General features: G+C 39.4%; 4 protein-coding genes and 2 long non-coding RNA genes across 13 annotated transcripts; 4 read left to right on the top strand and 2 right to left on the bottom strand.

The window, feature by feature from the left end:
- The first annotated feature begins 11457 nt into the window (after positions 1 to 11457).
- Positions 11458 to 68983, top strand: STON1 (stonin 1). Of its 4 annotated transcripts, none has more exons than XM_082358129.1 (5): positions 11474 to 11576; positions 48585 to 48752; positions 54004 to 55965; positions 63223 to 63425; positions 65942 to 68983. In XM_082358129.1, exons 3-5 carry the CDS (start codon positions 54051 to 54053, stop codon positions 66014 to 66016), a joined length of 2193 nt encoding a protein of 730 aa, XP_082214255.1. In that variant the 5' UTR covers positions 11474 to 11576; positions 48585 to 48752; positions 54004 to 54050; the 3' UTR covers positions 66017 to 68983. The 4 variants fall into 4 exon arrangements, with proteins under 4 accessions (XP_082214252.1, XP_082214255.1, XP_082214254.1 ...); XM_082358128.1 differs by lacking the exon at positions 48585 to 48752 and adding an exon at positions 40915 to 41029 and having other exon boundaries at positions 11528 to 11576; XM_082358126.1 differs by lacking the exon at positions 48585 to 48752 and having other exon boundaries at positions 11458 to 11576.
- A 2506-nt stretch (positions 68984 to 71489) lies between these two features.
- On the top strand, positions 71490 to 143357 carry GTF2A1L (general transcription factor IIA subunit 1 like). Its single transcript, XM_082358253.1, has 11 exons — positions 71490 to 79492; positions 79830 to 84725; positions 84891 to 85112; positions 87643 to 87744; positions 87945 to 88068; positions 108895 to 108950; positions 117559 to 117643; positions 118689 to 119278; positions 134604 to 134861; positions 135545 to 135634; positions 143222 to 143357. The coding sequence occupies exons 3-11, from the start codon at positions 85092 to 85094 to the stop codon at positions 143327 to 143329; spliced, it is 1434 nt and encodes a 477-aa protein (XP_082214379.1). The 5' UTR covers positions 71490 to 79492; positions 79830 to 84725; positions 84891 to 85091; the 3' UTR covers positions 143330 to 143357.
- A 6762-nt stretch (positions 143358 to 150119) lies between these two features.
- LOC309612373 (lutropin-choriogonadotropic hormone receptor) lies at positions 150120 to 211820 on the bottom strand. Of its 3 annotated transcripts, none has more exons than XM_082358163.1 (11): positions 211624 to 211820; positions 193103 to 193174; positions 191030 to 191104; positions 187942 to 188016; positions 185831 to 185905; positions 185665 to 185742; positions 175277 to 175345; positions 170055 to 170129; positions 168075 to 168260; positions 164702 to 164782; positions 150120 to 151278 (listed from the first exon to the last, which is right to left on the bottom strand). In XM_082358163.1, exons 1-11 carry the CDS (start codon positions 211779 to 211781, stop codon positions 150126 to 150128), a joined length of 2097 nt encoding a protein of 698 aa, XP_082214289.1. In that variant the 5' UTR covers positions 211782 to 211820; the 3' UTR covers positions 150120 to 150125. The 3 variants fall into 3 exon arrangements, with proteins under 3 accessions (XP_082214289.1, XP_082214290.1, XP_082214291.1); XM_082358165.1 differs by having other exon boundaries at positions 150484 to 150850; XM_082358164.1 differs by lacking the exon at positions 185665 to 185742.
- Positions 211821 to 220529: 8709 nt separating this feature from the next.
- LOC309612471 lies at positions 220530 to 979360 on the top strand. Of its 2 annotated transcripts, XR_014235138.1 has the most exons (8): positions 220530 to 226900; positions 227204 to 230655; positions 429035 to 432353; positions 638920 to 638987; positions 733942 to 734025; positions 925874 to 926008; positions 961194 to 961230; positions 975066 to 979360. It is a non-coding gene; the product is annotated as an uncharacterized lncRNA (long non-coding RNA). The 2 variants fall into 2 exon arrangements; XR_014235139.1 differs by lacking the exons at positions 220530 to 226900; positions 227204 to 230655; positions 429035 to 432353 and having other exon boundaries at positions 636982 to 638987.
- On the bottom strand, positions 383648 to 423246 carry LOC309612408 (follicle-stimulating hormone receptor). 2 transcript variants are annotated; one of them, XM_082358286.1, is made up of 2 exons: positions 417752 to 423246; positions 383648 to 403454 (listed from the first exon to the last, which is right to left on the bottom strand). In XM_082358286.1, exon 2 carries the CDS (start codon positions 387065 to 387067, stop codon positions 385961 to 385963), a length of 1107 nt encoding a protein of 368 aa, XP_082214412.1. In that variant the 5' UTR covers positions 387068 to 403454; positions 417752 to 423246; the 3' UTR covers positions 383648 to 385960. The 2 variants fall into 2 exon arrangements, with proteins under 2 accessions (XP_082214412.1, XP_082214413.1); XM_082358287.1 differs by lacking the exon at positions 417752 to 423246 and having other exon boundaries at positions 383648 to 391636; positions 403202 to 409817.
- LOC309612518 lies at positions 933481 to 948126 on the top strand. Its single transcript, XR_014235240.1, has 2 exons — positions 933481 to 937782; positions 938187 to 948126. It is a non-coding gene; the product is annotated as an uncharacterized lncRNA (long non-coding RNA).
- Positions 979361 to 1130385: the final 151025 nt, after the last annotated feature.

The following is a 1130385-nucleotide window of genomic DNA, read 5'->3' as shown; positions in this document are numbered from 1 at the left end:
CTAAATATATTGCTCCTTTCTGCTGAGTTTCCTGCACATGCCCATTTCACTCCGGGTCCAAGTCCCCAGACTAGGTCCGCAGACCTGAAACCCCTTGTTCCTCACCTCCTTGCCTGCAGCTCCATCTCCTTTGAGCCTCTTCTCTAGGCAGTTGCTAGTCACCTTCCAAAACGCTTTATTCTGTTTCACCTGAGAGCTCATCACCAGCTTCCCTCCGTGCTCAACATAAAGGCCAACTCCTTGGCCTCTGTGCCACTGTAGAGGCGGACTCTGGTGGTCGTGCCCAGTCCTCACAGTATGAAAGTGTTTGAATCCTGTCTCGGGGATCTCTGGGTCAGTCAACTCAGTCCCATCCTCCCGGCCCTTTGAGTCCCTAGCCCCTTTGCCCTTTCCGTTTTCTGTGACCTGCTCATTTTAATTCTCCATCAACTGAACCAGCTGTTTTCACTGCAGCTGCACCTAAGCCCCCAAGCACCATGCTGATTAGCTCCACCGTAAACCTAGAGTTTCCCGCCCCTGCTAGACCTTCAGTGTTCTGTGACGCTGCATTTGGAATTTCTGGTCCATTTCTATACCTCCTTTGGAGAGTTTGGGATGAAGGAGTGACCTCATCTGGCTTATGTTTTAGTGGAATTTGTGGGCTGCTATGCTGAGAATAGATTGTAGGGGAGCAACGGTGGAAGCAGACAGACGAGTTGGGAAGCTATTGCAGTAGCAGGAGGCTGTTGAGAGGTGATGGTAGCCTGGACCATGCTGGTGGCAGTGGAAGTTGTGTGAAGTCTATTTCTGGATTTATTTTTTTATTTTTTAAAATAAATTTATTTATTTTATTTATTTATTTTTGGCTGCGTTGGGTCTTCGTTGCTGCGCACGGGCCTTCTCTAGTTGTGGCGAGCGGGGGCCACTCTCCGTTGCGGTGCGCGGGCCTCTCACTGCGGTGGCCTCTCTTGGTGCAGAGCACGAGCTCTAGGCACACGGGCTTCAGTAGTTGTGGCACACGGGCTCAGTAGTTGTGGCTCACGGGCTCTAGAGCGCAGGCTCAGCAGCTGTGGCACATGGGCCCAGTTGCTCCGCGGCATGTGGGATCTTCCCGGATCAGGGCTCGAACCCATGTCCCCTGCATTGGCAGGCAGACTCTCAACCACTGCGCCACCAGGGAAGCCCTCTGGATTTATTTTGAAGAGAGTGGATAGGAATTGCTGAAATTGCAACTCTTTCCCCTGTACACTTTCTATTACTCTTCTCTGCTTTGTTTTACTCCTAATATTGGTTTGGCCAAAAAGTTCATTTGGGTCTTTCCATAATATCTTATGGAAAGACCCGAACGAACTTTTTGGCCAACCCAATACTTATCAGAATCTAACATACCATATGCTTTGCTTATTTATCTTATTTATTGCCTGTTTTCCACCTCTAGAAGATACAGCTCCACGAAGGCAGGTTTTTGGTCTAGTTTGTTCACTGCCGTCTTCCCCTGTACCTGGAACACTGCCTGGCATTCAGTGAGCATTTATTTGTTGAATGAATGTTGACTGGGCGGAATGTGGAGTATGAGAGAAAGAGGAGTCAAAGGTGAAGCCAGGGATTTTGACCTGAACAAACCTGACTGAGAGGGAGGGTCGAGCTAGCTTCCACCTGGTTGTGACTTAGCTGAACACCTGGGAATCACCTTGGATTGCTCCTCGCCTGGCACATCTCATTTGCTTATCTTGTCCTACTGAATCTTCCTGCCTTTGCATATCTCTCCGTTCTAACCTCTCCTTATTCGATACCTTAAATCAAGTCCTGGCTCCCTACCGTCTGGATGACTCGTCTTCCTGTTCTCCAGACCTCCCGCCCCTTTTACCAGACTCTTTCTGAAACATATCTCTGCAGAGCTGTTTCCCTGTTGGAAAGAAGGCCTTCACCGTGGCCCCTCATTGCCCACTGGGCGCGATCTGGCTGTAGTGTGTACAAATGAGACATGTACGCTGACCGTCGCTCACTTTCTCCTCATTCTCCTCCAAGCACCCAGTGTACTCTCCCTCTGCCTTTCTGAAACTCCTCAGACCTCTGGGTCAGGAGGAGTTTCACTCCTCCTGAGACATGGGCCTGTTTTTCTAAGTTCACTTCTCCCGAGACGTGGACCTGTCCTGTTTTCACATTTACAGAGAAAATGTGAATCTTGGGTTGTGTCCCTCTTGGCTTTGGTGGCTGACGCTTGTATCTCCCACCAGCCGTGAGCTGCCAGAGCTCCCAGACCAGCCACCCTTGTCGCCCTGCTTGGTGGCTGGTCCCACAGACCTGCAGGCCGTACTTGTGGACTGCTCGGCCACTCTGTAAGGGTCAGTGCCTCTGGGAGGTTTCCTAGGCCTGAGGGACAGGGCAGTTGGTTTCCTGGCAAAATTGTCCCCTTTTAACTTAACTGCTAAGATCTTCACTCTCTTGGCAGAATCCCTTGCCCAAGCATATAGTGACCACCATTTGTTAGCCATTTACTTAAGTCAGGCATGGGTAAGACTTGACAGGACTTACTTCATTGGAACCTCCAATAATTGTATCTCATTGGTGCTATTACTGTCCCCATTGTATAGACAGAAAACTACGGCTTAGAGAGGCTCAGCAGTTTGCCCACAGTCACGCAGCTAGTACGTGTAGGGTTGGGACTCAGATCCAGGATAGTCTGATTCCAGAGCATGGGTTATTCACTGCTGTGGTGTGAGCCTTTTACATCGGGGGCATTCAGTTCTATTCCTACAGGTACTGTTGGTATATATTTGGAGGATAAAATATTAAAGTTCTCAGTAACTCCTATACTTCATTCAACTTTCCCTTCCCATGTCTTCATTAAGTATCCCTACCCCTTCTTTCAGCATTTATTTAGCTTCGTGGGCTAATGGCCCAGGTACAAGGTTTGCTTTTGACATGATTTTTTTCTTCTCTGACACTTATTTTTTTATTTTCTTGAATTTTATTTTAGTTATTTTTTTATACAGCAGGTTCTTAATAGTCATCAATTTCATACACATCAGTGTATACATGTCAATACCAATCTCCCAATTCATCCCATCACCACCCCCTACCCCCCTGCCGCTTTTCCCCCTTGGTGTCCATATGTTGGTTCTCTACATCTGTGTCTCAATTTCTGCCCTGCAAACTGGTTCATCTGTACCATTTTCCTAGGTTCCACATATATGCATTAATATACGATATTTGTTTTTCTGTCTTACTTCACTCTATATGACAGTCTCTAGGTCCATCCACATCTCAACAAATGACCCAATTTTGTTCCTTTTTATGGCTGAGTAATATTCCATTGTATATACGTACCACATCTTCTTTATCCATTCGTCTGTCGATGGGCATTTAGGTTGCTTCCATGACCTGGCTATTGTAAATAGTGCTGCAGTGAACATTGGGGTGCATGTGTCTTTTTGAATTATGGTTTTCTCTGTCTGATCCTTATTTTTATTTATGTATTCCCCATTACACAAACCTTCCCAACTACCAAATTCTGAATTTAATAAATTTATGCCATGATGCTGCCCCTTCCTTATAATCCTCTTTCTGTACAACCTTCATTGTTATTTCTCTTTTCTTAAGGGAATTTTCTATAGCCTACACAAAACTCGAGACTAGTATGAACCTGTATGTCCCCATCACTTCTTATGAACATTTTGTTAATCTTGTTTCATTTTTTTTCCCACAATTCTTCCTGGAGTATTTTAAGGCAGGTCCCAGACATTGGATCGCTTCCCCTGTAAACACTTCGGTTATGTATACTTTTGTAAAGATGGTGAGCACTAACTTCTAGATCTGCCTTACCCATTTCATCATTCACTCAACCAGTATGTGTTGAGTGCCTGCTGAGTGCTCAGTGCTGATGAGACTGTGATAAGCAAAACAGACATGCTGGCTGCCCTTGAGAGCGTATAGTTTGCTAGTGAGGCAACAAAGTGATCGTGAAAATGCATAATTACAAACTGCCATATGTCATCCATCCTGCCCTGGGCTTGTCTCAGACAAGGCAGCAAGTGAGAGATAATACATAGAGGCTGTAACATCTTTTATTAAATGTCTGTATTTTTACCAAAGTTACACACTCAGTTTGAGTCAAGCTGTTCTAAAATACTTATTACTAAAAATACTTATTACAAAGAAAAAACAAGGCAAAACAAAAAGTCTACTGCTCCTCCCCCTCATTTCATGCTCCCCAGAGAAAAGCACTTTCACTCACTGTTTTGGTATCTGTTTCCGTATTTCCAAATGGCATGCTACTTTTGCTTTTCCAGTTAGGCATTATGAATTGACTTCTCAGTTGGAAGATGAGGATTTGTCTCTGTTTCATCTCCCTCCCTCTCCCTGCTACTCACGTACATGTACATGCGTTCTGTTTTCCTGTCTTCTCTTCAAACTAGTTACATCAACATTTTGATTAGGCCGATATTGCATATATACTTTAGTATGATTATTTAAATGCTGTTGGTAGCTGGGTCATGTAATGTACTGTGATGACTTTTCCTTTCTTGTACAACTCTTTGTTTTCCCTGGAGTTAATAATTGTCTGCCTATCTGTCTGTCTGTCTGTCTCTCTCTCTCTCTCTATCTATCATCTATCTATGTCTTCCATGGTGCTTATCACTAATTTATTCCTAAATTCTCTCCCAGGTGTATAACTCTTGTCTCAGTGTGGTCAGATTCATTTGGGTGTTTAGCTAAATTTATCTTCTTCAAGAAGTCTCTCCTAGGGAGTTCCCTGGTGGCCCAGTGGTTAGGACTCAGTGCTCTCAATGCCGGGGCCCTGGGTTCGATCCCTGGTCGGGGAACTAAGATCCCACAAGCCGTGTGGTGTGGCCAAAGAAAAAAAAAAAAAAGAAGTCTCTCCTAGAGTCCTTCAATCTGCTCCAGGCTATCCTGTTTGGTCTCTAGGCCATCAGCACTGCTGCTGTCTTGGGATCTCCCTGCCTCATCATCCCAGGCATCAAGTGTCTCCTGCTCTTAAAATAACTCTCTCTCACTCCACGAGCCTTTCCAGTGGGTGTCCTTTGCCTCTACGTGCCATTGCAGTGCCCTCTCAAGGAATCGTCTATTCTGTCTAGGCCTCTTAAAGCATGGAAAGTGAAAAATGAGAGATAATTCTCAGTCTAGGCACAGAGTAGGAATTCAGTTGGCTGAAGTCCACGTAGAAGCAAAAGAAATAGAAAAAAAAAAGAAAAGGGCTTTTAATTAATCATTCATTGCTTCCTGGAGAAGACGGAATTCTCAGAACTTACTGAAACGACATTTCCGACTTTTTCTTCATTACATACTGCATGCTTCTTGTTGAAAATTTGGAAAATGAGGAAAAGTGTCAAGAGCACACATCTCTTTTTGTAGAGATTCAGCTATTAATATCTTTGTTTATTCCTTTTCTTTTTCATGCATATATATGTTTTTAATCAAAATTGGGATTATGTTATAAGAAATTCCAAATGAAAAAAAAAGGCTCTTTAATGAGATGTGATGGGGTGGGCATGTAGGCTTGCTGGCTGCACAACTCCAGGGGGCACTGTTCACGTTCTGTTCTGCAGCAGACCTAGGTCAAGGGATAAGATGCTCCAGGCACAGCTTGAGAAACTATGATAAATAGCATGTGTCTTGTTATGTCATTTTTAAACACCCCCCCCCATTATGCTGTTATAAGCAGTACTGCTCACTTCCAAATTGATAAGACTGGATTCTCCACTGCTTTTGGTAAGAAACTATATCAGTTATACTAACAGATACTTTTTAACAACGTGACAACTTTCCAAGTTCATTGTCCACTAAAAACAAAACAAAAACTTGGCTGCACTATATCCAAACAAAAATGTGAGAAAAAAATAAGTAAGGAACCAATTAGCTAGGAAAGCCACCAAAAATTTGGAGCAAAAAGCTCTCTCCAAATGACCATGAATTAAAGCTTTCTTCATAATAAAAATCCTCAGACAGAAAAATGTGCAGTTTTGTTCTATGCAGCGTTGACCTTGGCAGTTGTTCCCAGCTCTTAAAAGGCTTCTAACTCCTCTATAACTTTCACGTATGAAGATAGCACCTTGGTTGATGATGGCTGAGAAACCATCTGGCAGAGCCACACTGACAAGGAATGGTCTGTTCTGGGAAAGAAGAGGAAGCTCTGTTCTCGGCTAAGGGCCAGTCCTCAGACACCATGATGATAAATGGAAAGCTTGTCAGTAAGCTTTGCCTGGGCCTTACATTTTTAAGCTGTTTGGTAATTAGCTCCAAATTAGGAAATTAACTGGCAATCAGAGAATTAGAGCAGGAAAACCCATTACAGTTCTTCTAATTCTTTGGAAGAAAAGGTTATAGAGCAGGATTAGAATAACTGGTTTGGGAAAGGGAGGATCAGAAGAATTGACTCCTGGGTGGAAACATGCTAGAGGCTATTGTCTGGCTTGTGGGTGTAGGAGCCTTAAAAGGCACCTCCCCTACTTAGAACCTTTGTATTGTTTTTAATGATCTCTGCTCCCTAAATAGCCCCACTGCTCCCTAAACACCAGTGGGATAGCTCAGTGGTGACACCCCATAGGTCCAAGAATAGAAACAACACAGTTCAGTTAACTAAGAAAAAAAATGTCACTATCTCGCTTAGATGCTGAAGAATATTCTCCCTTTCTCCAGCTTTCCTGTATTTCCTTAGGGCATCTCTTCTGTTATGTTAAATTGTCAACACACCTCACGTCATTTTCATATATGCCGGCTCCCTGAACAACTTCCAGGTGCTGTGTGGCAGGAACCATGCCCTTATGTTTACTCCCCCACAGTGCCTAGCAGAATGTCTTGTACATAGTAGGTGTTCACTTAATGCTAATTGGATACATTCTAGGAAGCAGGCCAAGGGACTGTACAGCTGTAGCTCAAGCCACACCTAAGAGTGTCCCATCTCTAGGACAAAGGATAGCCAATCTCCGGCCATTCCATTTTTTTTTTTTTAATTGGAGTATAGTTGATTTACAATGTTGTATTAGTTTCAGGTGTACAGCAAAGTAAATCAGTTATACATATATCCACTCTTTTGTTTTTAAGATTCTTTTCCCATATAGGCCATCATAGAGTATTGAGTAGAGTTCCCTGTGCTATACAGCAGGTTCTTATTAGTTATCTATTTTATATCTATATAGTAGTGTGTATATGTCAGTCCCAATCTCCCAATTTATCCCTCCCCCTGCTTATTGCCTGGTAACCATAAGTTTGTTTTCTACATCCATGACTCTACTTCTGTTTTGTAAATAAGTTCATTTGTACCCCCCCTTTTTTTTTAAGATTCCACATATAAGTGATATCATATTTGTCTTTCTGTGTCTTTCTTCACTCAGTATGACAATCTCTAGGTCCAACCATGTTGCTGCAAATGGCATTATTTTGTTCTTTTTATGGCTGAGTAATATTCCATTGTGCATATGTACAACATCTTCTTTATCCATTCCTCTGTTGATGGACACTTAGGTTGCTTCCATGTCCTGGCTGTTGTAAATAGTGCTGTGATGAACACTGGGGTGTGTTTATCTTTTTGAATTATGGTTTTCTTCAGGTATATGCCCAGTAGTGGGATTGCTGGGTCATATGGTAATTCTATTTTTAGTTTTTTAAGGAAGCTCCATACTGGTCTCCATAGTGGCTGTAGCAATTTACATTCCCACCAACAGTGTAGGAGGGTTCCTTTTCTCCACACCCTTTCCAGAATTTATTGTTTGTAGATTTTTTGATGATGGCCATTCTGACCGGTGTGAGGTGATACCTCATTGTAGTTTTGATTTTCATTTATCTAATAATTAGTGATGTTGAGCATCTTTTCATGTGCTTTTTGGAATCTCGGGCCATTCAGAAATAAGTGATCCTCCTCCTAAGTATCATTGATTTCAGCTGGCATTCTCCAGCTGGCATTCTCAGTGAAGATGTAGGTGTTTTATTTATCTCTGGAAATTTCCTTTGAAAGAATATTGAAGTTTCCTCATGGATAAAGTTGTTTAAAAACATCAGGCCAGGGACTTCCCTGGCGGTCCAGTGGTTAAGATTCCGCCCTTCCAATGCAGGGAATGTGGGTTCGATCCCTGGAACTAAGATCCCACATGCCGTGCGGTGCGGCAAAATAAATAAATAAATAAATAAATAAATAAATAAATAAATAAATAAATCAGGCCAATATGCATCATGTACTTAAAATGGTGATTTTTTTTTTTCCTGTTTCATTTTCACTGTAGTTGAAGCCATCACTGATTAATGTTTTTTTGAATACGGTTTTCCACAAGTCTTTATTTTGAATGAATGTTGTAATATAAATAGAGACTTACTGTTGTAAAGTTTTTAGAGAGGAAGGTTCTTATCAAGCATTTAGGGCTAAGCTTGTCCTAGATCTGAAATCCTCACTTTCCAACCAAGTCCCCTTTCAAATCGGGCATTTCTGAAAGCCGGTTTGAATTTATATTAATTGATCCTGACAGCTTCAGCTGATTTGAGTTTTGAGGTTCCAAGTTAATCTACTAGATCATATTTACAGACAACTTGGGGACCCCTTGTTAACCAGTGTGGAAATTCTAAATGGTTTCTGTGAATAGGGACAGGAACTGGAGTAAAATGAGGTCACAGCTGGCCATGAACAGCTGCGGTGGCATAGCTATTGAGGCCAGGCTGAGCTGTTTACCACCAGATTTTGATACAAAGGGACACTGCCAGAAAGGGTCCTTTGAAAGTACGTGGAAGAGTTACAAGAAATAAATCTGCATTCATGGAAGTGGTAACCTTCGGAGTCACGTTGAGTCACACAGAAGAGGAGGGACTGTCCCTTGCAAAAGATAAATGGTTTTCAACGAACTGTATTTGGTCTTTAGAAAATTATGGGCCTATTTGCTTTGCAGAAGTGTCAAAGTTTCCAAAAAAGCTTTCTTTCACTGGGTGGGCTACCTACTAATCAAGGCCATACTGCTTGGAATTAAAAAGATGATGGAATTTAAAAGATGCACTTAGGACTCTATTTAAATGCAGTGATAATTACTGGTTTGTCCAATGTGGTGTTGTTTCCTGTATGAGTCTTTTCTCCAGTTGTTACCTGTGGCATTTTCTGAGGTGGGCTGGCCTCTTAGATGGCCCAATGGCTGGACACAGGACACAGGACACAGGAGTTTCAGTTTGGGGCTTCAGCCAGACTGCCTGGGTTCAGGGCATCTCTTTTCTTCCCTTTTTCTGCCTCCCTCTTCCTTTGTCCTTCTTCTGCACCTCGCCCACCTCCTTACCAGAAGGCTGGCTCCGGCCCAGTACCTGACTGATTCCATAGAAGAGTCTCTGAAAAGTTACCAGTCAGTTGACTTTCTATTCTCTAGACTCCCTCTTGCTCTCCCTCAACCCTTGATCATCACAGGGATGGTAGCTGGAGGAAAGGGAGAAGTGAGGAGGACCTGATGCCATTTTCTATTTGCTTAGGGTGTCTTAAGCTTAAACACAATTAGAAATTTTATCTGAAACTAAAAGTATCCTAAATAGATCCCAGCTGTGTGACTTGAGGCACTCTTGTGCCCTTTCTGAATGTTTTCTTCCTTCCTCAAAGCCCTCAGCACAGGTTCCAACCACTGGGTAGCGGTTGGATAGGATACTGATTATCTTTTCCATTTCACCAAGGAACTCCAAGATCAAAAACAAGACTACACCTGAAAGAGCGTTAAAAAGAAAATCACATTGCTGTGCAAACACAAAGGAAGTGTTTAATCAGAATTCCCTCATTTCCTTTCTATCATCCAGGCATTGCACTTCAAGTTGAGATGCTCGCTAGGGCCTCCTAACTCCTCTCCTTGGGCCCAAGCCTTCTCTTCCCAGGTAGTCCATCTTTCAGACCATTAAATCAATATTCCTCAATCACCACTTTGAGTCCACAGAGATTTACTGAGTGCCAACTGTATGCCAGGCTCTGGGAATACAAAAGTGAATAGGATACCACTTGCATCAAAATATTCTTTTGCTTAAAAACTTTCATGGATTTCCCATTTCCTGCTTTATGTCTAGTTCCACCTTCTCATCCAAACATTTCCCACCTCTCCTAAGCCTTCCAGTCTTGCCAGCCTCCAAAGCTCTGTGTGCCAGGGCCTGGAATACCCTCTTTTCTCTCCTCTGAGTCTGTTCAAACTCTACTCAAGCCTCCCATCCTGGGGTTGGGTATCCCTCCAGTGAATCTTCTCCTTTCATTCTGACTCCCAGTGAGGCAGCCCTGCTTGTGGAAGAGGCTCAAATGTCAAGGGACTTGCCCAGAGTTACCTGCTAGCAAGTGATGGATTAGGGACTAGATGTCACCCTCTAACCTCTCCTCAGAGGACAGCTCCCCTTCTCTTCTACATCCTTTCATCTTACCCTGTGACCAGGGCTGGTCTCACCTTAGGGGAAAAGAGGAGGCACTCAACAGAGGCTTCAAAAATAATTCTTAGCCAAGATATAGAAGCAACACAAGTGTCCATCAACAGACAAATGGATGAGATATGAGGGTGTGTGTGTGTGTGTGTGTGTGTGCATGTGTTTGTATATACACACAGTGGAATATTACTCATCCATAAAATAGAATGAAATTCTGCCATTTGCAGCAACGTGGATGGACCTACAGAATATTGTTTAGTGAAATAAGGCAGAGAGAAAGAAAAATACTGTATGATATCACTTATATGTGGAATCTAAAAAATAATGCAAATGAATGTATATAGCAAAACAGAAACAGACTCATGAAAACAAACTAGTGGTTACCAGAGGGGAGGGGGCGGGGGAGGGGGGAGGGGAAAATTAAAGGTGTGGGATTAAGAGATACAAACTACTATGTAAAAAATAGATAAGCAACAAGGTTATACTGTATAGCACAGGGACTTACAGCCATTATCTTGTAATAACTTTTAATGGGGTATAATCTGTAAAAATACTGAATCACTATGCTGTACACCTGAAACTAATATAAGATTGTAAATCAGCTATACTGTACTTCAATTTTTTAAAAAGGCAAAAAAAAAAATTCTTTCGTTCTAATCACGAGAGAAAGCCAAGCCCAAAAGCTCAATGAAGCAACGTGGAAACATGACCGCAAGTCGCCTCAGCCTCCCGCCGCCCCCTCAGCGTCCCGCCCCAATCATCCCACCACCCAGAAAAGACAAGGTCCTAGAGGGGGAGGGTGGTTTCAGACCTGCCAAAGGCCCCAGCCGTCTGCTTCCAGGGGCATCTAAACGTAACTCCCATACCTGCCCCCACCCCGCCCCACTTCTGCTGAAGGGAGCACCCTCTCCCCCCACTTGGGGGCCGGAGACTCCGAAGGGAGATACGAGGAGAGAAGAGAATGGAGAATCAGACACCAGAAAAACTTTGGGGGATCCAGGGCGGGAAAAAGTGAGGAGAGAAGCGGGGACGAAGCAGGGGGTGGGGTGGGGCAGGGGCGGGAGAGCCTCTGCGGAGTGGCCACGCCCTCCCCGCCCCTCCGCTCGCGTCGCTCGGGGCCCTCCCTCTCCTCCCCCTCTCCTACCCCTCTGTCTCTTCTCCTCCTGCTTCTCCTCCCCGGGTGGATGGCGGCGGCCAGAGTCGGAGCCCCAGCCGCGCTGCCCGTGAGTGACCGCCCCCAGGGGACAGACGGGGAGGCATGGGGAGCCCCCTCTCCGGGGTGGGTTACCCGCGGTTTGCTGGGAAAGTTTGAGAAGGGGGGGTTGCGCAGCCGACGTCGCGGGACGCGGGCATCTCCCGGGCAGGCTGGGTGCCCTGCGCGGTGCCCCTTCTCCCCCTCGCCGCCCTCGCAGCCCCCAGAGGGCAGGGCCCGCACGGGGTGAGCCCCACCGGCTTCCCCTCTACACCACAGCTCTGGGGCTGCTGCTGTGACCTGGGTCCCGCTCTCAAGAGAAAGAAAACTCAAGCAGGAAAGAAAAGAATCTAGACTCAGCTCCAAGGGGGGGGTGGGGGGCGGGGACTCGTTCCAACCCGTGCGGCCCTGGCCTCCCGGACCAGGGTCACCAGCCCCGGTCCTCCATCCCTCCCCCGGGGGGCTCAGCATCCCCCCACCCCCAGGACTCTCACTCTCTCACTTTCCTTGTTTTTTCCTGGCTCCTGTTACTCATGCTGCTACCTTCTCTCCCCCGTCCCCCCCACCTTTCTCCGGGAGGCTCCTGTCCCACTGGCTGATATCTCCAGCCTGGTGCCCCCTCCAGCCCTAGAAGGCGATGACCCAGGCCAGGGAGCCATAGCCACCGGGGTCTGCACACTTGCCCAAAGATTTCCTGCAGGAAGGACTTTAACTAGGAGTTGATGTTCGATCCCCTGGCCGCACAAATCATGCCTTGTGTGTCCAAAGGGAAATTAAAATATATTCCTCCTTGGGATTTTACTATTTCTGTTGGACATCTTTTTTTTTTTTTCAACCTCTCTGACTGTGCTTTCTTCCAATAATAATGATACATCATTTAATTAGCCTTTCTAATTCTGAAAGAAACAGGAAAAAATAATAAAGAAAAAGAAAATAGAGAAAAAGAGTACTTGCTAAAAATACTGTGCAGAACCTGATCTTTGGAAAGTAAAGACTTCATTCCATTCTTAACTGTTTTAGTGGGAGATGAGAGTTCACGGTAGCTTATTTTCGGACTACCCCAAACAGATTATTACAGCCTCCCCCAGGCTAGAAGTTTTCATCTGCCTGACATAAACCGCAGTGTTTGTTGGCATTCCCCAGACTGACTACTCACCCTGAATTTCTCTTCCCTCCTACTAGCCCTCCTCTCCATCCCTCTCCCAACGCCCCAACTCCCACTTTCTCATAAACAGGAGGTGTGAAAACAAGGCAATGGAAGAGGCAAAACTGAGCAGGATCGAAAAGAAAAAAACAGCCTCACTTATTTTAATCCTGAGGCTGTTGCTTCAACTTGACTCCATTTGGGTAGAGGAATGTTTAGTTCACTTGTGTGGTTTTTATGTCTGTTCTCATTAGGGTTGAATCAGTGTTTCCATGACAGGCTTAGTTCTCTGGGTGCTTAGAAGGAGTTTGTTAATTCTCAGATGGGTCTGGTCAAGCCTGGAATCTGGAGGTTTTTGGATTTTTTTTTTTAAGGGGTTGATATTACAAACTTCTGCCCACTCACTCAGAACCGGAGCAGCCGGGGGCAGCCTGAACTGGGGTTTGCTTCCACGTGACCAAGGAAGAAAAAACTTTCCTAAGGAATGAGCTGTATGAACAGGATTGTGGGGAGTGTTGAACTTTTATTGTTTTTATGGAGAATGCCCTTCTCAAGAACTTAAGCCATTCCTGTTTCTATATAAACAATAAATGTGGTTGTAACATATGTCTTAGATCAGCTTCAGAACAACCCATCAATACAGGTCAAGGTATTGAACTATTCAGAAATAAAGATTTTTTAAAAAATGAATTTCATTGGAAAGAAACTTCTTCATTTTAAAAAGGATGTAATTCATTTTTCTCTGCTGATTGAGTGTGGTAGTTCCCCATTAGTATGAATTAGTAAGGTTTTACTGTGGTTTCAAAATGTCATTGGTAAGAAAGTGTTGTGACTTCCATTCGAAAAGAAAGCCCTTAAAAGTTTTGAACTTGTTTGGCCCTGGTGCTTAGAAAAACAATGCACTCAGATAAAAATCTTCAGTCTCTTCCTGAGAATTTTTAATAGTGTATTTAATGTCCCAGAAGTCAGCCTTATACTATTTGCAAAGAAATTGCCTTTCTGCCGTGTTCAGCTTTTGTACCACCTCGTGGAATCTTGTTAAACTGGGTGGTTTGCCATCATGCACGAGGGTTTGCTGTGCAGCCCCAAATGGCTGCTCTGGATTCTGGGGATGTAATGAAGGCTGGCTGACGGAACAGGTGGTCTGGATGGTGAGCTGAAGGCTGCATCCCCAGTTAGCCAGTAGAAAGTAGCCAACTATCATCTGACGGGTCAGATGAGTTGGAAACAGACGAACAGTGGAACCTGCAGAGGAGAAAGGAGGAAAGGGGTTATTTTTACTTCTTATTTACTTTAAGAAGTAAAATAACCTAAAGGAATATGATGTGGCCTTTTAAAATCATGTTGTACAAGGATACCAAATTATATAGACATGGTTAGGGTATTTTGTTAAATTTTAAAAGCAGGTTATGAAATAGAAAGCATTGTGTCTCACTCTTTGAAAATACACCCCCAAAATACTGGAATTGTATGCATGAAAATGGATGGTGGGATTACAGGTGCTTTTGATTTTCTTTGTGCTTGCCTGTATTTCTCAATGTTTTTACAATAGTAATAGCTAACATTTATTGAGTATAAAGCACATACATATAGTATTTCATTTTAAAACTCTCTGAGGTAAGTACCAGTATTATTCTCATGATATAAGATTCAGAAAGTAAAATCAGAGGGTTGCATAGCCACTATGTGCTAGAATCAAGTCTTGAAATCAGGTCAGTGACCAAAGTCTATTCATATCAATCACTGCTGTCTACCATCTCCCTGCACATGTATTATTATTGTTATTTTAATTATAAGAAAAAATACAAAAGGAAGGGAAAGTAATTTGTGGTTCAGTAAGAACTGATATTTTGATTAATTGTAAAATGCCTCTGTCTCCCATCTCTTCCATCTCCCACTGTCACTTCTCTTTGGAAGTCCTTGGGAATTGCTCCAGACTTAGCCAGAGGTAGCCCACCTTCCCTTGGGAGCCAGCTATACCCATGAGAAATAATCCAGAATTCCTCAGACGCTTCCTGGACAGCCTGGAATTCCAGGAACCCCATGGGATTCTGGAACAGTCCTGGTAAAAGGCAGGATTTTTAAAGATCAGCAAATTATGTCTTCAGAGCCCTACCAGTATGGGTGTTCATTTTTCTTGGCATTGTCAGGGGAGTGAGATGGGTAGGAAGGCCCAGGGAAAGCTGCCAGGCTCCCATTTATCTTATCTACGTGTTATATGGAATGTCAGGATAGGCAGGTCAAGGATTTACCATGGAACAGGAAAGGAAGAGAAAAGTGTATTGCTTCTCGATGTTTATTACCGTGAAAACACAATAATAAACTATTTTTTGGAAGCCTGGCTATGTGGGTGATCCCATGCATTGGCAAGATGAACCAGAGATGGAGATATTCTGGGGATAGCTCTGGGGAAGAGGCCCACATCCTGTACCACCATGTGTCCTCACGGGCAACCAGGCCCCTAGAGGTCACCTTATCCATCCTCTTCCTGGAATATACCTAAAGATGGGCTTTTCTAAAACACTTGGTCATTCAAATAACACACCTTAAGTAGGAGGCTTTATCTCTTTTATTCTTCAAGGAAAAGTTTTCTGAAAGGCTGATGCTTCTAAATCACCTTCTTGTTGAAAAAAAATTGTAAGAGTCAAGGATCTCTTTCCCAAATCATCACACTTGGAACAAAATCCCAGATCTTGTATCCGTTTGACCATATGAGAAATGTCTTTGTGGTCTCAGTGCCAGGAAGAGTTCTTGTGAACAACTTGTCTGTTTTGTTTTGTGGGTGCTGTGAATCCTTTAATTGACGTTTCCCATTTCTTATTTGGCCAAAAGGAAGCACAGAGCCAACTTAGTGGCCTACTTCTAGCATATGCATAGGACTTTATGGCCTCTACTTTGAATAACTAATAACATTATTATCTACCTTCTATTTCCTATGTATACTTGGTTCCACCTTTCTCACCTACTTTATACCTTGTTTTGTTTTATTTATCCAATGCATTTTGGAGGCTGCTACTTCTGATACCCTACTCTTTCCTTCTGAGTTCATGTCAATGGAAATTTAGAAGTTCTTTCATAGAAGGCCTTTGGTAAACTTTAAAATATTTATATTGCTGAAAATGTCTTTATTTTGCTCTTACAAATGAGAGTTAGACTGAGTGTGAAATTCTGGACTCATAATTATTTTCCTTCAGTGTTTGGAACATATTACATAATTGTCCTCTTTCGTCTATTGCTACTCCTAAGAATACCAAGTAACCTTGGGTAAGTTTCCTAATTTCTCTCAGTCTCCTTGTCTATAAAATAGATAATAGTATCCACTTCAAGGATAATGTATGCAGAATGTTAGAATAGTGCCTGCCATATAAGGAAGCACACAATAATTGTTAGCTATTACAATTACTTTTATATTTTTTCAGAATTTCTTTTTTTAAAAAATTAATTAATTAATTTATTTATTCTTGGCTGCGTTGGGTCTTCGTTGCTACATGCAGGCTTTCTCTAGTTGCAGCGAGCGGGGGCTACTCTTTGTTGCGGTGCGTGGGCTTCCCATTGCGGTAGCTTTTTCTTGTTGTGGAGCACGGGCTCTAGGTGTGCAGGCTTCAGTATTTGTGGCACGCGGGCTCAGTAGTTGTGGCTCACGGGCTCTAGAGCGCAGGCTTAGTAGTTGTGGCGCATGGGCTTAGTTGTTCCGCGGTGTGTGGGATCTTCCTAGACCAGGGCTTGAAAACGTGTCCCCTCCGTTGGCAGGCGGATTCTTAACCACTGCGCCACCAGGGAAGCCCCTTAATATTGTTTATTTGGGCCATCTCTTTTTAAAAATTAATATAGAAGTCTACTTAATTAGTCTTCTGATATAACCAGCTTCTTTCTTATCTATACTTTTTGCTTTTCATTTCTTTTTTTTCTCTCTTATTTTTATTATTTTTTCTTTCCATTTCTAGCTACTTGAATTGACTCCTAGCTCATTTATTTTTCGTTTTTCAATAAATGCAGTTTAGAGAATTCACTGGTGGGCCAGTGGTTAGGACTTGGCACTTTCACTGCCGTGGCCCGGGTTCAATCCCTGGTGAGGGAACTAAGATCCCGCAAGACGTGTGGCACGGCCAAAAAATAAAAGCATTTTAAAGCTACAAAGTTAGCTCTACATATTGCTTTAGCCACATCATACAAGTTTTGGTATGTGTACTTTCATTACCACTGGCTCTAGATTTTTTTTTCTATTATAACTTTTTTTTTAAATTGCAGTATAGTTGTTTTGCAATCTTGTGTTAGTTTCTACTGTACAGTGAAGTGGAGTTTCCTGTGCTATACAGCAGGTTCTCATTAGTTATCTATTTTATACCTATTAGTGTATATATGTCAATCCCATTTTCATATTTCTTTTATTTTCTTTTTAACCCATGGATTTAATTTTCCATTTTCAACTTTTAAAAAAACCTTTTTCTTAACTTTGTTTAAATTATTGTTGATTTCTAATTTAGTAGCATTATGAAAAGACAGCATGGTTTGTATAATAACAATCCTCTGTGTTCAATTACATAAACAATTTTTCCAAATATTTCATGTGTGGTTTAAAAGAAAAATATATTCCCTGCTTGGTGGCTGCAGCATTCTGTATCAATCTGACAGGTCAAACTTATTAACTGTGTTTTTCAAATTTCTCATGTTCTTCCTGATTTTCTTTTGCCTGCTTTCTGAGTTCTCTTCAGTTTCTTGAGAAAGAAATGTTAAAATCTTCCATTCTGTGGATTTGTCAATTTCTCCTTGTAATCCATCAATGTTTACGCAAGTTCATGATTGTTATTTCTCTGGGGTGAATTTATTATGTTATGTACTGTCCTCTGTTATTTCTGTTGATGCTTTCGGCATAAATTCTATTTTGTCTGATATTAATGTTGCTATACCTACTTCCTCTTGGCTGTTATTTTTTGTATGTCTTTGTATATCCTTTTATATTAACTTCTCTCTATAATTTTGCCTTAATTGTTAATCTTAGAAACAGTTTTTATGTGTAGCTTCATTTTCATTTTTATTATAACCTGAAAATCTGTCTTTTTAATAATTGAGTTTAAACTTTTACATTCTTTGTAATTTATATGCATTTGACCTCTTTCTGCCATCTTAAGTTTTTGTTTTTCCTATTTAGCATTTTTTGTTTGCTTCTTTTATACTTCTTTGCATAGTTTTCTTTGGATTGATCAAGTTTTATATATTCCTACTTCTGTCCACTGTTTTGAAAGACAAAATTCTATTTGTATTACCTTTTAGTATTCTTAAATTTTTAACATGTGCATCCATTTAATCTAAAGTTAATCAATTTCTCTATTTCCTCTCAACAATGCAGTGGCCTTAGATGGCTTTAAATCTAATCTGCCCCTCTTCCCATCTTCCTGGTTATTGTGGTCTAGTGGTTTAATCCCACAGTGTGTATAGTCCTCTCCCCACCCCTGCAATTAGTCATCATTGTTATTTCCACTTTTTTTTTCTTTTTTACAGTCAAAATTTATTTAACTTTACCAATTTCTTATCTCAACGTTGCCTCTTGCATATCATTCTATACTTCTGTGTTCATTTTCTTTGTACTGATAATTTTTTCACGGAAGGTCTAGAGTTGTAATACTCCAATCTTGTGGGTAGTTTTGGTTTTGTTTCGAAAGTGTCTTTATTCATGTCCCACTTGAGAGATAATCTATCAAGGTATAGAATTCTAAGTCGATATTTTCCCCTCAGCGTTTTGTAAATTATTACTCCACTGTTTTTTCATCTCAATTGTTCCTTATGGGAAATCTCTTTTCAGTCTGCCATTCGTTTGCAGGTAATTTATTTTCTCTCTTGGAGACTTTCAGTCTGATCTTTTTGTCTTTCATGTTGTGCCTTTTCATTATCATGTGTCCAGGGATAGTCTGTTTTATATATCCTACTTGGAATTCAGTGTGCTCGTTAATCTGAAGACTCATCTCTATTTTCATATCTAAAGGTTTCTCAGTTGTTTTCTCCACAAATCTATTTTAAAGTAATTATTGAGCACTTATTGTGTATCAGGAATGCTTCCAGGTGCTAGAGATATAGAAATGAGCATAAGAGACAAAATCCCCTACCCTGATTATTGAGTCCCTCATACTCTGTGTTCTCTCCTTTTGAAATACCCATTAGGCAAATGTTGAACCTTCTCATTTTATCTTCTATGTCTTCTTCGTCTGAGATTTCTCTTTCATACTACAGTTGACGCTTGAACAATGTGCGAGTTAGGAGTGATGACCCTCTGTGCAACTGAAAATCTGTGTATAACTTATAGTTGGCCCTTCATATATGCAGTTCTTTTGTATCTGCAGTTCCTCCAAGTCCGTGGTTCCACATCTCCCAGATTCAACCAACTGAGGACCGTGTAGTACTGTAGTATTTACTGTTGAAAAAAATCTGCGTATAAGTGGACCCTCATGGTTCAAACCCATATTGTTCAAGGGTCAACTATATATATCTCTTTATCTCTCAGTTATATTCTGAGTGATTTTTTAATTCTATTTTCCAGTTTATTAATTTTTTTCAACTGCATTTGGTCTACTATTCAACCCATCCATTGTTTTTTTTTAAAATTTAATGTCTATATATTTTTATTTATTTAATTATTTTTGCTGTGTTGGGTCTTCGTTTCTGTGCGAGGGCTTTCTCTTGTTGCGACGAGTGGGGGCCACTCTTCATCGCGGTTCGTGGGCCTCTCACTATCGCGGCCTCTCTCGTTGTGGAGCATAGGCTCCAGACGCGCAGGCTCAGTAGTTGTGGCTCACGAGCCTAGTTGCTCCGTGGCATGTGAGATCTTCCCAGACCAGGGCTCGAACCCATGTCGCCTGCACTGGCAGGCAGACTCTCAACCACTGTGCCACCAGGGAAGCCCTAATGTCTATATATTTTTATTTCTAGAATTTCTATTTGGTACTTGATATCTACCTGTTCTTTTTCTTTTTTTAATATTATCTCTTTGCCTTTTAATTTCTAGTCCTTTTTATGTCTTTCAGTATTTTAAACATATTGTAGTTTTAGATTATTTGTTATTTCTGCTTTTGAATTTTTAAATTACGATTCATTTTCTCTTGTGTCTTGCATCTTCATTAGGAGTTGTTTTCTATAGAAATCCTATCTACCTCAGGATTGCTAGCATATCACTATAAAGTGAGTTCACATTTGCTCCTGCTGATCCTCTCTGGGTTTTACCCATTCCAAATTAGCCTTTTTGTTAATGTCTTGGCATATAGGCCCTGTATAACCTGAAAGTATGCATTTAAACCTTGTTCCTGTATTGTGGTGTAAGCCTGGATTTCAGATTTTTTTAGGTCACTCATTTTCTACTCTTTGCTCAAGCAGATGACAAGCTTTCTTAGGGTTTCCTCAGACTGGCAAGAGATGTTCCTCTAGAACTCTTTCACTTATGAAGTAGGCCTTTATGACCTCCAGCTTTATGTAATTGCTTTACTGACAGCTCCTGGCATCAGGTGGCCATTACTGGACTCCCCTCACTGCATGCATGTCATTAAAGTCTCAGCCGCCAGCCATTTAGGCCTCTAACTGGTCTGGATGGTTCCATGAGGCCCTTAGCTTCAGCTTCCACTGATTGATCTGCTTTGACTTCCCTCTTTATTTCTGGTATCTGGAGATTTCTGTTTTATCTATGTTTTTTGTGGTAATATTTGTTGTTATAGATTTGTTCAGTGTTTTGAAGTGTTTGGGTTGGAAGGGGTAATTTCTCATGTCAACTCAACCTGTCGTATTGACTGAAGTTTTTAACTACTGATTTTAAAGTTTATATGTAAAGTAGAATACAAGTAAGTAAATGCATCTACATTAGCCCCTGGATGTGAAATCCGCTGCTACTGAATGAATGCAGCAGAGAAGAGGGCCTAACAGTACAGTGGGCTAACACCAGCATCACAGGGGGACTCTGCACTGTGGTATGGTGTCTCGCTCAACATCTGGCCACATGTTCTTAGTCCAGAAGAGATCTGAATTTCCTAAACACCATTCCAGTCCCCAAATGCTGTCCTTTAGATTCTTTATAGTAGATTAAAACCTTCTCACAATCAACCAGCATCCTAACTCATACCGATGTTGAGAAGAAAAGCCTTTATGGAGAGGTTCCTGTTCCCTTTGGTCATGGAGATGATGTTCTCTCTCCCCTGGCATGTGTGTTTACTTGTGTCTCTAACAGTGCAGAGAGGTTTACATTGAACAATTGATTCTTTACTTGTGGCTGATAGCATCTCTGGGAATGTTGATCGAGATCAGCAGAGCCTGTTTATAATGTTTAAAGAAATCTATATAGACATATCTTTCCCGTTTCCTCCCAACAAATTCTGTTAATTTAAGGAAACCAAACCAGCAGTCATCTTTGGCCGTCGTCTCTGGCCCTCACATCTATGTGATAATGGAAAAGAAATGGACTTAGGAGTCAAGCAGATCTGGGGTTGAATCCAAGCTTTGCCACTAACTTAGATGTGTGGCTCACTGTGTTCAGGCTGCTATAACAAAATACCGCAGACCAGGTGGCTTATTAACAATGGAGATTTATTTCTCACAGTTCTAGAGACTGAAGTCCAAGATCAGGGTGCTGGCATGGTTCTGGTGAGAACCCTCTTCCAGGTTGCAGATGGCCAACTTCTGTCTGTGTGATTGCATGGTAGAAGGGGTGAGCTAGCTCTCTGAGGCTTCTTTTATAAGAATCCCTATCATGAGGGCTCCACTTTCATGACCTAATCACCTCCCAAAGGCCCCACCTCCTAATACCATCACCTTGGAGGTTAGGATTTTGACATATGAATTTTGGGGAGACACAAACATTCAGACCATAGCAGTGGCTTTGGGCAAGTTACTTAACATCTCTGGGGCCAAGTTTCCTTTTCCATAAAACAGTGATAATAAAACCTACCTCAAAAGGTTGTTCTGAAGATTAAGTGAGATAACAGGGAATGACATGGGCCACGTGCTTGGCATATGTTAATGCTCACAAATGTTAGTTTCCTCCCATCATCTCCCTTCCTTTGCATTGGTTCTTCTGAACCAGGATTGTGCTTCAGAAGTTCTAATCAGAGAGACCTCTGGGGAGAGGCCATGGGTACGTCTCCCAATATATTATGTTTTCTTGGTAATCAGTTTAGGTTTCTCTTGGATGAATTTCCACCATTTTTATTTTGCATCTGTACCACTTCTTCATAGCCCTCCCAGCCTACAGATCAATCTTTCTATCAAATAACTATGTTATTACTTAAGAACCATGCCTCTCTTAACCAGAAATATCTCTTTGCTTTATTTGTTGGTGCTTCTGTTCTTTAAGGAGATAAAAACCTTTCATTTCATTTTTGAATATAACCTTTTAAATGCAAAGACCTCAGAGAGTGTACATAAATAACAGAACTACTTCTGGGACTAGGTTTTCCCAAGAGGGATCATGAAGGTCCTGAGTGATTGAGGGGTAGGTGGGGTTAGGGAATTGACAAAGAAGATGCAGCCATAGTGGATAGAAAAACTGAAGGTATTTCTTAAGGATTTCACAAGACGTAAAATCTGCCTATTTTAGAACAATCATTTATCCAGGCCTGTGGAATCTGTACTTGGCCCAGAGCTTTTTTATGTGTCTTATCAGAAATAATAATAATGATAGTTATGACTGTTCTTAAGTAGAGGAAAAGGACATCATGAAAACAGAACATAATTGGAATTATGGATATGCTTCCATATAAATGTCTGTGGCTCAGAGCACAAAAATAACTTTTCCTGCAGAGCTAAGCCAAGAGTTTCATGGAAGCGGCATTGAGAATCTAATTTAAAACAGCCGTGGCCCAGAAATTCAGAGTTGGGGCTGACACATTGGCCTCTGTTCATCCCTTTGAATGTTTTTTGTTTTTTTTTTCCCCTAGCTCATGATAACTCATATTCAGGCCAATTTGGAGGCCCTAGAAAATGGTAATTGATGCCATCAACCTTGCTTTTGTTGGCCTCAGTTTACTGTTAATACAAACATAGAGAGATGTTTTAATCTCAGATCTTTACAACTGAGAACCCTGCCCCTCTCCTCCCGCTGTGCAGCTCCAGGCCTGTTGCTAGTTTGTGGCTTGAAGCAGAACCTTGTAAACTTTGTGAAAGTCCCTGGTGTTGCTGCTAGTCGTGGCTGCAGTGGAAGAGGCCTAGTTGGGGTCATTCTAGGTAGCACACGGGTGGTCAGGTGTTCCTGATTCTCAGAAAAATTATCGCGGGGGAGGGTGGGGAATAGCAGTCAGGCTTTCCTAGGAACTGGGTGATAATCTGAGAATCTTCCAATTCCAAGAAGGCTCAGACCTGCCTAGATGAACATTTTTCCCTCATAAGGAAGGAAATTATTTTAGGTTTCCACCTCATCCTCCCTTCATTCGTCTTTGACTCTAAACTCCCAGTGAGAATGGCCCTATACCGCACCTGATGGGGTACCCGGCTTGCGACAGCCCCCTGCTTGTCGAGATGTGCCTCATCCCCACCCACACGTTCCCCTCTCCAGCCAGATGCTCCTACTTATCCACTCACACGTGCCCATCCGCATGCACACATAGGCTCTCACCAACTCTGGGTGGAACCCGGCTGCAAAGTCCCCCGCTTGTGGCCTGCTTGCTGTTGGTCTGGCCGGAGGGGACACCTTTCCCAGATCCTCACAAGGGCACTGTGTGGGCCCCCAAACTGCATCGTGCCTACAGAGACCCGCAGAATCTCACCACCTGAGACAGGTGCTGGCTCTTTCACTGGTTTCCTAGTCTGTCTGTGCTCTTCATCCTCTGTTCCTGTGGAGAGCTGGTTCCTTTAATCCTATCCCTCCTGGAACTTTTCTGTTTGTCCTATTTCTGACTTGTTGCCTTGCTCCGACCTGACTTATTCATGCTTCTGGGACCTGACCTTACTTTGTGTAGGGCTTGTCCATCCCCATCCCCTTTTGGTAGATGTGTCTCATGCAAGCAGCCATCACTTATGGAGCAGCTGCTCTGTTTGAGGCTCCTGCACACCACGACTGGTGGTGATGCGACGGCCAACATCACTTTTCTGGTGCCACCACGTCACTGTGGAGAATGACGAAGGTGATGTGGTTCTGCACAGTTTTGCGGAAATTGCCCCAGGCCACGAGAGATGTACGGGAAAACAATCTCTTCTCTCTTCTAATATTTCAGCCTTTAAAACTATGTGTGTATAGGCAGGAACCATCAGGTTCAACCCTGGTTTCTTTCTTGGATTCCTGCCAGAGCTTCCTGTCTGGTTTCCCTGCCTCTGGCCTCACCCCTTCCACTCCATCCTCCCCTGTCAGAACTTTCTAAAATTCGTATCTGATCCTGTTTATTCTTTCTCTAAAATTCTTTCACTGCATCCTGTTGCCTTTAGGATAAAATCAAACTCCTCAGCATGCTACAGCAGGACTTCTGCACCTTACTCACCTATCTGCCTCTTTTGCTGTGTCACCCGCACGAACTCCTGGCCGCAGCCACGCCCACCTACCTGCAGCATCAGCTTCTCTGCTGCCTCCCTGGGTTTACACACACACTCGCCTCTCTCCACTCTGTTCTGCCTGATCAACTTATATCATCCTTCAAGATTCATCTCAGAAGCCCACTCTTCCTGAGGCCTTTTCAAACCACCAGTACCAGCAGCTTTATTCCTATCAAAATTATGGACATTACCACCATCTCTGGCACCGATCTTAATGAAGCATCTGGCTTAATTAAGTACTGCAATACCCTGCATTGGGCTTTATCACATTAACATAACATTTGAGAATTGTCCCTGCTAGACAGAGACTGCCCTGGGGTAACAGACTGTGACTTTTTCACTTGCACCAGTGCACAGCATAGTGTTAAGGGTGCTCAGTTATCATATTGTTGAGTGAATGTGAGCATGCATGAAAGAATTAACTAATTCACACACACACACACACACACACTGCGTGTGCACACACACAGCAGGATGTAGAGCCATATGGAAACTTACTTCAACTCTTACTGGGATATTTACAAAGCACATAGTAGGTGCTCAGTGAATATCTGTTGAGTCAAAGAAAGAGTGAATGCACATACACACAGACTATGGAAAATTTACTCCAAAATGTACCCTGAGCTGCAGTGTAGCCTCGCTTCCTCTCAACTGCAGTAGAGAGAATGTGGGACTGGAAAACCAGAGATTAGAGTTCATGTTCATCTTCTTGACTACGTTAGCTGTGTGCATCACTTTACCTAGTTGGACCTCTGTTTCCTCATCTGTCAAATGAGTTGTTAGAAAAGATATTTAATGCTTATTGAACATTCTAGATTCAATATTTATCAGAAGGCTTAAAGTCAAATGACCAGCTGCTTTCCATTAAGTGTCATGAATTTGGGACTTATATCTTTTTGGCCTCATCATGGAGCACATGTTCATGATAAGCCCTGGGAACCGGGCAGAGCAGCAAAACCGAGACCACGAGATGGACCAGAGTTTGCCCTAACTATGGCAGAAGGCCAAGACCTAGTTATAAAGCAAACACAGAGCTAGGGGTTGTGGCCAGGATGGGATGCCTGAGCAAGGCAGGGGCAGCCGTCAGCGTCTGATGGCAGTCTGAGGTCCGAGCTGGCTGGAGATAACCAGGAAAGAAGCACTGACAGGGAATGGATAGCGTGCTTTCAGGGGTGTGCTGAAAACGTGCCCCTCGCTGGAGAGTCAGGAAAACCCAGTGTAAGTCACCAAGACCAGCTGTCTTAAGTTGTCTGAAGAATGAGTTGGTGAAAAAGTGTTTAGACTTAGCCTGTGTCCCTGCCAGAGCATGGATGGAAGCCAGGAGGAGGTTAATTTGGGGTTAATAGGAGGGAGAAAAGTTTCATTCTGTCCAAGTGGTAATGAGATGAACTCACTTATAAAGTAATGAGGTCTCCATTACTGCAAGAGTTTCCACAGCAGCTACATAATTCCTCAGCCGAGATGTGGTATTAAAGATTCCCCGTTTGTGAAGATCGGACTGGAGGATGTTTAAAGTTTTTCTTTTTCTGATTCTAAGAGAGGCTTTGCTTCTCATGTCTTCCCCAAATCTTGTTCAGGGAAACACTTCCGGATTTCATAGCCCTTCCTTTTGTGACATGATCTCAGCACACCCCACTGTGATCAGCTTGTGACCAGCCTTTTTTGGGAACTCTTTGGTGTTTGAATGTCCTACTTAAAGTGGGGCACCCTGAATGGGACCTCCTGTGCCAGGACATGGCTTGGCCAGGGCCTCTCCAGGGACATCCCGCAATTATGACAGGTAGTGGACCTCTCAATTTCTCATCTACCTTCTCGCTCTGTGCTGAGCTGTAAGAGTGAACAGCAGTGAGCCTCGGCTTCTGGTGTGTCCTGCGCCACCTCAGGTGATGCACAGACTTCATTTCCTTCTGCCTCAGAGGTGGATTTCAGAGGTCTCTGTGGTAAATCTGCTCATCTTGACACTGACTCTTAGGCTGGGGGGAAACTTTCTGTACTGGGATCTTCCATGGCATTCCATTCCTACATTCTCAAGAGCCTCACATTTCACCCCAAATGCTTTCTCTCTCTGGTGTTTGTTTCTTTTCCCCTTTCTTTTTTTTTTTTTTTTTTTTTTAAATTTATTTATTTTATTGATTTATTTTTGGCTGTGCTGGGTCTTTGTTGCTGTGTGCGGGTTTTCTCTACTTGCAGTGAGTGGAGACTGCTCTGTTGCGGTGTGTGGGGTTCTCATCCCGGTGGCTTCTCTTGTTGCAGGGCACAGGCTCTAGGCACGCAGGCTTCAGTAGTTGCAGCAGACAGGCTCAGTAGTTGTGGCTCACGGGCTTAGTTGCTCTGCGACATGTGGGATATTCCCGGACCAGGGCTCAAACCCGTGTCCCCTGCATTGGCAGGCGAATTCTAAACCACGGCGCCACCAGGGAAGTCCCTTCCCCTTTCTTTTTTCTTCTTCATTTCTTCTTTCCCGCTGAGGACTGTGACATTTCTACTTGCGCAATGTTTTTGTTTTCAAATTCTTTGCCCTCCTTGTATCCTGGTGAATAAGAATGTGGGTGGCTTGTCAGCTCCATTGTGCATGTGAAGAAAAATGCCCAGACAAGTTAAGTGATGTGCTTAATTTACTGGCAGAGGCAAAGAGGCTGGAACGGGTTTCCTGACTTCCGTCCCAGCCGCTGTCCTGTCCCAGAGATCACACTGCATGTGCTAATAACACTGTAGTCACAAAGAGCATCAAGTATTTCTCTGTGTGTGTGCTCACTGTACCAAAAGAATTCACCCAGGGACCAATCCCAGGCTTTAGAGACTCAGTCTGTGAGCACACTGAAATAAACTAACAAGAATGACAAGAGCTAAAGAACTTACGGAGTGCTTCATATTTTTCAAAGAAACTTTCAGGTCTGTCACCTTATGTGATGCTCCCCAAAGCCCCTTGAGGTGGAAGACCCCAGGTGAGCCACATTTTGCAGGCCAAGGTCACAGGTAGAGTCCAGGTGTGAGCTGTGGGGAGGAGCCCCTGAGCAGACACCCTGGCTCCTGGTCCACAAATCTTCCATGTGTTTGTGCTTCTGGAAAATCAGGGCAAGGGGATGAGTTGTTTCCATCTGGTACCAAAGGCAGTGGAGACGCTGGGGGCAACCTAGGGTTCTGGGCTTGGCAGTTGGCCCAAGAAGTGGCCTCATGCTATGTTTGGAGGTGGGATCTGGGCCAGGGGGCTAGGGCAGGGGCAGAGGGTCAGGCCGTGGCCCTGGAGGTCAGGCCAACTCTATCTGAGTGGGAGGAAGTGTGCAGGTTGGGGTGTCGGTTGTTAAGATGTGGGGAAAGGGGTGGCTTTCTAGGATCTGGTAGATATGCTAGCTGGGGGTTCCAAAGTGTGAAGAGCGACCCGCTTGCACCAAATGTGAGTCTTGTTGCAATCTTGTGTTATTCGGCCATTTATTCAGCAGTATCAGCAGGCACCTACTGAACATAAGTAAATCTCTTACATAGTTAGGGCTTTTCTTATGAAGACCTCATATATGTGTGCGTTTGTATCTGTATCTGTATCTATAGCTATCTACATATCTCTCTAGATCTCATATATATTTATTCTTATTAATGCACATAAACAAACCATGGGGATACATAGTATTTTCCTCCATTCATGGATTAGGAAACTAAGGCCCAAACAGGGTAAATGGTTTGTCCAAATTCCTATAGTGACTTAGAAACTGAGCCAAGTCCCAAATCCATGTTTTCTGAGTTCTTTTACTGGTACTTATAACTGCTTTCCACATGGTAAGCAGTTCCTAACCTTCAAGATGTAAGTATGCTTTGAAGAGAAATAGAGAAAAACACCTTCGTGGTTATTACCCAGGGTTTCACTTTATCTTTAGAGGCTGGAAAACCTAAATGCAGAGTTGAAATGCAATCTGAGCCCTTCTTATTAAACCCTCAAATGGGCATTTGTAGAGGTGGCATTCACTCTTTAAGTCAACCAGGTACAAGTCCTCTTCTTCGATTTGGAGTTAATGTCTGTGCTCTGGCGCATCCTGACCTGTGTCGGGCTCCCTAGTTGAATGGCCAAATGGAGCAGTGCAGCAGGAAGAATGGACTGGTTTCCTTGGTGAAGTGGTTACGGGTGAGAGGGCTGGGGTCATCGTGCCACCAATCTGGGTCCTCCTGCAGTGAAGGAAGTTCGCTATCCCAAAGCTCCCAGGGCTGGAATATGCAACTCAGCTCACAGCTCAGGTCTCCTTCCCTACCCCCATGGCCTGCTCCATGACCATGGGCTGAGCCCCTCTAAGCCCTGCCTGCGCCTGCCCCTGTAAAGGGCACATGAAGTTCTACTGCCCTGAGCCCTGGGATTTGGGCCCAACAAGCTGAGCAAGGCTGACTCCAGATGGTGAAGCCCCTGCTAAGGCCGCCTAGGTCAGGTGGGTGCTTCGCTGGAGACTGAGCTTCCTGGGAAGCCTGGGCCTGGCCATGAATTTTCTTTCCCCTGTCAGAATGTTCTTCTGCCCCACCTCCCCACCCCTTTTCCTTTCCAGCCAGAAGCAGCTGTTCTCCTGTGCTTTCATTGGCACAGATCTTGCCCTACGGGTAGCCTATAAGAAACTCTGGGATGACTCAGAACCTGGCTTCAGCATCAGGTACATTCTTCACTCATTCACTGAACATTTATTGGACCTATCAGTCTGTGCCAGGGCAAGGCACCCAGCCCTGAATGAGATCCTGCCGGTCCCTGCCCTGGGCTTGCTCCAGCCTAGAATGGAGACCCCGGGAGATACCCAGCCCGCTGTGACAAGTGCTGTTGCGAGCTCCTGGCCAGTCACCTACTCTGGGGGGTTAGTGTCCTGGTGCTCTGTGTTTCCGTCACACTCTCCGGACCCCGACATCTACCTCGGGAGCCTTGCTCTGCTGCCCTAGAGCCGCATCGTCCTTGCTCCAATTGTCTACAGCTGCAGAAAATCACTCCAAAGCATAGAGGTTTTCATCGATGGATGAATGGATAAACAGAATTTGGTATACACATACAATGGAATAATTTTCAGCCCGAAAAAGGAAGGAAGTTCTGGCACATGCGTCAGCATGGATAAACCTTGAAGGCATAATGCTAAGTGAAATAAGCCTTTTGTGACAAGAGGACAAATGTATGATTCCACTTATATGAGGTACTTAGAGTCATCAGATCCATAGAAGCAGAAAGTAGAATGGTGGTTGCCAGGGGCTGGGGTGGGGGGCATGGGAAATTAGTGTTTAATGGGTACAGAGTTTCAGTTTGGGAAGATGAAAACATTCTGGAGATGGATGGTGGTTGCACAACAATGTCAGTGTACTTAATGTCACAGAACTGTACACTTAGAAATGGTTAAAAGGGTAAATTTTATGTTTATGTATATTTTACCACAAAAAAGTGTAGAGACTTAAAACCACAATTTAGTATTCTCTCTCCTGGTTTGTGGGTTGCCTGGGCTCAGCTGGGTGGTTTTTGGTTAGGGTCTGTCATGTTGTTGTGGTCAGACGGTGATGGGGGCTGGAATCACTGAAAGCCCAGGGGGCTGGATGTCCAAGATGGCACCTCAGTGTGCCTCCTCCATGGCCTGGGCTTCTTATGTGGTGGCTCAGGGCTCCAACAAGCAGGAAATGGCAGCTTCTGGGTCAGCTCAGGCCCAGCGTTGTCACAATGTCACTTCTGCCACGTTGTATTGGTTAGAGGAGCAAAAGGCCCACCCTGATTCAAGGGGAGGGGAAAGAGAGCCCTCTCTCAGTGGGGGAGGGACAAGGTGACCTTTCAGAAGGGCATTAGATGGGCGATCTTGCTGTGGCCATCTCTGGAAAACTTCCAGCCTGGGCATGGTTGCAGGAGTCCTAAGGTATTTAGGTAGGAAGGGGTCTTCAGGGAGGCACATACTTCTCTGCAGACTCCTTTTTAGGAGAATTCATCTTCATAAATTGCTAGAGTCTGAAGGGCCCTTGAAACCGCTTGCTAGCAGGGACTTGTTTTAAATTACAGAGCAGGGAGAAGCAGAGCTGGAACCAAACCTGCCAAACACTGGCCCCCTGGCTCCCAGGCTGGGCAAGCAGCTGTGGGGACCGTGAGCAGTAGTACAGAGATCTGGTGGAGCGATGGGTGTGGTGGGAGAGCGGAGCCCTGGATGGCGTCCATTGGAGACCCAACGTCTTAGAGGCCGGGTGAGCCCCTTGCTGTGCTGGCTGGTTCTCGCTGGAGCACATGGGCCTCGCCGGGCAGGGCTATGCAGAGGCACCTGGGGCGCTTTGTGAGGATGCTGGAAGTTACTCATTTACATGAAGACTCTGAGTCAGGATGAAGGATGTCACTCTACCATAGGCTCAAGTGCTCAGGTTGAGACTTAGAGACCCCTAAGTTTAAATATAAGCCAACACCCATGGCTGAGAGCGTCATGTGACAATTCCATTCATTCATATCCACCTACACATTTCTGATCAGACTTTGCTTTCAGTGCAAAATTGTTTGTAAAGCCTATAATGGCCTTCGAACTGTGATAAAATTAAAAAATATTTTGCACACACTCCCTTTGGACTTAGAGACACAAGTATTAGTTTTGTGTGTGATATCTGCATTTGAGACTAAGAGCCCAAGTAAATGTTGATCTATACTTGGTTTGTAAATAGGACCTTACTAAATGATTTTTTAAAATCTTTCCCTATTCTTGGAATTGCTCAAGTTTTGCATATTTGTACACACATACATTCATGGAATTCCCGACAGTGGTGAGAATCGAAACAAACATGCTGTGCCCTCTGTACGTCAGTGCTTCCTGCCTCTGTATTCCCACTGATGTGGACATTGCCAGGTGAGCTTGGTGGTCAGCAGTAGCCTCGGACTAGCCATGGATAAACCAAAATGCATTTGATTTGGAGAACGCAAACAGCCCTGATCACCTCTGAGGTCATCTCCGTGGCTTGTGGCCCAGTTTGGGCAGCCAGAGAGGAGACCTGCCACAGCGATGTTCAGGGTGTGTGTGACTGGATTTTGTGTCTGCGTAGTGGAGTGAATGCAATCAGACTGGAGAAATTTCCTTATGCTGGTGTCAACTGGCATGTGATGCAAATGCACAGACATATGGGCGGAGGGTATGATCACTGTTGCCTGATCTGCTGCCCTTTGTCTCTGCCCAAGCAGATGCCCCCTCCCCAGGAAGCCTCTTGCCCTTGAGCCGGGACTTTCCTCTCCAAACCTCCCGTTGCACATTAGTGCAGGAGAGTGGGCACATTCTGCCTGTCATTTGTGGCTTTCTCTGGTCTTTCCTTCTAGGTTATAAGTACCTTAGTGTTGTTGAACACAAGTTCATGTGCCCAACACACAGTGAAGCCAAACAAACCAAAACATTGGAGTTTGGAGGGGAGAAAGGTTTATTGCAAGGGCCATACAAGGAGAACGGGGCAGCTCATGCTCAAAAGACCTGAACTCCCCGATGGGTTTCAGGAAAACATTTTTAAAGGCGAGGTGAGGGAAGGGAATCACAGGGTGTGTGATCAGCTCCTAAACAGTTCTCTCTTTGGTTGTTGGTGAAGTAACAGGACAGTGTCATAGGGGTTAACATTATCAATCCTCAAGCCCTAGTAGGTCTGGGGACTATGTGCTCATGGTCATTAAGTAGTTAACTTCTTCCATTTGGTGGGGGTTTTAGGAACTGTAAAACAACTCAGGAAATGTGCATTAGATACAGTTATCTAGGTACTTCAGGGAGGAACTAGAGATTCTGTGACTGCCATATGACTGATTTACTGTTTAAATTGTTACCAGTTCTTCTGGCCCAACTGCAACTTTTGTCACTACCTGTTCACATCCTTTCAATCATTAATTATTGAACCAGGCTTCTGTGACTCTAGGGAGGCCTGGGATACTACAGCTTTTATACAAACAAGAGGCAGGCAGAGGACATGGCAGGAGGGGTCGGTTGCAGGAAGGCCCCATAGGTTACATTAGGAGCAGGAACCCATAGTAATAACAGCCTCTACTTATGATCTCTCCCACGCACCTACCATTTTATAGATGCACATACTTAGTTTGTTCTGGCTGCCATAACAGGACAGTACACTACACACTGGGTGGCTTCAACAACAGAAGTTTATTTCTTACAGTTCTGGAGGCTGGAAGTCCAAGATCAAGGTGTCGGTAGGTTGGGTTTCCTCTGAGCCCTTTCACCTTGGCTTGTGGACAGCTGCCTTCTCTCTGTGTCCTCATATGGCTTTTTCTTTGTGTGTTCGAGTCCCTGATGTCTGTGTGTCCTGATCACTTCCTGTAAGGACACCATTCACATTGCCTCAGGGCTTACCCCAATGGCCTCACTTTAACTTAATTACCTCTGTAAAAACCGTGTCTCCAAATACAGTCACATTGGGAGGTACTGGGGGTTAGGGATGACTTTGGGGGGGGGGATATAGTTCAGCCCCGAACAAATCCTAAAAGTTAACTATTATCATCCTTGTTTCAAGCCTGGGGAAACTGAGGCTCAGGGAGTTAAAGTAACTTGCCCCAGGTCACACAGGTAGTCAGTGGCAGGACTGGGATTCACAGTCTAAACCCTTCTTTCCCCACCAGACGACCAGTGACTCAGGTCTTAATCTGTGGTCTGCAGTGTGCTCCACCCAGGACCCAGCACTCAGAAGGCATAGTAACTTATTCACTGAATGAATGAGCAGGGTGTGTGGGACAAGAATTTGTACCAGAATGTTTGGCAGACGTTCCCCAAAGTCCAGCATCCAAGGGTCGAGATCCTGCATCTCTTTTGGCATATGATGGTCCTTAACTTCTCATACGTGCTATTCCAATCTGAACTCAATGTGATTAGTGTGTGGGAAGGAATCACATTTTAAAGCGTTAAATAACCTTTCTGGGCCATTTAGCTACTGCCTCCTCTCAAAACACTAAAAGCAATTACATGGTAATTAAGAAAAATTACTTGACCAATTTTCATAGCAAAGTGGTTGACTTTGGTTTTCCCCCCACTAAATATTGAAGTCCAGAGAGAGACTCTCTTTATAGTTCTTTAAACTACCAGGACTTTCTGCTTATCTTCAGGAGGTCCCGTGGGCCTGGGGTGGAGGGGGAGGGGGAGAGAAAAAGGAGGAGATTTGTATATTTAAGATGTGGGATCTGAGCCAACCCCCCTGCAGCTACAGCTAACTATATCCCACATCTTTTTCATGGTTTCCTTTGAGAACTCAGAATCCAAATCCAGGAGCTGCCATCTAATAACCACAGGGCCCCCCACCCAGCCCTGCCCTGGGGGCCCCTATGGAGATCATGCCCTCGCTCGGGAGCCTTGCTCTTCCCACTGAGGAACCCACGGGATAGAAATACCAGAAGGCAGCCCTGAAAGTGGGCTTTATTTGCGCAGGCCCTTGCCTGCGCGCTGTCCCTGGCCCCGGGTGGGCTGGATTTTTCAGAGAGTGGGAGGCCCTGGGGCCCTTTTGTGCTCCAGAGACCAGGAGGTAGGTAAGGTATGAAGAGGCGGGCAGTTATAAGGCTGCCAGAAATCAGTCCATCCAGGAAACAACACAGCCCCAGAGCTGCAGAAACCCAGGAACTGGAGGGGCGGGGCGGGGGAGGTGGCCAAGATATAGCCCAGACTCTGCCCATGGACCCCCAGGATCCGTGCTCCCTTTGCTTCCAGACTGGCCTCACTCCCACCCCTGTCACCGTTGACCTAATCACCAAACCTGAAGGTCATCTGTCCCGTCTCTATTTTCCTGCCCCTTGCAGCTCTTCAAGGTCCCATGAGGACATGCTTTCTGCCTTTTGGGTCCCTGCACCTCCTGCTTTTACCTTGGCCTCTTGGGCGTGTCTTCCTTTCTCCTTTTCTTTTCCTCCTCCTGTAAAGCGACCCAGTCCTCAGCTTTGGGCACCCTGTGGCCTCTCCCTTTCTCTCCTGCGTTCAACTCTCACTTACCCAAAAAAGACCCCCAATTCTACATGTACTGCCGCCTGTTTTCTCTCCAGGTACCATCCCGTGCTTCAAGCTCCTTGCTGGGTGTTTCTACTTGGATGTACTTCAGACTTGACCGACGTGTGTAAACGCGGCTCCTTTTCCTGCCTCTCCTATGTCTCTACTTTTCTAAGTGCCAGACTTCCCCTTTCCCGTGTTTTCTAGATCACATTCGGTGTCCGAGTCCTGTCAAGTCTTTTAAAATATTCCTTTATTGCCCTCTCTCCTATTCTTTTTTTGTTTTTTTTTTTGAGTTAGATCTATATTTATCAAACTGGAGGGATATCCATAATATATTATTAAGCAGATATTTTAAAAAGCAAGCATCATGTATAGTATGATCCTAAAGCAAAACTTCCATGTGTGTACATATATTTGTTTGTATTTATATGAACATGGAAACAGTGTGGAAAAACACATACTGTGCTTTTAACAGAATTACCATAGTGGGATGAAAATAAACGGAAAGGATTAACTTTTCTTTATGCATTTTTGGATTGTTTCATTTGTTGAAATGAAACAAATGTATAACTTCTGTTTATATTTTTTCTTTTCCATTATAGTTTATTACAAGGTATTGAATGTAGTTCCCTGTGCTATACAGTACAACCTTGTTGTTTATCTATTTTATAATAGTAGTTTGTATCTGCTAATCCCAAACTCCAAATTTATCCCTTTCCCTCCCCCCTTTCCCCTTTGGTAAACATAAGTTTGTTTTCTATGTACGTCTATTTCTGTTTTGTAAATAAGTTCATTTGTATCATTTTTTTAGATTCCACATACAAGTGATAACATTGGATATTTGTCTGACTTACTTCACTTAGTATGATAATCTCTAGGTCCATCCATGTTGCCGCAAATGGCATTATTTCATTCTTTTTTATGGCTGAGTAGTATTCCATTGTGTATGTATACCACACCTTCTTTATCCATTCATCTGTTGATGGACACTTAGGTTGCTTCCATGTCTTGGCTATTGTGAATCCCTCTCTCCTATTCTGATTCCTGCTCTGGTAGACAGTGTGATGTAGTGGAAAGAGCGGGAGATTTGCGCACCGACACAGGGTTTGATTCTGACCATTTTCTGGTTGTGCAACTTCAGGCAAATCGCCAAATTAAAGCTTCCTATTCACCGTGCACAAAGTAGACACATGCAGGGGGGTGGACACCCGCTCACCACACTCAGCTCACTGATCTCAGTATAGGGCAGGATTTCTCAGCCTGGGCACTACTGATAACGTTGGGCTGGATAATTCTTTGCTGTGGGGCCATCCTGTGCAATATAGGATCCATTCAGCAGCATCTACTCACTAGATGACAGTAGCACCTGCCCACCGCTAGTTGTAATGACCAAAAATGTCTCCAGACTCTGCCACACGTGCGCTGGGAAATTAAATCGCTCGAGAACCACTCGTATGGAGTGATGTTGGGTCTTGGGTTGTGGGTCCCAGGTTTTCAGGTTTTAAGTTTACAGCCACCAGCCACATGTAGGAAGGGAACCAGCAAGGATAATATTGGAAGGCACGGATAGGTTTTGCTGTGGTTTAATATTTTACACATGGTATTTCCTGTCACAGAGGTGAACTAAATGCCACATGTGTTTGCGATGAAATATTATGGGCTGCAGAACGTATGTATTAATAATACATGCAGTACATGCAGTGGGCACCTCTCCTACGACTTAGGTTGAGAGTGTGCTCTGCAAGGGTTTTCCCTCCACTTAGGGTTTTGTGTTGTCTGTTTCAAATTTTCAGTTTCCCCTTTAAAGGGAAAAATTCTAGGGGAATATTTTAAATACTTTCATAGCAAACCTTTAAGAAAATTCTTCAAGGATGCATTTTGCACACTGGGCTATCCCTGACTTTGGCTTTGTTTCTGGGATATCTCAATATATCCCGGAATGCAAAGAGGGTATTACAGACTCCCAACCACACAAAATGAGAGGGAGGTTGTTTTTTTCAAACGCAGCTCCAGCCTGGTTCCAGTATTGCAGTTGAGGAGTCAGGCATTGGGGAGAGTCAGAGAATTCCTTCTTTGGGGGGCAGTCAATGAAACCACACAGAAACTGACATGAAGACATTCTTTCTCTAGATTATGCAGCGTTGCTGTAGAGCAATAAAGTCACAGGCATAAAGGACTAAATTCAGCCCTCTGGAGAGGCGAGGGCGTTGCTCAGGGTCCAGATGTGTTCATGGAGCTTGAGTAGGAGTCAGCCCGACAGTGACAGTTCGGGCGGGGCTGAGAGCAAGAAGCTGCTGCTAGGTGTCGGTGGTGCTTCCCTGAGCTCTGCTGGATACCTCTTCAGCATCAGTCCTCCCCCAGCGCCTGGCAGAGACAGAGAAGCAAGAGCCTAGAGGTCATCCTAGAGGGTGGGGGTCTCCACAGATGACTCACTGAAGTGGGGACAGAGTCTGCAGCTGCAGACCACCTGGAATGCTGATTTAACAACCAAATGCCTCTAATCTGATTTTGTTTGACGATCTACGGGGAAAGGTAGAACTTCACATCTACACTTTGTTTGCATGGTTTCTCCAGAAAAGCAAAGGAAAACTGCCAAGAACAGCAGAAGTAGACACTGGAGAATAGAGACGGGAGGGGGATGGCATGGGAGGAAGGACGGATGCAGGGGGTTACGCAGAGTTTGGGGACTCAGACAGTATACCAAGATGGTCACCAGAATGGAGGGTGGACCTAAATGTATGTGTTGGGCAGCAAGTCTGAATAATTGTTCATCACTAAGGGTGGGATGGCCAGTTGATGCAGTCGAAAAGGGATGGGAAGTAGGGCAGGCTGAGATGTGAAAGCTACTCTCGGAATTGACCCAAATTGCTCCTGAGTTGTTGTTCTTGAGAACAACTGTCTCAGAGTTTGTCTTACCCACAGCCTGATGTCCCAAGGCAGACACTTGGGCTGGGCTTTGTGGAGAAACAGGCTTTTCTCAGATGAGAACAGCATCCTTCAGTTTAGAGAGTTCCTGGCTCCAGGAAGTGGTGGCTCTTGCCCTGGAGCTTTCCCCTTAGTGGAAGGTGGCATGGTGACACCGGCAAGTCCTTGGATCTGTCGGCATCTCTGGGGTGGTGGATGCTGTCAGTCATAGACTTTGGGATCAGACAGACCAGGTCATAGTCCAGGTCTGCCTCTTACTGGCTGGGTGACTTTAGGCAAGTAGATAAACCTCTCTGAGCCTTATTTTCCTTTTCTAAAAAAATGATAATAATATATAAATTTATATTATATCATATTATTATATCAACCCCTCATAGGGTTGTAAGGATTAAATGAGATTATGCACATACAGTCCTTAGCAGACCGGGAGCACCTAGTACTTGATAAATGTTTGTTGTTGTGTTAGGTTAACACAACAACAAACTCTAAATTCAGTGATTCTTTGAACTGGGGAGGGCAGTACAGAGATTTACTTTATGGAAAACTGAAAAGACCGTTTAAAATTATTCAATCAAAAATTTATTGAGGTGCATATTTATGTCAGACATTTGCAGGCAATGTGGAAAATGCCCTAATGGATGAGACATGACCCCTCCTTCTGACTCTCAAAGAATATATGAATTTTTCCTACAATAACTTGAAAACTTGTATCCCAAAATTCTTTTTGGTGAGGTCATTTTTCCATACCAGTGCTCCTTATTCATAAGGCTTATTGTAAATAATTTGCAATATTATTAATAATATTTAAGGTATTTCTATTGGTGAAAGGTTTACTTTTTAAAATAATTTGAATAAATTTATGACAATCTCCATAATACTTTTATAAGAATTCCAGTATGATTTATTTTTTTAATTGAAGTGTAGTTGATTTACAATATTGTGGTAGTTTCAGGTATATAGCAAAGTAATTCATTTATACATATGTATGTATATATCTATATATATTTTGTCAATTCTTTTCCATTATGGTTTATTACAAAATATTGAATATAGTTCCCTGTGCTATACAGTAAATCCTTGTTGTTCATCTGTTTTATATGTGTTAGTGTCCATCTGTTAATCCCATACTCCCAATGTATCCTTCCCCCACCCCTCCCCTTTGGTAACCATAAGTTTGTTTTCTATATCTGTGAGTCTGTTTCTGTTTTGCAAATAAGTTCATTTGTACTACTTTTTTAGATATGTGGTATCATATAATATTTGTCTTTCTCCTGGTGTGATTTCTTCAGTGGAAGAAGGGGGTCAGGTGCAGGAATTGTGTGTAAGTACAGCCTTTCTCACGTTTGTCGTGACCTGGGGCACTCCTTTGCTGACCCAACACCTAGAATGGTGGTGGTAATTAATTATTTTAGGGCTTCCCTAAATATTTTGAGAGGTTGTTAAATGCTTCTGAATGCCACTGTCACAGGTGTTGAGGTGAAAGGTTGAAAAACCACTGTCTACCTACAACCTTGTTATTCCCAGTGTAAGCATGTGCATTGACTTTTAATTTGTTCTTAAGTTTACTGGACCCTGATGCTGCTTTGAAAATAGGCAGCTGAAAAGAATGTCTGATAGTCTTAAGGGGAAGCAAACACACTCCCCTAGAAACCTTCAAACCTCAGAGATTGACTTCTAGAAATTTCCACCATAATACATTTTACTTTTCTCTCTGTGCCTCATTTGGAGTCTTGGTGTCTTGCCCTGTCTGTGAAGTTTGTCTGGAATTGTCTTCTAGGAGTTTCAGGATAATCCAGATTGACTGAAAACAGACCTCTGAAAGGATTGGGGTATGTAAGGTAGGATGGAATCCACAGCTGAGGAGAAAGCCAGGGAGTTGAACCAGGGGAATCTTTGCTTCAGAGGAAGGCAGCTGGGGACTTGGTCCCAGGAGTCCTGGGTTCCCAGCTCTCCACTAACCGGATCCAGACTTTGGAGATGGCATTCCAAGGCTCTCGTCGCATCTGGATTGTTGTAAAGTTTAAATGAGATGTTGCCTTGAAAGGGCTCTGGAATGGTAGAATTCAGGGCCCTCTGGGAGGCATAGATTTAAATCCTATTCCATTTGCAATGCAGAATAAAAAAATACTGAGGTTAAATAGGTGTTATTGCTTGAATACTTTTGGATTCCAGTGTCCTGAAGTAGATGGCGTGAAGTTGCAGATGATTAAAAGAAGACACATTCTAGATCCCTTGACTCTGAGCTTTCTCATCCCTCCCTGAGACCCAGTGGGCCTTGGACAGACCAGTGCTCTGGACAGGATGTGGCCCCCCCTTTCCCTGCTTGGGGTGGGGATGGGTCAGGAGGGAAGGAAAGTGCTGGTTGGAATTGATTCTAGTTGTTGACTTTGGGAGAACGGCTTGGGGTTGTGGGTTCTTTGAGACTAAAAGAGAAAGATGAGGTCATATAGAGAGGGAAGGGGCAAAAGAGGTAACAGAGAAATGGAAATACGTGTATAAAGATTGATAAGGAAGGGCACAAGAGGGGTACAGAAGAGGAGAAAGAGGAGCACAGTGGGAAGCAAACCTGTCCCTGACCACAGAGAGCTGGAGTCTTAGCCGCTCACCTCAGAGCAACATCTAAGTGCTGCCTTTTCAACAAGGACAAAGGTTTGGGTTCCTATTGGGCACAATTCTGTTTGGTTGAATTAAACTTACGTTATATTTGCTGAGTGCCTCCCTGTGGAAGAGTCTTACACAGGGCAAAGAGTGCGCTTTGCATAGATTTTGCCTTCAAGGTAGGAGATTTTTTTGCAAGGTGTGCTTTTAAAAAGTTCAAAGGTCACTTAAAAAGTAGTGAGATTGATTTCTTTATTTGGCTTATGGAAGTCACTTTTTTTCTCATAATAAGCAAAAACTCTGAAGAAACCAGTATCACTTCCAAATTTTGAAGCTCCCAATGGAAAATGGATGAAGTGAAATGTTTGGTGTCGATCAGAATAGAATTCAGTCTGAAGCTGAATTATTTCTTCTCTTGGTCTTCTCTTTTTCTTTCTTTTTTATAAACCCAACTAAAGCAAATATTTACACAATCTCTCACCCTATACGAAGAATTATTTTGGCTGGATTCCTTCTGAAGATGGTGGGATGGGATGGATCAAGAATATTGTTCCTGATTTCCTGCCTCTGCACCTCCTGGCTGTGTCCCATGGAAACACTGCCCTTCCTGCTTCGAAGGGAAAGTGCTTTATGGCAACTCTAGCCCAAGGGCAGTGACAGTGAAATGCCCTCCAGAGAGAGCCAGCTGGCCTGGGCTACTGCTCCACTGTGTGCTTTTGTGCCCTCAGGAATGTGTGGATTTAGCAAATGACAGCACTGAGCGTGCCCGTCCCCAGTGGAGCCCCAGGCCCTCTCTCTCTTTGTGTTGGCTCTTTTCCAAGCTTGAATGACTGCATTGGTTGAGCCTTCATTATCCACAAGGGGAGGTGAGCAAGCGGGTCAGAGGGAGAAAAATATGCCTTTCTCATGGGCTTTATTCCAACAGATTTTGAATTTTCACATCAGTAGATCTCATGGAGTTTTACTTTCTGTCAGTTTGGTTAAAAATCCCAGTGGTAACACAATTTCTGCTTTGGAAAAAAAATTCAGTTGGATGTCAACCACAATAGAATTATTTTAGAGTTGGAAATGACCTCAGAGATTATTCTACTCTAATCAGTGAATGTCCGGAGGGGCTTAGCACGCAGCTTGTAAGTGGCAGAGCAGTGACCAGCATTCGGGTACCCAGCCCCTAGGTCAGTGCTGGGGCCTGTACAGCTCATTGCCTCTGATATCATTAGAATACTTCCAATAATATATGTTGTACTAGATCAGGATGAAGTGACCTGTGTTCAAAATCTGGTTCTTTCCTAGCCTAGGTATATACCCAAGAGAAATGATCACACTGAGACTTCTACACAAATGCTCATAGCAGGAATATTCATAATGGCCAAAAAACAGAAGCAAACCAAATGTCCCTCAACCGATGAGTGGGTAAGCAAAACGTGAGATACTCTCATGATGAAATATTACTCAGCCACAAAGAGGAATGAAGTTCTGATACATGCCACAACATGGATGAACTTTGAAAACATTATGCTAAGTGAAAGAAGCCAGGCACAAAAGGCCATATGTTGTAGATTCTATTTAAATGAAATGTCCAGACTAGGCAAATTCATACGAAAAGAAAGGAGATTGTCAGGGCCTGGGGGAGGAGGAAAATGGGAAGTGACTGCTAATAGGTACAAAGTTTATTTTTAAATTGATAAGAATGTTCTGGAATTAGATAGTAGTGATGGTTGCACAACTCTGAATATCACTGAATGAAACATCAGTGAATTGTCATTTTATGTATGTGAATTTTTCAAATTATTTATTTATTTATTTATTTTGGCTGCACTGGGTCTTAGTTGCAGCACTCGGGATCTTCATTGTGGCATGCAGGATCTTTAGTTGTGGCATGCGAACTCTTAGTTGCGGCATGCATGCAGGATCTAGTTCCCCGACCAGGAATTGAACCCGAGCCCGCTGCATTGGGAGCGTGGAGTCTTACACACTGGACCACCAGGGAAGTCCCTATATATGTGAATTATATATCAATAAACCTATTATAAAAAAAAAATCCTAGTTCTGCCTCTTACCAGTTGGGTGACTTTAGGTAATGACTCTAAATCCAAGTAATCTCAGCTATGAAATGGGAATAATGATATATACGTCCCAGGGTTGTTTTGATAAGTGAGATCATGAATTTGAAAATGCTTCTAAACTGTAAACCTTTGGGGCTGTCAATGGGTTATAAGTTCATTATAAATTGGGTTTTTATCTTCTCCTCCTGTATTTTTCTATAGCACTAACAAGGTCTAACTACATAATAGTCATTCAAATAAAGACTTTTTGAATTGATTCAAAAACACTGCAATTAAAAAAAAAATTTTATAAATTGGGACATAGTTGTTTTACAATGTTGTGTTAGTTTCTACTGTACAGAGAAGTGGAGTTCCCTGTGCTATACAGCAGGCTCTCATTAGTTATCTATTTTATACATATTAGTGTATATATATCAATCCCAATCTCCCAATTCATCCCACTCTTCCTTCCCTCCTTGGTGTCCCTACATTTGTTCTCTACATCTGTCTATTTCTGCCTTGCAAACCGGTTCATCTGTACCATTTTTCTAGATTCCACATATATGTGTTAATATACGATATTTGTTTTTCTCTTTCTGACTTATTTCACTCTGTATGACAGTCTCTAGGTCCATCCACGTCTCTACAAATGACCCAGTTTCGTTCCTTTTTATGGCTGAGTAATATTCCATTGTATATATGTACCACATCTTCTTTATCCATTCGTCTGTCGATGGGCATTTAGGTTGCTTCCATGACCTGGCTATTGTAAGTAGTGTTGCAATGAACATTGGGGTGCATGTGTCTTTTTTGAATTATGGTTTTCTCTGGGTATATGCCCAGTAGTGGGATTGATGTGTCATATGGTAATTCTATTTTTAGTTTTCTAAGGAACCTCCATATTGTTCTCCATAGTGAGAACAATAGTATCAATTTACATAACCACCAACAGTGCAAGAGGGTTCCCTTTTCTCCACACCCTCTCCAGCATTTGTTTTTTGTAGATTTTCTGATGATGCCCATTCTAACCGGTGTGAGGTGATACCTCATTGTAGTTTTGATTTGCATTTCTCTAATAATTAGTTATGTTGAGCAGCTTTTCATGTGCTTCTTGGCTGTCTGTATGTCTTCATTGGAGAAATGTCTATTTAGGTCTTCTGCCCATTTTTTGATTGCGTTGTTTCTGTAATATTGAGTTGCATGAGCTGTTTATATATTTTGTAGAGTAATCCTTTGTCCATTGATTCGTTTGCAAATATTTTCTCCCATTCTGAGGGTTGTCTTTTCGTCTTGTTTATAGTTTCCTTTGCTGTGCAAAAGCTTTGAAGTTTCATTAGGTCCCATTTGTTTATTTTTGTTTTTATTTCCATTACTCTAGGAGGTGAATCAAAAAAGATCTTGCTGTGATTTATGTCAAAGAGTGTTCTTCCTATGTTTTCCTCTAAGAGTTTTATAGTGTCTGGTCTTACATTTAGGTCTCTAATCCATTTTGAGTTTATTTTTGTTTATGGTGTTCAGGAGTGTTCTAATTTCATTTTTTCTCATGTAGCTGTCCAGTTTTCCCAGCACCACTTATTGAAGAGACTGTCTTTTCTTCATTGTATATCCTTGCCTCCTTTGTCATAGATTAGTTGACCATAGGTGTGTGGATTGATCTCTGGGTTTTCTATCCTGTTCCATTGATCTATATTTCTGTTTTTGTGCCAGTACCATATTGTCTTGATTACTGTAGCTTTGTAGTATGGTCTGAAGTCAGGGAGTCTGATTCCTCCAGCTCCGTTTTTTTCCCACAAGACTGCTTTGGCTATTTGGGGTCTTTCGTGTCTCCATACAAATTTTAAGATTTTTTCTTCTAGTTCTGTAAAAAATGCCATTGGTAGTTTGATAAGGATTGCATTGCATCTGTAGATTGCTTTGGGGTAGTATAGTCATTTTCACAATATTGAGTCTTCCAATCCAAGAACATGGTATATCTCTCCATCTGTTGGTATCATCTTTAATTCCTTCCAACAGTGTTTTATAGTTTTCTGCATAGAGGTCTTTTGTCTCCCTAGGTAGGTTTATTCCTAGGTATTTTATTCTTTTTGTTGCAATGGTAAATGGGAGTGTTTCCTTAATTTCTCTTTCAGATTTTTCATCACTAGTGTATAGGAATGCAAGAGATTTCTGTGCATTAATTTTGTATCCTGCAACTTTACCAAATTCATTGATTAGCACTAGTAGTTTTCTGGTTGCATCTTTAGGATTCTCGATGTATAGTATCATATCATCTGCAAACAGTGACAGCTTTACTTCTTCTTTTCTGATTTGGATTCTTTTTATTTCTTTTTCTTCTTTGATTGCTGTGGCTAAAACTTCCAAAACTATGTTGAATAATAGTGGTGAGAGTGGGCAATCTTGTCATGTTCTTGATCTTATTGGAAATGGTTTCAGTTTTTCACCATTGAGAACGATGTTGGTTGTGGGTTTGTCATACATGGCCTTTATTATGTTGAGGTAAGTTCCCTCTACGCCTACTTTCTGGAGGGTTTTTATCATAAATAGGTGTTGAACTTCGTCGAAAGCTTTTTCTGCATCTATTGAGATGATCATATGGTTTTTCTCCTTCAGTTTGTTAATATGGTGTATCACATTGATTGATTTGCGTATATTGAAGAATCCTTGCATTCCTGGGATAAACCCCACTTGATCATGGTGTATGATCCTTTTAATATGCTGTTGGATTCTGTTTGCTAGTATTTTGTTGAGGATTTTTGCATCTATGTTCATCAGTGATATTGGCCTGTTGTTTTCTTTGTTTGTGACATCTTTGTCTGGTTTTGATATCAGGGTGATGGTGGCCTTGTAGAATGAGTTTGGGAGTGTTCCTCCCTCTGCTATATTTTGGAAGAGTTTGAGAAGGATAGGTGTTAGCTCTTCTCTAAATGTTTGATGGAATTCGCCTGTGAAGCCATTTGGTTCTGGGCTTTTGTTTGTTGGAAGATTTTTAATCACAGTCTCAATTGCAGTTCTTGTGATTGGTCTGTTTACACTTTCTATTTCTTTCTGGTTCAGTCTCGGAAGGTTGTGCTTTTCTAAGAATTTGTCCATTTCTTCCAGGTTGTCCATTTTATTGACATATAGTTGCTTGTAGTAATCTCTCAGATCCTTTGTGTTTCTGCAGTGTCAGTTGTTACTTCTCCTTTTTCATTTCTAATTCTATTGATTTGAGTCTTCTCCCTTTTTCTCTTGATGAGTCTGGCTAATGGTTTATCAATTTTGTTTATCTTCTCAAAGAACCAGCTTTTAGTTTTATTGATCTTTGCTATTCTTTCCTTCAGTTTTTTCCCTTTATTTCTGATCTTATCTTTATGATTTCTTTCCTTCTGCTAACTTTGGGGTTGTTTTGTTCTTCTTTCTCTAATTGCTTTAGGTGTAATGTTAGGTTGTTTATTTGAGATGTTTCTTGTTTCTTCAGGTAGGATTGTATTGCTCTAAACTGCCCTCTTAGAACTGCTTTTTCCTCATCCTATAGGTTTTGGGCTGTCGTGTTTTCATTGCCATTTGTTTCTAGGTATTTTTTGATTTCCTCTTTGATTTCTTCAGTGATCTCTTGGTTATTTAGTAGTGTATTGTTTAGCCTCCATGTGTTTGTATTTTTAACAGATTTTTCTTGTAATTGATATCTAGTCTCATAGTGTTGTGGTCGGAAAGGATACTTGATATGATTTCAATTTTCTTAAATTTACCAAGGCTTGATTTATGACCCAGGATATGATCTATCCTGGAGAATGTTCCATGAGCACTTGAGAAGAAAGTGTATTCTGTTGTTTTTGGATGGAATGTCCTATTAATATCAATTAAGTCCATCTTGTATAATGTATCATTTAAAGCTTGTGTTTCCTTATTTATTTTCATTTTGGATGATCTGTCCATTGGTGAAAGTGGGGTGTTAAAGTCCCCTACTATGATTGTGTTACTGTCGATTTCCCCTTTTATGGCTGTTAGCATTTGCCTTATGTATTGAAGTGCTCCTATGTTGAGTGCAGAAATATTTACAATTGTTACATCTTCTTCTTGGGTTGATGCCTTGATCATTATGTAGTGTCCTTCTTTGTCCCTTGTAATAGTCTTTATTTTAAAGTCCATTTTTTCTTATATGAGAATTGCTACTCCAGCTTTCTTTTGATTTCCATTTGCATGGAATATCTTTTTCCATCCCCTCGCTCTCAGTCTGTATGTGTCCCTAGGCCTGAAGTGGGTCTCTTGTAGACAGCATATATACGGGTCTTGTTTTGTATCCATTCAGCCAGTCTATATCTTTTGGTGGGAGCATTTAATCCATTTACATTTAAGGTAATTATTGGTATGTATGTTCCTATTACCATTTTCTTAACTGTTTTGGGTTTGTTATTGTAAGTCTTTTGCTTCTCTCGTGTTTTCTGCCTAGAGAAGTTCCTTTAGCATTTGTTGTAAAGCTGGCTTGGTGGAGCTGAATTCTGTTAGCTTTTGCTTGTCTCTAAAGGTTTTAATTTCTCCGTCGAATCTGAATGAGATCCTTGCTGGGTAGAATGATCTTCGTTGTAGCTTTTACCCTTTCATCACTTTAAATATGTCCTGCCACTCCCTTCTGGCTTGCAGAGTTTCTGCTGAAAGATCTGCTGTTAACCTTATGGAGATTCCCTTGAATGTTATTTGTTGCTTTTCCCTTGCTGCTTTTAATATTTTTTCTTTGTATTTACTTTTTCATAGTTTGAGTAATATGTGTCTTGGCGTGTTTCTCCATGGATTTATCCTGTATGGGACTCTCTGTGCTTCCTGGACTTGATTGACTATTTCCTTTCCCATATTAGGGAAGTTTTCAACTATAATCTCTTCAAATATTTTCTCAGTCCCTTTCTTTTTCTCTTTTTCTTCTAGGACCTCTGTAATTCGCATGTTGGTGTGTTTAATGTTGTCCCAGAGGTCTCTGAGACTGTCGTCAATCCTTTTCTTTCTTTTTTCTTTATTCTGCTCTGTGGTAGTTATTTCCACTATTTTATCTTCCCGGTCACTTATCTATTCTTCTGCCTCAGTCATTCTGCTATTGATTCCTTCTAGAGAATTTTTAATTTCATTTATTGTCTTGTTCATCGTTGTTTGTTCGCTCTTTAGTTCTTCTAGGTCCTTGTTAAACGATTCTTGTATTTTCTCCATTCTATTTCCAAGATTTTGGATCATCTTTACTATCATTATTCTGAATTCTTTTTCAGGTAGACTGCCTGTTTCCTCTTCATTTGTTTGGTCTGGTGGGTTTTTACCTTGCTCCTTCATCTGCTATGTGTTTCTCTGTCTTCTCATTTTGCTTAACTTACTGTGTTTCGCAGGCTGCCAGTTTGTAGTTCCCGTTGTTTTTGGTGTCTGCCCCCAGTGCCTAAGGTTGGTTCAATGGGTTGTGGAGGCTTCCTGGTGGGGGGGACTGGTACCTGTGTTCTGGTGGATGGGGCTGGATCTTGTCTTCCTGGTGGGCAGGACCACATCTGGTGGTGTGTTTTGGGGTGTCTGTGACCTTATTATGATTTTAGGCAGTCTCTCTTCTAATGAGTGGGATTGTGTTCCTCTCTTGCTAGTTGTTTGGCATAAGGTGTGCAGCACTGTAGCTTGCTGGTCATTGAGTGGAGCTGGGTCTTAACGTTAAGATGGAGATCTCTGGGAGAACTTTGGCCATTTCATATTACGTGGAGCCGGGAGATCTCTGATGGACCAATGTCCTGAACTCGGCTCTCCCACCTCAGAGGCACAGGCCTGACACCTGGCCGGAGCCCCAAGACCCTGTCAGCCACATGGCTGAGAAGAAAAGAGAGAAAAAAAAGAAAGGAAGAGAGAAAAAAATAATAAATAAAATAAAATAAAGTTATTAAAATAAAAAATAAAAGAATTATTAAAAATAAAAAAATTAAAAAGTAATAAAAAGAAAGAAAGAAAGAAGAGAGCAACCAAACCAAAAAACAAGTCCACCAATGATAACAAGCGCTAAAAACTATACAAAAAAACAAAAAGAAACAAAAAAAAACCCGGACAGACAGAACCCTATGACAAATGGTAAAAGCAAAGCTATACAGACAAAATCACACAAAGAAGCAGACACATACACACTCACAAAAAGAGAAAAAGGAAAAAAATATATATCTATTTATAAAAAAAAAAGGAAGAGAGCAACCAAATCCATAAACAAATCTACCAATGATAAACTCTAAATACTAAACTACAATAAACATAAAACCAAAAACAAATTAGATGCAGATAGCAAACTCCAAGTCTACAGTTGCTCCCGAAGTCCACCGCCTCAATTTTGGGATGATTCGTTGTCTATACAGGTATTCCAGAGATGCAGGTTACATCAAGTTGATTGTGGAGATTTAATCTGCTGCTCCTGCTGCTCCTGGGGAAAATTTCCCTTTCTCTTCTTTGTTCGCACAGCTCCTGGGGTTCAGCTTTGGAATTGGCCCCGCCTCTGCATTTGGGTTGCCTGAGGGCATCTGTTCTTCCCTCAGACAGGACGGGGTTAAAATACCAGCTGATTAGGGGGCTCTGGCTCACTCAGGCCAGGGGGAGGGAGGGGTGCAGAATGCAGGGCAAGCCTGCAGTGGCAGAAGCCTGCGTAACATTACAACAGCCTGAGACACGCTGTGTGTTCTCTTGGGGCAGTTGTCCCTGGATCATGAGACCCTGGCGGTGGCGGGCTGCACAGGTTCCTGGGAGGGGAGGAGTGGGTAGTGACCTGTGCTCACACACAGGCTTCTTGGTGGCTGCAGCAGCAGCCTTAGCGTTTCATTCCCGTCTCTGGTGTCCGCACTGATAGCCGCTGCTTGCACCCATCTCTAGAGCTCGATTAGGTGGTGCTCTGAATCCCCTCTCCTCGCACACCCCAAAACAATGGTCTCTTGCCTCTTATGCACTTCCAGACTTTTTCCCGGACTCCCTCCTGGCTAGCTGTGGCACACCAGCTCCCTTCAGGCTGTGTTCATGCAGCCAACCCCAGTCCTCTCCCTGGGATCTGACCTCCGAAGCCAGAGCCTCAGCTCCCAGCCCCCACCCGCCCCGACGAGTGAGCAGACAAGCGTCTCAGGCTGGTGAGTGCTGGTCGGCATCAATCCTCTGTGCGGGAATCTCTCTGCTTTGCCCCCTGCACCCCTGTTGCTGTGCTCTCCTCTGTGGCTCCGAAGCTTCCGCCCCACCATCCCCCACCTCCACTAGTGAAAGGGCTTCCTAGTGTGTGGAAACTTTTCCTCCTTCACAGCTCCCTCCCAGAGGTGCAGGTCCTGTCCCTATTCTTTTGTCTTTGTTTTTCCTTTTTTCTTTTGCCCTACCCAGGTACGTGGGGAATTTCTTGCCTTTTGGGAAGTCTGAGGTCTTCTGCCAGTGTTCAGTAGGTGTTCTGTAGGAGTTGTTCCACATGTAGATGTATTTCTGATGTATTTGTGGGGAGGAAGGTGATCTCCACGTCTTACTCCTCCACCATCTTGAAGGCCTCCCATCAAAAGCTTTTTCTTCATCTATTGAGATGATCATATGGTTTTTATTCTTCAGTTTGTTAATATGGTGTATCACATTGATTGATTTGCATATATTGAAGAATCCTTGCATCCCTGGGATAAATCCCACTTGATCATGGTGTATGATCCTTTTAATGTGTTGTTGGGTTCTGTTTGCTAGTATTTTGTTGAGGATTTTTGCATCTATATTCATCAGTGACATTGGTCTGTAATTTTCTTTTTTTGTAGAATTGGTCTGTAATTTTCCTTTTTTCTTTTTTTTTTGTAGTATCTTTGTCTGGTTTTGGTATCAGGGTGATGGTGGCCTCATAGAATGAGTTTTGGAGTGTTCCTTTCTTTGCAATTTTTTGGAAGAGTTTGAGAAGGATGGGTGTTAGCTCTTCTCTAAATGTTTGATAAAATTCACCTGTGAAGCCATCTGGTCGTGGACTTTTGTTTGTTGGAAGATTTTTACTCACACTTTCAATTTCATTACTTGTGATTGGTCTGTTCATATTTTCTATTTCTTCCTGGTTCAGTCTTGGAAGGTTATACCTTTCTAAGAATTTGTCCATTTCTTCCACGTTGTCCATTTGATTGGCATAGAGTTGCTTGTAGTAGTCTCTTAGGATGCTTTGTATTTCTGCAGTGTCTGTTGTAACTTCTCCTTTTTCATTTCTAATTTTATTGATTTGAATCCTCCCCCTCTTTTTCTTAAGGAGTCTGGCTAAAGGTTTATCAACTTTGTTTATCTACTCAAAGAACCAGCTTTTAGTTTTATTGATCTTTGCTACTGTTTTCTCTGTTTCTATTTCATTTATTTCTGCTCTGATCTTTATGATTTCTTTCCTTCTACTAACTTTGGGTTTTGTTTGTTCTTCTTTCTCTAGTTCCTTTAGGTGTAAGGTTAGATTGTTTACTTGAGATTTTTCTTGTTTCTTTAGGTAGGCTTGTATAGCTATAAACTTCCCTCTTAGAACTGCTTTTGCTGCATCCCATAGGTTTTGGGTCGTCGTGTTTTCATTGTCATTTGTCTCTAGGTATTTTTTTATTTCCTCTTTGATTTCTTCAGTGATCTCTTGGTTATTTAGTAATGTATTGTTTAGCCTCCATGTGTTTGTATTTTTTACGTTTTTTTCCCTGTAATTCATTTCTAATCTCATAACGTTGTGGTCAGAAAAGATGCTTGATATGATTTCAATTTTCTTAAATTTACTGAGGCTCGATTTGTGACCCAAGATGTGATCTATCCTGGAGAATGTTCCGTGCGCACTTGAGAAGAACATGTAATCTGCTGTTTTTGGATGGAATGTCCTATATATATCAATTAAATCTATCTGGTCTATTGTGTCATTTAAAGCTTCTGTTTCCTTATTTATTTTCATTTTGGATGATCTGTCCATTGGTGTAAGTGAGGTGTTAAAGTCCCCCACTATGATTGTGTTACTGTCAATTTCCTCTTTTATAGCTGTTAGCAGTTGCCTTATGTATTGAGGTGCTCCTATGTTGGGTGCATATATATTTATAATTGTTATATCTTCTTCTTGGATTGATCCCTTGATCATTATGTAGTGTCCTTCCTTGTCTCTTGTAACATTCTTTATTTTAAAGTCTATTTTATCTGATATGAGTATAGCTACTCCAGCTTTCTTTTGATTTCCATTTGCATGGAATATCTTTTTCCATCCCCTCACTTTCAGTCTGTATGTGTCCCTAGGTCTAAAGTGGGTCTCTTGTAGACAGCATATATATGGGTCTTGTTTTTGTATCCATTCAGCCAGTCTATGTCTTTTGGTTGGAGCATTTAATCCATTCACGTTTAAGGAAATTATCGATATGTATGTTCCTATGACCATTTTCTTAATTGTTTTGGGTTTGTTTTTGTAGGTCCTTTTCTTCTCTTGTGTTTCCCACTTAGAGAAGTTCCTTTAGCATTTGTTGTAGAGCTGGTTTGGTGGTGCTGAATTCTCTTAGCTTTTGCTTGTCTGTAAAGCTTTTGATTTCTCCATCAAATCTAAATGAGATCCTTGCCGGGTAGAGTAATCTTGGTTGTAGGTTCTTCCCTTTCATCACTTTAAGTATATCATGCCACTCCCTTCTGGCTTGCAGAGTTTCTGCTGAGAAATCAGCTGTTAACCTTATGGGAGTTCCCTTGTATGTTATTTGTCGTTTTTCCCTTGCTGCTTTCAATAATTTTTCTTTGTCTTTAATTTTTGCCACTTTGATTACTATGTGTCTCGGCATGTTTCTCCTTGGGTTTATCCTGTATGGGACTCTCTGCGCTTCCTGGACTTGGGTGGCTATTTCCTTTCCCATGTTAGGGAAGTTTTCGACTATAATCTCTTCAAATATTTTCTCTGGTCCTTTCTCTCTCTCTTCTCCTTCTGGGACCCCTATAATGCGAATGTTGTTGCGTTTAATGTTGTCCCAGAGGTCTCTTAGGCTGTCTTCATTTCTTTTCATTCTTTTTTCTTTATTCTGTTCCGCAGCAGTGAATTCCACCATTCTGTCTTCCAGGTCACTTATCCGTTCTTCTGCCTCAGTTATTCTGCTATTGATTCCTTCTAGTGTAGTTTTCATTTCAGTTATTGTATTGGTCATCTCTGTTTGTTTGTTCTTTAATTCTTCTAGGTCTTTGTTAATCATTTCTTGCATCTTCTCAATCTTTGCCTCCATTCTTATTCCGAGGTCCTGGATCATCTTCACTATCATTATTCTGAATTCTTTTTCTGGAAGGTTGCCTATCTCCACTTCATTTAGTTGTTTTTCTGGGGTTTTTTCTTGTTCCTTCATCTGGTACATAGCCCTCTGCCTTTTCATCTTGTCTATCTTTCTGTAACTGTGGTTTTTGGTCCACAGGCTGCAGGATTGTAGTTTTTCTTGCTTCTGCTGTCTGCCCTCTGGTGGTTGAGGCTATCTCTGTAGGTCCTTTTCTTCTCTTGTGTTTCCCACTTAGAGAAGTTCCTTTAGCATTTGCTGTAGAGCTGGTTTGGTGGTGCTGAATTCTCTTAGCTTTTGCTTGTCTGTAAAACTTTTGATTTCTCCATCAAGTCTGAATGAGATCCTTGCTGGGTAGAGTAATCTTGGTTGTAAGTTCTTCCCTTTCATCACTTTGAATATATCGTGCCACTCCATTCTGGCTTGTAGAGTTTCTGCTGAGAAATCAGCTGTTAACCTTTTGGGAGTTCCCTTTTATGTTATTTGTCAGTTTTCCCTTGTGGCTTTTAATAATTTTTCTTTGTCTTTAGTTTTTGTCACTTTGATTACTGTCTGTCTCAGCATGTTTCTCCTTGGGTTTATCCTGTATGGGACTCTCTGCGCTTCCTGGACTTGGGTGACTATTTCCTTTCTCATGTTAGGGAAGTTTTTGACTATAATCTCTTCAGATATTTTCTTGGGTCCTTTCTCTCTCTCTTCACCTTCTGGGACCCCCTATAATGTGAATGTTGGTACGTTTACTGTTGTCCCAGAGGTCTCTTAGGCTGTCTTCATTTCTTTTCATTCTTTTTTCTTTATTCTGTTCCGCAGCAGTGAATTCCACCATTCTGTCTTCCAGGTCACTTATCTGTTCTTTTGCCTCAGTTATTCTGCTAGTGATTGCTTCTAGTGTATTTTTCATTTTAGTTATTGTATTGTTCATCTCTGTTTGTTCTTTAATTCTTCTAGATGTTTGTTCTTTAATTCTTCTAGGTCTTTGTTAAACATTTCTTGCATCTTCTTGATCTTTGCCTCCATTCTTTTTCTGAGGTCCTGGATCATCTCCACTATCATTATTCTGAATTCTTTTTCTGGAAGGTTGCCTATCTCCACTTCATTTAATTGCTTTTCTGGGGTTTTATCTTGTTCCTTCATTTGGTACATAGCCCTCTGCCTTTTCATTTTGTCTGTCTTTCTGTGAATGTGGTTTTTGTTCCACAGGCTGCAGGATTGTGGTTATTCTTGCTTCTGCTGTCTGCCCTCTCTGTCTTAAGATATTTTCTAATTTCCTTTTTGGTTTCTTCTTTGACGCATTGGTTGTTGAAGAGTGTATTGCTTAATTTCCACATGCTTGTGAATTTTCCAGTTTTTTTCTGCTCTTGATTTCCAGTTTCATTCTATTGTAGTTGGAAAAGATACTTGATATGATTTCAGTCTTCTTAAATTTTTGATACTTTTTTTGTAAACTAACATGTGATTTATCCTGAAGAATGTTATGCATGTGCTTGAGAAGAATGTATTCTGATGCTGTTGTGTGGAATATTTTGTATATGTCTGGTAGGTTCATTTGATCTATAGCGTTGTTCAAGTCCTCTGTTTCCTTATTGATCTTCTATCTGGATGTCCTATCCATTATTGAAATTGGGGTATTGAAATCTCCTACTAGTATTGTGTTGCTATCTTTTTCTCCCTTCAGTTTTTTAATGTTTGCTTCATATATTTGGGTGCTCTGATACTCATAATTGTTATATCTTCCTGGTGAATTGACCCTTTTTTCATTATATAATGCCCTTTTTTGTCTCTTGTGACAGTTTTTGACTTAAAGTCTATTTTGTCCTTTATTAGCATGGCTACCCCTGCTGTCTTTTGGTTTCTATTTGTATAGAATATCTTTTTCCATCTTTTCACATTCAGTCTATGTGTGTCCTTAAATCTAAAATGGGTCTCTTATAAACAGCATACGGTTAGATCTTGTTTTTGTAATCCATTCAGCCATCAAAAGTGTTACAGTTTTTAAGCATTTCTTTAAACTCAGTTAATTTATAAATCTGGATACTTTTAAATCCAAGTGTTTCTCAGAACAAATGGCCTCTAGTAACTTGAATTTTTCCCCCTCATTTTATATTCTTATTTTCTCTTTCTCCTTTAACAGAGACAACATATCTGATTCATTGGCAAGACCACAATCTGATCCCAAAGATGTGCTCCACAAACCCAGGCAATTGGGTCACATTTGATGATGACCCTGCTTTTCAGTCTTCTCAAAAGTCAAAGAATTTCCCTCTGGAGAATCAAGGCATTTGTAGGCCAAATGGACTTAAACTGAACCTTTCTGTTACTAAGGAATTTCCCAGTGGATATTCCTCCACCAGCAGTACCCCTCTCTCCTCTCCAATCATAGACTTTTATTTCAGTCCAGGACCTCCAAGTAACTCTCCTCTTTCTACACCTACCAAAGACTTCCCAGGTTTTCCTGGCATCCCCAAAGCAGGGACTCATGTGCTTTATCCTATTCCAGAATCAGCTTCAAACAGTCCACTTATACCTGGAGCAGGATCTTCCTTATTGCCTACTAAACCAACCTGTTTATCCCATGCTTCCTTACTCAGTGACCACTCATGTATACATCCAGCTCCCAAAGTGGGTCTTCCAGATGAAATGAGCCCTCACCAGGCTGAAAGCCTAGGGTTCCAAAGTGATACTCCCCAGTTTCAGTATTTTCAGGAGGACTGTGCCTTTTCAAGTCCATTTTGGAAAGATGAAGGCAGTGCTTCCCAGCTCACCTTTGACCCTCCAGGAAGCAGAAAGATGGTCCCATCAAGAGACAAAGAGATGCCTATTGATCAAAAAGGCTTAAATCAATGTTCACTCAACTACATCTGTGAGAAACTTGAACATCTCCAATCAGCTGAGAACCAAGACTCATTTGGAAATTTGTCTACGCAGTATCTGTATGCTGAAGATGCTGCCTCTTCCTTTGTCCCCCACATGCTCTTCAGGAGTCAGCCAAAAGCCGGATGGGCTTTCATGTTGAGAATTCCTGAGAAGAAGAACATGATGTCTTCCCGTCAGTGGGGGCCAATTTTTCTAAAAGTCTTACCTGGAGGAATTTTGCAAATGTATTATGAGAAGGGGTTAGAAAAACCATTTAAAGAGTTACAGCTCAATCCATACTGCAGGCTTTCTGAACCCAAAGTTGAGAACTTTAGTGTGACAGGAAAAATCCATACTGTGAAGATTGAACATGTGTCTTACACAGAAAAAAGGAAATACCATTCTAAGACAGAAGTGGTTCACGAACCAGACATAGAACAAATGCTGAAGTTGGGATCCACAGAGTACCATGACTTCCTTGACTTTCTGACCAGTGTGGAGGAGGAGCTGATGAAGCTGCCAGCTGTTTCAAAACCAAAGAAGAACTATGAGGAACAAGAAATTTTCCTTGAAATTGTGGACAACTTTTGGGGTAAAATCACTAAAGAAGAAGGAAAATTGGTTGAAAGTGCTGTGATAACTCAAATCTGTTGCCTCTGCTTTGTGAATGGGAACACAGAATGCTTTTTAACCTTGAATGACCTTGAGCTGCAGAAACGAAATGAATGCTATTTTGAAAAAGACCCAGAAAAGAAGGGGATTGATATTCTTGACTATCATTTTCATAAGTGTGTGAAAGCACAAGAATTTGAGCAATCAAGAATCATTAAGTTTGTACCTCTGGATGCCTGCCGGTTTGAGCTGATGCGTTTCAAGACCTTGTATAGCGGGGAAGATCTTCCCTTTTCCCTGAAGTCTGTAGTGGTTGTCCAGGGGGCGTATGTGGAGCTTCAGGCCTTCGTCAACATGGCCCCGTTGGTCCAGAGACCATCCTTAAGGTCCTGTGACAACATAATGATACACTTTCCTGTTCCATCGCAGTGGATCAAGGCCCTCTGGACCATGAACCTCCAGAGGCAGAAGTCCCTGAAAGCCAAAATGAACCGCCGGGCGTGTCTGGGGAGTTTACATGAACCTGAATCTGAACCTGTCATACAGGTCACTGTGGGGTCAGCAAAATATGAGAGTGCCTACCGGGCCGTCGTATGGAAGATAGACCGGCTTCCTGATAAAAATTCAAGTAAATATTCAACACGCCAAGCTGATTTTCATGTGAAGTCACTTAAATGTTTTCACCCTCCTCCTTGGGTTGAAACCAGGCTGAGGCAGTTGGGGTAACGTCAGTCAGCTGAGGCCATGCTTACATCGCTGGGTGGGAGATGGAACATTTAGTCAAACAGCTGGTTTATTGTGTTCCCTTATGCCTATTTCTACCAGATAAGTTTAGCCTAAAATTTTTTTAAGATAGCATAAGAAATACCATCTGAGGCTAGGATTTTATTATGGATGGCGGTACCAAGGGAAAATTTCTAGTTGGACCTCTTGACATCAACCGTCAGCCTCAAATATTAAAATTATTGTTCATATAGCTTAGATTCCCTAACTGACCTTAAATTTAAGATCTGTCATCCTTGAATATACCTGAACTTTTTTGTATTCTCAGCCAGTACCACTTCCTCCTTAGGTTTTGTTCCGTGCTTCTTGAAATAAGACTACCTTTCATTTTTACCCAAGTTAATTTCTTTTGCTGAATTGACCAATTTGACCATCTTGACAAGTTGTTTTAATTTTAATTAAGCATTAAAATTCGGTTACTTTTTTTTATTTTGCAAAGCAAACAATGAATCTAGAAGTTTAGAACTTTGAAGAGACAGCCCTAGCACTGCATTTATTTTAAAGTAGTAAGTTAGTAGTGGGTGTAACATAATAAAGCAAAAAAGCAAAATTTGAAATTAGGGCTGCTGCCTGTTTTAGTTCAGTTATTGCTGGCAGAACACTGGGCTATGGAGCTAAGTTGGGGGCAGATTTGGGGCATCTGAGTTGATGCATTCATCATTTAGGCAAACCTTTATTGAGCACTTACTGTATTCCAAGTGCCACATCAGATGCTGGGGCTAAAGAGAAGTAAGATTGATCCCTGTTTCCAAATAGCTCACAGCTGGTCTAATCCTTCAGGAGAATTTAATTACATCCTAGGGCCCTCCATGCTGTGGACTGCAGAGGAAGCATTTTTATTCAGGGTGGACCTACAGCAGTGTTTCTCAAAACTGGCCGTCAGAATAGCCTGAGAGCTTTTAAATAACCTTGATGTTCCAAGCTCTACTCTATGCCAATTAAATCAGAATCTCTGGGGGAGGGCCCCAGGCACCCATATGTTTTGAGAGCTCCCCAGGTGAACCTAATGTATGACCCAGGTTGAGGGAAACTGCTCTGCAGGTCTCGTGATGTTTTGGGGCAGGAAGAGCTAGCCCCAGACTACAGTGGACCTAAGGGGCAGCATGCCACCTTGTCTGTGCCCTGCAATTTTCTGGCTTAACATCTGTCGACTGATTGTATCTTGAGCTACAGACAGGGCCCAGCAGGTGAGAGACACAGCTGGCAGCTGAGGAGTCCTAGGCCCCTGTGCTGAAGGGAAGCCCCCATTCAGTAGCCTTTCCTGACACTCCCTGCTTTTCTCCATTCATGCCAAATTCCCCTCCACAGTGTTCTCCTGACTCACGGTAGTTGGTGGTTACCTTCTAGTTCCAAGGAACAGCCAGGAGAGCCCAGGCCCAGGGCGGGGAGAGGCAGTGATAGGATAGCGTGGTCACAGGCGTGACCTCTGATGGCACCTCCTGGTCAACTCCAGCATGATGGGAATATCTTCCAGGATATCATCCACAGCGGTAATGCTTCCTGCCTTCTTGATAACGTTGCTGGAGGAGCAAGTTCAAACCATTCTCAGATTATCTCCCCCCAGGGAAACAGATTTTGAGGTTTTGAGTGTGTGGTTCCAAGGGATCTATTCTCAAAGTTATTTGTGCTACTTTTAGGTGAGAGACGTTATAAAAATCAGAATATCGTTGCCTTTTATTTTGCTGAACACAAAGGGAAAGGGGGAGGCAGGCTGGAAGGTGAACTGTAACCTCCTTGGTCCCCAGATGTCCTCTGAGGTCTGGGTGATAACCTGACTCCTGTTGTTCTGGGCCCAGAACAAAAGGTCAGGTGCACCTTTTGCATGGATTTGCAGCAATGCTTATGCCTCTGAGAGAGGAGCACAGAGGGCTCAGCCTGCTGGCTTGTCCAACTGGGGTCAGAGGGCCAGGGGGACAGGTTTGCAAGGAGCCCACTCCAGCTGCTCTACCTCGGAGCAGGCACTCCAGCTAGACCCTCGGGGGCAACCACACTTTTTTTATTTTCAAACTGAGAACCCATACCAATCATTCTTTTCTAATTTTGGAAGGAGAACAGCATACAAAGCTTCTTGTGAAAATGATCCTGTTCATAACAGTGCATTTTCTCAGAATTAATGGTAGAGTTAATTGATTCAGTCAACAAGAATTTAGTAAGAGGGCTCACTCATTCACACGTCCATTCCACAAACACCCACTGAATTTCCTCTAGGTACAGGCTCCGTGCTGGGTGCTTGGAGGATACAGATGCAAACATGATCCCTGCTGTCTGGAAACAAATCTAGTAGGCGAGGCAGACGCGGAAGCAACTATCCAAATGAGCTGTGGAAATCTGCTCTCTCCTATTCTGGAACGTGTACAGACGTTATCTAATAGGGGTCCCAGAGAAAGGAGTCCTCAACTGCAGGGGGCAGTAGGGAAGGCTCTGCTGGAAAGGCGATGCTTCAGCTTGGCCTTTGAGAATCAGTGGGACTCCATGAAGGATAGAAACAGCAGAAACACAGGCGTGTCAATGGGGGATCTTACCTGAGTTATGGGACCGAGGGGATAGTTGGAGAAGAAACCAGCCTGCCAAGAGGGTCGTGAGCCATGCTGTGGGGTGTGGAGCTTGTCAGCAGGGCCTCCGGAATGTTTTCAGGCATGACTGTGACGGAATCCTACCTTGTTTTAGAAAGTCAGGCGTACGTTGCAGAGGAAAGATTCAGGAGTAGATTATAGTACAGGGAGGCTGGTAGGAGGGGAGAGAGGCTGAGCAAGGTGGAGGGCAGTGGGAGCACTGAGACAGAGGTGAGCGGTGGGTGAGCGAATTCAGAAGAGGTGACCCCGAGACAGTGACAGATGGTCTGTGGGCCTGGGGGAAAGGGAGAGGCTGGGAGCAGGTCCGGTTGGGCAATGGTGCCATTAGCTGAGATAGCCTGTCCTCACTCCTTTTAAAATCTGTTTCCCAGTCCTGGCTGCATGTTAGAGTCATTAAAATCGTTAGAGCTTTAATATTTAAAATACCCATATTTAGGCCTCATCCCTACCAATCAGACTCCGGGGGTGAGGCCCAGCTATTGGTGCTTGTAAGAGGCTCTCCCATGCAGCTGGCCTCGTACTTCTCCTGGGAGGCCTGTCATGCCCTCCTAGGCATCATTCCTCCCTGCTCCGTGTATCCCTGTGTCTTCTAGAGCCCTGTTATTGCCCTCCCATCCATATTTACCAATAGTTGAACTCACTGAGAACAATTCGAAGAGTGTGCATTCCCAGAGAGGCTGGCTGGACTTGGTCTTGGCCTCTGGGAATTCTTGTGGAAGACTGTCATAGCACCAGGCTCACACAGAATGACATTTTACAAGCATTCCAGACAATTACATGGTGAGAATTCACTGACCAAATTCTTTGGGATCAAAGCTGCTTTGTTCAAATCAGGTCTGTGCACCAAGAGGAGGCCCGGGAAAAGGCAGTGAGGCTGTGTCTGGAGTCGGGGGTGGGCAGGGGGAAGCTCTGAGCCAGGCTGGGGCCCAGACACTTCTGGGATCACGTGGTCCCGTCACCAAGGCTTCTCCACGATAGGGGTGGGGGGAGGATAATGCAAAGAGTAAGAGGCTGCCTGGCATTTTGCTTCTTGAGAAGAAGCACAGAAAGAGTAAGGTTGGGGCAGAGCGGAAATCTTTATCCTAAGGCAGTGCTTCTCAAACTTCTGTGTGCGTATGAATCACCTTGTTAAAATGTGGACTCTGAATCAGCAGGTGGGGCTCCCCCGTACTGTGTCACCCACACGTGCTCCGGTGATGCCAGCGTGGCTGGCCACGGACCTCACGTAGAGGAGCAAGGATTTAGAGTATCTCGATGTTTCTATATGATTTTAAAATCACTTGGGTATTTAGAGAACAGAGGATTTTAAAAGAGCATCTCTAAAATGTTACCCTTTCAAGCTAGTTTCTGAAAAACCTGTTAGAAAAAAATATTTTTTAAAAAGGAAACTAAAAAAATATATGAAGTATATGTACTAACTTAAAAAAAAAATTTATGCCCCTTTCCTGGGGATTTGTGAGATTGGAATTGAATTTTCCTATTGGTGAAATAACTTATATGTGATTTCAGGGGAGGTGGGAAGGGATGCTGGCTCCTTAAATGTCTCTTCTACCAGCACGTCAATGCTTAATATTCCTTTAACAGTGGGTGAGCCTTTCGTTTTACAACAAAGGTTGTCCCCAGATAGTTCATTCAGGCTAAGGTGTGAATGACGACAGAGGACAGTTTCTTGTGCACAGATTTTGCTGGGGGTGGGAAAGAGGAGGAGGAGGAGGAGGGGAGGGAGGAGGAGGAAGATGAGGAGGGGGGAGGAGGAGGAAGAGAAGGTGGTGGAAAAGGAAGGGGAGGGAGAGAGGAAAAGGGAGGAAGGAGAGGGAGAAGAGAATGAGGCCGTTTGAAAACACCGATTAGCCATAGAGGGTACATATGGTAGCGTAGAATTAGAAAGAGAAGTGAGCATGGTGGAGGGTCAATTAACAAATGTATCTATCTCCATTTTCCCAATTTTACCAATTTTTAAATATGACTCGCCTTTACTTTTTTCTTTGCTCTCTCTTCAGCACATTGGTTGTTCTCTCCTCCTCCACTACTTGTGTCATCCTTCTACCATTCATTCCCTCCAGCTCTCACCAATTCAGTTTCAGATGTGAAATACTTTGGTGCAAGAGGGACCCTAGACCTAAGTAGATTTCGTGATTGCATTCCTGGTCCTTAGAAAGTGATGAGGGACTAATTACCGAAGCCCGAGAGTGCCCCCTGGTGGTCAGTACTGAGATAAAGAACATGATTTTCCTCTATCTTTTATTCATTCACTTGTAAATTCCACAAATATCCTTTGAGCCCCAAATGTGCCAGGCTTGTGCTAAGGACGGACATGATACTTCTCTTCATGGATATCAAAGTCCAAAGGGAGTGTGAGTTATTGAACATTGTAGAGTATTTAGAGTTTTAAAAGCCAGGAAAAATATGCCAGAAAACTTGAAAGGAAAAACGTTCTTCTTTTACCAGTTTTTTAGAAAAGTGGGTAGAAAGGTTTTGTTTCTAAACCTATTTTTGGAGTACTAGATCTTCAGCTTGGGTGATTTTCATTGCAAAAGTTCCAAAAGAGTTTTTCTTTAAAATGTGAATATCAATATTCACATCTAATATCAATTAGATCATCTGCAATATCATTTTCAGCTCTAAAAGTGTAGAATCATGGTGCTTTCATTAGCAAAATTATGGTAATTAAATAACAATACTGAATTTATAATTGAATAGCACTGTGCACTTCTATCTATACCACTATAGTATACCATGTCCCTAGAGCTCTTACGTGTGCCAACTAGCTTGTTTAATCCTCACAGCAATCCCGTAAGGTTTGTGTTGTCACCATCATCATCACCCCCGTTTTCAGATGGGGAAACTGAGGCTCAGAGAGATCAAATAACTTGCCAAGTGTCACCCACCTTTTAAGTAGCAGAGCTGGGATCTGACCCCGGGCCATCTGAGTCCAGTGTTTATGTGCTTAACCACTATGCCATAAAGGACTGAAGAGTGCCTGAATTAAGTTTAAATAAACTTAGGTATCCTGCAGACAGAAGGCCAGAAAGGCTAATGGATTGTGGAATCTCCCCTGGCTTTGTGTGTGTGTGAATAAAGTTATCACTTGCCTGCAGTGATCTGGGTATCTTAGAGCACCTCTGAGGCCGCTGTTGTCCTCCCCTACAAGTGAGAGGAAACGCTAATGAGCATCTGTTGGTAAATTGATGGATGAGTTCTCAAGTCCTTTTACAGCCTTAGAATTCTATTAGTCTCTCTACAAGAAACAGGTTGTAAGGAATGAAAGGCAATTTATCTTTTAAGAATTAAGTGAAATCCTTTAAACTCTTGTTTTTGTGCCTAAAGCTATATTCTGATGGAAATGTTCTTTCTTGAGTCGTGTCAGTGGTGTAGTAATTTAACCTGGCTTTTGAAATTATTGTCATCTCATACATTTAATTTAAGTAAAGATAGCTGCATGGGATATGTAGATGCTGTGGACTAAGGCAACAGAATCATGGAACATTTATAGAGTTACTACAGTGATTACATTGAAAATATTTTTTACTCCATTGTAACACACACACATAAACACACACACACAGTACCTGACCCCTCTTAAAGCTTTTGTGTGTATCTGATATCCCTAGGTCTGGCACAGAGCCTGGCTTGGCATAGAGTAGATGCTCAATATATGGCAAAGTGAAGTGAAAACAGATATTTCATTGAAACATTGAAAGTCAGTATGCCCATATTTACACGGTACGTTTGTTCCAGTCAGAGCTTTAAGGAGGGTGAGTGGCAATCAGTGTACTAAAAGATAATCCATTCTACTAAAAAAAGAATACTTGGCCTAGAATATTTTCTGAAATGTAAAAAAATTCATTAAGTTTAACTTTTTAAAAAAATCATAATTCTTTATAATGTGACCTAATTTAGGCTGAAATTTACCTTTGCGTAATCTATCAATAAATAGAGTGGTAAGAAAATGAATAAATTAAGAAATATTGTAAGATCTTATTCAGTCTACTTAAGAGAAAGTTTTCTTTCTCTACAGATCTTACGCACATTATAGCCAAATAATGATGCTTAATATAAATATTACTCACCTTTTAATTTAAAAAACTTAGCATACTTTTATTATTCTGAATTAGAATCACCCAATAGAAGGCACTCACATATGAACTTGATGTAATTCTAAATTTTTCTGATCGCTGTATTGTTGGTCATTGTTTTATTTGAATAATTAAATGAAATATTAAACTTTCTTTTTAAAAAAAGAAACAGCATACTTCTCATTGAAAACATTTTGGGAGTTAACATATATAACTATATAATGATAAAGTTGTACTTTATTTTAAAGCCAGTACTTAAAAAATGCAGGTAGACTTCCCTCCTGTTAGTGCAAAATTGTGAATTTTTATGGTATGTCGTTTAATGGAATTCACACAACCATAGTGCTAATGGAAATGCTTATTAAAGAGAGGGATGCATGCCTCTTATGCTCAAGAGAAATGTTCAGTGGCCATTGAAATACTTTGACTGACCATTTGATTTTTTTCTTCAAGGTCCTGATCAGCCCCATTGTTTGTCATACAAACTAGAACTTGGATCAGACCAAGAAATTCCCTCTGATTGGTATCCATTTGCTACTGTTCAGTTTGGGATTCTTGACACCTGTGCCTCAAGGACAGAGGTCAGGTCTCTGGGGGTGGAGAGTGATGTCCAGCCACAGAAACATGTTCATCAGCGAGCCTGCTACAACATCCAGGTACATCCCGAAGCCCTGGAGTTCAAGTTGGGGCTTCCGAAGCTTTGACCTGATTTGGCTTTAGATATTTGCTTTGCCCTCATTAAGTGACTGTGTGTGTGTATGTGTGTATTTGACCTAGAAAAGAGTGATGGTCACCAGTGAGCCTAATTCTTCCCCTCAGTTCTAGAGAACATTGGGAGCCTGAGGACATAGTGCTGTGTACTTAGCGCTCAATGAAAAACGGGGCATTAAAAATAAGTTCACATTTCAGAAGCATATTTATAATAAAGATTTTGTTAGAACAGCATTTCCCAAGATGTGTTCTATGGAACATATGTCCCATATAATGATCCAAGAAAAAAATAAGTTGGGGAACGTCTTACACTAAATTAATGTTGAACAAAGGCTCTGAGAAGTTCTGCAATAAAGAAACTTGTTAACCTTAACTCAGTTTCTCACAACTCATCAATTATGGAATCTTGTCTCCTGTAAAACACCTATCAATATCTTCTGGAATAGTATTCTGTGGAGCACTCTTTGGGAAATACTGAGTTACTCTATCACCACAATTTTAAACTTTCACCATCAGCTCATCTACATTCTTGGGCCAGATGAATTAAAGAGTGACATACACTTGCACAAGTTTGTTCCTAAACTTGCTTTTCCTTCTCATCTTCAGACTCAGATATAGAGATAACCTCTGCCACACATTTCCAATAGTATCTTTTTTTTTTTAATGAATTAATTTATTTTTGGCTGCGTTGGGTCTTCGTTGCTGTGCGCTGGCTTTCTCGAGTTGCGGCGAGCGGGGGCTACTCTTCGTTGCAGTGCGCAGGCTTCTCACTGCGGTGGCTTCTCTTGTTGCGGAGCACGGCCTCTAGGCCCACAGGCTCAGTAGTTGTGGCTCGCGGGCTCTAGAGTGCACGCTCAGTAGTTGTGGCGCACGGGCTTAGTTGCTCCGTGGCATGTGGGATCTTTCCCGGACCAGGGCTCGAACCCATGTCCCCTGCATGAGCAGGCAGATTCTTAACCACTGCGCCACAAGGGAAGTCCCCCATAGTATCTTGAAATGGTGTGATTATATAAGACATCATTAGCACCAACTGGTGGTTCTATAATATGGTAACCAAGTCTGGATTTTTCTTTATTTTGGACTATCTGTTCAGAAGCCTGTATGTTTGGGTCCAGTGATTTTTATTCTGTTGGTAAAATGAATGATGAATGGGTGCTGTTCCTGTGGAGCCCCTTCAGGACTGAAGGACTTATTCCCTCGGCAGCTGGGAATTGCCCTGGATGAAGAAGGATGCCATGCTCCAGGTCACGCCCCCTTCCTGGGGCAGCCTGTGTCCAGTAACTGGTGGTCTAAAGACCCTTTTACCTCAAGTTGGAATAACCCTGCAGGGCCTTGCTAGCTTCAGCCCTCCCTGGGGATGGGCTGAAGCCTTTACTGTGACTGCTTTGCGGCCCGACCTCTCCCTCTTCCTGTTCTGCCCCCTCCCCTCCTCTCCTCGTCAGGTGTCCACCCCAGCAGCCCTCCCCAGTAAACTTCCTGCACACCAGTCTCCATCTCAGCATCTGCTTCTTGGGGACCCTGACCTGTAACACTAGGCATCTAAGTATTATGTGTGACCGCAATGTGTGTCAGGTGCACATGGAGATGTCATTTATACTGTTTGCTGTTCAGGGGATGTGCCAGTTTCACATAGTTGTAGAGGACCGCTCAAAATTATATACCAAAGTCTCTTTAGCTTTAATAGCACTGGTGGCAGTCAGTTTCAAAATGTTATCTTCCATTTAATAAGTATTTATTGAGCAATTTCAAAGTGCCAGCTGCTGCTGTAGATGCTGGGAACACAAAGGTGAACAAAAGACAACTCCCTGTCCTCATAAAGCCTACCTTCTAGTGGTGGAACAAAAAATAATTAGTAAACAAGCAAATAACATAATTTTAAGTAATGACAAATTCTAAGAAGAGAGTAAAAGAGGGTCACAGGATAGAGAGGGATGGAGGGCTTCCTTATCTAGTGTGGTCCTGGAGGGCCTCTGTGAGGAGGTACCGTTTGAGGTGAGATGAAAAAGATGAGGGGCAGGCAGATGGTTCGGCCCAACTGTTTACTGTTGTAAACTAGTTTTAGTTAGAGAGATGATTTTGGGTGTGCTCTAAATCTCAGGTGGGCCAGAGGCTGGATATATGATACTCAGGGGCATCTTTGATCACATGTCTAGCCAGATTTGTAAATGTCTTATCAGTATATGTAGTCTGTATACATTTTATAAAACCTGTGTCTGACTTAGAAGAAAGTTTGTCCTCTTCAAGATGTGACCCTAGAAGGGAAGGATTTGGGAGACTCTGTTGTCCCAAAGGAGAGCAGTGTGCTTCACTTGGGAACGGGCATGACAGGGTAGATGGGCTGTGTTTGTGTCCAGAGGATGTGGTGGCTGCAGTCCTTGCCTCATTTGCAAACGAGGACTGAAGCGATGTTACGCTGTGTTGCATTTGTTAACGCTGCCCCTGTTTTGCTTTTGCGTGACAGGTTGAAATAGAAAAGAAGTGGATTAAAATCGATGGAGAAGACCCAGATAAAGCTGGTGACTGCGTAACTCAGTAGGAGTAGCAAGAGTCAGTGATGACGACCCACTTTCCAAATACGGAATTCACAGAAACCACGCCAAGTTCTGCTACTGTAGAGTGGAAATGACAGGTCCAGTGGTTACGTTTAGAGAAGTTTAGACCTGCAACCGAACCGTCTGTACTTTATGCTTTTGATATGTTTGTGCCCTGGGGGTGTGATCTAAACTGTGTCTATAATTTTCATGATGTTTTTGTTTCCTAGTGAAACTCAAAGGCGCTGTTATTGTGACCTGACAGCCACTTGGCCAAAGCATTTTTGATTTTTGATTACTTGGTGGCTGATTGTTTTGCCCTCTGGGTTACCTGGGGCCATATTTATTATCCTCCAGCCCCTACCTCTTCTTATTGAGCTAGCACTAGTACTAGAGGACGAGGCAATCAAAGGAGACATAAACCAAATTACTTAATTTTCCCTCTTGCTCTTCTCTGAAACATGGCTAGTTGTAGGATGATGTTGAAACCACAGGCTAACATGGAGATGTGGGACTGTCTCTGACTCTGAATTATTTATCTTCCTGTCCTATTACCACACTGGTGAGTAACCATCAGCTGTATTTGGTACCTGTCTTTCACCCACGGTATCATTATTTTCAAAATACATTTGTATTCTGGTGTGTGCTGCAAAGAAGCTAGTTCTGTTGATACACATATTTTAGTACAAGTCACTAAGACATATTGCCCTTTGCTTGGAGAGATTCCTTTCAAAATGGAATCCCAGTATTATTGGACACTAGTTAAAATATTTATGTATGTTAAAAATGAATTTTTAAAGTTCATGAATATTGTTTCCCAGAAGTGCAGACTCTAAGAATGTATTTTGATAAAGTATTTTTTTTTTTTTGTAATTAACACAAGCTTCTCTTGAGTAGAAGTCTAAATCATATTATGATTATTTTATTAGTTCTGCTATCATGCTATTTATGCTAATTCTGCTTAATTTAGAGTAATTTTCTTTAAAAGATGAGCGAAGTGAAAGACACTAGATTATTTTATCTACGTTTCTAAGAAGTGATATTTCTATTCTTCAAAGTCAGGTAAATGTTTGTTTTTTAATGAAAAGCCAATTGCATTAGCAGTTATAATTCTGTTTATAATTTCCTTTCAGTGTTTACAGTGAAAGGTCAGACTTTTAAATTTAGGAAATCTATATTCTAGGTATTTTTTTAGTCAGAAAAACATGTGGAAAAAACATGTGGTATTAATGTACCTTCAATTTATGTTGATCCTTAAATATGATTAGGAGGTATTTTTCTTTATTTACTAGATTTGTTTTGAGTCAAAACTGATGTAATAGTGTTCTTCCAAACAACATTATTTGTTGGCCCACAGAGTTTGTCTCATACATTTTATTTAATGTTACATCACATTCATTTTAATCTGTTAAAAATGCAGATTAAAACAAACATTTATGATCTGCATCAATCAGCAGATTTAATGCTTTTCATTATTTTACTGTAAAGGCAAAGAATGCAAAAGTTGACTGTTAAAATGAATTGGTATTGCTCTTTTTAACTTCAGCTGATGTATTGCTCATAATATCATATGCTTGAGACTCACTGTTGATGTACAGGAGGGCAAATCTATGTGCGTGTCATTTAAAAAAAATTCCACCATCCTGCCTCATCGTCTGGTGTGGCACATTCTGGAGTGACTTCAATCTGCTCAGAACAAATATGGAGGCGGGCCGAACCTGATGCAGCTCCATGATACCGGGGACGGTAGCTGGGTTAATTACTGCTGGTCCTTTCAGATCTGTCTTATGGCATCCTGCCCATAAAGAACTCAGAGTCTGATTCAGATGAACTTGATGAATATTTACACCTCAAAGTAATTTCAGCCCAGGGTTCAATTAATCACCCCTTAGGCTTCACAGGTTGCCAGTATGTGTGGGTACCTCACTGCTGGGGTCATTTATTCACCGGCCCTCCAGCCTTCAGGAACATCTCAAGATTCAGTGCTGGAAATGTAACAAAAGGCTGACTGAAGCCCAAGTGAGTTTCTGCAGCAATGCAAAGGTTGCTGGCAGGAACAGCGGGGTGCTGCAGCATAATTGTTCATTTGCACATCTATTAGGATCCTTAAATATTCATTACTTAACGTTAAATTAACATTCTGTGTCAGGTGGAGAGGCGTTTTAATACAATTCTTCTGACCTCAGAAATGGCAGAAGGTCAAATGTGATCCTGATGCTCTAAGTGAAAAATCAGGTAGGGTCCACTTAGACTTACAAATTAAGAAGTAGAATATCCTTTGCCAGAAAGTAAATGATGATCTTCAAAACAACAACAATAAAAACTCCTGCTTTTAAGGTAGGGAATGGAGGAAGGAAGTGAATGAAGGAGGAACTACTCCTTTCTAGCATTTTAATTTAGGTAATTTAGATCAATGCTTAATGAGTTTGACCCCCTTGGGGGTCGTTTGTTTAATTGACACAATGGCAGACTTCCAAGGGGTTGGCCAGTTTGGGATGAATTGTTCTGCTCTAATTGGTTTGGTCTGGCTGCCTTACCAGTCAAAGGATCCTATTAACCGCCTAAATGAATTCATGGCTTGATGGTTACCTGATCAATTTACAGATCTGAATTTAAGGACATTTTCTTTTCTTATGGGGAGAGAAATAGTGTATCCATTAAAAAAAGTATGGAAAAAAACCCTTCCTAGCATGAATAAAGGCTGGCATTTTTGGACCTGATTTATATATTAAACAGTTCTAGGGTTTTAGTTCCCTTCATTCTGGGTCTGTGCTTTTGATATAGCCCTTTTTCTCTTATAAATTAGGTCAGAAGGCCTTCCTTAATAATGACTAAGTATTATTATATCTTATTCAAAATATGATTTTATGTCATCAATACAAATATAAAACAGATTGAGCCTTAATAATCATGTAACGAAGTATTTTGTAGATTGCATATTGATTTTTTAAAATTAAAGATGTATTTCAAATTTTTCTTGCTGTGCAATGGACTTATATCTTCTTTTGCAAGGTCTGGGGCAATTTTTTTTAAGGTATGAAATCAATTTCAATAACCTTAACCAATTGACTCTGTCAGGCAAATGTATACCTGCTTCACTATTAAGGACTCAGTGTACATGGTGTCTTGGCACATCCTGGAAAAATAACACAATCAAACTACAATTTGTGATGTTAAAGGAAGATTTTTAAAAGAGGATGTAATCATTACTCTCATAAAGAAATGATATGAGTATGTGCCCAAGATCTTACTTAACTCATTAACTAACGAGGGAACTGGTGAGATGTTACAAGTGGTTCTAAGGAGAATTCAAAGAGCAGAGACACATACAGGAAATAAGGAATTCTGAAAAGAATTTACAAATAGATGCAAAATGGATCTATCCATAGACCAATGTCAATAATCAGTTTCCCCTAATTAATTTGCATTTGTATGGACAAAGATCATGTATGTTATTATCAGTTTTCTAAAATTTACAGAGTTGTAAAATAACTCAAAGACAATGAAGGTGTTGATAACCTGGACAAATGAACTAGTTAGTCTTTCGCAATTCTTCCCAACGGGATGAACTTTATCACCAGGAGAATTCTAAGGAACTTGCAAACTTTGGCAACTAGAAATGATGTGCATGTAAAGAAATTTTTTTAAGTTTAGAAAATTATTTGTATGCAATTTTACAGAATCTATTTCAGATAAAGTGTGTGTGTTTTGGGGGGGCATTAAAGATATGAAGATAAATCAGCTCTAATAAAAACCAACCTAACAACCTCTCCACCCGCCCTTTGCATGAGGAAGCTGCCATGTGTTGAAATTCAATTCTTATCTAGCTATATTAAAGTTAAATTTCAAAACTGCATCAGGAAATGAAACTTCATAGAGGCCAGATCACTTGGAACTGTTTTAGCCACTACTGAAATTAACAGGGCTTGATTCTCATTGGGCAGGAACAACAAAAAGATTAAGTAACATAAACCAATCCTATTTATAACAAAATTTCTCAAATTCTGTCAATCATTTCTTTCCTGTTTTGTCTCAACTTCACCTAGACTCGCCTGCCCTCTTTGTATAGACACAAGGTGATTTCACTACATTTTGTTGGGTCTCTTCCAGCTCCTCCCCATTCTCAGTAGCTACTCTACTCCCAGGACCTTTTGTGCTGTTACCCAGGGTCCTAACGGACAAGGCTAGGTGTATTTAATTGAACCATGTGAAATTGACAATATTTAACCATTCTTGATGGTAATTTCGTGGCGCTCAACCTGATTGCCTGCATATTTCCCCAGTTTATACTGAAACAAAAGATTTTTGCTATAATTGTTAATAAAATCCTGCTTAGACCTGGCATCTAAATACGAATTTGTCAATTTTTAAAGCAAGACAGAATTGCTAGCCAGAGAGCAAATAGTTGAGTTACAAAAACTACCTTAGATAAAAGCTCCAGGTGATTTTATGCCTTAAAATCATGTCCTGTCTGTAAGGAGAACAGATTAGACGAGTTGCCCCATGTTTTAAAAGATTAAAGTTCATTTCTATGAGACTGCCTAGGGAAGAAATGCAAATCACCACTATACTTCGGGGACTGCAACGTTTCCCTCATCTTCGCCTCATCTATCTGCTCCAGAAGAGCCGTACAGACCTCAGGTGGGAGGATAGCATATTTAAATAATATGATTGTGTGTATTGACATTTTCCTGAAAAGCCCATTTTTGTACTATCCAGAATTGCTGTGAATTCCCTGTAATACAATTTGCGGTATTATCTTGAAACAGAAGAGGGCGCTCGCAGGCAAGCTGCTGCTACCCAGAATGAGAAACAGCATTTGAATTTGATGGTGCTTGTATTATGATTAATAAAAGATCTTGGGGGCGTTTTGTAAAGCATTTTCAAAGCATTGTGAATCCAGTGGAGTATAATTAAAATTAATGCAATAGACAAACACTTTAAAGTATTCCTAATGCCTTGTCTAAAAAGGCTGTTGAATACAATTTTACACATCCCGAAGATTTAAATACCATACTTATCTCTAAACATTTGTAAGTACTAAAGAGATAGAAAAATAGTGCCTTCCTTCTCAACACATGTCAAACAAACTTTTTCTAATGAGAATTAATGAACTAAATCTGCTTACTTTGAAAGATGTATAACATATTACAATGAATCCATCATGTTCACCTTCTGAGCTTTCAGGTACATATATCAAGATCGATGTGGTCTCTAAAGAGCTCCAGCCCAGGATTGTACTTTCAGGTTCTGAGGTAAGAACAAGCAAATATGTGCTTTCAGGAGAATATTCCATGCCACCTTGTCTCAGGGATAAGACTTTACCCTGTTTAGTTCTCTGAAATCAGTAATGAGCATTGTCTTTTCAAGATGGGCTCTATCTTTCTGTCAGAAATCTTTCTGGGTAGATGATGTCATTCCCTTATAAAGCCTGTTAGAACAATGTGTTTCCAAAAGTGTGGCTAAACATTTAAAAAGCAACAGAGTGGCAGAGAATGCCCTTTTAGATAGGTTGGTCAGGAAGGTCCTGTCTGATGAGATGACATTCTTTTCAGGTCTGAAAGAAGTGAGAAGAGTGTGTCCAGCAGAGGGAACTCCTAGTGCAAAGGCACTGCAGTCAAGGTGTGCTTAGCCATCAGAGGAACACCAAGGAGGCAGGTGGCTATAAGGTGGCCAGGGCAGAGTGAGCAAGGAGGATGGTTGGGGGAGGAATCAGAGAGGTTGTGGGTAGGTGAGGGAAGCAGATCAGTAGGCCTCCATGGGCTATGGGAAGGACTTTGTGTGAAATGCAAACCACTAGAAGGGTTTGTGCGGAGGAGTGACATAAACTGAATTACATGTTAAGATGGTTCCATGGACATAGAAGCGGGGCAATGAGAGAAGCAGAGAGAGCACTTAGGAGGCTACTGCGATAACCCAGGTGAGAGGTGATGGTGACTAGTATGGGAGATGAAAAATGGTTGGACTTAGAACACGTTTGAAATACAGAGCTAATAGTGTGTGCTGATGGATTGGATTGGATTCCCAGAGTGGGGGAAAGAAGGGAACCAAAAATGACTCCCAGAGTTTTGACTGAGCAGCTACAAATGGAGCTGTCGTTTATGGAGAAGGGGAAGACTGTTAGGAGAAAGTTTGAAGAGAAAGGTCAGAAATTCAGGTTTGGATGTGTTAATTCTGGGATGCCTATTAGATATCCAGTTGGAGACAGTAAGTAACAACTGGCTATATAAGGAAGGACAGAGGTCTGGGCTAGGGATGTGACTTTTAGAGATATCAGTACTTAAATATGTGAAACTGGATGAGATCACCTAGGAGTGAATATAAAGAGTAGAAGTGGTCTGAGAACTGACCCTTTGGATTCTCTAAAGTTCAGAGGTCAGGAAAGTGAAGATGATCCCATAAAGGAGACTTGGGAAGAGTAGCTCACTAGAGTAAGTGTAATCAGCTGCCTCAAATGCTGCTTATAGGATAAGATGAGGACTAAGAGTTGACCATTGAATTTAGCAACATGGAGAACATCGGTGAACTTGACAGACAACTCAAGTGCATGTGGAGACCGTGAGTAGATGGTGTTTGGGGGGGAGCTTTGCTGCAAATATGAACTTTGGGACAGTAGCTGGTGAGGATGAGATCTTTTTTAACATCCCTTCCACCCTTGAGACCTAAGTCTTGGCTTTGGTCTTTACTAGTGTCTCTCCTTCATTATTATTATTTTTTAACCTTACTGATGTTGACTCTTGCTAAAAATTTCCTCCTCTTTCTCACTGTCAGCACTTACAGAAAATGATTCCTTGTCATCTTTCAAACCCATGTCATCTGAATCTTGTGTCATTTATATCTTCAGATGTGCCTATTTCTTCAGTTTTCATTAACTGTATGTGTGGTGTTGAAGGTATTATATACTTCAATATAAATTCAGCCATTGCTTCAATTGTCTCTTGTTTTGCTTTTAAATATTTTCTTGATTGAACTCTACTGGTCAATGTCATTTCATGTTGATGTGGTGAACACCTGCAAATTCCTCCAAGTTCCTAGAGGACAAAATATACATAACTATTTTTCGTTTGTTTGTTTTTGGCTGAGTTGGGCCTTTGTTGCGGCATGTGGGTTCTTAGGTTGCGACGTGCTGGCGTCTCTCTAGTTGTGCTGCGTGGGCTCTGTAGTTTGCGGCATGCAGGCTCTCTAGTTGAGGAGCACGGGCTCAGTAGTTGTGGCGCACGGGCTTAGTTGCCCCGTGGCATGTAGGATCTTAGTTCCCCGACGAGAGATCGAATCTGTGTCCCCTGCATTGGAAGGTGGTTTCTTTACCACTGGACCACCAGGGAAGTCCCATACACAACTATTTATTTAGTAGTTTTTACATTTACCTAAGAGTTTGTACTTTGATTCTTTGTTATAGTCTGGTATAATAATACTCTATGTCAATAGTTTTCTAGTAACTAATAAGTGAACTTTAATAAAATTAAAACATTTGGAAAAAGTACAATTTAAGTAGCTGCTGATGTAATGTTTTATTTTCTTGATTCCTTCTTTAGTGTTAAAACAATTAATGATTAAAATAGAGAATAAATGTCAATTTTAAATATATTATTATTCAAATACAGTATTTCATGTGTAAAGTAACCAAACAAAACTTACCAAACAAAACTATTACATCTTGCATTCATACTCTGCTACACTCTTTTAAAGACATAAATAGCAACTCCAAGTGGTCACATAGAATGACAAAACTGAAGTAACTCAAGTTCTATTTCTTCATATTTACGATCATTGTTTATTTTGAATTTATGGTTCAAACCCAGGAATACGCAGTACCAAACGGGATGGAGACAAGAATTGTGCCTGAAGCAAGTTTGAACAATTCTGGACCATTATGAATTCCCAAAACAAATATGTGTATCTAAGTCCACATGTGTCCTGGTCCAACTGTGTAACTGGGAGTTTTCCAAATTAACTTCTATGTAGAACACAGTGTTTATTAAATGTTAAGTTTATTAAATGTGTTTATTAAATGTTAAGAAATTAAAATGCGCCAATGGAAAAAAAATGTGCCAATTTGAAGCTTACATATGCATTATTAAAACAACAGTAATTGTAGCAACTGTTTAGAACACTATGCCAATAAAAAAGTTGGGGAGGGGGGCATTTTAGCTCAGACGTTGCTTAGAACTGTCAGCACATGGTGATAATAGAAAGCAGATTTTTATGGGAATTCCCTGGCAGTCCAGTGGTCAGGGCTCTGCGCTTCCACTTCAGGGAGCATGGGTTCAATCCCTGGTTGGGGAACTGAGATCCTGCAAGTGGCATGGTCAAAAAAAAAAAAAAAAAAAGAGAGAGTGAGAGAGAGAGACTTTTAGTCAATTTCCTTATGTATTTAAATTCTCTACAGACAGTGTGTACCATTATTGCCTGTGCCCAGGACTGACTGCCCTCTCCCTGTCCTTGGTATACCTCAGGTGGTGGATATCTCTGCAGGCTAGCAGTGATCCAGCTGTGAAAGGAAAACTGATGATGCAGAAGACAGAGAGGGAGAAAACTGCTAGGGCCGTATCTCTGAGTAGATCAGAGGGGATGAGATCAGCCAGCAGAGGGCTGACTTAGAGAAGGGCGTAAACAGTTCACACACTGCAGTTGGAGGCAAGGCAGAGTTTATGGGTACAGATGCAGGCAGGCCTATATATCCAAGGTATTATTTCTTAGTTTCTTTTACAGAAATGGAATTGGATTCAGAGACCTTCCACCCTCCCACAGAGGGTGGGCGTCTATGAATTCCCTTTAAGGACCCTTTTTGACCAACTTTGATTTTATTTTCTTGAGTACTTTGGTCATGTCCTTCAATTTATTTGCTCTTTACCGGTATTAATGCTTGAATATCAACTATGCTGACCCAACGGGCACATTTTTGTGATTTTTGGAACTGAGGCTATGAATTCCCTCTACCAGAGAATAAATGTTCTGATTGGGGAAACCCAATTGTGATCACTGTAGAATTTAGTCTCTTTCTGCTTCTCATCTCTGAGAAAGATGCTGCAGATCTGAGAGTGTCTGCGTGGGGGTGGGAGATGGCACCCAGTTGCAGCGCTTGTCCTTTTCTGTAGGGCTTTGTTTTGATATTTTCACACTGCTCAGAGAGAATTCCACCCAAAGGTCCTCAAGTGCCATGAAAAGGACAAGGAAAGAGCATCTTTGAACGGTGGCATTGTTAAATGCCAAGAGCCTGCCTCTCCAGTGGATTATTTTGAGACATTGAAATACTTTTCAAAGGCTTTGCTAAGTACTCGTTGTGGAAAAGGACAAATTCTATATTAAACTTACACTGGAACCAGAAGTGGCCTTGGATAAAATTGTGAACTAGATGATGTTTGTCACCTTTTTATTACCTTTCCCCCCCATCAGTGGATGCTCCATCCCTTCCCCTAAAGTCTCTTGGAGTCTTCCCCCTCTCTTCCTCTTTGCCTTATATGATTGACTGCCAGGAAAGGCTATACATTGGTAACTTAGATCTTGTTGTTCTTGTCCGGGGAAATTGCTTCTGCTGCAGGCTTTTCAAACAGAGCTGCTCATTTTTCCTTACCCCACAGACTTCTAACTGCTTGTCTGCTTCCTGTGTGGTCATCCGCCAATCTACCTCCATGCTGTAGTCGGTGGAGAACATGTGATCTGGCCCTTACTTACCAGCCAGCCTTAGCTTTGCCAAGATTTCCCTGTTCTCTATCCTCTGGCCAAACCAAACTGCTGTCATTTCCTCAAACCCACTGCGTTCCCTAGAGGTGTAGACACCACAAGCTTTGGCTTGTACAGTGCCCTCTCCCTGGAACACCCTTCCTTGCCCCCTTCCTTTGTCCCTTACTCATTCCACAGATCGAAGTTTAGGCATCCTACTCCAGGAAGCCTTCCCTGACTACCCCCATTCAGGTTAGTTGCTCCTCATAAATAATTTTTAGTACGAATCCCATTATATTGTAGATGCTTGTGTATATCTCTTCTCCCTCCTCCCCAACTAGGATTTCGATTGGGGTGGCTCTGTCCACAGTGATTTCCCATTTTTGGGGAAGAGGCCCAAATACAGGGGTGGTGGTAGGTGATGGTGGCATCAATGTCAATTAATCATAAGCTTAGCCAGAGCTTATGATCGATACGTTGGATAAAAAATTTTGAATGAATGAATGATAGGATGAATTTAGATCTATGCACCACTTCTCCTAAAGATAGTTGCAATTTAGTCCCTAATTTTTCCCAACAAACAGGCTAGAAATTCCATTTTACAGTAGTTTAACAGTATATTCAAATCAATAACATTTTTTTAACATCTTTATTGGAATAGAATTGCTTTACAATGGTGTTAGTTTCTGCTTTATAACAAAGTGAATCAGCTATACATATACATATATCCCCATATCTCCTCCCTCTTGCCTCTCCCTCCCACCCTCCCTATCCCACCCCTCTAGGTGGTCACAAAGCACTGAGCTGATCTCCCTGTGCTATGCGGCTGCTTCCCACTAGCTATCTATTTTACATTTGGTAGTATATATAAGTCCATGCCACTCTCTCTCTTCGTCCTAGCTTACCCTTCCAAATCAGTAACATTTAATGAATGCTTTCCATATTGGAGGTACTATGCTAGGAACTCAGGGGGCATATAATGATGAGTAATAGCCTCAGTCCTCAAGAAATTTAAAACCTATCACACTTATAATTACAAATACACTTTTTCTTAATAAACACACATATCTTCAAGGGGTTGAAAAGATTAAAATGTCTATTTTAAAATTTGCTTTAAATTTGTTTGTGAAAGCTTCTGAAAGTGAAGAAGAACCTTTAGCCTTTTAGCTCCTACGGTGTGCTACGGATCGAGTTTTTTCATTTAATACTCAAAATCCAGTAAAGTGTTATTTCTGGTTGTGAAATGAGAGTATCTGTCTTTTGTTAAAAGTATTCTGGAACCATTCTGTAGCTGCAGAAGGTTTTTTCCTGCACTTGAAACGAGACCAGATACTTAATTTCCTTGACCTGTCCACATAAGGATAAAACGTAACCTTAAATTAAAATGGGGAGTTATTGTTTTATGGGTACAGAGTTTCACTTTGGCAAGATGAAAACAGTTATGGAGATGGATGGTGGTGATGGCTGCACAACAATGTGAATGTACTTAATGCCACTGACCTGTATACCTAAAAATGTTAAGATGGCAAATTTTATGTTATGTGTATTTTACCACAATTAAAAAGAAATTAGTTCCAACCTAAAGAAGAGAGCCTCCCCTGATACCTTTCAACAGCTTTGTTGAGGATTAATTTATATATCATAAAATTCACCTGTTTTAAGTGTACGATTTAATGGTTTTTGGTATAGTCACAGAATTGTACCGCCATCACCACAATCAATTTTAGAACATTTCCGTCTCCCCCAAAAGCTCCTGCTAGCCCATTTTCAGTCACTCCTTGTTCTCATCCCAGCCCCAGGAAACCACTAATCTAATTTCTATGTATATTTGCCTTTTCTGGATATTTCATAAAAATAGAATTTTATAATATAGGCATTTTGTCTCTGGCTTCTTTCACTTAGTATGTTTTTGAGGTTCATCCATGTTGTTCATCCAGGTTCATGCATGTATCAATACTTCATTCCTTTTTATTGTCAAATAGTATTCCATTGTATGGCTATATCACATTTAAAAAAAATAAATTTATTTATTATTTATTTTTGGCTGCGTTGGGTCTTCGTTTCTGCATGTGGGCTTTCTCTAGTTGCGGTGAGCAGGGGCTACTCTTCGTTGCGGTGTGTGGGCTTCTCATTGCGGTGGCTTCTCTTGTTGCAGACCACAGCCTCTAGGCGCGTGGGCTTCAGTAGCTGTGGCGCACGGGCTTAGTTGCTCTGCGGCATGTGGGATTTTCCCAGACCGGGGCTCGAACCCGTGTCCGCTGCATTGGCAGGCAGATTCTTAACCACTCTGCCACCAGGGAAGTCCCTATACCTCATTTTATTTACCCATTCATCCCTTGGTGGACATTTGGGTTTTCCCCACTTTTTCACTATCATCAATAGCTCTGCTACAAACATTCATGTTCAGGTATTTGTGTCAACATATATTTTCATTTCTCTTGGGTATGAGTGGAATAGCTGGGTCATACGGTAAATTTATACTTAACTTTTCAAGAAACTGCCAAACTGTTTTCCAAGTAGCTGCACCATTTTACACTTTCTTCACATTCTTGGCAACACTGGTTTGTGCCTTTTTGTTTTCTGTTTGTCCCCTCTGTTCTTTATTTCTCTTTTCTTTTTCTTTTTTTCTGCCTTCCTGTTGGTTACTTATACATTTTTTTAGAATGCCATTTTGATTTATCTATAGTATTTTTGAATGTATTTCTTTGTGTAGCTTTTTTTTTAGTGGTTGCTCTAGGTATTACATTATACATGCAGAACTTATCATAGTCAACATTTTTACCAGTTCCAGTGAATTGAAGAAACCGTGTTTTCCTTTATCCTCCCCCACTGATAATAGAATTTGAGAACCACATGAGGCAATATTACAATTTTTGCTTCAACTGTCAAACACACTAGCAAACTCAAAAGAAGAAAAGTCTACTATATTTACATATATTTTTACTTTTCATTCTTCTTTCTTCCTGATATTCCTCCTTTTTATCATTTCCTTTCTATTTCAAAACTTCCTTTAGCCATCCTTTTAGGGTAGTTTTGCTGGTGATAAGTTATCTTAGTTTTTTTTCATTTGAGAATGTTTTGATTTTCCCTTTATTTCCTGAAGAATATTATCACTGGGTATGGGATTCTGAGCTGATGGTTCTTTTCTTTTAGCACTTTTCTTTCAGGCCTCTTCCTTCTGGCCTCCATGGTTTCTGACAAGAAATCCACTTACATTTGAATTGACTGTTTTCTCTCTGTTGTTCAAATTGGGTTATTTCTATTGTTCTATCTTCAAGTTCACTGATTCTTTCCTTTCTCATTTCCATTCTACTGTTGAGCCCTGCACTAGTGTCCTAGGGCTGCCATAACAAACTACCATAAACTGGGTAGTTTAAAATAACAGAAATTTATTGTCCTAAGTTTGAAGTTGGGCTAGAAGTTTGAAATCAAGGTGTTGATAGAGCCATACTACCTCTGAAACTTGTAGGGGAGAATTTCTTCCTTGTCTCTTCTAGCTTCTGGTGTTTGCCAATAATCCTTGGTGTTCCTTGGCTTGTAGATGCATCACTCCAATCTCTGCCTCTGTTCTCACATGGCTGTCTTTCTGTCTATCTTTGTCCTTTTCTTATAAGTACATCAGTCATATTCGATTAGGGGCCCATCCTACTACAGTATGATCTCATCTTAACTAATTATATCTGCAATGACTCTATTTCCAAATAAGGTCACATTCTGAAGTGCTGGGAGTTAGGACTTCAAAATTTTAGGGGGGACATAATTCAATTCATAACAAGCCTATCCATTGAACTTTTTACTTTTTTTTTTTTTTTTAAATAGTATATTAATTTGTGACCTATATTATTTTATTTATTTATTTTTGGCTGTGTTGGGTCTTCGTTTCTGTGCAAGGGCTTTCTCTAGTTGCGGCAAGCGGGGGCCACTCTTCATCGCGGTGCGCGGGCCTCTCACTATCGTGGCCTCTCTTGTTGCGGAGCCCAGGCTCCAGACGCGCAGGCTCAGTAGTTGTGGCTCACGGGCCTAGTTGCTCCGGGGCATGTGGGATCTTCCCAGACCAGGGCTCGAACCCGTGTCCCCTGCATTGGCAGGCAGATTCCCAACCACTGCGCCACCAGGGAAGCCCTGAACTTTTTACTTTGGTTATTGTATTTTCAGTTATAAAATATCCATTTGGTTCTTCTTTATATCTTCTATTTCTTTGCTGAGACTTTCTATTTTTTCATTTATTTAAAGCGCCTGTTAAATTGCTTGCTTAATTGCTCATTAAAGCAGTTTTATGAAGGCTAGATTCTTGTCAGATAATTCCAGATAATTCCAACCTCTTAGTCATCTCTGTGTTGGTGTCAATTGTCTTTTCTCATTCAAGTAGAGATTTTCCTGGTTCTTGGTATAACAAATGATTTTCAATTGCATCCTGGACATTTTGGTTATTATGAGACTCTGGATCTTGTTTAAATCTTCTATTTTAGTAGGTCTCCTCTGACACAGGGCCAGTAGGGGAAAGTGAAAGTACCCACTTGCTATTGCCAAGGTTTCCAGGCCTTATTTCTGGCTCAGCCTCTGTTGACAGCCCAGGGAAGGAGGGTATCCTCGTGACAGTTGGGTAGGGTAGGGGTTCAGGCCCCCCACCCGGCTTCCACTGACATCGCGCTGGTTGACGCAGGGAAGGGGACCTTGTAACTCCTTCTCACGTGGCCCCCACGGACACTGCAGGGGGAGGTCTCAATATCACCCAGCAGGAATGAAGGTCTTGGTCTTCTCTGACACAACCCTAGTGGCTGGTGGGGATGCCTCATCATAGCTGGGCTGGGGGGACGAGTCCAGGCATCCCAGGTGGCCTCCAGTGACATTGTGGGGATGGCTGCACCTCGTTACAGCTGGGCAAGAGTGGAAGTTTAAACTCCCTACTCTGCCATTGCTGACGGCTCTGGGTGGGGCTGCTTTTTTCCTGTGGCGTTTGAAGTAGAGCAGTTATTGTCTAAAAGTTTTCTGTCTTGCTGCCCCTTTTCTGGTCCTTAGCTAGAGAAAAAAGGCTTTTGTTCTTTTTGGTTTGTGACCTTTGATGTTTCTGGGTTGCAAGCTTCACCAGTACCCAGGCTGGTATAGGCAAGGCAAAAAGAAAACAAGGGGATTTACTGCTGTGTCATTCTTTGGGTTGTGAGGTCCCTAACTGTCTATGCTCTTCTCTCCACCTTTCAGAGTCTTCTTATCTTTGTTTTATGTGTAATATCCAGAGTCTTTTTTAGCTGTACTTAGCAGAAGGAATAGGAAGGAGCATGTCTACTCCATGTCGTCCCTGCCTCTCCTGATATTTGAAGCACCTAGGATAGTATAGAATATTCAAGATGCTACCTTTACATCTTACAAAATGAGACCAATTAGGAAAGAAGATAAGTACAGTTACTGTGGCAACAAAGCTGGTTGGTTCTTTCCAGGTCATAGCCTTAAGTTCAATTTATTGGTCTTTACCTCCATCTTCTCTAAGTAGAAATTTAGGTTGGAAAATTCACTGGAGACAACAGACATTATTCTTGCTAATATTTCATGTTCACATTTGATTATACACATTGTGATTAAAGAAATGAAAATGGAATAATTTGTTAGCTTGGAAATTACTGAATTCTCATCAAGACCCTGATGAGAATGTTGAAAAGTAGCCACAGGGAAAACTGTGTTTGAAGTCATCCTTCACACTTTCCTTGAGTTAATTATAGTCACTAATTTTCATACATCTCTTTAATATTAATATTAAAACATTTAAAAATAGGTAGTAATGTGAACATTAACAGTGTTCCACTGTGTGATAAGGTCACCAGTTGGCCATCGCACTGTGTCACATGATCATTTTAACTGAAATCCTTTTGGGGTAGGAGGGAGGGATTCATCGTGGTGGAATTGTATCTGATGTTCAAATAATATAAGTTGATTTTAGAGTTGTATTAGAAAATGGAAAATGTTATAAAAGTGCAGAGTATAAACAAATCAGAACTACTAACATTGCAGGCATTTCAAAGTTACAAGGTGAGGCAGAGATTATGTGATTTTCATTTCCTGAATGATGTGAAGGATGAAACAGAGGCAGAGAAACACAATACTGCTGGGTTTAGTGCATTGGGTGAAAAATGTTCAGAAACTAATTGTGAATATTTGCTGCCTTAAGGCATATGCTCATAGCCTAACTTGTATTTTTCATTACTGATAAATATATTATTTAGCGTCTAGAGTTACTGAAATGCCCTGCATTTGACTGGTAAAATTTAATATGTAAAAGATAATGGGCTGTCTCTAAAATACATTTTTAAAAACATTCTTATTCAGAGAAAGGACTTCATAGATATGGTATTTTCTCACAATAAACAAAGAAGTTTTTTCTTTACTTTTATAATAATATCACTGAAACCTCTAGGCAAAAGTAATATGAACTTACAGAATGCAGAGAAATTAATCTGATTATTAAGATTTGCTTAAATGTTACAAAACTAGTGTTGATTACAAATGATATGTTAAATAGATATTATAGCCTCTAAACAAAGCAGGAGAAAATGAAAATCTGATGCTCTGAACTGTGATGGGCAATTGGGGAAGAGCTTTATTCTTTGCCACAGGTGTAATTTCAAAAATTGTATACTCAGAGACCAAAGCTCAGCATTCCTTTTTTATTCTCTAATTACTAACGTAAAAAAAAAAAAAAAAAAAGTTACTGTAAAATTGCCTCACTGAGCCTTTGGGATCTTGAAATTTCAATTTTAGCATCAAAAGTCTTTTGTGTATGCAACACACTTCCGCTCTGAGTTTGAAAACTTGACAAAAGAAATGTGATCATTACATGACTAAAACAGTCTGCTTGTTTGATGATAACCTGGGGTCAACACTATCAAATATCAGCCTATAAAGATTCCTTTATATACTTTTCAAATGCTGTTGTGACTGATGAGGGTACTCAAGAAACTTTAAATGCTGCAATTACAATGAGGAAAAACCAAGCCTTCACTAGGCACAGTCCAATCAGAGAATGGGTCCTGTATTAGTTATCCCATTTTGTGTAACAAATTATCCCCAAACTTAACTGCTTAAAATGACAAATATTTATTATCTCACACAGTTTCTGAGGTTTGGGAATCTGGGAGATGCCTAGAGGGTGGTTCTGGTTCAAAGTCTCTCAAAGGGATGCAGACAAGTCAGGGCTGCAATCATCTGACAGCCCAAATGGGGAGGGATCAATTTCCAACAGGGATCCCTGTTGGCTATGGGCTGGAGTCTTGGTTTCTTGCCAGATGGGCCTCTCCATAGGCGGAGTGCTTGACTGTCCTCACAACATGACAGCTATCTTCTCCCAAGTGAGTGATCTGAAGGAATCCCAAGGAAGGAAGCCACAGTCGTTTATAACCTAATCTTAGAAGTGATACATCATTACTTCTGCTTTATTCTGTTGGTCACCCAGACAAACCATGGTACAATGTGGGAGGGGAGAACACAAGGTCGCAAATACCAGGAGGTAAGGATCTTTGGGGGCCATCTTGGAAGCTGGCTATCTCAGGTCCAGAGCAGGTTTGCAACTTGGATTCACCTGGAATGTAGGTTAAAGTATACCTCCTCTAAAAGCCATTGTCTATTATTGGGAAGAAACTACATCTTAGTCTACTAGTGACCATGCAGACAGACCACCAGGGGCAAATGGAAAGTTACTGACATTTCTCTGCCAGTTACATAACCTCTTGGCAACCTGAGTCTACTAAGTATACTAAGAAACAACAGTTCAACTTAGTCACACTTTTTATGGGTACCAAGGTCCAAGTTTAATTTCAAAAGTATGTATGATCTATAGTGTAGCCCTGAGAAGGGTAAAATATGTAATGAAGTAATATAAAACAGTATGCTATCACAAAAAGTTAGGTGATTACCAATCCTATGCATTTAGGAATAAAGTTTTAAAACTTGGCTATGAAAAAGATGAAAAATGAGATTTTTCGGCAATAAGCTGAATAATTGAATAATTTAATTGAATTTTTATAATATCAGTAGGAATCAATGACTGCTTTTAGCTTTCTGTTTTGGGTATAAGTTAAGTCACTTTGAATACTTATGGTAGTAAATTGCCAGGTAGAGATACAATCATTAAAAATCAGTATGTAACATTCTTGGCTTTTTGTAAAAGATATTTCAGATAGTTTTCAATTTAGGAAAGTCTTCTAAAGGGCTTCGTATAAATTAGCTTCTTGAAACTCACAAACTATAAGGTACCTGACCCAGGCAAAGCAAATACAGAATGGTTGGACATAAATAGCTCTACTGAACTTACATGCACAAATAAATAAATAAACAGCCAATTTTAAACCTGATAGGATTTTTAATCATTCAGTAACTTAGCCATCTGGTTAGGTCAGGATCTATCTGCAGGCTAGAAAGGCTGTTTTAAAAGGCAGAGTAGTGGCAATAAATGACTTGTTCCCTTATCTAACCCTCCAGGTTATCTGTGCTTACATCTACCGTCAGCCCTAGGCAAGGTATGCCCCTATATGCTCTACCCTTCACGGGAAGGAGGGAGTTATTACAGGTCAAGAGTGTGATTTCTGCCTGAGGAGGAAAAGGAGCCTGGGTGGTATTGGGGTGCTGGCTTTATTTTAGCAGTGGTTCTCCAACTTGGCTGCATAATAGAATCAGATTCTGTGGAGTGAGACTCAGGTGCCAAACCTTTATTAAGCTCCCCAGGTGATTTCAGTGTGCAGCCAAAGCTGAAAATCTTTGCTTTGGGACAAAGAGTCTCATTTAAGTGCGCATCAGAATCACCTGGAGAGCATGTTAAAGTTACAGAAGCCTAGGTCCCAGCCTCAGAGTTTCTGATTCAGTAGGTCTGGGGAGGGACCCAATAATTTGCATTTTTAAAGGGTTTCCAGATGAAGCTGATGTTGCTGTCTTACACTTTGAGAACCAATCTTAGAAGAGTTTGACTCTTATTATATACTGGAGTTCAGCTGTGACTGGGGCGTAAGAGGAGGAATGAAAATTGGCAGAAGGAGAAGACAGATACCACTAGCTCCCCTCTTCTCAAAGGTAAAGTGAACTGGGATCTACCGCTGCATTGCTCATCCCCTATTTTCTTAGCCTTTATTTTATAGATTGAGAAAATAAAGGCTCTTCAAGGGTCATGTGAACGGCCCAAAGTTGGTTACACCGGACTTAACCACCCCGTTTTATCTGGTCTCTTTGCACGTGCAGGTCAACCGCTTCCCTGCCTCTGCAGCGCGACTCCACTTAACCCTCGTCATTAACCTTTCTCTCCTCCCCTGCCCCGCCCCCAGCGTCCTGACGTAGTTGCGCGGACAACGTGCACCTACGTTCAAAGCGTGCAAGGAGTGGTCCTCGGAGGCGCACCGCGTGCTGCGCAGGCGCAAGGGGCGAGGCGCCGGAGCGGCGGTCATGGACGGCGTCAACCCGGTGGTAAGGACCGGCAGCCTGGCCTCTCGGCCTGCGCTCCGTGCAGAGGGAGCGCGGTCCTGGGCTCATGGCAGCGGAGTTGCGCACACCCTTTTTTTTTTCCCTCCTGGCTCTTTACAGACTTTCAGGAGCCCTCTCCCTTAGGGGCTCCTCTGTTCTTCTCCTCCGTGTTGGAGGAAGTGGATGAGGGCCAGTAGCTCAGCCGGAAGTTGGACCTGGCCCCCCGCCAGAAGAACAAGTGCCCCTCTTCTTCTCCTTCTCACTCTTCATCGAACTGAGGTCCTCTAGAGTGAGGATTTGAGAAGGTGGTTAGAGATGGAACGCACCTTAAGCCTCCCAGTTTAGTGTGTTTAGAATTACTGAGTTCAGTTGTACTCTAATTGTAGTTCTTAATTTTAGTATGACGACTGTTGATTCTAAGCTATATTATTTACCCGAAATAATAGGTAATGTGATACTTTACGTTACCCCACCACATATTTTTAGAGTTCTCCCCCACCCCTCCATTTCCCCATCCTTAAGCATCTTAATGTTTAAGTGTACAGTTGGAATTGATAAACCCAGACGTTGCTTTGTTACCGTTAAGGAGTACGTAAACCTCACATGAGAACTGACAGGCTAAATGGTCTTGTGAGACCCTCTATCAATCTTAAAAATTGATTTAAAGAAAAAAAGTCAAGAAATCACGTTTATTTTCAGTTCATTTCAACAGACTTCACATTTGGTGAAAGGCAGTGTGCTTGTCCAGATCTCTGTTGTTTTATGGGTTCCATCTATACATACGCGGGATAAAATGGTTCATTTCTGAAGACAAGTTATTATTTTAATGTGTATCCTTTTTCTGATGATGTGTTTTAATATATGTGAAGTTATTATGCTTGAATGTAAGCTTACCGTGTATACCATTTTATTTGATGGTGAAACTCCAAGGAGTGTGTATGTGTGTTTTCTTTTAAATAGGGAAGAGGTTAAGATGGATTTCCTGGGCTATGCATAGTGGACTATACATATACTAATGAAGATAACAGGGAGAGAATATAAAATCTAACTGTAGTCCTAGAAGAGAAAGTATGTTCAATTCCTACTTGGCTTTTGAAAAATTGTGTTCTAATGGGTTACTTTTGATGGCTGCTGTTACATTCTGAGGGTAGATCTTAAAAGATGTTTTTATCCCTGGGAGTTTTTACCTCTAGCTTTAAGTGTGATCACACTAGCTGGGACTAACACTGAAACATCAATTAAGCACGGCTTTATCAGGGTAAACTGTTTTAGAAGAAGGAACTAATCTAGGGCACTTAATCTTAGTGACTATGCTTGTGAATAATATATTATTAAAATATTACTGATTGGCTTTTTCATAGGCTCACTCTGGGTCTTTAGAAGGAATAAGTTTAATACCTAACTACTCTTTGCATGAACAGGAGTACTTAGAATATTTACTGAGTAGTATGAAAAAGCAGTCCTAGAAGGACAAAATTTTCAATTTGGCCTGATTAAGCAATTTGAAATAAGAGCAATTCAACTAAATTCCTATTTTATTATTTCTTATCAGTAGAACTTCCACTAGGTCAGTATTGTCAGTACACTTAGCATTGCCATTCTTTTTTTGCATTTTTTAATTTTTAATTTTATTTATTTTTATTTGATCTTTTTTGGCGGTGCCGCGTGGCTTGCGGGATCTTAGTTCCCACACCAGGGATTGAACCAAGGAAGTGAAAGCGCCGAGTCCTAACCACTGGACTGCCAGGGAATTTCCCAGCATTGCCATTTTGGACTAGGGTGGGAGTGGCGCCCAGTTTACATAGATTTGAAGGACTGAGTTTATTTCACAGGGCTATTTTTCTTTTGATATTGACCAGTTTTTAATCTGGTAAAGGTCTGCTTTTAGGATGTTACTTAGTCTCTGCAGTATGCAGATTGTGGAAGGGTAAGGTTTGTTTATGTCCTACTTAGTTTCTCTTAGGAAATCCTTTTTGGTGCAGTTGTACTTTTACTTGACCATGGTTCAGAATATCTTTTTGGACTCTGTATTTTGGAAGCGGGACAGACTTTGGTGACCCTATTGTAGATGCTCGCCCCAAATTTATGGCTTGGAATTTATTTACATTTATGGAGTAATATAGTAAACTCTAAAAAAGCTCTCTGGGTCCCTCTGAGAAAAAGGTAAATTGAAAACAAAAGGTTCATTTCCACCTGTCTTAAATTAATTTCCTTTTTAAAAAGGAGTGTGGAGGTTAAATACTGACACAAAAGCCAAGGATCCTAAAAGTAACCATACATCTTGATGAGATTATTATCTCATATTTTTTTGTAGTATTGTGATTCGGCCTTATAGATAGGCTGAGACTATGGGTCTGAAGTTAACCAATTTATGGAAAGCTAAGACTGTATTGGGAATAGGATGCACAGAGGGAAATTCCTTATGGTGGCTTTTCTTCAAATATAAGATTAGAAAGTGTACACTGCATGTTTTTTAAGGCTGGATACACTCAAACTTGAGAATGTAAAACTTTTAACAATTGCTTTTATGTAGCCTAAACTCTACAGATCTGTAATTGAAGATGTAATTGAAGGAGTGCGGGATCTATTTGCTGAAGAAGGTATAGAGGAACAAGTCTTAAAAGACTTGAAGCAGGTTTGTAGACAGTAGAAGTTTCTCTCTTTTGTTTTTTCAGCTTAAAAAAATGGATAAATTAAATTCAAACCCCTTAATTATAGTTTAATACTTACCCATTTATTGTGCCTTCAGCTGACAATTTAAAAGTAAAAAATATAGGAGTAAATATCCTAATTTTTTTTTTTTTTTTAGAGCAAACATTTTGTTTTTCTCTGCAGCTCTGGGAAACAAAGGTTTTGCAGTCTAAAGCAACAGAAGACTTCTTCAGAAATAGTGTCCATTCGCCTCTGTTCACCCTTCAGTTGCCGCACAGCTTGCACCAAACATTGCAATCATCAACAGGTTGGATATAGTTAGTAAATTAGTACTATATGCAGAACAGATTCTCATTTGGTGGCGGTTTGGAATTAGGGTAATGTTCTTAAGGGGAGAGGGCTTGGACTTCAAAATCATTGCTATTAAAAGAACACAGGATAAGTCATCACTGCCATGTAATTATTGACAAAAAAATTAGGTTATTTAAACTATTTTTAAAACTATTATAGTCCACAAAGGTGACAAAGCCTTACTTCATAGGAACAAATTATATAGTTTGTGGGCTATTGGAAGTACCCTTTGTTTATCTCAGAGGATTTGATTGACTCTGGTAAAGGCGTAATCCAGCCACTTGGTGAAGAAGCAGAGGGAAAGATGGGTGCTTGCAAGCTTGTGCATTCTTTCTCTTTCTCTAGCTATCTGTATGGTATTGTAAATCTGTCATTGAATTGGAAGCAAAATGGAGTATAAACAGGAATATGGAGGTTGTTCAGGCTACTTCACAGTTTTGGATATAAAATGATGGCTAGAAATGGGCCATATGCGTATTGTCTTTAATCTTGGACTTAAATCTAGACCTATGCTTTTAAGGGAAATATTTGTTCATACTATGTCTATCAATTTAAACTGGAAAAGACTAACTGCTAAAAGATAAAACAATACTATTATATCTTTCTAGCCTTTATTTCTATTATATCTTTCTAGCCTTTATTTCTTTTTTTCTCCTCTGATTCTTATAATCCTTATGGTATCCTGATGTGTGTGTGTATATACATCAACATGTTGACGCACAGAGACGCAGGCACATAGGGATGCACTGACAGACACAGAGGCACACACCAACAGACATATCCAGACTCAGGGAGACACACACAGATACAGACGTGCGCAGACACAGACAGACACACACAAGTAGGTTTTATTGGATTTAGCCGAAATTCAATAGATGAATGTCTGCAAGAGGTAAGGGTAGATTTTGGATTAGATTGTCAGTAAAAACTAGATTGTTCATGGCATACTTGGGAAAATTCACATGAAAATCTTGTGGGTCAAGGTGAGGGGAAAATATCGATAGTAAGGAGGCTAGTACCTCCTCTGTTACAAAATGAGAGAATTTAAGTGTGACAGCAATTATAACGTATAAAATGAAATTAACAATGAGTGTTGAGTTACCAAACACAACTTTTATCTAAAGCTGTACTTAAAATGTGTAACATTGCTCTTTAAGAATTAGCCATGGCTGTTTTAATTATTAAGTTGACACATTGAATTACATTAATTGTTCGGTTTTTGGCTATGCTTTCATTTTTAACTTGACTGTTTTTTTAGGGCATCCCTTTTATTTCTCTATTTAAATAACATTCTTTTAATTTTTTTCTTCATTAAAGAACTTTAAAGATTTTTTTCTTAGGAGTGACTTGGAGGGTGGTGAATGTGGAGTAGTAAAATACTTGATTGTCTTTTATGAAAAGCATGGTTTTTAAGAAAAGACTAGCTGGAACACTTCTCAGGTTCTTTGTCATTGAAAATTGTAATACTTGATTTTGCCTCAAGATGGTAATATTACCAGTGATTTAAATCACAAAATAGTCTTGCAACTAATATATCTAGCTGACTTTCACTCAGCACTTCTTTCTTTCTAATTCTGTCTTAGAGGTTAGAATAATAGAAATAATTACATTTGAACAAGACAGTTTTTCTTCTTATTCTTTTCTGCATCATTCATAATGAAGTGAAGAGGAAGCACATGTATCCTGTAAAGCTGCATTATAGGCCTTTTTCCTATCCCTCTTCATTTCTAGGTACTCTGCAATAAGATTCTTGAAGTAAACAGCCTCATAAAATTGAAGTACTTTTTAATTATATCATCTCATTGTATGCTTCTAAAAGCCTGATTAAGATAGCCTAAACACACTCTACAACCTTTTTATCTCTTGATAACAAGTTCAAATTAAATCTACAATGGAATAAGTCCTTTGCCTTTGTCTTTTCCGCTGTTAAAATTTGTTTGCCCTGTTGTATTTTCTTTGACTCTATTATCCATTTGTTTAATAATTTGCTGTATCTTCAGTTGTCAACTTTTTTTTTTTTTGGTCTCAGGACCCCTTTACACTTAAAAATTGAGAACCTCAAAGTGCTTCCTTTTATGTGGGTTGTAAGTATCTATTTACCATATTAGAAATTAAAGCTGAGAAATTTTTTAAATGTTGATTTATTAATTTAAAAACTGATTGTATGTTAATATATATTTGTTAAAAATAACTCTTTTCCAGAACGAAAAAATATTTAGTGAGAGGACTGGTATTGTTGTACTATTCTGCAATTCTTGTTAATGTCTGGCTTAATATAAGACAGCTGGATTCTCATATCTATTTCTAAATTTAATCTGTTGTGATATGTAGTTTTGGCAGGAGAAAATCTAATCTTCCACAGATAGATAATTGGAAAAGGAGGAGTGTTTTAATAGCTTTTTTAGGTAATTTGGTACTACGCTAAAACTCAACACGTGGTAGTTTCTGAGAGGTTAGCTGCAAAGTGGAATCTGAAACCATATCAATGGACTTTTTGTGATGTTAAAGTTCACTGGTATATCTTGCACTTTGAATGACTGTCTAACCCCTATGTAATTTTGTAACATACGTTGGTGACATGGAAAATATTGGTTCACCGAGTTATATATTTGACACATTGTTCATTATACAGGATAAAAAATCATATTAATATCTCCACATATCTCACAGAAAAGTGTTTAAGTATTGGAAAGCGATGAAGCTCACTGTAGTGGATATAATTTTCAAAATTCTAATTTTTGCTTGAAAGCTTGAATTTTATCATTGCCAAACAAATACTGTCAGTTTGTTTTCCTTGAAGTGACGGGCACACTTAGTTCATTTTCAAAAAACTGCCAGATACCCAAGTCTGATGAACCATAGTTTCTGTTAGTTTTTATTTCAGGTAAAATAGTGTTTCTTGAAAAAAGAAATTAGCTAGGTCAGCTCCCAACTTAAACAATAGCACCATTGCATTTCCTCATACTTCCTTGTACTTCTGTATGCTACAGAAATGCTTTATATGTTCTTCCTATTTCCTCACACAGAATATTAAAAGCAAGTATACTTGAGGGTTGAAATTTAGTAAAAATAATTCTTTATGGTTACATTAAGGAATTTCTTAAGTGAAACAGTTTTGTTCTTGCTGGTTTTATTTGTTTATTTTTAAACTGTGAGTAAATAGCAATGGAGAATAAATACAGTGAGCACTAGTAAGGTTTGGTGCTTACAGGCTTAATTCATGTGAAGGTGCCTTCAGTTTTATTTATCACGGCTTTGTGCTATCAGTGCAAATGTCAGCACCACCCCCCCGCCTTAAAATATCTAGTGAGAAATGAAAAAGGCATATATTGTTTTGATATTATAAAAATAGTTTTGACCTTGTGAACACCCTGATAGTATCTTAGGGACTCCCCAGGGGTTTGTACACTAAACTTTGAGAACTGCTGTTCTATTCTTATATTCTATTATATATAATTTATAATCCACTTTTAAAAAATTCTTAATTTTTTAGAACATCTTTAGGTTCACAGCAAATTTGAGAGAGGGTACAGAGATTTCCCATATACTCCTTGCTCCCACTCATGCATAGCCTTTCCAGTTGTCAGCATACCCCACCAGAGTGGTACATTTGTTAACAGTTGATGAACCTGCATTGACACATCGTAAACACCCAAAGTCCATAGTTTACATTGTCACTTTTGGTATTGTACATTCTGTGGGGTTGGGCAAGTTTATAATGACTTGAATCCATTGTAACAGTTTCATACAGAGTATTTCCATTGCCCGAAATACCTTCTGTGCTCCTCTGCATCCGTTCCCCTCACACCAATCCCTGGCAACCACTGATCTTTTTACTGTCTCCATAGTTTTGCCTTTTCTAGAATGTCATGTAGTTGGAACGCTATAGTATACAGCCTTTTCAGATTGGCTTCTTTCAGTTAGTAATATGATTTTTTTAAAAAATAAATTTATTTATTTATTTATATTTGGCTGCGTTGGGTCTTTGTTGCTGCACCCGGGTTTTCTCTAGTTGCGGTGAGCGGGGGTACTCTTCGTTGGCGGTGCACGGGCTTCTCATTGCGGTGGCTTCTCCCACTGCAGAGCACAGGCTCTAGGCACACGGGCTTCAGCAGTTGTGGCATGCGGGCTCAGCACTTGTGGCTTGTGGGCTCCAGAGCGCACACTCAGTAGTTGTGGCGCACGGGCGCAGTTGCTCCGCGGCATGTGGGATCCTCCCAGACCAAGGCTTGAACTCGTGTCCCCTGCATTGGCAGGCGGATTCTTAACCACTGCGCCACCAGGGAAGTCCAATAATATGATTTTAAGGTTCTTCCATGTCTTTTCATGGCTTGATAGCTCCTTTCTTTTCAGTACTGAGTAATATTCCATTGTCCGGAGGTACCACAGTTTATATATCCATTCACCTACTGAAGGATGACATCTTGGTTGCTGCCAGGTTTTGGCAATCATGAATAAAAGTGCTGTAAACATTTGTGTGCAGGTTTTTGTGAAGAAATAAGTTTTCAACTCCTTTGGGCAAATACCAAGAAGTGTGATTGCTGGATCATACGGTAAGAGTATGATTAGTTTGGTAAGAAACTGTCAAACTGTCTTCCAAAGTGGCCGAACCATTTTACATTCCCCAGCAATGAATGAGAGTTTGTTGCTCCGCATACTTGCCAGCATATTGCTATTATCAATGTTTTGGATTTTGTCCATTCCAATAGGGGTGTAGTGGTATCTCGTTGTTTTAATTTATATTTCCCCGAAGACATATGATATGGAGCATCTTTTATATCCTTCACATGCTTATTTGCCATTTATATATCTTTGGTGAAGTGTCTATTTAGGTCTTTGGCCCATTTTTTAATTGCTTTGTTTTCTTATTGTTAAGTTTTGAGAGTTCTTTGTGTATTTTTTTTTTTTTTAGTAAATTTGCCTTTTATTTTTTTATTTATCCTTTTTTTTTTTTTACTATTTTTTTAAACATCTTTATTGGAGTATAATTGCTTTACAATGGTGTGTTAGTTTCTGCTGTAGAACAAAGTGAATCAGCTATATGTATACATATATCCCCATATCCCCTCCCTCTTGCATCTCCCTCCCACCCTCCCTATCCCACCCCTCTAGGTGGACACAAAGCACTGAGCTGATCCCCCTGTGCTATGCGGCTTCTTCCCAGTAGCTATCTGTTTTACATTTGGTACTGTATATATGTCCATGCCACTCTCTCACTTTGTCCCAGCTTACCCTTTCCCCTCCCCGTGTCCTCAAGTCCATTCTCTACATCTGCATCTTTATTCCTATCCTGCCCCTAGGTTCTTCAGAACCATTTTTTTTTAGATTCCATATGTATGTGTTAGTATACGGTATTTGTTTTTCTCTTTCTGACTTACTTCACTCAGTATGACAGACTCTGGGTCCATCCACCTCGCTACAAATAACTGTTTCATTTCTTTTCATGGCTGAGTAATATTCCATTGTATATTTGTGCCACATATTCTTTGTCCATTCATCTATCGATGGACACGTAGGTTGCTTCCATGTGCTGGCTATTGTAAACAGTGCTGCAGTGAACATTGTGGTACATGACTCTTTTTGAATTATGGTTTTCTCAGGGTATATGCCCAGTAGTGGGATTGCTGGGTCGTATGGTAGTCCTATTTTTAGGTTTTAAGGAACCTCCATACTGTTCTCCATAGTGGCTATATCAATTTACATTCCTACCAACAGTGCAAGAGGGTTCCCTTTTCTCCACACCCTCTCCAGCATTTATTGTTGCTAGATTTTTTGATGATGGCCATTCTGACCAGTGTGAGATGATATCTCATTGTAGTTTTGATTTGCATTTCTCTAGTGATTAATGATGTTGAGCATTCTTTCATGTGTTTGTTGGCAATCTGTATATCTTCTTTGGAGAAATGTCTATTTAGGTCTTCTGCCCATTTTTGGATTGGGTTGTTTGTTTTTTTGATATTGAGCTGCATGAGCTGCTTGTAAGTTTTGGAGATTAATCCTTTGTCAGTTGCTTCATTTGCAAATATTTTCTCCCATTCTGAGGGTTGTCTTTTGGTCTTGTTTATGGTTTCCTTTGCTGTGCAAAAGCTTTGAAGTTTCATTAGGTCCCATTTGTTTATTTTTGTTTTTCCATTTCTCTACGAGGTGGGTCAAAAAGGATCTTGCTGTGATTTATGTCATAGAGTGTTCTGCCTATGTTTTCCTCTAAGAGTTTGATAGTGTCTGGCCTTACATTTAGGTCTTTAATCCATTTTGAGTTTATTTTTGTGTATGGTGTTAGAGAGTGTTCTAATTTCATTCTTTTACATGTAGCTGTCCAGTTTTCCCAGCACCACTTATTGAAGAGGCTGTCTTTTCTCCGCTGTATATTCTTGCCTCCTTTATCAAAGATAAGGTGACCATATGTGCTTGGGTTCATCTCTGGGCTTTCTATCCTGTTCCATTGATCTATATTTCTGTTTTTGTGCCAGTACCATACTGTCTTGATTACTGTAGCTTTGTAGTATAGTCTGAAGTCAGGGAGCCTGATTCCTCCAGCTCCATTTTTCGTTCTCAAGATTGTTTTTGCTATTCGGGGTCTTTTGTGTTTCCATACAAATTGTGAAATTTTTTGTTCTAGTTCTGTGAAAACTGCCAGTGGTACTTTGATAGGGATTGCGTTGCATCTGTAGATTGCTTTGGGTAGTATAGTTATTTTCACAGTGTTGATTCTTCCAATCCAAGAACATGGTATATCTCTCCATCTATTTGTATCATCTTTAATTTCTTTCATCAGTGTCTTATAATTTTCTGCATACAGGTCTTTTGTCTCCTTAGGTAGGTTTATTCCTAGGTATTTTATTCTTTTTGTTGCAGTGGTAAATGGGAGTGTTTCCTTAATTTCTCTTTCAGATTTTTCATCATTAGTGCATAGGAATGCAAGAGATTTCTGTGCATTAATTTTGTATCCTGCTACTTTCACAAATTCATTGATTAGCTCTAATAGTTTTCTGGTAGCATCTTTAGGATTCTCTATGTATAGTATCATGTCATCTGCAAACAGTGACAGTTTAACTTCTTTTCTATTTGGATTCCTTTTATTTCTTTTTCTTCTCTGACTGGTGTGGCTAAAACCTCCAAAACTATGTTGAATGATAGTGGTGAGAGTGGACAACCTTGTCTTGTTCCTGATCTTAGTGGAAATGGTTTCAGTTTTTCACCATTGAGAACCATGTTGGTTGCGGGTTTGTCATATATGCCCTTTATTATGTTGAGGTAAGTTCCCTCTAAGCCAACTTTCTGGAGAGGTTTTATCATAAATCAGTGTTGAATTTTGTAGAAAGCTTTTTCTGCATCTATTGAGATGATCATATGGTTTTTCTCCTTCAGTTTGTTAATATGGTGTATCACATTGATTGATTTGTGTATATTGAAGAATCCTTGCATTCCTGGGATAAACCCCACCTGATCATGGTGTATGATCCTTTTAATATGCTGTTGGATTCTGTTTGCTAGTATTTTGTTGAGGATTTTTGCATCTATGTTCATCAGTGATATTGGCCTGTTGTTTTCTTTGTTTGTGACATCTTTGTCTGGTTTTGATATCAGGGTGATGGTGGCCTTGTAGAATGAGTTTGGGAGTGTTCCTCCCTCTGCTATATTTTGGAAGAGTTTGAGAAGGATAGGTGTTAGCTCTTCTCTAAATGTTTGATGGAATTCGCCTGTGAAGCCATTTGGTCCTGGGCTTTTGTTTGTTGGAAGATTTTTAATCACAGTCTCAATTGCAGTTCTTGTGATTGGTTTGTTTACACTTTCTATTTCTTTCTGGTTCAGTCTCGGAAGGTTGTGCTTTTCTAAGAATTTGTCCATTTCTTCCAGGTTGTCCATTTTATTGACATATAGTTGCTTGTAGTAATCTCTCAGATCCTTTGTGTTTCTGCAGTGTCAGTTGTTACTTCTCCTTTTTCATTTCTAATTCTATTGATTTGAGTCTTCTCCCTTTTTTTCTTGATGAGTCTGGCTAATGGTTTATCAATTTTGTTTATCTTCTCAAAGAACCAGCTTTTAGTTTTATTGATCTTTGCTATTCTTTCCTTCAGTTTTTTCCCTTTATTTCTGATCTTATCTTAATGATTTCTTTCCTTCTGCTAACTTTGGGGTTGTTTTGTTCTTCTTTCTCTAATTGCTTTAGGTGTAATGTTAGGTTGTTTATTTGAGATGTTTCTTGTTTCTTCAGGTAGGATTGTATTGCTCTAAACTGCCCTCTTAGAACTGCTTTTTCCTCATCCCATAGGTTTTGGGCTGTCGTGTTTTCATTGCCATTTGTTTCTAGGTATTTTTTGATTTCCTCTTTGCTTTCTTCAGTGATCTCTCGGTTATTTAGTAGTGTATTATTTAGCCTCCATGTGTTTGTATTTTTTACAGATTTTTTTCCTGTAATTGATATCTAGTCTCATAGTGTTGTGGTTGGAAAAGATACTTGATATGATTTCGGGTTTTTAAAATTTACCGAGGCTTGATTATGACCCAAGAAATGATCTATCCTGGAGACTGTTCCGTGAACACTTGAGAAGAAAGTGTATTCTGTTGTTTTTGGATGGAATGTCCTATAATTATCAATTAAGTCCATCTTGTTTAATGTATCATTTAAAGCTTGTGTTTCCTTATTTATTTTCATTTTGGATGATCTGTCCATTGGTGAAAGTGGGGTGTTAAAGTCCCCTACTACAGTTGTGTTACTGTTGACTTCCCGTTTTATGGCTGTTAGCATTTGTCTTATGTATTGAGGTGCTCCTATGTTGGGTGCATAAATATTTACAATTGTTATATCTTCTTCTTGGATTGATGCCTTGATCATTATGTAGTGTCCTTCTTTGTCTCTTGTAATATTCTTTATTTTAAAGTCTACTTTGTCTGATATGAGAATTGCTACTCCAGCTTTCTTTTGATTTCCATTAGCCTGGACTATCTTTTTCCATCCCCTCACTTTCAGTCTGTATGTGTCCCTAGGTCTGAAGTGGGTATCTTGTAGACAGCATAAATACGGGTCTTGTTTTTGTATCCATTCAGCCAGTCTGTGTCGTTTGGTTGGAACATTTAATCCATTTACATTTAAGGTAGTTATCAATATGTATGTTCCTATGACCATTTTCTTAATTGTTTTGGGTTTGTTATTGTAGGTCTTTTCCTTCTCTTGTGTTTCCTGCCTAGAGAAGTTCCTTTAGCATTTGCTGTAAAGCTGGCTTGGTGGTGCTGAATTCTCTTAACTTTTGCTTTTCTCTAAAGGTTTTAATTTCTCTGTCGAATCTGAATGCGATCCTTGCTGGGTGGAGTAATCTTCGTTGTAGGTTTTTTCCCTTTCATCACTTTAAATATGTCCTGCCACTCCCTTCTGGCTTGCAGTGTTTCTGCTGAAAGATCAGCTGTTAACCTTATGGGGATTCCCTTGTATGTTATTTGTTGCTTTTCCCTTGCTGCTTTTAATATTTTTTCTTTGTATTTAACTTTTGATAGTTTGATTAATATGTGTCTTGGCGTGTTTCTCCTTGGATTTATCCTTCTTGGGACTCTGTGCTTCCTGGACTTGACTAACTATTTCCTTTCCCATATTAGGGAAGTTTTCAACTATATTCTCTTCAGATATTTTCTCAGTCTCTTTCTTTTTCTCTTCTTCCTCTGGGACCCCTATAATTTAAATGTTGGTGTGTTTAATGTTGTCCTAGAGGTCTCTGAGACTGTCCTCAATTCTTTTCATTCTTTTTTCTTTATTCTCCTCTGTGGTAGTTATTTCCACTATTTTATCTTCCAGGTCACTTATCCATTCTTCTGCCTCAGTTATTCTGCTATTGATTCCTTCTAGAGAATTTTTAATTGCATTTATTGTGTTGTTCATTCTTTGTTTGTTTGCTCTTTAGTTCTTCTAGGTCCTTGTTAAACGTTTCTTATATTTTCTCCATTCTATTTCCAAGATTTTGGATCATCTTTACTATCATTACTCTGAATTCTTTTTCAGGTAGGCTGCCTGTTTCCTCTTCATTTGTTTGGTCTGGTAGGTTTTTACCTTGCTCCTTCATCTGCTGTATATTTCTCTGTCTTCCCATTTTGCTTAACTTACTGTGTTCGGGGTCTCCTTTTCGCAGGCTGCAGGTTCGTAATTCCCATTGCTTTTGGTGTCTGCCCTCAGTGGGTAAGGTTGGTTTAGTGGGTTGTATTGGCTTCCTGGTGGAGGGGACTGGTGCCTGTGTTCTGGTGGATGAGGTTGGATCTTGCCTTTCTGGTGGGCAGGACCATGTCTGGTTTGTGTTTTCGGGATGTCTGTGAGCTCAGTATGATTTTAGGCAGCCTCTGTGCTAATGGGTGGGGTTGTGTTCCTGTCTTGCTAGTTGTTTGGCATGGCATGTCTAGTACTGGAGCTTGCTGGTCGTTAAGTGGAGCTGGGTGTAAGCATTGAGACAGAGGTCTGTGGGAGAGCTCTCACTGACTGATATTATGTGGGGCTGGGATGTCTCTGATGGTCCAATGTCCTGAACTCGGCTCTCTCACGTCAGAGACTCAGGCCTGACACCTGGCCAGAGCACCAAGACCCTGTGAGACACATGGCTCTTTTGGGAAGTCTGAGGTCTTCTTCCAGCTTTCAGTAGGTGTTCTGTAGGAGTTGTTCCACATGTAGATGTATTTTTGATGTATTTGTGGGGAGGAAAGTGATCTCCATGTCTTACTCCTCCACCACCTTGAAGGTCCTCTGTCTCTTTGTTTATTTTGGATAATAGTCCCTTGTCAGATATGTCTTTTGCAAATATTTTCTCCCAAACTGTGGCTTGTCTTCTCATTCTCCTGACATTGTCATTTTCAAAGCAGTTTTTAATTTTAATGAACTCCAGCTTATCAGTTATTTCTTTCATGGATTGTTCCTTCAGTGTTGTATCAAAAAAGTCTTTGCTATACTCAAGTCATCTAGATTTTCTCATATGTTATTTTCCAGGAGTTTTATAGTTTTGCATTTTACATTTAGGTCTGTGATCCATTTTGAGTTAACTTATGTGAAGCATGTAAGGTCTGTATGTCTGTATCTAGGTTCATTTTTTTTTTTTTTTTTTTGCATTGGATGTTCAGTTGTTCCAGCACTATTTGTTGAAGAGACTGTCTTTGCTCCATTGTATTGCTTATGCTCCTTTGTCAAAGATGAGTTGATTATATTTATGGGGGTCTATTTCTGGGCTGTCTATTCTGTTCCACTGATTTTTGTGTCTATTTTTTTGCCATGTATTTGTCTACACTGTCTTGATTACTGTAGCTTTACAGTAAGTCTTGAAGTTAGGTAGTGTTAGTAGTTCAGCATTTTCTCCTTGAATATCATATTGGCTATTCTGGCTCTTTTGCTTATAATCCACTTTTGAGAGAGAAATGGGATTCTGTTAATAATAACTTCAGGATTTCCCTGATGGTGCAGTGGTTAAGAATCCTTCTGCCAATGCATGGGACACGGGTTCGATCCCTGGTCTGGGAAGATCCCACGTGCCGTGCAGCAACTAAGCCCGTGCGCCACAACTACTGAGCCTGCACTCTAGAGCCCACATGCCACAACTACCAAAGCCCATGGGCCTAGAGCCCAAGCTCCACAACAAGAGAAGCCACCGCAGTGATTAGCCCGCACACTGCAACGAAGAGTAGCCCCTGCTTGCCGCAACTAGAGGAAGCCCACACGCAACAATGAAGACCCAATGCAGTCATTAAAAATAATAATAATAATAATAATAATAACCTCAGAATAACAGGTGTAAACTAGGACTGTCGTGAGCGCACTGGGACATGTAGTCACTTTGTCTATAATTGCCTTATTTCTAGGGCAATTCAAATCATCTGTTATTTGGTCTTCATGTCACGTAGTCTTTTTGATGAAACCATCAGTCATTGTGGGAGGAAGACAGGGAAGAACCAGGAACATTGAGAGGTTTGTTAGCTTTCATCTTTGAGTATTAAAACTCCTAAACTTCAGGTACAAACTGTATGTCCTGTTCTTGAACTTGGATCTGTTAAAAATTTCAGCAATGTTGTTGTTTCTTGGGGTGATTTGAGTTAGAATATTCAGTTTGGTCATCAGGAGACAGCCATATACTAAAGAGTAGTCACAGAAAAGAAATTTAACAGTTTTTGCACCTCTTGAATAATGTGACTTGGATATTAAAATTTGGTATGGTTCAAAGTGGGACCAAAAATTGTTAAATGATTAACTGCCTTAATGTATCAAAGACTTTTTCGTGTGTAGGGAAAAATACACTTGTGAATGTTGTGCTATATTATCTTTTTGCAAAACTCCTTAAATTATATTTGTCGGATTAAATTCTTCCTTTATTCTAAAGCTTATCGTTTGTGAAATTTACTGTTTCTAGAATATATACATGAAGACCAAAATTCTGACACTTTAAGTAAAAACATGTATTCAGTTAAAACTTAATTGCTTATTGACACTATCTTGAGTATTGTAAAAAGTATGTTTCAGGCACATATAATGGTGTACATAATTTGTGAATATATATGAATGATGAATATAACTTGTGAATTTAGTATCAAAATTAAGTAGAAGCTACGTGAAACTTTACTCTAAAATTTTGTTAGTTCAATTTTTTGATGGCTCTAAAGAAACTCTTAAAACTCTGTTAGCTCTGTTTGATTGATATGAGTAGAGAGAATTATCCTTTGGGATTTATTGCAGAGTATTTAAAAGGGGAGAATTGTTGCTATTTTTCCTCAAGAAATTCATTTAATTGCTTCAGACAGTATGTTAACAGATTTTTGTTTCCTCTCAGGCTATGGCTTATGCTGTACCAGCCTCAGCTTTTCTCACTTCAGCTAATTAAGACTAATACCATTGTGTTCCTGCCACTCCAGTTCTAATTTAGCCTTTCCAAAAAGAATGCCTGTTAAGAAGCAAAGCTATAGATGACAGAGGATAAAAATAATTTTTGTACTTCATTAACCATCAATCTTTGTAGCTTCACTTCTTTGTCTTAATGTGAGAAGAATGGTTAGTTAAAAAAAATTTGCTCTCCTGAGCTGTTCGTTGTATATGATGGAGCCATTCTAGTGTCAGAAATGGATCTGCAGGACAGTTTTCCTTAATACAGTATGTGAAAAAATACCATAAAAAACATGACATTCAGTATATACGTGCTGCATAAACATGCTGAAATGTTTTTGTTTTTATTAAAGAAAAGGCAAAATGGTCATCTAACAGTCAGGTTCAAGTAGGTAAAATGAACCTTGAGGTAAGGTTTAAGGTTACATTGGTCAACTGAGATCCTTTAGTAACTATTTGTTCTTTAGACTTATTTTTTAAAAAAAATTTTATTGGTGTATAGTTGATTTAAAATATTGTGTTAGTTTTAGCTGTACAGCAAAGTGAATCAGTTATACATATACATCTATCCACTCTTTTTTTAGATTCTTTTCCCATATAGGTCATTACAGAGTATTGAGAAGAGTTCCCTGTGCTATACAGTAGGTCCCTATTAGTTACCTATTTTATGTATAGTAGTGTGTATATATCAATCCCAGTCTCCCAATTTATCCCTCCCCCTTTCCCCACCTGGTAACCATAAGTTTGTTTTGTACATCTGTGACTCTGTTTCTGTTTTCTAAATAAGTTCATTTGTACCATTTTTTTTGGATTCCACAAATAAGTGATATCATATGATGTTTGTCTTTCTCTGTCTGACTTACTTCACTCGGTATGACAATCTCTAGGTTCATCCATGTTGCTGCAAATGACATTTGTTCTTTTTATGGCTGAGTAGTATTAAGACTTATTTTTAAATGATTACATTTACAACCATTTGGCCAACCTTATATTTTTTTTTATTTTTGAATTTTATTTTATTTTTTTATACAGCAGGTTCTTATTAGTCATCAATTTTATACACATCAGTGTATACATGTCAATCCCAATCACCCAGTTCAGCACACCACGATCAGCACACCCCTGCGGCTTTCCCCCCTTGGTGTCCATACGTTTGTTCTCTACATCTGTGTCTCCACTTCTGCCCTGCAAACTGGTTCATCTGTACCATTTTTCTAGGTTGCACATACATGCATTAATATACGATATTTGTTTTTCTCTTTCTGATGTACTTCACTCTGTACGACAGTCTCTAGGTCCATCCACGTCTCAACAAATGACCCAATTTCGTTCCTTTTTATGGCTGAGTAATATTCCATTGTATATATGTACCACAACTTCTTCATCCATTTGTCTGTCGATGGGCCTTTAGGTTGCTTCCATGACCTGGCTATTGTAAATAGTGCTGCAATGAACATTGAGGTGCATGTGTCTTTTTGAATTATGGTTTTCTCTGGGTATATGCCCAGTAGTGGGATTGCTGGGTCATATGGTGATTCTATTTTTAGTTTTTTAAGAAACCTCCATACTGTTCTCCATAGTGGCTGTATCACTTTACATTCCCACCAACAGTGCAAGAGGGTTCCCTTTTCTCTACACCCTCTCCAGCATTTGTTGTTTGTAGGTTTTCTGATGATGCCCATTCTAACTGGTGTGAGAAGATACCTCATTGTAGTTTTGATTTGCATTTCTCTAATAATTAGTGATGTTAAGCAGCTTTTCATGTGCTTCTTGGCCATCTGTATGTCTTCTTTGGAGAAATGTCTATTTAGGTCTTCTGCCCGTTTTTGGATTGGGTTGTTTGTTTCTTTAATATTGAGCTGCATAAGCTGTTTATATATTTTGGAGATTAATCCTTTGTCCATTGATTCGTTTGCAAATATTTTCTCCCATTCTGAGGGTTGTCTTTTCGTCTTGTTTATGGTTTCCTTTGCTGTGCAAAAGCTTTGAAGTTTCATTAGGTCCCATTTGTTTATTTTTGTTTTTATTTCCATTACTCTAGGAGGTGAATCAAAAAAGATCTTGCTGTGATTTATATCAAAGAGTGTTCTTCCTATGTTTTCCTCTAAGAGTTTTATAGTGTCTGGTCTTACATTTAGGTCTCGAATCCATTTTGAGTTTATTTTTGTGTATGGTGTTAGGGAGTGTTCTAATTTCATTCTTTTACATGTAGCTGTCCAGTTTTCCCAGCACCACTTTTTGAAGGAGACTGTCTTTTCTCCATTGTATATCTTTGCCTCCTTTGTCATAGATTAGTTGACCATAGGTGCGTGGGTTTATCTCTGAGCTTTCTATCCTGTTCCATTGGTCTATATTTCTGTTTTTGTGCCAGTACCATATTGTCTTCATTACTGTAGCTTTGTAGTATAGTCTGAAGTCAGGGAGTCTGATTCCTCCAGCTCTGTTTTTTTCCCTCAAGACTGCTTTTGCTGTTTGGGGGCTTTTGTGTCTTCATACAAATTTTAAGATTATTTGTTCTAATTCTGTAAAAAATGCCATTGGTAATTTGATAGGGATTGCATTGAATCTGTAGATTGCTTTGGGTAGTATCGTCATTTTCACAATATTGACTCTTCCAATCCAAGAACATGGTATATCTCTCCATCTGTTGGTATCATCTTTACTTTCTTTCATTAGTGTCTTATAGTTTTCTGCATAGAGGTCTTTTGTCTCCCTAGGTAGGTTTATTCCTAGGTATTTTATTCTTTTTGTTGCAATGGTAAATGGGAGTGTTTCCTTAATTTCTCTTTCAGATTTTTCATCTTTAGTGTTTAGGAATGCAAGAGATTTCTGTGCATTAATTTTGTATCCTGCTACTTTACCAAATTCATTGATTAGCTCTAGTTGTTTCCTGGTGGCATTTTTAGGATTCTCTATGTATAGTATCATGTCATCTGCAAACAGTGACAGTTTTACTTCTTCTTTTCCAATTTGTATTCCTTTTATTTCTTTTTCTTCTCTGAATGCCATGGCTAGGACTTCCAAAACTATGTTGAATAATAGTGGTGAGAGTGGACATCCTTGTCTTGTTCCTGATCTTAGAGGAAATGCTTTCAGGTTTTCACCATTGAGAATGATATTTGCTGTGGGTTTGTCATATATGGCCTTTATTATGTCCACTTTTTGGAGAGTTTTTATCATAAATGGGTGTTGAATTCTTTGAAAAGCTTTTTCTGTATCTATTGAGATGATCATATGGTTTTTATTCTTCAGTTTGTTAGTATGGTGTATCACATTGATTGATTTGCGTATATTGAAGAATCCTTGCATCCCTGGGATAAATCCCACTTGATCATGGTGTATGATCCTTTTAATGTGTTGTTGGATTCTGTTGGCTAGTGTTTTGTTGAGGATTTTTGCATCTATATTCATCAGTGATATTGGTCTGTAATTTTCTTCTTTTGTAGTATCTTTGTCTGGTTTTGGTATCAGGGTGATGGTGGCCTCATAGAATGAGTTTGGGAGTGTTCCTTCCTCTGCAAGTTTTTGGAAGAGTTTGAGAAGGATGGGTGTTAGCTCTTCTCTAAATGTTTGATAGAATTCACCTGTGAAGCCATCTGGTCCTGGACTTTTGTTTGTTGGAAGATTTTTAATCACAGTTTCAATTTCATTACTTGTGATTAGTCTGTTCGTATTTTCTATTTCTTCCTGGTTCAGTCTTGGAAGGTTATACCTTTCTAAGAATTTGTCCATTTCTTTCAGGTTGTCCATTTTATTGGCATAGAGTTGCTCGTAGTTGTCTCTTAGGATGCTTTGTATTTCTGCGGTGTCTGTTGTAAATTCTCCTTGTTCATTTCTAATTTTAGTGATTTGAGTCCTCTCCCTCTTTTTCTTGATGAGTCTGGCTAATAGTTTATCAATTTTGTTTATCTACTCAAAGAACCAGCTTTTAGTTTTATTGATCTTTGCTATTGTTTTCTTTGTTTCTATTTCATTTGTTTCTGCTCTGATCTTGATGATTTCTTTCCTTCTGCTACCATTGGGTTTTGTTTTTTCTTCTTTCTCTAGTTCCTTTAGGCATAAGGTTAGATTGTTTATTTGAGATTTTTCTTGTTTCTTGAGGTAGGCTTGTATAGCTATAAGCTTCCCTCTTAGAACTGCTTTTGCTGCATCCCATAGGTTTTGGATCATCCTGTTTTCATTGTCATTTGTCTGTAGGTATTGTTTGATTTCCTCTTTGATTTCTTCAGTGATATCTTGGTTGTTTAGTAGCATATTGTTTAGCCTCCATGTGTTTGTGTTTTTATGTTTTTTTCCCTGTAATTGATTTCTAATCTCATAGTGTTGTGGTCAGAAAAGATGTTTGATATGATTTCAATTTTCTTAAATTTGCTGAGGCTTGATTTGTTACCCAGGATGTGATATATCCTGGAGAATGTTCCATGCACACTTTAGAAGAAAGTGTAATCTGCTGTTTTTGGATGGAATGTCCTATAAATATCAATTAAATCTCTAAGGTCTATTGTGTCATTTAAAGCTTGTGTTTCCTTATTTTCTGTTTGAATGATCTGTCCATTGGTGTAAGTGAGGTGTTAAAGTCCCCCACTATTATTGTGTTACTGTCAATTTCCTCTTTTAGAGCTGTTAGCAGTTGCCGTATGTGTTGAGGTGCTCCTATGTTGGGTGCATATATATTTAGAATTGTTATATCTTCTCCTTGGATTGATCCCTTGATCATTATGTAGTGTCCTTTCTTGTCTCTTGTAACATTCTCTATTTTAAAGTCTTATTTTATTTGATATGAGTATTGCTACTCCAGCTTTCTTTTGACTTCCATTTGCATGGAATATATTTTTCCATCCCCTCACTTTCAGTCTGTATGTGTCCCTAGGTCTGAAGTGGGTCTGTTGTAGACAGCATATGTATGGGTCTTGTTTTTGTATCCATGCAGCAAACCTGTGTCTTTTGGTTGGAGCATTTAATCCATTCACGTTTAAGGTAATTATCGATATGTATGTTCCTATGACCATTTTCTTAATTGTTTTGGGTTTGTTTTTGTAGGTCCTTTTCTTCTCTTGTGTTTCCCACTTAGAGAAGTTCCTTTAGCATTTGTTGTAGGGCTGGTTTGGTGGTGCTGAATTCTCTTAGCTTTTGCTTGTCTGTAAAGCTTTTGATTTCTCCATCGAATCTGAATGAGATCCTTGCGGGGCAGAGTAATCTTGGTTGAAGGTTCTTCCCTTTCATCACTTTAAGTGTATCGTGCCATTCTCTTCTGGCTTGTAGAGTTTCTGCTGAGAAATCAGCTGTTAACTTTATGGGAGTTCCCTTGTATGTTATTTGTTGTTTTTCCCTTGCTGCTTTCAATAATTTTTCTTTGTCTTTAAGTTTTGCCAGTTTGATTACTGTGTGTCTCAGCATGTTTCTCCTTGTGTTTATCCTGTATGGGACTTGCTGTGCTTCTTGGACTTGGGTGGCTATTTCCTTTCCCATGTTAGGGAAGTTTTCGACTGTAATCTCTTCAAATATTTTCTCAGGTCCTTTCTCTCTCTCTTCTCCTTCTGGGACCCCTATAACGCGAATGTTGTTGCATTTAATGTTGTCCCAGAGGTCTCTTAGGCTGTCTTCATTTCTTTTCATTCTTTTTTCTTTATTCTGTTCCGAGGCAGTGAATTCCACCATTCTGTCTTCCAGGTCACTTATCTGTTCTTCTGCCTCAGTTATTCTGCTGTTGATTCCTTCTAGTGTAGTTTTCATTTCAGTTATTGTATTGTTCATCTCTGTGTGTTTGTTATTTAATTCTTCTAGGTCTTTGTTAAACATTTCTTGCATCTTCTCAATCTTTGCCTCCATTCTTTCTTCGAGGTCCTGGATCATCTTCACTATCATTGTTCTAAATTCTTTTTCTGGAAGGTTGCCTATCTCCACTTCCTTTAGTTGTTTTTCTGGGGTTTTATCTTGTTCCTTCATCTGGTACATAGCCCTCTGCCTTTTCATCTTGTCTATCTTTCTGTGAATGTGGTTTTTGTTCCATGGGCTGCAGGATTGTGGTTCTTCTTGCTTCTGCTGTCTGCCCTCTGATGGATGAGGCTATCTAAGAAGCTTGTGTAAGTTTCCTGATGGGAGGGACTGGTGGTGGGTAGAGCTGACTGTTGCTCTGGTGGGCAGAGCTCAGTAAAGTTTAATCTGCTTGACTGTTGATGGGTGGGGCTGGCTTCCCTCCCTGTTGGTTGTTTGGCCTGAGGCAACCCACCACTGGAGCCTACCCGGGCTCTTTGGTGGGGCTAATGGCAGACTCTGGGAGGGCTCACGCCAAGGAGTACTTCCCAGAACATCTGTTGCCAGTGTCCTTGTCCCCACGGTGAGCCACAACCACCCCCCGCTTCTGCAGGAGACCCTCCAACATTAGCAGGTAGGTCTGGTTCAGTCTCCCCTGGGGTCACTACTCCTTCCTCTGGGTCCCGATGCACACACTACTCTGTGTGTGCCCTCCAAGAGTTGGGTCTCTGTTTTCCCCAGTCCTGTCGAAGTCCTGCAATCAATTCCCACTAGGCTTCAAAGTCTGATTCTCTAGGAATTCGGCCTCCCATTGCCAGACCCCCAGGTTGGGAAGCCTGACGTTGGGCTCAGAACCTTCACTCCAGTGGGTGGACTTCTGTGGTATAAGTGTTCTCCAGTCTGTGAGTCATCCACCCACCAGTTACGGGATTTGTTTTTACTGTGATTGCACCCCTCTTACCATCTCACTGTGGCTTCTCCTTTGTCTTTGGATGTGGGGTATCTTTTTTGGTGAGTTCCAGTCTCTTCTTGTCGATGATTGTCCAGCAGCTAGTTGTGATTCTGGTGTTCTCACAAGAGGGAGTGAGAGCACGTCCTTCTACTCCGCCATCTTGGTTCCTCTCAGGTCAACCTTTTATAAATTTTTTTTCTTTTAATTAATTAATTAATTAATTAATTTTTGGCTGTGTTGGGTCTTTGTTTCTGTGCGAGGCCTTTCTCTAGTTGCGATGAGCAGGGGCCACTCTTCATTGCGGTGCACGGGCCTCTCAGTGTCGCGGCCTCTCTTGTTGCGGAGCACAAGCTCCAGACGCGCAGGCTCGGTAGCTGTGGCTCACGGGCTTAGTTGTTCCGTGGCATGTGGGATCTTCCCAGACCAGGGCTCGAACCCGTGTCCGCTGCATTGGCAGGCAGATTCTCAACCACTGCGCCACCAGGGAAGCCCAGGTCAACCTTTTAGATGTACGATAAATGAAGGGATAGTTTGCATAGAAAATTGGTGATAATAAAGGAAAGATAAATGAAATTGTAGGTTTAATGCAGGTTGAATTGGTGTTCTTCTAAGAATTTATTGTCTTGTATTTTTCTCTTCAGTTTACTGAAGTCCTGCAAAGACTTCAGGAGACATGTACTTATTCATTTATTCCTAAAACTGTGTAGCTGTGCTTGCTTACTTGGTCAAAGTAGTATAAATAACTTTTCATGAAATGAATGAATTGAAATTTCTTTTGTACCTATACGATTTAGAATGGTTTATGTTGGGTTACATTTTTTTGCTCAAAGTATAGTTGGTTGGAAACATGCCACTTTAACAAATACTACTTTTTCTCCCCTGTAAAAATTTGTAATGGAGGTTTAGTGCTACATTGGCTTCCTAAAGACAGCCTAGGTATTTTGTTATGGATTTCTATAGTACAGTATACTTGATTACAATGAGATTTCCTTTTGGAAATCTATACTATAATCTGCAACCTCTACTTAAAGACTTACAACTAACCTATACTTTATCTAAAATTGTTGGGAAAAGATGTAATTAAATACTTTTACCTCACTTGGAATCAGAAAGTTTAGAATTTGTCATGCTTGAATATGTTAGTGATGAAAAACATTTTTAAAAAATAATGTATACTTAGCAGTTTTATTCAGTTGGAAAATTCTAACGAATGTATAATGTTTATTTTGTTTTCTATACAGCATCGTTAGTTATTCCTGCTGGTAAAACTCTTCCCACTTTTATCACAGCAGAACTGGTATGTATCTTATTTAAGAGATATATATATCTATATTTTAAAAAAATTTTTCTTTTCAGCTTTAAAACAGTTTGTCATTCTTTAATGCAAAGACTGAATAAGGACAAAATATAATCTGAGAGTATATAGTATTAAATAGCATTTTCAGTATGGTATGGCATTAATTGTGTTAGGTCATTTCTGTCCCTACCAACTTTGTGATATTATGTACATTTTAAAATCTATTCTTTTTCTTTTTTTTCAATTTTATTTTATTTATTTTTTTATACAGCAGGTTCTTATTAGTCATCCATTTTATGCACATCAGTGTATACATGTCAATCCCAATCGCCCAATTCATCCCCCCACCCCCCCACCCCCCACCACTTTACCCCATTGGTGTCCATACGTTTGTTCTCTACATCTGTGTCTCAACTTCTGCCCTGAAAACCAGTTCATCTGTACCATTTTTTTAGGTTCCATATATATGCGTTTATATACGATATTAGTCTTTCTCTTTCTGACGTACTTCACTCTGTATGACAGTCTCTAGATTCATCCACATCTCTACAAATGACCCAGTTTCGTTCCTTTTTATGGCTGAGTAATATTCCATTGTATATATGTACCACAACTTCTTCATCCATTTGTCTGTCGATGGGCATTTAGGTTGCTTCCATGACCTGGCTATTGGAAATAGTGCTGCAATGAGCATTGAGGTGCATGTGTCTTTTTGAATTATGGTTTTCTCTGGGTATATGCCCAGTAGTGGGATTGCTGGGTCATATGGTGATTCTGTTTTTAGTTTTTTAAGGAACCTCCATACTGTTCTCCATAGTGGCTGTATCACTTTACATTCCCACCAACAGTGCAAGAGGGTTCCCTTTTCTCCACACCCTCTCCAGCATTTGTTGTTTGTAGGTTTTCTGATGATGCCCATTCTAACTGGTGTGAGAAGATACCTCATTGTAGTTTTGATTTGCATTTCTCTAATAATTAGTGATGTTAAGCAGCTTTTCATGGGCTTCGTGGCCATCTGTATGTCCTCTTTGGAGAAATGTCTATTCAGGTCTTCTGCACATTTTTTTTTTTTTTAAAGAGCTAAGGGTCTGGCTTTTTATTTATTTTTTTATCTATGGCTGTGCTGGGTCCTCGCCTCTGTGAGAGGCCTCCCTCCAGTTGTGGCAAGTGGGGGCCACTCTTCATTGCGGTGCGCGGACCTCTCACCATCGCGTCCTCTCTTGTTGCGGAGCACAGGCTCCAGACACGCAGGCTCAGCAATTGTGGCTCACGGGCCCAGTCGCTCCGCGGCATGTGGGATCTTCCCAAACCAGGGCTCGAACCCGTGTCCCCTGCAGTGGCAGGCAGATTCTCAACCACTGTGCCACCAGGGAAGCCCCTGCCCAGTTTTTGATTGGGTTGTTAGTTTTTTTAATGTTGAGCTGCATGAGCTGTTTATATATTTTGGAGATTAATCTTTTGTCCGTTGATTCATTTGCAAATATTTTTTCGCATTCTGAGGGTTGTCTTTTTGTCTTGTTTGTAGTTTTCTTTGGTTTGCAAAAGCTTTGAAGTTTCATTAGGTTCCATTTGTTTATTTTTGTTTTTATTTCCATTACTCTAGGAGGTGAATCAAAAAAGATCTTGCTGTGATTTTTGTCAAAGAGTGTTCTTCCTATGTTTTCCTCTAAGAGTTTTATAGTGTCTGGTCTTACATTTGGGTCTCAAATCCAGTTTGAGTTTATTTTTGTGTATGGTGTTAGGGAGTGTTCTAATTTCATTCTTTTACATGTAGCTGTCTAGTTTTCCCAGGACCACTTATTGAAGAGACTGTCTTTTCTCCATTGTATATCCTTGCCTCCTTTGTCACAGAGTAGTTGGCCATAGGTGCGTGGGTTTATCTCTGGGCTTTCTATCCTGTTCCGTTGATCTATATTTCTGTTTTTGTGCCAGTACCATATTGTCTTCATTACTGTAGCTTTGTAGTATAGTCTGAAGTCAGGGAGTCTGATTCCTCCAGCTCTGTTTTTTTCCCACAAGACTGCTTTGGCTGTTTGGCGTCTTTCGTGTCTCCATACAAATTTTAAGATTTTTTCTTCTAGTTCTGTAAAAAATGCCATTGGTAGTTTGATAAGGATTGCATTGCATCTGTAGATTGCTTTGGGGTAGTATAGTCATTTTCACAATATTGAGTCTTCCAATCCAAGAACATGGTATATCTCTCCATCTGTTGGTATCATCTTTAATTCCTTCTAACAGTGTTTTATAGTTTTCTGCATAGAGGTCTTTTGTCTCCCTAGGTAGGTTTATTCCTAGGTATTTTATTCTTTTTGTTGCAATGGTAAATGGGAGTGTTTCCTTAATTTCTCTTTCAGATTTTTCATTAGTGTATAGGAATGCAGGAGATTTCTGTGCATTAATTCTGTATCCTGCTACTTTACCAAATTCGTTGATTAGCTCTAGTAGTTTTCTGGTAGCATCTTTAGGGTTCTCTATGTATAGTATCATGTCATCTGCAAATAGTGACAGTTTTACTTCTTCTTTTCCAACTTGTATTCCTTTTATTTCTTTTTCTTCTCTGATTGCCGTGGCTAGGACTTCCAAAACTATGTTGAATAATAGTGGTGAGAGTGGACATCCTTGTGTCGTTCCTGATCTTAGAGGAAATGCTTTCAGTTTTTCACCATTGAGAATGATATTTCCTGTGGGTTTGTCGTATATGGCCTTTATTATGTTGAGGTAGGTTCCCTCTATGCCCACTTTCTGGAGAGTTTTTATCATAAATGGCTGTTGAATTCTGTCAAAAGCTTTTTCTGCATCTGTTGAGATGATCATATGGTTTTTATTCCTCAGTTTGTTCATATGGTGTATCACATTGTTTGATTTGCGTATATTGAAGAATCCTTGCATCCCTGGGATAAATCCCACTTGATCATGGTGTATGATCCTTTTAATGTGTTGTTAGATTCTGTTGGCTAGTATTTTGTTGAGGATTTTTGCATCTATATTCATCAGTGATATTGGTCTGTAATTTTCTTCTTTTGTAGTATCTTTGTCTGGTTTTGGTATCAGGGTGATGGTGGCCTCATAGAATGAGTTTGGGAGTGTTCCTTCCTCTGCAAGTTTTTGGAAGAGTTTGAGAAGGATGGGTGTTAGCTCTTCTCTAAATGTTTGATAGAATTCACCTGTGAAGCCATCTGGTCCTGGACTTTTGTTTGTTGGAAGATCTTTAATCACAGTTTCAATTTCATCACTTGTGATTAGTCTGTTCATATTTTCTATTTCTTCCTGGTTCAGTCTTGTAAGGTTATACTTTTCTAAGAATTTGTCCATTTTTTCCAGGTTGTCCATTTTATTGACATAGAGTTGCTTGTAGTAGTCTCTTAGAATGCTTTGTATTTCTGCGGTGTCTGTTGTATCTTCTCCTTTTTCATTTCTAAATTTAGTGATTTGAGTCCTTTACCTCTTTTTCTTGATGAGTCTGGCTAATGGTTTATCAATTTTGTTTATCTTCTCAAAGAACCAGCTTTTAGTTTTGTTGATCTTTGCAATTGTTTTGTTTCTATTTCATTTATTTCTGCTCTGATCTTTATGATTTCTTTCCTTTTGCTAACTTTGAGTTTTGTTTTTTTTCTTTCTCTAGTTCCTTTAGGTGTAAGGTTAGATTGTTTATTTGAGATTTTTCTTGTTTCTTGAGGTAGGCTTGTATAGTATAAACTTCCCTCTCAGAACTGCTTTTGCTGCATCCCATAGGTTTTTTTAAAAAATTAATTAATTAATTAATTAATTTATTTATTTTTGGCTGTGTTGGGCCTTCGTTTCCGTGCAAGGGCTTTCTCTAGTTGCGGCGAGCGGGGGCCACTCTTTATCGCGGTGCGCGGGCCTCTCACTGTCGCGGCCTCTCTTGTTGCAGAGCACAAGTTCCAGACGCGCAGGCTCAGTAGTTGGGGCTCGCGGGCCTAGTTGCTCTGCGGCATGTGGGATCTTCCCAGACCAGGGCTCGAACCCATGTCCCATGTATCGGCAGGCAGATTCTCAACCACTGCGCCACCAGGGAAGCCCCATCCCATAGGTTTTGGATCATCGTGTTTTCATTATCATTTGTCTCTAGTTATTTTTTTATTTCCTCTTTGATTTCTTCAGTGTTCTCTTGGTTATTTAGTAATGTATTGTTTAGCCTCCATGTGTTTGTGTTTTTATGTTTTTTTTCCCTGTAATTGATTTCTAATCTCATAGCGTTGTGGTCAGAAAAGATGCTTGGTGTGATTTCAATTTTCTTATATTTACTGAGGCTTGATTTGTGAACCAAGATGTGATCTATCCTGGAGAATGTTCCATGCGCACTTTAGAAGAAAGTGTAATCTGCTATTTTTGGATGGAATGTCCTATAAATATCAATTAAATCTATTTGGTCTATTGTGTCATTTAAAGCTCTTGTTTCCTTATTAATTTTCTGCTTGGATGATCTGTCCTTTGGTGTAAGTGAGGTGTTTAAGTCCCCCACTATTATTGTGTTAACTCTCGATTTCCTCTTTTATAGCTGTTAGCAGTTGCCTTATGTATTGAGGTGCTCCTATGTTGGGTGCATATATATTTATAATTGTTGTATCTTCTCCTTGGATTGATCCCTTCATCATTATGTAGTGTCCTTCCTTGTCTCATGTAACATTCTTTATTTTAAAGTCTATTTTATCTGCTGTGAGTATTGCTACTCCAGCTTTCTTTTGATTTCCATTTGCATGGAATATATTTTTCCATCCCCTCACTTTCAGTCTGTATGTGTCCCTAGGTCTGAAGTGGGTCTGTTGTAGACAGCATATATATGGGTCTTGTTTTTGTATCCATTCAGCAAGCCTGTGTCTTTTGGTTGGAGCAATTAATCCTTTTATGTTTAATTATCGATATGTATGTTCCTATGATCATTTTCTTAATTGTTCTGGGTTTGTTTTTGTAGGTCCTTTTCTTCTCTTGTGTTTCCCACTTAGAGAAGTTCCTTTAGCTTTTGTTGTAGAGCTGGTTTGGTGGTGCTGAATACTCTTAGCTTTTGCTTGTCTGTAAAGCTTTTTGTTTCTCCATCGAATGTGAACGAGATCCTTGCCGGGTAGAGTAATCTTGGTTGTAGGTTCTTCCCTTTCATCCCTTCTGGCTTGAAGAGTTTCTACTGAGAAATCAGCTGTTAACCTTATGGGAGTTCCCTTGTATGTTATTTGTCGTTTTTCCCTTGTTGCTTTCAATAATTTTTCTTTGTCTTCAATTTTTGCCAGTTTGATTAGTGTGTCTTGGCGTGTTTCTCCTTGCATTTATCCTGTATGGGACTCTCTGCACTTACTGGACTTGGGTGGCTGTTTCCTTTCCCATGTTAGGGAAGTTTTCGACTGTAATCTCTTCAAATATTTTCTCAGGTCGTTTCTCTCTCTCTTCTCCTTCTGGGACCCCTGTAATGAGAATGTTTTTGCGTTTAATGTTGTCCCAGAGGTCTCTTAGGCTGTCTTCATTTCTTTTCATTCTTTTTTCTTTATTCTGTTCCGAGGCAGTGAATTCCACCATTCTGTCTTCCCGGTCCCTTACCCTGTCTTCTGCCTCAGTTTTTCTGCTATTGATTCCTCTTAGTGTATTTTTCATTTCAGTTATTGCGTTGTTCATCTCTGTTTGTTTGTTTATTCTTTAATTTTTCGAGATCTTTGTTAAACATTTTGCATCTTTTTGATCTTTGCCTCCATTCTTTTCCTGAGGTGTTGGATCATCTTCACTATCATTATTCTGAATTCTTTTTCTGGAGGGTTGCCTGTCTCCACTTCCTTTAGTTGTTTTTCTGGGGTTTTATCTTGTTCCTTCATCTGGTACCTATCCCTCTGCCTTTTTATCTTGTCTGTGTTTCTGTCAATATGGTTTTTGTTCCATAGGCTGTAGGATTATAGTTCTTCTTGCTTCTGCTGCCTGCCCTCTGGTGGATGAGGCTATCTAAGAGGCTTGTGCAAGCTTCCTGATGGGAGGGACTGGTGGTGGGTAGAGCTGGGTGTTGCTCTGGTGGGCAGAGCTCAGTAAAACTTTAATTTGCTTGTCTGCTGATGGGTGGGGCTGGCTTCCCTCCCTGTTGGTTGTTTGGCCTGAGGCGACCCAACACTGGGGACTACCCGGGCTCTTTGGTGGGGCTAATGGCAGACTCTGGGAGGGCTCACGCCAAGGAGTCCTTCCCAAAACTTCTGCTGCCAGTGTCCTTGTCCCCATGGTGAGCCACAGCCACCCCCCACCTCTGCAGGAGACCCTCCAACACTAGCGGGTAGGTTTGGTTCTGTCTCCTATGGGGTCACTGCTCCTTCCCCTGCGTCCCGACAGACACACTACTTTGTGTGTGCCCTCCAAGTGTGGAGTCTCTGTTTCCCCCAGTCCTGTCGAAGTCCTGCAATCAAATACCGCTAGCCTTCAAAGTGTCATTATCTAGGAATTCCTCCTCCCGTTGTCGGACCCCCAGATTGGGAAGCCTGACGTGGGACCCAGAACCTTCACTCCAGTGGGTGGACTTGTGTGATCTAATTGTTCTCCAGTGTGTGAGTCACCCACCCAGCAGTTATGGGATTTGATTTTATTGTGATTGCGCCCCTCCTACCATCTCATTGTGGCTTCTCCTTTGTCTTTGGATGTGGGGTATCTTTTTTGGTGAGTTCCAGTGTCTTCCTGTCGATGATTATTCAGCAGTTAGTTGTGTTTCTGGTGTTCTTGCAAGAGGGACTGAGAGCACGTCCTTCTACTCCGCCATCTTGAAGCAATATCTAAGATATATTTTAACAGAGATGCCCCAGTTTTAGTGAATAGTGGCAGAAGGCTGGGCAGAGATGTAATTTGTAATCCTCCAGTTGAATGAGAAAAGATGTAGTAAGGGATGAGGAGATAGAAATAGCTTCTGTAACATAGGTGTTGCAAAAATTCAGGAGTTCCAGAATTAATATTTTCTTACCAACTTTTCCTGTCTTCCAGAGCAGTTCTTAGCATCTGCCAAGACTGTACCTACAAGGTTAGGAAATTTCTTAACTTACATTGTACGGAGTTTTAATACACTGTATAATGTTACATACTTGGTGGATCCTAAATAGATGATTCTGATATGAATGTTTTTCTGATTTATTTTCCCCTAGAGTTGAGGCACATCATAATTTTTCCTTTTATTTAAGTGGAATATTTTGGTTATTTTTTACCATTGTATAATAGAGGTTAGATTCCCCCCCGCAGGAGTTGGGGGCAGAAGATAAAATTAAAACTTATATATAGAAAATTGAGTAGTTTTTAGGTGGGGAAAAATAGAACTTTTTCTCTTTTACCTTTCTTTGAAGGTAAAACATGATATATAAAGTTTTTCGTTTTCTTTCAGCCCATGAGCTTCCTTCCTAGGGTACACGATTTTAGTAGGCCATTTATTTCTATTTCTTCATTAAAAACAAACAAAAAGCATAGCCCTTACCAGGATTTTTGGGAAGAATGGTGCTGGTTTTGATATGAAACCAGTGAAGAAGTATCTCTGCCTTTGAAATTCTTGGAAATACCTTTTCTCCTCATTAAAGAAATAATATACTTCTAAAGAGTAAAAGCAAACAAATTTATAAAGTAAAAAGTGATAGAGCCCTATAGGATTATAACCCAAAGATAACTGTTTTAACTGTATGATGTATATCCATTTAGACTTCTTTCATTAAAGAAAGTTACATTAATTTTCAGGGTAAAAGCAGAATCATTCTCTGTACTGTTTCCGTAATTTTTTTTTTAAACTTAGTAATATAGATGGACCGTTTTCAATGCCAGTTAAATATTGATTAGCCTTAGTGGATGTATCAAGTTTAAGTAACCAGTCTTTTGTTTATGGACATTTAAATTCTTGCTAGTGTTTTTCTAATATAGCATTCCAGTGATTACACTTGTAGATATGTCTTGGTGTATTTGTGTGATAATCAGGTAATCAGGATAAATTCCTAGAAGTAGAATTTCTAGGTCAAAGATTATGCATGTTTTCAATTTTGGTATATGTTACAAAATTGGCCTCTGAAAGGATTGTACCATATACACTCATAAGCAGTGGTCTGAGAGAACTGATTTTTATCACATCCTTACCAACATTGGCTATTATTAATCAATCTTTTAAATTTTTTCAGGTCTAGTAGGCAAAAACTTTTTTGTCTTTTCATTTAGTATTAAAAATGTAAAACCTTAAGGTTTAATTATTCCAAAATAAAAATTATACACTGTTGTTTTATCTGCTTTAAAATAACATTAGTGATCAACTTACAGACTAGAGGACTCCTATAAACAACTGTGGTTCTTATATTTGACATCTGGGTATCAGTGGCCCAGGCAAAGCTGTGTTGTGGGCAAGTTTTATGAGTCAGTGTTCATGTTATTTATGAAGTCTTACTGACTTCATTGCTAATAGCCATAGAACAGAATTCCTTTTATTTTTAATGAGACGATCTAAATCAAATATTAAAAAGCTGTTTTATTCAGAGAACTCAGCCCTAATGTTAAGTGCTACTATTGTCCTGTTGACCTTAATCAGATTTTTTTTAATCCTCTGTAAGATCAGGAAAAAAAGGTTCAAGTAAAGCCTTTCTCTAACTTTCTAATATGAAATTTTCATATCTAGGGCACCTCAAACTCCAGTGCAAACTTTACTTATCCTGGTTATCCTGTTCATGTACCAGCAGGTGTGACACTACAGACGGCATCTGGTAAGAGTATAGTTTTAAAATATTTTGTTTTTAGCTTTGGTACTGACTTCTGGGTATTAACTTTCATGATTTTAAATAAACTGTATACCACAAGTTATTGAAGTTATAGGAGCTTTTAATAAAACTTATTTAAAAGTAGTAATAAATGGTGGTTTTTATTGTTATGGAAGCAATCTACCACGAAATACACTAAGCCTGTCTACTAAGGCAGGTACTAAGCTTGTCCTATATTTCACTTCCAATTCTCATCCCAACATTGTGTAAGATGCTTTATATAGGTTTTCTCTAATTCAAGTCAGTTACCTGAATTCTGACACACATGTGTCCCGGCTAGCTTTAATCAAGAAAAACTAAAGATTAGATTTATCAACCTTTGCCTCCTTTCTTATTGGAGATTGTATAAGAATATTTGAAAAATTTGGAGATTAACCTCTGCTTTTCAAAGAACTGTTTCTTGATTTGAAAGAGAATCATACCTATTTTTGGGGTTGTTACAGAGTTTAAGCAAGCACCTGATTCAATGCTCAAAAAATAAATTTCTTCTTTCTTCTTGTTAGTATTATTTTAAAGGAAAGAGGGGGGAAATTTGATAACTTTTGAAATTATTAAACCCTTTTTGGGTAGCCTTGTCTTATAGTTGTTATATGGTATCTTATATCTTAACTATATGAAATACATTCTCCATGATGAGGTTTCTTAAAATCCCAATTTGGGTTGTTAACACTGTAATTTATTAAACAATGGGAGAGGTTCATGGAATAAATATTGGTGGCCTATATGTGTCTCAAAATGTGCCATATAAGCAATAATGGGAAAAGGCTAGAGTTAAAGCAAGATATATTTAATTTTTAAAAATAAGAGTAATACATATTTATTATAGAAAACACAAAAAATCTGAAAAATAAAAGAAAAACTCCTAGAGGTAACCACTATTAACATATTGATGTATTTCCTCCCAGCCTCCTGTGCATGAGATTTTTTTTTAGGAAATTTAAAGGAAATTAGGATTCTGTTTTACTTACAGTTTTGTTTTCTTCTTTTTAAGGTCACCTTTATAAAGTTAATGTACCAATTATGGTGACACAGACTTCTGGAAGAGCAAGTATTCTTCAGCATCCATTTCAGCAAGTATTTCAGCAGCTTGGGCAGCCTTCAATAATACAGACCAGTATTCCACAATTAAACCCATACTGTCTTGAAGCAACTACTGAAAAATCACAGAGAATGGAAACTGTGCTCCAACAACCTGTAGTTCTTCGTTCTGGGACAGTGGATAGGAAACATTTAGAAAATGCTACTGGTGATACTCTTACACATCCTGGAAATGAGCATAAAATCATGTCTGAAGCTTTATTGAGTCATCCGGAAAACTCTCAGTATATCAGCCTTTCAGGTGTTGTATTTCCTCCACAGGTCTCTCAAATGGATTCTGATGTGGAGCCAGTGCTCAGTGTTTCAGCTAGCCTGACTCAAAATCTGCATGGTGGGCCCCTGTCCACAGGCCCTCAGGGGGCTCAGCACCAGCACATGCCTGATGTTCAGCTTCGTGTTCTTAAAAATAGGATGTGTGGATGTGATTCTGTAAAGCAGCCAAGAAATACAGAGGAGCCCAGCAGCCTACCTGTCTCAGAGAAGGTAGTTCTATGTTCAATTTAGTGGAATTAGGAGATAAACAGTAACAAGTGATTAGATGTCCTGAGTGTTGTTTTTTTTTTAAACTGTAAGGTTACTCAACAGTATGTTTTGTTTTTTCCTTTAGAAGATTGTTTCTTTATTATTTTTAGTATAACTATCAGTTTTTAAAAGTATTCATGCTCAGCATTTCTAAACTTTTAGTTTCGATTAATGAATTAGAATATTTCTTTAAAGAAAATGCATTTGTTTTAAGGTAATTCATTTACCTCTCCCTTACATTGTGGGAATTGTTTTTTGTCTGCAGATAAAATTTAAGATTCAGAAATGCATCCTAGTAATTAAATGAGTGTTTTGAGGTAATTCATTGTCATACTTAATATACAAAAGAGGTTCAAAGTATTTTTTTTCTTGCTCTACCTGATTTTTCTAAATTCCCATATGGAAGTTTTCTCTACATGAGGAATTATCTTGCTAGTAGATACTTTGTTTCTCCGTTTGCTAAAATACTAGTTAACTTAATTTCTTTTGGAATTCAAACCACTAAAAAATAGCTCCTAATTAGCTTTCCATATTAAAACTAGGTTTACATTATTAATTTCCAAGGAATTCATAGTGATGGCATAAAGATTCATGGAGAATTTCACATGGTAAAATTAAAAAATCTTGCGTTATCTTTTTACAAATGTAAAATTATGTCTTACAGCTAACTCCATTTATACAATTTAGTGACATATGACAAATAAAGGTTTGTGTCTCTAGCTAATGCTTTAGCGGTCCTTTAGAACCGCTGCACAAATCTGTATCAATGTAGTAGTTAAGTGTCACCTTAACATTTTTCTAGATAGAAGGGGAAGGTATAGGGTACGGTGAAGGATAATGAACAAAGAATATGTCTATCAGAAACCATTTGACTTGTTTTAGAATATTTCAGATGTTTGATGAAGCCTGTTCAAAATCTTTTAGCAAGTCTGTTTTTGGTTTAGTTTGGTATAACGTATTAAGGTTAAAATGTTTTTTGAGTGTTTTTTCATTATATTTTTCACATAATATATAAAATTAAGAAATGGAGGATAAACTCATAATTATGAAACATTTGGTTTTGAGGGAAAATAACTGTAAAATAAGTGTTTGTTTTTATCACTAGTAATATAACTTTTAGAGGCATTTTTCTCCTGGACTGTGTATGAACTTTGAAGATTTCTGGTGTGATGATTCAGGATTTATTCTACTGTTACTTATTAGACGTCACATTGTACTTTGTTCTGATATGGGAAAGTAGATTAGTTAAGGGAGATTAAGGATTGTTTAGGGGGTAGTGGTTAAGAGCTTAAGCTTTTGGGGCTTCCCTGGTGGCGCAGTGGTTGAGAGTCTGCCTGCCGATGCAGGGGACATGGGTTCAAGCCCTGGTCTGGGAAGATCCCACATGCCACGGAGTAACTAAGCCCGTGAGCCACAATTGCTGAGCCTGCGCGTCTGGAGCCTGTGCTCCGCAACAAGAGGGGCCACGATAGTGAGAGGCCCACGCACCGCGATGTAGAGTGGCCCCCACTTGCCGCGACTGGAGAGAGCCCTCGCGCAGAAGCGAAGACCCAACACAGCCGTAAATAAATAAATAAATAAATAAAAATTAAAAAAAAAAAAAAAAGAGCTTAAGCTTTTAAGCCACAATAGGTTCAAATTCTAGATTTACCACTTACAAGCAAGCTAGGTAATGTTGCTCTCTGAAATTCAGTCATAAGTCTGTAAACTGGGCATAAAACCAAGCTCATAATTTTAAGAATTATCAGAGGTGTATATAGAGTTTTTAATAGCTTCTGTCACCATAATAAGCTTTAGATTAGTGCTATTATGCTTTATGGGCATGTGATATATTGGATAACTTTTCATATAACTTGTGTCTTGGTTTTAAAATCTATATTTAAACACAAACATCCAAACATTCAAAAGAATTTAATTTATAACATTTTAAAAAACTTACTGTAGGTTATCTTAAAATAGTGATCTGGTAAAGTTAATGCTGATTTAATTTTCAGAAAATTTTATAAATAGCTCTCTATAAATAGCTTTTCAGAAATTCTTATTGCTTAAAGCAAGTTACAATTAGCCCTACTTATTTACTTTTCCTGTGTAGACTGCCAGAGATCTTAAGTTTTTATGTAGGTTTAGCATTATTACTGTTTCATAAAATGTATTCCTGACAATTTTTGATGTGTTCCTATTTTAAACTGCATATTACTATGTTAAGTTTTTCCTCAGTGTAGGAATTTTGTTTGCTAATCTTATAATGCTATAGAAAATTAGAAACTCAGGTCTTCATTGGAACTCCAAAAAGTAGGAGTAGAAGGAGAGAAATGGGTATGGTGGTATATCTTCTCCAGCTCCTTTTTATTTCTTGCCGGCTCTCCCCACCATCTTCATTGCCCTCTCTCCCAAATATTATCATTTCTGCTACCTTCTCTTTTAATTATATACCTTTCTGGCTGCTTCCTCTTATCTCCTTTGTGAGCTCCTCTTTATCTGCCTTTCCTGTTTCCTAAGGTTCTATCCTCAGCCCATTTCTCTTCCTACTTCATGTTTTCCCTGAGCAATTTCATGCATTATCATGGTTTTTAACTATGACCTGCTTGTTGATGACTGCATTTTCAGCCCAGTTATTCCCTTGAGCTTCATTCTCGTGTCTGTTTCCTTTCTAGACAGCTCTCCCTGAATGTTATAATAAGTCGTTGTTTCCTCATCAGAGATACTGCATAGTACCACTGCCCACCTGGTCTCCCAAGCTAAGGACTGCAGTGACTTTTTGGCCCCCTTTCCCCCTTATCCTCCTTATATCATGTGCTTTTTTGGAATTATTTTTATTTATTTATTTTAGGCCACGCCATGTGGCATGTGGGATCCCAGTTCCCCAACAAGGGATCGAACCTGTGCCCCCTACACTGGGAGTGCAGAGTCTTAACCACTGGACTGCCAGGGAAGTCCTTTAAAAATTATTTTAAAAATTGTAAAAAAAAAAAAAAAATTTATAAAGTATATACAGTGGACCCTTGAACAGTGCAAGGGTTAGGGACACTGAGCTCCGTGCAGTCAAAAATCTGCGTCTAACTTTATAGTTAACCCTCTGTATCCGTGATTCCGCATCCACGGATTCAACCAATCACATACCTTGTAGTATGTATTTATTGAAAACAATCCACGTATAAGTGGACCTGCGCATTTCAAACCCATGTTGTTCAAGGGTCCTCTGTATAACATAAAATTTACCATTTTAACCATTTTTAGGTGTACAGTTCAGTGGCGTTAAGCATGTTCACATTATTGTGCAACCATCACTACTATCCATCTCTAGAACTTTCTAATCATCCCAAACTGAAATTCTGTACCCATTAAACAATAACTCCCCATTATCCCCTCCATTCAGCTCCTGGTAACTTCTACTTTCTGTTTCTATGAATTTGACTACTACTAGGTACCTCATGAATCGTATCATATAATATTTGTACTTTTGTGACTGGCTTATTTTGCTTAGCACGTTTTCAAGGGTCATTCATGTAGCATATATGGGAATTTCATTCCTTTTAAAGGCTGAATCATGTAATTTTTGACAACTTTTAAAACCAAATATTTCTGGAATCTGTTCCCTCTTCTCCATCCCCACTGCCATTGCCCTAATTGTCTCTCAGTTGGGATAATCTAGTTTCTAACTGATTTATTAGCCTGTAGCCTCTGCTGGTTCTTACTCTACTCTTTCCAGTCCATCCATCCTAGAGGTTAAAGGCTTCAGGGGTCAGAAATGTTTTGAATTCCTTCTCTATCCCTTAATAACTACGTGACTTGGGCAAGCTACTATTTCCTCATTTGTAAAATAAAGATAATAGTAGCTACCATAGAATTGTGATGGTGGGAGGATTATGTGAGATAATCAATGTGAAGTGCTCAGCAGCATACTGCCTAGCATATGGTAAGAGCTCAGTGAACATTAGCTATGATCTCTGCTCCTCACGGCTACCATAGATTTACTCAGCATGCAGCCTGCTTAACATGTCACTGACTGCCCAGTGGATAAAATATAAGCTTGTAAAAAAAAAATTAATAAACAGAAATCTCAATTAAATAGAGTTGGGTGACCTGAGGGGGGCGCTCTCATGCCCTGTGACAATAGCAGAGCCCAACTAGAAGACCCCGCTTCTATCCTGGCAACAACTTAGCCAATGAAGAGCTGTGGACTCTTTGTTTACGATAGCCCTCCCGACTTCCTTTTCTTCTCTATATAAGCTTTCTTCCTTCGAGGGGACTTGCATGCGGCTCTCCATGGTTGCACACCCCAAATTTCTGCTGATCCTGAATAAACCTGTCTTTGCCTGAGAAATATCTGGCAGTCTGTTTTTTTTTAGGTCAACATTCTTAATGTGGCATACGAGGACCTCCATGTTCTTTTTCGGCTGGAGTTTCTTATTTACTCTTCCTTTATTTCATGCCTACTACTTTATTGGTAACAACAGACTGTGAGCAATTATCTGTGTTAACCAGAAGAAAGGATGGCGGGAGAAAAGCCAGGCACAAAGCAGAAGGGATAACAAAAGCAAAGAGAGGCAGGAAACAACAAAGTTAATTCCTACTTACCCATTTATTACTTCCTCCAGAAATCTTACTTAATACCTTTCTATCTACCCTCTCCCCTTTCATTATTAGGTTGGATGTATCTCTTCTGTGTTATCATAGCACCTTACATATGTATCTGTCATAGTGTAGTTAAAAGATGCATTAAAATGTCCTGTGTGCATTGAGAGGTACATTTTATAAATCTTTGTATACCCAACACCTAAGAATACACACACACACACACACATATATATTCATGTGTACTAGAATATAAGCTTTAAAAGAAGAGGATCTATGACTAGTTTATTTGGCTCAACAGTTCTCAACTCTGGCTAAATATTAGAATTATTGGGGCATTAAAAAAATGTTCAGGTCTGCCCCAAGGGATATGGATCTAATTGGTCTGGAGTGGGGTCCACTCATTATTATTGGAGTTCTCTGAGGTGATTGTAATACATAGTTAAGATTAAGAACCACTGATCTAGCTCAATATCAATTTATAAATGAAAAATGGATGGAGTGAGGGGATTAGAGAATATATAACTTTAAGAGCTTTTATTTTTCTTCCAATCCATTCTGATACTCTAAAAGATAAAATATCATACCAATAGTTATTTGAATTCATGATTCAGTTAATTGAGCACATATTTTTTTGAGTCATTATATGCTACTTCTAAATGAGTATCTCTAAATCAGATTTTTAAACCAGGTATGTGACATTTTTATTTCTTTAGAGGAAAAAAGCCAATTTAACAAGATACTTTCTTTTCGTATTTGTCAAAATATGTTGAGGTATATTTCATCCCAAATAAGAGTAGAGTGGCATGGGATGCCCCTGTACATGCTTAGGTAATATATAATCATTATCGCCATTATGTTGTGGGAGATAGCTGGATTAAATTTCTGTTAAGAATTAAAGATGTACCCTGCCATTATGATTATAGACAACTGAATTTCACATAGTTTAGTTTGAAAATGTGAAAAGAAAGTATGTCATAGCTTAGGCTTCTCCTGTTTTATCTTTATTCCCACATATGCGTATGAGGTTGTGTCAGTCCTTACCAGCCATTAGAAAAATATGGTCCTTTCATTAGGGGAAAGCTTAAGTTGAAAAGGTTGGAAGCTGTATTTGGCAAATAAAGCTTTATCTTGAAGCGTCCTATGCATTTGCTCATTGTACTGCCCAGCCACAGAAGCTGTATGCAATTGAAAAGACCTTGGTGAAGCTGAGAATCTTGGAAATCATTGAGCTGGTTTGTTTAGAGCAGAGAAAGAAAACTAAAGCAGTGCTTCTGTCGGATGATGTCATCTGCACTAGAACTGTTGACATTTCTTCACGTTCAGCCAGAACTCATAGAAGAATCAGCAGTGACTTTTCTTTAACATTCAGCAGGATAAAAATACTAGTACTTCTCAGGGCAGCCAACATCTGATTTTAATCATATTTGCACATTGGCACAATAAAAAATTCCTATGTTGTGAGACGTTTTTTTGAAACTGGAAACTGACATCTTTGTAATAATGAAGTTTTTATAGATTAACAGAATTTGGTACTCTCTATACTGATGGAGCCCCTGAGATGCTTGGCAACACATGGTTTTGCTGCTTCAGTGGAGAGAGCATTTCAATGTCTATTTCAGCACATGGCATACCTTAGTGCTGAGACCCAGCCAATAATTCTAAAAGAAGTTTTGTCGTCTGCCGTGACAGTCAAATGCATTAGAATTTAATTGAATTATTAAATTTTCCAATTTAATGATTTAAATTGATTTAATGATTTCCAATTTAATTTCCAATCATCTTTTCCAAGACATTTGTCAAAAAGTGTGGGGAAAATGTTATATTCTTCTTTATGCAAATTTTTTATGGCGTTTCAAAGGACAGTACTTGAAGCCCTTGATTGATCCTTGGGGAGACATTAACTATTTTTGAGAGACAGTGGAAACCTCCTAATAACAATTTGACTTGGAGGAGTTCCTTGATCTATGTAGTGGATGTTTGCCATATGAAAGGCTTAAATCTTTCTATTCATGGGCCTGCGGTATCAATTACGGATGTTGCTGCAAAACTGCCTGCTATTTTGGTTAAACTACCACCTTGGAAAAGGAGATTGGAGTCAGACAATCATATGAACTTTCTCATGCTTGGTGGAAGTGCTTCTGAAGAAAGAAGTTGAGAATGACGAAACTCTTTTGCAGTTATTGATATTAAATTTGGATTTGTAATCTTACTCCTTTCCCAGAATAAAGAGGACCTCACTGATATAAGTAAAATAAGATGATGCTACGTGAAGTCAATTACAAGAGTCCTGGAATCTTTAATATTCCTTAATAAGCTCATACTAATCTGGTAAAGTGCCATGGGAGCGCTGATTCATTTTGTAACAAAAGACCTTGCAGTTTAAGGTTTTCAGTACTTGTTGCTATTAACATGAAAAGCCAATTCCAACATGTGATTTAGGCCCAGGACTAACCTTACCATAATTTACTTTTCACACAATCAGATTTATTGGGGTAGTATCTACATACAATAAAGTTCACCTTTATTTAGGTATACAGTTTTTAGATGTACATATGAATTTTGACAAAACACTTGGAGTTATATAACCAGTATCACAGTTGAGATACAGAACGTTTCCATCACCCCAAAGAGGTCCCTCAGGCCCCTGTGTAGCCAATACCCTCCCTCCACATCTGGTCCCTGGCACTCACTGATCTGTTTTCTTTTGGTATAGGCTTGGCTTTTTCAGAATGTCAAACAAATGGAATCATGCAATATGTAACTTTAACATGATGTATTTGCAATTCATTCATGTTTTTGCATATATTAGTATGTTCCATTGTGCCACAGTTTGTTTAGCCATTCACCATTTGGACATTTGGATGTTTCCAGTTTGGGCATTTGTGAATGAATCCCCTAAAAACATTCATGTGTGGGTTTGTGGGTTTCCTCCCTTCCTTTCTCTCTCCCTCCCTCCCTTCCTTCCTTTTTGGTGTGGACTTAGGTTTTCTTTACTTTTGAGTAAATACCTAGGAGTGGGATTTCTAGGTCATGTGATACCTGTATGCTTATAAGAAACTGCCAAACTCATTTCCAAAGTGGCTGCATTCCCACCAGCAATGTGTGGTGGAATGCAAATTTCTGCTACCAATGGGTAAGAGTTGTAGTTGCTTCATGTCCTTGGTATTTAACGCTCTCTTTAGGAGAGGAGAAGTTTGTGATTTTGATGAAGTCAAATTTATTCTTTTTTCCTTTTGATTTCTGCTAATGTGTCTTATCTAACCAAAGGTTGTGAAGATCATCGAATGCTTCTAAAAATTTTATGGATTTTACGTTTAGGACTGTGATCCGTTTTTGAGTTAATTTTTGTGTATAGTGCAAGGTTAGGGTTTAGGTTCTTTTTTTTTGCATATGGTTGTTCAGTTGTTTTAGCATTATTTGTTAAAAAGACTACCCTGTCTCCATTGAGTTGCCTAAATCACATTGAGTGTTTAAAGCACGTTCACCTTTAATGAAAATCAGTTATCATATGTGTGTTGGTTTATTTCTGGACTTCCACTCTGTTTCATTAATTCATGTGTCTTATGTTTTCACTAGCACCACACTGTCTTGATTATGTCAGCTTTGTAGTAAGTCTGGACATCAGAGAGTATGAGTTTCTTAACTTTATTCTTTTTCAAAGTTATTTTGGTTATTCTAATTCTTTGCTTTTCCATATAAATGTTAGAATGAGCTTGTCATTTTTTACAAAAAAAGCTTCTGGGATTCTGATATGGGTTTTGTTGGATCTATAGATCAACAAGGGGAGAATTGACATCTTCACAATGAGTGTTCCAATTTATTGCTACATTTTTTATTTAGGTCTTTGACTTTTATTAAAGTTTTATAGTTCTCAACATACATATATTGCACATATTCTATTTTTATCTAAGTGTTTCATGGTTTTGGGTGCTGTCATAAATAATAATACACATCATAAAGCACAACGTTATTTATATTTTAAGCTTCATTTGCATTAATTTAAAAAATATTTTCAAAGATAGGATTACTGAGGAAAAAAACTAAAAATTTCCGTGGTTCTTCAAGTACATTGCCACAGTAGTTTCAAGAGGTTGTGCAATTTTTCCTGCCACCAGCACTCTGTATCAGTTTTACCACATACTTGACAGTTTACTAGCACCATTGATTTTGTCTATTGTAAAAATTTACCTTTTAACCATTTTTTACTGTACAGTTCAGTGGCATTAAGTGCAGTCACATTCTTGTGCAACTGTCCTCACCATCCATCTCTGGAACATTTTTTATTTTCCCAAATTGAAATTCTATACCCATTGAACACTAACTCCCCATTCGTCTCTTCCCCCAACCCCTGGCACATACCGTTCTACTTTCTGTCTCTATGAATTTGACTATAGGTATCTCAGAGCAGGAGGTCAGATAGTATTTGTCCTTTTGTGTCCCTTTTCACTTAGCATAATGTCTTGTGTTCATCCATGTTGTAGCATATATTAGAATTTTCTTCCTTTTTATTCTTAAATAACATTCCATTGTATATATATACCATATTTTGTTAATTCATTCATCCATCCATGAACACTTGGATTGCTTATACCTTTTGACAGTTGTGTCTAATGCTACTATAAACTTGGGTATACAAATGTCTCCTTGATTCCCTGCTTTCAATTATATAGCCAGATATGGTGCTGGGTCATATGACAATTCTGTTTATAATTTTTTAAGGAACTACCGTAGTGTTCCGTAGCAGCTGCACCATTTTACGTTCCCACCAGCAGTGCACAATTTCTCCACTTTCTCACCAGCACTTATTTTCTGTTTTTTTTTTTTTTTCCTTTGATAATAACCATCCTAATGGGTATGAGGTGGTATCTTATTGTGGTTTGGATTTGCATTTCCCTAATGATTAGTGATACTGAACATCTTTTCATGTGCTTATTGCCATTTGTATATTTTCTTTGGAGAAATGTCTAAGTTCTTTGCGCATTTTTAAATCAAGTTTTTCGTTTTGTTGTTGAGTGTAGGTGTTTTAAAATATATTCTGGATATTAACTCATCAGATATATGATTTGCAAATATTTTCTCCCATTTTGTGGGTTGCCTTTTCACTTTGTTGATAGTGTCCTTTGATGCACAAAGGTTTTAATTTTGATGAAGTCCACTTTATCTATTTTTTTTTTTTTTGCCTATGCTTTTGGTATCATATCTAAGAAATCATTCCCAAATTCAGTGTCATGAAGATTCTCCTCTATGATTTTTTTCCTAAGAGTTTTGTAGTTTTAGCTCTTACGTTTAACTTTTTAATCCATTTTGAGTTAATTTTTCTATATGGTGTAAGGTAGGGGACCAACTTCATTCTTTTGCATGTGGATATCTAGTTTTCTTAGCATTTGTTGAAAAGATTATCCTTTCCCTGTTGAATGGTCTTGTCACTTTTGTAGAAGATCATTTGACCATATATGTGAGAATTTATTTCTGGTCTCTCTGTTCCATTGGTCTTTTGTCTGTCTTTATGCAAATACACTGTTTTGACTACTGTAGTTTTGTAGCAAGCTTTGAAATCAGGATGAATGGGACCTCCAACTTGTATTTTCTTTTTCAAGATTGTTTTGGTTATTCAGGGTCCCTTGAGATTCCATATGAATTTCAAGATGCATTACTATTCCATTCGCACCAAAAATGTCATTTGGATTTTGATAGGGATTGCATTGAATCTTAGTTGTCTTTGGGTAGTATCAACATTTTAATAATATTAACTCTTCTAATCCATAAACATGGAATGTCTTCCCATTTATTTGTATCATTTTAAACTCCTTTTGGCAATGTTTTGTAGTTTTTAGTGAACAAGTCTTTTTCCTCCTTGATTATGTTTACTCCTAAATATTCTATTTGGTGGTTTTGTAAATGGAATTGCTTTCTTAACTTTGTTTTCAGGTTGTTAATTGTTAGTGTATAGAAATGCAACTGATTTTTGTAAGTTGTATTTTGTACCTTTTGCTGAATTCATTAGTTCTAACATTTTTTTGTGTGTGTGGAATTTTGGGGGTTTTGTACATAGAACATTATGTCATCTGCAAACAGAGCCAGTTTTACTTCTTCCTTTTTAATTTGGATGCCTTTTATTTCTTTATCTTGCTTAATTGCCCTAGCTAGGACATCTAGTACTATGTTGAATAGAAGTGGCAAGAGTGGGCATCCATGCCTTGTTCCTGATTTTAGAGGAAAAGCTTTCAGTTTTCACCATTGAATATGCTGTTAGCTGAGAGTTTCTCATAGGTCAATTTTATTATGTTGAGGTAATTTCTTTCTATTCCTAGTTTGAGTGTTTTTTTTTAATTTTTATTTTTAAATCATGAAAGGGTGTTAAATTTTGTCAAATGCTTTTTTTGCATTAGTTTAGGTGATTGTGTCATTTTTTTTCCCCACTTCAATCTGTTAATGTGTTGTATTACATTGATTTTTCATATGTTGAACCACTTTTGTATTTCAGGAATAAATCTCATTTGGTCATGGTGTATGATCCTTTTAATGTGCTGTTGAATTCTGTTAGTATTTTGTTGAGGATTTTTTTTTTGGCCATGTTGTGTGATCTTAGTTCCCTGACCAGGGATTGAACCTGGGCCCTCACAGTGAGAGTGTGAAGTCCTAGCCACTGGACTGCCAGAGAATTCCCTTGTTGAGGATTTTTGAGGATTGGTGTTAATTCTTCTTTGAATGCTTGGTAGAATTCTTTAGTGAAGCCATCTGGTCCTGGGCATTTCTTAGTTGAGAGGTTTTTGATGACTAATTGAACCTCATTGCTGGTTATAAGTCTATTAATATTTTCTCTTTCTTCATGATTCAGTCTTGGTAGGTTTTGTGTTTTTAGGAATTAGTTCATTTCATCTAGGTTATCCAATTTTTTGGCATACAGTTAGTCTTATAATTCTTTTTATTTCTGTAAAATCACTAGTAAAGTTTCTTTACTTCTGATTTTAGTTATTTGAGTCTTCTCCCTTTTTTTCTTCATCATTCTAGCCAGAGGTTTATAAATTTTATTGATCTTTTTGAAGAACCAGTTCTTGGTTTTGTTTAGTTTCTCTATTGTTTTCTATCTTTACTTTATCTCTGCCCTAATTGCTATTATTTCCTTCCTTCTACTAGCTTTGGCTTTATTTGTTCTTCTAGTTCCTTAAGGTTGTTAATTTGAGATCTTTCTCCTTTTTTAATATGAGCATTTACAGCTATAAATTTCTCTCTTAGCATTTCTTTTGCAGAATCCCATATGTTTTGGTATGCTGTGTTTTCCTTTTCATTTGTCTCGAGATATTTTTTTATCTTTTGACAAAAGATTTTGGTTTTTTTTTATTTCTTCTTTGACCCATTGATTTTTTTTTTTTTTTTTTTGAGACTGTAGTTTAACTTCTACATCTTGTGGATTTTCCAGTTTTCCTTCTGCTGTTAACTTCTGGTTTCATTCCATTGTGATCAGAAAAGATACTTTGTATGATTTCAGTCTTTTTAAATACTAAGATTTGTTTTGTGGCCTAATTTATGGCCTATCCTGGAGAACATTATGTGTGTACTTGAGAAAAATGTGTATCCTGCTATTTTGCATGTTTTGTATATGTTTGTTAGGTACAGTTAGTCTGTCATGCTCAAGTTCTTTATTTCCTTATTGATATTGTGTCTGGTGGTTCTATTCATTATTGAAAGTGGAGTATTAAAGTTCCCTACTATTACTGCAGAGCTGTTTCTCCCTTTTTGTTGCATATATTTAGGAGGTCTGATGTTTGGTGCATATATATTTGTAATTGTTATATCTTCTTAGTGAATTGATTCTTTTATCATTATGTAATGTTTTTTTTTTTTGTTTCTTGTAAAAGTGTTTGACTTAAAGTCTATTTTGTCTTATTAGCATAGTTTCCCCAACTCTTGTGGTTACTATTTGCATGGAATATCTTTTTCCATCATTTTACTTTCAACCTTGTGTGTCCTTAGACCTAAGGTGAGTCTCTGGTAGACAGCATGTAACTGGATACTGTTCATCCATTTTGCCAATCGGTCTCTTTTGGTTGGGGAGTTTAATCCATTTACATTTAAAATAATTACTAATACGGGAGAGGTTACTCTTGCTGTTTTGTTTTCTGTGTGTCTTTTAGCTTTTTTGTCCCTTATTTCCTCCCTTATTACATTCTTTTGTGTGTAGTTTTTTTGTAATGACACATTTTGATTGTTTTCTCATTTCCTTTTGTGTGTTCTCTATACATATTTTCTTTGTGGTTCATGGAGATTACTTATAGCATCTTAAAGTTGTAACAATCTATTTTGAACTGATACCAACTCACCTTTAATTTCATATAAAAACTCTGCTTCTTTTCAGCTCTATCCTCCACCACTTTATATTACTGATATCCCAAATTATGTCTTTATATATTGTGTACTCCTTGATATAGATTTATAATTATAATTTTTTAATGCTTTTATCTCTTAAATCTCATAGAGGAATAAAAAGTAGAGTTAACAAACCAAAATTATGATAATACTGGTTTTTATATTTGTCATTGTATTTATCTTTATCAGAGAACTTTATATTTTTGTGTGGCTTCAGATTACTGTCTAGCTTCCTTTCATGCCGATTTAAAGGACTCCCTTTAGTATTTATTGTAGGGTAGACCTAGTAGTAATAAACTCCTTCAGTTTTTATCTGGAAATGCCTTATTTGCAGGACAGTTTCCCAGATATAGAATTGCCAGTTCAGTCTTTTCTTTCAGCACTATTATTTTTTCTTTTTCTTTGGCCACACCACATGGCACGTGAGATCCTAGTTCCCTGACCAGGGATTGAACCCATGCCCCTGCATTGGAAGCGTGGAATCTTAACCACTGGACCACCAGGGAAGTCCCTCAGTGCTTTAAATGTATGTCATACCACTGCCTTTTTGTTTTCAAAGTTTCTGGTGAGAAATCTGCTTGTTATCTTACCAAGGATCCCTTGTATGTGATGAGTTGCTTTTCTCTTGCTGCTTTAAATAGTGCTGTTATTAAATTTCAGTTTCCAATTGTTTATTGCTACTATACAGCCATACAATTTTTGTAAATTACCTTACATCAGTCTGAATGTTTATGTAACCCCCAAATTAATATGTTGAAATCCTAACCCCCAAAAGGTGGTGGTAATTAGGAGGTGGGGCCTTTGGGAGGCGATTAGGTCATGAGGATGGAGTCTTCAATTAATGGGATTAGTTACCTTATAAGAGACCCCACAGGGCTCCCTAGCCCCTCTGCCATATGAGGACACAGTAAGAAGCCATCATCTGTGAACCAGAAAGTGGGCTCTACCAGATACCAAATCTGCTGGTGCCTTGATCTTGGATTTCTCAGCCTCCAGAATTGTGAAAAATAAATTTCCATTGTTAATAAGCTACCTAGTTTATGGTATTTTGTTATAGCAGCCCAAATGATCTAAAACAGTTTCCTTATCCTTTTAATGTTTTTGGGATCTATGGTGGCACCCTATCCTCAATTAGTAATGTCGTTTACCTGTTTCCTTTCTCTTTTTGTCAGTCTGGCTACGTTTTTTCATTTTTATTCATCTTTTCAAGGAATGAACTTTTGGTCTAATTGACTTTTTCTGTTGTCAGTTTCATGTATTTTTCTTTTTATTATTTCCTTATTTGCTATGAGCTTAATGTGGTCTTCTCTTTTTTAATTTCTTAAGGTGGAATTTTAGGCCACTGATTTGAGAATTGCTTCTTTTCTTATATAGTCATGTAATGCTATAAATTCCCTCTAGGCACTGCTTTAGCTACATCTCAGGTTTTGAAATGTAATGTTTTTGTTTGCATTCAATTAAAATTATGTTTTAATTTCCCTTGTGACTTCTTCTTTGACCCATGGGTATTTAAAAATGTGTTGTTTAATTTGTAAATATTTGAGGATTTTCCAGATTTTTCTGTTACTGATTTCTGGTTTAATTCCTTTGTGCTAAGAGAACGTACTTTGTGTGTGTTAAATTTGCCGAGATTTGTTTTATGATCCAGAATATGGTCCATCTTGGTGAACATTCTGTGTGCTCTTGAAAAGAATGTGCATTTGGCTATTTGGGGGTGGAGTATTCTATAAATGCCAATTAGGTTATGTTGGTTGATTGTGTTGTTCAGTTCTTCTACATTCTTACTGAATTTCAGTCTGCTTTTTTTATTGATTAGTAAGAAGAAGAATGTTGAATTCTCCAACTATATTTGTGGATTTGTCTTTTAATCTTTTCAGTTCTGTCAGTTTTGATTTATATTTGTCCTTTTGTATTTGGCTTATTCTAGTTAGTACAATCCTTTATATTTTTTATTTATCCATTGAGCACGATGTCACTTGTCCTTTCTACTTCATTGAATTATTGTTTAAAATAAAATAGTTAAAACCTAAGGTATATAAATTTAAGATAGTGTGTACAAAAACTGGTAAATATTATCTGAAAACAGTCAACTGATTTGCTGTCTATGTATGACTGTAAGTGGGTTTACTTTATTTACAATTTAAAAGTTATTCCCATCTTATATAGAAATGCTAGGGGTGTTCTAAAATTCAAAATTAGGGAATATCATCTGACAGGGAAGAAATATGTTTTCAGAGGCCACTTGTGAACTGTTTAAGTAATTTTATATTTTGTGTGATCCAATGTTTTATACACCTTGTTTGACAGGAAAAAACTTTATTGCATTTATTTCTCTTTTTAGGATTCTAATTCTCAGATGGATTTAAGCATTCATGTAACTGATGATGATATTAATGAGATAATTCAAATAGACGGAACTGGAGATACATCTTACAGTGATGAAATAGGAAGTACAAGAGATGTAGATGAGAACAAATTTCTAGGGATTATTGATGCAGGAGACCTGAAGGTACTTGAAGAAGCCAGCAGTATATCAAATGAAGATTCAACGGCCAACAGTAGTGATAATGAAGACCCTCAGGTAGACCTTGTGGAAGAGGTAAGGATTATTTTTGAGCTGAAACTTTAAAAAATTTATAGCATTTGTACTTTAATATACTTTGGAACCAAGAGGGATAACAATTAAGGTTAATCCTGTCTTTTGTCTTTAAAATGAGACTTATTTGTATCTAGTATTTAAACTTTTAATCTTAAACTGTAATTTAAATCAGTATTAAGTATTTAGGAATCAGCTACTATATTTGTTGGTCTTAACTAGAGGTAGTGAGAGGTTTAAGGGATGGGAGTGGAGGTAAAGAAGGCAGCCAGGGTAGAAGCATATCATATCTGCTCTAATCCTAATAAATGCCATGAAATCTTTGTGGAATGTGATAATTAAGAAGCATGTAAGTGGTATTAACTATCGTTTATGGTGCCGTACATATATGTCAGGTGCCATACTAAATCTTACTGCCTTTTGTTATTTAACATTACCGCTGCCTTATGGGTCTTATTACTGTCCTCATTTTGCAAATGAGAAAACTGAGATACAAGGAGTTTTAGTAACTTGCCAAAGGTCCGTCTTGTGGTTATTGAGTGACTAAGCTGGGATTCAAACTCAGGCTGTTTGACTTTTAAATACAATACTATTCTGTGTCCTTGGAGGGACAGAATATGTCCTTCTGTCTTTAAAAAATTCAGAGCATCATGAAATTCATTAATGTGAGTATATTTCATCTTTAGGACCCTTTAAATTCTGGAGATGATGTTAGTGAGCAGGATGTGCCGGACCTGTTTGACACAGATAATGTAATTGTCTGTCAGTATGAAAAGGTACTGTATTCACCTTTTAGACTTCGGGTTTATTAATTGCATTTATAGTAGAAAATAAGCAAAATGATGGGAAATATGATGATCAGTTACTGTTCAGTTAAATTAATCTCAAAATAGCTAAATAATTCTATAAATTTGGGAGGGTATTTTGGATCTAAGTACCCAAAATGTGCTGTGTGGTCTTGGTGATACCAAAAAAGTGATAGTCGTCTTACGGAGGTGACAGTCTTATTGAAGCAAGATGTTTCTGTATGGAATAATAGAATGGCATACAATAAGATAGTAGGTAAATCAAAAGCTAAAATACGTGACAGGTAAATCAAATACTAAAATACATGGCATATAAATCAAATGCTAAGATGAGTGGCATGTAAATCAAATGCTACCATAAGTGGCACAGACAGTAAGTCCTAAAAGGGGCTAGGAAATGCAAGAAATCATTTGTAGTTGGAGTTCTCCACAAATCCTTCATGGGTGATGTGGGGCTTTGAAATAGGTCTTGAATGATTTGTAGGATATAGATATGTGTGGAGAGTAGGCATTCAGAGTAGAATAGCCTGATAAAAGGCAGAGAAATGAATGCATGTAGAATTTATAAGGGACAGTGAAGAGACAGCTCTGCCTTGCATGAGGTGTTTTCCTTTTGAATGTGTTAGGAAATGAGGCTGGATGGTGGACAGAGGTGGGAGCAGATTGGAAAATCCAGAATCCTGGTAGGGTAAGTTCAAACTTGATTTGATGGACATTAACCTTATGAGGATGATATTGAGAAAATTGTAATTGGGTTTAAAAACTGGCATTGTTTGCTAATTTGGAAGAGACAAATAGTAAGAAGAACAGGGATAGTACATAAAGTAACAGAGCCCAGACTAAGGATGGCAGTGTAGAACATGGAAGAGTTAGAGATTATGATGGAAGAATCATTGGACTTCCAATACTATGTTGAAGAGAAGTGGTGAGAGCGGGCATTCTTGTCTTGTTCCAGATTTTAGTGGGAAGGCTTTTAGCTTTTCGCCTTTGAGTATTATATTGGCTGTGGGTTTGTCATAAATTGCTTTTATTATGTTGAGATATGTTCCCTCTATACCACTTTCCTAAGGGTTTTTATCATGAATGGGTGTTGAATTTTACCAGATGCTTTTTCTGCATCTATTGAGGTGATCATGTGGTTTTTGTCCTTTTTTTGTTGATGGGGTGTATCACATTGATTGATTTGTGAATGTTGAACCAGCCTTGTGACCCTGGCATGAATCCAGCTTGGTCATGGTATATGACCTTTTTTATGTGTTGTTGGATTCAGTTTGCTAATATTTTGCTGAGAATTTTTGCATCTATATTCATCAAAGATATTGGCCTGTAATTTTCTTTTTTGGTAGTTGTCTTTGTCTGGTTTTGGTATCAGGGTGATGGTGGCTTCATGAAATGTTTTTGGGAGAGTTCCTTCCTCTTTAATCTTCTGGAAGAGTTTGAGAAGGATTGGTATAAGTTCTTCTTTGTATGTTTGGTAGAATATACACTGAGGAAAAGACAGTCTCTTCAGCAGGTGGTGTTGGGAAAGTTGGACAGCCACATGTAAGTCAATGAAATTAGAACACACCCTCACACCATACACAAAAATAAACTCAAAATGGCTCAAAGGCCTAAATATAAGACAAGACACCATAAAACTCCTAGAAGAGAACATAGGCAAAACATTCTCTGACATAAATCATACCAATGTTTTCTTAGGTCAGTCTCCCAAGGCAATAGAAATAAAAGCAAAAATAAACAGGTGGGACCTAATCAAACGTACAAGCTTTTGCACAGCAAAGGAAACCATAAATAAAACGAAAAGATAAACAAAAAGGTCCTACTGTATAGCACAGGGAACTATATTCAATATCCTGTGATAAACCATAATGGAAAAGAATTTAAAAAAAAGAATGTCTATATGTGTATAACTGAGTCACTTTGCTGTACAGCAGAGATTGGCACAAAATCGTAAGTCAACTATACTTCAATTAAAAAAAATAAAATTAAGTAAAAAAAAATAAACGAAAAGACAACATACAGACTGGGAGAAGATATTTGCAAATGATGTGACTGATGAGGGCTTAATTTCCAAAATATACAAACAGTTCATACAACTCAACAACAAAAAAACAAGCCAATCCAAAAGTGGGCAGAAGACCTAAATAGACACTTCTCCAAAGAAGATATACAGATGGCCGACAGACATGTGAAAAGATGCTCAACATTGCTAATTATTAGAGAAATGCAAATCAAAACTACATTGGGGTAACCACCTCACACCGATCAGAATGGCCATCATTAAAAAGTCTACAAATAACAAATGCTGGAGAAGGTGTGGAGAAAAGGGAACCCTCCTACACTGTTGGTGGGAATGTAAATTGGTGCAGCCACTATGGAAAACAGTATGGAAGTTCCTCAAAAAACTACAAATAAAGTTGCCATATGATCCAGCAATGCCACTCCTGGGCATGTACCCAAGCAAAACTATAATTCAAAAAGATACATGCACCCCCCCTATGTTCATAGCAGCACTATTACCATTGCCAAGACATGGAAACAACCTAAATGTCCATCGACAGATGAATGAATAAAGAAGATGTGGTATATATATATATACAGTGGAATATTACTCAGCCATAAAAAAGAATGAAATAATGCCATTTGCAGCAACATGGATGGACCTAGAGATTATCATACTAAGTGAAGTAAGTCAGAAAGAGAAAGAAATACCATATGATATCACTTATATGTGGAATCTAAAATATAACACAAATCAATATATCTATGAAACGAAAATAGACTCACAGTTATAGAGAACAGACTTGTGGTTGACAAGGGGGAGGGGGAGTAGGGGAGGGAAGGATTGGGAGTTTGTGGTTATATATATATAATATAATATATATATTATAATAATATAATATTATACAACAACATCCTATTGTATAGCACAGGGAACCATATTCAATATCCTGTGACAAACCATAATGGAAAAGAATATGAAAAAGAATATATATATATATGTGTGTGTGTGTGTGTGTGTATAACTGAGTCACTTTGCTGTACAGAAGAAATGAACACAACATTGTAAATCAACTATACTTCAATAAAATTAAAAAAGTATCATTGGTACTTGGTGATTAGTTGGTCATGAGAGAATGATTGACAAGGGAGAGTTAAAGGTGTCTATCAGGTTTCAAGCCTAAAAATTAGGTTAATAGCAATTGAACTTTAGCAACTAAAATATAATACAGCTTAAATTTGTTTTTAAACACTATAACTGTGATTATGTAGTAGAATGGTCAGTTTTGAGTTCTTAACTTATTCATATTTACATTTTTTAGCAGCTTTGAGATATAATTCACATACTATACATTTCACCTATTTAAAGTGTACAATTCAATGGTTTTAGTATATTTATGGATATGTGTAACCATTAACACAGTCAATTTTAGAAAATTTTTATCACCTCAGAAAGAAAGCCCATACCCTTTAGTTCTTACTCCCATATTGCCCCCTTTCTCCCATCCCCAGTAGTAAGGAACTACTAATGTACTTTCCATCATTGTAGATTTCCGTATTCCGGAGTTTCATATGAAAGGAATCATATAATATGTGGTCTTTTATGACTGGTTTCATTTATTTCACACAGTGTTTCAAGATTCATCCATATCATAGCTTGTAACAGTTCTTCATTCCTTTTTATTGATGAATACTAGTCCATTGAATGGATATACCACATTTTGTTTATCCATTCATCTGTTGAGTGATATTTGAGTTGTTTCCACCTTTTGGCTATTATGAAGAATTCTGCTATAAATATTCATGTACAAGTTTTTTGTGAATATATATTTTCACTTCTCTTGGTAAATACCTAGGAGTGGAATTCCTGGGTCATACGGTAATAATTTGAGGCACTACCAGACTGTTTTCCAAGGTGGCTGTACCATTTTTCATTCCCATCAGCAGTGTATGATGGTTTAGATTCTCACTAACACTTGTTATCTGACTTTTTGATTCTAGCCATCCCAGTGGGTGTGAAGTGGTATCTCGTAGTTTTGATTCGCATTTCCCTGATGACTAATGCATATTTACATCTTTGACTTTTTTTTCAGTAACAATTTCAGTATACTCAGGGGAGATGGAGGATGGTACTTTGAATTGCTGTAAAAAATGAATCCTTTTCTCTAAAAATAAGATAATTTTCTCTTCTGTAACATTTTGTATAGATAGAAAATGGCAATTTAGATGCTGGTAAACATAAACATAAGAAGGAAAAGGTAATAGAAAAGGGACTGGTCTTGGTTTGAAAGTTCTTTTAGATTCTTATAAACAGTGTATTGTGTTCTATAAACAGTGTATTGCACTGTATAGATACTAGATTATATATGATTTCATAGAGTCGCAAATAATTTTCTAGACTATTATAGATATAGTATTCTTTGTGGTACTGCATTGTGGGAAATAGCTTGTAATTAATTAACATTGAATTAATAGAATTTAGTATTTTAGTGATGTTAAGGAGTAGGTTGCAGTTTTGGATGTGATGTCCAGGGGAGGCCTTACTGAGAACGTGATTGGGTAAAGATCAAAAGGAGGTAAGAGAGGGGACTTCCTTGGTGACGCAGTGGTTAAGACTCCGTGCTCCCAGTGCAGGGGGCCCGGGTTTGATCCCTGGTCAGGGAACTAGATCCCACATGCATGCTGCAACTAAGAGTTCGCATGCCACAACTAAGGAGCTGGCAAGCTGCAACTAATGAGCCCGCCTGCCACAACTAAGACCTGGTGCAACCAAATAAATAAATTTTAAAAAATTAAAAAAAAAAAGGAGGTAAGAGAATGAACCATGAGGATATTTGGATGTAATCATTTCAGACAGAGGGAACAGTAAATAATACATAAGTCCTGAGGTAGAAGAATACCTGTGTGTTCAGGGAACAATGAGGAGAGCAGAGCAGTAAGTGAGGGGAAGAGCGGGATCTTATAGTCCATTTTAAGGACTTTATTTTTTGGATGAGAAGTCATTGGAGAGTGTTGAGCATAGAAATGATATCTGGTTTATGTTTTTAATAGGGCCATAGTAAAAGTAGACTGGCTACCATGTTTAGAGTAGACTAAGAGGAGGACAAGGGTGAAAATAGGGAAACTAGTCATGGGACATATTAATCCAGGTGAGAGAGGATGGTGGCTTAGACAAGAGTAATAGTAGTGGAGGTGGTAGAAGTGGTTGGAATATGCTTTGTAGGAAGAACTAACATTTACTGATGGATCTGGATATGAGATATGAGTAGGAGGTGTAAGGATTGTGTCCAAGATTTCTGGCCTGAATGAGAAGAATGAGTGGCCATTCCTCACTGAGATGGGGACGACTGTGAGGTTTGGGGGAGAGTATATTAGTGTCCTTGTTTTAAACTTGCTTGAGATGTTTATTGGACATTTATGAAGAGGTGCTGAAGCAGTTGAATGAGAATCTGGAGTTTAAGGGAGAGGTGTGAGCTAGAGATATAATTTTGGGGAGTCATCAGCATATAGATGATGTTTAAAGCCATGAGATTAGATAAGATAACCAAGAGAGTGAATATAAACAGAAAGAAGAGTCCTGGTACACTCTAAAATTGAGAGGTAAGAGAGAGAAGGAGGAATCAAAGGAGTGGCCAAAGAGTCATGAGGAAAGCCAGGCATATTCTAGAAGCCGAGTAAGGAAAATATTTTAAAGAGGATATATTGAATGGTGCCAGTAGATCAAGTATTTTTAAAATTTTTTCCTTATTATGTTATCTCTTTTGTTGCTGTGGTAAACGGACTCTTCCTTTATATCTTCTAACTGTTGCTTATATATCAGTATTTGAAGGCAATGACTTTCTGTTTATTAATTTTGTATCAATACTGAATTCTTATTTAGTCATTTTAAATTGATTATCTTAGGTTTTTCAGACATCCAGTCATTGCATCTGCAAATTTATTTCATCTTTTCCGATTTTTATCTCTCTAGTTCTTTCTTCTTGTCTAATTGTGTTGGCTAGTACCAGTTGTGCTTTCCTTTTGTCTAATTGTATTGGCTAGTACCTCTAGAGTGCAAAGTTGGGTAAGAGTGGGTATTCTTGTCTATGTCCTGACTTGAGCGGGAGTACTTTTAGGGTTTCCGCACTAAGCACTGAGTCACGGCTTTTGGGTTGAGGTAGGGGTGTGTGTGTGTGTGTGTGTATGTTTGTAGGACATAGTCTTTCTTATTTTAGTTAAAAAAAAAATCTGTAATGCATGAGTTTTATCAAAAGCTTTTTCAACATCATTGAAGATGATTATATTATTTGTCTCCTTAGGTCTAGTAATATAGTTTTTATACTAGTAAATTCCTAATGTTGAACCATTGTTGCATTTCTAGAATAACGTAGTCACTAGATAAAGCTACTGGGATGAGTTGTTGCTGCTGCTTCTACCACTGTTCTTTTCCTAATTCTGGCCAGATTTTGTCATCTGTGTTAAGGATTCTGTTGTCACTGTTGTGTTCCCCGAGACTTAAGATAAAGTGCAAGTGAAAATTTGGAAGTCAAACTCAGAAAAGAAGTTTTCCGTCGCCAGGCCATTTCCCCCACACAGAAATAGAGAGTTTATCCTGTGTATTTTCTTATGCTTCACAAAATGCATCCAAATACTAGTCACAGGCTTTTCTTCCTTGATTTGACTATTTGCAATCAACAACTAGGTTTAATTTTTACCCTTGATTTCAGATCATATATTTCTAAATTTTTAAAATAGTCACTTGTGGTTTACCCAGAAGTAACAATGATTGTATGATTTCTTACCTCTTAAGGTAGTAGGATTTTCTAGTTTTAATTTTGTATCAGGCTGATTTACTGAATCCAAAGAATAGCTAATAGAATCTGATAGATTATAGCTGTATTTTCAGACCTTGCTCAGTGCGTTATTGTGACTTTCTTCTTCGAAATGAAACACCACTATTTTTTCATTCCGGATGATATTAACTACATCCTCTCTTGTTTATTCCTTTGCAGACATAGTGAACTTTTTGCTGTTCTTGAGCAATCCAGGCATGCCCCTCCTCAGGACTTCTGTTCCCTTTGTCTGGAATGCTCTCTAGTCAATATCTTCTTTTTAAGTCTTCGCTCAAATGTTACTTCACAAGTCAGGCCCACCCTGACTCTTCTATTTAAAATTGTAACCCCACCTCTTTGTGATATTCCTTTTCTAGATCTATTTTTCATAACACTTACCACCTTTTAATATTCTATATAGTTTACGTGTTTATTAGGTTTGTTTCTCCCATCCTTACTAAAATGTAACCTCTTCAAAGACAGGAATTTTTTTCCTGTTCTAAAAAAATTATATCTATATTTTCCTTTTTAAAAAACTAATAGATCTCCAGTGCCTAAAACAATACCTGACACATAGGAACTCAACAAATATTTGCTGAATGAATGAATAAACTATCTTGAGGAGGGTCTTATTTATAAAGAACTCCCATTTAGGATCAGAATAATCCCATGGGATATGCAAAGAAATGTAAATGGTCCTTTAACTTCTAAATTTAATTAATTTAGGCTGTTTTTCTCCCTCCAGATTCATCGAAGCAAGAACAAATGGAAATTCTATTTGAAAGATGGTGTTATGTGTTTTGGAGGGAGAGACTATGTATTTGCAAAAGCCATTGGTGATGCAGAGTGGTAAAATTGATGAGCTCAGTACATCATTAACCTCAGTGGGACTATATCACATGTTGTTCACTGTATGGAATTTAATAAAATTATAATTCAGATGCAGGTACAAATATACAGTTTTACATTTCTTTCATTTTACATTTCAAACTGTTTTAACAGGTTTTTATTTTTTAACCCCCATTGTCTATACCATTACAAAGCATAGATGTATCAGGTGTGATGTAGCATGAAAAAATGTCATATTACTTTAATTTTGAAGTAATATTTAAATTAGACTCCAGTTCCCCTTCATGGTGAAGTCAGTATCAATTATTAGATTGGGGCTGGTGTTCTTCCCACCTCTCACTAAACCATGTTACAAAAGACCCTGGAGACTAACACAATATTGTAAAGCAGCTATACTCCAATAAAAAAAAAAAATCATATTTGAAAAAAAAAAAAAAGGATCCTGGAGAGTCTTATAAGTAGCAGGATATTTAAGAAGGCTTCTCTGGACCTTCAGTCTACGTTTATCACCAGCAGTATGCTGATTGTACAAGCCCAGATGGTTCCTTGGAGGCAGATGCGTCAGTTGAGCCCATACTATACTTAACATGAAAATCTTTGCTGAGGCCAGGATCCCTAGAGCCAAGGATCAGCCTTTCTGGGTTTATCATGTGGCCAGGCCACTCTTCTTTGTACCTGCTATTTCCCTGGGGAACTGTAGGGAGTGGGTTAGGTTCCCATTCTAATTCTTGATACTTCATACTTCTGTCCTCTTCCCTCTTGCCCTATTTTTTTTTTTTTCTATTTTTTCTTACCGTGGAAGACCCCTTTGCAGAGTCTTTACCCCTCAAAGATACTGTCTCTCTTCTTTTTTCCTAACAGGGAATTCCCTCATTGAGTTTAGGTTTTCTAAAACAAAAGTCAAGAAGAGATGTTCTCTTTAGGAAACTTCTGCTTTGGTGAGACAATCTCATTTGAAAAGAGAAGACCTGGATAACTCTTAAAACCAGGGAGAGAAAACAAAATGTAAAATGCAAATAGCACCGTTTTCCTACACCAATGAAAACAAAGCAAATTAATGTATCAGTAAACTATTCTGTAATATTCTTTTCCTTAGTAGACTCAAATTCCCCAAAGGAACGTTTTCCCCATCATTCTGCTTCTTTTGGTGGGTGGTGTACACATGGTATCCAAGTCTAGGATCCCTGTTTTGGCCCTGAATGGTGTTCGCCAGGATAGTAATTCTCTCACAAAAAGCAGTTCTGGGATTGAGTGGGTTATGGTCTGTGAAAGCTCCTTGAGGATTAGATACCTGAATCTGGCTGGTCACAGGGTGAATTCCCCATTTCTTTTTCAGAGGCAACCCCACTTGGAGGGTTTAATTTATTCCAACACTTGTTCTGTTCTACCCAAGGGACTCAGCTACTGTTAGGTCTTTTCAAAATCTGGATAAATCTTAATCTGGGTCATGGACAACATGAGTGGGACACTGTCTTTGGCCTAAAGTTGGCAGCTGCATGAGGATTCAGTTAGTACTAGTGAGTGAGCTGGTCCCCACTCCAGGTTCTCCAGCTATGCCTTCTTCATCCTCAGAGTGATTGCCCACCACCACCACTGCTATTCCAAATCCTTTTCTGGCTCTTGAGAACTTCCAGGAACTATGGGTTCCCTTCGTGGATGTTGCCTACCATGAAATGTTCATCTTTTCTACATGGGAGGCAAAAGAGGACACTTATTCTTTGTGTCATTCCTGAAATGTACCCCCTCCAGTGTTGAGGAGGGGGTACACTTTCTATTCTTCTTCCTGCTTTTTTTTCCCCAGGCTCACCCGGTCACCCTGTATTAACTGCTGAATTTGTCGACAAGGTGCATTCACTTGGAAATTGGGGTTTAATGTGTTGGTTTAAGTGTTTGGGAGAGGCAATAATAGTTGTTTCTAAAATTCCTTTCCTCTCCTCCACTGTGAATTTTAAATTCTCACTTTGCTTCAGTGATTTAGAAAAAAATTATATCACAAATACTACTGTATTGCCCTCTTTACTTATGTGGTACATTTATTTTATCAGAGAAAAAAAGTCACTGTCCCATTTGTGTGTCCCTCCTATATTTGTTTCTATTCTGTTACATTACAGAAAACTTTTTGATGGTATTGGCCCACTAAGTTGATTTCACTACCTACTGATGGGTCATGACTCACAGTTAAAAATATTTTTAGCCCATGTGCCGAAGATAAAGTGAGACAACTCTTAATCCATTTTGAAAGAGTAAATTGTACTTTAAGTCCTGCAAGTTGGTGGAGTTTACCTGAGACTTGGCTTTAATATGATATTACTTTAACTTTCAGGAACCTCTTTATCATGTCCAAACTTAACATTTCTTGTTGCATATTTTAACAAAATAAAGTAAGTTATATGTTCTTATAAATACAATAACTTGGCAAATGTCATCCTACACCCTATTATAGGTGGTGAATGTCTCTGTGAAAGAAGTTAGTTTGTTGTGTTAAATGAAATTTATGTAAGTATCGTGTATAGTAATTCCTAACGCAAACTTTTTCTCATGCGTGCATCCTACAGTGCTTTTTTAACATACTTTCCACCTCTCCCTGTAGGCTAAGAAGATCTTGAGTTTGCACAGTCTCTTAGGGACGACCAACTGACCTTGCCTGGATTACCTTCTTTACCTATTTTATTCAGTGTGCTATAATATGTGTAAAAAGTCATCTGTTACAGCTCAGACTTCATAGGGCAATGAGACTCCAGTTCTGGCTGAGGCACTAGTTGAAGTCATTTAAGTTGTGTAGCAAAACTAATAACTTCAGAATGAATAGCAAAGGTTAATTGGGTGGTGAGCAGGGGAATTTAGTGGGGGAATTTCTTTTCACTCTTGTTAGTAGGTTAATGCTGTGCTACTTTTCATGTAAATATACTCTGAGCTAGGTGGAAATTTTACTATTTGTAACTAGAAAGCTAAATTATAAATAAGTAGCTCATGGTAATAACTCTTAGGAAGTGACTTGATATTAATAAAAATATTGCACATTTTGAAGAAAAGATTCTTTCCAATTGTGAACACATTTATTGAAATCTTTGTGACCTAAAGATTCTTAATTTACACGTGGGCTTAATACATTTTTGAGGAAGCTAAAACCAGGTCCTTTATAGCAAATGTTATAACATTTGGACAAAATGCCTTTTAAAAATATTTTATAAGTTTAGATGAGCTACTCCAAATTAACTCTTTTTAGTCATTTTGCAACCTACAAGTGATAACGTCAAACGTGGTAAAAAAAAAAAAAACATGATAGAAGTATAAATTTCTTGAGCATTTGATGTTTTTATGATTTATGTATGAGAGATTATACAGATTAGGAACATACACACTTTCTATGAGACCATCTCATAAGGAAAATGCTTCTTAACACGGATTGTTTTATATTTCAGTTATAAAAGTGAATCAGCTAAAAATATTAATCACCTCATGTGCAAGACTAGGATAGATATAGTGGGAGAGACGAAGAAGTAGGAGATGAGTATATCACTGTAGGAATTTATAAGGTAGGTGAAATAAGAGATCTACATGTAAAGATAATAATACCAGCAGTGTAGAACAAAAAATACGTGATACAGATGACAGGTACTAAGGAAGTCTAAAGAGAGAAACCATCATGGGTTACATATTTATTATTTATGCCCTGCTTTATTTGAAGTAAAGGCAGTGTCTTGACTATAGTGTATTAGGGAGGGAGTGGATTAAGAAGAATTTGATAAGATAAACCTGTAGCTGGGGTCAACACAGGAGGAGGACAGGTAAGGAAGAAGGTGCGCCAGGTGGTAAGAGTGGCACAGGCACCAGCATGGAGATGCATAGCTAGGGAAAAGTAATTGGAGCAACTTGTTTCATGTAGAAACACAGGAGATAAAGTGAGCAAACTTGAGGGTGGATTCTGGAGCTCTTTGAATGTTAGGCTAGGAGCTAAAATTTATAGGTAATGATGAGCCGCTCAGAAGTTTTGGCAGGTGTGTAATAAGATGAGATCGGACTTCAGGGTGATTAATCAGTGGTGGTGGGTATGAGAGTGTGGACATGGGAAAGGTTGGATATGAATAAAAATGAGGGAGGTATAGTAATACTCCAGAGGTAAGGGGAAAGACTTGAGATGTGGGCGTGGTGGTAGGGAAGCAAAATAAAGAACTGATGTGGAAGACAATTGAAAGGAATAATTAGTGAATGAAAGGATGTGAGAATGAGGAAGACAGTACACTATGACTCTATATGTTAAAACTTAAATTATAATGTAGAAAATAAAGATCAGTATTTGTGGAAAAGGCTGTAAAAGTTGTTTTCAGAGTATGGGTACAAGTACCTTAGGCTCAAACAATAATTAAGAGTTCGTAATTAAAAGTTTCTCCACAAGGTTATATTTTATTTTTTCTTTTGTTTTACATTCTGCTGTTTTCCTTGCTTAGTTGTTTTGGTTCTGTGATTGTGAATCAAAAAGTTTATTGTGTGTGTATACAGCAACATGACTAATTAGCATTCTCTCATATCATTGAGACAAATTCTAGAACGCTTGCTTACAAGAGAGAGGACTGCATCTGAGTAAAGACAAGTAACTAGTTGTGGAGTAGAAAAGTCAAATATAAAAAACACATTACAGAGAAGAGAATATTTTATAAAGTTTATACTTTTTTATAGTCTATTTTGAATTATTTTGCAAAATGGCATAATGATTGAAAGCAGACTAAATGTGTAGAGTCTAGTTATGACTATACATTTATTTAATAAATGCCAAAGAAGAGCTAAAAACTGGAAATAGGCCAGATATCCATTGGTAAGAAAATGGAAAACAGTGTTATATTCATACAGTGGGATACTATTCATCAATGAAAAAGGAATGAACTACTAATTCAAGCAGCAGCAGTGATAAATAGCAATAACATTGTACTGAGTCAAAGAGCCTTACAAAAAAGAGTATAAACTGTATGATTCTATTTATATGAAGTTCTAGAGCAGACAAGAATTAATCTATGGGGAAAAAAATCATAACCATTATTACCCCTATAGGGTAGGGGTGAGGGGTTAATTAAGAAGGGGCATGAGGAAACTTTCTGGGGTGAGTGTTCTATATCTTCATGGAGGTTTTGGGTGTCTCCATTTCTCAAAATGCATTAAATGATATGCTTAGGATTTGTCCATTTCACCATATGTAAATTTTACCTTAAAAATGTAGACAAATACTAAACTTTGGTTAATGATAAGCATGCTGAAGTGTTTAAGGGCTGACAATTACTGAGGTCTGCAACTTAAAATGCATCAGAAATGATGGATGGATAAATACTGGTAGATAATTATATAGGTATGTTATGAAACCAGTATAGTAAAATGTTGAATCTAAGTGTATGGATGTGCACATACAACTATTTCAACTTTTCATATGTTTGAAAATGTTGGGGGCCTTTGGATGGCTATGATTTACCAGTATGGGAGGCAGTAGAACACAGTGGTTAAGAGGCTGGGGTCCTGAATCAGAACTTTGAGTTTGAATCCCATTAGTTGAATCTTTTATTAGTTTTGAGAACTTGGAAAAATTGTAATAGGTTTTCCTCTATTATAAAATGTGAATAATATCTTTATCATAAAGTTTTATGAAGATTAAATGGGTTAAATTATATAAGATACTTAACATGTTTGGCATATAATAAACTTTCAGTAAGTTACTTTAAAGTGTCAAAGGAACTTAAAAAAACACTGCAATTAAAACCATAATTTCATTGTCCTATAAGAGTCAATTCTGATAAATAAAAATACCTCTAGCAAATATTGGATGTATTTTTCTATACCCTCAAAGATAGAAATGATGAAAGTTAAGCATTTTAAAATATTTAAATATTTTCTTTTACTTACATAAAAGATAGGGCCCTAGAAAGAAAAAAAAATTTTTTTTTCCTTATAGATTTCATAACTTCAGTGTAATTCAGCACATTTGTTGGATACTGTTGCCGAGATCCTGAGCTCGGAGACAGGGAAACAAAATTGAGACAGGGTTCCTACCCACAAGGAGTTTACAGTATACTGTTTAATGCTTCATTGCTCTTTAGAGACTAAACACCAAACCAACAGGCTGAAATGTGCCTTTAGATGCTTACTTTACTTTAAATAGTAGAACCTAGATGGGATAGATAAACCTCTTTAGGACAGCACTACCCAGTAGAACTTTCTGTGATGATGAAACTGTTCTGTGTATGTGCCGTCTAATAGGGTAACCACTGATCATGTGTGGCTATTGAGCATTTGAAATGTGGCTAGTGCAACTGAGAAACTACATTTTTAATTTCATTTTAATTTAGCTACATGTGTCTGGTGGGTACCAGATTGAACAGTGCATCTCTAGAGTGTATTTCTCAAGCTATCTGATGAAAAGGACAAGTTATTTTAAACTTCAAATGTTATGGGCTAACGTTTTTATAAAATGCAATAAAAATTATTGCAAGGACAAAATGAGAAAAAATTAAAGACATGCAAAATACCACCTCATTTTTAAAATATTTGATTCAACAGACATAAAATTACTTTGCCAAAATTGCTGTAAAAGTTTCTAAACACTGTCAACTTCTGTATTGTTATCATGTGCCAGTGACACATAGTTTTTAGACTGGCAATGGTCATAGACCACACTTTGAGCTAGGACGAGGTCTTTTTTTGCCTAATGTGCCTAACACATAATTACCTGAAATCAGCTCTTTGTTAAAATTACTGGTACAGATAATTTTTTTTACATATTTAAGTATAATTCAGTAATGTGGTTACTGATATAACAGTTAACACTCCTTACAGCAAGTCTTGTCCAGGACAGCTGAATATTGACATTGTAATGTGGTCACCTTCAAGGTAGACTGGGAAGGCTTATTTGATCCAGTGAAGCCATTTTTGCAGTTGGAGGTATAAGCTGAAAAATCCTTCCTCCTATAAAGTTCAGCTCGATATTTACAGCAGCCAAATTTGCTCAGCAACAGAAAGAAATCCCTTCGGAATGCCTTTGTGAAAATTGCATACAGAAACGGATTGGCACACGAATTGACAGGATAAAAAAGAACCAGTAAAACCTTAGAGTTGGTTACTGTAATAAGGGGCACTTTGAAGGCAGCTGAGATGGCAAAGAAAGAGATTGGTGCCATGCAGGTGAAATCGGTGAAGATGAGGACTGCCATTTTCTTAGCAATCTTTGTATCTTTGTTAGTAGCCATCAGCTCTGGATTTTGAACTGCAAAATAAATTTTAATGTAGCAAGCACAAATGATGATGAAGGCCACCACATTGAGCATCAGGATGGTTAATATGTAGACCTGTGAGAGAGTGGTTTCCACATCCATGGGGAGGCAAATGCTGACCTTCATGTAATTGCTGACACCCACAAGAGGCAACATGGCGATTAGAGTAGAAAAGAGCCATCCTCCAAGCATAATCGGAATGGCATGTTTTAATCGCAGCTTTTGGTCCAGCTGAATAGCATAGGTGATGGTGTGCCATCTTTCTAGTGTGATGACTGTGAGGGTGTAGACAGAAAGTTCACTTGCAAATACAGTGAAGAAGCCAGCAGCGCTACATCCACTCCCTGTCTGCCAATCTATGGCATGGTTATAATACTGGCCTTTGGTTTGGGCATCAACTGAGGCAATGAGTAGCAGGTAGAGCCCCATGCAGAAGTCTGCGAAGGAGAGGTTGCACATGAGAAAGCGGGGCACTGTCAGTTTATAACGACTGGTCAGGAGAACCAAGAGGACCGTCACGTTTCCCGTGATGGCTAAAATATTAATCAGCCAAATCAGTACTCTAAGGAAGTCATAGCCCATAATATCTTCACAGGGATTAAAAGCATCTGGTTCAGGAGCACATTGGAGTGTCTTGGGTAAGCAGAAACCATAGTCATAATCCCAGCCACTCAGTTCACTCTCAGCAAAGATGGCAGAATAACTGTAAGAAGAATAGTTTGGCTCAATGTAAACTTAGAATTTTTATGATTCTGGGTATTGAAAATATTCAGAAAGCATCTGTAGTGTTTTTTTAAGGAAAACAAACAAAAGGAAACAAAGTCACAGCAGCCTTAGTCTTACATTTATTTATCTGAGAACTCTGAACTGATGTAGGATTTCCTTAAGAAGGGAATGAAAAGCCATTTAGACTTTTTTTTTAATATGTAGATTTTACACAATGATGCAAAGACTTAATGAAGCTGTGTATAGAGGATGATTTTCTTTGGAAAACAAATTTAGAGACATAATCTTGCTTGCTCAATGTAAAAGAACCCTTTCTTGACAGTTTCTTAGCTATTTATCTCCTTTAGTTGTCAACCAAACTGTTATCAAGCTGTCTGTCTGTAGTAGAACGCAAATGGGATTGGAAGGCTCACATTGTTAAAGATCATCAGCTACTGAAGGACATGCTTGCACTTAAGCCTCTGGCTAATCAGATAGCCCAGTTGAGAAATAGAAACCAAGGATAGGTTACTCGATAGAAATTTAGGAGCAGAGGAAGAATAGAGTCATGAACAATAGGAAGAAATAGTTTTAAATAGATATTTCTTACAGAATGAGTCAAATTCAGAGAGTGGATTGAAGAGGGGCTCTGTCCCTAGAGAAGGAATAGTCCCACCTCCGCCTCTCCCTTACTCCCAGCCACACTGCTACTGCTTGAGTTCAGATTTTCATTTTCTCTTAAGGGACAATTACATTAGTTTTCTTCCTGGCATCCTTCCTCTAGTTTTAGCCCTCTTCTAGTCCATCTGTATATTCCTTCTGTATGGCCTTTCTTACGCACAAATATATTAATTCAAACATTTCCTAGTTTCTCATTGGCTAGGGGATAAACTCCAGACTCCTTGTGATGACCTCTGAGTCTCTCCTTGATCTTCGTTCTGTCTCCTTCTCCAGTCTCTAAGAAGCAGTCGCGCTGCACAGTGCAGAACGTGGGCTCTAAAGCAAGACTGCCTGGGTTCCAGCTTTTACTGGCTGTGTAAACCTGGGAGAGTTATTTAACATCTCTGTACCTCAGATTCTTCATTTGCCAAATAGGGATAATAATCATACCTCCCTCATTAGGGTTGTGCTAAGGATTAAATGTATTAACACATGTAGATTGTTCAGGATAATGCCTGACACCTATTAAGTGCTCAGTGAATGTTAGAGATTCTCATAACTATCTCTTGCAAATCCCCTGTGCAACCCTTTGGTCACATGAAATGACATGTAGCTCTCAGAGTAAGTTCTACTGTTTCATCCCTTTGCATTTGAATGTGCTGTTTCTTCTTCCCTTTCTTTCCTCATTTCTCTGGAGAATTCCTCCTGATCTTTAAAGATAAGCATCTCTATGAAGCCTTTCCTGATTCTACACCTCTAAGGAGTTTATCACCCCTTCTCTCAGCCATGGCTGCACTTAAGTACTGTTGTAATTCTCAAACTATATTGCCATTATGTGATAATGCATGTCTTCTTTCATAGTCTGTGAGGCTATTCTTTAATAGCCTTGAAGTCAGGGGATTAGATCTTATTTATATCTAAAATCTCAGTGCCTCACATAGTTTTAGCTCAGAGTATCCATTCAGTAAATGTTTGTGGAATGAATAAACCAGGGTGATGCTGGCTTGGAAAGGAATTGAGAGGATACAGAGACAATGAATGATACAGTATGATGCATGTAGGCTTAACAAATTTTCTCTTTGCCCACAGTTGGCTAATACAATCTTGGGAGGTGGAGAAAGGGGCATAATTTTTCTGTCTGGGCCATTACAAATATGTATTTCACCTTAGAGTTCCTCACACATTAAAAGCATTTTTCTCTAGTCTTAAAACTTAGCTTCTCATTTTCTGTAGAAGGAAGTGTGTACCTAATACAGTGAGTAGATAAAATGATATATTTGAGCAATACAATTACCTAAGGGAAAAAACACAGATTTAGAAAAAAAAATGGAAAAGAAATCTATGACTAGGGACTCCAAAAACGTGCTAGCATATCATAGAAACCACACTGGAACTGGAGAAGTACTGCTGCCACACACAGGAGACTGCATAGGAACCTCACTTGTTTTATTATTAAATATAAGCATATTTGCTTGTCCTCATGCACATCAGTATAATTACCTAATTTTTAAAAAATATTTTAATTAATTAATTAATTAATTTATGTATTTTGGGCTGTGTTGGGTCTTCGTTTCTGTGTGAGGGCTTTCTCCAGTTGTGACAAGCGGGGGCCACTCTTCATCGCGGTGCGCGGGCCTCTCATTATCGCGGCCTCTCTTGTTGCGGAGCACAGGCTCCAGACGCGCAGGCTCAGTAGTTGTGGCTCACGGGCCTAGTTGCTCCGCGGCATGTGGGATCTTCCCAGACCAGGGCTCGAATCTGTGTCCCCTGCATTGGCAGGCAGATTCTCAACCACTGCGCCACCAGGGAAGCCCTAATTACCTAATTTTTAAATCTTTAAAGATATATGGTGGTTATAAGAATGATGAGAGAAAATAGGTTTTTTCTTACCATTGGCAAGGTCCTTAAAGACCAGCTCATTGAACCCTTCATTTTATTGGTAAGGAGACCAAGATTAAAGGAGGTAAGTGACTTGCCTCAGGTCCCTCAGCACTAGGCACTAGTGGCAATGCTAGGTCTTCATATGCATGGTCCAGGGACCTTTCTTCTACTTCACTATCTCTCAGTCACTATTTTTCCAGGTGTGGTCCTTGGACCACTTGCATCACAATCACCAGAGTCTTTGTTACAATGAAGATTCCTGGCTTTACTTCAGACCCTGAATCTAACTCTCTAGGGACAGAGCCCAGGAATCTGCACTTTAAGCAAGTTCCCTGGATGAGTCCTACAAAATAATAGCCTTTATTTAATCAGATGAAAACTTTCCAACTATTGCCACTTTAGTTTCCCTTACTGCTTTCCCCTATTAAAACTACTTCAGCTGCTATTAGAAGCACTAATTTAAAACCACTAAAAATTCTGCCATGATTTCTGAATAAACTTATATCACTAAGAGGTCAAACATGTTCCCTTGGATTTCCCTGGTGGTGCAGTGGTTAAGAATCCGCCTGCCAATGCAGGGGACACGGGTTTGAGCCCTGGTCCGGGAAGATCCCACATGCTGCAGAGCAGCCAAGCCTGTGGGCCACAACTACCGAGCCTGCGCTCTAGAGCCTAAGAGCCACAACTACTGAGCCCGCGTGCCACAACTACTGAAGCCTGCGCACCTAGAGCCTGCGCTCCACGACAAGAGAAGCCACCACAATGAGAAGCCCGCGCACCGCAATGAAGAGTAGCCCCTGCTTGCCGCAACTAGAGAAAGCCTGCGTGCAGCAACGAAGACCCAACACAGCCAAAAATAGATAAATAAAATAAATTTTAAAAAAGTTCCCTTTCCCATTCCCCTGGTCCCTTGCTCTTTCTTTTTTTGCCCTACTGGGCACATGTCTAGCAATTCTTCTCCTTGGTGATTCGTCTTCAGACCAAAAACCTACCTGCTGCTACTTACATGTGTCCTGGGATGGCTCCTGAGGGCAACAACGTGACTGTTGACAAAACCCAGCATGGAGCTGTCTTTAGTACTGAAGGCTGTGCAGGGAGTGTGAATGGACTTGGATGGGCTTAGCAATATTGAGTCAGAGGAAGGAGAAGCAGTAGCACGATTGCTCCAGTTACAATCAACAGGCAGGAGAAAAGACAGGGATTTTAGGAGGACAGTGGGGCCAACCATAGCAGTAAGGGCACCGTAATATCTTGGGGAGAGCAGATAAGACTTAGTGGCTGGCTCTAGAATTTCTAAACTCCAGGGACTCAGGCATAGCAATCTGGTGGGAAGGGAAGGAAGGGGACTTACCACACAAGATGCTTTCACAGGGAACACACTCTTTTTACTTAGATTATGTGTTAATTTCAGGTAGTTTTGGGGATGCTGAAGATTAGAGGACTTGTTTTAAAACAGTGTTAGCATAGTAAACTCAAGATTGGATGCTCATTTTGAAAGGCGTGGAGTGGTAGGGGCTGATGGTTACTGAGACTGAAGTAAGTCTCCTCTTCCCCCATAACACCCCTTGATGGTACCATTGACTCTACCCAGAAGTGGTTTCCTACTAATGAGAAAAAATATGCCATATGGTTGCAAAAGAGTTATGTGGAAGGTGATGATGGAGAGAGTACTGAGAGAGAAGAGTGGGAATGGTAAGGAAAAGGAATGCTGGAGGATAGTTGGTGTCAGACCTAAATGAAGAAAAAAGAAAAGAAGAATACAGGCTATAATATAAGGTACCCTCGATGCTGTCACAATCTTTAAAAACTCCCTTCACTCTCATGGTTCTGAAAGCCAAATGATATTTCTGCTGTCCCTTACAATTAAGGAAAAAAGTCTCAAATCATATCCATGGGACTTCCCTGGCGGTCCAATGGTTAAGACTTTGCCTTCCAATGCAGGGGGTGTGGGGTTGATCCCTGGTCGAGGAGCTAAGATCCCACATGCCTCGTGGCCAAAAACCAAAACATAAAACAGAAGCAATATTGTAACAAATTCAATAAAGACTTTAAAAATGGTCCACATCAAAAAAAAAAAAAAATCTTGAAAAAGAATTCATATCCAACTCTGAGGAGCTCCAAAGCCCAGGATCCTTCTATCGTATTACCCTGCTGACTCTATATATCTTGCAGATTGATAGGAAAAAAGAGAAAAGAAAAGAAAAAAAAAGGTGTAGAAGAGGGAATGGAGATTGACAAAGTATCTTAGAAGGGCATCTGGTTTTGTAGCCTGAAGGACATGGGGGAGGGGATGGGAGTGGAAGGGAAATAATAAAACTTCTAAATCACAGTAAATGTGGCATAGGGACACTGGGATTATCTTTTGAGGCATGCTCTTTTACATTTGAAGGTATGTGAAGTGCCAAAGCAGCTGAAAAATGTTAAAATCAGTAGAATAGAAATGGAGCTCCCGTCTAGTGTGTGTCAGTGATAGTGTTAAGTATGAATAATTTAAGCTCCAGAGCATAATGGTCAAGGTGGCCTAAGTCTCTTTGAAGGGAAGTGGCTACTTGTAGAGGCTGTGCCTGCAATCAGTTAATCTTTGTGGAATGCTGACCACATGACTATTGAAAATCCTTACAAGTGAGGCTATCATTAAACAAGCCCTTAGTGACATCAGAATACCTGCAAATAAAATTTTAATTCCTGAAGAGAATTTAATATAACTGTAGAATGAATATATAGGTATGTTTTTTAAAAGTATTTATTTTTAACCAGTTGAAAGAGATAATTGATCAACTGGATGCCACTTGCAAAAAAAACCACAAAAGAATCCCCATTTTAAAACTATAAAAAATGCTTTGCAAACATGCCCCCAACCAAGATTTTTATCAAAAGAAAATCCTTGGGAGACCTTCAAGATGGCGGAGGAGTAAGACATGGAGGTCACCTTCCTCCCCACAAATACATCAAAAATACATCTACATGTGGAAAGACTCCTACTGAACGCTGGCAGAAGACCTCAGGCTTCCCAAAAGGCAAGAAACTCCCCACGTACATGGGTAGGGCAAAAGAAAAAAGAAAAAACAGAGACAAAGAATAGGGATGGGACCTGCACCTCTGGGAGGGTGCTGTGAAGGAGGAAAAGTTTCCACACACTAGGAAGCCCCTTCACTGGCGGAGATGGGGGGTGGGTGGGAGGGAAGCTTCAGAGCCACAGAGGAATGCATAGCAACAGGGGTGCAGAGGGCAAAGCAGAGAGATTCCTGCACAGAGGATCGGTGCTGACCAGCACTCGCCAGCCCGAGAGGCTTGTCTGCTCACCCGCCGGGGCGGGCGGGGGCTGGGAGCTGAGGCTCGGGCTTCGGAGGTCAGATCCCAGGGAGAGGACTGGGGTTGGCTGCGTGAACACAGTCTGAAGGGGCTAGTGTGCCACAGCTAGCCGGGAGGGAGTCCAGGAAAAAGTCTGGACCTGCCTAAGAGGCAAGAGACCATTGTTTCGGGGTGCGCAAGGAGAGGGGGTTCAGAGCATCGCCTAAAGGAGCTCCAGAGACGGGCGCGAGCTGCGGCTATCAGCGTAGACACCAGAGATGGGCATAAAATGCTAAGGCCGCTTCTGCAGCCACCAAGAAGCCTGTGTGCAAACACAGGTCACTGTCCACACCTCTGCTCCTGGGAGCCTGTGCAGCCTGCCCCTGCCAGGGTCCCGTGATCCAGGGACAACTTCCCTGGGAGAACACATGGCGTGCCTCATGTTGTTGCAACATCACGTAGGCCTCTGCCACCACAGGCTCACCCCGCATTCCATACCCATCCCTCCTCCCAGACTGAGTGAGCCAGAGCCCCCTAATCAGCTGCTCCTTTAACCCCCTCCTGTCTGGGCGAAGAACAGACACCAGAGGGTGACCTACATGCAGAGGCGGGGCAAAATCCAAAGCTGAACCCCAGGAGCTGTGCGAACCAAGAAGAGAAAGGGAAAGTTCTCTGGGCAGCCTCAGGAGCAGCAGATTAAATCTCCACAATCAACTTGATGTACCCTGCATCTCTGGAATACCTGAATGGACAACGAATCATCCCAAAATTGAGGCGGTGGACTTTGGGAGCAACTGAAGATTTGGGGTTTGCTTTCTGCCTCTAATTTGTTTCTGGTTTTATGTTTATCTTAGTCTGGTATTCAGAGCTTATTATCATTGGTAGATTTGTTTATGGATTTGGTTGCTCTCTTCCTTTATTTTTTTATATATATTTGTATATATATTTTTCTTTCCTCTTTCTCTTTTTGTGAGTGTGTATATGTATGCTTCTTTGTGTGATTTTGTCTGTATAGGTTTCCTTTTACCATTTGTCCTAGTGTTCTGTCTGTCTTTTTTTTTTTTTTTAAGTATAGTTTTTAGTGCTTGTTATCATTGGTGGATTTGTTTACTGGTTTGGTTGCTCTCGTCTTTCTTTTCTTTTTTTTATTACTTTTTTATTTTAATAATATTTTTTAATTTTTTATTTTAATAACTATTTTATTTCTTTTTTTTTTTTTTCCTCCCTTTTCTTCTGAGTCGTGTGGCTGACAGGGTCTTGGGGCTCCAGCTGGGTGTCAGGCCTGAGCCTCTGAGGTGGGAGAGCCAAGTTCAGGACATTGGTCCACCAGAGACCTCCTAGCCCCACGTAATATCAATTGGCGAGAGCTCTCCCAGAGATCTCCGTCTCAATGCTTACACCCAGCTCCACTCAACGACCAGCAAGCTCCAGTGCTGGACATCCTATGCGAAACAACTAGCAAGACAGGGACACAACCCCACCCATTAGCAGAGAGGCTGCCTAAAATCATACTGAGTTCACAGACATCCCGAAAACACACACCAGACATGGTCCTGCCCACCAGAAAGACAAGATCCAGCCTCATCCCCCAGAACACAGGCACCAGTCCCCTCCACCAGGAAGCCTACACAACCTACAGAACCAAACTAACCCACTGGGGGCAGACACCAAAAACAACGGGAACTGCAAACCTGCAGCCTGCGAAAAGGAGACCCCAAACACAGTAAGTTAAGCAAAATGGGAAGACAGAGAAATATAGCAGACAGCAGTTGAAGAAGCAAGGTAAAAACCCACCAGACCAAACAAATGAAGAGGAAATAGGCAGTCTACCTGAAAAATAATTCAGAGTAATGATAGTAAAGATGATGGAAAATCTTGGAAATAGAATGGAGAAAATATAAGAAACGTTTAACAAGGACCTAGAAGAACTAAAGAGCAAACAAAGAATGATGAACAACACAATAAATGAAATTAAAAATTCTCTAGAAGGAATCAATAGCAGAATGACTGAGGCAGAAGAACGGATAAGTGACCGGGAAGATAAAATAGTGGAAATAACTACCACAGAGGAGAATAAAGAAAAAAAGAAAAGAATTGAGGACAGTCTCAGACACCTCTGGGACAACATTAAAGGCACCAACATTCAAATTATAGGGGTCCCAGAAGAAGAAGAGAAAAAGAAAGGGACAGAGAAAATATTTGAAGAGATTATAATTGCAAACTTCCCTAATATGGGAAAGGAAACAGTCAATGAAGTCCAGGAAGTGCAGAGAGTCACAGGCAGGATATATCCAAGGAGAAACACACCAAGACACATATTAATCAAACTATCAAAAATTAAATACAAAGAAACAATATTAAAAGCAGCAAGGGAAAAACAACAAATAATATACAAGGGAATCCCCGTAAGGTTAACAGCTCATCTTGCAGCAGAAACACTGCAAGCCAGAAGGGTGTGGCAGGACATATTTAAGTGATGAAAGGGAAAAACCTTCAACCAAGATTACTCTACCCAGCAAGGATCTCATTCAGATTCGACAGAGAAATTAAACCTTTACAGACAAGCAAAAGCTAAGAGAATTCAGCACCACCAAGCCAGCTTTACAGCAAATGCTAAAGGAACTTCTCTAGGCAGGAAACACAAGAGAAGGAAAAGACCTACAATAACAAACCCAAAACAATTAAGAAAATGGTCATAGGAACATACATATTGATAACTACCTTAAATGTAAAAGGATTAAATGTTCCAACCAAATGACATAGACTGGCTGAATGGATACAAAAACAGGACCCGTATTTATGCTGTCTACAAGATACCCACTTCAGACCTAGGGACACATACAGACTGAAAGTGAGGGGATGGAAAAAGATAGTCCATGCAAATGGAAATCAAAAGAAAGCTGGAGTAGCAATTCTCATATCAGACAAAGTAGACTTTAAAACAAAGACTATTACAAGAGACAAAGAAGGACACTACATCATGATCAAGGGATCAATCCAAGAAGATATAACAATTGTAAATATTTATGCACCCAACATAGGAGCACCTCAATACAAAAGGCAAATGCTAACAGCCATAAAAGGGGAAATTGACAGTAACACAATCATAGTAGGGGACTTTAACACCCCACTATCACCAATGGACAGATCATCCAAAATGAAAATAAATAAGGAAACACAAGCTTTAAATGACACATTAAACAAGATGGACTTAATTGATATTTATAGGACATTCCATACAAAACAACAGAATAGAGTCCCTTCTCAAGTGCTCATGGAACATTCTCCAGGATAGATCATATCCTGGGTCACAAATCAAGCTTCGGTAAATTTAAGAAAATTGAAATCGTATCAAGTATCTTTTCCAACCACGACGGTATGAGACTAGATATCAGTTACAGGAAAAAATATGTAAAAAATACAAACACATAAAGGCTAAACAATACTAAATAACCAAGAGATCACTGAAGAAATCAAAGAGGAAATAAAAAAATACCTAGAAACAAATGACAATGAAAACATGATGACCCAAAGCCTATGGGATGCAGCAAAAGCAGTGCTAAGAGGGAAGTTTATAGCAATACAATCCTACCTCAAGAAACAAGAAACATCTCAAATAAACAACCTAACCTTACACCTAAAGCAATTAGAGAAAGAAGAACAAAAATACCCCCAAAGTTAGCAGAAGGAAAGTAATCATAAAGATCAGATCAGAAATAAATGAAAAAGAAATGAAGGAAATGATAGCAAAGATCAATAAAAGTAAAATCTGGTTCCTTGAGAAGATAAACAAAATTGATAAACCAGTAGCCAGACTCATGAAGAAAAAAAGGGAGAAGACTCAGATCAATAGAATTAGAAGTGAAAAAGGAGAAATAGCACCTGACAGTGCAGAAATACAAAGGATCATGAGCGATTAGTACAAGCAACTATATGCCAATAAAACGGACAGCCTGGAAGAAATGGACAAATTCTTAGAAAAGCACAACCTTCCGAGACCAAACCAGGAAGAAATAGAAAATATAAACAGACCAATCACAAGCAGTGGAATTCATACTGTGATTAATAATTTTCAAACAAAGAAAAGCCCAGGACCAGATGGCTTCACAGGCAAATTCTATCAAACATTTAGAGAATAGCTAACACCTATCCTTCTCAAACTCTTCCAAAATATAGCAGAGGGAGGAACACTCCCAAACTCATTCTATGAGGCCACCATCACCCTGATACCAAAACCAAAGATGTCACAAAGAAAACTACAGGCCAATATCACTGATGAACATATATGCAAAAATCCTCAACAAAATACTAGCACACAGAATCCAACAGCATTAAAAGCATCATACACCATGATCAAATGGGGTTTATCCCAGGAATGCAGGGATTCTTCAATATACGCAAATCAATCAATGTGATCAACCATATTAACAAATTGAAGGAGAAAAACCATATGATCATCTCAATAGATGCAGAAAAAGCTTTTGACAAAATTAACACCCATTTATGATAAAAACTCTCTGGAAGGTAGGCATAGAGGGAACTTACCTCAACATAATAAAGGCCATACGTGACAAACCCACAGCCAACATCATTCTCAATGGTGAAAAACTGAAACCATTTCCACTAAGATCAGGAACAAGATAAGGTCGCCCACTCTCACTACTAGTATTCAACATAGTTTTGGAAGTTTCAGCCACAGCAATCAGAGAAGAAAAATAAATAAAAGGAATACAAATAGGAAAAGTAGAAGTAAAACTGTCACTGTTTGCAGATGACATGATACTATACATAGAGAATCCTAAAGATGCTACCAGAAAACTACTAGAGCTAATCAATGAATTTGGTAATGTAGCAGGATACAAAATTAATGCACAGAAATCTCTTGTATTCCTATACACTAATGATGAAAAGTGTGAAAGGGAAATTAAGGAAACACTCCCATTTACCATTGCAACAAAAAGAATAAAATACCTAAGAATAAACCTACCTAGGGAGACAAAAGACCTGTATGCAGAAAACTATAAGACACTGTTGAAAGAAATTAAAGATGATACAAAGAGATGGAGAGATATACCACGTTCTTGGATTGGAAGAATCAGCATTGTGAAAATGACTATACTACCCAAAGCAATCTGCAGGTTCAATGCAATCCCTATCAAACTACCAATGGCATTTTTCACTGAACTAGAACAAAAAATTTTACAATTTGTATGGAAACCCTAAAGACCCCGAATAGCCAAAGCAATCTTTTTTTTTTTTTTTTGAAATTCACGTTCTTTTATTTATTTATTTATTTATTTATATATGACTGTGTTGAGTCTTCGTTTCTGTGCGAGGGCTTTCTCTAGTTGCGGCAAGTGCGGACCACTCTTCATCGCGGTGCGCGGGCCTCTCACCATCGCGGCCTCTCTTGTTGTGGAGCACAGGCTCCAGACGCGCAGGCTCAGCAATTGTGGCTCACGGGCCCAGTTGCTCCGTGGCATGTGGGATCTTCCCAGACCAGGGCTCGAACCCGTGTCCCCTGCATTGGCAGGCAGATTCTCAACCACTGCGCCACCAGGGAAGCCCCAAAGCAATCTTGAGAAAGAAAAATGGAGCTGGAGGAATCAGGCTCCCTGACTTCAGGCTATACTACAAAGCTACAGTAATCAAGACAGTATAGTACTGGCACAAAAACAGAAATATAGATCAATGGAACAGGATAGAAAGCCCAGAGAAACTCACACACATGTGGTCACCTTATCTTTGATAAAGGAGGCAAGAATATACAATGGAGAAAAGACAGCCTCTTTGATCAGTGGTGCTGGGAAAACTGGACAGCTACATTTAAAAGAATGAAATTAGGGCTTCCCTGGTGGCGCAGTGGTTGAGAGTCTGCCTGCCAATGCAGGGGACATGGGTTCGAGACCTGGTCTGGGAAGATCCCACATGCTGCGGAGCAATAGGCCCGTGAGCCACAACTACTGAGCCTGCGCGTCTGGAGCCTGTGCTCCGCAACAAGAGAGGCCACGATAGTGAGAGGCCCGCGCACCGCGATGAAGAGTGGCCCCCGCTTGCCGCAGCTAGAGGAAGCCCTCGCACAGAAACGAAGAACCCAACACAGCCAAATAAATAAATAAATAAATAAATAAATTAAAAAAAAAAAAAAAAAAAATAAAAGAATGAAATTAGAACACTTCCTAACACCATACACAAAAATAAACTCAAAATGGATTAAAGACCTAAATGTAAGGCCAGACACTATAAAACTCTTAGAGGAAAACATAGGCAGAACACTCTATGACATAAATCACAGCAAGATCCTTTTTGACCCACCTCCTAGAGAAATGGAAATAAAAACACAAATAAACAAATGGGACCTAATGAAACTTCAAAGCTTTTGCACAGCAAAGGAAACCATAAACAAGACGAAAAGACAACCCTCAGAATGGGAGAAAATATTTGCAAACGAAGCAACTGACAAAGGATTAATCTCCAAGATATACAAGCAGCTCATGCAGCTCAATATCAAAAAAATAAACTACCCAATCCAAAAATGAGCAGGAGACCTAAATAGACATTTCTCCCAAGAAGATATACAGATTGCCAACAAACACATGAAAGGATGCTCAACATCACTAAGCATTAGAGAAATGAAAATCAAAACTACAATGAGGAATCACCTCACACCAGTCAGAATGGCCATCATCAAAAAATCTACAAACAATAAATGCTGAAGAGGGTGTGGAGAAAAGGGAACCCTCTTGCACTGTTGGTGGGAATGTAAATTGATACAGCCACTATGGAGAACAGTATGGAGGTTCCTTAAAAAACTAAAAATAGGAGTATCATATGACCTTGCAATCCCACTACTGGGCATATACCCTGAGGAAACCATAATTCAAAACAGTCATGTACCACAATGTTCATTGCAGCCCTATTTACAATAGCCAGGACATGGAAGCAACCTAAGTGTGCATCGACAGATGAATGGATAAAGAAGATGTGGCCCTTATGTACAATGGAATATTACTCAGCCATAAAAGGAAACGAAATTGAGTTATTTGTAGTGAGGTGGATGGACCTAGAGACTGTCATACAGAGTGAAGTAAGTCAGAAAGAGAAAAACAAATACCGTATGCTAACGCATATATATGGAATGTAAAAAAAAAAAGGTTCTGATGTACATATGGGCAGGACAGGAATAGAGACACAGAGTTAGAGAATGGACTTGAGGACATGGGGAGGGGGAAGGGTAAGCTGGGACGAAGTGAGAGAGTGGCATGGACTTATATACACTACCAAATGTAAAATAGATAGCTAGTGGGAAGCAGCCACATAGCACGGGGAGATCAGCTCGATGCTTTGTTTCCACCTAGAGGGGTGGGGTAGGGAGGGTGGGAGGGAGATGCAAGAGGGAGAGGATATGAAGATATATGTGTACGTATAGCTGATTCACTTTGTTATACAGCAGAAACTAACACACTATTGTAAAGCAATTATACTCCAATAAAGATGTTAAAAAAAAAAAAGAAATCGTTGGCACTGATAATAAGATGCACGCACAATGAGACATGGCTTCCCGAGTTTCTTTGCATGCAAATACTTACAGTGTTTCATTATTTGGTCTCCTTGCTGTGCTTTCACATTGTTTGGAAAAGTTTTTAAAAATGGAAAATGAAAAATTCTGCCTGAAAGAGGTAAAAACAAACAAACAACCACAGTTGAGCTTTTGGTCTTTAAACTAAACCTGATCATGTCTATTTATGCTTTGTTCATCCAAATCCTCTACCTATTACACCAGCCTCGTGTTCTGCACCATTGTCCTATCTGAAACGCTTCCTGGGAGAGAGTAAAGGCTTCTGAATTATCATTAGCGTGCTTCCAGCTTAGATAAAATGCTTCTGAATGCTAAGTCTTTTGTGTGGGCTCTAGAGATGAAAAAAACTTAAATGTATCACATTGAATCATGGATTTTTCAATGCTCATTAAAAGCTGTCTTTGTGGTGTATTAAGGTTTGCTCCTCACCACACCGGCCTTGATGAACAAATAACCATTCAGAGTTCAAGGCTTTGAATTATAACTGGGAATCTCTTTTGTAAAGATTTGAAGATTCTGGACCTGACATTATGATGTGAATTTTCTGCTTTTTTGGATTATGTGCAGAAATATAATGTGGTTGCTCCCTATTCCTTCATGTTTCCCTCTAAGAAATTTAGCCTATGGAAAGGGGAAAATGTCAAGAAATTAAAAGAAGGCTCTACTTATATTTTTCCTAAGATGAAACCAAAGGGAGGCACAAAGGAAAACTGGGTGAAGAAATAGCGGAAAGGAAAGCAGGCTGTGCGAACCTCAACCTTTCCTGAGGAGGAAGGAGAAATGAAGCAATCCAGAATGCATATTTCTATGTATTATTCTTCTCCAGTATTAACAAGACAGTTCCTTGTAGGAATGACTTTGTATAAAAGCAGGAAGGTGGAGAATATATAAGAACTCTCTGACCTACTGGACTCACTTTCAAAAATTAATCAGCTTGTTATTTTGCATGAGAGATAGACAGAGGGAGTGAGAGAGAGAGATTGTGTGTGTGTTTGATGCTGGCTCTGTATCTGATACTTAGAGATACTCCGTGTGAACCAATCTACAGTTAACAGGAAATGTGGTTGTTCTTGGCCTTCAGATAATAGCACTGGGTTCTGTCTCCTGTATCTTTTTTGAAATTTTAATCATAGATACCAAGGAGAGTTTGGGGGCCATCTGCTGAGGCAGCTGTGTGCATTATCCACACAGCAGCTGCAGGACAGAGGGGTGACCCAGAGTTTGCACAAACAGTCCACTGACCCAGCTTCAGGCTCTCCATCCTCACTAACATCCAAGGTTTCTAGCTTTAGAGATAGAGAGGGAGTCAGTTGAAGCTTGTAATTCCAATCAAGACAACCTCTGTGTGACTGCATTCCCATCTCACTTTGATACTGGCCCACAATTGTGTAATGCCGTTTTTTTTTTTTTTTTTTTTTTTTTAACCCGGAGGTTGTAGTCTCTTTCATCTACTGAAATAAAAAACCCCTGAACTAAAGTTTTAACATGTCAGTAATTTCAGAAGTGATGTGACCTCTTTGCCACAAAAGTGGAGGTGTCCAGAATCAGCTTTATCATAAACCGGCATCTGTATCCTCTGTTTTAGTTGTTCTCTCACCAGCTTTGCTCACTTCCAGCCCATCCTCCACCTTGCTGCCAGAGTGATACCTTACAAAAGCAAATCTGAGTAATTCTGTTTTGAATTCTTCAGTGGTTCCCCATCCTCTAAACAACTTGGCCTGGTACTCAGAGCCCATCACAGCCCACTTCTCCCTGGTCTCCTCTCCTCACTCATCCTCCTCCATGTAACCATAAGTCTTCTTGTTTTAGTTTTTCTGAATGACTTTCATCCCACTGTCTCTTGCCTTTGTGCCTTCACACAAGCTATTCCATCTTCTTGGTGTGCTTTTCCCCACACGTGTCTAGCTGACTCCTATCTGTTCTTCAAGGCTCAGCAGAAGTCACTTCCTCAGGAAGCCTTCCATAAGCCCTGCTGCCATTTAGAAATTCTCCCTCTGTTCTCCCACAGTACTCTGTTCTGTTCTCAGCTCTATCATAACATTTGCTGTATTGGACTTAAATATTGGCTGTCATGTGTGTTGTCCCCAAACAGCTGCCTGTGACTCTGATGGTTGGGATGAGCTCTTACTCATCTTTGTATCTTCAGACTTTTGCATAGTGTTTGGAACACGGTGAGTGCTCAGTTAATATTCTTTGAAGCTCAGTTAATAGTGCATAGCTCTCTGAGTACAGTGAGTGGTCTGTCTTCTTGGTTACCTCAAAAGCTTCAGGTAGAACTGCACCTACCTATGCAAGGCACAAAGTAGGTGTACGATGATAACACGTGCTGGTTGATTAATTATAAATAGGTTGATTCTAAGACAGTGGCATTCTAGTGTCACTCTCTTAGTGCCTCATCTGATTAATTGATAGAGAATATCTGCTTAGGCTGTATAATATCCTTTTAGGGTGACATTTTTCCAACTGTGAGTGAGTTGTGACCCACTAGTGGGTCATGAAAACAATAAGTGAATCAAGACTAGCATTAAAAGCAAAAAACATGAAATAAAATAGACAAGAGAATATCAGTGTTATCACATGTAAAACAGTTAAGTAGTGCTTTGTTTTATTTCAGTTACATGTGTCGTGTTTACTGGGTTGCAATGTAAAAAAAGTATTTCTTAGTATGCATTTCAGTGAGAAAGAAAAAAAGTCTGGAGAACAGTGCTTTCAGGAAAGAATGAAATACTTCATACCCTGCCATTCCATTCTGGATTGAAGTGAATTAGTTGAATCAGTAAGATGTCCCCCACTGATCGCAAACCAGCCAGGAGCTTGTGCCTTTTCTGTTCCCACACTAAGCTAATCCTTAGGGGGCTAGGAATCTGTTCTGTAATAGAAGATAGTCTTATGTTGGGAGAGAAATAGCTTGGGAAAAAAAAACAAACCAAACACTGGAAACCTTCTGTAGTGTTTTGTTTTCTTTTCTTTAACTAAAGATTAAGACATTAGGTAAAATTCACCCTACTGAGCCTACTTCCCCCACTTCTTTAGAAATGATGCTCTCTGATAAGGATTAGGGCTAGTTGATCTTTGAGATACCAGTTTTGTACTCCATTTTGCAACTGCAGTTATAGTCTGATTTAAGGCTATAGTTTTGAATTAGCTAAGAATAAGCTGTGAAGGTCTTCTAGCTGCAGGGTGAATCGACTATTTGGAGTCAGTTTTCAGGAGGAAATAAGACAGTTCATTTTCTTCTGGTCTATCTGAAAGTGACCCCATGACTATGGAGCTGGTCTAGAAGGCAGGGAGTGAAGGGGCAGGGAGCCATCGACCAGTTGACTATTTTCAAATCTGAGTTTCTGCCACAGCCTGGCAGGCTTTACCTTTTGTTTTTTACTCACTCTTTTGTTGGCAAGTTTCTAAAAGCACAGCAGTGGCTGGGGTAAGTCAGTGTGGCATCCAGGAGATTGGTAAATTTTTCTCTTGATGGCAGTTTTTTCAGAGAATAGGATGATGTGGCAATTAGTGTCTGAATGGACTCCAGCCCATAGCTAGGCAGGGCCTGCAGTTTAGTGGAAGAAATATCCCTGAAAAGTAAAAGGGAGAAAGGTTTATTTATTTATTTACTTAACATGTGTGATTCATAGAATGAAACTTCCTCTCAACAATAGTATCCTTCTAGGTTCTGAGGAATCTTTTCTCCATCTTGCTTTCTCCCTAATTCTCCATTTCAGTTAGTTTCATTAAGATCTGAATTCAAAAAAGCTACGTGGTCTTTTTTCTGATATGTACCCCATTATTCTTTTCAAGGCTGAGTATAACTCCTTGTACCTGTCATACATTCATTAGCATTCTCTCTCTTCCCTCTGCTGCTTCCTTTCTCCCTCTCTCTCCCTCCCTCTACCCCTCTCCACTTAGCAGAAGTGAAATAACTACTTGCTTTAAGAGAGAGCAGGCACATGCAGTGACATCAGCTTCTGTGCTCTACTCCAGGGGGAAATATTTAGGGCTTCAGATGCCTCGGTCTTTGATTGATCAAGCTCTGCAGGGTAGGTTTTCGTGAAGCACAGGCTAGTTACGCTATTCAGAGCCGCTGTGTGGCATTAGCCACCCTCTGACTTCACTAAAGGCAAGCTGGATTCATCAGTCCAAAGCAAGCAAACATTGGGCCATGCAAGCAAAACTGTGTGGAAAGCTCAGGTTTTTCACACAAGGTCCTGAATGCCTCAGCTTTTCTAGACTTGAGGCAATGCCCAAGAAAACTGCAAACAAATTAAATGTGAGGAGGAAGAGTCAGTGGGAATTTAAAAATTCTGCCCATCTTCTAAGTGGCTGCTGCAGATACCCCATGAAAGTTTTCCAGGAGCATAGCCCCCTGCAGCAAACTGACCCAGTACTTAGTGCCCATCTCGTGGGAGGGGCTCAGTAGGGGATTGATGGACAGATGAACTTGACAACATGGCATGATGACTAGTGTAGGCTCTTGGTGGAATAGTCAAGGTGGCAGAATTTGCCTTGGGGGCTGCAGACTCATTGCTTTTGTGTCCTTATTGATTTAGGTAACCAGTGTTCTCATTCTGCTTTCCAGAGTTATTATCTTAGATGTATTAGGGATTGACCACATGATTCTTTGCCGGCCTGGTGATTTTTTTTTTTTTTTTTGGTGGGGGTAAAATATTTTAAATTAAGATTCTAGAAATGACAAGGTCTCATTACAAAGGAGTGAATCTCTGTTGATTGATTTTCAGTTTCAGTGAGAGACTCATGGGGGAAATATTTTGGGGGTGTGGAAGGAAGGACCACTTCTAGATATCACTTAAACCCTAAGGGTATAATGAGAATAGTTATTTGGAGAGTAAGAGACCTAGGTCTGGTCCCACTGTTCCGGAAAAGTCAGCGTAGATGCCTGCCGGGCTCATAGTCATTTCTAAGCAGGCAGACCAAGCAGGTTTTCAAGCAAAAACTGTCATGCAGGGTGTCTTATGATCATACTCACTCATTCTTGTGCCTGACCAAAGGCAACTCTCCTTAGCTATTCAATGCCCAAGTAGGTGACCAGTTTGCTGTAAGAACTCTGCCTATAGTGTGTGCTAGACTGGAGAGTATTCAAGCAATATGTAAGATTCTGAGTCTGGTGTACTTTGAATATGAGACATAACAGACAGGGACCCCTAGGGTAGGATGGCAGAAGCTGAGAGATAGCAGAAAAAACAGTGGGCAGGAAGCACGAGGAGGTGGTGCTTTGTTACAGTAACCCTTGCACGTGCAGAGACTGCAGAGACTTCCCCACAAAGCAGCCTGGGGACCATGTGGCTGGACGCCCTGAGCAGGCCTGCTGGGCTGCAGCGGGTGGGGAGGGAGGGCAGCAGCGCTGTACTCACAAGATGCTAGGCCCTGTGGCCCCCCGGAAGGCGCCATTGTGTATCTTCTCCAGGTGCGCGTTTTCCTTTAGCTCCCTGTGGGGAAGGACAGTGTCCTTAAGTCACATTGGCCTCCTCTCAATTCTTGGAGTGGAGTTTGCAGCTCATGTGTGAACAGTCATAGCTGTGCGCATGCGCGGTGAGAGCAGCCTGTGGGCATGGCGCTCAGGGGTCGAGGGGACAAGGCGGGGCTGTAGGTAAAATGAGAAAAAGACGTTCTTGTCCTCGGAGAAACTGTGAAATCGCTGGTGTGCTTGGCTCCGCCTTTCCTCTGCGATCTTCCCCTCACTCAGTGGAACCCTTTGTCCTACAACTTAAAGTATTCCCTACTTCTGTCCTGGAGCTGTGCACATTTACCACCAGGCAGCTGGGCAGGGAAGAAAATGCTGCTCCAGTGTTCAAGGCTGAAGGGAAGTGCAGCCCACTCTGCATCAGGCCGTCATGACCTTGGAGGGCTCAGTGTTTGTTCATAGTAATAATACTGAAGTTTGCAAATTCTTTACTTAAAAGAAAAGCAGGGTCCATTCAAAGCTACACCCTTTCATCACGTTAATTGGACTCTTTTTCTTTCAGCTGTGCATTTCTCAGTGGGTTAGAAAGGGGAGGAAGGACAGCCTGTATAGGAAATGCCCCCTACCCCGGGTGCCCCACGGGTCTGTGCCCTGTGCCTGATCATTGCCAGGTGTGTGTATCGTAGAAACAAATGGGTTGAAGGCCACTGCTCTTCAGGAAGCCAAAAGCTGCAGTGGGAGTAACTACCGGAGGGCTTCTGTTCCCTAAGCTCAAGACAGCTCAGGGTGAACTGCTCAGGACCAGCTCAGCCTAGCCCCGCTGAGCAGCTCCCGTCTGGGCCCTGACGCTGGTGTCTCCAAGGACAGGCCCCTCTCTGCGCGGACAAGGAAGCCGGGAGAGGAGTCCCTGGGCTCAGACTTGTCAGCTTACTTTTGATTGCTTTCTTCCTACAAGAGAAGGGGTGGCGTCTCAAAGAACATTCTGGAAAACCCTGGACAGTGGGCACAGTGTACATCCATTGCTGGCGTGATGATTTTGAGCATAGGACATGATTCTTCTGCACCACTGTTACAGTGGCAAAACAAATACACCAACACCCACTGCCCCCTCCCTCGCAGGATCCTCAGTAATTACCTGGTTCATCTCATAGCTTTACGTCTTCTTCATCGTCTTTCTGCAAGTCTCCACATCACCCCTGCCATTTAAAAACTGTAAAAGCCCCTGCATCTCACTCCCTCGGTGGCTGTCTTCCACATGCTTCTACTAAGCGTTTTCCTCGGAAAGCCTCGGCCCTTTCATCACAATGCACCCATCAGTCTCACATCGTCCCATCCCCTGGGTGTATTTCCGCTTTCAAAGAGGTGAGGTTGTCAGAGTCAATTTGCTGTTTAAAATCTAAATCAAAAGAAAAATTCCTTCCCAAGCCTCCATGGCTCTTCTTCCTGATTTGATTTGTTTTAATTATGTTCAGTTATGGTCATAAATCATTGAAACCGGGCTTTGTGAGCAAATAATCCTCGTGTCAGCCAGGTCAAATTAATTGTTCAAATTTCAGGACAGCATTTCTCATGTTTTATTAAAACTCGGATCTTTTTGTATAATGATAACTCTGTATTATGTAACTTGGTCAAAAATAAATCCAAAATTCATCTACCACAGTTTCCTGGAGGTCGCTTTTGGGAGCTCTCCCAAGTAGCATGGCCTTCTGGGTATGAGAAGGATAGGAAGGATGACCTTTTGAAGTGCAGTGGGAGAACTCCCAAACTCCAGCCAAGGCTTCCCTAATGGGGGTGCTCTGGGAATGGTAGGGATGGGCTCTCGGACCCCTGGAGGTGTCTGAGGGTAACCTTCTGAAGCTGCTCCTCTCCACCCTGTCTGTCTTAGTACGTAACGTATTTGAGAACTTTGTAGGGCTATGGTGTCATTGTTCTGAACAACTTTGGACAGGCCTTTATATGAGGAAGGTGTCAGAAATGGGGCCGGACACGCCCATCATTTGAAAATTTTGCTTGACGGTTTTGAAAACTACTCCCTCTGCCCTGCTCAACCCTTCGATGGGTCTGCTCGCTCTTAGAAGAGAATTCAGACTCCTTCTCATGGCCCCTCGGTCCTGATGACTTGCTCCATCTCCAGGTTAATCTCATCCAATGTTCCCTTTGCCGATGACCCTTAAGTCACACTGGCCTCCTCTCAATTCTTGGAGTTTATCAACTTCTTTTCTTGCCCAACTCAGGACCTTTGCACATGCTGCTCCCTCTTTCTGTAATGCGCTGCCTCTGATGATTGCCAGTGCGGACTCCTCGTCATCCTTTAGGCTCAGCCTAAATATCATACCCTTGGTGAGGCTGTCGCTGAGCACCTAACCTAGAGTCAGTCTGCCCCCGGTACTCTCTCAGATCTCAGGGATAGGTTATTCCCTTCACAGTATGTATCACTACCTGCAATAATTTCATTTATTTACTTGCCTTTTTCCTGTCTCTTCTGCTAGTACAGAAACTTCATTAGGGCAGGGACTGTTTCCACGGTACCATTGTAGACACAGCACTTAACATGGTGCCTAATATATTGGTGATGCTTAATAAGTGTGTGTTGAATGAATAAATGAATGGAATTGACTTGTGTTCTTGGCAAACTGATTTGTGTTCTTGGCTTCCTCTTTCTGGCGACAGTGAGGTATGGGGAATACGTACTAATGGGACGTCAGGACTTTTCTAAGTCCATGCCCATTCTGGCGTCTCTAAAGCGTTTGAGACACTGCTGACCAAGGACCTCCCACCTTACGCTCTGCTTTCCCTGACCTCCCAAAGATGTACTCTGCTGATTAGCCTCTCACCTCTGCTTTTGCTCTGGCTTCTTTTCCTTATCTCTCGTTTCCCCCCAATTTTATATTCAGTCCTCTTATTTTTCCTCCTTGTGCAGGTGACCTCAGCCATAAAGAACTTCACCCATCCTCTCTCTTCAGGTAATTCTGACTTCTGTGTCCCTAGCCCTGGCCTGCCCCTTCCAGCCCTCTGTCCTCCCTGCTAACCCATGAGCCAACCTTCTTTAAGCGCCCCTCTCACATTTCCTATCCCAGGACTTTCAACAGCTTATTTTCTACAGAAGAGAGTCCAAATTGTTTACTCTAGCACGTAAGGCCCTTCCTGCTTTGTCTCTAACCCACATCTAGGACTTTCTAAAAGGTACTGTTTTCTGGTCTTTGAGCACGTCCCATACATCCTCCTCTGGGCTGTTCTTGTTCTCTGACCGGAGTGCATTTTCCTTCCATCTTTGCCTGTCCAAGTTAGGCTCAGCTCAAAATCTACGTCTCTCATGAGGCTTTCTCTAATTTCCTTCTCTTCTGCCTTTGAAATCCCAGAGGACTTTACCTCTCTCAGGCCAGGCACCATATTTTGCCTTCTGTTTTAGTAACTACTTAGTGTACAGTTTATATACCATTTGGAGATGTTTCTTCCTAGGCTGTAAGCTCCTGCAGGGCAAACACCAGGGCTTCTTCATCTTCATTTCCCCTCAAAATATAGCATGTTCCTTCAAACACAGCTGATGCTTGGCAAACGCTTGTTGAGTGAATAACAGAATGAGGCATCTGAGAGTACTGTGCCAGGAGAGGATAAGCCTCTGATTTTAATTTGGCAGAAACAGATTCGATTGGCCAGAGTGCACCCTGCGTTGAATTCAAGTCAACAAGAAAATGAGGGAAAATCCACTCCATGGTAGGAAGGACAACTGTTTAAAAAGCTACCATTCCTTGAGCACTTAGTATGTGCCAGACCTGTGCTACCTGCATAAAAATACAATCTTATTTAATTATCATTCATTCATAATTAACTATATAATGTAACAAATAATTAATAAATGAGCACGTACTCTGTGCCAGGCACTGTGCTAAGTACTGAGGATGCAAAACAGACCTTTTCATTTTGGTGGCGGTATCCTCAAAACAAGCCTATTAGCAGCTCCATTTTATGGATGGAAACACTATGGTTTAGATTGGTTGAGTAACTTGCTCAAGGTCAAGGTGGTAAATAATGGGATTGGAGTTTGAGTCCCAGTTAGTGACTGTTAGAGCCATTCTCTTCTCCACCAAGCTGTATAACATGGTATCCATATAATAGGGTCTTTGGTTAATATTTGTAGTTAAAATAAATAGTATATTGTATAGACTTATGCTGCTTAACTTCAGACCGGCAGCATCAGCATCTCCTGGGAGTTTGTTAAAATTTCAAGTTCTCGGGCCCTACCCTAGACCCACTGAATTAAAATGTCTGGGGGTGGGGCTCAGGAACCTGTGTTTTAGCAGTCTCCATCTGAGTCTTACGTGTGTTAAAGTTTGAGAAGCACTGGTGTAGACCATGGTTTATACATATGGCTTATTTATTATTAAAAGCCTTTTCATTTGTTTGTTTTCCTTAACTTTGGCTTTAGTTGAGCCTTTCATGTGCTATTAGGTTTTACTGTACACAAGTGTATGGTGATTGTCACCTTACCCGGTACCTGTCATGGTTCAAGCAGCCTCCATCCTGGCCCTGCGAGCTTTGTGAATGAGCCCCTTTTTTAGAAAAGGAGCCATAGAAAGAAAGACAGGTTGAGAACAGTGAAGGAAGCAGTAGGGATGCTTCTCTAAAGTTGAAGGTTATTAACACTGGGGACTGGGGTAGGATGTGGTGAAAACGCAGGGCTCCCTCACCTCGTGGAACATGAGCTCCTTACGCCCCCTCACGTCCCCCCGCCAGCCTGCAGCGGTAGGGAGATGGGCTTCCGTGTGGGCCTGTTGTGGCTGATTAGGCTGGTAAATGGCATTATCCGATTTCTCTGCAGTGGGGCCGGGAGGAAGAATTTCTTCACTGAAATCACGCTGCCTCTAACACACCATCGACCCGAGCGAGGGGACTAGAGAGGGAGGCTGTGAGATGGAGGAGCCTAAAGTAGGGTGTTGAATATTTCAGCAAACTGTCAACTTCAATGTATCCAGGCTGCATCTATCTTCGACATCAGGGTGCTCTGCGGTTTCCAGCCAGCCAGTTGCCTAGTAACATGCGTGCCACACTGAGGACCAGCCACTTGAAAGTTTATTTTTGTCCTGAGTTAGTTGCTGAAGATTGAATGTGATCTGGTAGCCAGAGTAATATTTCATTTTTATTCATGAGCTGGGGAAATAAGCACATACTTACAGGGAAATCAGCGTTGTCCCATTGAATGCATGACTTTGTATTTCTTCAAATCCATTTCCATATAGTTTTCTAAGGAGGGAGGAGAGAGGTTTTAGGAGCAAAAGAAACACAGTTGGGAATCACACATTCTTCCTTCTGTGACATGTATTACTAAGATAATTACTGGCATTTACAATATCTAGCTCTGTTTCTCTAACATTTTAGATCCTCGGGGCCTGCTGAGATAAGACTGTTTTCTTGCTCTAGTTGGCTTCCACCTCTACCACCAGCACCACCACTAATTTGTTACGTGTTTATTAAGTGCCAGATATTGATCAACCATTCTACATATTTATGATTTAATCCTCATCGTCACTTCCATTGCTCTGGTCAGAAACCTAAGCCTTCATGTTGCTGTGTAGCTTGCTTAAGGTCAGAGAAAACAGCGGCAGAACTGGAATGTGAGGCTACAGCTGTCTAACACTCAAGTCTTGTCTCTGGTTCTACAGGCCTGTCTGGGCATATGGGCTTTCTGGGTCGCTGAAAGCTGAGGGCAGAAGAAGGTTCCAGTACTGAGTGAGTGTTTCTTTTTCTTGGATGAGTCTGTGGTTTTGCTGATGCCACATTTTGTTCCACAACCAAGATTTCAATGTCTGTAAACAGTTTTTAAGACCCATTAGTGGATAGTGAAATCAATTTAGTTGGGTACAATCAGCCTTAAAAAAAATGAAATAGAACAGATGGAAAATGGAAATGGAAAATGTTAGAGTATGTTGCATGTAATCGGGGTAGTACTCTTTCTGAAGTTTTGTTCCACCATTTTTGAATGTTATGTACATGTGAGTATATGTATACATATATACGTATAAGTATACATATATACGTATAAGTCTGCCCAGAACAAGACATAGGAGACTCCTTAGAACACAGATGCTGGGAAACGTTAGAGGCAGAAAAGAGCTTGGAGAGGAGCAAGCAGCAACCCTTCATTTGACACAGAAGGAAAGAAGCTCAGAGAAGAAAGTGACTTGTCTAAAGTTCACAATAGGTGGAAATGAGACCAGAACACACTGTGACTGGGGCTACATCCAGCACATCAGTTTTGCTGGGTGATTTGACTCTTCTTCCCTGAGATAGCCACACGGCCCCTCTTCCTCCTCCTGTAGAGCTATGTTTGAGGTCATGTTCTCGGTGTGGGCTTTCCTGGCCACCCTATTTAAACTGCGCCCCCAGCATTCCAGCATTCTCTGTCTCCCTTCTCTGATTTGCTTTATTAGCATCTGACGCGTGATTATATTATTGTCTGCCTCCCCAGTAGAATGTAACCTTTATGAGAGCAAGGATTCAAACTGTTCTGTTCATTGCAGAATCCGCTGCATGTAGAACAGTGCCTGGCGCCTGGGAGGATTACAGTAAATATATGTTAAATGAATTGGATGAACAAATGGTTATATATAAGATGAATTTCTCACTGTAAATCATGGCCAAGCAAGTTTGAAAGCCACAGTCTCAAATAGAAATATTTGTGTAAGTTCTTTATGAACAATGCTATGAGACTCAAGTGAGAAAGGGCTGTGGTATGATATAAAATTAAGCCGCCGCATGTGGCCCAGTGCTAGCTTCCCTTTACCGGGTTGCTGGCAGCTGCACGCCCATGTCAGGGGCAGGTTGCGGGTGACGTGAGAAACAGTTTAGACACAGTCTCCACCTACTCCTCCAGGTGGCTGCCGTCCACGAGGTTTCTCTAGCCTTTGTTAAATAAAACAAGCGTGGGATTTAATTTCATTGTATGTGTATGTGTGTAGTGTGGATGTGTGTAATATGTATGTATATAGTGTGTGTTTGTGTTTGGGGGGGGGGTCTCTTTCCATCAACACACCTGAGACAAACCAGCATATAAATAAGTATAGTTGGGACTCAGTGTTGAAGCTTGACACTTGAACACTGAAATTCAGAAAATACAGAGATTATAAAATAACTGAGTTCAAAGAGAGCAGGGGAGCATATTTAATTCGTTTTGTTAAACCCCCAGATCTCTCATAATGCTTGCTACCTAACACGAGTTCAGTCAACAGGCTGGGTGGAGCGGTGGCCTTGCCCTTCCACAGGAGGAAGAGCCTTGTCTGGCTTCCCCTGCTCTCGTGGGCTTTCTTCTGGAATTCTTCTGAGTTTACAGCTTCACACATGAGCTCTTAACTATATTCTGTAATGGATTATTGGATGCCGTTTTTCAATAGTTTTCCGTCCGCATTTATATTGTAGAATCCGAGGGGATTGGTATTTGGTTTATCTCTGTTGTCTTGTGGAATTACACACAACTTTCACACAATCCCACTAGAATTCTCTTTTTATTTTACACTTAGAATATTGTTCTTTGGCAGTCTCTTGTCATTTTGGGGATTGAATTCCTTTACAGTAATCTCTTTTAGATGAAGAAATCATACCTGTCTTTTCTCTGGACTTCTTTGAAACTGTATTTCTTAGAGTCTAGGCCAGTGTTTGTCAAATCATTCTCCTCCATCCACTGAATAGGAATCGTCTGGAGCTGCTGGCCACAAATGCAGATGCAGACCTACTGACCACGTGCACTGCAGACCTACGGAATCAGAACCTGGCCGTGGTATCCAGGAAAATGCACTTTTATAACAAGCTCTCCCAGTGAGCTTTGGGCATGCCACTTTGGGACCTTGCCCTAGGGTATAGCATAGGATGGTGCAGCTCTCATTATTTCCATAGTGCACATCAGATGGTCTGCTGGACAGAATTGAGTCCAGAGTCTGGTCCCCTTACTGCTTGCTCTACCTTCTTAGTGGTGGAACTACATGTGTAGAAAAAGTAGCCCCTACCGTGCTTTTAGCAAAGCAGAGCTGCCAGCACTTGTCTGGATGCCCATTCCTCATCACTGGTGTGTGATACCCTGATCCTGCTTTTGATACATATTAGGATTTTATACTTGGCTTTTTTGGTCGGGCTTACAATGCCATTGCTCTAAGTGCAGCCTCGCAGTTAAGTCTGCAAGCCCTGAACCCAACTGCCTGGGCTTGGATCCCGGCTCTACTGCCTATGAACTGAGTTACTTTGGGCAATTTACTTAACTTATCTGTGTCTCAATTTGGTAATCTGAAAACAAAGATGATAATAATAGTCTTGACCTCAAAAGGCTGTTGTAAGGATTAAAACAGTAAACATACACTGAGTACTTAGAAATAGGTTCTGGAACAAAGTAAATGCTTAATGTGTTGCTCCTATGATTCTTCTTCTTCTTATACTTAACAGTGGCTTCCAGCTCTCTGGCCAGAACAGAGAGAAAGATCTCCCTTTCCATGCTCTGGACAGCATGTCATGAAATGCAGTGACCTGTTTAATTGAACTGTCATTCTCCTCTATTGAGGTAGGGGCCTTTCTTCTCCTGGGTAGAGCAGGTCAATTCAGTGGCCTGGGCTGCCCCGAATGTACTCATTCAATGGGGGCCCTCAACCACCTTTGGTCTATGTTGGCACCATTGACATTTTTGTATTTGGACATTTTTTATGTCTTAAAAAAAATTTTTTTTTATAGCCTGGGTTCTGCTTCTTCCAACTTTCCAAAGAAAATGGCTCACCATTTCCTTTTCAGCTACTGCTCTTTGGCTCTGTTCTTAACATTTGCAGACAATAGAATGTGCTGCCTTGTTTTGATTAAAAGAGTGGCTTCCTTACTTTGGAGAAATTACAGATGTGAGTGGGAAACCTCATGCTGTCAGGGCTGCACAATGCTTTAAATGCCCTTTAAAACATCTGGAGAGTCACTTCAGATAGCTTTTTTCTAAAACATCGTGGTGTCAGAATTAAATGAGGAGGGCTTCCTTTGCTTTGAGGATGCTGTCACAGGCATAGAAATGAATTTTTCTCTCTCCTCTATTACAATAGCTGTACCTTACTTTAAAGCATTGTCTACATTCTCTATTCAAATGTCAGAAATTTTGACTCAAACAGAGAGAATGGCACCTTTTTATTCAAAATAAGATTCGGGCTTTAGAACTTAATCACAGATGACACTCTAATTCTGAATACTGCCTTATAGCAAACTCCAAATATTCCTGGGGCTTTAAAAGCGTTTCTGGGGTTATATTAGCAGTCTTAGACATTCTGCCATAGTTCCCACTTGATCATGTAGCCACCTAGTTTTTGGATGATTTCAAAGAAGAAAGCCTAATTTAGGTTTACAGATCCTTGGGGTCTCAAAAAGTGACCCCATTGAATGGGGAGGTACCTCACGCCTTAGGATCTGGGGTCTTCCCATGTCTTTACAGAAGACATATAAGATCCATGTCTTTGAGAGGCTCATAATCTCAATGGGTGAAAACATGAAGTAATGAAAGAATAATACAAGCCAGTAGACATTCCTTGTGAGCATGTGTGGTACACAGAAATGAGAAGTCTTGGAGAAGTCCTCTTGGGTTGGAGAAGTCAGAGAGGCTGCATGGTGGAGCTGAGACTTGAGTCAGACCTTGCAGAATTAGGAATATTTGTTACTGAAGGGGAAAGCATACTATTTTAGAAAATATGCCCTGGTAGTATATCTATAAGCAAATTTTTATCGAATGACTATATAAGCACCATCCTAAAGAAGAGGGATCCTATCCTATCCATCACCTGAGGGATCCTATCCTATCCATCACCACTTTCTACATGAAGTACTTTGCTGAAGTCCTTTTATATCTGAATGATTCCTCATGTATGAAGACACTTCTTTAGTGGATGCCCTGGAAGTCATTGTATGGATAACTGTCTCTGGTCACTACTATATGCTGCCATGACCCTACTTTTGGATGTTCATCAGAATTCCCCCATTTCTGTGGGGCTCACAGTCTCTATATCAGGGGATTCCTTTCTCTGATATGAGCATGCCTCTTGCTTTTCAGCAGTACTGAGTTTTTATGTTTCCCTCCACCACAGCCAAGTTCATGTCAACTTACCACATGCAACGATAAAACGGTGACAGGTATCTAAAATAATGATGACAGCAATGCAGTATAATATATTGAATAAAATTTTTGAAAAATCCATGTTTCATAGTGATGCTTAAAAAGAGAGCAAGACCCTATGGAGAATAGTATGGAGGTTCCTTAAAAAACTAAAAATAGAACTACCATATAACCCAGCAATCCCACTACTGGGCATATACCCTGAGAAAACCATAATTCAAAAAGAGTCACGTACCACAATGATCATTGCAGCACTATTTACAATAGCCAAGACATGGAAGCAACCTAAGTGTCCATCAACAGATGAATGGATAAAGAAGATGTGGCACATATATACAATGGAATATTACTCGGCCATAAAAAGAAACAAAATTGAGTTATTTGTAGTGAGGTGGATGGACCTCAAGTCTGTCATACAGAGTGAAGTAAGTCAGAAAGAGAAAAACAAACACCATATGCTAACACATCTATATGGAGTCTAAAAAAAAAAAAAAGGTTCTGAAGAACCTAGGGCCAGGACAGGAATAAAGACGCAGACGTAGAGAATGGATTTGAGGACATGGGGAGGGGGAAGGGTAAGCTGGGACGAAGTGAGAGAGTGGCATGGACTTATATATACTACCAAATATAAAATAGATAGCTAGTGGGAAGCAGCCGCATAGCACAGGGAGATCAGCTCAGTGCTTTGTGACCACCTAGAGGGGTGGGATAGGGAGGGTGGGAGGGAGACGCAAGAGGGAAGAGATACGGGGATATATGTATATGTATAGCTGATTCACTTTGTTATAAAGCAGAAACTAACACACCATTGTAAAGCAATTATACGCCAAAAAAGATGTTAAAAAAAAAGAGAGAGCAAGAGAGAAAGAGAGGAAAAGGAAAAAGAAGGAAACCTCTTTTATACAGAAGAGGGCTGGCTAATAAATGTAGAGGAGTGATAAGTTTAAAACTATCATTTTGTAGCTCTCTATATAATAACTGAATAATGAACAGATGCTGAAACCATTGGGTGGAAGGTTGTTGGCCAACTGGATAGTCACATGAACTCAGAGTATCCCACAATGGTTTACTTATTTATGACAAAGGGAAAAATGTGCCCTTACAATGAAGAGGTCTGGCAGTCACCACCTTAGCCAGGTGGCCAAGGAGTGGCACAACATGACACAATGGGCCTCCTGGTTTGATGCAGTGGGAGACGTATAACCTCCCCTTTGCAGTATTCTTGCAGAAATGTTGACCTGAATCTAATCAGGACAATGCAGTCAGATGAGTCCAGACAACTGTCCTGGGCCCTCAAAGGAATTAGTGTCATATAGAACAGAGGAAGGCAGGGGGGCAGTTCTCAGGATGGGGGGATGGGAGGTAAGGTTGGGAGGACTAAGGGGCATAACAGTAAAAATGCAATGTATAAACTTTGAATTCTGACTTTAAAAAAATCTATAAAAGACATTTTCATTTGAATATAGACTGTAGGTTGGATGATGTCATTAAATCCATGTTGATTTTCTTAGGTGTAACGGTGTTGTAATGTAGAATGTTTCTATTTAAGGAGATACATGCTGAAGAATTTAGGTAGGAAGTGTCATGATGTCTATAAACTTCTTTTGGATGGTTTGGCAAGAGGGAAATGTGTTATATACACTTAGCTATCTAGAGATGGAGTGGGTGTGGTAAGCTGTTAATAGTAGGTGAAACTAGGTAAGGTGTACAGGGCTGCTCAAAGTGCAGTTCTTTCCACTTGTTAGTGGAAAGACAAATGGATTCCATTTGTCAGTTAAAATTTTCAAAATAAAAAATGTTTAAAAAGAGATGATGACACACGATGTTTTCATGATGGTCTGAAATAACTGGCTTGCTGAATATGAGCTTTTAAGTGGTGGTACGGTGTAGTTGACACAATGTAACTGAATTTACACAGGGAGGTATTAATAATCCCACTGGAGAGACAGAGACAGAGGCATGTTGCCGTGGTGTGACTTGACTAAGGCTGGTTAGACTCAGAGCCAGGACTGGAAGCCAGGCTTTCTACTTCACTGGCCAATAGCGGCTTGTCCACTGTTCTCCACTTGTCCTTAATTCTCCACTGCGGCTTGTCACAGGTGTAGCTTGGAGTCTTGTCATCCTTTGCCAGGTCACCCTTCTCCGAAGGGTCTTAGAGAATTAATTGCTGTGATCTTTCCTTCTGTGTGTGGAGTTCAGACGTGAATCAGGGTTGACTCCTTTTTGAGACTGGTGTGATAAGTCATCTAGAATATTTGAAAGGTGGTGCAGCCAAACCCTGCTCATTCAGGGGGGAACATTTCAAGGTAGCCTCTTGAGGGGATTTAATGGAAAGCCACATTGGCTATAAAGGGACATAAAAGCATAATGCATAGCTTTAGCATTAGCCCCACTGAGCTTCTCCAGCATCAAGTGAAGTGTTTTGTTTTCATTAAATGAGCTCACAGTTGCTAAACATCTGGGTGGGGGGAGGACAGGAAAGGTTCCATGAAAACCAAAATCTCAAATACTACTAATAATGAAAAGAGAAGGTTTGCTTTCATTATTTTCTAATTAGAGAGTTGAACTTTATAGCTGAGGAAATAAGGCTTTCCTCTTTGAATGTAATACCCTTTTCCAATGGGGTACTCCACATGATCCTTCACTTACAGAAGGGCCTGTTCAGCTGAGAACAAGTGCCAAGCAAATGACTAATCACTTCCTTCCAGATGAAGGGCCGAGAGTGAGGAGGGGGTGGAAGCACAATGCCCCCGCGGGCTCTCTGGGAGAGATGGAGCTGCAATCCTCATTAACTTCAGAGGTGGGGCAGTTATGCTGCTGGTAGGCACTGTTCTTCTTAAAATTATAACTAAAGTAAGTTAATGGCCCCTAATAAAACCACTGTGCAGCTCTTGTGTACCGATGCTGAAATGTGATGTGTGAGAAGAAATCTTTAGTTGTCCCTTGGCTTCGGTGGGGTGGCCCCATCTTGTGAGCTCATAGACCCCTATGGGTTATCTCAACATTCATTTTCTTATTGGTCTTCTTCCACATCTTCTGCTCTTTCATTCTTATTCCGCTCCACCCCCATTGCTGTGCATGTATCTGGGAGGAGTACCTATTGGTTCCTGCTTATTTTTAGATTTAGGTGAAAATCAAAGGGAGTATTGGATATTTGTTATCTTTGAATTAAAGTCTACTCTACTGAGTGGTTTCTTCTTAATACTTTTTTCAGGGTTATTTCTAAGCCTTTAGCCCCTTACCCCTGCATGTAAAACCCTCTGCAATCCAGTGTCTCCTCCACCCCTGCCATTTATCTAAATGTATTTTCCATTTCTTAAGCAGGATGTTTACTCCCAATAAGTATGCCTCATCCCATTTTCCTCCTTCCCACAGCCATGCTTTTGCTCATGTTCACTTGGAATATTCATTCCCCTTTTCTCGGTGTATGGTATCACAAAATGGGTAAGACCATGACTGGAGCCAAGACTGTCTGAGTCTAAAGCTTGACCTTGGCCAAATTACTTAAATTCTCAGTGCCTTGGTTTCCTCATCTAAAAGCGGGCCTGATAGTTCCTACCTCATAGGGTTGCTGCGAGACTAAAATGAGTTTAAAAAAGTACTTTAAAACAGTGTCAGTGCTATATAAATATTAGCTGCTTTTATCACTTTTACTCATACAAATGTTACTGATTCTACAAGGTCTAACTCAAGTCTGCAGCCTCTCTGATTCTCCAGACCAAGAGGACTTCTCCAATACTTCTCATTTCTGTGTACCACACACTCACAGTGAATGTCTAGTGGCTTGTATTATTCTTTCCTTCTTTCATGTTTTCCCCCATTGAGATTATGTGCTTCTCAAAGACATGGATCTTATATGTCTTTTGTGTCCTCAATAAAGACGTGGAAAGACCCCAAATCCTAAGGCGTGAGGTACCTCCCCACTCAGTGTTTGCTCTGTAAATGCCCTGTTTCTGACAGGGGACATGATGAATGAGTAGTTCCAGATCCGTATACAATGGTGAGTCAGAAACACTTTCTAAACAGCTGGAAGAGCTACAGTACATGAGGGAAGTGGAGGAGTAGAAAGACTGTAGAGAAGTTTTTCTAGGGTCTAGTCTCGTTTCTGGTGTTCAAGAGTTTCCAGTTAAGAATTTGAGTTATTTTGAACCTGTTTTTGGTTGCTGCTCTGTATTCTTTTGACTGCAACACTCTGAGTCAATGCTGTATTGGCCACAGCTTTGTAACATGACACTTGTGTGTGTTGAATTACACCTACACAAAGTAAAAGTACTATTCAAATGCAGTGTACCGTTGATACCAATTTCTAGAATCCACTGTATAGAAGAGAGTCCTCTGAGATGGTCACTCCTTTTGTTTCACGACTACCTCCTCCTCTCAGGGTCACCCAATGCACGCTCTCTCTTTCTTTAAGGACATTTAAGCTCAGTTATGGCCTCATCACAGATCCTGCCACAGACGGTAACCTAAGCAGAATGAGTGAGAGGAAGTGGATGTGGGGAGCGGGTCGAACACTTGTCGCTGGGCTTTGGACATAAATGAGACATGGTGCCCAGGATGCTGCTTCTGAATGGTGGGGCAAAGGAAGGTGCCCCATGTAAAGATGGCAGGGATCCCAGGGGAAGGAAGTCAGGCAGGTGTCCAGTGAAGAGAATGAGTTGGGTTATCTTAGTATGATGCCCCTTGAACTTTAACGTGCATGTGAATCACTTGGAATCTTATGAAAATGCAGATTCTGTGTCAGTAGGTCTGGGATGGGCCTGAGAGTCTGCATTTCTAACCAGCTCTCAGAAGATGCTGTAGAAGCTTGTCCATGGACCATACTTTTAGTAGCAAGGCCTTAGGAAAGAGCGTGAAAGGGATAGGCCTGTGGGCCTGATAACCTGATAAGTGACTGCCAGATAAAAAGACATTATTTTCAAGTATTAAAGGATTTAGGGAATGGGCATCGATGGTGTTCCTTCAGAAGCAAAGTGAGCAGGTTCTAAGGGGAAGGTGAAAAATGAGAGAGAGATAGAGCAGGGTCCATTGATCAACTACTCTACCTACTTGGAGAATATCCTTTCAAACTCTTCTCAGTTGAAACTTGAAATTCCTGTGCTCTCTTTTAACCAGGGCAGCGACTCCCCTCCGGGCTGTCTCTTCTTAGCTTCAAAGCAGTCCACTGATGTAGTGAACAATTTCATCAGTTGGAAATTTGGTCACTGTAAATCCTCAGGGCCCATTTGATTAATTTTGAACTTAATGGGTTGGTTGGTTGTCATGTGAACATGTGACCTAGCTGCCATCCCACACAACTCCTCTCACCCTTGGCATTTTAGGTCAGAAAGAATGTCACCAGAGAGTTAGGAACATGGTAAAAGATGAGAAAGAGCCCACCTCAAGCTAGAAGTGGGAATGGCAGGAGCTGTATGGCAGAGCGTGAATCTGCGAGTTTACTCACAGTGTTATGGATTCATTATTCATCCCTTGAAAAGCATTTCCTGGTACGGTGGTTATGTGTAAGTTATCACAAATTTCCCTTGAGGAATGAAATGAGAAATATTTACTTTCCAAATTTCAGATGCAAATAGGAAACTGTTATGCATAGCAATCAGCCTGGTACTTACAGAATGAAATTAAATTCAGAGGAGAAGATCTTCGTAACATCTGGAAGCTTTCGGATGCCTGTGTTACAGATGCTCCTGTGGTTTGGGGCAGGGTGGGAATGTAGGCAGAGTGAGTAAAAGTGATTGTTATTAAGGAATAAAGATAAAAACAGTAGAAAGGCACTTTGTAGTACTATTTTTACATTAAATTTAAAAATATGGAGTTTGGCTTTATCAGTAACACTTCTAGCTGCTGAAGATCATCAGAATTTAAAAGGCCCTAACACTGTGGGAGTAGTTACTCTAATGACTCCTATTTAGAGATCTAGGGGATGGGACTAAACTTTTAAGTCTTTTTCATTTACGTCTGTAAATATTTCCAGCCTGTCTTTTTCCTATTGCATCAATTGCATTTTCGTATTGTATTTCATTCCATTTCCTTTTGCTAACTAGTTTTCTCCGTGCTCTTGATGGTTCCAGAAAGCATCTCACTACTTTAGAACAGGTTTTAACTCAAACACTTCAGGAGGATTAATCTCCATGTGAGAAATCCATTTCCTTATTATTAAAAATCTCCCTTTATTTAGCTACCTTGCGATTCAGGGAGTTCTTCCTTGTATCTCACTGAGATCATTAAACATTCTTTGGGTTATTGGAGCTACTCAGGACTCCTCTTCTTTTCCTCCCACCTTTTATTTAGCCTTCAAAGAGGAGAGAGGCTTCAGTGATAGGTTAAATTGAAGGATATTTTGTTACACAAGAATGGGAAAGGAATCCAGGCATCTGGATCTCCCCCAATCCCATTTTAAATTCACCAGCCATGGTCACTGGACAACTGAAATGAACTGCCCGGCACTCTGGTGACAATGAAAGGTAGCCATCTTTCTCTTTTGGCTCACTCTGGTTCTCTTCCTTACCCGTTGCCCCAGATCACACAGAATCCTTGCCCTGTCTGTGGCTGGTGAAGGCAGTGTGGGCTTGGACTGCAATGTGTACCGGGGTTGGGAGAATATTGCTTTTTAGGGGTGAAATGCTATTTAATAAAGACAACGATTCTTAGATAACAAGGGGCTGCAGTGGTCAAATTTGGTTCTGGGATTTTCTTATGTTTTTCCAAAGTAGTTGATGCTGCGGATACTTATGTGTCCCATAGACCCCTCGGAGGTCTGGAAAAGCAGAACACTTTAGGAATTAGGAATTCCTAATTGGGTTAGGAATCATCATCCACCGTTAGAGCTGCCGAAGGAGCTACACGCGTGCCCATCCCTGAGGGCAGGACTGCTTGGATGTTGTGGAACACTAGAGAGATGTCTGCCCCTCCTCCTCTTTTTTTTTTTTTCAGCTGGTAGGGGTTGTGGACTTTGCATCCTCTAGAGATTTTATGAAATTTAATTCATCAGGAAGAAGAGAGAATGGACATCTGTGTTAGAGGGTTAAAGGTTCATTTTTTTCTGTGTGAATAAGTGATTACTTGATATATGAGAAGATCCATGGTGATTAATTTATAGATTTGTATCAAGTTTCAGGAATTCCGGTTTTGCTGGCAAGGCAATGAATCTGCTGGGCTACGGTGGTACTTATAGTTCTAACTAGTGGACTTAATAAGTTTTAATGGGAAATAGAAAATAATGATTTCGTTTATATGGCACAGTGCCTACCTCAAAGTAATGCTTTAAAAGTTTTCACTTAACGAATGAATGAACACATGAGAGAAAGGAGATCAATAATTTTCAACCAGGGATGGGGATCAAATCAGAATTGCCTCTTCCACTTTGACCTATGCTCTCTCTACCTCGCCACCTCACCTTAGAGATTCCGATTTACCCTTTTAAAGTGTCCTGACCTCCCTGTTCCATGCCCACCAGCACTTTGAAAATCATTGCAAAGGGGTGATAGTCTTCATGGATGTTTGGGATGGAGAAAATGTTGGGAACCACTTACGTGTATTTGAAAGCACCCAGCGTGGTAGCTGATAAGAAATGCTGATTAAATTTTAATCAGAGGGCTGAAGACAGACATGCAGATAATGCTAAGTATGTGGTTTAAAAATTCTCTCCAACCTTTTAATTGTTTAGGTTTTCATCAGATGCCCATGTTCCCCTCCCAATTGCTTAAAAAGGAAAATTCCTCACAGGTATTTTAACCGGGGGAGATTTGTAAATGCTCCAGGCTCAATGTACACCAGATTTTTAGTGTTCTGGATCAGTCTGTAAAGAGAAATGGAAAAACAGGCAGCAGTTTAATAGATGTGTTTCGTTTGGAATGCACAAGGTCATGGTCACCAGAGGATGCTGGCTGAAAGTAGCATCAACAAAATCAAGTGACTTTCCTGTGCTTGAGGGGAGCTCCAGGGACCCTGGGGATAGAAACGGAATGGTGAGAGCTAGTTGGCTATTGCCAGGAAGTTCTGCTTTCAACCTCTTGCTGAGGTAGGTGTAAGCATCATAGCTGGCAGTCTGTTCCATTCCCCCTTGCACCCCCTGAGGAAGCACCAACATCCAGGGCCCCTGGCCAGCTAGGTCGTGCCCCACCATGGAACCAGCACACTGGGAGTGATGGGAGATTCCATTCCCAGGAGAAATGAACCAATTGTCTACTTGTCCTTGTAGGCAAACTGGTCTTCTTTGTAGTGTGCTGGCAGTCACACTGACCAGTTATCCAGATGGGCACTCAGTCTTTGTAAAAGCCCAGGGCGGAGCCCGGGGGCTTGGGTTTGGGGGATTTTTTTGTCCATTCTATGGATAATTGGTTGTGTGATGATGCCAAGCCTCCTAACTTCCCGGAGCTAATGCTCCCTTCTGTGAAATTAGAATGATAATAGCGCTCTTCCCAACTCACAGGTTGGCAGGTAGTGAGTAACATAATAGGTAGAGATAACGTACAAGGCAGGGCTTTGCAAAATATAAAAGTACAGCCATAATACCACAGTGGCGTTATTGCTCTTCTCCCTAGTTCCCCAGTGACTTTGAGAAGCAGCCACATTTACTGGGTTCTGTCTACTTTGGATTCAATAAAAGGTAGTACATGCCTTTGGCTTTTTTAACCCATGCAGCAACCACCTAAGGAAATGATAATTACTCTTGTTCTGTAGAGAAAATCTAGTATATTGGTTAGGTGGACGGACTCTGGAGTCAGCTTGGTTTTACATGCTGGTTTTACTAATTGTACGACCTTGGATACATCACTTAAAGCTTGGTTTCCTCATAGTGTAGTTTTCGAGCAGTAAATGTGTGTGTCTCGATCGCAGTAAGGCCTCCACCAGTGTTAACAATGCCTATTCTAGTTGATGAAATCAGGAAGTTGAATGATTTGTCTCTAGTCACAGAGCTGAGAAGTTGCAGCACTTGGAGGTGAACTCGGGTTTTCTGACTCTGAGTCTAGTGCGCATTCTGCCTTCTAAAGTTACCCACTATTGGTGCCTATTTCCGTCCTTTCTGTCCCTTTGATTCTTAAGAGGTGAGTGACATTTTGTTGTAATTATTTTTACAACAACTGAGTCAAGCAATCACGGGCCACATAAGACATTATGTGGGTAGGATGGAAAGAACTTTTATTTCTTAAGACTCTTTTGGGGTCTGACCCCTCATCCATACATTCATTCAGTCAACAAACATTTATTGAGCACCTACACGTGCCAGGCATTGTTCTAGGTGCTGGAGATACAGCTGTGAACAAGACAAAGAGGGCTTGTGGGGAGCTAACATTCTAGTCTTAGGGCCTTCTTTGGGAAAAGTCCATAAACTTTCCCTTAGAGCACTTTATTTTTCTTTCTGTATTGATAAATTGATACTTTATCTATTAATAAATGTTGCTGTGCATCACGAACAACTTTATTTATCTCAAGCTGCTCTGCTTCAACATTGCTTGGGAAGTCTGTTAAAACTGCAGTTTTTCAGATTTCCAGGTCTGGGATAGGACTGTCACCTGTAATGGAAATGACCTTCCCCCTCCCCACTCCCCTCTTGAAATTCTACTTCACAGCGAAGTCCATACTATACCTTTTGCACTTAAACACCCATTATTTCAGATTTCCCCATAACTGTTTGGTGAGTTAGTCTTACCTCTCTGGTTACACCATCATTTCCTGGGGGAGATTTATATTTTACCTCCTCTGTATTCCAGTAGCATTTGACCTTTGGTTGGACATGTGTACCCACATACTTATTAATTAACTATTCTCTTTAGATAATTGCTATTTGGACCATTCATAGGGAGGTCTTGTGGTATAGTGGAGAATACACAAGCTTTGAAGATAGGCTGGGGTTGAATTCCAGCCCTGCCATTGTCTAAGGTGCCACATTGGTCAAGTTACTGACCATTCTGAGCCCCCATTCCTTCCCATGAACAAAAGAGATAATTACCCCACTTTGCAGGGCAGCTGTGAGAATTAAATGACACAACCTAGAGGAAATAAAGGCCAAGCACAAGTGCTCAAAATATGTTTGTTGCTAACATCTTTCTCGCTTCCTTAACTTTTGAAACTCTTCTGCAGATGCGGTTTGTAGAAGGTCAGGTTTGGGCCAAACAAGGAAGTAGTAAGAAGTCTGGTTTAGGAGTCACATGACCTGATTTCTAGTCCCAACTCTGGCACTAACTTGCTGTGTGACATCAGGCAAGTCAGTTAACCTCTTTGGGCCGCAGGTTTATCATCTGAAAACTGAATAGAGCCAGTCTTCTCCCATCCCCTCTTTTTTGTAAATTGGAGGAAAATGATAATTTGGAAAGGATTATTTTTAGGACTCAGTTCAAAAACATCACAATAATAACAACAAATCCAACATACACATGCCAAACACTTTTACATGGTAGGTTTCCAAGAACCATTTACTAAACAGACGAATATGCCCAAACAGTCCCCAGTGAACTAATTCATGATCTCGAAGCTCCTTTCCAAATTTTCCCACCACCCCAAGAACTCCATACCCTCCCTTCCATAAGGTAAGAGCTCCTTGGCAGGACTCCACAATGTCAATTTTAATTTCCAACTTCGTGTTGTGATGTTTCAGAGTTTATAGAGCTCCCAGGGAGAAGCAGTTGTCACCATGGCAACCTTCAGGCCACTGCAGTGAGAGAAATTAGTGCCTGCACAGACCTAGTAATTGCTGTGGTCTTTTCCTCTTGGATTCCTAGCATTGGATGCTTGAATACAAATACTGAGTGGGCTCCAGCAAGCGAGGGTAATAGTGTACAGCAATAAACTATCTGTTAGCTGATGCTTACATTTCAGACAAATTGAGGAGATTGTCAAAGGCATTAGCTTCTATCTTTTCCAGGGAATCACTCTGAGAGATTTCACTAGGGGAGAGAGAAAAAAAAAAAAGAAGAAGAAGAAACATGAAAGAAATGACTGTGTCTGCATAATAATAAGCTGTGTGTACAACCCAACAACTGGGGGCTCCAGTGTGTCCTTTTAAAAAAGAACAGGGAAGCCTTAAGTTGTCCTCACATCATAAAGTGCTAACACGCCCATCCCCCCTGCCCCCCCACCCCCTGCCTTTAGGAACACTAATTGGCACCTGCAACCCAGATGCAGTTGAAATGCAAGTTTCAGTATTCCCTGTTGATGTGACAGGTTCTTTTTCTTATTTATCTATGACTCAGAGTCACAGATTGTTAGAAGTGGACACGTCCTTTGGGAAAATCCAGTCAGATTCCCTTGTTTTACAGCTTTTGGAATTAAAGCTCTGAGAGGAGAGGCAAATAATGCTCATGGGAAGATTCAGGGCCAGGATCAGAATGTCTGGGTTCTCAACTCCATCACTCTAGTGAGGTTTTAATTTGGGTTAGGATTCATTGTTTCTTAACTCTTTACCCCTTTCCCCAAATCCTGTTCTGATGCAATTGCAAAGTGGTCAACTCCTACACGAAGTGTCCTTCTTGTGTTGTAACTGTCTGTTTATTTGACCATTTCCTTCACTTCATTAGCACACTGAGGACAAGGAGTATGTCCTATTCACTTCTAAATCGCTGGTGGCTTCATGTAGCCTGGCACATAGGGTATAAATGAATGAATAGATAAGTGAATGAACTGATTTTTTTTAAAAAAAGACACAAAAGTAAAGGAACCAACTTTGCCATATATTTACCACCGCCAAGCATGTAGGTAATTTCAATGTTACCCTAAAATCCCAGCATAAGCTACCATTTGCTGCCAGCTGAGAAAGAAGTCGCAAAATCTAATGTTTACATTCACTGAAGGCTTCAGACTTGATGAGAGCTTTAGCCCACAGGAAGGCTGAGCCTAAGGCAGTTAAGGTCTTTTATGAACAACACAGTGATGGATAGTTCCTAGGCTGATTCATCTTATTCCTACCTAATGGTTCACTTATTTAACTGTGGCTGCTTTTCTCACTAGGAGGTCTTAACATATTAGAAGCTATCAAAACTCAACATTTAGACTTGAGAGCAGAAGAGTAAGGGTTAGCCTCAAGCAAACTGACATTTACGTAACCTGCAGTGTATTTCCTATAATATGCACTAATTCTTAATGAATTATTTTTAATATCCTCATTGCTTGCTTATACCCTAAAGAGCAATCAGAGGTTCCCCAAGGAACTAGGACTGATGATGCAGCATCTTCTTTAGAGATGCAAATCTGCTTGCAAAGCCCAGAGGATTGTTAAGATGCTCTCTGGGAACTAAATGGCCTCTGAGGTCCTTTGACTCAGACTAACATTAAGGAGGATGCTAGAATACTGGACTCCTTTGAAAGTTCTCTTTCCATGTATGGGATCTTGTGTCCTAGGAGCTGACACAGGGATATAGGATTGAAGTTACATTTTACACAAATACGAGATCACATTGCATTATCAGGCTGCTTTACAATTTTGATAAATGCCTTTTATCAATATGGCTATAGATACTGTGTTTTTGTGATACACTTATATTTTAGATACAAAGATAATCTTCTGAGGCACAGTAAACTTTCAACACATTTTCTTCTATGTAGGTGTTATCTAAAAATGTGACAAGAGGGAATAGCTGCTCTAGCAAAGGGAGAGTTTTTATGACTGAAATCTATCTTCTTTTCTACTTGAGTAATTTATCATCATTTATCAAAAGACATTCAGTTCACTGAAGCAAGGTTAATTATCTGCATTTTAATAACCCTTGAAAATCATACCTTTTCTTCAAAGGTCCCTGGGTATTATTTGTACTTTAAAGATAAAAATACTAGGGTTTCCTAAACACAGTTTCTCTCCTAGAAAAATTATCCCCTTTCAACTATGTGTTCTCTGAGGGAGAAATTTATTCCAATTATAAATGTCTTTTGATATGCAGTATCTTACTTACATTTTTATGACCTCATTAAGTCCTCTGAAAGCTTGAGATGGGATTACTTTGATAGGGAGATAGGTGAGTGATCTAGAAAAGAAAAAAGGAGAGCCAAGAGCTTAAGATTTAAGATTGGGTGCCTTTTAAATTCATGAATAAAATGTGTGTGTGTGACTACAGAGTTCCAAATAGCTAGATTCAGGTTGAAAGTTCTAACTTATATCAATAAAGAGAGGTGCCATGACTCATTCTTGGTCTTTATCAAAGAGTGTGCAATTTTGTTTTTAAGATAGTGAACTTTGGGATCAGACCCAACCAGGTTCAAATCCCCACTCTCCTACTACCTGGCTATAGGACCCTGAGCATATTATTTAAGTCCTCTGTTTCAATTTCTTCATCTATAAAATTGAAATAATAATTTCTATTTCACAGGGTTGTTATGATGATTAATCAAGATAACCTGTATAAAGGATAGGGCTTGGCACCAAGTAAATAGTTAACACACAGTTTTAGAGTGGACTTATAGGCTTGTTGGGAGCATGGAAAAGAAGCTATCTTGGGTAGAGTGGAGAAATAGATGGTGAAAATACAATTGAAAACCAGGCAGGCAAGAGAAGGGAAGATTGACTAAGAACATGTTCCTATTTTGATCTTTACCACCTTCCCCAGGCAGCCTATTTTAATATTATCCCAACCAGACCACTTTGCTCCTGTGGTTAAATCAAACGGGCATCTCATGCCATTTGCGGGGAGTATCTATAGAGATTCCTTCAGGCACTTACTTATATCCAGAAGAACAATCTGAGTGTTCTTGAACTGAGATAAAAGTTATGCATTACATAAAAGTTGAGCAAAGAGTGACTACTCAGCAAGAGCAAAACCAGAATAGGATGATAAAGGAAACTGGGGTTAAGATAACTCAGGAGAAAGCATCTGCAAGGCGTAGATGAATGTTCAACCAGTATTTATCAAGCATGTACAATGATTCAAGGATTTGGCTCAAGGACTGGAAGAGAAGAGGGGAGTGGACCAGGACATTTCAGGAGGGACATGAATATCAAGAATATGGAGAATAGAAGTGGGAGATGCTGCCTTGTTTTTCGTGTGTCTATGCAGCAGAGACTGGCTTAGCTGCTGGGGGAGAGCACCTCCGCCATGATGAGCATATTCACATCAGTGAGATGTCTTACAGTCCCAGGAGGGACTTGTAACATGCTTGTAACGTGCTGTGTGAACTATGCCCACCCACCTGTAACCTTATTTTATCCACTCAACAATGGTGTGAGGTGGGTATTTCCCTTCGATAGCAGAAGAAACTTGATCACAAGAGATTAAGTAACCTGGACAAGGTAACATGACCAAGCAGACAGTCTCCAAATGTTCTTTACTGTGCAATACTGGCCTGAAGTATATGATTCCTAACCCACTCTCCCTCTTTTTAAATTTTTTCCCCAACTTTATTGAGGGATAATTGACAAATATAATTGTATATATTTAAAGTGTACAACATGATGATTAGATGTATACCTACATTGTGGAATGATTATCAATAGCAAGATAATTGACACATCTGTCACCTCAAGTAGTTAACTTCTTTTTTTTGTGGTAAGCGTGCTCAAGATCTACTCAGCAACTTTCAAATATACAATGCAAAATTCTTAACTATAGCCACCATGTTGTACATTAGATCCTCAGAACCTATTCTTCTTATAAGTGAAGGTTTGTACCCTTTGACCTGTATCTCCCCATTTTCCCTTACCCCCAGCCACTGGCAACCGCCATTCTATACTCTATTTCTGAGAAATTGGCTTTTTCCGAGGTTCCACAGAGAAATGATACCATATAGTATTTGTCTTTCTCTGGCTTATTTCACTTAGCATAATGCCCTCCACTTTCATCCAGGTTGTTGCAAATGGCAAATTTTCTTCTTTTTACGTCTGAAAAATATTCTGTCGTGTGTATATATATATATATACCAAATTTTCTCCATCCGTTCATCTGTCAAGTGACTTTAGGCTGTTTCCTTATCTTGGCTATTATGAGTAATGCTGCAATGAACATGGGATGCAGATGTCTCTTAGAGATAGTGCTTTCGTTTCCTTCGGGAATATACCAGGTCACTCACTCTATCTCAGTGAGCAAGGTGAAGGGACATGAATTGGAACCTTGTTTCTCTTGAGAAGAGGCATGTCACACTCTTGCTATTCCTCCTGCAAAGCAGCTTACCAGCAGTTTCTCTCTAGGGCTAATGCAAAGAAATTTCATTGAAGAAAAATGCTTTCACTCAACTATCTCTTAGAGATGCTATAACCTAGAACAAGTAATCCAAACTTGCTCCTCTGATTTTATTCCTGAAGACAGTCCCACCAAGTACATCCTTCAGTACCGAAACTTATTTAACAGGGCATCCGAGAAGAACAGGGACTGTAGGGGGAGAAATCTTCTTATGATGGCATGTTTCCTTCCTATATTTCTTCTGGAATCATGTCTTCTTGGCTTACTGATTAAAAACACAGTTTTATTGCTCTCTGCACTGCCAAGTCAATAAATTTCCAGAAGAGAAAGCTGTATTCTACTGTACCCCATGCAACATCAATAAAACTGACAGCCAAATTCTGATTCCAGAATCTTTATTGCTGGGGATAATGCAGTGCAGAACATATTTTGGAGAGTGTTTACATAAAAGCTTCAACTGAACCTTTCAGAGCTGTTTATTCATGTAAATGGAGCCCAGAAGCTGGAGCCTCTCATCAGGCACCCTCCTCCTCCAAAAAAGGAACACAGTGTGGCTCCCCGGAGAACAGCGTGGCTCAGATTTGACCAGGGAGGGTGCCTGAGTTTTTGATCGATGTAGGGATGAGGGATGAGGAGCAAAGGTTGGACAGAAGTGAGAGAAGCTGTAGATCATGCACTGGCTGTCCCTGGTGACTACAGAACAGCCCTGGTGCAAGATGAAATTTTGTAGAGTTGATGTTGATGCTTCAGAGCAGGAAAGGCAGCAGTGATGAGAGTGGAAATAGAGTTCCTACCATAAAAGAGGCACTGAGCGAACAGGAGGTAGCTTTATGGGTGTGGCTGGGACAAGAAAGAGGCCTGGGGGTCAGAGAATGGGGAGAGAGGTGGGGTGAGACAGGTGCACCAAGCTTTTCACAACAGAAGTATTCTCATGAAGTGATGTGGAGAACGTGCTTCTATGAATCCCAAACTGTTTTCCCCACTGACTTATATTTTTATTTTAGAGATATTGTGTGTTCCTTTCTGATTCATCACAGTGGGCAGCAGTTACTAAGCATTCAAGTGCCTGTCTCCTGTATTTAAATGTTCACGTGGCCCATGATTTGTTAATAACCATTTGAATGTACTCCCTTTGAAGGTGATCCCTTCTCTGATGGATGCTTCTGTGATTCTTTCCATGAAGCCAGAAGCTCTTAGCAATGTGAACAATTGTCTCAATAAGCCTGCAGTTCTACTCCTGTATATATCCCAGAGAAATTTGCACACTGATACTTAAGGAAACTTGCACAAGGATTTTCTTCACAGCCTTGTGGCATCAAGGGGTATTGAAGGCAACCTGAGTGTCCACTACTGAGTGAGGGAGTGCTAAAATGTACACCTACCTAATGGGTCAGCAGTTAGGAGCAAGAGTGTAAAGGTACACAGAGCAGCATGTGTGGATCTTAGAATCATGGTGTTAAGAGAAACAACTAAGAAATTAATGATATGTATACACAATACTACTTGCAGAATTAAAATACATACACACCAAACATTAGCCATTAGAAAACATATAAACATACGTCAGCATGGTTGCCTATGGTGAGTTGAGAGAAAGTGGGAGGAGGGGATAAAATGAATAACTAAAATGAGGGGACTTTGAATGACCCAATGATTATGTTATTTGAAGGAAAAAGTATGGTCAACTTAACCCTCTGTACCTGAGAGACAAATGGAGAAGATAAAATTTTCATTTTGATGTATTGAGTTCCTTCTCTTCCCTTCTTTCTTTCTTTTTTTTTTGAAAGTTAGGTCTACATGTATTCTAAGAATTTTGTGAATTTTAGGAACTCTTATGGAAAGGTCTAGTTAATATCATTTGATAAAGAGCAGAAGCCCAGGAGAACTGAGGGAAAAGGGGCCAAAAGCAAGGACAGTCCAGCAGCTCTGTTGTCCAGTGTCAACAAAGGGAATGAAAGCTATGCATGGAGCAAAGAAACATAAGAGAGTGACACTCCCAGACTATGCATCTCAGATGGGTGGTAGAGAACCAAGGTTACTGGGCAAATGTGAAGTTGAACTTGCAGAGTGGAGAGTTCTCTCTGCCTCTTGAATAGTGAGTGAGATGGCTGTGGCAGTATATGGTGTGGAATCATGCAGTTACTTATATTTATTACATTTCATAGTCCTTTTATAGTTTTAAACTTTGATTTTTAAATTAATTGCTGATGTAACACAGGTGATACCTGAATTATGGCCAAATTCTACCTTGCTCAAGAGCCTTTACCAGAGATGTTGAAGCAAATACTTAGATTGGATGACAAAGGCTGCCTTAGTTTCATCAGTTCTGGAAACTCCATCAACTCATGAATCCCACATGCAAGACCCCCAGACCTTCCAGTTATGTGTTAAAGTTGACGTAGAAGCAGTCTCTACTCCTTAGGATTGGAAGTAAGGACTCACCCTAGTTCTGGGATCTTGTGATTGGTCATGACCCTGGTGAAGTCCTGTGTCTTTCTGCATTGTCTACACTAAACCCAACACTATTTGGAGGGCAGGAGTGTGCCTGCAGTACCTTGAATTACACGGCCCCCGCCCCATATTGGTACTTGTTTTGGCCTTGATTGCTTATCCTGTAGCCTGCTTGGTCTCCCCAGAGTCCATCCAGGAGTGTAGCCTTTGCCTTCTCTTCTTGTCAATCACCAGATCCTGAATCCTGTATTTTTCCCTCTTAGAAGACACTGCTGACCCAGAACAGGTCCTAGTTGCTATCTGGTTAGGATCAATGTAATATCTCTCACTACTTGGTTTTGACTTTCAAACTGGGCCCCCTGGAACAGATGGGGACCCTGTGCTGGGGCTACCCAGTGCAGCTGGGTTAGTTCCTCTAGTGGATGCTGGTGGGCTGCCAAAATCACCATTTAGGACTGAGGTACTCATTCCCCCAGCTATTGGGAGAGTGGGCAACTGAAGCTCTCGGCGGAGTTGCTCTCCTGGAATTACCTTCAGCCTAAGATTGCCACCTCACCCAGTATCAGGTCTTCTCTCCTCTGCAGCCCGCATCCGGTGACTGGTCAATGCGTAGAATAAAGGCCCAGCCCTTTTGCTTTGCCTCATGGTGGGACTGCTCAGGAGGGCCATCCCACTTTCAGAGCTCTTTTCCATCAACTCTTTCTCCTGGGCCCTGACTCAATCCCCTTCCTAGCCAGCCCCAATTGTCAAGGCACCAGCTCACCTTCTGTCAGAGCCCAGCACCAGATAAACAAATAGCATTCAGATAAACCTAATCTCCTTGAAGAAGATGATGCCGCATTATCAGGTCCTCCTTAATTGTTCCTAATGTCTCTTGAGTACTCAAGGGTGGGGCTTGGGCCTCTCTTATTTTTTTTTCTTCTAAGTTTAATAACACAGATGACCTTGGACAAAGCCAGTTTGTCCAGTTCACTGGCTTGTTAATTAACCCTCAAAATAATGTTAGCTGGAGAGTTTCAGGGTCAGGAGTTTCTTTGTCCCCCTTCAAGGGAACCCGAGATTTAGAAATCCTTGCTTGTAAAAACCTATCCACTGGGAGATATTTGCATTATCAAAGAGTTCTTTGCGCTACAGGAGGATTGATGAAAGGTTCCTTAAATAGCAAACTCCTTAGGTAAATGGAAAATATGGTTCAGTTGACATTTTTAAACACAGGTGTTGCCTAAAGCCAATTACAACTGTAGGTTCCCCCACCTCACTTTGGTTTTCAAGAGCTTGGATTTCCAGGGCAGGACCACCTTCTGAAGCCCACAGGCTGAGCAGGGGCCAAGGAAGACAACAGCCAGGGAAGAAATCCGAGCACTAATCTGGAGTCCTCAAAGCCTGGGCGGGGTCTTTGCTCGCCTTGCAGGAACCTTTACCTCTTCTGCCCAGAGTGGCAGAAATGAATTATTTTTTTCACTTCCCTCTAATGGTTTAGAAAAGCCATCTATATTATTGATTTAAGAAAGCTACAAACATCCATCCATCTTTCACAGATGATTAGTTTATTGCTAGAGCTACACACCCTGAATTTTAAAACACTACAAAATCAGGGGAGACAAAAAGACAGAAACCAGGGATGGTCAAAGATTTTTTGCCTAATGAACTCATAGAAATGGGGGGGGGGGGGAGGGAAACATTACCTTATTTAAATTCAAAAGAATGTTAATGTTTTTGTATTTATTACATAAGACCTTGTTCTGCATTGAACAGAGGCTTAAGAATTCCTGTGTTCTTTTCAAAGTTGCTCAGTAATTATGATAAACTTGCTTTCATCTTGGAGTGAAATAAAAATGGCTTTCCCCTTTACAAACGATTTTAAATCTTTGCGCTTTCAAATGCATTGATCTATTTGGTAAATTCATTATTGGGTATGTCTTCATTTATTGGTCTCTTGTCTTCAGCATTTACCTAGAGGGAGCTCAGACGTCAATGTTAACTGAAATATGAAGTCAGTATAGACGGACATCCAAGATGTTAAGTTTTACATCAGAAAATTTTAGAACACTCCTTTAAGCATTTATTGTATTAGACTCAGGGATTCAGACTAAAAGGGCTGCTTGCAAGTGGTTTGGTCCAACCCCTCACTTTCGATGAAGAATCTTAAGTGTGGAAAAGTAAAATAACTTCCCTGAAACCACATGGCAATTCAGCAGCAGATCTGGACTTGAACTTAGGTCACTTCATTCCTGGTCCAATGCTGTGTCCTACATTAGTCAAATCACATCAGTAGTGTTCCTTTGGGGGTTTGTTGATACACCTCACTATGCAATCCTCTGGTTCTTCTGCGAAAACCTCACTTTCTGATAGAGCCACCAGCTTCTTGAGGGCATGTGCTCACGGTCTTTAACTTCAAAGGTGCAGCTCAAATTCCTGTTCTCCCATGAAGCTTCAGAGCCTACCAGAGTGTTTTTCTTCCTCTCCTGTCCTCCTCAGCACTAATGACTACCCAGTTTTTTTTTCTTTTTCCTGCGCTATTTTTTGAGAATTTATCAGGTGCCTTGTATGAATGTTTCCTCTGTTCCACCATTGAACTCCCAGTCTCTGGTAGATTCTGCCTTCAGACTGTCTCTTGCTTACAGCCCCTTTATTCCTTTTCCACTGCCACTCTCCTTGGTCATTCTTTTCTTCACCTCGACTGCTCTATAGTCCTCAAACTGGTTTCCCTGTACTCCATCCCGGGTTTCCTCTGCCCAGTCTAGATTAGTCTTCCTGATAACTCCCACCATGTCACTCTTATACTCAGATTCTTCTGTGCCACCCCTTGGCCAGTCTACTTATCTACAAATATCTCAGCTTTGCATTCAAGGCCCCAGAAATAAAGGCTTGAACTTTATTTGACAGTCCTATCACCCACTCTTCCCCTCATATAACCAATACACTAAACTTGCACTGTCCAAAAAAGGCAGCCACTAGCCACATATGGCCATTGAGCACTTGAAATATGTCCAGTCCAAATTGAAATGCACTGTAAGTTTAAAATACATTCCACATGTCAAAGACTTGGCAAGAAAAAATAATGTAAATGATCTCATTAACAATTATTATATTGATTACATGTTGAGATGGGTGTGGCTAAACCACACTGACTATTTTTTTCAGCTCTGTCTTAGGCCCACAGTCCTACTCTCTCCCCTTTCTGCATGACTGAGCTTTAGCCTACTTGCGAGGAATGCACCCAAACCAGATGAGTTCCCTATCAACTTTTACCCTTGTCTTCATCTGAAATGAAAACTAGAAGAATGCCTTTTGCTGATGCAGATGGTTAATGGTCATGAGACCCCCAGAGGAAGGAAAAACCCCTGGTTTCCATCCAGTGTGGGTGTGCTTCTCTCTAGCAGTCAGGTTTTATTTTTAGCTCTGGCCCCTTTAAAGCCCCCTATACCCTTTTCCATACCCTGTGGTATGGAGTACAACTGCGAATGTGGAATGTCCCGTCAGCCTGATCCCACCTGTGTGTAAGTTGCCCTCAATAAGCTTCATAATTGCCCTTCATGGAGTTGCCTGCTTTGTTTTTCGGTCTCAAGTTTGGAGGATGTTATTCAATATTTCTGCCTTCCAACAAAATGATAATATTTTGTACATTTGGATTACATAAAATATTTTATTAAACTTAATTTCACCTTTTAAAACCTTTTAAAATGTGGCTATTAAAAATTAAAATTATACTTGTGACTAACATTATATTTCTACTGGACAGTGCCTCCCTAGACAAATCAGACTACTGTATCTCCTGAATTTACCTCACATTTTCCTGCCTTCATTCACACTGTTTCTACCATCTGGCACATCCACCCTTCTCTGCAGGTCAGATTCTATTCTACCCTTGGTTAAAGGTCTGTCTCAGGCGCTATATACTTTATGGAATGTGTCTCCATCACCAATTGCATGTGCTTTCTCTCTGGAAGCAGCATAGTGGGATAGTGAAGAGTATATACTCTGGAGCCAGATTGCCTGGGTTCATTTCACATGTATAAAGTGATGATGATACTAACCACTGCAGAAATTTTTTAGATTAAATAAGAAAATGTTTATGTAATATTAATACAGCATCTAGTACAAGATTAGAGCTCAATAAGCACTTTAAATTCGTAGCTGCTTACTATGAAGGAGTCAAGCTACCCCAGCTATGCCTAATGACAACTCTACTTCCTTGCTGGGGATGGGGTGGGGTGGATTCAGTACTTTGGAATGGACTCTTCTATTTGTCACACCCTTACGTCTACAAAATGCCTGTGGCTTGTCTCAAACTCTTTATTGTCTGCTGATTATACACGGGACAACTGAGAGAGAGGGTAGATATTCCCCCTTGGTACCTTTCTGTTGGGCTCAAGTATCTCTTATAGACCTTGTCTGAAATGATAAGAAATGATAAGGAAGTGATAAAGAAATTTAAAGAAATGATAAGGAAGTGATAAAGAACAACCTTCCATTAAATATTTCAACTCTAGGGAGCCACTCTGCAGAATTCTCATTTGCTCATTGATTTAAAAAAGTTCAGTCAATTGGAACTCTCCCATTGGAAAGTGCAATTTGCGTGACTCTTCTCCAAGACAGCCTTTCTAGAGCACCCAAGAAGCTTGGGGAGTTAACGAATTATTGATATAATGTAAACCAAGATTTTTCAGGAAGATTCCCTGGATGATGGATTTTTCCAAGTCATTTGTGCAACAACTAAATTAAAAATATAAAGCCTCAGAGGAAAATGGTAAACACATCTTAGCACTTACTCAAAACCCATTTAAAGTTTTCTAAAGACACAAAGCAAAGTAACCCAATCTTTACCCCCAAACTAGAATTCTTCTAGCAATAATATAACATGACAAGAATAACTCTGGTAAATAAAACTACATGTTGAATTCTCCCCAGGGAAGGTCTGCATTTTGTGTAATGATTTCTCAAAAATATTTTTTAGAGCAGAGAATATTATGTTGTCAGGGCAGTGACATTGCAGATATGCTCCAGGAAACTCTTTCATTACAAGCTTCTGTTTGCAGACACATTTTTTTTCGTGAGCCTGTAAAAGCTGGTTGCAACTGATATACTACATACTTTTAATTAATTTGATGGAATGGGTTTGAATTGCCTGAAGTTACTGGCATGTGTACCTTCACTTTTCACTAAGTCCTCAGCTCTGGTAGACACTGATTTGTGTGGTTGCCTGGTTCAAAAATGCCCCTTCTCTGGAAGCATCTCACTGCTGGTTGCAATAGGGTGGAAGCATCTCATTGACTGTGCTTCTGTCTCAGGAGTAGGGTGTGGAGCCATCAGATTCTCTCTCTCAGGAATTTAAACTTGTAATAGATAGGAGGAATCTTTGGAGCTGATTCATTGTAAAGGTGGAATCTACAGAAAAGTTGTCTGACCTCTTGCTGCTAAAACGCCATATTCTCTCTGGATCTTGCTCACATCCTTCTACCTCTTTATTCTTCTGTTAAGCTAATCTCTTATGATTAAATTTGTCAGAGATGATTTCTGGTGCTTGCAAATGAGAAAAGCCTTAATCAGAGACCCACCCAAGGTTTCCAGGGGGAAGTCATCCACTCTTCCATTGATGATCCGTAACACAGACAGGGCACGTGCCTGGTGGTCAGTGAGAGAGCAGAAGGCTTTGAATAGTGCTTCCCTGGTGGCCTCTCTAAGCTGGTGTCAAAGGCCAGGATGGAGCTTATGGGATAACTGTGTTAGCCCAGTTGCCCCTGTAGAGAGTGAGGCTTAAAGAACTACAGCTCAAATAATACCTCCACCAAGGTATCTTTGTTACTCTGGCTAGAAGGGATAGCTCCCTTCTCTAAACTCTCACCAGCCTTTGTTTATACCCACCATCTGGCTTTTATCACCTTCTGCATTTCCCCGCAGTCATCTGAGAACTAGTCCTCTCTCTCCTGTGGCTGGAGGACTGTAAACTCTCGGTGGGCACGGGTGGTGTCTGTGGATCCTGCACATTGTCCTATACATTTCGGTATGTAGTTCCTGAGCGGTCAGCAAGTCTGACCTGAAGGTTTTCTGTGTGTCCAGCCGGAGGTTTAGGGATGGGGAATGGCGAAAGGACCCAGAATAGGCTTGGATGCTCTAGCTGGACAGATAGGACTGACCCAATTGAATGATAGAAAACAGGGTATAATCAGGTATTAGGTGGCATGTTTGAGAGGCAGCTCAGCCTGGGCTGAAAAAACTAGCATATCAGACTCCAGGCAGTAATGAGCTCTGCTATTTCGGGATTCTAACTTATTCACCTTCCAGGTTGAGAAGACCTAGTGGGTCATTTTCTCTAATTAACACCCCACAGGAACAAAACTATTCCATCAGGCTTCCCCCTTGGATGATAGATATTTACTGTTCAACCTCATATATGGGCTGCGGGTTTTTCAGGTCTTCTCTGCGTCATCAGATTGTTACAATAATACTTTGTAGTTATGGGAAACCTTTATTTCCGAGTATTTTTGGCCCTGCTGTCTCGTTTATCTTCACCACAGTCAGCCCCACTCAGGGGCAAGAGTCATCACGCCCCTTTTACAGACAGCACAGAGGTTTTAGCACTGTCCTGAGCCCACAGTGCAAATTGGGGAAAGAGGGACCTGGTGCTAGAACTCGCGTCTGCTGGTCTTTGTCCTGTTGATCAATGCAGATAATCTGGGGACTGTGTTGGACCCTGCCCTGTCATACCAGGGCATCCCCACCCCTGTGGGCTCAGAAATGCTGTCCGCTGATGCTCATGAGGTAGAATTATGAACCTAGGAGTCACCTCATTTTATCAGCGTCAAGGACAAATTTAACAGCAGCAAAGGATAAAGCCTTCATTCTGAAAGTTGAGTTTTACTTGTAAATTGGACTTTTCTGAATTTGGCTCGGGTGGCATTAAAGAGCTGTGGTTCAGGGCCACACAGAGAGCAGCTGTGAGTGGTTTGCTGGCTGGGACGGGGTGGCCTCTCCCTGGGAGGCAGAAGCTGAGAGTAAATGAGGACCATGTGGAGAAGCTGCTAGAAGCTGCCCACTGAGTTAGGAAGCCCACCTGACTGGTGGGTGGGATTATTTTAATTGCCTTCTTAAAAAAAGAGCTGGTGCAAAATTTGCTAAAATCTGCATTAAATGTGATTTTTTTCACACACCAAGGGGAGCTGCCAGAACAGAACACATATGCTCCCGTGGAGCCAGCCGTCTTGGGTCTGGAAGTGAGCAGCAGGGCCTCTCTCCACCACCATGACTCAACTGGCTTTAAAATTCCATGTGTATGATCAAAATTACACAAGGCCACGACACCGTCTGGTGCAGCCAACCTGGGAGATTGTATTTTGGAAAGAAAGCTTTTGTGCCTCATTTCAAGACATGAAAAGAAGCCAAACTGAGGAGCTTGGGAAGAAGATAGAGGTGGGTAAAGGAGCAGAACTGGAGCCCTGAATTGATCTGACATACTGCCTTTTTTTTTTTTTTTGCTGTATTGTCTTCATTGCTGCGTGCGGGCCTTCTCTAGTTGCGGCTAGCAGGGGCTACTCTTCATTGCGGTGCACGTGCTTCTCATTGTGGTGGCCTCTCTTGCTGCGGAGCACAGGCTGTAGACGTGCGGGCTTCAGCAGTTGTGGCGCACGGGCCCAGAAGTTGTGGCTTGTGGCCTCTAGAGCACAGGCTCAGTAGTTGTGGGTGCATGGGCTTAGCTGCTCCACGGCATGTGGGATCTTCCCGGACCAGGGCTCGAACCTGTGTCCCCTGCACTGGCAGGTGGATTCTTAACCACTGCACCACCAGGGAAGTCCCTGACATACTGCTTTTGAAATAAAAAAAAAAAGAATAATGTAGAAAAAAATCCAAGGAATTATTGCTCTCCAAAGGGAGAGCTGGGTCCAATGACAAAGGGATCCGTGTGTGAAGATTTTTGGCTCTACACTTCCATTGAGATTTTGGGAACTCTGTTGCTTGCTTTTTAGTGTCCTGCTAGGGGGCATCATTCACTTTCTCCAAAAGGATGATTTTTAAACTAATAAAATCTGGCCCTTGCAAAGCTTCCCCCAGGGAGTCTATTTATAGGCACAGCCAGGTTTAAGAATTGTCTTGAAGGTAATAGCTGGGAGAGCTGAGTCAGAACTGAGGTTCAAGATCAACCTCTACCTTGGGTCTTTGTTTTTTTTGTTTGTTTGTTTTTTGCTGTTGTTGGTTATTTTTGGTTTGTTTTTGTGGGAGTAGGGTAGGAAGGTGGGACATGAGCTTTCAGAATTCCAAGGGTTTTTTTTGTTTTTGTTTTGTCTGGTTCAGCTGCAGGGAAGCTGTAGGTAGGGCCAGGCTGTCCTACTTGTAAGAGTTTGGTAGGCTTCCCTCTATCCTGTGGACTCTTACCTGGTGTCCTGGACGGGAACCCATAGATCTCAATTCAGGCTGCCTTGGTGGTTGTTTTGTTTTGTTTTAATGGACCCTGGGCTGAGGATTGATTTTTCTCTAATAAGTAAGTTAAAACAAATTAACAACAAACAGTAGAACAATCTATGGAATTGTTGGGCTGTACTAATGTAGGTAAGCTTCTGGTCTTGCTTCTCTGGGTGGCCCTTTCAAAGGAGAGATTGGGAGGTCTGCAAAATCTGGGACCTGGATGTTGACTCCCTCTGCTACTCATAGCACCTCATCACCTTCCCATTTTCTAGGATGGAGATTTTTAAGTGACGTTTAGGTGTGGTACATGCTAACTAACATACATGCTTCCTTTTTGCATTGGTTCATTGTTCCTATTCAGCTCTCTACTCAGTTTGATCATCATGTAGTTCAATAGACACTTTAATCATACTACCTGTGAAATTTTGGGAATCCCGAGTTGAATAAGACCTCTTCAGGTGCTTCTCACTTTAGCACAATGATTCAAAACCATGGTGGGGTGAGGTGGGGACTCCCCCATCCCTTGCCCCAACACACACGCGCGCCAGGGGCGTTTGGCAAATGTCTAAAGACATTTTTGGTTGTCATCATTTGGGGGGGCAGTGCTACTGGCATACATTGGGAGGCCAGGGATGCTGCTAAACACCGTACAGTGTATGAAACAGCCCCAACAGCAAATGATTATCTGCCCCCAAATGACAACTGTGCTGAGGTTGAGAAACCCTGCTGTTGCAGGGGAGGTACACATGGAATAAATAGTTACGTTATGTGGGGTGTATGCGAAAGTAGATGTAAGTACAAGGTATCAAAGCAAGTATGTGTGTGTGGGAGAGAGGGGACATTGGGGAAAGCTTGTTGGGAAGTGACTCCAAATCATGATTTTTACTTAATGCCTTTGTAATCAACTGTCCAAGAATGACTTTGAAAGTTTATTAGTTAAGAACTACATATTAGGAATTTTTCTTTTCTTTTTGCACAACTCTCTGGGTAATTTAATCAAATATTTCCGATGACTTTATATCTTCCCTTACCAAAAAATTTCCCCAAAGAACCAGGGAGAGGTATAAAAAGGGAAGGATCCATTCAACCTTATTCTTTGCTTCTCAGTAGGGAAATGTCTAGCCTACTCTCATCTGTGTTTTTCTTCCACCTGGACTCTCCTTCCCTTCTCTCCTTCAAGGTTTAGCCTCATAACCCTTGGTCCACGACACCTTCGCTTGGAGATTTCAGTCCATAGTGACTGATCTATTCCCTGAATTCCTAAGAGCCTCTTTGCCTCTCTCTTCCTACCTACACGTCTCTTGGATGTGGGTATGTTTCCACGTAGATTGTGGGCTCCTCAAGGACAGGGCCCATGCCCTCCATTGGTACATCCTTCTACAGCATAGAACACCATTCTGGATCCTGATTTATACTCAAGGTAGGAGAAGGAGAAAGACATTCAGGAAAGATGTCAGAAAATTAACATCTTCCTGTGACACTGGACTGACGGATACAGCACATTTTATCCTTCCAAAGTCTCTGGATTGTGTCTTATAATAAAGTCTAAAAGTTTAATCTCTGTTTAGTAGGCACAGCATGCAAAAAATAAATTGCTATTATTATTATTAGCATTTTCTTACTAACAGATTTTTCAGAAGTTGTTTCCATATCAAGCAGATCAACCTTTCTGTTGTCATAGAGACAAAGATCTTTATATAACCATGGGCAAGGTGAGATTTTTTTTTTTTCTCTCTCCCTCCTTCGACTTGTCTGGAACTAATAACAAAAGGAAAAGGACATTTTTAAAATTAATTCTTTTCTTTTACTTTTTTTTTCTCCAATTAAAATGAGTGAATACATGGGAGGCTTTTTTTTTTTTTGTATCACATTTTAGATTTTAAATAACTAAGTTTTTAATAAAATATTATTGGGCTGGAAAGATCTGAACAATTGAACAAAGCCATTTTCAAAATTTGCAAGCAGTGGGCTTATCAATTATAAGCAATTATTATCCATTTTCCTTTTTTTTTTTTTTTTAACCAAATAGTGGACTTCAGATGGAAGTCTTATAAGGCAGGACTACCAAGGCCTGAAATGATTAAAACATGAACTAGCATCTACTGAGGGGCCAGTGGTGAATTTTAAGGTGCTCTGTGGTACTCGCCTCCTCCAACCCCCAGAATTGAGAAAGCTACCCTTCTCTCTGCAGAATCAGACCCTGTGGATAACAGTGCAAGACCACATCCCTCTTATCCCTTATCTCATAATTTCAGCTTTCTTCTTTTTATGAACTCCCAATAACTTGTTATTCATGGCATTTTCTATCTTGTAATTACTGTTTACCACTTCATTCATTCATCGTCAAGAAAAGAGGATTTAAGCAGAACCCATTCACTTTTTCTTTCCTTTGCCTCTATGTTAAGTTATACCTTCATCCATCTGTCTTCTTCTGCCAGAGCTCAGAAGTATCCCTCTCTTTTAAGATTAACCCTTCCCCTCTGATCTGACACTGATGCCTTCCTCCCACTCCCATGGGCATCTTATACCATCATCCCTTGTGTCTTCAGTCTGTCCTTCTCCATGGATTCCTTCCTCTACTCCTTTTTTGAAGACAAAACAAAACAAACAAAACAAAAAATTTTTTCTTAATCTTGTTTATTTTTCCGTATCTCAGACTTTGAAGTTTTAATCTGATCACAGCTGCCTTTTGCAATAAATAGGTACTGTCTGTGTGTGTGTGTGTGTGTGTCAGGGGTGTTGGAGGGGATGGAGAAGAGAAGTGTATGGCACAAAGAAGTTTAAAACATGCTTCCTGCTTTCCAGAAGATTATATCCTCCATGGAGGAATACCTTGATTCTCAAACTTTAACATGCATCAGAATCACCTGGGGAGCTTGTTAAAATACAGATTGCTGGACTACACCTTCAGAGTTTCTGATGCAGAAACTGGGGCCTGAGAGTATGCATTTCTAACATTTCCTGGGTGATGCTTATGCTGCTGGTATGAGGAACATGGCCTTAAAGAAACTACCCTCCTATTTGTTCTATGCATCTCTCTTGTCATATGGATGTTGAAGTCACCTTATCATGCTGAAAAACTTATCCCCTTTTGGCTTTTATAGGCTCCACCTCCATAGGGTTCTCCTTGAAGGATGAGGTCATCTCTCTTATCTGATCCTTGGGAAGCCTGACTTTGTGCGGGTCAGAGTGCGTGCTGACCTAAGTGGTTTAAATGTCTAGGAGGAGATGATGCTGGTGTGCATGCCAAGATAATGCATGTGAAGGGAGGGATTCAAGGATTTTCTAGAATCCCACAGGCATGTTCAGAGCCTGGACAACTGGCTCCTTTTGGGGAGCGGGACTAGCCAGCCTCAGCATGCCAGCAGTACTTATATTGTACCTGTTTCCCACCTCCATCCCCAAACCTAGTCAACCCTATAAAATCTTTCTGAGGTGTTCGAGGCTTCTTTAAACTGTGCTGTGGGGCAGTGGGAGAATTTGTTTAGTTTTAGTCTTTTCACTTCAGCCTACTCCAGGGAAAAGGTACTGCTCTCCTGAGGCCAGTGTGGGTGTGGCAGCACGAATTGTTGAGAGACCTCAGTGAAAAGCTCAATCTGAAAGGAGCTGGGACTTGCCTCACCCATGCCTGCCTCACCCATGCCTGCCTCACCCATGCCTGCCTCACCCATGCCTGTCTCCTGGTAGAAACCAGGAGGTTTTCTAACTCAGTGCCAATTTGGAGAACCTGAGAATTTTTTTTCTTTTTTTTTTTTTAAGGAAGGGGTACTTTTCTTACAAAAACTAGCAAATATAAAAAGATAGCAGGTGAAGTCCTGTCTTTGTGACTCAATAGCTGTGGGACCTTGGGCAGATTTTTCCAACTCTTTGGATCTCAGGTTCTTATAACCTGTATGATAAGTACCAGGTGAGTGAGAAAGGCACAGTGTTAGTGGCACAATCATCCATTAGAGCAAGATGGGAGGCTTGTCAGGGAAGGACAAGGGCTGGGACTTGGAAGGCAGCTTCTATGGATTTATTTATTGATTGAAACAAATTCTATTAGCATGGTCCTCACCGTCAGGGAATTGAGCTGACAAGATAATTAATGCAAACCAATTAATATAAGCCCCTCAACCTTTAAACCTTATCTCTCAACCACAAATATTCCCCAAAGGCCACTAACTCTCCCAGAGGAGAATCTCAGCCCTTCAGGAGGGTGGAGGAACTCCCTCCATGAAGCAGGCTCCTGACAGACTGCTGGGAGCCCAAGGAAATGGGGCGGGGGGATCTCTTTCCTCCCCCAGCATGGAATTCCATCACTTCTAACGGTTAGAACATAATCAACACCTCTACCAGTCTGGTGCCTTTTGGATACTTTTATAGTCTTCTTTTTTTTCTTTCCTTTTCTCTTTTTAACAACTTTATCAAGATGTAATTTATATACCGTAAAAGTCACCCATTTCAATTGTACATTGCGATGGTTTTTAGTATGTTCATGGAGTTGTGCAACCATCACCACCATCTAGTTTTAGATAATTTTCATCACCACAAAAAGCAACAGCCATGAGCAGTCACTGGGCCTTCACTGCAACCTGATGGCTACTAATCTCCTTTCTGTCGATCTGGACATTTCATATACATGGAACCATGTAATATGTGGTACCTTTTTCCGAAAAAGTGTCTGGTGACACTCTGATACACTAGTACCGAAGGCCGCACTCTCCTCTTCACCCCATCACTACAGCAGCCCGCTTCCTCCACCTGCCTGCCAATGTCTACAGCTCCCTAAGGGGTGGTGGTGTGCCAGAGCTGGAACTCAAGGCCTCACATCGATTCGGCAACCAGACTGAAATGCAAGTACATCTGATCAGACAACCAGGCTGAAATGCAAGTACATCTGGGGCTGGGGTGGAGCAATGGCTTATATGCTCACTAAGGTGTGTAGGTGAGCACTGGTTGGGGGATGCGCCAGCCAGCAGTCCCCACTGGGTGACCAGGTTCCCCCTGGACCCTGGGCCCGAGCACCGCATTCCTAGAGGAACATAGGGTACCAGAGCGCACAGTAACCGTCGCCATCCTGGCTGGCCCAAGGCTCAAAGAACACGCAAGACTTCTCCGGGCAGACAGCTGCCGACTGAGGAGCATGACACCCCGTCCGCTTCCAGCAGCTGCAGGGAGCGAGGCCACCCCGTGTGGCTTCCAGGCAGTTCCACGCCCCTGGCCGTGGCCCCAGCCAGGGTGAAAGCGCGGGCCTGGGGCCATCTGGGGCTGGAGGGTGCGCGGGACCCCGACCCCAGGTGTGACGGGGCGTGGCAAAGACGCCAAGCTTGGGCTTATCACCCTGGGAGGTGGTGCAGTTCGGCAGGGCGAAGCGTCTTTCTCTTAGCATCCGGGTGAAGGGGACCAAAGAGCAGGGAGGCAAGGCGGCCGGAGCGAGCGAGGGTGCCGGGGCGGGGGCGCCGCGTACTCACAGTCGGCTGAGGCCGGCCCGCGGGCCGGGGCAGCGCAGGGCGCCGTCGGGCGGGCAGCTGCAGGGCTCGGGGCAGGGCTCCCCGCGCAGCGCCCGGGGCAGCAGCGGCGGCAGCAGCAGCAGCAGCAGCGGCCGGAGCGCGGGGGACCGCCGCCCCATGGCCGGGAGCCTGAGCGCGGGCTCCTGCGGCTGGGTCAGTGCCCCGGGACAGCCCGGGAGCGCGGCCCGCGCCCCTCTCCCCGCCCACTGGCCTGCCCTCCGGCTCCTCCCGCGCCGGCCCGCCCCTGCCCCCCGCCCCCCTCATCCCCGACGGCGCCCCCGCTGCAGAGTCTCCGCTCTGCCTCGACCTAGGACAGTGGCCTGAGGGACCTCATCACCTCCTTTCTGCTGCGTTCCCCAGCCTGGCCTCTGCATCTCCAAATGGCCCTAGTTACAGGAGGTAGCGTGTGGAAGTGGTGAATGCTTTGGATACGGGAAGAGGTGGGGAGCTCTGAATTCTCGTCCCGGCTCTGCTGTAACTATGAGTGTGAAGTTGAGCGAGTCGTGTTCCTTTCCCGAATCTCTCTTATTTCATCTGTGAGAGGGACGGACTGATGATACTCGATACCAGCCCTGTCCGCTTCAGAAGAGGTGAAAGTGCCCAGCTCAGACGCTCCTCCTCCTCTCTTTCATTCTCAGCCCCCAAATCCTTTCCCGTTCTCTCCCAGCAACTCCTTCACGCTATGGGTAATCTCTGTGCTCCCAACATCCCCGGTAATTTTTCTCTTGATAGTAACCACTTTCCTCCTAACAGTAGTGATTTGAGCGCGCTCTCTACCTTCACTGTAGACTGTGAGGTCCTAGAAAGCAAAGTCCAGTTCAGATTTATTTTTATATTTCTGGCTTCTACATGGTAAGTCCTCAATAAAGATGTGTTGAATGAATGAAACTGCTGTAATAATGTACAGCGGCCGCTGCAATGGGAGGCCCAGTGTAGGCTAGACCCTGTGACAGGTTCTCTCCCTCACATCATGTCTAAGTTTCACCATAAACTAGAAGGGTGTTTGCAACGAGAAAAATGATGTCCTGAGAGGTTACGTGACTTCTGCGAAATCACAGAGCTCTTAAGTCACTAGTGGAAACCTGTTTGAACTCATGTCTCTCACCCACTTTGTCTTACCTATGAAAAAAATTAATGTATGATTTGCATACCAAGGACTTGAAAAGGAGACAAATTTTATGGTTAACCACGGGGATGCAAAATTTCCCCTATTTAATTTCATCATTAAAACACTTTTCCTTTCCTCCTTCCAAGGACTCTGTTTGGATTCTGGAAAGAGGTGGGCTTTGAGAGCTGGGAAGGTGTCTAAGACTCTACAGACAGGAAGTAAAAGAACAGAGTTCCTTCTTTCTGTTTTGAAGCTAACTCTCAAGGTCAGACCAGCTAAGTCACCAGTCTGTAGTCTCTTGCCTGAGGAAGGTAGATTTTTTTTTTTTTAGTTAAAAAAAAACCAAAAACGTTTGGCTTTGGCCACATTGTGCTAGATGGCATAAAAAAACAACAACAAAGCTTTTGTCTATAATATTGTCTTTCTCCTCTGGATCCCTCTCTTCTACTGTTTACCTGATCTCCTCACTCTTTCATACTGCTGTATATGCTATTCACTCACCTGGAATGATTTTTTCTTCCTTTCCCATATTCCATTAAGTAAACTCCTGGTTGTCCTTCAAAACTCAGCCCAAAGTCACTTCCACTGTAATGCCTTCTGGGACCCAACCTAGCTGAGTAACTGTGCCCATAGCACTTGATTTTATGGCCTGTAATATAACACTCTGTGATTATTGCTTTAGTTTTGCTTCCCCCTGACTATTCATCTTAGTATTGCTAGGAAATGTTTCTAGCTCCTAGTAGGTGCTCAGTATATCTGTTGAATAACAAGATGAATAAATGAAACCCAAGCACAGATCTATATATAGATGCTTGGTAAATCATCTGAGATGAGCTTAACAGACTTGCTTGATTAATTCTCAACCACTATGGATCTATCTGGATAAGTATCAAGTAATTACTCATGACTACTTTGAAGTCACATTTTCTTTCCCCTTTTAATTTGTCAGATTTTGGTAAGGGAGTTGGGATAGCACTGGCTTTTCAAACGTTTCCACCATGTAGCATGAAGTGCAGGAGGGAAGGAATGAATAACTCAAGGTGGCCGAGTGGCATTTATTCCAAGTCTTATGTTTTATGTGGCTTTTTCTTTTTACTTCATAGCATTTCTGTTATATAAAATGAACCATTGTTCTCACTCATCCCTGAAGAACCATTTGATTCTGTGCTTGGATATCCTTGGGGGCTATTTACACTCCAGTAGGAGAAGTTTTGGGCAGTCAGGATATCTTGACCATCATCAATAGTGTGACTTGGTCTTCAGTTTCCTCATCTGTAGGAGGAGGGGTTGGAGTCCACAATCCCTAAGGCTCTTCTAGCTCTAAAATGCAAGGACTTTGTGGCCAGCACTTATTGTATTGGAAGTAGAAGGAGTTGGATTGTGTACATTGACTTCTTACTGCTTGTCTTGGATTGGAAATCAAATCCTGTTTCTGAAGAGGTGAAGTTGTTTATTTGGAAGAAAACTCACAACTGTAATGAGTTTTCATAAAATTTTTCTATCTATGATTAATTTCAGTTGGATCTTAATCATCACGTCAGTTCTTGCAATGTACCTATTATAACAAAATCACATGGAATTGTTTGCTGTAATCACAAAAGTTTGTTACAATGGAATTTACCTATCCTACTCATTAATATGTGACCTATTTAGAGTGAATATTTTTAAATCTGAAGGACTTCTGAGTCATATAACTATGCTCTTAGTTACTTTTGTCACAGAACTGCAAAAGAGCATGACCCACAAAGATTGCTAATTATATTTTGCTGACAAACTAAAGTTCATGGAATTCATAAGAAGTTTATTCTACCTTAGAGATATAAAAATATCTGACACCACAACTCAGAAATCCTAATAAAGCTCTCCAGAATTCTAGAACAGAGCTTCTCATATTGTAGGGTACAGAAGTATCATTTAGGAAGCTTTAAAAACAAAGATTCCTGGGACACTCTCTCTAAAGAGATTCTGAATTAATTGGTATGGAGTGGGGTCCAGGAGTCTGCATTTTAACAAGCGCCCCATGGAATTTTGATGCACGGGGTTGCCAGAGCACAATTGGCGAAACACTAAAATGGAAATTCTAGAGTTAATTTTGCCTTGGGAAGACAAAGTTCAAGAATCTTTACGAAGGACTCTGAGTGAAGCCTAAGAATTGTGATGCACTGTCAAAGAAACCTGGTGTATACAAGCACATGCATACAAATAGCATTGTGTGTGTGTGTGTGTGTGAGTATGTGTACAAAATTGCTCAATTGGTTGTAATGCTGAAGCTTTTCCTTTTAAGTAGCAATCAGTTTACTTATTTTAAGTTTTTTCTTTTTTGGCGGGAGTGAGCAATTTTACAAGATCATGGATCCTATTTTTCTTCATGTCTTACTAGATCAAAACTCAACAGCACTTGATGTCACACTAAGACATTGGAGTTGGAAGAAGTCAGCAAAGTAATAAAAAAAAAAACCCTCAAGTACAATAGGCAAGATTCTGTGATTCTGAACACATACCCTATTAGTACCATAACTGATACATCTTCCTCTTAAAAGCAGTGGTTTTACCTTTTCCTCAGAAGAAAGGTGAATGTAAGTGCAGAGGAAGAAAAAATGTGTAAGAAAAGAAAAAAAAAATAGAGTTGTGCCTGTCAGTTGTCCACTTCTGCCACTTGGAACAAAAAACAAAACAAAGAAAATAAAAAAAGATGATCCCTGAAAGTTACATTCTGATATTTCATGCAACCTCTCTGTTGCTTGCTTGGAAATTTCATCCATGGTGTGGAAACAGAGATGTGGTCAGCTGTGTGCCACCTCCAATGTGGCCCTGGGGTTCCTGTGGGCCTTGAGAGGAACTCAACGCTACAGGCTGATGGGCACCTGGGCCCTGGTCCTAGGAGTGGGTCTGGAAATGGAGGGTGAAGGCTGGTCTGGGGCATGAGATTCCTTCTGCAACGCTGACAGAGAGAGAGAGAGCTAGAGAAGGGGGCTTGCCTTTTTGGTTATGTTGCCGGAAGGCTGTGAATGAATTGGGGGCTGCTGTCCTCCTTGTCTCCTGGAAAAAGCCTGTCTGTTCTGGCAGTGACTAAAGCTACTGAGAGAAAAACAGAGATGAGAGACACATGGGGAGACAGACCAGAGGCCAGCACCTCCCTTGGACTTGCCAATGTAATGAGCCAATACATCACCTCTTTTGCTTAAAAGCAAATTGAAATTGAATCTCGCTCATTTGCAACCAGAATTCCTAATCTCCACTATCAGCCTTGCCGTGACCTTTATTCTGTCTACTTCCTTCACCCCTTCTCAGCTGGGAAAGAAATAGGACTTTTCTATTCTTATATCTGTCATAGGACTCATCACAAACACAGTGAATTTTTCCCCTTTGCATTGGCAGCGTTTATCACAGTGCTTCTGGGAATAAAGGAGTGGAGTGAGTGAATGAACAAATGAATGAATGATAAATGAGTGAACAAAGAGGTAGTGACGTAGAACCATATTATTCTTTCTAGAGAAGCTGCATTTTGCTAAAGAATTCACAAAATATTCTTTGCATTTGAGGCAAGGCCTCCTAGCAAACTGTGACCTTGGTTTAGAAATAAAATCTCAAGCTAAAATATCAGCTAGAGCCAATACAAGGAAAGAGAGAAGACTTTCTGAAATGGTGAAATAAATCCACAAGGAAACAGGATTTGATTTTTTTTAAAAACATCTTTATTGGAGTATAATTGCTTTACAGTGGTGTGTTAGTTTCTGCTTTATAACAAAATGAATCAGCTATACATATACATATATCCCCATATCTCCTCCCTCTTGCAGGATTTTATTTTTTAAAAGCAGGTATAGCATTAATCAAAGTGTGCACCACAGGATACTGGTTGCCTGCCATGCTCATTGGCAATATTTAGGGAAAATGTGTCAAAGTTCAAGAAATTTGGGAAAAATTGGGTTAAAAAAGTTAAATAAGGTTCTTTACTAGACGATTTCTCAGAACTTTTAACATGCATTCTGAATCTCCGAGAGGGCCATAGCATATGGTCCTGTGACTTTGGGACATGTTTTGAGAATACGGATTTGGGAAAACAGGTTGAGAAAACTGAGTTATTCACAAATGTTCAGGCACTTGATTTTTATGGCAAAGAACCCTTTCACTGAACTAGAAGCCAGAGCTGACCTTAGCATGGATATAGCCCACTAATGTGTGGCTTTGGTGGTGAAAGGCAAGGTTGCCTGGATTCCTCTTCTCCCTCCATCCTCTAAGTATTTTTAGATACTCAAGCTCTAGAAATCCCAATGTTATCAATATGTTATTTTAGGTTAAGCATTGCTTTCCCACGTTCCTTTTTAAAAATGAAAATACAGCACAGGGTGAGAGCACATTGATTTGATTGTATCTTCACCTGAATTATTAATTTTTAGAATACTTTTTGAAGTCCATGTGTATGTCAAGTTTAGGAGGTAGATGCACTTTGCCAGCACAGAGGGAAGAGTTCGCAGAAAACTTCCTCCCGTGAGAGCTGTGTCAGGATCCCGGTCTGTGATCTGCTTTCAGATGCATTTAAAACACAGAGATCAGGGCCTGGAGAGTGAAGAAAACCTGTGTTTTCCTCCCGGCTGCTTTGTGTGGAGGCAGCGGCCCTCTCCCCTCACCCTTTTGTTCTCATCCTGTCCTGGGCGGGCATGGTGACAGGCTGTCAGGCCTGCTGAGAGAGCCGCTTGCTGGGGTGCGGCTCTATTAGAGATGCACGGAGAGCCGTACCATCTGTCTGCCTGCTGTTGATCATATCTGTCACATTGAGTTATGCTTTCCGGACATGATGTGGCATGCAGACAAACAGAAAGGCCAGTCATTACCCTAGGGTCTGCAAGGCCTTTATCAAAAGGCGAATCTCCTTCAAAGATTAGTTTGGAAATAGCCATCAGTACTGAACGGTGCACGTGGGGCCCACGGACTGGACGAATGGTGGTCCTGTTTTCATCACAAGGGAGTGTAGCGGGGGCTGATTTGCAGCAGTGCTGAGGGGGCCTGCGAGAGAGGGGCCATGCTGGAAGGTGAGGAGTGCTATTAGGATGTGTGGAGTTTGAGGTGACATCAGGCTGGAGAGACCCAGGAGGTGGCAGAACCTCACTGGTGAAGAGCAAGGGAAACAGTGAAATGGGAGAGACAAATTTGGGGATCCTACATCAGCGGTTGTCAAATTCTTAGAATCACTTCTGGGAAGTTGCTTAAGAGGCAGATTCAGGGAGATTCTGCTTCTGTACATTTGGCGTCAGGATAGGAAATGTGCGTTTTAAAAGTATCTCAAGTGACTTTTTTTGGAGAAGGGACCCCATTCTACCCTCTGAGAAACACTGCTCCAGAGTGATTAATGAAACCCCGGGAGAGATTGCTGGAAGAGAAAAGCCGTGGGCTCAGGACGGCATGGCAGGATACCTACCAGGAAGGAGGAGGAATCAAAGGAGCTATCAGAGCCGGCTGTGCAGCAGAGAATAGACTATCCATGCAGGAAACGAGACAAATGATAGACAAACACAAAGGAAATTTTTTTCTTCCTTGAATTTAAAGATACAAAAATTAAAGAAAATCCTGTGTATGACTTTACTTCTACTAACTAGCCAAGAGAAAGGTCAGTTAAAGGAAACACCAAACGGTAGAGAAATAACTGTAAAACAGATACACTCATGTGTTTAAAATGGTTTAAGCCTTTTGGAAAGCAATATGGTAATTCCCATCTAGATCTAGGCATATGTGTATGCTCCTCAATCCAGTTATCCTAGAACTGAGGACTTTCCAAAGAAAATAATTGAACAGACTAAAAATGCCATGAGAATGAAGACGTTCATTATGGTCGATTCCACATGACAGATTTGAAATAACCTGAATATTCAGCAATATTACAGTGATTTAAAGAAATTGTGATTCATTTAATCCATGTAGTATGCAGTAACTTAAAATAATTTGAGAGACATAGGAAAGTTGACTGTGTTAAAAAAGTCAGAATACAGGGCTTCCCTGGTGGCGCAGTGGTTGAGAATCTGCCTGCTAATGCAAGGGACACGGGTTCGAGCCCTGGTCTGGGAAGATCCCACATGCCGCGGAGCAACTAGGCCCGTGAGCCACAACTACTGAGCCTGCGCGTCTGGAGCCTGTGCTCCGCAAAAAGAGAGGCCGCGATAGTGAGAGGCCCGCACACTGCGATGAAGAGTGGCTCCCGCTTGCCACAACTAGAGAAAGCCCTCGCGCAGAAACGAAGACCCAACACAGCCAAAAATAAATAAGTAAATTAAAAATAAAATAAAATAACAAATGTTCAAGTACAATTGGTGTCTAAAAAAAAAAAAAAAGAATTCCCCCACCTTTGGTATCTAATCAAGTTCCTTTCTAAAAAAAAAATAAAAATAAAAATAAAAAAGTCAGAATACAAAGTAATATTTACACTGTAAATCCAATAAGGTAAACATGTTCCTCTGAGGAGAAAAACAACAGAGTTATTTTCTGTCCTAATCCTACACCTCCAAGTCAGCTCAATACATCATGTACTGTATACCTGGTAATCCATAAACCAAAACACAGATACCAGTTGGTGTTATATGTTTCTCACATGGCCAAGATAGCTCTGCAAACACCCTACCCCTCCCCTCTCGCTAGCTTCATTATTGGTTTGGTTTCCAACTCTTCCTTCCAACTCTTGCCTCTTTATCAAGCTTAGGATGCCATGTCTGACTCTCCTCACTTTATATTAGCATCTGGCTTCCTCCACTCCTGGCTTTCATCTTCCCCTCAGACCCCGCTGTGACTGGCTGTCCCAGTGTCAGACCACCTCAGGTACTAACACCCATCTCAACAGTCCTTTAATGTGTTTAAGTTTTTACTTTACAAAAATTACATCAAAGTAATGTTCTTGCTAAAACTATCCAAATGGCTTTAAACAGCTAATATGGAAATATATAATACTTTCTCATATTCCTCCCCCATCCACAGCCCTGGCATTTGCTTCCTTTCTAAATAACTGCTGTGTATTTTATTTTATTTATTTTTGCTGTGCGATTTAATCGTCTATTGCGTAACAAATTACCACAAACTAAGCAGCCTAAAACGACACATATTTGTTATTGCACAGTTGCTGAGGGTCAGGAGTTTGGGCACGGCTTAGTTTGTAGAGAGTGGGCAGGGTCCGGGAGAGGAAATGCTGGCCTAATTTCTCTGGATACAGACTCTCAATGGATAGAGCTGTTTTTAGCCCCACATTTTACCCCCTTCACCTTCTGCAATAAGCTGCATCTCCAAGTCCTGAGTCTTTCTGGATCTGCTGCTGGAATTGGCTCAATGCTTATCAGCTTTCCGTTCCGCTGAGTTTGGGGTCACACTGCTTACATTAGCTCCTCCATCTGCTTGTTATCTTCCAAATATTTGTTGAAATCTTTCACCTGCAGTTACGCATTAGTCTGGGTCCTCCAAGAGGCAGATTTCAAGGTAATATTAAATGTGCAAAGATTTTATTAGAGAACTGCCTTTGTGAGAGAATATGGGGAGGGAGCCAGAAAAGGCTGAGAGATCATGAGACTGAGATGAGAATGAAGGAGAGGAGGGAAGAAGGCTGGGTGGAGCATCCCAGACCACAGTGCAATGTAAGGCTGTTCAGCAAGGCTGGTAGGAGTCCTCGAGCCAAAGTTGGCTGTTGGAAGAGTCTTGAGTCTCCTGGGAATGGGCTTGCCTTAGTTCCCTGCCATGCTCAGTCACTGGTAGGGAGCAATCTCAGGGAAGCATGTCTTGGATTATAGGTGAGCTTCAGAGTGCAGCAGCAGAGGGCCCTTAGTCAATTACACTCCAATAGATGGAGGCCTGAGGAGTCTCATGGCTGCCACAAATTATTTCTTCTCTCATTCCCTTTATCCTTTGGATGATTCCTTTTTTGAGGGGAGTAGGGTGGCTGTGTTTAAAAAAAAAATCCTTACTATATTTTAGTGGCATCTAAGGAAGGAAAGGAAATAGATGGTATAGTTCTATGTTCATTTTATCAATCAGTTGGACTAATTTTCTCTAAAACTTATTTAATATATTTGTACTTTAAAAAAAAGTTTAAAAGAAGGAGGAAAAGGTGGTCAGAAGTGTCATAGGCAGAAAGCTGGAGGAGGATGGAGACAGAGAAAAGGCTGTGTGACGTATGCTAACTAGGAGGTCGCTGGTGGGTGAACTTATGGCTGGTTCCACAGCTCGGGGGGCGGTGAAAATCAGCTTGAAAGAGACTGAGGAGTGAGTAGGTGTAGACAAGTCTGTCAAGAAGTCTGGTGGTGAAGGGAAGGAGAAGAAGAGAGAGTTAACCTAGGAGTGAGCTGGGTAGAGGAAACGGAGCTCCTAACAGGTTCATTAGTAGATATAAAGAGCCAGAATGCGGGGGAGAGATAGAGGATGCAAATAAGAAAGGACATTATGAACAGGGTCTAAGAGGAGGCAGGGGAGGGGATGGGATCAAGAATGCACGTGGAGGGCTAGTTCAGAAAGCAGGAGGGATACTTCTCCCAGAGAGATAGGAGCAAAGGAGGGAGGGAGGTGCAGACATAAAGAAACGTTTCAGTGGTATATCAGTTAGGATTGCTTGTAGTTGCAAGAAGCAGAAACTTGACTACTGTGGTTATGTAAGTAGGGATTTATGTGATAGGCAGTTCAGAGCAAGTATGGCAGCAATAAGATGCTGCCAAGGACTCAAGATCCTTCCATCTTTCTGCTCCATCTTGCTCTGTGAATGAATGAATGAATGAATGAGCAAGATATTGGGAGATAACTATAATATTCCCATTAAGACTTTTCTCATTTAATGTTTAACCCATTAACTGAATCACGGAAAACGTTTTCCAAGTAATAAATATTACTTATACAGAGCCCTAAGAAAAAACCACTTTTCTCTTTCAGTGAAAACAGTGTGAATGATCAACCTGTGATTTGTTTAGATAATCTGATATGTTAACAAACTGAATATCACATTACTTTTAAAAAATATGTAAATGAGGTAGGGACATGAAAAAAATCTAGATTCTGTGATGTTAACTATTGAAAATAAAACCTTAAAATAATATGTGTACATTGATAGCAATTATGAAAAATTGTATCTGTACAGTATTAAAGCAAGGAGAGACCATTATATCTTGATACTAGTTTAGGTTATATGGTAAAGAGGGCTGGGATTTTTCTTTTCTCTTTTTTCCCCCCCCAGTTTTGTTGACATACATCATTGTATAAAGTTAAGGTGTACAGCTAAGTGGTTTGACTTACATACATAATGAAATGATGACCACAGTAAGTTTGGTTAGCATCTATTGTCTCATATAGATACAATAAAAAGAAAAAGCAAAAAAAAAAAGAGAAAAAAAAATTTTTATTACAATGAGAGCTCTTAGGATTTGCTCTCTTACCCACTTTCCTGTATGTCATGCAGCAGTGTTAGCTATAGTCATCACGTTGTACATTACATCCTTAGTACTTATTTATCTCATAACTGGAAGTTTGTACCTTTTGACCACCTTCCTCCAATCTGCCCTCCACCACCCCCGCTGCCCCTCTGGTAACCATAAATCTGATCTCTTTTTCTGAGTTTTTTTTTTTTTTTTTTAAGATTTCACATATAAATGTGATCATACAGTATTTGTCTTTCTCTGTCTGACTTATTTCACTTAGTATAATGCCCTCAAGTTTCATCCATGTTATGGAAATGGCAGGATTTCCTTGTTTTCCTATGGCTGAATAATTTTCTATTTTATACATACATATAATAAATATAAATATATAAATGTGATTATATATGACATTTTCTTTATCCATTCATCCATCAACGGACACTTAGGTTACTTCCATGTCTTGGCTATTGTAAATAATGCCACTGTGAACATGGGGGTGCAGGTATCTTTTTAGGTTAGTGTTTTCATTTCATTTGGCTATACTCCCAGAAGTGGAATTGCTGGGTCATATGGTAGTTCTATTTTTAATTTTTTGAGACTCCTCCGTACTCTTTTCCACAGTGGCTGTACCAGTTTACAATCCCACCAAGAGTGCACAAGATTTCTCTTTTCTCTACATGTTTGCCAGCATTAGTTATCTCTTGTCTTTTTGATGATGCCAATTCCAACAGGCATGAGGTGATACCTCATTATGGTTTTGATTTGCATTTCCTTAATGATGTGCTGTTGAGTATCTTTTTATATACCAGTGGCCATTTGTATATCTTCTTTGGAAAAATAATCTGTTTAAGTTGTTTGCCCATTTTAAATTGTGTTATTTGTTTTTTGCTATTGAGCTGTATGAGTTCTTCATATATTTTGAATATTAACCCCATATCAGATATATGGTTTACAAATATTTTTTTCCCCATTCTGTAAGTTGTCTTTTCCCTTTGTTGATTGTTTCTTTTGCTGTGTGGATTTTTCTTTTTTGATGATTCTGTTTATATTTCACTATTAAGTTGGTAATTTATAATTAAAAAGTTAAAAAGCCCATATGGAACATTCCTTGAGATCCCCTAGAAGAAAGGCACTCAAAAAATACAAACATGGTCATCAAATTATTATCACATCATAAATGCACATGCAAGGATGGTCATTAAATTCTGGTAGCTAGCTAGGTTCCAATTGGAATGTTGGTGTGATTGAGTCTCTGTGGATCTTCTTGCAATGGTCAGCCTGCAGTGAGGTTTCTTGGGGCTGGGGGAGGGTGGACCAGGTGGTGTCACCTATGTGATGTCTGAAGGCCTCTTCCCCAAATATTTCTCTACCTCCCATACAGGTCTGCAATTCTTTTTTTTGGTGGCAGCGTGTGTGTGTGTGTGTGTGTGTGTGTGTGTGTGTGTGTGTGTGTGTGTGTGGAAGTGTTTTCCATTGTTGCAGTAGAGGCATTGAGACCTTTACAGTAATGTAAATGATTATGCTTTTCTAAAGGAAGCGTTTCAATATCTGTGAAGGGAAAAGTATGTGAAAGGAGAGACTGGGTTCTCTGAAATCTAGCCCATTCCTAAATGTGCTGAGGATGAATCTAGATTCCACTTTAAATGACTTTTGGTCTCTCACGCCTAAGTTCTCTCCCCTCCTCTAACTGCTTCAGAGAACCACAGGGCTGGAAGCAGCTGGGCATAGCCCTCTAATTTATCCTCCTGCCCTGTATCAGCAACTTGAAATCATTCCAGTGAAGTAAGTTTCTCTATTTTTAAACACCAGAATAGGATGTTCTTCAACATCCCTCAATCATACATTCTTTGTCTGGCAAGACTCACCCCAGAAATTCTTCCTTAAGCTAAACTTCCTAAACTGAACTCCTCACCTGCAATTTTACAGCCTGTTTCTTGTTGGACTGCCATCAGAGATTAAGAACCCTTAATCATAGCCCTTCAGAATTCTTACCTGGAAGCTCTAATTGGGTGAGGGGTTATCTAACCCTCCTTTACTAAGGCTGTGCTCAGAGATCTAGGAACTCAGAGGCTGATGGATACTCTTTCTAGGTCTTAGTTTCTGCCTCTGAAAAACAAGGAGAGCAATATTTGCCCTTTTCCTCCTTGCATGGACCTTGTAAGGACCCAGTAAGATGAATAAAAGTACTCTGGGAAACATTAACAAATTCAGGGTATTATATAAATACTTCTCACTTTCCCCTTGAGTCTTACTTTGCCACTGTTTAAGCCTTCTCTGTTCCTATAGCACTGGCTTTGGCATTTCGTGGCATTTCTGTCAGGAGGCTCACAGCCCTCCAGCCACCGTCCTGCTCCTGCCACTAGCTTGCAGCTCTGTTCAATCCGCAGCACTGATTGTTAGGTCTGAATAGAGTCCCTGGTCCACACAGACTCAGGTTAGTCTCTTCCTTTACTTCCTTTGTAACCTGCTAAATCCCTATAGACATGTGGTTCTCAATTGTGGGTGATTCTCTTCCCTTCCCCCCTTCCCACGAGGAGACATTTGGCAATGTCTGGAGTCATTTTTGGTTATCATTATTGGTGGGGTGGTTAATGATGCTGGTCACCAATTCCAATGTGTGTGTTGTTTTCTCCCACATCAATCTGTTCTCTGACAGCAGCTGAGTGTCCTACCATTCAACTCAATTCTGACGCTATCTACCCAGAGGTGGTATCAGATTCCAAAGGTTAAGGGCTCAGTCCCACAAGACTCCCCTCCACTTCAGATGACAATTTCAGGCCTAGGTTGTTACTCATGCTTCTGACCCACTGGCTATAAATCAGAGGTTCCCACAACCCCTTCTGTGGGTTTAATTTGCTAGAGTGGCTCACAGAACTCAGGAAACCTGTATAATCACTAGATTACCAGTTTATTACAAAGGATATTGAAGGATATGAATCAACAGTCAGATGAAGAGATATGTAGGGTGAGGTCCCAAACAAAGGAGCTTCTGTCATGGAGTTTAGGGCCTGGCAAGGTGGTGGGTGGAAGTGTTTGGGTTCTCCAACCCGGAAGCTCTCCAAACCCATCCTTTGGGTTTTTATGGAGGCTTCATTACATAAGCGTGATTGGTTACATCATTGGCCCTTGGTGATTGATTCAACCTCCAGCTTCTCTTCTCTCCCCAGAGGTGAGGGTGGGGACTGAAAGTTCCAACCCTCCGATCACATGGTTGGATCCCCTGGCAACCAGCCCCCATCCTTCGGTTACCTAGGTGCTTTCCAAAGGTCACTTTATTAACCTAACAATAGATACTTTGGCCACTCTCATCGCTTAGGAAATTCTAAGCATTTTAGGAGCTGTGAGACAGGAAGAGTGGATGAAGACCAAATATATATTTCTTATTATAAATCACAGTATCACACGGTGCTACTGATATGTAGTGGACAAAGGCCAGGGATGCCGCCGAACATCCTACAATGCAAAGGACAGCCCTTCCAACAAAGAATTAGCTGGCCCCAAATGTCATTAATGCTGAGACTGAGAAATTATGCTATAGATTATGCTCCATGAATGACATATTCTTTTATTTTAAAAAGCCTTGTCAAGGTATAATTGATACACAATAACATGTACATATTTAAAGTGTACAATCTGATGAGTTTTGACATCACCACATGCAAAACCCTAACAACAGAATGAACATATTCATCAGCCCTGAAAGTTTCCCCTGTCCTTTTGTAATTCAGCCCTCCTCTTGTCACCCATCCCACCACCCCCTTCCTCAGTCAACCACTAATTTACTTTCCATTACTGCAGATTAGTTTACATATTCTAGAATTTTGTATGAATGGAATCATACAGCTTATACTCTTTTTTGTCTGGTTTCTTTCATTCAGCATGATTATTTTCAGATTTATCCATGTTGTTGCTGAACTACTTATTCCTGAAAAAGAGAGATAAGCTCATGGTTGAAAACAAAGGGGTGTGACCTCTAGGCCCTTGGGTCACTATTAGATACTTCTTTGATGATTTTACTTCCTAAATGGGATACATCACTTAGCTGTTCTATACTTTATTGGTTTTGTTCTGCTTTCACAGCCACTTTACTCATCACGGTCCTCAATATGTAACCAGTGAACTACCTCCTGTTTCTGGTCTCTGGTCTAGTCTCTGCTTCCTTTAATTCATGGAACCCTATTCTTCCTTTTTCTCCTCAAGAAAATCTTAAAGAGCTAAGTTATAGGACACCAATTTGAGAAATGCTGCCCTGACATTGCTTTTTTTTAAAAAAAAAAATCTACATTTCAGGCTTTATGCCCACGCAGTGCACACACAGATAAGTAGATCTTGAGATGCCATCTCTGTGTGGCACTGCTTACCCAGTTTTGCCCACTTTGTGCTCAGAATCTTCCCCTGAAGTAATATCCAGTCAAGATATCAATATTTAATAATTACAGGATGAATTCTTTAAGTAGGAACTTTGTGAAGACCATTTTATTACATAGTTAAGCTTAAACATACTTTTATATAGCACTGACACGTGGTTTTGGAGTAAGATTCTTGAATAAATCTCAAGTTGCTTCTTTTAAGACAGTTAATAAAATCGTTATCCCTAAGAAAGTGGTCCTCTTTTTGGTCTGTTTTGTGCTTTTCTTCTCCAGGTGTTTTCAAATATCCTGATCCTATAGGATGTGGCCTATTCTTTTCTCTTCCCACACAGTCTGCTCTGCAGTTGATCATTTTCTTATATTAATGCATATATTCTTTTTATTCAGTCAGCTCTTGGTTTTTTTTTTTTTTTTTTAATTTATTTTTGGCTGTGTTGGGTCTTCGTTTCTGTGCGAGGGCTTTCTCCAGTTGCGGCGAGCGGGGGCCACTCTTCATTGCGGTGCGCAGGCCTCTCACTGTCGGCGGCCTCTCATTGCGGACGGAGCACAGGCTCCAGACGCGCAGGCTCAGTAGTTGTGGCTCACGGGCCCAGTTGCTCCGCGGCATGTGGGATCTTCCCAGCCCAGGGCTCGAACCCGTGTCCCCTGCATTGGCAGGCAGGTTCTCAACCACTGCGCCACCAGGGAAGCCCGGCTCTTGGTTTTTACATCTGCAAATATTCCAAGATCCTGTAAGTATTGTGTCATTAATATTGATGAACATGCTTTGCTCTCCTGCACACACAGTGCTTGGTCCCTGGCAGCTTGTTACGTGAAAGGGCTCTCTTCTGTCTGGGACGGGCACTAGTCATTTTGCCTACCTAGTCTCCCTTCATTTGGTCGCAGCACTCTGCTTTTCTTTTAGGGGAATTCTCTGTCCCCTCTTCACTGTGTTTGGTTAACCTGTTGATCTAAGTGCTCCTTGGCCTTCAACTCTCTTACCCAAGAAGTGGCAAGCGCATGACCTGGGTTAGGCCCATCAGACTCTCTCCTGGGAGTTTAGTCTGCAGTGGAATGACTCATCAACAGAGGCGGCCAGAGCTGAGTCATTCTTCTTTCATCTGTGAGATTCTGACAGAAGTTCTTGGAACTGCTCTTTTCCTGTCCTTCTTGAGGACTGCTTGGTCAGGTCTTCCTTCAGTTCTCAGACATTACCCAATAAATTATTATTATTATTTTGTCTGTATTTTTTCAAAGTCAGTTTCAGTTGCTTACAAGCGAAGAACCCATTCATGTACAAAGTTCCTCTTCTTTCCACAGGTGGTCTTTTCTCCTCTTTGCTCCATTGCCTCAAAGTGGAAAGGACCACTTCTTCCTCCTTTCAGCAAGCAGGCTGGCTTCCTAATTGTGGTCTGAGTAAGAGTCTGCCCTGACTGGCCTTGGTGACCTCATTGAGGAGGCCCTAATGAATAGCATCAAGAGCAACGAGAGGAACAGGAGAGTGATTTCCCTCAGACTTTAGTAAGCACCAGGACTGGGGTGAGAAAGCCTGGCAAGGGCTTGGGCCCAGCAATGTGAGAACTCTTGGCAAGATTTTGGGAGGGGCGAATGATGAATCTGGGGAGGCTGACCTTAGGCTTCTTTGCTCACAATGGCAAAAAATTCCTTTTCTTCTGGCTGGGCATGGAAGCAGAGAGATACCAGACTTCAAGAGTTCCCTGTAGGGCGCAATGAGGATGTTAGCAGTGACTATGAGGGACAGGATGATTGAGGCCCTTACCTTGATCTTCTGAGCACTGTGGAAGCCTACTGGATTCTGGGGAGACCCTGAGGGTGAAGGAGACTCCAGCAGTGCCTGAGACTGAAATTTTTGCAAATTTAGGAAGATGAGAACTCAAAATGGAAATTAATTCGATTTAATGAAAATGAAGATATTGATTTTTTTTTTTTGCATGTCTCAGTCTGTAGACTGAGATTCATAATGGCTCTAATCCTTAAAAATTTCTTATCTGGGGCTTCCCTGGTGGCGCAGTGGTTGAGAATCTGCCTGCTAATGCAGGGGACACGGGTTCAAGCCCTGGTCTGGGAAGATCCCACATGCCGCGGAGCAACTAGGCCCGTGAGCCACAACTACTGAGCCTGCGCGTCTGGAGCCTGTGCTCCGCAACAAGAGAGGCCACGATAGTGAGAGGCCTGCGCACCGCGATGAAGAGTGGCCCCCGCTTGCCACAACTAGAGAAAGCCCTCGCACGGAAACGAAGACCCACCACAGCCAAAAATAAATAAATAAATAAATTAATTAATTAATTAAAGTTAATAAAAAAAAATTCTTATCCATAGATTTATGAATGTAGTGAGTGCCGAGCCTATCCTAAACATTAGCAAGACTCTGCAGGTAAAGCAAAGACATATAGGGCTCTGCCTCAGTTGGAGAGAGAAGACTCAAATAGTTAGGAGGAAGTTATATACCCTTACAAGAGATAGTAATCAGCTCCTGACAACAATTTAGGAGCTACCACTTGTGCTTAATTGGCAAATGAGTGGCCTGGTCAAGAAGCAGTATGCGTTCACTGACTGTAACATTAAAGAAAACTGGGAGGAAAGAAAAAACAAAGAATGCTTTTTGTTCCAGTAAGGGTGAATTGCAGAATTGCTAGTTCTAAGAAAAGGAATAGTTTGTTCCTGTAGCTCACCCCTTCCCAGAGAGCCCATGCTTTGCCAGACTGTGTTCTCAAGGGTCCCTCCTCTGGAGATGTGTGTTAGGCAGACTAGAGCAGCCTGCAGAAATCAAGCAGGCTGATAATGCACTTAAAGATGTTTCCTGTTGTCCTTTTCCCCTGTCTTCCCAAATACATAGCACTTGTCCAGGTCGGTGTCAGAGGAGCTTATGTTCCTTTTAAGCAATAAGACCCGGCAGGCAGGGAATTGCTTGGGGATTAGGGAAACTCAAAGTGGCTTTGTGTGTCAGGGAGATGGGCCTTTTCTTCCATGCCAGTATCCAGCACAAGGTTGTTTGAAAGCCTTGCTTAAAAAACCTCAAGTTGTGGCCAGCTTAGAGCTCTGGGCTCTGATGTAGGCAAGATGAAGAGATCAGATGAAGCTCCTTAGAGACCCAGGCCATGAGATTGGGTGGATGGGGAAGGGATTTGAGAGTCATGATTGTGCTGGATTTGTCCCAGGGTATTCTTGGATGAGACATGCCTACCTTTTGGAGCTTGGTTTTACTATCTATAAAATGATCACAAGATACAGGTAAAGCTATAATCAAAACCAATCACAAACATCTAAATATTCTACATTAACACATTAAGGAGTAGTCATTCACTTTACAAAAAAGATTGTCCCCTTTATAAGAATTCACAGTAAAATCCATTTACAGGGCAGTTGCTTTTCATTTAGAAGTGGAATTTAATGTGCAAAATGTGATTGCATCTTTAGCTTCTAATGAAAATATCAGTTGCATAAACGGAGTTCCAAGTGTCTTCTTACTTTATTCCTTCTTCAGCCCTCCACCTGTATTCTCCTCTCCCCATGAAAATTATGAAGACGTTTATATACTTAACAGATGTTTAAGATTTGAGCTGAAAAATCCAAATTGATAGTGGACTCATCAGCAAAGAGAAACTGGAATTCATTCTCCAGTAATTTCTGGATTGGCAGTGGACAGACCTGGGTTCTTGTCCAGGCTTTGCCTCTAAATAACTGGGTTCCTTTCGACAAGTCGTAGAATTGTAGAGCCTTTGTGTTGGAATGGAATTAGGGGTCATTTATTCCAACCTTCTTTTGACAAAGGCATTTCATCTACAATAATCCTGCCTAATGAGTATCTAGTCTCTCTATTTTTAGGCCTCACTGTGTTCATCGTTATGATTAGGGGAGTTGATCTTCAGTTTGAATCAGGGCCCAGGGTGAGAGTTGAGAAAGAAGAGGCCAGGACTCTGAAGTCTAAATGTACTAACATTACATCTAGCAGAGGCCAAGCTCTAGATATATGGTATGAATAAGAACCCTTGGGGAATTAAACTCCATACATTCCCTCCTTCTTTACAGGTCTGGCCAGTAGTGAGGGAAAGTTCTGAGACCTTGAGACACTTGAAGTTTGATCTGGAGCTGCGAGCAGGTACCTCAGTGTTTTTAAAGGAAGATGAAGTCAGCATGTCAAGTGACTTCTCTTCATACTTGAGCTGAGTATTATTCCATGGTTGAACAGCCTTCTTCCTTGCTTCAGGCTTTCTCTTCTTCCTCTCCCTCCCTTCCCCGCCCCACTACCTTTTTTTTTTTTTTTTTAATAGCATGCAAATTTCAAGGGTATGCAGTTGGGTCTGGCTGAAATTAGCTGAGTGTTTACAGGGTTTATCCAAGGAAGAGCCCTTGGGTCATTGTCATGGCAATTTTAATAATCCTGGCTGTCCAGGGCAATCTAAGAGTGCCTCCCACTCTCCAGCCTCAGTCACTGCTTGGGACAAATGGGGGGGCTTGCTTACCCCTTTTGGGGTCATATATGTGCAAAAAAAAAAAAAAAAAAAAGAGTTCTCAAAATTTCAGTTAGAAAAACCCTGGACAAAAAATTCTATCAAAAACTTCATCTGGAGTGAGAAAAAGACTGCAAACCCTGGGTGAGTCACTAATGCAACTAGACAAATAGGCCATTTCTGCGTAGCTACATTGCTTCTTCATTCTCTGTCAACATGTCTATATACCCTCTCCAATCCAACCTCTCACTGCTGTACTCAGATCTGGAATATGAACTCCTTAAGGCCAGGGATCTTTTCCAATTCATCGTGAAGTCTCCAGTGCCTAGCACTATGCCGGGGCACTTAATAGGAATTTAATAATGTTTGCTGGATGAATGAAGAAGTGAGCATAAGATGACAGAGGGGTGTGTAAGGCAACTCCTGCTAGACAGATATTGGATGAAGGTAGGAATGAGTGGTATGTAGAGGCAGGGGCTTTCAGTCCAGTTGCCAGGACAAAATATAGAAGGGTGTGAAGCTGGTAGGGTATAATGAGGATGCCACACCTGAGTGGCAAGGCCTTAGCCAAGGCTCTTGAGCATGGAATGGAAACCATGAAGATCAATGCCAAGAAAAGTAAACCTGGTGTCAAAATGTGTGGAGAACTGGAGTTGGAAAGAACTTGGAGGCAGAGAGACCAGCTAGGAGTGAATGTGAGCCTGTCTCTTTGAAAAAGTACAGAGTGGAGAAAGCAGTGCTGGGGGAGCCTGGGAGACCTGTTATTCCAGGTCCATTCGTCTGGCCAGGAGCACAGCCAGGAGAGAAATTCAAATGCCTGAAGAGTTGGGCACCAACTTAAACATGAATGTTCATAGCAGCATTATTCATTATAGCTAAAAAGTGGAAACAACCCAAATATCCATCAACTGATGAGTAGATGAACAGCATATGGTATATCTATATAATGGAATATCATTTGGCAGTAAAAAGGAATGAAGTACCAGAACATGCTACAGTGTGAACCTTGAACACATTGTGCTAAGTGAGAGAACCCAGTCGCAAAAGGTCACATGTTGAATAATTCTGTTTATATAAAACGTTCAGAATAGGCAAATCGATAGAGACAGAAAATAGGTTAGTAGTTGCCAGGGCCTGAGGGAGGGAGGAGTGGGGAATGATTGCCAATGTATACGAGGTTTCTTTTTTTTTTTTTTTTTTTTTAAATTATTATTTATTTATTTATTTATGGCTGTGTTGGGTCTTCGTTTCTGTGCAAGGGCTTTCCTTTGTTGCGGCAAGCGGGGGCCACTCCTCATCGCGGTGCGTGGGCCTCTCACTATCGCAGCCTCTCTTGTTGCAGAGCACAGGCTCCAGATGCGCAGGCTCAGTTGTTGTGGCTCACGGGCCCAGTCGCTCCGGGGCATGTGGGATCCTCCCAGACCAGGGCTCGAACCCGTGTCCCCTGCATTGGCAGGCAGACTCTCAACCAGTGCGCCACCAAGGAGGCCCACGAGGTTTCTTTTTGAAGTGATGAAAATGTTCTAAAATTAAATATTGGTGATGGTTGTATTTGTGAATATACTAAAGCCCATCAAATTATATACTTTAAAAGGCTGAATTGTATGGTATGTGAATTATGTCCCAATAGAGCTGTTATTAAGAGTCAACCACCTGACCTAAAGGTTTAAGGGTCTCCCGGGCTCTGGAGGAGAGGATGCAGAGAATAAGAATTAGCAATAGACCTTAAAGCAGGTTTTTCATGTTAGTGATTAATTGTGTGTGTGCAAACCAATTCACAAGTCTGCAAACGGCCGTCTCCTTTTTCTTCCCATTTATTCCAAATGTGGGCTGGAACAGATGCAGCTTAGGTGGGGTTCACCTGTGCGGAGTGCTCAAGTCCCCCCAGCTCCTGCTAGCTGCCCCCAAGTGAAGGAGCCCCAGGGCTCCCCTGGGCTCTTGCCTCATGTGGCTCAGAGATCTTATAAAGCATCTCCTTCAGGTTTCACCTGCTCTTATTATAGCCCCTCTTTCTCTAGGACTCAGTTTCTGCTGGAGGACAATTTTAAGTGATAGACACTGTTTTGTTTTCAAGATGGCCCCTTTGACCCATGGTTCTTAAATCAAGTTGTGAGCCATTATACCATTAGAATGAGAGGCTTCCCTGGAAGCTGCTAGGACTGTGCCCATAAACCAGCTCTCCCAGGTGTTCCCTGGTGGCCTGGTGGTTAGGGTTCTGGGCTTTCCCTGCCGGGGCCCAGGTTCAATCCCTGGTCGGGGGGAACTGAGATCCTGCAAGCCATGCGGTGGGATAGATTGAGAGTTTGGGATTGACATATACACACTACTATATTTAAAATAGATAACCTACAAGGACTTACCATATAGCACAGGGAACTTTGCTCAATATTCTGTAATAACCTAAACTGGAAAAGAATTTGAAAAAAGAATAGATACATGTATATGTATAACTGAATCACTTTGCTGTACACCTGAAACTAACACAACATTGTTAATCAACTATGCTCCAACGTAAAATTAAAAAAAAAACGAAACAAAACCACAGCTCTCCAGAAAAGAGGTTAAGTAGCAAATGGCAGAGCCAGGACTAGAGCCTCTGTCACTTGGATTCCAAAGCAGGTGCTTTTAATCACTGCACTGCCCCACTCACTCCTAAAACCCTCACATGAACTCACAAGATCCCCAGCTGTAAGGTCTTCAGAAAGGAAATGGCCCAAGCAAAGAGGCGTCTTGGACTAAGTAAGACAAGAAAATGGGTATCATTCTAACCTCCACTATGGTTGATTTCAAACTACCAATGTGATGTGATTGAACATAGAGTAGGGAAGGGAGGAACAGGATTGGCTCTTTTTTGGGTTTTTTTTTGGCAGCCGCACAAGGTGGCATGCGGGATCTTGGTTCCCTGACCAGGGATCAAACCCATGCCCCCTGCATTGGGAGCACAGAGTCTTAACCACTGAACTGCCAGGGAAGTCCGCAGGATTGGCTCTTGAGAGGCGGAATGAGCCTGCTCCAGCACACCACTGCACTCAGGTCTTTTGGGCAAGTACAGCCTGGTGGCTCTTTCACCAGCTCTTCAGACACATTTAGATGGGTTTATCCTAGGGTATTCAGAACACATGAAAGGTTTCCACATTTTTCCCCATATCCACTTATTTGATACTTGTGCAGGCACAGAGGACAGGGATGAAATATTAGTGAGGAAGTGATATACAGGTTTGATGAGAAAAAATTCCATAGCAAACTACTGATAGAGGTGAGATTAAGTTCCAGATTTCTGATGGAGCCACGTTGGTTTGCTATCCTGTCGGTTTTGGAAAACCTATGATTATGTAGGATGGATCCATATACCTTTATATGGGGCTTAAATGTAAAATGGTAGACTTCTTTTTGCATATTTTATCTAGTTCCTAGTCTTCAATCTGGTGGAGAAACCTATACTTTAGCATGCTATCCTCAATCACTTTTCTTAGGTTTCCATCCTCAGTTTTGCATTTTTCTTAAATTAAAACCATCATCACAATCTAATTTTAGAACATTTTCAACAAGCCCCCAGAAGAAACTCCATACGCACTAATAGTCGCTCTTTATTCTTGCTCCCTCGCCACACTGTTCTGACCCATTTCCAGGCACTGATCTACTTTCTGTTTCTGTGGATTTGCTTATTCTGGACATTGCAGGTAAATGGAATCATACAGTATGTGGTTTCAGTGTGTCTGGCTTCTTTCATTTAGCATAATGTTTTCAAGTTTCCTCTGGGTCATAGCATCTATCAGCACTTTATTCTCTTTAATTGCCAAATCATATTATGTTGTATGGGTATACCACATTTTGTTTATCTGTTTATAATTTGATGGACATTTGGCTTGTTTCCACTTTTTGACTATTATGAATAATGCTGCTATGAACATTTGTATACAAGTTTTTGTGTGGACGTCAGTATTTCTCTTGTGTATGTATCTTGTAGTGGATTTGCTGGGTTATATGGTAATTATATGCTTTAACCTTTTGAAGAATTGCCAACCTTTTTTCCATCATCGTTGCACCATTTTACAGTCCCAATTTTACCAATACTGTATAAGGGCTCCAGTTTCTCCATATCTTCACCAACACCTGTTATTATCTCTCTTTTTGATCATAGCCATCCTAGTGCATGTGAAGTGGCATCTCATTGTGGTTTTGGTTTACGTTTCACTAACGATTGATGAAGTTGAGCTCCTTTTTATGTGATTATTGATATCTTTTTTGGAGAAGTATCTGTTCACATTCTTTACCCATTTAAAATCTGGATTGTCTTTTTATTGGTGAGTTGTAAGGGTTCTGGATATATCATATATATATTGTCAGATATATTTCTTGCAAATATTTTCTCCCATTTTCTGGGATATCATTTCACTTTCTTGATTGTATCATTTGATGCACAAACGTTCTTAATTTTGATGAAGTCCAATTTATTTGTATATTTTTCATTGCTTTTGTTTTTGGTGCCTTATTTAAGATATTTAAGTATAACCCAAGGTCATGAAGGTTTATTCCTATATTTTCTCCTGGGAGTTTTGCATTTTTAGCTCCTACATATAGGTTTATGATCCATTTTGAGTCAATTTTTGTTGATGGTGTGAAGTAGGGATCCAAGTTGGATATCCAGTTGTCCTAGCACTATTTCTTGAAAGACTATTCTTTCTCCATTGAATTGTCTTGGCATGCTTGTCTAAAATCATTTGACCATAAATGTGATACTTTATTTTTGGATTCCCAGTTCTGTTCCATTGATCTATATATCTATCCTTATGCCAGTACCACCCTGTCTTGATTACTTTGTAATAAGTTTTGTAATTATTTTTATCATAAAAAGGCATTGGATTTTGTCAAATACTTTTCTGCATCTGTTGAAATGATCATGTGGTTTTTAATACTTTATTATATTAATAAGGAGGTTAAACCAACCCTGCAATTCCCTTTTGCTTTTAACTAAGACCATGAAAAAGTTGGAAAAGCCTGGCTGCTGTCTTCTGTTGCTGTGGGAGATTTTGCTTTTGAACTAGGCTCAGCCTAAAGGTGACTGTGTATAATTATCTTGCTAAGCCTAGCCCTGGGATTCATTCCCAGGAGAAACAGATCTGTTAGCTATGTATCCTTTGGGGATGTTATGGAATGAATGTTTGTGTCCCCCCCCCATCAATATGTTGAAATCCTAACCCCAATGTGATGGTACTGGGGAGGTGACCATGTCTTGAAGGTGGAGCTCTCATTATTGGAATTAGTGCCCTTATAAAAGAAACTCCAGAGAGCTCTCTTGCCTTTTTTTCATCATTTGAGGACATAAACAGAAGATGGCCATGTATAAACCAGGAAGTGGGCCCTCACCAAACGCTGAATCTGCAGTGTCTTGATCTTGAACTTCCCAGCTTTCAGAACTGTGAGAAATAAATGTTTGTTGTTTAAGCCATCCAGTCTATAGTATTTTTTGTTATAGCAGCCCAAAGGGACTAAGACAGGGGGCAATGAGATGGATAGTTGTCTTATCCAAAGGGTAAGAAGTGGGGCTAACAGGGCCAGATTCAGGGCATGGTCAAAGGTGTTAGAACTGGGAAATCTTAAATGGCCTGAGGCTCATGGTTGGACGTGAGTGGGATTCACAGGCAGGTGCACAGAGATGCGTCTTGGGCAGGGACCAGAGCGGAAAGGAGAACAGGAAGACTGGAGTGGGGGACAGTTGATGAGGTAAGAAAAGATAGAATCTGAGGCAATGTTGCTTTACAGCTTGCATACCATCTCACCTGGGACTGACCATCTCTCTAGGCCGTCAGCATATTGTGGTCCCAGCCTCTCATCTAGAGTGATCCTGGACTTCTCTCAATACCATGCTTCCAGCCACTGGGGCTTTCTCAATCCATGAACACTCCCTGCTGCTTTCTTCTGGCCTCTGGACTGGTTTGTGGCTCCGTCAAGGACTGGGCGGGTAGAGGCTACTTTTTCTAAGGCCTCAGGTTGTTGATGGTCAAAGCCCTCTGGGTCCCAGGAGCTGGTCCTGCTACCTGGTGCTCAGCACGACTGTGGATAGATTTAGGGTGGCATCCACTTTATTGTATTAATTTAGTCCAAGGTGGCTCTTGGTCTGGGACATTTCCTTTCTGAAGGTCTTATGCCAGGGATCTTGTGACCTAATGTGAATGTTTTATGAGAGAGTAAGGCAGTCCAGTGATTAAGAGCACTGTCTTTGGAGTCAGAGAGACAAGAGCTCTGCCATTTGCTGCTTACTTAATCTCTCTAAGTCTCAGTTTCCTTATCTGCCAAATTGCAATACTGTGAGTACCTACTTCTTAAGTTTTATCTGAGATGTATACGTAGTTTGTAAACATGAGTGTTCAGCAACAAATGTTGCTGTAATTAATGATAATTATGATGGCACGAATGCTCTGGCTTCTTCACTCTCCCCTAATGATTATCTGACATAGGATCTAGTACATTTTGGAGGGTATAGTTAGTGGCTTTTGAACCTGGAGATAAAAGTAGAAAAACAAAAAAAGAATAGAAAAATTTTTTGACAAGTTTGTGTGGACATGCATGGAAAAATGAGCTCCTGCATTTGCATTTGATTTAGTTTCTCCAGTGGAAAAAATGCTAATGAGTATCATTAAATGACTGTGCTTAATACTGTTAACTTAAGAGAGAAAAGAAGTCATTAGCAAGTTGATTATTATTATTAATACTCAAGGTAATCAGGCTCATTTGTAGAGGCTGATTAAAAGTGAATGTCCAAAGTGTAAGACCAGACACTATCAAACTCTTAGAGGAAAACATAGGCAGAACACTCTATGACATACATCATAGCAAGATTCTTTTTGACCCAGCTCCCAGAGAAATGGAAATAAGAACACAAATAAACAATTGGGACCTAATGAAACTTAAAAGCTTTTGCACAGCAAAGGAAACCATAAACAAGACCAAAAGACAACCATCAGAATGGGAGAAAATATTTGCAAATGAAGCAACTGACAAAGGATTAATCTCCAAGATTTACAAGCAGCTCATGCAGCTCAATAACAAAAAAACGAACAACCCAATCCAAAAATGGGCAGAAGACCTAAATAGACATTTCTCCAAAGAAGATATACAGATGGCCTACAGACACATGAAAGAATGCTCAACATCATTAATCATTAGAGAAATGCAAATCAAAACTACAATGAGATATCATCTCACACCGGTCAGAATGGCCATCATCAAAAAATCTAGAAACAATAAATGCTGGAGAGGGTGTGGAGGAAAGGGAACTCTCTTGCACTGTTGGTGGGAATGTAAATTGATACAGCCACTATGGAGAACAGTATGGAGGTTCCTTAAAAAACTACAAATAGAACTACCATACGATCCAGCAATCCCACTACTGGGCATATACCCTGAGAAAACCATAGTTCAAAAAGAGTCATGTACCAAAATGTTCATTGCAGCTCTATTCACAATAGCCAGGACATGGAAGCAACCTAAATGTCCATCGACAGATGAATGGATAAAGAAGATGTGGCACATATATACAATGGAATATTACTCAGCCATAAAAAGAAATGAAATGGAGGTATTTGTAATGAGGTGGATGGAGTTAGAGTCTGTCATACAGAGTGAAGTAAGTCAGAAAGAGAAAAACAAATACAGTATGCTAACACATATATACGGAATCTAAGGGAAAAAAAAGCCATGAAGAACCTAGTGGCAAGACGGGAATAAAGACACAGACCTACTAGAGAATGGACTTGAGGATATGGGGAGGGGGTGGGGTGAGATGTGACAGGGTGAGAGAGTGTCATGGACATATATACACTACCAAATGTAAAATAGATAGCTAGTGGGAAGCAGCCGCATAGCACAGGGAGATCAGCTCAGTGCTTTGTGACCACCTAGAGGGGTGGGACGGGGAGGGTGGGAGGGAGGGAGATGCAAGAGGGAAGAGATATGGGAACATATTGTATATGTATAACTGATTAACTTTGTTATAAAGCAGAAGCTAACACACCATTGTAAGGCAATTATACTTCAATAAAGATGTTTAAAAAAAAAAAAGTGAATGTCCAAATGAACACACTGGGTTTAAATTAATGAAAGTTGGAGCCCCAAATATTTAAGACAGTAATCTGTGGTACCACAGTAAGATTAAAGCGACTAAGTTATTGGCAATATTTGCACAGGAACACGTGTATTTTTTCTTTGTCTCTCTAAATAAAAATGAGGAGTAGATATTTCCAAGTCTGATCCTTTAATTAAACCTTTTCATTTTTCCCATTCAGATATTAATAGTTTCATTCAACAACTTCTGTTCCTTCTCTGACAGTCACATGGACTTTTACAAATTCTGACAAGACCTGATAGGAAGTGCCTCAGTGGAGACTTTTTTGAACCAGCTCACCATCAGTCATTCTTTATCGACTTACACATTTACATGAGATTAAACACTCAGCACCAACTTACACATTAGATGACAGATCCTGGCAGGATACTGGGGCTCTTGACACGAGAATATTGCCTAATTTTTGGTCATGCTGTCCTTCAGTCACCTGCTAAGACATCGAACCATTTAGTGCTGGCATATGTTGCTTTAGGAAAGATGTGTTTTCCAGAAAATGAAATGTTTGCAAGTTAAATTCTATTTTAAGTGTTATAAGGTAGCTCTCCCCTTAAATTATTTGGTGCATCTTTTAGAAAGAGCTGTCAGGTGTCCTCTACTTCTTATGCCTTCAGTTGTTCCCTTTCTCCTACTTCTTTTCTGCCTGGGAAGGTGCTCAGATGACTCCAGTATCCCCAAATCCTTCCTCTCAGCCCCTGGCAACCACCAATCAACCCTCTGTTTCTATGAGTTCAGTTTTTCTTAAATTCCATATACGTATAAGTGCTATCATATAGTATTTATCTTTCTCTGTCTGACTTATTTCACTTAGCAGAAAGCCCTCAGGGTCCAACCATATTGTCACAATGGCAGAATTTCCTTCTTTTTATGGCTGAAAAATATTCCATATATATATGCATATATATATGTTTCCATGTCTTGTTTCCATGTCTTGCCTGTTGTAAATGATGCTGCAGTGAACGTGGGGATGCAGATATCTCTCTGAGATAGTGATTTCATTTCCTTTGGATATATTCAGAAGTGGAACTGCTGGATCAAATGTAGTTCTCTTTTTAATTTTTTGAGGAACCTCCATGCTGTTTTCCATAATGGCTGTATCAATTTACATTCCCACCAACAGTGCACAAGGGTTCCCTTTTTTTCACATCCTTGCCAGCATTTGTTATCTCTTGTCTTTTTGATAATAGCCATTTTAATAGGTATGAAATGATATCTCATGTGGTTTTGATTTGCATTTCCCTGGTGATTAGTGATGTTGAGCACCTTTTCATGTACCTGTTGGCCTTTTGTATGTCTTCTTGGGAAAAATGTCTACTCAGTTCCTCTGCCCATATTTTATTTGGATTATTTGGTTTTTTTGCTGTAAGTTATGTGAGTTCCTTGTATATTTTGGATATTAACCCCATATCAGATATATGATTTGCATATGTTTTCTCCCATTCAGTAGGTTGCCTTTGCATTTTGTTGATTGTTCCTTTTGCTGTGCAGAAACTTTGTACTTTGATGTTGTCCCACTTGTTTATTTTTGCTTTTGTTGCTTGTGCTTTTGGTGTCATATCCAAATATTGCCAAGACCAATATCAAGGAGCCTTTTCCCTATGTTATCTTCTAGGAGTTTTATGGTTTCAGCTCTTAGATTTAAGTTTTTAATTTATTTGGAGTTAATTTTTGTGAATGCTGTAAGTAGGGCTCCAGGCCATTATCCTTCTCAGTGTTTCCTTGCTATACTTTACTCCAAGCATCTAATACCCTCTTTCTTTTCTCATTTCTACCAACTTTGTGACTCTAGGCAAGTCATGTAAACATTCTCAGCCTCATCTCAACTGTATAATGAACATTATATTAATGTTCTCCTGGATAATTGTGAGGATTAAATATATTAGTCCTACATAAGTATATGTATAACATGTCTAGCGTAGCACCAGACATATAGTATGCACTCAATAATTGTTATTTCCTTCCCATTTTTCTCCCTTCAAAAACTTGCTTTCAAAACAAGGCACTAAAGACTAATAAGACTGTTTAATGAGTTACCATTCTTTGTGGTATTTGCATTTTATTCTAGATAATTAGCTTAATCATTTACTCCTTTATTCCATATCAATGGATATCTTTTTTGGGGGGGGTGCTGTATGTATTCCAGAAACTATGTTAACGTTAGCAGTTAAAAATTAAGCAACAAAATATTAGGGGTCTGTTCTTGAAATTTTACCTAGTTGGTTTGAACCTAAACACACAGACCTGGTAAGATACTTGAGTTATCTTAGTAGTATGTTAAAGCTCACATTATCAGGGTATCTTTCCTCTCTGAAAATTTCACTATCAGTGGGATGCCTAGAAATGGTCACCAGAGTTGAGCACTTTATCACCTCTGAAGGCAAGGGCAGAAAGAAAGAGACACAGGAATGGCAGCACACCAAACACCAGTCTTCCCAAATGTTGCTGTTTTGTCTTAACAAGCCTCTGTTTTTGTAGCAGACCTGTCTGACAGAGGTGCATTTGGCATCATTCTCTAAGGATCCTAGACCTCATGATAAAATGATGTAGAATATCCTGTAGTGAGAGGCGCTGTGATGAGTCAGAGATTTCCTTGGGGCTACTTTAGCCATAACAGAGATAGGACCGTATGCAGAACTAGGGGAATTTGGGAGACAAGACATTGAAGGGCTGGGGCTGTGTGAAGGGTACGGATGATTAGAGCAGGGCCACAGTCCTTCTGTATTTCTTAGTACTTTTTAATCCAGCGAGCTAAAGCAGCCTCTCAACTTGCCTGTGAAGAGAAGAACTGGCATAATTTCTACCCACTTTACAGGTGAGGAACTGAGAAGCACAGAGAGATTCAAGGCATCTCTTACCTGGCTGCAGCTTACCTATTCCTTTTTATCTTCAATACCTTAGTATCATCTTCTGCAGCCATCACACCACTTTTTAAAAATAATCATTCCCCAATTATACCAGGTTCCCCTCCCAACTCTGGTGTAGGAGAGAGCGGTGTACTGATCCCATTTTACAGGTGAGAAAACAGAAGCTCAGAAAGCGTAAATGACTTGCCTGAGCTCACCTGGTTAGTCATGGCACAGTTGGGACAAATTTAGGCCTCCTGACTGACAGTCCATTTCCTTGACCTCCCTGCCCTTCAAAACGTAGGGAAGCAGAGGTTCTAGGCAACCTCCTCAGGGCATGCTGAATCTCTACTCCCGGGACCACAGAGCAGGTGGAAGAAGAAAGGAAGCACTACATAACCGTCCAGCTCCATTTATTCCTTTTCCGTGGATTCTCCTTCTGGCAACTTAATCACTTTCCAGAGTCAGCCTTTAGTGATGGCTGTAAAAACACAGTTTAGCACACAACACTCTGAACTGTAAACTCTGGTGAATAGGATCAGGGGAAGATTTAAGTGGAAGGGACAACTGCTATAAAGACTTAACAGGAATTCATTCGGCTCCGCAGATAAAACAGATAAAAGATCCATAACCACACGCAGGAAGTGAAAGGAAAATTCCTAAATCATTAAGAGGCAATGAGGTCTTGCCACGAGTCATTAATCAGATCATCCTCAGGGGCGCTGGCTCAAGTATCCAAAGGACCCCGGAGCAGGAAAGCTCCTATGCCCACCATTTTAGATGGGAGCAGGGTCCTACTGGCAGGCATGGTTGTGCCAGACATTTAATGTCACCTGCGGGATACTACCATTTCTCTTTGGATCATTTCTTTCTGTCTCTATATTCCTATTATCTGCTTCTTGCTCCTCCATCCTTTGTTGCTTTGATTTCTCCTGCTTTCCCCCCAGCATCCCTGTTCGTTTTCTTCTTTCTCCACCCACCTCTGCCTTTACCAGCTCTTCTGCACCTTCTCTCCCTGTTTTTATATTTCCCACCCTCCTCAGACTGTGTCAGTGTACTTGCCTCTCTCCTCTTCCTCATCCTCCTCTCCCACTGCATACTCTCCCTGGAGGGTTCAGCAGTCTTCCCTGTCTGCTGTGTGCAGGCTAGGGGCGGAGGTGGATTCACCAGACACTCTTCTCTGTCTTCCTCATTTACATTTCTTTCAGCACTTTTGTGTGACTGGGAGGTCCAGGGGGCTAGAGTAGAACATAACCAGTTAATTTGGTCCTAAATTGTTTGCTTTTATCACCAGATCAGATGTCCTCGGATTTCTCTGTAAAAACCAAACAAAAGTAGGCTGAACAATATCTCACCGTTTCTTTGGAAATTTAAAGGGACACAATTGAAAAGAATAGTAACTGTTATGAATGTGCGGTGCCTCTTTCTCACCTCATGCTAATTAGACAGATTTTTCTGAAGAGAATGTTGGTATGGCTTTCCATCCTCCTATTCTCCGACCTTCCCTCAGTAGAGATATAACAGATTCTCAAGAACTGAGCAGTATTTTATTGCAATTTTTTTTACAGTTTTTGAAGTAATTGCTTGTAAGTGGAAACGCAGAACTAAAGAACTTTGGAGCAACACTGTGTCACTTTCAATCAATCAAAAAGGAGGGAGAGTAGGTGGTGTTAAGTGACAGGGGGAACTGCTCAGAGAACAAACTGTGTGTGTGTGTGTGTGTGTGTGTGTGTGTGTGTGTGTGTGTGTGTGTGTTTCTGCAGCATCTTGAAGACCCATTCCAGTCTCATAAGTTTTCTAAACTTGCTGGTGAGCTTGTGGGATGACCGATATCTGTGCTCCCTTTCATACTAAGGCTCTGGATGCACCCTCACACATTCAGTCACAGTAAAAAGCAATTTTCCATACTACAGGGGGCTGTGATTTGAGTACTGTAATGATTAGTGATTTCATCCAGTTATACTTGACCCCCCTGCTCATTTTTATATATTAAATGTTAAAAAGGAAAGGGAGAAAACTTGAGAGTGCTCCTTGATTGAAATTCCAAGAACTTTCCTGTAGATAAAATATATTGAGAAAAGCCAGGGTGCTCGGAAATTCAGGGTAAAAAAAGAGAGAAATAGAGAAAGAAAAAGAAAATAATTATAATAGAAATGTTCCCCAAAGTCTTTCTGGTTGTGAATAATGTTCATATACTTTTAAAGCTGTTTGGTGTGTTGGTTCTGTATTTAATGGGTTTTCACCTCCTCCCCAGCGCTACATGCCCTCTCCTTGCTTCTCCTCCCCCTTACTTTCCCCACCTGCTTCTCTTTCTCCTTCTCCCTTCTTCTCTCCTTGCCCTCTTTTCTTTTCCTCCAGAAAGTAGTTGTAAAATGCCTTCCAAAGAGGCAGACTCTGTAATGTTGGCTGTTTGTCATGGAAACACACAGACATCAAGACCGTGAGTCCTGGCAGCGTGATCTGGGGTCAGACCCTGCTTGGGTCAGAGGCCAAGGCTGTCCTTGAGATTTCTGGATAAGGAAAACCAGGAGACACAAGGTCATTTGAGGTGTAGGTCAGTGTCCACAGAGAAAGGCATCTAAATAGTTATTTCTTCTGTTTCACACTATCCATAATCACATTTGCTGTTAACAATATAGGTGAATGTAGCTGTGAGTGTAAGAGGCTGAAAAAATAAAGAATAATTGCAGTATTTTTCTGATGATTCCTTATTTATAAAAGGATATGGGTCATGTCTCTGAGGACAGTTTGAAGAAATTTTTGCCTATTCTCTCATATCAAACCTGGGCACAAAGAGTTGCTATTTCAGTAGAATAAAAAAGTTTGGTTTTCTAGATGCCAAAGTTGCCTTTGTTTCCCCAAATCAGTAACGTCACATTTTACAAAGCATATCAAATTGTTTGAGATTGTCTCATTTTGATCCACTATTTTAACTTAGGTAACTGGAGTATCATCCCTGTCTCAGACCAGTTTTCCAGAATACTCAGTTTTCCTCCCTCTTCAATGTAAACACAAATACGGGGGTTTCCTGTCCACTGTCCTGTACAGTGATGAGGGTCACACCTTTCTTGGAGGTTATGTACCATTCTAGTTGGGGGCAGAAGTAATGCGCTAATTAAATGGTGAAGAGTGAACAAAATTCACTAAATTGTGATCGCTATTAGTTTGGGGAAAATCATCTTTCTTTTTTTTTTTTTTTTAGATATGTGAGGTACATCCTTAACTATTTTTTTTTAATTAATTTATTTATTTTTTATTATGGCTGTGTTGGGTCTTCGTTTCTCTGCGAGGGCTTTCTCTAGTTGTGGCAAGCGGGGGCCACTCTTCATCGCGGTGCACGGGCCTCTCACTATTGTGGCCTCTCCTGTTGCGGAGCACAGGCTCCAGACGCGCAGGCTCAGTAATTGTGGCTCACGGGCCCAGTTGCTCTGCGGCATGTGGGATCTTCCCAGACCAGGGCTCGAACCCGTGTCCCCTGCATTGGCAAGCAGATTCTCAACCACTGTGCCACCAGGGAAGCCCCCATCTTTCTTTCGATCTTTCTGAGAGACACTTCTCTTTCCTCTTCTTGTTCTACCTCCAAAACCTGCAAACCAGTTCTCCTGCCATTCATTCACAATAGACTCTGATGACCCTGGAAGCCCAGAGTCCAAATCATTCAAAACTGGCTGTTTTTCTGTGATGTCAAGAGAATTTGCTCTTCAAACCATCTTAGAAGATGAAGGAAGTATTTATATTCCAGCCTTTAGAAAAACAGCAACAACAAATGCAGTCAACTTTGCAATTAAAACAGATTACCAATATTTTGACTATATAGTCTACTTAAAGGTACTCTTTCCTCCAGCTCATTCACTAGTTGATAAATGCATAAAGGCAAAGCGATTGGTGAACGCTCTTGTCAGTTGACATACATTACTCGGTAGGAATTTTTAAATTTATTTTTTATTTATTTTTTATTTTTTAATGTAAAGCTATAGTTTGTTTTTTTAAAAAAATATTTATTTATTTATTTTTGGCTGTGTTGGGTCCCCGTTTCTGTGCGAGGGCTTTCTCTAGTGGCGGCAAGCGGGGGCCACTCTTCATCGCGGTGCGCGGGCCTCTCACTATCGCGGCCTCTCTTGTTGCGGAGCACAGGCTCCAGACGCGCAGGCTCAGTAGTTGTGGCTCACGGGCCCAGTTGCTCCGCGGCATGTGGGATCTTCCCAGACCAGGGCTTGAACCCGTGTCCCCTGCATTAGCAGGCAGACTCTAAACCACTGTGCCACCAGGGAAGCCCGGTAGGAATTTTTGAGGCAGGTACGATTTTGTAAGGAAGGGAGTCACCCATTCTAGTCTGTGTCATCTCCACAAGGGCTTACCCAGCTGTCTTAAACACATCCTTAACTGCCTGCTTCAGATACCTCCCTCTTTAGCAGACTCGGCTCTCTGCCAGTTATCTTCCTCTCAGCTTTGTCAAACTCCAAATCTACACAGATTCTTTTCATTCAGCTTATAAATATGCTCAAATCTTCCCTAGTCTTAGAAAAAGGAAAGAAAAAAAGAAAGAAGTAAGGAAATCAACCAAACATCGTCTTCCTTTATCAACCATTCAATATCTTTCCTTCCCTCCCTAGCCAAACTTTTTTCCAACAGTATTTATTTATTGTGGTAAAATATACTTAACATAAAATTTACCATTTTAGCCATTTTTAAGTGCACAGTTAGTGGCATTCAGTACATTTCCATTGTTGTGCAACTATCACCATGATCCATCTCTAGAACTTTTTTGTCTTCCCAAACTGAAACTCTGTACTCATTAAACAGTAACTCACCGTTCTCCCCCCTACCCCAGCTCCTGGTAACTGTTATTCTACTTTTTGTCTCTAGGTACCTCCTAAGTAGAATCACGTAATATTTTTCTTTTTATATCTAGCTATTTTACTTAGCATAATGTCTTCAAAGTTAACGCATGTTGTAGCATGTGTCAGAATTTCATTCCTTTTTTAAGGTTGAGTAATATTCCATTGGATGCACGTGTCATATTTTCTTTATCCACTCATCTGTTGATGGACATTTGAGTTGTTTCCACCTTTGGATATTGTGAATAATGCTGTTCTGAACATTGCCGTATCTGTTTGAGACCCTGTTCTCAATTCTTTTGGTATATATCTAGACGTGGAATTGCTGGTATAGCCAAACTTTTTACTTTTGTTTGCTTTTTAAGTAGTCACATATACACAGTTTTAAAAGTCAAACACTATAGCTTATAACAAGAAGAGCAGTTGCCTGTCCTGCCTTTCTCTATCCCTGATCCCTTCTTCAAAACCAACCCCTTTAAACTCTTCAGCTGTTTGTTCTGTTTACCATATTTCTAAATCACATGCTGATTTGCTGATTTTTCCACAGTAGACATTATATTGTTTTCCCACTACAGAAGATAAAGACTTAATTCTTATATGCCATTGTAGAAAAGTGTTTGAAAACACTGCTGCAACAAATTCTCTCATCTTGTATGCATACCTCTTTGCAATGTGCCTTTGAAGCTCTTCCTATCAAGAGATAGGATCTGTTTCCCAACCCTTTGAATCTGGGATGGCCATGTGAATTGCTTTGACCAATAGTTGTACTGGCAGTAATGCTGTGGGACTTTTAGACCTAGGCCTCAAGAGGAGGCACCTTTGCTCTCACCCTCTGAGAACACTGCCCTGAGGCTCTTAAGTACATGAGTCTGATCTGACCTACTGGATAGTGATAGGCCACAAGAAACACAGACAGATGTCCTAGCTGAGGCCCCTAGACCTACCATCAGAAGAGAGCCTGTACCAGTCCCCAAACATGATTGTGAGGCCATCCTAGACATTGTCTTAGTTGAGTCTCCAGATAACAGCAGTCATATGAGTGAGGAACTGACCTTTGAGCCCGGTCCAAATTGCTAATCTACAAACTCATAAGCAAATAAAATTGCAGTTGTTTTAACTCACTAAGTGTTGGGGTGGTTTGCTACACAGAAATAGATGTCTGATATAATCATCCATCACTCATACATATTTCATTTCCCTGAATCTTTCTGATATAATTTTACCATAATTTGATACCATCCATATTCATTATTTTCATAATTAATAATTATGTTACATTGTTCACTTTTTGAGCCAAGAATTATCTTATGAAGACCTTTCCTTTCTTGTTCAACTTTTGGTTTTCCTACAGTCCTTTTTCTCTTAAATTTTTTTAAACTTAGGTTTCACTGAATCTTTTGCTGTCTTCCTATATCCTCCAATAGTTTTTTCAAGTGACTCTCAATCCAATTTTCCCCACCATAAACCTGTCAGGAGATCTGTCAGTTTTATTTTCTTCTTGAAACCTCCCTCTCAGCAGCTTTTACCCTTCTGCTTTAATCTGGACTAGTTGCCCTCTAAAATGGCTGCTCAGCTGCTGTCATGGGACTTTCCCATCATACTGGGGATTCTGTTTGCCTCTCTTGCCCTGAGACCCCAGTTACATGGCTCCCACATCTTCCTCTTTCTTGTTTTGTAGTAACTTTTTTGGTTTTCAGGGACTTATCCTCTAGAAGTTTTTTGAGAAAGCAAGCTTAGGAGGTATATTTTTAAGACCTTGCATGTAAGGGAACATCTCCTATCTTTATTTTCGATTCCTAGGTTGGCTGGGTATAGAACTATAAGTTCAACATTATTTTTAATGATTATTTTGAAGACATACCTCCCTATCTTCTAATTTACAACGTTGCTGTTGAGAAGTCTGATGCCATTTCCAATTCTTCATGTCATTTGTTCTTTTCTTCTTAGAATGTTTTCTTTATCCTTTGGATTCTGAAGTTTCACAGTTATGTCCTTGACGTGAATCTTTTTCAACATTATATTGGGCCTTTGTGCTTTTCAATCTGGAAACTCATTTCCTTATATAATGTATATTATATATTCTTGTATTTTTTTCTTTGCCTATTTCCTCCCTTGTATTTTCTCTGTTTACTCTATTTGGAGCTCCTTGTTTGGGATGTTGGACCTCTTAGATCTCTTAGTTTTCATTTATTTGTCTTTTTGATTTACTTTCTATGAATTATACTATGGGCTGAATATTTTCTCCTAAATTCATATGTTTAAATCCTACCCCCCAATATGATGGCATTTAGACGTGGGGATTTGGGGAGGTAATTAGGGTTAAATTAGGTCAGAAAGTGGGCCCTCGTGCTGGGATTAATGCCCTTTTAAGAGGAGGAAGAGACATGAGAGCTCTCTCTCTTTACATGGGTGCACCAAGGAAAGGCCATGTCAGGACATAACAAGAAGACAGCCATCTCTAAACCAATAAGTGGGCCCTCATCAGACACTGAATCTGCTGGAACCTTGATCTTGGAAATCCAGAACTGTGAGAAATAAATATTTGTTGTTTAAACCACTTAGTCTATTAGAACAGCCCAAACTGACTAAGACAAGGTATTCTCAACTTTCTTTTCCAGCTCTGTTCTTGATTTGAACTCTAGACCCACATATCCAGCTGCTTGATTGATGTCTGCACGTGGTTGTTTTTTATATCTACTCTCAAATTCAGCCAGTTCAGGACTGAATTCATCTTCAGCAAAACTACTTGCTATCTATTCTCTGTCTTGGGGAATGCTGCTACCAAATTTCAAGGAAACCCAGCTCTCATTGACACTCTTTTTCCTCATCCACCAGTCCAAGTCCTATTTATTCTACTTCCTTGATGAATATTAAATTTATCCACTACTCTTTTTCCCCACCACTTCTGCCCTAGCTCTGACTATTGCCGTATCTTTCCTGCACTGTGGCAATGCCCTCTCCACTTATATCTCTGATTTCTGGGTGATCACAATCTAAGATTTTCCATTCCTCAACCAAACCATGAGATTAAACCCAAATGTTGCTGCCCCTACCCTCCACTCCTCAGGCTTTCATCCTACATTTTTCTTATCTCTATCATACAACTTTTCACTCCGGGTATTATAGCTGCCTATTCCCTTGCTTGGCTTCCACTCTAGATCTTGAATGACTTAAGGGCAGGGTAATGGCTTTTATACAACAGGTTCACAATAAATTTTTAATACAAAAGTCTCTTCTTCCTGAGGTATTTAGAATATTTGGTCTTTAGATAACTCTTTCTGTTAAAATATTGGGGTTGACTATGGAGAACAATATGGAGGTTCCTTAAAAAACTAAAAATAGAATTACCATATGACCCAGCAATCCCACTACTGGGCATATACCCAGAGAAAACCATAATTCAAAAAGACACATGCACCCCAATGTTCACTGCAGCACTATTTACAATAGCCAGGTCATGGAAGCAACCTAAATGCCCATCGACAGATGAATGGATAAAGAAGAAGTGGTACATATATACAATGGAATATTACTCAGCCATAAAAAGGAACGAAATTGAGTCATTTGTTGAGACGTGGATGGATCTAGAGACTGTCATACAGAGTGAAGTAAGTCAGAAAGAGAAAAACAAGTATTGTATATTAACGCATGTATGTGGAACCTAGAAAAATGGTACAGATGAACCGGTTTGCAGGGCAGAAGTTGAGACACAGATGTAGAGAACAAACGTATGGACACCAAGGGGGGAAAACTGCAGTGGGGTGGGGATGGTGGTGTGCTGAATTGGGCGATTGAGATGGACATGTATACAGTGATGTGTATACAATTAATGACTGATTAAAAAAAAAAAAACAAAATTGGGGTTGGCCAAAAAGTTCGTTCGGGTTTTTCCGTAACATCTTTTCGCTTGTACTGAGCTAGAATTTATCATCCGACAATTTGGACTCATTCACTGTAATTCTATTATGTAATCAAAAGCCCCAGATTTTCTAGAACACAATATCTGACTCCAAATATTTACTGCCTTTATAAAACATCTCAAGGTCCTAGAAATTTTCAACTTTCGGTATTCAAACCACATGCCCTAGGTTGTTTCTCACACTTGAAAGTGACACAAAGACTCTTCGTCATGGAATGTGTCCTGGTTTTTGGTTTGGAAAGTTTGGGAACTGCACAATCTAATGCCTTTGCTTGGTGCAACCCTTCAGATCTCTGAAGTCAACAATTACGTCCCTCTTTTCCCTAGGCTGATACTTTTCAGGCTGAGTTTCATGGATTGTTCTTAGACTCACCCCTGGATCTCTATACCCCCATTTAAAGTGTGTGGTGACGCTGGAAAATGCTACCTGTGTAGACTGGATCGGACGCTCCCCTCCCAGCCTCTAGACACTGACTTGCTGTTAACATAGCCTGAGCTTGCTTTTGCTCTCTTTGGGGGTAGCCGCATTGTATTTGTGACTCCTAGTTTTTACCTTTAGTTATTAAGCCATATCTTCTACATCTTATACTTAAAATTTGGGTTTATTCCTACTGAAATATATATGGTTATGTTGAGGTCATCATATAATTTTATATTTTACTATGGATTCCAGTCCTGCCACCTGTGTATTCTGTGGCCATCTCAGACTTGTGGCATCAAAACAATTTTAGTTTGAGTTGTTGGTCTGTACCCAGCGTGACCGGAACTTTGAAGGACATTTGTTAAATTAGAATTCTCCTTGTAAGTGGTTTTTCCTGTGATGCCATTTGTCTTGTGAATACCTGTTTATGTGTTGGAATTTCACCCAGTATTGTATTTCACAGCAGGATCTTGGGGTCAGAAAAGTATCTTCTGAGCTAACACATAATTAAGGAATATAGTTTCTCTAAGAAGTAATTTTCCTTCATGATAGAATGACAGGATATAGTCCTATTCAAATACCTATCAAATATTTGCTCATTCTTTTTCTGCCACATAAGCACTTGCAGGTCCATTTAAGTAATAAGACAACTAGTTAGAAATCCTTTTTCTCTATCTCTAATCTGAATATTAAAAAAAAAAAAAGACTTTGATGTCTCCAAGGGCAGGGACAATGCTTTATACTTCTCTAACACCCCAAAAAAACCTTCCCAAATAATCAAACAATTTCCTCTTTCCTATGTCTACACCGTCCCTTGTCCTAGCTGTCTTTCTAGACTGTCTCCCCACAACACACCCTCATGGGCTGAGATTTCTATCGTTTTTCAAAGCCTAACTTGAATTTTACATCCTTTCAGAAGCCTTTCTCTAGATTCAATTGAGCACCAACATTTCTGCATCTTGGATTCCTAAGATATTCATTATGTCATCTACTTTTTTGATACAGGATTTATATATGTTAGTATTATTTCTTTGAACTGGATTAGAAACTCCTTGAGGGTGGGGACCATATTTTCTCTTCCTATAGGTTTCCCTATTCACCTTTGCAGAGTGCTAGGGACATCATATACCTCTAGTTGAACTGAAATTTTGCAAAATCCAAGGAAGGGAATTGTGTCTAGGACAGCAGGGCTGGGGATCATTACTTTTCTTTAAAAACACACAAATAAGAAAGAATATGCTCTTTGAAATTTCTGGAGCAATGCTCCTCAGTGCTGCTGTGGTTGCTCACAAAAACATTCTAAGTCTAATTTGAGCATCTGTCATGACAAGAATTTTCATATCCTTCTGTGAGATCATCAGACAGGGAAAGGACAGTGGAGGAGAGGTTGTGATGGATGGCCCTGGCACAGGGCAAGGCTGGGAACTTGCAGTTTCCAAGTCCTGGCAGAGCACATTTTGAATCTCTCCTTAGTATCAACTCAAGGGCACATGATTTGATTTTTTTATATTTTACTACTTTTTTTTTTTTGGCCAGAAAAAAGGAGAAAATCCTTGAATATTTTAGGAGAGATTTATCAGTTTTTAGCTGAGACCAACTATGTGGTTTCAAGGTAACAGCACATGCTTCTACCACTCTCATCCCTCCCAACTAATCTAGGAGGTCAATGCTGAAGGGTTAGGTTTGGCTCTCTTTAAAAAAAGATAGGCCAGTGTACAGTCAGCTAAAGCAGATCATTTCCCCTCCCAAAGCACTACTTAAGCAATCCAACCATCCACTTTTCAATGGATGTTTGACTTTATCAAAATCCTAAACTGTGCTATGTGTTCAACTGTTGAACTTCCCATCTGCTATCAGTGACTTGTACGTTTTTAACACATGCCAGATACTTTTTTTTTTTTGTAATTATATAGTGAAGAATTAAACTTACCCAGAGAGAAGTCTGGTGTTTGTCCCTGCTCCTGGGAGGTAACCTCTAAACCCTTGGACTCTCCAGAATGATAGGGGAGTCTTTGCTATTCACGGGGCCCCCTCAGGGCACACCTGACCATAGTTTACGCTAATGAGGTGACTCATGGTGGGCCACCAGGTAGTTTGTGCTAACAAGGTGACTCAGGGTAGTCTTTTGGCCACACCAAAAGACCAAACATGTGATTAGAGGGTTGGAGTTTGAGGCAGGTAGTTTCAGCTTGACCTCCAGGGAGGGGAGGGTGGCTGGAAATTGAGTTCAATCAAGAGGGCAATGATTCAATCAATTGTGTCTACATAATGAAACCTTAGTTAAAAACTCTGGACACTGAAGCTTGGGTGAGCTTCCCTGGTTGGCATTACTCTGTGTGAATTGCCACATATCAATGCTGGGAGGGAGGGTAACCCATCCGAGGGTGACAGAAGCTTTGTGTTTGGAACCTTCCCAGACCTCACAATTCTCTTCCTTTAGCTGGTTCTAATTTATATCCATTTGATATAATAATAAAACCATAATCATAAGTATAGCACCTTCTTGAGTTCTGTGAGTCATTCTAGCAGGTTATCAAACCTGAGAGTGGTTGTGGAAATCCTTGAATTCTTAGTCAGCTGGTGTGAAGTGAGAGTGGCCTTGGGGCTCCAAACTTGTGACTGGTGTCTGAAATGAGAGCAGTCTTATAAGGAATGTATCCTCAGACCGTGCAGTTTGTCTCACTCATTGTAGTAGTCTATCGAGAAACAGAAAAATGAAAGGATAACCGGAAGAAGAAAAAGGAAGGCAAAAATATTTATGTCAAACAATGAAGTCCAAGTGACTGAAAAAAAAGTTTTTTTATAAATCCTATTTCTCCTAAAACAAAGCTGGGGGAAGACAGGAAGGTATTTTTCTTCTGTGTTTCCTCTGTTGCATCTTAAAGCTTAGAATTTTTGAAAGAGTGCCCTTATTTTTCTAGGAGAGGGAAGTAGCCCACACCCTTTAGGTATTTAGGGTCAGAGATGTGGGTGTCCTGAGTGGGTGAAGGTGGGGGTGATTGTGAAATAATTCCTCCTTGGAGCTAATTGGGCTTCTCTTTTATGCAAACGGAGATGCCATGGGCACCACAGGATCAGCCTCTTCAAGGTAGCTGTGAACAACCAAGGAGAGAGGGCAAACTGCTCATTAAAAGAGATACGGGGGGTGGTGAGGGATGAGTAGGGCAAACTTCTTTCCTGGGGTTCCCTGCTTTGTCTTCTGCCCCGTCAGCTTTTGGAGAAAGTCCTCTGCCCCTTTTATTCTTCTCATCCTTACCTTCCCCAAAACAGGCCTCTTAGCTCTTCGCTCTCCCTTCCCTCCCCACCACCCATACACTCTGATTCTCCATTTGTTGACGTCTTGATGGCACAGTTGACAGGGATATTTGCATTTTCACAGGGACAAAAGTCTTAAACCTTCAGATCAAACATGGAGGGTCGGAGTTCATACCTCATTCGAGGTCAAGCTGTAGATTCAGAGACCTGAGAACTATCTCTGTGGATGTCTCCTCCCCAGGCAGACTTCCACGACACTCATCCAAATGCTGCCTTTCAGTGATGACCTCAGGCTGTGGGAGAAGGAGCAGTTATTCCCCTTTGAGCTAACCTTTAAAAGGAGAACTAATTTTGCTAGTTGTGTAAGAGGATGTTACTTGAGAGCCCCTTAGCAACCTTGAATTAAGGAAGTTAGTAAGTGATTCATGAATCACCCTGGCCCTCAGCAGCAGAATTTTGAGGTGGTCCTGTAGAGTGTGACCTTGAGAAAGTTCTTCAGACAAGGTAGCTGGAGGCCACAGCTAACTAAATTGAGACTGAGTGAAATCAGGCTAAGGACAGGTGGAAACCAGGCTTTAGGCAGCAGTTACTCTTGTAAGTTGACTACACAGAACTTGTCTGTGTTTTGCTGCAAATAGCTGTGGAATCTCGGACAAATCACTGCTCCTTTTTAGACTTGACTTTTTTATGTATAAAAAGATGAAGGTGAGTTAGATGTTCTTTAAAGATCCTTTAAGCTCTAATGATGGTATAATTTCTAGCCTAGGGATAAGGTTAGGATTAGGAGAGATGGCCACCAAAGAATGAAAAATTTGTATGGGCTCAGGCTACTTTGGAAGCTCAAGTACACTGTTGTGTCCTGGGAATCTTATTTGGGGACTGTCTATGTTGGGGACAAAAGGAGAAGAGCTCTCTGGGAGTCTCAGATCTGGTGCCTTTTGATGGTAGGGCCAGCAGAGGAAGCAGAAAGTGGAAGTGCAATCAATGCATTTGGTGAGGGAAAGCAGACACCGTGAGCCAGTCTTTAGCTTTCCTCCTGCTTGTATTGCTGCTACAGAGATAAACTCACCTGTTAAGAGGAGAGAAGACTAGCTGGAATATTAGACTTTTATTATTTTTAATAATTCTTTAAAAAAATTTTTTTATTGAGGTATAGTTGATTTACAATGTTGTGTTAGTTTCAGGTGTACAGCAAAGTGATTCAGTTATACATATATTGTATACATATGTACAATACATAGCTAGAATATTAGACTTTTTTTTTTAAAGGGCAATAACATTCTTTTTTTAAATTTTTAATTTTTTTATCTTTTATTTTTGGCTGCATTGGGTCTTTGTTGCTGCACGGGCTTTCTCTAGTTGCGGTGAGCGGGGGCCACTCTTTGTTGCAGTGCGCGGGCTTCTCATTGCGGTGGCTTCTCTTGTTGTGGAGCACGGGCTCTAGGCACGCGGGCTTCAGTAGTTGTGACTCGTGGGCTCTAGAGTGCAGGCTCAGTAGTTGTGGCGCGTGGGCTTAGCCACTCTGCGGCATGTGGGATCTTCCTGGACCAGGGCTCGAACCCGTGTCCCCTGCATTGGCAGGTGAACTCCCAACCACTGCGCCACCAGGGAAGCCCAGAATATTAGACTTTTATTATTTTTAAGAATTCTTGTTATGACAGCACTTTCTAACCAGTAAGTCCATGTCCAGGCAGGTCCTCTGAAAATCTGGGAACAAGATGATCTTTATTTTCAAAGGTCTCTCTCTTCTCTTGTGACTTCTCTCATCAGGGATGGCCAGTTCTCCCCACAAGGAAATAATACCTTTCAATTACTAGCAAACAGACAAACTCCAGTTCTTCAGAGATTGGCCGTAAGTAGAGGAGAATCTCCTGGGGGAGGGAGGAAGCGACGAGAGTGTTGGCCTGCACATAGATTCATCTTCCTTTTGAGGTTTCTTAAATGAGACCAACACAACTGGCCCCAGGAGAATGCTGCCCCTTAGCCCTCTGTCCCAAGTGAGTTACAAGTATCCTTTCCCTTGTTTCTCAGTGGTCAAGCCAAGAGTAGACATTCAAGTAGGTCTTCTCATGAGTAGAACTAGAGTAGACCTAACCCCACAAGAAGGATAGTAGCACTGTGCTCCTTTAATCTGATATCCTTTTGTGTTTGGGAAGCAGAAAGACTTCCGATAGTAGAGTTTAGCCTTACACTGATGATCCCTGAATAATTTAACCACTAACTCAAATTTTCATATCCCATCTAGCAAACCAAAAGCTTAACAATTGACTGGTTTCATCATGCATGAAAGAACTGACCCTCAGGGATCTCTCCCCATCCTCCCTCCCAAGTGATTTGTTAATCAGTATGCTTTTTCCTTGAGAAGAGCTTCAGTAAATACAGTCTCCTCTTTGCTGCATTTCCAGTGGTGGTGTAGCCCCTTCTAGAGGGGCACTCCAGGCAGTTGCCCAACTGACTTGATCTCAACCACAAGTTGAGCGTCAAGCTGAGAGTCTTTCTACCATAGAGAGAACACTGTCAATCTAGACAATATATTTCTCTTGAGTTCAGGCTGTTCCTATCCCATTCTTGGAGACCCAGCCTGATATCTTTTATTCCCAGCTCCTGGTCTCCCCTCACAGGGAGGAAACCATCTTTATACATATTACCTAGTGATGCCAATCCAGGCATCTGGACCCTGATGTCTAGACCTTTCAGCTCTTGGTTTTTCTTCTTCAAGGACTAGCCTGTACTCCTAGAATTGGACACTAACAATGACCCTTCATGAGACCCTATCTGGTTCTAGGAGTGGCCTTCATCCTTTCTGGTCTTCATAGAATAACCATAATAGTACATATTGTTGTAACCCCAGTAGTCATGTCACATTTACAGTAAAGGGAGGCATTTTTCTATTCCTTTCTCTCTCACTGGCTGCCTTGAGCTTTACATTCAAGATGCCTTCACTGCTGCCGTTCAAAATCTCTTTCTTCTTATTCTTTCACTCACATATGAACCCAAACACTTTTTTTCAATAAGCTGCCTATTAGAAAAGAACTGATAAGCTAAATTGTCAGAAGGTGCTCCTGGCTAAAAACAGGTCAATGGGTAATTCAACTTTGGAGTAACAATGCTTTCAACCCAATTCAGTCACTGTTGCAGAACCCTCAGAAGATATTTTGAGTCAATAAAGATCTCCTTGGTTCCACTGAAATCATACACAGAAGTAACAAGCTTATTTCAGTTATGCCTGCATGATGCCTGTCTCATGGCTGGTTGCTTGGGCTGTTCTGTAACAGGGTGAGGAGAGAGTTAGGAAAAAGTCAGTTCCTACTAGAAAACATCATGTTTCCCCATTATTGAGCTTCTTTATAGCGGGCTGTGTGTGGGTAGCAGGGAGGGAGCAGTAGGTGGTGGTTTGCTACAGTTTACTATAAGGTATTCAGAGCCCTAGGGTAAGCATGGCAATCCGTCTTGGGGTATGAATGTTTTCTTAAATATTTGGGGGAAAATCGTAGTAGAATTATTTATTGAAGCATTAATTTATATTTTGTTTTTGAGGCAGTTGAAGCATTAGAAGGAACAAGAACTATTTGTATATTTTTCTGAATTTGGAGAAGGCCATTGTGTTTCCTTTTTGTAGTAGTTTCTCGAAGATAATCTATTTTCCGGGTTTTTTTTCAAAACCTGAAACTCTGAAATTATGCTAAGAGTATGTGTGTGTGTCTGTTTGGGTGTGGAGGGCTGTGGAGAGGATAGTGGAAGTGGCAAGAGAAGGGAGAATCCCAGAAGCCTGGGAAGTGATGGAGGTGTGTGAGGGCCCGACTGGGAGCTTACCAGACTGCAGAAGGGAAGCTGGGTCCAGGGTGCTGGATGTTGGGCTCCAGCCTCAGCAAAAGTCCCAGTGAGGGCCAAGCTGAGGCTTAGCAGAGAAAGTGTGGAACTTCCTGACCCCTAACTCCAAGGGCCAAGTGTAGTTGGCAATGAGTCTATTAGTGGTGACCATTACACACTAAGAACCAGAGGCCTTTTCCCAAATATTCTGTCCTAAATGCCCTGGGACTTTGATAAGACCCTAGAGGAGTAGATGTGGGTAGAGACTTATAGGACTGAATAAGATAATTTCCTGCCAGTCTGGAATTTCCTGCCACATTAGATTTAACTTGTTTTATAGAAAAAACTTCTGGTAAATGTTGAAAAATTGTGTATTAGTTATCTATGGCTATGTAACAAATTACTCCAAATTTTAGCACTTTAGTGCAATAAACCCAATGCTTAGCTGGGCGCTTCTGGCTCAGGGTCTCTCACAAGGCTGCAATCCAGGCATCGGCTGGGATGGAAGTCATCTCAGGGCCTGAGAGGGGAGGATTTGCTTCTAAGTGCATTCACACGGCCGCAGGCAGGCCTCCGGTCTCCTGTGGATGTTGGCCGGGGTTGCCATTTTTTCTTGCCCTGTGGTCCCTTCCATAGGGCTGCTGTTTACAACAGGGCACCTGATTGCCTCAGAGCAAAGGGGGAGAAAGAGAGAGAGAGAGAGAGGGACTGAGAAAAGGAAAAGACAAGATAAGGTGGAGGAGAGGGAAAGAAAGAGAGCCTAGACAGAAGCACAGTCTTTTCATAACCTAATCTCAGAAGTGACATTCCATGGCTGTGTCACATTTTACTAATTAGAAGTGAGTCCATAGGTCTAGCCCGCACACAGGCGGAGAGGATTACGCAGTGGCGTCGCTGGGAGCCATCTCAGAGACCGCCTACCATGCCTGAATTGGGGACTGCAATTTTATTCCCTCTGCTCATAACCAAACATAGTTATGCTCTGGCACAGGACATGCAGTTCTGGGATTGTTCATTCGTGGATTTTTACCAGAAAAGTTTGGGAAGCTTTGTGTTCATATGGCTCCTAAGTTTAAGGAATTGGCCCAAGTTAGGCTTCCACTTGTTGGACCCCGGGTACCATTTGAAGGGCTTTGAAAAGACTGTAGGTAGATGAGAAGGAAAAGAAAACATGTTTTGCTGAACACTGTGGGAGAGATAAAGGAAGAATAAGGCATGTGGCATAGACGTGACATGGTTAAGTTGGAGTGACCCTAGGAGAGAGAAAATAGAATTGAAGCCATTGCGCACAACAAATGCTCTTTATACCAAATGCTCTTGGTAGACACAGGGGTGGGCAGGGCACAATGTTGGAAAGACCTACCTAGTATTGGGGAAAGACACTGAAGAAGAGGGGAGACCTCGCTGCACCTGAAGCTGTCGGAGTGGAGGTGGGCAAACAACGCCCGTAGAGGCTCTGAAAGGGGAAGGGGAGTGCTGCATTTGGAGTCTTACTTGGTTGAAGGGCGGGTGTCTGTGGAGTTTGGGCCCTGGTTTTTTCATCATTGCCTTGTTCCTCATCTTCAGTGTGTTTTTTGGGGGGTGTCTCCTGCCTGCATAGCTCTGTAATGGGTGGCAGTGGAGAAGCCAAGAGCCAGGAGTGACCTCAAAGAACACAGGGCTCCTGCAAGGGGCTCCTGTAGGGCCCAGGATGCCTGGGGCACCCATTCAGCCTTCCTTACCCACTTCTTTTTTTTTTAAAAAATAAATTTATTTATTTATTTATTTATTTATTTATTTATTTATGGCTGTATTGGGTCTTCGTTTCTGTGTGTGGGCTTTCTCTAGTTGCGGCGAGCGGGTACCACTCTTCATCGCGGTGCGTGGGCTTCTCATTGTCGTGGCTTCTCTTGTTGGGGAGCACGGGCTCTAGGAGCGCGGACTTCAGTAGTTGTGGCACGCGGGCTCAATAGTTGTGGCTTGCGGGCTCTACATGCGCAGGCTCAGTAGTTGTGGCTCACGGGCTTAGTTGCTCCGCGGCATTTGGGATCTTCCCAGACCAGGGCTCGGACCCGTGTCCTCTGCATTGGCAGGCAGATTCTTAACCACTGTGCCACCAGGGAAGCCCCTTACCCACTTTTGAACAAGGAAGCCCTTTTCCTGGAAGGGATCATCTCTGGGGGCAAACAGGCTAATTGTCTAGTTACGAAACAAATAGATTCTTCTTTGGAAAAATGATGTTTAATCAAGGATCTCAAGGAAATAACCAGCTGTTTTAAACTAATGAAATGTAATTGGCTATCTGTTGTAAAGAGTTAATGCACCTCAAGGAACAATTATTTTTAGGGTCCCAAGGAAGCAGGAGTTTGAAGCTTCAGATTGAAGGTAGATCTAGGGTTCTCTGAGGTGATGGGCAAAGAGACCAAATTAAAGGCTTTCTGAACTTTGAATTTGTGTGACTGGCAGGGGGAGAGGGACTGTCTTATTTCATTCATTTTATTCCCAGGCTGGCTTGTCAGACCTTAGATGTCACAGTTTGGGGATTAAATGAGGTGGCATTTTCAGGCTAACTTTTAAATTAATCTTTGCTCTTACTTGGGATGGTGTGGGCTTGTCTTGTCCTTTCTTCCTGATCCAGAGCCAGGAGAGTGAGGTCTGAGTCCTGGTTGTCTAACCTTCCTGGGACCAGCCCTGGGCTTTGAAATGGGTGCCCATAGGCTGGAGCACCAAGGTAGTGATTGGGTGAGGGGTGAGTTTAGCAGAGCTAGGTTGGCCTCATCAAACTTAAGACATTGTAATCTTGTGTCTTTGTTTGCCCAAACAAACCTTATAGTTACTTCATTCTTTTCTTGCCTCACAGTAAAAAGTCGGTTAAATTAGAGAATTATAAAAAAAAAAAGATGAAAATATACATTAATATTTACTTATCTATCTACTTATTTACTTACTTACTCACTCACTTACTTAAAATAGTTGTTCTTATTTTAACCTCAACTTTTAGGAGAGTACCAGTCGGTGGATGTAGGGCCAAGACTCCTCTTAGAGGACGTGTTGCTGATTAGAATTCTGTGTTGCCTTTCTTGTATAAACCAGTCCCCCAAGTGCCTCAGCTCTGATTTCTAATTTTAGGTTTTTTTAAAAAATGGAGTGAAAAGTTATATTCACTTACAAAGTAGAATCTTAAAATTTTACAATACCTACCCACCCCCAATCTTTTGTAGTTGTCTCACTCCCATCTAACTCAGTAACAGTTTTTATTAGTGTGTGATGATTAAGATTTTTTTTAAGCATCCCACTTCAGTTTTTATAGAAACAACTCTTCCTTTCCAGATTCGTATTTTATCCGTATATACAATATTTCATTAAATTAGATACTTACAATTAACACATAAATGTTACATTTAAAAGTTACATGTTAAAAACTTACATTAACAAATGCCTAAACACATTTGGGAACAATTTACTCTTGGAAAGTATAAAACTCAACTGGTGGGAGGAAATAGTGTATTACTTATTACTTCCTAGCTTTGAGCTCAGAGTGTTGTATATTTTAAAGGGAATAGAAGGTTTTCTGTAAAGGGCCACATGGTAAATGTTTTTGGCTTTGCAGATCACATAGTTTCTATCTCTGTGAACTCAACTCTGCCATTGTAGCATAAAAGCAGCCACAGACAATGTGTAAATGAAATGGTGTAGTAATGTTTTAATAAAACTTTATCTACAAAACAGGCAGGGGGTGGGATTTGGCCTGAGGGCCATAGTTTGCCAACGCCTTGTCTAGAATATTGGTAAATTGGTATAAATTAAGAGAGTTCCTCCTCATCATGATTCAATCCACCAGGTATTTATTGAGTGCCAACTATGTGCCCAGCCTTTCATATATCTGTGATAGTCAAGATAAGAATGTGGCTTATTTTTCCAAGCTGAAATATGATCCATGCCTTGGTACTCACTCATCTGTGGGCTAGATTACTTTCCATGCCTCTTTCTTCACCTGGCAAATTTCTGCCTATCTTTCAAACCACATCTCAAAAATCACCTCTATAGGAGAGTGTCCCTGGGCTGAGACGGCCCTGCTTTGGGTTGCTGAGGTTATCACCCAGTGCATTCCCCCATCATAGGGCTTATCATTTCGTATTGTAAAAAATGGTTTCCATCTCTCTCTTTCCTTCTAAGCTGTGACCTTTTGAAGGCCAAGACTCAGTCATGTCCACAGTCCTTTTGTACACAGCAGGTATTTTCAATAAATGTTGAATGAATGACAAAAGTCAATCTGGCAAAGAATGAAATAGACTATTTGAGTAGCCTTTGCTACCGTTTATGTGTATGTATTTTGACCTTGTAACTTTTTCCCTCTTTGTGTTTATTGACTAAGAAGGTGGAGGGTGGTGGCAGCTGTTCTTAATAACTTTTCCCATAATCTTCTCATAGAAACTTAAATGTATTTATATATTATTTATATACATTAAAAATAAGAGTAATATGTGTTTGTAGCTTTTTAAGGTCAAATTGTACTACAAGATTTAGGAGACTCTGTTAGTTGGTTATACCCCTTTCTCCTTTGCTCACTTCCCATCACAGAACATGAAAACCCAGACCTTCCCTTTACTAGCCTCTCTCAGCTGAGGGTGGCCATGTGACCCAGTTCTGGCCAATGAGATGTAAGAGGGACTCTGCCAGGGCTCTTTCAGGAAAGATTTTTCCTTTTTAATTGTGGTAGAAACTGTGAGGCATTTGCTCTTTTCTTCTTCCCTTTTTAGAACCTCTAATTTTTTTTTTCTGTGCATGTGGCTACCAAGAATAAATACTACATTCTCCAGCCTCCCTGGTAGCTACTTGTGACTTTGGGACTAAATTCTGGCCAACAGGCTAAAGCAGAAGTGTTTTGTAGCAGCTTTCAGGAAATTTCCCTAAAAGAAAGCTCTCCTGTGCTGCCCTTTTATTCCTCCTTCCTGCTGGCTGAAATGTCGACATGATGGCTGAGAGTAACATCTGGAACCATGACGTGGCCTTGGGAATGGAGGCCGTGTCTAGTGGAGCAACAAGAGGGAAGGAGCCTTGTTCTCTGAGGAGATAATGAGCAGACCCTCCATTAGCAGCCCTGGACTACCTACCTGTAAACTCTTACATGTATCAATGTTCTGTCTGTTCTAGTCACTCTTTCTTTGAATCTCTGTTCTCATTACCCAGTTCATCCTAACTGTTACATGAGGACAACTCTCCCTCGGTCATTGGCTGCTCACTTCTCCATGTCCTATCTGTGAAAACATGATGTTTGGAGCTGTGGCAGCCATTTTGTGATTCTGAGTGGACAAAGATGAGGATTGTGCAACAGAAGGTTGGAAAGAAATGAGCCCTCAGTGATGTCACTGAGCTTCCAGATCAACCCTGGGGCCATCTACTTCTGCATATATATTTTAAAGTAAACAACAAATGTCCTTATGTGATAAGCCACTGTTAGTTTAGTTTCCTGCTACTGGTAGCCCAAAGTATGTTCATTAATTTAGCTTAAACAAAAGCAATAGTTCTTTGCCTCTTGCCTGCTCATCCTTATTCTGCCTCTTACTGGGAACCACTTTCACCTCTTAGCTCTTTTCCTTTGCCATTCAACTAAATACCTAAAATAAAAAGATGAGGATTTTGCTTTCTTAAATCACTCCTTTTACACACTTCCCTAATGTCTCTTCTTCCATCTCAATTTAGCTATCTCACTATTTTTGTTCATCACGACTTTGTCAGTATCACTCACAGCTGTCATATAGTGCTCTATAATTTCATTTCTTTTGCAACTTCTTTTCTTGTCATTGTTAATTGACTTGCTTTTTCATTTGCTTAGCTTTCTATGTGTCTATCAATAATTCATTCCTATACATTCCACTGGAGCTGTAAAGCTCTTTTTGTTCCATTTAAACACATGAAGTAATCCAATAATTAATTCCTTTTTCCTCTAGAAGCCATCTCTCCTGGAGCCTTCCATACAACTCCCCCATGTGGACTGGTTGTTATCTCTGATTGCTTCACACTTTGCTGTCTCCAATGCTATCCTGGGATTCTTTTGGCCTCCTTCCTGTGCTGGAGTCTCTGTTCCTGGATCCCTTGTTGTCTGGCTGCAACACATCTTCCTGAAGCTTTCTAAGAAAGAATACATTTTGGGGTTTTTTAATTTTAAGATCCTCCATGTCTGGAAATACCTTTATTTGACCTCCCCACTTGATTCATAGTTTGGCTGGCCTAGAATTCTTGGCTAGAGATGATTTTTCCTCAGAATTTTGTAGTCATTGCTTTATCGTCTTCTAATTTCTTCTGTTTTTGAGAAATCGGATACGATTCTTCTTACCTGTTTTTTGTTTTGTTTGCTTTTTTAAAATAAATTTATTTATTTATTTTTATTTTTGGCTGCCTTGGGTCTTTGTTGCTGCGTGCAGGCTTTTCTCTAGTTGCGGTGAGCGGGGGCTACTCTTCCTTGCGGTGCGCGGGCTTCTCATTGGGTGGCTTCTCTTGTTGCGGAGCACGGGCTCTAGGTGCGTGGGCTTCAGTAGTTGTGGCACTCGGGCTCAGTAGTTGTGGCTCGCGGGCTCTAGAGCGCAGGCTCAGTAGTTGTGACTCACGGGCTTAGTTGCTCCGCGGCATGTGGGATCTTCCTGGAGTAGGGCTCGAACCCCTGTCCCCTGCATTGGCAGGCGGATTCTTAACCACTGCACCACCAGGGAAGCCCTTGTTTTGCTTTTTGTTTTCCTTCCTGGGTGCTTTTAGGATCTTCCCTAATTCCCACTGTTCTGAAATTTCATGAGGATGGTTTATGTATTTTTGTTTGTTTGTTTATTGCATGGAATACTTGCTAGATTCTTTTAATATGGAAAAATTTTAAATCTAGGTATTTTTAGTTCCAGGAAATTCTATGTATTATATCTTTGATCATTTCTCTCTACTGAACTTCCTGTGCTCGATTTCTGGAACTTCCATAAGTCTGATGTTGTATCTTCTTGACTGGTTCTCTGTTTTCTCATTTCTCTCCTGTTTTCCATCTCTTTGTCTTTTTGTTTTACTGTAAGATGTTTTCCCAACTTTGTTTCCTAATCAATTGAATTTTTAAAATTCTGTCTTTACATTATATGGCATTTTGTTCTTTATTCACGGATACCTTATTTGGATCCTTATTTTAGCTTTAATTATCTTCCTTATTAGTTAACAGTTAAGTACAGGGTAAAAAAAACCATATATAAAGACAACATAAAACACATAATCTTAACACTTGCATGCATTAGCACACACACAAACATGAAGAAAATAAAGGATAAGTCTCTCTTTTGATTCTACTTTTCCACTGAGTGTTTGAATTTTTCTTTTGTTCCCTGTTTTGTCTGTTTTCTTTTGAGTTCTTTTTCTTTTGTTTTGCTCTCTCTCCTTTATGTTCAAAGATTCTCTCAAATGGCTTTCCATTTTATTTCAGAGGGAAGTGCTAAAAAGATGATTGAAAGATGTACATGAGGGAACAGGGATTGTACTAAGTGATGGCTAATCACATAGGGACTCAGCTATTTTATTGGAGGACCCCTAAGTACCACCATCTGTAGTTGTTTGTTCTTGGGCCTGTCAGTTTCTGTAGAGCAATTCTCTGTATTTTCTGCCTGGAGGTATAAGCTTGGCTGCCAGAGTTCCCGGAATTGGGAGTGGGGTGGTGTCTTACCATTTAGGATGCTAGTTTCTACTTAATCTCCCCTTTTTGGTAGGGTTGTGAGTGTGCTGTGTATTGTCGTTGTTGTTTGCTTTTTCCTTTTGTTAAATTTTTCAGTAAATTTAACAGATTTATTGACGTATAATGGACATGACCCCTTGCATTTCGTGCAGTGACTCACCCCCTCCTCTGTTGGGCAGTCCCTTCCTTTCTTCTGCCCTGTCTCCAGAGGTTCCTAGTGACTCCAAGTCAGTTTTTCTGGGGTCTGCAGCACAAACCACTTGCCTTTTAGTTTAGGTTTCAGCCTTCCTGGTCTGTTAAGTCACTTACCACTGTCCGTCTACTTTCTAGCATCCACAATTTAAGCATTGCCCTCCATTCTCATGGGATTTGAGGAGAAATGGAGAAAAATGCACATGTTCAATCTGTCAAGTTTAACTGGAAGCCCTATCAGTTGTATTTTACTAACATTATCAATTCCTACTACTCAGATGTGGGTCCCTTGAACTGTTTGGAGGGGTTAGGGGTCAAGTGTAAAGGATATATGTACATGTGTGCATGTTTGTGTCTCTTTGTGTATGTGTGAGGCTATGTATGAGATTCTGTGTGTGTTTATTATAATGAGAATAAGCGAGTTAGCCGAGGAACTATAAGTAGGCCTGGAGTAGTGAGTGTGAGGAATTAGAAACATGGGGAGAAAAACAGGGAGAAGGAGGGACCTGCAAGTTTTGGAGTAATATTCTGCCTCGATGGAATATTTCCTTCCTTTTCTTAACCTGGCCCTTCAGCTCATCTCTTTAAACCAGAAACCATGAGAGCAGGTGGAACACAGGCAAAAGTGTGACATTCAACTTCATTCCACTCCCCAGTGCCTTTTAAGCTCTCTCTGCCCTTCACTGGGTTACTCTGGACTTTCTTGGAGTTCTCTGGTTGCCCAAACTTCTACTTCATTCTTACCTTCCATGCTGTGCTCTCTACTTCTGCCTCCTCCTTGCACAGAATCTGAAAGTACAAAATGTCTTCTTTTTTACCTGCATTTGATATCTCACCTAATTTCTATATTACCTTATGAGGCAGGTCTAGTTTTTTCCATGTGATAGATGAAGAAATCAATGCTTGGAGAGATGTGGTCTCTTTCCTAGAGTCATACAGATAACAAGGAGCAGAACTATGGTTTGAATTTAGCTGCTCTGGTTTTAAAGTCCATGCTTTTACCAATACACTGCATTGTGTCAGTGTATTTAATTGTACAACTATTCACTCATAATTCTACATGAAATTTTTTACATATAATGAGGATGCATTAAAATCAATTTGATAAACACATTGGCATTTAATTGTATGAGATACAGTATAGATCCTTGCTGAGGTAGGAGTGCAGCTCTTAAGAAGAAAGGCATAGTCCCTGCCTTCAAAGAATTTACCCTCTGAAATAATGTTATTTCTCAATGTCAATGTCCTGGTTATCGGGGAAGGCAAGACTTTGGGACTCCAGGCATGGTGTAAAGCTGGGTGACCATCAGCCAAATGTTTTCTGGCTTCACAGGTGTGAGGATCAAGATACATAATGGAAAAAAGGGTTTACTACAACCTTACGACAAGTAATGCAGGTATCGTTATTTATATGTTAAGCGTAAGAAAAATGAGGACCTTGATGTTGAGAGGCTTGCCCAAGGTCACATGACTAGAATCCAGTCTTCTGAAGGTCAGCCCAGAGCTTTCCCTTTTCTCACTAACATTCTTTTCAGTCCTATGTATTTTTCAAAGATGCCACAGCACTCTTAGGGTAGGTAATATTTCCATTTTATAGTTGGAGAAACTGATGTGAAGAGCCATGTTCAAGGATGCTTTTAATAAATGCTATTTTAGGGTGTACATGAATAGAGTCCCTAAATTCTGAGCAATTTGGGCCCATAGGATGGGAGGAGGGTATGCATCTCTAAGAAGGAAAAACCAACATTTATTGAGCTCCTACTGTATGCCAGACAGCCGGAGACTGTACCAGGGATTACATATGATCTTGTCTAATCCTCAAATCAGTACTGTGGGGTTGGTATTTTTGTCTTCCTTGTACAGATGAAGCTCAGATAGGCTGTGAAACCTTCCAGTAGTCACGCAGACCATCCAGCTATCATTAAATGCATCCATTTCATATAACACCAGACAAAGTTGATATTCGACTCCAGGACTATATAATTTTAGAGCCCACAGGCATATGTATTATTAAGCTTTCCCTCAGTGTCTGCAACTAATCATTGAAATGTCCATGGCTTCCTAGAGCTGAAACCAAAGATAAGTGTCTCTGCAACCATTTCACAGAGATTCCTCTGATTTAAAGATCCCATTCATGTCTTTTAGGCTCTGTTCTGGGAAAAGGGCAAATCACGTGTTTGAGGAGATGTTCATTCAGTGGCTGCTTGAATAAAGGCTTTTCTTTTTTCCTTCATTCTGAGTCCACAGATAATATTTTTAATTACGCTGGTTATTTCCCTGAGTTATAAAAGCCAATGTATGAAAGTTATAAATGTTAAAAATTTTATTCATCTGCTAAAATCTCTGCCTCAGAGTATATTCTCTTGGTTTGGATTTACACAAAAGTATTATAAATAAATGATTTGAATAGAATATGTGTTTGATATGGAAATTCAGTAGTTAAGAGGCCCACAAAACTTGCCAGATGTTTGTGTGAGAAGCTAGCAGGTCAGGTGGGTGAGTATTTATTGCTTCCTGTGCTAATATGAGCTGCTGGAGAGCCATGAAGTAAAAAAAAAAGACCCTCATCTGTGTCGGGGAAAGAGTGTAGTGGCACTGACTTCATAATTAGGAAAAAACCTGAATGTGAGGGTACACCAACACACAGCTCTCTTGTTTTAGAATATCTTTTTAGTCTAAGGATAATGACTTTTTTCTTTTGCTTATGATGCTATTTTTTTCCGGAGAGTTCAAACTTTGTGTTTAGAAGGTGACCTCAGGGAAAGTTCACTGGACACGAGTTTTAGAGTTTGTGAATTCCAGGCCCATTTCTGGAAGCACATATTGGCTGTTATCATAGATGAAGTGAACAAGTTGCTGCTCACATCCAAGGGCAGCCTGAGACACGCGACCTCACCCTCCCACCAGTAACTCTTGGTGAGATTCAAACGGAGATTAGTTCTGCTCCCTTCTTGTGCTTCACAAAGCCACCCAAACACATTCCCCAGCTTACTGTATTAGAAACACTTTCCAATGGGCTCATTTTCTTGTTCTTTCTTCTTCAGAAAAAAAAAAAAAATATATATATATATACATATGTATGTATGTGTATATATGTACATATATATGTATATATACATACATATGTATATGTTATTCTGAATTTTCTTTCTAATTGTGCTGAAATGACAGGTAGTTCTGGATTGGCCTAAGTGTTTTTGTTTCTTAATTTTTTCTTTAGCACACACCAGGCACATTTTGACATACAGGCATTAATTGATACTTTGCCTAGGAATCGGCTTGGCACTTAGAGAAATAGAGAAGTGAATATCTCCTGTATTAGAGTGACAGTGAATAGCCTCCAATAATCAGAGGGGAAAACAAGGAGTAAGTACAATGGGCACTCATACCTGCAGTTAGTAGGTGCTCAAAAGTGTTTGTCGCTTGGGTGGTTGAGAGAAGACAGTGATCCACGGGCATGAAGTAAACAGAAAGGGGTTCAGGGAGGAGGCAGGATTTAAGTTGGATATTGAAAGATCAGCTGCATTTAGGTGGGTAAGAGGGAAGTCCTACCTACCAGGGAGGAACATTGTACACAACAAAGAGGTGAGCAGTGGCTTGATTCCTGAGGGGGCAAGTGAGAAGATCTATCTGAATCAATTAGAGTGTCATATTGGGGAGAAATGAGGAAAGATTCTGTAAAATCCGTACATTCCTGCTTCTCTCCCTCTAAATCACCCTGTCTCACTGTTACCTTCTGTCTTTCTGCACTCCTAGGCTGTGGGGCTTCATCTATTCTATATGTGGCAGGGTCAGAGACATGCTTGTTTAGAAAAGTAATAATGTGTAAGTAGAAGAGGTGACTTTGGGTCCTGTAGGGTATGTGGGTGCTAATGGAGAGAGGAAGTATTGAGTCTCTAAACCCCAGCACCAAACACTGGATAGCTTGTGTCAGCATTTCCTTGGTGTGAACTTCCTCCTTGCAGTCTTGCACTGTATATCAAACTTATGCAAAGAGGTTTTTAGCAGCATAACAGGAATGCTTAGCTATCCCTTTATTGGGGAGTAAATTAGATGGTTATAAAGTTAAATAAAACCCAGAAAGTTCTTACTGCGTTTTCTTAAAATCCTTTGTCAAAACAAATAGCCTTGAAATGAACATAAAAATTTAAATGGCATTGACTCTAATGAAACAACAACGAGCCTAATGAAGTTGAAGTACTGTGAGAGTACTGGAAAAGCAGGGCTGCTTTTATCTTATTGGAATGTTTATGTCCTTGCAAGTCTCCTAATCACACTGTGGTAACATCATTCCGTGGTAACATCATTCCGAGAAAGTGCTTTAGGGAAGATTGCTAATAAGAAACAAAAATGATACAGCTTCGAGTTAACAGTCCCACCAAATAGTCAGACAATCAGTTTTCTAAGATAGAGGGCACTAGGCTGGAAGAATATGATTGGAGACGCTCCTATCTTATTTTGGGTTTGTGGATATTTGGCACCATCGATAAAGGGGGTCTCAACTATTACTGGGACAGCACCTCAAACTCTGCATGTTGGAAATTAAAGTCTCTGCCATACTCTTGGAAACCAGCTTTCCATCCACTGTTCCTTATTTCTACAGATGGGTCTGCATTCTTCCAGACATCCAGGCTTGGGGCTTTGGGTCATCCTTGGTTCTTTCTCTCTCCTCCCATATCTCAAAGTTACTAAATGTTCTCTCTCAAATGCTCCAGGATCGCTCTCATTCATTCCATGGCTACAGCCACCAGCTCAACTCATTTTCTTGATTCTCATCACCGGTCTAGGTGTCTCTCTGATTTCAGGCTTACCAGCTTCCACTTTCATCCTGCCCTCAGTGGCCAGATTAATCATCTTAAATTCCACGTCACTGTGTCATTCATCTGAGCACTACCCACAGCATAATCCTGATAGTTAAGGCCCTTTACCAACCAGTTCTAATCTGCTTTCCCAGCTCCATCTCTTGACATTGCCTCCGATGAGCATGGGACCACTGCTACCACAAGATGGGCAGTGATCATTTTCTGCTTAAATGTGGTTTGTTCATATCCTCATCATTTTTTCATTTACTTGTCCCCCTGTTTAGGATGCTGCTTTTCTTCCTCACTACTTATGCAATTTCTTGCAAGGTAATGGCTTGTAACTTTTTCAGTCACCCCTTTGAGAATCTGATGAAAGCTATCTTTTATCCCAGGAAAATGCATATCCAAAGGGTTCATTGACTCCTGAAGCTCGATTCATGTACCCATTAAGAGAACACTGACCTTAAATTAAGAATTGTTGCTCAAGGTAAAGTTAAAATCCTCAGTCCTCCATAAAGCCTTCCTAAATCACTCTGGCTGGTGACGAGAACTTCCCTACCCCTTCCTTTCTCACCTGAACTCCACTGAAACTGTCTTTTCTATTCATTTGGTACTTCCTGAAGACCACTGTGTATTATTTGTTTTCTTTCTATGCACAAGCTCTATTTCCCCAAATAAACTAAAAGCTCCTTGAAGGCAAGGCCCTGCCACGTACCTCTTGGAATTGTATATAAATCAGTGTATGTTGCTTTGATTGGTCAAAGAATATAATCAGGCATATACAGGAGTCCAAATGGACAGTTTTTTCTTCTTCCATTTTGGTTGGTTGCTGTAGAACATGTTCTGGAAGGGCCTGTGTTATACTGTGAGTCATCCAGAACCTGATGACTCTGAAGGTCTCTTGATCTGTAAATATATTGGAGTGCTTACCAGGGTAGCCGCTGGCTCTGAGATCTCTGACATAGAAGGAGTGAAGGAAAGTGGCCGTGTTAGATATTTAAAGGCATTCTGGGATGCAGTAAAGGTATTGGCACTTGGCATGAGATCCTGGCAAAATTGTGGTGATGATGACTACATCCTTGGTGTACTTTCAAGGCTCCCTCTTCCCTGACATCACATGTCTCAGGTATCCCCTCTCCCAACCTGAATCTGTACTCAGGAAAATATTTGCTATAAATTATTTAGACCTTAGTCTGAATGGCAGCCTTTCTATTCTTTATTCCAGGATTATTTACAAAGTCTTACTTCTAATTATGGCATGAAAAACTTAGTTTTCTAGTAAAGATAATCCAGAGATCTGATAATATGAAAGGAATTTAGGGGGCCAGTGACTCATACTTAAATCACACCATGTAATTTAACATCTATACCATCCTTTTCACCCCTCCCCCAACACACACACACACACACACACACACACACACATGCACGGCTGGAACTGGCTTCTGTATAATGGATTATACAGTCTTAATAACACTAATCATTCATTGAGGAATCTTCATTTTCCAAGTTCCCCAAATAATCTGAGCCATAAATGCTTTACCACACCTCATTATGTTTTCCAGTAGAGGAAGAGTATGCAATAATAGGGAAAAGGTGATAAGAAGTTGGATGAGCAACATGTTATAGGTTCAAAATTAAGAGTAGGTGTAAGAGTGGAGTAACAGCAGTTACAAAGCTCAACAGCAGCACAGGCCATGTATATATTACAGAGAGCCAAGAGCAGTGCCCCTCAGACTTGTCTAGGTGACAGAGTCCCTGGACAAGTTGGTGCTCTATACTTACATCATGTTCTTTGTGGAGCACCATAAAATGTTGATATGTTTTACCCCAGCAGGCAAACAAGGAAACCTTGCCTATATTATATGTATGCAATAAAATCTGAGTATCAAAAGCACGTTTCCACCAATACAAAACAAAGCACAGTACCTCAGTGGTGGTGGAGGTTGACAGCTCAGCCTGCTGATACAGAGACCACAGGTCTTCAGATAACAGGCATGATGGCTGCAACCCTCCCAGAACAGTGAACCTGAGTAGAAGGGCTGATGGCAAAGTCAGTGGTCATGGCCAACTGAAGACAAAGGGCCCTGTCCTGATTTTTGTAAAAATACATAAGCCTTCTGGTTCTGATTCAACCAAGGGAAGGTTGAGTAACTGCAATTAGATTTCCTGCCCACCAGGTGGGACTGAAAAAGATTTAGTTTGATTTAGAACAATAAAGAAATGTTATGGGACTTCCCATGTGGTCCAGTGGTAAAGAATCCGCCTTCCAACGCAGGGGACGCGGGTTCGATCCCTGGTCGGGGAACTAAGATCCCACATGCCACAGGGCAGCTAAGCCTGCACGCCACAACTACTGAGCTGGCGCACCTCAATGAGAGAGCCGCGTTCCGCAAACTACAGAGCCCCCGTGCCACAACTAGAGAGAGAAGCTGGCACTCCACAACGAAAGATCCCGCCTGCCTCAACGAAGATCCCTCGTGCCGCAACTAGGAGCCAACGCAGCCATAAATAAATAAATAAACAAACAAATAAATAAAATAAGTAAATATTTAAAAAAAAAGAAAAAAATAAACGTGATATTTCTTGCACCCAAGTGCCATGGAGCAATTCGTATCACTATAGGTTTTGGTTCTTATTTCACAGTTGGGACTACTCATTCTCAACAATGCCTTTATAAAGTCGAGTTTAAGAATTCCTCCCATCATTGTCTTGGAATCTGGCTTAAGTGCACACCCTGCTGTTAAGCTTCTCATGACCACATAAGCTGCCCTCTGTCTGGGCGTATTAACTAGCACATGGAAATAGATCCCAGAGGCTAGAAAATGATGAAGAAACAGTTATGCCAATTTTTTCCCCCTGTGAACTGAGGAAAAACCATCATAGATCAAGTTCAGGCAAGGAATACCTAGGTTCAGTTATCATTGGGTGATTCAAGGTTGAGATCTGTAAAGATAGAGCAGTGATTCTCAAACGTTGCTATACATGTGAATTACTCAGACAACTTGTTAAAATGCAGATTCTGACTCACTAGGTCTGGGGTGGTGTCTGCGAGTCTGCATTTCTCAGGGGATGAGGTGCTGTGGGTCCACAGACCACACTTTGAGTAGCAGCTGTCTTAATTTCTGTTCCATATCTACCTCAAACTTGCTCTTTGACCCTTCAAATTTATTTTACCCTTCTGGATCTCAGCTTCCTTAACTGTAAAAGAAGAGAATTGGCTTTAACATTCCTGAGAAGGACATTTTATATATTTTTCTACCCAGCATGCATTGACCCTTCCTAATAGCACTTTGATTTTCTTCTGGGGAATTTACTTCCCTCCTTTGTATGCAGTTGTGGTAGGTAGGTAAGTCTCAAGACTTTCCATTTCATTATGCCAGCTGATGGAGACTTTCCTATCTCAGTTCCCATGACCTTCCTCTTATAGCCCAGGTACAGCAAGAGGCAGGGTAGGACCTAAGCTTGCTTGGTTGGCTTCTCTCTCTCCTAGGACTTTGAATCTTTTTTTTTTAATAAATTTATTTACTTAATTATTTTATTTTTGACTGCATTGGGTCTTCGTTGCTGTGTGCGGGCTTTCTCTAGTTGCGGCGAGCTGGGGCTACTCTTCGTTGCGGTGCACGGGCTTCTCATTGCAGTGGCTTCTCTTGTTGTGGAGCACGGGCTCTAGGCGCGCAGGCCTCAGTAGTTGTGGCACACGGGCTTAGTTGCTCTGTGGCATGTGGGATCTTCCCGGACCAGGGATCGAACCCGTGTGCCCTGCATTAGCAGTCAGATTCTTAACCACTGCGCCATCAGGGAAGCCCAGGACTTTGAATCTTGAGTAGAATGAACCAAGTAGAGAGAAGCTGTTGAAATTCATCGTCACAGCTGTGGGACCAGGGTTCAAGCAGCAAAACCTTCTGGAGCCTCCTCATATCTGTCTGTTCCAAGCTTGGTTCTCTAGTCCTCCCTTCAATCTTGTGAGCAGCCCCATAGCTTTTCAGAATGTTCTCTTTTTACTTAAGTTACCTCAAGTCCATTTCTGTTGCTTGCAACCAGAGATGAATATATTCTCTAAGCTCCTTCTGACTCAAGCATTGTAGGGTTCAGGTCCTGAGCAGCTTGTTGATGAGTCTGATCACTGTTTTCTATAAGGAAAGGAAAAGGCACAAGAATATTTTCCCTAAGGAAGAGCAATTCCTCTGAAGTCTTTGGTGTGGATTTGTGTATAGGTTACTGGTGCCAGTGAGGGATATAAATTACTTTCCAGCAAACTGGTAGGTGTAGGTAATCAGGTTGTTTTCCTTTATCATCAAGTGGAGACTGAGATACCTCCTGTGCTTCAGAAGCAAGCAGTGAGGCTCTTTATGAGGCTTTTTGGATCTACTTATATTTGGAAATGGCAGGAAAGGTTTATATTTTGCTTGCTTTGACCCTACTCATCAGTGTATGGAGTTTTCTGAGGGGCTTCAGAGTTTCTGGTCCGAAATTGAGACTAGCAGCCAAAAGCATGCAGAGAAGATTCTGGAGAGAAAGACCATTGCTAAACAGTACCAAGGTTTATAGCTCAGTCACCTTAAATTGTAGTTTGAAGAACAGAGACACCCAACACCTCGCTCTCATTACAAGATTGTAACAAGAATAGGAAATGCCATATGCATACGTCCCTCCTTCCTAACCTCCACCAGAGCAGCCAGAAGCTCATTAGCTCATTTACTCTCTTCCTGGTCTAGGGCTTCAGCTGCTGTGACCATTTCCTGTTGTCTGTTAGAGACTACTAGGAATGAACTTGCAGTTCATAAGTTCATTCTTCACCTTTCTTATCCCCATCCTACATTGGGGTTTTCAGAGGCCAGTAAAGAACCACGCTTCTATTCTCATCCAGTTCTGAGGAGTCAGAAAGATGAAGATTACATGCCTGCTTTGTTGATAAAACCGTATTGAAGGTATACAGCTTAGACCACTGGTCAATAATCTTTACAGAGCTGGACTTTGGAGTGAATCAGTGAGGATGCTATAAGGAGAAGTCATATGAAAGTTGCTTGTTGTACTTCTTGAAGGAGTTTCAGCTATATTATATCATGCCCCTTTATGAGGACCAATAGGAGACTTTTTTTTCAGATCTAACTACGAGGAATATCTACCTTTTCCCTAAACAAATTGAGAAATTTTTTGTTCATTGTGACTCTTGTAATTAATAACTTTTCCGTTTTAAGTTTGGCTGCTGTGACACTTAGGAGTAAACTTGGGACATTTAACCTTTGTATATGACATTCTAACATCCATGTTTTTGTATATTCAATTTGCTTATAGTTTCTAATACTATTTTACCCTTGTTTCATCTTTGTGCTGCTCTCTTTATCTACTTTCTTTCTTTACCAAATTGTTTTATATTTTGTGAACTGCTTCAAACTCTCTTAGTGAGAATGAGTTAGAATATCAGTAAATTAGTTAATTAAAAAATAAATATGGAGTTATATTTCCTTCACAGAGGAGAATATTCTTACCACTTGTCCACATAGTAATTTTTTTGCCTTGTTATCTGTCACCTCTGGCCTGATTTGAAACTTGTTTGGTTCACTCTCCTACTTAGGCCACCCTCATCTCCACCCTAGGCCATCTCATGGTGTCCATTTCTATGGGTGACTCACAAATTCACACCTCTAGATATGACTTCAATTCTGTACCACAAACCCATAGGTAATATCTTTCAAGAGCTCCAATTCTGAATCTGTGTTTTCCCCTCAAACCTGTACCTCCTCATGTATCCCTGATGCAGTGAATGCGGTCACCATCCCTGAAGGTACCCATCAAAGAAATGGAAGACACCCTCAACTTGTCCCTGTCTCTGTTCGTCTGCATCCAATTCATCCACTAATCTGACTGATTCTTCCTCTTGGATGTATTGTTAATTCTTCTACTCTTCTCCACCTCCGCCACTAGTTCAGGTCTTGTCATTTCTAGCCTAGGCTATAGCTCTGCACAGAACCACTCCCAGCCCATCCTCTACACAGCTTCCAAAGTAATATTTCTGAAATACAAATCTGACTATACCAGCTACTAAAAAACCTTCAACAGAACCCTGTTCTAAGGGGATAAAGTTCAAACCTCTGTATATTGCATAAAAATGCTACCAGAGGTTGTGAGGAGAATGATTGTCTACCACGCCAATCTTATTTCCTGCCACATTTCTCTTCACCATCTTTATATCTGATTATTTTGGATTATTCCCTTGGCTTTCTTTTTAAGGGTTAGCTTCCTAGTGCTAGCTCTAAATAAAAGCCAGCTTGGTTTCTCACTCATGATGGGATTGAGGGGCAAGTAGCCCCCCTTCCTATCAGGGTGCTTATGATTGCCTGGAAGAGTAATAGCTTAATTCTTCATTAGCCATGACTATTTTGTGCTAAGGTGAATCAGTTAGATCAAACCAGGTACTTACCTAAAGGAGCGGGACATAAAAACTGAAAGAAACAGGCAACAGATTGGTGGTTGCCAGAGGTGGGAGGTGGGGTGGAGGAAATGGGTGAAGGTGGTCAAAAGGTACAACAAAAGAAAAAGAAGTGAGACAAAAAGTAGGTTCGTTTGGATGAGAGAAGAGGGGAAGGGAAAGTTCTGGCCACGGGGTTCTGGACAACTCTGTCATGTCTCTGAAGTGGGGTTGCCTAGGGGGCAGGATGAGGGCACAGAATGAAAGAAGGAGGGTCCCCTACAGGGCGTGAAGATGAACATGTGTTCATCTGGCAACCACCAATCTGTTGTCTCTTTCTTCAGTTTTTATGTCCCACTCATTTAGGTAAGCGCCTGTTTGATCCAACTGATTCACCTTAGCACAAAATAGTCATGACTATCACAACTTTTCCAAAGATTAGAATGGATTCTGACACTTTTACTACATCCTGGAAGGTCAGTTATTTGATGGAATAATTCTGTTTGTGAGCTGCGAGGCGTAGGTTGTGTGAGGTTGGGGTGGGGAAGCATGTGATGAAGAGAGCGTAGATCAGTCATCATCAGCCTTACATCAGGGATAACAGGATGATGGGAAGCCACACCTCTGTGCAGAATACTTGCAATTTAATGTGGCTCAACAAGCATTTGTGGGATATCTTATTAGGCCTTGGAGGGGTGTTTATTGTCAAGGTGGTAGAAAGTCATCTCTAAGAAAGGTAGGGTATATCAACATAATGTGCTAAATTAAAAAAAATCATTTTGAATTCATGAGCTCAAAAATGAATATCTTTTCCAGTTCTATCACCTCCAAAAGTGGTCCAGCAGCAAAAGCAGCCCTTTTGGCCGCTACGGACTCTTATATACACTCCTAGCTTCCCACATATTGGCTTCCTAGTAGGAGCCAAAGCTTCCTGGAGGGGAAATGATTCCATGTCTTGGCACAGGAAAGTTCAAGAATATTCTGTGCTTGCTGGAAAAAAAGGTACTTTCGAGGATGTCAGCTGGCTCTAAAAGGACAAAGGAACCAGATTACAGAACCAAGTTGTAACAATTTGAGCATCAGAGAATCAAGGGGGTTAATATGTGTGAGTATTTTGTTTCTTCTATTAAGTGTATATCTGTCCTTATGGCATCTTAGAGATATTGTTAAAAATGAATTCCCAAATAGTCCAGGGAAAAATAGTAGAAACTATTAAGAACAGGACAAACTGGTCAGTATCCATTGTCTCACATAAAAATGACACAGAGGGCCCAAGATTTAATTGGTGCAATGATAACCCACAGTAACTAAGTTGAGAGAGAGGTTAACATTGTGTGGGCAAGGTTTTCAATTGTCCAGATGTCCTAAGGAGGAGAAGTAATTGCACAGACTCGATCTCTCGTCTCCTAGGAAACAGGGCACTTGGATGGCCTTACTAATCATAATTATATAGTATTTAGGAATATAAGCTTTTCTAATAACGTTAACAAGCCAGGGCAATGATAGGACAAAGGTTCATGCTGACCAGGTGCAACTTTAAAGAGTGCTGCACATAATTTCAATGGGAGATATTAAAACCTGTGTGAAAAGTGTGATCTTAGAGTCTTATTGACATAAGAAAGGAAGTTTAATTCCTAAAATAGCTTAACCAGATCCCATGTCAGACAAAAACTCCAAACCAAAATGAAACCAAACAAACAAAAAAATCAAAACAGACACCCACACTATCCCCCACCTCAAAATCTCAAAGGCTCAATAACACAAAACTTGCAAACTCAATTGACTGGTCTGAGATTTTTTTGAGAGGGAGGGGGAGTGGATTTGATATCATTGCTTACGCAGCCCCAGGAAGGTACAGCATTTAAACTAATGTTATTAACACTTAAAGTAGTTTTAGTTTAAATTTAATAACAAGTTTATAATATCTATGGTATTTTGTGATCGTTTTGTCTACTTCTACTATGATTAAACCATTTATGAGAACATGACATACCAGATTTGTGATTGTAATTAAATGTTTAGGAGAGTTTGTACAAAAATGTTTGTATTCAATGTTTGAATGTTTAGGAAAATCTAATTGTTATGTCATAGGCATTGATTTATTATTTGTATAACTGAACTGTAAATTTTGAGGACTGTTGACTCCTTTATATTTAAAGGAATGTTAATTATTTTATAGATTTATAAATGTTATATATTGGGCATGAAACAATAGTTGAAGTGGAAGTTCCTCTCCATGAGCAAAACCCAGGAAAGAATCTTTTGTCATGGTGCTGTAAGGCGTGGTTACTCTTCTCAAGTTTCTCTCAAATTTATCATGGGCTGTAAAAGTAGCCCGCAAGTAATTATTTAGAGTTTAGCTGTGGTGACAAAATAGTTCAAGGCTTGAGGCAGGTGTGATAGACATGGATATGAGGCAAAATTGTGCTGGATGCTTTTCTTAGGCAACAGGACCTATGGTTGTAGAAACTTATATTTGTACAAAGTGGATGCATCCAACTCTGGGGGTTGGTTGAGAGAACTAAGTGAGGACACTGACACTAGAGAGATTACAAGGTATGTCCAGCTTGTTGGGGCAGAGGCTCTGTTCACTCTGCCAGCACTGCCTACATGGGACTGTATATGACATGTACATAGTAAGCGGCCAGTAAATGAGATTAGCAACGCTAAACGTAGAGATAACATAGCAGCAGTAATATAGTCACTCATGAGAAGTTTATAATTCAGTTGGGCAGATGAAACAAACTTATCAAGAAGAAAAAAGTCACTGTGAAAACAAAGTTCTAACGTGTATGGGGAAGGTAGAAGAAAGAGCATTTCTACTCTTTCAAATTACTCAGAAAAAAAAGACAAACAACCTAACCAAAAAGTGCACAAAGAATAGCAGCAGGCAATTCATAAAACAAGATATCCTAATGGGCAATAAACATATGAAAAGATGTTCAGCCCTACTAGTAATCATGGGAATAAAAAGAAAACAAGTTATAATTTCTCATCTGTGAGACTGATAAATATTTAAAAGATTATGATAGTCATTGCGGGCAAGGATGGGAGGAAACAGGTCTCTTATGCAGTGTCGGTTTTGATTCATTGTCCTTGGCTTTCCTTCATCTTCCCTGGCTCTCTGCTCCCATGGTCGGGCACCCTTCCTCCTGATGGTGATTGTTCCAGGACCAACTTGCTCTGCAAGACTGCCTAGACACAATTGGCTTGCCCTTACTCACAGCTCTCCCTGGATTATGATTTGCCTTTGGTTCTTTGGCTTTGTCTTGGCCCATAGCCACGAAACAGGCTTGGCTCACCCTTTAGGATTTTCTAGGCAGGGGAGGGGACCAGACGACTCCGTGGCCAGGCATTGTGCTGGGGACTATGCTGTGGGCGGGAGGAGTTAGGGCTCTAAAGATTCATTCATTTATTCATTCATTCAAGACGGGAGATTTAAACAATATGTAAAATATGTAGTCTGTCAGATTTTGAGAATTGCTTTAAAAAAACATGTAAAGGGGAGAAAGGGCATTGGGGTAGGAATAGGGGTAGCAATTTAATAGGGAATTCAGAGTAAGGCCTCACTCACCAGGAAGTCAGGCTTGTGAATGGCTTGGGGAGAAAGATATTCTAGACCAAGGGAAGAGCAAGAACAATGGCTCTGAGGTGAGAGCTTGCCTGGAAGGTTGGAGAAGAACGAGAAGGGCCGGGTGAGCAGTGAGGGGGGACGAGAGGAGGGTCCTGAAGCTCAGTGCTGTAATACATGGCCAGAGTGGGCAGTGCTCTGTGGTCCTATGTCACGGCTTCAGCTCTCACTTTCCGTGAGCCGAGGAGACGGTCGCTGCTAGTGGGGGAGTCTCGCGGATAGAGGTGGACACCCACTCAGTGCCCTACATTTGCACCATCTCATTCGAGGTGATGGCAAGGCTGAGTGGGAACAGCCAACTCTGCCGGGGGGAGTTGGGAAGTCTGGAAGTGGGAGGAGTTTTCCAGGCAGAGGGACTAGCGTAGGCAAGGGCTAGGACGTGCGACATCATGACATTTTGGAGAAAGGAGAATGGTTTGCTGTGGCTTGAGACGGCCGTGCACGAGTGCAGAGGCGGGAGGGGAGCAGAGAGGAGACTGGTGAGGCAGGGGGGATGCCAGCTCGGAAAGACCTTATTTGATTCAATAGTGTGGTTAGGTTTAACTCTACAGTCATGGAAAATCACGGGAGGTTTTCAAATAGGGCAGTGTGACATAATCGTTGTGAAAATGAAAATAATTTTCACTCTTATGTCTCAAATTGTCGTGTCGTCTAACAGTAGGAAGGCTTAGGATCTAGGGAAAGAGTTCTCACTTCTCATATAATCTGAACTTTCCTGATCTGTAAAGTGGAGGTTTTAATCTGTTTTATCTACCAGGCTTCTGTGAGGAATAAATGAGATAACATACATTAAAGAGCATTGCAGTCTGCCGAGCACCCATTATTTCCATGACCCAAAATGGGATGGGTGGAGTCAGCAAAATGTGTGGACAGTGTGCTCCAGCGGAAAATGCATGGCTCTGGAGTTGTTCATCATTTGGAGTCTTGACTCCACTATGCACTGGCTGTGTGATCTTGGACTATGTGCTGGACCATTCAGAGCCTCAGTTTCCCCATCGGCAAAATGGGTTCATTTTACTACCCAGGATTGGTATGTAGACTGGAAACAACGTGTATGAAATACCTAGCCCTGTGCATGGTCCAGAGAAGCAGCTTGGTAACTGACAGCTGTTCTTTTTCTGAGAGTGAGCCTGGTGAGCGCGTGATCAGATGGATACTTACAATAGCCCTATCGTGGGCAAGTTACTATGCCTAGTGGTGTTAGGATAGTACTGCTGCTGCAGGTAGGATGTGTCATCTGAATCTGAGCTGTTTCTTTCATAGTGAGGATGGGTTTGTGCTGATCCTTTACCTCACCTGGACCTGTTTGTACCCGTGGCATGCTGTCCATCTGTGGTTGAGGGCGTGATATGAATGTGTAAAGGAAGTGTAGCTAATGGGCCCCTAGGAACACCAGGCTCAGGGCTGGCATGGTGTAAACTCTAGGCTCTGTCCAACTAAGCTAACTGGCTGCAGCCTGACTTATGGCCATTGATTTAGACAGGACAAAGGGAAATGGGGGCTGGAACATGGGTTCATAGAATGAGTTCATAATTTTCTGCTACTGAGGGGGGAAAAGACTTATTTTGTCTGAATTTAGGAGAACAATTGTCCACGTTGATTGAATGCTTCAAATAATTTCTCATTTCCTTGCCCTGTTTTGTTTCAGAGCACACAGCTTCACATTTAAAAGAGAGAAAAAGAGGAAAATTACTGTCCAGCTGCAATTTCTCATCCCACAGGTGCCCAGCCATAGGATTTGACAGAATATGATCTCTCATTTAACTTGCTTCCTAATACAGCCCCTGGGCAAGACTGAGTTGAATCAGACCCCGGTGCAATCATTATCTTGGCTGAAGATTCGCACCTACAGTTCTTCCTATAGATTGTTCAGTGCAACCACAGTGGACTCTGAAAAAAACAATCAGAGAACAATGTCCTTGCCGAACCAAAACTGGGCTCACTGCTGTTTCCAACAGGGCTGCCTCGCTTCTGCCTTTTAATAATTCTCCCCAGTCATTAGTCATTCATTCGTTCAATAAATAATTAAGCACCTGCCGTGGTGCAAATGCAAATAGTATAATCTATGATCTCGTTGCTCAGGGAACTTACAGTTTAGTAGAGAAGATAAGATGTGCACAAATAACTAGGCTCTAATATAGGAGCACATAAGTGGATGACAAATAGCAAGAGTCGGACTTGAGAGTGGGGGAAGATCATTTATCGCCAGGAATTATTTCGTGGAGCAGGTGGAATTGTTTGGATGGTGAGTTGAAGGAGTGGGGTATGCAGAGATTGAAATGAGGACAAGTAGGTGAGTATTCCAAGCTTGAGTGGTGGGAGAAATAAGAATGTTATGTTCTGTAATGGTTTTTTGAATTGAACTGAAATAGGCATCATTTGGAGCAATGCAATAGCAATCCAACAGCTTGAAACTTTTCAAGAGGCTGCATAGAGGGAGACCAGTTAGGAAGCTAGTGCAATAATCAAGGTGAGAGAAAAGGTGATTTAGATGAAATTGGTAGTGATGAAGACGGTGAGAAAGGGTGGGATTCTAATTTTAGACTTTCTGGTCTCAGCTTCCACATGTGCTGCCCCTTCCTAGAAGATCGGTGTCTCTCAGTTTTGAAAAAAAGGTACTATTGAAGGCAATAGCTCTCTTTGTATGACCAGAATACATTTCCTCACCTCAGTCATGGCATGGCTGCCCTTTGAGTTATGGCTCTGCCCCATTTGCAGCTGTGATACTTAGGATCACAGATCCATAGAAGGAGAGAACTGGGTCTTAGGATCCTGTAGTCCCCTGGTTTACAGATGGGGAAACCAAGGCTTAGGGAGCGGTGAACTGGCTTGCCTAAGACCTGACAGGTGGTCAGTAGTGGGACTGAAATCGGGTGGCCTGATTCTGAGTCCAGTGGTCTTCCTAGATCACCACTCCCTTGTGGCAGAGTCTGGCTAGCTGCACACCAAACTCCTTTCCTCTTGCTAGTCTACATTTCCCAATTTCTCCTGCAATTGGGTGTGACCATGTGACTGAGTTCTGGCCAGTGGAATGTGGGGGGAAGTAGGAATCCTTATTCTCAGGCCTGGCCCATGTAAACCTCCCTGCTCAAGCCTCAATCTCTTCTCTCATTTCCTAACAAGATATTGATATCCCCAGCAAACTTGAAAACAATTTTGAAGATGGCAGAGCCTCCATTACCCTGGAGCCTCGAATGACTTCATAGAGCAGACACGCCGCCCACCCATGATTATAAATTCTATTGTGTTAAGCCACTGAGATTTGTGAATTTATTTGTTAAGGGAACTAATATTAACATAAGTAATTATATCTTGCCACCCTGAATCGAGAGAGAGGGACTTCAGTAAGACCACCTGAAGAGGTTAATATATGTTCCCTGCAGTTGGTTGGCACCATGGACTTGGGTTTGACTCCTGTCCTAGAAATTTAGAGGATACAACTGTTTGGCAGCAGAACAAGGATGGATGGCTCGAGATTAACCTGCACTCGCAGAATTTGTCAGGGCAAAAGGAATATGGACTAGATATTGGTCATGAAGTAGAGAAAACCTGCCTGGAGGTTTTTTTCTTTTCCTTTTTTTTTTTTAGTTTCATACTTTTTAATTGAGGTAAAATTGACTTACAATATTATATTAGTTTCAGGTGTACAACATAGTGATTCAAAATTTTTATAGATTGTATTCCATTTAAGTTATTATAAATTATTGGCTATATTTCCTGTGCTGTACAATATATCCTTGTAGCTTATTTATTTTGTACATAGTAGTTTGTACCTCTTAATTCCCTACCCCTATTTTGCCCCTCCCCATTCTTTCTCCCACTAGTTTGTTCTCCATACTTGTGAGTCTGTTTCTTTTTTGTTACATTCATTTGTTTGTTTGTTTCATTTTTTAGATTCCACATATAAGTGATAACGTACAATATTTGTCTTTCTCCATCTTTCTCTGTCTGACTTATTTCACCAAGTGTAATGCCCTCCAGGTCCATCCATGTTGTTGCAAATGGAGGAATTTTATTCTTTTTTTTATGGCTGAGTAGTATTCCATTGCATATATACACCACATCTTCTTTATCCATTCATCTGTTGATGGACACTTAAGTTGCTTCCACATCTTGGCAATTATAAATGATGCTTCTATGAACATTGAGGTTTTTGATGACAGCCATTGTGACAGGTGTGAGGTGATATCTCAATGTAGTTTTGATTTGCATTTCTCTGATGATTAGTGATGTTGCACATCTTTTCATATACCTTTTGGCCATCTGTGTATCTTCTTTAGAAAAATGCCTATTCAGGTCTTCTGCCCATTTTTTTTTTTTTAATTAATTTATTTATTTTTGGCTGTGTTGGGTCTTCGTTTCTGTGCGAGGGCTTTCTCTAGTTGCGGCAAGCGGGGGCCACTCTTCATCACGGTGCGCGGGCCTCTCAAGCGGGGGCCACTCTTCATCGCGGTGCGCGGGCCTCTCAAGCGGGGGCCACTCTTCATCGCGGTGCGTGGGCCTCTCACTATCGCGGCCTCTCTTGTTGCGGAGCATAGGCTCCAGACGCGCAGGCTCAGTAATTGTGACTCACGGGGCCAGTTGCTCCGTGGCATATGGGATCTTCCCAGACCAGGGCTCGAACCCGTGTCCCCTGCATTAGCAGGCAGATTCTCAACCACTGCGCCACCAGGGAAGCCCCACTTCTGCCCATTTTTTAATGTGGTTGGTTTTTTTTTTGATATTGAGTTGTATGAGCTGTTTATATATTTGGGAAATTAACCTATTATCAATCATATCATTTGCAATATCTTCTCCCGTTCAGTAGGTTATCTATTTGTTTTTTCGATGGTTTCCTTTGCTGTGCAAAAACTTTTAGTTTTAATTAGGCCCCATTTGTTTATTTTTGCTTTTGTTTCATTTGCTTTAGGAGACAGATCCAAAAAATATTGCTATGATATATGTCAAAGAGTGTTCTGCCAATGTTCTCTTCTAGTAGTTTTATGGCTTCCGGTCTTTCATTTAGGTCTTTAATCCATTTTGAGTTTATTTTTGTGTATGGTGTGAGAAAATGTTCTAATTTCATTCTTTTACATGTAGCTGTTCAGTTTTCCCAGCACCACTTATTGAAGAGACTGTATTTTCTCCACTGTATATTCTTGCCTCCTTTGTCAGAGATTAATTGATCATAAGTGCATGGGTTTGTTTTGGGGCTCTCTATTCTGTTGCATTGATCTATGTATCTGTTTTTGTGCCAGAACCATACTGTTTTGATTACTGTAGCTTTGTTGTATAGTCTGATGTCACAGCGCATGATACCTCCAGCTCTGTTCTTCTTTCTCAAGATTGCTTTGGCTATTCAGGGTCTCTTATGTTTCCATACAAATTTCAGGATTATTTGTTCTAGTTCTGTGGAAAATGCCTTTGGTATTTTGAAAGGGGTTGCATTGAATCTGTAGATTGCCTTGGGTAGTGTGGTCATTTTAACAATATTAATTCTTCCAATTCATGAACATGATACATCTTTCCATCTGTTTGTGTTTTCTTCAGTTTCTTTTAGTGTCTTATAGTTTTCTGAGTACAGGTCTTTCATCTCCTTGTTAGATTTATTCCTAGGTATTTTATTCTTTTTGATGTACTGGTAAATGGGATTCTTTCCTTAATTTCTCTTTCTGATAGTTTGTTGCTAGTCTATAGAAATGCAACAGATCTCTGTATATTAATTTTGTATCCTACATCTTTACTGAATTTATTGATGAGCTCTAGTAGTTTTTTGGTGGCATCTTTAGGATTTTCTGTGTATAGTATCATGTCATCTGCAAACAGTGACAGTTTTATTTCTTCTTTTCCAATTTGGATTCCTTTTATTTCTTTTTTTTCTGTGATTGCCTGACTAGGGCTTCCAAAACTATGTTGAATAAAAGGGGCAAGAATGGACATCCTTGTCTTGTTCCTGATCTTAGAGGAAATGCTTTCAGCTTTACACTGTTGAGTGTGATTTTAGCTGTGGACTTACATATGGCCTTTATTATTTTTCACTGAGGTATTTTCCACTTTGCGGAGAGGCTTTTTTATTTTTTATCACAAATCGATTCAAAATCGAATTTTGTCAAAAGCTTTTTCTGCATCTATGGAGATGATCGTATGGTTCTTATTCTTCAATTTGTTAACGTGGTGTATCACGTTGATTGAGTTGAAGATATTGAACCATCCTTGCACAGCTGGGATAAATCCCATTTGATCATGGCGTATGATCCTTTTAATGTATTGTTGAATTCGGTTTGCTAATACTTTATATAGGATTTTTGCATCTATGTTCATCAGTGATACCGTCCTGTAATTTTTGTGTGTATTTGTGTGTGTGTGTGTGTGTGTGTGTGTGTGTGTGTGTGAGTGTGTGTGTGTGTGTGCGATATCTTTGTCTGGTTTTGCTATCAGGGTGATACTGGCCTCATAGAGTGAGTCTGTAATATTCCTTCCTCTGCAATTTTTTCGAATAGTTTGAGAAGGATAGGTGTTAAGTCTTCTCTAAATGTTTGGTAGTATTCACCTGTGTAGCCATCTGGTCTGGCACTTTTGTTTGCTGGGATTTTTTTTTTTTAATTACTGATTTAATTTCATTACTGGTAATTGGTCTGTTCATATTTTCTATTTTTTCCTGGTTCAGTCTGGGGAGATTGTACATATCTAGGAATTTGTCCATTTCTTCTAGGTTGTCCATTTTATTGGTGTGTTGTTGTTTGTGGTAATCTTTTACGATCCTTTGTATTTCTGTGGTGTTGGTTGTAACCTCTCCTTTTTCATTTCCGATTTTATTGATTTGGGACCTCTCATTTTTTTCTTGATGAGTCTGGCTAAAGGTTTATCAATTTTGTTTATCTTTTCAAAGAACTAGCTTGTAGTTTCAGTGACCTTTTCTATTTTTTTAATTTATTTCATTTATTTCTGCTCTGATCTTTATGCTTTCTCTCTTTCTACTAACTTTGGGTTTTGTTTGTTCTTTTTCTAGTTCCTTTAGATGTAAGGTTAGGTTTATTATTTGAGATTTTTCTTGTTTCTTGACATAGACTTGTATTGCTATAAACTTCCCTCTTAGAACTACTTTTGCTGCATCCCATAGATTTTAGATCCTTGTATTTTCATTTTCATTTGTCTCCAGGTATTTTTTTTATTTCTTTTAAAATTTTTTTTGGTGATCCATACCTGGAGCTATTTTGACTCCTGTGCAAGGAGACATTGATGATGGAGCGAGTGTCTGGGTGGTAGAGGCAACCAGAAAGCCTGAGGTATAGGGAGAAGAAGCATCAACAGAAGAACCAATGGCACTGCCCACATTATCAGAGCTGCAAGTCAGGGGATCCAGCTGGGGAACCAAAGAGGTTGGAACCTCCAAAGAACCTGGAAGTCACTCACAAAGAAAGAACCAGATTTAAATATTAGCTTGGTGAGAGTTTAAGATTATACCAGTCAGGTAAGAACCTTCTGAGTCCTTTCCCATTCTCTCTCCTTAATGTTCCTACCCCAGAGAGGGAACAGGAGATGAAGTCAACCATATGCCCTTTCTCTAAGCCAGGAGGTCTACCTACCATAGGTTTCTAGCTGGTGAAGAAGTGGAAAGGAGTCTTAATTATGAATGAAGAGAGAAATATGGATTAATAGATTGGAGTGTAAATTCTACTTTCTCAATTGAGACTATACTTTACCACTTGAAGTGACCAAATTACATCTTGTTTCTAAAAGGGATGAAAAAAATCAGAGGGCCTGCCAGAGTTTTCATCCAGTGGAAGGGAAAAATACTCTCTGATGATAAATATCTTAGGAGCAGAGGGAATCAAAGAATAAAGGTGATTCATTCATCAAACGGTGTTTGTTCAAGGTAATATCAGTGGTTCTAAACACTATGATAAACTCTTGGATGATAGTAAGGGCTCGGATGCTAAGGAAGCACATGGGAGGGGCACTGAACCCAGACTTGCTGGAAATGACACCAAAGGTGAAAGCTAAGGGAGAGAGGAAGCAGACTGTGAAGTGTAGAAGGAGCAGATAGAACAGTGAACAAGCTGGAAAAAGAAAAAAAGACACTGAAAACTGAAAAGTGACTGGAACACAAGAAGTGGGGCAGTGCAGAAGCCAGGTTACGAAGCACATGGTGGTAAACATGTTGAGAAATTTGGATCAACCTGAGGCACTCTGGGAACTCTTGGAAGGTTTTTTAAACAGAAGAGTGACATGATCAGATTTGCGTTTTAGAAAAATCACTCTGCCCTATGTGTCCAGGGGCAGGATCTTACCGCAACCTTCTAAAATTTATTGTATGGAACTTTCCCCCTCAGTCTCTGAACTTTAGCTACATAGGTCTACTTTCAGTTCTGTAAACACACTAGGCTCTATCCTACTTCAAGGCTTTTGCACATGCTCTTCCCTCTGCCTGGAATACTTTTCCTTCATCTCATGACCTTTACTCATTTGGGGGGTCTATTTTAAGTGTCATTTCCTTCGTAAAAAGCCTTTACTATCCACTCTATCTGAATTAGTTTTCTGTTGCCAACATAACAAATCAACACAAAATTAGAGTTTAAGCAGTGCAGACTTATTATCTTACTGATCTCGAGGTCAGAAATCCCACGTCAAGATTTTGGCAGGGCTGAGTTTCTTCTGGAGAATGTGCTTCTTTTCCTTTCCCAACTTCTATAGGTCATCTGAAGTCCTTGGCTCATGACCTCTTCCTCCATCTTCAAAGCTGGAAACAGTGAATTACACCCTTCTCACACTGCCATCTTTTTGGTTATCTAATGCTCTCTTCCACCTTTAAAGACAGGTTAATCTCCCCATTTTAAGATAATCTGATTAGCAATATTAATTCCATCTGCAGTCTTAATGCCCCTTTGGCCTGTAGCCTAACACTTTCACAGGTTCTAGGTATTAAGACATAGACATTTGCAGGAGCAGGTGTGTGTGCATATTTGGTCTACTACATATTTAAAGTAGATCTCCTTGATAGTCTCTTGTTTAGCTCTTGTTTGCTTTCATGGCATTAGTCACAAATTTGAATTTACTTATTTTTGCTTGTTTTTTTTTTTTCTTTCTCTCATCAGAATGTATTCTCTATTAGGGCAGGAACTATTTGTCTCTCTTGCCTTTGTGTGCCTGACAAATAGATGCTCAGTAAATATTGATTGAATGAATTGACGAATGAGTGAAGAGTTGTTGAAAGGATGGATCATGGAATTTAAATTGGAAGGGGATTAAAGTGAAACATTGAAGAGGAGATGGATACTCAGACATCAGTGGAATAGCTAAGGGAAGAAGAGGGAAAGATGGGAGGCTGTGGACAGGTGAAAATACTAAGAGCAGTTTTAATGTCTAGGAAAGTTTTTCTTAACTATCTTTGGGGGAAGTTATGGTGTACCTTGAAAATAAAAAGCATAGGCTCCCTCTCAAGGAAAATACATAACTAACAAACACAAAATTTTGCATCTATTTCAGGAGACCCACAACTATCCAAATCTTTAGTGACCGAGGGGGTGACTAGGAGGTCAGAAAATTACAGTATAAAGAGGATAGAGAGTTATAGAGGTTAATGGCATTGAGCCTTAAAGGATAGTTCCTTTCAATACTCCTTTACGACACCTTAACTGATGCCAAAATTAGAGGGTTGCAAGCAGAAGACACATGGGTCACTCGGAATTGGTTATTGGGCCAAGATGGGGCAAAAGGGAATGAGACTTCCTCCTTCTCTTTATTTTAGGATGGCAACTATAACTCATGCTATTAAATAATAAAAGAGCTACTCAAGTTGTCAGCATTGTTCTCTTGGGACCACACTGTCTTTGAGGATGAATCTGGGGGGAATGGATAAGATAGTTGCTGTTGTGGATTCATGCAAGGGGGATGGTAAATGTTGAGTCTGGGGCCAGGGTGGTTTTTCTGACAGCTCTTCTGACAAGTTCATATCTCACAATTCTCACCACAAAGCAGAGAATGAAATCTGCAGCTTTTATGCAATCACGATGAAAGAATCTTTTATTGTTGTTAACTCTGCAGGGTTGGGAATGTTGAAAATGAAACACAGAGATAGGCAGTTGCCGGATTACAGTATCAGTTGGATTAACATCTTTGGCACCACTCTGGCTAGTTAGAACATTGTTTGGGAAGGATTGGAACCTAGACAACTGACAGGGGGACCTCCAAGAGGATCTTGGGCATTTGGAGAATCTGGATCTCCACAGTGCTCTAGGATGCACCCCATTACCCCTTTCCTATGGGAGAAAAATCGCAATTCCCACTCACTCTCAGTGGCAGAGACCACTGGTTATCCCTGAATATCCCTTTTCCCTTTCCTCTAGATAAATAGAACTCCTGATTATTTTGCAGTGCCCATGGCTGTCCAGAATAAAGATTCCATTTTCCAGTTCCCTTGTAGCTCAGTGGGACTGGGTGACTAAATCCTGGCAAATGGGATGTGAGCAACTAGTGCAGCTTTCAGGAGGGAATTTTCTCTTCTCCTTCCCCTTTCTAGTTAGTAGAATTCAGACATATTGGCTTGGACCACATCAATCTATTGGACCATCAGGAGCCTATTGGACATGATGGAGCATCATGAAATCCATGATAGCAGCCATGGAATGCCATGCTAACCCTGTGCTACCTACCTGGACTTATACACGAGACAAGTATACTTCTGTCTTGCTTAAGACATTGTTATTTGAAGTTTTGTTACTCTCATCTGCCTAGTTCTCTCTCACCCTTCATTGCTGTTCACCCAGTAAGTCGGGAGGATCTAATAATTTTATATAGCAACCTGCTTTCTGAATTTTGGTCTTTGTTCCTGGGAATCTGGCTTCTGCTGGTTTAGAGGTCTTGGTAACCAAATGTAAGATTCTTTCATTGGGGCAGGAGTGGGTCCACTGAATTGGAAGTTGAGACAGGCCATGTTAGGCTCCTCATACCATTTGGGAAGGGGGAAAGGTGGTGATGGAGTTGACTGGAGTGATTCACCTTGATTATCAAGAAGTCAGGTGGGGCTTCCCTGGTGGCGCAGTGGTTGAGAATCTGCCTGCAAATGCAGGGGACACGGGTTCGAGCCCTGGTCTGGGAAGATCCCACATGCCGCGGAGCGACTGGGCCCGTGAGCTACAACTACTGAGCCTGCGCGTCTGGAGCCTCTGCTCCGCAACAAGAGAGGCCGCGATAGTGAGAGGCCCGCGCATCGCGATGAAGAGTGGCCCCCGCTTGCCGCAACTAGAGAAAGCCCTCGCACAGAAACGAAGACCCAACACAGCCAAAAATAAATAATAAATAAATAATAAATTAAAAAAAAAAAAAAAAAAAGAAGTCAGGTGCCTGCTACATAAAGAAAATGTGTGCAATCTAAGGAAGCCATTATTGTGCCACGCCACGTGGTCAAATTCAATGTGTATTTGTTCTATCCCTCTACGGGAAAGACTGTCAAGGGCCAAGGTCCCTTAGAAGAGTCACTTCTCCTGTCATTACAGAACCTCAGCTGGTTCTATCAGAAGTTCTGGTCAAAGATCAGAGAAACATGAAGCAGATATTAGAGGTGGTGGTGAGTCATAAACACCGGCTATAGTTTTATGGCCAGCTGGGGAGGTGAAGCTATAGATAGCCTCTACTTGAATCTTCTTGCTTACTGTATTATATGTATATATGAAGACTTTCTTTTATTTTCTCTCCCTGAGGTTATTTGGGATTGTTTATCATTTAATCTATAAGTGTAGACAAAGAGATATGATCATTATGGAATTTTCCAGGAGCGCTGAACCTAGAGAAATATGTGTGCATGTGTATGTATTTGTGCCCTGGGCAGCTACCAAGCTGTGGACCAAGGTAGCAATTTATTTTTACCTGCCTATTGTGTTTTCTGGACGCCCTTCCCATCCCTTCTTCTGCTAACAGTTGCTGTATCCCTGACACTGTCCCAGTCTGGGCCTCCAAATAGTATCCCACATCCTGGTTCCAGGAATAAGTTGGGCCAATTGCATTCTCTCTACTGGAACTTCTAAACCTGAGCCAAGGTACAGGAGGATGGAAGGCTGTCAGTGCAGAACCACCCCATGGTAATACCCTTGAGTGAAGGTCTGCAAGTTCTATGCTTGGGATTTCCAACACTTCTTTGGTTTGTGTCTTCCCTAAGCCTAAGAGTTCAGCTCTTTCGGCAGTTTTGTAAGTGATCTCAGGCTCCTTCCAATTTTTTATTTACATTAACCAGAGTAATATTCTGTTGCTTGCAACCAAAGAACATTAACACAGGATCCATAAATTCCAAAGTAAACATGGGCTTCACACCTATCCTGTGAAGTTCAGTTGTACCCACTTCACAGAAAAGAGAAGACACGTGACTGTCTAAGGCAATCCAGAAAATTGGAGAAGCCAGCACTAGAATCAGATTATTTGACTCTTTGTTGAGTATTCTTTGGACTTGTCTATATTATCCTCAATCTGCTTCCTATAATAAAAATACAAACAGTTAATCTTTTTCTTCAAAGTACAGTGAGTGTAAACATGATGGTGCAGGTTATGAAACAAGGGAAAATGTGAAGCATTTTCGTCCATATTGGGCTTAGAAAGCAACAAGCAAAAAATTTTTAAAAAAGAAAAAAGAAAACAAAATCTTTAAGTGTTGATTAAAGACAGAACAAATTGTCCCCAAAGTTTACAACGTAAAACAAGACAAATCCTGAAGATTAAGTTGACAAGCATATACAGCAGTGTAATTTTTTCTTAATTAAACTGATAAAGATCCCCAGTTCCACATAAATCAATGAAAAACAACAAACCTACAGTGCCTAAAGGAAGGAAATTAAGAGTTGCTGAAAGGAGAATGCAAGAAAAAAACGTAATGAAATAATCCATGCTTTGCTGACCTCCTTTCCTTGGGGCAGGTGATTGGTTGGGGGTGGGGAAGGGAAGCCAGGAGGAAGAGAGATAGCAGGTTCTACAAGTTAATTTCTAGGGTTGTCCCTAGTGGAAGGTACATCAGGCAGGAACAGTGAGTACCTTCTTCCACCTTGAGAATAAAAGGAGCACAAAATTAAAATAAAGATTAAAAGAAGCATTGATTCTTGATTCTTGGGAGACCCTCTCGATGGATTCTCTTCATGGCCCTGTTGATACATTGCACAAGATAGATGTGGTCCTGTAATTTTGCGTAAAGTTAATTTTTACAAATTCAAACCATTTAAAAATTTTTATTTCATTATATATAAGAAATGGCTTAATTTCTAGTAGATGGATGCAAACTACGCATGCCTCCTGTTCTCACAGAGTCACTGGCAATCGATAATGGCACTGTTTCCCAGTGAGCTAGTCATGACATCAGAATCCTTCCCCGCACAGATTCCAGGGAGCCATACCAGCCAGTCAGAGTGGGCGCATGAGGTAAAATCTGTTTGCCATCTCTGGACTCGTTATGAGGGTAGGTTTTAGAGGCAGGTGGATGAGGACGTACAGCATCCTTGCCTGCTGTGTAGCCTTGGGCAAATAATTGAACTGCTCGGAGCCCCACTGGTAAGAACTGAGGCATATGTTGTCTTAAAGTTTAAAGAAATATATGTGCAGCTGGATCATATTTTGAGCTATTGATTTATGTCTTTTTTCTGCCTAGATTTCTCCATCTACCTCCCTGTCTACTACCCACTGAAAGAACAGTGCAATGTCTAAGAGGAGCTGGGTGGTGGGAAAGGAAGGAGAAGTAGGCTTCAGAGACACGCCAGCTTTTGTTTTTAAAAATGGAAGCGTATCAGAGAATATAGAGGTTCCAGAGGAAGTAGAAGGGAGAAGAGGAATTGTGGAAGAAACAAAGTTGTTAGAAAAGGTAATAGGAAGGGACGCTTTCTTCAGACTAAAAGGAGATTCTCCAGATTTCTTGAGAGATTCTGCATGTCTTTGGGCAGTGGGGACCCAGGTCCTACTTCCTGGCAGGACCCCAGAAAATAGTGGCCACAGGTGCATGAGACTTGTTGGGGTTCTGTGTCTCAGTAGAAGGGCTCGGGCCTCAGCTGGTGTGCCTCAAAGGAGCCACTGGATCTGAAAGACTGTGCCAGCTAGGACAGTGTATATTCTCGAGGGAGGAGCCTGTGTGCGTAGGTGACTCAGGCTAGAGGGCCCTTGTACCATGTGCCATGGTACCTTGGCACCTAGTACCATGGCCTCTTGGATTGGCAAAGCCCAAAAGATGACTGAGGTGAAGTTTCCTGTCATCCTGGTAGGATAAGAGCTCAAAATAAAAATTAGCTTATAGAAAATAAAAAGGTGCAATATTTCTTGCACCCTTGAATCTGAACTGAGATTCGTACCTACTACTTCTGCATAGCACTTAGAACAGTGCCAGGCCCACAGTGAACACCTTAAACCACAGTTATTGTTACTAAGAAAGGTATTAAAGAAATCCTTTTGGAGAAGTGAAGCATTCATTTACACTGTGCATATCCATCCCAGTAAAACCACATTTTTCTCTTCTTGTGGATTATTCTCTACTTCCCTATGCCCCCAGTCCAGACCCATGCACTCCCTCCCCTGCTCTATTCCATGCCCCAGGAGGCTGACCTTTATGGGCTGCCTGATCCAGGCTCTCTTGCTGGCAGGCTTCTAGTTGGGTCTGAGCAGACAGAGGCACCAGCAGGAGCTGGGAAGGTGGGAGAGTTAGAGTTTTCTTACCAGCTCCCTCCCTGCTAGGTACCAAGGGTCTGGACGTGGCTGCATCCCTGGGTGATCACAGCTCCTGCTTGTGGCCCCTCTTTCACCAGGCTACAATCACACTCCTTTTCCCTTGCCCCTTTAGGCCTCAGGGTGGGAATGGCTTCCTCCTGTTGTTAATTTCTGGGAGCTCCACACCCCTTGTTGTTTGTTTCTCTAGCCCTTCCCATTCCTCTGAGGGCAGTTCTTTCTTTATCTTCATTTGAGGCATGTGAGTAGAATTGTTTCCCGCTAGGACCTTGACTGATAACATAAGCAAGATTATTCTTTGGGTTGTTTCCCCAGTGATGGGAATGGTTATAGTGATCTGGTCACTTTGTCCAACTCAGATTCTCTTAGGGCCCACAGTTCCTATCAGTCAGCGTGAGGGCTGATTGGGACTACAGGTCAGTCAGTGGCTGGCACCATGGGGTAGTACTAGCTCGGTTAAAGATTAGGAAGATGTGGTCAGGGCCTTAAAAGGTGTTGGCATCACTCTGACCTGAGTTCAAATTCATTTCTACTTAGGATTTACTTGCACTTGGGTAATTTAAATACCCTCTCTAAGTATTCATCTCTTCATGTGTAATGTATGCTCAATATGAGCATTCACCTCCTAGGGTTGAGGGGAGAGTAAATGAGAGGATGGAAGTGCTTAGCACACACGTATCAGCTCTGAGTATGTGGATGTGGTCAGAAGTGTTGCTCTTTGGCATCAGCAATTAGTTTCTGTAAAGTCAAGCCATTGTTTTAGCTGTGCAGGGTTCTGCTCAGTTCCAATAACATATCTTCTCTGGCAAAGTCTTTACTGTGCAGGAATAGGAATCTAGGTAGTGATTGTTAACCCTGGCTGCCCATTGGAATCATCTGGGGAGCTATAAAAAATACTTATTATGCCTGGGGCCCACCTCTAAAGAGTCTAGTTTAATTCACTTGGAGTGAGATCTGGGCATCTAGATTTTTCAAAGCTTCCCAAATGATTCCAACTGCAACCAGAATGAAGAACCACTGGTCAGGACATTATACTGTCTTTCTAAGTTTGGTAGTGAAGGTCTTAGGTGTGGGCATCTAGGGACCCATCAATGGGGAGAGACCAACATTGAGTACCAGCAATGCAACAGGTATTTTACATACTTTGTCCTTTAATCCCCTCAACAATCTCATGGCCTTTCCATTCCCACAGTGAAGATGAGGAAACAAACTCAGAGGTTAACATTCCCAAGGTCACACTCCTGGGTAAATGGCAGAGCTGGGATTAGAACCCATGTCTTTCTGACCCCATGGCCACATACTTCCAGGACCTTTGGATGTTTCTTATACATTCCTTTAGAGTTAATTCATTCTTTGTAGGCAGGTCAGGTATCTCAGGATTTGTCATTATTTTTTAATTTTTTGGTAAACCAGATGGCCAGAAAAAAAATTAATTACATACGCAAGATTCTCCTGTGACAGGCTCATAATTTTAAAATGGTCCAACTTCATTTAAAATAAATCACCGTGTCTTTCTTCTTTTCATCTGGGATTTTATCAAAGGCCTCCCCTTTGATCATATGGCACTTATGCACTGTGTAGTGTGGATGTTTGAAAGTAAGTTTCTCACATTGAAAAACATGTTGTGAGACTTGCCCCATCATTCTGATGTAGCCAGGGACTTCCAAACGGACTCGGGAAGGTTTTGATTTGAGAAACTGCAGCCTCATCTCATGCTTGTGTGTATGTGTGTATGTGTGGCTGTGTACACATGTGCACACGTGCCTTTACATGCACTGGTGTCCATTGTGGCGGGAAGTGGGGAAGGTGTGCTTGGTGCTTGAGATGATGAGTAGCCGGAAGGCAGAAATGAGGCAGCCCCCCCAAACCCATACATCCCATCATAGTACCAAGAACAACTCAGTTCACTGGAATATTCCATAAGTGGAAGTCTGGATAACTGAATTTTTGAGGAAACTTAAAGTTTATAAACTGGAACACATGGGTTAGAATTCTTGCTCTGATACAACTGCATGACCATAAACAACATCTTTCATTGTCCATATTTCAGCTGTCTTATATGTATAGCAGTGATTTAAAAACAAAGAACAACTGCAAAACCTGGTCTCATAGGACTGTAGGCAAATATAGCTAGCATGGTACCTGGCATGTGATAGGAGCTTGACATATGCTAAGCAATCTTAAAAATCTTGATTGTTAGAAATCTTGAAGGCTTGTTTTAGTTGACTGAGAATATGGCAAGGTGTGGGAGGCAATGGTTCTGAGTAATAACCCTCTTTGCAGTTACTGGGGAGATGCTTTCAGGGGAGGAGGAACTGGAATGGCCTGGGAGGATGAAGAGGATTCGGGTAGAGCCTGCTTTTGAACCTTAGCTCCACCGTTCACATATGCACCACTGGCACGTTCTTCAGCCTTCCTGTGCCTCAGTTTCTTGAGGTAAAACAGAGTAGAGTGAGCTCTCTAGCCCACACACAGGGCTTTTGTGAAGGTCCGATGAGATGCTGCTCATACTGGTAAACTGTAAAGTGCCATAGATATGTGAATAGTCATGCATGTAAGATGCGTGTAAGTGGAGATGGGAAAGTGTTCTGAGTGTTGGGGAGAGCTGAGCTGGGGAGGAACTGAGCCAGCACAAAGGGCTCTCTTCTTAGCAGAATGCCTTTAACCCACTGGCCCGCGCTGTTCACTGGCCATCCAGCGCCCTTTCCTTCATTTCTGGCTTTGTTCAGGTCCCTGTCTTATAATCCCCCCTCCCCCCAACTCACCCACACAGTGGACTCTAAACTCTTAGAGGGCAGTGACTACCTTCTATTATTAAATAATATTTACCCCTGATTAGGGTCGTAAAATATCTGTTTGCATTTCAAGTCTGCTTCTGTCCCCTTCACAGGAGGAATAGGTGTTGTTTTGGGGTTTCTTAACTCCAGATTAGACCGAACCCTCAGCATGGGCTAAGGGAACAACTGTTGCCTTGCTGGGGGCTTGCCGGAAACCTTTCAGGCTCCTCTTTGGGCTTCAGGACAGGCAAGCCAGTTGGGGAAGATGGGGAGAAGAAAGCACTTTATGATCTGCGGAGCATTAGTTACTTCGTTATCCCTTCCTGCTTGGTGGGAATCTCCAAGCACAGAGGCAAGCTGAGCTGGTGGTCTCTGCACCGCGGCACTCCTGCCTCTGGGCTACTCCTTGATTTGAACTGGTTTCTGGGTGGTAGCTAGAATAACTCCCCTCCCATTTCCTCCTGCCCAGCTCCTTCCTTGGACTTAGCAGTCCTCACCACAGTCTCTGGTACTCAGCAGTGAGTGAGTGAGTGAATAAGTGAATGAATGAATGAATGTATACCTACCTTCTTTGCTGGGGGGCTTTCGGGGGCTGGACTCCCATGAGCAACTGCCCTCGTGTGCAGGGCTCTTCATCACCGGCATATAGATTCTCAGCAGGAGCTCAGTCCCCAGAAAGCGCTTCCTCCTTTGGAACTCCTTGTCACCCGCTCCTCTCTGCTCTGGTCAACAGTCCCTGTCCCCCACTGCCACAGTTGGTCCCTGTGGCCAGCCTGTCAAGCCCTGCAGTGTTGAGGCCCTCGGTCTCAAACTGGCCATCCAGTGGTCCTTTGCTAGGACACGGAGGGTGTTTTCATTTAAAATGACAATTTGGGACCAAAGTAGGAAGTGAAACCAAGCCTGGCAGTCAAGCTGGGATTCTGAGCGATACGGGTGGGAAATCTCAGCTCTAGGCAAAACTCTGTCTCAGACCTTAACTAGCTTGTGTAACCTTGAGTGAATTGCTGATCATCTCTGGGCCTCAGTTTCCCATTCAGCAAGTTTAGGGGAATGAAGTAAATGATTTCTAGGGTCTCTCCTGGTAGTCATTCTCTACACTGCTCTCCGGCTATACCTCTGAGACAGAAGTGGCCTCGCTGGCTGCTTACCACCAGCTGTTCTGTCTGGAGCCCAGGAGCCTACGGTGGGGAAAAATGCCCACAGTGCCCTGGTAGGAAGCCATTTCCAGCCTGAGTACAACCTCTGTCCATGATTGAGGTTGTGGATACCGCGAATTGCTATGCCATTCTCACCTCTCAGCATTAGCCCCCTCTTTAAGGGTTAAAGGTTCTTGAAAAGGGATCATTTCAGGGACAGGGGCTGAGCTGGGCTGGGAGGGTGACTGGGTTTCTGGAACAGAGTTGGACTTGGAGGAGAGCTAGGGCTTCTCTCACCTGTGCAGAACCTCAGTTCCTTCATCCATCCGTATCTTTCCTACAACACAGGTGGGCCAGTGGAGACCAAAATCCAGGCTTCACGTATCTTTTTTTCTCCCTAGATACCCTGGCAAAGACCAGGTTACAACCCAAGCATCCTTTTGCATTGAGATAGCATTTGGCAACAAATCTTTTATAAATGACGGCATTGACATTATATCTCTGTTTGAGCAATGTACTCCCCACAGTAATTTTGACTTTGTTCTATACAGAGGGTTATTTTAATCATCCTTTCAGTTGTTATTGATGAGGGCTCTTGGAAAAATGATTACAAGATTAGTTTAAAATTATCCCCAGCGAATTTAAAACAATAACAGGGATGTGAATACAGGCTAAAACAAATCAAGGGCTGTCATAGATATATGAAAAGTCTATTGTTTGATAAATTGCGGACCTCATGTCAGCACTAATGGCGAGGCTTGGATCCACCCTCTCTTAGCCGACTTGCCCTTGTTGACCCTCCCTCGCCCCCTCTCCTGCCCATTAGTGGGTGCTCATCTCTGCATCTGTGCCTCTGCTCTTCCCCTTTTGTGCCATGCTTGGCCCCTCCAGATCTCTCCACTTCAAAGAATCCTTTTCATTCCCACCTGTCCCTGGAAGCTTTCATTAGAATCAACATTGTCACCTTCAAGGGACAGGTCGGTATTATCTGTAAAAGTGCCGATTATTTTAGGAAGGATTTCTATTAGTTTCCCAAGATACTAATAGTTATTCTGAGAAAGAAAGTCAGGGTGGGGTGTGAACAATTTCTTCGGGGAATGTTGAGTTAAAGGTAAAAAGGTTTGTTTGTTGGTTTTTTGCAAGACTTATCAGAGCCTTTAGTATACTATTGAGCTTTGTGAATCCCCCAATAGAAAGCCATAGTGTGCAGCTTTCTCCAAAAATCCCTTGGTTTACCTCTAGTAATGGGGGTGTGTAGTATAAGGGTACATGGGAGAGTAAGGAAAATAGGAACCTCTCTAAAAATCGGGGCAGTCACACTGCTGGGCCTTATGGAGATGGTGATGTGTTCCACTGGGAACACATGAGGATCCAATGAGGATCCGAGTTGCTCAAATCCAGAGCTCATGGACTCTGGCGTCTTCTCATACAAAGGACCCACATATTTGCTGGAGTATGCCCCTCGCTACTATAATGACCAATTCTCTATGTACTTCCAAGTCAAATTCGTGAGAAAGTTCCTTCTATCTGAACCAGCTAATGACTACTGTCCCTGGTTGGGCAGAGTCTTGTGCCAGGCCCTACCGTAGGCCACTAAAAAGAATGTGAATGTGCTGCCCCGTAGGCTCTAATGCAGTCAGTGGTCGCCTCTGTGCCAAGTCAGCTTTAGCACCACTTCCCCGGAGCAGAGGCTGTGGGCAGCTGGAGAGGCAGTCTCGTGAGTGACATATCTAAGACAGTTCACCTCTTGAACACTGTGCATATACCTCCCGCCCCTGCCCTTTCCTCTATATTCATTTCCAGAGCCACCACACCTCACGTGATCTATCAAGTCTACAACTGCGAAGCCCTCTCACCCACACGTGGAAGGCAGCACAAGTCATGGCAAATAGCGCATGGAGGGTCTGGGTTGTTCTGGAGCCTCATGTGACCATTGGGTGCACCGTCTCTGGATAATTTGCTAAAAGCAAAGGATCTCAGCCTGGGGAGAGTCTGTGCATTTTGGCCTCCGTGTTGAAACACGTCTCTTGTCTCCCACCTAGTGAGGGTATTGATTGCTGCTAAGCATATGGATTCGTGGGTATCTGGATGGTTTTTGCAAATGTGCAGCAAAGTGGCATGGTCAAACACACCTTTTTCCGCCAAAGCAAGAAGTCGCTCTCCAGGTTTGAAGGAAAGAAAAGTGAGTTATATTGTAGATTCTCTGGTAGATGAGTGCTTCACTTTGTAGTGTACTGTCAGGAGTTCAGCTAAGTCGAATGCATCTCTGCTTCTTTATTTCCACGTGGTCTCAGCTGACTCTCTAGGAAAGCGTGCTGCCAGAGAAAACCCAGCTGCACGTGGTGGTTCTCTTTTTAAAAACATAGTCAACCAACCCAGCATTTAAAGATTTGTAACAGCAAATTTTCTGTTAGTCATGGTTTTAGAAAGGTTGGAGAATGTGGTCATATATGTGGGTTTGAATTTATGGAGGAACTTCAAGCTCTGTTATAGGTGAAACCATCTTATGTGTCATAAACTACCTATTCCTGGTTTCTTAGCGTGATGGTATGTTCAGTGGGGAAGGTGGGTGAATTAGCATCAGGTGCCAACAAACACAGGTGGGACCAGGAAAGCTGACCAAGGCAGCGGTAGTCAGCACTGCAGGCCAGGGGATCCAAGGCATTCTAACCATTGCCTATCCAGTCTGGCTGCTGTCGGTGTCCAAATAGTCTGATTTACAGGCTCAGGGGTGGTATCAGTACTGCTGGGCAGCAGTGATTCTGGCTGATTCTCTGGGTTAAGTATGTGCCTTTTAGAGGCCATATGACAGAGCTGAAGGTAAACATTTGAGAAACAAACAGACCTGTGGTTGAATTTTGATTTTGCCACTTACTAGATGTTTGCCCTTAGGCTTATTTTGGCTTAAATTTCTGTGAGGCTCAACATTCTTGTCTATGAGTCAACATAATAATACCTACTTCCCAGAGTTTTTTGTGTATATTACAAGAGATGATGTATGCAAAGGTTTGGAAAAATACCTGATACCTTATTAGCTCTCAGTAAATGCTCTCTCTCTTTTTGAATCAGAGGATAAGGGGATCTTCCTCTTTTACTTAACAAAACCAGCAGACTTACTCTGGCACACACATCTCCCCACATGCTGCCTCATTTCTCATTCTCTTTTATTAAGCGGGGAAAAAACCCCCAGTTTTCTGAAGGTGATGGAGAGGAATTTGAATCAAAAAGCCCAAATCCTACCTGGTGTGTTTCACCCTTCCTTCTGGGTTCTTATAATTGTTATTGCTGGTACCACCCTGCCAGCCTCAGGAGTATATCCTCCTCTCCATCCTCTGACTTTAAATTACTTATAAGCATGGATATACTCATAACTCAGCTCTGAAGTTTGAGTTAGATATGACCTAAGCAGACAGTCTATGGGAAGGCATCTTTCCCAAGAGAATAAAAATCCTGACTCTTGCTTCTCTTAGTACAGCTGAAGCAGCTGACCTTTTCAAGCACTACTAAATATTAGGGAACAACGAGTAGGAATAGTTTACATGCTTCACGCATGATTCTGCCCCAAGTCGTTTGTACTCAAGGCTCTCAGGCCCTGTCCTGTGATCCTTCCTGACACCCTACACTCTAGGAGTGTGTGTGTGTGTGTGTGTGTTGGGGGGTCGTGGGTACAGGGAGCTGGGGGATAGAAAGGGAGGGGAAGACGGGCACAACTTTGCAGGCATGAGGCTCCTCATTCTCAGATCCTTGTTTCTCTTCACTAGGAGGTGACAGCTGATGCCTTCCTCCAGCGTAGATTGCAGCCACCTCACCACTTTGTAGTTCCCCTGAGGGTTCAGGCTTCCAGTTTAAGAGCCAGTCTGTCACACCCCCAACTAGTTAAAGTCAAGAATGACTTAACCTGTAGGTGACTCCCACCCCTTTCGCACAGGGAGGGCTCTTTCTTTGTTAAGCTCTGACCACAGAATGGTCATAGCATCCACGTAATGACAATACCCACACACAGCAACTGATCTCTCCCATGAGCTCTCAAGCAGCTGAGAAAGGATGATAGAGAGGAAACCCAATGTGGAGTCCAGTCAGAGGAGAGGCTGGCAGGGGTTACGGCAGAAGGTCTAGGGCTTCCGTGTGGGAAAGCTGAGGTCGAAAGCCCACCCCCAAGTCATTTTTACTCAAGGCTCTCAGGGCACCCCCAAGAGTGCAGGTGGGGATGTTTGCAGCCCGATGCTCATATAGGTGTGCAGAGACTAAAAATTGTCACTCCCAAGTTAGAGGCCAGCTGTGGAGGAGCCAGACCATGCCTGGGCCCCCCCTGATGTTTGGGGAGGGGCTTATATAGGATCGACAGTTCTGGCTCTTGTGGGCACAAGCCTTGGCAGGACTGACCTTGAACCTGCAGGAGCAGAGCTTGTTAAGGGCAGCTGGGGGAGGTGTGCTGGGGTAATGACTGGCACCCCTCTCTTGGTCTTGCCTTCAGCTCTGTGTGTCTCCTTGTCTCTCACCCCGGTTTTAGCCTTTTCTTTCTTTTCCCAGCTCTTCCTTAGATGCATAAGAATCCCCTGGGTGCCTGTTAAAATTGCTGTTTCCTGGGACTCATCCCCAGTGATTCCGATTCAGTAGTTCTGGGTGGACGGGGGCCCCATAACCTGAAAATTTAACAGCCACACAGGCTTATTCTGAAACAGGGGGCTATGGACCCCCACTTGACAAGTGTTATGTTCGATGACTACAGAAAACCTAGAACTGGAGTTTATTTACCCTTATCTGAAGTGGTATGAAGACACTCTGTTCTGAATGTCCACACACCATTGATAACTGTTGACTCAGCTTGAACTTGCTGTTGACTTTCTGACTACATCCTGGTTATTAGCCAGGAGATAAAACTAATGTAACGAAAAGCTATCATTTTAATTCACCAGAAACATACACGTATAGGCATATACTTCACAGCTCTGTGCTTATCTGCGTGCACCCACAGAGTTCATTTATCTTGACTCTAAGTGGCAGGATTGCCATTCGGGAATTTCTATGAATTGATAGTAGCTGCTGCTGCTTCTGACTCTGGACTGAATGAACAAACAGAGATGCTAATGTTCCTCTGTGTCATTATTGCTGCAATGTGATGTTTTCCCCCCCAAACCCTAAAAGCCTTAGCAATGTTTGTATCTAATGAGGATGTGAATCACAAATGTTTCCAAAGTAGTAAGATAATGTCTATGCAGGGCCTCAGAGTTTAACCATTTTTTCTCTCACGTGTGGAGCAGAACAAACGTTTGAGGAGGCTCACGCTCCAAGTGTGTGGTGGGCAGCATCTAGTCTCCTTCCTGGGGACACTTGCTGAGGATGGTTCTAGAAGGTCAGCACTCTTCTGGTGGAGCGCCGTGTTGCTGCTGCAGCCAGAGACTTCTGGCTAGTCGTGCTGATCCTAGGTTAGCCTCAGGCTGTAGTTCCTGTATTACTATTATTTTTGAGGTCTCTGTCATCAGGTTTGGAGATAATTTGTTATGTGGTTGGAGGAGGCCAGCGCCACGTACTTATTCAGTGGGAGCCCTGATATCTGGGATCTTGTTTCTATCTGTCACTAGCCAGCTGAGTGACTCTGGATAAGACACTGACTCTCTTAGTCGTTGGTTTTCTCAGCTGTGAATGGGGGATGGTACTTGTGTTGTTTTCAAAGTCTTTGCGAGGGTCAAAGGGAACTGGGTAGGGGACTTCTGTGGGAAACATACACCTATCCAAGTCCAAACAGTACTATCATTTTAGGCCTGATCTTTAGACAAAGCCATGGTGGGAAAATGCATCACAGTCTTTATATCGATGCCCACCTTTCAGAAACCCAGTTCAAAGTCAACACTATTTTTAAAAAGTTTGAAAAAGAAAAGCCAGCAGCATATGGGATCTTCTCTCTTTTTCTTGACAATGATTTATTTTTTATTTTTCAAAATTATGTGATGACCAGGAATCTTTCATCTGGGGAACTCAACGTATGCACGACCCCATTTACCTGTGCGACAGGTAGTCAATCACATCTAAAGCACATTGCAGAATCATAGCTCCTGGGAGACCAGTGGTTCCAGGACCACTCGTGGATGACAGAAGTTAGGAATTTACTGTGGCACCGCCAAAGTTGTCGTTGGTCATCTGAGATGTCCAGTATCAGGCGATACTTGTAGCAGGAACCATGAAGCCATGAATCAGCTTGGTGAGAGAGGTGGTTCCGCACACAGCCCTGAGGCAGCTTACAAATGTCTGCGATTCAGCATTTACTAAGAGTCGCCATTTTTCTGTTCTACAAACAAGTTTCACATCGGCGACTCAACCAAATTCAAGATTTGTTAGCACACTGAATGTGAAATCGTCTAGGAAAGTTTAAAATGGGAGACAGATATAAGGTATTATTTTGATATTTCTAAAAGTTCTACATCTCTGAATTCATTCTTTTTTAAAACAATTTGTTTATTGATATACGACATGCATTCCGTAAGCAGCACATCTTAAGTTGCATGCAAACTCGTTGCATGCAAACTCGTTAATTCTTAAAATTGTAAACTCTTAAAGAAGTCTTCAGTGCTTTATGTGCTTGACCAAGAAGGTCAGAAGGTTGTTGCAATGGGTTATGTGTTAAGATTGGATTCATCTAGGCACTAAAGCTGATCTAATAATATTACTGGAACGGGAACTGGCTCCTTGCACACATCTCACAAGTTAGGAGTGTGTATATGGGTTTCAATGCATTTACATATGCATGTGTAATATGAGCACATGGAGAGAAGAACAGAATATGAGTTATACAAAAGTGTGTGTGTAGGGGGAGGCGTGTGTGGGTATGGGTGTGTGTCTTATAAGGCTCTTCTGGCTACAAGGAGCAGAGCCCCAGCGAAGAGGAAAAGGGATAAGGCCACAGGAACCTGGACCTCACCTGGAATGGAAAACATCCCAGGGTCGAGGTACCGGGATCCTCACCATTACGGGCTGCGTTGTTTCTCCTCCTCTATGTGACACCTTCACCTCCCTCTGTGTGACTGCTGTACCTCATCCTTGTCACCAGGTCCTCTAGTTCTTACTCGTAGCTTCTCCTTCCTCATAACTATGTGGTTGGCACGTGGCTTCAGCATGCCCTGGCTCCACTCTACCTTAAGGCATTTTTAAAGTTTTGGCTCCTGCTAATGACGGAGCAGTCTTTTCCATGTTTCTTAGCTTAAATTTCAGAGATAGAAAGTGTTTTGTATAGGCTGCTGACCAGCCTGCTGTTTGGTTGTCTTTGGTTCAAGAGTTCACCTCTGGCCCCATAAGCTATGGCCAGGGGACAGGTGGGGAAGGCACTCGTGGGACAAAACATGGCTCCCTACGCCTTTCCCTTGAGCAGAGACTATATCGGTTGGGCAGTAGTACTTAGAATGCCTAGGAATGGACAACTTTAATGTAGTGAAACAGGAGACTGTGGAGAGGTGGACGCCTTGGTGGTTGCAGCGGATATTGGGACTTTGACAAGAGAAGGGAAGAACGGAGAAAAGAGAGCACGCTCCCGTGAAGGGGGTTAAATTTCTCCCACCCAGTCTGCAGCGGCCGGATTTGTCCTATGATGAAAAGTCATGAACCAAGATAGGCAGCTAAATAGGTCACCGTGGGGGCACGACTCTTAGATTTGCCAGAAGGTGCTAGCTACGGCAGAGAGGAGGCCACGTAGTGAGGGCTGTGTCGGGCCGGGCAGACGTCACGTCTGCAGAGAAGCCCTGGCTCACAGAGCAGCACGCTTCTGCCTGTTTCAGAGGCGGGTGAGGGCAGTGGCTTTTCCAGGCCGATGGATCCCGGGAATTCCCATGTGTCTCTGCAGCAGCATCCTCAGTGTTGGAAATACGTGCAATGTTGTATTTTCCACTGATCGTCTTAGTGTACTTCTGTGGAACGAAGGTTTGTCCGGTATTTTAGGTGTACCCAGCGGGAAAAGGAAAGAGAGTAAGCTGGAGAGAGGGTATTCCCCTGGCATCATTCCAAGACACCGAACGCCTGGAGCGCCTAGCATGTTCACCTGCCCCAAGGTTAACGTGCAGGGAGTGCTGCCAGGAAGGCGTCCAGATTTGACCTTGAGGAAGTTAGCGGCAGGCTGTAGCAAGTGACAGATACTCTGGATGTCTGTGCAGCCTCAGGCAGAGAGGTACCTCAGGAGTCTTTGGTCTCCGGCATCCGTTTTGTGTGCCAGGAAGAGGAAACCCCTCCCGTCCTGTCGTAGAGTTCTGGGGACGGGGGCTGTACTAAGCAGTCTGATCTTCAGCTCACAAAACTTCCGGCTCCTTGTTTCCAGCCGTGGGGCTCGGGTGCCCTCTTCTTCCATCTCAGCTTGCCTGAAACCAGTGCCCATTCTTGCTCAGAAGAAACGGCCTGATTATCGCCTTGGTCTCCACGTCTGTGCTAGAAGCCGCTCTGGATATCTCACGGCTGTGTCCCTGGTGGCATGTTTCAGGAGGATGACCCACCTCGAAGTCCTTCAGTTGCCCAGAGCCCTGGAAGACTCCCTCTGCAGGAGCATCGAGGGTGTCAGGGGACGGGGTGAAAGAAGTGGTTAATAACATGACCTGTGATCAGAGACATTTCCCACCTGTGTATGTGAGTGCTTTCAGATCCACGAAGCCATGTGGGGTGCCGTGGTTACATGAGATGCCCATCCGTTTCCTGAGCTCAAAGTCCGCAGCGGGCTAGACGCTCACAAGCAACTAGACCACCGTCCGAGTGATGGCTCCTGCAAGCCAGGAGACGTGGGTGGCAGAGCCGGCTCGTCATTTTGCAGATCTGGCCAAGCCTTTGTTTTTCTCTGCAAACCCCAGGGAGCTCAGTGGGGAAGGCTTCTCGTGGCAGCCCTCCACCTGGACCTCCCCGCTCAGGGAGAGGAGGGTGGGCTACTTTGCAGGCACTTTCCTTAGCAATCACAGGATGGTTTTTAGACTTTATTAAATATGAGCTGAGGAGGCTGGCTTAGTGAGGAGGCCCTGTGATTTTAAACTGTGGGCCGAGGAGAATTTGGAGACAGGGCAAAGACTCTGAAGGGAGCAAGGACTCTTTCAACCTGAGACCTGCAGTGAGCAATAAGCAATGATGAGCGACAGTCCTCAATTTTGAAAAAATGCTGTGTAATCTGTACCAATATCTTGTCTACATCCCCCCTTTTCCTGCTTTGTGCTGCACTTGTTCCCTTTTTCACAGACCATGTTGCCCACGCAACCCTCACCTGTGTCTTTTTTTTTTTAATTAATTAATTATTTATTTATTTTTGGCTGCATTGGGTCTTCGTTGCTGCATGCGACTTTCTCTAGTTGCGGAGAGCAGGGGCTACTCTTTGTTGCAGTGCACGGGCTTCTCATTGCAGTGGCTTCTCTTGTTGTGGAACACGGGCTCTAGGTGCGTGGGCTTCAGTAGTTGTGGCACACGGGCTCAGTAGTTGTGGCACACGGGCTTAGTTGCTCTGTGGCGTGTGGGATCTTCCCGGACCAGGGCTCGAACCCGTGTCCCCCTGCATTGGCAGGCAGATTCTTAACCACTGCACCGCCAGGAAAGCCCTCACCTGTGTCTTATAGCTGCGCTGGCTCGGTACCAAATTCAGCATAAATTATCTTGCAACTGGGTCACTTAGTCAATATGTGTAACTGGCTATTTATTCACAATCACTTTTGAATGAGTTGAGTGGTTGGCTCATCCAGGCCCCTCCAGAGTCACCCTTGTTCCAGAACCCACCATGACCTACCCATGACTGTGCCTTGAAGTCCACTCTCCTCCAATCTCTCAGTGTCTCCTCCGATCTACCCACCCCATGCCTCTCCAATCGCCTTTCCCCTTCTCCCCAAATGGCTCTATCCTTTTCGGTCATGCCATCCTCACATCTGTTCTTGGTAGGGGCTCACCCCTCTGCCTGCATCAGGCCGCCTAGTTAAGTCTCATCCAGCCTGCAAAGTCTGCCTCAGTTCTTACCTTTTTGTGAAGCCCCCTAACCACCTTCTTTCTCCTATACCGTTTCTTCTTGCCCTGAGTTTTTTTTTTTTTAATTTTAAGATATATATATATTTTTTAGCAGTTTTAGTTTTTATTTTTTTTATTTTTTTAAATTTAATTAATTTATTTATTTTTGGCTGTGTTGGGTCTTCGTTTCTGTGCGAGGGCTTTCTCTAGTTGCGGCAAGTGGGGGCCACTCTTCATCGCGGTGCGCGGGCCTCTCACTATCGTGGCCTCTCTTGTTGGGAGCACAGGCTCCAGACGCGCAGGCTCAGTAATTTGTGGCTCACGGGCTTAGTTATTCCGTGGCATGTGGGATCTTCCCAGACCAGGGCTTGAACCCGTGTCTGCTGCATTGGCAGGCAGATTCTCAACCACTGCGCCACCAGGGAAGCCCCATTGCCCTGAGTTTTTAAAGAGCCAGATGCTTGAGGAGAAAGTTATTACTGTTTTTAAGTTCCCAAAGCTTTGAGTATGAAGGGAAGTATGTGAATGACTTAAAGAGTCTTTATGAGTCATAGAGTAGGAGAGAATGCATGTGATGACTGAGTAGTTTTTGGACATAAGAATCCTTTCTGGGCTGCTGGTGAGTGTTTTGGGGAGGGGATTGGGAGAGGAGAGCAAAAAGAGTTTGGAGCTACTGTTGGGCCCTGTTCCATCTCTGGGTTTGGAGGGTAGATGTAGATGCTCCTGGATGGGTTTGGGGTCCGAGGCCACAGTGGCCACACACCTCGCTTCCTGAGGGAAACTTTGTACGGAGGAAGCTTAGCATGTGCTTTGCCCAACATGGCAGCTTCTGAAGCGTAGAAATGGCCACACAGTAATTTTAGGCAGAAAGAGGGCCTCGTTAGATGTCCTCCCTGCCTTTACAGACAGGCCTCATTTGGCTCCTAGGAGGCATGGAGAAGCTCTAAAAAGTCTCCTAGGTAACTGGTAGTTTAAAACCTATGGGTTTGACAGAGATTCACCCTGGTTTAGGTCAGGGAGCCCAAAGCAGAGGCTGTTGGGTGGACATTTCGAGTCTGAGAATGAATGGAGAGAGGAGTGGCCAAGCCTGAGAGGTTAGTGGAGCCAGAGAAGTCCATAGGGCAGGCCAAGCTGAGTGGGGGGATCCGAGTCTTTCCAGAAGCCATCCCAAGCTTTGCTTGTGCTGAGGGGACCAGTGGCAAGTTACTTCTGAGGAAAGGGAACCTGGACACTCAGTGGTTAATCATGATGAAGGAAATGAATCAGGTGTGGCGCTAGCGGATTCCAGGTGTGATGGGCAGCAGAGGAGGCGTTTGAGTTGGATGCAGGAGGAGAAGGAGGTGGTCACGTGGGAGGAAGGGTTCTAGGCGGGGGGACAGCGTGCAAAGGCTCTGGGAGCAGAGAGCAGGTTGGGTTTGGGAGACTGAAAGGAGGTCAGAGCACTGGCTCTGGCGCTGCAGGAAGACGGTGGTATGGGACAAAGTCTGGAAGGTCACACAAGCCTTGTGGCTCTGGAACTGAGTTTGGACTTTTGTCTTCAGTACAATGGAAGCTATCAAAGGGATTGAACAAAGGAGTGACACCATCTGATTGCCTTTTGAAAGATTATTATGGCTGTTCTGTGGAGTCCAGATTGGGAGGGCTCAGGGGTCCAGAATGGCAGCCCAGGGACGAGATCCTCCCACCCACACAGGAAAGCCCAGCATATTCAATCTCATTCTCCACCTGGTTCCTTTGCCCTAAGCATCCTTTATGTCCTGGGGTTTGACATGGGACTGAAGTGCCCTAAAAGCCTCTCAATTCAATGCAATATATATTATTGACTATCTGCACGTGCTCACCCTTGAGCAAGGCACTCTAGGGGATTCAAGAGACAGGACCTGATTTCTGTCCCCCAGGAGCTTTAAAATTACACAAAGAGGAAAGACATTTGTTTATTGATCAAATAGACAACCATCCTCTACCATCCAGGCACAGGACTTAGGGGAAGACTAAGACATGATCTTTGCCCTTTCTTCTGGGGAGACAGAAGTTTAAAGAAAAGTTTGCACAATTTTATGTAATAGTGGTACATGCTGAATGTTAAGGAAAGGAGAGAGGGAGGGAGGGAGGTACTATGTCAGGAAAGCTTCTCACAGGGAGTGATATTGGTAGTGGATCTTAACCAGGAATCAGGAATAGGGATGGGCTGGCGGTGAAGGTGAGAAAGGACATTTTAGGCTTAAGACTAGTCTTATTCAAAAGTAGGCTTGCTGGACACTACACTCAATATGAGTCAACAGTGTGAAGTGGCTGCTGAGAAAGCGAGTGCCATTTAGGTTGTATTAATGAAAGCATAGTTCCTAGAATGAAGAAGGAGATGATTGTGTGGTGCTGTTCTGATTATAGAGCTGTTGTGTATAGATGAAGGATGTACATGTAGAATTGGATGGATGTTCTAATCTGGGACCTCTGAGAACTAGATGCCAGAATGAGGTTAAACATGTATTGATTTTATTAAGGGAAATTCCTTGGGAGAATAATAGGGAGAGAGCCAGGGAAGGCTGGGAGAGCCATCAGACCACAATATAAGTCTTACCCCAGTTGCAGGGGAGAGGGGAGAAAGGTTGGATGGAAGCATTCTAGACTGTCATGCAGGCTAAGGAAGGGTTGGAAAGGGCCTCAGGGAGTCCTCCAGCTGAAGTCAGCTGTCTGAGCATCCTGTGTTTTTCCAGGATTTAATATTCCTAACGCACTTGGTCATTGGCTGGGAGCAGCCTGGTCGGTGTGTGGTCTTAGTGCAAACATGGGAGTGGATTTCTGAGACAGCAGCTGGGGCCCTTGACTGATCAAACTCCCTATAGCTGGGGGACTGGGAGATTCACATGGCTGCCTGTAGAGGGTGCCTGGGGCAGTGGGAAAATTCAACACCATACACGGGAAAGAAGAAGCCTGAAGGAGTCTCAGAGGTGACCCTCATTAGTCATTTCTTAAAAAGTTATTTATTTGACATTATTTATTCATATGGCTGTATGCTGGGGATATCTATAGTAACGGACCCATCCCTCAAGGAGCTCATAGTCTAGTGGGGCTAGACTAGAAATCGGGGGCCTGCAGCCCGATATGTACTGTGATGACGGTATGAACACAGAACCCTGGGAGCACAGCCTGGTGATGATGCTGGTGGTGACAGCGTCACTAGATTCCTGGAGGAGCTCGAGCTGGGTTGTAAGGACAAACTGCAAGTCTTTAGGTAGAGGTGGGGGAAAGGATTCCACTAATATTCAAAGACACACGGTATAGGGGATGAGACTTAATTTTCATGTGAAAAACATAATTGGATTGTTTTGACCCCAATGTGTGAAAACTGCGGGGAGACAAATTTGGAATCAAAACAAACAAGAACTTTCTGATGGATGGAGCTTTGCAAAGGTGGGAACGGGTGCATTTCCAGTGCTCTTCAGATCTAGCTGGGCAAGCTGTCAGTAGGGGTGGAGTCAAGTCAGGGAAGGTTGGTTGTAATTCTCAAGGTGATTGTTAGAGTTCGTCTTATCCTTGAGATTCTGTGATTCAAAGGACCCCTTTCTGCCCTACAATACCTGGAAGGCAGCCACTGGGGTAACCCTCTGCACCCTCTCAGCCTCAGGCTGGGAACTGGTCTGCAATTGCCTCTTGGCCAGGGATGGGAACAGGGGACCCTATTTCTTTTAAGAACATACAACATAGGCCAGGAGTCCCAGGCAGTGACTTTCTCTGGCTGATCAGGGGAGAGATTTCCATCAGCACTCTTCTGATTGGCCTCTCCAAAGAAGGAAGCCAGGCCATGAATATGCACGATGCACCGTAATTACTACAAAGACTTCTCAAAAACTCTATCCTTCCTGGAGAAGCCCTCCCTAGAGGCTTGACAAGTGTCTGAGAGAAAACAGGCTGCTAATTAGCAAAGAAGTTAGATTACATATATTCCTGACAATATCAATTTTTAATAGGATTGGATATTAGTTGTTTAAATCTGATAGCAGGACCTACAATCAAAAAGGTGTTCGTTTTCAGAAGAAAAGTCAGAGCAGTGACAGCTGCACAGACTGTTCATAAGACATTACTTACTGGTAATTCTGAAAACTGAGTGTCATGGATAAAGCATTAGTGTTAATCCCTGCCTAGCCACATGCTAGCTGTAGGGTCCTGGGAAAATGTCAGTCTTCCTGGATCTAATTTTCCTTCTAATCTGTAAAAGGGGGATTCAAAACCTATCTGTACCTGTTAGAGTTCTCTGCTGAAAACAACAGACACAGACTTTGGCTGATGGATGCAGAAAAGCAGTGTATTAGAGGTTGTAGGGAGCTCCTAGAATCAATGGGGAAAGTGGCAGAAACCAGGAAGGGCTACGAAGCAGAGATCCCAGCCAAGGTCATAGCCAGGAGCACTCTGGTGAGGATGCCCGTGCTGGAACTGCCTTCTCCTGAGGCTCTTTGCTCGTTGCTGCCCCTGAATGGCTGTTAACTGTCTCTTGTGTCTGTGAGTCACTCCTCACAGATTCAAAGGCCCAGGAAGGAGCATGTGATCGCTGCATCTGGACCCTATGCTAGGCCCAAGCTGGTGAAAGCAGGAAGAAAGAATGCCTGCTCTTTTGGCTTCTATGGGGTCTCCCAAAAGTCCCAGAGAAGGGAATTCCCCTCAACAGGAAGGTTTTTGGACACTGGGTGGTCAAATACAAGACAAAACAAATGGGCAGTGGCCACGATATTATCTCTCCATAATTTGTGAAGCTGATGACTGTATATTAAACTATCTCACGCACACGAAAGTGCACTGCAGTTGCCGGGAGTTACTGACGTTAGGATTATCATCCTTCCATATATGGTTTTTCCTCCCAGGTACAGCTTGTTATTTCTTGCGCCTCCATTTCTTTGCTCTAATTCACCTTTCCCAGGAAGTCCTCCCAGATTGGCCATCTCAGCTTCTAGCTCTCCCTGCACTTCTTCAGCGCTCCGGCTTTCCCCTGTTAGATTTGTAGCACTGTTGCATTTGAACTTTTGGAGGAATCAGCGAAATGGTTTTCACACTGGGTTCCACGGAGCACTAGGGTTTAGCTTAGGCAGGAGCTGTTGCGGGTGGGTAGAGGGGGAGACTGAAGGACAGTCTGCTGACCTCTTTGTAGCCGGTTGGGTTTCCCAGGAAGCCAACCCAGAGAGCTAGAGTTTAAAGTGGAGGACGTTTATTAAGGAGCAGCCTTGGGATGGATCCCTATGTCGGGGTGTGGGAAAGCAGGCGTGGGCAGAGGGAGAAGTCGAGCTGTGATGCAGCCCAACAGTGGTGCCAGTCAACTGCTCAGGAGTCTGGAGCTAGAATGGTCCTTCACAGTTGTCCTGAGTTGGGCCAAGATGTCTGGGCCATCATTGAATGTGGGCTGCCCGGGGAAGGGAGTGTGATCTTGGCTGAGGGGCCTCTCTGCAGCTGAGGCCATCCCTGAGGCTGCAGCTGAAGGCTGTCTGTTATCCTCAGCCCCAGCAGCTGTGGCATCAGGTTCTTCCTTAAAGGGATTCTGGGTGGCACATGGCAATGTCCACCACAGGCCGCCTCCTTGCTTCCTCATCCAGCTTCACCAAGAGAGAAGCAGCTTTGCTTTGACCTGTTTTATAGTTAGGGTTTCTACACAAGAGCCCCTTTGAAAGATAGATTCTATTGCTAAAACACCTTAGGCATCACTGTTCTTGTCCAGCCCTCTTATTTTTTAGGGGAAGAGATGGAGGCCCAGCTTCCCTGATTTCTAACATAGTATCCTTTCTATTATACCAGGATTGGCATCTCTTTATCTTTGTTTCCTTTCTTTATATATAACAGCTGTAAGGACAGACTGACTGAATGCGGCACTGTTGGTTTCCTAGTGATATTTATACTCTCTTTCTTTCTTCCTATAGAACCTCGGTTTGGTTTGTGCTCAGTGGCATGTGCTCAGTTAAAGAACCTCATTTCCCAGTCTAGTTTGCAGTGAGTGGTATCCATACAACAAAGTTCTGGCTCATGAGAAGTAAGCTGAAGCCTTCTGGGAAAACTCTACTTCCTTAATATTGCTTATATGAAGTGCTTCCACCACTTCTTGCTGCTACCCCTTTGACTTTCTCCTGCTGCCTGGAATACAGGCATGATGGATGGAGATTCAGCAGCTATTCTGAGAGAATAAGGACAAGGTTCATATCCTAAGAATGGCAGAGCAGAAAGCTAGAAGTGCCTGAGTCTAGATAGGCTTTGTGGAGCTCTCATCTATTTCACCTGGACTTACGTTACTTGAGGAAAATAAAAATCCCTATCTATTTAAGGTGCTGCTATTTGGAATTTGGGTTGTCAAATGTAGTCTCAGATGGATAACACTGAGTTAAACAGAGAAAGCAGGATCTTGGACACGATGTGTTCAGATTAATATCTTCACTTGCCCTGGTTTCAGAGACATCAAAATCTCAGACCGGAAGAATCTGAGGCTTCCTGCCTGAAGACTTAGTGAAGGAAAAGGACATTGAACTGAGAACTTAGAAAACTGGATTCCAAGAAAACTGGGTTCCAAGTCCATTTCTGCCATTCACTAGTTGTGTAATTTGGACAAGTTGGGTAGCTTCACAGGGGCTCAACTTCCCCTAATTATAAAGACAGAGAGTAGAAGTAGATCTCAAAGTTTCTTTCTCTTGTTCTAAATCACTGCTTCTCTCAACCCATGACTGAGTCTACACTGGAAGTGGATCTGTGTAGAGTCACATTTTGGGGCAGTAGTTACAGGTTGGGATGTTGTGGGTGGCACAAGTGTGAGAAATAGCTTTGCTTTTAAAGGCTATTTCTTGCTATGTATAATCCAGTTTGCTAAGGATTTTCTTCATACAAAAGTCTTTGTATTTTTTTGTGGGTTGATTTTTGGCTTAATTAGTGTAATTAAGCAGAGTTACAAAATTAGTGCAGATCTCTGTAATTAGGTACCAATAATGTGTAATTAAGTAACTACATCTTGTAATTATAGACTTGAAAATGCAGTGCCACTTTAGAGTCTTTGTTATATTTTGTCAAAAAGTTGTCCTAAATCTACACACAGAACATTTAAGACATTCACTTTACCCCATAGTTGAATGGGTGTTTTTTTATTCCGGTAAATTATTAACAACACTGTTTTTACCTATTAGATAATAATACCATTGTATTTTATTTTCCAATCAAACATCTTTTTTTGTGTGGGGGGGTCACAGAGTTAAAATAAATTTCCTTCACACTTTAAGAAAAAGTAGTTGTGACTCAAAAATCAAGTAGAGGGTTTGAGAAATGAAAGGAGAGGAATGCTGGTTTCAATTTAGAGCATATAAAGTAGAAGCTGGCAGGCTTGAGAAGAGTGATTTGAATTCTAGAAAAGGAAATCCAGAATAGTGCTACATGAATCACACTGAAGTCACATCATTAGTTGTTGGAAGTAGAGTTTGGCTAATTTTCCAGGTATTTTATATACATTTTATTTGCATCCAAATTTTTAGATGCATAATATTTTAATCATTTGACAAGTTTATTTATTACAGGGGTTCCACGATGATGGAAATGCTCCAGATTTGTGACATCCCTAGTTTTTTCAAATAGATTTGCAAGAATGCTCCTCCAGAGAGCACGCAGAAAGCTTCAAAGGGAATCTTCTGCTCCTTTCCCATTCTAAAGAATAGCATGTCCTATTGCTGTGGGAATGGGTTAGGAGCTGGGTGTAGTCACCGTATTGGTGGAGTAGAAAACCATAAATAGTGACTCACATTTGAGGCGTATCGAAGCAAAATGATATGGCCTCTAATGCTTCCCTTCCTTAGAACTTGAGGGTTGTGACTTCCTTAGAACTTCGAACCCCTAAGAGGTAGATGAAATGCCCTAGGCTGGGAGTTAGTGTATACTTAATTTTGGTGCAAGCTCTGCCTTTGACTAATCTTGTGATTTTTCTGTTTCCTCACCTGGGTTATGTACCTAAAAAGTGGTTCTTTTAGTTTATCTAGTTTTCAGGGTCAAATGGACAAAGGGTATGGAAAAGAGCAAAGACAGTTGTAAAGTATATCTTTGTGTTAGGTTTTGTTTCCTATTATTATTTGGGGATATGGGAGATTTGGGGGATGCCCTTCCATTTTCTTCGTGTAGGTCACTACTCACTCCTCTTATTTATACAGATGTAGCTTTTTAATGAAACACCCTCATTTTGCAGATGAAACTGAGGCCCAGAGAAGTCAAGTGGTTTGTGTAAAGTTCAAAGTTGTCTAGCAACAGAACCATTTTTAGAATGCAATGTTTTTTGACTTCCCATCAAGTGCCCTTTCCAATCACTCTTATTACTTATGGCTAGTGTTGTCCTTGGGGACTGATGGGAGTTGGGGAACCATCTACCCTCATGGATATATCTCTAGGAGTAAAGCAGACCCTTCTTATGTTGATATTTTCCTGGAGGAGATCTGGATGTTGATGCTTCTCAGTAGCCCTTTTCCTGAAAGATAGGAGGAGGCAAGAATTGCATTTGGTGAACTAAGATGACGCTTTCTCGGGTGAATTATGAAAACTTGGGATGAAGAGGAAAAGCATAGGGTGAACTGGCTCTGCCTTATGCAGGTGTGTGGGGCGGTAGTCTGGGGACTTGAGATGAGAATAGAGGGGGTGAAGTTGTTACGGCAGTGGAGGAGATACTGGGTGTCAAGTAGCTTTTTATTGTATAACGGAAGTAGTTTCGTGGCTTTGGGTAGAGCAGGTTGGTGGTAGATCCAGAACTATGGTGTATAAATACTCTAGTTATTATGTTCTTATAACACAAGTTGAAATATGCTTTTTTATGTCTCCAGTGGTTACCATTTGCTAACTCTTAACTGAGATGTTTGAGTTTGTCGATCTGCTTCAGGACTTTCTCTTACAATTGGTGGGAAGAGTGCTTTTCCCTTAGGATTTGATAAAAGGATTCATTTTGGACGACTGAACCCACTCTGTGGAATGGATATATAATTTACAGAGGACTTAACTTAAATATAGCTTATAGGCAGAGCTATAACCAAGATATAGTATGATTTTTATTACCTTATCTCTCCTTACTAAGAAATGGAAAAAATTTGAGACATTTCTAGTTTCTATTCAGCTTCTCTTCTTTCAACAGTTTAATTTTTAATTTCTTGTCTATGTTTCCCTGCAGTTTGCATTCCATACTAAACTGCCTTAGAAAGTTTTTTTTTAATTGAATGGTGAACTGTAATATCAATTAAGGAGACTATTCAGTGTCTTTACATACAGTTATTCAAGTTCAGACTGGATTTCTAAATGGACCACTTCTCTGAAGCTCTAATTACCTTAATTCCCATTCCTAATGTCACGCTAAAACTTCTAATTCACACTTTAAACAATGCCTGCCACTTCTCTGGTATTGGGAAAGCCTATTGGGTTTTATATCTCTGCACGGGGCTGAACTACTCAGAATTGTTCTGTGGCAACAAGAAGTTTACCAACCCTAAATTTTGTTGACCAGATGAGAACAATGGCTAGGAAGTTTAATCACTGTCTGTAGAAGTACATCAAATTATATGAAATTATTTTATCATCTGGTTTTGATGAACAGGACATCATATATTTTGTCTACCCTGGATCAATGGCATTGTGTTTTCCATTTAATTATTTTAAGCCCACTATGTTAGGTCAGAAACAGTGAAGGGTCTGAGATTTTATTCTACATGCAAGCTAACAAGTCATCCTGCCATCGTGTGTCCTCTGTGTGTATGTGTGTGTACTAACAGAAAACAGAAGACCTCTGGGTCAGACACAAAGTCAGTTCATTATGTACAGAAAAACCTGCAACTTCTTAGCTCTAGTTCTCCAAGCCCCAATCTGCACGTGGTGATACAGTGAGGGCCAGATAGTAACTGCGCATATGGTAGGGTGCATTACAGGAGAGGAACTCCACAATAAGGAAGCTCTGATCTTACATAGGGCCTCTGGCAACTTGCCCATCCTTCACTTCCGAAAGAAAGAGACCTCTCTTTAGTCTCTTTAGATCTTTCTTTAGTAAACCAGTCTTTTCCAGGTTGGGAAGAAGTCTTTACCTTTACTACCCTGGAATGTCTCTGGAGAGGGGTCTTTAAGCTTTACTATATTGGTCAGGAAACAGATCCTTCCTCTGACGTGGAGGGATACACTGTCTCTAGTTTCCAAAGTTGTTTGCTAGTCAGACATTCTGGAAGAGATAGTTTGAGATGTGCATAAACATCAGACTCATGAAGGATTATCTCTCAACATATATGTAGACAACATCTTTCCCATAAACAAATTAATAAAAAAGCAAAAACACATAAACGTTTGAGGCTCCTCGTGAACTATGGATAAAATCTGAACTTCTTAGCCTGGCATTCAAGGCCCTTCTCTCTCTGTCTGCCTTCTACAATTCCCCATCTCTAATCCTCTGCTTGGACATAACTGTCTTCTCAGTGCTGTCTTTTCCTTTCTGCATAGTCTTTCTCATGGCCTTCATTCTCGCTTTCCCCTGCTTTTGGAGTGCCTTCCCTCATCTCCTTTCTATTTTATTAATTCCTTCCCATATTTCAAGAACTAGTTCATCAAGGGTGCATCACCCATCAGGCACCCATTCTTTCCAGTTGTAGGGTAGGTACATCTTCCTATCTGAGCTAATGCGAAAACCTGACATTCATTGTATGCAAAAGGATACATACAGTGTGACCTGATTTCCTTGCAAGGAGACTATCACCCCCAGGGCTCAGCTATTTTAAGGTCAGAATGCAGTTGGGAGTAGAGTGGATCACACTGGTCTGTGGCCTGGTTAGCTTGGTACCTCAGTCCTTCAAAGGCCCCTTAGATTAAAAGCAGGTTGCTGAGAAAGCCAAGGTTGCGGACTGTATTCTGATACCTTAAATTCAGGATTATAATGTGCCCCCAGCCTCTTCAGCTATGTCTCACTTCCAGCTCCAATCAGCCTTCTAGAGAAGGGCTTCTCAAAGCTTAACATGCATGAGAAATACCTGAGGAACCTTATTTAGTAGGTCTGGGGAAGGACTTGAGAATTTGTAATTCTAAAAAGCTCCTGAGTTATACTGATGCTGCTGGGCCATGGATCACACTTTAAGAGGAAAGGTTCTAGATAATTTTTAGTGATCAGGGTATGTGTGTACATACATGTGAATCTCTGCAAATGCTGTTTACCTAGAAAAAGAATCCAGAAAAGGGACTGATATTTCTGAGAATATTATATCAGAGGCAGGATTTTTTTTCTTTTCCATTTTACAGCTGAGAAAACTGAGATTAGAAAGGATAAATCTTTCTGATAATAAGCAAAAGAGCTAGAATTCACACTCATTCCTTCTCATTCCAAATCCTCCGTCTGTCCACCACACTAAGGTCAAGGTGTTTCAGGCCTGTTGACTGAGAAGTGGAAATAATACCCTAGGCAGCCCGCAGGTCCTGAATAACTATGCAGTGCTTTCAGTTGAGGTGTCTTGCGGAGCAGGCAGGCGGGTTATGTGGTCAGCTTGGATCCAGTTGACGAGAGCCCCTTGGAAGACAAGGTACCTTGTATACAGAAGCATGTTGGAAAGTTCACAGAGTTCTTTTCTTGCTCTGTAACTTTCTCTGAATTTTCCAGACCATGTAATACTCTGTAATTTCCAAAACCTAATAGCTTTTATTTTATTATTTATTTATTGAAGTATAGTTGATTTATGATGTTGTGTTAATTACTGCTGTACAGCAAAATGATTCGGTTATACAAATATATACATTCCTTTTTAATATATATTTTTTTCCATTATGGTTTATCATAGGATATTGAATATAGCTCCCTGTGCTATACAGTAGGACCTTGTTGTTTATCCATTCTATATATAATAGCTTACATCTGCTAACCCCAAACTCCCACTCCATCTCTCCCCCAGCCCCCTCCCCCTGGCAACCACCAGTCTGTTCTCTATGTCCGTGATTCTGTTTCTGTTTCATAGATAGGTTCATTTGTATCATATTTTAGATTCCACATATAAGCGATATCATATGGTATTTGTCCTTTTCTGACTGACTTCACTTAGTATGATAATCTCCAGTTGCATCCATGTTGCTGCAAATGGCATTATTTTGTTCTTTTTTATGACTGGGTAGTATTCCATCGTATATACATACCACATCTTCTTTCTGCATTCATCTGTCGATGGACATTTAGGTTGTTTCCACGTCTTGGCTATTTGTGAATAGTGCTGCTATGAACATAGGGGTGCATGTATCTTTTTGAATTATAGTTTTGTCCAAATATATGCCCAGGAGCAGATTTGCTGGAGAACCTAATAGCTTTTAATGTCTTTTTCCAATGTTTATTCATTGCTCTCCTGATGAAGGTGTTTAGCTTTTTACCACATGGCATATACAGTGGGAAGTCAATACCAGGAAATAGCCTCATGGGGCTGGGCAGAGGTGCTGCCCCTCCCCTGGCCTCCTTATCCTCCCCTCCCTGCCCCAGCCCTACCTTCTCCTGACCACACCTGTGGTCTCTGTGTGGTCTTGGGGGCAGAGTCTGGCCAGTGAGCCATGGGCAGGGTTGTTTCAACCCTCATCTTCTGGTACTCCCTTCACTATCAGGGGCTCCCTGAAAGTGCAGGACTCCTGGACCATCAGTCCCAGGAAGGCCCAGCAAAAGCAAGTGAGCTCAGTGACTCTCAGACTTAGCAACGTGTCACAGCCACTTGGGGAACTTAAAAAAATACTGATTCCCAGCCTCACTCGGCTCTAGTGATTCTGAATCTCTGTAGATGGGTATCCCATACTCTGTCTTCTTAGAAGAGCTTCCTGGGTGGTACTGATACAGCTGGTTCTTTGACCAGCCTTCAGGACCCTTGTGTGTAGAAGGGAAAAGACCCTCACACCAGGTTGGCAGTCAAGGTTGATCCCTATCACCACTTATTCCTGGGCCCTCAGGCAGGATCATTTTCCCCTGTCCTAGGTCTCTGTTTTCACATGTATAAAATGAGGAATCAGGTTAGGTAATTTATTTGGCTCCTTATGGTTTTAAGTTCCAAAGACTCCATTGGGGTTGCTGTGGCCCTAGAGAAAGCTCAGAGTGGCCTCAGGATCGCAGTCACCAAAGGTCCTCCGAAGTGTGGCTCCTTGTTTAGCCTTGCTTGTTCCCCTCTTCAGGCATGAGACAGAGTTCTTCCCCTCCAGGGCGCTGTAGGACGAGCCACTGCCGGTGTTTGTACCACTTCCAGGGCTCACCTCCTTCCCCACTAGTCATGTGGAGACACTAGATATTATCATTTGGGGGTTAGTAATATTTTAACTGGTTTAATTCGATTTTGCCTAAACTTACTCAGCATTATGACATGTCTAGCACTCTGCAAGAGTTTATGAGCTACAATTCCTATAGATGAGTGGCTTTCCATCTGGCTGCGGCAACATGATGTCAATATGCTGAACTCAATAGGGATTCCAGGTGGGATAGTAGGTGTTCAGGGATGGGAAGATGGGAATGGGCTGGGAAGTTGGGAAGGCTTCATGGAGAAGCTGGTGCAGTTTTAACTGAGATTCTAGGCACAGGCAGAAGTCCCAGATGGGCAGAGATAGAAGGAGGCTAATATAGGAAGACAGATCATCCTGGACACACATCCTGGGCTATTTCTAGCACAGGCAGGAAACTAACTGGAAGACACATACTGGGGAGTGTAAGATGAGGCCAGGGTGATAAACTGACACACTGACAGGTTCAGACACTGTCCTGTGGCAACAGGGAGTCATGGTAGACACTTGAATGAGGTAGGGATGTGATAAAAGCATTGTTCTGGGAAGACAGTTTGGGTAAGAGTATACCGAATAGTCTAGAGAAGAGACAAAGCTATTGCAGTATTAGTCAAGGAGTTAAGCCGTGGCTGTGGCTGCCGTCCTGAGAGCCCAGTTCTGGGGCTGCCTTGGCTCTTCGGCCTGATGAAAACCCTTCACCTCGGGTTGGATTCCTCTGGTGCAATATGACCTCAGTCACTTCAGTACACATCTACCCAAACACTTCTCTGTCTGCAGCATTCTGTTAGGTTCTGTAGAGGATATGATGATCATCAGGACAGCGACCCTCCTTTCAAGATTGTAATCTAGTAAATAGCTGTGTTCCTGACTTCTAGGTCCTGGCCCCGTGCCAGTAAGGTTCAGGAACTGTCTGTCATGCATCTGTTCCCGTATCCATTCTCTGAGCACGTTATTGGGCACTAGGAACTATCAAAGGCAATAATGAGAATGCAACTCACTAAAAAATTCTCTCCCTGCTCTCATGAACCGCGGAGTTTATGTGGAGAAACCTGTGGACTTGGGATGACAAAATTAACAGTCGCCTGCTGAATGATGAAATCTCCACTCTTAATGAAATAGAAGCCAAAGAAGGAAGAGAAGGTGGTGATGAGAGAGGCCGGAGAAGCCTTTGTTACTGAGCAAAAGGGCTCGTGTGCCCATGGGACAGAAAGCCAAACTCTGACGGCAGGTGTTTGCAGCAAAGCAAGGGTTTATTGCTGGGTGCCAAGCAAGGGAGTGGGAGACAAGTCTTGGATCCACTCCAAATTGGTCTTTGAGTGACGGGTTTTTATAAAGGGGAAGAACTAAGAAGTTGGGATTAATCATCTTCTTGTAACATTTCTTAATCATAGTTTTGGGAGTCCGAATGCCTACGGTTTACAAGTCTCTGGTCTGGTGGCCCATGATCTAGGGGGTCTGTTAGCTCACCTCGCCCTGGAGAAACAACCTGAGTCTGTATGTTAACATACAGACATAATGTTATTGACAACAGCAATTTTAGTCCTCTGACTCTGTTTGATTATTGTTCAGTTAGCACAGGATTGAGATCAGAGGCAACAAGAAAGGGGATAACATTTTGGATAGAGAGGTTAATCATAAAGTCGGTTTAAGGGGGACTCGGTTTCACCGTCTTGGAGGGGGTGAGACTTCATCTAGCAAGGAGAGCGGGTGTGCTCAGAACAGCACAGTTCAACTGCAATATGATGCAAGCCACAAATGTCATTTTAAGTTTTAGAGTAGCCACATTAAAAAAGTAAAAAGAAATAGGCGAAATTCATTTTGATATGTTTTATTTAACCTAATACAACCAAAGTATCAATATTATTATTTCAACATGTAAGCAATATAGAAATTTTTAATGAGGTATTTTACCGTCTTTTTTTTTTTTTGTACTGAATCTTTGATGATTTTAGAGGTGTATTTTACACATACAGCTTACCTCGCTTTGGACTAGCCACGTTTCAAGTGCTCAATAGCAACATGTAATGGACATCACAGGAGGGTGGGTAGACAAGCGATTCCACATAGCTGTATTAACCCTAAATATATGGGTCTCAGCGCAGCTGTCACAGGAGGGAAAAGCCCTGGGCCCAAGGAAGCAGACACACCATGGGAAAATGAGGAATAAAAATAAGTTAAGTTCCAGGGACTTAAAAGACTTGGCACAGGGAAGTACCCACGTTTTCTGACACAACAAATTGTAAATGGCTCTGGGAGAAAAGAGGCCCTGAATAGGAGCTGCATTTCCAGAGAAAAGAGAGTCCTTAAAGTTGTCTGAATAGAAAATAAGGTTATCATTATTCCTTATCATTAGAAGAGAGAAGAATATTCAAAGGACTCAGTTCAGCTTGAATAAAAAAGATAAATTTCAAGGAAACTGGCATACAGTTTATCCATGACTGGATTTGCTGTAATAAAGTCAGCCAGGGAATAAGCCCAGTGATTTACAGGGAGCTTGCTTCTGTAAAATTTACAAACTGCTGTGATAAAATGTCACCTTTTATGATGCATTCCACCCGGGCTGCATATATAAAGGGCACTGCAATGGAAAGAGTTGCAAAAACAAAGCAGTGGCCTGGCTCCTGAGCTGCCTTTGTCTGCTTTTGCAGCAGAACTGGGGATTTATGGAAAGATGACCCAACCACTCGCCTTTTACGGTCGTGGTTTGCAAACTGCCAGTGAAATGGCATCATTTCCTTTGGTTTTATTTTGCCTCCTCAGGGACTGCTTTCAATAATTTCGACTAGGAAAGCTTGGGGTGGGGTGCGAAAGGCTGGGATGAGGGAGACAAGACCCCTGATTCCGAGGGTTTTCAATCCAGTGGGGAAAGCAAGCATGCCCCCGAGTGATTTAACACACATGTGGCAGGTAGGAACGTTTAATACAATCCATGTCATAATCCTTTACTTTTCTAGATCAAAATTTATCTGCTCTGAGTCTCCATCTGCCTGTTTGGTGGGAAATTAAATCCCAGTCATTACTGGGGTTCCTTCCCTACTCTATGAGATCATAGATGAATCCTGGGCTTTCACGGTACCCCAAGCCCAGGAGAGCCAGGTCCTCGGGCCACGATTTGTCCATCTTCACATTTGTCCTTTTGCCTTCACAGTGGCCCTGTTGAGAATGATCCTGCCCCTCTGCCTCTCAGTCCTCGTGTTCTGGGAGAGTCACAGGGATAGCCCTCTGGTACCTCCCCCAGTGACCGCAGCCATCCACCCAACAGCCCCAAACAGATCTCCTATCCCCACCCACCCAGGGCACTGCCTCTCAGTGAGGCCACTGACATCTCGCCTTAACACCAGTCTCAAAGGAAACTTCACTCTCCTCAAGTCGGTGGCTTCTCTCTCCCCTTTCAGCACCCAAATCCATGTCCCCTTTTCAGCAACCCCAGCTCTGTGTTCCTCAGTGGATCTGAAATATAAATTCTGTGTGTGTGTGTGTGTGTCTGTGCACATATGTGCATGTATGTGTATAAAGATAAAATTGGATCTTTAAAAAAAAAGCAATGTTGGCGCCTTTGTCCAGAGGTGGTTGTAGGGAAATCAGTGTTCACACCAGTTACTTAGTTTCTCTTCTGATAATTTTTTTGGCTATACTAGGTAGACAAGGATCTGTGCTATAATGAGGCTAGAAGCAAAGTGCCTGGGGATGACAAGAGTGAGAGAGATGACGTTGAACATGGAGGAGCCAGGGGAGGCTCCAGGGAAGAGGTGAGGTCTGAGCAGGCTGTGAAGGACAAGAGAGGTTTGCTCCCTAGGCGAGGTCAGTTCAGGCCTGAGCTGGGCCTGCAGTGGGGGGATGGGCCAGGAAGGAACATTCCCTTTGTGTGTGGGTGAGATGGGAGGCTGTGGAGGAGGAGGAAGTGGGGCTGTAGGGTTTGGATGCGAGGAAGAGAGGGGTAGTGGCTGCTGTGTGGGCTCTAAGCAGTGTGAAATGTAACGTCACGTGGCTACATCAAGTACTTAAGCTCATCCTTGGCGGTCCTCAAGCAGTGGATGTAATTTAGCTGATGAAACTGGATATGTGGTATGTGGGTGGCACTGAAAACAAGAATACATTCCTGAGACGCTGCCACAAAAATGTTTGTCCATCAGATACCAGGAAAAAATCCAGGCTGTCATAGCCAGACAGGTACTTGGATAACTTTATCCAAAGTGTGCTCCTTGACATTAACTTACCCAATACCTAACTCTCCATTGCACCGAGGGCCTGGGGCAGCGTGCAGCACTGAGATCCCTCCCAATACCCTAATCCCTACCCACTCCCCTTGCCCCCCCTTTGTCTGTTGTGCGGGTACTGATGTCCGGCTCCTGCCCGTTTGACCTGGCACTCTTGGGAGGAGGAGGACCAGTCTCTCAGGAGGCAGAGTCCAACAGAGGCTCCTGGGGTTGCATTGGCCAGGGAGGCTGGCAGCGGGAGACAGGCTTTCAGGAAGGAGAACCCCAGGATATGGTAGTGGGAAAACCACTATCATAGTCAGTAGCAAGTTGGGAACAGACAACAAAACAAGCAAGCGATCCATTTAGAGGCAAGGAGAATTGAGAGTAAATCAATTCAGGAATGGGATCAGGTCGGTGGTTCGGAACCCAGGCTTAATCAGCAGCAGCATACTGAATTCCCTGGTTACGTACTGCTTGGTATGTATGATGTTGGGTGGCCAGGGGGATTTGCAGGGACGGTAGACCTAGTTTGCTAAAGAGGGAATGAAGCTGGTTGCTTTGAACTTCGACTTCCCCTGAGATCTGAACCCTCGTAGCTGGAGAAGGGAAACATCAGCTTCCTTGTTCCACTCTTCCTTGGTTAGAAGGTGCCAGGGGGTCTGGTAAGAGAGTAGCCTGGACGGCTGGATAAGGTCCCAAATCCAAACTGTTGGGCAGCCCTTCCGTGTCTTGGTTCTCTGAATCCTCAGTCATCAGGCTTCGGGAACTGTCCATTAAGGATCTGTCACTTGCAAAAGATGTATCTCCCAAATTAAGAGTTTAACTAGATTTTATTCTGGGAATTGAGCAAGAATTGGCAATAATTTAGCTTATAAAACTGTAGTTTAATGAAAGTATAGGACAATAGGCCTGGAAGAGGCTTTCTGCTATCATAAGATGAGAGTTTCTATGGGTGTTCTGACAGATTTACTGTTGTTTTAACTTAATAAACGATTTCTGTTTTAGCGTTGTTATTGTTCCCGTGGTTATAGGACACTCTATATTGTTTTATTATATTATCCCTCCCCCTCGGTTTTTATGGTGGCATTTTTCTCTTTGCTTAGCTTGTAAATAGACACATTTCCTCTGATCCTCCCAACTCTTCCAGGCACATGTAGAAATAGCAGTCTGTCAGTACATGGGGTGGAATTTGCCCCAACCCATCCTTCCGTTCTTCCTTCTGCCTCATAAGGGCAGATTCCTCTTGAAGTCAGTAGCCTCCTCCCAAATTGTTTTCATTTCTTCCCTCAAGCCATCCCAATAAAAAGAACAGTTATAAGGTCTTATGCTTATGAAGCATTTTTAGCTTTAAAATATGTTGTCTGGTGTGACCTTTATGACTGTCTGTGTGGTGGGCCATATGGAGGATGGGGATGTATTACTGTCTCCATTTTGCATTGGGAAATGCAGTTCTCAGAGGATAAATAGGATGCTGAGGATTGCTTAGCAAGTCAGTGGTGGAGGCTGGACCAGAACTCAGGTTTCCTGGCCGGTGGTCAAGGCACTTCCCAGGTTGGAAGGGCTGGGTGGAGGCAGAAGGACCAATCATCAAAGTGGTAGCCTGTTGGCCTTGGACTACTCCATCAGTGTTCCATTACCCACTCAACAGATAATACAGAGCCTTAGCCTCTCTTTTCTTCTCTTCTTATTCCCCAAGAGAGAAATCGCTGCCAGGAAGGAAAAGCAAATTTAAATCTATGTCCTTCACTGTCACTGGACAGAGCCCATCAACATTAGATGGACAACAAGGTGGTCAACATTATGCAGGGGAGTTAGGACCGGCTGGAAGGAAAACCAGATCAAGTAGGAAAGGAATGGAAGACAACCAACACCTGTGCCTGGTACCTCATCTCAGTTAATTCTTTTAACAATCCTGCAAGGTAGGTGAGTCCCAACCTCAAAAGAGAAATCTGGACAAAAAGAGCCAGGGACAAAAATGGGGGTCAAGCACCCAAGCATGTGACAGCACTAGATTCAAATTTTCCTCTAAAACCCAGAGTCTTGGGCCCCTGTCCACTCGTCCACCTTTTAACCTTTTTTCCTACTCAGTACCCAGGAGCCCATATCTCTCATGAGAGTCCCCATTCTCTCCCAGGACTAGGGGTTTAAAATTTAGTAACATCTGATCAGAGTAAAAATATCGTTAAGAGATAAAGGGCTAAAAAAAAAAAAAAAAAAAAAAAAAAAGAGATAAAGGGCTAACAAACCTAAACCTTTTGTCTATATTTGAATTTTAAAGAAGATTAAGTAAACTATTGTTTTAGATTAATCTTTTTTTGGAGGATGATTAGGGATGGGAAAAGGTGAAATGACTGTTCCTGGAGCCTCTGGCAGCCAATCAGGATGAAGATGCAGTCCTCATCCATCAACATCCATTAGCTGCCGGCTCCTATAATGGAAAGATCTTTTCTAGTTCTAACACTCTATGTTTCTATGACTGAATTCACCTAAGTTGGCCTCTGTCTGGGCCTGGGCCCTGTGCTCTGTTCAGGAAGGACATGCACCAAGCCTGTGCTTCTCATCTAGCTTTTTATTTGTTGCAGCTGGTCCCTTACCCAGTTCACCTCCTCCTTCCTGTGGATAGCCTCAATTACAGCCCTCGGGGAATTTCCTGCCCAAAGTCCTTAACCCAGCTGAAGATCCAGAGTCTGGGGGAGAAGGGGGCTTCGGCTTATCAGGGTTCACACTCTCTACTATGTCTCTTTTTGTTTTCCCTCCCTCTTAAGTCTTAAGTCTTAAGATTTCTGGGATTTGAGTTTCAGAATGATAGGGAGAGGGCTTTTCCTAGAGACTGGGCATTCTCCTTGACCTGAAAAGATCCCATTTACCTCTCTAGTTTACTGAGGCTTCGTACAGTGTAACTTTCTTTTCTCTCTTCTTTTCCTTTCCTTCCCTCCCGTTCTTCTTTTATTAAATTCGTTCATAAGGTTTTTGCTGAACCGTATCAGAGGGAATGCTAAGCAGGACGGGTCACGGGGGTCACCCTAGGAAACACTGTGATATTCTTAGGGTCTGTGCCCTGCCTGGTTCAGAAGTGCCAGAACTGCTAACTTGGGGTTGAGCTTCTGGATTTCTTATATTCCAGGAGAGTATTTTTCCTATTATTATTAGTATTCTTTTTTCTGCTCTATCCGCATGAGCCTTCCTAGCTCCAGGTGACTATCTGATTCACCACCAATATTTTAATTTCAGCCACTTCTGCTATTTCTCTGAGCTCCAAGTCAGCATCCCAAATCTCAGCATCATAATTCTGAGAGAAGGTGTAGGGCATGGGCCCAGGCTCCGATATGGCTGGTTACAACTCACAGTAATTATTCTGTAAGCACAGAATTGAATTTGTACTAAAAACCAACTGCCGGGCCAAGACAGCTTTTGGGCAATGATTATGGATCCCTGACAATAAAGTGCTGCCAAAAATTTTTTGAGGAGGTGACAGACATAGTCAATGTATTACTTTATGAAGTATTTACTGAGATATTAAGATACTTCAGGTCAGTGACTGTGTTTTACTCATCTTTAATTCCCAGTGCAGAGCTCAGCACTGAGAATATAGAGGCATGAATACTTTGAGTAGGATTAATGAATAAATGAATGGATAAATATGTGCATGGCACTGATTGTAGAGAGGCGAAATCAGAGGCTGGGAACATTTTCAAAAGGCCTTGGTAATCGTAAGATAAAATGACATGGTGATTGATCACATATGGAGGGAAGGAAATAATAAAAATTGATTTTAAGTTTATTATTAAAACTTTGGAGAATGGAGACATTATGTCTTTAGAAATAGAAGAGGTAGATAAGACAGCTGGATTGAGGTGGGGGGAGGAGATGTCAACATTAGTATAGGCATGTAGAGATTGAAGTGATACTGGGACATCCAGATGAACACACAGAACAGGCAGCTAGAGGAAGAATGGGAGATCAAGACAGAGGTCTGGGCTTGGGGTGGGGATGCTGAAGTTCTTTTCTAGTAGGTGGTATTTTCTGTGGAAGAAAATTAGATATCTAAGGGAGGGAGTGCAGAGAGAATAAAAGAATGTCTGAAGAATGTGACTCGATGGGAAACTATTAAGTCTTTATATGGGGCTGATGGGTCAGTCTGAATATACTTCAGTGACATAGAAAACTAAATTAGTTATGGTACCATTTCCAATGCTATACACCAATTCCTGATGACCACTGTTTAAGAGTACTTCTGTCTGCAAGTCAAGAATGAATCTTTATATGTGGTGTAGAGATCCACCCATTCATCTACCCACCCATCCATGTCTGTTTACCTCCACATCCATCCATCTATCCATCCTTGCATCAACCTACCCTCCCACTCACCCATCCATAATCTCTCCAACATTTATGGAATGGCTTTTCTAGGATAGGCTAAGGAACAGAGACTTTTTAGCACTACTGATAAATCTTACCACGCAGCCACGTTTGCACTGAGTCTGCCCACATGTGTGTCCCGGTAGTACCAACTCCTCACCGTGTCTACCTCCTTTTCCTTCTGCTCCAGGTCATATGAAAATGTGACACCCCACAACCTGCTGTGTCCTTGTGGTACATTTCCCTTCTGTAACCACTTCTCCCTCTTGAGCCTTCTTGTTACCAGCTCAGTGTAGCTCCTGCCCAAGCCCGCTCTTCCCAGGTGGTACCTCGGTTTTCAGTCCACCTCCCAAACAAAACAAAACTTACGACAAAATCAGTAACCCTAGAATTCCATTCTCTGGTAATCCTTTTGCAGCTATCCATCTGTTGTGGGGGCGGGGCAGTTCCTATTTATAGAAGGAACTTAGAGTGAGATAGCTTACCTTGAAGGGCTAATAGCAACTGTGGTTGACTCATGGGGAGATATTTGGGTAGGGGGTCTTCCCAGAGCTCCTCCAGCCACTCTGTGATGCCTATTCTGGCAAGGCTGGTCTTTGAACAAGTCACAGTGGTTAACACCATGGACTTTGGAATTGAATAGGCTTGATTTGAATCTGGCTTTGCCAGTTCCCGTCTGTGTGACCTTAGATACTTTCTGTTACTTCTCTGAGCCCCCTTCTCTGCATTACCAAAGTGCTGATGGTATCTACCTCACAGGGCTGAATGAGAGTTAAATGGAACAGTAACAATATAGCTGTTTATCTGTGGTGCTTAGTGTGTACCAGGAACCAGTCTAAGTGATCACTATGGGAATTACATAATTTAATCCCTTATAATAACTGTATTATCCCCATTTGGTAGCTGAGGCTCTGAGGGGCTAAGTAACTTGCCAAGGTCACATAGTTAGTGAGTGGCAGAGTTGAGCATGACTCTGACAGTAAGATTTTGTAGCCATGCTCTTAACCAGTTCACCATATTGCCTCCTAGATCGTGAGGGTTCAGCCCTTGACGTGTGGTTAACACTCAGTAACTGTCAACCATTACCATACAAATATCCTCCCTAAGGCCTAAATTTATTCAGTGCTTTTACTCATTTACTTATTCACTCACTCAATTTCTAGAATATAAGCTCCATGTGGGCAGGAATGGGATTTTTGTCTGTTTTACTTACTTTTGCATTCTTGGTGTCTAGAACAGAGGTTGGTATAGAATAAGCACTCAATAAATTGGTAAATGAATGCATCTACTCACTCACCCATTTGTCAGAAAAGGTGTATTAAGCACCTTCTAAGTGCCAGACTCTGTGCCAGGTGCTGTGATGGGTTAGAGTCTCTGATGATCTGACAAGGGAAACAAACTTGTGAGCCAGTAACGCAATTTCAATATGATGTATCCAAGTGTTACCGAGTGCTGGGGTGAATGGATGAGACCCCTATCTATTCCTTTGGGATGCTGCCTGATGTTCATTTAGTGTTGCTGCCTGCTGTCTCTCAAGTCAGCAAATTCCTATCTGTTAGAGTGAGTTTACATTCAGCGGGATGAGGTACAAGTTCCTGCAAAGAGGAGAAGGAGGAGGAGGAGGAGGAGGAGGAGGAGGAGGAGGAGGAGGCGGCGGCTGCAGGGGCGAGGCTGGAAGTGTTTTGTTGTGCAGGCTGTGCACTGCACAACTCTAGGGGGTGCCATTAATGTAGACTCTGATGGGAATGGTGCCATCATAGTTGTGCAACATGGCAGCCCTGTGACAGCAGCCTTTAAGGCCACCTCTGAATCACTTCTTTCACTAGGGACCTTGGGGATTGCAGATGACTTAGACAAAACCTCTGAGGGCACTTCCCAATGCATTTTCTTGGTCCCAGTGACCTGTGTGAAGAGCCAGGCACATAAGCAGTATGAACAGCTTGCACTGCTAAAGGGAATGAACTCCACTGGGGTCCAATTGCCGTTTAAGCCTTAGTTGGGTGTGGGCCACAGTGACATCACTGACATCATCAGGGACATGACTATGACCTCCAGGTTTCTCCTTATGACATCCTTGGGCCCCTTTTATTTGCCACATACTCTCTACTCAGTACCATATTGTCGCCTAATAGGGTGGGGAGCAAGTTCAGTCCTTGGCAACCTTGTGGAATTGAAATGAGCAGTTTTGGGTTTTTTTAGAACAAGTTTTCTCATGCTTTCTCAGCTCTTCCTACTGGGAACTGGGGGGAAGCTTCTGAAACTCATTACCCTGGGATGGCAGGGACTCAATGCCAAGGGGACCCTAGGGTTGCAGCAGAAGACCTTGGAAAACAGTGGTACTTGTCCCCAAAGGGAGGACAATGCTCCAGTGATGGGATTTTTGTCTTGCCGAGTAGGCTGTGTCCCTTACGTTAGAGCTTAGGAACTTGCCCCGTGTCTGGGTGTGGGGCTCCTGGTAAGCTGTGTGCCTGATCCTTCTTTCCAGGACCCAATGCCGCCGCATAGGGTTTTGAGGCAACCCCAAAGTTTGGCCCTCTCCGTGGCAAATTACTTCCTGTCTTCTGACCTGGAACTCCAAAGAATGGGTCAGCGTTTCAGAGTTTGGTGGAAAAGTTAGAAAACTGAGCTCTAGACTTGGCTCTGTCACTCTCTGGCCATGTAAGTTTGGGGTAAGTCAATTTCCTGTTCTGGGTCACAATTTCTCCATCTGTAAATGGTATCATCACATCACTTAGGTCTTCCTCCTTGAGCTTTTATGAGGCTAGAACAAGATAATGAATGAGAAGGTATTGGAAGCAATATTTGTGCTATAGGAATGAGTCATGTTGCATGTTTGCTGTTTCAGCATAGTTTGGCTTGATCACATGGGCCTCTGGACACAGAGAGGTGCTTTTTAGTTTCCAGATATCAGGGATTGAGCCCCATGGTAGGTAGGACCAGTGAGAAGCATCTTAAGCTTCCTTTGGAATAAAGAGTAAAGTCTGGATTTTTAATGGGCTACATTAGTTAGAGTAATACTGGTGGCTGTAAGAAATAAAACCCCAAAGTATCAGTAGCTTAAAACACACTAGAAGTTTTTCTCGCTCATTAACAATCAAAAGCATGTCAAATGCATGTGTTTATTGTCAGTGGGTGGGTTTTCTCCTTGCAGTGTTTAGAGACCCAGGTTTCTTCCATCTTGTGGCTTCACCATCCCCTTAGGGCAGTGGTTCTCAAGCTTGGTTTCCCTTGCAGCTTTAAAAAGGATTCTTGGTTCCCACCCCAGAGATTCTGATTTAATTGGTTTCTGGTGTGGCCCACACGTTGGTTGGTGTTTTTTTTTTTTTTTTTAAAGCCTCAGGTGATTCTAATGTGTAGCTAAGGTTGGGCACGCCCGCACTTCGTGGTGTCCTCGCACTTCGTGGCGTTCTCTCCTTTCGACCATGAGAAGGAGAAAGAAACAGAGAAGAGGGTGCATTTACTTCTTAAAAACGTCAGCCCATGTTTGGTGGACATCGCTTCTGCTCACATTCTGTTAGCAAGAGTGGCCGTCTCGCCACCCTGGGTGCAAGGTAGGCTGTGAGATATGGTCCCAGGTCCGGCGCTGTTTCCCCATTTCCCGGCAATGGCTGTATACTTTGGAAGGGGAGCCTTTTGGTCGGTTATTGATCTGTGTCCCTGGGGCCAACAAATTGACTTACCCAGATGCTAAGAGACCTAACCTGTGGCACAGAAGCTTTGAGCTGTAGTCAGTTCAAAGAGGCTTTCCTGAGGGTTGGCAGAGGAAAGGGTATCACCTAATTGTCTCAGGTTTGGCAGCTGTGGCCACCCACATTCTTGTTTATATCCTGGGATTAGAGGATAGTTTCTTGTTGTAAAGAGCACAGACTTTTGCAGGCAGGCAAACTTGGTTAAAATCCTCACTGACTGTTATTAAACTTGTGGTTTGGGGCATGTTAATCAACATCTGTAAACTTCGCTCTTCCCACATGTAAAGTATATATAATTACGCCTAAGTTGAAAGGTTTTATAATAATCACACACAAATGCCTACCTTGCCTTAAATAAGATAATGTCTGTTGTGGTGCTGAAAATGACAGGCATAGGGCAGGGGTGGGATCCTTGTAGGATCTTCTCTCCTCGCGGAAGGGAGGGATGGCGGGGCTCCCTGCCGTGGCGGAGAGCCAGGGAGTGAGGAGAGGGGCTGAGTTTCACTGCTAGGCTGGGAAGCAGCCTCAGGACCACACTTGCCCGGTGAGGTTGGAATCATGGGACTGGCTTCCCCCAACAGATGGGACCCCCCTGGATCAGGCGCCTCTGCTCAGTCCAGGGGCATCAGCCCCCCCCTCTTCCCTTTACATCTCCCCAGTCCCAGCTCCCCACCCCCCGCAAGGAGGAGACTTAACTTCTAGAGTCCTAAGCAGCTTGGGAGAAAGACTCCTACCCAGGAGCAAGCCTGTTGCAGCAGGGCTTGGGCTCCTCAGAGGCTTGGCTGGAGGCTTCCCGCTGGGGCTGCTGCAGCTGCTGCCTGGGGCTGTTGATGAGGAAGATGGGGAGATAGCGGGACGCCTTCCTGTTAGTGCCTGCGAAGAGCCGGCCTGTGCAGATAACAGCCTGTCAGCTCATAGCCTGGAGTGTGACAAGACTGCCTTTGTGTGGCTCTAATTAGGTCTGAATGTGTCTGGTTGGCAGTGGCGGTGGGGAGGACAGTGGCTGCGGGAGGAGAGAGGCCTGGGCAGGACTGTGGAAACTGACAAAGATGCTTTTGGGGGGCTTTCCCATCTCCCATCTTCACGACTCTTTCCTTCTCAGCTACTCAGCCCCTTTGGTTTCTACCACAACCCCTTTCTCCACGGGTTGACTTGGATGAGGTGGGACTGAGGTTACTCCAGGTTATGTGAGGTGATTATCTCCTAGGATCCCAAGACAGGAAAGGTGAAGCAGCTTCTGCTGGGGGGTAGGGGGGTGCACTGCCTGACCTCTCATGCTGATGGGTCTGCCACGCTCCAGGAAGCTGGCAGCAGGACTACAACATCATCAGTACCCCTGGGGAACCCCGCCCCCGCTCACCTTATATTTTCTCTTTTGGGGTCCTTTAAGACCTTATCTCTTTGTTTCTCCTGGTATGCAAGTCTGCAGATAAAGCTTCTGTGGTCCTTCGTACAAATTGCTGAAAATGACATCAAGCACCTAGTGTGTGCAACGCACTGTGCTTGACACAGTTTCTAGTGATGGTTCAAGCTTCACAGCAGACATTCAGGGTGTCTATTTTTATCCCATTTTTACTGATGAGAAGAGGGTCCCGGAGAAGCTAAGGAATGTGCCCGGTGTCATACATCTTGTTAAGAGGTGCTGGACTGTCTGTTTTCAAAGCTACCTCCTCTGTGCTCTGATCCCCAGCTGGTTTTCTAAAGCACCTTTGTAGATGAACAATGAATTATATAATAAGAGAAGGCATGCTGTTTTATGAGGCAGAATTTTATAATCCCGAATCCAAACATATCATTCTCTATCCTCTTAAAAAAAATTATTAGCAGGAGTTAGAAAATTAAACCCTAAGTTCCCAACATGCCTCCTTCATCTCCTTGGCCTAAGATCGCTTTTCCCAGATGACACCCCATTATTTTGGTACAATCTTCAGCAAGCCCGCTCCTATTTCCTCTTATACTCTGACCAACCAGTACTAAGCAGTTTCAGTTTGTTTCTTAAACTATGTTCTCAGCCAGTGTCTAAGATGGGACTCAACCAATATGATGGGATATGGTGGATGTGTGAGCCGTCTGAGACAGAAGGATCAGAAGTTCTGGAGGGTGTGTGTATATTTTAAAAAGCATATTCAATGTTGTAATTACTTTGATTTGTTTTAGTCATGATACTTGTGATAATGTTAAATAATAGTCATAAGTTAATCCTGAGAAATATAAAAATTTACAGTAATGTGTGAATGTTGAACATAAAATGACCTTCCTCCAAATATTTTAATTCTGACATTAATTCTAATGTGGCTATGACAAAGGAATGATGACATTTCTACAATGAGGCAGGCCAATGAGAGAGATGAGGGGAGAAGTTTTAGAGGCAGGAGAGTTTCTGGGACGCACCCCCAAGTCATCCCCCACGAGCCCAAGGACGGGTTTGAGGGTAGGTTGGGGAGATTAGAGTTCTCAGTCCCCCTCTTGACCCTCCAGGTGGTAACTGTCTCCATGAATGCTCTTTAGAAAACTGCCATCAGGTGGTGTGTTTGTGGTGGGGATGCGGGGATAATGAAGGGCAGGAGAACTTGTTTGGAATGCAGAGCGAACCCATTGGAATGGAGAGAAAACCCACTGGACCATTTTGTTCTAATCGTCAGGGAGGAGATGGTTGCAGGTATACTCACAGTGTGTTGATTTGTGACCAGTGTGTAGAGGAAGCAGGACTTGTGTGGGAAAGAGAACACCACACCACCTACATTCAGATGTGACTCATTGAGGAGCTCTTTCTTGGCCCCTGGAGGACTATTCTGGAAAGCTCCGTGGTTTTTTGCTCATCCTCAGGAAATACAGTCCAATAGGCTCTATCAGTTACACTACTCAATCCAGGAATCAGAATATCCGGTCCAAAATACGTATTAAGTCTTGAACTTGAACATAGGAGCTCTTCTCCTGCATCACCCCCGTAATTGCACCTGTCTCACTCTGGAAGTCCTCACATAGGACTTGCCTTGTGCTTCTCCTGCCCACCCCTGAGCCTCTGTTTGTTGCTGTTTTGATCTCCTAGGGACTGGTGTGAGAAGAGGGGAGGGGGTAGCTAGTTTTCATTCGCTGGGTGACTGCATTCTTTCCGGGACTGGAAAGTAGTTAAAGAAGCCTTTCAGTGTTGACTACTGTTGGTAAGGTCTTTGGGGTTTCCCTGCTGGGTCTCCTTCCCTGCCCTGCTATTCCAGGTGTTCCCTTGGGGTTCCTTCCTCAGCTCCTGGACATTGTGTGCACTTTCAGCCTCTTTCAGCTGAGGTCTTCCCATCCTTCCAGGCCACCTCTCAGGGCCCACGATGACCCCATGCCGGTTTTCATCCATGGGTGGCGCATGTGTGGCTCACAGCGAGATCTTCCAACATTCCTTGGGAGTACAGGTGCATCCTAAAGCAGTGACCTCTCTCAGCTCCCACCAAGCAGTTGCTCTTTCTTGACTTCTACATTTCCTGGGCAGGAATAAGACCTCAGTCTACAGTCCCTGTGATCTTCCTGGAAGTGAGTCAGGCACCTGTCTTCAGCATCTCCCAGTTGCAGAAATCACACTTCAGAGCATCCTGAGTGGTTGCCTTGGGGCCCTTCTCTAGGTGAATTGTTAGAGGCAACACATCCCTATCCCTGAACAGAGAAGCGCGGGGTGGGGAATCACAGCTCACAACCCCTCTCTCCAAGGAAATCTCAACCAACTTCTCTTAAAATCCTTCTCTAACCCAGTTTTGTATCCTTGATCTTGTTGTGGGGTCCACACATCATGGACTAGGTTCTCCTTCATTTTCTGTAAATTCTTACCCTATGTGTGTCTGCTTGGGAGGTCTGTTTACCACTGCCTTTGATATCCTGATATCAGTGGCATCTCTGTCAAAACTGCAGCAGAAAGAATGCCGTTCTAATGTCCTTTGCGTGGTCCATCTGAATCTGGCTGTCATTCTTCAAGTAGACTGCTTTGCTGAGTGGAGATACAGGAGACTTGACAGCAGTTGATCTGAGGGTTCCCACTATACCAGTCACAAAGCAGTGGGGATTGGGGGTGGCATAGTACAGAAGGGCACAGGTGATCAGGGGAAATAAATGGATGGAGGAAAGGGCACCTGATGTCCCCTGTGGTGATAGAATCCCTTGGCTGAGGCTTTGACCCCATGTGAGAACTGCAGTCTCCCAGGGATGGGACTATAGCCCTTTGATCAGCATTGGCCCATGTCCCTAAGCCACAGGCACCTTGGCAAGGGCACAGGGCCCACCTAGGAGCAGGAGGGGGCTTACTGGGATGCTAATGCTTTGATTCACTGCAGAACCTCCAAAGCACATCCTCCATCATGGTCCTGACTTGGCCTTTTCTCAGCCCCTTGTGCATTTTATCACTGTGTCCTATTGAAGTCAGGTATAAAAATGGGCCGAATTTATGCAGCTCTTGAGGGCAGGGCCCAGGGATGAGTGCAGGTTGCCTGACTCCTGGGGCTGGCAAATCCAAGGGGATGTTCCCATTGCCAAGAAATGCCTCTTGCATTGCAAGCAGTCCGCCTAGCAGAGAGCTCCACTCTGAGTGAGGACCTCAGTACAGAGCTCTGGGGAAGCTCAAACTCCTTCAGAATCTCCATGCTTCGGTCTGTTGGCTCCTTGCAGTGGAAAGCAGCACCATGGAGGGTTTAGGAACCCTATTCCTGGGGTGAGGTGACCTTGGTTTGAATCTCTACCATTTAAATGTCAAATTGTATAATGTTGAGCAGGTCGTTTTTTTCTGGGCCTTAGTTTTCCCATCTGGGAAATGGGGGAGTAATAGCAACATGATTGAGAAAAATCCTTGTAAATCACATGGCACATAACTCTCTCTCTAACCATTACTCTTGTGAAATTACATTGTGGAAGCCCCGGAAAGATACTAGTTGGTACTCAGAAACAACTCCTTCTGAACTCGTTATGTTATTGGCCTCTTGTCTGTCCTCCCTTTTGCCCCCCTACATCTCCTTTCACTTTGGCACATAGAACTATTGCCAAATGAATTATTTGAAATGAAAACATTTTAAATTATTTGAACTCTCAAAAAATTTGAATGCCCTATGTTTTATTCACCAAAACAAACCAACAAAAGCACAAAACAGCAACAGTGCTTCTCGTCACTGCCTCCCTACCCTCACCCAATATACACACACAACACTCCACAGGCAACCCAGGTAGTGGGAGAATCTTTCTCGGGGATAGACCCTTAAGTTGTCAATCAACCACAGAATTAATAATATCCACGCCCCCATGGTTTTAGCACAATGGCATGCTGTCTCATTCCATCGGAGTGCAGGTTTCCTGGAATTGCATTTCCCTAAAAGCAACCTGGATTAGTGAGCAAGGGGCAGTGAGAAGGAACCCCATTAAACTGGGCAATCCTGTTTAGGAACCATGTTTGATTCCCAGTTTTCTCTGCCCGCACACCCCCAGCCCCATCTACCATCTTAATATTTGTAGTTGCAGTTTGCTGCTCCAGTAGAAAAAGCCAGAGTGTTCACAAATTGCCTCATAAAAGAAACTCCATTTAGAAAGTCTTATTCACTAAGGATTTATTAGCTCTTTACACTCTGGAAGCCTGGAGTTTTAATTATTCCAGAAATCCCTAAGTTTTAATTACTTAAATAGATGGTGGGGGTGGGGATAGGGCCGACATCTCTACAAATTCATTGTCCAAGAAGATTAACAGTAAAATGTGCAGGTAATGTAAGCTCTGTATGTGGCCAGAGACAGGGTGGAACAATAAAGAAAGGTCCCACTTGAAGAGTTAAGTGTCAGTAGGAGGCAACCTTGTCAAGGTGGTGTCAAGGGTCCAGATGAGTAACTGTGAGCTGAATGGCATAATGGTAAGAGCCAGGTGTTGAGAGGAGGATTGGTCAGGGTACAATGGGCTGGTCAGGGAAGACTCCATGGAAAGCAGAATTTTAACTGGGCCTACAAGCATGAGTTTTATTTGGACAAGCAAAGATGAAGGGGAAATGCTTCAGTGAGGACAACTAAAAAGACCTCTCTTTGCTTTGGATTTCAGCCAGGACTTGTCTGCCATTGAAAGGGAGAACTGAGTATGATTTCAGAATCATACTCAGTTTCAGCTGTATGTGCCTACACCAAATATTTGGGAACATAAGGGAAAAGGGTAATTATCAGAAAGCTGTCTCTTTCTTCCACTTTCTATCTCCCTCCACCCTGCTGCCAAGGCTTAAGAACTGAGTAACTAATGCAGGTCTAAGGGAAAATAAAAGTTGGAAGTTATTTAGTACTGGAAGTACAATCCAGAGCATTTAGGCAAGAAAAAGCAATAAAAGGAATCACAAATTGGAAAGGAAGAAGTAAAATTGTCACTGTTTGCAAATCATATATGTAGAAAACCCTAAAGACTCCATGAAAAACCTGTTAGAAGTAACAAACAAATTTAGTAAAGTTTCAGGATATAGAATTGATGCACAAAAATCTGTTGCATTTCTATGCACTAATAATGAACTGTCAGAGAAATTAAAACAATCCCATTTACAATTGCATCAGAAAGAATAAGATACCTGGGAATAGATTTAACCAAGGAAGTGAAAGACTTGTATGTTGAAAACTACAAGACATTAATTAAAGAAATTGAAGACACAAATAAATGGAAAAATATTCCATGTCCCCGGATTGGAAGAATTAATAGTTAAAATGCCCATACCATCCAAAGCAATCTACAGATTCAATGCAATCCCTATCAAAATTCCAATGGCATTTTTCACAGAAATAGAACAAACCTAAAATTTGTATGGAACCATAAAAGACCACGAATAGCCAAAGCAATCTTGAGAAAGAAGAACAAAGCTGGAGGCATCACAATCCCTAATTTTAAAGTATGTTACAAAGCTATAGTAATTAACACAGTAGGTATTGGCATGAAAACAGACACATAGATCAATGGAATAGAAGAGAGAGCCCAGAAATAAACCCACTCATATATGGGCAATTTCTGACAAAGGATATACAGTGGGGAAATATACAATGGGGAAAAGGACAGTCTCTTCAGTAAATGGTGTTGGGAAAATTGGACAGCCACATGTGAATGAAACCAGACCATTATATTAGACCATGAACAAAAATTAACTCAAAATGGATTAAAGACTTGAATGTAATACTGAAACCATTAAACTCCCAGAAGAAAACATAGTTGGTAAGCTCCTTGGCATAGGTACTGGTGATGATTTTTTGAATTTGACACCTAAACCAAAAGCAACAAAAGTAAAAATAAACAAGTGGGACTATGTGAAACTAAAAAGTTTCTGCACAGCAAAGGAGGCCATCAACAAAAGGAAAAGGCAACCTTCTGAATTGGGGGAAATATTTGTAAATCACATATCTTTATAAGCCCCAAACCTAATTTTGTCCATTTACTTTGTCTACTTTATATTGTCTATTTTATCAGAAGATATTATATCACACTCTTTACTCAGAGGCTCTTGACTGAATACTGGAAATGAAAAAGAAGTTTATCAATCCTTCCCACCATCCTAGTGCTGAAGCTAGGAGAAATGTCCCACAGTCAGCCATGGTCACCACGAAGTGACAAATTAAGTCCACATAGACCATCCCTATGTTTTCAGGAAGAGCTGAGGTAAAGGAATTCTGAAATAGTTATGTACAGTACAGTTTTGGAGAATCTGTTTTTAAAAAAGTTGTAAGTTATGTATGTATTTTTTGTACTTAGTAGCAACTATGGCAGGTGTCTCCTGAACTTTTTTTGGTGGGGGGATATTTCAACAACCTGAAAAACATCCACAAATATGGAAGTGGGATCCAAAGACCTCTGAGGACAAAGGAGAGGAGCTGGAACAAAGCCTGTGAATATCACTCTGTAGGAGAGGCTGCAGGGGCACCTCCTGGCCAGAGTCTATTTTGAGTTATATGAAAATTAAGGTTTGCTGAGGCAAAGCAGGGAAGGGGAAGAATGGAGATGGAGGGAGGGAGTGCTGCTTGAAGCTGACGCTCTGAGAAGTTCCTGAAAAGAGGAAGAAGATGGAACAGTTGGAAGCCGCTCAGTGTAGAAGCAAAGTCTTCCATCTACCATAGAATAATCCATATCAAGATTAGGCTGAAATCAATGAAATCAATATCAAGATTAGGGATATTAAGAAAAGCTTAAAAGATGTACTTTTTTTTTTCCATTTAGGTCGAGGAAGAATTTTAGATTTCTCTAAAAGTTGGTCTCAATGGGATGAGAGAAATAGGTGAGGGAGATTAAGAGGTACTAACTTCCAGTTACAAAATGAGTCTTGGGTATGCACAGTGTGGGGAATATAGTCAATAATAATGTAATATCTTTCTGTGGCAAAAAAAAAAAAAAGTTGGTCAGCAATGTATTGGCATGTAAAGGGGGAGTGTGAATGTCTGCTTCGGAAGGAGGGACCCCTCTCCTGGGGGCTTAACTGTGTTAGGTGCCCTCAGCCATTGTATCCTTTGATCATCACAGCTCTGGTGAGATATTCCATTTTATCTTTGTGGAAACTGAGGCTCAGAGAGATCAGGTAACTTGCTTGTAGTCATACAGCTGCTGAGTAGTTGAGGAAGGATTCAAACCCACTCCTTAGGCCGTTATAAATTCTACCACCATTTATGTAGAAACCTTGTTTTTCAATAATGCTCATGTCAGAGGTTTTGTTTTTCTACTTTCTGTGGGTCCTCTGCTGGGGACCTGAAATAAAACCATCTGAGGACAGGCACTAGCTTGGTTTAATGTGAAGAATCAGTGTCTGTGCCATCCAGTATTTAATAAAGGTTTTCCAAGGACAGGAGGATGAGATGAGATGATTCATACACAGTGCCTTGCGCGTAAGAATTCGGTAACTGTTATCTATCATGGCGATATGATGATGGTAATGAAGGTGATTAAACAGTCTCTGCCCAAAAGGGTTTCCTCTGACAGACTATTGATTTCTGCAAAAGAATCGGCCTAATAGGATAGAGATTGTCATCTCCACATCATTAATTATGAAGCATTTATCAAGTGGAGATGAGCAAACAGGCTCTGGAGCCCAGAGCTTAACCTCTTGTTCTACTGCCTCCTTGTGGTGCTCCAGGGCTGGACAGGGTACATTTTGTTTTGGTTTCTTGAGTCAGTGAGAAACATTAGAGGCTTCTCTCCTCTCAGAGCTAACTTGCTGAATGATCTTGCAGAGATTTTCCTTTAGGAATATTCCCAGCCGCTTCTGCTGAGTGACAAGTGTCCTCTTAGCCAGAAATCCTCTAGCTCTTCTTTTGCATATCTGGCCCATCTTCCCTTGACCTTTATCCCCTCCATCCCCTTTGTGATGACAGAATACTCTGCATGGGGAAGACCCTCATCTTGGCCTGAGGGAAGGAGAGGGGACACCATCTTTTGGCCTTGACTGCCATACGAGAACACCAGATGGGGAATTAATTGCCAAATGAATTGTACTAAAAATAATTGCTAGAGGACTTCAGAGGAGGAGCAGGATTTATATCTGGGCTGGGGTGGTCAGGTAGACTTCTTGGAGAACATGGGTCCTGAACTGGTGGGGCCTGAACTGGTCCTTCAGGATTGACTGGTCCTTAAATCTAGACTCCTTAGCATTGAATCTCAGCTCCATGACTTACTACCTATGTGACCTTGGTAGGTTTTTTTTTTTTTAATCTTTCTGTGCCTCAGTTTCCTCATTTGTAAAATAGGGATAATAATGGTACCTGCCCCGTAAGATTGTTGTGAGGATTAAATGGGTTGGTAGATCTCAAGTGCTGAGAACAGTGCCTAGCGTCTAGGAAGAGTTCAATAAATGTTAGCTATTTTTTACTGAAGACTGGGGGATTTGGATAGTCAGAGTGATGCCAGATCTCAGAGGCAGGAGAGAGAATTCAGGTCAAATTTATGTTCCCTCCCAGCCAAGGCAGGAGGCCTGTCTCATCCTGCTTCACTAGTGACACAGCTGAGGACAAAATGTTTATTGTTTGTCTTCCCCAAAGGCATAAGTGGCTCCTTGGGTGGTTGCAATGTGGAAAACAGTTTTCTGAAGAGCTTGATTTGCTCTTTGGGAATATATTTGGGCCTGGGAAAATGCGGGCCCTGAGGGGGGACATTTTTATTTCTTTTAGAAAATGTGGCCTGTTGGGAATCCAGAAGACTTGCCTGCTCAGCTTCACTAAAAGCCATGCCTGTGCCCAGCTGTTGGTTTACATATGGTTTATAGGGAAGACCTGGGACTAACCTGATCTTGCATCTGTTCTGAGTCAACATCTGGATTCTTTTCACTACTCAATAGGCATTTATTGATTATCTTCAGTGTGCCACTGAAGTTTCTGCCTTTACAGAGCTGACAATTTTACTAGGTGACAGACAAGTAAAGAGGCAATTACATTGAAGTGTGACAAATGCTCTCATGAGGGAAGTGTAGGGTACCTTGGGAGCAAGTGGGAGGGGACAACCAATCTAGTCCAGGACAATGGAAGAAGGGACTTGTAAATTAAGCCCCAAAAGAGGAGGAGGAATTAGCCTAGAGCAGCAGGGTTGGCAGTGAGGGACAGCTGGTGTACTGGCCTGCTGACGTGGGCCAAGGTTAATGCTGTGTGTGTATGTGAGCCCAGGTGTGTGTGTGTGAAGGGGAAGAAAGATGGGAGAGGGGCAGTCTGGGGGAGTGAAGAGAGACCTGATCTGGATTAAGGAGAGGAATCCAGTTTTTGCAATATTTTACTGGCCGACTTTGGGCAAGTCACTTCACCGGTATGGAACTTAATTTCTTCATCTGTGAAATGGAGATGAGAATATAAATTTGGCCTATTTCCTAAGGCTATTTCATAATAATAGATATGAAAGGGCTTAAAACATACATTATTATATTCTTTTAAGGAATTATCATTGTCATCATATGATTTCATTTTGTAAGGCTGACAGTACTTCTTTCATAAATCCACGGTATGGTGGGTATGTGAAAGTGAGTGATTAAGAATCACGTGACGTCATGAGCACTATCTATAATGCTTCCCATGCCATTATCAGAAGCAGAGAAGTAGAGCTTCTGGTTATGGTGGTTGACAGTGTTAGTCTATTCGCAGACAGAGTAAGTGGTCACCTATGCTGTCCCTTCCTCCTGTCCTACAGCCATCCTCCACCTACTCATGCCCCAGAGGTGGTGACTGACAGGATATGCAGAAAAGATGGAGACTCTTTCTTTCTAAATCCTAGTTACCGCACATCAGTCCTTGCTATTTTCCATTATTTGTTTACAGAGATTACTTGGTCAGATGGCTCAGCTGATGGTGGGAATATTGTGGACAGTGGAACAATATGATATAGTAGGGGAACTTCTCCCTCAGCAGAGAGGTGATGGGAGGGCTTCAGAGACAAGCTCTAGGCATGAGAGGATGTTAATCTTGTGATCTGGTAAGACAAGGAGTCTTCCATCCCAATCCTAGTTTCAAGGTCACTGTGTGACCTTGGCGGGTTACTTTCCTTCTTTTTTATTTCATTTTATTTTTTAAAACATCTTTATTGGAGTATAATTGCTTTACAATGGTGTGTTAGTTTCTGCTGTATAACAAAGTGAATCAGCTATACACATACATATATCCCCATATCTCCTCCCTCTTGTTTCTCCCTCCCATCCTCCCTATCCCACCCCTCTAGGTGGTCACAAAGCACCGAGCTGATCTCCCTGTGCTATGCAGCTGCTTCCCACTAGCTATCTATTTTACATATGGTAGTGTATATATGTCCATGCCACTCTCTCACTTTGTCTCAGCTTACCCTTCCCCCTCCCCGTGTTCTCAAGTCCATTCTCTACATCTGCGTCTTTATTCCTGTCCTGCCCTTAGGTTCTTCAGAACCATTTTTTCGTTTTTGTTTTTTAGATTCCATATATATGTGTCAGCATATGGTATTTGTTTTTCTCTCTCTGACTTACTTCACTCTGTATGACAGACTCTAGGTCCATCCACCTCACTACAAATAACTCAATTTTGTTTCTTTTTATGGCTGAGTAATATTCCATTGTATATATGTGCCACATCTTCTTTATCCATTCATCTGTCGATGGACACTTAGGTTGCTTCCATGTCCTATCTATTGTAAATAGAGCTGCAATGAACATTGTGGTACATGACTCTTTTTGAATTATGGTTTTCTCAGGGTATATGCCCAGTAGTGGGATTGCTGGGTCAAATGGTAGTTCTATTTTTAGTTTTTTAAGGAACCTCCATACTGTTCTCCATAGTGGCTGTATCAATGTACTACTTTCCTTCTTGAAGCCTCGGTTTCTTTATAAGCTGGTGATAATAATATACCAATTTTATAGAGTTGTTGTAAGAATTATTAAAAAGTAAAATCATGACATACAAATATAAAATGAACGCCTGTCAAAGACTGTATATAACTCATTAATTTAAAAGGAAAGCAGTAAGATGATACCAATGGCTTAAAGGAGAATTCAAAGAACCACACATGATATAGGCAATAAGGAATGCCGAAATGAATTTAAAAATAGGTGCAAACTGAGTTTATGCACAAGGCAGTTATCAATTGCATTCCACTGGGCACATTTCATTTGCATTTCAACTGACAAATTTATTTGCGTTGTTATCAGTTTCCTACATCTCACAGAGTTGTAGAATAGCTAAAAAAAAAAAAAAAAAATCATAACCCAGCTCATGCCCAGTTTTCTATTGAAAAAATCCAGTAATCTTTTTGGTCCATTTCAAAGTCTTTCTCACACTTAATTAAATAGAGGTAATGCATATAGAGTGCTTGGCAAAGAGTAAGTGCTCAATAAAAGCTAGCTATTATAAAAGTCAGTGAAATTAATAGTAATAATAAAAATCTTTTGCACTGCTGGCAGAGTTATCACCCTGAAGTGAAGCTTTGGTCATGATACCTCCTTCTCAAAAACTTTCAGTGACTCATCATTGTCTCTGAAATAAATTCTACACTTCTTAGCTGGACATTTAAGGTTCTCTGGTCTGTCCCCATCCAGACTTTACAGTTCATTTCCTACACCTAACTCCCTGCAAGATCTGTCATGGTGCCTGGAATTTCACCCTCAGGGATCAAGCTTTGTGGATATTGAAGACTTTTGGGTCTCTAAGCACTCCCTCTGAAAATGTAAATGCCACCAAAGGAGGATTTTGCCTGGACGTGATCTGGCAGCACCACAGTTGTCCAACTAGTAAGTGTATTAGTCTGCTCAGGCTGCTACAACAAAATACCATAGGCTGGTGACTTAAACAGCAGACATTTACTTTCTCACAGTTCGGGAGACTAGAAGTCCATGATCAAGGTGCCAGCTGATTTGATTTCTGATGAGCGCTCCCTTCGAGGTTTGCAGACAGCTGTCCTCACATGGCCTTTCCTCTGTGCATGAGGAGGGAGAGAAAGACCTCTGTTGGCTCTTGCTCCTCTTATAAGGGCACTAGTCCTATTGGATCAGGGCACCACCCGTATGACATTTTTTAACCTTAATTACCTCCCTAGAGGCCCTATCTCCAAATATAGTTATATTGGGGGTTAGGGCTTCAACCTTTGGATTTTAGGGGGATACAATTCAGTCCGTAACAGCAAGGTACAAGAAAACAGAAGGTGACCAAAAATGGAGATGGGGAAGTCTGGCCTCATCATTATACCACAAACCAGTTCTGCTGAGCTTTCCTTGTGGTAAGGCCAGCTCTCACCTGGCTGACTCTGCACATGGCTCCCATATCTCAGAACACCAACCCCAGCTGGGGAAGACGGTGGGTGGCTGGACTGGGTTCTTTCTTGCCATCTCTCAGCCTCCAGTGGGTGTCTCACTTAATTTAAAAACCTCGGACAGCTGCCTAGGTCTGGCTGAGATTTTCACTGGGAGAGAAATACCCAGCAATGCTACCAGGCTCTCTTTACAGGTTCTTAAGATTATATGGTTTACATTTCTTGGCAGCTGAAACATGATTTTCTTTGTTCACACATTTGATTTTTTTTTTTTTTTTTGGTCCAGACATGTTTGTTTCAAAGAGGTCTTTCTTTTATACCACTTTTTTAGAGACATTATAGGGAATAATTTGGCTTAATCACAATAATCTAGCCCATCTTCATGCTCATAGGTGAAAAAAATTTACAAAATAAACATATAGCTTTTGGGTAGTCAAGCACCCGGGATTAGCGAATGAAGTTTTTGATCTTGGGAAAAATATTATTTTTCAAAGTGTGTTATATGCCAAACTTAATGACCAAGGTTTGCAGGAAGACATTTGGGTACTTTCAGGAGCAAATTTAGGGTAGGCACTATCATATGAAATTGTTTGCCAAGTGAGTGCATATCACTTCCTACTATTGTGGTTTATTAATTGGAAGCCCAGTGGGGTGAGAGTGTTAACTGGTACTTACATTAACTGAGGCAGCGAGACATAGTGAAAAAGGAGAAAAGAAATTACATACTATCTTTGTAGTCTAACAGATCCGAGTTTGTCACTTACTAGCTCTGACATTGGGTAAGTCCCTTAATTTTCTAGGCCACCGTTCCCTTATCTATCAAATGAATGTTGATGACCTCTAAGGTTCTGTATTAGCATAGTTTTAGTTGCTATAACAAGCTCCACAATTCTAGTGGCATAACACAATAAAGATACTTAAAATAATTTTGATTGAATTTTTATACTAATTGAATTGTAACAAGCATGTTGGAAAATGTACACATCAAAGATTGTAGCTCAATTAAGTTATTAAAAGTGAACACTCATGCAACCAGTACTCCAGGAACACCTTTTATTTGCCCCTGACCACTCCCATCTCCAAATTCCTCAAAGCAACCACTATTCTGATTTCTAATACCTTAAATTAGTTTTGCTTGTTTTTATATAAATGGAATCATATAGTAAGTATAGTTTTGTGTTTGGCTACCCTAAGGAAGATTCAAGTATGAGATTCATATATATTGTTGCATGTAGCTATAATTCACTAATTTTGATATTGTGTGAATACATCAAAATTTATCCATCATTTGATGGTTATTATGAATAATACTGCTATGAACATTCTTAAAAAATTTTTATTGAAGTATAATTGATTTACAATATTATATTAGTTTCAGGTGTACAACAGTGATTCAATATTTTTATAGATTAGACTCCATTTAAAGTTATTACAAAATAATGTAATATATTTCCCTGTCTTGTACAATATATCCTCACTGCTAATTTACTTTATGCCTACTAGTATGTATCTCATAATTCCCTATCCCTATCTTGCCCCTACCCCCTTCCCTCTCCCCACTGGTTGCCACTAGCTTATTCTCTATATGCGTGAGTCTGCTTCTTTTTTGTTACACACACTCATTTGTTTTATTTTTTTATATTCCACATATAAATGATAAAAGAGTATTTGTCTTTTTCTGACTTATTTCACTTAGCATAATACCCTATAGGTCCATCCACATTGTTGCAAATAGCAGAATTTCATTCTTTTTCATGGCTGAGTAATATTCCATTGTATATATTTATACACCATATCTTCTTTATCTGTTCATCTTTTGATAGACACAGGTTGCTTCCATATCTTGGCTATTGTAAATAACGCTGCGCTGAACATTGGGGTGTATCTATCTGTCGTATCAGTGTTTTCGTTTTCAATGGATATATACCTGGGAGTAGAATTGCTGAATCATATGGTAGTTCTATTTTTAGTTTTTTGAGGAACCTCCATACTGTTTTTCATTGTGGCTGCACCAATTTACATTCCCACCAACAGTGTACTGGAGTTCCCCTTTCTTCATGTCCTTACCAACATTTGTTATTTGTAGACTTTTTGATAATAGCCTTTTTAAGAGGTGTGAGTGGACATCTCATTGTGGTTTTGATTTGCGTTTCTCTAATAATTTTCAATGTTGAGCATTTTTCCATATGCCTGTTGGCCATCTGTATGTCTTCTTTGGAAAAATGTCTATTCAGGTCTCCCACCCATTTTTTAATTGGGTTGTTTGTTTTTTTTGATATTGAGGTGTATAAGCCGTTTATATATTTTGGATATTAACCCCTTATTTGTCATATCATTTGCAAATATTTTCTCCAGTTCAGTAAGTTGTCTTTTTGTTTTGTCGATGGTTTCCTTTGATGTGCAAAAGCATTTAAGTTTAATTAGGTCCTATTTGTTTATTTTTGCTTTTCTTTCTTTTGCCTTAGGAGACAGATCAAAAAAAATATTGCTGCAATTTATGTCAGAGTGTTCTGCCTATGTTCTCTTCTAGGAGTTTTATGGTTTCAGGTCTTACATATAGGTCTTTAATCCATTTTGAGTTTACTCTTGTGTGTGGTGTGAGAAAATGTTCTAATTTCATTCTTTTACATGTACAATAGCTGTCCAGTTTTCCCAGCACCACTTATTGAAGAGACTGTCTTTTCTCCATTGTATATTCTTGCCTCTTGTCGAAGACTACTTTACTGTTAAGTGCGTGGGTTTACTTCTGGGCTCTTTATTCTGTACCATTGATATTTGTGTCTGTTTTTTTGCCAGTACCATGCTGTTTTGATTACGTTGTAGTATAGTCTGAAGTCAGGGAGTGTGATACCTTCAGCTTTGTTCTTTTTTTCTCAAGATTGCTTTGGCAATTCGGGGTCTTTTGTGGTTCCATATAGATTTTAGGATTATTTGTTCTACTCCTGTGAAAAATGTCATGGGTATTTTGATAGAGATTGCATTAAATCGGTAGATTGCTTTGGGTAGTATGGCCATTTTAACAATATTAATTCTTCCAATCCAAGAACATGGATATCTTTCCATTCCTTTGTATCATCCTCAATTTCTTTCTTACCATATAATCAGTCATATTTACTTTATTTATTATGTTGTTTTTTATAACCTTGTTTTTTATTTCCTTATTTGTCATGGACTGAGATTAGAGTATCCTAAGGCTGATGTGTTTTTTCTCTACTTCTCTTTGAATCACCTAGACATTTTGTTTTATGAGTATTACTCTAGAGTTCATAGATGTTCATACTCTTTTATCTTCTTTGAGATTTGCACCCTTTGGCAATATAAAATATCCTTCTTTGCCTCGTTAAATACTTTTTGGCCTGAATCCAACTTTTGTATAACATTCAGCTTGTGATTTTTAAAAAAAATTTTTTATATGCTATTGGGGAGGAAGAAATTTTCCTCTACCCTTCTAGGTTCTTCTGGCTGCTCTAAGAATTAAATTTACATGAGACAGATTAGCAGGAGAAAATCAAACAAAAGTTTAATAACATATACATGGGAGGGACCCAGAAAAACTGAGTAACTTGCCAAAATGACCAAACCCCCCACCTTAAATACCATCATCAGCTAAAGACAAAAATGAATGTTGAGGGTGGGGAGAGTCAGTTTTGGAGGTTACAGGAAAACACAGTAAACAAAGGACGGGATGTGATGCAGGTTTAAGTCATTGCCTTCTCCACTGATAAGAGTTTCTAGAGATTTGGTCATCCTCTTCTTAGTATGGCCAAGGAGACACCCCTACAAATGGAGATTTCCCTTATAAATGTAAGTGTTTCTTACAAAAGGGCAACTCCTGCTTGGTTTTCAGAGTTTCTCCCATGTCTGCTGTTTCTTAGAAAATAACCAGCTTTAAATATTATGCCAATGACACATGTTGGGGTGGCAAAGTTTGCTCTCCTGCAATGCGTTTTCCTAGTGTATTTTTGTCTATTCTATTATTTTCATCTTTTCTGAGACTCTGTATTCAATATAGACTTGAACTATATGTTGTGATCCAATCTGAATGTATTTTTCTCTAAAGAGATAACTTTAACCCAATTACATTTATTGATATGATAAATATAAAATACCTCAATCCTCTATTTCTTTATATAGGATCTATTAATTTTCTGATGGCCAATGGATAGAATTAATGTATTATCTTTTCCTCTTTTCTCCTGCTCCACCTCCTGATACTCCATTTATATTATCTTTCTTACTGTCTGACTTTGTACTGTTCTGTATAATTTGGTCTTTGTCACTTGATTTTTTTTTTTACACTTAAATAATATCCTTTATTCTCAGCAGAATCATTGTATCTACCTACTTCTCATCTTCTTTCTTCCTTCTGTCAGTTTTTGTTACAATTCCACATTGTCAGGACATATAAAATTTACCTTTTGTTCTGTTACCTTATACTCACATTTGTTTTAGTCTTAGCAATGCATTTAATCAGAGGAAACTACTCTCCACAAGTCCTTTTGCCATCATTTTTTCAGTAATGTCTTAGTTGGATGAAGTTTGGCTTCTACTAATTTCCTTAAGAAGGGCTTATGCCAATGATCCTATCTGTTTTATTTAATGTAAATCACAATTTTATTTAAACTTAAAAATCTTTGAGTCTCACTTTCTTTTTTTTGCAGATCTCATAGGTGTTATGACACTCTTTTTTCCACTACTGAATTTGCTGTGAAGAGGTCCAAGGCCAAGCTTGTTTTTCCCTTTGAATTTTGTGACTCTTTTTTCTAGCCACCCAAAACGTTCCTTCTTCATCTTTGATACTGATGCAGAAAACTTGGCCTCTGTGCAGCAGTGCCTAATCAAATCTCAGAGACAGAGTTTTGGGTGAAGTAGAAAAGAATCGCTTTATTGCTTTGCCAGGCAAAGGGGGACACAGCGGGCTGTTGCCCTTGAAACTGTGTGTCCCAACCCAGGAGGATTTGGTAAAGAGTTTTATAGCAATGGTTCAAGGGTGGGGTTGCTAATAAAATTAGGATATGTGCAGGGCCTGCACTCCTTTAATCTGGTCTCAGGTAATCTCTTGATGAGCTTCTCTGGTTCCTTTAATCAGGTGGTCTTTTCTGGAATGAAGAATGCTAACTCCATTTGTTGGGGGTTTTGGTTCTGTAAAGAGCTCAAAGATACTGTTATATGTATCCCTTGAGGCAGAACCAGGACCCTGCCCCAAGGCTGCACTAGTGTTTCTTGGCTGCTCCTCCCTTGTCTCTGCATCCCCTCCCTTCTCTGATTAGCAACTGTTTGAACCTGCCCTTTGGAACTCAGGGAAAGTCATGGAGGCCGGACAGAAAGGCTTCTGTACCCAGGAGCCCCACAGGGTCCTGCTCGGTTTTAATATCTGGAATATTTATTAGGATATGTCTTGGTACTGGCCATTCAACGTCACTTATCTCTAGTATATGGTGTGCCCTTTCAATAGGTAGGTTCAAGTTTTTAAAAATTATATCTTACAGTATTGTGGAAATAAACTCAGAACACCCAAACAACAACGAACCAAGGCTATTTATTCAGAGCTTACTATACAAGGAAGTCAGTAAATATCATTTGTGTGTGACAGAAACTCAAAGTAGGCAGAGGAGTGGGAAAGCTTTATGGTGGCCAAAAGGGTAGACTTCCAGTGTGCCCTGATTGGAGGAAGGTTTGGGCATGGGGAAACTTTAGGTGGTCTAGCTATAAGCGGAGTGTCCTATGTGACTGGTTTGGGGAGCGTATTTGGCTTTCTCTGATTATTTCTAAATGGAAGTGTGGGCAAAATTAAGGAGGCTGGCAGTATTGATCAGGTCCTGGCCATTTTGGGCCACTTGCTACTAGGAAAATTGTTTGGTTTCCTGGGCTGCAGAGAGTGAATCATAATTGTATTCTTATATGAGGTCTGAATATTGTCCAATTGTATATTCAGTCTCAATTTTTATTTTTTCCATTATTTACACTTTCTTCCTTGGCATTCTAATTATCCTTACTTTGGCTACCCTTTATCTTCATATCAATCATCTCTCAAGTCCTTTTAAACTTCCACTTTTCCTGTCCCTTTTTTATGTCTCATACAGTGTTCACTGGTGCTTATTTTTCCTTTTGCTCCTTCTGATTTTGCCTTTCTTTTTGTGATTGCTTTATTTCTATTTGTTCTACTCCATTCCTGAATGCTGCCAGTCTATATTTAATCTCCTTTTCTTGTGCTATGCATTCCCTGAGCTCTTGCATCTGTGCTTTATACTCCCGTTTAATAGAAGGAATTGTTTTATTAGGTATTTTAAATTTCCATCACAGTTTCATTTTCTCCATGACAACACTGTTCTGTGTTCTTCATAGCCATTTGCTTTTCTTGATTTTTTTTCCTTCATTTTAAAATTCTTATATTATCTTTGTGTAAATCCTATGCTTTTAAAAAAATTATTCAACTTTAAAGGAGGCAAATTTTTCTTGGTCTACTAAATGTTATATAAGGGAGGAACCAAGGCTATTTAGATTAAATTTTTTTGTTTGTTTTTTGTCTTTGTTTTTTTTTGGTGATCCAGGGTTTTGTGTGTGAGTTTATTTAAACTTTACGTCTCTTCATCTAGTGAACACAGTCAGCTTTGTTGCTCTTTATTCATTATTTATTTACTATTACTATTATATGTATGACTGTCTTCTCCTCTGATGCCACAGACACAGACTGAAGACATGCCATTTATCCCAGCCTCCTCTGTTTCTGGTATCTCACTAATGCACCCCAGTTTGTATATTCCTGTCCTTCCTATTACAAACTAACATTTACATCATGGTGTGTACCCCTCACGGTGTACCCCTCACCTTCAAGAAGTATATGTTGTCTCATACTTTAGGGTAGCTGTGGCTGAGTCTTCCTTTGCAGAATCTTTTTTTTTTTTTTTCCCTGATTCTTCCTACATGGCCCCTTCTCACTTACAATGGTTGTTTAAAGCTCTTGCATTTTTGGGCGTGGGGGTGAAGGTGGGGAACTGAGGTTTTAACTGTCTACCAGTTGTTGAAAATGGACTTTGTCTTTGTTTCTTTTTGTTCTTTCCACTTTTGGATTATTTTATATATTTTTTTAGGAAAATATTGATTCTTTGCCATCATGTTGAAACCATTTCAGAGTTGCCCTGTAAGGGACACAGGGAAAGATGGCATCTGGCAGTGACTGGGAATGTCCCATGGCATGGCTGACTCAAAAGAAGGGATCCCAACTTTTCTGTGGCCAGATCAGCCTCTTACTCTGATCTGTTCCCCCACTTCAGCTGTCATTTAAATTGTTGCACAGTAGTCCTCATTTTAAAAAAAAAAATCTTAATTATAAGGTATAACAATCAGGCCTCTGGTGTCTGCCTTTAGAAAAAAATACATCTTCTTTATCTTTTTATTGTCAAATGGTGGAAGACAGACTGTAGATAAGTGTTTGAATTCGTATTTTGGGGAGAAATTGGGAAATAAAGTTTAGACTTTGGTCTTACTTGGTGACACATGATAGAGAAAATATTAAAAAATTTTTTTCTCCTTGAATCAACCTTTCTTATAGGATCATCCTAGATCTGGTCTTAGAAGAAGATGAAAAGACAGTAATCTCTGGAATGTGATTTTGAGAGGAAAGCCCCCTGGACACCGCCCCCTCCCCCCACCGAGTGTGTCATCCAGGGACTCTTTTTCCTGCTTGAGTTTGCAAGGACAGCCATGAATCCCTTCAAGCCTGCCCCTTCAGTCCTCTTCCAGATTTCCATGGGCAAGGCAAAGCACTAAGGATGCGTTCTAATCAGTACTGAACTATTAGCCATTCTTCTTCTCATTTGATTCTGTTAAAAAACAAAATTGAACAAAGTTAATTTAAATATCTAAATGGTTTTATTCAGTGATTCATGAATCAGGCAGCATTCCGTCTAGCAACTAGAAGGGTGCTCTGAGGGGTTGTACAAAATGGGAGGTTTTTATAGGAAGAAAGGTGGAACAGAGAAGCTATTAGCAAAAGAAAAGAGAGGATTATTTTTAGGCCAGGACATCTTTTTTGGGGGGGGAAGAGAATGGTACAGGTTTTATCATGCAGATTGCCTCCTCTTCCTCTGGGGGATGGAGAGGGCTCACGTGGCAGATTACTCCCAAACTGGCTGATTAAGTTTATATTTCTGGAGAAGGTTGAAACCACAGTGAGGTTGAGCATTAAATCTCGGTTTGGTATCATAGGCTTTTAGCATAACTGATACCATTTTGAGCCTGTGGTTTTTCTATTTAACAATTCTCACATTAGTCCTTTGAACAAAACCTCCCGGACAGTTTTCTGACTCTTCCCCCTAGGGTGACAGCTGTTGGAGCTGAGGGCAGGCTGACCCCAAATATGCCTCAAGGTTATATTGATTATTCTGAATTAAAGTTTCTTAAGAAATGGCCAATGCAAGGGAGACACTTTGACCCTCCTCTCTCTCCCTGAAAATAGGAACTCTCCCATGTGAAAGGTGACTTCGCTGTGCCAGGAGATAGAAGGACACCCTTATCACCAGAGGTAGGGAATTAGGGGATGAGAAACCTGTATTTAAAAACAAAACAAAACAAAAACCAAACAAACAAAAAAACCCTTCTTACTTCTTTAATTTACTATCCCAAGCCCAAACTTCACTTAAATTCCTTACTAATTAAGCACCCAAAGCCTAAGTTTCTTTGTCCTATCAATTCCTCACAATTTTGTTTCTCTGTGTGGGGGAGCAAAACTTGCCACCCTAAAATGTATCTCTCTAGCATGCAGATTCTTTTGAGCTGAAAACAACAAGGCCCAAAAGACTCAGGAAGAAACTGTGACCTTAACTGCCTAAAAGAATTTAGATAGAGGGCCTGTTCCTGGAATAGAGCTATCATCAGTGATGTCTGCAAAGAATATGGGCTAAGTGTGGTGGTGTGGTAAACTCAGCAGAGCCTAGAGATCAGAGTCCATTCTGTGTCCCAATCTCTGCAAGGCCCAGCAAATATTTGTTTATCAAACATTTGATTTTCCATCTCCATGTGAATTACCTTCCTCCCCATTGAGGTTCCAAACCACTATCCCCAACATCCTCTTTTGTCCTTAGCTGAACATGGTATTTGAGGTGAGGGTTTCGGTCATTTTGGTGAGTCTTTCCCATGTATACATGCCATTAAACTCTTGTCCACCAGAGGGTAGACAGCAGAAGCAAGAAGAGCTACAATTCTGCACGCTGTGGAAGGAAAGCCACATTCACAGAAATACAGACAAAATGAAAAGGCAGAGGACTTTGTACCAGATGAAGTAACAAGATAAAACCCCAGAAAAACAATTAAATGAAGTGGAGATAGGCAACCTTCCAGAAAAAGAATTCAGAATAATGATAGTGAAGATGATCCAGGACCTCGGAAACAGAATGGAGGCAAAGATCGAGAAGTTGCAAGAAATGTTTAACAAAGACCTAGAAGAATTAAAGAACAAACAGAGATGAACAATACAATAACTGAAATGAAAAATACACTAGAAGGAATCAATAGCAGAATAACTGAGGCAGAAGAACGGATGAGTGACCTGGAAAACAGAATGGTGGAATTCACTGCTGCAGAACAGAATAAAGAAAAAAGAATGAAAAGAAATGAAGACAGCCTAAGAGACCTCTGGGAAAACATTAAATGCAACAACATTCGCATTATAGGGGTCCCAGAAGGAGAAGAGAGAGAGAAAGGACCAGAGAAAATATTTGAAGAGATTATAGTAGAAAACTTCCCTGACATTGGAAAGGAAATAGCCACCCAAGTCCAGGAAGCACAGAGAGTCCCAGGCAGGATAAACCCAAGGAGAAACACGCCAAGACACATAGTAATCAAACTGACAAAAATTAAAGACAAAGAAAAATTATTGAAAGCAGCAAGGGAAAAATGACAAATAACATACAAGGGAACTCCCATAAGGTTAACAGCTGATTTCTCAGCAGAAACTCTACAAGCCAGAAGGGAGTGACACGATATATTTAAAGTGATGAAAGGGAAGAAACTACAACCAAGATTACTCTACCCGGCAAGGATTTCATTCAGATTCGATGGAGAAATCAAAAGCTTTACAGACAAGCAAAAGCTAAGAGAATTCAGCACCACTAAACCATCTCTACAACAAATGCTAAAGGAACTTCTCTAAGTGGGAAACAAAAGAGAAGAAAAGGACCTACAAAAACAAACCCATAACAATTAAGAAAATGGTAGTACGAATATACATATTGATAATTACCTTAAACGTGAATGGATTAAATGCTCCCACCAAAAGACACAGGCTTGCTGAATGGATACAAAAACAAGACCCATATATATGCTGTCTACAAGAGACCCACTTTAGACCTAGGGACACATACAGACTGAAAATGAGGGGATGGAAAAAGATATTCCATGCAAATGGAAATCAAAAGAAAGCTGGAGTAGCAATACTCAGATCAGATAAAATAGACTTTAAAATAAAGAATGTTACAAGAGACAGGGAAGGACACAACCAAATGATCAAGGGATCAATCCAAGAAGAAGATATAACACTTATAAATATATATGTACCCAACATAGGAGCATCTCAATACATAAGGCAACTGCTAACAGCTATAAAAGAGGAAATCAACAGTAACACAATAATAGTGGGGAACTTTAACACCTCACTTACACCAATGGACAGATCATCCAGACAGAAAATTAATAAGGAAACACAAGCTTTAAATCACACCATAGACCAGATAGATTTAATTGATATTTATAGGACATTCCATCCCAAAATAGCAGATTGCACTTTCTTCTCAAGTGCACACAGAACATTCTCCAGGATAGATCACATCTTGGGTCACAAATCATGCCTTGGTAAATTTAAGAAAATTGAACTTATATCAAGCACCTTTTCCGACCACAATGCTATGAGATTAGAAATCAATTACAGGGAAAAAAACGTAAAAAACACAAACACATGGAGGCTAAATAATACATTACTAAATAACCAAGAGATCACTGAAGAAATCAAAGAGGAAGTCAAAAAATACCTAGAGACAAATTACAATGAAAACATGACGATCCAAAACCTATGGGGTGCAGCAAAAGCAGTTCTAAGAGGGAAGTTGATAGCAATACAAGCCTACCTCAAGAAACAAGAAAAATCTCAAATAAACAATCTAACCTTACACCTAAAGGAACTAGAGAAAGAAGAACAAACAAAATCCAAAATTAGTAGGAGGAAAGAAATCATAAAGATCAGAGCAGAAATAAATGAAATAGAAACAAAGAAAACAGTAGCAAAGATCAATAAAGCTAAAAGCTGGTTCTTTGAGAAGATAAACAAAATTGATAAACCTTTAGCCAGCCTCATCAAGAAAAAGAGGGAGAGGATTCAAATCAATAAAATTAGAAATGAAAAAGGAGAAGTTACAACGGACACTGCAGAAATACAGAGCATCCTAAGAGACTACTACAGGCAACTCTACGCCAATAAAATGGACAGCCTGGAAGAAATGGACAAATTCTTAGAAACGTATAACCTTCCAAGACTGAACCAGGAAGAAATAGAAAATATGAACAGACCAATCACAGGTAATGAAATTTAACCTGTGATTAAAAATCTTCCAACAAACAAAAGTCCAGGACCAGATGGCTTCACAGGTGAATTCTATCAAACATTTAGAGAAGAGCTAACACCCATCCTTCTCAAACTCTTCCAAAAAATTGCAGAGGAAGGAACACTCCCAAATTCATTCTACAAGGCCACCATCACCCTGATAACAAAACCAGCCAGAGATACTACAAAAAAAGAACATTACCGACCAATATCACTGATGAATATAGATGCAAAAGTCCTCAGCAAAATACTAGCCAACAGAATCCAACAACATATTAAAAGGATCATACACCATGATCAAGTGGGATTTATCCCAGGGATGCAAGGATCCTTCAATATATGCAAATCAATGTGATACACCATATTAACAAATTGAAGAATAAAAACCATATGATCATCTCAATAGATGCAGAAAAAGCTTTTGACAAAATTCAACACCCATTTATGATAAAAACTCTCCAGAAAGTAGGCATAGAGGGAACCTACCTCAACATAATAGAGGCCAGATACGACAAACCCACAGCAAACATCATTCTCAATGGTGAAAAATTGAAAGCATTTCCTCTAAGATCAGGAAAAAGACAAGGATGTCCACTCTCACCACTGTTATTCAACATAGTTTTGGAAGTCCTAGCCATGGCAGTCAGAGAAGAAAAAGAAATAAAAGTAATACAAATTGGAAAAGAAGAAGTAAAACTGTCACTGTTTGCAGATGACATGATACTATACATAGAGAATCCTAAAGATGCTACCAGAAAACTACTAGAGCTAATCAATGAATTTGGTAAAGTAGCAGGATACAAAATCAATGCACAGAAATCTCTTGCATTCCTATGCATTAATGATGAAAAATCTGAAAGAGAAATTAAGGAAACACTCCCATTTACCATTGTAAAAAAAGAATAAAATACCTAGGAATAAACCTACCTACGGAGACAAAAGACCTGTATACAGAAAACAAAAAGACACTGATGAAAGAAATTAAAGTTGATACAAACAGATGGAGAGATATACCATGTTCTTGGATTGGAAGAATCAACATTGTGAAAATGGCTATACTACCCAATGCAATCTACAGATTCAATGCAATCCCTGTCAAACTACCAATGGCATTTTTCACAGAACTGGAACAAAAAATTTCACAATTTATATGGAAACACAAAAGACCCTGAATAGCCAAAGCAATCTTGAAAAAGGAAAATGGAGCTGGAGGAATCAGGCTCCCGGACTTCAGACTATACTACAAAGCTACAGTAATCAAGACAGTATAGTACTGGCACAAAAACAGAAATGTAGATGAATGGAACAGGATAGAAAGCCCAGGGATCAACCCACACACCTATGGTCAACTAATCTATGACATAGGAGGCAAGGATATACAGTGGAGAAAAGACAGCCTCTTCAGTAAGTGGTGCTGGGAAAACTGGACAGCTACATGTAAAAGAATGAAATTAGAACACTCCCTAACACCATACACAAAAATAAACTCAAAATGGATTAAAGACCTAAATGTAAGGCCAAACAGTATAAAACTCTTAGAGAAAAACATAGGCAGAACACTATGACATAAATCACAGCAAGATCCTTTTTGACCCACCTCGTAGAGAAATGGAAATAAAAACAAAAATAAACAAATGGGACCTAATGAAACTTAAAAGCGTTTGCACAGCAAAGGAAAACATAAACAAGATGAAAAGACAAGCCTCAGAATGGGAGAAAATATTTGCAAATGAAGCAACTGACAAAGCATTAATTTCCAAAATTTACAAGCAGCTCATGCAGCTCAATATCAAGAAAACAAACAACCCAATCCAAAAATGGGCAGAAGACCTAAGTAGACATTTCTCCAAAGAAGATACACAGATTGCCAACAAACACATGAAAGGGTGCTCAACGTCACTAACCATTAGAGAAATGCAAATCAAAACTACAATGAGGTATCACCTCACACTGGTCAGAATGGCCATCATCAAAAAATCTACAAACAATAAATGCTGGAGAGGATGTGGAGAAAAGGGAACCCTCTTGCACTGTTGGTGGGAATGTAAATTGATACAGCCACTATGGAGAACAGTATGGAGGTTCCTTAAAAAACTAAAAATAGAGTGACCATTTGACCCAGCAATCCCACTACTGGGCATATACCCTGAGAAAACCATAATTCAAAAAGAGTCATGTACCACAATGTTCATTGCAGCTCTATTTACAATAGCTAGGACATGGAAGCAAGCTAAGTGTCCATTGACAGACGAATGGATAAAGAAGATGTGGCACATATATACAATGGAATATTACTCAGCCATAAAAGGAAATGAAATTGAGATATTTGTAGTGAAGTGGATGGACCTAGAGTCTGTCATACAGAGTGAAGTAAGTCAGAAAGAGAAAAACAAATACCATATGCTAACACATATATATGGAATCATAAAAAAAAAAAAAAGTTGTGAAGAACCTAGGGGCAGGGCAGGAATAAAGACAGGGAGATCAGCTTCGTGCTTTGTGACCACCTAGAGGGGTGAGATAGGGAGGGTGGGAGGGAGACGCAAGAGGGAGGAGCTATGGGGATATATGTGTATGTAAAGCTGATTCACTTTGTTATACAGCAGAAACTAACACAGCATTGTAAAGTAATTATACTCCAGTAAAGATGTTAAAAAATAAATATGCTAAAAAAAAAAAACAAAACACTGCCACAGAGAGGAGGCTTGTGCCAAATTGCCACTGTTTCTGTCCCCTGTCCGAGTTCCATTCACTTGGGACCTCTCTAGATTTTGACTATTAACTGGTTCCCGGCTAAGGCAGTGCCTGGTGACTACTGATGCTATTACCTCTCTCAGAAAAAATTGTGTTACAATAGCAGAGGCTTGGACAAAAACACACTGCCCTGATGCTAAGGAATCAGTGGGGCCTTTCACAGGCTCTTTCTTTCCTACTGGCTCAAACCAAGCTCTGTGAATGGAAAACCTACACCCTCTCTCCCCCACATACACATACAGATACTGCTGTACTGACAGAAGCTCCTTGCAACTGTATGATAAGCTTCCTAATAAATGCTCTTAATAAATGCACGCCCACCCACTCCATTCCCCAGTCACACTTAAACTTCAGCCCAAGTGGCTCCCTCTTTCTCTGGACTTCCATTTCATCAGAGAATGAATTAGTCACTCCACTAGCAAACCTGATGAGTGAGCTATCCCTAGAATCCAACACTGTTAAAACATTGAGCAGGTTATGTCACTTCTCTGCCTAAAACCCTTCAAAGCCTTCCCATTTCCAATGGAATAAAAGCTCCTTAACCTGTGCTCGGGGCCTTGCCTGCTGTGCGCTGCCCACTTCTCCATTCTCCTCTCCTATAGGCTCCTGTTTGCAATGGCACCTTTCAATTCCAGGAACTGAAAGCTGGTCCCGTCTCAGGGATTTTACACACAGTATTCCTCTGCCGGGAGCACTGCTCCCTTTTCAATTGACTAGTCTCTTACATTGCAGCTCAAATGTCACTTCCTCAGAATAGCTGTCTATAGCAGATTCTAAATTAAGATGCTTTTGTTAGGCTACATAACACAGTCTTGTTTGTGTTTTTGCTGATTTAATATTTTTCTCTCCACGTAGACAGTCAGCTCCATGAAGAGAAGGACCACAATTCATTACTAAATACCTAAGCCTACCGTCATGATCATACCTGGCACATGAAGTGCACCCAATAAATATTGGCTAAATATGTTTTCCTAATTGTTTCCTATCTATCTATCTATCTATCTATCTATCTATCTATCTATCTCTAATTTTTCCTCTCTCCCCATCATGCAAACTCTTGAGGACCAAGATTTCTTCTTCTCCTGTTTCTATCACAGCACCTAGTACAGGGTCCAGTCAATAACTGTTCACCTGAAGCACTGTTTTCAATATATAGAGAAGGGACCTTGGGGAATCATGGCTTCATGAGAGGCTATTTCTTTAATTTTATAGTTTTCTTATATAGGATATAATGTAGTTTTTAAAAATAGACTTTATTTTTTAGGGCAGTTTTTTAGAGCAGCTACATCACAGCAAAACTGAGCAGAAAGTACAGAGAGTTTCCCCATATACCCCCTGACTCTGCACATACATAGCCTTTCATACCATCAACACCTGCCATCAGAGAGGTACACTTGTTACAATGGATGAACCTGCACTGACACATCATTATCACTCAAAGTCTGTAGTTTGTGTTAGAGTTCATTCTTGGTGTTATAATTCCATGGGTTTGGACTAATGTATAATGACGCGTATCCACCATTACAGTATCATACAAGATAGTTTCGCCACCCTAAAAATCCTCTGTGCTCTGCCTATTCATTGCTCCCTACCCCGTAGGCCCCTGAAAACCACTGATCTTTACGGTCCCCGTAGTTTTGCCTTCTCCAGAGCATCATGTAATTGGAATCAAATAGTATGTGGCCTTATCAGATCGGCTTCTTTCACTTAGTTGCATTTAAGCTTCTTAATATAGGTTTTTTTTTTTTTAAGCTATAATAGTATTTAACTCGATGTATGTTTCATGGTCCCTGCACCTCTAGATGAAAAAGTGGTCCGTGGTCAGTTAGGTTGGAAAGCCTGAGTACCCTCTCCTTCTTAGGGAGGGTCAAGTTCACATTGCATTATTAGCATTGCTAACCCACTGTTTGCCTCAGAGACTTTTCCAGTGAGAGCTATTAATTCTTTGCCACGGGATGTGGTCCGTGAAACCTTTTTGGAACCCAGTCCCTTGTCTTACTCCCTCTTCTTCTGTTTTGGTTCCTCCTCAGAGACAGTGGCTCATTATATTCTCTTTAACTCTTCTGGTGGAAATAATACCAGAAAGTACTTCATAAAGCAATATTTTAGCAGTACCACATGTTCTGTGTCCACCTGTTGCTGTGGTAACAACAAAAACAGCCAAACACTAGATAACACAAACCAGCAGGCAGAACTAAATTTTCTTTTAATAAATTCATGGTTGCCTTGGGAAACCTGGGCACGTTGATGATATGTTAATTTAAGTTCTTGGAAGAATTGTGATATGACTAAAGGCAGAGTCAGTGACTGAAAGTTTCTATCCATATAGCATGGTCAAGGTCGTTTGAGTACATGTCAAGCAAGCTAATGTCAGAAACTGGCTAACACCTGCCAATTTTGTGCAAGTATGACAATGCATTGACATTTCTGTTCAGGTTTGATAACTGGTTTATTCCCCCTCTGTTATCTAAAGTTGGGACTCTTATGTCAGGTATTGGCAGTTGCCCCAGTGGATGTTCTATTGTGTCACACCCCTGAGTACATCTTTTTCCTTCTCTCTGCAATACCCTTCCCCATCTCAGCTGAAAAACTCTCATCTCTCAAGACCCAGCCTAAGTTGTCTTTTTGTGGTGAGGCTTTGCTTGACTCCTAACCATCCTCTTCCCACAGAACTTTGAGTTTTGTTATAACTCTCACCTCTCTCACTGTTTCACAAAAATTCTTGTCATGCTAGATTGTGAATTTCTTGAGGATAGTCAAAATGTCATATTTCTCTACCCCAGAAACCAGTCCCATGTCTGGCACATAATAAGCATTCTAAAGCATTCTGTAATAAATGTTTGTTAAATGAAAGAAAGAATAAATGAATAAATCAATCACTCAAGTATATAAGGCCTTAAAAATCAGAAGTTAATACTGAGGATATGAACAAACGCAAATCTTGTTGGTTGCTTTTTAGGCTCAATTAGCATCGGTTGATGGGATAATACCTTTTAGTAAGGACAATAAACATAATTTAGACTTTCAGGTTTCCAACTAAATGATCAAAACAGGCACACAATACTAACTTTGCCTCCAAGTAACAAAAGTTGTTCGTTTCACACTTTTTGCTATGGCAAAGCACATGTACAATTTTTTGCCTAATTAACTCTCAAAAGTTTAGAAGTTGTTTCTTAATTTATGAAAATGATTTTAAAGTTAAGCAAGAGTTTAACATTTAGGGAAACAATTGGCTTTTGCTTTTCCGCTTTTTGCCATCAACTATGCAAAAATTGGAATTTCTCTGAGTTTCATTACAGGTCACCTATAAAAGGTAGAGCAGAATAACTAAGAAACTAAAGGTTCAAGATGATGATGGAGATTTTGTTCTTTTGAATCAAGGAGACAAGGATGAGAATGTTGAAGTTTTTCTTTGTGCCTTTCCTCATTTCTTATATTTGTTTGTTTTCTCTTTCTCGACAGTAACAAATAAAACCCATCAGAGCAAGTGTCCTATCTCATTTGGTCCCTGCTCTATTCCCAGTGCCTGGTAAATGCCTGGTATGTGATAGGTTCTCAGCAAATATACATAGAACAAATAAGAGTTGAAAAATTGTGGTCAGAGTGGAAGGGAATGAGAGCCTGAATCAGAGTAGTGGCCTTGGGGAGAGAAGGGAGAAAGGGATGGTGAGAGATCAATGCAGATACAGACCTGACTGCCCCTGGAGATGGTTAGATGAGAGTGCATTGGGAAAAGAAGGAGTTAAAGGAGCAGCAAAGTATGGAGACTGATGGATTGAAATGGTGAATAAAGGGAAGTGGAGTTGGAGGGGAAGTTGCTGCTCTCTGATTTAGGCATGTTGAGTTTGAAATTCCAGTGGGGAGATATCCAGTAGGCAGTTAAAAATGTGACACTAGAGCTTAAAAGAAAAGTCAGGAATGGAGATATCGACATGATAGTTGAAGTCGCACATGTGATGGATTGTCAGGATAAAGTGAAAAGAATAAAAGGAGTCCCAAGCTAGATCTTTGGGGGATAGATCCATAGCTTCAGAGGCATGGTAGGGGGGGTTACTAAAACTAGAGGCGTGATCCGAGAGGTGTGCATATCATCAAGAGAGTATATAGGTCAAGGAATTAAAGATAGAGAGTTTGAGGAAGAGCCCTTGGTCAAGGGTGCTAAAAGCTGCAGAGAAGCTCATGTTTAGGACCGAAAAAAGATGACAGAATTTAGCACTTAAAAATATTTGTTTAATAGGAAGACAGCGGATTCTATGGAATAGTGAATGGTGTGCAAAAGCAGGCTTGCTAGAGGACTGTTCAATACTTACCTAACATATTCATGTTATTTTTTTAAGCCTATAGCATGTGTTCAAAAAATACTTGATGTTTGAGCGTAGAATCAGAATTCATGTTATTTTTAGAAGTAGCTTGTTTTGCTTGAGTAGTGCTTGCTCAATTTTCAGGAAGTTGCTAAGATGGTTTGAGGTCCTTTAGTGAAGTAGAGCACTTATCCTGAGCTTACCCCGAGTTGTGGTCATCTATAATGATCTGCCATGTGGTTCGTATCTAGTCTTCTCTTGATGCTTCTTTGCATGTAAAGCTCTAGGCTAAGAACAGTCCACTGGCAGGGTAGATCATTACCTATACATGAGTCTGAGTGTATTGACTTAGTAAATGCCTAAATCTTAAAATAATTGAAAAATTACTCTGTTTTATATAGTTAAAAATTCCTTATTTCCTCTGTAAATTATTTCTGTATGTTTGATGGAAATAATGGCGGGGTGAGAGGTGGGCGTGGGAAGAGGGCAAAAGGGGTGCAAAGATCTGCTAAGATGTGCTGTGTAGCCTGTAGTTAGTAGCTCTTACCACTAGATGGTGACCTTGCATTGGCCTGGAGATTGCCTGTTAACAAAGGGTGGCAGAAAGTCAACTGCAGGGGGTTGAAACCCACCACGGTGAAATAGAGAAGCTTTTTTGAGGTTGTGAAATAAAATGGTTGATGAGATTTGAAGTAATAAAAGTCGAGAAATACCATTGTCCTCCCAACTCTGCACAGGCTATGATGCATTGAGAATACTTGAGCATCTGGTTAAAAACCTACAGTGTTGGGCGATGGGGAGAAGACTGTTTTAAGAAGTACAAAAGCTGCATTCTAGTTCACCCGTTGCCACTTGCTTGTGGTATATTTGGCAAGTTGTTTTAATTCTAGGAGCCTCAGTTGCTTCATCTGTAAAATGGGAGATGATGATACCTAACTTGTCAGAGGCTGGGCCAGTTTTCCCCAAGACCTTCTCCTGCTTTATCAGTGAAGGGAAAAAGAGGTTGAGGTTCAGTGTCTCTTTGAAAGGAGAAGGAAGGGACTAAAGAATCTTGGTTGGTCATTATCTACTTTTCTCAATTTTTAACTTTCTATTTTTGGTCAGGTGGATGGAGTCTTAGTAGATATTTCTGTCATTGGGAGAACCATATGTATGAGTTCTGGCTACAGGTTGGGAACAGAGAAGGAAATAAAGGCAAAGGCTGAGAGGGGAAAACATTCTGTAATGGTGTTGTGGGTGTGTGTGTGTGTGTGTGTGTGTCTGTGTCTGTGTCTGTGTCTGTGTCTGCCTGCGTGTGGGTCTACTTGGGTCTTGAACCAGAGGAGGAGAAATCAGAAATGCTCATTATCGCTGGGAACTGTATTGTTATTGACCTGTAATGATGGTCTCGTGTCCCTGTTTTACAGTAGAGGGACTTGGGGGAAGTCTTGTAACGTTCAATGTGTTAAAGATTTACTTTCAATCTCACCATTAATATAATTCATAATGACAGCATTTTTATTTCATGCTTATTCAAAGGGCTTTGTATGAGGAACACTTTAACTGTTTATCCAGAAGTGATTTGGCTTTTAAATTGATATTATTTCATTAGGTGAAAATAATGTCTCCAGCAGGGCAAATTCCCAGGAGTCTCAAGTCATGGCCGCCTTTCTCAGTTTTCCATGGGATACTGTGCAGATACTGAGTTGACTTTGGCAGAATAAGGGAGCTTGATTCTGTCCTCTGTAATCCAGAATTTCTGTAATTGAGCCATGGGAGTGTCTTGCTCAATCTCAGAGTAATTAGTGTTTACCCAGAACTCATTGAAGGAACCAGATTGTAGCCTTTCTGATATGAGAACCCATGAAACCCTGAAGGACTCTTTGTCCCAGCCATTGTTCATATTTTTTCATTGGAACAGAATAAATAAAATTAGAATAGATGAGTATTTGATATCAGAGAGGGAAAGGAACAGAGAGCTATGAAAATTTGAAAAGATATGTTAAAAGTAAAGGTGAATTAAATGAGGTCACAGACTATGCCCTATAGGATATATTTCTGTGAGTGTGTATTCATTCCTCTCAGGAGTTATTGCCTTTGGGCAATCGTTGAAAGTAGTCAAATGTTCTCTCTCTAGTGCCCTTGGTGAGCTTTGATTAAATTAAATTGATTCTAAAGTTCTCTCTTTGGTTTGAGGATGGTCAGGAAAGCTGTGCAGCCTGAGCTGGGAGCTGGCATGTAATCTAGCTCTGTACTCAGTCACCAATACCTTTGTCTTAGTGTATTTTTAAAAAATTTCTCTTGACAAAGTTTTTATTGTATAGCCTAAATAAACCTGGGGTCCCTTATCACTCAGTATTTGCATGGTGTTGGCTTTCTTCTCTGAACCCAACAATGGAGATGTCACAGGAAAAAAAGATGAGTGGATCTCAGCCATTTTCATTAACTAATGCAAAAACTGTGAGAACCCCAGGGAGATGAATGTTTTGTTGCCAGACTGGAGAGGAAGAAGGCCAGGGACATCTGAGGGATTGGCTGGCAGAGACTATGAGTGTGTCCTTTCTCTTCCCCACATTACTCTGCTGATGCATTTCCTGCCTTCTTTGTGGATGGGAAAGCAGTGGCACTAGGCAGAAGTGGCAGGGTAGTGCCAGGGCAACGCCAGAGCCAAAGTGAGAAGCCAGTAGCCACAATACCTGTGTGCCCCCTGAGCACTCCCTTATCGTGCCTTCTCCTTCCATCCTGTGGGCTAGGCAGTGATACGAGAGACTATCTGTGCTTATAAGAACATGCCTGGTGATGAGATGTCCCCTAGGCCGGGTTGTTGGTGGTGGTCAGAAAATGACTGAATTCAGATTGCAAACTTTGAGATATTTTTCCTTGAAGATCATCTTCCTTTAACTCACTTGGAAAACAAGCCAAACCTAAGCTTTTACATCTCTCTCGGGTATTAGCAAAACAGTTGATAGTCCTAAAGGAATAAAAGATGAGCTTACAAGGAAAAATGGTGAGATATGTGAGGAGTAAATGTTCTATGAAGAAATTTAACAAAGAAGATAAACCAGAGGAAATAGAATGAACAATAATTTAAAAATTAAGCATAGTAATTATCCTTAGACATAAAGGAGAATATTGAATAAAATAAAGAAAGGAGAAGCAAATAGGAAGAGAAACCAGTTGCAAATATTGGGTACCTAAATATAATTGTTGAAACAAAGAACTCAGTGGATGGGCTGCATATGGGAATGGATACAGCCAAAGAACACTTTAGTAGGCGGAAAGACTGGAATGAGGAGTTTTCTCAGAATGCATTGGAAAAGGATGAAGAGATGGCAGTTTGATAGAGATGAAGGATTGAAGTAGAAGTGGAAATTTGCATCAACAGAATCACAGAAGATCCTGAACTGACAGGACACAGTGTGTGGAAGAGGAGAGGTGACCTCACACAGAAACATTCCACAGTGACAGTAAAGAATATAAAGAAAAAGAGAAAATACTGCAAGATTTCAAAAATAGAAAAGCACATTACCCAAAAGGAGCAAGAAAATCAGATTATGATCAGACTTTGTATGATTATACTTATATACCTTGTATGACCATATGTATAATCAGCAGCTACACCAGATATGGGAAAGCAGTGAATTAATATCTTCAAAATGTTGAAGAAAAGACAATAAAACTAGAGTTTTATAGTGAGCAAAATTATTATTTAAATGTGAGGTTGGAATACAGATATTTGGGGCATATATTGTCTCATAGTAATTACTACCAAGGGTTTACTTTGAAAGAAGTGAAGGATGTATTCCAGCTAGAAATGAAGTGAATCTGGGAGGAAGCAGTTAAATCCAGGAAGAAAGGTAAATAAGTAATGAACAAACACAGAATGCACATCAGTTTGAGTAAAAAAGATTACTTAAAAAAATTGGCCATGAAACTAAGCCACAAAGGATTTATCATTAAATTCTAAAGAATCAACTTCATTCAGACCAGTTCTCCAATATGAAGAAACAGTTCAGCAGTAATTAAAAGCAACTTATGTGTTTATTGGTGTTTTTAAAAGAATGGTGCAGTGATCATTTTTGTACATGTCTTTTTGTGCATAAAGATAAGACTTTTCCTTGGAACATATTCTAGAAGTCAAAATTCTAAGTTTCATGATATGTGCATCTTTACTTGATACAGCCAAGTTGATTTCTAAAGTTCCGTGAATCTCTACCTGTGAACTAAAGCTGGGAATTTCATTGGAATTGCATTGAATTTATACAGTCATTTGGGGGGAGGGGATAATATCTTTACAATATTAAAAGTTCACATTGGTGAACATTATTGTATCTTCACTTAGGTCTATTCTCAATAAGTTCTATAATTTTCTTTGTGAAAGTCTTACACTTCTTTTCTTATATTTACTCCTATGCTTTATAGGTTTCATTGCTATCATGAGGGGGTTTTTTTCCCCCCTCCTCTGCTATATTTTCTAATTGCTACTAAAGGAACACTATCAGACTTCTTTTGTGGATTGTCAAAAAACTGAGGTATAATTTACACACAATAAAATGCACAGATCTTAAGTGTTCAGTTTGGTAGGTTTGATAATTGTTTACATCTGTGTAACCACCACACAAACAGTAGACTCTGTCCATCACCATAGAATGTTCCCCTTTCTAGTCAAGGCCTCATCCCAAGACAGTCACTTTGGACTTCTGTCACCACAGGTTAGTCTTGCCTGTTCTTGAACTCTATAAAAACGGAATCATACAGTATTTACTCCTTTGTGCCTGGCTTCATTCATTTCACGTAATGTTTTTGAGATTTACCAGTGTGCCGTATGTATCAGTAGTTTATTCATTTTTATTGCTGAATAATATTCCATTGTTTAAGTATACCAAAGTTTATATATCCATTCACCTTTCGATGGACATTTGGGTTTGGAAACGTTTTTGGTTTTACGAATAAGGGTGCTATGTACATATCTTTTTTTGAAGTATTTTAAACGAATTTGTGTAAATATCTAAGAATGGAGTTGTTGGGGCAGATGGTAGATGTGTTTGTCATCCTCTTATTTCTTAGATTATCTTTTTATTGTTCATTTGTAGTTTTTAATGTACAATCCTTTGTCAGATATATATTTTGAGAGTATTTTTTTCTCAGCCTTTGATTGCGTTTTAATTTTCTTAATGTGTCTTAATTTTGATCAAATCCAAATGATCATTTTTTTTTAATAATTAGCACTTTTAGGGTTCTAAGAAATCTTGGCTGACTTTAAGGTCATGAAGATAATTTTCTATGTTTTATTTAAAAGCTTTATAGTTTTAGCTTTTACAAGCTAAAAGTTATATTGCCATTTTTATTTTGTTGTGTTTCCATTAAGTGATTATCCTTTTATTTTAAGCATACATTTTTTTTCTTTTTGGTGGTAAAATATTTTATTGCTGCCATCCCCACGGTGGACCACTGGGGGTTATGAGGATTGAAGTTGGTAAGCATACATTGTTTACTAAATTTTTTTCTCCATCTGAAGTTATTTTCTTTCTTTCCTTATCCAAGACATAAGGAGTTAATAATCTATACAGTTTGAACTTCTTGATATTGATTTTTAAGCAATGAAAAAACAGTTGTTCTTAAAAGACTCAATAGTGGATGACATTGACTCATATATGTTGTTTCTGTGCTTACCACTACTTCTTATACCCCCTATTTCCCTGTGGATTTACTTCTTCTCACGGGTTTAAGGTGGTCAACTCTCACAGTCATTGTAGTCTGGAAAGTCTGCTTTGCCCTCATACTTGAGCAATGTTGGCAGAAAGAGTACAGAGTTGTGCATTTTGAAGCTATAGCCGAGTTTTACTAAGTATTGATTTCTGTTGATAATCCTGCCTTCCTGGTTGGTCCTCTGTGACTGACTCTCCCACTAGGGCCCATGCTGGGCTCTCGCTGTCTTCTGGGCTGTGCCCTGGCAATGGAGGAGTCTGAGTCATGTGACATGGACTGGGTTGTTCTTCAACACTCCTTCATTTCCTTCTAGCTGTTTCTTCTCAAGGATGTCTTGAGTTTGCATAACTCACTGAGGACGTATGAAGGCCTTGAGTTTGGTTAATTCACTCTCTCCAAAGTTCTCATGCTGCCCAACTGGCTGCCCAATAAGCTCTCATTTTACATGCATCTACCCTGTCTCCCCAGCACCCTGACTCTCCTTCCTCTATCAGACAAGCCCCTGTGTGCCCTGTTCTCTAAGAGTAAAGCAGTAAGAGGCAGCAGGAGCTCAGTTAATTAAATCGCTCTGAGTGAGACACTTTTCCCAAGAAACTTTTACATTTCAACTGGGCCAATATTCATGATGTTTGGGTGGTTTTCAACGTTCTTTCATGCATTCTAAATCATACATTCTTTCCAGAAATAGGATATTTCCCATTATTTATAGTTGCAGAAACTGAGACTCCTAGACAGAAATTGAGAATCCTAGTGACTTCCTTAAGGTCACAAAACCAGTGAAAGGTTTAAACTTCAAACTAGGTCTTTGGGCATGTTGTTCCTTGCTCTTTCCACCATAATGCATCTGATTGATAGGGTGGGGATTTCAGGTATTGCAGAACACTGGTAGGGATGGGACTCTGGATTTGGTGGGGGAGAGGGTGGTGGTGATGAGGGAAAGAGGCGAGTAAGCTTTACTTTCCTTCAAATCACATCATGTGGGGGACACTCCCACCACACATGCAGCCTGCAGATCATAGTGTCCTAACTAATTATCCATAATCAGCAAAGCATACACTAATAATTTTCTTATGATCCTTCATCTTTGGTCATGCATGGATACAGGCACAGATCTCCTTTTTATTCTGTTGAGGGTGAGAAGCATTTTATGAATTCTGCAACATCTTAGGAAAAGACTCCGAGAGTCATTGGCAATGGTAAGGTTTGCAAATATTTGCTAGACCTAGAGTTAGTTGTTGAACATGTGGAATGAAAGTGGGCTGTCACATAAACTGCAGAGGCACACTGGAGGGATGGAAGGGGTCATGGAAAGAGCTGTGCTTTGCAACTGGACAGATCCTTTATCATCCTGTCTCAGCATACATCCCCTTCCCAGATCCTCCTGATTATATCCCTCTGTTCATTTATTTATAGCACTGTACCTATCTGTCTTTGTGTTGCTTCTTTCTTGACTTAGTTGTTCATTATCTGCCTTCCCTGGCAGAAGGCGATCTTCATCTGGGCAGTGGCCACCTTGGCTATTGTGTTTATGTCTGTATCCAGGGAGTCTGGCATAATACCCATCACATACTAGGAGCTCAATAACCATTGAAGGAACGGAAAGAGGGAGGGAGGAAGGGAGGGACGAATCAATCCTGGCTCTGCCACTTGCCAGCCATGTAATGTTGGATAACTTTTTTCCCTTTTCCTCCCAGCTTTATTGAGATAAAATTGACATTATAAATTTAAGGTATACAATGTAATGATTTGGTATATGTATTTATTGAGAAATGATTACCATACTGTTTTAATTACTATAGCTTTGTAATATAGTTTGAAATCAGGAAGTGTGATGCCTCCACCTTTGTTCTTTCTCAGGATTGCTTTGACTATTCATGGTTTTTTGTGGTTCCATATGAATTTTAAGATTTTTTTTTTCTATTTCTGTAAAAAAATGCTATTGGAATCTTGATAGAGATTGCATTGAATCTATAGATGGCTTTGGGTAGTATGGAAATTTTAACAATGTTAATTCTAATCCATGAACAATCTTTGTTTGTGTCTTCAGTTTTTTTCATACCTGTCTTACAGTTTTCTTTGTACAGATCATTCACCTCCTTGGTTAAATTTATTCCTAAGTATTCTATTGTTTCTGATGCTATTGTAGATGGGATTGTTTTCTTTTTCAGATAATATATTGTTAGTATATAGAAGTGCACCTGATTTTTGTATGTTGATTTTTGTATCTTGTAGTTTCACTGAATTCACTGATTAGATCTAACAGGCTTTTGGTGGAGTCTTTAGGATTTTCTATATACAAAATCATGTCATCTGCACACAGAGATAATTTTACTTCCTGTTTTCCAGTTCTGAATCCTTTTATTTCTTTTTCTTGCCTGATTTCTCTGGCTTAAGACTTCCAGTACATGTTGAATAGAAGTGTTGAGAGTAGGCACTCTTGTCTTGTTCCTTATCTTAGAGGAAAAGCTTTCAACCTTTCACCATTGAGTATGATGTTAGCTGTGGGCTTGTCATATATAACCTTTATTATGTTGACGTATGTTCCTTCTATACTCAATTTGTTGAGCATTTTTATCATTAATGGATGTTCAGTTCTGTTAAATGCATCTATTGAGATGATCATGAGTTTTATTCTTCAATCTATTCATATTATGTACTACATTTATTGATTTATGTATGTTGAACCATCCTTGCATCCCAGGGATGAGTACCACTTGATCATGGTATATGATCCTTTTAATATGCTGTTGAATTCAGTTTGTTAGAATTTTACTAAGAATTTTTGCATCTACATTCATAAAGGATATTGGTCTTTAGCTTTTGTTTCTTGTAGTGTCATTATCTGGCTCTGTATCAGACTAATGCTGGCCTCATAAGATGAGTTTGGGAGTGTTCAGCTTTTTGGAAGAGTTTGAGAAGTATGGTAATGATTCTTCTTTAAACGTTTGGTATAATTCACCAGTAAAACCATCTGGTTCTGGGCTTCTCTTTGTTAAGATGTTTTTGATTACTGATTCAATCTTCTTATTGGTCTGTTCAGATTTTTTATTTCATCATGATTCAGTCTGGTGGTTGTATGTTTTTAGTAATTTAATCTATTTCTTCTGGGTTGTCCTATTTGTTGATGTATAATTGTTCATAATAGTCTCATTATCCTTTGTCTTTCTGTGGTATCAATTGTAATGTCTCCTCTTTCAGTTGTAATTTTATTTATTTGGGTCCTCTTTTTTTTTGTTGTTGCTTAGTCTAGCTAAAGGTTTGTCAATTTTCAAAGAGCCAACTTTTAGTTTTGTTTATCTTTTCTATTATTTTCCTGTTCTGTCTTTCACTTATCTGCTCTGGTCTTTAGTTCCTTCCTTCTGCTAACTTTGGGTTAGTTCTTCCTTTTTCAGTTCCTTGAGGTATAAAGTTAGGTTGTTTGAGAGCTTTCTTTTTTCATAATGTAGGCATTTATCACTATAAACTTTCCTCTTGTAACTGCTTTTGCTGCATCTCATAAGTGTTGGTATGTTGAATTTCCATTTTCATTTGCCTCAAGATATTTCTTTATTTCCCTTTTGATTTCTTCTTTAATCCATTGGATGTTCAGGAGCATTTTTGTTTAACTTCAATGTATTTGTGAACTTTCTAGCTTTTCTCCTGTTACTGATTTCTGGTTTCATACAATTGTGGTCAGCAAATATATTTGATAAAATTTCTATCTTGAATTTGTTGCAACTTTTTTTGTGGATTGATTATACGCTTGATCTGCCCTCACAGATGTGAGACCTCAGGCTCTCACAGGCCACAGAGTGATTGTAGGCAAAGGAAGTAGTAGGGATGCTGAAAAACTTCCTTCCCTTTGCCGAGATTCCCATTACACCCCATCCCTCCATTACTACGTGGAAGCTGTTGTGATTGTAGTTTGTATATTAAAGAATTTTTGTATTAAAATGCTTGTCTAAAAGTAAAAAATATTTTATCTAGGGGGAAAAAAAGCCTTGAAAACCTTCAGTAGTTTTCTCAGTAGTAGGGATGGGGGGGCATCAGTCCATCTCCATTTCTTCATGCAGACCCATCATTAACATCTGCAGTATTCAGGTAAGGGTGCCAGTGGAGGTATTGGCCCCTAGCTCCTCCCTTCTCCTCCCATCCTGATTCCATCCAGCCTGGGGTCACCCCAGCCTGTGCCTCTGAGCTCCATCAACACCCTGTGAACTGTGATCCTCAGGCCTTGTGGTATGCACACTGGGGGTGTGGTTCACCAATTTGGGCAGGAGGTTTGGGGGCCCTAAGTATCAGCACATTCAGTGTAGGCTTGGGTGGTCATGTTCCCTTGGCCTTGTGGACTCCTAGACTCCTTGGCTGTGGGTGGGGCATGACTGCAGGAGGCCAGAGTGGTGTCCAGGGCAGGGACCTAGTTGCCCAGATCTAAGGGCACTTCTGTCCTCATATTGCTTTGTTGTGAAATGACTGACTGTGGCAAAGAAAAGGGCCCAGGCCATGGAATGGTCTTATTCTCTTTAAACAATGGCTCTTTTAGGGATGAACAAAAATACACTTAAAGTAAAGATTATTCCCTTCTTGAGGAAATAATTTAGTTTTCAAATTCCTTCTTAACTACCGCGGCCCACAGCCAAGTTTGGCCCATGAGTTAGGGCTCTCCTGGGTTAGAGTACACTTCATGGACTTCATTCTTTTTCCTTCTGGCTTTTGCTGAGCTCAGCTGCCTGCCAGTCAGGGGGGTCCTGTGCTTGGGGTCAGGAGGAGAAATGTTGTACAGGGAATTACTAAAAATCCTACTTGAGTGCTGGGCTTTGCTTTGTGATTCTATTTTTCTTGTTCATTGGATTAAATTCATACCATCAAGGCTTCACTGTGACCTGTGAACACCAGCTGTTAGCTGTTGGTCCGGTCCTGCTGCAGGAAGTTGTCTGATTTAGGCTACTGCCCTTCATTTCATGCTGAGACTGGTGTTTCCAATATCTCTACTTTTAAGTAATTCTAGGAAGGGGAGAGCAGGAGACTGGAATTCTAGTCTTACTCTGCCTTCCCTTAGTATGTCCAAACCTCTGAATGGTGATTTCTTCTTTTTATAACAAAAGAATACTTCCTACCTCACAGAAATGTTTTGAGGATCTAATGAGCCAATGAAAGTCAATGTCTTCTAGAATGTGTAAAACTTACTGAAATTTAAGAGAGTATTATCACTGTGATGTGAACCATTTATCATCTCCTTTACAAAATGACAGCTCTGCAGGAGAGCAGCTTTGTAGCAGGGAGGATGGAGAGACAGTAGTGGAGGATGTAAAGTGTGGGCTCGGGAAACCAGAAGGATGGGGGCCCAAGGAGGATGAGGTGGAGCAAGCTGTTAAAGGAAATGAAAGTGGCTGAATTCAAGATCTCCTAGTGTTCAAGGAAGGCTAGGCCAGGCCATCCACGCACAACAGCTCAATAAATACTTACTACAACCTTTCCAGTACTTTTCTGCCACTTCACCTTCACCTTTTCAGGAGTAAATCTATCACAATGACCTGGCTCCCTGTATTTTTTGTCCTTGTCCCTCACTACTCTCTCCCACCCCCTTTTCTCTGCTCCAGCCACACTGACCTTATTTTTCTAGAACTCAACGAGCTTATCCTAGCTGGAGGGCTTTTGTGCTTGCTCTTCCCTCTGCCTGGACTAACCTTCCCTCAATATTCACATGTCTCACTTTCCACTTCCTTCCTGTTTTTAGTCAAAAGTCACCTTTTCAGGGAGGCCTTTAATTATTCCCTGACAGTTTATATCATATCCTGCTTCCTTGATTGGTGCTTTGTCCTGGGCACTTACCACTGTCCAGCATTCAGTACATTTTACTTATTTAGCTTGTATGCCCTCTGTTCCCTCTCCTAGAATGTAAACTCCATGAGGGCAGAATTTTTGTTTGATTATTTACCACTGTTCTTCCAGTGACTGGAAAATTCTGGCTTACACTAGGCACTCAGTAAATATTCTTTGAATGAATGAATGAATGAATGAATGGAAAACAACTGTGTGGGCTTCTTCAGAGTTTTTGACTTCTGGAGGTAGCCACCAGTGATGTAATTTATCCCAACAGCAAATATTTACACAATTCCAAATGCTAACCATTATGTCTTTTGATTAGATTCCCTCCCACAAGTAAATTGGCTCTTGAATTTTGATCTAAAGCTGTTCACTGAAATACATAGCAAACTAAGCTGCCTTAAGCACTCCAGATGTCCTAGGAAAGAGGGATTAACACACCAGCCTGACTGATCCACAGCCAATGTTCTGTTAGCTTAAGGTGGATGGGGCTCTTCCAGGGCTGTTTCCTGGAAGCAGTACCTTGGACTGTGGCACTGGGGAGCCTGGGCTGGAAGCAGCTCATGCTATATTTGGTATAAATGGAGAGGAGAATTTTGTCAGGAATTCTGCAGGGATGTGGCCTATGAAGGATTCCCATTACTTTATAGACAGAGACAGTGTATTCTTATCGGTATTTTTCAAGTTTTCTTCCTTCCTCTCCTTCCTTCTCTTCCTCCTCCTCTCCCCCACCTAAAGGAAAACAGAAACATATAACCCCATTTGGTAGATTGATTTTTGGGAGACAGGAACCCTGTGGTACAGCTTATGCTGTTTATGAAACAATTTAAAACCTTCTTTACCCAAGCCTCATCTTTATGCACCTCATTAATACATGGAAGTTTAAATGACCCTAGCTAATGACACATGGGGGAAAAATTGCCTGAAAGTTCTCTAAATGCAGAGCCAAAAATGCTCTTTGCATCTTATTATGTGGAAAATATCACTAAAAAGAAGATGATTTTTATGATATTCTCTTTTTGTATTTGTTTATGAAGAATGTGTCAAGATTCAAGGAACCCTGTGTTGTAAAGAAAATAGAAGAAAAGGAAGCAAGAGCACACAAATAGTGCTCTTACAGACTTTGGGATTTAGTGCATTTTTGAGACTTTTCTATCCCAGAACAGAACACTCAGAGGCTGTGGGTAATGCTATTACCCACAGAGAGAATAGAATATTATGAAGACCTGGGGTCCTGAAGAAGATCAAGCTGTCCTTATACTGATGTCTGAAGTGAGGAGGCCTTGAAGACCTTCAGCAATATTTTTCCATTACTAATCCTTTAAACCAGATCTTGGGGATCCAGATCATGTTACATAGGGCCCTGGGAAGTCTAAACACCATGGCATGACTAGTGGGCCTTTCTACTGGGATCTAAGACTGAGGCCATTCAGTGTTTTGAGTTGAACCCTTTGCAACAAGTTGAAAGCGTTTTAAGCCTGAGATGGGCAAGTTCTAGCCCAAAGAGACACAGTCTGGGCCTGGCTCCCTTCCACAGTGCTCCTTTGTTTAACTTGTCCTGCCCTTTTCTCTCTCCTCCTCCTCATGTCTTCCTTCTTCCTACCCTAGTGTGTTTCTTTTCTTTTCTTTTCTTTTTTTTTTTAAAGGGATGTCTTTCTTTTTTCTTCTTTATTTATTTTTATTTATGGCTGTGCTGGGTCTTAATTTCTGTGCGAGGGCTTTCTCCAGTTGCGGCAAGTGGGGGCCACTCTTCATCGCGGTGCGCGGGCCTCTCACTATCGCGGCCTCTCTTGTTGCGGAGCACAGGCTCCAGATGCGCAGGCTCAGTAGTTGTGGCTCATGGGCGTAGGTGCTCTGCGGCATGTGGGATCTTCCCAGACCAGGGCTCGAACCCGTGTTCCCCGCATTGGCAGGCAGACTCTCAACCACTGCACCACCAGGGAAGCCCTAGTGCGTTTCTTTTGTTACTTTTTTTTCTTTAATCTATTCTCCTTTTTCTTTTCTACATCTTGCCTCAAACAGGGCATCTCTTGGGCAATGTCTGACTCTAGTGGTTGCTTTCAGATCTGAGAAACTTTTAAAGTTTGTTCCAGGGAGGAGTAGAAGAGACTAACGTGGGGAGGAGGAGCGGGACTAGGGGGAGGGAGAGAGGAGAGAGGGACGAGGACACAGAATGTGAGGGGTCAATGTGCCATACGCGTCTGACCTTGAGCCTCACAGTCTTCATCCCACGGGAGGGGATCTGAATTGACTCAGGGTGGAGGATAAGATTGCTATCATTCCTCCCACTGTAGCTCCTCCTCTGCCACCCTGGCTGGCAGAGCCATCCTGCTGCCCTAGAGGCTAAATATGGCAGAGCTTCCTTGTCCCACCTCCCTTACAGCCAGGCTAGTAATCTTCAGGAATGGGTAAGAAGGAATGTTTGCTGAGGGTCTTTGGGGAGAAATTTTCTCTCCTTGAAAAGAAAGGTGCATGGAGGAAAGACCTCTCTTCTTTGTTTCTGGATTTGTTCATGCCTACCTGTGGTGTCTGGAACTGCTACAGCAACCTTGCTACCATGAGGGAAGCATGGCTGAACACTCCAAGGATGGCGGGGCAAAAACATGGATAGGTCCTAGGTCCTTGAGACCATTAAGCTGCCCATCCAAGTCTGGAGCATCTTACATAATTGGCCTCATTACTTAAGGTATTTTTAGTTGGAATTTCTGCTGCTTGCAGCTGAATGAATACATTTTGATGAGAACCAGAAAGCATGACCTCATGGTTGGGCTTTATTTTGTGCTGACTTTTAGTTAGTTTCTTTAATGTTATATATTAAACAGACACAACTTTCTATGTATTTGTCCTCTTTATCTAATGCTCTCTTCCCTCTCTATCTGGATTGCTATCCAGAATCGGAAACTTCATTCTTTGCTTGTCTCTATAAATTTTCCTAATAAAATGAAATACTTCATAAACCCAAAGCTTGCAGCTATCACATTAGAATAAAAAAATCAGTTTCAGTGATGTTTTTTTGATTTTCTCATGAATGCTAAATGATGCTGGCCTAAATAAGGCAGAGTATCACTTCTGGTATGATCTGTTATATCTTGCTGATGCAAGTGCAAGAAGGGCTTTTCCTCTTGTTTTATTCCGCCCTCCATGTATCCCTTCCAGAAACAGGGTCTGAAGAGTACCTTATATTTAACACATGGAGCCCTGTGGTGAAATACAGTCTCCAGTGCCATTACCCCTCCTCCCATTATTGCTTCTGAATGTGGCAAGATAAAAATTGTTTATTAATCTGTATACCCAGTTCATCATTTCACTCTGTTCCCTAAGAGCTTCTGGATTTACTCATTCAGTTTCTTTGCTCTGACCCCTCCAAGGAGGATCCTATACTGTCTGACAGCTTCTTGGGATTCAGTGAAGGAGAATCGGGAGGAAGGGGGCGTTGAGGAGGAAGGTGATATGAGAGGCTGGCCAGGATGGGACTGAAGGAGTTTATGGTGGGTTAAAGTTTGAGGAAAGATACGTGGGAGCAGGTCCAGGTTGAGGTTGGGGGGCGGGAGGTAAACATGCAGGGCTGGCTTTCACCTAGTTTGTATCAGGATGGCCCAATGGATTGCTCACAGCCAGGGTTCATTCTGAGATCAGTACCTGGGTTGTGCCAGTTGTTAATACTTTGAATATCACCTCTGGAGACATGTGTACTTTAAGAAATCTCTGGGAGATACTGACCCTCTTTATGGTGTTCAGGATTATAAATAAGAGTTTTAGAAAAAGAACAATTTGGGATAACATTTTGACATTTCTTTTGGTTGTGTTTCTTCTCTTTTTTTTTTTTTTTCTTTTTCTGTTCCTTTTCCTTTCCCTTTCCCCCTTTCCCATCCCGCTTTCTCCATTTTCCCTTCCCTCTTTTCCCTTTCCCCCTTCCTTTTTCTTTTATTTTCCTGGGTCACCACTTACACTGAAGCATCACTCTGGGAGGTGCAGACTAGAGGTGTTACCTGTATAGTTACTGTTTAGGGGGAAGAGTAACTGATACACTGGACTCCAGTTGTTTTTCATTCAAATACAGGAAACAGAGAAAGTGTTTTTCCCTTAGGACTTGTCTGAAGGGTTTAGAAACACTGAATTTAGCTACCTATAAATATATTTGCTTACTTGAGAAAAGTCTTCTCTCTTACCAGGAAGTGTAGTGACAGAGTAATGCAACAAAAGTCTTCTGAGCTTCTCTTGGTGTAAGTTTATCTTTGAACATATTCTTGACTCTCAGAACCACTGTCTGTTAAACCACTGGCTCATCAACAGCTATGTTGTGAAATAATTAACACTGTATCCTGTTTTTCATTTAACTGCTACTTGCTTTTGAGTCCAAGTTCAGAAATACATTCCCTCTGGCCACAAACAAGGAAGAAAAATGATTGCACACGGAGTTGGGAGAGCCCAACAGTGCGGCAGTGTGGCCTGGGGACCTGGGGAGGAAAAAGCTAAATGAAAATGCTTCATTTTCACATAGCTCTAGACCTGTGCTCTCCAATAGACATATAACATGAGCCACAAACATGATCCACTTAGGTAATTTTATTTTATTTATTTATTTATTTATTTTTATTGGAGTATAATTGCTTTACAATGGTGTGTTAGTTTCTGCTTTATAACAAAGTGAGTCAGCTATACATATACATATATCCCCATATCTCCTCTCTCTTGCCTCTCCCTCCCACCCCCCCATCCCACCCCTCTAGGTGGTCACAGAACACCAAGCTGATCTCCCTGTGCTATGCGGCTGCTTCCCACTAGCTATGTATTTTACATTTGGTAGTATATATAAGTCCATGCCACTCTCTCACTTCATCCCAGCGTACCTTTCCCCATCCCCATGTCCTCAAGTCCATTCTCTAGGTCTGCGTCTTTATTCCTGTCCTGCCCGTAGGTTCTTCATAACCTTTTTTTTTTTTTTTTAGATTCCATATATATGTGTTAGCATACGGTATTTGTTTTTCTCTTTCTGGCTTACTTCACTCTGTATGACAGACTCTAGGTCCATCCACCTCACTACAAATAACTCAATTTCGTTTCTTTTTATGGCTGAGTAATATTCCATTGTATATATGTGCCACATCTTCTTTATCCATTCAGTATGGAGGTTCCTTAAAAAACTAAAAATAGAACTACCCTACGACCCAGCAATCCCACTACTGGGCACTTAGGTAATTTTAAATATTCTAGTAGCCTCATTAAAAGATATTAAAAAAATAGATGAAATTAATTTTTAAATATATTTGTCTCAGTATGTCCAAAATAATGTTGTTCCAAGATGTAATCAATATCAAAATTTTTGAGATACTGTAATTCTTTTTTCTTTGCACTAAGTATTTGAAAGCCAGTGTGTCTTTTACGTATAGCGTGTCTCAGTTCAGCCTTGCCAGATTTCAAGTGCTCAATAGCCACATGTGGCTAATGGCTACTGTACTGACCAGCTCAGCTCTGTACTATTTCTACGATACTTATTCCATTTTTCACTAATGCTCATAATAGATCAAGATGGTGCCAGGTCACATCAGCAGAGATGATTGCTTTTTCTTCAGCCCTCTAAGGACTCCCCTGTTAATGCATTTGGGACCAACTTTTGAAATGGGGCAAGAGAAGGAAGGATTGGCTTTGACATGGAAAGAGGATACTCTCCGAGGAGACTTGGAGCTTTGTGGGCTAGTCATGGTACAGTGCTTGATGGGGATTTGTGGTTGGTATCTATGATCCAGATTATCCAGATGGAGTCAAAAGTGAAAATAGATAGGGGAAGTATAGTTATTTATCAGGAGTAATATGATGTGATGGAATGAGTTCTAGATCATGGTCGGGAGAACTAGTCACTAGTCCAGGCATTGATCTGGGAGGAGAGAAGTAAACTGACATTCAACAAGCCTATTACAGCATCAGGCACTTTACACCCATTTTCTTTTCCAATTCTTATAGTAAGCCCAATAGTTAGATATTATATTCAACTCCCATTTACAGAGGAAGACACTGAGCCTAGGGAGGAGGAGTCCTGGCTTATCATGGGGTAAGAATAAAATCTCAGCTCCGATTCCAAAGCTGCTATGTTTTTAACATAATCCATGTGCACTCCATATAGGTTGTATCTTCTATCAGGGTTTGACTGAAGAAGTAAAAGCAGTCATGCATGCATGTAGGTATATATGGGGTAAATATTTGTTACAGGGAATTAGCTTACATGATTGTGGGGATTGGTTAAGTGGTCTCTGTGAGGATGTTGTCTCTACATCTGATGCTAGAGCTTGAAGTCCATAGGGCAGACAGTCATAAAGGGAAGATCATGAGCATGATTGAAGCCAAGCCACGAGCATGAGACGGAACCCCACAAGGTCAAATTGAGCTCCATTTCTGTTATTGTGGCTTCTGACCTTGGTGATAAAAGTGTTCTGCAGAAGTTGGTGTTCTTCATCATGGAGCTAAACACATATACTTGGCTTAGGAGGCAGAGAACCTGAAGAAGATTTCAGGGGATGGTGGAGCCATTGCAGGCCCAGCTGTTGCATCACAGCAGTGAGCTGAACCAGCAGATGAGCAGCAAAGCGTGAGTGAAAAAATGGCTGCAGCTTCCCTTCCACCCTCCTATTTTCCTGAATCATCCCTGTGGCCCACCCTAATGGGAAACATATAAGAAAGGGAATTCTGGCAAGTGTAGTTCAGCCTACTCAAGTTGACACATTACAAAGCCATCACATTGGTGCTTAATAGATATTCATTGAGTGAGTGAATGAATGAATAAATATTGTGCTGCCTCTCTTGGAAGTTCCCTGGGAGTCAGAACACTTAATTTTGGCTCTGCCTCTTGTAAGCCAAGCAATTTTGAACAAGTCACTTAACCCTTTGAGTCTTGGTTTCCTCATCTATAAAACTCCAAGAATAATTCCTGTTCTACCTGTTTAATAGGACTTTTATAGGGATCGGCTGAGATGACCTGAACAAAAGCACTTTGAACATAAAACAAATGTGATGTAGCATTACATTATTTTAATTATTAATGTTGTTATTAATACTTCAGCTTCCTAATGAATCACATGGAGTTAATAGTTTCTGACTAATTTACCTTATGGATGTGCCAGGAAGATTAAATTAGATGAAGTGCGTAGAAGTGCTCTATCAGCTATGCCATGGCATATTCTTCAAAGGCAAGACTTAATTGTCATTCAACACTTAGAAACATCTGCACAGTGTGTTTTAGTTCTGGGCTAAATGGCTTAGGGGGATAAGTGTGTAATTGGAACCATTGGTAACCCTGGGAGCTGGAGGGCAGTGGCCATTCCTTGGATGAAAGTTGTGGGCAGTGGATGAGGTTTCTGTCCTATAGGTCTGGGCTTGCATTTCATAGCAGCCAAACTTGCTCAGCAGAATGAAGAAATCCCTGCGGAAGTTCTTGGTGAAGACGGCATAGAGGAAGGGGTTGGCACAGGAGTTGATGGGGTAGAACAGGACCAGGAGGATCTTTGACTTGGACACAGTGATGAGGGGCACCTTGAGGGAGGCAGAGATGGCAAAGAAGGAGATGGGCGCCATGCAGAGGAAGTCGGTGAAGATGAGCATGGCCATGCGCTTGGCGATCTTGGTGTCACTAGAGGAGGACGTAATGTTGGGGTTTCTCACCGTGAGGTAGATGTGAGTGTAGCAGCCACAGATGACCACAAAGGCCAGGACATTGAGCACAAGGAGGGACATAACATACAGTTGTGACAAGGGGCTGTCAATATCCATAGGCAGGCAGATGCTCACCTTCATGTAGCTGCTGATGCCAAAGATGGGAAAGAGGGCGACTGCAAAAGCAAAGATCCAGCCCACCAGCATGACGCTGGTAGCATGGCGGAGCTGTACTTTGCGTTCTAGCTGCATGGCATGGGTGATGGTGTGCCATCTTTCCAGCGTGATGGCTGTCAGAGTGTAGACGGAGAGCTCACTGGCAAAGACAGTGAAAAAGCCGGCAGCATCACAGCCTGCTCCAGTTTGCCAGTCAATGGCGTAGTTGTGGTACTGGCTCTTGGTGTGGATATCAACTGATGCTATGAGCAGCAGGTAGATTCCAATGCAGAGGTCGGCAAAGGCCAAATTGCACATAAGGAACCGGGGGACTGTGAGTTTGTATTGGCTGGTGATCAGGACCACGAGCACTAGGGTGTTCCCAGTGATGGCCAGGATGCTGATAAACCATATCAAGACTCTGAGGATATCGCACCCCATGATGTCTTCACATGGACTGAATGCATCTGGCTCGGGGGAGCAAGTCACGTCCACCACTTCATTGCATAAGTCATAGTCAAATTCACTGTACATCATGTCAAATCCTTTGGCGTAGCTGGACTCGTCATCTTCTGCCAAAGAGACTCTCTGACCCCTAGCCTGAGTCGTATCATCAACTTCTTGCCTTAAGATAGATTTGTTGCAAATTGGATGAAGGTCAGAGCTAGAAAAATACAAAAAGGAATAGAGTCAGTATGTTGGATACAGAATGGCAAATATATCACTGTCTTTACACGGGGTAGAGAGTGGGGTTTCTTCCTGAGAGTTTTTTTTTTTTTTTTTCTTCTAACAGTTTGTCCACCCTTGAGGCTAAACTCAAGGGTTAATGCTACTTGCTGTAAATGAACGGAACAACTCGTGCATATATTCGTAGAGTTGGATGGCCCACTGGGGAAACCATCTGGCCACAACCTCAATGTGGGGAGGAAGGCGCCTGGGACTAGCTAAGCTTTGCTGTTAAGTGCAAATAATTTACAGACCTGATATCAACTCCAGCCTCACCCTTCCCCATCTCCATTCAGCTCTCTCTTCATATGCTGAGTAGGGTATACCCCCTTTCCTCTACTCTAAACTCCAGTCCTGGAAGCTCTGGACTGTTCTCTGACTCAAATAAGAGTTTCTTTTATCTACATCAATTAGGAGATCAGAGTTTGTAGTTGGTTCCCAGCCAGCCCTGTCCCTGGCTCTTTGGTACTCAGGCTACCAGGAGGTCTGCTAATATGCCTGAAATGTTACTGAGGGGCCTATTCTTTATTATTTCACTCCCCAGGGGCCACAACAAGCCTCAGGCATGTATTCGTCTGCAGGGTAATCCTGGCTCTCTCACATTAAGTAGTTCGCTAGTGAGTGCCCAGAAGGGCAAATGCAGGTGCAAGGGGGCCTAATTTATTCCAAGATTGTAGCTCATTCCCTGAGGAACTGGCTTTTCTCGGGCTCACATTTCTGTCTTAGCTTTCCATTTAAACCCCAAAGTACAAGAGGCCTCATCAACACGATAGAGGCACTTCCAGAAGGGATTTGAATGAAAGCCAGATGATAAATATTCTATCCAGACAAGCGGATAGTGCCTGTAGAGCCAAAGGGTAATAATTCTGTTTTGAAGCAAAAGCTTAAGGAATGGGAATGTTTCACATTGGGTCTTCTTTTGGATGGAAATGCATGTGTACACACACACACACAGTCCATTCCTTTCCTCCCTCCCTGAGGGGCAAGCTCACAGCAATGGTAAGTTACTGCGTTTCTCTTGGGCCTTAACATAATCTCTTGAGTGAGCGGGCAGGTGAGTGTTAAAGCTCTTCAAAGACCCCCCTCCCCAATAAGACGGAGAGAGTGACTGGGGCGTGGAGGAGGTAAAGATTCCATTAGGTACTAAAGGATGAGGGCTGGCCAAGTGTGCCAGCAGACACGGACTGAACTTTTCCGCATCAACCTTTAGGAGAAGGGGCTGTTAGTGAGAACCCTCTCCTTTATTTCGCCTCCAGAAAGTGAACTGAATTGCCAGGAAGTCATTTTCCCTTGGATCAAGGGACTCTTTTTTTTTTTTTCTCCTGGATGATGTGTCATTTGTTGTTTTAGAGACTGATAGAGCTTCTCACATCAGTCACAGTTTACACTAAGGAGGTTAAACAGTTAACATACGTGTAATTGAAAATGTGCAGAAAATCTTTTGGTTTAGTCAGAGATCTTACAAGAAAGGTGAGGCAAGTTCAGAGATGGGCAAAGAGGGGACAAGAGAATCACTTTGTTTCTTATTCTAACTCCCAACTCCTAAACCCTGTCATTGGTTTAGCGGCAGCCCAGTTCTAGGAACAGGAAGTAAGTAACCTGGTGCCAACAGACTGTGATTCGGTTCACTGAAACGGATCCGACTAACCATCTAGACGGACACAGCCTTCACTTCCCGGGGCTTATGTTGGCTTCGGTGAAGGTGCTTATTTTTGATACTGCTACGAACATATTTTAAATATCGATGCTTCCCTTTCCTGAAACAGAAGTGACCCAATGACATGAGTGGGGGAAAGGTAAACAATGTATGTCTCTTAGAGAAGAATAGAAAGAAAAATGGAAGCAGGGAAAATAAAGTCATGCCTCTGCAGTACCTCGGCAAAGTATTATAAAGAGTTGGGAATTCAGTTTGGGGTGAGGTTAAAAAGTAGTACTCTTGGATGCCAATAAATCAATGAACAGATACTTGGGAAATGCATGGCAGAGTGGCCGAGAGCCTGAGCTTTGGAGACAGACAGACAGACCAGAGAGTTTGGATCTGAGTTTGTTTGGTGTTTGTCAAGTTACTTACTGTCTCTGAGCCTCAGTTTCTGCCTTTGTGAGAAGGGAATAAAAATGGTGTTTTTACCTTTGTGAAAATTAAATGAGATAAAGCTGCAAAGTATTACAGTGCCTGGCAGTGAGTACTTGACAGGTATCAGCAATATGAAGAGAGAGTATGTGGTTACTTACTGAGTTCATGTCGAGGTCTAGGCCCTATGTGAGTACTTAATGAATATGCCACAGTGCATCAGTTTAAAATCTAGCCGGGAAGAAAAGGCCTAAATACAATACATAACAAAACTAGGGCAAAATATCAATGCAAGCTGAGTATGGACGTAACTGGTTAAATGACAGATGAGGGGCATGGTTCATAAGGTCTTTCCATGAAAGTCCACGAGGTCCATTGGCCAAAATGTCACAGTCACGAGGGCCTAACCTTTACACTTAGGCATTATTTCCAAACGGGGATTGGAGGAACAATTTCATCACACAACTTTAAACTCAATTTCATTACCTAACCACACCTACAGTTATCTTCTGAATAGCAGAACCATATTGTTTTGGGTTTGTGAATTTGTTAAACATAAAGACTAAACAGCATTGCTATTTTTGTCACCCCGTTTTGGCATGTCTTCCTAGAAGAGGCGTGGGCCTCTCCTTTGCCGCACCTGACAAGCCCTGTTGTAAGTTACAATAGGGACCTAGAGAGGGTGAGAGCCCGGTGGTCTGGAGGGATCAGGGAAGCCTTCACATCATGGTACAATGTAAGGCAGATGCGGAGATTTCTAGTCGGGAGGAGAGCCCTGAGGCCACATCTACACTAAGAAGGGGAGTCTAAGCAACAGAGAAAGAGGATATGTTTCTCCGGTGTGCGGGCGCTGAGGCCGACAGCGCATGATGGACAGCTCCTTCAGTGGTCTTAACGTCCTCTGAGAGTTCTCCTGCGGGGTATTTAGTTCCAGGGTTTTGGCAGTGAAATGGGTATCTTTCTTGCCCTGGCTGGAGTATCTCTTCCTGGAATATAAAAGAGGCGGGCCTTGCTGCCTTAGCCCAAGCCCTTAAGAATTCTACTCATTAGGAAGAAATCCCCTGGCCCTTGAGCTAATCTGTGAGGAGTGTCTGATTCTGGAGAGTTCCCCAATGATGCATGCTAATTCTGAAGAGCAGCCCCTTTTCTGCAGATCCTTTAAATGGGTCTGAGTGTGGACTGCTAGTTAATTTAGGGTGTGTACTGTTTGGTTGTTTCACTTTGCTTTAGAGTGGGGGACACGTCTGCGTGTTAAGGTTGAATAATAGAGACTGCGTTAAGCAGTGAAAGAGTATCCCAGAAGCTGTATTCGTGCTGGGCTACTGTACAAGAGTGGGAATGAGGCGTCATCCGATTGAGTGCCACTGTGTGGTGTGAATTTTATCAGTGAGTTTACGAGAGGTAGAAAGCTTTGAGAACTCCTGATACCCAATAAACTATATCTCCAGTGGATCCTTTAAATACCTGAACATGTAATCTCTAAAGTACTCCCTCTCCACTCTCTCCAGAACCTCGACTTTTTAACCAGTTACCCACTAGGACTTGGCTCTGTTTGGATTACCCTCTGTAATCTGGGGTTCCTGGAACCTGAGCAGCCTGGAAAGCCAGAGTGAACAGATGTCACAATGTTAGTCCTGCCTCTGAGGTGCCAAGCTCCGAAGATGGGTTAAGGAGGTTTCCAGTTGCTGGGATGTGTTGCGGGCGTGTGCGTCAGTCTCTGCTATGGCATTTATGCTTCTCCCTTCCAAGGCTGACTTTGATGGTCCCTGGCACACTTATGGGGTGCAGAGTTTGGAACTCGAAGGATAAATCCATGTCGGGACAAAGGGAAGAGGGAACAAATATTTTTTAAGCATCAGCTGCGAGTCAGGCTTGCTTGGTGTTTTTCACGTTAGCTCATTTAATATTTGGTAGGTAGCCTACCATGTGGGTAGCCCTCTCCTGTGAGCCCATTTTCAGAGAGAACACTAAAGCTTTGATCTAGACTATGCCTAAGGGATTTCATCGTGGACGCCTCTGCCAGGGGATCTTCTTCATGCCACACAGGTGTAGAAGTTGTGGACCAAGGTCTGCGTTGGAGAAATGCCCGAGTGGGGCTCAGGGGCGGACACGAGAAGACTCACATCTGCCACCTCCAGTTGGCAAAGATGCAGCAGTGGCTGGGGTAGGTGAGGCTGGCCTCCACGATTGTGACAAAAGCTTCCAGACTGGGGAGCTTTTTTAGGTTGTAAGTTGACTTGGCCCGCAGCTTCTTAAGATTTCCTAAGCCATAGCTAGGCAGGGAATGGATCCTGGTTCTTGAAATATCTCTGTAAGGAGAAAAGGTAAACATAACCTGATTACTGTGGGCCTAACATTTTCTGCTCTGTTAGCCATCAACATAGCAGCCACAGTAGTGATATTTTTACATGGGTGAGGAGGGAGACTCCAATTCATCCAGCACGCCTTGGTCAGATCAATATTTGGCTAAAGGGACGTTTGGCCCTTATATTTGTGGTAGGAGGACATAGATAACATGCCACTCTGTGTCCTGGATGTACTTGCGTCCTGGCTGATCTGGGGCTTAAATGTATCTCTTTCCCCTTCCACAGTCTATCTATAGAATAGGTACCCACGAATTTACATAGGACCGAGGAAGCGAGATCATTTCCTCCTCACCATAAAACTAGATGTAAAAATATATCCAGTGAGCTGGGGTGGCATTTGTGGCCATATTTCAGAAAAGGATGCAAAGAGAACACACCATAAGGGGAAAAGGTATCGGTGGGCAACACAGGTACCCTCAGCACAAAGTCAAAGTGGCAATAGAGAGTGGTGGTGGTGAGCGTGGCATCCACAGCCAGACTTGCCTGCTCGTGTACCCTGCCCCTCTGTCTATTAGACTGGTGACCTTGGTCAAGTTATCTCACTTCTCCATGTGTCAGTTTCCTCGGCTATAAAACAGGAATAATAATCATACCTACCTCAGAGGGTTGTTGTGAGAATTAAATGAGCTAAAGTACATAGAGAACTTCCTGACCAACAGACAGCACTTGATGACTGGCAGCTGTTATCAGAAAACATCACACACACACACACACACACACACACACACACACATACACTTGTTCTTGCTTTGTCAGAGAATCTCTGCCTTGGTGAACCAGAAGGTCTATATGGAAACCAGTGTAAATGGTCATTTTAACGAGGTCTCTGTCACTGGAGGGTTCCAGAGTCCCATCCTTCCTGGCAGCAACACCAGTAACATGGGCCATTTTCTGGCAGCACCGTTGGCAGCTGAACCCCTCAAAACAACCTGACCAGTGGGGTGGGAGTGAAGAGATTTAAATGGCATCGGCTTAGACCTGTTGGGGCCAGAAGGTTGGCCGTAAATGAGTGCTTCTGATGGGAGTGGTAGCAAGTGATGACCAGGATGGATTCATTTCAAGCATCCTTGGATATACTTGGTGAAGGAGAATCTTCTAATGTCTGCATTTCCTGTAAGTCAAAGCATTGGGCACTAGGAGCAATGAAACTTGGGGGTGTGAATATATATCTGCTACCCCATATGTTCTCCCAGTCTGGCGAAAATTACTTTCTGAAAGCCTTGTTTTCATTGTGTCATTCATTCTCTTGCTCAAAAGTTTATAATGCTTCCTGTTGTTCAGTGAAACCTACTCGTAGCTGCTGCCCTTTCCCAATCAAACTTCTTATATTAGTTGTCCATACTTGAGGTCACCATTTCCTCATTTCCCAATCCTACTCAGTTTCTTCTCAGTCCCTAGAGAAACAGTACACCCTAAGGTAACTATGATGACCAGCACATCATATCGAGCGCTTCGTACTTCATTAGAAGTTCTAACCTTAGTTCTTCATTGGAAGTTCCTCTTAGTTCTAACCTTCTTGATTTCTCAATTACATTTCACCCGTAAAACACTCCTCCTTCCTGAGACAGTCTTTTTCTTGGCATCACATTCTTCTCAATTTCTTCTGACATCTACTTTGACTTATTTCTGATTTTTTTCTTTCTCCTTTATCTATTGGAGTCCCTCTAAACTCAGGCCCCTTTCTGACTGTACATAATCTTCCCAGGTGATCTTACCCACTTCCTTGGTTTCAGATACCAGGTATATGCCGATGGCTTCCCAATGTACATCCCAGCTCAGATACTACTTCTGAACTCCAAGCCCAGATAATCCATTGTCCATCAGATCCCACCCTTTTGATAACTTGCAAATATCAAAACTGAATTTACCATCTTCCTTGTAAATAGGTTCGTCCTTTTGCTTTTCTTATCTTAGCAAATGACTCCTCCTTCTCCCCGTGTTGTTCAGGATGGAAGCCTGGGAGTCATCCTTGACCCCTCCCCCTCCCTCCCTCGGACTCAGTTTTCTTCTTCTCACAAGCCTAACTTTTACATTTGTTTCAAATCGGTCCACTTTTTTTGCCACAGCTTTAGTCTAAGTCACCATAATCTCTGCCTAGAGAGAAAGGCAACAGTCTCATAACTGTTCTTCTCATGACCATTGTATTAAGGTTCTTCAGAGAAACAGAACCAATAGGATATACAGAGGTATATAAGAGGAGATTTATTATGGAATTTGGCTCATGTGATTTTGGAGGCCGAGAAGTCTCATGATATGCCATCTACAAACTGGAGAACCGGGAAAGTTTGTGGTATAATTCAGTCAGAGACAAAGGCCTGAGAACCAGGACAGCCACTGGTTTAAGTCTCAGAGTCTGAAGGCCCAAGAACCAGGACCCCTGATGCACAAGGCCAGGAGAAGATGGATGTTCCAGCTCAGGAAGAAAAGAAGCACATTTGCCCTTCCTCTGCCTTTTTGTTCTTTTAGGGCCCTCAACTGGTAGATGATGCCCACCCACACGGGGAGGATGAATCTTCTTTACTCAGTCTATTGATTCCAATGCTGATCTCTTCTGAAAACACTCTCATAGGCACACTCAGAAATACTATTTTACCAGCTATCTGGGCATCCCATGGCCCAGTCAACTTGACACATAAAATTAATCATCGTGGCCATCTAGCTCTCTCTCTAACGCAATCTTTACACTGCAGATTGGGTGATATTTTAAAAATGCCAATTAATTGTGACTTCCTGCTTATAACTAGTCAATTGTTCCCCATTACACTTCCAATGAAGTACAAAGCACTGGACATGATGTGCTGGTCTTGCCTCACTTCTCTCACATCCGTTCTGTGCCTTTTTCTGTGTTCTGCTCTGTATTGCAGGAGAGGTGGCCTCCAAGGGTTCCATTTCCCAGGTACCACCTTGTCAATCAGCTTTCAGTTGGGTTCAGCAAATGGCACTGGTGGGACGGGAGTGGGGGCGGAAGGGTGAACTTAGGCATTTCTCATCCCTTCTTTACCTCAGGCAGCAGCTCCTCTGTGATTCCAGCTGTCATCAAACAGATCTGCTGAGGATCCAGCAGCTACCAGTCGTCCCAGTTCCCACATCCTCACTGGGCGCTCAAGCCCTAGGACTAGTAGCAATAATCTCAGGACTGCTAAAGCCCTGCTTGATATTTAGACAAATTTACGTTATCAGAGTTAAGGATTACCATTTATGTAAAACCTATGTATATTTTACTTCGTTCCCCTCCTTGTTAGATGCCAAATAGATCAAATTTGTCAATGCTATTGTTCCAATACTTCGGTGTGCTTGCTGATTTTTTCGCTTGCTTGTTCTATCACTCCTGAGAAAAGTACACTAAAATCTCCGACTATGATTTTGGATTGGTATACTACTACTTTAAGTTTTGTCAATTTTTGCTTTACATATTTTTGAGGATAATTTTTTAGGTACGTATAAATATAGAATTTTTGCATCTTCCTGGTGACTTTCTTTATATCTAGTTATATTTGTCTCCTGACTCTTTGGACATTTCTTCTTTGCTGGTTCCTTCCTGAACTCCAACTTTTAGACCCATGGGCTCAGAGCCTAGCCTTCTTTTCTCCATTTTCACTTACCCTGTAGGTGAACTCCTCTAGTCTTACGACTTAAACACCATTTATATGCTGATGTTCTCCCCCGCTCCCAATTTTTATCTTGAGGCTGCTTTTCTCTCCTAAACTCCAGACTCATATTTCAGCTACCTTCTTATAATCTCTACTTGGATGTCGAATAAGAAGGTGAAGCTTTAGATATTAAAAATTGAGCTCCTGATATTTCCCCAAAACCTGCTCTACTTACAGCCTTTCCAGTTGTTCATCCAAAAACTTGGAAGTCATCCTTGACTCTTCTTTCTCTCACACTCCACATGCAAACCCTCAGCAAAATAACTTGGCTTTACCTTCCACATAGATTTGGAATTTAACTACTTCTTGCAACATTCATTGCTATCACCATGAGGTAAAAGTTCTTGGTGTTCCAAGGTCTCTTTTCTAGTTCTTGCTTACGTATTCTAATTCTTCAGAGCTGGGGTCCCTGGAGATAAGTGCCTGATCCATGAACCTTTGTCCTTGTGATGAGTCTTCGCTCTCTGCTGCTGAAAGATCCAGCTGTCCTGGCCTGTTCTCCACTTAGCCTTTCCATTGATCCAGAGCTTCTCAACTTTATTCTCTGCCCTAAAAAAATCTTTCTAGTTTCTCTCTTCAGGCAATTGCTCCTCTGACCAGTTCTGCTGTTGATACTCTGGTCCCGGTGACCAAGTTCTTGTTTTGCCTGGTCTATGGGGTCTTCTTTTTTCCCTCCAATATGGAAGGGAGCAAAGATTGCCTGTTTTGTCTAAAACAGTTCAAGGCTTCCTCCAAGGAATGAGGTGAAGGTATAAACAAAGTGCTTCAGGAATAATTTAAACCAGGGCAATCATTTATTACCTGCCATCAACATTTTTCATATTTCTAAAATCAAGTGATACAAAACAGAAGACTATTTTTTCTTAGTTATGCCTTCCCCCCTTGATTTTAAAATATACAAAAATCACAGTAATTGAATATTTCCAAAAATAAACAGATTTTTGTATTCTGTGCAATGCCATGGTATTCTCTCATTGACTCTGTAGTCGATTAAAGATGACTGTAAATTCTTTATACTCTTCCATAGAGGGTTTGTTTGCCCTTCCGTTGAATCCAGGCTGAACTGTGAGGTCTTTGGCCTATAGTAGAGTATGATGAAAGTGTTGCTGTACAAGTTCTGGACCTTGCCTTTCAGAGCACAGATAGCTTCTAAATTGGTCTTATAGAGCCCTAAGCTGTAGTGAAAGAACTCTGATGCCCTGAGAATGCCATGCTGGAAAAAGTCTAAGCCATGCACAGAGGGTTCTGGAGGACGAGATGCCGTGTGTGTGTGTGTGTGTGTGTGTCTGTGTGTCTGTGTGTCTGTAGAGAGGTACCAAGGAGCACAGATGCACCAGATATATGAGTGAAGGGGACAGCTTGGAGTAGACCCCCCGGACCCAGCCACCTGAGCCGACATCACATGGATCAGAGACAAGCCACCCAAACTTCTAAAACATAAAACTGTGGGGAAAATGGAATGACTGTTTTAAGCCACTGAGTTTAAGGATAGCTTTTATGCAGAAATAGAGTACCCAAACAGACTCGCATTGAAGTCTCTGAGATTCTATCATCCCCATCATTTTTAACAGCTGTAGATGTATTTTTCCTTGAATGCCATTAAGAGTGCAGTAGCACTATAGTCTGTATACTTTCTGCCTCTCTCACTTACCATCTTTTGCTTTATACACTAGCTCTTTGTATTTGCATTTTCTCTCTCCTGGAGGGCAGAGGGCTCCTTGCATTCTCAGCAGTGCCTTTCACATAGTAAGCACCCAGAAAATTGTTGCTTTGTTCAAAGATAGGCTGGGGAGTGGCACTGATGGAGGATTGGGAAAGGAACTAGATAGATCACCCCAGCCAGCTGTGATGTCTTCTGACCTCTAGCACTTACAGAGACTCTAGTACCTTGTATTATCTCTTTTGTTGTTTCATACTATTCAGCTTTTCATGTATATTTGTTTTGTCTCCTCAGCCAGGTTTCAGATGCTCTGAGAGCAGGGATTACTAAGATACTTTTGTGTTCTACATGGTATTAATATTTGGCGCAGAGCTGGGTTCATGAAATCTCAGTGGATACTTGTCTGATTGGCAGAGATGCCTCAGCATCATAAAAAAAATGAGAAGTTGAAGCAAGTCTTACAGAAGAGCAAGTCTAAAGGGAGAAAGATGCAAGGCAGACTGAGAGGAAATCTGGATTTAAAGGGGGCTCAGCAAAACGGTGCTTCTGCAGCAGGCAATTATATGTGACTGAGAGTATCAAAGGAATCAAGGAAGAGAGCATCCTTGTGCAAAGTTTACAAGGAGATAGACACAGATTGAAGAATAAATAGACTAATGCGTGTGTGGGTTGACCTGCCTGCAATCCAGTGACTAGGTATTGGATGGGGAAGCCTGCTCGGGAAGCGATGGTGCCTTTTTGTCTGCTGAGTGTTCTGGAGTTAGCTTGTATTTCGGGTTCCTCCTCATCGCAGCTGCAAAATATGTGAGCTGCTGTCATTTTCACTAGGTGGCTTTGCTTCTGGGGGACTATGGCATCTTGTCAGTGTCCTGGGATCCCGAGCTTCCGCTGGTGGATATTGAAAGGAGGGAGTGGTTGGTAGGAGAGAGATGCAGAGTCATTTAGAGTTTGGTAAAGCAAAAGTCTTTAGCAGAAGTGGTTCCTGGGTGATAGGGAAATAAAAGTGTTTGTAGAAGTGTTTACTTCAAGCTTACTGCATACTTGCTGGGGTGAGCAAACATGGAAACTATCATAAGACTTCCATATTTTGGACTGGCAGAAAAATGTTTCTCTGGTATCTCCACGGATTAAGAAAAGTCCATAGACATTTATATCAGCAGGGGAAGGGGTAATCATGGGCTGGTGTTTTTAATCCTTGTCTTTCAGGCTGGTCTCATGCCGACAGCCTTTCTTTTTAAGGTGCCACTTTGGTTAACATTTCAGCACATGCTACATTCTGGCTGGTTTTGAGAATTTAAATCCTGAAACGTAGTACCAACAGGAGACTCATAAGACAATGGCTGAAGAGATTTAGTAATCCTGAACTGTTTCAACCTTGTTAGGATTCTTGATTTTGAGATACAAAGTAGAAAGGGAAACAGCCGTCAGTAATAAGACACTGAGTCAGGAGAGTTAAACTGTGCTCTGTGCCCCATTTAATAAAGTGTGTTATAGCCAGTGCCACAAATTTGATTTGAACAATTTCTATTTTTCCCAGCAAAAATATTGTTACAAAGATATTGTAACATCTTTGTTACAAAGATATTGTTACAAAGGTCAATCATTTCCGTAAGTGAGAGCACATTTCTGGTGTATACTACACTGACAGATGGCTAGAAGACCTCTCTTTCATGATCCCAGGCAGAATAAAAAGGCAATTTGCTATCTATAGGACTGTGGGTACACTGGTAGTGGAAGAGAATCATTCTTATACAAACACCTCAGTGTTTGAATCTGAACTATCAAATGAATCTGAGCTATAGCCAAATCAATTTGATAAACCATCAGAATATGATTGTACCGGCTCCAGCCTGCAAAGGCAATGCATTAAATTTTCCCCACAGGAAATGTTTTCCCAAGGAAACAGCAATTGCTTGATTGCTTAAAAAAAAAAAAAAGAAAAGAAAGAAAGAAGGAAAGGAAGGAAGGAAGAAAGGAAGGAAGGAAGGAAAAGAAAACTTGAGCGAGTTCAGAATATCAGGTGAAAACTCAGATGGCTACTGATGTTCAAGGTCAAGACTCATGAGGGGGAAGTCAGGATGCTAGACTGCTCCTCGGAAACTCAGTGGAGCTTGTCTGTGTGCCCCTAGCTTTCTCTGCATCTATTTCTCTTTGCAGTGGAACATCTTATTCTTGTACCCTCAGGTGTTCAGAGGCTCCCTGTTTTGCACTCAACTAAAATTTTTGCCTTCAGGAAAGGAGTTATGTTTGGTTTGGGTGCCCTCCCCTTAACTCTTTTAGAATTCCTTGCATATATCTACTGGGGATAAAACACTGAGCCTGTTGGGGAGGGAGATTCACCACAGTTAGCTCTTGGAGGAGATATTCTGGAGACCCGGCCAGGCTTCCCCGTTCCCAGCACTGGTTCTAGAGCAGTGATTCTCAGTGTGCTTTCTGTACCAGCAACGTCAGCTTCACCTGCAAAGTTGTTAGAGGTGCAGGTTCTCAGGCCCACCCCTGACCTGCTGAATCAAAAATTCTGGGGGTGGAGATCAGCCATCTAGGGTTTTACAAGCATGCCGGGTGATTCTGATGCAAGGTCAAATTTAGAACCATGGCTTGAGGGCAGCTGAGGACCACTTACCGCTGAGGTGGCCCATAGCCGAGTTCTGCTCTGGGATTTGTCCTCGCCTGACTCACCCAAGACTTGGCTCCTCCTCAGGGCCAGTCTGCACCCAGTGACTGTTGATGAAAAGGCCCGGCCCCTTGCCTTAATTCAGTCAATTTTGAAGGGCCGTCTTAACGCCAGAGCTCCCCATAGGATTAGCAGAAGCTTCTGTGGCAAATGCATTGTAGTTCAACTTCACTGTTAGCCTGATTCTGCGTCCATCAAGCACCCCGCCCCAGACTCCAAGAGCACTCTCCAGTAAACCTTTTGCATGCAAATATCCGCATCACAGTCTGATTTTCTGGGAGGGGAATCTGACCCAAGCCACGGTCACAACCCTAACCTGAGCCGCATCTACTGTGGGCTGAGTGGTCTACACACACTCCTTCTCCAACCCATGAACCCACAGCACCAGCGTGGGCTGGTCCTCTGCACACACTAAACAGGCAGCTCTCAGGCCAGGGTTTAGCGGGGGCTGGAGCATCAGGTTGCAGAAGTAGGCGATGGGATAGGCCCTAGAGTCCCAGGTTAGCAGCCAGAGAGGCTGGTAAGACATCTGCGGACTAACCTGAAAGCCCCAAAAAAGGAGGCTTGTTGTTAAGCTGATCAACCCTCTTGCCCCTAAGGGGAGGAGAAGGAGACCAGCAGTTACAGGCTGGGCTTTCGGCCAGGATATTGCACGTATATCCTCATGCATTGAAATGAAAAGATGTAGGAATGTATTATCACTCTCTGCCTTTTTAAGTCATGGCAAGTACTTCATAATTCCTTTGAATTTCCTATAAATTTTATTCACCGTTTCTGTGGTAAAAGGGTGGAAAATGGGCCTGTGACTCGAGGACCCTGCAGAACTGCTGGTGATGACGGCATCCCTTCTTGCTGGCATTCGTGGCAGGGCTGGCTGTGGGTTCATGTTTGTGTTTTCCACTGAACACTGATCAGACACACTGCACAGTGCCTCAGCCTGGGACCTGCTTGTCAACTGCAGGGGACATTCTTCTGTGCTGTGTGTTTGTGTGTGTGTGTCACTTACTGGTGTTCTTGGGCTCAGGGGTCTGGCGTTTATAGTTATCTTCCCCCCTATTTTAGTTCACAGTTAATTTTAGGGGCCCTTTTAGATGTTTGATTGGACATGTTTATGTACTTTTGGTGACATGGTATGTTGGGACTACGTGGCATGTAAGGCAAGAGACCTAGTTTCTGGTTTAAGCTCTGCCACTTAACGGCGGCGGTGTGATCGTTAGCAGGTCACTTCGCATTTCTGTCTCTGGCTTCCTCAGCTGGGTAATGAGCTAGTTGGGGATCCTGTCCAACTTGAGTGTTCTCAGTAGCAGACCGTGGTTAAGGTTCTGTGATTTTATAGTGTACCTGGTACAGGTCACGCACGTATGAAAGCCTACCCCATCACAGGTATGTTCTTACGTAACAGATAGAGGTGCCTATTTAGGCACATTCAAAACCCTCAGGACTGTTAGCTAAGTGAAATTGACACACTGCTATTCTGCTGGTCAAAGGCATCAAAAGCACTTTCTCTAAGTCTGTTTGTCTCCCAGGTACTCTAAGAATAAGAAACATTGACTAAGCATTACAAGTTCTGAAGACTCTGTATATTGGAACGCAGGGACTCTATGCCTGGCGCTTCCCGTTTGTTACACCCATGTCCTACTTGGTGCCTCATAGGGCACATCATGACCTGATATAGTAAGTTGCATATTTAGTTCTATTGTCTGACTCCCCCTTAGAAGAATGTAAGCTTTCTGTGAGGAAAAACTTTTGTTCCTTGCACTATATACAGTGCATAGCACATGGCTGGTGCCTAAAATCTATCTGTGAGTGAATCAATGAGTGAATATATAAATATAAATATATATATACACACACACATATATAATGTTATTAAGCTTCAAACAGTATTAGGAAATAGGTATTATTGTTTCTGCCATTTTTTAGGTGATGAAACCGAGATTTAGAGAGGTGAAAGAACTGGTTTTAAACCTAGGTAGTCTGCTCTGGCATCTGTGCTTTAATCACGTGGACACTCCCTTTGTTTGTATATATTGCCTATCTGAAACCAGGCATTCTGGAATGATCTTTGAACTTCTTCAAAGAGACAGAGTCCCATATAAGGTCACAACATATCCTTTTTCATCAGTCATAACCATTTATGGAGTTTCTGCTCTACCATACAGGATCTCATTCCAGAGATGCATGGGTTCCAGCCTGAAGGAGAATACAGTCGCCCCTTGGTGTCTGTTGGGGATTGGTTCCAGGACCCACCGCAGATACCAAAATCCATGGATGCCCAAGTTTCATAGCCCTGTCCTCCTTATCCATGATTCCACATCGAGGATTCAACCAACCACAGATAGTATATATTTATTGAAAAATATCCACATGTAAGTGGACTCACGCAGTTCAAACCTGTGTTGTTCAAGGGTCAACTGGATAAGCTCTTTGGTGAAAATGAAGTGATGTTGATAGATGGTATGTAGATAGGTAGATAATATATATATTGACTGCCAAGTAAGAGGTGGTGGCTAGTGGCTCCCAAATGCCCCAAATGGCCTTAGGCAGGCTGTATGAGGATCATCTAGCAAACCTTTACATCTAGTCACATATTTATCTATTTCTTTGCTTACTATGTCTTCTTGCATCTGACTCTTTCCTTCCAGATTCCTTTCTTATTCCTACAGTACATTTGTCAATAGATGTAGTGGGTCTTGCTTGGAGCCTAGGAAAACACATTTTTAAAAAGCTCTTGCAGATTTGGGCCCCTGCAACCATGAAGACTATGGGAATCACAGGAGGAGGCATTCACTGTTGGCTGAGATTGTCAGGGAAGAGGTGGGTGACCCTTGTGGAAGGGCAAGGGCTGATGAGAAGAGAATAGGGGAAAGTCACTCTTGGGGGGAGAAATGGAGATGAGGAAGCAATAATAGGAGGAGAGGTGCTGATGCAAGGCTGTGAGGCACTGGATGCATCCCAAGAGATCTGGAATCGAGACAGAGAGGATCCAAAAATAAATGTGTGTGTATATCTCACTGGTTTGAGGGAAACTCCTGGACATTGAGAGTGAGGAAGGAGAACTGTGCTTTCCCTTTCAGGGAAGAGATGTACAGCAGAGTGGTTAAGAGTGTACTATGAGTTAGACCAGTTTGGTATGGAATCTGTGCTCTAAAATTTCTGTGACGTTGGATGAATTGACCCCTCCAGGGAAGCCCGTTTTTTCTTCTCTAAAATGGAACTAATAGCTCCTACCACAGAGGTTATTATAAGGATTAAATTAGAAAATTCATCTTAAGTTTTTAAAGCACTGGCTGGGACTTGGTAAGTGCTCATTAAACGTTAGTTGTTGTTGTTATTGTTGCGACTTTACTGAAATTTAGAATGTGGATCAGCCCTAAATTGTCCGATAAATCTTTGCAGATGACACAAATCAGATTTGATCTTAATTGCCAGCCCAGCGTTATAAGTTTCCCTGAATTGGAGAAAGTTGACTTCTAACATAAGATGCTGATCTCTTGCACACGGAAGTGGGGGAAGCTACTCACAGAATGACTGGTCCAGAGGCTCCCTGGAAAACATCCTTAGGCAATTCTTCCAAATTATTGTTATCACTTAGATTCCTGGGGATGGAGTTGAGGAAAGAAGAAGGGAAACACAAAGCCGTGTAAACATTACTGTTGTAAGAGCCATTCCTCTAAATGGCCTGGAAGAATAGTCAGGGCTACTTACAGCTCATCTAGTTGGGTTCCATTGAATGCACCGTTGTGTATTTGTTGAATCCCATTCTTACTCAGCCATCTGAAATAAAAGACCCATTAAAAAACCAATACTGTCGGGTGCAAACAATACATGGGTTTCATAATTGGAAGCACTGGGGCAGGGTCAGACAGCGCAGGTCAGTGGCATAAATAAAGTACCACGCTTAAAGCTTGGGGATGGGGTGGAAGGGAGACTGATTTATCACTGTATAACCTTTTGTAACATTGGAAGTTTGCATTATGTGCATGTATTACTTATTCAGAGAAATAAATGAAATTTAATTTTGAGAAGGCACACTTAGGCATAGCAGCCTGGATCCCATAAGGTCTTTGCACACATCAGTTGTGTGCAAAGGCAATGCCATGGGGAGAGCAGACCAAGATCTGTCCCGTCCTGAAGGACAGAAATCATACAGTTATCGAACAAGTGTTTATAAGACGGAGAAAGAACATATTGTATCACCTTTCTCTAGGGCCTTAAGCCTCTCACTCATGCTCATTCACAGCAGCAGGCCTGGCTGTCATCAGAAAGTGATCTAATTAAGCTGTCAGACAACCTGCACATCTCCCGTGACCTACAGGGACTTGGTTATTGGAGGTTTGTGGAGGTGACTCTGGGTTAAGCCAGAAAGGAAGAGAAATCAGTGATAGAGACTGTGGGCCGTGGCGGGGTGAGGTGGTGTGAGTGGGCACGGGGGGAGGCTCTGGGGGAGGGGTGCTGGATGTGGAACAGTCATCCTGATTGTGCCAAGAAGATCAGTGAGCAGGTTTGCCTGGACAGGGGAGCCCAAAGACACCTTGGGCTGACAGCTCTGCATTGCTGTGCCCCTACATGGATCTGAAAACAAAAGCAGAAATCCAAGGTCGGGAGAGCTTAGCCTGAAGAGCCTCTGATCCGTTGCTCTTGATTTGCTGTCAGGTCCTTTCCCTTGTCGGGCTCAGTAGGTGTACAAATCACACTGTTCCAAAAGCTGACCCAGAGAAGTTTCCGTGTGTTCAGGACATCGATGGTTTCCGGTGCTGCAGTGGGTAGCTCAACACGCTTAAAACCACAGGAGGACAACTGCGTGTGTTTTTCTTCCTCCTGAAAGCCAGTTAGCTGAAAATCCACACAGGAGCAATGCAAGTCTTTCAAAACATTAGCAACCAATTGGTGGCTTCCGATGGCCAAGAAGTGTCTGTGCATTCCAAGTCCTGCCTGCCCCACGCCTACCCAAGTGTCCCCAGCACATCCAGCCTCCTGACTGATTTGTCAGCCTATTCCCGGGGTGGGGGGGGGGGTGTGACAGTCGCTGGAGCAGCTGCCCCTAACCTGTGGGAGGTGGATCCTGGGGGTTTTGGATCAAACAAAGCGGTCAGCAAACTTTTTCTATAGGAGGCCCAATAATAAATTTTAGGTTCTGTGTGGCTAAGAGGCAAAATGAGAATATTATTGTTACATAGGTACTTTATATAGGTACTTATAAAACAATTGCCACAAAATTTGTATTGACCACACTTAAAGTATAATAGTAATAATTGAGCACAATATTTTTTTGTAGTATAGGTCTACTATTGAAAAGAATGAATTTTTTTCTTTTGTTGGGGGTAACATTTTGCTTCATTTAGGTTTAGTGTTCGTGTTCCCTACCATCAAAATCTTCACTTATAAAAGCTAGTCCTAGATCAGGGACCAGATTTGCCCCATTGGGTGTAGTTGGCTGACCCTTAATCCAACAAAAGCAGTGTGCAAGTCCATATGAGCTCTACCTATCTTTTTTTCTATAGACTAGATAATTAACATTTTCTGCATGTATATGTCATGCAAATAGATGTTGCTATGATTAAATAAAGTGCAGACTAATTTAAAAGAATTACTGTATTTAAAGTAGCCCTTTGTCTTTATGGATTTTCTTAATTAATAGATGCCATCACATGGGGAGCGAGTGGCATTTTTTGACGTCAACAACAGATCAGCACACAAAAAACATATTATGTACAGAATTCTTGCCCTGGGTTTACATTAGGCTGTAAGACTCTCAAACTACTACCAGAGAAGCTGATATTTATCACCTATATACCTAGTTTCTTAAGAGAGGTAGTGCTGGTTTTAAAACCCACCTCATGATGATGGTGACGACAAACAGGGCAGAGCGTCAGCTAAGGAATAACTGAATCATGCTTTCCTCAGTCTTTTTGTTTTGTCCCTTCCCTAGTGTGTTCACTCAGTGCAGGCTCAGGAGGCTCCAGAAGCAGAGTCTGCCCTCATCCTAAAGAATGACGGTGCTGGGGGACCTGGCCCATGAAATCTCCTTGAGGGGCAGGCAAGTGAGATGGAAGCCAGTTGAGGAAGGGAGGAAACGCACAGGAAGTGAGCAGTTCCTGTGGCCGGGCTGTGCCGGGAGATGGCACACATGTAACCTCATTTTATCTCTTCTGAATTAGTCCATTCTGCTGGTCGGCCATAGCTAGGTACTTCCCTGTTCAGACTTTCTGGTTGCAGGGCAGAGTAGGGGTGACTGCTAGCCAAGTGTCTGATAATCCTTCATTGTTGGGCTGTTTTTAAAATAACATATATTTATATATATAGAACAGGGCTTCATGATTTTGAAAGATGCCAATGTATAGAAAGCTTTTCCAGTCATCAGAGCCGTTTTGCCAGGCTTTTTAAATTTTTCCTGAGTACCCTTGGATGTCCCTAGGAGGAGAAAGTGCCCCTGCATTCAGACATAGCGCCAGGACTAGGAACAACTGGAGACTTAAATTGTGATGAGTGTGGATCTTCTGATTCTGTTGTCTATGGATTAAGGGCCATCTGAGGTTAAAAAAAAAAGAAAAGAAAAGAAAAGAAAAAGATGCTTTTCTCACAAATGTGAATTTATCCTTTAGAGACATGTCTGAGAAATGCTGACTCTTAAGAAAGCTGTCCTCGCTAGGAGAGTATGCTCCCAATTCTGGGGAACCACACGGTATTCGTGGACAGGAGTCAGTGAAGAGTGGCTATGATCTCTATGCTTCGTTTGTAGTTTTGGGCTTGCGGGACTCTCTCCAAAGTTCTTATTTCCTCAAATTCTTTTCCTCCACTTGGGAAAAGTTAAGACTAGGTAGATCAGGACAGATTGCCTTCTGTCTTATGTTCTGGACAAAAAGGATGTGTGTCCGTATGCAAAACTGTGAGAACGTTATTAGTACAAACGGACTTTTTTAAAAAATTGAGATAATTGACATCTAACATTATATTAATTTCAGGTTACCACTTATATATTTTCTATAAAAATACTCTGGGAGTTCCCTGGTGGTCTAGTGTCAGGACTCTGTGCTTTCACTGCCGAGGCCTGGGTTCAATCCCAGGTCAGGGAACTAAGATCTCACAAGCCGTGTGCCATGGCCAAAAAAAAAACTCTGTTAATAAACTTGCCACATTAACTAATTTTGAATCACTATATTTAAAAATGACACATATGTTTAGAGCAACATTTAAAGAAGCACAAGCATCCAGGTACAACTGATTACATTTATCACTAATCTCCTCCCTCCATTATGTAACCAAGGAGTCCTTTTGCTGCAACACACCAGGCCAGTATTACTCAGGTACTCACTATTTTCCAAAAGTTCCTTTTTAGCTTTTTTTTTTTTTTTTTTTTTAACCTCCTTGGCCTTGAAGATTCTGTTTCCTCTGCTCGTCCTTTGCCAATGCTGTGGCTAAATCCCACTTGTCTTTTTTTTTTTTTTTTTTTTAAATTTATTTATGTATTTTTGGCTGTGTTTGGTCTTTGTTTCTGGCGAGGGCTTTCTCTAGTTGCGGCGAGCGGCGCCACTCTTCATCACGGTGCGCGGGCCTGTCACTACCGCAGCCTCTCTTGTTGTGGAGCACAGGCTCCAGACGCGCAGGCTCAGTAATTGTGGCTCACGGGCCCAGTTGCTCCGCGGCATGTGGGATCTTCCCAGACCAGGGCTCGAACCCGTGTCCCCTGCATTGGCAGGCAGATTCTCAACCACTGCGCCACCAGGGAAGCCCCCCCACTCGTCTTTTAAGGGCCATCTTCGACCCAACATCCTTTCTCAGCCACCTTCCTTCCCTCATTGAACTCTTCCTTTAAACCTCGCATCAAATCACATTATACCTTCTTTATGCTTAGAACAATTGCTTTTATTTTGAACATACTTCATGCTGCTTTTTTCTTTTGCTTTCCCTTTCTTTCATACTTCTCACACCCCATCAACTCTTTCCAACACACACACACACACACACACAGAGATTCCAAATATCATGAGCGTATTAAGTGAAAGGATTAGGTATTACCTACAGTTTTGTGCTACTACTATGTACTCTGAATACAGGCCTTTGATTTTATTTTTTCCTTCATACATCCTATTTCTCTGCTAATCTCTTTCAAACATTTTCTGTTGTTCTCTATAATAAATTTACATCAAATACTGTGCTTAGCTTTATTCTTCAATATGTTCTCATTTCTGCCTACTATTTCTCTCTGGCCCCCTCCGCCACCTTGCTCCTTTTTTTTGCTTTTTTTGTTTTTTTGGTATAGATGGGTCTCTAAATTGTATTATTGTTTTGAAAAAGACTAAAATTCTTTCTGGACTAGAACTTACCTTTTGTACATATCAGCATATTGAAACACATGTATATTTTTAAAAGAACACAACAATTTGTGAAATATAAAGAGAAAATACTTTTCTTACAGATGTAATTGCAATTACCAGTTCCCCAAATGTCATTCTATGCATCTAACTTCCATGGATCCCACAAACACTTGGGTAACCCCTAGTGCCCTATTTCCTGGCCATCTCGGGAAGTGGGTAAACTGCCACACAGGCTACTGGCACAAACAATTAGAAGGTAGTCCATTAACAATGCAGAGTGCATTTAAAAACTTTCCCAAAAGTCAGGGAGATTAACTCAAGCTCATTAAAAAACGTGATTGTTCCAAGAAAATGAGAAGTCATCTTATATGCTCAGCGTGGGGCTGAACAGAAGCTGCTTGGCATGGTTATGAGGGAATATCCATGTCTTCTTGATTCAGACTCCTTCTTGGTCTTTTTCTTTGGGCAACAAAAGCCTTGCCAGGCAATAACTAGCTTTATTGATGTGTGAGTTATTCTGGCCCTCAGAACAGATGTTGCATCACAGGAGACCATCATTCAAAGAGCAATTTTAAATACTTGAATTGCACCACAGAATCATAAATTATTAACATGTCTCCATGTTGTGATTTGGAAATGTAAAAATGGGAAATGAGAGAAAAACACAGAACCAGAGAGAAACTGGAATGGTGAAATGCCAAAGTTACCCAAACAAAAAAAAGAGCATACCATTATGAGAAAGAAATCATTACATGAAAAACCAAATGTTCCTCCATTGGAGTTTTTTCCTTTACTTACAGAATCATACTTTCAAAACTTAGCCCCACGAAAGAATTTCTTTCAACTGTGTGGATGTTTATATTATCTTGAATGTCTCTAGAAGAAAGTACAGACAAATCAGGTATTTATGTCAGCTCCACTCCATGTCACCTCCCCACAAGTAGTCTACTTGGCATGGTGTAGTCTTTAGCTGAGGTAATGTTTGAATAGCTATTGTTCTGAAGGATGATGAGTTCAGTGTTTGGGAAGTGAATGGCATCTCATTTACCTTTAGTATATCAGTTCTTCTTAACAATGGAATTGCAGATATGCAGTCTCTTCCCTCTCTGAAAGTTTTCTTAGCTGATTCAACTGTGCTGAGGTTCTAACAGACTCATTTATTATCCTTGCCTCCACAGTTGGTACCTGATCAGTAGGACAAAGTCACTTAAGCTGACCTTTCATCTCCATATCAAACTTCTCCATTCACCTTACTTGGGCCTTCATCTTCCTCCATCTCAATCCCCTTCTCAAAGCTAGTTTCCTTCCTCTGTTCTCCTTGGGTCACAGAAGTGTTTATCATTGGTTTTTCTCCTCCTGACTGAAAGGATGAAGAAAGTCTCAGTTTTCTGTTTGTACCCCTCATCCTCTGAAACTTCCCTGTTGGGTCTGATCTAACATGTAAATGTAAAAGGAGTAAATTGCTTGGAACAATTTGAGAAATGGGAGATATTCTCTAGTTTTCCCTCTCCCTCCCTCTCTCCTTCCTTCCTTAGCTCATTGCATCTCTTCCCTACCTCTTCCTTTTGGGTCTGTCCAGATTCTTACAATTTCACTATTGAAAATAAACTTGCTATTATACATTGCCTTTTCTCTTGCTCTTTCAAAATACAGATACATTTCTCTTGCTCTTTCAAAATACATCATCATTAACACTTCAGTGTGAGTTTGTCAGGTGGTTTCTTTATGCTTAGGGTAGCATGGGAATTCTGGAGGGAAGAGGAGAGGATGGTGGAAGACAAAGGGGAGTTACAGGAGGGAGGTACGTAAGGTACTAAATAATGAAGAAAGGGGAGACTTCCTGATTTGCTACAAGCTGGCTCTGTTGACAACTGTCTTACCAAGGAGCCTGCTGATGTTCTCCAAACTGAGATTAGCTGGTCTTAAGGTAAAACCGAGGACACTTGCTGTTTGCCTTCCTACCTCTGCTTACCCAGAGCAACATGTTTGGAGGATGGAGACTACACAATGCATATTACAGGCCCAGAGGCTGTTGGGCAGGACAGCTATCGAGTAAAGAGTTGGTAACCGCTCTTCAAACTTACAGTAAAACCTTTTGGAGAGATTGAATCTTGTGAACAGCTGGCAAGTGCTTAATACCTGTGTTGGATATTAACCTAGAAAGAGACAAACTGAGAGTGAGTGAAAAATGAAGCTGGCTATTTTAACAATTGCTAGAGTCTGAGCTTTCCAAATTCAAAATATCAGTTTTGAGCTTTCAGAAAAACCTACCAGAAAATCCCATAATACACCTGAATCATGCTAATGTTTTCTATTTTAAGGCTCTAACCAGGGTCTAGGAAGCTACTGATACCTTAGAGAAAGGAAACTTACACTTTAGGCACAAAGATGTGCTAGTATGCCACAAGGCACACCTTTTTTTTAGAAAGATAAATTAACATGATCCAAAAGCAACTTGCAACTAGACAACAGAATTTTCCTAAATCATCCCCTGTTTCCAATCTCCACATACTCTTTGAAGAACTGCCTCTTCTCCAAGTGATTCTGTTGAGATTAGGGCATGAGGTCCATATCCTTTGACCCCAGAGTATGTATGTGACCTAAGCTGAGCCCATCAGACTCGCTCCTGGGAAGAAGTTGAAGGTTGGTTACAGCTGAGTCCACTGATACCATCACTCTCAAGAGATAGTCCACATATTTCTACAGCTGAGATTTCCAGAGCTATATTGGATCATTCCCAAGGCCTGTGTGTCTTGGCCTGGGTTCCCCAGGAAGCAGAGCCTGAGATAAAGGCTGGCTTGCAGTTAGTATATTTGATAATATGAGTTCAGAGAGTTTGGGACCGGTGGAATGAAACAGAGATGGAAGAAAATAATCAGTACAAGAATGAGTTATTGTACTGTATTGAGTTGTCCACCACTACTAGTGACTGGTCTTTAATGCCAAGGAATTGACTTAGGAGATTTTCAAAATGGGTATCAGAACTATTGCTCTGAATGGGGGAAAAGGGGAGGCATTTATCCACAGACTACTATTTCCTGTTGGTGGAAGGTATCCCCATGGTGTTAACTCCACTCTGACTTGCACACTTGTGGGTACCCAGCGAGTTCCTACTGGGCATCACTCACAGTGGTGTAGAAGAAGCCCCAGGACTAGAAATGAGAGGTACACAAGGCCAGAGTAGCTGCTATACAGTTGAAATTAAGCTGCATTAAGCTGGTTGAAATTTGGGTGGAACTGGCTTCCACAGCAGTGGTGGAAAAGATTTTCAAGTTGCCCCATGAGAGTTGTCTGACACACTGTTCTTCAGCATTTCCCGGGCTCCTGTGGGTTACTCAGAATCCTTCCAGTTCCTTCCCACTCCCATTTCCCTTTTCTCTGTGTGCCTTACCTAAGACAAAGTTGGTCTTGGTTGCCTGCAAGCTAAGGAACCTTCACTGGTGCACTCATCATTGTGAAAGGTCGTGTGTGTTTTGGGTTTATGATTCTAGAGTAGACTTTAGTGTCTTGTTCTCTGCTTCTGTCTTCAGAAAGCCAGTGCATTCTCCTTACAGGTTCCCTGTAATGGTTCTCAGATGTTTTGCTCCTTCTTGGTTCCCACTGATCCACACAGAACCCATCTTGGTCAATTCTTCCTTTGAGTATTTCAACAGCCCTTGAGATGGTCTCCCTTTGTTTTTCATTTGTGGGAAAGAGCTGTTAACATGCTTTTGTTAAGAATTTGTTGTGTTATTTACTTTAAAAATTTTCACACTGAAAAATAAATTGTTTTGTGTAGAGACCTGAGTGAACACAAGCATATACAGCTGTTTAAATACTGACACACTCAAGATACAGCCAAGTTCCAGAACCCTCCAAGTTATGTTGTGTTGCCCTTTGTAGTTACCTCTCCTTCTACTTCCTATTCCTACCAACCAATGATCAGTTTCTATTTCTATAATTTTGCCTTTTCCAAAATGTCATATCAGTGCAACCATATGTTATGGAACTTCTTTCATACAGTATAATGCATTTGAGATTCTTCCATGTTATTGTATGCATCAGTAGTTCACTGTTGTTGTTTTTATTAATATTTATTTATTTAATTTATTTTGGCTGCTCTGGGTCTTAGTTGCGGCATGCGTGTGGGATATAGTTCCCCAACCAGGGATCGAACCTGGGCCCCCTGCATTGGAAGCGTGGTATCTTACCCGGTGGACCACCAGGGAAGTCCCAGTAGTTCGCTGTTTTTTATTGCAGATTAGTCTTCCATTGTATGGATATACCACAGTTTGTTTATTCATTCGTAGGTTGAAGGACACATAGGTTGTTTCCAGTTTTTGTGATTATAAAAAAGCTGCTTTAAACATTTGTGTATAGTGTGTGTGTGAGTGTGTGTGTCTGTGTGAGAGAGAGAGAGAGACAGAGAGACAGAGACAGAGACTGAGACTGACAGAGGGAGGGAGGGAGGGAATATTTCTACTTTTCTTGGGTAAATCCCTATGAGTGGGATTACTAGGTCGATGGTAAGTGTATGTTTAACTTTATTAGAAACTGCCAAACTGTTTTCCAAAGTGGCTGTACCATTTTGCACTCTCACTAGCAATGTATGAGAGTTCTAGTGGCTCAACATCCTTTGGTTATTTTAAAAAGTATATTCTTTGAATATAAAAGTAATACATATGTATTGTGAAACTTATGGAAAATATGGAAACATCTACAGCAGACAGTAAAAATCACTTCTAGTTTCACTACCCAGAGATAGCTTCTGTTAACATTTCAAGTTTGAAGTTTCTAACCAAAACAAATAACTTTCATGATTGCTCTCCATCACCTCTGAGATTCTACTCAGAGAAGTTCCAACAGAAACATTGCCATAACTAAATATCTGCTAGCTTGACACAAGCTTATTCTACATTTGTTATATAATCATATCCAGCCTTCTACTATTTTTAGATCTCTTCTCATGGGTCTATGCAGTATTCTTTTAATGAGACATCAAAGCAAGGACCATACTTAATATTCTTTGACAATCTATACTACTGGTGCAGATTGGGAATACAGTATGTGCTCATAAAATATTAGGTTAATTGGTTGTTGGTTCTAAAACATTTCTTGCTTCTGTCACCAAGAATGTATTAAAACCCTTATTCAGTTAATTTACTTGTCAGGTATCACGGCTACTTGGAGTAATTAATCTTAAACAGAGGCAAGGAGGTCTGGAGGCCAGGAATCAGGAGAATGTACATGCCAGCTCTGGTATGAACTAGACGCAAGCCATTTCATCTTTCCAGACTGGAAAGGATGTGGAGTGTGTGAATATCAAGGTAGATATTATATCAGACACCACTGAGCCCTGCTTCACATCCTGTTGCTCCATCTTTTACTCTAGTGGTTACCATAGCAACGAGCTACATACGGATTTAACTTAGCAGACACTGACCCTCAGTTGTACTGGGTATCTCTCATTCTGTATCCTCGGCTCCTCTACCACCTCTGAGTGGGACGCTTATAGGAATCTGCTCAACTATTTTGAGGCATGGGGCAGATTGGGAGGTACAAGGGAGTTAGCACCCCATAGGGCAACTCTTCTAGTGGCGAACTCTTCCACTCCTTGGGTGAACAACTCTTAATGTATTCTAAATGACAGCTTAGATGGGCTCTAGCATAATTGGGCCTTGATTTCCTGGTGGCAGTCAGCCGATAATACATTCTTGAGTTGCCTTTCCCTCATTCCTTCTTTTCTTCTTAGTCATCTTATCTCTTTTCTCCAGTTTGAATGTAAAATAAAATACTCACTTGTTAAGTCCTTGCTCAGACATATTTTGGATCACCTAGACTAAGACAGATACTAACTTGTACTGAATTTCACAATTACATAGACTCATTGACGGTTGCCATTTGCCTTTGCTCCAAATCTGTCTCCACTTGCAGCCCAGCCTTGTTTCTCTTCCTTCTTTTACAGTAAAGTCTCTAAAAGAGTTGTCTGTGTACGCTATCTTCATTTTCTCATGTTCTGTTCCTCTTCAATTTGTTGAGGATGCTCCAATTTGTTTTCATTCTATACCTCTCCACTGAAACTACTTTTGTCATGCCCCAAATCTACCAACCCATAAACAATGAATGTAATGAACAATTTAAATTCTCATTTTTTAGACCTTTCAGGAGAATTCAGTACTCTCTGCCAGTCTCTCTCTTCTAATAGTTTCTGTCCAATCACACTTTTCTATTATTCCACCTCTTTCTTTGCTACTCCTTTTAAGTTTTTAAGCCCCCTCCTCTAGACGTACTCAGAGCCTTCTGCCTTTTTTTCTCTATAGTCTTGCTGGGAAGGTCTCATTTCCCATGGCTTCAAGTAGTATCAATATGATGATGACTCCTAGATTTATACTTGACTTCTGACCTCTCTAGTTTATCCTAATTAAAGTTTACTTCACATATTCTCTTCTGAATGTCTCATTGACATAGCAAACTAAACTAGTTCCCCCCATCACTTTCACAAAACTGCTCCTTCTCAATTCTTCCTCATAAACAGCACTCCCATTTATCAATTATTTGTTAGAAATGTGACATTAAACTTGGCTTCGTCACCCTCATTCCCCAACATCCAGTCCATCTCAACATCCTCTTAGATTCCATTTCCATACAATTTCTTCCATCTCGACTGACACCATTCTAGAACAAGCCACCATCACCTTTCCTCTAGATTTCTGCAATAGTCTCCTCCTTTCCACACATTTAATCTTGTCCTTTTCAAACCCATTCTCCATACAGCACACAGAGCATTCTTTTAAAAAACGTAAATAAGATGGCATTAGTCCTCTGCTTTTCTTTAGTTGTTTCCTATAGTAAAATTTATACTCCTTCCTACTTACACTTGAACCCTCAACTCATGCCATTCACCCAATTCACTTCAGCACCAGTGGCTTTCCTTCAATTCTTCAGATGCGCTAAGTTCTTCCCTGTTTCCAGGCATTTGCACATGCTCTATCTGGAGGGCTCACCACCCACACTTCACCTGGCCAACCTCAACTCATCCTTCAGGGTTCAGTTACAAATGTCATTTCTTCAGAGAAGAGCTCCCTGACTGCCCATCTAAATTAAGGTTCCGATTTATTCCCAGTATAATCATATTCCTTTTTAGCACTTTTCCCTTATTAGCACTCATCAAGATTCTCAACTGTATATTATCTTGTGTTCTTGTGTCTGTTCAACGTCTGTCTCTTCAACCAGATTGTGAACGACATGATGATGGAAATCACGTTTCTTCTGAAAACTCAACGCTTTCACAGCGGTTGGTGCATGTAAAGTGCTTGATGTGTATCAGGCCAGGCAGTGTGTTATGTGCTGTCAAGAGATGAGCACAAAAAAGGAATCATTCACTAGCTGTGTTCATCACACCTAACTGATTTGACATTATATGGATAACAACTTGGCTCTCTTTCTCTTAGTGAATGAGTAAGAATTTTATATAATTGAAGGAGGGAAGAATTTATGATTGTCAATGAGAAGGGTACAAGTACATTATTTAATATCAATAGTATGAGCTCCCAAAGCCACTATACTTGTGGGACATCTATAAGTGTCTATAGATGCACACTGAAATTTTTGGTCTTTATAGAAAAGAAAACATGGCAAAAATGGCTAAGATTATTCCAGTAGTTCTGAGTTTAAGGCACTTAAAAAGATCTAGTGACCATCTAGTGAGATGGATTATTGGTGATAACTCTATAGCTGAAACTCTCCACAACCCCAAGGTAACTCAGGAAATGGAGTTCGGATGAACACTTAGTTTTCAATTCATTTTTCCCCTTTGATCAATAAATTCATGTCTGATGGAGGCTGGAAGTGGGTAATCAGCTAGGAGCTCTATGTCTCAATGGGTTTGCTTTGGTCGGATGACTGTTTGCTGTGAAATTATTTTGATTCACTCAACCGCAGTTTATCTTCAAGAACAGGTAAAGGCCTGAGGGCCAAATGTCAGCAAATTTAAGTTCTGCAAATGGATCTTCTAAAGAAAGGTAACTGGCTTACAGTCCTCTCTAGTCAACAGCCGGCTTTACATTCTGAGCTGGTGTTAACACCTTTCATGCCTAACTGTCGCCAATCTTGAGGTTACAGTGATGAAAATGGGTGCTTCGCCTGACAGGATGAACTTAGTGAGGTCCCTTCAATTGATGGGAACCAGTCCCACTATGTCCTGCCCCCTAACTAGATAATATACTTGCTTTCATGAACAGTTGACCCCAAAGCTCTAAGGCTCATTGTCCTAAACATCATTAGTGCTTTCATGAATCTTCAACAGTGCTGGTAGGTTGTTTTTTCTTAAATTTATAGTGTATGTGTGCTCACTTGTTTTGCATTGGGCTGTACATCTTCTCTTCATACAACCTCCATCCCATCCAAGAGAGGACACCAAAGACCATGCCCAAACCACCAAAGACCCATGTCTTCAGGGTTTGCAGGTGAATTGAGGAGTTAAGACTAGTATAGTGGAAATACTCAGACAGGTCTAGTGCTAAAATCTATGTTACTGACTGTGAGTGTCGTAAGAGTTCAGGGAAGGGGAGAGCAATATGGGTTGGATTAGTCAAGGAAGGAGAGCAAACCAGATTTCTGAGAGAATATAAAGCTTACTGGCCTGAACTAGGGAAGTGAGCGTGTGTAGCTTAGACCACAGGAGGTTTGTAGGAGGTGGGACACAGAGGAAAAGAGGATGGAAAGGGAAGGAGGAGGCAGTATCTCAAGAACCTTTAAGACCAGGTAAAGAAGTGTGGACTTGATGCCTAAGTGTTTAGAAGCCACTCTGAGGTGCTGTAATGGGAAGTAAGAAGACTTGGGGACTCCCTGAGCAGAGGTGGCCCATATTTTCACTGTCCCATAACCCTGACTTCACAGTAGTGGTCAGGACAAACCAATGGGTAGTTATTGAGAACCTACTGCATAACCCACTGAACTGAGAAAAGTCAGGTAGAACAACACATCACTGTCCATCACACATGCTAACCAAGAATGCAATTCTTTATCTCTATTCCACTCAGAATCCACTGTGGCAAGGAATGCTGAATTCTGAGACGGTGAGAACCAGTTTTCTTTTAGTTTGTGAGCTGAGGCAGAAACAGATTCCATACCATGGCCTTAATGGCCCACTGAGATATTTTAGGCAAATTTGATTTAAGAATGGGACGCTGCCAGTTGTATGTCTAGGTTAGGGGTTTATTATTTTTGCCAAAGCACATTTCCTAGAAACCAAGACTGAGGGTTTGAACTTGAACTCCTTTTTCCATCTTCTAATTGGTTTCTCGTGATATAAGCTTTGTTTGCACCTAATTTAAGTCTTTGTCTTCCTTATTTTTTTACATTTTTAATTACATTTTTCTGCCTCTTAGATAAAATGTACTTCTTCCTACTGACCACTCTGGGAGAAGTTAGTTATCCAATGATACATAAGAAGGAGAAGAGTGGACTACACTTAATATAGGAGAAGCCACCTTACTTTTTGAGGCTCACTGATATTGAGTTTTCTATTAACTGTAGATCCTTATTGACTGGGAATTTGCATCTCTACATACACCATTAGAAAAGATGCTAACATATACTTTCCAAATCATTAAATAAAGATTTGATTAGGTGTAAAATCATGTAAACTTGGAGTTAGATGGGAGTGTGTGTAATAAGCTGTAGTTCAATGAAAAGGGCCTTAGACTTAAGATGAGGGACCCTGGATTTAAGTGCTTTCTCTCTCACTAGTTGGATGGTGCTGAGCAGTTCACTTACCTTTTCAGAGCCTCGGTTTCTCTTTTCTGTAAAATGATCTTGGGTAAGGAATTACCTGAGACAGTGGGAGAGCCTTGTTTCCTGCCTCCCCAGTCTCATGTCTTCAAAGCTGGAAATATTTAACTCACATTCAGATCAAACTTGCCTCAGTCTCCATGGAAACCAGACTCCTTAGCAATCAGGGCAATGAGCCCGAAGGCAGGATTTTGAAGATCTCAGCCTTATTAGCCTGGCTGCAGATTCTGTTTTGACCTAATATTCTGGTTAAACAATCAGGCTCTGGTCCTATTCTCAGGACGAGTAGCATAGCTTTAAACTAGCAGCTCTGTTGCTAGAGGATCTGGGTTCAAGTCCTGACTGTACCACTTTTTAAGCTGTACGGCCTTAAGGAGTTAGTTGAAGTCTCTAGGACTCAGATCCTTTATCTTTTACCCAGGGAAGTAAGATTTACCTAACAGGAAACCTTAGCACTGTGTCCAGGCACTGTTATTGGACATGGTTCAGTCACATTCCATTGCTATAACTGAGACCTTGTCTGATTTCCTGGTTTCCCTAGAACCTGGGCCATGCCTTGCTTTCCCCCAGTTCTCTTGGGCACTGAGATGCTGTTTCCGTGTCTGGGTCCTTGTTGTCCTTGTGGGACCTCCATGATGCCTGGGCAGGCTGGTCTGTTATCTGCTGCCGGAGGCTCTGTGTGCCCTGTTGCAACCACTGAAAGCCGCAGCTGAATTTCCCAGATTCCTCCTGCCCCCGTTCTCTAATTTCCTCCTCCTTCTTTGGACAAACCTGCCTGGATAAACCTTCTTGCCTGTCTGATTCTGTTTAGTGCCTGGGTCCTGATCATACTATTACCTAGAGGCTTGTTGGTCATCTCAAGGAAAATTACTACAAGGAGTTGACAAAATGGAAGATGACTTACAAATTAAAAGAAAATACAAGTGTTCCAATTGGCTGAGTTTTTCTGTGATGACAAATGACTATCAGAAATAATGTTACAAAGCAGATATTTTCAAATTAGACATTTGATTTATCTCTTTAAGGGAAAGGTGATGTATTAATAATGAGGAAGAATACAACAGCATTTCAAAGGGAAACGTTTGGGGAAAAATGGAAATTAATTTATTGCTGAAAATGATGCATGTCATCAGTTATGTAAACTCTCATGTTGCATATTTTAAAAACAAGGATAAGCAATTTTCTAACTTATTTATATTTTTTTCACTGGGTTTTGAACACTTTGATTAGAAACATAAAAATACAACATCTTTCAGGTTTGTAAGAACATCTGATTGGCATTAGGGAAGAAAATTTACTAGCTGAATTTCATAAAAATATTTGCATGAAAGAGTAGGATTGAACATGGAGTCTGGGTGATTCAGAGTACAGCTATAGGCTGCTCTTCCATTAGACCTATTTGTTTTAGTGAGGTTTTGTTCTCAGCTTTGACAGCCATTGAAATCTATTATTGAAATGACCTGTGAATTGCTTTTCTGAGTGTTAAACTAAGGATTAAAAAATAATGAAACACATCCTATGGTATTGCTTTCTCTAAAATATTGTTATTGTAATTAGTGAGAGCAAACTAGGCTTATTGTGCCATATAAAATGGTATATAATAAGGCAAGGTGTACATGTAAAACATATAATTTATTCACCTTTATTTCATACTTTAAAATATCATTTTTGTGTATATTTTATAATGCACACAAACATTAATACTGCATTATATATGTATCTACTTTATAAATAAACTTATTTTGGGATATAGGTTTTTTGTTGTTGTTTTTTGGTGTTTTTTTAGCTGATGGGGTGAAGAATCAAGGCCGTATTGTTCACTATGTAGGATATTTTGATTGGGAAGAGAAGCCTGTGATTCTGAAGAGCTTCCAGGTGGAAATAGTAATAGGTTTGTGCTGTGTTGCTTGGGCAAGTAGGTATAGGATTAATAATAATCATGGTCAACATTTATTGAACACTTCCTATGTACCAGGTACCACACCAAGCACTTAACATTGATTATTTTATTTATTCCTCTCCTCTACCTTAGGAGATGGGTATCATTACCATCCTCATATCAGAGTGGAGGAGGCTTAGCCGAGAGGTCCAGTCACTTTCACAAAGCCGCACATAAGCGGGCAGAGCTAGAGGTTGAATCCACATCTTTCTGACTCTAAAGTTTGTGCTCCTACCGTGATCAGACAGAAGAATGAATTGTACCGCAAAGCACTTGGTTCCCTACCTCTGGAAATGTGTCTGTGTGGCTAGGTTTCTTCATGAGGGGTGTGATATTGTTATTTATGATACAAAATATATATTTGGTCTCCATTCCCCTTCCTGGCATAGACCTTCTGGGTGGGGAGCACGGTGGGCTTGGAGAAGGCATGGAAGCTCTGAATCCTTTCCCCATACCTTGCCCTATGCATGTCTTCCATTTGGCTGTTCCTAAGTTGTATCCTTTTATAATAAGCTGGTAATCTAGTAAGCAAAATGTTTCCCTGAGTTCTGTGAGCCTCTCTAGCAAATTAACCAAACTCAAAGCGGGGTCATTGGAACCTCCAATCTATAGCTGTCTGGTCAGGATCACAGGTGACAGCCTGGACTTACAATTGGTGCCTGAAGGGGAACAGTCTTGTAGGACTGAGCCTTAAATCTGTGGGAGCTAATGCTGTATCCAGGTAGATAGTGTCACAATTGAGTTGAATTGTAGGGCGCCCAGCTGGTGTCTGAGAATTGCTTGGATGTGTGAGGGGAAACCCCACACATTGGAACTGGGTGTAGAATTGGAAAGGGGAGTTGAACTCTGTGACCTCTAAGGTGACTTCCAACTTAGAAACTTTGAGCATTTCTCTATAAGTGCTGTTTCCAAAGGTTATACATGCTTTGCTTACAAATGAAAGGCCACAGTCATCTTATTAAGTCTAGGAAGTGCTGGATTAATAAGGTTAAACAGTTTCTTTCCTGCAGGATTCTCAGAGCCTTTACCACAATATTATTCATTGTAAATGCCCAAGGGGAGGAAGTAGTGTGCTGGCTTTCCCCAAACATATTGACCCTGGATTCTTCCTTTATTGTAGAGTATCTCCTGAGTTTGGTGTTTCCTGTTTCAACCTTGGAAACCCTGCTAGAAGCTAGAGTATTTATGCTGATTTATGCTAATTCTCCAAAAATGCTGTTACCATTTAGGACATGGTTGGCAAACTCTCTCTTAGACAGAGTGTTCTATTAGTCAGCCCCCTGTATTCCTCTACCATGATATAAATCAGAAAGTTTACAGAACCACATTGGTGAAAAGGCACACTCTGTCAAATGAACATTGATCCAATTTCTGCCAGCATTTCAGGCATTTTAGGATGGGCCCCTTTAGGGTACAACCTAAAGAGGGAAGGTAAGAGACTCTGAATAACTCCCCTGCAGCTGTACAGGGTCTATCAGTCACAGGATCAGATTCCTTCTCCTAGCCCAACAATTAACCTCTCTACTACACACCCTGTCTGGGTAAGAAGAAATCATGTTCTCTGATGGCAAAATGAATCAAAGGAGGACTAAACTGAAGAGAAATCTTTGACAAAATGGGCCTGAATATAGAAAAAAATAAAGTTTGTGATGGGTTACTGAGCAGCTCTCATTTTGTTGTTATTTGTCCTTTCAATTTGGAGCCTGCTATACGATGCCTTCGTGGCTAGGGCAGGTCTCAGTGTAACAGGATGTCAGAGTCGGAGTTTTTCCTGAGATGCCGAGGTATGAGACATGCTATAGTCCAGGTTTCTAGAAACCAGTTACACAACTCTTAACCTCTCGTGCGCAGTGGGCATGAAAACGGTGTAGGAACCTTGTGAGAAGGGTTCCTGGAGACGCCTGAGAATCTGCCCTTCCCAGCCCCCCACCCTGGGGAAGGGTGGGAGCTGCTGTTGTGTCACTTAGGTTGAGAGAAGGACTTTAAGAAAACCGCGTGGCAACTTTCATCACTGTCTCCTCCTGCTTGGGGACACAGTGACCAGCGTCTGACTTGGGCCCGGGTGAGAGGCTGCCTAAAGTGGCAGTAGACCAGAGGACTGGTATTTGGGAAGTAACTGAAGTCCTAGGAACTGATTACACAGGTCACAGTTCTGACCCAGACTTCTAGGAAGAAAAGACTGGAAAATCACCTTATCTTATATTTGTGTAGCTTAAGTGACTGACAGAGTTATTTCATATTACCTCATTTGACTTTACTGTGAGTTTCTAAGGTGAATATAATTATGATTCCCGTCTTACAGATAAGGGAGGCAACGCTCATAGAGGGTAAATGAATCACCCAAATTTCTAAGCTCAAACCAGAAAGAATCATAGTTAATACTTTCCAATTACCTTACCACATGTCAGGCACCATCATACAGGCCTTGCCTGTACAGTGTCACTTATTCCTGCCCACAACTCCATGAAGAAGATTCTATTATTAGCTCCATTTTCTAGATAAGGAAACTGAGGCTTAGAGAGTTTCAGTTAACTTGTTTGCTAGCAAGTGGAAGAAATGGGATCGGAACCTGGGCCCTCGGGCTCCCATGCCTCTTGGTGATCTTCTTTCCATGATACCACATTGGCCACATAAGGACTTTTAAAACCTAAAGATCTCTCCAAGTTAGATTCACTGCTAACAGAGTGTTGCTAAGAGGTAATCTTTTGGGACCTTCTGGGATGCCGATGTATGAATAACTTTAATCAGGCTACCAATCTGTGGCAAGCAGTTACTTTTAAATTACATAGGGGAGTCGCAAAAGAGTTAATATTTTAAACAGTTTGCACACCCTTCCCCACAACTCATTTCAAGCATTAATTATTTAGAAAGCTATTTCTTAGGTACACTTCAACATAGCCGCGTAGATGATCACAAGTTCCAAACGGCAAACGGGAATCAGGTGTCACTCTTGCGCTCAGAACACTGGGTACGTTGACATTGGCTTCACCCAAACTCTGCACCTTCCCAGCCGCGGAGCCCCGGAAAGCGGGGAGAACCGGGATGGAGTCAGACACTCCCGGCCTCAGATCTCAGTTCTGCCAACTACAGGATCTCTGAGTTTCAAATTCCTCATTTATAAATTGGGCAAAATACACACCTCACTGTTTTGGAAGGTTGGAAGATGAGTTGTGAGAACAAAATACCTAGTTTAGAGTCTGCCATCTAGTAGATGTTCAATTAGTATCAGTTTCCCTGTCTGTCCTGCTCCAAGATCCTTTCTTAATCCCATTTTGGGAATTAGGGCAATTCAGTCAGCATCTCTGAACCTAAAGTTTCCCATCTGTGAAATGGAACCATCAGTAAATATCTCAGAGAGCTTTTGTAAGACTATGTAAATTAATATAAAGTGAAAGTGCTTTCTAAGTTGTGATTTCTGTGTCCCACCCCGTATCCGCCAGCAGTGCCCTGTCCAGTCAGCAGTGCTTGCACTTGTTTGCCATTTTGAATTTTCAAAGCGTCCCCGCACCCTGACTCATCTTCTCCCTTCCTTTTTTTCCTTACAACTTTTGAAGGAGATGGGGCTGTCCCTTTCCTCTCCATCTTACATGATGCCCGGAGAGGTCTCGTTACTTGCTTACACAAGCAGGACCACGGCTGGAGCCTAAGCATGCGGCTCTCCCATAAAGAGAAGAGCTTTTCCCTGGTGTCCAGGCGGCTCCTGTGGTTTGGCCCTTGTCCAGAGAGACTGTGCTGGGTGAGCTTTGTGAGGGAGGCTGCCTGATTTTATCTTTGAATCCTAACTGGTGCGGGAGGAGCTCAGCCCCTCTTGAACTAGACATTATGTGTGGGGTGTTTGCTGTGGGTGACCTCATGATTAAACCGCAGCAGAACATTTTTGTAATGTCTGCTGGGGATGAAAATATTCTTCCTTAGACCATCTGTCACTGCACTGTTCACACTCTGTAATGCCCCAAGATATTTCTCTAAAAACAGCAGCTGCTTCCCTTCCACTACCCAAACAGAAAGATTCAAATCCAGGCCCACATTTTCATTAAGGACCTACTGTGTGCAGACCCTTCTGTAGAAGCTCAGAGATGAGCTAGATGCAGCCTTTGCTCTGGATTGGAGGTCAGTTGAGTCACATGATGCCCTCTCCTGCCACTTCACTGCTCCCTAGTCTTGAGCCAGCTGATCTGGCTGGCCGAGGAGCCCCCTGGAATGCCTTCCTCCTATAGCCATGCCCACGGGAAGACAGCATCTTCCCAGATGGACAGGCCAAGGGTTTGGGAGCAGCGGGGCCATTTGGCTAGAAGATGCCTGTGTTCTTGGCTTACAACCTAAGAGCACACACCGTGAAAGATAAAGCAGATGAGATGAACGAGGGCAGCAAGGAACAAATGGGTCCCTCAACAAGCATTACAGAGTGAGGCGAGAACCAGGTGCACAAGAGGTCTGGCGTGAGGGATCACAGCCAGTGTTCTCTAAAAGGAGAAATAAATAGCTGAACGCCTTTTTTTGTGCCACGCACTGGGGGTATGGCCGTGAAGACAGCCTGGTCCCCATCCTGGAGGAGCACACAATCTGGTAACCAGAGTTGACTGCATGATGCCCTCCCTCTCTCACTGTCCTGCCCACCCCCTGTTGCCCACGGCGCTGCCCAACCTCCTCTGGCCCATCTCTGCTTCCAGGGGCTGCCCCATCCCTACAGAGACGGTAGCTGACAGTTCTTGTGTTAGCTCCAGTATCTTAATATGTGGCCTCTCCCAGGGTTAATTGCAAATCTAAAAGGGTCAGAAAGGACCCAAATACCCTTGAAACCTTCCTATATTGAGGCTGCAGTGGTGGAAGAAGAGACAGCAGTTTATTTTCCACAGAGGTGGGGCTTCACTTGATGCCCTTCAGATTCTCGCCAGCTAAGCTGTCTCTCCTTCTGCCTGTGCCTGGGGCCAGCCCTGCCAGGGATTTGCCCTCCCAGGCCAGCTCCAATGGCTGCTGCGTGTTGTCTGCCTCTTAAGCCTGATGCCACATCCAGTACCTCTCAGGCTCCACTAAGGCTGGCTGTGCTCATTTGTAAGGGGCCGAAGTGGCAGGGCTCATTCCGTGAGTCTCCTTTAGCTTAAGAAGCAGAGCTTCTGCTGTGCTTTATTTAAGAGTAATTTACACCTGGTTTAAGTGTTTGATGCCTCTGAAGGATCTCAGCATTTAAAGGGTCTCCTTGAATCCTGGGGAAGAGGAGCCTGATCTGGGAAGTAGAGTGGTCTGCAGGAGGCCGGATTTTCCTGTCTTATAGAGGGAATTTCTCCTTCCATACAGGGCCCTTTGTGCTGGATCTGAATATGCTGAACTCAGGACAGGACAGTGACCCTGGGATCCCCAGATTTGTGAAGAACACAATTTAGACACCAAGCACCTGAGGGCTAGAAGAGATCTAAGAGGATGTAGAGTCCCTTTTCCTCTTTCATTAGCCTCTTGAAGCATATTTTATGATTTCCATTTTGTAGATGAAGAAACCGAGACTTGAAGAGATCAGCCCATCACTGTCTGGGGGGAAGTGGAGGTGATATTAGCAATGAGGAAGAGGGCAGGGCTGAGCTTCATGCAGATAATCGGAGACTTGTTTCTCTCTGAACCCTCTCTAGGCTTGTCTTTACATCTGATTTCTGGTGATGACAGAGACAGGTCTTATTTCAGAATTAACGAGGTGAGGATATACCTACCTCATAAGAGGTATATCCTGTGAAAATATAATCCAGAGACTGCAAGTGGCTGGAGTAGGTGGTCACCTACATGCTATTTGAGTGGATCCTGTTGGACTTTCTTTCCGTCTCAGAAGCCCCATGCCTGGGAGTCTATCATTATCAATTCTTGGGTTTCACATTGCCTTTTCCAGGCTCCTTTTTAAAAATATGCCACTTCCCTTGGGAAGAAGAGTATCAAGATCTGAACATACTGATGTGAATTGATAGATGCAGTAATTGTCTTGCTGATGGAGAAGGCCTGAATGTCTTGGTGGAGAAAGCACTGAACAGGTCAGAGGATTGAGGAGCGGAGGTTAGCAGCATGAAAATGCCACCGTTGTTACAAGCAGGCCCCAAGACAAGAGGAAGCTCTTGCTCTCCTGGGGCTGACATGCTCGGGCTGAAATCTCATGCTGAACTTCAGTGTTCCACAAGGAAAATCTGGCTCTCTTTTCCTGGAGTTGACAATGGCAGGCAAAGTTGGCTCTGCTAGACAGATTACTGATAAAAGAAGCAATTGTATAATTTCCATTGTGCCCAGACATCCTTGTAGTCATGACAACATCCTTAGACATTTACAACACTGACAGCCAGGGAGATGGCTAATAATTTCTTCCCAATACTCTCAGCCACTGTGTAAGATGACTTTTGGCCCAGACTGAATTCTTGATGAGTGCTGTCTGCAGGGTGATTCTGTGTGGGAGTCACTAGGGGGAAGGGAGGCTTTGGGGATTACTAGAGGTGAGTGGGCAAAAATCACTGCATTCACTTGGGTCATCCGACCTAGAGGGAAATCATATGCCAGTGGTTCAGTTTTGGAAATGTGTCCCCCATTGAACCATGCCTTTCTATTCCTCCAGGTGCCACCATTACTGTACTCCTGCATTATGGCAGCTGGCCCTTAGCAGGTCTCCCTTGAGTATAGTCTATACCCTGTTACCTGTCAATCTACAGTCCAAATCATTGTCATCCTGTCACTCTGCTGCTTAAGAAGCTCTTTTTCTAAAAAAAAAAATTGAAGTATAGTTGATTTACAATGTTGTGTTAGTTTCAGGTGTACAGCAAAGTGATTCAATTATACACATATGTATCTATTCTTTTTCAGATTCTTTTCCCTTATAGGTCATTACAAAATATTGAGTATAGTTCCCTGTGCTATACAGTAGGTCCTTGTTGGTAAGACTCTCTTATAACTTATTCTCTGCTACTAAACTCCTTGCTTAGATTTAGTTTTCCAATCTCACCAAACCCAATCCATCCTGATACAGTCTAACTCCTTCTCAGTGTACACCTTCTTTTTATTGAGACTCAGTATCTCGTCATCCTCTGCCTATTCCATGGCCCTTTTATGTTCTATGCATTTACTCACCTCTTTCTTTCACAGATAAATTCCTTCTTTTCTGTCATTCTAAATTTTATTCATCCTCCAAGTTGCAGCTAAATTCTCCCTACCTCGAAAGAAGCTTTCCTTGACTAGTCCAGACCAAGGCATTGGATCAGTCCTCTTATCTATGGCCAATGCCACACAGCTTGAAAGATGTATTATATTCAGAGGTTAATGAATGATAGTCTTTTCTCCCCAAAAGACTGAGCTCCTTGTTTTGGGAGCTCTCCGTAGATGACTCCTCTATCTCTCACAAGGCCATCCCCTCTGTCCTTTCTCGACCACCCTTTTTAAACCGTCACTCTACTTTCCCTGCTTTATTTTTCTTCATATCACTATCACCACCTGACATTATACAACATCATTTGTCTCTTCAATTAGAATGTAAGTTCCATAAGGGCAGAGGCTTCATGTGTCTTGTCATCTTTTGTACACCCAAGAAACATCACAGTAAAGCCTGGGATATAGTATGGCCTCAATAAATGATTGTTGAATGATTGGCTGAATGAATGAGTCCTTACTGACTGGCTACTTCACATCCAAAATGATGGAGGAGAAATGGGAAGGCACCGATCCTTTCTACTGTGCGCGTGGCTGCAGTAACTTTGAAAAATGAACCCTAGCATGGCTCTTTCCCCACCACCACAGAGAACCAAATGTTGCTGAACATCAAAAGTATCGGAACGGTCCACAGGGACATTGCACGTTCCTGTCCGAAGAGCTCTGTGACCAGGGAGTACAGGCATGGATGGCCAGCTGGCTTCTGTAATTGCTTGTACTTTTACTGCCCTGCTTACTCCTTGGATTGTTGTGAGGTTCAAATGCAGTGAAGTATGATAAAAAGAGTTAAATTGTAAATCAACGTAAAAATAGGAAGCATTATCCAACCAGTTGGTTGATGGGGATGGCATGAGGTATTGTGGACCACTAGTGTTGAAAATGAGCAAAAGGAGGGGTTAGGATTATGCAGGATTATGTAATTTCTCTTGTTTGGAGGGACCTTTCTGGATTTGTCAGGAGTTTGGTAAGAAGGATGCCTTTTTCTTTTGAGAAACGCAAATGATATATTTTCATGTTTGAATGCTGATCAGTGGGTTCTGTCCAAAAGAAACAGGGGCTTCAAAACCTTAGAAATATTGGAAGGGGAAAGAGATACCACCACCACCAACACATCATCATCGTCGTCATCAAATTAATCCTTACAAGACTCTCAGAGATAGGTATTCTTTTTTCTTTCTTTCTTTCTTTTTCATTTTTTTGCAGAGGAGAGAACTGAGATACATAGAGATGCAGTCCCTTACACAGGCTCCCTTAGCTAGTAAATGACAGAGTCAGGAATTTAATAAGAATTGCTAACATTTGTTGAGAATTTTTAAAATGTCAGTCATTCTTTTCAGTACTTCATTTAATACAATGCAAAGATGCAGGCAATGTTATTCCTCATTTATAGAAAGGAAAACTGAGACCTAGAGAAGTTAAGCCAGTTACCCAAGGTCACACAGCTAAGAAGGGTAGGAACCGAGACCTGAGCCCAGCCAGATGGCCCTGGAGCCTCTGTGCTTCCTTGTTATTCTGTGCCGCCTCCTGAATCCCTGCCCTCTGTCCCTTTTGCCATGCGATGTCCAACCAATGGCTTAACTTTTATAACCAAAGAAGCTACTTTCATCACTCCTACCAAAACAAATGAAAGAGAGGAACGCAGAAAAGCGAGAGAGGGACTTAGGGGGAGGGGTGGGGGAAGAAACAGCCAGAACTGCTGAGGGAGTCCCAATGAAGACTCTCCTGGAATCATCCCTGGCTGGAGAAAGCAGATGGTGTGGCTGCCACGAACAGCCCCCTAAGAAGCTCTAAGAGTCCCCCACGTGAGAGGAAGATAGATGTCAGTTGAGGGTGCGGGCACACCCAGCTGTGTGAAGGGTTTGCTAAGATGGAATTACGGTTTACTGAGTAGCAAAGAGCAACATCCAGCTGCCTAAGAACTACGCTGACAGGATGCAAAGGCAAGAGAATATTGTGTAAACCTTATTTACAGATCAATAGATAATCTTTCATACACAAAAGGTCAGCTCCAGGAAGGCAGAGTGGTAAAGAAAGAAATACTGCTTGCAAATACAATATTGACTTGAAAAAATCCACCCAGATGAATCCTTTGATGTATATTCTTCTGGTCAAAGTACATTTCTTTATTCATGAGGTTTTTTTTTTCCCCCCACTAACCATTTCAGGTTCCTCAGTGAAGGATGAAGGGAATAATGAAGAACGCTGATTTCTAGTTGTCTTGAATTCTGTGCCATCAAATGATCAGCATGAAATGGAATCAACGCTGAGAATTTCACAATAACATTTCTAAGTGTGTGTGTGTATGCAGCGCTTAGGCTTCTCAAGTGAAATGACAACTCACCCCTACCCCTTGTAATTTCCTGCTCTGCTGGCTGTGGTGATAAACATTTAACCTGGTTTAAGGAAATAAACAACTACTCCATCCTACCGGTCCCCTCTGGATTCCTTCATCCATTTTGTGTTTCTCCTTTGCCTTGAAGCAAGTAGTTCATCATTCCCAAGAATATCTGAAATCGTTGCCACCCACCTCTACCTGGCTGCTGGATTGTGAAGCTGTTCATGACCGCTGCTCAGACACAAATAAAAATGGAAAAAGAAGGAAGCTTAACTGGGCTTTTTTTTCCACGGAATCATCTTTTAGATTAGAGGACCAACTCTGAATTTAGGTGATTCCTCTTAGCAGTTTGGAAAACACTTCAAAGGACCACGGTCTGAGAAACCTGAAGAGATGTCTTGCTGGTAGAGTGTTTTTGGAGTGCAAGGTTGCTCTAGTTCCCAGGGTCACCCTGTGCTGCATCCCGGGAGGAGTGTGCAGCTGGGAAAAGTCCACCCTGGGCAATAAGTGCAAAGGCTTAAGGTGGACGGCTCTTCGTCCCAACTTCCTGATGCAGACCAGCATGGCAGTGGATGTGAAAGGACTTCATATTCTGTAGGATTATGTAAGTATATATATTTTTCAGAGCCAGGGAGGAGAATCATTTAACAGTGACACAATTCCTCTAAACCGCTTACAAGTTCTTTTCTTTCTCCAGTTAGAAAGCATGTTTCAGATACTCTGAGAATGATAACCTCCTCTTAGGAACAGATGTGGCTGGAAGTGGTCACCTCCAGCTTTGTCTGGACTTGATGGGGGAGCCAGGTGTGCCTGAGGATTACTGAACACCTCAAAATGAGAAAAGGACACAAAGGGGAGGCTGGACTTGATGACAGATGACGGATTTCCAGAGTCAAAGTCGGAGCTTTGTCCCCTCTGTTCTGCCAGAGTTCCCCCTTCAGTCTAGGGCTGTGCCTTCCATGCCCACATCCTCCCAAGTTCCTTCCCAGCCCTCATCCCCTAGAGGGAGGGCTGAGGGTCCTTATTAATAAGAACAAATGGTGCTGGCCACAAGGTGCAGGCTAATAATAGGGTCAAATGCTGTAGCTCTTGATTTCAAACTTTGCAATGATTCCCCATCCCTTGGTCACCTGCTCCCAGCCCCCCATTCTCAGACCTGCTGTTATCATCATAGCTATGGAATGTGTGAGTGAGGGGGTCCCTTTCTTCTTGAATCTCTCCTCTGCAGGAGCGCTTCTCATGAGACACATGTGACAGTTTGTGAATAGGGGTGTCCCTTTGCATGTCCTAATGTGCTTTTGTTCTGCTATTGAAGGCTCTGTGGCCGCCCCTATTCCACTCAGACTTTTTCTAAGAGGAAGGGGAGAGGAGGAGGAAGGGAAGGATGGCCATTGGGAGGGAAAGAAGAAAAGAAGAAGGGATGAAGGAAACCACCTGGGTAATAGGTAGTTTTAATAATTTTATGTTTATATAGTTCTTTATGGTTTATACACTAAAAATAACTTGGAAAATGTTTCTACAGGCATAATCTTATTTAGTTTTTACAACCACCCAATTTACAGATAAGGAGGCTTAGAGAAGGTAATCGTTATCTAGCTAATGAATAAATAACAGCATCCCATCTGGAATCCAGTCCTTCTGACATCATATATAGTTTTTTCTTTTTCTTTTCTATACTGCTCCATTAAATGTAAAGGCATGTCCCAAAGTCCTTTTTTTTTTTTCTTTTAACTCATGCCAAACACTCTGGGTGAAAGCTGAAGGTCTTAGTGGCCACCGTAACTCTGTATTAAACCCTTATTGGACTTTTTCTGAGGGTGGACTTGTAGACTTTGAGTGGTTGGCCAGAGAGAGTATCCTACAAATACTTAGTACATTTATTAATGTTTTTGAGCAGTTTGTAGTTTACAGTATATTTTCACATGTACAGTATATATTTCACATATTTTCAAATGTAAACATATAGTTTACATTTCACTTGAGAGTCCTATAAGCTATGCACCTCTCAGAAATCCAGTGATTGGCCCAAGAGTAAATGGTGGAGTCAGGATGAGGTCCCAGATTTTTTTTTTTAATCCTAAGGCCCATGCCTTTTCTGTTACCTCAGATTTCCTCCACTGCTATGTACCTAACCCAGGTTAGATTCTGCAGAGAGTATAGCAAAGTCCATTTAGAGAGCCGCGGCTCCTGAGTCAGTCATAACCCTGACCTCTGAGCATGAGTGGCTACATAATTTGTGAGGTGCAGTGCAAAATGAAAATGCAGGGCTCCTCGTTCAAAGCTGTTTAAGTGTTTCAAGATGGCGACAGCAGATTATTATACCTGGGGCGAGGCCCTCTGAGTGTGGGTGCCTTTTGAGCATGGAGCCCGTGAGACTGCCCTGGTTGTGTGCCAGTGAAGCTGGTCCTGCCTCTGACATGAACTCAGGAGTGCAAGACCTTGTTTCTCTCTCAGATCCTTTCTGGGGCTCCTATCAGACAGCAGAAGTTCCAGGTCATAGGGACTTTGTTCTATTGAATCTTTTATTCCCTCAGTCAGCCTCCATTCAGTGAGCTAAACCACAATGGCCCCGTGTTCCTTATTTTACTTGCTAACTCCAGGTCTCCTGGATCAAAAGTTAGGGACAGAGTCATAATATCACTAGTAGCTAATCTTTATTGCGCATTTACTATGATGTCACAGGAACTGTGCAAAACTTTTTACATGCTTTAAATTGATTGCAAAGATGGCCTCAATTCCCTATCCTTCCCTGTATCCACACACCTTGGCTTGTGACTTTGCAGCTTTTTCCATCAAGCAGTGGAGTCTGGTTCTCCACCTCTTGAACCTCGGCTGGTCCCATGAATTGCTTTGGCTAATAAAATTCAACAGAAGAAATGGTGTGCGAATTCCGGGTTTAGGTCTCAAGAGGCTTGCAAGCTTACTCTCTCTCTTGGAACCCCAGGACAGCCATGTGAACAAGCCTGTGTGAGTTGGCTAGAAACGAACACCACTTGGTGGAGAGCTGTCATCCCAAACCGAGACCACCCAGAGCGGCCAGCACCCACTTCACCTGCCAACTAACCTCAAGTACATGAGTGAGCTTAGCTGCGGTCAGGCCAACAGAGTCCAGCTCCGCAGAACCATTCTACTGATCAACTCACAGACAGGTAAAAATGATACATCGTTGTTGCTTAAAAACTGTCTTTTGGGGGTAGGTGGTTATGCGTTATTATTATGTTAATAGATAACAGACACACATCCATCATGATTTCCATTCTCTTGACAAGGAAGCAGGCTTTAAGAGGTTAAATTCTTGCCTGTGATCAGTAGCTAATAAATGGATCCAGAAAGTTTGACTCCATAGGTCAAATTCTTATCTGTTATTTTGTGGGGCCCCATCACGGCACTCAGGGCTCTGACAAGCCCTCAGCTAATCTGAAAGCTGTTTGAGTGGAAGAAGCAGTGTTTTTGCAAATGGAGGCAGGCCCAAGGGATAAAGCTCAAACACCAGGAATCTCTCTGCTGATAAAAATACCATGTCTATTATTAACCAAAACTTTTAATATAAAACACTGTAATCTATCAAAGAAAAAAAATGCTTAAATGCAGAACAAGAGAGACGATGTCTTTGAGGTCAAGGTCACAAGCTAAATGCTAGCGGAAATTTTGGCTGTATCTCATTAACACTAAATTATGACTGAGTTCTGCAAGAGGTCCTTGTGACAATCCCATTAATGCAAATGGCATTCCTTATGATGTCTGTTTTTGTAAATGAAAACAAAATGCAATTATGTCAGTGGAATTCACTCATTAAACTAAACTAAAATCCACCAACAAGTGTCTCCCCACTTCCACTTCTGCCCCACATCTTTGATTAAAAGCAGTTGTTCCCCAGAGTTGCAAATGGGTATTTTGCTAAAATATGAGTGTACAATTTGATCATAGAGCGGGCACCAGAATACAGGAGTTCTTACAGATATCGGAGGTTGGGAAGGTTCTGGAAGGCATCAGGGTCGATGTATAGCAGGTTGTTGGCCTTTTCAATTCTACTGTAAAAGAGGAAAGAACATGCACGTGACCTCAACAGTAAGGAATGCTATGGTGTTTTTCACATTATGCAAAGAGTATGTTAATGTCATTCACCCATCCATCCATCCATCTATTCATCCAGCCATCGTTTCAACAAAAATTGAGCATACATGAGGTGTCTTTTACTATACTAAACTGTGCAAAGAAAATATTAACCCTGTCCCATGTAACTCTCACCACTGAAGTCTTCCTGGAACCTATTCATCAGAGACAAACAAAGCGCTGACTGGGTGAGTCATTTTCACTGAGCACAGTTAAGTCTTTAACCAGTAAGGATCTCCCAGGGTCTGAGGAGGCTAAGAGGGTAGGGACAAGACTAATGGGGGAAACGAGCTTTTGTCTGGTCGGGAGACAAGAGAGAAGGGCATGGAAAACAACAAAAGAGGGTGGGAAGGAAAAAGGCTGAAGAGCCAAAGGAGATTAGAGAGAAGGAGAGTGAAGGGGCAAAGGAAAACAAAGACTGGGGGAAAACCAGTGGGCGTCTCTGGCTTTCACTGTGCAGCCCCAGCAGACAGCAGCTGGGAATGTGCCAGTGAGTCCCCTCATGCTGCAAACTGAGGCTGCTCTCTCACAGCTCATAGGAGGTGATGGCTTCTGCCCCAGGTTGACCTGCACTGTGTCCTGATCTGGACACAGTGCAGGTCTGGAGGTGGGCATGTTCACATTCGGATTCCGACAGAGAGAGGCTGCCTTTTCCCCGTCTTGCTAGATCAATGTATATTTGCAGAGATGCTCTGTGTTAATTACTTCCTCCCTGTTTCATTAGCTTTAATGTTGCAGTAACCTGTAGCTACCCAGATCCAAGTACCAGGTAATTAATCATTTTAAGTACAGTCAGTGCTACATGGGGGTGAGCACCTCTCCATGCAGGGAAGAGATGAAAGAGCCATCCCATTAGCTCCACTGCCCATTGAACAGCATAGAGGGACGCCTGCTTGACCTTGCCCAGAGGGCCAGCTGCCCTTTGGTTCACTTCTCTGATATTCTCTGTGGGTTCTGAGACCCTGGTCAGATCTCTTTTCCCAACTAGGGTAAGGAAAGGCCAAGCAGAGTGAGAAGGAAGGAAGGAGCAGGAGGGCAATGGGGGGAGGGAGGGAAGGCATCAATTGCAGAGGCTTAATGACAACGAGGAAGAATGAGAGTGGGAGGCGGAGTGAGTAGAAGAAAAGGGAAGGAGGTCTGCCAAAATGGACAGACTGTCATTCCTAAACAAATTCATATGGATGTATGTATGCATATATGAATTATGCATGTGTGTGTGGGTATGTATATATGCTTGACAAGTGCTAAAAAGTTTTCAAAAAGATACGAAAGAGTCAGGAGATTTATGTTCAAGTCCTTATCCTGCTGTGGATTTGGCTGGGTGACCAGACAAGCCTCACAACTTCTCTCTGTCTTTCGTTCCTCACCTGTAAAATTAGGAAAGTGGGTCACTGGCTTTCCTAACTGTGCTCCATGAGAATTTTGTGAGATATTAATCAATGCTTCACAGAGAAACCTTTCCAGTGACATTAGCTGAGAAACTCTTGATACGATATCCTTCTTGGAGATTCCAAGTGTATATTCACATATTACAGGCTCTGAGTTTTCCTATAGTAAGTGCATCTGTCCAACTTAACCTTATTTGACCATAGACTTTTTTTCCTTTTTTGGAGCACTTAATAACTTTCCAAGTGTTTAATGATACACAGAATATACTTTGGAAAATTTTGCACCAGATTGTCTGTGAAGTCTCTTCTGGCTTTGATAACCTATGGTAATTAGAGACTGGTATGAAACAGAGGTGGATCTGTGTGAGTATTGGCATGTATATAAAACTAGAATGTCAACAAGAGGAAGTAAATTTGGTTGGAGTAGTAAAGAGGCCAAGGATTGTTATGATCTTACTGTATGCTGGTTGATGTGTTAGATCTATTTAACATTTATCATCTCATTTATTCATCACAGTGATCCTGTGAGGCATGCAATTTTATTATTCTCACTTACAGATAAGAAAACTAAGTCTTAGCATGATTTTGTATCTTGGCCAAGGTTTCATGGTGCGTATATGGAGTCAAACTAAGACGGCCCATCTTCAGCTACATCATGGGGGATTTATTTTGGGCTTTGACTGTGGAATAAATTTGAATGAGAGGATGAGGTGGACGTACTTGCAGTCACAGAGCTAGATTCTTGAGTCTACTACGCAAGAAATTCTGGGAGGGAAGAAGCAGGATAAGACCAAGCTCTGGAATGGGACCTGGATCACCAGGCAGAGACATATGACAGTGCCTTTCGGACTGACTTTGACATTTTAAAATGAAATTCTAGGGGTCTGAGGGCAGAGCAGAGCCAGGGCCTCCCAGGAATATAAGTGAACTTTAAAGCTATGGCCGAGAACAGCCATGAGCAAACCCCACAGGTTCTTGCTTACATTTCATGTAGTTTGGGCAGGTTGGAGAACACATCTGCCTCTATCACTTCCAAGACGTCATTCTGCGAGATCTCTCTGCAAAGAAAGAAATATAATTCAAGTCTGTTCAGTTACACTGCAGAAGTGGATTTAGAGCTCAGCATAGAGCCTTGTGCCTACAGTGATTCATGAGACACACAAAACTCTGTTCCTGCTCACAGAGAAGTCAGCTGTAATGATGAGGCAAAGCTAACAAATAAGATGGTAATACTTACAGAACAATGAGAGAATAAACCCAAGGCAATGATTCAGGTCAGAGGTTATTAGTCTACAAATGTAGCAACTGAGGCCCAGAGAGGGAAAGAGACTTGATTAAAGATATTTAGGGAATATGCGGGATGAGAACAAACTTTAAATTCCCTAGACCAGGGGTCAGCAAACTTCTTCTACAGGACCAGGCAGTAAATTTTTTTTTCTTTTTTGGCTTTGTGGATCATTTGGTCTCTGTTGCAACCACTCAGTTGATATTGTTGTGTAAAAGTGGTCATAGATATCATGTAAATCAATGAGCATGCCTCTTTTCGAGTAAAACTTTATTCATAAAAACAGGCGGCAGGCTGGATTTTGTGTCATGGGCCGTAGTAGTTCAGTGACCCTGCCTTAGACCATGGAGGCAAGTTCTTCATTCTGCTAATCTGGCTTTGGGAGATGAGAACCTCAATTCAGTCTCTTTGAAAGAAACATTCATGCCATTACCCAAGCGGCGGTTGTTATTCCAAGACCTTTGGCGTTAATGTTGTCTTGGCCTAAAATCCCCAGAAAAGATCCTTCAGATCCCGGCTTATTTCCTCCTGGAGTAATCTGAGGGGAGTGGAGGATGTAGTCCCCTCTGCAGAAGCCCAGAGCTTATGAGGAGAGAAGGGTGGCTTAATCAGTTAATGTTTATGAAGGGGCTCAAAGGTGAAACACGATATTATTAGGCCTCCTGAGGAAGACTCTCATGCAGTTTCAACATGGCAGCTGAGAGTCTCAGAAAATCTCATGGGCAGCGTGCATTCAAATTGGCTGAGGTGAAGCGCTGTCTGCTGGCCTGGGATTTAGCTGAGAAGCTCTAGAAAGGCTCTTGATCAAGGGAAAGGCCTGGAGGGCAGGGCAGGGCAGGGCAGGGAGAGGGCCTGTTGAGGGAGGAGATGTATGATTGTGAATTCGGTCAGCTCAGGGAGGGGAGCTGGCAACATCCGGGGCTTGTCAACTCAGAGGTTGGCAGGGTCGTTTCTCACACTCCCCCATGAGTGCGGAGACATTTTGTGAGAGAAAAGCACCTCTTATTCTAGGGTAGCTTCCTTCGTGATTCATTTGGTAAAGTGAATTGGTCTTCACAGTTTTCATAGTTGAACATAGATGAGGGTGGTGTGTACATGTGTGTATTTAATAGGACATGGTGGCCATTGGGCATTTATTTTGCTCCTCCGTCCTTCACGTGGAAAGAGTACTGGGAGGTGCAGAAATGAGAAGGAGTAGGGAAGGAGTGGTAGACCTTGAAAAATGAGACATTTATTTGAACACTGAAAGGAGTCAAGTGAAAGAGCTGTACAGGTAGAAAATAAGCATGGAGGAAAGCACTAGATGACAGAGAGAGTTTAAATGCAAATAGGCCCATATTGTCCAAAAGCTATTTCCAGGTTCACTTACAGGTCGTGGTAGGTTTGGTCAGCCCCTTGCGGTAATATCTCAGCCTAATACTGCCTAAAAGGTGGACATTTCGCCTTAACTGAATTCATGTACCAAGCATTCTCTTATATGGATTTTTTTTTTTTTTTTTTTGCCAAAGAGAACTAAAAATGATTAAAACAAACTAGCCAAGAAACACTTCTATATTAATTATTTCAGAAGGCAGTTCATATTTTATGGCCTCAACTTCAAGGACAGGAGAGGGTACTGGGGTTGGGTGGAGTCCGAGGGAACCTTTGGCTGGAGGAGGCCTGGGGGGAGGTGAACAGCGTGCAGTGGTGGAAAAACACCTCACTGGAAAATTCGGGGACCTTGCTCCAGTTCAACCCAGTTCTGCTTCTAGTTATTTCTACTATCATTGACTAGGTATCTACTGTTTACCAGCCACTCTACATACATTGTCTCCGATCCCTTTAGCCTGCCTGTGAAGTCAGTATTTTAATCTCCATGTTAATAAGCAGCACCATCTGTATGCAGAACCAGCTGTGGCTGGCTGCCGGGCTGGAACGCTTTCTTCCACATGCCCTGCCTCCCAGGGCCACGCTGGGCCTAATATTTCCACTGCTATATATTTACTCAAAAGAAATAAAAATGCATGCCCTCCCAAAGACTTGTATACAGATGTCCATAGCAACTTTATTTGTAATAGCCCCAAACTGGGACCAACCCAATGGATGAACTGTGGAATAGCCATACAGTGGGATATTACTCATCCATAAAGCGGAACAAACTGCCGATCCAACAGAGTTGAATCTTTAAAAAATTATGCTGAGTGAAAGAATGCAGACAGGAAAGAAAGCATACTGTCTGATTCCATTTATCTGAGGGTCTAGAAGAAGAAAAACTAATATGCAATGATAGAAATCAGAGTAATTGTCACCTGGGGCCTGGGATGGAGGTTGCTGGCAAGGAAGAGGCAGAGAGAGCTTTCTGGGATGATGGAAATGTTCTATATCAAGACTGGGGAGGTCGGAACATGAGTTTGTCTAACTCACTGAACTTTTTGTTTTTTTTTAAAAGTTATTTAGTTTTGGCTGCGTTGGGTCTTTGTTGCTGTGTACAGGCTTTCTCTAGTTGTGGCCAGCTTGGCTACTCTTCATCGCGGTGCGTGGGCTTCTCGTCGCAGAGCACAGGCTCAAGGCGCGTGGGCTCAGTAGTTGTGACGCATGGGCTTAGTTGCTCCGTGGCATGTGGGATCTTCCCGGAGCAGGGCTCGAACCCGTGTCCCCTGCATTGGCAGGCGGATTCTTAACCACTGTGCCACCAGGGAAGTCCTAACTTATTGAATTTTAAGTTTAAAATGAATGCATATATTTTATTGTATATGAAACATACCTTAATACAGTTATTTAAACAGTGTCTTTCATTCAAAGGAAGGAGAGTAAATTCCATTTTGTTTGTGTTTTGAGAACTCTGAATTAAGAGAACTAATGGAAGAATGTTGGTTATATTGTCTGGCCAGAAGGTGGTGTTCAAATCCTAGCTCTATCCTGGAGATTCTAGATCAGGTTCCTTCCCCTCCTGGCTGTTCTCCCCGCAACCTCCCATTCCCTCTCCACAATCTATAAAGTGCATAGCTGAACTAGGTCAGAGGATCAGAGTTTCTCAACTCTGGATGCACATTAGAATCTTCTGGTGGACCTTTAAAAAACTTCCGAAGCCTGGGTTCACGTCGGAGAGTTGGATTTATTTAGTCTGGGGTGAAACTCTGGTGTTATTTTATTTATTTATTTTTTGCCCTTTAATTCTCCAAGCAGTGGTGATTCTAATGTGCATGAAGGATTGAGAACTACTGGTCTAGATGATATTAAGGTCCCTTTTAGATCATCTATGCTTTCTGTCTTAAATAAAGTTTGCTTCAGGAGCAAGGCCAAATTTCCCTGGACTGCTAAGACAATAAACTGGAGCAATAAGGTTCTTGGAGCCCAAGAGGAAATAAAAATGAGACAAAATAGTAGCAAGAGAAACCTGGAGATAGAACATGGAAGCAGGCGTAAAATAGAGGAGGTACTAGTTAGGTCTGGTTTTTCATAAGTATGAAAATTTAATCAGAAAGTCAACATTTTAGATGTTAAGTCTGTAACAAGAGGTATTGTGGAAAATATGTAAAAACACCTTACATTTGGTTAGTATTGATAATTGACGAAGTTTTTTTTTTTTTTTCCTATGCATAGCTTGTCTTCATTTTCAGTGTACTTATGTAAATTAGAGTTAGTGCAGCCAGTACTAACTGCAGTGAGGTCAACAGAGGTAACCTGGCTTGGTTAAGATAATATGCAACTGTGAGGATCACCCAACTGGTCTTGGAAGGGAGCACGTGGAATCTTTACATCCGAAGAATTTACACAGTTAAGAAACCTTTCTCAAAAGATTCAGTTAAGACTTTTCTTTACGGTTGTGACAAATCACAGCAACTGGCATAATTCGGGGTATGATAGTGCTTCCTTAGAGTCAACAGGCAAAGTGTTTATGAAAAAGGAGAGTTCTAGGGATGGGATAGATCAGTGGTTCTCAGAGTGTGGTCTGATGGTCTCTGTGGTCAAAACTATTTTCATAATCATGCTAAAATATAATTTTTTCACTCATTCTATGAGCATACAGTGGAGCCCAGGAGCTAGTTGATGTGTGGATGCAGAAGTAGATACAAGAATCCATCTGTCTTCTATTAAACAAGATGTTAAAATGTTTTGAAAATATGTAAAAAACTATGGTACTCTTCTCCCTAATACTTTTTTGAACATGGTTATTTTGCATAACAAATGTTATTTATGTTATTATGTAGAGATTTATTATTGTTTTAAGATGGACTAGCAAAATATTTCCCAGTTTGAATTTCTAGAATGGTAAGTGTCAGTAATTATAAGCCACATAAGAAAATCTGTTCAGTGTCTTTAATAACTTTTAAGATGTAAAGAGATCCTGAGCCCAGAAAGTCTGGGAACTGTCCAATGTAGGCATTGAATGCTGTCCTTTTTGGGTGAGGGATCCTGATTCTGTGGAAAGCTTATTTCCAGAGATGAGGCTCTCATCTCAGACGATGCTTCTCAGTTGTTCATGCATATATGAATCACCTGGGGATCGTGTTGAAATGCAGATTCTCAATGGGAAGATCTTGAGTGGGGTCTGAGGTTCTGCCTTTTTAATGCCTCAGGGTGGTGGGGATGGTGCTAGTCTGGAGACCACACTTTGGATTGCAAGGTTCTTTAGAAGAATGGTAGTAACACCCTAACAGGCCTTTCTCCCCAACACACAGCCAGTGGTGTGTAGGAAAAGCAAGAGGAGGAGTGGAGTGAAGTACTTGATTTTAAAAACCCTTTATCCTCTCTGGAAACCCTTCCCTTACTCTCTTATTGAAGTTTTTCTGTCCTCTAGATTCTCACAAGACTTCTTTCATTTCTCAGTTAAAGCAATTACCATGTTGTTTTGCCATTGCTATTTTTTTTGGGGAGGTGCTCATTGTCTAATTTCCTAACCTGACTTTGAGTTCCTGGGTGGTATCTTATCCATCTGTCTTTCTATCTCTGGCATCTAGTGGTACGTTGGCGTGTGATAGGTACTCAATAAATGCTTAGTGGGTGGATGTGTAGATGGAGAAAAAGTAGTCTTCAGGTCCAGAAACAGCATCTGAAAAGCTTCAAAGGAGATGAAGTTTGTCTTCTGTAGTCTTTCACCCCCCTTTCTGTAGCCAACGTGCCCAAGTATGGTATGTGACGGCCAAGCCTAGCTTGTCTGTGAGTTAGAGTTTTGTCCCAAGGATTTTTCTACATTTAATACACAGCATGCAAGGGACACATACATGGATTTGGTCTATGTATGGATGCCTAATAGAGTCTGGATGCTTTTAGCTCTACCCCTACGGGTCATAGCATTTCCCAGCTCCTCTCTGGCTCACAGATGAGGTCCTTGAATTGACAAAACACCCATAGAGGAGAAAACGGGAGAGATGACTGGTGTGCCTGTAGGAGTTCTTGAAGCATTTGATTGGGTGTTAGATCTCTTCTGTGCATGGAATTCCACCTTTCTTTGAAGGAAGAGGAGATGTGCTTGCATGAGGTGCTGGAGGTTATCAGGACGTTCCCTCTGGAGTGAGTTTCAGAGCCACAGTCAAATTCTACTCCAGATTTGCATTGTTCTGGCCAATGAAGTGGTATTCATATACAAGTACACTTGGGGGTGGGGGTCGGGTCAGTAGGAGGGACTTTAGGGAGAGAATGAGCATGTAGCATTCAGCTGGGTCCAGCATGAAATGTCAACCTATCCTAGAGTGATATTCATTTGTCCACCATTTCACCTGACACTCATTTGCCAAATGCTGGGACTGTTTCATTCAGAGCAGAGATCCTACAGGTTTGTAGGATTAGGAAAAACTGAAGAACTGTTACCAGCAATTCAGGACCTCCCTAGAATTTCAATGACATCTAAGAATTGGAGAGCAGGATGTAATAAGAAATCAAACACTCACAGAAACATCGTCTTTGCTTTTTTTCTGATATAGGAGATATTCTCCAACCAGGTTTCCCCCGTTTTTTCCCTCCTCCCCTGACCTTCCATAGCGCATTTTCCTTCAGTAAATCTGACATATCCCTTCCTAACTGGGCATTCAACTGCATTAAAATATTTTTAATACTCACTGAATCAGATTTCTTTCTTTTGTCTTTAATAATCTCAGACTAAATTTTGTTGACTGCTTCTCTTCCCTGAGTCCCCTGTGGGACCCCCTCACACACTCTGTCATAGCCCTCACAGACTGCGCTGGGTTTGTGTTCTGGTTTGTCTCCTTCACCAGGTAAAGAACTCCTGGAGGACGGTGACATTGCCTTTCATCTTAGTATTTCTGCTCCCAGCCAAGTGTTTGCTGAATGAGTGAATTATCTTTGAAAGATTATAAAAGATTTTCCACCTTTGCTCTTGCACAATAAAGCTGTGTTCTTGAAAATTTGCAGTAAACAGAGTATTTGCAAATCAAAATGTGTACTAACACAAGAAGGAAGCTTCTGGTTTTGCAGAGCCTAGGAGTGAATTTTTAAAAGAGTGAAGAACTAATCCAACAAATGTTCAACAAGTTTTGATTAAGCAGCTTTTGTATTTCAGGTACTAGGCTTCGTGTTGGGGCTCTAAAGATGAATAAAATGGGTTCTGGGTTTTATCAATTGTCTTTAACTCAGCGAGTTTGGTATTCTAGGCTTTCCTTAACTGGGTGCTATCTTTATTTGATGGTCTACATCTGAGTTATTAGAAAAAATAAAATGGATTGTTGATATGTTGCATTTAAATATAACTACAGATATATAAATAATATACTTTCATATATAGTATATATAATACATAATTATATATGTATTATACATTGTGTTATATACATGATTATATATTATACACACACATAAGTGTGTGTGTATATATATATAATATATATTATATATAATATATATATTATGTATATATATATGTATTTCTACCATATGTCTACGCCCTTAATTCTTCTGGAAATATGCCAAATAACTTAAGTAAATACAGAACAGGGTGGGTGAAAATGTCCATGAAAATACATTCCAGTAAATTTCATAAATCTCTCCAAACATATACTCCCACCCTTATTTAGAATTCCCTTAAGATCAGATCTGGAGACTTTACAATAGAGACCTGAGTTTGAATCCTGCCTCCATTTCTTACTAGCTGTACAACTGTGGCAAGTTACAGCAGAGTCTCTATGAGCTTCAGTTTCCTTGTCTGTAAAATGGGAATAATTGCTACATCACAAGGATGTCAAAGGTATTAAATAAGATGGTATGTGTGAAAGCACAACGCTTCTCACGTGGTAAACTCAAATATCGCTGTGCCTGCCTCCGTCTCTCTGTGGAGTTTAGGACTGAAGTCCTCTGCATCTGGGAAATACTGGGCTCGCTGATCACTGAACTGGGGAAAACGGTGTGAGCAAGTGTTCTAGGAATGCTTCTCTTAATCCTGCCTACACATCATATAAATTCTTAAGCCAGGCTATGGCATTATCCCAAACACCATCCTGAGTCTTAACCACAGTGAGACCTGCCATCTGGTCTGTTGGCCAACAAAGGAAATCAGGCAGAGCACGTAGGTGCCCCAACAAGTATGTCTCCACCACTGAAGTCCTAATCTAAAAAGGAAGCTGGTCCCTTTGGGAGAGGGTCAGTACAGAGTGTGGGACATGTTGTCAGGGTGGGGTAAGGACATTGCCAATAGGCTCCTCTCACTTCCCCAGGTGGCAGCAGGTAGGTGCCTTCCTTTCCTGACATGTCCCATCTGCTTCCTTCTCCCTGGGCAAAGTGCGTCTCTGCTAAAGATGCTCTAAAGATGTCCCCAAATGAAACCGAAATTAAAGCACCCTCAGTGACTCGAATTCAACTCCTTCACTTTTAAATTCATCAACAACAAACTTGTGTCCATTTTTAGTTTTGTCTTAATTTAAAATGTTAAGTAATAATCTATATTTTGGAATATTTCCCTTGCTTTGCTCAGCAGATGAGGAAAGGAACTAAAACTCACAGACATAATAGCTAACGTTTATTATGCACTTCTTATGTGCCAAGCAATTTTTCTGCACTTTACATTTGTTAAATTGCTTAATCCTCACAACAACCCTTTGAGGGAAGTACCATCCTTGACCCCTTTACAGAAGAGGAAAATGAGGCATACAGAGGTTAAGTAATTTCCCCAGTGCCACAGAGCCAGTGAGTGAAGTCGACCTAGGGTATGAACTCACCATTCATGGGGCCTCAAAAAGATGGCAGAAATCAGATAGGCCATATTTCCAGTGACCCGGAAAACTATTTCCACTTCAGAAGATCTTGTTGTTATCGTTTTAATTTCCAATAGAGTATAAAATTTTGGCTCAGCAATACGCCTATAAAACAACTAAATACTGCCCCCTTCCTCCATGCTGCATGGTACTTGAGTTCTGACGAGGCAAAATATGTCAACATGCAAATTCACCTTCTACAGATAAATCAAAGTCCCAAGCAGTGACTCATAGGGTAAGTGCTTTTTTAGGGCATTCTCTATGCAAGGGCAAAACATGTAAGACAGTAAAAAGCAGTGCCCCTGCCTTCCAAGAGTCTGCACTTTAGTTGGGTAGAAGCAACATGCATGGGAAGTTGGGCGTGCAAAGTCAGTAGAAGTGGAAGAAAATATGAGAGGCATGTCCAACACAGAGCAGGGTAGACAGTGGGCATTCAACACCTTTTATTTTCCCTCTCACACCCTCGCTAAATGTCAGCATTTCTCAAGCTCTGTCTTAGTATCCCTTTAGATTTCCCTGTTAGAACCTCTCTGTTGATGCCTCTCATGTCATCAGAACAAGTTTCCCTCTTAGACTAGAGACCCATGTCTGCAATGGCCAAAGCCATGTTCTGCTACATGTTCTGCATACCCTTGATGGACAACTAGTCTGGAGCAGGCTTATTATTTTCCTCTCCCAATTCTCCACCACATCCCCCCACCCAGGCGCAACCCCAGACACCAGCTGCATTGTCGTTCCTATTGGTTCATTGGACCAACCCAAGCTTTAAATCTTGGGGTCATCTCTGACTCCTTTTCAACATTTAACAGATTCTAAATCTTCTCAATTACTTTTTTTTTTTTAGTATTTCTTGCAAATATCCCTTCATTTCCCACCATCATTATCATAATTATGGCTCTTTGCAATTTCCGCTGGACCAGCGGTTCTTAACAGTCATGTGATGACTCAGGATTTGGGTCTGATGTGGGTCGTGAATCAAATTTTTTTCAAACAAATTAAATGTCCCAATGGCCAATGATGTACTCAAAAATTTGGAGTAGATTCAAGGACGTGTATATATATATATATATATATATATACTTTTTTTTTTTTTTTTAACAAGAAAGTGGAGTGGCTAGTGGGGAAAGGAGTGGAGTAGAAAGTGAGGTCCTGAGGCTTCCCTGGTGGCGCAGTGGTTAAGAATCCGCCTGCCAATGCAGGAGACACAGGTTCAAGCCCTGGTCCGGGAAGATCCCACACTGCGGAGCAACTAAGCCCGTGCGCCACAACTACTGAGCCTGCACTCTAGAGCCTGCAAGTCATAACTACTGAGCCCGCACTGCCACAACTACTGAAGCCTGTTTGCCTAGAGCCCATGCTCTGCAACAAGAGAAGCCACTGCAGTGAGAAGCCCGTGCACCGCAACGAAGAGTAGCCCCCGCTCGCTGCAACTAGAGAAAAGCCCGCACGCAACAACAAAGACCCAATGCAGCCAAAGATTAAAAAAAAAAAAAAAAAAAATGAAGGCCTGGAGTTTACTCTGCCTGGATACAGGAGTGTAGCGAATATTTATGCTTGGGAGCCATGAGTAGGGAAGGTAAATGGAATTAAAAGAGGATGATAAAAAAGGAAGGAGGGAGAAAGAGCAGAGGTAAAGGGAAAGAGGTTTTCTGGAGGTAGAATGATATTAGAAGTTAGAAAAGGTAGATAATTTCTTTATTACTCTGTATTCCTGTCAGAAATTATTTAAACAGGAATTCATTAAATTCTAAGTGATGGGAGATAAGGGGTTGGGCAGGTACAAAGCGAGGGGACGTTGATTGGGTCACTTGGCTTCAGTGCGGGCTGCCAGCTTTAGCAGAGGACAAAGAAGGGGAGGTGGGAAGGCTGGAGGGGGTCTCTGACCCACAAGGATGGGTAAATTGTCTGTAGGTTCGGGACCCCTGCAAGTCTGAGCTGTGTAACTCAAGGCTGCAGGAATAATGATGACGGTGATAATTAACCTTTATTAGACAGTGACTGTGAGGTGGGCATAGTGCTAAATGTTCTACATGGGTAATCTCACTAATGGCCTTGTCTTATCTGCTGACTTGTGTGTCTTAGTTCATATGCACGTGTTAGTGGCAGCATGAACCTGGAAGCCAGATAGGCCTGGATTCAAATTCTAGCTTTATCATTGCCTAGTTGTGTGACCTCAGACAGGTCAGCTAACCTCCATGAGGTTTATTTCAATGGGGGTAATTATAGCTACCTTTTAGGGTTTTATGAGAATTATGGATATAACATATGGCACGGAAGAGGTTTCTAGCTGCCCACCACAGTCTATTTTCCCCTCTTATTTCTGGGGGCACAGCTCGACTATGTTTCCTGGCAATCTTGCTGTTAGGTATAGGCTTGAGGGGAGAAGGCTTCTCCCAAGGAATGGGAGCAGAAGTGACGTGTGCTGTGCCAGGCTTGCGCGTAACCCCTCTCCTGTGCTCCTCTGTGCTCTGTCTCCCATCCAACCTGGCTGAAGGTGCCAGGACAACCTTGGGGGCCAGGATTGAAAAGGGAGAAGCTGCTGGTAGCTCGGGGTCCTAAATCAAGTGCTGAGGAGCAGCACCCGGACTGCTAGGTGAGAAAGAAAGAAACTTGTTCTTAAGGTCCCTGACATTATGGCGTTTGTGGTTGCCATCTAACCTCTCTGATACCTAATGTAGGCGTCTAGCATCCAGCATCCTATCTGTATTTGCTCAACAAATGCTCCTCCCATCAGGGCAGGGATGAGTTTTGCATCTACCATCTGCTGAAAAATGGGTATACACAGTAGGTGTTGAGTATATTTTTGTTGGCTGGCTAGTTAGGAGTCATGTAGAAGTGTCGCTTGGCCAAACTGGGAGGAAACAAACAACAACCAAAAAAATCCCTCCTCAAAACTGTCTATCTGTGACCTCGTTTAGCCAGAGACCTCTGTTCCTTGGTGACACAGTATTTACTCCCTGTGATTGAATTGCTCGGCCTCTTGCGGGGAACACACCAGCTGGCTTCTCCTTATTGAATTATGGGCCCTTGGCTTTTTTTCTCTCTTTTTCACTTATTTCATGAAAAAAACATGCCAGAAAGAACAACTTTTTAACAATGGGGACTGCTAAATCCATTAGCACACAGACCCTGGGTGGGTGCTCAGGTTAAGAAATTTGAACCCTCAGCTCTGTAATCTCCAGCAACGCGGAGCTGCATGAGGTGAGGTCTCCCAAGTGGGCAAAAACAAGTCCTTCATCACTTTGGCAAATCACAGGAGCTCCCTGAGATCCATTTTCCTCTGTAAGATGTTGCTAAGGCCCTCTGTCCCTCAGTACACTTTATACTCGATGCTTTGTAGTTGGCAGGGCTATTGAAGATCACATGAATAATGCATGTCACGCCGGAAGAAAAAAGCACATAGTGTTATGCAAAGGTCATGCTGCTTACCGTTGTTTTTATTACTTCACTGGAGTCAGGAGACCTCAGTTCTAGTCCTGACTCTGCCACTAATTAACCACTTTCCTTGAGTCAAATCAGTTACCTTCTCTGGGCCTTTGTTCCTCATCTATAAAACAATACTGTTGATCCAGATGATCTCGTGGGTCCCTTCTAGCCCTAAAATGCGGTGATTTTAATTATATCTATGATCCTGTTATTAAAAGGCAGCCAACCACGTTGTTGGCAGTCCTCCATGACAGCCAGCTTCCATGTCTAAAAAGCCGGGCTGAGGGCAAGGGAGCCATGAAGCATCCTGATTAAGGAACTGTACCTGTTCCCTTACGAGCAGGTCTGTGGGCAGACCCAGGAGGGAGCAACAGGAGGGTAGCCCCCAAGGGCCATCCTTCCTGAGCCCTGCACAAGGTGAGAAAGTGCCCTCGCCTGAGCCATCAGACTCCGAAAGACAGTGTTTGTTTTATGGTCAGCTTAGAGAGGGCTTCATTGATCTTCCTGTAAGCCAGTGTTGTTTTTTTCCTTGTCATACATCCCGAGCCTCTTTACCAAAGAAACTCAAATCTGTGTGTGTGTGAGGGGTGGGGGGGCAGGGAGGCAGTTATCGTGGGCTTTTCTGTCCACTTGTGTCACCCAGCAGCCCCTCAAAAGCTTCCTTAGTTATTTTCTCTGGGCTCTCTCATGCCTTTCTGCTACCCTTGCCACACTTGTAACGTAATCCGCCCTTCCCCAGCTGGCTTTCATCCTCCTTCCAGCCTCTGTTTTCACTCTGCAATTCATAATTACTCTCGCTTTTATGCCCCTCCATTTTCCACCTCATTAATTCTTATTCTCGGCACTAGAGCGTCTCCTTTATGGGCTGCAGTGAAGGAACTACAAGGAACTCACATTTGGCTGCTTCTGAATTTGAGTCGCTTTGATTGTCTTGCTTTCCTCTTTGGAATTGCTTGAGTCTAGTGCCCTCATAAGCACGCTGCATGCAAAGCTGTTATCCATCCTGCCCTTTGCTACCTTTTCTGAATTTCTTTGAATTTAGAAATTCAGGGGCCTAATTTCATCAACCCCATATTTAATTGATTTTATATCCGTTTCTGAGCAGTAGTTTTCCCTGTCCCATCTCAAATGGTAGTTGAAGGCCCTACTCCAGGGCCTCCTTTGCCTCACGATGGTCCTGAAAGTGTCCCTATTTTTACAGCAAAGAGACCTGTATGGTCAGAAAAAAGAAAGGAAGTTTTTAAAAAGAGCTTGCTATTTTATGAAACTTTGCCGTGCCTGGAGACATATGTGGTCATTCTAGAAAGTGAGGAGGAAAGTGGATTCTTTTCCAAGCTGAATCTTCGGTTCAGTTGGTTAAGGCCACCCAAGATGTTGGGAATCATCAGCCTAGCTCAGTATATGTCCAGGCCTCTTCCGTGCCTTGGAAACCTTTGTTTAAACAAAAGCTTAGAGAGTAGCAAAACAAATAATGATGGAATTCTTCCTGTTAAGGTCTAGGACGTTGGTTGTGTGGGGCAGAAGAAGACAACCCAGATCTCCTTCCTCACTCCAGCAGCTTCTGAGGGGGCACTTCGTTCTCCTATGCGTGTGTGTAATTTAATTGTGAAATATGCATTTGTCCTGTACCAAGATAATTTCAAGTAATGAAAATCCTTTGAGGAAGACATCTTTTAGGAAAAGTTTTTTAATCTTATTTTTGTAATGCCACTGAAATGAGAATTTCAGGGTATCAGAAAAGGAAGGAAAGGACTTCAGTGGTTATCTTCTGAATTTACTTTCCTGTACATGCCTCCTCTCCCCTTTTCTCAAACAGATAAAATAACAAAGGCACAAGAAGCTGTAATTACATGGGTAGTTAATAATTGTGCTGGTCTAGGCTGAGATGTTCTTTACCTATGATAATAAGAGTGCATTTTCATTCATCCAGTCAAATTCCGTTATATGGGTCTCCTTGCTGGAGCTGTAGAAACAATGTCAAGGCTAACGGAGTTCCAGGAGAGGGGATATCTATATTATGAGCCAGACAACAGAGCTAGCACTGTAGACCCATACAAGTACTTGTAGACCCATTCAAGCTGTGTGAAGCTGGCAAAGTTACTTAACCTCTCTGAGCCTCAGTTTCCTCATATCTGAAATGAGGACAGTGGTATTTATCTTGCAAAACTTTGTGAGGATTAAATATTAAATAATTACATGTTAAGTATTTAAAGCTTAATAAGTGTTAAAAGAAATGATATTTATTATCATTGTTGTTATTTTTCTCTCAAGTCTAGTCTAGTGACTATAGATCCCTTAGGGTCAAGGACTTTGTTGTATTCATAGCTTGTCACCTGTGCCTCTAGCAGGTACTCCAGAAATGTGTGCTGAATGGACAGATGACATTTGCAGCCTTTGAAGTCCTTTGCTTTGTATTGATTCAACATGTATTTTTACCCTCACATTTGAGTAGTTGAGCAGGAAGGAAACCCATTCCAATTTTAAGGCACAGTCTTTAAAGTTTTCTCCAAGGACACCTTCCCTAATGCTGCAGAATTAAGACATTTGCCTTCCTCTGAGCTTCCCTCTTGCACTCCTTGTGTCTTTGTCATAGTGGGACTAACAGTCACGTTAGCTGTGCTTATGCCTGTAGGCCCGTGAGGGCTGGAGCTGTGGCCCCTGTCAAACTTTCAATAGTGCTAGGCCCAGGCGTCATACCCAGCAGGCTTTCAAATGTATCGAGTTGGAGGGAACAGGTATTATACAGTGCTTTAGTATATTGGGCACCAAATCTTTTTTTTTTTTTTTTTTTTAAACATCTTTATTGAAGTATAATTGCCTTACAATAGTGTGTTAGCTTCTGCTTTATAACAAAGTGAATCAGTTATACATATACAATATGTTCCCATTTCTCTTCCCTCTTGCATCTCCCTCCCTCCCACCCTCCCCATCCCACCCCTCTAGGTGGTCACAAAGCACCGAGCTGATCTCCCTGTGCTATGCGGCTGCTTCCCACTAGCTATCTATTTTACATTTGGTAGTGTATATATGTCCATGACACTCTCTTACCCTGTCACATCTCACCCCACCCCCTCCCCCTATCCTCAAGTCCATTCTCTAGTAGGTCTGTGTCTTTATTCCCGTCTTGCCACTAGGTTCTTCATGGCCTTTTTTTTTTTTCCTTAGATTCCGTATATATGTGTTAGCATACTGTATTTGTTTTTCTCTTTCTGACTTACTTCACTCTGTATTGGGCACCAAATCTTAAATTCCTTTGCAGACCTCTTCTTCAGACATATTCAAAAGAATACAATTCCTGCCTTCAAGGAACTTTTAATGCGACAGGAAATTGCACTGTTTTCTTCTCCATGGTGACTGATTTTCAAGGCTTCCTGTTCAACAAGTGATTGTTGATTGAGAGAAGCAAAAGCTGTTATCTTGTTTATCAGTGAAGAATGATTAAGCACAGAAAGGTTAGGTGATTTACCTCAGGCCACACAGCAAGTTAAAGAGAAGTAAAACCTGGGTCTGCCAACTCCCACGCTGATGTTCTTTCAAGCACACAATGCAACATCCCAGATCTCATACCTAATTTTAAGCTATGAATAGCCACCTCCTTCTTGCTTGCCCACGATACATTTTCTTTCTTTCTTTTTTTCTAAAAAAATGTAAATATTTGGAGGAAAAGAAAAACATTCTGACCAAATGTGCCTTTGGTAGAAATTCTGGTGCCAACTTATTACATCAAATCCGGATTTCGATTTCAGAATCCATTTGAATATATTCATTTCACAATTTGTATATCTAATTATGTTTTCCTCTGTCACCAACCACAAGCAATTTCCCTCCATTTAGGATCATTGTGTCTTTAAATCTAAGACCTAAGACACAAGAATTACCATAGCAACTTGCTTTCCTGTTAGACTGCAATTGCTGACAATCAATATGATTAGACAAGGTCAGTGACAGAGTAAGCCCCACAGTGTTTAAAGAGAGCTGAGGAAGGGCAGGGACAATGAGGAAATGAGAAAATGATTGGAAAAATCTCTCCCCAGGGTTGAGTATGAGCTCTTTATTGCTTGCTGCTCGTATAACCTAAAGCGATGTCTCATAGTAGTAACAGTTTCCAACCTTCCAGCAAGAACTGGGGGAGGCTGAGAGATGTTTAGTTGTTTTGGTTTCCCTTTTTACTGGTCCCCAAACACTTTACAAAACTAAAGACTGAAAATCACCGACTTGAAAGTGAGGATAAATAGTAGCTGGAGGTGGGGGGAGTTAACGAAGAGGCAAACCAGGGCAGCTGTTTTCAGCCCAGAGAGGGAACGAGGGTGTTTGTGAGGAAATGGGATGGTCCACAGCCAAGTTTGCCTGGAGTGGGGCTCTGCGAGCTGGGGTGGCCTCAGGCATCATGGGAAGTGTCGCTGGCCTCGAACCCTGCATCATTTAAGCCCTTTTCCGTGGCTTCCTCTCCCCCTCTTCCTGTACTGATCTCTGCTTTAAAGAAGAAAATCTCATTCATACCAAAGTGTCAGCATCTGGTAACTGATTACAATTTGATTGCAGGGGAGAGGATTGCATTTTAATAGGGAGCAAAGCTGAAGCAAAACAGTCATTATGACTGTTAGGCACAAAGGAGCAGATAGCAGAAGTACTTTTGGCCCCTTTCTGGAGCTCCTCAAAATCACATCTGTGACCTACCAAGATTTCATAGCAGGCTGGTTTAAAATGAAGTCCTCACTCACTTAAGGGAAAGATGAAATGAGGTGATTGTTCTAGTGGCTGAATTGTAGACACTTCTCAGACACCAGGCAACACCATAGAAAGCAAATGCAAACCCACACACCCTGGGAGCATTTTTGTGGAGGACACAAGACCCGGCTTCTGGAGGGCTCGCATGTTTGCTATCCAGCAGGAGAGCCTAGAGTGACTAACTTCCTGCCTGATCCTCCCCGCCTCCCTCTCCCCTTCCCTAGCTATTCTCTGCCTGAGGACTGAGAGGAAGGAAGCCAGTTCTAACATGGGAAGGATGAAAGCTGGAGCCCTTGGAAGGCGGTGTGAGGTCGAGCCTTGGGTTATCAGTTATCGCCTGACCCCTAAGAAACCCTGAGTCGTTAAGGAAAGCCAACCTGTTAATCCTGTAGTTGACACTCCCAAATCTCTCTCCTCTAGCAGAGAGTCTCTGTGGTGCTTGAAGCAAAGCAAGGTGGTTGGGTGCAGGATCCACAGCTGGCGTCTAGTTTTAGTTTTCCACTTGCTTATCAGTAGTGTGACCTGGGACGAGACTCTTTACTCTGCAAATCTCATGTGTAAAGTGAATACACAACTCTTGTATCTACTTCATATAATCCAAATCAAAATTAAGTGATGCCTGTGAAAGCATTTGGCAAACTGTAAAGCATTAAACACATGAGCACGTTTTTGGAACGATTACAATGGTTACTCTCAGTGCTGTTATGACTGTTATCTTTCTTTGAGCAGACCCCCACCCCCTGCCCCATTCTGTACTCCTTTCCCTCATTTCCATTACGCTTTTCCTCCAGACACCAGTTTTTGAGATAAAACTCAGAACCAACTGGATAAATTCACCCCAGGAACTGTTACTGTAGACCCAACATTTCTCTCCTCCAGAGAAATAGATAGAGGGGTTGGAGAGAGGGTGACATTTCACATATAGAATGCTGTTGGGAGGTAGAATTTAGGCATTAAGGATGAGTCAGGGAAGGTGTTTTATTTAAAAATTGTATTTTGTGGAGGTGACCCCTGCCAATGCTTCTCGCGTAATGCTGCAGGTGGTGCTGCTTCCTCTGCCGACCCAGGTGGCTACCCGCTGTCCCATTTGACATGTTTGTGTCTTTAAGCACCAGTGCTGGTTGTTATAGACTTTATACTTTGTACAAAGTGTTGCTCTTTTAGAACATGGGATGACTATGTTACGGATAAACTATTCTGATTTGCTGCTGGGAAGACACATCACGGAGAATTGCAGGAGAGGGGAGAGAGCAGAAATCCTAACGAGGTCCTGAGGAAGTCCTTGTGTGCGACTTTCCCCCGTAGGCATAGTTTTCTCAAGTGCTTTATTTGATTTCACACTGCCTTTCATTTTCAAAGGGTCTTTACTAGGCACAGAAGGGAACAAGGACAGTGAACATTTGATATACATTAACATCACGCCCATCTACGGAGCAAAGCTGTGGGGTGTAACTCTTTGGCAGTATCCTCTTCCCTGCCTTTCACCAGGAAAGCGTTTTGGGTCTCAGAGGAGTTCAGGGTGACGCCTATATTGGTTTGAATCATGCCTTCACCCCTCCTGTGCCAAGTGGCATTTAAGGCTATGAATCCACCCTGATTCCTAGTCTTTTATCAAAACTTATCTCCCTGTGAGTTTATCGTATTATGGAACTTTAGAACTACAGAATAAATCCTGGTAAGAGGAGAGGCCCAAGAGATCATTTGTTTCCAACTCTCTTATGAATTGAAGACCGCAAGAGGGTGACTGTTTCCTAGCTGCTCAAGACTTGCGTGGGTGCTGGTACTTTATATTTCCAGGCATCAGTTTTGCATTTTTATGAAGGACTGCAATCTTCGAACCATGAGTAAGATGAGAGTTCCAAGCACACTAGCAGGCCAGTAGGAGAGAGATTTGAGAAAACAGTGCATTTTAAATACATCTTAGATCACAAGATGTGTAACTTGATGCCATCTGCTTGAGGTGACTATCACCAGCAATTTCAAACATGCAGCTTTCATTTTAAAAGTTGAACAACACTTGTCTCCCTCTCATTCTCTCTCTCCGTCACCCATAATCAATTTGTGGACAGGTAGATATAGATACTATATATGCTAGATTCTAACAAAAAGAAAGGTTACCACATGTTTTAGATTATCTGCTATGGACATGAACCAACGTCTTTAGCCATGATTATTTATATTACATGAACAATCAACAGGGTTAATTGTTGTCATGAGGGAAACAGTGCTTGACATCTTGCTGCTCCAGAAAATTATTTTCTTTCTCTTTGGGGATCTAAACTTTATTCCCACCAAGACGGAATTTGTTATCTTTGATCTCTGTTTCATCATCTTCAGTCATCCTTTATGTTCATTGTCTGTTTGCATATTTACTATCCACCCTTCACTTAAACATTGTACCATGTTGAAGCTGTGAATGTCCCCCAAAGATTTATTCAAAAAGGCTTGCACAGAGTCTCCCCCTAAGTATTCTTGCTGCCAGCCATCAGTTCCACATTACTTTACTTTGATACCTCAGCTTCTCAAAAGCCTGCTTGAACATCGGAACTTCAGATTCTATTACGATTCTGGGAGTCTAAATATGATTCTCATGGCTGCTTGTCCCAAAACACAAATGCCTCATAACTATAACGACTTGGAGCTAGTGGGAAGGGAAGGCTGGAACAGGCTTGGTACTGGAGAAGGATGGTAGCAACCTGAAAGTCATGATTAGAAGGGGAGCAACCATTTGCCATATACTCTTCTGTCTAACCTTTGGATCAACTTGTCTTCTCTCTCTTTGCAGGTGGTGCCCATCTATAAACTGGTAAAGCCAGTTTAATGCCCTGTGCTAGACAGGGTAAGGGTTAGGAGTCAGAAGAACTGTTCTCTACCTACTTTTCCTATTAACTAGCTATTGGCCCATGGGCTAATAACTTAAATGGGGTATGCCTGTTCCTGTGATTTATGTGAAGATGATAATACCTATTTCATCCCTTTTCTAGGATGGTGTGAGGATCAGCTTAGCAACATGTGCTAAATGGATAAATGAACAATAGGTAGGAAAGTACTTTGAATAGTTAAATATATTTTCGAAAGGCAAAGTATATAACTAATGCAGGCATAATGTTACCTAGCTTTCGAGTTGCTATGGTAATATGATTGCCCAGTTTGTGATTGGACTCACTCAGTTATCGTTCTCAGATCTATTATCCCAACCGCACCTTCTCATCCCGTAGTTTTAAGATATTTTTCTCTTCTTTGTTTTGGATTCTCAGCTATTCTCACATGTGAATGACAAGATTTAGCTTGTTCAGTTTCTGTTGCTGAATACATCCTTTGATGTTTAGATATTATTTATATGGGAGCTTTGACTTCACAAGTGTGTGTGTGTGTGTGTGTGTGTGTGTGTATGAGAAAAGTTGCCTTTGGTGTCCTCAGCACCTTGTTTCTACAACTTCTTCCCTCTTTCTATCATTCCTTCTTCCTTGAGATGCTCAGTACCATCAGGGAGCCCCAGTTTGTCAAGGTAGAAGGTAATCTAAACTGTATCTTCCACTAAGATGTTGGTTACCTCCTTCTGACATCTTCCTATTTTCAAAGGAGAGCCAGGGGAAGGTGATTTACTACCATAAAGCATGCAACAGCGATGTCGGGAGTTTGGGCTAATATGGAGGTCGGGGATGAGGGTCTCTCTACCTCCAGGCACATAGAAATACTGGGTAAAAAGGTCGAACAGCCAATTAAGAAACTATGTAAGTAACACTGTCCTCAACCTGGTCAGAATGGTTAAGTGTACATTGAAGCCAAAGGGAAAAGAAAAAATTATAATTAGGTTAATGGCTGGGTCTTGGAGCTTCACAACCTGCTTGGGAAGATGAGCCCAAATTGCAGATATGTCTTTGTCTGAGAGGAGCTAGAACTGCCCTACCTGCATAAAGTCAAGAATCAGGAAAGGCTGCACATTAGAGAAATGGAGGACTCTAGAATTCCATTAAGTGACTAGGGAAAACCTCAGAGAAGCAGCTGGGGTGGAAATAGTCACCTGCAAGTATTTATAATAGCAGGTCAGTGTCACATGATTACACTGGATGAGAATTTACAGTGACTTCAAGCCAAAAATATTACTAGAAAAGTCATCCCAAACTGGAGAAAATGAGAATGCTCAATAGCAGCAAATGAGAAACTGTTAAGATGTTTCCATACTAGCGCACGGGACTCCCACTGACCACACCTCGTCACTCCTAAGATGCATGGGCTGAGAGGAAATGTTACAAATCATACAAGGAAATACCACGTGAGAGAGAATAACTATACCTCCTTGACTGGGGATTAAAATAAGATTGAAAGAGATTTAAAATTAAATATTTTAAAATTCTCAGATAAAGGAAGATACAGAAATCACAAGATAAAACAGGATAGTGTGAAAAAGGACAGACTTGAGAAAAGAATTAATGAAAAATATTGATGTAAGAACATACAGTCAGGTAATTAAAAACTTAATTGGATTTAATAATGGACTAGATATAGTGAAAAACAAAATGAATGAATTAGAAAGTAGATAAGGCAAATCATGCATAATATAGTATAAGAATTTCCAGTATAGATCTAGTAGGAGATCCAGAAGGAGAGAAGAAAGAATAAAAAAGAGGGTAGAGATAATAATAAAAGCTTTTCCAGAGTTGAGGAAAGACTGCCTTAGTTTGAGGAAACCACTAAGTCACAAGCATAAAAAATAAAAACAAATCTACACTCAATAGTGAAAGTATAAGCAAAGGGAAAGAAGATCTTAAAAGCTATCAGAGAGGGGCTTCCCTGGTGGCACAGTGGTTGGGAGTCTGCCTGCCAATGCGGGGGACACGGGTTCGAGCCCTGGTCTGGGAAGATCCCACATGCCGCGGAGCAGCTAGGCCCGTGAGCCACAACTACTGAGCCTGCGCGTCTGGAGCCTGTGCTCCGCAACAAGAGAGGCCACAACAGTGAGAGGCCCGCGCACCGCGATGAAGAGTGGCCCCTGCTTGCCGCAACTAGAGAAAGCCCTCACACAGAAGCGAAGACCCAACACAGCCAAAAAATAAATAAATAAATTAATTAATTAAAAAAAAAGTCAACGTTAAAAGCTATCAGAGAGGAAAGACAGACTACCAAAAACTAGACTGACAGCACACTTCACATAAGCAACAGTACATACTAGAAGATAATAGAGTTACTCGCTGAGTGAAATTCTGGTCGACCCAGGTTTATAAATTCACCTAGATTATTATTAATAGTTCAGTAGGGGGCAGGGGTGACATTTTCAAATACACAAAGACTGAAGAAAGCTTACTACTCATACATGGACAATTTGATTTTGTTTTTCACAATTAAGATAGGGCTTTTTTATGATTAAAACAGTACATTCTTGCTGTAGAAAAAATGAACAATGCAGAAAGTTATAAAGAACAATTATATTATGAAGAACAATTTTCGTCAACAGGAAGGAAATTGAACCCAGAAGAAACAAGTAGAGTTTAAGAGCAAAATTCCTGGCAAAATGATAGTAATATTGATCAATTATTCAATTTAAGTGGTGCTAATTTGGGGCTATTTAAAAACTAGATAGAACTAAAGTGCTGGACAGAAATGACATGGAAAATTGCAAGGGGAAATGCTGTGTTCAGGTAAAACAAAGTGATGTTGATAAATTTGGGGGGTTGATAAATATGTTTTAAAATGATAAAATAACTATAAAATAGAACATAACTTCTAGAATAGAAGAGAGGAAAAAAATAGAGACCAAAGAAATTGTAATGGTGACATTTCAAGCACTAACAGGAAAGGTTTTATTATTGGATGTGTATATGTGTATATATGTGCGTATGTGCTGGATGCCAAAGGTCCTCTGATAGCTCACAAATCTATTTCCATGAAGCCCTACGCATATCCTAATTGTAAATCTGAAACAAATTTTAACACATGCATAGGCTCAGAATGGCAGTTTTTCCACAGTACTCTGCTGTAGCAAGTACAATTGCACATGTTGCTGCAGCCAACTGATTCTTTATCTCTGAGAAACCAGGCTGCAGGTGCCGCTAGGGGCCCTTTTACATCCTTGTTTTCTGGTCAGTTTCCAAGGGAGTCCAAGGTCTCCTTTTTTCTTGTGTAGCCAGGCTTGTTTTCTAGAGAGCTGCCATCTTTTACATTGATTTCCGTCTAATGATATTCACCATCCATTGACAATAAAGATAACATATCCCTTTTAGAGAGATCTCTATCTACAGTGCTTTCCAGGTTCAGCCTTCATGGAGGTGGGCACAGGGCAACACACACACACACACACACACACACACACACACACAAGATGATCTACTCTGTCATCTTCTTTCCAAAATGATTAACAAAGTACTTTTCTTGTGTATGTGACTCTTCAGTGTTTTTCTCCTGCATTCTGCAAGCCTTTTCATTCAAACTAGAGGTGACATGTTCCCTGTAGGCTCCTACTTTTTCCCAAGCTGGTATCTGATCTCTTCCACTTATCATAGTCATAGATGAGTTCTAATTTTCTTGAATTAGGGATTCTTACCCCTGTCTTTTAACACTTTAACATCCATCAGTTTCCTCTAAAACATTTTGTCAACATACAATTACGTGAGAAAAGGAGGTTACAAAAGAGCATGCATAATATCTCATTTTAATTTAAAAAAATGTGTGTCAGCAGAGAAAAAATTGTGAAAGGCTGCTCACCAATGTATTAACAGTGGGTACGTATGTTATTGTAGAATTACGTGGAATCATCATTCTTTCTGCAGTTTATTTTTTCTATAGCAAGCATATATTACTTTTATAATCATAAAAAAAATCCTATCTTAATTGTGAAAACCAAAACCATTGCATCAGGGACAGCATTCCTTGTTCCACAACTTGGGAGAGTCTATGGGTTGACAAAGGCAGGCGGGCAGTACGGAAGTATGCAGTGCCTTGTGAAATAATATACATTGTGGTTTGGGGAGCTACCTGAAAAAAAAAAAGTTATTGCCTACTTTGTTTTTCCTATTCAATTGCAGTTAGGTTTATCCTAGGAATAGGCTCACAGACGTGTTGCAGAGGTGGCCACAAACATATCATGGCATGATAAGACCAATGTGCAATTCGAGTATCTTGTGAATTACTGGACCACAGACCAGGGAGTAAGTCTTAGAAGAGGCACTCCTGATCCCCTTACCCTGCTCTAATTTTTCTCCACCCGCCACTACTCCAAACTTATCATCTCTATATGTTACTCGATCTCTTTAAAAACAGTTTATTGTTCATTTTCTGTCCCTTACTCCAAGAATCTAAAATCCAGGGCAAGGGCAAGGATCTCTGCCTTGGTCAGTGTTGTCTCTCTAGTGTCTAGCACACAGTAGGTGCTCAGTAAGTATACGTGGAAGGAAGGAATACATGTTAAATGGTTATGTACATGGAGAGAGGAGTGGTACCCCTGAAGGCAGAGGAACAGCATGAGTAGAGATGAGAAGGCAAGAAAGGAGATAGCATGGATATGGGGCCATGAGGAGCCTGACCTGGCCGGCAGGGAGGGCCCTTCGAGGTAAGTGTTAGCTAAGTTGGATGGCTGGGCTGGGGAGAAATGATTAAAGGGACTTGAAAATAAAACAGGAGAGAATCAAAATAAGGAGCGGGCACACTCTGGGCATGTACTGAGAGTAATGCAGTATTTTCTAACATGGCGTTAAGTCAGGGCTCTGGCATTGACACAGAGGAAATGGTTTCTCACTCTGATTTACTGTAAAAGGAAAGTGGACACTGGTACGAAATTTGGAATAGGAGTGGGCTAGATTGTTTCTTTTATTGTCTGTCTGTGATAATATTACCCGAGTCAAACATTCAGGGTTTAAAGGCTTTGAATTCGGAATCATTTTCAGTTCAAACCACCTGACAATGCCAGACAGCTATGCTCGTACAGAAACAGAACACTTAAGGAGATACAGACCTTTTTTAGGCTCCTCTGAAACTCTAATTAAATGGAATGGATCTGTGCCTCGTGCTTAGCTCTGGTTTTTTTTCATACAGTGCATTCTAGAGGCACATTGTGAATATGTAGTTGAACATTTTGGCGGTGCTCATTTGTGATGAGTATGGATAGAAATGGAATTCACTCAGTATAAAAATGTTTACATGCTACAGTGAACACGCCTCTGCTGTTTCTGAAAAGAGACAGCATGCCTTTTTGCTTAGTCCAGCTTCTGAGGGTGGCATGTCAGGGAGCTCCTCCGACCATGCAGAAATCTCGAGTTATACTAGAAAATGGAATTTGCAGTTAGAATGGGCAGAACCGAGACCGTGTCTCCTTTCCAGAAATGTGCATATCTCTTATAAGATTTCCAAGCTGCATGAAGAATTATTTTAGTCCTCATATTATCTTTGATTTATGGCCCTAGGGGATTTTATATTTAAAACATTACTGGATTATTCTAAAGAAGACCCAAGATAGGGGCTGCTGGGAAACAATGCAATGGAATATTCTAGAATTGAAAAGGAGTCTGGTCTGAGGAGTTCTAGACCAGGAAATGTATTTTTTCCTTGAGACTACCCCCTGACATCCTTGCCTGAAGGGAAGGGAATAGACTCTCACAGCCTAGGAGGGAGCTTCCTTCCTCCCTCATCATGGAACACTTACTTTTAAGAAGTGAGGAGGGAGAAATGGTGCAATGATAGTGGCTTAAAGTACCCTCACCACCCTCCCACCACGTACATAGCAATTCATCTTGGAAATGTTTCCAGAGACATCGGCAAGGCAAGGGCACATTCTTCCATATCATATTTTATACTGTAGAATCTAGAACTGGTGCTTTTGAAACTTTACCTTCCCAAATTTTACCCAGTGACATGGGTCTGGGGCATTTAAGTCGTGACTTTAAAGGCGATCATCTACTCTTGCGTTTAAGAATTATTTGGAGTGAGAATCAGGAGAGATTAGATGTTGATGGGGAGTGAAGACATTCTGAATGCCGAAGAAGGGATGATAGAACAAGAACAGAGAAACACTGAACCTGAAAATAGGATTGTCAGAGCAGTGTGTGGTAAGTCTCACAAGGGGACTGTGGCAATCTGACAAAAGTTGGTGGTCAAAATTTATCACTGCTCTTGATAAAGAGCAGAAAAATTCATTGCCATCCACATTTTCTCCTCTATATAGGATGGCTACAGAACCCACACATATGTTTGTTGCTGTATCTTTTGAAGTCTTCAAAGGCGTGGTTTTGCTTTTAATCATACATTAGTGAATGTTGGAACAGCAATTTCTTTTATTTTAGTAGCTCTAAATGTGGCATCTTAAGTTCTAAAGAGCCAAATATATTTCTAGGGTTGGTCATCCCTAGACTCCTGGGGCAGGAGCAGGAAAAGGAACAGGTTTGGACTAAAAAGACAGAGTTAATGAGGAAGAACTGAGGAAGTGGCATATTTAGTTCAGTCAGATCCTACCATTTGCATTGTTCAAATAGAGGATTGCCAAGAGTCAGGGACCAGCTATAGTATTACATCACCCATGAACTCACTGATCAGACAGAGCCTGTTTTTTATCTTGACACTGACAACAGTTTATGGAAAAAAAGCAGAATATAGCAGCTCTTAGAGCATTTTTAAAAGCACACCAAGACCTTCTCATATTTCTGCAATGGAGACAACTAGGCTTGGGAATAGTGAGCATTCACTTGGCTTTCTCCAGAGGAGATCAGGAAAACTCTTGCGTTTGGGCAGGAGCAGAATATTTCCCTTTCTGACTCCCTTGCTGCCTAAGTTTGGGGAGCATTGAGGAATTTTAGGGACAGCCTAAGGGACATCTGTCTATGGAGAGCTGGCCTTCTTAACAACAGTTACCCCAAATCAATGAGACTAAACAGTTTTAGATGTAATTTGAGTCTGTCTATTGTACACCGACCATTACACATCTGGATACTGATGGACAATCTCCTAGCATCTTGACTACAGAGTCATGGGCGGGGCATTAAAAGAGTCAGTATCCTGGTGAATTCAGATACAGTTATCCCAGTGCGTGAATCTTCTTTTCTTCTACTCCTGTTTGAACTTTCTGAGCTCAGTGGGAGCCCTTTGTGCATAATGTGATCAAAAGACAAGGACTGTGGGAGCCTGCAGACCTCTTTAGGGAGACCTCAGATCCCCATTATGACTTTGAATTTGTTTCATGAGTATCTGCCACTCAGAACACTTTGCCCTCTCTCCTTTTTTTTTCTTTTTTTTAATAAGCTTTGCCATTCTTCTTATTTCTTTTCTTTTTTTTTTTTAATTTTATTTTTGCCTGCATTGGGTCTCTGTTGCTGCACGCGGGCTTTCCTCTAGTTGCGGCGAGCAGGGGCTACTCTTCGTTGCGGTGCGCGGGCTTCTCATTGTGGTGGCTTCTCTTGTTGTGGAGCACAGGCTCTAGGCGCACGGGCTTCAGTAGTTGTGGTACACGGGCTCAGTAGTTGTGACACACGGGCCTAGTTGCTCCGCGGCATGTGGGATCTTCCCGGACCAGGGCTCAAATCCATGTCCCCTGCATTGGCAGGTGGATTCTTAAGCACTGTGCCACGAGGGAAGCCCTGCCCTCTCTCCTTTGATTATGGAAATCTCCACAAAACCTCTTTTGGCTTCTCTGCACCACACTGATCTAACTCCCATCTCTTCAAACTGCTTTCAGCACCCAAGATCTGGACAGCAACATTTAGAGGTTGCTTCTGTTCTGGTTTGTGACCTGTTTCACATGAATTCCTTTTATTTCTATAACTACATCACAAACTTCTTAGGAGCTAGAACAAAATCCTATATTCTCTTTCAGCTTCTAATATGGAAGACTGACTGAAAGATGAATGAGTAGATAGATTGATAAGAGGAGCTTAGGAACTTCTAATAAGAATGAATCTGAGAGTTTGTGAAGTGTTCTTTCTGATTGTACAAAGTCATAAGCAGGTGGGGGAGATTCACATTTCCAGTTGGTGAGGATCACCTAGTCTGTTTATTACCATTCCCTTCAGAAACCCTCTCACCCTCCCACCTTCCCTCATTCCTTTTATACAGCACACTGAAAATTGGAGGCATAACCTTGTTCAAGAATCTGCAAAACAGGAACATGGTAATGAACTCTTGTTGCTGCTATAAACTTGATGAATGGCTTGTGGCGGAAGGGCATTAAATGGCAATCTCAGTCCAGTGATTAGCTCTGTGGCATTCTTCCTTTGGAACTCATGCAGAACAGCATAACTTTCATTCCGCTCCAGGTGTCCTGTGAGCTTCGTTGATTGTGCCAGGAATGTTTCTTGGCCTTGGCTGGAAGGGTAAGGAACAAAGAAGGTCTCTTTGTTTCTTTCCAGCATTCCCACTGCCTTCCTCCATCTCTCTTTCCCCAACCCATATCACTCACGACTCTAGCTGTACTTGATCTTGAATGAAACGTGTGCTACCTTGACCTGCACTTTCCCTCTGACCTGTGTCCACTTCAGACTGCAAGGACATAAATGCCTGTATTCAGTCTCCTACTTTTTGCCTGAGATATACCTATCCTTCTGCCACAAGAAGGAGTGCTGAGGCTCAATTTGCCCAGATGAGCCATACAATGGGTTTGCTCCTGAAATAGTTGTAAGTGAATTGCAATTTTCAGTGTCCAGCAGTGTTTCCAGAGTACCGGTAGAGGGACATTCAGAAACTGAGACAATACTTTCATGAGTGACTAATTATACTAAAAAAATGAGGACAGTTTTTACTATTAAGTGTGATCTGACAATGACAAAGAAAATAAGAAAACTTTTTCCCATTACCTATCATTTGGTTATAGCAATGGAGCACATGTTTATGCATTTGTTCTGTGTTTTTCTTTAATTGATTCATGTGTATTTTATCGACAACTACACTAGAGCAGGGATTGTGGTCCATTTCTCTTGAATCCTCCACCATACACCTCCTTACACAGGACTAGTATTTTTTTAGATCTTGTTACTCCTTCTGGACCGTGGACTATCAGTGTTGGCATCACCTGGGAGCTGGTTAGCACTGCAGAATCTCGGGTCCCACCCAGACCTCCTTAGTCAGACTCTCCATATGAGTTAGATCCCCAGGTGATTTGTATACACATTAAGATTTGAGATGCTGTGATGTAGGAGACACTTAGTAGAAAGTCTTAAAATGCTCACTGCATTTAACTAAAAGAAAAATCCTTTCTTGCAGAGATGAAATTCTGTATCTTGGCTAGGAAGTTCTGGTTGAATCTACATGTTACTAGAATGTTAATTCCAAGGAGAGACAAAGGGGAGTAGGCAAAAACAGGAAGAAGAAAAGCCAATAAATATAGCTGACTTAGGAAATTTCCATTAAAAAATGATGTTTTGATGAAATAGCATGGGCCAGTTTTTAATAATGGACCCACCCTATTAGAGCATTTCCTCTTTGGCATGAAAAAGGCCAGTTTTGCGCTTGGATTTTCACTTCTTGGACCAGACATCCATCCATTCTTAGGGCATCTTTTTTTTCCCCCCTGCCCCACTGCCAAGTGCTCAAGACTGAGTGGAAAGTATGAGAAATGCTGAGCACCTGTATATAAAGTTTATGTACTTGGCAGAAATATAAGGGTTACTTTTTTCTTCTGACTTGGACACTCTGTTACTATCCTACACTGATATGACTGCAAGACTCTCAAGACGTAACTTCTCTTTAATAAATGAGAGACAGCATTGCAAAAAGCAAAGCATTATATGGAGAAAACGCACGGCGTGTGGCATGTGAGAAATCCCACCTCTATCACTTCGTAGGTGTTGATCTCAGACCAGTCACCAAACTTCTCTGAATTTCATTTCCTCACCTGTGAGATGGGCTCAAATTCTTGCCCCAGCTGCCACTGAAGGGTTGGTGTGCGAGATTAAATGAGCTAATAGGTGTATGAGGCAGTTTTGAAGTTGTAAAATAGGAAACCGATGCAAAGCTATTCAAACTACTACTACGAATAAAATGGACGAGGACTCTGTGACTCCTACTTCACTCCATTAGAGAACAAGATTATCACCGTCCTATATCGTTTATTATCTGGACTACTTTTGTTGCATTCATATATATTACAGAATAATAGATTACTTTGTGAACATGGGAGTCAGAAAGCCTGGTTTTCGGGTTTCAGCATCCCAGCCCTACCCTTTATTAGATGTGTGACATTGGGCAAGTCACATAACCCCTTTGACTTCAGTCTTCTTGCTGTAAAATTGGGATGATGAGGTTATGATAATTAAATAAGAAAGTGCATGTAAAGTGGCTATCTCAGTTTCTGGCAAAATAATCACTCAACAAATGACAGCCGATTGTTGCTGTTCTCCTTGAGAACTCCTGGAGAGCAGGGACTTTGTATCTTCATCTTTATTGCCCAGAACATCTAGCAGTGACTGGCACATAAGCTTCATCAAATCATTCCTCACCTAATTAATGTATTTTGTGACTCAAGAAGAATTTGTGGAATTCTTGGCTGATGGATGGATTATGCTTCTCTGAGTTTGCCTGGTCTCTCTCAAGGTTGCTCACAAATAGAATAGACCAAACACAACAGCACATACACTAGTCAAAGGAGGTGTCCCCGGCTTGAGGAAGCATATTAGCTCTACAGGCCTCATCCTCACAGGTGTTCAGGGAGTGATGAAAGTCACAATCATTTACCATTTACTCTGTGAACCCTGATAAATCACTTGATGGATTAGCTGGTGTCATCCATCAGGCTGCACTTGTCTTGAGTACTTGACTGAAGCCTATAAATCTCTTCTCTTTAAAAAGCTCCAGCCAGTGATTTCTGATTTGGCCTCATTTCCTTGAAGTTAGTGAAGAACTTACCCTTGATGCAGGATTTTTTGTTGTTGTTATTGTTATGGAACTTGGTGCTGCAGTAAACCACCATCCCTTTTCGCCCCAAAGCAACTGTCTGCTTTACTAAATGGAAAGTCACATCTTAAGTGTTTTATCTGATTGGACTGAGAAGTTATATGTGCATATGAAGAGAAGCAGGGAAGGCGATATAAGGGAAAGTATAAGGGGGCACATTTTAAACAAATACATGAAGACTGGAACCCCAAATTTTTAACATTCAGTAAAGGAAAAACAAAACGAAACAGACACCAGCCTGAGTTCTCCACCTGGTGTCAGACCGTGAGGGGGCCCATTCTCAGTAGATGGAATCTTGAAGGCACTAATGTCTGTGATTACAGGAAGCTCATCTTTCCCTCAAATTTCTGCTCATGTACACATGGACTTTGCAGTCCAAACAAGTAAGTCAGTCTAGATATGTTTCTTCAGGTATTAAAGCGAACCTCCTTAAGCACATGTGCCATGTTGACTAAAATCCCGCCATTAGCAATTCAATCCTTTGGGAGTGGCATTACCCACTTCATGGCTTTTTAAAAAGGCAAATTGTCTTGGAGTATCTAATTCAGAACTCCTTAGAATTTCAATGCCATTACATTATTCAGATGTTGTTATCGTTACTGGGAAAAGGAGAATGAAGAACAAGATAAAAAAAATATTGAGAGCCTGATTTGGGGAACAGCTTCTGAAAAGTTGGGAAAGGACCCCAGGGGCAGAGATGACAAATTCACAAACTTTGCCTGCCATTATCTTTCCAGTGTGCCCAGTCCCATGCTACGTGCTTTGGAGAGGAATATGAGAAGAGAGAAAGGCAAAATCTGTAATCAGTATGTCGTTGAGCTGAGACACCATGAATGGGAAGCAGAGCACATGTGCTGTCTTTATAATTCATACCTTGCATTTGTATGCACTTTTTAACTTTTCAAAGCATGCTTACATCCAAGCACAAATTACATGTTTGTGAAACACTTGGCATCAACAATTGCTATCTCTGTGCCCAGACTCTCTCAGAATCTCAGACCCACTGGGGTGGTTAGCTTCTACTTTATTCATTTAGGCTCCTCTGGCATTTGTCCCTCACTCTTCTGCTTTTTCTCTCTGCCTGTTTAACCTCTGGAATGGTTTGAACTGTAAAACCCCATTTCTGATCATTCAGTTTCTGTGTAGGCTAGCCAGAGTGGATCTGAGCACCACAGAAGAGGTTTCTGAAGTATAAGATTCAGGTAGTTTGTTACGGGTGGTGGGCAGGCAGGTGGGTGTGTAGCCTATTTGAGTCTTTTACTGTTCAAGGCATCTTATTAAGTCATAAACAGCCCAGATGGATGTGGTTGTGATAGGCATGGGCTAAATGAGGAAATAAAAATAAATAGTTTGTGCATCGATCGGAGCTTGTGTTTAGATTGCATCTTTTTATTTTAATACTACTCTATTAGAAAAAAAATCTAGCAAGAGTCTGTAAGGCAGAGCCACGAGGCTATTTTTCACTTGAGTATTTTGCTGCCTTAATTGTATCTTCTCTGAGTAGACACAAACAATGAGTTACTGGCAGAGAGAACAAAAAGGCCAGTTCATTTTCTGGTATATCCGTGAGCCCTGACAAACATAACACATTTGAAGGTCTTTCCCACAGCTTGCCTTGTCAAGAAAGGTCAGAAGGGCAAGCAGAAGTCTTAAAAGAAAGAGAAGATGACGTTGCTTGGCTGTTGATTAAAAAATGGAAGGAGATTGTACTTGATGGCAAGCCAAAAAAGCCTGGCTTAAGTAAACTCTGTGAAGTCTTGCCACCTGTAAGCTTTAGCTGCTGAATTAAAGGCACCGAGCAGAGGTCACCAGGACCATGAATGCCTTAGAGCATCAAGTCGCCAAGAGGCTGGAGGATCCTAGAGATGGAAGAGGTTAATGAGGGCATATCTGTGCTTTCCCAAGCAAGGGAGCATCTACAACATACATACTATACATACATACTGTAAGCTTGCTAGTTCACAGTGCGGGCTATGGACTGAGTGTTGGTGTCTCTCCCCCCATCACCCCAAATTCATATGTTTAAGCCCTAATTCCCAGTGTGGTGGAATTTGGAGATGGGGACTTTGGAAAATAATTGGATAAGGTCATGGAGGTGGAGCTCTCATGATGGGATTGGTGCCCACATAAGGGGATAAAGAGACCAGAGCTCTCTCTTAACCATGTGGAGATACAGAGAAAAGGCAGGGAGTGGGTTCTCACTAGAACCTGACCACACTGGCACTCTAATCTTGGACTTCTAATCTTGGACTCTTAGAACTGTGAGATTTAAATGTCTGTTGCTTAAGCCACCCAATCCAGTATTTTATTACAGCAGCCTGAGCTGATTAAGTCAATGGGGCTCTCTTCTGTATTCTTTCAGTATTCCCTTTTTTGGAATCTCTTCCAGCAAAGGAAACCCTCACTACCTTCATGAATAAAACAGAAGGGACTGAGATGTGGACAGTTATAATGAATATAAGATTGAAGGCATCCATAAAATTACTAGATCTCAGGAACTCTGTTTCCTTTATCAGAATCCTCCCCACCATGCACACATAGAAAGAAATTGAAGTGAAAACAAACAAGCGAAAAAACAAAACAAAACCAAGCATATAAATGCAAAGCTAATAAATTATTCTCTTTTCTGATCTGGGCAGCTATTAGATATTGTAGAGTTTATTTTGAGGACCCACCTAGAAACAGTTGAAAATAAGGAGACTTAATGGAAATACTAAAACCACATCAACCCAAAAAGTGACAAGAAAATGGCTTCTTGTGTTCTTGGTTGAAGCAGTAAATACAACAAAAATACTTATTTTCAGAATATTTATGGAGAACAGGAAATGAGATAAGGACTTTCACCTTCTAGACACTAACTCATGTTTGACCTGGGTCAATAATGACAACTTAATTGGCCCAACTTTTACATTTCCCAACTGCTGACTAAGTTAATTTGCAACTTAACAGGCAGCCTGGTTTGCAAAGCCTTGAACTAAAGCCAGTCTCAGCAGGATCTTTACCCAGAAATGAGTTGGCACACTGAAACTTGAAGGTGAAAAAAATACTCCAAGAAGAGGTTTCCTCTCCTCTATGACTGTCCCAGAAGAGGTTTCCTCTCCTCTATGACTGTCTTCTCTATGACTCTAGGTTCTGGTTTATGGCAATTCCAAGTGCTTAGGCACAGAAATCCTCTCTTCTAATTTTAAATGACATCAAAGGAAGCTTTCACAGCCTTAATCCTCCCCTTTGTCGCTTTTTACTTTAGTAGAATGATTCTGGAAAATGGTAGGCGCCAGCAAAAAGGAAGCCTTGTGTAGCCGAAAGAACCAGATTACCTTGGGTTCAAATCCTAGCTTCCCTGCAAAAGAACTCTCTGATGCTAGTTGATTGCTTACCTTTTCTGAATGTCAGTATCCCTGTCTATAAAGTGCAGATTAACTGAAATGTATTTAAAACACCTGGCCCCAAATAGGTGCTGAAAAATTGTTGATTTTAGACAATCAGCTTTATTTACTGAAGTGTAATTTAACAAATAATACTATTCACTCATTTTAACTCTTCGAGGAGTTTTTACAAATTCATATATTTTGTAACAACCATCACAATCAAGTTATAGAACATCTCCATGAGCCTTAAAATTTCCTTTGCACCCCTTCCCAGACAATCCCCACCATCACCCTTGGCCCCAACAAGTACTGATGTGCTTCCTGTCACAATAGATTAGATATTCTTTCTTCAAGTTTCGTATAGATAGAATTATTTGGTGTATGGTATATTCTTTTGTGTTTCACTTCTTTGCCTTAGACTTGAGACTCATCCATGTTGTTGTGTTAGTAGTTTATTCCCTTTTATTACTTATTCATACTCTGTTGTATGAATAGAACATAATTTTGTTTACCCAGTGACCTGGTGATGAGTACTTGGATTGTTTTTAGTTTGGAGCTATTATGAATAAATCTGTTATGAACATTCTTGAACAAGTCTTTGTGTGGACATATGTTTTCATTTCTCTTGGATAAATACTTTATAAGGAACTGTCAAACTCTTTCCCAAAGGGGTTGTACTATTTTGCAGTCTCACCAGATACATATGACAGTTCCAGTCACTCCGCAGTTTCACCAATGCCTATATTGTCAGTCTTTAATTCTAGCTCTTCTAGTGGGTATGGGTATGTAATGGTATTTCTTTAAGGTTTTAAAAGTCATTTCTGTAATGGCCACTAATGTTGAATATCTTTTCATGTGCTTAGTGTCCATTTGTGTATCTTTGGGAAGTATCCATTCAGATCTTTTGCCTATTTTCAATTGGATTGTTTATCTACTTATTTTTCACTTTTAAGAGTTCTTTATGTATTCTTAATCCAAGTCCCTTTTCAGAAGCATGTTTTGGAAATATTTTTCTCCCCGCCTGTGGCTTGGTTTTTCACTTTCCTGATAGCTGTTCTTTTGAAGCGCAGAGATTTTATTTTCACTTCATCAAAATAAAATCTGATCTTATGCTTTGTGTGTCCTATTTAAGAAATCTTTGCCTATCCCAAGATTGTGAAGATTTTCTCCTATATTTTCTTCTAGATGTTTTAAAGTTTTAGCTTTTACATTTAAGTCTATGATCTGTTTAGAGGTGGATTTTGTATATGACATGAGGTAAGGGTTGAGGTTTATTTTTTTTTCCCATGTGAATACCGAGTTGATTCAGCACCGTTTGTGGAAAAAAAGTATTCTTTCCTTATTGTAACCAACTCTTTCAAGATACAGAGGATGAGGGGACATTTCCCAACTCATTTTATAGCATCAGTATAACAAAACAAAACAGAGCAATTATAAGAAAAGAAATATACAAACTAACACCTCTACAAATATAGACACAAAAATTCTTAACAAAATATTAGTAAAGCAAAATCTGTGTGTGCAAGTGAACTTTAACAAATCCAAGTCAGATAGTTAGTTGCTCAAAATAACCCAGGTAATTTCCATCACGCTCACTATGACACTCAAACTTTTCCCCATGGCCTATAAGGTTCTCCATGACCTTACCCCAGCTTTTTTATGACCTCATCTCCTACCACCTCCCCTCTGTTTATTCTCCTTCAACCACACCATGTAGTTACACTATACATGTTGTGGTGAATACTCTTTCTACAAATTGGATTCAGACTTAAATATCATCCACTCAGTAGCTTTCACCTGTGACCGTATATTAGAATCATCAAGGGAGTTTTATAAAATGATCAATCCTTGGCCCTACCCTGTACAAATAGAATGAAAAATCCCTGGAAATGACAGTCAAGCTTGTGCATTATTTTTTAAAATAATTTTTTAGAAGTTCCCCAGAGAATTCTAAAGTACAACCTGAACCTCATTATCACTTTTTTTTTTTTGCCCTGGGATTCAGATCCCCTCTTCCCATTCAGAGGTCCAGCCACTCCAACACTGGCCTTTAGTTTTTTATCAGGAGCCTGTACAATCATCAGCCTTTCCTTCTTGCTTTATTTCAGTAAGTGGGACTCAAGCCTTCTTTGCCCATTAACTCTCAGAATCACAGATGGTCAGAGTAGGAACAGACCTAAGGAAATGTTAGGGAGGCAAAGCAGATTGGAACCCAAATTTTCTAGCACCGGTGCCATTAGTATTTTAGTTACCTGACTTATTTCCTTTCCCTTTATCTGTGTTGAGTGAGCCCAAAGAACTGAGAATTGGAGGATATTCAGCTTTTTTAGTGTGCTTGCAACCGTTTTCATTCAATAAATCTCTTCCTCTAAAAGTCCCTCTGTTAACTTTTCTTCCCCCAGTGATCTGGGGGTGGAGGGTGGAGTGTCAGACTAGTATTCTCATTTTTATATGTGAATAAATCACTTGATTATACTTTTTGTCCTTATGTTATCATGAATATTTCAGATGAATTTTATATGGTTCATATTTATGGTTTGGGAGCTATTTCACATTTTGGCTCATTGCCGTCTCATCTGCATATACCATATCTTAGCTGATGTTGATTGGTCTCATTTACATATTCATCATGCTCCTATTTTCAAAGATATTTTATTATACACTGGCTTTTCTTCCCCCTCCAGTGTTACAATAGCACGTAGATGTGTTTTTAAATTGCACTCATTTCCATACATAATTTTTCTGGTTACCATAAATCACCACATTGTCACCTCCTCCCCTCCACCCTATTTAGTGTAGTCTTCACACTTTATACCAAGCTGATATATGACTCCAAAATAATTAAAGATAAGGTAAACAGTTTACAGTGCACTTTGCAAAGCCACTTCACACTGCAGAGATTTTAATGATTTCCTTTTCCCCCAGTCAGTCCCAAAGCAGTGAAGAGTCAGGAGGTTTGAGATAGTGATGCTGAGGAAAGCTAAGGTGTGACAGTGATCATTTCATTTCTATTGGAGAAGCTCCTGCTCCACTTCTACCAAAAGACTCCGTTCCCTCTTGACTTCTTATAGAAGCAGAGGTGGGTGGGTTAAGCTGGATTAATGAAAGATGGATTAGCATGGATTGGGGCAGAGTTACTGGATTCTTTCAATTATTCTAACAGGAGGAAGGGGGAAGAATCAAACGTAGCAAATCCCCAGCTACCCAGGTCACAAAGCCCTCTCTCTTCTGGATGAGAAGAGGACTAATTTTCTTTTTAGGCATTCATTGTTTGCCCAACTACCACCATCTAGTCTCCACTTTTTTTTTTTTTTTTTTTCCAGCAGTGGCCTCAGTTTTTGTTTGTGGCTCTCCCTCCCCCATTCCAAATCCATGTGGTTGGGGTAGGTTTTCTCACCTCTAGGTATGGAGCCCGTTACCCAGGCCACAGCCAATTTGAACATCACATTCTCTTAGCTGCAGTGGTTGGTCCAGGGATGGTTGTGTGATCTAAGCAAGTCAGACTTAAATCTTAAGACTTTTGTGGAATTGAGCAAGAAAAAGGGCAGCACATTCCCCCGAATAGAACCTGAGATGATGTTTGAAGGCAGGACTGCTACTGCTTTCTTGCCACCAAGGGTGGGGCTCAGGGCTGGAATGAACATAGTGAAGGGAGACCAGAGAGAGAGGGAGAGGCCAAGTCCTAAGGACCTTGAACCTGAATAGAGCTGTTTCTAAAGCCATTCCTTCTCGCTGACCATCAAGTTAAATGAGCCGTTAAACTCCCTTCTTTTCTTCAGCCTGTTTGAGGTTTATTTTCTTTTGCCCTCACACAACAGAAAGAGTCCGAACAAATACAATGTTTGTATCACTTATTTTGCACATATTGTCCTGTACATTTTTGTCCTGGGTTTGATTTTAAACTATAGCCATGTAAGTGCCTAGATCAGAGTAGAGTCTCAGCCAGTGTTTGTATGTCTGTTAACTCCTCCATCAGTTATCATTATCATTCCTACGACTTAGTATTTTCTTGTTATATCTGGGTATCTTCTCTCTCCAACTACTTATATTTGTTCATTTTTATTTGTGCATGTATCAGATATTGATTGTAGGTACCTGACTCTGTGTGAGACACCATGGATCCAATAATGAGTAAAAGCAATCATGTCCTTGTGCTCATGGAACTTACAGTCCAATAGGGGAGTTAGACATTAATTCAGGTAATACATAAGTAAGTATAAGAGTGTTAAAATGATAGTCACCACCTAGAGTCTAGTGGTGATATGAGAGTGTGTTATATTAGCAGGAGGTTTTGTCCTAGTTGGGGAGGTCAAGGGGAGCATTCCTGGGCAAGTGATACTGGTGTCAGGGTCTGAAGAATGAGGAGGAACTGACTAAATTAAGAGGGCAGAGTGGAAAGGAAGTTCTAGTCAGAAGGAACAAGCAAGGCCCATGGTGGGCTGCATAACATAGTACCTTTTATGAACTGAAGAAGGGCCAGTAGAGCAAAGGAGAAAATGTGAGCAGTCTAGTTTCTTTTTTATGTTAAGAGCAGCAGTAAGGTATGGAGAGAGAGAGAGAGAGAGAGAGAGAGAGCGTGCATGTGTACCAGGTGTTGAAGGTGACATGATTAGGTATAAATTTAGAAAATGTCACTCTGGTTGCTGGGTAGAGAATGGATGAGGGTGAGGGGAGAGCATGCTCGTGGATGGGGAGGCACAAGTAGAAGACTGGTGCAGTTTTCCAGGACAAGATAATGGTAGCTGGAGGAGACGAGTGGATAGATTAGAGGTGAAGCCAGGAGATAAAACAACAGGACTTGGTGTTGTACTTAATACAAAGTTAAGTTACACTCTGACCTTGCGCTGAAAGAACAATCTAAGGATCTGGAAAAACGTGTAAACTCCAAATGCAATCTGATAAACATGCTATTGCTACTACAAGCACGAGATTATGGTTTGGAAGCACTGGGAGGGTTCTGGAAAGGCTGTACGGGGGGTTGGGGGGTAAACATTTGCTCTGCCTCTTGGGGGAAAAGCAGGCTTCTACCAAGTGGAATTTTAGGCAGAAGGACAGCATCTATATAAGACTGGTGTGAAAGTATATTTGTTCACTTGTTCATTTATACCTTCACCTGCACCTATTTTTTGGTCTACGTGCCAGGCATTGTCCAAAGAACCAGCCATCACATTCTAAATAAGCAATATGATGTCTGGTAATGGTAGTGCTTGGGAAATGGCAAATCTTCCTACCTGGCAAAAGTGTGGGGTACACTGTGTATGGTGGGAGATAATGAGCTTTGATTTCTGTGTCAGAGACTTAAGACTGAAACCTGTAACAGTGATGGTCCCTAGAGGGACCCAAAGTCCCTGCAAGGGACTTTGAGCAGAGCAGGTCTGGAAACAGAGTGGTGGGAGATTGGAGCTGGGACAGGCAGAGCAGCCTCATGCAGTAGGCTATGCAAGGGACTTTAAACCTCATAGCTGCAGGAGTAAGATGAGGATAGGGTTCCAGAGATATTTTTGAGAGGGAGTCAATAGAACTGGAAAAGCACCTGCACAGAAGAAAGAGAGAAGGCACATGAGTCAAGGGAGACTGAATTTTCTTGCTTGGGAATCTGGGCAGATGGTGATGTTATTCACTGGGCAATATGGGAAGATGAGAAATTTAAGGGTAAAGATAATGAGTTTGTCTGGATATGCTGAATTTGAGGCACTTGTGGTTCACTTAAGGGTAGATATTGAGGAATCTCTCCATTTCAAAACAAGAATTATGGCCTCAGAAGAGAGGTGGGGTTTGCAGATGAAGGTTTAGGAGCCCTGGTAGTAAGATATAATTGATAAATAATAATGAGGATGTGACTATGAAAAAAGAAAATGGCCAAAACTGGCACCCTGGAATATCTGAACTTTTGAGGGGCAACTGAGGAAAAAAAAGGGACAGAACTGGTTATGGAGTAGTCTGGAAGGTTCAGAGGACAGGCAGGAGGATGTGGTGTCACTGAAGTTAAAAGGGGAAAGAGTATTGAGAAGGATGGCATGAACGGTCAGTGTAATCAAAAGCTACCTATCAGTTAAATACTAAGAGGACAAAGTAGAAGTCATTAGTTCTGACAGTTTTGGTATTGTTGGGACCTTTGATAGAGTAATTTAATAGTGTTAGAGAATCTGTGGTTGAATAGCAAGAGGACAGGCTGAGGAGTAATTGAACGGAAAAGGATAGAGAGGCAGTGAATACGGGCTGCTTTTTCAAAAGAGTGGCAGTGATGGGGAAGAGAGAGGATGGTAGCAGAGAAGGAAAGCAGGATTTATGCAGAAAGATTTCTCCCCTTCTTTTTAATAAGGATATGTGAAACCAGGCCACATGTGCAGAATGAGTGAAAGGGATTTTGTGATTTGTGAAGAGGGAGATATTGAAGAGGAAGCCAATATTTATTAAGTTCAGAAAACTGGTTAAAAACTGGAGGAAGAACATACATGAAGAACATAAATGTGGAAAGGAGATGAGAACTTATCAGTGACCAAGAATAGGAGGTGAGACAATGGGTGAAGGTGAGCATAGGGACTGAAGGGTACAAATAGTCTGTTCAGAGTTCAGTTCAGTACTGGGTTCTCTGCTCCGGAATGTTTTGGAACTCTTAGGACATAAAGAGTATTGAAAACATAAGATTAATTTTTCTGGCATCTGTGGCAGTGCAGGCTGACTAATAAAGGCATGAGGTAGAAATGGGCAACCTGTGTCTGAGGAAGTTGAGTTTCTGAACCAGCTGTTCTGTCTCTGGAATTATTGCTATGTCAGCTCAGATCAACCATCTATCGCCAAAGGAAGGTCTCATGGTAGCCTGAGTACCCAATGAGAGGTCAATCACATTTGCTGGATTGAATTTATTAAGGTGAATTCTTTGTGGTACCTGGGATTCCTGTCTTTAGAATTATTTCTATGTAATTACAGAACTTTTTGGGGCGGTGGGGAGGCGAGACCTATCCAATAGTCACCTAGTCTCTGTTAATTCCCGGCAGGGCAATGGCTGATCCATCCAGGAATACATCTTGAGTCAAAAGCTCTCCAACTCTGTTCCTTCCCTGTTTTCCTTGGTGAGCTCTGCTCAGATGAGTGCCCCATCTCCCAGTTCCTATGCGTGTTGACTGTCTTCAAGAATTGTAAACATTGAAGACTCAGGTGTTAAACTGGGCTCTCATCCAACTGGGAGATGCTTGCGCAGAGAAATTAGAGATCACATAAGCTACCTCCCCCTTTAAAATCTCCTTCCTTAATACACAGATGAGGAAGCCAAGGTTCTGAGAGATAAGGTGATTTAATCAAGGTTACACAGTAAGTTTATATTAAAATCAACACTCAGACCCAGGATTCTGACCAACCTCGTCTAAGCAGTTGACATAACTGCTCAAACACATTGCCACTCTCTCTGCTTTGTGTTTCTTGCATTAATGGATTTCTTTCTCGCTTCCTCAGACCTGGGCAAGTGTTCTTTTTAAAAGTGCGGTGAAAGAACCAAGACAAAAATTGAATGACTTAAAGAAGGAGAAGCTTATATAACTGGGGGGGTGGGGGGGTGGGCGTTGCTTTATTCTTATAATGAAAAAACCCATTCTCTTCTGTGTAATCCATCTATCTGTTGGTGTACTTACTGTCATTAATTTCTAGATTCTGGCTGTGGTGAAAAACACTTTTCCCATCCCTAAAAGCCTAGGGGATGGGATCAAGGACCTTCAAAGGCAGGGTGGGTTACCTTAAGCATGAAAGAATTTGCTGTTTTTTCTTACTCCACCCTACTTTGAGAAAAGCCTATTTTGGGAAACCCCTACATTACACTAGCCCAGTAAAAAGCAAGTGTTTACGTTAACAAAGTCTTCTCTTTTCAAAGGAAATCGCCCTCAGTGCTCTAAACTTTCCCAATACTTTTGAATGTTTATGTATCACTTACCACTTGTCAGCATGGCTTAGGAACAAGAAGTCCAGAAAATCTCTAGAGCACAAATGTTAGGCCCTGCTGTCAATTAAAAATTAATCAGAGAGTTAATAATAATTAACTCTATTAATAGTTAATTAATAGAGAGTATCTCTTGAAAAGAATGGATGTCAGCAGAGAAAATAGGCTTTGATTTATAAAACTTTCACTCACAGGTACTTTGGGAGCAACACCTTATACCAAAAAAGTGAGAATGCTTGGATTGACCTTATGCTTATTTCAGTGGCCACGTGCTGAAAGATCCCACACTACTGTTTAGGAACTGTGGTAAGGAAATACAGTGGGACAAGGTGCGAAACCTTCGCTTAGTGTGTTATTCTGGTTTCTAAGCACAGAGAATCATGCTAGATGTGGTCTGAGGTTGCTGCCCATAGCCCATTTGAAGCATTCACACACTGCTCAGGTACATACATTTTCTCCAGGTCCCCAAATCCCGAAAATGCTCCTTTTGGGATGACTTGAAGCTTGGTGAGAACAAACCTCCTGAAAAGAGAGTGGACATAAAATATCACAACCTATCCATTCATTGATAAGTCATTGAGTGCCTAATGTATAATAGCAGATAACAGCCAAAATATACCAGGTGCTTGCTATTTAGTAGTGCTTATGATTGCTTCTCCATGATCTCTTTTCACCCACACCACAAAGCAGTGATGTTGGCAGTATCGTTATCCCCATTTTGTATAAGAGGAAACTGAGGTTTAGGGAGGTTAGAACACTTACCCAGCGTCACATGGCTAATATGTGGCAGAGCTAGGATATGAACCTTCTTGTCACCACTACTCCATTTGACTCCTATAGCCCTGTGAGGCCCCTTCTCTTTCTCTATTCCAACTCCCAATACCTCTTCCCTATTATCCTTCTTAGCTGACCTTGCTTCTTACTTCAGAGAAAATGAAACCAGTAGAAGAGAACTTCCTCATACTCTCACATGGCTCCCAGCCATCCTCCCACCTGTACCTGGGCTTTATACACCTTGCCTTCCCTCCTGTTACCATGGGTGAGCTGTCCAGGGTCCTGATTAAAAACAGTCCCTCCAACCCATGCCATATCTCTTTCCTTGTCTTGTAGTGAAGGTAACCACTACAGCAATTCTGCCCTTTCTTTCATACATTTCCTTCACCTACTTTTGCTTCTTTATTGGATCCTGCCCATCAGTATACAAACATGCCTTAATTTCTCCCATCTAAGAAAAGTCTTAACCTCAGCCACCTTCAGCTTCTGCCATTTTCTTCTGCTTGAAATATTTGTCTCACACCTGCCTCAAAATTCCTTCCAACGGCTCCTCATCTCAGTCAGGAAAAAAACCCTATTGTATTGTGTTGACCAAAAGGTTCATTCGGTTTTTTCTGTAAGGTGGCTCTAGTAACACTTAGTTGTCTTTAACTTCATTCAAAACAATTTTGTTAGATTGTATGTGACAGCTGTCATATCAGCGTGCATTGAAAAAAAGTCTTATCAAAATTGGTGAATTTTTGTGTGGCCATTTTGATATTGAAGATGGAAGAAAAAAGCAACATTTTCGGCATATTATGCATTATTATTTCAAGAAAGGTAAAAATGGGACCGAAGTGCAAAAAAAAGATTTGTGCAGTGTATGGAGAAGGTGCTGTGACTGAACGAACGTGTCAAAGTGGTTTGCAAAGTTTTGTGCTGGAGATTTCTTGCTGGATGATGCTCCACGGTCGGGTAGACCAGTTGAAGTTGATAGAGATCAAATCGAGACATTAACTGAGAACAATCAATGTTATACCATGAGGGAGATAGCCGACATACTCAAATATCCAAATCAAGCCTTGAAAATCATTTGCACCAGCTTGGTTATGTTAATCACTTTGCTGTCTGGGTTCCACATAAATTAAGTGAAAAAAACCCTTCTTGACCATATTTCTGCATGCGATTCTCTACTTAAACATAACAAAAACATTCCGTTTTAAAAACAAATTGTGACTGGCGATGAAAAGTGAATACTGTACAATAATGTGGAACAGAAGAGATCGTGGGGCAAGCGAAATGAACCACCAACAACCTCATCAAGGCCAGTCTTCATTCAAAGAAGGTACTGTTGTGTATATGGTGGGATTGGAAGGGAGTCCTCTATTATGAGCTCCTTCCGGAAAACCAAACAATTAATTCCAACAACTACTGCTCCCAGTTAGACCAACTGAAAGCAGCACTCGATGAAAAGCATCAGGAATTAGTCAACAGAAAATGCATAATCTTCCATCAGGATAATGCAAGACTGCACGTTTATTTGATGACCAGGCAAAAACTGTTACGGCTTGGCTGGGAAGTTGATTCATCTGCTGTATTCACCAGACATTGCATCTTGGGATTTCCATTTATTTCGGCCTTTACAAAATTCTCTTAATGGAAAAATTTCAATTCCCTGGAAGACTGTAAAAGGCACCTGGAACAGTTCTTTGCTCAAAAAGATAAAAAGTTTTGGGAAGATGGAATTATGAAGTTGCCTGAAAAATGGCAGAAGGTAGTGGAACAAAAGGATGAATACATTGTTCAATAAAGTTCTTGGTGAAAATGAAAAGTGTGTCTTTTATTTTTACTTAAAAATCGAAGTCACTTTTTGGCCAACCCAATATATAACGGCCTGCAGGACCCTATAGGATCTTCCCACTCTCCCTTCCCGTATATCCTCTAACCTCAATTTTGACAGCTCACACCATTGCTTATCTCATTCTCTTCACAGTAATCTCTTGCTGTTCTTTGTACATGCCAGGTTCCTTCTTGCCTAATATTTCTGCATTTGCAATTCTCTCTTCCTGGAGCATTCCTCTCTCAGATATCCTTCTTGCTTGCTCTTTCATCCAGCTGCTTGTTCAAATGTCACTTTCTCAGTGAGGCTTTCCCTAACCACCCTATTTAAAATGACAATTTTCCCAACTTAGTCCCTTAACGCCTTTCTTCATAGTTCTTCTGACATGTTATACCTTATATTTATTTATCTATTTATGTATTCATATATTTATTTATCTTTTACCCATAACTAGAATGTAAGCCCTGTGAAGGCAGGAATTTTTGTCTGATTTGTCTACTGTTTTATACCAAATGCCTAGAACAGTGGCTGGTACATGACACATATTCAGAAAAACATTTCTTGAATGGCTATTGAAGTGTGAGAGTTCAAGGCTTGAGGGTAGAATTACAAGTGACTCTTTGGGAATCTCTACAGTGGGAATACTATTTCTTCCTCTGCCTTTCCTCCCTCCCACTTTCTCTTACTTTGCAATTGGTTAATAGGGAGTTGGTTTTCTTTCCACTTTAATCCTTCCTTCTGCAAGGCAGTCTTTCAGTAGGAATTCAGTACTGTGGACTTGGATAGTTTCACAAACTTTCACTGCTTTAGTCTCCTGTTATTTATTGGTATTAGTGAAATACCCATTTCATATAAGGTTATTGTTCAGGCAAACAGTTCTTTTCTTCCACTTTGTTTGTTTGCCTTTGGCCACCATGTGCACCAGCTCCATGGTGAGGAATCATGAGAGAGAATCCTGTGTGCTTTTCTCACTCTGGAGGAGTTTATATACATGGGAAGGCAAAAACAGAAGCCTTGGAATCACCAGAAAACAGATGTGGGATACAGTTGATGTAATAACTATAGATGTTATACAGGAATGAAATGTGAAAGATCCCAAAGTACATAAATATATAAGAGGAAGATTGGAAGGAGTGGGTGAATTTGAGCCTGGGTCTCAAAACTATCAGATCATACTAAAAGCATAGTCTGTGTGAAACTATTGGATCTAATTTAGGATTGAGTGTAATGGTTCTAGAACAGTATCAACTTCTAGAACACTCATCTGAAAAGAATCAAGGTCAGTTCATAGTCTCTTAATGTACTCAATCTTAGTTAACATAGACAAGTTCCTTTTGTTCCTATTTATCACAAGACAGAAGAATGATGAAAACAAATTGGTAAAAGCAAATAATAAAATTGCTTTAAACTACTCAATCAGTCTAAAATTTCAAGGGAGTTGAAATATTAAGGTAAATATTAGTTAATAAGATGTACAAAGAGTAGAATCTTGGATAATTGACTCTATTTAATAACAAGTCAACTAGATCTTTTTGGTTCAACTCTAGTAGCAGGCACATTTTCTAAAAATGTCAACGTCTGTGCCTGTATTAAATGGTTCAAACTAATTAATATAATTAAATCTTTTTTGAAGATTGAAAGTCTTGACTTCCATTTCCTGCAATGCTATAAATTAGATAACCTGAAGATATTTCCACTAAAGATCACCCAGACGTCGTCTATAAAACATAACCACTATTGTTTTAATTGCATAGCTGAGCTTATTAGAAAATATAAGAAATTCCTAGGGTCCTACAGTAGAACAACTGAATACCAGATGGAACCTTGAGTTGTGAATGTAAACAGAATTCTAAGAGGGTAAATTGAAGTCAGTGTATTTTGGGGGGGCAGAAGGGAGGAGTGGGGAGAGGATTGTCTGGACTTGGTAGACAAGGAATTTGTGTTTTGATGCCAAACTGGTACATGAGATGAAACATGGATGATGGAATGCAAAGATCTGTTTCTGTGTGTCATTTGTCTGTCTACCTAGCTACCTGCCTACCTAACTATCTATCACATGTGCATTCTAGAAAGAAAGATACAGAAAATGGAGAACAGGCAACTTTCAATGAAATAACATGTGGATAATTTCCAGAAATTATGAAAGACATAAATCCTCAGATTCAGAAATCTCAACAAGTTCCAGGAAGGATAACAAATCCACTGCTGGATACCTATGAATTAAAACTGTAGAGCCAAAAAAGAAAATATTTTAAATGCAAACAGAGAAAAAAAGACATATTATCTTCAAAGAAAAAACAATTAGAAAACTTTGTAAAAATATCTTCAAAATTATTAGAGAAAATAACTGCCAGTTTAGAATCCTATGCCCAGAAATAATCATTCAAATGTGAGGGTAAAATAAAAACACTTTTAGACAAATTTAATTAGCCATTAACAAAGTTTTAGCAAAAGAATTCCCTTAGAAAATAAGATAATTTAATCCAGTAGGAAGTCTCCAAAAATAAGAAGGAATAGTGAACAAAGAAATTAATGCTCCTTATTGAATAGGTTGGTTTTTCATAATGGTTGGAAAATTCACCTATTTAATAAGGAACACTAAAAAAATGTTGACCAAGAAGTGGGTCACAAAGGAAAGCAAATTGTTATCAAACAAATCATTTTCTTTGACAATGATGCATTTGAATTACTTAGAAGTCAGTAATAAGAGGTAATTATCCCCCCTGCCCCGCCACATGTACACACGCATTTGGAGAGCCAAAACAAAACCAAATCAAACAAAACACTCTTTTAAATCATACATGGGTCAAAGGAGCAATTACATTAATAATTGGAAATTATTTGGACTTGAACCATGATGAAAATGCAACATATCAAACTTATGAGATGCAGCTAAACTGCTTCTTATAGAGAAATTTGTAGCTTTAAATTATTATACCAGAAAAAGAGGCAAAAAAGATGGAAAATTAATGAGCTAACACAGGAAAGTAATGAAAGAACAACAGAATTGTGGAAACAGAAAACTATAAAGATAATATTTATTCCATTTCTGGCTAGAACTTAAAATGCAAACTCAAAAGAAGTTTAATAAAAAAAAATGGTAAAATGAGGGGCTGTTGATAGAGATGTTTTGAGAAGATAAACACTCATCTAGACATTACAACTTGATATATAGAGTTTGAGTTTTAATTTTTCATTTTAGAAATAAAGCAAATGAGAGTCTAACAAGATTAACTTTAAACACATTGCGAAATTTGTTTGCCTTGAGAGAAGAAACCTAGAGAGAGTAGAGAGAAAAAAATAATAAAGATAAGAGTAGAAATACATTAGAGAGGATCAATAAAATCAAAAGCTAACTCTTTGGAAAGATTAATAGACTAAAAAGAAATCTGTTCATATCAACCAAGGGGAAAAAAAATCCAATAAAGCAATGAGAGACATGAAAAATGGCACTTAACTACAAATAAAACATGTTTTAAATCAGAGAGCCCTAAGAACAATTTTATAACATTAGATTTTAAAAAATCAGACAGTATGGATAATTTTCCTAGAAGTATATACTTACTAAAACTGACTCATGAAGATATAGAAAACTGAACAGATCTATAATGATCAACAAATTGGATTGGTAGTTTAAAACCTATTCACCAAAAACAAGGTCAGCATCATATGATTTTAGAAGTAAATTCTACCCCTTTAAAGTGATGAAAAATCTCAGTCTTTTACAAACTATTCCAGAGACTAGCAAAAGATGGAATGTTCTTCAACCCATTTAATGTGGCTGGTGTAACACCAGTAATAAAATAGACAGGGACAATAAAAGAATGGAAAGATTTAGACCAATCTCACTTATTAATGTAAATGGAAAAAATCTGAAATAGTGTAGTGACAGTGTATATCCAAACGGAGGCTAAACAAATAATATATCATTATCATTTGGGTTTGTCCCAGATTTCAAGGGTTGCTAAATATTAGATAACTCTATTAAAGGAAATTTCTACATTAAGAAATTAAAAGTGAAAAATCACATGATTTTATTAATAGGCATAGAAAATATATTTGATAAAAACCCAAAACATTTTGACAAACGAGAAAAGGGAGGAATATTCTTAATCTGATAAGGGGTAAAATCTATCAACCACTACAATAAATGTCATACTTAGTGGTGAAATATTAGACACATTCCATTTAAAGTTAGGAATGAGGCAAGGATGTCTACTATTATACCTTCCATTCAGTATTGTGCTAGATGCCCTAGCCTATACAGTAAGATTAAAAAAAAAGATATTCAATATTATTGATGAAAAACTGTCATTATCTATAGATAACGTGATTGTCTATACAAACAAACTCTAACCTAAGAGATTAGTAGTAGAACTAATAAGGAAGTCTGGTAAGGTAGGTGGCTATGTAATTAATTTTCATTCTTATATTATTTTAAAGTACATCAATATCAATGGCTAAAAACTTATAAAATATAAGAAATTAATCTTAAAAAAAGATTTAGGGATTTATGGAGAATAATCAAATACTGAATTAAAAAACATTAAAAAATAAAAACCCTTTGTGTGGAGAAAAGGGAACCCTCTTGCACTGTTGGTGGGAATGTAAATTGATACAGCCACTATGGAGAACAATATGGAGGTTCCTTAAAAAACTAAAAATAGAATTACCATATGACCCAGCAATCCCACTACTGGGCATATACCCAGAGAAAACCGTAATTCAAAAAGATACATGCACCCGAATGTTCATTGCAGCACTATTTACAATAGCCAGGTCATGGAAGCAACCTAAATGCCCATCAACAGACGAATGGATAAAGAAGATGTGGTACATATATACAATGGAATATTACTCAGCCATAAAAAGGAACGAAATTGAGTCATTTGTTGAGAAGTGGATGGATCTAGAGACTGTCATACAGAGTGAAGTAAGTCAGAAAGAGAAAAACAAATATCGTATATTAATGCACGTATGTGGAACCTAGAAAAATGGTACAGATGAGCTGGTTTGCAGGGCAGAAGTTGAGACACAGATGTAGAGAATGGACATATGGACACCAAGGGGGGAAAACTGCAGTGGGGTGGGGATGGTGGTGTGCTGAATTGGGCGATTGGGATTGACATGTATACACTGATGTGTATAAAATTGATGCCTAATAAGAACTTGCAGTATAAAAAAACAAACAAAAAAATAAAAATAAAAACCCTGAAATAGCACATTTAAGGGAAGTCTCAATATTGTGAAGATATCAGTTTTAATCCACATTAATGTAGAAATTAAATTCAAGACCCATCTAAGACACAGTAGTTCTTTTGCTTTTGTTTCTTTTGATATGTGTGTATGGAAATGCACCAGTTGGTTAATATTCCTATGGAAGAGCAGTTTTGAGGGGTAGCCAAAATAATTTTGAAGAAGTAAAACAAGATTGGGAGAATCAGCATGCTAGGCAATATGATTTTTATAAAGCTATAGTGATTAAAATGCTGTGGTTCTGGCAGAGATTAAATAGACCAGTGGGAGAGAAAACGAGTACAGAAATAGACCATTAAACAAAAGAAAATGACAAATGACAGAGTAGCATTAAAAATGTATGGAAGAAGATATGGATTAATCAATAAGGGATGCTGAAACTATTGATTATCCTTGTGGATAAAAATAACACCTTTGCTTATTACCATATTAAAATCTCAACTCCAGGTTTATTAAAAATCTAAATGGGAAAAATCAACACTTCAAAATTTTTAAATAAAATATAACATTCTATTGAGGAAACTTTCTTTAAAGAGGACACAAAAACTGCACGCCAAAATTGAAAAGCTGATAGATTTGACAATAATAAACTTAAAGTTTCTCTAAAACAAAGATATATTGTAGGTTGGGGAAAGATATTTGCAACACATACAACTAGGAAGGGTTAGCATCCAGAATACAAAGAACTTTACAAAATAATGAGAAAAATACAAACAACCCAGTAGAAAGATAGGCAAAAGATATGAACAGGCAGTTCATATAAGAGAAAATGCAAATGGCCAATAAACGTATGCAAAGATACTCAACTTCACTAGTAATCAAGAAAATGCAAATTTAAGCAATTATTAGGTACCTTTAAACACCATCATATTGGCAAACATTAAAAGGAAAACCTCACAATAACAGTGCTGGTGAGGCAGTGGAACAATAGGACATTTTCTACACTCTTGATGGAAGGGTAATTTTCTACAAGTACTTTCAGTAGCCATTTGGCAAAATGTATTAAAGTCAAAGAAACAAATGCCTTTGAATCCAGTTATTCTATGTCTCCTGGCCACATGTGCACCTGGAGACGGGTAAAAGATTAACCACTGCAACATCATTTGTAATCGTAGAAAACTGGAGACAAATGCTCATAAACAAGGGGATGAATAAATATTAATAAACTATGATATATTGACACAATGCCAAATTATAAAGCAGTGAAAAGGAACAAATTGACTGGCGCTACATACAACAATTTGGATAAATTCCTAAAGCATAATGTTGAGAAAAAAAAAAAGTCAATTATATGCACAATATGTGCAGCATGATATGATTTTCATAGAGGTTAACAACATAGAAAATAACACAGTGTATTGTTTTGTATGAATCATGTTTTTTCATTCCATATTTTTGATGTTTTGACATCTTGGGGTTTGCTGACTCTGGAGGGACTACTCCTCCTAGGGCTAACTCCTAGAGATAGCAAACAACTGGCCTGAGAGTGTGCCTTTCTTATGCAAACCAACTAATCCATACCCCCAAGCACCTCTTTTAAGGGGCCCTTACACTCTGGGCCACCATTCCTCTGTCCTAATCACCCCAGGGAAGCTCCTACACCACAGAATCCACTGAAATTATTTAGACTAGCCAATCCTAAACCTGTTTACCCTGTTTCACCCGTTTTTATTTCCCTTGGAAGCCGCAATAAAGTGTTTTCCCCCAGCTCCCTCTGCCTCATGATCAACCCTGGTGCTTCCCCATGTGTCCCCTTCTCCTGGGAGCTGTGAGAATAACAAACTATCTTTTCAATGGCAGTTTTCTCCTAATCTTTCGGCCTCACCATACTCAAATAGTAATAGGACCTATATTGCAAAACATGTTTAGAGATGCATACATATCTATCAAAAGGAAAATTCTGAGAATCACAACACCAAAATCAGCATAGTGTTTACCTCTGTGACGAGAAGAAAAGGAGTGAAACACAACTATCTCTAAAATGTTTTGTATTTTTTAAAAAGATCTAAACCATTTTGACCAAACGTTAAGATTTGGCAAAGCTGAGCGGTGCTTTATGAGCGTTTATGATACCATTCTCTATGCTTCATACTTGAAATATTTCATAATTAGTTTTTCAAGATTGAAATTCTCACCAGGCCATATCCCAAGCATCATTTATTTATCTGTTTGTGTTTAAACAGGGAGAGCTATTTAAAAGTATCATCATATCCTTCATGTCAGATGGCAACTTTACTTCACTCTGTAAGGGGGCATGAAATGCCTGAATGATTTCTATAAAGATGCACAATTCATCAAGATGGCTCTGAAAAGAAAAATTTCTTCACTGTATTGCAAGTTACTTAATGTCTCTTCCATGATAAATGGGGTGGGTGGGGTTTATTTTTATTTTTTTCTTTCCTGAAATGGAGAAGCTTTAGGATTCCCTTGAACTCTGTTTCTGTTAGAAGCAATCCATATCTTGGGCAGTCCATTCACCCTTGGCCAAATTTAATTCCTCTTTGTGGATTAAAGGAGAATAGTTTAAAAGATCCCATAAAAAGCTTTCTGGCAGCCTGGAAAACAGCCAATATTCTTTTTGAGGAAGCTGCCTTTTTATGATGGCCCAAGTTTAAATGACACTGGGCTCTGTGTTCTTTGAATTTCACACAAGTTTAAAAAATTAAAGTGAGAACAGCTTGGCCCAGGATATACAAAAAGAAATTGATCATCATCCTGACCTCAAAATGCCAAGAGTTTTTGCGCTTCACACTCTTTAGGTCAAACTGCTACCCTAATTAACTTTCTGGGAATGCGTCCAGGAAAACTATCCAAGGGGGTGGATTGAACTAAATGAGGAAATCATCCAGAAAAAAAGAGAGTTTAAATAACTTGATTTGGCTCTTTACCATGACCCAGGAGATAACTACCCCACTGTCAAAATCATTTAGGCACCTAATTGGTTGTATTTCTCATGTTGTTACACATGAGTCTTGAAGCCAGTGGGGCAGCCAATTGTAGGAAGGAAAAGGTGGGAAGGTAGGAAGAGGTGGCTTCCTTATATAACTGGACTTTAAGTTTTTTTTAAAGAAAAAAAAACTTCACATTTTGGCATAAGTCTTAACTGCCTAGATGTGGGGTGCTTTGTAACGTGTAATGTGAGGTGCTCTGTAAAACACAGAGAAATTTGTTCAACTAGCATTAGCCCTTCATCCACCTTCCGGCTGTGTATGAAAATGCCAATGATTCATTGGGGGTTGCAAAGTCTCCCCTGGGGGTTTCTTGGGATAGAGCTGTCAGTGTTCTTTGTATCCTTCTTCCATGGTGTGGAGGAGACTCTTGTCCTTAACCTTAAACCAAATGTGAGAGGTATTAGGAGAACTAATTAAAGGGGTTGTCACTCATTTCCTGTAAATCTGGAAGTCATAGAGCCTGGCTTACGACTAAAGTCTGACCTCTAAAGGTGAGAAGTGGCCAGCTGCTTTGGGAGAGGGCTGCAGTTCCACAGACAAAGGTGTGGGTTTCTCAGAATCCAGACCTATACCCAGCTGAAGGGATCTGGATTCTCATCCTCAAAAAAATGGACTTGCCTGCATAGTGACCAGATCCCAAAAGAAAACCTGTCTGGAGCTTCTGCTCCCGGAAGCCAGTGAGAGGAAGGAACTGCTCTCCCAGAACCACAGATGGAGGTCATAAGAATTAGCCTTTGAATATCTGCCACACCCAGAGGGGTCCAAAGCCAAGTGGCCACTGTGCCATCAGTGTTGGATCCACTTCCTTTCCCTCCAGTCTCTCTACCTCCTAGGCCCAAGCCAGGCAAGGCCAGAAACAACAGCAAGTTGGGGAGGAGTTAATAAAGAAGAGAGAAGAACCCCCCCCTTCCTCACCAGTTACAGGTTTCTGAGTCTGAAGTGGGCCCAAGCAGTGGAATAGGGAGGTTTTAAATAGGATGAAAGAGTGGACCTTTAATAATAGTCAACACTAGACTTTCATGACATTTATGAGACTGGAACAGCTATGGCACCTGCCCCGAATTTCATCTGGGATGGGGGAAAATGAGTCAACAGAGTAGGGTTTGCCTGGCAGTGGTAGTAAAGAAGAGAGCTACTTCTGGTTGTACCCTGTTGAATCCATCTTGATCAATATGTTATGATTTCTGAGTTGGTGAAAACCTTCCCCAAGTCTTCCTCTGTAGAACTTTATCTGTGAGAGAAAAAGTATTATGAACTTAAATGGGAGAAGGAATGGAAAGCATTCTTATTCTTATTTCCTCCCCTGTTATTTAGCTCTTATTCCCTGGGCTGTCAATGAGCAGTTTAGGACAGAGAGGGTAATTTGGCTTTTCCTTTTGGTGTAGTTTGACGTAGAAGAAACATTTGCAAGTCAGAGCCCCAGCCATGGGGATTATCTACATAATAGCAGAATGGCTGGCTAAAGGAAGGGAAATGATTGCCCAGATGTTCAGTTTCCATTGACCTTGTCTCATGTAGACACTGCCACATGCCATTGTGTCAACTCATGATACCATGATGTTTTCTTTAGGAGAGAAAGTTTATGGTTGTAGGATAGAAACTCATGAGGCGGGCGCCTCTCCAAACCCAGCTCCCATGACACCTCGCTGTCCCCTGGGTCTCCAGGATTTCCCCTCATCAACCTTCCTGGAGTGGTGATTCTTCACTTTTATCATCTTCCAGTGAACAGGGATTTCTAATAGCTCTTTTGAATCTGCTTTCCTTTTTATTCCACTTATGTCCCCTTATCTCAACATCTGTGCTGGGCTGATAAAGGGGATGTTGGCTCTCCTGCTAACTGTATATCATCGCTGACTTTATCTCCTCCTTTGTATAACCTTTACATCAAGGTGGTGGAGACTTTTTTTTTTTCCTGTCTTCCCCCTCCGTTGTTTGCACTGAGTGGCCCTGGAATTATTCTCGACACCATGTTTTATCACCTGTTCACTTTCATTTTATCAGCTGTGCACTTTCGTCGTCTTACCTGAATCTGATGCCTGATTTGTAACTCATTTATATGAAAGCTCGGGATGAAGAAGCAACATGGTGAAGAGAAAAGACCCCTAGGGTAAAAAATTAGAAATCTGGGTTCCATTCTGGCTCTGCTACAAAGTATGCAAATAACTGAGAAAAGTCAGGTCCAATCTGTAAAGTGAGGGGGATGGGCCTGATGATCTCTAAAGCCCCTAGAAGATAGATTTTACACTGTGGTTGTGTAGTGGAATCCTCCTCAAATGCTCTCCCATTTCAGTCACATTCTGTTTAAAGCAAAAGAAATCATTTTACATTAAGTGCTCAACACAGAATGAAGCCCATCATAGGGGATTACTGAATAATAGCTAGCCCTCCTTTTTCTCTAGTGAAGGTTAAAATCACTTGAGCCTGCCCTTTCCTTCCCATCCGTCTGCCACCACTCAGGCCAGACCCTCATCCCCTCATGTCTGCAGCCTTGGCTGTGACCTACTAATAGGATTTTCTCCTCTGGTCTCTACTGTCTAGTCTGTCTCATCTAAGACCAGAGTGCTCCTTCTAACACTGCTTGCCTCAACACTCTCCTACTCAAAAGCAAGACAAAACAAAAGAAAAAAAGCCAACAAAGATTAATGACACATAAAGCCCTTTCAATTGCTTGCCAGTACCTCTAGGAATCTTAACTCATTTGTCATCCATTTGAGGCACTCCACAGTCTGCCTCCATTCCTTTTCAGGGAAATGTTCTACTACTTCCTACATAGAAACTCTAGCCAGGGCCTCACCATTAATACATGGCTTGTGCTGTATATGTACTAAAATGCCATGGGTGTATGTCCAGTCTCCCTAAGTATATGGAATGGTCTCATAGAGCAGGAACCATGCCACTTGTCTGTATTCCAAAGGGCCTCATCTCATCAGTGCTTTGTGTATTTCAAATATTAATGCATAGTAGTAGATGGGGGATAATGTATATAATGGCAATAGCTCTAAGTTTTAGGCATATGAGCATCTCATACTCTAAATCACAGAATTTTTTGCCCTTTAAAGTTATTCCAACCACACCAATCAGTTTTGTTCAAAACAATATCTAGAACATACATGAATGATGAAAAAGGAATCTAGCTTTCTACGAATTTAATACAGACTTGGTGAAGGATATAGAAAGGGTTTCTTAGGATATGGGAGAGCAGTTGGTAGAAAGTAGAAACTGCAAGCTATTGGCCCATGAACTGAATCCAGCTCCAGACATGTTTTGTTCAGCCCACACAGTATTTTAAAGAAATTTGAATTGGTTGCCAGCACTTCAAATTGTGAAAGTTCATCTAAAATTGCAGATCTGTGGCCTCTCTTGAAGACTTAGAATATCTAGCAACACTGGGCTACATTCCCACATAACTGCAATTGGCTACAGTTGAGTGATGGCTGACACAGCATAAGCTACCGGGTTGGTCAGATTCCTTGCTGGCTTGTTTTTCTGTCTTCTGCCCTACGACTTTGTGTTTGGGATTTCTGATGCTTGAAAAGCTAGTCTGAATGGGTTTGAACCTTTTAGATCCCAGTGGTTCTCAACCTTGGGTGCGTATGAGAATCACTTGGGGCTGTTTTTGTTGCTGTTGTTTTCTATATATTTATAAATGCCTGAGCCCCACCTGTGGGCGGGTGGTGCAGTCAGGAATCCTTATTTTAAAAGCTCCCTAGGTGATTCTCATGCACTGTGAAGATTAGGAACACCTGCTTTGGAGGGACAGCACAAAGAACCAGCAGCAAGCTGCCTTGATCAGTAGTTAGGGGGTTGGCATGATGGGGAAGGTGTTTACAAAGCGGCTCCTATCCCAAGTCTAACTCCCCTCAGTACATGGTTGAGGGGTAATCTAAGCAGTTCCTTATAATCTAGGAGCAGTAGGAAACCCTAAATTAGACATCACCATGATTCACTGGAATAACAGCACAGACAGGACATGTGCACGTCCCCTTGGAGACGTCCTTCTTCAGTCAGTGGAGCTTAAGTTTTTGGCTGGGGCTGGATCAGGGTGGAGAGGACTTGAGCTCAGAGGGTATATAGTGCTATGAATAAGAGTCATGTATTTCACAGTAAAGAAGGAGGGCATTGAATGGTAGTGAGACAGCAAGCCAGAGAGAGGAGTCCAAGGGACAGGACCAGAGGCAGATTTTTGAAAGTCAGAGAAAGTCCATTTGTTCTTTTGACAAATATTTATTGTGTTCCTACTTATATGTCTGACACTGTTCTAGGCCCTGATGACATAGTGGTAACAAAGACAAAGTGTCTTCTCTAATGAGTTTATATTCTAGCCAGAGAAGTAAGGAATGAGAAATAATTTGAGAAAAAAAGCAGGTACAGTCATGGGGCAATTACTTGGAATGAAAGGAAGGTGAGTCATGTATAAATTACAGCTATAAAGAAGAAACAGTTCTTTAAAAATTACATCCTATGGATGGATGGAGAGAGAGAGAGGAGGGAGGCAGAGAAGGAGGGGGTGGGAGAGAGAGATCGAGTGAGCTACCGTACACAGTTATTCATTTACAGATTATTTATTGATCAACTACTAATGACACACATTATCTAAAGTTCTGGGAAAAGCAATGGTTAGCAAGATACATTTCTTGCCCTACCAATTTTAATTCTATTATGATATACATATATATATAATCTAATAATTATAGTACAGCGTGTATGGTGATGATGACAATGGGCATTTTTAGCGCTTGCTGTGTCAGGCACTATGCCAAATATTTCATTTACATGACTTCCCTGGTGGTGCAGTGGTTAAGAATCCACCTGCCAGTGCAGGGGGCATGGGTTCAAACCCTGGTCTGGGAAGATCCCACATGCTGTGGAGCAACTAAGCCCGTGTGCCACAACTACTGAGCCTGCGCTCTAGAACCTGCGAACCACAACTACTGAGCCTGTGTGACACAACTACTGAAGCCCGCGTGCCTAGAGCCTATGCTCTGCAACAGTAGAAGCCACTGCAATGAGAAGCTCGTGCACCGCAAGGAAGAGTAGCCGCTGCTCGCTGCAACTAGAGAAAGCCTGTGTGCAGCAACAAAGACCCAACACAGCCCAAAATAATAAATAAATAAATAAATAAATATATAAATAAATAAGTGGATTAGTCCACAGCATGGACTATTTCATTTGCATTATCTAATATAATCCTCAAAACCACCTTATGAAGTAAGTAACTATATTTGTATCTATTTATAGATGAGAGCTTTGAGTTAAGAGTGGTGTAGTAAGTTGATCAAGGACACAGTGGCAGATCTGATTTTCAAAGTCAAGTCTGGCCCCCAAAGCCCATGCTCACATATGTATATGTGAATTCATATATACATGAGAGGGATAAGAGATTGGGGCCAGGGCTGGTAAGATTTTTTTTTTTTTTTAAATTTTTAAATTTTTATTTATTTATTTATGGCTGTGTTGGGTCTTCGTTTCTGTGCGAGGGCTTTCTCTAGTTGCAGCAAGTGGGGGCCACTCTTCATCGCGGTGCGCGGGCCTCTCACTATCGCGGCCTCTCTTGTTGCGGAGCACAGGCTCCAGACGCACAGGCTCAGTAATTGTGGCTCACGGGCCTAGTTGCTCCGCGGCATGTGGGATCTTCCCAGACCAGGGGTCGAACCCACGCCCCCTGCATTGGCAGGCAGATTCTCAACCACTGTGCCACCAGGGAAGCCCTGGTAAGATTTTAATGGGAGCAAGTGGGATGAAAGAGAACAAAGCAGATCTGGAGCTTAGATGTTTTTTTAAAAAGCAGTACCAGGTAAATTAATTCAAAGGGGGGACTGCAGTCATTTGAGATTGTGCTGGGAATTTGGGAAAACACAAAGATGGGTCAAGAAGGTGAAAGGAGAGATCTTATTAGAAATTCCTCTGAAGGCCAGTCTTACTAAATTAATTCAGAATTGGATTTTTGTTACTCTAGATTCTGGGTCTTGGTCTGGATAGAATTCAGGGCTGCCCTTACTCTGTTGGAGTGAATAAACAGAATTCCACTTTAATGACTCACCAGGGTCTCAGGCAGCATCTGATAAAATGGCAAATATATTATGCCTCTAAAGCAGTTCTTTCGGTCCCCTTGGTTAATGTCAACCTGGTTTAACTGTGACTTTTATTGACAACATTTAGCTCAAGAGGGAATAATGAAAGGCGACTGTCACATAAAGGTCAGTTTGTGGCAACTTCTGCTCAGATACAGGAGGATTAACTAGGGATAAACTTCCTTCTGGAATCTATGGGCTCTGCCTAACTGTGACAATCACTGAGAATGAAACCACAAGAACAGCACCAAAAAAACTCATCACTGCTCCATGAACCAAAGATAAATTTAAGTCTTTCATAATGCACTTAAAACTAATTTCCGTTTTCTATTTGGGAGTTTCACACATTTAATCAGAAAGCATATGCGTTGAATAATTATCTTTTACTGACTCTGTAAAATGCAAATGTCGAATGTTCAAATGAACTCTGTTAGAGACAAGAACAAATAAGTAAAACTATTTAAAATAGATTCAGAGAAAAGCGAACAAGACATTGCTCAGAATGCAACCCTGGATCCAAAATCACTCCTCAGATAATAAAAATGTAATTTATTACAGGATTTTGAAGTATGCTTTATTTAATCTTTAAGGTAATAATGTGATGATATCTATACCTAATCCTTAAGACCAACATGTATTTTGACAGAAAAAGATTCCCTGAAAAATTTAATTTCCTCTGTGAGGATAAGAAGAAAGCATTATTTAGCATTGTTTCTTTTGAATATGGACAAGAGATTTTACTGGAAATCAAGATAAATACCTCTGCTTTGCATCAGAAGAACATTAAATATTAAGCACACATTATGCTTCTCTAGATACTAACTGCTAGCACAGAGCAGATCCTGAATAAATAGTTCCTACATTGTAATAGAGGCAAAGCATTATTTGTCTATACTACTTAACTGGTAGAAATAAATAGCAATGGCCAGTAGAAACACAAGGACTCTATACTTCATTAAAAATATTGCAATCTATAAATGATAATTTCTAGATTAACTGTGTGTGACAAAGTAACAGCTTTGCAACAATGATGTAATAGTATTGGTACCTTGCATTTAACAAAGAGGGTCATGTCTCCAATTTTTTGAGCATGGGATGTATTTCATTTTACTCTAGGAATGAAATCTCTTATCTTGGCTCTTGACATTTCCTATTTTGAAAACACCCATTGATCTAAGAAATAAATGTTCCTGTTAAACGAGGCCTTTGTACTAACTGAAGACTAAAACATGGTGGTGAAGAGCTGGGTCATTGCTGGTGGGATGCACTCTCCACCAGACTTTTCTAATTCTAAGCTGTGCAAAGCACATGGATCCTAGCTTGTGGGGACACTGACCACTGACTGGTAAGGGGCTTAGCCTTGGCTGAGAGGAAGAAAAAATGGGGGAAGCGAACTAACATTTGGTGAAGACTTGCTATGTGCAGCCATTGTTCAAGACTGTTTACCACATGCTCTTACTTTTTAGTTCTCACTGCAGCGTAACAAAGTAAATTCGTTTTTTTCAAACTAACATACAGTTTGAGTGTATGTGTACAATTCTAAGAGTTTTAACACATGAGTAGATTCATATAACCCTCACCACCACAATCAGGGTACAGAACAGTTCCATCCATCTCCACAAAACTCACTGTGCTGCCCCTTTAAAGTCACACTGATTCCCACCCCTCCCCTCCCCTACCCCACAAGTCTTAAGCCCTGGTAACCACTGATCTGTGTTCTGTTGCTATATTTTTGCCTTTCTCAAATATTATATAAATGGTACGACCCAGTGTATTACCTTTTGAGATTGGCTTTTTTCCATCAGTACTCTTCAGTTAAGTTTGTCTTGTATATCAATAGTTTGTTTCTTTTTGTTGCTGAGTAGTATTTCATTGTATGTATATACTACAATTTGTTTACTTATTCACTTGTTGAAGGACATGTGGGTTGTTTCCATTTTTGAGCGATTAGGACTAGAGCTACTATAAACACTGATGTGCAGGGTTTTGTATGAATATACATTTTCACTTTTCTAGGATCAATACCTAGGAGTGAAATTACTGGGTTATATGGTAAATGTAAATTTAACTGTATAAGAAACTGCCAAGTTATTTTGCAGAACAGCTTTACCATTTTGCAGTCTCACTGGTTATATGTGACAGTTCCAGGTGTGCTGCATTCTTGTCAGCATTTGGTAGTATCAGTTTTGTTTTGTTTTTATTTTAGCTGTTCTATTAGCTGTGCAGTTTTATCACATTGAGATTTTAATTACTTCCTTAATGGCCACTGAGGTTGAGCATCTCTTTATGTGCATCTCTTTATCTCTTTATATCTTCTTTGGTGAAGTGTCTGTTCATATCTTTACCCTGACTTTTTTTTGTTGTTTCCTTTCTGCTGAGTTCTAAGAGTTTTCCTTTTTTAAAACATAATCTGGATACATGTTCCTTCTTAGATATGTGATTTACAAATATTTTCTCCCACTCTGTAGTTTGTCTTTCATTCTCCTGATAGTATGTTACACAGAACAAAAGGTTTTAATTTTGATAAAGTCCAATTTATCAGTTGTTTCTTCTATGGGTAGTGCTTTTAATGTTATATCTAAAAACTCTTTGCCTAACTCCAGGTCATAGAGATTTTCTCCAATGTGTTCTAAGAATTTTATAATTTTATATTTTACATTTAGATTTATGATCCATTTTGGGTTTGGGGTTAATTTTGTATAAGGGATGAGGTTTAGGTCAAGCTTCTTTTTTTGCATACGTTCCAACACTATTTGTTTAAAAAGACTATCCTTTTGCCATTGAATCACTTTTGCACTTAAATCAATCAGCCATAATTGTGTAGGTTTATTATTGGACTCTATTCTGTTACATTGATCTGTGTCTATCCCTTTGCCAATGCCATATTTTCTTGATTACTGTAGTTTTATAGTAAGTCTTGAAATTTCATAATGTGAATTCTCTTTATTCTTTTTTAGAATTGTTTTAGCTATTTTAATTCCTTTGCCTTTCCATGTAAATTTTTAAATCAACTAATCTGTATTTATAAAAAACCTGCTGGGATTTTGAATGAAATTGTGTTAACCTACAGATCAGTTTGGGGAGAATTGACATCTTAACTATATTACTTTTTCCAATTATGAACACAACAGAGTATATCTCTTTTATTTAGGTCTTCTTTGGTTTCTTTCATCAGCATTTTGTAGCTATCAGGATACAGATCCTTTATTTTATAGGGTTTATAACTAAGAATTTCATTTTTTTTTTAGTGATTGTCAATGGTATTGGATTTTATTTTTGTTTTCTAATTGTTGTTCATTGTTAATTTAAACGTAAAAATGATTTTTACTTGTTGCATCCTGCAGCTTTCCTAAACTCACTTATTACTTCTGGGACCATTTTTTTGAGATTGCATGGACTTTCTATATAGACAATCATATCATCTATTAATAGAAACAATTTTATTTCTTATTTTCCAATCTGAATGCCTTTTATTTATCTTTCTTGCCATATTGCACTGGGAAGGTTTCCAGTACTACGTTAAAGGGAAGTGGTGAGAGTGGACATTCTTGCTTTATTCCTGATCTCAGTGGACATTCTTGCCTTTCACCTCTCATGATTAAGTATGATATTAGTGGTAGCTGTTTTTCTTGATGCTCTTTATCAAGTAGGAAGTTACCTTCTATTCCAGGTTTGCTGAGTGTTTTACCATGAGTGGATATTGAATTATTTTCAAATGCTTTTTCTACATTAATTGATATAATCTTGTTGTTTTTGTTCTTTAGTCTTTTCAGTCTGTAGGTTGCATTGTTTGATTTTCAAATATTAAAAGTCTTGCATTCTTGGGATAAACCCTACTTGGTCATTGTGTGTGATTCTTATTATATGTTGCCAGTTTTGATTTGCTTATATGTTGTTGAAGATTTATCATCTGTGTTCATGGGGGGTATTAGTCCTTAGTTTTCTTCTGTTGCACTGTCTCTGTCTAGTTTTGATATCAGAGTAATGCTGGCCTCATAAAATGAGTTTGGAAATGTCAATTAGATCCAGTTGGCTGGTGATGTTGTTCATTCTTCTAGATCCGTACTGATGTTATACCTACTTGTTCTTTTCATTACTGAGAAAGGAATGTTAAAGCCTCCAAATATAGCTGTAGATTTGTCCATTTCTCATTTCAGTTGTATCAATTTTTGCTTCATATGTTTTGAAGCAATGTTGTTAGGTGCATACATATTTAAAATTATTAAGTCTTCTTGACCCTTTTGTCATTATGTAATGTGTCTTTTTATTCTTAGTAGTTTTCTTTGCTCTGAAGTCTACTATTTCTTTGCTCTGATGTTTGATATTAATGTAGTCACTCCTACTTTGTTTTGATCAGTGTTTGCATGAGAAATCTTTATTCATCCTTTATTTTCAACCTTCCTATAACATTATATTTAAAGTAGATTTCTTTTAGTGTATAGTTTAATGTCTTTATTTTAATTGGGGTACTTAAGTTATTTACACATAAGGTAAATTATTAATATGTTTAGACTTAGGTCTATCATTTTCTAATTTGTTTGTTTCTTCTATTTTTTTTTACTCTGTTACCCCTTTCCTTCCTTCTTTTGGATTATTTTAATTTTTTTCAAATTTTATTTAACCATATTTCTTTATATAAACTATTAAGTGGTTGCTCTAGGGATTAAAATATTCACACTTAAAATTTCAGAATCCACTTAGAATTTATATTTTATGATTTCAAGATGAATGTAGAAACCTTACCATCATATAGTCCTTTTAACCTTCTTTCATGTTGTACTTGTCATGTGCATTTCATCTACATATATTGAAAAACCTATCAGATAAGGTTATAATTTTTTCTTTTTAGTTATATTTATCTACATATTTCAGATATTTTATTATTCATATTATATGTGTCTCTCTATATTATATATATTATTTAATATATTACTATTAACTGTTAATGTTCTAAGTTTACTTTTGGAATAATTTTCCTTCAAACTGAAGAAGTTTCTTCAGAATTTCTTTTAGGGCAGTTTTGCTAGCAGCAAATTCTCTTGGATTTCTTTCTTTTGATAATGTTTTATTTTATCTCTATTCTTTAAGGCTATTTTCATAGGACATGGAATTCTGGGTTTTTCTTTTAGAACTTTAAAATGTTTTTCCATGAATGAAAAGAAAAACACAACATACTAAAGCTTATGGGATACCAACAAATTAGATAACCTAGGTTAAATGGACAAGTTCCTAGGAAGACACAAACTACCAAAACCTACTAAAGAATAAACAGAAAATCTGAATAGATATAATAAATCAAGACTCTGAATTAGTAAGCAAAAAAACTTTTCACAAAGAAAAGCCCAGGACAAGATGTCTTCACTGGTGAATTCTGTCAACTGTTTAAAGAAGAATTAACCCCTTTTTCACAAAATTCAAAAATTCAAATCCTTCACAAAATTTTCTAAAATATAGAAGATGAATGAGTAGTTTCTAATCTCATGTCTTATTCCATTAGACAAGTATTACTGTAATACCAAAATCAAAGACATCACAAGAAAATAAAATTACATACCAATAACCCTTATGAATACAGATGCAAAAATCCTCAACAAAATATAAGCAAACCAAATCCAATAACATATAAAAAAGATTGTACACCATGATCAAGTGGAATTTATGCCAGGAATACATGGTTGGTTTAACGTGCAAAAATCAATATGTTACATTGTAATAATAGGATAGAGGATAAAAATGATCGTATCAACCCAAGAAGTGCAGAAAAAGCATTTGACAAAATCCAGCACTGAACAAACTAGGAACAAAAGCACGCTTCCTCGAGCTGATAAAAGGCATCTATGAATACCTCACAGCTAACAACATACTTAATGGTGTAAGACTGAAAACTTATCGCCAAGATCATGAACAAGACAAAGATGTCCACTCACAATTTCAGTTTAATAATACTGGAGGTTCTAGCCAGAACAATTGAGTAAGAAAAATAAATAAAAAGCCTCCAAATTGAAAAAGAAGTAAAACTATCTCTTTTCACAGATGACATGATCTGTGAAAAGTGATAGTTATAATACAGAAAATTCTGTATCATAGTTTAGTTGTGATACAGAAAATTCTAAGGAATCCACAAAAAATATTAGAGCTGATAAACAAGTTCATCAAGGTTGCAGAAAAATCAATTGTATTTTTATACAGTTGCAATAAACAATTCAAAAACAGAAGGAAGAAAACAATTCCATTTACAATAGCATGAAAAACAATAAAATACTTAGAAATAAACTTAATAAAAACAGTGTTAAATTTCTACTCTGAAAACCGCAAAATATTGTTGAAAGAAATTAAAGAAGACCTAAATAAATGGAAAGACATCCTGTTTTATGGAATGGAAGACTGAATTACTATTGATATGAAAATACTCTCCAAATTAATCTACAGATTCAAAGCAATACCTATCTAAATCTCAGCTGTCTTTTCTTTTTTTTAAACAGAAATTAACAAGCTGATTCTAGAATCCATACGATAATGCAAGGGACTCAGAATAGCCAAAATAATCATGAAAAAGAACAAAGTTGGAGGACTTACACTTTCTGATTTAAAAAGTAACTACAACATTACAGTAAGCAAGTTCATGTGGTACTGGCAAAAGGATAAAAATATAGATTAATGAAATAGAACTGAGAGGCCAGAAGTAAGCCCATAGATTTTTGGGCAATTGATTTTTGACAAAGCATTTTAATGGGAGGAAGAACAGTCTTTTCAACGAATGGCATTGACACAACTGAATAGCCATAGGCAAAAGAAGGGAATTGAACCACTACCGCACACTGTATACAAAAGTAACTCAAAATGGATCAAAGATCTAAATGTAAGAGTGAAAACTTTAAAAGTCTCAGAAGTAAATCCCTGTGTCCTTAGATTAGTTCATTCCTTATTAAATATGATACCAAAAACAAAAGTGACAAAAGAAAAATAAAGTTGTAATTCATCAAAAATAAAAATGTTTGTGCTTTAAAGGACACTATCAAGAAAGTGAAAAGTTATCCCACAGATAGGGAAAAAATATTTGTAGATCATATATATGATAAGGGTCTTGTATCCAGAACATATATATATATAATTCAACAATAAGACAAATAATCCAGTTTAAAAATAGGCAGGGGATTTGAATAGATATTTCTTCAATAAAGATATACAAATGGCCAATAAGTGTGTGAAAAGGTACTCTACATCTTTAGTCATTAGGGAAATGCAAATTGAAGCCACACTGAGATGCCACTTCACATCCACTAGATCACTGTAATAAAATAGATGGAAAATAACAAGTGTTGATGAGGATGAAGAGACATTAGAATATTCTTACACTGCTAGTGCAAATGTATAATGACGTAGGTGCTTAGAAAGAATTGCTTTGATGGTTCTTCAAAAAGTTTGTAGAGTTCTCATATAATCCATCAATTCCATTCCTATGTATCAATATATACCCAAGAGAATGGAAAACATATATCTACAAAAAAACAAGTACATGAATGTTCATAGCAACATTATTCATAACAGTCAAAAGTGGAAACAACCCAAATGTCCATCAATGGATGAATGGATAAATAAAATGTGGTATATCCACACAATGGAATGCTACTTGGCTATAAAAAGGAATGAAGTACTGATAGATGATATAACATAGTTGAACTTTGAAAACATTATGCTAAGTAAAAGAGCAGACATAATAGGCCACATATTGTGTGATTAGTTTACATGAACCGCCTGTAGTAAGCAAATATATAGAGGCAAAAAGTATTTTGGTGTTTTCCAAGGGATGGACGGAGAAGGAGATAGGGTGGTTACTAATGTGTATGGAGTTTCTTTTTGTGATGAAAATATTCTGGAATTATATAGTGGGGATGGTTGTAAAACCTAGTGAATATACTAAAAATAACTGAATTGTTCACTTTAAAAGACTGAATTTTATGGTATATGAATATCTCAATACAGCAGAATAATAATAACAATAATACTAATACTAATAACTTGCACTTCTTTCTGGCTTCCATATTTTCTGATGAGAAATCCATAGTCATTTGAATTGTTGTTCCCTTATATGAAACGTTGTTTTTCTGCTTTCAGTAAATTTTTTTTTAAAGCATTACTTTTTTTTCGCTTTTATTTTTAAAAATTTATTTATTTAATTTATTTATTTCCTTTATTTTTTTGGCTGCATCGGATCTTAGTTGTGGGATTTTCATTGAGGCATGTGGGATCTTTTGTTGCAGCACGGGCTCTTCATTGTGGCCCGCAGGCTTCTCTCTAGCTGTGGCACGCAGGCTTCTCTTCTCTCTAGTTGTGGCTCATGGGCTTCTCTCTAGTTACAGTGTGTGGATTTTCTCTCTCTAGCTGTGGCGCATAGGCTCTGTAGTTTGTGGCACTCGGGCTCTCTTGTTGAGGTGCGCAAGCTCAGTAGTTGTGGTGCGAGGGCTTAGTTGCCCCGTGGCATGTGGGATCCTAGTTCCCTGACCAGGGATTGAACCCGCATCCCCTGCATTGGAAGGCGGATTCTTTACCACTGGACCACCAGGGAAGTCCCCAGTAAATTTTCTTTTTCTGTAGTTTTCATCAGTTAAATTATATTATTCTAGACATGGATTTCTTTGAGTCTTTCCTGTTTGAGATTTGCTAAATTTCTTGAATCTATAGGTTTATGTGTTTCACCAAAATTGAGAAGTTTTCAGCTAGTTTTTCCATTCTATTTTCTGCTTCAGCTTCTTTTTCCTCTCCTCCTGGAACTCAGATAATACAAATAATAGACCTTATGATACTGACCCACAGGTTCCTGAGACTCTATTCATTTCTCTTCTATCTTTCTTTTCTGTTTTTCAGGTTGGATAATTCCTCCTGATCTATGTTTAAACTCTTGACCAGGATCTTGGATTTAGTAGAAAATGGATGAACTTTTGGATAATTTGGAGTTGTAGTGGCTATTTGGAGGAATCTTTCACTTAGATAAGATAGTCTACCTTAGGGGAACTCTTAAAAAGAGAGGATTCCTAACCTCTCAGAGACAATAGAATGCATTCTTTGATTGGTATGCAGAAAAATGACTCCAAAAATAGCTTCTCTGAGTCCTTGCGGCATGTAAAGAAAAATATTTGGTAAAAACTTTAGCCATCTTAGCAAGTAACTAACTTATTCTATCTCCTAGGAACACAATTTGGATCCAGCTTTTCTTTTGAGTTTTGTGTTATTGTACCTGATACATGCTTAAAATTTTTAAGTGAAAGCTGTAAGATCTCTGTTTGCGTCTGTCTGTATGTTTATGTACATCTATGTATGTATGTATGTATATTATGTATATGTGATACTGTTTAAAGGCTCTATTTAATTGGTTTAAAAAATAAGGCAATTAAGTATTCCTAAATTAGGTATTATATAAAGTATTCCTAAAACTCTCAGAAATATAGAGGCTAACCCAAAGGTTTTCCAAGCTCACACGATCTAGGATAATATTCAATAAATAAAAGCTAGTTTAAGTTTGTTGGTTTAGTTAAAACAGGCATGTCCTCAGAGTTGGCAACATAAAATATAATTCAAACATACTGCTTTTTCTACCTAGATTTACTAGTCAAATAAGCTCATGCTATCTCTATATTACAAAATTTGTCAGCAAGAAAAATAACTAAAGATGATGGTTAGCTGTTTAACATCTAATCCAAGCCTACTTGTTTAGAAAAACAAGTAATTTAAATAAATGTAAATAAGATAAAAGTTTATACTAAATTAAGTTAAATTAAATGATGGATATTCATTGAATATAGGTCATTTCTATACTAAAACATTAATAGCTAAACATAAATTTAGCTACCATTGGCTTGTTCATTTTTACAGATGAAAAATATCTGGGTCTATTGATAAATATGTCTTTTGCCACATTAAAAAATTATACTATGAAAATATGTGTTAAAAATTATAAATTTTTATAATTATGTATTCATAAATTTGCTAATCTACTACAAGATGCTGATATATGACACAGTTCCTAATTGCCTGCTTCCTAGTTTTCACTAGAAAATATAGGTTACTAATAGTTAAATTTTATGATCAATATGTAAAAATAAAACTACTAGAAACAGTTAAGGGTGAAGGGAAACAGCTTTGTATACAAAGTATGGCAGGAAAAGGGGATGTGTTTTTAAATGAAGAGCATGCAAGGAATATAGGATGTGTTTTTGTTAAAGAAAAAAGGGAGTAATTTTGTCCTAAAGTAAAATGCCTGGTTGTTCCAGAATGAAAAAGAAAAAAAGAAATAGGACAAAATATAAATGGATATAGAAAGTTGCAGAAGCTTTGTGGAAAGGAAATTATTTGTTGTGAGATCAAGGCTAACAAATTAAATGGATTTATTTATGAGTTTTTAAAATGTGCTCCATAATGTACTGATTAAAAAAAACCCTAGAGTTTAATTTTCTCTCTGTTAAAATGAGAAAATTTCTTAAATTATTGGTCTGCTCTTTTTTTTTTTTTTTATTTTAATAAATTTATTTATTTATTTGTTTTTGGCTGTGTTGGGTCTTCGTTTCTGTGTGAGGGCTTTCTCCAGTTCTGGCAAGCGGGGGCCACTCTTCATCGCGGCGCGCGGGCCTCTCACTGCCGCGGCCTCTCCCATTGCGGAGCACAGGCTCCAGACGCGCAGGCTCAGTAGTTGTGGCTCACGGGCCCAGCCGCTCTGCGGCATGTGGGATCTTCCCAGACCAGGGCTCGAACCCATGTGCCCGGCATTGGCAGGCAGATTCTCAACCACTGCGCCACTAGGGAAGGGAAGCCCCTATTGGTCTGCTCTTAATAAGAGATTGTAAAAGATTTTCTTTTTGTGATCTGCCTAGGAAACAAAGATCCTTTGTCTTATCAAAATAATTTCCTGTGCACATAGTCTTTATCAGGTCTTTGATTATTTAGAAAAACTGAGTCTTTTCACTGTTAAAAGAGTTGAGGTTTTTTGTTTTTTTTTTAACAGTTACGTGATTTTCTGTATTTGCTTTTGAAATCTTTTAATTGTCACTGTGGTTGAATGATTAAGTTTTGTTTCACAGTGGCCTATGATCCTGTTTTATCAAGTGTTTTAAATCTTTTGACATTTTTGACAGACTTCCTCAAATCAATTCTGAATGAAGTCTTTTTTTCAGTTTTTCTAGAGGGTCCTTGGAAGATCTCAAAAGATTTGGTCTCTCTTCTTAGAAAAGAGAAATATTAAATTAATAGGCTTATTTGATATATTCAATTACATTGGAAACATTGTCAAATAAAAGTGATGATTAACCTTCTTTAGGTTATATATGCATGGGTATATATTACTAGTGTTCCCAAAACTATACAAAATTCTATAAGATTTTTCAATGTCCTTACTGTCTATATAATCAGTCATAATTCCAGTTTTTTCTTAAAATATTGTATATCACAAAAATAACCAAATTCCTTTGTCAATTGCATTATAATGAACTCTCACCGGATCTTTAACAGTGGCCATTTTAATTATAGTTACTCTTTTATTTTCATGCTTTCCTGAAAGCTTTTGCAAGCAGCTATGATATAAAATTGCAAGAGATTAATGGGAAGGACCCTGAAAAGTACTCTAGAATACAGGTTTCTGATAATTTTAAGATCATAACACTGACCTAGGTAGGGATTTCTAAAATTCTAATTGAAAAACCAATGGATTCTTAAAACTGCTAACCAAGCAAAACAAGAATTAGTTACATGGAACTGAATGAACTTATGGAAGTGATTACAATTTTTATGACTTTGTTTGAAACATTACTGGTTCTTCAATGTTTTGTTTTCTAGCTGTAAAGAACCTGTGCCCCATCCCTCCCCCCACCAATCTCAATCTCTCTCTCTCTCCCTTTCTCTCGCCTATCCATAACTTATACCTGTTTGGTAAAGTATACTTTCATAAGCAAAATAAAACACTTATCTTTTTCTCCTTACCTGATCCCTCCAGAATACTCTTATTGAGTATTCTCATTTTCATGGCAATATAGGTATTTAGATAAGTTCAATAAGAATTTGTTTTCCTTATAACAAGATACAATTGGGCAAGTCCTTAACTTAGCTTCTTAGCCTAAAGAGACTTGTAAAGATATAATCTTAAATTCCTTATCACTAGACAGTTTTAAAGAACTAAGGTTGACTTTATGGAGCCAGTAAAGCCCCTTGGATATTAATAAAGCTTTGGCTGGAATATCATATTTGAGAATATTGCATAGACTCACTATTCTTGCTGCACTATGTAAATAATCAGGCCAACTGTAATGAGACTAGACTTGTTTACAGACAAATTAGTCTTACCGTGATTGTCTTTGATAAAAATGAGATGACTACAGAAAAGAAGAGAATAGTAAAAAATAGAGAAGAATAGTAGAAAACTATAAGTGCTCTTGTTATCAGATTCTAGTTGTGTTCATTGTCTTTGAGGTTTTGTTATCTACCTGTAAACTTCAGAGAAATCACAACAGATCATGTATGTACAACCTTCTGTGTGGTTGTACTTCTCTGTGGGCCACTCAGAGAGTTCAACAGAATACCCAGTGACATCATCAAGGACATTCAAACTGCAAACCAGAAAAATCCATCCGATTGGAACTGCCATTCCCATTCTACTATCTAAAGATGCTTTGAGCTCAAATCTAGAAAATTTCTTGACTGGCTGCTCTCTAGACTTGGAAACAGAGTTTATAATTTGCTTCAACTATTAAGCTTTATTTTTCTTTTGTTTCTATAGGAATGCCTCATAAAATACCCGATTCCTTACACCAATAGTGTTCTAACCCAGGTGGAAGCTCGCCTGCAAAACTACCTCCTGAAATGAAACATCCCCCTGCTCTAAATAATTATGATGTGGTTCAGTAATATAAAGCACTAATACAATATTCAAAGGCTTATTTCCACCAAGTCTAAAAAGCTTTCTGTGATCTGCATTCAAAAGAAGACAATATGTCCCATACACTAGAACATGGAGTCTTTAATTTATTGAAAAAGTCACTGATGAAAGACTGCATTTAAACCTCCTTAAAAGAGACCTCATCTGCTATTCTACAATTACAACAAGAATCTATAAATTTTTTAGCCAGAATTGTATTTGACAGTTGCATAACCTTAGACCATTTACTGGCTGAATGAGAAAGAATATATGTTATTGCTAATATGTCATGTTGTGTCTATGTAAATAACTCAGGAAAAAAATGGAAACTTAATTACACGTTATCCAAAAAACACAGATTGGCTTTGAAAAGTAAAACTTGAATCTGGGGACTTCCCTGGTGGCGCAGTGGTTAAGAATCCACCTGCCAATGCAGGGGACATGGGTTCAATCCCTGATCCAGGAAGATCCCACATGCTGCGGAGCAACTAAGCCTGTGTGCCATAACTACTGAGCCCACACGCTGCAACTACTGAAGCCTGTGCTCCTAGAGCCCGTGCTCCGCAATAAGAGAAGCCACCACAATGAGAAGCCCGCGTACCGCAACAAAGAGTAGCCCCTGCTTGCCGCAACTAGAGAAAGCCTGTGCGCAGAACGAAAACCCAACCCGCAGCCAAAAATAAATAAATAAATTTATTTAAAAAAAAAAACAAAAGAACTGATTATAACTTCTTTGATTGTTTTAGTTGGTTAAATCTTAGTTCCTAGGAATATTTGGTCTGGGGAGTTTTTCAATACTTGGCTTATTATTCTATGCATAGTCATGATATTAACCTCCCAAGTGCATTGTGTCCTCTTCGAGGGTTTTAACTGCCTTTTGGCAGCCACTCACACTTCAAATGAAATCCATCAGGATTAGACAGCTTGAAGAACTCAGTCATCTGACTGCCCATGTCTATGATGCCTGTGCAACTATTGGAAACAGTGACTATATGACCATCTGTCCCAGCAACTATATTAACAGTGGTACTGAGAGTAATGCTGTACTATTTGGTCACACCCTCAGCTTGCAGAAAGAATGATCAAAAGGGAAGAATTATTAAAATTTAAAAAATGGAGACCAGGGTTGAAGATCCCTCAGGCAGACAAAACCAGTTAAGCCACATAAGTGAAGCCATCTTGCATATTTCATGAATATAAGCAAAATTTAATTTAGGCTATTTCTTGCAAATGCCTCTGATAATCATAAATGAAACTTAACGACGTCTTCCTAAAATGATATGTGATAATAACTTTTAACCTCCCCTGTCATCTGGAGACCTCCATTATAATAACCAATCACTGTAAAAGTCCTCATTTTTACTTTACAAGCCACCCTGTAACATAACATCCTTCTTCTGAGAGTCAATACCAGTTTCAGGTTTGCAGTATCCCGGTTCGTGAACAGTTTGTTTCTTGCTCAATAAAATATTCATATCAAGTAAAGCTCCTTGAATTTTCTTGTGACAATAGAAAAGGTCATTATCTAAGCAAACCCTCACATGGAAGAAAATTAAGAGTAGGTTTGATCTTTACAAAGTGCTGACCCTGGGCCCAATGACCTCTTGGAGCAAGGGGTGGTCCTAGAAGCTGGCAATCTGCTTTTCTCCAGAGTCCCAGCAGGCTGATCAGATGAACAGGCCCACCGTGACCTTCTCGTCAGCCACTGCCATTTCCTTCGCACTGACAGAGAATTGCTGTGCATTGAGTAGGAGCAGGTGGTGCTGTGGAGAGGCCACCTGAGCCAGAATTCTTTGCGAAGGAGAAAAATGCTGAAAACATGGAGGGAACTCTGCTTGGTCAGGGTTCAAAACAGTCCTCCATGGAAAGTTGCTTTGAGAGCCATTCTGCTTCCATTCTCTTTCACATCCATCAAAGCTTTTCTTTTACGTAGAAAAAAAGGAAAAGTTTAAGCAAGAGAAAACGTTTCGTTCAGTCTTGTCTTTGCATTCTTTGCAAGCTGTAACCTTGACAGAAGCAAGCTGATTAGCAGAGTTAATAAGGGAAAAGTAGTTTGCAGAAAGGCATCGTGTTCCAGAGTGTATGTGGCATCGTGTGAGAAGGGGACTGGAGAATGCCGTGAACGTGAGGAGGACGGGAGTTGCTTCAGTGGGTCTTTCTTTTGGTTCCTGTCTACCTCTGACTGTTGTCCTCAAAGGAGCAGGGTAGAGAGAAGGGAGCAGTCACCCCATCCCACCCAGACAGTCCAGCGTGTCCAGCGGGTCCAGCTGTGCTTAGCCCCAAGATACAGGTGGTGGGGGAAGATGGAGCACATTGGTGGTGGAGAGGAGACCAGCCTTGCAAAACTACTTGGGGCGTGTGGAGGGTGAGAAGCGTTTGGCACTGGGACTCCAGAATTAAAGTTTAGTGAATCCAGGTAACAGAAATATCTGTTCTGAGTAGAAAACCCTACAGATTCGAAGACTTTGGGGAAAAGGGCTTAAGCCATCAATTCTGGACAGGGCAAGGGTGGGGGATGAGGGTTTGGGGCCAATCTTACTTTGTTCTTCTCAAAGAAGCATAACGCAGAGCATGGAGATTGCGTGTATTTTCACCAATGTAGTCTGGTTTATGTGAATATCAGGAATGGCCTTGAAAAGCTAAAGCCAGCCTGTATTGAAAGAGCAGGGGTGGTGTCCCCTTTGCCTTGGTGTCCTGGTGGAGGGCTGTTGGTATTTATAACCTCAATCATGTTGCACTGGAAAGCTCCCCTCCTTCACTTTCTCCACCACCTGCTGCCACCCCGTTACTCCTGAGACCGGATGCCTTATTTCCTAAGTTCAGTGAAAGGGCTGTGGTCCCAAGAAAGCCCACTTGAGGTCACCTCATGCATTAGAAGGCCAGACTCCTCCCCTTTTGTGCTTGAAAAACAGAAATTGACAATTAAACTTCACAAGTCAGGAGGCTGAGAAAAAATAAACAGAAAAGATTTAAATGAGGAAAACAAAGTTTCTGCTTTCTCAGAAAGATCAGCCTCTACAAGCCAACTCTCAACAATGTGCCTGTTGGTTCCCACCCCCCAAACGCTCCTTCTCAGTCTCAACACTGATACATTCAGTCTTTTGGGACAAAGCACCTCTGTCCTCGTGAGCTGCACTCCCCTGCCAGCCAGCTGGGAGCTGCCGGACCCAAGGCCGCCAGGCGGACAAACAAAGCTCTTCGAGGAGGTTCGTCTGGATGTACTGACCTCGATTCACTGTGGGGGTCTGGTTGGTTTCGTCTGCTTCCAAGTGGAAATGGGAGTTGAAGAACACTGATTCAGAAGTGGTTCATGGCAAGCTGAGGGTTCTCCTCCCCACAGCCATCAGCAAGCTAGAATTTACCCAGAGAGTGAACTGTGTGGCCTTAAGCAAATCTCTTGGAACCCCTCCAGATCTCAGTTTTCTCCCCTGTAAAATGGGCATATCACCGTCTGCTCTGCCTTCTGACCAGGTTATTAGGAAGGCCAAATGAAGGAATATTTGGTAACTATTAAATACCATACAGGTGTTTTTAGAGACACCTTCCTAGTGTGATTTCAGGAGTGTGAAGCTAAGGCTGTCTACCTGCCCACCTCTTCTTCCTTAGCCTTAAGGCCTGAAATAGCTTGAAAAGGAAGCAAGTCTTCTTGTTTACTAATAAGATGCCACCTGACATGCAGTTACTCCAGGGAGGCGATGTGCAGTGATACACTTAGGCCTCCGGATGAGTGACTGCATCAGAGGTGCAGAGCCAGGTGTGATAGGAGGAGGGACAGAGAGAACTCTTACAGTTGGAATGTGGGTGCATAGGGAAGGATGAAGATGAGGAAGACAAGATTCTCGGGATAAACCTCACTTATTTTACAGTTTGGCTGGGGACTGATCCAGCCATTCAGGGGTTTTCTTCAGAGATACAGATTGAAATTATTAAGGAAGAAGAAAGATATATTTCATCCCATCTGGCTCTTTAGGAGGTTTGATGCCGTGGAAAGCAGCATTTTATTAAACTCCACCAAACCCCAGGCCCATGGGCATGGAGCAACATTCTTTTTATTTATTTATTTATTTACGGCTGTGTTGGGTCTTCGTTTCTGTGCGAGGGCTTTCTCTAGTTGCAGCAAGCGGGGGCCACTCTTCATCGCGGTGCGCGGGCCTCTCACTATCGCGGCCTCTCTTGTTGCGGAGCACAGGCTCCAGACGCGCAGGCTCAGTAATTGTGACTCACGGGCCTAGCTGCTTTGCGGCATGTGGGATCCTCCCAGACCAGGGCTCGAACCCATGTCCCCTGCATTGGCAGGCAGATTCTCAACCACTGCGCCACCAGGGAAGCCCGAGCAATATTCTTGACACCAAATCTGTGCCCCTGGCCATTACCCACATTTCGCTCATGAGGATTTGCCCAGACAACCTCAGTGTAGTTTACTTCCTGAGACATTTCTTGCCTGATGATCTAACCTCTCCTCTAATCCACAGCTTCCTAACCCATGTGCCACATCACACTGGTGGGCTACAAGGATGCTATACGTGTGCAAACCCTTTCAGCCCCCTGGGCAGCTGTGTGGGACCAGGATAGCCGCTCACCTTAGGTAGTCCTGGAACCATCCCTTTATTGCCTAAGTCTGTGTGTGCCATGATGTGAACAAAGTTGGAAAGCATTGCTCTAGTCTACGTTCTACAGCATCTAAAGAAAACGTTCTCAATGCAAATCCTACCCCATCATTTCCTTTCAGTGACGCCTTATTACCCATAGAATAAAGTTGAGACTCTTTAGCAGGAAAGTTGTGAATGAGCCCTGAGTGATCTGGCTCCTGCTTTTCCTCCCAGTTCTGCATTCTGGTCACCGCAAGCTGCCTGCTGTTTCCTGAATGCATCATGCTACTCTTCTCTCTGCTTTTTGCACATGCTGTTTCCTCTGCTTAAAATGGCCTTCCTTTTTAGTTCTCATGGGGATTTCTTCCCTTCCTTTAAAATTCGTCTCCACTATCACTTCCTCTGGGCAGGTGTCTCTGGTCTCTGACCTCCTTAGGCTCTGCTAAGCCTTTATTTGGAAGCGCTCATGTGGCCTTGCACATACCATCTTACAGCGTTTATCTTACCGCTGTGATCATTTGCGGACCTATTTTACTCCATTATAATTAGCCCCAGGAGGGTAGGCTCTGTTTCATTTATCTTGAGACTTGAAAATAATAGGTGTTTAACAATTACTTATTGGAGAATAATTGATCCATCTATAATGTTACAAAAGAAACTGATTTTCAGATGAAAGCTGATCGACAATATTAAATCACAAAATTCTTATTAGTGATCACTAACTTTTATTGGAAATGTACTATGTGACAAGCACACAGTGTGGAGAGTTTTATGCGCCTACTTTGTAGTCCTACAGTGTAAAAACAACTATCTCCAATTTTCCAGGTGAGGAAAATGAGGCTGAGAGAGATTAGGTGACTTTGCCAAGTTCACCAAATTATTTAGCAGCAAAGATACGTTTCATTCAAGGCATTTCTGCCTTCAGAGATGGAGTTCTTTCTTCTCTCCCACTGCGGCTTTGAAATGCACATTGGGATATATGTTGAGTACACATTCCTTACCTGGACACTTCAGTACCTGTCAATACCTAAGTGTGTTTGCTTCCAAGTCTCACATGCATTTTGCTTCCCTCACACCTTGCTCTGCTATATTTGGCTAAACCCAGCCTAGAACTTTGGCACCTTTGGATCTGGTCATAAAGCGGGCAAAGGGCTGAGGAGGCTCGTTAAGTGTTGACTACGTCCCATCTGTAATTTCTCCTGCCGAGAATCTATTGTGTAGAAGCTTAAGCATAAGGGTTTTCAGAAATCAAAGTGGAACAGAGCGAGGCAAACGGTAGAGGGACGGTAAGGAGACCTGCACGGCTACTTTCGGGTGTGCTAATGGGAACACTGAGCCTGGGCTTGCACGCAGGGAAAAATCATGACCTAAAGGTAAAGGTACCTGTCATAGTGAGAATGATGATGAGGGGATATACACCAGAGATGGTTAAGAGAGTCAAAAGCCAGATGCCTTGTGTGGGGAGGGGGTTTAAATGGGAAATTTCTGTACCTTCCTGTCAATTTTGTTAGAAACCTGAAACTGCCAAAAAAAAAAAAAAAAGTCTTGAAAAAAAGAACACTCAGTGTTAGGTAGACGTTTTTGGCAACACTTTTGTTTCAGATATATATATGTATATAGAAACACACACACACACATATATATATATATATATATATACACGCATACATATATACACACATATGTGTGTGTGTTTGTTGGATTGTGATGTAAAATGTATTTCTTAGGTCAGAAAAGTTTGCAAGCCACTGTAGTTAAGTTATACTTGCAACTGAAAGCTCAAATTAACCTCAGAAAAAGTTAGATGCTTAAATAGATGCAGGACATTGAAAAGTCATTGATACATTTACTCTAAACATTTATAACTTAATATGTGCCAGGTGGGTAACAAAAGGACAGTTAGGACCAAAGGGACAATTAGGACAGTCGGGGGAAGGGGGCGAGTCTAGTTTTGAATATGTAGACCAGACATACTGAGAGCCGGTCAAATAAAGAGAAAACCACCAGCCACAGAAAGTTTCCTGCACCTGACACAATCCTACACAGCTCAGTATCACTTCTTCTGAGAAGGCCTCTCTCATCCCTTAGAAATTAAGGGCTTTCTCCTTCCCACCACCATGATGGGGATATGGGAAGCCATTCTGCCACATTAGGAAAATGAAACTAAAATTTCAAATTAGGAAAAGGATAAAATATCATCCAGTAAAAAAAAAAAAAAAAAAAAGATGTTTCCACTTCTCCTAGGAAATCAGGACAAGTCTGTTCAGGTGGGCCCAGAGATAAGGAGTAAGGAAAAGAAGCTGTCTAGGATAAGGGCAGTGGGCTGCATAGGTGGCAAATCACGCAGGAGTGCCTGAGAGGCAGGCCAGGACAGTTGCAGGAGGAGACTGCCAAGGAGAGTGCATTTGGGAGCAGAATTTGCATGTTACAAACCGAGTCATTCAAGAATTCTCACGTTTACGTGTGGTCTACACCCTTTATATTTAATACAGCATTACTCTAACAACAGCCAACATTAACTTGGTGCCTACTCCCTGCAAAGCATGGTTCTAAGTGTTTTACCTTTATAATCCATCTAATCCTTTCAGTAACCCGTGAGGTAGGGACAATCTCCACCCTCATTTTATAGGCGAGAAAACTGAGCACAAAGCAGATACCTTTTTGGAAGCAGCAGACTCAAGACTTGAACACAGGCGGTCTGTCCCTAACGCTGACCCTTAACCACTTAATATACTCCCTCGGCTCGTTAAATTCTTCAGTGTAAATTTCTGTGATGAGTATTTGTCTTGTCAATCATTTATTTCCAGGCAAGTATGTGACATTCGTCAATATTCCATAAAAGTAAATTAGCTGGCACAATTCAAGGAAAACGGAATGGGAGAAGGTTTAACATCTAGTTAGTTGTTAGTTGATTGCACATTTGTCACCCTCACTAGGTTTTAAGTCTCTTGAGGATCAAGGGTCCTATTTTCTCCCTTCATCTCCCTTATAACAGGTGGTTTAGATCTTCGCACAAAGCAGGTGATCATAAACACCTTTCAGTCAGTTCTCCCCTCCCAGCAATTTAAGTTCTGTACAGTTTCCAGCCAAACCAGGGTTTGTCAGAATCACCAGGCCCGCCTCCTTGTACTACCCTCCCATGGTCTGGAGTGGTTGCCAGGAAATGACCGCCCAGCCAGGAACAATATTTCCAGGCCCCTGCATCCTGGTGGGGCTGTATGGAATTCTGGAAATGGAATTGAGCGAAACATCTACCCAGCCAGAATTTGCTGGAAGGAGAAATAAATTTTTGTCATCTTAAGCCACTGTGATGTGGGGAGGTTGCTTGTTAATAGCAGTTGAGCCTACCCTTATGAAGACACAGTGATTTCTTTAACTGAAAAAAAAAAGAAGGAAATGGGGTTCCGAGTCTGCCTCACACATGGCTTTTGGCCATGTAGCTTGACTGGAGGCAGAAGCCCCCGGGGACTTGTTTTTGTCCAGATTAGTTATTTGTCGCTGTCTTGTCCTTATCCAATCATTAGAACACAGGAGAACCCCTGTTCTGAGTGTCAGAGAGAATGGCAGCCCCAGGACGCTTCTCTGACAGACAAAGGGCTATTGTATAATCAACCATTATGTCATCCCTTCGCAGTGCCTGTTCTGCCTCCTGTTCTTTTTTGGCCGGCCCTGTGAAGAAAACAGGTGAGGGGAATTTTTGTTTTAATCCACAGACCATTGTTCTCCCCGGGTGTTTTGCCTTTAAAACGCCTTTGGTCTTCGAATGCAGGCTGATCATGGCTTTTGCTGAAAGAATCATCATCTCCTTGCTGCTCAGCTGGTCACTTTGTCTCTCTGTCTGGCAGCGGCAAGTATTATTATTAGACAATTTCTCTTCCCTCTCAGGGGAAAGAGCAGACGGTGACAAACACACTTTTTCTGGTGGCTTTTGTGTCTGAACCCTCCACGCAGTGGAGGAGGAGGCAGCCACTGCCCAGGGTGGCAGGTTTATTGATCGAGATCGTCAGCAGGGAGGCCTCTCCCAACACAGTCTGGCAGCTGGCACTCCCCAGGACTCCTCAGCAAGCATCCATTACGAGCTTGCACAGAAGTCCCCAGGAGCCGTAACAGGGGAGCTGGCAGGGAAATTCTCCGTATTCTGTACACACGCCCACTGAGCTCGGCTTCTGCAACGTGTCTTTTTTTTTTTTTCTTCTTAGTAATTATGTCCTACACTTGAACAGTACATTGTCTTTACAAAGTGAGTCCGCCTGGCTCGCCCCATGGGATTCTCACATCCTGGTGAAGTAAGGGGGGCAGGTTCTATTACTCCCAATTTATAGAGGATAAAGCAATTTACTTAGGGTAACACAGCTTCTGAGTGCTACGGATCCAGGGAGGAGACTCTCTTACACATTCTCTTCACTTCATGGCGTCACTTCTCATAGAAAATGAGCTGAAGCCTTGGATGGTGTGTGAGACTGCTTCCACTGGAGTCCTCAAGTCCAGCAAAGACAAAAATCCCCTGCTAATCGTTACGTTGCTGTTCACAAAACTGCAAATCCGCACGCCCAAGGTACTTCAGGATAATATGTATGTATTGTAGTAAGGAGGCAAAGTTGGGTAAGAGAAAATGTCACTTTTTTCCAATAAAATACAGACGAAAATATGGGTAATTAATAATAGTCTGGACTTTTCTTTAAAATAATATAGTAGAGGAGGATTTGGGGGGAGTGGGGAAACCTAGATGAAACAAGGTTGGCCATTTATTGATAATTGTTGAAGCTGAGTCTTAGGGAGTTTGGAGTTATTATGTTACTTTCTGCACAGGTTTGAATATTTAAATATTTTCAAAACAAAATGCTAAACATATAAAGATGCACTGATAGGGTAGAGAAGCCCATGTCCTTGGAATCTGTAAGCAGAAGTAGCAGACCCCTTGGTGAGCATATGCAAAAGAGCACCAGGTGAGAGGACCCCCGCCCAAAACCACTAGAAGCAAAGGCTGTCTGCCACTGTGTTTTTATTTTGGGGAGAGAAACTTCCCAACAGTAACTAAGTAAAGGAGATGGTAAATCCTTCTTGCTCCTAACAGCTTTTGTTATTGTGAACCATGCTTTATTTAGGTTTTCGAGTTGCACCAAGTGTTTGGATGAACTGGTGGTCGTGCTGTGTGTTTGAAAGCTGCATTAATGCCAAATAGGCCATTAGGGATCCAGCCCTGAGAACTTTTGTTCCTGAGACAAATCCCAAATGCCCTGTTGGGAGAAAGCAATTGGAGAGGAAGAGAAAAGCCCCGAAAAGCCCCCAGGAATGTGAGAGGAGAAGAGGAGGGGAGGGTTGGTAGACCACGTTCGAACAGCAGGAAGGAGGGAGGCGGGACAGCACTCTGGGAGCTGCGATGTAAGAGGTGGGGATGGATGCGTTGCGGGCAGGTTGCCCTTCATCACCAGCCTTAGCTACCGGTGACCTTGAGGGGATGCCACTGCCTCCAGGCCTGTGAGGCTGGCAGCTCCCAGAGCCGGTTCTGCCTGACAGGGCTAAGCCGTTTTAACACATTGCTTATTCTGCTGGCAAGGCACGGGTTAGAAATCTGTAGATGGCCTTTCTATGGCTCTGTGCAAGTCTGGAAGGCCCGAGGTGGGGGGCTGTTGGGGAGAGAAGAGGCTGAGCCCTGAGAAGGTTACATTCTGAGCTCCTCTGAGTCCTTGTCTCCTCAGTGCCGGAATTTTTTTTTTTTTTTTTTGTCTGCATACATATAGAATTTTATTATGTGGTTGCATTGCACTGGAAAAACATCACCAAAATAAGACATAGCCTGTGGACATTCATATCATTATCCGTCAGGTTATGCTGGTTTGTTACTGACACATAACATAACACATAAAGGACTTCTCTCCAGAAAACTATGTCAGTGCCGGAATTTAAAAGGATGATTATTTGTGAAAACAGTTCATCCAGCTGCATTCCCACCTTATGTTCTGGGAAGCTGCGGATTCACACAGACAGGGAGAGAGCTGATGTTAACTCAGCAGGTTAGGAGACGAGATTGAAATCGAAAACAATTCAAGCTTCTTAAAAATCTGTTTTCCTTTTGTCTAAATGTATTTTTTCCCCCTTTAACTAGAGGATAACTAACTAGGGCCTGTGAGAACATGAGTTTGTTCATTTGGTCCACTCCCACCCACAGCAACTTGTTTTAATTGAACTGAGTAGTTTCATTAGAGACATGGCTGCTGGTTTCCTATATTGACAGTGACATTTTGTGGGAGGTGGTTTCTGAACTAAACCTGTGCAGAAGAGGACCCCAGGGCACACTGAGGAAGGCCTCGGAGCTCAGGTACACAGGTCCTGACACAGGTGCCAGACTTACTGGCAGTAAATTCTGCCTTTCCCTTGATTACATGCAAAGCGCCTTTAATGTTTTACACCCATTAATCTCCTGTCATTCTCAAGTGACCTGGGAGTGGTCTCAGTGAGCCTTTTACTCCCATTTAGAAGACAGAATAATTAAGGCTTAGAGCTATGGCAGAGTTAGTTAAGAGCTCATTTCCCCAGATCCCGGGTCACGGCAGCAAAGCATGCCGCCTGCCATTCCAGTCAGCAGGGCCGTTACGCTCTCGTGCCTCTCTTGCTGCAGACTTGCTTTCCAGCAAATCCATCTTTTCACCTCCCTTCTTGGTTACCAGAGGGTGACCCAGAGACCACTGTGCAAACAAATAACTTGGGAACCCTAGCGTCACCCCATTGCCAGTACAACCACCTGCACTTATGGAAGCTTTGCGGAGTCTCACGTCACAGGGCTGAGCGTTACCTAAATGCTAAACATGGTGATTGAAGAACAATCAATTCTGCATCCTGGGGAGCCTCTGTGGACTCATACATTCATTCTAGACCAAGACGATATTCTCTTAATGCATCGCTTTGACATAATGTGTCAGAACCAGCCTGCTCTATTTTCCTTTGTTTATAAACCACAGTCTTGCCTTTGGGGAAGTGCTTCAGAGAAAAAAAAGAATCAACAAGCAGGTTTGCACATTAGCTTGGAGTCCCATGTTTAAACTTTGGTTCCAACACTTAACAGCTGTGTGACCTAGGGTAAATGAGTTACTGTTTCTGAGTCTCGGTTGCCACAACTCTAAACAATAAAAAGAGTACTTAAAGGGGACAGTATTTGTGAAGATGTCTTGGAAAGGGTAATAAAAATGAGAGCAACAATCATAATACTTTTATATTATTGAAGAAGTAAGAAGTTGGGATGGTTTTTCACTCTGCCTTGGGGAAGCTGAGATGCCCTGAATTCCAATCAAAGCAGAAATCTTGTAGGGGGGAGGGAGCATTAAAAGCATACTAGGCTGAGAGCTGAATGCTGTTACAATGATCAAACAAGCCTTTGATTGTGGTAAAAACAATATGACACAAAGGAATAAGGATCCTTTGAAAGATATACAGATATACAGAAAAAGTATCATTATCTAATGCTAAAACACAAAGGACTAAAATTTGATTTAAGTCATTTGGTGGACAGATTTGTTCGGCCTTCTTCCTGCTCTTAAAGAATGATCCAATGGAAGCCCGGTTCTAGGGGGCAGGAGGTACACGGGAAGCAGACGGCCCCCTCCAACCACAGAGTGGTGAGTGGAGAGCACCTGGCTTACAGGAAGAAGGGCAGATGGAAAAAAGACTTGGCCATGGCATGGCCCTTCACGGGGCCCAACCAGAAGCTCTGGAGGGATGAGAGCAGAGAGAGATTATTGCAGCCAGATGCACGTCCTTAAAACCTCCAGACATGTTTTGAACACCAACTCTGAACGCAGCACTTTATACATGGGAAACATGCCAATCACCAGTGGTATTTATCATTATCTCACATCAAGTTCAAAGAGGTAGATCATTCATTCACTCAGCATGTATTTATTGAGCATCTTCTATGTGCCAGGCAGTGTTCCAGGTTAGTGGAAGGAGGGAAGAACCGGGTTGACAGTGGTCCCGGTTTGTGTGGACTGTGAAATCCAAAGGATGCGATGATTGTAATTTGAGGTAAGTGCCGGGGTGAAAACAAAGATGGGGCTGTCGCTGTGAAGATGAGAGGAAAATGACAAGGAAAAGCTTCTCTTGTTGAGGACTCACTTTGGGGAATTGTTGGTAACAGTTGGGACTTGAAACTAGGGGGCCACGTGCATTCCAGTAGGACACACCGCTAGAGACACAACCCCCCTAAATCATGCTGTCTTATATCATGAAAAGGGAAACAAAACCATTCTGTCAGGCTCTCCTGCCCTCCTTGCATCATTAGTAAGAGCTGGCTTTTAGCATTGAGGTTTCTGCACTCGCTCTGTTGATTAACGGAAGGCCTGGTTTATGTCAGTCATGGTGCCAACTTCAGGGGCTAAGACAGTGAATAAGGTACAGTTGTTGCTCTCAAGGACCCAATCTAGAGGTTAGAGAGAAAAGTGATTTGGTGTGATATGTGCAATGACACAGGTGCAGGGGTGGCTCTGGGACCCCCGAAAAAGGGGCAGCTCATGGAGCCTGTGGGATCTTGAAGACTTCTGAGAGGAGGTGAATCTGTACCAAATCCTGTAGGTGTATTTGTATTAAAATAAAATAGGTAATCAGAACAGGGGAGGGAGGGACAAGACTATTTTAGTAGGGGGAGCTTCTTGTTCCGAGACTTGCAAAGAAGAGGAAACTTGGCGTTTTCCAGGAACTGCAGGAAAATCATCGTGGGTAGAGGAGAAGCGTGAGGAATGTGTAAGAACTGAGTCTGTATGTGAGCAAGCATCAAGTCAGGAAGGCTCTTGCTAAGCTGTACTGGGGAATTTAGGGAATACAGGGAGCCCGGAGAGGGTTTAAGCAGGGGTGTGAAATGATCAGACTTGAGTTTCGGAAGTCCCCTCTGCTGCTCTGTGGCGATGGGTGGGAGGGATGAGACCGAGGCAGGACACCATGATGAGTTCGAAGGCTCCAGCAAACACATGGCTCAGAAGCGACCTGGTGAGGTTAAGGGCGTGGCGTTAGCATTAGACGGATCAGGGTCTCAGTCTTTGCTATGCTATTCATATGCTATGTATCCTTTAAACATGAGTTTTCCTCTCTGTAAAATGAGGATAAAAATAGTGCTTCCTAATAAGCATGTTGTGAAGATTAACTGAGGTGTTGTGAATGCACGTAAAGTTCTTAGCACAGGGCCTAACACGTGGTAGTTGGAAAAGCAAGCTAGAATTTTTTCATAACCTCCAATTATGTCACCAATAGCTTTTCACGTGACCCCATTTTGCTACCATACGTCTTAGAGTAATGTTCTTGGTTCAAGATTCTGGCCTCCTTCCCCAATATCTGCTTTGTTGACTTCAATTAGAAGGCAAAAAGCAAACAAAGGAACAGTCACTCTGCCCTATTGTATTTCTGTCTGAGACTGATAAGGATGGAAGCATTTTCAGTCCAACTAGCTCTAGGAGTAAGAAAAACACATGAGAAAGGAGAGCTTGGGGAGGAGAGGGGTTCTTTTCTCTTTTCATCTACTGCTAGGTAAACATGGCCCTGTTGCTTTGTGAACACCCAACTGGTGTTAGCTAGGATTGTTATTGTTGGCTTGGTCAGAGTTTGGAGGCTGCCGGCCCACAATCAGGCCAAGAAAAAGGTTCACAGGAGAGATCTACTTCTGTTTTAGATTAAAAATCACTGAGGGCAACTCTGGCATATGCAGCTTCTATGTTTAATACTTACCCTTCCAGGCTACCAGGATGATTTTTCCAAATCAGAGCAACCCCTTCTATCGCCACTACACACATCCCTTTGCATCTCTGGTCTGTCATTGGTGTCATTGAAGGAACTCCTCTATTGAATGGGACACACCTGCTAACACCTTTCATTTGATTTGCTTTCTCTGGCTCTACTGAGTATCTTCATAGTAATAGTTCACTGATGACCAAGTAGAAGCAAAGAAAAATTAGTTTATACGTGGATAATCATTTTACCATTTGCTTCTCTGGAATTCAATCTGAACCACACAAACTAGCAGCTGCTCCTGTTTACCTGTGCTGAGGACTAATCAGAGTTCTAAAGAGTAGAGTTTTATTCCAGATAACTGGGGCATCTGGAAGCACTGGGCAATGCAACTGAAGAGGAAGAAAAAAGGTTTAGTGATATTGAGAATTTGATAAATGTGTACCAATGAGTTAGACTGAGTATACCACCGAGGAGATGACGTATGTCATCTTCGCTCTCATTCTGTTCTGCACCTTTCTTTGCATATGTGCCCCTATGGCCACCTTCACTGTTTATTTTGCTTGACCATTCTTAGAAGTGAATTATTTCATCTCAACTTTTCTCCTGATCCCATGTTATCATTTGTATTGACTACTCCCATGGACTCTGTTTTGTATCACAGCAATACTCACCCATTACAGCAAAGAGAGAGAGAAAAAAAAAAACAACCCAGTGCAAAGGAAAGGTATGGGATTATTTTAGGAAACTATGAAGTGGCACCGCAACTTAATCACTTAGCAATATTGCTGAGCCTTTCACTAAGAACTAGGGTGACATACAGATGTATGGGATCCAGATGATTTTAACATTTAGAGATTTGGAAGTGTTTGAATTTAGTCGGTGAGTAGATGTGGCCAGTAGCTTTGGGGCATCTCTTTTTTTGTTCATTTATTTATTTATTTATGACTGTATTGGGTCTTCATTTCTGTGCGAGGGCTTTCTCTAGTTGTGGCAAGTGGGGACCACTCTTCATCGCGGTGCGCGGGCCTCTCACCATCACGGCCTCTCTTGTTGCGGAGCACAGGCTCCAGACGCGCAGGCTCAGTAATTGTGGCTCACGGGCCCAGTTGCTCCGTGGCATGTGGGATCTTCCCAGACCAGGGCTCGAACCCGTGTCCCCTGCATTAGCAGGCAGATTCCCAACCACTGCGCCACCAGGGAAACCCCTGGGGCATCTCTTTAACAATGCTGATTTGATGGATGACTGAGTGAGAAGAGGATGCCCCTAGGAACCTGATTGGTGTGGGGAATGCCTGGAAGCAGTCAGCTCAGGGAAAACTCACGAAGACCTTTAACCTCTCCCAAGAATGTGGGCGGTGTTTGAGCGCCCTGAAGGGAGGGGCTCGAGGTGGAAGTTGAGGGAACTTTTTCCACGGGAGGGGTGAGGAGTGGAGGGGCAGTGGAGGAGTTGGGGGAGATGGAGACAGGCTTAGGGTGTGTCAAGGACAGTGGCCAACACAGGAGGCTTTGGTTCACGGCCGGCTGAATGGGACGTAGTGAAGTAAGAGTTCTCTCTTCTCAGTCCAACTAATGAGCTAGTGCCCACGAGAGACAGTGGATCCTCACCCCCATGGCTCTCATCGTGGCAGCAGTGGGACTGGAGAGGCGTCATATGGAGTGACTTCATGGGCAGTGGACACTGGCAAGTTGGCCAGAACCAGAGGACCACATCTGACCACATGTGATCCTCCCCCAGAATTTGCCAGTGTATCTCAGGGACACTTTACAGGCGAAGTGAAAGCTGACTTTATAAAGGGAGTGAGGGAGTTGGGCAAGAAATAAGATACTTTGTAATTTACTGTTACTACAATATGATTTGTTTCTACTATGCTGGTGGAATTTGAGGAAATTTAGGTATGTATATTGGGAAATGTTCCATAAGCAAATAATGCATAATTTGGCCAAACATTCAGATAAGAAGCATCCTCTGGTTTTGTTTTTGGTTTTTTATTTTTATTTTTTTTATTGTTTTGTTTTTATTTTGGTTTTTTTGTTTTTTTGTTTTTTGTTTTTTCATTCCCATCACCTTCTTTTTTTCCGGTAAGTTTCATGCTGAAAGCCTAAATCATTTCCTTAATGTTTCTTGCTAACCCATCAATTCTACCTACCTCACACCTGCACTGTTTCCTCCCTTTTTTCCAATGGCACATTTAAAATCACTGGTTTGGTTTGTTTTGTTTGACCAAATCTGTTAGCACTGAATTATCTTCCCAGATTCTTGTGCAAATATTATGTAAACATTAATAATAGATTGCCACTGAAATCCCAGGCAACACACATTGCCCTTGGGCACTCTCCCTTTGCAGCTGTTACGATTGTAAGACATGATTTTCAGCATCAAAAAAGTGGACAGAAGTAAAAAGTGAGCAAAGAGCCCAGACTCAGGGCTTAAAGCTGTGTGAGCCGGAATGTTGTGCAACCTCTCTGAGTCTCAGTTTCCCCATCTTCAAACTGGGTCTAATGATACTCTCTACATCCTGGGGTCACTGTGAGGATTAAATGAGAGAACATGATCACAGCACACAGCTGCGACAACACATACAGAGGCTCAGTGAAGAAGGAAACCCTTACAACGCTGTGCTCTAGGTGTAGAATTTCATCTTCTAAGTCAGGATGATAGTGGAATCCCTTGTGAATCAAAACTGGGGGGAAATGTACTGTGGCCCCCTGAAGAAGATACTAAAGAATTCTGGTTTCTGTCTTTGGACCAGGTGGCCTTTTGTGGTTACCTGACGCTTCAACATAAGTCAGCAGGGAACCTGGCACTTTGACTTATATGGATGCAGTGATGTAGCATTATGTCCTTGAAAGAGCTAGAGAATTTGGTGGGGTTCAGTAGCACTCAGTAGAATTCTAGCAATTTCTAGAATCAAGAGGTCTGTGCTATAGTTGAAATAGGATGGACTAGGAGGCAGACACACTTTCTGGGGTCAAATCTTGGCTCAGTGATGCACCAGTCACACCGTGGACAAATCTTATAGCCTTCCTGGGCCTCGCTCTCTTGTGTACCAAGAGGCTTTAATGACAGCTGTCTCACGGGTTGTTTTGGGCTAATCACAGTTGCTGGCGTATAGTAGGTGCTGGGTAAATCTTGGTTTCCTTTCCATTGTGCTACCGCCTTCTAAGTTCTACACCAACGTTATGCTCAGTTTACATTAATTGAGTATTAGAATATGAGAGCAAAATGCATTGCAATGTTCCAGGAAGACACTGGTGAATCTGGGTTTTTCTTCTTTGCCTAATAAATTAGCAGGAATTAGAAATCCTTTTGAGACTTCCAGACAGCGAGTAATTATGAACCAAATTATTCTACTTTGTTTGCATGGTCATCCTTTGAAGGAAGAATTGCTAAAGTATTTGACAAGTTGTTCTGGTGAAGTTCTTGTGTGTTGTGGTATATAGGTGGTACTGTTTATTGAACAGCATCTATGTGACAGACACCGGACTGAGTAATTTACATAACCTACCTTTGGTCTTCACAGCAACCTTGGATTCAGATTCTGCTTTCGTTTTAAAGTGTATACTTTTGGGCAAATCATTTAACCTCTCTGACCCTCAGTTTCCTCATCAGTACAGAATAATAACCTCTGTATTACTGCTATAATCTGAATGTTTGTGTCCCCTAAATTGGCATGCTAAAATTCTAACCCCCAAGGTGATGGTATTAGGAGGTAGGGCCTTTGTAAGATGATTAGGTCATCAGGGTGGAGCCCTTATGAATGAGATCAATGCCTTTATAAAAGAGGCCCCAGAGAGACACCTTGCCCCTTCTACTATGCGAGGATGCAGTGAGAAGGTGCTATGAACCAAAAAGTAGGTTCCCATCATACACTGAATCTGCCAGCGCCTTGAACTTGGTCTTTCTAGCCTCCAGAACTGTGAGAAATAAATTTCTGTTGTTTGTTAAGTCACCGAGTCTATGGTATTTTGCTATAGCAGCCCAAATGGACTGAAATATTTGCACATTGTGAGAATCAAATGAGATAATGCCTGTCAAAGTGCTTTGCAAACTGTCAAATACTCTGTAAATGTTAGCTATTGTTATGAATTAAAAGAACCATTAGGAACAGAAATCTGGGCTATTTTGATGTCTCTAAAAGCCGTAGCCCTGTGCATCACTATAGTTGAGAACAGTGCAGGAAGGGACTAATCTTTCGGGGGGTATCTACTATATTCTAGATATTCAGTGAGGGCTTTTGCATACATGTTCCTGGAGTTCTGGGTATCGGTGGTAGACTCCTCAATAACTTCCTTTGCCTTCAAGTTGTCACTCCAAGTGCCTCAGTGCATATGAAAAATGCAGCTCAGGGGCAGAGCTACATGCATAGCTATCTAAACGTCAACATCAAAGTCCGTCACAGGAAGACTGAGGACCACCACATCAAAATCCCCAACTCTTTCATTCTTAATAACAGAGGTCTTTTTTCCTTAAGAAAAATATCCATAAGGTAACATCTCTTCTCTGCCTCATCCTTTCGTGATCTGTGTCTTCAGGACAAAAATGAGCCCACTTTTTCTTGAACGGGATGCTTTTCCAGTTATTTATTTATTTATTTGAGAAAATTGTCATCCAAAGCACTTCAATCAAATCTCCTTTTGTATTTCTCCTCCCCGATGCCTGCTCAGCCAGGCGACATGCATGCCACTTCAAATTGCTCCTAACTAAAGAATCAGAACACTTGCTGCAGCTTGTTTTCTTTTATCCATTTCTTGGTGCTTTCAAAATCCTGGCACTGATGGCGTGAAAGGTGAACTTTTTTGTTCCTCAGCTTTGGGATAAAATATGCTTTGCCTAAAGCGCACTCTGAGCATTTTCCTTTGTACCTTCGAGATGGAAAGAAAGAGCTGGAAACAGACTGACAGACCTACGTGTGCATGTTCTTGGCTGACAAAGGAATGAGCTGGTGCCTTTCTGATGTTGCTGACAGAACTGCCATCCTCCTAATGGAGGGGTGGGGGAAGGCCCTGCCTTTCTCTAGGAATGGGGCCACAGAGTGACTACAAGCTTGTGAAACAGCGAGCCAGCCTCCATGGTTACGACAGTTGGGCTTGTCTTTGACTGTCTCTTGTTCTCAACCCTCATTACCACAAAATCTGATTGCTTGTTCCTTGGAAAATTTTCTTGGATCCACCCTTTCTTCTCCATTTCTACTTTTATTCTGGTCCAGAGTCTTGTTCACCTCATGACCGAATAACTGTAATGGCCTCTGTTCTGGTCTCCATTTCACCAGTTTCTCTCTTTTCCAGTTTGTCTTGAACACTTACTTTCAAGCCAAGGCTCCAAAAACATGACTTCACACTCCTGCTCCCAGGCCTACAATGGCTTTCTGTTGCCTGCTCAATTGAACCTACAATCCTCTGCCTCACTTTCAAGGTCCCTCCTGGTGAAGAGGTCTCACTGCTGCTGAAGATCAAGGTCCAAAATCTTGGGTGCCATTCTTGGTTTTTCCAAATTCTGGCTCTGGGTCTTTGGGAAGGTCACCTCACCCCTCTGGAATCTCAACTTCGACATTTATAAAATGAAGGATGTAGACAGAGCTGGCGGCCCAGGGGACATGGCAGAGTCCGGAAAATCTCTCCTGCGCCTCTGTGTCAAATGGGGACTGTACAAGAACATCTTTTGGAATCTTTGCAAGAAATGGAATAGGTATTCATACCACTCCTAATGGAATTGTCTACAATGGAAGCTGGAAAGATGACAAGGGTGGAAGGTGAAGGGCAATATACTGATATCCAAGGACTAGAATGGTGTGGTCACTTTCATTTCACAGCTGCTCCAGGCCTGAGACTAAAGCTCCACATGTAGATATTCTGCATTAAAGTTTTCATGTGGTAATTGCAGCTTTTAGTTGTAAGGAAAACAACTAAATCTGTCCTCTGAAATAACATCCTACACTACCTATATATTATAATTTTGCCAATAAAACCATCACTCACTTAAATAAATAAATAAATAAAATGAAAGGATGTAGTAGCTATGTTGGGGTCTATCTGCCTAGCCCACTATAATCCTTTTCTCTAAGAACTGTAGTATTTCTCTCTCTTCATTTCCCTCAGTGCCTTCCTCCTTCCCTCTCTCCCTTCTTCCCTCCCTTCCTCCTTTTATCCCTGATTTGATTTGAGATAGAAACATTCAGGGCATGAGGAATTTAAGTGACTTACTTACTTGAGTCATATAAACTCTATGTTCTATATATATGAACATAGAGTTTATTATATAATAAATATATTATATTCATATGTATGAATAAAGTATATATTCTATACTTTATGTCCATAAAGTCTGTTTTAAAAGGAATCATGCCCTCCAAGCAAGGTTCAGATGTCAGGGAGCTCCACCCAGAGTTGCTTTCTGGGGGAGGGGGCGGGGAGGGAGAGGGGAGATTGAGTAGAAGCGCCAGGACTTTGCCAAGGGGCAGGACAAAACGAAGAGTGTTGATGATAAGATGAACAGATGCAGCAGTTTTCTTCAAGGGAGAGAGGGTCCTCCCTGAACCATCACTAAAAAAGAGGGTACATGGTTTACGTCCGTAGCCAGAGGGAACTTGCTTAGCTCTTAGGAGGCATTTAAAAAAGCTAATCCTGAGGTATAATGTAATTATTCAGAAGCTCTTTTATTTTTTTTAAGTGTAAGTTTTTAGTGTAACATTCTAAGAGCTAGGGACAGGCATAAGTTTAGCCTGGGCAGCATCAGAAAACAAGAATGTAATTAAATATCCAAATCACAATCTGTAGACTCTGGAATTATTTTTAAGAAGATAAAGGTCTGTTTTCTTTAAGGTTACATCTGTCTCATATTCATTACTGTGCCTCCCCTCCACCCCAGCCTTCACCTCTTTAAGGAATTTTAAGGCCATCCACTGCCTCAAATTTCCAGGGCTCTTGGTTTTAAATATTGGACTTAGGAAAGGAAGACCAGGAATTATCACACACATACACACCCACTGAAATGGCCCTCACTCCTGGGTTGTGCCACTCGCTGTAGTGATGAGGATAAAATGTCAGTTGCTAACAGACCTAAAGCCTAGGAAACTGCGGATGGCTGATGAGCTCTGTTAACCTCTGCTCCTCCTCCTCCTGGGGAAGGGTCTACAGGGCAAGCTGTCAATAAAAAGACACCTGGTCCTTTAGCTTTTCCCCGCTGCCACTTAATCATGACAAGCCTGACGAAAGAGGCTGGCAAAAAAATGCAGGACTTTCACTGCACAGGTGAGATTCCTAGAATCATATATGACAAAGCTGTCGGGGTCTCTTTAAGTGGCAGGCTGGGAAGGACAGTGACCGTGTCGTGAAGCTGGTGTGATTCTTAAAGGGTTGAATGATTTCAGGCAGAGTTCATTCTCAGGGCTCAAATTTTCCTTCTGTTCAGTGGGGAGGGAAGCGACTTCAGGGATTCTCGTGTTCAGTTCTGTGACTTTATAGGAGAGTAAACTGAGGCCCTTAGATGTTAGATGATTTTCCTAGGTTGAATAAGAAGGTCCTCTTGGGATTAGAACCAGATCCCGGGTCTTCTCACGCCTAGTCCTGGGATCCTTCCCCGATGCTGTTTGGCCTCCTTGCCCTGTGATACACCTGTCATAAGGTGGAACGTGAGGGTTTCAGAGATGGCCTGCAGGCCTGCCCCACAGGGAGGCATCCATCCTTTCTCTCTGCTTCCTGAACTCACCAGAAAAATTGTCGACTTCCATCAAGGTGCCAGAGACATGGGGAGGGACCAAGGATGGGTTTGCACAAACTTGTGGAAGCCAAAGGACTCTGAAGAGCTGGGATCTTCAGAACTAGAATTCAGTAATTAGAATCATGTGTATGGTTCTGATTCTCTAGGGTGATTAGAACACCTCTATGTGCAGGGCTCAGTGGAGGCACTCAGTCACGCCTCACGGATGGGAGCAGAAAATTCAGCAGTGGACAGGCCTTTTGGTGCACACAGGGCAGGGAGATAACGCCATGTCAGTATTCCCGGTCATTCTGGAAGTATGAACATGGTGTCCAGCGCTAACTAGGGCCTCTGTGTCCCAAGATATTAATTGAACATTTTCAACGTTATGGGGCTATGTTTTGGATTTTAAAGGATAGATAAATATAAATATGAGATTATGTATTATTTTTAAAAGCCTTTTATTTTATGACATTCCCAGAAATTAGAACCCTGACATACCTACACTGTGTACAATATGGTTCAGCAGATCCTACCAGGGTCAAACTTCAGGAAGTCCAAGAGATGTGAAATCTGGATGTCTTTAAAATGTTTACATTAAGGAGATTGGAACAGGCTTATAATTGCACGTCCTCAAGAAGGGAAAAAATTCCTCCTTTCTGCTGTTTCTCCATTTCCTTAAATTGTTGTCATTATCCTTTCTTAAAACTTTTATTTAAGCTGTGGTTATAAACTCTTTTTCTTCCCTGCCCATGATGTCTTGCAATGGTTAACAGCAGTGTCTTGGGGTCTTGCTTCCTGAGTCCAGATCCTGGATGTGCCCCTTGGGCAAATTACTTAATTGCTTGATGCCTAGTTGCTTTATCTGAAAGCGTGGGTGATAGTGGGGCTTGCCCCAAGGGGTTGCTATGAGGAGTAAAAAAGATGATACCGTGAGACACTTAGAGCTGTGCCTGTCATTCTACTTACACAGTACACATAAGCCCAATTATTTGTCTTTACTGTTATTATGTCTGGAGTCTCTGCCCTGCTCCCATTTTGCTATCTGTCCTTGGGAAATCACTTAACCTCTGGTCCTCAGCAGCTAGGAGGGCCTGGACTCCCTGATCATTCCAAGTTCTGGCCCTGATTAGCTAGTGAATGGCACATCCTGACCTTCCTTCTCCTTTCATGATAGCTACTCTGTCAGTGCAGAGAAGTCCAATTCAATTCATTTCAATCCAATCCAGTTCAATTTAACTCATCAGTTCACCTCAGTGCAAGGCATTCATTTCATTTATTCAGAAATATCTCTTGCGGTAGGTCTAAGACATGCATGATACTTGCCAGACCTAAGACAGCGGCATGGGCATCCTTGTTTTTGAGGGTCTTACAAATCTAAATGCTTTCTGTAGACGTCACATCTTTCTAAGTAGAAAGGAAATGAGAAAGACTCTATCCCTTTAGGGGTTTAAAGGAGTTTTCCTTTAAACAATCTTGAGAAAAACAACATGGAGCCAGTCTCTAGGAAATGCAATTCTGATATCTAAGTGGTTGTAATTATTCCCTACTCAAGGGGGGCAGTTCCTAAAGGCTGGCAAATCTTCCCCGGAGGCTGCAGGAGACAAGCTATTCAACTTCGGTGAAAACAAGATGGTGGCTGTCGGCTGTCTGTCGAAGGGTTCACACAACAGCAGAAAAAACAAAGTCCCAATTATGACTCGAGGAAGGATTTTGTATTTAGTCAAAAGGAATTGATTTCCCCTGGAGTGTCACTTACACCATAATGATTATTGGAAGGGAGACAACTTAAGAGTGATGCAAAAACAAAAGTAGATGGTAGTATATATATGTCAATGCTACTCTCTCAGTTTGTCTCAGTTTGTCCCAGTTTACCTTTCCCCCTCCCCATGTCCTCAAGTCCATTATCTACGTCTGCGTCTTTATTCCTGTCCTGCCCTTAGGTTCAAATGTAAAATAGATAGCTAGTGGGAAGCAGCTACATAGCACAGGGAGATCAGCTCGGTGCTTTGTGACTGCCTAGAGGGGTGGGATAGGGAAGGTGGGAGGGAGACGCAAGAGGGAGGGGATATGGGGATATATGTATACGTCTAGGGGATTCAGTTTGTTATACAGCAGAAACTAACACACCATTCCAAAGCAATTATACTCCAATGAAGATGTTAAAAAAAAAAAAAAAAGTAGCTGGGCTGCCATCAGTAGCTGATCTTGACTGCTCACCTTGAAAGCAGAGTTAGAAAAATACAATAATGGGGAGACAGAATATTTGGAACATTTTCTTGATATTTATTGTTTTATGCTCACTTATTCATTCACTTTTTTCCTTTCTTTTGAAAAACAATTGGGTTGGGGATCAACAAACAAAATGGCTAATTTCAGGTTAATTCTAGGAAAAGTTATCTAGATCTAATTGACGTCTATTTGCTTACTGTGTGAAAGAGTAAATTAGCCCAATGTTTAAGTAAGTTTTTCTGAAGGAATTATTTATTTCAGAAACATATGGTTTTAGATCCAAAGATCTCCTAGGTGTAATATGACCTCAGCTAGTACCTACTCCAGGCAATTGAAATCAATAGTTGAGTAAAAAACCGATTCTATTTGAAAAGACTTCTAGTGACTTAAGTAATTTGTATTTCTTAACTGCAAAATCAGGCTGGGTCTAGTCTGTTCTGCCTTCAGTCAAAGAGATTTGTAAAGCCATTTAACACATTCCACTAAATTTCTCTGAATCATGCCTTGGTTCTTTCTACCCAAACCTCCACTAATTATTAAAACAGAACATTTTTTTGTTTTTCCCTGCTAGATAATCTTTCTTGAATTTGGAGATCTGGAATGGAAATGCTCCAATTTCCCCCTACTCTCACCCAAGTGCTGTGCTTGGCACATTTTGAGAAATGAAATTGATAATTCAGAAACAATACTATTTCTTTCAGGAGAAAAAGCTATTTCTTTGATTTGCTGCTGTTGGACTAGCTCTCCAGATGTTCTTTCTACCTACTAAGCATCTTCCCTCACTGTTACATACTTAAATCTTTTTTTTTTTTTTTTTTTTTATCCAGCACGTCTCACCTCTTCAAGGAAGTACCCTTGTTTGTTTATTGCAAGCGTGGGTACCTCTCCTTTCAAGGAACTTCCACAGTAGTCAAATTTTGTCCTGCATTCCCTGTCCTTATTGTGTTATCACATGATCACTTGAAAAGCCTTGTTCTCTTTTTCTATGTCTCTGTGTGTGTCTACTGTCTTCAGCTACATTAAAAGGGTCATATGTCAGGGCTGCAAAATTGGTTCTTATATCCCAGCAAATGGCTGTACACACAGTAAATATTCAATAAAAGTGTGATGCGTGTAGTAGCAGGTCATGGATGATGTACCACTTTGTTTAGGGTCTCAGTGATTTTTCAGGGAAGATGCTGAACTCAAGATTTTGATATTACTTTTGGCTTGTTTTCCATTTGGTACAACTGCATGCTCCCTGTTGCTGAAATTACTTCAGTCAAATGGTCAGGACTGTCAATACACAGGGAGAAGGTCATTTTGTCTCTAGCCTGCTCAGGAGAAAAGAAATCTGTTTTTCTCTTTTGATCTAATAAACTAGAGCAACCCTGGAAACCATCCTTTCAGATATAATTCCATTTCCACTTGTTTTGCTCACCATATCACAATGTTTAAGAAACTTATGCCTGCCAAAAGAGCAGTTAGTGGCCTTATTTGGTAGGTGATAGAGCCATTACTATTCACCAGACCAACATTTAGGACATGTATACTGAATTATTTAAAACTAATAATGCACATGAAAAACATTAAAGTAAAAATGGGATGAAAAACTTCATTGTGAAAACATTTATTTATTCCTGGCTTGCCCAACTGTTCTCCTTTGTTCAAGGGCACACCAAGAACTTCAGGGATGATAATCCTGGGTACCTGACTGCTTTTCTGCTTTCAGCCACCACCAGCTCCCCCTTTGCTTTGCTTGATCAAGAACATAGTGGTGTGATTGATTTTCAGCATGACTGTGTGAGGAGCTCAGCCTACCAGCTCTGTAGTGAACCTGGTAAAAATTATAAAAACAAAGCAAAACAACCAAAGAAGAAAGAAAACTATTCAAAGCCTCTGGAAATGGTCCTAAGGGCAAAGAGCAAAGGAGGAAACATCTATTCAAGAAAATCTATGAAAATCTAGTTAAAAAAAGGCAAGAGTGTGTTACTTAAATCAAAACTATGGCCTCCCTCTCCCCTCCCACCTCAGAGAAGTGGAGACTCTACTCCAGAATGCAAGAAGTCAAGAACACAGGGTTTCCTCCCCTCCCAGCTTCCAGGTGGAAGGCTTTCTTCCAGGAGAAGCAGGACTTCAGCATTTCTCATTCTGCCTCCAGCTGCTTGTTGCTGAGGCTGCATTCTGGGCAAGTGTGGTTGGGTAGTGGGGGCTCCTTTCTTTTTACCAAGGCACACTTGTGCACCAGAGGCTCTATCTTGGGTATGGCCTGCTGAGAATATTGGAGATCCAAAACTCTTGCCAGAGCTCATGAGGTGGTGGTTCCAAGCCAAAAGAATCAAGCCAAGAACATCTCAGGTTGTTACTCTACCTTCCTTCAAGTGTTTAACTCCTGGAATGAGAGTCTCAGAGAGAAGTTTGCCTTTGAATCTGCTCCTGGCTCCAGAGCCCTGGCTGAGATTTTGCCTGAAGTGAGAAGCAGACTGTGAAATGCGTATCTGGTATTCTCTTCCCAAGGGAACTGATTTCGTTTGCAACAGAGGATGGAGAAGTTTAAGCCTGAGAGCACTCTCAAGAACAGCAAAGGTATGGTAAAGGCAATTGGGATATTCATGGATCTAATAGATATATAACGTAGGGGAATTAGTTTGCAGGAGAGAACCGGGGGGATAAGACAGCTGGAAGGAGTCCCCCTGGGGTCAGAATGGATATCAAACATTGATCCCATAAATGATTTATTTTAAGGAGCCACAATTTGACTGGATTAGTTTATAGAGGAATTTATGCTCTGGGAATTGTTGAAAGTAGTAGCATAGTCTGCCTGCAAGTAGTAAAGTTTAACATCTGGTTGTGGTCAGGGGAAGAATGGAAGAGAGCCCTGCCAATACCTTGTCTTCCCAGGGTGACTGTGGGCATATTCAAAGCTGTGCCTTCTTGAGAATCAACATCAAAAGCTTTCACTAAAATAATCTAGCTAGTAGTCACTAAACAAACAAACAAACAAACAGCACTAATAAGTCATGGAGGTGGAACCAGTACCCAGAATGCTACACTAGATTGTCTGAAATGTTGTTTCCAGAAAAAAAGAAAGAAAAAAAGAAAAAGAAAAAACAAACCAAAAATCAAAGGGATACAAAGAAACAGGAAAATAAAGCAGGCAACAGAAACTGCCTGTGAGAATAACCAGATGTCAGATCTAACAGAAAAATATTTGAACAAAGTCATTATGAATATGTTCACAGAAGTAAAGAAAAGCATGATTAAAGAAATAGAGGAAAATATGTTGGCAATATTGCATTGAATAGAGAATATAAATAAAGAGATAGCAATTATTTTAAAAAATAAAATGAAATTAAAAAAAATCACAAGTGTCTCAAATCACAGTAGATTTGAACTTGCAGAAGAAAGAAATAGAAAAATTGAAAATAAACCAATAGTGATTATGCAAGCCAAAAACAGAAAAAAAGAATGAAGAAAAATGAAGAGAACCTCAGAGAAATATGGGACAAAATTGAGCACGCCAATATGTGCATAATGGAAGTATCGGGGAGAGGAGAAAGAAAAAGGAGGAAAAAAATATTTGGAAAAATAATAGCTGAAAACCTCCTAGGTTTATTGAAAACATCTAGTAAGCTCAATATTATTCCAGTAGAATATACACAAAGAGACCCATAAACAGACACAATATAGTAAAAATCCTGAAAATCAAAGACAAGGAGAAAATCTTGAAAGCAGCAAGAGACAAATGACTCATAACTTACAAGGGACCCTCAACAAGGTTAACAGCTCACTTCTCATCAGAAACAATGGAGGCCAGAGGTGGAGCTGGGATAACATATTTATAGTGTTCAAAGAAAAAAAAACCCTGTTAACCAAGAACACTATAACCAGAAACCCCATGTTTCAAAAATGAAGGCAAAATAAAGGTTTTCCAAGGTAAACAAAAGCTTAGAGAATTTGTTGCTATTAGACCTGCCTTATAAGAAATGTTAAAGGAAATTTTTCAGACTGAAACAAGTGACCCCTGATAGTAGTTAAAATCCACACAAACAAAAAGCATTGGTAAAGGTAATTATGTAATTATAAAAGACTCTATAACTGCAATTTTTTTTCTTTTCTTCTCTTAATTGTTAGGGAGTAGAGCTATATAGGGGTAACATAGTCCACACCATACAGCTTGCGCTCTCTCTCTCTCTCTCTCTCTCTTTCTCATTAACCTAGCTGATTCTGATAAGATGTATATGATAAACCTTAGAGCAACCACTAGAAAAACAAAATCTCAAAAATATAGTAAAAAGTCATTAAAAAATTTAAAAGCTACATTAGAAAAGATTCACTTGATGTGAAAGAAAGTAGTAAATGAGGAATAGAGGAGGAAAAAAAACATGAGACATATAGAAAACAAAAAGTCAGATGTAAATGAAACCAAAGTCAGATGAAAACAAAAATGGCAAATGTAAAGCCACCTATATCAGTAATAACATTAAATGTGAATGGATCAAACAATCCAGTCATAAGACAGAGATTATCAAACTAGACTAAAAATATGATCTAGCCATATATTTTCTAAAGGACACACATTAAATTCAAAGGCACAAATAGATTCAAACTAAAAGGATTGAAATAGTATATGCATCATGCAAATAGCAGCCACAGGAAATCTGGAGTAGCTATACAAATACCAGCTATACTAATAACAGTCACAGGAAATCTGGAGTAGCTATACTAATACAAGAAAAAAGAAACTTTAAAACAAAACAATGTTACTAGATATAAAGAGGAATATTTTATGAGGATAACAGTTTCTATCCATCTGGAAGATATAACAGTTAAAAACATATATACACCTAATAACAGAGCACCAATATATGTGAAGCAAGAACTGACAGAAATTAAGAAATAGGTTATTTGACAATAAAAGTTGAAGACTTCAATACCCTGCTTTTAATAATAGAACAGCTAGACAGAAGATCAACAAATATATAGGAGACTTGAACAATGCTATAAACCAACTAGATCTAACAGACATGTATAGAACCCTCAACCCAACAACAAGAGAGATTATACAGTCTTCTCAAGTGCACATGGAACATTCTCCATATAACCAAGACAGTTTGGTACTGATACAAGGATAGATATATAGATCAATGGAACAGAATTTAGAGTCCAGAAATAAATTCACATCTCTATGGTCAACTAATTTTCAACAAAGGTGCCAAGACTACTCAGTAGGGGAAAAATAGTCCTTTCAACAAATGGTGCTGGAACAACTGGATAGCCACATGCAAAAAATGATGTTGGACAATTACCTGACATCATATACAAAAATTAACTCAAAATGGATCAAAGACCAACATGTAAGATCTAAAACTTTAAGTCTCAGAAGAAAACATAGAAATAAATTTTCGTGACCTTGGATTTGGCAAGGAATTCTTGGATATGAAACCAAAAACAAATATCACAACAACAAAAAATACACTGGATTTTATCAATATTAAAAAGCTTTGTGCTTCAAAGGACACCACCAAGAAGGTGAAAAGACAACCCACAGAATGGGACAAAATATGTGCAGATCATACATCTGATAAGGGACTTGTATCTAGAATGTACCACGAATTCTCACAACTCAGTAATAAAAAGATATTGTTAAAATGACCATACTACCCAAGGCAATCTACAGATTTAATGTAATCCCTATCAAAATACCAATGTCGTTTTGTACAGAAGTAGAACAAATAAGTTAAAAATTTGTATGGAAACACAAAAGACTCCAAATAGCCAAAACAATCTTGAGAAAGAAGAACAGAGATGAAGGAATCATGTGCCCTGACTTCAGACTATACTACAAAGCTACAGTAATCAAAACAGTATGATACTGGCACAAAAACAGACACATAGATCAATGGAACAGAATAGAGTCCAGAAATAAACCAACAAACTTGTGGCCAATTACTCTTCGACAAAGGAGTCAAGAATATACAATGGAGAAAAGACAATCTCTTCAGTAAGTGGTGCTGGGAAAACTGGACAGCTACATGTAAAACAATGAAATTAGAACATTCTCTAACACCATATACAGAAATAAACTCAAAACGGATTAAAGACCTAAATATAGGAGCAGAAACCATAAGACTCCTAGAGGAAAATATAGACAGAACACTCTGTGATATACATCATAGCAATATTTTTTTTGGATCTGTCTCTTAAAGCAAAGGACATAAAAGCAAAAATGAACAAATGGGACCTAATTAAACTTGAAAGCTTTTGCACAACAAAGGAAACCATTGACAAGATGAAAAGACAACCTACTGAATGGGAGAAAATATTTGCAAATGATATGACTGATAGGGGTTAATATGGGAAATATGTAATCAGCTCATACAACTCAACTTCAAAAAAAGCCCCAAAAACCCATCTGATTAAAAATTGGGCAGAAGTAGTGAATAGACATTTTTCCAAAGAGGACAAGCAGATGGGCAACAGGCACATGAAAAAATGCTCAACATTGCTAATCATCAGGGAAATGCAAATCAAAACCAGAATGAGACATCACCTCACACCTGTCAGAAGGCTATCATCCAAAAGAACCGAAATAACAAATGTTGGCAAGGATGTGGAGAAAAGGGAACCCTTATACATTACTGGTGGGAATGTATATTGGTGGGGCTGCTGTAGAAAACAGGATGGAGGTTTCTCAGAAAACTAAAAATAGAACTACCATAGGACTCAGCAATTCCATTCCTGGATATATATCTGAAGAAAACAAAAACTCTAATTCGAAAAGATACATACACCCCAATGTTCATAGCAGCATTATTTACAATTGCCAAGAAATGGAAGCAACCTAAGTATCCATCAACAGATGAAAGGATAAAGAAGATATGGTATACATATACAATGGAATACTACTCAACCATAAAACAGAACGTAATTTGGCATTTGCAGCAACATGTATGGACCTACAGAGTATTATGCTTAGTAAAATAAGTCAGACGGAGAAAGACAAATACTGTATGATACCACTTATATGTGGAATCTAAAAAATAAAACAAACTAGTGAATATAACAAAAAAGAAACAGACTCACAGATATAGAGAGCAGACTATATGTTACAAGTGGAGAGAGGGAAGGGGAGAAGGGCAATATTGGGGTAGGAGACTTAAGAAGTACAAACTAGTGTATTATGTAGAAAATAAGTTACAAGAATATATTGTACAACACAGGAATATAGCCAATATTTTATAATAACTATAAATGGAGTATAATCTTTAAAAATTGTGAATCACTGTATTGCATACCTGTAACATATAATATTGTACATTAACTATACTTCAATTTTTAAAAAAGACAACCCAGTTAAAAATTGGACAATGCATCTGAATAGATACTCAGTAGAGAAGAGATACAGATGACCAATAAGTATATGAAAAGCTTGACATCATTACTCATCAGGGAAATGCAAATCAAAACCACAGTGAGATACCACTTGATCCTCACTAGGATGGCTAGAATCAAAAAGTCAGATAACAACAATTGTTGATGAGGATATGGAGAAATGGGCAACTTCACTCCCTGTTTATGGGACTGTAAAATGGTTCAACCACTTTGGAAAATAGTTTGGTGGTTTTCCAAAGGATTAAAAATAAAGTTATCATATCTCACCTATTCCATTCCTAGGTTTATACTAAAAGAAATAAAAACAGATGTCCACACAAAAACTTATATATAAATGTTTAAAGCAAGCATTGTTAATAGCCAAAAGGTGAATAATCCAATGTCTATCAGCAGATGAATGGATAAACAAAATGTGTTTTATCTAAACAAAGGAATATTTTTGACCATAAAAAGAATGGAGTATAGATACCTGTTACAACTTGAATAAACCTTGAAAGTATGCTAAGTGAAAGAAGCTAGTCACAAAGATCTCATATAATTCCATTCATATGAAAGTCCAGAATAGAAAAATCTGTAAAGACAAAGTAGATTAGTGGTTTCTTAGGGCTGGGTGGAGCATGGGTAGGCAGAGGAGTGATAGCTCAAGGGTTAGGTGATAAAAATGTTTTAAAATTGATTATGATGATGGTTGAACATATCTGTGAATATACAAAATACCATTGAAATATAAACTTTAAATAAGTAAATTGTATGCTATGTGTTATGTCTCAAGAAAGCTGTTTTTGAAAAGCAAGCAAAGGTAAAAAGAAAATAATGGTAGAATTCTAATGCTCATACCTCCTTGGGTGTGAGGGGATAAGAAGTGGACGTGCTGGGGGGTTGTCTGTTCTTTGCGGGAGTAGAGAGGAATGTTTTACCACTAAGCCTGGCACAGTACCTTGGAAATAGAGGATTTAAAGTTTGTGGCTTTGGAAACAGTAGATAGAGAATACCTTTAATTACCCATATGCCCTTAGACAAATCATTTTACTGGGCTTCATTTCTCATTCCTAAAACAAGTAAGGGGAAGGAGGAAGTGTATGCTCTCTTAAGTTCATCTAGCAAAAAACTGTCGATTTGGGACTTCCCTGATGGTCCAGTGGTTAGGATTCCGTGCTTCCACTGCAGGGGGCATGGGTTCGTTCCCTGGTTGGGGAACTGGGATCCCACATGCCGCATGGCAAAAAAAAAAAAAAATTATCTGTTTTGAAGAACAGGGCAGGTTTGCACAGGGGAAGACCTGGCCTACATAGAATTTTAAAATATGTGTCTATCATATATTTTGGGTTGTATATACTACCTTTCTCAACCCTTCCATTTCCATGGGTATCTATGGAGACCTATTCACCAAAGCATATTCTTGGTTAATTACATCTCATTAAATCAGAGTTTCCTAGTGAGTATTGTGCAACAGTTATAAGTGATATAAGATTGGGACACCTCTGAAACTCTTTTACATGTTAGGTCCATTGTTAATCTCTAAGATGGGGATATAGCATACAGCATTTTCCAAACCTATTTGATTATGTTAGACCTTTTAAACATTTACTTTTTCTAGAGTGTCTTATGAAACTCAGGTTGTGAAGAATGCACTTTGAAAAATGCTAAAGGGCCATTTTAAAAGCTTAAAATATTTCTCCTCCAAGAGGATTTTGTATTTCAACTGTAGAGTCTTAGAAATTAGGGAAATCTTTAAGGCTCCAAGGATTAATTAATTAATGGTGGCTTTGTGGCAAGTAGCAGGGGAGATATTTGAGGGCAACTGAGCTAACTTGGTGCCTCTCAAATCATATCACATAAAGAGCTATAGACGGGTTGGAGCAGCCTTGCTCCAGACTTTAAATCCTATCCAAAATGAGAAAACAGAGGTAGAATTCCCCAGATCTAGAAAGAAATCTTGCAAGAGTCTGTGAGTTCGCAGTAGACCAATAAGGATTTTTTTCTTTTGGAATTCTCTGGAACTTTTCAAACATCATCACGATTCATCTAATTGTAGGTGGACCATTTAGTGAGTACTGTCTGCAGAGATCTCCAAACCCCCATCAGCACTCCATGTTCACATGGCAGTCACTTCTGCTAGTCCTCTCCACCTGCTGAAGATCAGCTACTCAACCTGCTGAGGGTTAATTATGAATGGGGAGCCATCTTCACTGGAAATGTGTAAAAGGCAGCAAAGCTGGAACCAGTTCTGCCAACTACCTCCTCTATAGGCTTGCATATCATTCAAACAGCTCCTTAGCATTATTACACAGCTTCTGGTTATTTTGCAACTTATCACTGAAAATGGCCAGTGACATCTACTTTTCAGTCCTCCTATTTATTTGTGATCCCGCTCATACATTTTCTCTGTCCTCCTTATTGAGTAGTTACTGAGTACCCAATGCTGCTGACAGCAGGAGAGGGGTGCAGTGCTAGCTCTCAGAGAGCTTTACTGTATTTGAGAGGCAAGATAATATGTAAAATTGGTATTATAGATAACTCCAGCACCGTGCATATTTAAGCTCAGATGATGAGTTTAGATGGTTTTTCTTTAGGGATTGAGTTCAGAGGACAGGGAGGTCTTCTTTCTCTTTTTTCTTGGTTAGTACAAAGATTGGACGTTTTCTAATCAGGTATATCAAGAATTTCAGTTTCAATCCTGACATTCAGAATGGATTGATTTCATTTTTCTTATTTCCTAAAATGGGAACAGTAATAGCTACAGTGCAAGACTGTTGGGTGAGATACTATAAGAGGCATACAGCATGATGATATAGTAGGATTAATAGGTGTTTGTTACATTCAGTCTCTCCTTCTAGTTCTTATTTGTTGAAGGGGCCTTTCATTTATTCATTCAATTCATGTAGGTATTGAGCATCTACTCTGTACCAGGAGCTATTCTGCATGTGCGAATCCTTGCCATCATGAAGCTTTAGTTCTGGTTTCTAGCGGTGGTGAGGGGGAATAGATAAACAAATAAAAACATTCAAATTGCAGCGAGTTTATGGAAGAAAGTGGTCATAAGCTAGTGCAAGGTAGGGGTGCTACTATAGTGGATTGGTCAAGGAAGACCACTCTAAGTGGTTGGAATTTGGGTGGAGACGGAAGAGGAGAGAAAAAAACATTCTAGACAGAAAGAAAAGCAAGTGAAAGATTTAAGGTGGTGAGAGCCTGGTGTGTTTGTAGAGCAGAAAAGGGTCCAGGGTGGCTGGAGCATAGTGGAAATGGGCAAGTGATGCATGATATGCACTATGCCTATGGAAAGGCAGGCAGAGGTCAGATCATAGAGTACCTTGTAGCCATGACAAAGCATGTAAGCGCCCCAAAGGAAGAGATTTTGTTTGTTTTGCTCAGTGCTGGATCTCTGACACCTAGACTAGAGCTGTTGTTATAATAGGTAGTCATGAACGTGGATTGAATATATTTTATTCTAAGCGAATTCTAAGTATTTGTATGCCATCTTCTTTGTCAGAGTCTCTCTAGATGCTGTGTGGGGAATGGATTTAAGTGGAACTAAGGGATAGAAGCATTGGAGACACTTGTAGTAGGTGAGAGAGGTGGTGGTTTGAGCTGGGGTGGTGATAAGGAAGGTGAGAAGTGGCGATATTTGAGGTATATTGTAGGGGTCTAGTCCCCAGCACTTGGATTGGATTTGATGGTGAGGAGTTGGTGATATGTGCATTAATTCAGATGATGAACCCTGGGAGAGGATATTCTGAGGAATTGAGGGGAGGGCGATTAAGTGTACTATTTTCTGCTTGCTGGTTTTGAGATGCCAGCAAGAGATCCAGTGACAATGTCAAGGTTTCAGATGGGTATTACTTGTCTGGGGATCAATGAAGAGGTCAGACATGACACATGGATTTTGAATGTAGGTGGCATTTAAAGCCACAGGACTGATGAGATCACTGTAGAGAGAGTACAGATTCATGAGAAAAGAGGGTCCAGAGGAAGTCTGGGGAACTCCAACATTTAGAGACTGGGTAGCAGAGAAGACGAAGGTCTGGTGTGAGATGTAAGAGGAAAACTAGTATGGTGTCACAGAAGCTGGAGGTCAAGAGAGAAAAGTGTTTCATACAGGAGGATGGTCTTCTGTGAGGCATGTTCCTGAGAAACAGGTAACATGTATGTGGGGAAGTGCCCTTGAATCTGATATCTGAATGGTGCGCCTTCCTCTTATATGCAAACTTTTATTTGAAAAGTAATATAAACATACACAGTGTAAAACATACTTAAAATATTTAAGAGAAATTTATTGGTACCTGTGACAAGATAACTTTTAGTGGAACGATGGGCAGAGAGTCAGATTGAGTGGGTTGAATAATGAATGGGGATTCCTGGGAAGAGAAGGCAGAGTAAACAAATAACTAAATAACCATTGGTTTCCTCTTAAAACCCCACTGAGAAGATAGTAAGGGGAATTTTTTTTCTTTCTTTTAAAGCCATAAAGCCATAAGGACAGAGGAACAAGAGCAATAGAATTTTAGGGTTATAAAGAACATGGATGAATGTGGTTCTTGTACTAGTACAGCCAGGGTATCCTGGAGCTGGTTAGAAATGTAGAATCTCAGACCCCTCCCGAGACTTACTGAGTCGGAATCTGCATTTTCCCAGTATATTCCTCTGATGTGCTTGCCCATTAAAGTTTGAGGATCGCTGACTTGGCAGACGCTAGAGAATGGAATCCTAAACCAATGTGATTTACACTGCACAATCCCTAAAACACTCAGGAATTGGAGGCACTGGTGTCCCCAGAAGCGGAACTGGGGATGGTGAATAAGGTTGAGGTGGCCAAAATAAAGAGGGTTGGTGGAAAGTTTGTTTAAGAAACAGCCACACTACCCACTTGGTATAGTCAGGCCCGTGCTCCTCCCCACCTGAGAAAAACACCAAAGGTTTACTCTTTAAAGAGAGTAGAATAGAGAGTTTCTGAACTGGAGATCGCAGAGACCACTTATGGCTGCCAGATGCTGAGACCCCCAGCCCTTTTCCCCAGTCACCAGAATGCTGGCAGTAGGGCTTCACGCTCCAGGTAGGAGGAGCTTGGAAGAATCTTCTCCAGGGACTTTGTCCAGCCCAAGAGGCAAGACCTAGATATTGACACAGTGATTCCCTGACTCAGTGGCCCAGCCCCTCCTTTTATTTATACTTCTGTGGCTCTTGTTTTGTTTCTTCTTAACCTATAGCTCTGCTTCCAGAGCTACTTTGTAATTTCCCTATCTGGTTATCATAACTGTTTGTTCTCTTTCCTCTTGTCTGTAATATTTGTTTGGGAGAATCAGATGCCATTCTAAGACTGTATGTTCTTATTGAAGGAGCTCAGCCGATTTTCACAATCAGGGGCCTGATAAACAATTTTGCTACTGTGTGCAGGATTCCAGATGACCGCTTTGCTGTTCACCCTAAATCTCATATTTGCTTTCATTGCCTTTCCAGTTTGTTTTCTAAATTAAAAGAGTGTTTCTTGTTGTATTTGCTGCTGCACCCGCCCCCTCCCCCCCAATATATTTACTTACGGAAAGTCTACACTGCTTGCCCGGAAAAGAAATACCAATTAAATGAAGAAAGAAACACCATAAAGAAACACCAATTAAATTCCTTCCTGCCCTGAGCAGAAATTAGCCTTGGTGGGCATATGGCAGTGGCAAGGGTTTGGGGCTGATTGTTGATACTTGCTCAGGCTGTGATCTGATGATGGAGAGTGATCATTTTTTTTGCATTCAGTTTGTTTTTCTATTCTAAACATAGCCATGCAAAAATAGTTTGAAATTTAGAAGAAAGAGAAATTGCTTATAAAGTCAAGAGCACTCAAGAATTTCTTATTAGTGGCCTGCTTATGCCAAGGTAGACGTTTTTAAGGTATATCATTTTCAGAAGAGACATCTGGGCTTTGTTAAGACTAACTCTGTGTGATTACCAGATTAGATGACGTTCAGCTGCTCCGAAGGGAAGCCGTCATACACTATCCATTGACACATAAACTCCTTTTACCCACTGTCTCCCCAATATCCACTTAATAGTATTCACGGGCACAAGCAGCTTTGGGAAATTATGAGGGTAGCAAAGAAAACAGTGCAGCCTAAGCTTCTGCTTTTGGTGCTGTTTTCCACCTTCTGTACCCTTCTCTATCTCAACTCGAAGGACCCAGACCCTTGTATTTGCCCAATTTGAAAATTTCTAGTCAAACTTAAATATTTGGACATCTGCCAGTTAAGCCTTACCATAAATTTGCTGGTGTTCGTTTGTCGTTCTATTTTATTTGAGGGCTGTGTTTTCCTTTTAAAATAAAGACAGGAGTTTCTGACCTTTTAAAAAAATAAGGTGTCTGGAAGTGGCCCTGCACAGCTCCTGAAATCAACCCTAGGTGGTCAAAAGAGCAAATCTATTGTAGATGGGACAGGCAGACACCCGTCTTCTCATCCATTTTTCTTCCGGCATCAGGCAGGCAGACGTCTCCTCATTGGCCTTAATTAGGCATCTGTTTCTTCCAGCTCTCACAATCTATGATTTCAGATTGTACAAGGCAACTTGCAATTCATTGTCAAATGAGTGGTTTTGACAGTGACCATTCCGGGTTCTGAGGGGGATTTTTATGGTTGTGGGTAAAAGTGAGGAAAAGCATTATTGTCGTTTCTTGTTTGATACTCTTCTCTTTTAGCAACTCCATGAGAACAGGCCCCGTGCCTCCCCTATTGATTCTTTTCTCCCAAGTGTCCAGTATAGTGCCTTGCACAAATATAATCAATAAATATTTGATGTTGAAAGAAAACTTCATGAAAAATGAGCATCTTTACCTGGTCTCAAAAGCTGACTATATTAGAGTAGGATTCATTTCAGGTTGGAGAAAATAATAGTATTTAGGGAGGGGAATATAAGGTATGTTTGGGAGCTGGGGATTAGGAAATAGTCCATAGAGCAAAGCGTAGAAAGGCTAGAAGATGAGAGAGAAGACAGGAGAGTTAATTTGAGGACAAAATATGGAGGAACTTAATGTCAAACTTATGACTTTGGACTTTTGTCCTGAATCTGGGCATTGGAGCCAACAGAGGAATTAAACCAGAGCAGAGGGTTGGGAGGGGAGAAGGCTGAAGGCACAGAGGCTGATTCAGAAGCTGTTACCCTGAGCTGATGAGTGAAGCACAAGTACAGGCACCCTGTCTTCTAGGGATGTGATCCTATCTTCCGAACCAAAACTTAGTAGACTTTCTTAGAAGGGACAAGATATTTTATCCTGGGGCCACTCCTGAAATCTAGTGCTCAAGGCTCTGGCTCTTCTTTTATTTTTTTCAATGCCCTTCTATTCCAGGAGGTTCTGTGTGAAATGTTCCATGACCTCCAATCAGCCTTTGTTTATCTAGTTACAAAGTCATTTTTGCAGCTGGGATCCCTCACAAAGTCTTTGTTTAAAACCCCAAACTGAAAGTAGCCATAGAGAGGTGTCTGTGGGGAGGTTTTCCATGTTGCATTTATAAATAACAGAACTTAACAGAACTGTCTATTAAGCCTAAGAACCACAACCCCCCTTCAAAATCCCACAACTGAAATATAGAAATTTAGGAATTACATACATGTTGGACTCTGGAGGCCTAGAAAAAGCCTATTGGTTTTGGGAAGTTTGATGCCTGAAGATGTTTGTAAAATCGAAACATTTTAAAATTGAAAGAAACTTCAGCACTGTTTTACTTCTACCTTTCACCAATCTACTGATGAATTTTCTCTCCCATATCCTCAATTGATCCCTCTTTCATTGAAACAGCTGAACTTTTAGGGTTCCTATTTCTTAGAGGTTTTCATCAATCTTAGCATTAAGGATATACAAAAGTTGGCTCATGCTGTATGTTTTCCAGATTTGTGATAACAGGATTCTGTGATGGCTGTGTGTTGACTCTTGCTGAAAAGAGAGCCAACTCTGGGAGAGGGTATGAAAGAGAGTAGACACTAGCCACTCCTGAGACTAAAAATATAATTGACTTCAGGTCTATGGCAAGGGTTTGGTTGCTTTACTCAAAAAACGTTTTTGAACATCCCTTGAAGACTTTCAGATCAGTTGCCATATTCCATATGAAAGAACAAGGTAATGACATGTTCAGGTCAGAGACCTAAACCATGCTCAGAGATACTTCAGGGAGAGGTCAGATTAAGAAAAACATCCAAGTCTCATTATAATCATCAGATCCTAAGCAATTAAAAATAATTACTCTCTTTCCTAGGTGACCTTATGGGATATATAAGCTAGAATCTAGTCTAAATAAAGCTAAATTGGAGAGTTTAAATCTAACTGCTTAAAAAAAATAGTCCAATCAACCACAGTGACTGGATAACCCAATTAGTGGTTTTGGAGAAGGATAATCAAACGTTAAATGAATTTTCCATTTGCTGCCAAGATTTCCTGCTTCTGAAGCTTAGGCTTCTTTGGCAGAAGACTTGGGTGAGGAAGGACAGCACTGACCTTTAGGTAAACAAGGGGATTTTATCATCACCAAGTAGTGCAGTTCTACACTATCAAACCCTTACTTTTCAATAGCTGAAATGACTCTGTAAATTATATCTCTTAGCCAATTCTCAGAGTAGAGTTCATCTTCTACTTTAAAGAATTTATTTCCCCTGCAATATAATTTTTACTTTTCGCCTTTCAAGTTACTGCATTCTATAGCTGTTCCTTTTTCTGATTCCTCTGCAGGAAATATAAACCTTCCTTACCCCAGTCCAATGAAATTCCAAATGTTGGACATAGACATATCATTTCTCACTAAAGTAGGTGCAGGGTTTTGTTTTGAGAGGAAAGATTATGTATGCATTAGCATGAAAACTGTGCTGTTTGTTTCTTTCAACGAAATATCTAAACAAGACAGTAAGAGTCTCCAGATATGGGCACCCAGAGCAATCTGCACAGTGGGGTGTTTGGTTTTAATATCCAGGCAGACTACAATAATCAAAGCACATCTGGGAAACACAAGAAAGCTAACATTCAGGGTTTGGAATTTGACCTTAATTGGCAAAAATTATATTTCTTTGAACATTTTTGTCTGGTTTAAAGTGATTTTGTTTAGGTAATTTCACTCATCCTTTCAGTATTCTTTTTAGAAATAGAGAGGCAGGTATTATTAAGTCAAGAGAACTGAGTGGCGTGCCTAAAATATAGAATATTCAGCTTTTAACTTAGTAGACTTTGTTTCTAGTCTATGTATCTCTGTTTCTGAATAAATTAATGGATTCCAGAATGATACACAGGCATTTTTTAAAAAACAAACACATAAAAAAGGGAAGAAAACAAGGAAACTATCAAATCCTATAGTAGTTCACCGCAGGGAGAGCAATAATCATCTTTTATAAGAATCTTTTCTTCGATACTGAGGAGCGGAGCAAATAAATAGATGCAATTCCCCCTTATTTATTGTACCATTTGTTCTACATGTAATCGAGGCCCCAGAACCTACATTGCATTGAGCCGGGCACAATAAGGAGTACAAAGGAAATTTTCACTTCAGTTGCGGAAATAAGATACATATGAAAAATTAAGGGCAAAGCAAAATTATAAAATGAACTGCACCGGGATTCAGATTAAATGAAAATGTAGTGATCAGGGAAGCAACCTTTGAGTAAGCTTACGATAAGTAGGTTGGATTTCAAGAGACAAAGAAGAAATTGAAGATTACATAAGCAAGTGTGAACTTGAGAGCAAGTCTTTATCAGCCTGGCAGAGTAGATGGCTCCTGTTGGTGAAAGGTGAGAGGTAAAGTCAGAAAGATGAGCCACGGAATGATTTTGAACTGGGGAATCATAACATGGTGGCAGTGGTATTTTATGGAGAAACCTAGAATGACGGTGTTCAGGCTGGTTTGGAGAAGAGAGAGATTGGTAGCAAGGAGGTAGATTAGGACATAATTATTTAATCCAGGCTTTAGATGTTCAGATCCCAAACAAAGATGATGGCAATGAAAAAAAAAGAATTACTTATTGTAGCAGTATGAAGGGAGTTTGTAAAACTGATTAGATGTGGGCAATTGGAAACATGAAACCTACATGATGAGGTGAATTGAATTATCAATATTCAACAAATGAAGAAGTCAACTGTGGCTTTAGTAGTTTTGTAATCCATCCCTTTCTACACCTCTGAAAGAGTAACACCTAGTTCTGTTGTGGCTTTAGTCTATAGTTCAGAACCGTCTCCTTCGTGAGGACACATGGTGGTCTTAAATAGTTGCTTGTCAGGCATAAAGCAATGAAAATCAGCCAAAGGTCCATCTTTAGCTGTTATTGAGCACTGAATTGGGAGTCAGGGGATCTGGGCTACAGTGCAGACTTTACAGGGGATCTGTACTGGTGGCTGGGGTTGGATAGACCAACTTCGAACCAGCCTTTCTCAAACTGTTCTCAGAATATTAATCCTGGAAGACGCTCTTAAAGAAAAAATTCCACAATTGAAATTGTTTGCAAGCATCAAAAAATCTATTTTCCTCTTGGAGATCACAGAACCTTATTGGCATAGCAAAAGGCTTTCCTTTTGGCTCATAATACTGATACATCCCTCCGAAAGAAGGACCTACTAAGGAAAGAATAAACTAGTTCCTAGCTAAACAATAATCTGTGGTTATGGGATATGGCTAGTGATCTAAACCAAAACAGCAAAACAAGAACTATATAGCAAAGGAAGAAAATCAAAGGGAAAAATATAATTAGATAATTAGAAGTAAGTGCTGGTCAATTGAGATGGCAATGAGATACAGGAACTTGCTGTGAGGAGAGGGGTCAACACAGGCAGCCTATAATATAATCTCAGTACAGATCTCCCTTCGCCAAGAACGGCCATCAGTGGAGTCTTTTCTTCTAGTATTGTGGTCATCTGACCCTGCTGGAGAAAAAGATATCTGTATCCACACAGTCACTTAGACTTAAAATTTCAAGTTTTGAATGGGTGTTCACATTCTTCTTAGAAATTCTAACTCCAGGAAGAATTAAGCAAGATGAAAGGGTCCTTTCTAGATTCATTGACTGCCCCCAGGTAAAGCTGAGTTTCTAAGTTAAGTCTGAAATCAAAAATCCTTTGCCCATGGTCAGGATGAAACCTGCTCCTTGAGTTCTTGGGAAATATTGAAAGCCTAAAGGAACACATTTTCTTACTCAGAAAGTAAGTGCACGGAGAAGGAGTGCTCCAGCCACTGGGAGGAGGAGGAGATTATTCTTAAATCAGTGGGTTGCTATAAACTATCTCAGAGTTATGAAGAGCTTTACATCAATTTTTCAAAGCATTCTCATTCCTATTGATTCATTTGATCATCCTGAATGCCCTCTGTGGTGTTTTTTTCTCTAGTATTTTACAGATGACGATAGCAACAATAATCCCCCCCTCCCCTGCCACTTGCGAGGCATTGTGCTGGATGTTTTAATACACCAGTTAATCCTCACAGCAACTCTGAAAAAGGTACACATTGCAATTTCCATGATACAGCCAAGAGCCCACATGATAGAACAAAAAGCAGTGTCATAGTCTGGGTTAGAACCCAGGTCTCTTGCGATCTGGAGTCCACACTCTTCCATCTCTGACTTGTCATAATCAGGTAAAGGCCCACCTGTGAATATGACCTGAGAATTCCCTCCATTCCTGACCCTGCTCACCTAGTTGAGTACTTTATTCACGGTGCTATGTCGTCTCAGGCTGCCTAAACCCTACTGAAGCCAGAAATATTTAGCCACTCTCAGCTATAGTCTAAATCAGAAGTGGGCATTCCACAGACTGCGGTTCACACCTGGCTACTCCCTGTTATTCTATGCAGAATGAAAAAAATTCTCTCTTCTAGTAAAGAGATACCAGAAAGCAGACAGCCTAGTACAGAAGGGAGTTTTGGATAGAAGAGTATCACCCTAAAATTAAGTCTTGTTAGAGGCTGTCTGCTTTAGTGACTGGTTGGCACTGCTTGGCCCATGGGGAAACATTGAAAAAAGAGAAGGGCCAGGAGAGGTAGAAATTGCGTGTGTGTGTAGGGGGGCTGTATCATTTAGCGTTCACGACCATCCGACTAAGCAGGTCGTATTAAACCCTCTAGAAGTTAGGAACCTGAGGCTCAAAAGAGGTTAAGTAATTGTTCAAAGTCGCTTAGGAACGAGTGACTTCTTACAGGAGCTCAGGTACACCGGCTTTCTCCTGTGTTTATGATCATCTAACAAAGCAGACTGTGCATAGGTGCGTTCTTCCTTATAATCAGGAGTAGCTGTCCATCTGAGGCGGTTCAGCCAAAACACGGAGTTGGTCACTTATTTTCCCTGCCGCTGCAGCTGCCTTTGGGTAGGAATGGAGGGCTTGTGATGCCAAGGGAAAAAGGAGCAAACAGAACCAAGTCAGTCTTGCGGCCATTTGTCCCTGAATGAAAATCTGAAGTGCAACACCATCATGTTTGAGTGTAGATATGGTAATTGGTAAATAAAAAGATGACCACCTTCGGCAGTAACATAAGAGTCATGCATAGCTTTGGGGAACCAAGATTAAAACAGGGTTCCAGAATAGCAGCTTCTGTTTAAAATCCTTGGGATAAAACCACTGAGGATATCTACAAACTCTCAGCCGCCACTTGCCAGTTCTCGGGGGAAATATCAATAGTAATTGGACAATTAAACAGTCCTGCCTTCCTCTTGCTCTAATGCAGTAGACATGAGACTTTACGGGAAGAATAGTGGGCTGTGAGTCAAAAGGCCTGCTTTCTAGTTTTGGCTCTGCCTCAACTCATTGTGAGAGTTTGGGCAATTCTCTTTACTCTCCAGACCCCAGATTCCTCAATTGCAAAATAAAGAGATAGAGTGAAATGATGTCTAAGATCTTGTCCAATTCTTAGAGTCTGTCTACTTCCTGTTAAAACAGTTCAGTAAAAATCTAAAGTTGGGAATCACATTTTCCCAGGGGTATGAAAGATTATCCTGTCTCTCTCCATCCCTCTCTGCCTCCTTTTTTCTTTTCTTTCTTCCTTTTTTCACACCCCTTCCCTCCCGTACAATTCCTTTTTCCCCAGGAAGCAGAGTCTCAGTTCAGGGATTACTTGCTGGTGCCTCCAAAGCAGCAGTGACTCTTGCCTTCTTGAATTCAGTGTCCTCAGGAAACACACTGCGCTTTCCACTTAAATCGAAGGCATCTTTCTCCCTCCAATCCTAACTCTTCTAGCTTTCTGATTTTTCTTAGTTTTGTTTTTCTGGTTTCACCAAAGAGTCTATGGCATCCAAGAGCAAAAGTGTTGAAAAACTCTTCCTTTTGCTTTTGGATTTGGGTCTCCGTGCTGCCCTTCGCCGACAATTCTGAGACAAAGTCTCACTACGATCCTTAGAGAACCGCAGGGCAGGAGTGTTGGGCCGGGGGAGTTTGTTTGATTTAAGCCTTTGGTCAGGGCAGAAATATTTTAGCTCAACAGTTATCAGTCCAATGTGAAAATAATAATAGCACGCAACACACAAATACCGGCCACGCTGTCGTTCCCGCTGTCTCTGATACTCACAGTTCAACCGCATTCCTGGGGAGGTCGGAGGGAATCTCTGTCACCTTGCTCTCCTGGCAGAGGAAAACCCTGTTAGAGCAGTGACAGATCCGATGATGACATCCTGAGCCCAAGCTCAGGAATGTGAGCAAGGCCACCAGGAGCAAGGCCATGTTTATTTATCCATCCACCTGCTTTCTTCCTGCATCTGCAGAGAAAAACCTACACAGGTTTCCGAGGCTTCCCACTGAGCCCTTGTGAGAAGAGATCTGCCTTGGGAGCTGGTAGGGTCACGTGACCCACCCAGGGATGCTTTCTCCCCCCACCCTTCGGTCATTTCCAGACAAATAGCAAAATTCCTGTGTGCTAGCGTTGATTTTAGGGGAAGCAAGCTAAGTTACTCCCTTATCTTTCTTGATTGAGTTTATTACACCCTGACCCAAGGAAGAGAGCAAATAGAACCTTGATGCATGTCTGGAATAGTTTATATTAATTTGACTGTAGAAATGTCCTTCCTGGTCACTATTTTTTTCTCAAACCAGTGACATGGCTGGTCACTGACTTTGACTTTCTCCAAAAGAGACACAATCTGGAATGTGAAACATCACTAAGAGTGTCACTGGGTGAAGGGCAGGGACCTGTTTCCAGTCTTGGTCTCAACGTCTTCCTCCAGTGCACTTGACATAAAACCAGAACTTCTGGGTTGTGCTCATTGATCCTCTTCCTTGCTGGAATTACTAACCAAAAATGGTGTTGCTCAGAAGACAGGCAGTGGGTTAGTGAGCCCCAGGCAGATCGTGTTAGGTAGAAGGCACTTCTGAGAGGGGAGTCCACAGAGATAACTGACTCATCTGAGTGACCTACGGGATGGGCTGTGTTTTCAGGGGGGTTTAGTAGATGCCAGCTGTCCACTCTCTATGACATGTCCTTTCTGGCTTCTCTCATTTCCGGGCTCTGAAGATTGCCTTTGCCTTTTGGAAGCTGGCACAAATGAATTTATTTAATCTATGCTTTTAACTCAGTTTTAAATGTTCTCTGTAGGTGACGATCGTGGCGCTTTTGTTGACACTCGCCATCAAGGAGATAGCGAGGATCTGAGGAACGTTTGGCCACACTGTCAGTAAAGGGGCCTTCAACTTTCAACTCCAGAACCTATGAAGTTTAAAAGGCAGAATATTCTCTAAGATCCTGCCTAAAGCTTATTACTTGCTAAAATTAGTTTCAACACTATCTTTAAGTAATTAGTTGCATAAAATTGAGTTATATGAAAATGCTAAGCAGTGTATATTGATACCACTCCTTTCTTCCTCTCCACTACCTTGTCAAGGAATAATGACATATGATGAATGGATTAAATAATCATTAAGGGAAAAACAGAAGCAAGTGACTTTTAGGGTGAAGTTGTTCCCTGGCTTCTTCTGGGAGCAACTGATTCATTCTAACTCCAGGACTGAAAGATCAAGGCAGTATCTATATAGACTCTATATGCCAGCAGTTTTGGCTAACATGAACAGTTAAATTATTTCATTCACCAATTGATGCATGGAGTCATAGTCTTTCAGATGTGGAAGGGTCTTAATTCAATAAATTAAATAAGGCTTAAGTTTACTTTAAAATATCCACATTGATTTAAAGGGGTTGACTTACCTCTGTTTGAATAACTCCACTGACCAAAAAACTCATTACCAGTTGAACTTCTCACCCATACACCTACCCCACAAATCCCCACTGAGATGTTGGAGAGCTCTAGTTATAACTAAATTAGTCCTCATATAATGAGCGGAAATTTTTTTTAACTGAGATTTTGATTTTAAAACTATGTCCTCTTCACAATTGACAGATGACATGTATAACGTAAATGTAAATTATTAAGCAAAATAATAAAACAGTTGTAGACTGAAGAAATAGATGCCAACAACATTGCATCTATGTAGTTGTTTCTCCTTTATCCCTCTCATGTTCCTATGCCTAGAAGTGACCCTTAATCTGAATTTTGTGTTTATTATTCCTTTGTTTTTTAAAATTAATTTTATTACCAAAGTATGCATCTCCGAACAGTATATTGCTTAATTTTGCTTGTTTTCGAGTTTTATACAAATTGTATTACTCTTAACTAGTTTTTGGTTACTTGCTATTTTACACTATGACATTTTAAAGGACCATCCATATTTCTATATGTAGCTGTAGTTTGTAAAATTTCACTACTGCGTAATATTCCATTATATAAATATACTACTATTTATGTTTTCATTCTCCTGTGATCTTTCTTTATTCTGAGGCCATAAAAATATTCTCCTATGTTTTCTTCTAAAACATTTATCATTTTACTCTGCACATTTAAGTCTTTAATTTATTAGGTATTAATATTTATGTGTGGTATGTGTCGGGAACTCAATTTTGGTTTTATTCAATGGCATATGGTTTTTATCCACATGGATAAACAATTTTCCCAGAACCACTTTTTGAATAGACCCTCCTTTTTTTCTCTCATTTGTAAAATTATCACATCTCAAGTAACTACTATTTTGCATAGGTTTGCATTTAAGCTCTTTTGTATATAGCCCATCGTCCTTTTTACATGCACCAATACTATACTGTCTTAATTACTAGAACTTTAAAATCGTCTTGACGTGGTAAGGAAATTTCTTCTTTTCTAATTCCTTCCTTCCTCCTTCTTCCCTCTCCCTCTCCCTCTCCTTCCGTCCTTCTTCCCTCTCCTTCCCTCCCCCTCTCCCTCCCTCATTCTCTCTTCCTTCTCTCTCTCTCTCTCTTCCTTTCTTTTTCTTCTCTGGTTGGGATACCCAGTGCAGTGATGAGTAGAAATTATGATGAGCATTCTTGTCATGTTCCTGATTTTAGAGAAAATGTCTTCTAATTTTTCACCTTTAAAATGATATTTGTTATAGGCTTTTGATGCCTACTAGGTTAGATATCAGGTTAAAGATCGTAGAAAAGTTTTCTAAGAATTTTTTTATTACCATGAATAGAAATGAATATCATCAAATGCCTTTTCTGTATTTGTTTCACCCCTAAGCTATTAATTTGCTGAGTTACAATGATAATTTTATACTATAAAACTCCTCATTTTCCTAGGATTAACAGACTTGGTTATGACTTACTGTTATTTTATACGCCGAGAGATTTGACTTCCTAGTATTTTATTTAGAATTTTGGCATCTGTGTTCATAAGCAATTTGTCATTTAGTAATGAGTAATGTAATTTCTAATTTTCCTTTCTCTTGTTATCCTTATATGGTTTGGTATCACGGGTGTATTTACCTCACAGACTGAGTTGGGCCATAATCCCTCTTATTTTGCTCTTAGGAAAAAACTGTTTCAGATTAGAATAATCTATTCCTTGAAAGTATGGATTTACTTGCCTGTAAACCATACAAGCTTGGTCTTATGGTGTGTGTGTGTGTGTGTGTGTGTGTGTGTGTGAAGATTTAAAAATATTCGTTCAACTTCTTTAATTGTTATTGGGCTATTCAAGCTTCCTATTTCTTAAATTTTACACTGTAAGTTTTCTAGGAATTTTCCATTTCATTCAAGTTTTTTAATGTATTGTGATCAAGGTTTTTAGTATTCTCTTTTTAAATCTTTTAAAAACTATTCCTAGTGTTCTTTATTTCTGTCCATTTTCTTCATATTAGCCAACCTTGCCAAATTTTTTTCTATTTAATTGTCCTCTCACGGACTGACTTCTGCCTTTGCCAATCATATTCTATCTTTATTTTTCTTTTCCACAATTTTTCCCATTGTTTTCTCATCTGTTTTCTTTTTCTCTGTTTTTTTTTTTTTTAACCTCTTATTTGGATGTCAGTTCATTCGTTTTTCAGCCCTTCCTCCTTTCTAATATATATATATGTATACTTACATATAAGTGTATATATATACACACATACTTAATCTGTAAATTTCCCTGTAGTCTTTGCCTTAGCTCTATCCCATAAATATTGATGGATAAATTTTTCATTATAGCTAAGTCCTAAGTATTTCTCAATTTTCCATTATGATTTCTTCTTTAACTCCCAGATAATTGAGATGTACAGTTTTGAAATCTACAAAATACAGATATTTAAATTTACCTCTTTGTTATTGACCTCTAATTTAAATTGCGTAATGGTCAGAGGATGTGCTATTGATTTTTCCCCCAAATATGTTGATATGTGTTTTATGGCTTAGTACAATTAATTTTTGTAAATATTCAATGTGAGCTTGAGAAGGATTGGCATTCTCTATTTACTTGTGACAGGCTCTATATTTGTCCCATAAATCCAATATATTATTATTTTCCTAAAATTGTCTATATATCAATATTTACTAACATTTTAAGTTTTAATTAAACTAATGAAGGGATTTCTGTTGAAATTTCACATGATCAGAATGACACAAGTTGTCCCTATATTTTTCTTCACATATAAATGATACTTGGGGCATACACATTTAGAATGGAATATATACATGGTGAATTAAACCTTCTCTAATCTTGTAACATCTTACTGTACACATAGTATTGTCTTTTATCTTAAAATCTATCTGTCCGATATTAACAGAGATACCACCTTTTCATTTGATAAATATTTTTCTAGTATAATTTTTTCTACATTTGTGCTTTCAACCTTTCTGTGTCTTTATGTTTTAGGCATGTCTTTTATAACCACTGGTAGAATTTTATAACCACTTAGCTGAATTTTTTGTTTTAATACATTCTTACAATCTCTTTTAACAGATGACCTTAATAATTTACATTTATTCTGATTATTGATCCATATGGATGCTTTTTTTCTGCCTTGCAGATTGCTTTCTACTTTATTCTAATTTTACATGCTCCATTTTTTCCCCTTTTTTGTCTTTTATTTGTTGAATTTTGTGTGTTTGTCTCTTTTATTGCTTTGTTTTGTTTTCTTATTCTATTTTGTTCCATCTACCATTTTGGATGTTATAGACTCTCCTTATTAATTTTAATGGTTACTCTGAAATTTTTACCTCATACTTTAACTTATACCTTTTATTTAAAAAGTTTAATTTTATCAATATTTAAAATCCCTTCCTGAAAGATGCATGGACTTTAAATTTTTAAGCCTACTCCCTGGCTAGATAAAACGTATTTTTTTGCTGTCCAATATTTTAGTTCTGTCATTATTATATACCTTCATTATTTTATACATTCAATATTTGCTTAGATTCTCTGCCACTTTGGACATGTTACTGGATCTCCAAGGAGTTTGTATTCTCATTTGCCTTTGTCAATACTGCATTGGAAAGCTTTGAGAAGCTTTGCTTATGACCAAATATAATCTCTTTCCAAAGATAAGCCTCAAAATAATGGAAGACAGCTATTTTCAGGGAAATGCTGGTAAATGTTTAACAATCAGCTTTCCAGGGAAAAAAGTCCTTGTTTATAGTGTTTGTTAATTTCCACAGTGTAAATTCTCCTGCCACAGCTTATATCAAGCTACCAATGTGATGTCAACATTGCTAAATTCCTCAACATTTGTCTATCTGCTCTTATGAGTTGGTAAGAGCTGGTTCTAGCACATCACTGGCTATTTTGTACCTCTTGAATCATCTTTTCACTTGTTTAGATGATCCCCGATTCCTTCAAGCCATTCCTTACCTGACGTAGCTTTGAGTGTGCGATAGTTTATCTGGATCTTCACTTTAGAATAATCTCCAACATGGGTTGCTATATCTCAGGGGCCGAAGCCTAAAGTGTTGTTTGGGGTTGTTTAACATCATCATGAGTTCTGTGAGCTTTATGAGAGTCTGGCTGGATGGGAAGTGTTGTAGGGTGTGAATATATAGACATACTCTCAGAAGCAGCTATTTGGATTTGCAGCCTTCTCAAATGAAGAAAGTGGCTACTCTTACCGTGATCGGAGAATTGGGCATAGCAATTGTGGCAGCAATGTTTGGCTCTGATATTGGATACTGAAGGGAAAAACCCTTCTCTAACATAAAAAGGAATCTAATAAGTGGAAAATGAGGCTCTAAATGAGCTTACCAGGAGATTAGTGGTGTTAAACCTGAATTAAATGCCTTATTACTGAGTGTTTAGTCCTGAAAAATTATGTGGGATACAGATCTTTTTCTGCCCCTGTATATCTCCCACCAAACCCTCATCATTCTTTTTATCCTGTCATCAGCTTCCCTTGCCTTTTCTTTTACTTATTCTATTTCAAGAAGAGCTTTCTTTTGAGGTCATTTGCCAGTTCTTCCTTGCATCAGAGGACACCTTGTATTCGGCACTGCCATCAGGTTGCTCAGACTTCCCTGTAGATTTCTGAGAGATTAAGAACAATGCAAGCATCAGGTGATGATGATTATGATTATGGTTGTTGTCTTAAGAATGTGTTCTTAGGTATCTATCTCTTAGGAAATCAGGGTCCCTTTTAGCTTCCTGATTTCATAAGTTAAAGTTTGTCAGATCACAAAGATCTTGAATCTCAGAGATGAGGTAGCCTGTCTGCACCATTGGAGTGGAGGACTAAATGCAGTTTCTTCTGGCGGCTTTTATTCTGTGGACTCTGATGGTCTCACACAACTATGTGCAATTCTTCACCCAGGAAAGTTTGTCACAGGTTGGAAATTTGAAGTGGCTTATAAATCTGAAAAATTAATTTCCAAACCAATTTTCTTTTCATTTCACGGTAGTCATGTAAAGATAGGGTCTCTGGGGTCACTGGGAGAACATCTGTGTGTCTGCTGATTGGGCAGACAGCTGTCCTATTGATGGAGATAACTTCTGTTGCAATCTATTGGTCATGCCAAGTCACAAGGCTAGATCAGATTCAAGGGCTGGGAAACAGAGTCCCCCTCGGTGAGAGGAACACAAAGGCACATGGCAAAGTGACGTGCACACAGGGGGAAATAATTGCAGCCACTTCTGCCAATATTTACTGCAGGTATCTAAGCATTTAGAGAGGACATCATTGTTTATGCTAGGTAATTTTTGCTTCTTCTTTTCTTAATGTTTTCCAAAGTACCAGTTAGGCCAACTAATAGAGATACTGACGATGATAATGTTGAAGATTCATTTTCAGCCTTTAGTAGTTTGTTCAATTATCAACTAAGCGTGTTGCTACCCCAAGAAAGACAATAATGTAAGCTGGTCATTGTAACTCTATGATGTTTTAAAATGACCAAAGATATTTATTTTCCATTCAGAAATTTGTATTTGGTAGGTTTGTATTTATTTAAAAAAACTAAATTCCTTTTCTCCTTTTATACATTGTTATACTGTAATTTCAGTTGTTCGTGTGAATCTAATGTAGACTTGCTATAATATTAGTGGCCTTAGTGAAGTATACTATGAGACTTATGGCAGGAATAAAAATTCCTTGTGATATGACAGGAGCGTAAATGTATCGTATGTGAATATGCAGTAAAACATGATAATCTTTGGACACTAAATATTTCAAGTAGCAGCCTTGAATCCACTTTATTATCAATATTATAATCTTAATTACAGTTCCTATTATACTTTTTTTTATACATTAAGCTTTATTTATAGACATTTTACTGTTCTATCATATAATTTCTAATATCAATTAGATGGGATTATGTAAACCTGGTAGGGCATTACATAGGAGCCTAGCACACCAGCCCCATCAGTCATACCTGGCACATGTTTTCATATTGAGACAGACAGTCATTTAGGCCATAATGTTAATGAACCCTCTTGGGTTGAGCAGTGCACGACCTGTACAGCTGTACCTGACAGTCCTACACCAGGGAATCAGGATGGGTGCCAGTGATTAGTGCTTGACCCGGTGACGGTAAGTTTATTGGACAGTAGCAGTGGAGGCTGAGGAGAAGCACTTTGACAAAGTACTCAGAGTGCTGGGCTGGTGGTCCAGAGGAGCATCCTTTAGGACATCACACAGCTGATCATCTGCATTACCTATTCCTAAGGTCAACAAAGGAAGAAGCAGTGCACTGGAGTTGGGAGACCTGGGCTCTGTCCATAACTCATCACTCCTGTGGCATCCCTGGAGATTTTTAATCATCTGCAAGTCAGTTTCTTCTCCTCCAGCATGTGAGTGTAAACACTTAACCTACAGGGCTGTTGTGAAGACAGCCTGGGATTCACATGTGAAAGCACTGTGACAGAGCCTGGTGTCAGTGTGTGCTATTCTTCTCCTTGTGGCTGTTGTGATGAAAAGGAAAGGTAAACAGCTCATTACTGGAGGAGAGAATCTTTTTCATGACGATTTTCCATTTGGTTTATGTGGTGAGATGGCAGGCGAACAACCTTGGCCGCATGATCGTTTAACCCTGTGTGCCCCTGACCTTGTCCGAGCCAGTCATCACCATTACTCCAGGGGCAACACCGACCTTCACGGACCCTTGTCTCCCCTTCTTGGACCCTTCTCCCGCTCAGGACTTGGGGAGTTCAAGGCCAACCTGTTGTGGGCAGAGAGATGATGTAGCCTCCTGACGTGTCCTTGACTGATTGGGTAACAAACGAAGTATACGGTCAAAATAAAAATGTTACAATGAATACTAATGATAGGTGAAGGGGAGGCCTGTTTGTAAGCCTGATGGCCAATTGGTGCTGCTTTTGAACAAACAAAGTGGATTTTGAAATTCTTGCATTAGTTTAATTTCTCACAGATGTGGAATGTCTCAGGCTCTTTTAAAAACACAATGGGGAGAATGCAAATCACATCTTAGTCATTGCAAATGATCTTTGGGCCAGTGTTTTGACCCCCAACATTTCTAGACTTCAGAGTAAGTTGAAAATGAAAGGGAGCACACTTGGGGTTTGGGGTGCACTGATATAAGGGTCAGATGCATCGTATGTTCCGACACCAGGCAGGGGCTGGTGGGAAGCAGGGTAGTGACTGCATCTAGTCACTGGTTTGATCCTGGGAAGTTTCATAAAAAAATCAAGGGCAATGAATGTTTTCAGGAATGCTTGTAGTGAAGCCATTATTAATATAAATCTACACCTGGTATCTTCCAAAAATTTAGCCCTAGGAATTGGTGCGTACCAAAGTCTAGGATCCTGCCCCTTGCCTCGAGGAGCTTAAACGTTTGGTTATGACAACGTGACTATACAACATATGATGTTCTTTACTTCACAGGAATATAACCAAGAATTAAAGTATTGCCTTATACCTAATTACAAACTATGTAGGCTGCAGTGCTCCAGGAAACACTGATTTTGAACTGAGTCTCCATAGCTGTGAAGATAAATAGTTTTGGCAGTTTTCTGACTTAGCTGTTTCCTGCACCCACTTAGACCTCTCCACCAAACCCCCAGTTAAACAAAATATTTTAAATATGAATACATATATATATATATATATATATATATATATATATATATATATATATATATGCAGTATATAGACATATTCAAAAGAACGGCATGGCAGAGTAGGGTCACTGTTTATGAAAGCATGAGTGTCAGTTGCCAGCAACACAGCATTGCAGGCTAAAAACCCAGGGTCTATTTTCTGTTTCTATTCTTTGGAATGAAGAAAAGTAATACCGACATTCCATTATTTATGGACATGGTTAAAGAAAAGAGAAGCAGTGAAATTTCACTGCTTTCAGAGGATAGTTTATTTTGATTCCACATAGGGCCCTGGGCCTTTGCCTCACAATGATGTCCCCTTCCCTGTCGATACCTCAGGCAACCCTGGTGCTGTGATGTCTCAGTGCCCTTTAGGGCAAGGGAAGGAGCTGGCAGAACCTAGCCATCAGTATTCACTGGGCTTGGGAGGCAACTGGTTAATTGATCAGGAACGTATGGAAGGCCTGCTTTGTGTCTTGCACTCTGGAACCTTGGGTGCTGTGAGCAAAGCTGAGGTAGAAAATGGAGACTCTGTTCTCAAGGGATTGCTGATGCACAGGATTGACGGGAGCCGGGCCTATAAAAATAGGGTCCCATGTATATAAGATGTGCAGAATGCAGAACACAGCTTCTGTTTATTTTGTGCTAACTTTGCACTAGACCGCAGGCTAAATACTTGCATAATCTCTGATCCTTCTACCAATGCTACAAGGCAGCTCTGATTATTCTCATTTTGTGGATGGCTGAGGCTTAGAAAGGTTAAGTGTATCTGCCCTGGGTCACACAGCTGGTAACTGATGAGCCTAGAATTGGAATATGAATGGTATCCCTCTGAAGTCAGAGCACCTCTGCTTAGGTGCAGCACAGCCTTGGAAAGCAAGGCCGCCTGGGAGGGGGCACCGGAAGCAGCAGGCTGGCGATGGTTGGCAGGCAGGCTGACTGACACAGTGACTTCTGCTGGGCTGTGCTCAGCCACGTTCCAGGGAAGAGGAACCCCTCCCTCTGTTGTTCCTTGGTGACCCTGGAAGGCAGTGGACCCTCATTTGTTTCTGTGGGATAGTCCTGCTGAATCATTCCAACCACGTTGTGGCCAACTTACCTACTACCTTAATGTTCTATTTTTATTTTTGTGGCTCTCAGCTGGAAATAGCTCAGCTTTAATGGCAGCTTTTAGAGTGAGGTTTTGAAAGAAACCATTTAATTTATCATGTAAACTAGGACAATTTTGAGAGCGAAAGGGAAATCTGTTAGTAATTATGCCAGGGCTATCCTGGGCACCCAAGGCTATGACCACCCTGCCAATATTGGATCAAAGGATGTAGCTACCATGGAAATAAGATCTACATTATTCAGACAAGAACATCTTTAGAATAGGGAGCAGCCAAATGGAAGTAAGCTTCTTCTACTACAGCAGTGTTATCTTCTGTCTGATGTTAGGGCATGAATTAGGACCACTTAAGTCCCTCAACCTTCACCCACCTTGGACAAGGCCAAGGCAGCTCTGATTTACCATGTCAGCGTGACATTGTTATGTGGAGACCTCTTGCTTACTGCCAAACTTAATGCATCTGGACTGTTCTAACTTACAGGAGTTAAAGAACTTCTTATTCTTGAAGATCTTTGAACATTTTTGCTTAAAATTTATAAATTGGACTGTAACAAGGCATGCTGGGGTTTCCCTTAATAGGTCAGCTAACCAAAGGCATTGCAAGAATCTGGAAAATATCACATATTGCTGGTCCGGGACTCCCAAAGAGGGGAGAGGAGGAGTGGAGAGGAGGAGAGGGAGGGAAGAAAGGAGGAAGGAAGAGAGGGAGGACGGACTAGATGGCTTTAAGCCAAAAAAGTCCAGGAACGTCTTGTGACAGTGGACTTCTAGCCCAGGATCCTGCTCTTTTCAATCCCTGACCCTCTTGTCATTTGTTCTATTTGGGCTGACAAATGGGTGTTGATTCGTGACAGCATCATTGATCAAATGACATGTTGTCTTGTATCATGTCTGATAATAAAGCAATGTAAAAATGCTTCTAGGCTTAACTTGACAGTATCCATTTAGATGGTAGCTTCTAGTCCTAAATCCTTCCGAGAATGACAGAAAATGCCCTTTGTCTAAAACATGAGTGTTTTTCATCACTAATACCCCAAATAATGCTTGGTCTGAGACCAGGCTCCTCAATAATTTCCATCAAACGACTCCTAATGGGAGGAGGGGTGGGTTTCCAAAGAGATCCTCAATAAAGTCAACATTGCTTTGAGCCTCTTATTTTATATTATAAACGTATGCAAATATTACATTCTATTTTACAATATATCCATGTTTGCTGTAGAATTTGTCAAAATATCTTTAGTAAGAGTTACATGCAAAGAAAATGTGCCATTTTTATTCTGCAGTTTCACATTATCCCTGACATAAGACCACATCCTCCATTTTAAGAATGAGGGAATAAAACCTCCCCACAGCACTGACAGTAGGGAGGAGTTGATTATTTTTGGAGTCAGAGATCTAGAGTTTTGCTTCTGAAAGTCAAATAAAAACCTGGACATATTAATTTTATTTCAAAACCTTTTTTTCCTCCAAATTCTTCAGAAGATCAGAAATATAGTACCAGATAAACAAGTGATTCTGACCATGTTATTGCACACAATATTGACCTGCAAGGAGCCAAGGAGAGGAAACAAGGAGGGAAATATCATAACACGATTTTGGTACCAACCAAATAAAACCCTTAGTGACTCTTTTCTCCCACATGGCTCCATCTCCCTAAACAGTTCATTGGTTTTTATCAGAAGGATAATTTATAATTTGGAATTTCAGGGTACAGTAGGATTAAAATAAAGTCACAAAATTCAGACTCAACTTGGAATTTTCCCTTCTCTCTCTTTTTTTTTTTTGATGGAGATGTGTTTATCCTTCCCTGAGGGAAGGACAGATGAGTATGAACTTTGGTATTCTTGGAGGAGACTTAAAAAATAGATGTACTTTCAAATTCTTTTGATGTTCTGATAAGAACATAATTAACCTCAGGATAAATCTGTCGGCATAATATAGTCCTTCCCTATACATTACTGTCAGTATCCTAAATACTAAAAACAGAAAACAAAAGATGAATGACCTCCCTAAAACCAAAACAAAGCAATAAAACTGAAGATGTTGATAACATTAAAGGAAAAAAGCCAATTTGATTTTAGAAAACATTTCACCATTTTCTCTACATTTTAAGTACATATGTTGATATAGATAATCAAATTTATCTTCCACAGTAGAGTCCTTCTATATTTATTTAGTCACTGGAATTCAGTCTTATCACATGAGAGATTTGCTCTCGAGAATGCCTAATACCATTCCCACCATCTACTCTGAGAACGGTTGAACACAAATGCCTTCTCAGCGACATTAGTGCCCTTCATTCATTGTCCAGACCTCTGCTGAGTTTCTCTTAGGCCCCGTGCTTGATGCTGAATCGTTGAAAATGGATTGAAACATACTCCCTGTCTTCTGATATCATAGTCTACAGTAGAGACAGACAGGTAAGGTGTGCTGGACCATGTGAGGTCAACTCGGCCAAATCTGGGAACTATGTTTCCCAGGAAAATCTTGCCTGACTCCTTTTCCAAAAGAAAAAATCCTTACATGTGGTTTGGCCATCAGAAATGAAGCCGAATCCATTGCTCTCAGGTCTTTGTGGTCAACTACGGCCATGGACAGAGGCATAGGCACCTGGTGGGCTCCAGCCGTTCTCTCTTCCATTCCTCATCCAGCTTGTCTTCATGCAGTGGCTCCAGGCCCACCACCAGGTTCTTGGCTGGTGACCCATCAAGCCTACAGCTGTGCAGAGGCAACTTCTTCCCCAGAGGGGGGCAGTTTCCAAAGACTTCCCTATGAGGTCTCTTTTTGTGGTCCCACTTTGGTGGCTTCTTGGATTTGTCTTTGAGCTGCCACCCCTTTGCTCCATGGAGCCTGCCTAATGACTTTTTCTGACCCTCTGACTTCCCCTTCCAGATCATCTCTTCCCCAGCTCCTGGTGTATTTGTATACAGTCTACCTCCTATAATAAAGCCTTTACTTCCATACTATTTAATTCTGGATCATACGATACACGTTGAGAAGTGTAGTGGGAGATAATTTGGAGAGGTTAGGCAGGAGCCAGATTATAAAATCATTTTGTGCCTGGCCAAGGAGTCTGTGTCTGTGGATAATGGGGAACCTTGGAGTGTTTTTAAACAAGGAAAACTTCGGGGAGATTTACTTTGGAAAATTTCTCTGGCAGTTGTATAGAAGCTGAATTGGAGAGAAGCAAGACTAAAGGCAAGAGGACTAAGGAGACAATTGCATCAGAACAAAGTAAAACAAAAATGTAATAAAACAACCTGGGCTCACTGATGCAGAGGAAGAGGGACCAGAAAGAAAGAGGGAACATCATATAATGGGCTGAAGGAAGAAATTTGTGAAAGAAGCTGATGAGGAAGGGTCAGAGAGGTTGTAGGATAATAAGAATGGGAGCAAACGGAGGGGAAGACGTTAAGAGAGGAAAGTGGTCAACATTGCAAAGAAATTGGAAGGACAGGAAATTGCCCATTCTTTTTTTTTAACCAAGTATATGTTATTGGTAACCATAAGGTGGAGTAGTTCCAGTTATATTTGTATTATTATTCTTTCACTAGCTTTCTGGACACAGAATCTCTGGAGAAAATTGCATTATGTGTATAGTAAACTTCGGCAATGAAGGGAAGAAAGCAGTCTTAGCCCCAGTGATCAGCTAATTTCCCTGGTTCACAGAGCCCAGCTCATCCACAAATAAGAGAAAATGTGCTGATCAAGGTCTTAGAAGCCACCTCCCCCCACTATCCCTCAAGAGAAGTCAATTCTGATTCTTATACGTAGTAGGCCATTTCAAACCTTTCAATAACTTGTCAATAACTTGGATGATGACGAGAGAGAGGTGGGAAGTGAGATAGCTTTTACTAAATCTGACGCTTGCTTTGTTTTTGCCTCTTCAGTCAGAAAACACATTTTTAGATTTCTCTGAGTCATCATCTTTCTTCGCGAGACAAACTGCATGGGGTGATTCTCCATCAGTCTCTGCTGTAGCCCAGGTGACCCGAGGAGGAAGTTAAAGCCACTTCGCCATGTTGATAGGAAAAGCCCACAGAAGCTGAAACCCAGAGTACAATCTTCCTCTTCCTTATTAGCAGAGGAAGTTAATTATATGTTACTGTCTTTGCTTCTTTTTGGCATTCAGTTCACAGAGATTCATTTTTTCCTCTGTTTTCTCCTGATGTTTAAAAAAAAAAAATGCTGTTTCTTTCTTTTGGTAAATCTATTCATTTACTTTATAAGGAGTGGGATGAACCGCAGTCCCTATGGAGCAATTCCTACCTTCCAGGGGCTGTGACTGAGGAGCCACTGCTCCAGGTTAGCGAGGGCTCGTTACAGAGAAGGAACATTTCGAGACATCATATCCTTTCCTTTTATACAAATAGATTACAAACCTGGAAATGACATTTCATACTTTGAGCTCCTATTGTTAAAAGGCAACCCTCCCAAACTGCCTATCACCTCCTCACCCTCCCAACATACACACACAGATGACCACCCACTAGATTTTAAGAACCTTGAAGGCTGAGGCCATGCTTTGTTTACCTTTGTAATATATATCAACAATATATCTCCTCAAGTCTGAGATATTATTACCTATTACCTTATATTCTCATTTAAATAATACCACTTAAGGAATATTAATTATTAATCTTACTTTAGAACAGTTATGTAAATCTTTAGGGGCCCGGTCTGCCTTACAACGAATGCAATCAAAAATAGGCAAACTTCAGCCTATGCCATCTGCATTCACATTTGTGGGGAAACCATGGTTTTCTCTGAGAACAGTTGTTGGCATTGACATCTGCATTTTCTATGTGTAACTGAAGGGTCTACCCTGTTGATTTCTCCCAAACCAAGGAAGTCTGTTTCAAAAGATTCTAACGATACCCAAATAGAAGTTTTCCCATTAAAATAAAAGGAAAACATTTAAAGTTTGTCTTTATGGGTACCCTATTACATGAGTATTTGTTGAATTAATAAATGAATTTTAGGGAATTCCCTGGCGGTCCAGTGGTTAGGACTCAGCGTTTTCACTGCCGTGAGGCTGGGTTCAATCCCTGGTCAGGGAACTAAGATCTCGCAAGCAACATGGCATGGCCAAAAAAAAAAAAGGGGGGGGGGTAGATTTTAAAGTCCTATCATACTAAAAAAAAATTACCTTTAATAATTGCATCTCAAACCAATGGCAAAGAGAGTAAGTGGCAATGGCCAGAGAAGTTAACCTAAAATTCTGCATCATTAGGAGTACTGTTATTGTTGTTGTTGTTGCTATTTGTAAAATAAGAGGTTCCAGTATTATATCTTAATACAAATGCATACTGGCTCCTTTTAAAAATTTTTATTTTATTGAAGTATAGTTGATTTACAGTGTTGTGTTAATTTCTACTGTACAGCAAAGTGATTCAGTTATACATATATATAAATTCTTTTTCATATTCTTTTCCATTATGGTTTATTACAGGATATTGAATATAGTTCCTTGTGCTCTACAGTAGGATCTTGTTGTTTATCCATTCTGTATATAATAGTTTGCATCTGCTAACCCCAAACTCCCTATCCATCCCTCCCCTCCCCCTCCATAATGGCTCTTGATTCTTCCTTTGTTCTTGTGTACCCTCCTCCCTCTCTAGTCATATTAATAATGTGGAGGTCCCCTGCTGCTGCAAAGTGGGCAGGTCTATTAGTCAGATGAGCTCGTGTGTTTTAATGAGAACAGCATGAACCCAGAGCCCAGGAATCATGGGTTCACATTCTGGATCTGTAACTTCTTCCTTCAATGATGTCAGACGAGTCAATTCTTTCTGCTACAATTTCTTCATCAATCTAAAGAGGGTGATGAGGCTTCTCTCCCTACAAGGAAAAGCATAACTAGTCCATGCAGGGCTCAGGGCTATTGCTTTCCTTACTGATGTACCTCTCCTGGGGAAACCTGGGGCTGGGAAACAGGAGTTTCTTTGTCTGAGGGTGGGGCATATAGAAACAGGAATGTGGGGCTGGGTTTAGGGTCCAGTAGAAAGGTGACTCTAGGAGCAGGTTTCTGTTTTTTTGGTTCTTTTTTTGGCTGGACTGGGGCTTCATTGCTGCGCGCGGGCTTTCTCTGGTTGCGGCAAGCAGAGGGCTACTGTTCGTTGCGGTGCGTGGGCTTCTCATTGCAGTGGCTTCTCTTGTTGCGGAGCACGGGCTCTAGGTGCACGGGCTTCAGTAGTTGCAGCACGCGGGCTCAGTAGTTGTGGTGCACGGGCTTAGTTGCTCCGCGGCATGTGGGAGCTTCCCGGACCAGGGCTTGAACCTGTGTCCCCTGCATTGGCAGGCGGATTCTTAACCACTGCACCACCAGGGAAGTCCCAGGACCAAGGTTTTTTAATAGCAGAGAATTCTTCAAGGAGCTGCGCCCCTCTCTGTGCACTGAATGCTGGGAAATCAGCAGCCTCGGTCCATGTTTCTCAAACTGGAACGCATGGGCAAATGTCTCAGAAAAGAAGTTTTAAAAGTCGGTGTGGCATTTCAAAGATAATCTAATAAATTAAGAGGCATACTCTGAATTATTTTAACATCATTCATTCCAAGAACTGCCACATAATATCCACGTGGACATTTGCATTTGTTTTTAGAAATTTCATTTTGACTAAGTGAAGATCAAATGACTTCAGAGATTGATGCACTGATAAAAGTATCACAGGAAGAAATATAATGGGAGAACTGAGCCATCAGAGAGTGCAAGGGCCTATATGCACATCACACTCAAAACAGGACCCTCCTGAGCAGCCCTCCCCCTGATTACACAGATAGCCACCACAGAACCCATCATTGAACAAGCCGTACCATCCATACTCATTCACTTTAAGCATGGCCGGACACAGGAAATGAGACCTGCTTCTGGCAATCAGGGTTTATTCAATGAAACTGTCAGTAATGCTGCAATCATAACCCTCTTTTCAAGTAAACAAGACACCATTACAGAGTTATCAAATGACACTTAATTAAAATTGACACTTGAAGATTGTTCGTTGGCGGCTTTTTGGAAACATGTGAGGTCTATTTATTGTGAACCAGCAAGCAAAGCCTTGAAATAATTAATAACATACTTACGCTAACAGGCATTATCTGATTTACTGAAGCCAAAATGCATGCAAAAAATGTATTAAATGCAGAACCTGACCTGAGGCTCATCTTTCTCCTATTAAAACCCACACTGACAATCTAGTTTCAGCAGAACAACATCCTTCATCACACTGAATTAATGTTTTTAATTGGAATGTTATGGGTCTTATAGTTTAGTTATTAAATATTTCTAATATATATGTTTGGGTTTTGTTTCATTATTTTAGAATGAGTTGAGAGCTAATTTTATATTCACATTTTAATAACATTGTAATAAAAGTAATTTAAGTCAATACTGGAAGTGCACCAGATTTTTATTTTTCTTTAAAGGGGTCTGTGCATCCTTCAAATTTAGGAGACATTGTTATAGGGGTTAAGAGCATAGCATTCGTAATCAGGGAGACCTGGGTTCAAATCTATGCTCTGTTGCTTAAAAACAGTAAACTTGAGCATGTTATTGAACTGAATTGTGCTTCATTTTCCTGATTTAATAAAAAGGTATAATAATAACACTTCGTCATGGGGTTATTGTGAGGAATAAACAAAATGATAGCTTCCCAGTGTATGATCTTGGGCACATAGTAAGGGCTTAGAAAAAGTTAGCCATTATCATCATCATTATTTTTTAAACTTTGGTCTGAGGGACCCAAGGGATGGCAGAGGAGTCAAGTAGATAAGAATTGCTGTAGCAGTAGCTGCTAGGAACCATTGCTGTCACAAGAGCAACGTCTTTTAAGGAGTGCTGGGCTGGAGCAGCCTCAATAACTCCCAGAGGGAGTAGTTCTCCCCCAAGTAGCAGCCTGGTACAACCACTATCTCTGGGAGCAGCCGAAGCTGTCAGTCTGGTGAGACCTTATTACCCGGAGGTCCCACCCTCTCTAACAGCCCTAAAGCGTGGGTCACCTCTGAGGAAGAAAACCATGGTTCAATCCCTGTTGTTGCTTTGACTGTTGCTTCCAGAACTTTCTTGATGTGCTCAGCATGGCTGCCTGCCCTGTGCTCTCACAGTCACCCCTAGCATGTGACCCATTATATAGTTTTTCTGGTCTTGGTTCTTGATTTTGTTCAGATTATGTCTGTTGTGGCCATTCACGGGACATCCAGCCTCACCTATTGTGTTGTCTGGGACCTCTGTGGCTGTCATCCTCTGTGGGTTCCGTCAAATCCTAATCAGGGAAACCAGAGACTTTCTGTGGGTGTGAGATGGCTGGTGGGAGCATTTCATAGTGTCAGTTAGCTTCTACCATTGTTCTCTTTTCGTGCCTGGAGGTTTGTTGAAATATACCTATGAGTCCAAGACCTAACAGCAATCCTGATTAGATCATCAGGATTAGATCATTAGTGGGGTCCTCCAACTCTAACTCCCCCTGCAGTTTTTGGATCACGAGTTTTTCAGATTTGGTCCAGATACCTCAGAGCTACTGTCCTGCAAAGCAGGAAGGCGGGGTAGACACCAATGGCTTAAGCCGACCTGGAGAGAAAGGAGGCAGAAACCTGTAAGGATTATGGAGGAGAAGAAAACAGGTGGGCTGTTTCAGTCTTGCAGAGCACACAGAATGTTCACTGTATGATGATTTTTAAAAAATCATTTGCAAAGCTGGTTGAACTCCCACAGAAAGCCAGCCTGATTCCTTATCACACGATCTACAGCAAGATTTGCTGATCCGGACACCTGGCTAGAGTTGCATTAGCATGTAGCACACATACCCCTCTCTTCCCAAACCCACAAACCCCTCCGGACAGCTTTTTTTCCTCCTCCTTCTTTTTCCTAGAGCATCTCAAAGCCTTCTGTGATCCCAGAGAGCATGAATTATTCACTGTATGTAGCATCAGGCTTCAAAGCATACTTTTAAAAAAGTAAATCTGCCTAAACCATCCAAGGCTTTGCCTCTGCCTTCACTGTCATTAACTGGATGGCCATCTTTAGAATCATTACCCATCTTCCTTCCTGCCATCTTGTTGTTGGCTTGGTTCCCCTTCCTAGCTCCCTCCACCTTTATAAGTAACACAGGAGCTCATCCTATCTTGCCTCAGGCATGTCCTGCTCAAGGGTGTGGTTTACACATATAGCCATGATCCATGTAAATGTCATCATTTTCATTTTAAAGGGCTTCATGATCACAAGTGGAAGTATATAATATCTCTCTCACACAGTGTCAGCCCAGCTGCAAATTTTACTCACTGAGGTAATGACCACCTACCTGCATGTCTTTAGCATTTATTAAGATTTAGGAAGCACCCACAGCTTAGATTTGCTTTCTGGCACTGCCATTAATTAAATGTATGAGCTTCCTTCGGTCAATCATGTAACTTTCTGAGTCCCAGTTTCTTCATCTGCAAAAGAGGATCTAGCAACAAGGTGAAAGTTAAAGACTGGATGTGTACCCAGCATCTAGCATAAAGAAAATTCTTAAATAGTAGTGTCAGTAATTTATTTAATCAGTGGTGATTTGTTATGCATAATCTAGGTTCATGACATCTTAACCCCTGGCTCCAGCAGTTATAGCCGGTCCAGACATCACATGTTAGGAGCTCAGGCTCTGAGATTTATCAGATTTGAGTTCAAATCCTGTCTTGGCTACTTGACCATGTGACTTTGGGCAATTTATTTCATCTGTGAGTCGTTTCATCTCTTGAAGCTTTATTTCCTCATGTGTGAAATGGGGACCATAAAAGTGCCAACCCCGTTGTTTTTGTGATAATCAAATAAGATATTGGATATAAAGTTTTTAGTCCAGTGCTTGACACTTGACAAATATTTGTTTTTAAACTGCAACTTAAATGCATTAACTCTGGCCATTCCGTCCTTTCTCCACAGCTATAGAGAAACGTTGAAAAATGTGTGAAGGGGAAGAGGGAAATGGCCATAGGCAAAGTGATCTGGTGTTTTCCAGACCAATCTCTTTATTTGTTTCCCCTCATTTTATTATGAAGAATTTAATACATACAAAATAATAAATATACCATATGTGAGATGTGAATCAGAATACTAATAGGGCCACTTATGAAGACACCATGAGGAATGAAAATTTACCTAAACCTTTGAAACTACCGTGAATTCTCCTGATTCCATTTCCCTGCCTTCCCTCAGAGGTAACTACTATCTTTGACTGTTTGTTTGTTTTTATTCCCTTATTTTCCTTTATAATGTTACCACATATGTATGTATCTCGAAACAACATATTGTCTAGTTTTGCTTTCTTTGGGACTTTATGAAAATGATATTATACTGTATACATTCCCATGAAACTTGCTTTTCTCATTCAGCATTTGTTTCTAAGATTCGTTCATAGTGTTTGTGGCTGTTGTTCATTCATTTTTATTGCCGCATAGTATTCCATTATCTGAGCAGTCTAACTAAATTAGCCATTCTCTTGTCAATGAGTATTTGGACTGTTTCCATGTTTTTGCTGTTGAGAACAAGGCTGCCACCGACACAAACATTGCCGTACGTGTTTGCCGTGACTCCCTCAGTTATGCTGTCCAATATGGCAGGCACTGTCCACTTGGCTATTGAGCACGTGAAATGCGGCTAGTCTGAGTTGATATATGCCCTAAGATTTAGTAGAAAAATGTAAAATATCTAGTTAACATTTTTTATATTAGTTTGATGTTGAACTGATATAGTGTGTTAAATAAAATATACTAAATCTATTGTTAAGAGTAAGTTTACCTTTTTTGAAAACTATTTTTAACGTGGCTATTGGAAAAAATTATATATGTGGCTTGCATTAAATTTCCGTTGCACAGTGCTGCTATAGGGTATAATTTGGGTATTCTTAGGAGTGGAACTTCTGGGTCAGAGGGTTATGCTCATCCGCTTTACAAGATGATGTCAATTGTACTTCCAAGTGGTTACGCTAATTTGAATTTCCATCCTATGTGTACGATCCTTCATTGCTCTACATTTTTGTCATAATTGGTATTGTCAGATTTTAAAATGTTTGTCAGATTGGTGATTATAAATCACATTTCATTCTCTTATTTTGATTACTCTGATTACTATTTTGTGTGACTATTTCCCCCCCCCCCCTATTTATTAGTCATTTGTTTTTCTTCTTCTGGGAAATACTTGTCAATATCTTTTGAAGATTCTTATGTGGGGTTGTTTGCCTTTTTCTTGTTGATTTTTTGAAGGCATTTAAAAATATAATCTTTGTCCTATTCTTTCTCACAGGCTATGGCTTGTATGTTTAGTTTCTTCCTGGAATCTTTTGATAAATAAAAGTTCTTAATGTAGTCATTAAAATTTTTTAAATCTATTAAAATATTTTCATTTTATGGTCAGCTCTTTTTTCTCTACCCAGAAATCATAGAATTGTATTTCAAAATGGCGTCTTTTACATCTAAGTCTTTAATCCAGTAGGTATTGATTTGTGTATGTAATGTGACCTTGGAGATAGAATTTTAATTTTTCCTTATGGATAACCAATTTTCCTAGCACCATTTATTAAACAGTTTCTCATTTCCCCACATCCACCAATATAAGCAAATTACATACATGTAACACTATTTCTGGATTCTCTTTTCTGTTCTATTGTATTTGTCTATCATTGAGCTGATTCTCATTATTTTATTGCAGCTTTATGATGAATCTTTTTCTTTGGTTGAGTAAGGCCTCCCTTTCTTGTGAGTGTTGGCTCTTCTTGGCTTTTGGTCTATTATATAGATTTTAGAATCAGCAGATTCAACGATCAGAAATTGTTGAATTTCTTTTAAAAACTTCTTGGGCTTTTGATAAAATTGTGTTCAAACCATAGGTAAACTTAGGGATAATTTATATGTGTTCATGATATTTAGTCTTCCAATCTGAGATTGTGGTATATCATTGACCTCAAAGATCATTTATTTAGTTCTTTAATGACTTTAAATCAAGTTCTATAATTTCCTTCTACAAATGATTTTCACATCATTTGTTAATTGTATTTTTAGGTAAAATGCATATGTTATATTACTGTTGTTAATATACAGAGCATTTTTTCATTGTTTCTATTTATAGAAATACAATTAATTATATATCAATCTTTTATCTAATTATATTTCAAAACTCTTATAAGTACTAACATTTTGTCTGTAGACTGCTTTTGGTTTTCACTGTAGACAATTACATAATAATTTTTGAATAATAAGATTTTGTGTCTTCTATGCCAATCCTTGTACATTGGACATTTTATTCTTACTTACTAAGATCATTAAGACCTTCAATACAATGCTTAATAGGATATATTGACTAATGAGCACCCTTACCTTACCCTTTATTTTTAAAAGACAGTTCCAGTATTTGAATATCCAGTGGATCATGGCTGTAGATTTTTTAGTGGGCACCTTTAATCAAGTTAAGAGATATTCAGTCTTCTACTAGTTTGCTGGAAACACTTATTATAAATTGAATTTTATTAAGTACTTGTCTGCACCCTTAATGTGATCACTTGATTTTCCTCTTTTAATGCTAGTGTGGTAAATACCCTAATAAATTTTCTAAGGCAATATTAGTCTTGCATCCCTGTGATAAATCCAACTTGATCATTATACAGTTTCATTTTTAAAACACTGCTGAATGTAATTTGCTGTTACTGTTTAAGACTTTTGTACCTATATCCAGTCCTTATCCTGCTTAACCTATCAACTGCATTTGGTGCCCTTGGTCACTCTGGGTTTCTTCCTTTATGTCTGATCACTCCTCAGTCAGCATTGTCAGTTCCTCCTTAGTTTCCTAACTCACAGTGTGGGTTGACCCCCAAACTCAATCCTTGGACCTCTTCCCTTTTCTGTCTACACTCACCCTCTTGGTGATCTCATCTAGTCTCATGGCTTTAAAAACCATCCATATACTGATGACTGTCAAGTGTTTAGCTCTAGCCTGTACCACTCCTCTGAACTCCAGACTCGTGTCTAACTGCCTATACGATATCTCTCCTGGATGTCTACTCGACGTCTAAAGGTTGATGTGTCTAAATCTGAGCTTCTATCCCTCCCACTGCTCTCCCCTTTAGGAAATGGCAATTCCATCCTTCCAGGTGTTCAGACCAAACACCTTGGCATCTTGCTTGACTCTAATACTCTGCATCCAATCTGTCAGCACATCGCCTAGGCTTTCCCTCAGAATGAATCCAGAAACTGGCCATTTCTCACCATTTTTATAACTACCACCAAGATCCAAGCCACCGTGATTTCTCACTTGGTCATTATGGTAACCTCCTAAGTTGTTGTTTTGTCCCTTCAGTCTATTCACAACATAGTAGAGTGTTATTATTAAAATACAGATCAGATCAAATCCTCTTCCAATATTGTCCTTTCTCATTCATAGTAAAATCGAACATTTCTTACAACAGCTATGAAGCCCTACCCTGTCTGGCATCCCTTATCTCTCTGGCCTGATATCCTACTACTCTCCCTCAGGTTTATTCTGCTCTAGGCTCCAGCCACACTGGTCCATCTTATTGGAACAATATAGGTAGACGTCAGCTTCAGGCCTTTTTCAATTCCTGTCCCATCTGCCTGGAATGTTTTCCCTTCAGAGACCACATTGTTCCCTCCATCACCTCCTGGTCTTTACTCAAATGTTTCTTTCTCAGTGAGGTTTGCCATGGCCCACCTCCCTATGATTGATACTCTAATCCCCGTCTACTCTCTTGCCTCACTTGCAGTTTTATTTTTTTCTCCTTATTATTTATCATTCTCTAATATACTATATACTTTATTTACTTATTTAACATCTGTCTTCTTTCAGGAGAATATAAGCTCCATGAGGTGGTGGTCTTTGTTAACATTTGTGAATAATCCATGTGTGCCTGAAAATCAAGTGTTAGGCACAACATTCTTCACATATTCATTATTGAAGCTTAGGAATAGTAATATGCAAATCTTTATGCTTGCTGATTTTTGTTCTGCTTGATCTGTGAATCACTAAGAAAGGATTTAATACCTCCCACAGAGTGGTAGGTTTACCATTTTCCCTCATAGTTGTTTCAGTTTTGTTCTACATATTTCAAGATATCTTGAGGCAATACAAATTTAGAATTATTACATCACCCAGGAAAACCGAACCTTTTCTCACTGTGGTAGGAACTTCTTTAACTCTGGTCTTATATATGTATAAAGCCTATTTTGACTGGAATTATACAGATGTACTAAATACCAGATATCTTTGGTTAATGTTTGCTAAGTATGTTTATTTCATCTCTTTATCCTCGATATTTCTCTCTCTTTCTGTGTGAGGCTTCCTTCATCTAAAGGGCATATATTGCTTGATTTCTTTGCAATCAAGTCTGACAGCTCATGCCATTTCCCCACAGAGCTCAGTCCATCCTCATTTACTGTAATTTCTGAAATATTTTGATTTATTTTTATCAGCTTATTTTGAAGCTTTCCATCTGTCCCACTCTTCCTGTCTCGGATTTTCCTCCTCTCTTGGTTTCTTCTGAATTAATTGAGCCCCACTGCCCCAATTCCATTATCTACCCTCTTTAAAACTATTTGGAAGATATATATTCTACTTCTGTTTTTCATTTTTAAAAATTTAACATCCATACTTCATATACTTAAGTCTAAATTTAATGGAGTTTTACTCTCTTTCAAAACTTTAAAGCCCTAGAATAATTTTCTATTTTTCATAAGATGTATGAATAGGAAGGATCCATGGACTGTGTGATAGATACAAAGGGATGAGAAGTCCCCCTCAGCTCGCTGGCTCGCTTGCTTGCTTTCCTATATTTTTCCGTAGAGAATTTATTATCCTCTGACTTTATCTGTTTGTTTATTGCCTGCTTTTCTATACTAACATGCAAATTTCATGCAGACAAGAATTTTTGACTGTTTTATTCACTCTTACCTACCTAGTGGGTCAGATAGTTCCTGCTTATAGTAAGTGCTCACCAAATATTGTTGAATGAACAAATGCTACAATTGCAAACACACACTCCAAACTTACACGATATGATTGCTTAGCTTTTTAATGTTCTTATTTGTTTTTAACCTCACTATTTCTATTATTTTAAAAATAATATTTATTTCATTATTTTTAATTATTTTTCTTATTTTGTAGAAGAATTGTTTGTTTAGTTTAATCTACATGCCTAGCATTTTATTTACCCACTGTTTGTTCTTAGGGTCACCTTCTTTTTGTCTTCAGTAGCATCCTTTATAAGCTTTAGTGTAGGTCTGTAGGTTGCAAACTCTTTCATTTACTATTTATAGGAGTATTTTTATCTCATTCTTGTTATTAAAAGATAATTTTTAATGGGATACAAATGTAGGTTTGAGATGGGACACAAATGACAGTTCTCTCACAATATGAAAATGTTGGAAGATACTCTTCCTCAACTTTCTGGCTTTTATTTTCCCCATCAGAAAGTTAGGTGTCAATCTAAATATTGCTCTTGGTATGTAGTCTATCTGTTCTCTGCAGTCTGTAGTTACACTTAAGAACTTCTCTTTACCTTTAGTGTAATTTGATTGCACTCTACCTAAAAATGGATTTTTTAGTATTACTCTTCTTGGGGTTGAATGACTTCCTGGATTTGAGGGTTCATGTCTTTCCCAGAGTTTGGGAAATTCTGGACACTATCTCTCTTTCTCTTTTTTTTTTTTTTAAAGATTTATTTATTATTATTATTATTTTTTAAATTTTTGAACATTTATTATGTGCTAAGTATGGTTCATAGCATTTTGAACACATTAACTCTTTTTTTTAGCATCTTTATTGGAGTATAATTGCTTTACAATGGTGTGTTAGTTTCTGCTTTATAACCAAGTGAATCAGCTATACATATACATATATCCCCATATCTCCTCCCTCTTGCGTCTCTCTCCCACCCTCCCTATCCCACCCCTCTAGGTGATCACAAGACAGGAATAAAGATGCAGACGTAGAAAATGGACTTGAGGACACGGGGAGGGGGAAGGGTAAGCTGGGACGAAGTGAGAGAGTGGCATGGACATATATACACTACCACATGTAAAATAGATAGCTAGTGGGAAGCAGCCACATAGCACAGGGAGATCAGCTCGATTTATTTATTATTAATTTATTTATTTTATTTATTTTTGGCTGTGTCAGGTCTTAGTTGGGGCACGTGAGATCTTCGTTGAGGCATGCAGGATCTTTTGTTGTGGCGCATGGGTTTCTCTCTAGTTGTGGCATGGGGGTTTTCTCTTCTTTAGTTGTAGCTTGCAGACTGGGGGGGTGGGCTCTGTAGTTTGTGGCACGCAGGCTCTGTAGTTGAGGCGCTCAAGCTCAGTATTTGTGGCGTGCGGGCTTAGTTGCTCCGCAACATGTGGGATCTTAGTTCCCTGACCAGGGATCGAACCCACGTCCTCTGCATTGCAAGGCAGATTCTTTACCACTGGACCACCAGAGAAGTCCCTGGACACTATCTCTTCAAATATTATCCATTCCCCATTTTCTCTTTTATTTCCTTCCACCGCTGTGCTTAGATATGTGTTGCTCCTTTCCCCATGTTCTTAACCTCTCTTTCCTATTTTCAGTCTTATTGTCTCTCTGTGCTTCATCCTGTTCGGTTTCATCATATCTACCTTCCAGTTACTTAGCCTCTCTTTAAACATGTCTCTTTCAATGTTTAACTGTTCAGTTGCATTTTTTATTTCTGTGATCATATTCTTCAATTCTAAAAGTTCTATCTGAACCTTTATCAAACTAGTTTGTTGTTTTTTTTTTTCATAGTTTGTTCATTTTTGATAGTCTCCTGCTATTTATTCTTATTTTTATTTTGTATGTCTGATTTCTTTTATTTGTATTTCTACTCACTTTCACTGTCTGTTAGAGCATAAGAGGCCTATGCTGAGGTGTGTTCCTCCTAAGGGATGTACTTTTGATTCTTTAGGCATCTAAGGGCATTACTACAGAACCAGGTCTACTTTAAATTAAAATGGTAAGGTTGTGGTTTTTTTCAATTGGAAAAAAAAAGTGTAAATTCAGACCCAAACTCATGTGAATCTCAGGGGGTCAAGAGCAAAGGGCATCCTTGTTTTTTGACTCTACTGGGTAACTTCTCTTCTGATCCACCACATATACCCCTTCCTGAGCCCTTACTTGGTGTGGGATGATCAATGATCCAGTGCTCTGTGATGCACATGTATAGGCTTAGTTAACCTTCCCCCTCATCGGCTGATGCTTTGGCCCAGATGGATTCCTGGATGTGTCTTGGGTATGTAACAGCTATAGTGCTGGTTTATCTCCCCAGACTCACATTCTCATTTTTTTCTGAAGTTAGAGGAATTCATTTACTTTATTCTAGTTTTATTTGTTAATTTATAAAGGTCTTTTAAAAATATTTTGGCTAATATTTTTAGATTTTCTGTAACAGTGTGTTGTAGGATTTCTGTTACGTTGTTGGAAACAAAACTGTGGAACAATCTTTCTTGATAGTATTTCCCAGAAACTAATTACCATCCACCGAGGCAGGGGAAGAGCAAGATAAATAGCCTTGTCCATGTGCTCTGTGATCATGAGATCAGGGAGACCAGACTAGATTGTTGGCATCTTCTCTCAGTTCTGTGACTTTGTCTCTGCTGTACCTTGAATCACTTCTCTGTTCTCTTCTACAGATCCCAACAAATCTCAGCTCCTGTACAATGCACCCCTCTGTGGCTCAGCATGGGGTATGGTGTAGCATCTGGAGTCAAACAATGACCCTTACAATTCTTGTTGATTTAAAAGCTTACTATATTATAATGTTACAACAGCCAATCCTATGGGAGACTAACAGAGATGGTTGTTTTCTCTCCCCAGTTCAGGAGCTGTATTATTTATTTCGTGGCAACTCACCTGTGTGTGGCTGAGTTCTTGCTTTTTCATGCAAATATAGCCTGGCAGGGAGTGTACCACAAGCCTGTAAAGGTTGTTGCAAAATCCACAATTTATTGCTCCATAATGGCTATTCTGAAGTTTATGCTTTTTATCCTCTTCCTCTGTCTTACCATTAGAAGAAGATTCTGTGAAGTTGTAGGGTTTTAGCAAACTTTTGGATAAGCACTTCCACTGGGAACTCTGGTCATCATACCCTTTCTGTCTAGGGTCCAGCTTGTTGAAGTGATTAGAATGAGGTTAATACTCACCAGAGGGCCATCGTGGTTGATCTGGCCATTTATCACAGTCACAAAAGTAGCCAATATATCAGAAAAAGTGGCCAGAGAGGCCACTCAGTGGTTCACTGAGTCACAGAGTGTCTCAGCATTGAGATGGATATTTTGGCAGTGGATATCCTGGCTCCTGGGGACAGAAGAACAGAAGAGAGAGTATTCTCCTATCCTGGTTTCCTTGCCTTGCTTTCATGTGTACTTGTGCATCTTCTGCCCCAGTCATCTGGTGCCAGAATGTTCCAGTGGGAAGAGATCCCAGAAGCCATCATGAGTTTCATGTTTCCCTTTTATTTAAGAAAATTCTGCTACACAGAAAATAAAAGAAACAAATATACAAGGTAGAGATAAGACTAATTATAGACAGTAGGTAAGCAAGTAGCTTGTGAGTCACAGTGAGAACTCATAAAGAGTAAGTTAGTAACCTGTGAGGCACAGTAGAACTAGCTAGAATGAATGGAACATTTGTACCAGATGAACTCCTGCAATGTGGGATTTTTCCCTATCTTCTACTCAAATTTTGATACTCACCTTCAAAAGCTACTCTAATGTATCTTATTGTGCTTACAGAGGACTTAGTTCCTTTATAGGTTCCTCTCCTATTTTTCCTGAAGATAAACTTCCTCACATTCACCAGGGTGGTCTACTCACTGTTTGTGCCTCCTTTGCCCCTACTTCCTCATCCCCTCATGCTGGGGTACAGCACATGTGTTTGGAGCCTTCTAAAGCTGTGGGGTCTCATTTCTGTAGTTCCACTGTAGAGCCAACCAAATGCATCCACCACACCTTATGACCCAATACAGCCTCCAAATGGCCTTCTGACATGTGGCCTCAGAGGTTAGAGAAATGGGTGATGGCAGCTTTTTAACTAGGGTTAACTCTCTTGCTTGCCTTACTCATATACCGTGGGGGCCATGTGAGCCAGGAAGATTACCCAGAAGTGCCAGTCTATAGTTCTTATCTTCCAATTCAAAAGACAGATTATATACTTGCCTTTGTTTGCTCATATTTTAGTCTTCCAAATAGAATACTGGCAGGAAGTCGCTCTTAGTAAGAAAAGGTCATTACTTCTCTTCTTCATTTGCTAGCTCCCAGATGGTAAGTTTAAAATGCACTGTCATTGCTCTTCCTTCTCTGTCTCAGCAGTAATGAATTTGGGATATGAGTCTTTAAGGTCAGATAAATAGGAAACTGGGAGCTCCATAAAGCTGAACATGTCAGATGTTAAGGTTGTGGATGTTGGGTATACATGTCTATTCATGCCTGCTCTGTCCAGCTCAACAAAGTATTGAGGGGCTTTGGTGAGGGGTTGGGCTGCACTCATGCTCTCTTTTCTGGGGAAAGTGCTCCCACTATATTCTGTGATCCTGGTGGGGCTTCCTATCAGAGCACCTAGCCTCACCAGCTATTGGGATGGACATGTGATCAAGACCAGCAATTTCCCTATCTTTTCTTGTAGTATTCATAGCGCCTGGTTGAACTGGAGAGAGAAGGGAGCCCTGCCTCTGAGTTCATGAACTAGGAAAAGTATGAGCTGAGATTTAATGCTCCTGCCTTAGGGGGAATCATTGTCTGTATCAGGAGAGAATAAAATCTGAGACAATTAGAACTGAGAGAAGATCATATCAGTGTCAACTCCTTGTTTTAGTTCTCAATGGTACCAGAGCTGCCCTTGTCTTCTTAGCTGTACTCGTTTCTATGAGCCCATTCAGTTAAAGGGGACAATAAGCCCCTTCTGGTGTAAGCTAGTTTGTGTTCAGTTTCTTTTACGTATGTAGAGATTTCTGAGAAAACAGACATCAGTCACTGGAAGTGGAGCATTACAAATATCAGGCACCAGAATTCAGAACTGGTTCATTTCAGGTAGAGTGTGGTTAGAAAGATTGCTTTCAACTGGGCTGGGGAAATGGAAGTATTGTTATGTAATCTCATGGACGATGTAATTATTGTTATGTAATGCTTTCTTGTCACCTCTTGAGTCATAGATCAATTGTACATACCCAGAGAGCTTTTAAGAACTTGGAACTGAGGTAGGGATGGTAGAAGGCATTGGCTTCCTCTTATAGTCATCAAGGGGTTCTGATCAGGGAAAAGTCTTATTACCAGCTGACATGACTAAAACTACAAAAGAAACAGAATTCAGTACTGGTACAATAAGTCCTTTCCATCTGCCAACAGCATCCTTCTTGGTCCTGTTCAAGTTCCACCTCCTGCACAGGTCTTCCCCAACTACTCCAGCCCACTCATTTTCAGTTCTTCATGCATTTACTCTGCGAATATTTATTTAGCGCCTTCTGAGTGCCAGAAGTTGGTCAAGGTGCCAGACATTTCTACTGATCCTACTGTTTCCAGGACATGATTTGCTAGTAGTGCAGTTTATTTATTGATTTAAAGTTGTCATTTAACACCATAACTCAGAACCCTAAATCTATGGCAGTTCAACAAGGGAGTTCCAGTCATGTGATTTTCCCCAGGGAGGCGCCACAAAAAGCAAGAGCATATTCAGCAACATTAATTGAGGGCCCATATGCAAATTTTACATGACTTCTGCCTTTGGGGGGTTCATAGATTCCTGGGAACAGTGTTAAGTCAACACATTGGGATCATTCTAGATTATCAAGAAAACCAGCTGCTGGGTTTCCCTTTACAGGGATTATATTTTCATTCTTTCCTAAAATCAAATCAGGCCAAAAGAAACTATGATATATTCTGAACACTTGGACAAAATGCCAGCGCTACAAAATCACCTTGTGAAGAAGATGAAACTTTTTACTGTTGAATAAAGTTCCTTCAGGGGGGTTGGTATTCATATCTCCCTGCTACACATTTCCTGTTTCTCTGTGCTCTGAGAATAAGATGATGGGCCATCAACTGTCATCATCAAACGAATTTGTAAGTTTACTATTTCATTTATTCATTCATTTGTTCATTTGTCTGTTCATTAAGTATTTTAAACTCAAGCTATGTAGCAAGTTGTGTACCAGGTGAAGCCAGAGGCAGCGTCAAGCTGAGAGCGAGGTAATTTGAATTACAGACCCTGTTTTGCAACTGAGTGACTGTGTGATCCTTGGCAAGTCATGAAAATGCTCTGTATCTCAAATTCTTTATTTGTGGAATGGGGATTAAAATCTGTACCTCACAATTATAAGATGATCTAGGAGCATAAATGAAATAAATATCCATGAGTCCATACTGATATAAATTAATGGTCAAATAGATAAATAAGGGGAAAGGAGCAAATCAGAGGAATTCAGAAAATACATGTGGAAGGAATTAGGAAAATAGAATCACCTTTAGATAATTGCTGCAGGCAAAATCCCCAGTAAATGCTAAAAACGGTGGATAAAACTTTAAGGAGAAACAGCCTCCAAGTATCACCCCAAAATATTTATCAAATACTGTGGTGGTTTTAACATGTCTACAAATTACTTGATATTCCTCTTCCCAGGAAATGGGGCTAATTTCCCTGTCCTTGAATGTTGGCTGGACTCAGATTCACTTCTAACACCATACTTTGAAAGGAACAAATATCACTTTGCCCTGGCAGACCCCACCTTAGCCGCATGCCCAAGGTTAACATCACCAGTAACAACTATGTTGATATCGGGTACCTCATATGATGCAATGGAAAGGGCACATTGCTTCTTTGGTATATTCCCCCCAAAGCTCATAACCACAGCCTAATCATGAGAAAACACTGGACAAACACAAACTGAGGGATATTCTGCCAACCCCTGGCCAGTGTTCTTCAAATGTGTCACCATCATAAAAAAAAATAAAGAAAAACCTCCAAACTGTCACAGATTGGAAATGTTTAAAGAGACTAAATGCAACATGGGCTCTTGGAAAGGAAATCAGAAAAAGGATTAATAGATATTAGTGGAAATTTTTGTGAAATCTGAATTAAGTTTGTAGTTTAGTTAAGAATATTGCACCAAAATTAATTCCTTAAAGTTTTGACAAATGTACCTTGGTTATGTAAGATGTTAACACTGGGAGAAGTGAGGTGAAGGAGCTGCATGAGTTCTCTGATCTATCTTTGTGACTTTTCTGAAAATCTATAATTATGTCAAAATCAAGAGTTAAAAAAAATGCTGTACCACATGATGTTGTTTAAGGGACTCCTGCCAAAATATTTGAAAATCCCTAGAAAAGTGTAAAGTATCATACGTAAAATATGACTTTTCTTTTTACTATGGGGGAATAGAAATAGTAGAGAGTGGGAGGGGGGCTGCTGGCTAACCTGAGAGATGAAGGGAAATAGTTTAAGTGGCATTTTTAAAAGATCCAAAACCAGTGTCTAACTCCTGCTTATCAGAACACCAGCTTCAAGGGAGAGGTTTTGTTTTGTTCAGGGCTGTATTCCAAGCCCTAGAACAGTGCCTGGCACATAGCAAGTGCTCCATAAACATTGTTGAATGAATGAATGCGTGAACGAATGAATGCTGTTCTATATTGGTCATGAAGTGAGGCAGAGTTGGAATGTGCTGCCAGCAATAAGAAGAGATGATAAACCCCCAAGTAGTGGTTAGGATGTGGGAGAATAATCTGAATCCTTGTCTGTTTGGTGAGGGGTCGGGGTTGAGGGGTGTGGTCAAGGTCAGAGCAAAATGAGGGTTATCAAAAGTAGAGGGACCGTTCGAGGGAGATATCTTGGGAGGACCAGGATTAAAAGCGCCCAGGAGAGCAAGAACAGCCAAGGTGCAGAACCTGAGGTGAGTGACGAGTGTTTCGAGCAGCTCTTGGAGTCCTTAACCTTTTTCACAAATCTAGGACTGCTCCTGATCGAGGTCTCTGTTCCTCTGAATCAGTCAGCCCACTGACCGGGGGCAGGAAGAGCTGGTTGCTTGAACAAAGCCCTCTTGTTACAACTAGACAGGGATACGTATGCCCAGGTATACGACACCCTTAATCCCAGAACAATGAGGACTATGGATTTCTGCCCCTACATTTGGGTTCCAGCTTCTGAATAGAAGCATCTTCCAAACCCATTTGGGGAGAGGTAGAGAGAACACATTTCCCCTGCCTTGGTGGAGTTATTTAGATTGTACAGCCCCCCACGCCCTTCAGAGTTGGGATGTGCAGTCTAGCATAGCTAAACACACTGCAGACCTAGGCTGGCAATGTTTTTAATTCTGGGGAACTTTTTCTTTTTTTTAACATCTTTATTGGAGTATAATAGCTTTACAACGGTGTGTTAGTTTCTGCTGTATAACAAAGTGTAATTCTGGGGAACTTTTAAACTGTGTTTTCTAGTTAATGACTGTTTCCTAGGGCTGGGGGTTCGTTCTGCAGGCTGGCCATTTGTTAGACCTCCACCAGCACCCGTGTTTCCTGCTGAAGGAAGCCCTGTCCCCCACAGAGCCCATAATGAGCCCTAAGGAGTGCTGGTCCAGTTAGCCGAGGCCACACCAAGTGCAGAGCTGCCAGCAACCTCTTTCTCCACTTATGTAACACAGAAAAATTAGTTCTTTCCTCCCCTTCTTCACATTGATTTAATTTTTTCCTAAATTTCCAGGGCTGAGCCCCATAATGTGGGCTAAGGCCGGCTTCCAGGCTTATGACCATCATTACTGTCGACTTGCAGTTTCCAGCAGAAAGTTAGTTTTTCCCAGAGTTGGTAGCTCAGCTGTTTCATATCATAATGGGGAGGAAAAGTGGCAGGCGGGCTGTCAAACCTGATGCAAATGATATTTTATAAAAAGTGGTTTAAATTGGCTGAAGCTGTTTTTAGACTGATCAGTTAAAAAAGTATGTAGGGCATCTTTCTGACTTGCAGAAACACAGCTCCCAAGAATTAGATGTTTCTTCATACACTTTGGGAGAGGTTTGTAGGTGGGCACAAGCTCATTAAAAAGTAGATGAGGATTTGTTAATGTGGAAATATGTAAATTGGGTTCAGGCTGCCCTCAATTAATTGGAAGGGACTTGTGAGCTAAGTGGGGAAAAAGGGAAAGAGATATTGGAAGAATATACTTGCATGCCCTGGAGAGTTCATCTTTGCTCTTGGTTTCCACTGGGGCTATTTGAAGAGTTGCAGGAATTCTGCCTGAAGACACCAGAGGCAGGGCTCCTTGGCTCCTAGGGATAACAATTACAGGTTTCCCTTGCCATCTGGAAGTAGATCGTTCCTATGAAACCTTTCTAAACTGAAATGGCATAAAGCAAAGAAATAATTACCTTAGGACACATCTTGCTAACAGATGCACAAAATAGATTGAGATAGAGCACAGATGCTCACAAGACATAGTTCAAAGCCATGGCGGCTTGATGTTGAGTCTAGTTCCCGAGAAAGGAGCTCAGCGGTGCTATTCTTGCTGCTCAGGGTGCCGATGCCTTTATCATGGTTCAGCTCTCAGCAAAACAGATAGTGAATGCTATTTATTTTCACGTTTTGCCTTTTTTTCATGAAAGTGAAAATCCTCTTTGGATTTTAGCAAAAACAGGTACTAATGTAGGTCTTTCGTACAAATAAAATGGTGTAAATCATACTTTTGAAAAGCCAGGGCTTGTCTCTCATGTTCAGCAGGAACAGAAGAGGCTAGTAGTGTTTGATAAAGGGATTTCAGGGGTAGCAGCTAACAACTGGGGGAAGTTAACTTTTCTGAGTTCTGGGAAGATTACAGTCATCCCTTGGTATCTGCCAGGGATTGGTTCCAGGACCCACCATGGATACTAAAATTTGTGGATGTTCAAGTTCCATGGTGGGTTTTCCTTATCTGCGGGTTCCTCATCCACAGATTCAACCAACTGCAGACCATGTACTAGGTTTGCCATCTGTGGTTGGTTGAATTTGCTGATAGGGAACCAACGGATGTGGAACGGTGGAACGTGAGGATACAGAGGGCCGACTGTATATTTATTGAAAAAGATCCATGTAAAGTGGACCCGAACAGTTCAAACCCATGTTGTTCAAGGGTCGCCTATGGTTTCCACTGAGGAACTTTGGAGTCTGTGGTTTATATTGGTATCTGGGCTACCAAATGCCCTTTTTTCTTTCTACTCAAACCCTACACTCAGTCATTTTCTGAATTCAGGGCCAGCCTAGACACAGCAAGTATGCTCACCTCTCTAGAGCCAACTCTGCCAACCCAGGAAATGTGTCTCTTCTCTCTTGTTAAGTCTATGGAATTAGGCTCTTTGAAGCTCATCTCTGGTATAATCTAGATGAGACACACAATACTGAACATACCTAATCACATCTGGCTCAGCACAGAGATGCTGGAAATTTGTGTGAAAATGATGAATATGAGAACGGCTATAATATCTCCCTCCTCCTGCTGGCTATCAAAAATTCTAAGTGAGTTTATTCAGTATCTCTCTGCTTCCTCCCTGGATTCATCCTAGGACTTAGGGGATAACGAGTTGGGGGTGGGGGTGGGGAGGACCAGAGGGAGATAACAAGGAGGTTTTGGGGGGTGGCTTTAGGTGGTTTGGAGGAGAGACCCAAGAGCAGGTGAAATTCACACACTGAAGAAGGAAAGAGACTTTAACAAGTGTTGCTGTTCATTAAAGTCCTTTTCATGGTGTTAGGTGTTAGAGAAAAAAATAAGGTTTGGAGCTGAATTATGTTCATATTATTTCAATGGCATGGACCATGTTTTTTGACTATGATACCATTCTGGTGCCAAACCATGTGGATCACAGCATCGTCAGCATTATATTAGGTTCATCCAGTTGGCCAGTCCACATATACAGCTGGGTCTTTACTCTCTGCCTTCTATGGGATAAGCAGAAGTTGTGGTGTGAGCCCTGGAGGAATCTACTTGGGAAGACAAAAGATTGGAAACACATATAGAGATGTTGGTCGTTCACTATGGTGATCACTATGAGGAGAGAGGCTAAATCACACAAGGACTTCAGTAGCTCCTGTTTCCTGCTGGAGCTGATCTCGTCTTTGTTTGGCTTTGCAGTGTATCTAAATGCTGACCTTGGTCTTTCTGCTCTTTCTTCATGGTATAGTTCAGTGCTCTTGTTTGCTTCATTCAGGTTATTCTTCTCTTTACCTTGTGTATCTCCCTCAATTCTGACTCCCTGCCTTTGTTCCAGCTGTCACCCTCACTTGGGGACATCCTTTCATCTTTTTCTCATCTGTTCGCATCCTAACCATGCTTCAGGAGGTGATGCGAGGTTTTAATGATCTGTGAAACTTTTGGTTCCCAAGTTCACCAGAATCTTTCTGTGTTCATTGTACTCCATTTTTAAGTATTAATTATTTTATGCAGCTTAGTCATACGATTGAGAAAATTAGGATCAAAATATCAGAGAGTTGGAAGGGCGCTTACAGACCATAGGCGACCACCTCCATTCATTTTTTCAGATGATGCAGCTGAGGTTCAGTGACATATTGTTACTGACTATAGAACATCCACTGCGAATATATGTTAATGTGTACAAGCTGAAAATTGCTATAGAAATAGTTGTTATTCTTGTAGTGGCAGAGTCATGTCTAGGAGCCAAGTTCTCTGACCCCTTCCTCTATCCATTATATGAAGCTGCCTCCACCAAATTGCTACCATCCTCTATAGGCCTTGTCTGCCCAGTTTGAGGTCAGAGATCAAAGTTTGGAGGGAAGCATCATGTGGCAGCTGTCATGTACCAACTGCAATTTTACAAATACCCTGAGAGATAGTGTATCATACTTACTCTTACAAATGAGGACACTAAACCTCGGAGAGGTTAAAATATTTGCCCAAGATCACACAGAAAGCAATAAAGGCAGTATTCAAATGTAGATCTGCCTAACTCAAAAGCTTGTGTGTCTCCTTTCTCTTTCCTCTATATCATGCTCCTTGATGCAGAAATAGATTCCTTTTTCTTTTATTTCCCTCAGCGTTTATCCCATCTTTGGCCACAGTATACAATCAGTCACAATGTTCTGCTTCATTGATGGCTAAGTCCTCCACAGGAAGTCTCTATGAACCTTGTCTTTTTCAATGAACAATTTCCAAGGATGATGCATCTCACAAACCTTATTTTCTAATGGTTCACAATCATTTAAAAAATCCTAGGTTAAAAAGAATTTCATGTGCTTTGGCTCTCTAGAGAAAGATGTGAGAAATTTGGCTGGTGCTTTGAAGTCTTCAGTTAAAAGTCACTCTTGGAGTATAAAGGACAGTTCATCTTATTTTTCAGTGGGTGAATTCTGCATGATAATTGACAAGAACGAAAATGGGGTCAGGGTCTGTCATAGCCCAAACTGATGTGGAGAGTTGCTCTCCGCTCCAACACAAGATTGTACATGCCGACAACTACTCTTCTGGACAATGCATAGATGCAATGACTTGAATACCTACAGCGGGCTCTGGTCACCTCAAGAGGTTCTCTTTTTTCCAGTGTCAGTAGTTTTCTCTTTGTCTCTCTCAGAAGTTTCTCTTACTGAGCCTGGCCAGTTTTTCTTTGGGCCTGCTCAGTTGTCTTCATTAGATGAGATGCTCCACATGACACATTATGCTGAGGTAGCCCTAAAAAAGTATTAATGCCACTGTTCTAGGGTAAATTTATTCTTTAAGAGTGCTGTTAGAGGCATAATGTCTTTAATTCCAAAGAGTGAGTATAATTTAGGGTCCTTGGAGGTATGGAAGGCTGGTGAGAAGGTTGTTTTGGCTGAGTATCTATAGATATTAGGTGGGGAAAAGGAAGGAATATATTTTTGTACCTTTCAGACTACCTGTGTATCCATTAAGTACCATGCATCGAAAATGCACCCTAATTTGTAATGAGACAGTAGTGGTTGTGAGATGAAGGGGTAAAGGGAAAAGGTCTAAATTAGGGGACGTTCACCATGAGACCAAAGTTATTTTGAGTTATGACCTTCTCTCTTCTGTCCTAGTTGCAGACCGTACTCTTTGTGGCTATGGCAACATATGTGACTGCCATTTGCCTCATTAGACATCACTGTCATTGATGTAGCAGAAGCCAAGCATCCATCTGGCCTTCACTCAGCATCCCTTTATTTTCTTTTATTCTTTTCCTGACAGCTACTGGTGAGTGATTTGATCTCAGATCGTAATCTACACACTCAAAAATGACCCTCAGGCATACGCTATACAGAACACGGTAGCCTTCATCCAATTTTGCCTGTCACTACCTATCTCTTTCATCTAATGATGTGAGAGTCTATTTGCCAAACAATTGCAGTTTGGACTGTGGTTTTGAATAATGTCACTGGCAGATGGGTTTATTCAGCCTCTGGGGATGGCATCTCCTGATGGTCCGCTTAATGCCCCAGTGTTTATTCTTTTCACTGCGAAAGTGCTCTCGCATTCATCTGAATTGTCAATTTTCCCAATACCTGTCTTTTAAATAGTAACCATTGTCTCTCTGTGTCCCTTGAGGATAGAAAGGTTAAACAGCAAGTTTTCCGCTTCTGTAGCATGCAGCTGCTGAGAGAGGAGTTCTCGACTAGACCACATCTCCATCTAAAGTGGTCTTATGCAACCTTGGCTAATTAAAGACAAAGGGATGGTCTGATGGCCAATACATTCTCCTCCTGAAGGTTGGAAGGTTCGTCTGCTTGACATCTGTCACAAACTACTCATTCATGACTACTGTGTTCTCTGTAACGTCTTGGGTGCTGAGGGGCTCTGGAGCAGTTTACGAGATATTCTTGCCCTTAAGGAATTACAGTCTAATCCACCCATTCAAGAATCTATGTGGATTATCTATTATGCACGACACATTGTGCCAGGGTATGAAATGAAAAATGTGGGCTGTGTCCTTGAGTGATCACAATACAGTAAGATTAGTTATATTCAAAACACAATGCAATGTCTTATGCGATGAATGGCATAAGGGTATGTTATAACTGTTCAGAGGCAAGGAATATCTAGCTATTTTGCAGGCATGCCACGTTTTTAATGCACAATGCCAAACTCGTTTGCTTTTCTGTTTCTTTTCCTACCCTCAATTTTGCTCCTCTTTTTGTCTTCTTCAAATAGTGTCATTCTAGCCAACAGAACTAAAGTATCAATCTTTTTCTCCCCTCTATTCTACCTCCCCTTTCTCGACCAGATGTTGTCAATTCTATACAGTAAATGTTTCACAACACGCCTTCTCTTCATTGTCCCTGCCCTCTTCTCCAAGTGCATTCTCTTTTCATTTGTAATTTGGGTTCTTGCAATAATTTCTAAGTGATTGATCTGTGTACAGCTGCTTCTTCATCTAATTCATCCTCTACACTGCTGTCAGAGTTACAATTCTGACCTTATTTGACTATTTTATTTAAGTGTTCATAAGAGAAATGTTCAACTATGAAAGCATGACATATGGGGACCTGCATCAGGGGTTAGCAAACATTTTTCCTGTAAAAAGTCAGTAAATATTTTAGGCTTTGTGGACAATATAGTCTTTGTCACAACTCTTCAACTTTGCACTGTCGTGCACAAGCAGCCTTAGATAATAAATAAACAAATGGATATTGCTGTGTACCAATAAAACCTTATTTATGGACACTGATATTTGAATTTCATATAATTTACATGTAATAGTATCCTTCATGAGAAGAATACACGAAGTAGTGTCCTTCATAAGAAGGATACATTAAGTAGTATCCTTCTTTTGATTTTTTTTCAACAAGCTAAAAATGCGAAAACCATTCTTAGTGCCTGGGCAACACACACACACACAAAATGGCAGGCCAGATTTGGTCCATTGGCAAAACCCTGGCCTACAGAGTCTGATCCTTCCTTACCTCGCTGACACCTCATTACCTCCATTCCTTCACCTTCTCTCCAATCCTTTGTTTCTGCCACAACAGACTACTCACCTATTTCTGTGCATGCCATATACTTTCATACTTCTATACCTGTGATTCTTAACCCTGACTGCCACTTGGGCAAGAAGACTCAATACTGGATCCTAGGGAATCTTCTCATATCCTTGAAACCAGCCCAAGGACTTTTGTACTTAGTCTTCCAGAAAGCCATTCTCCTGCGACTATCCAGTGTCATCTCCCAAATTATCAGAAATAGTAAAGAACTGAGCTTTTCCCTGGTTTGCGAGGTAACAAATCAGTCGGCCACAATGTCATGGCTGCCGGCTTGTTACCTCATCTTGAAGTAGAAGATGTCTTTGGATTTTTGGTTTTCTAATGATCTGTCTGGTTTTGTGGGGGGATTTGAGGCTGTCTTCCAAAGTCCTGCCATTTCTTTCTCTCACTGTTTTAATCTTACCTAGTATGATCATCCATTATTTTTCATTGTCTGCAATTTACACTCAGCCTCAAGACCTTGTTTGGAACATATCTTTTTTTTTTTTTTGCTCCCTCTTCTAGTTTCTAACCCAGATACCTTTCCCAGAATATGGACATTTTATATAGTGCTATAACATAATTGACAAGGTCTTAATTCACAAAACTCAACACCTTGTGTTAATATTCATTTTGTACTTAAACTTTCTTTTTTAAAGAACAAAATAATGCCATTTACAGCAACATGGATGTAACTAGAGATTATCATACTAAGTGAAGTAAGTCAGAAAGAGAAAGACAAATACCATGTGATATCACTTATATGTAGAATATGTATTATATGTAGAATCTAAAATATGGCACAAATGAACGTATCTACAAAACAGAAACACACTCAGAGACATAGAGAACAAGCTTGGTTGCCGAGGGGAAGGTGGGGAGAGAAAGGGCTGGACTGGGAGTTTGGGGTTGGTGGATGCAAACTATTGCATTTAGAATGGATAAGCAGCAAGGTCCTACTGCAAGCACAGGGAACTGTATCCAATCTCCTGGGATAAACCATAATGGAAAAGAATATTTTAAAAGAATGTGTATGTGTGTAAAGCTGAGTCCCTTTGCTGCACAGCAGAGATCACCACAACATTGTACGTCAACTATACTTCAATACAAAAACAACAGAAACTTTCTTTTTTTTAGATATGAATTAAGTAATCTTCTATAATGTGTTTTACGGCCTTTCAATGCAGGCTGAAAAATAGTCTAATAGCAATGACAGAAAGAAAAAATGCCAAGTTATAGTTAATGGTGTATAATAGTGTCTTTAGCTCTTTGTAAAGTTAATGAATGACCAAATCACCTTTGGAAGGCAGTTGATACTGAGAAATATCATGGGTTTCTGGCTTCTTATCCAGCTATTGAAACCCATCTTATACACAGAGGCATGTAGATTCTGTCAAGCCTCATTGATGTCTTGATGAAAGTACTTAATATTTACATTATAAAGGTCCCCTTTTCAAACACAAACTGCTACAATTTAGTGTTTTTATGTTGTAAAATTTCTGAAAATATGCTGGATCCAGTGGATCAGCTTACCCATTCTGAGTCAGATGAGACTTTACTAGATGCATGACCTGTTTGAATACCACATTAGTTCTCTTTGCTGCCATAGAATTTACCACAGACTTAGTAGTCGGTAAATTACTTGGTCAGATGTCTGGATGGGCACGACCGGCTCCTCTGCTGAGCTTCAACAAGACCAAACTCAAGGCAGGAGGCTGCCTGCATCCTTCTTCATGTTTTCCAAGTGGCCCTACACATGGCAGGTTGAGTCCCTCTCCGGATTCTAATGTCTCCGACTTCCCCTCAGACCACTTCTCTCTTGCATCCAGCCAGAGGCAGCTCTCTGCTTCTAAGGGCTCATATGATTAGACTTGGCCACCTCGATAATCCAGAAAAATCTCCCTACTTTAAGATTAGTAATCTTTTTTGGGTTTTTTTGACTTTCTTTTTTAATAAATGTATTTATTTTTTGGCTGTTTTGGGTCTTCGTTGCTGCATGCGGGCTTTCTCTAGTTGCGGCAAGCGGGAGCTACTCTTCCTTGCAGTGCGTGGGCTTCTCATTGCGGTGGCTTCTCTTGTTGCGGAGCCCGGGCTCTAGGCGTGCGGGCTTCAGTAGTTGTGGCACATGAGCTCAATAGGTGTGGCTCGCGGGCTCTAGGGCGCAGGCTCAGTAGCTGTGGCGCACAGGCTTAGTTGCTCCGCGGCATGTGGGATCTTCCCGGACCAGGGCTCGAACCCGTATTCCCTGCATTGGCAGGCAGATTCGTAACCGATGCTCCACCAGGGGAGTCCTAGTAATCTTTTTTTATCTTTTTATTTTATATTGGAGTATAGTTGATTAAGACTGTTGTGTTAATTTTAGGTGTACAGCAAAGTGATTCAGTTATACATAGACATGTAGCTATTCTTTTTCAAATTCTTTTCCCATTTAGGTTGTTACATAATATTGAGCAGAGTTCCCTGTGCTATACAGTAGATCCTTGTTGGTTATCCATTTTAAATATAGCAGTGTGTACATGTCAATCCCAACCTCCCTAACTATCCCTCCTCCCTCCCCTTCCCTGCTGGTAACCATAAATTCATTTTCTAAGTCTGTGAGTCTGTTTCTTAATTACATTTGCAAAGTTTCCCTTTCCATGTAATACACATATTCACAGATTCCAGGGATTAGGACGTGGACATCTTTGGAGTACCCTTCTGCTAACTACAAATATTATTATTTTTATTCCTTGGTGGCTGGAAAACATACTAGGTTAACGAGGGTAATCAAAAAATAACATGAAAATTTATTTATCATGGAACAAGGATTTCCACGTTACCTCCTTCATTGTCTCTCCATTTCATACTTCTGTCCTGATATAGAAAAGATAGTTAATAGTTGTAACATTAGGTACCAAGGGTAAGTTTATAGAAACCTTTAGTGGGTCAACGTTAATCTCAAAGGCCAGAGACAACCCTAGAAATACAGTTTTCTTTCAAAACCTCTTCCATCTCTGTTATTATGAGGATGGTATAAGAGAATCCTCAGGCAATTGACAAATTCACTTCTAGCTAACTTAAGGAATAATAATAATAGCTGACATTTATTCTGCCATTAATATTCACTAGGCTATTTGATTAACTCTTCACATACCCTATCATAGTTGACATTCACAACAATTCTGTGAGGTAGAAATGATTTCTGTGGTATACAAAGAGGCATTAAAGTTCAGTGATATGCCCAAGGCTTAAAAGTGGTAGAGCCAACATTTTAAAAGCCAGATGCAAAGGCCTGTGCTGTTTAGAAAAAATAAGTGCTGTTTTTATTAAAGTTATACATGAGAACATTTTAACGAGTTATTATACAAGGTTTGTTACCAAAAATAGCAGTCTTCTGCCCACATCATTCCCTTTTTCATCTCCCAAAGACAACTGTTTCCAATGGTTTTATCTGTTTGGTTACCTCCCTGGCTCTGTATAACATGCTTACACTAGTATTTCTTGAGTTTTCAGTTTTAGTACTTGTCTTTTGACTCTTTCCCTTGGAAAACGAGAATTTAAGTCTCTCATTTGCCTTACCTAACTTCTTTTTTAAAAACCTCCCATTTTCCCTCTTGTCATTTTGCACACCTCCTGAATTTTTTAATGCATGCTATCATAGTTTTAATTTCCAGGAGATTTTTTTTAATCCAAATGTTGTTTTTGCACAGCATATTGTTCTCATTTCTATGTGGTTATTAATTATCTATTTGTATTTTATTATTTTATTCTTTTTCTCCCAAGTTTCTTTCTCCATTTGTTTTGGTTTCTGCTCTTCAAGTCATTTTTTCTTAGTTTTCTGCTGATTCTAGGCTCCCTGCTCATGTTTAAGATAATGGAAGGTCTGTTTGCATAGACTAGTTAATTGTGGGCTTCATTACATGGTGTTATAGTGGGGAATCATCAGTGTTGTATAGACACTTTCTCTAGGCCTGGTTAGATTTCCAAGAGTGACAGCACTCTGAGGTGTTGGTAAGGAAAGAGAGCTGCTGGTGGTAGGGGTCGGGAGTGGGTGTCTCAAGATTCTATATGCAGGCTTTCACATTTTCTCCCCTTTCTTGGTATCACATTCCTATTCTTACCAGCGCTTTCTGTCCTCTAGATTGAAGACCCCCTGTTTTCTTCTCAGGAGAATACATCTCTAATCTTCTGATGGAATAGAAATGTTCAGTTAATCAGACAGATGATCTTAGGGTCCAACTGCTCTGTAAACAGACTTTGAACTGATTCTCCCATTTGGAGCCCCATTTTTACCCCCACTTCCAGAGGTGATAGGTTATGCCCCTTTCTGAGCCTTTCTTGGGGTTCATGAATCAAGTTGCTTCTCAGCATTCCCTATTCCATTCAAGATGCAGCTTTCGGGGTTTGCCCTTGTGCATCTGCTTCCCGACTTTCTCAATGTTGTTGCTGTTGCCTCCTCTCTTTTCTTTACGAGCTAAACTTCTAAAAAATTGCTTTTCTATCCTTTCAATAGGTCTTGAAAGGGAGCAGGGGTAAACACTTGTGCTCGCTCTGCCATCTGCCGTCTTTCGCTGGCACCCGATCCAACTGCATTATTGATGCAGGCGTGTTGTCCTTTCAGGCTCTACTCCATCGATATTGGCATTCACTTAGGTTGTTCATTCAGATGAGCAACTAAGGTTGAAGGGTATGGGCGATACAAAAGGCCCTTTCCTATTCCAGGGCCTCATAGAGTACACTGGTGTGGAGTATGGATTTTCAGATGCAAATATCAACACCCACACTTCCTTCCCAACAACGACCTTCAGAAGCAGCTGCAATGCTACCACTTAGTTCAGCTTAGCAAAGGATCCTAAAAGGAGTGTGGAAATTGTGGTTGAATATTCTCCAGGCTCTTTCAGAAAGAGAGCCAGAGACGAATCTTATTGTGTTCCCTCAAGAAGGAAGAAATACAATTACCTATATAAATCTGAGCATTAAAGCAAGACGTCCAGGTTTTTCTCCTCAGCAGTAACCATGCTATTGACAAGTTACCAGGGATCCTGAAGGCAGATAGGAAATAACTGTTACAATAATAGGTGGCAGACTGTGGTTTAATTGGAAAACCTTGAGTTCCCTTGAATCTGTACTTTTTCTTGAGCTGCTCAGTTGTTTGATAGCTATGCACTAAGTACTAGCTTCAGGCCAGGCAGAGTGTGAGGCTTACGGTGTTGAAACTAAAAAGAGATGTGGGGTGACACCTGCCACAGTGCTTGGAATATCTTGGTTCTTGGTAAATAGTTGTTAAAGTGAAAATATGGACCTTGCTCTCAAATAGTATGTTCTCTAGACAGTAAGGCAAAGGCATTTTGTAAGAGTGCATAGAAGAAACAAAACTTTAGGTAGGTGTGAAAGGTAGAGTAACAATCAGGTGAAAATTAATTACTAACCAGTCTCCCTTCCCCTGCATACCTGAAAAACGTGATCAAGTTAAGGCAAAAGTAAGTAATTGCTTGATAAAATGTTGTGCAAAATATTCAAGGCATTAAATATTGTCTGGTGTGACTGAAGATGTCAGGACTGCATATTTGGAATCCCAAACAATTTTGTGAGTGAACAAGGGCAAGGAAAATATTTGGATCTTAGAGCACTTACGTCTAACTTCTACACTTTTTTCTTCTTTTCTCAATGAAATGAGGCTATACATGGGCATCATAGGCTCATAAGTATTGTATATAAGGCATTTCTGAATAAACTGTTTTGACTAGATTAACCAAGTTGTTCAGTCAAAAACCCATTCCTATTATAGGTTTGAGTGGCATTTTAAAATCGAGAATCCCTTAGTTTCATAGATGATGAAATTCATATATTCATCCAGTTATCTTGTCATCATATGAATAGAATGGTAGTCTGGGGCTTAATTTGTAAAACTAATGGAAAACACTCGAGGAATTTTGTACCATGTATTCTTTTGTGATAGTTTTAGTCTTGAAAAATATATGCCATCACTCAAAGGGAAATATTTAAACTGTTTTAATATGTGTGGCAGATATTGTTTACTGGCACATAGCCATATACTCGCCTTTCTACTGGTGGTACATTTCCCAGACCCACTTTGGGCTCAAGGGAGGTTCTGTCAGTGGGAGACCTTCATGGAGGATTAGAGGCAGGAGGGCAGTAGAAGCCATTCTGCTTCTGCTGAAACTTAAGCAGAAGAACCAGCAGTGGTAGCAGTAGGGTCATGGTTCTTGTTCAGGATTCAGTGGTACCAGCAGCAAGTGTAGTCCCTTCAGATCTTGCAAGGGCACTGGCTGCTTCTTGACCTCTGGTCAATATCACCCTCCCTCTTTTGCTGCCCCAGAACTTTCAACACTTTTCTAATTTCTTGCATTAAATCTCTCTATAAGCTATGAAGAGTGGTTTCTCTTTACCTCCCTGGGTACTGGCTGATAAAGAACAGAATTCCTTAAAACTGCAATCAGGATTTTCCTGTGTCTTTTAGTAAAAAGCGTTCTGTAATTTCTAGATATTTACCTGATACTCTGGTTTCTCTATTCTTGCCCTTCTGAGGACATTAGTTTAGTCTTATTTGGAGGTCATAAATGTAACTACATAGATATTAATCCCATGTAATCAAATAGTCTTTAACCTTATCTTATTTTACATGGCATAAATGTACCACACTTTACTCTTCAATTGTATGTTATATATTTAAATGTTTTTGGAAAATGTTCTTGAATTAATTATCTATTGTAGCATAACAAATTCCCTCAAAACTTAGTGGCTTAAAACAATGCTTGTTATCCCGTGGTTTCTGTAGGTTAGGAATCTGGTGTGGCTTAGCAGAGTCATCTGTCTCAGAATCTCTCTCAAGACTACAAGGTACTGACGGGTGTTTTCGCCTCATTTGAAGGCTCAACTAGTGGACGATCTGCTTCCAGCACATGATTGTTGTTTGGATTCAGTTCCTCATGGGCAGTTGGACTGAAGGCCTAAATTCCTCATGGGTTGTTACCTGGAAGCTGCTCTCAGTTCCTTGCCACATGGGTTTCTCAACAGGGGAGCTCACAACATGGTATGATGGCCGTCTTGGAGACACAGTCTTTTATAACCTAATCTGGGAAGGGACAGTCCATCACTTTTTCCATTTTCTGTTTGATAGAAGCAAGGCATTGCATCCGGCCCACACACAAGGGGAGAGGGATCACACAAGCATGTGAATACTGGGAGGTGGGGGTCATTTGGAGTCATTTCAGAAGGTGCCAAACACATTACTTTCCTAAACAAACAGTGCACTTCTTGGTTTCTGTTTCAGTGTTTAGTAAAATATTGATGAAAGTTGGGCTTTTACGTGGTGTAGTCAGCCTAATTATGTGGTTTCAGTGACTGTATACATAAACTTATAAGCAGTAGAAACAGGCAGCCAAACAAATTAACCCACCTCCATTTCACCCTGGGTTATACACTTATTTCTTGAGATTGCAATTAATACATTATTAGTTTTCACTTATAGATTGTGTAAAATCACCCCATAAATGAATCACCTTAGCTACTACCAGTTTATGTGAGAGATTTTCTTTAGTTAAGGAGAACTTTAGGATCTTCAAGTCAACCTCCACTATGGAATTATCTTTTAATGGCCACAGAAATGAAAAACATGCCACCTGCAGACTTTCAGATAAACAGATCCCCATTTCCAGTGGAAATGGAAATGTCTACTTTCAGTGGGATCCTTCAAAATTGCATCATGCTTGCACTTCAGTCTCTTCCCTAAATCCGGATAAATAACGAAGTGCTCTCTTTGGATAGGGGCAGGTGTCTGCTATTAAAGACGCTCACAGGGCAACTCTGTGCTCTCTCTTAGGAGTCCTGTCAGTGCTTTTATCACTTCCAATCTAAAAGGGGCTTAAAGTTGCTTCGTTAAAACCCTCTCTATGAAAAGTCAAAATCCTTCCATAAGTCAGAATGAGATACATCTATATAAAGACTCAGCAGTTACGTTACTTTCCAGGTAGAAAATGTATTGGCTATGCTCCACCATATTACATTGGAAGAAGAAATTTTTTTATATAAATCTCAGATATCAGAGATATGAGCACACAAGTTTTAAACATACACACTGCAATATTTGGTACAAGGCTTTGCCTTGCATGAAGGCAGAGACAGCATTACCCAAGTGGTGAGATTTTAAGAGCAAGGTACAAACCAACACCTTAAACGAACTCTACTTCCAGTTTAACTATGTTGTCAGCTATTCTCTTATTTAAGAGTTACTGCTATGGATGAATTAATTGTCCCCTTTCCAAATGCAAATGCCTGCAGAAGGAAAAAAATGTAAGTAATTTTCAGAACCCAGTAACTTTGGATAAATTAGTCATATTCTTTCCATAGGAGGGTTCTTGATAGATGGCAGAAGGTGGTGGGAAGAAAGCTGAGTACCTTCCCCAGGCAAGTGGATGGAGAGTGAGGGTCACAGGGCAGTTAGGCCACTGGAAGAACAGATGACAAACTAGATAAGGTGAGAAAATCTCATGAATAAGGCATTTATTTGTGTGTCAGTTGTTGTGTATCATATATACATCCCATAATCCATCCTCACATCTCCCTTCATGGCTAGAAGTGGCAGAGCAGGGATTCAGGTTCAGCTCTGTCTGACACTAAAGACAGTGCTCTTTCATCATACTTTCTCAGAATTATTCTGGAATTTAAAGTGGGAAGCCCCAAAGACAGAATTGGCAACTTTGTTTCCTAAGTGTATTTATGGTGAAAGAGAAAATGTGAGAGCCATCCTATGCTAGAATTGAAATGTTTGTTACTGCCTTTAGAGAGATCACATTTGGATCAGTTTCTGTTTCCCATGGAAATTGTTTGTTTGGTTATCTTAAAATTTCTGTCTTGAGTGCTCCAGGCCACTTGGCATAGATAGTTTAAGGGAACTGTGAGGGACCACATTTGCTAATGAGCCTCCTTTCCTTCCTGCAAATGTTGGACCAAACTACATCCTCAGAGACAGAAGCAAACAATAATTGATGGTCATATTAATAACTCTGAAATATCAAGAAAATGTCAAATTGTGTTCAGTGACATATATATAATAAGACAAAAATATACATCCTATATTTCAGAAAGATTTTTTTTTTTTTGGCTGTATTGGGTCTTTGTTGCTACGCACAGGTTTTCTGTAGTTGTGGAGAGTGGAGACTACTCTTCATTGCGGTGCTCAGGCTTCTCATTCCAGTGGCTTCTCTTGTTGCGGAGCATGGGCTCTAGGCGTGCGGGCTTCAGTAGTTGCATCACATGGGCTCAGTAGTTGTGGCTCGTGGGCTCTAGAGTGCAGGCTCAGTAGTTGTGGTGCACGGACTTAGTTGCTCCGTGGCACGTGGGATCTTCCTGGACCAGGGCTCAAACCCATGTCCCCTGCATTGGCAGGTGGATTCTTAACCACTGCGCCACCAGGGAAGTCCCCAGAAAGATTTCTAATATGTTTATTTTTCTAAATATTGGTGCCTGAATCCATTGATGTCAACTCATTCATTGACCTGTTGCTTAACTTTTAAAAATGCCTAAGAGCTGTTTGGCACGGTTCTTGTCCTCAAGAATTTCTACTCTTGTTCATCCAACAAATATTCATTAAGTACCTACTGGATACTGGGCAGAGGTCTAGAGGCTAGAGATAAAGTAGTGAATGAACTCATGTAGAACAAGAAGACAAAAAGACGTTAAAAAGTTGAGGGGGTGGCTACATGAAGTGTACAGACTCCTAAAATGTGACGATTCCACAGAGAAGGGAAGAGTACAGTATTTGGGGAAATTTGCACTTGGCCAAATAGAGGCTGATTTTAATTTCCTGAAGGGTCTAAACTTTAATTTAAAAAGATCTAGCTCCTCTTAAACTTGCTGTCTGGCCCACACGTCCTCCACAGGGAAACTAGCCTGCTGCCATCCACCCATCTATGCACTCATTCATTCATTTGTTCAGCGATTACCTGAGTGCCTCCTACATGCAGGACAGTGGGTTGGGTCTCGTCAATGTGTAGGAACTAAAGGGCAAGCCCTGCCCCTCATGGGAAGATGCATACATTGCAAAGTGCGAGTGAGGAAAATAGCAAAGAGTTATTTGACAGAATACATATTGAAAGGCCTCTCTTAGGAGATGACATGCATGCTTGAAATCTGATGCATGAGGAAGGGGCAGACCAGTGAAGAAGTGAAAGAAGAGAATTGCGGGCTCAGCATTCAGCTTTCACAGGGACCAACAGCGAGAGTGAGATTAGTATGGTTAAAAATGAAAACAAGACCACTTTGGCAGGTGCATTGGGAGTGAAGGTGGCAGGTTTATAGGGTTGGAGAGGTGGGCAAGAATCAGACTGTCAGTGCCTTGTAAGTCATGGTAAAGAACTTGGGTTTTATTTTAAATGAAAAGGAAGTCACTGATTGGTTTTAAGAAGAGGGTGGTCCAAATTATGTTTATAAATATCTTTTGGCTACTTTGTGGAGAATGGACTGAAGAAGGAAGAGACTGGTGGAAGACGATTAAGAGGCTTTAGTTACAGACCAGGTGAAGACATCACAAGCTTTTCACTTGGCAAAACTGGCAGGTCATAAAAATAGAGTCAGTAATTTTGCCTTCCATTTGTCTGAAGCACTTGCTCTTCTTTGAGATATTGAATCAACTCAATAGTGACAATTGGCTTTTCTCTGGGGAATCACTGACTCAATAAATTTTCAAAGCCTGTGTCCAGTTTAACCCACAGTGGGGTTTTTTTTCCTAGATGTTCAGTAGCCTCTTCTCCTATTCTCCTCCCCCTCTTCTCCCTCCCTCCTCCTCCTCTCCCCCTCCTCCTCCTCCCCCTCCTCCCCCTCCTCCTCCTCCCCCTCCTCCTCCTCCCCCTCCTCCTCCTCCCCCTCCCCTCCCCCTCCTCCTCTTCCTCTCCTTCTTTTTCCCCTTCTTCCTCCTCCTCCTATTATAATTATTATTTTCCTAGTCTTCCTTGATTCTTCCAAGCAATATTTGTTATCTCATGGCACACTTATTCTCCCTCATTCCAGCTCAAACAAGAGGCTTCTCACATTCTCAGTCATCCTAGTCAAGTCAAAAGATAGATAATGACCACAGTCCATACTCTGTACAGAGCAGGAGAAGAAATGGTTCTTGTGTGATTAAGGAGATTGTATCATGTTCACAATTAACAATATGCACGTGAAAACAACTTAGTGATGAAAAGTATGATTGCCAAGGGAGGGTGGAGTCAGTGAGAGAAGGAGGCACTTGCTACCGGCTGGAGGAGAGTTGACCTTCACCCGGCTTACAATAATCAGGGTTCAATTCCAGAGCCTGTGAGGGGAGCAAATCCTGCCCTACCTCCTAAGTATCTACCCAGGGAGGGAGAGAGGAATGGATGGCAAGGATGCAAACTCCCTAGACTGTTATTAGTTGGCTTGGATTGCTATAACAAAATACCATAGACTGGGTGGATTAAACAACAGACATTTATCTTTTCACAGTCTTGGATGCTGGAAGTCCAAGATCAGGGTACCTGCATGATTGGTTTCTGGTGAGGCCTCTCTCCCTAGCTTGCAGATAGCCACACATAGTAGAGAAAGAGAGCAATCTCTCTGGTATCTTTTCTTATAAGGACACTAATCCCGTCAGTAGGGTTCCCACTCATGACCTCATCTACCTCCCATGGGCCTCACCTCCAAATACCATCACATTAGGGATTAGGTCTTCAACATATAAATTTTGGGGGACACAATTCAGTCCATAACAGACTGTTTCAGGCCCTGTTTCAGAATGTTTCAGCCTTTTGTACTTTCTTTTGTAACATGTATAAATATGCATATTTATTATGGTATTATATATCATATGAAATATTATGTACATGTATAATTATTTAATTCATCTCTATCTCTCCCATGAGACTGGACTCTTTAAACACAGTGATTGAGTCCTTTGCTCATTACTTTTTCTCTAACTGTTTAAATGATAGGTGCTTAGTACATACCTGCTTAGTGAATGTTTACATTTGAAGTATAATATAAATTCATATTTAAAAACCATTCTGTGATTTACATATTGGGATTCTACATTATTATCTCACTTTTTACAATGGAATACATTGTGATAAATGCTGAGAAAATACATGTCATTCATGCTAAGAAACTTTGAAAGCACTAAATACCTCTCTATAAGCTCCTTTGTCATTTGCATTATGGGCAAACGGACAGAAATTTATAGTGTTACATAGTACCCTCTGTGGCTTATGTTTGCTAGATTCTCTTATAAAAAATCACTCTCGGTCCTTTGGTCCAGGAAATCTTAGTCAGGAATGCAGGACTCCCTACAATCTGGTTTCAGTCTACCATCTGGGTTTGTCAGCTCTTCTCCTTCAGTCCACTGTCTCCACTAGAGGCTGGTAGATAAACTCTACCACTTTATCTGTTTCAAAAACATGCCCTGCAACTTTGCCCCTGTCGTCCTCCTAACCCCACTGATGGCATTCCAAGCTGAGCTTTTCCTAAGGCTTCACATACATAATCCTATTTAATTCTTACAATGATCCTATGAGGTGGGTATTGTTGTTCAAATTTTAGCTGAAGAAGTTTGGGGTCAGAGAAGTGAAGTAACTTGCCTAAAATGGCTAATAAGTGGCAAATCCAAGTCTCTACCCCAAAGTTTGTAATCCCCAATGTGATACCTTCACTTCTGAAAGGATCTATCCATGTCTACCTACATCCTCAAAGCCCAACTTGGGTGGTACTTCCTCTATCAAGTCTTTGCTAAACACTCTAAGTTCAATGAATTGTCCCTTCTTGTAACAAACATACCCATCATTTGTTGAGTGCCTACCATGTACCAGGACTTCTGTTAAGTTCTTTTATGTAAATTATCTTATTTAATACTCTCATTGACCTTATGAAATTAGTATAACGTTATCACAGAAGAGAAGCTAGCTTCAGAGTGATACCGTACTTGTTCAAGGTCACAGGGCTATAATATTTTACAGAAGGGATTCAAACCCAGGTTGTTCTGGCCCCGGAGCCAGGGTTTTTACCTTGTCATAATCTCCCACGTTAGAAGTACCACCTACCTGACCAGGCATGGCTGTTTATGGGATAATGTGCGACTGTGAATAGTATTAATGAAGTCATCCTAATTAGAAATAATGGCATGGAGTGACCAACACAACACAGATCCGTATAAAAGAGTATAAATTGGATGGCTATATTAGTTTCCTCTTGCTGCTGTAACTAATTACCACAAATTTAGTGGCTTAAAATAACACAAATTTAGAATCTTATGGTTCTGGACATCACAAGTCCTTAAAAGCAAGGTTTTGGCAGGGCTGTGTTTTTTTCTAGAATCTCTAGCAGAGAATATGTTTCCTTGTCTAGTTTTTACAAGCTGCCTGCATTGCTTGGCTTCTGATTCTATCCTACAACTTCAAAGTCAGCAGTGTTGTATTTTTCAAACTTTTTCCTTCGACCCTTATACCTCTCTCTTAAAAGGACCCATTTGATTACATTGGGTCCCTCTGGATAATCCAAAGTAATCTTTCCATTTCAAAATCTTCCACTTAATCACATCTGGAAAGCACCTTTAGACAGATAAGGTAACATATTTGTGTTCTTGGGATTAAGGCATGAACATTTTGGGGGGGGGCATTATTCAGCCTGCCACAGTGACGGTGGTGTACAGGACATTCAGGTCTCAAGGGCTGGGGAGAGGGAGTTGAGGACTGATTGTTCTGATCCAAATTGTCGGTTTTTTTATTTTAAGGAAAAACAGAGAGAAATGGTTAATCCAAAGGAAGAAAGCTCTAATGGTGAGATTTCAGGCATTGCTACCTGCAGCATTTTTTCAAAATTCAAAAGGTAAACAGTTTCCCATTGTACCAACCTAGAACACCAACCTAGGAAAAATTCCCACAGAGACGTCTCAGGAAGTCCTCACTGAGGATAAACATATGATGATCAAACATCATCTTTGTGAAACTCTTCGATCCTGTTGGAGTGCTACGAGTGGAGACGTGGTCAGATAGCAGGGCAGGGTCTGCCTAGAGGCCCTGCCATGGAGGTGACCACACCTGTTTTCTAGGTGATGGAGAGATGGCATCCGAGTACCTGACCTACTTGTCTAAGTTTTCATTGCAAATGAATTGAAGGGTTGGAACTAAATCTGTGGTTGCTTGAATCTCAGTCTGGTTCCCCTTTTCATTCTGAAATTGAGGTTGTTTTTAAAGGCAGTGGAGAGAAAAGGGGTGTCAGCTGGGAAAGAACAGAATAGACTGCTGAAGGCCAGCAGCTCAGAGCGGCATGTCAGTGGAGCGCTGGATCTCTTTCCATGCTTCACTTCTAAATAGGGCCCTACTTTCCATTTTTCTCCTCTTGGTTCCTTTGCCCTGTTTAAAACAACATCAGGGTCTACGGTGGTGGCCCTTGGTGTGGGTGCTTGATACAGGAAAGGCTGGAGGTGATGGAGGAGTATAGGCAGTGCTTTTTCTTTCACCTCCAATTCTGTTCCCGTTGCTCAAGTGACTTAGAAGTTAAATGGTTAAAGAGGGCAACAGTTGTTGCAGTCGCAGAAAATGTTTCAGGTTGTTATATGTATCCTGGTATCTATATTTCCATGTGAATAATACCTTTGAAAACTGGATTCTATAAACTTGACGTTACTCTTCCCCTCCTGATTCTGCAGCAGAGGCAAAATTCTTCAGCATGGGCAAAATGCAGAATGCTGAGTTTTTTAAAAAACACTTTATTGAGGTATTATTGAGATATAAAAAGCTGCACATATTTAATGTATACAACTTGATGAATTTTGGAATAAGATACACCAGTGGTCCCCAACCTTTTTGGCACCAGGGACGGGTTTCGTGGGAGACAATTTTTCCGCGGGTAGGGGGGGGCGGGGATGGTTCAGGAGGTAATGAGATGGGGAGCGGCAGATGAATCTTTGATTGCTCGCCGCTCACCTCCTGCTGTGCAACCTGGTTCCTAACAGGCCGCAGACCGGTAGCGGTCCGTGGCCTGGGGGTTGGGGACCCCTGAGATACACCCATGAAACCATCACCATCACCATCATCAAGTCCATGAACATATTTATCACCTCCCCAAATTTCCTCCCATCTCTATTGTTATTATTATTATTATTATAAGAGTTAACATAAGACCTACCTTCTTAGCAAATTTTAAGTATACCGTACAGTATTGTTAGCTATAGGTGTTATGCTATATAACAGATATCCAGAACTTATTTATCTTATATAACTAAATGCTAAAATTTTTGAGGCTATTAGATCAAGCCCTCAGAACAAAGATATAGATGTAACTCTAGCCTTTTGCAAATAGATATACAAATAGTAAGAGAAATAGATCGCAGGCATTTGCAGAGTTACCTGAAGGAAATAAATCTCTTTACTGAGAGAATTTTAACATCGTTAATTTCAACTAAGGATGTATTCTCTGAGTTGGGTATCTGTTTATTGCATTTAAGATCTTGGTGTACATAATTTGGTGAACTCAGTTAAGACAACACTTTTTGAGCAATGTTGGCTTCACAAGATGTATTGGAGTCTCAAGATGCTACATATTAATGCTTTCCACTCTGGAAAAGAAAATGCGAAGCTACAGCATAAGATTTGCCTAAGCTGGTACAATTTCTTCTTTGTCTATTTACCTCATCCAAGCTGACACCGGTTCTCCTGCTCATTCACATGGACGTGTTAGAGCAGACATGCTCCCAATTTTAAGGAAATTTGCTTTTAGAAGAGTCTGAAGTGAACGATACATTCTACTGTAACTAATACAGAATTGCAGGTAAAAGTGGAGAAGATATTTGGGAAAAAGGGGATTTTCTTCCTACAAATAACCACTGCATTTTATACACTGTTTATATCTATTTTAAATCTCCTTTACCACCAAAAGGAATTTAAATGCTCATTTCTCTCTCGCTGTGTTATCTAAGTATTTTTTTCCCTAATGCTTCCATCTCTGGAATGCATACAAATCTGTTAACGGTTGACTTGGGAATGGGCATCCAAAGGTTGATCAGCTATCATTTCCCAGTGCCAGGGCCAGGGCCAGGGCTGAATCAGCAGCATGACAACCTACAAGCAGCTGGAACATCTGGAACAACATCAGAGGTGTAAAGGGAACGATTTCTCATGGCCAGATCTCAGACTAATTCAAACAAAACAAATTCAATCTGATGATAAATTCACTTTGGCTCTTGCTCTTGTGTTGGAAGCATCAAGTCCCTACCAGGACAACCAGTATGGCTGAAAGGAGAAAGTTAAAACAGCAATTAGATGGTACTAATGTGGCTCCAATATAATCCCTCCCCTGGTTTCAGGTCTTTGCCTGCCAGGGCTCTTGGCCACCATCCCAGGGCTTAATTGCATTTTGCAAGTAGCCATAGTACAATTGCCACTGTATCTCCCTAGCTAATTTCAGACGCAGTCCTCATGGCCAATTCACTAAAAAGGAACTGAAATACCTCTGACAGAAAAATGAAAGTATTTTCTAGTTTAAAGACTGACTCAATTAAGGGACTAGTTGGTTCTGAGAGAGAAAGAATAGGGGGCAAAATAGATGAACAAATCATACCCTTGAACTCTAGAATTCTCTTTCAGTAAAACACGATGGAGTAATGGTTAATAAGATTTGAGACATTGCTACTGTTTAAATTTTATATACATTTTCAAGTGGAGTGGATTTTAATTGGAATTTGGCCTTATGGTGATTGAGGGGCAGTGGAGCTTAGTAGAATGGGTACTGGTCTGATTCTGGAGACCACTGGCTCTAGGCCAGGTGAACTTCATTTTAGTCTCGCCTAGGCTAGTTGCTAAATATATAAACTTGGAGAGGCCACTTGGAAATTTAATATCTCCATTTTCTCATCAACATATTGAGGATAAAAAAATTTTTCCCTTATCTAATTTTCAGGATTGATTGTTAAAATACTTGGAAATTTACAAAATGATGAGTTTAAGGTCTTATATTAAAATCTACCTAGTAAATATTTCTAGTAAAAATAAATAGATGTTTGTCAACTACAGTCATCTATAAAATTGTAAGGAAGGCTGGAGGAAAATTTTTTAAAAAGTATGAGTTTTAAGGAAGATGAACAAAAAGCAGCCACAAAATGAGCACATGGGAAATATTACCTCCTAGAGCTAATTCTAATGAGAAGAGACAAACTCCATTTTTCCATTAGGCTACAGTGCAGTGGGAATGGAGCTGCTGGACCACCAGTTGACACCTATGAGCACTTACAGGGCACTTAACACTATGCTGGCCATTGTGGGAATTAGAACACTCCAGTCTCTTTTCTTAAGGGGCTCATAATCTAGCTGAAGAAACAAGACCCAGATATTATGCCACTGGACAAGAAAATATGTACTTATAAATTGTTCAGTACACATTTAAAGGTCAGTAAAAGTTGAGGTCCTACAAAAGAAAAAAAAATAAAAGAACAGAACAGTTTAAAGAGGCTTCATGGAGGAGACAGGATTTGAGTAGGGACTGAAAGATTGTTAGGATTTGAAAATAGAAAATAGGAAAAAGTTTAGCTATTTCAGGAGAGGGGAACATACTGAATAAAAGTGTAGAGGAGGGAATAAAGATGATGAAAAGAGAGGCAGCTTTGTTAATTAAAGTATGATTTATAAACCTTGTTTATAGCTCCTACATACGTGAGCGGGTATGGCAAAGTTTCTCACCAAAAAGGCATCATACATTTAATACCCATATCAAACAGGAAGTCATGTAATTTATAAACGTCTGAATCTTCCTGAAAGATGACAGAGACCCTAGACAAACAAGGTTCACCTGAAAAAGGTGAAAATACTTCAAGTACAAAAGAACAGATGAAAATAAAAAGACCAAATTTAATAAGGGCCAGAATCAGGTGTCAAAAGTCGAGTTAGAGAATCGAGTTCAAAATCAGAGAGATGAGGTCAAACAAGAGCAGAATCTCTAGAGAGGGCTCAGAAAAGAGGGCCCTGAACCTTTGCCTCCAAGACCAGCTGGTCATCAAGGCTTCCTTTTATGAGCTAACAGAAGACACTCAAGAGTCTGATTCAGAGTCCTGGGGGTTGAGGAATGGACGGGAGGCCATTTAGATCAATGCAATGACAGCTTTCAGTTATCAGATTCTACTTTGCAGTCCTGTTCCCTTAAGATCCTAGTCATAGGAAAAAAGCTGATGCTTACTAAGCCACAGAACCTGAAAGAGGCTTTAAATAGGTCTTCTTGTTTTATTTTAGTTGAATTATTAATACCAATAAGTTTGGAGGAATCTCTGGGAAGATTTGACTTTATAGGCTGGAAGAAAAAATAATTAAGATCAATTATATTTTGAAACATCAAATTTTGATTTCCAATAATTATAGGGCAGTGTTCATCCTATACTACCTGAGATAACAAGAGAGACTTAGGGAGGTAAAATTGAATTTTCGAAGTACTGTGCTTTGCATATGTCTACAGGGTAGTCTCATGTAGATTTACTAATTCTCTCTGCAGCTTTCTCCAGAGAGACCAGCATTCCTACATGGAGTATCAATGCCCACTTTTGCAGAGGTAATGCTTATAGTGCCTGTGGTATTCTTATAGCAACCTCAGCCCAAAGAGCAGGCTTGGCAGAAGCAAAAAAGGGAACACAATGAGAATAGTTGTTACAAAGCCCATTCACTTTATTAAACTTTATTAATAAGTTTAGTGAAGTCAGCTCAGAGTCTATTAATTAGATTCTTGCATAATATTGATTTAATGATCTGGATTTAGTTAATCTGGCTAACCTTTTCTTCCTGGTACTTTTGGTTCTGTTTTAGCTCATCAGTAAAAAAAAAAAAAAACCAAAAAACAAAGAATAGAAGTTATGAGCCATCAACACAATCAATTGAATTAGCATGTGAAAAAATCTAGATGCTTACTGCATAGCTTAAACCAAAATAAATGCCAGATGGACTGAAATTTTAAACATAAATAACAGAAGCCTGAGAGAACTAGAAGAAATAAGTGAATAATTATACTTGGTAAAGGAGAATTGCCTAGGCATAGTCCCCAAAACAAAGCTCATAAGGGAAAATATTGTTAGATTTGATAACATAAAATTTTTAAATTTGGTAAAGCAAATAAATCAATAACCCCAAATTAAAAGGCAAATCACAGTCTGCAAAAGCATTTATAATACATTTGACAGATAAAGGATTAATTTCCTTAAGGAAATCTTATAGGTCAGTAAGAGAAGACAATCCCAATGGAAAAAAATGAAATAATAACCATAAGAATGTGTGTCATCACTAGTGATGAAATAAATCTAATGTAACTAACAATAAAAAAAACACTGAGCTCGTAAAAGAAAAATACCCTGTGTTGATAAGGATCTGGGGGAAAGATAATCCCATACACTGAAATAACAATGGTTAAATTTTATTTAATACATGTTATATGTATCAGATCCCATTTTATATTTTTATGTAAATTTTCACATTTAATCTTCAGAACAACTGTATGAAATAGATAACATTATTTTACCTATTTTTTAGATGTGGAAATTAAGACCTAGAGGGGTTCAGTAAGTTGCCAATTACCAGAGGTTATTGAGCTAAGATTTGAACCTGGAGTCTACCTCAGAGGCCCATAGTCTTACTCATCACTGTGAGGTTATCTCTGTTTAAGAGGGATATAAATTGATAATGACTTTCTGGAAGACAATTTGGCAAAAACCAATTCAATTGCAAAAGTTGTTAAACTGTTCATATCCTTTTACCCAAGAATTCTTCGTTTAAAAATACAGTAAAGATAGTGAGAAGAATGCAAAATTATACGTGCAATGATATTTATTAGAGTATGGTCCACAATAAGAAGATAATGCAAATAGCAAAGATATAGGAAATGGCAGTGCAACTTTAAGGGACATCTATCGTGGAATGTTATGCATATATTACAAAAGATGACATAAAAATATAATGAGGGTCAGGGAAATATGCTTCATTTGAGTTCAAAAAGCCTAGTACAACAGCTCCTGTATTCAGTGTGTTGCCAAGTCGAATTACAAGCTCTTCTCTGGTAATAATATACTTTTTATTATAAACATTTAGAGAGCCCTCTATGTACTGAGTATTTGTGACCAAATATCTTTGTTGTCATGGAGCTTACATTCTAGTGGGGGAGACAGACTATAAACAATAATAAAAGAGGAAAATAGCATATCAGAGGGCAAAGAGAAAAAAATAAAGCATATGCAATGTTGGCAGGAGGGTGACAATTGAAATTTAGGTGGAGTGACCAGGAAAGACCTCACAGAGAATATGGCTTTTTATCAAACAACACTTATCCCATGAGGAAATTGAAATAGAGAGTAAAGAAGTCATTTCGCTGAGGTCTAGCACCTAGTTAGTACAAGAGGCAAATGCGAGCACCCTGATTCCACTCTGCTATAAATAAAAACAGAGTTGTATTTATAATTATTAATAGTAATTATTTATGCGTGGTAAGATGTGTTGTTTTTTTTTTTATGTTGATTTTTTTTTGAAAACCACCGTGTTTGCTGGTGTATAAGACACATGGTGCCTTTTTTTTTTTTTACAATGGTGTGTTAGTTTCTGCTTTATAATAAAGTGAATCAGCTATACATATACATATATCCCCACATCTCCTCCCTCTTGCCTCTTCCTCCCACCCTCCCTATCCCACCACTCTAGGTGGTCACAAAGCACCGAGCTGATCTCCCTGTGCTATGTGGCTGCTTCCCACTAGCTATCAGTTTTACATTTGGTAGTGTATATATGTCCATGCCACTCTCTCACTTCGTCCCAGCCTACCCTTCTCACTCCCTGTGTCCTCAAGTCCATTCTCTATGTCTGCATCTTTATTCCTGTCGTGCCCCTAGGTTCTTCAGAACCTTTTTTTTTTTTTTGGTTCCATATATATGTGTTAGCACATGGTATTTGTTTTTCTCTTTCTGACTTACTTCACTCTGTATGACAGACTATAGGTCCATCCACCTCACTACCAATAACTCAATTTCGTTTCCTTTTATGGCTGAGTAATATTCCACTGTATGTATGTGCCACATCTTCTTTATCCATTCATCTGTCAATGGACACTTAGGTTGCGTCCATGTCCTGGCTATTGTAAATAGAGCTGCAATGAACATTGTGGTACATGACTCTTTTTGAATTATGGTTTTCTCAGGGTACATGCCCAGTAGTGGGATTGCTGGGTCATACGGTAGTTCTATTTTTAGTTTTTTAAGGAACCTCCATACTGTTCTCCATAGTGGCTGTATCAATTTACATTCCCATCAACAGTGCAAGAGGGTTCCCTTTTCTCCACACCCTCTCCAGCATTTATTGTTTGTAGATTTTTTGATGATGGCCGTTCTGACTGGTGTGAGGTGATACCTCATTGTAGTTTTGATTTGCATTTCTCTAATGATTAGTGATGTTGAGCATCCTTTCATGTGTTTGTTGGCAATCTGTATGTCTTCTTTGGAGAAATGTCTATTTAGGTCTTCTGCCCATTTTTGGATTGGATTGTTTGTTTTTTTGTTATTGAGCTGCGTGAGCTGCTTGTAAATTTTGGAGATTAGCCCTTTGTCAGTTGCTTCGTTTGCAAATATTTTCTCCCATTCTGAGGGTTGTCTTTTCATCTTGTTTATGGTTTCCTTTGCTGTGAAAAAGCTTTTAAGTTTCATTAGGTCCCATTTGTTTATTTTTGTTTTTATTTCCATTTCTCTAGGAGGTGAGTCAAAAAGGATCTTGCTGTGATATATGTCATAGAGTGTTCTGCCTATGTTTTCCTCTAAGAGTTGTATAGAGTCTGGCCTTACATTTAGGTCTTTAATCCATTTTGAGTTTATTTTTGTATATGGTGTTAAGGAGTGCTCTAATTTCATTCTTTTACATGTAGCCATCCAGTTTTACCAGCACCACTTATTGAAGAGGCTATCTTTTCTCCATTGTAGATTCTTGCCTCCTTTATCAAAAATAAGGTGACCATATGTGCATGGGTTTATCTCTGGGCTTTCTATCCTGTTCCATTGATCTGTATTTCTGTTTTTATGCCGGTACCATACTGTCTTGATTACTGTAGCTTTGTAGTAGAGTATAAAGGAGGCTGATTCCTCCAGCTCCGTTTTTCTTTCTCAAGATTGCTTTGGCTATTCGGGGTCTTTGGTGTTTCCATACAAATTGTGAAATTTTTCGTTCTAGTTCTGTGAAAAATGCCAGTGGTATTTTGATAGGGATTGAATTGAATCTGTAGGTTGCTTTGGGTAGTATAGTCATTTTCACAATATTGATTCTTCCAATTCAAGAACATGGTATATCTCTCCATCTGTTTGTTTCATCTTTAATTTCTTTCATAAATGTCTTATAGTATTCTGCAAACAGGTCTTTTGTCTCCTTAGGTAGGTTTATTCCTAGGTATTTGATTCTTTTTGTTGCAGTGGTAAATGGGAGTGTTTCCTTATTTCTCTTTCAGATTTTTCATCATTAGTGTATAGGAAAGCAAGAGATTTCTGTGCATTAATTTTGTATCTTGCTACTTTACCAAATTCATTAATTAGCTCTAGTAGTTTTCTGGTAGCATCCTTAGGATTCTTTATGTTTGCTATCATGTCATCTGCAAACAGTGACAGCTTTACTTCTTCTTTTCCAATTTGGATTCCTTTTATTTCTTTTTCTTCTGTGGTTGCTGTGGCTAAAACTTCCAAAACTATGTTGAAAAATAGTGGTGAGGGTGCACAACCTTGTCTTTTTCCTGATCTTAGAGGAAATGGTTTCACTTTTTCACCATTGAGAACAATGTTGGCTGTGGGTTTGTCATATATGGCCTTTATTATGTTCAGGTAAGTTCCCTCTGTGCCTACTTTCTGGATGGTTTTTATCATAAATGGGTGTTGAATTTTGTCAAAAGCTTTTCCTGCATCTATTGAGATGATCATATGGTTTTTCTTCTTCAATTTGTTAATATGGTTTATCACATTGATTTGCGTATATTGAAGAATCCTTGCATTCCTGGGATAAACCCCACTTGATCATGGTGTATGATCCTTTTAATGTGCTTTTGGATTCTGTTTCCTAGAATTTTGTTGAGGATTTTTGCATCTATGTTCATCAGTGATATTCTCTTTCTTTGTGACATCTTTTTCTGGTTTTGGTATCAGGGTGATGGTGGCCTCATAGAATGAGTTTGGGAGTGTTCCTCCCTCTGCTGTATTTTGGAAGAGTTTGAGAAGGATAGGTGTTAACTCTTCTCTGAATGTTTGATAGAATTTGCCTGTGAAGCCATCTGGTCCTGGACTTTTGTTTGTTGGAAGATTTTTAATGACAGTCTCAATTTCAGTGCCTGTGATTGCTCTGTTTATATTTTCTATTTCTTCCTGGTTCAGTCTCAGAAGGTTGTGCTTTTCTAAGAATTTGTCCATTTCTTCCAGGTTGTCCATGTTATTGGCATATAATTGCTTGTAGTAATCTCTCATGATCCTTTATGTTTCTGCAGTTTCAGTTGTTACTTTCCTTTCTCATTTCTAATTCTGTTGATCTGTCTTCTCCCTCTTTTTCTTGATGAGTCAGGCTAATGGTTTATCAATTTTGTTTATCTTCTCAAAGAACCAGGTTTTAGTTTTATTGATCTTTGCTATCGTTTCCTTCATTTCTTTTTCATTTATTTCTGATCTGATCTTTATGATTTCTTTCCTTTTGCTAACTTTGGGATTTTTTTTGTTCTTGTTTCTCTAATTGCTTTAAGTGTAAGGTTGGGTTGTTTATTTGAGATGTTTCTTGTTTCTTGAGGTAGGATTATATTGCTATAAACTTCCCTCTTAGAACTGCTTTTGCTGCATCCCATAGGTTTTGGGTTGTCGTGTTTTCTTTGTTGTTTGTTTCTAGGTATTTTTTGATTTCCTCTTTGATTTCTTCAGTGATCTCTTGGTTATTTAGTAGTGTATTGTTTAGCCTCCATGTGTTTGTATTTTTTACAGATTATTTCCTGTAATTGATATCTAGTCTCATAGCATTGTGGTCGGGAAAGATACTCGATACAATTTCAATTTTCTTAAATTTACCAAGGCTTGATTTTTGACCCAAGATATGATCTATCTTGGAGAATGTTCCATGAGTACTTGAGAAGAAAGTATATTCTGTTGTTTTTGGATGGAATGTCCTATAAATATCAATTAAGTCCATCTTGTTAATGTATCATTTAAAGCTTGTGTTTCCTTACTTATTTTCATCTTGGATGATCTGTCCATTTGTGAAAGTGAGGTGTTAAAGTCCCCTACTATGATTTTGTTACTGTTGATTTCCCCTTTTATGGATGTTAGCATTTGCCTTTTGTATTGAAGTGCTCCTGTGTTGGGTGCATAAATATTTACAGTTGTTATACCTTCTTCTTGGATTGATCCCTTGATCATATGTATTGTCCTTCTTTGTCTCTTGTAATAGTCTTTATTTTAAAGCCTATTTTGTCTCATATGAGAATTGCTACTCCAGCTTTCTTTTGATTTCCATTTGCATGGAATATCTTTTTCCATCCCCTCACTTTCAGTCTGTATGTGTCCCTCGGTCTGAAGTGGGTCTCTTGTAGACAGGCTATATACGGATTTTGTTTTTGTATCCATTCAGCCAGTCCATGTCTTCTGGTTGGAGCATTTTATCCATTTACATCTAAGGTAGTTATCATTATGTATGTTCCTATTACCATTTTCTTAATTGTTTTGGGTTTGTTATTATAGGTCTTTTCCTTCTCTTGTGTTTCCTGCCTAGAGAAGTTCCTTTAGAATTTGTTGTGAAGCTGGGTTTTTGGTGCTGATTTCTCTTAACTTTTGCTTGTCTGTAAAGGTTTTAATTTCTCTGTCAAATCTGAATGAGATCCTTGCTGGGTAGAGTAATCTTGGTTCTAGGTTTTTTCCTTTCATCACTTTAAGTATGTCCTGCCACTCCCTTCTGGCTTGCAGAGTTTCTGCTGAAAGATCAGCTGTTAACCTTATGGGGATTCCCTTATGTGTTATTTGTTGTTTTTCCCTTGCTGCTTTTAATGTTTTTTCTTTGTATGTAGTTTTTGATAGTTTGATTAATATGTGTCTTGGCATGTTTCTCCTTGGATTTATCCTGTATGAGACTCTCTGTGCTTCCTGGGCTTGACTGACTATTTCCTTTCCCATAATAGGGAAGTTTTCAACTATAATCTCTTCAAATGTTTTCTCAGTCCCTTTCTTTTTCTCTTCTTCTTCTGGGACCCCTATAATTCGAATGTTGGTGTGTTTAATGTTGTCCCAGAGGTCTCTGAGACTGTCATCAATTCTTTGCATTCTTTTTTCTTTATTCTGCTCTGTGGTAGTTATTTCCACTATTTTATCTTCCAGGTCACTTATCCGTTCTTCTGCCTCAGTTATTCTGCTATTGATTCCTTCTAGAGGATTTTAAATTTCATTTATTGTGTTGTTCATCACTGTTTGTTTGCTCTTTAGTTCTTCTAAGTCTTTGTTAAACGTTTTTTGTATTTTCTCCATTCTATTTCCAAGATTTTGGATCATCTTCACTATCATTACTCTGAATTCTTTTTCAGGTAGACTGCCTATTTCCTCTTCATTTTTTTGGTCTGGTGGGTTTTTACCTTGCTTCTTCATCTGCTGTGTGTTGCTCTGCCTTCTTATTTTGCTTAACTTACTGTGTTTGGGGTCTCCTTTTCACAAGCTGCAGGTTCATAGTTCCTGTTGTTTTTGTTGTCTGCCCCCAGTGGGTAAGGTTGGTTCAGTGGGTTGTGTAGGCTTCCTGGTGGAGGGCACCGATGCCTGTGTTCTGGTGGATGAGGCTGGATCTTCTCTTTCTGGTTGGCAGGCCTGCATCTGGTGGTGTATTTTGGGGTGTCTGTGAACTTATTATGATTTTAGGCAGCCTCTGTGCTAATGGATGGGGTTGTGTTCCTGTCTTGATAGTTGTTTGGCGTAGGGTGTCCAGCACTGTAGCTTGCTGGTCGTTGAGTGGAGCTGGGTCTTTGCGTTCAGATGGAGATCTCAGGGAGAGCTTTTGCTGTTTGATATTACATGGAGCCGGGAGGTCTCTGATGAACCAATGTCCTGAACTCGGCTCTCCCGCCTCAGAGGCACAGGCCAGACACCTGGCTGGAGCACCAAGACCCTGGCAGCCACACGGCTCAGAAGAAAAGGGAGAAAAAAAGAAGGAAAGAATGAAAGAAAAATATATAAAATAAAATAAAGTTATTGAAATAAAAAATTTTAATAATTATTAAAAATAAAAAAAGTAAAAAAAAAAAAAAAGGACAGACAGAACCCTAGGACAAATGATAAAAGCAAAGCTATACAGACAAAATCACAGAAAGAAGCATACACATACACACTCACAAAAAGAGAAAAAGGAAAAAATATATTTGTATAAAAAAAAAAAGGAAGAGAGCAACCCAATCAATAAACAAATCTACCAATGATAATAAACTCTAATTACTAAACTAAGGTAAACATAAAATCAGAAACAAATTAGATGCAGAAAGCAAACATCAAGTCTACAGTTGCTCCTGAAGTCCACCACCTCAATTTGGGATGATTCGTTGTCTATTCAGGTATTCCACAGATGCAGGGTACATCAAGTTGATTGTGGAGATTTAATCCACTGCTCCTGAGGCTGCTGGGAGAAATTTCCCTTTGTCTTCTTTGTTCTCACAGCTCCTGGGGTTCAGCTTTGGATGTGGCCCCGCCTCCACGTGTAGGTCTCCTGAGAGTGTCTGTTCCCCGCCCAGACAGGACGGGGTTAAAGGAGCAGCTGAATCGGGGCTTCTGGCTCACTCAGGCCGGGGGGAGTGAGAGGTATAGAATGCAGGGTGAGCCTGCAGCGGCAGAGGCCGGTGTGACATTGCAACAGCCTGAGGTGCGCCGTGTGTTCTCCCGGGGAAGTTGTCCCTGGATCACGGGACCCTGGCGGTGGCGGGCTGCACAGGCTCCCAGGAGGGGAGGTGTGGATAGTGACCTGTGCTTGCACACAGGCTTCTTGGTGGCTGCAGCAGCAGCCTTAGCATCTCATGCCCGTCTCTGGGGTCCGTGCTGATAGCTGCAGCTCGTGCCCATCTCTGGAACTCGTTTAGGCGGTGCTCTTAATCCCCTCTCCTCGCGCACCCCAAAACAATGGTCTCTTGCCTCTTAGGCAGTTCCAGACTTTTTCCCAGACTCCCTCCTGGCTAACTGTGGCACACCAGCCCCCTTCAGACTGTGTTCACGCAGCCAACCCCAGTCCTCTCCCTGGGATCCGGCCTCCGAAGCCCGAGCCTCAGCTCCCAGCCCCCGCCCGCCCCGGCGGCTGAGCAGACAAGCCTTTCGGGCTGGTGAGTGCTGGTCAGCACCGATCCTCCATGCGGGAATCTCTCTGCTTTGCCCTCCACACCCCTGTTGCTGCGCTCTCCTCCATGGCTCTGAAGCTTCCCTCCTGCCACCCCCTGTCTCTGCCAGTGGAGGGGCTTCCTAGTGTGTGGAAACTTTTCCTCCTTCACAGCTCCCTCCCACTGGTGCAGGTCCTGTCCCTATACTATTGTCTCTGTTTTTCCTTTTTTCTTTTGCCCTACCCAGATACGTGGGGAGTTTCTTGCCTTTTGGGAAGTCTGAGGTCTTTTGCCAGCATTCAGTAGGTGTTCTGTAGGAGTTGTTCCACATGTAGATGTATTTCTGATGTATTTGTGGGGAGGAAGGTGATCTCTATGTCTTACTCCTCTGCCATCTTGAAAGTCTCTCCACATGGTATCTTTTAGTGCTGATTTGTCTGGCTGTAATAGTGGTGAAGACGTATAAGAGTAGCATATTAGAAATCTCGAAACAATTTTTGAATGGTTTTTAGGGCCCACTAGACCAACTCATTTCTCTGGCTTCTACCGTAGTTGCTGTGCTTCAGTTAAACACTCCGATTCTCATCAGGATAACCTTTATCTCCCCAATATGGGGTCTCCAAAATGGCTTCTCCTCTGGCCCATCTGTATGAAGGCACCACCATTATCCAAGCCACTGGCTGTCTCCTTCTTTTACTTCCTACTCCTCTGACCCCACATTCAGTTAATGGCCAAATCTAATAGATTTTTACATCATAATTTTCTTACATATGCCCTCTTATTTCCATTGTCATAGCCATAGCACCAATTTAGGGTTTAATACTCTCCCTCTCCAGGAGACCAACTCCAGGATAATAGCTGGCTTTAACCAAACCCCATCAGGTCACTCCCCTGATCATACACTTTCAATGGTCACCACAGTTCCTATTAACATACATGCAAATTCCTTAACCTGCTATTCATGGTTAAAAGGGAAGGACATTTCCCATCTTATGTTTTAATCCCAACTGTACATATTTCTAGTCCAGCCATGACAGGGATAGTAATGCCCACCAAATAACCTACTTTCCCCTACATTTTTCAGCTCTTTGCAGTTAGGCAAGACATATGGCTAGTTTTGGTTAATTGGCTGTGAGCAGAAAAGACATGTGTTACTTCTGTGCCAGAATGTAGAAGAAGAGGTGGGAGTTCTACATGTGTCTTTATTCTCTGGAAGCAACAGATGAAGCTGCATATTTCAGATCATACAGCTACAAAATGGTAACATCTGAATCCCCACTGATCTTTGATGGATATACAGTGTGAGCAAGAAATAAACCTTTGATGTGTTGGTGTGTTGTTATGTTGAGCTCCTAATTTGTTGTCATAATCTAGCCCATCTCAATTAATACATCAACCATAGTGGGTGAACTCACCAATTCCTGCCCCACTTTGTGCTTTCCCATATCCTTACATTTGCCTTGGCTTGTCTCTCCATTGGGAACTTTTCTTGAATCAATTCCTTCATCCCATCATCACATTACTCGTTTAAATTTCAGTCATCCTTCCAGAATCATCACAAATGCCAACCTGCCTTGGTCCTTCTCCTTATTTGCCCAATCAGATGTAATTTATCTTTCTTCTAATCATAAAGAAACTTGGTAGTTACCTTTTTGATTGCTCTTCACAAATTCTGTCTTGTATTGTAGTTATTGGTATACTTATTTTTCCTCTCAGTTAGAATAGCAGGCCCTTCTGAAGGTCTGAATCATATGTATATGTCTAACCTTCACAGCCTCTTATATCTATCTAATAGTTTTCTGAAAAAACTATTTGTGAAACTGAGTTGAAGACTCATAAGTGTACACTATAATTTTCAAAATCTCTACCATAATGGCTAAAAGAAAATGTGATTTGGGTGTTTGGGGAACTAACTTTCATATAATGAATTTTTAAGCAAATTCCGTTAGTTTCCTGTTTCTCTTCTATTTCCATCAATAAATGGTGAACTTCTTTGCACTTTTGTCCTCTCAAGACCAATGTCTCAAGGGCATTGCTTGGTACAAAATTAAGTGCTAGATAACATGTCAGTGAAGAAGGAAAGATTCAGTACATAAAATATTACTGTATTAAAAATTGAGTTAGCTAATATTTAATTGCATACAAGACCTCTAGACCTGGAAAGAGCCATTGACATATAAGATGAGAGAGTTTTAAAGCTAATAGGGATAAGGGAAATGAAAACTAAATTTTGAAGGTGTTACATTTTGAAAAAGATTCTCATATATAGTGTATCATCACTTGATTGTTATAATCACTCTCTGAAGTAGGCAGGTATCATCCCCACTTTAGACATGAAGAAACTAAATCCCAGAAAGTTTAAGTGACTTGTGCAAGGTCAACAGTTGGTTTAAAAGTAGAGTTTTCAGACATCCTAATTCCTGGTCCACTGCTCTTTATTCTGTATATTATTGCCTTTCCTTATCTAAGTTCAGGACAAGGAACATCTTAGTATCATCTTTATGCTTGTGTAATGTGTTATTTTGGCAGCATCAAGTAGATAAGTAGCTGAAGAAGGCACATGCTCACACATGCACACACACACACATACATAATTATACATGCCTCCTCCAGTCTAGGCTAAAATAGAATTAATCCTGTGTTCGTTGTTGGTGAATGCTGAATCCTTCCATATCGGTGTTTGTGTTTAAGAATAAGGCAGTATACACACTCTGTAATTGAATGTCAGGAAATATGAAAATATATTGTTTTATTGCTACTGTTCATTGATTTATGGAAGTGATTTATCGTCGATGGACATGCAGTACAACAAATCACTTTGCTGACACTATCAGCTGCCTTAACTAGGTTGTCAGTTCACGACATTAAAGGTAATGGATGGTGATTATTTTACAGTAATGGGTTTAATCAGTGCTTTGAATGACTTTAGCAGTCATGTCAGAGTAGAGCCAGACTCATTAATCAAGGCAGCATTTTGTTTACCAACATCATCTATAATTCATTTGATTGTTGACAATCATCAGCAAATACCTCTCAGGCACAGTTTTATCAGCGATGGAAATCTGCACAGCTGCAGCCTGCTAAGTCACTCCATGGGGCTGTCTGAGCAGACACAGGTGGGGAGGGATGCCCTTGCCGTAAGCCCCTAGAATGGAGGCTCCCGCCAACTGGGCTTCCAGTCTTCTCTCCATTCCCATGGATTGGATTCTTTCGTTTCCATCTCTTCAACCCCCTGATTTCACAGGGCCTTTAGTCACCCAGAAAGATTTCAGAAAGACCTAGACGGTAGGAAGATGAGAAGCATGTGATCTTATGGCTTGAATCAGCTCGACACAGCTAAACACATGGTCTTGGCTCTGCTGCTTGTAACTAGTCACGGTGGGAGTCACAGTGGCAGTAAATCTACTACTGAGGTTCAGATGTGTCTGGGCAGGTTTGGTGACCCAATGGGGTAGATGTACCAAGTACCTAATTTTGTAAGAGATTGTAGGGCTTCCGATAGTAAAGCTCAACATAAAGCTAGGACCTTTTTTGACCCTTTGAGAATTTCATATTTCTCGCCAGAAAAAATTACATAATACCACATTTATATATATAATTTTAGTGAGTTTGCAAACTCTGTGAAGCCTCGCCATAAAGTAGAGTGGTTAGGATCTTGGATTCTGGAGGCAGCCACACTTGGCTAGAATATCTGCTGTGCCCGTTAGCAGTTATAAGCCTTTGCACAAGTGACTAAACATCTTTTGGTTTCATCTATAAATAGGAGTTGACAATATTACCTTTGTCATGGGGTGGTTGTGAATATGAAATGCATTCATGTGAGTAAAGTGGTTAGCACCATGCCCTACACAGAGTAAATTTTCAAAGAGTGTTGGTTCTTATTTTTGTTATTGTGTTTTACTTATGAATTCAGTTTCAGAGGCCACGTCCTAATGGATAGGAGAATCAGAAAGCCGAATTAAAGTAGAAACAAAAGTTGTCTGAATTCATTACTGTGTTTTTGCCCTGCTCCTCTACTCAATTTTAGATGCAACCCCAGCGAGAGACACAAGGGAGGAAAACAGGAGCCATAAGTAAGAAACTGAAAGAAAGAGTTGTTCTGAAATTTGGGAGCAGGATGCTATACAAGTTGCATTACCTTGGTTTTCTGTGTAACAGGATATACTACAGAACACATACCTTTGGCACCTTATAGGTCCCAGGGCATCAGTGGGGGTACAGTGCCCAGGGGGAGGCAGCGGTGCTGGATGGGCGATGGCAGATCATTAGGAGTGCCAGCAAGAATGCTCAGCGGAAGCAGCAGTGGGAACTGGCAGATGCCATAGTAGCTGAAGGCACCATGGACCCAGAAGTACTTGGAAAATGACTTAGTAATTCAAAGAGTGGCCAACAGAGTGCAAAGAAGAACAGAGAAACCATGCAGTGGCTGAAAGAACAGTTTGATTTTGAGCATATGTGGGATGTTCCCTAAGGGCTGCCAGAAATTATTTGGGGAAGCATACATCACAAGAAGTTAGAGACCCTAAAACTGGCAGGGTGGGGACAAGAGCCAGAGAAGCACTGGTCCACCATACTTAGCAACATGTCTTTCTTTGGCAGAGCCATTTCTCCTCTCCTGGCCTCATTTTTCTCCTCCATAAACTGAGAGTGTTAGTCAGGATATGTAGACTCCAGTGGACAAGAAATAGGTAGAGATATATCAGATCATCTAAGAGACTGGAGCCTAACATATAGTTGGGGCTTTCAAGGAATCTTATCAGAATTTATGTTTGAGATTTGGTAGATGTTGAATAGGATGGAGGTGGGAGGTTAGGATGGATAGGGTGTGTGTGTGTGTGTGTGTGTGTGTGTGTTAGGGTTGACAGAAGGCATATTTAAACTCCACATGTTATTATGATTGATATTTTTAGGTCAGGCCATCTCTGATTTCCTTTCAGGTCCATGATACTAAAAAATTTTGCTGCATTAATTGACTTCTTATAATCATCTTTAGTTTCCTTTTATAAATCTATTCTTATTTTTAGACTGGTCTAAGCATCCCTGGTCATGGAGGGAGTAAGGCCTTCTAAGTCAGATACTATAGGAGAGACATTTGATAAGGATGGTACTCTCAGGTAGTCTAAGGAATGAATACAAATATAATAATAATAATAACATTCATTGAGTGCTTGCAATGTGGTAAACACTGTTCAAAGTGCTTTTCATGCATTATCTCATTTAATCTCACAACAAGCTTATGAGGTAGGTTTGGTCATAGATTAAAAGAAATTCAAGCACATAGAAGTAAAAGAACTTGCCTAAGATCACTCAGCTAAAAAGTGGTAGAACCAGGCTTTGAACCCAAGCATCTGATTCCAGGGCTGTTGACCCCTGTTCTACACTGTATGGGTATGACTAATGCATAGAGTGAATTAATGCACAGTTAGTGGGGAAAATGACTCTCAGAGTCATTTTCTCAGACTCTCAAATTAGACACTCCTCTCAGACCACAATTAGCATGTAGGTGGGTAAGAAGCCTCTCCCGTGCTTTCACTGAATGGATGACAAACTTGCTTTTCTCCTAATGTTTGAAATAACTTAAGGCATGACACAACTTCTTAGCATGTTATATTTGCACTAATAATACCCTCTTTGGTGCTGAAGGGAAGCAGAATGTGGGGCAGGCTGGCTAGGGAATCACAAAGGGACCATAGCAGACATCTGAGCCTGGAGCCCAGAAGACAACTTTGTCTGCCTCGAAACTCAATTGGGGACAGGCTACACTCTTGAAACCTGGCAAACTCCTTTTTGGCTTGGATAAGCAGTCTTCTCTCTATACACATCTCATGGAAAGAGGATCATGTCAAGGAAGGAGAGACAACTGAGCGTCACCACCAGGATGTTGAGATCCCCACCATGTTCCTGTGGCAGCATCAGGGGACAAGTGTGGACAATGAACCCCAAAGGAGTGGCAGAGAAGAAGGAAGGGAGGGAGGAATAAAAGAAAAGGAAAAAGGAAAGAAAAGCTCCTAAAATCCTACTTTGGATGCCAGTGGAAGAAAGTGATGATGCACCTCTTTCCAAAACAAATTTGCTTTATTTAATAGCATGGACTTTATTAGATAAACATTTTTTCAACCTATTTATCACTGCAGAAAGCTAGGAAATATTCAGATTTAAACAACTGGTGTAAAAACGAGGAGACTATAAAGGAAACTTTTATTGCTTTTGAAATAACCCCATTTCCTCATATCTCCATGATGCAACAAGAGCTATCTGCCTCCACTCAGGCTCCAGGAAATATAAACATGTAAGTCTTCTCTCTGCCAAAATCATCTTCTGTCATCTCCGGATGACAGAAAAGACACTCAGGAAGTGGGTAGTGGGGAAGGCAAGAGGGTCTTCAAAATGAGTTTGTTCAATTTGTGATGAGTGAAAGCTACAGAGAGATTTCTTCATTTACTAAAATGCCTTCTCGCTAAATGCCCTTCACAGATCTCCAAAACGTGGGCACACCTGCTCAAACACCAGAACTTTCCACTTGTAAGGAGCTTCCCTTACCAAAAAGTAGTGTCACAGCTCAGGAGAAATGACAAATGCTCATAAGCAGGAAATCTATACCCCTTTTTCTCCTGCTGCAAGGCGAAGGATGGAAGGTGGAATCGCTCTTTACCTTTGAAAACCCAAAGGCTCAACTAATTGAAATTTGAAGGCACGTAAATAATCAAAGTTTCACATAGATTTCAAACATTAATTGAGGGCCTGTACAAACATAAGATAAGCCATTAAATGATAATGCAAAACAGAATATAACCAGGTGATCAAATAAACTGTGCAAGAGGAGATATCAGTGTGGGCTGAGCTAGTTAGGTAAGTTAGGTGAGGCTTCAGATCACAGTGGTCCTTGAGGAAATGATAGACTACAAAGAGGTGAGGACAATTAGAAGACAGAAAGCACATTAGCAGGGCTTTAGAAATGGGAGCATTATCAAAAAGCGGGGTGACCCTCGTGCGTATAGCTCGATTTGGCTATAGGTATATGTGTATTTAAATCACTGTCTGAAAGCATGCTAATATTACCATAATTTTTGATGAATAACACCTGACTCATATGTAATTTTCAACACTTCCAAACTAAATGGATGGGTGACATCTAGCAAAGTTGTGAAAAAATAGCAATGGCAGTGTGGCAGATTTCCTTCCAGAAGAATGAAGGAGAGAAGGAAGATAGTGTCTTGAAGTGGTGCTTTTGCTTTGCAATGTGTATCATTCAGCTCTGTTAACGGTTCAACCAATTCTATGCTGTTGAGAAATATCCACAGATAATTTTATTTACACTAATTTTGAATCTTTAATAGAAATCATGCATCCTATATATGCTCATTGTAGGAAAATTTTTTAAATGTAGATTAAAAAATAAAGAAAAAAGTCTTATAACCTCACTGTTGCTTATAAAGATAAATTAATATTTGGGAATGTCCCCTTCAGACTGAGCTATGTGTGTTAGAATGTGATTATAATGCGCATACAATTTTGGTAGGTTATATGTACTATGACTCCCAATGAATCATTCCTCCATGTACACATATGCCTTTGTATAGTCCCCTCCCGCACTGACTTTGGGATTAGCCCTGTGACTTTCACTGGCCAATGGGACATCAGAAAGCATAATCCAAGTAGAAGCTAAGCCTCGTTAAGGATAAAAGACCACATTTATAGATAGGTAAGTCCAGTCATCCTAGATGTCCCAGATAAGCCAGGCCCCCGGTCAGCCTCTTGATGCACTGCCTAGAACTCCTGCATCAGTGATCCCAGAAGAATCCAGCAGAAAGACTCCTTAGCCAACCAAAAGATTATAAGATGTGCTATATTGTTATTTTAAGCCATTAAGTATTGAGGTATAATAGATGCAGTATTTTAAAACTGATTTTTCATTTAATATACTGTGAGCAATTTCTTACGTTCTTAAATAGAACTCAAGAACTCTATTTTTAAACCATTTCATCACATTCCATTACAGTGTGCACCATAACCTGTTTAGCTAATGCCTTATAGTTTGACATGCTTACATTTAGTTTTTAATGTTCAGTTGGTGACTCCGTAATGCCACTTCCATTCTATGTGGTTCAGGGAATGTAAACTTATTTTAAAACAAGTTTATGTATCACTACATTCTAAACTGTTTGAGAACAGTAGCCATGAGTCAATCAGCCTTTTTTCCCCTAAGCCTTTGCACTGTGCATGGCAAATAGCGCTCCAAATATTTCTTGAATAAAAAAGAATAAATAAATGTTTGAAAAATAGCAGTTAATAGCCTATAAATTTCAATAGTGTGTCATATCCAGGCAAAAGGTAATGGGGAACTCTTGGTATTGGTGGTCTCTCTTCTTCTACCTTGCACTTTTATGCTGTCCAGAAGCACTGAGAAATGAATGTTCCCAATGAATTCAGTGTTGCCACGTCAAAATTTATTATTCCCATGTCCTATTCTCTCATTGTCCTGCTTAGAGTGGAGGTGACAACTAGCTAAGCTGATGAATTAATTTGTACAAAACTGATAGTTTACCGTGTTTAGCAAACCCAAAGATATGTATGTTCATAAAGAAATAGTTTGTATTTCCTCAAATCATACAACATTACACGTATTCTGATCTTTATGACAAGAAAATACTTCGAGGCAATGTGCTGTTTTAGGGATTTTGTTTCTTTGGTTCCCTCTGTAAATAAGGATAATTCAGAGATGGCCATGACGTATTTTTCAAGAAATTACCACCCTTCATTCAGGCTAATCCAATATTCAATTTAGGTTTGAATTGAAATGTTTTAGAAAGGTAAAATAATCAAAATAACAAGCTCTTTTTCGCATTAACCTCTAGGACAACTTGTGTATTTTGTTTCCTTTGGATAAAGGGAAGTACATTGTAATCTTCATTTTTAATTAGGTTTTAAAGTATATTTAATCCCCAGGTTAAAGCAGCATATTATTCATGTTTAACAGAGAAAATGAACAACCTTAAGAATGTCAGTTTCAGATTGAAGCTATTTGGATAACAGTGTCTAGGAGACAGCAAAACTTTAAAGACATTCTTGTAGTTTCAAGCTTTGACCCAGAAAACTCTTTTCCTTTACCGCTTTTCATGGTTAACCATTTTGAATACCCACTCATTTTACTTCACTTTCCCCATCATAGCATTCTCTGTCTTTGGCAGGCAAGGGAAAGAGAATCAACATTCCTTGAGCACAGCCTGTGGTCCCATGAAATAGACACTATTATTCACATTTTATAGCTAACAAAATTGACACTCAGATGACTACAAAGGACACTGGTTTATAGAGCTGACACTCAGATCTCTCTAGATCCAAAGCATGCTGTTTCTGAAACTGAACGATCAGAGGGCCTAGATTCTAGTCATGGTTCCTGCAATACTTCTGAGGTCTTGAGCAAATTACATGAGCCTCAATTTCCTTATTAGCAAAAACTTTCTACTTTTCTATTCAGAGGGATAGCATTGCTTTTCCTACCTATCTCATAGGGTTGATGTGATAACAGTTGGGAATATGTTTTAAAAACCGAAATATCTCATAGAAATATATTGCCTTAAGCCCCACAGTATGAATGAGTTTAAGTGATATGATGCGGCCCACATATGGTACATGAGCATCTTGGCCATCCCCATGAGTGAGAAAGAGTAGGGCTCTTTAAAGTGTCCCTTTGAACTGGGCCTCCTGGTCCTCCTTTTCATGATGACTCGCTGATTTTCTTTTCTTCCTGCCTCAAAGCAGTCTTTGGGATTTTTTTTAAAAAACTATGTAACAGGGCTGAGATCTACTCAGCAAGAACAGCTTTTGAAGGGAGAAAAAGTGACAGCCATAGAGAAGCAGTGTCTTAGGAACACATATTTTGAATCTGGTGAGAGAAGAACTGAGATGAATTGGATGCCTTCTAAAGGAAGTGAGAACTTGCTTTTAGTCAGTGATTGCCATGACTGACTTCTGCATTCGTGTTTAGTGCATCAACACCCCCTCTATTGTCCTCTAAACTCTTAGGTACCTTCCCTTTTCTTTCATAACTTTTGTTTCTCTGCAACAGTTTTCCTCCTGTTTTCTCATTCTCTAAAATATTTTTTGTGTGTGTGCCAAGAATTGGACACTAAATGATGAGGAACATGGTGGCGATCATTTTACATTATGGTTGGCCAGTTTATTTTTAGTGGACCTTTAACCTTCCCACCTGCAAAATGGGCATATGATATTTTCTCAGGTCTCTTCATTCTGAGTATTGATGGAAAAGTTTGGGGTTCCTCAGAATCACACTGATTGCCTGAAGTATCTTTTTGTGATGACAAATGTTAGTTCAATAATTCAGCACTTTTTTTCCCTCCAAAGGCAATATGCACTTAGTAAAATAATGTAATGTTTCTATTAGGTTGAACTGTATGAGATGGCTGTATTTGTAGGGAAAAATGGTCAATTACCAGCAATTTCATATAGTTTAGTCTAGTATCTCAAATGATTGTGTTTCTACATACATGTTTACCTTTTAATATGTGGACCAAACCATATCCATCCTGCTTCCCTAGAAAGAAATGATATCCTTATGGGTTCTTATTAATAGATATTGTGAAGTAATAAAGTTTTCCTCTTCTGCAATCTAGTGTGATTATTCATCCGATGATACAGCTCAGGAGTTTGATACAGATGATACAGTCGTGAGGAAATACTGTATCGCTGTTTTGCAGGTGGACATGTTTGTGCCATTTCGGTGCTCTGGAAAACAGAAAATTGTGCAGACCATCCTTACAAATGAAGAGGAGGAGATAGGGAAAGCGGAGATTAGGTTGTGGCCTGGGCCAGGTAGCCCTGGGGGAAGGGGTTCTGGGAGGGTCCCACAGCCTTTTCTCTAGGAAATCGCTTTGTTTTGGGAATGAGCTTCTTACTGTTAGAAGATATGCCCAGAGAGTAGGGAAGCCCAAAGTCTGGGAATTACAGGGTCTTTGCCTCCAAATCCTACTTTACCACTTACTCCAAGTAGTGTCTTTATTCTCATGATGAAAACAGAATTTGGTCATTTCTTTAACTGTGATTTGTAATCTCCACATTTAAAGTTTATAAAGTATATGGTTTTTTCATTAATTACATTTCTTTCTATAAATCTGTTCTCAAAATTCATGTTAGAGGACAGTATTACAATGCCTAGTGGGGTAGATATTTCTAGATATGTCAGTGAACCATGCCAAGAATAGTAGACTCCTGAAGTCGTGGGCTAGTTCCAGAGTGACAGCTATAACCTCAGTCAGGGCAGCAGCAATTGACCCCAGTCAGTCATTCCATTCCATTAATGTAGTGTAGGAATTCACTACATTTTACAAAGCAAGGAGCTTGGGCGGCAATTAGATATGGAAGATGTGAACACTACATTTTACATTTTTTTCTCAGTTGATGTTGCTTTGAATACCATTACACAGTTTTCACTCATAGACACTGCCTGCATAGCATTAACGGTTATACAAATGATATCAAACATTTGTTGAGCACTTTTTACATGGCGGATTCTCTACTAAAAGATTAATATGCTTATCTCACTTAATCCTTACAAAATTCTTGCATGCCAGGTACTGTTAGTACTCTCATTTGCAGATGGAGAAATCTAAAATTAAGAGGTTGATTAACAAGCCCCAGATCACACAATTAGGAAGGGCAGAAACAAGAGAAGTTACGATTTGTTCAACAGCAAAGGCAGGTTTGTTTATGACCTGTAGGTTATATCACTCTGATGAGCTTATAAAAGGACAGAAGGAAGAATCCGGCCAGCCACTTAAATGACTTCTCCTAGAGGGATGAGATAAGTGCAGATAAGCGCACTAAGAGAGTGAAATAGCCAAGTAGTCTTAGCGTCTATACACAGGAATAAAGCTCTGCATTCCCATAACCATATTATCAGGTAGTCTGCTTCATTTATTCCAAATTGACTGCCCATTAATCTCCTAGTGACCCTTTGTTCTTCCATTTAGAAACCCGAAGTATTTCTAAGTGAAATAAAATGGAGTTCTACACAAACCTTCACGCTCTTTCTCTTAAAGTTCGAAACACTAACATTAAAACTTAAATATTCCACTGGCCTTCACTGGCCTAATATTTCTTCTCTTACATTGATTTTGCTCACCTTGGAGATGAAATTTGAAAATAGATTAAATAATTTCAGAACCTATGTTACTATGGTGACCCAGGATGGACCTCGTGAGATTTCTTCCCTTTATATCTTGATACTGAGTAGTTTGCTTATTTGTCCCTGTCTTTTACAGAAGCTCACCGTGTGATAAGAGTGATAACATGTGGGGAGAAGTGTTATTCCAGACACGTTGGGGGAAATGCACTTTGGAACTGGCCTCTGTCCGCTTCTGAGAGCATCAGGTGTGAATAATTCTGTGGCTCATATTCAAAGGCTAATGAAGTCTGGGATGGTTTGAAGCTTGATAACCACACTGTGCTATTTATTTATGAATGCGGCCCCAAAGCATATTCTCAGGTCTTGTCTCTTTTCTATCCATTCCTCATCCCTAGGTGATCTCCAGCAGCTTCAGTTTTTAATGATGATTCCTGAATTTGCATCCCCATCAAGAACTCTTTCCTGAACTGCACACTTGAAACTCAAATGCCTTCTTAAACTAGCACTGCCAGATAAAATACAGGATGCTCAGTTAAATTTGCATTTCAGATACACAATGAATAATCTTTTAGCATAGGTAAATACAATATTTGGGACATGGTTATATTTAAAATTATTCATTGTGTATCTGAAATTCAAATTTAACTGGACATCTGCATTTTACTTGCTAAATTTGATAACCCTACTCCTCAACCCAACACCTCTATTTAGATAGCTAAGAAATGCTCCAAGCTTATCATTTCCCAAGAGAAACTCCCAAGTTTACTCACCTAAACTCTCTTAGTCTTTTCCAAATCAGTGAATGACCACTCCATTCTTCTGATTATGCAGGCCAAACCCTTTGACTCTTCTCTTTTTTGCATCCCTACATTGAATCCAGTTGTAAATGATGCTGATTCTACCTTTATTATCTGCCCAAACATATGACTACCATTACCTTGTTCATTGCTACTATCTTGGACCAAGTCACAATCATCATCTCTTGGACTTTTGAAATAGCCACTTTGTTTTTGCCCCTATAGTCCCTTTTCTACACTTGCTTGGTTGATTCTTTTAAAGCATAAGTCAGAGCATGTCAGAAAACTCTAATTTTGAGTAAAAGCCAGAGTCCTTGAAATTGTCCATAAAGCCCTGTGTGCCCAGCTGCCCTCCCACTGCCATAACGTCTTCTTCCTCATCCCCAAACACTCCTCCTCTCACTTGCTTTGTGCCATGCTGGCCTCTTCACTGTTCCACAAACACACCAAGCAAACTTGACCTCAGAGCCTTTGTACTTGTAATCCCTTTTGCCTGGAAGTTTCCTTGCCCCATGTGTGCATGGCTTGCTCCCTCACTGCGTCCTTCAGGCTTTCAAATGTTGTCTTGTATAAGACGCTTTCTCCACCCCTCTTCCACCCTCCAGCACTCAACGTTCCATTTGCATTGTTTAATTTTTCTCCGTTGAATTGTTTACCACCTGACATGTGCTTATTTGCTTATTTGGTCGTTGTCTGTTGATCCACATAGAACGTAAGCTCAGTGAGAGCAGGGACCTCTAGCCCCAGGACTTAGGACAGTACCTGGCTCTGTGAAAATCTGGTGAACAAGGGAATGAAATCACCAATCATTTTGCAGTAATAAGGTGAAGAAAAAACTCACAGAAGAAAAAAGGGTCTGTGAATTGGGATATGCACGTTTGTTTATAAGGAGACACATGTGAGCACGTAGGAGTTACCATCTTTGTGTATATGTGAGGCTCTCATAATCTTAGTATGCTTAAGTGACAAGGATGCCAAAAGACATACCTTTCCTTCTCTGTTCTTGTCTCTGTTGTTACCAGTAATCTATTTATGTCTTTGTCGAATGCTTTGTGTGCGTATAATCAGAGTTTATTTCTTTGCTTACATTATTTAAAGAGACTAGGGACTTTATTTCCTTAATATTTGGGGTAATGCTTCCCCGCATCATATATTAGCAGTGATAACTGTTTATCCAGGCCATCCCTCTTTCTCCTGGCATCTGCATGATTTCTTTTAATCACATTCCCATTATCCTCTAATTATGTAAAATTATGTTATATTAAGTATAATTTCTGCTGGTAGCCACAGGGTGGCATTCATGTTCTTTGCTATCACTTTAATGACTGATAGATTACAAGGTCACTCTGAGTAGATAAATAGCCTATAGATCCTTTCCAGTGAGGTTCACATTCTGATTTTTCATATTAACACTTGTAAATTGCAGAACTTATTATGCTTTCCCACCTGCATCTCATTTTGCTTCCAGCACCTCTGGTCTTCTCCTGCAGGAATCCAGGATAACTCTATCAGGTGGCCTTGTTTCAATATTCAACTCAGTCAGAGTACCTAATGAAAGCCAGCCACTGACACCGCCTTGGTATTCACTTCAACTCAGGCATCATGGGAAGATTTGCCAGCAGCATTTAGCACAGGGCTCTGACTGGATGTTGGCTGGTAAATACTCATCTGAATAACAAGTAGGATCATTCACCCCAACAGGTTTATGCTCATCTAGGTGGATTCTCCAGACTAGTCCTTGAGGCAGTAAAACCACCTCTTTAATATTTAAACATGACTTTGATTATTAAAGGAAAACACACACACAGAAATGGTTACATGAGGAATTTCAGCTCTAATGTAACATCTGAACTGGGTTTCAAGATGCAGAGCTTAGCCCTTCTTCCCTCCTAATCTGACACTAGAGCCAGGCATTCATTCATTCATTCATTCTTTCTTTTAGATAACTCAACTCCATTTAACTCAATTCCATAAACTTGAGTTTATCTATCATTGTATATTTTATCACATTCATATCTCAGGTATTAGTTTTCTCATTTTATAAGTGAGGAAAGTGAGGATCAGCAAAATTAACAGTGAGTTGAAGACAACACTGAAAATAAATCACAGAGGTGATACAGATATAGAGAATTTTGATTAATAGATTAATAGTAATAGTACTTGTGTCACCCCCACAGGTATTCTGGGGCTGACACAGGTGCTGCTTATTACCTCCAGGTCCCTCGAGCCTGAAAGGCCTCCATTCTCTCACCATCTCACATAGGATTATCATAACAGCGGCTTTTGTTTAGCATTTCTGACTTTGACCTCTTCTCCATATAACCTATATTACTTTTCCCTTCCGGAGTCACCTTCCTGAAACTATGATGTCATTTATTTCTTACTCAGGAAAATGGGATCTCATCAAAAACTCAACTTATTTTTACCTCCCATCAACCCTTTAAAATTAATTCACTGAAAATTTCTTTCTCCCCCTCTGATCAAACACCTTAGAGACCTCCATGAATTTTCCAGTGACTTCTAGGTAATAGAAAGCCCTATGGTTTCCTTAAGCCACAAATATCAACTCAATACAGAAAGCAGGATGTCCAATCTGATATATTAAGCAAGACTTTAATCTTCATTTAATGGCAAGATTTCTCCCCTTCACCTGCAGTTGAGGCTTCCTGCCTTCAAGGAGCAGAATGCAATCAGATCCATTCTTTTTGCTTGCTCACCTGTTCTCCTACCTGCTAGATGCTGTTCCTTTTTGGGATTAGAGTGCATGTAAAGAAGAAAAGTAGCGGAACAAACAGTTCTTATTTGACTAGTATATTTAGAGGACAGCTTTGCCTTCCTGATGCCTGTAAGATGTATAAAGTATCTTTCTTATGACATTTGTGGATTCTTCAGAGGCTCCCTGGCTGGGTCCTCAGACTGAGCTCCTTTCATTTGGGAATTCCACTTCACATATACCCTCTGTTGGAAGTTCATGGTCCCCGGAAGCAACCCTTTGGATTCAGGATCACTTTCAAAATGATCTTAAGCTTGTATGCTTACCAGAGTTTCCATATCTAGTCCCCTGCATTCTTGCATCTTTGACCGTCACCGAGAGTAGTTACTTCCCAGATAAAGCATTTACTCTGCTACTGTGTGACGCTTTAGCTGGCCTCTCATCTTTGGGTTCTTTCAGATTAAGTCAGCACTGTTCTTCTGTGTTCTAGAACTGTTTCTCAAACTCTCAGACTAGTCTTATAAATCCTTTCTCTGGGCTTGAGAAAATCCACACTTCCATTGCATTTCTCTCAGTACCTTTTTGTCTTCCTTCTAGACCAGCTGTCTCACTGGCTTTCTGAAACCTATTTTGAAAAGTCTGCGTCTTCGTCACCTCACTTTTGTATTTAATATCTATTATTTGGGGCTTCAAAGTTAGGTTTCATTATATAAATTTCAAAAATATTATTTAGATTCCAGTCTTTGGAACTAGTAGACTAAGTAGTTCAGACTAATCCCACTGAGGATAAAACATAGACCAATTTTTGCTTTTTAATTTGCTGGAAGGCCTTGAGGAACTAATAAGTTTGTGAGAAATTATTATAACAGCATCTTGAAGATCCCAGTATCTGGGGTCCACTTTTGCCCAAGAGGCATTTGCTGATCAAAGACACATCTAGGAAGTGGGATAGCCCTTTTGACAGCTTAGAAGGGCCAGCAGAACAGATCTAAATTTTAGGAGTTTCCCTGAAAAACTTCTGAAGAGCTGCACCCTAGGTGAAAGGATTAACTTGTAAATCAGCTATTGGATTGACTGCAGAGTTTTGAATCCTCTCAGTAATTCGGGAATTCTCAGGCCTTATAGTTGTATTAAGGGGATTCCTGATTGTAGTTCTCACAGGTACTTGGATGAAACAAAGCAAAGTTCCCTAACAAGGAAATTAACATCATTCTAGGACCCAATGAATTCCAAAAATATTTTTTAAAAATACAATATCTGGCACATAATCAAAGAACCAGGTGTATGCAGATAAGAAAACGTAAATGAGAAACAGTAGAAACATCAAAGATAGAAAATAGGCCCACAAGGGCTTCAGATACTGGAATTTAAAACAATTTAACCTATCATCTTCAAAAAGACAAAAGACAAGATACAAAATATTGGCAGAAAACGTGACCCTCTAAAAAGTGACACAGCAGATTTAAAAAGGAACTAATATAAATTCTGAGATTGATAATGCAATAAACAAAATTACAAACTCAATGAAATTGTTAAACAGCATATTAGACATAGATGAAGAGAAAAGTAGTGGCCTGAAATGTAGGTTGGAAGAAAATATCTGTAACAATGCACAGAGAGACCAAAGAATTGAAAATATAGGAAAATGGGCAAGACAAGGATGACACAGTAAAATCCAAGATATACCTATGATGGAGAGAAGAGAATGGGCAATCACATATTTGAAGTGTCAATGACCAAGAATCTTCCAAAAGTGATGAAAGACTGCAATCCATAGATTGAAGAAGTCCAACAAAACCATAGCAAAGTAAATAAAAACAAATCAATACCTAGACAAATCACAGTGAAATCACAGAAAACAAAAAGAAAGATCATTTTAGAAATAAATGGAAGATGGGAAAAGAGATAATCTTTAAAGGCGCAGTATGGAGACTGAAAGCTGATTTCTCAAAAGCATTATAACTTTTGAAAAATTAGAAGAAGGCAATGAAATAATATCTTTAGTGTGCTGAAAAAAACCAATTGGCAACCTAAAATTTTAGCCCATTGGAATATCCTTCAATAATAAAAGTGGCCATGACAAGTAAGTGTAACATATGATCCTGGATTGATTCTGCATCACAAAAGATAATGCTCTGAAGGATATTATTGACACCATCAGAAATCTTCGAGTATATACATTACATAATTGCCAATCAATGTATGATCCATGGATCAGTTGCATTAATCTCACCTGGGAGCTTATTAAACATGGATAATCATTGACATCACAAACCTACTGATTTAGAGTCACATTTTAGCAAAATCCCCAGATGATTTCAATGCACACTGAAGTTTGAGGAGCACTGTATTAGTTAACTGTATTTTATTCATGTTAAATTTCTTGAATTTGATAATATGTCAGATAATGTGATGTATTAGAAAGTGTCTTTGTTCTTCTGCAATGTATACTGAAGTATTTAGGGCTGAGGGGTCATGATGTTTGCAATTTAATCTGAAGATCTGAAGTGCTTCTTTAAAATGATGAGTGCCAATAAGATGTAACCATACATAGTGACAATAATAAATAAATAAATAAATAAAACTACTGTGAGGGAGAGTGCAAAGTATGTGGTAAAGCATTTACAATTAGTGAATCTAGGTGAAGAGACATGTGTTTATTGTACTATGCTTGCAATTTGGAATAATCCGTTTGGAAAACTTTCCTGTTAGGGTTGAAAATACATATAATCTATATTCCAACAATTCTACTACGAGATATGTATCCAAGAAAAATGTGTGTGCATGTCTACTAAGAGATACATAGAAGAATATTCAGAGTAGTATTGTTTGCAGTGATCCACAAGCGGAAACACTAAAATTTCTACCAAGAATAGAGTGAATAAATTATGACATAAACACACAATAGAATACTATATAGCAATAAAAATAAATCAACTACTGCTACACACAACAATATTCATGATACTCACAAATACAATATTGAATGAAAAAAACAGAACTAAAAGAATGCATGCTTTATAATTCTATTTTAGTTGACGGATGGTTAATTGATAAAAGTATAAATAAAAGTAACTTATTGTACAGGTCAAGATAGTGGTTATCTGTAGGAGGGAGGGAGATGGTTGGGGTTTGGAAGGAGATTGTTTAAGATTTATATGCTGGTACGAGTCTATCTAGACTTTGAACTTGGGGTGGTTCCATGGATATTTGATTTATTGTAATTCACTGAGCTGAATATGTTTTGTGTTCTTTCTGTGTATGTGTTTTATTTCAGGACAAAAAAAAAAAGAGGTTGGAAAAAATGATTACTCTTGTTGCTATTTGGAAAATGGATTTGAAGAGGTAAGAACGGAAACAGGGTGGTAGGGGGGACTTGCCATAATCTATGTGATAGATGGTGATAGTATAGAAATAGAGCTAAGTGGATGGATTCCAGACATGGTTAGGAGACAGACTTAATAATACTCATTAATGGAATCTATGTGTAGACTAAGTCCTATTCCCTCCAAAAAGAAGGTATGAAGAATAGCATCTCAGTTTTAGACTAACTATACAAATGATGGGGCCACTGACTGAGATGGAGAAGAACAAGGAAGGAACAATCTAGAAGGAAGAAATCATGAGTTTATTTATTTATTTATTTATTTTTATTTATTTATTTATGGCTGTGTTGGGTCTTCATTTCTGTGCGAGGGCTTTCTATAGTTGTGGCAAGTGGGGGCCACTCTTCATTGCGGTGCGCGGGCCTCTCACTATCGTGGCCTCTCTTGTTGCGGAGCACAGGCTCCAGACGCGCAGGCTCAGTAGTTGTGGCTCACGGACCTAGTTGCTCCGCGGCATGTGGGATCCTCCCAGACCGGGGCTCGAACCCGTGTCCCCTGCATTGGCAGGCAGATTCTCAACCACTGCGCCACCAGGGAAGCCCCATGAGTTTATTTTTGGAGTATACAGAGAGAAGACAATGGAGACCAGAACTGAATCTCAAGGCACTCTGGAGAATGTGGTATCATGGAAGGAAAGGAAAAGTGTTTTAAGAAGGAGGGATTAGTCAAGCAAGATTAAGACAGAGAAGTGGCTTTTGAATTTGACAAGATGAAGATTATTAGTCATTGTTGCAAGAGCAGTTTTGGTGGAGAGGTAGATAGAGGGATGTGAGCCTGTTTGAAGTTAGTCAAAGCGACAGTGGGAGTGAGGATGTCTGGAAACAAAAACTAACAACTCTTAAGATATTTTGTTGTGAAGCTGAACAAGATAAATAGTGTAGTGGCTAGACAGAGACATGAGGGTCAAAAATGATTTTTTAATAAGGAAAAAAGAAGGGTCCATTTCTAGGTTGATGACAGTAAATTCGAGGAAAGGAAAATGATGAAGCAGAAGAAAGACGGAATACTTCCAGGCACGAGGTCCTTGAGTAGAAAAGAGGTTATGGGTATTACTGAGCATCCATTACGTGGCAGGCGTTGCTCAAGGAACATGTGTATTCAGCGTAAAAATTCACTTTCTGCCCTCAAGGACAGCACGGAGCAGGGGTGGGGGGAGCGGGGAGAGAGCTTAATAAACTAGCAATCGCAGCATACTGTGCCATTAATATAAAGAAATGCATGGAATTCGCCAGGAGGCCAGTGCTCCTAGGTAAGCCTTGGAAACAGTGAAGACTTTCTCAAAGAAATTACACTTAAGCTGACCCTTAAAGGATTCATTTAAATCTTACCAGATGTGGGAGGGATAACATAGTAAAAGTTCTTTCATGAGTTCACCACTGCTAAGCTTCCCAGCATTATCACTTGTCACGGTATCCCTGCCTCTAAACGTGCACATCTGAAGATGCCCTCACATCAGCACACTCATCATTTGCCTACCATGTGATGCTATTTTGTGATGCACACGCTTGCTGGTGTTCTGTGAAATGCTCTTTGCTTCCTAGTGAACTTCTGCAAGACTCACTTACTTTATTTATTTATTTATTTATTTATTTATTTATTTATTTATTTATTTATTTATTTGGTTGTGCCGGGTCTTTATATTTATTTATTTTTTTATATTTTTAAAGATTTTTGGCTGTGTTGTATCTTCGTTTCTGTGCGAGGGCTTTCTCCAGTTGCGGCAAGCGGGGGCCTCTCTTCACCGCGGTGCGCGGGCCTCTAACTATCGCGGCCTCTCCTGTTGCGGAGCACAGGCTCCAGACGCGCAGGCTCTGTAGTTGTGGCTCACGGGCCTAGTTGCTCCGCGGCATGTGGGATCTTCCCAGACCAGGGCTCGAACCCGTGTCCCCTGAATTAGCCGGCAGATTCTCAACCACTGCGCCACCAGGGAAGCCCAAGACTCAGTTTAAAAGCCACTTAATATCCAATACCCTTCAATACCCTTTCCAGAGAAGATGGAAAGAGGGGACACCAGGGCAAAAGGTCCAGTTCTTACTCTTGCCTCTGTGCTCCTGTGGCACTTTATAAGTTCCTCTATAAGGTGATTGTGATTTTTTTTAAGGGAGGGAGTTACCACAGTGGTTAAAAGTATGGACTCGGTGCCAGGCTCCCTGAGTCAAATCGTAGTTCTGCCGTTTACCAGCTGTGTCACCTGGAGCAAGTTCCTTAATCTCTAGGTGTCCCAGTTTCCTCCTCTCTAAAATGGGAGCAATGAAACTAACCTGCTGGACTTGGAAGTGGGAGACAGCTCAAAAAAGGGGGAAGGTGCAGAGGATGTAGAAGCAAGGGGTGCCCAAGTGAAAATTCCAGACCTTGTGGGCTTGCCTGCAGGTCTGCCCTGCTTCCCCTTGACCTGCCTTGTTCACCTCCCCTGGAGAAGAGGTGAATATACATGTTAGAGGGAAAATTGCTCCTGGTTTCATGACTGTCTTGGCTATCAATTTTGTGTGATTCTAGAAAGGAACCTCGTTTTATTTTTTATAACATTTTTTTTGTCCTCTGCATTCTCTCTCTTTCTTTATTTTTTTTGAGTGTACTGTCCATTTTGTCAATTTGTTCCCATAGAAACCACTGAAAATTTACAGTTTGTTTAAGTGGGTCTGAGAAGAGGCAGAGGTTGTTGTGGGTATGAAATGAGTTTATACTGCAAAACACTTAGAGCAGCATCGGGCAAGTGAAAAACGCTCCGTAATTTTAGCTATTATTACTATGATTGTATATGTTTTTCAACTGTGATGATAAGAATAGCTCTTATTTATATTTATTTTTTGTATCCTGCCACTCTTCCAATGCCCACCAACTTGCCCTGCATGACATGAAGAAACTCAATAAAGGCATATTGGAAGGGATACATGAATGGATTTCCCTCCCCTCTCCCCAGCCAGTTTTATAGCAGGGCTCTTTTCTTGGTGTCTACTTTGGGCTTAGCATACATTTGGGCATAAGGCACTCATGGGATAGTGCTGTTGGAATGATTTTTAAAAGTCTTGGCCTCTAAAGATTTCTAAAATTGCAGGAATATCAGGAGAGACGGTGCATTAAATGCTTAACACTTTAGTACACTTGCTAACAAAGTCAAAGGTTGCCAGAATGAAAATTTGAGCTCAAAGAGTTGAGTTTCCCTCTTGGTTAAGGGCATCCCTTCTCACATCTTTCACCCATGGTTAGTCATTTAAGCTTTACTTAAAAGTAGGTAATCAGGAAACTTCTCTCTGGGGAGAATGTGAGCACTGGATGCCAGAGTGGGAATAAGAGAGAACCAAAAAGAGGGGGAAAGGGCAGAGAAGATGGAAAGAGGGGGCACCCAGGACAAAAAGTCCAGATCCTGTGAATTTGCCTGCAGGTCCTGCCCTCCTGCCTCTTGCCCAGCCTTGCCCAGTTTCCTTGAAGAAAGAGTCATGTACATGCTGGCGGGGAAATTGGTTCTGACTTTTATCTTTTGAAATCGTAAGTGTAATGAGAGTGACATGTGTGTGATTTTAAAAAGAAAATTGGTTTTATTTTTTGACGGGGTCCTTTTTGTACTTTGTGGTTCTCTCTCTCTCTCTCTTTTCTTCCAAGTGCCTTGTCCATTTTGCCAATTTGTTTCCATGGACACCATTGACAATTTACAGGTTATTTAAGTGGATTTGAGAAGAGGCAATAGTAATAAATAAAGCTCTGACATGGGCTATAAATAGCAAGAGTGCTCTGGACTGCCCATCTTCCACCTGTCTACTTACTACTTAACAAATCAAGTTTACAATAATAACTTAAAAAGCACTAGACTCTTTTTTTTTTTTCTTCCTGGAAGTGAGTGGTAGGAGGGAGGAGAAGGCTTGTCAATCCCCATCTCTTTGGATATTATAATGGAAGTTATAGCCAATCTAAGGTGAACGGGGCATTCTCAAAGGCACAGATGAATCATCAGGTGGCGTCTGGCCCACACGCAGCTCTTAGCATTTACTTTTCTCAGGGCAGCTAGGGCAAATGCGGCTCCTAAAATGATTGCAAATGGCAGGGAGGAAGGAGCTTGGCATTTTTGTCCTTTTCACTGATAACGTCCCTTTCACTGAAGGGGGTGGGCGGAGCAGGGAAGAGGTCGTTGCTGAGGGCTACAACAGACAGATGCCGAGAGCAGGAGGCAATTTTTGCGTTGCAGGGGACCAGCTCCACAGTATCCAGTACAAGGAGGCAAATCAGGGAGAGCAGGAGGGCTGAGCCCCAGAGGATTGGCCGGCTCAAAAAGAGGGTTTCCTCCATTCAGATAAGTGCACCTCCAGATCCACTTCCAACCTCTGCCCCTCAATACCCATGATGCTTGGATACCATTCCCTGTTACTCAGGTCTCAGTTAGGAGGGAGAATGTAAAAAAGGCTGAGTCACATAAGAAATAAAAGAGGGAGAGGAATAAGGGTGAGGGAAAAGATAGGAATGGAGAGATTTAGAGATACATAGAGAGAATTCAAGACTATGCTGAAGGAGAAAAATAAATCAATAAGTTGTAATGGTCTTTATGAAAAATTAGTGATTGTGCATCTGCCATTTTCCAGCATTCTGCTACGGCACAATCAATTAAAAAGTGAAGGCTAAAATTTCTTCCCTAGAAAATTTATGACAGATGAAGGAAAACTTGAATGTCTAAATAAAGCTTATTTCCCCAGTCCCATGGGTCTTCTCTGTGGGGGGAAAAAAATTTAAAGCTGAAACAGTGGTAGATGGAAAGTCATACTTTGGACAAGGCCAAACAGCCCTAGAGAATGCAGCCACTCTTGTTGCTGTGGATTAGTGCTGGATCAGAATCAATCTAGATGCCAAAATATCCCCTGGTCAAATGCTTTGGAAAATAAAGAAGTTGAAGAAATTAGTTTCCATTTACAATATGCTAATGAGCTAACCAGGTTAGCTTTTGCAATCACCCCTCCTCCCCAGTGCTGAGCCAAATACTTGCTCTAAGGCTTAGTTGAGATATTACTTCTCATCACCAAGAGGTGGCAAAATTGGGGAGCTAATAAGAGGCTGATTACCATGCTACATCTCTTAGAGTTCTTACCAGCTAGATGTTCTAATTGGTTCAGCGTGGAAGAGAGTGGAATCTAGGAAATTCTTGGTCTGACTCTTCTCTATATACACATAGATTAGAATCTCCAGGAAGTATGGAGATGGCACTCTTACAGTTTAGAGTGCTGAAACAGGTACAATTGGATGGAGTGTGTTAAATGACACTAAAATATCCATTCTACTTATTGATTCCAGTAGCCTGAAGTTGCATTGTGATTGTATGAGGTAAGGGGCTGTAAGTGAGGTAACAGAACAATAAAAACAAGAACTTGGGACCTTGGTGTACATCAATGACCAGACTAATTAAATAGAAATAAAGGTCTAATGGGGGCCTAAACCTCACTAAGGAGCAAGAGAATCCTCTCAAGAAGGGCTAGTAAAGGTGGGCCATCCCTTCAAGAAACCCAAGGGATAAGCCAAGTGGACCAAATGGATAAAATGTCCAGTGAATGACATATTCTTGTACAAGATGCTAAGAACTTTGTCTGTTGACAGTTTCACCAGCTAGACAGAAGATACGCAAACAGATGAATAGCCAGATAAATATTGCATATAGTAATTATACACCAGCTATAAATAAGGTGAGTTGATGTTTTCTGCCCTCAGGGAAGTACAGTTAAAATTGGGACAGCAATTTTGATGAGAAGGGAAGCAGAACTAAGGGAACTTGAGTTCAGAATTTTAAACAGCCCTGGAGACTGGGTCATCATAATAAAGCATTATACACCACCAAGGAGAATTTCATTTTTCTGGGTCACTCTCATGAGGTTTGCATGCAAAGAGGTCATGGTCCTTTCCTGCCTGTTTGTTTCTAGCGGCAGGATTCCTTGGGCTATGATGTCCATTTGTGTTACAGACTTTAGCCACAGGCAATCTGACCTGGTTGCTTTTTTTCTTTGCTTGAATGCTCCACCGGAGTAATAATAAGATTAGCTCCAAAAAACCCAAACATCTTGACCCCTGTCTTTGCTGAAACTTGTTCTTGAACATTAAAGAAGTGTAAATTCCAAAGCTAAATCCTGTAGTATAGGAAGAAAAAAACCCTAAGTGCACCTCAGAAAGCTATATCTCTGCTAGTGATTTATGTTTTCTGCTTTGTAAGCTGTGATAGAAATATGGTCTTAGATATGAGGATAAAGCTCAATATCCTAGTGTTGGATATATATATCCCCAGTGCAAACTTTCCCCACGCTGAGTTGCTGTAATTTTGGTTAACTGTTTTTCTTTCTTTTATTCTTGAAAAATCTTTGTTTCCTTTTATTATATGACACTCATAGGGCAACAGTGATTCTAGGAAATGGCTACCCTCCCTCCATTTTAGTAAAAGAAACAAGTAGAGGAAGTGATACCCATTGGTGTGTGCTTTTATCTATTGTGGGTTAGTCCAGACCTTGTGGGTAAGGGCATCTGGGACCCTGGGGCTCATGCTTACACTGTACATTCTTGAGAATTCCTCTGCTGGAGTTCTTTAACATGAAAGTGCTCAGGACACATCTCTACTCAAAGATATTTCCTTGGTTCCTTATCACTCGCTGGTTTGAGTATTTTTAAGTGGGGCATCCAAAGTCCTTCATAATATGGCCCCAACCATGCTCAGCCTTACTGTTCCTCTCTGTTCACGGATCACTCATTCCTAGAACCACATTCAACCTAGCACACTTTCATTTTTTTTCTTGCCTTTGAGTATTCTGCCTTCTCTGCTTGGAATGCCATTGTTTTGATCTCTCTATCATATCCCCTCTCCAAGTCTACTCATTCTCAAAGATCCAGCTTAAAAGTTACCTCTGTGAAGTCCTCCTGAATAACTCTCCTGATACTGATATAGTAAAAGGATCCCTTTACTTGTCTTTTTTCTAACAAACTGGCTCTCTCAAGGTCAGGGATGTTTTCTCATTAACCCCTGTGCCCAGTAACACATACTAAAAGCCTCTCAGGGGATAAAAATGAGGAAATAATGAATAGATATTAGTGAAATATTGGTAAAAAGGAACAACTACATTAAAAAAAAAATCACATACTATCTTTCTGAATGTGTGATTCGTATTTTAATTTACACAGTTATACTATGCATATTGATTTTGTTACTGCAAAATCAACCAAAATGTAAATTCAAAAGAAAATCACAAAGTCCAATCTTTTTTGTTAGTCCATGGAAGAACTTCAGATTTAAATGATATGGATAATTATTTTGATTACCTATTTTGGTATCATAAGCTACCTTAAAACCTAGAGGCTTTCAACAATTATTTTTAAAATTCTGTGGGTCAGCAATTCAAGAAAGATTTGACTGGTTGGTTGGTCCCTACAGTTGGAGGAGCTCCTCCATGGTAGTTGCTTTGTGCATTAGCACTTCTGTGCTTCTTGGTTTCTCTCTCCGTCTCTCCACGTGACATCTTATCCTCCAGGGCCTCTTACTTGGCCTGGACTCCTCACGTGATGGTCTCTGGGTAGTTACACTTCTTACCTGGTGGCTGCCCTCAGAGGCAGGAAGGGGATGCTTCCAGGCCAGTCAAGAACTATCCCTGGATCTGGCATGAGTCACTTTCTGCATACTCTGTTGATCAAAGCAGTGTCCAACCAGATTCAACGGGGTGAAGAAACAGACACCACCTCTTAATAGGATGTGACAAGATTACATTGCAGAAAAGCATGTGAGATGGAGCATGATTTTGCCACCATCTTTGGGAAATATAATCTGTGATGTAATTAATACACTTTTGACAAATCAGTGCCCACAGGACCTTGTCATAAAAATCAATTAACTAACTCTCTAGAAATGTTCAGTGCCCCACACTGTGATAAGGTTTAATCCAGTGTAAGCTGCTTTTTTCATCTCTCTCTCATAGAGATGAAATCTCATGAGGAAGAGAAGGGAAATCAAGCCTACTGTTCTTCATTTAGATCTTTTGATCACATTTATATTTTATCTAACATACTACAGAATTACAAGCGAGAGAAAGTTCTTATATTGTGAGTACTTATACTTATAGAACTCATTTCCCCAAAAGGTGGCTTTAGGTAAATTTATGGGTAATAGATCCTCCCTGGGTATAAGAAATAGAAGTGTTAGAGCTGTATCCCTACCCTTTGAGGCTGACAGCATAAAGAGCAAGGTTTTTCAAGCTGTAAGTTGTGATCCTATTAGTGGATCATGAAATCAGTTTAGTAGGTCAGGGCCAGTGGTTAAAAATAAAAAAGGAATTGAATGGAATACAAAGTATCAGTTGCATGTCACATAAAGTATATATAATATACATAAGTATGTATAGGTGAGGTTTTTTTGCATGTGTGTGAGTGTGAATACTGGATTACAATGTAAACTCTATTTCTAACCGGGATCCACAGTCAAATATGTTTTTGAAGCCATTAAAATAGAGTATCTGTGCCCTCTCTTGGTGCCACTTTCAAAGGCAAAACACGGGACTAGACAGACCATCGGTTTGGTTCAGCATGGCATTTCTGATGTTCTTATGAAAGATATTTTGTTTGGGGCCCAGAATGACAAATAGCTCAGAGTCCAATTGAAACATCATTTTCTAAGAGAAGAAATCGCTTTACAGACAGTGTACAGCAAAATAAAATATCTCACCTCCACAGCTTATGCCCTCTGTCACCTATAAAGAGTTTTTACAGAAGACTTTTTTTTCTTTCTTTTCAAACTTACGTTTGGTTGAATAGATTTCCCAAGAGCTCAATTCTTCACCTACGCAATGTTTCTGACCCTTGATGGGCTACAAGATATGGTCCAGGTTAGATCCTGAAGTGCTGAGAAATGCCTAGTTGTACAGTGAGGGCTGCATCTGATTGGACTGCGAAACTTTGGGAAACAGCACAGGTGTGGAGGGTGTGACACAGAGATGTTTTTCAGACTCTGATCTTTCACATGCCACTCAGTCTCCTTTCCCTCTGACAGAATCTTTCCCCACTCCTGTCTCATCCACACCTGTAAAAGCACGATGGTATATTCTAGTGTCAATTTTTGACTTTCCAAATCAAGCGCCTTTAAAATTATAATTCATTATGAGCAGTAAATATTGTTTACAAAAATACTTTTCAAATATACTCTTTCATTTAATATTCAGAACACACTTATGTGCTGGTTATCATAAATATTTTCATTTTAAAGTTGGAGAAGTCACGGCTCAGAGAGGTTGAATTGCTTGTTCAAGGTCATACACATATGTGAAGCAGCAGGCCCAAGACTTGACTTTGACTCCAAATCCTACATTATGCTGCCCTCAGCCAGAGAAAACTGGGTCTGAGCTAGGTCTCTGGACTTGTGCAATGTTCTTGATTTTATTTATTTTTATTTTTTTTCCTGCTATGATTTATTAATGAACTATTTATTAGAAGATTCAGTCTTGGAAAGATCTTGATTTTATTTTAAGTTTCTTTCCTAAAGATGCCTTCAGGGTATTTATTCATTTACTGGTCCAGCTCTCAAAATCAGGGGATAGTACAAGTTTTGCCCCACTTCTAAAAGTCCATGTCACTGTAAAAAAATAAAAGTGATGTAAGGGAAAATAGCCAGTCATGGCCAAGGAGAAGTGTTTAATGGAGGCACCTTGTCTGTCTTGGGCTTGTCAGATTTCTTTACCTGTGTTTGGCTCTTGATTTGGGCATGTGGCTATTGAGCCCCCTGAGTATTGGTATATGATTTAAAAAAGGAGACATCATATGACACCTCTGTGTTGTTCTTGAAGATGTACATTCTTTAAGGATATATAATATGTGTAGAACAGGTAGAGACGTTGGTTAAACATTTTTTGTATTGATTTTCTAGGCACCTTGGGAACTTGTCAGTTTAGTATAAACATTGTAAGCTAACAAACAAGGGTTCTTGTACTGATTCTGTTCTATGAATTATAGAATATAATTATAATGATATCTCATTAGGTAAATAACTTAAGCATAATTATAATGTAACAAGCTACACTATTATACATTGTGTTTCAGCACTAACTTCCCTTTCTTAATGGAACATTGGTGAAACTCTCATTCCTATGTGACCCAGGGAAATGTCTCTGTTTTCACCTTTTATATACTTCTCGCATGCTTTTTTTTTTTTTTTTTTTGTATCTTATATCAATGCATACCACATTCTTATCTGGGTAAATATGAGAATATCATTATATTAGGGCTGATAACTTAATTATAGATATAATTTATGTGTCACAAGCCCGAATGGTGTGGGTCTATAAAATAATGACACAATTACATTGATATCCAAATGATTGTAGAGAGTTCTCATCCTTTTTAAGTTCAGGAAATCTAGTCTTTTTGCCACATTGTTCCTCCTCAGAACCTGTTCATACTTCCTCCACGAATCTGCCTGATGTCCTCTTCTTATCTCAGCCAGCCTCTGGCTCCTGACTGCCACTCTGACCTTCTGCCTGTCACTGATTGCCTTCTTGAGCCTGACTTCCATTAGGTTTGCCTGCTTCTTCTGCACCCCAATCTCCAAGCTAGTGGGCATTGCCAGTACCTCTGTCCTGGCCTCCAGAAGGGACATGACTTTCTCCTGAGTTACTTCTTCTGCAGTGTGGCCAGATACCCCAACTATTGCACAAAGAGACAATTCCTAAAGAGACTGTATACCTGAATCAGATTTCAGAGTTCCTTGGTGGATACGTTCCCTGCTTAGGTCCCTGATGTTCACCACATGACAGGAACAAGCTTACAGAGCCTCCATTTTCCACCAATTACTAAAAATCTCCAGGGTTCTCTACACTTTAGAGTCTAGATCCAGCAGAAATTTCCTTACCCTGCTGCCCTTAAGAAAAATGGTTAGTGCTTGCTTTACATCTGTGTGACCAAATGGACTTTGCAAAACATTGCCCCCAAGGACAAAGAGCCTCCTCGCCTTAAAGGCAAGCCCAAGAAGCACAAATGACTTATCTTTTAAAATAGAGGTTTTCCTTGCTCTGAAAAAAAAAAATAGTTAAGGCTTGGTCTTTGCTGGATACCCCATTATGCAGAGAATTCTACATCTTTCCATTTGCAATTGCCCGGAAGTTCAAAATCTTCACAACTTTTTAGGCTGTTTTTTATGTTTTTGGCTCATAAGTTGAGTGTTAAGACAAATACTAATTTGTCTTAAATTGGGGAAGTGGAGAAAGAGTATATGTGCCTGTAAACCTATTAGTGTTGATCTTCAGCTATTTACATTTTTGAAACCTTCTCATCAGTCTCCATTTGACTTTATTTTTTATTCACCTCCTACCCCATGCACACAGCCTCCCCATCCTACACCCTTGATTAAGTTGTAGAAAATGTTGGCCTCCTATAGCCAAAGGTACATCATTCCTATTCTATTGTCTCATCCCCCAAAATTCTGGAGTCTGAAGATGAACTGGGGAAATGGTTTTCCAGGACCCCTGCCTGTCCCACATTCTTCTCTAAACCTGGGAGTCCATCAGCAAGCCAGTGATCTTGTTCTGCTGTGTATATTGATCAGGTTACCCAAATGACAAAGGAATTGCCAATTCATTTCTGTCAACCTTATTCCTTGCTCAGGGCAAACCAATTGGAAGGGGTTCACATTGTCTTCTCCAAAATTTATGGGGAAGAACAGCTGTCTGTGTAACTTCCAAGCTCCTCTCTCACCAGCTGAGTTGGAATCTTGGGACAAATTCTCATATGCACTTATACTAGCTAGTGTCAATTTGCTGACAGTTGACATTTCCCACTGCCAATCAGTCACAGAAGCATTGCCTATTCAGTTAAAAGATAGTAGGTCTTGGGAGCGGAGGATGAATAGAAATGGATGAGTGAGGAAAAAAATTTGGTTCTAAAACTGTAACTAAAAACACTAATTAGAAATGACCGAACACCTGAGGCAGAGCCAGGATTGGGGGATGGTATTTTCAATATATCTGCTTTCTTCATGTGCATCTCTCTCTCTCTCTCTCTCTCTCTCTCTCTCTCACACACACACACACACACACACACACACAGCCCTAAACATAAATCATAAAGAGTTGTGTCATCACATAAGACCACTAAACCCCCATTTCTACTTTACAAAACAGATTCAGTATGATCATAACCTTCTTCCTTACTGACCTTTAATCCATCATGATTTGCATTAGATGTGTAGCCTTTTTGTGAGAGTTACTAATATGAATGAGGATTTGATTGGGTAGATGAGAATTTGCAAGTGTTTTGTCAGTTCTACCCTCCCTCCTTCTCTCTGTCCTTCCTTTCGTCTTTTTTTTAAAAAAATCATTGAAGGCCTACTACACATACAGAACTATCTAAGTTTTGTGAAGGAATCCAAAAAGTGTAGATGAAGATGTCTTTGCCCTCAAAGATGTTGTAGCCTGGGAAAAGAAAACAAATGCATAGAATGTCCAACTGTCATATAATCATCACCAGCACTACCACCACCACCACCACCACCACCACCACCACCACCAACATCATCATCATCATCATCGTCGTCGTCGTCATCATCATCATCATCATCATCATCATCATCCTACAATTTATGTCACAAGTTAGAGTAGGAACCATTAAATACCAAGAGGGCAAAACAGACTAGATGTGTTCAGAGGAGAGAAAGAGTGTGAGCTCAGGGAATGTTTCCCAGAAGTGGTGGAATTGTAATAGAGCTTTTATGAAAATGTAGGTTTGGAATAAATAGAAATAAGGTAAAGGAATAGATTGCAGGTGGAAAACAGAGTATCTGCAAAGCTTCTTCCCATTCAGGGAGATCTGCTTGTGAGCTCCTCGGAGCAGAGATTATGCCTTTTATACTGGAGGTCCAGCAGAGGGCCTGGAACCTAGGAGCACATGGGGCGGGCTGAATGAATGCTGAGGGCAAGGGTGAGATTCCAAACAAAGCCCCAAGGGCATCCACACTTAGCCTCTATACCTAAGGTTGTGTATTTTGATATGGAAGGTTTAGGGGACAAAGTGTTTTATTTGTTTGGCTTCTCTTTGCTTTTGAAGTCTATGACAGCCACTGTAGTCAGAGGTTATGTGCCACTGTCTGGGAAGAGAGTTATTTTAAGGAAGATGGGTGATGACGACAGGGAAGTAGATTACTAACTTATGCGATTCCAGCTCCCATACAAGAAGCCACCCATGGCCCCCTGTTCTCTAGCTCTCCTTTCAAATAAAGTAGTTCTTGGCAGTCTGGATACTCATAAGCTTTTCAATGGATAACATCCTTACTTTACCTTTATAAATGCTTCTCATGAATTTGGAATTAATATTTCTTTTATTACAATCAAGGGACCGTAAATCAAGACAAGGTGATTTCTTCAATTCTAGCCCAATACCACAGCCAATGAGTCTAGGAGGGGAAATGGCCCAAAACCCACATCTGTCCAAGTTTCCAACTTCTGAGTGAAAATTAAGAAGCGACCTTTTAAAATGCTCTCCTAAGATTATGGCTGCTGCATAGGAAATAATACAATGATATTCTCCACCCCTGAGACTTTTTTGTTCCTTGTGGTGAACTTGCTTCAATTTAGATGGAGGAATCGTCTTTCATCCTTCCTGCTTATAAACAGGAATGTGTAATCTGATTGGGTCAGCTGTCAATAGTTTGACATTTCTTCCCCAGCAGCAGAGTTGCACATATGCCCCAAAGTTTGAGTTTTATTGCTAATTTACCAGATTTATTGGGTTATTTTTTATTACACTCTTCAGGGACAAAAGTAGAAAAAAAAGAATCTAATTTCTGATGCATCTTTAATCTAGTGAACACTGTTGGGAACTAATAGAAATGCAGCCTTAAACAAAAGTGCTAGTTGGGGGCCAGGGGTGGGAGGGAAATGTGTTTGTGTTGCTTCGACTTAGAAAGTGACATCCGTGATCTCAGTGATAAGGGATACAACGTAACAGGCAGCTACAGAGATGCACAAATGTCAGGAAATTTTAGGACTAATTCTATTCATTTTCTTGGGTCTAAACAGTTATTAGGTGAGCTTGATCTTACGTTCTTTAATGATGAAGCTTCAGGGCCCAGAGTGGCCAGGGAGTGTAGCTACCTCTAATGAGACTTGGGGACTCTGGGAGGGCTCATACCAAGGAGTACTTCCCAGGACTTCTGCTGTCAGTGTCCTTGTCCCCTCGGTGAGCCACAGCCACCCCCTGCCTCTGCAGGAGACCCTCCAACACTAGCAGCTGTGTGGCTGACAGGGTCTTGGTGCTCCGGCCAGGTGTCAGGCCTGAGCCTCTGAGGTGGGAGAGCCGAGTTCAGGACATTGGTCCACCAGAGACCTCCCGGCCCCTCGTGAGATCAATCAGCGAGAGGTCTCCCAGAGATCTCCATCTCAACGCTAAGAGCCAGCTCCATTCAACGACCAGCAAGCTCCAGTGCTGGACACCCTATGCCAAACAACTAGCAACACAGGAACACAACCCCACCCATTAGCAGAGAGGCTGCCTAAAATCATAATAAGGTCACATACACCCCAAAACACACCACTGGACGTGATCCTGCCCACCAGAAAGACAAGATCCAGGCTCATCCCCCAGAACGCAGGCACCAGTCCCCTCCACCAGGAAGCCTACGCAAGCCACTGAACCAACCTTACCCACTGGGGGCAGACACCAAAAACAATGGGAACTACGAACCTGCAGCCTATGAAAAGGAGACCCCAAACACAGCAAGTTAAGCAAAATGAGGAGAGAGAGAGAGAAATACACAGCAGATAAAGGAGCAAGGTAAAAACCCACCAGACCAAACAAAAAAGATGTTAAAAAAAAAAAAAAAAAAAAAAAACTTGGATCAAGTGGCTGTTAATGTCTTCCCAGCCTACAGTCCTGGGCAGCTCTCCCCGGTGACGGTGACGGTGACGGTGATGGTGACGGCGATGGTGCATGTGAATTGAAAAGATGAGTCATCTGCTCAGAAGGCTTATGATAGGTCTTACTTGTTTCTGTATCTAGTGTCTAGAACTGTGCCTGGGACAAAGGAGTTTGTCAAACACAGCATGTGTTTGTTGAACTACATCTTTTATTGCCTGGTATGGGCTGCCACTGTGACTTTACCTCCAGGAATTTATCAAATATTCATAGACCAAATCACCAGAGAAAATAAAAGTACCATTTCACTTTCCTTCTTCTCTAACGTGGCTGGAAGAAATAGAAAGAAGAGAGGAGTCTTTGTTTTCTGTGTCACACTCTATGTGGGTCCTATTGAATTGCAGAACCCCCAGAAACTCCACTGACTTTTTCCCCCAGTTTTATTGAGAAATAATTGACGTACATCACTGTATAAGTTTAAGGCAAACAGCATGGTGGTTTGATATATATATGATTACCACAATATGTTCAGCTAACATCCATCTTCTCATATAAATACAATAAAAGGAAAAGAGAGAAAAAGAATAAAGTAAAAGAATTTTTTTTTTCTCTTTGTGATGAGAACTCTTAGGATCTACTCTCTTTATAACTTTCCTATGTATCATACAGCAGTGTTAGCTATAGTCATCATGCTGTACATTACATCCCTAGTGCTTGTTTATCTTATAACTGGAAGTTTGTACCTTTTGACTACCTTCCTCCAATTTCCCCTCCCATCACTCCCTGCCATTGGTAACCACAAGTCTGATCTCTTTTTCTACAAGTTTTGTTCTGTTTTGTTTTAGGTTCCACATATAAGTGAGATTATACAGTATTTGTCTTTCTCTGACTTATTTCACTTAGCATAATGCCTTCAGGGTCCATCCATATTGTCACAAATGGTAGAATTTCCTCATTTTGTATGGCTGAATTATATTCCATTGTGCATATATATATACCACAACTTCTTTATCCATTTATCCATTGATGGACACATAGGTTGTTTCTTTGTCTTGGCTGTTGTAAATAATGCTGCTATGAACATGGGGGTGCAGATATCTTTTTGAGTTATTGTTTTTGTTATCTTTGACTATATTCCCAGAAGTGGAATTGCTTCCATTGCCTTTCTAAAGTGTTTTCTCAGTGGCCTTTTCTAGCCCTGATCCTTAATTTCACTCACTGAAATTATGCCTCTGGCCATCTTTAAAAATTCTAAATTGATACCAGTGACATTGGGTTTACAATGTTCATGTCCAGAATACGCAGATGTAAGTGGGAGTGGGAAAATAAGCCATATTGAGGCAGTTCTCACAATGGTCCATGCTCTCTTACTCCTGTGCCTTAGTACAGGCTATGCTTGGAAACCCAGAGTCTGCTGGTTACTGCCTACTAGCTTCACAACACTCATCACAGGGCTCATGTCATGTGGGAAGCTTTTACTGAATCCCGTGCTGGGATAGGGTTCTTCCATTGCATGCCCGTAAATCCCTATGTGTACTTCACCAACTGTAGTACTTGCTTCTCTATCTTAGGCTGCTGACTTCAGAACCCCAGCCCCCCAACACACTAAATTATGAACTTTTTAAAGACAGGGAATTCATAAGTTTGATTCATCTCTGTTGTCTTTTTGCCTAGCACAATGACTGGCAGATATTAGGGATGCAATGCATGTTTTTGAATAAATGAGTGAGGTTGTTCCCAAGAAATTATCTAGTACAATTTGGCAAATGAAAACATGGTGGAAGAAGATGAAGGGTGGAGAGGCTGTTTCAGGTACTTCTTGGATTGATCTAGTTTGTAAAAATCAACTAAAGTTCTGGGTCAAGGATGGTAGGCCTGGGTTCTCCAGTCACTGGGGTCATGAGCGTGATGCCTTCCGCCCTTTACACAGACTGTTCCCCTGAGCATAGAGACAGACATCTGCGCATCCTCACTCTATCACAGACTATTCTGTGCACAAGATACTCAAAAACCAGATGCTCAAGACCAGACTCACAGTAAAGGGGAAAAACGCAGCATTCTTGAGCCCTCAGTCCCTCTCCAAGAGCTTGAGTCTATGGCTGCACTAGGTCTGCCTAGATGGGATGGTTGTCACTTGTGGGAGAAGAAGGTACAGTGAACTTTAAAGGCCCCAAATCTTTTACAACACTACGGGGAAAGTGCTTCCACAAGCCGTATTAACACTTACTGAGACCTTCTTATCCAAACCTGTATCATATGCTAGTCTATTGTTTGTGTGAAATTGTGTGAAAGAGCAACACTTAAAGGATATGTGACCCAGTTCACTCCCTTCCTGGGGCCCAGAGCTTTCGATACATGCGAAGATAGAGGATACCACAAGGCCATATCTATTGACATATTTATTGAAATGTAAATAAAATTGAAGTCATAAACATATATTCAGCAACTTACTGCAAGTGGTCCAGAGGAGAAAGGTCAGTAGTGACTAAAGTTATTCAAATTGAAAGGTGAGATTGTTTCAGTCTTCAGGTCCCAAGGACACTCTTCAGATCCAAGACCCCTTTTGGTTCCTGCTATAAGGCTGTCTCATCCATCCTCCAGGGTTACCTTCAAATTCATCAAATGACCTGGAACCTGGCTCACAGCTGCCCTCTTACCCCCTTGTCTGCCATGTTTTTGAGTGGTTTCAAGGTCCATGTGGGCAACTGTCCCCAAACCTTGGATTCTTAGTTTCTTAATCTACTTAATCTTAGTAACATCTACTCCGATCTATCTGGAACCTGACATCGCTAGAACTGTTCCTACTGTAAAATCCTAAATCCAAGCTCTGTCACCCAGGGAGAGAGAGGAGGACAGATGGAGAAGAGGGGAGAGTTAGAGTTCTGGAATGCCCTAGCATCCAGCCATCAGGTAGAAGAGAAAAAGTTAGCAAAGGGCAGTGAGATTGGAAGAAAACCAGAAGGGCATGGTGTCACAGGAAAACAGAGCACATTTTTTGGAGGTGAAGGGGGTCAACTGTGTCAAATGCTCTTGAGAGGTTAAGATAATGAGAGAAAAATGGCTGCTGAAGTTAGCAATATTAATATTATTGGTACCGTTGATAGGTGTATGTTAGAGCCTGGTCATGGTATCCTAAACAATGCCAGGCTCTGAGTAAATACTTCCAGGAAGGTGAAGGTGACGGAGGCAGAGGAGACCCAGAAAATGAATTAGCTTGTGCAGCATTGAGAGTGTGATTTATGACAAATGGGAATAATTAGTCAACTAGGAGTAGATTCTGGAGATTATAGAAGTCTTTAGCTAATACTCTAAAAATATTGGGAGGAAGTAAGTAACCTAGAGAGAGCCAGAGAACTAACACAATGGTTCGTTGGGTGGAGACATCCAAAGAGAACCAAATAGGAGTTCAAGCAGGGACTAGATAGAATTGGCACTAAATATTTCCTGAACATATGCTGGGCATTGCCTATTAAATACAGAGGAGGTGAAAGCTGAATCAGGAAAGGAATTTCAGAGAGAGAAAGGAATGTCATACTGAAGAAAAATCTGGGGCTTCTGAGGAACCCATTGGGTCAAAACTAGACCCTGAACCTAGATGGGTTTTGTCACAGGCAGAACAAATAGATGGAAATAGATGGAATGCAGATAATCTCTTTAGCTGACCACAGCTCTACCTGTGTTCAGACTTTTGCAGCATAATGTAGAGAGATAAGAGGGATTAGTTAAAGCATTCTGACTAAGCAGAGCGGGACAGTCACACTCTTTGCTGAATTACAGTGTACCCTCAAGTGCAAAGTTGTTCTGGACCAACTAATGAGTTCTCTGAGTCTCAATGTACTCAACTGTAAATTGAGGGGTAATTTACCCAGTGAGTCATAGGAAACCATTTACTTTCCCATCTTTCCAATGACCTGCCTAAAGGATGATGATTATCAAACTGACCCAACTGAGAACAAAGTTTGTTTCCAATGAGGCATACGTACATTGCAATGGAGCTGCGCACCCAGCAGAAGGAAGCTTGAAATAGCAATATCCAGAAAAGATGTGCTGCTGAGACTCCATCTTTAGCCTCATGCATTATGCCTTTGTTTTAAAAGATGCAGAAATCTAAGCAAGGAGCTGGAACAATTTGCTCTGGGCTGGTGACAAATCCTGTGGGCTGGTACATGGCAAAAGGAGTTATCTCATTGTCAGCTCTCTCCTCTCTCTTTTCTGATGTGTCAAGACAATTCAGAGACTGTCTTTTAACCCATGTGATCCTTTTTTCAAACATGAATTGAGGACCACCTATGTGCTCGGTGTAGAAAAATAAATTTGGATGATGTGGTCTCTGCCCTTAAGAAACTTATGGTCTGATGAAGGGGACAGATACATATCAGAGAGTTAAAATAGTTGTAGGTGCCATAACACAAGAATAATGTGTATGGTGGGTGTCTCTCCAACCTCCATTCCACCTGCCCTGTATTGGGCAGTGCAGAGGATTGACCTGGCCTTGGGAACGGGTTTCATCAACGCTGACCCACATTTGTGTCTTCATTGGACTCCTTTTATTTTAATATTTTAAGTGCGCCATCTGTAACTCTGAAAGGACCGATAGACTGATATAGGTAGCAAACATTTTAATGTACCTGCCTTAAGCCATGGGTAATCCATAAGGCAGGTTATTGTCATCGTTTCTTAAATGGGTAAACTGAGGCTCTGATAGGTCATATAAAGTGTCTGATTCAGTGTGTTTCAGAATCACCTAGCAACTTGTTAAGCACAGAGTGCTTAACTGCTGTTCTCTATCCCCAGAGTTTCTGATTCAGCAGGTGTGGGGCAAGACCGTAGAATTCACATTTCTAACAAGTTTCCAGATGATAGTAACTCTGCTAGTCTGAGGGCCACACTTTGAGAACCACTGCTCTAGTATTTGTTCGTATCTGATAGAGCTGAGTTATGAGCCCAAGTCTGTCTGCCTGTAATAACTGTGCCCTTTCCCTTACACCACCCTTTCTCCTGTTACACAAGTATTTTTCTTAACAGCTCCTTTATGTAAGCTTAGCTTAACTGCAGCAATAAAAAGTTACATGGAATGAGTTTGGCAAACAGACATTGTATTGCCTTTGCAAGCAGGGTGACCATACATCCCAGGATGCCTGAGGTAATTCTGTTTCGTGTCTATTAATCTGACATATGGTTACTGGTTCTCCTCTCTTCCTCTAACAAGGGTCTGAGGTTGGCTAATACATTATATGGCCATCCTACTTTTAGGGATTCACAACTCAACAACTTACGTTCACATTTTAAAGACTCCATGAAGAACTTGAAAAGGTTATTGATCTTTATTTACCCCAGTGTTCTTAAACTTACTTAAGCATGGGCACTTTTTATTCTACTCAGGTAATTCCTTTTAACATTTTGGTGAATGCTGACCTGTGTGCATTTTCTCGTGTGGTTATGTTTTGATGCATGTGTCCAACTAGGAAATGGACTCCTAATATCTTTATGTCATATGCTCTATAACCCTCCAAAGCACCTTGCTGGGCACCTGCCACTCTCTCAGCCAATTATTGTTCTTTAAGCAAAGAAAACACATTCTCCTAGTAGAGACTTTATAGGGCAGGGCAAAATTTTAATGTTCACACACATGCTATTGAGACATGAACCATGAGTAGAGCATTTTGTTGGGGGGAAAAGCAGACCTAAGGGGCCATGTAATCTTTCAGCTCAGCCCTGACTGTCTGCGGTGAGACAGACGAATAAGAGCTTCCTCACACCACTGAACTTGTAATTGTGAAACTCATCGCCCTGGGAGCTCCCTCTCTTTGCATACCAATGAAAGAGGAAGCCATGGCTTATCCAGGGTGTGTTGCTTCCTGAGTGGCCTTGCTACTGATAGATGGAGACGAAGGGTAAAGAATGCTGTGGACTTAACACACTTGGGATTGGGGTGGGGTCTATTCACGATGTTGCTCCTAAAAATAAACTAATAAATATAAGAGCTCATACTAATGTGTTACTTGCTAAGCATCTAGTGCTGTGAAGAACTGGTATCACACACACACACAAACACAGACACACACACACACCTGAACCTCATTCTCCCACTTATAAAAGTGGATTTTTAAAAGGTTTTTATTGTACACTCACTGTACACATAAGTCAATTTATATTTGGGGGAAAAAAACCCTCTCCTTGTTCCAAGTCTATCTCCTAATGCCTAACAAAGAAATCTCAAATATCTGTCCAAATCCCAGGCATAATTCTAGAACCAGTCCAAAAGCCACATTGTCCTTGAAGATTAGTTTAACTACCCAATTTTCTTTGGTTAACTTATCTCAACTTCATGCACCAGCGCACGTCTTCTCTAGGATGTCTTCCTCCAACTTCCACCTGGACTGACCACCCTCCACTATGGAGCGAGGGCATCCTTTGCTTGACTCTATTCTGTAGCTTCCCGTGTTATGCTGGAATGATCTCTTGACTACTTCTGTCTCCCAGTGAGTGCTGGAGAGGGACAATGTATTACTGATTTATGTACCTAGTGCCACCAGGATCTAGCACAGTGCCTGACACATAATTTGTGCTCAGTGATTATTTGTTGAACCCAACTGAGTTATCTATGGGGGTCTTAACTGTCACTGAACCCCTAGAACACGGGTGATATTTTAATAGGGGCAAGATGGTACCCCCAAGGGGGAGAATATTAGTTCTTGGAAGGTGAAAACAATTATACATTAATGTAGTTCATGGTCCTCTAAAGGGCCATGGTACATAAACAGATATAAAATATATCTGTGGCATTCAATTTTCATGAGAGTATGGTTAGGAAAAAATGTCTAGAAAGGCTCCTCAGTGAGTAATAATTGAAAAAAGGGTTGAGAAATGCTGCCCTTGAATTGTTTCTGGAAAAATGGTCAGAAGATCATGGCCCCAAAATCAGCTTGAGTGTTTGCTAAGATACAGATTACCTGGCACCACCCCACATTTCCTGCTTCACTTACTTGGAAGAGGACAGAGGTTGGCACATAGCAAAGTGCTCAATAAATGTCTGCTGAGCAAATGTTTGCTCTCCAAATTTCTCATTGTCAGTACCATCCCAGGATATCTTTTCTGGATAGATTCCCTCTTGTCAAGTGAGGTTTGCATTCCCACCAACTCTTATAGCCGCTGTATTTGTTACTCAAGGAAAACTTTCACTGACCTTTGGAAAACAAAGTAGCCCAGATGGGACAACATCCACCGCATAGAATGAATCCTGCTTCCTCAATTCTGGCTGGGTTAAAATGTTTAGCTGGGATAGGCCTCACTGTTAACTTCAGAATATGTGGCGTCTCAATTCCAGAATGAAGTTAAAATGCCTTTCTTTCTTTTTTTTTTTAACATCCTTATTGGAGTATAATTGCTTTAAAATGTCGTGTTAGTTTCTGCTGTATAACAAAGTGAATCAGCTCTATGTATACATATATCCCCATAAAATGCCTTTCTTTCCATCCTCAGCCATAATCCTTGGGCCACTACTTTCAGAAGTCCCTGTCTGCCCCACACTTCCAAAAAGCCTCTACCTGGGCCAGGGAAATAGGCTTTCTGAAAGCATTGCAAACCTGTATGAATCAGAAGAAGCCACTGCCAAGGGCCTCTTCAGAGGGTGTCAAGAGATTATGAGCTATTTTTTTTTCTATTCTTTATCCAGTTGTCAATATTCCTGCCGGGTCTCAGCAATGCCGTCTTGCTTTTCTCCCTTGGGTGAGCTCTTTTATCTCCTTCTTTCCACTCTGTTTTTTTTTTTTTTTCCCCCTCTGTTGTATACCTTAATCTATTTATTTCCCCCATTCCCATTCAGTGTCTGTTTTCCTTTGGGCAGTTGTCCTGAATTATTTAATAGTTGTTCAGTTTTTTTTCCTGTTCACTCTTTCCCCTTTCTTCTCTTTGATGGTTTGTCTAGGTTCCCTTTTGCTCTTGTATACACCTCATCCAGTAATCCTCTTCTTTCTAAACCATAAATCACGGTGGGGCAGATTGTGTGTGTGGACACTAGGCAGGAGAGAGGGGGCCTGAAGTGGGTGGGCAGGGGAGGAGCATGCATCAGTGACAGGCTATTAGGAGGTAACAGATTTGATCATTTTTCACGGAACACAGCAGGCAGCCTATAGTTGGTAATGAAGGTACATCTTTCCATCATTTTCGCTAAACTGTACAGAACTTGGGTACACTATATCTGCAGTTTTCAGACTTTTCCACTGAGATTTTCTCCTGGCAGCTCTGGGTCAAGGTAAATGGAAAATAATTTTGTTATTAATTTTTATTCTAATTTTTCAATGTGTTCATGGTTACCTGTGGCTGGAAAAATAGCTTTCAAGAGGAGAAAACACTTTTACACGTAGGTCCACACAAATCTACATAACCCACATATCACATACACATTTGGGAAACTTGTGACATTAAAAAAGGCAGTCCTTTGGTGACCTTTTTCTGAATGCCTTTTTTTTTTTTTTTCCGGGAACCTTTCCATGGAAGGCACTTATTTTCTCCTAAGTTCCTCTCTTTCCAACCTGTAAAAAGAGGACCATAGGATAAAATTTGTTAGGTATACATGAGAGACTCCTACCAGGGAGATTTCAATTAAGAGGCACAGGGAGAGGCCTAAACCTGAACAAAGAACTTCTATAAACATTTCAGTCTTCTGGCAAGCCAGTGCAGGGGATACTTCCGGGTGATGGCAGGCCATACTGATATTTCCTAAATCTCGGCTGTTATTTTCCCCTGCTTGTGCAGCAAACTGAGGAGGACTCAGCCCCATGCCTTGATATGTCCTCTGCCAACTGCTGCTTAGACTGTTCTTCAGCCTAACTTTGTCGTAGGGATGCTACCCAGTTGGATACTTGCAAAGGAGCGCTTCCAAAAAAGCAAGCTTTGTGGAAGGTCATCCAGAGTTTGTACTCTGTCTGTGGCCACTGAGGTCCTCTTTACTCAAGTACAAAAATAGTTATTCATGTTCATTTACTCATTGAACCAATATTTTCTCGATTCCTATTCACAAAGCAATGGGTAAATTGCATTGAGTGATTCAAAGATAAAATCTGGTCTTGTGTCCCTGCATCCATGGTCAAGGAGGGATAATACCTTCCAGTATTCCCTAAATTGTGGTCCCTTGGAACACTGGAGCCATGTGATGTTAACGGGTATTTGGGGAAAATAAGTTTCAGGGTAAAACGAATGGAGGTAACATTGGGAAAAATAAAGAATGTTTGATGCTAATAGGTATTGTCATGGTAGGACCAAATGAGTACAGTAGAGTTCTCCCAGATTCTATCTTGGGAAAGGCTGCTTAATTCAATGTGGAAAGTGGTTAAGTGCTATAAGAGAGATACAGAGAGAGTGGGTTGAATGAGTAGAGGATTTTTTTTTTCAAGCCGGGAAAATCAAGGAATCCACAGAGCAGACTGCATTTAAGTTGAACCCTAAAGGACGAGTATAATTTAGAATTGAGATTTGTGAAGACAAGTTATTTAGAAGAAGGGTACTGGAAAAAAGGCAAACAGATAGAAAACAAAACATATATGTGAAAGTTTAGGTAAAATGGACAGAAAAATAGCCTGTTGAAGAGTTAATTGTGGTGGAAAGGGGCTGGAAAGGTAGATTAAAATTCTGGACAGTTTGACTCAAACGAAGGAGATTTTTTTTTTCCAGTGGAAGTGATCAGCACTTCTTTCCTGGGGCAACTACCAACACAGAGTTTGAGAGATTGGGTAGTGGAGAGACACGTAGTATCTTGTGTCCTTGAACAAGTTGCCTCATGTCATACTGATGCTCTATTTTCCATCTGAAAAAGTGGGGAAGAATATATTAACTTCTTGGGTTATTGTGGTCACAATGAATGCCCTGTGAAATGTGTTTAGGATAGCATCTGACATATAGTGATTACCTAATAAATATTAGTTATTTAGTTACTACTTTCCATGAAGAGAGAAAAGTATAAGCAAAAATTACAGGTGTTCTCAAAAATATAGACCACTGGTCAATTCGACCTACTTTGACCGGCCTCTGTTAATTCTTTCATTTTTAGATTTTCTGTGACCCAGATCTCTATCTGCTCTTCTACATTTTCAATATGGAAATTTGGTCATTTCAGGCTTCGTTTTCTTTGTTTTGGGGGATTTACCTTTAGTCCTATCGGCCCTATCCTCAGTCCTCAGCCGGTTTGTGTTAAGTGTCTAACAACTGGCTCTGCACACACACATGCACACATGCTTACTATGAATTTATTGATATAGGGGATATGTAGCACACAATTTACAAGTAATAGTAACATAAATAATACTCTTTACTGTAAATTCCGTAAAGCCAATTGATTCTCATAGAATATTTTTGTTGATTTTTTTAAAAAATATTTTATCTGTGGACAATTTATGGTTACCATTGATGAACAGAGGCAATTCCAACATGAATATTGGTGGAAATTTTCTTTGCATTAAAGAGAAGATGAAAGTAAAACAATGGAGATGTATGTCAGGAATTTATTCTTTCATCAAGGATACGAGAAACTTCATTGTTGAATCAGATAAAAATTTTTAAGAGTTTTAAAAAGATATTTTCTCATTTTTTGCATTATTAGCAATGTGACAACTACAGAATGACACACATAAATTTAATGTGCACTATTACTATTTTCTCTATTATTTTAAAAAGTCTAAACAATTAACGAGACAAACCCTATCTCTGGTACAGATAGGTGGTGGTAGTGTATGTATATGAGGTAAAGTATCTGCCTTCTCAAACTTGAGATCATAATTTTTGGATCGATCATGCAGCATGGAGGGCTAGTTATGTACCATGTATTCATGTGCTGGATCTTCTGGAGGATTGAGAAAAAAATTACTTAATGGTCAGTGCTTTGAAATTTGCTCTTGCCATATTCTATTCTTTGGGCAAATGGATTTACTAAGCTGTAACCCAAAAATGCCAGACTTGAATAAAGGGACTAGAGTCCTGTTCTCAGGGCTCTTTCTTATTCACAGCCTGATCTAGCAACTTGACGATGTCAAGGTAGGTTGGCAATGAATTAGCTGAAGGTGGCATTTATGTTTTCTGAAGATCTTGGTACTAAAAAATCATTCTCGTTGGCAAGATGCTGGCACACCCCTTTCTCCTACTTTCCGCCTGCAGATTCTTGCATTGAAAAGGAAGAATGTTCTGCTTTAATTTTTCCAGCACACTAGTGTCTCCACTGGTGCCATTTTAATTTGGTTCCAGAATACCCCTCAGTCCAGCCTGCTTTAATCGCATCACAGCACGTTCCAGTAACTTCTTGGCTCATGTTTTTCTATTTGGCATCAGCAACTCAAAAATGAATGCCGTACTTTGTAGGGAGTCATGTGATTAAGCACTAGGTAAAACATCACAACTCTGGTCACCGTTTCAGGGGGGTACTCTGACAGGCATTAAGTTTCTGAAACAAATTTCATGCATAGAGATTAATTAATTTACCGGGATTACAATTTTGCTTAATGATTAACTTGTAGTCCTAATTTATGTCATCAAATATACCCTCTCTAGAAAGTGTCAATGATAACCTGCCATGATCCAGTCTTAGGAACTTCTCTAAAATCCTATATGTAAATGAGAAACATCTGAGTCTGAGGGCATTTTCCCTCCAATTTAATATTTTTTATAAAGGTGTGATTATCACTCTTTCTGTAACTTCTGAGTAACTGAGGCTGAAGTGCAGGAATTTTTCAAAGCCATGCTACAGGCATGGAAAATAAAATTGCTATATACCAACCACATCTTGCTGAGGTTAGAGTTAATTCTAATTACTAAAAATGGAGCTGTGAACAGCAGTTTCCAATTGCACAGGTGTGGCTGTCCGCAGCACATTTAAATTATGTAAAGATTAGTCCCCAGGTTCAAATATCTCTATATTTCCTCCCAGACTGCTCTTTGAAATGATGCAGCTGGATATTGGGACCCATGTTCCTAAGTTGGCTGTCCTGCTGGGACATGTTTAAAGCCATATTCGCCAACCCACACTATTGCCATTACTTCCACTGAAATCTACTGAGCTGATCTGTGTCTTTATTCCTTAGAACATACTTGTGGTTTTCAATTTGAGCTGTTTTTTTTGTTTGTTTGTTTGTTTTCCCAGTTCACTACTACAAAGGCTTTACTACAGTGTCATTCTAGACCAAGACACCGTCACTATTTATGTCATTGACAGCTTGCTGGGGTCCCTCATGTCTTTGGGGTCTTTTCTTTCTCCTCCCCCCACTTTAGGCAAAGGCAAATGTCATCCTTCATCTTAAAGGTTAATGTGGATGGAAAAATCCCATGATCTCAAAGGCAGTGCAGTGATTTTCATGAGCATTAACACCTGCATCGTTTACAGAGGACAGACGGGACAGGTTTGCTTAACACCACATGCAGGCGGAGAAAATTAGGACAAGTACTTGCTTAATCATTTCCCAGAGAAATATTGATAGAAATGCTACCTTTTTCGAATATGCCTTTGAGAAGGACATGCTGACTGTTAAAAACACAGGTCTCCAATTACCAAATGAAAACTGAGCTACATACTGTATTCACTGTATCCTTTCCCCTAGAAACTTCCATCCATGGGGACCTTGCCATCTTTTCAATGTCCTTTCCTTCCTTCTTTTCTTGACTCTTTTCTCTTCCTTCCCTCCCTTCCTCCCTCCCTTCCTACCTACCTACCTTCCTTCCTTCCTTCCTTCCTTCCTTCCTTCCTTCCTTCCTTTCTTCTTTCCTTCCACACAAGTAAGTAAATTCCCTATTGACAATTCAAGTAAGCTTTTGGTAGAATAGAACCATTTGTTAATAAATGAATATGCCCAAGGTTGCCTTCACGGTCCATAGCTACAGGGGGTGAATATAATGAGACAGTATTCAAATGTTGGAGTCAAGTATTCACTCATCTCCCTGAATGATTTTTCTCTGACCTATCATATTTGATCCTCTTAGGGATTAAATCATCGGCCACTATAAAAGTGCAAGATATTGAATGCTTATTTTAAATCTATCGGTTTCTCTCACTCTCAATAACTAGATGATTACATGATTACATGATATTTCACCTGTATTACTGCAGTAGCCTCCCGACTGGCCTCTGTGATTCCATTGTTACCGGTTCTATACAGATGGTCCCTGACTTACTGTAGTTCGACTTCGGTGCAAAAGTAGTACATATTCAGTAGAAACCATAGTTCAGATTTTGAAATTTGATCTTTTCCCAGGCTAGTGATACGTGGTAGGATACTCTTTCCTGACGCTGAGCAGTGGCAGCAAACCACAGCTCCCAGTCAGCCATGGGATGGCGAGGGTGAACAGCCAGTATGCTTACAACCATTCTGTACCAGACAACCATTCTGTTTTTCACTTTCAGGAAAGTTGAAAATGAAAGTATTCAATGAGCTGCTCAACTTTATTATAAAATAGGCTTTGTGTTAGATGATTTTGCCCAACCATAGGCTACTGTCAGTGTGCTGATCACATTTAAGGTAGGCTAGGCTAAGCTATGACGTTCAGTAGGTTAAGTGTATTAAATATATTTCCTACTTATAATATTTTCAAATTACGATGGGTGTATAGAGACATAAACCCATCGAGGAAGATCCGTAATTCAATCTACAGGTTACAGATTGAGCATTTATGAATATAAACCAGATCATAACATGACGTGCATACTTAGAATTAAAATCCAAACGCTTCTCCTGGTTTACAAAGCTCTACATGGTCTGGCTCCCATTTACCTCTCCCATCTCATCTCCTCATTTTAAACTTCAGCCACCATGCTCCAGCTGCTCTGGCCTCCTTTCCATATTTATCACAAATTAAGTGAGCTCCCATATTAGGACCTTTGCACATGGCCTTCCCCATGCCCAATTCCCTTTATTCTCCCTGAAATTTACAGGACTGGGTCATTCATGCCATTCAGATTTCACCTTAAATATCACCTCATCAGTGAAGCTTTTCTTCACTACCCTAAATGTATTAGTTGTCCAATTAATTAGATCACCCAATTTTAATTCTCTGCATAGCTGTGAGCATTATTTGGTTTGTTCTTGTTTTTTAAATTTGTTCTTATTTCTTTGTTGTCTATGATCTGTTTTTCCCTTAGCAGAATGTAACTTAACGACATGAGGAAACTTTTCTATCTTGTTCAATATCATATCCTCAGTGCTTAAAATGGTGCATGGCACATACAGAGGCACTCAATAAATGTTTGGAAAATGAATAAATAAGTACATGCAAGAAATGTAAATATGCCACATGCCAAGAGAAATCTGTCACAGTCCCATGCCCTCACTTCCCTCCTTACCCAGCTTAGATTCCATCACCATGAAAATCTGTGCCTGCATATTCTGCAGCTCCCTTGCCCCCTTTCCTTTCAGCCATTTTCCCCTGGTAAAACTCCAGTGCTCGGCAAATCCAATTATCCACCTCCTCTTAGCCAGCTAAATGTGGATGGAGAGAAACACAAAATCATGCTGGCCAGTTCCACTTTGAATCCATGATCATAAACTTTAGATGGGATATTAGTGCAACCTGGAAATTATGCTACCATATTTAACCTATTCTAAGATTCATAGTTTTTCACATTTTAACATTTCTGAAATCAGGATGTAATTTACAGTCAGTGTCAATCCCTGTCATCAAGATGTCAGTTGTGATGTCAGAACTTGGTTGCATTCCTGGGGGTATGGCCAACTGAAAGGCAACCCCTCTACTTTTTAGTCAGGAAGCTCTTTAAGGATCATTTGAAGAAAAATCATGAATCCTGCTTCTGGTTTGAAAACCTTCCATTAACATTTTCTGGTAGCAGAAAATGCATGAGCATCAAACTTGCAGAAAGGGTATCTGTGTTCATATACCCAGTCCTCTCCTCTCATTCTCTAATTGTCTTCATGGAAGTCTTAATGACATATTTTGAACAAGTCATATATTTAAATGGTTTAAAAATCAAAACAATTTATAAGTTTGCAGTGAGATGTCTTGCTTCCACCTCTGTCCATCCATCCTCCTCATTCCTGCTACCCCTCCAACAGTTAACCTGTTTTATTAAATTTCTTATGTATCTTTCCAATGGCACTTTATGCAAATATGAGCCAAAGTAAACATATATTCTATTTTATTCCTTTATTACCCAAAAGGTGTCATACAATGCAAACTGTTTTCACCTTTCTTTTTTCCACCTAACAGTGGATACCACAGGTCAGTACATGTTATTGCATAGAGTTTCCTCAATCATGTCTTCAGTTACACATAGTCCATCGTGCAGATATATCACGGTTTGTTGAACTGACCCTTATTGGTAGTCACCTGGGTTATTTTCAATCATTTGTTGTTACAAACAGCGGTGCAATGAATAACTCTATACACACGTAATTTTATAACGATATACATGTATAAGATAAATGACCCCCTATAGGTTGCTAGATCAAAGGGAAAATGTGTGTTTTGGATCAAATTGTGTCACCTAGAAAGATATGTTCAAGTCCTAACTTTTGAAACCTGTGACTATGACCTTATCTGGAAGTACAGTCTCTGCAAATGTAACCAAGTTAAAATGAGGTCATTTCAAGTTAAATTGAGGTTAAGTTAAAATGAGGGCCCAAACTAATCCAACGACTGTTGTCCTTATAAGAAGAGGGAGTTTAGACAGAGACACACAGGGAAGAAAACCATGTAAAGATGGAAGCAGAGATTGAAGTGTTGCATCTGTAAGCCAAGGAATGCCAATGATTGCCAGCAGCTACTAGAAGTTAAAGAGGCAAGGAAGGATTCTTCCCCAGAGCCTTCCCCGTGGCCCTGTCAACACCTTGATTTCAGACTTCTAGTGTCCAGAACTATGAAAAAAAAGTCTCTTTTAAGCTACTCTGTGTGCATCTCTTTGTTACTGAAGTCCTAGGAAACTAATACAATGCATCTGTAATTTTGATAAATATTCCTGGGTTACCCTCTCTGGATATTTACCATGTGCCCTGTCACCAGCTAAGCATGGCCATAATTGTTATCCTTTAGCCTCAGCAACAGAGAATATTGTTAAATTTCTCGGTTGCTGCCCTGCTGATCGGTGATAAATGATACTTCAGTGTAGTTTTAATTTATATTTTCCTTTTCATGAGAGGGAATCTTGTCATATGTTGAAAGGCTATTAATATCTCTTTTTCTGTGAATTCTGTTTATATCTTTTGCTGTTTTTTGTTTTTGTCATTTTTCTTCCAATTCATAATTATATTAAGGGATTAGTACTTTGTGATATGTACTGCAAATATCTTTTCCAGTTTATTATTTGTCCTGTGAAACAGTGATTTGTTAAATTTTTGTTTAGAGTAATTTATTAATCTTTTGTATGGCTTCTGGAATTTTAGTCATAGTTGGGAAAGTTTTCTCCACTCCCAGTTTGTAAAGGATTTCACTTACGATTTCTTTCAGAACTTTTTTTTCCTTCATAAGCAGTTCATTGGAAATCTTGAAAGGATGAAGTTGGATCTAACTTAATCTTTTTCCAGATGGTATATAGTTTATTTCAACACCGTTTATTCTTGAAATGTTACCTTTATCATATACTGAATTCTCATATATATTTGGACCTATTTCTGGAAATTCTGTTCTGTTACATTGGCCAGTCTTTCTATTTATGTGCCAATAAAGCCTGTCTTAATTTTTGAAGTTTTGTAATATATTTTAATATGTAGGCAAGCTAGTCAATTTTCCACCCACTTTCTCTAATGAACCCACTCCGGTTAAGCCTCCATCCCCACTAACTTACCCAAATTGCTCTTATCAGGATTTCCAGTGAACTCCGTGTTGCTAAGGCAAATGGCCCTCATCTAACTAGATCAGTCAGTAACATTTGACATAGTTGAATAGTCCTTCCTTCTTAAAATACGTTCTTTGGGGAGAGCCTTCTCTTCCTACTTCACTGCTTGCTCCTCCTTACTCTCCCTTGTACACTCTTTCTCATTTCTCTGACCTGCACATGCCCCACATGTCCCATGGCTTAGTTTTCTGACATCGTTTCCACCCTCCCCATACTCATTTTCTGGATGATTTCATCTGGGGACAAGGTTTTGAATTCTATCTGTATCCTAATGATGGCCACATTTTATAACTCCGACCAACTCCTCTCTCATGAACTCCAAACTCATATACCCAGCTGTTCATTCAACATTTCTACTTGTACTCAAAATTTGCTCTCCCCAAAACTGAATTAATGCTTTTCCTCTACCAAATTTGTTCTTCTTTCAGTGGAACAAATCAACGATTTTGGAGTAATCCTTAACTCTTCTTCTTTTGTCTCTCATACCTCACATCCATTTCATCAGCTTCATCTGAGCTCTAACTTCAAAATATTTCTGGAATCCAAACACTTCTCAGCATCTCCACTACTGTGCTCTGGTCCCAGCTGCAGTCATCTCTTGCCAGAATTTTTGTAATGTCCTTCTACCTATTCTCTGCCTCTTCTATAGTCTATTCTTTCCATAGTGGTCAGAAGGATACTCTCCACAGAAGTATCCCATCTTACTCAGAGCAAAGGTCAAAGCCTTTATCAGGACTCAAAGGCCCTAAATACTGTCTTCAGCATGATGACCTCATCTCCTGCCACCCTTGCCCACCCTCTTCCAGCTGCAGCACCCTGTTCTGTTCCTCAGACCTGCCAGCACATTCCCATTGCGAAGCCTTGCCACTTGATAGTCTCTAATATTTCATTTCATTAAATCCTCACAACCATGCGCTGTGATGATTATTATCCTCATTTGGCAGATGAGAAAGCAGAGTGGAGAATATGTAAAGTTCTTCGCAACTCTGTACAGTTACTACTTGGCAAAATAGCACTCAACTCCAGATCTCTTTGGTGGCTAATTCTGTACTCTTTTTATCATAGAAACTTTCTGGTTTCTCATCCCACCTCTGTTGCTGTGTCGTTTGGACCACCAATCTGGGTAACATATCTTGGCCTTAGTCTATTTACCTGAGAAATGGGACTTCAGTGTAGATATTCTCAAAGTTTTGACCGATTCAGTTGCTCTGTGACTCCATGACTCCAAAAGGGCCCCCAGCAGTGCTCAAGGTGAGAATAGCAGTGATTTTGGTGAAGAGAGGAGTGTGCAGAAAAACATGGGCAGGTGTCGTTAGAGAGGAAACCTTACCATTGCAGATGTGGGGTGGCACTACAGACTTACTTAGTACTACTTAGGGATATTCTTCTAGGTCTGTCCCTCTTGACTGTATATTATTTCAATTCAGTGCCTACGTGTAAATAAACCGCCTTGTCTTTACAGGGTACTCTTTTCACCATCTCCATTGTCAAATCAGATAGTCATGGAGACAGATAAAAACTTGCTCTTCCCTAGACTTGTGAGCTCTAAGGACTTTCTGTTTCCATTCTTTAAACTTAGGGGGCTGGTCTAGCCACTCATCTCCCTAATTCCACTTACAGTCAGGACAAAAGTTGTCACCCCAAAAGATATAAACCCACTGTGCCCCAACCAAACCTATCAGAGGGCCAGAGAGATGATACATTTGTTCCTGACTCTAAAAGCATTAGTGTCATCGTACCAACATGGCTGCCTCCTACTCACCTGGGGCAGATCTGCCTCGCTTCTCCAGAGTTGATCAAGTGGCCGTGCTATCGCTCCACCTGGCTTTAGTGGAGTGCTCCTGCCATTTTCTTGTGATGTCATCTGCTTTGCACATAGCCAGTCCTCCTCCCTCCTAAGGCAGGACCCTCAGGGGCTTGGAGGCAGGCCTTCCCCAGCTTCCTCCCTTCTTCCACCTGGAGTCTCCTACAGTGCCGTTAATGCTCCCACTCTTCACTTAATCATTATAGATTCTTTTTTTCCCTCTGGGAACTTGGTAAGTTCACCAGGGACTGGGAGAGAAGACAGTTTGATAGTGGATAATATCACTGCTCCATGCTTCTGTGGTAGAAATGAAACCACTTAACTTCGGGGGAAACAAGAACTCCTTCATTTCTTCATTGCCTTGTAATCAGATTGCCTTAAATCCCCTGCAGAGCCTCATCCCACCTAGATGGCAAGAAATTAAAGCTCAGTTTTCATTTGGGGTACCTGCTCACCCTGAAATAAACGAAGTTCCATGCTTAGAGATGTTCTATGATCAAACGAGTACCTAGGCCCAGCCTTCTAAGATTCGCGTGGCTGCCGCATACAACTAATCTGGGCGTGGCATTCCCGTAGACTATGATGTGAATGGAAACTCTGGAAATGAGCAATTATTTAATACAACTATACTTACAATAATAAATAAACCATAGATAAAGCAGGAAAGAAAGAAAGAAATCCAGATGGTCTTTCCTAGACCACCGTGATTTGTGATGCCCGCTCTCCTCTGAACCCAGTCCAAATGCCCCATATCTCTGTTTTCTGCCGAGTGCTAAGTGACACTGTAACCTAGGGCCGGAGAGCTCTCTGTGCTTCACCTGTCATAACCCAGTTAGTCCTCACACTACGTGGTCGACAGGGGCTACCGTTTCTCTCACTTCACAGAGATACAGAGATGAGTAACTGGTGAAAGGTTACATAGAAGGTAAGTGGCAAAGCCAGAATTTGAGCCCGGCTGCTACGGTTCCAGAGTCCATGCTCTGAACAAATGATGCTCTTTGTCAATCTCGTGTAAGCCCAAGAAGTTGGTGAGCTATGGCTCCTACTTCACAATAATGGAACGAAGGCAGGAGTGGGTTCTGTCCCTTGCTCATGATTACTCAGCTATGAGAGTGAGAATGGAACCCAGGCCCCAGCCCAGACCTTGCCAGTCCCATTGCCCTCATTCTCTGTTTCTCTTTCATCCCTGCCTTCTTCTTGGTTCCTCTTTTTTAAAAAAGCAGATTCCGCCGAGAAGGTAATGGAACGCCCTGACTGTGTGTTTCTCAGCTTGCTCTTGTGTGCGTGGTATGTGCGGAAACGTGGGCAGTGGAGAGGCCCAAAGGGATGCAGTGACTAAGGTCGCCTATGCCCATGTAACTATGCCATGGCCCTCTTTCTTAACATCCATTGTCAGATATGGACCAACGTGATATAGACAAATACCTGAAGAGATGGAAAGCCATCCATTGTTGAGCGCACTGAGAGAGAATATTCTGTCTCAAGCCCAGGCTAAAAATAAACTGTTGACAGTACGCACATCCTCCCTCACCCTGCAGTGTCTCAGGAACAGAGGCAGAATTTAATCATTTCATCCTCTGAAGTGAAGGCCTCTATGGTTTAATATGCACACATCACATGTTTCAAATTTTGCTGCTGAAATTCAGTCTTCAACAAAAGCCTAGCTGTCTCTTTGACTTGAAATGTGTTCTAAGATGTATAATAAAGGTCTATTGAAACCAATAATGCATCTCCAGAAAATGCTGGTTTATCCCACACAGCCAATTCTCTTTTTCATAAATTCAATTTGTACTATTTGGTTGAAGAGACTGTTCGCTGAGCCCTGACATAAGTGGGTGCCGAGGTTGACACTCATGCATGGAAAAGTCTTTGGGAAAAATCATGTAATTGATCTCACTTGTCAGCTTTGTCAGGCCCCGCCTGGCTCCAATTCTCTGCACGTCTTTTTTGCCCACAGTTAAAATTGCTGGACCAACAGGGTTGGCTCTTCCCTAATCACTGGACGTAAGTAACTCCAGCCTAACTCTGATGGATGGACTCGGTGTGGCAGGGGCTTGGGCCTCTGGGCCTTAGTTCTCCTGAATAGATTCATGCTATTTCTTTCTGAGACCTAATCCTTTTTTTAAATTTTTATTGGAGTATAGTTGCTTTACAATGTTATGTTAGTTTCTACTGTACAACAAAGTGAGTCAGCTATACGTATACATATATCCCCTCTTTTTTGGATTTCCTTCCCATTTAGGTCACCACAGAGCACTGAGTAGAGTTCCCTGTGCTATATAGTAGGTTCTCATTAGTTATCTATTTTATACATTGTATCAACAGTGTGTATATTTCAATCCCAATCTCCCAATTCATCCCACCCACCCCCCTTTCCTCCTTGGTATCCATACGTTTGTTCTCTATGTCTCTGTCTCTATTTCTGCTTTGTAAATAAGATCGTCTATACCAATTTTTTGATTCTACATATATGCGTTAATATACAATATTTGTTTTTCTCTTTCTGACTTACTTCACTCTGTATGACAGTCTCTAGGTCCATCCACGTCTCTACAAATGACCCAATTTCATTCATTTTTATGGCTGAGAAATATTCCATTGTATATATGTACCACATCTTCTTTATCTGTTCCTCTGTTGATGGACATTTAGATTGTTTCCATGTCCTGGCTATTGTAAATAGTGCTGCAGTGAACTCTGGGGTGCATGTGTCTGTTTGAATTATGGTTTTCTCTGGGTATATGCCCAGTAGTGAGACTGCTGGGTCACAACCCAATCAAAAAATGGGCGGAAGACCTAAATAGATATTTCTCCAGAGAAGACATATGCATGGCCAACAAACACATGAAAAAATGCTCAACATCACTAATCATTAGAGAAATGCAAATCAAAACTACAATGAGGTATCACCTCACATGGGTGAGAATGGCCATCATCACAAAATCTACAAACAACAAATGCTGGAGAGGGTGTGGAGAAAAGGGAACCCTCTTGCACTGTTGGTGGGAATGTAAATTGATGCAGCCACTGTGGAGAACAGTATGGAGGTTCCTTAAGAAACTAAAAATAGAGCTACCGAGACCTAATCCTTGTACCTGGCTTCTAGTACTGAATTTCCAGCTCCTAAGTTAACATCCCTGTTCACCTCTCTGCTAAGTTCCCTGATTCTTCAGAGAATGGAGAACCTCACTTGCTTATGCTAACCCTCCTTATGCTCAAATCTAGGGTTTCTCAGCCTTGATTTGAGGCTCTTAATGTTTTGGCTCTAACTCTCTTTGCTTTGGGAAGCCATTCTGTGCCTTGCAGGATGTTTAGCAGTAGCCCTGGGTTCTTCCCACTAAATGCCAGCAGCACCCTGAACCCAGTCACGGCAATAAAAATGTCTCCAGACGTTCAAATGTTCCTTGGAGGAGGTGGAGCAAACTTCCACTGGTTGAGAACTAGTATTTTATTTCCATCCCATGGAAATAAAAGGACTGATGCTCTGTCCTTGCACCCCAGTACGGTTGCTGCCCCATAGAAATATAATGTGAGCCTCCAGTGTGAGTCACATGTGTAATGTTCAATTCTCTAGTAGATTGGCAAATTAACAAGAAACAGGTGAAATTAATTTGGATAATATATGCTACTATATCCAGTATATCCAAATTATTATTTTTATGCTAAATATTCGACATCTGATGTGTATTTTACATTTATAGCACATATCAATTTGGACTAGCCACATTTCAAGTGCTCAAAAGCTACATGTAGCCAGTGGCTTTTGTTTTTGATTTTGTTTTTGTTTTTAACGTCTTTATTGGAGTATAATTGCTTTAAAATGGTGTGTTAGTTTCTGCTTTATAACAAAGTGAATCAGCTATACATATACATATATCACCACCTCTCCTCCCTCTTGCGTCTCCCTCCCACCATCCCTATCCCACCCCTCTAGGTGGTCAAAAAGCACCGAGCTGATCTCCCTGTGGTATGCAGCTGCTTCCCACTAACTATCTACTTTACATTTGGTAGTATATATTAGTCCATGCCACTCTCTCACTTCGTCCCAGCTTACGCTTCCCCCTCCCTGTGTCCTCAAGTGCATTCTCTACATCTGTGTCGTTATTACTGTCCTGCCCCTAGGTTGTTCAGATCCTTTTTTTTTAGATTCCATATATATGTGTTAGCATATGGTATTTGTTTTCTCTTTCTCACTTACTTCACTCTGTATGACAGTCTCTATGTCCATCCACCTCACTACAAATGACTCAATTTCATTTCTTTTTATGGCTGAGTAATATTCCGTAGTACAGATGTACCACATCTTCTTTATCCATTCATCTGTCAGTGGACACTTAGGTTGCCTCTATGTCCTGGCTATTGTAAATAGAGCTGCAGTGAACATTGTGGTACCTGACTCTTTTTGAATTATGGTTTTCTCAGGGTATATGCCCAGTAGTGGATTCCTGGGTCATATGGTAGTTCTATTTTTAGTTTTTTAAGGAACCTCCATACTGTTCTCCATAGTGACTGTATCAATTTACATTCCCACCAACAGTGCAAGAGGGTTCCCTTTTCTCCACACCCTCTCCTGTATTTATTGTTTGTAGATTTTTTGATGATAGCCATTCTGACTGGTGTGGGGTGATATCTCATTGTAGTTTTGATTTGCATTTCTCTAATGATTAGTGATGTTGAGCATTCTTTCATATGTTTGTTGGCTGTCTGTATACCTTCTTTGGAGAAATGTCTATTTAGGTCTTCTGCCCATTTTTGGATTGGGTTGTTTGTTTTTTTTGATATTGAGCTGCATGAGATGCTCGAATATTTTGGAGATTAATCCTTTGTCAGTTGCTTCATTTGCAAATATTTTCTCCCATTCTGAGGGTTGTCTTTTCGTCTTGTTTATGGTTTCCTTTGCTGTGCAAAAGCTTTGAAGTTTCATTAGGTCCCATTTGTTTATTTTTGTCTTTATTTCCATTTCTCTAGGAGGTGGGTCAAAAAGGATCTTGCTGTGATTTATGTCATAGAGTGTTCTGTCTATGCTTTCCTCTAAGAGTTTGATAGTGGCTGGCCTTACATTTAGATCTTTAATCCATTTTGAGTTTATTTTTGTGTTTGGTGTTAGGGTGTGTTCTAACTTCATTCTTTTACATGTAGCTTTCCAGTTTTCCCAGCACCACTTATTGAAGAGGCTGTCTTTCTCCATTGTATACTCTTGCCTCCTTTATCAAAGATAAGGTGACCATATGTGCATGGGTTTATCTCTGGGCTTTCTATCCTATTCCATTGATCTATGTTTCTGTTTTTGTTCCAGTACCATGTGGTCTTGATTACTGTAGCTTTGTAGTATAGTCTGAAGTCAGGGAGCCTGATTCCTCTAGCTCCTTTTTTCTTTCTCAAGATTGCTTTGGCTATTTGCGGTCTTTTGTGTTTCCATACAAATTGTGAAATTTTTTGTTCTAGTTCTGTGAAAAATGCCAGTGGTAGTTTGATAGGGATTGCATTGAATCTGTAGATTGCTTTGGGTAGTAGAGTCATTTTCACAATGTTGATTCTTCCAATCCAAGTACATGGTATATCTCTCCATCTATTTGTATCATCTTTAATTTCTTTCATCAGTGTCTTATAGTTTTCTGCATACAGGTTTTTGTCTTCTTAGGTAGGTTTATTCCTAGGTATTCTATTCTTTTTGTTACAGTGGTAAATGGGAGTGTTTTCTTAATTTCTCTTTCAGATTTTTCATTATTGGTGTATAGGAATGCAAGAGATTTCTGTGCATTAATTTTGTATCCTGCTACTTTACCAAATGCATTGATTAGCTCTAGTAGTTTTCTGGTAGCATCTTTAGGATTCTCTATGTATAGTATCATGTCATCTGCAAACAGTGACAGTTTTACTTCTTCTTCTCCGGTTGGGATTCTTTTTATTTCTTTTTCTTCTGTGGTTGCTGTGGCTAAAACTTCCAAAGCTATGTTGAATAATAGTGGTGAGAGTGGGCAACCTTGTCTTGTTCCTGATCTTAGTGGAAATGGTTTAATTTTTCACCATTGAGGACAATGTTGGCTGTGGGTTTGTCATATATGGCCTTTATTATGTTGAGGTAAGTTCCCTCTATGCCTACTTTCTGGAGAGGTTTTATCATAAATGGCTGTAGAATTTTGTTGAAAGTTTTTTCTGCATCTATTGAGATGATCATATGGTTTTTATCCTTCAATTTGTTAATATGGCATATCACATTGATTGATTTGCATATATTGAAGAATCCTTGCATTCCTGGGATAAACCCCACTTGATCATGGTGTATGATCCTTTTAATGTGCTGTTGGATTCTGTTTGCTAGTATTTTGCTGAGCATTTTTGCATCTATGTTCATCAGTGATATTGGCCTATAATTTTCTTTCTTTGTAACATCTTTGTCTGGTTTTGGTATCAGAGTGATGGTGGCCTTGTAGAATGAGTTTGGGAGTGTTCCTCCCTCTGCAATATTTTGGAAGAGTTTGAGAAGGATAGGTGTTAGCTCTTCTCTAGATGTTTGATAGAATTCACCTGTGAAGCCACCTGGTCCTGGGCTTTTGTTTGTTGGAAGATTTTTAATCACAGTCTCAATTTCAGTGCCTGTGATTGCTCTGTTTATATTTTCTGTTTCTTCCTGGTTCAGTCTTGGAAGGTTGTGCTTTTCTAAGAATTTGTCCATTTCTTCCAGGTTGTCCATTTTATTGGCATATAGTTGCTTGTAGTAATCTCTCATGATCCTTTGTATTTCTGGAGTGTCATTTGTTACTTCTCCTTATTCATTTCTAATTCCATTGATCGAGTCTTCACCCTTTTTTTCTTGGTGAGACTGGCTAATGGTTTATCAATTTTGTTTATCTTCTCAAAGAACCAGCTTTTAGTTTTATTGATCTTTGTTATTGTTTCCTTCATTTCTTTTTCATTTATTTCTGATCTGATCTTTATGATTTCTTTCCTTCTGCTAACTTTGGGGGTTTTTTGTTCTTCTTTCTCTGATTGCTTTAGGTATAAGGGTAGGTTGTTTATTTGAGATGTTTCTTGTTTCTTGAGGTAAGATTTGATATAAACTTACCTCTTAGAATTGCTTTTGCTGCATCCCATAGGTTTTGGGTCGTCGTGTTTTCATTGTCATTAGTTTCTAGGTATTTTTTGATTTCCTCTTTGATTTCTTCATTGATCTCTTGGTTACTAAGTAGTGTATTGTTTAACCTCCATGTATTCGTATTTTTTACAGATTGTTTCCTGTAATTGATATCTAGTCTCATAGCATTGTGGTCAGAAAAGATACATGATACGATTTCAATTTTCTTAAATTTACCAAGGCTTGATTTTTGACCCAAGATATGATCTATCCTGGAGACTGTTCCATGAGCACTTGAGAAGAAAATGTATTCTGTTGTTTTTGGATGGAATGTCCTATAAATATCAATTAAGTCCATCTTGTTTAATGTGTCATTTAAAGCTTGTGTTTCCTTATTTAGTTTCATTTTGGATGATCTGTCCATTGGTGAAAGTGGGGTGTTAAAGTCCCCTACTATGATTGTGTTACTGTCAGTTTCCCCTTTTGTGGCTGTTAGCATCGGCCTTATGTATTGAGGTGCTCCTGTGTTGGGTGCATAAATATTTACAATTGTTATACCTTCTTCTTGGATCGATCCCTTGATCATTATGTAGTGTCCTTCCTTGTCTCTTGTAACAGTCTTTATTTTAAAGTCTATTTTTTCTGTTATGAGTATAGCTACTTCAGCTTTCTTTTGATTTCCATTTGCATGGACTATCTTTTTCCATCCCTCACTTTCAGTCTGTATGTGTCCCTAGGTCTGAAGTGGGTCTCTTGTAGACAGCTTATATACGGGTCTTGTTTTTGTATCCATTCAGCCAGTCCCTGTTTTTTGGTTGGAGCATTTAATTCATTTATATTTAAGGTAGTTATCCTTAAGTATGTTCCTATTACAATTTTCTTAATTGTTTTGGGTTTGTTATTTTAGGTTTTTTTCCTTCTGTTGTGTTTCCTGCCTAGAGAAGTTCCTTTAGCCTTTGTTGTAAAGCTGGTTTGGTGGTGCTGAATTTTCTTAGCTTTTGCTTGTCTGTAAAGGTTTTAATTTCTCCATCGAATCTGAATGAGATCCTTGCTGGGTAGAGTAATCTTGGTTGTAAGTTCTTCCCTTTCATGACTTTAAATATGTCCTGCCACTCCCTTCTGGTTTGCAGAGTTTCTGCTGAAAGATCAGTTGTTAACCTTATGGGGATTCTCTTGTATGTTATTTGTTGTTTTTCCCTTGCTGCTTTTAATATTTTTTCTTTGTGTTTAATTTTTGATAGTTTGATTAATATGTGTCTTGGTGTGTTTCTCCTTGGATTTTTCCTGTATGAGACTCTCTTCACTTCCTGGACTTGATTAACTATTTCCTTTCCCATATTATGGAATATTTCAACTATAATCTCTTCAAATATTTTCTCAGTCCCTTTCTTTTTCTCTTCTTCTTCTGGGACCCCTATAATTAAACTGTTGGTGTGTTTAACATTGTCCCAGAGGTCTCTGCGACTGTCCTCAATTCTTTTCATTCTTTTTTCTTTATTCTGCTGTGCAGTAGTTATTTCCACTATTTTATCTTCCAGGTCACTTATCCGGTCTTCTGCCTCAGTTATTCTGCTCTTGATTCCTTCTAGAGAATTTTTAATTTCATTTATTGTGTTGTTCATCATTGTCTGTTTGTTCTTTAGTTCTTCTAGGTCCTTGTTAAACGTTTCTTGTATTTTCTCCATTCTATTTCCAAGATTTTGGATCATCTCTCCTATCATTACTCTGAATTCTTTTTCAGGTAGACTGCCTATTTCCTCTTCATATGTTTGGTCTGGTGGGTTTTTACCTTGCTCCTTCATCTGCTGTGTGTTTCTCTCTCTTCTCATTTTGCTTAATTTACTGTGTTTGGGGTCTCCTTTTCGCAGGCTGCAGGTTCGTAGTTCCTGTTGTTTTTGGTGTCTGCCCCCAGTGGCTGAGGTTGGTTCAGTGGGTTGTGCAGGCTTCCTGGTGGAGGGGACTGGTGCCTGTGTTCTGATGGATGAGGCTGGATCTTTTCTTTCTGGTGGGCAGGACCACGTCCAGTGGTGTGTTTTGGGGTGTCTGTGACCTTATTATGATTTTAGTCAGCCTCTCTGCTAATGGTGGGGTTGTGTTCCTGTATTGCTAGTTTTTTGGCATAGGGTGTCCAGCACTGGAGCTTGCTGGTTGTTGAGGGGAGCTGGGTCTTGCCGTCGAGATGGAGTTCTATGGGAGAGCTTTCGCCACTTAATATTACGTGGAGCTGGGAGGTCTCTGGTGGACCAGTGTCTTGTAGCTGGCTCTCCCACCTCAGAGGGACAGGTCTGACACCTGGCCAGAGCACCAAGCTCCTGTCAGCCAAACGGCTCAGAATAAAAGGGAGAAAGGAAGAGAGAAAGAGAGAAAGAAAGAAAGAAAGAAAGAAAGGAGGGAAGGAAGGGAGGAAGGGAGGAAGGAAGGACGGAGAGAAAAGAAAAGTTATTAAAATAAAAAATAATTATTAAAAATAAAAAAAAGAGAGCAACGAAACCAAAAAACAAATCCACCAATGACAACAAGCACTAAAAACTATACTTAAAAAGAAAAAAAAAGGACAGACAGAACCCTAGGACAAATGGTGAAAGCCAAGCTATACAGACAAAATCACATACACATACACACTCACAAAAAGAGAAAAAAATAAATATATCATTGCTCCCAAAGTCCACCGCCTCAATTTTGGGAGGATTCGTTGTCTTTTCCACAGATTCAGGGTACATCAAGTTGATTGTGGAGATTTAATCTGCTGCTCCTGAGGCTGCTGGAAGAGATTTCCCTTTCTTTTATTTGTTCGCACAGATCCTGGGGTTCAGCTTTGGATTTGGACCCTCCTCTGCGTGTAGGTCCCCTGAGGGCATCTGTTCTTCGCCCAGACAGGACGGGGTTAAAGGAGCAGCTGCTTCGGGGGCTCTGGCTCACTCAGGCCTGGGGGAGGGAGCGGTTCAGAGGAGGCGGGGCGAGCCTGCGGCGGCAGAGGCCGGCGTGACGTTGCAGCAGCCTGAGGCGTGCCGTGTGTTCTCCCGGGGAAGTTGTCCCTGGATCACAGGACCCTGGCAGTGGTGGGCTGCACAGGCTCTGGGAGGGGCGGTGTGGAGAGTGACCTGTGCTCGCACACAGGCTTCTTGGTGGCGGCAGCAGCAGCCTTAGCGTCTCATGCCCATCTCTGGGGTCCGCGCTGATAGCCGCGGCTCGCGCCCATCTCTGGAGCCCATTTAGGTGGTGCTCTTAATCCCCTCTCCTTGCGCACCCCAAAACAATGGTCTCTTGCCTCTTAGGCAGGTCCGGACATTTTCCCGGACTCCCTCCCGGCTAGCCGTGGCGCACTAGCCCCCTTCAGGCTGTGTTCACGCCGCCAACCCCAGTCCTCTCCCTGGGATCTGACCTCCGAAGCCCGAGCCTCAGCTCCCAGCCCCCGCCCGCCCCGGCGGCTGAGCAGACAAGCCTCTCGGGCTGGCGAGTGCTGGTCGGCACCGCTCCTCTGTGCGGGAATCTCTCCGCTTTGCCCTCTGCACCCCTGTGGCTGCGCTCTCCTCTGTGGCTCCGAAGCTTCCCCCTCACCCACTCCCCGTCTCCTTCAGTGAAGGGGCTTCCTAGTGTGTGGAAACTTTTCCTCCTTCACAGCTCCCTCCCAGAGGTGTAGGTCCCATCCCTATTCTTTTGTCTCTGATTTTCCTTTTTTCTTTTGCCCTACCCAGGTACGTGGGGAGTTTCTTGCCTTTTGAAGGTCTGAGGTCTTCTGCCAGCGTTCAGTAGGTGTTCTGTAGGAGTTGTTCCACATGTAGATGTATTTCTGATGTATTTGTGGGGAGGAAAGTGATCTCCAGGTCTCACTCCTCTGCCATTTTGAAGGCCTCCCTTTAAAAAAGCAGTGGCTTTTGTATGGGCAGCACTGATCTAAATTTCTAAAATACCCCTTTATTTTTCAATTCACTCCAAGCCTCAGAATAGTACAGTGATGTAAGCAAGGGCCTGGGGTGTCAGATGTACCTGGTTTAAATATTTCTGAGTCTCTTTCCAACAGTATGGCCTTGAAATAATTATTTAATCTCTCTGAACCTCAGTTTTAATATTTGCATTGGAGAAATAATAATATTGCTCTTCAAAAAGTTTTTATGAGCATTACCTTAAATAATGTATATAGTGCCTAGAACAGGTGCTTAATAAGTGGAACAGGTCCATTTTCTGTACTCTGCTGTCATCAGCTAACATTCGTATTAAGTTCCTCTAGTGCTATCCTCTTGCTTGAAACAGCACCAATGTTCCATCTTTTGGACACCATGCTCTGGGCCTAATTGGACACTCAGTGGGCATGTAAAACACTGACTCATCCCAGGGGATCCAAGTTTATCACACTTGGTCCTGCCCAGCTGCTGTTAATTAAGCCATGTTTAGTTTTGTCTACAGAAAATGACAATTTTAAAAAATGACCCAGCCCTCTCAGTTTCTTTTGATTTCAGCTGGCATTGTTCCACCTTCACTGCAAGTCAGTAACATGGGATAGAAAAGAAAGCATTCTGGGCTGCATCTTTCCCATCAAGAGGGTCAGCTATATAGCATAGTCCTTTAAGTCACAATCCCATAATGCTGGCAGGTTTCATCTGCAGAGACACTACATCAACATTTTGGCCAACGTTAAAAAGAGAGCAAATGCCTAGACCAGTTTGGCTAGACAAGTGGCCGGTTAATCCATCCTAATGGATGGGATGCATAAAAGATAGAAATTCATCATCATGGCAGAGACAGCCCATATTATCTGTTGCATGGCCATGAATATTCATTTAGTTCAGAACTCATATCCAGAGGTATTGGGGTCAATTGTTTATGATGGGAAGCTGACAGTCTTTCTGTATAGAAATGATTTCTTCATAGTTTTCCTACCTTTGTGGGGGAATTCCTCCTCCTGTCAATCCCCTTTCACCTGTGTGCAAACACGCATTGGCCAACACAATATGCTAATTAATGCTTTCCCATTTGGCCCTGGATTGTCTTTGTCAAAGCCTTAAAGGAGGTCATGTTTTCCCGTAATCACCAGGAAGTTATTGTGAGAAGTCTATCAGCATTAGCTGAGAGATGTATTCGAAGTATCTAAGTATGTGTCAGGCACTGGGGACTCCAGATGATTAAAGGAGCTTTCACTCTTCTGGACTTCACAGCCCAGGAGGGAAGAGCATGTAAATAAATGATCACAATAAGATACATAACTCATACTGTATGGAACTTCGGGAGCACGGAGAAAGGAGAAATTTTTCATTTATTGAGCACTGTATCTCTGTGTTATATCATGTAAGTATTTTTTAGATTGTACCTTTTCTAACCACCATGATTCTGAATTTATGTGCATACTCAATTAAATCAGACAAGTCCACAGAAAGACTCAACAACTTCAGCATTTGTGACTATTACACACACTCATTTCTCTGGCCAAATTAATGATGGGAGGGCTCTGGTTAATAGAGAGTTGCTGTATATATGCATAATATAATTTTAAGATTAGTTTTCACTTAAAGACTATAACACAATGAACTCTAAATTTGTTTTAAAATTAGTTTATTCTCCTGTTGCTAATTTAACTGTTCTTTAGTATCTTTCAGGGTCTTAGAATCTTCACCATATATATCAATAATAATTTCACAAAGAAATGTGAACTTACGGTAAATTGTGTATATATACATATATACACACACACACATATGTACATATATATTTAAATAACATCTTAGCTAAAATCTTAGCTTTGCACATCAAGTTTTTCTTCTTCAAGTTTGTTTTGAATTCAGTGTCACAGTAGTACTGTAAGGTGGAAGTATTATTACAGTATTATTTTTCTCTTCTTACCAATAAGGTCAACTGAGCACAAAAGATTAAGCGACTTGCCTGACCTTATGTAGAATAACTTTAACTGTAATGCCAGGACTATATTCCAAGTTTCCTGAGTCTCAGTCTTTGAGCCTAATCAGAGAATTGTTGTTTGGTTTACTTAAAATATGTCTAAGTTTTAAAGGGTGTTTCTCAACAAGTTTCCAGCCTTTTAAATATTCTAACAACATCATTCTTTATCTATTAGTTGAGAAACTTCAAGTTTGATATAATTAATCATTATTGACTGTCTACTAGGTATAAAATGGACAATTACAAAACAGCCAGCAAAATTGCTTTCCTCAAGTAACTTACAATGTAAATATTGATGCATAAGATCTCCTTAGCATAGGGTAGAATAATTATAATAGTTATCATAAAAATGTGTTGGTTGTTCTAACCAATGTAAGTACTATTTGGTCAGGGTTCACTACTTGGCATTCTTGGTCCTAATGTCCCTGTGATGTGTTGGCAAGAGGATAGACATATAGACCAATGGAACAGAATAGAGAGTCCAAAAATATACCCACATATCTATAATCATCTGATTTAAAGCAAAGTTGTCACTAAATTCAAGGGAGAAAAGGATAGTATTTTCAATAAATGGTGCTGAGTTACACGGATATTCATATTAGAAATAAATGTAATGTGATGCCTACCTCACACCATACAAAAAAGTAATTTGAGGTGAACCACAGACCTAAGTGTTAAAGGGAAAGAAAGAAAGCATCTAGAAGATGACACAGGAGAATATCTTCATGTCCTTGGAGTAGGCAACTATTTTTAAAATATAACTCAAAAACATTAACCATAAAAAAATTGCTAAAATGGTCTGTATCATTACGTAGTTATAAAAAGCAGCGCCTAAACATACCCTAGTGTAAACCACAGAGAACAGATGAGTTAAAATGGATAATTCATTTAATTCAATACAGGAAATAGTAACTTGGCATTCAACTTATATATTCCAAATATTCACTCACCCCCACTCACAAAAATGTCAAGCCTAATAAAATACAGATTACAAAAATAAAAACAATCAATCAATTGATCAATCAATAAAATGGTCTCTATTAAAATTAAGAACTTTTATTCACCAAAAGTTATCATTAAGTGTGAAACAGTAGTCACAGTTGAGAAATATATTGCAATACGTATATCTGACAAAGACCTCTTTTCACAATATATAAAGGACATCTACAAGTTATTTTTTTTTAAAAAGGCAAATGACTGAACTAAAAGTAAAATGGGAAAAAGACTTGAAGACAATATACAAATAGTCAATTAGCATGAGAAAAGGTGCTCAACATCATTAGTCCTCAAGCAAATGCAAATATAAAACTGCAGTGAGATACCACTATAACCCTACCTGAAGCCCCCAAATCAAGAGGTCCGATAATATGATTTGTCAGTGAGGGTACAGAGCAACTGAAACTTTTACTGCTGGTAGGAGTATAAATTGTTACAACTGCTTTGAAAATTCTTCAGTGGTATCTGCTGAAGCTGAACATATGTATACATAAGAATCAACAGACATGCAAAAGAAAGTTCAGCATGTCTTTATTCACAATAGCCCCAAACTGTAAACAAATTAAATGCCTAACAGTGGGAGAATGGGTAAATATGGTATATGCACACAGTGGAATAATACACAGAAATACAAAAGATAAATTATTGTTATAGTTGTATGAACACAAATTAATCTCACAGAGAAAGTACTGAGAAAAAGAAACCCAACACAAAAGTAGTACATATTGCTTGATTCCATTTATATGAAGTTTAAAAACAGGCAAAACTAATCAATGGTGATATAGGTCAAAGAGTGATTGTTTCTGGATGAGCTTATGGACAAGAAGGGGTCACCAAGAAGTTCCAGAAAACAAGAGAGTTGAAAGTGTGCTATATCTTTTCCTAGTTGTGGTTATAAGGGTGTAGATACATCAAAATTCATCAAATTGTATACTTAAAATTTGTTCAATTTACTGTATGTTTTGTATTATGTAGTAAAGAGAATAATAGCCCCCTGAAGATGTCCACAACTTAATCCCTGGGATTTGTGAATATATTCCTTATTTGACAAAGGAGATTTTTGCAGAAGTAATTAAAGACACTGAGGTGGGGTGATTATCCAGGACTATTTGAGTGGACCCAATCTATATACATCAGCTCTTAAAAGTTGAAGAGGATAAGAAGAATGGGTTAGAACTCTGAAGCATAAGAAGGGCTCAATCCACCACTGCTAGCTTTGAAAATGGAGGAAAGGGTCCAGGAGCCAAAGAATGTGGGCAGCTTAGAATCTGGAGAAGGCAAGGAAAAAGATTCTCCCCTAGAACTTCCAGAAAGGAACATAGCCCTGATAATGGCTTTATTTTAGCCCAGTGAGACCCATGTCAGCTTCCTGACTTACAGAGCTATACCGTGATACATTAGTGTTGTTTGAAGCCACTAAGTTTGTGGTAGTGAGTTATGGCAGCCATGGAAAACTAATATACCTCAACAAAAAAAGTAAAAGGATATTACAAAGCATTCCTGTATCTCTTTTTTGAAGGGTCTTAAAAGTGACACTGTATCCACTTGCTAAACCTGGTTACTCTGTCCCTGGAGTGCTCACAGAATTCCATTTTACTGCTATTCACCTGTCTTATCTTTCATCCCCACTGGATTGTGAGTTCTCTGAGAGCATCTTCATATCGCCCACAGTGCCAGACACTGTACATATGTACATTTTATAGAGTAGATGCTCCATACGTGCTTGGTAAATTAAATTACATTACACCATTTATCTGTATGAGAGGCAGAGACCAAGAGAGACAGGATCGTGCTAATGTGTTCTTTGAGTCGACTTAGCAAGCTCTCCACTGCAAAGACACGTTAATGTTAGTGGTTCTAAATAATGAGGCTGAAGTTGTTTAAAACAGCAGGCTGGCATCAGATGAAACATTTCCATATCATTCTAGATTAAACAAAACATTTACCATTTCATGCTTTCTTTCCTGGTAATTTTTGCCTCGTCCTTCACGTTAGTGATTTGTTCCACGTGGCCACTCATTTAGGATAACAGCAAGCCAATAGGCGTGACAAAAAGAGACGGGTCCATACCTGATCACTAATATTCCATTACACTTCCTTGAGCTGCGGGCCTGGTAAAGCTGTCAGTGTCTTTAAACAAAGGAACTGTGCTCAAGTCTACGTATTAGGAATGCAGTGACTGCAGTAGCAGTAATCAAATTATATAGTAAGTGGAGCGACATGGCTATAAAGGGAGGCCACCATCACAAGGAACTGTTTCCCCTGTGTCTAGTCAAACAACAAATATTTTTTAGCCCGTATTATATGTACAGCCCTGTGATAAGTACTGTGGGGGGATATGAAAGACAGATTCCTTGTACTTCAAAAATGTATAATACAATTGGGGAAATAAAACATTTAAGAAAAGTAACACAGGAAAGGGACCAATACATAGTATAAAATTTCAGAAGAGGGAGGGAGCATTTGGAAAGGATTCGGGGAGTTGGTAGGAGTCAAGGCAGGAGTTATACTTTGGAATTAAAGGTGGAAAACTGAGGTGGTATGGTAGGGAGTTGTGCACAGAATATTCCAGGAACAATTTGCAGCCGCGTTTATCTAGAGCAGGGTTTCCCAATCTCAGCGCTATTGATGTTTGAGACCATAATTTTTTATGGGGGGTCGTCTTGGGTATTATAGGACATTTCGCAGCATCCCTAATCTCTACCAACTAAATGCCGATAACTTCCCTCCCCGCAAAGCTATGACAACCAAATGTGCCCTCTGGGGGTAAAATTGCCCCTCGCTGAGAACCAATGTGCTGGAGTAAACATTCCCAGGGGGAACTCATGGGAGTTACATGGCATGGCAAGGAATTTGGATTTTACTCTACGTATATAATAGGGAACCACTGAAAACATTTGTGCTGAAGACTGGCAGGCTGAAAACTGTAGTTTGAAGGGAATTTATCTGATTGAGATCCCCTTCCAAAATTGGAGCAAGGCATTGTGGGAAAAAGGAAGAACAACCCAAATCCTATCACAATAGTCCAAGCAGGAAATGATGAAGATTGGTAGCCACAGGATTAAAGAGCACTCAGTGCCTGCAGGTGTTCTTAATACCCTACAACTTTAAAGTACTTTTATATTTAGATCAGCATTTCAGCATCGCCTGGCATGTTTCATCTGAATACCAAGTTCTCAGAGATACTTCTCCTTTTAGGATAATAAAGCAGTAGAACTCCCTGCACCCACTCATGGGCCTCCCTGGAGAGAGGAACAGCCACCAGCAGTGTCTAAAGCAATCTGTAGCTTGGGAAGCTTGGCTGGGGACGCTCCACCGCCTGATGGCTAGGAAAAGCAGTATAGGCAGCACAGGACCCAACAGGTGGGGCAAATCCTCTGGGACCATCCTCGAGGCCCCTGGAGAGAAGACAGCAACAACTTAGAAGCCTCTAGAAGCCGCCAAGGCAATAACTTTCGTGTACTCCACTCTCTCTATACATTTCAAGTTTATATCTAATTATGGTAAAAAAATATTTTTTTCACAAGTATTTTTTTTTAATTTCTTTTTTCTTCCTTGTGAAATAGAAGTGAGAGGAGAAGGGGAAATAAGTGTATCCTGGGCTCTGCATTCTGGGGGGAGTTTCCTAAGCTCACTGAACCAGGCTGAAATATTGGGAAACCTATAAGCATGGCTGAGCTGCATGGAGGGCCACTTTCTTCATGATCTAAAAATAACACTGATGCATTTAGAGAAGTGTTTAAAAACATATGTAATGAAGATGTTTATAAGAAAAAAAAAACAAAGGCTTAAACGGAAAGATTACTAAAAATTGAGGAAATTTGTGAAATATAGCATAATATAAAATGAGTAATTTCAAAAACATAGTAAATACTTTAATTAATAAATATTTCAGTTCTCAAACTTGAAAAAATTTAATTTATCTCAGTAATATTTTAATGAGAAATTTAATGAAAGAAAACTTCAAGTGTTATTGATAGGTTTAAAAATAAACTCGAATGGGACTTCCCTGGTGGTGCAGTGGTTAAGAATCTGCCTGCCAATGCAGGGGACATGGGTTCAATCTCTGGTCCGGGAAGATCCCAAATGCTGCAGAGCAACTAAGCCCGTGAACCACAACTACTGAGCCTGTGCTCTAGGGCCCACGTGCTGCGACTACTGAGCCCACGTGCTGCAACTACTGAAACCCGTGCACCTAGAGCCAGTGCTCTGCAACAAGAGAAGCCACCACAATGAGAAGCCCGTGCACCGCAATGAAGACCCAATGCAGCTAAAAAAAACACCAAAAAACCTCGAATGAATGGACACAAGAGCATATACCTTAGTGGGATGGTTAAATGAATATAAAAGGTATGATTTCTTCCCCATTCAACTCACTGAATTCTGAATATTTGGGGGAATACAGCAACATGATTTTCAAGTTAATTGAGAATTCCTGTACAATTGAGATTACCCTCCCTCCAAAGCTCTAAAAAGGTGTGAAATAGAACAGGAATATCATAGACCTCCCAAATGTTAAAACTTGAAAGAAAAAAACAAAAAAGCTAAGCTAGTTAAAATAGACGTTATGACTGCAAAAACAGATTTCTGGCATAGGATAGCTTAAAAAATATATAAACCATTGCAAAGTGGTATTTCAAATAAAACATTTTCTGAATAGTGAAAAAAAGCAACACTGAAATTCAATAGATAGGTGTTCATGTTTAGGATACACTGATAGAATTCAAGAAATCTCTTCAAATAGGTTAAAATTTCCACAAGGGCAGTAACTACATATATTCTGTTATTCTACACATCCTTACCCAGTAAAGTGATGGGCAAATGACAACTAACAACTGTCTGAAATTAAATTCACCATGACCCATCATTAAATGAATTGTCAAAGGAATGAAGTTCATAGTATCACAGGTTGAGGATATGTTCTTCCCAACAGAGAAATAGTGTATTTCCTTGGAGCATGAGCTCGGGACTCAGACAACTGGGGTTCAAATCCTGCCTTCACATCTTCTAGGTATATGACCTTAGGAGATTCATTTATTTTCTGTGCTCCAGTTCCCTCGATTATAAAATGGGGCTAAAATAGAACCCATCTTACAGGGGAATTGTGCAGAATTAATGCATCATATATAAATATATATAAATACTTCATATACATATACTTGATAAATAAAGAAATATTATTGGAATGGTGAATGCAAATTAAAGTAAATCACTTAATATTTTTAGTACTAATTTTTTAAATATTAGAATTTTCTATGTGCTGACTATTTAAAGGGACCTCCTAGGAAATCCTTTGGCACTATGAAGGTACCTTCTAATTTGTTTAATGGCCAAGGATTTTAATATATTGATTTACTGAAAGCAGGAACTTTCCCTCAATCATGGATCACTTAGGAATCAGCAATGGGAAGGAAAAGCACAGTCTGCGATCAGATCTCACCTGTGACACTGATTCTGTCTATGATCTTGCTTCCCTGAGCCTCATGCCCTTGTCTATAACAAAGAGATGATGTCTACCTCCCTTGTTAAGAAAATTAACATGTTTGTCCTCTACTGCAGGGTCTGGGCCACAAAGAAGTTTAATGTCCCATTTACCTGTCTCAAGAAAAGAGACTTTGGTCTGTGTTACCATGGGGGGTCCTCCCTCATCCTAGAAAATATCAAAAATCTGTGAACTTCTGATAGAAAAGTTTTCATTCTCCATATAGATGCAAAAATATTTCCATATCAATTACAGTCAGTCTCAAATACATGTCTCTCAGTCACCTTTACTTTTCCCATCATGTACATCAAGTAAATGGGCTTGATTAAAGTGGGCTGCCAAGCTAGCTGGGGAAGGAGCAGCCAAAACATTACAGAACAAGGTCCTGCATGATGATTTTCAAGGATGAGGCACAAGTGCTTTGTAGCAATCATTTCCTTGGCCCATGAAACACTTTTTTTATTGACTACAGAATATAGACATACTGCCAAAGGCTTTTAAATCAATTTTACACAATATCTTTCTTGAACTACCATTACTCCAACAAGATTCATATCTGCAGCTGATTTGGAGAGAATTGTGACTAAAATATCAGAGCTGCAGCTCTTATTGAAAAATTCCTCTCTGTAGATTGTTATTTTTTTGGCACTTAAAAGCCTAATACCACAGAGAAATGAAATTCCATTTTGCATCTGCCTTTTTAAGTGTCAGCTTTTAACTATCATAATTCCTAAGCCAAGGTTCACACATATCACCTTATTCCAAACAGAACTTTGGGATTAACGGTCTGGTATTAAAAGCAGAAACAAAAATGCAATTGCTTTGGGAAGCGCTTAAGTACCTGGCTGAAGAAAAGGACTTAATACACAGCTGAAAAGCTAGCTTTGCATTAGTTATCAGTGCAATAATGTTGGAAGGTAGTAGATCATTCTTCCATTTACTGGCATTCTGAAACTATGGATGTAATTCATGTGTTTAACCCTTGATAAATTGGGTTCACTTACTGCACCATTGAGAATCAATAAAAAAGACCAATCCAGGTGTCTCCCCTTCTTCATCTCTGCTAAACACTAAGCTTCCTGATGGCTGGGATTCCAGGTTATTAGCCTTCATAAAAGCCATAATATTCAACCCATATCAGGTCATCAGTAGGTCTGTCGAATACTGTCCAGGCACTGGGGACACAAAAAAGAAGAAATGACTCTTGCCCTCAAATACTAGAAGGAAAGGGAGATGTAATCAATTAATTGCAAGTAAAGGTGTCTTATAGTACAAGTAATAGAAAGTTGACATCTAGTTTTAGACCAGTTGGAGAACAAGTAGAGACTTCCTTCCTTCCCTAGAATCTTAGAATTTCCATAAAAGGGAAACAAAGGTTAATGTGCTTCAAAACAAGTTTACCAAATAAGATAAAAACATTGTGAAACACTTTCAGAATAAGATGATCTGGCCTCTGGACATGTGTTTGTGGAAGGAGGGCTGCTGAAGACCAAGAGAAGGATTAGGGAATAAAGAGTAGACTACAACACGAGAGGACTAAGGGGACATTGGGGGGTTGCTAGAAATAGTTTTCTAGTCATTCCCTTTTCTCTCTAATAGATCAACTGCACAATAGCTATCATGGGAGAGAGAAGTAGCAAATCCAGTCCAATACCAGCCATAGACAATAAACTCATATCAGCATGGAAATTGAATGGGGATGGATAGATGCTCCCATCAATAACCACAGACACGCTGATCTGTCCCAGAGCATTCTTCTCCCTGCTTCCTAGTCCTTCCGTCTACTATCAGTGGACCAATTTAATATAAAAGAGAGTGGAAGGCCCCAGAAAAGAGTACTACCTGAGACTGAGGTATTAGGAGACTCCTGGAGTCAAGAGATACAAGGTGAGGGAGATGTAAAAAGGAAAAGCTAAGCTATAATCTGAGCTAATGTACCGGAAGATTCGATTGAGAAACTATTTCAGAAGACATCAAGACAAGATAGATCAGGAATTCCACTACTAGAATGGGGGCTCTAGGATCTCTGAGAACATGTTCCCCAGAGAAATAGGCATAACTGGCGAGTATTTCATATATATCTGAAAGATATATGTGAAGTATAAGAAATATAATATATACGAGAAGCCACTTAAGATCTCTAGAAATTGTTCTAACTGCATACAGCAAATGAGGAAGCATTCATTCAAGAAAATCTACTAAATCTCAGTAAGAACAGCCAGAGTGTGGCACTTGAGTCACAACCCACTCCTTTTCTAACTGCACCCCAGCCTCCTCAGCTCAGAATGATGGAACCTCTATTCTGGCCAGATGTGGCCAGGAAGACAGGGTTCCTTATCCTCTCAGCTCATAGTCAAGGTATCTCACTGAGAGGGGAAGGCCCTGAGTATGTCTCATCACCCCTCCCTCCAAGTTGCAGAAGCTAAATTCCTGGCAAGCGTTGCTTTCCCCATCCAGCTTCTACGTGTAAGGTGGAGGCTATATGCCTGGGGTGGCAGGCCAAGAATACCAGGCCCCACTTGCCCTTACCCCCACTTGCTTGTAGGGCAGCGGTTCCCACATTGGGAGAGGGAAGCTGAAGAGATCAGAGGCTAGTACCCACACCCAGATCCCTGCTAGCAAAGCAGGGTGCCACCCAAGAGAAGCAAGCCACCGTCCCCCCACTCAACTGCAGAGCTGTGGCTCAGAGATTTTTTCCCAAGCAAGATGACATAAAATGAACTCCATGTAAGAAAAAAAAAAAGAGATCCATACCGAGACATAGGATAGTAAAAATGCTAAAAGTCAAAGACAAAAAGAAAAATTTGAAAGCAGTGAGAGGAAAAGGGCTCCTTACAAACAAGGAAACCCCAATAAGTTTAACAACTGACTTCTCATCAGAAATAATAGAGGCCAGAATGCAGTGGGTGACATATTCAAGTGTTTAAAGAAAAGAACTGTCAATCAAGGATCTCATATCCAGCAAAAAAAATCTTTTAAAAGTGAAAGGGAGGGCTTTCCTGGTGGCACAGTGGTTACGAATCTGCCTGCCAGTGCAGGGGACAGGGGTTCAAGCCCTGGTCCAGGAAGATCCCACATGCCGCAGAGCAACTAGGCCCATGTGCTGCAACTACTGAGCCTGTGCTCTAGAGCCCACGAGCCACAACTACTGAGCCCGTGTGCTGCAACTACCGAAGCCCACGCGCCTAGGGCCCATGCTCCGCAACAAGAGAAGCCACAGCAATGAGAAGCCCGTGCACCACAATGAAGAGTACCCCCCGCTCACCACAACTAGAGAAAGCCCGTGCGCAGCAACGAAGACCCAATGCAGCCGAAAATAAATAAATAAAAGTAAATAAATTTTTAAAAAAGTGAAAAGGAATAAAGATATTCTCAGATGCACAACTAAAATAATTTATTACTAGCAGAACCATTTTAGAAGCAATACTAAAAGGAAGTTCTTCAGGCTGAAAACAAATCCAGATGGAAATTCAAATCCAGAGGAAAACAAGGAACACCAGTAAAGGTAGTTACATAATTATTAAAAAAAAAAAAACCAAACAGTACATATACATATTTATTTTTTGTTCTCTTAAGTGATTTAAAAATAATCTTTGTAAAGCAATATATATATATATATATATATATATATATATATGACTAGCTTCCTTCTCTGGCCTATAACATGTAATATGTCTGGTCTGTAACATGTAACATGTAATACAGTTGGCAAGAGTAGCACAAAGAGGGTGGTGGAAGTTCTACTGGAGGAAGAAAATGACGCAGGGACAAACGAGGTGAGCCAGACATGGTGCATAAGGTTAATGTAACAAACTCCGTAAATATATCCTTGCTCTCCTTTCTTTTCTCAGGCGCTACAATAGACATGAAAATCTATAAAGTAATTATGACAATGTATTTTTAAGTTTCTTATCTCTATAGATGCATTGCATTTAACAATAATAGCACAAAGAGAAGGAGAAAGGGGAAGCAGAACAGAGGTGTATGGAGCAATGTTTCTATATCTTACTGGAAATAAAGATCCTCTTGTCAGTTGAAGTCTAGTTTTGCCATCATGCAGAGGTAGGATCATTCAGTGCTGCCGCTGAAAGCTCTCAGTTTTCAGAGGTTTTTGAATTTTTGAATCATGAATAAGGAACTACAGACTGTATGATTTTAATAAATGTAGAAGATACTGCAACATGCTGAACATAAGAGATATACTTAGAAAGTGGGAAAGTATAAGAATGGAAAAGATATACCAGGCATATCAGAAATGAAATAATTCTGACAAAATTAGATGAAGGGAGATTATCTGTTATATAGATAGAGAAAGGCATATATCTACTGTTATATACTCAGAAATGGAAAACTGGAATAATAAATCAAAATAAAACATATGTAAGCTCCCCCACAGACTCAAGTATAAAGTGATAATTGACAAAATTATGGGGAGATAGATAAACTAGTAATTGCAATTACAGATTTTAATATGGCCTTCTTGGTAACTGTTAGATCAAGCAAAAAAAATAATAAGGTAGGATAAATAACACTGGAATAACACAATTAATAAATTCAATTTAAAAGCTAAATATAAAATTTTAAATCAGTAAACACAGAAACTTCATCCTTTGAAATTATAATAGTCACAGTAATTGATGACATATTAGACCACATAGTAAGGAGTAGAAAAAGAAAATATCAGGAGATGCAAGTTATTGATAATTTTCTAGTTCTTGCACTGGATGGAAGCCTCCAAAGTGTCCACTATATTGTATATAAATAAGAGAATGTATAGATAGATCAAAAAAAGGTAAACCAGCAAATAAAAGAGTGTCCTGCATAGAAAAAGTTGTAATGTGTTATGAACCAAGAATTGTAATTAATCAAAATCTTTGCACCTGAGGTACAAAAAAAGTAGAAAAATTAATTGTATTTTTTAACTAAGTCTTACACATCAGGAAAGATGGTGGAATAAGAAGTGGCGGGAATCTGTCTCCCATTCCTAATCATACTCCCCTACCTAACCATACTGGCAGAATGTGTCTGATGTAATTATTTTGAAACGCTGACTGAAGCGGCTTCCAGAGCATTTAAAGGGTCAGCACTGTGTTTTTCCCCGCCTTCATTTCCCCCTTTTCCTTCTTTTGCGAGCCAGACATATAAAGATCAGGACATTCAAAACCACCTGCATGCGTAGTGGAAGTTAGGACGCCACTTATCCCAGGAAAAGGCAGAGGCTCAGAAAAGACCTGAAAAGCCTGTGAGTTTACACCTCAGTCTGACTCTTGGCACAGATCCATCCCACAACAACTGAACAAGCAGAACAAACAAAAAGCAAACCCTGGGAAAGAAAGAAAACTTTTCCTTTAAGATAAGAACAATTCAAGGATGCCCTCTTTTACCACTTCTACTCAACATAGTATTAAAAGTTCTTACCAGAGCAATTATGCAAGAAAAAGAAATAAAAGGCATCCAAATTGGAACAGAAAAAGTAAAATTCTCTCTGTTCACTGATCACATCATCTTATATACAGAAAACCCTAATATTACCCCCACAATTGTTATAATTAACAAAGTCAGTAAAGTAGTAGGACACAAAATCAGTGTGCAAAAATCAGTTATATTTTTATACACTAACAATGAATAATCTGAAAAGGAATTTAAGAAGAACAATTCCATTTACAATAGCATTGAAATGAATAAAATGCTTCGGAATGAACTTAAACAAGAAGGTGAAAGACTTGTACACTGCAAACTACAAAACATTGCTGAAAGAAATTAAAGAAGATGTAAATAAAGACATCTCTGTTCACAGATTGAAAGACTTAACATTTTTAAGATGCTGATAATACCCAGAGCAATCTACAGACTTAGTGGAATCTTTATCAAAATCCCAACAATATTTTTTTTGCAGAAATAGAAAAATCCATTCCAAAATTCTTATTCCAAGGGACCGTGAATAGCCAAAAGAATCTTGAAAAAGAACAGAGTTGAATTCCACTTCTAGATTTAAATTTTTACTGCAAAACTAGAGTAATCAAAACAGAGTAGTACTGGCATAAAGACAAACATACAGACCAATGGAATAGAATAGAGAACCCAGAAATTAACTTTTGCATATACGGTCAAATGATTTCTGAGAAGGAAGCTAAGACTACTCAATGAGGAAGGAGGGAAGATGTGAAGAACATGTTCCCCAACCAGAGGCTATAAAATTTAAAATTGATAGCAAAAGCATAGCTGACAAAAAATCCCATTTTTCTTTAATTCAAATACCCTTTTTTACTAAGGAAAGTTCAGTTAAAAAAAAAAACAAAAATAAAATTTTAAACCCTATAGCCTAATGATAACTATAGCACGAAAAGTCAACTTTTTAAAACGCAGCTAATGCTGCTATCAGTTATTGGCTTGAATTCATACATTAGAAAACTAGCAAACAACAATAACAATAAAACAGTGAAAGCAAATGATCTAAGCTCGCTATACCAAAAACTAGAAAAAGCAAAAGGTAAGAAGGAAATATTAAAGTTAAGCATATAAACCAAGAAATAAAACAAAAGGAACTGCTAAAGATGATGCATAAATTAAGCTGATTCTTTAGGAAGAATATGAGATAGAAAAACTTTGGCAAGACAGAGAAAACTGATACAGATATTTAGTGTATTAAAAGGGAGAAATATCTACATATATAAAACAAGAAAAACAATATAACAATTCATTTGCAAACCTAATTAATATAAATAAACTTTTGGAAGAAATATAAAAATAATACTTATAATATTTAGTAGAAAATCTGCATAGCCTAATAAACATTTGTGGAATTTAAATGGAAATCAAAACATTGGTTTTCAAAAAGACTAAACCCAGATAACTTTATAGTTGAGTTCTATAAAATTTTCAAGGAACAGATCATCTTTTTTTAAATGAAGGTTTTATCAGAATAAACAAAGAGAGGGCAATCTGACCAAGTGAACGAAGTCCAAAAAAAGAAAGGTAAAGCCAATTTTATATATGGATATAAATGAAAAAAATCCTTAATGAAATAGTAAGTACCTGAGGATAAATGTTCACATATATATCATGATCAGGAAGGATTTACCCCAAGAATGCAATAACAGTTCAAGTCAGAAAATGTATTGATACTATTTTCCTTGTTACAAGATAAAAGAGAAAAACACATGATTCTATTAATAGGTGCAAATAAAGCAGCTGAAAGTTCAACACCTATTATTATTAAAAAAATAAAATAGAAAACCTTAGAAAACTAGAAATAAAAGGTAAAAATTTTTTAATCTTGATAAAGGTTATCCAACAAAGGCCTACAGCAAATATCATACTTAATGAAGAAACTTTAGACATATTCCCTTTAAGGTCAGGAATGTGACAAGGATGCGTGCTACCATTTTTACTGGTAAACAGAGCACTGCAGTGTTGGTTAATAAGCTCCTTCTCTCTCTCACAATCTCTCTATATGTATATATGATATATGTATATGACTTAAAAGGTGTGGTAAACGTAGAGATGGGCTGGTCAGATTCCCTTTTATAAAAGGACTTGCACCCAGCTGCATGGAATGCAGTTGACTGATGGCCCTCAGCACTCTGCTCCTTCAGTGTGCCACTCGTTGGCAGAGAACTTTCTCCCCTGAGGTCATATCCTTCCAAGAGCACCTGTTATCTGGTGATTGAACAAAGCAGTGTATAAAGGCCTGTTTTGACCCAACATGACCCAACATGGGGACAAGTCTGATTGATACTCATTCCAGAACTCCTGCTGAGATGGCTAAGGCTCTATCTAGTCTGCATAGCAGTTCAACGTCTCCCTCTTCCCTCTGCTGATTCCTCTCCTTTCCTTTCATAGGTATTGATTCCCCAGTAAACATCTTGAACACTTACCCCTTTCTCTTGCAAGAGAACCCAATCAGGGACAGAAGGGAACAAATATGACCATTGATGCAAAAACATAATGGAATGAATAAGAGAGTTCAGAAAAGTCGCTGATTAAAGGATCTGTATTTTTTTTTAAGTCAATTTTTCGGGTAAGCTGGGCTAGCAAACTACAGGTCAAATTTCTCACCAATAACAACTAAGAAGTCTAGTTCTTCTAGACTAGCTCTTCTTCTAGTTCTTCAAACAATGGGAAACATTGCTTGAAAGAATTAGAGAGCTAAAAAGACAGTCAGGACTTGAGGGACCAGAAAAGCCAACTTTCCCTTTGATATGTTTGCTAATTTTTATTAGCACAGCAATGAGGCTAAGAAGCAAAGCATAAGTTAGCCATTAAGAGTTAGAAAATCTCAACAGAAATGTTAGCTTTCCCACTGTTTGGAAGGAAAAAAAGAGCAGCTTTAAAGAAAGCAGATATAAAAATCTGTTACAAAGTCATAGTTAAAGAAACTGTGTGTTGCTAACCCTAGAATCAATCAATAGGCAATGGAATAAAATAGAAAACCTAGGATCAGACCCATATATGAATAGGAGGCATCACACATTAGCGGACAAAGAATGGATTTTTGAAGAAATGGTATTGGAAAAACAGGTTCACTGTATTGAAAACCATAAAAACAAAATTTTACCTCCATCTCACTCCTAAACTCCAAATGAATTAGAGTCCCAAATGATTAATTATAAAGCCAATAAGAAAAACATAGAAAACATTTGTCATCTTGGGATGATGAAGGAATTCCTAAGCAATACAAAATGAAAAATACTTGCAAGGAGAAAAATTGATGAATTTGCCTGCATTCAAATTACACAATTTTTGTCACTGAGCTACTCCATAGACAAAGTTACCAGCTTTGTGACAAGATTTGAAGGTGATATTTGCACCATTTAAACAAAGGATTGATATCTATAATATAAAAGAACACTTGGAATAAGTAAACAACAGGAAACCTAATAAAATTTTTGGGAAAATGTACAAATAGTTCACAGAAAGAGATTAAATGGCTAATATGTAATAATGATGAAAATATTTATTATATTAGTAACAGCTGATACTATATTCCCAAGATTTATGTTTTATATATATTACTTTTTAAAGCATTAATGACAATTCCCTGAAGTAGATATTATGTTAAACATGTAAACGAGTATTCACCTTCATTAATGTCCCCAGAAATACAAATTAAACCAATTAGATACCATGTTACAAGTATCATGTTAGAAAAAAATAAGAAAGGTGAAAAATAGCAAGTGTTATTGAGGATATAAGTAAATAGAAATGTTTATGAACTGCTGTGGAAGTTTTGATGGAGGGATCTAATCTGGAGAAAAAAAATGGGTCAGTACTCAGTAAAGGTAAGGATGTGAATACCCTATGAGCTAGTGTCACAACCCTTCTATTTATATCACAGGTCCACGGTGAGACATAAAAAATAATGCCCATTTCAGAGTTAAGGTGAAAATTAGGGTAAGGAGAAAGTAGGTGGTCTTCACTATAAAATGGGATAAGAAAATATAATATGCTCATGTGGTAGAATATAATATATACATACACATACATATATACATACATTTATATACACACATACATGGATACATATGTATATATACATGTACACACATACATACTTATATACATACATGCATGCATATGTATATATATACATACATACATATACCATTATGGAAGAAAGTTGAAACGGAATAAAATCAGCACACACAACACACCAATTTTAAGTTCACATGTATATCTAAGTAAATCTGTAAAGATGAATTTTGTGATTATATATTCAAAACATTGGAGTGAGTGCCTAAGTAGGAGGAGAATGAGAAAAGTGATAGGAAATGAAGGGATGCTCCATTTAAAGGAGAGATTGAGAGAGAGAATATTGCCATTATTTTGAGAGTGTAATCAGTTCAGTTTTATAGACTTAAGGTCCTAAGTGGAAGGAGGGAGAGAGGGAGGAAAAAAGGAAGGAATGGAGGGAGGAAAGGAAAGGGAGAAATCCCATCATGAACTAACTTAAGCAGTTAGGAAATTTATTCTCTCACATACTGTGAAGACTTAATCTAGTGACTGTCTGCTTTTCTCCAGGCGTCTCTTGGGAAACTCTGCTGTTCTGCCCTACATATTATCTTATTTTATTTAATTGGGTTATAGTTGATTTACAATGTTGTGTTAGTTTCAGGTGTACAGCAAAGTGATTCAGTTATACGTATATATAAATTCATTCTTTTTCAGATTCTTTTCTCATATAGGTTATCACAGAATATTGAGTAGAGTTCCCTGTGCTATACAGTAGGTCCTTGTTGGTTATCTATCTTATATATAGTAGTGTGTGTATGTTAATCCCAAGCTCCTGATTTATCCCTCCCCCCATGTTTCCCCTTTGGTAACCATAAGTTTATTTTCAATATCTGTAAGTCTGTTTCTATTTTGTAAATAAGTTCATTTGTATCATTTTTAAAATTAGATTCCACATATGAGTGATATCATATGATATTTGTCTTTATCTGATTCACTTTGCTTAGTATGATAATCTCTAGGTCCATCCATGTTGCTGCAAATGGCATTATTTCGTTCTTCTATATGGCTGAGTAATATTCCGTTGTATATATGTACCACATCTTCATTCATTCATTCCTCTGTTGATAGACGTTTAGGTTGCTTCCATGTCTTGGCTATTGTAAATAGTGCTACAATGAACATTGGAGTGCATGTATTTTTTCAGATTGTGGTTTTCTCCAGATATATGCCCAGGATTGGGATTGCTAGATCACATGGTAGTTCTATTTTTATTTATTTATTTATTTATTTTTACATAATTTTTTAAAAAAATTCAAACAGAAAGTCACAAAAATTATAATCATCATCATCAGTTCACTCAGTCCCAGGTAATTAATTTTTTTTCACCTTGATCTTTTGTTAGAATTTTTATGAATTCATCAGTTTTCCATTAGAGTTCTGAAAATGCTTATTCATTCAGTTCAGCAGTATAGTCAGTTACCAGAAACCTGTACTTGTCAGAGTCTTTTCCATGAATTCCTTGAAGATGAAACCCTTTTATAGGAACATTTTTGCAAAAGCATCAGAGTACACCCAGAACTGTCTGTAAATGACAAAAGACTTAAAAATGACCATGGTGAAAGATTTGATGAAAGTTCATAATAATGCAATTGACAAGGAAATTTAGTTATTTCTGAGATATACATTTTAATGTAATAATTAGAATTATGACTTATAACATTATACCAGAACATATAAGATTTTTAGGAATTTCATGTAATGTCTGAAACATTTATATTAACATATTTCCATACAAATAACCCAAAGAAAGTTTAGTATTAGTTTTGGTTTTTCTTTTAATTTTTGAATTTTATTTATTTTTTTATACAGCAGGTTCTTATTAGGCATCAATTTTATACACATCACTGTATACATGTCAATCCCAATCGCCCAATTCAGCACACCACCAACCCCACTCCCCCGTGGCTTTCCCCCCTTGGTGTCCATACATTTGTTCTCTACATCTGTATCTCAACTTCTGCCCTGCAAACCGGTTCATCTGTACCATATTTCCAGGTTCCATATACGTCCGTTAATATACGATATTTGTTTTTCTCTTTCTGACTTACTTCACTCTGTATGACAGTCCCTAGATCCATCCACGTCTCTACAAATGACCCAATTTCATTCCTTTTTATGGCTGAGTAATATTCCATTGTATATATGTACCACTTCTTCTTTATCCATTCGTCTGTCGATGGGCATTTAGGTTGCTTCCATGACCTGGCTATTGTAAATAGTGCTGCAATGAACATTGGGGTGCATGTGTCTTTTTTGAATTATGGTTTTCTCTGGGTATGTGCCCAGTAGTGGGATTGCTGGATCATATGGTAATTCTATTTTTAGCTTTTTAAGGAAACTCCATACTGTTCTCCATAGTGGCTGTATCAATTTACATTCCCACCAACAGTGCAAGAGGGTTCCCTTTTCTCCATACCCTCTCCAGCATTTGTTGTTTGTAGATTTTCTGATGATGCCTATTCTAAGTGGTGTGAGGTGATACCTCATTGTTGTTTTGACTTTCATTTCTCTAATAATTAGTGATGTTGAGCAGCTTTTCATGTGCTTCTTGACCATCTGTATGTCTTCTTTGGAGAAATGTCTATTTAGGTCTTCTGCCCATTTTTGGATTGGGTTGTTGGTTTCTTTAATATTGAGCTGCATGAGCTGTTTATATATTTGGAGATTAATCCTTTGTCCATTGATTCATTCGCAAATATTTTCTCCCATTCTGAGGGTTGTCTTTTCATCTTGTTTATGGTTTCCTTTGCTGTGCAAAAGCTTTGACATTTCATTAGGTCCCATTTGTTTATTTTTGTTTTTATTTCCATTACTCTAGGAGGTGGATCAAAAAAGATATTGCTGTGTTTTATGTCAAAGCGTGTTCTTCCAATGTTTTCCTCTAAGAGTTTTATAGTGTCCGGTCTTACATTAAGGTCTCTAATCCATTTTGAGTTTATTTTTGTGTATGGTGTTAGGGAGGGTTCTAATTTCATTCTTTAACATGTGGCTGTCCAATTTTCCCAGCACCACTTATTGAAGAGATGGTCTTTTCTCCATTTTGTATTCTTGCCTCCTTTGTCGTAGATTAATTGACCATAGGTGCATGGTTTACTTCTGGGCTTTCTATCTTGTTCCATTGATCTATTTCTGTGTTTGTGCTAGTACCATACTGTCTTGATTACTGTAGCTTTGTAGTATAGTCTGAAGTCAGGGAGTCTGATTCCTCCAGCTCCATTTTTCTTTCTCAGGATTGCTTTGGCTATTTGGGGTCTTTTGTGTTCCCATAAAAATTAAAAATTTTTTTGTTCTAGTTCTGTGAAAACTGCCATTGGTAATTTGATAGGGATTGCATTGAATCTGTAGATTGCCTTGGGTATTACAGTCATTTTGACAATATTGATTCTTCCAATCCAAGAATATAGTATATCTCTCCATCTGTTTGTGTCATCTTTTGTTTCTTTCATCAGCATCTTATAGTTTTCAGAGTACAGGTCTTTTGTCTCCTTAGGTAGGCTTATTCTTAAGTGTTTTATCCTTTTTGATGTGACAGCAAGCAACACTCCCAAGTTCATTCTGTGAGACCACCATCACCCTGATACCAAAGCCAGACAAAGATACCACAAAAAAGAAAATTACAGGCCAATATCACTGATGAACATAGATGCAAAAATACGCAATAGAATACTGGCAAACCAAATCCAATACGTTAAAAGGATCATACACCATGATCAAGTGGAATTTATCCCACAGATGCAAGGATTCTTCAATATATGCAAATCAATAAATGTGATACACCATATTAACAAATTGAAGAATAGAAACCATATGATCATCTCAATAGATGAAGAAAAAAAGCTTTTGACAAAATTCAATACCCTTTTATGATAAAAACTCTCCATAAACTGGGAATAGTGGGAGCTTACCTCAACATAATAGAGACCATATATGACAAACCCACAGCTAACATTATTCTCAATGGTGAGAAGCTGAAAACATTCCTTCTAAGATCAGGAACAAGACAGGGATGTCCATTGTTGCCACTTTTATTCAACACAGTTCGGAAGTCCTAGCCATGGCAATCAGAGAAGAAAAAGAAGTGAAAGGAATTCAAATTAGAAAAGAAGAAGTAAAACTGTCACTGTTTGCAGATGACATGATACTATACCTAGAAAATTCTAAAGATGCTACCAGAAAACTACTAGAGTGCATCAGTGAATTCAGTAAAGTTGCAGGATACAAAATTAATACACAGAAATCTCTTGCATTCCTATACACTAACAATGAAAGAGAAATTAAGGAAACAATCCCCTTTACCATCGCATCAAAAAGAATAAAATACCCTATGTATTATGTTCATCCTCAGGCTGGTGGCAAGATGGCTGCAGCAGCTCCAGAGCCACCTGTACCTAATAAGCTCAGAAGGAGAGAGTTATGATAGCCTTCAAAGCCTTTTTTTTTTTAAACAAAAACTTTCTCAGAAAAACCAGAGTAGACCCCAACTCCAGTTTCATTGGCCCAAATTTGGTCATATGTTCTTTCCTGAAAAAAATTACTGGCAAGGTAATGGGATTATTCTTAGAAAATTATGGAGCTAGAAGGAGGATTGCTTCCCCTAAGGCAGTGGTTCTCAACCAGGGCAGTTTTGTCCCCTGGGGAAACATTGCCAAGTTCTGGAGACTTTTTTTTTTTTTTTTAATTCTCACAACAAGAGGTCAGTTGCTACATCTATTGAGTAGAGACCAGAGATGCTGTAAAACATGTTACAGTGCTCAGGACAGACCCCCACAATAAGTTTCCCAGTTCAAAATGTCAATATTCCTGCTCTATGGCATATGGGTTCTCTGTGGAAGGGATGAATTGCTGAAGAATATAGATAGGACCTCTAGATAGTAAGAAGAAAGAGGAAAACACATCAATAATTGTTTCCAGATAGAATGTTATGGAATGCCAAATAGAAAGGGAAAGATTTCGTGGGACAATAAGGTATTACTCTATCTGGTGGCAGATTTGAATAGATGAATATTTTCAAGAATGCCTTGGGAAGGCTATTTGGGGGAATAGACATGGGTTTGTATCCTAACCTTGTAATTTACTACCTATGTAAACTTGGTGAATTATTTAATCCGTCTGTAAATTTGCTAAATACAGTGTCAATGTATAGAAATTAATTGCATTTCTCTCTATAACAACAAATATCTCAAGTATTAAATTTAATAAAAATATAATTTATAATAGCATCCATAAAATACATGTAATCAAAACTAGAAAAGTATTTTAAGATTTCTATCTAGAAAGGAAATAAAAATATTGAGAGTAAATTTAGAAAACGTACATAGTTGAAGAATATACTAATTTCATGGTTTGGAAGATTCAATAGTGAACAGGCCAAATGGAATACCAATCAAAATACCACCCCATCCCCTCTTAGGTCTACAGTTTTAATTCTTGATTTCCTTTGGGATCTGTCATCTGAAAGTGGGAATAACAATATCTATCTCATGGTGGTGATGTTAAGTTTAAATGAGATAATCATGTAAATAGATTAATATTCAACACATGCTAGACATTATCATTACCAGCTCCATGAGACACTGGTGCTTAAAATGATTCTTGAAGGCGGGAGAATTTTTCCAAGAATAAAATGCAGAGTTAGGCAGCATAAGAGCATTCCAGATTGTAGGCAATCCTGGGCAAAAGCTTAAGCCATGAAGCAGTACTCATTAAGGGAACTCTTAGTATTTTGTTGGGTTGGGACCAAGGTTACACACAGGGTAAAGGTGTCAGAAGGGACTGAAGGGGTTGTCAGAAGCCAGATTGGCCGTCTTTTCACACTCTTACCATAGATTCCTATTTGCTTTATTCTAGTTGTAAATCAATGGCCTTCTTTTCCTTTCAAAACTTAATTCTAAGTCATCACCAGTATCCTTGGATTTTTAAAACTGAGAGAAGATACATCTGGTTTAACTTGAGGCTGACATAGTGGTTGTAAGGAGAACCACAGATTTCCTTAAAAAATCATGCCTCATCCTGCAAATTCAGTGATGGAAAAAGATGTTCCTTGTTGTATCAGAAGTCTTTATCAAGAGACCCCACAGGGAAGTCAGATCTTGGGATGATCTATGGCTTCCAAACCCACTGCCTCTTTCCCACATGGAGATTCTCCAAGGCATGCAGAGGTGCTGTCTGGAGCACAGCTGGAAAGAAGGATGAGAAATAATCCTATGAGACTGAATTAAGGTCAGTGACCTGTTCAGCTTTAAAAGGCCTGAGAAGGATGCAGATTTTTGAAAGAAACACAAGGTCACTTATAATAATATGCCTTTTAAAGGATTTAAAGAGGGGAGAAACAAATTACTAGATAAAGATTAATGCGTTTCATTTTTCTTCAAAATTCTACCTTGCAAGGATAAACAAAATGAAGAAAAAGACAGCAGAATGGACATTAGTCTGTATTTTCTTCTCAGATGGTAGAGAATACAAATTTCAGAGCTTAAGGTGAAGACATTCACCCCACCAACTCTGTGGGGAAGGACAAAGAAAAAAGCAATATGCTCTATACTTCATTTCTATTCTAACCATCAAATCTCCAACAATTTCCCCTTAAAATATAAAAATGAAAATAAATTGCATTCAAATGCACAAGGAGAGATAAGAAGGATGTGATTTGTTTTTGTTGTTATTTCTTTATAGTTCAAATACGTCTGTGGCTTTTTTTTTTTTTTCAGAATGACAAGTACTCCTGTTCTAAGATGCAGTCAGTCTGTGTTCCCTGGGGCGGGGGGTGCTCAGCAATCAGCAAGTTGCTGTGCTGTATTCTGAGGGCAAGATGAGATCAGGCAGGGGGCCAGGGGCCTGTCAGTGTTCTTGTACAAACTACGGAGGGTATGAAACACACAAATTGATTGGCATTACGCTCTACACTGTCAGTCACTGACATGGTGAAATGAAATGTCATCCTCTGGGGCTCTCCTAGAAGTAGCCCCCAGGATTTGCATGGTTCTACTCTATTCTCACCATTTTCTAAAAACATACATTGCCACCTAACAGAGGAGACTGAGAAGAGTTGAAAATTTTGTCTCCTTTTAATAATTTCTTCTCTTTCCATGTAACCTTCCTAGCACCCAGCTGGCACTCAGGGGCTGTCCCAGAGCTTCCATTTGGAGGAAGTGCACACACATTGTGTGTTCACCCGGGATCCTGGGCTGCTACTGCTAGCAGAGATTAGTACCCAAAGGACATGCCTCCTGTGTTCTCCCAGGGATAGAATGTGTGTATCCACAGGGAAACGTGCTTCCAAAGTGCTAAGAATGGCTATACCATCTTTATCATTATTTTGCAAAATCTATGCACCACCCAAACTGTTTCCATAAATCAATCAATCTTTCTCTTTCCTTCTTTCTTTTTCTTTTATTCTCCTTCTCTCCCTCTCCCCCTCCCCCTCCCCCTCCTTCTTTCCTTCTCCTTTGGAATAAATAAGAATTTATTCCATAAGTTCTTATTGAGCGTGTGCTCTGTGCTGAGCACTGTTCTAGCTGTTGGTGAAAAAGCGGTAAACAAAACAGACAAAACCCCTCCCAACATTCTATGAGTTAAGATTGAAAATACACAAGTAAGCTATAAGTAAAATACCTAGTAAGTTAGAGGGAGATCCCTGTCATAGAAAATACTAAAGCAAGGCTGTAGGATTGGTAGTGCTGGGGTAAGATCTGGTTGCAATTGGCAAAGAGAGCCTCAGGCAGCAGGAACGGTGCAGACAAAGCGCATGTCCGCTCCGCTGGAGGACTGAGGAGTGGACACCGGCAGGAGCAGAGCAGGTGAGAAGCGTAGGACAGATGGGGGCGGAGACGTAACTGCAGGGGTGGGCGGGCCTTGCGGGCCACTTTGGCTTTTACTCGGCTGAGTGTAATAACAAGTGGGTTGGGGCTTCCCTGGTGGCGCAGTGGTTGAGAGTCTGCCTGCCAATGCAGGGGACACGGGTTCGAGCCCTGGCCTGGGAAGATCCCACATGCCGCGGAGCAACTGGGCCCGTGAGCCACAATTACTGAGCCTGCGCGTCTGGAGCCTGTGCTCCGCAACAAGAGAGGCCGCGATAATGAGAGGCCCACGCACCGCGATGAAGAGTGGCCCCCACTTGCCACAACTAGAGAAAGCCCTCGCACAGAAACGAAGACCCAACACAGCCATAAATAAAATAAATAAATAAAATTTAAAAAAAGAAAAGAAAATGCTCCCTATTTAAAAACAAAAAACAAAAAAACAAGCGGGTTAAGTTTGCCTCGATTGCACACTACCTCCTTGTAGCAATCTTCTCCCCTCATTGGTGGCATTCCTACTCCTGTTCCCTCTCAGATGGCCTGCAGTTTTTACTCTTGATTTCCTGTGGGGTCCTGTTCTTAGGAATAGATCTGAAAAACATACTCACAATGAGTTAGGGGACTGCTATCTCTGGAAAGTTGGTGGGGGACATTCCTTTAATAAAATTTCTCTGCCAATTGGGTTTATGTCAGAATTCATTAGGTCAGTGCCCTGCTTTTGTATCCTGTTGCAGAGTCAGGGAGAACCAAACCCTTTTGCAATTTCTATTTTCCATATTCACACTTGGGTGCGTGGATTAGTTATCTAACCAGAAGGACAAGGGAAAAACTGTACAGAAAAACTGCAGAAAGGGCACATTAAAATAGGTCAAAATTTATGCAGAAATATAAACTAGGTGAAACTATGTATGATGAGTCAGAATACAGCCATCGACTTTGTGATTTCTGGGTTGGGAGGAATAAGATTCTTGCAGATACTAATTTTCCATGGATTTGTGGAATGAAGGAGCTGCCTGCATGTCATGGTGGCTTGAGAAGAGCTGAAAGTCTCCCAGGTGCCAAATGCTTCCCATATTTTATCATAGTGCAAGGAATGCAGATAAAAGGAATTGATTATTGAATGTAGGTTATCTGGGAGTAGTGACTTAATACTTCATAATCAGTAATTGATGCCATAGCTGGGATTAATCCATTTGTTTGGCTTATTTTCCAGCGGGAGATAAGAGCCACCATGTATTAGTTCAGATATAGAAGAAAGGGGAGAATTCAGGAAAGATCCAGAAAATGGAACTCTATCTATGTGGGACTTCTCACTGAGAAGCCATGGCTGAAGCTTGTGTGTGTGTGTGTGTGTGTGTGTGTGTGTGTGTGTAACTACCATAACACTGTAGGGTGTGGTTTATCTCCCCAACTCCTAAAATAGTACCTGGAACATAATAGGTACTCAAAATATATTTTTTTATTTACTGAGTAAATGGATGGTGAAAAGATGAGAGTAAGGAAAAGCTATGTTATAAATACCTCTCAGGGAGGGAGTATTTTTGACTAAGGAGAAAAATGGCTGCTTGAAGTGACTTTCCTGAGGGCACGGCTGACATAGTGAAAGGAAAGAAGCATGGTGGGTGGTAGGGAGGGGACAGTGTAAGGAGTGGGGTAAAGAGGTCACTACCAAGCAAGCCTTGTCACCTTTATAATCTGTCTCAGATTTAAAATAAAACGAAACAAAAGCAAACAAACAAACAAAAAACAGTTGGTCTACAAGTACCCTACAGACATGGCACTGATACCAAAAGCCTGAGGGCCAGGCCATCCTCTGCATCTCCATTGCCTCAGAGCAAGTAAGGGGACCGGATCTCATTTGAAGAGAGAATGTTCTTGTCACCCAAGGTACAGATGTGTTTTGGAAGTTGTTCATGTTTGGAGGGAGAGAGAGAGAGAGAGATTTCCAGTATTTTATTTCTTTTTATTTTATTTTTTGGCCACACAATGCTGCATGTGGGATCTTAGTTCCCCAACAAGGGATCAAACCCCGGCCCCGACAATGAAAGCGCCAATTCCTAACCACTGGACCGCCGGGGAATTCCTTCCAGTATTTTAAAATAGTAAGTTGAGGAAACAACACTGGCCTGGAATTGTACCATTATAGGTGAGGCTGGCTTCTCTATCAGGCAAATCGGAATTTGTCTGATGTTTGTATACTTGCGAATATATCAGAATCACATGGGGAACCTTTTAAAAATGTAGGTCTCTAGGCCCACAGTGATTCAGGTCTACTGAATTACAACTTGTTCTTTTTGGTTTTTTGTTTCAAATAAATTTTGAAAGGAAGCTACCTGGGTAGGGGTCAGAGCCACCTTTGACAAGTCGCTTAGACTTATCAATTTCATCTTCCTCCTTTGAAAAATGGAAGTACTAATAGTAACTTCCCTTATTGTGTGTAACATTACAATATCCAATACACACTGTACAGTTAATGTACAGTTTTGCCTTATCATACACCAGCTATGTAACCTTGGTTCCATGCTCTTCTTAGTTATTAACACTTTTTATGTAAATCATCCCCTTATCTCAAGGGACAAGATTTAGAAGTCAAAAACTCGGGTTTTAGAGTCAGTTATTCAGAATTCTGCACTGCCATCTACTTGCTGGGCAATTTGCAAAATGTCTCTGAAGCTAGTTTGCACGTGTGCGTATGTGTGTTTGTGGTTTCTTTTCATCTGAAAAAGGAAGATAATATCCATAATATATCACAGGGATGGTAGAAGGACAAAGATAGTATGATGCCTTTAAAGCACTCAGCATCCTGCCTGGCAGAGTGAGAGCTCAAACATTGCTTTCAGGTTAATTGCATTGCATTCCAAACCAGAGTTCACTGTGTGAAATGAAATTCTGTTTTAATTGTGAAAGGAACATGCAATGAGAGGCATCAGTAGGGAAGGTATGATTTAAGACCATTTTAAGGGTAGGGATAGCAAACTAAGTTTCTGCAAATAATTGAGGGGTGGAAGCAGGAAAGAGGGACTTTGGCTATGCATTTGGAAATAAGTAGCATACAGTCAAGTCCATCTAGAGAAGACATTCTCAAAGGCTGCTCAGAACATCGGAATTTTAAACCTTAAGGGAACCCAAAAACCAAGGCCAAGCATGGTTAAATAACTTGCCTGAGATCACAGAATGGCAGACTTAAGACGAGCTGAATTCTAGTATGTTGTACAGATGTTTAATATAGTCCAAATGAGTGAAAAATAGCTATAGCAAAAGTAGTTACTGAAAATATCCACATTTATGTTCCATAGTCCCAATTTTTAAGCCTGATGACCTTACCACCATGTAGCAATCTAGCCTCTGTTTGTTTTATAGTATTAGTGCAGTGATTGAAATATGGGTGAGTTTCTTCATTTGTGAATGAGGGTTAAAAATGGTATCTTCCAAGGGAGATCACTGTGAGGCTTACATTCAAAGGACTCAGCATGGTTCCCAAAGCACAGCAATTGTTAAAATTTGGTAACTGGTAATATTATTGCTGTTAGTTGCTTCCTTAGGAAGTGTATCAATGTTTTCCTCTTCCAAATGTGTGCATTTAGGCCGAAATCATCACCATTAATACAAAGCTCAGACACTCTAGAAGGAATTTCAGGGATCAGCTGGACACGGAAGTAATTTGGGTGATCAGGTACTTCTTGGAACCCCTGATATGGACTTTGATGATTCTAGAAATCCCCAAGAATAGAAAGGAACTGATGTTGAGAATATGCTTACTATGTTCCTGATGTTCTTCCAGGCAATTTATGCACATTTTCTCATATTTCCCTTATAACACCCCCTTTAGGTAATCAATAATGATACAGATGAAGAAACTGAGTTTCTGAGACATTAAATAACTTAGCAAAAATCATAATTAGTGGTACAGCATGAATTCAAACTCTGCTTTGTCTTCTTCTTCTCCTCTTCTCCCTCTCCCTCTCCTCCTCCTCCCGCTTCTTCTTCCTCTTTTTCTTTTTTTTAAACATCTTTATTAGAGTAAAATTGCTTTACAAGGTGTGTTAGTTTCTGCTTTATAACAAAGTGAATCAGTTATACATACACATATGTCCCCATATCTCTTCCCTCTTGCATCTCCCTCCCTCGCACTGTCCCTATCCCACCCCTCTAGGTGGTCACAAAGCACTGGCCTGATCTCCCTGTGCTATGCGGCTGCTTCCCACTAGCTATCAATTTTACGTTTGGTACATAGTGTATATATGTCCATGCCACTCTCTCACTTTGTCCCAGCTTACCTTTCCCCCTCCCCGTGTCCTCAAGTCCATTCTCTATGTCTGCATCTTTATTCCCGGCTTCCCCTAGGTTCTTCTGACCATTTTTTTTCCTTTTTTTTAGATTCCATATATATGTGTTAGCATACGGTATTTGTTTTTTCTTTCTGACTTACTTCACTCTGTATGACAGTCTCTAGGTCCATCCACCTCACTACAAATAACTCAGTTTCGTTTCTTTTTATGGCTGAGTAATATTCCATTGTATATATGTGCCACATCTTCTTTATCCATTCATCTGTTGATGGACACTTAGGTTGCTTCCACATCCTGGCTATTGTAAATAGAGCTGCAATGAACATTGTGGTACATGACTCTTTTTGAATTATGGTTTTCTCAGGGTATATGCCCAGTAGTGGGATTGCTGGGTCATATGGTAGTTCTATTTTTAGTTTTTTAAAGAACCTCCATACTGTTCTCCATAGTGGCTGTATCAATTTACATTCCCACCAACAGTGCAAGAGGGTTCCCTTTTCTCCACACCCACTCCAGCATTTATTGTTTCTAGATTTTTTGATGATGGCCATTCTGACCGGCGTGAGATGCTATCTCATTGTAGTTTTGATTTGCATTTCTCTAATGATTAATGATGTTGAGCATTCTTTCATGTGTTTGTTGGCAATCTGTATATCTTCTTTGGAGAAATGTCTATTTAGGTCTTCTGCCCATTTTTGGATTGGATTGTTTGTTTTTATGATATTGAGCTGCATGAGTTGGTTGTATGTTTTGGAGATTAATCCTTTGTCAGTGGCTTCATTTGCAAATATTTTCTCCCATTCTGAGGGTTGTCTTTTCATCTTGTTTATGGTTTCCTTTGCTGTGAAAAAGCTTTTAAGTTTCATTAGGTCCCATTTGTTTATTTTTGTTTTTATTTCCATTTCTCTAGGAGGTGGGTCAAAAAGGATCTTGCTGTGATTTATGTCATAGAGTGTTCTGCCTATGTTTTCCTCTAAGAGTTTGATGGTGTCTGGCCTTACATTAAGGTCTCTAATCCATTTTTAGTTTATTTTTGTGTATGGTGTTAGAGAGTGTTCTAATTTCATTCTTTTACATGTAGCTGTCCTGTTTTCCCAGCACCACTTATTGAAGAGGCTGTCTTTTCTCCACTGTATATGCTTGCCTCCTTTATCAAAGATAAGGTGACCATATGTGCGTGGGTTTATCTCTGGGCTTTCTATCCTGTTCCATTGATCTATATTTCTGTTTTTGTGCCAGTACCAAACTGTCTTGATTACTGTAGCTTTGTAGTATAGTCTGAAGTCTGGGAGCCTGATTCCTCCAGCTCCGTTTTTCTTTCTCAAGATTGCTTTGGCTATTCGGGGTCTTTTGTGTTTCCATACAAATTGTGAAATTTTTTGTTCTAGTTCTGTGAAAAATGCCAGTGGTAGTTTGATAGGGATTGCATTGAATCTGTATATTGCTTTGGGTAGTAGAGTCATTTTCACAATGTTGATTCTTCCAATACAAGAACATGGTATATCTCTCCATCTATTTGTATCATCTTTAATTTCTTTCATCAGAGTCTTATAATTTTCTGCATACAGGTCTTTTGTCTCCTTAGGTAGGAGAAATATTCCAGAGATTTTATTCCTAGATATTTTATTCTTTTTGTTGCAGTGGTAAATGGGAGTGTTTTCTTAATTCTTTCAGATTTTTCATCATTAGTGTATAGGAATGCAAGAGATTTCTGTGCATTAATTTTGTATCCTGCTACTTTACCAAATTCACTGATTAGCTCTAGTAGTTTTCTGGTATCATCTTCAGGATTCTCTATGTATAGTATCATGTCATCTGCAAACAGTGACAGCTTTACTTCTTCTTTTCCAATTTGGATTCCTTTTATTTCTTTTTCTTCTTTGATTACTGTGGCTAAAACTTCCAAAATTATGTTGAATAACAGTGGTGAGAGTGGGCAACCTTATCTTGTTCCTGACCTTAGTGGAAATGGTTTCAGTTTTTCACCACTGAGGACTATGTTGGCTGTGGGTTTGTCATATATGGCCTTTATTATGTTGAGGAAAGTTCCCTCTATGCTTACTTTCTGGAGAGTTTTTATCATAAATGGGTGTTGAATTTTGTCAAAAGCTTTCTCTGCATCTATTTAGATGATTATATGGTTTTTCTCCTTCAATTTGTTAATATGCTGTATGACATTGATTGATTTGTGTATACAGAAGAATCCTTAAATTCCTGGGATAAACCCCACTTGATCATGGTGTATGATCCTTTTAATGTGCTGTTGGATTCTGTTTGCTAGTATTTTGTTGAGGATTTTTCCATCTATGTTCATCAGTGATATTGGCCTGTAGTTTTCTTTCTTTGTGACATCTTTGTCTGGTTTTGGTATCAGGGTGATGGTGGCCTTATAGAATGAGTTTGGGAGTGTTCCTCCCTCTGCTATATTTTGGAAGAGTTTGAGAAGGATAGGTGTTAGCTCTTCTCTAAATGTTTGATAGAATTCGCCTGTGAAGCCATCTGGTCCTGGGCTTTTGTTTGTTGGAAGATTTCTAATCACAGTTTCAATTTCAGTGCTTCTGATTGGTCTGTTCATATTTTCTATTTCTTCCTGGTTCAGTCTCGGAAGGTTGTGCATTTCTAAGAATCTGTCCATTTCTTCCAGTTTGTCCATTTTATTGGCATATAGTTGCTTGTAGTAATCTCTCATGATCCTTTGTATTTCTGGAGTGTCAGTTGTTACTTCTCCTTTTTCATTTCTAATTCTATTGATTTGAGTCTTCTCCCTTTTTTTCTTGATAAGTCTGACTAATGGTTTATCAATTTTGTTTATCTTCTCAAAGAACCAGCTTTTAGTTTTATTGATCTTTGCTATTGGTTCCTTCACTTCCTTTTCATTTATTTCTGATCTGATCTTTATGATTTCTTTCCTTCTGCTAACTTTGGGGGTTTTTTGTTCTTCTTTCCCTAATAGCTTTAAGTGTAAGGTTAGGTTGTTTATTTGAGATGTTTCTTGTTTCTTAAGGTAGGCTTGTATAACTATAAACTTCCCTCTTAGAACTACTTTTGCTGCATCCCATAGGTTTAGGGTCGTTGTGTTTTCATTGTCATTTGTTTCTAGGTATTTTTTGATTTCCTCTTTGATTTCTTCAGTTATCTGTTGGTTATTAAGTAGTCTGTTGTTTAGCCTCCATGTGTTTGTATTTCTTACAGATTTTTTCCTGTAATTGATATCTAGTCTCATAGCATTGTGGTCGGAAAAGATACTTGATATGAGTTCAGTTTTCTTAAATTTATCAAGGCTTGATTTGTGACCCAAGATATGATCTATCCTGGAGAATGTTCCATGAGCACTTGAGAAGAAAGTGTATTCTGTTGTTTTTGGATGGAATGTCCTATAAATATCAATTAAGTCCATCTTGTTTAATGTATCATTTAAGGCTTGTGTTTCCTTATTTATTTTCGTTTTGGATGATCTGTCCATTAGTGAAAGTGGAGTGTTAAAGTCCCCTACTATGATTCTGTTACTGTTGATTTCCCCTTTTATGGCTGTTAGTATTTGCCTTATGTATTGAGGTGCTCCAATGTTGGGTGCGTAAATATTTACAATTGTTATACCTTCTTCTTGGATTGATCCTTTGATCATTATGTAGTGTCCTTCTTTGTCTCTTGTAATAGTCTTTGTTTTAAAGTCTATTTTGTCCGATATGAGAATTGCTACTCCAGCTTTCTTTTGATTTCCATTTGCATGGACTATCTTTTTCCATCCCCTCACTTTCAGTCTGTATGTGTCCCTAGTTCTGAAGTGGGTCTCTTGTAGACAGCATATATACGGGTCTTTTTTTTGTATCCATTCAGCCAGTCTATGTCTTTTGGTGGGAGCATTTAATCCATTTACATTTAAGGTAATTATCGATATGTATGTTCCTATGACCATTTTCTTAATTGTTTTGGGTTTATTATTGTAGGTCTTTTCCTTCTCTTGTGTTTCCTGCCTGGAGAAGTTCCTTTAGTATTTGTTGTAAAGCTGGTTTGGTGGTGCTGAATTTTCTTAGCTTTTGCTTGTCTGTAAAGCTTTTAATTTCTCTTTCAAATCTGAATGAGATCCTTGCTGGGTAGAGTAATCTTGGTTCTAGGTTTTCTCCTTCATCACTTAAAATATGTCCTGCCACTCCCTTCTGGCTTGCAGAGTTTCTGCTCAAAGATCATCTGTTAACCTTATGGGGATTCCCTTATGTGTTATTTATTGTTTTTCCCTTGCTGCTTTTAATATTTTCTCTTTGTATTTAATTTTTGATAGTTTGATTAATATGTGTCTTGGCGTGTTTCTCCTTGGATTTATCCTGTATAGGACTCTCTGTGCTTCCTGGACTTGATTAACTATTTCCTTTCCCATATTAAGGAAGTTTTCCACTATAATCTCTTCAAATATTTTCTCAGTCCCTTTCTTTTTCTCTTCTTCTTCTGGGACCCCTATAATTCGAATGTTGGTGCATTTAATGTTGTCCCAGAGGTCTCTGAGATTGTCCTCAATTCTTTTCATTCTTTTTTCTTTATTCTGCTCTGCAGTAGTTATTTCCACTATTTTATCTTCCAGGTCACTTATCCATTCTTCTGCCTCAGTTATTCTGCTATTGATCCCTTCTAGAGAATTTTTAGTTTCATTTATTGTGTTGTTCATCACTGTTTGTTTGCCCTTTAGTTCTTCTAGGTCCTTGTTAAACATTTCTTGTATTTTCTCCATTCTATTTCCAAGATTTTGCATCATCTTTACTATCATTACTCTGAATTCTTTTTCAGGTAGACTGCCTATTTCGTCTTCATTTGTTAGGTCTGGTGGGTTTTTGCCTCACTCCTTCATCTGCTGTGTGTTTCTCTGTCTTCTCATTTTGCTTAACTTTCTGTGTTTGGGGTCTCCTTTTTGCAGGCTGCAGGTTCGTATTTTCCATTGTTTTTGGTGTCTGTCCCCCGTGACTAAGGTTGTTCAGTGTGTTGTGTAGGCTTCCTGGTGGAAGGGACTAGTGCCTGTGTTCTGGTGGATGAGGCTGGATCTTGTCTCTCTCGTGGGCAGGTCCACGTCTGGTGGTGTGTTTTGGAGTGTCTTTGGCCTTATTATGATTTTAGGCAGCCTCTGTGCTAATGGATGGGGTTGTGTTCCTGTCTTGCTAGTTGTTTGGCATAGGGTGTCCAGCACTGGAGCTTGCTTGTCATTGAGTGGGGCTGGGTCTTGGCGTTGAGATGGAGATCTCTGGGAGATTTTCGCCGTTTGATATTACATGGAGCTGGGAGGTCTCTTGTGGACCAGTGTCCTGAACTTGGCTCTCCCACCTCAGTGGCACAGCTGTGACGCCTGGCTGGAGCAACAAGAGCCTGTCCTCCACATGGCTCAGAGTAAAAGGGAAGAAAGAAAGAAAGAGAGAATATAAAATAAAATAAAAGTAAAATAAAGTTACTAAAATAAAAAATACTTATTAAGAAAAAAAATTTTTTTAAGTAAAACAAACAAACAAACAAAAAAATGGACAGACAGGACCCTAGGACAAATGGTAAAAGCAAAGCTACACAGACAAAATCACACACAGAAGCATACACATACACACTCACAAAAAGAGAAAAAGGGAAATATATATATATATATCGTTGCTCTCAAAGTCCACCTCCTCAATTTGGGATGATTTGTTGCCTATTCAGGTATTCCACAGATGCACGGTACACCAAGTTGATTGTGGAGATTTAATCCACTGCTCCTGAGGCTGCTGGGAGACATTTCCCTTTCTCTTCTTTGTTCGCACAGCTCCTGGGGTTCAGCTTTGGATTTGGCCCCGCCTCTGTGTGTAGGTCGCCTGCGGGCGTCTGTTCTTCGCTCACACAGGATGGGGTTAAAGGACCAGCTGCTTCGGGGGTTCTGGCTCACTCAGGCCGCGGGGAGGGAGGGGTACAGAGGAGGCGGGGTGAGCCTGTGGCGTCAGAGGCCAGCGTGACGTTGCAGCAGCCTGAGGCGCGCCGTGCGTTCTCCCGGGGAAGTTGTCCCCGGATCACGGGACCCTGGCAGTGGCGGGCTGCACAGCCTCCCGGGAGGGGCGGTGTGGATAGTGACCTGTGCTCGCACACAGGCTTCTTGGTGGCGGCAGCAGCAGCCTTAGCGTCTCATGCCCGTCTCTGGGGTCCGCGCTGATAACCGCGGCTCGCGCCCGTCTCTGGAGCTCCTTTAAGCAGCGCTGTTAATCTCCTCTCCTCGCGCACCAGGAAACAAAGAGGCAAGAAAAAGTCTCTTGCCTGTTCGGCAGCTACAGACTTTTTCCCGGACTCCCTCCCGGCTAGGCGTGGCGCACTAGCCCCCTTCAGGCTGTGTTCACGCCGCCAACCCCAGTCCTCTCCCTGGGATCTGACCGAAGCCCGAGCCTTGGCTCCCAGCCCCCGCCCACCCCGGGGGAGCAGACAAGCCTCTTGGGCTGGTGAGTGCTGGTCAGCGCCGAGCCTCTGTGCGGGAGTCTCTCCGCTTTGCCCTCCGCACCCCTGTGGCTGCGGTCTCCTCCGTGGCTCCGAAGCTTCCCCCCTCTGCCACCCACAGTCTCTGCCCACGAAGGGGCTTCCTAGTGTGTGGAAATCTTTCCTCCTTCACAGCTCCCTCCCACTGGTGCAGGTCCCGTCCCTATTTTTTTGTCTCTATTTTTTCTTTTTTCTTTTGCCCTACCCATGTACGTGGGGAGTTTCTTGACTTTTGGGAAGTCTGAGGTCTTCTGCCAGCGTTCCGTAGGTGTTCTGTAGGGGTTGTTCCACATGTAGCTGTATTTCTGATGTGTTTGTGGGGAGGAAGGTGATCTCGCGTCTTACTCTTCCACCATCTTTAAGCTCCTTCCTCTTTTTCTTCTTCTTCTTTCTTAAGCAGTTGAAAGTTTTCAAATTAAATTCTTTCATTCTTTCAACCAGGCAACAATTACTTGTTAGTCACTTACTCTGTGGTAGGATGGTGTTAATCTATAGTGAGAATGATGATAAAAGTTTAATCATGAAGAGTGAGAGATAAAGGTACTGACCTAAGTAACTTGGGAAATAAATGGAGTCTGTATAACTAAAGGCTAAAGGAAGTGTACATAAGCACTGTACTCCAGTATGGGTTAAAAAGTCTGATAATTCTATACGTGTATACTGGAATTGAAGAATTGAGTACTAAATGGATGATAGCTGGTGGGAGCCAGGGTTTTTCCTGTTGCAGTGAGATTTTACAGATAAGCATGAGGGGAATACCATAATGATCCATGTGATCATGGATGAGAGTTGGAGACATCCATATGAACTCATGTTTATAACTTACTATCGAGATAGATGGTTACATACATAAACATTTACAGATATGTGCATATGCACTAGTTAGGATACACACATACATGCCCTTGCTCTGTCAGAGGAAAAGATCCACAATTAATGACAATTCAGTCACAATGAGCACATCTAGCTCTCAGATCTTTGTTTCTGTTTTTTTTTTTAAATAAATTTATTTATTTTATTTTATTTATTTTTGGCTGTGTTGGGTCTTCATTGCTGCACGCAGGTTTTCTCTAGTTGTGGCGTGCAGGGGCTACTCTTTGTTGAGGTGCACGAACTTCTCATTGCAGTGGCTTCTCTTGTTGTGGAGCACAGGCTGTAGGCACATGGGCTCCAGTAGTTGTGGTATGCAGGCTCAGCAGTTGTGGCTCACGGGCTTAGTTGCTCCACGGCATGTGGGATCTTCCCGGACCAGGGCTCGAACCCATGTCCCCTGCATTGGCAGGCAGATTCTTAACCACTGTGCCACCAGGGAAGCTCCGTCAGATCTTTGTTTCTAATACCATTCTACGATTCAAGAAATCAGAGTTTCTTGGAAAAACAGCTGATTCTAGGACTGTGGCAGAAAATGTGCAAGATAAGCTAGGTCTTAGAGTGTCAAGAAGTAGAAAAGTGCTTAAAGAGAAAAGAAACAGATATAGTGGTGGGAATATATCAAAGGGACACAGAAGCCAACTTGAAAGAGCTCCCAATGGTCAAAGATGGAAACACTGAACAACAATAAGGTAGTATTGGATTAAAGCCTAAAGTGTAAAATAAGTGTCCGTGAGTCTGTACTAATATAAATAAATGAATAAATAAATAAATTGAGAAGAGAGACATCTCCTGAACAGAATTCCAAATAGTTTATGTAGCTACCCCACCCTCAGAGATAGAACATAACTCTCCACTCCTTAGGTGTGGACTATACATTGTGACTTCCTTCCAAAGAGTACAGCATGGAAAAGGGCAAACAAGAATCACTGTACATTTCAGAAAAGTGATACAAATGCCTCAGTCAAGGTGATCAAGGTCAACATCAACTGTAGTAAATCATACGGATAGTATATACCCTTGATTTGATGGGATGCAAATGACTCTACCATTATGCTTTTCCTCCCCACCTCCCCAAAAACCTATAACTCCAGTGTAATCATGTTAGAAACATTAAACAAATCTCAGTAGAAGGATATTTTACAAAATACCTGACAAGTAATCCTCAAAACTGTTAAAGTCACTAAAATAAGGGAAGTGTGAAAAATAGTCACAGCCAAAAAACAAAGTTGTCACAGTTTAAGGGGACATGATGACTAAATGTAATGTGATATCCTGGAAGGCATACTGGAATGGGATAACGATGTTAGTAAAAACAAGAACTATGAACAAACTATGGGCTTTGGTTAATAATAATGTATCAATATTGGTTCATTAGTTGTAACAAATGTATCATTCTAATATAAGTTGTTAATAAATAGTGGAAATTGGGTGAGAGTTTATGGGAAATCTCTCTGTCTTATCTTTGCAACTTTTTCTGTCAATTTCAACTGTTTTAAAATATAAAGTTTATCTAATGAAACAATGTAAGCATGGGTGCCTGGCCTCACAGTGATTGCAGTCTACTGGGGAAGGTATACTGGATTGGTTAGAGGGAGTAGAAGTGGTTGAACCAGCTAATGGGCTATTAAATAATACTACAGGAGATTACGGAACTTTAGACTATGTGGCAGTATTATAGATGTTGAAGGGGACAGGTTTTAGATTTCTTTAGGAGGTAAGTGAGCAGAATAGGAGAATGTTTAGACATAGCATTGGTTCAGACTTGCACAGACTGATGAATGGTGGTGGCACTGAGAAGATAGGAAAGATATATGATTGTCAAGGGATGACCATGGTTTGGGGGCATATTTGGTTTGTGGCATCAGAATAAAAGAAGACGATTTTATTCACTGCATATCTCAAAATCATGGTAAAGATCTAGTTTGGAGATAACATCATTTAACACATCTGCCTATGAGGGAGAATTAAATCCACAGGATGAGATCAAAGAGAGAACAAATGTAGAGAAGGAAGAGAGCCTAGAACAAAGCCTTGAAGAACTCTAAAATGAATTGTCAGAGTAGAGTTAGGTGAGCTTGCAAAACGGATGGGCAAGAGCAGTAAAAAGATCAAGAGACAACAATGTCACAGAAGCCAAAGGAAAAGACTGTTTCAAGAAGGGAGTTGTCAGTGGGAACATCTCTGAGAAAAAAGTGAAATGAAGACTGGACATACCTGGGGATTTAGCAGGAGGAAGCTGTGATGGATCCACTGCTGCTGTGCCCAGACGCTTTGGGTCCCTTTTGTCATCCGTGCACTCTTCCTTGCTAGAGGACTCTTATTCTAACAACTCACACCTATGGCTGTCTTTGAAGGACTTGTATCAGGCGGGAGCCACTTTGCCTGCACTTGCAGACCACTTTATAAAAATTTTTATTGCTGTATTGTTGATTTAACAATGTTAAAATGTGAAACTAACAAATGTTAGTTTCAGATGTACAGCAAAGTGAATCAGTCATATAAGAAAATATATATATATATATATATATATATATATATATATTCTTTTTCAGATTTTTTTCCCATATAGGTTATTACAGAACATTAAGTAGAGTCCCCTGTGCTATACAGTAGGTCCTTGTTAGTTATCTATTTTAGGTATAGTAGTATGTATATGTTAATCGCAAACTTCTAATTTATCACTTCCCTGAACGTTTCCCCTTTGGTAACCATAAGTTTGATTTTGAGATCTGTGAGTTTCTTTCTGTTTTGTAAATAAGTTCATTTGTATCATTTTTTCATTAGATTCCACATATAAGTGATATCATATGATATTTGTCTTTCTCTGTCTGACTTACTTCTAATCTCTAGGTCCATCCATGTTGCTGCAAATGGCATTATTTCATTCTTTTTTATGGCTGAGTAATATTCCATTGTATATATGTACCATCGTCTTTACCCATGCCTCTGTCGATGGACATTTAGGTTGCCACTTTCTTACTTTATATGAAATCACCATTTCAGAGTCTGGTTCTGGGAAACCATCCAAAGACAAATGCCTATTTTAAAAAGTTTTTTAAAAAAACTCACACTTGAAGTGGGGCTAATTGAGAAAGTGAGTTCTTTCTGCTAGAGATCCCCCCCTTTTAAGGGGTAGTGCTATAGAACGAAAGGTCTAAGATCACAATTTGCAAACCACTACACCACAATAAGCCACTGCTCCAGGAGGCCACTGAGACCTCCTGAGTCCTCATTATCAAGGACAGCCATGGTAGTATTCAGTGCCTTCTCCTTAGGGGAGAGGTGTGTGTGTGGAGGCAAGTGTGGTACAGAGTACACTTTTGTGTTTCTATGAGGGGCCGAAATATGGAGGGAATCATGGCAGATACCAAATTCAAGGGCTACCAAAGAGAGAAAAGAAGAAGAAAAAAAGAAACAGGGAGAACTGTGTAGAAGCAAATGCAACTCCAACTACTTCTGGTACATGGTAGGGAGAAAGCTATGGAGATTTACAGTGGCCATGTGGCACTTATATAAGCACACATACTTGCCCACACACCACGTGATATGTTGGAATACCTCACACATGTTATATATGGAATGCCACTTTTAAAGGGGGAGATTTTAAAGAGAATAATACAATTTCAGAGAGAAATGAGTCAGTTGTGAACATTTGAAAAGATAAACTGTCCATTTATCAATCTAGCAGAATCAGACATTTTGATCTAATTTCTCAAAATATTATCATTTATCAAGATAAAGATCCAATCATTAGCATTTTAAATTTGTGGTATTCATTAGATTATAAGAGAGGGTTTACTTCTCAGAGCAACATGAATCAAAGACAGCTTTCAGGCAAAGACTATAAAAGTATATTGGTTTAAAACAACAATGGCACCCTATGGCAACAGAGAAATCAGTAAAAGGTTTTTTTAGGATCAATTCTTATATATTATGTTTAATTAGCTCATACATTAAAAATGTCTTTGTGTTATGGATATGGCAAATGTGCTTTAAGTGCATAGATGATTTAAGGGGCTCCAGGGTGAGGAAAAAGCAGAATACAGCAAAGGTAAAGGGTGTGAGGTCATCCATTAACCTACTTACATAAACAGGCTGCCTGAAAGCACTCGTAGAGATGGTTAGCTGTGCACACGTGTGATGTCAGGGGACACAGGGGGGTCAGATGCCCTGTCTTCCTCTAGCTATTTATCATGTCTCTGACAAAGCTTTAGTGAACACAGGTATGGCAGTCATTGCTCTCTGTGTCCAGTATGTGTTTTTGTCTGAAACAATTCCACCCACACCCCCTGCTCAAGGAAAGAAACTTTGCTCAGGAGCGGCCACTGATTGGACCAAGAGTGGTTACTTCCCCAAAGGTGGCCCACCCATAGGCTAATCAGTATGTCAATAGGTGTCTTGGTGCAAAAGTCATTATAAGAATGAGAGTTTGGGTTATTAGCTAGCTAATTAGGTCAGGGGTCTATAGACTTTTGATGGGAACATTGTAGAAGATTTTCTAGTTTGGAGGAGACACACATGAAGAAGACATTCAATGAGGGAAATCATGGGTTCTGTGAGGGATGCAGAGAGAATAAGTACCCAAAACTATTTTCTATCCTAGTATTCTAATTCCTTAATTAAAGCTCCATCTTTTAAAGATTTCTTGAGTCTCTACTCTTTGCAAATGAAAGCCCCAATAGTATAGGGAGACATTTGGATCCAGAAGGAAGAAGTATGTACTTGCAGTTAGAATATATGAATTTGCACCTTAGTTCTTTTATTTAATAAGTAAGAGAATTTGGACAAGTAATTTAGTCTCACTGGGATGTAGTTTCCTATATGATATTATTTTTTAGAGATGCTGTGAAGATTAAATGAGGTAATGTGTATGGCAGTGCTTGGTAAATAGTAGATGAATGGTAACATTTTTTCCCCATATTCTGGTTTTAAAAGATGGATGTATGTAAGTAAGCATACCTTTGGAGACAGTAACACTGGGTATTTAGTAATGATATGAAGAGAGGCCAGTCCCAGTTACCATGTCCCAGAGGGGCTGGGCAAGGTTAAAGATCAGAATGGATCATGAGTCTGGGTACCTGGTAGACAAATTTAATTGATATACTTATTTTCCATGGACTTGAAGCCTGTTTATTTTAAATTTTCTGAAATACCGAGTTCACTAAAGTTCCAAGGCTAATATATGAGGGAAGAGAGGGTCTGAGTTTCTCAGAAGACAAAGCAATGTCAATCTAAGCCTAAGTTATTGTTTATAGCAGTGAGGTCTGTACACACCCACAGCTGGATAGAATTTCAAGTCAACTATGTGAGTACATTCTTCTTGTTAACCCTGGTATCATCTTTTGGAGAAGCCAAGAAATGTGAATAAGTTTGCCTGATTCTTTACACAGTTATGGAAAAGTTCAAAACCATTTTTTTTGGTTTGTTTTGCCAGAGGAACTGTTATAAAGTTTTCTTTCTGACTGGCGGATACCTACCTAACAGTTTTCTTTTAATTGCACCTCTGAAACATAGAACTTTTGATTTGGAGGTTGAGGCTGGAGCTGAAGGCTAGAAGACAGAGAATCAGATCTAGTTCTAAATCTGGAAATTCAAATCAAAGAGCCAAGTTAGAAAAGCACAAATTAGTGGTCATCTTTCTGCACTCTGCACTTCAAACAAACTGCTTTGACTCATCTAGGCTGGCCAGTGTGTTAGCTATGGACTTAATATAGGCTTCTTAAACTGGGAAGTTTATATTGCTTTTTTCCTTCTCAGTCTCATCCAAGGCAGTTTGAATTCTAGATGTACCATATAAGGTTTCTACTCTTTGTTTGTTTGTATTTTCCTAAATTGAGATTATAATGATTGCTGGAAGAGATAGAAGTGATGTTCTTCTAGGGGAAAAAAAAGGAAAAATAATATGAAGACTCATTATAACCCAGTAACACAGTGATGCTGAATATGAAATTTAGCCCTCAGGCAAACTTTTGCAAAGGTTCATCTTCTTGGCATAAAATTTTTCTCCATTATGTGTGTCTTTCCTGTACTCTTTACATATCTTGTACCTCCAAATAATAGAATTTTAGAGTCAAAAGAATTTCTAAATCCTTGGATAATTTCCATCCTTGTTCAGATGAGACAACTAAGGCACAAAGAAAATACTATGACATCACCCAGACATTTGGAGGCATAAGCAGAATTACGTTCCAGGGTTCTTAACTCTCTCCCAGGTGGCTAGTCTTTCACAGATCACCCTATCTATAAGGCTGGCTCACCCAGTTCTATAGGAGACCATGCTTCTTGTCCATTCCACCCATCTCTTTTGTGCACGCAGAAATCACTCCTGCCTTAGCTCAAACTCCTCACCCAAACAAGGGACACTGATGTAGAAATCACCCCAGGTTCTCCCAACTTAACCAAATATGAGGTTCTTAATCTGGGTCACCTGTTTAGCTTTGGGGGTTATGAACTTTCTTAAATTTAATGCAAAAGTTTGGGCCCAAATACCTTCTGATAAGGGCCCATGGATTTCATCAAAGAGATTAAGAACCATGGCTTTCAAATATGAATTGTAAGCCAAATTCTTGGCTTTCTTGAATTTGGTGAATGGCATTCCTCCAATGGTTCATCAGTTGCCATTGAAATGTCTAGCCCTAAATATGTTTTGCAAACATGTTCTGCTTCTTGAATCTCGTGGTAGTTAGCACCTTGTTTCCTGATGATGATAGATGGCTGGCATAGATGGTAACAGAGAGAGAAACACCAGATACTCAGGCACCACAAACTTTGAGTCAGACGTGTCAAATGAGCCCCGCTTCCATAAAGTCTTTCCTGATGACACTAAGAAACCAGCAAATCTAATCCATTTCCTCTAATCAAAAAAACTCTGATGTTATTTACTTCTTCATGGCACAGAGCACAGCTAAGTTTTATTCTTGAGCAAGAATTCTTCTGCACAATCAATTGGTTAGCCATGTAAAATAGTAGAATTTAAGAGATACAAGGAAAATCTCCAGTTTTTTCACTTGGCGAGTGAGATGAGTGGGGCCCAGGTCACTTTCCACCTTGTACCTGCATACCTCATCCTCCTCTGGAAAAAACAGAGGGTCAAATAAGACTACTTTTCACTTCAGATTTGAGTTCAGTACAAATCCTCATATTGTTTTCTTTCATCACATCATAAGGCTAAATTCAGGAAATGGACAGCTTGCTTGGAAATACTCAGAATGGATTTGTGCAGGTTGAGGTCTGTCTGCAAAATCCCTGGGCTCCAACACCCCTTGTGGCTTTGTTTTCAATGAAGAAACAGTGTCTATATTAAGTTTAGGAGGACAAGCATTACAATCATTTATTTGTTCATCATTAATTTATTCAATAAATATTGGACACATATGAAGAGCCAAGCATCCTGCAAAGTGTTAAGGAGCATACGTATAAAAGGAAACCAAAACCAAACAAAAACCATGGTCCCTGCGTTAAGCAGCTCATAATCTATCAATGGTATTTACTCCTGATATATTTATTGAACACTTACTGTATGCTGGAGACTCCCCTAAGCATTTGTTTTTTTATTTCATTTAATTTTCTTAATTTTATGAAATATTTTTAAAGTAAAACTTTTTAGGCAAATTGACCTCAGGCGCATGTTAAAATTTTATTAAGTGTGATAACATAGGAACTACAAAGAAATATATTAAGATAGCTGAAATTTAGTTAAAGGTGGCGGGGAGAACTTACATACTCTACAGCAATGCTGCTCAATGTGTCCTAGAAATCAGGGTCAGTCTGCAAACCGTTTGCTACCTGAGACCAGGTATGTACAAAAAGAGAAAGCGTTTAGACACTTCTATAGAAATTTGGTATTGCTGCAACAGTCAATGAATCATTGTTGCTCTCATCCCACTGAACATGGTATAGATCATTTTATGGGTTTTTAGACTTACATGGTGAATTGTTTGTAGTGGTGTAAGGTAGATGAGTTCTCTAGAAAAAACAAGCTAACAACAACAAAAAAAAACCTCACTTTGATTTGTAGTGTTTTCTGATTTCTGGTGTAAGTACTCCCATCATGGCTGATTTCAAGCCACCAATGTAATGTCAAATACTGAAAATTTAACAATCAGCTCTCCTGGGCTAGCACAAGCCAGCTCCAGCACATCAGTGGGTGATGTGATCTGCATACTAGTCATGTAAGGTAGGACCACATGTTAATCCACGACAGATTAGGGGAAAAAAACTAGTCCTTCTGAAATTACAAGGTATAGATTACTGGCTAGTTGCACATTATTGTAAATTGTTCCTGTTTTTATTAGTTGATTTAGGTTAACCCTAAGACATGGTGGTCCAGAGCCATCTTCCCCAAGATGCAGTTGTGAAGAGGAGAACTTGACACGCTTACCAAGACCAATACTTCCACCTTCACCCGCTCCATTTTCCCAGTAGTTAATTCTGTTTAAGTTAACTTTCATTGTTTATCTTATTGTATATTAAGCAGGTAGTTTTCACTGCTGAACCAAGAAATAGACTAATTGGCATTCAGTGGCTTTTTTTCAGTTGGGAAGACTTGACTTTCAATTCTGCTGATTTTTCTTTTCTTATTTACTTGGTGATTTTCTCTCCTCCATTTTCTCTATACAGTTCTTCTGGAACACCTTAGATTTCTTGTCATTTTTTTCTTCTACTTTTTTTTAAACCATTTTAATGAGGTATAATTGATGTACAGAAGCTGTAGGTATTTGATGTATATAATCCCATGTGTTTGGAGAGAAGTATACATGTGTGAAATTATCACCACAATCAACGCTATAAACTTATCCATCACCTCCGAAAGTTTCCTCCCACCCACATTTTAAAATTTTTATTTTCCTTTTGCGGTAAGAGCATTTAACAGAAGATCTGCCCTCTTAACAAAATTTAAAATATACAATATACAATATTTTAAATTTTGCTAAATATTATTGATATTATTAGTATTATTAGTCATAAGCCCTGTTTTGCAGAGTAGATCTCCAAAACTTCTTTATCTTAAATAACAGAAACTTGGTATTCCTTGATCACCACCTCCCTCTTCCCTCCCACCTCCCAGCCCATAGCAACCACAATTCTAATCTCTGTTTCTAATGAGTTTGACTATTTTAGATTCCAAATATGTGAGATCATGTAGTATTTGTCTTTCTGTAACTGGCTTATTTCATTTAACATAATGTCTTCTAGATTCATCCATGTTGTCACAAATGGCAGGATTTCCTTCTTTTATAAGGCTGAATAATATTCCATTGTATGTATATACCACATTTTCTTTAAACATTCATCTGTTGATGGGCAATTAGGTTGTTTACATATCTTGGCTAATGTGAATAATGCTGCAGTGAGCATGGGAATGCAGATATCTCTTCAAGATCCAGGTGACTTCAGGGAGTTTGTGTTTCCCAAGGTTAAGCTGCTATGACCTACTTAATACTCTGTGCAGAATACCAGTTATGTAGTCCGTATTGTGGTTGGCCAGACCCAGCTGAACCTCTCTGAATTTTTACTCTAGAGAGGCAAAGAAAGGATCAGCCTTTGACTCTCCTCTTTCTGTAGTTTCTTCTTCGCCTCTGATCAAGACAAATAATCAAATAAAACATGGGCAAAAGCACACTTTACCAAAGAAGACATAGGATGGCAAACAAATACAAAAACTTTGGTCATTAAAGAAGTGCAAATAATAACCACAATGAGTACCACTGCGTACTGGACAGAAATGGCTGAGGTGAAAACAACAGCTGTAACACCAACTGATAATACCAAGTGCTGGCCAGGTTGTGGGACACTGGATCCCTAATATGTTACTAGTAGGAATGCAAAATGGTACAGCTACTTTGGAAAATGATTTAACTTATAAGGTTAAATCTATACCTACCATATAACACAACAGCAATCCTATTCCTAGGTATTTACCTGAGAGAACTGAAACTATCCATACAAAGATCTGAACATGGATGTCTAAGCAACTTTAGTCATAATTGCCCAAAACATCCCAAGTGTCCATCAACTTGTGAATGAATAAAATTCCCTACAATGGGATACTACTCAGTAATAAAAAAATGAAAGAAGCCCAAGGCAAAGATTGTATAATACTGTATGATTTCATTTATATTTACATATAAATACTTATATGTAGTTTAAGGCAAAACTATAGAGATAGGACAAAGAACGTGTCAGTGGTTGTCAGTGTCTGGGAGTGGGAGAAGGAATTGACTTTAAAAAGGCATGAGACAATTTGGTGGCAATGATGGAAATATACTGTATTTTGATTGTGGTGGTGGTTACATGATTTTTTTTATATATATACACACACATATATATATATGAGAGTGGCTACTTCATCCCCAATCAAATAACCTTGAGATGACTGTAACCCTAGCCATCCCTTGACTGTAACCTCGTGAGAGACCTTGAGCTAGAACCCCCAGCTAAGCTGCCCCCAGATTTTTGACCAACAGAAGCTGTAAGATAATAAGTGTTTGTTGTTTTAAGCTGATGTTTTGGGGTAATTTATTATGCAACCATATATATATGTGTGTGTGTGTGTATATATATATATATATATATATATCCATATATCCTATTATGTGTTCTATCTATCATCTATCTGTCTTTATTCCGACATAATCTGCGTAGGTTTAGATCCACTGAAAGATATACTCACTTTATACAGAATACTTACAATGTAAATCTGAAACATTATCATTTGTATTATTTGCTTACTTCTTCCTCATGGTTGCCTTTTATCTACCTCACCTAAAGGGCTTGTCAAAATGATTCCCTATATAATTAAGAGAAGGACTTTCTTCAAAATCATGTATAACATTTATCATAAAAAGCTGTAATTTTAAACTGTTTATAATTTTTTAAATGGCAGTGCATTCATTCAATACAGTAATCACTTTTTGAGTCCCACCTCTGTACAAGACACCACGCCAGGCACAGATGTCATATTGGTGTAAGAGATCCATGTAGTCTCCACTTTCATGGGTCCTACTGTCTAGAAGGGAAGGGAGACATTAAGCGAATAATCCAGCAACTGAATACAATTGTGATAAAATAACATGAAGGAGACAGGTAGGATTCAAATTGTTCAGTTTGGAAGGTACCTTATAGTATCCATCAGTACCTCTGTATGTAGGAAAATATTAATTACCTCCGGACTATAAAACATATTCATGTTTATAATTGTAGACATTTAGAAAAACAAAGCGCTCATTGTAGAAAAACAAATGAAAGACTCAAAAATATTTAGGAGAAAAAGTAAAAATTATGTGAAATTGTCTTGTGCCCTTTAGAATGCCTTTGTCCATGGAGGTGGTCCTCCCTTTTCTATTGTGAGAGGAACTCGAGCTGTAGCTGATCATGTATATGACATTCCTCCTAAGCACCAGCTGCTGCATTGCTACCTACATCCTGCCCACACCTTGGGTCGGCTGAATTAGATATGTTTGATCCTTCTGTTTGTAGCCACTAGGGTCTACTAACAGCAGCCAGCAGCCATTCCAAGGGGCCCTGAATGGCCTTGAAGTTGTTTATGGGGTTGGTGTGAGCTGGTGCTGGACGGTGAGAAATCATAGGGGCGGTTGCCCTGAGACTGAGCTGCTGTTGTCTAGGCAACTTTATTAAGAACCATCTGTTCCTCAGAAAATGAAACCTAAATTAACTCTTGAGTTCTTAGAATTATGGCTTTTCATTCTTAACTGGTCCTTGGCATTTGGAAACTTCCAGGTCTCTTCAGTTGAGTCGTTTTCACCTTGTTTAGGGTCCTAAAATCCTCATCAAATGGAATTGCTCATAAAGGTCTCTTCTTTCTTAAATTACAATTAAAACAAATTCTTTCACCGTCCAGATGGCAGTCAATATATTTCTAGAATGAGATCCCCAGATTCAATGCTGAAATTCTGATTTGGCCTCCAATTCTAAGACCCTCCAAAGACAAAAACCCAGAGGGTGGCATTTTTTAAAAGCATGTTTCTTCACCTAAGTGTAATGCGAAAAAAAATCACATGCATTTCCTGAGTTTTAGCTGTGGCAGCCTCACACCCATAATACACAGCATAAAATGAATTATGTGCTGCATTGGGGATCAGTGTAGCTTCTTTCAATATTTCCAACATGAAGAGTTTCTTCTTCAGTGTTAGAACAGACAGTTATTTGTTCAGTTGAGCAGGAGACAATAATAGTTGATCCTTTTATAAATACTTACAGTGTACCAGGCTATTTTAGGCACCATTTTGAAGATACTAACTCATGTAATCCTCACAACAATCTTATGGGACAAATGTGCTAGTATGCTTATTTTATAGATACAGAAACTGAGGCACAGAGAGGTTAAATAACTTGCCCAAGGTCACAAATCAGTAAAATTCAGAGCCAGGATTTGAACTTGGGTAATCAGGCTACAGAGTCTATGCTCTTAATTACTGTTACAGCACTTTTGAAAGAAATCAGCTTGTGCTCTGGAGTTACGGTACAGGAAATATTACCATTTTAAACACTGGAATTACACTTAGCACAACCAAATGCTCACACTGAGAGAGGTATGCAAGAACTAAGACTACACTACAGAATTGCAGGTTACAGATTCACACATCCCAGATAGTTAATTTAGGCTCATATTATTAAATTTCATTCTATCTCTCTCTTATTCTTTCCATCTCGAACTTTCCCTCTCTCTCCTTGAAAAAGTGTAGGCTTTGAATTCCAGTTTGAATTTTGGCTTCATTGTGCCTATAGTCTGTCCTTTTATGCTATTGTCCTTTGATGCTATTCCCTAAGTCCTTTGTTTTCCTCATCGTATGATCAGGCCACCCAAGATGGCTATTCTTTTGCTCTCTGTCCGTCCCCTGCTGGACCAGTGCCTTCTTCACCTACACCCTCCTCACCCGACTGACCTTCCTACACACTTGCTCCTAGCCCCAGCTGGTGACTGTTCTAACCTTTAGATCAGAACACCTTGAGAACTTATCAAAGCGGCAGTGAGGACCATGCCCCTCTACTAGTTTCCCTGGTAACCGGTGAGCGAATCTGATGTTGGTAACCTCCCCCTCCCCCCAGGAGCCAGGAGAGGAGACTGCCGCCATGTCCTGACCGCCTTCTGCCACGTGGTGAGGTGTCACTCCAGGACCTTGTTTCAGACAGGTAAGATCCCCCATCCATTAAACCATCGATGTCTCTGTTGCTGACTCTGGGCTCTTTCTTCAGTCTCGAGGATGGGCAAGTACAGGGCTCGCAGGCCTGCGGGGTGCGGCCCAATACTCATCTATAAAATTGGTCCGTGATTTCCATGACAAAGTTCAAAGGAGGTAGAGTATATGAATACTGTGTAAAATATAATGCAGGCAGAATTTCAGGGATTGATTTTTATTATCTGTATGTGGAATAGGTGACCACTTACCTGGTGTAATTTGAAATCTTCCAAGGAGTTCTTGCTTTCTCCAAATATCTCTCATTGTGTTTTTTATCAGTGCTTGAAATCCTACCATTAAAAAGCAAATCCTTTAAGTTTTGAAGATTTTTATCTTAAAGAAATGACTGTTTAGATGTATATATGAGTGGGAGGCACAACTCTTAAACCTTTCCTGCTAATGCATTGGGGATGATCTAACAGATATTTGACTGTCTGTGCCTGTGGGAATGAGACAGTCAGCACTAGAATGGGAAAAAGGTGATAGGAAATAAACACTTTGCAGATGGTATATTGTTGCTAAATCTCAGCCTTGAGCTATTTGAAAGCCAGATATCTGTGCCCTTCTATTAATGATGATGTTACCAACTCTGATAATCTTTATAATTTTCTTATAGCAAGTTTGAGTGTAATACTTTCCTTATTAGAACTGTATTTTTGTACATTTATTTATGCTATGTATACTGAGTACCCACTCTATGCTATACATTGTTTCAGGTGGATTCCATACAATTAATGAGGAAGACAGTGTCTAGTGAGGAATAGGGAATTCAGACAACAAGCAGGTGATTATTGCACAATGTGATGAGGGCTGAGAGAGATGGCTAGTGCGGTGTGCCCTTGACATTCTGTTGGAGGAAATCCTACCAATGCTTTTGGAGGGCAGGGAGGGTTTCCCCAGAGAAATCTAAGAACACAAGTGAAAGGAAGAACGAGCCAGGCAAAGCTGTGATGGGGAGGGGGTGGGGTATTTGTGTTTCAGATTAAGGGAGAGGTACATTCAGAGATCCTGAGTTGAGATAAAGCAATGTAGCTTCAGAGAACTGAAGGGTGTTCCAAATGGCTTGATCATAGAATGTAAAATAAGAATTGGAATTTAAAAGGTAAATGAAGATAAAGTCAAGGAAGGCCTTGGAACTCACATTAAGGAGTTTGAATTCTATTAGTGTTTATGTACTGCTGAGCTGGGGAGCTGAATCAGAGTTTGCATTTTTGTGGTTCCAGACCCTCTCTGACTTCTACAGCCTTCCCCCTCACCCACTGTGTGCCACCCAGACACACTCCCACCTTGTCTCCATGCACATTCTACTTAAACCAGTCTTGCCCCCAAATCCCATTCCCCTCACTTCTTATAAGCCTTTATGTAAAGGTCAGTTTCTCAGTCAGAACTTTGTTCACCCTATATTTATAAGATCAGTCCTCCTTCCTAACATTCTCTACTCTCTGCCCCCAGCTCCCCAGCTCCCTCCCTTTCTCACAGTATTTGCCAATATCTGATATACTATGTAATCTATCTATCTATCTATCTATCTATCTATCTATCTATCTATCTATCATCTATCTACATCATCCGTCATCCATTTACCTGTTCCCCACCCTACTGTCACTAAAATGTAACTTCCCTGAGGGCTTGGATTTAAGTTGAGAGTAGTTCCTGGCACATAGTAGGAGGTAAAACGTATGTACTTACTAAGTGAAAAAATAAAAGATTTTGAGTGGTCACTCTAGCTTCAATGTGGAAATAGGGTTGGTGGCAGGCCTGGAGCCAGGAAGGCCAACTGGAAGCTGTGGTGGAAATTCAGACAAGAGCAGGATAGTGTCCTGCACCACTGATTCTAGAAATTTTTAGAGAATGAATGAATAGGGCTTAGTAATTGATTGGGAATGATAGTGGTAGAGGTGGTGGTAGGGTATCAATAAGGGGAAGGAATAATGTAAAATGATGCCTGGGTCTGATAGATTGAATTATTTGGAGAGAAAATATTACTTCCATCCTTGCTGATGTTGGATTTGGTCATGAACTCGCTTTGGCTGATGGACTATTAACAGAGCAATGTGAGCAAGAACTTTAAATGTCCTTGTGTGGTTGGTTGGCTCTTTCCCTCTAATAATGCAGCATCTGAAGAAAATGTTCAGGGTAGCCATTTGCCTTTTTAACCTGGGCCCCAGAGTCTACACATGCGGACCAGACCTGGACCCACATCCTATTAACTTGAGCTAAGCTACTTGATCTGCAGAGGAAGCAGAGTTGCCCAGCCAAGCTTACACAATCAAATAAAATGATAGTTAGCTTTTAGACCTACATGCAGGAGAATGAATGTATTAACTGAGTTTTGAGGTAGTTTGTTACACAGTGTTATTATAGAAATAGCTGACTTAGACACCAAGGTTCTGGCTTGGACTACTTGGAAGACAGTTGGTACCTTCTATAAACACAGGGAATCTAGAAAAAGACCATATTGGAAGAGAGCAAGATATTGAGTTCAGATTTGGACAGGTCAGGTTTGAGGTGCCTATGTGACATCCAAGCACTTTGGTCCAGTTGGTAGAGAGATACTTGTGTCTGTAGCCCACGAGGGACAGCCGATCAAGAACTATGATTTGGGAACCACTACCACATACAAAATGACAGAAGTGATGAAGGAGTGAATAGAATGAGAAGGAGACCCTAGGGCAGAGACCTGAGAGGCGTTTCATTTTAAAGGACAGAGACTGAAGAACCCTCAAAGAAGCTGGAGTTCATAAGCAAGTTGAAGGCAGCACGGCATAGGTGAGAGCAACGTGCATTCCTTGTTTGGGGACTGGTTCATATGTGTCTCCCAGACCCAGAGAGTGTAGCTCTGACTAACAGCTTCTCTGAGTTTGCTTCCATTCTCTTGTCCACATCCTCCACAACTCTCAACAGAAACAATAATAGCTCCAGAGGACTCAGAAGACCATTTTCTATTGCCCCTTCCCAGGCTATGTGCAACGGCCTTTTCTGAACCCCTCATTATGGAAACATATAACAAGTCATAAGTTCCCTCTGATTATCAGGAAGGGCAAGGAAGGGCAGAAGTGTTCTCCTCTGCTCAATGATCCATGCAGCTCGAGCAATATCCATCGCAGGCAAATTCAAAGCAGAAATAAGTTGAGTTGTACAGCCCAGCAGTTCTCATAAATGAACTTAGTTCAAGTTGAATTAAGGTGATCTGTGAAAATGTGTTCCAAAATGATTTTCTTCAATACTGAGGACACCAAATCATTCTGAAAAATGGTCTAGCACTTATGGTAAATGTTTCTATTATAACCTTATAATTCTATAGAAGTTAGACTAGGGACCTGTAATGAGCTTATTGAAATGGTGAACACTACATGCTATTTAATATTTGCTGTCACTTTTTTGAAAGCAAAAAGACCTCTTCATTCTGTTTTTGCTGACTGCTCTCAGCTGATTTGTGAATGGGTAAAAAGACCATGTTTGCCAGGCGTGGAAAAAATAATCTGTTGAAGCTGGAAATTACACATTATTGTTCTTGGTGAAGAAGGGTGATGGCATTTGAAAGAGACAGGACTCTTTCTGCTGGAGAATTCTTCCAGCAGCATTTTCAGATTTTAGGGGACGAGTCAGCTTTCTAACTTCTCTCATTGCTTCCTGATCAATCGCGCCCAGACTTGACTTAGAACTTTCTGAATCCCACTTCATAAAGTGCTGCAGGGGTGGGGAAGGTCAAAGGAGCCAGGAAAATTTTCCCAGAGGAGCCACATCTGGAGGAGACCCAAAGGAGTATAATTTAACTGGCTACTGGAGGAGGGATTAGGTCTCTATATTCAGTACAATGGGGAGCCATTAAGTATTTCAAGCATTAGGGGAGCATGATAAGATTTATTTTGAGAAAAGACCACTTGGGTAGCTGACTGAAAAGAAGCAAGAGTTGGTAAAGGTGAATCAGTTAGGAAGCTACTGCAATGGAGTTGTCCAGGTAAGAGATACTGCTAGGTTGGATTAGGGTGAAGGTGGTGAGAAAATGTATTTGAGAAATAATTAGAAGGTAGCCTAGGCAGAGCTTGGAAATGGATACAAAATGATGAAGATGAACAGTGTAAGAATCAACTTATAGGACTGACCAAATATTGGAAGAGAACCACTTTCTACTCTTGATTTAGTTAGTTGGAGTGCAAAGTGAGGGGAGTTGGCGCAAGAAGGTAATTAATTTGGTTTAGGACATTTTAAGAATGAAGGTTTTTTTTTAATTTAATTTTTTTTTGAATTTTTGAATTTTATTTTATTTATTTTTTTATACAGCAGGTTCTTACTAGTCATCAATTTTATACACATCAGTGTATACATGTCAATCCCAATCTCCCAATTCATCCCACCACCACACCCACCCCCCCTGCCGCTTTCCCCCCTTGGTGTCCATACGTTTGTTCTCTACATCTGTGTCTCAGTTTCTGCCCTGCAAACTGGTTCATCTGTACCTTTTTTCTAGGTTCCACATATATGCGTTAATATACGATATTTGTTTTTCTCTTTCTGACTTACTTCACTCTGTATGGCAGTCTCTAGATCCATCCACGTCTCAACAAATGACCCAATTTCATTCCTTTTTATGGCTGAGTAATATTCCATTGTATATATGTACCACTTCTTCTTCATCCATTCGTCTGTCGATGGGCATTTAGGTTGCTTCCATGACCTGGCTATTGTAAATAGTGCTGCAATGAACATTGGGGTACATGTGTCTTTTTGAATTATGGTTTTCTCTGGGTATATGACCAGTAGTGGGATTGCTGGGTCATATGGTAATTCTAGTTTTAGTTTTTTAAGGAACCTCCATATTGTTCTCCATAGTGGCTGTATCAATTTACATTCCCACCAACAGTGCAAGAGGGTTCCCTTTTCTCCACACGCTCTCCAGCATTTGTTGTTTGCAGATTTTCTGTTGATGCCCATTCTAACTGGTGTGAGGTGATACCTCATTGTAGTTTTGATTTGAATTTCTCTAATAATTAGTGATGTTGAGCATCTTTTCATGTGCTTCTTGGCCATCTGTAAGTCTTCTTTGGAGAAATGTGTATTTAGGTCTTCTGCCCATTTTTGGATTGGGTTGTTTGTTTCTTTAATATTGACCTGCATGAGCTGTTTATATATTTGGAGATTAATCCTTTGTCTGTTGATTCGTTTGCAAATATTTTCTCCCATTCTGAGGGTTGTCTTTTCGTCTTGTTTATGGTTTCCTTTGATGTGCAAAAGTTTTGAAGTTTCATTAGATCCCATTTCTTTATTTTTGTTTTTATTTCCATTACTCTAGGAGGTGGATCAAAAAGGCTCTTGCTGTGATTAATGTCATAGAGTGTTCTGCCTATGTTTTCCTCTAAGCATTTTATAGTGTCCGGTCTTAACATTTAGGTCTCTAATCCATTTTGAGTTTATTTTTGTGTATGGTGTTAGGGACTGTTCTAATTTCATTCTTTTACATGTAGCTGTGCAGTTTTCCCAGCACCACTTATTGAAGAGACTGTCTTTTCTCCATTGTATATCCTTGCCTCCTTTGTCATAGATTAGTTGATAGGTGCGTGGGTTTATCTCTGGGCTTTCTATCTTGTTCCATTGATCTATGTTTCTGTTTTTGTGCCAGTACCACATTTTCTTGATTACTGTAGCTTTGTAGTATAGTCTGAAGTCAGGGAGTCTGATTCCTCCAGCTCCGTTTTTTTCCCTCAAGACTGCTTTGGCTATTCGGGGTCTTTTGTGTCTCCATACAAATTTTAAGATTTTTTGTTCTAGTTCTGTAAAAAGTGCCATTGGTAATTTGATAGGGATTGCATTGAATCTGTAGATTGCTTTGGGTAGTATAGTGATTTTCACAATATTGATTCTTCCAATCCAAGAACATGGTGTATCTCTCCATCTGTTGGTATCATCTTTAATTTCTTTCATCAGTGTCTTATAGTTTTCTGCATACAGGTCTTTTGTCTCCCTATGTAAGTTTATTCCTAGGTATTTTATTCTTTTTGTTGCAATGGTAAATGGGAGTGTTTCCTTAATTTCTCTTTCAGATTTTTCATCATTAGTATATAGGAATGCAGGAGGTTTCTGTGCATTAATTTTGTATCCTGCAACTTTACCAAATTCATTGATTAGCTCTAGTAGTTTTCTGGTGGCATCTTTAGGATTCTCTGTGTATACTAACATGTCATCTGCAAACAGTGACAGTTTTACTTCTTCTTTTCCAATTTGTATTCCTTTTATTTCTTTTTCTTCTCTGATTGCCGTGGCTAGGACTTCCAAAACTATGTTGAATAATACTGGTGAGAGTGGACATCCTTGTCCTGTTCCTGATCTTAGAGGAAATGCTTTCACTTTTTCACCATTGAGAATGTTTGCTGTGGGTTTGTCATATATGGCCTTTATTATGTTGAGGTAGGTTCCCTCTATGCCCACTTTCTGGAGAGTTTTTATCATAAATGGGTGTTGAATTTTGTCAACAGCTTTTTCTGCATCCATTGAGATGATCATATGGTTTTTCTTCTTCAATTTGTTAATATGGTGTATCACATTGATTGATTTGCATATATTGAAGAATCCTTGCATCCCTGGGATAAATCCCACTTGATCATGTTGTATGATCCTTTTAATGTGTTGTTGGATTCTGTTTGCTAGTATTTTGTTGAGGATTTTTGCATCTATATTCATCAGTGATACTGGCCTGTAATTTTCTTTTCTTGTAGTATTTTTGTCTGGTTTTGGTATCATAGTGATGGTGGCCTCATAGAATGAGCTTGGGAGTGTTCCTTCCTCTGCAAGTTTTTGGAAGAGTTTGAGAAGGATGGGTGTTAGCTCTTCTCTAAATGTTTGATAGAATTCCCCTGTGAAGCCATCTGGTCCTGGACTTTTGTTTGTTGGAAGATTTTTAATCACAGTTTCAATTTCATTACTTGTGCTTGGTCTGTTTATATTTTCTATTTCTTCCTGGTTCAGTCTTGGGAGGTTATACCTTTCTAAGAATTTGTCCATTTCTTCCAGGTTGTCCATTTTTTTGGCATAGAGTTACTTGTAGTAGTCTCTTAGGATGTTTTGTATTTCTGTGGTGTCTGTTGTAACTTCTCCTTTTTCATTTCTAATTTTATTGATTTGAGTCCTCTCCCACTTTTTCTTGATGAATCTGGCTAATGGTTTATCAATTTTGTTTATCTTCTCAAAGAACCAGCTTTTAGTTTTATTGATCTTTGCTATTGTTTTCTTTGTTTCTATTTCATTTATTTCTGCTCTGATCTTTAGGATTTCTTTCCTTCTACTAACTTTGGGTTTTGTTTGTTCTTCTTTCTCTAGTTCCTTTAGGTGTAAGGTTAGATGGTTTATTTGTGATTTTTCTTGTTTCTTGAGGTAGGCTTGTATAGCTATAAACTTCCCTCTTAGAACTGCTTTTGCTGCATCCCATAGGTTTTGGATCGTCGTGTTTTCATTGTTATTTGTCTCTAGGTATTTTTTGATTTCCTCTTTGATTTCTTCAGTGATCTCTTGGTTGTTTAGTAACGTATTGTTTAGCCTCCATGTGTTTGTGTTTTTTACGGTTTTTTTCCTGTAATTCATTTCTAATCTCATAGCATTGTGGTCAGAAAAGATGCTTGATATGATTTCAGTTTTCTTAAATTTACTGAGGCTGATTTGTGACCCAAGATGTGATCTATCCTGGAGAATGTTCCATGCGCACTTGAGAAGAAAGTGTAATCTGCTGTTTTTGGATGGAATGTCCTATAAATATCAATTAAATCTATCTGGTCTATTGTGTCATTTAAAGCTTCTGTTTCCTTATTTATTTTCATTTTGGATGATCTGTCCATTGGTGTAAGTGAGGTGTTAAAGTCCCCCACTATTATTGTGTCTCTGTCTTTGATTTTTGCCAATTTGATTACTGTGTGTCTCAGTGTGTTTCTCCTTGGGTTTATCCTGCCTGGGACTCTCTGTGCTTCCTGGACTTGGGTGGCTATTTCCTTCCCATGTTAGGGAAGTTTTCGACTATAATCTCTTCAAATATTTTCTCTGGTCCTTTCTCTCTTTCTTTTCCTTCTGGGACCCTTATAATGCGAATGTTGTTGCGTTTAATGTTGTCCCAGAGGTCTCTTAGGCTGTCTTCATTTCTTTTCATTCTTTTTTCTTTATTCTGTTCAGCAGAAGTGAGTTCCACCATTCTATCTTCCAGGTCACTTATCCATTCTTCTGCCTCAGTTATTTTGCTATTGATTCCTTCTAGTGTAGTTGTCATTTCAGTTATTGTATTTTTCATCTCTGTTTGTTCTTTAATTCTTCTAGGTGTTTGTTAAACATTTCTTGCATCTTCTCAATCTTTGCCTCCATTCTTTTTCCAAGGTCCTGGATCATCTTCACTATCATTATTCTGAATTCTTTTTCTGGGAGATTGCCTATCTCCACTTCATTTAGTTGTTTTTCTGGGGTTTTATCTTGTTCCTTCATCTGTACATAGCCCTCTGCCTTTTCATCTTATCTATCTTTCTGTGAATGTGGGTTTTGTTCCACAGGCTGCAGGATTATAGTTCTTCTTGCTTCTGCTGTCTGCCCTCTGGTGGATGAGACTATCTCAAGAATGAAATATTATTGAGACATCAAAGTGGAGGTGTTAAGCAAGCAGGTGGATATATTGATCTAGATTGCAGAGGGAAGCCTTGAGATAAAGATTGATTTGTAAATTACATTGGTGGTAATTAGAGCTGAAGGCATGGATAAATTCTGTAGGGAGAGGATACCGAGTGAGTAAAGTAGAGGGTCTTGAACAGCACTGGGTAAGTACAGAATTTAATGCTGGCAGGGTGAAAGGAGATAAGATGTCAGAGAAGACAAGGCAGGGAGCAGTGAGGAGGAGAAGAAGCAGAACAATGAGATGGAGCAGAGGAACAGAATGTCTTAAGAACAGGGAAGTGGTCAGCAGCATCAGGTAGGATGAGATTGACAAACATCCACTGAATTCAGTGGCAGGGAGGCATTTGGTAAGTAATGTGGAGAAGAAGCCACAGTGGAGTGTGGCTATTGAGTATATGTAACTCCATGTAAAGTTTGACTTCGAAAGGGAATAGAGAGACAGGGTGTTAGATGAATCAGGATGGAAATGGCAGGTCAAAAAAGGTTTTTGCGCAGTTGTTCTTTTTATGGAAGACAGTTGATCATGTTGAAAAGTAAATAGGATGATAAAGATCAAAGTAGTGTGTTGGAAGAGAGAAATTTTTTTGAAAGTAATGTCATTAAAGGGTACAACCAGGACTAAGTTATACCAGGGAATGTGCCTGGAAGATGGAGAAGCAGTGTAGGTCACTGGAGGAGGGGGTGGGGGTAAGGAAATGAACAGCCTGGGTGTTGGAAAGGGAATCCATGTGGAAGAATAAGTGCCCGGATTTATAGCGGGGCTTGGAATGGAGAAAATGTTATAGGCTAAGTGCCAAAATCTGTAGTTAATAAGAGGACCCAATCAAGGGTGTGACAGATGACAGCAACAAGGGAGGGGATGGTGGGATTGCTGTAAAGCCTAGACATCAAAGCAGCAGATATTTTTGTCAGAGGTTGGGAAGTAGTGGTAGAGAGTTAGGAGGACATCAACTCCACCTGTGGTCCCTAAGGTCACAATCTGAGAGGACTGGAAGTAGGTCCTGAAGGGTAGAGCATACTCAGTTAAAATCAGGCATTCTGGGGAGTGCATGGGGTGAAATTGGGGTTTGAGAGGATTTTTACTGGATATGGAGTAGCAGATTCAATGTCGACAGTGGAAGGTTAAGCATCACCAAAAATAATAATTGATTTTTTAAAAAAATTTTGTCACTAAATCTTTAAAATTTAAATACTAAAAAAAGACAAAGTAAATTTAAAAACATGAAATATCTCAAAGCTTGTCTAAATCTACTTTTGGTCGGGACTTTCCTGGAGGTCCAGTGCTTAAGACTCCGAGCTTCCACTGCAGGGGGTGCGGGTGTTTTTTTTTTTTTTTAGTTATCCATTTTATACATATTAGTGTATATGTGTCAATCCCGATCTCCCAATTCATCACACCACCACCCCCGCCCCCACCCCCCGCCAGGGGGCGAGGATTTGATCCCTGTTCGGGAACTAAGATGTCACATGCTGCCCGGAGTGGCCAAAAAAGTAAAAATAAATAAATCAATCTACTTTTTGGTGAATTCAAATTGAGGCTTTTAAATAATAAATTTTATTTCTTTTTAGACTATAATTAGGAAGCAAACAGTTTCCAGCTGGGGTATTAGTGATTTCACTATTTTTTTAAAAATATCAAAAATAACCATAATTACATTTCCCCTGAACATATATGTTGACTATTCCATTGGATAGTCAGGGAACTTCACCAAAGAGCCACTCTAGCAAAGAAAACAAACCTTTTATTTGAATGGGGCTTTTCAGTGCACACAACTGCAATGGGCACATAGGCTATGCTATAAAAATGTATTGCTTGCAAGGTTGTGCTTCACGCTGAGTGCAGTGGGACTTCTACATGGATAAAATTAAGTAAGTGGCCAACAGCTCCCAACAGCCACATATAATAACCAGAGCCTCAAGAGCTCTTAACCAGCTCAACTAGGCAGGAAGATTTAAGGTTAAGTGTTGTGAAAGGAAAATCAAAATGGATACGGTATTGCTAAGAGAGCCCTCTAAAATGGAGCTGGGAGGCCATCAGGAAAGTGTGACTCATGCACGTCTCAGCCTGGATGGAATCTAATCTTTTGGCCACTTATTGTCAATGCCTGCATCCAGCACAGTGTTCCAGAAAGTCAAGATACTTATCAGACCCTTACCCTAAGATAACTTATGACAACCTATCTACTTATTGGACCCTTACCCTAAATAATTTGTGACAGTCTATTCCTTAAGGACAAATATTTCCTTTCCTGCATCAGAGTCAATCATAATTCCTGCCAAAAGAGCCTTGTGGCATTTGCCTTTTTAAGCTCCTGACTCTTTCTATTCCCCAGAACACTCTTTCAGTTTTACCGGAATCTGTGTCTCCAAAACTGCAATTCTGAAGATCCCCAAATAAACTCTTTGCAGCTTTCTGCATTTCATGGTCAATGGTGTTAGCACCCAGACAGGCAGACTTTTTGTTACTATTACTTAATCTATCTGTATTCATTTCTATTCCTTGGCATTACTTATCTATCTGTATTCATTTCTATTCCTTGGCATGTACTCAGCTCTATTTTGGGTAGTTTAGAGAATCTTATTCTCTGTTCAGAAAGTTGAGGAAGGAATAAGAGATACTGAGTAGTGAGCAATTTTAGTTAGAGACATTTTAATAACATGGAAACAGCAAACAGAGTTTATAAAATGAGTTATTAGTTGAACCAGGAATGGAACCCGGTATTTCTGATCCTGTTTGCCATTTAGCTTTGGGCCTTAGCATATCATGTAGTGTCATTTTATTTCCATTTTAAATGCCCAGAAGAGTTTTATTCATAGACACCTCTGTTGCCAACTATCTTTTTAGAACCTGGCTCCAAATTTTTTCCCCTTTCTCCAATACATAACAAGCATGAATGCTATAAATTGCCAATAAAGAAATGGGCACCCATCCTTAAAAGATTAGCTCTAAAAAGACACAATCATCACAGCCAGTGATAAAAACCTCTATTCCTAATTGTCTATGGTAGGGAGTAGGGATACGGTTCTTGAGACCTGAAAGTCACACAGACATTGGAAAAGTGAAGAGAATGGTAATTTTCCAATGTCCCTGATTAAAGCCATCTGTGCTTCCCTAGTGCTGTTTCTCTAATGCATTCTAATGCAAAATAGTCTCTTCTCTTGTTTATTTTGGAACACAGCTGTTGTCTTAATTGAGCCTAACAGATAATGGAAGTTTTGTTGCCCCCCCACCCCCCTTCTCCAAACAAGCAGTTTGTGGAATTTGAGGAAGATGGGAGGGGATCATCTTTGCTACTGGGAATCTGTATGTCTGTTCTAGTTCTCCAAGTGTACTTATTTATTTATGTTGTTACAACTGGGAAGTAGAAAATATGTGTGTGTATATGTGTGTGCACACGGGTGTGTGTCCTGTTTCTCTTTTGAACTTGAATTTGTTTTTCCTTGTGTCTTTTGATAGATTCCCCCCCCTACATTGTTATCACATGATACATCCAGTGATTCAAGTTGAGCTTTCAAAGAAAATTTTTTTCTTGCGCTTACCTTCTCCAAACTGAAGGAGTACAAATAATAGAAGTAAAATATATGCAATAATAGCAAAAAAGGCTGGGAGTGAGTGCTAATGGAATTATAGTATCATAAGGTTCTTACATTTGTCAAATGTGAAGATGAATTGAAAACAGTGAAATATGAACTGACTCAATATTGATTCTATATAGACTGTGATACAGCTACTAAAAAATAATAAAAATGTTATACAGTAGATAAAAAGACATTACAGGGAATACAATGGAATGCAAAAGATATTTAATTAACCTAAAGATAACAGGATAAGAGGGGGAAAATCATAAAAATCTTAAAACATATGGGATGAATAAATAACAAATTGGTACACAAATATAATAAACTAAACACTCCAATTAAAGTTAGATATTGTCAGACTAGATAAAATAGCAAGGACCAAACATAAAAGAGAAACTTTAAATGCTAAGACACAGATGGTTTGAAAGAGAAAGTTTAGCAAATGATATACCATGTTAACAGCCTAAGAAAGAAAAAGTATGTTTCACATAAATTTAGTCATTTCATAATAATAAAGGAATTACTTCAGTGGAATGACATCATAATTCTAAACTTGTATATAACTAAAAACAGAGCTTCAAAATTTATAAAGCAAAAATTGACAGAACTAAAGAAAGAAATAGGTAAATCTATAATCATAGTTGGAGATTTTAATACTTTATTCTCAGTAATTGTCAGACAAAGTTGATAAAAGAATACACAGGGATATAGAGGTTCTGAATAACACAATCAACCCAGTAGGCCTAATTAACATTTACAGAATACTAAACCCAACAATTAAAGAGCACATTTTTTTTAATATTTCAATATATTTGAAGATACTTAAGTCTTATAGACTAATATGTCATGATCTATTAAGCAGTACAAGAATTTCAACCTTTGTAAATCATTCAAAGTAATGAACTACACTAAAAGAATAAAGGAGAAAAAAATCCAATAATTGTCTAATAGAAGCAGAAAAACATTTGAGTAAATTCACTCATGATAAAAATTCCCAGCAAATTAAGAATAAAAAATAACTTTGACCATTTAATAAAGGGCATCTATGAATATATTGAATGCTTTCTCCTAAGAATGGGAAAAAGGCAATGATGGCCACTCTTGTCATTTTATTCAGTATTATATTCAAGGTTCTCACCAGTGTAATAGGCAAGAAAAGTTGTAAAGACTGAAGAGAAAAAGCATGATTTTTTTCATGTAGAAAATATTAAAGAATCTGGAAAATTACTAAAATTAATAAGTGAATTTGATAATGTTGCAGGATAAATGGGTCAATGTACATAAATGATAAAACAATTAGAAAATAAAGTTAAAAATCAAGTCCTACTTATGATAGCATCAAAAAATCAAATATCTAACAAATACTTAACAAAATATGTGTAAAACCTTTACACTGAAAACTATAAAATATTGCTGAGAGAATTTAAAGATAACCTAAAAAGTAGCAAGACAGGCCATAATCGTGGATTAGAAACATAAGATATCAATTATTCTCAAATTATCTATTCAGTACAATTCCAGTCAATACCCAAGGAAGCTTTTTAAAAAATGGGAGCTGATTAAAAAATGAGTTAATTTGCATAAATAAGGTAATATAATAGAATTTTTCTGTTCTTTAAGAAAAAAAAGCCATAAAAGTTCAGTAAAAAAAAAACGACAATTGACAATGGGTCTTGTTCTCTGGGAGACATTAGAGAGTGATGGAGTCTGTGTCACACTGGAGAGTGTTCTTATCTCAGGAGGGCAGCACCTACTGAGCTAGAGGGAACTGTTACTTTGTGGAAAAGGTGATGGCCAGTACCGCCAGGGCTTCTGAATTTTCAAAAGAAGGTAGCTATCAGGATATTTATGTGAAAGCTTCTAACTGTTAATTTTTGAAATAATTCAATCCATTTTTTCTAGCTGCGAGAATGGGAAAAATAAAATATCTGAGGATCTGAGGGTCTTATTCCATCCCTACGTGCTCTGGTAAAGACTCTAACACATGGCAGTTCTGTAAAGAAAATACTCAATGGGGGATAAGATTGAGTTTGCCTTTGATGTCTTAGACCTATAATTTTTAATATTTGTTGAATACTCTGTAATGTGTCAGGCAGTAACTTCAGGAACTACTTACATCCTACATAAGGAAATTTTGAGCCTTTGGAAACTTAAGTAGCATATACATGGAGGAGCTGGCATTCAAGCTCAGGTTTGTATGATTGCAGAACTCAGCCACATAACTGTATTCCTCCCCAGTATGGAGCAGATGAGGAATGAGGGAATGAGAGAAGTCCAGGCTGAGGAAGCAGCACAAGTAAGAGGTGAAAGTCACAACCCCGCACAAAGTTTGCCTCTTCTAATTCATGTCATCTCCTCTCACTTTCCTCCCAGAGGAACAGAAAATGCTTGTTTGTTTTTGTTATTTTATTTTACTTTTTTTAACCATGTCTGGACCAGACAATCAGTACATTTACTCTTTACATAAAGAACACCTCTTGGAATGTCATTGTTTAGGACTTACCTCTTTCTCTGCAAGCAAAGATTATATTCTTGGCTGACCTCAGTGAGCATAGTAATTTCCAGACATGGAACTAATAATCTACTTGAGCATCAGTGAGTCCAGCAAATGAGCTGCATTATCCCTTCTCATGTGTGATTAAAATCAGAATGAGAAGGCAGGCTCAGGAAGGATGCTTAAGCACAGAGATACATGGGAAAGAAACAAAAAAATAAAGGGACACACAGAGGAATAGTGGGTAATCTTCCCAGCCTGCCTGCGCAATAGGGCCTCTGAAGCACATTCTCCCCTGAGCTACCAGCGAGAGCGGCTTCCCCTACCATTACTTCCTGTGAAGCCTGCCCACTTCAGCACAGACCTTCTGTGGATCAGGGGGTGAAGACCCAAGGACACAAGGTTGTTCCGAATAAGGACGGGTCTTTTCCCCCAGAGAGCCAAAGGGGCAATCATGCTTCCAGAGGGCTCTAAGCAGGTAAACTGAGTTGAGTTGGTTCTTTTTAGCACAACATATAGGGAGGCAATCCATACACATGTAGGTGCTAAGCCACCTCCAACTGGTGTAGGCCCTTGGGCTCCCAAGCTACAATATTTGTACCTTTCCTTCTCTCCCATCACTTGCCCTGCTCACCTACTCATTCATTTCCCTCAATAAGTCTCACATGGGAAATACCAGGAACAAAGGCAAAACAAAAGTAGCCACGAAGGGTTTGAAAAATGTCACTAAGGGGAAGACCACTGAGTGTGTTTGTTAAAGGCAGAGTTACTAGGTTTTTAAAAATAATTTTAATCCAGTGGACACGCCCTCAGAACACTCACAGCTAGTGGATAAGACCCACCCTTACTGTAACATAATCAGTACCACACAGAGATATATGCCCAGTGCTTTGAGATCTCAGAGGAGGGTGTGAAGGATTTTGCCTGAAGCCAGTTGGGAGTGGAAGTAAGGAAAGGCTCAGGCATTTCAGTGGGTGGTTAGGACCACACAGCTTGAGCCCTGCACAAGAGTGCCCAGCCCCTCCCCCCCACGAAGTCGTGCAGGGCAACCCTCTCTATAATTTCCCGCCCAAGTTGGAACCTTTTCGGTGGCAGGCCTTCTCTATTTCCTGCAGCTTTTAGCACTCTGACCTCCATTCCTGTGAGATGCTTTCACTTGGTCCGCTTCACCCTTGATAACTGGCGTGAGCCTTCCCAGGAGAGCTGCCAAACATCCTGGATTCAGCAAAGGACTGATGCATGACTTGCACGGGTCCCACCCTGATGAAGGGTCTGACCCTTTGTTGCTCCATGGCTCTCCTGAATCCTAGCCCCTGTTTTTGACCTGTCTCTTTGCCTCATCCCTGCTTCCCTTATGGTCTTTCCTGCACATTCTTGCTCTACTTTCCCCTACAGACCTCCTGGCCCCCCAATTAGTTTCTTTACTTTCAACCCAGATACTGGACTCACCTCTTTTTAGTATTTTCCCCCTGGATTTGCCTTAGGGCTTGACCTGACTTTTCTGCTTTCATATACTTTGGTATGAAATGATTGACATTATGCTAATCTACATAATAGGCGTTTACATGTGTTTATTCCTCAGGCCTATGCTCCGGCGCTTCTCATGTTTTATAGAATAGGAGCTAGGCTTCAGAGTCAGACAGGACTGGGTTTGAATCACATTTAATCACTGTTTGTCTTTGGGCAAATTACATAAACTCCGAGTCTTAGTTCCCTCACTTATGAACTTGGTATGATAATCATACCTTCCTTGCTTAACTCATAGAGCAGTTGCAAGTAGTTCATGAAACAATGCCCATAAGCTATTTAGGACAGTGACTAAAACATAGTAAAGTTTCAATAAATGTTACTTATGGTGCCAATTGGTACCCAGTCACATCTAAATAGATGTTCAGTAAACATAGTGCAAAATCAATACGGAAAACAGCCAAAAGATCCAAAATAAGAACACACGCAAAAATATCCTTCAGAGCTGAAGTAATATTTATAAATCAGACTCATGACATATTTTATGTTCAAAGCCACATCTTCTGGGTTAGGGAGGCTGTACAGTGTATCCAGCAGGGGACTAAGGAACCAACTCGCATGGCTCTGATTCCTGCTCCGTTAAACGACGGAAACCTCAGCCTTAGTCATGCTGTCTGGCTGTGCAGGAATGAGATCCTGAATTTGTGAGCTCTGCCACCTTTGGAGCACAAATCCAAAACACAACTCCATAATGCAGTGTGGAAATTAAATATGACACGCTATATCAGTTCTAGGCACATTAGCAGAGATTGAAAATGGTTTCCCACTTAGACATTTTCAATGGATGATAAATAGGGTTAATGGATTGTGACTGAAGTACTCCTGCCCTCTTAAATCTTCCAGGAAGCTTTTAAAACTGGTAAATACATATTCTTCATGATGGTTTGCAAAAATCTGCTCTAATTCAATTTTGAGCTGCTTAGGACTGCAAAAATGCAAAAACCTGCCTGAGGAAACATCCAAGCCCTGGCCCTTTAAAAAAAAAAAAAAGACATTGAAAATGACACTTTAAATCATCAGCTTCCTGGAGTCTTTTGAAGTCCTGCACATTTGAGTTGGCCTGGTGTTAATCTTCTTTTAAGAATAAAATCCAAGGTCAGTATTTTATTTTGCATGTTTTCTCAGGAAGCTTTGGAACGCTCAGGGTGGTTCTTTGAATCAATTTGTGTACGTGTTCACATATATGAAAAGCAGAAGAGGGAATGGGGGCCATGGATCTTGTCATCTAGTTGGATGCAATGTCCCCTACTTTGCCTTGCATAGCCTGGAGGGAACTAAGCTCACTTGAGCCAAAGGAAGAACATGACAAAACAGCTAGGCTTGTGATGCTGGGTGGCGTTAGCAACCTTGCTTCCCTAATAACTCCAAAGGCTTGACAGATGCATTCCACGAAGAGCCTTGGCGCCCAATGATCTTCACTTAAATGCTCAGTGGGACTCTGCTATGCTGCCCTCTAGTGTTAATGGTACAGTAGAGGTGGCAGGAGCCCCCCTGGCTGTGCCATCTCCGGGGGCAGCTCAGACACCAGGAACAAGGAAGAAATCTGAGGCAGCAGCAGTTTTCTGTAGGAAAACTGGGAGAACCCAGGGCACAGAGGCTGTTAGGGAAGGACAGGGAAACACGGGCAAACATGAAGGACAATTCAAGCTGGGACTAGATAAGTGGGTCTTACATTCTAGTTTCTAAAGTGTATCACCTTTGAGGGGAAAAGGGAAATGAATCATCCTCTTTTAACCCACATCCGGGGCATAGGAGAAATTTTCCACTGGCCGATCGACATAGCTGTGCTATAGAGAAGAGTACTTGAAGTTGGGTAGAAAATCTAGGTTTAAGCCACTTACTAGCTAGATGGTTTCAGGTTTTTAAAATTTTTTTCTGTTTTGAGATTTTAATTACTTCCTTTGAACGGTGGGGTAGTCAAATCCACCTCAAAAGGTTATTTTCTATATTAAATGAGATAGCAATATTTTATAAACTTTAGAGTCCCACATAAATGTTAATTATCTTCATTAGCACTACCATTAATTTCTCAGGAAGTAATCTGGCAAGATGGAGTTTCTTTCTCCTTATGAGGATCTCAAGTCCTGGGACCTTAAAATAACATGACTACTGATTCCCAGTGAATGGACTGGGGAAGCAAGTTCACCTAGTTCACATTTATATCTCACTTAGATATAGCTTCCATAGCACCTACATAGTAAGTTAAATAAAATATTTCTTAAATGATATAGTAACAGTGATGGTGAATCAAATGTTGGTTTGTCTTAGATTTTACTCCTACGGGATTTAGAAGAATGAACTCCTGGGGGAAGGAAGGAACCAGAGCCAGGACCAAGTGTTATATAGTTCTGTAGATCAGTAGTTCTCACTTTATTTATTTATTTATTTTTTGAGACCTTTAACATCTCCATCAACCTGGGTAACTGATAAAGAGTTGTCAAGTGCTTTGCTTGACCAAGTAAGAACACTAATACAAAATAAAACAGAAAACCACAACCTATTCTCATTCTCGTTTCATAAAGGAAAGACCATTTTAACCCCCTTCCTTCCAAAGTCAGAAAGACAAAATCACAGTTTTTTTTTAATAGCATTAAGAAAAACATACTTAAAAATTCTTCTCATGTTGTAATAAAGCCAAAACATTGTCAAGACCAGTGAGATCTGCACGCTTACATTGGAAATCATTTATATGGATGTCTCTGGATACATCAATCTTCTGAGACCTCTCCTAAACCCGATTTCTCCCTGCCTTCTTCTCTCCTATGTCTGAGTAGCTATCCCATGTTCAGAAGAAACAGGGACAGATGAGACTATAAAATTCATAGTCTCAGAAGCTAGTAACCCTTGTTATAGCATTTCCTGGAATAATTGCTTTCTCATTGCAATGGGCATTTGACAGACACACATTTTCCCTTGTATGTCTTTCATCACAGACATAGAAGGCAAACCACTCAGAATAATGGAATAAAGTACCACATTAGGATCTGTAAGCATATGTGCATTTATTCATAACAATGCTGAAAAGAATCTAAGACATTTAAACCAATTGCACGTGTATTCACCATATAATTTAATTAGCACTGGTGGAAGGCACCATAAGAGCTCCTATTACACTGTTTCCATTACAAATAATTTAAAAAAAAATACTTGCAGTATTAGGAACAGTGTTCTCTTTGTAATTACAGAAGGGCAATTTGTTTAAGAGCTTCACTGACGTCATGTATGCAAGAGCTATTTGTCATTTCAGCAAAATGCAACAGATCTTTGCCAAAGGAAATAGTGTTTGTCATTGTAGCACTTTACATTATTTAAATATACATAATGAAACCAGTAGACTTAGGTAGTCACTATCTACTTAATTGGCTGATTTTAAAATCAAATAGAAATTTCAGGAAAAAGGAAGGGGAATAGTAACCTCAATGTTTATATTGACAGCAATAATAACTACCACCATGTACTGAATCATACTGGTTTCTGGGTAGGAAACTAGCTTTAATACATACAATGTCTCCAATTCTCACAAATAACTAATTCTTACAAATAATCTCCATTTTACTCATGAGGAAATTGAAGCTCAGAGAGTTCCTTATGTAAATTGTACAGGATCAAATCAGAGGCATCAGGAAGTAAAGTTGTATCAATGCCCATCTTATTCCCAGTACGGAACACTATTTTTTCTAAGGTATAATGTTTTAGTGTAAACAATAGGTAAAAATCCACTGTGAACTGTCTTAGCATTTCCGTTTAAGAGGAACCAAAGGAGTTTAAACTGTATGCTGCTATGTGCAGATGATTCTATAAACAGTGATATGAATTCAGACCCACTCAGTTATTTCCAACTTCCATTGTAAATATTTTTGACTAGTTTAGTGAAAGAAAGCACAAATGGATTTTTTGTTGTTTTTTGTCCTAAATATTTTTCATAAGAAGAGCAAAAGACTTTTTTCTTCTTCCACAATCAGAGACAAAGTCATAACTGAAAGATCTTCTGAGCACTTAAAATATAACATCACAGAGAACCTCATTTGTGCAGAGAAATGCTGAACTTGCGATAGTCAGGATAGGACATTGGTTACATCCTCTTTCTCCTTTCAAATAATTTTGATGACTTCCCCAAAACATAGCAGGACTCATCTCTCAAGCCATTTCTTCAGAGACAGTACCAATCCATTGGGTAAACGTGGCTGGTGAGCCCTTTAGAAGTAGACAACTTTAAAAGACTCAGCTGAAATTACTAATTAGTAGAAAATCACACCTTGAAAGCCATCATAAGAGTGATAGCTACATCAAGAACTTTCTTTTCTCTATAACTCCGAAACCATTCTTTGTGTTGTTGGAAAGCAGTGCATTCCTGATATATTTAATTGTGAATATGTTTTCCCAGGAATAGGAATTCACTTGGGACTCTATCATTGTAAAAAAAAAAAAAAAAAAACCACTATCACAATAGATCACTGTTTTTTCCAACTAGTATAAACTGAATAAAAGCATCTTGGAAATCTTTTTTGTTTCTGTCTAGGGAATCACATTGCATATTAGCCTTATAAAGGCTCTGAGAAGTTCTGCAATAAAGGAATCTGTTTAAATTTCTTTAGTGAGCAGTTATGATTTGAGAGTGCAGCACTGTTTTCCATCAGTCCTGTAACATCCTGCAGAACAATTGTAGTGGACTCTGAGATGTGCTGTCCAGATACCTCTTTAAGGAATGACTTCTTGCCCCAGCTGTCAGCTCCTTTAAGGTTTGCCTTAGTCACAGAGAGCCTTACCCAGTGGTTTTCCCTTCCCAGTGGTCAGGAGGGAGGTTGGCCCACATTCAATTGCATATTGAGGTGGGAGTGTAAAGACCTAGCCATTTTGCCCAAATGTGAGATAGCTTTGACTAACTATACATACTCCAGAGCTCCCCATGGGGTTGAATGAGGTGTTGTTTGGCCAAAATAGCAGTTTCACTTTTCTGCTTAATCCTGCTTCTAGTCTTTTCTTTCTCACAGGGTTAATCCCAGTAAATAGCTTAAACACCAAGCTCCATCTCAGAACTATTTCTAGAGAACCCCATTTGTGAATTTGTTACCAGGGGTGGTCTGAGAAACCAGGCAATAAGATGGGATTTGGGAGCTAGATAACTTACTGCCCAGCAGGTAACAGGTAGTAAAGAAATCACAGAGGGCTTCTGGCACCAGATGGCAGTAGAATTGTTCAAATTCTCACCGGTGGTGAATTGGGATGTTGTACAGAGAGAAAAGAATGCAATGACTGGTGTGATGCATCAGATGTTTGAGAATTCCAGAGGAAAGAGTATCTATGTGGATGATGGGAAGGGGTAAATATTGCTAAGCACCACTGGTACAGCAAAAATGAAAACAAAAAGCTGTGATTTGTCACCAGGAAATTGAAAGCCAGTTTTGAAAGTCAGAGGGACTCCTTGGTAGCTTATGAAGATGCTCTCATCTTCTGAAGTGGGAGAGACGGGAAAGTTGAGGACCAGTTCTAGAATTTAATAGTCACAGTGGCTGAGTCCCAGAGGAGGTAAAATGTTCAACCAACGCAAGTCTGTTACTCATGGTCAGAACGTAGGTTGGGAAATGTATGAGTGGTGGATATCACTCGACTGTGGTAATTGAGCCAGATGACCAAGAAGTAGCTAGCACACTGGAGGCTTTGGTAAGACACATGAGCTCCGGAAGATAGGAGATAAACCCTATGAAAATTCAGAGGCCTGCTACATCAGTAGCATGTTTAGTTGTCTAGTGTTAAGGTGTGTTTGGAACATCTGATATGAGTAAAAGACAAGTTATGAGACACTAAACAACCATGCGTCTGGGGCTTCCCACCAGGAGCTGGGTTCTGCCAGATCCGTCAAGTCTCATGGTGCAGCAGGCCCAGATCTCCATTATGAGATGGAGTGGTATTTGGTAAATCTGGGATGATGCACTTTTGTCATTTTGCTTTGTGGGGCACAAGCAAACTGGTAATCCAGTCTCCCGTGTCACTCCCAATGGTGCTCCAAAACTCCTTCCTCAGCTCACACCTGTGGTCATAGGAGAGCTTCCTTAAGATCAGGAACAAAAAAACTAAGTCTCTTGTTGGTGTTATGACTGCAAGCCAAAAAGGAATGGCAGCTGCACAGCGGCCTCATTTAGGATTGGCCTTAAAAAAGGGGAAATAATCTCAAAGGGTAGAGTGGGACACCAGGGTCTCAAACTATATAGAAGGAAAAGCGGCTTAAGGTTAGAATATGTAAGAACTCATGGGCAGTCATAAAAAGTCTGGCCAGGAGCTTGAAAGAAGACAGGTTGGAATTTGGGAATGAGGCCTGAGCTTAGAGGTATGTGGAAGAACATATGGCACAGAACACAAACTGGGATCTTTGTGTGATGTGCTAACACCAACAAGAGACTGTCCTACAGGGAAGAAGCATTAAACAACCAAGTAGACAGAATGACTTGATCACTGTTATCAGTCAGCCTCGGCCACTGGCCACCCCAAGTTTGGCACAATAAGTATATGAATGGAGTGGTCATTGTTGGAGAGATGGAGGTTAACCATGGGCCTAACAGTATGGTCTTCTATTAACGAAGCCTGATTTGGCCACAACTGCTTTTGATTGTCTACCTGCCAGAAACAGAGGTGAACGCTGGGCCCCTGATGTGGCTAATTCCTCAAGAAGATCAACCAGCCACTCAATGACAAGTAGGCTATATTAAAACACTTTCCTCTTATAAGGTCCAGATGTTTGTTCCAACAGTAATAGACACATATTCCAGATACAGTTTCACTTTTCTGACTGTAGCATAAGTCAGCACCACTTTGCCAGTGGCTTATGGGGTGTTTGATCAACCCACATGGAATCCCGCATGGAATCCCACATAACATTGTGTCAGATCACAGGACTCCTTACAACAAAGTAAATGTGGGAATGGACCTATGAACATGAGATTCACTGGTAGAACCACATGCTATTCAATCCAGAAGATGCTTTCCTGATAGAGAATTGGAATGATCTCTGAAGCTTAGCACACACGGTGGCTGGAGGTGAGGAGGTTTACAATGGATAGTAGAAGAAGGAAAGCTGAGCATCCCTTGTGGTCTTGAGAATGTATACATTCTCCCAGGAGAACGTATACAGTGGTATACGTATACACTCTCAAGGGAGCGTATACAGCTCCCTTGAGAGCATATACAGTGGTGGGGGCTGCAGTATGCCCCACGAACTTTCCTCTTCAAAGTTTCACCCAGAATGAGTACTTCCCACTCGAGTACCGGAGGAGCTTCTTCCTGAACAAATGTGTAGTGGACTGAGCTGCATCAAGGGGTAGACGGTGAGAGACACGGGGATGTGCTGCCCAGATGTGCTTTCCTTTCAGGAAAGAACTTCTTGCCCCAGCTATCAACTCCTTCAGGGTTTGCCTCAGCCGCAAAATGCTACTTATTCCAAAGATCTATCCTTAAAGTGCAGCCCCTATGCAGTGAGGGAAAGAAGCAGATATATGAAGGCCTGGCTGATTCAGGCAAACGCAGGACAGCTCTGATGGGCTGTGTTAACTGCAGACCTCCTCCAGCGTAAATTGAGCCTTTGTTGGATGTGAATCGCAATGCACCTTCTTCCTCTGCCCGTTCTGATGCTTCCACTTCTATTCACAGATATTGGTTCTTAATAAATACCCTGAATGCTAAACTCCATTCTAAGCACTTGCTTCAGGAAACCCTGCCCATGAAGTATTCCACAAAATACCGATTTACAAAACGTTGTACTAGGAGATTATAAGAATGAGTTATATTTTTCTTCTCACTTATTGCTCCTTTAAAGATAACACGTATCTTAAAAATTATTACCACCTCTATTTTCTCTTAAATCTTTTCACTTAATTTTCTTTTAATTGGGTATATGAGCATTAATTAGGTGCATGTGGATTAAAGCAAGCAAAAAGAAAGAAAAGGAAGAAAGAAAACACCTTCATGCCAGGCATTACTATATCTGGAAAATATATAAGGGAATTATGTGGCAGTATCGGTTGCCATGTTGTCTATAAGTGGCTTAGAACCCTATTGAAAAGTAAGAAACATATGAAAAAAATAAAAAGAATAAGAGATTAAAAAGCAGTTCATGTTACAGTACAACAGTCATAAGACAGGACATGATTAACTTCTCAATAAGAGAGTACAGGTAAAATGTGCTTTAGGAACTAGAGTCACAAAAGGGCAGATATAGTCAAAATACTAACAAAATAATTAGAATAAGAAAAGAAAATAATCTCAGACAGGAGTTTTGGGAATCTTCAGAGAAAAAAATAGGGATTTGAATTGAATTGGCCTCTTCCTTCCAGATATATCTGATTCTGTATAAAATCAAAATGTTCAAAACTTACTTGAAAAATCCCCATATTTGTGAGGCACAGCACTTTGTTCCATAGAAAGAAATTGCCATGGACTGAATTGTTTTCCCCCCAAATTCATATATTCAAGCCCTAATCTTCAATGTGAGTGTATTTGAAGACAGGGCTTTTAGAAGGTAATTAAGGTTAAATGAGGTCCTAAGGGTGGGCTCCTAATCCCATAGGATTGCTGGACTAAGAAGAGGCCAGCATGCACATGCATGCAACAAGAAAGTCCATGTTAATACACAGAAAGAAAGCAGCTGTCTACAAGCCAAGAAGAGAACTTTCACCAGAAACCTTATCTGCCCTCACCTTGATCTTGGACTTCCTAGCCTCCAGAACTGGGAGAAAACAAATTTCTGTTGTTAAAGCCACCCAGTCTACGGTACTTTGATATGGCAGCCCATACTGATTCAGACAGAAATTATCCTAAAAGGAGAGGTGGCCTGTTCCCTGTCAGATTTTTATATTCTGCCAGAAGCAGAAAACACTGGCAAGACCCATGTCAAGAAGGGAAATGTTCCAAATGCATGTGTTGTGTATGAGTAGGAGAGGAGAAAGATAAAATACATACATATATCTCACTTTATTTTAGTTTGATATACCATGTTTATTTGATTATAAGATATTTATAATTTTATAATCCAGTAAGTACAAAATAAGCACATTGGGTGAGAGACATAAGGGAAGGAAAACATTCTTTGAGCAGGAGCGAAGACCCTAAAGAGAATGTATGGCAGTTTGGAGGGTGAGGGTGGTATAGGGTGAAAATTGATGATATAATCCTTTGATTTAAATAAGACAGAGCAAGCAAAATGAACAGAAGCCACTGCACCTAAATGCAGAGCTTCATTTACATAGAAACAGGAACAATTTCATGTTCAAGAAATGTCAGTTTTCTATAAATACGGAGGTTCAGTCATTACCACCAGAATTATTCATTATACTATGATTCAAAACAAGATGAACATACTGGGCCAACATTAGAACTCCATTCCCCAAAGTGGCCTTTCATGTATTTTTCAAAACTGGCTTTGTCCATCCAAAAATAAATGTTTGCTGAGTATGTGATAAGGTCAGAATATAAAAAAGATATGAACTCATTTCTTTCCCAATTCAAGTGAGCAAGGACTAGTCACTAAGAACACTTGGGATATTTAACTGACTTGCATAGATTACCATTTCCTTAAATATTTTAAATTTAAAGTTTGGTAATGGAAGAATATCAGCATCTGAGTTCTCATTCTAATTGTCTCTGCCCCTCTTCACCCCTATCTTCAGCCACTTCTCTCTTCTTTCTATTCTTTACCTACCTACATCACATCCATTCTTTAATCCCTGAGTAAGACTTTTGTCTTTTCTGACGACTTCCTTTTAGGATTTTCTTGGGGACTCTGTGTGTGTCTGTGTGTGTGTGTATTAAAATATACATGTGCACTCTTGTTTATCTTGCTCAAGTTCTAGTGGACCTTTTAAAATGGAAATCTCATCCCTAACTTCAATTTCAGGATATTTTGGTCTATTGTTCCTTTCATAATTTCTTTATCATCATTGCCTCTGTTCTCTCAATCTGGAACTTCTATAAGAAACATTACTTACATCTTGAATACGCACTCCTAGTTTCTGCATTTTTCTCTCATATGTTCTGTCTCTTCTCTGTTCGACTCATGTTTGCTTCTGGATCACACATTTTGTCTTCAACAGTGATCATTCTAATGAGTTAGTTCAGCTATAAATACAAGTTTATATTTAATTGCTAAACACTTTTTCTTGTTTTCTGTTATTTTGTCATAGCATGCTGAATTTATATTATTTATATATTACCTTCTCTAATTTCACTGAGGCTCCATAGAATTGTTTCTGAAGTCTTCCATTGACATCTCAATTATGTCTGTTTCTTCCAGGATCAGTCTTTCTATGTGTTCACTTTGTTCTTATTATTTCATGGTGTTGGTTTTTCTCAAATGAGTGGTGGTCCTTGTTGGTTTGTTCATGTTAATGCATGAACTGGATTAACGGAGTCAGGTTTCCCTGAAGTTCTTCCATTCTTTTCTTCCACTGACTCCTACCTGAATGAAAGGGCTCAATTAGGTTCTGGGTGTGTAGACATTTTGCTTCAACTAACAGGCTACTTTTTAGCTGCGCAGTCATGGAGGTTCTTCAGTTTTAGATCTCCCCATTGCCAAATAAGAAGAGATTTATACTAGTAGCAAAGAAATTTAGTATGTTTTTCTCCTCAGTAGAGCTGCCTTTCGCTACCTCTTTTTTCTTCTCTCTTCTCAGTCTTTTCTCACTGTCATAGGAATTTTAAGTAAGCCCTCAGATTAAGACTGAGCCCTCCCCAGACAGCATAGTTCCTTCACTTTTCGGATTTTAGCCTGGGATAAGATTCTTCTGCAGGCCATAGGGTGTGTGTGTGTGTGTGTGTGTGTGTGTGTGTGTGTGTGTAGAGAGAGAGACCAACTAGCACAGATACTTTAATATAGTTCTTTAATAAATAGCTCTGATGCATTGCTCTAGGAATCCATTTTGTTTTGTTTTGTTCTGTTCTGTTTTGTTTTATTTCATGTGTTCGCTTTGTATTTGATATTCCCCTGTGTCTGTGATTATCTTCATGATGATTTTCATCTGCTCATGCTTTATGCTATGGTTTACCCAGCTTCATCAGGCCCAGTCCATCTGCTTTTTATGTCTCAGGACTCTTTTACAATAGCTTAGATTTTCTTATTTTCCATCTGTTGTGAAGCAAGCCTTTTTTTTTTTGTTCTTTAAGTTGAACTGAATTTGCTGAATATAATTCTAATTGTTCAGCATATTTATAAATTCAAATTCAGATTTGAAAAATGTTCTTCAACCACATAAAATGAGATATTTTTAAAAACAAATGGTTGTTTTGAACATTAGCCTTTCATAATGGACTATTATTAAATTGAACAAATATACCAGTAACTTTCTTCTTTATGTATATATACCTTATTTTTTTTGTCAGTAAAATCTCAAGAAAGGCATAAAGATTCCACATCAAAGGATAACTCAAATTCATACTTTTAAAATCAGATTTGACAATGTAGAGAACTTTTTTTAACCCAGGCTTCATCTTGCTCTAATCTTTTTTTTCTAACATCTTTATTGGAGTATAATTGCTTTAGAATGTTGTGTTAGTTTCTACTGTATAACAAAGTGAATCAGCTACATGCATACATATATCCCCATATCCCCTTCCTCTTGCGTCTCCCTCCCACACTCCCTATCCCACCCCTCTAGGTGGTCACAAAGCACCAAGCTGATTTCCCTGTGCTATGCGGCTGCTTCCCACTAGCTATCTATTTTACATTTGGTACTGTATATATGTCAGTGCTACTCTCTTACTTCATCCCAGCTTACTCTTCCACCTCCCTGTGTCCTCAAGTCTATTCTCTACGTCTGCGTCTTTATTCCTGTCTTCCCCCTAGGTTCATCAGAACCATTTTTTTTTTAGATTCCATATATATGTTCTAGCATACAGTATTTGTTTTTCTCTTTCTGACTTACTTCACTCTGTATGACAGACTCTAGGTCCATCCACCTCACTACAAATAACTCAGTTTCATTTCTTTTTATGGCTGAGTAATATTCCATTGTATATATGTACCACATCTTCTTTATTCATTCATCTGTTGATGGAAACTTAGGTTACTTCCATGTCCTGGCTATTGTAAATAGTGCTGCAATGAACATTGTGGTACATGTCTCCTTTTGAATTATGATTTACTCAGGGTATATGCCCAGTAGTGGATTGCTGGGTTATATGGTAGTTCTATTTTTTAGCTTTTTAAGGAGCCTCCATACTGTTCTCCATAGTGGCTGTATCAATTTACATTCCCACCAACAGTGCAAGAGGGTTCCCTTTTCTCCACACCCTCTCCACCATTTATTGTTTGTGGATTTTTGATGATGGCCATTCTTGACTGGTGTGAGGAGATACCTCACTGTAGTTTTGATTTGCATTTCTCTAATGATTAGTGATGTTGAGCATCCTTTCATGTACCTCTTGGCCGTCTGTAGGTCTTCTTTGGAGAAATGTCTATTTAGGTCTTCTGCTTATTTTTGGATTGGGTTGTTTGTTTCTTTGATATTTAGCGGCATGAACTGCTTGTATATTTTGGAGATTAATCCTTTGTCAGTGGCTTCATTTGCAAATATTTTCTCCCATTCTGAGTGTTGTATTTTCATCTTGTTTACAGTTTCCTTTGCTGTGCAAAAGCTTTTAAGTTTCATTAAGTCCCATTTGTTTATTTTTGCCTTTATTTCCATTTCTCTAGGACGTGGGTCAAAAAGGATCTTGCTGTGATTTATGTCATAGATTGTTCTGACTCTGTTTTCCTCTAAGAGTTTGATAGTGGCTGGCCTTACATTTAGGTCTTTAATCCATTTTGAGTTTATTTTTGTGTATGGTTTTAGGGTGTGTACTAATTTCATTCTTTTATATGTAGCTGTCCAGTTTTCCCAGCACCACTTATTGAAGAGGCTGTCTTTCTCCATTGTATACTCTTGCCTCCTTTATCAAAGATAAGGTGAACCTATGTGCATGGGTTTATCTCTGGGTTGTCTATCCTGTTCCATTGACCTATATTTCTGTTTCTGTGCCAGTACCATACTGTCTTGATTACTGTAGCTCTGTAGTATAGTCTGAAGTCAGGAAGCCTGATTCCTCCAGCTCCGTTTTTCTTTCTCAAGATTGCTTTGGCTATTCAGGGTCTTTTGTGTTTCCATACAAATTGTGAAATTTTTTGTCCTAGTTCTGTAAAAATGCCAGTGGTAGTTTGATAGGGATTGCATTGAATCTGTATATTGCTTTCGGTAGTAGAGTCATTTTCACAATGTTGATTCTTCCAATCCAAGAACATGGTATACCTTTCCATCTATTCATATCATCTTTAATTTCTTTCATCAGTATCTTATAATTTTCTGCATACAGGTCTTTTGTCTCCTTAGGTAGGTTTATTCCTAGATATTTTATTCTTTCTGTTGCAATTGTAAATTGGAGTGTTTTCTTAATTTCTCTTTCAGATTTTTCATCATTAGTGTATAGGAATGCAAGTGATTTCTGTGCATTAATTTTGTATCCTGCTACTTTACCAAATTCATTGATTAGCTCTAGTAGTTTTCTGGTAGCATCTTTTGGATTCTCTATGTATAGTATCATGTCATCTGCAAACAGAGACAGCTTTACTTCCTCTTTTCCAATTTGGATTCCTTCTACTTCTTTTTCTGCTCTGATTGCTGTGCTTAAAACTTCCAAAACTATGTTGAATAATAGTGATGAGAGTGGGCAACCTTGTCTTGTTCCTGACCTTAGTGGAAATGGTTTCAGTTTTTCACCTTGAGGATGATGTTGGCTGTGGGTTTGTCATGTATGGCCTTTATTATTTTAAGGAAAGTTCCCTCTATGCCTACTTTCTGGAGCGTTTTTATCATAAATGGGTGTTGAATTTTGTCGAAAGCTTTCTCTGCATCTATTGAGATGATCATATGGTTTTTCTCCTTCAGTTTGTTAATATGATGTATCATGTTGATTGATTTGCATATATTGAAGAATCCTTGCATTCCTGGGATAAACCCCACTTGATCATGGTGTATGATCCTTTTAATGTGCTGTTGGATTCTGTTTGCTAGTATTTTGTTGAGGATTTTTGCATCTATGTTCATCAGTGATATTGGCCTGTAGTTTTCTTTCTTTGTGACATCTTTTTCTGGTTTTGGTATCAGGGTGATGGTGGCCTCGTAGAATGAGTTTGGGAGTGTTCTTCCCTCTGCTATATTTTGGAAAAGTTTGAGAAGGATAGGTATTAGCTCTTCTCTAAATGTTTGATAGAATTCGCCTGTGAAGACATCTGGTCCTAAGCTTTTGTTTGTTGGAAGATTTTTAATCACAGTTTCAATTTCAGTGCTTGTGATTGGTCTGTTCATATATTCTATTTCTTCAGTCTTGGAAGGTTGTGCATTTCTAAGAATTTGTCCATTTCTTCCAGGTTGTCTGTTTTATTGGTATAGAGTTGCTTGTAGTAGTCTCTCATGATCCTTTTTATTTCTGCAGTGTCAGTTGTTACTTTTCCCTTTTCATTTCTAATTCTATTGATTTGAATCTTCTCCCTTTTTTTCTTGATGAGTCTGGCTAATGGTTTATCAATTTTGTTTATCTTCTCAAAGAACCAGTTTTTAGTTTCATTGATCTTTGCTATCATTTCCTTCATTTCTTTTTCATTTATTTCTGATCTGATCTTTATGATTTCTTTCCTTCTGCTAACTTTGGGGTTTTTTTTGGTTTTCTTTCTCTAATTGCTTTAGGTGTAAGGTTAGGTTGTTTATTTGACATTTCTCTTGTTTCTTGAGGTAGGATAGTATTGCTATAAAATTCCCTCTTAGGACTGCTTTTGCTGCATCCCATAGGTTTTGGGTCATTGTCATTTGTTTCTAGGTATTTTTTAATTTCCTCTTTGATTTCTTCAGTGATCTCTTGGTTATTAAGTAGTGTATTGTTTACCCTCCATGTATTTGTACTTTTTACAGATTTTTTCCTGTAATTGATACCTAGTCTCATAGCATTGTGGTCCAAAAAGGTACTTGATACAATTTCAATTTTCTTAAATTTACCAAGGCTTGATTTGTGACCCAAGATATGGTCTATCCTGGAGAATGTTCCATGAGCACTTGAGAAGAAAGTGTATTCTGTTGTTTTTGGATGGAATATCCTATAAATATCAATTAAGTCCATCCTGTTTAATGTATCATTTAAAGCTTGTGTTTCCTTATTTATTTTCATCTTGGATGATCTGTCCATTGGTGAAAGTGAGATGTTAAGGTCCCCTTCTATGATTGTGTTACTGTCGACTTCCCCTTTTATGGCTGTTAGCATTTGCCTTTTGTATTGAGGTGCTCCAATGTTGGGTGCATAAATATTTACAATTGTTATATCTTCTTCTTGGATCAATCCCTTGATCGTTATGTAGTGTCCTTCTTTGTCTCTTGTAATAGTCTTTGTTTTAAAGTCTATTTTGTCTGATATGAGAATTGCTACTCCAGCTTTCTTTTGATTTCCATTTGCAGGGACTATCTTTTTCCATCCCCTCACTTTCAGTCTGTATGTGTCCCTAGTTCTGAAGTGGGTCTCTTGTAGACAGCATATATACAGGTCTTGTTTTTGTATCCATTCAGCCAATCTATGTCTTTTGGTTGGAGCATTTAATCCATTTACATATAAGGTAATTATCATTATGTATGTTCCTATGACCATTTTCTTAATTGTTTTGGGTTTATTTTTGTAGGTCTTTTCCTTCTCTTGTGTTTCCTGGCTAGAGTAGTTCCTTTAGCATTTGTTGTAAAGCTGGTTTGGTGATGCTGAATTCTCTTAACTTTTGCTTGTCTGTAAAGGTTTTAATTTCTCCATCAAATCTAAATGAGATCCTTGCTGGGTATAGTAATCTTGGTTGTAGGTTTTTCCCTTTCATCACTTAAAATATGTCCTGCCACTCCCTTCTGGCTTGCAGAGTTTCTGCTCAAAGATCATCTGTTAACCTTATGGGGATTCCCTTGTATGTTATTTGTTGCTTTTCCCTTGCTGCTTTTAATATTTTTTCTTTGTATTTAATTTTTGATAGTTTGATTAATATGTGTCTCGGCATGTTTCTCTTTGGGTTTATCCTGTATGGGACTCTGAGCTTCCTGGCCTTGATTGACTATTTCCTTTCCCATGTTAGGGAAGTTTTTGACTATAATCTCTTCAAATATTTTCTCAGACCCTTTCTTTTTCTCTTCTTCTTCTGGGACCCCTGTAATTTGAATGTTGGTGCATTTAATATTGTCCCAGAAGTCTCTGAGACTGTCCAGAATTCTTTTTATTCTTTTTTCTTTATTCTGCTCCCTGGCAGTTACTTCCACTATTTTATCTTCCAGGTCACTTATCCGTTCTTCTGCCTCAGTTATTCTGCTATTGATTCCCTCTAGAGTATTTTTAATTTCAGTTATTGTGTTGTTCATGCCTGTTTGTGTGCTTTTTAGTTCTTCTAGATCCTTGTGAAATGTTTCTTGTATTTTCTCCATTCTGTTTCTGAGATTTTGGATCATCTTCACTATCATCACTCTGAATTCTTTTTCAGGTAGGTTGCCTATTTTGTGTTCATTTTTCTGGTTTTGTAGGTTTTTACCTTGCCCCTTCATCTGTAACATATTTTTTTGTTGTTTTTTTTTGTTCTTGTTGTTGTTTTGATGGGTGGGTCTGTATTCCTGTCTTACTGGTGGTTTAGCCTGAGGCATCCAGCACTGGAGTTTGCAGGCAGTTGGATAGATCCAGGTCTTGGTGCTGAGATGAGGACCTCCGGGAGACCTCACTCTGATCAATACTCTCTGGAGTCTGAGGTTCTCTGTTAGTCCAGTGGTTTGGACTCGGAGCTCCCACCACAGGAGCTCAGGCCCAACCTCCAGCCTGGGAACCAAGATCCCACAAGCTTGTTCACATGAGGCAGCAGCTGGGCCTGCAACTTGCTCTACTTTCCCCTGGATCTTCCCTCAGCTTCTCCAACTCCTTGGACAGGTGTGTATGTTTAGCTCTTAACTTTTTGAGGTGTGATAATGGCTGGGTGATTAGTTGTGTGTTCTTTTTTTTCCAAGTGCTCATCAAAGGAAGATTAAGTGGGAAATGACGTGCTCTGAAGTGTGGCACCACCTGGGTGGCTTGGTCCGCACCACAGCCGCCTCACACACTGTGAGGGTCCCACTCGCTCTCCAGGTTCTCAAGGGTGCCATGTGCAGGGCCATTTGCCATGCCTGCCGCTCCCTGCATGCTCCTTGATCTAATCTTAAAATGTGTATCCTGACAATTTATTTTACTTACTTTATTGACTAGAAAAAATGTAAATGGGAAAATTATACTTCTTTCTATCCACGAAAGTGTTAATATCTGAGTATATTTGAAAAACAGTAACAGGGAGGCAACTTTAAAATCTTTTCTATGCAGAATTAGATCTTGGCCATAGCTTAAAGCTACATGAAGCCTCAGGTTGTTCATTACTGGTTAAGATGTTTCCTCTCCCAGGGGCACTTGCATTTTAATAGAGAACTCTTGTAGCACAAATGCCTTCCAGACTAAAAGAAATTAATCTCTAAAAGTGAAATTTGAGATGTTATGGGAACTCTTGGGGCAAAGAGGGAGGAATTTTTAAATGGCAGTCCTTCCTACAACCTTCAAATTATATCATACCTACCATAAAACAAGCTTTAGTAGGGAAAAGCAGGAAATCATATAACCCTATTTTTCTCATAGGAAGTAAAATTTATTTTAAATGGTCAAAAGCACTAAAGGACTATCAGAATGCACCAAATCATTTACATATTTTGAAAAACATACACCATGGTTCTTTTGATATACTAAATCATTGTATAAAATGTTACTGTGAATTAATTACCTAGTCCAAATAATCTTCTTCTTCCTAATCCCTACCAAACAAAGAGTTGAATCAGAGGATTTGTGTGAAGTATAAAACATTGAATGATATCCATGTATGGATATATTGATACAGTGCCTGGTGCAGCATCAGATATTTTTGGAGTAAATAATATTGATAATCCCTGAGTTGAGTGAACTGCCAAAATTCTAGATGCCCATAAAAGAGACTGAGGCCATAATATACATCCAAAATGTATATTATAATTGACCTCTCTAACTGAAACACTGGCTCAGATAAATGACATAGTTAGGTAATTATAGACCCTAGGTTATCCAGTAATTTTCCTTTTCTCTTTTACCCCACCATGTATAAAAGTAATGAATCTTGGCTTTCTTTTCCTCTTTATTTTCTTGTACAAGCTACTTCTGAACCTACAGTTATGTGTAGAAGTTAGCAAGTAAATAGAAATGGTGGATAGCGCCCTCAAATCCTGGAACTGATGGAGACTATAGAAATTGAGCTCCTCCCCTCCCCCACATTTTGTTTAAAGGAATAAAAGAAAAGAAAAAGTGGATCAAGGAAAAGAAATAAATAAGATTCCTATTTCCAGCCAGAAGAAACCAAAATGAACTTTGATCCCCACACAACTGGAACAATTACTTAGTGACAATGTGGAGATGCTGTTTTGCAAGCCAGGTTATGTTTTCCTTTTATTTAAACAATATAGTTGTCTTTAAAATGAAGTTAAAAACTGGAGAAAGAGGTTTTTAGTTCTCAACATATAGCAAATATCAACTGGAGTATTTTAATATTCTATCCATTAAATAGGAAAAAACAACATATGAAAAGTCATGTACCTTCAACTATTTTTATAGACAAAAATTCTGGTCATCTTAGACAATCTCCTCTCTGAACTCTCTGAGTCCTGATCGTACCACTCTTATATTTACATTGGTGGAAACAATAACTGATTTCATTTGACCTAGTAACCATTTTCTTAGAAAAGTATCCCCTCCATGAATGAATGAAATATCTTTGAATAAAGCAACTAAATAAAGATTTTAGGATTATCTTTTTTTTTTTTTTCTTAGCTTAGAAAAATTATTGTCTCTCTTTTTTTTTTTTTGAGCTGTAAGAAACATTATCCCAGACTCCTCTGGAAATAACAGATGTCACTCACAAAAAGACACTCTTTAAGTCGTGTCACAGAAAGAGCAGGTGTGCCCTCAAGGAAAAAAAAAATCTTGTTTTCATGCAATTATCATTTTTAATGAAAATAACTGAAGGAGAAAAACTCACAAGACTGTATCGACATCAGTGTCTTCTCTCTTTCCCCCTCCCAAACAGTTTCCCCTGAAACGAAAGTAGCTTTTTAACCTCCTCAATTCTTGAATCATCTAGTAAGTAAGCACTCATCAAGATAAGTATGAAATCTGAAAAGAATCTTACTGATTGGTTTCAAAAGCAGCCATTCAACCTCACAAGAGTAACTTTTTTAAATTAAGAACTGAACAGTAGGTAGATTACAAGAAGACGGTAAAACAGATAAAGGAAGCTTTAGAAATGCAAAGAGAATCTTAGATAATAAATGTGAGAAGGTATTCTGAATATGATGGCCCCAAATGTATTTTATGCTATAATTCAAGAGATCAGATGAGGAGAAAATTAGAACATTATAGTCCAGAATAAGAAATTAAGATACTTGTATCAGAGAAGGGACTGACGTATTTCATAATTGCACTCTTGTTCCATTTATAAAAGGAAGAACAATGGGAAAATTGCAGGGGTTTGTCGAGAAGTGTAAAAACAGCAGAAGCCTTGGATACCAGGTGGCTGACATTATGAGAAGTTCAAGTGTCAAAACCCCAGTGAACCTAACCTGTGCAGGAATGGGGTGAATGGTGAAGTGCTGGGGATTATACTCTTCATTTTTTTCTGTACACTTTAAATAATCTCAACTTGGCTCATTTATTCTCCCATTAGGAACGTTTTCCCCCTCTCTACAATGCTTATTTATATTCCACCATTCTTTATTTCCTATCTGTTCTGGGAATACTCCTCCTGGTTTTCCCTGCTTGGGAAATACCTTTTCTACACTCCAATAATCAGAGGCAGTGAAGAATTACAGAAAGTAAAATCTAAAGTTTAAGATTCCAATGTCATTAAAATACAATTGTTACAATAACCTACATGTATGGAGTGCTTCCTATGTATCAGACATTGTGGCACACTTATTATGTCAATTAATTCTCTCAACAATCCTTTGGGTAGATATTGCTGTTTCATTTTAACTGAGGCTTAAAGAGGTAGCAAGTGGCAAAATCAACATTTTTAAACACAAGAAATCTTAAATGACAGCCAATGCTCTCCATATCCTTGCATGTGGCCTTCCTCATATAAGAAGCTCTACTGCAAAGATTCACAAAAAGAAAAGCTAGAAATGGGATCTGGAAAAATTCTAAATATCCAGATATCATTGGTCAGGTCATGGATGAGGCATGATATTAAATACACTGTTATAAATGCTATAAAATGATTTCTTATCACAAGACTCTACAATTAGGGTTTCCTACAAGGTGGTTACAATTATGGATTCCTTTCCTTGGAGCTTGACAAATTTTTGGATTACCAAGTTCTCATAATAAGAAGGGAGGGATAAAACTTCCCACAGTTGAATCTTACTGAATCAGAATCTCTGAGGTTGGAAATCTGCAATTTTTAAAAAGCTCTCCAGGTGATTCCACTGAACAGACAAGTTTGGAAACCATTGCCTCAAACTAAACCCTTGTTAAAAAGTAGTTGGAAGCCTGTTCAATGCCAGACTGATACTTGGTATTAGGACAGTGGGGGGAAAAAATAAGGGAAAATGAAAGTATTAAGTAGAAACAACACTTTCTACAATTTTTCCCAGGTGCAGCCCTGTGGAGAATTGTTTTTAACACTGCCTTACCTTGTTTAGGGCTCTGAGGGACTTTGCAGCAAATTGACCCGTTGTAGTAAGTAGAAGCATGAGAGCACATTCTGCAGATCTGACTTGGTCCCTTGGAGGAATGAGTGTCCTGGGGATAAACAACCTGAATGAATACAATATCATCCTTTGGACAGACAGCTAGAAGCCAACTTGAAACATCATCACATGTTGAACAGCACAAACAATGTCACATTAAAGTGAATAGACATGACTTCACGAGCAAGTTCTTCATATCAAAATCACAAGTATTAGTGATATTTTTTCCTAATGATGAATCGATATTCTGCCTGACATTTTGGCATGTCACTGTGACTATTGCACTTATAAAGCAGAGAAATGGAACTGCATTGCAGGAATCCTTAGAATATGAACTGATACTGGGAAAATCTCAGAAAGCAAGGAGTTCTCAAGTCAAGGATCAGCTTCATGTTTTTCTATAAGCCCATTTGTGGCTTTGTGCACAGCTTGATTTCATATCATTCTGTGGTCATTGGTCATATATATCTATTGAACTATACTGATGCTATGGGGATCATAATACCTTATGTTGTCAATATCCATTTTCTTCAAGTATTGGTTTCAAGTTAATCTATAAGAGTTTAGGAGGAGCCGCAAGATTATTTTAAGAGAGTCAGCATAATAATTATTACATGATTTATTTCTTTATCTTTAGATCTGGATGCAATGCAAGACATCTTGAGTCATTTATACCATTAGATAATGGTGATGCTGATAATAACATTTCACGTTTGATGAAAGTAAATCTTAAATGGAACTATGAGAGGAACAGTCCAGAATATCTACGGTTTCCACTGAGTTTGAGTATTTACACAAAAATTCCTCTGTTACCTAACTCATAATTATAAAAATAGAAATGAGAGGAGGCTGATGCCAGCTGTTTGTTTAGGTTGGCATATATTCATTGGAGGATTGTGAGGGTTGTTTATTGAGAACAAGTCTATCTAGTATCTGTTTAATTTTTTTTTTAATGGCGAGACTCAAAAAATTCTACTTGTCTTAGAAGATTTCAAAATCTTATTATTTGCAATGTACAGGCAAAGGAGCAAGAAGAAGATTTAACTGTCAACAGTTACTAAGATAACATTAGTATTTACACATATGGGGGAAGTGAATGAGGATGGTTCTATTCAATAAATGTGTGCACTGTCATGTTACATGGTACTGAATGTACAAAACATGAGATTCATTACAATTAGTGTGGGTTAAATTCAGATGTTGCTACTTGGTTCCAATAAAAGTTTGGATGCCTATCTGAAATTCATGGGCAGTCTGTGCTTCCTAATCAGCAAAATGGTGAGGGGGAAAAACTCTAATCAATTTCTCTTTTTTCTAAAAAAATTACTTATTTATTTACTTTTGGCTGTGTTGGGTCTTCGTTTCTGTGCGAAGGCTTTCTCTAGTTGTGGCAAGCGGGGGCCACTCTTCATCGCGGTGCGCGGGCCTCTCACTATCGTGGCCTCTTTTGTTGCGGAGCACAGGCTCCAGACGCGCAGGCTCAGTAGTTGTGGCTCACGGGCTTAGTTGCTCCGTGGCATGTGGGATCATCCCAGACCAGGGCTCGAACCCATGTCCCCTGCATTGGCAGGCAGATTCTCAACCACTGCGCCACCAGGGAAGCCCCAATTTCTCTTAAAGTTGCTGAATTATTTGCTTCATCACCAATGAGAAGGTAGAGGTGGGTATACCCACCAAGTGAGGAGAAAGAAGGAGGAAAATAATGGATAAACATTTGTAAACTTGGCAGCTTTGTTTGGGGTTTGATGCAAGTGAAAGACAGAGTTTAAGGTCATTTCTCATTTCATCCAAATAAATCTCTTTAGTCTGGGTTATACATTTAGGGGGATATCATCTACAAAATCCTCCAAATCACTTAAGTTTCCTTCCCCCAGATGAATTTAGTATGGCTGGAAGGCTCTGCCCAGGAAATGAAGGTTTCTAAATTGTGGCTGGTTTTACCAGAGGGTGAATCTTCCCTCAAAGAGATGATTGGAGATGTGAGGCAAGGTCCTAGCCAGCAGCAATGACAGACTCTGTGTCACAACACTGGCGGTGGAAGAAGAATTGAAATCTAAAAATGGAATGTGCTTTTTGAAGGATGCATCTCCTTTGTCTTTTCCCCCAGATGTGATCTCTTCTCATTGGTTTAACATACTCCCTTGGCTTGGGTGTCCATAGTGAGGACAAGAGCTAGAAAGGAAAACTAAGACTTTGAGCCAGTTCATTAAATGTTTAATTATTAGTGATAGATAACTCTTTGGTTCTTATGACTTTACTTAGGATCAAGGAAGATTTTGGAGATGATGGGTCTCTATTCCTTGCATCTGACCTCTGCCTAAGCAAGAATTCCTCCCAGAACCAATTTGGTAGAGAAATGGAGTCAAGGGTGAATACTAGCATGAAGGTGATTTATTCTAGTAAAACTTGGGCCATGCATCCCTGTCACACTGTCACCTGTCAAAATGCCACTGGCCCTTTTATTTACTTTTTTCAGTGCCTATTCCTGGAAATCATTAATCTTTGGAACTGGCACTTTAATTAAAACCTAAAGGGAAGTGGTTGGCATGAATTTGTGCACGTGTGTAAGCGTGCATGTGTGAATGTGTACACTTATATGTCGTTTGGAGTTTGTGTATGTTAACATACTTAAAATATATACATACTTCCAAGTGGCATTATATATTATGCACTTAGGGTTTGTTTAAGTCACATTTGTGGTTTTGGAAAATCTTGTAATCACATGGAGATGCATCTGAAATTGTAATAGATGAGTGTATATTTTAGAGGAGACCTACTGTAAATCTTGCAAAGACAAATACTTATTTCGCAAAGTGAATAATATACCTTTTTGTAACTTTTATGCAAGCTCAGATGTTTATAGATTACATTTATTTTAAACAAGAAAACTGTAAATAATAGAACTGATTCTGGTCAGGCGGCAGAACAATTAGATCTGAGGATGTTCTTAAATAGGCAAAACCCTAGAAAACCAATGTCTGTCTCTACCCACGTGAGACCCCCAGTTAGATTTTTCCATACAGAGCCCTCCTTCAGCAGGATGATAATATTGCTGATTTCCTTCCCATCTTCCTTATTAGTGGCATTTTCCAACTTGGGCCTGATTTCCTCCCTTCTGCTGTCCCCTGGATAACCAGTCAGATCTCTCCCATCTGCCACCCCGTTGGGTATGCCTTCTTCTAAAAGAAACTTCTCTGTGTAAACTCCAAACCCCATCAGAAGTCTTGTCTTTAGTTAACTGTCATGTTGGATAATGTTAATTAATATAAAAGGTTAGATAAGGTATTCCAAGGGGAACTGCCTTTTAACCAGGGCAAAACCATCAACAATACTAATGAACGTCTAATAGAATGTCAAGTTCCAGTAACATAGTCAATGAGACATATAAAGGAAAAAAATTAATCTCTGTCTCCAAGAAGCTTGTTCTCTTTTGGGATTATCACCCAACCGTGCAAAGAAGCATGTGATGTTCTTGCAACAGTGCAAAAACATATGTGGTTGGGAAGCTTGTGTTCTGATTTCTATAAGCTGAAAGGCCAAGTTGACTATTTGTTTCCACTGTGCAGACTACATAACATGAACATTTATCCAGCAACCTCCCTTGTGCCTGCTATCAGAGGCCCTTGTTGAACAAGCCATAGTCACCTTCACATGTTAGCAGAAGAATGAGTGAATCTGGAGAGGAAAGTCCAGGTCAGTTTTCCTGAGTCAGGAATAAGTTAAAAGGTATAGGAGTCAAGATGGCAGTGTGGGAAGACATGGAGTTCGCATCTCCCCACAACTAGGGCACCTGCACGATGCTGATGGGGGACCTCGACGCCCAAGGTGACAGGACAAACCACCAGGCGAACTGGTAGGACAGGGGGTGACTGAGGGAGGAGGAGAAGTGGAGGCCAGACGGGACCGGCGCCCCTGAGGGGTGGCTGGAGGGGAGGGGTTCCCACGCTTAGAGGGACCCTTGGGGGCTCGGATCGGGGGGAGCACACCTAGTGTATCCCCAGCCCACTCGAGCCCAGGAAGCCTGCTGAGCTCCCAGGTTGGGTCTCCCACCCTCCAAAGCCCCCTCCGGGCCACGTGGGTCCTGGGGGCATAAGAGGGAGGCTGGGGGTGAGCAGGAGAGGCAGGCAGGAGGGGCCCTCCAGGACCAGAGGAGTGGGAGAGGAGCAGGGGGCGTTTGCTCCACACACTTGAGCTCAGGAAGCATGCTGGGCTCCCAGGTGGGGTCCCCCGCCCTCTGAGACCAGAGGCAGGAGGCACGCCTGGGCCCCTTCTGTTCCATTGAGCCTAAGCCCCACCCTCACACCCCCCAGGGCCTTTTCCAGCCCTATGAGTCCTAAGCATAGGCCTCGCCCACTGCCCAAACCCCACCCTTGCTTACGCCCTGTCCTCCACAGCCAAGGTCTTTTCCACATTTTTCCCCCTCTTTTTTACTATTGTGGTTCTGTTTTACCTTCTGGTTGTTGTTTCATCTATATTTTTATATTCTTTCTAACATATCTATTAGTTTCCTAGTCTAATTTTATTTTTTGCTTTGTTATTGTTCTTCCCTTTTTTCTTTTTCTTTTTTTTTTTTGCCACCCCACGTGGCTTGCAGGATCTTGGTTCATGAGCTGGGGCTCAGGGCGAAGCTCCTGTGGTGGGAGCTCTGAGTCCAAACCACTGAACTAAAAGAGAACCTCAGACCCCAGGGAATATTCCTCAGAGTGAGGTCTCCCAGAGGTCCTCATCTCAGCACCAAGACCCAGCTCTGCCCAACAGCCTAAAAACTTCAGTGTTGGAAGCCTCAGGCCAAACAACCAGTAAGACAGGAACACAATCCCACTCATGAAAAAAAAAAAAAAATATATATATATATATATATGAAATGGCAAAAAAATATGTCACAGATGAAAGAGCAAGGTAAAAACCTACAAGACCAAATAAATGAAGCGCAAATAAGCAATCTATCTGAAAAACAATTCAGAGTAATGATAGTAAAGATGATCCAGAATCTCGGAAATAGAATGGAGCATAGATTGAGAAAATACAAGAAATGTTTAACAAAGATCTAGAAGAACTAAAGAACCAACAAACAGAGATGAACAACACAATAACTGAAATGAAAAAATACACTAGAAGGAATCAATAACAGAATAACTGAGGCAGAAGAACGGATAAGTGACCTGGAAGATAAAATAGTGGAAATAACCGTCAAGGAGCTGAATAAAGAAAAAAGAATGAAAAGAAGTGAAGACAGTCTCAGAGACCTCTGCGACAACACTAAATGCACCAACATTCGAATTATAGGGGTCCCAGAAGAAGAAGAGACAAAGAAAGGGTCTGAGAAAATATTTGAGGAGATTATAATTGAAAACTTCCCTAACATGGGAAAGGAAATAGTCAGTGAAGTCCAAGAAGTGCAAAGAGTCCCATACAGGATAAACCCAAAGAGAAACATGTCAAGACACATATTAATCAAACTATCAAAAATTAAGTACAAACAAAAAATATTAAAAGCAGCAAGGGAAAAACAAAAAATAACATACAAAGGAAACCCCATAAGGTTATCAGCTGAGTTTTCAGCAGAAACTCTGCAGTCCAGAAGGGAGTGGCAGGATATACTTAAAGTGATGAAAGGGAAAAACCTACAACCAAGATTACTCTACCCAGCAAGGATCTCATTCAGATTTGATGGAGAAATTAAAACCTTTACAGACAAGCAAAAGCTAAGAGAATTCAGCACCACCAAACCAGCTCTACAACAAATGCTAAAGAAACTTCTCTAGGCGAGAAACACAGAGAAGGAAAAGACCCACAAAAGCAAACCCAGAACAATTAAGAAAATGGTAATAGGAGCAAACATGTCGGTAATAACCTTAAACATAAATGGATTAAATGCCCCAACCAAAAGACACAGACTGGTTGAATGGATACAAAAACAAGACCCATATATATGCTGTCTACTTCAGACCTAGGTATACATATAGATTGAAAGTGAAGGCATGGAAAAAGATATTCCATGCAAATGGAAATCAAAAGAAAGCTGGAATAGCAATGCTTGTATCAGATAAAATAGACTTTAAGATAAAGACTGTTACAAGAGATAAGGAAGGACACTACATAATGATCAATGGATCAATCCAAGAAGACGATATAACAATTATAAATGTTTATACACCCAACATAGGAGCACCTCAATACATAAGGCAGATGCTAACAATCATGAAAGGGGAAATTGACAGTAACACAATAATAGTAGGGGACTTCCCCACTTACACCAATGGACAGATCATCCAAACAGAAAACAAATAAGGACACACAAGCTTTAAATGACACAATAGACCAGATAGATTTAATCGATATATATAGAACATTCCACCTGAAAGTGGCAGAATACACTTTCTTCTCAAGTGCACATGGAACATTCTCCAGGATAGATCACATCTTGGGTCACAAATCAAGCCTTGGTAAATTTAAGAAAATTGAAATTGTATCAAGTATCTTTTCTGACCACAACGCTGTGAGATTGGAAATCAATTACAAGAAAAAAAACTGTAAAAAACACAAATATATGGAGGCTAAACAGTGCACTACTAAATAATCAAGAGATCACTGAAAAAATCAAAGAAGAAATAAAAAAACTACATAGAAACAAATGACAATGAAAACACGATGACCCAAAACCTATGGGAAGCAGCAAAAGGAGTTCTAAGAGGGAAGTTTATAGCAATTCATCTCACCTCAAGAAACGAGAAAAATCTCAAACAATCTAACCCTACACCTAAAGCAACTAGAAAAAGAAGAACAAAGAAAACCCAAAGGCAGTAGAAGGAAAGAAATCATGAAGATCAGAGCAGAAATAAATGAAATAGAAATGAAGAAAACAGTAGCAAAGATCAATAAAACTAAAAGCTGGTTCTTTGAGAAGATAAACAAAATTGATAAACCTTTAGCCAGACTCATCAAGAAAAAAAAGGGAGAGGATGCAAATCAATAAAATTAGAAATGAAAAATGAGAAATCACAACTGACCCCGCAGAAATACAAAGGATTATAAGAGACTACAACAAACAACCCTAAGCCAATAAAATGGACAACCATGAAGAAATGGACAAATTCTTGGAAAGGTACATTTTCCAAGACTGAACCAGGAGGAATTAGAAAATATAAACAGACCTGTCACAAGTAATGAAATAGAAACTGTAATTAAAAATCTTCCAACAAGCAAAAGTCCAGGATCAGATGGCTTCACAGGTGAATTCTATCAAACATTTGGAGAAGAGCTAACACCCATCCTTGTCAAACTCTTCCAAAAAATTGCAGAGGGAAGAACACTCCCAAATTCATTCTATGAAGTCACCATCACCCTGATACCAAAACCAGAAAAAGATATCACAAAAAAAAATTATAGAACAATATCACTGATGAACATATATGCAAAAATCCTCAACAAAATACTAGCAAACAGAATCCAACAACATATTAAAAGGATCATACACCATGATCAAGTGGCATTTATCCCAGGGATGCAAGGATTCTTCAATATATGCAAATCAATCAATGTGATACACCACATTAACAAATTAAGGAATAAAAACCATATGATCATCTCAGTAGATGCAGAAAAAGGTTTCGACAAAATTCAACAGCCATTTATGTTAAAAACTCTCCAGAAAGTAGGCGTAGAGGGAACTTACCTTAACATAATAAAGGCCGTATATGACAAACCCACAGCCAACATCATTCTCAGTGGTGAAAAAATGAAACCATTTCCACTAAGATCAGGAACAAGACAAGGATGTCCACTCTCGCCACTCTTATTCAGCATAGTTTTGGAAGTCCTAGCCATGGCAATTAGAGAAGAAAAAGAAATAAAAGGAATACAAATTGGAAAAGAAGTAAAACTGTCACTGTTTGCATATGACGTGATACTATACATAGAAAATCCTAAAGATGCCACCAGAAAACTACTAGAACTAATCAGTGAATTTGGTAAGGTTGCAGGATACAAAATTAATGCACAGATATCTCTGGCATTCCTATACACTAACAACGAAAAATCAGAAAGAGAAATTAAGGAAACAATCCCATTTAACATTGCAACAAAAAGAATAAAATACCTAGGGATAAACCTACCTAAGGAGGTGAAAGACTTGTACTCAGAAAACTAGAAAACACTGATGAAAGAAATCAAAGATCACATAAACAGATGGAGAAATATACCATGTTCTTTGATTGGAAGAATCAATATTGTGAAAATGACTATATTACCCAAAGCAATCTACAGATTCATTGCAATCCCTATCAAATTACCAATGGTATTCTTCACAGAATCAGAACAAAAAATTTTACAATTCGTATGGAAACACAAAAGACCCCAAATAGCCAAAGCAATCTTGAGAAAGAAAAACTGAGCTGGAGGAATCAGGCTTCCTGACTTCAAACTATACTACAAAGATACAGGAATCAAAACAGTATGGTACTGGCACAAAAAACAAATATAGATCAATGGTACAGAATAGAAAGCCCAGAGATAAACCCAAGCACATACGGCCACCTAATTTACGACAAAGGAGGCAAGAATATACAATGGAGAAAAGACAGCCTCTTCAATAAGCAGTGCTGGGAAAATTGGACAGCTTCATGCCAAAGAATGAAATTAGAACACTACCTAACACCATACACAAAAATAAATCCAAATGGATTAAAGACCTAAATGTAAGACCAGATACTATAAACCTTTTAGAGGAAAACATAGGAAAAACACTCCTTGAACTAAACCACAGCAAGATCTTTTTGACCCACCTCCTAGAGTAATGAAAATAAAAAGAAAAATAAACAAATGGGCCTAATTAAACTTAAAGCTTTTGCACAGCAAAGGAAACCATAAACAAGACAAAAAGACAACCCTCAGGATGGGAGAAAATATTTGCAAATGAAACAACAGACAAAGGATTAATCTCCAAAATATACAAACAACTCATAGAGCTCAATATCAAAAAAAACAAACAATCCAATTAAAAAATGGGTGGTGTCATCAAAAAATCTACAAACAATAAATGCGGGAGAGGGTGTGGGGAAAAGGGAACCCTCTTGCACTGTTGGTGGGAATGTAAATTGATACAGCCACTATGGAGAACAGTATGGAGGTTCCTTAAAAAATTAAAAACAGAACTACCATATGCCCCAGCAATCCACTACTGGGCATATACCCTGAGAAAACCATAATTCAAAAAGAGTCATGTACCACAATGTTCATCGCAGCACTGTTTACAATAGCCAAGACATGGAAGCAACCTAATTGTCCATTGAAAGATGAATGGATAAAGAAGATGTGGCACATATATACAATGGAATATTACTCAGCCATAAAAAGAAACGAAATTGAGTTATCTGTAGTGAGGTAGATGGACCTAGAGTCTGTCATACAGAGTGAAGTAAGTCAGAAAGAGAAAAATAAATACTGTATGCTAACGCATATATATGGAATCTAAAAAAAAAAAAAAAAGTACTGATGAACCCAGTGGCAGGGCAGGAATAAAGACGTAGACATATAGAATGGACTTGAGGACACGGAAGGGAGGGGGAAGCTGGGGCGAAGTGAGAGTAGCATTGACATATATACACTACCAAATGTAAAATAGCTAGTGGGAAGCAGCAGCATAGCACAGGGTGATCAGCTCGGTGCTTTGTGACCACCTAGAGGGGTAGGATAGGGAGGGTGGGAGGGAGGCTCAAGAGGGAGAGGATATGGAGATGTATGTATGCATATTGCTGATTCACCTTGTTGTGGGACAGAGGCTAGCGCAGTATTGTGAAGCAGTTATACGCCAATAAAAATATATTTAAAAAATAATAATAACACTGGGAAATGTAGTCTTTTAGCTGAGTGGCAATATGTCTGGCTAAAAACTGGAATTCTGTTACTAAGGCAGAAAGGTAGAATGGATATTGGAGGCCCCCAACAGAATCAGCCATAGTAAGTTTTTTTGAAGCAAGATGCAGAAGCACAAATGTTAAAGGAAAATATTGGCAACTGTGACTAAATTAAAATGTAAAACTTCTAATAAATAAAATATTTAAATTATTTTAATCAATAAATATTGACAAAAACTAATTAAATAAAAGGTAGAGTTATGATTGCTAAGAAAGGGGTCATCAACAATTGGGTCTTCTGGACAAGAAAGTATTACAAAGTTAAAGATATGTGATATTTTAGGAGCATCAACAGAAAAAGTAACTCAGAAGTAGCAATGAAATAATTGATGGATCTTGTTTTGCTGTGTATTTCTGGGTTAAACGTGCAAGAATCAGTAGCTGCTTGTTACATTCCCTCAGTCTCCATTCTCTGTCTCCCAGAGATAAATCATATTGGGTAACTGGCATCTTGACAATCATGACCTTGCAAAAATGTGCAGGTAGGCCTGCTTTGGTGAACAGTGTGAAGAGGGGAGTATATCATAGGCTGTGAGAATGTCTTCCATGAGTGTGAGAGAAGACAAGTGACCCTGGGACTTTTCAGTTATAGGAGAGTGAGAGAAAAACATTGTATAAGGCCAAGGAGGAGACTATTGTGGGAGCCCCACTGTATTTATTTGCTAGGGCTGCCGTAACAAAATACCACAGATCAGGTGGCATAAACAACAGAAATGTATTTTCTCGCAGTTCTGGATCAAGATGTTGGCATGTTTGGTTTCTTTTGAGGTTTCTCTCCTTGGTTGGCAGACAGTCACCCTCTTGCTGCCTCTTCGTGTGGTAGTCCCCCAGTGTACACATGCCCCTGGTGTCCTTTTGTATGTCCAGATTTTCTTCTCTTACAAGTCACCAGTCAGATTGGATTAGGGCCCATTCTAACAGCCTCATTTAACTTAATCACCTTTTTAAAGGCCCTGTCTCCAAACACAGTCACATTCTGAGATACTGGGGCATAGGGTTTCAGCACATGAATTTTGAGGGAAAACAATTCAAGCCATAACACCCACTTCACTATGTACTCACCTAATCTAGGGCTTAGCTTGGTCTTGGTTACCCACAGACTATCAAAGCTCCAAGGTTAGTTTTTTTTTTTTTTTCCTTTGTTAGTATTTTAGCAATACAGGCTGTAAAATTATATATCTGGAATATAATTCCATGCATTTGCCATTTCCTCCATTATATTACCTCCATTTCCAGTTATATTAAGCTGTTACTGTTAACCACCTGTAGAGTGTAGCTCTTTAGTCAAATGTTCATGTCCGTTGGATATTTGGTTTAGATCAGGAATCACAAATTAAATGCCTATGGGGAATGAGTAGGCAACACAATGATGAAGCTGGCCCAGCACAGGCTAAGAGGAGTGTGAGAACTATGGTGAACTGGAGATCAGAAAGCACATGACTCTTCAAAGGGTGCAGGGCTGTGGAGCTCCAGCTGGTCGAAGTGACATGGAAATTTTGGTGGTGCTAGATTTTCTGATTTTTCAAGAGAAACTAGGAGTACAGATTTTAATCAAATGCTTACAATTTTTAAATTTTGTAAACGATTTCAAGTAAACAAAATACTATGTAGTTCCCCAGTCTATATTGTCTCTTCATTTTCATCTATTGGAGATGCTATTTCAGAACGAATGGGCAATGTAGAAATCTCAGGGATACTAGGAAAGACTAGAATAGGATATTTATTCATGGAAGGAGATGGAGACATTTTTATTTTCCAGAATCCATCTTAGGTGAAGCACTATGTGTGTTTCATTGGAAAATGCACTTAGAGTGAAAAGAAACCTACAAAGTCATTCTCAAGCAATAAAAAACTATATTGCTAAACCACAGATCACAAGAGGCAGGAAGGCTAACGGATGAGGCAGTCAGGAGAAGGGAAGCAGAGACAGGTGAGCTGGTGCGATGCGGAAGGCTGTTTCTTAAAAGGGGGGAAATGTTCTAAACAATCAGAAGCAATCAGAAAGTCCTCATGGAAATGGGGGCACTTGAGCTTGGTTTAATTAATGAATAGAAAAGCAACTTTTAATTTTAGGATATGGTAAAGGCAGAAAAAATGTATTGTTACATTTGGGAGATAGCAGGGACTTTAATTCTCTGAGAATGGAGACCATCCTTCTGTAAAGTTAAATGAAACCAACTGGCATCTTTAGTTTGATATTGTTTCTGGCTGAGTTTCCTAACCTTGTGATCTTTGCCTAACTCTGAAGAGCAGGCAAATGCAGAAAGGAATGGAACTTCTAAAAAGACTTTGTCTAGAGCAGAGGTCCACAAACATTTTCTGAGGTCCCTACGACCCCTGATATAAGCATGCAACTCGGTCATAGCATGGAAGCAGCCGTAGACAAAGCATAAGCAAATGGGCATGGCTGTGTGCCAGAAACACTTCATTTATAGCAAGGGGTGGTGGGCCAGATTTGGTCCACAGGGCATAGTTTGTCAACTCCTCGTCTGGAGAGAGAAGACCCACTAATATAGGCTAGGGGTAGGGGAGGAAGGAAGAAGCTTCCAGAGAGTGACTCTAAATACTGCCAAGTACAATACTAGACACCCTCACTAATATGTCTTGTTGAAACTCTATGGAGGTAAGAGGAAGAAAGGAAACAGTGTGGTAGGCAGATGATGGATAAGTGATTTTTAAAAATTCAGAAAGAAATGTGTATAAATATATGGGGAAAAATAAGATCCGGATGAAATGAGAGACCAAGCCTATTTAAGAAGGCTAAATGGAAGAAGAAAAGCCAGAGCATGGAGGTCAACTCATTCAGAGAAATGTCAAATATCAGAGCAGAAAGGGTACAGTAGTATAGAAACAATAGATGATGTTAAGGACTCATTGCAATAAAAGGACTAGTAAAAAATACTTGAGTTATTAATTCTACTGGGGCTACTCCTTTGAACCAGGAGCCCATCAGCCTCATTAAGCAAGGCCTGATTTTTCTTTCAGCAGCTGCCCCAAATTTCTTCTCTCTCTAATCAATTATTCCAATGCTGAGAGGCAGATGGGAAAATGAGAAATGATGACGGGAGATGGGCCTCTGTTGGTGTTTTGGTGCCCCTCCTCAGCACCAGGCCCAGTTGACATCTCTCCTGATCTCTGAAAGCTCTGTCTATTCTGGCGAGGTGTGGACAATCCCATAGGTACAGCGTGGTTTCTAATCTACGGAGTATTAAGCCTTGCAGGTGTCATTAAAGCAATGTCCCCAGCTGACATAACGAATGCAGCCAGCAGGAGACTCAGAGAATCGAGTTTATCAAGGGGACTGTAGTAGCCTTATTATCTAGTTTAACAATTTGGGGATCACCAAGTCACACATCACCATCACTCCCTTTCTGCCAATGTCTTCCCCTTCTCTTTCAAGACCTGCCACTAAATCATCTCACAGTACGCTTTAATGACAGTGTATATGGGATTCACTGTGGTTTCATAATAAAGCTGCAGCTGACAGGCTTGTCTAAAGAATTACAAGGTCTTCTTTCCAAGCACAGTGAAATGAATATCACATCAAAAATAACGCCTAGGATTTAAAAATAAAGGGTGCTTGGATACAACTTGCAAGAACCATATTCTCTTTTAGTTTTTCTGCCAGAGTGATTCCTGAGTCCTGAGAAGATGGCCTTTGAGTGAAGTGAATGCGAGGTGAGCATTTGCTTAGGGTAGAACTAATTGTACCTGTGGCCTCCACCTTCAACCAGCCCAAGTGACATCTTACTCACAACCATGTGCAGCCAGTACCTGGCTCAGTGCCTCAAATTAAGAGATGCTCAGTAAATGGGAGGAAGGTTGGATGGATGAATGATTACAAATTGTCTTTGTGCTTCTCGGGTCTTGGGAGGAAGCTGGTTAATGTCCTCTTCTCTTGTTATTTCGTCTGCACTTTGCAAATCACCAGCAGGATTGGGATGCATTCCAAAGAGGGATTTTTATTTAGCAATATGAAAACTAGGCAACCTACTTTCTTATTTTCAGTCAAATTTGAACCATCGCTAAGGAAATCTTTTGAATTGGTACACAACTGAATCCTGTTTCAGTACAACAGCCTACAACCTACGGCCCTGAAACTTGAGTTATTTTTTAGAGAGACTTGTTAATGTCCATGCTGTGGTCAGCCCTAATCACAACTTTAATTACTTTATAATTACACAAGTACCATCGTGTGATTAGATGTTTTCTCTCACTGAGGAGAAGGACAGACATAGCCTCCTTTTGATCATACTTTCCTCAGGCTCCTCCTTTGTCATCTCTCTGCTTCCTCTCCAGGTAATTAAAATCTATGAAATTCAGGACCAGATCCAATAGTTAAATAATTTATTGTATAGTTAACAGACAAGCTGTACTCTTCACTTATTGAAGGGACAATTAAAAACACATAAAACTTTAATTCATATGATGTTTAATTGGTAGGTTTGAAGCCAATTATGGTACAAATGTACTCTTCTCCCAATTTTAACTCCTACATTATTTTTCATTAAAAATGTTAAATGAAAAGAAATTGTCATTAAGTATCAGGAAGAGCTGTCACTGAACCTAGCAGGTAGTATCTTTTAGCACAGTTAAATTCACTGAGGGGAATGGAATCATTTCTTGATAACCACTGTCAGGCAACACAGTCACAGACTCACACACACAGACACACACACACACACACGGCAATATTCTATACTAATAGCTTAAGCATGTATCCACGCCAGAACATTGGAAAGTATCAAAATATTTTTTAAAATCCATAATGAAATAAACATGAGCTAACACTTATTAAGACCATAAAATTGGCACTCTTAAAAAAGATAAATATGCCCCAATACCCCTACGACACAGGATTACTCAGCTTAAAATCTTAAATGCTACCGGTTAATATCTGCTCCCCATTTTTGGTCTTGCTCTCTTCCCAAGAGATCTTTCACATCTAAGAAAAAACTAAAAAAAACATTAAAGCCGCTGGTAAGATTGAACCCCTGATCTGAACCATGAAAGTTATCTTTGCCCCTTTCTGTTTCAATATTTCCCAGGAGAGGGCTGTAGTCACCATTTACAGTCTTAATCAAAGGAACTTTAAAAAAAAAATGATATTCCCCTCTCCTTTTTGTTTTATTCCTTTTTTCCAATTTCTATACTTTCTAAACTTATTTAATTAAAGACCCTGAGTGAAAAAAATATTTTGTACTGTAGTGAGAACTGTGCACAGTTGGTAGAAGATGGGGGTGGGAATCATGCTGTCCCAAGGAAAAATGAAAACAATCTCACAATTCTATGGACATCTATGTTTTTACCTGGGGATAGTGTTTTCTAGTATTTATGTGCTAGTGGATCTGTGAGTTCTATCAGAACTTTATTGCATGTTACTCGATTCACCTTTCAGGGCTTCCCACCTTGTCTGTCTTTCCTAAGGGTTCCGTGTTGGAAGGAACCCTAAGTATTTTACTTTAAACGCTTCCAAGGTGGAGATGGCCTCCAAAGAGCCCAGCAGTATCATCATTCAGCTTCTGTTTGGAAATTTCCAGGGGAAGAAAGCTTGCTGTTATCAGCCATCCCAACCCACTTGTGAAAGACTTCAATTTTAAGGAAGAGCTTCCCTGTGATTTCTAGCCCTTCTCCTGGATCTGGGGTCTGGTTATGGAAATAAGGACAGCGTTTTATTATCCTGGCACAGAGTTTTTCAACTTCTGCAGTCCTGATACTTTGCAGGGGGTTGGGGGGATGATTTTTTGTTGGGAGGGGCTGTCCCTTGTACTGTGGGATCCCTGCCGTTTTCCCACTAAGTAGCAGTGGTACCCCTCCATCTCCCCCTACCCACTTCCTCCCGCCCCACCAGCTGTAACCATAAAAAATCCCCTAGGTGTGTTGGGGGGTGGGAATTACCCCTGGTTGAGGAACACTGTCTAGAGAATGAGAACATAGCTAGTTTGTGGCAAAGCTTGGGCTCAAACCCAGGCTTCTATCCTCTTACTATTTCTGTATTCACTTAACACAGACTCTCATTTTAAAGAAGTGGTTTTAGACATATAAAGAAGACAGGGATTAGGATCCCCTGTTCTAAATGAGTGTGTGTGATGTCACCAGGTGTCACTCAGTGGACCTGCTTCTACACTTTTACGACACCAAGTGCTCGCCAGGCTGGGGCATTGGACTAAAATCTGTAAGAGTCTTTTTTTCACCAAAATTCTGTGACCTTATGTATTACATAATAAAAGGATTTAAAGATACGTCATCACATCATCTCTGCCATGGCTTGGCCTGGCCTACTACTTTTTGAATAGACACTTTGGATATAGCTTTTAGTTGGACATTTTGCTAATTTCACACCCTGCTGTCCTATTTCCCCACACTAACTTTTAAAATGTGTGTGGGTGTTATTAGAATTTTACTGAGGGTTTTTTTTTGGTGCTTCAATGAACAAATCTGCCTAATTTTTGAGTTGTCTTCCCCAACCATATTTTTCTTCATGAGCCCTATTATTTTTAGTGATCAATTTTGTGGAATGTAAGGTCTCTCAGGAACCTGTATATTGTGTTATTACTGTTGTGACTTGTAGTTTAAAAAAGTAAAATAGTGCCAAAAGGCTTATAAAACTAGCCCTAGATTTCTGTCCCAAAACTTTAGAACCTTTTCTTTATCCCCAGTATTCTAAGATTTCGTGATGTGCCTTTGTGTGGGTTGTTTTTCATTCATTTCACTGGACACTCAGTGGGTATTTTTAATCTGGAGTTATATGCCTTTCACTGTGGAAATTTTTCTCATATCATTTCTTTGATAATTCTCCTTTCACCATTTTTTCTAGAACTTCTATTAATACAATGAAAGTGGAAGAAGATTTAAGTGAAACTTCCTCAGTTATGTCATCCAAACTATAAAAATAGAAGTGAAAGGAGGCTGATGCCAGGTGTTAGCCTAAGAGTTGGCATATATTAGTTGGAGGTTTATTGCAAGCCAGTCTTGCTGTTATTTGTTTAAATTTTTCAAAAGCTAAAGTCAAAATTGCCTAAATAACTTAGATCATTTCAAAAAGCTCATTATTTGCATAGTGTGTTTGAAGGAAGTTAGACTATTAAGAGTTACTAGGAAAGGATAAAATTAGACTATCTATATGGGGAAAATGAATGAGAAAGTTGCATTCGGGTAGTATGCTCTTTACCAGCCCACGCTGCCATCCCCTAGTTGCTGGGGGTGTGGACTGATAACTCATAGCATCCCCTTCTCAAGAGAATTGTCCTGGCTAACCAGGAGCTGCCTCTTCTGAGTGGCTATGCAGGGCTCAGAACTCAGACAGTAACTGACAGTCATGAGAGTAAACAGGCTCGACGCTTGTTCAAATGGGATTGATTGGGTAGGGTAGTGTGTAGTCTACATTTTTCACTGTCAACTAGACTGAAGGAAGTTTCCAGTTGAGACCGATTCTTGTGTAGGTTTCTTGCCCTGACCTATCCTGGTTCTCTCCTCTCTCCCAAAAACTCTCCCTCAGTCTATCACTGGAACAAGAATCCCCATCTCAGGCTCTACTTCTGTTACCAAACCAAACTTAGGTCCGATTGCCTGCCCGCAGTAAAGCCAATCTACTGACACTGGGTTGTGGTGAAGGAAAGCACAGCGTTTATTGCAGGGCACCAAGCAAGGAGTCCAGGGCAGCTAGTGCTCAAAAGGCCCAATCTCCCGATGGCTTTCAGGGAAAGGTTCCTAAAGATAGGGTGATGGAGGTGTGTTGTGAGGTACGTGATCAACTCGTGGACGTTCTTTTGATTGGTTGGTGGTGAAGTAATCAGGTAATTGGGAGTCAAAATCATCAACCTTCTGATTCCAACTGATCTGGGGTCTACGTGCTTGTGGGCATCATACAGTTAACTTCTTCCATCTGGCGGGGGTTCAGTATCTGCAAAACAACTAAAAGGACACGGCTCAGAATATTATCTATAGCCCTTGAGGAGGAACTAAACGTCCTTGACTTTATTTGATGGCTAAACTATTATTATCTTGTCTTGCTTGACTGTTTTCCTTCCTTTTTGCATTTTCTCACCTCTCTGATTAAATTTATTCTTTGGAATTCGGGGAAGGCCTGGAAAGCTAAAGTTTTCTACAGACAAGAGGCAGGTGGAGGACATGGTGGGGATCTGACCCAGGAAAGCCCTATAAGGTCCCATTCGGTTACACTTCCAGGGTAGCTGACCTAAGACAAAAATAAAGCTTTTAAATTCAAAGAGCTCTGCCCCCCCCCACCCCGATTATTCCTGTTTATAGTATCCTGTTCTTGTTATGTGAATGTGATATTTTAAAAGGTTTGTTCTGTTTCCTGAATCATCTCTATTTTCTTTTTATCTGTTTGTTTTGGTCTCTCCTTCACAGTGAAGGCTTTCCTCAAATGCCTGGTGATTTTTGTCTATCCATTCCTATTTAAGGTAGGAACACCAAAACATGGTTTGGAAGCTCTGTGTGGATGGTGGACTTGTTCTTGGTGGACATCACTTGTAAGAAAGTTTTATGGTCACTGGTTTATCACTAGATGTGCCCAAATATTTTATCCTTTGTGTGGTTCAATTTCTCTGGGGAAGGATTCCCTTCTCTCTTACCTACATTGTGTGAGCTTGATTTCCTGGCAGCTTTTTTGGAGCAGTGGGGGAAGGGTCTACACAGTCATTATACAGTGAGCTTTCACTTCATCCCCTTGTTTCAATCCAACTGATCATCCTTGCCCATTTTAAACATAACATATTTGCCTCCAGAGCCCCTCTGGTTCCATTTTTCTAGAAAATAAACCCAACCATCTCCTGGCAAGGGTCAGGGAGGAGAAAAGATAACCAAATATCTGATTCTTATCATAGGGACTTTCAAATAAGTCTCCCGCTTTTTTCAGTCCTATCACCTTAGTCATTCTCCCTGGATAACCTTGCTTTTTATCAGCCCCATCACCACACATTTTAGCTGGAATAGATTTTTCTACAGTATTTATTTACTTAACAAAAACTTATATAGTGTTTACTATATGCTAGTATAGGTCTAAGTACTCTGCAAATACAACTTATTTCAATAACACAGTGATCCTATGCGGTAATATTATTACCCCATTTTACAAATGAGGAAACTGAGCACAGTGTAACTTTCCCAAGTCACATAGCTACACAGTGGCAGGCAATGCCACACTTTGTTTGTTTGTTTGTTTGTTTGTTTGTTTGTTTTATTTATTTTTGGTTGTGTTGGGTCTTCGTTTCTGTGCGAGGGCTTTCTCTAGTTGCGGCAAGTGGGGGCCACTCTTCATCGCGGTGCGCGGGCCTCTCACTGTCGCGGCCTCTCTTGTTGCGGAGCACAGGCTCCAGACGCGCAGGCTCAGTAGTTGTGGCTCACGGGCCCAGCTGCTCTGCGGCATGTGGTATCCTCCCAGACCAGGGCTTGAACCCATGTTCCCTGCATTGGCAGGCAGATTCTCAACCACTGCACCACCAGGGAAGCCCCTGTTTGTTTGTTTTTTAAATTAATTAATTCTTTTATTTATTTTTAGCTGCATTGGGTCTTCGTTGCTGCATATGGGCTTTCTCTAGTTGTGGTGAGCACGGGCTACTCTTCGTTGCAGTGCGAGGGCTTCTCATTGCGGTGACTTCTCTTGTTGCCGAGCATGGGCTCTAGGGCATGTGGGTTTCAGTAGTTGTGGCGCATGGGCTTCAGTAGTTGTGGCACACGGGCTTAGTTGCTCCGCGGCATGTAGGATCTTCCCAGACCAGGGATCAAACCCATGTCCCCTGCATTGGGCAGGCAGATTCTTAACCACTGCACCCCTAGGGAAGCCCCTGAAGTCAAATTTAAAAGCTTATTTTATTGCTTATACTTTGGTATTATGTGTAAGAATTTTTGTCTAACCCAAGTTCATGAGAATCTCTCATATATTTTTTTTTTTCTAGAAGCTTTAGGTTGTACATCAAGGACTATGATACATTTTTAACTTTTTTATATAAGTGTGGATCAAAGTCGATTCTTTTGCATATGAATATCATATTGTTTCAACTGTCATTTTTTGTAAAGGCTCTACTGAATTCAATTGTCAAAAATCAATTGAACATATATTTATGAGTGTATTTGTCCATTGTATTCTGTTTTCTTAATCTATTTGTCTATGTTGCTACCAACACCTCGCTCTTTTGATTTATTATAGCCCTATAATAAGTCTTGAATTCAGGATGTGTAAGACTTCTAACTTCATTCTTTTTCAAAGACATTTTGATTGTAATAGATTCTTTGCATTTTCATATAAATTTTAGAATCAGTTTGTCAATTTCTGCTAAAAAAATTCTTCTGGAATTTTGACTGAGATCGTGTTGAATCTACAGATCAACTGGGGAGAATTGACCTAGTAACGACAGTGAGTCTTTTAATCCATGGGCTTTCCATTTATTTAAGTCTTCTTTAATTTTTCTCAGCAATATTTTGTAGTTTTCAGTGTAAAGATTTGATAGATCTTTGGTCAGAATTATTCTAAGTATTTCATATTTTCAGTGTCATTGTAAATCATGTTTTTCATTTTTAACTTCCAATTATTTATTGCTAACATACAGTGAATAAAATTGATTTTTCTATATTGATCTTATATTTTGCAACATTGCTAAATTTGCTTATATTCTAGTAGCTTTTGATATATATATTCCATAGGATTTCAACATAGACAATCAAATAGTTTGTGAATAAAGATAGTTCTGCTCTTCTGCTACTGTCACTTAACCTTAACTGTTGTTCAGTCCTAGTCCATGAATTAATATATGTGGAAACTGGGGTCCAAAGAGAATGAATTCACCAAATTAATGTTACCTGTGAAAGATAGATTCAGAATTGAATCGAAGTCTCCTGACACCAAATCTGGCGTATTCCCACAAATTATTACTGCCTTGCAGGAATAAGATTCTCACTCAAGCTGTCCTAAATGAAAAGGTACTTACTTTCCTCTCATATCAAGAGATATCAGAAAGGATAGCCCCTAATTCTCATCTTCAAGTATATTTCTGATAGTCAATTGCTCACCTTAAGGTAAATTTCTGAAACAAATTTTGGGGAAACCTCATAAAGGACTTTTTTCTATCTAGTCTCAAGCCCCATCTTGGGCCAAATTGATTCCACTTCACCCCCCCCCCTTTTTTTTTTAATTAATTTATTTTTGGCTGTGTTGGGTCTTCGTTTCTGTGTGAGGGCTTTCTCTAGTTGGGGCAAGCCGGGGCCACTCTTCATCGTGGTGCGCGGGCCTCTCACTGTCGCGGCCTCTCTTGTTGCGGAGCACAGGCTCCAGATGCTCAGGCTCAGTAGTTGTGGCTCACGGGCCTAGTTGTTCCGCGGCATGTGGGATCTTCCCAGACCAGGGCTCGAACCCGTGTCCCCTGCATTGGCAGGCAGATTCTCAACCACTGCGCCACCAGGGAATCCCCCCCCCCCACCTTTTATAGGTTTCAAGGAAGTGGGTTTCATCCCACCTCATCTCCTTTAAAAATTGCTTACACCCCTCTACCTTTCTGGACCTTTCTCTTGCAAGCCTGCCTACAGAATATGAAGCTATATTTCTGCTTTCTTCTTTCTTAATGTCCTGAAGATAAGCACACAGACCCTTTTTATTTTAAGGAGTTTAGTGCTAATCACTATGGGGAAACAGATGGTAATAGCAAAAATAGCGTTACCAGGAAAGTTACAAAGGTTCTAGAAATTTTACAAAATTCTTACAGTTGTATTCTCTGGTCCATGGTTCTTGGGTCCCCCTAAAGGGATAATAATCAGTCTTTTGTTTACTGTTTTCATTGTTTGTATGTAGGGCTCCTCACCCACTTCTAGCAAAGGAATTTTCTTTTACACGTGCCACTCTTTCTAACTAGAGGATGCAATAAATCTAAAGATTTAATAAAGGGAAGAACTACTTTTCCTCAGGTGGGAAGTTTGTATCTCTGTAGCTTTTCAAAATTGGTAATAGCCATAGTCCTGTCCAAGGAGTGATTGCCTAGGATATTTCTACACTAAGACTCTGGGTTTACACAGTTGAATTCACACCAGGAAGTCCTGATAAATAAAATTCAGATTCAAAGTCCCATTAGGTGAGTTTCCAGATGCTAGGAAAACAGAGAGTCCAACTCTTATAGTTCTCAGAAGTTAGCGAATAGGTTTTAGGGTTTTCCTGTTTCCTGGAGTTCAGAGGGCAGGTAAGGATAGGGAGCCAGTCCAGAGTTATAACAACCAGAAACAAAATATCCTACAGAGTAGACAATGGGGAGTTAAACACAGATGGCTGGAATTGGAAATGAAGTGTTGACTTGGGTCAGATAATAGGTGTCACTGATTATAAAGGGTAGTGTCAGAGAGTCAGGCCAGCAGCATGGCAAAGTGTCCTTGAAGGCTTTTGACATTTAGCTACATCTGGTCCTGACTTTTGTTTCATCTGGCTTCACGATGACATCCTTTGCCAATTGCCCACATGTTCTCTGCTCACTTGTGTGACCTCATAGATGGTGAGAAGCAGCATAAACACTGAGTGATCCTCTAATGCAGCCCCCTCACTTAACACATAATGAAAAAGATATAAGTTTCTGAAAAACATATGAGACAACTGTGATATTGTCATGGTCTGTGAGGTATGGGGGAGAGCGCTCAAACAGATGTCAACAGGCCTTGAGGAGATTCCTGCTCAAGTCCTCTCTACATTGTGGTTTCATCTTCTACAATACCTGCCTTCCTTGTGGAATGGCATAGGTCGAAGATCAAATGAGATGATGCTTGTGGATGCTCTCTGCAAATTGTGAAGACAGCGGAAAAATAAAGCCCAAGGCTCAGGCAACAATGCGTACACAGTTGATATCACAGACTGGGTAGTCCCAGGAACCAGCATTTGGAGAATTTGTGGAAGATTATATGTAGGCACCTATAAGGAGAAAAGAAATGACCAGCAAACATCTGTAAGGTAGAGAAAAAGGACACAATTAAATAACTATAATGATAGTGGTTACCATTTGCTAAATGAATACCACTTTCTCATTTCATTCTCACAGTGACATTTATATGATTACCTCTATCTCATGAATGAGGTGGCTGAGACTCCAAGACGCTAGGCAAACTCTCCAAGGCCAAGCAGGCAGCTGAGCCAGGGTTGGAACTCATCAGTTTGATTATAAACCCACATGCGTAACTAACCACACTGCCCTGCCACTCTAATAAAATAAAAGCACTTGGAAAATGTTTAGGCACAGCGTATTGTACAGTGATGGTCTCTTGTTCAGCCTGCTGCTTCTGAACAGGCAGTAGGTCTGACTTCATAACTTACCAAGAGAATTCTGAGAGGTGAGTAGGTACTTACCAAGGCGATGCCCTGGGAGAAAGTGAGTGTTTCGAAGAACAAAATAGGCTCTCCAGGGGAGATCTCAAGGGATGAGCGAACGATGCAATTACGGGCCAGCCACAAATTTAAGGAGAAAAAGAGATTTCCTCTGACCTACTGTTTAGAAAATAGAGTATGAAGTTGCCTCATTAAAAGGGAACAGTAGTGCCTTCCATTTTACTGATAATACTTTAATGAGGGCTGCAGAGGCGCTGGCCCTATGTCATCGAATAAAGCTAATTAAGCTTGGAAATGGCCTTACTGGTTGGAGAAACAGAGTAAACCACTTCTCTGTCCCAAGCTACTGACGCTCATGCAGGAATATCTCATTAACATCAGGGTTCTGATTATGTAAGAGCCAGGGATTTGCTGTCCAAGAGAATGCAGCAACTGTTTTGATATTCCAGTGAGAACAGAATTAAGAGGAGTGAGAAATTCCACCAGGTGGGTTTACGTTAGCCAACAACAGAAACCGGGACTAACAGATTTGGACAAAAACTGATTTAGACCCCACCACTAGATTTATTAAAAGAAGATCGAATTGAATCTTCTGGAGGTCTGGAGAACCTAGCTTGGTGCTCACATCTTGGGGTGGTTGTGAATATTGAATGATTTAATGTGGTGATTCTAAATGGAAGGCTATTTCACCCTCCAGCCGGTGTTCGGCAGTGTCTACAAAGACATTTTTTATTGTCTACCTTTTATTGCCAGTAGGGTACTACGGGCATCTAGTGGGTAGAGACCAGGGATGCTGCTGAATGTCCTACAATACACGGGACAAACTCCCTCCCTCCCCGACCCACAAACACAAAGCAAAGAATTACCCAACCCAAAATGTGTACAGTGCTGAGATCGAGAATGACTAGTTCTGCGCCCTAGTCAGAGAAAACTCTTAAGACAGTACCTGGCACATGGTTAGCTCTCAGTAAGTGTCAGTTATGGCTTTTATTACTACAGAGCCAGCACAACACACACACACACAAAATAGGTGGAGGAGAAAGATAAAGAACGGTGTCTGTTCTAGACAGGTTGATGTTGAAATGCCTTGGGATAATCAAGTAGAGATGATAAGTAGGTAGTTGGCTATATGGGTCAGTGTTTGGGGGAGAGACCTAAGGCAAGACATTAAATGCAAATATCATTCAGCTTTAGCCGGTGTAGAACCCATGAACACAGACGTGATTAATTACAGAATGTGAAGATTAAGAAGAAAAACAAGGATTAAATCCTAAATAACTTCAAGATTTAAGAGACAAGCAGAAGGAAATTTAGCCAGAGAGATCAACAAGGGTAACTCAGAAATGACAAGGAAACCACTCCAGCTACTGCTGCTGCCACGAAGCAGTCAACTTTTCAATGGTCCCAGCTGTTTCGCCAGGAACTCGATCTGGCTGTAAGTACTCCTGCTTCCAGAGACTGACTCCTACAAGGTTCCTGATTCTTGGCATCATTAGCTTCTGGGTCAGAGTCTGGTGTTGGTGTATCTGATTGATGAAATGTAGATCACTGATCATGTCTGAGCTGCAAGGGAAGATGGAAGCGAGAATATCTGACATTTTCCTCTTCTATAATGGGAGGTGAGACCTGCTTCTCACCACGTTCGTAAGACGGAGATTCCCCAAACATAGGAAGGAATTCAGTCAGACAAAAAGAATAACAAATGCCCATTACACTGAGATACTGCAGTTGGTGACTCTGAGAGGGGATAGAGATGCATTACCATGGAAATTACTGAGAGAAAGGAAAACAGTTTTCTTTGTATATTGTTCTAAAACAGTAGCGAGTTTATACTGAGGAGTTCAACTTGAAAAGTGAGATAGAGAAACCTGTATTTTAGGCTTGTGTTCTTTTCACTCCACTGAAATTATTAGTACACAAGTTATTCTTAACACTTCATTTATCAAGTAGTTACTTCTAGCCTATGTCTTAGCAACTACTCTGCAGTATATGATACTTTTGACACTCCCTATTGTTTAAAATTCTTTATTCTTTTGATTTCTGAGCTATCCTTGTTAATCTCTTTGGCTGGATTTTCTTCTTCTGCTTGTCTCTTAAATCCTGAAATTATCTAGGGTTTAATCCTTGTTCTTCATTCTACTATGCACATTCCATAGTTGATCTTATCTATGTCCATCAGTTCTACTACCAGCTAAGACTGGATGATATTTGCATTTAATGCCATGCTGCCGGTCTCTTCCCCAAACACTGACCCATATAGCCAACTACCTACTTATCATCTATACTTGACTATCCGAAGGCATCTCAACGTCAACCTATCTGGAAAGGATATTGTTTTTTACCTTTCTCCTCTACCTATTTTTACCCATATTTTCTATCCTTTTTAGTGTTGCCAATATTTGCCAAAACACCCAAGTAAGAAGTGAAACAGTCTAGATTTCCCCTTCCTCACTGCCCATATCAATCAACAACTACGACCTTTTAATATGTCTCTGTCATATGTTATATCTGCTCCTTCCTCTCCAACCAAAATTATTCACTTACATGTCTTGTCACCCAAGATAGACAGTAAGTTCCTTGAGATCAGGAATATGTCTTATTCAACTTTATGACCACAAAGCTAAGAAGTGAGACCACCTGTGTCAATAAGACTTAATTGTAATGATAAGACTGTAAACAAATACAAAGTTTGCTGTTTGTTTCAGGCTATTCTGGCAAACTAATTTATTCAGGCAACCAATTTGTTCGTCTGGGCAAACAGTTCTCTTATTGGCCAACATTCTTCTCACTGGGGCGAATAACTCACTTATCAGACAATTGTTTTCTCATCAAGAAACTTAAATTTATCTGTTCACCAATTTTAAACTATTGTTATGCATTTTGCCCAATTCTAACAATCTTCCCACCTTAAATCATTGGAATCCAATCTCCAAAACCCTATAAATATCTTTCCCTAACTTCTCCTTTGAGACACTAAAAGACTATCAATGTGGTTTTCTCCCTTGCTGCAGGGACATCCAATAAATTTAGCTTTGCCTGGATCAACAGGTCTCTCTGGTGGATTCTGTGAAGGAGTCAACAGTAAACAAACATAGTTCCTGACACATGGTAGGTTTTTTTCATTAAGTAACTAGGCAGAAATTTGGGTAGGGTGTTGTATGAGAGAAATGCAGAAGAGAAAGTTATATGTTTCTGCTCATTTATACTGAAGGGATCCTACATGACCTGGCAGAAGTATTTCATAGTTCTCATGTAATAAGAAAATGTTGATATCATTTTAGCAACAATAAACCCAGGTGCTAAAGGTATATGGAATTTCCCATTGCTCAATCTGAAATAATTATAGACATGAATACTCAGTATTCCTTATTTTCACTTTACCCTGGGCCAGACTGTGACAAGTAAAATGAATCCTGTTCTCCTAATCCAGTTGCTACTTTATCCATCTGTCTCCTCCTAACCTCTGCTTCTAAGAATCTAAACTCTTAACTGGCAGTCAGGATTAGAAATTTTTATGATGCGTTAATCTTCATTAAGGTATTAATGAAGATTAACAGGAGATGTTTGATCATGAAAATACCTTAATGTTTGGAATAAATAAATGAATCAATACGCTTTATTGAATGAGCCAAAAAGGAGCTTTAACAGAGGGTAGAGGAAGGGAGGCAGATAAATTATACATAGTTGATCCTTGATATTCTGAAACGAATTTTCATGAGACCCTAAATCTCTGAATTCACAAATACTAACATGCCTTGCTATTTCCCTTATGAGTTGTTTACCAGGTAAGAAATAGTGGACAAAGCAAATTCCCACTGAATTGCAGATGCTGACTTGATGAGCGGTCTGCTTGGCTAACTTCCTAGCTAAAATAGTCTCCTTCCAACGCTACTCTCCATAGAGATCCCAGAATCTTGTGCATCATAATTCAAACCCATGCCTCTGCAAAATTACAAGTTACTCTATGCTATAAACTTTGAACACACAGTAACTGTTGAAACCTGAATATTAAATCTAGGAATGACAAGGTTCTACTGTGCTCTTATTTACTCAATTAGTTGATGGAAATCTTTCTGAAATTAAAATCCTGAACTTGAAATGTTTTTATTTTCACCTTGACAGCACACATGATGCTAAACAGAGTAGGCATTCAATTCAAGTGTTACTGAAGACATAAATTAATTTCCCTTGGTGAAGTGAAATATACAGATGACAATAACTTTCCTCAGGTCACACAAGGAGCCAATAGTGGTGTCTGATGTGGTGACCACACATGGGTTCTCCCAGGAAAGTCCCTACCTATACCTGTTTTCCCATTCAGTCCTACTTAGAATTTTTTAGAACAAAAGTATCCAAATTTGGATGGTAAATTGTAAGATCACCCTCTGTCTAGCCCTGATCTTCTCTCTCTCTAAATCTGAAACTTATTAATTGGTTGTTTTCATTTTTTGTTTGGAAAATATTTTTCCTGGAATTGAAAAAGCAGTCTTTCTCTGGGAATGACAAAGTACAGTAAGCGAAATCATATTGTGAGAAGTTCTCTCAACTTAATCCAGTGGGCACTATGCCTCACAATTTAGAGACTCTATTTCATACCCGTGAACTGCTAGAGTATTTAAACGAAATAATTTTTATTAAGAGACTTTTTCTACACTTGCCAATCTTCCCTGCAGATACTTCAGTGAATGATCTTTCCTCGTTCTCAGTCAGGTTAAGGGAACAGAACTGGTCCTCAGTTGTTAGTTTTTTTTAAATTTATTTATTTTTATTTATTTTATTTTGGACCGTGTTGGGTCTTTGTTGCTGTGTGCAAGCTTTCTCTAGTTGCGGCGAGTAGGCGTGGACTTCTCATTGCAGTGGCTTCTCTTGTTGCAGAGCACGGGCTCTAGGCACGCGGGCTTCAGTAGTTGTGGTGTGCAGGCTCAGTAGTTGTGGCGCACAGGCTTAGTTGGTCCGTGGCATGTGGGATCTTCCCAGGCCAGGGCTTTAACCTGTGTCCCCTGCCTTGGCAGGCGATTTCTTAACCACTGCACCACCAGGGAAGCCTTGGTCCTCAGTTTTAAGAATCTTAGAGCTCAATGAGACTGACAGTTCATGAAATTGACCAATCAGTGTGCGGACATATATGTTAGTTTCTGCAGGTCCTCACAGAGAAGGAACAATGAAATTACCTGATAGATCTTGCAAGAAACCGTGTGAATCTGCCAACACTTTCTGTTCCTAGAAGAAAAGCTTCTACACTTCCAGTTTATGCTGAGGCTCAAGATTTGCCTGCATGGGCCAATAGAAGATAAACATTTATTCATTCATATATTCAGTGATATTTATTTAGTATTTGCTATGTTAACAAGCACAATTCCAATTTCTAGCCAGACACTGAGATAGATAAAACAGAGTATCCGTTTTCAAGCATCTTTTGATATATGGATGGGGCTGAAAAGCTAAGATTCTATTTTCTCAAAGAGAAGCAAATGAAAGGAAATAACATTTTAGAGCTACACAATTTTAAAAGGTCTCATGTTCGTAAGTTTTCAGATAATCTCCTGTTGATCCTCAAAGGTACCTACAAAAAGCAAAATCATCTCTCCTGGGAGGGTTCTCTTTATACAGTTCTATATTAATTTAGGAAAATATTGTGGCTTAGAAATTATTGTCAATTGCATTTTTGTTGCAGAGGGTGAAAAACCAAACCTTTCTGTTTGTTTAAAGGAGTGGAATATCAAATAATTCTTGAAATGGTAAATGACTCTTTAGATACCAATTTAGTGTCATTATGGCCTTCATCAAAGACAATGTCCATCAAGCCAAATTATTATTAACACTCTCCAGTGTGGTTGGTCTAAAATGCCACCTGGTCACTTACTCCAGCATATAACAGCTTTTAATGGTAGTAAATATTTCTTAAATCTCCTCCTCATGTGAGTGCTAGGCCTAATTCTCTTATTTTTGCCTCAGTCGACATGGAGACAACCTGATTGCTCTCTTAGGAAGAAGAGTGTTAAGACTTTCATTAATTAAACCATTGGCACATTTGTCGAGGTTCATAAGACACTGAATTATTCCTTAGGAAATAAGACATGCTTGCAATAAACAGAAAAGTAACAATTCCAGGCTCTAGAAAGGCCACAAGTATGGTCCAGGCAAAAAAGTACAGTGGGAAGAGGGAGCCAGGAAAAGGATCTTGGAGAGAATGAGACTCGTGGTAGGCATTGAGGCAGAGTAGCTGAACAGAAGCTGGACAAACAGGAGAGGTCATGGAGGGGAGGAAAGCAGCACAGACAAAGTTCCATAAGAGAATTATTTTTAGGGCAAAATGCAATTTTATTTATTCCTAACATCAGAGATCATATGCTACTTAAGAATATTTATTAAATAATTATGATAAGAACAATACATTCTTATTAAAGAAAATATCAATTTATTTAAGATAGAAAGAACAACAAAAATTACCTCTAATCCTGCCATCCCTCCCTAGCCATTATTGATGTTCTGGTGTAGTTGATTCCAGACTTATCTGGACATTTTTAAAACATGGTTTCAATATCTGTATCATGTGGGTTTTTAAATTTAATGCAGTAATAAGCATTTTCCACATTACTTATGCATTTATTTTATTCCATGCACATCTACCATAGTTTTATTTTATAATTCATATATACTTATACCTTTGCATAATATCACATTCATTATTATTGTAAATCATTTACTGTTAACATCTTTGTACATAACACTATTTTTCCATCATGCAGTCACTTAGGCAGGGAGTACAGGGGAGTGGACAAAACACAGACTTTGAATTTAGATCTGATTTTGATTTTGATTTCTGCCATTTATAGCTTATGATCTTAGGCAATGCATCGAACTTCTCTTGAGCCTTGGTTTCCAAAAATATAAATTGAGCATCACTATGGTTACTTTGTAGTACTATTTTGAGAATGAGAATTAATAATTGCAAAGTGTGAAGTGCTTAGAACAGTCGCTGGCACATAGTGGATGCTCAATAAATAATGGTTATTATTTTTAACATTGTTATTAGTATTAATTTTGATATTATATGGCTCCCCTTGAGGATAATGGGGATTATTGAATAAAACCATCTCTTGGAAGGTTGGTGGGGGTCCTGTAAGGAAAACATGAGAAATAAATTCAGAGAAGTTCATAGCCTGATTTAGTAGGATTTGAGTGTCTGCTTAAATCCTGCTTCTTAACCTCTGGGAGCTCCTCTTAGGTCCTCTCCTAGGAGCTGTTTATGATTCTAAATAAGAGAGTGTTTTAACGAAAGCAATATTTTGAAGAAATCAATAATTAGTCTTGTTTTTTCTCCAGGTTAAACAACCCCAATATTATTAACATTTCCCTATTAGACTTTATGCTTTCCAGACTAATCCCTTTGAATTCTCCCTGTAGCTTTCCACTTACGTAGATGTGACTTATATTTAAGTCTGTGATGTGACTCCTCCCCGACCCAGTCCCTACCCTAATACAAATAACTCCTAGTTTGGGACAGAAAATAAAAAACTTGAAATTGCCTAACATCAGAAAAACAAAAACAAGAACAAGAATAAAAACAAAAACTCTATAATTGAATCCCGATTCCATATCTTGGTCTAGCAAAATTAATTAAATGCCCAAGACTTAAAAGGAGACTGCATAAAATACTTTGGTAGGTATTTTATTACTGAACTCTTAATATATATATTTTTGCATTCATGTTAGTCCTTCAAAGATTTATTCTCTCAATTACCAATCAAAAGAACTCATAAAGCTAGAGTCAGTGGACCAGGCAGGATTAGAGATGCCTGGGAAGACGGATGCACTCTCCACAGCGTCTGAGCTTTAAAGAACCTCATCTGCTGCTTATTCCTGGACCAAGTGACAGCTGACAGAGTGGCTCATGATGACTCATTTGGACTTATAAAAAGCCACCTTTTTAAAAAGAAGAACTAAAGAAGTTCCCCCTTCTTAGGATTAATTAAGATAGAGACTAAATGGGTTGATTCTTAAGTCTTATTTGTAAGAAGTCAGAAACTAATTCTTTTATAGGGGAAAAAAAAAACTAGTAAAAAACCTAAGCAAATGCTATGTTTAAAAAGTCATCAAAGCCATTCTTTGTTTTTTTTTCAGGAAAAAAGAAACAGTTAAATAAAGGACATGACCTTACTCGAATTTGGGCACTTTTATTGAATTCTATAAACATTGATACTGTCTGCTTGGAAGTGGATTCATTTCACTTCCTTCTTAGGCATGAGTGGCAGTTATGAAGGGTGTTTGTTTGTGGGGTTTGTAATACTTTTTTTTTTTTTTTTAAAGAAATTCACGTTCTTTTATTTATTTATTTATGACTGTGTTGAGTCTTCGTTTCTGTGCGAGGGCTTTCTCTAGTTGCGGCAAGTGGGGACCACCCTTCATCGCGGTGCGCGGGCCTCTCACCATAGCGGCCTCTCTTGTTGCGGAGCACAGGCTCCAGACGCGCAGGCTCAGTAATTGTGGCTCACGGGCCCAGCTGCTCCGCGGCATGTGGGATCTTCCCAGACCAGGGCTCGAACCCGTGTCCCCTGCATTGGCAGGCAGATTCTCAACCACTGCGCCACCAGGGAAGCCCTGTAATACTTTTAAATGAAGGCTTTCAGTGCCCTTGCCCTATCTGTATGGATTGGCTTTTCCGCAGATATATCAAAACTTTCACTGAAGTAATTCAAATAATATTTACAATATTGTTTTACTATGTACAATAAAACACTATGAGCTCAGGAAATTAACTTATAGAAATCATATAAAATACCTTCTCATAAAAACACAATCTTTCTTCATTTTCCTAATACTGTATTGAAATAGAACTACATCATTTTCTTCTTAAACTCATCTTCCATTGAAGGTGTGTCCTAAAACTTCAGATATGTTTTCCTGTCCTCCAGTTTATCCTACCATCTATTATCAATTATTAATAAACTAACATTTAAATACACTAAGGGAACTTCTATTTAAAGTCATCCAATGTTGAACTACTTTATAATGTTCATCTTTAATAGAGTAAAACAAGTGCGGAAGAAGGGACCAGAACAGGGCACAGGCTATGTAAGGGGGTAAAAGGGAGGGGGCAGGTGTTTGGGGGTTGGAATGTGATGTTTGATGTTTAAAAAGAGCCATGGCTAGGGGAGATGTCAATTCTATATGTCAATGTTTATTAACCCTTTTTTTTTATTATCACCTCCTGAAGATTTTTTTTTTCCTTTTTAGGCATTTTTTTTCCCTATCACTGCCACCTCCCTATAAAATTTTAGTGCCATAGATATACTGTGTATCTATCTGTTTTTGTATGATATGTACTTCTGTGTTTTATACATAAAAAGAGTAAGTTTCTTTTTTTTTTTTTTTTTTTTACCTCCCACTCAGATTTACTCCCTTGGGATGATATTGAGAACCCATATTCTATGTGAGCTTGCTGTGAGAATCCATGTTCTATGTGCTTAAGAGATAATTTGTGCACTTAATGTGGCTCAAGAGAAATTGTGTGTATCATAAAGAATTGGCAAAAGTCAGGATTGATGCACTATTTGAATGGAAAAGATGAGAGTCACATTCCTTTGTTTTGGGGTTAAATGGAGGAGAAAACTCCAAGGTTCTTTCAGCAGAAACTACCAGGTGCTACAGTGGCAGCGTGAGGTCAGGTTTGAGTTCCTCTCCTGTCCATGGAGATGGACCTTCCCATTACCCATGAGATTCACTCATTCATTCCACTAATACTTATTCATCAGCTTCTATGTTGGAGGTTAAGGTGGTATTTATCACCTGACTGTGGAAATGTTGACATTTTCCATAAAGTCAGAAGACGTGTGTCATGTACTAGTATCACTAATACAGTTTTACAAATAATTCTACTCATTAGGCTTTGCTGGTGTCTTTTCATACAATTAAGGTCAATTACTGTGAGTATATCTTTAGTAGTCTTACATAGCAATTTAAAAAGTTAGACTTTCCAATTTGAAGGTTCCTTAATGAGCAAGAGGTATGCTTCAGACTTGGTGTCTATTATGGGTTGAATTGTAGCCCCCCCCCAAAAAAAAAAGATATGTTAGAAGCCTAACCCTCATTACCTGAGAAAGTGACATTATTTGGTGACAGGATTTTTACAGTTCAGATGAGGTCATTAAAGTGAACCCTAATTAATCCAATATAACCAGTTTCCTTATAAAAATTTGGACACTCTACTTGTCTGCTTGGACTGCTGAAATAAAATACCAGAGACTGAGTGGTTTAAACAACAGAAATTTATTTCCTCACAATTCTGTAGTCTAGAAGTTTAAGACCAAGGTGCCATCAGGGTAGGTGTCTGGTGAGACCTCTCTTGCTGGCTTATAGATGGCCATCTTCTCACTGTGTTCTCACGTGGCTTTTCTTCTGTGTTCATGCAGAGAAAAACAGATATTTCTCTGTTCCTCTTCTTCTAAGTCCTATCAGATTAAGATCTCACCCTTATGACCTCATTTAACCTTCGTTACCTTCTTATAGGGCCTTTCTCCAAATACAGTCACACTGAAGACACACACAGAAAGAAAATGTTGTGAACTGACACAAGGAGAAGACGGGCGTCTACAAGCCAAGGAGAAAGGCCTGGAATATGGCACATAAGCTTTAGATTTCTGTCCTCCAGAACTGTGAGGGAATAAATTTCTGTTGTTTAAACTATCTAGCTTGTGGCATTTTTGTTATGGCAGCCCTAACAGACTAATACAGCATGGTCTCATGAAGTAGAAGTGGTCCAAGTTAGCCTCATGGTCATTATACTGAGACATTTGAGGCCAAGCTCAAAGGAGCAAAAAAAAAAAGTAAATTAAGCCCAAGTCTTATGAAACAAATTGTGAAAGCTTTTACCAAATTGATATCTGGTCCATCATTCTGTTTTAGGCAAATATCAATATATTCAGATTTTGCTGTTCCCTTGAGTCCACCCTTCTGGCATTTTGGAGCAATTGTTATGAGGACAAAGGAAACTGTGGAAGCTTAAAAGGAAAAGCCAGATGACGGTCAACAAAGTCAGGGTGGCATAGAAAGGGTGGCCCAAAGGATGAGGCTGTGTTAACAGGGTGGGAATTGGAGATGAGGTTGATTTAAGGATGCTAGTGAAGATAAAGAACCTTTGGAATGGAGAAATGAATAAGGGCCTTGAAAAGTAATGAATTACCTAAAAGAGTGGTAGTGAGAGGAAAATATATTTGTAGATAGTTTCCAGAGAGCATAGGGATCTGACGGTGAAGACTGATCGAGAATGGGAAAATGAGAAATTAGCATATTGCTAATTGCATATGCATATTGCAATTACATATTGCATATTCCCAGTAAAGATTATTTACTATATCTTTCAAGAGCAAATGTTCCTAGCTGCCCATGAGGCCAAATTACTGAGATTCTTGGTCTCCCTTTAGTAAAGTGTGTTCTTTTCTGCTTTAGCACACTGTTTGGTTAAGAGACAACCTCTTTTACACTAAAACATGGAGCCAGAATTGACTGATGTGATAGTGTAGGATTTGAAGAGGAAACAAAATGACTTTTAGCCATCTTAATACAACTCATTCTTTTTGTGGTAATCTTTAGAGGTCTTTTAGAGGACTCCTAATTCCACTTTTCTCGCGCTTTTCTATGTCTGGTAGAAAATATTTTTCCCATATTATTGCCGCTTAAAAAAAAAGCATTTTGCCGAAGATCCAGTCTCTCCATATGATTGTGCTGTGGGACAGCAGGTTTTTGGCCCTCTATTTCAACATGTATGTTCACCACTCGAAGTAGCTTTTTGTTGTTGTTATGGTTGTTGCATTAGGATATAATGGAAGTTCTTTGCTTTTGCTAAAGTAAGAGAAAAAAAATGGAGTGAAATCAACTGTGATTTTTTTTTAATGCTAGTTTTTCCTGCAGAGGTTGTTACTGATGATATGGCAGAAAACATATTGCTGTATTAACAAGGTCACTCAGTCACAAAATCCTATTAATGTGGAAAATGACAGAACCAAGCTGTGTGGTGACAAATAAGGCAAATTTTCACCTTGTATCCTTAAGATTCCTTGTTCAAATTCATATGGATGGCAGGGAAGCTGTGAATAAATTCAGGAGATGTGCATGACTCTATAAGAAATATAATTTATATATCATCAGTATTGACTGTTTTCTAATTTTGTTTTTTACTTTTTGCAAAAATAATTGTAGCAAGCTAAATCAAGAAATATATTTTCTAATTTATGTTCATATTAAAGACATCTACAGAAGTATAAAGGAACCTGCTGAGTAGAAAATTTCAAACTAAACATATACATTCAAAATATCCCTGACATGTTTACTTATTTTAGAAGTAAAAGCACCAAATAGTCATTTGCATTTTGAACAATAGCAAATGCATTTCAGACTTAGTTTTCAATTTGGTGAAGCCTCAAATATTGATTTTAGCAAAACAGTAAGGTAGGATATAAAATGAAAAGGATCATTATAATGGTACTCCAGAGAGAATAACTATGGTCATTTCAGTCAATGATAAACTCATTTTAGTGGTGTGAACTAGACTAATAAAAATAAAGATTATCTTGAGTTAGCTTAAGCTGGAAAAGAAATCTTGCAGGTTTATGGCTTCATAAATTTTTCTGAATGTTTAACATGCCATGAAGGAGAAGCAAACAATGAAGATACTTCATTCAAGAATACAAAATCTGTATACTCAGGCAAAAGCCTTGTAATTCAGATTTGGCATCTTGTTTTCCATGTTTGCATTGCTGAAGGGCCTTCTTTGATTATTCTCAGAGCATTTCCATGCAGACATTACCTACCAGGTAACTTTGTGTTTTAAACACCTACAAGTCTGTCTGACTTAATGGCCTTGTAGTTAAATGACGCCTTTGTATATTAGGTTATTTTCTTTAATGCTTATGAGTTTTTGTTGATTACAGATAAATTACACACATTTTGAAAATAAACTATTCTTACATAGAGTGGTAACAACTAATTGTATCCACCAAAGACTTTCATTTCTCATTGGAAAACATTAGGAAAATTAAAATTAGATGTTTTAGAAAAAAGAAAAAAATAGATGTCTTATTAACTGTAAGGTTGACATAAAGCAGAATCACAAAAAAATTAAGAGTTTTACAATTATTTCCCCTTCAGTAATAAGGATGCCGTGGCAAGTTTCTCTTGAAGTCCAGGAATGCATCAATCCTGTCCTTCAGTTGAGGTGGGAATTTCTCAATGAATGCAGCATCACGACGGGCCCCAACAAAGGTTAAACCTATATCAACCCTCTATTGTATCCAAGTAGAATTCCTGGAATAGATAAATAAAGTAGAAGATTAATATATGCTTGTCAATGGTTCATTTTAAAAATTCTTTGTTGACTACTGTGCTAAATTGTTTTGGAAGTTGGTTCCTACTTCCAGTAAATTCAGTTTACTGGGAGAGAAGAAGCTAGATACATACAAAAGAGTCCAGATTAAGAAATAATATTATATGATTAAGGGCAAATGATTGTCCTAAATGGATTCAGCCTAAGAAGGGAAGGATGGCTTCCCTGTGACATGTAAAATGGGCCATGAAGGACTGTGGAATTGGACAGGTTGAATTTTGGGGAAGACAATTTATGAGATGGAATTAGCATAAATCAAAGAAAAGAGTCAGAAAATAACATATTGGAGGTTCAACAAATTAGAACCATCCCCAAAGAGCTGAGAGTAAATAGAATTGGTTGAAATAGATATTAGTTTTTAAAATAAAAATATATTCAAATAAACCATGAATTAGTATATAGAAAAGCTGTAAAACTGATGAATAAATTTAAGAACTGGTTCTTTAGGTAGAACAATATTGTAGATAAACCTCTTACAAAGATAATTGAAAAAAAGGAGATGAATTTAAAAAAACACTAGAATGAGGAAATGGATACAAATCACAGATACAAAGGGGCTTATTTCAATGAAAATAAGATACCATCTGCTCAACCTGAAATAAATCAGATTATAAAGTTGCAATAATTAAACGGAGAAAAATTAGCACAAGAATAAACTTATAGACTAATAAAATTGAGGAAAATATCCATAAAGAAGTCTAGATACCCATATAAATTTAATACTTCATAAAGATGGCAATTCAAATCAATTAGAAATAGAAAAATTATTCAATAGTGTCAAGCAACTGGCTGATCAGTTAGGAAAAAACTAGTTATTTTTTCTTACACAATACACCATGTAGGGAAATGAGTAAAATCTTAAAAAATAAAAATTTTAAATTGTTAAAAAAATTATAGGAACGTATTTATACATTCTTGTGGTACGGCAAAAAGTCTTTCTGAAAATGACTCAATTTCTACAAGGAACTACTAACAACTTTATTAAAACATGTAAGCAAACAAAAAGCAATGAAGTCTGTTTAGAAAAGAGCAGAACAAGAACTGCTTTGTATAAATGGTTAAAGAAGTAAAAACCATTTATAGCCTCCACTTTTTAGTAGATAAAAATCTAAACTGTGTGGCCTTGACACAGTATATTCACGCACATACACACACGTTTGTTTTTGGATGTGTGGGTATATATGTGAGTGTACGGATACAAGTGTGCACTCATAATACATACATACAAATATATCCCTAAGAGTTTTTATTTACAGCCAAAAAAAAAAACACAAAAAAGATTTGAGGAACGGTTGAAGGGATACTGGCTGGGTCACAGATTCCCTAGGAAGCTCGAGCAATAAAAGGTCTGGATTCAAGCACTAAGTGGTACAAATCATAGCCAAAATCATGCGCAGGAGCCTTCTTCACTGCCATGGTTACCGACCCTCTCGGATCACAGGGACCCCAATTGGGTCCTTTTCTTGCCAGGTGCCGCTCGAGACAATTAAATGGAGACCAGGTTCGGCAAAGCAGAGCAGAAACTTTATTGTTGATCAAGGAATAGGGAATGAAGGGCTCATGCTCTAAAGACTCCTTCTCCCTAAGGGGAGGGAAGCCAGAAACTTTTAAGAGGTAAGAGGTGGGCGCACCATCAGAACTCGGGGAACGGGGCAGTAACATTTAGGAAGAGCTGGAGCATGCGCAGTGCTTTAGACCCTCTCTGCCACGGAACTAATTGGGTGGAGTTCTTAGCGTGGTAATGAGGCAAAGGCAACTTTCAGACGCTTTCGGCCTCATCTGCGCAGGCGCTAGCCTCGTGGTCAGGCTGGAACCGGTTTAGGGCGGTTGACTGTTGCTATCTTAGCCTGTCTGGCTCGGGCTGGTTCTGCAGTTTAGCTGGTGTGGCGTCTGCCTTCGTTTCTGTTAAGCAAGCACAGCAGCGGGCATAGACTGATGGACTGTGGTGCAGAAAATGAAAGTAGGTTAGTCTTTGCACAAGTGTGGGTCTCTTCCCGGTGACCCCACCACTACCGCCGGAAACATTCTCACTGCCACTGATGGAAAGGATTCTCCTCTGTCCTTGCTTCTTTGCATCACTTCTGATTAGGCAGGCCTGCGTTTTGGATCCTTGCCCTGGCTACCCGGTAAGTGAAAGAGCTACTTGATTGTGACTTGTGTAGTGAGAGGCAACCAGGACTCACAGGGACTCCTCCCTCAAAACAGGGAGAACCATGGATTTGCAGATTTGCATGTGAGAGTCCTGTGAGCGTGTTTGTTTCTGTGTGCTTAGATAGCATTTGATATAATTTTGTTAAGTGTAAATCATGCTGTCAATGACATTGCGTCTAAAATATCTTACACTATGATTTGCTAAGTATTTTAGTGTATACACTAAATACGTAATTGCGATGTGTGCGAAGGATTTTTCCCCCGCTCAGGAAGGTGTAGTCTGGGAGATAAAACTAGCCTATATGAATATATCTAAGGAATACGGTGAGACAGCCTATATTAAGTTTTGCAATTATTGCTACAATTGATAAATGCTGGGGAAACTTAGAAAGGAGAGTGATTTAAGCGATTCGAAGAGCTAAGAAGCATTCATAGAAAAAGTACTAATTGAAATGGACTTTAAAAGATGGATAATATTTATTACATATTGTCTACAAGTCAGTATATGGACAAGTATGCTTACATTAGTAATTATGAATATATCATCATCCAACACAAGAAGCACTTGGTTAGTGAGTGAGTTGGTTAATAAACTGTATATAGCTCATTTCATGGGTGGATTCAATTTTTCTCAAATCTATTGATTTTTATGATACGATTCTGAGCTAAAATAACTCCAATTATTTTATAAATAAACTTTTTAATGAAGTAGGTATACATAAGAAATACTGTACAAGTTATGTGTATACATCTTGATAAAAATTCACAAAGTGAACAGACCAGCACACAGATTAGGAAACATAATATTTTCAGTATCCTAAAAGCCCCAGTTGTGCCCCTTCTAATCAATCACTGCCTTCACAAAGGTAACTGATATCTTGACATCTCTTGCCATAGAGTCTATATAAATAGAATCATGCAGAATGTGTTCTTTTGTTCTAGCTTCTTCCACTCAGAATTATATTCATGAGATTTATCCATGCTCCTTGAAAGTGTTTATTTTCCCTCATTACTATGTAGTACTCAGTTGTCACAATTTATTTATCCATTCTATTCAGTTCATTTTCATTGTTTCCAAATTTTGGCTTTAACAGTATTTCTCAGTATCCTTTTTGTGAACATATGCATACTTATTTTTTAAGTAAACATTTAGGAGTGAAATTCCTAGGTCATAGGGTATGAATGCTTTAAGTTTTAGTGGATATTAGCAAATGGTTTTCAAAAATGGTTGCTCGAATTTACGCATCCTCCCGCTGTGTGTGAGGATTCTGTCCTCCAAATCCTTACCAATGCTTGATGTTAGCAGCTTATTTGTTTTTGTGTCTGTTTGTTTTAATACTTATCATTCTAGTGCTTGTGTAGTGGTTTCTCACTATAGCATTAACCTGGATTTACTAAGATGATTAATGTGTTAAAATGTTAACGAATCACACTTGGGTCCGCTTGCCTGTACATAGTGAAGCCAATCTACTGACACCTGGTTGTGGTGAAGGAAAGTGCGGTGTTTATTGCAGGCAGCCAAGCAGGGAGTTCAGGGCAGCTAGGGCTCAAAACACCTGAACTCCCCCATGGCTTTCAGCCAAGCAATTTTAAAAGCAAGGTGACGGAGGGGAGTTGTAGGGTGTGATCGCTTGGTGGCACAATTTTCTGATTGGTTGATGGTAAAGTAACAGGGCGGCGACACAAGGGTTAACATTATCAATCCTCAGGCTCCAGTAGGTTGTGCTCATGGTCATCAAGTAGTTACCTTCATCCATTTGGAGGGGGTTTTAGCATCTGTAAAACAACTCAGGAAATGTGCTTCAGATACTGTTATCCAGGTACTTCAGAAAGGAGCCAAAGCAGAGGACATGGGGCGAAGGGGTCTGTCCCAGGAAGGCCCCATAGGCTCCTGCTCATTTACGAAAACACCTTTCCATGTGCTTTTTGAACACTTGTATATCCTTCACTTTTTGGATGAAATTGGCTGTCCATACCTTTTGTACATTTTTTTATATGGTTGTCTGTTGTCATTGCTTTATTGTTCTTTCTATATTCTGAATGAGTTCACCTTCTATTATTTGTGTTGGAAATATTTTCTACTTTTTTACTTACCTTTTCACTCTCTTATGTTTCTTGATTAACAACGGTTTCAGTTTTAATGAGGTCCAGTTTATCAATTTTTCCTTTATGTATGGTTGGTGCTTTTGTGTGTGTGTTGGTTTGTGTGTGTGTGTGTGTGTGTGTGTGTGTGTGTGTGTGTCCTGCTTGAAACATGTGGATATCCAATTGACCAAGCATCAATTTTTGGATAAAAACATAATCTCACCAATGTACTGTAGTGGAATTTTTTCACAAAACAAGTGACTGAATTTTTGTGGGTCTCATTTTAGTCTTTCTTTTCTGTTCCATGGTCAGTTTTGTGGACGAAAAATTAATCCGTTGGTCTAAGAAAGAAATGGAAATTTTTATTTGAGTCAAATTTGAGGATTATAACCCAGGAAGAGCATCTCAGAAAGCTCCGAGAACTGTTCCACCTGTTAGAAGTCAAGGCACAGTTATATAGGTTTTTTTGAGACAGAGAGCTGTACATTAAATGATGTACTATTGACAGTTTACACAATCCAGATCTGTGTCATCGTAGCCCCTTACAAGATCAAGAAGGAATGTTTTAAGGATTTGTCTTGTTGATGCTAGGAGAACGTTGCTCTTTATGGTTGAGCATATTTTTGCTGATGGGGGAGGTTCGCTCGATGCATAACGCAGATACACACAGCACAGTCCGGGGGAGAGAGGAGGCCAAACGGCAGAGAAAACTTTTTTTATGTTTAAATTTTTATTATCTTGCCATAAAATATGAATTTCATTTCACAGTTTTTATATGCTTGCTGGTATAGAAAACTACTGGTCCCTTTAGATGGCAAATGATGATAAAGAATCCACTTCCATGCAAAAATCAAGTCTAGGGTATTCCCAGGGAACGTGATCTAAAGATAACTCCAAAAGTGTGGTTGTAAAATCATTCTCTCACATTTCTCCTCTAATCAGTTGTTAAATACCTGTTAAGTCCATTCTATTTTCTTCATTCGTATTACCGTCACTGATTTGCCCAGGTTAGTTCCTGCCTAGGTTATTTCAGTCGCCTAGCACTGTTTTCCCTGCCTCCCCCCACTGTTAAAGAATAATCATTCCCCTCTTTTAGTCCTTCCAATTACTTCCTTTCTTACAAAGTGTGGCCCAGCTTCTGAATATGAGAAGCAGGGCCATTGCCTACACCACTATTTTATTTTATCTCTTTCGTTTCTTGCATTTGTCTTACAGCAGAGTCGATGGTAGTTGCCCAAACCTTAAGGTTTAGTTCCACAAATCTGTGTCTTTACCCTTGTGTTGCCTCTATGAGAAATCTTCCACTCACCTCCTGACAAGCTCTTACTCATTCTTAAAGCCCCAGCTCAAATTATAAATTCTGTATGAAGCTATTTCTCATTCCTTCCTGACAGAAGTTAATCATTCACTTCTACTTACTGGGTGCAAACTGGTATCATTTCTACTGTATCATATCCATCTTCATATCCCAAATACCTGGCAAAGATTAGATGCTTAATAAGTATTGGTTGAATTGAATCAAATTGATGAATTTTGATTTTCATCTGACATTACTCATGCCCTTTCACACACGCAAACACACAAAACCCAAATGGATTTGGAGTTAAATGTTAAATATTAAAGCTTAGACATGGTACAGGATAAAATTGAATATTAAACTTCAATATTTAGAAAGCACAGAAAAAAAATCACAAAAAAGAACGTCTATTTTTTAAATATTTATTATAAAAAAGTTTAGTAAACCTTTTTAAAGGGAGCACACTGAAACTTTACATACCTAGCAAGATCTTGTAATATTTGCTTCATCTATCTCTTTTTTACATTTTTTTCCTCTGCTGAGCAGTATTAAAGTAAATCAGTGATGGCAGTTCATTTCACTTTTACTGATAGAGATCAGTACATTTCACTGATAGAGATCAGTACATATTGTTTTAAATATAAACATTTTGTTACAAAACCAAACTGTCATTATCACACCTGACAAAATAAATAATTCTTTTTAAGTGTCACTTAATATTTATTGTATAATCAAATTTCCCTGATTATCTCCATGATTATTATACTTGGTCCACCCATTGCATCTGTTCTTTATATCTCTTGAGTCTTTTTTTTAAAATTAATTTATTTATTTTATTTATTTATTTTTGGCTGCACTGGGGCTTCGTAGCTGTGCACGGGCTTTCTCTAGTTGCGGTGAGCAAGGGCTACTCTTCGTTGCAGTGCGCGGGCTTCTCATTGTGGTGGCTTTTCGTTGCGGAGCATGGGCTGTAGGTGCGTGGGCTTCAGTAGTTGTGGCATGCAGGCTCAGTAGTTGTGGCTCACGGGCTTAGTTGCTTCATGGCATGTGGGATCTTCCCAGACCAGGGCTCAACCCGTGTCCCCTGCATTGGCAGGCGGATTCTTAACCACTGCGCCACTAGGGAAGCCCTCTCTTGAGTCTTTTTTATTTCTCTGCAGCCCACCTACTTCTCCCTTTCCTCTCCTCATGTTATTAAAGTTTTGCAAAAGCAGGTTAGTGGTCCTAAAGAATATTCCACATTCTGAATTTGTTTATTCACTTTTTCTTTTCAGTGTCATTTAACTAACTTCTAATTTATCTCCTGTAAATGAAGTTAGCTGTGAATCTTGATTAGAGTTAGGTTCTGCGTTTTTATTTTGTTTCTTTGTTTTGCAAAAGCACTTTATAGGTAATGCTGTGTGTCATGTTGCATCACATTTCAGGATCACAATGATTGCTTGTTCCATCTTTAGTGATGCTAAGACTAATCAGTGGTTACAAGTCCTGGCAATCCAACCCTATCATTATGAAACATCTCATAACTTTTAATCTACTGTTTTCATTACTTTATGATCATTGCCTGAATCCATTATTTATTTCATTAGGAGTTGCAAAACAAGATTTCCTATTTTGTCAATCCTTCTTCATTTCTAGCTGGGATTCTTCAGCAAAGAAGAACTTTTTTTCATCAACTAGAGATATTTGATTATCTTGAAATATATTGAACACAGGAAAGGCAGAATAATGTCCTTCATCTTAAATGGCTGGTTTTCAGAGTTATTGCCTTAGTTACTTCCAGTGATGTCCAATGAGGCATTTTTTTTGAACTCATAGAATTTTATATATTCAGTATGTTTTAATCAGTTGTATTCATCAGATTGTTGGTGTTCAAATTGCTTTTCCTTTGAGCAAAGGGGGCTTCTGAGTTTGTCTCTTTCTTTTTTTTTTTTCTTTTTCTTTTTCTTTTTTTTGCATTAACCTATTATTCTTGGAAACTTCCCTGCTTTCTGGTACGAGATATCTCAGCCTAATCCTATATATTTACAGCTCTAGACCTGGAATCAGCTATCTTCCAAGGAGCCCTGGGTGCCAAGTTACTCATTGCTAATGGGTTGTCATTGATTCCAGGCTTTTTCAGTGGACAGAGCTAGAAAATAAAAGACAAAATAATCAAGAGTCCATACTGATAGTTCCAATTCATATGTAACATTACAGTATTTTTATTTAAGTTCTTTGATTTTATCCTTATATCTGTTTTCTTTTACACTAAATTTTTGGATGCTAAAAGCAGTACTGTGATTTCTAACTTGGATTTTTCTATACATAAAATAGACTTAAAAATTCACTATAGTGAATAGTAGTTCACTATATAGTATAGTAGTATATAGTATAGAATATAGTAGTTATAGTGATTCACAATATCAATAATACTAATACTAAACAATAATACTAATAATTGGACTGCATAATAAAATTTAGTATATAAGTATTACTAATAATGTAAACATAGAAATTATCCCACAAGAATAGTGCAAATTCTGTGTTGTAAAGTCACTTGAAATAATTCGTATCTGTGTATTTATATTGCAACTTGATATATAGTCAAACTCTTAATCAAGTAGGAAGGAAGAATAAAGGCATTTTTGACATAAAATGACTCAGGAAATTTACTTTCCATATACTCTATATTAAGAAATGTCTTGATGATTTCCCTCAGTAAAAAAATAAAATAAGAAAGATTTAGGAACCATGAAATAGTGCATTAACTTTAAGAGCACAGAGTGGAGACTTCCCAAAGTGGCAGACAGCTGCGGTCCTAGAGAGCAACCAGTACAGACTGGAAAAGAATCCTCAAAGTTTTAGACAGGGAGATAGCTGTAACAACAATATATATTCCATGCACAGTTCAATAGAATGCTTGAGATATTGGAATAATTTAAAGATGTAATACAGGCACTAGGTAGAAGAAATTGAGAGGGCACTTAAAAAAACTAAAAGCCTATGAGAAGGGAAATGTGATTACAGTAGTTTCATTGGTTCTGCAGTGAACCTCCCAAACTGATACTAATTTGATGTTGCTTAGTGATTTTTAACTTTTAGCATCAATGTATGGAAAAAGCACAGAAGATTTAATTATGGTTATGGAGAAGAATATAAATATTAATATCATTGACTACGTAATAATACAGATAGCAGAATTTAAAAGGTAAAGGGATGGGGGAGATGGGCAAAGAAAGAGCAAGTGCATTAATAGCTTCCTCTTACAAAGAATGAAATCAAGAGATTCTAACTATGAAGCAGAGATTTTAGTGTATTATTTGAATACACAGAGGAAACTTATAATCATAAAAAGAACTGAAGCAGAAACTATTAAAATGTGTGCTCTGTGGGAGCAGCATTAAGACTGAGGAGTGTAGGGCTGGGATAGGTAACTGTTACATTTTTTGTAAACCATTGTGTAGTAATGGATTTATTTTATTTTATTATTTTTTTAATAACTATTTATTTATTTATTTATTTTTGTCTGCGTTGGGTCTTCCTTGCTGCGTGTGGGCTTTCTTTAGTTGCCGTGAGCAGGGGCTACTCTTCGTTGCTGTGCCCGGGCTTCTCACTGTGGTGGCTTCTCTTGTTGCAGAGCACGGGCTCTGGGCATGCGGGCTTCAGTAGTTGTGGCTCGTGGGCTATAGAGCGCACGGGCTTAGTTGTTCCGTGGCATGTGGGATCTTCCCGGACCAGGGATCAAACCCGTGTCTCCTGCATTGGCAGGCGGATTCTTAACCACTGCGCCACCAGGGAAGCCCAGTAATGGATTTATTTTAAAATGTAATGGAATGCTTTGATTCAAGTGTATAGTATTAATATTTACAATAGTAGTATTAGATGGCAGAATTACCACTTCAGGAAGTGTATTTCACAGTATGAAGCTGGGGATAGTCTCCCAGGATGCCAGTTAAAGTTTGAATTATTGAAAGTAGTGAAAGAATGATGGTCAATATGGAGGCCAGAAAATAGAAATGCCACCAGTGAGTAATTAGTGTGCCTAGATAAATAGAGATAAAATGATATAAATGAAATAAGAGCTATATTCAAAGAATGAAGAAAAATGTCTGTACCTGGTAGAACTCTGAATCAAAGGAAAGAAATGACTTGCTCTTTATGAGAAACAAATTTTATAAAAAGCAATACTCAGACATATCTATGGATTGGAAAAAAGTTATGAAGTTAAAAAAAAGAGAGAGAGATTACCACAAACATCCAGTCAGGCTTCCTTTTTAAGTTGAGTTAGAGAGACAAAGACATTGTGCTGTCCTAGGACTTCCATTTCCTAACGTTTCATTAATATATGATCACCTATATAAGGTTGGATAAACAAAAGTAGTGACCCAAGAATTTGATACAGAAACAAGTTATTGTTTCATATGAAAAGAACAAAAGAAATTCTCAGATACTTAAGGATTCAGAGAGTCCCCCGCCAATGAAAACCACATTCTGAAACAAACCCTTAAAGGAAAGGCTGTGTGGTGCTGATATTTAAAGCAAGGGTTTGAAACCATATCTCCTAGTTCAAATGTTAATTCATTTCAGTTCTTGGTTGCAAGAGGCTGATCTTGCATTACTAGAACTTCTAGATGTCATCCAGAAGCAAATAGCATTCCTCTCTGCAAAACAATAACATCATACTAAGCCACAGCATACCTCTAAAACTTTCATATGAAATATTAAACACATGATTAGAAATAGCCAGAATAAAGTGTGAAAACACATACATACACAAATTAAAAATACAGAGAAAAACATGAGACGTGTAGGTCGTGGTGAAAAGGTCTAACATACATGTAAGTAGAATCCCCAGAAAGAGGACAGAAAGAATGGGAAAACCAATATTTGAATAAATAACAGCTGTTTATTTTCTCGTAAAAGACATCAAGTCATGGAGTCAAGAAGCATTACAAACCCCAAACAAGATAAATGTAAAGAAAAGAATACTTAAGCAGAGCATAGTAAAACTGCCAAAAGCCAAAGTAGAAGGAAAAATCGTAAGGAGGCCAGAAAAAAAGGACATAATATGTAGAAAGAAAGAAAGAAAAAAAGCCTATCAGCTGATATCTCTAAAGTAACATTGGAAGGCAGTTGATAAGATTGTATCGCAAAGTAGCTGATAGAAAATAGCTGCCAGGCTAGAGGTCTATGCCCAGCAAATGTACCCTATAAAAATGATGGTAAAAAAAGACATATTTTCAGACACTTTAAAATTTTGAGAATTAACCACCAGCAAATTTGTAACAAACTTTACTCCAGGCAGAAGAAAAATTATCCCGGTGGAAACTTGGAGGTGCAAGAATGAATGCAAAGCAATAAGGGTAAATTTGGATAATTCTAAAAGAACATTAAATGTATAAAATCATCATCATCTTTTGTGGAATTTAAAATGTAGTGAGAATTAAAATTCCACAAGCCATTACTATTATTGAAATAAAGCTGGTCCCCGGTTCCCAAAAGAGCCAGCCTATTTCTTTATATTTATGCCTGATGTATATAGCCTGTCAGCACCTTCCCTTCTTGGTGACAACTGCACTTTAATTTTTGTCCCCCTAGAGCCTCACATCTGTTGAAACAATCTTCTTCTCAGCATCTCAGCCGCATCTTCTAGGATCAGTAGGTGCTCCAGGGGGATAAGAGGTCTCAAATGCTGCAAATCTTCACTGCCTTGCTAGTGATCCCAATTCTTCATTTTATTTTTTAAAATTTGGTCCAGCTTTTCTAGGTGTTTTCTATAGACAGTTTGGGCTAAATTACATGGTCTGCCATTACCAGAAATGGTATGTACATTTTAAAACTTAATAATTACCCTCTTCATTATTCGAATTTATCTTTCCAAATCACTAGAGTATGAAATAGATAGATATAGAATACAAGCTCCTAGAGATCTAAAACTACTGAAACAGCAAGGCCAACATAAGAATAAAAAACATAAAGCAAAATAATTGAGGTAGTAAAAAAACAAAGGCATATCTGATAGAATAATCAGTATGAGTTGAAAAACTCACCTATAAGAAGAGAAAAAATGAGCAAATAGGATTAAAAAAAATAAATCCATCTAAATATTATTTACAGGAAGTACACATGAAGAAGCATAATTCAGGAAGTTTAAAAAATGAAGAATATAAAGCATACACATGCAATTGAAAGAACGGAGGCTTTGATTTTTCTTTCTCAAAGTAAAATGGATGATTAAACATAAAGTATTAAATCAATTAAAAGTCCACACAGGGACTTCCCTGGCGGTCCAGTGGTTAAGACCGTTTCAATGCAGGGGATGCGGGTTTGATCCCTGGTTGGGGAGCTAAGATCCCACATGCCTTGGGGCCAAAAAACCAAAACATGAAACAGAAGCAATATTGCAACAAATTCAATAAAGACTTTAAAATTGGTCCACATCAAAAAAAAAAAAAAAGTCTACATGAATGATTTCTCTGCAATAAACATATAACTATTAAATTATATAACTGTGTAAAATATTGAAGGAAAAATACATGACAGACAAGAAAAAAATGTAACAAAATTAGTGGGAGATTTTAACATACTTTCCTCTGTTTTTAGAAAAAAATAAAAGATAACCTAACACAAAAAAGGATGTGGAGCACTGATTGTACCTCACTATACCAGCATCATTCAGGGAGCTCTAAATGTGCAGCTACCTGGCGCCACCTACACAGATTTGGTTCCAGTTGGTTTAAGGTGTGATCCAGGCATTGTTGGTTTATAAAAGCGTCCCAGGAGATTGCAATGTGTAGCCAGAGTTGAAAACTGATAACATAGAGGTAGAGAATCTGAATCTTAATTCTAATAGTTAATATCACATATATATTAAATTCTATATCTTACAGAGAATACCTCGTTAAAAGAACACCCACAAATTACTTATAAAACTTGATCACGTACAAAGTTACAAAGAATCCTCAGTAAAATCTGTAATGTAAAAATGTATAGTCTATATTCTCTAATAACAATATGATAAAGTTACATTGGAAATAAAATTAAAAGTACATTTTAACAACTCTTGACTCAAAGGAAAAATCCAAACTATTATTTAACACAATATTTAGAAACTAGAATAGTGATAAATTGTAATTATTAAATTAATATAATTTTAATTATTAAATATTATAATATGAGCATATATAGTATTTATGGCTAGTGTATTCCTTAGAGAAAAAGTAATACTGCTGAATTATTTCATTGCTAAATGAGATAGAGCACGGAGAGGAAAGAACTAAAGCATCTGGCTTGTGATTCATTCACTCCTTCTAGTGCAAGGACATTCCCAGAGGGAGGAAAAAAGCAGATGATCTGGTTAATCTCTTGTCACCTAGACTTCTGGGTAAATGGACTAATAATATTCGCTAGGAGGAAAACCTTATCTACAGAATTCCCTTAGAAGAGTATCACTAGCTAAAGGGTTAGAGTAAACAAAGTCAAAATCTATAGAAATGTGAGGCGTGGCTCACTGGAAAATGGCATATAAGCTACACAACTCTTTGGGTATAAAACAGAGATTTTACCTAACTTAAATGTTCTTCCTGCTATGTGACAAAACTTGTGAAATCTATTTAGGAACCTCATCTATTATTCTGGACCAGAAAGTACATGTTTGACATGGGAAGAAAGTGTCTGAGAAAACACCCTTAATGTCCCAGACTCTATCTACTTTGAGCCCTTTGGAGTTCTTGTGTTACCAAACTCAGGTTCGGCTGCTCGCAGCTCGCAAGCCAGTACTTGAGGGACAAGTGTTGGTTGGAAAAGGAAAGCTTGCAACCTCGGGAGAAGATAGATTCGTGCCCCAGGACCAACTCCCAAGATTCTGCTTGGCCACGACATTTTTTAAAGGGCAAAAGGGAAAATAATCTCAGTCATTAAGGTAGGGGGTCAGATGCTTCATCATTTTCCATTGAATACAAACTTTCTGACTCCTTGTGATCGTTCTCTAGATACTATCTTGTTCACATAGTTTACTTGCAGGATTACTGAAGGGAAGGCTGGGGAGAAGATCTAGTCTTCTGTTAACTACTTAGCCTTCATTCCTACTTCTTTAATTTAAGACAAGAATCAACAGGTTAGACGGGGCATTGTGTGATCAAAAGATTTGAGAGGTGTGCTTGGGCTGAAATTTAGTAAATCTTGGGGGCACCTGGTGTGAAGGTTAAATTAAAATATAGATTGGTGAAGTCTATTTTCTGCTAGCTTTTAGGGGCTGCTTACAGATCCCCACTGTCAGACATCATTCCATTCCTGTGGGATTAGGGGCCAAGGTACATCTTCTGCAGCCGCTTTAGGCTGAGAAGGGGCGTCGAGGTCTTTGAGTGGAAGATGCCATCATGGGTCTGTAGCATCTCTTTGCTGAGAACTTCAGTGGCCCACTTTCATATACAGGGAGAACAAGGCACAATTATTTTGATGTCCACAAAGATACAGATTATTATGAGCAATAGTGTTAATCCCATTCTCGTGAGGCCAGTTCTTAGAATTGTGCGTGCCATAGATTCAGTGCTGCTCAAGATGGAGCAGCTTATGTCATGACTGCAGGCTGGTCATCACACAGTTAAGCTTTTCTCCTCTTGTGGCAATTGTAGTATCTATAAAACAACTCAGTACTGTGCAGCAGATACAGTTATTTATGTCCTTTAGGGAGGAACTAAAAATTCTGTGACTGTATTGTCCCAATCATTAACTGCTTGAATCTGCTCTTTTGTGACTCAGGGGAGGCCTGGGAGACTTCAGCTTTTCTCAAAACAGGCAGGGGACTTGGAGGAGGGGCTTTTGTACCTGGGAGGGCCTTGCAGGGTCCTGTTCAGTTTCACTTGTAGCATTGAAATTATTAGTAAAGTTTGATCCTGAGCAAGAACTTTGATCTGTGGACATCAGATCTGACAATCCAAATTATTTGTATTATCTCTGAAAATAAATGAAGTAATGTTGTCTCCTAAATATTGAAAATAGAATAATATAATAAATTGAAGGTAGAGAAAGTAATTGATAAAGACAAAATAAAAAGGTTAATAAGAAAATAGAAATTGGTTGTACTGATAAATCCAAGAGCTATTCATTGAGGAAAATAATCAAATTAGTGAATGACCAACTGGTCTATTTATTTACTCTAGAGGATTGCTGTGGAGCTCTTTTTTTTGTATAGCTCCTTTATCTCTGCCCCTCAGATTTTGGCTGCCTCAGCTTGCCCAAGCTTTGACCTCTCTCTCCTGAACTCAGCTAGTCTCTCATGCTCTGCTCGGGCTCTCCATCTCTGGTGTGATCTAGAAAGTCTCTCCAGTACAGTAAACTGGGGCTATCATAGGGCTCACCTCACTTGCTTCTTTCTCCTCCCAGCACTTAGTCCTGCTGTCCAGTGTCTGAAAACAGATGTTTGATTTGCTTTGTCCAGTTTATGATGGGAGGACAGGTCTGGTGCCATCTGCTTATTCATTGAGTGGAAAAGTATATAAAAGCAAGAAAAACATAAAAAGAAAGGAAGGGAGCACGAGAAAAAGATAGTTTGCAAAAGGGAAAAAGCAGAAGAAAAAACCCTCAAATCCAAATATATGAGTAAAATGATAAATTCTCATATTCCAGTGCAAGTAGAGGAGTAATAAATGTCATCAAAAACAGAAAAAAGAATAAGGTTGTTTTAAAAATTCAACTCAAAACACATTGAGAAAACTAATAAAAATAGATAATCCACTACCTAGTTCCAGACACACACACACACACACACACACACACACACACACACACACACACACACACACACACACACACCAGAAAAAAAATTAATTTAGAGAGAGGGCATATTACAGCTTATCTTTTAAATATATGAGAAATATTTTTATAATTCTATAATTTTACACTTAAAATGTGAGTAAAATAAGTTAATTTCTATAAAAATACAAATTGCCAAAATTAACTCAAGAAGGGGTAGAAAAACAAAAATAATCATAACCTTGGAAGGTATTGCAAATATTCTAAGAATAAAAAAACAGAAAAGCCTATGTTCTTATCTTTTTCATTTCCTCAACATGATGGTCCCAGATAATTTTGCAGACTAGTTCATTAGACCTACCAAAGAACTCCAAATCTTAATCACCTTAATAGTTAAAGTGAATACAAAAAGAATGAAAACTCCAGAACTTATTTTTGCAAAGCTAGTATTTATCTGATGCCAAATATATAATAATGGTTGATCAGTAAAGGAAAATGGCTATCTAAAATTCATGAAACAGAGTAAATGTAAAAGTTACTTGGGAAATCTTACCCAAAACAAAACAAAAAACAGGGTACAGACAAAAACTCTTAAAAGTATAATTCTGTGATCATAAATACTGCATATAATGTCCGAATACACAAATGCATTAATGAATCAACACTGTCGATCTTGAAAGAGATCTAAAAATACTTGTAGGAAATAAATTAAATGATAAAAATGACATTATTTAACAGAAAAGCATGAATTATTCAGAAATGGTTTAAGAATAACTAGGTAAACACAAAAAATATGTAAAAATCTCATTCTACCTCATACTTTACAACAAAATTTTTAGTGGTTTAAAAGCTATATTTTAAAATGGACTTATGGAAGCCTAGCAAAAATGGTGGAGAATATTTATGTAATTTTGTAACTTATGTAATAGAACGGGCTGATTTCTATCTATGACATCAAAGGAGAAACCATAATATTTATTTTGATTGATAAATTTGACTAGGGAAATATTTGTAGCTATGATACAACATTAACAGGAAACTGGCAACTTTTGCTGCTGGCCATAATGGAGTAACAGGGATTACCCTACCATCTTAAACAAATTTGAAAAAAAATAGATAACATTTATGAAACCGTGCCTTTCAGACATTGCATATAGGCTGCACAGGAGAGTGATCTTTGAAAGAAGGGAAGAAATTGAGATGAGCCCTACAATCGCCCAGTTTTTATTGCCTGCAGAGAGTTGCCAGGTTGCAAAGCAGGAAGGGGGAATCCAAACAGCGCCTGGTGGTCTCCCTGGGTTAAGAAAATGGTTGAGTATTCAGGGAGGACAAAGAGCTAGAATTCACAGGGCGGAGGACTGGAGAAGAGAAAGCAGCACAGGGAAGGGCTCTGGAGGTAGGCAGAGATCCCCTTGTGTGCGCCCCGGCGTCCTGACAGAACACGTCTGTGAGGAATTACCCAAAGCTGGGGAAAGAACTCCTGTAGAGGAGTGATGAAACAATTCCTAGTTTTCACAGGGCTGGGAATAGTTCATCTTCACAACCACAGTGGAGAAACCTGCTAATATTCAGGGTATCAGGTTGAGTCCTCGGCAGTGCGGACAAATTAGCTCTAGACTCAAGGCTCCTCTGTTCTGCTGATCCGTGGTTAGAAGCAAACCTAAAAAGGGTTAAACTTTTCCAAGTAACTTCACTGTGTACCAGAATAAAGCTCAATATTTAGAAGGTTTTTTTTTTAAGTTAAATAATAAAAAATACTTCGTTGCATATTAACTAACTTTTATATACTGCTTTCCAGTTCACGAAATGATTCTCATAAACATTCTCTCACCTTAGACGTGGGTTCCTTGTATTACAAATGCAAATATATGAGTGAAATAGGATCAATGTGATCTAAACATTTGACAGTCCTCACACATATGAGACATATCTTGGTACTTTTGTTTGTGAAACTCGGTTTAGAGATGGCTTTCTTGGAGGTGGACTGACAAATATTTACAGAAACTATGTTGCAAAAGGACTTCCTTTGTGACTGAATAAAGGGCAGGATGCATTTATGACTTAGACTTGTCTCAAATCTCATCCCAAAGATCAAGTTTTCTTCAGTCAGAGTACTAATTATTCAAGGAAGTAGTGAAAACTGTTAGGTAGTTTAATTTGGTGACAGGTCTCTTTGTGTTGCAAGATGCTTTAAACTAACACACTAACAGCTGATTGTTTTCTTATTTGCCAACTGTGCTAGTGCCAAGGTCAACTGACTAATATAGTTGGAAGTGGGGGAAGAGGGGAACATCCAAAACCTTAGGAAGTTGCTTTTGGGGAAGATAGATTTGATACGTGTGCAATTGTTCACTGATCAGAAAGAAAAATGGCAGATGTTGCATAACTGCTTAAGGCTTTTAGTGTTTATTTAAGGCACATTTAATGGTCTCATCAATTTAAACAGTGAAATAAAATACATTCATTATTAATAAAAAATTTGCAAAAGCATTAATGTGTGCAAGGAACACCTAAACAGATTCTACATGCAAGGTGTAAAATAGCCAAGCTGGAATAAAAAAGGGCACACTCCTATAAATTACTAATGAATCTTTTAAAAAGTTAACTTCTTCCTAGTATTTAAGTAGTTTTCATGTTATCAAATTGCCTTTTCATACATAATATTGTGTGTTGTTAAATATTCTGTTTGATATTAATCATTGGCGGTTAGTTTTTTTCCTTGATAGATAGTCAATATTATTACTTCATTTAATGAAACATAAACACTGCCCTGTTGCTTAACAGAGGCTTACATCAGTGAGTCTTTCAGCCACTCTTCAAAAGGGCACATGATCAATTTTTTAAAAAGAAATATTATATAAAACACAACTACAAGTGGATAAGAAATAAATGTGCTCTAGTCTTCTTACCATGTTTATTTAATTAGTGAAGAAAGATATACATTATTATTCTTCATGCCTAATTATCAGTTTCTTCTTTCTAGGGCTAATCCTTAATATCAAACTTATGACAAAGATAATTTTGAAAAACATGGTAAACTTATTGATTTTTGTCTTTGAATAGAGATGGAGTCAAAACTCATCCTGTGTTCCTGGCAGTTTTGCTTATCACCATCTTCCTGTGTATTCCTCTCTGTTCAGGTTTACTGCCTGTCACTAATGAAGTTGTGAGCATAAAAAGGACTTAAGGCTTTTGTCTTATTATCTGAAAATAAACAGTGATTTTCGTATTTCTCCTCAAGAAACGTGCTTGCCACAAGATAAGGGTTTTATAGAGAGAGAAGGACAATCGTTAATTGCTTCCCATTTCTCCTTCTTTGTAACGGGTACAACAGAAAGAGATATTAGAAAACAAAGTAAAAATAAAGCCCTCTGATGCAGAATGAGATCAGGTTTAATTGACTAGGGTGTCTTCCTCTTGGTTTCTGTAAAAGTATTTTCCCTTCCAAAGCTTCCCAAGAAATGCATCCCCAAAATGATCTATCTCTGCTTCTAATGTGTCAGACTCAGAATATGTTTTTTTGCAGTGAGAGATACAGGGGAAATTGAAAGTTAGAATTAAAAGAAAACTAGGAGGGAAATTAATATTTTTGCTTAGAGTCATTCATAAAATCTTTGCTTCTTGGCAGAATGATGAAAAACTAAACAGTTTTATTTCAGGGAATAGGAATTCAGTATCAACCTTTGTTTAATGCCTTAGAAACAATAGAGAGGGCAAAACGATCCACCACATACAATCCACAATAAAACCTTTGGAAGTAATAGGAAGAGCTTTTGCTTGCCAGTCATCTGAATGGAAGCTGGAAAGTAGAGACTTGAATTGACCACTAAATAAATAAGACTAATTGTTGGACATCGACTTTTTAAACAACCAAATGCCGTTCAAACCAAGTCTCTGGAAAATTACTTCAGAATTAAAATCTGCCTATTGGACCAAACAGGAAACCAGTTAGCAGAAACCGCAGACCACATGAAAATGGCACAATTTTAATACTACTACAACAAAAGTAACAAAAAGTTCCACAAAAGGAAGCTTGATTAAGTCCCTACGTGTCATTCAGTTCACTGCTTATCATGCAGTGAGCATTACACTGTCAAAACATTGTTCTTTGAATATAAAACCTCATCTTCTATTGAGGGGACTTTGGCAATATTTATAATTTACGCCTTTACTTTTTGACATAGCAATCCCATGTCTATGTATCTATACCAGTTTACAACGGGAAACGTATGAAAAGACTTGTGTTCAAGTGTTTTATTCTGGCACTATACATAATAGTGGAAGATTGGAAATGACTCAAATGTGCAAGAAATAGACAATGATTGAACAAATTATTGCACCTCAGCACATTGAAATACTATGCAACATCATATAAGAATGAAGATTTCTATGTATAAATATAGAGTGGTCTCCATTAAATATTGTTAATTAAGAAAAGCAAGGCATAGAATAGTATATGAAATATACTCCCTTTGGTAAAAGAAGGAAGTTACATACAGATATATATATAAGCATAGTTTTATAAAAAGGAACACTAAAAGCATAAACCAAAAATTAATAAAAATGGTTACTTACAGAGAGTAGGAAGAAATAGGGCAGAGGGACATATAAAGAAGCAAGGTTTTTTTAAAAAAAACTTGTTATATGGTTTTGCATTCCTAAGTGTTTTAAACACCTAAAATAAAAAACAGGAAACAATATCTAAAAATTAAAAACAAACCAAAAGAAAAAAGAACTTAATTGTAGTAAAGCACACAGAGATACGACTTTTTAAAAGCAAATTATAGAATACATTATTTTCTCTATATGGAGTTGGTGGAAAATACTGTAAGGACAAATAGAAATACAAAGAAATCTTGGATTTTAACAGTAGTCTAATTGAGAGTGATCACATTAATATTATTATTTTGAAACTACTTTATGTTATAGATTAATGAAAATAAGTAATTTTGCTGTTAAGTAACAAATTCAGCTTGAAAAAAAAGACACAGTTGTAAAATCAAAATGTTGAATGAAAGTACTACAATATTAAATTTGAATTGGAAATGTAAGTATGAACTCTTGCGATTTTTTCTCATCAAAAAAGTAATGACTGCTCAACAGCAGTGAGCACATCTATTGCCCAGATTGTGGTCTTTAAAGACCATAAGAAATCAGAGCTCTTTGGGGTAATGAATGATTCCATATCTGGGGTGAAAAATTTACAAGATGACCTTGGAATATCTAGTTGTAACAGAAAGCAAGAAAACTATCAAAGATAAGTGGATTATGTCAAAGGGATACAGGAATGAACCTAGAGGAAATCTCTTGGCCAAATTTGAGACAATTTGCACATGAAAAAGAATAATGAATGCAATTGATTGTAAAAGATTGAGTATATAAAAATCCATGCATTCAGAATGTTACAAAAGGGGATGGAGAAGACAAAATAGAAAACACAACGACCAAGGATACAACTGGAAGCAACTAGAAGATCAACCCCTTAATCAGAAAATTGACAAGGAAAGGTTTAAATATTTTAAATACTCATTTATGCTGTCTTTCCTTTATAAATTACATTTCTCAGTAACCAAATAGCCTTTGCTATAGAGGGACTTCATATATATGCATATACAAAGAATAATAAGGCTTTGTGTGGAAAGAATAATAGAACTAGAAGATACCATTCTTCAACCTCTCATGAAATAATTAGATTCAGGCAGTCATTATCAGTGGATAAAAAGATATAATGAGAACTTGATAGTGAACTTCATAATTGTGGGCTCAGTCTAGCACCATCTAAATCTTCTAATCAATCTTAACATTACTGAAAGTGGGACAAACAGAGACTGCTTTTCTCTTTATATGAGACAATGTGAAGTACATAGCACCATTTTTGAAGATTTCTTGGATCCCCCCCCCCAAAAAGTAAACTTGAAACTAATCAAGACTCTATCATTTATTTCTATTTGTAGGAAATATAAAGAATAGGGAAACAAACCACACCAAAAGGAAGTTAATGGACAAATCTAAATCACAGACACTCAGTAGGAGAACTGATTCCACTTCTGTGAAAAATTAATAACATGAAGGGGAAAAAAAGGAGGGAGGCATCAACTTTTTTTTTTTTTAATTTATTTTTATTTATTTATTTATTTATTTATTTATTTATTTATTTATGGCTGTGTTGGGTCTTCGTTTCTGTGTGAGGGCTTTCTCCAGTTGTGGCAAGTGGGGGCCACTCTTCATCGCAGTGTGCAGGCCTCTCACTATCGTGGCCTCTCTTGTTGCGGAGCACAGGCTCCAGACACACAGGCTCAGTAATTGTGGCTCACGGGCCCAGCTGCTCCGCGGCATGTGGGATCTTCCGGGACCAGGGCTCGAACCCGTGTCCCCTGCATTGGCAGGCGGATTCTTAACCACTGCGCCACCAGGGAAGCCCAGGCATCAACTTTTGAGTAAAAAGTCTTGAGATACATGACACTCAAAAGTAAATTGTGAACATTGTTTTCATCCCAATTGGAACAAACCCATTATAAAAGATACTGCTTTTTAAAAAAAAAATATTGTAGAAGTATGGGCATGAATTGCATATTGATATCATGAAATTACTTCTTTTTATGTTTGACAACAGCATTGTGGTTATGTAAGAAAATAGCCTCATAGATGCCTATTGAAGAACGTATGGGTAAAATGTATGAAGTCTGAAATGTACTTTAAAATAATTTAGCAAAGAACAGAAGAAAAAGACAAAGCACGTGTGGAAAAATCTTGATAACTGTTGAATCTGAGTTACAGTGTATATAGGGGTTAGTTGTGCTATTCTATTATTGTGTATGTTTAAAAACTTTCATAGTAATTTTTTTAAGTTGCATAAATTTAGTACTTCCAGACCACCCATATAATTAGTAATTAAGCTCCCTTACTTGAAAAGCAAGCATGTGTTTATAGATATGTTTATAAGTGAATGGGTAGATATTATACTTCATTTTTTGTCATTAGTTTTGAAATTTTTGCATGTTGAGTCATCCTTTACGCACATGTAAGAAACCATCATATTTTAATGAAAATCCATCACACTATAAATACCTAACCTTTTCCACACATTTTACATAAATTTATCTTTGCTTAAAATAGGTTTTCTTAAGTTTGTTCCACCTCCACTAATAATTAATAGGATATTTGCTCAATTTTGTAACTGTGAGCAACTCGAGACAAGAACTGTACATTTTTATACTCACATAAAAAGTTTAGGACATAAAAGAAGAGTTGTAATAGCACTGAAAATAATTGTTAAATATCAGAAGGCTATGTTCCAGAAGTTAGTTTTCTAACCAATTAAAACCGATATCCAAAAATACTAATTGATGTGGTTAACACTATCAATTTCTTTAAGATATCAGTGTGAGATTTTAACAAGGAAACATTTAGTAAAGAGGTAGAAAGTCATGAAGCAAGAGATTAAGTGTTCTTTACATTATGGAGAAACATTTTTAAGCAAGGATCTCATAAGATGTTTATTATTTTTTTCATTTCATTTCTAATTCTGTGTCCATTTCTTATTGTTGATTGTAACATTTGAAACACTGAGCATGTATTTCTTAAATTCTAGGCCAGTTCAAAGAAGGCATTCAAGCAATGGATTTCCTGGCCTATGTCTCAAACTAACTGTAAAATCAGAGTGATGACTGATGTTTTCTACTTAAGTCAGATATTCTCAGCATTCAGTCCATGAAGGGAGTATAGTACATGAATATGCATTCCTTTGAATTAAAGAATTTAGCAGGTCCATTTAGCAGCATTGCTATAGAGAAAAGCATAACTATAAATGGTAAAAAACTTATTGGGTTGGCATCAACTACTGAAAACATCAACAAAAAGTAAACGCTAAAGTTGATGGCTTATAGGAATTCAGTCGGGGAAGAGGGTGGAGAAGCAAACATAATAAAGTTAAGACATTGAGGATCAAATAACTTTTGAGGTTTTTTTATTTTATCTTTGGTTTGGTGTATAGGTGTGCTTTTAAAGTTTTTTTTTTTTTTTAAACTTTAGTCTTTTTTTTTAATGTATTTTTTTAAACGCATTGTTTACTTTGTTTATTTATTTATTTATTTTTGGCTGTGCTGGGTCTTCGTCTCTGTGCGAGGGCTTTCTCTAGTTGTGGCAAGCGGGGGTCACTCTTCATCGCGGTGCGCGGGCCTCTCACTATCGCAGCCTCTCTTGTTGCGGAGCACAGGCTCCAGACGCGCAGGCTCAGTAATTGTGGCTCACGGGCCTAGCTGCTCCGTGGCATGTGGGATCTTCCCAGACCAGGGCTCGAACCCTTGTGCCCTGCATTGGCAGGCAGACTCTCAACCACTGCGCCACCAGGGAAGCCCTAAAGTTTTATACAGTGTTTTCAGGAATGGTTTTAGTGCTTTAATATGGAAAGCCTGTGGTCTAAGATGAGACGTATATTAATGATAAAATAGTGGGTTAATTTCAAATGAACCTTATCTTGAGTGTGAGATAATATGTTTTGCTGCATGCAGAGGCAATTACAGTTTTAATAGATTTGGTGTTGGACATCAGTCTTGCTAAATCAATCATTGTAAATTATCTCACAAACATACCTGCAATTCAAGGGCACAGCCTCAAGTGAAAAACTAGCAAAGTTCATCCAACAAAAGTGACACACAGATTTATTGTTGCCCACGAAGGATTCTCAAAGAATATTCAAAGTTCAGATATGATGATCAATACTCATTACGCTAAGCCTCCTGCACCTCACATAGCACATAATGGAATCAATAAAGACTTGCTAGTGTACAGTTTTTTTAAAAACCTGTTGGTCTTGGTCCCACTTATTGTATAATGGTGTCTTCATTTTAACATTCATAGTTCTCTTCAATTTAAGTTTTTGCAATATTGCATCCTCATAGGCAGAGTAATTTTTATACCCATATGAAAATGACAAAGTGTGTTATATTTCTGTTAGATTTCCATTCTAATGGATCTTTTATCTTTTAAATTTTTTATTTTTATACAGCTTTTAAAAGTTACTTTCCATTTACAGTTATTACAAAATATTGACTCTATTCTCCTTGTTGTACAATACATCCTTGAGCCTATCTTACACCCAATATTTTGTACCTCCCCCTCCCCCAAGCCTCTGTTGCCCCTCCGCACCCTCACAACTGGTAACCACTAGTTTGTTCTCTATATCTGTGAGTCTGATTCTTCTATGTTATATTCACTAGTTTGTTGAATTTTTTAGATTCTGCGTATAAGTGCTATCATACAGGACTTATCTTTTTCTGACTTATTTCACTTAGCATAATGCCAAGTCCATCCATATTGCTGCAAATGGCAAAAAGTCATTCTTTTTTGTGGCTGAGTAGTATTCCATTGTATATATATACCACAGCTTCTTCATCCATTCACGTGTTGATGGACACTTAGGTTGTTTCCATGTCTTGGCAATTGTAAACAATGCTGCAGTGAACATTGGGGTGCATGTATCTTTTCAAATTAGTGTTTTTGTTTTTTTGGATATATACCCAGGAGTGAAGTGCTGGGTCATATGGTAGTTCTATTTTTAGTTTTTTGAGGAACCTCCATACTGTTTTCCACAGTGGCTGCACCAACTTACATTCTCACCCACAGTGTACAGGGTTCACTTTTCTCTCCATTGTTGCTAACATTTGTTACTTGTAGACTTTTTGATGATAGCCATTCTGACTGGTGTGAGGTGATATCTCATTGTGGTTTTGATTTGAATTTCCCTGCTAATTAGCGATGTTGAGCATCTTTTCATGTGCCTGTTGGCCATCTGCATTTCCTCCTTGGAAAAATGTCTGTTCAGGTCCTTTGCCCCTTTTTAATTGGGTTGTTTGTGTTTTTTTGATGTTGAGTTGTATGAGCTGTTTATATATGTTGGATATTAATCCTTTATCAGTCATATCATTTGCAAATATTTTCTTCCATTCAGTAGGTTGTCTTTTTGTTTAGTCAGTAGTTTCCTTTGCTGTGCAAAAGCTTTTATGTTTGATTAGGTTCCATTTGTTTACTTTTGCTTTTATTTTCTTCAGGAGATAGATCCAAAAAAATATTCCTTTGATTTATGTCAAAGAGTGTTCTGCCTGTGTTTTCCTTTAGGAGTTTTATAGTATCCAGTCATACATTTAGGTCTTTAATCCATTTTGAGTATATTTATGTATATGGTATTAGAGAATGTTCTAATTTCATTCTTTTACATGTAGCTGTCCAGTTTTTCCAGCACCACTTACTGAATAGACTGTCTTTTCTCCATTGTATATCCTTGCCTCCTTTATCATAGATTAATTGAGTATAAGTGCATGGGTTTATTTCTGGCATTTCTAGACTGTTCTATTGATTTATGTGTCTGTTTTTGTGCCAGTACCATACTGTTTTGGTGACTGTAGCTTTGTAGAATAGTCTCAAGTCAGGAAGCGTGATTCCTTCAGCTCTGTTATTCTTTCTCAAGGTTTTCTTTTTTGGCTATTTGGGGTCTTTTGTGTTTTCATACAAATTATAAAATTATTTGTTCTAGTTCTGTGAAAAATGCCATTGGTCTTTTGATAGGGATTTCATTGAATCTTTAAATTGCCTTGGATAGTATGGTCATTTTAACAATATTGATTCTTCCAATCCAAGTACATGGTATATCTTTCCATCTGTTTGTGTTGTCTTCAATTTCTTTGATCAGTGTCTTACATTTTTCCAGTAAGGAATATTTTAATGGTGGATAAAGAGTTCAAGGATATCCATGGTACCCTGAAATGATATATGTACAGCTCTTTGATTTCTCGAGAATTCAACCTATAAGCTTACTCAAAAGGAGGAAAGCAGCTTCTTCTGAAAATGGAAAGATCCCCTTTCTGTCTCTCCACTCCAGGATTCTTTTTGCTAAATTCTGAAGCGTCTCAATGGCGTCATTGTTATTTTGCAACAAGATTCCTAAAATAAGTCATTTCTATTGTACATAATCTTGTTACATAAATAGAAATTTCTAAAGTTTTCCAACTAACAAGATGAGAGGAATCCTTTCACAATTTATACATATATCAAATCATCACAATGTACACTTTAAATATCTTACAATTTTATTCATAAATTATACCTCAATAAAGCTGAAGGAAAAATGACACTTGATTTTCAAAAATACATAAAAATAAAGTTTTCCATCTTCTTCCTATATATAGATAAATACATATCAAATATACATACTTCTCTTGATAGATAGATAGTGATCCTATTAGTCTAGCAAATGTTGGCTTTCAATTCCTCATCTTTAGTACTTTTAATTAAACAAAATTGGGCTGATTTCAACAGAAGATATCTTTCAGCTATTGGAATGAGTAAGATTTGAATCCTACTACTACTACTACTGGGAGGTGTTTCACTTACTTTTGGCTTGAAAGAGAAAACCTGGTAAAAGAACGTACATTCACAGATAGAGTGAGTCTAGATATGTACATATATTGTTAGACTTGAAATTTCTATTTTCCTAATGTGTAAATCTCATAAAGGAAATAGTAAGTATGACCCTCCCTTGATATGCTTAATAATATAAATGCTGAAAAATAATTATAATAATACTGTAATGAAAGACACCTTCATTGATCAACATGCTGACATACTCTGGCTAAATATTAGGCACCATTCATGTGGTTTCCATTTGGAGCTGGTGCCTCTATAAGTCATTAACAGTGTTCTCTGGCTGAGATCACGCTCCTCTGACATTTCAAATGGTCATCTAAAATGGCTACGTGATGGGATGGCCCGATGGCTTGAGGTATGAAAACCTCTTTCAGCCTGTTACAAGCTAATCTTAGCTAATGGGCTTTCATGTCACTCTGCTCCGCTGAGCTACACCCTCCCCCCACCTCCCCACCCACCTCCAGCCCCAAATCCAAGTCACCAAACACAAATATTTAAAAGCATATGAGCTGACTTGAAACTACCTGCATTTTAATTTTGTATAAAACTCCTCTGGACAACCTAACCACCCAACTTGGCTCCAGACAGTATCGTAATAATGCACAACATAGCTAAAAAGGAATTCCATTTTTTTCTAACTGACCTTCATAGGAAAATGAAGTAAGGCTTTCAGCCTACTAAATTATTCAGTGGTAGTATGCATTCTCTAAATTTATTACTCTTGGCTGATCTATAGTTTTAAACATAAAATAAATGTTAGAATCTGAACTAAAAATGCAATTAATAGAACTGTCTTTATCAACTGTGGCTATAAAGAAAATTCCATTTTCATAATTCACTGACAGTGACTATATATCATCAAATTTATTTTGATAAAAAGTTTAACAAATAAAGTACGAGAAACAGATCTAACTAAAATAGCATTCAGTACTCTAACTTCAGGACCATGTGAGGGCAAGTAATCACATATTTTTGGTTAATTGCTTCGCACGTATTCCTGTTCTTAACACTAATGCAGTAAATTAGACAAGACTACTAAATGTGTTATGTAACTTGTGTCAAAGATCACATATTACTCCACTTGGTTTTTGCACTATTATAGCTTATAGAAAAAAGATAAGCAAAAGTAATACATGTAAAATCAGATACAAAAAAGAAACAATCTTTTAATTTGGCCATTGCTCTCACCCATTTTTGAAATTATTATTTCAACAATTAAATTATTTTCTATCATATAATCCATCAGTTTCTTAGTCTTCTCCATACTTTCTATCACTGCATACTCAGACACAGTTGTCTTCTTCCCTCATGAGGCTTTTAGTAGGCTTACCTAATAGTAGTGATGATTATGCAACTTTAAAGACTATTTATTGAGCATTTAGTATGTATGAGGTATCATGCTAATAGCTTTACCTGAATCACCTTTTGTAAAATCTTCACAACACTCCTATATAATTATGATAATTAACCCCTTTCTGCACATGGAGAAACAGACCCAGAGCAATTAAGTAACTTGACCAATGTCCTAGGGCTAGGAATTCATACATAGGCACCTGGTTCCAGTACCACACATCTAGCATTTTAAAACATAAGTCAGGTGTTATTCCCCTGCTCAGAACCATTTATCAGTTTCCCATCACACTTAGAAGAAAATCCAGGCCCTTGCCACATCTTACAAGTTGTTTCATGATCTCAGCCACTGTTTCTCTCTGTTTGCACCTCCTCCAATCGCACACTCATTTACTCTTCTTCAGCTACAATGGCTTCCTTGATTCCTTCACTATGTGAAACACACTCTGACCTCAGGGCCTTTGCACTGCTGTTACTTCTGCTTGAGCCAATTTGCCCTCATGTATTTGCTTGACTTATTTCCTTACCTCATTTAAGTCTCTGCTCAAATGACATACAAAGAGAAATTCCCTCAATATCCCCTCTAAAATGGTACTTCACGCCTACTTTTTAGCTTCATTTTTCTTTTTTGGACTAACTATCTGCCATTATGTTACATATTTGTGTGTGTATTTTTTTCTTCCTCACAATAGTGGAAGCTGCAAGAGGGCAGATACTGTGTTCTGTTCTGTTCACTGCTGTATCCCTAATGCCTGTGTTGTGTATGGCACATGGTGGGTTGTCAACTAACAGTTGTGGAAGGAAGGAAGAAAAAAGAGGAAGGGAGGGAGGAAGAGGAGGAGGGAGGGAGGGAAGGAAAGAAATTAGAAATCACAAGCAGGATACAAGTTCTAAAGCCTGACCCTCTGTTCCCAACTCAAAGCATTGAATCAAATTTCTAACAAAAGAAAACACAGACACACACACATCACAAAAAACAAAAAAGCATGACTTGTTTAAGTTAAGGGAAAAAAAAAATTATTCAGGGAAAAACATTTCTCAAAGCACATGATGATTAGATATCATTATGGATACATATATAATACCACATCTGGGTTAAGGTGAAAAATGTGAGATTTATAGTTATTTAATTTCATAACCCTAAGCATTCCTGGGAATTGTTCATTTTATTCTATTTTGATTGAAATTCTACTCCAAGGTTGTGTATATACTATGCTAGACATTTACTTGGAAGCCATGATATTTAATCACTATCCAGATGTTTTCAAAGAAACACCCCAGATGGTAGACATTGTGTCTGAAATATCCAGTTTGGGAAATTTTCAGAATTTTTATTAAGCTTAAACTTCTATCCAATGCATAAAGCCAAATGAGAATGAATAATACTCTGTTTTTGTTTTTCTACCTGCTCTTGCTGTTTTTCTTCTTTCTGTTGCCACCATCCTAAATCAGCTTTCTCAAGTTTCATTGGTAAGATTGTAATAAGTGTTCTCTCACAGCTGCTTACACTATCACTCCTAATCAACTCTGGCTCCAAATGGAAGATACACTGTCTTTGTTTATAAAACCTCAGGCTCTCCATTGCTTACAAGATAAATTCAAAATTATTTAAACTAGCTTTAAGGGCTCTCAATAATCTAGTAATAACATACTATTGAATGTTATCTTTCAGAATTCCCTCCATAAAAGAAGCAACTATATTCATTGCTCCATATAATCTGAATGGGAAATAAACCCTTAGCTTAGATCAAAGTATGTTGTTGTAACAAATCCCCCCACCCCTGCAAATCCCAAAAAGGTTTATTTTTCATTCAGGTCATATGTCCATCATGGGTCAGCATGACTGTACTCTGCCATACTGTCACCGTGGAACCCAGGCTTCTAGAACTGTCTTAAACATTTCAGAGTGGGAATGTGCAGGTCACGGGGTCAAGCCTGCCATCAATGGGAAGGATCCACCACCCCAGAGAGAGGCAGGGAATTTGAACAGTAATACAGTCTAGCACAAGAAAAAATCATTCTTTTTTAAAGGAATATATCAAATTACTAAAACAGTTACTCAAGAAAATAACAAATTCTCAGGCGTCTTGTTCCTGAGGTCCAGCCATTTTTAAGGCAAGGAACAAATTCTCACCTTTCTTGCTGAGTTCCTTAGTTCTCTGACTTTTCTTCCTACCCCTGCCCTGTAGCACCTAGCACCGTGTTTCCACATAACACATAATCCAAACACATTTCCAAACTGGAATGATTTTACATACCAGCTCATGGTAAGATACTGTGTTTGAAAAGTGCGTTCTTGGTATTTTTTTTCCTTTCTCTTTTCCTTCCTTATAATTTTCTCCCAAAGAAAAATAACTTCTAGAAATCAATAAGAAAAAGATACACTTTATAAATGAAAACAAATATGACCAATGAGTTCACTTAAAATAAATTTTAAACGGCCAGTAAACTTATAAAAATATGCTCAACTGTGATTGTTATTAGACACATTCACAACAAGTTGGGATAGTTTTCTACCTTTAAAATCATCAAAAATTAAAAAATTTTATAAACCCAGTGTTGGTGTTAGGCAGAATATTGGTAAATGTGACTAATCCTTATTCCATTTTCTTTTATCATTTTCTCAGTTTCATTAATGTCCCTTTGTTCCTGAAGTAAGTCAAAGAGTAATTATTTAGAACAATGCAGATTTTATTTTAAGCCCTACAATATGCTGACAGTGAATACACAGAGCTTATTGCTTTGCCAAATAAAAACAGTGGTTAAAAGAAACATACTGCATTACGATTGGTGGGAGTATAGCCAAGCCCACCCCCTGGGTAAATGTGACCACCACCTGAAATCCAGAGATTTCTGATGAATAATTATGAATAATATTGCACACCTTGCCTGGTTTGGAGCATATGGCAGTGGTTCTGCATTGCCAGGAAAATAATGTTTCTGTCTGCAATGTTTCACTCAGAAGCTCTACCTGCATGCAACTCACAAAAACATAAGAGCTTTGCTGCATCATGCTGACTGAATTCACTGCAAAGGCTGATACTCTAAACAAAATCATCAAGAGTTGCATAGAATTAAATTTTAACCTGATGCTGGAACTGCAAAAGCAGTTCAGATATTGTACATACAGTATTTCTAAAGACCATGCTTTTGTGCACTCATAAATATGAAATGCTCACAGCCAGCATGATTCAATTGGTTGAGTTTCTTCCATGAAATTATTTGAGATTGTTTTCAAAAGTGTATTTTTTCTGACTGATTATTATTAGTCATAAATTTTATTTCTAAGTATAGGTTTCTCCCTGCCATTAGGAAGTATTCACCTTGGGGAGGCAAATTAACTCTTTCATTTATCCTATTCAAAACAATAAAGTAAAATCATTCACTCCATCCCCTTGTCTGCTTCCACTCAATCTCGCTCTCTATATAAGTCCTCCCTCTAAGAATCTAGTATCTTCAAATGTCTCAATCCTCTACCATACCCAGTTAGCAAAATTTCACTCTGGCAATGCTCCCCTAACTTTCCAAATCACTTCTGCCTTATCAAAACATTATTATTCTCTCTCTCAGCTTCTCCAGATTCCCCTCATTAAAGAGATGAACAGCTCATTTTACCCAGTAATGACAAAATTGTGAGTGAAAGATTTAACCTATTATTCTTCTCCACTAGCCTGTTACTGTTGTGATAATGCTGTGTAACAAACTACTCTCTGAAACCCATTGTCCTATAACAATAAGCATTTATTTTTCTGTCTAACAGATTTGATGAACAGCTAAGGTGCTCTGCTTCAGGGTAGGCTGGGCTTGGCTCTAGGCTCTGATCGGGTTTAGATCTGCTTCATTGAACTCTTTCTGGGGCTCAGGCTAAAGGGACAGTGGTTTTATGGAACATGCATTTCTCATGACAGTCAGAGGAACACATGAGATAAAGCCAAATTGTGCAAATACATTTAAGGCTTCTGCTCACATAGTGTCCACAAGTATTTCTTTAGTAAAAGCAAGTTGCATGACCAAGTTTACTATGGATGAGGTAGTGAAATATACTCCCCCCACTGAAGGGCACTGCAAAATCACATGGCAAAAAAATAGTGAAGAATTGAGAATCAGCGTAGCTTCCAAGGAAATATATTTGCTCTTTAGTGGGAATTTCCAGTAGCTTAGGTAAAAGTAGAATTTGTATTGGTACAAAATGTTGGAATTACTGTAATTTAAAAGGCAGTTGAAGGAATATAATATCCTATGAATCACATCCAATAGGTATTCTTCTATTGAACATATAATAAGGAAAAATTCTAATACTTATTACATGCTGGGCACTGTTTTAAGTGCTTTACCTATGTTAACTCATTTAATTATCACAATCATCCTATAAATTAATGACTGTTCTACTTCCATCTGATAAGTTGGGAGACTGAGGCATACAGAGATTTACCAACTTGCCCAAGGCCACACATTTAGTAAGGTGTGTACTCCAGCTCCAGTCCCTGTGCTTCTAACTGAAAGACTGAATATGCGAATGGACAAAGACCAGACTGTATGTAAAAGCAGAACTCTGACCCACAACTTGCAGCAACCTGTACGGTAAACCAACCTATTATCTACAATAACCAGTCTAGGAAGACGGCTTGCTATAAATCACATTGGTAGGAAGTCAGATTACTATCTCTAGCAGCAATCCAGGAAGCCGAACTATAGCCCCTGTAACAATCAGCCCCAAGTGGCTATGACTTGACAACTTCCCAAACATTTGTCCCCACTTTAGACTTAGGACCAACCAGAGAAAGCCAGATGATGCACCCTAACCAATCATGTGGGATGCCCTACTTCACGTTAGTGCACCTACAGCTTCCCCATGCCAGCAACCTCCAATCAGGGCACACCTGAAGCCTTCCCATTTTATCATTATAAAGCTTTCCCATTCCTCTGCCTGCCTTTGAGTCTCTGCCAAAACACAAGTGATGGTGGCTGACTTCTTCGCTATAGCAAACTCTGAATAAATAGCTTTTGCTTTTCTCATTTGGTTAATCTTCATTTATCTCCACATAACCAGAACAATATCCATCATAACTAGTGCAATTGAATTTGTTCATATCTGACATAAATAACTAAGACTGTAGTTGAAACTGCTTAAAGGCCAATAATCAGCTCTTTTCAGTACTTAATTTTGATACTATGGCCCCACCAATACTTGGTATTTAGAGAAGTTTATAGATATATCTACAGAAAGTCCAAGTCACTGATACTCGCAATAATAGTAATAACAGACAGTACAAGTCAATGATAAGAACAACACCAATAATAATAATAAAAACAACAGCTGTTTTTTTTTTATTTTTTTTTAATTTTTTTTTATTTTATTTTTGGCTGTGTTGGGTCTTCGTTTCTGTGCGAGGGCTTTCTCTTAGTTGCGGCAAGCAGGGGCCACTCTTCATCGCGGTGCGCGGGCCTCTCACTATCGCGGCCTCTCTTGCTGCGGAGCACAGGCTCCAGACATGCAGGCTCAGTAGTTGTGGCTCACGGGCCCAGTTGCTCCGCGGCATGTGGGATCTTCCCAGACCAGGGCTCGAACCCGTGTCCCCTGCATTGGCAGGCGGATTCTCAACCACTGCGCCACCAGGGAAGCCCCAACAGCTGTTTTATTAAGTACTTATAACCACCACACACATTACTAAAAACATTACTTTAGATTTGTTTGTTGCATACTAAAATTAACCACATGAGCTGATTACTGGGATCGCTCCATTTTATAGATTGGCTTATAGAAAGTAAGCAACTTGCTGATACATGGTTTGGATGTGTGTATATGTGTGTGTGTGTATATATATCCACACACACTGGATTTTCTATTTAGATAAAAACATCTTAAGAGCATATATTCATTTTTGCTTTTTCCTCAAGGGTTTAATTTACCTGTGTGCATGATGTAAACAGTCAATTCTGGGGAGAAGCAGACCCAGGATTCTGTGCTACCCACTTGCCTCTGTGCCTGGTGAATCTACCAGAGACTGTTGGTAGCAATGGCTCTGACCTCTCACTTCACCAAATCCGAAGGTCCACAATCTCTCTATTAAGCAACCATCAATCTTGGCCGACTACTATGTATGCAAAAAGTTACGGCTAGGAGGTGACTTCCTGAAAATCAAGTCTCATAAGTATACTCTTAGCAGTGAAGTGTTAGAAATAACCTGTTTTTCAGTTCTTCAGCAGGACAATTAAGGAAATTGTAATCCCCATGTGCACATGAGTTAGAAGGCACAGCCCATTTACCTTAAAGAGCTTGAGATCCATTGTAAGGAGACAATGAAATGATAACTTAAACTTCACTGATGAACAGCAGTGACATGAGGAATGAATTCAAGCAAAATTTATTTAAAGATAAAAAGATTGCAAGGAGAAGGTATGATTTGCAATTATGAAAAATTAAAGGCAAGAGAGAAGGGAACATTCCAGTTGTGGGGAATACTATGGTCAAAGGCACAGCAGTAGGAAAAAGAGGTGTAGAGGTACACGATCTACTGTCAGTCCAGTGGGAAAAAGCAGGTTTATGCAAGGAAATAGTGTCCCTCTTTTCTATTATGCCTTCAATGTACATGAAGAATGTCTGACCTTTAGTAGAAGATCAAAGTGTAATGGGAAGTAACACAAGTGCATATTTTGGAACCAGAACTTGCAAATGGCAGTTCTACAATTTACATTTTTAGGGAATGAGTTCTCATGACTAAATGCAGTTTTTCTTCATGTGTGGTGATGCGTGTTCGTGTGAGAACACAACATTTTATAAATAACACTTTGTACCATCCTTCACTGTGTCAAAGGAAATACGCCTGCTGTCCACCCCATTTCTTTCTTGATATCTCACTGCTTTACCTCTTAATAAGTTATGTTCTATTCCAAGGAATTTTACTGACAGCTTTTTTTCTTTTCCCCAAAAATATCTTGTAAACCATTGAACTCCAGTCCTCTTTTCTGAAGATTCAAGGGTAAGCTTACAGCCCTTATTATCATAACACTGGGAGGATTTTTTCACCTCTCTGCCATTACTAACACACTGAGCTTATCCCTTTATTAGTCTTTTTTTTCCTACTTGAGCTATGACATTTCTCACATCAAGCATCTCCCTATCATTATCTCCAATTTTGTTACCTGGATTTATTTTCAGTCCGTGGCACTTGTGCATCTCAGATATGTGAAAATCTTTGAGATATTTCCACAGACCTGGCAGTTGACTGTGAGAGGGCTTCTCTCAGGGAACGGACACAGTACAGACCCTGGAGGACTAAAGCTTGATGTGGTCTCCTCCATTCATACAGCCTGTGTGGCAGAATGGAGTCTGAGAGAGAATTTGGGGTCAGTTTATCACGTTCTATAAAGAGTTTCACTCGACAGTTGTTACTAACTGCCTTTTTTCACAAGGCCCTGTTCTAGGTACTGCGAGGGTACCAGGATGGCAAAGATTCTGTTCTTGCCATCAAAAACTTCTAGTCTAACATATAAGATCAGATCCCAGTTATATCGGAGAGTAATGGGCATTGTAAGAAAAGTGAGAGATAAAGGGCATTGTAAGAAAAGAAAGAGATAAAGAGTTGAAAGAAGAGGAAGATCCTTTCTTACTGGCCAAGGGCCAGTCATGCTTCCTGAAAAAAAAGATGCAGTATTTTACCTTTGTCCTAATGGTAAGGCAGAAAGCACATTACAATAAAACTATAGAGCTATGCACTTTGAGCTATAGAGAATTGGTCAGTATCTGTCACAATCAAACCCTCTTTTCTCCTTCCTAGAAATGGTTCTATTTAAGTCTTTTGTGCCTGATCCCAAGGAGCTCAAGCAAATACACATCAACAGTATAAAATGGCCTGCTTGATTAAGTTAATCTCAAGGTTTTACTTTTGCTCTCATTGCCTGTAACTGTTCCATTCATTTGGATAATGGTAGAAAAATAACCTAAAAAATAATTAAGTAATGGTGCCAAAGGTTCCTTTCCATCATGGCATTGTAGTCTTCTCATTTCATCATAGATCTTAAATTTGCCTTAAGACTCTAACCGCACTTTAGTGAACATGAAATGTGATTATAATTATGAAAGTAACTGAAAAAGAAAACATTAGCTTACTAGGTATGTTATTCTAAAATATAAATACTTAGGGATGGGGAAATCTCTCACTTGGAAATGCAAAGATTCTTTGAGGATGTAAAATTCATCATCGAGCTGCTGACTCTTCTTTCTTCTTTTGTTACTTCTCTTTTGCATTATGTTATAGGTCTATATTATGAAGTAGCCTGCGTTTTTCCAATTCAAATTTTCTAATACATGAGAAGTAATTAACTTTATAATAGACCCAATTCTAGATGCCCAAATGGTCCTTTTTCTTATTATTAGTTATTTTAATTTGTCTAACATGTATTGCGATCCTGACAATAAGCAGTCCAGATTTTAATTTTTTTTTTTTTTTTAATTTTTATTCTTGGCTGTGTTGGGTCTTCGTTTCTGTGCAAGGGCCTTCTCCAGTTGTGGCAAGCGGGGGCCACTCTTCATCGCGGTACGCGGGCCTCTTCACTATCGCGGCCTCTCTTGTTGCGGAGCACAGGCTCCAGACGCGCAGGCTCAGTAATTGTGGCTCACGGGCCCAGTTGCTCCGTGGCATGTGGGATCCTCCCAGACCAGGGCTCGAACCCGTGTCCCCTGCATTAGCAGGCAGATTCTCAACCACTGCGCCACCAGGGAAGCCCCAGATTTTAATTTTAATAGACTATAATCTGTTTGGAAGAGAGAACTGTCTCAATCTGTAATAAAATACTGTAATTTTTTAATGTATGTGTATTGCTGAGTGATATATTACTGTGGTTCACCCATCCATGATCATTTTAAATAAAAAGTTACTGCTTTTTAAAATTTTTCTGTTAAAAAATTTTGAAAAGTTACTATCATTATTCTCTACATTATAAAAATATCACCCAATGCACAAAATTTCTTTTTTCTTTTTTCCAGCTTTATTGAGATATAATTGACATGTATGTAATATTGTGTAAGTTTAAGGTTTACAACACACTTACATATTATAAAATGATTACCGCCATAGCATTAACTATCACCTGTGTCACTTTGCATAATTACCATTTCTTTTTTGTGATGAGAACATTTAAGACCTACTCTTTTAGCAGCTTTCAAGTATATAATACCGTATTGATAACTAGTCACCATGCTGAATATTAGATCCCCAGAACTTACTCATCCTATAGCTGGAAGTTTGAACTCTTTAGCTAATATCTCCCCTTTTCCCCTAGTCCCCAGCCCCTTGTAACTACCATTCTAATCCCTGTTCCTCTCAGTTGGGCCTTTTAGGATTCTACATATAAGTGATATCACGCAGTATTTGTCTTTCTCTATCTGACTTATTTCACTTAGCATAATGCCCTTAAGGTCCATTCATGTTGTCACAAACAGCAGGAAGAAATTTTTTCTTATGGCTATTCCATTTTATATATATATATATATATATATATACACACACACACACACCCCCACATATATATATATAAAACATATTCTTTATCCATTCTTGCATTGATAGACACCTAGGCTGTTTCCGTATCTTGACTATTATGAAAAATGCTGCAATAAACATGGGAGCGCAGATATCTCTTTGGGATCTTGTTTGTATTTTCTTTGGATATGTACCTAAAAGTGGGATTGCTGAATCATATGGTAGTTCTTTTTTTTTCATTTTTGAGGAAACTCCATACTGTTTTCCGTAATGGCTATACCAACGTACCTTCTTACCAACAGCACACAATAGTTCCCTTTCCTTTTCATCCTCACCAACACTTGTTATCCCTTATCCCTTTGTTATAGGCATTCTATAAAGTGTGAGATGATATTTCATTGTAGTTTTGATTTGCATTTCCTGATGATTAGTAATGTTGAGCACCTTTTCATGTACCTGTTGGACATTTGTATGTCTTTGGAAAAATGCCTGTCCAGATCCTCTACCCATTTTTTAATTAGATTGTTTGGTTTTATTGTTGTTATTGAGTTGTGTGAGTTCTCTCTATATTTTGGATGTTAACCCCTTATCAGATACGTAATGGGAAATATTTTCTCCCAGTCCATAGGTTGCATTTTCATTTTGTCGATGGTTTTATTTGCTGTGCAGAAGCTTTGTAGTTTGATGTAGTTCAACTTGTTTATTTTTGCTTTTATTACCTTTCCTTTTGGTGTCAAGTCAAAAAAATTATTGCCAAGACTGAGGTTGAGGAGCTTATTACCCTCCGTGTTTTCTTCTAGAAGTTTTATATTTTCAGGGTGTACATTCAAGTCTTGAATTCATTTTTAGCCGGTTTTTGTGTATGTCGTAGGATAGGAATCCAGTTCCATTCTTTTGCTTATGGCTATCTAGTCTTCACAACACCACTTATTGAAGAGATTATTCTTTCCCCATTTTATATTCTTGGCTCCTTTGTCATAAATTAATTGACCATATATGTGTGAGTTTATTTCTGGGTTCTAAATTTAACTTTGATTGATTATTATCTGAATACAATGTGCTGTACCAAAGAGTTTTGTTCATACATCAGTGCCTGTAATTCATTCAGCATTTGCTGTGAAGGTGGGAGTAACATTTGGGATTTTTTTTTATTCACATGAAATGACTATACTAGTGAGATAGAAACATGGAAATCAATTTATTTCAACAGGGACAAATTAATCTATTTCTTGGTATTCATTGCATAAAAAACCTGTTTCCTATGAAAAAATGGCCCACAGGGAGCTGAAAGGTATATTGAAAGTTAATTTTTCAAGTGCTAACATAAAATACTCTCACATATAAAAAAAAATCTCTATGATTACAAGGAGAAAAAACGTTTCTGATACTTTGAATAAAATTGAGACGTAACAAAGATCTTAAGCTATGTGTGCTGTTTGATTAAGAACTACTACATGGGCTTCAACATTACGGTAGCTTTCAATCCTGAGGTTTTGTTTCTTAAATGTATATTTTAAACAACAGCTAGGCACATTTTATAAACTGCATCACTAAGAAAGCATCTGTACGTTTTTATATAAGCCACTTAGATTTTGTTGAATTTGTCAGCTGCTGAGCTATGGTTTCTCAAATCATTGCAAGGTAGCTCTCGAGACCTAAAGCTACTGTGGTTGTAGGTGAGAATATACCCACTGCCTGTTGTGCTTTAATATGCATTGAGAGCAGATAAAAGTGTAGTGCACTTCAGAGGCTGTGTCTACGTATAGCTGAAATATCCCACGGATGTGGAGGATTTAGGTAGTCAGTTAGCCAAATACTAGAAACCACCAGATTCTGGAGGGTTAACATTACTCTTCACATTGATTTACAAATGGTGTTTGGTAAAGGTCATGCTCCCCCAACCTCACCATATGCTTGAGTGTTCTTGGCTGGTTTATTACCAGGAGCACCTTATAGGGGTAACCATGCTGTATAAAATTAGCCCAGGACACAAGGATTATTCTTACTTTGGCTTGTACTTACGTGTAGCTGAACAAAGCAGCTGCAATCAGCTGTTCTGGCCTCAACTTACCTTTGAAGTGCTTCTCTTCTGTCAGGGATACAGGCCAACAAAGTGTTTCTTTAAGCCTAAACTTTCTGTGCTGGGGTTCTGACCCGGGACTCAGCCCCACGTGAATTTCTGTTTTCTTTTGCGTGTGGCAAGGAAGCTCAGTCCTGCCCAGGATGTCTAGCAAATCATTTCTAAACTTTTAGTTTAGACAGTGTACCCAGAGTAGTCCTTAGTGAAAATTCACTCTGAGTTTTTTTTTGAAGCTACTACTTTATCTTTTCCCTCTTTATTGTATGTCGTTATTTCTTATCATTAATTGTCCTTTGGGACTAAATTGTTTCATCTGATTATGACCGGTAAACAGCAACAACAACACTAATAAGAAGTAACCTATATTGAACTTACATAATATATGTATTACTTTTTGTCTGAATTATTTGAGATTATGGTGCAGCTCCTAAACACTCCAGTGTGTGATTGTTAAGAACAAGGACAGGTTCTGGTATAACTACAGAAAAATCAAAATCAGGGAATGAACATGAATACAGTACTGTTCTCTAATTTGCAAGCCTTAAATGTCACCACTTCTTCCCAGAATGGCTTTTGTAGTCATTGCTCTCCCAGGGCTCCTTCTGATGACTGTCTGAGTATGGCACAGGTACTATAGTTGGGCCATTTATGCCCAATACTGGATTCCTGTAAATAGGCAGTCCTTTCTAGGGCTCTCATCAGCCTGGACAAGACTTCCTCAGAGCTGCACGGTGTGGACATTTTTCCATTTTGCATACCGTGCCTCATTCCTATGAGTAATAACTGTCCTTGATTGTCTTTCACGTGCTTTTGTTTATATATTTTTGGATATAACTATGTAGTCCCTAAATATATTTTATATGCTTTGAGCTTTTCTTCCTCCAAAAGCACCATGTGGTATTTAATTTTCTTCTTTTCATGAAGAAATGTTTGTGAGATATGATTAATTATTTTTACTATTGTATAGTATTCCAAACATACAAAATTTTTTTTTTTAATTTATTCCTGGACCCCCTCCACCTCCCCACGTTGGCTTTTTATTTATCTATCTATTTATTTATGTATTTTTGGCTGAGTTGGGTCTTCGTTGCTGTGTGTGGGCTTTCTCTAGTTGCGGTGAGTGGGGGCTGCTCTTCGTTGTGGTGCGTGGGCTTCTCATTGCAGTGGCTTCTCTTGTTGGCGGAGCACGGGCTCAAGGCGCAAGGGCTTCAGTAGTTGTGGCTCGCGGGTTGTAGAGCGCAGGCTCAGTAGTTGTGGCACACGGGCTTAGTTGCACCGCGGCATGTGGGATCTTCCTGGACCAGGGCTCGAACCTGTGTCCCCTGCATTGGCAGGCGGATTCTTAACCCTGCGCCACCAGGGAAGCCCCAAACATACAAAATTTATCCACAGCTTCTGCTAGTGGATATTTATTTAGGTTGTTTCAAATTTTTTTGCAGTTACAAACAGTGCTGCGATAAAAATTCTTGTGCTTTCTCCTTGTGCTCATGTGCAACAGATTCCTAGGGTCTTCAGGGAAGATGTGCTGGGTTGTAAAGTACATACATCTTTAACTTCATGCAGATTTGTGGACCTTTTCAAAATGGGTCTACCAGTTTACACTCTTATCAGAACTGTGTGAGAGTTCCTGTGGCTCCACATTGTCACTGATAATTGCTATTGTGAGACATTAAAACTTTTTCCACCGAAATTTGTAAAATAATATCTCATTTTGGTTTTAATTTCCATGAATATGAGTTAAATTGTCATCTTTTTGTATAATTACTGACCACAAGTGTTTCCTCCTCTGTCAGTTGCTAGTACTTATCTTTTTTTTCCTATCTTTAAATTTTTTTTTAATCTTTTTCTCATTGATTTGGGGGAGCACTTTATGTATTCTGAATTCTAGTCATTTGATAATTAAGTTTTGCAAATATCTCCCTCTAATTGCTGATCTTTTTTTCAGTCGCTAAATGGTTTGTTTTGGTGGACAGAATAATGAACATAATCATACTTACCACTTTTATTTATGTTTTGTGTTTTATGTGTCTTGGTTAAGAAATTCTTCCCAATCCTCAAATCACAAAGATATTCCCTTACATTGTATTCTAAGATTCACATTTAAGTTATGCAATCACTTTAAACTGATTCTGGGTATTATGTGAAATAAGGATCATATTTTATTTTACCTCTATATATTGTTCTAGAACAATTTCCAGAATCCTTTCCCCATTGCCGTGTAATACCACTTATTTCATATATCCAGTTTCCACATATGTGTGAGTATGGTTTTGGGCTTTCTACTTGTCTATTAATCTACTTTTATACCAGTATTCCCAATCTTCATTAAAATAGGTTTAAAATAAGGTTTATTATAAAATGAATCCTCTTATTCTGTTCTTCAGGAATATCTTATTATCCTTGACTTTTTGTTTTTCCATATTAATTTTATAATCAGCTTGTCCAATTTCATTAAAATCCCTGTCAGGATTTCTTTGGGATTTTATTGAACATATAGATTATTTTAATGAGAATTGCTATGTCTGTGATATTGAAGCTATTAATGAACCTGATGTATGTAGGTCATTTTTAATGTGTTTCAATAAAGCCTTACAATTTTCTCCATAAAAATCATGAGCATCTTTATTTATACTTACTCTTATAATTTTTTTATATTTGATATCAGCTACCAATGATAGATATATATATATTTTTTAAATTACACTTACTGTTGTTGCTGGTATATAGAAATGCAGTTTATTTTTTTATATAGACCTTATATACCTGGTTGACTTCTCATTAAGTCTAATCATTTGCCTGTAGATTCTCTTGGGATTATCTACGTAGACAATCATAACATCATCTGCAAATAATGGAATCTTTGTTTCTACTTTTTTTAGACCACATAACTCTTAATTGTATCATTCTGTTCTGGTCTTTTTTTTTTTTTTTTTTTTTTACTGTGATAGTAAGAACACCTAGTACATTAAATGGAAGTAGTAACTGCAAGTGTCTTTGTCTTATGCTTGCTAATAAGAGGAATGCTGATGCTTCCAATGTTTAGATTATTATTTGGATTTTGCTATAGGATTTGTAAATACCCTTTATTATGAAAAGAAAAGTTTTCTCAGTAGTTTTCTAACTTCAGTTTTTCTTTTTGTTTGTGAATTGGTGTTGAATTCCACTAAATGCCTTTGTTGGCAACTGTTAAGATAATCATGTGTATATTCTCCTTTAATCTGTTTATATAGCAAATTACATTAATAGATATTTAAATCTAAATTCAACTCTTCATTCCCAGGATAAAACCAACATAGTTTAAAATGTATTCCTAGATACAGTAGCTACTATTTTGTTTAGGAGTTTTGCATCAATATTCATGAGTGATATTGGCCTGTAATTTTCCTTTTTAGTTAGTACTGCTCTTCTCTGTTTTAGTTTCAAAGTCATGTTGGCCTCAGAAGTAATTAAGGAAGTCTCCCTCTTTCTATTTGCAGCGACCAAGGCAGCCTTAGTTTGACTATAGTTTAGAAAGATTTATTATTGATTATTGGCCCCTGACCTCCCTTTTCTTAGAGCAGTTATTCAGAAAGTTGCAACTATAAATTCTTTGCCCCTTTGAGATCCTCTACAACCTAGGGATGTCTTTTTTAAGAACCTGAGAACCATCTCTGAAATAAATAATAAGCTTACATTGATACTTCTTCAGTTATCAATTTTTAACTTTTATAGTTAATCTATACAAACTTCCCAGTGCCATTTACTCATATCACCTCTCCCATCCTCTCAAAAAAGTTATGTCAATTTCGGGGAGGTAAAATTTATTTAAATGTTATTTATTTATTTAAAATTTATTTAATTAATTTTTTTTCTTTTGGATCATGTCTTCTAGAGCCTTCCATCCTCCTGTTCCTCTCTTGTTTGATTGCTTTCTTGGTCAAGTGTACAACTGGCAACCTGGGTCTTCTTCCTTTCCCCATTGTTCTGCAATAGGGATCCTGGTTCCTGGGTCCTGTATTTTTCTCTTCTTGTTTTATTCTTTTTATTTTTTCACTTTAATTTCTTGAACATCACTTCTAGGATGCGAGGGAGATAAAATATTAATACCTCACAAGTGAGAAAATATCTTTATTGTATCTTATACTTGGTTGATAGATTAAGTAAGCATAGAATTCTGAGTTGGAGATAACTTTCAGTCAAATTCTTGAAGGCTTTATTACTTCTGGTTTCACATGTGACCACTGAGAATTCTGAAGCCACAGTAAATCTTAATTCTTTTCCTATATAACGTGTTCCCCACCCCCTAGAATATTTTAGAGTCTTTTCTTTATTAGAATTCTGAAATAGCAAGATGTTTCTCAGTGGGGATTATATTTGTGTTACTTACTTATTTATGTTCATGACATTACCCAGCAAAGGGCTTGCTGCTGGAAGCGCGTAGAAACCAATACCATGGCTTTTGAGAAAAGAAAAGGCTTTATTGCAAGGTTGACCAGCAGGGAGACAGGGGAAATGAAATGGCTCAAATCTGTCTCCCTGATCAGGGGTTGGATCAAACTTTTATGAGTTAGGGGAGGAGGGTTGGTGTTGGAAGCACTGGTGGACAGGTTTCAGTTGGACCTTGGCCATTTATGGTAAGGTATGGTAAAGAGGGCTTCAGCAACAGATCTTCCTGGGCAATGAACTCTTCACTTCTGAAAGGGTTCTGGCATTCAGGTTCAGGTCCTTTGGTTCTGTTGGGGAGAGAAACTTTGGTTTTAGGTGTTGTTTTAGGTCAGAATTTTCTCCTCTGCACTTGCTTTGGCTGCATGACTTGTGGTTTTCTGTTGTGTCTGAAAGACAACTCAATATCGTGTTAGAAAGAGGATAAGGCCAGTTTCGAGCCGGTTCTGTGGTTACAGTGATGCTAGACCCTTGGAGAACCCTTTCAATCTAGAAACTCAAACTCCTCAATTCTAAGAAATATTTTGATTTATTAATTTTATAATTTTCTCCACTTCTTCTCTTTCAGAAAATATTATTTTTCAGTTGGATATTGAATCTCCAGGAATAATCCTCTAATTTTGATACTTCTCTCCCTCTCTCTCTCTTTTTTTGCTATTGTTCATCTCTTTGTATATTTGTTCTAATTTCTTGAAAATGTGCTCAACCTTATCATTTAAGCAATCTATTAAATTGTTTCCATCACGTATTTTAATTCCCACAAGCTATTTCTTTTTCTCTAATTGTCCATCGTTCTGCTTTTGTTTCACGTATAAAATATCTTCTTTTATCTCTGGTGATATAAATTGTACTTCTTTAAAAATTTTTTCTATACCATTGCTTGCATTTTTTTCACTTTGCTTGTTTTTCGTCTGTCTTTTACTTTGCTAATGATCCCCTTATATGTCCTATGATTCCCGCCTGTCCTTCGTATCTAAGAATGAAACCAAAGCACTGAAACTTTGATTGGAAACTGGGGGCATAACGAGGATTTTGACCAGAGAAATTTAGTGGAGAGTGATCCTACAGGGATTCTGGGATTTCATTGAGGGATCAAAAATGTCTGAATCTATAAGCAATATCCCTGAAGTAATTATATTTTTTAGGATAATAATCCTCCAGTCTTTTGCCTGGTTAGGGGACTGATTATAGGCCTACTTGTAGATGAAAGAGAGCTGGGGGTTATCTCACCACTCGTTATAAACGGTACAATTATTTTGAAAGAGCAGACATCAATAGTGTATAGTCATAAAGCAATTACATGGGGCACGTTTTGGGTTTCTCAGTTAGTCCCCTCACGTGGAACCCGCCCTTACATATACTGTAATGCTGCAGTGGATCTTCTTCTAGCAGTTACTTTTACTTCCTCTAACAAACCCTGCATTTCTGGCAATCCAAAACCTCCTTGTGGGTCTCATCATCAAGCAGGTCTGGAGTAGGATTTTAAAAGGACCCCAGGCCTGTTCCCACTGTGGGGTCCTCATCTGGTCCTGATAGCATGCCCCTTGGACTCATCATCTAAGAACATGCATCTATTTACTTTCCAATGCAGTTCTCTATTTTGCTATTCAGAAACATACATGGTTCTGGCACCGGTGTCTACAGCAAAGATAGTCTAGATTCTCTAGGGAGTTTTCCTGGAGCTCCTTTCACTAATCTTAAGGTGATTATTAAGCAGGCCCCTTCCTTTTCCCACAAGAGAAATACTATGAAGAAATTTTCTCTGAAAATACAACTCCTTCTTGGCATTTCATATCTCTTACATATCCTCAGGGTGAGAGTTGAGCTAAGGCGGACAAACTAGTTTTCTATCCACTTCCTTTCCAAGTCTTGCTTAGATGATCCAGCACCTGGCTGTTAGATGTAGGACTTGCTCTAAGCATCCAAAGTCTCAGACAAAACTGAGCCTAGGATCTTACTTTAGGATCACATTACCTTCTCCTTTACCTCTTAAGCAAATTATTCATAAAGGAAATAAAGGAATGAAGGAAGAAAACATTGCCTATAGCTTAGATTCTGGCCAGAGTCCTGTGTGTTTTCACATCATCCAGAGGTTTATTATTTTGTTTCTGTTTTTGTTGTGTTTTAACTTGATTTGACTCTTGGTACTTGTGGATCTCACCCATGGTGCTTCTTTTCTGTCAAGTTTAGGGTAGAAAGAATCCCACTTTAATATTGTGTCATATGGAGACTTTCACATCATCCCCATGAATTCAACATGACAGCTTTGTTTGGCTCATTTTTCTCTGATGCTCCATGATCTGAACCTCTCCAAATTAGGGTCTGCAGAGAGCAAACACTTTTTCTGATGCAGTAGAAGGATTTCCGTCTTGCTGTGATGGTTAGGGAAGAAGTGCAGAACATTGATTTCTCCTCAAAATGACCCTTAACCAATTTTTTACCCCTCACTCTTCCTTCAGATGCATCTGGTGCTATCAAACTGGTGTCTCCACACAAGACATGGCCAATGAGCTACCACCTTACAGTCTCTGCCCTAAACTAACCATCCCAGACACTAAGTTAACTCATTTACAGGCAAACTGGTTATGTAATATCATGTTAGAGATTTTTATTCCTTTTTAAAATTCATCAAAATAATGTTGTCCAAGGTGGAGTTGAGTAGCCATCCACACTTTCCAAATAAAATTAATATCTAATACACTGGCTTTTCTAGTTTTGAGAAAAATGTATTCCTTCTGATCATGATGTCATTTCCTCAAGGGACTGATCAGTCAGGCCTTCATGCACAGGTCATGCTACTGACATATTCTCAGTTGTCTAGAATTGTTTGACTGCATTTTGAACCTAATGTGTTTTAAGTATCTACAGGCACAGTAGTTTTTCGTGAACCAAATAGCAGGACTTGCGATGGCTCTGCCAAAGCTTTATCCACAGCAACTTCAACTAGGAAATTTTTTTAAAATCTTCCATAATTTCTTTAGGAAAGGTTTCCTGAAACCAAGAAGAAACTAATTTTTATATTCACTACTGACCTACGAAATAAGCTTAGGGGGAATTTCATTTGCACATCTCAGGGGCTGCCATCCTGTATTAGCTCATTGGCCCTCCATTGTTTCCCTCCTCCCTGGAGATGTGTATTCCAGACTGGGTTTAAATTGATCATTTCCTCCTTTAAGTCACCTCAGTTCTAACACTAATTATAGCTAGAACCAAGGGATTGTAAAATTAGAAAGATAAAAGTGAAGGAAGGCAATATTTACTGAATATTGTGCTAGGCACTCTCCTAGGTACTTATATCCATTGTAAATGAAGTAATTTTCAAACAATCCTAAGAAGTAGGTGTTATTCTTCTAATTTTTATAATGAGAAACTGTAGGCTGAAAGAGCAGGGTCTTATAGCTAGTAAGTTGTGGTTCAAATATTAAAATATGTTTCTCTTACTTTAAAGCTCATACTTTGTCCTCTTGATAGCCCTGCATCAAGGTCAACATGGAGTGAAACACTCTTTAATTTCACTGGTAACCTCTTGAGGTCTGACTAATTTTTACAATCCGCTCATGACTTCTTTTGGGAGAGCTCTATCCTCTATGAATAAGATGAACCTTAATTTCTTTGCCTGAACAGATAAAGAAGTTATAATAAAATTTGTAAAGATTGCCAGAGAACTAAAGAAAAATCTGACATACACACACACACACACACACACACACACACAATATCACATTATTCCACAAAACAATTCCATTATAATGGATTTGAATGGGGTCTGCTCTCAGTTGTAAGGGCCAAAAATAAAGGTACATGGTAGATTTTGGCAGTGACTGGTGGAATAGATCTTGTGTCATTATTTTCTGTTTAAGAATAAGTGTGTAATTTAGTCTTGTCTCTCTGCTTGGGTTTAAATCATGACAAATCTTGATAAAGTAACCAACCTTCATGTTGTTACATAAATTTCAGTAAGCTGGAGGTGACAAAAAAAATCTTAAAAGGAGTGAGTGCTGTTTATAAATATTATCAAATTATTATTACATACTAAAGCTGATTTTTTTCAAGACCTTGATTGGATATTGTGAAAATCAGTTATTTGGTAGATGAACACATGAAAATGTATATATACATATTATTTATTAATAAATGATTATTTTAATAGTCTAAATGCTTTTATTATTAAACTTACTCATCAGTCCCTGGAAATGCCAAGGAACACATTATTATTAAATAAGCATTCTCTTTTTGTTCAGATCTCTGCCTTAATGCCCTGTATTTCTTTGGCCATCAAAACTGGTATTTTTGAAGCCTGGACAGGGTCCAATAAAAGACAATTTTCTAGGCCCACTTCTCCTACTAAATAATAATTCTGCAGAGATGAGTAAATCAAGAATGAGAAACTAAGTTTATTATCCACATTTTGTTTTATTTTTTTGGTGGAGGAAGAAGAAATACCTAAATGGCTTTTTGCTCTGCTCCGCTTTAATTAGGTGACAGATTCAAACCATCTACATGATAACAGTGTGTCATCTAAAAAATGCACAGTGAGTTCACCTTGTTTAACTATGAAGGAAAGGCAAACATAGACACCCACACACATAAACACACAAATTCACAGACACAAACATGCTCAACACTTAAGTCAGAACTTCTAATTGTAAAGTCAGAAATGAAGGAGAATAAATTTTAACAGAATTTCCCATCGGAGACAGGTTATAGCTACAAGAACTACAGATGTTTAATTGGTCAGTTTTATAAGAACAGTTATTCTATAGCAGTCTTCCTTTTACTACTCTTAAAATTTTATAATTTTTTTTAACATTCTACTATTAACGTCCCTGCATTTAATAATCTGATCTCAGTTTTTCAAAGAGTAGAATATCATTTCGGTCAAGAGTGAAATTAACTTTGGAAATAAATAGCAATATATATACTTCACATTCAATTTAATCTTTATAAAAAGATATCAATTTGTAAGATATCACTATGACTTTGGCCACTAAGATGTGTTACATTTATGTCCTGCTTTAAATCTTCAATCAGTCTCTCCCATCTGTCAAAATTTTACAGCTACTGAAAGATAAAGGCTCTGTTGCTATGGTAATTATTCCATTACCTAGGTGACAGTGTTCGAATGATGTCATTGTTAAAGTGATCTAACTCATGAAACATTTTTAATTTTATTATGGTTAGACAGAGAGAAAAACTTACTGGTGTTACAAAATCAAGAGGGCTAGAAGAATGCTGCTCTTCTTAATAAATTGGGCGCCCACAAATGAACATTAGAAGGTGAACGTTCAAATGAATTCCTCCAATTATCTCTGCTTTTAGTTGGGTCAATACTCTCATCAGTATTTTACAAAGCTGAATGAAGAAGCTGTATGTGTGTAGAAACATAAAAAGAAAGCAAGGTGTTCTAGCGAGGGAATGGTGGAAACAGCGTCCCATTTAAAAAATAATTTTCCTTAATTATCTTTTCAGTTGAACTTTATGCTTAATAGTTACCAAGAAAAAAAATGCTGTGCCCTTTCACTTTGGTATCATATTCTACTTCTTAACCAGAGAGCTGTATACAAAGAGATATGGAAAAGAACGTAGAGGAAAGAAAAACAGAAATAAGGTGAAGAAAACAGCGGAAAAGATCAGAAGCTTGGTTGTCGTTCACTATTCAAATTATGATGAAAGAAGGATTAGAGAGGAAAAAAAGAGGTAGCAAGACACGTGGATAAGAGTTTCAAAAGTTTATCAGACTTCAGTAGGACTTGTCAGGAGGTGACTGCCTTGTGCCTATGCTGTTTCTGTCTCATCTAAAGAACTTTTAGATTTTGGCAGAGACAATTGGCACACCATCCCCCAGACTTATCATACAAGTGACAGGGAAAATGTCTTTTGAACTCAGAGGATTCTACAGCCAACCATGTTCTAATGACCCCAGGTGAATTAATACTCAGCAAATAAAAATCATGCGAGCATCTCCTTTATGACAGTGATGAGGCATTTCTTCAGAGATCTCTTTCTCTTTTCTCCTCTCCTGGTGTCCTCTCCCACATATTAGCTTACTGTATCCTCTTACACAATAAGGGTTGAATTATGAAGCTTGAAGAGAAGGAAGAAATCCTGGTAGTCTGTTTTGTAGGGAAGGCAGAAGGTCCAGAGAGATTCCCTGCCTCGTGCAACAATGAAAACTCAGAGCTGGAAGAAAAATGTACACATTTAGTGGTCTAATACCAATCCAAGTCCTGAACGCATGCCTGCTAACACCCTCTAGCCCCTCGCTCTGACACTTCACTGTAGAAGAGCTCGCCACAGCTTGGAGGCAGCCCATTTCACTTTGGCCAAGTTGACATAATTCATTCAGGGCCAAAGAATTACATAAACCGGTGACAACTTAACGTATTAATCTCCCATAATATTTGAACTTTCCAGCAAGTGCATGGAGAGAACAGAATTATTTCCAAAGCTCACAGGGCAGACTTCCAGACACCATGGTACTTGGGCTGATGTTTGGAGGACGGGCTGGGGGACGAGGAAACTTTCCTGGAGACCCCACAGATCACACTACCGTGGACCACTGCTTTCTTTATTTATATGTAAAGCTAGATTGGGTTTTTTTTTTTCCTTGTGATGTGCTTACACGCTGTGTACATATGCATTTTCTGGCAACAGTATGGATCAGGAAGAATAGGAACTGATGATGAGCCACGAGCTAGACCAAGTAAGCAGCAGATGTTGGGGCATCACCTCACTTTGTGAAAACAGGTAATAGATCCATTAATTGTGGAGTTTTAGGCAACTCCCAGAGCTAACATGGAAGGCATTTCTTGATTAATAATTAGTCGTTATTATTCAGTTAACAGCTTCATGAACCTTGTTCTTGATAGGGATTACACGACTTGACATTGCACCCAGGAGGTGGTTTTCGTAAGAAAATGTGGTCTGTGAACAGTATGACTTTACAATGCCTGTTGCTTTCAAATTCTAGCAGGTTTCTTTCTTTTCCCAAGGGATGAGGGAGGACATACCAAAGGCTGGAATGTGAATGTCTAAAACCCAAAATAACTTGTCATACTGAACCACCAACATCATAAATCAAGCTCATTAACAGCATCTGATAAAGCTTATCTGCCTCATATCACCAGGGAGGCACTTGCCAGCAGGGCCTTTGCATATAGAATTTTCAGCAGATACCATCTTTGGGACTCAGTGAAATAGCCATCCACAGGAATAGCTTGCAGCAGTAGGTTCTGTATCATAATTACAAAAATGATTACAGTAGCAAATATTAAAAAGAGTGTAGTTATGCATAATTCCTACAACCCGCAATCTAATTTACCAGCAGTAAAAACAGTAATAAAAGCATTGCCCAGTGATGGTACAAAGCAATTTTCAGTCTAGATGCCTAAAAATAACATAAGTTTTCTTACAGCTGGATTCATTGTTAACATGGTTGGCTTAGCATCCTGCTTGAGGGAGCTTAATCAAGACCTCAGCGATAACCATCTTAGCAAAAGCATGATACTAATGGATTTTCCACACAAAATAATGACTTCTGGCTTCCTTGAAAAGCTGTAGCTTTGGCAAGGGCCATCCATGGAGGATAATAAAGTCTCAGAAGGAAGGCACCATGTCCTTATTCCTTTGAACCCCCATTTTCCTTCCTGGCACTTTGTGCTCCTCTTGGAACTCACCTGCTTGTTATTCTGCTTATTTGTATCCATACTAATGCCCGACCCCCACCATCATAGTTTAAGCTCTTGGAGGCAAGAGACTATAATTGATTCATGTTCTTAATCGCTCCCTCCATGGAGAGTCTATCACTGCGCCAAACACAAAGTAAATGCTAGACATGTTTGTCAAATTGATGAACCTGGGATGTTATTCAGTACAAATAAAATATTACTCAGAAATGTCACAATAAAGAAAAACATAATCTGTAGTACCTGGGCCCTAAGAGAATTGAGTTTTTTCATTTAAAGTAGTAATTCTCAACACTGGCTGGTCATCATATCATCTGTAAGACTTTAAGAAAAACCTAGTTGCTAAGTATCACTCGGGACCATTTAAATCAGAATTTCTAAGACCGGGTTCTGGGCATAGGGATTTTTAAAGCCCCCTCAGCAAAAACCAGGGTTGAGACTCACTGATTTAAAAGGTATGAGTAAAGACACACTGAGGATGTAAGCATGGAAAGGATCTGATGTACTGGGGTGAAGACATAACTTCCTTTGCTGTGCTTCTTTGGGCATGTACTTCATTCTCTAGGCCTCATTTGGTTCCACTATAAAATGAAGGGGGTTCATTACATATACAGTAGTCCCTAAACTATTTTTCATAACAAAATTATCAATACATGAATACACAGCAACACCAGCACAACCAGGCCAGTACCCACACCACAGGCTTACTGAGTCACAGTTCCCAACTTTGAGACCAGGAGTTTGTATTTTTAAAAAACTCTCCAAGTCACAACTGCTCTTTGGACAAGAATGACAGGACAGAATGACCTTTGTGGTTTGCTCTTAGAATACAAGATAAGCAATGGAAAGACAAAGTGTTCTCAAAAAGCATTGTAGTTCAGATCTTGATTGCTTAATATCATTCTCTAACACAAGGACCCAGGACTTCTTGGAGAAACGGCTAATTCTAAGGCAGGGGAAGATACCATACAAGATGAGCTTGGAGCATCTTGTAGGGCCAGAAAGTGATGAAGTGTTAAAAAAGCAAAATGGTGTGGGCATGCCAAAGGGAACAGGGGACAGTCTGAAAGAGTCCCCAGTGGACAAAGGTGAAACAATTTGAGCAAAAAAATAACATAGTTTATAACGTAACATATAAAATAAATATCCATGAGTGCACACTGATATAAATGTCTAAATAAATAAATAAGTGGGGGAGAAGGGACACCCCTCCCTTTAAGAAGAATTCCAAATAATTTATGTAGCTGTTTCCTCCTCCAGGACGTGAAGCATAACTTCCCATATCTTGGGTATGGGCTGCACTTGGTGACTCTTCCAAAGAACAGAGTATAGGAAGGAGAACTAGTTACTTGACAATGGAGAATCATGGCAGACTCCACCTTAAGCCATCGTGGTTAACATTCTCAGTGATGAGTCATGTGGTTGTCACATATCCCCTGAGAGGATGACAGAGAAGGGCACTTCATCCCTACGCTCTTCCTTCCCACACCCACAACCCCAGTCTGATCCTGAGAGAAACATCAGAGAGTACTCTCAAAACAGTCAAGGTCATGAAAAATAGGAAAGACTGAGAAACTGCCATAGAGTAATGGAGGCGTAATGATTAAATCCAGTGTGGTATCTTGAATTGTATCCAGGAACAGAAAAAGGACATTTGTGGAGAAACTGGTGAAATCTGAATAAATCTGTAGTTTAGTTAGGAGTAATACACCAATGTTAATTTCTTAATTTTCACAAATATGTCACGGTTAGTATAAGATATTAACATCAGGGAAATTGGATTATGGATACATGGGAACTCTCTGTACTATGTATATATGTATCTTTATGTAAATCTTAAAAATTCTAAAACGTTTATTAAAAATTATACACAAAAATCAAATGTAGGTATGGAAAGAAGATATATTTATAAAAATTTCTAATTTTGTGATTAAAGGTACTTGAAATGTCATGAGACATAAAAACTTTGCTACTATTTCCCTGTTAGCTTGGTCAATAATTAAATATATATTCAACAAGCATATATTAATATATTCATATTTAATATATATTCAACTTTTAAAAATAATTTGCACTTCTCATTAAATCAGTGTGGACGTAAATTGCCAGACGGAATTAGCAGAGTGGACATTGTACTTGATGTGGCACCAGAGTGCCTTCCTGTACTACTTCCTGGGAGCTACTTTGTGGGAGGCACCTTTCCTCATTTAAAAAAATAAAAGCCATGTCAGGTGCATCTAATTAAGGGCCCAGAGGAGTGTCAATTCTGCGTGAACTCACCATATGGCTGCAATGTGCTGTGAACACTGCATGATGATTTATTTACATGGTGCATTTTTCTTGAGGCCTAAGTCCTATCCCAGAGCAGAATGATCCCCATGCTTACTAATGAAGGTTTAGTATCCTTTTATTTTATTTTACTAAGTTAAAATTTCTCCAAACACAACAGAAATCTCTTAGCTAAAGATGTGATGTTGAAATAAATTCAAATGAGAAATTCTAGTGGCTGATTTTTTGCTGGTTTACTTCCTAAATACTTTTGGAAAGCAGCCTTTCCACTCTTTTTATTTGTATCCAGCCTCAAGCCTTTTAGGAGGTCTCTCTTCCCCTGTTTTGTTCTGCTTCTTCCTCCTAGTTTTAGCACATCCATCTCATTCTACCCAGAGTGGTTCATTCTGAGTTGCATATACGACTTTGCCATTTCCCCTGGTACAGTTCTCTCAAAGCCACCTGATAATTATATGTTAAGTTCAAATTTGTCAGCATGGCACACCAATTTTCCGTGGTATAACCCCTCCTAAGCCTCTAGAGACTCTGAAAAGGAAACAGCAGCCAAAGCCATCATAATAAGTTATACTCTAATTTTACTAAAGAATTTATTTCCTGCATACATTGTACAGCTATGTGCTTTAGTGTCTTTCCTCTTGCTGTTCCTTTTGCTTTTTCCCTTCCTTAACTGGTAAATCCCTAATTATATTTCAATAGTCATTGGAGGTGTCCTCTCTTCTAGGAGGTTTTCTTAGCAATACTTTTCCAACTATTCTCTTTCCCCTCTAAACAAACATTGCCTTACTTTTCTTCTCTATGTCATGCTTGGATATACCATTCTGCTGGTACCCGTCATACCACCTTTTCCTGTGCAGTGTACAAGTGTCTTTCTTTCCACTAGACAGTAAGCATCTTTTTTAAAAAAACTAATTATACTTGATTTACAGTATTGTGTTAGCTTCAGGTGTACAGCTTCAGATTCTGTCCCATTATAGGTTATTACAAGATATTGAATATAGTGCCATGTGCCATACAGTAAATACTTCCTTATTTTATATACAGTGATGTATATCTGTTAAACCCATATTTCTAATTTATCCCTCCCTCTCCCCTTTCCCCTTTGGTAACAATACATTTGTTTTCTATGTCTGTGAGTCTGTTTTGTAAATAAGTTCATTTGTATCTTTTTTTTTAAGATTCCACATGTAAGTGATATCATGTAATATTTGTCTTTCTCTGCCTGATTTACTTCACTTAGTAGGTCGATCTATGTTGCTGCAAGTGGCAATATTTCATTCTTTTTAATGGCTGAGTAGTATTCCATTGTGTATATATACCACATCTTCTTTATCCATTCATCTGTCGACGGACATTTAGGTTGTTTCCATGTCTTGGCTATTGTAAATAATGCTGCTATGAACATTGGGGTGCGTGTATCTTTTCAAATTAGAGATTTCATCTTTTCTGAATATATGCCCAGGAATGGGATGGCTGGATCATATGGTAATTCTCTTTTTAGTTTTTTAAGGAACCTCTAGAATGTTTTTCACAGTGGCTGCACCAATTTATATTCCCACCGACAGTGTAGGAGACTTCCCTTTTCTTCACACCCTCTCTAGCATTAATTATTTGTAGACTTTTGATGATGGTCATTCCAACCAGTGTGAGTTGATACCTCATTGTAGTTTTGATTTGCATTTCTCTAATAATTAACGATGTTGAGCATCTTTTCATGTGCCTCTTGGCCATCTGTATGTCTTTTTTGCAGAAATGACCTTTCAAACGTTCTGCCCATTTTTTGATTGGATTGTTTGTTTTTTTGATATTGAGTTGTATAAGCTGTTTGTATATTTTGGAAATAAAGCCCTTTTCAGTCTCATCACTTGCAAATATTTTCTCCCAGTCAATAGGTTGTCTTTTCATCTTGATTATGGTTTCCTTTGCTATGCAAAAGCTTATAAGTTTGATTGGGTCCCATTTGTTTATTTTTGTTTTTATTTCTTTTGCCTTGGGAGACTGATCTAAGAAGATATTACTATGGTTTATGTCCAAGAATGTTTTGCCTATGTTCTCTTCTAGGAGTTTTATGGTGTCCTGCCTTATATTTAAGTCTGCAAGCCATTTTGAGTTTATTTTTGTGTATGGTGTGAGGGAGTGTTCTAAATTTATTGATTTACATGAGGCTGCCCAGCTTTTCCAACACCACTTGCTGAGGAGATTTTCTTTTCTCCATTGTATATTCTTGCCCCATTTGTCGAAGATTAATTGTCCATAGATGTGTGTATGGGTTTATTTCTGGGTTCTCTATTCTGTTCCATATTGATCTATTGGTCTGTTTTTGTGCCAATACTATGCTATTTTGATTACTGTGGCCTTGTGGTATTGTCTGAAGTCTGGTAGGGTTATTCCTCCTGCTTTGTTCCATTTCTTCAGAATTGCTTTGGCAAGCCTGAGTCTTTCATGGTTCTATATAAATTTTATGGTTATTGGTTCTAGTTTTGTGAAAAATGTCATGAGTAATTCAACAGAGATCTCATTAAATCTGTAGATTGCTTTTGGTAGTATGGCCATTTTAACTATATTAATTCTTCTAATACATGAGTATGGGGTATTTTTCCATTTCTTTGTATCATCTTCAATTTTCTTTATCAGTGTTTTATATTTCTCAGTGTATAAGTCTTTCACGTTCTTGGTCAGGTACATTCCTAGGTAATTTTTTTTTTTGACGCAATTAAATTTTTTTTGTTTTGTTTTACTTTCTCTTTCTGACATTTCATTGTTGGTATAAAGATGTGCAACCAATTTCTGTATGTTAGTCTTGTATCCTGCTACCTTGGTGAATTCACTTTTTAGTTATGATAGTTTTTGTGTGGAGCCTTTAGGGTTTTCTGTATAGAGTATCATGTCTGCATACAATGACAGTTTTACCTCTTCCCTTCTGATTTGGGTACCTTTTTTTTTTTCCCTTGTCTGACTGCTATGACTAGGACTTCCTGTACTATTTTGAATAGAAGTAGCGAGAGTGGGCATCCTTGTCTTGTTTGAGAATTTAGCAGGAAGGCTTTCAGCTTTTCACCGATTAATAATATGTTGGCTGCAGCTTTGCCATAAATAGCTTTTATTATGCTGAGATATACTCCCTTTATACCCATTTTGGTGAGAGGTTTTTTTTTCTTTTTCTATCATGAATGGATGTTGAATTTTATCAAATGCTTTTTCTGCATCCATTGGGATGATCATGTGGTTTTGTCTTTTTGTTGTTGTTGATGTGTTATCACATTGATTAATTTGGGTACGTTGAACCAGCCTTGAGACCCTAGGAAGAATCCAACTTGATCACGGTGTATGATTGTTTTTATGTGTTGTTGGATTCTGTTTGATAATATTTTATTAAGTATTTTTACATTTATATTCATCGAAGATATCAGCCTGTAATTTTTTTTTTGGTTGTGTGTTTGTCTGGTTTTGGTATCAGAGTGATGGTGGCTTCATAGAATGACTTTAGGACTCCTCTTCAATCTTTTGGAAGAATCTGAGAAGGATAGGTATGAGTTTTTCTTTATATGTTTGAAAGAATTCCCCAGCGAAGTCATCTGGTCCTGGGCTTTTGTTTGCAGGGAGGTTTTTTTTTTTTTTTTTAATTTCAAATTCTGTTTCACTTCTAGTGGTTGGTCTGTTCAAATTATCTGTTTCTTCTTGATTCAGTTTTGGTGGGCCTTACGTTTATAGAAACTTGTCCATTTCTTCTAGGTTGTCTATTTTGTCAGCGTCTAACCATTCATATTAATTTCTTATGATTTTTAAAAAATTTCTGCAGTATCGGTTGTTATTTCTCCTCTTTCATGTATTATTTTGTTACTTGGGTCCTCTCCCTTTTCTTCTTGATGAGGCTGGCCAGAGGTTTATCAATTTTGTTTATCCTTTCAAAAAACCAGCTCTTGGTTTTATTGATTTTTTTCTATTTTTTAATGTCTATTTTATTTATTTCCTCTCTGATCTTCATTATTTCCTTCCTTCTACTGCCTTTAAGTTTTGTTGTTTCTTCTCTTTCTAATTTTTAGGTGGTAGGTTAGGTTGTTTATTTGAAATTTTTCTTGTTTTTTGAGGAAGACCTGTATAGCTGTGAACTTCCCTCTTAGGACTGCTTTTGCTTCCCATAGATTTTGTATGGTTGTGTTTTCGTTGTCATTTATCTTGAGGTATTTTAAAATTTCCTCATAGATTTCATCATTGACCCATTGTTTTTTGTTTTGTTTTGTTTTTGGTGTTTTTTGTTTGTTTTTAGTAGCATGTTGTTTAGTCTCCATGTAATCATTTTTTTCTCATTTTTTTTCCTGTGGCTAATTTCTAGTTTCATGCTGTTGTGGTCAAAGAAGATGCTTGAAATAATTTTTAATGATTATAATTAAAATTATTATAATTTTTGAGGCTTATTTTGTACCCTAGTATGTTGTCTAGCCTAGAGAATGTTCCACACAAGCTTGAAAATAATGTGTATTCTGGTTTTTTGGATGTAGTGTCCTGTAGATATCAATTAAGTCTAACGGTTCTATTGTGTCATTTAGAGTCTCTGTTGCCTTATTGATTTTTGGTCTGAAAGATCTATTGATATCAGTGGGGTGTTAAATTCTCCTACTATTATTGTCTTCCTGTCAATTTCTCCCTTTATGTCTATTAGTATTTGTTTTATGTATTTAGTTCCTTCTATACTGGGTGTACATATGTTGACAAGTGTAATATCCTCTTCTTGTATTGATCCTTTTATCATGATATAGTGTCCTTCTTTGTCTTTCTTTATGGGCTTTGTTTTAAAGTCCATTTTGTCTGATACAAGTATTTCTACCCCTGCTCTCTTGTCATTTCCTTTTGCATGAAATATCTTCTTCCATCCTCTCACTTTCAATCTATGCGTGTCTTTCACCCTAAAGTTCGTCTCTTGTAGGCAGCATATTGTAGGTTCTTGTTTTATTTTCTAGTCTGTCACTCTGTGTCTTTCGATTGGAGCATTTAGTCCATTGACATTTAAGGTAGTTATTGATAAGTATGTGTTTATTGCCATTTTAAACCTTGTATTTCAGTTGATTTTGTATTTCTTCTTTGTTCCTTTCTTCTTTTTGTTTTTCCTTTTATGGTTTGATGGTTTACTTTTGTATTATGCTTGAGTTCTTTTCTTATTGGTTTTTTTGTGAGTCTGTTGTATGTTTTTAATTTGTGGTTATCCTTGTTTTCAAGTATATTAACCCGTAACTACATCTTCTTGTTTTAGACTGATAGTCATGTAAGCTCAAACATATTCTAAAAGATCTACATTTTCTACTCCCCTCCCCCACATTTGTGATTTTGATGTCCTATTTTACATCTTTATTTCTATCCTTTTGCTGTTCATTGTAGTTATAATCACTTTCACAAAATTTTTTGATTGTATTTTAATCTATATACTGGCTTATTCCAGTGATATTCAATCCTTATATATATTTGCCTTTCCTATTGTTATATTCCTTTACCTATATATTCTTGCTTCTTTTCTATTTAGAGAAGACATTTCAATATTTCTTTTGGGATAGGTTTAGTACTGCTGTATTCTTTTAGTTTTTGCTGTTCTGAAAAATTCTTTGTCTCTCCTTCTATTCTAAATGATAATCTTGCCAGGTAGAATATCCTCGATTGAGGTTTTTCCCTTTCAGGACTTTGAATATATTTTGCCACTCCATTCTGGCCTACAATGTTTCTGTAGAGGAATCAGTTGATAGCCTTATGGGGTTCCCTTGTAACTGACTCTTTGTTTTTCTCTTGCTGCCTTTTCTATCAATAGTCTTTGTTAATTCCTTCATCATTTTTATTACCACCTTTTTGAACTCAGGGTCTGGTAGACTGGCAAGGTCTGTTTCATTGCTTGTTCTCTCATGGGATATCTCTTGTTCTTTTAATTGGGAGTAGTTCCTCTGCTTTTTAATTTTACTTATATTTCTCTGACTATGAATTTAGGAGAAACAGTTATTTACCATGGTCTTGAAAGGCTGTTTTTATGTGGGAGCATCCCTGTGTAGACTGAGTCCAATATTTTTGGTGCAAAGGGCTGTATTTGGTGTGGACACCTGCCACGTTTTTCCTCAGAGCGTGCTGGCCAATGTCCCCTTGATAGGAGGTGTGTTTGGTAGTGTGGTGACCAGAGCCTGCACTCGATGTTGGGCAGGGCTTTCTCTTTGCTCTGTGGCTGTCATAGCCCTGTTGGGGGCAGTGTCTTCTCCCCACTCGTTGGAGTAGAAGCCCCCAGATCTGGTTCTAAGCTGTAATGTGGGGCGCACAGGACTGAAGTGCTCCCTCTGGGAAAGGAGTTGCTGTGTGTTCCTCCCCAGGAGCTCTCCACCAGGAAGTGCAGCTCTGTGATGCCGCCTGCCACCCAGTGTGCACACCCACAAGATCAGATTCATCTCTGCTGCAAGAGTGCTGATAATCAGATCATGTGTCAGCCCCACCTATCTTCGATGTGTGTACGCTCACAAAACATGAGCCCCCAAAGCCCACAGAAGCTGCGCCACGCTGTGAGCACACTGACAATGAGGCTTCTGTGGCGGACCCACCCACACTCCACCCTTGACTTTGATAATGGTGCTCCGGTGGTGGATCCACGCAGCTCTGTCCCATGCATACCCCAGTTGCGGCCTGGACTATACACCAGGCCCTTCAGGCTGTCTCTGAGCAGCCAAATCAAGTCCTCTCACTGTGTCTATTTGCTGAAGCCCAAGTTTCAGCACCCAACCCCTGTGCACACCAGCAAGTGCCCATCTAGGGCTGGGAAGGCGATGACAAGAACCCCTCAGCACCGGTCCCTCTCTGTCCTGCTTTGCAGCAAGCCAGCCTGTGCAAATTCCTCGCCAGCAGATTCCAGGGCCCTGCACCTCCCTTTCTGTCCCGGCGCACCTCCCTTTCTGTCCCGGCCGACCTCCCAGCCAGTGAAGGAGGTTCCAAGGTGAGGGAACCTTTCCTCTTTCACTTTTCCCTCCTAGGGGAACAGGTCATGTCCCGATTTCCTTTTTTTTTCTTCTTTTTTTAGTCCTACCCAGTTACGTGGGACTCTTCCTTGGAGTTTTAGTTGTATGAGATTTTTCTGCCCGCTTTCAGTTGGTGTTCTCTGAGAACTGTTCCAGGTGTACATGTATTTTTGATGTATTTGTTGGAGGAGGTGAACTCCATGTCCTTCTACTCCACCATCTTGATCTCCTTAGACAGTAAGCACCTTATTCATCTTTGTATCTCCAGGGAAGAGCACAGGGTCTGATATACAGGAGAGACTAAACATCTTACTGAGCTGCTCGAAACAGAAATTTCTGGCATTTAAATTAAAATAAATATTTTATTCCTCAAAGGATTCTCTAATTATCTAGGGTCACAATGTATCTGCAGGGCTAGGTATAAGCATTTGCCCTTTTCGTACACATTGTCTCCGCAATCAACAGTGGTTCAAATCTATCACTTGCCAACTTTTTCCACTTTAGTGTCAATCTCACATTTTATTTCTGCTTGAACGTCCGAGAGGGATCTAAAATAAATCCATTTTTAGAATTCTTTTTCGGCTTCTTCTGTCATGCTTGCTTAGATATCTTCAGTTGTCTATATTCTAGGCTCTGTACTATGAGCTGAGCATACACAACTAAGTAAGACCAATTCCTGACCTCAGGGAGTTTATAGTCTGCTAACGGACAATAGGGAAGAAACCATACATGCTGTGGTGGAGATAAGCACCAGGTGCCGCTGGGGAGCAGGAGCAGAGCTCCAAAATCGTGGAATGTTTCCCAGAGAAGATGGCACTTGGGCCAGGTTTTGAAGGATCAGTGGAAGTTACGTGACTGAGGAAGGAAGTGAAGGGCATCACAGGTGGAGAGAGAAACATCTGAGAAGGGACAGCAAATGCAAAGTGGTGGTGGCAGGAGGTAGCTTGATATGTTTAGAGATCTTAAAGCAGGCGATGTGTATGGGATAAGGGATGCACATGACGTTGTGCAAGGAGAGTAGATCAGAGATAAACGTTGAAGGCGCATGCAACTAAGTTTACGTATTTGAATTTTAGATTGACAGTATCCCTGGGTTATTGAAGAATTTTAATCACATTCATGTGTTAGAAAGATTTCTGCAGATGCTTAGAGGGGTATGGAGTGGAGAGGAATAAGGCAGAGAGAAGAAAGACAAGTTACGTGGCAGCAACAGTTATCCAGACGAGAAGAGATTAGGGCATAAGTAAAAAAAAAAGTGGCAGTAGGTGTAGAAAGTAAGGAAAAGGTAGAATTTAGAGCACTTGGTGACTAGGGGGTCAGTAGATGGGAGGTGTCTAGGATGACTCCCAGGTTTCTGACTTGGACAGTGGGGCCAGTGGTGATGCTATTTCAAAAGACAGGGGATACAGGAGAAGGAGCAGGTTTGAGGAAGAAAATAATGTTGGGTTTTAAGCATCTTTGATTTAAGGCCGCTCTGAGCATTCAAGTAGAAATGGCAGTTGGATACTTTCTAGCATTGGCAAAGTGGTCCAGTGAAAAATAACTCTTGGAGAAGCTATTCATTTAGGTAAAATCCCTCCAAAATAAAAAAACAAAATGGGGGGAAGCTAAGGATGGAGACCAGATGAACACCAAGATTTAAGGAAAGAAAAGAGAAAAGAGAACCCTAAATGATTAGTGAGAAGGCACAAAGAGAAGGTAAGAAAAAACCAGGAGAGAGTAGTAGAATGGAATCTAAAATATCAACATAAATAACAATTTTGAAAATGGAAGACATATGTAATGAACAGTGTCAGAGACCACAGAGAAGTTAAAATAAGTTAAGGTTAAAACTATCCCCCACTGATATGATATTTTAAACTATTTGCTTAGTTTATATAAAAAACTTAATAGATATTATTCGAATTTTGAGATGGACTTTAATTTGGTATGTGTAATGGTCTTTATGACTACAGAAGGAATTAATGTTATTACTTTTCTCAACTCACTATAATTGGAAGACTTAGTCATCACAAATGCTTGGTATTCCCAGTGTTGGTATGTGAGAAATCACGTAATTCTAAATCCTGACTTTTACATGTTATGTATTAAAAAGATCTCCACAGAGGCTGAGAGGGGAACATATACATTTCAAAACACTGTAACACTAGGATGTGCCCCCTTCTTTTCTGTAACCCCATTTCAGTCAGGAAATCTGTGTTCTAGACCTAAAGATGTTACTAACTAGTTGTATACACTAGGGAAATCAGTTACTCTCTTTGGACATTTACATTAATGGGTAAATATACAGGATTAGGCTCTTCTGCTACAGATAAATTGAGATAAATCATGGTCTGGAAGATCTAAACCATGCTTCTTTATTGATCATCTCTACTGAATGTTTACCAGGTACCCATATCCTTTCTTAGCGTTTACTTCGCAGTCTTGGTGGGAATGGGTCATTTTGTCAATACTTTTTACACTGTCTACCTCCTAAATGCCTGTTTCATCTTTGCTTTACTTTTCTTCCTATTCTATCTGTTAGGCAGAGATCCGTCCTCTGTACTTTCAAAATGTATTTTACAAATATTTATTATAGCATTTATTATATTTTACCCTAATTATAAAAAGATGTGGTCCTTGAGGCACAGACTTTAATTATGTTTGTGTGAGTACTGCAAACATAGCACATGTCTGACACAAACTGATGTTCAGTAAACATATAGGAATTGTTCAGGCAAAGGAGTCAGGTTTATCATGGTGTCTTCTTATCAGCAGGGAGAGAGATGTCTAGCTCACTGCCCAAAGCTCTGAATGAAACTGAAAGTCTATGGATCTGCAGCTGTGTACAGAGTGGCAAGAGCTCATGTGGCTTGGGACTCTATAAATGGTTTCCAGAGAAGCTCTTTTGGGAAGTTCTATTTAATTAAATGGTGAGGCGGGATCACTGACAGTGAGATCCTGGAGAGAAGCCAGTCTATCCACTTTGAAGCAAAGCATATTGAAGCATAACTCTTCTGGGTGGGATATATGGGGAGATGGATGATAGCAGAATACCCAAACAACTGCTGGCTGATAGGCTCAAAGGCAGCAGGAGGGATGCTTTATTAAGCGCCTGCCACAGCACAGTTACAAACAGGGCAGAGCCACACTGCATACAGAGAGCAATGGTAGCAAGCTGGCTTACCTAGGGAAGGTCTGAAAGGCACCATAGAAAAGTGCAAATCTCAAAATGAGATCTGCCACCCTAAGCAAAGACAGACTTAGCAGGCACGTGGTATTTTGAGATCATTCATCTCCTGGTCAAATCTATGGGACCTTAGCTGGTGCATGGACACGTTTTTGTATATAGTATTGTACATCACTGTGCCAGTATCAAGCTGTTAATAAGTGTTTTTGGAAGACATATTGATCTGTTTTATAACCCATCATATAACTGGATAGTAAACTTAAAGTGTTATTTTCAGATAAACAATAGATACTGACTAGATATGCCATGTAAGATGTAAACTGTAAAACGGATTTTTTAAAAAAGGTATTACTCACTTCTAATTCTTGATCCTTTCATCAATTAGAATTTAATATACCAATAAACTAAAATAATCTGACCTCATTTCCTCTCATAAACATTCTCATGTATCTCAGGTATACTTTGGTTTTAATTGGAAATCTAGCTACAAGTATTATCTAGTTCTTTAAATATTTGTAGCTAGCTATGGTAGGCTTAGCTCCCACTTATAAGAGGAATTCTGGTTAATCAAAATACCATTAATCTTCCTTTAAGAGAAAATTTATAATGATGATAATGGAGTTTTTATAAAAATCTTTAAAATGTGAATCATCATTATAAAAATAAGGTCAATACAGAAATAAAGTCAAATCATTTAATATATCTTGAGCATCTACCATATGCAAAAGACTGTGTAAGTGCAGGAAAAATATAAGAATATTGAGAGAATACATGACCTCAGTATTTAGTAGGGAAGAAAAACCTGGAGACATAAATAACTATGGTAAAAGATAGAATGGGATCTATGTGATAAAAGCTATAACATTTTTCTAAATGAATAAAGTGTAGTCAAGTTACAGTGATTATTTAAAGTAGTGTAATTAGGACTTAGGTAACCATTATAGTTGAGCAAACTTTTCCAAAGCAGTGCACAAGATTCTGTGGTGAAATGCAGACCAAATATATGAGACTTATCCTTTAGAGATGAGATTATCTTAAAAGGCCCATTTTAATTGAGTAGAATCCCCGGAGAGTAGTCTTGATGCTCTAGAATTCCAGAAAATCGTGAACAGATGCTCTGGTGGAATCTAAACAAAATTTATTGAATGTTACTTAAGCCAGAAATTATACTAACTTCTTGAATATTAGCTCTGAAACTTGTTTCATATATAAGTAGTTTAAGGCAAAATATTAAAGAAAATATCATCTAACATAGGAAGTAACAAATATGTGAAACTTGGTACTCTGGGTACGAATTGAAAATATTGATAAATACAAAAAGGGACTTAATTTTCTAGAGCAGCATACTTTACAGGCATGTGGCAGTAGAATGAGATTTCATTCAGGGATCACTGCTTATCATTATCTCCCATTTTTCTGTTTCTCAAACCACACTTTGTGAAGGAAAGTACCACCCAGCACAAATACACTTGCCCTTTGGTTCTAAGGATCCATGAAAAGTTCAGCACTAAAAATCAAACAGGGAACATTTTCTTTTTGTTATTTTCAAAAAATGGTGACAATTCTACCACTTCCTAAGAGCTACTCAGTAGCAGATAAAGACTATTTCAGACCGAGGATATAATAATTACCACTTCTAATCTTTTGACAGCCCTGCCTACAGCTAAAATGCCTGGCATAACTCACTTTCTGGCTGCAAGGTAGGAGGTTCTCATACCTGTCTATACTCAAGTTGTGCTACCTGACAACCCAAGATCTTGAAGCAACCTGGAAAATATATTCAATAAAGCAGATGTTTCTTTATGTGATAGGAAACACCCAGAAGCGTCAAAATACCATCAAATTAATATAGTTTTTCCAAGTGTAGACCTCTGCCCTCCTATCTCAAACATTTTGGGGACTTGCTAAAAATACTGGTTTCTAGGTTCCATCTTATTTTTACTAAATCCCAAGGTATTCCCAAGGCAGAGATCAGGAAACAAATTAATCTGCTCCAAATGTTTAAGTTTGAGAATCCCTTATCACAGTTGGGGGATGTTCCCATGAAAAGATCAAAAACACACAGAAAATAATTGGGAAATCCAAATAGTGTTGACAACAAAGGGTATCATATATAAATGATATACCAATAGCAAGCAGTTAACATTTCTTGAGTTTAGTTCATTTAGAGCAATGCTACATTGTTCATTGTTCATATAGAAACAGCTCCCTAGTTACATTGCAGACAAACCAAATTGAGAAAGGCTTCCCAGGAGACTCCTGCTTATGAAATAGAAGTACTCTCAGACTGAAGGAATGTATTAGATGGTTTCCTCATATAAACATGGTTAATTACTACAGCAGAGCCTTGGGTCCTTTGCAGATGAGAAGAAACTCTAGCAATAATCCAGTACTTTACAGAAGCTGCCTTTTGAGACAGCCAGAGCTCACCTACCAGACCCCACCTCTGTCTTCTCAGTATCCTACTTTTTATATCCATTCTGGAGCCATCAGCTCCTAGAGGTCACATATGACTGTTGCCTGCTGCGACTTTGTGATTGATTCACAAAAAGTATATGGAGCATTGAATTGTGAAACTTACAGTGTTTATGAATTACTTTTGAAAAATAAGAATTTCAAACTATTTCCAACTAACCAGGAATAAATTTCCCTCACGACACTCTGAGAAACAGGAAATGGGAACAGGTGAACATCTTATCACATTCCAGCAAAGCCACACTAGGTAAAGGCTGTCCGGACAATGCCGACTTGACAAAAGCCTGTGCACACCAACTTGTCCTTGAATTTAAGATCTAAAACTGTGGTTACTGATGCACTCAGGTGACTGGTTATAAGAACCAGAGAAAATACATTCACCCTGAAGTTTCAACTAGTACCTGCATACATATAGATATTTTTATTCTATAAGGAGTAAAGAGAAAAGAAAAACAGCAACAACATGGGGCATGTGGAAGGTTTTATAATAAAAAGAGAAGTTGTAAAGGATAAGCATGCTGGAGAAAAGGATCTACTACAAGAAACAAAAGACAATTTTAGACTGCATATGCTGTGTGTCCTCAATGAAATCAGTCTAATAAATAAGACACAAAATGTTAGATTAAGATGGAGTTGTCATAGATAAGAAAATAAGGTAGGGAAAACCAAAAGCACAAAAGGAGAATGATCTGTATTGACTATGTTAAGAGGAGATTTCTGTATTAGAGAAAATAAATCAATAAAGAAAAATTCAGTTAATCTTTCAAAAAATAGGAAAAAAAATACTTTAGAAATGCATTTGTTGTGGAATATAAGCACTCCTCTAAGTCTTTGAGAGGTCAATTATACCAAACATAAATAAGGAAAAGGATGGGTGCAATTTATAGGGAGAGATCTTCTGCTCTGCAGTGTTTTCTTGACATGCCATAGACTAGGGGTCAGCAAACTGAGACACAATCCAGATTGCCACCTGTTTTTGTAAATAAAGATTTATTAGAACACAGTCTCACTCATTTATTTACCTATTGTCTATGGTTGACTGTATATTACAGCAGCAAAGTTGAGTAGTTGTGACACAGCCCATATGAACCAGAAAGCCTAAAATATTTACTATCTGGTTCTCTATAGAATATGTTTGCTGAGCTCTACCCTAGACCACTGGATACATAGAAATGTTACTAAAGCATCAGATCCCTGAGTTTTTACGGCCTTTATGTGTCATTCGGTTATACACTTCTTACAAAGGCATCTAAGGTGTTTGTTACCTCTTTCTCACCAGATTCAATCAGCATTTCACCAATGTAGTAGATAAGCATAATGTCCTTTTGAATCGTAACAAGTGTTCTTTTGTCCAGCCATTGTTTTCTGTGCTGGACAAATGGACATATTTGATGAAGATGTTTGAGGAACCATCACTATCTGCAAAGTTTTTGATGCAAATATTTCCAGGGATGTAAATAGTTTGGGTTAAATTATTGTGATGGGTTACTTCCAGGGGATGTCTTCAGCAAAATGGTGGAATAGGAAGCCCCATACCCTCCTGCTGCCTACAGAAACTCTGACTCAACAATACATAAACCAATTCCCTTGTGAGAAATCAGAAAACATGTCAAGAGGCTCGTCCACCCCAGGTGAGCATGAAACCAGCCACATCAACGCATGGTGATCTGAAGGAAAATTCCAGCTCTCCTGGCTTCTTCCTTGGGAGGGAAAAAGAAAACTGAAACATACATCCAAAATTTTGACCTGTGGGGTGGCAGAAAGGCTGCCCAAGGGATTGGCTTCTGTTTTGCCTGAATCTAAGCACTGACAGGAAAGTGTGCCAGGTTGGGGGCTACTAAGAATAAAGGTGATGGTTTGGACTAGAATCCATAGTTCCCCCTTTCCCCCCTACTACTCAGCACAGAATAAGAAAACCCTTGTTTCTCCCTGGAGAGGGAAAGAGTTGGCACGTAAGTCCAACATTCCATCTTTTCAGGGGGCTTCCAAGGGACTAGTTTCTGTCATTCCTCTCTCAGAGCACTAATGGGATCCTGCATACTCGAGGTGCCTGGGGGCCACTGAGAACAACAGAGTGGGGTGGTTTGGTGCCATTCCAGGTTTGCTCATTCAGAAAACTTGAAGACACTATCAAGGAATAATCTGAAAAGGTAATTAACAAAACAATCCCATTTACAATCGCATCAAAATGAATAAATGAAGGAGACAAAAGAGTTGTACACTGAAAACTACAAAACATTGCTGAAAGAAATTAAGGAAGACATAGACACATGGAAATACATCCTGTGTTCATGGATTGAGAGGTTTTAATACTGTTAAAAATGTCCATACTACTCAAACTGATCTACGGATTCAACCCAAACTCTGTCAAAATCCCAGTGGCATTTTTTGCAGAAATAGAAAAATTGATCCTGAAGTTTATAGAGAAACATAAAGGACCTTGAATATCCAAAATAATCTTGAAAAAGAAGAACAAAGCTGGAGGCCTCATACTTCTTGACTGCAAAACAGATTACAAAGTTACAGTAATCAAAATGTCACCCATACCTGCACCTGAGCGCTAAAGGATCCTTGCCTTGATTTATTTCTGTGTTTGTTTCAAAAGCACTCAGTATTTGACAGAGATGTTTTGCAGCTGTGCTTTAAGAAATATGCAGTGGTCAGTCACCCTGAACTGGCTCTGACTTGACCATGAGAATGTACCTGTGCAGATGAGACCTGGAGGTGTCCAAAAGTTACCTTTGCTTTATTAGCATTCTAAGATCTCCACCCAAGGTGGGGAGATTTGTAATCTGCTAGGCACAATTCATTCATGCCCTATGCAAAGAAATGTCGAAGACTGTCCATGGCCCAGCTGCCCCAGCTGCCCCTAGAAGTCTCCGCCCCTCTCCTAGAGCCCTGATGACATGTTTGCCTCCCACCCCTCAAAATTCTCTTGCTCCCCTCCCTTTGGAGAGAAGGTGTTTTTAGAGCAAAGCTCTCCCTTCTCCATTCCTTGATCCATGAATAAAGTTTCTGCTCTGCTATACCGAACCTGGTTTCATTCGATTGGCATTTGCGACTCCAAGCAAAAGACCCACTGAGGGGTCACAGATCCACTGGGGATCAGTAACAAAAACATATAGAACTGGCATAAAATAGACACATAAACCAATGGAAAATAATAGAGAACCCAGAAACAAACCCCCGTCAAATGCTCTTTGATAAGACTACACAATAGGGAAAGGACAGTCTCCAACAAATAGAGTTGGGAAAATTCGATATCTGTGTGCAAAAGAATGAACTTGGACCCTTATCTTACACCATCACAAAAATCAGCTCAACATGGATTGCTTAAACATAAGACCTGAAACTACAAAACTCTTACAAGAAAACATAGAGAAAAGCTCTCTAATGTTGGTATTGGCAAGATTTCTTGTATATGACATCTAAAGCACAAGCCACAAAAGCAAAAATAGACAAGTGGGACTACATCAAAATAAAAAACTTCTGTGTGGCAAAGGAAATAACAGAATGAGAGGAAGCCTATGGAATGGGAGAAAATTTTTGTAACCAGTATATCCCATAATAGGTTAATATCCCACATAGATTAATATATTTTAATATATCTATAAATATACACATATTTATAAATATATTAAAATATATTAATCTATTAATATATAATAATAAGGAACTCCTAGAACAATAGCAGTTGTTCAATAGTAAAAAAAACAAATAACTTGATTTAAAAATGGACAAAGGACTTGAATAGGCGTTTCTCCAAAGAAAACAAACAAAAGGCCAACAGGTATTTAAAAAGATGCTGAATACTACTAATCATCAGGGAAATGGAAATCAGAACTACAAGGTATTATCTCATACCTGTTAGAGTGGTCATTATCAAGAAAACAGAAAATAACAAGTATTGACAAGGATAAGGGGAAATCAGAATCCTTGTGTACTGTTGATAGGAATGTAAAATGGTATAGCCACTACAGAAAATAGCCCAGAGGTTCCTCAAAAAATTAAAAACAGAACTACCATAGGATCTAGTAATCCCACTTGTTGATATTTATCCAAAAGAATTGAAATCAAACTCTCGAAGAGCTGATTGTACTCCTGTGTTAATTGCAGCATTATTCACAATAGCCAAGAGGTGGAAACAACCTAAATGTCTATCAAAGAATGAATGGATGAAGAAAATATGGCATATATGTATAATGGAATATTATTCAGCCTTGTAAAACAAGGAAATACTGTCATAAGCTACAATATGAATAAATCTTGAAGACATTATGCTAAGTGAAATAAGTCAGTTACAGGAGGACAAATAATCCATGATTCCACTTAGGTATCTAAAGTAATCAAACTCACAGGAGCAGAAAGTAGAATGGTTGCCAGAGGCTGAGGGGAGGGGGAGAGGAAGGGTTGCTGTTCAATGAGTATAAGCACATCTTAGTTGTGCAAAATGAAAATGTTCTAGAGATCTGCTTTACAACACTTTGCATATAGTTAACATTAGTGCTTTACTGTGAGTGTAAAAATTTGTTGAGAATAAGTTCCATGTTGTGTGTTTTTTACCACATTAAAAAAAAAGTGGATCCCGTAAAAAAAAAGTGATTCCCAGTTCTGCTGAATACTATTAATGGTTAGCTATGGGGAGGTAAGTGGGAGATCAAGGACTGCAATAAAGGATATTTTCATTTTCTACTCTCTATATAATGATATTTTCTCAATTTTTAAAGAAAAAAACAAGCTTTTTTTTTTATTACTTGTGTAATATGGAAATAAAACAATATGGTCCCAGTTAAAATAAAAAGATGGGTTACTTCCAGAGTATTTTATTGGTCCTTTGTTAGTAGCCTTTACCCCTTGGGTCAATGAGACAGTGTGAGGATTCTCCTCATTGAGTATGTTCTGGATGCAGCCAGGAATTGAGGAAATGACTATTAAGTGCTTTTGCAGGCTCACAGGGTCCACTGTGTAATAAATGTAGACCAAAATTTTGCTTATCTCCCAACTTCCATAAGTGTCCTCTTTGATGGGTAGGTCACAGAAGTGTTTTCATTTTCCAAGATTTATCTCAGTTCAGAATCAACATCTCACCCTAGAAAAGTCTATTTTCCTCTTTCTTGGATACAGTCAACTTGGTAAGTAATTGTAGGTCCCTTAGTAGAAGGATAGAAAGAAATACTGGATATACTTAAGGCAACAGGATCTGGCCTCTCCTTTGTGCACTACATTCCGGGTCTATGAATTGGCTTAGGTCTTAGAATTGGAAGAGAGGCTATGATTCTCTATCGTGAAGCAAAACTGTTCTCTTTCCACCAGACCTTTAATTTTTTGCTTATACAGATTCTGAATTTGTTAATTTCCTAATATTAAATCGTTTGTCACTCCTGGGATAAACTCAACTTGGTCATAAATTATTATACCTCTCATATCTTGCTAGTATCTTTAGAGTTATTTTCATCCATGTTCACAAGTGAAATCGGAATGTTTTTATTCACAAAATGATCTTGTCAGGTTTGGTACCAAGGTAATGCCAGCTTCATTATATGACTTGAGTAGTTAGTGTTCCCTCTTTACTTATTCACTAGAAGAGATTGTAGAGATTTTGATTTTTTCTTAAATATTTGACAGAACTCTCTGGAGAATCTACCTATGCCTTAACTTTTCTTTGTGCAAATATATTTGGCTAATTCAATTTCTTTAATGGTTTAGGTCTATGAAATTTTCTATTTCTTGAATTAATATCGATGTTAATTTTTCTGAGAATATGATCATTGTATTTGAGTTTAAAACTTACCGGAATGACATTTTTCATAACATGTTCTTATTACCTCTTAATATGTGCAAACATCTACTATGTCTAAATAGTAAATTCTGCTATTTAATCATCTCCCTTCTTTATTTTACTTAATTTTACCACAGTTTTGTCAATATTATTAGCCATTTATAAGAAACAACTTTTGACTTAGTTGACCTCCTCTATTATTTTAGGTTATTTTCTGTCTAATACATGCCTCTTCTTATTTTTACTTCCTTTCTTCTGCTTTCTCTATATTCACTTTGGATGTCTGAACAGTTATTGAGAAAGATTTAAATATCTCTATTCTTTAATTCCCCTTGTTGCTAACTAACATTTACGAATTTGTATAATACAAATGGTACCTAGAAGAGCAATGCTAACGTTTAAAAAAAAAAGCAATCTAAAGTATGTGGCTCTCTTTTTTGTGATTGCTGGAAGTCAGCAAGGAAAGACAAGCTGCAGAGTGCACCTTGTTATGCAGACACATACTTCATTACAGGGTTGCTTGAGATACCTTGGAAAGCATTCCTGCAACTAGAGCTTATAACTATAGTAGATTTGGTTGGAAAGCCTTAGAGTACCACTCAGTGTTAGCTTATTTTTGTTGATTTTTTTTTAAGTTCTATCAGTGATATTGCAATGTAGGCTAGTTAGAACAGGTGTCTCTGAAGAGGCACCCTTCGTAGTAGATCAGACTATAACCTCAAGTATCTCCCAAGCATTTCCTATTAAGAGTTTTCAGCCAGGCAATGAAAGTGAGCTCAGGGGCAAAAATCAGATTAGGATGTGGGGCTCTCAGTCCATTAAAGGTAGAGTAAAAGAGGCCAGTAAATTGAAGACCAGGGTATTTAAGAATAAAAAATCTTTAGATGAGATTTTTGTTTATGATTATGTGCAGACAGAATTGACTAGAAGCCCACTAAATTTTTGTAAGAAATTGTATTTCCAAAGAAATACGAGCTACCTACAAAAGCTTGTCATTTTTCTAACCTTACAGCAAGACTCTGGCCTCAAATCTGTACCATCAGAATGTGGACTGCACAAAATATCCAGCTTCTAAAAAGAATATCCTCTCCATTGTTTTGATTATGAAGGATAAGGACAAGGAAAATCTCCCAGAGGACAAACCCAGGGACTATAGTGACAGTATCCAGGGTCATTATAATGAGCTACCATATGCATTAACCAAGGAACTTAATTCAGTGACAAAACAGATTTTTCACCACTCTTGCCCAGTGGGATTTGATGGTTGCTATAGTTCAGTGAGTAGTATGAATTTCCAATGCTTCTTCCCAAAAGAGAGTTTTAAATGCATTTGTGCTGTTTATTCCTATTCCACCATTTTATATTGATGTAGGGGTGGAAAAAAGTCTTTTCCTTTTATATTTTAATATCGTGAACATGATGAGCCACGTCAGGAGGAATTGTTACAAGGGAGACAATTCCAAAGTTGCATCCATTTCAAAGTCCGTCTCCGAGTGATGTGCAGTCCTCTCCATCAAGTCTTGGTGTGGCTCCTTATGTTGTGGTTTGATGTGTGGGAAAAGAGATTTGAACTTTCAGGGGGGAGATAAGCAGTGGACTGTGGCAAAGACTGATAGTTGCCCCTTAGATAGCCATTCTACCCTTCTGTAGGAACAGAATTTCAGTGAGGCATATGGCTGCACAGCTGGAAAGACAATTCCCAGCCTCTCTTGCACCCAGTGTGCCTGTGCCCTGGCCAGTGGGTTCTAAGTCAAAGTATTCGTAACTTCTGGGTCGTACCTTTAAAAGAAGCATCATGCCTGCTCCTTCCCTTTTTCATTACCTTTTCCCTCTGGTTGACTGAATGTGAATGGCTTAGCAGGAGCTTAAGAGAAGTTATCTAAGATTGGCAGGTATAAAATGAGGATAATTTAGCAACAATAAATAAAGGGCCTTGATCCTTGATACAATAAAACCAGTATACAAGCCCTAGACCATTTATTTTGGACTGCTGTGTGAGGGATATACAAACTTCTATTTTCGCCTTCATTACAAGAAGAGAACCTGTATTGTAACTAGTATAATACCAATGGAAGTAATTATGATGTCAATGAGTATGTAGTTGAAAAGTTCTTTATTCTTCTTTCCACACATTTAGAATTCTAGTATTTGAACTTTGAGCAGCATTGGAAGCTATTGATGAAAGTCAGCTCTGCTCCCTTTTGATGTGCAGTAGATACAGTGTAAAAATCCCCAAGATTATTCCTTATAGTACTGATATGTCCACCGCATTTCTTTCCCTGGCATTCAGAGATCCCTGATACTATTTGAGTTTATGTTTTAGTGCTTATTGTAGTTATTGCTTTCCACCTTATCTCCCTGAAGTTAGTAAAATCTTTATAGTCCTCATGGTACTTAATATGATAAATCACATCATAGTCAAGCTATCTGGGAACTAAACCACTGGCATTTAAGATAATACATTCCACAGCAAAGCCCCTTCCTCATCTCCCACTCATCGTTTTTGCCTTCCTCAGTTTATGACTAGTTGGAAATAGTATTGCTTTGGTGTTGAGATTGCAGAGGATACAGAAATTCAAACTGTATGGTAGTTGATAAAAATAAATTTTATCAAAAAATGAGAAAATGTCTTCAGATAATGAACTTTAGATAGCTATAGAAAGATCATCTGGGTACTTAGCTGGGAGATGAATACTTAGATTACTGTACTAGACCAGCAGAAGAAAACTTATTTTTTTCTTTTTGGATTTTGTATTACATGTAGAATTTCAAAACTCTTGACCTGCAAAGGCCTCCCAAATGCATTTTAATACCTGATGATTTTATGTGGTTTATCCTCTGCTTCCAAGAACGTTTGTACTTTTTAGGTAGATGAACAAACTGAGTTACATGGCACATACAAGGTCATATTTTGAGTCACTAGTAAAACCTGGACTAAAATTTTGAACCACTGTTCAAACCAGTTTAATTCAATTTTCACTACATTGTATATGCCGGAAATTTTTGAATACTTTATTTGAAAAGTTATTTTGCATGACTCCCTGATTTTCACATTTTTCTTAACCTGTTTCTTAGTTGGCTGTGTTTTTCTTTTCTTTTCTTTTTTACTCAGTCTAACCTTTTTGCATCACTTTTTTTGCCCCTAAGGTGTATGTGTGCATTGTCTAGCTTATCACTTTTGAGGTACGTGCACATGGTAAATTCAAACCACTGAAACTTACTGAGCAATGTGAAGTGCTGTAAAAGAGGAAATGCTTAAAGCCTAGATGGATCCTTTACAGATGTGTTCTTTGTAGATGTTATGTAATAAATTTAAGGGGCTATTGATGTGTGATGAATTAAATGCAGTAAATCAAAATGAGGCATTCACTTCCATTTAAATAAAGTGAAAACTCATTTTATAGTAGGTCAGCTTGCTAAAGAGATAATATTAGGGCATCAATTCTCTTTTTCCTGAGCATACAGCAACATATCTTGCATTTTCTTTGCTATCATACTTTTTCAGGATTTGGCCATTCTAAAAAAGTAGCCTGATAATAGGCTTCTCTTTATTCTTTCTCCATACTTTCAAAGAAAACACAGTTCAATTATTTTCCATCTCTTTTCCATCATTGCTTGAGGAAAGATATATGGTCTCAGAAGTGCCAGTCAAGCCAGAAAAAGAAGAGTTTGCCAGTAGCTCAATGGATCAATCAATACTGTACACCTTTTCAAATTTATGGTATTTTGAAGTAATTATAAATAATAATGTTATTATTAGTAGTACTATTATTACAGAAATGTCCAAACAAATCAACATGATGAGCCTTTCTGACACCAAATATTTGCTTTATTCTTTATCTGTTCCTGCCTTTCCAATAACCATTCAACCACTATTTAGAAGATCTACTTCTATGCTTCTCAGCTCTATTTGTAAATAATAATAATAAATTATAAAACATTTCGCCACTGATTAGTCAAGTGAAATTCATCACTTTTTCCTGAATCTGAGTCTGCTACCTTTAAAATTGCTATCTCATAGTCCTTAAAATCACTTAGGCTAGAAAACTTTTGAATGTACTATATTCTTTTGGCGTATATATATATATGTATAAATATATATGTATGTTTGTGTGTGTGTGTGTATCCCCTCCCTGACCCCCAGGCTTTATCCTGGTAGTGTGTGCTGATTTCCCAGAATTCTTTTCCCTCATTATTTGGTGAGGTTCTTTGATGTCTCCTTTTTTTTTTTTTTTTTTTTTGCTTTTTATGCTGAGACTTTATTAATTATATAAAGCTCAGCCAAATGTATGTAAGCATCGTGTATGATAGAAATATACAAGATCATAGAAGGGTTCGACCCCTTTCTTTTTCTCATCTTGCAAAGGTAACTAAAAATAGGTCCTATAGTTTCTTATATCCCTTCCCCATTAGAACTTCTATACCTCTAGTTCTGGCTGTTCCAGCTCCTGTTCTGACTTCCAAATTATTCCTCCCATCTCTGATTTCTTCCCACTCTTATTCATTATCCTAGACACCGAAGTGATTTCACAATGCAGATTTGACCCACATTGCTTTCAGTTTCCTTAGCATGGTACTCGGGTCCTTTACCATACATGACCACAGCCTACGTCATCAGCCTCATCCTTGTCACTCCTACTTGTAATACTAGGTTTGCATCATGCAGCGTCTTCTTGCAGTGTACTTTTCTATGGGGATATCTGTTTGGGAACCTATTGTGGTAAAGAGAAACCAATAAGACCACTATTTTGATTCTTAAATTAATAAAGTACCCTTCTCCTTCTCCCATGAATGCCCATTCAAAAATTAAACTAAAATAAGCAGTGTGCCAAATTTTAGGATATCTTCAATACCATGAACTTGATTGTGGCAGAATCATCTAGATCAACTGTTTAAGATACCATAAGTATACAAAAAAATAATTGTTTCCATCTTGAAATTTGGGCTCAATATGTTTTGGTTTTTTAATTCCATCTTAAAATTAAAAGAAAATAACCTATGTTAGATGCTCTTATTCAAGAAACACACGTGCACACACACACACACCTTGTCAATGTTTTGTTCCCCTAATTACTTCCAAAGTTATTCAACTGTGACTACATTAGTTTAGATAATTAACTTGAGAATGCCTTATTTGGCATAAATGCTTTAAGTATAATATTATACAGAGCTATTTTTTCTCTCTATTTCTCTAGAGTTTGGCTTTAACCATGGCTTTAAAAATACTAGGTTTTTGGATAAATTTAGAACTAAAAAGCCATCCACAAAATTGCATTGGACACCTCTGTTTCTCCAGTGTCCAGCACAGTGTCACAAGGAAAAAGTTGCTCAATTGACAATTCTGGAAGGCAAGTGAATAATGCAGACAGAGGTAAACCAACACATCGACTTTCAATCCACTGATCATTTACTGTGTGTAAGGCATAAGGGTAGAAAAAACAATGCTGCCAGCCAGACACAAAGGTCCATGGTATCTAGAGAAGAATAAACTTATACATGTAAAGAGAATTAATGGCAAGTGCCCATGTGAATGACACAGATATCCACTCATGAATGATATAATAATAATGGTAAAAAGAATGATGATTAATATTTATTGAGTGTTTCCTACATGCCAGGATCTGTGATAAACTCTTCTAGGCACTGTATCATTAAATCTTCATAGAAGCTCTGTAAGGCATGAACTACCATTATCCCCATTTTGCAGACTGAGAAGGATTCAAGAAGTTATATGTACACTTGGCTTTATCCATCTAGTAAGGGGTAGAGCTGGAACTGCCTTTTTCTGAGCTTATAACTTCATAATGCTCTAAAGGTAGTGTTTACTTCTGTCAGTGGCATCACTAATATGGTGAAATTAAATGATGGATAGAATCAAATATATTCACTATGAAATAAAATTTTAAAAATGTTTTTTTAGTATATCAGAGCACAATTAAGACGTAGCTTCTCTTGTGTTATCAGCTCATAGGAAGAGGGAGTGTTTTTCCAGGGATTAAAGTTCACCTTTGGTTAGAATTGGCACTCAGCCAACCTTATTTCCACAATGTTTTGAAGTCTTGGTGTATTAAGATATATATAGCATAAACATTGATAAATCGACTGTGTCATATGCTTGAGATTTCAAGTTTTAAAGAGACTTCCTATATAATTTAACAGGATTTAAAAAAATAAAGCACTGCTCCTTAAGACTATAGAAGTTACCATGGTACATTTCAAGTCATAATTCCAAAATAGCATCAGCACACATGATCATGTTACTAATTGAGCCCATAGCAGATATGGAACAGGGTGCACACATAAAGATCTACTTTGATAACTGAAGTCTATCTTGAATAAACAGCAAACAATGTATCTTAAGTTGTCATTACTGTGGTATTCAAATGAAAGGATATTCATGAATGATTATGCAAATTTCAAGAAACACATTCAAAATGCAGTTTAAAACCAGTGTGGAAAACATGAAAAGATTTCTATTTCTTGTTTTCTTAGCTGAGTTAATCTACTTGTATTTCAGAAATCTAATATTTAAGGAGGAAGAAACTGGCAATTTGCTTGTCATTGGCACAGATTTAATGACGGGAAATTCCTATAAATATTTTTAGTCAATTAGGGTTGGCCAGGAAGTTTGAAAATTCACGACACAAATAGAACAATTCATAGGGAAAAAGACAAAGAAAATGGATTTTGAAACCGTGAGGTAAATTAAAGGGATAAATTAAAGGGATAAAATAAAGGAATTTATAGGATAAATAAAGGATAAAATAAAGGATAAAATAAAGGATAAAATAAAGGAATATGAGATTCATTCATTCATTAGTCATTCATCCAGTAGGTTTTTATCAAGCACTTTACTGTGTAAGATCCAACAATGGACAATAGCCTCTGCCCTCATGGGCACTTTCTAGTAAGAGGTACAGAAATTTTGAGACTGATAGTCCAATTCATTATTTAGCTACAATTGTGATAAAATGTTTTAAGGAGACATTAGAGTGAACTATGAGTGTAATAAGAGAGCTTGATTGAGTGGGTGCAAGAGAATGGGGACATGGCAGGCACATCAAAGATAGATTCATTAACAAAGCAATGTTTTGGTCGAGGTCTGAATAATTAGGCCAATCAACTAGTGAATGAGGCAGAAAGGCAGGTGATTTTGTGGTGTGAAGTACATGCATACAGAACTGTGGTGGACATGACGTGGGATGGAGTAATAATGATAACAAAACGTCTAACACTGGTATAGTGTTATCTATGTGCCAGACATCATGCTAAGAGCTGAATCTGTATTTCCTCATTTACTTCTCATAGCAACACCCTGAGGTCGGTTTTATTATTATCGAATTTTAAGGATAAAGAACAGGCAGAATAACTTTCTCAGGATCATGATACTGATCTGTGGTAGATCTGGTTTGAACTGAGGTCATATGATTTCAGAGACTGCATTCTTGGTCACTGTCTACCCAGATTATACGTTCATCTGTAATTGTCCAGCATCTATGTGAGTTTCTATACCAAGCTTTTTCATAGTGTCGTAAGGTAGTCGTTGCAGAATTGAGCATGATTATGGTCAGGTGATGTCCAAGAAAAATGCTGTATTTAGAAGCAGTAATACATGGTGGCTAAGTTTACTTTGGAATCAGCCAGGATTTGACTCCCTTTCTTTCTCTCTGTGTGGATGTTGGGCAAGTTTCTTCAGCCTTCCGAATACCAATAAATAGCTACAAAATTGGGATAATAATGATGCTGTTATTACAAGCTTGCTATGAGGTTTACATGAGAAAATAAATGTTCAGTATATCCCTGGCACAGAGTAATTACTCAATATATGTTAGCTATTATTATTAGCAGAAAAAAAGATTGATAATGAATGTCAAAGAGGACTTTGAATGTCTTGCATAAGAGTGTGAATGTTATAAGCAGCAGGAAGCCACTGACATTTTCTGAAAAAGAATAACTTCAGTATACATGGTAAATTATGAGTGATAATCTATAGTTTACAAAGTGTTTTTGAATAGATTACTTAATTTAATCCCCCTTAATCTCAGAGGGATGATATTTTGATTGTCATTCTACAGATCAGCTAAAACTTAGAGATCTTAAATGAGGTATCCAAGTGCTCACAGGACTTAGTAGAGTAACTGTGATTTAGATTCAGTACTTCAAATAAAAGGTCATTGTGCTTTTCATCATACCACAGCTTGCAGGTGATTTTAAGAGACATTGTAAAGAGGTTCCATAGAAAAATTAAGGGGCAAAGCTGTTTCGATTATTCTGAATTTGAAGTGGAGAAATTATTATTTTTTTAATTTTAGAATGTTGATGGAAGGAACATAGGTACCTGGTGAAGGTTTGAGAAGCTGGGAACTAGGGTGTTGGTCCCATCTCTGCCACTTCTTGGCTTTGTGACAAGTCATAGACAAGTCACTTAACCTTAAGTGGTTGTAGGTTTCTTCAGCTGAGAAAAAGAAAATATAATCCCATTTCTTGGGATTTTCCAGTGGATCAAATGACACACCTTCCTCCCCCAAAAGGCCACAACCAACAAAGCAGAAAACTCAGGAAAAACACACATGTATTATTGTCACTTTACATATAAAATGTTTCCATTCCCAACCATGAATTTAAAATTTTATAGGAAAAATACAGTCAGAGCCACTGGAGTTGAAAGAGAATCTATCAAAATTTTTATTATTAAAACGAAATTAAATATCCAGAAAACTAGGTTTTCAATGACATTTAATACATGTTAACCCATTGATATGGCAACTCCACGTTTTTCCGTTTACTGACCCAGCTCACCAGAAACCTTTTGGGTGCTCTCTCTCTTCCAGTTCAAACTGCGAACCTACAGACCTGTCTTGGTTCATTGCATGTGTCATATGTATTGAGGGACATTTTTCCAAGTCTAGTCCTTTATCCAGATGTTAATGAATTTTTTGCTTTTATGGCTTTGCTTTCTGTGTCCCATCATGTTTCCAGACATATCATCAGCTTCTTTAGGGAAGCAGGAGGAAAATTCTAAGATTCTGGTGTATTCTTCTCAGCTTCCTTTATTATTTGCAAGACCCCTTGAGATAGATTTTTTTTTTTTGCGGTGGAGGGGTGGGGAGGGTGTGAGAGTGGGAACTTTCTACTTATTCCCTTCTTTTCCTATTCCAATCTTACGATTTCCTCCTCTTCTAATTATCCCCAACTGATTTTATACCTGATTCTATCTGATGGAAAAAGTGGAGATGTCTGAAGATGTCCTCAGATATAATGCCACACATACTAGAAATTTCCATAGCATAACTTATATTTCTGGAGTTTAGTAAAATAACCACCAACATATTGTAAGCCTTTATAAAATTACTGCTTGAAAAGAAAAAAAGGGGACTCTGACCTGTAGAACTTTTATAAAAGCTAGAATGTCTGAAGTAATTTACCTGCTTGAAAGAATAACTGTATTAAGAATTTCCCTCCTCCCCCCATCCCTTTGGCTTAAATTAGATAATGTGATATTTTCCTATACAAGATCATAAGCAGCCAATGTGGAAAAGCTTCATGTGAAAAAATATGCAAAAAGTGCTGAGATAACACTGAAATACGTTAGAGCTTGGTTTTGTTGGAGTGTTAGAGACAGCGCTGCTGTATATTCTTATGAGCCACGTGATAATGTAATCTATATGATAGAAAAGCAGTCAGCATATGAAAGAATTTTACTATTCTGCAAAGGTAGTTTTGATCTGTAACTTTTGTTTGTTTGTTTATTTGCCACACCAGCAATAACAACACTTAGAAACTTAGAAAACTAGAATGAGAATAAGCATTTGAAATCACATAGTCCAATATCCTTATTTTATACAGGAGAATGCTGGTCTCAGAGGAGAGGTGAAGTGGTTAACTAAGGTCATACTACTAGTTAGAAGCTCCAACTAGCACCCTGACATACTAATCCTGGTGCAGTACTCCTATGTTAATCCTTATTTTTTCCTCAGTGTGCTCCGTGTTTTGCACACCTCAAAACAGAAAGACTTTATCTGGGATTGGGCTTTTATGCACAGGCAAGAACAAAGCAAGAATCTAACCTAGCCTCCAACACATGAGTCAGTTTCAAGCAAATTGATATGTGCCAACAAACAGTACTATTAAGAAAGGGATGTTTTGCAGACCAAAGAAATGACCTTCACACATGTGGAAATAGAAGCAGTGTTGAATGCACTGCAAGATGGAAGAGCAAATGAATTATATATAAAGATAGTTCAAATTGATTGTGGCAGCAAGAGACTAGTCAAGGACATTCACAGGCAACCTTACTAAAACATTTCTCTATCGTTCCTCGAGAAAATATTCCAAATCCTTCCAAATCCGGAAGAAAACGGCATCTGGATAGAGAACTCCTAAACCATCACATTTTGTCAATCCTATTGCTACTAAAACCCACCAAAATTTAAAAACTTAAAAACCAGGTAAATATGCTAAATAGGGTTCATGTGACATTACTGTGAAATAGAGGCAGCTCAGATGATGAACGCAAGGCCAGATTACGGTTTGAAAATCTGCATAATGAATGCGTTTTCATATTCACCGCCAAAGCAAAAGGGAGAGAAAGCAATGCCAAACTGAGGAAGGCTTTCCCAGCAGAATGTGTGAGAGAAATATGCTGGGTGTAACTGCAAAGTTTTATGGCAGGGGCTGAAGGGCACTGGGCAGTCATTGTGAATAAAGAGTGACATGCTATTTTAGAATTTGCTCTCATGGGCGAACACTAGCTGGAAGGTGGAGGGCTCTCTTCACAAACATAAAGAACATTGAATGGATGTTCTATTGAAAACCTTGAAATCAACTCCAAAGGATACCTGGAATGGTTGTCCTTAATGCCTATGTCTTCCTCCAACATAGATACCTTCTCCTCATCATAAAGCAAATGATAATCGACCACCAAAGGCCTAGGAAGTAGTGTGGCATGATCAAAAGTCACCCCACTGCCTCACTGTCCTCCTGTAAATTAACTCACTGAAGTGGAATTTCTTACAGGAAAGTTTTTCATCACCCTCATCCTATAGTTATCCATGACCACTGAAGCCTGTCTTGTGTTTATATCATCACAAGTAAAGTCACTCAGTAAATAATGGAGGAAGAGGAGACAGGTGAAGAGTAAGGACCACCTGTGATGACAGATGAGCAAAGAAATCACCAAGACAACTGAAGGGAGACACATTTGGAAGTCCTAAAAGAAGCCAAGAATGAAAGGGCTTTACTTTTCCCCTTGGAAGTGCACCAACAGTTTCTGTCTACCACCAAACGTTCAGTGGAGTCTTCCGCGTTTGGGAAATGACAGTAACTCCATTCTGGTAAAACCGCCTTTCTGATCATCGTGTCTCCATAATCACACAAGAGAGAAAGAGCTGCGTTTAAAAAGACATGTGAGAAGCTAGCCATGTAGAACTCACTCATGTAGATACAGGGAGATGAGGTACATGAGACTGAGATGAACATATTAGCTGGAACTATAATCTAGCCCTGCATTTTAGGGAAGGGCTGTTTCATACAAGAAAAGGAAGCTATGCTTTAAGGACTATTTAAGGCACCCCATGGCCATGGGTGGAGGATAACATTATTTAAGTTAGGCTATCCAGTCTATAAAAGTTTATACAAAAGGGTGACTCTAACCTTAAGAAGTGTATTTTTCATGATTGGAACTTGCATATCAGACTCAGCAATGACTGTTTTATTTGGCTAAGAGGGTCCACATCTGGAGGGGCCAATGAACAATAACTGTCCTCTCTATTTATAGGCTGCTCAGCATTTTCATACTCTGTACATTGTTATTTTATAATCATCATTAATAATAATGGCCTAAAACCCTTTTGCACAACATAAAATGAATCAATTACTTGCTTCAATCAAACATGTTCATATATTCAGAATATTTTAAAGAATTTTGACAGATTCTGTTGATTGTTTTTTTTTTTTTTCCTTGTAGGAACGCAAACTTAATACTGGGCAGCTGACCAGAGGGTTCAGGTAGACTTGGGCGTGTGTAGAGAATCGACAAGTAAAACTTTGTGTTCCATTTGCAAATGACCAAGTATCTCTTGAGGGAGAGGGACTCCAGATGACAAAGTTTATCTCAAGGCAATACTCCAGGTTCAGTCAAGAGGCAGCGCACAGAGTCCATCATTCTCTTGTGACATGGATTTGGAGTGAAAACATAGTCAATAGAAACCAAAGAAAGTGACTTCACTGTGAGCTCTATGGAATAATTGTTCAGGTCTTAGAGGGAAGGGTGAATGAATTACAATCTTCTTCCCTCTCCAGAATGCAAAGCCAGTTGAAAGACAGACACAAGAAGCAAAGATTTAAAAAACAAACAAATAAACAAAACCCTTTATTATGAACCAAACATGGACTGGAAGACAAGATTTCTAGGTGTAGCCAGAGGGCCTTCCTAAGATTTTAACTGATCAGTTAGGCAGACTTACCCAGGCAGCCCCTGGCGGTACTGGTCCACTGCAGGACACCCCTGCAGGGCAGTCCACTTGCTGCCTTTCAAGAGAACAGACCAGAAAGCAGCCTCAGAGATGATTTGGCAGGGGCTGAGCCACACAATCCCACTTCCCTCTGCCAAACTCATTCACCAAACAGTATACTTCTCTTCCCCAAGGGAGAGAAAATGTGTCGGGGGCATGGGGAGGGGAGTTGTATGTGCCAAGCTTTCCTTCCCAAGGAAAAGTGATGAGTGGGGAACACGTGGTCCTACCAACAATACATAGAATAGAGGGTATCAGCAGCTGAGGGGCTATAGAAACAAGAGGAGATGATGGAGACAGCGCTCTTAGGAGACTTAATGCTCATGGCATTTGGTATAAGTAACTGTCGTATAGGCCCCAGCCAACAGCGTCAGGGTTTCATGTTATCCCCAGATATGGCCTGGAAGATATGGTGCTCACCCAACGTCCACAGTACATGCTTAATATTAATAAAATATAAAGTTATATTACAAATACTTTAAACCTTATAGGTAAATAATGATATGCAATTGGACAAACACTGTAGTCAGTTTTATGCTATACAGGTTACTAAGTTAATTAGAATATCAATTATTCTGAATGTTTCCCCATCCCATTTCAACCGTTTTGAATCAATGAGAGTTATTTGACTGAATAAACATTCCTCTTTAGAGATCCATTATTTTCCAGGCACTGTCTTGATAACAGACATAGAGAATTGAATTTTAGATAATTCCTTGCCCTGAAAAGTCCATATCACATGGAATTTACAGACATGTAGCTAATTAGGTACAACACAACAAAAGTGCATTGATAGAGGCAGTGCAGAAGTAGCAAAAAATAGAGAGTGTTCAGATCTGCCAGGACCTCAGGCAAGGCTGGGATTTGAGTCAAGGGTGAAAGTATTCTTTAACAGGCTCCTGAAAAATAAGTGAGATGTCACCAGGTGGGCTTGGAATGAGAGAGGACATTCTAGGTAGCAACTGGAGCAATTCTCACAATAATAGGATGCTTTGTTTGTGAAATTACAGATAATGCTATTATTGAAGAGTAGAATTCAACTGTAGCATTGACAAGAGTTAAAGGTCAAGATGTAGGTTGAGGCAAGCTCTTACAAGTTATTAAGTGCTGTGCTTCTGTTGTTATCATTACGTTTTTACTGCTTTTGTTTGTTTTTTGTTCTCTTCTTTGGCAATGGATACTGCCCTCTCATGTTAAAGAATAGGTGGGGACTAGATACCACCTTGGAATCACTGATGTTTGCCATACTTAGAAAGGGAAATGAATGAGAAAACGGTCTTAATCTTTCTGGGAGAAAAGAGTAGTTCCACTCTGAGAGGCTTGTCACTGGGCTTGGTGATTACATTTCTGTGATGTGGTAGACATTGGACTCAGTCTTCCCAGCATTCACGGGGCTGATTTGCATCTAAGAATTAATGTGCATGATAAATAAATGCATTTATAGATCTGTAGTACTTTCTTGAGGGCCTATGATTGATCCTGTTGTTGAGAAGTAATTGTTCCCCCCATTACTGTTACAAAAGGGCTTGGCGCCAGAACTGGTGATAGCTGCAAGAGATAAAGAACCTGCCTTCGTTACTGACTTTTGGACCAAAATGATAAGGTCAACCTTACCTACTGGGGGAGTGCCCCATCATGTAGTCCAAATCTCCTGCAGAAGAAACTTAACTCCCTCCCTCTTCTGCCAGAAAAACTTACCATTTCTGAGCCACTTTGGTGCAGCAGCACTTGTCTGCAGTAACTGATTATCCTTGCCGTGTCATCCCCATGAGGCCAAGGAGATCTAAAGAGTTCAATTCAAATGTCTCCAGCCAGCTCGGCTGGCGCCTGTCCATTAAGCAAATCACTGGGGAGTAAGTATCCTTCCCCACAGTATTTGTTATTACAGATGATCACACTGCTTCATAACAGATAACTGCTATGGAAGATGGGATTCAGTCCATTTCTTTGCTTGGGACACAAATTGTCAAGTGAGTGAAGGGTAGCAGAATAATGCCACCCCAAAACATGTTCCTTGGGCATATTGGTTATTTTGAACTTAGGGACTTAAAAAACAGCTAATGCAGGGAGGAACTTTCTCTGAACTCCTCCTATCTGCCTAAAGACAGATCCTGCAAAAGGAACTCAATTATCATAAGTACCCTCCCAGAGAGTTTCATCAACCAGGGGAGATTGACTCTCACCACAAAAGAGGAGACTAGAAGCCGACACCACACCCAGACGAACTTTGTCACAAGCTATCGTGTCTCCCGTCTATTATTCTAAGGGTCAATTTATCTTTTCTAAAAGTTATTTACACTCCCCTAAGAGGCCTACATTCCCCTGTCTTTCCCCTATTAGGATGGTATGTAAGCCTGAATTTGAAGCCACCTTGGGAGTTACACAATTTTCCCTGCGTATCTCCCGTATATATTTACATACATGAGGTATACATGTTAATATCCCTCTGTTTGTTTTTCTCTTGTTAATCTGTCTTTTATTATAGGAGTCTCAGCTTAGAACTCAGAAGGGTAGAGGGAAAATTGTTTTCCCCGAAAACCACTGCTCCTCTGTCATCCATTCACTGCATTCAGTGTAATGACATTGGACTGATCCGGTGGTGCTTTCCTACATCACTCAAGGTACATATAAGGACCCCTGTCAAGGGGAGGAAAGGCAAATATCCTTGGAAGAAGGAAAACTGGACTTTTGGATATCTTGCTATTACCTGTATGGGGAAAGTAGTCAAGGATTCTGCACTTTGGGGACAGACTGGGACAGGTTTTTGAACTCCTGTGATCTGTAGGGCCTCACCCTGGTTTTATGAACATGCTCGAGAAAGAGATAATCCGTGTTTTTAATCAATGGAGATAGACACGATCATATATGCTTTGTAGCAGTTTATGCTGGCAACAGTAAGGTGGAGGACAAAAAGGGATCCTGGGACTAGGTGAACATCAAGGAAGCTACTGCAGATATTCAAAGGCGGACTGAGAGTAGCAGTAGTGATGGAGAGAAGGAAAATATCAAGGCTTCCTCACTGGGTATATCCATATAAATGTATTTTTCATTTTAGGGCATTATTTCTCAGGAAACATTTATTGCAATCCCAGTGCCACAGGTTGGTTCATGGTTCAGTGTATCATTTACCCGAAGGAAATGGATTAGGCCATGTCCAACCATTAATGACTTGGTTTGGGGCCTTGCTCCCTGGGGAATGTCGGCTACCAGCCTGCTCCTGACTTTATGACTTCTGTGTAAAACTGAACCCTCCTCCTGTGTAAAGGTGTCCTACCCCTACCATCCTCCTCCTGGGTGAAGAGTGGTTTTCATCTTAAAAGAAATACCAGGCGCTGGCTCTGTGTGAAGTAAGCTGCTGCCAAGATAAAGAAGTTGCCTAGAAGCAATAATTGAAGGGACAGACAAAACTGATGTTCTTATAAAATGCTGAGGAGTAACTGGTAGTTAGGAAAAGTTAAGGTTGAAGGCAAAAACCAAAGGTGTAGTCTTGAATTTCATCCATTGATCATGTCTAGAAGAACTGATTATATGTATCTCCCTGATTCTTAGGTAGCTGATACATTTTGGGGCAAAATATTTTTCTGAGGCAAGGGATATACTTGTAAAACAAAGAAATGTAATCATTTGTTTAAAAGTATAATCCTTTACTTTAAAGATAAAGTATTTTGAATCATTCATTGGAGTGAGAAAAGAGTGAACCAATGGCTAAGGAGTTACAGTTTGAAGTTACCCAAGAACCACATCATAGTGTTTTCATTGTTTCTGAAGTTATCTTACATATCTTAGGAAGGAACGCCACTCTAATCCACTGCTGTCAGAGATACAAAACAAGCAACAGCGACAGCAACAAATAAGCCCCACAAAAACTATAAAATGCATCTCATTCTCAAAGGGATGAATAAGGCCCAACAACCCCACAAAAGCTTCTAAATAATGTTTCAGTGTAGATATTAGGCTATTACCTTAGCAGAGACTTCAATTAGAAATATTCTGTAGGCAAAGGGTAGGAAAAGATGAACAGACGCAATTTAACTTACTTCTCCAGTACATGCTGTGAGAGCTACATTCTCACCTCCACAAACCAGTGAATCAAAGGTACTGGGGATTCAAGCATTTTCTTCCAGCAGTGGGTGGCCCAAGTGCCTCAATTCAGCTGTCTTTTCATATTAGAAGGAAAGCTGAAATCATTGTCACTCGTATTATACCTTATTTGTTCTGCTGCTCTCACTAAATCCTCTGAATTTTATCTGAGGTCTCTCTCCCACTAAGAAGATGAATCTGTGCCGCAATTTCTCTGCTTAAATTGTGGTATAACTCCTTCTTTCAGAAAAAGAAAGCGTAGAACATTCATTTTTACAAAGAAGCCTGGCTTTGGGAGACTATCTTTTCATTACAGAAATAAACTGCAGATGATTAGATTGTTACATTTCATAAATTTACTCTGTAAATCTTAAAACAGTTTCTCTTGTTTTTGTAAAAAATGACTTATCAGCCGTCGCCTTTCAAGGATGACTAAATCATATGACTGCAAGGGACCTTCCCCAGAATGGCCAACCATTCAGCGATAAATTCCAGTGACACATTCCCTATGAGGGCAGGCACTCTTCCTATACGAGCAATCTGCCTTCTGTTTATTGGTTTTTGCAGTTCCCTAACTCCCCACCTGGGGGAAAAAAAGGCCGTGGAGGAAGTGGAGCTGGAGGGAAAAGTGGAAATCACCTCACTGGGAATTATGGAAAATTATTCTGAAAAGTATTTTTTAAATCAATAATAAACATAGGTTGACTTCCTATGAATCCCAGGACTGTGCTGGGTGGGGCTGGAGAGAGGTACAAAGAGAAATTTAAGAAGATATTTTTCCCTGATGAGACTCTGTTTGAAGAAAAGGATTTAGTTGAAGAAATTAGCAGTATATAATAAATATAATTAGTGGAGGAGGGGGAGGAGTAAAAGAAAATCCACAAAGTCTTCCAGCTTTACCCTCCTCTCCCCTTCATCTTGGTATTTACAATTCATGCCCTCATAGGATCTCAATACACTGTGAGTATTGAGTCTTTCAGTTAGGGAATTCCCGGGCGGTCCAGTGGTTAGGACACCATGCCTTCACTGCACAGAGCACAGGTTCAATCCCTGGTTGGGGAACTAAGATCCCGCAAGTTGCGGCCAAAACAAAAAACAAAAAAAATAAACAGTCTTTCAGTTAGAAGAAAGACTCATTTGTTCCTCTCCTTTATTTTTGCAGAGAATCCTGACCACCCACACATTCCAAGATTCTGTATTTGGTGCCAGTGAAGCTCACAAATGAATGACCTGCTCTTGTTCAATCCCAGTTCTCAACTTCTGGGAGAGAGAATTTGATTGTCTCAGCTAGGGTAATCAACTCTGGCCAGGGGATTCAGGATCACATAGTTTAAATTTGACCATGGTCGGTGGAGAACCAAACTGTGGCTCAGAGTTCAATCACTGGAGAAAAGCAGATGGTTTTTGAAATCAAAAGTTATCCCCAAAGAGTGTTTGCTACATTAAGTTGAATAATTTATGAGAAGAAAATTTCTATAAGGCCATCTTTTATCAGGAGCCATACATACTTCTTATTTCTCTCTGACATTTCCAGGAGAAATAAGTATATCATTCTGCAACTGAAAAGATGCACTGTTTTTATTTTTCAGTTAGTGTGCATGTGTGTTTAAGACAAAATTCTTTCTTGACTTCCTTCTGTAGTAGAAAATGGAAAGGCAGTCAGCCCCAAGTCAGCTAGCTTCTTGTCCCTGACTCTGCCACTGTGTCGACAAAATTCTCTCGCCATATGCTCTCTGCAGTGTTCAGGCAGATCTGTATTATGGGGGAACCATATGTTGACTTTGCAATAGCATATTTTCTACTTTGCAGATCTGAGCCCACCATATTGTGGACACAGGCAGTGTCCTCAGTATCTTTCATTTGAATGCCAAGAGGGCATTAAATGTGTGTGCAAACGGTACAGCTAGATGTATGATTGCTTGATTTGAATAAGTGAATGTGGGTCCCTGACAGGTGGTTCCCTACCATGTTTAGGATCCCGCAGAAACATTTTAGAATTCCAAACCGAAGGAGAGGTCTTGCTTCGTTTTGGGTTCTTCACTAGACTTGGGTCTTTGTTTAAAGCTTCTTGCTTTTTCCCCATGGTTTACATTTTGAAGATGTTTGGAATTGACTTTCAAAATGGCAATTTCCTGGTGTTCTTGGAAGAAAAGTAAAAGACAGCTTACTCTAAAACTTTTTACATAGGAACATATTTATTATATATATATGCTCTAATAATTGTTATCTTTGTGTTAATGTGTCTAGTGTATATTTTCCATGTATTTGCATACTTTTAACTACAGTAAGAGAAGTTTCTCTTTACAGAAATAAGATATTCTGTTTTGATTAGGTGCCTAAAGCAAAATCACTCTTCTGTACCCTAAGGGGTGTATCTCATGAACTAGGGTGGATCATTGAACATTCTATTTGTGTTTTAAAGCAAAAAAGAAGGTAATTCACAGAGATTTTTTTAAAAGGTCTTTTTTTAAGGTTTTTAGAGAACTTGTTAAAAAACACCCACAACCAAGGCACATTCCCTCTCTTGTGTCTTCTCCTCACGAAATGCTCAGACTGCCAATTTAAAGGAGAAACACAGTCAAGCCAGATAAAAAGCATCCAAATGAAGAGAAGGTTAATCGTGGATGGCCAGGGAGGTGGTCCAGACAATCTGTAGATTCCTTTGGAATGACTGCCTTTAGCCTTTTCTTCCCCAGACCCCTGAGACAAGGCTGACATTCACTAGTCCTGAGACTCCAGGTAAAAACTGTGTTCATCCACAATTGGGAATCTTCCTCATGCCTCACTGTCAACCTTCTTCTGACCTAAGAGTCCTGGGAGGGGAGCCTGAGAAGGAGGTCTTAGGGACCCATAGATAAGAAAATAAGCAGAAAAATGAATAGAAATATGAAAACCTGGATGCCCTGGTTTAGCAATATTAAGTAGTAAGCTAGGTCTTCTGTCTCTTCATCGAATCCAAATAAATCCAGGAAGAGAAGTAATTTTTATGTGATACCAAATGCAGTTTTTCAGCTTCATTTTTAGCTCATGGCATGACAGCCCAGTGAGTTGTCATGACAAACAAAAATGAGAATAAAATATAAATTTCAAGCTGTATAATTGTTTTTTAGTCCTCCCTTCTCCCTGTGTGATAACAAAAACTAGGCCTGCATTCTGAGTTATGCTTTGATCTTGGTGGCTATTCATAATTATCATAGCAAACAAATTGCCAGTGTCCTTATCTGTAAAGTAGAAATGATAATGCTACCTACTTCACAGGATTATTGTAAAGATTGAATGAGGTAATGGATATGTAATACTTAGCACAGGCTCAGGCCTATAGTAAGAGAGCAAAGAATGTTAGCTATCCTCATGCTTATAAGTTTTGTTAGAAATAGGAATTATATACCTGTAATGTAAGTTTATAAATATATTCTATCAGGCAGAAGACTTGGGTTCTAGTATTGGCTCTGTCACTAAGAAACCAAGAGTCCTTAAATCAGCCTCTTAACACCTCTGGCCTCAGCTTATAAAATGAAAAGTTTGGATTGGGTGATTATTAAGGTCACTTCTGGCCCTAATATTCTTCTGTTCTTCTGTTTGACTTTTCCATAGGAAATGTTTCCTACAATAAGACTAGCTGGGCTAGAGATGTGCTCTCCACAACATAGTTCTCTTTTTTAGAAATGCACAGATCAGGAGTGAGCTTTTCTTTGAGGAATCAGTTTCATGATCAGAACTGAGTATCACTTTCTTGGAAATTTCTGAGCCCAAAGGAGAAAAACTAAATTTCCTTACCATTGAATATTTTTAGAAAATAAATCTGGTATAACAGAAGTACTGAATAAGCAGTGGGGTCTGATGGAGGTATGTATCACATCCCAGGACTTACGGAGCAGTACAGCGGTGGCGGAAGGAGAGGGAGGGTTGAATTGGAGCAGATCTGGGTGGTAAACCAATAATAACATTCCTTCCATGATGTCCAGGCACCAAATCCAAGTTGATATGTGGTTTTGGCAGTGAATGGAAGGACCCAGGATCCCCAAAGGATGTTGACAAAGGATAGTGATGGGAATGGGTTGGAGGAACATTTTGACCGGAAACCACATGGGCAGTGGCTTCTGTTCAGGAGAGTTGTCCGCAGGGAGCTAACAGGCAGACATGAATGTGTTTCAGGGTCAAGGTAACACTAAGCAATAGCCCAGTCCTGCAAACTGGAGCAACATGGGCACGAGCGAGAGAAAAATTACAGGGGCGAATTCCTCAATTCCACTGATCACCATTGTGGCAACTGAATCTGAAACTGCAAAAAGAGACATCAATCTGGAGGCACCCCTTATATGAAGAGGCCACTCCAATGGGAGTCCTCAGGAGAAGCTCCATATACCAGAGAGTTGTCCAGGGCCATCTAAATATGGGGCTTGGGGCAAACAGATGGACAGGAAGATAGTGTGCAAACTGGCTCTGGGTTGGCCAGAGGAAGAACACCATAAAGCACTGATCTGTATCTGACCTGTGCCACAAGCCTGCCCTTTTGCCCTGAAGCCAGCAGAAAGTAGACTGAATAACATCTTAAACAGGCTCTTTGTATTCTGAATCAAATTTCAAATAGCTCTGGAATTAAAACACTCGTGGTGGCCCTGTCACCATTACCCGCATGTGGAGATCTCAGCAGGATGCTTGATGTCCAGGTTAAAACCAGGTAAATTCTGGGGAAAGCTAAAAACCCTAGTGTGGGTGGTGACCATGAGAGAAAAGCAAAGCAGAGTTGGAGGCAACTCCAGGCAGAAATGTGGTGGGATGGAGGAGAAAAAGGAAAGGTAGAGGGATCAAATGGGAAATATGCTAATCCTCCATTTCCAAAATAAACTTTTCACTCTATTAATATGGGGGGACAGTATGCCTCCTCTCTACACCTCCATTGGTCACCCCAAAGGGAAACCTGCACCTCAGTAGACCCAGCCTGTTACATGGAGCCCATAGTAAGTCCTTCTATTTACAGGAAAAGAGTATGGGAAGAATGGACTCATTAAATGGAGAGAAAACCAGAACCATTTATATATCGATATAGCAATCAATATCGTTCTTATCCATAAATATTAATACACAACCAGTGAACACCTGACATTTGATAAAAATAAAACCAAAAAGATAAGACAAAGGACCAAGATGAACAAGTGGAACAACTAAAAATAGGAGTGAAAACATTTAATTCATGGAAAAGAAAAGGACATTTTAAGAATTCTAATTAGTATCCACCAATTTAAATTAAGTTAATATAAATTTTAAGCGAATTAGATCCAAATAAACAAGAACAGGCTGTCATCTTGTATCTTATCAGATAACAAGAAAAAGTTCTTGAAAATGGAAAATACACTTGCTTCAAGACAAAACAAGGAAAATCACTGTTCTAGGAATCATGATTAAGAAAATACACCAAGATAAAGAACAGAGCACACAGCTTGAAAAAAATAATAAAAGGTATGGAAAATCAATCCTGAAAGAACAATATCTACTTAATAGGAGGTCCAGGAAGGGAAAGCTATGTTAATAGATGGGAAGAAATTATCAGAGAAAAAAATGAGCTAAGGTAAGGCCCAGAATGCATTCAGGTTGAAAGGATCTGCTGAGTGCTGAGGAAAATGAAAGAATAGTTAATGTTTCCTGAGTTCTTTAAATGTGTTGTTTTAATTTTTCCAACAGTTCTATGATATGTTTATTATTAACCTAAGAGCTAAACGCTCATCATTTTAAAACTGAATAAAGTGCAATATGATTCAGTTTTTAACTTACAGGAGGTCCCACAATTTAGTGGCACACCCAGCTTTAGAACATAGTCTTGCCTGAGGGACTTTCCTCTTAGTCACAAATTGTGTATGTAGAGAGGAAGAAGACTCACACCTGGATAGATTGTTATAAGTATCAAAGATATAGAGATGGCTTTAAAAGGCTTGCATTGAGCACATATGTTGCCAGTGAAAAGATAAGAATCTGAGTTAAATCAGTCTTTTTATTAACATAATTATGCTACTAGGAATTCTGAGTGAAAATGATTTAGAACCCAGAAATTACTTTGTGCCCCCAACCAAACTATCAATAAATTTAAGACAAAAACATATTTTAAAATCTGCAAAATCTAAAAAAGTTCATCTCCCATGTACCTATTTTTAAAAACAAAAAGAAAAATTAAATTATTGCAGCAAAATTAAAGAAAAATCCAAGAAAGACATGGGATTTAACAAACAGAAGTAACCTAGGGGTTCAGTGGACCCCCAGAATTATAGTTTTTCAGAAAAACCAGAAAGCATTGATTTACATGAGAATGAAGAATGCCTTCAAGAATATAGTAAATTCTAATTACTGGAAAAGTGGAAGATCTTAATATCTCTTCTACCAAAAATAAGAAAGAAAAGCAATTAAAAACTTTGCAAAAAGTGCAATGTGGTAAAATCATGGTTTTACAAAAAACAAACTATAATTTTCAACTATTCTGACCAATTTTTTTTGGAGCATTGAGTAAGATAAACCATTGGACCTTGATGCTTGGAACATTCTTCAAGTGGCACAGATTTAGTGACAATAAGATTATATTACTTTTCCTACAGATACAGTCATACAACTTGGTTGTACAATTGATCATTCCTACACAATCATATCATACATTCTAGTCAATGGTATTCAAGGTTTAGAATAAAACTAGACACACAGAAGACTTTGATATATTTACAGAGGAGAACATATATTATAAAACTTGGCAATATTAAATGATGACATAGATAACAGAGTCAGGAGGTAAGGAAGGGAGGGTATAGAGATGTGGGTAGGCTAATGTTTCTCATCTTACAATATGGGAATCCAGCTGATAGAGAGTAAAGGTAGTGGACTCAGAAATAAAGGATTAAGAATATTATTGAATATTACATTGATAAGTGTTAACATGAGAAGAATTTAAAGTAAGGTGAGTTGGAGAAAGAAGTGGAGAGAGGGTGGTAGGGTAAGTGTGCATAACTCATCACATTTTATAGATGAGAATCTATAGAGTATCTAGAAGTGATAAATCAAGAAGCACTAATAACAAAAGAATTAAGAGCAAACATGGTTAAAAGTGGAGAAAGAGGAAGGAATGGGAGTCAAAAAAGGGAGAATTTGACTTGTCTTGTGAGTCTCTTCTGTGAATATATGTTTTATTCCTTTTCTGTGAGTGCCTATATTACATTTCCAACTAAATTTTTAAAAGGGCATGTAGGTACAGGTGCAAGAAGTCATAACTATATAGAGGTCAGCTTGATCACTCTACTTATTCCTCTTGGCATAGAGGTACTGTTAATCACTCCCTTTGTTTGATGTTTAACTCTTGAGATTTGCTATTGTCATTGAGTTTCACATATTTTAAATAACGATTTCATTTAATACTCATGCCCTGGAGAAAATATAGAAAATTGTAATTTTAGAAAATTAGAAAATTATATCAGAAAATAGGAAATTGTAAATTTAAGAAGAAAAAAAAGAGCAGGACTATCCTAAATCAGTGATAAGGTTCTACATCAATACCAGACTGTTCCCTCTTCCATTTCCACTGCATCCTTCTCAATCCTGATTGAATTTGCTATGCTGGCTTTCAGTCAGAACCACTCTAGAAGATTGATAAGGTTCTGACTCATGACCATTATTAAGGTTTTGGTCAACCTACATAGAATTTAATCATGTACCACAGATAATTTTTTAAAATATATGCAGAGATATTTTTGTTGTTGTTCATATGTATTTTTTTTGTTTTGTTTTCAAAATAATACTATATCTAAGATATATTATTTGCATCAGGTCTGTACAGTTGAAGACTAATAGTACATTTTGTATTTGAAAAAATTCTAAGGGTAAAGGTTTATTTGTGGTAGTCTTAAAAACAACAAGAAATAAATGCTAGACTGTATGCAGTGGCAACTATGGATGAATGTTTACTGAATATAGGCTTATTTATATTTTAAAGAAACATATAAACATTCAGTAAACATCTTATTTTTTTTTTCACCATCTTTTTCCCTTTATTTATTTATTTTATTTATTATTTTATGGCTGTGTTGGGTCTTCGTTTCTGTGCGACGGCTTTCCCTAGTTGCGGCATGCGGGGGCCACTCTTCATCGCGGTGCACAGGCCTCTCACTATCGCGGCCTCTCTTGTTGCGGAGCACAGGCTCCAGACGCGCAGGCTCAGTAGTTGTGGCTCACAGGCCCAGCTGCTCCATGGCATGTGGGATCCTCCCAGACCAGGGCTCGAACCCGTGTCCCCTGCATTAGCAGGCAGACTCTCAACCACTGCGCCACCAGGGAAGCCCCCCTAAACATCTTATTTTATATGATGATCTTATGCCCATTAATTGTTCTAACAAACATAAAATATTAGGTAGTCACAGGTTTTAATTCTGTGTTCTTCAATAAATTATTTTCCGGGGACAATAAGCTATAATGCTTAATTGTGAAACCTTTCTGTAGTGTGCAGAAGAAAATAGCATGTTTTCAATGATTGCTGTAGAGTGATGCACAGAAAACATCTCAATATAGAGGTAAAAGATGGACAGTAATATGTATTGCCAACCTTACCAAAAATGTTTCTGATTCTTTAGCTTAATGAATGAATGACTATTTCATTATACTCGGAGTGGGGCTGGACAGCCACTGAAAAAATATCTGCAAATTTTGCTGGGGTGGTGACCAAGACAGAACCAGAGAATCTTGTTGAAATAAAGCATTTCCAACAGATTGCATCCCTTGGTGGAAATGTTCTGCCAAATCCACTGGGAAGATATGGCCCTTCTCTAAAGACTGTAAAGCATGGAAATAAGTATTCCAGTATCTCTAGCATTTGCATCCCACCAAGTCATCTCAAATGTCATACCCTTTTGTCTCATGTTTCTGGCATGTGGACTACTTATTCTGACAGTTTCTCACCTACTTTTTCTTAACTAGTGGGATAAATGGAGAAGTAATAGGGGTAGAAAAAAAGGAAATAGAATTAGTCAACCAGTTTCCAATGCAGTTCAAGCACAGAGCTATCAATGTCACAGAAAACATATATTTAAAAATATATATTAAAACTATTACCAGCAGCAGTGGATTTTCAGGTATGTAGTAAAGAGATGCACTGGGTTCTAGAGATGGAATTTTCATAGCCTCCAAAATTAACAGGGCTCAGAAGAAAGATATTGGTTTTTTTTAATTTTTAGAAAACTTTTTATTGGCGTATAGTTGATTTACAATATTGTGATAGTTTCTGGTGTACAGCAAAGTGAATCAGTTATACATACACATATATACAATCATTTTTAGATTCTTTTCCCATATAGGTCATTACAGAGTATTGAGTACAGTTCTCTGTGCTATACAGTAGGTCCTTATTAGTTATCTAATTTTATATATAGTAGTGTGTATATGTCAATCCCAACCTCCCAATTTATCCCTCCCTCCCTTTCCCCACTGGTAACCATAAGTTTGTTTTTTACATTTGTGACTCTATTTCTGTTTTGTAAATAAGTTCATTTGTACCATTTTTTAGATTTCACATATAAGTGATATCATACGATATTTGTCTTTCTCTGTCTGACTTCACTTAGTATGATAATCTCCAGGTTTGTCCATGTTGCTGCAAATGGCATTATTTCATTCTTACTGTGGCTGAGTAATATTCCATTGTATGTATGTACCACATCTTCTTTATCCATTCCTCTGTTGATGGACACTTAGGTTGCTTCCATGTCCTGGCTATTGTGAATAGTGCTGCAGTGAACATTGGAGTGCATGTATCTTTTCAATTTATGGTTTTCTCAGGATATATGCCCAGGAGTGGAATTGCTGGATCACATGGTAGCTCTATTTTTGGTTCTTTAAGCAACCTCCATACTGTTCTGCATAATGGTCGTACCAATTTACATTGCCACCAACAGTGTAGGAGGGTTCCCTTTTCTTCACACCCTCTCCAGCATTTATAGTTTGTAGATTCTTTGATGCTGGACATTCTGACCAGTGTGAGGTGATACCTCATTATGGTTTTGATTTGCATTTCTCTAATGATTAGTGGTGTTAAGCATCTTGGCATGTGCCTCTTGGCCATCTGTATGTCTCCTTTGGGGAAATGTCTGTTAGATCTTCCAGCCATTTTTTGATTTTTTTTTTTTGATATTGAGCTGCATGAGCTGTTTATATATTTTGGAGATTAATCCCTTGTTGATCACTTTGTTTGCAAATATTTTCTCACATTCGGTGGGTTGTCTTTTCGTTTTGTTTGTGGTTTCCTTTGCTGTGCAAAAGCTTTTAAGTTTACTTAGGTCCCATTTGTTTATTTTTGTTTTTATTTTCATTACTCTAGGAGTTGGGTCAAAAAAGATATTGCTACAATTTATGTCAGAGAGGTTTCTGCCTGTGTTTTCGTCTAAGAGTTTTATAGTCTCAGGCTTTACATGTAGATCTTTAATCCATTTTGAGTTTATTTTTGTGTATGGTGTTAGAGAATGTTCTAATTTCACTCTTTTATGTATAGCTGTCCAGTTTTCCCAGCACCACTTATTGAAGAGACTGTCTTTTCTCCATTATATATTCTTGCCTCTCCTTTGTCATAGATTAGGTGACCATAGGTGCGTGGGTTTATCTCTGGACTTTCTGTCCTGTTCCATTGATCTATATTTCTGTGTTTGGGCCAGTACCATACTGTTTTGGTGACTGTAGCTTTGTAGTATAGTCTGAAGTTAGGGAGCCTGATTCCTCCAGCTCCATTTTTTTTTTTGCAAGATTGTTTTGGTTATTTTGTCTTTCCATACATATTGTAAAAATTTTTGTTCTAATTCTGTGATAAATGCTACTGCTAATTTGATAGGGGTTGCACTGAATCTGTAGATTGCTTTGGGTAGTATAGTCATTTTGACAGTATTAATTCTTCCAATCCAAGAACATGGAATACCTCTCCATCTGTTTGTGTCATCTTTGATTTCTTTCATCAGTATCTTATAGTTTTCTGAATACAGATCTTTTGCCTCCTTAGGTAGGTTTATTCCTAGGTATTTTATTCTTTTTGATGTGATGGTAAATGGGATTGTTCCCTTAACTTCTCTTTCTAATCTTTCATTGTTAGTGTATAGGAATGCAAGAGATTTCTGTGTATTAATTTTGTATCCTGCAACTTTACCAAATTCATTGATGAGCACTAGTAGTTTTCTGGTAGCATCTTTAGCATTTTCTATGTGTAGTATCATGTCATCTGCAAACAGTGACAGTTTTTTTGTTTTTTGTTTTGTTTTTTTTTTTAACAGTGACAGTTTTAATTCTTCTTTTCCAATTTGGATTCCTTTTATTTCTTTTTCTTCTCTGATTGCTGTGGCTAGGACTTCCAAAACTATGTTGAATAAAAGTGGCAACAATGGACATCCTTGTCTTGAGCCTGATCTTAGAGGAAATGCTTTCAGCTTTTCACTGTTGAGAATGATGTTTGCTGTGCATTTCTCATATATGGCCTTTATTATGTTGAGGTATGCCCTCTTTCTGGAGAGTTTTCATCATACATGAGTTTGAACTTTGTCAAAAGCTTTTTTTGCATCTATTGAAATGATCATATGGTTTTTATTCTTCAGTTTGTTAACGTGGTGTATCACACTAATTGATTTGCAGATACTGAAGAATCCTTGCATCCCTGGATAAATCCCACCTGATCATGGTGCATGATCCTTTTAATGTGTTGTTGGATTCTGATTGTTAGTATTTTGTTGAGGATTTTTGCGTCTATGTTCATCAGTGATATTGGCCTGTAATTTTTTTTTTTTTTTTTTTGGTGGTATCTTTGTCTGGTTTTAGTATCAAGGTGATGGTGGCCTCATAGAATGAGCTTGGGAGTGTTCCTTACTCTGCAATTTTGGGGAAGAGTTTCAAAAGGATAGGTGTTAACTCTTCTCAAATGCTTGATAGAATTCACCTGTGAAGCCATCTGGTCCTGGACTTTTGTTTGTTGGGATTTTTTAAATCACAGTTTCAATTTCAGTACTTGTGATTGGTCCTTTCATATTTTCTGTTTCTCCCTGGTTCAGTCTTGGAAGATTGTACCTTTCCAAGAATTTGTCCATTTCTTCAAGGTTGTCCATTTTATTAGCATGTAGTTGCTTGTAGTAGTCCCTTATGATTCTTTGTATTTCTGTGGTGTTCGTTGTAACTTCTCCTTTTTCATTTCTAATTTTATTGATTTGAGTTGTCTCCCTTTTTTTCTTGATGAATATGGTTAAGGTTTATCAATTTTGTTTATCTTTTCAAAGAACCAGCTTTTAGTTTTATTGATCTTTTCTATTGTTTTCTTCATCTCTGTTTCATTTATTTCTGCTCTGTCTTTATGATTTCTTTCCTTCTGCTAACTTTGGATTTAGTTTGTTCTTCTTTCTCTAGTTGCTTTAGGTGTAAGGTTAGGTTGTTTATTTGAGATTTTTCTTGTTTCCTGAAGTAAGATTTTATTGCTCTCAACTTCCCGCTTAGAACTGCTTTTGCCATGTCCCATAGGTTTTGTATCATCATGTTTTTGTTGTCATTTGTCTCTAGGTATTTTTTGATCTCCTCTTTGATTTCTTCAGTGATCCTTTGGTTGTTTAGTAATGTACTGTTTAGCCTCCATATGTTTGTGATTTTTACAGTTTTTTTTCCTGTAATTGATTTCTAATCTTATAGCATTGTGGTCTGAAAAGATGACTGATGCGATTTCAATTTTGTTAAAGTTACCAATGCTTGATTTGTGGCCCAAGATATGATCTATCCTGGAGACTGTTCCACGTGCACTTGAAAAGAAAGTGTGTTCTGCTGCTTTCAGATGGAATGTCATATAAATATTAGTTAAGTCTATCTGGTCTACTGTGTCATTTAAGGCTTGTGTTTCCTTATTAATTTTCTGTCTGGATGATCTGTCCATTGGTGTATGTGGGGTGTTAAAGTGCCCCACCATTATCGTGTTACTGCCAATTTCCCCATTTATGGCTGTTAGCTTTTGCCTTATATATTGAGATGCTCCTACGTTGGATACGTTTATATTTACATTTGTCATATCTTCTTCTTGGATTGATCCCTTAATTATTACGTAGTGTCCTTCCTTGTCTCTTGTAACTGTCTTTATTTTAAAGTCTATTTTGTCTAATATGAGTATTGCTACTCCAGCTTTCTTTTGATTTCCATTTGCATGGAATACCTTTTCCATCCTCTCACTTTCAGTCCATATGTGTCCCTAGGTCTGAAGTTGGTCTCTTTTAGACAGCATATATATATGGGTCTTGTTTTTGAATCCATTCAGCCAGTCTGTGTCTTTTGGTTGGAACATTTAATCCATTTACCTTAAAGGTGATTATCAATATGTATGTTACCATTGCCATTTTCTTAATTGTTTTGGGTTTGTTTTTTTAGGTCTTTTTTCTTCCTTTCCTCTTTCTTTCTTTTCTCTTTGTGGTTTGATGACAATCTTTAGTGTTGTGTTTGGGTTGTTTTTTCTTTCGTGTGTATCTATTGCAGTTTTTTGGTTTGCATTTCCCATGATGTTTTCATACAGCAGTATATATATATATATATATATATATATATATATATATATATATATATATATATATTTGTTTTAAGTTTCTGGTCTCTTAATTTCACATGCAATTCCCATTTCCTGCATTTGTACTCTCCTCTTCTCATGGTTGCTGATTTTGATATAGTTGTGTGTGGGTGATTTCCTGCCTCAACTTTATGTTTGCCTTTACCAGTGAGCTTTCCCATTTGTGATTTTCTTGTTTCTAGTTGTGACCTCTTTTTTTCCCCCTTCCTAGAGATGTTCCTTTAGCATTTGTTGTAAGGCTGGTTTGGTGGTGCCAAATTCTCTTACCTTTTGCTTTTCTGTAAAGCTTTTGATTTCTCTGTCAAATCTGAATGAGAGCCTTGCTGGGTAGACTCTTCTTGGTTGTAAGTTTTCCCCTTTCATCAGTTTAAATATATCATGCCACTCTCTTTTGGTCTGCGGACTTTCTGCTGAAAAATCAGCTGATAACCTCATGGAGAGTCCCTTTTATGTTATTTGTTGCTTTCAATATTTTTCTTTGTATTTAATTTCTGTCAGTTTGATTAATATGTGTCTCGGCATGTTTCTCATTGTGTTTATCCCATATGGGACTCTCTGTGCTTCTTGGACTTGGGTGACTGGTTCCTTTCCCATGTTAGGAAGTTTGGGGCTATAATCTCTTCAAATATTTTCTCAAGCCCTTTCCCTCTCTCTTCTTCTCCTGGGACCCCTATATGCGAATGTTGGTGTGTTTAATGTTGTCCCAGAGGTCTCTGAGACTGTCCTCATTTCTTTTCATTCTTTCTTCTTTATTCTGTTCCATGGCAGTGATTTCCTCCACTCTGTCTTCTCACTCACTCTGCTATTGATTCCTTCTAGTGTATTTTTCATTTCAGTTATTGCCTTGTTCATCTCTGTTTGTTCTTTAAATCTTTTATCTATCTCTTTGTTAAACATTTCTTGTATCTTCTCAGTCTGTGCCTCCATTCTTTTTCCGAGATTTGAATCATCTTTACTATCATTACTTTGAATTCTTTTTCAGGTAGATTGCCTATCTCCTCTTTATTTAGTTCTTGTGGGGTTTTTTCTTGTTCTTTCATCTGCAGCATATTTCTCTGTCATCTCATTTTGCCTAATTTTCTGCGTTTGTGGTCTCCTTTCCACAGGCTGCAGGATCATAGTTCCTTTTGCTTCTGGTGTCCGCTCCCTGGTGGATGAGATTGATCCTGGTGCTTCTGTAGGCTTCCTGGTGGGAGGGACTGGTGCCTGTCCTCTGGTGTGTGGAGCTGGGTCTTGTCTCTCTATTGGGCAGGGCCATGTCAAGGGGAGTGTTTTGAGGTGGCTGTGAGCTCAGTATGACTTTAGGCAGCCTGTCTTCTGATGGGTGGGGCTATGTTTTCTGTCTTGTTGGTTGTTTGGCCTGAGGCTTTCCAGCACTGGAGCCTGTACATTGTTGGGTGGGGCTGGGTCTTGGTGCCAAAATGTGGACCTCTGGGAGAGCTCACTCCAGTCAATATTCCCTGGGGCATCCGCTACCAGTGTCCTTGCCCCACAGTGGGCTAGAATCGACCTTCACCTCCCCAGGAGACCCTCCAAGACCCCTAGGTAGGTCTAGTCTAGGTTCCTATGGGGGTACTGCTTTGTGCTGGGTCCTGTGCATGTGAGACCTTGTGTGTGCCCTCCAAGAGTGGAGTCTCTGTTTCCCCCAGTCCTGTGGAGCTCCTGCACTCAAGTCCCACTGGTGTTCAAGACTAAATGCTCTGGGGGTTTTTTCTTCTGGTGCCAGACCCTCTAGACTGTCTTGGAGGGCTATTTTTACATGCAGACGTCCTTGTGTAGCCTGCGTGGGTTTAATATTTTTTTGGTGTGAGGGCTGTTTTTTTTACAGTATAGATGTCTGCCACCTCTTTCCTCAGTGTATGATGGCCATTATCCTCTTGATAGGAGGTGTGACTGATGTTGTGGTGACCAGAACCTGCACTGAATATTGAGCAGGGCCTCCCGTTTGCACTGTAGATGTCACTGCACTGTCAGTGGTGGGATCTCCTCCTTAGTTGTTGGAGTAGAGGCCCCCAGATCTGTTTAGTAGCTGTGTTCTGATCTGCAGTGTTAGGTAGGTGGGATTGAAGCACTCCCACTGGGAGAGAAGCCACTGAGTATTCCTCCTCTGGAGCTGTTCACCTGTGGGTGTGCTCTGTTGTGTCACCTTTCACCCATTGTGCAAGCTCTCCGATTACACTGTTGTTGGCACTGCTCTCGGCCCCACCTTAACCATGAGTATGCTGGCAGTTGGCCCTGGTGTCTCTCAGACGTTTTCACCAGGACATCAGCATAGATCCACTGAATTCAGGTCCCAGGATTGCAGTAATCATGGATCTGGACCCACTGTGGGTGCTATGGGGGCAGCTCAGACTCTAGCCTGACCCAACCCCCACAGGTACATGCCCACAAAGTCTACAACTGCTAAAGCTAGACCCATCTTGGCTGCAGGAGTACTCCTTGTCTGTTCAGATGTTCTTCAGGTGCTGAGTTTACAACGCTGGTCTCGGGGGTGTCAGTCTGTGGTTTGTGCAGCTGTGGGGAGAGATTTCAGCTTTTTTTCTTTAGTTGCAGTCCCTGGGGCTCAGCTGTGGTTTCAGCCCCAGTTCTGTCTGTGGGCCACCCACAGAGGTCTACTCCTGGAGCACACGAGTCCACCCCAGCAAGGAGGGGGCACGGAGAAGGCGGTAGCTGGGGGCACAAGAGAGCCCACCCCAGCAGGGATGGGGCACAGAGGAAGAGGCAGCTGCCGCCAGGGTTGCAAGAGCACCCACCCTGGTGGGAGTCCTTCCTAGTGCCCGGGGAGGCAGGGGCCGATGCATCGGAAGAGAGGCTGCAATGGTGCCCCTGCCCTTTGCATATCGCTCAGCCACGGTGCTTTGCTTGTATAGCTGTCTGGGTTTCCTCCACAAGCATTCCTGGTTGCAGATTTCCTCGATCCCGTCCTTTCAGGCTGTCTGCTGGAATCCAACAGCAATCCTTTCCCTGGGTCTGCTCTCCAAACTCCACATTCCAGCACCCAGCCCCTCCTTGTCCACATAGGTGTACACACCTCTCAGGCTGGGGGGTGCAGGCCTGTGGCACAGACCATCTGTGTAGGTCCCACTCTGTCCTGCCTGCCACAGACCAGTGGCTGCACTCTCCTCCAGTAGCCCCCGAAGCTCCCCTTCTGTCCCAACTTACCTCCCCGCTGGTGAGGGGGCTTCCCTGGATGCAGGAACCTCTCCTCTCCTTCAGCTCCCCCCCCCCAGCGGCATAGGTCTCTTCCCTCTTCCTCTCACCTTCCTTTTCCCTTCTTTCTTTCGTCCTACCTGGTTATGCAGGGATCTTTCCTGTCCTTTTAAGTGTACAAGGTCCTCTGCTAGTGTTCAGCAGGTGCTCTGTGAGAATTGTTCCATTTGTAGATGTATTCCTGATGCATTTGTGGGAAGAGATGAACTCCACATCCTCCCACTCCCCCACCACCCTGACTTCTCCCCTCAGTATTGGGTTTTTTAAAAGGTATTGGTACAGAGAAAATTTTAATCTTTAAAACTAATTCATAGAGAATTTTAATGCATTTAGCATGCAGTCAGTTAATGTAACAGAAAATCTAGTGTCGTTTGGGTCAATAGCTCAGGCACTCTTGTTTTAAAATGACATTATTAGAGTATTAGAGTCTGAGTCCTTTGGTAATGATGAATGCAATGATGAATCCTGAGTTTGCTTATCATTAGTCAAGGGAAAATATGTTAAAAATGCTTTTATCCTTAATTTATGATCAGGTATATCTTTATTTCCAAAAAATACTAGATGGTGGCATAAAAGAAAGATCTGGGAATCTCCAAAAATTCTCTCCTCTTACTGCACAATTCAAAAAGAGATTATTGAGTAGCCTTTGGATTATAGAAAATAAATACAATTGTATTTTGCATCATATAGTCTATGAATATAGCTGTTGGCTGAGGTAGCCCTATGTTGGAAAAGATCAAAGTGCCAACGGTTGGAAAGAATGGCTGCACTTAGTGTGTGGAGTTAGGTATGGAGAAAAGAGGAAACTCAGTCATTTGTAAGGGGAGGGTGCTGGCCCCAGAGGGCACTGAAGACTTGGAGTAAAAGATCCAAGAAATAGGACTAGGAGAAAAAGGGCCTGCAAAGAAAAGCAGGTAAACAGTTGTCTGACAAATTCCCCTGAAACTTATATGGAGTAAGTATAACAAATATACTTTAGTATGTATACTAAATATACTTCAGAGCCAATATACAGGAGCACTGATTGTGAATTCTTGCAGTACAAGTCTACGTCTCAGAAAATGCCTTCTTTGTTAAATGAATGTGTATCAGTTCTGAGGTCCCTATGGTCTTTCTTAATGTCCTCATTTTTGTTCTGAAGATGAAAATTACAATCTTAATGTATTATTAATATTCTCAGTGTTTTGACCCATTGACAAACCTTCACTTTGTTTCTCCCGTCAACTACTACTGTAACACCAAGCCCCAAATCAAAGCTATCCATCACAGTCCAGAGTGGACCCTAATCAATGCCAGTAAATTTTAAAAGGCAGTGGCTATGGTACAAGATTATTAATTTTTAAACAGAAAAATAATACAGTACAAAACTGCAGCCCCTAGGGCCATGGTTAACAATGTTGACATTATGGTGCTTTGTTTAAGAAAAAATCATTACAGTCCCTTAAACATGAATTTGTTTTCATTAGAAATAAAAGACTACTACCTATATTTTCCATCAATCAACAAATATTTGTAGAATACCAGCTGTGTGTAAGATGAAGAACTAGGCATATAGTGGGTACCAGAAGGTATAAAAGAGCACAAAAGCACACAATTTTTTGCAAAGAGAAAACCTGGGGATAAAAAAAATTAACTTTATAAAAGAGATGATACAATTACTGAATGGCACATATAGACAGTGAACACTATAGTATCTGCAAGAGGGAAAGATTGATAACAGGCCAGGATGGTCAGGAAGTATTCAGTTGATCGACAGCCTGGTCTTGGTCTTGGATGATGGTCAGATTTGGATCAGCAAAAACATTAAGGATGGCATCACAAGCAAAGTTGGTGGCATGAGCAAAAATATAAAGGCAGGGCTATATAAGGAATGATTAGCAGGCAGTGAGGAAACCAGTCTGATTGGAGTGAAAGGATCATGAATAGGAAAACATGGAGATAACTTGATAAATATCATTTTAGAAGGAATGGTGAAAAGTCTCCAACTTCAGAATATCTAGCAGGAGATCCTGTCTGGATTTGTGTTCAATCTCATGAGGAATCATGGTCATGAATATTTTAACCTTTGTATTTCATCTGGCTTTACCATCTGTCTCTCCTTTTTAGTCAGTCGGTATAACAGCCGCCTCCACCATACACATATAAAAAAAGTTAAGTAAATAAATTAGTAGTTCTGGATAAACCATCAACCATATGGTCCAAGTACCTTGGTTTTGGGAATATGTATTTGATTAAGTGTTTAAGAATGACATCTGGACAAGCAGCAAAAACTCACAGCAGAGTGGCAGGGGATACTGGCCCTGGTGAGGGTTGAGTCTAACTGTTTTAAGCGTTTTAAGCGTTTAAATAGTAGGTTATTAAGTGTGATCTGCCAACAACTTAACTTTGTTCAAATTTTCTCTCTCTGATTGTTCCAAGTTCAGGCTGTTATGGTTAGTGCCCAAAGAGTCCACCCTGTTTTGCTTCTATAAAACCCAAGGAATATTCAGGATTTAATCTAAAATATCTTCTGTATTCATCTTAATTATAGCATAACTTTAACTAGATAATGGAATTTTTTTCAATCTCAAATACCTAGACTTTTTAAAATCATACTTTTAAGAAAAAAGGCAAATCATGTGAAAATAAACATATGCTATTTAGGGTTTTTTTGGTTAAATTTTATTCAATTTTTAAAGGATACTTTCTCTTTACAGTTATTACAAAATATTGACTATATACCCTGTGTTGTACAATATATCCTTGAGCCTATCTTACACCATACTTTGTACCTCCCACTCTCCCATCCCTATTTGCCCCTCCCCCCTCCACTGGTAACCACTAGTACTATATATCTGTGAGTCATCTTTTTTTTTTTTTTTTTTTAGTTATATTCACTAGTTTGTTGTATTTAGATTGCACATACGTGATATCATAAAGTACTTGTCTGTCTCTTTCTGGCTTATTTCACTTAGCATAATGCCCTCCAATTCCATTCATGTTGCTGCAGATGCAAACATTTCATTCTTTTTTATGGGTGAGTAGTATTGCATTCCATTGTGTGTGTGTGTGTGTATGTGTATCACATCTTCTTTATCCTTTCATCTGTTGATGGGCACTTAAGTTGCTTCCATATCTTGGTAACTGTAAAAATGCTACTATGAACATTGGGGTGCATGTATCTTTTCAAATTAGTGCTTTTGTTTTTTTAAGGTATATATGGAGAAGTGGAATTGCTGGTCATATGGCAGTTCTATTTTTAGTTTTTTGAGAAACCTCCATACTGACTTCCACAGTGGGTTCACCAACTTACATTCCTATCAACAATGTAGGAGGGTTCCCTTTTCTCTGTATCCTTGCCAATATTTGTTATTTGTGTTCTTTTGGATGGTAGCCATTCTGACAGGTGTGAGGTGATATCTCATTTTGGTTTTGATTTTCAATTCTCTGATGATTAGCAGTGGTGAGCATCTTTTCATGTGCCTGTTGGCCATCTTCATTTCCTCTTTGGAAAAATGTCTATTCAGTTCTTCTGCCCATTTTTTAATTGTGGTTTTTTTTTTTTTGATGTTGAGTTGTACAACCTGTTTATATATGTTAGATCCCTTATTGGTAATATCATTTGCAAATTTTTTTTCTCACTCAGTAGTTTGTCTTTTCATTTTGGTGATGGTTTGCTTTGCTGTGAAAAAGCTTTTAAGTTTAATTAGGTCCCATTTGTTTTTGCTTTTGGTTCCTTTGCCTTAGGAGACAGCTCCAAAAAAATACTGCTGCGATTTATGTCAAAGAGTGTTCTGCTTGGGTTTTCCTCTAGGAGTTTTATAGTATCTAGTCTTGCATTTAGGTCTTTAATCCATTTGAGTTTATTTTTGTATATACTGTTAGAAAATGTTCTAATATTATTCTTTTACATGCAGCTTTCCAGTCTTCCCAGCATGACTTATTGAAAAAAACTGTTCTTTCTCTATTGCATATTCTTGCCTCCTTTGTTGTAGATTAATTGACCATAAGTGCGTGGGTTTATTTCTGGGCTCTCTATTGTGTTCTGTTGATCTATGTGTCTTTTTTTGTGCCAGTACCATACTGTTTTGATGACTGTAGCTTTGTAGTATAGTCTGAAGGCAGGGAGCATGATTCTTCCAGCTCTGTTCTTCTTTTTCAAGATTTTTTTGGCTCTTAGGTCTCTTGTGCTTCCATACAAGTTTTTTTTTTAATATTTTGTTATCTTATTTATTTATTTATTTATTTATTTATGGCTGTGTTGGGTCTTCGTTTCTGTGTGAGGGCTTTCTCCAGTTGCGGCAAGTGGGGGCCATTCTTCATCGCGGTGCGCGGGCCTCTTACTATCGCGGCCTCTCTTGTTGCGGAGCACAGGCTCCAGACGCGCAGGCTCAGTAATTGTGGCTCACGGGCCCAGTCGCTCCGCGGCATGTGGGATCTTCCCAGACCAGGGTGCGAACCCGTGTCTCCTGCATTGGCAGGCAGATTTTCAACCACTGCGCCACCAGGGAAGCCCCATCCATACAAATTTTAAAATTATTTGTTCTAGTTATATGAAAAATGTCATTGGTATTTTGATAGGGATTTCATTGAATCTGTATATTGCCTTGGGTAGTATGGTCATTTTAACACTATTGGTTCTTCCAATCCAAGAACACAATATATCTTTCCATTTTTTTGTGTCACCTTCAGTTTCTTTCATAGGTGTCATAGTTTTCAGAGTACAGGTCTTTTGCTTCCTTAGGTAGGTTTATTCCTAGGTATTTTACTCTTTTTGTTGCAGTGGTAAATGGGATTGTTTCCTCAATTTCTCTTTCTCATCTTTCGTTGCTAGTGTATAGAAATGCAGCAGAGTTCTGTATATTAATTTTGTATCCTGAAACTACCAAAGACATTGCTGAGCTCTAGTAGTTTTCTAGTAGCGTGTTTAGGATTTTCTGTGTATAGTATCATGCTATCTGCCAAAAGTGACAGTTTTACCTCCTTTTCATTTTGGATTCCTTTTATTTCTTTTTCTTCTTTGATTGCTTTGGCTAGGACTTCCAAAACAATATTGAATAAAAGTAGCAAAAGTGGACATCCTTCTCTTGTTCCTGATCCTAGAGGAAATGCTTTCAGCTTTTCACCATTGAGTATGATGTTAGCTATGGGTTTGTCATGTATGGCCTTTATAATGTTCCCTCTATGCCCGCTTTCTGGAGAGTTTAAATCATGATTGGGTTTTGAATTTTATCAAAACCTTTTCCTGCATTTGTTGAGGTTATCATATGGTTTTACTCTTCAGTTTGTTAATGTGGTGTATCACATTGATTGATTTGTGGATATTGAAAAATCCTTGCATCCCTGCAATAAATCCCACTTGATCATGGTGTACAGTCCTTTTAATGTAACTGTTGGACTCGGTTTGCTAGTATTTTATTGAGGAATTCTGCATCTATATTCATCAGTAATATTGGCTGTAATTTTCCTTTTTTTGTGATATCTTTGTCTGGTTTTGGTATTAGAGTGATGCTGGTCTCATAGAATGAGTTCAGAAGTGTTCCTTCCTCTGCAATTTTTTGCAATAATTTCAGAAGGATAGGTATTAACTCTTCTCTAAATGTTTGGTAGAATTCACCTGTGAAGCCATTTGGTCCTGAACCTTTGTTTGTTGGGAGTTTTAAAATTACTGATTCAATTTCTGTACTGGTAATTAGTCTTTTCACATTTTCTGTTTCTTCGTGGTTCAGTCTTGGGAGCATGTACCTTTCTAAGAATTGTCCATTTCTTCTAGGTTGTACATTTTATTGGCATATAGTTGTTCATAGTTGTCTCTTATGATCCTTTGTATTCTGTCGTGTCAGTTGTAATGTCTCCTTTTCATTTCTGATTTTATTGATTTGGGCCATTTCCCTTTTCACTTGGTGAGTCTGGCTAAGATTTTATCAATTTTGGTTATTTTTTAAAAACCTAGCTTTTTGTTTTACTGCTCTTTTCTATTTTTTTAGTCTCTATTTTATTTCTTTTATGATCTTTATGATTTCTTTCCTTCTACTAACTTTGGGTTTTGTTCTTTCTCTATTTGCTTTAGGTGTAAGGGTAGGTTCTTTGAGATTTTTCTTGTTTTCTGAGGTAAGCTTGTATTGCTATTAACTTCCCTCTTAGAACTGCTTTTGCTGTGTCCCACAGGTTTTGGATCTTCGTGTTTTCACTTTCATTTGTCTGTATATATTTTTTCGTATCCTCTTTAATTTCTTCAGTGATCCTTTAGTTGTTTAGTAGCATATTGTTTAGCCTCCATGTGTTTGGGTTTTTTTTACAATTTTTTTCTTGTTGATTTTTTAGCCTCACAGTAGTATGGTTGGAAAAGGTGCTTGATAAGATTTTAGTTTTCTTAAATTTACTGAGGCTTGTTTTGTGGCCTAGCATGTGTTCTAGCCTGGAGAATGTTCCATGTGCACTTGAAAAGAATGTGTATTCTGTTGCCTTCAGGTGGAATGTTTTACAAATGTTAATTAAGTTCATTTGGTCTGATGTGTTATTTAAGCCCAGTTTTCCCCTATTGATATTCTGTCTGGATGATCTGTCCACTGATGTAAGTGGAGTATTAAATTCCCCTACTATTATTGTGTTACTATAGATTTCCCCTTTTATGGCTGTTAACATTTGCCTTATATATTGATGTGCCCCTATGCTGGGGGCATGTATAGTTACAATTGTTATATCTTCTTCTTGGATTGATCCCTTGATCATTATGTAGCATCCGTCTTGTTCGTTGTAACAGTCTTTATTTTAAAGTCTATTTTGTCTAAGTATTGCTACTCTGGTTTTCTTTTGGTTTCCATTTGCATGGAATACCTTTTTCCATCCCCTCACTTTCAGCCTGTATGTGTCTCTAGATCTGAAGTGAGTCTCTTGTAGGCAGCATATATATAGGTTTTTTTTTTTTTTATCCATTCAGCCACTCTGTGTATTTTGATTGAAGCATTTAGTCAAGTTACATTTAAGGTAATTATCAATATGTATGTTTTTATTGCCATTTTGTTAATTGTTTTAAATTTGTAGGGTTTTTTTCCCTTCTTTTGTTCTTTTCTTTTGTAATTTGATGACTATCTTTAGTGTTACGTTTGGATGCCTTTTTCTGTTTTGCGTGTATATCTATGGTTACCATGTGGTTTTTGTATAGCAGATCATATATATACATGATTGTTTTATGTTTCTGATCTCTTAATTTCAAATGCATTTTTAAAAGCCTCCATTTATTCTCTCCTTCCCTCATGATTACTGTTTTTGATATCATGTTTTACATCTAATTTTTTTGTGTGTCATGTCCCTTAACGGCTTGTTGTGGATATGGGTGACTTTACTGCTTTTGTCTTTTAACCGCCCTACTAGCTTTGTGTGTGGATGATTTCCTATCTTTACCGTACGTTTGCCTTTACTGGTGAGCTTATTCATTTCATCTTTTTTTTGTTTCTAGTTGTGGCCTTTTCTTTTTCACCTAGAGAAGTGTCTTTAACAATTGCTGTAAAGCTGGTTTGGTGGTGCTGAACTATTTCAGCTTTTTTCTTGTCTGTAAAGCTTTTGATTTCTCCATCAAATCTGAACAAGAGCCTTGCTGGGTATATTATTCTTGGTTGTAGGTTTTTCCCTTTCATCATTTTAAATATATCATACCACTCCCTTCTGACCTGAAAAGTTTCTGCTGAAAAATCAGCTGATAGCCTTGTAGGAGTTCTCTTGTATGTTATTTGTTGCTTTTCCCTTGCTGCTTTTAATATTCTCTCTTTATATTTAGTTTTTGTCATTTTAATTATAATATGTCTTGGTGTGTTCCTGTTTGGATTAATCCTGTATAGGACTTTCTGGGCTTCTCAGACTTGGGGGACTGTTTCCTTTCCCAGGTTAGGAAAGTTTTCAGCTATTATGTTTTCAGCTATGTTCTCAGGCCATTTCTCTCTCTATTCTCCTTCTGCAGCCCCTGTAATGTGACTATTAGTGCACTCGATGTTGTCCCAGACTTCTCTTAATCTGTCATCATTTCTTTTCATTCTTTTCTTTTTGTTCAGTGGCAGTGATTTCCACTACTCTTTCAGCTCACTGATCCGTTCCTCTGTGTCATTTAGTCTACTATTGATTCCTTTTTTCACTTCAATTATTGTATTCTTCATCTCTGTTTGGGTGTTCTTCATATTTTCCAGCTCTTTGTTAAAAACTTCTCACTTTTTGCTCTGTGCGTCTATTCTTCTTCTTAGTTCTTTGATTATCTTTATGATTATTACTCTGAACTCTTTCTCAGGTAGATTACCTATCTCCACTTCACTATTTCTTTTTCTGAGGTTTTATTTTGTTCCTTCATCTGGAACATAATCCTCTGCCACCTAATTTTGTTGAAGTTGCTATTTGTATTTTTACGTATGTGGTAGGTTAGTTATGATTTTCAACCTTGGGGAAATGGCCTTCTGTAGGCGATGTTCTGTTTGTCCCAGTAGCAGACTCCCCTCTTGTCACCCAATCGCTATACTCTAGGGGTTCCCCCTAAGAGGGCTGTGTTTGTTCTTCTGTTTTGGCGGGCTATGTAGGCAGTCTGGTAGGCTTGGTTGGGCCCTAGCCCAGTTGGTTGCCAGGCCCTGCCTTGTGTGGATGCTGCTGGCTGCCGTTTAATGGGACCTGGTCACTAGGTGACTGGCTGTGGAACCCTAGGGGGCCCTGGGGCTAGTGCTGGCTCACTAGTGGGCAGAGTCAGGGTCCTGAAGACTCCAGGGCTGTTGCTTGCCCACTGTCAGGTGAAGCCAGGTACTGAGGTTAGTGCCTGATTACTGGCAGGCAGAGCTGGTTCCTGGAGTCCAGGGATTCTGGAGCTTCTTTCACATGTTTTTTTTTGGGGGGGGGGGGTGTATGGTTCCTGCCACAGTTGGGTATGGGGTCCAGTGTATCCTGAAGCTTGCGTTGGCCTGCTAGTGGATAAGGCCAGTGCCCAGCTGGCCCCAGGGTAGGGTCTAGCTGCTGTGGTGGGCTAGGTCCACAGGCTGCAGATTGTAGTTTCTTGCATCCAGTGTTTGCCCCCTGGTGGGTGAGGCTGGTCTAGAGGCTTGTGAAGGCTACCTGGAGGGAAGGGCCGGTATCCACCCACTGGTTGGTGTAGCTGGGCTGGGCCATCTTAGAGGCTGTCTAGATGTGGCTGTGGGTTGAGGAAGTCTTTAGGCAGCTTGTCTGCTGATGCGTGGGGCTCTGTCCCTGACCAGTTAGTTGTTTGGCCTGAGACATCCCAGCACTAGTGCCTACAGGCTGTTGGGTGTGGCCAGGTCTTGGAGCTAGTGAGTCAAGATGGCAGCCACCAGCAGCAGTGTTCATGGAGTAAAGTGTTTCCAAATATTGCTGCCACCAGTGTCTACGTCCCCATGGTGAGCCGCAGCCACCCCCCACCTTTCCAGGACACCCTCCAAGACCAGCAGGTAGGTGTGGCCCAGGCTCCTATCCAATTACTGCTTTTGCCCTGGGTCCCAGTGCATGTGAGATTTTTTTGTGTGCTCTTTAAGAGTGAAGTCTCTTCACTCTTATACTGCAGGACCACCCCTCTTTTCTTCTTTATGTCTTTAGTTGTAGAAGGTCTTTTCTTGTAGGTTCCATCTGTTTCATCGGTGGTTGTTCTGCAGGTAGCTGTGATTTTGTTGTGCTTCTGAGAGGAGGTGAGCTCAGAGTCTTTCTAGTCTCCCATCTTGGCTGTTCTCCCCTTGTTTAGTATTTGGTGAACAACAGCAACTTACTATATCCTGGGCTCAGTACATACTAAACTCATTCTCCTGTACTTATTTTACCTAGAGCATTGATGATTGGAATTGATGTTCAGAATGATGACTCCAAGAGCCTTTAGGACTATTTATCATCAAATAACTATTCAATCCCTCATGGAATGAATGAAGGTTCAGAAAGTTGGAATGGCTCTCAACAACCTATAATTCTTTCAGATACCTTACCTTTCATAGTTTCACTACTTTCTCCTATGCAAATGACTTCTTTACTTACATCCTAGTCCTGGCTTCATTCCCAACTCTCAGTTCCACATTTCCACCTGTCTGCTGTCTACCATCTCCAAGCTTCCCTCTCATCACAGTAAATTAAGCAGGCCAATTGTCTGCTGTCATTAGAGTTCATATGCTGATTGAGAAATAGGACAAATAGGAGTATGTTATAATATCACATGGTGATTAATGCTGTGGGTGGTGCTAATTTTAGATAGGGTTGTCAGAGAAGGCCTCTTAGATAAAGTGCCAAGGTGTGAACATAATAAGAAAGGCATGGAAATAACTAGTAGAAAAATTTTCCAAGCTGAAGAAAAATGTCAAGAGCCCTGAAGTGGAGTATATTTTGTGAGTTTGACTAAAAGCAAAGAGGCCAGTGGGAAGGAAAACCAGTAGTTGGGTAGTACTGCCTCTATTAAATCTATTTTTTTAATTTTGAGGTATAGTTGACTGACTTATTATATGTTTCATGTGTACAACATAGTGACTCAATTTTTAAATGTTATACTCTATTTACAGTTACTGTAAAATATTGGCTATATTCCTATGCTGTACAATATGTCCTTATAGCTTACTTATTTTACACATAATGGGTTTTACCTCTTAGTCCCCTGTCCCTATTAAATCTTATGGGAACTTAGTTTGATCCTTTCTTCTTCTTTCAAAACATCAGTCATAACACTTTTACACCGACCTTTCAGAGTCTTCTCGTTTTCCTTAAACTGCTCTGTCCCCGCACTCTGTGCGTTAAACCCCAACTCCTAACATCTTCTTAATGAAGATTTCTCAGTTACTCCCACCCGTATTGAATGATTCCTTTCCTGAATTTCTGCAGAAATATTGGCCTTCAGCACACACACTTTAATACAATGAACAGTTTTCATATACTCCCATTTTCTCTACTCACATTGTGAATTCCTTAATGCAGATACACATCTATTTTACTCTATTAATTTAGAGAAAGAAAAGAGGATTCATACAACTTATTGATAATACTTACATACTACTGGGTACTATATAAGATTATTATAATAATACAGAGGAATTACCTGTTAACCTTTAATTAAATAGAAACATGATTCATCACAACTCTGTATTTATTGAAAACCTCAAATTGGTAGAAATTTAAGAATGTTAAAATCCCTTTGAGTAAAAGAAACTGGAAATTGCCATATTTGTATTATATATATATGCTATACATATTTATTTATAACCATCTGTGACATATACAAACACATTTATACAAACTTGATATTCATTGTAATACTTTTCCAAATAAGGATATTCAACATTTATTAAGCATTTGATAGCTTTCAAAGCATATTCACATGTTATCATATATGAGTCTCAAAGCAGCCTGTGAATTACTAAGCAGGGTATTGTTTCGTTATTATTAGAGAAATTAAGTGACTTGTCAGAGATCATGCACCTGGCGAGTGACAGGCTATACAGTCCCTAAGCCACTGTTTTTTCCACTATAAGCCAGAAATGATCTAAAGGTCTGCGTTTCTTCTGATTATTCCATCATTCTGTCTTTTATATTGAAAGAGAGAAGGAGAGAATAAGCAAGGGATGTGGGGTTAGTTGAATTTTGAGCAGGTTTATTTTAGATAATATTTACAAACAGTATCTGTAGTGGATCAGATATGCAGTTCTTATAAATTGAACTGAATATGGAAAACCCAGTTGCTGGCACATATAGGCACTTCATACCTGTTGATGAATGAGAGTGTTGCCAAATTTTTCTAACTTGAGTGCTTTTGTTTGTTTTTTTTAGAGAATTCACTTATCTTTTCCCACCTTTGATGGGCTAAAAATAATCACATACAAATTTAAGGAAAAAAACCCTATATCCACTGAGGTTTTATGAGGGAGCACAGAAAACATGCTTTTGATTACTGCCTAACTGCATCATGTCAAACATTGTGGTTACATTCTAGAAATTAGCAATGTCAATGTGGAATTATCCATGCACTCCTTGGCATCAAGATGCAGCTAATGTCAAAGTAGCTAAGCATGATGGATGATAATAAAGAGGAGACTTGGGGGAAGCTGTTTATGGGTTGTTCTCAGAACTGCCTAAATAAAAAAGAAAGAATACGCTCGCATTGTCATATACTATACATCAAATGCACAGTCACCAATATTTGATAATTACATGAATATATCAACCAACTTAGAGTTGTAAAAACTTCTCCCATCCTTGGGGATGCTGCACCCTGTTGTTATCATTTAAGAAGCTTTCCAGTGGAACCATTTAATATAGATTGCTGGTAAATAAGTTGAGGCCCAAGACCGGTGATTATTAACATTCCTCTGTGTCCAATATATGTAGTTTCATTATTGGGACCCATCATATATATTGACATAACATTGATATTATTTTTTATAGGATCCGGGAAGTTGATTACAAAGAACCTCTTATCTCCTGCATACTCAACTTGTTTTCAGCAATATTGTCAGTCCTCCACACCACAGCCATTATTTCCTGTGGCTTCTGCCCTTTCACTCTGCAGCACAAAAATAGGTAATTACTTTTTTACTTTACTTTTTATATGTTTAAAAATTCTAAAAACAATAATGACTTTCAGGTTAGGCACCACTGGTAGTTTAAGTAACCCCTTTTAAAAGGTCTGTGGTTGTACCTCAGGGCCTTTGCCAGTTCGATAGGTCATTAAATTCCTGAAAACACTATTTTCATTTGACATCATGGCCTCTATGGAGAATGTGAGCTGTTGGTACATTCTCCATCAAATACTTGAGAGTAACTTCTGAGCTTGTATCTTGATCAATAACTTGGGATAGATTCACATTTGATATCATGACATTCAGAAATTTCCTAAGTCACTAGAGCTCTCATCTGAGCCCTTAATGAAATGTGATCATCTATCTATTGATTGATCCATTGATATATAGATCAATCAATCTACCCATCTATCATCTCTGTGATTTCTTTTTCACCTGAAACCAAACTGGATTGCTGTTTGTACAAAAGTTTTGGAGATAGATGTTTTTAAAGTCCTTGTCTTAGTCTGCCCAGGCTGTCATAACCAAATACCACAGACTAGTGGCTTAAACAACAGAAATTTATTTGTGCATAGTTCTGCAGGCTGGAAGTCTGAGATGAGGGTACCAGCATAGTTGGCTTCTGGTGAGAACTCTTACAGGCTTATAGATGGCAGCCTCCTCGCTGAGACCTCACATGGTGGAGAGAGAGAGCTCTTTGTTGGCTCTTTTCGTAAGGACAATAATCCTATTGGATCAGGATCCCACCCTTATTATCTTATTTAACCTTAATTACTTGTAGGCCTTAGTTCCAAATATAGTCACATTAGGGCTTCAACATATGAATTGGGGGAGGGGGGGAATACAATTCAGTCCATAGCAGTCCATTATAGTTTTTGCACTTCAAAATGTTAGTTTATAAGTATGAGAAAAATATCCACAGACAGCATTCTGAAGAAAGTTAAATTTTCTTCTCACAAACTGAGATGAAATTCAAATCTGTTGGTCAGAGGACAGCTCAGTTACATCTTTGTTACACTGCACAAAATGTAATCATTTTTCCACAGTCACAGAATTGTTCTATGTAAATTTGCTTCAAAATATTACTTATGGCTTGCTTCTATCAAACTCACCATATAGGAAATTTAAATGCACAAGTGAATTTCAGGGGGACTTTGAAGATGCATGTTACATATAAAATTACATTAAATATACACAGGGAGAGATAGGATATCATTTTAATTGGATGTGTAAAACTATCTACCTACCTATCTATATCCAGAGGACATTTGTACAGATAAAGTATGTCAAAATGTGCCCTGAAACTCATAAATTACACGACCCAGTATGGTGAAGAATTTCGTATAAATATATCAAGGTTTTAAGAAAAATGATTTTTATAAATTCCAGGATTTAAAAAGTTATAAAATTAATAATTGTGATATGTTAAAAACATGGTAGAATTTTTCAAACTGTGTACTCTATCTACAGTGCCTTAAAAATGGCACTTGGGTTAGAAAAAAATAGAGCTAATTGATTTATAAATAACAGTTAAGAGACATATTTATAACTGACAGTTATGAATGCCTTGTACTCTCTCTCCTGGCATTTATTAGATGTTATCTAATAAATAGTGACAGTGTCATGGAGACAAAAGATTCAGATAGACCTGAATATGAATTCTGGGTCTACCAGTTGATTTGCCATATGATTGTGGACTCCTCACTTTTAACATTCTCATAGAGCTTCTGGGTAGATTAAAGTACCTAACACTGTGCCTTGCACATAGTAGGTACTGGATATATATGTTAGTTCCCTTTCTTCTCTCTCTCTGTTTCTATCACACTGAATATAATACAAAGCCATGGTGTAGATTAAAGCATTTAGGTCATCAACAGTGCTCACATACATGAGCTCAGACCACCTGAGCCTATGGCTATAAAAATAGATAGAATTACCTGGAAGGTATGGCTCCTGTCAACAAAAAATTAATCAGTTGATGTAAGAAAGAAATGGAAAATTTTATTCGAGGCAAATTTGAAGATTATAACCCAGGAAGAGCATCTCAGAAAGCTCTGATAACTGTTCTGCCCGTTAGAAGTCAAGGTACAGTAATACAAGTTTTTTGAGACAGAAGGCTATACATTAAGTGACGTATTATTAACAAACAGTTTACATACTTCAGATCTAAGCGGCCCCTTACAAAGTCAAGAAGGAATGCTATCTTTTAGGGAGCTCTCTGTCTTGTTGCTGCTAGGAGAATGTTGCTCTTTATGGTTGAGCAGGTATGTTTGCTGATGGGGGAGGTTTGGTCAATGCACAATGCAGATACACAATGCATAGTAGGGGGTGAGAGGAGGCCAAAGGGCAGAAAAAATTTTAAGTACTTCTTGTCTTGCCATAAAATATGGATTTCATTTCACAATGTCCCCCTGTTAATTTTTCAATAGAAAGCACTAGGTGATCAAATATTTGGCCCCTTGAAGTCAAAGCGGCTCCTTGCCTGCTCTAGGGTCCATCATGTCTCTCGATACTGGGGCCCAATAGCCCGGTTCTCTCTTTTTGTCGAGGTTATACTAGCAGAATGTTCAGCAAGGATTGACAGCCAGGTCTAGGTTATGCAATAAGGGACTTAAGACAGTTTTCCTTGCATGTGCATTATGTATGCCCATTATTTTATAACAAACTGTAGATGTGATCTTTAATTTCAAGTCATTTAGACTTCATCATCATAGTGTGAGCAGGTGAAAGTCAAAAGCCTGTCAGTCACCTTATAAGTTCTACAAACTGTAATTTAAATTGGTAGTAGGAGCAACAACATCATTTTCCTATTATTTCCCCTAAACTTGGAAGAGGATTGTTCAGAGAAGAAATTTGACACTTCAAATAGTGTGGCCAACTGGTCTTACCACTGGAAAACTGATTGATAGGTGCCAGAGTGCTCACTTTACAGATTACCATCACAGACGGACAGGGGCTGTTTCCAGGGCTACCCATTGGTGACCTTGAGCCCAAGGGAAATCGATTATGTATGTATCTATCTTCCTAACCAACCTGGGGAGAACTAGGGTCATAAACTTGTTCCATAAATCCATTAGGTCCAGTTAGGAGCTACGCAATATTCAACATCTAATGAAAAGGAGTATTTAGGGCCAGGTTCAAAACAGGCATCATTAATTGGCCAGGGTCTCATTTAGTGATATTGGTGGTGGTAACATTAGGTTGCATGATGTAAAGTTTCTTTGTTTTAAAATATAATACAATTTCTGAGGACCATCACTTACTTAGAGTCTTGGCGAGGAGAAATCCACCAGGGCAACCTGGGAGTACTAGACATAGGTGACTGGCCACAAAGTCAGCAATTAGACTGATTTTTGAAACTTTCATATGATTGAGCCCAAGAAATACATTTAGCTCATAAGCAAAAAATGTGAGCAATTGTCAAAGTAGAATCTTGGGTCAGCTGTCTACTTCAGATGTTGTCTTCTTCTTGTCTGGTAGTACTGGTCTTAGTTGATGTCAGATGTCAGAAACAGGAGTTGTAGTTCATTCAGGAGAGGCCTGATAAGGTCCCTTCCATTGTGGCCATAAACAGTTCTTTATCTGATATCTTTTCCAATATGCATAATCTCCTGGTTGCAGGTCTTGGCACATCTGATTTTCATCCAAAATTATATTACTGTGATAAATTTCAGAAACTTTTAATGACTAAACTTTACAAAAAGTTATCTGGGAATTGCATCTTAGCCAGTAAATACAGACCTCAATTAACAAAACTAGGACTTAATATTCACTGAAACATAATCTTTTTCTCTTACCTGCATTTCTACCAATTAATTTGTTTGCAAAATAAGTCTGGTTAATTGAGACTCTTTAAATTGGCTGTGCTGGAACTTTCCATAAAGAATCTCAGATTAAACTTTAAAACCTCAAGGCCAGGAAAAATGTACCAGGTGTGTCATAGATTGTGCCTTTGGTATCTGTAGATTTGGGTGAATACTTCTCTTCTCGAGGTCCCCAAAATACCTTGAGATTCCTGGATCTGTTAGGAGGTGGCCTTCCTTATATACCCGAGAAAGCTGCTGGGAACCTAAGAGTTTCCAAATTCTGGAGGGATCAGGTAGAGAGAGAAAAGATAAATGTTTCAATTTTACTTACAGAAGTATAATTTAAAGGTTTCCTTATATCTAGAAAACACAGATTAAAAACCAATAACAACATTTCGGACAAAAACCAAAAATTATAACCATATTCATACGTTTGCTTAGTCCTATGTGACTAATCCTTGATCTTAATCTTCTGTTAACAGTTTTACGAAGCCATCAGGTTTTCCATTAGAATTCTTTAATTTCTTATCCAGTTCAGTGGTATGATCTGAAAGTTATCAGAAACCTGTACTTGTCAAAAAGCCCTTGCTATGAGTCTTCTTGAAGATGAAGCATTTTGCAAAGAGGATCAGAGTACAATGATAACTGTCTGTAAATGACAAAAGACTTAAAAAGTCAAGGTTAAAGACTGATTACAATGCAGTTGAAAAGAAACTTGGTTGCTGCTGTGACATACAACATTTGAGGTAATTACTAAAATTATGACTGATACCATTTACCATGACATACCAGAGTCTAGGAGTTCATATAATTTCTCGTATGTGTACAGTCACACTGTATACCCATAGGATAGAATCTAAGAAGTTTTATCACCACTTATTTGATAATGCTTCCCATGTAATTTAACATACCAAATAAGCCTAATTAGTTTAATATTCTTCTCTCTGAGATGTAGAGAAAAAACAAATATGTCGAGGTTTCAAGGACCCTTTGTAAAACCTCAAAGGTAGCTAGAGGTCGAATGAACTTCATTTAGAATTCTATCTTTGGGAAGTTTATCAAAAATATCGAAGTTTTAGAACACTTGATCAAATAGAATCACAAGTCACTGTGAAACAATACCCATTCACTTAACCAAATGACAATAAAAGACCTCAGTGACAAATACAGATCACTTCAAGGCAAAGACCCTCACACAGTCTCGTACAAAAGAAGTTCAATATTTTAAGAAAACTTTGTCTTCTTAGAGAGAAAACTAAATTCAGGTTTCGTATGACTTTACCCATAAAATTCATTTTCTAAATTAAATTCAATCTTACCTTAGCCAATTCTGACCATGTACAAAACTCTCTGTGTTCTTCCTCCACACATCTTCTGTAACTTTCTGTATCCTTATTAATCTGTCCCTCACTTCCCTTTCCATTCAGAAACAGCCAGCTCTAAGAGAAAATCACCTTTTTTTAACGAAATGCATTTCCATTCCTCATACTTTTTTTTTTTTAAGGAAAATACACACCCTACTTTCCTTGCGTACTGAAGTGTTTCCCCTTATAAGTCTTAACCTTAAAACCTTAAACTGTCATACCAGCATTTCTTGACTGGCACTTAGGAATGTATTTCATAACCTCTAGAGCTGTACACCTTCTCATAGAATTTCTTTCCTCAGTGTGGTACAAGATATGTGTCTAATGAACCCAAACATCTTTAGTTTCTCATAAGACAAAAGTAGGTAAACTTAGACCTGCCCAGATATTAATGTTCCCGTATTTTATCCTAGTTGAAATGACCTGGATAGTGAATGAATTCTTGTAATTTAACTTAGTTTAGTTTCAAGTTACCAGAATCTAGAGAGATACTATCCTTAAAGCAGATTTTCCCAAAACACAAATATTCCAAAGAGTTTACCTCAAAGCTCTTAGATCATTTACCTCTATTTTATTTACTTAAAAGTTTTGTCATATTGGCTTTTTTGCTGACAGACTTTATAACAAGGAATAATAAGGTCTTATTTGATTTCTAGTAAACCTAGGTACATAATAAATAAAATAAAAGTATTATACTTAATGCTGATAACTCTACAGACATGTCTATATTAATCAAACCAACAAGCTTAAGGTAACTTTAATACCAGATATTAATTCAGTCCTGAATATTTCCCAGATCACGTGAACCTGAAGTTCATTTTGGCAAGTTTCTTTTATATTTCTGAGTATTTCTATAGCACTTAATTTCCTTTAAGCCAATTAACTAGAGCTCTTCTACAGATCAATTTTGGCAGTACCACACATCTACAACACACATACAGATTTGTGCAAACACACAAACACAGAGACCTCATAGTTCCCATCCCCAAATTTCAGCCATGAATCAAGTACAACAATATAAAACCCATCAGTTACAAAAGAGATTGGATTCAAGTTGGGTTTCTGGCAGATGGAACAAATCAAGGTCACCTGTCTAGATGGCTAAACCCTTTTTACAAATATTTATGGAAAAGACACTTAAGATTTCTATTTGTCTCTGCCAAATCAAGTTCCAAATTCCCTACCCCATTATTTCCTGAAATTTGTATTTTAAAAAGATGGTGGAGATAAGGGTTCCTGGAGAAGACCGGGTAGAACATTTGCATCTCAAAGGCATAGGAGGAGAAAAGCAAGTTCCCCCTAGGATGACTTTGTTCCCTTAAGGCCAGAAAAAAATCTTTTCCTCAATACTTACAAGCCTCTTAAGATAAGTAGGGGAAATTTGGGGAGTAGTAAAAGGATTGGTGGGCTTTGGATTATTTCTGGAGCTGCACCTCTGGTCCTGTAAATACTAGATTTGTAAAAACAAGGGGAGTTGGTTTTTTCCTCAAAGAATTGGGTGGCCACCTCAGTGTATCAAAGGACTGACACACCCCTTCACCTATAATGGAATAGTTTACTTTCCCTCATTTAGCTTAGAGGAGAGGGCCCCCACCAAAAAAAATTCCTATCGGGCTCCAGATATCAGCTATATGGTCAGTTTAGTCAGACCGGTGGCCTTCCATTTTGGTAATCCATTTACAAATACTTTTGAGGATCCTCCCTGGACTTAAACTCCGTAGTACAGCCCTCAGTTAGGCCTTTGATCTGAAGAGTCTTGCCTACCGCCTCACGTGGTCCCTTTTCTAAAGGTAACCACTTAATAGTCTCTTTAGAGTGGAAAAGCAATTCAGAAGATCATTACAATGAGTACTCAAAGAAAGATAGAGGGGAGCAGTAGTTAAAGTTTTAGGTACCTTTTAATATCATTACTCTTTCATCAGCCTTCTACAACAAATCTTTCAATAAGGCTATTTTGGACTTTTTGAAGCCTTTTGGGGCTGCCACATACCAATTAAAATAGGTATGTGAGTTTAAGATGAGAGCTGTCTAAAATTTTAACAATTTAGATGTTTCTCAAATTCAAAAGATCCATGGAGATAGCCCTACATATATTTTCCCCTGCTATACTAATTTTAGAAAAGAGAAAAAACACCACTGTTATTTCCAGTAGACCCTGCAGGCACAGATCCAGAAGACCACTGGCTTTAACTGCACACTCAAAATTGTTTGGGAATGTCAAAATAACCCCACCTTGGCCATTTCAGGGCCCAATTTTCTTTAGTTCCCAATTAAGTACTTGTAAGCATACATAAACCCAGCCTGTATTTCCATAGGTGACTTGTTGTTTGCACGGGAGCTGTTTGACCTTTGAGGCACAATTTCCCAGTATCAATTTCATAGCTGAATTCAAATATGAGAGATGATCTGAACGACTTTCTGAGGACAGTGTGGTGGATCGCACGTGTGCTGCTTCTGAGTCTGGCACCCCAAGGAGTTACCCTTGGGTTGGTTCAGCTTCTTTTACATGGCTTGGTTTCTCCCTATGGGAACCTAAAACCGTCAGAGGTGCTCAGAGTGCTAGAGTATCAGCTTCTGTCGTGCCTTCCCATTTGAGTGGTACTTACTTAATGGTCGCAGTGGGTCTCCCCTATAGGGCCGCTGCATGTCATGAGGATTGATTCTCAGACACTTCCGTAAGGTCCTCAGTCGCCTGAGGATACCTTGTGGCCAGAAGGAGCAAAATGGCCCTTTACTCTTCAGAGCTGAATAATTCAGTCTCTCATTTCACTAGCAAAAGTTTTGTTCAGACCATATATCAGCTCATTTTTTTCGATTTAAGGCAAATTTAACATAAACCCAGCCACCTATGTTTCCCTGGGCCTCTGCCCAGACCCCCTAGGCCCTGCCTAGGTAATGCACTGGTGCCCCTTAAGACTCCAAGTATTAAGTGAAAACCAGCTCAAATAAAATTTTTAGGATCATCACCCAAATAATGAGGTCCAAATATCAGAAGAACTCATGGGAACACCTAAGGAGTACCGTGAAGCCGGTGAGGCTCAGTGGGCCCATGGTGGTACCAAGCGCCAGTTTCGGATAGACTCCAGGTGTCCTCTCGCTGGTGTCTCTGATATCCTGCCAGCTGCACCAAGCATATGTCGATGAAAAATTAATCAGTCGATCTAAGAAAGAAATGGAAAGTTTTATTTGAGCCAGATTTGAGGATTATAACACAGGAAGAGCATCTCAGAAAGCTCTGAGAACTGCTCCACCTGTTAGAAGTCAAGGCACAGTTATATAAACTTTTTGAGACAGAGGGCTGTACATTAAATGACATATTATTGACAATTTACATAATCCAGATCTAAGCAACCCCTTACAAGGTCAAGAAGGAATGTTTCCTTTTAAGGAGTTGTCTCATCGATGCTAGGAGAATGGTGCTCTTCACTGCTGAGCAAGTATTTTTGCCGATGGGGAGGTTTGGTCGATGTATAATGCGGATACACAAACCACAGTAGCAGGGAGAGAGGAGGCCAAAGGGCAGAGAAAACTTTTTTTAATGTTTAAATTTTTCTTGTCTTGCCATAAAATACGAATCTTATTTCACAGTCCCTTTTATAATCTGCCCATGACAGCTATTCTGGCCTGGATGGGGACAGCTCACTACCAGCCTGGGCCCCTTGCCAACTAGTCACCATGTCTAAATGTGAGCTTCTGTTGCTCTAAGTAACTGGCCTTCAAGGAGTAAAAGAAGTGGAATCAAAAGAGTAAAGAAAAGTCAAGAAGATTCTCAAAGCTTAAGTGTTCTCATCCTGGTCTAGAGCATGCTGATTAGGTATCTAAATAAACAGATATAGCCCTGATGATATACGTGAACAGGTGGGTTCCTGAAGTCATTGCAGAGGCCTTAGCCCTGGCAATGTTTAGTGCAGGAGAGGAAAGGGTATTGTATTTGTTCCAGGGCAAATGAAATTTTCCCCAAAATCATACCTCACCTAGTCGGTTGTTAAGATTTTGGAAGAGAAGGAAAACTTTTAGTAAGCTGAATTTTGCTTTGTGGAGAGGGAAGGATGAAACTGAGCCATCTGAAAATACACATTTTATATCTTTATGGAGCTTTTCTTATATAATAAACAGTGAGGTAGGCACTGGAAAGAAAATGCTGAATAAAATGGCCATGGTCTTCAGCCCTCAGCCAACTCACAGTCTATAGGGATGACATACTTTTAAGTATTTCCTGATGCCAACACAAAGCTCATTTGACTATTAAAAGTGTTTCCTGCTGTTTTCCCAAATGTCAAACTCATGTCTTCTCATATCCATCCATATGGCCTAACTCACCTCAAATCCATTATCCCCTTCTCACACTTACGCCTTTTTTTTTTTTTTATGGGCGGGGAAGTATTTCAGAATCATTATTATTATTTGGTCTCAAACCAAGGTGAATCATCATGTTCTCTGAAAGTGAAGTTCCTGAAAGTCTTGCTTCCATAAACCATCCATTGGCCAATTTGGAATCTTCTTTTGAGAAAAAGAATCAGTCAGCAGGTATTTGGGGAGAGCTTCTGTTTTAATCTTATGAAGATAAAAGTTAAGGCCCCTATGAACGTACTCTTTTTCAACTCTGAATGACACACTTTCATTCAGAGATCCTTAAGTTAAACTAAATTTAGTGTCAGGATCAAGCTTTGAGAGCAAATTGATGAATTTAAATTAACTGCCTTGATGGAAGACAAACTGTAACTAACTATGGTGTACCCTTCCTTCTTCTATGCCCAAATATCCTGATCTTGATGAGCAGCTTCTCTTGGCGCTATCTGGCCAGAGATTTCCACCTAATTCATATGGTTTCTTTGAAACTCAAACCTCAAGAATATAATTTCCTCCTTCTGACAGCCTGTGGCCTCTGAAGTGCATTCCTCTAAGGGTAAGACATCAGCCTGAGAGGGTGGCCACGCTAAATGAGGTCTTATAACAGATAGGATCTAGGGAGAAGTGGGTGAATAAGAATAATGAGTTTAGTAAACAGCAGTATCTAGGTATTGAGAATTCACTGCATGCTCACGTACACGGAACCCCTACAACACCACCATGAGGCAGCTACTAGTATTAGCATATTTTACAGAACAGCCACAGAGAAGTTAAAAATCATATATAAGATCACACAGCTAGGATGTAGCTGAGTGATCTTCAGTTCACGTGGAGAAACTGCCCGTAATCACTACACTATAGAAAAAAGCTTTACTCTAAGACTCAGAAATAAGACTAGCTCACTCAGTACTGATAGGTTTAAAATCCTTTTTATCCTTGGTTACTTGCAAAAGAGAGACCAGTTTTTAGTAAAAGTTTTCAGCTATTGAGTTTGTATTGGGAACCCTCGGCCAACCACATTTCATACACACAGATCTAATAACATTTGAAAAACATAACTGATAAAGGACTTCAATGTAGAATATTAAAAAAATCTCAAAACCAGTAATAATAATTTTAAAAACCCAATTAACAAATGGGTAAACTATTTGAACAGCTTGTTCACCAAAGATGATGGCCAATAAGCACAGAAAAAGATTCTCAGTATCATAAGTCATTAGAAAAATGCAAATGAAAACACAGTGCTTTCCCATTACATGCTTGCTGAATGGTTAAAAATTCAATAGTCTGTTTATACCAAGTGTTGGTGAGGATATCAAGGAACTAAAACCCTCGAATACTGGTGTTTATGTAAAATGGTAGAAACATTTTAGAAAATAACTTGGCAGTTTCTTGCACACTTACCAAATGAAATAGGCATTCTACTCCTTGGTATTTACACAAAAGAAAATAAAGCAGATGTCCACATAAAGACCTGAACACAAATGTTCATATCTGACTTATTGGTAATAGCCAAAACCCTGGAATATTTGTATGGCCAAACTGTGGTATATTTATACAATGGAATACTATTAATCAACAAAAAGGCATGAAATATTGACACATTCAACAACATGGATTAATCTCTCAAAATAATTATATTGAGCAAAAGAAGCCAGACATGAAAGATTACATAATTTATGATTCCAATTATATAAAACTCTAGACAATGCAAACTAATCTACAGTGACAGAAAGCAGAGCAATGGTTGCCTAGAAGAAGGGTGACAGGGAGGGATAGGACCCAGGGACTACAGAAATATGAGAAACTTCAGGGAACAACAGATCTGGTCACTATCTTGATTATAGTTATGGTTTTTCAAAACTTATCAAATTGAACATTTTAATATGTGAAGATTATTGTATGTCAGGTATACCTCAATAATAAAGCTGTAAAAAAAAAAAAAGAAAAAGAAAAAAATGGCAGTTGAGAAACACAAAGATTTCTCTAAAATTTTCACTATTGGTGGTTTGTGGCATTAACATTTCTGGGAATATTTTATGTGTATGTTGTGGGACTCTGTAGTACTCAAAGTATTCTAATTCTAGTGTATAATTCTGAAAACTTTGATAGCTCTGGAGAAAGTGTTTGCCTGCAGGGAAGTCTCCCCATTGTCTTTCAAATCTACCAAGTAGTTTGGCTGCTTTTCCTGATACAAATTTGGATTAGGCTTGACTACAAGTATGGGAGGCGATACTTGGTGATCCTCCAGAGAAGTAACCTACTGATGGAACCATGTGATCAAACAATTCCCCAGGAGATGTACATCTGGATCATTTCAGGGTACTTTTTAAAATGGTCAGTCATTTCAGAATGCCAGAGAAATCTGTTTTTGCACATAGAAAAAGGAGACTTCTGTTTATATCTGTAAGATCTCTTGCTTGGTTCACTGAGTCTGAACCCCTGATTGCAGATACATATTTCAGTTCTCCTTAGTGCCTATGATTAACTTCTGTTCTTGACAACAATAACAACAAAGTTACATGTATTGAAGGCTTGATGAGTGTCCCATTAACAACTTCTTTCTACCAGAGGATATTCAAAACTCAATAAATAACATTCGTTATTTAAGAATGTCACCACTTCTGGATTTTCAACTATAGCATTTCAATCCCAAGAGTGAGCCTAAGCTTTAACAACCATTTTTTCTCCACATTATAGTACTATGAAGTGAAGGATTCTATGATGTATTTCACACATTTTTGAATGTGCATCAGAGTTTTGTAATAGTCTATGAAAAAAACAAAAAAAACTTTGCAAAATGAAATCAGGCAAATTATGAGCATGTATTACAGATATTAGTATCAAAGTATATCTTCTCAAATCTACCCTTGGGAAATACCTGAATCCCTCAAAAATAGAGATGATTTTTCAGGCAGTTTTATTATACATTTCTTGTGATGATAGAATACTTTTACTTTGTTATTATAAATAAATGCATTTATATGCATATTTATGTATACATATATCCACACACTATACACAATTAATGATCATTAAATATGGTCTGTTTATATTTTTCAGCAAGCCCAAGACTTATAAAAGTAGGAATGCTGAATTACAAGTATATTAGTAATCAAATGAATTTAATTTTTACATTTCATAGATGTGATTCAGTTTCATTTTGTATTATATTTCACATCATGGATTCAGGCCTAGGCAGCATTTAATTGATACCTTTAATAAACGCAGAGTTATTTGTGAGCTAACAAATCCTAATCCTTCAAGACAGAAGTGTAAACAGGACCCGCGTTCATGAGTCACATAATTGTTTTTTCTTTACTGAAAATAATCTTTGTTTGATCTACCACCATATGTGTGTCTATATTTATTTACACACACACTGAAATCCACTCACTCAGTCCTATACACACACTCAAATGCAGAAGATCCATTAACTGAGGCGTTCATTTGTAAACAGAAAATGGTTCAAATATAGTGTATTATTCAATCAAGAAAACAGATTTTTTTTTTTTTAATTGGGTTTTTTTTTTTTTTCCCCCTGGCAAAAAGTAAAGTAATTAGTTCTGTTTTGTGGATTTTGATGCCACAGAACTTTTTTTTTTAAATGTATTGCACTTACTTAGGAAAATGTTTGTTTGATAATATTCAAAATACTGATGAGGTTTTTAAAACTATTTTAGATAATTTACATGATTTCATGTGCACAAGAGCCACTGCCCTCATGCCGCTTTTTATGGACCACAAGTCACTAAATAATACTGTGATTTTACTCCTATGCTTTATCTTCTGGCCAGTGATAATCTACCTCTATAGCCTGCCAGTCAGTTTCCAAAACAGTATAAAAGGGAAGCAAATTAAATAAGGGCATTTGATAAAACTTTATTTTACACAGAAAAATACAGATTAGTGAATATTTAAAAGTAGGCTGACTGCAAGGCAATATCAAATTTCCAGAAACAGACTTATGTAAAAGATGTCTGGGTGGTTTTATTTTGTTGGGAACGGAATAGATGGAGCAACCCAGCATGGAGACAGGAACAAACGTTCTCAAAAGGCACTGTGAGCACCTCCTTCTAGAATTTCTTTTATTATACATCCCTATTATCAAATGGGCACTTCTTCAAGCTAAATTAAAAGCAAACTTTTTCATAATATTTAAAAGTATTTTTGGTATTTTCAGTATAAATCAGTAATGGAGAGCAGTGCCTCTATATAATCCATACTCTCAAACTTCTAAAATATTCTAAAACATGGTGATGGTTACAGAGAAAGTTTATCCTACAGTTGACATTGAAAACTCTTCTTAGTCTTACCTCTATGTGCACCTTGGTACCTTGTTACTGGAGGAAAAAAACATGTAGTAGGAGTTCAAGCATGTAGGTCATATTTATTATAATATTGCAGGTAATCCAGGTCATAGGCTGATACCATCATATTTTACTCTCCATTATTATCTCAAATTAACCTGATGTGGTCTTGGATTGGAAGAATTAATATTGTTAAAATGGCCATACTATCCAAAGCAATCTACAGATTTACTACAATTCCTATCAAATTACCCATGACATTTTTCACAGAACTAGAACAAATAATCCTAAAATTTATATGGAACAACAAAAGACCCAGACTTGCCAAAGCAATTCTGAGGAAAAAGAACAAAGTTAGAGGCATAACCCTCCCAGACTTCAGCCAGTACTACAAAGCTGCAGTAATCAAAACAGCATGGTATTGGCACAAAAACCGATATATGGAACAATGGAACAGAATAGAGGGCCCAGAAACAAATGCACACAACTACAGTAAATTAATCTGTGACAGAGGAGGCAAGAATATACAATGGAGAAAATGCAGTTTCTTCAGTAAGTGGTAGTGGGAAAGCTGGACAGCTGCATGTAAATCAATGAAGTTAGAATACTCTGTCACACCATACACAAAAATAAACTCAAAAATGGCCTAAAGACTTAAATATAAGACATGATCCCATAAAACTCCTAGAAGAGAACATGGGCAAAACATTCTCTGACATAAATCATAGCAATGTTTTCTTAGGTCAGTCTCCTAAGGCAAAAGAAATAAAAGCAAAAATAAACAAATGGGACCTAATCAAACTTATAAGCGTTTGCACAGCAAAAGAAACCATAAACAAAACAAAACTACAACCTATGGAATGGGAGAAAATATTTGAAAATGATGTGACTAACTAAGGCTTAATTTCCAAAATATATAGACAGCTCATACAGCTCTCTCTCTCTATATATAAAAGTCCAATCAAAAAAATGGGCAGAAGACCTAAATAGACATTTCTCCAAGGAAGACCTACAGATGGCCAAGAGGCACATGAAAAGATGCTCAACATTGCTAATTATTAAATAAATGCAAATCAAAACCACAATGAGATATCACCTCACACTGTTCAGAATGGCCAGCATCAAAAAGTCTACAAACAATAAATTCTGGAGAGGGTGTGGAGAGGAGGGAACCCTCCTACACTGTTGGTGGGAATGTAAATTGGTACAGCCACTATGGAAAACAGTATGGAGGTTTCTTAAAAAACTAAAAATAGAGCTACCATAGGATCCAGCAATCCCACTCCTGGGCATATATCTGGAGAAAACCATGATTTGAAAGGTTACATGCACCCCAGTGTTTATTGCAGTGCAGTTTACAATAGCCAAGACATGGAAGCAACCTAAATGTCCATCGACAGATGAATGGATAAAGAAGATGTGGTGTGTATATCTGTATATACAATGGAATATTACTCAGCCATAAAAAAGAATGAAATTTCGCCATTTGCAGCAACATTGATGGACCTAGGGATTATCATACTAAGTGAAGTAAGTCAGACAGAAAGACAAATATCATATGATATCACTTATTTGTGGAATCTAAAAAAATGATACAAATGAACTTATATACAAGACAGAAACAGACTCACAGACACGGAAAACAATCTTATGGTTACCAAAGGGGAAAGGGTGGGGGAGGGATAAATTAGGAGTATGCGATTAGCAGATACAAATTACTATATATAAAATAAACAACAAGGACCTATTGTATCTCACAGGGAACTATATTCAATATCTTATAATAACCTATAATGGAAAAGAATCTGAAAAAGACTATATATATATGTATATATACATATATAAGAATCACTTTGCTGTACACTTGAAACTAACAGAATTGTAAATCAGCTATACTTCAAAAAATTTTTTTAAAAAGTTGAAATTACTCCTTGATCCATGGGCTGCATAAAAAAACAACATTAATCATGTATATCTGCATCAGACCTCTTGGATGACCAGGTGCATTGTCAACGAACAGTAATATTTTGAAAGGAATCTCTTTTTCTGAGCACTAGGTCTCAACAGTGGGTTTAAAATAGTAAACCATGTTGTAAACAGATGTGCTATCATCCAGCACACCTCTTTTGTTCCCTTGATAGAGCACGAGCAGGGTAGATTTAGCCTAATTCTTAAGTGCCCTAGGACTTTTGGAATGGTACATGAGCACTGGCTTCGACTTAATGTCACCAGCTGTGTTAGCACCTAATAAGAAAGTCAGCCTGTCCTTTGAAGTTTCGAAGCCAGGCATTGACTTCTCTCTAGCTATGAAAGTCCTAAATGGCAACTACTTCCAATATAAGGCTGTTCTGTGTGCAGTGAAAAATCTGTTGTTTAGTGTAGCCACCTTCATTAATTATCTCAGCTAGATCTTCTGGATAACTTGCTGCAGCTTCTACATCAGCACTTGCTGCTTCACCATGCACTTTTATGATATGGAGACAGCTTCTTAAACCTCATGAACCAACCTCTGCTCGCTTCAAACATTTCTTCTGCAGCTTCCTCACCTCTCTCAGCCTTCATAGAGTTGAGGGGAGTTAGGGCCTTGCTCTAGATGAGGTTTTGGTTTAAGAGAATGTTGTGGCTGGTTAGATCTTCTGCCCAGACCACTAAATTTTCTCCATATCAGTAATAAGGCTGATTCACTTATCATTTGTGTGTTCACTGGAGTAGCATTTTTAATATCGTTCAAGAACTTTTCATTCACAACTTGGCTATTTGGCACAAAAGGCTTAGCTCTTGGCCTATCTGGCTTTCAACAGACCTTCCTCACTAAGCTTAATCATTTCTAGCTTTTGATTTAAAATGAGAGATGAGCGACTCTTCCTTTCACCTGAACACTTAGAGGCCACTGTAGGTTTATTAATTGGCCTGATTTCAATATTGTTGTGCCTCAGGGAATAGGGAGGCCCAAGGAGAGGAAGAGAGACAGGGGAGCGGCCAGCTGGTGGCACAGTCAGAACACAGTCTTTATCAATTAAGTTCACAGTCTTCTATTGGCATGGTTCACGGTCCCCCAAAACAATTACAATATTAACATCAAAGATTGCTGATCAGAGTTCACCATAACAAATATAATAATAATAAAAAAGTCTGAAATAATGCGAGAATTACCAAAATGTGACAGAGACATGAAGTGAGCAAATGCTGTTGGAAAAATGGTGCCAGTAAGAATTGCTTGATGCAGGACTGCCACAAACCTTCAATTTGTAATAAACACAGTATCTGTGAAGCACAACAGTATGCAGTGCAATAAAATGAGGTTTGCCTGTACTTAGCTTTAGGCTTCTATGGCCAGTGGTTCCAATGTCAGTTCAGTTTCAGTGCTTTTGCAGCTTTGTTCAGGTCCGTACCACGTGTGCGCTACTTAGAGGTTGGTCTGAGAGCTGGGCAAAGGTATACACATGAGCTCAGCTCTCCAGGTTTTGGTATGCTAATTAGGATCAGGTTCACGTAAGTATAGTTTGAGGACTGAACCTAGGGATTCACAAACAACTTTATGGTCTCATTTCCTCCTTACTTTCCATTCCATTCCTAGTATCTAAGCTCCTCTTTTTGGTTGTTCAGCCAGAAACCACCTAATTTTATGATTGTACCACATCTGGGGCCAGTGAGTGGGAAGGCAGTTGGGTTTGGCTCCAACCTCTTGGAGCCGCAGCTTCACTAAAAGGAGATAAATGTTTCCTACCCTTAGAGTTTCGGCTCTTGCAGAATTCATCGCCAGGCACCGTCACTGCCACTGACATCTGCACCATGGCACTTACTGGTGAGTGGCAAGTGAAAGAACAGAGGGAAAAGGGAGAAGGTTGAGGGGGTTCCTCTACTCTCTCTGAGCTTTAGGAGTTTCCTTTCACGCCCCTTCATCCAAGCTTCTCCTGGTTCTATCACTCTCTGCACTACAATGCTCACCTCTCGGTTTAGACTGCATTGATTTCAGACTGAGGGCATGGAAAAAATAAAAAGGGAAAATCACTGCTGATTCAATGGTGCTTCAAATTCTGGTATCCTTCTCTGATCCACCTGTTGCTGTTTACTTTTCAGAGTTCTCAGAGAGCTGGGTCATGAATTTTGTTCAGGCTTTATAGCTGAGTTCAATGGAGTGAAACTGTTAACTTCATCTTGGGTTAATTCTATCTTACCTGGAATTGGAACTGTGTAGTGCATATAATATGCAAATATGATTTAGACAATACATATTGCATGTAATGTAAAAGAATTATTTTGGAAAAATATTGTCTTCCCTGGAATTATTAAAGTAATGTATTTTAGTCAGACATTGTAGAAACCATGGCAATAATTGATGATCATCAGTTCTGTTTTGCTTGACCAGAACTACTCTATCAAAGTATAAGACATCAGATAAAATTCAAATAATAAAAATATAAACATACCTGTTAACAATATTTATTGATGTTTTGACCCAGCTTGGCATTACTGGAATATATATAAAGTTGAAAGAAGATATACACCCTCAAAAAACTTTAAAAGTATCAGAGAAAAAATAGAAACTAGTGAAAATGTATATTATAGCAAAAAAGTAAAACAATACTTTAGCATAACAATGGGAGGAAAAGAAGGCAACCCATGTCTAACTTGACAAACTACATAAACAAGATGTTCTCAAAACCAAAAAGAAGGTTCAAATACACTCTTGGGGGGAAGGTGAGATTTTAGCTGAGTCTAGAAGGACTGTCAGAACGTACATTGGCAGTAGAGGAAGTGGAGAAATGAGTCTAAGTGAGTAGTGTGACAGGCACAAAGTATGGGATGGGAAAAAACAAAAATAGATATGCCAGTTTGGCTGAAGTTAGAGGTCTGTGCAAGGAAGTAGGCAAATATGGCTGGAAAGAGAAATAGAAATCACCTATGAATGTAAAGCTTAAGAATATAATTTCAAGTCTACATTTACTTATTGTTGTTATTTACCTTTTAATACTATATAATTGGTTCAATGAATAGAAATAATATATTTTCAGTTGCTCAGCATTATGTGTGTTCTGCCTTTGGTGGGGCAGGAAGGCCTATTGTTAAGGGCACCCACGTGGGCAAGGAGTGATGAACAGCAAGGGCAGCACGGGAACTGTGCTCAACATGGTCTGTCTTTCTGGTGACGGAGCTAAGACTACAGGAGGTCAGTTTGGCAGCTTCAGAACACCCTTCCCAAGAATAAGCCTCCTGTACTAGGCCAGTTCCTGAGTAAAAGCAGGCTAATTCGAGTGTCTGAGAAAAGAATCTCAAGCAATCCCCTGGTAAGGAAGCTGTTCTGACAAGTTATTGAAGTGAATTATGCCCTTTGATGTATCATGCCAGCTACACTCAGAAGCAAAGGCATCTCAGTTATTAAGGAACAGAGTTTGTTGCTAAAGCTTGTTTAGGTCCTCAGAGTGATAGACTGGACCCTGTGGTACCCAAGATCTGTGATATCTGAGTTGTGCATCATGTCGTGTCACTGCAGATGTGTCTGCTCTGGAGAGGCATGTTCCTCATAGATCCCACAGGGGTTCCCCCCTCGTGGCCTTAATTCCCATTATCAGGTTCTTATTCTTCAATCCTGGTGCTTTCTTCTTTTCTCCTTCCCTGCCTCTCTCTCTCTCTCTTCCTTTTCCAATAACCTTCAAATATTCTCTGTAATACCTTCTTACAGGGCAGACTTCACAGTCTTACAGTGATTCTGTGTCTGACCCTCTGGAACGTGAGACCACAAGAGTGCAGAACACCCCCTATCCCAACTCTGTATCACCAGGTGCACCAAACTGTTTGATGGTCTACTTAGCAGTCACGACCAGAAATGGAAAAAATCAGCAAACTCGGTGCCCTGTTCTGTAACTATAATTGGAGAAGAGAATAAAATAAATGGAATAAAAGAAATTAGATGGTTGAAATACTAAACAACAAGCAGAAACCACATTGTGATAAATAACAGAAGCAAGGTCTCTGAACATCTGTTGTAGGTGACACTCCTTCCTACAAAAGCAAAAAGCCAGATATGTTGTTTGTATGTTTCACCTCTCCTTACTGATTACATGACACTGGAAGGATAACGAGCAAATTTACCCCATCTGAATTTACCAACCTCTAACTGGTGTGATTATTGTAGTACACTTCATGGAACTATGTCAGCTTGTGACACTAAATTCCAAGGCAAATCCTATAGAGCCTTGAACAATACCTTACTGTGTCTGATAACTTTTAAACATGTGCTTTCCATTTTAGCACAACCATGTTTAGCCCATTGGGTAAAAAACTTGGTTTTCCTCTGTCCTCATGATTAGAACCTCCAAAGTAATCACATTCCTTACTCAGCCCATTCCTTGGCTCACTCTACCACCTTCATTCAGATACCAGTTGATTTCTAAGGAGCTATTAGTTCCATGTGGAGCTGTAGTCAAATCAGCACTGTTAAACTAAAAAGGCAGTAACTGCTATTATTTTGGACATAGGTTTGTTTGTTTCCTCACTGGCCTCCCCTCCTTCAAATATGAGCATGATATCCACACTATTCATGTATCTTTGTTCCTGGTAGCCTCATGGCAACTAGCATTCTGCTTTCTTGATTTTTGTTTTGTTTTGTTTTATTTCTGTTTCCCAGTGGAAAATCCAATCTGGTGTTATAGTTAGTGACAAAGAAAGTGCTAATTAGCAAATGAATGCAATCAGTAGTTACCTCAAATGTTTTCAGGTAACTTCTGTTTCTGACATATACTTACAACAGTATAAGTCAGCATTTTTCATTTTACGCAATATGAATTCAACAAAACAGTTAAACAGTGGGGGGCAAACACCCAGGCACTGAAACAAGTCAACATGAGTATCAGAGGAATGGAGAATTAAGGTCTTTTCTCCACCTTAGAAGATGCATACTTGTCCTCCCTGACCAGTCAACGCTAGCCCCTTGTCAGTACCCTCATTTTTCAGATAAGAAAACTGGGACCCAGACAGGAGAAATGATCTCCATCAAGAGCAACGCTCATTTTGTATTGGCTGAATCATCTGGATGTAGTGGTTCTCAAGTCATGTGTATTCTGTCTTTTCAAACAAATTTTACCTCTTTGGTCTCTGTATTTCATTGGCATTATCAGGAGTCTCAGCATACAGCAAGTGCTCAATATTTATAAGAATTGTGGTGAAAATACTGATTTTTATCTCCTTCTCATACCACTCATCTTCTGGGGGAAAAAAGACAAGTGCCCTCCTTTGAATTCTGTACCCCTCCCTGCTGCTCACATGGTTACAGTGAGGACCAATAATAAGAACATGCCACCATTCTGGACCAGTAACTCTGGACAGGTCTGTCAGATGCCTTTCCAGAGGTTTTTCACATTGAAACTGAGGGGAGAGATTAACTCCCTGGGGGCAGAGCTGGGAAGATGTGAGCCCATGAATAGTAGACAGTGTTGGTTCTTGGGTGAGAAAGTCAGATATGGAGAGTAGACTTTTTATTCAGAGAAAGGCAAAACAAGGGCCAGAAAACTGGCAAAATATTTAGTGAATGCCAAGCATTCTTTCATAATTCTACATTCCATCTTTTTTAACCCTCATAAGAAATCACATGAGTAAGGCCACCGTATGAGCTAGCCTATATGGTACCTTTGTGATCATGAGGAAAAAGTGTCTTTTCCTCAGGGCGGAGAAAGTCTTGTCCCTGGCTGCGTGTCCTGGTGAGTGCAGGGCCACGGTCACCCCTTAGCAGGTTCCTTGTACAGAGCACAGTCTGCACAGGTATATGGTAACTATGAATAGAATTAGGAATGTGATTTCCATTTTATGGATGGGAAACTTGACATTCCAATATGTTAGGTAAAATTGTTTTTAATTCAGGGGATTAAAAAAAAAAAATACCCTGGTTCCCACAGCTAGTAGGTAACAGAGCCAGGATTCACACCAGTGTTTCCACAATGGCTTGTGCATTTCTCTCACCTACCTGTTTACTTGAATGCTCTCATTATCGTGCTTGATCTCTCCCTCCGGCTCCTCTTACTCTCTTTCTTTCTGTAGGTATACATATACAACTACTCTCACTTTCACCCCTCTTCCTCCAATGGTCCAAGCTAGAGGCACGGTCAGATCACTTGTATTGAAACAGAGAAGACCATTTTTTACACAGGGCCACTCAATCCAGAGTAGATTGCCAGCATGTGCTTTAAAATAAGCAGATAGAAATCCTTAAAAGTGTAAATATGTTACTGCTAACAAGCAAAAGTTGGTAATGCTTCTTCTACCCTTAGTCTTTCTACAATTTCCATTTGTAAACAGAGTGAAGATAGGGCCAGGAAGAGTGGCAAAGAAAAGTCCTTTCCAAAATAATGAGAAAGCATGCCACCAAAGAGCTTGTGCAGGACTGGGAATTTCCAGTTCTGCCATAATGAGTCTAAATTCAATAGCAACATAAGGAGCTAAATCTGTTGGGCGAGTTACACATACCTGGCTAAATTAGACTTGCTTGGGAGAGGTATTCATTCTTTCAAGTTGGTAGGACAAATTTCATGCATTGGAACAATTACTTACTGAATGCCAGAGGCCTAAAATAGGTAACACTGTTTCTAAAGCAGCTGCATCTAATTGAAGGTATAGCTTGTGAAAAATCATTGACCAAGGATCTTTTGGTACTGTTATGTGCTATATTTTCACACTGGGAAAAGAGAATGGAATGAGACCGGCTCCTGCCCTCCAGCAGTTTGTAATCAAAGCATAAAGCAGTACCCCCTTTCCAGGAGGACCAGAACACTAGGCACATTTTCAGGAGAGAATTAGGTCCAGGAGTAGAATGCAAATATCCAGTTACCAAACTGAGAAAGGAAGTGGAGACTTGATCTTAGAAATAAGACAAAAACCTGGACTTTTAAACTGTGAGGAATAAAGGTAGTGAGTGCAGGGAGATTTGATGAATTTGGGCAAGATCCGGTCCACTGCCCAGGGCAAGGAGTTGCAAGGGTAGAGAAGTGAGAGCAGGCAAGCAGACTGGTAGGTCCAAATGAACAAAGACCTGATTTCAAGGAGTTTTTCATTCCCTGGAGAAGCCAGACATATATACAGTTAATTGCACTGTGCAATGGAAATGTGTAATATCATTATTTCAAAAAGGTGACGCAGATATAAATTTCTGGGGTTTTTAAAAAATATATAGATTCAGATGCAATAGGTTGGGGATGGTACCAAGAGTTTGCATTTCTAATCATCCCAGCTGATGTTGATGCTGATGGTCTATGGACCACAGGTTAAGCAGCAATAAAGGAAATTGAGGAAATAAGAAAGTACTATGGGAATGTACAGTAAGCAATGTTAAAAAGGAAGAATTCTCAGAAGATGGGAATCCTGAGCTAGGCTCTAAAAAATGCAAACCAAGAAGACTTGGGTTTTGCGGTAATGTTCAATAAATTGGTGAGCAAAAACTAGATTGCATTTGTTCAGCCAATATTTATGGGGAGACATGGCATTCCACAGCAAAATACTTGTTATTAGAAGCTTTCATATCAATTTAATCACAAGTAAAAACCAAACAATGGCAGCAGCAACGATGAGAAATGAAAGGCCATGGCTATTCTATTTCAGAATACCAAACTTTAACATGTTAGTAATGCTTCACCTTTGAAAATTTAAACTGCATTCTGGTTTTCGAAATACGAATTTTTATAAGGTTAGCTCCAAATTTTCATGTACATCTCTTCTCTAAATGGGCAAGCCAAGGGGGTCGTGTGTTCATTCTGTTGGGCTTGTATTTTGCTTGCCTATTATGGAAGGCAAATTAAGGCCAAAGACCTTGTTTCTGTTGACTCAAGCACCAAATGAAGAGAGTAAACAGCAGTCACGAAGACAGCCATTAACTGTGCAGCAGGTGTTAACATCTGTACCTACTTAATTCCAGCCAAGATAATCACCTCTCTCAAGGCAGCTAGCTCATGTCAAGCACTGTCCACCATGACTGAAACTGTTTGGAGACATTAAGTCATGGCTTTCTCTCAGATGTTGCAGCAAGAGATGGGGAGATTTGAATCCCAGGGAGTGCCACTCTGGTCAACAGTGCATGTAGTTTAAGCCACACCTCCTGGTACTCTGGCAGCCCAGCATGGAACACAGCACCTGGAGAGCAGGAGCCTGAGCCAGGAAACATCAGCTTGCAATGGGTACTATCTGCCAAGGGCTACATCTAGAATTGGCTGGAGAAGTGCTGTCTGAGAGGAAAAGATAAGGCATTCTCAGATAGGAAGCCACTGCATCACCAGAATTCTCTACTAAATTCAGCTATAAGCAATTGGACCCTGCAACTGATTAATGTATTATTATTTAGGGTTCAAGGGGTATGTGTGTGTGTATGCACATATACGGGTGAGTACTCATGATGCAAGCATGCAAACTCCCTCCCCCTCCCCCCCCCCCCCCCCCAGCAAACATTAAGTTCTTCCAGGGTGTAATCACTACAAATAGGTTTCCGTTACACTGGAGATTAGCCGATGATGATTACCATTTATCAGTTTAGGCACAAGGAGAGCAAACTCCTAGGGCATTAGCGCTCCCTAATGACACCACTGTGCTCTCATGCTTCGGCCCTCTTTCATACTGCAGAAGACTCTACATCTCACTCTCTACTCCAAGGCCTCAAACAAAAACCTTTACATCTAAGGAATGTGTTTAAGGGACATTTAAAGCCTACTGTTAAATGAAATAACAATAGAGTAATAAGCAATCATAAACTTAGAATAAATTGCTGAAGGTCAAATAGTTCTGCTAGCCTTCAGGTAAGAGGATACCCAAATAATTCTGGAAAGATGAGTATTCATTCTACTTTTAAAAATCTCCAGGGGAAAAAAAATCTCCTTTTCACTTGGTGATCCAGTTCTAATATACATATTTTAAAATGTCAGTGTCCATTTATTTAGTCCATTGCAACCATTTTTAATGGAACAGATACTCCCTAGGTCCAGGTTTATATATTCAGTGTAGGGCCTCAAAAATTGGAGATGACCCTACAGTAAAAAAATGTGTTATATTTTAAAATGTATTAAATCTGTTATTTTCCTTATATTATGTGTAATTGTATTAACAGAAAAAAGTTACTGGCAGTTCGCATACAAGTAGCTAAAGCTTCCCATATCCTTTCCTGAGCATTTTCTCAGTTTGTTCTACCAAAGCATTCATCCCCGAAATGTCAAAACATCATTAAAAGCCCTCTTTACTACAACAGCCCTTGTAGGAATTTTTTTAAATCTGCTTTTTTCTGGTGTGTCATCAGCTTGAAGGGGCATTTAGAGATGACCTCGGTGGACTGGGAAGGTAGGCAAAGGACATCCTCTGTGTTCTTTGACAAACCAGTCTGTCAGACATAGGTGGACCAAATTCTTTCCCTTTCAAGGAATATCAGCATTGTGTAATATCTCCGCAAAATGCAAGCTCTTTTTAAATAACAAGTCATGATTAAGAAATTGCGGGAGTGTTGCAGCTCCGAGCTTTATCACAAATCTTTAAGAATATGCAGGAAGCCTAAATTAGTCAGTTGTTTCCCCCCAAAGTCATAAAAATAGGAAAATAGCAGACACGGCAAAGCAATTTATGTCTACTGTCAGGATCATGCGAGAAGAAATGACCACCACAGCAAAAGCCACAGACTGTTCCCCAGAAATAGTCTAAGAATCAATATTTCTAAGGTCCACACCATAGTCCTCCAGAGTTGTAAGAGTCTTGGAGTTGCTTTTCATTTTCCAGTGGACAATTGCCCATTAATCTGTCTCCACACAGATTGGGACAAACCTAGTGATGGTTGCTAATCAGTATACCACTGGATGGCTAAGATCCCAGAGATAAAAATGGATAGTAAAAGTCATTTAGACCAATCATGAATTTTACAGCTAGGGAACTAAGCTGCAGAGATATTCAGGAAAATGTCCAGGGTCACATATCTTGAACTAAGATTTCCCAAATCCCAGATCAAGCCTGGATGGCACATATCAAGAAAAACTGGTATTAAATTAGAAGTTGATTTCCAGAGGATATACATATGGCACAACAGAAAAAGAAAGATCTGATAGCAAGCCAGCATTCATGTATAAGAATTAAGAAAGATGTAAATATGATGGAAAGAAAATTGTGTTTACCTGTAATAAAACACAGAATCAATCATGGTTCTTTCCTAGATCCTTCCGTGGCTCCTTTTTCTCTTCTTGGTCTCTTAAATATTGGAGCTTTCTCTAAGTTCAGCCTTGGCTTTTTTTTCCCCCTCACTTTATGTTTTTATTTCTAATCTCATCAACTCATATCTTTAGTCATAATTCATACACATCTGATTTACTAATTACACAGTAAATTGCTAAGACTGTCAATTCTGCCTCAGAAATGCCTCTTGAATACTTTTCTTTTCTCTGTTCCCACTTTTGCAGGCTTAATCCAAAACACTCAGTATCCTTGGAAGATTTCAAATTTTTCCCTAATGTTCTCTCTGTCTTCAGTGCCTTTCTCTTCTAAGCTGTCCTCTCTATAGTTTTCAAGGTCATCATTTCAAACTGTAACCTGATCATTTCTCACACACCCCACTGCAAAACTCAAATTTATTTATCCATTGATCTTCTATTAACAGGAGAATGTCTAATTACTTTTCCAGTTTAATTTTCTACATTTCCTTTGTGCTGTATCCACACCAACCACACCAAAGGATTTGCCCTTACTTAAACATACTAATATTTTCCTGCATCACTACTCATAACTAAATGACCTTCCAAAGACTGTGAACTTCAACCAGGATGGGGTATCTCTCAGTCATTTCACATGTTCAAAGCCTAGCACGGCATTTTGCACTTAGTAGGAACTCAACTAATATCTGTTGAATGAATGAATGAATGCAGTAACTAATTGGTGAGGGAAGATACCATGAACCTGGAGTGATATCTTGCAAACATTTTTTTTAAATTGTTGAACATTAAGAATGAGAAATGCAAATTACCTTTTTTAATGTTTGATATTGTTTAATGCAAACTGTGGTATCAAATAGAAATAGAACTATAAATATAGATCTCTGATTCACCTCTCTATGTACTCTCCTGTCCTAAAATAAAGCAGAAAAATACATAAGCCTCCACAGGAAGACATCAATACAGTTGTGCTGAATTCTTAGTGCTAGACCAGCACTTACAGCTCTGTGTATTAGTTGCCCTAGATTATAAATCTTCCCCTGGCTCTTAATTATTCAGGTACCAAGGGATTCGTTTGCTACTGCTGCATTATAGTATGTTAATCCAGTGCCAACTTAACATTTCTTATATTTATTTTGCATGTGTTTTATTTCTTAAGAGGCTTTAAACATTTAAAATCTTTAGAAAGATATATATTTTGGTACAGTTTTCTATGACTTTAAGGTTGTTTATGCTGCTTGGGTTGTTATCTAACATTCCCAGTTAGCCCCTTACACAATTCAGTGGGCATGTGGGCTGTGCATTTAAGGTAGCAAATCTTACACCATCTGGTTTGGGTACCTAGGATATCATCAGTAGTGAGCTATACTTGCAAGATAATTTTGCAAAACGAGAGCTTCTAAGACTATAACTAGCTTTATATCCCACCAATTTGATGCTTATTTCCAAGCTCTGATCATGTGTTTCAGGGCAATCATCTAAGAACAAAAGGTTTCAATTGGGGAATTTTTGCATTTATGTTCTTATTCTCTCATTATTTCCTAGTATATGTATTTTTTCTCCAACTAGAGAGTAATATCTGATCTTCTATTTGTTTTTTGTTTTCAAATCTCTCCCACTCTGCCAGTACCTGCATAGAGGTAGATACAGAGTTCGAAATTAACCACAGAGTTTCTCAAGGTGTCCTTATGGACACTGAAGCATCTGTTCTGGAAAATGGCTCCGTAGATGGGTTCATGGCTGATTGAACATTCATGAGAATTGACCACTAATGGAGTCATAGGCTATAGAAGATTTCTAAGGTTCCACAATTCTCTTGTGGGGTTCTGTGTCCTACCCTTCACTATGAAATTCCTGGAGGAAGAACCATATTCCCTTCATTCAATCATTTATTCATCAAATATGCACGAATGGGTCCTATGTGCTAGTTACTACACTAGCCTTTGATAATGGAACACTGGACAGAACAATGACATCTTCACTTATCTCTTTATGATAGTTTGTAGCTTTGAAAAATGTTCTTACAACTGACAGGAGGCCTTTCAATAACTAGAAGTAATAAAGGCCCATCTGGCACATTTCCCTATGGTGAAGTCTGTGCTTTCTTCTCCTTTCCTTTGCTCTTCTCTCAAGCTCCTCTCACTGTAATGCAGTGAAAAATCAGTTTTCTCCCTTACTAAGTTTTAGTCACAAAGATACAGGTACAGAAAACTTGTAAACTGAGCAAATAGGCAAGTACCAAATATTAATGAGCAACTAGTATATATGGTTCATTCATTACTAGTCAAACCTTGTTGAGCAGGTACTATGTGGCAGGCACCAATCCAGGCACTGTTCTACAGTTAGGTAGGAGGAAAACAAGTATAAAGTGAAGAAGTCGTGTCCTCAAAACATTTTCAACCTAGAGTCTGTTCTTCCCCTCTAATTAATTGGAAACAAATGGCCTGAATGGTATCTAATCACTACCACACCCAAGTCCTCCAAAGGGAACTGGGCATACTCTTCAGCTGACTGCCCAGTTTGTCCATTTCAATAACCTTTGATTCGAAGACAAGGAAAAGATACACAAAAAGCAAAATTTCCTCATCTGTACTCTCTGGCCTTCAGGCTGAAATGTCAGCAGATTATAAATGCTGCCTCATTACTGAGTAGAAGCCTAATTACCTGGCATGGAGGGACTGTGTTTGGATAGTCCAGGAGCTGGAAGAACTTTTCCATCATACAGAGCTGCCACTTCCTCTCTGGGGATTATTGATTCTGCATCTTCCTCATAGGAGGGTCAAGCCTGCTGTGCTGACCAAGCGTGTCCCATTTAGGATATTCTCCATCAGCACACTGGGCTTGATCCTGCTTTAGGCTTTTTTACATTCCTCATGCTCTGAAACACAGTGAGAGGAAGCATTTGGGTTTAATAGCAAATGTAAAAGCTCAGTAAAATGAAATGTATCTAGGTTCCTCAGCTTCCCTAGAGCAAGACAATATTGCTTTTACAGATTATATAACACTCCTTTCTTTGTGCTATTCTCTTGCTGAAGTAATGACAATGATTCTCCACCATTTATTAGATCATGTTCAAATTTATCCGCTCCACAATTGTGACCTTTGCATAACCTCAACCCACTCTGCCCGTTCTGATTACCTTTTGCTGCACTGGGTCACACACCTTCCTCTTTGGAAATCTCATCTTTTTTGTTTTTAAGAGCTGTATAGCTAAAATCTGTCTCTCTATTTCTTCCTCTCTTAACTGAATGTAGTTTGAATTCCTGTATGTACCCTCCCATGTATGTTTCACACCTTTGAGTACTAAATTGTATACTGTCTTCAAAATATGTTGAGAGAATCCACCAGAGAATAATGAGTTGGATTTTTTTCTTACTTTTACCTAAATGATCAGACTAATAGTGCTCTTGCACTGTGACACAGTAATCTCACCATGATGTAGTTATATAAAGGAAATCAGGAGAAAAAGGTAATATACATGGATGCTCATTGCACCTGGGGATGGGTGCTGCGGCTAAATTTCCAACTTTAGGGGACTGGGCAATTAAATTATTGTGTATCAACTCCAAGGAATATTATTTTGACATTAAAATTATAGAGTTTAGCAACATGGAAACTTAAAAGAAGCTAATCATAAATGAAAGAAGCAGAATAAAAACTATGACTACGGTTATTGCAACCACATACCATATGTGTGTATACAGAAGAGAAATGTAAAGGAGAAAAAAAAAATGAAAGCTGTTCTTGAGGGCAAGAATTTTTGTCTATTTCATTTAGTGCTCTAGTTTCAAAATCTAGAACCATGCCTGGCACATAATAGATGCTTAATAAATATTTGTTGAGTGAATGAATAAGGGTATGTAATGAGTGATGGGACTGTAGGTGATTTGTCTTCTTTTATTCCTTTTCCATTAAAATGATCTCTGTTAAAAAAATAAAAAAGGAGGGGGGTAACATAAGGAAAAATTCGTTTATAACTAAAACACATTCTTGATTCTTACATGGACACTTCTGGGGTAACCCCAGGTGAGAGAAAGAGAGAATAATGTTCAATGGCTCATATTATTCTGTCTAGTTCTCATAATAATCCATTGAGGTGAGTATTGTTATCATTATATTTGAAGAGACTTAGGCTTAGAGAAATAACTTGCTTAAGACACCCATGCGTTTTCTCTCTCAATCACACTGCTACATATGATAGGTGGTACAACTCTATTTAAATACGTCTTTGAACACAAGACAAAAACAGACCTAAAATATACCAAGATCATATAAGGGATTGATAAAGTAGGATTTAAAATAGTGGGCTGGGCTTCCCTGGTGGCACAGTGGTTGAGAATCTGCCTGCCAATGCAGGGGACATGGGTTCAAGCCCTGGTCTGGGAAGATCCCACATGCCGCGGAGCAACTGGGCCCGTGAGCCACAACTACTGAGCCTGTGCATCTGGAGCTTGTGCTCCGCAACAAGAGAGGCCGCGACACTGAGAGGCCTGCTCACTGCAATGAAGAGTGGCCCCCGCTTGCCGCAACTAGAGAAAGCCATTGCACAGAAACGAAGACCCAACACAGCCAAAATAAATAAATAAATAAATAAATAAAATAGTGGGCAAACTATGGAGAACAGTATGGAGGTTCCTTAAAAAACTAAAAATAGAACTACCATATGACCCAGCAATTCCACTACTGGGCATATACCCTGAGAAAACCATAATTCAAAAAGCGTCATGTACCACAATGTTCACTGTGGCTTTATTTACAATAGCCAGGACATGGAAGCAACCTAAGTGTCCACTGACAGATGAATGGATAAAGAAGATGTGGCACATATATACAATGGAATATTACTCAGCCATAAAAAGAAACAAATTTGAGTTATTTGTAGTGAGGTGGATGGACCTAGAGTCTGTCATACAGAGTGAAGTAAGTCAGAAAGAGGAAAACAAATACTGTATGCTAACACATATATATGGAATCTAAAAACAAAGGTCATGAAGAACCTAGGGGCAAGACAGGAATAAGGACACAGACCTACTAGAGAATGGACTTGAGGACACGGGGAGGGGGAAGGGTAAGCTGGGACAAAGTGAGAGAGTGGCATGGACATATATACACTACCAAATGTAAAACTGATAGCTAGTGGGAAGCAGCTGCATAGCACAGGGAGATTAGCTCAGTGCTTTGTGTCCACCTAGAGGGGTGGGATAGGGAGGGTGGGAGGGAGACGCAAGAGGGAGGAGCTATGGGGATATATGTGTATGTAAAGCTGATTCACTTTGTTTTACAGCAGAAACTAACACACCATTGTAAAGCAATTATACTCCAATAAAGATGTTAAAAAAATAAAATAAAATAATGGGCAAGATGCAGAGGCCACTGTGTACAGCACCCACATCACTGATTCTCTGTCTAGGCTTAATGAAGTACAATGCACAAAATAAAAAGTTAAAAAATTAAAAAAAAATAACTTTGTGAAAGCAGCGCAGTCCCTTCAGCAGTATTTAGGTTAATATGCCAGTCCTCCTCTAATACTTGAGATTATGACTACCATAATTGATAGCAAATGCAGTGTCAAGGCACTGAATTGTGTTGTCTCAATTTATGAAACTGCCATCTTCTGTGTATTTGAATGCTGACGGATTGCTCTAAGTGATTGGATTTAAAGTGAGCAGAGAAAGGTAGTCAGCATTACAATTTCATGTGAGGATGGCCTTTTTATACTTATATATGTGGAAGTAAATGACAGGAATGGGATCACTTTATTATTTAGTTCATCTAAGTGTTCTCCTCTATCAGCTTCAGAGCAAAGAAAGACAAAGGTTTAATCTGTGTAGAAGGTGCTCAGCGGAATGTTTTACCAGCTTGAACTGTAACTGTTTCCATACAATAGCAGTGGGTTGCTTCTGTATCAATATGTGTGTGTGTGTGTGTGTGCACATGTGCATGTGTGCGAGACAGATGGACAGGGCTGGAGATGGATGACATGCAAACTTTTTTTTTTTTTTTTAGTCTCTTACATATTGCCTAGATTTGCTTGTGTCCTAAGACCAACTCTAGAAAGACTGGTGGTGGCAACCTTCTCAGGTCAGTCTCTGAGAAGAACTCTAGAGAGTTCCAGGTTCTCTTGCAATATTAGAGATTCAGGGTGAAAAATATTGGGCACTGCTGTAGACTGAATGTTTGTGTTCTCCCAAGATTCATATGTTGAAACTTAATCCCTAATGTGATGGTATTTGGAGGTGGGGGTCTTTGTGAGGTCATGAGGGTGGACCCCTCATGAATGTGATTAGTGCCCTTATAAAAGAGATCACAGAGAGTTCCCTTTCCCTTGGACCACATGAGGACCCAGCCAGTTAGAAGACAGCTGTCTGTCTATGAACCAGGAAGCAGGCTCTCAAGAGACACTGAATATGCCAGGGCCTTTATCTTGGAATCCCCAGCCTCCAGAACTATGAGAAATAAATTTCTGTTGTTTAAGCCATTCATTCTGTCATATTTTTTTTTTTTTAATCATAGTCTGGACTAAGGCACTAAATTGCAATGTTCTCGTCTTGGTCATTTCAGGCTGCTGTAACAAAGTGCCATGGATTGGGTGGCTTATACACAAAGAAATTTGTTTCTCACAGTTCTGAAGGCTTGAAGTCCAAGATCAGAGTGGCAGCATGGTTGGGTTCCAGTAAGAGCCCTCTTCTGGGTCACAGACAGCTGTTTTCGCTTTGCATCCTCACATAGTGGAAAGGGTGAGAATGCTCTCTGGGGACACTCATCCCATATAGGAGGTCTCTACCCTTATGACCTTATCACTTCCCACAGGGCCACCTTCTAATAAGATCTCATGGGGGATTAGGCTTTCAAATGTGAATTTGGAGGGGGAGCACACACATTCAACCCATGAGAGTCCTCACACTTTTTTTTTTTTTAAATCAATACTCTTTTTGCAAGGAGAGCAAAAATTGAAATTTAAAGCATTGTTGCCGATTTCTCATTAGGCATAAGGGTAGAGCCCAATGGCTTTTAATTTTATTCCTAAAACCAACTTCAAGGATTCTTCCTTATTACTTTAAACTTTTCTAGTAGCATGTCTCATACATTAAAATAGTTTGGGCGTAAAATGACAAATAGGACAAAATTAGCCTCTTCCATCCTTTATTTATTTATTTATTTTGATGTTCTTTCCTTTCTTTGGCAAGATTCCCTCTTCAGCATGTGGAACTACCCACCTCTACTCAGCTCCCACCATCCAGTATCCACTGTCCAATACAGGCTTGCTTCTGCCTCTGAGAAGCTATATAAATGTATGTAATCCTGTCTTTGTCACATCTTCCTTATTAATAGTTCTCATCTGAAAAATGCCTTTCTCCTGGGATTATTGTAAATATTCAAATAGATGCTCTATAGCTTGTTTGTTTTGATAATGTGAAGTGCTATACAAATCTTATTTTTATTATAATGCCCCCACAGATTCAGGGTTCCAGACTCCAGTGCATTCCCATCAAAATCCCTTTAGGACCTAATAGGTGACAGGCAATAAAAAGAAGCATTAATAGATGATGAAAACTAAATCAAATGGTACAGGTGGGTCAATCTTGATGAAAAGTAATCACTAGATATAGCAAAGTACTAGAGATTGTTAGGGAGCTTGAGAAAGTAGTTTTGGGAGGCTAGAAAGTTGGGAAACCTGACTGGAGTCATTTCAAAAAAAGAATGGGTGGAAGAGGAATCAGATATACTAAAAGTATAGGCAACTCTTTTGAGAAATTTTGCTGTAATAAAGCAAACAAATGAATTGGTAGCTGGAAAGAGACACAGACTCCAGAGCAGGCTTGTTTGTAAGCAAGCTAATGAGAAGGATTCAGTAGAGAGGAACTGAATTGTGTTGATGATGCAGGACAAGGTTGCTGGAATGTCCTTGGACAGACAAAAAAGGATTAGATGGGGTGCCCAAAGGAGGTGGCCTTAGCAGCACAGACGCTGCATCTACCATAACAGGGCAGAAGGCAGCTCTGATGCCGCTAGCTGGGTGGGTATGGTGGTGGGAACCTGTGAACGTTGTCTCCTAATGGGTTCTTTTTTCTTTGTGAAACAGGAAGCAAGGTCATAAAACTGAGAGTGAGCTGGAGTTAAAATGAAACAGGAAAGGGAGTGGAATATACATCTGGGATTGTGGAGGAGGAAATGGACTAGAATTCTGGGGTATGATTTCTGGGCAGCATTAAGAGCCTGGTTGAGATTTGTAGTCTTTAATTTAAAGTGATAGGTTATAGGCACAGAGTAGAAGACAATTTGGATTTCCCCACGGCTGAGGTTTTACTAAATGAGTACAGTGAAGCAGGAGGGGCCAAGAGAATTTAGGGAAGTGCTAGGGAGTGGTAATAATGGTTGACCATGGGATTTAAAGGGAAGTAAGGACTTGAGAAGGCTGAGAGCCAGTGAAATGGGGGTAGGATCAATGTCAGATCCAAGGACTGCTGGAGTCAGGGAGCAGAAGGAAAGAACTGAAAATAAGAGAGAGAGTGGTCAGAGCATGGAGTTTACAGTTGAGGTTATGGAGGAATTACGGTTAATCAGGGTCAATGTGTAAGGTAACCAGAGTCTTCCCGTGCACACGTACGTGGCTTGCTTCCTCACCCTCTTTGGTTTTCGTGCCCCGACCACTTCTCAGGGAAACCTCTCCTCACTAGCTTATTTAAACTTGCAACTTCTCCTCAGACTCACTGGTGCTTGGTGTCCCCATTTTCTGTTTTGTATTTCCTCAAATAGTTGTTTACATCTCATATTCTGTATACATTTATGTATTTATTTTGCTTATTGAGTGCCTTCCTCCATTTGTCCTCAGTGAGGACCAGAATTTAGGTCTGTTTGGATACACGTACCATCTTTAGTGACTAGAACATTGCCTGGCACAGAGTAGACGAGGCATTCGATATACTTTTGTTAAATGACTTGAATAAAGCAACTTTATATTTTAATACAGGAGTTCCAAAGAGCCAATAAAATTCATCAAGTTCTCTTAATCTTATGGCTTCTTCTAGATAGTTGAATTTTCTGAACAGCTTATGACAAATTAGTGAAGTTCCTATTCATTCTAACTATTTTTGTATAGAAATCTAAATAAATGGAGACTGTGGAACTGGTTTTTTTTTTACTCTAAATGGGATTAAATAGAACACTATTTAACTTTTTTTTTTTTTTAAACCATTCTAGGTCACTATTATAAAATTAACTCTTGGACTCTCCTGAGGTGAGTGTGAATTTTGGTCCCTTTGCAAAGGGTTGTTAGTGATCTTGAGATCACAATACTTTTAGTTGAATCTATTCCTTTTGTCTCCTGCTCTCTGTCATGCCACCAGCTATTACTTTGTACTCCTATGTATGTGTGCCTGTAACAGTTTGTTCCACTACCACTCCTGCCCCTACCCCATAATCTGCTGTCTTCATGTACTTTGGACCTATTTTAAAGGATTTACATGAAATAAGAGAATATAGGACTTCCCTGGTGGTGCAGTGGTTAAGATTCCGCCTGCCAATGCAGGGGACATGGGTTCAAGCCCTGGTCCGGGAAGATCCCACATGCCGCGGAGCAACTAAGCCCGTGCGCCACAACTACTGAGCCTGAACTCTAGAGCCCACAAGCCACGACTACTGAGCCCGCATGCCACAACTACTGAAGCCCGTGTGCCTAGAGCCCGTGCTCCGCAACAAGAGAAGCCGCTGCAATGAGAAGCCTGCACACCCTAACAAAGAGTAGCCCCTGCTCGCTGCAGCTAGAGAAAGCCCGTGCACAGCAACGAAGACCCAACGCAGCCAAATTAATTAATTAATTTTTTTAAAAAAAGAGAATATAGACACTAAGTGAGGGCATGGGGGCCACTCTTATGGGATTAAGGTCTAGGCAACACCAGTTTCTGCTGTCTTTATTGCCTACTTCTAGGTTCTTAACTGTGTGCTAAGGAGGTGAGATTGATCGACATTTGAATTACTAAGAGGTGAGGTGTCACTGTAATTGACATCACATGGTATTTTGGCCTATCAAACCCCTCCTTTCCCACATGGACGGCTGCCTCCTCCATCTATTCATCTGGTCCATTTTATGCAGGTCGAGCTGAACACATAATGCTGCATGAAAATGTAGGAGAAGTAGTAAGGATACCAATTAAGGTCCTCCGATTGGAGAAACCCTGCTCTGAAAATGTGCCCATTAACAAACAAAGTCCCATAGGCCCTTAGGACAAAGTTCCATCTGAAGACACATTCTTACTGAAGCAGCAAATGGTGAAACATTTAAAAAAGAAAAAAAAAAAAGGCAGTGTATTCGAGTGGTTTTACAAATAATGCAAAGGTCTATGGTAAATCTTGAATTTTTCACCTGACCTAGATTTAAATAGCACAGGTACTTCATGCAGCAATAGACATTTGGTTACTTAACAGATACTCCTATAGCTGCAAGTAATACATTTATATTTTTTGGTGTGTGTGCTGTTCAGAGCCTCCATCCTACTCTGAAATTTTGGGGAAAATTAGCCATCCAAGAGTCAAGAAAGCACAGTTCTCTGACTGGTCTCTGATATAAACTGTCAAGAGTCACAGCCTTGACCATTATGCCTTCTGGATGTCAGTTTCCTCATCTGTTAAAACCATCCCTAACGTCTGTCTTAGAGTTTAAATTCTACAACACGTTGCCCTGGATTAAAGGATTGAGGAGTTCTGGTTCCACCCAGTAGAGGGTAGTGTTACCTAGACAGGGTCTCAGCATGAGCCCAGCACAGATGGAGCAGTGAAAGCAGAATTTAGAATATAGAATGGGTAGCTACCTACCTCCCTGTCTTGAGTCACCAGACCACAAATGCTTCTCCACAAAATAGCAATCTCCAGCAAGTGTAGAAATGCACTCCTCCTCAGTCGTTTGCCACTGTTCCTAAAATGGACACATTACTCACTGCTACTGGAAGATGAACAGGAATTTAAACTCCTACAATCTGTGTTGTTTTCTGAAATTTAAAGTTTGTTCTATGAATACATTCATTTATATAAAATACAGCAGCTTGTCTATACATATTGAACATTTAAAAATTACAGTTGAAAGTCACAGATTTTTCCTCCTGCAAAAATATTTAAGAAGTATTTATAAAGTTTGATGATGTTTAATACCATGCCGAGACAGAAACCTTAATTGCACTTTTAATATTTATTTATTTATTTATTTATTTATTTATGGCTGTGTTGGGTCTTTGTTTCTGTGCGAGGGCTTTCTCCAGTTGCGGCAAGCGGGGGCCACTCTTCATCGCGGTGCGCGGGCCTCTCACTATCGCGGCCTCTCTTGTTGCGGAGCACCGGCTCCAGACGCGCAGGCTCAGTAATTGTGGCTCACGGGCCCAGTTGCTGCGTGGCATGTGGGATCTTCCCAGGCCAGGGCTCGAACCCGTGTGCCCTGCATTAGCAGGCAGATTCTCAACCACTGCGCCACCAGGGAAGCCCTGCACTTTTTAATATACAAATAGCAAAAGTCATTGGCCTGTGACAGACAGATAATTAAAGTTCTAAGTGTCAAATCCGTAGTCATAGTACTGGACGAAACCCTGAATCTCCATCAGCCTGTGAAGTTTACAGAGTGCCTCACACTGGAGTGGTCCCCATGTGAGCCACAGAAGCTGTCTAAGAACGCATTCTCAAATAGCAAGTCCTGTCTGCTGGGATAAGATTGATGCGCATAAAGTAAAATAGTGGCAGGATTAGATAGTTTAAGATGCTGTCTCTTCAGTACAAATAGTAACTCAGTAGGAGATATGAAAGTATTTGTTGAAAAAGTGACAAAATGGATGAATTAAGACATCAGTATAAAATATAGTTCATGGAGAAGTCTTCATTAAGGGCTACTATTTACCAACAAAAAAAGAAAAATTAGGCAGTACATGTAAAAATGCACTGAAAGATCAAAGGTACTATGCACATGTAAGATATTACTATCATCATTATTATAATTTGGGGGTTCAGGGTCACCTTGAGACCCTGTCCTAAGGGACCTTAGGTAAGGCATTTTGGTAAAACTTTCCAACTTCTGCTTCCTCTTTGATCTTTATCACTGATAGAGGGCCTACTTACTTTTTTTGTTTTCTTTTAGTATAAATGCTGAAGCGTGAAAGGAAAGAGTGACTACAAGAACGATGTAATCCTACCTGGGCCGGGAAAGCACTGTGCCCTGTTCTACTCCCAGGCTAGAGAACCACAGCCTGTCTTCCCATGCAACGCACCACCTTTGCTATTCCTGGCTGTAAGACTGCACCCTTTTCGGGGGAGTTAAAAGTTTCTCAGATCAGGAGGAAGCCTGGCTACTTGAGAGAAAATAAAATCACGATCCGCCTGCCTCCTTCTCTTGTGCCTGTAGCAGCTGTAAGTGCAATAAAATGTGAGAGTAAAAACAAATTTGCTATGGCAACAAAGTATACTCTAATAATGAAGATAGTATCTAACAAGCAGGAGCAGCTAGAACTTTAGGGAGAGGGAAAGGAAGTACACCTTGAAGAAGTAGGAAGAAAAAACATTAAAAGTTTAAAGTTTACCATTCTCCAGCCTACATATCGTTGGCCCATTTAGACAAGATGGATTTGTATCTTGGCTAACTTCCTCCTAGCAGTATTCTAACAAAGCAAGGTTTTATATTTTGGGGTAGAGGGTACCTAGTACTTCCTAAAAGCAGGCAGAAGGAGAGATCAGACCCTCTGATATGGAAACATGGAACAGTGTGCCATCGATGGGCAACACACAGAGGTCTGTGTACCTAGATCCTCTGCTTTACCACTGGGCTTCCCGGGGCTTGGTCCAAATTCTTTGACAAGATAATTCTCAAGAAACATTTCAGAAAAATGGCTACCAAGCTGGATAGGGGCCCGGAAACAGTACAAACCCATCAGGAGTAGGCTGAACATAGAAGTCAAGGACCTGAAGGAAAATAGAGAGGAACTGCTGAGAATCAGACACTGGGTTGAAGTAGACTGAATTTATTCCACCTACTCTTTCAAAAAAATTTAAATGAAGGCATTCAGAATTGGCTAGGTTATGCTGCAGAATACATCAACACCAACATTTTTAGTGATTTAAGCAACAAAGGTTAATTTCTCATTCACAGTATCTGTCAATCACACCTAAGTAGGGAGTTCAGCTCCATGCCCTCCTCATCCTGGGAGTTCAGATGGATTTTGCCAGTTGTGAGGATCTTATGTCAGAATTAAATGCTCTGATCTAAAAGTGACATATGTTGCTCATGTTACTTCTGCATAACCCACTGGCCAGAACAACACTATCCAATTTCAAGAAGGGAGAATCTTCCCACGTGTCTGGAAGAAGAAAAGTAGATGTAGACACATATTATAAGTCTCTACCATAGTTTGAGTGCACTGGGAATTTTTATATGAGATGTATATACCAAAGCTTATATGTAAAATACATGGGACTGCCCTGGTGACGCAGTGGTTAAGAATCCGCCTGTCAATGCAGGGGACACGGGTTCGAGCCCTGGTCCGGGAAGATCCCACATGCCATGGAGCAACTAAGCCCGTGCGCCACAACTACTGAGCCTGCGCTCTAGAGCCCACGAGCCACAACTACTGAAGCCCGTGTACCACAACTACTGAAGCCCGCGTGCCTAGAGCCCGTGCTCCGCAACAAGAGAAGCCACCGCAATGAGAAGCCCGCGCACCGCAACGAAGAGTAGCCTCTGCTCACCACAACTAGAGAAAGCCTGCGTGCAGCAACAAAGACCCAACGCAGCCAAAAATAAATAAATTTTTAAAAAATGAAAATAAAATACATGTTTATATTCTCTGGGAAAGTACTGGGCCGTTGTGTTATATAAAAACAGCCTTCTTCCCTTCAAGAATGTGTGGGTATGAGGACGGGTGTGGTGAGCATCCTGGAAAACACTGGTAGATGGTTGTGGTCATTTGGACTCGCATTTGAAACTGAAGGGTTTCAGACTCTGACTGCTGGCAAGAGTTCAGTGGCAAAGTTTTGCAAGGATGTAGGTTGAGGCCTCCCCATCTTTCCAAAGGCAAAAAGATGGATCTAAGGATGAGGCTTCTCAAAAATCAGAAAGCTGCCAGAACCTCATGATGGCTGTTAGCAGACCTTTTTCCTCTTCTAGATCTTCATTAAGGGTGTCTCCCAACTTAACACAAATAACAAAACAAACTAAAACAAAGCCTGTGTTCCCCCTTCCCCTTACTTAATTTCTTCACGCTCAGTTCAAACTCTATTTCTACTCATTCCACTCTTTGTGCACTTAATATTCAGCATGAGTTTCCTTAAAAAAATTAATGGTTCTTTAACATTCCATGGATTGCACTTTTTCTCTCCACTCAGCGTAAGTTCCATGACAACAGTAACCTTACCTCTGACCCTTTCTCTTTTGTCCTCTCTTCTAGCACTTAGCACAGGGCTGTTACAGAGTTGGCCAACAATACATATTTATTTGATTATACGAGTAATTGGAAAGGGAAAAATTTTTATTGAGAACAGCGCCCCAGGCTAATGCAAATATACTTTAGGCAACTATGTTGTCATTGAAAACTATATTTTAAAAGACAGCTCTCTGATGTGGCATCTGTTGTCACTTTAGTTCCCTCAAGCCACCTTCCAATGAGGTGGAAAAGGCAATAAAAGAGAGAAAGTGAGTAGCTAGTGATGAGAACAGTATGGCCTAGGCAAATAAGAGTTGAATTGGAACCTGGATCCTGAATTCTAATCTTGATTCTGCCACTCACTAGCTCTGTAAAGATGGGCCTCGACATCTTCATCTATGAAAAGGGATACTTGCAATTACCTTGCCTACTTCACAGAATGCTGAGAGTATTGAATAAAATCATGTAAGTTAAAGGAATCTGAAACCTTTAAAATACTTTATAAATATCATTTTCAAGTGGGATCATTAAGAAGGACTTAGTTGTGTCTAATGTCTTCTGTGCTATCAGAGCAATTTCAGGATGGGTAGGGGGATACACAGTAAACCCCTGAGAGCACATGCTCTGAACTCTTTGAAAGATTTGTATCTAATCAGCACAAGGTCCTATTGCTAATCGCCGGGGGTTGCTCCCTGGGCGTCCAGTTCAGTCTGTAAAGTGTTATATTTATAACTTTCTGAAGCCTCTCAGAATCCCAGGAAATAAGAGTGTGATCTGATTGTGACTGTAGTTTGCGGGTTAATATTGCCAGGCTGCTGGTGATTTCTAACAAAAGCAAAACGGCAGGTATCCGTGAGAGAAGGGCACTAAAGCTTTCCGCATCTCTGAGAGGGGCCGCTTCCCCTCCCTTCATCTTTCTCTTCCTCCCTCCCATCTGGAGCAGAAAAGACCACAGCTGGAGCCAGAATAAGCCTGCTCAACTGCAGAAGCTGATATGAGATGGCGGTGGGGGGTGGGGGGGCGGGAACAAGGCCAGTGGGCACTCTGGCAGTAAAGAGAGAATTACCAACGGCGGGAGAAGCTTAGATGGGGTTTGGTGGCCGTGGATAGGAAATAACGAGACCGCTTCATGAATCGTAGGAATTCTGTGCGGAAGCGATGTTAATATGTGAGCCCAGCGGCACATCCCACAGAGAAGCTGTTATGGTGGGGAATGTGGCAGATATGCCAGTGTGAAGGCAGGAGGCCTGGGCTTGAGTTTTAGTGCCAACTTTATTAGCTCCACCCTTAGTTTCTCTGAACATTTGTTGTCTCATCTGAAAAATGGCAAAAGAGGAGGGGGATTAAAAGCTAGTTCAAAGCTTTGGTGTCAGAACTGAATGAGAATGCTTACTAAAGGGCTTCTTTTATAAGAGTAATCAGTGGATCATTTGTAATTATGAAGGACTTTATGTCTGTGTTCTGCACCTCCTCAAGAGAGCTAGGCAGTGAGGATTGTGAACAACCGTGATACAGAAGGAGAGAAACAGACCTGGGAGTAGAAGAATTTACATCCAGCATCATGGACATAACACAACCTGAATGCTTCACCACGGGGAAAGCAGAGTCAGAGTCCTATGATCGTATCATGGCAACTCTGAGACTACGGTTGCGAGGCTATTCAGCAAATGTTAATTGTGGCCTGACAAAGATACCCACATCCTAAGCCCCAGAACCTATGAATATGTTATTTTACATGGCAATAGGGAATTAAGGTTGCACATGGTATTAAAGCTGCAAATTAGCTGATGCCAAAAATAGAAAGATTATCGGATAGACCCAATGTAATCAAAAGGGTCCTTAAAAGTGGAAAAGAGAGTCAGAGGAAGAAACGCAATGACAGAAGCAGAGTCAGAGTGATGCACTGTGAGAACTCAACCAGACGTTGCTGGCTTTGAAGATGGAGAAGTGGCCCATGAGCTACAGGATGTAGGCAGTCTCTATGTGCTAGAAAAGGCAAGGGAACGATTGGTTTCCCCCTAGAATCTCAGGAAGGAATGCAGTAAGATCTTCAGCCTATACTGTGATTTTAGTGCAGTAAGATTCCTGTCAGATCTCTAACCTACAGAATGATGAGATAATAAATCTGTATTGTTTTAAACCACTAAGTGTGAGATACTGTATACAGCAGCAATAGAAAACAAACGTAATACTCAAAACAAGATATTTGATACTAAGGAAGGTCTTCTGAATGTTAATTTCAAAAGGTTTGCACATCAGAAAGGTGAGTTTGTAAGTGAAACAAAGAATTCAGAGAGTTACTATAAACTGTAAAACAGACATGAAGTTGTCATTTTTAACATCTGTCCCACAGCCTGAAGAAACAAGATTAAATTTGATAGAATCACCAAAATTCATCCTCTTCACTGAGGCCCAAGTAGTCTTCCTATAACACAAATCTGATCTTGGCAAGCCCTTGTTTGAATCCTTTGTGGACTTTACATTGCCAAAATAATACATTTAAAATTTTATCTCTGCGATTTAACTTATTTCTCCAATTTCATCTCCTTCAACTGTTCCATAAGCTAAAATACAGGAGAAAATCTTCTCATAGCAAATATATTCCTATTATTGAAAGTGCTGGGCTTTCTATGCCTCTGCACATATAGTATGTTTTCCACTTAAAATATACTTCATTTCCAATAATGCCATTTGCAGCAACATGGATGGACCTAGAGATTATCATACTTAATGAAGAAAGTCAGAGAAAGACAAATACCATATGGTATCACGTCTATGTGGAATCTAAAATATAACACAAATGAACTTATTTACAAAATATAAACAGATTCACAGACATAGAAAACAAACCTCTGGTTACCAAAAGGGAAAGGCATGGGGAGGGAGGGATAAATTAGGAGTTTGGGATTAGCAGATATAAACTACTATATATAAAATAGATAAACAATAACTCTATAGCACAGGGAACTGTATTCAATATCTTGTAATAAACCATAATGGAAAAGAATTTGAAAAATATGTGTATATATATATATGCACACACACGTATACATGTACATGTATGTATGTATGTATATACATAGTTTTCTTTGAAAAAACTGAATGACTTTGCTGTACACTAGAAACTAATACATTGTAAATCAACTATACTTCAATTAAAAAAAAAAAATTCTTCATTTCCTTCAGTTTGCAAACTCTGACTTGTCTTTCAGTTTAAATGATACTTCTTCAGGAACACAGTTCTCTAACAAAGAAGCCTGACTTAAATTCTGTAAGCAGACATTTGTTAATTTTTTAGCTGATCACCGTCCAACCCACCACCCTTTCTGTTACCAGCTTGCTCTCCCTTTGGGGAATTCAGCATTGTGCACGGTATTTTGGTGAGAGGGATTCCCAATGTCCACTTCTCACTGTTGGCTCCTCCTATTAAAACTTGAAGTTAGCAAGCCAAATTCTTCTTGTCTCCACCCCCTACAGCCCAAGGACAAGTATGTGATCTAAAATCGATCCAGTTCCCAGCAGTTTGAATTTTGAGTGAATGATGCAAAAAAAAAATAAGTTCACAAATTGATCATAAGGAGTGCAATGGCCAGCAGACTGGATTTTGTTCCACAGCATGGTCTTTGCTTGCTTGATTCCTGCCCAATTTTCAAGCCTAGTTTCCCAGCCCCTTCACCTTCTCTTACTCTCTTTCCAATATTTTTCCCCCTAAATCAAGCCAGAGTCAATTTCTGTTCTTACATCAAGAGTCATCACTGATAGATGCTTCTTTCCCTGGGCTCCCATACCACACTGTTGATGCATATATTATAATACCTATCACTTATACTGTTTATTTAGTTATTCATAATTAGGATGGGTTTGAAATAGCGCTGACCATCTCATGGCCAAACTGGATACAGCAAAGTTGTGCTTTATCTGATCAATCAGTTAGATTTTTTTAAATAGGGAATAACTTTTAGAATTTTTAAATATGATGTTAAGGGGGAAGCTTGCAGAGAAAAATCCCATTGACTTAAGCATATGTAGTGTGATAAAGCCTATGAAGGAAGTATGATATGTCTATGGGGTCAGTCAAGGATGCAGGCAATAACGGAATAGCAAGGCAGAGACTCATGAGGCAATGGATTGAAGCAGAGGATATAGAGCTTAGGGTAGACAGTTGTGTTAGATTCGATATGTGTGTATAATTGCAAAGAAGGACCTACAGAGTTCACTGTGATGTGTAAGAGGATCATATTAAGAAATTAAGAGCCCCTAAACCCTGAGAAAATTATGGAACAAAGTCTCTGATACTTAAAAAAAATACTAAGCTGTAAAATAAATATAAGAAAAATCAAAACACGTTTGAAATTTCCTGTGATAATTTCTTTTGAAATCTAAAATATTAGTATTTTCAAAAATATTTCTTGTTGTTTTTCTGGTATCTCTGAACTGTTTATACCTTAATCACTGGCTTAGTCTGCCTGTTGTCGATTCAGTCCTGCATATGCTGGACATTCAGTGAATGAAAATCAATGGATTTGACCATCTTCTGGTGAAACAAAGCAAGTTGTTTACGTAACAGGTGGAGTTTTTGTTGGTGGTGGTGTTATTTTTGTTGGGGAGGGGGTTGGCTTGGGGATTAAGGGATGGAGCATTTCAAAATGCCAACCACGAACCCCGAAAGCTCATTTTTTCATCCTACAGTCTAGTGGCTGTATCTATTTCAGTCTTAGCTTGAGAAAAAAAGGTCATGGATAAGGTAAGTCTCCCATGCAGCTGTTGGATAAAGGAACTTTCGTATTTTCATGGTGTAGGTAGTAATATTCTCTTCAAATGAGATTTTTGGAAAGGATTTTTCTGAAGACTTAGAATGAAAACACCTGGACCAGTTTCTGAATGCAGAAGGCAAGCTTCACCTCAGGTGCTAAGCATCTGAATTGGGCCATGTCCTGTGGAGTCGTGCAATATCAAGTGCTTTTGGATCACATTCACTGACCAATTCTTCAAAAGGGGTGTCTTATTTTTAGCTCATTTTCTCACAGAGTTCATGAAGAAAATGCCACTGTTTTGTAGGAGCAGAATCTAAAACGTGTAAACTTTGCATCGATTACACAACCATTAAGCCTCATCAGCCTGCCCCATTGCTAACCTATATACTATATCAAGACAGGAAAGCATGGATAACATTAAAATCGACCATACATAAAGTTCCCACATTAAAATATTTTCCTGTCCCTGAAATTATTGCCAAGATCTGTTAATGAAGAAACATTAACAAGACATGCAAGGTGCACATATGTGTACATGTGTATATGTGCATGTGTGTGTGAGCACACGTGTGGAGTGGTGGGTGTGTTTGGAGGTTCAGTGGTATGACACCTCTAAGAAGTGTTCTTTGCACAAAATCTGGTTGAGCATTCACAGGAGGACTTTATAAATCTTTCCCTAAATGCAACTCAGCTATCGAACACAGAGTACAAACAGGGGTATTACTCTTGCTCACGCCAGCTAGATGCCTCGTTCTGAGCGTTACAGTCTTTTCAGGTTTCCAGTGGATACCATTCATCTCAAATTATGTAGCTTAAATTCACTAGATGTTCAGTGTGCTGGCCTCCACGCACCGCCTCCCAAATTTTTTAGATTTACTGGATTTTCCTGCAGCTACATGAAAATAACTGTTTCATCATACAGTGATTGAGCTTTTAGTGCTTACCTAGTCAGGGCCTAATTCCCTAATAAGCTAATGCCTGCAGTAGTTTATAAAGAATACCAGGAACATTTGTTATCGAATGGAGCCCTTACCAGTCGTTAGTTGCTGTTAAGCCCCAATTAGATTAGTTTTCTACAAGCTATAAAATCATTTTGGCATAACAGATGCTCAGGGAAATTTCTGCACAATCCCTTGCTTTTTTATTTCTTCGAAGTGAAAACTGACCCTCTGTGTGCTGGGTGACCCTTGTTTTGCCTATTTTTCAATACGTCTATATTTTAAAGAAGAACTGAGTATTAAGTTTACAGATGATTCCATCTTTACTTGATTTGTAGCCACTTAATTTGCACACTCAGATTTTTATTCCCTGCAAATATATATGGTGTATAGGGTGTGTGTACAGAACATAAAAATGAAGGCTTAGAAATTGAAATGGTTTATATAGAGGCAAGATCCATTTTTCGAATGCTTGATGGACAGGCTGCAGATTTCCATTCACTCTTTAATTTAGACCTGTGGAAATTATTTGGCTGGTATATCTGCATCAGTTATTACTAAATGTTAAGTTATAAAGATTTGAGAAGTTTCTAAGAAGAACTTATCACTCTCCATTCCTGATTCTGCCAGGAGAAAAAGTGAAAAATTTTGTACTACTGAGAAAGGAATGGTAAGGTGTTGAAATAACATTTTCCACTATTTCTTCCTGTATAAAATGTTTAGGCTCTGAAAACTCTTCAGTTAACATCACACAACCAATGAGTTGTGTAATGTTAATAGGTTAACAGTACAGCTGGGTTAACCCACACAGTCTCAGGTTAGGGTAGTGTCCCCACACGAATAGGACCAACTTTTCACTTTTAGAAGTGCCATGGTTTGAATGGTACATTATATTAACCTTCTAGATGTTAAGGAAATTATTTAAACATTTTATAAAGTTGATGTCCTCAATTATGTGATAAAGATAATATTTACTCTGCACACTCAATTAGTAAGAATTTTCTGTGCATCTACCCTAGGCACACGTGAAATGTTACAGGTGTGCATGACGTGATTCTGTCCCATGTGGAATTTGCAACCTGTGTGATTTTAGTCCATTATAACAAATTTGACAGTACTCTGGGAATGAAATAAGAGCACTAATTGTCCTCCACAAATATAAAATGATAACAGTGAGATGCCACAACTTTCTAGCTTTATGACCTTGAAAGATGTACTTAACATCACCAAGCCTATTTCTCCATCCATAAAATGGAGACAGATATAGGATTCTTCTTAAAGAACTGTGATGAAGATTCAACGAAATAAAGTCTAATGGGCTGAGCACAATTCTGGTCATACAGTTGATCTCAGAAGATGCTGGCCAAAAATAAATAGATGGATGAATTAATAATTAGTAACTACTAAATAAATTCACATGTGCATGGACAGGGATGAGGGTGGGAGAGAGAGAAAGGGGCAAGCATTCATTAAACATCTGTGTGCTAAACAATTTTGTATCCTCTCTCCTCCCTCTCTATACTTTTTTTTTTAATCTCTGCCATTTACTAGCTCTGTGATCTTGAGCAGATTACTCAATCTCTTTGAGTTTGAGTAATTGAGGCACAATCTCTTTGTGCCTCAATTTCCTCAGCTCTACAATGGTAAAATATATATATATATATATTTTTTAATTTAATACATCACATCACTGGTGCATAGTAAGTGCTCATTAAACCATAGTTATTGCTATTTCATATAGCTGTTATTATTTCAGGAAAGGCATAGGATGATAATGGGAGGAAATGCAGACTCCTCTACTGAGAAAAATGGGGAGAACACATTGGATCTCTCCATTACTAGGGGTTTGAAAAGGAATGGTTTGCAACTGAGTGAAACCTAGATCCTCTCTTAAGATTTGGTCCTGTACTCCTTCTTTCAGCGAGCATGGTTATTCACCATATGATTATTTGATGATGATTCACCACATGATTATTTGCCAAAGCTTTAACAACAAAAGTGAACGAACAAACAAAAAAAGCCTAGGTGATGTGGTTAAGTCAGATTCAGCTACTGAAATGCAGGCAGCCTAAGAGGTTCCTCCAAGGCCAAATCCAAATGCTTATAATTCAGAATGTTTCTTCAAAAATATTCATGAACATATTCATGTAAGCAGTGCTTCAGAAACTAAGTGTTCTTTATAATAAGCATCCATTCATCCTAACATGCCTTAAAAGGAAAATTGATCCTATTATTCTAGCTCAAAAGATGATGAGACAGAGGGAGGTGAATTGCCTGGACTAAGGTCACACATTAAGTCAAGAGCAGAGATAGACTCAGAATGAAAAGTAAAAGTAAACAATATTTTCCCCCAACAATAGTGGTACTTCAGTTCTAAGACTGTTACCTTTCATTGCCTTGTCTTTAAGTTCTGGTACATTTAATTGCTTTTGAAAGCAGCAAGCCTTACACTATTCTACCTACTTGGATGAGTTTTTAAAACTCACAAATTTCCACTCACTTGTGGTTAAACTTCAACTAGCTGCCAGTGTATTTAAAGGAACACTCTGTGAGTCTGGACAGTGCTATGGCCTAAAACAATAAAGAGGTTGTACCCAAATCCCATCCACGTTATCTAAGCAGCTGGTTTAACTCTGGGAGGGGCTTCTGACCCTGAAACCTGACTTCTCCAGTTAGCCAGGTGGTATGTGGCACTGGCTTCAAGGTCTTGTCACACACTCCTGATACTTGGGAAAACAGTTTACTAAGTTGGACTATTGGTATTTTCAATATTAATAAAAATGGCAGTACATCAAGGAGTTATAGCCAAACATCTCAAGTCAATGCGGAGACTGGGGGACAGTAAACAAAGTGAACTGTCTTAGCAGTTCACTTCCAAGTTATCTCAGAAGGAAGTCAAAACTAAAGAGCAGAGAGTATTCCTAGAAGAGCTTTTTGTAAGCTGTTTTTGACTTTATTTGGGTTTTGTTCTGCTTTGGTTTTGCCGCTTAGCTGTCTCACGGCAGTGATCAACACTGAAATTTCGCTCTGAGCAAAAAGAGTGAAGAGAAGGCTGGGAAGCCACCCTCCTTTCCACCTCCAAGCTTCAAGGAAGAATAGCCCAAAGGGCAGTAATGCAATGCGGACAGACCCCCTGAGGTCTTTTAACAGGGGACATGACAATCCAGCTGGAGTTTGAAGTGTGACCTTGGAGGTTTGAAGAGATAAGCCACCTGTGGAACTCTCATATTGAAGAAAATCAGCCCTGTTTTTAGGAAACTGTAAAGGACTCCCAAGAACCTTGCCCAGTACCAACATGGCCCCACTGCCTGCAAGCAATATAGTCCCAGGCTACGTGTCCAACCGTTATCTACCGTTGTTTCCTTTCACACTCACCATGCTTTATGGAAGCTGAGCTATCTGCAATCTCCTGTACAAACCCAAAACATTCCTAACTTAGGCAATTCTTTCCCCTCAAACCTATTTTACTCTCATGTCTGCCTGTGTTCCTTGTCCCAGTAAATAGAAACTCTGTTTACCAACACTACTAATTGTCAAACTAAAAATTTGAAACCACCTTGAATTCTTTTTTATATCTGCCTGTCAGATCCGTCAACAAATCCTGATTCCAACCACTTCTCACCCCTTCCATTACTACAAAGCTGGTGCACGCCTCTGCCTCTCTTGCCTGGATCATTGCAATAACCTTCTAACTAGTCTTGTTGTTTCTTCCCTTGCCCTCCTGCTGTCTATTTTCAACAAAACAGATGGTGATTCTGTTAAAATATAAATCATATTGTGTCACTCGTCTACTCAAATTTTTCTTTACTTCCCATACCAGTCAGACGAAGGCCAGTGTCCCAGCAATGACCTACAAGACCTTCTATGATCTGGCTTCATCTCTACTACCCTTGCTCGCTACTCATCCTTTTCCAGTCAGAATGGTTTCTGTTTTTCCTTTTAAAAACCAATCACACTCACTCCTCACATCCTCTACACTGCTTCTGCATGAAATTCTTTTCTCCCAGTTATAAAATGATGTTTCTTCTGAACCCGTCTTCAGGTATCTGCTTAACTGTCATACTCTCTGTGAAATCTATCCTTATTTATTCCGGCACAGTATTCATCATTATCTAACATACTGCATACTTTATTTGTATTGTTTATTTGTGTTTGTATTTATGTCTCCTATCATTAGGAAGAAAGTTCATGCAAGCAAGGAGTTTTATCTATTTTGTTTATCTATCTTATTTATTGTTGTGTCCCCCAGCCCCTAGAAGAGAGCCAGGCATACAGTAGATTCTCTTTAAATGTATCTAGAACGGATGAATAAATAAAGTCACCTTTTTACATTGCTGAAAGACTTAATGAGTATCTCAAAAAATAATAGAGTTATTTCTTCCTTGAAGGGCCATAGTTTTTAGAGTCCAGAAGCATACAACTCCTGAATTCCAGATAGCAAGGATGATGAAATCTTCTTTTCGAAGAAATGTCACTATTACTGTTAAGTCCTGGTTACAATTCCACAAACTCCCTGTGGGCATAGTTAATCTGAGGCCCCTTTGAAAAAAATGTCAATTACCTCCTGGTTTCTTCTTTCTCCAGCACTGTGACATCCTCCCCTGATTAATTCTCATTTCATTTTCTATAGCATCAACTGCAGAGCCAGCACTCATTCTCTTCAAACAAATTACTAAAGGCAACATGATAACCTGGCAGAATTGTCTTAACTTCAGTTGTCTTTTTCCCTTTGAAGTTAAATCCCCTCTGCTCATTATCAGATGATCTGAGTAGATTGTATGTGATGTATTATTGGCTTTGTTGTTCTATTTTAGTATAACATTTATTGTATTCTAATGAGAGGTGAAATAAATTTGCTAATGACATGAATAATTATAAGTGTAAACATTAGCTGGGTATGTGACTACTGGGAGAATGCCTCAGAAAAGAAACAAATCCCGTGGAGGTCAACAAAGAGAAAAAGCGACAGCTGTAATCAAAGTCTTTCTCCCCTTCTGGCAATTTATACTGCAGACAGGCTCTTGGTGCTGAGTACACGAGCAGAGAGGAAGGAGCAGGATTCAGACTAAGTTTTCAGTTTACAGAGTTGGTAGGTTATTGATGAACGGTGGATGTGCAGTGTTAGACTGAATTGCCCAGTGAGGAGAAGAATTGCTCACGTCATTCTAACTGCCTAAGATGTATTATGGTCTTCCTTATAACAAGGCACTGTGGTAGGCATTTCCAAGGAAACAGAGTAAGCATCATTTCTGATTCAAAAAATTTTAAACTGACTAGAGAAGACGAGAATATAAACGACTGTATTGACAAAGATACAGGCACAGTTTGCCACAAGTTATAGGCACAAATAGCCACCATGATAGAGGCACAAAACTGCTATGAAGTTCAACGGATAAAGAGGTTATAACGCATTCATTTGTGTTTGCCAGGGGAAGGAGGATGGGAAATGAATGTGGATGTGTGTAAATGCTGGAAAAAATCGTTCTGCCTCTATGAGGAGAGAATCTAGGATACATTTTGAAATATGAGTATGATTTTAACACTCAAAGAGGCTCAAGAAGAACATTCCAGAAAGTCTGTGTAAAGTTGGAAAAATTCAGAATACGGTAAGTAGTCCATTGGGATGAAGCACAGGGAAGTGACGGTAAGTAGGGCTGAAATATAAGTGGAGAACAATAAAATCCTTAAATATCAGGCTGTAAGTTTGTACTTACAGGAAATGGGGAGCCACTGAAGACTCTGAGCATGAGTGGGACGTTATAAGAGATCTCAAAGTAAGATTCTTTTAGGAGTTCCCAGAGGAAATGTGAACATGCTGCTCTCTCTCTTTCTGTCTTTGTCTTTCTTGGCCATTGGCTTCCAAGGTCTGTGTAGAGATAATCTGACCCATTGTAAGTAATTTAGAGATTGAAGTTGAAAGTTTGATCAATATAAGTCCTGAAATAGAGTAAAGTACTCACAGCAATTGTACTGTAATTTTTCCCACTGTAAAGCTAAGGAAGCTGAGGAACAAAGAGATTAAGTAACCTGCCCAAGGTCACATAGTTAACAGCAAAGAGAAAAAAAGAGAGACAAAAAGAGACAGAGATCGAGAAGAAAACCAAACATGCATTGTTGAATTGGTATAGATGCAAATACCATTAGACATTTGCTTAATGTATTATAGCTTTGGGTAAATTAATTTAAAGCACTAGAAATTTAATGAGTTGAATTAATAGTTAGAATTAATAGTTAGAATTTTTTAATATATGGCTGAATATTTTGGTAGTTTTAGTTAAATATTTCTCAGTTGCCTTATTATATTGACTGAACAGTTCTACTCAAAGAAGATTACCCAGAAATATTTTATGGATTCTGAGCTTTTAAGGCTGTGGTTCTCTCTGAAGAGCAAACAGAGATATTTGAAGAATGAACAAAGAGAAAAGGCTTCTTACTTTAATTGTAGACAAATAATTTTCCTTAATACATAGTGAACAGTAAGTAAAGTCGGTTTTGGAAAGTAAGTACAAGAGTAATTCTGCAACGCTTTTTAAAAATAAAACATTCTCACTAATGCAGCTAAGGTGTTCTTGTTTGCTCCATTTAACAGCTGTTCAGCTGTATTCTCAGATGGTGTGTGTGAAGAAGTCAGTTATAAAAAATGTTGTAAGCATCTTATTAAGAAAAAAGTTGCATGATAGCCTGAGAATAAATGTTTCTTCTCTATTCATCTGTTGGCTAGGGTCCCCTCCAGATACTTGAAGGGACAAGAGCCACATTCCCAATAATATTGATTTTACCCCTCTCTTAGACCGAGACCATCATAAGGTTAAACTTATCTTTTACCTAAGTATACCCATATGTATATACTGCATTTCCATAATTAAGATGCAAAGGTCCCCATAAACAAAAACCAGAAAATGTGTGTATGTTATTGTTAAAACATTAGTTGTTGAATGAGAAATTAGAGAAACATATACAGAAAAATTCTGTGGACTCAGGAAATCTTACTTTTCTGAAAGTTTTGAAGCTATTGGGTTTCTATACTATTCAGTTATTAGATAGCACATTCATTACATTTTTGTCAACCAAGTAAAATAGACATCACATAATTCCTTTTATTTCCTCTACTTGAGGCTGAGCTTTCAACAGAAATTAATGTTGGGTCAAGAACTTTTAAAATGTATACTTCTACCTTACCCAACAATTATTCTAGAAATATATTCCAAGTAGATAGCCTATCTTGGGTCAGGCTTCAGAAGCACCCTCTGAAGTAAGAATTCATGTGTAAGTGACTTTTTAAGAAAGTGCCCTAAGAACTACGGAGAGAAGAGGGGAAGAAGAATAGGGAATAGGAAGAATCCAAGCAAGATTTGCAGAATTAGACAAAGTCCACTATGGACACGTCAGCCTGATGACACGGGGACTCTGCAGTATAAATTATGCCTCAAAGTTTGTCCTGACCTCAGGCAGAGAACTGGGCTTTCATATTCCCATATCTGCATTGGCTAAGGGTACTTCCAGCTGTTTCTTCCATGTGGGCAAAGCAGAATTAGAACCCCAAAGGCAGTTCACAGAAGAAGAGTCCTAGGTGTCAGCAGTTCAGGCAAAGCCACTGAAGCTGGGAGAAGAGCTTTATTCACAATACGGAATACTGCACAGACATTTAAAAGTTTTAATTAATTAACAAGGATTTTTTTGAACTTATTTAGGGCACTGGGAATATATTAGAAATGTAGAAATACAGAAAACAGAAAAGACAACCTACCTACATGGGGCTAACATTCTAGAGGGGAAATGAGACAAAAAAACAAAAAAGAGAAATGTAATATGTAGTAGGCAGTAAGTTATATGGAAGAAAACAGAACTAGGCATGGTTAAGAAGGACTTACAAAGGCAAAAAGTTGTATGTAAGGAAGGGGACTATATATTTTAACTTAAAAATATAATTGAAAAGGATCAACTGAGCAAAGACATGAAAGAAGTATTGCCGCATGCATATTTGGGGAAAGATTTTTTCTAGTCAGAGGAAGTAGTGCAAAGGACATATGCAGAGGGAATATGCCTGCTGTGTCTGAAGAATAGTGTGAACATTAGCCTGTCTAAGGCAGATTAAGAGCTAGGAATTCGGGCTTCCCTGGTGGCTCAGTGGTTGGGGGGTCCGCCTGCCAGTGCAGGGGACACGGGTTCGAGCCCTGGTTCAGGGAGATCCCACGTGCCGCGGAGCGGCTGAGCCCGTGCGCCGTGGCTGCTGAGTCTGTGCTCTGGAGCCCGCAGGCCACAACTGCTGACCCGTGTGCCACAGCTGCTGAGCCCGCATGCCACAGCTGCTGAGGACCGCACGCCAGGAGTCTGTGCTCTGCAGCGGGAGAGGCCACCTCGGTGAGGGGCCCGCGCACCGCAGCGAGGGGTGGCCCCCTCTCGCCGCAGCTGGAGGGAGCCTGCACGCAGCAGCGAGGACCCAACACAGTCAAAACTAAATAAATAAATTAAAAAAAAAAAAAAGAGCTAGGAATTCTAATGGTATGGTGGTAATCATCTTGCAATATATAAATCTATCAAGTCAACATGTACACCTTAAACTTACACAATGTTATATGGCAATTATATCTCAATAAAGCTGGGGGGGGAAGTAAAAATAAATTTCAAAATAAAAAAGAGATAGGGGTCCTGTAAGTGATCAGGTCAGAGAGTTAACACAGAGCCACATCATCCAGGGCTTTGTAGGTCATAGTGAAGACTTTGGCTTGAGGAAAGTAAGAGGCCATTGGAAGGTTTTTAGATGTGTGACATGATCTGAATTACTTTTAAAAAGAATCACTTTGCATATTGAGAATAGATTAGAGAGGGGCAAGGATAGAAGCAGGGAAATAAATTAGCAACTTTTGCAGTAATCCAGGCAAATGATTAACAGTGAATTGGACCAGGACTATAGCATTGGAAATGGGTGAGAAGTACTGGATTATGTTATAAATGTAGACAACAGAATTTCCTGGTGTGTTAGACAAAAGGCATGAGAAAAATTTTAAAAGGAGTGCCAAGGAGGGTTTAAATTTTTGGCCTGAAAATTTGGAAGGACAGAGTGGCAATTAATTAAGATGACTTTAGTTTCAACCTAAAGAAAATAGAAAAAAGAGTAAAGTATATCCAAAGTTAGCAGAGAAAGGAAATAATTAAAATCAGAGCAGATTAAATTGGTAAACCTCAGCCATAGTAACAAGAAAAAAAGAGGAAAAACACAAATTACCAATATCAGGACTGAGAGAGGGAAATCACTACAGATTCTAGTTACTGAAATAATAAAAAGGAAATTTTGTGAACAGTTTTGTGCCAGTTAATTCAACAATTTAGATGAAATGGAAAAATTCCTTGCACACAAACTACTAAAGCTCACTCAAGAAGAAACAGATAAACTCGATAGCTCTGCATCTACCAAAAGAATTGAATTTGTAATTTAAAACCTTCCCTCAAGATAACTCCAAGACCAGGTGGCTTCATGAATGGTTTCTACCAAATATTGAAGGAAAAAATAATACTATTACAACACAAACTCTTCCAGAAAACTGAAGAGCAGAGACTACATCTCAGTTCATTCTATGAGACAGACGACCTTAACACCAAAACCAAAGAAAACTAAAGATCAATGTACCTCATGGGCCTAAATACAAAACTCAAAACTTTAGCAAGTTGAATACAAATATACACACACACGATGATACATACGGTAGGACAGGGAAACTTCTCCCTTCTTTCTAGGTTCTTTGCCTCATCTAATAATTAAATCGACATAAGACATAAACAAAAGAAAAACAAATTTAATTTCATATATATGGGAATTCCAAAGATATGAGGCTCTTTTATAGTCAAGGCAACTGAGTCCTATATGCCATCCTGGGCTAAGGAGAAGGGGATCAGGGTCTGGGACTTCAAAGGGAGGAAGACAACTAACGGGTATATGGGAAAAGCAAAGGTTTGGTTAAAAAATAATGTATGCCATGCCACACAGATAAGTCTTTCTGGTGTAAAAAGTTATCTCTGGTAATAGCTCTCTTCCTGGTATAAGCCTGATATCTAAATTTTTTTAGGCAGTTAAGGAAGAGTTACAAAGCTCTTATTGAATCTGTTGGGCCTTGATTGTCTTCAGCTTGAAATAATCCACATGCCTAAGTGATACATTCTGTGGCAGCCCACCCTGAACCCCATCCACACTATAAGAGGTGGAAAAGCAAGCAAGCTGCCCTATAGCTTACCTACCCCTTGTGTACACTAAACTATTCCCTCTCACTTGATAATTTGAGTGTAATGAGCTTATACTGCCGGCCCGGTTTTATGAAGGGCTCACTGATGAATAGACCATGATCACTGAAGCATTCATTTACTCGGTACCATACAGCACTGCATAAACCTTGCTATGGACTGAATTGTATCCCCCCTAAAATTCATGTGTTGAAGGCCTAACCCACAATGTGACTATATTTGGAGTTAGAGCCAGTAAGTAGGTAATCAAGGTTAAATGAGGTCATAAGAGTGGGACCCTGATCCATAGGATTAGAGTCCTTGTAAGAAGAGGCACCAGAGAGCTCCAGCTTTCTCTTCCTGAGTATACTCAGAGAAAGGCCATGTGAGGGCACAGTGAGGAAGAAGCCATCTGCAAGTCAGAAATAGAGCTTTCGCCAGAAAGCTAACGCTAACAGACCTTGATCTTAGACTTTCCAACCTCCAGAACTGTCAGAAAATAAATATCTGTTGTTTAAGCCACACAGTCTGTGGTATTTTGTTATCAGAGCCTAAGCAGACTAATACAAGCCTAAAATTAAGGAAGAGATCCACTATACCTCTTCCTGCTAAAGGACCCTCCCCTGTGGGATTAAAGTCTGGAGAAACTTAGAAAATTAACAAGGCACACTATTTGCCTTTAGTATTTACAGAGAGAGGCCGTACCAAAATGTCCCTATAGTGGTTATACAAATACCTTTTTAAAAATATATGTATTTATTTATTTTTGCCTGTGGTGGGTCTTCGTTGCTGTGCACAGGCTTTCTCTGGTTGTGGTGAGTGGGGCTACTCTTTGTCACAGTGCGCAGACTTCTCATTGCAGTGGCTTCTATTGTTGTGGAGCACAGGCTCTAGGCATGCGGGCTTCAGTAGTTGTGGCTCGCAGGCTCTAGAGCGCAGGCTCAGTAGTTGTGGCGCACAGGCTTAGTTGCTCCGCAGCATGTGGGATCTTCCTAGATCAAGGCTCAAACCCGGGTCCCCTGCATTGGCAGGCGGATTCTTAACCACTGCGCCACCAGAAGTCCCCAGATAGCATTTTAATAATGTATTAATATTCACCCCATGGGGGAGTTGGGATCAAGATGGCAGAGAAGTAGGACGTGGAGCTCACCTTATCCCATAAAAACATTAAAAATACATCTACAGGGCTTCCCTGGTGGCACAGTGGTTGAGAATCTGCCTGCCAATGCAGGGGACACGGGTTCGAGCCCTGGTCTGGGAAGATCCCACATGCCACGGAGCAACTGGGCCCATGAGCCACAACTACTGAGCCTGCGCGTCTGGAGCCTGTGCTCCGCAACAAGAGAGGCCGCGACAGTGAGAGGCCCGTGCACTGCGATGAAGAGTGGCCCCCACTCGCCGCAACTAGAGAAAGCCCTCGCACAGAAATGAAGACCCAACACAGCCAAAAATAAATAAATAAATAAATTAATTAAAAAAAAAAATACATCTACAAGTGGGACGATTAGCACAGAACAACTACTGAACATCACAGAAGACCTCAGACTCCTGAAAAGACAAGAAAACCTCCACGTAACCAGGCAGTACAAAAGGAAAAAGAAAAAGATGGCATTCGGATGGGGCCTGCACCCTAGGGAGGCAGCTGTGAAGGAGGAAAGGTTCCTGAACCCAAGGAAGTCTCCTCACCAGCAGGGAGATCAGACTGGATGGAGGGGGAGCTTTGAAACCTAGGAGGAGAGCACAGCAACGGGTTGGGGAAGGCAAAATGGAGAGTAACCTGCACAGGTCGACTGCCCTGTGCTCCCCAGCCTGAGACACTCGTCTTTCGGCGCAGGTTGGGGCTGAGCGCTGAGGCTCAGGCTTCAGAGATCCGACACATGGAAAAGACTAGGGTTGGCTCTGTGGAGAAAGTCTGAAGAGGCTGGGCTGTGGCAACTGAGGGTGTACTCAGAAGAAGTCTGGGCCCGCCTGAGAGGCAAGGCACCATTACTGGGGGGGGGGGGCACACGAGGAGACAGGCAGGACTGCCATAAGAGCTTCTTTCCCCGTGAGTGCTCCCAGGCAACAGGACACTGCCTACAGGAGCTCCAGGGGTGGGCGCGAGTCACTACCACCATCATGGGCTCCAAAGGCAGTACTGGCCACCACTATGAAACCCACAAGCAGGCGGAGGCCCTGTCCCCATTGTCCCAGGAGTGCACAGAGAGGAGCTGCCCATAGGAGACCCCTGAGCAGGCACCAGGCTCTGCCCCCGCTGTCCCAGGAGCACGCAAGGGCCATTGTAACTGCACACCCCATATCAATGGGATAATGGCCAGCACACACTGAGGAAAGAGGCAGCAAGCATCCAAACTAAAAGCAGCCCCTCAGTGCCGGATAAGAGGGCAGAATAGAAGGACTTGAGCTCACTGCCTCTCACAAAAACACCAAAATCACAACTACTGAACAACCATCGATAAAAGAGACTGGAACCTACCAAAAAAATACATTTCACATTCAAAGACAAAGAAGCCACAATGATACAGCAGGAGGGGCACTTTTGCAACATAAATCCCATACCTGCTGGGTGGGTGACCCAGAAACTAGAAAATAAGTATATCACAGAGGTTCTCCCACAAGAGAGAGTCCAGAGCCCCACATCAGGCTCCCCAGCCTGAGGGTCTGGCATCAGGAAGAGGAATCCCAAAAGCATTTGGCTTTGAAGACCAGCAGGGCCTGAGTGCAGGCAGCTCCACAGTACTGGGAGAAACAGAGACTCCATTCTTGGACAGTGTACAAAGGGTTCACATACACTAGGACCCAGCACAAAGTTGTAACTCCATAGGAGTTACTGGACTTACCTATGAGTCTTGGAGGGTCTCCTGGGGAGGTGGGAGGCAGCTGTGGCTCACTGGGGGGTGGGGGGTGGGGGCAACAACACTGGTGGCAGAGGCCCCAGAGAATACTGATTGGTGTGAGCGCTCCCAGAGGTCACCATTTTGCCATCAGGACCTGGCCCTACAGGCACCAGGCTCCAGTGCTGGAACGCCTCAGGCCAAACAACCAGCAGGAGGGGAACATAGACCCAGACATCAGCAGACAGGGTAACTAAAGCCATACTGAGCTCACAGCCACCTCAAAACACACCCTTTGACACATCCTGCCCACTAGAGGGATAAGACCCAGCTCCACCCACCAATGGGCAGGCACCAGTCCCTCTCACCAGGAAGCATCCACAAGCCTCAGGACCAACCCCACACACCAAAGAGAAGACACCAGAAGCAAGAGGAGCTACAACCCTCCAGCCAGAGGAAAGGAGTCCACAAACACAGAAATTTAGACAAAATGAGATGGCAGAAAAATATGTTTCAGACAAAGGAAAAAGATAAAAACCCACAAGAACAACTAAATGAAGAGGAGATAGGCAATCTACCTGAAAAAGAATTTAGAGTAATGATAATAAAGATGATCCAAGACCTCAGAAAAAGAATGTAGGCACAGACCAGAAGTTACAAGAGATGTTTAATAAAGAGTTAGAAGATTTAAAGAACAGAGATAAATGATGCAATAACTGGAATGAAAAATACACAAGAAGGAATCAATAGCAGAATAACTGAGGCAGAAGAACGAATAAGTGAGCTGGAAGACAGATTGGTGGAAATCACTGCCATGGAACAGAATAAAGAAAAAAAATGAAAAGAAATGAGGACAGTCTTAGAGATATCTGGGACAACATTAAACGCACCAACATTCACATTATAGGGGTCCCAGAAGGACAAGAAAGAGAGAAAGGGCCTGAGAAAATATTTGAAGAGATTACAGGCAAAAACTGCCCTAACATGAGAAAAGAAACATTCATTCAAGTCCAGGAAGCTCAGAGAGTCCCATACAGGATAAACCCAAGGAGGAACATGCCAAGACACATATTAATCAAACTGACAAAAATTAAAGACAAAAGATATTAAAAGCAACAAGGGAAGAGCAATAAACAACAAACAAGGGAACCCCCATAAGGTTATCACCTGATTTCTCAGCAGAAGCTCTGCAGGCCAGAAGGGAGTGGCATGATATATTTAAAGTGATGAAAGGGAAAAAACTACAACCGAGAATACTCTACCCAGCAAGGCTCTCATTCAGATTTGACAGGGAAGTCAATAGTTTAAAGGCAAGCAAAAGCTAAGAGAATTTAGCACCACCAAACCAGCCTTACAACAAATCCTAAAGGAACTTCTCTTGGCAGAAAAGAGGCCACAAGCAGAATCAAGAAACTTATGAATGGGGAAGCTCACAGATAAAGTCAAACATAAAGTAAAGGTAGGAAATCATCCACACACAAATACGATATCACAACCAGCAACCATGAGAAGAGAATACAAATGCAGGATACTGGAAATTCATTTGAAATTAAGAGATCAGCAAGTTAAAACAATCTTGTACATATATAAACTGATAGAGTAAGTCGCCTACACATGAACCTTCAAGTTGTGAACTTTGAAAGATGAGAACATGTGTTTACATATCCAATCACGTGACCCTCAGCAAGAAGCTGTAGCTAGATCTGGAAGAGGACAACTTCACTGAACTCCTTGCTGTGCAACATGAGGAGCTTAGTAATGAAGACCTGATGGAAAGTGATTCATGACGCAGGAAATGGCAAGGGGATTTTCGTTATTTGAGGAGACACTCTTAGTTTAGAGGCACAGGACCCGAACATAGAATGGTACACAAAGGTTGAAGCAGCCATTCCTAAAGCAATCCAGTGCTTCCATGTCATCTATGACAAGAAAAAAAGAGCTACTATCCAGACATCACTGGTTCGTTTTTTCAAGAGGGTAGAAAGAATTGAAGCCAGCAAGGAACCAGAACCTGTGCCATCAATGTCAGGCATGAGTGAAATTGCAACTTGCCCTCCATCTCCTATTGCTGACAATCCTTCAGCTCTACCATCTCCCACCTCGTCTCCCTCTTCCTGTCAGTAACTCTTCTTGCCTGTTCACTCAGTGCCAGCCCCTGTATTCCAGCTGTTGTACTGTACTACTGAACTTTTCAAGGTACTGCACTGTAAGATTAAAAATGTTTTTTGTGTGTGTTTGTTTTTTATGTACTATTTGTGTGAAAAGTATTATAAACCTATTACAGTACAGTACTATATAACTAGTTGTGTTCATTGGACACCTAGCCTAACTTTCTTGGACTTATGAACAAGTTGGACTTACGAATGCACTCTCAGAATGGACCTCGTTTGTATGTAGGGGGCTTACTGTATAGCAAAACCTCATGGGAACCACAAACCAAAAATCTACAATAGATACAAACACAAAAAAGAAAAAGCAATCACATCACTAAAGCTAGACATCAAATCACAAGAGAAGAGAACAAAGAGGAAGGGAAGAAAAAAGACCTTCAAAAATAAATCCAAGGGACTTCCCTGGTGGTGCAGTGGTTAAGAATCCACCTGCCAATGCAGGGGACAAGGGTTTGAGCCCTGGTCCAGGAAGATCACACATGCCACAGAGCAACTAAGCCCGTGCACCAAAACTACTGAGCCTGAGCTCTAGAGCCCACGAGCCACAACTACTGAGCCCGAGTGCCTAGAGCCCATGCTCCGCAACAAAGAGAAGCCACTGCAATGAGAAGCCCACGCACCGCAACAAAGAGTAGCCCTTGCTCACTGCAACTAGAGAAAGCCCACGGGCAGCAACGAACACCCAATGCAGCCAAAAATTAATTAATTAATTAATTAAATTTATTTTTAAAAATCCAAAACAATCAACAAAATGGCAATAAGAACATTCATTTGGATAATTAACTTAAATGTAAATGGAATAAATGCTCCAACCAAAAGACATAGACTGGCTGAATGGATACAAAAACAAGACCCATATATGTGCAGTCTACAAGAGACCCACTTCAGACCTAGGGACACATACAGACTGAAAGTGAGGGGATGGAAAAAGGTATTCCATGTAAATGGAAATCAAAAGAAAGCTGGAGTAGCAATACTCATATCAGACAAAATAGACTTTAAAATAAAGACTCTTACAAGAGACAAAGAAGGACACTATATAATGATCAAAAGATCAATCCAATCAGAAGATATAACAATTATAAATATATATGAACCCAACATAGGAGCACCTCAATATATAAGGCAAAGGCTAACAGGCATAAAAGGAGAAACAGACAGTAGCACAATAATAGTGGGGGACTTTAATACCCCACTCTCATCAATGGACATATCATCCAGACAGAAAATCAATAATGAAACACAGCCCTAAATGACACATTAGAACAGATGAACTTAACTGATATTTATAGAACATTCCATCCAAAAGCAGCACAATACACTTTCTTCTCAAGTGCACATGGAACATTCTCCAAGATAGATCACATGCTGGGCCACAAATCAAGCCTCAGTAAATTTAAGAAAGTTGAAATCACATCAAGCATCTTTTCTGGCCACAACGTTATGGGGTTAGAAATCAATTACAAGAAAAAAACTGTAAAAAACACAAACACATGGAGGCTAAATAATATGTTACTAAACAACAAATGGATCACTGAAGAAATCAAAGAGAAAATTTAAAAATACCTAGAGACAAATGAAAATGAAAGCATGACAATCCAAAACCTTTGGGACACATCAAAAGAAGTTCTAAGAGGGACGTTTACAGCAATACAATCTTACCTCAAGAAACAGGAAAAATCACAAATAAATAACCTAACCTTACACCTAGAGAAAGAGAAACAAACAAAACCCAAAGTTAGTAGGAGGAAAGAAATCATAAAGATCATAGCAGAAATAAATGAGATAGAGACAAAGAAAACAATAGCAAAGATCAATGAAACTAAAAGCTGGTTCTTTGAAAAGATAAACAAAATTGAAAACCTTTAGCCAGACTCATCAAGAAAAAGAGAGAGAGGGCTCAAATCAATAAAACTGGAAGCGAAAAAGGAGACATTACAATGGACACCACAGAAATATAAAAGATCATAAGAGACTACTACAAGCAACTATATGCTAATAAAATGGACAACCTAGAAGAAATGTACTAATTCTTAGAAAGGTACAATCTCCCAAGATTGAACCAGGAAGAAATAGAAAATATGAACAGACCAATCACAAGCACTGAAAGTGAAACTGTGATTAAGAAAACTTCCAACAAACAAAAGTCTAGGACCAGATGGCTTCACAGGTGAATTCTATCAAACATTTAGAGAAGAGTTAACATCTATCCTTCTGAAACTATTCCAAGAAGTTGCAGAAGAAGGAACACTTCCAAACTCATCCTATGAGGCCACCATCACCCTGATACCAAAAGCAGACAAGGATATCACAAAAAAAGAAAATTACAAGCCAAAATCAATGATGAAACTAGACGTAAAAATCCTCAAGAAAATACTAGCAATCCGAATCCAACAATACATTAAAAGGATGATACACCATGATCAAGTGGGATTTATCCCAGGGGTGCAAGGATTCTTCAATATCCACAAATCAATCAGTGTGATACACCACATTAACAAACTGAAGAAAAAAAGCCATATGATCATCTCAATAGATACAGAAAAAGCTTTTGAAAAAATGCAATGCCCATTTATGATAAAAGCTGTCCAGACAGGAATAGAGGGAATTTACCTCAATATAATAAAGGTCATATATGACAAACCCACAGCTAACAGCATTCTCAACAGTGAAAAGCTGAAAGCATTCCCTCTAAGATCAGGAACTAGGCAAGGATGTCCAATCTTGCCACTATCATTCAACAGAGTTTTGGAAGTCCTAGCCACAGCAATCAGAGAAGAAAAAGAAATAAAAGTAATCCAAATTGGAAAAGAAGAAGTAAAACCGTCACTGTTTGCAGATGACATACTATACATAGAAAATTCTAAAGATACTGCCAGAAAACTACAGGAGCTCATCAATAAATTTGGTAAAGTTGCAGAAAACAAAATTAATACACAGAAATCTCTTGCATTCCTATATACTAACGACAAAAGATTAGAAAGAGAAATTAAGGAAATGATCCCTTTTACAATCACATCAAGAAGAATAAAATACCTAGGAATAAACTTACCTAATGAGACATAAGACCTCTACTCTGAAAACTGTAAGACATTGACGAAGGAAATCGGAGATGACACAAACAGATGGAAGATATACCATGTTCGTGGATTGGAAGAATCAATATTGTGAAAACGACTATACTACCCAAGGCAATCTACAGATTCAGTGCAACCCCTATCAAATTACCAATCGCATTTTTCACAGAACTAGAACAAAAAAAATCTTAATATTTGTATGGAGACACAAAAGACCTCAAATAGCCAAAGCAATCTTGAGAAGGAAAAATGGAGCTGGAGGAATCAAGCTCACTGACTTCAGACCGTACTACAGAGCTACAGTCATCAAAACAGTATAGTACTAGCAGAAAAACAGAAATATAGATCAATGGAACAAGATAGAAAGCCCAGAGATAAACCCACGCACCTATGGTCAATTAATCTATGACAAAGGAGGCAAGAATGTACAATGCAGAAAAGACAGTCTCTTCAATAAGTGGCACTGGGAAAACTGGACAGCTACATGTAAAAGAATGAAATTAGAACACTCTCTAACACCATACACAAAAATAAACTTGAAATGGGTCAAAGACCTAAATTTAAGATGGAACACTATAAAACTCCTAGAGCAAAACATAGGTAGAACACTCTTTGACATAAATCACAGCAATATCTTTTTTGATCCACCTCCTAAAGTAATGAAAATTAAAATAAAAAATGGGACCTAATTAAACTTAAAAGCTTCTGCACAGCAAAGGAAACCATAAACAAAATGAAAAGACAACCCACAGAATGGGAGAAAAAATTTGCAAATGAAGCAATCAACAAGGGATTAATCTACAAAATATACAAACAATGCATGCAGCTCAGTATCAAAAAAACAAACAACCCAATCAAAATCAAAACCCCAATGAGGTATCACCTCACACTGCTCAGAATGGACTTCATCAAAAAGTCCGCAAACCGTAAATGCTGGAGAGGGTGTGGAGAAAAGGGAACCCTCCTACACTGTTGGTAGGAATGTAAATGGTATAGGTACTATGGAGAACAGTAGGGAGGTTCCTCAAAAACTAAAACTAGAACTACCGTATGATCCAGCAATCCCACTCCTGGGCATATATCTGCAGAAAAACCATAGTTCGGAAGCATACATGCACCCCAACGTTCATCGCAGCACTATTTACAGTAGCCAAGACATGGAAGCAACCTAAATGTGCTTTGATAGAGGAATGGATAAAGAAGATGTGGTACATATATACAATAGAATATTACTCAGCCATAAAAAAGAATGAAATAATGCCCTTTGCAGCAACATGGGTGGACCTAGAGATTATCATACTAAGTGAAGTAAGTCCAACAAAGACAGGTATCATATGATATCACTCATATGTGGAATCTATTTTTTTTAAAAAAAGAAAAGAAACAAATGAACTTATTTATGAAACATATTAAAAACTAATTTATGGTTACCAAACAGGAAACATGGGTGGGGAGGGATTAATCAGAAGCCTGGGATGAACACACACACATTATATAAGATAAACAACCAACAGGGACCTACCGTATAGCACTGGGAACTCTAATCAGTATTCTGTGATAACCTATATGAGAAAAGAATCTAAAAAAGAATGAATATATGTACATGTATAACTGAATCACTTTCCTGTACACCTGAAACTAACACAACATTGTAAATCTACTATACTCCAATAAAATTTTAAAAAATTCAAACCATGGCATAGTCTCTTAACTCCAGACAATTGTGTAATCTACCTGTATAGGGAATATTAACTAGGACTCCCCCATGGCCCTCCTTTGCCTTTAACTACGTGGAGGTTATGCGGTGTCTGTTTGGGATAGGGTAGTAGGAAAACAACTTTTGGTTTCAATAAACTCATCAAGCAGCACCAAAAATGAAACACTGTCCTTCCCATGCTCAGTGTCCACTTGACTCAAGATTTCCTCTGTGGAGATATCAAGGTTCATTGACATTGTTGATGGGATGAAAAAGTGATGAAAAATTCTTAAGTGGCGGCATAAATACACATATGAAGAGGTGGGTAATAATCACTTATTGTTTATTCTTTTTTTTTTTGGCCATGCCATGAAGCTTGCGGGATCTTGGTTCCCTGACCAGGGACCAGTGTAAGTGCAGAGTCCTAACCAATGGACCGCCAGGGAATTCCCACTTATTGTCTACTCTTTAACTTACTTTTTTTTCCTTCTGTTTGGAGATCCCATGACTTGCCATACCCTGGAATAACTACATCCTTCACTTCATCTTTGAATTTTTGTCACCTCAATTTTATTATTTCTGGGCACTCCCATGGAAAATCATCAAAAATGGATATGTATATTTTCTATTATTTTCGAACCTAGTGAGAGATACACTGTACACATGGTGATAGAATATGCAAAATCTGTGACTGGGACCTACCTTCTTTTTAAGTGAAAGAGTTATCCTCATGTTCAAAAGCAATGACCTCTGTGAACATAATCACACTAGCTTACATCTGGGCTTAGTCTTATTTCCACCTTCCTACAAACATTATGGTGCTGAGTTTTCATGAAATTAAATTTTCAGACAAGAAACAACTTCATATGGAAACAGTAATTAAAAGAGATAGCCTTACAAATGAATTCCTAAATCTGATTAAACCTATTATCAACCTAGTTGGTGCCTGCAGTACGCATTCAAGGTGCTAAAATTGCTAATTGGTCTAACCTTTATAATCATAACCACTAATTTCAAATTGGCCTTCAACTCTGCCCAGCAATCCCCTAGTGCTCACTCTTTGAAATCGTTATTTCACATCTTTTCTCTTTGAACTCCTAAAGCCTCCTTAGCTTGCTTCTTAAATCATTAGGAAAAAAAGAAACAGAGGCAACTGAATGACCATTGGGTCTATGAACTTACTTGTATGGATAACCATTCTCTCTAACTTCCTTCCAATTAGAAGAGTTTTCTTATCTTTCATTAAACTCCTTTACATTTGTCTTGGATTCCACCCCTTTCTGCCTTCACAAGAACTCCTTTACTCAATTATCACCCTCAGTTTGGTCACTTCTATTCTATATGTTTAGGTATGGGGAAGCATTTTTAAAGACCTAGAAGTGGAATGAATATGAGCAAATTTTCATGTAAGTCTTATCTAGATCTAATTATTTTATTCATATTTCATAACAGATTTTATCACACAGTATTCCATTCATTATTCTAAGATACTTATGCAGCATGAAATATACATGTTTGCATAGGGTAATTATAAGATAATGCAAGAAGTTTCAAAGACTTAGATCAATCTACAGGTACTAGGAATACACATGTAAGCAGAAGCAGATAAATATTGGTAAGATAAAAGCAAGACAAATTCCTGCCCTTTGAGAATCATGGGATGGGTTCCTCCATATTGGATGTGGAATATATATCTTGACATAGTAACAGTATATTAGCATTATTTAATGAACAAGGGAAAAATCTTTAACATGAAAAATTGACAAAGTATTGATTAAAATATACACCCTGAATATTCTTTCTGCTCACTTCTGATTTCAAGCATAAAACATTAAATTTCTACTAACCACTGAGGGTTTTTACTTTTTCTTCTATTTGATATTTAGTTCTGTTTTGTTGTAAGAAAAGTATGTGTGTGTGCACGTGTGTTTAGGTGCATGTGTGTGACAGAGACTTGACCTCATTGCCAATTAAAGAACATGGACATTGATTATTGAAACTGAGTCAGAAACATTTTCTCTTGCTTTTTTTTCTTTCTCCCTGATGCCCGCAAAGCTCTTCTTGACTCTGATCCTCTGGCCTTTGTCAGCTTGCCTCCCCAGTGCAGGCAAGAGTTCACTACACCTCACCTCCACCCCTCTCCTGCACGCGCACGTGCATGCATGCATGCACACACACACACACATACACACACACTACTACTTATGGCTGAGTAATAAGAACCACATGGAAGAGCTGGCAAGAGAGGAATAATAAAAGGCCACCAAGTGAAGCAGTCAGTGCCCATTTTGGACCACAGAGCTGTTCTCACTGAGCAAGGATCAGAAAAACTCTAGAGATTCCCTGAATAATATCTTTCTTACCCAGAAGAACAATAAGAGTTCTTTATTTTGGGGTACCTCAGGCAACACATCTGCTCTCTTTTTCTTTCTAGGCTTTCTAAAATTTCTGCAGCCATAAACACTCATGTCCACAGTTTCCCATTTTCTACTTTGTCCAGCTAATAAAACACATCTTTGCTGGTTTGGCTTTAATGCTTCATAGTTCTTCTTTGGCTCATTAGAACAAAAGACTTTTACAGTCAAGTGTAATATTTCAGAGCTCTGTCTTTGTTAAGCATCTTCTTCATAAACACTTTGGTTTGATTGGAAGCTACACGTCGTTTATTTGTTATCCCAAGAGGCCAACATTTGGCATTAATAAAGTAAAATGGATATAAGGCCTAGGAGTGCTCTAAAATATCTATTTAGAACAAGAGTCCTGGGACCTGTGGCTCTGTACATGTTCAGCAAGTTCTGAAAACTAGAGCAGAGACCATCCCACACTCAGATTTCCACAGGAGTACTGGCAGGGGCCAAAATGATAAGTGGATATGCATATGTGTTAATGAGTATTGATGAACTGGGCATGCTGGAGGGCACAGGCCCAGCTCGAGGGGGCAGAGCTACTCAGCCCCAATCAATTGTTGTCATTTGGGAAACAGGCCCTGGTTGTCTTCTGTCTTAAGAGAAAGAAGAAATATGAGTTTTCTGTAGAAGTTCCTGATAAAAGAATGCCTTTTGCATTCAAATTGCTGTTAAGTCAGTTGAGTAGAAAGATTATCCTACTTCTTATTAACTTGATGAATACTTTCTCAATGATTAAGTAAAAACAAGTCAGTTAGAAGCACAATTGTAATGATCAAGATGGCACAGTAGTAGGATGTGAAGCTCACTCTCTCCCACAAATACAACAAAAATCATCTACATGTGGAATGATTCTCACAGAATATCTAACAAACGGTGGCAGAAGACCTCAGACTGCTGAAAGGGCAAGAAAATCAGGTAACTGGGTAGGAAAAAAGCAAAAAGGAAAAAAAAAAAAGCGAGAAAGGATTTGGGTCAGGACCTGCGCCCCTCGGAAGCAGCTGTGAAACAGGAAAAGTTCATGCACCCTGGGAAGCTCCCTCACCAGCAGGGAGATCAGCCGGAACAGAAGGGGAGTTTCAGAGCCTTAGAGGAGAAGGCACCATTCAGGTTGCAGCAGCCAGAGCAGAGGGAGAACTGCACAGTCAGTCAGTGCCCTGGCCTGCACTCAGCCTGACACCTGCGTCCACTGGTGCTGGTGGGGGCTGGGTGCTGGAACTCGGGCTTCAGAGATCAGCTGGGGAGAGGACTGGGGTTGGCTGTGTGGAGACAGAGACTGGGCGGTGGGGGTGGGGGGCTGGAATCCAGTGTGACCACGGCTGAGGGTGTATGTGGAGGAAGCCTGGACCTCCTTAGAGGCCAGTAGCTGTTGTTTGAGGTATGCACACGGGTAGGGTCAGGACCCAGACTGTAACCTTTTCCCCTGTGTGTGTGCTCACAGAGGGCAGGTCACTGCCTACACAGGCCTCAACCGCCACCAGCCTCAACTGGCAGCAGCCCAGACCCCAGGAGTGGTCACAGGCCCCTGCCGCCTCCCACTCAAACTCCAGGAGTGGTTGACATCCACCTCCACTCCCATGTGTTTCATGGGGGCACATCTGAGCCACAGAGGACCCCAAGACCAGGCACCAGCCACTGCATCTGCACACCCCCTATCTATCAAAGGGATAACAACCAGCACACACTGAGGAAAGAGTCAACAGGCATCCATACTAAAAACGGACCTCACACCAAATATATTAAACCCACACAAGCTACACAGGGATGACACCACAGATAAATAATCCTCCAAGACCACAGTAGATAGTTGTTTCTCCTAAACTCACAGAGTAAGAGAATATAAGTAAAATGGAGAATCAGAGGAACCACTGCCAGTTAAAAGACCAAGAGCATTTCCCTGAAAGAACAAGCAATAAAGCATATCTCTTACGTCTAATAGACACTGATTTCAAAAAGGAGACAATGAAAATACTGAAGGAATTAAGAAAGGCTATCAACAGAAATGAAGAGTACTGTAAAAAGGAGCTAGAAACTATAAAGAGGAACCAAGAAAAATTAGAAAACTCATTTGCAGAGATGAAAGCTGAGCTAAAGGCAATGAATAATGCAGAAAAATGAATAAGTGACCTAGAAGATAGAATAATGGAAATCACCCAATCAGGACAGCAGACAGAAAGCCAAATGAAAAAAAAAAAAAGAAAGCAATATATAAGAGACCTATTGGATAATATAAAGCATGCTAACCTACGTATAATAGATTCCAGAAGGGGAAGAAAGGAAAAAGGAGATCCAAAAATGTATTTGAAGAAATTATGGCTGAAAACTTCCCAAACCTAAATAAGGAAACAGATATCTAGGTACAGGAAGCACAGAGGGTTCCAAACAAAATATACCCAAACAGACCTACACCAAGATATATTATAATAAAAATGGCAAAAGTTAAAGAGAGGATTCTAAAGGCAGCAAGAGAAAAACAAAGGGTTAATTACAAGGGAACCCCCATAAGGCTATCAGCTGATTTCTCTAAAGAAATGTTTCAGGCCAGAAGGGAGTGGCAAGATATATTCAAAGTCCTGAAAGGGAAAAATCTGCAACCTAGGATACTCTACCCAGCAAGATCATCATTTAGAATAGAAGAAGAGATAAAGAATTTCTCAGAAAAGCAAAAACGAAAAGAATACAGCAATACTAAACCTATCCTAAAGGAAATATTGAAAGGTCTTCTCTAAATAGAAAAGAAGTAAGAATCTATAGGCAGGACAAAATCACATTGGAAAATAAATCACTTAAATAAGCCAGTACACAGATTTTTTTAAAAAATCAAAAAAATGTTTGAGAAGGTGATGATAACCACAATGAACAGAAAAAGGATGAACGTGAAGATGTAACAGAGGACATCAAAGTCATAAAATGAGGGGGAGGAGAGTAAGAAAATGTAGATTTTTTTTTTCCTAGAATGTGTTTAAGCCTATATGACTACCAGTCTAAGGCAAGTAGTTATAGGAAGGGGTTGACATACTTGAAAAACAGGGTAACCACAAATCAAAAACATACAATAGATTCACAAAAACCAGAAAGAAAATAAGTATAATATTGACAGAAAAGAAAATAACCAAGCCACTAAAGGAAAAACAAAAAATATAAGGAACAAAGAAGAAAGATAAAATCAATGGGAAGACAAGGTTTAACATGGCAACAGGTATATATCTATCCATAATTACCTTAAATGTCAATGGACTAAATGCTCTAATTAAAAGACACAGAGTGGCAGATTGGATTAAAAAAATAAGAGCCTATGATATGCTGCCTAAAAGAGACCCACTTTAGGGCAAAGGATACACACAGATTGAAAGTGAGGGGATGGAAAAAGATATTTCATGCAAACAGAAATGACAAGAAAGCAGGTGTCTCAATACTCACATCAGACAAAATAAACTTTAAAACAAAGGCCATAAAGAAAGATAAAGAAGGACAAAATTAATGATAAAAGGATCAATACAAGAAGAGGACTTTAAATTCATAAACATATATGCACCTAATATAGGAGCACCCAAATACATAAAAGAAATACTAATGAACATAAAGGGAGAAACTGACAGGAATACAATAACAGTAGGAGACTTTAACACCCCACTCACATCAGTAGATCTTCCAGACAGAGAAGCAATAAGGCAACAGAGATACTAAATGATACAATAGAACAGTTAGACTTAATTGATATTTTGAGGACATTATATCCAAAAAAACCAGAATACACATTCTTTTCAAGTGCACATGGAACATTCTCTAGGATTGACCATATACAAGGGCACAAAACAAAGCTCAGCAATTTCAAGAGTACAGATATTATCTCAAGCATCTTTTCTGACCACAACAGCATGAAACTAGAAATTAACCACAGAAAAAGAAATGATTAAAAAAAAAAAAAGATTACATGGAGACTAAACAACATGCTACTGAAAAACCAGTGGGTCAATGATGAAATCCAAGAGGAAATTTAAAAATACCTCGAGATAAATGACAATGAAAACACAACCATACAAAATCTATGGGATGCAAAAGCAGTTATTAGAGGGAAGTTCATAGCAACACAGGCTTTACTCAAAAAATAAGAAAAATCTCAAACAAACAACCTAACCTACCACTTAAAAGAATTAGAAAAAGAAGAACAAAACAAAACCTAAAGTCAGAAGAAGGAAGGAAATAATAAAGAGAGGAAATAAATAAAATACAGATTAAAAAAAATAATAGAAAAAGTCAATAAAAGCAAGAGCTGGATCTTTGAAAGGATAAACAAGATTGACAAACCTCTGACCAGGCTCACCAAGAAGAAAAAAGAAAGAACACACACACAAACACACACACACACACACACACACAAAACAAGAAATGAAAAAGAAGGCATAACAACTGATACTGCCGAAATACAAAAAACCGTAAGGGAATACTATGAACAATTATATGCCAACAAATTCGACAACCTGGAAGAAGAAATGGACAAGTTTCTAAAAACATAACAGCCCACCAAAACTGAATCCAGAAGAAATAGATAATTTGAACAGACTGATCGCAAGAACTGAAGAACTGAAATAGAATCTGTGATTTCAATACTCCCTACAAACAAACGTCCAGGACCAGATGGCTTCACAGGTGAATTCTATCAAACATACAAATAAGAACATATACTGATCCTTCTCAAACTCTTCCAAAAAGTTGAAGAGGACGGAACACTCTCAAGGACATTCTATGAAGCCACCATCACCCTGATACCAAAACCAGACAAAGACACCACCAAAAAAGAAAATTACAGGCCAATATCTTTAATGAATATAGACACCAAAATTATCAACAAAACATTAGCAAACTGAATCCAACAATACATAAAAATCATACACCATGAGTATAGGAGGAGGAACCAAGATGGCGGAGTAGAAGGACGTGCTCTCACTCCCTCTTGCAAGAACACCAAAATCACAACTAGCTGCTGGACAATCATCGAAAGAAAGACACTGGAACGCACCAAAAAAGATACCCCACATCCAAAGACAAAGGAGAAGCCACAATGAGATGGTAGGAGGGGCGCAATCACAGTAAAATCAAATCCCATAACTGGTGGGTGGGTGACTCACAGACTGGAGAACACTTATACCACAGAAGTCCACCCACTGAAGTGAAGGTTCTGAGCCCCACGTCAGGCTTCCCAACCTGGGGGTCTGGCAACGGGAGGAGGAATTCCGAGAGAATCAGACTTTCAAGCCTAGTGGGAATTGATTGCAGGACTTCGATAGGACTGGGGGAAACAGAGACACCACTCTTGGAGGGCGCACATGGAATAGTGTGCACATTGGGACCCGGAGGAAGGAGCAGTGACCCTGGGGTAGACTGAACCAGACCTACCTGCTAGTGTTGGAGGGTCTCCTGCAGAGGCAGGGGCTGGCTCTGTTTCACCGTGGGGACAAGGACACTGGCAGCGGAGGTTCTGGGAAGTACTCCTTGGCGTGAGCCCTCCCAGAGTCTGCCATTAGCCCCACCAAAGAGCCCAGGTAGGCTCCAGTGTTGGGTTGCCTCAGGCAAAAAAAACCAACAGGGAGGGAACACAGCCCCACCCGTCAACAGTCAAGTGGATTAAAGCTTTACGGAGCTCTGACCGCCACAGCAACGGTCAGCTCTACCCACCACCAGTCCCTCCCGTCAAGCCTCTTAGATAGCCTCAACCACCAGAGGGCAGACAGCAGAAGCAAGAAAAACTACAATCCTGCAGCCTGTGGAACAAAAACCACATTCACAGAATGACAAACAAGCTGAAAAGGCAGAGGGCTATGTACCAGATGAAGGAACAAGATAAAACCCCAGAAAAACAACTAAATGAAGTGGAGATAGGCAACCTTCCAGAAAAAGAATTCAGAATAATGATAGTGAAGATGATCCAGGACCTCGGAATAAGAATGGAGGCAAAGATCGAGAAGATGCAAGAAATGATTAACAAAGACCTACAAGAATTAAAGAACAAACAAACAGAGATGAACAATACAATAACTGAAATGAAAATTACACTAGAAGGAATCAATAGCAGAATAACTAAGGCAGAAGAACGGATAAGTGACCTGGAAGACAGAATGGTGAAATTCACTGCTACGGAACAGACTAAAGAAAAAAGAATAAAAAGAAATGAAGACAGCCTAAGAGACCTCTGGGACAACATTCAACGCAACAACATTCGCATTATAGAGGTCCCAGAAGGAGAAGAGAGAGAGAAAGGACCCGAGAAAATATTTGAAGAGATTATAGTTGAAAACTTCCCTAACATGGGAAAGGAAATAGCCACCCAAGTCCAGGAAGCACAGTGACTCCCATACAGGATAAACCCAAGGAGAAACACGCCAAGACACACAGTAATCAAATTGGCAAAAATTAAAGAAAAAGAAAAATTATTGAAAGCAGCAAGGGAAAAACCAGAAATAACATACAAGGGAACTCCCATAAGGTTAACAGCTGATTTCTCAGCAGAAACTCTATAATCCAGAAGGGAGTGGCATGATATACTTAAAGTGATGAAATGGAAGAACCTACAACTAAGATTACTCTACCCAGCAAGGATCTCATTCAGATTCGATGGAGAAATCAAAAGCTTTACAGACAAGCAAAAGCTAAGAGAATTCAGTACCACCAAACCAGCTCTACAACAAATGCTAAAGGAACTTCTCTAAGTGGGAAACACAAGAGAAGAAAAGGACCTACAAAAACAAACCCAGAGCAATTAAGAAAATGGTCATAGGAACATACACATTGATAATTACCTTAAACGTGAATGGATAAAATGCTCCAACCAAAAGACACAGGCTTGCTGAATAGATACAAAAACAAGACCCATATATATGTTGTCTACAAGAGACCCACTTCAGACCTAGGGACACATACAGACTGAAAGTGAGGGGATGGAAAAAGATATTCCAGGCAAATGGAAATCAAAATAAAACTGGAGTAGCTATACTCATATCAGATAAAATAGACTTTAAAATAAAGAATGTTACAAGAGACAAGGAAGGACACTACATAATGATCAACGGATCAGTCCAAGAAGAAGATATAACAATTATAAATATATATGCACCCACCATAGGAGCACCTCAATACATAAGGCAACTGTTAACAGCTATAAAAGAGGAAATCGACAGTAACACAATAACAGTGGGGGACTTTAACACCTCACTTACACCAATGGACAGATCATCCAAAATGAAAATAAATAAGGAAACACAAGCTTTAAATGACACAATAGCCCATAGATTTAATTGATATTTAAAGGACATTCCATCCAAAAACAGCAGATTACACTTTCTTCTCAAGTGTGCATGGAACATTCTCCAGGATAGATCACATCTTGGGTCACAAACCAAGCCTCAGTAAATTTAAGAAAACTGAAATCATATCAAGCATCTTTTCTGACCACAATGCTATGAAACTAGGAATCAATTACAGGAAAAAAAACGTAAAAAACACAAACACATGGAGGCTAAACAATACGTTACTAAATAACCAATAGATCACTGAAAAAATCAAAGAAGAAACAAAAAAATACTTAGAGACAAATACTATGAAAACACGACGATCCAAAACCTATGGGATGCAGCAAAAGCAGTTCTAAGAGGGAAGTTTATAGCTATACAACCCTACCTCAAGAAACAAGAAAAATCTCAAATAAACAATCTAACCTTACACCTAAAGGAACTAGAGAAAGAAGAACAAACAAAACCCACAGTTAGCAGAAGGAAAGAAATCATAAAGATCAGAGCAGAAATAAATGAAATAGAAACAATAGCAAAGATCAATAAAAGTAAAAGCTGGTTATTTGAGAAGATAAACAAAATTGATAAACCATTAGCCAGACTCATCAAGAAAAAGAGGGAGAGGACTCAAATCAATAAAATTAGAAATGAAAAAGGAGAAGTTACAACAGACACTGTAGAAATACAAAGCATCCTAAGAGACTACTAGAAGCAACTCTATGCCAATAAAAGGGACAACCTGGAAGAAATAAACAAATTCTTAGAAAGGTATAACCTTCCAAGACTGAACCAAGAAGTAATAGAAAATATGAACAGACCAATCACAAGTAATGAAATTGAAACTGTGATTAAAAATCTTGCAACAAACAGTCCAGGATCAGATGGTTTCACAGGTGAATTCTATCAAACATTTAGAGAAGAGCTAACACCCATTCTTCTCAAACTCTTCCAAAAAATTGCAGAGGAAGGAACACTCCCAAACTCATTCTATGAGGCCAATATCATCATGATACCAAAATCAGACAAAGATACTACAAAAAAAGAAAATCACAGACCAATATCACTGATGAATATAGACGCAAAAATACTCAACAAAATACTAGCAAACAGAAGCCAACAACACATTAAAAGGATCATACACCATGTCCAAGTGGCATTTATCCCAGGGATACAAGGATTCTTCAATATATGCAAATCAATCAATGTGATACACCATATTAACAAACTGAAGAATAAAAACCATATGATCATCTCAATAGATGCAGAAAAAGCTTTTGACAAAATTCAACACCCATTTATGATAAAAACTCTCCAGAAAGTGGGCATAGAGGGAACCTACCTCAACATAATAAAGGCCATATACGACAAACCCACAGCCAACATTGTTCTCAATTGTGAATAACTGAAAGCATTTCCTCTAAGATCAGGAATGAAACAAGGATGTCCACTCTCACCACTATTATTCAACATAGTTTTGGAAGTCCTAGCCATGGCAATCAGAGAAGAAAAAGAAGTAAAAAGAATACAAATTGGAAAAGAAGAAGTAAAACTGTCACTGTTTGCAGATGACATGATACTACACATAGAGAATCCTAAAGATGCCACCAGAAAACTACTAGAGCTAATCAATGAATTTGGTAAAGTTGCAGGATACAAAATTAATGCACAGAAATCTCTTGCATTCCTATACACTAATGATGAAAAATCTGAAAGAGAAATTAAGGAAACACTCCCATTTACCATTGCAACAAAAGAATAAAATACCTAGGAATAAACCTACCTAGGGAGACAAAAGACCTGTATGCAGAAAACTATAAGACACTGATGAAAGAAATTAAAGATGATACCAACAGATGGAGAGATATACCATGTTCCTGGATTGGAAGAATCAATATTGTGAAAATGACTATACTACCCAAAGCAATCTGCAGATTCAATGCAATCCCTATCAAATATCAATGACATTTTTTATGGAACTAGAACAAACCATCTTAAAATGTGTATGGAGATACAAAAGACCCCGAATAGCCAAATCAGTCTTGAGGGAAAAAAACGGAGCTGGAGGAATCAGACTCCCTGACTTCAGACTATACTACAAAGCTACAGTAATCAAGACAATATGGTACTGGCACAAAAACAGAAACATAGATCAATGGAACAAGATAGAAAGCCCAGAGATAAACCCACGCACCTATGGTCAACTAATCTATGACAAAGGAGACAAAGATATACAATGGAGAAAAGACAATCTCTTCAATAAGTGGTGCTGGGAAAACTGGACAGCTACATGTAAAAGAATGAAATTAGAACACTCCCTAACACCGTACACAAAAATAAACTCAAAATGGATTAGAGACCTAAATGTAAGACCGGACACTATACAACTCTTAGAGGAAAACATAAGAAGAACACTCTTTGACATAAATCACAGCAAGATCTTTTTTGATCCACCTCCTTGAGTAATGGAAATAAAAACAAAAATAAACAAATGGGACCTAATGAAACTTCAAAGCTTTTGCCCAGCAAAGGAAACCATAAATAAGACAAAAAGACAACTGTCAGAATGGGAGAAAACATTTGCAAACGAATCAACGGACAAAGGATTAATCTCCAAAGTATATAAACATCTCATGCAGCTCAATATTAAAGAAACAAACAACCTAATCCAAAAATGGACTGAAGACCTAAATAGACATTTCTCCAAAGAACACATACAGATGGCCAAGAAGCACATGAGAAGCTGCTCAACATCACTAATTATTAGACAAATGCAAATCAAAACTACAATGAGGTATCAACTCACACCAGTTAGAATGGGCATCATCAGAAAATCTGCAAACAACAAATGCTGGAGAAGGTGTGGAGAAAAGGGAACCCTCTTGCACTGTTGGTGGGAATGTAAATTGATGCAGCCACTATGGAGAACAGTATGGAGGTTCCTTAAAAACCTAAAAATAGAATTACCATATGATCCAGCAATCCCAGTACTGGGCATATACCCAGAGAAAATCATAATTCAAAAAGACACATGCACCCGAATGTTCATTGCAGCACTATTTACAATAGCCAGGTCATGGAAGCAACCTAAATGCCCATCAACAGATGAATGGATAAAGAAGATGTGGTACATATATACAATGGAATATTACTGAGCCATAAAAAGGAACGAAATTGAGTCGTTTGTTGAGACGTGGATGGACCTAGAGACTGTCATACAGAGTGAAGTAAGTCAGAAAGAGAAAAACAAATATCGTATGTTAACGCATGTATGTGGAACCTAGAAAAATGGTACAGATGAACCGGTTTGCAGGGCAGAAGTTGAGACACAGATGTAGAGAACAAACGTATGGACACCAAGGGGGGAAAACCGCGGTGGGGTGGGGATGGTGGTGTGCTGAACTGGGCGATTGGGATTGACATATACATATACATGATGTGTATAAAACTGATGACTAATAAGAACCTGCAGTATAAAAAGACAAACAAACAAACGAAAAACCCAACTAATACTAAACTTTCTTTGGGTTATTTGTATGGAAATATGTTAATATAAATATTTCAGACATTACATGAAATTTCTAAAAATCTTATATGTTCTGGTATAATGTTATGTCATAATTCTAGTTATTACTTTAAAATGTATATCTTAGAAATAACTAAATTTCCTTGTCAATTGCATTATTATGAACTTTCATCAAATCTTTAACTGTGGTCATTTTTAAGTCTTTTGTCATTTACAGACAGTTCTGAGTGTAATCTGATGCTTTTGCAAAAATGTTCCTATAAAAGAGTTTCATCTTCAAGGAATTCATGGAAAAGACTCTGACAAGTACAGGTTTCTGGTAACTGACTATACTGTTGAACTGAATGAATAAGCATTTTTAGAACTCTAATGGAAAACTGATGAATTCATAAAAGTGCTAACAGAAGATCAAGATGAAAAGAAAAATTAATTACATGGGACTGAGTGAACTGATGAGGATGATTATAATTTTTGTGACTTTCTGTTTGAAAAAAAAAAAATCCCACAAGGACTCAGAGGCAAAAAATATACAAATCAATTTTCATTGCAAAGTAAAGGAGCTGTTACAGTGGAGAATTACTGGACTGAATGTCAATATTATGACATAGTATGAGTGTGTTTCGTGTTTGGTAATTGCAATCATTGTTGCTTTTGTTGTGGTCATCCATTTACAATGCTTGGTGTCAGTTTATTTATCTATTGTAAAAAATAAAATACAGTGTGTGTGTGTGAAAAAAAAAAACAACTTAATTAGAAAAAAAAAAAATCATACACCATGACCAAGTGGGATTTATCCCAAGTTCACAAGGATGGTTCAACATATGCAAATCAATGTGATACACCACATAAACAAAAGAAAAGATCAAACCACATGATCATCTCAAGAGATGCAGAAAAAGCATTTGACAAAATTCAATATCCATTCATGATAAAAACTCTTACCAAAGTGGGTATAGAGGGAACATATTTCAAAATAGTAAAAGCTATATATGACAAACCCACAGCCAATATAATACTAAATGGTGAAAAGGTGAAAACCTTCCCACTAAAATCTGGAACAAGACAAGGATGCCCACTTTTACCACTTCTCTTCAACATAGTATTGGAAGTTCTAGCCACAGCAATCAGACAAGAAAAAGAAATACGAGGTATCCAAATTGGATGGGAAGAGGTAAAATTGTCATCATATGCAGATGATACTATATATAGAAAACCCTAAAGACGCCACACAGAAACTGCTAGAACTGATAAATGAATTCAGCAAGGTAGCAGGATACAAGATTAACACAGAAATCAGTTGCATTTCTTTTCACCAATAATGAAATATCAGAATGGGAATGTTAAAAAAAAATACCTTTTAAAATCGCAACTCCAAAAATAAAATACTTAGGAATAAACCTAACCAAGGAGGTGAAAGACTTATACGCTGAGAACGATAAAACATTAATAAAGGAAACTGAAGATGATTCAAAGAAATGGAAAGATATCCCATGCTCTTGGATTAGAAGACTTAACATTGTTAAAATGGCCATACAACCCAAAGCAATCTACAGATTTAATGTGATCCCTATCAAATTACCCATGACCTTTTTCACCAAAGTAGAATAATCCTAAAATTCATAAGGAACCGTAAGAGACCCAGAATTGCCAAAGCAATCCTGAAGAAAAAGCACAAAGCAGGAGGCATAACCATCCCAGACTTCAGACAATACTACAAAGCTAAAGTAATCAAAATATTGTTGTATTGGTGCAAAAAAAAAAAGACATATTAATCAATGGAACAGAACAGAGAGCCCAGAAGTAAACCCACACACTACAATTAATCTTAGACAAAGGAGGCGAGTATATTGATACAATGGGAAAAAGACAGTCTCTTCAGCAAGTGGTGCTGGGAAAGTTGGACAGACACATGTAAATCAATTAAGTTAGAACTCACCTTCTCACCATACACAAAAATAAACTCAAAGTGGCTTAAAGACTTAAACATAAGGCATGACACCATAAAACTCCTAGAAGAGAACATAGGCAAAACATTCTCTGACATAAATCATACCAATGTTTTCTTAGGTGGGTCTTCCAAGGCAATAGAAATTAAAACAAAAATAAACAAACGGGACCTAATCAAACTTACAAGCTTTTACACAGCAAAGGAAACCATAAACAAAATGAAAAGACAACTAGAGAATGGGAGAAAATATTTGCAAACGATGCGACTGATAAGGGCTTAATTTCCAAAATATACTAACAGGTCATACAACTCAACAACAAAAAACAAACAACCCAATTGAAAAATGGGCAGAAGACCTAAAGAGACATCTCTCCAAAGAAGTAATACAGATGCCAATAGGCACAGGAAAAGATACTCAACATCGCTAATTATTAGAGAAATGAAAATCAGAACTATAATGACATACCACCTCACACTGGTCACAATGGCCATCATTAAAACGTCTACAAATAACAAATGCTGGAGAGGTTGTGGAGAAAAGAGAGCCCTTCTACACTATTGGTGGGAATGTAATTTGGTGCAGCCACTGTGGAAAACAGTAAGGAGATTCCCCAGAAAACTGAAAATAGAACTACCATATGATCCAGCAATCCCACTCCTGGGCGTATATCCAGACAAAACTATAATTCAAAAAGATACATGCCCCTATGTTCATAGCAGCACTATTCACAATAGCCAAGACATGGAAACAACCTAAATGTCGATCGACAGATGAGTATGTAAAGAAGATGTGGTACACATATACAATAGAATACTACTCAACCATAAAAACAATGAAATAATGCCATTTGCAGCAACATGGATACAACTAGAGATTATCATACTAAGTGAAGTAAGTCAGAAAGAGCAAGACAAATTACATATGATATCACATATATGTGGAGTCTGAAATATAACACAAGTGAACCTATCTGTGAAACAGAATCAGGGACAAGGAAAATAGACTGGTGTTTGCCAAGGGGGAGGGGGCTGGGAAAGGGTTGGATTGGGAGTTTGGGATTAGCAGGTGCAATCTGGTATATATATAATGGATAAACAAGGTCCTACTGTATAGCACAGGGAACTATATTCAATATCCTGTGATAAACCATAATGGAAAAGAATATGAAAAAGAATGTATATATGTATACCTGAATCACTTTGCTGTACAGCAGTAATTACATAAACTTGTAATTCACCTATACTTCAGTAAAAATAAATTTTTAAAAGATCAAGACAAAACAGAACAAAAAAACAAAGACTCGGGTCCTACTCTAGATCCTTCAGATCCTTTGGTGGGAGATGGGGCGGGGGTAGTGCGAGAGTGGGGCTTGGGCATGGTGGTGGGGAGAGACCAGGAACAAGAGTTTCAAAAAGTACCCCAGATGACCTAAGAACCACTGCCCTGGGGAATTCTTATACTTGATGCAAAAAATAATAACTAATATTTCTCTTGGAAAAAAAAGCACAATATATGTAAGTACCAGACAAGGGTAATACAATTATGACCTAGAGAACTATATGCGTTATCTAATAATTATTTTAAGAAAACTTGGAGTTCATTTCTGGCCTGGGAATGGCCTCCAATATACAAGAGGAAACATGACACAACTCCCTGGACTGAGGGGGAAAAATTCAGTTCTTTGCCTTCCTGTCCAAACTCTCTAGAACAGGGGTTGGCATGCTTTTTTTTGTAAAGAAGTTTTACGGACCATTTGGTCTCTGTTGCCACTACTCAGTTCTGCCTTTATAGTATAATATCAGGCACAGACAACATGTAAACGGACAGGCATGGCTATGTTCCAATAAAATCTTTATTTACAGTAACGGGCTGTGGCCCACTCTTGGCCCAAAGGCTATAGTTTGCCGACCCCTACATTAAAGGAAGGCTGGAATGTCTCAGTTGGAGTTATAGCTAAGTAGTTTTAAACAGGGGTTAGGTCTTGGGGCAGGAATGTTGAATTGCTTGAAGCAAAAGACGAGTATAACCTTCATTCAGCAGAGAGTTCAAGCGTAAACCCAGGGACACCGATTCTGTCTTTGGGGCCAAGGAACAGGCACACCACAAAGGAAAAGAGTAAAAATACCAGACACTAAACAAATGTAGGGAGGAAGTAATGAGTAATAAAGGAATGGATGAGGCAGGAAGAAATACCTAAGCTGTTTTTGAATAGTAAGAGGAATGGCACACACACTGTTTTTCACAAAGGCCCAAGGTAGAAGCAGATGCTATGTCTCCATTCCCTACAATTATTAAGTTACAGAAAGGAGTACTTTTCATCCTTCCTCCACCAAGAACAGAACAAAGAAAGGGTATTATACTAAGTAGTAAGCTTGCGGAAATTCAAAGAAATAGACAAATTCACTAGGTGTCAACTTCTCCTCTGCATTAGTACCTCTTAGAGATGCCTGTGATGCAATTCTTAACTATACAACACTTAGAGTGAAGGTCTGATCCAGCTGCCAGACCACGCAAGGTCATACCCACCTCTAAGCTCACGCACCAGTTCTCTTTGTTGAATGCACCACTTGTCAGATGAAGCATGACAGCTATACCTCTATGTACTACACTGAATGTGCTCAACTGATCCGACGGACCAAACAGCTAGAGGAGAATTCATTTCATTGCTAGTTTTATATTACTAGTGTTTCTGAGAAGATTTGCATACTTATTTCACCCTAGATACTTTCAGGCATTTAAGCAAAATGCTTTTAGCTAAATGCAAATGATATATGAAATGGGTTTTTTTCTCACAAAACATTCAAAGGACTACATCTTTTGGTTTCAAGGAGCATTTATATCTATTTTACTTCTCTATCTTCAGGAGATATTCTATTTAAAAATGAAATCTTGATTCACAGCACTGAATATGGGCTTCGGTGGGTCAAATAAATTAAAATTTTAAGTTCAGGCAAGAGCTCTTAGAAAAAAAAGTTGAAGGTCAGACAAGATTGGGTAGCCTGGACGCCAAAGTAAATGAGGAGGAGGAGAGGGACTTAAAAACAAGCTTTGATACATGACCACGTGGTATTGTTTGAATAGAGCAGTTGAAGAGGGTATGTGTGCTGTTAAAGGAGCAAATACACATGCTGCTCTTGTTATTTAATGACTGGATGGTCTGGCCCAGGTGAGTCATAACTGAATATGTATTATTAAAATGCATTAATGGACTTTTACTTCGTAGTTAACCCATCTGCACAAACGCTGTTTATCAACCTTTGCATTTCTCAGCAATCATCTCCTGTCATTTAAGCCATTTCTAAAGGCATTCTCTACTCTGATCACAGTTTAAAGTGGAAAAAAAGATTGATAAGAGGAATAACTTGAAACAGAAATGTAACAATATTTCAAAGCCTTCAGGTCTCTGATTAGACTATTACTCTCTGCACATAATCTCTTACTAAACTAAATTGATTCTTTTTCAATATAAAAATAGTACAAAGCCTTTGAATTTTGTACTAGCGAAGTTTTGTGAGCTCTTTGAATGACAAGGCAGAAAATAACAAATCTTATTTAATTAACAAAAGAATAAAATAGGGATGAAAAACATGATGTTAAGGCACAGTAAGAATTGATTGGAGCTGCATTTTTAGCTGTAAATATGGCAAGTAGACTTTGCTTGTGAGACAGGCAACATTAATTACTCTGTTCCCATAGCAGATTCTGTGTTCAAAAAACTAAACTGCAAAGAAGTAGGGAAGCATCTGTGAGTGCATTCTTTTGCACCAATAGTTTTATTGAACTCCATTCATGTGCATACTTAGAATTTAAATCCAAAAGATCTTAGAGGCCTGTATTCATTAAATATTATGTACCATTTTATATGGGTATACTCATAAAAGGGGAATATGGAATACAATTAAAAGAAATAAATTCAGCATGGCTTTGGCACTCTATAAAATCTCCTTGTCACTATGTGTCTTTAACTGACTCCTTAACACCAAGGCAGAACCAATATCCCAGTGATGGGAGAATTCAAAAGCAGTTTGTTTTCATGGTCAAAATTCACGATATTTTAAGTGATGTTAATAGTCTAGTTCCTATACAACCACAAGGGCACCAAACTGGCAAGATAAGTAATTTATTGCATATCATTCTTTGTTCCCAGTTATATTAGAAAACATACATGAGTTCATACCTGTATTTCGTGTTCTACATAAAATTGGTCCAAGCTCACCTTGCACCATTTTTAAGTAGCTCAGTTGGTGGCTAATCAGGGGTGCAAGAATTAGAGGTGTTAGGAAATTGTAACTTTTACACCAACTCCTCTTGCCAATAATGGGTTTTTAGCAGTTGCGTGACACAGGTGGAAACTATAAGAGTTGAGAGAACTAACCAGGTTAGCATAAGTAATTTGGGATCACAATTCCTGGTAAAAGATCAGGATAGGAACGCTGGTATTCTAGAAGCAGGGGGTTTAGCCTGGCCTCTACAGATGGGCTCTGGGGTCACTAAGGACAAGCTAGATCTTGGAGGACTTGAGGACCTTTTCATTACATGGTTCTTTACAAGAGAGTAGTCCAAAAAGTACAATGTGCTCCTTTATTACATTACCTTACATAAGACTCAGGGAGGGACTCCAAAAGGCAGCATATTTCCCCCTTGTTCTGTAATTAACTCAAGGCAAGAAGACAAAACCCTATGGCACAGCTCTTGTTCTAGTGATTGGGAGGGCAACGCTCTTCCTCGAAGGAAAAGAACTTTCACTAAACAACAAAGTCCAGAGAAACAGTTTAACTTTCATCAGTTTATCTTCTGGCCCCTTGATTAATAAACTATGCATGGACACTAGTAATGGAACAATAGTGACACCTCACAGAAAAATACCATAGATTGGCCACTCAGATCAAAATAGTCCCTGGAAGGGGAGGATATATTCAAGTTAGTGTTTCTTCTGGAAATGATTCTATCAGTGCTATTTTAAACTTTAAATAAACAGTACTGGCATTACCCAAAACACCTTTTTATGTGGGTTGCAAGAACATTCTAGAAATGCTTATTCACTATCCGTTAATGTATTAGCATGTTTAGTCCCCATGGGGGGGGACCCTTACACCCTCACTTCTCTGAACTTCTGTGAAGTTTCCTGTCTGGGTTCCCATGAATCTACTCTCCCGAGATCATCAACAGGAGTTACCATCATTAATGAATGGTCTTCCTTATTTTCCTTGACCTCACTATGCTCATGAAAACCCTGCAAAAAGAATTTCAAAATGCAATTTCTAATTCTGGTTTTGATACTAACTATACACCTTCAAGCTGTAATGAGGATTAAATAATGAATTTCCAGAGTGGGCCTCCAGTTTACGCAGCATGTCCCACGCACCGCCCCCCGCCCCACATAAAGTCATGTGATATGTGATTCTTAGGTGTCTTCTAAATCCCGTTCTAGGTTCTGGGAAATTTCTTTAGTGGAAAAAACAACATCCTATTTCAGGATCCCAGGTGACCAGTCTTAAGTCAAACTTGCTGATAGTCTTGACCTCATTTTTCAGTTTTAAGAGCTGGAACTCAGCCTGTTCCTTTGATCAAGCCTCAATCTTGTACACTAACATTGGTTACTGAATCTCTATCTACTCCCCCCAAGATAGTGTCCGACCTTGATTACAGTCCCATTATCCTGTGTCCTCCCCGACTGAAGCCAAGCTCTTCCCTGTCCCACTCAGCATTATTCTCTACCTGAACCACAGTCCCTTCATCAGGCTACGTGCTCTCAGATATCCTTATCACCAACTGCCTGTTACCAACTCTTCTAGATTCTGTGTTTGATCAAGTCTTGACATTCTGACAAGATCTCTTTCTTTCCCTTCCTGATGCCCAATTTGTTCAAAAGCATTCTGAACATTTTCACAAAATAATATTATTTTTAGCCATGACTCCATTTATAGATACTATTCTTCCTCAGTGTGCATAGAAACACGCTACATTGATTCTTCCCTTACATGATGGATCATTACTTCACTGTCGCCATTGCTGCCTCTTGTTCTTCCTTCCACACAATAAATATAAGCCTCCCTTCAAGGCTCCCTCTTCAATCGCCTGCTATTTTCTTTCTCCATACTCCCCCTCAGAGACCTCAGCTATTCCCATGGTGACAACCAGCATCACCAGGCAACTGACACCCAGGTAAACATCAGTCAGGAACCCTACTCCTTAACTTCCAACATTCTGTCTACCAGATACTTAGTTTAATAACTCCAAAACTAAACTAATCATCTTTTCTCACAAACCAGTGCTTTCTTCAGATAATCCTATTTTTATTGATTGTACCATCATTTTTCAAGGCATTAAAACTCAAAATTTGGCATTATTTTAACCCTTTAAACTTGCCAGCCACTTCAACTTACCAGTAAGACCTACTGATTCCCTATCACACCTCTTTTTATTCTCTCAGTGAAAACTCTAATGCAGGTCTTTATTAACTCATAACTATATGTTTACCTTAATCTTCTATTTTCCCAACTCCAATCATCCTGTATAACACCATAAGGTTAATCTTGCTAAAATTATCTGGCTAAAGCTTTAATAGCTGCCCATTAATTATAACTATATTTACCAAAGAATAAAACACATAACATTGGTTAAAAATGGAAAAATAATTTAAATAGTCATGTATTTATCATAATGGGAATAAAAATTTTATTACTTTAAATAATGATTATGTGAATAATGTTGCTTAGGATGAACACAAAAATGTTTAAATGAGTCAATTTAAAGGAAAAATGAGTAAAAATACAGTATAGGTTGTAGGAAAGCATGACATAAAATTGGGGTAATTATGACCTATCGAATGAAATCCATATGATTTGGCTTCCTCTACTGTTTTTCCTTAATTTTTCAATCTTGTTTCCTCACTACCCAACTACACAAATTTTTCTCTTCTCAACAAAGGAATCAATTTAGCATTACTTAAATAAAATATATGCCATTCCATCATGTTTATGAGTTTGGCAAAACGCAATAGGACCGTGAGAAGGAGAAGTAATTCAACGATAAGTATTATAAGGTGAAAAGTCATCAGAAACAGGAGCCAAGGTCAAAGGAGGGGACTAAATAGGGCATCAAGCTGGTGCGGCAAGCCAAGGATGCACGCAAGAGTCAGGAAGTGAGGCTGGTAATCAAGGAGGTCAAAATTGAATTTTGGAGTGTGGCACCAGTTGTAGTTGAGACCCAAAGAAATTATTTAAAATCTAAATCTGTGACTGCTTGGAATGCAGCACAAGTAGGTCTAACTCCTTCAAGACTCAAGGTTCGATCAGATTATTTCATAATTGTGAATTAGCCTTGAAATATTGGGAACCTGTAGTTCCCAATCTCCTAATATTTAACTTTCTAAATCCTACCAGGTTTTGCTGCTCAGCTCAGCTCCTACTTTTCCTAAGGACTCTTGTTTGATAAGCCCAACTGGAATCGATGCCTTCCTTCTTTGAAATGTTATAGCATTTATTATCCCTTCTAATCACATGGAGTGATATCAGCAGGTTCTGCTTTATATCACAGTGGTTTACATACATTCTTTCTCTCTGCTACTTTGGAAGCTCTTTAAAAAGGGCAACAGTGACTTGTATACATAAATCCAACAGCACCTCGTACAATTTTTTTTTATATGGTAAATCTGTGGAATACAAGCTTCTTTTGTTCCAGGTTTGTAAGGGAATAGTTTTTCTTATGCTGTGCTTAATATTTATTTAGTTTGTTTAATATGTAAACAGAAGCCAAGAACACTTCCTGCAATGTCTTGGAGGTCAGAGCGATGACAGTTAACTGCAAACTAAATTGGGGGGCAGATGCTTGTGTTGGTGCTATTCAATGAATGTTTTTTACGGGGAAGAGGGAACAGTGATATTGAATTGCCTTCTCCTAAGGAATGGATATATATGCATTTTTATGGAAAAATTATTTTGAGACCATTGCTGTACCCAAGGAGGTTTATCTTGTAGCTATTTCAAACCAAGTGGTTTAATAAAATCCTCCCATCTAAAACATAAGATCTGTGTTATTTTGTATCTCCAGAGCCACAAGGAGATAGGACAGTAGAAAATTTTATATATATATGTAAATTTCTACTGTCCTATATATATATATATATATATTTTTTTTTAAGGAATGTAGATACATACGACAATAGAGTTTAGTAGGAATGTGCTTGCATATGCTTTTTATATGCATATGCTTTTACATGTTTTACCTTCCTAACGTTAAGAAGTTTGATCCTGGTAGCTAACATTCCTCCTGCAGAAATCTTAGAAAACTCACTTTTATTGTAAGGAGTTTTAAAATGTTAGCCTTCCATTTGACCTGTCATGAGTCATCACTCTTGACCCACATAATTAGACTCAAAAATGGAAATAGACACCTCAAGTTTCTCTCATGAATTCTATTTCAAAAAAGAGAATAAAGATTTCTTTGGAAATAAAACTGCATTTTTTGCAAACATCAACACTCAAAGTTTGGCACAATTTCAAAGAAAAATATCTGATATAATTGCTGCTGTTACACCTACTACACTGAAAAAAGAAGTTCCCTGCTCTTCAATATTAACCCAATCTTTGGTCCAGTCTATCACAATAAGCACATGTTAACTCACTTACTATAGTTAACCAACTCTTTCAGGTGCCATGGGGAAATTAAAAGTATAAAGATTGTTTCTTTCCTCTCTTGAAAATATTATCTTACAATATAATTGTAGATATATGATAAACAAATACAAAAGTTAAATTAAGTCAGTGATATAATTAACATTTCAGTAAACCTTTACATCTAAATACATGCTAAAATAGCAAATGAATAATATAAAGAATAAGTATCACATATGAGAGATTCAGAATAAAAAATATCAATATGGGTTGGATATTCAAGTCAATTTTAGTGTCCTCTTAATGAGCAATTGATTTCTATCCATTTGTAAAATATGGTTGTTAAATATATTTTAAATTATCTGTAAAAACTACATGAAAGGCTTTTAGATTCTTTGACAGCTTGTTTGATAGGTTCAATTTTTCCTGTCAGTGTGAAAAAAAATAACTTTACTAGTTTCTTTAAATTAAAAAATAAAAAAAAACACAACTTACTAACTCACAAATAACTTGTCCCTGCAGATTTTAACTTAGTGGTACTGTTCTCATACATCTTGCCCATTCCTCTAACTGATATTTAAAATATTTATTACCTCTTACATAGACTAACTTCCTAACTATTCTCCCTCCTTACAATATCTTCTCTCTCCAATCTATCTTACTGTTAAATTCACATTTTTATGGTGTACTTCTTATCATGTCATTCCACTATTAAAAAAAAAATCTCAATGACTTTTTTCTGCTTGTAGAATAAAATGCAAATTTCTTAGTTTGGTGTTCTAATTAGATACCACTTTTCTGATCTTACTTCTCATTATACTGCCCTCTACTCCTTATATATGTCTCATGTTTTCCCACTTTAAGTTGTTTTTCCTGCCTGAAAATCTTACCTGCTCTTCACTTCCACGAAATCATTTCAAAGTGTCCAAGTCTTTATCTTATTCCTTAAGATGCATTTAAATGCTTTTCTTACATAAATCCCTCACGGACCTAATCCAACTTAATTAACACTCTTCTGAAATCTGGCTGTAGACTTTGGAAAGTGATATATTTCTATGGAGAAGCAGCATTCTAGGGAGCCAAAGAAGACAGGGATTATTTCCCTTCATTTCAGAATCTATAACAGAATTCCCACACATATAGGCATCACACATATACACCTTATGATGTGGTACACTGCATCTCAGACATCTAGCCTGTGAATTTTATGTAAGAGAGCATCATTGCACATCATTTTTCTTCTTCATTTCTGTAATATTTTTCTCTGAACTTTGATAGTCCCCTAAGGAAACTTTACCATTTTCAACCTTCCCAAGTTGATAGCCTATGGAAATGTGTTAACACCATCCACTCTTTACAAGCAATATGCATAGGACGAGTTTTGAAAGGGAATGAAATACAAGCAATGGTCTCAAAATCATTTATGCATAAAACACATTTGAATGTTTTACTCTATAAAATGTAAACATACATTATGAGTGTGTATATATATATATATATATTTTTTTTTTTAGGCTTGCCTCAAAAATCATTATAAGTAAGCATAAATCACTGTATGTTCACAACATATTCAAATAAATCATGATTAAAGTAATTAAGGATAGAACAATTGTAATTATGTCTTTTGAAAGAAATTGATTACTAGGTGATCTGTTATTTCGTAAAATTTGGAGTGAGGGATCTCAAAAATCAAGGGCTTAATTTTCATCATTGTTGCAAGGAAGCATTAGATATCCCCAACCCAAAAAGTCCTGAGCTCTCTCTCTCCCTGACAAAACATCAAAACTGATCTTAATCAAAATCTGTCACATTTTCAGTCCTGCTTAGAATTGAAAGGACATGGAATTCTCCCTCTAAAGACTGTTTTAAGAATTGGTTTTCTTGACTTTTTGGAATCTATTTATTCACTCTGTGCTTTTATGCCTAAAAGTGTATCTCACAAAACCTGTTACTAGAAAAATAATTTTTTTGATGTTAAAATTTCAGATATTGGGGCAATCTCTTTATAATCATTCCCTATTTTTATGAAGTTGTCCATCTGTAATTCTCCTTCCCTAGTTTCTGTCTGTTTCCAGTATAGTCATTCTTTACAACCCACATGAGCTAAAGTAGTCTCGGCCCAAGTCTATGAGACATATCATCATGTAGAGTACTTAGTAGCAGTGCTAGTTTGGACAAGTCACTTAAATTCAGTTTCTTCATTTCTAAAATAGGCAATAAGGCAAGTGATGAGAGGTGAAGAAAATAAAGTGTGTTAAGAACTTATTAGTAGTTCTGGTATGTACATATGGGCTGGATAACAATTAGTTACTCTTTCCCCTTTGTCTGGCAGAAAAGAGAATGCCTGGCCAGCCTAGTCTCCTTTATTCTTTGCACCTTCCAAGGCTACCATCAGCGACTATCCTTGGGCTTTTGTGATGAAGAGTCAAGTACAGTACAAAGCAGGACTACAGGAAGCATAGAGGAAGACACAAGGGGCTAGAAGGATTGAAACAGGGCTCAGGTGTGAGAGTAACCATTTTGTGTAAGATCATTCAATGGGCGGGAACAAAGAGTTTAAGAAATTTGATTGTGGAGTCAGTGTCTTCAAGGTGCTTGAAAAACACAAGAGATAAATTATTTCAAAATTGCTTTTGACAGAGGAGCCAAACTGAAAGAGCTCCCAATGGCCAAAGCTGCAATAATCTGAGCAACAAAATAAATAATAATGCTAGATTATCACCCACAAAGTAAAATAAATATCCACGAGACCATAGTGTAATAAGTAATTGAACAAATAAATAAGTGGTGGCTCTTGCCTCCAGTAATTATTGGTGTCTTATAGAAGAATTCTAATTAATAAATGCAGAAGAAATGAGGAAAATAGCAAACCACCATTCGAACTCCAGAGCACTTCTAATAAAATAATCCACAGATATATGCTAAAATTAGTGGGTAAAAGTTTGAAAAAAAAAAAAGGAATATTTGCAGGTTTTATTAATATTAAAGGGGAAAAAATAGTAAATTTACCATGGAGAAACTCAGAAGACAGTATCTTAACCAAGATGTCAGTGTTAACGTCACCAGTAGTAAGATAAATCAACATCATGTACTTCTTGATATGATGTATTAAGAAGGGCATATCACTTACGTGATATTCTTGCTAAAAATGCAAATCCTCCAACCAATAATTAGAAAATATTAGAAAAACCTAAATCAAGAAACATTCTATAAAACAATTGCCTAGTACTCTTCAAAGGTCATGAAAGACAAGAAAAGACTGAAAATGTCATAGGTTGGGAGAGACTAAGAAGACATCACAATGAAATGTACTGTGCTATCCTGGATTAGCTCCTGGAACAGATAAAGGACTTTAGTGAAAAAAACTGGTGAAAACTGAATAATAAAGTCGATATTTTAGTTAATAATAGTGTACCAGTGTTAACATAGTTTGGATAATTTATCATGCTATGTAAAATACTAACAGAGGAAGCTGGGTGAAGCACATACAGGAACTAACTATATGTACTATTTTTGCAACTTTTTTGTAAGCCTATAATTATTTCCAAGTAAAAACTTAAAAAATTATTTTAGCTGAATAAACTATATTTTTGTTTACTACACTTTTATAGGATAGAAATATGTGGTGTTGTTAATTGCTCCCTTAATTCCCAGGGGCACAAACATATTTACCATGAAGCTAATGAAGCTTAAGCTTCAGGTTGGGGCCCTCACTTGCATGGGGCTCTCCTAAGGCCCTAAACTAAATTTTGCAATCATAATTGTGTGTTCTTGTTCTAAAAAAAGGCCCCTCCTGTTCCCAGAGCTGCTTCAGGTCTTTGCTCAAAACCTGCCAACGCCCCACCTTTAGCAGGAGTTAACATAACTCTTTAAGTTAAAGGGTCCAGAGATAAGAAAGGAAGCTACAAACAGACAAAAAACAGATGGAACCAGCTGGAACCAAGATGGCGAAGAATCTGACCTCCAATAGATCCTGAGTCCCATAATATGCTGATTTTACTACATTAGCGTATTAAATGACACACCTACCAGCAGCCATAACCAGACATTAAGGACCAAAAAAGGATGAAAAGTGTTGGCACCCCACTTCCTTGAAAAAGCCCTGCCCCTTCTCCAGTAGACTAATACATATGCCTCCCCATCATTAGCTTCATTCCTCCTTTCTTTGTCTTTACTCTTTAAAATTAAATCATTCTCACCATGTGGGTGAGAAGTTGATCTGTGAACTTAGTTCCCACTTCTCCATTCTTTGGCCACTGAATAATGCTTGTGCTGTGTCAACCTCAGCTTCAGTTTTGTTATCCCCTACTCGAACCCGAACAGAAAAAGGAACCCTCCCCACCGAGGCAGAGAGCCTTGGCTGGTCGGGCTAGGGCCTGAGTAGGGTCCATACAACTTAATTTGGTAAAACTCCCACATTTTACAAGCTTCAAATTCCACAAAACAGGGATCTGTCTCTGCCCAATAATAAAGGAAATTCTAAGACTGGTTCCTGGCTGTTAGGGAAGGGGAGAAAGCTTGAACCAGGGCTAAAATTTCCCACCCATTTACAGGACCAATTGCCATGCGGAGTGGAAAACAACTTGCTTTTCAATGTCTAAATAGGCATGGCCAACTATAGCTTACTCAGACCTGAGATGATATTCAGGAGGTCCCATTTTACAGAGGAATCAAGACGATTATCAGCTTAAAGAAAATATGGAATGTGAAGTAGGTGGCAATATATTTGGAGATGTCTCTAGTATTTGAAGGAAAAAAACCAGGCAGAGCAGGAAAATGGGAGAGAGAAAGGGTGCTGGCAAGAACTAGGCAAGATTCCAACTAGGGGTCAGTGGTAGAGCTTCATTCCTAATGAGGATACTAAGTACTCAGCAGTAAAGAGAAGGGATATGCCAGTGTAGGAGACAGGAAAGTTGTGCTTGGGTGATTATGTGAGTGGTCCATACCCTCTTAAATGTTCAGAATGGGGATTGAAGTAATGGATTCTAGATAAATTCTAGACAATCCTTTGAGAATGGAGCTTCTACTGTTATTCTTGTCCTGGCCAGCACTGGTGTAGGAAATAGAGACTGAGCCTTCGGGTAGACATACCATAATTAAGACTATATAAACCCTGAATGACTAGGGCACTTCTGCCCAGAGCAGATGCCCGATTCTTTTGGTTTCATCATTGATTAACAAAACATTCACGCACTCTAGTCCTCAACAATGCTAACTCAAGGATTTCCTTTTGGTTTTGTTTCGGGGTTTTTTGGTAATAAAAATGATAGAATAATAATACAAACATACATATGTGCCATTTAAGGAGAATGTATTATATGCTAGACACTCCTATGGGGGCTTGTTATTAATAATTTTATTTACTTAAAATGGCCCTGTTTTTCTTTTCTAAGACTTGTCAACATAGAAGTGAGCAGGGTAGTTTGTGAAGAAATTGGAGGAAGAAATGGAGTAGAATTTTGAGATCTCAAGAGGAAACAGTAAAGTCAGAACTGCGGAAAAAAATGATTTATAGCATATTATCAACTTTGGGGTATTTTTTTCTATATTTTGTAATTTATCACTCTATATAGAATATAAACTTTTTAAGGAAAAGAGTAAAACCTAGGTACTTAAGCATGCATCAAACTATTTAACACAAAAATACTGTCGACTGATCTATAAATTTGCCAGCTGTTGACCCTGAGAAGGGAGAATCTGGGATAAAATAATGAAATTGATAAAATAATTCAAATTTCACTTCTTAAACTCTCCTTACTCACAATAGTTATTTCTTGTATATCAGATATATCCTGATATACAAGAATATTGAGTTCCTCTCTTATGAATTCCCTAAGTTAAAATAAAAGGTTATGACCATAAAGTTGTCTTGAGTGGCTTTGGAGAAGTATGTGGCTGGAATCATCCTGCACATACAGAGTTCCTGTAAAACTCCTGAATACATTTTTATCCCTCTACTCTTCCTCTCTCCCTTAAGACTGAGATTTTGCATGTAAAATTTCAACCCAGAGAGATTTTTTCTGTAGTGAAGTTACAGATCCCGACAGGCATCAGTTACCATAAAACTACTGACTGATACTTATCCTTAACGTGGCTAGTGGGCACCACTAAGGGTGCCGAATCAGTTAAAACAAAACCAAACCATGTTATATGTTATCTCTCCACCAAGTTCCAGCAGAAGTCAAATGCGTAGGTCTGTTTTCTTTAAACAGAGCCCATAATCAAGGAAGCCCAAAGACAGACAAAGGGAGATACAATGCTCTATATGCTCACCAGGGAAGCAAGAGCTGCCTGAGTTTCTACTGAATAATTCAGTGTTTGGGGCTGCTAGCTGATGAATATCCTCCAAGAGAAACACCTGGCAGAAAGTATGGGAACTCAGATCTGGTAGATTTTCTTTAATGCTTTAGCCAAGTGGACACCACAATGTTTCAATAACCTGCCCAGCCTCCCAGGATCCGGCCTTTAGAACAAACATTGTCTTAGCCTTGTAATTTTTTTCTCTCCAAACAAACTTACACCTAAAGACAAGAAGCATGCATCCTTCTCTGTCACTTTCCCCATGTAGAATTAAAATAGACCAACACATGATGCTAAAATTTTACAAATGACCATTTGAAAAGTAACTGTTCTATGTGTTAATGTAAAGATAATAAAGGCAATGATTTTGCTGTGCTTTGCTGTTATTTACTGTAACTTAATTCGACAACACACATGTCAAATATTGTTGCAGCAGAGTGGAATTTATTCATATAACACTAAACCAACTTTATCATCCTTGGTTAATAGCCTACTTACTTTAAACAATATTTAATTCTGTGAAATTCTTGAGAAACCAAAAATCTGAATAATCTCCTAGGTGTGTGTAGGAATCAATGACATTAGAGAAATAAAATAAACAAAGCATAATCATGTTTACTTTCTCTCTCAATTTTAGAAGCTGCATACTTGAAGCAAATACGGTAATTACAGTATTTGTTTTCCTTTGAAAAATGTTTTGAAGTTGGATATCCAAAGCTAATTTGACAAGACCTTTTTTTTAAAATTAATTTATTTCATTTTATTTATTTTTGGCTGCATTGGGTCTTCGTTACTGTGCGCGGGTTTTCTCTAGTTGCAGTGAGCAGGGGCTACTCTTCATTGCAGTGCATGAGCCTCTCATTGTGGTGGCTTCTCTTGCTGCAGAGCACGGGCTCCAGGTGTGTGGGCTTTAGAAGTTGTGGTTTTTGGGCTCAGTAGTTGTGGCGCACAGGCTTAGTTGCTCCATGACATGTGGGATCTTCTGGGACCAGGGCTCAAACTCGTGTCCCCTGCATTGACATGCGGATTCTTAACCACTGCGCCACCAAGGCAGCCCTGATAAGACCTTTTTGAACATGAGCATCTTCCTTGAAGAAGGAAGGAAGATATCGATCTTCCTTGGATATAATTTTGATAGTCAGTAAATTCTCTTAGAGGGATTGTGAGTTTCCTCTCATAACCAACTACAGAGGACCATGTTGGCAGTTGAGATTAAAGGATCAGCTAATCTGGATTAGTCCAGTTGTCCTTCTAATCTGGGATCTGCACTTGATGATAAATGAAAATTCACTGTAATTGTTAATTGCGCAAAACCAGTTATAAGGACAGGCAAGGTAATTAGCTGCCTATGTATTGTCAGGAATGCTTTGTTGACTAAAACTATCAGTCTCTTCTTCCTCACAGTTTATGCAAATCTATACTGGTACATTATTTTTATCAGGTAACTAGTAAGGACCAAAATTCTTTTGTATCTAAATGAAAGTATTAGTATTTCTAAGAAGGATAATTAAATGAACCTTTATGTGATAGCATTCAGTGGATAAGCCAAGTGAAATCATTTCCGGAGCAAGGCAAAGGATAAATAATACATATGAACATTAACAAGGATTTGTCAGGTGGATGTCTACCTGTGATGACTAGTTAAAGGAAGAGACACCTGGATATTAGGTGGTGAAGAGGTAGATCTTGACGGATTTATTACCCAAAAGTCTGTCATCAGGTTGTGGACAACCTATGCTTTAAGCAGGAATTCTTACTGGTTTCACTATACTGGGGCAGATTGAAATGTCTTCAGCATTTCAGGTAAGACCTGAGACACTGCCATGTGTGAGCAGCCTGAGAGAAACAGACTAACAACTTGCAAGTATATTATGGAGAAATACAAAGAGCATGGACTTCAGAAACAAGAAGAAAACAACAATAATCTGGGTTTGATTCATGGCTCTGTCTCAGCCTAGCTGTTTGTCCTTGAGTAAGTCATTTAACTTCTTAGAACCTCAGTTTCATAGACCTGCTCCAGTCAGGGTTGCCACGAACCTTCCATTTCTAAACCCACAGTGTCGGCCAAGCACAGAGAAATGAGACCTTCAAGATGGTGGAGGAGTAAGACATGGAGATCACCTTCCTCCCCACAAATACATCAGAAATACAGCTACATGTGGAACAACTCCTACAGAACACCTACTGAATGCTGGCAGAAGACCTCAGACTTCCCAAAAGCTGTGTGGCTGACAGGGTAAGGGTGCTCCGGCCGGGTATTAGGCCTGTGCCTCTGAGGTGGGAGAGCCCAGTTCAGGACACTGGTCCACCAGAGACCTCCAGGCTCCATGTAATATCAAACGGCAAAAGCTCTCCCAGAGATCTCCATCTCAATGCTAAGACCCAGCTCCAATCAATGACCAGCAAGCTACAGTGCTGGACACCATAAGCCAAAAAACTAGCCACACAGGAACACAACCCCACCCATTAGTAGAGAGGATGCCTAAAATCATACTAAGTTCACAGACACCCCAAAACACATCCCTGGACGCGGTCCTGCCCACCAGAGAAACAAGATCCAGCTTCATCCAGCAGAACACAGGCACCAGTCCCCTCCACCAGGAACCTACGCAACCCACTGAACCAAACTTAGCCACTGGGGGCAGACACCAAAAACAACGGGAACTACAAACTTGCAAAAACTACGAAAAGGAGACCCCAAACACAGTAAGTTAAGCAAAATGAGAAGACAGAGAAACACACAGCAGATAACAGAGCAAGGCAAAAACCCACCAGACCAAACAAATGAAGAGGAAATAGGCAGTCTACCTGAAAAAGAATTCAGAGTAATGATAGTAAAGATGATACAAAATCTTGGAAATAGAATGCAGAAAATACAAGAAACGTTTAACAAGGACCAAGAAGAACTAAAGAGCAAAGAAACAATGATGAACAACACAATAAATGAAATTAAAAATTCTCTAGAAGGAATCAATAGCAGAATAACTGAGGCAGAAGAACGGATAAGTGACCCGGAAGATAAAATATTGGAAATAACTACTGCAGAGCATAATAAAGAAAAAGAATGAAAAGAATTGAGGACAGTCTCAGAGACCTCTGGGACAACATTAAACACACCAACATATGGATTATAGGGGTCCCAGAAGAAGAAGAGAAAAAGAAAGGGACTGAGAAAATATTTGAGGAGATTATAGTTGAAAACTTCCCGAATATGGGAAAGGAAAGAGTCAATCAAGTCCAGTAAGCACAGAGAGTCCCATACAAGATAAATCCAAGGAGAAACAGGCCAAGACACATATTAATCAAACTATCAAAAATTAAATACAAACAAAGCATATTAAAGGGAAAAGCAACAAATAACATACAAGAGAATCCCCATAACGTTAACAGCTGATCTTTCAGCAGAAACTCTGCAAGTCAGAAGGGAGTGGTAGGACATATAGAAAGCGATGAAAGGGAAAAGCATGCAACCAAGATTACTCTACCCAGCAAGGATCTCATTCAAATTTGACAGAGAAATTAAAACCTTTACAGTCAAGAAAAAGCTAAGAGAATTCAGCACCACAAAACCAGCTTTACAACAAATGCTAAAGGAACTTCTCTAGGCAGGAAACACAAGAGAAGGAAAAGACCTACAATAACAAACCTAAAACAATTAAGAAAATGGTGATAGGAACATACACATTGATAACTACCTTATATGTAAATGGATTAAATGCTCCAACCAAAAGACATAGACTAGCTGAATGGATACAAAATCAACCTGTATATATGATGTCTACAAGAGATCCACTTCAGACCTAGGGACACATACAGACTGAAAGTGAGGGGATGGAAAAAGATATTCCATGCAAACGGAAATCAAAAGAAAGCTGGAGTAGCAATTCTCATATCAGATAAAATAGACTTTAAAATAAAGAATGTTTCAAGAGACAAGGAAGGACACTACATAATGATCAACAGATCAGTCCAAGAAGAAGATATAACAATTATAAATATATATGCACCCAACATAGGAGCACCTCAATATATAAGGCAACTGCTAACAGCTATAAAATAGGAAATTGACAGTAACACAATAACAGTGGAGGACTTTAACACCTCACTTACACCAATGGACAGATCATCCAAAATGAAAATAAATAAGGAAACACAAGCTTTAAATGACACAATAGACCAGATAGATTTAAATGATATTTATAGGACATTCCATCCAAAAACAGCAGATTACACTTTCTTCTCAAGTGCACATGGAACATTCTCCAGGATAGATCACATCTTGGGTCACAAATCAAGCCTCAGTAAATTTAAGAAAATTGAAATCACATCAAGCATCTTTTCTGACCATAACGCTATGAGATTAGAAATGAATTAGAGGGGAAAAAAACGTAAAAAACACAAACACAAAGAGGCTAAACAATACATTACTAAATAACCAAGAGATCACTGAAGAAATCAAAGAGGAAATTAAAACATACCTAGAGACAAATGACAATGAAAACACGCTGATTCAAAACCTAAGGGATGCAGCAAAAGCCCTTCTAAGAGGGAAGTTTATAGCTATACAAGCCTACCTCAAAAAACAAGAAAAATCTCAAATAAACAATCTAACCTTACACCTAAAGGAACTAGAGAAAGAAGAAAAAACAAAACCCACAGTTAGCAGAAGGAAAGAAATCATAAAGATCAGAGCAGAAATACATGAAATAGAGACAAAGAAAACAATAGCAAAGATCAATAAAACTAAAAGCTGGTTATTTGAGAAGAAAAACAAAATTGATAAACCATTAGCCAGACTCATCAAGAAAAAGTGGGAGAGGACTCAAATCAATAAAATTAGAAATGAAAAAGGAGAAGTAACAACAGACACTGCAGAAATACAAAGCATCCTAAGAGACTACTACAAGCAACTCTGTGCCAATAAAATGGATAACCTGGAAGAAATGGACAAAGTCTTAGAAAGGTATAACCTTCCAAGACTGAACCAGGAAGTTATAGAAAATATGAACAGACCAATCACAAGTAATGAAATTGAAACTGTGATTAAAAATCTTCCAACAAACAAAAGTCCAGGACCAGATGGCTTCACAGGGGAATTCTATCAAACATTTAGAGAAGAGCTAACACCCATCCTTCTCAAACTCTTCCAAAAAATTGCGGAGGGAGGAACACTCCCAAACTCATTCTATGAGGCCAATATCACCCTGATACCAAAACCAGACAAAGATATTACAAAAAAAGAAAATTACAGACCAGTATCACTGATGAATATAGATGCAAAAATCCTCAACAAAATACTAGCAAACAGAATCCAACAACACATTAAAAGGATCATACACCATGATCAAGTGGGATTTATCCCAGGGATGCAAGGATTCTTCAATGTATGCAAATCAATCAATGTGATATACCATATTAACAAATTGAAGAAGAAAAACCATATGATAATCTCAATAGATGCAGAAAAAGCTTTTGACAAAAGTCAACACCCATTTATGATAAAAACTCTCCAGAAAGTGGGCATAGAGGGAACCTACATCAACATATTAAAGGCCATACATGGCAAACCCAGAGCAAACATCATTCTCTATAGAGAAAAACGTAAAACATTTACTCTAAGATCAGAACAAGACAAGGATGTCCACTCTCACCACTATTATTCAACATAGTTTTGGAAGTCCTAGCCACGGCAATCAGAGAAGAAAAAGAAATAAAAGGAATACAAATTGGAAAAGAAGAAGTAAAACTGTCACTGTTTGCAGATGACATGATACTATACATAGAGAATCCGAAAGATGCCACCAGAAAACTACTAGAGCTAATCAATGAATTTGGTAAAGTTGCAGGATACAAAATTAATGCGCAGAAATCTCCTGCATTCCTATACACTAATGATCAAAAATCTGAAAGAGAAATTAAGGAAACACTCCCATTTACCATTGCAACAAAAAGAATAAAATACCTAGGAATAAACCTACTTAGGGAGACAAAAGACCTGTATGCAGCAAACTATAAGACACTGATGAGAGAAATTAAAGATGATACCAACAGATGGAGAGATTTACCATGTTCTTGGATTGGAAGAATCCATACTGTGAAAATGAGTATACTACCCAAAGCAATCTACAGATTCAATGCAATCCCTATCAAATTACCAATGGCATTTTGTATGGAACTAGAACAAAAAATCTTAAAATTTGTATGGAAACACAAAAGACCCTGAATAGCCAAAGCAGTCTTGAGGGGAAAAAATGGAGCCAGAGGAATCAGACTCCCTGACTTCAGACTATACTATAAAGCTATATTAAACAAGACAATATGGTACTGGCATAAAAACAGAAACATAGATCAATGGAACAGGATAGAAAGCCCAGAGATAAACCCACGCACCTATGGTCAACTAATCTATGACAAAGGAGGCAAGGATGTACAATGGAGAAATGACAGTCTCTTCAATAAGTGGTGCTGGAAAAACTGGACAGCTAAATGTAAAAGAATGAAATTAGAACACTCCCTAACACCATACTCAAAAATAGACTCAAAATGGATTAGAGACCTAAATGTAAGACCGGACACTAGAAAACTCTTAGAGGAAAACATAGGAAGATCACTCTTTGACATAAATCACAGAAAGATCTTTTTTGATCCACCTCCTAGAGTAATGGAAATAAAAACAAAAATAAACAAATGGGACGTAATGAAACTTAAAAGCTTTTGCACAGCAAAGGAAACAAGACGAAAAGCAACCCTCAGAATGGGAGAAAATATTTGCAAATGAATCAACAGACAAAGGATTAATCTCCAAAATATATAAACAGCTCATGCAGCTCAATATTAAAGAAACAAACAACCCAATCCAAAAATGGGCAGAAGACCTAAATAGACATGTCTCCAAACCAGACATACAAATGGCCAAGAAGCACATGAAAAGCTGCTCAACATCACTAATTATTAGAGAAATGCAAATGAAAACTACAATGAGGTATCACCTCACACCAGTTAGAATGGGCATCATCAGAAAATCTACAAACAACAAATGCTGGAGAGGGTGTGGAGAAAAGGGCACCCTCTTGCACTATTGGTGGGAATGTAAATTGATACAGTCACTATGGAGAACAGCATGGAGGTTCCTTAAAAAACTATAAATAGAATTACCATGTGATCCAGCAATCGCACTACTGGGCATATACCCAGAGAAAACCTTAATTCAAAAAGGCACATGCACCCCAATGTTGATTGCAGCACTATTTACAATAGCCAGGTCATGGAAGCAACCTAAATGCCTATCGACAGACGAGGATAAAGAAGAAGTGGTACATATATACAATGGAATATTACTCAGCCATAAAAAGGAATGAAATTGGGTCATTTGTTGAGACGTGGATGGATCTAGAGACTGTCATACAGAGTGAAGTAAGTCAGAAAGAGAAAAACAAATATCATATATTAACGCATATATGTGGAACCTAGAAAAATGGTACAGATGAACCGGTTTGCAGGACAGAAATTGAGACACAGACATAGAGAACAAACGTATAGACACCAAGCGGGGAAAGCGGCGGTGGGTGGGGGTGGTGGTGTGATGAATTGCGCAATTGAGACTGACATGTATATAGTGATATGTATAAAACTGACGACTAATAAGAACCTGCTGTATAGAAAAATAAATTAAATAAAATTCAAAAAAAGAAAAAAAGACAGTATGGTCCTGTCACAAAAACAGAAATATAGATCAAGTGAACAGGACAGAAAGCCCAGAGATAAACCCACACACATATGGTCACCTTATTTTTGATAAAGGAGGCAAGACAAAGGAGAAAAGACAGCCTCTTCAATAATTGGTGCTGGGAAAACTGGACAGCTACATATAAAAGAATGAAATTAGAACACTGCCTAACACCATACACAAAAATAAACTCAGAATGTATTAAAGACCTAAATGTAAGGCCAGACACTATAAAACTCTTAGAGGAAAACATAGGCAGAACACTCTATGACATAAATCACAGCAAGATCCTTTTTGACCCACCTCCTAGAGAAATTGAAATAAAAACAAAAACAAACAAATGGGACCTAATGAAACTTAAAAGCTTTTGCACAGCAAAGGAAACCAGAAACAAGACCAAAAGACAACCCTCAGAATGGGAGAAAATATTTGCAATTGAAGCAACTGACAAAGCATTAATCTCCAAAATTTACAAGCAGCTCATGCAGCTCAATATCAAAAAAACAAACAACCCAATCCAAAAATGGGCAGAGGACCTAAATAGACATTTCTCCAAAGAAGATATACAGATTGCCAACAAACACATGAAAGGATGCTCAACATCACTAATCATTAGAGAAATGCAAATCAAAACTACAATGAGGTATCACCTCACACCAGTCAGAATGGCCATCATCAAAAAATCTACAAACAATAAATGCTGGAGAGGGTGTGGAGAAAAGGGAACCCTCTTGCACTGTTTGTGGGAATGTAAATTGATACAGCCACTATGGAGAACAGTATGGAGGTTCCTTAAAAAACTAAAAATAGAACTACCGTATGACCCAGAAATTCCACTACTGGGCATATACCCTGAGAAAACCATAATTCAAAAAGAGTCATGTACCACAATGTTCACTGCAGCTCTATTTACAATAGCCAGGACATGGAAGCAACCTAAGTGTCCACTGACAGATGAATGGATAAAGAAGATGTGGCACATACATACAGTGGAATATTACTCAGCCATAAAAGGAAATGAAATTGAGTTATTTGCAGTGAGGTGGATGGACCTAGAGTCTGTCATACAGTATGAAGTAAGTCAGAAAGAGAAAAACAAATACCATGTGCTAACACATATATATGGAACCAAAAAAAAGGTTCTGAAGAACCTAGGGGCAGGACAGGAATAAAGACACAGACACAGAGAATGGACTTGAGGACACAGGGAGTGAGAAGGGTAAGCTGGGACGAAGTGAGAGAGTGGCATGGACATATACACTACCAAATGTAAAACTGATAGCTAGTGGGAAGTAGCCGCATAACACAGGGAGATCAGCTTGGTGCTTTGTGACCACCTAGAGGGGTGGGATAGGGAGGGTGGGAGGGAGACGCAAGATGGAGGAGATTTGGGGTATATGTATATGTATAGCTGATTCACTTTGTTTTAAAGCAGAAACTAACACACCATTGTAAATCAATTATACTCCAGTAAAGATGTTAAAAAAAGAAAGAAAGAAAAAAAAAAGAACCTCAGTTTCCTCTTCTGTGAATGGGAAGAGCAGGATTATGTTGGAGAATCATTGTGAGGATAAAATGAGACAAGTTTCAGGAAAAACCTGAGCATACATTAGGAATTTGGGTCGAAAGAGTCACATACATGATTAAGTATCTCCAATCACATATGTCCTCTTTCATGCTACACACTGCCGTTTCATTTTTCTCTCTTTTACTTGATTTTACTTCATGAATCTTTCCACCACCACCCCAACAGATGTGTTGTTTAATCAAACCAAGCCTGTCTAATTCCACCTTATGTTATAAATCATACCTAACCTGTCTAAAATCCTTTAACACATAATGGCTTCCCAAAAGCTGTTCAGATGAGTAAATCCAAGACACTAATTGAAAATGAACAGCAGAGCAGATCTCTACTGCTTTTCAGATGGGGAGGTTGGAGGTCTCCTTGAAGTGAAAGCTCTTCATTTACAATGCATAGAAAAGAAAAAAGGAAGAAGAAGAAGAAGAAAAAAACTACTGAGAACAGAATGAGGTGTGCAGGGCCATGTTTCTCAAAGCTTGGGCTATAGATGATGCACTGATGTCTTAGGGGCAGAGTTCAGATGCCTGTGAAATAAGCCAAGTCATTATATTAATTAGGATTGCTCCTACATGCATTACTATATCATGACAATTTAACAAGGACTGCAAGAGAGCTCAACTTCTCTTCCACATGGTCTCAGGGCAAAAGTTACTTTTAAATAATGGCAAAGTAGTTACACAAATTAACAAAGAAGAAACTCTCTCTGTTGTGATAAAATTGGCTTATGTATCCTTTCCTTTTCCTGTAAGGTAAAGGCATAGTCCAAAAGAAGCTGAATAGCAACAATACTGATTTGCTTAATGAATAGCTCACGAAAGTTAGAAATGTCTTAAATATTTTTTCGGCAAGCAATATAACACAAGTCGGCACATGCATAGAGCCAAAGAACAATAATATGAATAATTCTCTTCGAATATTTTATATGATCTCTCTCATTAAGACCATTTAGTATGAAGCCTAAAGAATGCATTCCTTATTCCCAAAAGGCAAAGCTGTGCCCAAAATTCCAAATGAAAGAGAAAATGTAATTTGATCATTGTTTTTTAAGGCTATAAAAGAAAATTCTCCATCATCACTCTTAACCATTCTTAACTAATGTAAGTACCAAACATGCCATCTTAAGTATTAGTAGAGAAATAAAAGGAATGTGACTTCAAACTTCAGGTTCTAAGGAGATTTTGTTTAAAAATTCACACTCTTCTTAGCCTGGGTACAAACCCTGTCAGTAAATGAATTAATTTTGGCAGTTTTCTAATCTCATTATACCTTTTGTCAAGAGAATGATTTATCACAATTACAATGCCTAATGCTGTATATCTTGTGAAATATAGTCATCTGTACCAAGACAGTATCATCATTTGACTCTTTCAATATACGATATTTTCATTAGCGGCAGGATATTCATTCCTTCCCCTCTACTCAGCAGAGCTATAAATAGAGAGGCCAGCCAACCAAATCACACAATATTGAAAAGGTCAAAGAAGTACAGTATATTACTATAATTTACAGAATATTGTTCATGAAGTATTAAAACTCTTGACACCTTATTTATGTGTAGAGAAAATAATGAAAACATAAAGCAGTGTGCAGTGGTCACATTATCATTGCTGTGCTGGTAGAGATAGTGTTGAATGAAGCTTTCCTTTGCAGTTAAACAGGAACTAAACAAGCAGGAAGGTCTATTTAGGTAGTCAGTAACAAAATTAAAGCTGTACTTCCTCCTATTAGATCAATATAGGATTTTAAAATAAAGAAAAGGATAAGAAAAAAATAAAGAAGCACACTGTTCAGGACAAAGGCACAGTCTATTTTCCAGGTTCCAGGAGAAACTAAAACTTGTGGTCTAGTTGGCAGAGATGGAAGACACCCTGTTAAGAACACCTGTTTCAGATCAGGCATTGATGGTTTACTTTTACCAGGTCACATCTATGATTTGGGATGAGCAAAAGGAGACAGACTATGTAATCTCATGCTAGATTTTTGGTCTTTTCCTGCCTGAGCTGTCAAATTCTTTATATAAGTGGGTCAAAGTAAGAACAAAAAGATAACTGCTCATCTGCACTTTAGCAAATGGTATTTGTGGGAAACGTCCATACAACTTCATAAATGAGATGCTGAAACCCAAATCTTGTTCAGGAAAAGAGGTTAAAGAGAGCCCTATTTGAAACTCTTTACTACTTTTCCCCCCCAGCATCTTTATCCAAATCCTAGACATTCTACTGCATTTATTCAAGGGCATTTATTGGCAGATATTGTGTAAGGTGCTGCAGAAAACAGGAAGAATACTTAATACCCAATTCTACCATTTTCTCTTCCTTCTTACCACTGTTGTCTTACTAGGTCATTATTTCCCCATTACCTAGTCTGAAGTAATTTTTTCTTAAATAGGCTACTATCTCTCCAACGTATTCTTCATATTCTTACCAAAGGGAACTTTTCTGAAATTAAAATTTGATATTATTTCTTCCCCATCTTAAACTTTTCCTTGTTCCCATCTTATATAGAATTCAAACTCTTCCACATGCCATTCAGGATCCTCCATGATCTGAGATCTTCCTGTCTCTTCAGGCCCTTGTCCTGTCAAGTCCTACCCAAGAGTTATACTAGCAGCATCAATCTACTGAAACCACTCTTCTGGAGATAACATAGAAAATCTGATCAAGCCTGACCTTCTCAGCTCCTGCCATGTTACCGTTACCACTTTTCCTTCTTAAAAAATACAGGGGTGTTAATACATTATGGTCCTTCTTCCAATTAACATCGCTGGGCTTTCCTTATTTAAAGCAGAATAAAAGGTACAAAATTGTATCAAAAATCACTACATTTGTCTCAAGGTAGAATGAATAATTTGTGTAAATCTCCTTAGATGGATTGTCATATGCTAATCTTCCCAGTATATACCAAACTAAAAAGGAGACAGAGAGAAAGAAAAATCTTTAAGAGGAAAGAAAGGAAAATAAAGGAAAGGAGGGAGGAGGGAATGGAAAGAAAGCAACAATCTCAGATAAACTAATCCAACAGGGTTTTGCCATTGGGTTAGGCTATTGGCTTTGTTCTGATTCACTATTAGCGTGTAAATTTCACGCATGAAGATTTTAATCAAAGGCCAAAGCATGCCTTCCATTTTCTAGTACAGTCACTTAGAATTTTTCTACAGAAAAATCATGTTTTCTGTTATCATCAAAAAAAAATTATCTGTTGTCAGCTACCAAAGATGAGTGGGGAATACCAATTCTGACACCTTGATTATGGACTTCTAGCCTCCAGAACTGTGAAATGATAAATTTCTGTTGTTTAAGCCACCCAGCCTATGGTGCTTTGTTATGGCAGCCCCAGCAGACTAATACAAACTCCATTGTATTTTCTCACATATAAAATGGGTCTTAGTAATACTGTCTACCTCACAGAATTTGTGTCAGGATTAAATGAGATGGTTTACGTAAAATTCTAAGCACAAAGATCAGTATATTCAATAAATTTTAACTATTTTGTTATTATCCCCATCTGAGGTTTCCTTCAATAGGCAATGCATTCTTTGCTAATCTGTTCTTATGAGCTTTTATTTATTAACCTTTTAGCTAAGGTAAAAAGCCATCTATTTTCCTCATTGTTAGAATATTTTCTTTTCCCTCTTACATGTAAAAATATTTGGGTCATATACTTAATCTCTAAACTTTATTTTCCTGTACCTAAACTTAATTCCTCAGCCTTATTTATATGTGGAACACACTCCAGGAGACTTCAGGTAAGAGGCGTGTTTAATAATTCAAATATACCACTTACTAAATGATATGCTTTTAATTGCTTTATACTTTAGTTATGAAAATTTTCTCAAAATTGAGTACCTTTGAAAAGTTGACCCCATTCATTACTCAAAATCATTTTGTCTGATGAAGAAGAGCCGGTTCAGATGTACTTTAGAGATGTGATATCATGAATTCCTCTACTATTACTAAGAGTTTATGATAATAGAATATAATTAAAATGCATTTTAAAGGAGTGCAGTAAAGAAACTGGTAATATCTTGCTTCAGATATTAATAAGGATGACCCATTTTGCTAAAATTGAAACACAGAAATATATCTTAGAATATAAAATCATGTGAATGTTTTAAAGAGAATTATATAACCTTTCTGGAAATCTATTTAGAATCCAGAAGAAAAATCTATTCCTAGGCATCAAAATTATACCTTTAGAAATAGGCCATTATGGTAACATTAAGTACATCTAGAGGTTATTAAGTGACCTAAAACTTTCAATTTGACATTTATTTATATATAAGACATTTCTTTAATGTGGCAATAGTTTTTTGAAAGTTTTGCTTTTAAGCTAATGTATCCTACTCATATTACAGTGATCATAGCCTTGTTGTTACCAAGACAAGTTTTACTAAGAATTGTGGCCACTGGACTCTGGAAAGAATGGTCTAGACACCACAGATGCAGTAATGTGTTGGAGACACTGCTTGACTTAAAGTCAAAGGTATGGGTTCTTACCCTACTATTACCTACTTGTTTCAGGAAAGTAGCATCAGCACTTTGTGTTTTAGTTTCCTTGTTTGTATATAGGAAGAATAATATCTGCTCTATTTTGATTTGGATTGTTATAAATAGTAAATGAGATAATGTGTGTAAAATGCACAAAATATTTTATTTTGATGTTGGTAAATATGGTTAATCAGATCAATATCAAGTTCTTGTCTGGATATTCTCCATGCCAACCTAATTTCTATGACTGCTGTTTTGTTACAAGAATGGAAAAAAGGAAATGAGGGAAAATGTGTTGTTGTTTTTTTTTATGATATGAAGTTGTAATTAGAAGTTGGCATTCTTATAAAGTCTAACTGGCAATTGTTGGAGTATTTTAATGGAAGGACCTTTTGTTTTCTTAGATGATGAACTGTTTTACTACTACTGGAGCCATTATGTGTACTGAGCAGTTTGTTTATATTTTATGCTCAAATAGCAAACTAGGATTTGTATTGATCTCTACAGATAAAACATATTAAAATCCCATTAATGGGATTATTCCCACTGATGAACTGATGTTCTAAACATTATGAACCTCTCTTCTGTGTTTAGACACTAGTGATTTGGAACAAATGACAATATTACAAGAGCAAGAATCTGTGTCTACTCTTAAGATGACTGGGGATGAGGGATAGAAAAAAACTTTTAATTCGTACAGTGGATTAGAAATGAAACTTGACCTCTGTTGTGTCTCACTTTCCTCATTTGTTTAAGAAGGGTAGCAGTATTTACTTCTCTCACTGGGGTGTCACACAAATTAACTTGATAATGATTATAATGTGCTGTGAAAACTCAAAAGAGCTCTCTGTAGGCTTCTTAGGAACACAGCTCTGGAGCCAGAACAGAGTTAAGTCCATTTTAAAGACTCATCGACACTAGAGTCCATTACAGTCTATGTTAAGATATCCCATAAGTATAGTTGGGACCATCTTAACTACTTTAAGAAGTCCTTGGAAAACTTCTGTGAATGATTATACTAAAAATTCTTTTATGAACTTCAGGGACTGAGAATTTTTTCAAACAAAATTAATAACCATTCATTTCTGTGACAGTAGGCAGGTCAACTGTGTGTGTGTGTGTGTGTGTGTGTGTATATATATATATATATATATATATATATATATATATATATATATATATGCACACATACATATTTGGGCTTTATGCCCCCCCAACTCTTTAATTAAGCATGGCAATCAGAGTACCAATCAAGGTGTAATGAGGTTATGCATTTAATTAATCTTTAGGCAAGAGATTTCTCTTGCTTTTATTTTTATTATTATATCTGTTATAAATTTATTTAATGTTAGAATTTCCCTTCAAAGATCACCAAGGAAACATGTTGATTTTACAAAGCTGAGTTCAGTACATTTACTGAACAGGGGAGAATACCATCTTCACAGAGTCTGAGTGGGGTCTTAAAAGGGGAGAAGTAGTCAGGGTACTTACAATGTTAGGGGACTGGGGTTATTCAAGGTTGATTTTAGGTTGAAATTAGTAAGCACAGTATTGGGTAGGGATTGGTTAATATTTGTAAACTATGCAAGTTTCTGAGAGTTATCTTCTCTTTAAACCCTGTAAATTTTGAAACATGAAACACTAACTTGCTATGAACTGAATTGTGTTCTCCTAGATTCATCCATGAATCCCTCTTTTCCAATGTGATGGTATTTGGAGATGGGAGTTTAGATAAGGTCATGAGGGTAGAGCCCTCGAGATGAGATTAGTGCCTGTATAAGAAGAGACAGGAGGAGCTTGTTCTCTCTATTCCAGCTACATGAGGACAGAGAGAAGGCGGCCATCTATAAGCTGGGAAGAGAACTCTCAAGAGAAACTAACCATGAGGGCCCCATGACCTTGGACTTCTTCCCTCTAGAACTGTGAGAAAATAAATTTCTGCTGCTTAAGCCACCCCTTCTATGGTATTTTGTTAGGGCAGCCGGAGTAGACTAAAACACTTTTTAAGGTGGAAACTTAAATTGTGAACTTTCCTCCCTCCCTCCCTCCCTTTTCTTTCTCTCTACAGGCATTTAAATTTCTAAACATCCTTCAAAGCACTTCTTTAGCAGCATCCCCACAAATTTGGATACGTTATTTTGTTACTGAGTTTTAAATATTTTTAAGTTTCCCTTGAGACTTCTTTGGATTATTCAAAAGTGTACTGTTTAATTTTCAAATATTTGGTAATTTTATAGTGACTGATATCTATTTAATTATATCATGGTCAGAGAACACACTCTGTAGATTTCAATCTTTTGAAATATATTGAGACTTGTTTATGATCAAGCATATGATCTTAGAAAATATTCCATGGACAGTTAAAAAAATTTTTACTCCTAGTTTTTTGAAGTTGTCTGCAAATGTCAATTATATGAAGTTAGTTTATAATGTTACTTAGATCTTCTAGATAGATCTTCTAGATAGATCTTTTCCTATTTTTGGTCAAATTTTCTAATCATTATTAACAGAAGAGTATTAAAATATGCAAATATCACTGTTAGTCTGTCTTTTTCTCTCTTTAGTTTTGTCTGTTTTCACTTCATGTATTTTGGAGCTCGCTTATTAGTTGCACATTTAAGATTATTATGTCTTCCTAACTGCCCTTTTATCATGAAATGTCTCCCTTTATCTTTAGAAAGACTCTGTGCTGAGATTTCATCTAATATTAGCATGGAGATACTAACACTGATGTATATTAGTATGGCCATGCTACGCAAATTCTTTTGCTGGATGCCCAACATATCATTTTTCTATCCCTTCCTTTGAAATGTTCTGCATCTTTATATTTAATATGTGTCTTATAGATGACTTATAATCAAGTCTTCCTTTTTCATCCAGACTTACATTCTTTGCTTTATAATTGGAGTATTTTTTTTTTTGCATTTTTATTTAATTTTATACAGTTGGGTTTACATCTACTATTTTGCCAATTATTTTTAGTTTGTCCTTTCTAGATGCTGTTGTTGCTTAGTGGCTGTGACTCCTTATTCATGGCTCCTTACTGTGTTCCCTACTATGTAGGGAATGATGGGAGCTGAAGTTGAACATGGAATTACAGAGAAATTATGAAGAAAGAAGTATATATGCCATCCTAATGAGTCTAAATTTTATTGTGTAGATATTAAAGATTCATTACTTTTTGTTTTTTGACATTTAAGATTTTCTTTTAATGAGAGCATACTTCATGGAGAGTATCTGAATGAAACCTGGGCTAGAAGGAGGAAGGTTTGTAAGGAATCTATGGAAATAGTCTGTCAAAACATGGAAAGAGCTTGAAATTAAGGAATTCAAAATAAAGATGGAAAGGATGTATTTGAGAAGAACTCAGAGGGAAAATTGTCAGAATTTGGTGACTGACAGGCATGGAGGTTTTGATAGTGTTTCTAAGATACTCTTAAAATTTCTGTCCTAAGAAACACTGTTGTTGATGGTAGCATTCACTGACTAAAGTATACCAGAAGACAGGTTGACTTGAGGGTGCCATGAACTTGTTATGGGGCTTGATGTGTTTTCAGATGTTTGTGGGGCACTTAGCTGCAAATATTTAACAGGATGCAAGATAGCCGAGTTTGGAGATTCAACAAAAGTTTTGGTCTAGAGAAAAACATTTGGAAATCATTCAATTATATGTCAGTTGAATAGGAAGAAGGATGAAATTTCCTGAGGAGTGTATAATCAGAGATTTATACGTGTCCAATGTTATTATGTGAATGTGGACATGTGTATACACATGATTATGCATGAGAATATTTTAAAGTGTTGGGTACAACATGAAATCTAAAGTCACTTTTAATACCAAGTCCAACTACATTAAAGAACATGCACACTAAAAATTGATACTATATAAATCAAAATTGATAAGGCATGTCTTTCCCAGTTCAATCATTAGCTTTTCTCTGTGAAGTTATTCCATTTAATGTTCTGCTTTTTTACACTGCAGCTATTTTAACAGGGTTAGGACTTTTCAGCTCCCATTCTGATTGCATCTCTATGGAGATTTTTAGTCTGTTTACTTACGAGAAGTTAATAACCAGCTTCACTGAGTAAACTTACTGAGATCTACTTTAAAAGAAGAACAACTGTGCAGAGTCTAACAGTGCCTTAAATTTTAATGGGGCAGATCCTAATTACATCCAATTTCAGGAGGTTGTAAAATCTTTTTTGATACTGAAACTTGGTTGTATCGAATGATTCCTAAACTAGTACTTTTTAAACATTTATCATGGATTTTTATTATAGCAATATTTGAAATACAGACTTTACGATTGCCTAAAAGAAACTGTTCATGCAACAGTTTCACTGGTAACATACTAGGTTGGAAGGGGAAGAAGGAATTAGCAACACGGAACAATTAAGGAAAGAAGATTTAGATAAAAACTGTTACCTAGGATACATGTGCTGCACAAAATGACCTTTTCTTTTCTAGTGATTTCACACGTTCTCACAGATGTCAGGTGAGTCAGTTTACACCACAGGGCACAAACATCTGGGCCTTGCTCTACTGCTTTCTTGCTGCACACCCTGAGCTCAAAGACATTTAAACATCATGTTCAGACTGATTTCAGGATGATGCACATGTCCTGAAAGTGAGATGTGGATTATGTTTATGATTCTAAAAAAAATTATCATTCAAAAATAGCACTGCCTCTGTTAAAGCCTACAATGTTATTAAAATATTTCCCATTATCATCTTCCTACAGGGCAGAAATAAATAGACAAGGAAAATAAGTTCTCTTAGGAATTCTCTTTTCTCATTTCCATGGAAAATTCACACTCTTCATATGAAATGTATTTGTTTTCTGTTCAGGCTGCAGTGTTTCTTACCCCAATTCACTGATATCCATTCTGCTAACTTCTTGTTTAACTACATATCCTCGGGCTATGGTAATTTACACACCCTCTGCCTACACCGGGTGCTGCAGGTCAAATTGTGTTGTTGACAGAAAATGCACAATGACTGCTGCTACCATGCTAATTCTCAGCTCATGGTCTGTGCCTGGACTGTTGTACATGTATAAAATATGTGTCCCCCTGCGTAAGGCCTGGTGCTCTATAAAATCACACATGAGGACAGGCGATGTAGTCATTATGCAGAAAATAGAGGGTATGTTTTTAGAGGGCAAGATTGTGTCCTTTCAATCCTGGCTCCCCCTTACTAGCCATTCCCGAATACCTGACACGTTGTTTTACATATAATAGTTGCTTAAAATATGACGGTGAACGACTGTTTCAAAGAAAAGCAAAACACCAGTTGATATATTGAGGGATAAAATATGCACTGATTCATATTCTTTTTCAATATTTCTCTTAAACTGATTTGCTAATTTGTCCTATAAATGCCTTAAACTGTGTTCTTTGTGTGTGTGTATATTTCTATCTTATTCCAAAGAGTAATGGCTTAAACTTACATAACTTTTAAAGTTCTATTTAATGTATTATTTGATTCTACAACCACATTATCTCCACCATAACATGAGGTTTCTAGAACCGAAGTCTGTGTCTTAGGTTGACATTCTAACTGTTGAATGAAAAAGTCGGTGAATGAGTGAATAAATGAATCAATCTGTTTCATTGGAACGTCAGAAAGTATGCATTACAGGAGGCTTGCTGTTGAATTCAACCCTGATTACTAATGAGCAGTGAGCCAAAGGAATGTTACTTATGAGGAAGCAAATAAATGGAACAGATTAAGTCTATCACTTTGGAAATCACAAAAAACAAACAAGCAAAAACATTCCTGGAGGTGAAGAGGAATAGACTTAAGTAAAATCAAGAGTAAGGATCAGAGTGGAGAAATGCAAACAGGCCCAAAGGAGAGGTCAAACTTTGGTAGCATTTGAGGTATTTTGTCTCTAAGAAATTGTACTTTGGACAAGTGGGAATTCCAGTCGCAAGGAGAGATGGTCAGCAAGTGAAGAAGAGAGAAAGAACATACCTTTTTTTTTTTTTTCCTCTTGTTGTGTAACAAGCTATCACTATCTTAGCCTTTTCTTTAGGTCAGAAATCTGGTCATGAAAGAGCTGAGTTTCCTGCCCAGGGTCTCACAAGGCTGAAATCAAGGTGGGAGCCAGACTGGGTTCTCATCTAGAGTTCAGATTCCTTTTTCTAGCTCAAGTGGTTGTTGGAAAAGTCAGTACCTTGCACTTGCGGGACTGAGGTCCGCTTTTCTTGCTGACTGTCAGCTGGGGGTCATTCTCATCTTCTGGAGGCTGGCCAGAGTCTTCTACCCTATCCCATCATAGTCAGAGGTCTATCACACTGAAGAGGAGAAACCTGTACAGGGCAAGCACACCAGCTAGTGGGGGTCTTTGAGGCCATGCTAAAATTCTACCTACCACAGAAAGTGAATTATTAACTCTGAGTATGGGAGAAATTGAGGGGCACAGAAAAGGAAAGAAAAGAAGGAATGTTCAAAAGGCTTCCCGAAATTAGCCTGAGAGCTGTTGATTCCCAAACACTGTATGAGAGAAATGCCAGACTTGGGTGAGAAGAGGTGAACAGAAGCAGTCTCTGAGGGGAAGACAGAAGAGAAAGAGCTTAACAATTATCTGAAGGATGATGGTGCCTTGTCAAGAGAAGAATTAAAGGAGAGAAGTCAGAGCATTTACCTAGTGATCACACTGGGAGAACTATGATTATAAAATTACCGGGGATAACTCTGAAAGACATGTTGGCAGTAATTCAGCTTCCAAAGATTAAATAGACGTTTTAGAGGTGGAGTAATGGAGTATGTTTTGAAAGAAATATAGTTCAGAATAAAAAAAAAAATTCTCAAAATTGCTGGTTTGATTATGCAGAATTATAGTGATAAAAACTGTATGAATGCTCTTCAGAAATGAAATGACTGCTAGAAAAGACAAAAATCAATGACTAAAAAGGCACTAGAAATGTCATAAATTTCAACTGAATAAGAAAGAGGTGAAAATGAAAAATAGAAATAAAAGCATTTAGAAAAATTCGAAGTGTCATATAACACAAGGTATTATTATTGGTGATACAGACAGGTGTGTTCCCCTGGCCACATGTGAGGCATCTGTCAGGTCTCTTTTCCCTAAGTAGAGAGGTTCGGGCTGCTATATAGGGCTGCCAGAGGTAAACAACGGGGTATTTTTTATTTAAGTGCTTTAGATATGGAGAGGAGAAACAAAACACACAGGTGCAGAAACAATATTTCAAGACAATTAGATGACATGGAAGGGCATATTGAGTCCAATTACTCAGTCATATCTGTAAAGACTAAAGGAGAAAAAATAAAAATAAAAACCACAGATATGTTGGGAAAAAGAAAAGAAAACCCCACATTTTATAGAGGACAGAGTTTGACTTGAGAGGTTGTGCCCTGCATCACTTAAATTGGAACCAGTGGAGCTCACCACTGACCCAGGGAACAAGAAGCTGACCCAGGGAACAAGAAGCTGACCCAGGGAACAAGAAGCTGACCCAGGGAACAAGAAGCTGACCCAGGGAACAAGAAGCTGACCCAGGGAACAAGAATAACAGGGCTCAGGCTGAGTAAAAGCTGAAAAATTCAAGGGATATGTGCGTTCTGGGATGGATACGCACTTCATTCCCAAATAGAGTTCTTGATCTAGGAAACTAATATGAAGGGAAAGAAAACATACAGAAGCTTGAGGAATGGTGATGCAGACGGGAAGGGAGGAGAGGCATTGAAAAGAAAAGGTCTAAATGGACATCACAGAGCAACACGCATTGAAGTAAGATAAATAAATGTTGTAAATGGCAAGAATATAGAATAGAAGCAATTAACATAAATAAAGAAAAGGCCTATAGAATGGAATAGAAATAAAAGTATTGTTTCCGAGGAAGGTAACATTCCATTCGAGCAGAGCTTCTCAGTTAGGCCATGTCTCTTGTTCCTGCCAGCCTTCACTTCTGCCTCTTGAATGGCTAATCCTCTGTCCTCCTGTAGTCCTTAACTCTAAAATCTCTTTTCCAAATCTTTCTTGGTCAATGCTAAAATAAACTTGAAGGACCCTATTTTATCAGAACTATTTTTAAATTGGTTATGATTTGTTGCTGTTGAAGAGGGACCAAGTGAACTAATTCACATAATGATGCTGTCCGATAAAGCTTAATGAGATTTTCCCTCAGGAAACTGTACATTTTGTTATAAGGGAAGGATTACCTGAAGGTAGGATTTTCAGGCAACAAATGGTTGATTTAGGAGCAGTGCCTTCCCATGTGTTTTAAAATTAAAGCACACAGACAAATGCCTAGTCATCCTGCAAATACTGAATACAACTAGCCCTAGATGAAAGTCATGAAGTTTTGCCAAAAGAAAGTTTGTATGTTACAATTCTGTATCCCTTATTTGTATCCTACATATCATCAGTTGTGATCATAGAGCAAAGTCTGGGCTAATCGTTGCTAATGATACAGTTTCATTTTGCATCTTTATTTTTTGGGCACATTTAACAAGCATTTACTGAAGAATATGTTATGTGTCAAACAGTAACCTTGACATTAGGGACACAATATTAAGTCACATGTCCTGCTCTCATGGAGCTCAGAATTCAGCAACGTAGCAAGAAAGGCAGTCCTATACTCAACTACCTCATTTCGTTAATTCTAAAACACACCTTTCATTTATACTCTATCATCTCTGAAGTCGAGATGCTTCATAAAATTGATGGCCCCAGAGTTTAATGTGAGTCATTTCTCTTTCTTTCTGGTTTAGAAAGTAATGGGACAAATTATTATCAATGACATCTTAGATATGAGAAATATAATGACTCTAATTACTGTGATGTAAATGCTACATAGATCTTATTAAAGAACAAGGGAGGAAATGAAAGAAAACAATATTGAACTTCATAAAGTAGTTGATTCAAAGGGAGTATTGATAGAGATTCAAAAGGATTTCACCAGGTAGGAAGGAGGAAGGCTGGGGAGACTTTCAGGGCATAGGGAATAGCAAGAACATTTTACATTTTAATCTTAACACAACTGAGTGATCCAGTGTGCTGGCTTATAGAGGTCCTTGGAAACATGCCGTAAGATGAAACTGGAAGAGTAAGTTGTGATCAGAGAGTAAAAACCTTTAAATGGCTTTAACTGTAGATCTCTAAGCATTAGTATGATATCATTTATCTGATTTCTTCAGGTTTATTTGCTTTCTTCTTGTCTCAATGACAGTGAGCTTGTACTAATTTTCCTGACTACCTGGCAGTTTTAACTAGCTTCAAGGAGACTTGCAGAAGCATTAGCAGTACTCAAAGTTGGCTTGTAAGGCAGGTATCGATTTGATTCTTAGCTAGGTAATTCTTAACCTCAAATAACAAGAAATACACAAAGGTGGAAAAGTACAGTGATTTTTTTTTTTTTAAGTGACACTATGGAGATGGGGTTTAAAAGCCTTCCATTCTTTTCTATCTGTAAATTATCTATCCATTAACTGGTTTGTCAGCATAGAGTGTTAAATTTTTCTTTGGGGACTTATGTGTGTGTATGTTTCCCCTTTCCTATCCCTAGGAGAAGATGATGATCATTGTTAATATTAATATTTTTGCAAGACAGGAACACATTTGATAGTGATTAATTTATTATGTTAACTTTTCTTTTTTGTTGTTGTTGTTGTTATTCATTTAGTGTTCTACAAGTTTTGAATTTACAACAAGTCAGGATTGACTTGGTTCTTAAAGTCACTTCTCTGGCACCACTGTAAAGCCAGGATTATTTCTTTGTCTCAGAAATATAAGAAGTGCACGGTATGTGTTAGGCCAACATGTTCCAGAGAGCTAGCGATCAGTAAGGTAAAGTGAATCTGGATCCAATCCTCAGACCCAGCCTGGGCTGCAGAGGGCAGGGACATGCTGCTCGCTGCAGATCAGTGAGGGCAGCCACTGGGCAGAAAGAGAGGGGCCCCACTTAGCCACACTCCAAGACTGTGAGTTATGTTAACACGTATTCTTTCCGAACCCTGTCTGTCCTCCCACCAGGGACTGTCATGCCAGGTATTTGGCTATTACTCTTCAGTTCCAAGCCCACATTTCTAAATGCAGCTTCCTGATGCTGGGCCAGGACTCTGCAAACATATTTCTGCTTTGACATCTGGCTTCCCATTAGGCTCAGCCAAAAGGGGACAATGGAGGGAGTCTGCAAGGCTGCAGTAGAGAGAAAGGACTTAGTTATTCCTTGTTTACTTCCTGTTTGCTTGTAGTTCTTGTCACTGTCACCCCAGAAATACTTCTTTATCCCACCAGCAACAGCTCTTCCATAGCAGCAGGTGATTGCCAAGAGGTCTGGGTCTCAGTCCCATGAGGATGCTCTTCTAAACTTCTAGGCTTTGTACTATTCCAAGGTCATCCCTTTATTCTCCAGTGCTGGTACCTGTTTCCTGATAATTTAGAGGGTTTTTGTTTTGTCTCTCATCTGTTTCTTACTTAGCAATTTTATGCCAAGTTAATTCTTTCTGATATTAAATTTTCTATCTTAGAATCTTTTTAAATCATTGGTGTGGTTTCTACCACCTGACTGGACCCTGACTGGTCCTGTCTCAGTGATCTGCATCTAGTTCCTATGTCACAGTGCTCCAGTTTGTTTGTTTTGCATCAAGTCTAGGATTTTTACTTTTATCAGAAACATAACTAAGTAGGTTGGAAGTACACATCCACACATGTCCTCTTCACGTTACTTATGAAGAGTTTAAAGGCGGCAACTCATGTGGGCATCAGCCCAGCCTTTTCCTTCTGGGCACTTTCACAATTATTTTGTTTTTCTTCTATCAGAAAGAATGCCTTGTTTGGCATTCTTACATTATCTACAATATTTTTTGAGACTTTCCTGTGGTATAGCTCAGAATGAGTTTGCATTAATGTCCTAATATCTAAATTGCACACTAGCTTTATGCTTCTATTTCAATTTAGCTCATTATAATGGATATACCTGTCAACAGTCTATAGGCAACACAAAATGTTAGAAATCAAAATTATAGGTAAGCTAAAAAAACATGATTAACAAATAATATTGCCATAAATAATAGCTTTTCAACAAAAATATTACATGTAAAGAATTACCCTTCTATCTAAATCAGAAGCAAATATTGTATAGGAGACATTTAAAATTTCCAAATGTTCTAAAATTTCTTCATTCATGTATTATTGCAGCCATATACTTGCATAAAGTGTCTGTTATGTTCTTGGTGTTGCCCCAAGTCCTGGAAAGGTTTTAAAGAATGAACTAAGAAATGTGCTAAATGGGTGAGTGAGGCATGTGAAATGTTCCAAATTGCCCTGGATCAGACAAGTATTTGAGTAAGGGGGTTTCACCATTCTCAGCATGTGGGAAAAGACAGAAGGAGGGTTCCGAGAAGACTAAATTGGGTCATAAAAGGTCTGTAGAAACAGACAAGAAATGGACATTCAAAGAGGGGGAACAACGTGTACGAAGGTGTGGAGACATGGAAAAGGTGACAAACTGCATATTATTAAAGCAGAAGGTATAAGATTGAAGGTTTAGACTAGTGGGGGCAGGAGTTAAGGACAGAGAAGGAACCCTTGACAAGACGTGGGAGAGCTTTATGTCATCTTGCTTAGTAACTTGTGCTTTGTTCTTTAGGTGTAGGGACCCACTGAAGAGACTGCCATGAGGAGACATGCATCTTAGAGAGGCGCTACAGTTGCACTCTGGAGAATATCTTGAGGTGAGATAATGTAGAAATAAACTAGTTAGGACACCATCTCCATAAGCCTTTGGGAAATCAACAGCCATCTCACTAATAACATAAGCTTCCTCCTTTCCTTCGTTTCATCTGTATCCTTTTATATTTTGTTCTAAATAAGTGAGCTGGAGATTTCTGGACTGACAAGTGCAGGGGCTGTGATTCATGCATCTTTGCATGCCCTGTACCTAATATGATGCTTGCTACAGAGTAGGTCCTCAATAAATGTTGCCTAATGAATGAGTGAAAGGACCTGAATTAAGGCAGAAGCAGGGAAGGTAAAGAGAGAAGGGTGGATTGTGGGGGCTTTTACCAATTACCAGAAGAATTGCTTGGTTGTGGAGTGTGAGGAAAAGGAAGTAAACAGAATAACTCTAGAGTTTTGGGACAAGCTTGGTAATTGGACAAATGGTAATGGTATACAGAGACTAAAAAGAATAGGCAAAGAACGGGATTGGTGAGGTTTAGAAGAAAATAGTCTCACGTTAAATACTCAAGCATTTGTTATGCCCTTTAGCCATGCATACAGGTCTTAGGCTGATGAGGAGGAGCTTACCCTGAAAATAAAGCCAGGTTCACTCCCTGCTTCACTCCACACAAGGGAAAAGGTAATGAGACCCTACCTGAGGTTTAGACCTAAGCCAACCTTGCCTCATAAAATTTTGGTGCCTAATATTTGTCTATCAAACTGTCACTGGATTCTTGATAAATAATATTCTGAGATGTTGTCTATCATCTTTTTCTTCTCTTTGATTATTTGGGATATCAGTCATCTCTGCTAAAACCTCAACTAGCTCTGGAGTTTTACAAAATTTCCCTTTTCAAGAATATACAATGGAGAAAAGACAGTCTCTTCAATAAGTGGTGCTGGGAAAACTGAACAGTTACATGTAAAAGAATGAAATTAGAACACTCCCTAACACCGTACACAAAAATAAACTTGAAATGAATCAAAGATCTAAATTTAAGGCCAAACATTATAAACCCTTAGAGGAAAACACAGGCCAAACGCCCCTTGACATAAATCGCAGCAATATCTTTTTTGATCCACCTCCTAGAGTAATGAAAATTAAAACAAAAAAAACCAAATGGAACCTAATTAAACTTAAAAGCTTCTCCACAGCAAAGGAAACCATAAACAAAATGAAAAGACAACCCACAGAACAGGAGAAAATATTTGCAAACGAAGCAACCGACAAGGAATTAATCTCTACAATATACAAACAGCTCATGCAGCTCCATGTCAAAAAAACAAACAACCCAATAAAAAATGGGCAGAAGGTCTAAATAGACATTTCTCTAAAGACATACAAATGGCCAAAGAGCACATGAAAAGATGCTCAACATCACTAATTATCAGAGAAATGCAAATCAAAACTACAATGAAGTATCACCTCATACTGGTCAGAATGGCCATCATCAAAAAGTCTACAAACAATAAATGCTGGAGAGGGTGTGGAGAAAAGGGAACCCTCCTACACTGTTGGTGGGGATGTAAATTGGTACAACCACTATGGAGAACAGTATGCAGTTTCCTTAAAAAACTAAACATAGAACTACCATATGATCCAGCAATCCGACCCCTGGGCATATATCCAGAGAAAACCATAATTCAAAAAAATACGTGCACCCCAATGTTCACTGCAGCACCATTTACAATAGCCAAGACATGGAAGCAACCTAAATGTCCATCGACGGATGAGTGGATAAAGATGTGGTACATATATACAATGGAATATTACTCAGCCATAAAAAAGAATGAAATAATGCCATTTGCAGCAACATGGATGGACCTAGAGATGATCATACTAAGTGAAGTAAGTCAGACAAAGACAAACATCATATGATATCATTCATATGTGGAATCTAATTTTTTTAAAAAAATATACAAATGAAGTTATTTACAAAACAGAAACAGACTTACAGATATTGAAAACAAACATGGTTACCAAAGGGGAAATGTGGGGAGAGGGAGAAATTAGGAGCTTGGGATGAACATACACACACTACTATATATAAAATAGATAACCAACAAGGACCTACTGTGTAGCACAGGGAACTCTACTCAATATTCTGTGATAACCTATATGAGAAAAGAATCTAAAAGAAGAATGAATATGTGTATATGTATAACTGAATCACGTTGCTGTACACCTGAAACTAACACAACATTGTAAATCAACTATACTCCAATAAAATTAAAATATAAAAAAAAATTTGCCTTCTCAATTTCCTCATAAACATACTTGCTGCCACTTCTTACATTTAAGAACTGAGAGTAATTCTTAACTAGTTTTTCACATCTCAGCTGCAGAGTATTTTCTGCGCTCTGAGATTTTACTGCTGCTGGGGGAGAACAAATACCAGTTACTTTAAAACAAAGAGTAAAAGACAGGACAACTGTCACCAGATGCATTAGGTTTCAAGATTACACAAATTTGAAGTTCAAATATTTAGTTTATAAAAATGAAACCATTTATTAACATAAAAGCATAATTAAAATACCTAGGTTTCTGAATCTAAATTACCAGTTGGAACAAAATTTATAAAAATAATACATCTCGGGCTTCCCTGGTGGCGCAGTGGTTGAGAATCTGCCTGCCAATGCAGGGGACACGGGTTTGAGCCCTGGTCTGGGAAGATCCCACATGCCGCGAAGCAACTAGGCCCGTGAGCCACAATTACTGAGCCTGCGCGTCTGGAGCCTGTGCTCCGCAACAAGAGAGGCCGCGATAGTGAGAGGCCCGCGCACCGCGATGAAGACTAGCCCCCACTTGCCGCAACTAGAGAAAGCCCTTGCACAGAAACGAAGACCCAACACAGCCATACATAAATAAATAAAAATTTTTTAAAAAGTAATAATACATCTCAATTAAATAAACTAAATTATAATGAATTCAACCCTGTTAGAGTAGAAATGCCTAAAGTGTAAACCAAAGAAACTATATTGTATATCTTTAAATCTCTTCCAATTCTAACTTGTTTTTTTGTTTTTAATAATCTTGGCACTGTCAATTACTGGTTCAAACTTCAGCTACAAAACATAGCAGAAACCAACTCCATAGTAAGCATAATAACATGTTTCCTCTGGCTAATACGGATAATAAATGTTCCGTTTCATCCAAAATTTAGTTCCCCACTTAATTTTGGAGGCTTTTCTCCTCTGACTGACTTGCCATATCAGGTATATTAATTTCTCTGAATATTACTTCTTCTCAATGTTAGTGTTCTCTAACCTTTTAATCATTTTTTAATGGCTTTCTCTCATTTAATATCAAAGATGTACCTTGTCATATATCTTCTCTGACTGTTTTCAGTCTCAGGGAAGACTCACTGTTATAAAATGGCCCATTCTCCAACAACAATTTTTAAAAAAATTCATTCTAACTCATACAAGCATTAATTTTAAAATTTGTATTTTAATAAATTATAAAACATAAATAAAAAAAGTTACACCATGCTAATAAAACCCCTTACCCTGTAGCATTATGTACTTTACACAGCGACCTCCCTCTTTGCCCCAATTTGTTTTTCTCACTCAACCAAAGACACGAGGAGAGAGGACCATGACAGAATTTTTCACCTCAGGAAGTGATTTCAAAATCTCATGCACTCAGAAGATAAGTGTTGACGCTAGAGAATTGAGGAGAATGTGATGGACACTGATGGGAATATAAACACTTAATATACAAGATCCCCCTGCACCATGCTGGTAGTCCCACCCTTGGATCTGGTTACAGGCTCTGGTGACTTGGGCCCTATGCTTTAGGGGACCTACATATTGTAAACACATGGTCACAAAAATGTGCTAAAGATACATGGGGCCATATATCACTTAGAACTGGGTGCTCAAATCTGGCATAGCACAATCTATAATTCCAAACATTAATTCTTATAACTAACACTGTTCAGGAAAAAAAAAAAAGGCAACTCATCCAAATGCCATAAAGGTTTATGGGTCATGCTGCTGCCTACTTGGAGTGTAGAATTGCTTAGGTTAAGAAGAAAAATCAAACTAATTAACCTCTTAAGTACCTCCTCTCAGATTGCACAAACGTAATAGATTTTTTGCTTAACAAAGTACTATTTCCCAGAACTGCCAAGCATCCTTTTTCTTGCAACATTTTGGGGTTTTCCAACTGGTGGTTCTGAATATTCTTGTAGTAGAGTACTATTCCTAACAGTTACAAGGGAGGCTGAGAACCATTTTTCAATATGAAATAAATCATATACTCAAATATGTATATATGTGGGATAGAAGTAACAAGCATAAGCCTAATACTGATTTCTTCCATTGTCAATTACATGAGCGTTGAACACTAGAATTGAAAATCTTGTTATTTGTATTTAAAAGTTAATAAGGTTTAATTGCTACTTCAAAAAGTTAAATAAAAAATCCCATTCTTACTGATATAATTTAAAATTGCTTATAACAATTATTTTAATAAAAATTTTTAATACCATAGAAGAAAAAAACCTCAAAACCCTGAAAACAATTTTACTTTTTCAATCTTTTACTTTACACTACTGCTGTAAACATATTTAAACTTTATACATGTTGAATACATCTTATTTTTTATCCTTTGTATTACTAGTGTTATTAGAATACAAATTATGTGAAAATCCTGATTTTAACAACAAAATCAATCACTTTGTTGAAGTTAAAGATAAATTTACTAAAATAAAGATGTACTAATTTATTAATTTTTTTTTATTCACCCAAGCGTTGCCATCCCAAAACACCCAGACATGTCCAAATGGTAATTAAGTTCATCACTTTTAATATTTTAATGCCAAATTATAGGCATTCGAATAAGCATAACTTTACTCCTTTTTAAATATCTTGTCATTTTGAAGCTTTTCTGTTGTTGTTACTGAGGTAGCAGTATAAGATGTGTTTTATTTAACAGATTGCTTTGTAACTTTTAAATATTTGGACTTAGGTTTTGCTGGCCTCTGTTGGTACTCCTGCCTGGGCTCTAGGAAAGTTTGAGAGGAGCTCACATGCCATGCCATTGTCTGATGAAGACCTGTAGAACTTCCCCAGTCTGGGACCTGGGGACACAGTATGAGGTAATCTCTTAGGGCTAAGCTTGGTCATTCTGCTTGGATGTCAAAAACACAGAATTTTAGAAATGGGGGAGACTTCAGTGATCACCTAACCCTTCTCTTCATGGGTGAGATCATTGAGACCAAGGATAGTCACGTGACTTTCTTGAGCCCAAACCTGGTTCTGGAAATGGAGGCAAACCTTTTCCTCCAATGCATCACCTAATATTTTCTGAAGGCCTATCTAGGAGACATTTCTTCACAGATGTTTTGATTCTCTTAATAATACTAATTTAACCATGGAATCATAGCCAATTAGCTATGGAAAAGAGGGGGGAAGGAAAGAAAGGAGGGAGGGAGGGAAAGATGGAAGCAAAAGAGGAAAACAGCAGAGCAGAGCCAATAAATAAATACCTTCACTTTTTGGAAATGTGACATGGTCTTGCTACAGGGAAAAAAGAAAAAAAAAAAAGAAAGAAAGAAATAAACAACCTCCCCAGGACCCTCAGTGACATTGAGTCAATGTTCAGAGATAGAACATTAATTTAGCAGCAGCTTAGATGCTTTGCCTTCATTTCCATCTGCATGTTGCAGATTTATTTTTTTTAATACAACATAGAAAAAAAAGTGCAACTTCTGAAGCAAATTGAGATCTTGCAATCCAAAGCAAATGATGTTACTTATGCATCAACCAGTCTGAAACTGTCCTTCAGAAAATTAGAAATAACATAGTTTCATTTTTTTAAAAAAAATATTTACTTGTACATTAGGTATTTATGGAGTTACTGTGAGATATTATGCCTTCCATCTCCCTCACTCCTGCTGTCAAACTGACATGAATTTCTTTCCTTAAGTCATCAAAAGATTGAATGTAAATAAATGGAGAGGAAAGCAGCCAAGATCTTAATCTCAGCCTTAAATGCTACCGGACCCCAGCTTCCAACCTGTTATGATTAGTAGTGGTACAGGAAACAGCCTGTCATAAAAACTCTTCCCCTCCTCCTTAATGATGCTGTAAATTCCTTCATAATAAACAAAATCAAGCCACAAATGCAAATATACTAAGATAATCATGTTAAGTGCTTGCTTAAAAATAAGTGTGGTCTCTTATTTGCTATAAGGCAGGGTCTCAACTCCTTAGAATATCTATCTTGGGTCTGAAATTTCTGATCCAAACCTAACTTTCTGGCCTCTGTTCCAGCCATTTGACCTACAAACCCTAACTCTCTGTCACACACCTAGTCATCATTACACCAAAATGAAGATTTCAGCCTCTCTACTTTTGCCCATGCTGTTTCATTATCCCAAAGGACCCTTCTGAGTGGAATGCATGTGGCAAAATCCTTTAAGCTTCAGATCTGTTTTTTGTTTTCCCTGTAGCTTTCCATGACTCTTAAGGTACACATTCCTTCTTCATCTGTAATTTCCTGACTCTATACAATTCTGTCTTGCAGCATTTATGTTGAATTTTAACTGTCTATGGATCTCCCTTCCCTGCTAGACTATGAGTTCCTGAGGGATACAGTAGGACAATGCTTTATTCATTTCTGTGTGCCCACCAACTAGTAGGGCACCTGCCACATGTAGACCCAATAAATGTTTGTGAAATTGAATCAACTCTTCCAGGGGGCCTACTGGCTTCATATTACACCAAGGTAGGCATTACTAATATAAATCTTTCCTGAGGGCAGAGTGTTTTGGTTTTGTTTCTTTTTTAGGGGAGAGTGTAGAGAATGCTTGAGGGAACCCAGGGTGAGAAAAATATACAACATATTTTATGACACTTTCTCTCAATATATATTTCAAGTTTTAGCGTGTAATTAATGATACAATGCAGAGGAAAACATCTTTTTTTTAATTTCGATGTTGATGTAGCACTTGGCCAGCAGAGGGAGAAAATACAATGTGAAATACAAGCAGCAATGTTTAGCTCTCTGCTTTACAAATGATGTAATTTCAAATTTTTTTTAAAATTCAGAGTATATATGACTTTGATCCAAGAATAGGTTAGTTGTCCGGATAATCTCTACCAACTCCCCAGGTTTAAAGTCTTAGCCTTATTTTTCTCTAGGTTTAAAGAACTCAGCAGTGTATTTTAGTTAAGAGCCAGTAAGCTCTCATCTGAAATTAATGGAAAATTATGCCTTTCGGAGAGAGCTTCAATTTCCAGACACTCACTCCTTCTCTCACTGCACACTAATGAAATGAACTAGAATATTTAGGCACTAGGTGTTCTGTTGCATGAGTTTGAGGGCAGTTAGCCAAGATCTGATGGTGTAAGGTGGAATTCCTCCCCTACAGCAAGAGACATGCTTAGAAGATGAACTGTTGTGGGGGGGAGGTGTGGGTAGTGTATGATTGCCCCTGGTGTACCAGGAATGAAACATACATATACATTTTCCAAATGGTCAAATTAATACTATGTGTGGCTAATGAAAGCATAATATATAAAATGCATATTAGCAAAATAGGTAAAGTGAGGATGATTATTCACATCAAAACCTGATTCTTTCAGTAAAATATAATTCATAGCTCTCATTAGTTCATGTCAAATAAAATTAGATCTTTGAAACAATAAGATGCATGAGGTTTTCACACCCATTGCAAACATCGACCGTTTAGGTAATACAGCTTGTAATGAAAACAAACAAAGCTAAGTGAATATCAGCATCAGTTACAGATAGTTTGCGATAAATATAATGTACCATCCTCCTTCCTGAAATAGTAGAGACTGTTGCATCATTTTCTTCATACTCTCTCTGGCCATATCCTGTTTTGCTTGGCTTCTTCTCCTCCTCCCTTTGCCATGAACCTACTTCTATTCTTAAATTAACCATTTCAGTGAATATCATCAACACTATCCAGCCAACTATCCGAACCCCAAATTTAGACTTCATCCATAACACCTTCTTTTCCTTTACTCCCACATCCAAATATTCAGGAAGTACTATTGATTTCTTACCACCTCCTATGTTTCAAACTGATACAGTCCTCACAAATACCATTGCCACTGATTTTGCTCAAACCACATCTATTCCTTCCCTCCGTTAGTTCATCACCTCATCTTACTACAGTCCCGCTTTCCTAGAACAATATTCTACACTGTATCTAGATGATTAACATTTTTTTGAGATAATTATGGATTCACATGTAATTATAAGAAATAATACAAAGAGGTCCTGTGTACACTTTATTCAATTTCTCCCAGTGGTAACATCTCCCAACGTAAATCCCATAGTACAATATCTCAACCAGAATATTGACAGTACATTTCTATCACCACAATACTTCCTCCTGTTACCCTTTTATAACCACACCAACTTCCCTTTTCCTTCCCATATCCCTAATATGTTTCTATAATTTTGTCATTTCAAGAATATTATGTAAATTGAATCATATAGGAATCTTTTGGGATTATTTTTAATTCTGCATAATTGTATGGATTGCTGGGTATATTAATAGTATGTTCCTTTTGTTGTCAAGTAGTATTCCATGGTATGGAGGTGCTACAATCATTTAGTCACCTATTGAAGGACATCTGGGTAGCTTCCAGTTAGTGGCCAGTGTCAATAAAACTGCCATAAAAATGTATGTATAGGTTTTTGTGTGAACCTAAGTTCTTATATTTCTGGAATAAATGTCAGGAGTGCAACTGCTGTGTCATATAGTAGGTGCTTGTTTACTTTCAAAGAAAATGCCAATCTTTTCCAGAATGGCTGTGCCATTCCACATTCGCACCAGCAATGCGTAAGTGATACAGTTTCTTTGCATCCTCACCAGCATTTAATGTTGTCATTATTTTTTATTTTAGTTATTTTGATAGATATGTAGTGATAGCGCATTGTGGTTTTAATTTGCATTTCCCTAATGGCTAATGATGTTGAACATCTATTCATGTGCTTATTTGCCATCTGTATTTTCTCTTCAGTGAAATGTCTCTTCATCTGTTTTGCCCATATTCCAATTAGACTATTCATCTACTGTTGAGTCTATATATTCTAGATACTAGTCCTTTTTTGGGTATGAGGTTTGCAAGTACATTTTCCCACTCTGTATCCTGCCTTTTCATTTTTCTAACAGGGTCTTTCACAGAGCAAAACTTTTAAATTTTGATGAAATCTAATTTATCAATTTTTCCTTTTATGGAACATGTTTGTGGTAGAACTCTAAGAATTTCTGCCAACTTTTTGATCACAAAGATTTTCTGATAACTGTATAGCTTTATGTTGTATATTTATGTCCATGATCCATTCTGAGTCAATTTTTGTGTAAGGTGTGGGATTCAGGTCAAGGTTCATTTTCTTGATTATAGATGTCTAATTGCTCCAATATCATTTCTTGAAAATAGTATTTTTCCTCCATTGAACTGCATGTGCATTTTTGTCAAAAACTGCTTGTGTGTATTTGTATGAATCTATTTGTGGGTTATCTAGTTCGTTGCACTGATCCCGTGTCTAACCCTTAGCCAATGCTACACAATCTTGATTACTGTAGCTATATAAGAAGTTTGGCATTTTCTTAAAAACAATGGCCATTAATAGGACTAGAAGGATGATACGGAGTGAGTTGAAGGAAAGTGCAAAAAGTTTGGCCCTATGAAAGCAAGTGAGACCAAACAATATGACTTGAGGACATTGAGATAGAAGGATGTGAATGACAAGTCCAGATGGAGGAGTCTATAAAAAGGGCAGCTCCGAGTAGCAGACTTCAGGAGCCAACCACAAGGATAGAGAGGGTTTAGGGTAGAGATATCCTGTGAGAGAGTCCATAGGACTGTCATTCACTTAAATTCCAGGCTTTTTTACCTAGTCCACTCATTTTAAGTAAACACAGTCCCTATACTAGGGTGCACTGGGACATACAAAAAGTTGCCTTGAGCACAGAACCTTGGTCTCAAACATGAGTCCAGTCAATTACCCTTCACTGGCACTCTCTTTTGACTGGCCTGATTCTCTAGCCTGTTTTTAGCTGCTAGTATATACCTCCAGCCACTGCTTACCTACTCCTTTATCCATCCTCTGTCCCACTTCCTTATTTCCCCACCTTTTGGACCAGAATCTCAATAAATATTAGCTATTGTTATCATCAATGTCTTTCTCAACACACACACAATCCTTTGCTCTACATATACAAATTTTAAATTTTATGGAAGAGACCCTTCTGTCTCAGAAGGTCTGAGATTGACAGATTGACTAATCCATCACTTCTTGCGTGATTTCTCATTTGGAAGAAGGGGACGAATCCAACCACATTCAAAGATAAAAATGTCAATCTGGATTCAAGGATAAACATGATATGTCCAAACATAAAATAATTTTAGATGTCTGGTTACCAAGAAAGTTAAAAGAAATAGCTCAGTTTTGGACTGACAGTGGACATTTAAGCCGGTTGAGCAAAGATTGGCAATGACCAAGGTGAAAAGGTGTATTCCCTTGTACTTGGGACAAAGACAAAGGTGAAAGAATTAATATTTCAGTTATCCACAACCCATTTTTACACCTTTTGCCATGTCTATTGCCACTTGCTATATTGTTTGCTTTTTCCTTTAAATCGACTCACTCTCTAACTTAAATTTATTCATAAAGTAATTTTATATCACTCTCATAAATGAAATTCCAGTAATTTCTCATAAGTGTCTAACCATTCGAATTGTAAATGTTCATTTCCATATGTCTTAAAATTATCTTCCATAACAGTAGGGGTTCCCATAACAAAAATAGCATGTGAGGCTTCCCTGGTGGCACAGTGGTGAAGAATCCGCCTGCCAATGCAGGGGACACAGGTTAGAGCCCTGGTCTGGGAAGATCCCACATGCCACAGAGCAACTAAGCCCGTGCACCACAACTACTGAGTCTGCACTCTACAGCCCAAAAGCCACAACTACTGAGCCCACGTGCCACAACTACTGAAGCCTGCGCACCTACAGCCCGTGCTCCGCAACAAGAGAAGCCACTGCAATGAGAGGCCAGCACGCCGCAACAAAGAGTAGCCCCCGCTCGCCACGAGAAAAACCCGCGCGCAGCAATGAAGATGCAATGCAGCCAAAAATAAATAAAATAAATTAATTTTAAAAAAATAGCATGTGTATCACACAGTGATCTGCCTCCACTTTACAACTAGCTAACTGATTAATGACAGACTAAGTATTGGGAATTATCATACTTATACTGTGTATGATTTGTCCCAGTGGGTCATCTTGCCATGCAGAAAAATACTTTATGTAACTTGAAATAACTCATTCTCTGACCTAAACTGTACAGAAAAGATAATTCCACAGCATCTTTTTATGAGCTGCCTTGAAGACTGAGTTTGCCACATAACAATGTTGATATCACTTAATCTAGAATATTATCATGACCTATATTTCTGTAATACAGTGTTTATCTCGCTCCTATATTTTAATATAAATAGCAGGGGGGAGGGTGACAAAAGATAAGAGGCAAAGAATCAATAAATATTATATGGGAAGAGTGAAATTTAACATGACAAATTTAACTTGACTGAGGCTGAAACAATATGGAACTGGCTGTTTCAGGATAGTGAATGAAGCATTAAAGGACTAAAATAAGGTTAAGGGGTGCAGATACAGAGAAAGAAGGTTAAAGTCTTAGAAATGGAGGAGGGAAAGAAAGACATGTCTCAGATCTTACAAGGCATTATAGGACATGTTAGAGATTTTGGTCACTGTTCTCAGGACAAGAGAAACAGACTGGCTTTTAACTCAACCAGAAAACTTATAGTACTGCCTGGTGATAATCCAGTTGTTTTCAAATCAGATCCCAATGACCAATTATTCTACCTGTAAATATTTTTCATCACCCATTCAAAAGGAAAACCTCTTTAAAATATTGATGTCTGCCTACTTCAGTAACTGTGGCTATGTTATATATATTTATTTCTGAGCTCTTGAATGTACATTTAAATCAGAATTTGAAAGACGTCTTAAATGAACATTATGAGCAACAGGTGTTCTGGACTAGCTTACCCTTATGGACATCCTTTGAGACAAATAAATAGCCTATATTTAAAGAACCAGTTGGTTTGAAGATTCTTTAAGGTCCTGTTTAGCCTGAGTACTCTTAAATGTTGTTCCTGACTTGTGGGGTAGAGGATGAAAATGTTTATTTAGCTGTGTGGTGTTGTGTGACAGGCCAGTTCATTTTCAACTTCTGACTGAAATGATTATAATATGAAGCTAATATTTAGCAAGTAAGCATCTTTCCTTCCATCAGTCTACTTGGCCACATATTTCCCACTCTCAGTGCTCGATACACTTGTGAATCCTTAGGAACTCTAGAGTGAATTGACATGGGATCTATCATGCAACTTTGAAAAGTTAGCTAATCTAAAATATTCTTAGGAACATTTGTCCATGGTACTTGTCAGCAACTTTTCAGAGGCCTAATATAGATTCAGTATTTCAAAATCCTTCAAGTATTGTTCTCACTTCAGCTAAAGCCAGGTAGATTTTTGATAAATGGCTAGCAGGCATTTTGGGAGGATAATAATCAGGTAACAAAAGTAAACCAAAAGTTGCTACCCAAACTCCCCAGAAAGAAAAAAGAGAAGCTAGAATTTGATTTCATATAGGTCAAAGTCTCCAAAGGAATGTCCTTAAAAATTCTGCATTGTCTGTTTTTCTGCTTCCAGTGACATTACTGCTTTTTATAACTTGCTATTTCATCCCAGCTTATATTTGAGTGGGACTGGAATCAGCATAAAGAGATAACAAAGGTGAAAATGTATCATGTCTTTCTTCTTTCCTTTTGTATAACATGGAGCTACTCTTTAGCCCTTTTCTCCAATCTGAGAAAAATATAGGTCCTAGACATTTCAAAGGTTAGGAATTTAATGGACAAGAGATAAATATATTTTGGAGCTTCTGCAGCTGGGTATCACCCTATGGGTGATCTCATAAGTCTGTGCATTGATGACAGATACTTAGAAGTATGAAATCAAGCTTGCCTAGAATATCTGTTCACACTTGTCATTAGGAAGAGGGTTACCTCCCAGACTCTCTTGGATGGAAGTGCACCCCTCCCCACCATAATATCTGAATAGCCTAAGTAATTCCTAAAAAATAGCAATACAATTCAAAGGAAGCAGGGTCAGGGTTATGCAGAGTAAATGCACCACAAACCACACTCTTTGTACTTAGAGTATTAAAACTTCCTTGTAGATAGAGCAATGTGTAATATATACCTTCCATCATCAGAACGTCATTCATATTCATGCATTCATATGTCTCTTCTCAAAATATATCTAAGTTCATCATCTCACATGAGTCTTACGATTTTTTTTAAGGTCCCCACATTCAGGCAAGCCCAAATCATAAAAGGAGAGTCTGATGAGAAGTTAAAATTCCCTAGGAATCAGTGTCCCTTATTTAATTTCACAGGACACCAAAAGCCTATAATTGACTTTCAAATCTGCTTGGGGACATGGCCCTCAAAGTCTCAAGATAATACCTTGCTGGAAATCGGTGGCTACTATTATAGGTCAGGAGCTAAACCTTTAAAGCCCATAATAAAGCACCTCAACTGTGGGGTAGATAAACTAAACCTGATAGATTGCAGGGCACCGTTACATTCTAGCATTCCTTGGAGCAACTTGTCCACTGTGCACTCTCTTTGTGCTCACTGGGACCTAAATAGAATGGTTCAAATGGCTGGGTATGTCTGGGACTGCTCTCCTGAGGTAATACATCTCTGGGGTTGTGCTCCTGGCTGTGGTTTGGATTCCTTGATTCTTCTCCACACTGCAGCCCCTGAGGCTAGAAGATCTAAACAACTTCTTTCACTTGTCTGGTACCTGGGATGAGATGATTACAATAGCGGATTCTGGCCAGGTTCTTTTTTCCTGTCCTTTTGGCCTCCCCAAGTCGTGAACTTTGGTTTCTTCACAGAATGGCGGTCTCAGAGTAACTTCCTACAAAGCAGCTGGTTTCCCCCAGAGTGATTGGACTAAGGCTGGGCAGACGCTTCTGAGCTTTTTACAAAGCCTCAGAAATATGAGAACACTACTTCCGCTGCATTAGGTTGGTTAAGCAAGTCACCCAGATCTAAGGAGAGGGAAATTAGACTCCACCTTACAATGGACAGATTTGCAAAGAATTTGCAGCATCTTTAATATAATATCTCATAAATAAGACATTCACAATGAGGAGACATACACATTTAATTCTCTTCCTCTCTTATGTACTTTGGAAAAGCCACTCAATTTTTCTATGCTTCTGTTTTTTTCATCTGCAAAGCGCTAAGGATGATTCCTGCCCCTTTCTACTTAACAGAAATAGAGACAAACTACAAAAGGTGAAAAATACGGCAGTGCATTAAGCTATTTAAAGACAAATATTTTACATAAAAAATAGCATAGGAGTTAATATCATTACCTTTGAGGTAGGACAGAACTAAATTTAACATAACTCTGCCACTTATTGTTATAAGGCCATAGACAAAGGACCCAGTATCACTGAGCCTTAGTTTCCTCACTTCTAAAATAGGGAAGGATATATAAGTCAAATCATTCTGCTGTATACCTTAAACTTATACAGTGCTGTATGTCAATTATGTCTCAATAAAACAAGAAGGAAAATAAAATAAAATAGGAAAGGATGACAGAGCGAACCGCATAGTATATAATACTTAGCATGCTTAACACAATTCCCATTACACAGCAAACACACAATAGATGAGAGCATGTAAGTAGTATATGTTCTTCCTACCAAATGTGAATTCACGAGGTGAATGTTTGATAGAGATTTTAGGATCAACCTTAGATATACTGATAACGACCAGACTCTATTCAATATCCTGGAGATGTCACTTTTGCAAAGGCAATGTGCTAGAAGGGATTTTTTTCTTCCTTCTATTTTTCCCATCAGTGCACACCACACTTCATGTTACTGAGAGCTGCCAGTAGGGAGGCACAATGTAATTAAAAGATTGATCTTCTGGAAACAACGCTTAATAACAGGCATCAAACAGTGAGAGTAATTCTGCATTTTCAAACATTGTCCTCAAGTTAATTTAACCTGAACTGTTTGTGAACCACCTAGAAAGTCTGGGATCAATACATCCAGGCTGAAATCAATGGAATAGACAGGAGAGGTGAGAAACTCCAGTTGGCTAGTTCATTCAGATCAGTGGAGCCTTGTGAAAGAAGCACTTGGTGGAATATCCATTTCATATGCTAACAGCTCAGATATGCAAGGGCAGTTTTTTGTACTTTGCCTGTTCCCTAAAGGGAAAATCAATCTTTATGCATATATGTTTGTATATGTGCTTGCGGATATACATAAAAACATTCTGTATATTAAAAAGTCAAAAAAGGAAAGTGGTTCTGAGAAACTTCTTCCTTCTTATACTTCAAAACCCACCCTCTGAACCAACCAACAAACAGAAAACAAACAGACCTTGAATAACCATCTACTACACTTGTTCTCGAACTTTCTTCACCGAAGGATCCTTGGGACGTCACATTTTCATTACTATCCTGTTGATGTGTTTACCTTATAACCTTTACCTGTGCTTCTCGACCAGCTCTTCCATACGTTTGATTTGCCTCCAACACAGTTTCTCTTTTTTTCTGTCAGTCTCTAATAGTTGACTATTTTTTTCGGCAGAAACTATTTCAGCTCAACATTCACTGAGAACCAAGCATGAGCAAAGCCTGCCACAAAATGCTATTCATTATATTAGCTTTTGTATCCCAATATTATATAGCCTTTTAGGTATTTACTCTCCTCTTCCTCAATGAAAATTTGCCCTAAACACACAGTTAGATTTACTTTTAGACTACTGATTGTTACCTATAATACAAACATCAGTATGTCAAAGGAATGGAAAAAAGAAAAAAAGAAAAAAAACAGAGGTCAAAAGAATTTCCTAAGTGTTCATATGATTCAGTTTCAGGAAATGTGAAAATTTTCACTTCTGAAAATCATTCAAGCCCATAATAGCCTGTGCAGAAGTCAAGCAAAAAACACCTAACCCAAAGGTTTCAGTGATTTTTGCTAGGTCATCCAAATTGTGTGAAAATAAATAGTACTGTATGTAATACTTTAGTTTCAAAAATAGCACAATCTGTGCTTCCTGAACACTTAAAAAAAAAAATCTTGATCATGGGAGTGAGTGTGAGTTTCTTTCGTGCTCATTTTGCATCCAGATAGATCTCAGCAGAGTATAAGCATTTATTTTTCATGTGGGATATATCATATACATTAGAACATATCTAGTCTACCCAGTAATTTATTTCATGGAAATGTATATATGTCATCTTAACTTCCAACCGGCAGCTCAGAAATGTGTGAGGAATCTGAGAGCCAAGCTTAGAGGTTGGGACCAGAGAGCAACTTCATAGAATGATCTTATGGAAGCTCACCATTTGCAAGCACAGCCACAAAGAAGGCTACCGGAAAAATAGTTAAATTCCACTTTTCTGATTTACGTATTGGAAAACAAAAAAAATTAGGTTTTCGACTGTTACATTTTTGATTAAGAATAAAATATACAGGAGAAAACTATCTAGGGACAGAATAAACTCTTCTTCGAGGAATGAAATGGGATGTTGAGTAATTATACAATTTCACAATAACAATTTAACCACTGAGAATATTAAAATTAATGTTTATTAAATATCTACTTCATTGAACCTAGCAGACCATATGAGAAACATGGGGCACACACTCTAAAACTTCCCAAAATAAACATCAGCAAACAAAACACACAAGATGATTGTTATATGGTTAAAGGGTTCCATTAACTTGGTATTTCCCACTATCTTTCACTTTGTCCCTGCGGAATATCCTAAATGCTTGTCACCTTATTATTCACAAAATATGATAAAATCTAAACCAAATGAATGATTTTGACTATCCTGGACAAAGTGTGAGAAGTCAAAAACTAAGTGGAAAAGGTTCTCATTTTCTAAGGTAAAATTCTTAAAACTACTAATTTGTATTGCTGTTATGGTACAAAATGTTTCATATTTTGTAACTTTGAATATGCCTGACTTTAAAGGAATCTAGTATATGAAAAGCTGGGTAGTTATTAGTTTCACAAAACGATTTCCCATAAGATGCCTCTAAATAGCATATCCTCCTAATGCATTTAAAATTGTATTACCGGGCTTCCCTCGTGGCGCAGTGGTTGAGAATCTGCCTGCCAATGCAGGGGACGCGGGTTCGAGCCCTGGTCTGGGAGGATCCCACATGCCGCGGAGCAACTAAGCCCGTGAGCCACAACTACTGAGCCTGCGCGTCTGGAGCCTGTGCTCCGCAACAAGAGAGGCCGCGATAGTGAGAGGCCCGTGCACCGCGATGAAGAGTGGCCCCCGCTTGCCGCAACTGGAGAAAGCCCTCACACAGAAACGAAGACCCAACACAGCCATAAATAAATAAATAAATAAATAAAATATTTAAAAAAAAAAAAAAAATTGTATTACCTCTATAAATTAATTCACAAACAGTATTCCAAAAAAGTATTAAAAAGGTATAACTATTTTTAAAAAGTATATTTATTTTTTAAAGTATATCTATTTTCTCAATAATACTTTATATTTGTAGAACTCATTACAGCCTAATTATTTGAAACTAATTTCATTTTGCAAATTTGATACTTATAAAAACCCTTAAATTTGTCTGGGAAATTATTATTTGTTACCCATTTCAAAGTAAGGGAATCCAGGCACAGAGAAGTAGATTTGCCCAAAGTCAGTCAGTCACTAAAAGCCAGAGCCAGTGCCACAAACCAGGTCTTCTACGTTTAGACTTTTGCTTCTTTCTATCTGTCACAATAATACAAACCTCAAAATTTCACAAGGCCCTCTTTCTAGTAATAACACTTTTCTACTCCACCCATGATATTCCAACCAAATCATTATTTTTAAGGTGCCGTTAAAAAAAGTTAAAACTAAGTCAAGAGCCAAGGTGTTTATTTCATCACGTTAGTATGGCCCAAGTTTTAAGTGTTCATAGTGTTTTCTTGTTCCCCTTCGTTGTCTCTTCTTTCAGATGTCACATTTCAACCTGGGTTACACACCTCCCTACTGGACTTTCATCGTGGAATACTAAGTCAAGTAACAGCATTTAGCTACTTGTTTGATTCTGGAGAATTAAAGAAATTTTATATTTGGCTCTCTGGATTCTTGGTCCACTTTGCCCATTTGAATGACTAATGTTCATTTCATTCCAGACAAGATATGTGAATCACACTTCTACTCTTTACCAAAGTACAATGTGTGATTTTTCTGACAAGTGTAGGGAGAAAAGTTGCCTATGATTTTCCAATCATTTTTTGGGAAGGGAATGATCTATCTCAACAGCCTTAATATAGCACTTTGTACTTTTAAAGAAATTACAAATACATTATGCTATTTGATCCTCAGAAAAACCCTCTGAGATAGGCTGGACACTTTAAAGACAAAAGAAATAGGCTCAAAGAGATTTTCTAACAAAGGTGGTTAGTTAGTGGCGAAATTACATCTCCTGGTGCTTAGAGCGTATTCTTTCTGCCACAGTGAAGGCTTAGCTGAAACAGTTGAAAGGAAAATTTTGTAAGGCTTCCACACATCATTTTTTAAAGTTTGTTGGTTTCTTATTACTTAAGGTTTTTTTTTTAACTACTCACTTCAGATAAGTTAGAAAACCCTGAAAATATAAATAAGATGAAATTTACCAATAATATCAATACCTGCAGGAAAACTTTTTTTCCTGATTATGTTCTTATATATTTATGTAGTTGACATCATGCCAAGATTATAGTTCAATTTCTTATTTATAGTATCAATTTCTAGTTATATCAGTAACATGTTTGTGTGCTTTCAATATTTTTCAGAAATTTTAAAAGATGATAGATAATATTTTATAATCTGGATATATCATCATAACTGTTACCATACACTATTATCAGACAATCATGCTTTTCCTAATTTTTCACATCACTGATAATAATGTAATAAACAACCTTGGAATTACATCTATGATTAAAAATTAGAATTACTAGCGGTAGGATATGAATGTTTTTAATATCATTGCTACAAACTCAAATATTTTCCTAGAGATTTGTATCAATTTAACACTCTTCTAACAATGTAGATGAATATGCAGTATTAAAATGTATACTCTAATTTAACATTTGCCAATTCGATCAACGTGTTAATAGTATTGGTTTGCATTCCTTTGATTATTAGTGCTTTTGTTTCCAGCCTTAGGAGGACATTTCTGGTTCTTTTCCCTCCATCATATTTTAAGTATACTTTTCTTCCTTAAATCTCCTATTTTTGCAGATCACTCATTCTCCCCTACTGTGTCCAGAGTTCAGTGAGTTTTCAGCCTTATGCAGTTGGAAAAAACTTCCAAGAGAAGTTACCAGCTCATAATTAGCCATGTACTTCTCCAGTGTTCTCTTCTTCTTGGATGACAGTTATTTTTCCAATTTACCCCATGAAGAATCGATGCTTTAATTTCCCAGATTTTGAAGAGAATGATAATTCACTATCAAGAAGACTTACAAGTCAAAATGTTGACTTACTTCAATTCTATCTCTTCTTCCTCATAATTGGAGAAATTCTCACTCTTCCTGGCTAAGTCACTAGGGGAAAATAAAATTAACTGCCTAAACACTACTTTGCTTTCAATTGTTTTAGAGCATTATATCAATAAAAACAATGCCATATTTTATAGATCCTCTGGAACTTGCTCCTTCACTTAACAAAATACTTCATCTATGTAGATGAATGCATCTGTAGTCCCTTCATTTTCACTGCTGTATAGTATTCTGTTGCATAAAAACACAAGTTATTTATTGATTCGTCTGAACATGAATACTTGAGCTCTTTTCAGTTCTTTGTCACTAATTCTAATTCTATGACCATTCTTGTATGTGTTTCCTGGTGCATATTTGCAAACATTTCCCCAGGGTAAATAAATAGTTGAATTATCAGGTTATAGCAGGTCACTCTTGAGAAGAAACATAAAACCAGCTTAAAATAATTATATTCTTATTCATAGAACTAGGTACTCACAGCTTTCTTGGTTGCTCTATTTAAGGCAAGATGACAAGAAATCCTTTTTCAAAAACCTTGGTTTAAAAAAAAAAAAGAAAAACAATAACAAACAAACAAGCTACCTAGGTTTAAACTAGTTCTCATTTCCTTTGGATTTTGTTTCAAAATTGCATTTCATGTCATCAGAGCCTAGCTGTAATGTATGTGTTCTGGACCATGGCATTAAAACATACCCCCAGATACCTTCTTAGCATAGCAGAATAGGAGAAACCCACTCTGCAGTAACCAGACCATGCATGGGATTTCTGAGGCAGGGAGAGTCATGTGGATTCATCATTGATTAAAAATATTTACTGAACATTTTCATGGTGTCAGAACTTGGACTGAGGAAGCTGAATGAAGTAAGATGAATGAAACTGGGAAAGGTGAAGATGCAGAAGGTGATACAAAGACCAGGTATCAGAACATGGAATCAAGGAGTGAACCATTTGAGAGAGGGGTGCTCAGGGATTAATGACCAAATGAAGGCTTGAGGACAGTTAAGTTTCCAAATAGCACAGACAGAATGGTAATATTGTTAGTCAATAGACCACCCTGGCAAAGATCTAGAGCAACTTTCTATTAAAGGCAAAGCAGACAAATAAAGGGAAGCCCACTTGAAAGGCAACTTAGAGAACACGAGGAGATCATGTGTGTGATTGTAAAAAAATTGTGAATTTTGTTACACTCAGGTCTCATGAGTGTAACAAAATGGAGAAAATTTTATTCACATAAGCGTCTCAAGGAGAATACTGTATTTACTTGAAAGACCAGCAGTGATACGTTCTTAGGAAAAAAGCTCAGAGGCTAAAGGCATCAATAATGGCCAAGATTTTAGAGAAAGGAGTGAATCCAATTCTACCTAAGACCAAAAAAACGAGAAGGAAAAAACTAAAATAAATTGAGAGAAGGACTTATGTCAGGAAGGAGGGGGAACAATGTGCAGGACTCAGTTAAAAATTCTTTCCACAACTCCTTCTATAAACCTTCAGCAAAATTATTATTCTCATGGAGTGTAGATGTGAGTAGAGTTTTCAATCAAATCCAGTAAAGGGTCAAGTTTTAAATTTGGGTGGAGGCAGAGTAGAACCAAGAAAGGATGAAAATACGTGGAAGCTGGAAATGGATGTAACCAGAGAAAATAAGCACTAGGGATCTTTAATCTACCATAGGAATAACTGTGGTCTATTGCCAACTGCAGAACTGGTAGGTAAATTAGTTCACTTATATCTACAAGGAGTCAGGAGCCCTTAGCTAACACCTGGTTTGCACAGGGAAACTACAAGAACCCCAAAACTATATGGAAGACTGAACTGCCAAGATTAATACAGCACCTTCAGCAAGACTGATCTTAGATTGCTCGGATGAGCCAGCTACATCTAGTTTCTCACGTACTTTGTGCTTGGACACAAAAACGGCTCCAGAGCCAGAAGTTGGTTTGAGCTCATTCAGGCAGAATGGAGGGGTTCAACGTGTTTAGATTAAATTTCCAGCAAGGAGTCAAATTCATCGCACGTGTGAGTCTCAATGGACATTTGGAATCAGTATAGATACAAACTACTGCCTAAAAAGACACTTGGCAAAGAAATAAAACTGAGGATAATAATAATGTCTACATATGTATTATAGAATATGGACATTTTGAAGGTTAGCCTCATGAGGTTTTGAAATAGTCTTCCTTTTTGTTAAGTTTGTGTTAACGATTAAACCCATGATATATGAACCAGGTGAAGACATTAAAGAGAAATTGTGGAGGTGTGCATGATGCAGAAATTGAAAACAACACAAAACAAACTCTGAAAAGACAGAGATGTACAGAATGTTGGCAAGTCATGGGGAGAGACCAGGTGGGAAGAGAGAGCCAAGTAGATTGCAACATCCAGTGTATCCAGCCAGAGTGCAGATTTCTCACGGATTTAGTTTTGCTGCCCTTCCATATCCTAGCATGCTTTTCCTTAAGTGTTACAAATGACCTTCAATATGGCTAGTTTAAAAAGTAGGCAGAAAATGAAAGGTAGTACCTAGCTTGAAATCATATTCTGTTTGATCAAAAGATTTTTTTAATCACCAGAAATCTTTCCCCTCCATTGTAAGAAAAAAAATTAAGTCCATCTTCTCTGTCCTTTATGTAGTGTTTTTCATTACTAACTGGCTGTTTCTTTTCCCTTCTCCTTCCTCCCTTTGTATCTTGATCACCTTGTCCTGCTTTGTTTTTCAGTCTGATGCTGGGGTATGTGAGCCTCCACTGACTTTAACAGTGGTATCCCTAAAGGTTCTAGCTTTGGACTTATCTCTTTCACACTATACTTTCTCTTGAGAACAGCAGAGTATCAAGGTTAAGAACACATCATTTAGAGCAAGTTTGCCTGAGTTCAAATCCCGATTCTGCCATGTAGAGAGAAGTATGACCTTTGGAAAGTACTAACTCTCAATCTGCCCCACAGTTTATAAAATGGTGACAATAAGAATGCCTTCCTCTCAAGGTTGTTGTAAACATAAATGATGTAAAGTATAACAAGTGCTTAGAACAATGCCTGGCACGCAGGCCTATTAACCCATTGGCATTAATATGATGATGCTTGGAAAAATTATATCCCCTCCTGTGTCTTTACCTTCTTGCCATCAAGAGAATGACATTTGATTCTTTTTCTCCTCCAATTCTTCATCTGTAACCTCACCCCTGCACTGCCACATTTCTGTTGGATGTTGCCACTGGATTATTCTGCCAACACCTCCACCTAACATGCCCAGAACTCAAATCTTCATATTTTTTCTCAGATTATTTCTCTTACTCTGTTCTGAGTTTTTAAAATGATATCACAGTCTTTCCATTCACTCAACCTCAAAACTTCCTGGTCAACTTTAAATTGCTTCTTCTTCAACTTCCACATCTCTTCTGTCTCTAAGTTCTAGCTATCCTTTTCAGATATGCCCTTCATGTGTCTCTATTTTTTCTTTCCATTTCCTCTTCACTGCCTGAGTTCAGACACTCATAACTGCTGATTTGAATTACTGTCATAGCCTGCGAACTGGTCTCCCTAACCCTATCCTCTCATCCCCTCAACATAACTTCTTCATGAGCAGCAAATCATCGTGTTAAAACCCTATCTTCCCTAATCACTCCCTTGTTCAAATGGAGTTAAACTTACCACTATTTTAAGAGTACTTTAAAGATCATTAGGTGGGTTGTCAAGATGCTTTATGATCTGCCCACAAGGCAAGTTTTCACATTTGTCTTCCACGACAATCCAAGCTTTCTCTGCTCCAGTCATGTCCATAGCTCAGAGCTCTCAAACCACACCTAGTTTTCTCACCACGTTTTTGCTGACTAGAAAATATTTCTCCCTTTTCTTAGTTTATCAAAGTGTTTCTCAACATTCAAGACCCAGTCCAATTTCCATTTCTGCATAAAGCTTCTCTGATTGCTTCTTCTGCTTCATGTGATTCAGAATTTCTCTCCTCTCTCCAACACTAGTGCTGCCTTAGAACTGATAAAAACTTCCATACCATATACCTGAGAGCAACTACTGTGTACTTTAGACTGGTCTGGATAACTTAGGAATATTATTTATATTACCTATAATATCCCTATAATGTAAGAATGATTGTCTCAATTTATATATATGGAATTTGAAGACGTGAGATTAAACAACTTGCCCAAACATGTCCTAGTAATAGGCAGAAACAAAGAGACAGGGCAAATACGTGTCTCTTAAACCAGTGCTCATTTCATTATCATTTATTTCAGTGTTCTTTGAAGCATCACCTTGAGGTGTTACTAAAATGTAAATTCCTAATCATAGGACTACCAGGGAAGGGATAAGAAATCTGCATCATTAATAATTTCCCCAGGTGATTCTCATGCACTGGCAATTTTCAAAAACAGTGCCATAGTTCATAGAATCTCTCTTTTATTACCTTAGTTATTTTATATACTAAATTCAGTGATGAACTATTTTCTTGAGGACAAGAATCATGTCTTATTTCCCTCTGTATCTGCCACAGTTCATAGCACAGTGCCTTGCACATAATATATACTCAATAAATTTTAGTTGAATTATTGCCAACTTCCATGTTTCATCACAGCAAAAATTACTATGAATTTGTTAACAGTCAGTAATATATTTTCTTATGTGGCAAGCTGTGGGAAATATTTTTGAAGCTTTGATTTAATATATACATACAAACACATTAATATATGTATGTTAATTGTAGAACATTTGGAAGAACATAAAAAATAAAAAAATGAAAAAAAATCACCTAGGACAATGTCTTTTGCCGTATTTATGTATTTCTTTAGGTATTCCTTCTGTGTATATTTCACATATGTTAGGAAAATTAGATACATATGTATATTTGTGTATTTGTCTACAAAAGTAAAAATATTTTTTGTCAATTTTATTTTGATGCAAGATCTGGTATCACTAATATTTAAGTGTAACTATCTGTATAGTGATCTTTTCTTTGAAAATCATCTCCAGCTTCAAGTGGGGCTTCCAAAGTAATGTAAGTACTCTGGCCCTCTTTTAAGAAGAATCACAGAAGTTCAACGGTGGAGCCAAACTCATCTGTTTGACTTCTAGTAAGCTTTCACCATTGTGTTGAGATTTTTTCTTGGTGATAATAGGAAGTTCTGCACAACACAACATCTATTAGAAGGGTTTCTTTCATGTAAACAAAATGCAATACACTGCCCAATTAATAAGAAAAAATGCTTCATGAGGGTTTTCAATAGGGGAAGAAAATTGCAACTTTGCACCCTGAGGGTCTGTATATTCTTGAGGCTCTCTCTTTGTTTCCAGCTGATGTCAGCAATACTGACATGTACACACTGCTATATTTTAAATGGATAACGAACAAGGACCAACTGTATAGCACAGGGAACTCTGCTTAATATTCTGTAACAACCTAACTGGGAAAAGAATTTGAAAAAGAATAGATACATGTATATGTATAACTGAGTCACTTTGTTGTACACCTGAAACTAACCCAACATTGTTAATCAGCTATACTTGAATATAAAATAAAAAGTTAAAAAAAAAACTGATTCCAGAGGGATAGGTAATGTGGTTTACATTTGAAACTTTAACTCAAGAATGAAATTTAGGGGTTGGGATGAGATGGCAGAGTAGGAAGATAGTGGGCTTGCCTCCTCCCAGGCACAAACCAAAATTACAACTACATATAGAGAAACTATCTCTGAGAATGACCTGAAGACCAGCAGAAAAGCTTTTCCACAACTAAAGAAAAAAAAGGAAAAAGGTACCTTAAAATATAGGAGGCATAGAGATGCAGTCTGGCTAGGACCCTCCTTGGCATGGTGACCTACACCTGGGAAGGATATCATAGCTTCAAAGGCTCCCCCTGAGGACCAACAGCTCCAAAACCCACATCAGTCTCCCCAGCCCAGGAGAGCTGCTCCGGGAAGATGAAACCCCATAACATCTGGCTTTGAAAACCAGTGAGGCTTACATCCAGGAGAGCCAGAGTTTTGTAGGAAAATGAGACTTTGCTCTTAAAGGGTTCATGCAAAAACTCACTCACTCTGAGTTCCAGTGCAGAGACAGCAGCCTGAAAAAAAACCTGGGGCATACATGAAAGAAATTCATTGACTTATTTTAGAGTGTGTGCCTAAGGGGCAGGGATCCCTTGGAACTTTCTCTGGGTACAGAAAGGGGGCTAGTGGGCACCAGATTTTTTTGGTTTGATTGTTTTGTTTTGTCTGTTTATGGCTTACACTCTACCTAACTGGTACAGCACTAGCAAGAGCCATTTCTGACTCTCCCCCTCTAACCTAATAGCACCACTCACCCAGCCCCAGGTTTACCTATGGATCCAGTACAGCTGATGCTCCTCCAAAGTGGCTCCCCCTCTCTGCCAGACCCAGTAGGCACCCTTGGCTGGCACCAAATCTCATCCAAAGCACCACTCCACCCTGCCAGTCCCAGCAGACTCCCACAGCTGGCCCCAGAGCATCTCCAAAGTGGTCCCCTGCCTTGCCAGACCCAGCAGACATCCTCTGCCAGCACTGGCATCTCCTCAAATCAACTCCTACCCTGGGGTCTGGCCTGCACAGCAGAGGGCCCACAAAAGTTGAACCAGGCCAGCCCTGAACACTAGCATGCCCACAGCAATCATGGCCCATTCAAAACAGGAAGACATACACAGCCAACACTAGGGATACCCCTGGAGCACCTGGCCAGGGAGACAACACTACTGGGTCCCACAGGACACCTTCTACACAAAGCCACTCCTTCAAGACTGGGAGACATACCTGATCTACTACATACATAGAAACAAAAGCAGAGTTAGGCAAAATAAGGAAACAAAGGAATATGCTGCAAGTGAAGGGACAAGACAAAAATTCAGAAAAAGAACTAAATGAAACAGAGATAAGCAATCTCCCAGAGAAGAGGTTCAAATTAATGGTTATAAAGATACTCAGTGAATTCAGGAGAAGACTGGAAGAACACAGTGAAAACTTCAACAAAAAGATGGAAAACATAAAAAAGAATCAATCAGGGTGTAAGAATAAAATAATGAAATAAAAAAACACTAGAGGGAACCAACATAGATTAGATGATGCAGAAGAAAGGATCACCTATCTGTAAGACAAGCTAGTGGAAATCACCCCAAAATAGCAAAGAACAAAAAAAGAAACAAAAACAAAAAAATGAGGATAGTTTATGGCAGTGGTCCCCAACTTTTCTGGCAGCAGGGACAAGTTTTGTGGAAGACAGTTTTTCCATGGATGGGGGTGGGGATTGTTCCAGTGGTAATGAGAGCAATGGGGGGATTGTTCAGGTGGTAATGTGAGTGATGGTTCAGGAAGTAATGCGAGTGATGGTTCAGACGGTAATGCAAGCAATGGGGAGAGGCAGATGAAACTTTGCTCGCTTGCCTGCTGCTCACCTCCTGCTGTGTGGCCTGATTCCTAACAGGCCACGGACCAATACCAGGCCATGGCCCGGGGGTTGAGGACTGCTGGTTTATGGACCTCTGGAAAAACATCAAGCATACTAACATTCTCATTACAGGGAGTTCCAGAAGGAGAAGAGAGGGAGAGAAAAGATTAGAAAATGTATTTGAAGAAATAATGACTGAAAACTTATTAACCAGGCAAAGGAAACAGACATCCAAGTCCAGAAAGTACAGAGAGTATCAAACAAGATAACTCAAGGAGACCTACATCAAGGCACATTATTATTAAAATGTTAAAAGTTAAAGATAAAGAGAGAATCTTTATCCTTTCCTCTGTTGATGGGCATTTAGGCTGCTTCCATGTCCTGGCTATTGTAAATAGTGCTGCAATGAACATTGGGGTGTATGTATCTTTTTGAATTATGGTTTTCTCTGGATATATGCCCAGGAGTAGGATTGCTGGATCATATGGTAGCTGTATTTTTAGTTTTTTAAGGAACCTCTGTACTGTTCTCCATAGTGGCTGTACCAGTTTACATTCCCACCAACAGTGTAGGAGGGTCCCCTTTTCTTCACACCCTCTCCAGCATTTATTGTTTGTAGACTTTTTAATGACAGCCATTCTGACCAGTATGAGGTGATACCTCATTGTAGTTTTGATTTGCATTTCTCTAATAATTAGTGATGTTGAGCATCTTTTCATGTGATTTTTGGCCATCTGTATATCTTCTTTGGAGAAATGTCTATTTAGATCTTCCACCCATTTTTCATTGGGATGTGGTACATATACACAATGGAATATTACAAAGAATGAAATAATGCCATTTGCAGCACCATGAATGGACCTAGAGATTGTCATACTGAGTGAAGTCAGACAGAGAAGACAAAAATCATATGATATTGCTTATATGTGGAATCTAAAAAACAGTGTACAAATGAACTTATCTACAAAACAGAAATAGAGTTACAGGTGTAGAAAATAAACTTATGGTTACCAGGGGTAAGAGGGGGGAGGGATAAATTGGATGACTGTGATTGATATATACACACTACTATATATAAAATAGATAACTAATAAAGACCTACTGTATAGCAAAGGGAACACTACTCAATACTCTGTAATGGCCTATATGGGAAAAGAATCAGAAAAAGAGTGGATATATGCATAACAGATTCACTTTGTTGTACACCTGAAACTAACACAACATTGTAAATCAACTATACTCCAATAAAAATTTTTTTAAAAAGAGAGAGAATCTTAAAAGCAGCAAGGGAAAAACAACTAGTTACATATAGAGGCGCCCCCACAAGGCTATCAGCTGAATTTTCAGCAGAAATTTTAGAGACCAGAAGTGAATAGAACAATATATTCAAAGAACTGAAGGGAAAATACTTTCAACCAATACACTATCCAGCAAGTTTATCATTCAGAACTGAAGGAGAGAGAGTTTCCTAGATAAGCAAAAGGTAAAGGTGTTCATCACCACTAAACTGACATTACAAAAAATGTTATAGGGACTCCCTTAAACAAAACAGAAAAGCCCATAACTAGAAATATGAAAATTGTGAAAGAAAAGGTCTCAACAGTAAAGGGAAAAACATGGTAAAAGTAGTGAGTGGATCAAGCACCTTTATATCTAGTATTAAGATTAAAAGACAAAACTAGTAAAATCATATACATCTACATAATCAGTTAAGGGATGCACAAAATAAAAAGATGTAAAAGATGATGTCAAACACATATTTGGGGGAGATTACAATGTAGTGCTTTTAGAACATGCTCAAACTTAAGTGACAATCAGCTTAAAACAGACTTCTATACACATAGGTTGTTATATAAGAATCTCACAGTAAACACAAATGAAAAAACTGATAATTGATACATGAAAAAGAAAAAAGAAAAACAAACATAATATTGAAAAATTCATCAAACCATGAGGGAAGAGAGCAAGAGAAGAAGAAAGGAATAAAGAAGAAAAACAAAAATGAACAAAAAACAATTAACAAAATGGCAAAGACTACATGCCTATCAATTACTACTTTAATGCAAGTATAAATGGGCTAAGGCCACAATCAAAAGATACAAGGTGGAAAAACAGATTAAAAAAAATCCATCTATATGCTTCCTCAAAAGACTCACTTCATATCTAAAGACACACACAGGCTGAAAATGAAGGGATGGAAAGAATATTCCATGCAAATAAAAACAAAAAGAAAGCTGGGGTAGTAATACTTATATCAGATAAAACAGACTTTAAAACAAAGATAACAAAAGACAAAGAAGGACATTACATAATGATAAAGGGATCAATCCAAAAAGAAGATATAACACTTGTAAATATATATGCACCCAACACTAGAGCACATAAATACATAAACCAAATATTGACAAACAAAGGGAGAAATTGACAGTAATGCAATAATAGTAGGAAACATTAACACCCCACTGAGGTAAATGGACAGATCATCCAGACAGAAAACGAATAAGAAGCACTAGCCTTAAATGACATGTTCGATCACTTGGATTTAATAGATCTGTACAGAACACTTCATCCAAAAACAGCAGAATAGACGTTCTTTTCAAGTGCACATGGGACATTCTCCAGGATAAATCACACGCTAGGCCACAAAACAAGCTCAAAAAACTTAATAAGAATGAAATCGTACCAAGCATCTTTTCTAACCACAATGGTATGAGACTAGAAATCAACTACAAGAAAAAAGCACAAACATGTGGAGTCTAAACAACATACTACTAAAGCCAAAGGATCATTGAGGAAATCAAAGAGAAAATTTAAAAATACCATGGACAAATGAAAATGGAAATACAACATTCCAAAATAATGGGACATGACAAAGACATTTCTAAGATGGAAATTTATAGCAATACAGGCCTAACTCAGGAAACAAGAAAAATCTCAAATGAACAATCTAACCTTACACCTAAGGAACTAGAATGAGAGCAACAAACGAAACCCAAAGTTAGTAGAAGGAAGGAAATATTAACGATCAGAGTGGAAATAAATGAAATAAAGATTAAAAAAATAGAAAAGATCAATGAAACTAAGAGACAGTTGTTGAAAGAATAAACAAAATCAATAAACCTTTAGCCAGACTCATCAAGAAACAACAACAACAACAAAAAAAAAACAAAAGAGAGAGAGAAAGAGAGCACCCAAATAAAATCAGAACTGAAAGAGAAGTTACAACCAATACAATAGATATCAATATTGCAAGAGATTACTACAAAAAATTATATGCCAACAAATTGGATTACCTAGAAAAAATGGACAAATTCCTAGAAATATACAATCTTCCAAGACTGACTCATAAAGGAATGAAAAATAGACCAGTTACTAGTAATGAAACTAAATAAATTATTTTTAAAAGTTCCTGACACACAAAAAAGTCTACAACTACATGTCTTCACAGGTGAGTTCTACCAAACATTTCAAAGAAGACTTAATAACTATCCTTCTCAAACTATTCCAAAAAATTGAAGAGGAAGGAACATTTCCAAGCTCTTTCTACGTGGTCAGCATCACCCTGATAACAAAACCAGACACTGAAACTATAAAAAAGACTACAGACCAGTATGTCTGATGAACATAGATGTAAAAATCCTCAACAAAATTTTAGCGAGCCAAATTTAACAATACATTAAAAGGATCATATACCATGATCAAGTGATATTTATTCCAGGCATGAAAGAATGTTTCAGTATCTGCAAATCAAGCAATGTGATACACCACATTAACAAATTGAAGAATAAAAACCATATTATCATCTCAATAGATGCAGAAAAAAGATTCTGACAAAATTCAACAATGATTCATGATAAAAATTCTCAATAAAGTGGGCATGGGGGAACATACCTCAACATAATTAAGGCTATATATGATAAACCTATAGCCAACATCATACTCAATGATATGATTGCATTTCCTCTAAGATGAGAAACAAGATAAGGATGCCCACTTTTGCTACTTTTATTTAACTTAGTATTGGAATTCCTAGCTAGAGCAATCATATAAGAAAAAGAAACAAAAGAAATCCAAATGGGAAAGGCAGAAGTAAAACTGTCACTGTTTGCAGATGACTGATACTATACATAGAAACCCTATAGACTTCATTAAAAAAAAAAACTATTAGAATAAATGATTTTAGCAAATTTGTAGGGTAAAAAATTAATATACAGAAATATATAGCATTTCTATACACTAATAACAATCTATGAGAAAGACAAATGAAGAAAATTGTATCAAAATGAATAAAATACCTAGGAATAAATCTAACCAAGAAGGTAAAAGACTTGTACTCTGAAAACTATAACACACTGATGAAAGAAATTGAAGATGACACAAACAAACGGAAAGGTATACTGTACTCATGAATTGGAGGAACAAATATTGTTACAATATCCATACTACTCAATGCAGTCTACACATTCAATGCAATCTCTATCAAAATAACAATGGTGTTTTTCAACATATAATCTTAAAATTGTATGTAACTAGAAAAGACCCCAAATAGTTGAAGCAATCTTGAGAAAGGAAAACAAAGCTGGAGGTATCACACTCCTAGGCCAAACTATACTACAAAGCTACAGTAATCAAAACAGTGCGGTACTGGCACAAAAACAGACACATAGATCAAGGGAACAGAATGGAGAGCCCAGAAATAAACCCACCCTTACATGGTCAATTAATCTTCAACAAATTAGTCAAGAATATACAATTTGGAAAAGACAACAGCTTTAATAAATTGTGTTGAGAAAGCTGGACAGCTACATGCAAAAGAATGAATTTGAACCTTTTTCTCATACCATGTACAGAAAAAAAAAAACACTCAAAATGGATTAAATACTTAAATGGAAAACCTGAAACAATAAAACTCATGGGAAAAAAAAAAAACTTAGGTGGTATGCTCTTTGACATCAACCTTGGAATGATTTTTTTGATCTATCAGCCCAGGCAAGGGAGACAAAAGCAAAAATAAACATAAGGGACTACATCAAACTAAAAAGCTTCTGTACAGTGAAGGAAACCATCAACAAAACAAAAAGGCAACCTACTGATAGGGAGAAAACATTTGCAAATGATATATCTAATAAGTGGTTAATATCTGAATTATATAAAGAAACCACAGAACTCATCAAAAAACAAACAATTGATTAAAAATGGGCAGATGACCTGAATAGACATTTTTCCAAACAAGACATATAGACTGCCAACAGATACATGAAAAGATGCTCAACATCATTAATCGTCAAGGAAATGGAAATAAAAACTATAATGAGATATCATCTCAGAAAGTGCTAGCATCAAAAACATACCAAGTAACAAATGTTAGCAAGGATATGGGAAAAAAGGCATACATGTGCACTGCTGGTGGAAATGCAAATTGGTGCAACCACTATGGAGATTTTTCAAAAAATTAAAAATAGAACTATCATATGATCCACCAATTCCACTTCTGGGTATTTACCAGAAGAAAACAAAAACACTTATTCAAAAGGAAAGAAAAACCCTTATTCAAATCCTATGTTCATTGCAGCATTATTTACAATTGTCAAAATATGGAAGCAACCTAAATGTTCATTGATACATGAATGTATGAAGAAGATATGGTATGGAATATTACTCAGCCATAAAAAGAATGGAGTTGTGCCACTTGCCATAACATGGATGGATTTAGAGGGTATTATACTAAGTGGAATAATATATTAATGCTATTCACAATAGATGAAAGGTAGAAACAACCAAATGCCTGTCAACAGATAAATGAGTAAACAAATTTTGGTATATACACACATTGGAATATTATTCAGCCATAAAAAGAGATGAAGTATTGATAATGGTACAACATGGATGAACCTTGAAAACATTATGCTAAGTGAAAGAACCCAGACACAAAAAGTCACTTATTATCTGCAAATATTTTCTCCCATTCTGTCAGCTGTCTTTTGGTTTTGTTTATAGGTTCCTTTGCTGTGCAAAAGCTTTTAAGTTTAATTAAGCATTTGTTTATTTTTGCTTTTATTTTTATGCCTTAGGAGACAGATCCAAAAAAATACTGCTCTGATTTATGTCAAAGAGTGTTCTATGTACGTTCTCTTCTAGAGTGTTATGGTTTCAGGTCTTACATTTATGTCTTTAACCTATTTTGAGTTTCTTTTTGTATATGGTGTGAAGAAATGTTCTAATCTTATTGTTTTATAAAGAAATGTCCAGTTTTCCCAGCACCACTTATTGAAGAGACTGTCTTTTCCATATTCCTACCTCCTTTATCATAGATTAACTGACCATTGGTGTGTGGGTTTATTTCTGGGCTTTCTATTCTGCTCCACTGATTTATGTGTCTGTTTCTGTGCCAGTACCATGCTGTTTTGATACCGTAGCATAGTTTGAAGTCTGAGCATGAGATACTTCCAGCTTTGCTTTTCTTTCTCAAGATTGCTTTTGCAATTCAGGATCTTTGGTACTTCCATATGAATTTGAGGATTATTTGTTCTAGTTCTGTGAAAAATGTCATGGGTATTTTGATAGGAATTGCATTAAATATGTAGGTTTCTTTGGGTAGTATGGCCATTTTAACAATATTAATTCCTCCAATCCAAGAGCATGGGATATCTTTCCATTTCTTTGTATCATCTTCAATTTCCTTCATCGGTGTTTTATAGTTTTCAGAGTACAGGTCTTCCACTGCCTTGGTTAAGTTTATTCCTGGTACTTTATTCTTTTGGATGCAATTTTAAATGGGATTTATTTTTTTACTTTCTCTTTCTGATAGTTCATTATTAGTGTACAGAAAATCAACAGATTTCTGTATATTAATATTGTATCCTGCCACTTTGCTGAATTCATTTATTAGTTTTAATAGTTTTGGGGTGAAGAATTTAGAATTTTCTACATAAAGTATCATGTCATCTGCAATTTGTGATAGTTTTACTTCTTCCTTATCAATTTGGATGCCTTTTATTTCTTTTTCTTGTTTGATTGCTGTGGCTAGGACTTCCAGTACTATATTAAATAGAAGTGGCAAGAGTTGTCATCCTTGTCTTGTTTCTGAATTTAAAGGAAGAGCTTTCAGCTTTTCACCATTAAGTATAGTGTTAGCTGTGGGACTGTCATAAATGGTCTTTATTATGTTGAGATATGTTCCTTCTATACCCACTTTGATGAGAGTTTTTATTATGAATGGATGTTGAACTTTGTCAAAATCTTTTTCTGCATCTATTGAGATGACCTTGTGATTTTTATCCATTTGTTAATGTGGTATATCACATGGATTGATTTGCAAATGTTGAACCATCCTTGTATCCCTGTAATAAATACAACTTGATTATGGTGTATCATTCTTTTTACATATTGCTGGATTCGGTTTGCGAATATTTCGTTTAGGATTTTTGTGTCTATATTCATCAAAGCTCTTGGTCTGTAATTTTCTTTTTTTGTGTGGTGTCTTTGTCTGGTTTTGGTATCAAGGTAATGGTGGTCTCATAGAACAAATTTGGGAGCTTACCTTCTTCTTCAAATTTTTTGGAATAGTTTGAGAAGGATAGGTATTAGTTCCTTTTTATATTTTTGGTAGAATTCCCCTATGAAGCTGTCTGGTCCTGGACTTTTGTTTGCTGGGAGTTTTTTAAATTACAAATTCAATTTCACTATTAGTGATCTATGTGTTCAAATTGTCTGTTTCTTATTGATTCAGTCTTGGCAGGTTGTACATCTCTAGAAATTTGTCCATCCAATATATACAAACAGCTCATACAACTCAATAGCAAAAAAAGCAATTACCCAATGAAAAAATGGACAGAAAACCTGAATGGACATTTTTCTGAAGAAGGCTAACGGGCACATGAAAAGTGGCTCAACATCACTAATTATTAGAGAAAGGCAAATCAAAACAATGAGTTATCACCTCACACCTGTCAGAATGGCTATCATCAAAAAGAACAAAATAACAAATGTTGGAGAGTATGTGGAGAAAAGGAAACCAATGTACACTGTTGGTGAGAATGTAAATTGCTGGGGCCACTATGGAAAACATTATGGAGATTCCTCAAAAAACTAATAATAGAACTATCATATAATCCAGCAATTCCACTCCTGGGTATATACCCAGGAAATACAAAAACACTAATTTGAAAATATACACCCACCCCAATGTTCATAGCAGCACTATTTACAATAACCAAGATATGGAAGCAACCCAAGTGTCCATCAACTGAGGAATGTATAATGAAGATATGGTATATATATGCTGTAAAAAAGAAAAAAATTCTACCATTTGCAACAATGTGGATGGACCTACAGAATATTATGCTTAGTAAAATAATTCAAAGACAATTATGGTGTGATATCACTTATATGTGGAATCTAAAAAATAATGCAAAGGAACGTATATAGCACAACAGAAATAGGAAATAGACTTACAGATATAGAAAATAAACTAGTGGTTACCAGAGGGGAGGGGGAAAGGAGGAGGAGAAAATTAAGGATATGGGATTAAGAAATACAAACTACTATTTATAAAATAGATAAGTGACAAAAATATATTTTATAGCACAGGAAATTATAGCTATTATCTTGCAAGAACATTTAATGGAGTATATAATCTATAAAAATACTGAAACATTATGCTGTACACCTGAAACTAATATAATATTGTAAATCAACTATACTTAAATAAAAATTAATTTTTAAAAAGTTACTTATTGTATGATTCCATTTCTAGAAAATATTCAGAATAGCTACATCCACTGAGACAGAAGCAGATCAGTGGTTGCCACAGGCTAGAGGGAGGGGGAAATGCTTCATTGGTACTGGATTTTCTTTGGGGGTGATGAAAATCTTTTGTTATACAGAGATAGCAATTACACAATATTGCAAATGTGCTAAACACCACCAAATTGTTCACTTTAAAATGGTTAATTTTAGGTTTGTTCACTTTAAAATGGTTAATTTTAGGTTATGTGAGTTTCCACCTCAATAATTAAAAAAAATTATTTTATAAAAGATAATAAATATAGATCTCCAAAGATAATCCTTGGACAGAAATACACCAAGCACAACTGTGGTTTGCTGTACCATTGTGAAAACAGGGAAATTAAGTTAAACTAAATTTACATACTAAATGAAATTTGTTTCTTTTCTCAAATTTTGTTCCAGAATTCTGACAATAATTTTCAAACTTCAAGCAGGAATATGAAAGATTGTGTGTGTTTATGTGTGTGTGAGAAATCTAACTAGCTCTAGAAAAAAGACCTAAAGATATGCAGGATGCCCACACAAAATTGTGCAGCCAGATCATCCTACAGCAAAATCCTCAGTTGACCCCACTCACAGGCAAGTAACTTATAATAAAATTTTTAGGGCCCTACTCTTAAATATGAGCATATTTATTTACCTAACATATGGGGAAAGACTTTGACATGAAAAAAACAGGAACCAAATCACAGAAAAAAGAAAAAAAGCAACTTGAAGAGATATAGACCATGGAGGGAATGAAAGATAAGACAAAATATCTCCTAAAAGGTAAGATATTGCAATGATTAATAAGGTTATATTTTTTAAAATAGTGAAATATACAGAGCTTTGGAAACAAACAAAATACCATGACAGGGTAGATGAAATTCTCAACAGAAGTGTTAGACAATAAAATTGAGTAAAATTCCAAGTAAATAGATAAAATTAAAAAGTAGAAGATAGAATAGGAAAGATAAATTATCCACAAAATAGGAATTTAAGACAGAATTGAGAAAATGGAGGGAAATAACCAAAGACCTAATTTAAAATATATGTACTTCAGAATTAAATTCTCTTTTCTCTTGCATGCACATCCCAAGCAGGCTTTATTTCTCATTATTCTATCAAAGTATTTCATGTAGAAGTCACTCATCATCTCCAAATTGCTATATTCAATGTCCAATTCTCTGTCCCTATTTTTCTGAACTTCTTTACACCATTTGACACAGTTGCTTACTTCCCCCATCCTAAAATTCTTTCATCATTTGATGTCTAGGAAACCACTCTCTAGGTTCCTCTAACACCTCATTTTAGGCCTCCACCTTAAGTCTGTTTTGCTAATGCTATACTCTCTGTACTACACCTTGGGCTGCTCCTTGAACCTCTTCTCTATTGACACACGCTTGATTGTTTCATTCAATCTCTTGGATTTAAATACCATTACTATACTGATGATTTGGAAATGTTCAGATTTAATCCAGAACTCTTCCAGAAGTTACATCCTCCTATATCTAATTAGCTATTCAACCTCCCCACTTAGATATCAAAGAGAAATTTCAAACTTATATGTTCTAAAACTGAATTTATAATGTTCAACAATTTGTATCATTCCATCTCCTGGCTTCCCTATCTCAGTAAATGGCAGTAGCATTCTTTTAGTTACTTCAGCCAAAATTCTTGCTGTTATTTTATCCATTTTCTCTCACATTTAAGACCCAATCCATTGGCACTTCATATTAGGGCTCCCTTAAGAATACATCCAGAATCTAACCATTTATCTTCTCTTCCACCTCTACCCTTGTGATTCAAGCGGCAATATCTTTCACCTGATTTATTCATTAACCTCCTGTCTTGCCTCATTCCTAGCATTCTTGTCATTCTACAGTATATACTCTACAAAGAAATCTAGAAAACCTTTAAAACATGTAAGCCAGACCATGCAATTCCTGTGTTAAAAAAATCTCCACGATTCCCATATCACTCAGAATAAAAGCCCATGACCTTATGAGGATTTACAAAACACCACATAATCTCAGTTTCTACTGCTCTGTACTTGGCTGAATCTACTGTATCACACCAGCTTTCTAGAAATCCCTCAAATATGTACAGTATATTCCTCCCTGGGCATCTTTGATTTTGCTTCCTGACTTCCTTCAGAAATTTTCTTAAATGTCATTCATATCAGGGAGGCCTTCATCGACCATCCTATTTCTTTTAAAAAATAATGATTTGTTGCCTTAAGTGATTCATACAAATAATAATTCGAGCAATGTTTAATGTATGGTACCAAGAAGAAAATATTACCCCAAATCCTATCACCCATAAAAAATTATTAAATAATCAACTTTCTAGGTAACTGTCCTTGCAAATAAATATATATATATATATAGGTATAGATACAGATATATAGATATAGATATATATTTAGGGCAAGAGAATGCTATTTCTGACTAAAATTATTAAATTTTAAGGAAATAATGGGAAAATAAAGTGAAACTCAACACATTGCTTAACATAGGATAAATGTTCCTTTACCATGATAGCTACTATTTTTCAAAGTACCATAAAGATTAAAGAGAGAGATTATTAAAATCATTACAAAGATGAAGTCTTTTTTTTGATATATGTTTCAAATTTAGCGGTCTCAATATAGTCCTTGCTCTGATGATATAATTCATACTTTTGTTTTGCTTCCCATGTTATATGAGTTATACTATTGATTCTATATTATCTGAAGTTTAATATTTAGATTCTATTCTATAACCATAGTTCTCATGGTTCTTCAGTTTTAATGTTTAAATACATTCAATGCTTACTATTAGCTACCAGCTTTCCATTCCTTGTTTTAAAATTTTCATCTTTTAATGGGTTGGTTTCCTTTTCTTGATTTGTTTTGAGAAAAGAGGATTGGTGCTATATTTCCTGGGTTCTTTTATGTTTAAGGATGTTTCTCTATTGACTTTGTATTTGAACTATTTCTCTGCTTAAGTATACTCTTTTTTTTGGATCACACTTTATTTTCCATAAGCTAACTAAATACTTCTCATTATATTCTGTTACTGAATGATGTGGTGGATTCATCTGAAGCCAACTTAATCCCTATGGTTTTTTTTTTCTTTCAATATGCCATAGAGGACTGAAAGATTCATTCATGATAATGAGAATGTACATCAGTGCCAGTTATTTTGTATCATTTTTTTCCTGTATTAGATGACATCTTTTCAATATTACATTCTCAACTTGTTTCATTTTAGGGGAATCTTATATTTTAAGGTACTATTTGTCCTATCCATTGGACTTTCTATTCCAGAGACACAAGCTATCCTCATGTTGGATATTTACTGCTTCTTCCATGTCTGTTATATTCGCTCCAATTTGTTAATTTATTGGTTATTTTCCTCAGCATTTTTGTGATTATCTGAAATCTTTCTTATATGCTATTAATGCTTTTGCAGATCTATCTAGTCCATTATTTCTTGCCAGTTTATCTATTAGTTTGACTTCCTTAGCTTTGCAATTTCTTCTGTAATTTCATTCTGAAGTGAGTATCTCATTTTAGTAAACTAATATTTTTACTAACTTGTTCAATATCATGGAGCATTTGTGGAGCTATATCTTGCATGTCTTGGGTGTGTGCTATTCCAAATTGTGTTCTTTTCCTAGATTGTAGCTACTATGGTTTTTTTTTTTTCCCCTTTCTTCCCATGTAGAAACTACCAGCTGTCTCCCAATATTCTCCCTAAGTAATAAAAGCCCAATTTTAGGCACATGGCTGCTGGATTGAAGGTTACTTTTCTAGCCTCCTTTGGAGTTATGTATGGCTATGAGGTTATGTTCTGGCCACCCAAATGTAATTAGAAATGTCTTTAACTTATGTGAAGCATCCTTTAAGAGGTGGAATATGCCCCCTTTACTCCTTCCCTTTTCCTGACTCCTAAAATGTGGATACAAGGCTGGAACTTGAATGGCCATTTTGGAGTTGTAACTACATGTTGAAACCAGGATCTCCGATTATACTGTTAGCAGCCCTAAAAAACACTGAACATCTATCTAGAGACTCTTCTAACGTGAGAAAGAAATAATTATTAAAAACCTTGTTTAAGCTTGGAGTTTTTTATTGCAGCTGAAACTAATCCTAACAAATAACCCCTCTACACTTCTTCCTCCCTACCCCTTTCTTTATTTCCTCTCTGGTCACATCTCTGCACAATTTCATGCCAGTTTTCTTCATTTTGCTCATGCTTCACAGCTCTGTCCAGGCTTGTGTTGGCTGTCATGTTCTGTGGGAAACATTTCTGTTATTCCCTTCAGAGACCTCTTTGTTTTGCTCTCTGAGCTACAGCCTGTAAGCAGGGTTTTATGTTCTGTCTGTCCACTCCTCTGTGGCCTGAGAACTGGAGCATGTGTGTGGAAGTGGGGTCATCTGAGGCAGTGTGCCATCTTGGGGACAGGGAAACAGGCAGTGGCATTCAAATGCTGACTCTACCACTTGCTAGCAGTGTGGCCATGGGTAAAGTATTTAACTTTGCTATACCTCAGTTTCCTCATTTTTAAAGAAGGATACAGTTAATACCTACATCACAGGGTTATGAAAATCAAATAAGACAGTAAAACAAAAGGGCTTAGAAGTTCACATGGTGCATTTAGAGAGCTGTGTTTGAGTGTAATCACCATTATGTTTATTATCATCATATATGAACTTTGATGATGCTTCTTAGTTTTTGTTAAATGTTAAACACTGAGTATACGCCAACTAGTGCCACATTTTACTAGGGTAAGTACCCTTGATCTTTGGGGCTTCCTATTGATCCAGTGTGGGTATCAACCTCCATCACTTTATGCCCTCCACAGAGCCTAGTCTTTTATCGAATTGTATTTGTATATTGTTTATTTATCTCATAGGCACTGAAATCTTTCTGGTCTCCTTTACTTCAAGTTCCAGTTGGGGAGCAGCCTGGAAAAGGGGAAAATAATCTCTACCTAGTAGTTCTTATTCTCAATTGCAGCAGGAGTTTTGCAATTATGTCATAAACTATGGGTAAATATTAAATTAGCTTTGAGGCTCATAAGTTCTTTCTACTTACATAACATCCTACCAACTCTATATCACAGAGCTATAATCCTGACTTGTTTTTATGTCTTCTATCATAGGTCTCGAAGAACTTCTGTAAACTCTCCCTGCATCTCAAAGTTGTTAATCTCATTTGGACACTAAGCACTGTGGAGTCACAGAGGTTAAGGACAGTGTGGGAGAGAAGAAACTGAGTCCACACATCCTTATTCCAGCCCAGTGTCCATTCCCTGAAGAATCTTTCACAGGTCCTCTCTGAGGCATGCTACATTTTTTTGACAGCTGCAGAGCCTAAAACAGTGATATAAACAGGTACAAAATAATGATACAAAAATCCTAATCACACATTGTAATATTTAACTATTTATACCCACTCTACATCTCCCTAATTAATTGAATCTGTTAATACTCCTTTTCCACAAACAAGCTCTTTTCCTTCCTTTAGGAAAATAACTGCAGAACAACGCTGATGATCCAAGAACAACTGGCACAGATTTGAAGGCACATTTGCAGTGAAGTATTTTTAAAATGTAGTTGAATTCTCTCTGCACTCTGTTTTCCTGACCCAGAAAACACAAACTCTGTTTTATTATATATTAAACTGTCAGCTTTGTCCCCATTTTATATTTGGTGGTGGGTTACTGTCATTACCCTTCCATTTATTTTTGAAGTAGGAAAGTATTTTTTATGAATTGGATATTTATGAAAATTCATCAAATAACATTTACCTTAAAAATCTAGTATATAAAAGCCTGCAGGTTGTCTTTTACCTGCAGTGATAAACACTGGAAAGATTCGGATAAGGTGGCCTAAACTGTACCATTTTCTCTTTTCCATTAATTTCGTTCAAGCACACACAGAGAGGTGACAGATGACAGGTGAAATTGGTAGCAGAAACAGAGTTTGCCATGCTTCTACAGTCTAGACTCTACTAACTGAGGGGAAACAATGGAAAGAAACAGAAGTGGAAATGTCTTGACTTATTGTGACAAACAAGATGGCCTGTCTGTGTCATAACATTCCTGGAAAACAAACAATGGGTACAAATTTTGCACCAATTATATGCCCAGGTTTCAGTAACTTGAAAAACAATTCCCATGATTTTCCTCTTTTGAAAAAATAAGAAATCCTATAGCCTTAAAGAAAAAACAGTAATGGGAATGGCCACTTAAAATTCTTTCCAAAATTTATCACTGCAATAAATACTAAGAAAAAATGAGACAAAGGAAAATGCCATTACAGAAAAGAGCAGAGTTGAGTATGGTTATGGATATCACACTTGAGAAATGTAGTTATATTACACTGAAAATACATTAGCTACTGTGTATTAGATACAGTAGACATGAAGTATGTAGGATATATCCCAGATCCTTTTCTTCAAATCCTAGCAGGCCTTGGTAACAGAATGCTTTCATTTTTGAAAATTCTTAACATTTTAAACGTTGATTAAATAGACCAACTAATAATTAAATATATGTATATACACACATAAATTTATGTATATATATTACATACATATACATGTAGTATATAAAGATATATATACACATATAATACATATATATGTAAATCTCTGTTTACCTCCCAAATACTTATCACAGGAAGGTTAATTGAAAGGCTTTCCTTATTGTCAAACTTGTTAAGATCTGATTTTCGTGTTCATCAAAATTATACAACATTCAGAGCGACATGACACTCAAGAAAAAAAGATAAAAATAAAAACCAGGGAACCTTCAAGATGGCAGAGGAATAAGACGTGGAGATCACCTTCCTCCCCACATACATCAGAAATACATCTACATGTGGAACAACTCCTACAGAACACCTACTGAATGCTGGCAGAAGACCTCAGACTTCCCAAAAGGCAAGAAACTCCCCATGTACCTGGGTAGGGCAAAAGGAAAAAGGAAAATCAGAGACAAAAGAATAGGAATGGGACCTGCACCTCTGGGAGGGAGCTGTGAAGGAGGAAAAGTTTCCACACACTAGGAAGCCCCTCCACTGGTGGAGACGACAGATGGGCAGGAGGAACCTTCAGAACCATGGAAGAGAGCACAGCAACAGGGGTGCAGAGGGCAAAGCGGAGAGATTCCCGCACAGAGGATCGGTGCCTACCAGCACTCACCAGCCCAAGAGGCTGGTCTGCTCACCTGCCAGGGCGGGTGGGGGCTGGGAGCTGAGGCTCGGGCTTTGGAGGTCAGATCCCAGGGAGAGGACTGGGGTTGGCTGCTTGAACACAGCCTAAAGGGGGCTAGTGTGCCACAGCTAGCAGGGAGGGAGTCCGGAAAAAAGTTTGTAACTGCCTAAGAGGCAAGAGACCACTGTTTGGGGGTGTGTGAGGAGAGGGGATTCAGAGCACCACCTAAAGGAGCTCCAGAGATGGGCACAAGCCGTGGCTATCAGCGCAGACACCAGAGATGGGTATGAGACACTAAGGCTGCTACTGCAGCCACCAAAAAGCCTATGTGCAAGCACAGGTCACTCTCCACACCTCCCCTCCTGGGAGCCTGTGCAGCCCGCCACTGCCAGGGTCCTGTGGTCCAGGGACAACTTCCCTGGGAGAACACATGGCATGCCTCAGGCTGTTGCAACGTCACACCAGCCTCTGCCACTGCAGGCTTGCCCTGCATTTCTTACCCCTCCCTCCTCCTGGCCTGAGTGAGCCAGAGCCCCCTAATCAGCTGCTACTTTAACCCCGTCCTGTCTGGGCAGGGAAGAGATGCCCTCAGGCTACCTACACGCAGAGGCGGGGCCAAATCCAAAGCTGAACCCCAGGAGCTGTGTGAACAAAGAAGAGAAAGGAAAATTTCTCCCAGCAGCCAAAGGAGCAGTGAATTAAATCTCCACAATCAACTTGATGTTCCCTGCATCTGTGGAATACCTGAATAGACAACGAATCATCCCAAAATTGAGGCGGTGGACTTTGGGAGCAACTGTAGACTTGGGGATTGCTTTCTGCATCTGATTTGTTTCTGCTGTTATGTTTACCTTAGTTTAGTATTTAGAGCTTATTAACACTGGTAGGTTTGTTTACTGATTTAGTTGCTCTCTTCCTTTTTTTTTTGGTTCTTATATATATATTTTTTTTTCTTCTTTTTTTTCCTCTTTTTGTGAGTGTGTATATGTATGCTTCTTTGGGTGATTTTGTCTGTATAGCTTTGCTTTTTACCATTTGTCCTATAGTTCTGTCTGTCCGCTTATATTTCTTTTTTTGGATGGTTTTTAGTGCTTGTTATCACTGCTGGATTTGTTTTTAGGTTTGGTTGTTCTCTTCGTTCATTCTTTCTTTTATTTTATTACTTTTTTATTTTTAATTTTTTTTATTTTAATAACTTTATTTTATTTTACTTATTTCTCTCTTTTTTTTTCTCCCTTTTCTTCTGAGGTGTGTGGCTGACAGGGTCTCGGTGCTCCGGCCAGGGGTCAGGCATAAGCCTATGAGGTGGGAAAGCTGAGTTCAGGACAGTGATCTACCAGAGACCTCCCGGCTCCATGTAATATCAAATGGCAAAAGCACTCCCAGAGATCTCCACCTCAACACTAAAAGCCAGCTCCACTCAACGACCAGCAAGCTACAGTGCTGGACATCCTATGCCAAACAACTACAAAGACAGGAACACAACCCCACCCATTAGCAGAGACGCTGCCTAAAATCATAAAAAGGTCACAGACTCCCAAAACAAAACACTGGACACAGTCCTGCCCACCAGAAAGGCAAGATCCAGCCACAACCACCAGAACACAGGCACCCGTCCCTTCCACCAGGAAGCCTACACAACCCACTGAACCAACCTTAGCCACTGCGGGCAGACAACAAAAACAACGGGAACTACGAACCTGCAGCCTGTGAAAAGGGGACGCCAAACACAGTAAGTTAAGTAAAATGAGAAGACAGAGAAATACACAGCAGATGAAGAAGCAAGGTAAAAACCCATCAGACCAAACAAGTGAAGAGGAAATAGGCAGTCTACCTGAAAAAGAATTCAGAGTAATGATAGTAAAGATGATCCACAACTTGGAAATAGTATGGAGAAAATACAAGAAACGTTTAACAAGGACTTAGAAAAACTAAAGAGCAAACAAACAATGATGAACAACACAATCAATGAAATTAAAAATTCTCTAGAAGGAATCAACAGCAGAATAACTGAGGCAGAAGAATGGATAAGTGATCTGGAAGATAAAACATTGGAAATAACTACCACAGAGCAGAATAAAGAAAAAAGAATGAAAAGAATTGAGGACAGACTCAGAGACTTCTGGGACAACATTAAATGCAACAACATTCGAATTATAGGGGTCCCAGAAGAAGAAAAGAAGAAAGAGACTGAGAAAATATTTGAAGAGATTATAGTTGAAAACTTCCCTAATATGGGAAAGGAAACAGTCAGTCAAGTACAGGAAGCACAGATATTCCCATACAGGATAAATCCAAGGAGAAACACGCCAAGACACATATTAATCAAACTATCAAAATTAAATACAAAGAAAAAATATTAAAAGCAGCAAGGGAAAAGCAACAAATAACATCCAAGGAACCCCCATAAGGTTAACAGCTGATCTCTCAGCAGAAACTCTGCAAGCCAGAAGGGAATGGCAGGACATATTTAAAGTGATGAAAGGGAAAAACCTACAACCAAGATAAATCTACCCAGCAAGGATCTCATTCAGATTTGACAGAGAAATTAAAACCTTTACAGAAAAGCAAAAGCTAAGAGAATTCAGCACCACCAAACCAGCTTTACAACAAATGTTAAACGAACTTCTCTAGGCAGGAAACACAAGAGAAGGAAGAGACCTACAAAAACAAACAAAAAACAATCAAGAAAGTGGTAATAGGAACATAGATATCGATAACTACCTTAAATGTAAATGGATTAAATGCTCCAAACAAAAGACATAGACTGGCTAAATGGATACAAAAACAAGGCCCATACATATGCTGTCTACAAGAGACCCATTTCAGAACTAGGGACACATACAGACTGAAAGTGAAGGGACAGAAAAAGATATTCCATGCAAATGGAAATCAAAAGAAAGCTGGAGTAACAATTCTCATATCAGAAAAAATAGACTTTAAAATAAAGAATGTTACAAGAGACAAAGAAGGGCACTACATAATGATCAAGGGACCAATCCAAGAAGAAGATATAACAATTGGAACTATTTATGCACCCAATATAGGAGCACTCACTACATAAGGCAAATGCCAACAGCCATAAAAGGGGAAATCAACAGTAACATAATCAGAGTAGGGGACATTAACAGCCCACTTTCACCAATGGACAGATCATCCAAAATGAAAATAAATAAGGAAACACAAGCTTTAAATGACACATTAAACAAGATGGACTTAATTGATATTTAGAGGACATTCCATCCAAAAACAACAGAATACACGTTATTCTCAAGTGCTCATGGAACATTCTCCAGGATAGATCATATCTTGGGTAACAGATTAAGCCTTGGTAAACTTAAGAAACCTGAAATGGTATCAAGTATCTTTTCCAACCACAATGCTATAAGACAAGATATCAATTACAGGAAAAAATCTGTAAAAATTACAAACACATGGAGGCTAAACAATACGCTACCAAATAACCAAGAGATCACTGAAGAAATCAAAGAGGAAATCAGAAGTTACCTAGAAACAAATGACAATGAAAACATGACGGCCCAAAACCTAAGGGATGCAGCAAAAGCAGTTCTAAGACGGGAGTTTATAGCAATACATTCCTACCTCAATAAACAAGAAACATCTCAAATAAACAACCTAACCATACACCTAAAGCAATTAGAGAAAGAAGAACCAAAAAACCCCAAAGTGAGCAGAAGGAAAGAAATCATAAAGATCAGATCAGAAATAAATGAAAAAGAAATGAAGGAAATGATAACAAAGATCAATAAAACTAAAAGCTGGTTCTTTGAGAAGATAAACAAAATCGATAAACCTTTAGCCACACTTATCAAGAAAAAAAGGGAGAAGACTCAAATCAACAGAATTAGAAATGAAAAAGGACAAGTAACAACTTACAATGCAGAAATACATAGGATCATGAGAGGTTACTACAAGCAACTATATGCCAATAAAATGGACAACCTGGAAGAAATGGACAAATTCTTAGAAAAGCACAACCCTCCGAGACTGAACCAGGAAGAAATAGAAAATATAAACAGACCAATGAGAAGCACTGAAATTGAAACTCTGATTAAAAGTCTTTCAATAAACAAAAGCCCAGGATCAGATGGCTTCACAAGCAAATTCTATCAAACAATTTGAGAAGAGCAAACACCTATCTTTCTCAAACTCTTCCAAAATATACCAGAGGGAGGAACACTCCCAAACTCATTCTACAAGGCCACCACCACCCTGATACCAAAACCAGACAAAGATGTCACAAAAAAAGAAAACTACAGGGCAATATCACTGATGAACATAGATGCAAAAATCCTCAACAAAATACTAGCAAACAGAATCCAACAGCACATTAAAAAGATCATACACCATGATCAAGTGGGGTTTATCCCAGGAATGCAAGCATTCTTCAATATACACAAATCAATCAATGTGATGCACCATATTAACAAACTGAAGAAGAAAAACCACATGATCATCTCAATAGATGCACAAAAAGCTTCTGACAAAATTCAACATCGATTTATGATAAAAACCCTCCAGAAAGTAGGCACAGAGGGAACTTACCTCAACATAATAAAGGCCATATATGACAAACCCACAGCCAACATTGTTCTCAATGGTGAAAAACTGAAACCATTTCCACTAAGATCAGGAACAAGACAAGGTTGCCCACTCACCACTATTATTCAACATAGTTTTGGAAGTTTTAGCCACAGCATTCAGAGAAGAACAAGAAATAATAGGAATCCAAATAGGAAAAGAAGAAGTAAAGCTGCCAGTGTTTGCAGATGACATGATACTATACATAGAGAATCCTAAAGATGCTATCAGAAAATTACTAGAGCTAATCAATGAATTTGACAAAGTAGCAGGATACAAAATTAATGCACAGAAATCTCTTACATTCCTATACACTAATGATGAAATATCTGAAAGAGAAATTAAGGAAACACTCCCATTTACCATTTCAAGAAAAAGAATCAAATACCTAGGAATAAACCTACCTAAGGAGACAAAAGACCTGTATACAGAAAACTATAAGACACTGATGAAAGAAGTTAAAGATGATACAAACAGATGGAGAGATATACCATGTTCTTGGATTGGAAGAATCAATATTGTGAAAATGACTACTACCCACAGCAATCTATAGATTCAATGCAATCTCTATCAAACTACTACTGGCATTTTTCACAGAAATAGAACAAAAAATTTCACAATTTGTATGGAAACACAAAAGACCCCAAATAGTCGAAGCAGTCCTGAGAAAGAAAAACAGAGCTGGAGGAATGAGGCTCCCTGACTTCAGACTATACTACAAAGCTACAGTAATCAAGACAGTATGGTCCTGGCAAAAAAACAGAATTATAGATCAATAGAACAAGATAGAAAGCCCAGAGATAAACCCATGCACATATGGTCACCTTATTTTTGATAAAGGAGGCAAGAATATACTATGGAGAAAAGACAGCCTCTTCAATAAGTGGTGCTGGGAAAACTGCACAGCTACATATAAAAGAATGAAATTAGAACACTCCCTAACACCATACACAAAAATAAACTCAAAATGGATTAAAGGCCTAAATGTAAGGCCAGACACTATTAAACACTTAGAGGAAAACATAGGCAGAACACTCCATGACATAAATCACAGCAAGATTCTTTTTGATCCACCTCCTAGAGAAATGGAAATAAAAACAAAAATAAACAAGCGGGACCTAATGAAACTTAAAAGCTTTTGCACAGCAAAGGAAACCATAAACAAGATGAAAAGACAACCCTCAGAATGGGAGAAACTATTTGCAAGTGAAGCAACTGACAAAGCATTAATCTCCAAAATTTACAAGCAGCTCATGCAGCTCAATATCAAAAAAACAAACAACCCAATCCAAAAATGGGCAGAAGACCTAAATAGACATTTCTCCAAAGACGATATACAGATTGCCAACAAACACATGAAAGGATGCTCAACATCACTAATCATTAGAGAAATGCAAATCAAAACTACAATGAGGTATCACCTCACACCAGTCAGAACATCATCAAAAAATCTACAAACAATAAATGCTGGAGAGGGTGTGGAGAAAAGGGAACCCTCTTGCACTGTCGGTGGGAATGTAAATTGATACAGCTACTATGGAGAACAGTATGGAGGTTCCTTAAAAAACTAAAAATAGAACTACCATACGACCCAGCAATCCCAGGCGGGCATATACCCTGAGAAAACCATAATTCAAAATGAGTCATGTACCACAATGTTCATTGCAGCTCTATTTACAATAGCCAGGACATGGAAGCAACTTAAGTGTCCACTGACAGATGAATGGATAAAGAAGATGTGGCACATATATACAATGGAATATTACTCAGCCATAAAAAAAACAAAATTGAGTTATTTGTAGTGAGGTGGATGGACGTAGAGTCTGTCATATAGAGTGATGTAAGTCAGAAAGAGAAAAACAAATACCGTATGCTAACACATATATATGGAATCTAAAAAAAAAAAAAAAAAAAAAAAATATATATATATATATATATATATATATATATATAGTCATGAAGAACCTAGGGGCAAGACGGGAGTAAAGACGCAGACCTACTAGAGAATGGACTTGGGGGACACGGGGAGGGGGAAAGGACATGGGGAGGGGGAAAGGTAAGCTGGGATGAAGTGAGCGAGTGGCATGGCCATATATACACTACCAAATGTAAAACAGATAGCTAGTGGGAAGCAGCTGCATAGCACAGGGACATCAGCTCGGTGCTTTGTGTCCACCTAGAGGGGTGGGATAGGGAGGGTGAGAGGGAGATGCAAGAGGGAGGGTATATGGGGATATATGTATACGTACAGCTGATTCACTTTGTTATAAAGCAGAAACTAAGACACCATTATAAAGCAATTATACTCCAATAAAGATGTTAAAAAATATAAAGAACCAAATAACAATTATTGATGACTTACACTGTGCTCAACTACGTATGTTCTTCTTAGGTAAATAGCAATTATTGATATAATACCACATCTACTTAGTAATTAATATTTTTTTCTTTTGGATTTTGCCACATAGGAAATTTCATAAACCGTGGAAACAGAATTATCAAGTTTGCACTTAAGATAATTAATCTGCAACTCATATCCATATTGAAACGAGTCTGATATTATCTACCCACTTCCTCTGAGACAGCTTTCTCCTTGATCTTTTTCAGTCTGGCTTCCTCCCTAAATATAATACCCAAACCACAGTTTGTTCGGTCGTTAAAAATCTTCCATATTTCTCTAAATTCTATCCCTATGTCATGTACATTTTCTAGTGGTTTCCACTCTATTGCTGCCTAAGTGTTGTCACTTAGAAAAGTGAAACCCCCTCAATCTAAAAAACTACACACACACACACACACACACACACACACACATACACACACAATGTATTTTTTTATATTTTCTGGATTATGAAGTCATAACATTGGGAATATTTTTATCTGCAAGGAAGAATGATCTAACTTAAACAGCAATGTAATTAATTGACCCAAATAATAATGTCCAAAGATAGGGCAGTTTTTAGGATTAGTTGATTGAGAGATTCAATAATATCATCAAGAGCCCAGGCTTTAGTTATCACTCCCCTCTGCTAACCACAGCAGTCATTTCAGTGTAAAACTGTTTCACTTAATGGTCTTAAAGTAGCTGTGAGGAAAAGGAAGGTTTACATGTTGTCTTCTTTATATCTGTAAGGATAGCTGTACATGCTCCCTGAAAGCTATTCCTTAACAGTACAAATGATTCTACCAAACTTTTGGAAATATCTTCTAGCATCTCATTGGCTAGAATTGGGCTACATGACCATTTCTGAATTGTTCCAAGTAACGGAATGGAATTTCGTTTTTCCAACTGGCATTTACATATATTTGAGTTCACAATTTAAAAACTTTATATTTTCATTCTGTAATTTTTATTTCTTCAAGGTCCATTTTTAATATTTATATCACATTTCACCATCATAAGTATATTTTATATTTTATTTATATTTTGTTATTTATGCTTTATATACTTTATTATCTTAAATATAATTTTCTATAAGTCATCCAGTGATGAATAAAAGGGCTGATTGACAGGGATGGTTCTTTTTTTCTTTCAACCATTTACTTCGATAACAATTAATGAATGACAAAAATTAAGTTTAAGAATTGTGAATTTGCAGAAGTTATCTACCTATGGAAGCTGATGATACTTTAAATTTTTATTGTAGAATGACAACTGCATTGAGATAAAATCTATTTTAATGAAGAACAGAGATTTGCTAATCAGCAAATTTAATAATACCAAAACTAAGGGAACTCCCTTGTCATTTGAATGAATTAACTAAAGACAAATAAAGGACATTTTTCTTTAGAGTTCTGACAGAAGATCAAATGAGTAAGGATTTGCAAAGTGCTCAAAATGCCATAAGCATAGGAATTCTGAATAATACAAGGCATAGAACACAGGCCCTTACCATGAAGAAATTTACACATGGAAGGTTCAGAAAATTATGTGAAAGATTAAATGGCAATAGAAAAATAAACAAGAGTTGAAGACAGCCACAGTAGATATCTTAATCATAATTAAATACATTATAATTTGCCAACTGAATTATCCTGATAATTTCTATTAGAGGTCACAAGGAGAAAAATCATTAAATGAACATAAGAAACTCATTAATGAAAAGTTACTATGCAGAGCAAAATATAAATTTATCTTTATTGGTAATGCTATCAAACAGTTAAGGAGGAAATAAAAATCTTATACAAATTCAGAATGTAAGAGGAGGGAATATTACATTATGAAGCCAGCATATCCTTGATACTAAAAAAATGTACAAAGATAATATAAGAAAATTGCAAACCAAACATTTCTCCAGACTGTAGATGTAAATATCTTAAAACAATATTCACAACTCCAACCCAACAACATATAAAAAAAGGGTAATACATCATGACCAAGAGGAGTTTACTTCAGGTATACCAGGCTGTTTCAATATTTGAAATTCCATCAATGTAATTTACCACAGTAACAGAATAAAAGAGAAAAATCATGATATATACAGAAAAAGCATTTGAAAAAGTTTATTCATCTATTTGATTTTTTTTTAAATTCTCAGTAAATTAGAAATAGAAGGAAACATCCTTAATCTGATAAAAAAGGATATCTATGAAAACCTCACAACTAACATCTCACTTCATGGTAAAATACTGAATGCTTTCCACAAGGCAAAGATGTGTTCTTACAAGTTCCAATCAACATTGTACTGGAAGTTTCAGCAAGTACAATAAGACAAGGCGAAAAAGCAAAAAGTTTATAGACAGCTAATTAAGATGCAAACTGCCTTTATTTAGAAACAACATATTGCTTACATAGAAATTCTAAGGAATCTATTTTAAAACTAGTAGAATTAATAAGTTAATTTAGCAAGATGAAAGGATACAAGGTTAATACACAAAAATCAATTGTATTTTTATGACCAGCAGCAACCAATTGGAAAACGAAATAATACCATTTATATTTGTACACCTGGAAGATACTTAGAAAAACATTCACGTAAGAAGTGCAAGATCAAAAACAGAAATATAGATCAATGGAACAGGATAGAAAGCCCAGAGATAAACCCACACACATATGGTCACCTTATCTTTGATAAAGGAGGCAAGCATATACAGTGGAGAAAAGACAGCCTCTTCAATAAGTGGTGCTGGGAAAATTGGACAGGTACATGTAAAAGTATGAAATTAGAACACTCCCTGCCACCATGCACAAAAATAAACTCAAAATGGATTAAAGACCTAAGTTTAAGGGCAGACACTATCAAACTCTTAGAGGAAAACATAGGCAGAACACTCTATGACATACATCACAGCAAGATCCTTTTTGACCCAGCTCCCAGAGAAATGGAAATAAGAACACAAATAAACAAATGGGACCTAATGAAACTTAAAAGCTTTTGCACAGCAAAGGAAACCATAACCAAGACCAAAAGACAACCATCAGAATGGGAGAAAATATTTGCAAATGAAGCAACTGACAAAGGATTAATCTCCAAGATTTACAAGCAGCTCATGCAGCTCAATAACAAAAGAACCAACAACCCAATCCAAAAATGGGCAGAAGACCTAAATAGACATTTCTCCAAAGAAGATATACAGATGTCCTACAGACACATGAAAGAATGCTCAACATCATTAATCATTAGAGAAATGCAAATCAAAACTACAATGAGATATCATCTCACACTGGTCAGAATGGCCATCATCAAAAAATCTAGAAACAATAAATGCTGGAGAGGGTGTGGAGGAAAGGGAACTCTCTTGCACTGTTGGTGGGAATGTAAATTGATATAGCCACTATGGAGAACAGTATGGAGGTTCCTTAAAAAACTACAAATAGAACTACCATACGACCCAGCAATCCCACTACTGGGCATATACCCTGAGAAAACCATAGGTCAAAAAGAGTCATGTACCACAATGTTCACTGCAGCTCTATTTACAATAGCCAGGACATGGAAGCAACCTAAATGTCCATCGACAGATGAATGGATAAAGAAGATGTGGCACATATATACAATGGAATATTACTCAGCCATAAAAAGAAATGAAATGGAGGTATTTGTAATGAGGTGGATGGAGTTAGAGTCTGTCATACAGAGTGAAGTAAGTCAGAAAGAGAAAAACAAATACAGTATGCTAACACATATATACGGAATCTAAGGAAAAAAAAAAAAAAGGCCATGAAGAACCTAGTGGCAAGACGGGAATAAAGACACAGACCTACTAGAGAATGGACTTGAGGATATGGGGAGGGGGAGGGGTGAGATGTGACAGGGTAAGAGAGTGTCATGGACATATATACACTACCAAATGTAAAATAGATAGCTAGTGGGAAGCAGCCGCATAGCACAGGAAGATCAGCTCGGTGCTTTGTGACCACCTAGAGGGGTGGGATGGGGAGGGTGGGAGGGAAGGAGATGCAAGAGGGAAGAGAAATGGGAACATATTGTATATGTATAACTGATTCACTTTGTTATAAAGCAGAAGCTAACACACCATTGTAAGGCAATTATACTTCAATAAAGATGTTTAAAAAAAAAAAAAAAAAAAGAAGTGCAAGATCCCTACACTGAAAACAAAACATCACTTGGAGGACATTTTAAAACCCAGAATAACTAGAAAGATATTCAATGTTCATTAATTTGAAGATAATATTATGTTCAATTCTCCCCTATTTGATTTACATATTGAATGCAATACAATAAAAATTCCAGTTATCTTTTTATAGAAATTGGTAAACTGAATCTAAAATATATGTGGAAATGGAACCTAGAATAGCCTAAATATTCTGAAAAAGATGAACAAAATTGGAGGACATGCATACCTGTTTTCAAGATGTACTACAAAGCTGCATTAATCAAGACTGTGTGGTATTGACATAACAATAAATGTACAGATCAATGGAATGTAATAGGAAATCCAGAAATAGATTAATACATATATGGTCAACTGGTTGTCAACAAAGGTATCAGTACAACTCAATGGAGAAAGAAAGTCATTTCAGCAAATAGTGCAGGGTAAGAGTCTGGAAGACGAAAAAGAGTCTTAACCCCAAACTCACATTTACCACAATAATTTATCTGAGATGATTCATAGACCTACACAGAAAAGCTAAAAATATAAAAGCGTCTAGAGTGAGTCATGAAAGAATAACTTCATATTCTACAGTATGCAAAGATGTCTTGGACACGAAAAGCACTAATCAAAAAATAATAAGGGAAGGATTGAGTTTTATCAAAGTTAAGAACTTCCGTTCATCAAAAGCTGCTGTTAATAAAAGTCAGATCAAAGGCTTGGAAAAAATATTTTCAAAATTCGTATTTTACAACAGATTTACAGTGTATTCAGTATGTACAATGAATTCCTATGAATCAATAACATAAGGAAAACAACTGGATTAACAAATGGCTATGAAACTTGAATAAATTTTTCAAAAAAGAAAATATAAATTGACCAGTAAGCATACGAAAAATGCTCAATATCATCAGTCAGAAGGAAAATACAAATTGAAGCTTTAATAAGATAATGTCTCATAGCCACCAAAATGGCTCAAACTTAAAAGACTGATACTGCTGGGAGGCTATGAAGCATGTGGTAATCTCATACGTTGCTGGTGGGAGTATACAATGGAACACCCAGTTTAGAGACGTATTTGATAGTTTCATATAAAGTTAAACATATACCTTTGATTATAAGCTAGCAATTCCATTTCTAAGTATTTTCCCAAGATAAGTGAACACATATTCATAAAAAGAATTGTACAAAAATGTTCTTAACAGCTTTATTCATAAAATAAATAACTGGTAAAAACCTCAATGCCCATCAGCAAAAGAATGGATAAGCAAATCACAGTATATTCGAACAATGGTAAACTACTCTGCAATAAAAATATAACAGTTACTGATAGATCCAATGGTATGGATGAATCTCAAAAACCTTGTGATGAACAAAAGAATCCAGACACAAAAGAGTAGGTGATATATATCACATATGTATGAAGTTATAGACCAGGCAAAACTAGTCTATAGTGATGGAAACCAGAAGTGGTTGCTTCCAGCAGAGTTGGGGGTGGGGGTGGAGTGGAACAGGAAACCATAATAGAAATATTCTGTATTACAATATGGCTGTTGGTTACCTGGCTGTATACACCTGTCAAAACTCAAACTGTAGAGTTAAGCTATGTACAGTTCATTATATATGAATTTTACCTCAAATATATATATGTACGTATATATACACACACACATATATAAGTTGTTGATGGAAAAATCTATATATTTCTAGGGAAAGCCACAGAGGGCAACTATCACCATCTCCTATAGAACATGGCCCTTTGTTGATAATTAGGCAAATATGAATCTAGGGTAACTGAGCCAAGCTAGGTAAAAAAGTCCAAAGTGGAAGTAAACACATAAGGCTACAAATTTAGGTAATCCTAGATGATCATTACCTAGGCAAATCCCTTGCCTTGACTGAATCTCAGTTTTCTCATCTGTAAAATTAACATGATTAGGTGTTAGGGGATTTTTTTTTTTTTTAACATTTTATCTATAAACACAACATATAGTAATAAAGGCAGAATTTCCCTGGTTGAAGTGGAGTGGGGCTTCAATACACACCTATTTAGGCCTGCCTGTCTCCACTGCAGCGGCTCCCAATGTATCTCTGGGGAACCACATGATTCCGACAAAGACAGTTCAAAGCTCTGGATGTACAGTATTAGCCTCAAATCAATTAATCTGCAACTTATTTTTAATGTAATTATATACTGATGTTCTGTTTTAATGGTCTATTATTTAATTATACAGACACAAGGCACCATATAAGTCTAAGGTGTACAGCATAATGATCTGATTTACATACACCATGTTCACAATATGTGCTGTGAACATCCATCATCTCATATAGATACAATATTAAATGGAAAAAAAAATTGTTTTCTTCTGATGAGAACTCTTAGGTTTACTCTCTTAACTTTCATAAATAACAAACAGCAGTGTTAATTATATTTATCATGTTGTACATTACCTCCCTAGTACTTATTTATCTGATAGTTGGAAATTTGTATCTTCTGACTGCCTTCATCCAATTGCCCCTCTCCCCAGCCCTCACCTCTGGTAACCACAAATCTGACCTCTTTTTCTATTTTGAAGTATAATTGACCTACACCACTATGTTAGTTCCTGTTACATGACACAGTGATTCAATATTTCTATAAATTTCAAACTGATCACCAACATTAAGTCCAGTTACCAGCTGTCACCACACAAAGATATTACGTAGCTATTGACTATGTTACCCACACTGGTTTTTTTTTTTTTTACACCTGTGACTCATTTATTTTGAAAGGAAGTTTGTACATCATGATCTCCCTCACCTATTTTTTTCCTTCCCCCACTCTCCTCCCCTCTGGCAACCACCTATTTGTTCTCTGTTATCTATAACTCTTTCTGTTTTGTTATGTTTGTTCAATTTTTAAATTTTATTTTAGATTCCACATATAAGTACAATCATACAGGATTTGTCTTTGTCTGACTTATTTCACTTAGTATAATACCCTCTAAAACCATCCAGGCTGTTGCAAAAGGCAAGATTTCATTCTCTTTTATGACTAATATTCCATTGTGTGTGTGTATATTTATCAATATAGATAGATAGATAACCACATTTGTATCCATCCATCTATTGATGGGCATTTAGATTTCTTCCATATCTTGGCTATTGTAAATAATGCTGCAATGAACATAGGGGTGCATATATCTTTTTGAATTAGTGTTTTTGTTTTCTTCAGATAAATACCCAGGAGTGGAATTGCTAGATCATATGGTAGTTCTATTTTTAATTTTTTGAGGAATCTCCAGACTGCTTTCCATAGTGACTGCATCCATTTACATTCCCACCAACACTGCACAAGTGTTCCCTTTCCTCTACATCTTATTCATTGTCTTTTTGATAATAGCCATTCTGACAGATGTGAGGTGATATCTCATTGCAGTTTTGATTTGCATTCCCCTGATGATTAGAGATGTTGAGCATCTTTTCATATGCTTTTTGACCATCTGTATGTCTTCCTTGCAAAAACATCTGTTGAGATCCTCCACCTATTTTTTAATCAAGTTCTTTGTTTTTTGATGTCGACTTGTGTAAGTTCTTTGTATATTTTGGATATTAACCCCATATTGGATATATCATTTGCAAATATCTCTTTCCATTCAATAGGCTACCTTTTAGCTTTTGTTGATAGTTTCCTCCACTATGCGGAAACTTTTTAGTTTGATGTGGTCCCGTTTATCTATTTTTTAATTTTATTTCCCTTGCCTGAGGAGACATATCCAAAAAAATATTATGAAGACTGATGACAAAGCATACCACCTGTTTTATTCCAGAAGTTTTATGGTTTCAGGTCTTACATTTAAGTCTTTAATCCATTTTAATTTATTTTTGTGAACAGTGAGTAGTCCAGTTTGATTATTTTGCATGTAGCTGTCCAGTTTTCTCAACAGCATTTGTTGAAAAGACTATCCTTTCCCCATTGTACATTTTTGCCTCCTTTGTCATCAATTAATTTCTCATATAAGTGTGGATTCATTTCTAGGCTCTCCATTTTGTTCCATTGATCTATGTTTTTGTGCCAGTACCATACTGTTTTGATTAATGTAGTTTTGTAGTAGAGTTTGAAATTGGAATGTGATACCTCTAGCTTTGATCTTCTATCTCAAGATTGTTTTGGCTATTTGGGGTCTTTTGTGATTCCATACCTATTTTGGAATTATTTGTTCTAGTTCTGAGAAAAATGTCATTGGTATTTTGATAGGGATTGTATTGAATCTGTAGATTGTCTTGGGTAATATGGTCATTTTAACAATATTAATTCTTCCACTACATGAACATGCTATATTTTTCCATCTGTGTCATCCTCACTTTGTTTCATCAGCGTCTTATAGTTTTCAGAGGTATTTCTGTAATACCTCCTTATATTTTTATCTAGGTATTTTATTCTTTTTTGATGTGATGGTAAATGGGATTTTTTTTTAAATTCCTCTTTCTGATTGTTCATTGTTAGTGTATAGAAATGCAACAGATTTCTATATGTTAATTTTGTATCCTGCAACTTAACTGAATTCATTGATGAGTTCTAGTAGTTTTTTGGTGTTATCCATAGGATTTTCTATGTACAGTATCATATCATCTACAAACAGTGACAGTTTTACTACTTCTTTCCAATTTGGATTCCTTTTATTTCTTTTTGTACTCTGATTTCTGTGCATAGGACTTCCAATTCTGTGTTGAATTAAAGTGGTGAGAGTGGGCATCCTTGTCTTATTACTGATCTTATGGGAAATTCTCTCAGCTTTTCACCATTGAGCATGATGTTAGCTGTGGACTCATCATATATAGCCTTTATTATGCTGAGCTATGCTTCTTTTATACCCACTTTGTACAAAGTTTCCAACATAAATGGATGTTGAATGTTATCAAAAGCTTTTTTTGGCATCTATTGAGATGATAATATGATTTTTATTCTTCAGTTTGTTAATGTGGTGTATCACATTGATTGATTTGTGAATACTGAACTATCCTTGCATCCCTCGGATAAATTCCACTTCATCATAGTATGTGAGCCTTTTAATGTATTATTGGATTTGGATTGCATATGTTTTTGAGGATTTTTCCATATATATTCATCAGTGACATTGCTCTGGAATTTTGTGATATTTTTGTCCAGTTTTGGTATTGGGGTGATGCTGGCCTCATAGAATTAGGTCAGAAGTTTTCCTTCCTCTGTAATTTCTTGGAATAGTTTGAGAAGGATAGGTGTTAACTCTTCTCTAAGTGTTTGATAGAATTCACCTGTAAAGTCATCTGGTCCTGGACTTTTGTTTGGAGTTGTTTTTTTTTTTTTTTTTAATTACTGATTCAGTTTCATTACTGGTAATTGGTCTGTTCATATTTTCTATTTCTTCCTGTTTCAGTCTTGCAATATTGTACATTTTTAGGAATTCTCCCATTTCTTCTAGGTTATCCATTTTATTGGTGTATAATCATTTATAGTAATCTATTATGATCTTTTGTATTTCTGTGGTATTGGCTGTAACTTTTCCTCTTTCATTTGATTTTATTGATTTGGACCGTGTTTTTATTTTGATGAGTCTGGCTAAAGGTTTATCAACTTTGTTTATGTTTTCAAAGAATCAGTTCTTAGTTTCATTGATCTTTTCTATTTTCTTTTAGTCTCTATTTCATTTATTTCTGCTCTAATCTTTATGATTTCTTTCCTTCTATTAACTTTGGGTTTTGTTACTATTTTTCTAATTCCTTTAGATATAAGGTTGGGTTCTTTGAAATTTTTGTTTGTTTGTTTCCTGGGGTAGGCTTGTGTTGCTATTAACTTCCCTCTTAGAACTGCTTTTGCTGTATCCCATAGATTTTAGATTGTTGGGGTTTTTTTTGTTTTCATATGTCTCCAGGTACTTGATTTCTTCCATGATCCATTAGTCATTTTGTAGCATATTACTTAGCTCCATGTGGTTTTGTTTGTTTGGGTTTTTTGGCATTTTTTTTTTTGTCTTGTAGTTGATTTCTAATCTTATAATGTTGTGGTTGGAAAAGACGTTTGATAGGATTTCAATTTTTTTTTTTAATTTACTGAGACTTGTTTTGTGATCTAGCATATCATCTATCCTGGAGAATTTCCATGTGCACTTGAAGAGAATGTGTATTCTGCAGCTTTTGGATGGAATATTATCTATATCTATATACATAGGTAAATACATAGGTATATAGATGTAGATATATATATCTATGAAGTTCCTTTGGTCTAATGTATCTTTTAAGGCCAGGGCTTTCTTGCTACTTTTCTGTCTGGATGATCAGTCCTTTGATGTAAGTGGGGTGTTAACATTCCCTACTATTATTGTGTTACTGTCAATTTCTCCCTTTATGTCCATTAATATTTGCTTTATGTGTTTAAGTGCTCCTATGTTGGGTGCACATATAGTTATAATTGCTGTATCTTCTTTTTGGACTGATCCCTTGATCATAATGTAATGTCCTCTTTGTCTCTTGTTACAGTCTTTGTTTTAAAGCCTATTTTGTCTGATATATACTGACATTCTTATGATTAATATGTCTGGGTTATTTTTATAATTTCATGAGATCAAATTGAAACTTTCAGTGAGATGAAAAGAAAAGGAATGACCTCCAGTCAAAAGCATTAGAGGTAAGTTGGTGGGGTTTTTTATTTTTTGTTTTTTTGTTTTTTTTGGAGGTTGGTCTGAGGAGTACACATATAAACTATATTTTTTTAAAAATGTATTGACTCTATTCTTACTTTTCAGTTGGACTTTCTTCAAAACTAATGGGCAAAGGGCACAACCATTTCACAAGAATGGAACGATCCTAAAAGTCCTCCTTTACCAGTGATTTTTACTAAGAGACAAACAATGCTATGACACAAAGTAAGCTCTATAAACAAAAACAGCTAAATGCTGTTATCTGGAAAAAAGAGCACATACTTCAAATAAAACATGAAATATAGACACTGTGTTATGGAAATAGGTTTACTGTGAAATAGGCAATTAAAAACTAAAGTATAGTGAGCCAAAGACACATTCATTTTCTAAAGCTGGGATGAATAACAAGTGGACTTTTTTCATTTCTTTTCTCTTTCTTACAAATAAAACAGGAATAGAATTATTTCACATACGGTGGAGTACATAGTTTCAGATAATGATGACACATCTTTATTGCTCAATCTGTTACTAAAAAAATTAAACCTGCTTTTGCATTTGTGGACAGTTAGTTTGGCTGCACATGTTAATAGCCTCTAACTGTGTTACTTTACCATTTAGAGCTATGTGAGTGCGAAAGTAATCCTCAAAGTAAACCACAGGTACTCCATGTAAACATTACATTATCCTCAAGTGGAATGAACCAACCCAATAAATAAAAGCCCTGGCAGTAACTCCTACCTTCTACAATTGAAAACTAATTATTGGTTGAAAATAAACAGTGTAGTAATTTCATTCATTACCTGCAGCAAAGACCTACAAAGCTTATGTATTTGAGAACCTGTTGTGTTTTGGTTAATGGACATTAATTTTTTTCAACCATAGCTCTTGACCATTTTACAAAGACAATTACAGCATAGGCAGAGGAAGGTTTGTGTGAATAAATCCAGTTGGCTAAAGTGTGCACCACAGGAAACTATCACTTGCCCAAGGGCTCTAGGACATTGGTGACAAAATTAGTAAAGAAAAATAAGTTTTCTATTGCTGAGGCATTTGCTGCAAATGTAACCTTTAATCTGTTTTATTAAATGGAAACTAAAGGCACCAGTAATGTGGCTGGCTAGAAAATACTCTAATGGCTAATATTTATTAATGCATCTGTAGTATTTATCGAGAGATATTAGACATACTGCACATAAATCCTCTTGTTTAATGTTCACAACGGTCATGAGGTAGGCACTGTTCATCTTGGATGTGTTAGGTTCATTTTTATGAAATTAATTCATGAACAATTAGTAATAAAGTTAGCTGTGAGGCAAGGTGGAGATCCTTTCTTCTATCAAATCAATATAAAAGGTTACAAGAACATTTATACACACACACACACACACACATATACACACACTAATTCACTACAGGGAACTTAAACCAGTAAGTAATCATATATGTTGTTTCCAAGAGAGATGAAGAAATCGAGGCGAAGTAAAAACTTAGAGTAGTATAAGAAAGTTTCTATAAATCTACTATACAAAGAAGTATTGTGTATAATGGTTAGAGCTGGGTCACAAATTCAACTCTAAGCAGAGATCAAAGGGAAGAGCGAAAACAAGATTCAGTGTCCCTAATATGAAACACCAATGGATAGAATAAGTTCATTTTTCCCTGTCAGTATTAAGGTTTGAGAAAAATTTCTCCCATGGAGCCTCCTAAAAGTGATTCTCCTTAATGAACTTGAAAAGTCCTTTAACAGCACACCTAGAGCAAATGCTGCAAATCCAGAGTCGTATTCTAAAGTGTAGCTCAGTGAAACAATTCTACCAGGGGACCAAACAATGACAAGAGTACTGAAGTCTCTGATGGTCTTATTTGAACCAGGAACAAATTTAGAACATAAGGAAGATAGTGTGAACTATAAAGGGTTTAGGTTTAATAGTTTTTAAAACTGTGTTTCCAGAATCTGGGCCTCTGCCAAAGATGCCAGAGAAAGGATGAAAGGGTGTGTGTGTGGGGAGTTTGGGATTCCATTCCTGCTTTACACAGAGCAGCTCCTTGCTTATCAGTTTCATTATTGGGCTTTATTATTATTTTAAGAGGATTCATTGAAGAAGAAAACTATGAAGTGAGTTTATTGCAGCATTAATTATAGGAGTGAAAGAATTACAACATAAGATCACAAAAATACAGTAATGACTAATCAGTAACACAAATTTAGTTCTAAAAGAAGTATTGTGCATATGTGTTAAAGTTGGGCCACACATTTCACCTCTGATTTTAACAGAGATCAAAGCAAAGAAAGAAATCAATTACAAGATTCAATGTCAACATGAACCAATACGTTGATGCCCCCGCAGGTGATGATTATGAAGATTAAAGAGAAATATAGAAGATTTTATGTGAAAGAAGGAAATACACAAAGATGAAATTCTGTTGGTGTGATTTTAAGGGGTTTTTCTTTTCCTCTTTAAACATTCCTTTAGAAAAGAGCAATAATTTTGACTACATAAAGTTTTTAAGTTAAAAAACAAATCACTGGATGATAGAAAATTTTGCTGCAAATGCAACTATAAAGGTTTAATATTCTTATTATTAAAATTAATAATTATTCAGTGACTATAGGGAAAAACATTGCAATTCCAAATTTTCCAATTGTAATAAGCTGGAGTTTGACTTGATAAAAATAATAGCAACAACCATTACAAAGTAATTACAGTGCCTAAGGGAACCTTTTAAATTACCTTATATACGTAATATTTAATTCTCACAACAACCCTTATGAAGTAAGTAGTATTTATAGAAGTGGGGAACCTGTATCACAGGAATATGAAGTAACTTGCCCAGATCATCTGGCTAGTAAATGGTGGTTCCAGGAGTCCAACCCCAAGCAGTCTAGCTCGAGAGCTCATGTTCTTAACCAAAACATGAACTGCCTCTCTTAGCAAGTTGCTAAGTTCCTCTCAGCCCTACCACGCTCCATAATACTGTCATGCAACAACAATGCTATCACCTTCCATCAGCATGCTACTCTAGAATTTCCAAAATATTTTCATATGCGTTATCTGTTCCCAGGACACTTCCATAAGCAAGGACACCATCCTTCTGGCTTTGATCTAATATTGCTATAGCACTTCATCTGTTCAATGTTTGCTGCCAATTCCATAGACTTGATTTCTTGGTCTGCAGTCTCACTGGCCACATTCTAGGCCACAGGGTTTGATTATCTCATTTCAAAAAGGATCCTGGGAGTTGTTACATTTCATAAGCTATAGATTGTTACAGAAAGAAGGGAACAATCCCATCTATTATAACATTCTAGTTTACTGGAGCAGTTAGACATAACTAAGCTTATAAAGCTAATGAATGGCAGACACCAGACTAAAATTTATATTTTTCTAAGACATAGCATGTAAATGTAAGTGTTAACAATATCAATCAGACACTAATATTAAATCTAATGTGAAAAATAAAGAACTAAAAATGTTCAAACTATGATTTTAAATGATCATTTTCTTACAGAAAAAAATTACACATATATAGCTCGCAGAATGAGGCCAGAAACTCAGGCTTCTAAGCAAGGCTAGGATATGCTACGGACAATCACACCTGAGAGAAATACAAGAGGCATCAAAAGCCTTTGTGTCCATCAAGGTTGAGTTTTCCCACACAAAGAAAACAAATTACTTTATGCCTATATTTTTTAGACTTCAGCATTGTTAGTCTATTTTACAGTTGAGACACCAGGGAACTGAATAACAAGAAAGTGATAGGTCACAGTGACAGATTCAAAATTTTAAATTCTTTCTAAAAAAAAGCTAAACCCAACTAATACCCAATAGGGTATTTGCTTTAATAATAACTAAAAATTGCTTTCTTGTAAAAGTATCTTAAAATTCACAGGACAAAGGAAATTTTTGAACAGAAGAAAGGTAAAGAGAATACAGAAAAAAACAGTTCATGTGACTTCCCTTGAAGGTGTAAAAAGGGTCAATTATAATCTTTTCTTGGTACTCAATTCAGGAATTAATTTTGCAGTTGTTGATTTTTTATTATCACAAAATTTGAACTTTGAAAAATCATTATACTATATTACACTAATTATTTAGATTAAATGTGGCTCACCTCTAGGGGATTAAAATTAGCAAAATGATCTCAACTCCTCAGATGAAAAAGAGTATTATCAAAACAATCAGCAAGAAATTTGTTTTTGCTTGTTTTTAATTGGGCAAATGTTTACTTTAGAAAAAATAAAGAAAATAGAGACACTTTGAAGAAAATATAAAACTGACTATAATCTCATCAAGAAATAATAAATACAATTATACTGTTTGTAAAACACTCACCATGTACTATTATGCTAAAGTATTTTTTATATGTTGACTCATTTAATTCTCATAACAAAGCTTTGAAGCACAGACTCAAATTTTACAGCCTCCATTTCACAGAAGAGAAACTGAGTCGCAGAAAAATTAAAATGACTTGCTCCAAATTACAGAGCTACTAAGTGGCAGTCAGGCTTCAAGCTCAGACATTTTGGTTTTAGGTTAGTGATTGCTACCCACTATTCTCTATTGCTGGAAACTGGTTTCTACACCACATAGATCATAAACGTTAAGGAAGTAAATGGCTTCATGGAATGTAGACTCACGTGTAAAATATTGTACAAGCTGTGCAAGGGACAAATTTCAGGCAGACTTATAACCTGAAAATACCTTCTTTGTACTTTAACATTTTCATTTCATAACACTGTCTACCAAATTAACCAGCTATCAGAAAAAAAAAATTCAAAATGAATTTTACTGTATGAGGAAAAGTATGTCCTGAAAATGAGTTCGGGAGAAAGTATAATTATACCATTATGGTTGGATTTGATATTGAATTGTCTTACTTCCATCAATTCAATACGTACTTCCACACTCAAAGGAGTTTGATCAATACTGATTAAAATTCAAGTTGAACAAAATAGGAGTTTTATGTAATTTATTATACACACTCTCATATCCTAAGACAAAATCAGTGGAGATCTAGCTACAAAATTAACGAGTTCATTTTTGAAGCTGACACATGGGAACTTTATCAGAATAAGAGGTAGCTTTATTTTACTCACCTTGCTCACTACTGTCACTTTAGTACTTTAGTAGAGCTACCAGTGAAACATTTTTTTTTTTTTTACTTCAGATATGTCAATTCAATCCTTACCACAAAGTGATTCAAGTAGGAAACACTAGATGTGAACAAATTTCAAAGTTAAAAATGCACTTCGAACACATCTTGATTTCTAGATTTGAAGACAGTGTTTCAATATTTAATAGAAACTATTAAATAGCTCTTTTATGGATAATACATATAGGGTAATTCTATCAAGCCATAATTAAAGACAACTATTTCTAAAATCACTACACAGCAACATGTTCAGTTCACATTCTGTATTTTCAATTACAGATGATCACTCAATCCTCCCCCCCCACCCCATGTACATATAAGATCAAGTGTTTGCATTATTAGGGGACAGAAAACTGGAGATTCATAGTCCTGCTTTTATAGTTATTTAACAACAAGAGGTAGTCCTGGAGATCATCTAGCTGTGGCAGAGGCAGGCTTGCTGTTTATGTGACCCAGTTCTGCATCCTCCTGGGTATGCAGACCACAGTCACGGTCATTGCATGTGACTGAATTCTAACCAGAGGATTGCAAGTGATTATGATAAGCTCACGTTCAAGGTCTGGCCCATAAAAAATCCCCCACACATAACTTTCTATGCTTTCCTTCCATACCAGCTGAGTGGAATGAAGAAGACACCTTGTCAGTTACACTCTGGAGCTGGATTCTACAGCCCACAAAAGCCCATTCTTAAATATTCGATGACATTTTTGAGCCAGTTGTTAAATTGTTGGCAGTTTGAAATTTACCATGGTGAGAATATTTACACCAAAGCAATCAGTAAATGCTACACATTAGGGCTGGCTTTTTTCTTCTTCTTCTTCTTTTGTGGAGACATCGTTTACTAGCATATGACTGCCATTAGAATGGTTTTGTAATCCACAGGTGGAAGATGACACAGCCACAATCTAAAAGGAACTTAGCCTCTTGTTCACTACTGGAAAAAAAGCCACCTGACCAGAAATACCTGTATTAGACTGTTATAAGAGTGAGAAACAGGGTGCCCAGATTTGCTGTGGACAGTCTCTGTGCCCACTTTCCCAGTCTAATTAATAGCATCCCCTTTCACTCACACAAGTGTCTTAATTTGAATAATAGTCACTCCAGCAAGATAAAAACTTTAAAAATTTTCTTGAATTAAGCCACTGAAAATTTGACGCTTATCTGTCACAGTCTTTGTAATTAATATCTTAACTAATACAATAGTTTAATCCCTTTGTTGTACAATAAAGACACTGATATTTGATCTTCATAGTAATCTTATGAAGAAAAGTAGTTATCTGATATACATGGACACTTTCACATATTTGTAAAATAAGGCAGACAGAGTAAACTTGCCAAATTTGATAGAGGCAGAAGATTATAGATTCTCTTGACTTGGAATCTAGGGCTATTGACAATAGCTATCTCTAAATTCCCAATAGTTTTTTGAACATAATGTGTGACTTAGATACCATGATACATTTCTATTTAGGAAACTATTTCCGTTTGTACTTTCTCAGCACATAGCAATTACAGAGAGGATAAGATGGTCCAGATGCATCCTGGGTGACCATATAAAATTTGTTTAATGGAGTTGTTATATCTCCTGGGGGCATTTTGTTTCTCAGTCATTTTGTTTTTGCTGCTTCAAAATGTTAACAAATTAAAATCATTTGGTTTGACATGAAATCCAACATCCCAAAGTTTTTTGCCTCTGGCAAGTATAATATAGAAAGGCCTATGACTAGAATAAACAGTGCTGTATCTAAAATCAATCTGAATTATAGTTAAATTGACTTTGGGCATGCAAACTCATGCCTGGATATAAACATAAAACCTACACCAGTGCCCTTTCGTAAAAGACTCTGGATGCGAGAGGCTGGTTGAACACTGATTAAACAACAGAGTTTCTGTTGTCCATCTTAGTTTCTGGATTATTTCCACTGATTGGTTATGTCCAAACTCCTATGCCTTAATGTCATTATCTTACAGCCATTCAGTCAAAATCCTCAACAATCTGTTACCATTCTAAATTTTTAAATTTTAATTAACATTTAAACCAAATGTGTGCTTTTCATGTTATGTAATTTGGTCCTCATAGGAAACATATGAAGCAGATGTGGTTAGTATCACCATTAAGGAAACTGAGGTTCAGCAAAGGTAAGTAAAATATCTACAATCTTTTTTACGCTCTTGGTTATTACCATTATTAAAATGTACTGATAAATTATATCTTCAATTTAGAAAACAACAGAAACCCTAACTTCAAAACTTCTCTGAAAACAGAGAAGCAAAATTCTTATTTTTTTTTAATGAGACCTCAGAAATTTAGGTCCTAGACAAGAATATTAGAAATAAACCTCACTGATGAATATAAATGCAAAAATTCTAAATAACATATTAGCAATCTAAATCTAACAATGTCTGATATGTCCTTAAACACAGTAAGGATTATTTCAGAAATATAAGAATTGTTTAATTTCAGAGTATTTAATAATATAATCTGTTTAAGCACATTAATGGAAGATAAAAAAACCATGATCATATCAGTAGTTTCAAAAAAATTTTGATCAAAAATTTTTATTTTGATTTTATTATCATTCAAATTAAGACACTCCTGTGGGTGAAAGGGGGTGCTATTAATTAGACTGGGGAAGTGGGAACAAATACTGTCCAAAGCAAACCATGGCACCCTATTTCTCACTGGCATAACAATCTAATACAGGTCACAAAATGATGACAGAAACATTATTATGAACTATACAAACAACCAAAAACCTATCAAATAACAAATAATTCTTAGCAAACCAGAATAGTAGAGGATTTACCCAGCATTATGAAAGATGTTTACCCCAAAACTCTAGCATATAATATAGTATTTCACACCCCCAACATTATAAGTCAGATAACAAGAATTAGAGAGTATGTGGAAAAATCAGAATTCTCAAACACTGACAATAAAATCACTTTGGAAAGCAGTTTACCAATGTCTAATGAACTTCAAAATATACTTACACTAGGATCCACCAATATTAGTTCTAGATATGTATTTGACAATCCGTCATATGGGCCCAAGGATGTAAAGGATATATGCATGATTTCTAATAAAAAATACTGGGGGGGGGGGGGTGAAAATCCAAAGGTGGTGGAGAGGTATATTATGATATATTATAATATATTACTATTCAATAAGTTATTTTGATTATAGTTATCTACAAGAGTAAATCTCTAATACATACATTTAAGTGAAAAGATTAAGTTCCGTTCCTCCAAAAATCAAGCTACTGAAAGACATTCACAGTATAATGAAATATTATATAAAATATAAAAACAATGTGGACACAAAACATATAGTCAAAACATTAAAAACTGGACCAAAAATATATAAACCAACTTCAAAGTAGTAACTACTTAGTAGAGATATCCTTGGCCTCTCATAAGATAGAGATAGGGACGTCAGGAGAATGTTTTGGAGAAGATAATATACCTTCCTTATTCAAAGAGGAGTTAATTAGACACAAGGTTGGTACGGACATGTCCGTGGAGAGAGTATCCCAGGTGAATGGCAAAGAATGAGAAAGATCTCAGAGACATAAACCATACAATATTCTCAGGAAATTCAAAGAAAGTCAATGAAAGGAAAGTAGAAAAGAACAGAAAGTACCAGCTCTGAGAGCTGGCTAAAGCAAAGTTCCTTTTTTACCCCCCAGTTCTATTGAGGTATAACTGACAAAACACATTGTGTAAATTTAAGGTGTACAATGTGATGACTTGATATACCTATGTATTGTGAAGTGATTACCACAGTAAATTTAAGTAGCAAGTTTCTGAAAAAACAATAGTAACTACTATTAGAGACGGAGGCATTGGAGGATCTAACTCTACTTGTGATGTTTTATATTATCTAAAAAAAAAAAAATCTGAAGTGAAAGTTACAAAATAACAGTATAAATTCTTGATAGAGAATTTTTACATAAAATAATAAAATAAATTTTGTGCTATGAGTGACCATAAGCATTAGCTAAGTCCCTTGTTTTTAAGATATGGTGAAGACAATCGAGATAGTCGATGGACTGTAAGATCAGAGACACAGATAATAGCAGAACTAGAGAAAGGAATCCATGTTTCCTGACTCCAGTTCAGTGTTCTTCCCATGGATTACACTGACTTTAATCAGAAAGATTGTGTGTAGTATTTTCATTTGATTTAACAAAAATATTTTTACATCTCATATTTTATTTTTCCTTCTGATAAAGTTTCCTAACATATCTCTTCTTCATTTGTTTCATTCTTCCTATAATAAGTTTTTTGCACGTCTGGCTTTCCCACTGTGAGAGTTTCTAGTTGTCAGAGGCATATCTTGGTCATCTTTTTATTTCCATTCATCATAGTGTCTTGTGCACAAAAAACATTTAATGTGTGCTTTATGAATTGAATGCACTGGTTTATTCTTTCAAAAATTTGAGCAAATATGTTTTAAATATTTGTTTTATGTCATGCACTGTGGCATGCACTGGACTAATTGTCATCATAAAATAGATGAAGATTTTAATATTAAACTGAACATAGGCTCTAAAGAGTTAAATGTTCTTCTGTTGACATGCATCTTGAAGTTTCTGTGACTATCTCTAACCCATTTTGATAGGAATAATTTTAAACACATGAGAGCAGTAGATAATGCTGGGCTTTTTAGTTAGAGTGACGAGCTAAATCTAAAGAGAAGCCAAGTATTCACATGATTACCCCTCAAATAATCAATTTATTTTTGCTGATTTTACAGCATGAAAGAGTTCAGAGCAGCAGAGAAAAACTGATCAATACTAATAAAGATGTTAAAAAAAATAAAAAGAATGATGTATAAACTCCACAAATAAAAAAAATTTAAAAAAAAAGAAATCCTTCATGCCTTTTCTTCCAACAGCTCCTTTAAAAATAGTTATAAGGTATATAAAAATAAGATACCAACAGCACTTAAACACCTACCTTAAGTTTTTTTTTTCCATGAGACTTTTCTGGGTAAGAAGAAGTAAGCACATTTCATCCTGTCTCTCCCATGAAATACAGTTATGAAAACTGGACAGAATGCACAGAACAGCTATTTAAGATATGTGGAATTGAATAATAGTACAATGGGAAGAAAATTAGAATTCGAAGTACTATCAAACTATTGGTTAGTGTCTTTTTTTTTTTCTTTAATATCCATGATCTCAACTGAACACACCCCAAAAAGACAGAAAGAGCTCCAGAAGTTCTCTACTTCTGGCTCAAACAGAGACAAAGTACCTCTTAATGGTCAAAACAAATGAGTGAAACACCTCCATTTTTCTTTTCTTTTTCTCCATTCTCACACTCCAGCCCCAAACCAATCTGGCAATGGTGGCACCAACAGTGGCAGAAACAGGAGCCTATGGAGGCTAAAATTCTGAGCAAGCGTGACCTTCCTTTATAGGAAAAGCTGTCTTCCAAAGAGAATGGGACAAAACTCCATTGCCTGTTGGAGGCAATATCTCTGTCTCAGGTGCAGGGACAACCATGGGAAATGTGTGGCATATGAGGGTAAATAAACTTCCAGCTTTCTGGCTGGAGCACAGAAAAGCAGAGGCTCAAAGAATCATAAAGTATGAGGAGGAAGAAAAAGAGAAAGGGATTCATGAAAGTGACTCCATAGCACTGTTTATAAATTTTCAGCCGTACTCCCAAGCTGAACATGCATGGATCATATCTTAAAAACACTCCATAATCTTTGAGAACTGAACAATGGGACAGATCACCACCACCACAGGTCCCAGACTAGCCACTGAGTGGTCCACTCATGGAACAGATATACTTAACATTGCAAAACCTTTGAAAGTAGAACTGACATTGAAACCACACCACACAAAAGAATAGTCAAAATCTGTGGCCTGAACCTAAATAGGTCAAGTGCCTGCTGAAAGATAACAATAAATTTAAAGGTAATATTCCCTGTAGGATTTAAATAAGACCTAGAGTTTCATAAAACAATATCCAAAATGTTCAGGAGACAACCTAAAATTACTTGGCAAACAAATAATAGATGGCAACACTAAGAATACACAGATGCTGGAATTATCTGAAGAATTTAAAGTAGCTATTACAGATATGCTTCAATATTTTAGAGTGAATGCTCTTCAAACAAAAAAATATAGAAATCTCAGCAAAGAAAGAAACTATAAAGAAGAATCAAAAAATTTTAAGAACTGCCATAAATAAATATTGAATTTTTTTAATGGTCAAGTGCAATAGCAATAATTGAGATGTAGAGAAAAGAGTTTGTGAACTAGAAGATAGGTCAATAAAAATTATTCATTCAGAACAAATGAAAGGAAACCAATCAAAAAGAATGATCCTGTGAAACAGTAACAGAAAGCCTACTATCCATATCATTGTAGTCTAAGATAGAAAGAAAAAACGTGCAGTGCAGGAAAAAAATTTGAGGAAATAATGAGTGAAAACTTCACAATTCAGTGAAAGATGTGAACCTACTGATTTAAGTAGAGTGAATCCCAAAATGGATAAATGCAAAGTAATCCATACACAAACACATAATAAAACTGCTGAAAACTAAAGACAAAGGAAAAAAAATCATGAAGGCAATTTTTTCTTAAAATGACATATTATCTAGAGGGGAACAATGATTCAAATGGCTTTGGATTTCTTGTAAGAAACTATACAGCCAAAAGGAAAAGGAACAGTATTTTTGAAGTGCTAAAAGAAAAGAACTATCAACCAAGAATTCCATATCCAGCAAAAATATTTCCAGAGATAAAAGTAAAATAAAGACATTCTCAGATGAAAGAAACTTAGAGAATTCACTGTCAGTATACTCTCTAAAAGAATTGCTAAAGGTAATTTTTCAAACAATTGAATGATAGCAGAAGGAAACTGGGAACATCAAGAATGAAGGAGGAACAGAAGAAACAGCTAACATTTGCTAAACAGAATTGAATATTCTTATTTTAGGTTTTACAAACTGTGTTTGCTGGTTAAAAGCAACATGTATAACATTGTCTAATAAGATTTTCAAGATATAAAAGATAACTGCAATATAGAAGAACGATAGTTAAGGGGCACAAAAAGTAGAAGTTTTCTACATTGCACATTAACTGACAAAATATTGGTCAAACAGACCGAAATTTTAATATGTGGTAATTTCCAGAATAAAACACTAAAAATACAAAGAGAAATAGTAAAAAAAACAAAAATTCTAGATGCAAGCTAAAATTGAATATTAAAATGTATCCAAATAAATAAAAAGAAGGCAGAAAGGGGGAAAACAAAAGAACTGAAAAGAGATTAAACAAACAAAAAACAAATTAAAAATGGAAGACTTTGAAATATGTCAACAATTATATTAAATATAATTTGGAATATCATTTAAATATAGAGATTGTCATAATCAATTTTAAAATGACCAAAAGGAAAACTTTCACATAGTGACTATATGAAAGTTAGATAAGTAGACTTCAGAGCAAAGAAAATGACCAGGGATAAAAATGGACATAATATCATGATAAAAGTCAATTCACAAAAGAGACAAATTTTTAAACGTGTATGCAAACAACAACAGTTTCAAAATACATGCTATAAAAACTGACAGAACTGAAAGGAGGAATGATAAATTCATGACTGTCGAAGATTTCAATATTTCTCTCCCAGTAATCAAGAGAAATAGTAGGAAAATATCAGTAAAGGCACAGAAGAACTGTACAGTACTATGAATCAATTGGGTCTGACTGATATTTATATAACATTCTGTACAAAGGCAGAATATACATTCTTTTTAAGTGACGATAGAAAAGTTACCTAGATAGATAATAATCTTGGTCAAAAAACAGTCTTACTAAATTTATAATTTAAATCATACAAAGTATTTTCTCTGGCCATAGTTGATATAGATTAGAAATAAAAATACAAAGATAAAAGGGAAATACACAAAAATATGAAAATTAAACTACACACTTTTAAATAACCCATGGGTCAAGGAAGTTTCAAGGGAAGTGATAACATACTTTGAACTCAGTAAAAATGAATATACAACTTATCAAATTTATGGGCTGCAGCTAAAGCAATGCTAGGGAAAAAAGTATACATAAAATTCTTATAGTAGAAAGGAAGTCTCATGTCAGTAATATAAGATTCTATGTTTAAAAGAACAGCAAAACATACCCAAAGTAGGCAGAAGAAAGGAAATAAAGATAAGAGCAAAACTCAATAAACAAAGAAAATCAATGGACTCAAAGGCTGGTTATTTGAAAATATCAATAAAATTGATAAATCTATAGCAATATTGATGAAGAAAAAGGAAGACAAAAATTATCAGCATCAGAAATGAAAGATGGGATACCAATACACGTCCTGCAGACATTAGACAGTTAATAGGGAATACTACCATCAATTCTTTGCATGTAAATTCAACAACATAGAATAGACCAACTAATTCATCAAAAGCCACAAATTCCAAAACTCACACATGAAATAGGTAATAAACAGTATTTCAACTGTTAAAGAGATTGAATTTGTAGTTTAAAATCTTCTGAAAAAGAAATCTCCAGGCCCAGATGGTCTTACTGGTAAATTCGGCCAAACATTTAAAAAATTCACACCAGTTCTACACAACCTCTTTCATAAAATAGAAGAGGGAACACCATATGAGATCTGGACTTCTCTGATTCTAAAACTAGACAAAGACAATAAAAAAAAATCCTATAACACATTATTTCACAATATAGAGAAACTCTTCAAAAAGTTCTGCAAAACGAACCTCTTCAAAAATTATCAGCAAATAAAGGAACTTCTCTAAGAGAAAAAGAAAAGGCCACTACTAGAAACAAGAAAAGTACAAATGGAAAAGCTTACCAGTAAAGGCAAACATGAAGTAAAGGTAGGAAATCATCTGCACACAAATATGATATCAAAACCAGCAATTGTGAAGAGAGCACAAATGCAGGATATTGGAAAGACATTTGAAATTAAAAGACCAGCAACTTACAACAATCTTGTTCACATATAGACGGCTATATCAAAACCTCATGGTAACCACAAACCAAAAATCTGCAACAGATATAAACAAAAAGAAAAAGGAATTGAAACACAACACTAAAGTTAGTCATCATATTACAAGAGAAAAGAACAAAAGAGGAAGGGAAGAAAAAAGACCTACAAAAACAAATCCAAAACAATTAAGAAAATGGCAATAGCAACATACATATCGATAATTATCTTAAATGTAAATGGATTAAATGTTTCAACCAAAAGATATAGACTGACTGAGCAGATACACAAACAAGACCCATACATATGCTGTCTACAAGAGACCCACTTCAGATCTAGGGACACATACAGACTGAAAGTGAGGGGATTCAAAAAGGTATTCCATGCAAATGAAAATCAAAAGAAAGCTGCAATAGCAATACTCATACTAGACAAAAATGAACTTTAAGATAAAGACTGTTATAAGAGACAAAGAAGGACACTACATAATGATCAAAGGATCAAACCAAGAAGAAGATATAACAGTTGTAAATATATATGCACCCAACATAGGAGCACCCCAATATATAAGGCAAATACTAACAGCCATAAAAGGAGAAATTGACGGTAACACAATAATAGTGGGGGACTTTAACACCCCATTTTCATCAGTGGACAGATCATCCAGACAGAAGATCAATAAGGAAACACAGGCCTTAAATGACACAGTAGACCAGGTGGACTTAATTGATATTTATAGAGTATTCCATCCAAAAGCAGCCAAACACACATTCTTCTCAAGTGCACATGGAACTTTCTCCAGGATTGATCACACGCTGGGCCACAAAGTGAGCCTTGGTAAATTTAAGAAAATTAAAATCATATCAAGCATCTTTTCTGATCACAATGTTATGAGATTAGAAATCGATTACAGGGGGAAAAAAACTGTAAAAAACACAAACACGTGGAGACTAAACAATATGCAACAAAACAACCAATGGATCACTGAAGAAGTCAGAGAAGATCAAAAAATTTCCTAGAGGAAAATGACAATGAAAGCACTACAATCCAAAACCTATGGGACGTGACAAAAGCAGTTCTGAGAGAGAAGTTTATAGCAATACAATCTTACCCCAGCAAACAAGAAAAATCACAAATAAACAACCTAAACTTACACCTAAAGGAATTAGAGAAAGAAGAACAAACAAAACCCAAAGTTAGCAGAAGGAAAGAAATCATAGATCGAGCAGAAATCAGTGAAATAGAGATGAAGAAAACAATAGCAAAGACCAACGAAACTAAAAGCTGGTTTTTTGAAAAGATAAACAAAATTGAAAACCTTTAGGCAGACTCATCAAGAAAAAAAGGGAGAAGATTCAAATCAATAAATGAAAAAGGAGACGTTACAGCAGACACCACAGAAATACAAAGTATCATAAGAGACTACTACAAGCAACTATATGCCAAAAAAATAGACAACCTGGAAGAAATGTACAAATTCTTCTTAGAATTCTTAGAAGTACAACCTTCCAAGACTGAACCAGGAAGAAATAGAAAATATGAACAGAGCAATCACAAGTACTGAATTTGAAACTGTGATTTAAAAACTCCCAACAAACAAAAGCCCAGGACCAGATGGCTTCACAGGTGAATTCTATCAAACATTTAGAGAAGAGTCAACACCTATCCTTCTGAAACTATTCCAAAAAATTGCAGAGGAATACTCCCAAACTCATTCTATGAGACTACCATTACTCTGATACCAAAACCAGACAAAGATACCACAGAAAAAGAAAATTACAGGCCAATATCACTGATGAATATAGATGCAAAAATCCTCAACAAAATACTAGTGATCCAAATCCAACAACACATTAAAAGGATCATACACAGTGATCAAGGGGGATTTATCTCAGGGATGCAAGATTTTTCAGTATCTGCATATCAATAAGTGTGCTACACCACATCAACAAATTGAAGAATAAAAACCATAGATCATCTCAATAGATACAGAGAAAGCTTCTGAAAATGTTCAACACCATGTATGATAAAAAATCTCCAGGAAGTGGGAACATACCTCAACATAATAAAGGCCATCTACAACAAACCTTAGCTAACATCACACTCAATGGTGAAAAGCTTCAAGCATTTCCTCTGAGATCAGGAACAAAACAAGGATGTCCACTTCCACCACTTTTATTCAATATAGTTTTGGAAGTCTTAGCCATGGCAATCAGAGAAGAAATAAAAGGAATTCAACTTGGAAAAGAAGTAAAACTATCCCTGTTTGCAGATGACATGATACTATACATAGAAAATACCAAAGATGCTACCAGAAAACTATTAGACCTAGTCAGTGATTAAGTTGCAGGATACAAAATTAATACACAGAAATCTTTTGCATTTCCATACATTAACAATGAAAGATCAGAAAGAGAAATTAAAGAAACAATCCCATTTAGCATCACATCAAAAAGAAAAAAATACCTAGGAATAAACCTACCTAAGGAGATAAAAATACCTGTACTCTGAAAACTATAAGACCCTGATGAAAGAAATTGAAGATGACACAAACAGATGGAAAGATATACCCTGTTCTTGGATTGGAAGAATCAATATTGCCAAAATGACTATACTACCCATGGCAATCTACAGGTTCAATGCAATCCCTATCAAATTACCAATGGCATTTTTCACAGAACTCGAACAAATAATCTTAAAATTTGTATAGAGACACAAAAGACTCCAAATAGCCAAAGCAATCTTGGGAAAGAAAAACAGAGCTGGAGGAATCAGGCTCCCTGACTTCAGACTATAGTACAAAGCTACAGTCATTAAAACAGTATGGTACTGGCACAGAAACAGAAATACAGATCAATGGAACAGGACAGAAAGTCCAGAAATAAACCCACAAACCTATGGTCAATTAATCTATGACAAAGGAGGCAAGACTATACAATAGAGAAAAGATAGTCTCTTCATTAAATGGTGCTGGGAAAACTGGACAGCTATATGTGAAAAAAAAATGAAATTGGAACATTCTTTAACACCATACACAAAAATAAATTCAACATGGATTAAAGACCTAAGTGTCAGAACTGGATACTATAAAACTCTTAGAGGAAAACATAGGCAGAACACTCTTTGACATAAATCACAGCAATATCCTTTCTGATCCACCTCCTAGAGTAATGGAAATAAAAACAAAAATTAAAAAATGGGACCTAATTAAACTCAAAAGCTTTTGCATAGCAAAGGAAACCATAAATAAAACAAAGAGACAACCCACAGAATGGGAGAAAATGTTTGCAAAAATTTCAACCGACAAGGGATTAGCCTCCAAAATTTATAAACAGCTCATGTGGCTCAATATCAAAAAAACAACACAATCCAAAAATGGGCAGAAGATCTAAATAGATATTTCTCCAAAGAAGACATCCAGATGGCCAAGAGGCACAAGAAAAGATGCTCACCATCGCTAATTACTAGAGAAATACAAATCAAAACTACAATGAGGTATCACCTCACATGGGTCAGAATGGACATCATCAAAAAAGTCTACAAACAATAAATGCTGGAGAGGGTATGCAGAAAAGGGAACCCTCCTACACGGTTGCTGGGAATGTAAATTGGTGCCGCCACTATAGAAAACGGTATGGAAGTTCCTAAAAAACTAAAAATAGAGCTAACATATGATCCAGCAATTCCACTCCTGGACATATATCTGGAAAAGATGAAAACTCTAATTCAAAAAGATATATGCATCCCAATGTTCATAATGGCATTATGTACAATAGCCAAGACATGAAAGCAACCTAAGTGTCCAATGTCATATGAATGGATAAAGACGATGTGGTATATATACACAATGGAATACTACTCAGCATCAACAAAATGAAATAATGCCATTTGTAGCAACATGGATGGACCTAGAGATTATCATACTAGATGAAGTAAGTCAGACAGAGAAAGACAAATGTTATATGATATCACTTATATGTGAAATCTAAAAATATGATACAAATGTACTTATTTATAAAACAGAAGTAGACTCATAGACATAGAAAACAAACATGGTTACCAAAGGGGAAGGGGGGAGGGATAAATTAGGAGCTTGGGATTAACATATACATACTACTATATATAAAAAAGATAAGCCACAAGTATCTACTGTATAGCACAGGGAAGTATATTCAATATCTTATAATAACCTACAATGGAAAAGGATCTGAAAAAAAAAAAATATATATATATATAACAGAATCAGTTTACTGTACATCTGAAACACTGTAAATCAACTACACTTCAATTTTAAAAAAAAGAATAAGCAGCAAGACGGTCTTTTAAAGGCTAGTTTGCTTAAAACCCTTTCACATATATGATAAAGTTTGCTCTTAAAATAGCTCAAGAGTATAAAAACTGCCATATCTCCCATGATCCACATGATCCACAGTTGGTTAGTAACAGAAGAGAATCCAATTCTGGATCACTCCAAGTTCAATTACTTTTCTCTCAAATCATCAAAATGAATCTTACATAGTGGTAGAGAATGTGACCAGGTGATATGATTTCAAGTCCTTTTCATTGCCCCAATTTACCATTTTTTACTGGCTTCTGAAATGTCACTGGCAAGAACTTTCTTCTCTTAACCTAAATCTTTGACTCTATTTGATATGAGTGCCTGCAATGTAAACAACATTTTAAGCCATCATAAGTAATTCACATCTTAGTGACAAGGAAAGATCTGAGACCAATGCCAATGAGAAAATGGATTTTATATATTATTTACGTATTATCTAGTGGGGCATACATTTTTAAAAATTTCTTTTAACACTTTTTTTAAAATTTTTATTTATTTATGGCTGCATTAGGTCTTCATTGCTGTGTGCAGGCTTTCTCTAGTTGCAGCAAGTGGGGGCTACTCTTCATTGCGGTGCATGAGCTTCTCATTGCAGTGGCTTTTCTTTTTGTGGAGCATGGGCTCTAGGCACTCAGGCTTCAGTAGTTGTGGCACATGGGCTCAGTAGTTGTGGCTCGTGGGCTCTAGAGCACAGGCTCAGTAGTTGTGGCACACGGGCTTAGTTGCTCTGCGGCATGTGGGATCTTCCTGGACCAGGGCTCGAACCCGTGTCCCCTGCATCGGCAGGTGGATTCTTAATCACTGCGCCACCAGGGAAGTCCCAAGTGTGACATACATTTGCATCAGCCTAATCAATGCATTTACTCCTGTAACAAATTTACATGAAAATCTAAGATATAAAGAAAAGACTTCTGATAAGTGTGGAAAATGAGCAAAGGGAGTTAGTTTTATGTTTCAATAATTTAATGTCATCAAATTCTGAAAACCTGATGTATTATCTCTGCAACAGGGTTATAATTACCAGGTTATTAGTTACTCTTATAAATGGAAAATTTTAAATAACAGCTGAAAGTTTAGATGGTATTGATCACTTTTGAGCAATCAAAAGGAAAAGGCCATATGATATGAGTGTAATGATGACAGACAGTGCTAACTTCCCATTTTTGCCAGGGTTGTTCCCTTTCTTTTCATTTCTATAATCAAGGCTGCAGTTACACAGCTTGGTGTTCATTGGGTTACTCTGAGCATTAAATAACTAAAGTTCTCAATAAAATGCCAGCTATAGGAAATGGTAAAAGTACTAATTTATAATCAGATATTAATATGTCAAAATGCATGTTGTAATAATGAAAAATTACTAAACATAGCAAAGCCAAAGAACTAAAGCGGGAGAGGTAGAACGTTTAAAAATACTTAAAATAAAAAAAAGGAAAAAAAAAAAGCCCAGAACTAGTGGCATAAATAGACATCAGATAGTTGATGGTAGATGTAAGTCCTTATTAGAGCAATTGTATTAAATGTAAAATAACTAAATAGTTGAATTAATAGACAATGATTATCAAACTAGGTTTTTAAAAAGTCCCTCCATCGTACTTTGGAGTTCTGCAGAAGCAGAAACTGTGCTGAGGAACCAACTGCAAGTAGTTTATTAGAAGATGCAGGGAACATGAGTAGGAGAGGAAGATGTGATATAGGGAAGGCAAGGCAGCCTTTAAAGTGGATGCTATTAAGCCAGCTACAAAAGGACATGATTGGTGCTTAATCCAGTGAGGAAATCCTAGAATGTAGTGCAAAATGCATAACCTTGCCACAGGTCAAGGGAGCTGAAGTATTCATACTCCCACACCTGTCAGTCATTGGCTAAAGACTGCCTCTGGGGAGTGTTAACTCTCAGGTACTTCCTGACACCTGTGTCTATGGACAAAGCGGATGCTGCAGCCTAAGGGTAGCCCTCAAAAAAAGATGCAAGTGCTGGCTGTTGGAAGATAGGCTGGCATGCACAGAAATGGTAGAGTGATCCAAGGGAACACGGATGGAGCATATACAGCATCTGCTATAACAACTACAAGATATGCATCTTACCTCTTAGGATACAAAATGGTTGAAAGCAAAAGGTTGAAAAAACCTCTCTCTCAGAGAAACAATGAGAAGGAAGCTGTTGTGGCTATATAGCTGTATTAATATCAGATAAAATAGAATTTAAAGCAAGAAGAACTACCGGAGAAAAGAAGACTATTTCATAACAATAAAAAAAAAGCCTACTGGAGGATACAACAATTCTAAATTTATATGCTTCCAGTTACACAGCTTCACAATATATAAAGTAATTTAGGACAACAGGAGAAAATATACAAATCACTGCCAGAGGTTTTAACAACTCTTTTAGTAGCTAATAGAACCAACAGATAAAAAACACAGAATATTTGAATAATATAATTAATAAATTTGAGGTAAGTGACACACATATAACATGACACCAAATAACTACAGAGTCTATAATCTTTTCATGTAGAAACAAAATACATTTAAAAATTCTTTACATGGCTGGCCTTAAAGAAAGTCTCATTAAATCTCAAAAGTCATATACAGTATGTTCGCTGAACACAGTGGAATTAATTTAAAAACTAATAAAAATAACTAGAAAAAAACCTTAAATGTTCTAAATATGAATCCCCTTTCAAAAAGTTGATAGATCAAAGAAATCACAATAAAAATTAGAAAATATTTGGCTAAAATAGTCATAAAAATATGGCATATGGAAATATGTGAGAAACAAACTCATGGGAAGTGGTTATAGCCTTAAAAGTATATATTAAAAATGAAGAAATACTAAAAATCAAGAAGCCATCACAAGGATATAGAAAAGGAATAGCAAATAAAATCTAAAGGAAATAGAAGGAAGGAAATAAAGAGCAGAAATTAATGAAATAAGAAAACACCCAATCAAGAAGACCAGAAAAGGCATTTCCAAAAGCCCATTTGAAGTTGGTGGTTATAAACATAATGTCAGTGTGAATGTATATTTTCCATTAAATCCAGTTTCTCAACTGCAGGTAATGAGCAAATGAAGAGTTGTCTTTACCTAATGTTACTGTTTTTCCAAAAAAGAACTGAAAGATGAGAATGATAAGGAGACAGGAGATGGTATATGAAAGGGAGTTCTCGTACTGAGACCATTATAGCTAAAGCAGGTAAGAATAATATAAAGAAATGGAGGGGGTGGTAAAGGATGTAATTAATATCAATGGATTGAATGAAGATGGTGGTGGGGCTTCAAACTGAGTCATGAATGGAATGGAGTAGTTTTTACTGATGTTTTTTGTGTCATGACTGGGAATACACCAAGTCACAGTGAAAGGGTTTGATGGCTCAGAGAAAAGGTATGAGATTTGGCCAAAAGTACAGAATACTTAGAATTATAAAGAGTTAAATGTTCATAAGGAAATCATC

The sequence above is a fragment of the Balaenoptera borealis genome (assembly GCF_965194805.1).
Source record: "Balaenoptera borealis genome assembly, chromosome: 15".
In the NCBI taxonomy this organism is placed as follows: Eukaryota; Metazoa; Chordata; class Mammalia; order Artiodactyla; family Balaenopteridae; genus Balaenoptera; species Balaenoptera borealis.
The sequence above is the reverse complement of the archived record's forward strand: the minus strand, read 5'-3'. Positions and strand labels throughout refer to the sequence as shown.

Excerpts from the sequence above, each read along its gene's own strand:
- LOC309612408 (XM_082358286.1), bottom strand. The coding sequence starts at position 387,067 with ATGATGTACAGTGAATTTGACTATGACTTATGCAATGAAGTGGTGGAC.
- LOC309612373 (XM_082358163.1), bottom strand. The coding sequence starts at position 211,781 with ATGGGGCGGCGGTCCCCCGCGCTCCGGCCGCTGCTGCTGCTGCTGCTG. Across the intron at positions 193,175-211,623 it reads CGGGCCGGCCTCAGCCGACT|ATCACTCACCTATCTCCCTA; the intron begins GTGAGTACGCGG and ends TTTCTTTTCTAG. Across the intron at positions 164,783-168,074 it reads AGAAACTTGCCAACAAAAGA|GCAGAATTTTTCATTTTCCA; the intron begins GTGAGTAAAAAA and ends TACCTCTTTCAG.
- STON1 (XM_082358126.1), top strand. The coding sequence starts at position 54,051 with ATGTGCTCCACAAACCCAGGCAATTGGGTCACATTTGATGATGACCCT. Across the intron at positions 55,966-63,222 it reads GCTTCCTGATAAAAATTCAA|GTCCTGATCAGCCCCATTGT; the intron begins GTAAATATTCAA and ends TTTTTCTTCAAG. Across the intron at positions 63,426-65,941 it reads GAGCCTGCTACAACATCCAG|GTTGAAATAGAAAAGAAGTG; the intron begins GTACATCCCGAA and ends TTTGCGTGACAG.
- GTF2A1L (XM_082358253.1), top strand. The coding sequence starts at position 85,092 with ATGGACGGCGTCAACCCGGTG. Across the intron at positions 85,113-87,642 it reads TGGACGGCGTCAACCCGGTG|CCTAAACTCTACAGATCTGT; the intron begins GTAAGGACCGGC and ends GCTTTTATGTAG. Across the intron at positions 88,069-108,894 it reads AACATTGCAATCATCAACAG|CATCGTTAGTTATTCCTGCT; the intron begins GTTGGATATAGT and ends TTTTCTATACAG.